Source organism: Bubalus bubalis, chromosome 7, assembly GCF_019923935.1.
Source record: "Bubalus bubalis isolate 160015118507 breed Murrah chromosome 7, NDDB_SH_1, whole genome shotgun sequence".
Lineage (NCBI taxonomy): Eukaryota > Metazoa > Chordata > Mammalia > Artiodactyla > Bovidae > Bubalus > Bubalus bubalis.
In genome coordinates, this window is record NC_059163.1 from 48,022,641 (window position 1) to 49,176,073 (window position 1,153,433).

Here is a 1,153,433-nt window from a genome sequence, read left to right on the forward strand (position 1 = left end):
TCCTCCTGCCCCCAATCCCTCCCAGCATCAGAGTCTTTTCCAATGAGTCAACTCTTCGCATGAGGTGGCCAAAGTACTGGAGTTTCAGCTTCAGCATCATTCCTTATACATAGTGGTTCACAATTTTTAAAGTCTATACTCCATTTATAGTAATTATGAAATATTGGTTATATTCCCCACTATATATATCCTTAATCCCCTTACCCCTATATTGCCCCTCCTCCCTTCCTTTTTCCCATTGGTGATCACTTGTTTGTTTTCTATATCTGTGAGTCTGCTTCTTCTTTGTTATATTCCACTAGTTTTTAAATATTTTTTAGATTCCATATGTAAGTGATATACAGTATTTGTCTTCCTTTGTCTGGTTTATTTCACTTGAGCATAATGCCTTTCAAATCCATCCACGTTGCTGCAAATGGCAAAATTTCATTCTTTTTATGGCCGAGTACTATTCCATTGTGTGTGTGTGTGTGTGTGTGTGTGTGTGTATCACATATTCTTTATCCATTCATCTGTTGATAGACACTTAGATTGCTTCCATATCTTGGCTATTGTAAATAATGTTGCAGTGAACATTGGGGTGCATATATCTTTTCAAATTAGTGTTTAATATACCCAGGGGTACAATTGTTGGGTTATATGGAAGTTCTGTTTTTAGTCTTTTGTGAAACTTCCATGCTGTTTTCACAGTGGCTGCATCAGTTTACATTCCCACCAACAGTGTATGAAGCTTCCCTTTTCTTCACTCTTTGCCAATGTTTGTTATTTGAGTTCTTTTTGATGATGGCCATTCTGACACCACCCTTATGGCAGAAAGTGAAGAGGAACTAAAAAGCCTCTTGATGAAAGTGAAAGAGGAGAGTGAAAAAGTTGGCTTAAAGCTCAACATTCAGAAAACTAAGATCATGGCACCTGGTCCCATCACTTTATGGGAAATAGATGGGGAAACAGTGGAAACAGTATCAGAGTTTATTTTTCTGGGCTCCAAAATCACTGCAGATGGTGACTGCAGCCATGAAATTAAAAGACGCTTACTCCTTGGAAGGAAAGTTATGAACAACCTAGATAGCATATTAAAAAGCAGAGATATTACTTTGCCAACAAAGGTCCATCTAGTCAAGGCTATGGTTTTTCCAGTGGTCATGTATGGATGTGAGAGTTGGACTGTGAAGAAAGCTGAGCACCGAAAATTGATGCTTTTGAACTGTGGTGTTGGAGAAGACTCTTGAGAGTCCCTTGGACTGCAAGGAGATCCAACCAGTCCATCCTAAAGGAGACCAGTCCTGGGTGTTCATTGGAAGGACTGATGCTGAGGCTGAAACTCCAATAGTTTGGCCACCTCATGCGAAGAGTTGACTCATTGGAAAAGACCCTGATGGTGGGAGGGATTGGGGGCAGGAGGAGAAGGGGACAACAGAGGATGAGATGGTTGGATGGCATCACTGACCCGATGAACGTGAGTTTGGGTGAACTCCAGGAGTTGGTGATGGACAGGGAGGCCTGGTGTGCTGCAATTCATGGGGTTGCAAAGAGTCGGACACGACTGAGCGACTGAACTGAACTGAACTGATTCTGACAGGTGTGAGGTGGTATCTCATTGTGATTTTGATTTGTATTTTCCAGATGATTAGCTATGTTGAGCATCTTTTCATGTGCCTGTTGAGAAGGCCCCTTTTGTTAAGGAAAGCACTGTATGTACAAAGATAACTAGAAGATGAAAAAATATGACAGGTTCTTAAGAGAGTCAGTGTAATATGGGTGTTCAAAGGAGGAGATGCTAGATACCTAGTTGGGGAGCAGTAGCAGAGGTGTATTAATTAAGCATATTTCAGACATCATATTATTTCACCTTCACAGGAATCCCGTTAGATCAGGAAACTAAGGCTTAGAGATATGAAGTAATTTAATCAAGGTCACACAGTAAGCAAGCTGTAGAATAGGGATTTGAACTCCGAAAGCCTGGTTCTTAACTGCACTGTCATACTGCAGAAGTAGCAGTGGAGCTGGCCCATGGAAGGTGAATGAGATCATGTTTAGTAGGGTTGGGAGAGGGCATTCCGGGTTTGGAGGACAGGAGCAGAATAGTGAAAGACATGTAGTAAGAATATTGTTAAAAGCATCCCTAGGGAAATCCATCCATCCATCTATCCACCTATTCATCTATCCATCCATCTATCCAATAAATATTTTTTGAGAATCCACTGTGTACCAGGCACTGTGGAGGCTGATAGAAGCTATAAGGGTTTGAACAAATATCCATGTCCTCATAAAGCTTACATTCTAGAATGAAAAGACAGATAATAAAAATAAAGTATGTTAGAAGTCATAGAAATAGAAAAAATACGGCCTGGTGAGGGAGGGGTGGGCATGCAGTATGAGGTGGAGTCAGTAACAGTTACAACAAAGGGGTGAGAGGTCGGCCCGCCCTCACTGCTGCCTCTGACTCTCCCTTCTCCTCCTTTCATCCATCTGTTTATCCATCTATCACACCAGACTCAGAAACCCTGAAATTCTTGAGGTGGCATCTTAGGACAAGTTCTTCCTGCCGCACTGACAACTCCAAGCTGCTGGAAGAATCTTCAAACCAGCCTGGGAGGTGTTGCAAGCTCAGATGGCTGTGATCCGGGCCCAGGGCTGAGCGTGGTCGCTGATGTTTCCTGCTCTCCAGGCCAAGCAGCGCTTGCTGCCTTCCTGTTTACCACACCCCACTCAGCCTCCTTCCACACCGGAGGGTCAGCTGCTAGGACAAGGTTGGGTGCAAGCCCTCCATGGGTCATGCAGCCAATAGTTTTGCTGCCCAGTGACCCTTCCTCAGAGGAGGCATCAACGGAATGCAGAGTGTGACTCAGGGAGGGGCGTGCAGAATTCCGCTGGAGAAATACAACCCGTCCGCAGCACCCTGGCCCGGATTCTGCAGTAAACAGACATAGCAGCGTGCTGAGGGGATGTGTGGACGGAGACACTGTCTCAGAGCAGAGACTGTCTCTTAGGGAGTCACTGGGGAACTCAAAGTGAACCAGAGCAAAGCTTCTGTGGGGAAGGACATGGAGGGAACTCAGAGTAGGGGTCTTTTTAACAAATGACTCAGTGACGAGGGTGTGGAGTAACTTGGTTTTGGTCTAGACAGGCAGCATGTGAGTGCACAGAAGGTGAAAGCAAGAGAAGATGACCTCTTTAGTCCTTTGACACCTTGTGAGTCCCAACCCCCCTACCCCGCCCAATGGTGTATCACCCTCCCCTCTCCACTACACCAAACTAAAACATCTCCTTTTCTGACCTCCAACTAAATAGTGGATCAAATCACAGACATGTATCAACACAGCATCCTTGTTGGCACTGTTCTTTCCCAGTGGGCCCTGGTGACCACCCTAGTGTTTTCCAGCAAGATTTCATTATTTTCTCAGGGAAGGGGTGTAGGAGAGGGGCAAGGATGTCATGGGCTGGTTGAGACAATGTTAAGGTTGAAAACCAAGTGTTGAAAATTCACAGAAAACCCAGAAAGGGCCTTTTGTAGTCAGGTATTGTTTAATTTCAATGACCTGAAGACCCCTCAAACTGGTTTAAATGAAAAAAAAAAGGAGGGGGTGAGGTGAGGACATATCTTTGGAAGGGTAAGAAGGCATGTCACACACCTGAGATGGGGGAGAGCCAGGCTTAGACAGCAAGTGATGCAGGAAGCCGTGAGCTGAACGCACTCTGAAGGCCTCTCCCTGCGCATCTGCCTCCCCCTCCCCTCTCTGCAGCTGGCTTCCTCTCTTTCCATGTCTGTGCAGACCCAGTTCTGGCATCACACAATGCCCGGGTGTTCAGGGCACTGACCAGGGTCTCTGGATTCCATTTCTAAATGCCTGTGGGGCAGAGTTGGCCCATCTTAGTTCAGCTGTTTAACCTTTCTTTAATTGGATGGAGCCAGGGAGGACTGAAGTTATTTATTACAAAAATGGTCCAGAAATTCCCAGAAAGGAGAAGCAGGGCAGAGGTGGAGGAAGGGGGAAATTTTCTGAGAAAAGGGTTTAGTTGGGCACTTGTTCCAGGAAGTGTCTATTGCAGGATCTTCACTAGACAGAAGCAAATTCAATACTATCAACTAGAACGCAGGTGTGGCTACTGTGATGCACACTGTGTTTTAAAGAAGGTGAGTGTTTATTTAACCTCCCCTAATGATTATAGTGGAGAAGGCAGTGGCAACCCAGTCCAGTACTCTTGCCTGGAAAATCCCATGGAAGGAGGAGACTTGTGGGCTGCAGTCCATGGGGTCGCGAAGAGTGGGACACGACTGAGCAACTTCACTTTCCCTTTTTATTTTCATGCATTGGAGAAGGAAATGGCAACCCACTCCAGTGTTCTTGCCTGGAGAATCCCAGGGACGGGGGAGCCTGGTGGGCTGCCGTCTATGGGGTCACACAGAGTCGGACACGACTGAAGCGACTTAGCAGCAGCAGCAGCAATGATTATAGCAGAAACAGACCAACAAGGAGAGGGCAACTTCATGGAGTCAGGACCCAAGGGAGGCAGCCTCTGAAAACTCTTCCAGGGACCCTCTCCTCCTCATCCTTCATGCCCTTGTGGAAACACTTCCTCTCAAATGTAGGCTGGACCTGGAGACTTCCTTCTATTAATAGTGCACGGCAGAGGTAATGGGATGTGGCTTCTGAGAGGAGGGTATGGAAGGAATGTCTTCCATTTTGTTGGCTCTTTCCATCTCTCTTTCACTCTCGGGGAAGCCACTGCCATGCTGTGAGCTGCCCCACGGAGAGGCCCACAGGGCGAGGAACTGATGTCCTGGGTTAACTGCCAGCTGGGACCTGATGGCTGCCAACAACCACAGGAGTGAGCTTGGACATGGGTCCCACCTCAGTGGATCTCTGAGATACAGCAGCCCTGGCCAGCACTGTGTTTGCAGACTTGAGAAAGACTCTGAGCCAGGAGATCCAGATTTCTGACCCAGAGGGAGACTATAAATGTTTGTTACTTAAGCAACTATATTTTAGAATGGCTTATTATAGAGAAATAATAATCTAATACAGGATACCAGGCTTCTTCCATCCCATTTCTCTGCCATTCTTCCCATCTACATGGTACGAGATGACTCACCAGCAGGAAGGGGGAAGAAAAACAGCAGGGCTCGCTTCTTATTTTTCAGAGCATAATTCAGAAGGTGCACACATCACTTCTGCTCACACCCCATTGGCCAGAATTTTGTTGCTACCAAGAAGGGTGGGAGGGGTGGCCTTGTGCCCAAGTGAAAATCAAGGATTATATTATAATGAAAGAACAGAAGGGATGCTGGAGGACAATTAGCAGGCTCTGCCACAAACACCCACGCCCATGTTTGTTTGCTTTGTGTTCGTGGTGAGATTTCTGGTCCACAGAAGCTGGGACACACAGAGCATCAGGAAGACTCCAAGAAGGTGGTGAAGAGAAGCCGCCTCCATAGCCCTAGCACAGAGCCTGTAGGGCAGGTGACAAATGCACGTTCATTGGAGGAATTCTTGCACCAGAAACCTGGGCTCCGTCTGTTATTTCTTCAAGGTCATTCAACTAGTAAGCAGCAGAGTCATTACATAAGCCAGGGCTTCTGTCTCCCAGCCCAACTCTCTCTCTGCTCCTAAAGGACAATTTTAAAGAACTGTTTTTGAGTTAGGACTACACGTGCAGTGTGACTATGAAGAGAGGATGACACACAGCAGAAGGCTTCACTTGCAGTCCTGGACGTGACTTTTCCTGCCAGACCAAAACGGTTTGGTTTCCAGCACCTGGTGAACACTATGCCTGCTCTTCATGTCTCCATGAGCTCAGCCAGTGCCGCATCACCGCTGGGTGTTCAAAACATTTTAATTCAACTGATGCCAGGTGGGAGGAGAAGGGGTTCGCCTTCACTGTGCTCTCTCTCCCACAGAGAAATGAATATATAAGGGATGATCTATCTGTGAATTTAGTTAAAATAGGTTGGGATTTTCCTTTTAAAAAAGGCATCACACTCACAAAGTCTTTTTTTCTTCGAAGTTTATCTCTGTGGCAAAATAGAGTACTGGCACACAAGAAGTACCCAATAAATGTTTGTTAAGTGGAATTACAGACTTAATTCTTTTCTAATAATTACTGAGTCATAGAGGAGACTACTGTCCCCCCAGTACTCCCTGTATCCATTCTCCCACTTTTTATTTAGTAACAGAACTCCTGCGTTTCACTGGGCATGTTGGTGACCAGCCACAGACTGTATTATCCAGCCTTACTTGTGGTCCTGTGACCATTTTGTGACCTTTTGACACATTTGGGCCATGGGAATGTGAAAGCAAATGACGTGAGCAGCATGGAGTCAGGGGAACGTCCCTAACCACTGAGAAATGGTGGCGGTGCCGTTGAGTAGCATTCTTAGACTCAGCAATGGAAGCCACATGTTGATAATGGGAGAGATATCAAGCCTGGTGTGTGGATGAGCTTGTGGCTGGAAATACCTGCACCCAAGATCACCTGCTTCACTCTGGGCTTTTATACAGGGAAGAGTACATTTTCATTTTGTATACTTGGGGTCATTACTTTCTGCTATAATACATTACTAAGTTCACTAAGTAATGTACACTAACATTACTATTGTATACTATTAGTGTTACTATTGTGTACTAATGTACTATTAGTAACTAATGTTAGTAACTAACATATACTAACGTTAGCATTACTCTTAGTAATGTATTCTAATATTGCTACGTTTGAGACATTCTTTAATCAGTATGTTTTCCTTTCTTCTATGACAATGTGTGCACTCAAGCATGTTTCACCTAATGTACAGACTATTTTAAGAGCTGGATGCTAACGTTTCTCTAAGTTGGTCCCTGAGTGCCAAGGTGAAGGACAGATCGGCTAGTCTGCTACTGCTCCGTGGATAATAACATTGATTACCATGTGACACACATCTGTCTGCCTTGTCAAAATAGAGATTAGAGTTCTATGACTACACAAAATATCTACTCTGTGAAGGATAGGGTCTTTTAAGAGAAAGCGACCTCATTACACTTTATGGGTCAAGAGTGTAAGAAATTCCATGTAGGTGATGAAAATGCTTATTGTTTAAAAGACTACCCATATGTCCTGATGGTTCCAAGCACATTGTGAGTGTTCACAAAACATCCACTAAAAACCATGAAATAATTGATCCCCTGTTACAGAGATAACTGATCCCCATTACACTTGGTCCTGCATTGACCACACTGAGGTTTCAGCCTGGGTACCTACTCCTAGGTACCAGCCTCTTCCCATCATCTTCTGTATACTTGTCATGTGTTGACTTTTCAATGACAAATTCTTGGCATATGGCCATGCTCTCTCTCCAAGGGTCCAAGACATATCCTTGGCATTTGCTTCACCCTTTGCTGACCTGAATTTTTCCTACAAATATCCCATCACTCCTTTTATAATACTGTATCACCTTTCCATCACATAGTATCAATATGTCTTTTTTGGACATCCTTATACTTACAAATATATATAAAGAGAGATGTGAGTATGTGTTTAATATATGAAGATGTATGGATGAATGAATTGAACATCAAAAATTCTACCTAGAAAGCAACATCTTTCCTTTCTTACCATTTCTCATCAGATACTCTGAAGACTTGAATTATTCTTCACTACCCATTGGGTAAAGTCTCAGGCAATCCAATAGCTTTTTTGGTCAAGTTCGAACATTAAATGTCCAGGCCTATCCATTAAACTCTGGACTCTCATCCAATGAGAATGTTTTCCTCCTTTAGCACTGACCTGCCTCAGGCAAGGAGACTGCAGTGGACAAGAATGCAGTAATGCCTGTTTTTTCCTCCCTTCCTCACTAGACCTCCTTCTTTTCCAGGTTTTGTTTAGCTCTGAGGGTCAGGATAGCATGTGGTGGGAGAAGCTGGGTGAATTAGAGACAAGGGCCAAGTTGTCACTGCAATCTCTCATTAGGACCCTCTGCATGCTGCGTGCCCAAGAGCTTGTGCTTCCCTGGTTTCTTGCATCCTCAGCATTGGCGATTTCACCTTTCACACCTAAGATTCCTTTGAGGCAATGTCTGCTTTGACTGGCTGCAGTTGCCCCCTGCCCCCACCTCTCTGGCTTCTGGCTGGTTCTCTGTTGGGTTCACCTCATCCCGCCTGCAGCTCCCTTCCTCAGGTTCACATTTGGCTTGGGAAACATGAATGGATCCTCTTCTTCCCTGTCCCAAACCCAGCAAGCACTGACCTTTCTCAGGCAAGCTGCTACTCTACCCAACACCTGCTTTTAGAGTTTTAGATGAGAATACCAGTCTTTACAAATTTCAGGGAACATAGGCTGTGGGGTGCTTGAAGGACCCCATCGTAGAGTCCCCACCAGCCTTTTCACTTTGTGCTGAGCAAGAGGAGGGCTGGGTTCACATGCTTTCTCCACGTCCCCTGCTGAGAACTGCCCATCTGATTCTTTTCTTACTTGGCTCCTCACTGCAGGGGTCCCCATAACCCAGCCAAGTCCCCAAAGGCCATCTTCCTAGAGCCCTTCTTGGTCGAGGAGGGCATCAGGTGGAATGTTGGCAGCAGCCTTGTGCCCAGCTGTGTGGTGCCAGGGGCAGAGCCTGCAGGTGTGCAGGAGTGGCCCCCCAACTGCTCACTGAGCCGGGCCAGCTGTTAGCGCAACCACCAGCAGACAAGCAGCGTGCCAGGCCCCGGGAGTCCTGCGTGGCAGGGCAAGGCTCACCCAGAGCTGTGGCTCCAGCCCTGGGGTGGTACAAACACAGCCCAGGAAGGAGGCCCCACTAAGCCCTCCCAGGCTTTTTTCTGATTTATGGTTCACCAGATTCCCACCAAATTGAACACATGTGCCATTGTTGATTTAGCCACCATTTGTTGGTCAAGTTTAGTTTTGTTTTAACCTGCAGTACCTTGATTATTTCATCCATAGACACTAACATCTTCTCTGGGTTGTGGCTGAGGTCCAAGCCAGGTGAACTTCTGTGGCTCTTATTTATTTATAATTTTTCATTTTTGTTGTAGTATAGTTGACATAATGTTGTGTTAGTTTCAGGTGAAGTGGACCTCTGTGCCTCCTTTTAGATCTGGTTTCTGTTGGTGGCTGAGGTCAGGGCTGGGATGGTGGGGGGACTCAAGGCACATTTCTCTCTGAAGCCAAAATCCGTTTCAGGTCACACTGAAGAGGAGGTAGGAGTGGGGTTAAGGGCCCAGGCTCTGGAGCCAGACTGCCTGAGTTTGATTTCTGGCTGCATCAGTTATCAGTTGTATAAGCTGGAACAAACAAGACCAAGGCACGCGTGCATGCCAAGTTGTGTCAGTCGTGTCCGACTCCTTGCCATCCTATGGACTGTAGCCCACCAGGCTCCCCTTTCCATGGGATTCTCCAGGCACGAATTCTGGGGTGGGTTGCCATGCCCTGCTCCAGGGGATCTTCTAACCCATGGATTCAACTCAAATCTCTTACATCTCCTGCATTGGCAGGTGGGTTCTTTATCATTGTGCCGCCTGGGAAGTGCATTAACCAACATACATTCCCATTTCCTCTTCTGTTTCAGTTCAGTTCAGTTCAGCCACTCAGTCGTGTCCGGCTCTTTGCGACCCCATGAATTGCAGCACACCAGGCCTCCCTGTCCATCACCAACTCCCGGAGTTCACTCAGACTTACGTCCGTCCATCGAGTCCGTGATGCCATCCAGCCATCTCATCCTCTGTCATCCCCTTTTCCTCCTGCCTCCAATCCCTCCCAGCATCAGGGTCTTTCCCAATGAGTCAAATCTTTGCATGAGGTGGCCAAAGTATTGGAGTTTCAGCTTTAGCATCATTCCTTCCAAAGAACACCCAGGACTGATCTCCTTTAGAATGGACTAGTTGGATCTCCTTGCAGTCCATGGGACTCTCAAGAGTCTTCTCCAACACCACAGTTTAAAAGCATCAATTCTTCGGCTCTCAGCTTTCTTCACAGTCAACTCTCACATCCATACATGACCACTGGAAAAACCATAGCCTTGACTAGATGGACCTTTGTTGGCAAAGTAATGTCTCTGCTTTTCTTTCTTTTTTTTTTTTTTTTCCAATATGCTGTCTAGGTTGTTCATAACTTTCCTTCCAAGGAGTAAGCGTCTTTTAATTTCATGGCTGCAGTCACCATCTGCAGTGATTTTGGAGCCCAAAAAAATAAATTCTGACACTGTTTCCACCGTTTCCTCATCTATTTCCCATGAAGTGATGGGACCAGATGCCATGATCTTCGTTTTCTGAATGTTGGGCTTTAAGCCAACTTTTTCACTCTCCTCTTTCACTTTCATCAAGAGGCTTTTTAGTTCCTCTTCACTTTCTGCCATAAGGGTGGTGTCATCTGCATATCTGAGGTTATTGATATTTCTCCTGGCAATCTTGATTCCCGCTTGTGCTTCTTCCAGCCCAGCGTTTTTCATGATGTACTCTGCATAGAAGTTAAATAAGCAGGGTGATAATATACAGCCTTGACATACTCCTTTTCCTATTTGGAACCAGTCTGTTGTTCCATGTCCAGTTCTAACTGTTGCTTCCTGACCTGCATATAGGTTTCTCAAGAGGCAGGTCAGGTGGTCTGGTATGCCCATCTCGAATTTTCCACAGTTTATTGTGATCCACACAGTTAAAGGCTTTGGCATAGTCAATAAAGCAGAAATAGATGTTTTTCTGGAACTCTCTTGCTTTTTGATGATCCAGCAGATGTTGGCAATTTGATCTCTGGTTCCTCTGCCTTTTCTAAAACCAGCTGGAACATTTGAAAGTTCACGGTTCATGTATTGCTGAAGCCTGGCTTGGAGAATTTTGAGCATTACTTTACTAGCATGTGAGATGAGTGCAGTTGTGCGGGAGTCTAAGCATTCTTTGGCATTGTCTTTCTTTGGGACTGGAATGAAAACTGACCTTTTCCAGTCCTGTGGCCACTGCTGAGTTTCCAAATTTGCTGGCATATTGAATGCAGCACTTTCACAGGATCATTTTTTAGGATTTGAAATAACTCAGCTGGAATTCCATCACCTCCACTAGCTTTGTTCGTAGTGATGCTTTCTAAGGCCCACTTGACTTCACATTCCAGGATGTCTGGCTCTAGGTAAGTGATCACACCATCATGATCATCTTGGTCGTGAAGATCTTTTATGTACAGTTTTCTGTGTATTCTTGCCACCTCTTCTTAATATCTCTGCTTCTGTTAGGTCCATACCATTTCTGTCCTTTATTGAGCCCATCTTTGCATGGGCTCTCTTCTATTTAGTTAGGATGATAATCCATGATGTGTTCAGAACAGGGCCTGGCACACAGGAAGTTCTCAATAAATGTCAGCTGTCATTATAAGCAGAGAATGATTGCATACTTTAGTAATGGCCTACTTCCATTGCATCATGCTGTGTTGTAGTTCTGTATCAGCTCACTTGGTCAACAGTGCCCAAAACTCAGCAAATGGCTGTGTGGTGTGCATGTCAGTCTGATACGGATGCTGACCTTGATCACATTACATCCCAGCTATGCCCCATAAAGACCTAGCAGCATGATTTCAGTGGTCCCCATTGTCCCAGCTCAGGCTGCTATAACAAAAAACCAAAACTGTATGGCTTAGAAAGATCATCCATGTAAAAGAAGTTAGAACAGTACCTGGCAAATAGAAATGTTGAATAAACTTGGTTATAAGCATTGTGGTCATTCTTAAAATGCTTATTGTTGAAAGCGAGTGGTGTGATGGTTTACTATTACTAGTTCCTGCCTTCACGGTTTCCGATTTAATAGATCTGGGGTGGTGCCTGGAATTTGCATTTCTAACCAGTTACTGCTGCTGCTGGTCTGGGGACCACACTTTGAGAACCACTTTCTTATTTCTTTCAAGGGAAATCAGGAGTACACAGAGTGGGCGCTTTCACTCTGACCTTAAGCACTGGGCTGAGCTTTTTAAAGACAGCGATGAGTAGATGAGCCTTTAAGCTCTGCTTGGGGACAGCAGAAGCTCTCACACTGTAGGAAAAGAAGTGCCAGCTCCTAAACTTTGGGGGCAGGCAGGAGGGAGCCCCTACTATACCCTTCCTCCCACTGACAGCCACATGTTCCCAGGCAGGAACGTTTGCCCAGTTTTGCCTGGACTTCAAAGGAGGGTCTGGTCACCAAATGTCTGCACGTGCTGAGCAGTTGCTGTGGGCTGGGGGTCCCTGGAGTGGGCCAGTCTTACCTTGGCAGAGGCTGGCTCGAGCATTTCTAGGCTGTGCTGAGTCCCACGTGTGGTAGGGAAGACGCTGTGTTCCTCTTGTGCAACCTTCATAGCTGTGATCGCTCAAACCCACGGGCAAGGCAGAGTTGTATTTGAAGCACTTTGGGGGGTCACAGACAAATATTTTTGGAATGATTGTGGTGAGAAGCCCAGCTGGGGAGGGTACTGGGATTGCAGAACGGTTCCCAGTCACCGCTGTGTCTGCTCTTATCTTTCAGCCCCAGAGCTGGGCTGGACAGGAGGAAGCAGCTGATTCTCTCAGTGGAGCTGGCCCTCCCTTGACTTAACCACTCTACCTGATGGGTGGCTTGGAGGTGATTGAGATGGTGACTGTTGAATGAATGTCTGGGAATCGTCTTACGATTTCCCCCAGGACTGGACCCCTGGCTGGTGCTTCCTTTAACACAAGTAGACATCAGCTATGGGGATTACCCTCCAGGTGACGCAGGGGCGGCTTCCTGCCTGTGTGACACCTAGACCGTCACCATGACCCCCACCCCCACCCCTACTCAGAAGAGTCCACACCAGGTGCTTAATGTTCTGTGGTCACTGTCTTGAAATTCTGAGTAAATTTTGAAAGGGTCCTGAATTTTCATTTTGCACTGAGCCCTGAAAATTATATACAGGTCCTGGGTGGCAGTGTCAACCAGACAGTAAGAACAGAGACATGAGGAAGGAAATGGATTTCGATTAGAGCTCCTGCATCAAGTGAGCTTTCAGCTTTGCCTTCTTGAAATCCTGGGAACCACCAGTGAGGAAGGTCACTCACTCCATCATTCCACTCAGCTCCAGGGGCTTGGAAACGTCTGTGTTGAAATCTTGTTGGGAGTAAATGTTAGGGTGGTGATTAGAATCAGGGAGAATTTTTCACTTTTCATGTATGCACGCTAAGTCTCTTCAGTGATGCCCGACTCTTTGCAACCCCATGAACTATAGCCCACCAGGCTCCTCTGTCCATGTGATTTCCCAGGCAAGAATACTGGAGTGAGTAGCCATTTCCTTCTCCAGGCAATCTTCCTGACCCAGGGATTGAACCCACATGTCTTAAGTCTCCTGCATTGGCATTGGGAGGCAGGTTCTTTACCATTAGTTGCTGCTGCTGCTAAGTCGCTGCAGGCGTGTCCGACTCTGTGCGACCCCATAGACGGCAGACCACCAGGCTGCCCCGTCCCTGGGATTCTCCAGGCAAGAACACTGGAGTGGGTTGCCATTTCCTTCTCCAGTGCATGAAAGTGAAAAGTGAAAGTGAAGTCGCTCAGTCATGTCTGACTCTTAGTGACCCCATGGACTGCAGCCTACCAGGCTCCTCTGTCCTTGGGATTTTCCAGGCAAGAATACTGGAGTGGGGTGCCATTGCCTTCTCCGTTACCATTAGTACCAAGGTCTTATTCTTTAACCAGTGTGCCTTGAACGAAATCTGGCCAGAATGAGTCGATTCAGATGGAATTCCATTTGACAGATTCCTCCCATGATGCAGCAAGGAGAAGACAGACCACAGTCCAGGCTCACAACCTGTCTGCTAATCATCTCTAGTGAAAGGAACTCATCTCTTTTCAAATAATAACAAAGAGAGTCTAGAAATTGAATTGTATTGGTCTAGCTTTATGGGTCACATGCCCATCCTTGAACCAATCACTGTAGCCAAAGGGAATGAAAGGCTCTGATTGGCTAGGTCGGACTTCTCTGTGTATACAGTGTCAGAGGGTGGTCTCACTGCCTCCATCCCAGATTTTGTCCTGCAGTGGGATCATAGCTTTTCTAGAGCACTGACCTGACCTTATACCTCCCATAGTTTCCCCCAGCACTGGGCCTAGGGCAGGTGCCTTTACTGTTTGCTGTTTACGATGATGGTCCTGACAATGAACAGTTTCCCCTCATCTCTTCTGGATTCCCAAGAAGCTAGAGCCCCTTGTCAGCCAGAAAGATCCCTCCTACTGAAACTACCACTTACTCTCCCAATTGCTTTCCTCAGTTCAGGCAGAGTCAACCCAAAACAAATCAAACCAAACCCCCAAAGATATTTACAGCCCTTGACTGTATTGCTTACCTCTGTTACTATACAACGCTGTGTAAGAAAACGCCCCAAACTCAGTGACTTAAAACAGCAATCACTTGTTCTCATGGGTCTATCACTGAGCTTGGTTGATTAAGTTCGTTGTGTCTGGGAGGCTTTGCTTCAAGCTGTAGGTCCAGTCGGACTTCTCTGGGAAGCTCTGCTCCAAATGTGTTACTTTGGGCTTGGAATGAAAGGTGGCTTGCCTCTACTCAGGGGAAATGTCTTTCAGGGATTTGGCAAAAATGGGAGAGGGCAAGTGAAGATACTGAAGGTCTCCAAAGGCCCAGATTGAGAACTGTGTATGTTATGTCTGTCCACATTCCATTGAGCAAGGCAAGATATATGGGCAAACTCAAAGTCAAGAGGTGGGCAAATATTCCCTGCCAGTATAAGGTGAAGAACTGGGGCTGATAATTCAATTTACCCCAATAATCCTATTACCTAAAGTATTCCATCTGTACTCTAGCCATAACCTGGGGCCATTTTTTCTTGTGCATATGGCATCAACAAGATGTCAACTAACCAGGTAGTGAGCAGATAGCAAGTGGAATTAAGCGGAAACATACACCCCATGGTCTAAAATCCCCAGATTTTTACCATGTAAGCCAGTTTATTAAAATTTTCCTAGTGAGTATGTGAAAATGTTGATATCCTATTCCCTGATGGGATGACAAAGAGGTCTGGGCTCCAAGATTCTGCATTTTTATAAGCACCTCAGGTGAAACAAGGCCAATATTTTTCTTTTTCTAAAGTTTGATCTATGTATTTATTTTGGCTGCTCTGGGTTGTTGTTGGTGTGCATGGGCTTTCTCCAGTTGTGGTAAGCAGGGGCTGCTCTCTAGTTGCGGTGTGTGAGCTTCTCACTGTGCTGACTTCTCTTGTGTGGCACAGGCTCTAGGGTGAGCAGGCTCAGTAATCGTGGTGCGCAGACTTAGGTGCCCCGTGGCATGTGGAATCTTCCTGGACCAGGATCAAACCGTGTCTCCTGCATTGGCAGGTGGATTCTTTACCACTGGACCAGCAGGGAAGTCCAGGGCCCATGTCTGAAGTAAATTGTCTTAATCCTTAACAATAGTATTAGGTTAATCAACACTAGGATGTTAGCAAATTTGAGCAGATCTGCTGAAATTCTTTGTGATGGGTATTTAGTAAACTTCTACACAAATGAACTCTTTTTTTAATCTCTCCCATCCTCTTAATTTCTTGGTATGTCACTACCTACCAGTTTGACAGGCAGCTTCTGGTTTCTAGATACTCGTTTAGCACATCTATCTTACTGTCATCTTTGGGATCTGAAAACAAGCTTCTTGCGTTTGTGCATAACTATAAAAAGTGTCTTAATCAGCAAACTCCAGCTTTTGTGACTTCACTCAGACTTTTTTCTGGTAGTCACACCTCTCCCTCTTTCAACAAGGGAGGGCACCCAAAGTCACCGTGATTATTGTGAACAGCCGTGTATCCCAGTCTCAACCAAATCTCATTCTGCAATTTTGCTGGTAGGAAAAAAAAAAAATGTCTGGAGCTGCTAGAGCTCATCTTGACCACCACAAAACTAAAACCTGCTGAAGAGTGAAGTCAGTACAAAGGAAAGGAGAGCAAAGGATTTCAGCAACAACTCTGAGCACCTGAATCCAGCTGTTCCTGAAGGTGTTCCTCCTGGACCTTTCCATCATATAAGCCAATGCCTGGTCTGTGTTGTTTAAGCTAGTTGAGTTCGGTTTGTTTCACTTGCTACTGAAAGGGTCCTAAAGGATATATCATAGTCTGGTATTTAGGCCAAAAGAACCAAAGCAAAGGAACTGACCAGAACTTAGCAAAGCCCAGAATTCACTTAGCTAGTCATCTACAGATACAAGTTTATTCTGATAAATCAGACCAGACTTGGGACCAAACCTTATCAGTAGTTACTGAGGTACTTTAAACCAAAATAGATTGAAAAATGAATACAACTATTAAATATATCTGTGTATTCTTAGCAAGGTCTAATTGCATTTTCAAAAACTACTCCATGGCAAAGGCATAAACTTATTTTATGAGTACTTTGCTTTATTGCGTTTTCACAAACTGTGTGTGTTTAAAACAAATTGAAGATTTGTGGCAACCCTGCATTGTTAGATGATGGTTAGCATTTTTTTAGCAATAAAATATCTTTAATAATTTTATGTACATCATATTTTTAGACATAATGCTATTGCCCATAGTATAGTATAAACACAGCTTTTATATGTACTGGGAAATGAAAAAAATCGTATGACATACTTTATTGCAATAGTCTGTTTATTGTGGTAGTCTGGAACCGAACCCTCAATACCTCTGAGGTGTGCCTGTGCTTTCAGCTGCTACGGTTTCTCTCTCCCAACTCCCATTAGTAACACCGTCAGTGGCTTCTTCCCAGGTATTGCATAGAAGGATCGCTCTGAAATCTTTTTTTTTTTTTTTTTTCTGCTTGGCTGTGCTAAAAGGACAGAAGCCTCACTCTGGATAGCAGGAAATAATGCATCACTTTGAACAAGTTGTCTTTTTATTATAAATATGATGATATGGCTAGGTGGGACGCCTTCAAAGAGGCAGGATGTTACCTTAAACATTTACAATGCTGTGGTTAAAACAGTCTCCTTAAATTACCGTTTCAACCCATGGATCTTGCATAAATATTTGGCTGTTGGTGACAGGCCTAATAAATCTGTTTAGGATGTCGCAGCAATATTTACTTACAAAGTAAAAGCATAAGCCCGCTTTGGCCAATAATTTTAGGACGAGATGCTACTTTTTAGCACCTTGCGTAAATATTTGCAAGACCTATAAATCCAAGATAACCTTGCCTCTTCTCTAAAGCTATTTACTATTAATACTTCCTATCACGGTCCAGCCAAATGCCACTTTTAAATGTCTTTTGATTCACTTTGCAAAGCTTGACATTTACTTGAAATATATTAGAAAACATAAACTGATTCTTGGGCAATGGAGGAATTTCTAAATGCCTAAAGTTCTTCTTTAAAAAAATTAGTTTAATTGGAGTATAATTGATTTACAAGGTTGTGTTAGTTTCTGGTACACAGCAAAGTGAATTGGATATATAATATATATATATATATATCTCTCCACTCTTTTTTTTAGATTCTATTCCCATATAAGTCATTGGGAGTACTGAATAGAGTTTCTGTGCTATACAAGGGTTCTTATTATCTATTTTATGTATAGTAGTGTGTATATGTCAATCCCAATCTTCCAATTTATTCCTCCTCCCCTTCCTCCATGGTAACAATAAGTTTATTTTCTGTATCTGTGGTTCTACTTCTGTTTTATAAATAGGTTCATTTGTACCATTTTTTTAGATTCCACACATAAGTGATATTATATGATATTTATTTTTCTTTGTCTGACTTGACTTGGTATGGCAATCTCTAGGTCCATCCATCCTTGTTGCAGCAAGTGGCATTATTTTATTATTTTTTACCGCTGAGTAATATTGCATTGTATATATGTACCACTCCTTTATCCATCCCTCCATTGATGGACATTTAGGTTGCTTCCATGTCCTGGCTATTGTAAATAGTGCTGCAATGAACGTTGGGGTACAAGTATGTCTTCAAGTTATGGTTTTCTCCAGATATATGCCCAGGTGTGGGGTATCTGGATCATATAGTAGCTCTAGTTTTAGTTTTTAAAAAAATATCCATACTGTTCTCCACAATGGCCATACCAATTTACATTCCCACCAACAGTGTAGGTGAGTTCCTTTTTTTCCACATCCTCTCCAGCATTTGTTTGTAGATTTCTTGAAGACAGCCATTTCAATTGGTGTAAGGTGATACCTTTTTGTAGTTTTGATTTGCTTTCATCTAATAATTAGTAATATTGAGCATCTTTTCATGTGTCTCTTGGCCATCTGCAGGTCTTCTTTGGAGAGATGTCTATTTAGGCTTTCTGTGCTCTAATGGCCTAAAGTTCTGCATGATACTTCCAGGCTAAGGGAAGGGGCAAACTTCCTTTACCTCTAAAGCTTGTGAATCAAAATATGCACATTTAGGGGAAACATCTTATTATGTCTCATCAGAAACTGAAGGACACTCTCTTTATTTGATCTTCCACATTATAGGGATTGTAGAAAACTTGAAACAAAAGTAGAAAGGATGGAGGCTGGTTGGGCAACTGTTTACTCTGGAAAAACTGAGATGTAACCTCAGTGTTTTGGGCAAGGCTTTTACACAAATTGGAAAGGACTCTGGTCTTTCTCAAATAGAATGAAACACCATCTGAATTCTCTCTTGGTCTTTTCAAGAGTTGAGTTTCGTCCTGATTTTAAGAGATGGCTCCCCAGGGGAAAGACACCAACAGTGGCAAACATTTCCTTATGGAGGTCAAACAGCAAAATAAACTCTTGATTGCCCAACGCGTCCCTGTGCTGTTTTTTTTTTTCTTCCCCCATAGTTGAGTTTTTTCAAAAACTTTAAGAGGTATTTCCTGTTTACTACATGGTAGAAAAACAGGCTGTGGACAACTCACCCGAAGCCCAGACACCAGAGAATTCCAAAGTGCTTGTCATTTGCGTGTTAGTTACATTATCAGATTTGACTTCCAGTGAGCGTTAACTCAGCAAGTGGTCACGATTTACAGGAAAACAGAATGACTGATTTAGAAAAAAAAATTTTTTTTTCCAGGTATCATGTAAAAATTACTTTTTTCCCTCAAACTCATAATGAGGCCTCCTGGTCTGAATATTTCTGAGGAAGGAGAACAAAAGAAGTTTGCTTTGGTATTTACATTATCTAGGGGTGGAAGAAAAGGCTACAACCAAGGCTTTGATGTTTCTGAGGAGGATGGGAGATGATTTGATATTTATCCCTTCTTAGTATGTGAATTTATACCAGATGGTCCATTTAAAATAGTTCCCATTGCAAACCACTTTGCATTAAGCAGGGCCAACCAGAAAGCTCTCATTTCCTCTTTGGCGATAGCTGGTGTGAGACCAGCCTCCTAGGAGTGGCAGGACTGCCACACTTGCGTCTGCTGCCAGGCTGCAGGAACTTGCCTGCCCTGCCACCCACTAATGCCAGTGACTGCCGTCGGGGTCACAGCCTCTCTCCTCTCTTTGGGAATGGTGGATGCGAACAGTACTGTCTTGATGTGTTTCATTTATTTCTGGGAGGATTGTGGACGGTGTCACAGAAGATTCAAGGAGTAGATGAGTCAGGCTGGGCTAGGTGTTATAACAAGCATCCTCAGGATACAGTGCTAGGTTCTGTAGACACAAAGCAAAGAGAACAAAGTCCTTGTTCTCACAGAGCTCTCACAGAGCTCCTTGTTCTTTCAGTGCTGCTTTCAGGGTTACACTGAACCTCTAAAGTGAATAATCCTTTCCATCAAAGATCAGTTCTGGACTCTTTCTACATCAGTGTCACTCTCTGTAAGGAATGGGCCTGGGTGAATGGATGCTATTTACATATAGAAACAAAGAAAGAGAAGCAGAAAATTCAAGTAATTCTGTTTCCTGCCCACTAGAAGAAATACCTTCCAGTTCCTCTCACTTGAGTCTCCTTCAAACATCTCAGCCTCTCCTGTGGTTTTCAATTCTTGCTGCACATTAAAGTCACTGTGTGTGTGTGTGTGTGTGTGTGTGAGTGTGTGTGTGTGTGTGTGTGTATACACTCAGGCAGATCCAACCCTTTGTGACCCCATGAACTGTAGCCTGCCAGGCTCCTCTGTCCATGGAATTTTCCAGGCAAGAATACTAGAATGGGTTGCCATTTCTTCCTCCTGGGAATCTTCTAGACCCAGGGATTGAATCTATGTCTCTTGTGTCTCCTGCATTGGCAGGCAGATTCTTTACCACTGCACCACCTGGGAAGCCCTATCAAAGTCACTCTTCCTTCTCAAGCACCACCCACCACCACCTCATCAAAACCTACTACTCTGGGAATGTTCCTGGTGGTCCTGTGCTGTCCTGTGCTAAGTCGTTCAGTCTGACTCTGCAACCCATGGACTATAGCCCACCAGTCTACTCTGTCCATGGAATTTTCCTGGCAAGAATATTGGAGTGGGTTGCCATTTCCTTCTCCAGGGGATCTTCCCAACTCAGGGATCGAACCCATGTTTCTTATGTCTTCTGCATTGGCAAGTGGATTCTTTACCACTAGCGCCACATGGGAAGCCCTGTGGGAGGTAGGGTATACAGGAACTCCGTATTTTCCACAAAACTTTTTTATGAGCCTAAAACTGCCCTGAAAAATAAGGTCTGTGGATTTTCAAATAGTCAATTATTTTTTTTCTTCCCAGAAAAAAATCAGTGATTCATAATTACAAGACTCATCATGGAGACTGCCTCTCAAACAAGTTTTGCCATCTCCTCTTTTCCCTCTTGAGGATAAAAATCAAGGTTGATATTCAGACCACTAGATAAATAATATTTCTGGATTAAAGTATGACCCTAAGAAGTTATTTAACTAGCATTTCTTCTGAAATGTTAGTCCTGGACAACTGAGAACGCTGCCCTTTTGATAGTGCTCATTGGAAAGGAGAGGGTAAATTCACAGCCCGTCTTTTAAGGACAGCCCATGGAGGGAACAAAAGTGCCTGGCATGAGTGTTACAAAGAAGGCCGTGTTCCCCTACAGGGCATTTCCCCAAGCAGCTGGGCAGAGTCCTACGGACTTATTCTATGCTGAAAAACTTAAGTGTTTGGCATCCAAAAGTGATGTCATATGCACCTAACTTTTGGTAAATGTGGGTTTAGTTAGATTGGTTGCATTTCAAGGCTAAGGGGAAAACTGGAGGATAAAGTTGTTTCCTTCTGATCACACCCTGGTACACACAGACAGAAATCAAATAGAAAAACCAGCTGTCATCAAGTAGTGAAAATATTGGGATAAAAAATAGACTGTGAGGCATTACAAAGAAATTCTACAAGGCTGAATTAGCTGCAGTCAGCCACTGGGGGTCTGATGAATGCCTCGAGCATTTCTCTCTTCTGCTCTCTTCTGAGTATTCCTGCCCTCATTGAGGTTAACTCGGGATCAAAGACTCTTTGAATTTACCGAATGTTTAAGAACAGCCTGCTCTTGCATGGCCTGAGTGACCCCCATAGCCCCCGCACACTCAGCCACTCGAGTGTACCAACTCAGAGCCACCCTAGACTGAGAATTCTGACAACCATACACACATACACAATATATATATATATATATTTCCTTGTTTTATTCTTTAAAGTTTGAAGGTCTTAAACTTTTTGGATGTGTTTCAGATATAGAATCTTCAAAATATAGGTACAGGTAGCAAGTACTTTAATAGTAAACCACTTAATAATTTATTAATGAGAGATAATAAATGAATGTGTTTCTCTGGAGGCTCATATGGTAAAGAATTTTCCTGCAATGCGGGAGCCCCAAGTTTGATCCCTGGGTTGGGAAGATGCCCTGGAGAAGAGGCATCCTTCTCAAAATTCTCTAAGCCAGGCTTCAACAGTACATGAACCATGAACTTCCAGATGTTCAAAGCTGGATTTAGAAAAGGCAGAGAAACCAGAGATCAAATTGCCAACATCCACTGGATCATCCAAAAAGCAAGAGAGTTCCAGAAAAACATCTACTTCTGCTTTATTGATTGCACCAAAGCCTTTGTCTGTGTGGATCACAAAAAACTGGAAAATTCTTCAAGAGATAGGAATACTAGATCACCTTACCTGCCTCCTGAGAAATCTGTATGCAGCTCAAGAAGCAACAGTTATAACTGGACATGGAACAATAGACTGGTTACAAATTGGGAAAGGAACATTTCAAGGCTGTATATTGTCACCCTGCTTATTTAACTTATATGCAGAGTACATCATGCAAAATGCCAGGGTGGATGAAGCACAAGCTGGGATCAAGACTGCCGGGAGAAATATCAATAGCCTCAGATATGCAGATGACACCACCCTTATGGCAGAAAGTGAAGAAGAACTAAAGAATCTCTTGATGAAAGTGAAAGAGGAGAGTGAAAAAGCTGGCTTAAAACTCAACATTCAAAAAAAACTAAGATCATGGCATCCGGTCCCATCACTTCATGACAAATAGATGGGGAAATAATGGAAACAGTGGCAGACTTTATTTTCTTGGGCTCCAGAATCACTGCAGATGGTGACTGCAGCCATGAAATTAAAAGACGCTTGCTCCTTGGAAGAAAAGCTATAACCAACCTAGACAGCATATGAAAAAGCAGAGACGTTACTTTGCCAATGAAGGGCCATTTAGTCAAGGCCATGGTTTTTCCATGTGTCATGTATGGATGTGAGAGTTGGACTATAAAGAAAGCTGAGTGCTGAAGAATTGATGCTTTTGAACTGTGGTGTTGGAGAAGACTCTTGAGAGTCCCTTGGACTGCAAGGAGATCCAGCCAGTCCATCCTAAAGGAAATCAGTCCTGAATATTCATTGGAAGGACTGATGCTGAAGCTGAAACTCCAATACTTGGGCCACCTGATACGAAGGACTGACTCATTTGAAAAGACCTTGATGTTGGGAAAGAAGGCAGGAGAAGGGGATGACAGAGGATGAGATGGTTGGATGGCATCACCAACTTGATGGGCAAGAGTTTGAACAAGCTCTGGGAACTGGTGATGGACAGGGAAGCCTGGCAAGCTGTAGTCCAAGCAGAGTTGGACACGACTAAGCAACTGAACTGAACTGAACTGAACCCACTCCAGTATTCTTGCCTGGAGAATCCCATGGAGAGGAATAAATGAATAATACTGTTCATTTGAGGAAGCCTTATCAGTGCCAACCATGGTGCTTGGTGTTGGGACAAATCAGAGATGACACAGATACAGATCAACACGCAGAGACTCGAGGCCCAGGCGGGTAATGGGGTGTATTCCCAAGTAACAATAATGTGAGGCAGACAGTGGTAAATGTCATGAAAGAGTCTCAAATGACAAACAGCAGGAGCGCGGGGCAGTGGGCCTTACTCCCAGCTGAGGGAATGGAGGAGGTAGTGTTAGTGACATTAGACATTGGTCTGGGAGGCCAGGATTGGGTCTGCAGATAGGGAGCATCCTAGATGCCGTTTTATCAAATGCTCTGGGAGAGGAGAGCCTGCTTTCAAGAGCAGGAGGGGAAGAGGGGCTAGGAGGGGCAGGAAAATCAGGACTACCCAAAGGCATTTTGCCTTGAGTGGGCACCACAGACATGGAGATAACAGGGGCACTTCCAGGAGGAGTTGTGGGGAACATAGGAAGGAGATGGGGAGAGTGGCGAACAGGTGGTCTCTGGTCAGAAGAAGAATTTTGTTTTTTCCTTTTTTCCCCTGTATTTTCTTTCACGTTAGAAGTGTTCAGATTTCTGGCCACGTGTGCAGGATGAGGCAAAGAAATGGGAAGGGAAGGGCTTAGAAACACGAGGAGAGATGGGGAAGGGTGTGAGGAATGATCAAACATTTGGACGAGAATGCTCACAGCAGCTGTATGTGAAAGAGCGCCAAACTGGAAACCCTAATGCCCATCTATGCGGGAGTGGTTAGAGAAATTGCAGCTTATATTCAGACAATGAAATGCTACCCAGCAAAGGAAAAACAAAATACTGGCATTTTATGAACAACATAGATTAATCTCACAGATATGGTGCTGAGTTTGAGAAGCACAAAATTGAAATGGTACAGATGCCAAAGAGTTCCTATTGTGTGACTGCATTTATATGAAGCTCAGAATTAGGCGTAACTAGTCTATGGTGGATAGAGGTAGGATGGTGATTACCCTTGAGGTGGATAATACCTGGAAGGGGCCACAAGGAGCCAGTGGGTGTGGGACTGAAAATGTTCCTTATCTTGACTCGGTGGGGTATACACGTGTGTGCCTGTGGACAATTATGGTGAGCTACAAATAAGACTTATGCACTTGATGGAGTTTATTCCTCAATAGGGAAAGAGAGACAAGAAATTGGGGGCAAAGAGGTGAATGAGATAAAGCTAGGAGGAGACTGGGAGGGTGTAAGGACAAGGATTTTAAGGTAGAGTGAAGTCAAATTGCTCTGTTGGGTGTAACTTCTTCATCCATCTAGATATGAGCAGGTAATGCTTCACCTGCAGTGGTGGGGATGATGGAGATGGAAAGACAGGGACAGCTTATGCAAGGGCATGGTCTACAAGAAGTGGCAACTGAGTACAGGACTTGGAGGGCATCTGAAGAACAGGAGGGAGTCTCAGGTGCTCCCAAGGCCTAGAACCTAGATGTGTGCCCTACATCACTGTGTCTGATAGAAAGGTGTTAACCCACCTACTGGGCACTTATCCCAGTGATGGAACATGACCATACGTCTAATTCATGGGCTCCATCCTGTCCAGTATCAACCTTGATTTAGCTGGCTCTAGCTGAGTCATCAGGAACCTTCAGAGGATAAACAAACATGTCAGGGAATACTGTTAGTTTAGTTTAGCAGCAGCTCTCATGTTATCCTGGGTAAGACTGAGTAGGGGTGGGGCTTGGAGTTGTCCCCCAAATCTGTTAAATGCAGTCACTTGCAATGCAGCTGATGCTGGTGTAAATTAAGGGGGCCTGAGAACGGCTTCACAATGGACACACAACAGAGAGCCTGTGCCTGCCAATACCGACTGGGGAAGTCAGTTCAGAAGCCCTGGGCAGAAAGCAAAGGGAAGGAGAAGCAGCGAACCCACTGTGCGTGCAAAGCTTCCCTTCCCCTGGGCAGCATCAGAAAAACCGGGGAGCAACAGTGTGCTTGGCCCTGCTCCGCCAGTGGTCTCACGTCCTTCCTAAAGCACCTGGAATTCCCCACGGATGGAGTCCTTTCTTTAGGCGACAATGAGATTCAGAAATCCCATCCACCTGGGCAAGTTTGGGAAACTGGGCCATCAGGGATGCTGAGAACTGGGGCAAAGGTGTTGCCCAGCTGGCATTTCCTGGACCCTGACCCTCCCTTCTCCTCCTGGATGAGGATGTGGTTTTACTGGTGTTAAGTCCAGGTCAAATCCAGGAAAGCTTGATGCTTCTAGTGCTGAGTGCTCAGTCGCTCTGTTGCATCCGACACTTTGCATCCCCATGGAATGTAGCCTGCCAGGCTCCTCTGTCCATGGGATTTCCCAGGCAAGAATACTGGAGCAGGTTGCCATTTCCTTCTCCAGGCTGATGCTTGTGATCAGCCCCACAAATGCAAGTCCATTGGTTGTTAGTGTAAGTTCTTCCTGGCGAGGGGTGAGCCTAAGGCTAACAGTGGCTGAGCAAGGCTTGGGCCCTTTCCTGAACTCTGGCAGAGGCCCATCTGCAGTGTTCCCTGTAAGAGAACTCAGGAGCAAAGAAGAAACCTCGTCCAGACAGGCCGCACCTGCTCCTGCCTGGGGTGACCATTTCCCTGCCCTTTTGCTCTGTATCTTGCCTAAATAAATAGGATTGTCCCACAGACATGTGCACGCAACACGCGAGAGTGTGTGAGAGCCTTTCAGGGAGCATGTAACCCACTGAACCAGTGCTGGGGCTGTGGAAAGAGGTGGGCACAAGGGGGTGCGGGGGACTCAGGGAACCTAAAAAGCAGGAGATCGCCATCGACCTTCTGAAAATGCATGGCTTAAAATACGTACCACCTGATGTGGGCCCCAAGGACAACTCCAGGCCAAGGGGGTGGTACTGAAAAGAGGTCCAGAGAACGGATAGGGGTGAGAAGAGAGAAAGGAACACAGGAAGGGAGGAGACAGGAGAGGAGAGCTGTCAGCAAGGGCAGTCAGAGAAGGAGGACAGCATGATAGAAGGACTCTGGATCGGGGGTCTTAGAGGAAGCAGCTTAAGCTTAGGATGAGAGAGAAAGGAAAGGATTCTCCCCCCAAAAGAGTTGGTAGGTACAAAGGCACAGGGGTGGGCAAGTAGACAGTATTCAGGCAGAGAAGGAGCAGAACTTTGTGCGCTGGGAGTCAGCTGTGTCTGGCAGAGTCCACCTGCGGCTTCACGTGTTAGTCAGGCAGCAATCAGCAGGGTAAGACAAGTGTTTTATATTCACACACCTCTCTCTCTATATAATTCACAAGTAATTGTATATATGAATATAGGAGGATGTGGGCAAAGTAGAAGGTGGGAGGATTAAGAAAATATTTTTAAAGGAATAGAAACATATAACACAGCATCAACTCAATGGACATGAGTTTGAGCAAACTCAGGGAGATGGTGAAGGACAGCAAAGGACAGCCTGGTGTACTGAAGTCCATGGGGTTGCAAAGAGCTGGACACGACTGAATGACTGAACAACCACATACAACAGAGATGACTGCAAAGTCAGTATTGCACATCTAGTTAATGTAGCAACAGGTAAGAAAAGGCAGCTCTCAGCGGTGCTCCCACAATCTTTGTGCTACAGGGGTGACCTCAGTCCCCTCCTTCAGCCTCCTCAAAGTCTCAGAGCAGCCCCATTGTCATGGAGGCTGGGCTGTGCGACAGGCATACCTGGTCCAAGCTTGGCTCTGCCACTCTCCAGCCATGGGACTGCTGGCAAATTACTTGCTCTTCCTGAGCCTCAGTTTTCTCATCTGTAAGTGGGAATACCATAATATAATCAATCTCAGAGGGTTGTTGTCAGTTTTATTGAATCTGGAGGAACCAAGTTCAGTGTCGGAGAGCCCTCAGCAAATGTTAGCTTCTTTTATTATCAAACATTACAAGTTAGAGGAGGTGACAGTGTTCTCTGCCTCAGCCATATGAGTGCCAAGGTGTGCGGCTTACAAGGCCCCTGTGGTAGACTAGTTGCCCACCCAATATCTAGTCTCCCCTTCTTCCTTAGTAATTGACCCTTTATTTTGTTCAACATAGATTAAACACACACACACATACACACACACACACACACACACACATACACACACACACACCTATTTTGCTTGCTTCCCTTGCACCTATGGCCCATCCTGTTCTGACCAGAGATGTAAGCACTAGGTGTACCCTTTATGAAGCTCTTTAAATGAGTTGACTGAGGAAACACACATCACTTTGCCCTTCCTAATCTTCCTCCTTCTTCCTACCTAGAATGTAGATGTGATGGCTGAAGCTTCAGCAGCCTGGTTGAACCATGTGGTGACCCAAGGATGGAAACCTTAAACTAAGGCTGGACAGAGAGACAAGGAGCAGAAGGGTCCCAGACAATGATGTGTGTGTGTGTGTGTGTGTGTGTTAGTCACTCAGTCATGTCCGACTCTTTGTGACCCCATGTTCTGTAGCCCACCGGACTCCTCTGTCCATGGGATTCTCCAAGCAAAAATACTGGAATAGGTTGCCATTTCCTTCTCCCCCAGACAATGATAGAGCAGCATGGTAGTTTTAAGCTGCCTATCTCTTAACTCTCATTGCATGATAAACATATCTCATACATGATAAACTTGATAAACACCTATACTGTTTGAGTACTGTATATATGATACTCACCACTAATGACGTTTCCCCAGTCATGTCCAGCTCTTTGCGACTCCATGGACCGTAGCCTACCAGGCTTCTCCGTCCATGGGATTTTTCAGGCAAGAGTACTGGAATGGGTTGCCATTTCCTTCTCCAGGGGATCTTCCCGACCCAGGGATCGAACTCAGCTCTCCTGCATTGTAGGCAGACACCTTACCCTCTGAGCCACCAGGGAAGCCCTCATTGCATGATAAACATATCTCATACATGATAAACTTGATAAACACCTATACTGTTTGAGTACTGTATGTATGATACTCACCACTAATGACATTTCCCCATGGGCCGGAGCTGGCTGGAAGCTGAGATCCCTGGGTAGGCAACTGGTTTATTCCATGCCCTTGCCTCTCTCTCTTTCTCTCTCTTATACTAGTACACACCTGCAGTGGGCTGAACGTCCATGTCCCAATCTCCAGCAAGTGTGAATGGTACCTTATTCAGAAAAAGAGATCTCTGCAGATGTAATTAAGTTAAAGTTCTTAAGATGAGGTAATGATCCTGGATTAACTGGATAGGACCTCAGTCCAATGACAAGTGTCCTTATAAGAGGCACACAGAAGAGAAGACAGATGAGGACACAATGTGACCACCAAGGCAGAGATTAGAGTGATGCAGCCAGGAGTCAAGGAAAGCTGTCAGCTACCAGAAGCTGCTGCTGCTGCTAAGTCACTTCGGTCGTGTCCGACTCTGTGTGACCCCATAGACAGCAGCCCACCAGGCTCCCTCGTCCCTGGGATTCTCCAGGCAAGAACACTGGAGTGGGTTGCCATTTCCTTCTCCAATGCATGCAAGTGAAAAGAGAAAGTGAAGTCACTCAGTCGTGTCCGACTCCTAGCGACTCCATAGACTGCAGCCTACCAGGCTCCTCCGCCCATGGGATTTTCCAGGCAAGAGTACTGGAGTGGGGTGCCATTGCCTTCTCCGACCAGAAGCTGTAAGAGGCAAAACAGACTGCTTCCTGGAGCCTCCAGAGGGAGTGTGGCCCTGCTGATGCCTTGATTCAGGGCTTCTGTGTTTCTCTCCAGAACCACAAGAGAAAACATTTCCGTTGTTTTAACCAATCCGGTTCATGGTCATTTGTTATGGCAGCCACAAGAAACTCACACATACCCACTGGCCCACTGCACCCAGGCTTATATCGTGTAGAGTGGGAGCCTTGAACCCTTTGCGGTTCTTCAATAAATTCTTGAACTAAATGGGCATTGGAAACATGAAAGCCTGGCTGCTCTCCCCTCCTCAGGGAGGAAGGAGCAGGCCTACAGCTCTGACATTCCCCGCATACTGTCCTGCACAGACTCTAAACAGCTGTATTCCAGTGGCAGCTGTGACCCAGTGGGACACAGAAGAAGAAAACCGTTTGTACCATCTGGAGGACGCAGCCTGATCCTCTTTGCTCTGAAACATCTCTGAGTTTAGAAATCTAAACACATATTCCAGTTTGTCAAGCTTCCTGAAGGACTGGGATCTATTACATGGTTGCATAATAGAGTTAAGGGACCGCACTGCCCTGGCCTCCCTCCACCCCCACGTCGGGACCAAGGTTAGGAGAGGAAGTAGGCTGGAGAAGACGGGCCAGAGGATGGGAACCAGAAGGGCAGGAAGCATGGGCAAGCACACGTAAGATTCTAGAACCTTCCAACGAGCTGTGGAAGGAAAAGTGGTTGTACTACCCGCTACTTTCGTCAGAACTGGAAAGCAACATAGGCTGGTGGTGATGTGCACGGTGACCGTCTTGAATCTGAGACAAGGTTCTTCCTCTAACCTGCTGTGTATCCTGGACCAATTTGATCTGTAAGATTTGTCTTACCTGTCCATAAACTGGGGCTAGTCACTACATTTTCTTCTTGGAGTTGGTTGTGAGGATTAAGGGAGATAAAATGCATGGAAACTGCTTTGGGCAGTACTTGGTGCTAGATAAGAATGTGTTAACAGAAACACCAAGTGTTTCAGAATCCATGATAATCAAAAATGTTAGGCTTCTCCCAGTCACAGAAGTTCATCAGCAAGGCATCCATTTCCTGTGGGTAAGCTGTTCAACCACAGTTTTTCAAGGACTTCCCTTTGTATTTTTTTTGTTGTTATTGTTTGTTTTTATTTACTTATGTATTTTTATGGCCACACTGTACAGCAAATGGGATCTTTACTCCCTGACCAAGGATCGAATCCTCACCCCTTGCAGTGGAAGTGCGGAGTCTTAACCACTGGACCGCCAGGGAAGTCCCTCTTTTTTTGTTGTTAAACAGTGCTGGCCCAAGCCTCATACCACAAAATTCCTCCACCCCTCATTCATGCCTGCAATTCCATTGCTAAAGGCTTTATTCCTATCGAATCCAAACTATTAAAAGCTAGAGAGTAAATATGCTAGGCTCTGTGGGTTACATGTGGTCTCTGTCACATATTCTTCCTTTTTTATTTTTAACTTGAGAGGACTACAGAGTCTGGATTTGGCCCAAGGGCCGTGATTTGCCAAATCCCGCTAGATGAAGATTTAAAGAGCCTCGAAGTTTTCTGATGAGGTTAGTCATCTAGATAAAGAAAGAGGTTTTCTGTCTTCTCCCCCTTTAGCAGGAGAGGAGGAGATGGCAATGGTGGCCCCCAAGGAAGGACTCATTGAAGGGATTAACTGACTAAAGGACATAAAGCAGACCTTGAAGACCGAGCAGATGCTGGCACTGCCTGATTTTGCCCGAGGCAGGCCTGTTTCAGAGTTTGCAGCCATCAGTGAGGAACAGGTGAGAACCAGACTAACATCTGTGCTTCAATATGGCTCACATCCCACACTAAAAAGTGCCGTCATTTCCCAGCAATCTAACCTAGTAAAATGCTCAGAAGTTAAAATGCCAAAACCTGATTTTGTAAGTAATCTACTCCTGTTGATAGGTTCTCTTCATCCTATGACCTTTCATTCGAAGCAGCAGAAGACAGGGCTACAATTTTAACTCTGACAGCAACAAAGAAACCCCCTGGATGATAGAATGAGATCACAGATGCAGTCTACAGGGCCAGAAGACTCCCATCTGCACTTGGTGGAAAACTGGCTTGTGAAGATGCTGACCACTGGGCCAGGATCTAATGGACATGACTGAACAGAAAAGAAAAGAAGAATGCTGAAGATTAAGTAAATTGAGCCTGGAAGGAATGCAGATTACTCTTTGATCAAAAGAGAAAGTAGGATAGATCAAGTTTTTCTTTATCCAAAAATGACCAAAAAAAATTATAAACATGCTCAACAAAGTTTGGAATGACAGTTCTTAATGGTTTCTGCTGAGGTGAATATTTCAAGGGATCTTTGCTTCCTACTAAAAGTTTATTCTTTCCCTGAGTTTCTATGTATACCCAATGTATTAGTATGATTCTCTGGGGAAAAAGAGCCAATGATACATATTGATTTTATTTGGTTCTGTTTTATATATACATACATACATATATATGAGAAAGATGGACTGATTGTAAGGAATTAGCTTACACAATTGTGGGGGCTGGCAAGTCTAAAATCTGTAAGGTAGACCACAGACTGAAAATACCAGGAAGAGTTCATATTGCATCTGAAGTTCAAACGCAATGTACAGGTAGAATTCATCCTTGGGAAACTTCAGCATTTCTCTCTTAAGGCCTTTGGCTGATTGGATGAGGCTCATACACATTATGGAGGATAATCTACTTTACTGATTTAAATGTTAATCTCATCTAAAAAATAAATTCACGGCAACATCTAGATTGGTGTTTGACCAAATAGCTGGATAGCATGGCCTAGCCAAGTTGAAAACATAAAATTAACCCTTATACCCTGAAATAGTAGCATGGGTTTGCAATTTTTCCTTTTTTTCTTTGGAGAGAAAAGCTTTCTCAGAAACCTCCCTGGAAGTCCTGATTTGCTTCACTGGATAGGCCTCTCATGTGACCACCTTGAGCTGCAAGGGAGGCTGGAAACACAGCTGCTCCAAACAGAACTAGGTTTCTGTTAGCAAGAAAAAAGGAGATGAGACTATCAAGTGGCTAACTTAGAGTATCTGCCACAAGGATAGTGTACAATTATTTTTATCTGGATTTCAAAAGATATTTCTTTTTTAAAATTAATTTTTATTAGAGTATAGTTGATTTACACTTTTGTATTAGATTCTGTTGTACAGCAAAGTGAATCAGATATACATATACATATATCCTGGGGCTGTCCCAGGTGGCAGAGTGGTAAAGGATATGCTTGCCAATGTAGGAGATGTAAGAGATGCAGTTTCAATCCCTGGGTCAGGAAGATCCCCTGGAGAAAGGGATGGCTACCCACTTCAGTATTCTTGTCTAAAAAATTCTGAGGACAGAGAAATGTGATGGGCTACAGTCTGTGGGGTCACAAAGAGTCAGACGCAACTGAGCACACTCACATACGCACACTCTCTCTCACACACACATATCTACTCTTCTTTAAGATACTATTTCCATTTAGGTCATTACAGAGTACTGAATAGAGTTCCCTGTGCTATACAGAACATTCTTGCTAGTTATCTATCTTCTGTATAGTAGTGTGTATATATCAATCCCAATATACATCTGTGACTCTACCTCTGTCTTGTAAATAGGTTCATTTGTAATTTTTAGATTTCACATATAAGTGAAATTATATGATATTTCTCTTTGACTTCAGTTAGTATAAGAAGTATTTTTTAGTTTCACATTTTTCCATTTGTCTAATAAATATTATGTTTTCTATAGGATAAGTCTGTGATACTACATTGAATACCACAGTGTACTTGGTCTTAAGAAAATTAAATCTATAGTGGTTTCCAAGAATAAACCACTATTATGAGAGAGATGTGATAGAGGAGGGTACCCAATTAATTCTTTAGAAAGAAGTGGGTGGGAAACTGGGACAGTTTCAAAGAGGAGGTGACAGGAGAATAAAGTCTTAAAGGATGACTAAGAGTTGGCTTTGGGGATGAGGAGGTAAAGAAAGAGAATAAGCAAAGGCCTGTGGTGGGAAGGCAGGTTATGTGAATCAGTCAGGGTCTCTGCAGGAGAGCAGACACCTCTTCAAGTACTTACAACAGAGGAAATTTAAGGCAAGGGACTGGCTGTATGGTAGAGAGAGATGCTGAGAGCTAAACATGGGATGATGTGTCCATGCAGAAAATGGCATCAGCAAGAAGCCATTACCACCTCGGATGGTAAAGAGTCTGCCTGCAATGCATGAGACCCAGGTCTAGTTCCTTAGTTGGGAAGATCCCCTGGAGAAGGGAATGGCAACCCACTCCAGTATTCTTGCCTGGAGAATCCCATGGACAGAGGAGCCTGGCGGGCTACAGTCCATGGCATCTCGAAGAGTTGGATACGACTGAGCAAGTAACAATAAACTAGAGGGAAAAAGAAGGGACCAGAAGCTGAAATCACAGTGGGCCTATTTGGTAAGGGCCAGAACTACAGAAGAGACATAGTTACTGCTGTGGAACCCACTGAGGCAGCAAGGAAAGAGATACCCTCTCCCTTCTTGCTATCCTCCCTATTTCACCAGTGCCTCCCTCTGGCCTAACCCAACCAGCTGGCCATCTGAAACAATGTGGCTGCAAGTGTCAGCCATGGTGGATAAAAACAGAGCAAGGGGAGGGTGAGCTTGGATTCCCAGGTGAAGCAAGGGGCCAGAGATGATGCATCTTTGGGAATCTACGAGTTTCACTAATGTGCAATAGTGATAGTTGACATTTATAAGCATTTACCAAATGGTAGGAAGCGTGCTAAGTGTTTTATATGTATAAGCCTATTTACTTGGTATAGGTTAGGTACGTAAAGAGGAATGGCAGGAGTTGACGCTGCAATATGGAATTAACAGCAAGGGTCACACCACTAAGGGATTATATACCATATCAAGATTTTTAAATTTAGTCCTGAAGGCACTGGGGAATCAATGAAGCTTCGAAGCAGAGGAATGATATGATTCGGTTTGTATTTTTGAAAGATCATTTCATGACCATGTCTAAGTTCTGACCATCAATAATTCATCAAAATAAATAATGGAGATGTGACTAAAGAGACTTGGGAGTGTGACCAGCTTCTCTTCCTGCTTTCTCTGTGCTTGGAGCAGACAGCATCACTTCTGAACACTTGTGTCATCTGTTGACATGCTGGGAACTTCGTTTACTTTAGCTCAGCAAAACTGGAGCAGTAGACCTTTTAAAAGCAAAATATTTATTACTAATCTATACAATAGCTATGACAGTTAATGTATTAGTGTATTACTCACTTCATTAACACACTTCCGGAGGAATCTACATCCTAGTAATGTTCTAGAGATAGTCTTTCTCTATCTACTAGTCCCTTAAAGTGTATGTGGTACTTATGATTTGGTTTTCAACTTTTAAAATAAATCAGTGTCATTTGTCATTGGGTGTAGAGGTGGCAGTTGGAGACAGAACTTCAGATTAGCTTGAAGTGTTGACACAGTGTTATCACAGAGCCAAGACTTATGGCCCTAGAAGAGACATTTAGAGTTTTTTTCTTCCAACAACCTCCTTTAGATGAGAAAAGTGAGCCCACACAAATAAAGCCCAAGCATTTTAAAGTGGTTAGTGGAGCTAGGGCTACAACCCAGACTCTCAGATCAAATCTGTTCACACTTGGCTTTATTGCTAAGGCATCCAGAGGTAATAAGAAGTTGCCATTTTCAGAAATACTGCTCAGGTGACCAGTTTCATCTCACATGGGCTTGAGCAAAAAAAGAAAAAAAAAAAAAAAACAGGAAACAGTTTAGGGGATATTTCAATTTCAGGCATGGGTCAGTCTACAGGCTTGCTCTTGTAGTTAGGACTCAGCCACTTTCTTTTTCTTTTTTAAAAAATTTTATTTTGTATTGGGGTAGAGCCGATTAACAAGGTTATGATAGTTTCAGTTGAGCTGCGAAGGGACTCAGCTATACACATTCGTGTATCCATTCTCCCCTACAAGTCTCTCCCATACAGGCTGCCACGTAACACTGAGCAGAATTCCAGGTGCTATACAGTAGGTTCTTGTTGGTTATCTATTTTAAATATAGCAGTGTGTACAGGTCCATCCCAAACTTCCTAACTATCCCTTCCCCCCATTCTTCTCCCCAGTAACCATAAATTTGTTCTTTAAATCTGTGAATCTGTTTCTGTTTTGTAAGTAAATTCATTTGTATCATTTATTTTTAGATTCCACATATAAGGGACGTCATCCGATATTTCTCCTTCTCTGTCTGACTGACTTCACTCAGCGTGACAATCTCTAGGTCCATCCATGTTGCTGCTAATGGCATTATTTCATTCTTTGTAATAGACCCAGCCACTTTCATCTGAGTAGGTTTCATTCAGATAGGCTCTTCCCATGATGAGGCAAGGAGGAGACCAAAGTCCAGGCCTACTGCCTGTCTGCTCAGCATCCCTAGTGAAAAGAACTTGTCTCTTTCCTAATAATATCAGTGAAAGTCTTGGAGCTAAATTTTATTGGTCTAGCTTGAGTCCTGTGCCCATCTTTGAACCAATCACTGTAGCCAAGGGGAATGAAATGCTCTGATTGGCTAGATCTGACTCCTATGTCTACACCGTGTCAGGGGGTGGTCTCAGCACCTCTGTCCTCAAATTGTGTGTTTGGAGAATGAGGGCAGTTAAATTCCCTGGAGAAGATTCAAGTTTCATCAACCCAAGAAGAGAAAATAGGTGCTAGACAGGCACAAAACTGAGATGGACTCTAGACTCTTATGTCGAATAAGAGTGGATTTCTAGATATTATCTGTGAGGTTTTCCCATTGGCTATTACCCTGTTGTGGAAAATAATCCCCTTTAAGTAGGATGAATTTCTCATGTGAAAGCACATGTTCCCCCACAGAATTCAGGCAAGTTGATTGTTTCTGCGGCTCTGAGTCTTTGGAAAGATGGTGATCCTGAATAGAGGACTCGGACCCCTATGCCGACCCTACCCCATGGATTGATCACTTTTGAGAAACACTCCCTTAAAGAGACTCTTGCCTTGGGCCTCCTTTAGAGGCAGTCACTCCAACAAATTTAGCAAACTGAGTGTTTAACACAGTAAGGTGCTCAGGCGGTGAGAAAGAAACTTGAGGTAAGGTGAGTGTGTCTGCTCAGAACTCTCTCCAAAGAAACAAGGTTCCAAATGAATCTGAGCATTCAAGTGAAGAAGCAGCACGCCTTTGGGCATCATTGTCTATTGGGGGGCTTTACTGGATTTTTCATGTTCTGTGACAAATTAGCAAAAGCAAACCAACTCGGCTGCTGCTAAGTCACTTCAGTTGTGTCCGACTCTGTGCGACCCCATAGATGGCAGCCCACCAGGCTCCCCTATCCCTGGGATTCTCCAGGCAAGAACACTGGAGTGGGTTGTCATTACCTTCTCCAATGCATGCAAGTGAAAAGTGAAAGTGAAGTCGCTCAGTCATGTACGACCCTCAGCAACCCCATGGACTGCAGCCTGCCAGGCTCCTCCATCCATGGGATTTTCCAGGCAAGAGTATTGGAGTGGGGTGCCATATATAAAACTTTATTCCACTGTAATTTAAGTCTCACTGAGTCTCTTCATCGCCTCTGTTCCTTTTGTCTAAAAAATACATAAAACATAGCCATGGAGGTTTGTTGAAGCATTGTCTAAAAGCCTCCACATCTCCTCAGAGAACAAAATGGAGAACTTTGTAAGCATGATTCCAAGGCAGAAACCTTCTTTTTTCCTAATTAAAAAATTTTAAGTATATAAGTTCAGTTCAGTCACTCAGTCATGTTCAACTCTTTGTGACCCCATGGACTGCAGCATGCCAAATTTCTCTGTCCATCACCAACTCCCAGAGCTTGCTCAAACTTACATCCATCGAATCGGTGATGGCATCCAACCATCTCATCTTCTGTCATCCCCTTCTCCTCCTGTCTTCAATCTTTCCCAGAATCAGGGTCTTTTCTAATGAGTCAGTTCTTCGCATCAAGTGGCCAAAGTATTGGAGCTTCAGCTTTAGCAGCCGTCCTTCCAATGAATATTCAGGACTGATTTCCTTTTAGGATTGACTGGTTTGATCTCCTTGCAGTCCAAGGGACTCTCAAGAGTCTTCTCCAACACTATAGTTCAAAAGCATCAATTTTTCAGCGCTCAGCTTTCTTTATAGTCCAACTCTCACATCCATACACGACTACTGGAAAAACCATATAGCAAAACACTATTAAAAAGTTAAGGACAAAAGACAAACTTTAAAGAAATATGTAACATATTAAAAGCTGATAAAGAATATCTTTTACATGTAAAGGGTTCTTATGAAGAAAAAGACAAAAAAATGTATCACAATTGAAAAATAAGGTAAGCAATGCATAGCTAGTTAATAAAAAAATGGGCAATACATATATGAAAAATAATTTGTTTTATTAGTAATTAAAGAAATGCAAATCAAAACAACAATTATATGCCACTGTTACACAATCAAATTAGCAGAAGAAAAGAGTGAGGCTACCTGGAGTTAGCACGGGGAGAGTATATGGAGTGAAGATTGATGAAACTTGACATGGAATGTGGGTGTTGGGAAAGTTGCAGTTTAGTATCAACCATTCTAAGAAGCCTCACAATATGCACAATATTGACTTGACACCTCTAGGAATGTATCCTAAGGAAATGAGAAATTTGCACAAAGATTTAGGTTGTTTATAAGGATAAAATACTGGATATAACCAGGCTGTCCAATACAGGGGGATTAATTAAACATATTATGACATGTTCATTGTAAGTGGAAGAAATGAGAAAATTATTTTTAAAAAGTTTTGTGTTATCTTCCATTTGGTTTTCTGCAGAAAGCTTTGGAAGAATATTTAAGAAAATGTTAACAGTGGTTTTCTTCTTTTTGGCCCATTTGTACTTTCTCATATATCTTAAGTGAACAGAAATGAAAATTGTAATATTAAAAAACAAAGGAAAGCCTGAGGAATGGTAAACTGCCTAGTTGAACAGGCACCTACCCTCAGGCAGCCCCCTCCTTGACGGGAGAGGGACAGATACTTCTGCCTCCTTTCGGGATGTCCTCACAAATCTGAAATACCCTCTGTCCTGCTCAGACAGGCTTCTGATTTCATGTCGGGGTGTCTATGCCCAGCTCCCCTGGGTTTGGGGGAGCCCCTGAAGCAAGGATAAGCAAGCCTGGCTGATACCAGGGGCTTCTGATCTTTATGCCTTGACAAGCAGTTCCAAGGCTTAGCAAAGTCTTGCTCACAATGCAAACACGAAGGAGAAGGGGCTTTTTACATATGCCAGGACCATTTTTCTTTTTACTTTAAGAAATACAGTGTTTCTTGGATTCCCGCTGTCACTGCATGCAGATATACATCAGCTGATCCAAGAGAAAAAGGCCAGTAGAAAGAAAGACAAAGGGAATTCAAGTCAGTCCAATTTGTCCCCAGGTCCTATCTTTTGTATATTTTAAGTCTACTAGTTTATATCTCTTTCTGGATTCTAAAACCCCTTGATAAGATTCCCTTTGGGTATCTCTATGCTTTTCAGGGAAAGAGATTCAGAGCTAGCCAGACCCTTTCATCTCTAGCTGATAAAGCTGTGTGTTTATTTAGATTCAGTCATATTGAATCCATCTCAACAATTACACATTAAGCCTCTCGCCCCCTGAACAATAGATGCTCCCTTTGCCCCTCCCATAGGCCTGGACTTCCAAGGAATTTGAGAGATGTGAATCAGAGCTCTGAGAGGGAATAATAGGCTTATTTCTAAGGTCCAGGAGTACACAGAACTGACATGTTTTCCAATGCTCCCATCCTTCCCAATCCCTCACTTTAACCTCATGTCCTTTGATTTCATTTGGTTTTGTTTCACTTTTCAATGTAGACTCTTCATGGCTCTGATCGTGCCTCATCTGGATGGAATTGCAGGGTTACCCTCTCCCACCTGATGGATAATTTCCTGCACAGCACGTTGCAAGACAATCTGGTGAACACTCCTTCCTCCAGCCCAGCCAAAACATTTCATAATTCTTTAGTCCTTCACTAGGGGATCCAGAAGCTGCCGTGACTCAGAAGAGAATGAGCGTTTCCATTGGTTTCATCTTTTTTTTTCCCTTTTAGTTTAATTTCTAAATATATATCTTGAGCTTTATCTGAACCTGTTGGGTCTCGTGGGTTGAATTTGGCTTCAGAAATCAGGGGACAGCATCCTTGTGAGCGTCCCCTTCACTGCCGTCTTTCTAAGTGACTTCAAAAAGGGCACTGAGAGTCGATATACTTTCTTTCCCATCTGTTTACAATAAGACCTCAGAGAGCCCCATCGGGTTGGATGAGCCTAGTTTATGGAGTGCTTAGAAATCCCTGAAGGACACTTGTGCTCCAGAAGCCTTTTTCATCATTAGCAGACATGCAGCTAGCTGAAAGCAGAGCGTCTCCATAATGGGGTAATTAGTTCCTCTTAAAGTTCTGAAAGCCAGCTTTGCAATGGCGGTGTCACTCCACTCCCAGTTTCTCTGCCGAGTTTCCCTATATGTATTAAAAATCTTTGCTTATAAATCGTGTTTGTCTTTACCTTAGAAAAGTGAAACAAATTTTAGAGGAAGGGGAAAGGAATTCTGGGAGTGACTTTTATTCTTAATTGTAGTAACGATTTCACAGGTGTGTACATATGCCAAATCTTATCGAAGTTGACACTTTAAATGTGTATAGTTTATTATGTCAATTATGCCTCAATAAAGCTGTTAAAACAAGGACAAAACAAAACACTGTAACATTCCCCACTTCCACTGCCAAGAGTCTGCTGTATTGCCCTCCATTGTTACCAATAAATAGATGTTTAAGTGGAAAAAACAAATAAACAAAATGCCATAAAGAAATAGTGTTGACCTAGGTAAAACTTTCTAAAGTATTAAAATTTTATTCAATTATTATTTTGCCTACTTTCAGAATCTAAGACTATTTAAAGCAAGATTTTGTTTTTGGGAAAAGAGATTTGAGAGTAACTTGAAATGGCAACCCACTCCAGTACTCTTGCCTGGAAAATCCCATGGACAGAGGAGCCTGGTAGGCTACTGTCCATGGGGTTGCAAAGAGTCAGACACGACTGAGTGATTTCACTAGTCGCTGCCATCAGAAAGAAGGCAAAGTGATAAAGTTCCACCAGAAATTATGAAAGACAAAGTCGTATCCTGGAGATAGCTGGGAATCCACTCTCAAACAACCTTCAACATTTTTGGCCTTTCTCAGGCATCACCTTAATTGTTATCATATGGTTAACTTCTCTCCAGTTCTCATGGCCTATGATTTAGGTAGTGATTATTGGTCATTTTTCGGAGAAGGCAATGGCACCCCACTCCAGTATTCCTGTCTGGAAAATCCCATGGATGGAGAAGCCTGGAAGGCTGCAGTCCATGGGGTCGCTGAGGGTTGGACACGACTGAGAGACTTCACTTTCACTTTTCACTTTCATGCATTGGAGAAGGAAATGGCAACCCACTCCAGTGTTCTTGCCTGGAGAATCCCAGAGACGGGGGAGCCTGGTGGGCTGCCGTCTATGGGGTCGCACAGAGTCGGACACGACTGAAGTGACTTAGCAGTAGCATTGGTCATTTTTAAGGCTAAAATTTCCAACAGGCCTCTATGGATTGGAACAGGAAGCATATAAGCAGGGAAAGGGAAAAGTCGATGATCATTTAAATGGTGAAAAATTGCCTTTTTTCGTTCACTACCAAAAAGCACACTGAATTTGCTCCTCTACTTAGATCAAATGTTAAAACTGCTTGTGGATGGGGAACAACCAAAGGGGTTCTTGCAGTGACTGAATATTCAGGAGTTACATGGGATAACACCCACTGGAAGGGAATCAACAGCAGGGCTTTCTCTCCCACTAGGTCTTGATTCTTTTTCCATGGTCAGGACACAGGGATGGGGCCAGAAATAATGAAGCAAGAACATTTCCCATCTGATGATGGCCAACTTTGTCTTTCTGGAATATACTGTGGTCTATGTAACTTCTCTGGTGGCTCAGAAAGTAAAGAATCTGCCTGCAATGCAGGAGATCTGGGTTTGATCTCTGGGTCGGGAAGATCCCTTGGAGAAGGGAACAGCAATCCACTCCAGTATTCTTGCCTGGAGAATCCCATGGACAGAGGAGCCTGGTGGGCTGCAGTCCATGGATCGCAAAGAGTTGGACACGACTGAGTGACTTTGGCCACCTCATATGAAGAGTTGACTCACTGGAAAAGACTCTGATGCTGGGAGGGATTGGGGGCAGGAGGAGAAGGGGATGACAGAGGATGAGATGGCTGGATGGCATCACCGACTCGATGGATGTGAGTTTGAGTGAACTCCGGGAGTTGGTGATGGACAGGGAGGCCTGGTGTGCTGCAATTCATGGGGTGGCAAAGAGTCGGACACGACTGAGTGACTGAACTGAACTGAACTGAATTGAGTGACTAACACACATGCTTTAGATGGGGCTTCCCAGCTGGCACTAGTGGTAAAGAGCCCACCCACCAATGCAGGAGACATAAGAGATGTGGGTTCAATCTCCTGGAAGAGGGTATGGCAACCCACTCCCATATTCTTACCTAGAAAATCTCATAGAGGAGCCTGGAGGATTACAGCCCATGGGGTTGCAAAGAGTCAGACACGACTGAAGTGACTTAGCACTCACACATGTTCTCTGTATGTGTTGTTTTTAATCTAAATCTCACAGTTTTTTGTTTTTTTTTTTTAAGGTGGTAAGATTTTTTGATTAGGTTATTCTTTAACAAATTTTTTCTTTTTTCTTTATTTACATTTGACTCTGCTGGGTCTTTGTTGCTGAGCGGGTTTTTCTCTAGTTGTGGTGAGCAAGGGCAACTCTCTGGTTGCAGCGCAAATGCTTCTCATTGTGGTGGCTTCTCTTGTTGCTGAGTGTGGGCTCTAGGGTGTGTGGGCTTCAGCAGTTACTGCTCCTGGGCTCGAGAGCACAGGTTCAGCAGTTGTGGCACATGGGCTCAGTTGCTCCTCGGCATGTGGTATCTTCTCGGATCAGGGATGGAACTGTGTCTCCTGCACTGGCAGGCAGATGCTTTACCGCTGAACCACCAAGGAAGCCCCTACACCTCACACTTTGAAACAGGTGTAGCTTTTCCATTTTCCAGAGAGGAATCTGAAGCACAGACATATGAAGCTACTTGTGCAAGGTTACATAACATGAATATTAATACTAATACTAAAAAAAATAACACAGCATTTATTAGGAGCCAGGCAGGCTCTATACCAATGGCTTTACATATATTAACATGTTTATATTACTATGAAGTATGGAATACAGTTATTCTCACTAAAGACAAGAAAATATGAAGGGATAGTAGCTCTTCCACTCACACATTTGATAATCAATACAGTCCGTTCTGCACTGAATAAGAAATTGTGTGCCTTTCTATTCTATTGGAAGTGCTCTGTGGGTGTTTGTGTGTGTGTTTGTGACTTTTTTGTGTGTGTTATTGGGCAAGTAGGTTATGGAACATAATAAATTATTTTTAGAGCCCAAATCCCCTGATTAGCTAAAATGATTAAGGTTACATTGGAGTTGACCTTTACTGCAGTTTCTGCTCTGCCAGGGCCACAGAGGAGAAAGCAATGGCACCCCAGTCCAGTACTCTTGCCTGGAAAATCCCGTGGACGGAGGAGCCTGGTAGGCTGCAGTCCATGGGGTCGTGAAGAGTCGGACATGACTGAGCAACTTCACTTTCACTTTTCACTTTCATTCACTGGAGAAGGGAATGGCAACCCACTCCAGTGTTCTTGCCTGGAGAATCCCGGGGATCGGGGAGCCTGGTGGGCTGCCGTCTTTGGGGTCGCACAGAGTCGGACATGACTGAAGTGACTTAGCAGCAGTAGCAGCAGGGCCACAGAATTGGCCATATGACACTAGCCACTTTCTATTCACAGCTTTCAACTGCCTCTGGGCACTAGGCCCACTCCCTCTCCTGTGGGTTCTTCTTCCCAGAGAAGGGTAGTTAATGACAGCACTCAGCTCTTGACCACAGAAATGATCATGTACTCTCTACCTGGCCAACCTCAAACCTGTCTGTGGCCACAGCGACTGGTCCAGGAAAAAGCATTTGACCAAGTAAGAACCAGTTAGAGTTTTTTCTTGAGTTGTTTATATATGTGCTCAAAGAGAAAACCTCTCTGTTTCTTCTGGAAATTTTCATTAAGAGTAACTATGCTTGAAGCTGTATGAGGCCATGTTCCTCCTCATGGCAGAGGTACAACCACGATGGGAGGAACTGAGGCCCAAATACCCTGAAAATCAGAGACCAGAAGGACACAGAGATGGAATGAGGGAGCAGATCCCATCATTTGAGACTTAAAGGATCCTCAGGCCCTCTTGATTTCTGAATTTCCTAATTATATGAACTCATTTCCTTCATTATTTAAGACAGCTTTATTTGAGCTTTTTACATTTGTTAAAGAAATGAAAGTGCTTAATAATACACATACAGGAAATATTCTTTTTTCTTTTTCTTAAATATTAAAATTACACCTCCTCCAAAGTTACTTTTAATAATGATAAGCTTAAAGCTCAACATTCAGAAAACTAAGATCATGGCATCTGGTCCCATCACTTCAAGGGAAATAGATGGGGAAACAGTGGAAACAGTGTCAGAATTTATTTTTTTGGGCTCCAAAATCACGGCAGATGGTGATTGCAGCCATGAAATTAAAAGACGCTTACTCCTTGGAAGGAAAGTTATGACCAACCTAGATAGCTTATTAAAGAGCAGAGACATTACTTTGCCAACAAAGATCCATCTAGTTAAGGCTATGGTTTTTCCAGTAGTCATGTACTGATGTGAGAGTTGGACTGTGAAGAAATCTGAGCACTGAAGAATCGATGCTTTTGAACTGTGGTGTTGGAGAAGACTCTTGAGAGTCCCTTGGACTGCAAGGAGATCCAACCAGTCCATCCTAAAGGAGATCAGTCCTGGATGTTCTTTGGAAGGAATGATGCTAAAGCTGAAACTCCAGTACTCTGGCCACCTGATGCGAAGAGTTGACTCATTGGAAAAGACCCTGATGCTGGTTCCTTCTAAACCAGAACGCATTTGAAAATTTTCCAACAAAATCTATTCCAGTTTCAGAGACTAGGGACTTCGGAGCAGAGAAGTTATCATAGAAAGAGACCTTTTTTTTAAAATCCCCATATGTTTCTGAAAGTCCTCCTTTAGAGGGTCATCCTTTTGATTAGCATTCACTCTTTCTCTAGTTTTCCTTGAAAAAAACTTCTTTGCCAGGTAATATTACATCACTTTCATTTTAAGATGGTAATGTTATAGTAGTTAAGTGGTTAATTTTAGCCAAACAGCTTGGGGTCCCATCTTGGTTGCACTGTTTATTAGCTATGTGACTTTCCCTCTCTCTTTACCACTCCCACACCATACCTTATTTTACTCATCTGTAAAGTGGGGGTAATAATAATTATGTATATATATATAAAATTATTATATATATACACATATACATACATATATATATATGTAGATAGCATATTCAAAAACAGAGACATTACCAACAAAGATCCATCTAGTCAAGGTTATGGTTTTTCCAGTGGTCATGTATGGATGTGAGAGTTGGACTGTGAAGAAAGCTGAGCACCGAAGAATCGATGCTTTTGAACTGTGGTGTTGGAGAAGACTTTTGAGAGTCCCTTGGACTGCAAGGAGATCCAACCAGTCCATTCTAAAGGAGATCGGTCCTGGGTGTTCTTTGGAAGGAGTGATGCTAAAGCTGAAACTCCAGTACTTTGGCCACCTGATGCAAAGAGTTGACTCATTGGAAAAGACTCTGATGCTGGGAGGGATTGGGGGCAGGAGGAAAAGGGTACAACAGAGGATGAGATGGCTGGATGGCATCACCGACTCGATGAACAAGAGTTTGAGTGAACTCCGGGAGTTGGTGATGGGCAGGGTGTTGAGATTCATGGGGTCGCAAAGAGTCGGACACGACTGAATGACTGAACTGAACTGATATACACATATACACTCCTGGAGCATTATGGTGGGATTAAAGAAGATACCATATGAAAAGCTCTGAGCATGGTGCCTGGCACACAGGGTGTATTTGATAAATGTTAGCTATTCTCCTGAGTGAGGCATTCTAGCTGGGTGCAAAGGGCACTGAGAAACCAGCCAGGAGCACTGATGCTAAGCCTTCATCTCCAATACTGTCCAGGTGACTTTAACCAAGTGTGTCTTGGGTTCCACTGTGCCCCGCCCCCCTCCCCGCTGCCCCGATGAAGGGCAATACTAATGCCGCTCATGCTAGGTTTCCAGTGGTGGCAAACCTGAAACAGGTGTTTTGAGGATAAAATGAAGTGACTGAAATGAAAGAGGTTTGGAAAGAGTAAATAGATTTTAGAAATAATTGGCGGCGGGGGTGGGGGATAGTTTATTCATTCAGCTAATATTTACCAAGTGTCTACCAGGTGCAAGGACCAAAAACAGTTTTATTTTCAAATGAATCTTACTCTGTGATGAAAGAAAGTCAGACAAGAGCATAAAAGTCAGACAAAACTAAGGAAAATGTAAGAAATGGGAGATGAGGGAAAAACCAATCTTGCCTTCTCCACACTTTTGCAGCAGGTTAACTCTGCAAGGTTTTCCTGAATCTTCCTCAGTGTGGCCAGCCCAGAGTCACCTTCTTCTGCTCTGTAAGCCAGTGCAGGCAAAGTTAAGTTGGGCCTGGAAGAGAAATTACTGCCACACAGCATGGCCACAGGTCTGAAGTAATGCAACCTGCTCTCTGGGAACAGAATTCATACACATACACATATATACACATCTATATTATAGATAGAGATTGTATATATTATATATATAATATAGAAGTATATAAATATATTTTACGTATATTTATATATGCGTGTGTATATAGAAATACTTAATTGTAATAGAATACACAAAAATTTACCATCTTAATTATTTTAATGGCAGTTCAGTGGTATTAAATACATTCACAATATTGTCCGACCATCACCACCTTTCATTTCTAGAACTCTTTTATTTTGTAAAACTGAAACTCTACCCATTAAACAACATTCCCCAACTCCTCTGTTTCCCCAGCCCCCCGGCAACCCGCATTCTGCTTTCTGTGTCTATAATTTGACTGTTTTCTGAGCCTCATATAAGAAGTGTCGTGCAGTATTTGCCTTTTTGTGATTGGCTTATTTCGCACAGAGCTCTTTTGGAAAAGGTCTGAGATCCCTGTCCCTGGAGGTTTGGGACATGGCCACTTTCCCTTCTTGTATTTGCAGGCCCACCAGTTTATGACAAGTTCTCTCGCGAGGTTCCAACGGCAGCCAGGCTTCAGTAAGATTGGGGAAGAAGATACTCTGTGTTTCTTACAGCTTTTAACCCAAGCGGCAGTGTCTGGTTCCTCAGATTCCACCTTTTTTTTGCTTCTCTCCATTTTCCTTCACTTTCCACATAAACAAGGACTTGGGGGATGGGGTGGGTGGTGTGTGAGCCGTGGCCCCTCGGACACTTTTGTCCAAGGAGTTTAATGGAGGCTTCTGAAGTCTGTAAAGCACAGTGAGAAACAACAGCTGCTTGTTCACCCCCAGGCTCCATTAATAATGAGATGTGCCTTTGTCGAAAAGGTAAACACACTGAAATGGGAAAGTTACCAAGAGGCCCTGAGCGAGGCTTATCAGCAGGGGGAGAGGCCAAAGGTACAGGTCACCACCGAAGCAGGGCCATCAGACAGAGGAGCGATGCTGCTGTTACCCTGGGAACGGGCCTCGGCACCTGAACCTTGGAAAGAACACAGGGTCTGTGTGTCCTTATCTGCTACATCGGGGCTCCCAAGCACATTCTCAGCTCAACAGATCCCACCTCCTTGTACAACTGATATTTTAAGAAAGCCTGCTTCAGAATTTACACTCCCAAATGGAGATTGCCCTCTAAAGTTGCCACACCATGGGGATGTTATCTTGTCTGCCAGGGCCTCCAGCATTCCACGTGGAATGCTGCTTTGCACAGACCTACGAGCAAAGAGGAAGTCCTCTGAGCTTTCTCAATGGTGTCAAGTCAAACTTTGGCTTGGATTTTGAGACAGATGGTGAAATAAGATAGAGGAAGCATGTTATCCACACGGTTAAGTTATTTGGGGTGGAAAAACAAGGCACGAGTTCATATAAAACCATAGGTGATGTTAATTGTGACAGGCCAGGTACTGTTCTAAGTGTTCTGGATAGACTATTCTATTTAATTCTCATAATAACCCCTTGGGTTGAATCATGTCATCTCAATCTTACAGAGCAGGAAACTGAGATACAGGGAAGAAAGTAATGTGCCCGAGGTCACAGTCACTGAGCGGTAGAGTCAGAGTTCAGGTCAGGTTCTTAACCAGTCTCTATACTCCGTGATTTGCTTGAGTGAATTCCTTACTGGAATTGCTGACTTGAGAGGTTACCAAAGGGACTTCTGACTCAATCTCTTACTCTTCCCCAGGTCCCCAAGGCCTGGAATTTCACTATTAAGAGTTACCCCTCAGGCATTTGGTTTTGACAGAGGTTCCTATTAAAATGCACATGATTTGCTTTGGAGAACATTTATTCAGGTGTGTCTAATCAATTAAAAAGAGCAAAGAGACATAAATACGGAAAACAGAGCCATGCATTTTGATGGGACAAGAAGTAGTGAGAGAGCCTAATCCTAGAGTTCCTTGGGATGATAGTCTGCCCATCCATCCATCCATCCATCCATACATTCATCCATCCATCTCTCCATCCATTCATCTAACAGATCTTTATTGAAGGCCTGTGATGTTCTAGGAATCATGCCAAAAGCTGAGACACAATACTGAGCAAAAACAGACTGAACCCCTCTGAGAGTTTAGAGTCTGAAAAGGGAGAAGTAAAATTTGAATCGTGATAACATCTGGGAAAGAGAAATACAAGGTGCTATGCGAACAGATAACAGAGGGCTGGAATGGAATGCTCTGAGGGCACTGGGTGTTGGGAGGAGGGAGAAAGAGATGCCAGATAAGAGGCAGGGAGGGGCTCAGCGTGGCTGATGGTGCTGAATGCTCAACACTTGCGTCTAGGTCCCCCAAGGGAACTCTGCCTAGATGTCTGGTGGTGGACAGGCACATATGTGTGAAAACTGTTTTAATCCTGTGAAGGAAGTTATTGTGCGCATACAGAGTATTAGAGAGGAAGAAATAATGACTTTGAACACACACTCAGCCTTGACTCTTTACCTGCCTAACTTTACTTCTCCATCACTTCGACATCCTCCACCGTAGTTGCCTCATGGATAAAATGGTAAAGACAGACAGACAGACGTTTTCTCTAAGCTCCCTTGAGAGTCTGCATGAGGCTGTGACAGGAGCCCAGAGGACAGTCTCCACTGTTTGTCTTTGGTTGTCCTGGTGTCTCTGTGGAGCCTGAGAGACACAAGGGACATTGCAAGGCAGCATGGTGGCCGAGGCATTTGGTGCCAGGGAGTCCGAGATGCAGAGTGGCAGGGAGAGCAGAGACGACTTTCTTCTCTCTGTTCTTGGAGGGAGGTAATCAGACAAAAAAGTTTCAACACTGTATATACTATAATCTGAAACCTGGGCTCATTCAACCGGGGCCAAACCAATTCATTTTGGAAACAAAAAACAGGGTTCATGTGGCAAATTCATAATGTAAGAAAGAGTGCAGTCCAACCTCTTGCTATGAGTACATGCTTCAAGCAGTCATTTAGTTACTAATAATGTTAATAATAATAATAGATAGTGTTCATTGAGCATTTACTATACCCTCACATGGGCTTCCCAGGTGGTGCTAGTGATAAAGAACTTGGCTGCCAATGCAGGAGATATAAGAGACGTGGGTTCAGTCCCTGAGTTGGGAAGATCCCCTGGAGAAGGGCATGGCAACCCACTCCAGTATTCTTGCCTGGAGAATCCCATGGATAGAGGAGCCTGGTGGGCTACAGTCCATAAGGTTGCAAAGAGTCAGACACAACTGAAGCAACTTAGCATACACACACTCATGCCCTTACGTTCACTTTCTCATCTATTTCTCACATTAACTGTGACATGAAGTGAAGTGGCTCAGTCGTGTCCGATTCTTTGCGACCCCATGGACTGTAGCCTACGATGCTCCTCCATCCATGGGATTTTCCAGGCATGAGTACTGGAGTGGGTTGCCAAAGAAACAGATTATTGTTATTTAGTCACTAAGTTGTGTACAACTTTTCATGACCCCATGGACTGTAGCCTGCCAGGCTCCTCTGTTCATGGGATTTTCCAGGCAAGAATACTGCAGTGGGTTGCCATTTCCTTCTCCAAGGGATCTTCTAAACTCAGGGATCAAATTCACATTTCCTGCGTTGGCAGGTTCTTTACCACTGAGCCACCTGGAAAGCCCTAAGAAATAGATACTGTGCTGTTATTCGGTTCAGTTCAGTCGCTCAGTCGTGTCCGGCTCTTTGCAACCCCATGAATCGCAGCACGCCAGGCCTCCCGGTCCATCACCAACTCCCGGAGTTCACTCAAACTCATGTCCATCGAGTCGGTGATGCCATCCAGCCATCTCATCCTCTGTCGTCCCCTTCTCCTCCTGCCCGCAATCCCTCCCAGCATCAGGGTCTTTTCCAATGAGTCAACTCTTCGCATGAGGTGGCCAAAGTACTGGAGTTTCAGCTTTAGCATCATTCCTTCCAAAGAAATCCCAGGACTGATCTCCTTCAGAATGGACTGGTTGGATCTCCTTGCAGTCCAAGGGACTCTCAATAGTCTTCTCCAACACCACAGTTTAAAAGCATCAATTCTTCGGCTCTCAGCTTTCTTCACAGTCAACTCTCACATCCATACATGACCACTGGAAAAACCATAGCCTTGACTAGACAGACCTTTGTTGGCAAAGTAATGTCTCTGCTTTTGAATATGCTATCTAGGTTGGTCATAACTTTCCTTCCAAGGAGTAAGCATCTTTTAATTTCATGGCTGCAATCACCATCTGCAGTGATTTTGGAGCCCCAAAAAATAAATTCTGACACTGTTTCCACTGTTTCCCCATCTATTTTCCATGAAGTGATGGAACCAGATGCCATGATCTTCATTTTCTGAATGTTGAGCTTTAAGCCAACTTTTTCACTCTCCTGTTTCACTGTCATCAAGAGGCTTTTTAGTTCCTCTTCACTTTCTGCCATAAGGGTGGTGTCATCTGCATATCTGAGGTTATTGATATTTCTCCTGGCAATCTTGATTCTAGCTTGTGCTTCCTCCAGCCCAGCATTTCTCATGATGTACTCTGCTGCGATTACATATTATTATACAATATTATGTATTATATTGTAATTTTACCCCCATTTTGCAGATGAGGACACAGTGGTCTAGAGATGTCATGTGACTTGCCCGAGGTCTTACTGCTGTAAGTGGTATACCCAAGGTTAGAATGGAGGTCTGACTGCAAAGTCCAGGCTTTTAAATACTACTCTCCACTGCCTTGTGGTGAAAGCTATTGATATTCAGATATTTACCAACCTGTAACTTGTTCATTAAGAAAGGCAGGTCTCTAAAGACATTGAGGCCAACATTGTTAGATTTTACAGATGCATAAAATTTTTAAAATATTTGGGAGTCAAAGGGGTGTCAAGTTTTTGCTTTGCTAAATGAGCACGTTCTTCTTTTATTAAAAAAAAAAGCCTATTTCACCATTTTTATTGAATAGTTTAAAAATCAAAACATTAAGAATTAAATAAACTTAGAATTTAAAAGCTGGATAAATATAACCCCATGAACAAACCACTGCACGGTTCTTGCTTTTCTCCTTTTGCTTCAAATCACTGAAAACAGAGTCCCAACCTATTGACTGGCACCAGGGTAAGAATTAATACTGGGAGTATCTATCGTTTGGCCACTTATTAGCAACACTTTGATTCTGAATATAGCTTGGAAAAAAACAGGATGGTATTTCTTAGAATCGTTTATAACTCAGACTTTCCACTAACTTCATCTGCTTTCTATCCTCCCCCACCATACAATTAGTCTGAATATTTGAGGTTTTCCTATTGTCTCCAGTAAGGTTCTTGGAGACAAGGTCAAACTAAGGGCAAGTCTCACAGGTCAAAGTATTGTTTTGAACCATATGGATGTTTCTCTAAATAATTAAAAAAAAATAAAATTACTGAGTAACTGAAGTTTTTTGAGTGTTCAAACCACATAGGTGACTAGGTTTGGGGCCAAAACTCAAGACCATATTTTAAAGATGATCGGTGATTTAATAATGGTAATTCATCACAGCACAAATTGGCAAAGAGAATCCACTCCAGCCATGAGGAAGGCATGGATCTGATCGATGTTTGGGTGAGCTTGATTTGTTTGGGGCCAGTGACCTTTCCCTGCTCTGGTATTTTTTCAGACCTTTTTTTTTGACCACAGCATCACACAGTTCTTAGTTTATGAGTCACAGGGTATCTCCAGGGCAATGCCTCCTTTTCTGGGGGTGTACATGAAATTTCAACCCTGTAAGCTGTGTGCTATCAACTTACTTCATTATTCGTTTGTGTCACTTTGGAAATGATCTGTCAAAAGTGTGCAAAACACCTAAACATCTTCCTTTAAAATAACAAAGCACACGAGGAAATACTACCTGGGTGAAATTTTTTAATATTAGAAATAAAATGCTGCACTTGATATAAGAGTATCACCAATCTTAAACACAAGTCTTCATATCTTCAAGTCACCCAGATAATTTGGATGGTACAAACATCATACTTCAGGATTTTAATCTTTCATTTTTCCCTCAGTTTTCAGAGTGATTCAGAAAACAAGTAAAAATAAAGGTAAGGGCTCTGAGGTTTTTAGGAAAAATTTTCCATCAGTATAGCCTATGCCTTTGGACTCTTGGAAATAGACATATCTGAATCCCCATGTGGGTTCTACCACTTACTTTTATTTGACCTTGAGCAATATAAGCACTTAAGTTTCAGTTTCCACATTTATAAAAACAGGATGAAGCAAAACCCTATATGTAAAGCTCTTAGCACTATAACTAGTACATAATGAAAGTTCAAAAAAATGACAGAGATCCTCATAGTTCAGCAAATATTCTAAGCACTCCCCTACATTTCCCAACCTCCCTTGATGTTAGTAGGAACAAAAGGAACATGAGCGTATTTTCACACTGGGTCTAGGCAATTAAAAGCTGGTATGTATGCTCTTTTTCTCCCCCTGCCACAGTGATCTTGAAAGTCCCATTTTAAAAAATGATTTTTAAAAGTAAAGCACAGTCCCTGTACAATATTATATAAGTTCAGTTCAGTTCAGTAGCTCAGTTGTGTCCTACTGTTTGCGACCCCATGAATCGCAGCACGCCTGTCCTCCCTGTCCATCACCAACTCCCGGAGTTCACTCAAACTCTCGTCCATTGAGTTGGTGATGCCATCCAGTCATCTCATCCTCTGTCGTCCCCTTTTCCTCCTGCCCCCAATCCCTCCCAGCATCAGGGTCTTTTCCAATGAGTCAACTCTTTGCATGAGGTGGCCAAAGTATTGGAGTTTCAGCTTTAGCATCATTCCTTCCAAAGAACACCCAGGACTGATCTCCTTTAGGATGGACTGGTTGGACCTCCTTGCAGTCCAAGGGACTCTCAAGAGTCTTCTCCAGTTCAAAAGCATCAATTCTTCAGCACTCAGCTTTCTTCACAGTCCAACTCTCACATCCATACATGACCAAAGGAAAAACCATAGCCTTGACTAGGTGGAACTTTGTTGACAAAATAATGTCTCTGCTTTTTAATATGCTGTCTAGGTTGGTCATAACTTTCCTTCCAAGGAGTAAGTGTCTTTTAATTTCATGGCTGCAATCACCATCTGCAGTGGGTTTGGAGCCCCCCAAAATAAAGTCAGCCACTGTTTCCACTGTTTCCCCATCTATTTGCCATGAAGTGATGGGAACAGATGCCATGATCTTCGTTTTCTGAATGTTGAGCTTTAAGCCAACTTTTTCACTCTCTTCTCTCACTTTCAAAAAAAGGCTCTTTAGTTCTTCTTCACTTTCTGCTATAAGGGTGGTGTCATCTGCATATCTGAGGTTATTGATATTTCTCCCGGCAATCTTAATTCCAGAGTTTCCCCATCTATTTCCCATGAAGTGATGGGACCACTGTACTTCCTCCAGCCCAGCGTTTCTTTTGATGTACTCTGCATATAAGTTAAATAAGCAGGGTGACAATATACAGCCTTGACGTACTCCTTTTCCTATTTGGAACCAGTCTGTTGTTCCATGTCCAGTTCTAACTGTTGCTTCCTGACCTGCATATAGGTTTCCCAAGAGGCAGGTCAGGTGGTCTGGTATTCCCATCTCTTTCAGAATTCTCCACAGTTTATTGTGATCCACACAGTCAAAGGCTTTGGCATAGTCAAGAAAGCTGAAGTAGATGTATTTCTGGAACTCTCTTGCTTTTTGGATGATTCGATGGATGCTGGCAATTTGATCTCTGGTTCCTCTACCTTGCTTGACATCTGGAAGTTCATAGTTCACATACTGTTGAAGCTTGGCTTGGAGAATTTTGAGCATTACTTTACTAGTGTGTGAGGTGAGTGCAATTGTGCAGTAGTTTGAGCATTCTTTGGCATTGCCTTTCTTTGGGATTGGAATGAAAACTGACCTTTTCCAGTCCTGTGGCCACTGCTGAGTTTGCTGGCATATTTGAGTGCAGCACTTTCACAACATCATCTTTTAGGATTTTAAATAGCTCAATTGGAATTCTATCACTTCCACTAGCTTTGTTTGTAGTGATGCTTCCTAAGGCCCACTTGACGTCACATTCCAGGATGTCTGGCTCTAGGTGCATGTGAGTGATCATAGTTATCACAAAATATTGGCTCTATTCCCCATGTTATACAGTATATAATTGCACTTTATTTTATACTTGATACTTTGTATTAATTCCCTCCATGTTGTATTGCCCCTCTTTGTTCCCTACCCAACTGGTCACCACTAGTTTCTGCTTCTTTTATGTTATATTCACTAGTTTGCTGCCACATAGAAGTGATAACCTACAGTATTTGTCTTGAAAGCCTCATGTTACCATGGCAGCATCACAGGATAGAGGGATCCTTGATCCCTGAGTCACCACTTGGAGGAGAACACCTGCTGAGCCACATCAATTTTTATTGTAAAGACTTATCAAACCTTTTCATATAAAGGCCCTAAGGCTTTGAGGATTGTCTGTGGTTGCTATTTAGTTGCTAAGTTGTGTCTGACTTTTTCATGACCCCTTGGACTATAACCTCCTAGGTACTTCAGTCCATGAGATTTCCCAGGTAAGAATATTGGAGTGGCTTGCCATCTCCTTCTTCAGGGCATCTTCCCAACCCAGGGATTGAACTTGGTTGTTTACCATTTAGCCAACAAGGAAGTTCTGTCTGTGGATAGTTTACATTATTTACATTTATGTACAATATATTTACATTATATTAATTAACCTAGTGATTGAGATACATATGTCCTTACATTCATATGATCAAACCACATTGCATTTACCAGCACCCCATGTGCATAGAGTTACCTCAGCTTCATGGGGTAGGAAACTCAGAGAAGCCTCCAGCTCATGCATACTTGGTCCCCTCCTGACCTGTAAGAGGAGAAGCTCAGTTTAAGTGTATGAGTTCCAACCAGTCAGTTACCAGGTTCCTGGGAAGAATCTGCCTACCTGATGGCGATGCATTTGCCAAGATTTCCAAATTCTCTTCTTAAATGATCTCTAAGCATATGTAACAACTAGCATACGTAACTTTTAAAAGTTCCATATATTATTTTTTAGCCTAAGTAGTAAATTTAAGACCTGAGTAAAAGTTGAGTGTTTTAGCTTCCATAAAAAAGTACTACAAACGAGTGGCTGTTTAAACAACAGAAATTTATATTCTGACAGTTTTGGAGGCTGGAAACCTAAGATCAGGGTGTCGCAGGGTTAGTTTCTTCCGAGGCCTCTCTCTTTGGCTTGTAGATGACCGTCTTCTCCCTGTGTCTTCACATAATTTTCCTTCTGTACTTGGCTATGTTCAATTTTCCTCTTTAATTAATAAAGACAGTAGTCATGTATGGATGTGAGAGTTGGACCATAAAGAAGGCTGAGCGCTGAAGAATTGATACTTTTAAACTGTGGTGTTGGAGAAGACTCTTGAGACTGCCTTGAACTGCAAGGAGATCAAACGAGATCAAACCAGTCAGTCCTAAAGGGAATTCAACCCTGAATATTCATGAGAAGAGCGGATGCTGAAGCTGAAGCTCCAATCCTTTGGCTACCTGATGGAAAGAGCCAACTCATTGGAAAAGACCCTGATGCTTAGAAAGATTGAAGGCAGGAGGAGAAGGGGATGACAGAGAATGAGATGGTTGGATTGCATCACCGACTCAATGGATATGACTTTGGGCAAACTTGGGGAGACAGTGAAGGACAGGGAAGCCTGGAATGTTGCAGTCCATGGGGATGCAAAGAGATGGACATGACTTAGTGACTAAACAACAACAGCAATAAGGATAACAGTCATCTTGGATTAGGAACCACCTTAACAACCTCAGTTTAATTACCTCTTTGAAGACTGTATCTCCAAATCCAGTCACATTTTGAAGTACTGGGGCTTGCTTTGATGTATGAACTTGAGGAGAATGTAATCCAACAATCACACTGGGTAGCAAGGATTTCGAGAAATGAAGCCCAAACATGGGTGTCTCCTGGGCTTTCAGCCTCCCATGTATGAATCTCCGACAAAGGACTCGTATGAAAAGTAAATGCACATGTTGTGACCCAACAGTGAGATTCTTAGTCCCTCTTACCAGGCAGTAGCAGCTGGTCAGAACACAATTTTTACTTGTGCTAATTCGGGTAGTCTCAAGATTGATCAATGATCTATCTAGAGCCAGTCTGAAAAGTACACACTTTTAAAACTCATTTAAGATAGAAAGAGGAGTGGACTTTTCACTGGTTTCTAAACAATAGCAGAGAATGAAAAAAAGCAAAGGAACAGTCCGTTCCCACTTTGCTCTTTAGCTTTCAGGCTTTTGTTTACTTTGTGTTTATCAGTCAGCTGGAACTGGAAAACTGAACCAGTCCATTGATTGACTTAGTCTGAGTGGCTGGTTAATGTGCCTTCCTCCGGGGCATACTTTCAATCCTGCCTAGGAGAGACTGTATTTGCATAAATAAAACTTGGTCATAATCTTTTCCAATTTGAGGAAAATATGTCCTTTTAAATGGATTTTGCTCCACTTTTTGAACATGCAAAATGCCAATTTGAGGTTTCATATATGCTTTGGCATCGTATCACTGTTTCAAACTCATGTATGAGTGCAAAGACATAAAAAGGAAGTTAAACTGAGACTCTTGGAGCAGGAAGATGTGATTAATTGCTGGCTTTTCAAGTCAAGTCACCACACAAAGCAAAGTAGTAAATTAATAATGCCTCAGATAATGAGTTAATAAAGACAGCTTTGCCTGAGAGGCCTGGGCAGGCAGCATGTTCTGCACAGCCGTTAGGATGTAAGACAATTGGAAAGAACATCCACCATGACAGCACTCACTTTTACTGTATGAAATGCAACAAATAAATCTCAGATCGCAGAACTCATTCAGTTTAGATTGGAAAGAAACTTTCAACCTGTACCAGTTTGGGGCACCAATTCGATGGACACAAGTTTGAGTAAGCTCCAGGAGTTGATGATGGACAGGGAAGCCTGGCGTGCTGCAGTCCATAGGGTCTCAAAGTGTCGGATACGACTGAGCGACTGAACTGAACTGAACTTGGGCAGGGGGTGCCCTGACAGCTCAGTTGGTAAAGAATCTGTCTGCAATGCAGGAGACCTGGTTCGACTCCTGGGTCAGGAAGATCTGGCCTGGAGAATTCCATGGACTACATAGTCCATGGGGTCACAAAGAGTCAGACATCACTGAGCAACTTTCACTTCACTTCAACTCTGGGCAGGGATGGGGGGCTATTTGGTGGTGGTATCAGAGGATCTCCAACAGACACCTTAGTGATCTGGGTCAACATGCCTACTATTTGCTGATGGCCCAGACATCTATAAGTGGGCACTGGGAAAAATAAAGGTGATCAGTCCCTTAAGCCAGGGGGTGGGTTTGGTGGTAGGGGTCTGTGGCTCAGCCTCCAGCAGGGAGTGGGCTGGGCTGTGGTCTGCAGCGCTCTCTGACAGCCACAGTCACTCAGTTTAGCCTCTTACTGGACTTATTTGAGGCAAACAGGTTCAGAGCACTGTGGGAAGAGTTCTGTGTTCAGGGTGAGGGGGGCTGGATCTTAGTCCTGACTCTCATAAATGTATCCTGTGAGTGTTAGCTAGTCCCATCACCTCACGTGGCCTCTGTTTCTTCATTGGTAAAATAAGAGTTAGAAGATGGCTTTCAAATTTTTTTAGCTCTCTACCATTTTCTTCAACCCAAAGTTTAAGTAGAAGCCAAAGGAACTGAGCCTGTGGTTGCAACAGGAATGAAGGTGACCCCTCCTTCTTCATGCCCACCCCACCTCAGGGATGTGCTGAGACCATGGCTTAAATCCGAAGTCTAAAGAGGTGCTCCTCAAATTTCAACCTGCGTTATCACCTAGCTCTTGTTCAAACACAGATTCTGACTCATTACTTCAGGGGTGGAGAGGGAGATGTCGGATCAGAGTTGAGATTCTGCATTTCAATCAACCCCCCACCCCCACCCCTGCCAGGGTAAGCTGATACTGCTGCACCCTGGACCCCACTTTGAGAAATGAGATCATCTTTGTTTAATTCTAAAAGCCTATGAAGTCTTCTGACCCCCACCCCAGGACCCATCACTACCCAGGGTCCCCAACAGTGATGGGAGATACCAAGCTCTGGTTCTCTGTCTCTGTCTCTTTCACTCTTAATGGAAATGTGTGGGAGCACTTTTGGACGCCTTCAAGGGAAATATCAGCATTTAGTAGTTTCAAGCTCAGGCAAAGCTAGATGCTCTGCAAAGCACAGAACTGCCTCAAGTGGCAAAGAGTTATCCCATATCCTGCATAATTTCCCTTTCTTAAACTCAATAGCCACTTCCCAGGTGGCACTAGTGGTAAAGAACCCAAGACACAGATTCAATCTCTGGGTCAGAAAGAGCCCCTGGAGGAGGGCATGGCAACCCACTCCTGTATTCTTGCCTGAAGAATCTGATGGACAGAGAAGCCTGGTGGGCTACAGTCCATGGGGTCACAGAGTTGGACATGACTGAAGTGACTTAGCGTGAATGCATAGCCAGCAAAAAGCTTTCTCCCACATTCAACTTTTTATTTTGGAAAATACAGGTGTCCCTCAGTATCCATGGGGCATTGATTGTAGGAACTGAAAGGTTGTTGTTGAATCACACGAAGACACCGGGATTCTTGGCCCCCGGAGGAGAAGAATTCAATCCGGGGCCAGAGACGAGGCTTGATTGCTCAAGCTTTTGTGTAATAAAGTTTTATTAAAGTATAAAGGAGATAGAGAAAGCTTCTGACATAGGCATCAGAAGGGGGCAGAAAGAGTACCCGCTTGCTAGTGTTAACAACGAAGTTATATAATCCAAAGAATGTCTGGAGGTTGTAAAGACCTCATCAGACCTACTCCCATAATTTACATTTTAAGATAACAGAATTAGCCAGAAGGTTTGATCCAGAGACTGTCCTTAGGCAGGATACATTATTGTTATATAATCCTAAGGAATGTAGAGAAAGAAAAAAAAGTTTGTCCTTTCTTCCTCCTTGAGAATTCCAGACCCCTCTCTCCTTGGGGACCCCTAGACTCCTTATCAACCTGCCTAGGAAATGACTCTCTCAGAACCCCGTGGATACCAAAATCCATGATTGCTCAAGTCCCTTATATAAAATCGTGTAGTATTTGCATATAATCTACACAATCCTCCAGTATACTTTAAATTTTCTATAATGTAATACCTGATACAATATAAATCCTAGGTAAACAGTCACTAGGGCTATGCAAATTCAAGTGTTACTTTTTTGGAAATTTTTAGAATTTTTTCCCCAATAATTTTGATCCATGGTTTGTTGAGTTCACGGCTGTGGAACCCGTGGGCTGACTGTACTCACAGGCTTCCCAGATGATGCTAGTGGTAAAGAATCTGCCTGCCAGTGCAGGAGATGCAAGAGACGCAGTTTGATCCCTGGGTTGGGAAGTTCCCTTGGAGGAGGAAATGGCAACCTACTCCAGTACTCTTGCCTGGGAAATCCCATGGACAGAGGAGCCTGCTGGGCTACAGTCCAGGGTTGCAAACAGTTGGGCATGATTGAGCAGGCACACACGCACAACTGTATTCACACCCACAGGAAAGGGGCAGGAGTAGCTCAAAAAAACACCTGGGTGCCTTCCACTTATATTCTACAACTGGTAATATTTTGGCACATTTGCTTTATTATTGTTACCGTATGTATATAAGAAAATCTCTTCCTGTCTCCTTGTCTGAATCATGTGACATTTCATTGCAGATATCCTAATATTGTCATTCAGTTGCTCAGTTGTGTCCAATTCTTTGTGATCCCAGGGACAGCAGCACACCAGGCTTCCCTGACATTCACAATGTCCCAGAGCTTGTTCAAACTCATGTCCGTTGGTAGTGATGCCATCCAACCATTTCATTCTCTGTCGCCTCCTTCTGCTTTTGCCTTCAATCTTTCCCAGCATCAGGGTATTTTCCAATGAGTTGGCTCTTCCCATCAGATGGCCAAAGTATAGGGGCTTCAACTTCAGCATCAGCCCTTCCAATGAATATTCAGGGTTGATTTCCTTTAGGATTGACTGGTTTGATCTCCTTGCAGTCCAAGGGACTCTCAAGAGTCTTCTCCAACACCACAGTTCAAAGGGCTTACTTCTCTGGTGCTCAGCTGTCTTTATGGTCCAACTCTCACATCTGTACATGACTACTGGAAAAAACCATAGCTTTGACTAGATGAACCTTTGTTTGTAAAGTAATGTCTCTGCTTTTCAATATGTTGTCTAGATTTGTTATAGCTTTTCTTCCAAGGAGCAAGCATCTTTTGATTTCATGACCACAGTCACCATCTGCAGTAATTTTGGAGCCCAAGAAAATAAAGTATGTCACCATTTCCATTGTTTCCTCATCTATTTGCCATGATGTGATGGGACCGGATGCTACGATCTTAGTTTTTTGAATGTTGAGTTTTAAGCCAGCTTTTTCACTCTTCTTTTTCATGTTCAATAACAGGCTCTTTAGTTTCTCTTCACTTTCTGCCATAAGTGTGGTGTCATTTGTATATCTGAGGTTATTGATATTTCTCCCTGCAATCTTGATTCAGCTTGTGCTTCATCTAGCCCAACACTTTTCATGATGTGCTCTGCATATAAGTTAAATAAGCAGGGTGACAATATATAGCCTTGATATATTCCTTTTCCAATTTGGAACCAGTCAGTTGTTCGACGTCCGGTTCTAACTGTTGCTTCTTGATCTGCATACAGGTTTCTCAGAAGGCAGATAAGGTGGTCTGGTATTCTCATCTCTTTAAGAATGTTCCTGTTTGTTGTGATCCACACAGTCAAAGGCTTTAGCAAGCATAGTGAGTGAAGCAGATGTTTTTCTGGAATTTGCTAGCTTTTTCTATGATCAAACGAATGTTGGCAATTTGATCTCTGGTTCCTCTGCCTTTTCTAAATCCAGCTTGTACATTTGCAAGTTCTTGGTTCACATACTGTTGAAGCCTAGCTTGGATTTTGAGCATGACCTTGCTAGCGTGTTAAGGGCTTCCCTGGTGGCTCAGAGGTTAAAGCGTCTGCCTGCAATTCAGGAGACCTGGGTTCGATCCCTGGGTTGGGAAGATCCCCTGGAGAAGGAAATGGCAACCCACTCCAGTATTCTTGGAGAATCCCATGGATGGAGGAGCCTGGTGGGCTACAGTCCACGGGGTCGCAAAGAGGCGGACACGACTGAGCGACTTCACTTTCTTTTTTTCTTTCTTTCTTTGCTAGCGTGTCAAATGAGTGAATTTGTGTGGAAGTTTGAACAGTCTTTGGCATTGTCCTCTTTGGGATTGGAATGAAAACTGACCTTTTCCAGTCCTATGGTCACTGCTGAGTTTTACAAATTTGCTGACATATTGAGTGCAGCACTTACATGGCATCATATTTTAGGATTTGAAATAGCTCAGCTGGAATTCTATCACCTCCAATAACTTTGTTTGGAGTGTTGCTTCCTAAGGCCCACTTGACTTCGCACTCCAGGATGTCTGACTTTAGGTGAGTGATCACACTATCGTGGTTATCTGAGTCATTAGGATCTTTTTTGCATAGTTCTTCCATGTGTTCTTGCCACCTCTTCTTAATATCTTCTGCTGTGTTAGGCCCATACAATTTCTGTCCTTTATTGTGCCTATCTTTGCATGAAATTGTCCCTTGGTATCTCTAATTTTCTTGAAGAGATCTCTATTCTTTCCCATTCTATTGTTCTCCTCTATTTCTTTGCACTGATCACTGAGGAAGGCTTTCTTATCTCTCCTTGCTATTCTTTGGAACTCTGCATTCAAATGGGTATACCTTTCCTTTTCTCCTTTGCCTTTTGCTTCTCTTCTTTTCTCAGCTATTTGTAAGGCGTCCTCAGACAACCATTCTACCTTTTTGCATTTCTTTTACTTGGGGATGGTTTTCATTACTGTCTTCTGTGCAGTGTTATGAACCTCTGTCCATAGTTCTTCAGGCACTCTAGCAGATCTAATCCCTTGAATCTATTTGTCACTTCCACTGTATAATTGTAAGGGTTTTAATTTAGGTCATACCTGAATGGCCTAGTGGTTTTCACTACTTTCTGCAATTTAAGTCTGAATTTGGCTTGCTCTGAGCCACAGTAAGGTCCCAGTCTTGTTTTTGCTGACTGTATAGAGCTTTTCTATCTTTGGCTGCAAAGAATATAATCAATCTGATTTCAGTATTGACCGTCTTGTGACGTCCATGTGTAGAGTCATTCATTTCTTGTGTTGTTGGAAGAGGGTGTTTGCTATCACCAGTGTGTTCTCTTGTCAAAACTCTTAGCCTTTGTCCTGCTTTATTTTGCACTCTAAGGCCAAACTTGCCTTGTCTCCAGGTATCTCTTGACTTCCTACTTTTGCATTCCAGTCCCCTATGATGAAAAGGACATCTTTTTTTGGTGTTAGTTCTAGAATATCTTGTAGGTTTTCATAAAACCGTTCAAATTCAGCTTCTTCAGCCTTATTGGTCAGGGCATAGACTTGGATTACTCTGTTTACTGAATATTTTGCCTTGGAAACAAACCGAGATCATTCTGTTAATTTTGAGATTTCACCCAAGTACTGCATTTCAGACTCTTTTATTGACTGTGAGGCCTACTCCATTTCTTCTAAGGGATTCTTGCCCACAGTAGTAGATATAATGGTTATCCAAATTAAATTCGCCCATTCCCATCCATTTTAGTTCACTGATTCCTGGAATGTCTATGTTCACTCTTGCTGTCTTCTGTTTGACCACGTCCAATTTACCTTGATTCATGGACCTAACATTCCAGGTTCCCATGCAATATTGTTCTTTATAGCATCAGACTTTACTTTCAGACATCCTAATACTTTACCCCTAAATAATTCACCTTGTTTTTTCTAATTACAAGGACATTCTCTTACATAACTACAGATTATATACTCAGGCAATCTAACACTTATACAATTCCATGTCACATTAATAGTTTATAAATAGCCCATATTTATAAATTTCCCAAGTTGTACCAAAAATATTCTCTCTAGATGTTTTTAAAAATCCATAATATAATCAAAAATTTTCTCTACAAGGCTTCCTAATACCCACTGGACATTTAGGTACATAACAAATTGAATCTCTATGTTTCTGAGCCCAGAATCTAACTTTATAAATAAGCATAAAGGAAATTTTCCATAGTTTTAATAAATATTAAATTTTATACAAATGCATTTCCTGGGTAACAAAACAAAGAATACACTTTGTTTTGTCTGAAAGTTTAGGTAAAGTTGTCCACCATTTGGATAAATCACATCACTGAAGGTATGCCACTTGTGGGGTTTGGATTGCCAAAATGACCCACCTCTATTGATCCGTATTTGTCATAGGAGGCCTCATAGGGACTCCACATGCAAGTGTGAGCATTTGACCACTTAACTATGGCTTCCAGTTTATTATGCCCACTTATTTACATACTGAAATACACAATATTTTATTAGAAATTTTCTATTTCTCTTTCACTTACAGTTAGGGCATTGTGTTGACTTTCTGTAATTATTCATTATGAATAATGTTAATGTCTCAGTCATGTCTGACTCTTTGGGACCACATGAACTGTAGCCCACAAGTCTCCTATGTCCATGGGATTTCCTGGGCAAGAATACTGGAGTGGGTAGCCATTCCCTTCTTCAGGGAATCTTCCAGACCCAGGGATTGAACCTGAGTCTCCTGCACTGCAGGCAGATTCTTTACCATCTGAGCCACCAGGGAAGCCCCCAATATGGGTAGGTATAATAACAAATTTTATTTCTGAATAATAGAAGAGGTGTTACAAAGTATTCATTATAGAAAGGAGTTGTTGACTTCTGTGACATCAGAAAGACTGACCATATTGAGTGCTGGTGAAGATGTGGATAGTTGGGATTCTCAAACAGCGCTGCTGCTGCTGCTACTGCTGCTGCTAAGTCACTTCAGTCGTGTCCGACTCTGTGCAACCCCATAGACGGCAGCCCACCAGGCTCCCCTGTCCTTGGGATTCTCCAGGCAAGAACAGTGAGTTGCCATTTCTCCAATGCATGAAAGTGAAAAAATAAAGTGAAGTCGCTCAGTTGTGTCCGAGTCCTAGAGACCCCATGGACTGCAGCCCACCAGGCCCCTCCGTCCATGGGATTTTCCAGGCAAGAGTACTGGAGTGGGGTGCCATCGCCTTCTCCGCTCAAACAGCACTAGTAAGAATATAAAATGATACAGCCACTGTGGGAAACAGTATGTCAGTTTCTTAAAAAGTTAAACATACACCTATCATATGATCAGTCATTATCTTCCTAGAGATTTACTCAAAAGAAGTAAAAGCATTTGTTCATAAGAGGACTTCTACACAAATGTTCATAGCAGTTTTACTTGCATAGTCCAAACTAGAAATAATCCAACCAAATATCCACCAACAGATGAATGGATAAACAAATTTCAGTATATCCACACAATGGAATACTACTAAACAATAAAAGGAATGAACACGATACACACAAAAATCATGGGCAAATTTCAAAATAATTTTGCTGATTGGTAGCAACCAGGAAAAAAGAGTATACTTTGTATGATTATTGAAAACTATAGAAAATTCTAGAAAATAGGAGCTAATCTACAGGGATAGAAAATCAATTAATGGTGCCTAGGGGCAAAGGGTAGGTAGGAAGGGGCCTGAGGGTGAAAATTTGTAAGAGGACTACTTATGTTCACTATGTTGCCCTTTCAAAAGTACATGCATATGTCAAATCATGTCAAATGGTTATACTTCAAATATGTGAAAATGTAAATATGCCAGTTATACCAAAATACAGCTTTTAGAGAAAAACTGAGGTTGTTGTCAACATCTGCCCTATTAAATGCAGCCCATACAGCATCCTCCACAACCTGGGCCTTTATTGCCTTTGTTTAGGTAACTACTCTTGTGTGGTGGATCCCTAGTGGTCTAGGTTTATTATGGTGTTTTTTTAAATCCCTTTGCCCCTCAAAGGGATTGAATTAGGTGTGGGGATAAATAGCCATTCTGCACAATGAACTACAAGGGACAAGGTAAAGTGTAGGGCAGAAAGAGAAGAGGGTGTCAGAGGATGATCTGTCTGGATGGCATCACTGATGCAATGGACATGAACTTGGGCAAACTTCAGGAGATGGTGAGGGCAGGAGGACTGGTGTGCTGCAGTCCATGGGGTTAAAAGAGTCGGACACGACTGGGCAGCTGAACAATGAACAACGCTGTGTAGGGCAAGGTTCTGTGAAGGATTTACCTCCTTCAGAGAAAGACCGAAAGAGGAGGACCCCTCTTTCTTCCTGGCATGGGTATATCCACATGAAATATCTGGAATTTCTGTAGCCATCTTGTGACCATGAGGGGTCCTTGGTGTTTGAGAACACAGCTAACATGTTGAGGAGGGCAAAAGGGAGACATGGAAAGAATCTGAGTCCTTGACAGTCTCCAGACTCTATATTATATGGTATAATGAGTTCCCCTATCATGTGAGGCAATTGAGTTTAGATTTGTTGTTACATGCAGCCAAAGACATCCCAGCTAACATATTCCTTATCTTTAAAGACTCAACTCAAGCACTACCTCTTCCAGGAAGTCTTCTCTGATACCTGCTCCCTTCTAGGCCTGGGCTGAGTTATATACCCCTACTCTGTGTTCTCAGGATATCCTTTTAATGCTCCTTTTTAAAAAAAATATTGCATTTAATTATCTATTTACAATTCTCTCCTGCACTGATTGAACTGGGAGCTCCCCAGGGCAGGACTGGGTTTCATTTGTCTCTACTTCACCAGAACATAGACAGTAAGTAAAAAATAGTAGGGATGTAATAAATGCCAAAACAACTGAATTGAAACTCTCCTTTTCATGCACTAACAAATGAGAATCTCACTGCCCCTAGTCATTACAACTTAATAAAATTTTTCATATCTGAGAATTCCTTTCTTCTAATCATCAGTATTTTGTGGTTGCTCTTCTTGAGTATCTTTAGAAACTGGAGTTATTTTTGAGGTCTCCCTGGACTACAAAAGATCATCTTCCAGGTGTGACCTTGCAGGCTGCAAGGGAGGGAGGAAAGGAGGGCTCCCTTTTCTCCACGTTTGGGGCACCGCCTCTTCAATTTCTCCAACTGTGGTCTTGGCTCTTTGGGGGAGTGTTGGCTTTTCCATCCCAGCAGAACAGTGGACTGAAAGCCCTGTGCCTTCACCTGCCTCTCCCTGCCTCCTCCCCCAGGTACCGACCAGGATTATTTTTTTACAGCTGTCTTGACTCAAGTTGGCCAGGATTTCTGAATTCCCTCTATTAGATCCTTCTGTGTGTCCTGTGGGACCCTTTCTAATAGCACAACTCCAATGACACTGACAGGTAATGTTTTTTTCTGTCTCCCAGATCATTACCAATGAAAAAGATGTAAACCCAGAGCTGGCCAACCCCTTGCCCCTGGGGGTCCTGCTCAACATTTTTCTTCCCTTCCTTCCTTGGAACCTCAGGCTGGAGGCAACACTATTCATCATTTCTTTGGCTGCAAATTGTGCAAGAAGATGCATTCCATTTTCAAAAAAAGAAAATGGAATAAACAGAAAATGGCATCTTCTCTCTCCTCTCTCCTCCCCATCCCGCTCCTTTCTTACATCTGTCCCCTCTCATTCACTCCCTCCCATCCCCAGCATTTCTCCCATATCTTCCCTAGATGAGTATTTAAGTGCATAGACTCTGGAATGAGAAAACCTGTTTGTGGATCCTTGTTCCATAACTTCATAGCTCTACTGTCATCTGGATGGAGAAACTTAACCCTCTGCACTGTGACGACCTCATTTAGAAAGTGGTGATAATTATGCTTAATACGGTCATTTTAAGTATTAAAATGCAGTATGCACAGGGTTTACAAACACACCTAACAAAAATGCCAAAACACACCTAATAAATGCAATATAGGTGTTCGGCATTATTGCTACTACTACCATCATTAATACTACTACTGGCCAGCATTATTGAACATATACTATGTATCGTGTGCTTGATGTTTACTATATTAAACGTCAAAAACATGGTCCCTTTTAATCTTCATAACAGCCCTCACAGATGGTTCCCCAAACCCCACAGTTTCTGAATCCTCTGTGACTGACTCTTTGCTAAGCTCTGTACACTTATTTTATCATTTAATTTTCATAACAATCCTATCAAGTAGCTACTGTCAAGGTCCAGCTGACACAGATGGCAAAACTGAGGCTTAAATTAAAAATCTTGCCGATGTCACACTGATTATAAGTGGAAAAGCCAGGATTTGAATTCAGGTCTGTGTAAACTTGGAATTCTCAAACATTAATATGCATCAGATCATCAGTTGGTTAGTCACTCAGTCATGTCCAACTCTTTGCAACCTCATGGACTATAGCCCGCCAGGATCCTCTGTCCATGGAATTCTCCAGGCAAGAACACTGGAGTGGCTTCTCCAGGGGATTGTCCCGACTCAGGGAATGAACTCAGGTCTCCTGCATTGCAGGCAGATTCATTATACTGTCTGAGCTACCAGGAAACCTCTAGATCCCCTGGGGGCTTGTTAAAACACATATTGCTGGGCCCCATACCCAGAGTCTCTGGCTTAATAAGTCTGGGATGGGGCCTAAGACTTTGCATTTCTAATAAGTTCCCAGGTGATGCTGACACCGATGGATGATCTGGAGCCATATTTTGAGATCTATTTTATTAGTGGTAGGCATTGCTTTATTCTTTGAATAGGCATAAACCTTTGGTTGATGTCTTGAGTTTTGCTATAGAATCTTAACTAAGAGCTATTTCTCATCACAGGAATAGAGGGAAACATATCATGTTCATCATTCCACTCATGATGTTCCAGAGACCTTCTGACTTCAGTCTTATTTACAAGCTAGGAGTTTTGTGTTAGCAGTGCTATCGCTTACATCTCATGCTCTGGTTTAGATTTATATTCTTTTATTCTTTCTTTTTCTACAAAGAGGCCATTTATTTCAGAAGCTTTCCTTGCAAAGGAGCCATGAATCTGAACATCAGAGATGCTGATGTTGTAGATTTCAAACGCCAAAATGTGAAGAAATTCAAGCACCAGGTTGAAGGGGTGGTGGTTACTTTTATATGTCATCTTGACTGGGCCACAGTGAGTGCCCTGATTCCACATTACTTCTGGGTGTGTCTGTGAAGTTGTTTCTGGATGAGTTAGCATTTGAACAGTTGGACTCAGTGAAGTAGATTACCCTTCCTAATGTGGGTAGCCATCATCCAACCCACTGAGGACCTGCATAGAACAAAAGGTGAGGGAAGAAGGATTCTGTTCCCTTTTCCCTATCTTCTTGCTTTCCTGGCTCTCCAGCTTATAGACAATCTTGGGACTTCTCTGCCTCTATAATCCCATGAGCCAATTCCTCATAATCAATTTCTCTTTCTCTCTATATACGGGCTTGAGTGCAATGATGAGTTCCTTGCCAATGGGAAATATAGATTCTAATAATTCATGGCATCTGGTGGCTTCACAATTCATCAAACTAGGGTGGTCATGATAATGTCTGAATGGAAGCAAGGGCTGTGGCATTGGATGGATTCTCCTGAGGGCACTGGATCATCTACAGAAAGCAAATGACAAGCTGAGGTCTTTTAAATATCAGTTCAAGTAATGATCTGAAAGCAAGAAATATCCATGGCAGCTACAAAAGAACCTAGCATTTCTTAGAGATATAGGTTCATATTGCTGAAAATCAAATAAAATGTAACTGGGAGGGTTACAGAGTTGCAACGTTAGTTGAATTCACAGCCTTACCAAGTTTCTCTTGTAAAAGTTAGGGAATTGATTGGAAAAGAATGAGACACTAAATCCAGAAGGCAGTTGTTATGTTGGAACTAATGCTTTAGCACCCCCATGTCACTTTGGGTTTCTCTTGCTAGTGGAAGTAGCTTTTCCTCTTCTATTTAAGGAGATGAGCCTTCCTTGAAAAGCCCTGTGGTGACCTCACTCAGGACAGAAACCTTGCAACAGGTGTTTCATTCTCCTAAAGACCCACCAGTTACCCCTTGTTGTCTTTAAAACAGTTCAGTTCAGTTCAATTGCTCAGTCATGTCCGACTTCTTGTGACCCCATGGACTGCAGCCTCCCTGTCCATCACCAACTCCTGGAGCATACTCAAACTCATGTCCATGGAGTCAGTGATGCCATCCAACCATCTCATCCTCTGTCATCCCCTTCAATCTTTCCCAGCATCAGGGTCTTTTCCAATGAGTCAGTTCTTCACATCAAGTGGCCAAAGTATTAGTTTCAGCTTCAACATCAGTCCTTCCAATGAATATTCAGGACTGATATCCTTTAGGATTGACTGATTTGATCTCCTTGCAGTCCAAGGGACTCTCAAGAGTCTTCTCCAACACCACAGTTCAAAAGCATCAATTCTTCGGTGCTCAGCTTTCTTTATAGTCAAACTCTTACATCCATACATGACCATTGGAAAAACCATAGCCTTGACTAGATGGACCTTTGTTGGCAAAGTAATGTCTCTGCTTTTGAATATGCTATCTAGGTCGGTCATAACTTTCCATCCAAGGAGCAAGTATCTTTTAATTCATAGATGCAGTCACCATCTGCAGTGATTTTGGAGCCAAAAAAATAAAGTCTGTCACTGTTTCCATTGTTTCTTTGCCATGAAGTGATGAGACCAGATGCCATGATCTTAGTTTTCTGAATGTTGAGCTTTAAGCCAACTTTTTCACTCTCCTCTTTCACTCTCATCAAGAGGCTCTTTAGTTCTTCTTTGATTTCTGCCATAAGGGTGCTGTCATCTGCATATCTGAGGTTATTAAAACAGTAACTAGGATCAAATTTCAGTATACCCAGGGGTCCAGAACCTAGGAGGAGGAAAGAACATATACACACTATAAGATTTCACTGATACCTAAAACCTGAAGAATATGTATGGTAGTGGATTTTTAAAATATAATGCTATGTCTTTTCTTTGGGACATAATCAAGAGTCTTTTTTTTTTTAAAGAAAAACAAACTTAATTTTATGGAAGAGTTATGGGGAGATTAATGTTTATAGAATACATTATAAAGCTATAGTACTTGAAAAAGAATGATACTAGTATGTAAATGAACAGAATGATCAGTGAAATAAAATAGAACCCAGTGAAATGCCTAAGTATGAAAAGTAACTTGATTTATGGGAACAATGACATTTCATATAACTGATCAAAGAGCAAACCAATCAATCAATCAATAGCATTGAGACAATTAGCTAGTGATCTGGGGGAAAAAAGGAAGAAAGAGAAAGAGAGAAAAAGGGGGAAAGAGGACACTGAGGCCTACATTATTGCTTGCCTAAAATAAATTTCATTTTTTTCTGTTATTTGCAACAGAGAGAAAATCCATAAAAGATTTAGAATAGAGATCAAATTTTATTCTCTGGAACAGTGAAAATCTCTCAAAGCATGACATAAGACGCAGGAGGTATAAAGAACAGATTTGTAAAGTTGACCACACAAATGTTTTAAATAGGAAAACAAATACACATAGCCAAGAGGCAAACAACAAATGGGAAAATATAGCTACCACCCATATATCAAAGATTCATTTATTTAATTTACAACAAAATGCTATAATCCAATAAGAAAAGGGTGAAAAACAAATGGAAAAATGGGGGTGGGGAGATAAAAACAAGTAGATCACACAAAAATAACTTTAAAAAGCTATTCACCTTACAAATGGATGTTCAATTTTACTGAGTCAAGAATATGCATTAAAACAGCACAGGAAAACAGCAGAAAGATGTGCTGTGCTTAGTAGTGTCCAATTCTTTGTGACCCCATGGACTGTAGCCAGCCAGGCTCCTCTGTCCATGGAGCTTCTCCAGGCAAGTATACTGGAGTGGGTTGCCACGTCCTTTTCCAGGGGATCTTCCCAACCCAGGAATCAACCCAGATCTCCCACATTGCAGGCAGATTCTTTACTGTCTGAGACATCAGGGAAGTCTAGGTGAGAAAAAGGGGAATTGGCCTACACTCTTGATGGAAATGGGGCTTCGCAGGTGGTACTAGTGATAAAGAACCAGCCTGCCTAGGCTGGAGACAAAAGAGGCATGGGTTCGATCCCTGGGTCGGGAAGATCCCCTGGAAGAAGGCATGACAGCTCACTCCAGTGAGTTTGCCTGGAGAATCCCATGGACAGAGGAGCCTGGCGGCCTACAATCCATAGGATTGCAAAAAAATGGACATGACTAAAGTGACCTAGCATGCAGCACACTTGATGGATATACAAATTGATTCAGTCTTTGAAATCACAGTTAGGCAAATCTATCAAAATTCAAAATGAGTATGTTGTTTGATCCAGTTCTAAAATATTTCTGAGAGATATACTCACACAGGTGGATGGGGTATTTGAACAAGATGCTCATTGCTGGCTTGTTTGTATTAGTGAGAAAAATGTTGGATGCAACTAGAATGCCCATTATTAGAGAGCTCATTAAGTAAATCACCTTACACCAATAATATGACACTGTAGAGCCACTTAAAACTATGTGCTGAACACCTAGTGTCCAACTCTTTGTGACCCCATGGACTATAGCCCACCAGGCTCAGATTTTATCCATGGGATTTCCTAGGCAAGAATACTGGAGTGGGTTGCCATTTCCTTCTCCATAAAGCAATGAGGTAGATCCATTCAATAGAAGCAACAACATGGAATTGAATATATTATTATGTCAAAAAGTAAATTTGCTGAATGGTATTTATTTTATAATCTCATCTATGGTCAACCAAAAATATACATATTAATATATAGAAACACTAGAGAAGGGAATGTAAACCACTTCAGTATTCTTGCCTTGAGAACCCCATGAACAGTATGAAAAAACAAAAAGATAGAACACTGAAAGATGAACTCCCCAGGCTGGTAGGTGCCCAATATGCTACTGGAGAAGAGTGGAGAAATAACTCCAGAAAGAAGGAAGAGATAGAGTCAAAGCATAAACAACGCCCAGTTGTGGATGTGACTGGTGGTGGAAGTAAAGTCTGATGTTGTAAAGAATAATATTGCATAGGAACCTGGAATGTTAGGTCCATGAATCAAGGCAAACTGGAAGTGGTCAAACAGGAGATGGCAAGAGTGAACGTCGACATTCTAGGAATCAGCAAACTAAAATGGACTGGAATGGGTGAATTTAACTCAGATGACCATTGTATCTACCACTGTGAGCAAGAATCCCTCAGAAGAAATGGAGTAGCCATCATAGTCAACAATAGAATCCAAAATGCAATCTTGGATGCAATCTCAAAAATGACAGAATGATCTCTGTTTGTTTCCAAAGCAAACCATTCAATATCACAGTAATCCAAGTCTAAGCCCCAACCAGTAAGGCTGAAGAAGCTGAAGTTGAATGCTTCTATGAAGAACTACAAGATCTTCTAGAACTAACTCCCAAAAATGATGTCCTTTTCATTATAGGGGACTGGAATGCACAAGTAGGAAGTCAAGAAATACCTGGAGTAACAGGCAAATTTGGCCTTGGAGTACCGAATGAAGCAGGGCACAGGCTATTAGAGTTTTGCCAAGAGAACACAATCATCATAGCAAACACCCTCTTCCAACAACACAAGAGAAGACTCTACACATGGACACCACCAGATGGTCAATACTGAAATCAGATTGATTATATTCTTTGCAGCCAAAGATGGAGAAGCTCTATACAGTCAGCAAAAACAAGACCAAGAGCTGACTGTGGCTCAGATCATGAACTCCTTATTGCCAAATTCAGACTTAAACTGAAGAAAGTAAGGAAAACCACTAGACCATTCAGCTATGACCTAAATAAAATCCCTTATGATTATACAGTGGAAGTGACAAAAAGATTCAGGGGATTAGATCTGATAGACAGAGTGCCTGATGAACTACGGACAGAGGTTCATGACATTGTACATGAGGCAGTAATTAAGACCATCCACAAGAAAAAGAAATGCAAAAAGGCAAAATGGTTGTCTGAAGAGGCCTTACAAATAGCTGTGAAAAGAAGAGAAGTGAAAGACAAAGGAGAAAAGGAAAGATATACCCATCTGAATGCAGAGTTCCAAAGAATAGCAAGGAGAGATAACAAAGACTTCCTCGTTGATCAGTGCAAAGAAATAGAGGAAAACAATAGAATGGAAAAGACTAGAAATCTCTTCAAGAAAATTAGAGATACGAAGGGAAATTTTCATGCAAAGATGGGCACAATAAAGGACAGAAACAGTATGGACCTACAGAAGCAGAAGATATTAAGAAGAGGTGGCAAGAATACACAGAAGAACTATACAAAAAAGTTCTTCACAACCCAGATAATTATGATAGTGTGATCACTCACCTAGAGCCAGACATCCTGGAATGCAAAGTCAAGTGGGCCTAAGAAACATCAGTACAAACAAGGCTAGTGGAGGTGATAGAATTCCAGTTGAGCTATTTCAAATCCTAAAAGATGATGCTGTGAAAGTGCTGCATTCAATATGCCAGCAAATTTGGAAAACTCAGCAGTGGCCACAGGACTGGAAAAGGTCAGTTTTCATTCCAATCCCAAAGAAAGGCAATGCCAAAGAATGCTCAAACTACTGCACAATTGCACTCACCTCACACACTAGTAAAGTAATGCTCAAAATTCTCCAAGCCAAGCTTCAACAGTATGTGAACTATGAACTTCCAGATGTCAAGCAAGGTAGAGGAACCAGAGATCAAATTGCCAGCATCCATCGAATCATCCAAAAAGCAAGAGAGTTCCAGAAATACATCTACTTCAGCTTTCTTGACTATGCCAAAGCCTTTGACTGTGTGGATCAAAATAAACTGTGGAAAATTCTGAAAGAGATGGGAATACCAGACCACCTGATCTGCCTCTTGAGAAATCTGTATGCAGGTCAAGAAACAACAGTTAGAACTGGACATGGAACAACAGACTGGTTCCAAGTAGGAAAAGGAGTACGTCAAGGCTGTATATTGTCATCCTGCTCATTTAACTTATATTCAGAGTACATCATGAGAAACGCTGGGCTGGATGAAGCACAAGCGGGAATCAAGATTGCTGGGAGAGACATCAATCAACTTGGATAGGCAGATGACACTACACTTATGGCAGAAAATGAAGAACTAAAGAGCCTCTTGATGAAAGTAAAAGAGGAGAGTGAAAAAGTTGGCTTAAAATTCAACATTCAGAAAACTAAGATCATGGCATCTGGTCCCATCACTTCATGGCAAATAGATGGGGATACAATAGAAACAGTGACAGACTATTTTGGGGGGCTCCAAAATCACTGCAGATGGTGACTGCATGAAATTAAAAGACACTTGCTCCTTGCAAGAGAAGTTGTGACCACCCTAGACAGCATATTAGGATAAGGCAATGGCACCCCACTCCAGTACTCTTACCTGGAAAATCCCATGGACGGAGGAGCCTGGTAGGCTACAGTCTATGGGGTCGCTAGGAGTCGGACACGACTGAGCGACTTCACTTTCACTTTTCAATTTCATGCATTGGAGAAGGAAATGGCAACCCACTCCAGTATTCTTGCCTAGAGAATCCCAGGGACGGGGGAGCCTGGGGAGCTGTCGTCTATGGGGTCACACAGAGTCGGACATGACTGAAGCGACTTAGCAGCAAGAGCAGGAGCAGCAGACAGCATATTAAAAAGCAGAGACATTACTTTGCCAGCAAAGGTCCATCTAGTGAAAGCTTTGGTTTTTCCAGTAGTCATGTATGGATGTGAGAGGTGGACTACAAAGAAAGCTGAGCACTGAAGAAATGATGCTTTATAACTGGTGTTGGAGGAGACTCTTGAGAGTCCCTTGAACTGCAAGGAGATCCAACCAGTCCATCCTAAAGGAAATCAGTCCTGAATATTCATTGGAAGGACTGATGTTGAAGCTGAAACTCCAGTACTTTGGCCACCTGATGCGAAGTACTGACTTATTTGAAAAGACCCTGATGCTGGGAAAGATTGAAGGCGGGAGGAGAAGGGGTTGACAGAGGATGAGATGGTTGGATGGCATCACTGACTCAATGGACATGAGTTTGAGTAAACTCCGGGAGTTGGTGATGGACAGGGAGGCCTGACATGCTGCAGTTCATGGCGTCACAAAGTCAGAGATGACTGAGTGACTGGACTAATACATAGAAAAAGTCTGAAGGACACACTAGAACTTTACAGTTTTTACCTCTGGGGGGGGGGATGGGGGAGGTTGTATTTGATAAGCAGTGTGAGATTTTTACTTTTTATGTTATACAGTTCTCATTTTTGTGAGCATATATCAATTTTATATTTTAAAATGCATTCCTTTCTCTTTTTCTCACTCTTTTTTTTTTTTTTTTTTAAAGAACTTTCCTTTCTCTTTCTTCTTTAGTGCTCCCTGCCTCGGAGAGACTTTCCTCTCCTCCAGCCTGGATGTTTCCCAGAGGGATCCCTCTCCAGCTCCACCTGGGTAAGAGGACCCCAGGAGACATGGAGAAGGCACTGGCAGGTTGAGAGGCAGCTTTGCCTCCCTCTAAAGAAATGATCTTGGGTAGTTTACTCGACCTCTGGGAGCCTCAGGTGGGAAATGTGGCCATCGGGAAGGTTTTCCCAGGGTTTGTGTCATATTGATGGCCCCAGGAGTGACCTACTGCAGGTCAGTAGTTTTCCAGACCCTGCTCTTGTCTCCTGGAGACCATCTCCCGCCTTATATGGGAAGCTTGCAGCACCTTTCATGCTGAGGTGCTGCTGACACTGATGGGTAACAGAGCGCTTTATCCCACCTCAGGTCTGTTCTATTTCGGGGCTGCTATCAGCTATTTCTCATCTCAGACTTGCCTCTGTTATCTAAATGGCCCCTTGGGGGAGGAGAAGCCGATGCTTCAGGCCTCAAGGAGAGCTGCTTTTGTCTAGGTTTGAGGTTGGTTTCTCTGAGTGAGCCTGTCACTCAAATGCCCTGGTGGCTCCTGAGTTGCATCCAGAGACATTGTTGGTTGAGTCACCTGTATTTGAAGACTGTAGTCCCAGGCTTTACTGCCAACTCTCTAAATGTGACATAAACAACTCCATAAACATGACATTGTGTGAGTGTGCGTGTGTGTGTGACTACCTGGTACTAAGCACTCCCTCTATGCCTGCCAGCCTCCTTGGTGCTTTACATGGGACCATAACCTAGGGGCTATGTGTTATTAAGCACGTTTCACAGATGAGTAAACCTGAGACTCAGAGAGAGCAGGTAACTTGTAAGTTCATCTGTAAGAGATGCTTTAGTTTTAAGAAGTTGAGTTAAAGACTACCCACAAAACTTGACTCACCTTAGTCAAGGCTGCCCCTTTCTTTTGCTTTTGGCAAGTACATAACAAGTCATCCAAAACACCCCAGTAACTACTGGAGGAGAACGAAATTCATTGCTGATCTTTTCTCGACTCTTCCCCCACCCCCACCCCTCAACCGCCACCAACATTTGATTATTTCCATTTTCTTTCTTCACCAGATATTTGTTCAAAGAAATAAAAACCTTATGGTTAGCAGTATCTGCCAAGTTTTGGCGGCTGGGTGAGGGAGAAGAGGACCAGCACTGAGCAGACAGGGTACAAAGCAAATGCTTATGTGTCATTTGAAATATGGTCTGTGCCTGTGTCAGACATTTGCACAACGCTCTGAACCAGTTTTGTTGATTCGGGCGCTTTTAGGAGAATAACAAGCCTATCTTGAAATACGGGGCCAGGAAACAACTTCCCTGGAGCTCATTTTCCAGTGACAAGTTCCACCTTATCTCAAGTGGCTCCACTCCTGAAATTATAAGCATATGTCCTACCGCCATTGAAAATAAATTTGTCGAGACAACAAGCTGGCATGGAGAGAGACAGTGCGCAAAACAGGAAGCCACGGCAAGTGCTGCCATACTTCTCCAGGAGACAAATTGCTTTGTAATTTTCACTCAAAACAACTTATAGAAGTTAGTCCTTTATTCCCCAGTCCTGTAAAAGCCTAATTGGTGCCCATATATGAGACTAATATTTTTTCCAGCCCTTTAAACTCTGCCGCAAGATTAGAATGGGGGAAAAAGAATAATTGAGTTCTCCTTGGAATGAGATGACATTACCTGAAAAATGCCCAGATTTCACCTATAAACTGTTGGAATAGTTCCTTGATTGTTTCATGGCTCTTCTCTTAGCCTCTCTCATCTTCACCAGGAAAACTCCATACAGCCTTTGCATATCCCTTCTCAATGATTTAAAAGCCCCAGTTGCTTCTTTGTGGACCTAAAGATTATTCTCTAGCCCCTGGTGTGTTTGGTAATATTCCCAGAAGAAGGTACACATAAGCTTTTTAAGAGGTCGCAAGAAATTGCTTCATCATTCTTGAATGCGAGGACCTTTCTGGGAGAGAAAGGATTTTTGTCTGCCTTTTTCAGTCTGCATGCCCATTGCCTAAGACAAGGTCAGGTACATTCTTGGTGCTCAATAACTATTTATTAAAATCAAGGAATAAATTACAGTAGACATCTGCGGTTATTGCCTGCCTACACTCATTCCTTTCTTCCTGGTAAGAGCACCTGGAGCTTTTCTGGGAAACCTCATCTTTCTCATTCCCAGTGTGCCTGAGTGTGAACTATAAAGGTGAATTATCCCCGGCTCCGGGGGTGGGCACATGTCCCAGGCCTGAACCATGACCCACAGTGATTGGTTCAGAGATGGGCACATGATCTACGTGAGTCCAATGAGAGTGAGCCTTGAGGATTTTATGGGAACTCTGGGGATAAGAGTTTTTGTTTTGTTTTCCCCCACCATAACTGTGATCTCTAAGGATACTGTGAGCCAGGAGTTTCAGCCTTCACCTCATAGAAAAGCCCTCCCTAGGAATCAATTTGATACAGAGAAATGCAGAGCCAAGAGAGGGAGAAAAGGATTAAGTTCTACAGTCATTGTTTAATCCTTGAATCTAACTATATCTGGGCCCCAAAATGCCCTGGAGTTTTTAATCATATGACCCAATAAATTCCCTCAAACTGGTTTCTAGAAATCTAATATTTTTAAAAATAAAGAACCATTGGAAATAGTGATTTCACCATTCTGGTAACCATGGCTTCTATTAGAATGTGTCCGTTCTTGACTCATAGTAGTCAAGAATCAGGCTGCTATTTCTAACAGACACCAAGATGCAACAACTTAAACAAGATAACTTTTTTATTCCCCCATACTGAAATCTGGGAAGCAATCCAAGCTCGAATGTGGCTTAACTAGTCTTCTATTTTGTTACTTTGCCATCCTCAAAATGTAGCTTTCCTTTCATGCTCTCATGGTCTGAGATGGCTGTTTGAGCTCCTACCATCATGCGTCTTGCCACCAGCAGAAAGAGTAAAAGGAGAAAGTGCAAAACATGTTCATCCCTTGGCACGGTGGACTTGGAGAAAGGTATAGGTGGGTGGATCAGAAGTGAAATTGAAGATAATTCCTCCCTCCTTTTTTCTTTCTCTGCTTTTTTCTTCCTTCCTCTCTCCCCACTTCCCTTCTTCCTGCTTTTCTTTCTCTCTTCCTTCCTTCCTTTCCTTCTTCCCTCCTTCTACTTTCCCTCCTTCCCCCTCTCCCTTCTTCCCATCCTCTCCTTTCCTCCAAGGATTCACTGAGGACCCACTATGTACCAGCTACTGTGATGGGTACTAGAGAGACAACATTGAATAAGGTCAAGTATTAAAAATGCCAGAGGTCCAGTTTTAGGAGGTAGTGAGTTCTGGGACTTCCTTTTTACAAGATTGAGAAAACCCTGCCACCTCCAACTTCCAAAAGCCTAGAGATTGCCAATCTACCCTGTGTCTACCAAACCAGGAGAAGATCTATTACCTCTATTTGCATTTTGAGTAGCATTATTCATGTGTACATATTACTTTTCTCCATCCCATGGATATTATAAACCTTTGATGTTTAATCATGCTATTAAAGACTTTCTTTTCCAAGGAATTTCCGGAAGTCACAGAAAGGTGAAAAAGATATTTCTCTATAAAATGGAGACAATATTGTTACCTGCTTCATAGATGTGTTGTGAAAATTAAATGAGATAATACATATAAAGTGCTTAGCATAATAAAGATTTAATAGTTTTAAAAATGATATTTATTATATTTTCTGACCAGAGAATGTTCTTTCTTTTTTTCCCCTAATTCTATTTGGGGCATTTGGTAGAGAAAATGTTTAGATTTTTTTTTTTTTTTTGGTAATGAATATATATGACTTTTATGTTTAACAATTTAATATTGAAGAAGGATGACTATTCTGTATTTGTAAAAATGAAACATTCTCATTGTGAAGTATTTAAGCAATGGAGAAATGTCCATGCTTTATAATAACCCCAAATGATTATCATTAAGTGAATGATATTTCACATCTTTCTAAGCAGATGAATCAATTACAATGTTTTTAGCTCCAAAAAGATGTGTATAAAATCTGATTCAAATGGGTTTAACTCATATGGAAATGTGTTGGTTGCCATAATTAATGTTCAGAGACAGCAGTCTGATCCACCTCATTTTTCTGTGGCTCTACCCTCTGTGTGTGGGGGCCTCAGGCTGGCTTCATTTGTGGTAAAAATGGCTGTAGCCACTCTGGGCTTTGCACTTTCCCATACCAAGTCCAGAGGGAGAGAAGGAGCCTCCCCTGGTAAATGTGGTGTGTGTATTGTAAAAGCTAGAATACCTCTTTTCCCAGAAGTCCCCAGCAAACCTTCCCTCAAGCTATGCTGGCCTTACTCAGCTGGGTCACAAGCTTAGATTCTGAGGCAGGACTATACCACACTCTGGTTGGCTTTCCCTGAGTTCCCTGGGATAAGGAGAAATGGGATTATCCTGGGATGAGTCACTACACTGCAGAAATAGAGCTGGGTTCAGAGTCCCCTGTGCGGGTTCAATCCCTGGGTCAGGAAGATCCCCTGGAGGAGGAAATGGCAACCCACTCCAGTATTCTTACCTGGAGAATTTCATGGACAGATGAGCCTGGCAGGCTACAGTACATAGGGTCGCAGAGAGTCAGACATGACTGAAGTGACTTAGCACACACGCATGTACGACATATATTATCTGTTGGAGATAGCTAAATGAAAATCAGGGCACTGTTTAGAAGGGAGAAGACAGGAGAGAAGAAGGTATGTTTAAAAGAGACAAGATGACACAGACCTCGGGAGGAAGAAATCTTTTTACAGAAATGTGAGAATACTACACATGCTATTTTTAATAAAATAATAGATTTAATATGACTTGAATTTAACATTGGAAAAGTAAAACTAAAGGAATTGCTGCCCTTCTGTTAAATGTATCTTCACCACAAAGGCTATTATTTCCTTAAAATTCCCTATTGGGAAATAAGGTTAAGAAAATAAATTATGAAAGATTTTAAGATGTTGGAATCATTACTTTTTAAGAATTGGTTTCAATTTTAGAGAGTATTGAATGACTCAGGATATGAAAGATGAGTAAACCTTTTGTCTTGCACTTCCTCCCATCTCCCCACCTCTCACCTCCCTGTGCTGACTCTGTTACTGTTTTTTACAGTATCATCGTTTGTAACATTCACATTCTGTTGTGGAAACATTACTCCCATAATGGTTTCATATCATCAGTTCGGTATTCAAGTAAATTTTATGTTCATGACCCATCCTTTTTACCCCATCCTGTCCCTTTCCAGATACTTTGTTTTGCTTCATCTCTAAATTGACTAAGTTTAATCACTGAATAATTTTTTCAAGAAAGATCATAGGTGTGTCTTCTCTGAGTCCCTTCCTATGTCCGAATATTTGTCTGAGATTTTTATGCTAGAAATCATCTTGGGTGAGTAAACAATTCTTGAGTCACACCCTCCCTTAGAAGTTCTAGACGGTGCTCCATTCTATTCTGGCATTGAGTACTGATTATCACAGTTAAGTGCAGACCTAATTAACTTCCCTCACTTTTAATGTCAGTATGCCAAAGCATTTTTTTTTGTTTTCCCTTCAAGTCCTTGATGTTCAATAAGTTAAAGAGGCTGTGTCTCAGTGCTGAGCATTCAGTTTTTCCTTTCCTGGATCCTGCTATGCTCTTTCAGTCTTTGCTTAATTTCATCAGGTGTCAGGGCAATTTTCTTATTTTATATCTTTGCATATTTAGTCTGTCCTATTTGTGGATTCGCTATTTTAAGAATAACAAACAGGTTTAAATTGCTTTGTGCTTTTCATATTTACTGTTTATCTCAAGCATTTTTTTCTGTCTGTAATTTTATTTTGAGCTGTGTCTATTCAGCTTTTTGCTATTTTATTTATTAGTTTCATGATAATATTTTGGTCTTTAATTTCTTTCAATAGACCTTAAATCTCCATTTTTAAAAAAGATCATTCTCTTATGATTTTTCCCTTTGGGCCTCAGTATGTTGAATTCATATTATTATTAACCTGTTTTATAACCTCATATACTCAGCTAGTTTTCTTCTTCCCAGATGTGGAGCTTTTGATGAAAATGCTCAAGATTTTTGATAATTCAAAGCCTCTAGGAAGAGCACAGGGTTGGAATCTACACTCTGAGCAAAGTTCCCATTTCTTCCCTTGTCCTCCTCTTTTTTAAGTACTTCACTTCATTTCACTTGACATGACTTCATTCCTTGTTTGTACCCATTTCCTTGTTTGCTTGCTGTTGCTGATTTCCTTTTCTTACTGGTTTTTATTATTTTTGTTCATATACTATATATTAAGGGAGGAGAATATTTTGTCTTCATTCTGCCTTCTTTCTTCAGAAGTTTGTATTATTTCTATTTACTGACACATTATAAAGTCAGAAAGAAGTAATCTCCATTGCTTAAAAATAAATCAACGATGGGGCTTCCCTGGCAGTCCAGTGGCTGAGATTTCACCTTCCAGGGCAGGGGGTGCAGGTTCCATCCTGGTCTGGGAACCAGGAGCCCACATGCCTCTCAGCCGAAAGACTGAAACATGAAACAGAAACAGTTTCGTACCAAAAAATAAAAATAAAATAAAACTAAATCAATGAGATCATGTGAGGTTTATTAAACACTTTGAAGTCCTATGCAAATATTATTTTTAGAAGATGAGATCATAGAATCTTAAGCTTAGAAAAGGCCTAGGATCTTGTGTTTTAATCCCACAGCCAACTCAGAAACCGTCCTGCAGCATTTCTCATGATGACTTCTCCTGCTCTCTGTGATGGGAATTCACTGTTGGGCAAAGCCAAACAAATTCAGGGAATAGACAGCTCTCAGTGTGAGTAATTACCTCTGTGTATTAAGGCAAAATGTGCTTTCCTGAACTTCAGCCTAGAGACTCTAGCTCTGCTCTGTCAGCAGGTGGCAAAACGGGCATCATTTGAAGTTGTCACAATGTGGAAACATCAGCAAACTAAAAAGAAAAAAATAAGAAAGAAAGATTTAATGGGCGTGTACATGAACAAGACAGATCACAATAATTTGTGTGAACTGTTTTCTACTTGTGCCCCCAAAACACACAGCAGAAAAAAAAAGGATTTTAGCTGTAAAAATGATTAACTTTGTAGCAAGTTTTTGTCTGAATTTAACTGAATCCTACAAAATTTTGTTAAAGGCTCATAGATAGTTGCTCCTATAAACGTTGGCAACCTTCAAAGAAGAAAGGCTGCTCCTGATATCTGGCCCTTATCACCTCTCTCTGCCTCTCAGGCTGCAGAATAAGCACTTGCTGAGTGAGAAACACATTTCCCAGTGGGTCAAGCACTTCTCAAGAGGATGCAGCCTGAGGATCACTTCCTAACCTACACACCCCTGCCAGGCGGTGCCAAGTGACCCATTTGGAAATAGTTTTTGAACAAATAACTGTTCCTGTAGCCAAAAGCTTTTTGAAAAATACTTCCAAAAGAATCTTTTCAACAATGCTGATTCTAATCTGTAACAGAAATGCATTTATATTTGATGAATTTTTTTGCATCAGTTCAAATTTCCCTTGAAAATGCTTAGGAGCTTTGGGCAGTCTTTTGTTCTCCTTTTTACAGTAAAAGTTTCCAAAAAATTTGTATGGCACTTTAGTACTGACACTTAGGCGTTAAATAAGAGACTGATGGAGGGCGATGTAGAGATCCAGAGTGATACAGGTTGCTGCTGCTGCTAAGTCGCGTCAGTCGTGTCCGACTCTGTGTGACCCCATAGACGGCAGCCCAACAGGCTCCCCCGTCCCTGGGATTCTCCAGGCAAGAACACTGGAGTGGGCTGTCATTTACAGGTTAAGAGTCCCCTGAACCCCCACAGTGCTAGCCCTGCCTTCAGGAAGGTTCACGTGGTTTGTGAATTCTTTCTGCAACCTCTCTATATGAGATTGACACCTCTGAGCTTGAGAACCACTTGAGATCCTTCTGTGGAGTTTCATTTTTATTTTTTATTTCTTTAGTGAAACATAGTTGATTTACAATGTTGTGTTAGTTTCTGGTGTATAGCAAATCGATTCAGTATATATATATATATATATATATATATATATATCCCTTTTCATATTCTTTTCCATTATGGTTTATTTGAGTAAAGTTTCATGCACACACACCTTTAGGTAATCCTTACCCAAGTCTACATTTTCAAAGGGACTTTTTAAGAATCTTATTATTTATTTATTCATTTTCCTCATGACTGGGTCAGAATCTCTTCAGTTGCAAAGGCGATGATCTCAGGGTTGTTGTTGTTTTTTTCACCCTCCTTGTTTTTACTTCAGAGCAGAGGCAGGACAATTCTGTCCCTCCGTCACTGGTCTGGGCTATGAGAGGGCTTAGAGAAGAGCGCCCCAGTGCAGGGCCTTCTCCTGGCACTCGCACCCTGTGCCAGGCCCTGAGTGTGCCCTGCTGTATCTAATGCTCTCAGCAGCTCTCTGGGGTTAGTTCTGTCTTATTCTTGCTTCCCCTCTTTGGGAAACGAAGGTGCAGAGAGGTTCAATGGCTTGCCCAAGGTTACTCATCTTGGAAGCAGAAGAACCCAAATGTGAAACTCAGTCTGGTTCTAGAGCTTGTACTCAGAACCTTCCCACCCCCACTACTGTGCTGCTCCCCTACAAAGAGGGTATCGGGTACCTACATCAGCAGCCTGGTAACTAGCTCAAATGATCATTTCCAGCGATCTTCTTGCAAGCAGCTCATGAGGTGCTATTATAGGACATAAATAAAGTGACAAAAGAAGATGTCTGCAGGTGGCACATGATGCTGGCAGATTCCTACACAGGATCTCAGGGGCCTAATGGGCTTTCTATTCCCAGCAATGTGGTGGATTGCAATACACAGAGCCCTCCTGCTATGAAGACACCTGGAAATGCGATCTAAAATAGAGCTAGCATTCCTTTAAATGTCACACTGGACTCAAAAGAGAGAAAAGGAAATCCCAGCAACCAAAAAAGAAATGAAAACTAGAAACCAGAGCGCAATCTGCAAACTAAAGCTGGAGCTACCTGGGGGGATTTGATGATATCAGAAACCGAGGAGCTTGGGGTATAGCGGTTACTCTGGGACAGAAGGAAAACTCAATATTGCTTGTAAAGCTGTTACCCATAGTGAAAGGGTAAAGAGAAAAGAAAAGACCCTCAAAAGACCAAGAGAAATGACAGGAAGGCTCACATTCCTTGCAGTGAGCTCTCAGTGGTGGAAAAGTTTGAAACTCCAGGCCTGCCCTCTCTAGCCTTGGGGTTCAACAGCGAACTTCCCATATGGTACCAGACACCCCTGGATGTTAAATTAGCATAGTGGCACTTCTTAGATGCTCCCCAAGTTCCTGACAAATGCAGAGGTGAGGCATTACTAGAGAGACATCCCCAAACCTGGAGCCTCAAGGTTCCCATGGATCAAACAGTAGATGAAATGAGTTCACAATCCAAGGTCTTTAAAAAAAAAACAAAACACCAAACATATTAGCCAATGCCAGCAGGCATAGCAATAGAAATATGCATCTTTCCAAAACCAGATATCAGATATAAGCTATAAAATAAGAACAAAGAAAGTGATTAAAGGTAAGAAAGGAGTAATGAGAAAAAAGAAACCATCAAAACAAAACAAAACTAAGCAGTTTGCTTAGTTCAAATAGAACTTTGAACAGAGGAGCAAGGCTACATACTTAAGAGCAGCTGAAGGAAGAACCAGGGGAGCACTTGATCCAACTCTGTCCGACATCTGAGACAGATGGAAAAATTTCCAGAACACTGCACAGGGGAACAAGTGGTCCCAGGAAGGCAGTCTTGGGCCTTTTACTGGAAAAAACAGACAAGAGTAGCTCTTTTTGTATTGGACGGCCCTGCCATCAGCAAACCCTTTTTGTAAAGGGCCAGATAATAATTATTTTCAGCTTTGCCAGCCACGCGTGTCACACAATTGTCTTCGCGTTTTTCTGCAACCCTTGAAAATGCAAACGTTTTCTTTCCTTAGCTCACAGGCCTCAGGTGGGTTTTGACCTGAGGGCTCTCATTTGCAGACCCCGTGCTGAGCCATAGTCTGCCGTTCTCCTGGGCATTTGCCACCACCACGTGCTTGGGGAGAGTCTGCCTGTGATTGAAACTGCTCGAAGGAAGGCCTTGCCAGGAAGAGGACAAAGAGAACACAGATTCCTGATGACAGGGTTTGAGTGTCTGGACCCACCACACACAAAGGTCCAACCAGGAATTCTTAGTTATGTGAATTAATAAATATTCTTTTTTTAAAAAAAGCCACTTTTCCTTGGTTTTATGCCACTTATAAACAAAAGACCAACATGCACATTTAGCAATGCCCTTGAAGCTCATTTTAAGAGAATCTTGAAATCCTTTGTGTGTGATAGTCTGCTTGCCTTAACATTGTCTAAACAGAAATCGATTTCATTTGGAAATTACAGAAGATATAATGAATGCACCATTATTCTACAATCAGCTGCTATGTGGAGGGAAAAAGAGAAGAGAGGAAAATAGTATTTTTTTATGTGTCCAGCACTGTTCTGAGTGTTTTACAAGTTGTCTCATTAAAGCGTTATGATGACTTTTTCAACCCCATATCGCAAATGTCCTAGATCAGGGGTCATCAAACTTTTCCTGTAAAGGGCCAGAGAGTAAATACTTTTGGCTTTGTGGTCTACATACAATCTACTGAAACGACTTAACACCGCCATGCAGAGCAAATGTAGCCATAGACAATATGTAAATAGAACAGGTATGGCTGTGTTCCAATAAAACTTTATTTGCAAAAACAGGTGGTGGAAAGCAATCATCAATCAATAAAAATAAATAAATATTAAAAAGCAGGTGGTGGGCAGGATTTGGTGTGTGGGTGGTAGATTGTTGGCATTTGTACAAGATGATCATTGCCCTCCTAGCAAATGAGCTTAACTATTTGAAAAGAGCACTTCCCCCTAACACTATAAAGGTGCTTGTGCTTCATCCAATATTGCATTAAGAAATTTCTATTAAAATGTCAGCTTGGATAACCTGAATTGTTCATCTGGAACTTAGCACTCATGACCTCTTAAAAATTAGTGGTCTGCATGTTTCTGCTTGTTTGCCCTGACTTGACTGGAAGCTTTTTAAGGATATGGTTGTTTGCTCACTTATTGCCTAAAACAGGGTGAAAGTGAAGTGTTAGTCGCTCAGTCCTGTCTGACTCTTTGTGACCCCCTGGACTGTAGTCCACCAGGCTCCTCTGTCCATGGAATTCTCCAGACAAGAATACTGGAGTGGTAGTCATTTCCTTCTCCAGGAGATCTTCCCAGCCCAGGGATCGACCCTGGGTCTCCTTCATTGCAGACAGATTCTTTACTGTCTGAGCCACCGGGGAAGCTCCACACACGGTAGTCAGTAACTACCATCCTTGGGCTAAATCCTGCCCCTGAGCAAACTCTGGCCTGGGGATCAAGCCTGCCTCCCCCACCTCTTGTTTTTACAAATAAAGTTTTATTGAAGCATACTAATTCACTTTCATATTTGCTATTTTAGTGCTATAATGGCAGAATTGAGTAGTTGTGGCAGAGATCAAAGCCAAAATTATTTGCCATCTGAATCTTTGCATAAAAAGTTTCCTGGTTCATTCTCTAGACAGAAGGTGAAGTTATAATTACCTTAATTGCTGGCTGAGTAGTTTCTTAAGTAGGAAGTTGTCTTTGCTTGGGAAAATAGCTTGGTGAGTGTTTGGTCTGGAGAAAACCCAGCACATAGGTATTTGGAAGAGCCCAGGCAGAAAGATGTACCAGTCTATGTAAGAAAATGAGAAGAATGTTGGGTTTGGCTTCTAAAACAATGGAGTGGAAAAGCAGGGTGGGTGGTGGAAAAAAGATTGGAGAGAGAGGAGCTGGGAAGTTTTTGAGAGATAGGAGCATTACATGAGGTGGTAGCCAGGCCGAAGAAAGAGCTAATGCATGATTTTAAGTTGTTTCCTCTGCTGTATGCAATGCCACCCTTCCTGTGATCACTTGGTCTTTAGGAAAATGCCTTGTTCTCATGGTTGTTTGGGGGTGGGGTGGGTCAGAGAAGAAGCTGTATACTATATAGCAGCTGATGCCAGAGCAGAATGAAGAACTAGCTATAAGATATAGAGCAAAGCAAAGTTTGGTAAAGTCAGGACATGAGAACTAATCATACAACTAACATGAGAATTAACTATAAATCTATAAGAACTTCTCCTCGAATTTGAAGAACCCTTGGAAGTGCTTTAGGTGTCCTTAATCTATGGAATTGGGTTTGGAGCAATCTTATCTAGAATTTAAGGACCCGGGTGACCCTAGCTGATAGCTGAGTTAGACCCTTACTCGACAAGCATGAGTAAAGCATTCTCCTTGCTTCCAGGAGCTCACACTCCGTGGGAAATGGATTTAGAAACACATGTGTAATAAGGTCTCTGACAGAAGGATGCTGTGAATGCACGAATGGCAGAATGACCCACTTTGCCTCAGGTGTCATGGAGGAATTCCTGTAGGAAGCAACCTTTGAGCTGAATCTTGAAGGATGAGAAAGGGTTAATTGCTCAGAGAGGGAAAGGGAGGATCTCCCAGCCAGAGGGAACCAGGGGAGCCCAAATGGGAGTCAGGAAGGTTCCTGTGAGGGAAATTGAAGAGGCAGACTGTGCAGAGATGGGTCAGGGCCAGGTAATTTTGTTTACTTCTTTTTTTTCCTCCATAATGTTTATTATACGAGGAAGATGCTCAATAAAAGATGGGTTAGTGAAGTCGCTCAGTCATGTCCAACTCTTTGCGACCTCATGGACAGTAGCCTACCAGGCTCCCTGGTCCATGGGATTTTCCAGGCAAGAATACTGGAGTGGGCTGCCATTTCCTTCTCCAGAGGATCTTCCCAACCCAGGGATTGAACCTGGGCCTCCTACATTGCAGACAGACGCTTTACTGTTTGAGCCGCTAGGGAAGCCAGGGTTAGGAAAAGATGGGTTAGCATCTATTATTTAATTCATCTATTATTTAATTGATGCTGGGAAATATTTAAGGCAGGAGAAGACAGGGATGACAGGATAGGATGGTTGGATGGCGTCACCGACTCATGGATGTGTTTGAGCAAGCTCTGGGAGTTAGTGATGGACAGGGAAGCCTGGTGTGCTGCAGTCCATGGGATCACAAAGAGTCGGACGTGACTGAACGACTGACCTGAAATGATTTAATAGGAACTGGGCGTTGATGAGGTGTCTCTTGGGCTTTCCAGGCGGCACTGGTAGTAAAGAATCCGCCTGACAACGCAGGAGACATAAGAAACCTGCATCCGATCCCTGGGTCAGGAAGACCCCCTGGAGGAGGAAATGGCAACACACTCCAGTATTCTTGCCTGGAGAATCCTGTGGATGGAGGAGCCTGGCAGGGTACAGTCCACAGGCTCACAAAGAGTCGGTCGGATACAACTGACTGACAGCATGTGTGCACATGAGGTGTCCCTTTCTCATTGGTCTTTAGACTGTTTAATATTTGGTGGCCTTATAGCTGTTCTTACTGTGAACATGTGTATTGAGAGAACATCATGATCTAGATCCAGGACTGGGGGATTTTAAGTGACCTTTTAAAGTTTTTTATTAATGTATAGTTGATTTATAGTATTGTGTTAGCTTTAGGTATACAGCACAGTGGTTCAGTTATACATCCATATACATTCTTTTTTATATTCTTTATATTTATATTCCTTATTTATATATGTTCCTTTTCAGATTCTTTTCCCTTATAGGTTATTATAAAATATTGAGACTAGTTCCCCATGCTATGCAGTAGGTCCTTGCTGGTTATCTATTTTTTATACAGCAGTGTAGTAGTGTGTATCCTAACCTTCTCATTTATCCCTCCCACCAACCCCCTCTCCCTTTTGGTAACTATACATTTGTTTTCTATATCTGACTGTGAAGAAGGCTGAGCACTGAAGAATTGATGCTTTTGAACTGTGGTGTTGGAGAAGACTCTTGAGAGTCCCTTGGACTGCAAGGAGATCCAACCAGTCCATTCTGAAGGAGATCAGCCCTGGGATTTCTTTGGAAGGAATGATGCTAAAGCTGAAACTCCAGTACTTTGGCCACCTCATGCGAAGAGTTAACTCATCAGAAAAGACTCTGATGCTGGGAGGGATTGGGGGCAGGAGGAGAAGGGGACGACAGAGGATGAGATGGCTGGATGGCGTCACTGACTCAATGGACGTGAGTCTGAGTGAACTCCGAGAGTTGGTGATGGATAGGGAGGCCTGGCATGATGTGATTCATGGGGTCGCAAAGAGTTGGACACGACTGAGCGACTTATCTGATCTGATGAGTCTCCCTCTGTTTTTGAAATAAGTTCATTTGTATCATATTTTTAGATATCATAGATGTGATATGATCATATCATATCCCATATAAGTGATATCTTATGATATTTGTCTTTCTCTCCAATCATGTTGCTACAAATAGCAGTATTTCATTCTTTTTATGGCTTAGTAGTATTCCATTGTGTACATGTACCATATCTTTATCTATTCCTCTGTTGATAGACATTTAGGTTGCTTCCATGTCTCGGCTACTGTAAACAGTGTTGCAATGAGCACTGGGGTGCATGTGTCTTTCTAAATTATGATTTTCTCCAGGCATGTCTAGGAGTGGGATTGCTGGATCGTATAGTTGTTGTGGTTTAGTTGCTAAGCCGTGTCCCATTCTTTGCAACCCCATGGACTGCAGTGCAGATCATATGGTAGTTTATTTTTAATTTTTTAGGAAAGTTCTATATAGTTCTCCGTAGCAGCTATACTAACTTACCTTCCCACCAACAGTGTAGGAGGACTTCTTTTTCTCCACATCCTCTAGCATTTATTGTTTACAGACTTTTTGATGATGACCATTCTGACTGGTGTGAGGTGACACCTCATTGTAATTTTGATCTGTATTTCTCTAATAATTAGTGATGCTGAGCATCTTTTCATGTGCTTTTTGGCAACAGGTATGTCTTCTTTGGGCTTTCCTAGTGGCTCAGTCAGAGAAGGCAATGGCACCCCACTCCAGTACTCTTGCCTGGAAAATTGCATGGGCAGAGAAACCTGGTGGGCTGCAGTCCATGGGGTCACTGAGGGTCAGACACGACTGAGTGACTTCACTTTCATGCATTGGAGAAGGAAATGGCAACCCACTCCAGTGTTCTTGCCTGGAGAATCCCAGGGATGGGCAGCCCTGTGGGCTGCTGTCTCTGGGGTCTCACCGAGTTGGACACGACTGAAGTGACTTAGCAGTAGCCACAGTGCTCAGTGGTAGAGAATCCACCTGCCAATGCAGGAGACGCAGGTTCTATCCCTGGGTAGGAAAGACCCCCTGAAGAAGAAAATGGCAACCCACTCCAGTATTGTTGCCTGGGAAATCCCATGGACACAGGAGCCTGGTGGGCTACAGTTCACAGGGTCACAAAAGGTCAAACACAATTTAGCAACTAAACAATAAACATCTTCTTTGGAGAAATATCTATTTGTAATTGATTATGTTGTCAAAGGTTATGTGTTAAAAAAAAAAAAAAAGCTCAGGCTTGAGTTTAAAACCTGTCTTTGACCACTTCTTAATTGTAAAGTACAATTTAGTTAACCTCTCGGTTTCCCTCTCCATGGAGAGGGGATGATGATATCTGTGTGGCAGAATTATGGAGATGAGCAAATAACGTGACATAAGTCAAATTGTCAGTCCAGTGGCTATCACATAGTTGCTGCTCCACGAATATGAGTTCCCTATTTCCAATTAAATCTCTGTACATGACTCTTTGATAGTTGTTTACAACATTCATATCTTCCAGTAGAGTATCCACCAGCCATCTGTGGCTATTGAGCACTTGAAACATGGCTTGTGAGAACTGGATGTGTCATAAATGTGAAATGCATCCCACGTTTCAAAGACTTAGTATGAACTTAAGATCAGAAAGTATCCCATTAATAAATTTGCATATTGATTACAGGTTTAAATGATATTTTGGATATATTCAGATAAAAGATATATTCTTTTAAAAAATATCTCACCTCTTTCATTTTTAAACATTGTATTTGTTTATGTATTTATTTTTGGCTGCACTGTGCCTTTGTTGCTATGTTTGCGCTTTCTCTAGTTGGGGCAAATGGGGGCTATTCATGGTGATGCTCTGGCTTCTCATTGTGGTGGCTTCTCTTGCTGTGGAACATGGGCTCTAGAGCTCGCGGGTTTCAGTAGTTCTGGCATAGGGTCTTAGTTGTTCTGTGGCATGTGGGATCTTCCCAGACCAGGGATTGAACCCTTGTCCCCTGCACTGACAGGCAGATTCTTAACCACTGGACCACCAGAGAAGTCTCTCACCTGTTTCCTTTTAATTTTCTAACATAATAGAAAATTCCAAGTTAGATTCATGGCTCACCTAATATTGCTGATGGACAGTTACAGAGGAGAAACTCACCTAATATTGTTGGTGGACAGAAGAGTGATGGAATTAAATTTCAAGGCTTCTCTAAAGCCCTAGATGATCAATTAAATATTCCAATTTTTCATCTTTTGCTATTAATATCTATTGCCTTAAATTCAATGGGGTTTTGAAAGTAAAGTACTTAACCATTAGAGAATAGGCTAAATGACTTTAATAGAAAAAACTCAGCGGTTAAACCTTTTCTTTTTTTGCATTTTTACCACCATCTGTGTCATCTGAATGCCATGTTCCCTAATGCAAGGATGAAGGTTCAAGAACTGTCTCTCTGTCTCACTTCTGATGGATGGAATCCCGAAGCCCAGCTGCACGCAGTACTCTCTGTCCCTTCTGGATTGCACAGTGAATTCGTTTTCTTTTTATGTGTGACAGTGCCTTCACTTTTTGAACTCTTCATCTTTCTTAGAAACCACACAGGGATGTCCCTGGACTATGGGGGAGATTCTTTTGAACTCTAAATCAGCAGTAGGCCTTGGGCTTGACATCAAAATCATTTAAACACACAAATGAGGAAACCCAATACAGGAGGTATGGTTTCTATCTAAAATCCAGTACACTAGCTGTCTTTGGGATGCAGAGAAAAGCTGAAGCATTTCTCCACACACTGTATCTCCTCTTCCTTGCTACCATCTGTTGATGTTTTTGCTGGGGGAGGCAGGGGGTGAGTGAGGCTTCCATTAAACACTTAATGTGGGTGGAGGCAGAGAGACAAAGGAGAGGGAAGTCAGTTTTCATTATGCGGCCACTTCGTTTTCACAGTCTCCATTTCCTTTCCCATCGTCAATTCCTCTAACCTCTCTTCCAACCCTCATACCCTCCAACAGTGGCTGCTTCTTCCTAAGGACACCCATGACCTTTGTATCACTAAAACCCACAGACACTTTCTGTCATATCCAGGCATAACCATAAAGTCCACATCACTTATCCACTACTGGCCTGGGATACCACAGCTGTGCTCAGTCTCTCCCTATCCTCATCTCCCAACCAACACTCTCAAGTGGGCTTTCTTCTACCATGCCCAGCAGTCTTCTAAGCGGCTCCTTCAGAGGTTGCTCATGACACATGTGATGCTACATCAATGGCGTCTGTCAGTTTCCATCTTTCTTAACCTCTCGTCAGCCTATCACTCCTTCCACCTTGAGACCCTTTGTTCCTTGGCTTTCCAATACAATCCTTGCCTAGTTTGCTCCTAGATCTTTGGACACTACCTCTCTATGTGCTCTGTAGGCTCAGTTTTTTCTTGGTTACTAAGTGTCAGCTTCCTGATACTTGGACATGAGCCCTGTTCTCTACAATATCCCTTGTCATCCAACAATCATAACATTTCCAGAGTTTCAACAACTAATAATCCTGATATTTTTCAAATTTACATCCTCAGCCAAGAAAACTTTTCTGAGCTCCAAATCCATATACCTAACCTCTTACTTGACATTTCAGCTTGAATGTCTCAAAGAGCTTCAAAACTAACCAGGCCAAAATGAACCTCCAAGGCCTGGTTCTCCCTAACTCTTTCCTCTTTCAAGGAGTAATAGTACTATTCATTTCTTGCATGAGCCACCAATCACTTTGAAAGTCTCCCTTTCCTTTGCCTTTACTATCTCTTCCATTATATCATCCAATCCCGACACTCCTATATACCTATAATCTCGCAGATCCATTCACTTCTTTCCACCCTCCCTGCCAACCCTGGGGCCACAGTTCCCATCATCTCTTGCTTGGATGGCTTCAGTAGCCTCCAGTCGTCTTCCCATTCCTCCCCAAACACAGTAACCAAAGTCATTTGGCATACTGAGTCTCAGGCCTGCTGAGTCTTCCACAACCTGGTTTCCTTCCTGAGTGTACAAGTCCTGGGCACTTTGGGATATGTGACCTGGGAGCTCTATGATTTCTAAAAGCCTGAGGGTTTTACAGGAGTTCAGGGAAGAATAAAGTTACTTCTGGTAAGGGGTTGGGGATCTTCACAGAGGAGGGGCTTGACTGTGAAGGATGGTTAAGTCCCAATCATGTGGATATGAGAGAAGGTCAATTTAGAGAGTGGAAACATGCGCAAAAATAGGGAAGTGGAAAATGTAAGTATTGGTTCATTGATTTATTGAACAATGAATTATTGAACATTCATCATGAGGATGGCTGGGAAGGGCTGGGAATAGTTTGATGAACAAAACAGACATGGCCTCTGGCCCCATAAAACTGATAAGAGGTGTGGTGTGGGGAGTGTTTGGGGCACAGAGCACATAATGGCGGATCATGGAAAGTTAATGTGGAAGAGAGAACAAAGGCAAGTTAGTAGGAGAGCCTTAAAGAACAAGCAAGGATTTTTAGACTTTCAGTCAAGACTCATAACCTCAAGTCCTTAGAGGAGATGCTCAGGAAATGTAAATTAGGGAGGTGGTCTGGGTGTGAAGCAAGAGGACGAGTGGGTAAGGACTGGGGCAGACTGGAAATCCCAAATTCTATCCAGAGCCATGAGTGATTACTCACTGCAACTATTATTGCCATTCAGGGGTGCAGGCCCTGAGTCTCTGCTATCAAAAGAGGGAAACACAGGATTTTAGAACGATTTTTGGTTTGTTACATTTTGATAATTAGTTCAATTTACTTATTTTTCAAAATACATGAAGGTCAACCAAACTCTGTTGGCTGGATGCTGCTTGTGATATGCTAGTTTGTGGGTTCTGCTCAAAGGAGATGGGAGACACTTAACACGTTATTGACCAGGGGATTTTTGCAGAAACTAATGCCTGTGGCCATACTACATCTCCAGTCAATAGTGTGTTAATATCCAGGAAGACTATTCGTGTGTAAGGTGGGGTGAAGGTGGGAACCTTAGGCAGAGAGCCCACGAGAAGTGGCCTAGGAGACAAAGAAGGAGAGATTGCATTAAAATTAGGCCGTGATAAAGAAGATGGGCCTATCCCAGAAAGATTCAGCCTCAATAACCAAATCCCATGCAGGGTGCCAGTGTCCCTTCTAGCTGGGGTGTGTGGCCATGTCAGTCGTTCTGGCCGATGGAATGACAGCATGTTGTTGGGTGGTGTTTCAGGAACAGTATTAAAGGAGTGTGTCTTTTTTCCCTTTCTCCCTCCTACCTTTCATCTTTCTGGAATGTGGGTGTGATAATGGCTGAAACTCCAGCAACTATCCGAAGCCAGAATGAAAGATGATAGAGAAGAAAGATGGAAGGACCAGGGTCCACAGAGCCATCATCTTGGCCTGGGCCTGCTACCTCAGGATTTCTACTTGGAAGGAAAATAAATTTCCTCCCTTTAACTCCTGTTCTTTATTTTCTGTTATATAGAGTTCAACATAATCATAAATGAGAAAGCACCTAACTAAATGTAGAGAGCGGGGAGGGGGAGGCAGGGTGACAGGAGCTGGTTGTGGGTATACGATATTGGAGAAACAGAAGTGGCAGGAAGCTTTACATATATTAGGAAGAGGGTAAAGGACACATTGAGTCCTTGCAATGTTTCAGGCATTGCTTTACACAGGCTAACTTGTTGAAGTCTAACAACTGCTCTATGAAGGCACAATTCTATAACCATTTTACAGATGGGAAAACCAAGGCACAGAGGAACTAAGTAAGTTACCCAAGATGTCCCGGGTAGTAAATGGTAGAACCATGGGTGTCCAAGTGGCATATTCCAGAATCCACACCTAAAACCTCCATGCAGTGCCACCTCACAGGGCAGGTGGTCTGTTCCTACCATCATTCCTATAGCAGCACCTTCTCCCTCCCTCTTCCATGCTGCTTTCCACACTGCTTCATCCCTTCCTGCCTCAAATCAAAGCTTTGTCCTACCTGAACTCTCTGCCCACAAGGCTCTTCCCTCTGATCTCTTGATTGGCACTTTCTCCTAATTTTGATCTCAGTTCAAAGATCACCTCCTTAAAGAGGAGGCTTTGTATCAGTAGTTGGAATCAGTACTCTTGCAATGCATGTTTCTTGTGTAGAATTATAAGCTGTGTCCACAGACACAGACATCTATGGTTATATTTCTGCTTTTAAGCTCAAGACAGTGATCTATTTAATGAAAACAAAAAAAAACAGAACCCTGGGACTTGAATGCCAGACTGTTGTCCATGCCCTCAAGAAATTCTCTGCCTAATGGTGAGGCACACAAGAAATCTATGTGTCTGGTGCATAATCAGTGCTCTTAGGGATATGCAGGTGAGATGCAGACCAAGGGCAGAAAGAACAGCTTCTGCAGAGGTTGCTGCAAATAATTGAGAGGGAAAGCGTCAGAGTTTACTACTTGTTCCCCAGTACTTTGCTGGGTATGCTGCTGCTAAGTCGCTTCAGTCGTGTCCAACTCTGTGCCACCCCATAGACGGCAGCCCACCAGGCTCCCCAGTCCCTGGGATTCTCCAGGCAAGAACACTGGAGTGGGTTGTCATTTCCTTCTCCAATGCATGAAAGTGAAAAGTGAAAGTGAAGTCGCTCAGTCATGTCCGACTCTCCACAACCCCATGGACTGCAGCCTACCAGGCTCCTCCGTCCATGGGATTTTCTAGGCAAAAGTACTGGAGTGGGGTGCCATTGCCTTCTCCATTTGCTGGGTATATGACCACCCTAAACAGTGATTGCATTTCCCAAATCTGCTTTGCAGCAAATGCGGCCATGTGACAATTACATGGAGCCTAAATGAAGATTACTAAGTGGCACTTCTTAGAAGGGACCATCAGGGGAGGAGTAAGACTCTCTTTGGTCCCTCTTCCTTCCTGTGGTTTAAAATGTAGGTGCAAGAGCTGGATCTCAAGCAGCCATCTTGGCCAATGATGTGGAAGCCACATGATGAAGAAAATGGAGCAGTGAAGAAGAACTTGAGTTTTGGAGACTTGATAAAACATTCTTGTCATATAAGAAGGGGGCAAAAATCAATGTTTAATAGTTTATATCACTTTTTAGTTTTCTGTTGAAAGAAAGATAGTGAAGTCACCTTGCGATCCCATGGACTATAGCCCTCCAGCCTCCTCCGTCCATGGAATTTTCCAGGCAAGAGTCCTGGAGTAGACTGCTATTTCCTTCTCCAGGGGATCTTCCTGACCCAGGGATCGAACCCGGTCTCCTGCATTGTAGGCAGATGCTTTACCGTCTGAGCCACCAGGAAATCTCTAATCTTAAGTAAGGGAGTATTACATAGTAAATGAATCTGGAAATATAAAGCCAAAACAACAGTGTCATTTCAAGGAATATCAAGAAATTTCAACTTTATCCTGAAACAATGAAAAGAGAGTGAACTTTGTTAGTAGTAGGTAAGATAGGGTTCAGATTTTTCAAAAAGTTACTTTTGGGAGTAAAAACATTTTTGCGAAGCATGAAAGGGAAGGGGCAAGCCTAGAGTCAGGGAGGGCAGTAAGGAGGCTGTTATAAGTAATGCAATGAAATGATAAACTGCTGAATTGTAGTCACAGATGCAGAGTGGGAGAAGATGGACTGCAAGGAAATCAAGGGGGCAGAACCTCTAGAACTCTTGTTACTCTGGCCAAGGAGAAGGGAGCACCTTTATTAACTTGCAGGTTTCTGACTTGTGCAGCTCCATCACTCACGAGTGGAAGATGTTACAAGGAGAAGCTCACCAGGCTGTAAAAGGATCTCTAAGGATACAGAATCAAAGGGTTGGAGGAGTCTGGAAACAGAGTATTGTTAATCCAGTTTCAAAATTTCAAATCTGAAGAGTCAAAAGCATACACCAAATAGATTGGTTCCAATTTTGGACAAACCAAGCCATGTTGCTTGATGTTAGGCCCATTTATTTAACCTCCCAGATCTTCAGTTCCCTTAACTATACAAGGGACAAGACCACAAAGACCTCATTGGTTTCTGTGAAGAATAAATGAAATTCCCAGTAGATGTCCAGACATATTAAGTGGTCAGTACATGGTAATTATTGTTATTTGCTGCTTGCTAAATATTCAAACACAATAAACTGTGGAAAATTCCGAAAGAGATGGGAATACCAGATCACCTGACCTGCCTCTTGAGAAACCTATATGCAGGTCAGGAAGCAACAGTTAGAACTGGACATAGAACAACAGGTTGGCTCCAAATAGGAAAAGGAGTATGTCAAGGCTGTATATTGTCACCCTGCTTATTTAACTTATATGCAGAATACATCATGAGAAACGCTGGGCTGGATGAAGCACAAGCTGGAATCAAGATTGCCAGGAGAAATATCAATAACCTCAGATATGTAGATGACACCACCCTTATGGCAGAAAGTGAAGAGGAACTAAAAAGCCTCTTGATGAAAGTGAAAGAGGAGAGTGAAAAAGTTGGCTTAAAGCTCAACATTCAGAAAATGAAGATCATGGCATCTGGTTCCATCACTTCATGGCAAATAGATGGGGAAACAGTGGAAACAGTGTCAGACTTTATTTTGGGGGGCTCCAAAATCACTGCAGATGGTGATTGCAGCCATGAAATTAAAAGGCACTTACTCCTTGGAAGGAAAGTTATGAACAACCTAGATAGCATATTCAAAAGCAGAGCCATTACTTTGCCAACAAAGGTCCATCTAGTCAAGGCTATGGTTTTTCCAGTGGTCATGTATGGATGTGAGAGTTGGACTGTGAAGAAAGCTGAGCACCGAAGAATTGATGCTTTTGAACTGTGGTGTTGGAGAAGACTCTTGAGAGTCCCTTGGACTGCAAGGAGATCCAACCAGTCCATTCTGAAGGAGATCAGCCCTGAGATTTCTTTGGAGGGAATGATGCTGAGGCTGAAACTCCAGTACTTTGGCCACCTCATGTGAAGAGTTTACTCATTGGAAAAGACTCTGATGCTGGGAGGGATTGGGGGCAGGAGAAGAAGGGGTCGACAGAGGATGAGATGGCTGGATGGCATCACTGACTCGATAGACGTGAGTCTGAGTGAACTCTGGGAGTTGGTGATGGACAGGGAGGCCTGGTGTGCTGCAATTCATGGGGTTGCAAAGAGTCAGACACGACTGAGTGACTGAACTGAAATATTCAAATCATCCATGTAGGAGTATTTTTCCTCCCCTGTGCTGTGGATTGAATGTTCATGTCCCACCCCACCCCCACAAAAATCATGTGTTGAGAGGTGATTAGGTTTAATGTGGTCACAAGTGTGGAGCCCCTCTGATGGGATTGTGTGTGTGTATATGCTCATTCAGTCATGTTCAACTCTTTGCAACCCCGTGGACTTCAGCCTGCCAGGCTTCTCTGTCCATGGGATTCTCCAGGCAAGAATACTGGAGTGGGTAGCCTTTCCCTTCTCCAGGGGATCTTCCCAATCCAGGGACTGAGCCCACTGAGTCTCCTGCATTGGCAGGCAGATTCTTTACCACTGAGCCACCAAAGAAGCCATGATGGGATTGTGAAGTGAAGTTGCTCAGTCATGTCTGACTCGTTGCGACCCCGTGGACTCTAGCCTACCAGGCTTCTCCATCCATGGGATTCTCCAGGCAAGAATACTGAAGTGGGTTACTATTTCTTTCTCCAGGGGATCTTCCTGACCCAGGGATCGAACTTGGGTCTCCCACATTGGAGGCAGATGCTTTAACCTCTGAGCCACTAGGGAAGCCTCTTTTATGATGGGATTAGTGCCCTTAAAAGAAGAGGAAGAGACTTGAGACTTCTCTCTCTTCTTCCCTCCCCTCTCTCTGCCATATGAGGATACAGCAAGAAGATAATCACCTGCAAACTAAAAAGAGGGCTCTCATCAGGAACATAATTGGCTGCCACCTTGAACTTGGCCTCTCCTGTCTCCAGAAATGTAACAAATCAATTTCCGTTGTTTAAGACACAGGTTTTATCATAGCATCTTGAGCTAAGATACTTTACATAGTCTCTTGAAGGTTTTTAGTACACAACACAGCATGTAGGACCTTCAGTCTCAGCTAACTCTCAATATATAGCACATTCTCAATAAAAACACAAGGAATAAAAGAGCCCAGTGTATCCTCCCTGGTCAAAGGAGAACCTACTCGGGTTTACTCTCACCTTGATTCTCTTCCTGCCCCAAGATCTCTCTCAGCTTCTCCCAGACTGTATACTCTACCTAGAAGTTCTGGCAAAGAGTTTTTAAAATTAAATATTCCTGATAAAGATTTTGGAACATTTCTTGATATCTTAGTGTGGCATACAAATGATTCCTTCTCTTTTATAAATGTTTTTTTTTTTTCCTTTGGAAGAATCTCAGTTGATATTATTGGATCCCCCCCAAAAAATCAACTTGGCATATATAATATTAACCAGCTATGAGTCTGGAAGAAATTCAAAAACCAGACAGAAGTCTTTGATTTTTAAAGCATATTTAATCATGTTTTAAAGCAAAATGAAAGACCACAAATCTATTCAGACATTCCAAACAGTGAAGGAATAATTTTTATCAAAATCTGTAGCCTTACTCACGCAGAAAGAAATTGTCCTTAAGCAGTGCTGACAACTCTGTCTGAGACGTGAATCTGAAAACACTGCACATTTTTTCAATTATATTTTGGAAGCATTGAGTGTGCTCAATGAAATTCCAGAATTAATCCACTCTGGTTTTGCAATAGACACTGACTCATCCAAACTCCTCCCCTCTTTCCTTTTGGCAAAGTCTCTCTCTTCTACTACCCGCTTTAACACACACACACAACTTAAGCTAGAACCAATGACTGTGAAACAGCAAAATATTCAGTTAACCCAAAGACCTTCATTTCTGTTTCCTGCCATTGTTTTTCTACCCAAGATGAATGGAAAACACGTCATTTACCACCTGCAACATCTCCCAGAAGAGCTGAGATCCAAGGTACCCTCCCATCTAAGGGCATAGGCTGCCTCTTCCTGCCCATAAATTTTATGGAGTGACAAGAGAGCTACTGATAACTACAGATGCTGAGATTGCAATGGGTTGACAATTACTGGGCAGTCATCAGAGAACAAATGATTCACCTAGAAAGAGACACAGTCTTCCAATGAGATGGATCATTCTGATTCCAGTGCTGAAGAGGTAGAGAGTCCATGAAACAAATTAGCTTCAAAATTCATGGTTTTAGTTCATAATAGATAGCTGTTTTTTAAAAAATTAACTATTTTTGAGAAATAATTTACATATATAAAATTTATCCTTTTAAAGTGTACAATTCAGTAGGCTTTAGTATATTCACAAATTTATATAACCATCACTATTAGCTATTTCCAGAACATTTTTATTATCCCCCAAAGAAATGCCATATCCACTGGCTGCTGCTGCTGCTAAGTCGCTTCAGTCGTGTCCAACTCTGTGCGACCCCATAGACAGCAGCCCACCAGGCTCCCCCATCCCTGGGATTCTCCAGGCAAGAACACTGGAGTGGGTTGCCATTTCCTTCTCCAGTGCATGAAAGTGAAAAGTGAAAGTGAAGTCGCTCAGTTGTGTCCCACTCTTCGAGATCCCATGGACCACAGCCCACCAGGCTTCTCCATCCATGGGATTTTCCAGGCAAGAGTACTGGAGTGGGGTGCCATTGCCTTCTCCGATATCCACTGGCACTCAAGCTCAATTCCTCCAACCCTCCAGCCCTAGGCCATCACTCATTTACTTTCTATCCCTGTGTGTGTGTGTTGGTTGCTCAGTTGTGTCCATCTCTTTGTGATGCCATGGACTGTAGCCTGCCAGGCTCCTCTTGTCCAGGCAAGAATACTGGAGTGGGTTGCCATAGCCTTCTCCATAGATTTGCCTATTTTTAACACACATTTGGGAGAAGGCAATGGCACCCCACTCCAGCACTTTGCCTAGAAAATCCCATGGATGGAGGAGCCTGGTAGGCTGCAGTCCATGGGGTCGCTGAGGGTCGGACACAACTGAGCGACTTCACTTTGACTTTTCACTTTCATGCATTGGAGAAGGAAATGGCAACCCACTCCAGTGTTCTTGCCTGGAGAATCCCAGGGACGGGGGAGCCTGGTGGGCTGCCGTCTGTGGGGTCGCACAGAGTCGGACACGACTGAAGCGACAGCAGCAGCAGCAGCAGCAACACACATTTTGTATAAATGGCTACATGTGGCCTTTGTGTCTGGCTTTTTTCATTTAATGTTTTTAAGGTTCCAAATGAGATTTTTTGATGAGATGTTGAATTTCTCTTCTAACAGTCTTCCAATATTGAATGACTCTCCATCTTGAAGTGCTGTACACGCATTGTCTCACATCATTCTCACAGCATGGGATGAGGCATATACAACTATATCTATTTTACAGACAAAGAATTGGGGTTTAGAGAGAAGTCACATAACTTGTCCAGGGTCAGACAGATAAGAAGCAACAGAGCAGGATTTCAATCCAGATCCATTTGACTCCAAAGCTGGTGACCATAACCTCCAGGCTCCAGGATTTTTAGAGATGTGTTCTGATTTGTCTGGCCTTTCCAGTCACTTCTTTTGCACAGGAAAATGTAGATTGAGAAGATTCTCAAAAGTCAAGGCAGTTCTCTGGGGCCTGGACTGGGTGCAATGAGTCTGAAGTGCAGGATAGCCAGTCCGTGAACTGAGTATCAGTGAATGATGGCTGGAAGTCTAAGGCCACAGGAATCTCAGAAACTTTAAGGAGATTGACTGCAGAGCTTCCATCATGCCAGAGCAGCAAACAGCTTGGGGTGTCTGGTTGAAGCTTGGAATGCCATTAACATCCTTGTTTGGGTCTCCAACTGGTAGGCTCATAAATCAGATTATTCACCAACAGAAATGGTCTTCTTGATGAACCTTGGAGAAGCATAAAAGAAGAGTCATCCTGCCCACCACATTGCTATGATCCGCAGCAAGGCTCAACTTAAGAATCTTGGGAGGAGATTCAACTTATTTTTTAATATTTATTTTTTAATTGAGATGTAGTTGATTTACAATCAGAGTTTATTTCTGAAGACTCTCCAAACAGTGACAAAACATCCATGCAGAGATCTATCAAAGGCCGTCCATTTTCTTGTTTCTCCCAGAAGAAATGACAAAAATTCTAACTGAAACCCAAAGCTCAATCTTTAACCTTCTTTCAATTTTTGGTTCCAACTCCTCCTTTGAAATGTCAAGAACCAAATGACCAGGAATGATCAGCCTCACTTCTCCTAGTTTCCACCTCCTGACTTTGAGAGGCCTTGACATCCTTAAACTGTGACATGGCTCAGAATGGGCTGCATTTGAGCAAATTAGAGGCTGTGAGCAACTCTTCCTTAAACACTGGCCCCTGTATGGATTTTGAATGCAGGTGTGGAGGAAACGGTCTTTCAGTGAAGATAGATTATTAGGCCCATTGTTAAAGCAAAGCCAACCAAACTCAAATGCTGAACTCTTCCTCTTGGTGCAGCTTTAAGCTCGAGTTGAATCTTTTAAAAATTTAAAAAAAAATTTTTTTTAACTTACTTTGTATCGGAGTATAGCCAATTAACAATGTTGTGATAATTTCAGCAAAGGGATAGTGATAGTGAACAGCAAAGGGACTCAGCCGTATATAAACATGTATCTGTTCTCCCCTCAAACTCCTCTCCCATCCAGGCTGCTGTATAACACTGAACAGAGTTCCCTGTGCTACACAGTAGGTCCTCGTTGGTTATCCATTTTAAATAAAGCAGTGTGTACATTTTTCTTGTTTTTATTGTAGTATAGTGGATTGACAGTATCGTGTTAGTTTCAGCTGTAGACATAGTGACTCCATACTTTTGCAGATTATAATCCCTTGGGTGCATGTTATCATTTTAGTTGTGTCTGACTTTTTGTGACCCCATGGATGGTAGCCTGCCAATCTCCTCTGTCCATGGGATTCTCCAGGCAAAAATACTGGCGTGGGTTGCCATGCCCTTCTCCAGGGGATCTTCCTGATCCAGGGATCGAACCCACATCTCTTATATCTCCTGCATCAGCAGGAAGGTTCTTTACCATTAGCGCCACCTGGGAAGCCCTCATGCTCCCTTCAGTTCAGTTCATTCGCTCAGTCGTGTCTGACTCTTTGCGACCCCATGAATCACAGCACGCCAGGCCTCCCTGTCTATCACCGACTCCTGGAGTTCACTCAGACTCACGTCCATCGAGTCAGTGATGTCATCCAGCCATCTCATCCTCTGTCGTCCCCTTCTCCTCCTGCCCCCAATCCCTCCCATCATCAGAGTCTTTTCCAATGAGTCAACTCTTCACATGCTCCCTTACAGGTTATTAAAAAACAATGGCTATAATCCCCTGTTAAATCTTTGTTGCGTATCTATTTTACATATTGTAATTCGTTAATCCCACACTCCTAACTTCTCACTCGCCCTCCTTCAAAGGGAAGTGAGGGTAGTGTTTTCCCTCCACTCCAAAGGCAGGGGCAATTGGCTGCCTGGGCTCTGCTCTCCTTCCGCTGTTTCCAGCAGCAGGAGCCTTTGCCTGAAAACAAGTCCTCTGACATCACACCTGAGAGAGCTCACTCTAGCTCTGTAGTTAGTCAAGAACACCTCGGCAATCCTACTCTGCAAATTACTTAACCTCTCTAAGCCTGTGTTTCCTCCCTGTGTTAGGAAGATTGAATGAGATCAAAGTACGTGAAGTTCTCAGCAGAGTGTCTGATATGTAGTGAGTCCCAGTAAACACTGGCTTTTTTTTTTTTTAATAAATTTCTCAGAGCTATTTGGAAGCACGTCCCAGTGAGATGTTACACTGTCCTTATTTTGGCCTGCAGAACACACACATGATCTAGAGAGGCTGCTGCTGCTGCTGCTAAGTCACTTCAGTCGTGTCCGACTCTGTGTGACCCCATAGACGGCAGCCCACCAGGCTCCCCCGTCCCTGGGATTCTCCAGGCAAGAACACTGGAGTGGGTTGCCATTTCCCTCTCTAATTTAGAGAGGCTGGGAGGGAATAAAGATGTGAGCTAACCCTCCTAGCTGCTTTCTGGTATGAGCACTGAATCTCGAAGGCAAGGCTTAGAAATGGGAGTGTTTCTGTCACTGATCTCCTCCAAGAGGAAGGAATTAAGGAGCAAGGAGCCCAAACAATGGAAGATTCTGAGGCAAGAGGTGAAGGCCTCACTTCAGACAGAGAGAGTGAGGAGGGCACAGGCCATGAGGGTAGAGGCCGGGAGGCAGCTTGGCCACTGCTAGACATGGGCTCCCAGGAGCCAGTTAGGGACAGGCACCCCTCTGCCCAGGGCCCATGACTTGGTGAGGGGAGCACAGGATGGATTCCAGTCCCCCACCCTTCCTCTTGTCTCCTCAAATAAGTCCTTTATCAGGACCCAGACTTCACAGCCTCAAGCAGTAGCTTAGGGCTGGGCATGGGTATCTGAGTTTGGATTTGGATGAAGAGTCCAGAACCATGAAGATAAGAGCAAGTAGGCGGCTATCTGTGGAGGGCAGGAGGGGAAGAAGGGAGGGTCTTAGCAAAGTGTTTCTCTATATGTAATGTAGCAGGACCCTATGAGACCTTTCCCAGGACAGATTCCCACCCCTCCTCCCCACTCCATGTCCTTGCCTGCATCTTTTTCATAGAAAAACTTTAGCCTCCTAGGCTTTCCCTGAGTTCCAAATAATAAATTTAATACAAGAAATGAGAAATCGCAGAAACAAAGGAAAACAGTCAAGAAGGCAAAATAATAATAGTTTAGCCATTAAACAAAGTCAAGGATCTTTAGTTCCTCCTCAATGGCCATAGATAGTATTCTGAGCCATGTCCTTTGAGCTGTTTTGCAGATACTGAAATCCCCACCAGGTGGGAGGAGTTAACTACATACTGATCGTGATCACTGATCACTGATAACCACATAGTGACCCCAGGCCAGTTGGAACCAGGAGGTCAATGATGATGTTGATTCTCGATTACCTCACCACCCACCAACCAGAAGAATGTCCATGAGCTGACCACGCACCGCAAGACCCCCTCCTCACCATGTCTTGGAAAACTTCTCCCTGAAAGCCATCAGGGAGTCCAGGTCTCTTAGACACTAACTGCCTGAACTCATAGCTTGATGCCCTGCAATAAACGCTGCACTTTCCTTCACCATAACCAGTGTCAGTAGGCTGGCTTTACTGTGCTTGGGCAAGTGGACTCAAGTTTGGTTGGATAATGTATAGTTTGCCAAATGTGTGAACCAGCTTACAGGTTGGGTTCTTCAGAAAATGAAGCTGAAATGAAGGTTGGAATTGTTGTGTTGTCTCTAAGTCACGTCTGACTCTTTTGCAACCCCATGGACTATAGCCTGCCAGGCTCCCTACGTCCATGGGATTTCCCAGGCAAGAATACTGGAGTGGGTTGCCATTTTCTTCTCCAGGGGATCTTCCTGACTCAGGGATCGAGCATGCATCTCCTGCGTTGGCAGGTGGATTCTTTACTACTGAGCCACCAGGGAAGCCAAAAGTTTAGATATGAGATGTTTATTAAAGATATAAGTGAAGCACAGGATTGGGCCTAGAGGAGCCACCAGCTTAAAGCTGTTGACCACACTCCCTTCAGCTGGGCAACAAGGCCTTCCTAAAAGGTTGGTGCGGCGGCACCTTTCCAAGTGAACCACAATTGCCAGTCAACAGCACTGAGTTAGCAAGTAGTGAAATGTTGCTCCTGGGGAAATACAGGGCCTAGGTTCCTGTGAGCCTCTGATCACAACATTGTCACCAATGGATCAATACGTGACCTGGTTTGATGTGAGTTTCTTTTTTAAGGCAACGTTTAGAATATATATTATTGATTCATAGCTGTTGAACTCATGGTCAACAAGACTGCAACTCAGGTCTGAGCGAAGCTTAATCTAATACATGTGTTTTCTGTTTTCTACAAAAGGCTCATTACGGCCTTCTAGTACTCAGAAACACGAGTTTCTCAGAAAGCCTCCTTAATAATTTAAAATGTTACTTTCACTCTAGGTAATATTATTGATGAAATCATGGTTTAATTGTGCAGGATATGTTTTTTTCTAACATACATTAATTTGAATAAATTATTGTTAAAATTGTTCATCTTTACACCTGAATCATCTCACACACCACCCCAGTGGTGCGCAGACCTCTGGTGTCCATGTTTCTTCGAAGCTGCATTTTTGTGAGCATCACGGATTTGATACATGGATGATTTGGTCTGACCCACTCTCAGGATATCCTTCTCTCCTCAGGTTTCTACAGGAATCATTCATTTGTTCCAGGATCTCTGGACTAAGAAGAAATTCTCTTCCACATTCCACTCAGCATAAGCTATGCTTATCCTTTACTTGCTAATAAAACAGCAGCTTGTGTTTAATGTGGATTGATTCAAATAAGAGAATTCAGCGACTTTCCAAACCCACCAACTTCTTCCTGTGTGGTTAAATGTTCCCATATTTGGTGAAAATGGAGAAAGGAAATAACAAAGGATTGGATATTATCCTAAAAGCTATTTGTTTACTTTAAAAGTCTTAATAAAAAGATTTCTCCAATTTATTTTTCATAACTTCATAGGAAGCAAGAACAATTTCTGAGAGGAACTGGTTTTTAGACAAAAATGTCATTTAATCTCTAAGTATATTGTATATTACTTTAAAGTGCTACCTGGCGTTTGTAATCTAAGATGTCCAGAATAGATAACATTGCAAAGATTCTCTGATAATCATGAGGATGCAGGTTTATTTCCTTCAGTGGGGTGTCCGTTAAAAGAATATGAACTTTTTAACTGGCCTCCAGCCTCTGTGCCATGTGATCTACCTGCATTTTTCCATAATTTGTGAGCACCAGCTGAGGTTTTTTAATAGTTGAAGCTAATATTTGTTAATTGAAAGTGGAGGTGATTTAAACCAAACCAAAAATAGCATGTATATATATTTTTTAACATTGAACCTATGTTGGGACTTTTGTTCTGTTTTCTTCTTCTTTGTGCTTTTCTTGTTTTTGTAAAAAAAAGTCAGCTTTATTAAGGTATAATTGACGAATAAAATTATAAGGTATTTAAGTGTACATGTGATGATTTGATACATGTTATGAGAGAATTCTCCCCATCTAGTTAATTAACACATCCATCACCTCACATATTTATCCTTTTTTTCTTTTAAGAGAACATTTAAGTACTACACTCAGCAACATTCAGTTATACAATAGAGTGTTGTCAACTATAGTCACCATGTTTGAAGTTAGATCCTCAGACCTTGTTCATCTCACACCTGAAACTTTGCACCCTTTTTATCAATATCTCTCTATTCCCCAACCCCCCAGCCTCTGGCAACCACTGTTTTACTCTGTCTAGGAGTTAGTTTTTGTGTGTGTGTGTGTTTTTAAGTTTCCAGGTATAAGTGATACTTTGGAGTATTTGTCTTTCTCTTTCTGGCTTATTTCACTTAGCATAATACCTTCAAGATCCATTCACAAATGGCATGATTTCTTTCTTTCTGAGAGCTGGATAATATGTTACACCTCTATCCATTCATCTCTCTGGACATTTAGGTTGCTTCCATGTCTTGGCTATTGTAAATAGTGCTGCTATGACATTGGGGCTGTAGTTATCTCATTTGATACCCTGTTTTCATCCCCTTTAAATATATACTCACAGTTGGAATTATGGAATCATATGGTAATTATATTTTTAATTTTTCTGAAGCACCTCACTATTGTTTTCCACAGTGACTGAACCATTTTACATTCTTACTAACACTGCACAAGGGTTCCCTTTTCTCCACAGCCTCACCAATACTACTACCTCTTGTCTATTTGGTGACAGCCAGTCTAACAGTTCGGAGAAGGCAATGGCACCACACTCCAGTACTCGTGCCTGGAAAATCCCGTGGACCAAGGAGCCTGGTAGGCTGCAGTCCATGAGGTCACTAAGAGTCAGACACGACTGAGCGACTTCACTTTCACTTTTCACTTTCATGCATTGGAGAAGGAAATGGCAACCCACTCCAGTGTTCTTGCCTGGAGAATCCCAGGGACGGGGGAGCCTGGTGGGCTGCCGTGTATGGGGTCGCACAGAGTCGGACACAACTGAAGTGACTTAGCAGCAGTCTAACTGTTGAGAGGAGATAACTAGTTGTGGGTTTGACTTGCATTTCCCTGATTAGTGATGCTGAGCCCCATTTTGTGTACTCATTAGCCATTTGTCTTCTTTAGGAAAGTCTCCATTTAGTTCCTCTGACCACTTTTAAATTGGATTGTTCTCATGCTACTGGGTCTTATGAGTTCTTTTCATATTTTGGCTACAAATATAACATAATTGATAGTCCAACTTGCTAATCCTGCTCACCAGGAGGGACTCTCCCATTCTGAATGTGGCTTCCAGATGAGGGCAAAGTCTGTGTTCCCAGCACCTGAGCATCCTCAGAGCCTTCACGACAATTCTGTTTCCCCAGGTTTTCATAGTCCCTGGTTCCCCTCCTGTGGGTTTTCGCCCATGATGGCAGCAGTAGGTTTTGATCACCACAGAATACGCTCCTGGAGTGCGTCACCTGCTTCGTTCTCTGGACCACAACTCCGCCCCCTGAGCGCCAGCTCACACCTATGTTGCAAATAGGTCGTCAGTACATGTTCCTCCTCAGCCTTCACAGTGGTCACGTGGCCCCTGGAGAGGCTAGAGCCCTGGAACTCTCACCCCTGGCCTTGAATAGCCTCATTCATATCTCACACATAGAACACAGATGATCCTTTTCCACACGTACTGGGAGGTGAATAGGTTGGGAAGCACCTCTGAAGACTTAGATTCAGCTTGGCTTTGGGAATCTCGAAGCATCCCTCACTACCTCAGTTCTGTGTGCTAGACTCTCTCTCCAGTACCTGGTTGCCAGTCCCCAGAACAACTGGCCCATCTTTAGACTTGAGACTCACTTGCTTCATTCCCGTGGCAGAGACTGACTGGATGGTCACCCAAACCACTTCTCTCCTGGGTTTAGACACAAACTGCATTTCCCAGGCCCTTGCATCCAGGCAGGGGTGTGAGACTAACTCTGGCTGATGGACTGTAAGTGTAAATGATGTATCACTCCTGGGTTAAGACCAGTAGAGCTGTATGGTCTACACACTTTCCTTCTATCTTCTTTGTCCAAAGTGTCCTTGGCAGGTGTTGAAGATGGTTACTAGATCCCTGAATGACTACCATTTGTCCAGCTGCCCCACAGCCTCTAACTGAAACAAACTTGGACTTGAATGAAAATAATTCTTTTTATTGTGTTAAGCCCTAAAACTTCAGGACTTATCTGTTATAATAACTAGCATTATCTACAGTAATCAGTACCATTTCTCTATCATAGACATTCATGGTGTTAGGGGATTAACTATGCCACCCTAAAATTAATGCATGGAAGTCCCAACCCCCCGTATCTCTGAGTGTCATGATAAGTTCTTTAAAGAGGCATTTAGTTAGAATGAGGACATTAGAGTGTGTTCTAATGACATGACGGTGCCCTTATAGGGAAAGACATAGACCAGAGGTGGTAGTACACAGGTGGACAACCATGGGAAGAGGCAGCGAGAGGGTGGCCGCCTGTGAGCCAAGGAGGGAGGCCTCCGAGGAAACCAAGCCTGCCAGTTCTTTGATCTTAGACTCCCCACCGCCAGAGCTGCAGGCAATAAATTTCCATTTTTTTAAACCACCTAGTCTGTGGGATTTTTGTTACAGCAGCTCCAGAAAACTAGTACACATGGTCCAGTCTCTCTGTGTATCATTTTGTTCCTTATTTCCCAACAGATGTGTTTATTTAAAATACTATCAGTCCTCAAAGATGCTAGTTTTGCCAGCTTTCCTGTCTTTGCCATTGTTATCTTTCAAGTGTTGCAATCAATTTTGGTAATTCCTATTCTTACATAAACCCAAACACGCACACACATATATTGCTTCTGCTTGATATTTTCCAGTTTCACAATAGTCTTGCTGTTAGAGGTTTGCTCAATAAAAGTCTTTATTGAGGGCCGCCCTGGATTTGAACTTAGCCAAGTCCGAGTCTGTACCATGAGCTAATGGGTTAAGTGAATACCAGCTCCAAACATTCTGTGAGATCCTCCAATCACTGTCTTCCCTTCCCATCCACTGCCCTCAAAGGTAGTCGCTAGCAAACTCCCTAAGTTGCAGGTTTCTCTGACATGGAATCTATCTTCAGAGACCATGAACATGAGCAGCCCTGACTGTGTGTGAGTGCAAGGTCAGCACAGTCGCCCATTTCCCTCACTGTGCTGGAGCCAGGCCCTGCTCTGGAATCTTGAGCCTGTCAAATTGTGGCAACTGTCACACCGAGCCAAAACCAAGTTTTGCTGATGGAAGCAAGCTGCACAGTCCAGGGCAGCCCACAAACCCCAAGATACCACCTTGCAGAAGTTTTGCTCTTGCTCTGAGCTTTTGACTAGGTAACCACCTATTGATAAATGGAGCTTCCAAAATACACACAGGGACCACCTGTTTGGCTCATTCCAAGTATTTTACATTCGACTTCGGTAAATTGTTTAACACGGCTCCCTCTACTGGGCTGTTAGTGACGCTGAAGCTTTTGGTTTCAAAACTAGGGAGAAAGGTTTGAAGCCAAAACCTTTCAGCTACCACCAGTTGAGCTGACAAAATCAATGAGGAAATAGCATTGCCTGATGTGAAAATCCTAACGGGTATATGAGTGGGACCCTTCGGGGTTTTGCCAATGCTTTTTGGGTCTGCCACCTTGCATCTCGGTAACTTGTCATCTGGGAAAAGGGGGTCAGCAATCCTGATGGGCTTCCCAAGAAGTGTATGGGTTAATACAGCGTTTGTTTCTAGGAACAACTGTGATTCCAAGTTTAGCTCCAGAGGAAGTCAACAAGCACAAGAAACAACAGAGCAAAGGTGTTTCCAAAAAGCGAGCCAAAACACATTCGCAAATGGGGGCCCTTTCAAAATAAAGGCAGACCGAAAGTAAGGGAGGCTGCTCTCCCAAGAATCTGATCTGGGACAATCAGTGCGAATTCCAGGTTTGAACCAAAGACCATTTGTGACCTTTGTCTGACCATTAAAGACTCTTAAAAAGGACAGTCCAGATTTGCTTCTTTCATCCTGAATCAGGAAGCTCTGTAGTAAGGGATGAGGCAAAGAGAGTCCCTGAAAATTTGTCTCCTTTGTCTACAGGGCTCAGGGTGATTCTGGTCTCATTGAGCATTTGAAGTGAAGCTTTCCTTCAGCCCAGGCTAAGTGACACATCCACCCCTCTGCACCTGTCTACATGTCTGCCCAGACCTTAAGTAAGCATCATCTGTGTTGGGGATTGAGAGAATCCAACAAAGCAAATGGAGATCAAAATGACAGTGCTGATACAAGCTGGCTTGGTGAAGTACGGCTTTAATTATATTATCCAAGTGGCTTTTTAATCTCTCCCTCTGTACTGAACGTACTTCCCAGGCTCTTGCCGGGAAGATTACAAAGAGAATGTTCCCCGCAAAAGCCTGGCTCTGTAAAGTTTACGGCACAGGGGAGCAGAAGGAATGATCCCCGCCAAAGAATGACTGACTCATTCTCCCAGTTCCCTCTCCTGGACTCACAGATCAGATAAGTCATTCCTCTCCCCCTGGGGAGATGAATAAAGTGGTGGCAAGAGTCCAGGAGCTGTGCTCTGGTGGAGGTGTCCACATGGAAGGAAGCATCAAGAGACGGAAGTAAGTGTCCCCAGCAGTCTCCTCTTGGAAGCCCCCATGCAGCCTCACCCTACCTCCCTGTGTATGGATACAGGTGGGTGTACACACACACACACACACCAGCACCTCCTGCAAAGATCGACTCAAGGCTCCACCCTGTGCTTCATAGCCTGTGATGATGTCTGGGTGTGTGCTAAGCCACTTCAGTCGTGTCTGACTCTTTGCCACCCTATGGATTGTAGCCCACCAGGCTCCTCTGTCCGTGGGATTCTCCAGGCAAGAATACTGGAGAAGGTTTCCATGCCTTCCTCCATGGGATCTTCCTGACCCAGGGATTGAACCCACGTCTCACATCTCCTGCGTTGGCAGGTGGGTTCTTTACCACTAGCGCCACCTGGGAATCAGTCCCCTTAGCATTGTGCTCCACCACTGTTTCCTTTCTACCTCCTCCATTAGAACTTGAACTCCCAGAAGGGAAGATTGTATTCCATTACTTTTTTTTCTTCCAATTTTATTGGGAAATAATTGGCATATATTATTGCATAAGTTTAAGATGCAAAGTGTGATGATTTGATTTCCATATATTGTGAAATGATTGCCATGATAGATATAGATAAATTTTACCATCTCATTAATATACAATTAAAAAACTTTCTTCTTGAGAGAAGATTTATCTGGACTTTTTCACTAATCATGATTTTAAGATTCTTCTATATTGTTTAACATATTAATATTTCATTTCTTTTGCTTGCTGAGTAGTATTCCATTGTATGGACATACTAGACTTTATTCTTGGCTTCAGCAGTTGATAAGATATTTTGTTCCTTTTCTTTCTTTTTCTTCTAGTTTTATTGAGAAATAATTGACATACGGCACTGTATAAGGTCAAGGTATACAGCATAATGATTTGACTTACATATGTCATGAAATGATTATCACAATAAGTTCAGAGAATATTCATCATCTCACATAGACACACAGAAAAAAAGAAAAAATATCCTTGTGATGAGAACTCTTGGTATTTACTCTCTTAACAACTTTCATGTATAACGTACAGCAGTGTGAATTCTATTGATCATGTTGTATGCATTACTTATCTCTGTTTACCTGGAATTAGCACATAGCAGCAGAGAAGGCAATGGCACTCCACTCCAGTATTCTTGCCTGGAAAATCCCATGGACGGAGGAGCCTGGTGGGCTGCAGTCCATGGGGTCGCTAAGAGTCGGACGTGACTGAGTGACTTCACTTTCACTTTTCACTTTCATGCATTGGAGAAGGAAATGGCAACCCACTTCAGTGTTCTTGCCTGGAGAATCTCAGGGGCGGGGGAGCCTGGTGGGCTGCCGTCTATGGGGTTGCACAGAGTCGGACACGACTGAAGAGACGCAGCAGCAGCAGCACATAGTAGATGCTCAAGAAATGTTTCAGGGATGGGTGGATGGATGGACGGATGGACAGATGAATAACATGAATAAAGAATAAAACTTTGGGAACCCAGAGAGATAGGGCTTTTTTCTAGATATAAACTAAGGCTTTGACTCGGTCTTAGGGCTGCCTCAGACCTGGGGTGATACTAGAGCACCCCTGGAAGCAGCCAGCGGCACAGAGACTGCCAGAGTGGAGAAGATCTGCTGTGTGTGTGTTAGTCGCTCAGTTGTGTCCGACTCTGTGACCCCATGGACCATAGCCCGCCAGGCTTCTCTGTCCATGGAATTCTCCAGGTAAGAATACTGGAGTGGATTGCCATTCCTTTCTCCAGAGGAACTTCCCAACCCAGGATCAAACCCTGGTCTCCTGCATCACAGGCAGATTCTTTACCATTTGAGCTACAGGGAAGTAAGATCTGGATTTGAACTAAATTCCTCTGAATGCCAGGGTTTCCCAGGTTATATCAGTCCCCTGCTGGACCTCCACGGCCTGGCTCTGGCCCCTTGGTCTGAGTGTGGACCTTTCCAATGTAGGGTTCCTCCTAGCTCCTCACATGCTTCCCTCCCTCTCTCCTGCAGACTGGCACACCTGCTAGTTCCTAGCCAGAGACTTGGTTTGGGGATCTTCAACCTGAGAAACATAAGACCCTCTCACAACCGAAGTACAATTGTCAATAAAATATGAGCTAAATATTCACATACACCATGCTATTTCTTTTTGTCCTGTGTAGACTTAAATAGCATCTTGCCTAGAGAACATAACATACCCAATAAATATTGGTTAAGTAAGGAATTGATCAATGTAATATATTTAATTACACTTAGAATGAGTAGGGGGGCTTGGATTTTGACCCAGGAAGACTATGGAAAAGAGGTGCTATAAGCCCCTATGGACTGTTTTCTAGGACATCTGAGGCAGCGGTTAAGATGTGAAAACTAGCCCTACAGGCTTGGGTGTGTTCCACCTCTGCTGTATCATCAACACACCCTATAATACTTCTATAAATATAGGAAATTACAGTTTACTCTTCTGAAGTCTTCTGGAGATGACCATCATACCTATCTCATAGGCTTGCTCAATGAGAAATAAAATGAAAAAGCATAAAATGCTTAGTATAGTATCAGGCACATAGTTTTTAACCAATATCTTTTTAAGTTGCTGATGCTGTTTTGTTATTTTTTTTGAGTCAGGATTCTGGGGCAACACAAGGGGAAAAGATCATTATCGGTGTTCAGAGGCTGTATGGAGGTGGTAAAGCCAAGGGTGGCATCACAGCTGTGTTACAGCTCTGTGAAGCTCCAGATGTGCACAGATGGAATGGTTTTCTGCAAAAAGAAGAAATGTAAATGGAGTCAGAGGAGCTTACCCGAGCTCAGAGAAGGAATTCAAAGAGGGTTCAATCACGAAGGCACATAAGAAGGCTCGAAAGGAGAAGGCACAAGGCTCAAAAGAAAGCCCTGACAAAGAAGCCTCGTGGTCTGACCTGGAGAGCTGGCTCGTGGGCTCCCACTCACACTCCATCCTGTGAAGTGGGTGGAGAGAGAAGACAGAGACTCAGAGAGAGGAGCCGGCCCCTCTCACACCTGTTGCCGGCCCACCCAGCTATCCCTCAGACCTGGCTTCCTGCCTCTCTGGTGAGGGATGTGTCCCTTGGCTCAGTAGCCATCAAAGGTCTTAGAGCATAGAGGGACATCTGCCAGAGAAAACAAAGGGACCCCGCCCTCTGCTGCCGGGGAAATCTCTTGAGGATGCTCTAGAGTACTGTCTGCACATGGAGGCAAGCAGCTCATCAGCGCTGGGGACCTTGAGGGATGGTGGAGAGACTCTGCAGAGTCAGGGGGGGAAGCCCGCGGGCTATTTTAGGCCAGGCCCAGACTGGAGTCAATGGAAGTTTTGTTTATGTAACATCTGCTGAAGGCCCTTTGGAGAGAATGACCCCGGGCTCCCCGCCGGGGCTGTAGTGAGCAGGGGTGGGATGGAAGCTTCCTGTTGTTCTTGGCCAGGCCGCCCAGCTGGTGGTGCAGCTCCCCTCCTGGAGCGCTTGGTTCTGCTCCGCCTGCTCCTTCCAATCGCCCTCACTTCAGCTTCCTTCCTCCGGCGCAGTGCAGGCAGGGTGTCCCTCAGAGGGGGTGACTCAGGCTCTGGACCCCACAGAGCTGCCCTCTTGACCCCAGGCCTCCCTGCTCATTCTATGCCTTGGATGTTCCAGGGAGTCCTTCCTGCACGTTTCCTTGGCTGCGGGTTTGCTATCAGACGCTGCAGTTAGGGAAAGGGGCGGGATCTAAATCTAGCGCCGCCATTGGGTCCTTGCTAATCTAGGGCAACTTGTAGGATCCCCTGAGTTTTTATTATATTCAAATATGTATATAAATACATCAGACAAAGCATATATGTCGGTTTCCCTCCTATCAGCCTTATTCAAAGGTATTCAGACTATTTTGGTATATTTTTTAAACACAGATTCTCTTGGTACTAAGGCATGTTTGTGTCCCTCCAAAACGTGTGTGTTGAATTCCTAACTCCCAAAGTGCTGGTATTAGGTAGTGCAGTCTTAGATGAGGGTGGAGCCCACATGCATGGAATATTTTAAGGGTGGAGTCCTTATAAAAGAGCCTCCTGAGAAATCCGCGATCCCTTGGCCAAGTGAGGACACCACAGGAGGTCTGTAATCCAAAGGAGAGCCCTCAACATTAATCCTGGCACTCTAATCTCAGATTTTAGCCTCCTGAACTGTGAGAAATCTACTTTTATTATTTATAAGCCACCCAGTCTATAGTGTTTTGTGACAGCAGCCTGACCTAAGACCATTGGGATGACGGTGGTAGGAAGAAGAAGGACTTTTTTAAGGTTAAGACATGAAGATGTACAAATCTGAAATGGACAGTTTGATGCAATCTGGTTATCTATATATCTACCCATGTAACCACTAGTCAGATCAAGATACAGAGTATTTCCTTCACCCTTATGTGAAAAGTTCCATTGTGTCTCTGTCTAATCAGTAACTTGTTCACACCCAATCTGCCCTTCTTATTCTGCTTAGGCTGCCATAACAAAATAGCGCAGGCTGGACTGTGTAAACAACAGAGACTCATCTCTCTGAGATCTGGAGGCTGGAAGTCTGAAATCAGGGTTCCAGCTTGGTTGGGTTCTGGTGAGGGCTCTTTTTCTGGCTTGCAGATAGCCCCCTTCTCACTGTGTGTTCCCCGGACCTTTTATTTGTGCACCGAGCTCTTTGATGTCTCTTCTTATAAGCACACTGTTCCTATCAGATTAGTGTGCTTGTGTGCATGCTCAGTCATGTCTGACTCTTTGTGACCCCATTATCTGTAGCCTGCCAGGCTCCCCTGTCCATGGAATTTTTTTCAGGCAAGAATACTAGAGTGGGTTGCCATGTCCTCCTCCAGGGGATCTTCTTGACCCAGGGATCAAATTCAGGTCTCTTGCATTGGCAGGTGGATTCTTTACTACTGCGCCACCCAGCCAGGCCAGGGCCCCACCCTTATGAACTCATGTAACCTTAATGAGTTCTATAAAGGCTCTGTCTCCAAATACCATCACTTTGGAGGCTAGACCCTTAACACAGGCATTTTGGAGGAACACAGTTCAGACCTCAGCATTAATACCACTCCCTCCTCCTCCAGCCCCTGACTATAGCCACTGCTTCACTTACAATGCTTCAAATCTGAAAGCAACCCAATTGTCCATCAACACAAAAATGAATAAGAAAACATTGTTCAAGTAAAGTCACACAAAGGGATATATGCTACTGCAATAAAGAAAAAAAAAGAATGTGTACTGGTACATAGGATCCATTCTGGGTATTCCTCTGATCAAGTTATGAATAAGGCGAAGTAACACAGGCCTTTGGAACTTACATTCTAATCTCTGCCTCCTCTGCTCCAAAGGCTGGTTCATTCAGACCAAGTTAAATTATCCCCTCACATCTGAAAGCAAAATTTCAAGTCTTTCGGGACCTTGGCTAACCACTGACATTCCCTCCACCCTGGGGTCATGATGGAGACCCCTGCTCCCAGCACGAGTGAGTGGTTTTCAGTAAAGCTTTGTTAACATAAAACATAGCTTTCTTGGGGCAGAAACTGAATTTAAACTTTCTGTTGTTTTTATTAAAAAACAATAGAGTACTCTGTTGGCCTAGGAAAAAGCAGTTGTTTCAAATTAGGTGTAATTTTGAATTAAGACAATCTTGGCTTAACAGATTTTTACCCAAGATATTTTTCTATATATATACATCTATATACATTTTTTTTTTCCTGAGAAAAATTATGGTAGATTTCCATGTCCATTGTTATCTGGCTTTACATTTTGTAAAGTATCAAAGTAAGTTTGTTTTTAGCAATTGTGCTTTAACAGATTGGGCTAAACTGTTTGAGAAAGGGTTCTTCTGATAATCATCTCTTTTGAGGTTGAGAGTTTTAATTCACTGATATAATTGATTTTAAAGTGAAGGCAGCTAGAACTTGAGATCTGAGATAACAAGCCAGTTCAGTTCACTTGCTCAGTAGTGTCCAACTCTGTGACCCCATGGACTGCAGCATGCCAGGCTTTCCTGTCCATCACTAACTCCTGGAGCTTGCTCAAACTCATGTCCATAGAGTCGGTGATGCCATCCAACCATCTCATCCTCTGTTGTCCCCTTCTCCTCCTGCCCTCAATCTTTCCCAGCATTAGGGTCTTTTCCAATGAGTCAGTTTTTCCCATCAGGTGGCCAAAGTGTTGGAGCTTCAGCATCAGTCCTTCCAATAAATATTCAGAACTGATTTCCTTTAGGATTATCTGATTTGATCTCCTTGAAGTCCAAGGGACTCTCAGGAGTCTTCTCCAACACCACAATTCAAAAGTATCAATTCTTCGGCACTCAGCTTTCTTTGAGGTCCAGCTCTCACATCACATATGACTACTGGGAAAACCATAGCTTTGACTATTGCCGTTGTGCAAATCACAGCATTTCCCAGGCAGTGGATTGGATATTCTACTTCCAGATGTTTCATTCTGATTTCTGTGAGTCTGGATTTTTTATCCAGAGACCTTGCTTTCCTGAAATCCCAATTTGCCTTTGGTTTTTTTTGCACTAAGAAAATATTTAAAAGGCCAGAAGCAGAGAAGCTAGTGAAGTAGAGGCAGCATCTGTGTGTTCACATCAAAGACCCATGTTTTGGGTCCTGTTTATTCCCTCTGCCTGGCTATGTGATCTTAGTATCCATTATCCATATCTATCCGTATCTATAATCCATAGAATAGGGATGCTGATGCCTCCCTCTGATTTGATAAGAATTTGGAAATAATATCTGTTGCATGCCTGGCACATGGTGGCTTATTCATTCAAAAATATTTATTAAGTGCCTATCACTGGTCAGATTCTTTAACAGTGGGGACAGAGCAATGAACAAAATGATCTCTGCCCAATGGAGCTCACAGTTGTTCAGTAAATAGCCGCTATTCCAACTGGTACATGAAAAGATGCTCAGCATAACTAATCATCAGGGAAATGCACATCAAAATCGTAATGAGATTGTCTCGGGCTGTTACATTTCTTTAAGGTTGTGTTGCTAAAAATTTGGAAAAACTGGAACTCCTGTTGGTGGGGATGTAAAATGAAAGAGCCACCATGAAAGACAATGTAGAAGTTCCTCAAAACATTACAAATAGAACTGTCATCTGATCCAGCAGTTTCACTTCCAAGTAGTTATCCAGAAGAATTAAAATCATGACCTTGAAGATACATTTGCATTCCTCTGTTCATGGCAGCACTGTTGACAATAGCCAAAATGTGGAAACAATCTAAATGTCCATTGATGGATGAATGGATAAGGAAACTGTGGCACGTACATGCAATGGAATGCTATTCAGCCTCAAAAAAGAAGGAAATCCTACAACATACAACAACATGGATGAATCGGCAGGGTATTACGCTAAATGAAACAAGCCAGCCACAGAGCATGATTCCACTCAAGAGAAACAGAGAATAGATCGGTGGTTGCCAGGGGCTGAGGAGAGGTAGAAATGGGAAATAGCTGTTCAACAAGAATGAGGTTTCAGTTCTACAAGGCGAATAGAGATCTCTGTGCAGCAGAGTGCCCGGAGGTCACAGGACTGCGCAACACATATGAAAACTGTTAAGATGGTTGATCTCATGTGAAGTGTTCCTACCACAATAAAGAAACATTCTAAATCTGGATTATGGCAATGTTTGCATAAGTGTAGATTTACTTAAATTCATCAAATTTTATGGTATGTAAATTATATCTCAATAAGGCTGCTTTTAAAAAAATCAATGGAATATTATTCAGTGCAAAAAAGATGTGCGCGATCAAGCTGTGAAAAGACACAAGGCAGCCTTAAACGCATAAAAGTGAAAGAACCCAATCTGAAAGGGCTACATCCTTTAAGATTCCGACTATAAGACACTCTGGAAAAGGCAATGTAACGGAGACAGTAAAGAAGATCAGAGGTTGCCAGGGGTGAGATGGAGGAGAGGGATGAAGAGATGGGCCACAGAGGATTTTTAGGACAGTGAAACTACTCTGTACGATATAATGATAAATACATGTCATTATATGTTTGTTAAAACCTATAGAATGTACAACACCAGGAGTGAATCCTCTGCAGGGAGAGAAAGGAGATGCAGATGTAGAGAACAGACTTGCGGCCACAGTATGGGGAGGAGATGGCGGGTCGAACTGAGAAAGGGACATTGACATATATACACTGCCACGTGTCAAATAGCTAGAAGCAGCTGCTTTATGATGCAGGGAGCCCAGCCTGGTGCTCTGTGACAACTTAGAAGGGTGGGATGGGACAGAGGCTCAAGAGGGAGGGAATATATAGTTATAATCGATTCGCATTGTTGTATGGCAGAAAGCAATACAACATTGTAAAGCAATTATCCTCCAATTTTTTAAAAAAGAGTGAACCCTAATGTGTGAACAGTGGGCTTTTGGTGATCATGATATATCGATGCTGGTTCATCCCGTGGCAAATGTGCCACTCTGACGACAGATGTCCATACTGAGGAGGCTATGTGTGTGGGGGGGCAGGGGGCATATGGGAAATCTCTGTACCTTTCTCTCAGTTTTATTGTAAACCTAAAAGTGCTATAAAAAAGTCAAGTCTTATAAAAATGTAACAGCTCTATCTCCTTCAAGTCTGTTCCATATCACCACTCGTCTTCCCAAACCTTCTTTGCCTGCTCTGCTTTTGTTTCTCATGCTGCTAAGTCACTTCAGTCATGTCCGACTCTGTGCGACCCCATAGACCGAAGCCCACCAGGCTCCCCCGTCCCTGGGATTCTCCAGGCAAGAACACTGGAGTGGGTTGCCATTTCCTTCTCCAATGCATGAAAGTGAAAAGTGAAAGTGAAGTCGCTCAGTCGTGTCCGACTCCTAGTGACCCCATGGGCTGCAGACCACCAGGCTCCTCTGTCCATGGATTTTCCAGGCAAGAGTACTGGAGTGGGGTGCCATTGCCTTCTCTGTTGTTTCTCATAGTCACCTACTATACTATATAATTTATCTTCTATAGGTAATCAGGGCTCCCCTGGTGGCTCAGACCATAAAGAATCTTCCTGCAATGCAGGAGACCCAAGTTCGATCCCTGGGTTGGGAAGATCCCCTGGAGAGGGGAATGGCTACCCACTCCAGTATTCTTACCTGGAGAATTCCAAGGACGGGAGCCTGGCAGGCTACAGTCCATGGGATTGCAAAGAGTCAGACACAGTTGAGTAACTAACACTTTCACATAGGTAATCAATTCTGAGTTGCATGACATTTTACACACTTTGAAGTGAAATGAACTGCTAGTCACTCAGTTATATCTAACTCCTTGTGACCCTATGGACTACTGTAGCCCACCCTCCAGGATCCTCTGTCCATGAGGTTCTCCAGGCAAGAATACTTGGCAAGATTCTCCTGGTAGGTTGCCGTTCCCTTCTCCAGGAGATCTTTCCAACCTAGGGATCGAACCCAGGTCTCCTGCATTGGAGGCAGATTTTTTACCATCTGAGCTACTAGGGAAGCTGTGAAATTAGGATTTTTAAAAATAATTGGCAGCAATCATTAGCATCAATTTCTTTTTTTCATGGCACACAGAATAATGGTATGTTTATATCATTGCCATCTTAGAGATGATAAACTATGGCATTATTTAATTGTTTCTTGGCCCTTTCTGCCTTCTAGAGTACCAGCTCCACAAAGGTAGGGGTCTTTACTTTGTTCCCTGCTATATTCCAAGTCCCTTGAACAGTGTCTGGTACACAGTAGGTCCTCAGTAAACACTTGTTGCATGAGTGAATGAATGATTAGATGCCATGCTTGCTGTTAATAAACTGACAATAAAGCAAAGGAACTGAAATAAAAAGACAAGATGAGTTATGAGCAGAACAACCTATTCCCATTATTTCCTCACTGTTCTATCCCCTGGATACCAGGAAAAAGCCTAGTTAAGAAAAATGTCAGCAACTCACCAAGACTCATCCTCCAGGGCAAGAGACCCCCAGAGACATTTGAAAGGGTTGAAAAGAAGGCTACCATACTTAGTTAGCTCAGTCCGAGAAGCTTCTGTCCATACTGTCTCCCACTGAAGTACTGATTCACAAAGCTCCCTAGAGATGATGCGAGAAGCCCTGTCCTGTAGAAAAGTGTTCGGGTTCCCCTAGGAGGTCAGTTCATCTCTTTGCTGCACTCCCCAGTGGTCTGGGAATCACCTGTCCCCCAGAGCAGGCCCAGTCTTTTGGTTTTGTTAGCCTGTTATGGCGGTTGGCTCTCAGGAACTGAGACATAAGAACCCTGAGTTTGGTCTGGGGGTGGGTGGCTTCCTGGGCTTCTGGAGGGGCTGTGGGCATTCATTCCTGATGCCCTGGGGGCATGATTTACACCAGGCCGGGGTGTGCAAAAGTTGCTTAGAGGAACCATTGCTCTAGTTCACATTGGCCCCATCTCAAGTTGCCTGTTTATTTCCCTTTAGTTTCAAGGGACAAATCTCATAATGTCCCTCCCCCACTGGCCCTCTAGAGGGGACGGGAAGGGGGGAAAGGTGGGGAAAACCCATTTTAGGAGACGATACCCCTTCCTCATGTAGCGGCTTCCCCATTTCTGTCTCTCCCAGCCACTCACCCATCAGACACAGTCCCTGGGGCCTGTGATGCTTTTAGAGCCCACAAAAATGTTTTCATTTCTTTTAAAATCAGAATAAAAAGAAAAGAACTTTCAAAGGTAAAAAATGTTTTTATCTCACAGGAAAAAAAAAAAAAGAAAATTTTAGGATTTCTAAAAATCAATGGCATTTTGCCTGAATAGAAATAAAATGTTGCAGTACTTAAAGCTCTATCAAAAACTTTTAATTTTGATATTATAATGAGGAAGGGGCCACAAAAGTCACACGGTGGCTCTGCTTGTTATTAAATCAGAAAAGCGATCGTATCATTTATGGGTGGCCAGGTGGATCGAGAACACTCAGGGCTGCGGCAAATACAGGGGGCATTTAAGGGAGAAGGCAAGGGGGATGAGCTTTTCTTGAGTCCCACTCTGTGGTCAGCATGATGCGGGGTATTTTAGGTTCATTATCTCATTGAAGCCTTTCAACTCCAGGAGGCCATTTAACCACTGATTTTTATTATGAATTTAATGAACCACTCCCTTGTCTAACTCAAACTATGAGCCATGCCATGTAGGACCACCCAAGATGGACGGGTCATGGTGGAGAGTTCTGACAAAATGTGGCCCACTGGAGAAGGGAATGGCAAACCACTTCAGTATTCTTGCCTTGAGAACCCCATGAACAGTGGGAAAAGGCAAAAAGATAAGACACTGAAAGATGAACGCCACAGGTCAGTAGGTGCCCAATATGCTACTGGAGAAGAGTGGAGAAATAACTCCAGAAAGAATGAAGAGACAGAACCAAAGCAAAAGCAACACCCAGTTGTGGATGTGACTGGTGATGGAAGCAAGGTCCGATGTTGTAAAGAGCAATATTACATAGGAACCTGGAATGTTAGGTCCATGAATCAAGGCAAATTGGAAGTGGTCAAACAGGAGATGGCAAGAGTGAAGGTCGACATTCTAGCAATCAGCGAACTAAAATGGACTGGAATGGGTGAATTTAACTCAGATGACCATTATATCTACTACTGTGGGCAAGAATCCCTTAGAAGAAATGGAGTAGTCATCATAGTTAACAAGAGTCCGAAATGCAGTAGTTGGATGCAATCTCAAAAACAGAATGATCTCTGTTTGTTTCCAAGGCAAACTATTCAATATCATGAAAAGCAGAGACATTCTTTTGCCAACAAAGGTCCGTCGGGCTACGGTTTTTCCAGTGGTCATGTATGGATGTGAGAGTTGGACTATAAAGAGAGCTGAGTGCTGAAGAATTGAGGCTTTTGAACTGTGGTGTTGGAGAAGACTCTTGAGAGTCCCTTGGACTGCAAGGAGATCCAACCAATCCATCCTAAAGGACATCAGTCCTGGGTGTTCATTGGAGGGACTGATGTTGAAGCTGAAACTCCAATACTTTGGCCACCTGATGCAAAGAGCTGACTCATTTGAAAAGACCCTAATGCTGGGAAAGATTGAGGGCAGGAGGAGAAGGGGATGACAGAGGATGAGATGGTTGGATGGCATCACTGACTCGATGGACATGGGTTTGGTGAACTTTGAGAGTTGGTGATGGACAGGGAGGCCTGGTGTGCTGCAGTTCATGGGGTCGCAAAGAGTCAGAGAGGACTGAGTGACTGAACTGAACTGAACTGAACTGAATCCAAGTCTATGCCCCAACCAGGAAGGCTGAAGAAGCTGAAGTGGCTGAAGTTGAATAGTTCTATGAATATCTACAAGACCTTCTAGAACGAACACCCCCAAAAGATGTCCTTTTCATTATAGAGGACTGGAAATATAGAAAGTCAAGAAACACCTGGAGTAACAGGCAAATTTGGCCTTGGAGTACAGAATGAAGCAGGGCAAAGACTAATAGAGTTTTCCCAACAGAACACACTGGTCATAGCAAGCATCCTCTTCCAACAACACAAGAGAAGACTCTACATGCACGATTGAAGGCAGGAGGAGAAGGGAACAACAGAGGATGAAGATGGTTGGATGGCATCACCAACTCGATGGGCGTGAGTTTGAGTGAACTCTGGGAGTTGGTGATGGACAGGGAGGCCTGGTGTGCTGTAGTCCATGGGGTCGCAAAGAACTGGACATGACTGAGCGACTGAACTGAACTGAACTAATGAATTATTTACTACTGAGTTCCTTCGACACCTTTTTTCTTAGAAAAATGTATTTCCCTTTTCTTAGAAAAATGAATTCACAGGTTCATGAATCCTTCTCAATGATCTTATCTAAATATTATTTTGGAATCATTTTTAAAATGCATTTTCCTTTTTGATCCTTAAATTAGAACCAGAATGATGGGTTTTGATAGTCAGAAGTGAAGTGAAGTGAGATCGCTCAGTCGTGTCTGACTCTTTGCGACCCTGTGGACTGTAGCCTACCAGACTTGCCTGACTTAAATTTCAAGCAAGTTTTGTCTGTATTCTAAGATGCTCCTGGGGTCTTGGTTGGGGGGAGCTTGATTACCTAAGGCAGCCTGCCTTGAAGAAATGTGTGATTTTTTTTTACTGATCTTTTTAAGAAACAAATTTCAGATGTCCAAAGGTAATTTAAAAAGCAATTTCACTGTTGGACTTCAGTGGTGTTGGCCCCCATGCAAACACCCACACCGTCCTCAAAATGTGGCCTACAGGCCATTCAATTAGGAAAAACAGAAAGTAAAGCCTACCCACTGGAAACAAAATCCTGCAATATCTTGTCCTAGAAAAACAAACAGTGATGACTCTAGGAGCTCTGGTTTCTTGACTGAACAACTTGATTCATTCATTTAGTCAGTGTCCTTGAGTGCCTGCTGTTATGTGTTTGGTTCCATGCTGGGGTTTCAAACATAAATGGGATTTTGTCCCAGCTCTCATGTAACTCCCAGGCTAATGGGACAGCCTTTCATCTGGACACTGGCAGAGGCCTGCTAACCAGTCTCCCTGCCTCCACCCTGGCCCTTCATCCTCCAAACATTAGACAGAGGGATCCTGTGGCAGAGGGATTCAAATGTGCGGCAGCTCATCCCCTCTAGCCACCTAATGCTCTGTTCCTGCTCTCTGGTCTGGCTCCTGTCTCCAACCCTTGCTGACTGTGCTCCAAGAATTCTGGCCTTTTCTAGAGCAGGACAGACCCACTCCCACATTCAGAGTTCTCCACTTGCTATTCTATAGGCCAGGATGCTTGTCCAGCAGAGGTCCAGGAGGCTCACTCCTCACCTTCTGCAGGCTGCTATTCAAGTGTCATTTCAAAGATGCCTTCCTTGACTGCCTGTTCAATCCTGCAGTTCCCACCTCAAGCCTCTGTTTGGCTACTCCTGAATTATTTTATTCCACTGCACTTATCATCATCTAACTACCCTGGATGTATTTTGCCTATTTTCTTTCATTGTCTCCCCTTTGCTTCTTGAGAACAAATATTTTTGCCTTTTTATACCTAACCATATCCTTAGTGCCTAGAATAGAGCTTAGAATATAGCATTCACTCAGTATGAACTGATCTTTTGAATAAAGAGGTGACTGAATGAGACATTCATGTAAAACCAAACCAGAAAATGCTATGCAGGTATGGTTTTTTGAGAGCACAGAGGTAAAAATAAAACCATCTGCTTACAGAAATCAGGAAGGCTGACTCAAAGAGGTAACTTCATGCTGAATTTCAAATGATAAGTAGCAACTAGCTAGGTGAAGAAAAGGGAAATGTACTCAAACAGAGGGAATGGTATAAAGAACATGCCTGTTTGGGACCTACAGGTAGTTTGGGTACAATAGGAGAAAAGGATGCATGAAATGAGATGGGAAATGTGAACAAATATCAGCTCATGTCCAGCTAAGGAGTTTTGATTTCCTTCTTCAGGTGAAGGGGAGATACTGAAGACTCAAGCAGAAGAGAGACATGATAGGATTGATGTTTTTAGAAGGACTCTCTGGGGAATTCTGCAGTGGTCCAGTGGTTAGGACTCTGCACTTCCTCTGCTGTCCTTGGGGAAAGAAATGTGGGGAAGCTAGGAAGACCAGCCATAGAGGTTGCTTCAGTAGAGCTGTTGAAAGATGACAAAGCCCTGCAGAATGACTGCAGCTATGACAAAGAGGAGGGATTTAAGAGACCTTGGGGTAGCAGCTCCTAAAGGACTTGGTGAACCATGGTGGGGGTTGCAGAGGGGACTGGCTTGAGCAGAAAGAGACAAGAATGACTCTCCCTAGTGTCTTTTGGGTAATTGGGTAAATATTTAAATTCGTCCAACAAATATTTATTGAAAACCTACTATGTAGCAGGCACTAATCTAGGCACTGGGGTTATGGCTTTACACAAAATAGGAAAAGCCCAAGTAGAAGAGGCTGCAAATAAATAAACAAAGAGATAGTGGAATTTCAGACTGTGATAAGCCTTCTGGCAAAAGATACAGCTTGCTAAAAAGTTGGAACATGATGTTTATTTTATGTAGGAGCCAAGGAATGATTTTCCAAGGAGACAATCTGAGAGCACAGAGGAGCCATGTGAAGATCTGGAAGGAAAGATATATCCAGGTGGCGGGAAGAGTGGTGTAAAGAACCTGTGACTGAAACTAGAGGTCTTGTCTGACAAACAATGAGAAGGTGAGTGTGGCTGAAGCTCAGTAAGTTAAGTTTCAGGATAAAGGAGAGTAGCAACGGAGGATACTTACAGCTTTGGCCACCATGACAATGAGTGTGAATTTCGTTTGAAATGTGAAGGGAAGCAACTGGATGGGGTTGGGTAAGGGAAAGACATAACCTGACTTATGTTTTTGATGTTGGTGTTAAGTTATTCTGGTTGTAGAGTATAGAATGAATTTGAGAGATGCATGAATGGAAGCAGTAGTCCAGGCAAAAGAAAATGGTGGCTGAGACTTGGGTTGTAGCACTGAGAGTGTGGAGAAGTAGGGATCCTTTTTGGTTTTTTGAGGGTAGAAAAATCAGGATTTGCTGATGGATTGAATGTGGGAGAAAACAAAATTAAAAATCACTCATAGGTTCATCACCTGAGAAAATAGGTGAATATTAGTGCTCTTTACTGAGGTTGGATAGTGTTGGGAAGCAACAGGTTTTAAGGCAATGGAGGAAGGAACCAAAGATTTTGTTTCAGACGTATTTTACTTGGAAAGCCTGTTAAACATCCAAGGGGAAATATGGAAAAACACACAGATCTGGAGCTCTTAGGAAAGGTTTGGGTGGAGATAAAAATTTGAAAGTGTTTGATGTCTTGAGATTGAAGGAGGTCACCAGGGAGCTGAACATGGATTGGAAAGAGAAGCTTGTCCAGGACTGCCCCTTGTTCACTCAAGATGATAACAGTTGAGTGGAGAAGGAGCAGTCAGTGAAGGAGATTGAGAAGGAGATGCCAGTGAAAGAAATGTGCAGGGGTGGTGTCCCAAATACCAATGAAGAAATTTATTTTCAGAAGGAAGGAGGGCGTTTCTATGCTGGATGATGCTGAGAGGTCTAGTAAAATGAGACCCGAGGATTGACCACTGGACATGGCGAGATGGAGATGATTGGCAACCTTGACAAGAGCTGTTTTGGCAAAGTGGTGAAAACACAAGGATACTGGGTGCTGAGAAAGAAGAGAAGGCCTGTTGACGACACTTTGAAAACGATTGGCTTTAGAAGAGTAGAGAGAGATGGATTAGAGCTGGATGGGGATGAGAGGTCAAGGCGATTGGATCTTGCTTTGTTGTCACAGCATATTTATGTACAGATGGGAATTGTCCAGTAGAGAACAGAAAGCTAGTGATACGGGAGAAAGAGGAGCAAATCGTAGGACTAAGCAGGAGGATGGGATGCAGTGTGTAGTGGAGGGATTGGTCTTGGGAATAGGTTCTGTCCCACCTGTTTTAAGAGGAAGATTGACAGACTGTAAGTGCACAGGTGCTTGGTCTTACCAGGAGGAGTCCTCTCTGGTTGGCTTTACTTTCTTAGAAAAATATTCAGCTGAGATTGAGGAAGTATTATAGAAGGGATGCTGGAAGTTTGAGAGGCCAGTGGTGGGTGGGTGAGGGGAGTATGAGGAGTAGCTGCAGTATTGAGAGAGCAAGTTGGATGGCAGTTATGTTAGGATGCCAGGCAGTTGTGATGCTCACCTAAGCGATATACGATCTTTAAATGTTTTTCTAGCTGTATTGAAATTTAACTGACATATAGCATTGTATAAGTTTAAGGTGTGCAATGTTGATTTGATACACATATATTCTGAAAAGATTACCACAACAGCCTTAGTTAACACTTTCATCATGGTGCATAATTACTATTTCTTTTGGTGGTGAGTACTCTCTTAGCAATGTTCAAGTATACAGTACAAAGTTGTTAACCTCAGTCACCAAGCTTATCCCCAGAACTTGTTCACCTTAGAATTGGAAGTTTGTATCCTTTGACCAGCATCTCCCCATTTTCACCAGCCACCGTCAACCACCATTCTACTCTCTCTCTCTTTTCTAAATGAAAGATTTTATGATGTGACTTCAAACTGGGCAGCTCCAAATTACTTTTAAAAACTTTTATTGCCAGCATTGATGATAAATTAAGTGGATAATGCAACAACTATAAGGACAGAGAGCTTAAAATGGATACATCTTGGTTTCCTTTTCAAAAAAGAAAGAAAAGATTATTACTCCATATTTACAAAGCTCTGTGTATCTTCCTTCCTATACCCCTCCATTTCTGATCACCTTCCATGCACTGCCAAGAGTGCAAAATTAAGATCCAGGAAATACAAGTTTCAATATTCTTGCTGCCCCTGACTCTTGGGAGCTCTGCCCTATTTCTCTGAGTTTGGCACTTTTAGGTTTCACAGATGAGATCATACAGTATTTGTCATTCCCTGACTTGTTTCACTCAGCATAATGCCTGCAGGATCCATCCATGTTCTTCCAAATGACACAGTTTCTTTCTCGTGGCTAAATAATATCATCTCAAGTAAGCTCAGTCAGGCTGATTATGTTTAACTTCAATGGGTTTAGCCACATGGGGGTAGGTGTAAAGTAGGAAGAGAAACAAAAGAGATGATGCTTTGGTGGACAGAGACATTATGTGGCAGGAAGAAAAGAACTCAGCTTGGAATATGCTGGGTTTAAAATAGCTACAGAGATGCAGGTAACACTGTCTGGTAGACAGCTGGAAATGAGTTTATGCTATACATAGAGGTTTGGGAATCACTCGCTGATTCAGCAAACATTTTACTGAATGTGTCTCAAACATTTTACTGAATGTGTCTTGAGTGCCAGACACTGTTCTAAATCATGGGATGTAGCAGCAAACAAGAGACAGGCTCTCTGCCCTCATGTGGAGCTTGCATACTGGAGAGGAAAATCATCGTGTGTAGTTCAGAGGTTTCCAAAGAGAGAGATGTGCAGCCCAGGGATGGCCGAGATGGTCTTTTGGTATGTGGCTAGAAAATAGTTGAACTTCCACTTCTACATTTCTTATCTCCTTTAATATCTATCTTTATATGTGTTTCATTTTATAATACATTAACACAGTGGTACATATATCATTACATAATAAATATGTGTATGTTGGGGGCTTCCCAGGTGGCACTTAGTAGTAAAGAAATTGCCTGCCAATGCAGGAGATGTAAGAGACACAGGTCTGATCCCTAGGCCAGGAAAATCCCCTGGAGGATGGCGTGGCAACCCACTCTAGTATTCTTGCCTAGAGAATCCTGTGGACAGGGGAGCCTGGTGGGCTATGGTCCAAAGGGTCACAAAGAGTCGGACATGACTGAGGTGACCTAGCACACACGCACACGTGTGTATGTTGGGAGCTGCATGCTCAGAAATTACTTACTGAAGGAGGTGCTTCATCAAAACAAACTTGGAAAACACTAGCCATATGTGAGTAGTAGAGGAAGAAGGATTGTATCAATATATAAGTTCCTTCCAAATAATACTGTTGAGATGTATATAAGGAATAAGATTCACTTTCTATGGGACACAACCACTGAATTATCCCATCCTGTGTATAACATTTCTAAGTGATGAGGCTTACAGAAATGGCACAGGATGAAAACATCAAAAAGAACATTATTATGACTGTGCTGTTGAAAAACAGGACAAGCTGCCATGTGACACAGTGGAGACTCTTCATAGAGGCAAGAAGATCATTGGTGAGGTTGGCTGTGGACAAGCCTGGTTCTTGCAGGACCCTGTTGATGTGATAGAGAAGATCTGATCACACAGCCTTTAAGTGCCTTGTAACTCTAAGCATCTTGGGGAATTATAATTCCAAAGAGTTGGATAGAGGATGGATGAATCATAGCCTTACGTCTACAAACAGAGGGGCGACACTCTGCCCAGATGGGAGCCCAGGGAGAGCAGGAGAGCATGTCAGCATTTCCAGCTTACTTCGTGGGAGAGGGTGCTGAGGAGCAGATGTGAACATTCTGGTTTCTGTGGTTGGTGTTTTCCTGTAGTGGAGGAGAGTGACTCATGGGGTCCCTGAAGCCTGATGATAATCAGCTCGAGGCAGTTTGGAATCATGGAAAGATGCTCCAGGTTTACAAGTAAGGAGACTGAAGCTCAGTTCAGTTCAGTTCAGTTGCTCAGTCGTGTCCAACTCTTTGCGACCCCATGAACTGCAGCACGCCAGGCCTCCCTGTCCATCACCAACTCCCAGAGTCCACCCAAACCCCTGTCCATTGTGTCAGTGATGCCATCCAACCATCTCATCCTCTGTCATCCCCTTTTTCTCCTGCCTTCAATATTTCCCAGCATCAGGGTCTTTCCAAATGAGTCAGCTCTTTGCATGAGGTGGCCAAAGAACTGGAGTTTCAGCTTCAACATCAGTCCCTCCGATGAACACCCAGGACTAATCTCCTTTAGGATGGACTGGTTGGATCTCCTTGCAGTCCAAGGGACTCTCAAGAGTCTTCTCCAACACCACAGTTCAAAAGCATCAATTCTTCAGCGCTCAGCTTTCTTCACAGTCCAACTCTCACATCCACACATGACCATGGAAAAACCATAGCCTTGACTAGACGGACCTTTGTTGGCAAAGTAATGTCTCTGCTTTTGAATATGCTGTCTATGTTGGTCATAACTTTCCTTCCAAGGAGCAAGCGTCTTTTAATGTCATGGCTGCAATCCCCATATGCAGTGATTTTGGAGCCCAGGAAAATAAAGTCAGCCACTGAAGCTCAGAGAGGGTAAATCACTATTCCACAGTCACCCAGTTGATAAGTGGTGGAGCTAGAATTCAAAACTGGGGCTATCCAACTTAAAATGCCATGTTTTCCCTGCTATGTGTAAATGGAGGATGTGTCCTAGGGAAAAAAACAGGGGCTGTGGGAGAAAGGTACAAGAATGCATTCATTTTGATGAGGTGGGCTGCTATAAAGAAGACACCCCAAAATCATGAAAACCAAACAGTGGTTTAAACAAGATGCAATACTTCTCTCTCACACATAATGGTCCAAACATTTAGATCCGGGCTCTGCCATCACTGTGGCATTGCCTTCAGCTGCTTGGTTGAAGATGGCATTGCATCCCACCACATCCACTGGGTCTGTATTTCATGCCGTATGAGGGGGAGAAGGGGGACCCTGCATCCTCTCGGTTGTGATCATCACTTCACACTTTGCTTCTGCTCCCAGATCATTGGCCAAAACTAATCACAGGGACACACCAAGTCAGGAGAGAAGCTAGGAAACATCTTCCTTCCAGGGATCTGTCTGCCTAGTTAAGCCTCAGAACCTCTTCCTCTAGAATAAGAAAGGGAATGGATATTGACAGACAACCAGCAGCCTCAGACCCAGGAAGTTACATCTGTTAGAAGAACAAGAAGAGGTACACAGAGGAAAGATTGAGACTATTCTCACTTAAAACGAGGGAGGGCAGTCCCGGCACTGGGAACAGCCTGGGCAAGGGCAGAAGAGACAGGCCTCTTGTAGAGAAGAGCTTGTGGTCAAGTTGGCTGAAGAGTTAAGTGGTGCACACAGGGAACATTCAGAAACAAGGCTAAAAATTTCCACCACGGGCCTTCAGTAGATCGGGGAAGAATTTGTCCCGCCTCTTGGTCAGCAAGAGATTGCAGGAATGTAAGCAGAAAAGGTTCTGATTAGGGTTGCACTTGTCAGAGATTTGTTCTCGCAGTTGTATGCAGAGTGTAGATAGAGCATGGCAAGATAGGAAGCAGGGAGGGATTGTGGAAAAACACTAGATGGTGTTCAGAAGGCCTGGCTGCAAAGCCTCTGCCACTAAGCCACTCTTGTTCAGTGGTTACGAGTCTGGCTCTGGGGCATGTCCATGTGTTCCGTCTCAGCTCCACTGCGTACTAACCACACAGAGAACCCAGATGCTGATGGAGAGTTCTTAGCACATGCCAGCACATGGCAAATGTTAGCTTGGCTGTAACCTTGAATAAACCTCTCTCCTTAGTGAAACATAGATTCCTTAGTTAAATCTAAAGGTTCAACAAGTTGATTTCTAAAGACACTTTTAGCTTTAATACTCTCTGATTCTAAAATCGAAAATAAAGTTCCCTGATTACATGAGTATAATACAAGTGTTTAACATTGGTTTAAGAAGTATGAGAATAATACTTTAGAATAGTGTTCTTTCCCTTGGGTAATGTGTTAGTATTGTTAAATTCACCTCTGCATCTTCCCCCACAACTGAACGGTGGCTCAGCGGTAAAGAATCTGCCTGCAATGCAGGAGACACAGGTTCAATCCCTGGGTTGGGAAGATCCCCTGGAGAAGGGAATGGCAACCCACTCCACTATTCTTGCCTGGGAAATCCCCTGGACAGAGGAGCCTGGTGGGCTACAGTCCACGGGGTCACAAGAGCTGGTCACGACTTAGTGACTAAACCACCAACACCCAACTGAATTGTAATGATTTGTTGATTAGAGGAAAAGAGAATTATTTTCAAATCATATTTTACTGAATACAAAATAATGATGCTAGTCCAGGACATTGAGGAAATAGTGCCACCCAGCTGTGTGTTTCTGTCTCCTTCCTGTCTTAGAAGAGGAAGGAGGATTCCGTATAGCCCATTAGTTTCCTAAATCAAATCAGGAAGTAGTTTCTTTATCATAGTCTTTTGAGAAAGCTACTAAAGAGATCCCTAGGTCCAAATGCACTTTCTAGATAGATTTTCTACTTCCCGGAGAGTTACTGGGGACTCTTGGACCCCAAGGTTGGAAGAGCACAGTGTGCAAAGAAGCTACACCTCTGTAGCTAAAAGGGTGGATGGATAAAAGGGAAACAGGCAGCCAGTCTGATATCATTTAGTCCATAGTAAGGGTTAGATTGTGTCCCCGCTAAAGTTGTATGTTGCATCCTAACCCAGTGCCTGAGAGGGAGATAGGGTCTCTACGAGGTAATCAAGGTAAAATAAAGCCATTCGGGTGACTCTAATCCAGTTCAAGTGGTGTCCTTATAAAAAGGGGAAATTTGGAGAAGACATGCATGCAAGGAGAATGTCATGTGAAGATGAAGGCAAAGATAAGGGTAATGTTTACAAGCCAAAAAAACACCAAAGAACATCAGAAAACCACCAGAAGCCAGGTGAGAGGCACAGAACAGAGTCAAAGAAAGAAGGAGCCAAACCTGACAGCACCCTAGTCTCAGGCTTCCAGCTCCCTGAACTGTGAATGGTGTTGATACATTTCTATCATTTGAGCCACCTAGTCTGTGGTGCTCTGTTCCAGCAGCCCTAAGAAATGAATACAGTCCTTATTACAGAGAAGGGAAAATGACCAGCTCATGGAAAAGTGCCTGCCTGACACATGGTAAGTGTTCAATAAATACTTGTTGGCTGGATAAATAAATTCATGAGGAAACAGCTTTGAACAAACCCATGACCTGCCCTTACTTCAGGAATCTGCCCACCGTTGTAAATGGCACACCCTGCACCCTTTCTGGAGAACAAGAGAGGGGAACAGAGGCCACGAGAGCAGGAAGAAGCAAAAACCTCCATTAAAAAAAAAATTTCTCTCCAGGTTGCAAGGCACCAGCCTTGGCCAGCCACGCTCAGTCCAGGGAACTCACCTAGGAGGTTGATAAGTTGCCATTTATTATTATTTATTGTTAGAGCTCAGAACACAGTCACCTCTATAAATTCCCTTAGTTATTAAAATCAGCAAAACAGCTTAAAATACATTCGGAAGGTTTGCAGACCGAGGGTAACCTCTGGTGTGTATTTTCAGAGCAGTTTTCCACTTTATTGTGAAAGACATCTGAGTTTCTGAGAAAATTTAATCCATATGTTTCTGGCCCCTTTATCCTGAAAACCTTGGGAAGACTTGCTCTGTGAGCTCCATGCAAAAGAAACGCTGGAGATCTTTCAATCCATTCCCTGTGAATGAGTTGTATTTCCTGTCGCCAGCTTCACTGGCAAAGCCTTTTGATTCAGTCCTGTTTCCCAGTCTACTCTCAGAGCTCACTTGTGACTTTTCTGGTTGTTTCTTCTTCAGAGAACAGACCTATTCCTATTTCCCAGTGGGTCTGCCTCGAATGAATCTCACACATAGGTTATATAGCCCCAGACCCAGGCTTTGCTCTATTTCTTAAATAGCAGAGATTTGCTTCAATTCTCTAGCCACCTCTCCTCTGTGTATCTCTTTCTGGAAGGTGGTAGATGATTTCTTGTGGACTTTTTTTGATATTAAAAAAAAAAAAAGCAAAGTACTAACAACCCCCCAAAATTGGACAAGATAAGAAATTGCTCAAGTGTTAAGGGAAGCAAAATATTTGTTCCATGCAGACCAGAGGAGGATCGTTTCATAGTAAATTTTTATGTCTCCTGTTCAGAGAAATGTGAAGCTCTATTCCAGGAAAACTCCAGATTATATAAACCACATGGGACTGAGCCCTTTCAGTTTAATGCCTCTTACGACAGGCCTCTTTGGAATTTGTTATATTCAGTTATTCATTGCTTTGTGTAGGTAGGTAACTTCAGCCAGTTGGTTTAGTCGCTCCGTCGTGTCCAACTCTTTGTGACCCCATAGACTGCAGCACGCCAGGCCTCCCTGTCCATCACCAACTCCTGGAGTTTACTCAAACTCATGTCCATTGAGTTGGTGATGCCATCTAACCATCTTATCCTCTGTTGTCCCCTTCTCCTCCTGCCTTCAATCTTTCCCAGCATCAGGGTATTTTCAAATGAGTCAGATTTTCACATCAGGTGGTCAAAGTATTGGAGTTTCAGCTTCAGCATCAGTTCTTCCAATGAACACCCAAGACTGATCTCCTTTAGGATGGACTGGTTGGATCTCCTTGCAGTCCAAGGGACTCTCAAGAGTCTTCTCCAACACCACAGTTCAAAAGCATCAATTCTTCGGTGCTCAGCTTACTTTACAGTCCAACTCTCACATCCATACATGACCACTGGAAAAACCATAGCTTTGACTAGATGGACTTTTGTTGACAAAACAGTGTCTCTGCATTTTAATATGCGGTCTAGGATGGTCATAACTTTTCTTCCAAGGAGTAAGTGTCTTTTAATGTCATGGCTGCAGTCACCATCTGCAGTGATTATGGAGCTCCCCCAAATAAAATCTGTCACTGTTTCCATTGTTTCCCCCTATATTTGCCATGAAGTGATGGGACCAGATGCCATGATCTTAGTTTTCTGAATTTGAACTTTAAGTTGAACTTTAAGCCAGCTTTTTCACTCTCCTCTTTCACTTTCATCAAGAGGCTCTTTAGTTCCTCTTCACTTTCTGCCCTAAGTGTGTTGTCATTTGCATATCTGAGGCTATTGATATTTCTCCCAGCAATCTTGATTCCAGCTTGTGCTTCATCCAGCCCAGCATTTCTCATGATGTGCTCTGCATATAAGTTAAATAAGCAGGGTGACAATATACAGCCTCAATGTACTCCTTTCCCGATTGGAAACAGTCTGTTGTTCCATGTCCAGTTCTGACTGTTGCTTCTTGACCTGCATACAGATTTCTCAAGAGTCAGGTCAGGTCATCTGGTATTCCCATCTCTTTCAGAATTTTCCACAGTTTGTAGTGATCCACACAGTCAAAGGCTTTGGCATAGTCAGTAAAGCAGAAATAGATGTTTTTCTGGAACTGTCTTGCTTTTTCGATGATCCAGTGGATGTTGGAAGTTTGATCTCTGGTTCCTCTACCTTTTCTAAAACCAGCTTGAACATCTGGCAGTTCATGGTTCACGTATTGTTGAAGCCTGGCTTGGAGAATTTTGAGCATTACTTTACTAGCATGTGAGATGAGTGCAATTGTGCAGTAGTTTGAGCATTCTTTGGCATTGCTTTGGGATTGGAATGAAAACTGACCTTTTCCAGTCCTGTGGCCACTGCTGAGTTTTCCAAATTTGCTGGTATATTGAGTGCAGCACTTTCAGAGCATCATCTTTTAGGGTTTGAAACAGCGCAATTGTAATTCTATCACCTCCACTAGCTTTGTTCTTAACTTCAAAACCCTCAAAAACTCCATCATCATTTTTAAGCAGCAAAAAGAAATTTAAATGAGAATTCTGTATTTGAATTGAAAACATTTTACTGGTAGGAGATGTGAGAGAGAAACAGTGAATGTTCGGGGCAAAAAACCTGTGAGTCTTGGGACAAGCTACAGGATGTGAGTAAACAGTTGCAGAGTTGGCTGACTCAGTCAACTTGCAGACGAGAGGCATCACACCCCTGAGCAAGGTACAGAGCATCCTAGTCTAAGTTCTCTCAGGCCTAACTCCTGTATCATTTACCCAACCTGAACCTGCAGTTCCCCACTTGAGGAGTGAAATCACAGTAAACCATCTCTGATCTGATCTGTGAAGGGTAAGAACAATTTGAGTTAGCAAAATTACTGAAATGCATTGTTTTTTTTTTAATCTCACATGCCTAGTGTGGAATTAGCTCACATTTCTCATTTCATGATGCATTGTTAGAATTTGTCCTTGGGAAGTCCCTTCCGTTCTTTTCCTCCTTTCCATTTTGTTTTTTCTTCCTTTATTTCTTAACCTTTTAACTGTCTTCCACATCGCCATCCATTCTGACATGTTATATGTGTTTTTATATGTACGTGTAGTTTGCCAAATGAGAACTATGCTTTTGTGCACATGCACTTTCGTTTTGCACATTGTATTGTGTTACAGATCTTATGAATATGCAACATCAATACTTAGTCATCCAGTGTCCCAGGGATAGATATGGAGACGCCTCAACAAGTCAACCCACAAATAAGCCTGCAATTAATTCATATATTCAGCAAATACTTGTATAAGCATCTACTATATTTCAAGTGTAATTCTAGGTACTTAGGATGTATCAAAAAACAAAACAGATAAAAATTCCTCTACTTGCAGAGTTAACAATCCAGCAGAGAAAGAGAGAAAATACATAGTATGTTAGAAAGTGATAAAGGTGACAAAAAAAGTTGGTCAGAGAAAGCAGGACTGGTGTTGTGGGGAGGAGGTGGGCAGCGATTTAAATAGTTTATCAGGGTGGTCACTGGAGCCTAGACTTTGAAGGAGATGTGGGGATAATCATGCAGAGACCTGCGGGCAGGGAGATTCAAGGAGCAGGCACAGCCATTGCAAAGCCTTCAGAGTTAGAACATGACTGACCTGTTCAGAGTACAGGAGGCAGGCCAAATGACTAGAGCGGCGTGAACAAAGTGGAGGGCAGGCCATGGAAGGCCCTGAGGGCACCTCAAAGGAGTTTGATTTTGGATGGGGATTTTGGGGGGAATATTGAGCAAGAAAGTGTCATGATCTGATTTGTGTTTTAATAGGATTAGTCTGGCCAACATGTTGAGAAAAGACTGCCTGAAAAACAAGGTAAAAGCAGTGATTCTGGTCTGATTATTTTGTAATAATTTGAGCATGAGATGATAGATGAGGTCAGAATAGAAGTGGTAAAGGTGGTTAAAGGTGGTCAGATTTGAGACAAACTTTAAATTTAAAAATGATAAATGTCTCAAAGTTCCATTTCAACTTAGGATGTAGAAAAGCACAAAAATACTAATAATGAGAAAAATCTGGAACATCTATAAAATCATAACTGAAGTCCATCAGAGAGCTGAGGTCTCAAGGCAACCAAAGAGATGGAATTTTACAAAATGAAAAGATTCTCCCAGCAGAAATGAGATACATAGACAGTTCCACTTTCAGCAAGACACAGGGAGAAGAGGTGGCTGCCATAGAAGTGAGTCAAAAGAAACAAGCTAAAATTTTAGGAAATTCCCAAAGCTCTAGAGTGACTAGTGTGCCAGTATAACTGGAAGCTATAGATATAAGGGGCACTTTCACTCTTTTTTCTCCATAAGCCTCCAACGGGTATTCACGGGGACTGAGGGCAGGGCAGGGACCAGAGAGAGTATCCGTCCGTAGCCCGTGTGTGTAGGAAATGACTAGACGCCCCTGGAAACAGGGTAAAACAACTGCATGCTCTCCCAATGTTTCTGCCATTCCAAGCAAAAGCCTTATGTTGCTGGGGGAAGCACAGGGGAACTAGCTCACCTCCAGAGCTCCTTGTTGGGAGTGGGAAGGGAAGGAAACCCCACCTCCCTTTGAGGGAAGTGTATGAAAGCCTCCTTCCTGCCCCCCAGAAACCAGGCAGAGAGGCACTGCTTCTAGGGGAAGGGTAGAAGCCAAAACCATCTTCCCTAGAGAAGGGGCAGGGAAATCTCTTGGTACCTGGATCTCATACCAGTACAAAGCAGAGGTCTGCTGCTGCTGGCAAAGGCACGGGAGAATCTCTCCTGTCCAGTAGTACACACCACTGTGAGACAGAATTCTGCTGCCATGAGGGTGGGGAGGGAAAGAGCAAGAATGCTGAGAGGCTTCACTTGCAAGGTCAAGTGTACAGCCTTGCCTAAGATCAAGGCTGGACCAGGACAACTGACAATCCCCTCCTGTCTGCTGATCAGGAGCCAAGCGCCAAGCCACAAGCACTAGCAGTGTCCACTGCAGGAGAAGGCGTCAGGGACAGGAAGAGAGCACCCTTCTAGGGTGACTGCACAGAGACTGCTGAAATCTGAGGGTGGAGAAGACATACAGGAAGAGTTACTCTGGTGCCCGAGGCCTCTCACCAAGCAGAAGGTAAGACAGTGTACCCCTGGAGGAACGTGAGATAATGTACTGGAGCAACAGTGAGCCCCAATCCAGCTCAACTACCGAGCAGACTGACTGCTCCCCAATATGAATGGCCTGACAGAAGAGGCATGCCCACTTTTGGAACTGAATACGACTTGTCCTTACTGTTCTTTAAACGTAGTGCCTGGCAGTCAATGAGAAATGATGAGATACAAAAGAGCAAGAGGAAAAAAAGACATTATTTTTTGTTTTCCCTAGTTTTATTGAGATATAGTTAAAATATAACATTGTTTAAGTTTAAGGTGATTTGATGGATGTATATATTACAAAACAATGACCACAATTAATTAACATCCATCACCTCCTATTTTTTTTCTTGTCATGAGAGCTTCTAAGATCTTGCTTAGTAATTTCAAATATATACTAGAGCATTAAAAACTATAATCACCAGGAGGTCTTTATGTTACATCCTCAGGACTTATTCATCTTAAAATTGAAAGTTTGAACCTTTTGAATACCTTCCCCAACTTTGTAACTTTGGACCATCTTCTCCTTTCCCTCATATTCCCTCTGCCTCTGGCAACCACTAATCTATTCTCTGTTTCTATAAGACCCATTGTTAAGAGACAAAGCCATTAATAGAAACAACTCAGAGATGCTGGCATTATCACAAAGTGTCTTTAAGATAACTATGATAGCTATGTTAAAGGAACAAGTAAAAAGTTGAACTATGTGCATGAACAGACAGGAAATTGACCACTCACAAGCAAGAAGGATGACTCTTTGAACAATTACAGATGACTTCTTGTGACTGGTGGATTGGTGTGTGTGGGTTTCAATCTATAAGCATAAACAATTCTTCCTGTAAGCTGAAAAACATCAAGGCTCTGCTAGCAAAGAAGAATGAAGAAATGATTACAATGGAGGCAACCAACAGCAACATTGCAAGAATACTTATAGGACACGAAAATCACTACTCTTTACAGGATAATTTTCAAAGACTTAAGGCAAACTCTATGTTCTTATCTTCCACTACCTTCCAGGTGTGTGTGTGTGAAAGTTAAGGTAATATAAGAAGGAATGTCCACAATGACACCGAAGCCACATTGCTATTGTCCCTGGACGGAGTCAGAACTCATCATACACTAGATGAAGAAGCCTTAATACACTAGGCTGGACCTAGAGGAGAAAACAGACATGGAGGTAAAAACTCAAAAAGGAAATAAAATTAAGCAGAAGCACTGGACAGGGAAGTGATCCATATAAACAGAGCTCAGAGGAGAAACAAACGGACTTACCATGCAGTAAAGGGGAAGAAAAGGAGAAAAACCTAGACAGCACAAAACTAAAACCAACTCCAACATCATTGTGAGTTTTACCAATTAGAATTACATTACTAAAACTAACTGTAAATTTCACTATAGTGGCTTAAACAAGGAGTTATTTGGATTTTTTTCATATAATATGAACTATGGACGTTGACAATTGCTAACATAGTTTCAGCAGTTTCGTGATGTTAGGGCTGACATTTTTACCATTGTGATATGGTTGCCACAGCTCCAGCCATTACATCTGAATTTCAGGAAGGAAGATGACAGAAGAGGTTGGGGTAAGGAAAGCGGCCTCTGTCCTCTTTATCAGGAAAGCAGCCACTGTACCAGAACCAGCCCTCTCCATCAACATACTTTTATTTACATTCATTGGCCAGCTGGTCACATGGTCACCTCTAGCAGCAAGGGAAACTGGGAAAGAAAGTCCATTTCCTCTGCAAACAAAATCTAGGTTCTGTAAACAAGAAGGAAGGGAGTATATGACATTGGATAGACAATATCAACAGAGTCTGCTCTGTGAGTATTCATTGAGCCAGTGTCTGCAAAAAAGCTAACATAACATCTGGCATGTATAGGCACTCAATAACTTATGTTTTTATAAAGCTGAAGAGATGGAACTTATTGGAGATGGGAGGATAGGAGACAGCCTGTACATCAGAGGTCAGGTTCCCACACTGTAAGACTGACAGATTCAAAAGTTTACACTTGATTTTGTGAATCCTTAAAAACTCAGCAAAATAGAGCCATACACTTGAAGAGCAGTATTAACAGTTGGAGGGCAGTGGTTGTCTATATGTCCTTAACGGGTGGGATGGTTATTGTAAACCGAGAGAAAGAAACAGGGCCAGATGCAGAGAAATAGCAAATGTCACAGGAAATAAGCAAATGCAGAGGTAGCCTCAGTTCTGAAGAGGACTTTTGAGAGGTGGAAGACAAATGGCATACAGAGTCTGTAAGTGTATTGTATATACACACATGTGCACTCTATAAATATTTCACAGGCCAAGCCATTCTTCAGAATCATGATATAGGAGAGGTTTCTATACACCAAAACAAATCATCTCAACATATCCCTTCTATCAACTTTGCAAAGTTATTACAGACTATTAACTTTGTTGCTTTTAAGAAAGTTTAAGGGATAACTTTTAGAGTCTGTGTCTACACAGTCTAAGCAGAAAGAGGAACTGAATTAAAACACTCAGCTTTTTTTTTTAACAGTGATAACCAAACAGCATAATGAATTTAAGCTGACCACAAAATCTCTTCCATAGTAATAAATTCTTTTTGTGACATTTCTGATGATAACAGTTATAGAGCATAATTTTCATCTCTGCTTAATTTCTTGAGGCTGCATGAATCTACAAGTCAGAAGTATCACAGACACCATGGGTACCTGGCCTTTTTCCAGGGGGCATTCTGAATCCCCAAGGCCATCTCCTTTTCTATCAAACAGAAAATGGCAGAGCAGGGTAACTACAGAGATGCACCAGACGTCCCTGAAAGGATAGCGGTTAAGAGAATGTATCTTTAGTTGAGATCATCCTGTTGCAAATAATTATCTTCAGTCAGTGTCCTGTTAGGGATCTTAATCAGGTTGCAAGACAAAAAAGATTGGTTTGAAAGGATTTCTTCACTATGGATGAATTATTAACTGACATTATCATACAGTTAAGTTAAACATTGTAACTAATTAGAAAAGGCAATGGCACCCCACTCCAGTACTCTTGCCTGGAAAATCCCATGGATGGAGGAGCCTGGTAGGCTGCAGTCCATGGGGTCGAGAAGAGTCTGACATGACTGAGCGACTTCACTTTGACTTTTCACTTTCATGCATTGGAGAAGGAAATGGCAACCCACTCCAGTGTTCTTGCCTGGAGAGTCCCAGGGACGGGGAAGCCTGGTGGGCTGCCGTCTATGGGGTCACACAGAGTCGGCCACGACTGAAGCAACTTAGCAGCAGCAACAACCACATAGGAATGTTTCACTTTGACCACCAACCCTTCTTTAGCTAGGATGATTGCTGTATTAGCTTGAACACAAGCTTTGATGCTTTAATAAAGACCCCCAAATAACAGTGATTTCATAGAAGTTTGTGCTTTCTCATATAGAAAATCAAGAAGGTGATCCAGAGCTGGTATAACAACTTCACAACCACCATTATCCCAGGCTCCTCCTAATCTTATTGTCCTGTTATCCTCAACATGTGACTTTTATCTCGTGGTCTATATCAGCCTGCTGGGGCTGCTACAACAAAATATCACAGATTGGGGAGCACAAACAAGAGAAATGTATTTTCTTGCAGCTCTGGAGGCTGGAAGTCCCAGATCAAGGTGCCAACAAGGTTGGTTTCTGGTGAGGCCTCTCTTCCTTACTTGCCAATAACCACCTTTTTGCTGTGTCTGCACATGAACTTTTTTCTGTGTGTGTGCACATCCCTGGGGTCTCTTCCTCTTTTTTCTGTTTTTTTTTTTTTTTGTTTTTTGTTTTTTAAATTGGAGTATAATTATTTTACAATGTGTGCTTAGTTTCTGTTGTACAATGAAGTGAATCAGCTATATATAGATAGATAGATAGATATTTCCTCCCTCTTAGACCTCCCTTCCACCGTCTCTCCAACCCCACCCCTCTATATTATCACAGAACACTAAGCTGAGCTCCCTGTGCTATACCACAGGTTCCCACTAGCTATCTCTTTTACACATTGGGTATTCCCTGGTTGTCTAGTGGCTAGGATTCAGTGATCTATTCTTCTTCTTATAAGGGCACCAGCTGTATTGGATTAGAGCCTCACCCTTAGGACCTCATTTAACTTCAGTTACCTCCTTAAAGGCCCTATCTTCATATACAATCACATTGGGAATTAGGGCTTCAGCATATAAATTTTAGGAGGATACAGTATGGCCCAGCATAGCTGCCCTAGCTCTCACCACAATGTCCACATCCCAACCAGAAAGCAGAGAAAGAAAAAAGGGAAGGGCACAAGTCCACTCTTTAAGGGCATAGCAAGAAATTTAAACCTATCACTTCTACTCCAATCTCATTCAGTTCAGTTCAGTCACTCAGTCATGTCTGACTCTTTGCAACCCCATGGACTGCAGTATGCCAGGCCTCCCTGTCCATCACCAACTCCTGGAGCTTACTCAAACTCAGGTCCATTGAGTTGGTGATACCATCTAACCATCTCATCCTCTGTCATCCCCTTCTCTTCCCGCCTTCAATCTCTCCCAGCATCAAGGTCTTTTCAAATGAGTCAGTTCTTCACATCAGGTGGCCAAAATATTGGAGTTTCAGCTTCAACATCAGTCCTTCCAATGAATATTCAGGACTGATTGCCTTTAGGATGGACTGGTTGGATCTCCTGGCAGTCCAAGGGACTCTCAAGAGTCTTCTCCAACACCACAGTTCAACAGCATCCATTCTTCGGCACTCAGCTTTCTTTATAGACCAACTCTTACATGCATACATGACCACAGGAAAAACCATAGCTTTGACTAGATGGACCTTTGTTGGCAAAGTAATGTCTCTGCTTTTGAATATGCTGTCTAGTTTGGCCATAACTTTTCTTCCAAGGAGCAAACGTCTTTTAATTTCATGGCTGCAGTCACTATCTGCAGTGATTTTGGAGCCCCAAAAAGTAAAGTCTGTCACTGTTTCCCCATCTATTTGCCATGAAGTGATGGGACCGGGTGCCATGATCTTAGTTTTCTGAATATTGAGCTTTAAGCCAACTTTTTCCCTCTCCTCTTTCACTTTCATCAAGAGGCTCTTTAGTTCTTCTTCGCTTTCTGCCATAAGGGTGGTGTCATCTGTCTATCTGAGGTTCTTGATATTTCTCCTGGCAATCTTGATTCCAGCTTGTGTTTCATCCAGCCTAGCATTTGTCATGATGTACTCTGCATATAAATTAAATAAGCAGAGAAATAGCTCCTAACCACATGGTCACACTTAACTGCAAGGCAGGCTTGGAAATAGATTCTTTAGTGGAACTTCCATGTACCTGGCTTAAATTTCTATTCAGAAGGGGAGAACAGATGTTATGAGATGACCAGAAGTTTCAGCCACAGTTGGAAAGATTCTGTTGCCTGGAATAATCTTAACATCTCCATTTTGTCCATTCTGTTTTCATTTCCCTTTTGTACCCCTCTGTTTCCCCTCCAGAGTCTTGGTTCCATTCAGTGCAACCTGGGAGGAGCCTGTTGCATACTTAGAACTCAAGACTTCTTTATGGCATCCATAGAAGACAAGAAAGTATTATTATACCAAAAATTCTCTTTCCCTTCAGGGATGAAGGAGATAAAATATGGGAGGGGATGATGCAACTAGCCATGTAAGAGTAATTAGGGGCGAATGTAGGGTCAAAAAAAGATAAAGGAGATTGGCAACATCAGAGCACTTAGTCTGCTAGTAGGAGTGATAACCATTTGTCCTATTTTTAAATCTCTGCAACAATAACAACCTTTTGTGCTGGAGGAAACATTTAGAACCAGTTGATTTTCTATGCTACTTCACTCTGAGCAACAACGGGATCTTGCCTCCTGCTTCATGTCTCTTGAAAGTGGAATGTCTCCTTTCATTAGCGTTTTTAATCTGGTTCCTCCAACATTGTGCAATTTCCTGCTATTTTTTCTCCAGTAATCTAGCCAAGTTCTGCTTTGGGGGGACTCTCCCCTGTTGCTTTAAGGTCTCCCAAAAGCCCTCCGTCAGTCTCTGACTCTTCTATGCCTTTGCGGGAACACTTTGTTCTGGTACTCATAGAACAGCTGAAAGTGCATCTTGTTACCTTGGCCCCATTTCAATCAACAAGTATTTATTGAGAGCTGCCTTTGCTCCAGTGCTATTCTAGATCCTGTCAAATATAGACGTGAAAGAGTCTTGAGGTCTGGAAAGCACCTTAGAGATAGCTGCTCATTTTCTAAATGAGGAAACTGAAGGCCAAAGAATAAACAACTTGCTCCAGGGTCATGAGGCCATTTAGAAAAAGAACCTGCTGAGTTTTCCCATTTCCTACTCTCATGTATGATTTATCCTTTGATTGGGAAGATGAAAGAAAGTGTATGGAACATTATGTCACCTTTTCCAAGCCAAACTTCATGTTTTCACTATGTTACGTAAATTGCATCATCTCCTAAATAATTTACTAAGATTATCTACTAACCCCACGCCCCTAAAAATTAATAAAATTATGCACAATAGCTTCTCCTACCCCATGGTCCTATCTAGATGAACTCATAGTCCAAATTCTGGACATATAAAGCTAAGGGCCAGATCCTGGATCCTCCAGGTGCTGATACTTTGCAGGGATTCTTGGAGAGCAATAAGCCAGACCTCTTGGGGTCTACGTTTCTCTTGACCTTATGTAAGTTGGTAACTATATCTTCCAAACATCCCTGTCAAGTGAATATCACTATCCCCATTTCATGGATGAAAACATCCAGGCTTAAAGGGGAATTCCTATGCAGGAGACTGGGCTGATTGCCAAAAGATTATGAAGGGATTCAAGCTTTATTGATGTCTCTTCTTATCCTTAAGTCACATCTGTCTTTTCTTTGTACCGTTTCCCCAGCATGGAATGGTACAAGAGCATGGGGCAGAAGCACATAGGTGGACAGGGACTTGGCTGTCAGGACGAACTTGATGGTGAGTTCTGACCCACTCAGGCTGAGGTGAGGGCTGAGCTCTGTGTGCAGCTCTAAGTCTCATGCCCCTCCCTGCACAGGAAGAAGAGCTCTTTCAGGGTGAAGCCCAATAAGCCCCTGACCCTCCAGAATGGAACTGAGCCCCCTGGAAACAAGCAGGAGCTAGAAAAGACTGTCAGAGCCATGTGGGGGTGGGGAATAGAGGACTATAGACCAGAGAAGATGCTCAGGCCAGGTTCCCACCTGAGATGGCTCTGTTTGGCCTGAAATGAAAGTCCAGGGGAAAGGCAACATTTTGAACCATCTTCCAGAGTCATATGATTGCTCTCTGTGTGGAACTGAGTTTTGCCTCCCTAATCTTCTAGATGGTGCAGGCCTAAAAATGGAGTTTTATATTTGTGTATACATGCAGGAAAAAAATGTCTGAAATAATATCCATAAAAATATCACTGGTTATGATTAGAGTGGAAGGGTTTAGTGTTCTTAAATTTCTTCTTTCTGCCTATGTTTTCTGCGCTTTTAAAAATAATAAGCCAGAATTATTTTTTAATCAGAAAAAATGAAAATTTCTTTCATTGTTGTTTGGGAAAGAAAGAAACCACCACATGTACCCACTAGCTTCTAATGTGATTGCTGCCTTGGGGATATTTGGAAGTTTCAAAATGACTTTGTGTGTAAAGTGATATTCTCTGGCCACACAAACAATTTCGGAAAAGATAGAAGAAATTTAATCTGAGAGCATGTCTAAGAGCATGTCTGTACTAAACCGGCTTTTAATCTGAGAGCATGTCTGTATTAAACCAATCATACATCTCACCTTTTCTGGTTCCCAGAATAGGCTGTCTGATGTCCCCACACATCATCACCTTCAAACTTTCCAGCTACTTGCTCACTGTCCCTTAGGGCAAAGAGAGCAATTTACAGCTAATTGTGATTAGCCAGGATCTAGTATAAGAAGCTCACAAAACAAATGGGGGACATGAGTGAAGATTTTCCAAATCGGGATCCAAGAAGAAAGATGATGACCACTCCACAGTGAGGAACAGGAGGTAGACAAGAGTCAAAATAAATAAGAACCAAAATGCCCACTTAGTACTTTAGAGTGAGGCCAGTTAAATGTTGGCCTGGAAACTATGGCAGGCTGGGGATTTCCTTCTTTGCAGACCTCTTCTCCGTAAACATGTGAACATCCATTAGGATTTGTTTATGTGATTGTCTGCATAAAGGCACAGAGATAGACTCCATCAATTTCCCAATGTGTGGTTACAGACAATTCGTATTTTACTGTATCTCAAGAAGAAAACAGCAATTGCAGACCTACCCCCTTCTCCCTCTCTATCCTGACTTCCAATGAATGTGGCATTCTTAAAATTCATCATCTATTCCTAAAGGCTGTAGTTTTCAGAGTCCAAGTTATATAATGCGTCAGGGCTGGATCACTGAAAAGGAAAAAGGAGATATTACTCCCTGTATTCCTACCAGGTAGAGGGGGGAGCAAGGGGACAAGGGTCAGATTCCCACCATTTTTGAGGAACTGGATCTTTGTTGGAGAAAGAGTGCTTTCTTAGGCCTTGGCTGTCCCACATGTAACCATGTGTGAGTATGTAAATTTATGTTAATTAAATTAGGTGAGGAAGTCTTGGAGACAAGGACACAGAAAGAAAGTTCCTGAGCTAGGACCTCCTCCTGCTTTCATCTTTCTTGTTTGAGAATTCTAACAAAAAGTATTGATTACCTCCAAAAAACTGGGCAATGAATTTTTGTTTTAAGAGAGTCTACGTTCTTTTCATGTGACAGAAAGAAGCTTAGAGGGAGGCACAGTTCAGTTCAGTTCAGTTCAGTCGCTCAGTCGTGTCCGACTCTTTGTGACCCCATGAACCGCAGCACGCCAGGCCTCCCTGTCCATCACCAACTCCCGGAGTTCACCCAAACTCTTGTCCATTGAGTTGGTGATGCCATCCAGCCATCTCATCCTCTGTCATCCCTTTCTCCTCCTGCCCTCAATCTTTCCCAGCATCAGGGTCTTTTTGAATGAGTCAGCTCTTGGCATCAGGTGGCCAAAGTATTGGAGTTTCAGCTTCAACATCAGTCCTTGCAATGAACACCCAGGACTGATCTCCTTTAGGATGGACTGGTTGGATCTCCTTGCTGTCCAAGGGACTCTCAAGAGTCTTCTCCAACACCACAGTTCAACAGCATCAGTTCTTTGACGCTCAGCTTTCTTTATAGTCCGCCTCTCACATACACACATGACTACCGGAAAAATCATAGCCTTGACTAGAGGGTCGCTCAGGTCTCTCACATTGCAGGCAGACTCTTTACCATCTGAGCCACCAGGGAAGTTCCTCTGACTAGAGGGAGGCACATCCAATGACTAACAATGGGACTCAGAGTGGGACAGGAGGGCCATGGGTCAGAAGGAGAATGGGGTGGGGGGAGATGCCGAGGGATTGTCACTTGTTCCCATATCTACCTCTGGGTTGTTGAGCTTTTTTATTTTGATGAGGTTATTTTCATTTTTAGTGTGAGAAAACTATTACAGAGACTTATAAATAAGCAAGCAAACAAACACATGGATCCAAAATGCAAGCTAATCTCATTTTTCTTCTCTAAGAACAAAGATTGTAAAGAATAATAAACAAACATTTGGGAGGAAATCTTGTTTGTTTCCACCCTCCATATGTTTTGCCTGGTCCAAAGCAACTGTCATGGCATTGTTTACCCATGATGAGTGTGTGACTTGGGTTGGCTTCATGTCCTGGGCTCTGCAATTCTAAAATTAATAGGAGGATAGCTAGGGAACTTCTCTGCCTTCGGTGCTATGGGGGCACAGATTTGACTTCTTGGATTTGCTTGGTAAATCCTTCCTTCCATTTTAAGAGATAACTCTTTGTCTTATTTAGGGGTCAAATTCACTGAGATGCTGAGTCGCTTATCAACATGGTCGTAGAGATATGTCCTATCTATCTATCTAAAGGAAATCAGTCCTGGGTGTTCATTGCAAGGACTGATGTTGAAGCTGAAACTCTGGTATTTTGGCCACCTGATGCAAAGAGCTGACTCATTTGAAAAGACCCTGATGCTGGGAAAGATTGAAGGCAGGAGGAGAAGGGGACGACAGAGGATGAGATGGTTGGATTGCATCACCAACTCAATGGACAAGAGTTTGGATAAACTCCGGGAGTTGGTGATGGTCAGGGAGGCCTGGCGTGCTGTGGTTCATGGGTCACAAAGAGTCGGCTATGACTGAACGACTGAACTGATCTATCTACCTACCTATCTTCAACCATCCAAGTCTTTTTCCTGTTAAGTAAGTTTAAAAACTTCCCAGCTAGTATATATGGAACATTATAATTCACTAAAAGCTGAATACAAATGGAAATTAACAAATAACTGAGAAAACATCAAGCAGGAATCTCATGATTATTTATGAAAGTTATGCTCTAATTCTTCTCTCAAGATTTCTTAGTTCTTTTTAAAGTACAGTGTCAAAAAGAGTGGATATATGTATATGTATAACAGGTTCACTTTGCTGTATACCTGCAACTAATACAATATTATAAATCAACTATACTCCAATAACGGAGAAGGCAATGGCAACCCACTCCAGTACTCTTGCCTGGCAAATCCCATGGACAGAGGAGCCTGATGGGCTATAGTCCATGGGGTTGCTAGGAGTTGAACACAACTGAGCGACTTCACTTACACTTTTCACTTTCATGCATTGGAGAAGGAAATAGCAACCCACTCCAGTGTTCTTGCCTGGAGAATCCCAGGGACAGGGTAGCTTGGTGGGCTGCCATCTCTGGGGTCGCACAGAGTCAGACACGACTGAAGAGACTTAGCAGCAGCAGCATACTCCAATAAAATTTTTAAATGAAATCTCAAAACCCCAGGTTATAATAATTAAATTTTCTGGGAGGCAGCATAATGTAGTAATGTTTCAGTCCAGTTGCTTTCAGTTACAAGTCACAGAATACCTCCATTAAAAGTGGTTTTAAACAGAAAGGAATTTAGTAATCTCACAAAACAATAATTTGAGAGGTAGGTGGGCAAGGACAGAGCTGAATCAGCAGATCAGCAGCATCATTAAGGATGGAAGTTCTTTTCCTCTCTCCATTCTGCCACCTTCAAGATTGGCACCATAGCTGCAAAAATGCTGTTACTTGCCAGGCAACACAGTTATGCCCCACAATATCTGGAAGAGAGAGATTGAAAAAATAGAGTCAGGGATTACTTGCCCAGCATCTTCTTCTATTAAGAGGGAAAGTCTTCCCCAGAAACCTCCCAGCTGATGTCTCCTGAGGTCTCATTGGCCAACACTGGGTCACATATTCTAGCTGCAAGGGAGGCTGGAAGAGAACACCACTCCAGTCCCTTCCAGGAAGGAAGAATGGCAGCCAACAGGTCAGCCACACAGAGATTGACAGAATCAGAGCCTCTGGTACCAAACTGATGAGAATGCTGCCTCTTTCACTTAATACTACTGCAAACATGAGCAAGTTACTCAATTACTCAGTGCCTTAGTTTCTTCCTCTGCTGTGTGAAATAAATTCTACCATATATGTAAAGCCCTTTATAGTGTCTGCTATTAGGCATCATGGTTATTTGCATATCTAGGATGACAGAGGGTCTCCTGGGGTTTGGAGTTCATCCAGATGCTCCCGCTGAAAATGTGACAGACAAGTTGGATTTAAGTTGCTGTGATGTTAAATTCTTATAGGACCCTAACCACAATGGCTGTCCTCAATTCTTCAGACTTAATGCTTAATATTGTCATATATTTTTAAAAGCTTTTAGCTGACAGCCTTGTCTATTAAACTTATTTCCAAAAAAAGCTCTCAGAGATAGAAAGAGTGTCTTTGGTTCCTATGGGAGGTGCCAACCTCCTCAAAGACTCCATCTCTTCCTCTCTCACATTGCTTCTGTGTCTGACTTTTTAGTCTGTTCTCATTGCAGCTTAAAGCAGGCACCAGTTTCACACAGTCCTATACTTCATCTCAGCTCTGTTTCCCAATCCCCTGGCTTCAAATGAGGGCAAATTCAAGATGAGGACAGAAAGTAGCTATTAGGAGTTTCCTTTAAAATTTGATACACTGTTAAATGGGATGGAAATTGGCACAACCTTTCTGAAGCGCAATTTGACACATGAAATATTTAAATACATAATTCCCTTGACCCAGGAATTCCACTTCTATGCATGTATGCAAGAAATAAAATTCAAAAAGCATTGCTTGCTTTAGCAAAAAAAAATTTTTAACAACCTAGATGTCCATTAATAGTAACTATGTTAAATAACTAGACCATTACCATAATATGAGACTGCTATATCAGAACATTTTTTAAAACATGAGGAAGATCTTTATGTACTGACATGAAGGGATGCCTACAGTATATTATTGAGCTTAAAAACAACAAAATACAGACTCTTGTTTACCATATTGTATCAGTTGTCTATGGTTGCATAGTAAACCATTCCAAAGCTTTAGTGTCTTTAAACAACAGTATTTATCCACAGCTCTTTGATTTGGCATTTGAGTTGGGCTCAGCAAGAACAGCCTGTCTTTACCGTATGTGCCGCTGGCTGGACTCACTTGTGTATCTGAGGCCTCGGCCAGTATGTCGGGGACAAGTCCCTCCCTCTTCCTGTTCTCTCATCCTCAAGGAGGCGAGTACAGGATGCTCGCATGGCAGCAGCACTCCAAGAGGGTGGGAGCAGCGAAAGGAAACCTGGTCACTTGGCTCAGGATCCTGACAGCATCATTTCCCCCAGTTTCTATTGGTCAGAGCAAGTTTCAAGGTCAGACCAGAATCAAGGAGTGGAGAGAGAGACTTCACCTCTTCATGGGAGTTGCTGTCTCAAAGGCATCATCCAAAATGCCCTTCAACCATCCTCACTTCCTGAGACCCATGCCTCTGTGTAGCCCTTCCCTTAGTGAACCTGGACTGCCTGTGGGACCAGCAGAATGTCTGAGTGTGTGTTGGAGTGTGACATCAGAGGCTAGCTCACACCAGGTCTTGCACCTTCCACCTTGCTCTCTTGGTCCTCTCCCTGTGGGGGAAGTCAGATGCCATTTCATGAGGAAATTCAGGCAGCCTGTGGAGAGGCCCGCATAGATAGGAAATGAGGCCTCCTGCCAACAACCGGCACGAGTATGTCAGCTGTGGGAGTGAGCTGCCATGGAAGCCAATCCTCCAGCCCCGGTCAGGTGTGTAGGACTGTAGCCCCAGCCAAACTGTGACTACAGCCTCAGGAGAGCCCCTAGGCCCCCCAGAGCCTAGAACTATTGCTCAAGCCACTCTTGTCCATGGAAGCTGAGAGAGAATAAATGATTAGTGTTTTTTTTAAGCCACTAAATATTAGAATGACTTGTTATACAATGTTCAAGAATGAATGAGATGCAAATAATTTGTGGCTTCTCTGTGTGTATGTATATACATAAATATACACAAAGATAAATGTTGTCTATCTATTTAATGTTTATCCCTAGAGACCAGGAATAAGGGTGTGTGTGTGTGTGTGTGTGTGTATGTTGTTGTCTGGCACTAAGGGGCAGGCAGACAAACTTTTTAATTAAGGCCCTTTTTTCTTCAGACTTGTTTGAGTTTTTTACTAAGAAAGTTTTACTTCTATAATTGTTTAAACAAAAACAGTTTCCCTGCTATTTCAAAGCATTTGTATATACACATGAATATGAGCAACAGGGCTAGGTACAGAAGGAGGAGGTACAGATCCATGGAGGAGTCTTTAGAGAGGCCCCCTTGCACAATTGTTCTGGACACTTCAGTTCTGGTAATGGTGCCACATGCCCCCAGAACATCAGCACAGGCTTGCTCTATGGAGATGAACACTGTCCAACCAAGCGTAGCATCGAGACTGCAGTAATAAGGCAACTCCAGTGAGATTTAAGCATCCGTTTTCTTTTTAAATGAGATTTTCCCAAAAAGACGACATCCAACCGAGTCACTGAAATGCAATTAGTACATACAGCTGGATCGAGTTTAGAACACTGAGAATCTGTTTGAAAAAAACACATGAAATGGGGTCCAGCTGTCTGAACTTTTTAGTTTTGTGAAATCCACATTTAAAGACAAAACCCGCCTATATGTTTTCTGATCGTTTTTTCATTGCAACTTGGTTTTAAAAATCAACCATCCCGATCAATTCATCAGTGCAATTGACCAGGCCTCTTAAAAATAAGGAATCTAAAGCCTTTTGTCCCTTGAAAATAGAGATAAATGTCATAGAATCTTGGGTTTTTTTCCTAAAGTCTGTGGTAACTCCATGCATTTCTGGGTTGTAAGAAATCTGAATGCCTGTCACATCATTATTTCCATTCACAATATTTATTATTGCTATATTTATTTGTTATTTACCAAGTATTGATGGTATCCTCAGAGCTGGAAACAAAATTCCAGAGGAGACTATAGTTTTTGCCTAATAGATTACAGTCTTGTCTTCATGATTGTTCCAGAATGTACAATATTTACTCGCATGGCATTCCATATAGCCCTGAAAGAGGTAGTTTCCCCTCAAATGGATATATCTCTAACTTTTTTAAAAAGTATGTACTAAAGAAATATATGTGTAAAGATGACATCTTCCTAACCCCTGGGAATCATAAACAGAACATTGAGAATTTTTAATATTTGTGACACAGTGGAAGACTTCAAATCACGTGGTCTTTCTACTCAGGTTAAGTTTAGAAACATTTCAAAGAAAATTGGATTTTTCTTAATGTAACAACTCATTTTATTTATTTTTATTGCCCAACCTCTGCCCCCAAATCCAATTTAAGACAGTAATCTGGGGCACCTCATGTGTTTAAATATGAAAAATAACATTTCTTCAGAAATTGCAAACAATTTTTCCAGGAACTGTTAGGAGAAATTCAGTGGTAAAGAATCTGCCTGCCAATGCAGAAGCTGCAGGAGACGCGGGTTCAATCCCTGAGTCAGGAAGATTCCCCTGGAGGAGAAAACGGCAACTCTCTCCAGTATTCTTGCCTAGAGAATCCCATGGACAGGGGAGCCTGGTAGGTTACAGTCCATGGGGTCTCAAACAGTTGGACATGACTGTGACTACCCATGCATGCATGAACACACAGCCACTGCCCAGCAATTTGGGATTTCTGGCATGCAGTTTTGAGAGCTCCATATCTAATTCATGTGCCTAGCACCAGGACCTGCCGTGGTTTTGAGCAAGCCCCCTATATCCTTCTAGCCTATTCCCTTCAATGACGTGATACTTATTTGTGAGCAGAGCTTTGTAAAACTATGATTACACGGATGACAACATGTGGCGTCGGGATACATTGCTGTGTGAATTTGTTTGGGTTGACTCAAGGGCAAAGCTGATTCATATAAAATTCCTCAGGGAGTTTTCCTGGGTTTTGTTGAAAAATCTAGGATGTAGAAAGACTTCATTTTAACCCTGATTTTGGAGGCTTAATAACTGGCAAACACTTGATGTACACACTTTATAACTCAAGTGTTAGATTTATTTTCACATATATTTTACACATAGATACAGAAAAGTTGTTTATGAGGGGCTTCCCTGGTGGTCCAGTCATTAAGAGTCCACCTTGTAATGCAAGGGATGTAGGTTCGATCCCTGGTCTGAGAAGATTCCACATGTCAAGGAGCAACTAAGCCTGTGCGCCTCCATTACTGAGCCCTCGCTCTGGAGCCCATAAGCCACAACTGGAGAATCATGCACTAAAACTGAGACTCAGTGCAGCCAAATAAATAATTTTTTTTTAATGGACGTGATTTTTTTTTAAGTTGTTTATGAAAGAAAAAAGTTAAAATACAACACAAATTACTGATTCTGGTTGAGGACAGACATCTAGAGCGAGGGGGATCTTGATACAGCATCTGCTTTCTAAGGAGGTAGATTGAGAACGAAGGATTCCTGCCACCTTCCCTGAACTATAAGACCCACAGGAGTCTGACTCTTCCAGCCAACAAGAGGGAAGAAAATGGAAGCAAGAAAGCAGAGGCCTGTGTCCGCTGGCCTGGCACCCCCACACCCCCTGCCTCTAACGGGGAGATAGGGGCTGCATAGTCACCACCTCCCTTCGTCTGAGTCTTGCCAGACAAGGTCCAGGAGGCAAAGGAAAAGAGGTCTTTGCTTTTCAATGCAGCAGCCAAGTACCTGGCATAGGGGGCCCAGGAAGGACCTTCTCACCCTGTCTTTCCAATCAGATTGGCCATCACTTCTCTTGGGAGCAGCAGCAGGAAAGCTGGTGGGAGGGTAGCTAGAAGTATGGTTCTAGATTGCTCCTTCCTGGGGAATGAGTCACAGGTTCCTTCTGAAATATGAACAGGAAAATAAATGTTTCCTGGCTGTGCCTCAACACCAGTAAATAAAATGCCTGTGAGAATAAATTATCTCATGGGCCTCCCCAATGCCATCCAACACATGCTCACCAGGACCCGAATTCAACGAGCAGTCAGGGAGGGTGTGGCTGGTGATGAGTCTCCATATTTTAGAAAATTTACAAGAAACACAAAACGCTCTCCTGCTTAGAAGTTTGGTTTTTTTATTTGGGTTTTTTGGGGGTATGTCGGTTGTTAGAGAATTTGGAACAGATTTTTCCATATAAACTGATGTTCTAAATCTAAATGGTGTTTAGCTTCCCGAAGCTGGCCCCCCAAAGTTTTTATAGCAGTACAGTCTGTGCCTTATTGTTTTCATGGGAAATTAATTACAAAATTAACACAGTCAGAAATGCATTAGTCCTGGGTCCACACCAGTCCACCCCCTTCTTCTCCCCCGACATCTCCCTGGGCCATGTGGTGGCACTCCCAGTTGTAATAGCCAGTGGTCTCTCGGAAGGGAGAACATGGTTAGATTCTCTGAGACTACAGTTCTTTGCTAATTCTCTACATCTACAAATTCTATCTGTGTCTGAATAAGAACTAGTAAGTACCGCTCAACAGCTATTTAACAAACTCTTCCTTAAGTGATCCGAATTGAGAGGAAAAGATTTTTCTCAATTACTCATTTCTTCATTCAACTTAAAAAAAATTTGGAACCTGGACATGTAGTTGTGAACCAAACAGACATAGTTCCTGCTTTGCTAGTTGTAGGTGGAGGGGTGGACATAGGAGGGTAAACTATATAAGTTCTGTATTAAGGAAATAGGCAAATAAATAATATACTTACAAATCACATCAAGTACTACAAAGAAAATAGGTGTTGGGAGGATATGACTCTAGGAAATGACATTTGCGCTGAGACATGAAAGATGAAAGAGGCAGGAAGAGAGTGAGTTTGTGTGCTGTTGGCAGAAGATCTGGGAATGGGGGTGTGAAGGTCAATACACGCCAGCCCAAGATTAGCAAAGCCCTGAGTTGGAGAAAAGTTTGGAGTGTTCAAGAAACTGACAGTAAGCTAGTGTTGCCAAGGCAATGTTGGAGAGATGAGTGGGGACCAAATTATGCCAAGACTAGCTGACCAGTTCAGAGATTTTATATTTCCTCCTTATTGCACTGGAAAGCCTTGAGGCTTTTAGGTAAGTTAATGGCCTCATCTGACTTATCTTTGAAAAATCTACTCTGGCTGGAATGTGGAGCATATATTTGGTTGGGGGGGCAACATGGGCAGCAAGAAGACCAGCTAGGAGACAAGACGAGGGCTAAAGTTGGGGTCAGCATTTGTGGTCGTAGAAATTTTGAATAGAAAGTTGCAGTTGATATCAATTTAGGAGATGAGATTGACAGAACAGACTCATGGGTTGGTTGTGGGACTGGAGGGAAAGACTGGAGCACTTGGGTAGCTGAAAAGATCATTGGCTAAGATGGAAGCAGCAGCTGCTGCTGCTAAGTCACTTTAGTTGTGTCTGACTCTGTGTGACCCCATAGACTGCAGCCCACCAGGCTCCTGTGTCCCTGGGATTCTCCAGGCAAGAATACTGGAGTGGGTTGCCATTTTTATTCTCCATAGAAGCAGTAGGAGGGACAGAAAGACTTGGCTTTGGCTGGGTGGAGTTGGAGATGGCAGTGAGATTCTGAGAACATGGTTGGAAACTCAGAAGAGAGTTCTGAGCCAGAGATCCAAATATGGGAGTTGTTGGCACAGAGATGGTGTTTAAAGCCTCAGGGTGGAACTTCGCACTCCTCATTGCCTCTCCTATTTGCAGGCACAGGTGGACAAACTATCAGTGATGTGCGTGGAGGAGGATAAGGAAAGCAATCAGCCCATAATGGTCTAAGGAAACTGTTTTCTGCCTCCTATTTTGATAAATCCACGTTCACCCTGAGCATCTTGTAAGCATACAAAAGAAAGCTAGTTCAGGTTCTCATTTCTTGATCACAGAATATTGAAATATGGAGGGGAGAGATAAATTAGAAATTTGGGAATAACACATACACACTATCATGTAGAACATAGATAAATAATAAGGACCTACTGTATACCACAGGAACTATTCTCAATATTTGGTTAAAAAATCTACGTGGGAAAAGAATCTGAAAAAAAAAAAAAAAAATATATATATATATATATATATATATATAACTGAATCACTTTGCTGTGAAACTATCACCCAAAACGAATACAACAATGTAAACAACTATACTTCGATAAAAAATAAAAAGAATCCTGAAATAGCTCCTCTAGCATTTTACATAATTCAGTTTTAATATTCTTCCTTCAAAATGCACCAAAAATGAGGACATTTTCTCTGGATACAAGTGGACACGTTACTTTTAGGGACACTCACAATGGCCATATTTCCTTGCATGGCAAAGTTGTGCTTGCTTTCCCATAATAATTAAAATCCATGAGGACTCTAATTGCATCTGGATGTCTCTGCTGAGTTGGAACCTGTCACTCATCTAGAGCATCCCACACCAAACGGAAAGGACACGCTGAAGCCATGGCATTTGAGCAGACCCAGGTCCCACACTGTGAGCTGCCAGGGAGTGAGTAATTCTGGCCTTGGAAAGGGCACATTTGTAAAGCTAAATTAATACGTCCTGTTTTTCATCCGTGACTTCTCTCTGTTTCCAGTTTTAAACAGTCAGCTGCCTTGGTTACATGACCATGCAAAAAAAAAAAAAAATGGGGTTGGGGGAGGTTTGTATGTTTATTGTCAATCCCAGAATGGACTCAACTCTTGGAACCAACTCATTCAGTACTGATCCAGATGCTCAAAGGAGAGGAAGGAGAAATAAAATCCATCTACCTCATTACCTTTCTGAATTGAAACCCCCAAAGCATCTGACAGTCCCCAAGTCTGCTATCTTTATTCCCTGGTGGTGAAAAGCTGTGAAGCAGATGAGGAACATGAAAGTTTTCATTACATCAGCTCCCTTCCAACATTTTGGTTTTCATTTCATACGATAAGGTTGAAAGGCCCATTTGACTGTTATAAATTGCCTTTCCTCATCAAAGAACTCCAAGACCAGAGTCTGTAAACATATCTGGACACTGTGTTTAGTTGTAAACCACTGGGAAAGAAAAATGAAATGACATCTAAACTAAAAGCCCAGCCCCTTTCCAATCTTCTTTTTTTTATTGCTATAAATCCAGTAAATACGTCTTTAGTTTCTGTTGAGAATGAAAGCTGACCAACCTCAGACTTAAAGGCATATGTGGCCCCAGAGCAAAGTACCCCCAAGCTTCACAAAACCAAACTCAAGTGTCCCATGCGCAAGCAGCGGCCCTGATGTCGCAAGTTCTATATTTATAAAAACGGACAACTTAGACATCGCTGCGAGGCATCTCCTTGTCTCCTAATTAAAGGTTTTACTTTCCTTTGACCAGCGGCCAGTTGCCCTGGGTAACTGCACAGGAGAGCTACATGCTAACAGTTGGAAGTAAAGATGAGGCCAAAAAAAAAAAAAAAAAAAATGTTGCAGTAGGACCTGAGGACTGAAAATACATGTGCTGATTTCTTCTCATCAGGCAGAAGTGTCCAGGCTGGAACTTAAAATTATTCATCCCCTGGATTATTGATTAAAGAAGCTTGCAACTGTTAGGCTTCTAGAGTCAAAAAGACAAATTTGCGTGATCAGGCCATAACTGAAGCACACACAGAGGCCAAGAGATTTATAGGGCCTTTCCTTCTGGGTCAGTCAGAATCACAGTGGAGAGCTGGGTGAAAGCAGCCAGCAGCACCCCCTTGGAGAAGAAGAGAGGGTGCCACGCTAGGTGTGTCTTATGTACGAGTCGCATAAAGGTAGCACCACTTCGGAACTCCTGGAAGAGATCATTTAACTAAACGATGAGCCATGGTTCTGTTTAGAATTCTATTCCCGGGCCTAAGAGTTTGTTTAAGCAACTCTTTGGCCATCACAGAAGCTGTCAGCCCACCAAAGTGCTTAAGCTGACTGTTGGGAAAAGCAAGACTCAGAAGAGCATCCTTCCAGAAAGGCAATTTCTACATTTTTAACCAGTGGGATCACTGTGCAGGAGTGACTTAATCTCTCTAATCCTCATTTTCTTCATCTACAAAATGGGAATGACGATGATAGAATTATGTTGAGAATTAAATGAAATAACAGAGTTTGAGGTCATTAGCACAGCACCTGGCAGACAACAAGCTCTCAATAAATGCTGGCAGAGATGCTGCCGCTGATGATGACCGTGACATTGAAGAGGAAGTAGAAGAAAACTTTATTCAAGCAATAATCCTGTTCCTTTAGAGGATGTCTTTGAAAGTCTTATCTGTGTCTTTAAAAGTCTCGGCTTATGTCAGCCATAAACTTGCTCATTCTTTTCCTTTGGCTACAAACGTTTGCCAGTGTTTGGTTACAAGAGATGCTGCCTATGGAAAAATCTTTGAGAGATTTGGCAAGGCATTGGAGCGAGTCAGGATTGCCTGATTGGTCCAACATAGATTTCACACTTCTGATAGAAATGCACACTTCTTTGCATATTTAAAATTTTTTAAATGCCTGGGGCAATTAAAAAATGTCTGGGGCCCCTTCAGGCAGCAGCCAGCTCCTGCCTCTTTAGGAAGTGATCCCAGCGTGATGATGTCCCAGCCTGGTGATGACCTGGCGGGGTAATGACCCTGTGTTTATTTCCTTGTTGATTTCCCTTCCCTGGCTCCAAGCTCATTTTCCCATTGCCTGCAGGAAAACAACATCCAGGGGTGCGGTAGGCCTGACTTGGCAGCCCTAAAGGTGAACAAAAGGACCCTGGCTCTGGCAGAGAGCAGAAGGAAGTTGGAGGGAGCCTCAGCCCATCCAAACCAGAACAGACACGTTGTTGATGCTCTTGAGCAGCTGCTCAGTGGGAGCCACTCTCCCTGGAAGCTCCCCAGAGGCTGCTCTCGGGTTAATGGCTCAGTTCTGTGCAGAGCCTGCAGCAGGGGCAGGGGATGCACTGATTGAGTCCAAGGTGGAGTGGATCTCATGCGTGTCTGGAAGACGGGGCACAGGAAAGAGAAGGGAAATTTTCCTGGGCTACTGCTGAGTCAGAAAAACTCAGTTCCCAAATGGACTTTACCCGGAGGCCTCACACGGCTGAAAACTGATCCACAAAGCAGCAAAGGTAAGAGGCCTGCCACCTCCAGAGGGCTGCGTCTCAGGCAATTGGAGAAAACTTTGTCCCTGACTCTCCTAGCCCAGCCCCCACCCCACTCCTGCCATACACCACACACACACACACACACACACACACATACACACAGGTTAAGGAGAACTTGTTAAGGAGAGCCTAGAAATATTTTCAACACTCTAGAAAGGCCTCAGGACATTTACTGTCTTTATGTTCAAGGATACCACTTCCTTGACTTTCAAAAATAAAAACTACTTTTTTATTTCATTTTTCACTGGCCAAACCGGTCAGTTAAAATGTAAGTAATCCCATTAATGGTGCCTGGGTTTCTATAACATTATTCTTTATCAGTATTCAAAACACATTCACATGTTTTTTCCCATTTCTGTGGTAGAAATAGGCATTTCCGTTACTATTTTACCCACAGAGGCACTTAGGTGCAGAGAAATTGTGACCTGCCCAGCAGCGTGTAGGAAAGTGACAGACAGCTCACCTTGTCTCCATTCCTGCCTCTTTTCAGTAGGATGGTGACTCTACTTTCTAAGCCAAATGCCAGACTACACTATCTGTCGCATATTCTGGCAAATGGTCCGATGAGAGGGTAGAATTTCAGCAACTGGAACTCTCCTGGATAATCCAGAAATGGAGAGTCACAGTATCCAGGACAATACGCCACTGTGTCGTGTATCCTTATTCACTTCCATCCCTGGACACTGAAGCCAGTTCAACAGATATTGATAGGTGATGGCCCCAGTGCCCAGTTCTGGGTCACACAGTGCAAGGTGCAGACCCTATGCCCAGCGGGTGCTGAAGGAGGCAGAGTGGGGGCTGGGGGAGGGGGTATGAGTGACAAAGCTCTCTGTGGGAGGGGAGCTTCACACTCGGGCTTAGCATACTGAAGGAGAGGTTTCAGATCAGCACAGCCCCCGAGTAGGGAGGGAGTGTACATTTACAGCAAGACTACAGCAGCAGGGCAGGAGGTGAAGAGCACAGACTGAACAATTAGACCATCCAATGGTGAATCCTGGTTCCACCACCTACTAGCTCTGTTGTTGCTGTTGTTCAGTCACTAAATCATGTCTGACTCTTTGTGACCCGGTGGACTGCAGCACACCAGGCTTCCCTGTCCTTCACTATCTCCTGGAGTTTGCTCAAACTCAAGTGCATTGAGTCATTGATGCCACCCAACCATCTCATCCTCTGTTGCCCCCTTCTCCTCCTGTCTTTAATCTTTCCCAGCATCAGGGTCTTTTCCAATGAGTTGGCTCTTTGCATTAGGTGACCAAAGTATTGGAGCTTCAGCTTTATGTCCGGGGTAATTCAGGTAACACCTCTGACCTCAGTTTTTTGACATGTAAAATGGGAACAATTGGCGATACCTACCTTAAGGAGTTGTTGTTGTTGTTTTTTTAATTTAAATGTATTTATTTTAATTAGAGGCTAATTACAAAAGTATAAATGAGATAACACGTGTGAAATCTTTGCTGGCACACAAGTGTTCAAGACATAGTAACTGGCTCCATGGGAGATGCCAGGGATAAAGATAAGAGGAGCCCTACCCTCAATTTGATCACAAGATCATGAGTTCCTTGTGTGCCATTATCAATATATGCAGTGTGGTAAGGGCTGTGGGATCGCAGAGGAGGGATCCACTCAGTCTGGGAGATTCTGGATGGAGGTTCTGGGCAGCCTGTTGGGGGAGGTGGGGAGAAGTGACACAGCAGAGGCCCTGTGTGTAGGAGGGTGGCAGAGAACAGGACTGCACTGATTTGATTTTGAACACCAACTTCATCCTCCCCCAGATGCCTCCACCTGTTAGGCTGCTGGGACTGCCATAACAGTACCACAGCCTGCATGGCTTAAACAACAGAAATGCATTTTGTCCTAGTTCTGGAGCCCGAAGTCCAACATCAGGATGAGGCCATTCACCTTGGCTTGCAGACGGCCACCTTATTTCTGTGTCCTCACGTGGTCATTCCTCTTTAAGGAGAGTGTCTGTCTCTGTACGTCCACATTTCATCTTCTTAAGAGAGACGGTCATTAGTTGGATTAGAGTCTACCCTCAAGGCCTGTCTTTAACTCAGTCACCTCTCTCAGGGCCCTATCTCCAAATCCAGCCACATTCTGAGATATGGGACTTCAGCATATGAATTTGGGGGGATACAATTCAACCCATAATGCTGAGGCTGTTACTAAGACTTCCCAAGCCTTACTTCCTCGTTTATAAGATGAGGATGATTTACTTAACAAGGAGAACCATTGTAATGATTATAAAAAGAATCTGTGAAGCATCTATCCCAGTTTCTGACCCTTAGAAGGTGCACAGTAAGCAGTGGTGGTTACTATCAGCACTTTAGGCCAAGTCTCAAAAGAACATGGGGTCCCCTGCACAATCCGTGCTCCAGATGGACATCGGAGAATTGGCCCTTAGGTATCCTGCAGACTTTATGACAGGGCAAGGGGGCATTCAGTGCTTCCACTTCCTTGGTTCTGGCAGAAAGCCCATCATGAGATAAGTCAAGTGGCTGGCATGTGTCCTACAGAAACTGTTCTCTCTGTCTAGTTATTCAAGAATCCAGATGCCCATTCTTTACTAAATGACTTGGATGAGAACGTCCATCTCTGCACCTCAGCAGAGAAACGACACTTGGCAGATACACCCTGACTCTACTCCTGGGGCAGCCACTCCAAGCTCTGTCCACCCAAGGCAGGCCCCAGGTACCTGTGTCCTGGCAAGTCTGGAAAACAGTATCATTCCAACCTACATCACTAGATACAGATATAGATATATTATTTTGAAAAATCTCAAATTTACAGAAGAGTTGTCAGTACAATACGGTACAAAAAATTCCATAATGTATTTTTCCTGAACCCTTTGAGAATAAGCTGCCAAAGAGATGCCTCATCTTCCACAAATACTTTAGTGTGCATTTCCCATACACAGCACATCTCCCACACAACCACAAAACCAGGAGCTTAATGTTGATACATTACTATTATCTAATCCTCAGACTCTAGGAAGTTTTCATTAATTGTCATTGGATCCTCAGACCAGTTCAAGTTCTTGTCACTTGTCCCCAGAATAGTCTTTATAGCAAAAAGAGTACTTTCAAATCAAGCGTTGCATTTAGTTGTCACGGGTCCTTAATCTACTTCAACATAGACCCTTTCCTCAGTATTTCCTTCACTTTCATGACCTTGACAGTTTTTGTTTTTTTTTAAATACTGGCTGGTTATTCTGTAGAATGTTCCTCACTTTGAGTTTGTCCGAGTTTTCTCACACTTAGATTCAGGTTCTACAGCTTTGGCAAGAATATCACAGAAGTGATGCCATACTCTTCTCATTGCATCCTATTAGATGGCAAAAAATTTTAAATTATTTTGAGAATTTCACTGAGGCCCCAGTCTCCAAATAGGAGATTACTGAGAGTAGTTGGTTAAAGTGATATCTTCTAGGGATCTCCACTGAAAAGTTCCTCTTCCTCATTTTTTAAATTCGTAAGTGTTTGTAGAAAAGGACCTTGAAATTATATAAAATCTCATACCCATCAAACTGTCAATGTGTCCTTTTGATATGTTCCCATCATTATTTGCACTTCCGTACTTCCTGTTACAATGAGATGTTCCAGCCTTATAGTCAAGGAGCTCTGGTTCCATTTAGTGGGAAATTATTTAGAATCCAAATTCTCACTGTTAGGTAGGCTCATTGCTGCATTAGGTATTGCTGTTCCCCGACTCTTTCAGTAGAAGAGCTAGGGTATATGAGTGCGTGCTTGCGTGCATGCATGCGTGCATGTGTGTGTGTGTGTGTGTGTGTGTGTGTGTATCTATGATTTGTATGCATTGAAAACCAGAATTTCACTCTCATACTTTCAATTCCAATCCAACCCCAGATGTTTCTTTCTAGCTTTCTCCCTTTCTATATTGTAAGTCCCTTCTCTCACATTACAGAGCCTGGTTTCCATTATCCTTAATATACTTGCTTGTTCGATCAGTCCCCTGAATGTAACCAACAGCTATCATGACCCCTGCTGTCACGACCTTCCTACAGGTGCCCTCCTCATCCTGCTGGGATTCTGACACTGAGCCAGGCTGTCCCTCCAGGGGAACCCCTTCCTCTGCCCATCCAGGGTCTGGCCCTTGTGCAGGGCAGCCCCTCAAGGTGGTTAATCTCCTTACTTTATCTGGGCCAGCATACCTTGTCCACCTCCCACGTGGGTGATTACCTTACTCAGACCCCATTAATGGCCTTAAGTATTATACTAAATTAGGAAGAGAAGAGAAGATGAAGAAGAAATTCATTCAATTTTAACATTTTTTTTAAACTTGGAAGTGGCTCTATGACCCATGGTATGCCTTTGTATGTATGTAAGCATTGTCAGTCTCTTTGATTAGTGGGGAGCAGTCTCTGCCATATGAATCAGGCACATGTTTCCAGTACTAGCACCGAAGGCATGGGGTTCACACCACTGATTCAATTCCATTCCAGAACTCTCCAGTCTACATAGATGTGGACTTCCCACCCCACTGTCTGCTCAGGGTACCAACAACATTTCTAGGGTGAAAGCTACTATTTGGACAATCATTGCTCCATCTTCTACACCAAGTCCCAGTCTGGGCTCTGCCTCCTTTATTTCCTTAAGACCAGGTACCAAGCATTTACTATGAATCAAGTACTTAGCTAGGTTGGGACACAGAGATTTAAAACCTTGTTCTCTACCCTCGGGGAACTCTCCGTCCACCGTGAGAAACAGACAAGAGTCAGTTACAATTCCATGTGGCAAAGTGCAATGTGAGCTGTCTGAACAGCCAGCCACAGGAAGACATAGGTGTCCCCAGACAGGGAAGGCAGAGAGGGGATACCCAAGGGGAACCCTGAATGGGGGATTAACAAGGTGGGACAGGCAGGAAGGAAGACACAGGGAGAGTTGTGTGGAAGGCCAGAGGTGAGGGGAGAGCTGGAAAGGCAGATGCAGACTGGTGGAGGTGGGCACACACTCCAGGTTAATATGCCTGGATTTTAGACTTTAGGACAAGAGGCTCTGAAGCCCAGCGTTCTGGGTTCAAATCCTGGCTCTGCCACTTACTAGCTGTCTGATCTTAAGCAAGTGACTGCCCTGTGCCTCAGTTTCCTTGACTGTAAAACCAGAGATTATAGTCATGCTTATCTCATGGAATTGATATAATGATTAGTTATTTTATATAGCGCACAGAAAAAAACTTAGCATATAAACAGCAAGTAATAAATATTAGGTGTTATTATCATTTCCCAATAGATGGCTCAAAAGAGATTGTGGTAGTTGAATCGCTCAGTCGTGTCTGACTCTTGCAACCCCTGTGGACTGTAGCCCACCAGGCTCATCTGCCCATGGGATTTCCCAGGCAGGAATACTGGAGTCGGTTGCCATTTCCTTCTTCAGGGGATCTTCCCGACCCAGGAATTGAACCTGGGTCTCCTGCATTGCAGGCAGATTCTTTACTGACTGAGCTACGAGAGATTGGCAAAGCCAAGACAGCAAACATATCATTAGTTAAAAGAAAGAGGAGTTTTTAAAAATAAATACTGGCATTTCAAAAGAAACTCTATGCTGCTATTTTGGAAAAATCAGGACTTTGTTGTCTTTCTTGAAGCACATTTTATGATTTACTGTTGCTTTTCCTTTGCCATACTTGGAGGGATGGGAGACCACCATAATCTTTCCATTGTTGCAACCGCTAAAGGTCCCAGAGAGGTGTTACAGAGAGACACACTGTGGAGACCTCCTCTCTCGTATTTCATTTAATATGTAGCATTCTCAAGGTTCATTCAGGTTGTGGTAGGTGTCAGAATTTCCTTCCTTTTTAAGTCTGAGTAGTATTCCATTATATGTTTATACCCTATTTTATTTATTCATCAATCTGTTCACGGGTATTTGAGCTTCTTTCATCCCATGGCTATTGTGAATAATGCTTCTATAAACATGGTGTACAAATATCTGTTTGGTTTCCTGTTTTCAGTTATTTTGGACATATACTCAGAAACAGAATTGCTGGTTCAGATTGTAATTCTATTTATAAGTCTTTGAGGAGTCACCACACCAATTCCCCATTTTCCTTAAGTGTTCTTGCTCATTCCTGGAAGTGGGGTTGTCGGCAAGCTGGTTCCTTCGAGGGGGTGAGGGTGGGAGTTGATAAGTGGATTGAGCTGCAGGGTTGGCTTAGGTGGTCTGCCTAACACCTTGGTGGTGCTGTGTGCAAAGATCATGTGTAGTACCCTGCTTTTGCTCCTGGCACTTCAAAAGTGGAAATTAGGTTTTAGCCTTTTTATTTTTTTTAATTTTTATTTTATATTGGAATACAGTTGATTTGCAGTGTAATGTTAGTTTTAAGTGTACAGCAAAGTGACTTAGTTACATATATACTTTTATCTATTCTTTTTCAGGTTCTTTTCCCATATAGATTATTACAGAGTATTGAGTAGAGTTCCTTTTGTTACAGAGTAAGTCCTTGTTGGTTATTTCTTTTATATATAGTAGTATGTATATATTAATCCCTACTTCCTAATGTATCCCTCCCATCCCAAACTTTCCTCTTTGGTAACCATAGGTTTGTTTTCTAAGCCTGAATCTGTTTCTCTTCTGTATTACGTTCATTTCTATCATTTTCTTAGATTCCATATGTAAGTGATATCATATATGTCTTTCTCTGTCTGACTTCACTTAATACAACAATCTCTAGATCCATCCATGTTGCTGCAAATGGCATTATTTCATTCTTTTTTATGGCTGAGTAATATTCCATTGTATATATGTACCACATCTTCATTATCCATTCATCTACCATGGACATTTAGGTTGCTTCCATGTCTTGGCTTTTGTGAATAGTGCTACAGTGAACATTGGGGTATCTTTTTGAATTATGATTTTCTCCCGATATATGATCAGAAGTAGGATTGCTGGATCATATGGTGGCTCTATTTTTAGTTTTTTAAAGGAAACTTCATACCGTTCTCCATAATTTTACCAACTTACATTCCCATCAACAGTGTACAAGGGTTCCCTTTTCTCCACATCCTCTCCAGCATTTATTGTTTGTAGACTTTTTGATTATAGCCATTCTGACCAGTGTAAGGTGACCCCTCATTGTAGTTTTGATTGCATTTCTCTAATAATTAACAATGCTGAGAATATTTTCATGTACTTTCTGAGGTTTTGGCCTTTTTATACCTATTGTTCATAATTTGCCCCAACTGTGCGTGCACACAATTACTTTTAGTCCCTTAATAGTTTCTTTGTGCTCTGTTGCTCGAGGAGACATTTGTCCAGTTGCAAGCACTCCAGTAGAGGGTCCCAGGTCCTATCCTGTCTCAGCTATAGCTTGAAAATATGAGGTAGAACAATGGTCACATGCTAACATGGCCCATTTCTGGCCAGCAGAGTGCTTTTTAATTTTTTATACTTGCCACCAATATCTAAAAATCAGGAGATTTTATATAAAAATCCAAATTCCAAACTGTTAAAATGTAGTAAAAACCTAGCCACCCTGGTCCCAGAGTCATTAATTCACTCAACAGATGTGATTGGGTGACAGTTCAGAGCCAGGCATTGCTATAGGTTCTGGGGATATAGCAGAGGTGAGAGACAGTAAACAGATAAATAAGATAATTTCAGAAAATGATGAATAAGCAGGGTTAGGGGCTAGGGACTGACAGTGGCAGGAGGTGATGCTATTAGAGTAGAATGGCCAGGAAAGACCTCTCACCATTTGCCACAGTCTACACCATGCTCTATTACCCCCACTTACTTCAGTCATTTGCTGCTACTTGCCTGGCAATTAAAGGCATCTGAGATTATGAACTCTGCAATAACAATGATTGGAAATACAATCAAGAATTTAAACTGGAAACAAGGAAAATAAAAATAAGATTAGGATGACAAGACCAGAGGAATAAGAATCAAGTATGAACGCCAAAAGAGCCTTCATCATTGATACAGCTGGGCATCAGATTGAACCCTAAGCTTCCAGACAATAGAGCAAAAGAGAGATATGTCCAATGACATCATCCTCATTTTCAGAAAGGGAGAAAGAGAGCCATTCCTTTATAGGTACAAAGCTTTCCTCACTTAAACTTGGAGTAGAAATTGACCATATCAGGCTTTTTATAAAGGGAACTGTGAGTGATATAGTGATCAGTATCCTCATGAACACATGCACAGAAGTATGATACATTCCACTGATCGGTCATTCATTCAAAACCCCTTTGTTGAGACACTAACATAAGCGCTATGGATGCAAAAATGCCTGTTGTTTTCTATTCCCTTAGTGTCCGTAGATAAGAGATGAGGGTATCTCTTTTGAGAATGCTGTTGTGTGAAAGGTCAAGATAATGCCATGCAGACCTCTTCTCCTGCTGATTTCAATTCACGGAGTATCAGAAGACTGCACAGAATGCCTGTCACTCAAACTCTCATCCTTCCATTAAACAACCTTCTCTCAGCTGGTTAGACAGAGGGGGATTAAGAGTAGAATTAGCAGTTCTACATGACTTTCCTCAGTGACAGCCACTCCTACTGCTAAAACACAATTTTTGCGGCCCTTGAAACTTCTGATTTAAGTAGATAAACCTCTTTCTTTCTCTGGACTAGCCCAGTGAGGGAAACGCCTATGGATACACATTCTGACTGCTTAATACTGAGAATAACCCTCATGAGGGAAGGAAATTCCTACATCTATGTATTCACCCCCTGCATGAGAAGTCTCTGCCACACTCCTGGGCTGGTGACCTAATACTGGGAAATCTAGTCTGTCTTCTAGAATGCTCCTGGGAGCTCTTTCATGGCTTCAGTGTCCAAAGCTTCTTAAGGGCTCCCTTGCTAACAGAGCCCAAAGGATTCCTACATTGTATATCCCCCAAGTACAGTGCATACCCATGTTTTCAAATATATCTCCTGCCCCACAAGAAAACACACCAGCAGAAATAGAGTTAAGCAAATTTTCTACCCTTAATTTTTCGCCTGGGGGTTGCCTAGCTGAGTCCTTATCACCAGGATTGTCTCTTGGCTCACTGGCAATTTTGCGGACTCACTCTCCTACGCTTGGCAAGAACGAGGTATTGTCTGAGGTCCAGGGCCAAGCTTTACTTCTCCCTCACTCTTCTGAAAGCTGAGAAGAGCCTTTGGACTGTGCTGGTTGTAATCCCTACCCAGACTTCCTCCACTCCATTACCATACCTCTCTGTTACTCTGACTAAATGTCCCCTTTGAGCCAACCTCACAGAACTGGTTCTCTGGGTTTGCAACAATGACCTTCCAGAAACACCCTGAGCTCAGTCTGGCTCGAGCCTCATAGTCTCTGCTTGGCCACCTGGCAAAGAGGCCCTGCTGGTGCCAAAGTAACTGACCCCACCTGAGATCTGATCCAAGTCACCTGACATGGAATCCTGCCTCATCCTGCAATGGGACAGCCCAAGAGTTCCCAAGGATTTGCTACAAGAGTCCAGGCTAGTGCTGTGTTTCTGACAAACTTCATTGTGTAAATTTCTTTCCATGGACATTGAAAAAATATATAGGCTTAAATCTATATACATGCATAAATACCTCAATACAGACTACATTGTTTCAATTTAAATCATTTTTCATTCATTTCTTTTTATCACTAAAGTCAAGTTCTAAACAGTACATCCAATGTACCCACTGAGCTTTGTTTCTAAACAGAGAGGATTAATATTATTAAGACTTTTTAGAGTAAATGCTTTGAAGACTAATAAAAAATTGTCACCAGCTGGCACTGGGGGACTAGGAAACACCTAGAAAAGGTGCTTTAAGTTCAGCAGGTGCTTAATTCACAAAATAATGATAGTCACTTCTGAGTTCTTTTCACGTGTCAGATCCTGTCCGACTCTTCACGTGGCTTGGCTTATCTGGTTTAATTCTCATGATTCTGAAATGTACTAAGGTAATTTCCATGTTTCAGATGGAAAACTGAGGCTTAAAAAGGTTACATCACTTTCCCAAAGTCACTGAGCAGCAGGACTGGGTTTGAAGCCAAGTCTGTTACATGGCAGTTCTTAACAGGAGGGAGAAGGCAAGGCAGGGGAAGGTGGTGAGAGGGTCAGAGGTTTTGGGCAGCTCACTGCTCACGACCCTTCAAGCTCTGTGATCAACTCTCCATGTCTGTACTGTGGAGCTCGTCTGCTTAATGGACACAGAACCAGTTTTTCAGAATCTGCAGTCATATTCTCTGTCCATTCTTGTTGACAGTTGATTGAGTCATACAAATAACAATTTCCCAACCTCACCAACACTGGCATTTAGGGCTGGATAATTCTTGGATGTGGGGCGCTGTCTTGTAGAATATTTTGCAGCATCCTGGTTTCTGCTCACTAGATGTCAGTAACATCTCCCAAGTTCTGACAATCAACAACGTTTCCAGACTTTGCCAAATGTGGCCTCGTGGAGAACCCTGCACTGGATACTATGAGAAGTGAGAGGAATTGAAAGTTTCTCAGAGATGATGGCAAAATTCCCCAGAGCACAGGCGCTTCTGTGGGTGTTGCTGGGAGGCCTCTGGGATTTCTTCACACAAAGCTGCCCCTCTCCTAGTCACCCCGCAATCCTGACCTCAAGCTAAGTGGAAAAGGTCACGACTCCAATCACCCAAAGGACTTCCCTGTAGCTCAAACAGTAAAGAATCTGCCTGTAATGCATGAGACCAGGGTTTGATCCTTGAGTTGGGAAGATCCTCTGGAGAAGGGAATGGCAATCCACTCCAGTATTCTTGCCTGGAGAATTCCATGGACAGAGAAGCCTCGTGGGTTACAGTTCATGGGTTGCAAAGAGTTGGACATGACTGAGCGACTAACACACACGCCAATCACCCAAAGGAAGGCCAAACCTCAGGCTCCATAGTCTTGCAGGTGAGTAGAGCACAGGGTCCCTCCAAAAGGCCCTGATGGCCATGATTGACCTTTCCAGTGTCACCATTCTGGTAGGAAATTTGCATTGATCTGGGAAATGGTCCTTTCTTCCATAGCCATCTCTGTAGCATTCATTTGACCCCAAGTACAAATGGCTATAGAATGACCATGCCAGATGTGACTTTAGGGTACACCAGGTATGTGAGAAGTATCCAAGCTGGCACTGGTGTCTCATGGCCCATCACAAGGTAGCCAATGGGACACCAGAGTCCTTTGTCTCAGGCCCCACATTGGACCTCAAATTTAAAATGTTGACATCCTCTCCAATGTTACATACATGCTGAATTTTTGCATGGGTCAAAAGCACTCATTTGTTCAACATATACATTTAAAATGCATCACCCTTTTCATATGTCTATTTTGGAATTTCTTTTATTTTAAATATCTTAAGATCCTCAAAAAGTGGGCATGACCCAGGCCTGTCAGGCATAGCCTGCTTGCATCATGATAAGACTGAGCCAGGCACATAGCGAGAGTGATCTCCAGGGGCTTGAAGGCCCTAGGCCCTCAAATCATTCCCCACATGCTCTGGTTTGTTGCTGTTGTGTATTTGCTAAGTCATGTCCAACTCTTTGCAACCCCATGGACTATAGCACGCCAGGCCCCTCTGTCCATCACTATCTCCAGGTTTGCTGAAATCTCGTGTCCATTGAGTCAGTGATGATATCTAATTATCTCATTCTCTGCTGTTCCCGTCTCCTTTTGCCTTCAATCTCACCCAGTATCAGGATTTTTTCCAATGAGAGCTCTGATTAGTTCTATCAAAATCGTCTATGCAGTGTCTTACATTCCATGATAACTCTTTAAATAAAAATATCTCTGGGAGAACGTATAATGACCTCTCAAAACTCAATCATGAGAAAATAGACAAGCCAATTTAAGAAATGGTTAAAAGATTTACACAGTCATTTTGCCAAAAGATGATTTACAGATAATAAGTAAACACATGGAAAAGATGCACAACATGATTAGTCATTAGGGAGAAGCAAATTAAAACCAGACTGAGACACCATTACATCCATATTAGAATAGCTAAATCTAAAAAAGAATGACCACACCAAACGCTGGAAAGTACAGGACCAAATACAGGAACAGCGCCTACTAGTGGGGGAAAAATGGTACAATTACTTTGGACAACAGTTTGGCAGTTTCTTAAAAAGTTGCACATATACCTGCCGTACGATCCAGCTATTGCACTGCTCAGAATTTACCAAGAAATGAAGGCTTATATCCACACAAAGACTTGCATACATATATTCACAGCAGCTTTATTCGTAATCACTTCAAACTAGGAAGAACCCAAATGCCCATCAACAGTGAATGAATGGACAGACTACGATACATCCATACAATGGAATACTACTCAACAGTAAAAAGAAACAAACCATTAATACATACAATATGAATGAATCTCAAAAAGTATTATGCTGAGTAGAAAAAGTCAGACAAAAAAGATCATACTGATTCCATTTATGTGGGGCTCTAGAAAATGCAAATAATCCATAGTTATAGAAAGCAGATTGATGGTTGGGGATGCAGAGTGGAGGAAAGAGTGAGAGGAGGGATTATAAAGGGGCATAAGGGAACTTTAGGGGGTGATGGACAGGTTCATAATCTGGACTGTGGTGTGGATGAAGAGAGTCACCTGTTGTATCAATAAACAAAGGATGTTGCAACCATCAGGGAAGCAGCCACAGCAGCAACCCCCACCCCCACCCCAGGATTCAGGATGGAGGAAATCAGCATCCTGGCCCTAGATATTACTAGTTAAGATGCATATCAAAGGAATGATTTTAGTGAGCCCAGACTCTTGCATCTTCCCATACATAAAAAGGCACTAAATTCATTAACTTGAGATGTCAAGTTTTCTTTAATAGTAATCTTTTGATGTTCTGATTACCTGGTTTTTGTTGCAGAACTTCTGAACATCCTGACTCCTCCCTTACCTTTGTGGAGCAGTCCCTCAGAGCTATCTGAGAGGCTGTCTTCCATGCTTATATCTTCAGTTTTATCCACCGAATAAAACATAACCCTTAACTTTTAGGTTATGCGTTGTTTTCAGTCCACACTGGTGATTTCATGACTTATCTGGATGCCAAAATTGATCATACTGTACACATTCAGTATGTGCATCAGGATGGAGATCAGGCACTAGCATGTTGTGAGGGGAACAGAGGCACAGACATTAATTAAATCCACCTGGGCAGTTTCTCCATCTCCCTCTCCCTGGGCTAAGCACAGAGCTGTAGCCATCACTCTTGAATGCTGCCTGGATTATGTCACTAGTCAAGTGTGAGAAACCCATAAAAAATGCAGCAGCTTCTGGGTAGGTGAAAGCCAGGCTGTGACATCCTCTCATACTACCTGAAGGGCGCCTCTTATCTGGGTAAGTTCTCTTGGGGCCAGAAGAGATTAGATCAAAATATACTAGATTTATTAATACTTGCAGGGCTAAAAATCCCTCCTTCTTAGACAGGCGAGAAAAGAGGGTCCCTCTCCACTAGAGCAGAGAAAGTGGCTGAGCAGCTTGGATCCCCTCCAGATGATTCAGGCCAAAAGAACCGTGCAGTGTCCCAGTGTTCATTGAGGAAATCAAATGCACACACACACACACACACACACACACACAGACACACACACACACAGAGCGGCACCAGAGCCCAGCCGCCTTCAAGGCTGGGGTCTGCAGGTGCAAACTCCAATTAGAGCAGCCGGCCTTCCAATACCTTTTCATCCCAAACAAGGACTGGGTCTCAGCCCCCGCCAGGGATTGAAGAAGGGCCCGGAAGGACTGCCGACCAGACTGGAGAAAACAAAGACTGTCCAAATAAAAGCAGTTCATGTGAGTCGAACCTGAAACCCTCCCTTCATTTTTAATACTCTTGGGAGAATTAACCAATGCGCACTTAGTGGAAAATCAGTCACTGGCCACAAGGAAACAAACCGCCTTCCAAGGCGCTCCACTTCCTCCCCCAGGTTGGGGAGATTTCTTTTGCAAACCAGCGAGGCGTAGTATTTCTATAACGGCACAGTCTCCTTGGTTGTTTCCACTGGCAACAACGGTTCACCCTAAGCTGATGTTTCTTTCAGGATTACGGATGCAGTGTGGTCCCTTTGTAACTGGTGGCTCTTTATCATCAATTTCCCATCAAGGGTTTAAGAGAAATAAGCCTTCCTTATGGTTAGCAAATAAGTGTGTGCTTGATATGCTTGCCAACCCCCTATCCTCAGCAGAAAAATATTAAGACCACAGACTCATTTTCTCCACTCCTCCTCTTCTTCCTCCCTATTTTCTTTTATTGACTTTTAAAGAGAAGGCTAGAAAGGTCAAGAAACTTAAATGGAGCTCGGTGCTTCCTCTATAGTCAAGCCAGCTTGTACCACAGCTAAGGAAGCACTCCAGAGGTGGGAAGACATCTCTGCAGGGGAGTCACTTCCTTCTGAGCTCTTTGGGTGCTTAGCCACCAAGGCCACCACCCCCTTTCAGTGAGTGCTTCCTCCCCTTCCTGACAATCTTGCTTGTTTTCTACTATCTAAATCTCTGAAGGAGTATCAGCAATTAGAAATATAAACAAAAGAATGTTTAAACCATTCTCGACCTTTTTAGTCTTCTCTTTAAAACTTTAAACATTTGTTTGAGGTCAGAGGTCTGCCTTTGAGTGGTGCTTCAGTCTCCATTGGCAGCCTGACCTTGAGCAAGCCGTACATTTCCTGCTCTGTAAAAGCGGAAGTCCAGAGTTCATCAATTCAAAGACACTCACCCACTCCAGTGTTCTTGCCTGGAGAATCCCAGGGACGGGGGAGCCTGGTGGGCTGCCATCTATGGGGTCGCATGGAGTCGGACACAACTGAAGCGACTTAGCAGCAGCAGCAGCAGCAGCATTCTTTCACATCTTAACATATCTGAAACTACATGGTCTTTTTGTTTTGTTTTACAACTGATGGTATGTCATGGTTTAACTGGCAGCATTCTGTTTTCTTTTTGGGTGGTACATAAAATAAAGGTGAATAGTCCACCCTTTGGCCTCTTAGAAGCAATGAAATATAAGAATAATGATACCCACCTCATGATATGTTGAGGACTGGGAGATGCTGCAGCTTTACAGGGTTGGTGTGAAAAAGTAAACAGAGTGTGAAAGGATATGATCAGTGCAGAGCACTTGCAAAGCAGGGCATTGTTATCATGACTGGGGGTATTTTCTTGCTCCTGGAATAGATGAATCTTTTTTACTTTTGAAGTTACTCAGGAAATTTCATAAAAGCTGCACCGGTGATCCCCTATGACTATATTTTTCATGCAATGGTTGTTACAAACAAATTAGTTTAGTGGATCATGATATGTTTTTGTCATTGGAAATAGATTCCAAAAAGCATGTGAGAACTACTGCTTTGGGAAAAGCAAAACACAAGTTTCTGGGGGCCAGAGCAGTCCTTCCTCCATGTCTCTGATGTTGCCACTGTGGGGTTGTATGGGACCTGATTATTGGGATTCTATTATTTGCATTGTGAGATTCATTGCCAGTAGAAATTGGATTTCCTCTCATAAAACTGCTTTTGCATATGTTCTGTCGTTGCAGTGGAAAAAGGGATGTGAAACAATTGAGGTAATAATTCAGTCCTAAATTATTAATATACCCCAAGATTCTTTCACGTAGTTCATCCAGATTATCACCTCAGTTGCCCTTTTTTGCAGGGGTTGGGGGAGATGGGATGGGGAGGGGGAGGAAGGAAGGTTACCTGGATCCTGTGTACAAGAGAAAGCTTGTAACACCTTCATTCCAAACAGATGTCTTAAACTACAGATCTTGGCCATGTTTCCTTATACATGTTTGTTTCTTCCTTGATGTAAAGGAACACTATAGATCCAAGACATTTCTCTTGGGTCTAAATACAAATTAAGGGTGGGATCTGTTGATTGCATGTGTAGGACTGAATGTCTGCTGAGGGTTTGCTCCCTGAGAGCAAAATACAGTGGTCTGCGGTCCTACTGCTGACTTCCTATCCAAGTAAGTAAATAAATGGGAGGGCTAGAAAACCAGGATTCATTGGGCTCCTTCTGAGTGCCATTTTGTTAGGTGCTTGTGCTGTTTCAACACACTTAAACATGAGTGTTACTGTTTCCACGTCTCTATGATCAAAACCTGGCACTTGAAGGTAAGATGATTTGTATTAAGGTCACAAGAGTTTCAGAGCAGAATCACCCTAACATCCAAGTCCTGTCTCAGAGCCCAGCTCTTCTATTCTAAGGGGCAAGAAGGGCCAACCAGTGTCCCAAAGATGTGACAATGGCCCTGCCATCTGCTTGTCCTACCACCTTCTCTAAAGGGAATTGCAAACCTGACCACTTTATTCACATGGTTATTTTCACAGTGATATGCAGAAGCAGGTGCTTGCTACTTTTTTTGAGACCACAAAGTTTCATTTTTCTCTAAGACTGAAAGGATACATCCCTTTTATCCCACCACTTTTCCTCCCCTAAAAAAAAAATAAGAAAAGTTAATAGAAGAGCAGTCTCAATGAAAGTCCCCTTCGGTTTCCATTCTGAAAAGCAGATATTGTCCTCAGAGGTTATTACTTTCGGAGAGCTGGCCAATAGAGATTAGTATCTCCTTTGTTTAAATGCAGTACGAGAACACAGATTTTAATTGACCTGCTCAAGGTCACACAGGAATTAGCAGTCGAGCCAGAAGTGGGGCCCAGTGCTCGAATTTCCCTTCTCTGGCCGTATCAGCCCACACTGCTGTTTTATGTACACTCAGTAAATATTTACAGCCTTCAATATCTTCCCCACTGCAGTTAGGACAAGAAGTACTTTCATATACGTGCATGTGCATGCAAAACAGATGTGAAAAATGTAAACTTGAATTATATGGACACAACGCCGCTGATAGTTAAGTACAGAGTAAAACCCAGAAAACCTAAGATTCAAGACTACAGTTTTGTCCTTTCCCACCCCTTGGTGGTTCTTCAAAGTTCTGAGCAGAGAATACACCTTTGACTAAGAGACCTAAAATCTGTGCCCACCTAGAAGAGCACTGATGAGAAAGGATGAGGAAAGCCTTCTCTGTGTTGCAACCTTGCCAAGTTCATGATGCCCTAAAACAGCCCATTATAAGATGGCTGAGTTTTGTGTTGAAAAGAATATTGATCAAATCATGCCCCATTTCCTGAGACATTTGTTATGTTAAATCACATATAACTCACACCAAGATAGTGATTCTACTTCTCTTTATATGTGTGTTAGTTGCTCAGTCATGTCCGACTCTTTGCAACCCCATGGACTGTAGCCCACCAGGATCTTCTGTCCATGCAATTCTCCAGGTAAGAATACTGAAATGCGTAGCCATTTCCTTCTCCAGGGGGTTTTCCTGACCTGGGATCAAACCCTCTTCTTCAGGTACATTCTTCTCCAGGTGGATTCTTTACTCTCTGAGCCTTGAAATACAATTGACCTGTGAATAATGTGGGGATTAGGGCACCAACGGTAACCAAAGTTGAAAATCTGCCTATCACTGATAGTCAGCCCTTAGCATTCATGTTTCCTCTGTATACACAATTCACATCCACAGATTCAATCAATGTTCAATTGGGTAGCACTGTATTTACTATTGAAAAAAATTGCATATTAGTGGACTTGTGCTGTTCAAACCCATATTATTCAAGAGTCAACTGTAACTGATGGATGTGAGTTTGAGTGAACTCTGGGAGTTGGTGATGGACAGGGAGGCCTGGCCTGCTGCAATTCATGGGGTCCCAAAGAGTTGGACATGACTGAGCAACTGAACTGAACTGAACTGAACACTAAATGGACTCATTCTAATCTAATTACATATATTCTTTAATATAAGATACTTGAAGGATCTGAATGGAAGATTATATTTTTAAAATTAGATTTTTAAAACATTGTAGTAAGTTATGTCCGAGAAGGCAATGGCACCCCACTCCAGTACTCTTGCCTGGAAAATCCCATGGACGAAGGAGCCTGGTGCTCTGCAGTCCATGGGGTCGCTAGGAGTCAGACACGACTGAGCGACTTCACTTTCACTTTTCACTTTCATGCATTGAAGAAGGAAATGGCAACCCACTCCAGTGTTCTTGCCTGGAGAATCCCAGGGACGGGGGAGCCTGGTGGGCTGCCGTCTATGGGGTCGCACAGAGTGGGACACGACTGAAGTGACTTAGTAGTAGTAGTAATAGTAGGAAGTTATGTGCTGCTGCTAAGTCGCTTCAGTCGTGTCCGACTCTGTGCGACCCCATAGACGGCAGCCCACCAGGCTCCCCCGTCCCTGGGATTCTCCAGGCAAGAACACTGGAGTGGGTTGCCATTTCCTTCTCCAATGCATGAAAGTGAAAAGTGAAAGTGAAGTCGCTCAGTTGTGTCCAACTCTTCGCGACCCCATGGACTACAGCCTACCTATAACCTCAATTCTGACTAAAGAAGAAGAGAGATTTCATTAGCTCACGTAACCAGGCAGTCCAGAGAGGAGTTCTGGCTCAAGCAGTGTCAGCATTTTCTTCTCTCTCCACATCTGGCCTCTGTATTTGTAACACTTTGGTTTCTGAGTGTATTGGTAGCATTCTCTCCACCCCCACCCCCTGTGACAGGAAAAATGGATGGTGGGCTTCATCCTAACAGCTTGTGTTCAAAAAGGTGGGGGATACTACCCTTCTAACTCTTATTCCAAGATACTGGAGAAGGATTCTGATTCACTTGATGAGCCGGCCACCCCTTGGACCAATGCCTGTGACCAGGGAGAAGAGGACTGTTGTCAATGGAGGCTGGGTCGCATGCCCATCCTTCCTGTAGGGGATGGGGTGAGTCAGCCGGGCAACAAGCCACCACGATCACAGCCCCACTAGGACTGGGGATTGGAGACAGAGCTCTCCAGAGGAAAAGGAATGCCACTGCCAGAAGGAGGAGAAAAAAAGGAGCTGGGCAGATACAAAATATTAATTAGCTCCAGCTGTTCCATTAAACTTATGGTAATAATTATTATAAAAATCCACTTGAGCAGCTGGTATTGGGTTAATACCAATTGAACCAAAGCTAATGTGTGACTTGCAGATTTCCCTCCCTCTTCAGTGGAGCATGTGATCGTGACAAACATGATATACTTCATGTCCCACAGAGTTGAATTGCAATGGTTTCATAGCATTATTAACAAGAATATTTGTAACAATATACATTGTTCTCAGTTGGTTTCTGCACAGGGTTCCAGTGTTTCCCTCCCAAAACATTTTATGAATTCTAGGAGGTCCCTAGTGAAGTAGCTGGCACATATTCTGCTATAGAGCCTTCCTGGTGATGGAGAAACTAGACTCCAAGGAGGTTATGTAATCTCCCCAGTCCCACAGCTAGTTTGTGGCTGAGCCAGTAAACTCTTGTCTCAGGTCCTGACTGTGGTGATCAGCTCCCTTCTGCTCCACTGTTTGGCCCAGAAGTTGAAGTCTGATGTTGATGAGGGTTCTTTATGTCCAGTGCTAGAGTAATTGGTTTTTAATGGCCTTATTTTCATCTCACAAGGAAAATAACATATCCTTTCCTGGCTAAACACTATCTCAGAAAGAGCCACAAATCAACCCCCTGAGTCTTGTTTACAGAACTGAACTGAACCTAATTCTGCTGAACTGGCAAAAACTGATCACTTCACTGCTGCTTCCCTGGCCATGGCCCACAGAACAAGGATCTGTGTTTCTGGATATTACTGTATATTTTTGTTAGTCTGTCATGGCTGGAAGAAGTGAAAAGCACTATAAAAAAGTGAGGTGAGGAACCCTGGGGAAAGGAGATAGTAAAAGGATAATATAGAAGAGAAGAAAGAGAATGGAGGGACTAAGAAAATCATAGCGCAGGGGCACCAAAGACATCAGTGGAGAACCAAGTTTGGAGGGAGGTGGCAGGAAGGTTCTAGGAGGCAAGGGAAATTAACATTACTGGATCCCTACTATGTGCCATGGAATTTCACGTCCATCCTCTTGCTGCCTTTAATATCATCACAACATCCTGGCAAGGGATGCGTGGCCATCCCACATTTTATTGATAAGGAAAAAGAGTATCATAGCTTCTAGGTAATTTGATGGATTCGTGCAACTAAGAAGTGCTGACATTGGGGGTGAATCCAGACATATCTGACTCTGAAGTTCATATTCTTTCTGCCCCACCCTCCCCATCACCCACATAACTATCTAATCATTACTTGTCCTACAAATTATCTACAGAAGTGGAGCCTGAGTCAAGGATTTTTATACAAAGAATGTCTTGAGGAAGGGCTCTCAGGAGAAGGGGAATGAGGGAAGCAGGATGGGGCAGGGAACCTGTAAGCAAGGATAGAGCCACAGTGAGTCTAGCTTTAGCCTGATCAGACAGAGCACATGGATCACCCTTCAGAATTCATCCCACCTTGAGGCAAGAGGCACCCCAGCTACTCAGTCATTGTCTGTGGACCGTCCCACCTGGCCTGAGTGGGGAACACTGCGGGGGTGTAACATCTCAGGGGAGCATCTATTTAGGAGAAGCCCTGAAAAGAAGAAACCACCACGCTAGTGGTCACTAAAGACCCATGCAAAGTGTTGATGTCAGTTCCAAAGGCCTGACCACTGAACAGCCAAACTGTGGGTAACAAGATTTACACTGGGGTAGTTCCTGTGATCGGAGAAGGCAATGGCACCCCACTCCAGTACTCTTGCCTGGAAAACCCCATGGACAGAGGAGCCTGGTAGGCTGCAGTCCATGGGGTCGCTAAGTCAGACACGACTGAGTGACTTCACTTTCACTTTTCACTTTCATGTATTGGGGAAGGAAATGGCAACCCACTCCAGTGTTCTTGCCTGGAGAATCCCAGGGATGGGGGAGCCTGGTGGGCTGCAGTCCATGGAATTGCACAGAGTCGGACACGACTGAAGCAACTTAGCAGCAGCAGCAGTTCCTGTGATAATGCAGCCCTAGGTCTGTCCCCCCCTCAAATCCCCTGCTCCCCTCAATGACCCACCTGCCTCCCCTCCCAGGTGACAGTTCAATGGATTAGAAGAATCAGAGGACCAGGCTCTTTGAAGGTAACCAATGGCTGGTCTCACTTTCACTACATTCATATGTGTATTACTTTCAAATATTTTACCACATTCATATTTATTACCAACTCTTTCTCCACTCTCTATCTTGCTTTTCTCTAGCAGATTTTATTTCAAACATATGATTACTATGGCATCTCACTAAACCAAGGATTCTCAAGGACTTTAAAAAATATACACCAAATGCCCAGGCTTTCTCTACCTTCAAGGGGGTTTTGAATTGATTCACTTGAGATTTAAGTACCAGAGTGATTCTAATGCAGCCAAGATTGAGAATCACTATATCAGACATACTTCAGTCACCTGGGGCCAGTATATTAGAATCACCAGGGCATTGAAAAAATTACCCATGCTTAGGTCCCATCCCCCAGAAATTCTGATTTGATTGATCTTAAGTGGGGGTCTGACATCAGGGTTTTTGAAAGCTCCCCAGATGCTTCAAATGTGCAGCCAAGGTGGAAAGTTGGGGGATTTTTGAATTGTGCCACAGAGAAGCATGTCAGGATAGGAGGTTTGGAACTGTGTTGGGATCAGAGTGCTAATGAAAAGAGGACTCTGAGGACAATTGCAACAGAGGTGAAAGGAGAGACGCTTAATTCAACAGCCAATAGCCCGTTTGATTACATTTCCTATCAAATGCAAAGTAAAACCTGGAGAAGGAAATGGCAACCCACTCCAGTATTCTTGCCTGGAAAATTCCATGGACAGAGGAGTCTGGCAGGCTCCAGTCCATGGGGTCACAAAGAGTCAGACACAACTGAGCCACAAATGTGTGCGCACATGCGTGCACACACACACACACACACACACACACACACAGTAAAACCAGATTTTTCAGGAATCTTTATGTGTCTTCAGGTCTTGCTGGAGAGCTTTCTGGTAGTAGTTTTCTACCAGAAGTCCACAGGAGGATCCCCCCAAGTGATGGATCTTTGTGCCTGAGATCAGGCCCAGAATCAATTTACCTGATCAAGACGGCTCAGGCTCCTGTATTATCCACCAAACTCTCGATCCTTCACCCATGAAAACCAGCCACTGGATACTGAAATTCTTTCCAAGGGTCTCCCTCCCTCACACAGCCCTCGGCCCTCCTTCCCCACCCATCTCTCTTTCTCTCCCCGTCTCTTTAACACACACACACACACACACACACACACACACACACACACTTCTCCATATTGACCCGATCCATAAGATTATATACTTCTATCCAGTGGAGACTTATTGCAAAGTTCTCACCTAATTCCCCTCATTGCCTTTCCTGGAATGGCTTTGCATGAATTGGCAAAAATGCACAAAACTGCACAGAAATGTAAAAAACAAAAAAAATGTAGCATTAAACAGATCATGAAAAAAACATGTTTATACTATGAAAGCTGGTAAAAGAAGGCAACTGTGTCTGAGTGCTTCCATGGATGACTGTGAAAGTATCACAGGCATTGAATCTGGGATTACAAATACATTTTAGTAACTAGGAGAATCCACAAATGGAACCTACAAATAATAACGATTGGTTGTGTAAGCATCCTGTTCTGAGTGACAAGATGTTTTAATGACTTGCGTCGCTATTAATTTAAAAGCCTCTGTTCTAAGCAAGAATTCCTGAAATACTACATAGCTCAGGTCAAGAGAAAACTCACACAGTAATATTACATTTCTTTATTTTTTTTTTAACCAAGAAATAATTTTTGTGGAAAAATGCTCATACTTCCAAAGATGATTGAAGGTACCCGCCCCCTGCCACCAACCAATGAAACATAATAGAAAAAATCAGAATCAGTACATTGTGTAGATTTTGGCTTTTCTCTAGGATAATGTTTTGTCCTAAGGAGAAAAACAGTTATTTATGCTCTATTGTGGATACATGGAGAGGTTCTTGTTTATCCCCCCTTTGTGCAACATTGTATCATTCATTTAAAAAAAATCAGACCATAGTGTCTGTGTCATGTAAAACAAAAGGATCCCCCCAAGCCAGGGGTGTTGGTCTCAATATTGTCCCACTGAGGTCTGCTGGAAAGAGGCACAAACTTACCACCACCACCCTGATCACCCTCAAAGACTGAGCAGATTTCAGGAGTGGGTGTCTTTTTTCCACCTCCCAGGTCTGAGCCTGTCCCTGACCTCTGGTTCAGTTCTATTACAAATGGCTTTGCCTTTGGTTCAGAGCACCCTTGAACTGGGCTGCAGCCTGTGTACAGATGGGCCATTTGGAAGGCACACTCCTTTCCAGGTCCAAGAGTGAAGCCACACTTTGGCACTGCCTTGAAAAAAATTGTTAGTCGCTCGGTCACGTCCAACCCTTTGTGATCCCCATGGACTGTAGTCCGCCAGGCTCCTCTGTCCATGGGATTTTCCAGGCAAGAATACTGGAATAGGTAGCCATTACCTTCTCCAGGGGATCTTCCTGACCCAGGGATCGAACCCGACTCTTTTGCATTGCTGGCAGATTCTTTACCACCTGAGCCACCAGACATTGCCTTGGCCACATTTGAAAGGATGGGTCAACACAGGTCAGAAAGAGCTAGAGAGAGTTCTTAGCGCTGAAACCCTGCCCCTTTGCTGGATGGTGTGATACTGGTCTGTTTCTTGGTGGCAAGAACTTTGTGGCCATCATTCTGCCCCCACCCCCCATCGAGGGGCAGCTTCCAGTCTTGTGTTTGTGGATGCACTGAGGAATGGCTGGAGACACGGGGGGTAGGGGCTTCCCTGCCCTGCCCATCTCAAGTAGCCCCTCATCAGCCCACAAGCATTCAAAACCTGTGTACTTGTCACATGCACTCAGCTTCAAGAAGTCTTTACTTGCCCCCTCCTCACAACCAAATGGCTGCCTCCACACTTTCCCTAATGAAAATCCTGGAGATGATTCTGTTCCCAGTGAATTTAATTTTCACTCCCACTTGAAAATGAGAAAAGGCGTTAAAGAAAAATGCCTTCAGGTTGGAGTGCTGTGAACAGCACCCACGTCTTCTCTTTTAGTTGCTTCCTAAATGCAGTTTCCCTCAGAGACTTGTGAAGTTGGAATTAGGTAAATCCCAGGTCCACTTGATCCAGAGCTGAACACTCCCATTGGGCCCCCACCTGGAATCCTCCCATAAGAAGTACAAAGAAGGACTGGCTAATAAGGAAGGTGCTGCTAAGTTGCTTCAATCATGTCCGACTCTGTGCGACCCCATAGACGGCAGCCCACCAGGCTCCCCCGTCCCTAGGATTCTCCAGGCAAGAACACTGGAGTGGGTTGCCATTTCCTTCTCCAATGCATGAAAGTGAAAAGTGAAAGTGAAGTCACTCAGTCGTGTCCAACTCTTTGCGACCCCATGGACTGCAGCCCACCAGGCTCCTCCATCCATGGGATTTTCCAGGCAAGAGTACTGGAGTGGGGTGCCATTGCCTTCTCCAAAGGAAGGTGCAGGCTCCTTAAAAACCATGTCTGGATACTTCAGAGGGCCAGCAATGGCAGTGGAGGCTTTAACAGGCTCTAGGTCGGCTCAGAGTATTACATTTTTTAAAAAATAAATTTTAATTTAAAAGTTTTTTAAATTTCTTAAATTAAAAAAAATTATACAATTTGAAAGGTTACTTTCCATTTGTAAATTGTAAGATATTGGCTATATTCCCTGTGTTATACAATATATCCTTGAGCCTATTAGACATGCAGTAGTTGTATCTCCAACTACTCTACCCCTCTACTGCCCTCCCCAGTCCCATTGGCAACCACTAGTTTGTTCTCTGTATCTGCGAGTCTGCTTCTTTTTTGTCATAGTCACTTGTTTTGGTTGTAGTTTTGAGATTCCACAAATAAGTGATATCATATGGTATTTGTGTTTCTCTGACTTATTTCACTTAGCCTAATGCCCTCCAAGTCCATCCATGTTGCTCAGAGCAGCATCCATGTTACATCTGAGCAGATTATGGTATCTGTCTTCCAGAGGTGTGCTAACTCAAGCCTGCTTGACCCTTTACCACATTTAAAAAAGAGCCACCAATTACTTTGCTTCCATACACTCAACAATTATTTGATTTCTTTAATATTTAAATCTTCTTTAGGTTGAGAGAATCTAGTCTGGGATTATTTCATTTTATTGGAGTCAGTGAAGTGAAAGTGAAGTTGCTCAGTTGTGTCCAACCCTTTGCAACCCTATGGACTGCAGCCTGCCAGGCTCCTTTGTCCATGGGATTTTCCAGGCAACAATACTGGAGTGGGCTGCCATTTCCTTCTCCAGGGGATCTTCCCAACCCAGGGATCAAACCCAGGTCTCCTGCATTGTAGGCAGATGCTTTTACCATCTGAGCCACCAGGGAAATCCCTATTGGAGTCAAAGGAACATCAATTCCAAGTTAAAAAAAAAAAAAATCGCATTTTTTGGAATGAGTTGTTTGCAAGTGAATTCCTTTCAACATAAAAACTTGCCATCGGTAGGAATTCTCATGGAAGAGATGTGTGTCAACCCAAGTTATTTGGCAGCAAATTAAGCTTTCAACAAGATTGCTCAACTCTGTTAGAATCAGTTTAACACACCTTGATTCAGCTTTCCTTGTAAATGTTAATGAGAACTGAGAAGGGTGATGAATACATTCTGAGGACCACATTGTACCTTCAAGGACTGTGATTAGAGAGTTGAGAGGATAGGGCAGCCCATAGGTAATCCGTAACTCTAAACCAAGTCTCTTCACGCCATCTAGGAGAGTCTCATTACACTAGCTAAGTTTTCCTTCTCCCTGAAGACATAACTGGCCCAGGAGACAGAGGCTGGGCAACAGCTTGAACTGTCCTGTGATGCAGCCCCATTAAGGCCCTGGGGACACATGAGGTCGAGGGGACAAGAGGGAGACATGTTGGAGCAGTTGGCGCCCCGCGTGCTGCTCCTGTGCAAGCTGGCCTGGGGTCCTTGGCACTCATTCCATGTTGTGGTTTGTCCGTAATGTGTGAGGAATGAAGGCCCAGTCCTCCAGATCTCTTGCCATATTCCCATCTCCACTTCCATTTCAGAATCTTGGCAAAGGTGGGCCTATGTCATGCTTTTTATTAGGTTTCAAAGGTAAAATTAATACTCTTTCAGTTTTATGATTATAAAGCTCTTTTCTGAAGCCCCTGAGAAACCCTGGAGCTTTTTTTTTTTTTTTTTTTTGGATCACAAAAGGCTAGAGAAGAGCTTATTTCCCTTCCTTGCTGTGTCTATTTATGGTGAAAAGAGTGTAAAGAAATGCTTTTTGACTAGCATCAACACTATCAAATTTCAGAACATCTTCATCACCCCAAAATGCAATCTAGACCCAGTCACAGAGCCTCTCCATTCCCTGCTCTGCTCAGTCCCTAAAAACTTCTGATCTATTTTCTATCTCTATGGACTTGCTTATTCTGGACGTTTCTTTTAAGTGAATCATATGATATCTGTCCTTTTGAGTCAAGCTTCTGTCACTTAGTGTAATGTTTTCAAGATTCATCTGTGTTGTAGCATGTATCAGCACTTCATTCCTTTTTATTAGTGAATAATATTCTATTATATGCATAGCAGGGCTTCCCAGGTGGTGCTGGTGGTAAAGAACCCACCTGCCAATGCAGGAGACAGAAGAGATGCAGGTTTGATCCCTGGGTCAGGAAGATACCCTGAAGGCAGCCCATGCCAGTATTCCTGCCAGAAGAATCCCACAGACAGAGAAACCTGGCGGGCTATGGTCCATGGGGTGGCAAAGAGTCGAGCACGACTGAGTATCTGAGTGCACATATGGATATATCCTATTTTCTGTACCCATTCATCAGTTCATGGAAGTTTGAGCGGTTTCCATTTTATGGCTATTATGAAGAACACTGCTATGAACATTTGTGTACATATTTTATATGGATATATATTTTAAATGTTCTTAGGGATATATATTATATAGGAGTGGAATTGCTGGATAATATGTTATCTCTGTTTAACATTTTGAGGAACTACAGAACTCAAAAGTGGCTGTACTATTTTACTATCTCAGCAGTGTATGAGGCTTCCAATTTCTCTATATCCTTATCAATGGTTTTTTTTTAATTTGCTTGATTGGTTTTGCTTTGTTTTTGCCAAGTTTAAGGTGTACTGTGGCATTAAATACATTCACTTCTTGTATAACAATCACCACCATCCATCTCCAGAACTTTCTCATCTACTCAACCTGAAAATCTGTACCCATTAAACTATAACTTTCCATTCCCCTCTCCTTAAGCCCCTTGCAACTACCACTTTACATTCTGTGTCTATGAATGTGACTACTCTGGGTGCCTTATATGAGTAAAATCATACAGTATTTGGCCTTTGTGACTGGCCTGTTCCATGTAGCGGTATGTTTTCAAGATTTATCTATGTCATAGCATGAGTCAGAATTTCTTTCCTTTTTAAGGTTGATTAATATTTCTTTGTATGTACATACCACATTTTCTTTATCCATTCATCCATTGATGGAACTTGAATTGCTTCCACTCTTTTGCTATTCTGAATAATGCTTCTCTAAACATGGGTGTAGAAATATCTGTTTGAGTCCCTGATTTAAATTCTTTTGGATATGTATCCAAAAGTGGAATTTCTGAATCATGTGGTAGTTCAATGTTTAATTTTTTTTGAGGAACTACCATACTGTACAATTTCACATTCTCATCAGTAATGAACAATAATGAATGAATTTCTTCACATCCTGGCCTGACTCATTATTTTCATTCTTTGTTTTCTTTCTTTTGTTTAAATAATAACCAATCTGATGGAAAGAAAGTGATATCTCCTTGTAGGCCAATATTTGTCCTGTCTTTTTTATTTCAGATAACCCTAGTGGGTGTGAAGTGGTATCTCATGATTTTGATTTGTATTTCCCTAATAATTTGTGATGTTGAACATCTTTCCAGGTACTTATTGACCATTTGTATGGTCAATACAAATGTCTATTTAAGTCATTTAAGAGAAATGTCTATTTAAGTCATTTGCCCAGTTTTCAACTGGCCTGCTTGTCTTTTTGTTGTTGAGTTGTAAAGGTTCTTTTAAAATTGTTTCTATTTTATTGCTCAAGCACAGAAATTGAGGTAAGCCTGGAGAGTTCTTTATATTAATATATTCTGAAGACAAGTTCTTTATCTTATATATGATTTTCAAATATCTTCTTATGTTCCATGGGTTCTTTTTTTTGTTTTCTTGATGGTGTCCTTTGGAGCAAAAATATGTTTAATTTTGATGAAGGCCAATTTATTTCTTCTTTTGTTGTTTTTTCTTATGCTTTCTTATGTTTTTTTCTTATTTCTAAGAAACCATTACTTAATTCAATCTTCAAATCATGAAGATTGACTTTTATATTTTCTTCTAAGAGTTTTAATTTTCACTCTTGCATTTAAACCAATGATCCTTTTTAAAATTTGAAATGTCATTGACATAAAACATTGTATTCATTTTATATGTATCACATGATTTACACATATTACAAAATGACTACCATTAGGTTTAGTTAATATCTATCACCACACATAGTTACAAAAATATTTTTCTTGTAATAAGAACTTTCATAATGTACTCCATTAAGAATTATCAAATATACTGTACAGTATTATTAACTATAGTCACCATGCTAATAATCCATTTTTAGTTAAATTTTTATATATTACATACCTATAATTTTAAAAGTAGTAGTCAAAAACATATAAATCTGTTTTTAAAAAATTGAATTTATACTTTATATACTCTATAAAAGAGGGCTGTTACTGAAATGTTGGGCAGTTTCCTTAACTAGAATCATTTTCTTATGAATTCTTTAAAAATATAGATGAATGTTTATGTATAAAAATTTTTTTCTGATCTTTAACCATATGCACATTGTATTTAAGAATTTTTAAAATCTTTGAATATATTTTTAACCAATCATTTAATAAATTTTTGTGTGTCTAATGTGCACAGACAGGATTCCAAGCAGTGGATGGTCTGCAGGGCCAGAGGCTGCAGAAAGGTCAAGGTGAAGGAGAGCCAGGGAAGGCCTCCAGGTTTGGTGGTTGAAGATCATGAGTGGCCGTGAGGACGCAGCTTCAGCAGAGTTGGCGGGGGGTGGGGGGGGCAGGAGGGAGGGGGCGTGTTGTGAGGGCCATGAAGTTGAAGCAAAAGAGCCTACTTGTTGAGGAAAGGACAGAACTAGGATAATTATTAAAAGGTACAAAAGAGTCAAGAATTATTCAGCATAAAGGTAACTGGAATATAAATGTGTTGAGAGGAGACAGCCAGTAGGAAGATGAGCCTGAAGGTTCTGAAGGAAAGGAGAACAGGAGAGCCCAGTTCTTAGAGGGAAGAGGAGAGGGCAGAGTTAAGAGCATAGGTTACTGAAGTAACTGGGAAATCAGGAAAACCTATATTCCTTTGATGAGTAACTATCTACAGATAGACCTTTCAATGCAAGACTGTCATTTAAACTATTATGAAAGAGGTTCAAAATGTATAACTTGTACTCCAGGTGGAAATAAAACTGGGTTTAGATTCTGGCTTGGCTACTCATTAGCTGAGCAAGCATGGGAACATTGTAACGCCACAGGGCTTCAGTTCGCTTGTCTATAAAATGGGAACAAAGTAGACCTACCTCATCAGACTGTGTATGTGAGGACTCTAAGGAGGACTACACATACATGTCTGGATAATTATACATTCTCTATAGCTCTAGCAGGAATGAAACACACCCGTGTTACTTCAGTTGAGAATTCAGTGGGTTGAAATGATATTTTATTCATGTTCTATGGAGTCAGACCTCTGCCCCTTCCACCCTCTGGTGTAATGGAGATGAAGCTAGCCCTTGTTTAAGTCAAGCATTCACAGTGGCTGAGCTGGACATCTTCTTGCCATATGATGTATGCAGCATTGGGTGCTCTGTCTAGAATGGTGGATCCTGAGTCGTGACGTCAGCACACCATTTTGAAATCTCTTTCAGCCCTAAGTTTGGATAAATTATTAAAGCTTTTTAAGACTAAATACCACCATACACCGTGTCCCTTAATCTCTGGCTAATGAAAGGACACGCTCTTTCCATCTTTATTGTACAACCATATTCACTTCTAGGCAAAACTCATGAAAACTCCCCTCCCAGAGAATAATAGTTTACTTCTAAGACAAATGAAATTGCCAAAGAAAATGCTGCTGATTTCAAGTTAAATTAGATTTTTAAAGCCCTATAACATAGACAAGGCTGAGGGATCTTTCTGGCAACATATGTGACAGCCACTCGATCACTCATTTCTCCAGCAATGCTGTTTTTTACCCAGCAAATGCAAGAAGCTGCTGTGCTAGAGGTATTTGGTTTTCTCAGAAATTTTTCATTTACACTTTTAAACCTTCTCCTTCTCATGAGCATCCTTCTGTGTTTTCTTACTGTATCCTGTTGTAATAAGAGGATTTTGTTTTTATACCGACTTGGAAAACTTCCTTCCTGGCATTCAGATTCTCTCTTCAGATGTCAGGATGAGAGATAATGGTCCCTTGCCAGCCCTTGGGTGGGGGAGCAGTGGAGAGACAAGGGGAGCCCCAGTCTGCCCAGGCCGGCCAGGTTGGCGGTCTCCGTGGGTGAGACCGGCCCAGTGTGCGGCAACAGTGCCTCACTGTTCCCTCCTGCAACACCGGGCCATTAACATGCAAGGCCAGCGTTCTGAAAATTGTCAGTATTTTCCAATCGACACACTCGTTGAGGCGTTAGCCGGTTTTCTAAGGAACTTAGTCACTCAGAACAAAGTTGGGTCTATTGCAAATGCCAACTTTCTTGATCAAAATCCACTCTTCCTGGCTTGCAATACGCCTAGGTCTTTCTGAAGCAGGTTCCATTCAATAGATTCCTTTTCATGAAAAACTAAAAATACAATAAGCCGTGATTTAAGAAAACGTCTGAGGAAATAGCGAAAGCATATAACTTAGTATAACTCACCTATGAAAGAGATTTTGAAAACTGATTACCCTCCAGAGGCCTGTTTAAATAAAACCTGCATTTCCCAAAGTCACTTGCATTAGATGGCATAAATATCTCAGAAATATTAGAACTTAAATGTTTAAAGTGATCTATGGTGGGGTGGGGGAAGACTGAGGGGGTTTCTGAGCCCAACTCCCTCACTTATTAATGAAGGGACAGAGCCCGAGAAGAGGAAAGGAAAGGACCACAGTGATTCACCCCAGATCAGCATCATATTCAGAGCCCAGCTCTTAACCCTGTGCTCATTTCCTGTCATGTCGTGGCCTCTGTCTTTTGAGGTGGGATCTGGGAAATCAAAGTAGAATGAGAACTCATAATGTGATCTTTTCAAAAGTAGGAATTGGATTAACCCCTGGCCACTTCCCAGTCCCCTGTTGTTCTAACTTTCTGTCTGCACCCATTATGTCCAATGAGGCCAGTATGGCCTGAATCTCTGCAAATTACAGAGAAAAATAAAATGAGCTCCCTGATCTTGACAAACTCTCAGACTAGTACTAAAGACAAACAGATAAATAAACAACTGCAGTCTGGTGCTGTCATAGAATGATGTCCAATTTCTCTGTGGGTCAGAAGAGCCAAAGGACGGAAGGATATTCCGGACAGAGGGCGTTACACAGGATATAATTGGACAGTTTAGGAGAATGGCTTCGGAGAAGGCAATGGCGACCCACTCCGGTACTCTTGCCTGGAAAATCTCATGGACAGAGGAGCCTAGTAGGCTGCAGTCCATGGGGTCGCTAGGAGTCAGACACGACTGAGCGACTTCCCTTTCACTTTTCACTTTCATGCATTGGAGAAGGAAACGGCAACCCACTCCAGTGTTCTTCCCTGGAGAATCCCAGGGACAGGGGAGCCTGGTGGGTTGCCATCTATAGGATCGTGCAGTCAGACACGACTGAAGCGACTCAGCAGCAGCAGCAGGAGAATGGCTTGGTCCTTCCCACTAGCTAGAGCTGTACTTTTGAAACTTTATTATACATGCAAATCACCTGAGGTTCTTGCTCAAATGCAGATTCTGATTCTGTAGTCAGGAGTGAGCTCTGAAACTCTGCATTGCTAAGGAGTTCCCAGGCGATGTCAGTATGCTCTGTGCCCCCTTTGAGTAGCAGAGGCTATAGCGGAGATGAGGTGGGAACAGAAGTAGGAGCTGGTTAGTAAAGTGTTTTAAAAGTCATGCTATAGAATTTGGATTCTCTCCTGAAAGTAACAGGAGTAACCAAAATATTTGAAGAACCTCAAACTGATGGCTTTCTAAGTTTATTGGAAGCCCAATAAGGTATTTCCCCCAGGAAGCTTTCTCACTCTTCCCTGGGAGGAGCATCATGTGCATACCTTAATTTAGAACCAGCTGTACTATAAGGTAACACTGAACTACCCTTCTATCAAATTCACTTGATTCTAAACCCTGGAAGGACAGTAATGTCTTTTTCAGTATTGAAGGCTCAGATAGAAATCATCAAACTCCTGCCACTGTATCTGACTCATAGGGGTTTATTTATAAACTGTGATCCTATGACATTCTTGCTTTAGATCAGTGATTTTCAAATATTCACATGCATCAAAATGACAGAAGGCTTGTTAAGTCAGAAATTGCTGGATCCCACCCTCAGAGTTTGTGATGCAGTAATTTTGGACTAGAGCCCAAGAGTTTGTACTTCTAACATACTCACATGTGATGCAGACGCAGTCGGTCTGGGGACCACATTTTGAGAACCACTGGTCTAGAGGAGATCATGCATTACTTCCTACAAGTTGTACTAACAAATGAGATAAAGCAAATTACTGCCTTAAAAGCATGGCCCCTAAGCCGTGGAATCTTGAGCAATTAGTTAACATCTTCAGGCTTCAGAGTACTCATCCATAAAATGAAGATGGTAATTCTAGCACCTACCCCCTAGGACCAATGTGAGGATTCATTGAGCTAATATATATGTATATAATATATATAAAACACTCAGGAATCACAGATATTAATTGTCATTGCTAAAAGAACTCACATCACTTGCTGATGGCTCAGAGAGAATAAAACAGCTTCTTAGCAAAGCTAAAATGTGCTTCCCTGATGGCTCAGAAGGTAAAGAATCCGACTGTAATGCAGGAGACCCAGGTTCAATCCCTGGGTCGGGAAGATCCCCTGGAGGAGGGCATGGCAACCCACTCCAATATTCTTGCCTGGAGAATCCCCATGGACAGAGGAGCCTGGTGGGTTACAGTCCATGGGTCACAAAGAGTCGGACATGACTTAGTGACTAATACTTTCACGTTAAAGTAAACTTGGCAAATGTGAGTTTTACCCCTCTTCTTTGAAATCTGTAGAAATACAATAGCTCCTGTTGCATTTTTGTAAGCACAGTTTTCAAATTTTTAATCTGTAAAACATTAGCTAACCCCACATTTGTTAAAAAGATTTATACTTCACACTCATCATGATGGCTATAATAAAAAAAAAAGTGAAAATATTAGTCTCTCAGTCATGTCCGACTCTTTGCAACCCATGGACTGTAGCCCACCAGGCTCCTCTGTCCATGGAATTCTCCAGGCAAGAATACTGGAGTGGGTAGCCATTCCCTTCTCCAGAGGATCTTCTGACGCTGGGATCAAACTGGGTCTCCTGCACTACAGGTGGATTCTTTACCATCTGAGCTACCAGGGAAGCCCTATAATAAGAAAGTGGATAATAACACACATTGATGAAATTGGAACCTTCATGCACTGCTGGTGGGAATGTAAAATGGTTCAAACACTTTGGAAAACAGTTTGGCTGTTCCTTAAATTGTTTAACACAGTGTAATGATTTGACCCAGAAATTTCATTCCTAGGTAGAATTGACGGAGAAGGTGACGGCACCCCACTCCAGTACTGTTGCCTGGAAAATCCCGTGGATGGAGGAACCTGGTAGGCTGCAGTCCATGGGGTCGCTAAGAGTCAGACACAACTGAGCGACTTCACTTTCACTTTTCAGTTTCATGCATTGGAAAAGGAAATGGCAACCCACTCCAGTGTTCTTGCCTGGAGAATCCCAGGGATGGGGGAGCCTGGTGGGCTGCCGTCTATAGGGTCGCACAGAGTCGGACATGACTGAAGCAACTTAGCAGCAGCAGGTAGAATTGAAAACATATGATCTCACAAAAACTTTTACATGTTCATAATAGTATTGTTCATAGTAGCTAAAATGTGGAAAGAACCCAAAGTCCCATCAATTGATGAATATGTAGTTAAAGAAAATGTAGTATATATCCATACAAGGGAAGAGCAGTCAACCTTAAAAAGGAGTGAAGTTTCTGATACGTGCTACAACATGGATAAAGCTTTGATAACATTATGCTAAGTGAAAGAAGTCTGATACAAAAGGCCACATATATTGTATAAATGAGTCCATTTATATAAAATGCCCAAAAGAGGCAAGTCCATGGAGACAGAATGCTTTGTTGGGGCTGGGAAAAGAGGGGAATGGGGAGTGACTGATAATGGCATGGAAGTACTTTGGGGAATGATGAAAATGTTCTGGAGTTAGTGGTGATAAAGAGTGGTAACAAACAGTCTTGTGATAATAATAAACAGCATTGGACTGTATGCTTTTAAAAGGATGAATTTCAGTGTGTAAATTATATCTCAATATAAAAAATTATTTAAGACGCTATAGTCCTACTTGGTGAGAAAAACATTTTCATCCTAGAGTGGCAATGTCCCATAAGATAGCCACTGGTTACATGTGGCTCTTGAACGCTTGAAATGTGGCTAGTCCAAAGTGAGCTGTGCTATAAGTGTGAAATGCACACTGCAATTGAAAGTACATTTTTAAAATTGAAATGATTCTATTTTGGATACATTTAGTTAAATAAAATATAATGGTAAAATTAACTTACCTGTTTGTTTTTACCTTGTAAAATGTGGCCACTAGAAAATCTAAAATTCTGTAGGTGGCTGTCATTTGTGGCTCATGATCCTTCGATTCGCCTGATCTGCCTCTAAGGTCCTCCTCACTGGGTTCGAGGCTTTGTCGAGACACATGAAAGTATTTGCATCTGGGGTTACTGAATCTGAAGCTGGTCCTTTTTCTTTACATAAAGGGCTTTGTACCCAGGACTTGATTAGCTCTGTTCCATCAGCATGACTCAACACGTGTCAACAGGGCAATTCAATGGATGCTTCCAGTTTTTGTTCTTTGAGTAGAAGGCCACCTGCAAAAACAGAGCCTTGTTATCTCAAAGAGCAAGGTTCTGGACCATTATTATTTTAGAAAGTACTTTTTGTGTCTCTTGTTAATGAACTACACAGCAAGTCATCTGAAAAAGAAATTTTTAAGGCATAATTTCTTTCCTCTTCACAGTTAATTTTTTTTCAAGGCTCAAGTCCTATGTCAAAGTTTTCTTAGCCTAGATATAAATTTCTATATACCAGTGAAAACTGATTATAAGAATTCTTTGGAAAGGGAAAATTGCTTTTAAATAAACTGAAGACAAGGATTTATTTGGTAGGCAAAGTAGTTAAGAGCAAATTATTTAAATATTGCAGGAATGTCTATCAGTAAGTTAAGTAGGTTGATTGCTTTTAAAAATTGTAATTTTTTATTATAAATGCTCTTTTGAAAACAACAATATATGCTCTTTTGAAAAATTTATAAAACAACAAAAATCAAAGAGAAGTAAATAGCCAACACTTCTAATCATACTACCAGAGATATTCATTGTTAATATATACTAATAGATGTTTATCCTCCTGGGGACAGAAAGGTTCAAATTATCCTATATAGAGAAAACTGGCCCCAGTTCTATTAACTTTTGGTCAAAAAATAGTAAAACAGTGATTTTTCATCCAATAAAAATAATCCTATTGGCACTCTAAATTTTGAGAAGATAAATCCAATTTTTATAAGTTTGGTTATAATATTCCCGTGCTACAATTTACTTGCTGGACTGAATGTAATCCTTAGCCTTTACTTAAATAAAACAAGAAAGATATTTACACACATCAAAGATGTGGGTGGGCATGTCTATACATTTTTCTCCTCTCTTCACAAACACGGTTGTATAAAAATATTTACTGCTTCCCCATAGGCTCATGTATGTGGTGTAGTGTCCACGTCATGAGGCAGAAGGATGGATTATTCACTGGAGTTTTTATGGACCCACATTCAAGTATTTCCCCAGCTGTGTTTACAGCTTTGGGTTTCTAAGCCTCTTGAAAAGTAATCAGTTTTGATCATCTTAAATCCCAAAGTAAATTTTCTTTTCTGGAGATTATTCTAGTTGCTAACACAGGTTAGTCCGGCCTATTGGGCCATCTTTTAGTGCTGTAACTTCCAAACACGAAAGCTGTGGTTTTGCTTCATGGAAACAGGGAGCTTTGAAATATGACTCAGATTCTTCCCTACAAGAGGTGAGGTCTCAGAAATGCGTTGCTCTTTTTTAAATTGTATCTTGTCTTATTCTCTGGTCATTTCATTTTATAAGGCTGGTCACTTCAAAATAGTGTAAATACCCTTAAAGCCAGGTTCCCATATAATGCTATTTTTTGTATTAGTTTATATGTTTTAAAACTTTGTGTGTACAACTGCCGTAATGCTGTCAGTAATACTTGTTCTTGACTAATGAGAAGTACAGTGATATTTAAAGCTTTGGGGATTGTCATTTATAGGTTATTTCTTGTTAGATAACTTTTATAAATTACTATGTTTAATATTCTTTAGTTTAAACCTTTCTGCTGTAACCATTTTAGCTACAAAAAGCCAGAATGTTTGCTAAAAACAGGAAAGCTAAGACTTTACCATGTAACTGTGCTAGCTTGAGCAGATAAATTAGTGCATCTGTGCCTCAGTTGCCTTATGGAAATAATAATGAACTAATTGACTCAATTAGCTAATTTATGTAAAGTGAATAGTGTGATGACTGATATATTGATAAGTGCCAATAAAGTTTAGCTGCTGCTCCTGCCACCAGTAACTATAGTCAGAGTCATGTCCAACCCTTTGTGACCCCATGGACCATAAGCCCACCAGGCTCCTCTATCCATAGGATTTCCCAGGCAAGAATACTGGAGTGGATTGCCATTTCCTTCTCCGAGGGATCTTCCTCAACCAGGGATTGAACCTGGGTCTCCTGCATTGCAGGCAGATTCTTTACCAACTAAACTCCCAGGGAAGCCCATAGTCAGAACACTCTAGTTCAATGACATAAGTTCCTCCATCAAATGGAGACAGGCTCACTTCTTCCAGACTGGCAACTATGAGAACTTTCTATGTGGAAAAGTGAAGCAACAAGGGATCATCTGCCGGGCTGTCCAGGTAAGCCAAATCAACCGCAAGTCACCATTTGTTCAGTGACACATGCAAACACTAAGAAAATGAGATGAAAGCAGCAACAGGTGTCTCACGAGACACTTAATTTGGTCAACAAATGCTGACCATCCATGGGTCATATGGTGCTGTTCTGGGTACGGGATACTGAAGAGCAGACACGTAAGATGTACTGCCTGCCTTTAGAATCTTCTGTCTCTAAGGAACTTTTAAATGCATGGCACTTAGGAGTTATTTGTATCCATGAAGAGAATGTATTTCCCAACATTTCTAAGGGAAAATATTTAAAAGGAGCCCCATTATACACAGAACACTAGAAAAAGAGAAAGAAAAGATAGACACTCAGTTAAAATATCCAAGCGTCTATCTTCATCACTATTGCTGTTACGATAAACTGCTTCAAACTCAGTGACTAAACCGACAATCCTCTGTTATTTCTCATAATTCTCAGAGTTGGCTGAGCTCTCCCACTCTGGATTTTGCCTGAGATCACTCGTGAGCCTGCCTTCAGCTTCCAGGACTGAGATGGCCTGACTCCCACATCAGGGAGTTGGTGCTGCCCATTGGTGAGAGCCTCTGTTCTCTTCCAAAGGCCTCTCATTCACCAGTAGACTTGCCTGAGCTTCTTAACAGCATGGCCATCTCAGGGTCCCAGGAGGGTAAGAGTGGAGGCTGCCAAGCCCCTCAGTGCCTAAGCTCTGGAACTCCCACAACATCCTGAGGCCTCGGCAGGTTGATTCACGGGGGTGGGGACATGGTCCCTAATTCTCATTGGGAGAAGCATATCATATTGCAAAGGGGTTGGACACAGCATCAGTTAACTGCTGCATAACAAACCACCCCAAAAGTTAAAGGCCTAAGACTAACCTCCCACAGCCCATTCACCTCTCTTTAACTCATGTCATGTTCTCTTCAGTGGCATGTGTAATTATCCCTCCCGTTTCTGCAGTTCATCAGTTTGAAATGTCATGACAAAGTTAGGGTCAATGACTTGAGGAAAAAAGAAAACTACACTTCTTCCTCACTCTCAGAGTTCAAAAGCAGATGAATGCATTGAGGAATAGCTCCAGAAGTCAACTTGGGATAAGATGAAGAGAGGACATGTTTCATTAAGAAGAGGAGCCAGATTCGGAGGCGGGGCCACAGCCTGGGGTCCTCCCTGCACCTGGAGCTTCCTTTGAAGTGAAGGAAATTGCTCCACCATGAGGAGGCGGAGGGAGGTGAACAGATGGGAGCACGGAATGTAAAACTAGTAAACGTTCTGTACACACCCAGGGGGCAGTCAACAGCGTAGGCTGACTAATAGTAGCTCCAGTTCGTTTTCTTGGCTTCTGGTATTTTACCTCATATTTGATGCTGAAGTTCACAATTTAGACAATCTTTAAAGTTCTTGGACTTCTGATCTAAAGAGAAACTGGTCATTTTCCAGAACCTTCACCTTCCACTTCTCTGTTGTGGGGAGAGAACCATGGCCTGACACTCCTAGAGAAGTAGCCCCAAATCGTGTATTTGCTTTAGTTACAAAGGTTAACCTAGGAGTCACTTCACAGAAGGAAGTACAGACAAAAAGCAACAGAGGTAGAAACCCCAAAGGATATGCATTTCCAGAAGGATGTTGGAGCCTTTCTGAGTGCTGTTTCTGAGATGAGACACTATGCCGAGAGGGGTGTGTTAGTTGCTCAGTCATGTCTGACGGTTTGTGATGCCATGGACTGTAGCCCATCAGGTCCATTGTCCATGGGATTTTCCAGGCAAGAATACTAGAGCGGGGTGCATTTCATAAGTCTTTGGATTAAGAATGGGAATCCCAGAAGCAGAAATTCTTTCCTAAGGACTGTGTCAGTGCAGGGGTACAAATGGAACAACCAGTGTTCCTAGAAAGGAAGAAGTTTTAAGGGAGACAGAATCCTTCAAACTGGCTGGGTGAGGTCTTTATGTCTGAACAATATACATTCATGTATTTTCACAAATGCATGTATGAGATCAGTTTAAACATAGGTGTGTGGTTGTGTGGGTGGTCTTTTTGCTTGTTTTCCTTTTTATAGACTTGGTGCTTCCTCTTCTCTTACATGCAAATATATCAATTCCCAACCCACCCACCTACACAGATAACTGACATTAATAATCTAATATGTATCTTTCCTATTTTCACTGATGACTGTATAGTCATATAAAATGTATGCCTACACACACATGCACTTTTGATAATTGTTTGACAAAAACAGAAAAATATTACCCTTATTTTTCCTGCATTGTGCTTTATTCAGTCAATAATACTTTCTGAAACTTCCTGTCAACTAGCAGAACTCTGTTGTTCTTTTTGGTAGCCCTGTTGTTCAACCACAGGGCTCCCCTATAGTTTATTCAATCACTCTCCTGTTGCCAGAAACATTGTAGCTTTCAGAGACAATTTGCAAAAAAGAACTAAAACAATCCTCCCCTTCCAAAAAAACACTTAATATAAATCCTTAGGTTCTAGCAACTACATCTATTGGAGTGTTTCCCAGGAAGAATATTGCTGGCCTGTAAAGTATGTGTATTTTAAATTTTAGTAGGTATTGTGGTACCATCTCCCCAAGAGGCTATAGCATTTCTCATTCTGACTATGAAAGTGATCTCTTTCCTACAACCCTGCCAGCAAGAAGTGCTTCAGATCTTTTAAGTTTTAGAAAATCTGGTAGGTACAAAATGATAAGTGAAAGTGATGCTCAGTCATGTCCAACTCTTTGCGACCCCATGAACTGTAGCCTACCAGGCTCCTCTGTCCATGGGATTTTCCAGGCAATAGTACTGGAGCAGATTGCCATTTCCTTCTCCAGGGGGTCTTCCTGACCCAGGGATTGAACCCAGGTCTCCCGAATTGTAGACAGACGCTTTACCGTCTGAGCCACCAGGGAAGTCATCTCATCGTTGATTTGCATTCCCCTCACTTTGGGTGAACTTGAACACCTTTCCGTGTTTCTTAGCCATTGGATTTGCTTTTCAACGAGTTGCCCATTCATATACTTTGCCCATTTTCCTACTTGTTTGTTCTCATTCCTCTTGTCAAATTACAGTAAATATTTGTATATTATAAAAGTGAAATAAACTATCTACGCAATATGTATTTCTTGAAACCTACCATGGTTGATGATATTTTTACAATAGCTTTGCCTTAAAGTTATAATTTTAGAGTTAAATATGCCTGCCTTTTCTCTCATAGCGTTGACTTCTCAGTTTGGATCAGGAAAGTTTTCCTGCACAATATAGTGCATATAATCTAGATTCTTCTTGCAAGAGCTTTGCTTTACCTTTCTATGTTTACTGGTGCATTTTACTCGTCTGTTTGTACCTTTAGATATACAATAAAATTGGGATCAAATAAGGTACTTATCTGAATACAATGGCCTGCTAGAGAGTTCTGATAACTGGTGAGGACGTCTCCGTCCCATGCTTACTTTTCTAAAATTACCTACCTTTTCTTCAGTATTTCATTTTTTTCCTAGAAACGATAAAATCATCTTATTTAATTGCCAAAGCCTAACAAACCAAAATACCCACCTTGCTGTGAGTTTTAGTGAAATACATACACAATTTGAGGGAATATTTTTATAGCATTGAGTCCTCTTATCCAAAAATATGGCATTTCTGTCCATTTCTCCTTTTACGTACATATTTTAGTATGATTTTGTTATTTCCTTTTTTTTGTTGTATCTAAGTATTCCATAGGGGTTGACTTTGAATATTTTTTTCCATTCCTATTTTATTACTAGAGAAAAGTTAATGATTTTTGTTTTTTGCATATTTTTGGATCCGTCTACTTTACAAAATTCTCTCCTTAAATCTAGGAGATTTTTTACCAGATTCCTTTGGGTTTTCTAACTTTACAATCATATCATCTGCAAAAATAGATCATTTTTCCTCTTCTTTCCCAATGTTTTCTCCAGTTTTCAAATTTGTTGCCATAAAGTTTTAAATTATATTCTCTTTTAATACTCTTGGTCATTTTAATATTTGATCTTTCTACTTTCTGATCTTTTATAATTTTGCTTTTTTTCCTTTTAAAAAATTAGATTGTTTATCAAGTGGATAGAATTTTAATATAATAAGATTTTAAATTTATTTATATACTTTATTACTTTTCTCCTTTCTATTAAGATTTTACCTTTATTCAGGTCAGTTCAGTTCAGTTCAGTCGCTCAGTCATGTCCAACTCTTTGCGACCCCATGAATCACAGCACGCCAGGCCTCCCTGTCCATCACCAACTCCTGGAGTTCACTCAGACTCACGTCCATCGAATCAGTGATGCCATCCAGCCATCTCATCCTCTGTCGTCCCCTTCTTCTCCTGCCCCCAATCCCTCCCAGGATCAGAGTCTTTTCCAATGAGTCAACTCTTTGCACGAGGTGGCCAAAGTTTATTAATCATTCTTTATTGTTATTTTTCTAATTTCTTAGAATGTAGACTTAGTTGCTTTACTTCTCATCTTTATTCTTTCACAAGGAAGGCCTTTTGACTGTAAAATTTCTACAACTCTATGAAATTAAAGTTGAAAACGGAGAAGGCAATGGCACCCCACTTCAGTACTTTTGCCTAGAAAATCCCATGGAAGGAGGAGCCTGGTAGGCTACAGTCCATGGGGTCGCTAGAGTCAGACATGACTGAGCGACTTCACTTTCACTTTTCACTTTCATGCATTGGAGAAGGAAATGGCAACCCACTCCAGTGTTCTTGCCTGGAGAATCCCAGGGACGGGGAAGTCTGGTGGGCTGCCGTCTATGGGGTCGCATAGAGTCAGACACGACTGAAGCGACTTAGCAGCAGTCGGACACGACTGAAGGGACTTAGCAGCAGCAAAGTAGAAAAATTGTGCAGTCAAAAGGCCTTCCTAGTGAAAGAAGGTCAGTAATTTCCCTTTTGATTTCTTCAAGTCAATTGTTTTCTAACTATTTTTTCATTTTCAAGAAGACAATTTTTGGCCATCTTTTGATAATTTTTTTTTACTAATTGAATTAGGATCAGATAATGTGACCTATAAAATCTTTGTTTTTTGAATTTCTGAAGCTTTTTTTTGTAGCCAGCTATATGATCAGTCTTTATAAATGTTCTATAGACACATAAAAAGTAATGAAAATTATCTATGTTTGAAATGTAGGGTATTCTCCAGTTATTGTGTGTGGAAGCAGTATGGCACATAGATTAAAAGCAAAGAATAGAGGAAAATGTCTACTTTCAATCTCAAACTTACCGTATGACCTTGACTGTGTTTGTAAGACATAAATAATAATGATATTTATCTCATAGGGTATTTGAAAGAATTAAATTATTTAATATTCGTAAGTACTTAGAATAGAAATTAGCACATACCAAATGCTATATAATTAATTTTGTAAACAAAAAGAATTCATATATGTCAGTTCATATATGTCCTTATTTCTTCGTTTCTACGGAATTGCCCAATACAGTCCAAAGAGATATATATTGGGTTTATTTAAGTTTTGGTGTTTTTAAGGATGGCTCTGTATCAAAACATTGAAAGTGAAAGTGAAAGTCACTCAGTCATGTCCAACTCTTTGTCACTCCACGGACTGTCCATGGAATTCTCCAGGTCAGAATACAGGCATGGGTAACCTATCCCTTCTCCAGGGGATCTTCCCAACTCAGGAATCAAACCAGGGTCTCCTGCATTGCAGGCAGATTCTTTACCAACTGAACTATGAGGGAAGTCCTTACCAAAACAATGTTCTGGTTCTATTTTAAATTTCAAATTATTAAAGTGATAGATTTTAAAACGTAATCCTTTTTTTCTTCTTTAGATTTTCGTTTTACTTCCTTGAATTTTTTCTTATCTCTATTACTTATTTTTTACATTTGATGCACAATTTAAAATTTCTTTGCCCTTTAATAAACTTAGTCTCAGTCTCATTCTTCCTTAATTAGGTTGCCTTTTCTCCCAAATCATACATAAATAACCATTCTCCTTATGCTTTAGAATGCTGGATTTCCTTCGGAGCAGTTCAGGCAAATTAAGTAGCCTGTGTAATCAGATTGGATTACAGGTGTGTTCCCAAAATGACATTAAAGTGTACTGAGTTCTGTAGTCAGTTCCTTCTTACAATTTCCAGTGTCCTTCATTTTTTGTGTAAGTCCAAGTTTTTGTCTCGTATCATATTCCTTCTGCCTAAAGAAATCCCTTTAACATTTCTTATAGTTCATGTCTGTTAGTAATGAATGATCTAGGTCTTTGTTTTTCTGAAAAGTCTCAATTTCCCTTCATATTTTCTATAGAATTTGGGATTGATAATTTTCCCTTCTAGCATTTTAAAGATATTCTTCTGCAGCCTTAAGTTTTATTCCTTTCTCATGAGAAGTCTGATCTTTCTTATCTTCCTTCCATAGACCTGAACCATGAGGAAGGCTTTCTCCTACTTTCTACTCCACCATTGTCAAATCCAATCATTGAAAACAGCTTACCAACAGGGGCCATTTCCAAAGGTAAGCAGAAGGCCAGGGCAGACTCCGAGCTAGAGACAGTATGCTTTTCAGGGGCTGTATAGTCGTATAGCAGTAGTGCTCAGTCGTGTCTGACTCTTTGCAACCCCATGGACTGTAGCCCGCCAGGCTCTTCTGTCCATGGGGATCCTCCAGGCAAGAACACTGGAGTGGGTTGTCGTTCCCTTCTGCAGGGGATCTTCCCAACCCAGTGATCAAACACACATATCTTGCATCTCCTGCATTGGCAGACAGATTCTTTGCCACTAACTCCACCTGGAAGCCCAGGGGGTGTGGGTGAAGCCATTACCATGCAGGAGAGAAGCAATGATTAGAACTCTGAGAGAAAGAGAGCTTGTGCCCTATGTCAGAAAATGAACCACTCCATTACCCTGGAAGGGGAGTTTAAATGCATGGAAGAAAACATGTCACTTTCCTCAGAAGCATCCAAAGCATCATCTTTCCAAGTTTCCTGCTCGTGCATCTCTCTTTTCTTGGAAGAAGTAACCCATGACCTGCTATTTCCCACCCAAGCAGTTCAGGCCCATTACAGACATGAACACAGATTTTCAGTCTCAGGGAATTAAATGAAAGAAAAATTAGTCTGTCTCTGCCTTTGGACTGATATTTATAATTCATTTCTGGTGTAAGAAATAACAAATCCAGCTAGCCTAAGTACACCTCGGATATGAAGTATGCTCACATGCCGTTTGGAGCTCTGGTTAAACTTGGCCTGAACCCCAGTACCACCTCCTACGAGAGTTCAGAGTCCTTGGTACAATCTCTGAGGGTCCTGGGTTCCTTTGTCTTACGTCTCCCTCTCTCCAGCTCCTACATCCACGTGGGCTCTGCTAGTTCTGCTTAAGTCTAGACAGTTTATCAGTTTGCCCCCAAATACCCCCATTACTTCAGTATGTTGTGAGTATAAAAACTTTAATAACAGGTCACATATCATTTGGTCTCCATTTATTTTTTCTTCAAACACGCTCCAGTTTAAGGAGGATGTCCTGGGCTTATGATAAGAGAACAGAGAAGTCCACCAGCAGTAGTTGCTGGTATATTTTTAGTGGGAGGGTGACGGAAAAGTAATATAAATTCTTTCCTAGGGAGAGTAGAGCAAAAATCAGCAGCTCATCAGAAACTTGGAATGGACATAGCCTCAAGTGATAAATTGCCCTCCACCAAATTCATAGAACAACAGATGGATTTGAGCAGCTCCCCTGGCTTCAGCACTACCACCATCTGTGAGAATTGTTGGTATGTGTGGTGGCCCCATGCTGCAGTGAATGGCCCTCAGAAATAAATTGCTTTCCATTTGTGAAAACATTGCCAAATATTTTAGGCAAATATGATTGTATAATTGGGTTGATTTTCAAAATATTTAGTAATCAGTACAGCAGAGGCATCAACCAATCTGGATAGACCTGACCAATCATTAGAGATGTTAGGAGTAAGGACCCACTACAGCCCCATGGTGGATACCAGCTGAATACCTACCCTGCCTACAACTTAATAACAACTCTGCTAATTCATATCATGTTATACCCAGATGCTTCTTTCTCCTTCCTTTTCCCAACTATATTTAACTGGCCAAAAAATTTTATGGAAAAACATTTTGGCCAACCCAATACTTTGTTCATTCATTCATCTATCCATCTATTCAATAAAGATATCATTAAGCTCCTCCACATGCTTTCCCAAACTTTCTTGGCTCCTGTCCCATTATCCCTCATACAGGTATCTTCCCTAATTAAATCCTTGTGTGCTTAGCCTCATCCTGGCATCTGTTTCTCACAAGACCCAGACTAACTCCTCATGGTGGTATCACAGTCACAGACAACAGAGTAGTTTGTTATATTTGAAACCATCCCTGTATCACTATGGAGGGTAACTTCCTCTCCATTTCTTTGGGCATGCGCATTAACAGACCCTGATTGCTGTTTCTTACTCTGTTCCTCTTCCCATCACAACAGCAGAATTCTACAGCTTCCCAATGAAGATCTACTTTTGCTTTTTTATGAAATCTCATATGATCGCTTCCAGGGGAGGATAACAGTGCTAACAGAAGTCAGCCATTTAAGCAGGAGTGAAGAGAGTAGGTAGTATTCGGATGCTATAGAACAGGAAGATTTGTAGGAGAGGGACTGGTGGAGCAGGGCAGGGAGAAATAATAGCAATCAGTTTAGAATATTTGGTTTAGAGAAGACTGAAACTTGGAACAGACCTCTTGGTGAACTCTGGCATGTGGTTCCTGGTTCATTCATTCTGGAGAAGATGCTACCTTAAGTAGAGGATAGAACAAAGAGTCACAGATCTTTTTCCAACTTCAAGTTCATAGGAATTAGTGTGTGCAGTGTTCTCTTGTGGCAGAGATGAGGACAGGACATGCCCAACATAACTGCTGCCCCCCTCTGCCAAAACCCTACAGCAACATGATATTGAAGAATAAGCATCCTGAGGTTCACCTGGCTTGCTGCCACACACACTCCAAAATCACAGCTGTGACTTTATGGATGGGTGGACAGAAAGTGATCAGTGTTGATCCAGGTGCACCGAATCTGAGAAGGACTGGCCACCCTGGGGAGACACTTTAATGAGAGTCACCCAACACGGAGGTGGGAATACACCTGTGGAAGGATTTGCCAAAGACATGCTTTCAGTCAGCCTCTGGGGCAACTCAGAGAAAATGGGAGAAAGGATTGGAAGGGCAGCCTCTCACTTGCCACGTGAACCATGCTGCTTCAGGGGGACAGGATGAGCTGGAAGAACCAGTCTAGCCACCCTAGGCTGATAGCCAGTACTGATATTGACAAAGCCTCAAATTACAACAGGGCAAATGGGGAACTTAGTGACCCAGGGCCTCTGGATCACTGCTTCTAGCTCTTCAGTTCAACTTCTAGCTCTTCAGTTCAGTCACTCAGTTGTGTCCGACTCTTTGCGACCCCATGAATCGCAGTATGCCAGGCCTCCTTACCCATCACCAACTCCCAGAGTTCACTCAGACTCACGTCCATCGAGTCAGTGATGCCATCCAGCCATCTCATCCTCTGTCATCCCCTTCTCCTCCTTCCCCCAATCCCTCCCAGCATCAGGGTCTTTTACAATGAGTCAATTCTTCGCATGAGGTAGCCAAAGTACCAGAGTTTCAGCTTTAGCATCATTCCTTCCAAAGAAATCCCAGGGTTGATCTCCTTAAGAATGGACTGGTTGGATCTCCTTGCAGTCCAAGGGACTCTCAAGAGTCTTCTCCAACACCACAGTTCAAAAGCATCAATTCTTTGGCGCTCAGCCTTCTTCACAGTCCAACTCTCACATCCATACATGACCACAGGAAAAACCATAGCCTTGACTAGACGAATCTTTGTTGGCAAAGTAATGTCTCTGCTTTTCAATATGCTATCTAGGTTGGTCATAACTTTCCTTCCAAGGAGTAAGCGTCTTTTAATTTCATGGCTGCAGTCACCATCTGCAGTGATTTTGGAGCCCAGAAAAATAAAGTCTGACACTGTTTCCACTGTTTCCCCATCTATTTCCCATGAAGTGATGGGACCGGATGCCATGATCTTCATTTTCTGAATGTTGAGCTTTAAGCCAACTTTTTCACTCTCCACTTTCACCTTCATCAAGAGGCTTTTTAGTTCCTCTTCACTTTCTACCATAAGGGTGGTGTCATCTGCATATCTGAGGTTATTGATATTTCTCCCTGAAATCTTGATTCCAGCTTGTGTTTCTTCCAGCCCAGAATTTCTCATGATGTACTCTGCATATAAGTTAAATAAGCAGGATGACAATATACAGCCTTGACATACACCTTTTCCTATTTGGAACCAGTCTGTTGTTCCATGTCCAGTTCTAACTGTTGCTTCCTGACCTGCATATAGGTTTCTCAAGAGGCAGGTCAGGTGGTCTGGTATTCCCATCTCTTTCAGAATTTTCCAGTTTATTGTGATCCACACAGTCAAAGACTTTGGCATAGTCAATAAAGCAGAAATAGATGTTTTTCTGGAACTCTCTTGCTTTTTCTATGATCCAGTGGATGTTGGCAATTTGATCTCTGGTTCCTCTGCCTTTTCTAAAACCAGCTTGAACAACTGGAAGTTCACGGTTCATGTATTGCTGAAGCCTGGCTTGGAGAATTTTGAGCATTACTTTCCTAGCGTGTGAGATGAGTGCAATTGTGCGGTAGTTTGAGCATTCTTTGGCATTGCCTTTCTTTGGGACTGGAATGAAAACTGACCTTTTCCAGTCCTGTGACCACTGCTGAGTTTTCCAAATTTGCTGGCATATTGAGTGCAGCACTTTCACAGCATTATCTTTCACAATTTGAAACAGCTCAACTGAAATTCCATCACCTCCACTAGCTTTGTTCATAGTGATGCTTTCTAAGGCCCACTTGACTTCACATTCAACTTCACTGAAGTTGAACAGTCCTATGAAGACCTACAAGACCTTTTAGAGCTAACACCCAAAAAAGATGTCCTTTCCATTATAGGGGACTGGAATGCAAAAGTAGGAAGTCAAGAAACACCTGGAGTAACAGGCAAATTTGGTCTTGGAATACGGAATGAAGCAGGGCAAAGACTAATAGAGTTTTGCCAAGAAAATGCACTGGTCATAGCAAACACCCTCTTGCAACAACACAAGAGAAGACTCTACACATGGACATCACCAGATGGTCAACACCGAAATCAGATTGATTATATTCTTGGCAGGCAAAAATGGAGAAGCTCTACACAGTCAACAAAAACAAGACCAGGAGCTGACTGTGGTTCAGATTATGAATTCCTTATTGTCAAATTCAGACTGAAATTGAAGAAAGTAGGGAAAACCACTAGACCATTCAGGTATGACCTAAATCAAATCCCTTCTAGCTCTTAACTCTCTATAAATATTCATGGAATTAAGCTGAATGGATTTGAAAATTAAATAGAGGCATGTTTCAGACATTCTCATACCCTAGAGAGAATGAGTTCCTGCTGTCTCACCTGTACTTTGGCACTTGGTTGCAGTTGAGGTCAGCATTTCCAGTGCAGGATTAGATGAGCCATCCAGGGGTGGAGGACTCGAGGGTAAGTCCACAATGATAACAACTCCACATTCTCATAACTGGTAGGAGGGGAAACTATTCATTACTCTGTGATCATCTAAACTTCGACTGGAAGTGCAGCTTCTATGCTGGCCTTGGGAGGAGCAGCAGTTCCTAGGGCCAGAGGTACTAGGACTGGCCATGGAAATGCCTTTGTCCACGTCACCCGAGCCTGGTGTCCATGGCTCCACCTTGTTGTGGCTTTACGGCCACAAGGAAGTGCCCTTACTTACTCCAGACCCCTCATCGTGACTTAGAGGCAGATGCCCAGGGAAATTCATCTCTAAGAAGGGCTGAAAAGAGAGGCAGTCATCCAGGTTCATTGTCCAAGTTGAGAAGGAAAATCTTCACCTGCTTGTGATTTGAGAAAAGCCAAATGAATTGCCCCTTGCTGAGATTCTGTTGGAAGATTAACAGCTGTCTCTCCATTAATGGTGAGTAGTTTTCAAGATATTCTTTCTTATATTTGACTTTGGAGAGATGAAGGACAGGATTCTTGGCAGTGAACCCTGTTTTTGAGGACCTGCCCTCTCTTGGATGGAGGCAAAATTTCACTGGGAAGGAAAACACTTCTCCATCTAGACGTTGGCTTCTTCTATGCTTATAACACCCAAAGGGCCCAGCAGCATGTTTTGCCTCTTGTTTTTGTCTTTTCCACGCCATCTCTTATTGGGCCATTTTGGGTGTGTATCTATGACTCACTGTAGGTTATTAGTTATGTGACATTTTAACTTTATCAGGAAGAAGTCTGAAGAAGTTGGGCTCTCGGGCCTGGACAGAGCACTCTATTAGACAACATAAAAGACAGCAAGTATAAGGAGGTTTTGTGAAGAAAATGGTCATTTGGTCTTATTCACTGAGGACTGAATATACAGAAAGTAGAATTAAGTGGGGCTTAAATTATGCAACACTGAAAGCTTATGAAGTTTAAGGTGGGGATCTTTAATAAAGGCTTTCTAACATTGTCAATTCCACTTGAAAGGAATTTCATCTAAATAGCTACAGATGTTACTGTCACATGAGAGTGCAGGTCTTTTTCAAGTTCTTCCCAAGGTACCAGCCAATCCTGACTGTGAGCATGAAACTCCAAGACCACATTTGAGGCGCAGTTTTTCTACCCACCCAAGATAAGCCACATCTACACTTGTGAAAGTCATTAAGGTGTAAGAGGATCCCCTGGAGAAGGAAATGGCAACCCACTCCAGTATTCTTGCCTGGAAAATCCCATGGACAGAGGAGGCTGGCCGGCTGCAGTCCATGGGGTCAGAAGAGCAGGACATGACCACGTGACTAAACCACCACCACCAGGAAGACTCAGGTTCTCTGAAGCGAACCTAGAGGCACGATGGGTCCCTGTTCTCATGGGTCCCCTTTTGGCAAAGGGCCAGGGCAATGCCATGTGGGCCTGGGAAGGTCACGGGCGCTAAAATGGACCTGCACCCCAGTGTAAGCTCTGTCATTACCGGTTGGGCGAACTTGGGCAGACGTTTTTAACAACTTAAATCTTTTAAATAAGAAGAAACAAGCCACCCTTCGTCTTTCCTGTAACTGTATGACTACCTGGCAGTCTCCACCTTGGGCTTTAATCCTCTGTCTTTAACTCTGCTTCTTCATGGATGAGGAGTTCCTGAAAACTGAGATTCTTCTCATCCTTGACAGTGACTAGACGTCAACAGTTTAATGTGTTTTTTGAATATCTGAATGAATGAATCATGAAGGTCTAGGTGGTGGCATCACTGTGAAAATTACGTGTAATAAAGGTAGTCTCCTTTCTAAAGTCCATAGACTTAGACTCCTAGGAAAAGGAAGGGATCCTTCCAGATGTGACCTAACAATGAGAATTCCCTCATTCGTCCACTTGCTTTACAGTCATCTTTAGTTCTTTTGACTAATGTCTGTTGAAGGCACTGGGCTGTGTTCCTTCCAGACACTGGGCCAAGTCCTACAGGTCTATGAGAAGTCATGTTCCCTAGCTGACTATCTAGAGAGAAGACTATCTTTTAAAAATTATAATCAGGATAATAACTGCCTGAGTAGGGCATGCAGCGAGCACAGCGCAGGTGTGGATGTCTGCTCGGGAATGTGAGGAGAGGTTCTATAAAGGAGGTGGCGCTTGTGCTGAGCCCTGAAGATGGAGTAGGAGTTTCCCAAACTGAGGGAGGAGAAACACCTGAATGTCAGGCCTGCCTGTAACCCACTGGGCAAATTGGACAAGTGACTTTACCTCTAAGAGACTCAGTCTCCTCACCTGTTAAGTAGAGTTAGCTCCTGGGGTTTCTGCCAGGATCCTGTAAGAGAGCATTTAAAAGTGCACCACATCAATGCAGGTGATGCTGGATGAATAAGAACTGTTAGGGCGGTGTTGCATGAGTAAGAGCCTAGCAGTGAGAGACTCTGGTTGTTACGGGAACCACATTCAGGTTTTCTTGGGTACCTAAGAGGGACCCCAACAAACAGTGCTTCCCTTTCCCACCTGAGTTTGGAATAATTAGAGAAAAATTGAAGAGTAATTACTGAGGCCAAAATATCACCTTTCAAATGGTAATAGCTAAGTTGGAGAACAAGACCTGGAACAAGGTGAAAGAGCTTGAAGGCACCCAGCCCGGGCAGATCTGGGCATGATGTCTTCTCAAATAGAAGCCTGCCCTGGGAAGACTCAGCATATGGAGCGGCAGAGGAAAACTCCCAAGACAGCCAAGGGAGGAGTGCAGCTGAGCTGGCCCGTCGTTCTTTCCTATTTTTTCACTGAAGGACTTGGCAGGGGGCAGAGTGAGTGAAGGGCAAAGTATGGCTGGAGTTTTCTTTGGAAACCACTTTCTTGTGGAAATGTTGGGGCAGAGACGGGGGTAAGGGCAGACCCCTCTAACACAGTGTTACTAGGGCATGGGGGCTGGGGCACGGGCAGTATTCTGAGGGTGGAAAGGATATAGAGATGTTGCTGAGGTATGATAGGCAGGCAGGGCCCGGGGTCATGTAAAGCCTGGTGTGCCATGCCAGGCAAATGGACTGCAGGTGGGCTGACTGCAGAGAAGAGACATGGTGGACCAGGACTGCTGAAGAGACCAACTAGAGGGGCTGGCATTGCAGATGTATGGATACAGTGACTCCAAACCTCATGCTTATAGGAAGAGAGAAGGCTAGAGCCCTGGTTCCACCAGGCCATTGGGAAGTTGAGGATGCAGGCAAGGAAGTGGGATCTGGGTCAGACAAGCTTGAAGTGAAAACAGAAGAGAGAGATATTCTTGGGTGAGCTCCAGAAGTCAAGAACCAGGAGTACAATCCATTCAGAGAGGAAAGCAAAATTTGAGTAGGGGAGTGGAAAATCTGAACAGTTAAAAGAATATAGAAGAGAGTAACATTCTCAGATTTTTTTGAAATGAAAGATTTTGGGATGATAAGATGCAAGCGGCAGCCCTGAAAATGGGCAGCTTCAGAGGAATAGAGGTAAATGTCCTTAGAGTTGGTGGGGTTAAGGATGTAGAGGGGTCATCCACAAGGACATGGACGCCTTTAGAATGAGGTCAAAGTTCAAAAGGAGAGGCAACATTTTACACTTTTGACATATGGTATTGGGTCAATTGAGCTTCCCTCATGGCTCAGATGGTAAAGAATCTATCTGCAGTGTAGGCTACCTGGGTTCAATCCCTGGGTCAGGAAGATCCGCTGGCGGAGGGCATGGCAACCCACTCCAGTGTTGTTGCCTGGAGAATCCCATGAACAGAGGAGCCTGGCAGGCTACAGTCCATGCAGTTGCAAAGAGTCCAACACGACTGAGTAACACACACACACACACACACACACACACACACACACTGGGTCAATTTTAACAGGACTATGGGAAGATCCCCTGGAGAAGGGAATGGCAACCCACTCCAATATTCTTGCCTAGTAAGTTCCATGGACAGAGAAGCCTGGTGGTCTACAGTCCATGGAGTTGCAAAGAGCTGAACATGACTGAGCAGCTAACACACAAATGATGAAACCAAGAAAGACAGACACAACAACCTTCAAAATATCAACAACCATCAGCAAAAAAATTAAATAATCCACCAGGTTTATGCAAGAATGGAGTCATATAAACACAAATATTTACAGTTGTGGAATATAGGTCTTGTAACATTTATAGAAGGAGCAACAATGAAGTCTTTTTTTTTCCTACTAAAGAAGAATGCACTGGCTGCAGGCCCATGGAGGAAATCTTCACAAAATATGTGCCACCTCCAATGGCTAATGTACTCCCTCTTACCTCCAAAGCACACAACCTGGAGCAGTGTCTGCCCCCAAACTGTAAATCCATCCAGTATCCTAGAAGCTCATCTGCAAACCAGACTACACATGGGCTGTGAGTTTGTGAGAGAAATGCAATCTCTTCCACATACACAGAAACAGATGGCATTTATCCCATCAGCTGATATTTGTGATTATTACTATTATTTTCTGTAATTGCCCTTCTGGGTCCTGTTTACTCATATCATGCTAAGTAATTGTAATTAACCAATGAAGTATTTGGAGCTAAGCTAGTTCAAAGCTATGGTTTTTCCAGTGGTCATGTATGGATGTGCGAGTTGGACTGTGAAGAAGGCTGAGCGCCAAAGAATTGATGCTTTTGAACTGTGGTGTTGGAGAAGACTCTTGAGAGTCCCTTGGACTGCAAGGAGATCCAACCAGTCCATTCTAAAGGAGATCAGCTCTGGGTGTCCTTTGGAAGGAATGATGCTAAAGCTGAAACTCCAGTACTTTGGCCACCTCATGTGAAGAGTTGACTCATTGGAAAAGACTGATGCTGGGAGGGATTGGGGGCAGGAGGAAAAGGGGAAAACAGAGGATGAGATGGCTGGATGGCATCACCGACTCAATGGACATGAGTTTGAGTGAACTCCGGGAGTTGGTGATGGACAGGGAGGCCTGGCGTGCTGCGATTCATGGGGTCGCAAAGAGTCGGACATGACTGAGCGACTGAACTGAACTGAAGCTAGTTCAAAAAAGAAACTGAGGCCAACCTGATGGAATGTGTACAGCAATTCCGTCTCATAATGCTATGTACTTTCAGCTAAAGTATATGGCATTTTATTAAAACCAGATGTAATTTGTTCACTTTTGTTGTGGCAGTCAGTCATCTTAGACAACCCTACAAATATGCTATGAAAAAAAAAGGAAGCCAACAGGGGCAAAGTAATTCTAACAAATCTTGAGGTACTGTCTTAGCAACAGTTTTTTTCCAGGAATGTCTTACAATAGTTTTCTGCCAGGAAGAATCCTTGAGAATGCCAACCTTCATTGTGGTGATCTAGAAGGAAAGAACTTTGAAAAACAGACCTCCTATCCCCCACAGATTTCCCTGTCAAGATACATAAAAGAATTCAGACTAATCAAAAAGCCCAAGTGAGCTGGCTGCCTAACTAGGACAGGCCCAACCTTGAGTTCAGAGGGCTTTCTAATGCGTTCCATCCGTCTCTCCAAAGAACAAAAGTTTACAGGACATATTGACTGCAAAGGAGGCTTGCTTCTAATGAGAAAGATCACATAGTAGCTGAAATGGCATATCGTAGAAGTTTAACTCAACTCTGAAAATACTGTTGTTCTGAATAAATGACCCATGTCCAAGATGCTGAATTTTTTTCTCTTTCTTCTTCCCTCTCTTCCTCCCTCCTCCCTTCCTTCATTCTTTCCCTCCTTTCTTTCTCTCTTCCTTCTTCCCTTCCATCCCTCCCTTCCTCCCTTCCTCTTTTTCTTTCTGCCTTTTGCTGTTTACTCATCATGAAACAAGTAGCCAGACATCATGTGAAGACCTGAAGAGTCAGCCCTTGAGGTTCTTTATCATCTGGTCCACCTTTCCCATGCAAACCAAGCAGAGGATGGCTCCTTTTCACCCCAGTAGGATGAACACTCTATTGTCTTGTCTTTTCCCTTGTTTCCACTCACACCTTCCTCCCCAGCACTCACAGGCTGTGATCACCCCTGTCTCCACCTGCCGTCTGCACTGGCTTTTTTTTTTTCTTTGTTTTCATTGCTGCACAGGTTTATCTCCAGTTTGAGAGAGAGGGAGGGGGCACTTTAGCTGTGGTACGTGGGCTTCTCACTGTGGTGGCTTCTCTTACTGCAGACATGGTCTTAGTTGCTCCAAGGCATGTGGGATCCTCCTGGATCAGGGATCAAACTCATTTCTCCCACATTGGCAGGCGGATTCCTTACCACTGAGCCACCAAGGAAGGCCCCTGCCTGGATTTGTCTGCCCCTCTCAACTATCTTCCTATATCCTTCAAGGTCTAATTCATGTTCCATTCTCCGTGAAATCTTGCCTAATGACACCAGCCAACACCAATCTTATCCTTTCCTGATTATCCTCCCACTTAATATCAAATCAAGGATAGAAATTGTTGCTGTGCTTGGACCTCTGGCTTGAAGATTCCTAGGTTACCTCTGAGCTGAAGGCCTTCTGGCAATAATGATGAGAATGATATAGGAGCAGTGTGTGTCTAGTACTTGCCAAACCTGGTCTAAACTATCTAACTTGGTAGTAGTTGCATTGGAACTTAATTTTACATCATCTCGTATTATCCTATTATATAAAGTTCTAGGCTTTTATGGCCCTTCTGATAACATTTGCAGCTTTTAAGGGATAAACCGTTAAAGTTTTAGAGAGAGATAACCATAAAAGATGTCATAGAGAGTTACAACTGATCCCTCTGGAGGGGCCTCTCAAGCTGGCTTTCCCTTCTTGGGGTTGGTTTGACAGAACCCAAAGTATGATTTTGAGGATGCACTCAGGGATGATGGATTTCCCCGTGTGTTTTCTCACAAATACGTGTATAAACGTATCCATCTACATACTCAATATATAAACCAGATTAACAATTCTTTTCTAATTAGAGATAGTCCTTCCCAGAAACTATACTTCCCAGGGCTACTTCTACAAGGCACTTCCTTCTAAATAGAGGATGGGTAAGAACTTTGATTAGTGCCCAGGAAGTTGCCAGGGAACATGAAATCAAACCCTTTCCACATTTTTCCCCCAGTGGATGAAACTGCTCTGGCCGTGTCACTTGTTGGCCGTGCTGGCCTTTAGCATGTACTCAATATCTCTGTGCCTTTCCAGTTGTCTATACAAATAGTACGTAACTCAGTATCGTTGTAAAAAGTGCTCACAACAGTGAGTAGCACCAGCTAAGCACTTAGTCAATGGTAGTTTTTTATGTTTATTATGTATATCTTTTCACCAGTATTTGAGACATATTTCCATAGTAACACAACAGCCCTAATGGAATAGTGAAGCCCACACCGATTTTTTTGAAACTTCAAAGATTCTTCTAAATCCAAGAGCACCAAGTCAAATGGCCTATTTTTCCTTTGTCTTTTGTACACTTCTCCACTCTTTTTGTTTTATTGACTGTGATCTCTACTCCTGGTTGAACTTCTTTTCTCAATTTTTATTCATCAAACCACAGGAGCAGAATGCTGTGTGTCTCTGAAGCCCTTAACCTCAAGGACTTGTTGTCATTTCCTGAAAGTGCTTTTCCCCAGAAATCTTGCTTCTCCTTTTACTATATTTTCTGTGAAAGTATTCGCTGCTCAGTTATGACCTATTCTTTGAGACCCTGTGGACTGTAGCCCGCCAGGCTCCTCTGTCCATAGGATTGCTATTTCCTTTTCCAGGGTTTCTTCCCAACCCAGGGATTGAACCTGGCTCTCCTGCATTGCAGGCAGATACTTGACCCTCTGAGCCACCAGGGAAGCCTTGTGGCTTCCCCCTACCTGGTGGGACCTGCCGCCTTCAAAGGTGATTGTCACACATGGAAGGCAGCTATAGGCAGGGCTGGATGATTCATGAGGCTGGCAGCTGGCCCTGCCCCTCCTCCTGTCTCGGGGGACACTCGAGCCAGCATAGAACCCTGTTTTTCAGGTGTTTCTTAGTTGAGTATCAAACCAGTGGACCAGTACTTATTCCTGAAACACCGGCAAGTATATAAAAGACTTTGCTGCCTTATTCTTTTTATGTAATTGTTGTTAATAATAAAGGAGTAGCCACACCTACCATAGTTTCTATTGGATGAAAACATGAATGGGGAATTTTTTTTTAAGCTTCCAGCTCTCTACGAAGTGCAGGCAGTTCCCAGGTGGGGACGGTGGTCTAGAGCAGCCAGGGACAGCTTGGGAGAGGACCCAGCTCTATTGCAAGAGAAATATGCAGAGCCTGCCCTGCGGGGCCCGTGACCAGAATTTTTCCTCCTTCCCTCCCTGGTTGTTTTACAAGGTATCGGATGACTGGCGGCACCCAGTCAATGTGGAGAACTAGAGACTGGAGTCAACACCTTCCTCCCTTCCCCCTCTGATTTATTCTTCTTCCTCTACCCCTCCCCCTCAGTCAAAACACCAACCCACCCGCCCAATCCAAAAACTTCTGAAGACGTACAGTGTTAGAATGTGTGAAATCAAAGGATTAACAGTATCAAGAGAAGAGGGAGTACAGTAGAAATGAACACAGCATTGTAGAGCAACGATACTCCAGTAAAAGTTAACTTAAAACAGAGAGAGAGGGAAGAGGGAGACAGAATAAGAGGAAAAATCAGAATTTCAACATTTTTTTCTCCTTCCAGGGAAAAAATAGAGTATATCTCTCTGGGCAAGTAGGCCATCCACACGGGAGGGAGAACCCATGTTTTCCCCAGGTAGTACATTCCAGAGAGTGAATAAACTGTCAAGAGATGCTGGACTGGGGCCATAGAAATACATGACGTTAAAATGCAATGATAGAAGCTGTTGACAATCCTTCGAAAGATGCCAGAGGGTTTAAGAGGCAGACGCAATACCTCACAGGTGCTGCCGCCGCACCGGCTGAGTTGTAGAGTTCCTGTCTTTTGCTGCTGGAAAAGCTGAGGCAACACAATGACTTGCCCAGGGTCACACACCGCGCTTGGGACAGAAATAACCCTGACTGCCCCTTCCTGGCTCTAATCAGCTGACAATGCCACTTTATTACTGTACTATCATTCCAATCTGAATCATGTAAATTGCTCCTAATTGCAGGTCTGTGGTGAACTGTAACCTCCGTGTGACTTCTAGCTGCCAGACCAGCGAGCTAGGAAGTGACTGAAGTTTCACAAACTCCTGAACATGGGATGAACTGCTGGGGCAGGGAGTGGGGGAGTGTTTGAAAACTTGACTCTGAAAGTTCTGAGAAGCATCATATTTGGATTTTTTTTTAATGAATTTGAAATGTCACCTCTCATTTATTAAATTTGAACAAAGAAGCACTTGGGATCCAAATGGATGACATTCAGAAAAGCATTCAGGAATAAATCTCAGATATTTTCCAAGCTTTCAACCTTCACACAGTTCCTTTTTATGCTCATTAAGTGACTGTTTTTGTATTCAAACATCCTAGGTTATCACATGTGAAATCTAAAAGATAAATGAACAGACTAGTGATGACCAGTGGGAGAGGGAAAAGGGGAGGGGTAAGACGGGGTAGGGGAAAAGTGAAAGTCACTCAGTCGTGTCCAACCAGTCATGTCCGACTCTTTGCAACCCCATGGACTGTAGTCTGCCAGGCTCCTCTGTCCATGGAATTCTCCAGGCCAGAATACTGAAGTGGGTAGCCATTCCCTTCTCCAGGGGATCTTCCCAACCTAGGGATGGAACCCAGGTCTCCTGCATTGCAAGTGGTTTCTTTACCATCTGAGCCACCAAGGAAGCCCTAAGTGTAGGAGACTAAGAGGTAAAAACCAGTATATATAAAATAAATAAGAAAAAAAGATATATTGTACAGCACAGGGAAATATGGCTGTGATTTTGTAAGAACTTTAAATGGAATAAAATATAGAGACTAAAATAACATTGCAAATCAACTATACTTCAATTTTTTGAAAGCTGTCAAAATGATAAAAGTAAATAAACTTTCTTTTTAACTCTTTTATAGTCTACTATTGGAAGGGGGTGGGAGGAGGGGCCCAGGAAGCAACCAGGCATAGAAATTCAGATCTGTCCTTGGGGCTGGACACGTGCCATGCAGGAAAGAAAGTAAATTCCAGTTGGCAAATTGCTCTAACTGATTCATTTGTCCACCCAGAGACGCCACCTACCTGCTCGCAGGTATTCAGGTGAATGACAGGTGGGCGGGACCTATTGACTGTTTGAATAACTAAGGTCCCAGCAATGTTTTATCTGTTGAGGCTCCTGTGATGTCACACATTTCCTGGTCTCCACCAACCAATGCCCTCCTCCTTCCTCTAGGCACCTGTAGGACGGAGGTGGAGGCCGGTTACTGCCGGGGCAGCCCAAGGAGTTGCTGGACTCAGCCACAGGCGTGAGAACAGCTGGGGTGCTGCTGCTTTGAGAGCCCCAGGCAGCACTTGGAAAGGTGAGCTGAAACCCTGCTTGTTCCTCTCTGGACGTTTAGACCGTGGACCCCTGACGGATCTGAAGGAAGAATGTGAGTGAAAAATAGAAGCTGAATGGTTTAGCTCTGGGTGTTTGTCCCAGAGGGAGAAGTTCTTTTTGAAAGGAAAGACATGCCTTTGACATTTTGGATGCAGAGGAAAATTCTCCCAGGTCAGATATTTAATCCTTTCGGTTTCTCTTAATCATTAATCCAGCCTCTGCTTGTCTGGGAAGTTGAACTGATTATTATTATTTTTAAACTCTGAGGTGGAGTGGATACTTTTTTTTGAAACGTCAAGATGCAGACCTGTGTTAGGAGGGGGCTGAAATCAGAGTTGACTTATTTTCCCTTACTTTCTGCGTTCACCAGAGGCAATTTCCATCTAGACCTATGAGATGACCTTAATTATGACCCCCCACCCCCACACCCTCTGAAAATCTATTCCTCCGGCAGGTAAATTCTATTGCCCTTACTCAGAAGCCTGCACCCCAGGCTTCTTCCCTCTTTCTTCTCTAGAGAAGTCTCCTATTTTCTTTGTCCTTTATTCTTTTTAAAACCACTTCACAGACTTGGATTAGAATTGTTTACATTCAGACCCTGAGTTGGCTGCCTGCTGACCTTTGGCTAAAGTAAAGATCATTTCCTCAGTGTTTACAAGAATATAGATTCAGGTCTGATATGTAATTTTTTGGAACTCTTCCATTTTTTTTTCCTCTCTTTTCTTTGCAAATATACCAAGGAGACTGTTCTGCCAGGCCCTTTCTTTCTTGAGTAATTTTACCTCTAGGATCCATTTTGTTTTCTTAATCCTGACTACACAGACTGTTACCACTTCTGTTCTGGATGGCCCAGTAGCCACACACACGCTCCACCCAATACTGTTGTTAGAGGAAAAGAAACCATCTCCAAACCTGGCTCCCTACTGGGATGAGCTGGAAACCTGGGGGAGAAAAGTCAACCTGTGAGAGAGGCATTTCATCCTGAATTCCTTCATGGGCTATTTTTCTGAGATTTCAGTTAGCAAGGGAATAATCTGTTAGGACTATTCCTGTTCCTATAAATATTCATATTCATCCACCCAGAAATTCAAAGTTCATATCAGTTCTCCTAAAGTATAAACTGACACAAATTGAGAACACTTTAATCTCAGATGTTTGCTTCTCCCCCGAGACTCTGCCTCACACTTGTTGCCAGTTTCTCTTACTCCTCAGAGGCTTGTATTGCTCTTCAGGTGACCTTTGTCTGTCCTTTTCCCCTGAGCCTTGTGTTTGGATGGTGGTGGCTGCTTGTCCTTCACCAATAGCCTCACTTGCTTCAGAGTTTTGTCAGCACAAGAGAAAAAAAGATCTCTTAGATCCTAAATCTTCTGGATAGAACTGTGTCCTTAAAGTCACAAACCTCTCCACGATATTTCCTTCCCCCTGTGGGCCGTGGTTCGTTAGGTCTCTGAATAGTAGGTAATGTCTGATTAAACCAATCATTTTATCACTATATGTCAGGGCTCCTGACTATTAAAGGAACAAAGCTATGGATACTATGCCCCCAGATATAAGAAAGAAAAAAAAAATTACAGAGACTGGAATTCAGAGTCAGGTGATTTAGAATGCAACTGGTATCTTGGATAATGTGTACAAGAGTTTAGTTCACAGGGATGAAAAGACCCCCAGTGGTTCCCTTCCTGTAGCAACTCCATCCCTTGGTTAAGTGCAAAATGGCTTGATTGAAAACTGTACAGTCTCTTCCATTTACATCTTCCTTACATTACTTCTCTGAGTCTCTGTTTCTTCATCAGTAAAACAAGAACTAATAATCCCAACAATATAAAATGGTCCTGAGAAGTACATGGGGTAACATATATAGAGCATCTAGTGGCCAGTGCCTGGTGTTAAGTGGGTACCCAGCGAAGGCTAGATCCACCCTCCTTGAGGGTGTTTATCTGGATTGCTGGAGGAAATAGTCTGACCTTTCTGAGATAAAAGGTCTAATGTGGTTGCACTTGTTAGGAACCCTGATAGTTCTTGTTATGGTTATTAGTTGTAAGTAATTAACACCGATGTTCACAGTGCAGAGAAAGGAAACAGGCAGGAGGGAGGAAAATGCTTAAACTGTGTCATTAAACAGGCCAGGCAGATTGGTTCCTGCCGTTCTCTCAGGCCAGCTTTAGGAGCTGCTAGCCACGCTGTTACTCCTGCCTTTTCCCTCCTCAAGACTCTCATCCCACAACAGCCCCACAAAATTTGGTCCTCTGCAGGCTTTCGGGGGAAACATTCTGTTGGCATTTGTGCAATCTGACTTGGCAGACAGCCCTCTCTGCTTTCAATTGTGTTATCTCCAGGGCAGACTGCTACTTGGTCTTCTCCAGTCTTGCAGGTAAACACCCTTGGCTGCAGCCTGGTGAACTGCAGGGCTAAGTCCCTGGGAGGAGGAGCCTGCCCTCGACTGAGGAAGGGGAACTGGGAGGTCTTGCAGACATGATCATCTCCTTAATGGACTGTCGTGTGCCCTCTGATGACCTTGAGCGATTGCATGAGAGCAGGCGTGTTCCTAGTGCCCTGGGAACTTCTCCAGGTCTCACCTTATCCTGACAAGATAAGGTCATCATCTAAAAGATAATTTTCATCATCAAGAGCAAGGTAACAGCCTAGTGGATTGAGATTAGGGGTTCATAACCTTGAACTGATTACTAGCTTGCTCAGTGGAACCTGGAGATGCATCTCAACCTCCCCATCCATCAGTTTCCATATTTACCTTTTCCCCCAAAAGGGATGTCAACGTGTTGTGGTTCACATCCCCAGACCCCATAACAGAAGCTGGATGGGCTGTGCACCTATGTGAGTAGGTCAGGTTGACTGCAGGGGAGTTGCCATATGCCTCATTAGGAAATATTAGTCTTATTTATTGAATTCTAGGTGGAATGGTACTACTGCATTAGAACAGTGGCCTGTTCTTTGTCATCAGTCTCCCTGAGTTAAAAAACCCAGCTCCACCTCCTACTAGCCTTGTAACCTGGGATGGGTTATTTAATCTCACTTTACCTCAGCTATAAGAAAATTGTGAAGCTGAAATGCACTGAAATGTTTAAAGTGCTTAGAATAGTCTTTGGCACAATGTCAACTATTATTTTCTTGAAAGGAAGGCATAGTGGCTAGAATCATTCAGATCTGGGCCAGTTCCATCAGGTAATTATTAAACTAAATAAGTAATTGAATATCTCTTTGTCTCAGTTTCATCATCTGGAAAACAGAATACTTACCAAACCCAGTGCTATTGTGAGGAATAACTGAAATGGTTTCATATAAAGTGCCTGGTATATAGAAAGCACTCAATAAGTGTTAAATTGTGTAGTATTAAAGGAAACAATTGTTATTTTGGATACAGCTAGACTTCCTAGGTCATGCTACAGTTTGGCTATAATAATGATGGAAACAGTAGTAACTTGAGAACCAAAGACTCTCGGAGCAAAACAGGTTTCCAAAAAGGCCCCCAAAGGCTTAGAGGGAGAACCTGGTAACAAAGATTATTAATATCTTGTTTATCTTGGAGTTCCAGGCCAGGGGTGCTGTCAGTTGAAATGCCTGGTCCTTTGCAGAACCATGGGTAGTAGGATTCTATGATGTAAATAAACAGTGGGGTATCCTGGAGTGGTGATTCCTGGCTTCCAGGGTCTCCTTAAAGTGGAGAAGATAAGGTCTGCTAGGATTCTAACTACTTAAAAGGCCATTCTGTATGATGCTGCCAAGAGGGGACATATGAGAGATACTCTAAAATGTGTCCTCCCCCTTGCCTCAGCATTTGTGGACTCTCTGATGTACGTAACTCATCCTGATACTTGTGTGCTGGCACCGCATAGACTCACTTTTATGTGGGTGGCAAATTTATTGTTCTCTGACAGGGCCTCTAAATAACATGGGCTTTTCAAAACCATTTGGAAGGAAGACTACATCAGTCTTTCTGGGCTAATAGGATTTAACCATCTATTATCTCCAAAGAATAAAGGTTTACATGAAAGCCATACAAATTGTAAAGCACAAAAACTTCACTGACCTGAAATAAGAAACAGAAATGTTGATTCTCCTCTATAAACTTCTTCCATTCACCTTTTCCTCTTCTTTGGTTCTAAGATGAGGACAACACAGTGACCTGTTGCTTACCCACAGATGTATTTCAGATCAACATGAGGCAGAACTTTCTAAGAATTAGAGTTGTCTAAAAATCCCGTAGACCGCCTTGTAGTGCCCTGAGTTCCCTGTCTGAAGGTGGTTGTTTTTTGCTATATTTAGTCCCTAGTACAATGGCATCCCACTCCAGTAGTCTTGCCTGTAAAATCCCATAGATGGAGGAACCTGGTAGACTACAGTCCATGGAGTCCGAAAGAGTCTGACACGACTGAGCGACTTCACGTGTTTACTGAATGAACGAATGGCAAAGAAGACTTGCATCTCTTTAGCAGCACATACCACTCATCTGTACAATAAAGATTAGATCATGGATCTCATAGGGTCATTCTAAAGATTAACTGAGAAAATACATGAAAAGTATCCAACATAGTATCTTGCACTTAGTGAACTGCTCATTAACTAGTAATAACTATGTTTTATTTTACATTATAAAATATAATCTAAAAAGGAGGGGAGAGAAGGGATTCCTGGGATTCAGGTAGAGGAGAGACAAGATGACCCCCAAATTTGAGGTTTGTGGTTTTCTATTCCTGTTCTCTTCACCCTGCCCTTCTGTGTCTGCCTTTCCAGAAGAATACCTCATCCCCTCCCCCTCCCTCCGGTTTAGGGAGCTACACTCTTTGACATGGTGGATTGACAATACACTTCTGTCAGTGGCTAAGTTCTGCCCCAATTAACCAGAGATCTTATATATATATATATATATATATATATATATATATATATCATTAATATGTGACTTAGAATGTGTGGACTGCAGTTCCACCATTATTTCCCAGTGACTCTTGGTCACTTCTTGTGTTTGAAGCATTTGTCACAGGGACAGAAAAGACTTCACCAGTAGCAAAGAGTGGAAACTCTACAAGAATTTTCTTTAATAGCCTCTTGGCATGGAGCATGGCAATAACACACATATGATGGTGAGGTCTAAATATGTCATTGCTATCTGTTGAGATGATTTACATAACTTGCTGATGACTGCTCTCACAGTCACGTGGCCATTTTTGACTAGTACGCTACATGTTTAGGCTCCAGCCTACTCACGTTAACACATGAGTCATCTGGTGTTTTCAGATTCCTCATTAACTATTATCATTATGCTTGTCTTATGCCTTCCACAACAGACGCACACACTCAGCTATTCTACCTGTAGTTCTTTTTTTTCCCTTGGGGCCCTAGAAATTTGGTTTAACAGTCATCTCTGGAGACATCTGTGTTCTCGCTTGGGTATGGATTAAAAGTAAATTAGGTTTTTATACTAGGGCAGAACTGCTATCCAGAAGTATGTATTAATAGATGTCTAAATGGCTGCCACTCACCATATTGTCCCTAAATCCTGTAGAGAAGCATTGGAAAAGATCATGGGGAATGTATACTCCCTTCTGGGTATACAGAGCCCTGTATTCATTTCCTATTGCTGCTGTAATGAATTACCACACACTTGGCATCTCAAAACAACATGAATTTATTTCTTCACAATTCTGGAAGCTAGAACTGTGAAATCAAGGCATTGGCAGAGCCCTGCTTCCACTGGAAGCTCCAGAAAAGGATCCTTCTTTGCCTCTTTCAGCTTCTGTGCCTCCTGGTGTCCCAGGCTTGTGGCTGCTTCATTCCAGTCTGTCACCACATCACCATCTCCTCTGTGTCTTCTCTTCCTCTGTCTCTTAAAAAGAGACTTGTCATTGTATTTGGGGTAAATCAGATAATCCAGGATGATCTCATTTCAAGATCTTTAACTTTATCAAGATCTTTAATTTTATCATCAAAGACAAGACCGTTTTTCTAATAAGTTCACACTCTCAGATACTGGGAGTTAGGATGTGGGCATATCTTTGGGAGGGACAATCCTACACGTAGGCCCCTCCTACTTCTTATGATGAAATTCCTTATCTACTTGGAGATTGAAATATTGGGCAAAGTACAGGCAGGGAGAAACAGAATTGGCAAAAATCTTTTCAGTTACTAGTATGATGAATCTACAAAAATAAATCAGTGAAGGTCATCTTCGTTTGCTTTAACAGATAGGTGGTATTCTGGCTAAGGAAGTGATTCCTCCGCTCAACCTGAGCCCATCACAGGAGTGGTTTCAAACAGAAGCCAGTAGGTCATCCCCCAGCATGTCATAAAGAGGATTCTTGCTCTTGGTGAGAATCTAAGATCATCACCCAACTCAAATCCCTGTGACTTCTTAATAATTTTAAGATCTCAGACATGTGGGAACACCAGACACCAGTGGGTGGATTCCTTTTCCTTGAAGAATTTGCTCCGTTTCTTCCTTCTGCCTGGATTTCTTCCAACTTTCCCAAATTTCGTTTATCTTCCGTGACCCTCCCTGAGGACAATCTGTTCCAAGAACTTTCCTTGACTGTTCTGAGCCATGCCATACTGCTTTCTCACTCCTTTTCCTCCACACTTGTCCCTGGCTCCTATTTTGGAGGACCATACTTATTGTGTGTTTTCTTACACTGTTTTAAGTTTGTTTGTTTTTTTCTATATGAAAGCTCCATTTTCCTAATTAGAAAAACTCATTGAGGATGAAATTGAATTGCCTATGGGAACTCCCACAGAAATGCAGACAAGAGAAGGCAATGGTACCCCATTCCAGTACTCTTGCCTGGAAAATCCCATGGACGGAGGAGCCTGGTAGGCTGCAGGCCGTGGGGTCGCTAGGAGTCGGATGCGACTGAGTGACTTCACTTTCACTTTTTACTTTCATGCATTGGAAAAGGAAATGGCAACCCACTCCAGTATTCTTGCCTGGAGAATCCCAGGGACAGGGGAGCCTCGGGGGCTGCCGTCTATGGGGTCGCACAGAGTCAGACACGACTGAAGCGACTTAGCAGCAGCAGCAGCAGTCAGGCACATAAGAGGTAAATACCTATAGAATTGAAACAGTAGAGATATGCTGAGCACTTAAATATCTTCCTCCACCTTGTCCTTTCTTCCTTAAACCTTGGTTATAGGTTAAAAAAAAAAAAGCATTTCCTAAGTATGTTTAGGCTACCCACTCCAGTATTGTTGGGCTTCCATGGTGGCTCAGACGGTTAAGAATCCACCTGCGATGCAGGAGACCTGGGTTCAATCCCTAGGTTGGGAAAATCCCCTGGAGGATGGCATGGCAACCCACTCCAGTGTTCTTGCCTTGAGAATCCCCAGGGACAGAGGAGCCTGGTGGGCTGTGGTCCATGGGGTCACAAAGGGTCAGACATGACTGAGCAACTAAGCGCGGCACAGCACAAGTGTGTTTTTCAGCCTTGCGTGTAAGAAGGCCAGTCTGCTTCTTTACCATACTTCTCATCTGACATCAGTCCTGCCCAGGACCCTGTGGCAACTGACTGTAAGGGCCATGAGCCATTGGTCAATGCAGAATATTCTGCTTTCATTTTGTTGTTGGCAGGGGGTCAATTCCATCTCAATATGTTGGTAGAGCAGGAAGTGGAAGGACATCTTTTATGGGCCAGAGTTCTTACAAACAAACCCAAGTTTGAAAGGTGTGCCCTGACACCCCAGGGGAAAGGCAGTCAAGTCTTCTGACAAGAGAGACAAAGCTCCTCTCCAAGAGGAGCTTGTGAAAGTCCATCACTGACTTCTAAAACTTGAATTTTTTCTCATTTAACACACTCTGTTGTTTTTCCCACTTTCTGAACATCTATCTTCTCAGTTATTGACTCCAGATATATCACATGTTCTCCTTTTAGTTCAATTTTCCTTTAATTTCCTGACTATATTTCAACCTCTTTAAAGATCATTTGTATTTTTTTTTCTGTCTTTTATAGTGTTGGCAACACTATACAGACAGGTGTCATTCACAGACTGCATTAATGAATTACTCTCTCTTAGAGACTGATGATTTAGATATTAAGTAGGAGCAGAGCTAACCCTGACCTTTGTAGCCCATACACACCTGCCCTCCCTCTGTCCTCTCTTTCCCCTGCAATGCATATGGCACCCTTGTCTCCCCACCTCCACTTCCAACCCAGGCTCTTAGTTTGAAGATAGTTTTTATCCTGTGCATGACTATTTTTATTCAGATCACTTAAGTACCTGGAAATGGAAGTGTGAGTCACTTAGTCGTGTCCAGCTCTTTGCAATCCCATGTACTGTAGCCTGCCAGTCTTCTCTGTACATGGAATTATCCAAGCAAGAATACTGGGGTGGGTTGCCATGCCCTTCTCCATGGCATCTTTCTGACTCAGGGATTGAACCCAGGTCTCCTGCTTTACAGGCAGATTTTTTACCATCTGGGTCACTAGTGTGCTAAGTTGCTTCAGTCATGTTTCTGAGTCAACAGGGAAGCCCATTAAAGCCCCTAATTTCACCCCACTACAAATGTAAGTTAAGGTATAGCCCCCAGAGCATTTGTCTAGCCTCTTATATATCTTAATTCAAAGTTGGTATTTATAAAAAAAAATGATATGACTTTGATACCTGCAAGTCTCATACAACTTATCCATAATTTAACATGTAACTGTAAATTTACACTGTTTAATAGAGAAAGAATGAAGCAGGGCAAAGGCTAATAGAGTTTTGCCAAGAGAACGCACTGGTCATACCAAACACCCTCTTGCAACAACACAAGAGAAGACTCTACACATGGACATCACCAGATGGTCAATACTGAAATCAGATTGATTATATTCTTTGCAGCCAAAGATGGAGAAGCTCTATATAGTCAGCAAAAACAAGACCGGGAGCTGACTGTGGCCCAGATCATGAACTCCTTATTGCCAAATACAGACTTAAATTGAAGAACGTAGGGAAAACCACTAGACCATTCAGGTATGACCTAAATCAAATCCCTTATGATTATACAGTGGAAGTGACAAACAGATTCAAAGGATTAGATCTGATAGACAGAGCGCCTGAAGAACTATGGACGGAAGTTTGTGACATTGTACAGGAGGCAGGTGTCAAGACCATCTGTAAGAAAAAGAAATGCAAAAAGGCAAAATGGTTGTCTTAGGAAGCCTTACAAAATAGCTGTGAAAAGAAGAGACACGAAAGGCAAAGGAGGAAAGGAAAGATATACCCATTTGAATGCAGAGTTCCAAAGAACAGCAAGGAGAGATAAGAAAGCCTTCCTCAGTGATCAATGCAAAGAAATAGAGGAAAACAATAGAATGGGAAAGACTAGAGATCTCTTCAAGAAAATTAGAGATACCAAGGGAATATTTCATGCAAAGATGGGCTTGATAAAGGACAGAAATGGTATGGACCTAACCTAACCCTCTTATTACCTAGAAGATATCAAGAAGAGGCGGCAAGAATACACAGAAGAACTAGCCAAAAAAGATCTTCATGACCCAGATAATCAAAATGGTATAATCACTCACCTAGAGCCAGACATCCTGGAATGCAAAGTCAAGTGGGCCTTAGAAAGCATCACTACAGGCAAGAGTGCTGGAGTGGATTGCCATTTCCTTCTCCAGGGGATCTTCCTGACCCAGGAATCGAACCCAGGTCCCCCACATGGCAGGCAGATGCTTTACCATCTGAGCCACCAGGGAAGCCCAATAGAATTCCAGTTGAGCTATTTCAAATCCTAAAAGATGATGCTGTGAAAGGGCTACACTCAATATGCTGGCAAATTTGGAAAACTCAGCAGTGGCCACAGGACTGGAGAAGGTCAGTTTTCATTCCAATCCCGAAGAAAGGCAATGCCAAAGACTGCTCAAACTACTGCATAATTGCACTCATCTCACAGGCTAGCAAAGTAATGCTCAAAATTCTCCAAGCCAGGCTTCAATAGTACATGAACTGTGAACTTCCATATGTTCATGCTGGATTTAGAAAAGGAAGAGGAACCAGAGATCAAATTGCCAACATCTATTGCATCATCAAAAAAGCAAGAGTGTTCCAGAAAAATCGTCTACTTCTTCTTGACTGACTATGCCAAAGTCTTTAACTGTGTGGATCACAGCAAACGGTGGAAAATTTTGAAAGAGATGGGAATACCAGACCACCTGACCTGCCTCTTGAGAAATCTGTATGGAGGTCAGGAAGCAATAGTTAGAACTGGACACGGAACAACAGACTGGTTCCAAATAGGGAAAGGAGAACATCAAGGCTCTATATTGTCACCCTGCTTATTTCATTTATATGCAGAGTACATCATGAGAAACGCTGGGCTGGATGAAACACAAGCTGGAATCAAGATTGCCAGTAGAAATATCAATAACCTCAGATATGCAGATGACACCGCCCTATGGCAGAAAGTGAAGAACTAAAGACCCTCTTGATGCAAGCGAAAGAGAAGAGTGAAAAAGCTGGCTTAAAACTCAACATTCAGAAAACTAAGATCATAGCATCTGGTCCCATCACTTCATGGCAAATAGATGGGGAAACAATGGAAACAGTGACAGACTTTATTTTGGGGGGCTCCCAAGAATCACTGCAGATGGTGACTGCAGCCATGAAATTAAAAGACACTTGCTACTTGGAGGAAAAGCTATGACCAACCTAGACAGCATATTAAAAAGCAGAGACATTACTTTGCCAACAAAGGTCCATCTAGCCAAAGCTATGGTTTTTCCAGTAGTCATGTATGGATGTTAGAGTTGGACTATAAAGCAAGCTGATCACTGAAGAACTGATGCTTTTGAACTGTGGTGTTGGAGAAGACTCTTGAGAGTCCCTTGGACTGCAAAGAGATCCAACCAGTCTATCCTAAAGGAAATCAGTTCTGAATATTCATTGGAAGGACTGATGCTGAAGCTGAAACTCCAATACTTTGGCCACCTGATGGGAAGAACTGACTCATTTGAAAAGACCCTGATGCTGGGAAAGATTGAAGGCAGGAGGAGAAGCGGACAACAGAAGATGAGATGGTTGGATGGCAAAATTGACTCAATAAACATGAGTTTGAGTAAACTCCGGGAGTTGGTGATGGACAGGGAGGTCTGGCATGCTGCAGTCCACATGGTTGCAAAGAGTCGGACACAACTGAGCGACTGAACTGAACTGAATAGAGAAAGATAGAGTTTGCCCTGACTTTGGCAATTCCTTTCCCCCAGTAATCTAATTTAGGTGTTGAAGCCAGAGCCAGGGCAGTGGTTGGACTGATAATCATTATAGAAAGGGAGACAAGGCCATTGGTGTTACAAGAATTTATTGGCATTGTTCCACCCACCCTTTTCCTCAGTGGCTGTATATCTAGTCTTCACAGTTTCAGTGTTCCTGACTATGAGTGTGATCTGTACTGTCTCTGTACTGAGACATGGCCTCAGTGACCAGTTCCAAACCAGCCCTGCAGCCATTCTGCCCTGTGGAGCTTCATCCAAATTTTAAAACATTATCAACAACAGGAAAACCTTAAGCTCAGTTTCGTTTTGTTTTTTTTTTAAAGGCTAATTCTTTTTAAAAAAATTTTTTTTAAAGTTGAAGTGTAGTTGATTCACAATATCATGTTAGTTTCAGGTATATAACACAGTGATTCAGTTTTATATATATATATGTATATCCTTCCTCAGGTTCTTTTACCTTATAGGTTATTAAAAATATTTAATTTAGTTCCTTGTGCTATACAGTAGGTCCTTGTTGGTTATCTATTTTATATATAGTGGGGCATAGTGTTAATCCCAACCTCCTAATTTATCTCTCCCCCAAGCAGGGCCAAGTCTCACATTGTTCGTATAGCAACAGTTCATACAGTGTCCTTCCTTGAGAGAACTATTTCTATTACTTGAATGGGCTCTCTCATACACTCACAAAACAAAGCTCTTTCAGGATTCAGTTGTCTTGTGATTGTTTTGGGGACCTGGCCTTAGGTTACATTCTCTTCCTCTCATTTGAAGAAAGTTCTTCCTCCTGCCTCATGAACCCGTCAGCAGATTGCTCACCTGGTGCCTCTATCAAGCATGTATCAGTACAATGATCAGTCAGATCAGTTTAGACCTTGGTTAAATTTAGTGGTGCACCTGTGACAAGGTTGTAATTCTTTGCTTTTGCCTTTGCACCTGACTGGGAATCAGGGCAGGTGCAAGGAAAATACTGAGACCCACAGAGGTAGTTGGAAGCAGAGCTGAGTCCTAACCATGGCCTCAACACACAGCTCTACCTGAGTCTCTGAAATAACAACAGTGAGAGACCCATGAGTCGGTGAGGCAAATGCAGCACTTACTTTGGGTGTAAATTTTAGGGGGGCCCCCAAAACCCTGGTAATCATGATAAGTACTGTTTTAATGCATTATTTTAAAAAAGCAAAACTAATGCAAAAATCCATGATGAACAAATGATTAACATTTAAATAAATACAAGGATCAGTAGCTCAAATTATCTAAAGATTATTTAAGGTTATCACTTAGTCAAAAAAGATTGTCAAACAGCAGTTTCCTCAGCTGAAAATCAGACAAAAGAATAGGTAGATTTTTGAAAATAGTATTGCTGGGCTTGCTTCCTTTAAAGCCAGGAAAGTGAAACTAGGGGGGAAAATTTTTTGTTTTTATTATAAATAAAATATTTAAACTTCAAATAATGTTGTACATTTAATATATGTTTTTCATGTTTCCCATGTTTTTTCAATTATTTTAATGATCTAGGGGAAATTAACCATTAAAAAATACACATGTATATCAGGACTCTTATCTCCTTTGGCCTTAGGCTGCAACATAGGGACTTCCTCGATGGCTCAGTAATACAGAATTCACTTGCAATGCAGGAGACACAAGAAACATGGGTTTGATCTCTGGGTGGGGAAGATCCCTTGGAGGAGGAAACAGCAATCCACTCCAGTATTCTTGCCTGGAAAAATACCCCATGGATAAAGGAGCCTGGCGGGCTACAGACCATGGGGTTGCAAGAGACGAATGTGACCGAGTGACTAAGCACACACTACATAATGCAACGTGGAGCACGCAGCACTGGTGGGATAAGTGTATCTGTTATTTAGGAATGTCTTCAGTGGATTTTTTCCTGTGTTTGTCATAGGCTAAGTAGGAATTTTCTATAAGCAATGCTTTCTGGCAGATAAATGGAGAAGCCTAATGTTCCAAGGTGACTGGCTAGTAAGCCTTCTTAGGTACACTTTCCTTCTCAAGCACTTGTGCATCTTCTTCTTTTTTAAAGCAGCTGGACAGGAAGAGGTAGAGAGCATTTGGAGTTGCAGAATTTCTAGTTTATTCCATCACCTGCCCCTTCATCAGCTGCCCTTGGCCCTATTTTCATTTTTTCATTAATAGTGAATTTCAGTGAAAGCTCATCAATGTTTATCCTCTAGATGGGAAAAATTATCCTCAGATTTATCATTTTTTTAAAGTGGTTTCCATTTCCCTTGTGTTATGTATGTCAGGATATTGTAAAATACCAAGAGTTGTCAAAATAAAGGAATGCTTACAAACAAATGGGAGAGCCCCAAATTCCCCAAATACCATTCATTCTTCAGATCAGATTATATGCTGAGAATTCCAATACTGGAACTGTTTGGCCATTAAGGACTTTATTTTGTTTATAGAAATCTAGCTAATGCCAGTAAGTATCATTGCATTTTCTAAACTGCTCCAAGCCCTTGCTTTTGCCTTTTAAAGCATCTACTTCTCTACTTCATTATCCTTATTTTTTTTTTTTCACTTCTGTGGCCAAGAATTACTAATAGCTTCCTTCAGGGCTCAGTGTAATGTCCCCTGCTCAGCCCTGGCAGGACTGCAGTAACAGCCAAGGTGTGTATTGCCACCAAGAAAGCAGATGCAGTCTTTGGATATGGGAGCAGTTGGTTACTCTCATTTCACTCTGTCTTGGAGGCTGTCCATATATTGCAGGAAGTACACTGATAAGTTTAGAGCTTGCAGAAGAGTGTGGTCAGGCTCTTCGAGTCTGGAAACCTGAAGGAATATCAGACACACCTAAGGCTGCTGAACCTATGGGAAAATTTGGGGGCTGTCTTCAAATAATTGAAATGGATTTAAGGAATTAGACATGTTCTAAATGGCACCCATGAAGGGGTTAGGTGAGTTCCAGAGAGAAAAAATTTTGGTCAATATGTAAACTTTCCCTCCTTAGTAGGTTGTTATTATTTAGTCGCTCGGTTGTGTCTGACTCTTTTGTGATCCCATGGACTGTAGCTCACCAGGCTCCTCTGTCCTCAGGATTTCCCAGGCAAGAATACTGGAACAAGTTGCCTTTTCCTTTTCCAGGGGATCTTCCTGATCTAGGGATTGAACCTGTGTCTCCTGCATTGGCAGGCGGATTCTGTACCACTGAGCCACCAGGGACGCCCACATCCCTGCTGCTGCTGCTGCTAAGTTGCTTCAGTCGTGTCCGACTCTGTGCGACCCCATGGACGGCAGCCCACCAGGCTCCCCTGTCCCTGGGATTCTCCAGGCAAGAACACTGGAGTGGGTTGCCATTTCCTTCTCCAATGCATGAAAATGAAAAGTGAAAGTGAAGTCACTCAGTCATGTCCGACTCCCAGCGACCCCATGGACTGCAGTCCACCAGGCTCCTCCATCCATGGGATTTTCCAGGCAAGAGTACTGGAGTGGGGTGCCATTGTCTTCTCCGATCTATCCTTTAACTGGAATTTTTAATCTTTTGACTACATTTACCCACTTTAACTCTCCCCCTACTCTGGTAACTACAAATATGATCTCTTTTTTTCCAAGTTTGTTTGTTGAAGTATAACACCATGCTAGTTCCTGGTACACGTAGTGATGCAATATTTCTATGCATTACAAAATGATCACCACAATAATCTGGTTACAATATGTTACCACATGAAGATATTATATCATTACTGAGTATATTATTTCATAAACTATGAAGCTCCTTCATTTTGCAGCTGGAAGTCTGTACCTCTTAATCGCCCTCCTGAAGGCTGCTCTTAAGGCTACTAAGTTTCCAGGCTATTGAATTTTCCAGGGCAGGTGACAGTGTGCATACGACCTCTGATGAGCCTCTTGGTTGCAGATGGTGCTGACTCACATTTGCTCTGAAACGTATCTTTGTTGTCCACCACAGATGTTTAGAATTTCAAAGTTAGGTAGAAGAACTTCTGGACAGATTGCAGGCACGATGAAGTAGTGGGAAAGGAAGCAGGGATTAAGGACAAACAGAGATGGACATTGTTATTTTTCCTGGCACTTCCTGGCATGACATTGGTGGACTGCACATCTCTGTAAACGTCCCCTCAGGCTTCTGTTCTACCCTAAATCAGAGAAAAGGAGGAAGGATGGTTCCTAAATCACAATAGTGTTGTATCAAGGCAGAGTAAGATATCCACCCCACCCCCATACACATACTCAAGGAAGGAATCTACTTCCTGCTTTTTCTCACTCCAAACTGCAAAAAAGCCATCTTGCATATCCCTTTCTCCTTACCCCAGCTAGGACCAGATTGCTGACAGCTGACATACAGACTAACGTGTATGGACAGACCCTCTTGCTCCCTCTTAGGGGACAAAAGAGTTTACCTTTTAAGCCTTAATAAGTTTCTATAATTTCTTCTCAGTTCATCAGCAAGGCACATATATGTCCAAAAACATGACACATCATACGTATTTATAAGATGTAAACTGGAAATAAGAAACATCAAGTAAATTATATTAATCATACTTTTAAAAGTCTACCTAGTTCTTTTTTTGGAACCCAAACTGCTTTTTTAGCCAATTCTCTCATAATCTGTGTCTATTCATATAGGCTTTATTTAGTCTAAAGCAAAGTTGAAAAATATATACAGCAGTGTTTACATTAATATTATATGAAGAATCTGGTTTACTCACAAGAGTAAGTGCCAGGGAATTCAAATTGCTCTCAGATAAAAAAAGAATGAAAAGAAAAACAAATTGGTGTTGGAGCTAAATCTGCCATTTTTCTTACTCCAATCCACTTATCCTGTCTTAGGCATTTTAGCACTCAGTAAAGTGGAAGAATCTTTTTATTCAGAGATCTTGGAAAACTCCATCTGCAATGGGGCCTACAGGAATTTTTAACCTTATAATTTCCTGGGGCTCTTATATTTGGTTCAATTCCTGGGTCTGGAAGATCCGCTGGAGAAGGGATAGGCTACCAGTATTCTTGGGCTTCCCTTATGGCTCAGATGGTAAAGAATCTGCCTACAGTGAGGGAGACCGCGGTTCAGTCCCTGCGTTGGGAAGATCCCCTGGAGAAGGGAAAGGCTACACACTCCAGTACTCCGGCCTAGAGAATTCCATGGACTAAGGGATCTCAAAGAGTCGGACATGACTGAGTGACTTTCACTTTCGTTTTTACTTTTTTTGGATTCTGACTGGTTATAGTCAAGATAGATGCTGGGATAAAAGTAGCAATGTTGTAAAGAGCAGTAAGGAGTTATGAGCCCCAACTCCAGTACTCTTGCTTGGAAAATCCCATGGACGGAGGAGCCTGTTAGGCTGCAATCCATGGAGTCGCTAAGAGTCGGACACGACTGAGCGACTTCACTTTCACTTTTCACTTTCATGCATTGGAGAAGGAAATGGCGACCCACTCCAGTGTTCTTGCCTGGAGAATCCCAGGGACAGGGGAGCCTTGTGGGCTGCCGTCCATGGGGTTGCACAGAGTCGGACACGACTGAAGTGATTTAGCATAGCATAGCTGATTTGTTCTTTTTTGGTGTAACTGGCAAGTTACTTACCTACTACACCCAGTTTCCTCATCTGTTAAATTAAAAACGAAATCCCTGGGGATTTGTAAGGATTAAATAACATATATATATATATATATAGGCCCCCCCAAAAAAAAAATTCCCCAAAGCCAACCACTCTAAAATACCCCAAGAAAACACCTCTATTATATTAGCATGGAACTATAGGACTCTGTTTCTGAAAGGGATTTCATAGTATCTAGTCCGGAGGATTTTTTTTGGTTTTTGTTTTCCTTAAGCCATGGTCCTTTGAACAGAATCTTATGAGGAACCTCATGTGTGAGATGAAAGTGGAGCTGGGTCTGGGTGGAGTGGAAACTTGGACACAGCCTACCATCCCCCTTCCCTTCCCTGGAAGAGCCTGAGGCATCTGACACACCTTCCAGAGCACAGTGAGAAAACCAAGCATCTGGTCCAATTCCACCTCTTCACCAACGAGGAAACGGCCCAGAAATGGTACATTGTTGTTGCAGTGGTCGGAGCAGAGCATTCCTATCACCCTTCCGTTCAGCACAATGAGAAAGAATATGTGGGAGGATTTGACCCAACTCTAAGTGCTAAAGACATAGGGTTTTAGTTCAAAATATGTGAACTTTTTTTCCTGTAGCAGATGATAATCTTTTGGGTGGCCCATTTCCATTTTCATGTTTATTTTTGAACTGTTTTTCATGCTACTGAAAGCATTTCCTGTGTGGTTCCAATATCTTCTCTGAGCCTTGAGGACAAATAGCAGCTGTGTAGGTTTCTATGAAATTTGACTATAAACAGCTTCACCCCCTCCTGTATCCTCTACTTTTGCCTCCTGTAATCTCTTCTGATGCTAAATAAAAGTCTGTGATTTCTACATGCTTTCACATTTGGGGCACTTTACTTCTACCTCTTGATCAGAGTATTCTTCAAGGCTGATTAACACAGTGCAGAAATGTAAGCTGACTCAGTACAAGTTTGAAGTTAATGTATTTTCTTTTTGAGATAAGGCTATGTTTGTACAAACAACCTCAAACTTTACTTGAAAAGAAAAAAACTGTAAGGCAGTTTCTGACTGCTGTGCTGTTTCAAAACATGGCCAGTTTCCTGTTTGGTGATTCATCTGTCTTTATGTTTCTGTGCAAAACTTAAAGTCATTTAAGTTACTTTTGGAAAAGAAGAAAGTTGAGTTGAGGGCTGGGATACTACAGGATTCTTCGTTGTCATGAGTGTTGACCCTGAGTCCCCTAATGCTGACCTCTGTCTGCACTGCTTACCTAGGTTTCTCATTGCTTGGTCACGTCCACATCCCCTGGGCAGGTCTGGGGACTCCAAGAAGGTAGGCATGTCCTTTAAAGTTCTCTTGAAGGTCTCCCGCACAGCCAATTTGCTACCTTGCTCAAGATTGGTGCTTACAAAATGCTTACTGAAATCAGATGTTTATGATTATCATTGTCACTAATCTCACACGACTGCAGCTCATTAATAAAAAATATTGAAGGCAAAGAAAAAAATGTTTATTGACTGATCAAGAGACTTTCCTAGATGTTGATCAGGCATGTTGAAATCTCTACTTTAAACTCCTATACCAAAGGAAAATTAGCTTCCCTGGTGGCTCAGATGGTATAGAATCTGCTTGCAATGTGGGTGACCCAGGTTCACAATCCCTGGGTTGGAAAGATCCCCTGGAGAAGGAAATGGCAACCCATTCCAATATTCTTGCCTGAAGAATTCCATGGACAGAGGAACCTAGCACGCTACAGTCCATAAGGTTGCGAAGAGTCAGACACAATTGAGCGACTCTCTCACTTTTCACCAAAGGAAAATACATAGTGTGATAATATTCTACTAGTTTGAAAATATATATATAATTGAATGAAAGTGAACTATGAGAACAAAGCAAAGAGTCCCCTGAGAGGAACTATAGCTTTCAGTTTCCAGGCGAAATGAGCTCAGCTGGAGACAGAATGACTTTAGTAACAAATATATGTAAGAATAGTTAATACTTACTGGGCACTTACTGTATTTCAGGCATAATTCTAAAGTGTTTTATGCCTCATATGTCATTTACTCCTCACAACAACCCTCTGAGATAGGCCATTACAGTACTATCTCCACTTTACAGACATGCAAGTGAAAGTGAAAGTGAAGTCGCTCAGTCATGTCCGACCCCATGGACTGTAGCCCACCAGGCTCCTCCCTCCATGGGATTCTCCAGGCAAGAGCACTGGAGTGGGTTGCCATTTCCTTCTCCAGGGGCTCTTCCCGACCCAGGGATCGAACCCCGGCTCTCCTGCAATCCAGGCAGATGCTTTAACCTCTGAGCCACTACAGACATGGAAACAGAGACTTAAATCATTGGTGCACAGTGATGGCAAGATTGGCACAGGCAGCGTGGCTCCAGAAACACCTTTACCACGAAATGACTGAATAAATGAAATGCACGCAGAAGAAAACAGTGCTTTCATCATCATCATGCTTATTTCTTCTCAGATGATTTAGTTGAAGACTATGAGGTGTCCTTTATTTTCTGGGTTTTAGAGAAAGGTGGAGAAGGCAATGGCACCCCACTCCAGTACTCTTGCCTGGAAAACCCCATGGACGGAGGAGCCTGGTAGGCTGCAGTCCATGGGGTCGCTGAGGGTCGGACATGACTGAGTGACTTCACTTTCACTTTTCACTTTCATGCATTGGAGAAGGAAATGGCAACCCACTCCAGTGTTCTTGCCTGGAGAATCCCAGGGACAGGGGAGCCTGGTGGGCTGCCGTCCATGGGGTCGCACAGAGTTGGACACGACTGAAGCGACTTAGCAGCAGCAGCAGTGAAGAGAGATAAGAGAAAGCCATCAGAGCATTAACTTTTTCTTCTTGTCATGATCTGACACAGAATTTTATAAATCACTGATCTGTTTTGTTAGGGCCTATTTCTGGGCATTCTCAGATTTCACTCAAATAATTTTCACTGCACTAATATGAGGAAATTAGAGGTAAGTATTATTCCTGCTAAGATAGGTAGTTAAACTGAGGCATAAGGAAGCCAGGCTTCAGGTCTCATTAGTCAGTCACCAAGTGGTCACTCGGCCCAGGCCTTCCGAGTCACAGCTCAGTTCTGTCCACTGGCAGCACTGCCTAATGTCCATAACCAAGATAGATGAGCAGTCTTGTTCTCTTTCAGGTTTGTGGATGGCTCCTAGAAGATCTTGATTTACTCCGGAGGAAATACTGTTTTCCGGGGTTGGTTTCCTGTCATCCTGCTCCACCCACTCCCAGTTGACCATGAACCAGCCAGACCCTGCTGAGGACCCGGATCCCAGCCCTGAACCCCTGTGTGTGGTGTGTGGCCAAGCCCACTCCCCCGAGGAAAACCACTTCTACACCTACACGGAAGATGTGGACGATGACCTCATTTGCCACATCTGCCTGCAAGCTCTTCTGGACCCTCTGGACACTCCATGTGGCCACACCTACTGTACAGTCTGCCTCACCAACTTCCTGGTGGAGAAGGACTTCTGCCCCGTGGATCGAAAGCCTCTGGTTCTGCAGCATTGCAAGAAATCCAACATCCTGGTCAACAAGCTCCTCAACAAGCTGCTGGTGACCTGCCCGTTCACGGAGCACTGCACCGAAGTGCTGCAGCGCTGCGACCTTGAGCATCACTTTCAAACGAGGTAGGGAGGGGCTTCCCTTGTGGCTCAGCTGGTCAAGAATCCTCCTGCAGTGCCGGAGACCTGGGTTCGATCCCTGGTTTGGGAAGATCCCCTGAAGAAGGGAAAGGCTACCCACTCTAGTATTCTGGCCTGGAGAATTCCATGGACTGTATGTCCATGGGGTCGCGGAAGCGGCTTCACTTTCACTTTCTAGGGAGGGGCTGCCCCTCGGCCAATCCTGAGAAGCCCCACCCTCACGGCCGCTGCTGCAAGGGCGGGGTTTTCCAGGGTCCCCGTGCTGCTGGAAATGCCTGTTTCTTTACCTTGGGCTTTGCAGCCAGTGAAAGGATTCATTCAAAATAAGAAACGGTTGAGATATTCTGGCTGTGGTTCAGTGTGAGGAAACAGCACGTGGTAGAGTTGTGGGGTGTGAGTGTGTGTATGTGTGGGTGTGTGTTTATACGGTTGGAAGGTTTTCTGGTAAAATATAAATAATATAAAATTTGCCATTTAAGCATTTTTAAGTGTGCAGCTCAGTGACATTAAGTTTACACTGATGTAGCAATCATCACCAATAACCATTTCCAGGATTTTTTTTCATCTTCCAGAACTAAAACTTCACATCCCTTTAAAAAATTAAAATAAACCCCCCTCATTGCTTCCTCTCCAGCCTCTGGCACCCACCATTCTGCTTTCTGTCTCCATGAATTTGACTGCTCTAGAAACCTCATATAAGAAGCACCATTCAGTATTTGTTCTTTTGTGACTGGTTTATTTCCTTTGGGTGCATCTGAAATGTGAAAGATACTGGAGAATCTAATGAGCAGCTTTCTCATCTCATTTTGTGAGGCCTCGGGTTCCCAAAAAGATATCCTGGAGGACATTGCTTGCCTTTTTATGTAAGAAAAAAAAAATCTCTCCCAATTTGGCCCATGATTTGCTCTGTACAGGAAATACCAAAGCCCAGCTATCCTTTGAGAAGACACAAGGTATTTTCAACTAGGTTTCTAAGAGGAGAGATTCACAAAACTTTTGTCCTTCTAGTGATTTGTTCTGCAAGGTTTTCAGCACAGGTGTGCACACTGGGGTGTGACTGCTCCTGCTGGTGGTCAACACCATCCGCTCCACCATCTACCTCTTACTTCATCCACTCACATTGTGTGTTCCTGAGCGTACTTCTTGTGGACAGCCTCAGGGGGCGGCCCTGGGTCTCAGGCACAGGAGTTCCTCTCTTAGAGCATCTAAGGTTCTTAATAAGACATGAACAGTAATACCAGAGTTATTTTGTAAGAGGAAATTTGGAAACTGGTGTTTATCTTGGTTCCTGTTGTGACAAGGGCGAGAGGCAGGTGTGGGTGTTTTTTTTTTTCTAAAGGTCACATTCCTTAAGCCCTGAATCTGAGTCTTTGTCTTTGGGGACATGCAGAATCTCTAACATGGAAGTTTGCATACAAAGCACCCGCCTGGGTATAATGCTTCACACATGTTTTCCATAGTAATTATGTTGGTGAACACACTTTCCCTGCCTAGATGTTGAGCCAGGTGCATCTATGTCAGGTTCGTGAGTTGTCTCTGACCCTCTGTGATCTCAAGTGTGCAAGCTAGGATGTGCCTCTTGTCTGGTTACCCAGAAGGAAGCATGGCCAGAGGAGAAGGGGCAAGGGAGTCTGCGTGTGACCTTTGCTGCAAGTTTTGCCTGGGTAGGGGAGGCGTTGCCTGCAGGGGTGTGGGTCTGGGGTCAGAGATGAGGTGGATACAGACAGATGCTGACACAGGGCCAGGGCCAAGACTGCAGCCACACCAGACAGAAGAGGTGAGGAGCAAGAGGAGAAAAGGCCCTGGGAGACCTCCCTGCCCCATTCCCATTTGCCTACTTTTGCCGTTTGTATAATACATTTGTGTTTGGGAGCTGTATTCAATTCCTGCTGCTGCTGTAACAAATGATCGCAAACTTCGTGGCTTCAAACAATGCCAAGTGTGTTACTTTCCAGTTCCGAGTATTCGAAGTCCAACGCAGGTCTCACTGACGTCAAGGTGTCTGGAGGCTGGTTCTGATCGGCTCTGGGGAGAGTCTCTTTCCTTGTGGCCTCCAGCTTCCAGAGGCCCCTGTATTCCTTGGCTTGTGGCCTCTTTCTCCATCTTCAAAGCCAGCAGCCTAGAATCTCTCTCTCTTCTCTCCTTCCTCTCTTCCCCCTTCTCTCTGTCTCTCCCCTTTCCTTCCATCACCACATCTCTCTCTATGACTCTGATCCTCCTGACTTCCATATGTAAGGACACCTGTGACGACACTAGGATCACTCAGTGAATCCACCTGGGTAGTTCAGGTTCCTTTCCTCATCTCAGGATTATTTAGTCGCATCTGTAAGTCCCCTTTGCCATGTGAGGTGACACATTCACAGATTCTGAGGATGAGGAGGCAGGCTGCTTTGGGGAGGGGCATGGTCAATATTCTGCCCACTACTGGAGTTCTGCAGGAGAGGGGTAGAGAGGACAGAGACAAGGAGAGAAATAGCACTCTGAAGAGAGAGAGTGAAAACACGGCAGCCCTTCCTCCTCCCCTCATCAAGCACTGACTTGGGGCCGAGAATATCCCTAAAAATTGGGATAAGATAGCGCATGGAGCTGAGAGCAAGGCTGGAAAGAAGTGCTTCCGGGGGAGGTCTGGGAAGAGACTGGTGGGGGCGGGGGGGGGGAGGTGGCTTCTGGGGTCTAGAGAGAGAGATGACTCAGGTGCACCTCAGCTGCCCGCACTGGCTGCATGACCCCACACCTCAAAGAAGCCCGGGAGAAAGATCTGCTGAACGCTCAGCGCATACCGAGATGTGCAGAGCTAATTGAATTCACATGTCTGAGCTGTGGCCTCAGAGTCTTTCACCCTCCCCTTCAGCAGCCCTCGGTGACGAGGGAACTCTCAGGGCAAGGTGTTGGGCCTCCACACTTGCTGTGACTCCACACTTCAGCTTCCTAAGTAGGTTAAAACCAACATTTCCAAAAATACGTTGAATTTGTTAGTCATCAAATGCTTAATATATACTTCCTTGCCTCCTGCTCCCTGAGCATTTTACTGGCCAGGATTCAGAAACCAGAGCTAATCTGGAGCTTGACTCCAGAGCCCTCTTGGGCCCAGGGCCTGTGACCAACCAGTTCAGTAGAATACCTCTTCCTCCTCTTAGAAGAGAGGTTAGGATTAAGGCACTACAACTGCTGAGTCTCTTAAAGTAGGAAAACTCAGACGTTACCAGGAAGCTGGTGTTTTCCTTGCATTCCGATACGAGGCCTCCAGGTTGGTGGCTGCTTGTATGGAAGTCTCGTCGTATGTTTGTACTAGAAGACAAATTTATATTTATAAATTTTGCATTCTTTATTTCAGTATTTAAAATGTAATGAGTTAAAAATATTTTATTTGACTGATGGTACTTTGACGAATATAAAGTAGGCAGGCTGAGAATTGACCTAAAATGGAGAACTTCACTGTAATTCTGGTTGGTAACTATGGGGAGACTGACGTGGATCCACATGTCTTTCCAGGGGGTCCTAGAGAGCTAGCAACCCTGGGCTTCACGGGAAGCTCCCTATAGGCAGTTTGTCCGCCTGTGCAATGAGAATTTATTTCAGTTGACTCCTTGAATACTAAGCTCTTGCAGAAATAAATAACATTTAGAATGTTTCCATTGTCCCTTTAGTAAATAACCTGTGTTCAAGAACTATTTCCCCAAGGTCTCTGTTCACAGCCTGTCTGGAGGATCATGCATGCTATGGTTATCAGGGATGCTGCCTGTTTTTCTGCAGAATTTATGTCATTTGTAAACATTATCTTACTACTTCAGACCTTGGGTTGAATATAAATCCTAAAGTAAAGCATGTATCGGCAACTGTGGGTGTGCATGACTGGCTGGACCAGCAATGACTTGGGTGACTATTTTTAACTTCAGACTGGAGAGTTCTTCTATGGGAGTAAATCTAAGCATGTGAGCTGATGTTTGGAATCTCCTGGATAATTCTGTTGTCCTCTGCTCTTAGATGACTGAAGACTCCCATCACATGGGTCTACTATAAAGAATTCCCATGAGAGTGATGGGCTGTTGAGTGCAATGGCAGACTTCCCTACCAAGGGATATTGGCAGTGGGTGCAGTTGGGACACAGCAGAGGGTCAATTCAATGCACCTCTCTTGACCCAGACTGGGGGTGAGAGGGTATGTGGAGGTGAAGCTTTTACTTCTTTGATCCTGAGTGGGCATTTTTTGAGTCTCAAGACTACATCTTTATTTTGCAGTATCATTCTCTGCATATATAATATTTATCAACAATCCACAATAGGCCAGGCCCAGAATGAAAGAAAAATCTATATAAGCCACAATTTCTGCCTCTGAGAAAATGACCTCTGAAAGGTAAAAGAGACAATTTGAAAACACACCCATGTTGAGTTCATGGGATAAGCCACTTTGCCCTTGAGTTTCTCTCTCATGGACGATAATAAAAACGTGAGACAGTAAAGCTGACCCCCTTCAGTATTTACTTAGCACAAATAAAGAGCTTATTGTTCAGTGTTTTGAAAACAGTCCTGAGTGAAAATGTGATGGTATTGGCACGCCTGACTGAAGACTCTCTAGGGTTATTTTCTTGATTAAGTTTAAACCCAATGTCCTGGACATTTCTTCCCCGAAGACCTACACTGGAACCTCTCTGGCCTTTTCTTCTATCAGGGCCCTTCTCTGTCGTTGTTGTTTGGTTGCTCAGTTATGTCTGACACTTTGTGACCCCGTGGACTGCAGTGTGCCAGGTTTCCCTGTCCTTCACCATCTCCTAGAATTTGCTCCAACTCATATCCATCAAGTTGGTGATGCCACCCAACCATCTCGTCCTCTGTGGCCCTCTGCTCTTCCTGCCCTCAATCATTCCCAGCCATCAGGGTCTTTTCCAATGAGTTGGCTTTTTGCATCAGGTGGCCAAAGTATTGGAGCTTTAGCCTTAGCATCAGTCATTCCAATGAATATTCAGACCCTTCTCTGTACCATTTTCCATAAACACAGACTCAGCTAGCTGCCTACAGGGCAGGGAAGGTGTTACTGCTAGAGTAAAGGACTAGGGACTATTACCCTATGGAAAGGTGGTCAAGTAACAAGTCTCATTGGTCATTTTAGCCTGGCTTAACATCTCCACTCTGACTGTGCTTAACATGCATCCTTCACATGACTTTCCAACCCTGAACCCACTTTCTCCTGGCCCTGCCTAACTGAGAGCTGTTCTTTTAGTTCTCCTGGGCACAGAAGAGATGAGGCAATTTTATGCCTTTGTTTTTGAGAGAACCATTGAGCATCCATCAGATTATGCTCCAAGCAATTCTTTAAAGAAATCACATTCTCCTAGACACCCATTCCAAGAAATATTCCTTACCTTTTTCCTTGGTTCCTGGGCATTTATTATCCATCCATATACATACTCAACCCCTGCCATCACTCTCATCAAGTTTGAAGTCTGTTTTTGCTAATTTGCCTGTGATCAAGAAAGACTATTCCAAGAAATGGTCTCTTTAACCGAGTTGAATTCTCTTTCATTCAACAGATATTTATTGAGCATCTACTATGTTCTAGGCACTGTGATGAGGATACAGTAGAAAACAGGACCAATACAGCTCCTGCCCTCAAGGAGTTCCCTGCTTAGTGACAAGGAAAAAAGACAATAAAACTGCAGGTGATTGATGATTGGTGATGTCTGAGCTGATATTTAAGGATAAAGAGGACTCAGAGCCTGGAGGCAAGGATTAGGGTTAAGACTGTACTGTTTACAGCAATCCATGACCATTTGAAAGTAGGATTTTATTCCCAAAAGATTATATTAGATAGGACTACATCTGAGGATGGGTAATAAAAAATTCAAGTTATATTGATCTAACTATGTAGAAGTTTCCTTTTTCTCATTTAGCACAAAGTTTGGGGCTAGGAAGCCCATAACTAGTATGATTTTGCCATCAAGAATCCAGGCTCCTTCTGCTTTTCAATTAGCATTCATCCTCATAATCATTTACCTGTGGCCTCAAAATGGCTGCTCAAGCCCCAGCATCACATCCAATTTCCAGGCAAAAAGAACCAGGCCTCAAAGGCAAAATGCAGTGTACAAACTGAGACTCCCTCCTTTAAAGAGCTTTCTAGGCTGTGTCACCCAGTAATTTCTTCTTATACGTTGTTGGCCATTGTCATATTACATGGCTGCCTGTCTGTGGGAGAGGCAAAGTGCATCACCACCATAAACAAAACACAGGTGCTCTTAAAAAGAAGAAGGTGAGATTAGATATAGAATAGGAAACCAGCTGTTTTTGCAAGAGTGACAGAAACAATAAAAAACAGTACCTTCATTTTAATATTGCATTCATATCCATTAAGGCATCTTATCCTTTTGAAATGCAAGAAGTGAAAGGTAGACATCTTTCTTTTTAATAGAGACTTGGAGAAGCATTCTGACCTACCCAAGATCATCAGAAATACAATCCAGCACACTCTGAAGCCCATAGTCTATGTTATATACTATGCTACTTATGAGTTATGCTGTATACAGTAGATCCTGGACATTCAAGATGAGCATGTCCCAGGACTCTGTGAAACTGTATTCAGGAAAAGACTGAGCAGGAGGAAAGAAGGGCCAGGATGAGACCAGCAAAGCCTCTTGGAAATAGATACTGATCTGCCAGCCAGGCTCATCCACAATTATTAGTGGCTATTAATAACATTTACAACAACAGCTAAACACTCATGCAGTCCTTTGTTCTTAGGCATTATTTCATTCCACCTTCATAACAACACTGTGAGTTAAGCATACTATTGTTGTCTTTGCAAAGGAGGATACGGAAGTTCAGAGAGATTAAGCAACATGCCCAGTGTCACACAGCTCATTTATGGCAGAGCTAGGGTTCAGACTCAAGCCTGTTTGATGACAGCATCTCAATTCCAAACCTAACTTCCTTTTTTATGCTCTTCACAGACTCTGACTCTCTTGCATACCAGAGAAAGGGAGTGGAATTCAAATTAGGACCTCCAAAGAATTATAGATGCCATGCTTTATCAAGGTTGTGTATCTCAGATCTAAACTGTAGAAGTGAAATCTGTACATCCTCAGGGTCTACTGTAGTTAAAGTCTTTTAGCACTGTCAAAGATGAACGCAAATCTCTGATGCCAGTTTCCTGCTTGTGTGTGTGTGTGTATGTTTAAGTCGCTTCAGTCATGTCCAACTCTTGTGACCCCATGGACTGTAGCCCGCCAGGCTCCTCTGTCCATGGGATTCTCCAGACAAGAATACTGGAATGGCTTGCTATTTCCTCATCCAGGGGATCTTTCTGACCCAGGGATTGAAGCTATGTCTCTTATCTCTCCTGCATTGGCAGACACATTCTTTACCACTAGCCCCTGCCGTTGGTGTCATCCTGTAGATTTTCCCTAGTCTTCTTCCTGTGAAGTGGAGTTTGTTGTAATTGCCAGGTTATGGTTAATGTAACTATCTTTTTGAGCCAGTTCTATTAAGATTTGGGTCTTCAGTTACCAAAATGGATTTTCATCTTCTTAAATATGAACTAGAAAGAGAGGAATCTGAGGCTTCTATGGCTTTGCAGAGCTTAGGCATGCAAAGAAGCCCTCGTGTTAAGACAGGTAGTATGGTCTGGAATCATAGACCTCAAAGGTGGAAGAGATGCTGTGGTCCAGCCTCCACAGAACCAAGGAAATAAGGCATTATTAGCTCCGTTTCAAAAATGAGATGACTGAGGCTCAGAGCTTCAATGAAATGCCCAGAATCCTGCACCTGGTGTCAGAGCCTAATTCAATTACTCCAGGGAGCAGGAGGAATGGAATAACTTTTCTTCTTACAGATCAGGAGTCTGTATACACTGTTTTTAAAGAACTTCATGTCTGTCTATTGAGGCTTTTGGTTAGTCTCAGAGAGAATGACACAAGCTATTCTTTCATAGGGACAGTTTTCAAAATTAACAGGAAAGACATCACTTCCCTTACCTCTGTCTGTGTGGTCAGGACATTGACAGGTAAATTACCTTAAGTACATATTCTAAATAGACATGGCGAGGTGGAGCTGGTTCCTATTAACATTCCTGTGCAACAATATCCAAAGACTCACTTTGAGCTCAGCTCTCTATGCTCTGTTCCAAAGATGCTGATTTCAACCCATGTCTTCCTCCAGTCAAGCTGGAGGACAGCTTCTGAGTATCTGCTTATTCACACAGTGGGCTCCGCATGTGCCATGTTCATGCCCTCTTCCAACACAGATCAGCTTCCAGCCCGTCTGCTCCCGGCCAGTGATGTAAATGTACCAGCTGCTTCCTGAGAACCAGTCGGCAGGAGGGGGCAGGTCCCTTTCCCAGGCATCAGCCTGCCTGCTCTCAGCCTAACCCTCTCGCCAGCCTTGGTGGGGCCCTTCGTTCTCACATCTCCCCATCTGAGAATCAGAGCACCTCACCGTCCTTGTATGAGCCTGTGATTTATCAACGCAGCTCCAGCTAAGGGCTCTGAGTCTGATTCTCTACGATCTGCTGATTGTGGGAACATGGCAAAGGTTGTTTAAAGGGGTGGGCTGGGCTGGGCCCCTGCCACTGACAGACAGAGAGAAGGTGGCTGGTGGGGGTAGAAAAAGCTGCACCCTGATCGGAAAATGAAGGCGCTTCTGTTGCTGATCCTGCCTTGGCTCAGCCCTGCCAACTACGTTGACAATGTGGGCAATCTGCACTTCCTATACTCAGAACTGTGAGTCCCCTCTCACCGTGCCTGCCTGTGTCTGTGTGTCGGGGTGTCGGGGGTGGGACCGAGTCCGTCCTTGGGCCGGCATGTCGGTTTAGAGGAATAAATTCCACATCCACTAGATGCACTTGGACAAAACATCCTGCCAGTAGTCTGAAGTCGCGTGCTTAGCAGTCTGTGACTTAACAGAGAAACACCATCTTACTGATGCAATGCTTTCCCAGCAAGGCAATTTTTCCCCTGCATCTGTGCCAACACTGCTTTCTTCCTTTCTTTCTTTTTTTTTTTTTTTTTTGATACTCTGCTTTTTCTCAATAGCTGCTTCTTCACTTCCCTCCATAAATAGAACCAAAGCACCGTTAAGAACAGAAGCTGTGTGTACAGACCTGAAGTCTCTATTGGACATTTCTAGTTATAAACAGATATCATCCTTTTTTGAGACAATCGGTCTCCAATCCTGAAAACACCAAGAGTATCAGTATGGGGGCAAGATAGCCCTATATGTAAAAAATCTACACCCTTTTTGTTTTTATTTTTGATAATTTTTATGCATCGGAAAGCAGAAAGAACCCTGCAGTGAATACCTAGGTATACCTAGATATATCACCTAGATATGATTAACATTTTGCCAATTTTGCCTCATTGTTTTATTTTTTATGGAAGTGGTTTGGAGTAGATTCCAGTCATCATAACATTTTACCTCTAAATATTTCATCATGCATCTCAAAAAAAAAAGACATTTTCCTCCATGACCTATGTTCATTTTGTAAGAGGAAATGACTCACATCCCCAATCTTTACAGTGATATTTTTCAGGCTGTTATTGTTAATAAGCTTTGAAAAAGGATTGCAGACTGATGTGAACAGCTTCTAGCAATCAGATGAAAAGTGCTGCTGTGTATGTCTCAGTGTTGGGAGTATTTACAAAAATGTAGTTCTCTTTACTCACCAGACAGGTAAAAATAGCAAGAGTTGCTTCTTTATAAATTAGAGTCAGGGTGGGGGGTAATTGAAAAGAGGGACTCTAAATACAGTCCAGACATCCCAGAATAGAAAAGCTTGACTGGTCAGATTTAAGTAGAAATGTCACATGTTTAGATACAACCAGTGCCTCTGTTATATTTAGGCAGACTGATCAATTTGCCCAGTGCAGTAGATGCTCAATAAATGCTCCAGAAGCAGAGAAGAGAACGAATGACCTGGGTCTATGAAGGACATTCATTTTGAGGACTCTTCATTTCAGGATTTCCTGGTCCTACCTTATTGGAATGTAAACCCCGTCCACCTTGGATAAGAAGGTTCATAGAGAAAGTATCTGGCTTAAGCCTGAATAGTGAGCATCTCTGGGGTAATAATGACATTGTGGAAGCTTTTCTAGAAAAACATATGATGGCAGATTTAATTGGGATTATGGAAAAGCCCCTTCCTCTCTAATGATGGATGCTGAAGCTATCTCTAAAATCTAGTGCCAGAAAGCGTTCCTCCCAGCCCTTTCCACCTGCATCTCTCCACCCCCACCCCCACCCCATCTGCTATCCTTGTTATTTGCTGTATTAATTTCCCAGGGCTGCTGCAACTAATTATATACAAGACAGCACATATTTAATCTCTCACAGTTCTAGGGGCTAGGAGCTTGACATTAAGGTGACAATAGGCACACTCTGTGAGGGCTGTGGGGGAGAATCCTTCCTCACCTCTCCCAGCTTCTGGGGGCTCCAGGCATTCCTTGGCTTGTGGCTGCATCACTTCAGTCTCTTCCTCCATCTTCACACAGCCTTCTATGGTTTGTGCTTTCCAGTTCTACATCTTCTTCCCCTCTTATAAGGATACATGTCACTGGATTTAGGACTCATATGGATAATCCAGATGATCTTGAGAACCTTAGTCTAATTGCATCTGTAAGACTCTTTATCCAAATAGGGTCACATTCACAGGTTCTAGGTGGCATGTTTTTAGGGGCCACCATTCAACCCATGTCAGGTGCTAATGAGAAACCTTTCCATTGAATTACTTTCCATTTATAGCCTAATTAAAGGCAGGCTCTTCGTACTGGCTTACAGTTTTCTTTTCCACAAATGCATGAATCAAAGGCAACTTTTCTGAGTGAATTCAAGCTAGCCACCTTTTCTGAATGTGAAGCAATCCAGGAGGCATGATACGAGGAAATTAGAAATATCACCTTCCTATACTGATTTGATAGAACTTTCTTGGAAGCTCCCAGTTCTGTGCAGCTGTTACCTGATACTGCCAGTGATAATGAACTAAGCAGTGAATTAATGATATGTTTCAGGTACTGGGGCTTCCCTTGTGGCTAAGCTAGTAAAGACTCCACCTGCAATGTGGATCAGGTACTGCAGCAGGTACTGGAAGGAATATATGGGCAGTAAAAAATTAGTCACAGCACCTACCTGCAAGGAGTTGAGGATTTAATTGAGAATATAATATATATAGATAGATAAGAAATATAAACAATGATCTAAGACATAGAGGGGTAAGTCTTTAGATAGTAGGTTAGGTAAACAGTTGAGAGGAGGAGGAGATTGTGCATTTCGGTGAAATTGATCAGGGAAAGCTTGGCAAGAAGATGGGGGCCTAAACAGGAACTTAAAGTACTTAGGGAGGAATTAGGCAGAATCAGAGATGCCAGAGAAATGTTTCAGGCAGAGTTTCAGAAAGCATAAGAGGTGGCTGTGGTTGTCAGCAAAGGTTAGAAAACAACTGAGAGCTGTGAGTGGCACTGCTGGGTGGATCTGCTCAGTATTCTCGGCTCTGGGGCCACAGGGTGGTGAGATGCTACTGTCGGCCGCTGGGATCTCAAAGGTGGAGTGCATTAACCAGGCTTTTTCTGACACCCTCGTCTAGGCTTTGTCATCCAGGCCTTGGGTGAAGCTTGCCCTGTGTCCCAAGCTTCCAACCACAGAACTCCTTCTGGATTTTCCTTTCTCTCTGACACGAAGACTCCCTCAGCCTGAGTCCTCTTCCCTAGCATCCCAGCGGGAAAACTGGAGTTAATCCAGTAAATGGATTCAAATTTAAGATGTGGTCCCCAGGGGTCTCAAACTCAAATGCCTAGAGGAACCAGGCAGGAGTTATCTAAACATGTGAATCATTCAGATCTAAGATAACAGGAAGACCTGAGGCCTCTGATCAACTGTTGAGAAAGTAGGTGTACAAATATGTATGCATACATATATATATATATATATAAACATAAATGAAAAGAAATAGAAAGTGAAGTCGCTCAGTCATGTCCGACTCTTTGCGAACCCATGGACTATAGCCTATCACACTCCTCTGTCCATGGGATTTTCCAGGCAAGAGTACTGGAGTGGGTTGTCATTTCCTGCTCCAGGGGATCTTCCCAACCCAGGGATTGAACCCGGGTCTTCTGCATTGTAAGCAGATGCTTTACCATCTGAGCCACCAGGGAAGTCCATACACATATATATGTATATATAATATCAGGGGAGTGTGTAATTTCCTCAGTTCTATCTCATCACAACAAAATTTGCAGTGACAGACGTTAAAGCCCTCAGACAGGCTGTGTCACTGCTCTCAGCTCTCGGACAGACCGTGTTACAGCTGTTGGACAGATCAGTGGTACAGCTCCATGTTACAGCTCAATTTTATTTAGAAAATAAAAGGAAAATACATCCTTGAGGTATGAAGGCATGCTGACCCAAAAGACACAAAGAGAAGAGAAGAGAGAGAGAGTGTGAGCCTGAGAGAGAGAGCCCCAGCCCTTTGGCTCCTCGTTTTATGTTTTTCCCTCCCCCCCGGGCCTGCCCTGGGTAAATTGGGCTAGCCAGGAGTGCTGTTTGTTCTACCTGAGGTCCTCACTCGGGTCTTCTGAGCTTCCTCTGTTCTATTTTCGTGGGCTTTTCCCTTCCTTGTCTTTTAGCCATTCTGGACTCCTTTTTCCTATTCTAACTACCTAACATATAATATACATATTATGTATACAGGTTCGATCCCTGGGTTTAGAAGATTCCCTGGAGAAGGGAAAGGCTACCCACTCCAGTATTCTGCCCTGGAGAATTCCATGGACTGTATAATCCATGGTTCAGTTCAGTTCAGTCATTCAGTTGTGTCTGACTCTTTGCTACCCCATGAACCGCAGTACACCAGGCCTCCCTGTCTATCACCAACTCCTGGAGTTCACCCAAACCCATGTCCATTGAGTCGGTGATGCCATCCAACAATCTCATCCTCTGTTGTCCCATTCTCCTCCTGCCCTCAATCTTTCCCAGCATCAGGGTCTTTTCAAATGAGTCCATTCTTCCCATCAGGTGGCCAAAGTATTGGAATTTCAGCTTCCACGTTGGTCCTTCCAATGAACACCCAGGACTGATCTCCTTTATGATGGACTGGTTGGATCTCCTCATAGTCCAAGGGACTCTCAAGAGTCTTCTCCAACACCACAGTTCAAAAGCATCAATTCTTTGGCGCTCAGCTTTCTTCACAGTCCAACTCTCACATCCATACATGACCACAGGAAAAACCATAGCCTTGACTAAACGGACCTTTGTTGGCAAAGTAATGTCTCTGCTTTTTAATATGCTGTCTCAGTTCAGTTCAGTTCAGTCACTCAGTTGTGTCCAACTCTTTGCAACCCCATGAATCACAGCACGCCAGGCCTCTCTGTCCATCACCAACTCCCGGAGTTGACTCAAACTCATGTCCATCGAGTTGGTGATGCCATCCAGCCATCTCATCCTCTGTCGTCCCCTTCTCCTCCTGCCCCCAATCCCTCCCAGCATCTAGATTGGTCATAACCTTCCTTGCAAGGAGTAAGTGTCCTTTAATTTCATGGCTGCAGTCACCATCTACAGTGCTTTTGGAGCCCAGAAAAATAAAGTCAGCCACTGTTTCCCCATCTATTTGCCATGAAGTGATGGGACCAGATGCCATGATCTTCATTTACCGAATGTTGAGTGTTAAGCCAACCTTTTCACTCTCCTCTTTCACTTTCATCAAGAGGCTCTTTAGTTCTTCCTCACTTTCTGCCATAAGGGTGGTATCATTTGCATATCTGAGGTTATTGATATTTCTCCCAGCAATCTTGATTCCAGCTTGTCCTTCCTCCAGCCCAGTGTTTCTCATGATGTACTCTACATATAATTTAAATAAACATGGTGACAATATACAGCCTTGATGTACTCCTTTTCCTGTTTGGAACCAGTCTGTTGTTCCATGTCCAGTTCTAATTGTTGCTTCCTGACCTGCATATAGGTTTCTCAAGAGACTGGTCAGGTGGTCTGGTATTTCCCATCTCTTTCAGAATTTTCCATAGTTTATTGTGTCCACACAGTCAAAGAATTTGGCATAGTCAATAAAGCAGAAGTAGATGTTTTTCTGGAACTCTCTTGCTTTTTCTGTGATCCATCGGATGTTGGCGATTTGATCTCTGGTTCCTCTGTCTTTTCTAGAACCATCTTGAACATCTGGAAGTTCACAGTTCATTTACTATTGAAGCCTGTCTTGGAGAATTTTAAGCATTACTTTACTAGTGTGTGAGATGAGTGCAGTTGTGCAGTAGTTTGAGCATTCTTTGGCATTGCCTTTCTTTGGGATTGGAATGAAAACTGACCATTTCCAGTCCTGTGGCCACTGCTGAGTTTTCCAAATTTGTTGGCATATTGAGTGTAGCACTTTCATAGCATCATCTTTTAGGATTTGAAGTAGCTCAACTGGAATTCCATCACTTCCACTAGCTTTGTTCATAGTGATGCTTCCTAAGGCCCACTTGACTTTGCATTCCAGGATGTCTGGCTCTAGGTGAGTGATCATACCATCGTGATTATCTGGGTCGTGAAGATCTTTTTTGTATAGTTCTTCTGTGTATTCTGGCCACCTCTTCTTAATATCTTCTGCTTCTGTTAGGTCCATACCAGTTCTGTCCTTTATCGAGCCCATCTTTGCATGAAATGTTCCCTTGGTATCTCTAATTTCTTGAAGAGATCTCTAGTCTTTCCCGTTCTATTCTTTTCCTCTATTTCTTTGCACTGATCACTGAGGAAGGCTTTCTTATCTCTCCTTGCTATTCTTTGGAACTCTGCATTCAGATGCTTATATATTTCCTTTTCTCCTTTACTTTTTGCTTCTCTTCTTTTCACAGCTATTTGTAAGGCCTCCTCAGACAGCCATTTTGCTTTTTTGCATTTCTTTTTCTTGTGGATGGTCTTGATTCCTGTTTCCTGTACAATGTCATGAATCTCCATCCATAGTTCATCAGGCAGTCTGTCTATCAGATCTAGTCCCTTAAATCTATTTCTCACTTCCACTGTATAATCATAAGGGATTTGATTTAGGTCATACCTGAATGGTCTAGTGGTTTTCTCCACTTTCTTCAATTTCAGTATGAATTTGACAATAAGGAGTTCATGATCTGAGCCACAGTCAGCTCCCAGTCTTATTTTTGCTGACTGAATAGAGCTTCTCCATCTTTGGCTGCAAAGAATATAATCAATCTGATTTCGGTGTTGACCATCTGGTGATAATCCATGGATGGGGTCACAAAAGAGTCAGATAGGACAGAGCGACTTTCACTTTCATATATATATAAACATGTATATGTATACATAATAATGGGAGAAGGCAATGGCACCCCACTCCAGTACTCTTGCCTGGAAAATCCCATGGATGGAGGAGCCTGGTAGGCTACAGTCCATGGGGTCGCTAGGAGTCAGATACGACTGAGTAACTTCACTTTATTTTTTCACTTTCATGCAGTGGAGAAGGAAATGGCGACCCACTCCAGTGTTCTTGCCTGGAGAATCCCAGGGACGGTGGATCCTGGTGGGCTGCCGTCTATGGGGTCACACAGAGTCGGACCGACTGAAGCAACTTAGCAGTGGCAGCAGCATACATAATAATATACATATTATGTATAACATACATAATATATAAAGTAAACATGTATACATATATACTGGCTTGATGTTGTTTTAGTTGCTAAGTCATGTCCTATTCTTTTGTGACCCCATGGACTGTAGCCCACAAGGCTCCTCTGTCCATGGATTCTCCAGGCAAGAATACTGGAGTGGGTTGCCATTTCCTCCACCAGGGGATTATTACCCACCCAGGGATCAAACCCATGCCTCCTGCCTTAGCAGGCAGATGCTTTACCACTAAGCCACCAGGGAAGTCCATAGATACTGGCTAAAAGGCATTCAATTCAACTTAACTCCAAATAAAAACACCTGTGTCCAATCCAGCAGACGCTTCTGCCTGCCTGGTTTGGCCTCATGGGCCAGGAGTTTATGACCCTACGCAGCTCCTTCTTTAAACATTTCCATCAGCACCTATTGACATGACCCAGAGGAGAGTGAATTCCATAGAAGAAGCCTAAAATCAGAGTGTTTAGTATAATGGAGTCCCAATCAGAGATTAGGGGGCAGGGAGCCGAGGATTGCTCTTGGGGTCTACAGAAAGCCTGCCGAAAGGATCAAGGGCAGTGCTTTCTTTCATAAGCCCTTACCTCCAGACTTCCATGAACTCTCTCTGAACTTTCTAGACGCCCAAGCAAATTTAAGAAATAGACTTTGAGTTTCACACACATGAGCACGGATCCAGCCTTATAGCCTTTCTGGGTCTATTTACAGCCTCATGCATGTCCAGACTTATAGGTGAAGCCCTTGGAGCAGCGAGGGTTCATGAGGACCACCCACATAACAACTGAGGGCTGATTTTTTTTTTTTCTTTTTTAACTTTAAAATGCAGATGTTCGGGCTCTAAATCAATTCCCTAAAACGAAAGTCTTGGGTGGAGAGCATCCATTTTCATTCTCAAGTTCCCCTTGATTCTTATGAGGCCTATCCTATTTTCATTCTTAAAAAAAAAAACTCCCCAAGTGATCCTTCTGGGCATTACAATTTAAGAACTCTTAGTTCCAGCTCAGGTGTCGACTCACCCTGACATCCTGTGGAAAGTCATCTCTCTGTCCCTCTGCATTCCTCTGTGGTGTGTCCTCCACAGCGTTCCCATCCATTCTGCTCTGCCTGCTGAGTCCTAAGAAGGAGGGTTGGTTGAGAGTTGTTTATTTTTGTACACCCAACTTCTGCACAGTACAGGCTTAAATTGAACTAAATGAAATGAATTCACCTTGTGTCTTGGCCAGTTCCATGACAAGTTGTCTGTATCTCAGGTTTTGCAGAAAGCAGCACTGGGCCTGAGTAACTGAAATGGCTGCTGCTGCTCAGGTTAATAAATCTCCTGTGGCTTTTGTAATATTTCTTTAAATATTTTGTTTAGCAAAAATCCCAAGGAGAAACTTTAGAGTTGGGGGTGGTGAAATGATGAAATGAATTTTATGATACACTCCGAACTCTCAAAAACTATTTACAGAAAATTGAAAGTTTTGTCATCTTTCCCCAACCGTTCAAATTCTATCTCCTATTGTGTCTGAAAACAATTCTCACTTTGTATCATATTTTGGTGGAAGCTGTGTTTATGCTTGTGGTCTGAGTGAATTTCCAGCAGCTGGAGCCCTATTCTTCAAAGCAGGTAACTGTCTTTTGTTTGAAAGATGAAAGTATCAATAAAGCAGCTAGGCACCGTCAGCCAATGGGGGATAACTGGTCCCTAAAACTGGTGCTATGCTATTGCCATGTGGCTTCTCAGGTTGTCAGGGAACGCTGGCTGTCTTTCTCACTTACAGTCATATATTCTTGGTTTGGAACCGACATCACTAGAAACAGAATCCGTGCCCATATCTGGAGGGAGAAATTGCACTCTTTCCTGACCCCTGCAGAGAGAGTAGCTCTAAACAGGGACGGTTTATTCCCCCTGGAGTTTTGTGCTGGGAAATTAAAATGCATGACTCCAGTTTTGCAACCTGAATCATTTAAGGCTATGGAAGGATGTCTCTGGAGAAACTGCCAAGAACAGCAGTTCTGAGGCAGCCCTGTGTGTGTCCTTCTCGGAAGTAGGGTAGGGCCTGGGAGTCAGAGACGCAGAACACCCACCACATGTCTCAGGTCCAAGGAGCCCAGCCACCCTCTGCTCCCCAAGCAGAACTTCCTTGAACCAACTTGCAAAACACACCTCTGACAAATTGCAGTCTTCACTGGGGTTCACACACCAATAAGAGCCTTAAATCAAACCCCACTGGGCATTCTGGGCTTTCAAGGGTTTCAAGATGGTTTGCCCTGGTCCAACTTCTCCATTTCCCCTTCTTTAGGGAAAGGTCACGTGGCAGCACTGGTCTGCTCTCTGCTGGCTTCAGCCAGACTTGGCCATGAGCGACACAGCCCGGGGAAGCATCTTTTCCAAAGGCTTTGTACTAAGCAGAGGTCCACACAAGGCATGTCGAGACTGTTGCTGTTGGACTCTTCTTCGTGTGAATGAGGAGGAAGAGGGTTGAAGGAGAGGAGTGCAGTAGAATGACCTCAGCATCCTTTTCCTCCTCACTTCGTTTGCACTGTGTTAATGACTCCCAGCACTTTCCAAATTTAAACCAACAGAGTGAACTCCATGGGTTTGCCAGGAGATGCTTTCCAAGTTAAGTCTCAAAGAAATTATTTCTTTTTCATCAAAATTGAAAAGGAAAAAAAAAAACAAAACCTGCCGATCTCTGTATTTTTCTCATCCTATGTTTTGAGAATCCAAGGTCAAGTTTAGATTAGGATTTAGAAGGAAGGACGTAGCATTTACAGAGGAAATGGGGTGAGGTGGAGAAATCCTACTCCACTAGAGAGGAGCAAGGTCCATTCTGTGGGAGTAGAGCCAGAGTCCTTCTGTGTTCAGTGACTCTCAATGTCTTCCAAAGCTTTGCAGCTCAGCACATGTCTAATAGGGCATTTCCCCCTTAAATCTACAGCTTGTGTATCTGGAAGGAAATTGAAGCTGCATGTTCCCAATTCATTATACTCAACTCATCAAAATGGTGTTTTGTAATGATGCTTTGTCCAAAGAGCATAGTGATCCTGTTTAATGGTCTTATTTTTTTTTCTCCTTGAGAATCAGCAAGTTCTCTTTTGCCAGCAGAAAAGCAACATCAGTCCCAAATTATTTACTTCCTGATCTAAAATGCCAAATGCAGGGGCCTCAAGGTACCACTCTAGAGCTCAGTAAATTGTCTGCTTTTCTTGATGTCTTAACTATATCAGGTAGATGAAAGACAGTGGGTTTTTTTTTTTTAAATAGTTGGCCTCACTGATTTCTTCATGTTTGGTTGATTTTTGTTTTAAAATTCTTAGCTTTTATAATGAAAATCTCAGTGTAAAAGTAGAGTATAAGGAATCTCCATGTACATTAACACCTATCTCCAATAATTAATAATTCATGGCTATCTTTTTTCATCTATATCATCTTTTGTAGCAAATCTCAAATAGCATAGTTCATCTGCAGATGTCTTAGTGTTTATCTCTAAAGGATACAGATTCTTAAGAAATGTAGCTATAACATTAATATCACAGAAAACAACCATAATCCCTTAATATCAAAATGCAATCAGTTTAAATATGCAATCAGTTCAGCATTTCCCTGTTGACTTGGCAAACTCCAAATACCAGGTTAGTAGCTAAAAAAAAATACAGCAATTATTTAATTTACTGTAAAGTTGAGGGAAATGTAAAGAAGACAATTGTTACATCCAAAACATGGAACAATCTTATGAATTCAACCAAGACAGGTATTTTTGATGACTTTGTCACCCAGAAGCTATAAGAGGGGAAACTTAAAGAGTCAGTATCTTCTCCTTAAAGTGATAATCTCCCAACTTTTTTCATCACAGTGTTAGTCATTCAGCCATGTCCTACTCTTTGCAACCCCATGGACTGTAGCCCGCCAGGCTCCTCTGTCCATGGGATTTCCCAGACAAGAATACTGGAGAGGGTTCCCATTCCCTTCTCCACGGGATCTTCCCAACCCAGGAATCAAACCCGGGTCTCCTGCATTGCAGGCAGATTCTTTACTGTGTAAGCCACCAGGGAAGCCCTTTTTCCATCACAGACCTATAGCAATACATTCCAGGCAAGAATACTGGTGGGATCTTTCCCACCCAGAGGTTGAACCCAAGTATCCTGTATTGCAGGCAGGCTCTCTACCATCTGAACTACCAGGGAAGCCCTTACCTATCCTGTGTGGTGTTGTGCTAAGTCGCTTCAGTCGTGTCCAACTCTTTGTGACCCTGAAAAACCCTGACAGGCTCCTCTGTCCATGGGATTCTCCAGGCAAGAATAGTGGAGTAGGTTGTCATTTCCTTCTTCAGGGGATCTTCCTGACCCAGGGATCGAACCCACATCTCTTATATCTTCTGCATATGTATGATTATTTACAAATTATATACATGTATTAATGTGTTATATCCATTATAAGACATACAAAAGTGCTGTTAAAGGATCAGAAAATTCTGCATAAGAGCTCTATTATACTCCCCCACATTCCTCATGGGTATCATCACTTTGGTGACTACCGCGGAGGAATGGCAGGCTCTCAGGACTGGTTGGCATCAGAACACAACCCCTTCATTAAAGTAAACAGGGGAAATTTCCCACTGCCAGTCTGTGGGATTGGCCTTGGAAGGAATAGGGCAGGAAATGGCCCGTTTCTGCAAGCCAACGAAAACTTGCAGACCAAACAACCAGACAACTTTTCTCCTAGTTATTTCCCCATTTTCAATCATCATTACTTCTTCTGCATGGCCTGTGTGGACCCTACTCTCTTCCAGCTTCCTCTATCCTGAACAACATCTGCTTTCATAAGCATTGGGTCTGGTGGCATTGGGGGGCGGGGGTGGTCCAGGGTTGTGAAGCCTGAAGCATTTAGAGAAGTCCTCTTTAAAAAAGACACAGAATCATGAATTCATACTGGCTAGGTCCCTGGTGAGGTCTTGGAAGGACTCATGCATGCCTTGAGCTGGAATCATCAGTCTTAACAGTAACACTGCCCCCCGCTCCCATGCGTGAGCACTGAAATACCAGTTGTGTGTCTGTGTCCCCTTTCCCTCCCCATTTCTCACTGTCTTTTAGTTATGGAACAAGCTCTGGGAATTCTGGTGCCCCTCTAAGCCCACTCCTCCTGTGTTTTAACTCCCACATATCCAGAGCTAGAACAGTCTTCCTGACTGTTCTGTGGGCCAAGGGAGTACTTGTGGCCCTTTTCCACCATCTTCCTTCATTATCAGTTCTACCCAGAAGAGTCAGGGAGATGCCTGGGCCCCAAGACCTTTGTCACCCTGAGAACCGTAATGAAGTGGCCCACCACTGAAAAGTTGGAGGTGAGATAACTTGGTGATTAAAGGCACACACTCTGCAGTCAGGTTGACTCAGCTTCCTATTCAGTCTCTGCCAGCTGGGCAAACTTAGACAAGTTACTTAGCCTCTCTGAGCTTTTCTCCTCTATAAATGAGGGTAGTGACACCTATCTCACAGATGGCGAATATTGAATGCAATTATATAAAGCATTTAGTACAGTTCCTGGTACCTAGCAAACCCTTATGGAGAAGGAAATGGCAACCCACTCCAGTACTCTTGCCTGGAAAATCCTATGGACGGAGGAGCCTGGTAGGCTGCAGTCCATGGGGTCGCGAAGAGTTGGACCTGACTGAGCGACTTCACTTTCTCTTTTCACTTTCATGCATTGGAGAAGGAAATGGCAACCCACTCCAGTGTTCTTGCCTGGAGAATCCCAGGGACAGTGGAGCCTGGTGGGCTGTCATCTCTGGGGTCGCACAGAGTCGGACACGACTGAAGTGACTTAGCAGCAGCAGCAAACCCTTAAGTTATGGATTTTATTAGTAGTAATAACAGTAGTTATAAGAACTTCTCATCAATTCTAAGATAATTCTTAATGTAAGAGCCACCCTTATCTTCTAATGGCACTGTACAAAGATAATGGGTAGTGCTTTTTTTCTATTTCTGTAAAATAATGGTGCACCTACAACAGATGAAATCTTTAATGAAATTTGATAATAGCTAAACTTCATCCAGGATGAGCAGGGATGGGCTGAGATCAAGAAAGTGGAGTTACTGAAAGTGTACATTCCCTCCTTTCTTCCCTCCCTCCCTCTCTGAAGACTTAGCTCAGACAGGGATGACTAGTGTCTCGTAAAACCTGGGGAAACGCCGAAGCCGTTTGTCAGTGGACAAGGGGCCTGCCTCCCACACAGCTCTGTAGGTCCTTGTCTCTGAACTGACTCCCGTGCTTCCTCCTCCCCAGATTCATTCCTCCCCACTTAGCTACTTGTCTTGTAACCTTGACATTGCAGCTCCTACTTCTCCTTTCCTCTTTCCTACCCTTCTTCCCCCTTTCCTAATTTGCAAAGGAAGACTGGATCCAGCATGGTTCTTGGCTGAGGATTCTGTGACCCAGAGTCATATTTTTTTTTCTAGCCAAACAGGGCTGTGGAAATGATCCAACCCAATCTGCCCACTTTGTAGAACATGAGGTATAGGAATTCACCCAGATAACTCAGCCCTACCAGTAGCAAGCTATGTGACCTCAAACATGATGTTTTGGGGAAACAATGTTAATGCATTCATTATTTTAATTTTTCCTCAGGAAACAGTAAAACTGGAGTTAGTTGTTAAAATTTAACTGACAGTTTTGGACAAAGCAATGGCATAGATGTGGTAAAAATGATACACGTGACATCACCTTTAAAGAGTGAGTGACTTCTGAGGGTATATGACCACCCAGGCGTGCTCAGCATTGTTGGGGGACTTCCTTGATCAGTTTTGTACAAATGCAACCTGAGGTCCTTAGAAAGATAAAGCTTCACATTGGAATATGGCATTCCAAGGATTTTCATATAATCCCAAGGGTCTCATATACAAGGGATGGCAGCAGAGAGACAGGGTGGAGCCCAATCACGAAGCAGTCACAAGCTTCAGCTTGTAGTGATTAAAACCATGGCTTCAGAAGGTACTCAAATCTGAATTCAGGTTCTGGCCTGTCACTTACCAGCTGTGTAACCTTGGATAGATTACTTAACCTCAGCTAGGCCCCAAGTTTCTCATCCTTAAATCAGAGTTTTTAATGATAAGTAGCTAACCCCTGGGTTAAAAATTAAATATATGCATGAAGCACTTAGTAGATGCTTGGAGCATTCCAAGGACACTATACACATTTGCCATGGTTATGATAACCTAGCTTATTTGAACCTCATAGCAAATGTAGTGACTCCCCATCTTATTGATGAGAAAACTAAGCTTCATTGAGGTTAAGGAGGTTCCCCTAGAATACAGGCATCCTGATTCAAGGACCGAAGCTGCTTTTCTACTGTATTTCCCTTTGTTGCCATGGAGATGGCATTGCTGAAATGCATCTTGGGTTGCTCCAGGCCTTTACAATTCGTTAGCACCAGGTTGGGGAACTGAGATGGATTCAGAACCCCAAAAGTCAATTGCTTGGTAGACGACACCTTTCTGAGTGAGATATTTGGGTAGTTTCTCTGGCCAGTTGTGCTGAAGACAGAGCTTTCCAGCAGCACAACTATTTTTGCCACTGGAGTAGACATAAGAGGGCAGACTACAAGTGGTCCCAAAGACTTTCTTTAAAATGGTCAGCCAAAAATGGTTTTTGGCCCCATAAGTTAATTGATGATAGATTGAAGAAGATCAAAGGGATTCTGTTGCAAATGCATCTGAAATAACCCTTCCCTCCAAGATGCTGCTGCAGTTTTGGTAGAAAAACATCTGGGCACCATCAAAAGTAGAAGTCCCCCCCATCCTCTCTCCCTCTATGAGACAAACCCTGTGCAGGTCGTATAGCATTATGGTCATGAGCGTGGGCTCCAGAAAGCCAAACCGACCCTGGTCCTGTCATTCACTATATGTGGAGGCTTCAGGCAGCTACCCTAACCTCCAAGATCACTCTTCTGGAGTGAGTGGGGACTACAGCCCCAGCAACATGCCTGCCACGTGAGCATTCACAACCAATGTTAGCTCTTACGCTTGGGGCTTTGCTACTCTACAATGCAACTTCCTATGTGCATTTTTCTCTTTTCAAAAGAGGAGTGGTGTTGGTGTCTGATTACTGAAGGCTCCTTGCTGACGAGGTACCCCTCTTATGGTCACGTTGGACGCTAGTCAGGACAGCAGCCCAACCCCATCAGGGAATTATATTTCCTTTACCATCATGAAAGAATGACTCAACCCCTGAGAAGTACTGACTCTCCAAGAAAAGCCCCCAGACACTTATAGTCAGCTTCCAAGAATTAAACAGTCCAAATGGCAACTAGACAGGAATGGTGTCTAGGGTTCAAATACAGGACTGGGGAGGGTAAAGGAGAGGAAGAGAAAGTGTTCTCTTTAACTCAGCATCATTTCCTTACAAAAGAACCAACAACTTAGATTATTCTGCAGAAAAAGAGTCAGTTTGTTTGTTTGTTTAATCCCTCTTCAGTTCCTTGGCATCAGTAAAGAAAGCATCAGGGCAATGAATTGACTTTTTTCACCTGAATTTTCTTGGTTTCTCTGCACATCCATCTATCCCCTCCAACTTTCTTGGTGTGGTTGACAGAGTTGGATCAAGGCATGTGGACATCCAAGGAGTCCAGTGGTTTGGTTCTCCTTCAAATTCTTTTAACATTTAACATTTAACAAAGGCAGGGAATTTCTATTAATAAAAACAGTACCTTATAGAAACTGTCTGCTTGGTCCAGTAGACATAAATTAATATTCTGGATAAGTCTAACAAGACATTTCCTATTCCTCTGTTCAGCATTTTGTTTTATATGTGTGATTTTTTTCCAAACTAGGCACCTTTAATAGATGAATTAGTGTGCATTTAGGTAATAAAAAGAAAGTGTTTGTTCCTGAGAAGAGTATAATTTAGTAACAAATATTTATTGAGTACCTGTGAGGTATCAGACATGTTTGAGACTAGAGATTCTGTAGTACACATATATTCCAGCGAGAGGGCAGAAAGCAAGCAAATATATAGCATATCAAATAGAAATAAGTGGTATGAAATAAAGCAGCATCTCCATACCCTATTTGATTGATATAAGAAGGTCTTTCTTACATAAAAAACATAGCACTTGAGCAGAAATCAGAAGGTGGAGGTGGGGCAAGGTGTGAGGGTGTCTGATGTTGGGATGAGCATGGGTTTTGGAGTCGAGCTGTGCTGTTTGCAAGCCCCTAGATCTGACACTTTCTAGCTTTACATCTCCTTATATGGCCTTAACCTCTTTGTCCTCAGTTGTCTCATCTGTGAAATGGGAGTGGAGAGACCTGCAGCACAGGATTCTTGTGCTGACTACTCAGGCATGGAAACCCATGGAGACCCATGGGTTTCCATGGAGACCCATGGAAAAGAACTGGCATCTGGGTGGGCTGGGGGAATGTGACTTCCTGTTGCTGCCACTTTCACCTTTTCTGGATTATTCTTCAATGAGGGTTGGTGGAGGACAGTTACCTGGTTAAAGCTTGCTCTGAGTCACATCCTCTGAATATAGTTTTCAGTGGAATCTCAAATACCAACAACCTCCCTCTCCACACACATTTTTCTTTTTTAGATTACTTTTTGAAATCACATACATGTTTAATTAAGAAACTAATAATGCAATAATACTCAAATAAAAAGGAAGCATATGTTCAATTATCATGGTCCATATTTCAGAGAAGAGGCATTAAGGATTTATGCCAAACCTATCTAGGATGCTGAAATTAAGAGTTTTATCCTTTTTTTTTTTTTTTAAAGAGATTGCACCTCTTAACATACTCCTCTTCATATCTGTCTCATGCATTATTTTTTAAGCAGTTGATGTCTTACTGTAACTGGAGGAGGCCATGGCAACCCATTCCAGGATTCTTGCCTGGAGAATCTCCATGGATAGAGGAGCCTGGAGGGCTACAGTCTATGCGGTCACAAAGAGTCAGACACAATTAAGCGATGTAGCGGGCAGCAGCAGACAGGTATTACTATAAAGGAAGGTGGAGCACATCCAGACCCAAAAAAACAGTCATCATAGCTAGTAGCCTCCACTTGTTTTCCACTGAAAATGGTATATTCGTCCCTGGACCCTCCTCACAGTGGCTCCTCAGAGGCTGTGAACCTCTGGATGCCGTGTACCCACGTAGCACTGTTAGAAGCTCTGCGAAAGATGCAACTGAAGGCGGAAGAAACAGTGGCTGCAGACCAAGTGCTCCTTTCCTCACCACCTTGTTTTTGTTTTTGTTTTTACCATTTTAACTTTTTATTTTGTATTGGAATATAGCCAGTTAACAATGTTGTGATAGTTTAGGTGGATAGGAAAGGGACTCAACCATACAAATGCATGGACCCATTCTCCTGAAAACTCTTCCTCCATCCAGGCTGCCACATAACACTGAGCAGAGTTCCCTGTGCTATAATGGTAGGACCTTGTTCTCACATCCCCATTCTTAATCAGTGTGAATTCATGTTTAATATTCTCAGCCCTAAACTGTGTTGTTCTCTAAATTTATCCAGCCTGTTTGTATCTGTTTCCAGTAGATTCTCTCTTTGCAGATGTATCTATGTCTAACCTAGTTTATTTTTTTCTTCTTGCTCCTCTCTCATATTTTCCATGGCTCTCCCCACCAGAGTATCATCCATAAATTTTGTGACACCCCATCCTGGGTCATCTGTCAGGGTACTAACTGAGACTGATGTGGTGGCAGATTGTTAAGACATCTTCTGAAACATGTCCCTATGACTGGGCTTAATACCATGTTTGTTTGAGATTTCTGTCCATTTTCAGCCTCCCTTCTGAATCTTTAGGCTCATGGTGAAATCTTAACTGAGACACTGCATGTTTATGCACCTTAATGTCCCCCTCCTCATCCCTTTGCATTCTTAACTACAAGAATGTGTCAAAATCGTCAAGATAATCTCAAGTTCATCTGCAGTTATCTAAATGCAGACATTGTTTTATTCATCTCTACTATTCTGAACCTCCCTAAATTTTACCTCCCTAATGTTGGCCTTCCCAGGCGACTCAGTGGTAAAGAATCTGCCAGCAACGCATGAGACCCAGGTTCAATCCCTGGGTCGGGAAGATCCCCTGGAGAAGGGGATCCCACTCCGATATTCTTGCCTGGGAAATCCCAGGGAAAGAGTAGCCTGGAGGGCTACAGTCCATGGGGTCACAAAGAGTCGGACATGACGTAGTGACTGAACAACAGCAACGTTTATTCCACAGCTTTTAAAACCAGCAATTGCATATATCATACGCTAATTTTTCACTACCCTTTCCTTCTGTTTTCTTTCTACATTACTGCCACATGTTGGTCTTTTTCCAAGCTTCTGACATTCCCCCTGTGTGCAAGGTAATTTTTCAGAAATAATTATTCATCTTTACTGCACCATTGTTCAGTAAGCATATTAGTCAAATTCTTTTATTCCCTGGGGCTGTATGTCATCTGGAGCAGCTGATTTATGTGTGTGTGTGTGTGTGTCTGTGTCTGTGTTTGCCAAATATTCCTTTACCTAATTTTTTCTTGTCCAAACTACTCTGCCTAAGTTTAATTCTTCAAATTTTTATTTATACTTATTTGTACTTATAAAGATATCTTTAAGGAGTTTAGCATTTCATGTGTTAACATTTTCATTTCAGTGTTTGCCTCTTTTAAAAACTTAGATCTGTGTTCTTTCAAGCTTCTTGGCCTATTTTTTTATGACTCAGGGTGAGCTTACAGATTTTAAAGCTATTGCTAAGTATTAAATCCTCCTGTTTCAACTCATGTGTATTCTTCTCTGAGTTTAACAAAGTCCATTTTCTGGGCATTTTACTGTTCTTAAGTATTGAAAACTGTTTAGTGATTCTAAGAGTTTCTGACATAGGACTGAATAGATGTCCTCTTTTTCCATTTGATATAAATAGTTAGAGACTGGAGTTAAAGAATTATGAACTGTGGATTTCTTTCAGAAAATAAGGCAATGGAATATGCTGATCAGCTTCTCAGAACCCACCAAGTCTCATCTTCCCAAAGAGCAGAATTTTCCACTATGTGAATAGTTTGGCACTAATTATTCACTCTTTCCCTCCGAGAAATCATTTTATTCAACCCAGCCTCTTTTTTTAACATGACCTTGCCAAGTCATCATGCTCTTACAGAGCATTTTGCTGAAGTTTATTCTGTGTCCTGACTTGGTTGATACCTCCACCCACCCACTGGAGAATCCTCAAGTCATAGAACTCATTCCTGCCAGTTATTTTTAGAGTCTAGTCCAACGCCCTTATTTTAATAAAGACAAATGTTTGACCCCAATAGGCGAGGACACAAATCTGTAAGGACTCTTTGCCAGTGATGACTCCAACAGAAAACTCTGTTTCTGATGCAATAACCCTTCTTAATGAGCTTTGCCAGCTGGTGTGGCACTTGCCTTGGAGGCTGTGTTGGAGAACAGTTAAGTGAGGCTCATTGTCGTTTGAAGCTGTTGGCAATAAAAGTGGCTGTGCTGTTTTATTGTATTCAAATGCATTAGATTTGGTATTGATTAGTAGCCTGAGCAAAAAAGAATTGGATCAAACCCAAATACTAAATTTCCAGTTTTAACTGTGCAGCCAAATCAAAACCTTTGTCATGGATGACAATTGCAAGGACTGCAGAAATTATTACTAACTGCTGCTAGTGGTGGAAGAGGAAGCAGCCTGGTCATGGTGAGTCCCCTACAAGCAGCTCTTGTCACTGTCCTCAGAAAGCAAACTTCTCATCTTAAAACAAGCAGTAAACAACGTCTTTGGTACTATCAATTTTATATAGATAACACAAGTCCTGGTGTTTGGAGACTTATGTATATATACACGCAAAAGGGATCAGAGCAGGGGTTAAAGCAAACGGGTTGGAGCTGAATTACTCTCTAAAAATTAAAGACTTTGTGTGAATCATGATCCTGCTACTGGAAGAAAAATGTCAGTTCTGAAATATTACCGAACCCAGAACTAACCACCCCCACACCCCAGGGCCACTTTCACCTGAGACGATCTGCATTCTGCCTATGGAATGTGTATCTCTCTAAATAAACTTGCTTTCACTTAAAAATTTTTTTTTCTTTTAATAAAATATTACCTACCAAAGTTCTAAAATCTTATGCTTAGATGAGTCATTTTAAAAGGGGGAACTAAGGACCATGTGAGCATTTATCAGCCCAGACATAACTCAGTGGGTGAATATCTATATAAGTCTTATGGACAGGAGGTAAAATAACGTTCCCTCTTCTTGAGACTCTGATTAGAGCACCAGAAGGGTAGGAAATATTGCTGGGGACCTTCTGGGAAGGAGATAGCGGACATTCTCTAGCTCAGATCTAGCCTTGGGCAGCTTCACTTGGCGGAGGGCCCTTGTGGTCCCATTCCTTTCAGAGAGAGCCCTTAAGCCATGTGGGCTCCTTTGAGAAGTGGGATATGGCTGATGCAGTTTTAGTGAGGAAATCTACCTTATTTAAAGTAGAAAAAAAATGCAAACAGATTAAGCCCTTGGAACTGACCCCATTTTCAGTGGAACCGAGTTGATTTCATGCTCTTTCTGGAGCCCCTTCGGCCAGGCAGCTCTCCAGGAGTCCGTCAAGTAAACATGCAGAAGTGTCAGTCAGCTGTTTGGCTTACTCCCTCTGATTGCTTCCAGAAGGGGTAGAACATGTTGTCCCTATTGAGGGTCTTCTGTTACCCCCGCTCCCTCCCCCCACCCTCTCTCTCCCCCTTCCCCCAAAAGGGCCCTTGTTCCAGTGTGTTCATGTTCGGCCTTTCCTGACCACATGAAAATCATGAGACTTGGTTGCTGATGACACCTGCATTTTGACTCTTGTGTCACGTCCCTAGTGACCTGTACATCTGTAAATTTGAAGGTTCTTTCAATCACAGCTTTTGAATCACAGATGAATTCAGCAAGAATCAGGAAAAGAGCTTTCTACACACAGAAAGCTTTTAACCAAACAAATGCCATGACACTGGGCTTACAACATCTGGCAGAGCAAGCGGATTGACTGACTCTTTGAAAATGTAAGAATTAACTCAGATTAATTGGACCAGAACTGTAATTTAGTTGTTTTCCAGAGGTAAACCCTAATCCATTTAGAAAAGAAGTGTAGGGGTTCTTCTGTCCTACCGCACCTCCGTTTATGCATGTGTCTCTTCCCTGCATTTCACCTGGAGTTATGAGCCGCAAATGCAGCAAGACTGTAAGGAAAAGCTGTTCTAAATAGCAAATGATAGTGCTGCCAAAGGTGCTTTTCTGTCACTGCTGATCCTGGCTCTTAGGCTTAAAGATGAGGTCCCACTCAATACAGAGGTTATGTGGCCAGGCTAGTAGAAAGAGATGCAGATAAAGCCCAGACGCCATAGTGTCCCAGCCCCAGGTGCCATCCAGACACCCACACTTAGGGCTCTGTGTATGACTCACTGCCCCTTCCTCTGTGTTCTTGGCTTCGGAGAGGATTTTGTGATTGTTTGTGGGTTTTGTTTTTTTTAATGAGACATTCATATTTAGCCATTGGCTGTTTGAAACCAATTGCCATGCAATTTATTTTTATTTTGGGGGGCTCCAAAATCACTGAAGATGGTGACTGCAGCCATGGCGGATTCATGTTGATGTATGGCAAAACCAATATAATATTGTAAAGTAATTAGCCTCTAATTAAAATAAATAAATTTAAAATAAAAAAAAAAAAAAAAAAAAAAAAAAGACGCTTGCTCCTTGAAAGAAAAGCTATTACCAACCTAGACAGCATATTAAAAAGCAGAGACATTACTTTGCCAACAAAGGTCTGTCTGGTCAAAGCTATGGTTTTTCCAGTGGTCATGTATGGATGTGAGAGTTGGACTATAAAGAAAGCTGATCACCGAAGAATTGATGCTTTTGAACTGTGGTGATGGAGAAGACTCTTGAGAGTCCCTTGGACTGCAGGGAGATCCAACCAGTCCATCCTAAAGGAAATCAGTCCTGAATATTCATTGGAAGGACTGATGCTGAAGCTGAAACTCTAATACTTTGGCCACCTGATGAGAAGAACCGACTCATTGGAAAAGACCCTGATGCTGGGAAAGACTGAAGGCGGGAGAAGTGGACAACAGGATGAGATGGCTGGATGGCATCACCAACTTGATGGACATGAGTTTGAGTAAACTCTGGGAGTTGGTGATGGACAGGGAGGCCTGGCGTGCTGCAGTCCATGGGGTCGCAAAGGGTTGGACACGACTGAACGACTGAACTGAAGTGTCATGGAAATAGAATTCTTTATATACTTTGGGTCCCCTAATATTTCCCCTTCTGAATGAGAAGCAAGAAGCAGTTGCTGACGGTAGCTGAGCCTCACCCAGCTTGAAGATACCGTCTCAGGTCAACCAGCTCACTGACTTCCCTGTATCATGACCTGAAAGGAAGAATCTGGCTGGACCAGATTGTGCATTTTTATGAGGAAGGAGTACTACTCTCCGAAAGCACTTTCTATTTTCAGTGACCGAGACCTTCTCTTCCTTGGCCCTGTGATTGAGTGAGGTTTGCTGGGACTCCTATCCAATGGGGAGGCAGAGCAAAGGAAGGTGCCCAGGGCCGCGCACCTCTGTGGAGCTTGGGCGTCCCCGAGTCTCATGGGGCTGACAGCAGAGCCTGGTGCTGGGTGCAAAGCTGAGTTAGAGAGAATGGAAAAGGTGAGAGGATACTAATGAAGCCTGAAGAGTGGCCACATCCCAGTCCTTTGTAACTTTTCAGGGTGTGTGCACATGCACACGAGTGCATGCACTCCTGTAAAAAGAATAAAACTATTGAATGCTTTCCAAAGAGCCAGCATCTGGCTCCCTACTGATAGAAAAATAACAGCCTCCCTCCCTTCTCCACCCAGGAATAGAACTGGACATAGCATTAGAAATGGACCCTCAGTCTAAAGATTCATTCAGTTGAGAAAAGGTAGACCTAAGGCTGCTGTGTACATAGGCTTTCAGGGCTGTTGTTTACCATTTCAAAGCATTTATAGGCATGCTCTTAATTCCTTTATGATTGGCTGGATGTTTGCATAAAAGTGCCAGGTGTTCATGCAAGTTGGATGCCTTTAAATATATCCTTTTCACTTAGTTTAAGGCAAATTACATTTCACAGGAAAATCAGTGTACCTTTCCTGGTATGAGCCTAAAATGCAAAGGGAAGTGACCTAGTGCTGAATCTTTTCACTAGTGGCATGCTAATGACCAGCTTAGACTAGAAATAAAGCAATAAACAAAAAGGTAAATTTTCCTAAGTAATCAGAAAGTGATTGCTGCTAAAACCATGTTAGTGATACTTAGAATTTACTGCAAGCAGAGAAAACAACAGTCCTGGGACTGGAGTAGAAATTCCATCCTGATCCTAATATTTGCATCATAGTGTGATAAACGCTATCTCCCACATCTTTAGCTTTGTTGTTCAGCTGGGTCAATGCATCCTTAGGTGGGGAATCAAGAAGAGGAAGAGAACAAGCTAATTATAGAAAAACAAAGGGGTGATTTCTCAAGAACATTTTGTGCTTCCTCAGTGCAATCAGGGGCTCTTGAGAGGCACTGAGAGCATTCAAGGAAACTGTTGCTTTGGTATCTAAAACTCTGAAGAAGTGACGTGGGAACAGAAGCACTTGACTAGGAACGTGGTGGCCTGAGATCTAATCTGGAGTTTGTACATCAGGACTGCTGAACCAGTTTTGATAGAGCATAATTGCAGAACACACTGAGTTCTAGGACAAAGGTGGAGGAGAAATGGGAAATCTTTTTAGGTCAGGAGTTGCTTGTGGTCTAGGCACCATTCCATTCAAGAACATTTCTAGGTACTTTGCTGTGACCATTTTGTACTTGTCTTCCAAAGTAACGGTCCCTCAGGGGACAACCTCAGTAGCTGTACCTTTTGTGTTAAGATCATCTTTCAAAGAAGGGGTACAGTGAGGATCTCCTCTTCTCTGGGTGATGAGTATCTTCAGTTAATGGAGAAAATCCTGCTAGGCATTTCCCATGAAAGTCTGACTTGAACTTGAGACTTGTTCAGTCACTTAGTTGTGTTCTACTCTTTGCAAACCCATGGACTGCAGCACACCAGGCAGGCTCCTCTGTCCTTCACTACCTCCCAGGGTTTGCTTAAGTTCATGTCCACTGAGTCAGTGATGCTATCTAACCACCTATAGGAGACCAGAGACTATCAGAGGTGTATTCACAGATAGAGGGCTTTGTACTTTATAGAGATGGCCTTGTGTGTATGCTCAGTCCTGTCTGACTCTTTGCATCCCTATGGACTATAGATCGCCAGACTCCTCTGTCCACAGGGTTCTCCAGGCAAGAATACTGGAGTGGGTTGCCTTGTTCTGCTCCAGGGATCTTTCTGACCCGGGGGTTGAACCCACATCTCTTAAGTCTCCTGAGTTGGCAGGTGGTTTTGTTTGTTTGTTTGTTTTTACCACTAGTGCCACCTGAGAAGCCCCAGAGATGGCCTTATTCTCTACCTATTTCCTCATAGTTAAATGAGGAAACCACATTACCATGTTATGTGGAATAACTAACTAAACCATGGTAAGACAGATACTTACTAAAAGCAGGCTAAAAGACTTCAGGTCAGGGTTAAGTGATTAACCCACAAGGCTTACATTGGTGCTGTCCCTGAAAAGTTCTCAGCTGTACTGGCCTTGATTAAGTCTAATATTCCAATATTTGAGGTTACCCTTCTGCCAAATGGGGGTGATGGTACCTTTGTCAATGGTTATCAGATGCTATATCAAGTGTAGGAGTAAAGATAGTCCCAGCCCCGTTGCTCAAGAACTGAGCCAATAGATGAATGAAAAATAATAAAGGAAATAAGAGAGATGTAACAGGAAGTGGGGACTGACTGTGAAGTACTTGGCATCCATATGGGGCTGGGGAACTGAAGCAGGGATGTGAAGCTGATCATTGAGTCAACTCATGTTTCCCTGGCTTTTCTCATTCCTCATTTCATTCCAATCTATATCAAGGGGTTATGGTGTTTTGTTTTGTTTTGTTTTGTTTATAACTGATAATTTTTACCTTTGAGAAGATTAATATGCTGTTTAAAAATATTCACTAATATAAGAGAAATATCTATTGATTAAAATAATTTTAATAAAATGTTAATAAAATTAACATTAGTTTATATGGTTTCATTAATGTTCAGTTTCATTACAATGTGTTACTAATGAGCCAGTCTGTATTACTGGATTGACTTCTCATGTGCCCTTGCAGGTAAACGGAGTAAAATAGTTTGCTCTTCTGGATGGAAGGGAGATATTTCATTTGTGGCCCCATCAAGAGGCAGCTTTTGTGTCATAGAAACATTTCAGGGGGAAGACAATAACTGCAGTAGAATTTGAAAAAGGAGAAAAAGAATCATGCCTTAAGCATCCAAAACAACAAAGCCTGTTCTCTGTTGTTTATGGGGTCTACTGAGCCTAATTAAACAGGCTTAGCTTGTAATGGAAATAGTAAAGTTGGTGGGTCCCATATGATCTTGGTTATATTCTTTGTGTTCCTTAAAAAAAAAAAAAGAGTCTAAACCTTTAAGTAATGATGCAAAAAGAAAAGTCTGGTATCCTGCTTTTCTTTCTCTTCTGATTCTTTATAGCCATAAAAAATCATAATTATTCAAAGAAAAATATAAACACCTTCCCTCAACCCCATGACTTAATAGAAAAACATTTCCATTTACAACAGGTTGCCACTACTGGTTTCTTTCCTTTCACCTACAAACACAATCACCTCTTCCCATTTAAATTTTTTAAAAGCACCTTGCTAAGACTTCTCAATGATCCTTCAGCAGTTCAGTGAGTTAGGTCAGGCATTATCATGGGCGAGGACACCAGGGCCCCCAGAGACAGCAGCTCGGCCAAAGTGTATGGCTGCCAAGGAGAAAGAGAGAAAGTAGAGCAGAAATCATTTGACTCTCTATATGGTAGTCTTGAACACTAGAAGATAGTGGCGAAGTTTCTCCTTAACTTTTGCATCTTTCCCCAAAGAAAAGATGTGCCAAAGTACTGTGGCACACCTGGTAACCAAAATATAAGCCCTAGAAATAACTCCTGTCCTCTCCGTGATCCACTTATGACACCTAAGGTTGACGATAGGGCCCTACTACGCAGAAGCACAGTGCACCGAAAAAGAAGACTTGCAAACTCTCTTGAGTCGATCAAGCCAGCAAAGTTATAACAATGGGGAAAGTGGCAGTGAAGCTGACATTTCAGAGGCACAGCTGCTCAGCATTCCCTTGCTTTTCTGCTTGGGAGTAACTGGACCCTATGGTTACTCATCCCCATGGTCCCATAATAAGTCCTATTAAAGTCTCCCATGGGTCCTGCGTGGAATAAATTTGTAAAGTATGTTGCGACTGTCTTTAGTGTTACTTATCTGAGTGTGTCCCCTGTCTGCCTTGACCCACCCTCACTGCCCTGGCAACCTGATGTCATCAGCTGGTTGACAACACGGGTGGAAATTCTCAAACCTCAGAGTGCATTGGAATCACATGCAGAGTTTATTTAAAAACAGAGGTACTTGGCACTGCTCAAACCCAAAGAGCGAGGTTTCTCAGCCTTGAGATGTTGGCATTTTAGACCAGGTGACTCTTTGCTGTCGGGGCCATCTGTGCATCACAGGATATTCAGCAGTAACCCTGGCCCCAACCCACTGGATGCCAGTAGCCCCTTCCCTAGTCATGATGACCAAAAGTGTCTTTAGACATTGTCTCCTGGGGAGTATAACAGTCCCTGGCTAAGAACTACTGTCCTAGGGATTCTAAGTCCTAAGGGAAGAGTAGCCAGGATTCTCTTTTTAACATGCTTCCCTTCTTCCCTTTCAACGCCCCATGTCCTTCAGCCCCTGTTTCCAAGGCCACCTAGCGGATGACTGCTGTCTTAGTAGAAGTAAAAGGTAAAGCCCAGTTCTCCTCTTCCCAGGCCAGGCCAACTGTGCTGCCCAGAAGGCAATTAACTAAACAAACAAAATCCTGCTCTGTGCTGTTGAATGGCCCACTCTGCATCCAGGAAGCATATGTGCTTAATACCAGAGCACTTTTTGAGGGAATGTCCCTGCTGTGGTTATATAAGCCAAGAAAACAATAAATAGGCTCCCCTGATGGGATCTTTGGACCCAAAAGGGAGAAAGCAAATTGGTATGGCTGGCTCCCAGAGGGGGAAATATTTAGAGCAGACGATGCTTGGTGGCAACTCCCGAAGCAGCCTGGAGCCTTCCCTGGGGAGGCTGGACCTGAATTCATGGGCAGGTGAGGCAGCCTCAGCAGAGACCATCAGCCTGCAGCCCAGCACAAGCTGGGCACCAGCAAAGCCAAATCTGATGCCTTTGTTGTAGTGTGAATGGCTTGGAAGCATTCAGGAATTCCACTGTTTAGTCTGTGTCCTGTGGTTGGAACTTCCTCTCCGAACAGTCATACTGGGGATGTTATTTTCCAACTGGCATGAGGAGAATTTCCTATGGTAACTCTAAGTGCTGTGCTCTGGCCGAGCTGGTCCATTCAAGGTGAGAAGGCCTTCTGCGGGGATCTTTACTGAAAGCAGACCTTTTGTTCAAAATAAACCTGGTCATGCTCTGGGAACACAAGGGTTTCTGGTCTGTGGGTTTCCTTGTTCTCAGCTTTTGCAGCTGGCGGCTTGGTGTCAACAGGTGCACCCTCGAAGAGGACACTGACTATATTGTTGGCATTGTGTTCTGGAACCACCTTTTCTGAAGAACGTAAGCCGCAAACATACTTTGAAATAAGTACATATGTTGCCTTGATTGATTTCTCACTGGAAAATCAGAGTAGATGTTTGGGGGTCAGCTCACGGCTTGGATATTTCTTAAACTACACCAGAGGTCTTTAGTTCCTTTCCAGGAAAAAAAAAAAAAAAAAGAGTAACTGAGGCAAAGGGTGATGTCCAATCCTCAAAGAGGCCACCCTGTGTCTCCTAGGCATCCCTGAAGAGACAGAGATAATTACATCACTGGGATGATGATGTGATGGGACAAGTCCCGAGCGCTTCATCCTAAGATCCTTCTTAGAACTCCAAGCCTTCGTTATGGTCCCATGTCAAAAAAAATGAAGTGCGAACATCACAGTTTACCAGCGGCTTGGTCTGAACATATTGCAAACGCGGGACATTTCAGTCTCATGTTTAACCCTCCTTCACAGTTTACACGGTGATCGCAAGTTCATTCACCTCCCTTTTTATTCTCCCCAAGCTTATATGTTTACATGGTGGGGAAGCATCCGAGCAGGCAAAAGCAAGCAGGCAGCTTCAAGCTAAGAAAATTTATACTAAAAACATTTTGAAACTAAATATTGTCCTAACCACTGTCTTTTTCTATGTGCCTCATCCAGGAAGCTGTGGGTGTGCAGTAGGAGACAGACTCCTGTCTGAGCCAGGACGAGCCGTAGGATGTTAAGATTATTCTGGGCAAGAGAGGTGATCCAAGTCAATCTGTGCTTTACAGATGAATAGACTGAGGCTTTGGAAAATTAAGTGGCTTGCTTCCGAGAACACAGCAAGCTGGTGCAGAGAACGGACAGCGGCATGTCTTAATTTCTGACCCAGTCTTCTACAAATCACAGAATTCTGTTGCCCATAAAGTGTTCTTTCCCTGCCTCACATCCACAGCACTTTATCATTAGATAAAAGTAGAGAAAAATCCTCAATCAATGCCAGTTGAACTTAACTTACTAGAAGAAAGAGAAGGCTGAAGTTGTATGTATCAATAGTATGTCTGAGTTGGCTCAGGCTGCCATAACAAAGTGTCACAGGCTGGCAGAGAGGTGGGGTGGGCTGAAACAACAGGAGTCTAGTTGCTCACAGTTCTGGGGGTAGGCATCTGTGATCAGGGTATCAGCAGGGTTAGCTTCTTCTGAGGGCCAAGAAGGAAGGGTCATGTTCCAGCCTTTCTCCTTGGCTTGTAGATGGCTGTCTGCTCCAGGTGGTTTCTTGTGTTCCTCCCTTTCTACTCTTCTATGTCCTAATTTTCCGTAAGGACACCAGTCAGATGAGAGCCTACTCTAAAGACCTCATTTAACCTCAGTTACCTATTTAAAGACCCATACCTGCAAATAGTGTCATATTGAGGTACTGGGGCTTAGGCTTTACCATAAGTTTGTAGGGACACAACTCAGTCCATGCAGCATATGTACACGCGTTCATTGCTGTTCTTTAGTCACTAAGTCATGTCCAGCTCTTTTGCAACCCCATGGACTATATATAGCCCACCAGCCTCCTCTGTACATGGGATTCTCCAGGCAAGAAGGCTGCAGTGGGGTGCCATGCCCTCCCCCAGAAGATCTTCCCAACCCAGGGATTGAACCCGTGTCTCTTTCATTGGCAGGTAGATTCTTTACCACTGAGCCCTAGGTACTTGCATGTTTTGTGCAAAAGAGAGAAAATGGAAGAGAGTAACAGAAAATAAGGACAGGAACAAGAGGTCCTTTGGGGGCCTGTCCAGGAGGCATAATCATTTCACGCCAGGACCTTGGCAGGAGACCGAGGGAGAAAGAAGAAGGAAGAAATAAGAAAGGAAGGGAAGTGGGGCTTCTACCTGGGCAAGTCCGTGGACCCTCAAGATTCCTTATCATTGTCCAACGGGGCCAGGTACACTTGAACTTGCTGTGTTAGTCTTCCAAGAGAACAGGCTAGAGGTTAGAGCATCATACCTCTGACTGATTTATTTGGTGTGCAAACACGTTACCCAGGAGTCAGTACGAAGTCAGAGGGGCTTACAAGGACTGGCTCTGTATGCTGTTACGGTAGCCACAAGCCTCACGCGTGGCTCTTGGCCCTGCAAATGTGGCACTTCCAAGTCCAGAGAAGCAGCAAACATAAAACGGTCGATTTCTAGAACTTAGTATGGAAAAAATGTAAATTGTTTCATCATTTTTTAATTGATGTTGAAATAGCAATATTATACACTAGGCTAAAGTATATTAAAACTTAGGTTATTTTTTAAAATCTTACTTTATATAATATGGTAATTAGAAAATTTTAAATTACCTATGTGACTTTCATTAATTTTCTATTGGACAGTTCAATGCTCTAAACTGCATGAAAAAAACATGAAAGAAATTAAGCTTATGTTATATATTTTAAATATATATTCATATGGTTTCTAATCTTTTAAAATATATAGTATATATAGATGTATATATAAGCAATTTTCTATCTTGCATTTCTTATTTTATATTGTAATCAATAATATTTAATATTCATAATAATTGAGTCACGTTTCCATTTTATTTACTATTCTTTACAACTAGGATTTTTAAGTTTATAGGGTAGAGTTTTTCAAACATAAGTAAAAGTGGAATAGTTTAAGGAACTCCTGTGTGTACATCTCCCAGGCTCAACAATTATCAACATTTTGCAACTTTATTTCGTACCCTGCCCACCAGTTTTTTTTATTGTTTTTTTTAACTGGAATATTTTAAAACAAATTCCAGACATATATGTAATTTTACCCAGAAATACCTCAACAAAATGTTTTTCACTTGCTTCTTGGTATTCTATCTTTTAGCATGTCATAATTGATTGTCCCTATGTCTAGAGAATAGACATATTTAAATTTTCAGATTCTAACCCTAAGTAATCTGTGATGAACACTGTGTTTGATTTTTTTTAATTTATTTCTAATTGAAGGATAATTGCTTTACAATGTTGTGCTGGTTCCTGCCATACATAAACATGAATCAGCCATGGTATACATATGTCCCCTCCCTCTTGAACTTCCCTCCCATGCTATCCCTCCCCTCTAGGTTGTCATAGAGCACCAGGTTGAGCTCGCTGTTTTATACAAATATTTCCCATTAGCTATCTACTTTACATATGGTAATATATATATTTCAATGCTACTCTCTCAATTCATCCCACCCTCTCCTGCCTTTGTTGAGAATATTAGTCTGTTCTCTATGTCTGAGTCTGTGTTCCTGCCCTGCAAATAGGTGTGATGAACATACTTTAATAGAAACCCCTATTTTTTTAGACTGAAGTCTTAGTAGAATTACTTATTCAAAGTAGGAGACTTTAAAAATATGATACATATGCTAGGTTGCTTTCTAAAATTTTAAGTTCCTACTATAAGCATTTGTCAAAGTGCTTCACCTTAGACACTTTGACCAGCAGTGGATATTATCAATGCCAATTTGATGGATGAAATACTATCTCAGTGTTGCTTCTTTAATGTTGTACTTCTTTAATTACAATGAGATCAAACAATTTTTTTTTCTTCTGCTTCACTGGCTACGTACATGTCGCCCCTTCTCCCTTTGACTTTTATTCTCTTGTTTCCTGGGAATCTCAGTCTCCACATGAATGTAGAAATAAGTGAATGTGAATATAGTAGCTTGGTTGCCTGAAAAAATCAGCGCTCATACTATCCTCTTTTTCAGTTGGATTAACCTCTCTCGGTCTCTGGATCAGGGAGAAGACAGGTGTGGAAGAAAGCATCTCTTCCTCACCAACCCTGAGCAGATTCTGTTCTGTTTCATGAGTCAGTGCATATGGTACAAGGTAGTTACTGGCTTTCTCAATCCAGTTCCAGCACCCCCATCTCCTAGATTGTGTCAGTTCATTGTCTTCAGTCTTTTCATTCTCTCTCCCCATCCACCTCTCCTGCCTTAATCATGCTGTGTTGACCTGTGTTCTCATGTGTGTTGGTCAGGACTCTGTAGCTGCAGTTCTCAAACCAGCAAAAACAGGACAGCTCATACAGAAAACCCCAGGCATCACTGGAGGTTGAGTCTCCATGCCTCCATCAGTATGACTCTCTCTCACCATCTCATACTCTGATTTCCTCTCAGACGGCATCTTTCAGAGACAGCCTCTTTCCACCAACTGAAACGCAGAGTTCCAAACTGGATTCATCCGATGGGAGTCATATGCCCATCCTGGACCCAATCCCTTTAGCTGTAGATGCTCTGATTGCTAAGACAGATCACCTGCCTCACCCTTCTCGCCTCCAAGGAAGATGGTGCCAGGGGAGATATAGTCCACTTGTTCATAAGGCTGGCTTTGATTCATATTGTTCAATTATTTATTCTTGCTGGTTGCTATGTAGGCTGTTCTTGCTTTTTATTTATTTATTTAAATAAAGATATAATTGACATATAACATTATATTAGTTTTAGGTACACAGCATTATGATTCGATGTTCATATATAGTGCAAAATGATCACCACAATAAATCTAGTTAACATCTGACTCCCTGCACAATTATAAAATTTTTTTCTTGTGATGAGAAATTTTAAGGTTTATTCTATTGGCTTTCTAATAGTATGATCTATAGTCACCATGCTGTATGTTACATCCCCATGATTTATTTATTTTACAACTGGAAGTTTGTACATTTTGATCCCCCTTCACTCATTTCGCCCACATGTTCTATACCACCCACCCCACCTCTGCCTCTGGCAACTACCAATCTCTTCTCTGTATCTGTGAGCTTAGTTTTTTACTTACTCATATGAGATCATATGATATGTGTCTTTTACTGTAACTTAGTTCCCTTAGCATAATGCCTATAAGAGCTATTCGTTTGTCACAAATGGCAAGATTTCCTTCTTTTTCATGGCTGAATAATATTCCATTGTATATACACACATTTTATTCATTCATCTATTACTGGACACATAGGCTGTATTCATACCTTGACTCATCCCTTGGCTATTGTAAATAGTGCTGCAATGAACACAGACGTGCATGTATCTTTTCAACTTAGTATTCATTTTCTTTTGACAAACACTTAGAATTGTTGATTGTGGGGTAGTTTTAATTTTTATTCTTTGAGGAACCTCCATACCATTTATCATAGTGACTGCACAAATGTACATTCCCACCACCAATACACAAGGGTTTCCTGTTCTCCACATCCTTGCCAACACTTGTTATCTCTTGTCTTTTTGGTGATAGCTATTCTAACAGGTATGAGGTGATATCTCATTGTGGTTTTGATTTGCATTTACCTGACAGAGTGATATTGAACATTTTTTCGTGTACATACTGGACATCTGTGTGTCTTTGGAAGAATGTCTATTCAGATCTTGTGCATATTGCTATCTATTGCTCCCTTTAGGTTTGTTAATGCTTACTTTCTATATTTGGGTGCTCTCATTTTGGGTCATAGGTACTACGAATGTTATAGTCTCTTGTTGGGTTGACTCCTTTATCATTGTGTAGCACCCTTCTTTGTCCCTTTTTACAGTCTTTGTTTTAAAGTATACTTTCTCTGTTATAAGTATAGCTTCACTCAGCTTTCCATTGATTTCCATTTGTGTGGGAACCATGTAGAAGCATGTAGAAGGGTCTTGTTTTTTTTATCCATTCAACCACAGTTTTTTGATTGGAACATTTAATCACTTTACATTTAGAGTAATTGGAGAAGGAAATGGCAACCCACTCCAGTACTCTTGCCTGGAAAATTCCATGGATGAAGGAGCCTTACAGTCCATGGGGTCACAAAGAGTCGGAGACGACTGAGCGACTTCACTTTCTTTCTTTCTGTAGTTCCTTTTGGAGAAGGAAATGGCAACCCACTCCAGTATTCTTGCCTGGAGAATCCTGTGGACAGAGGGGCTTGGTGGCCTCAGTCTATGGGGTTGCAGAGAGCCGGAAGTGACTAAGCAACTAACACACGCACATATTTAGGGTAATTATTCATTGTTGTTGTTGTTTAGTTGCTAAATCAGGTTTGATTCTTTGTGACCCCATGGATTACAGCCCACCAGGCTCCTCTGTCCATGGGATTTCCCAGGCAAGAATACTGGAGTGAGTTGCCAACCCAGGGATCAAACCCATGTCTCCTACATTGGCAGGTGGATTCTTTACCACTGAGCCACCAGGGAAGATAGGTATATACTAACTGCCATTTTGTGATTGTTTTCTACTGTTTTGTAGTTACTCTTACTCTCTTCCTTTGTGGTTTAATCACTTTCTTTAGTGTTACGCTTGGATTTCTTTCCCATTTTCTTTTGCGTATCTACTATAGGATTTTACTTTGTGGTTACCATGAGACTTACATATAACAACTTTTACTTATTATAAGTTCTTATAATAAATATATTTTATGTTAAGTTGATAACAAGTTCTGAGCACATTCTAGAGCTCTGCATTTTAGTTGTCCTGTCCCTTCACATTTTATGATTTTGCTGTCACATCCTATATCTTTTTGTCTTGTGAATTCTTTAATAACTGTAGTTATTATTTTCACTACTTTTTGTGGCGAACCTTTGTGTAGCTCCACAAGTGATTAATCTACTATCTATACTAAATATTTACCTTTACCAATGAGATTTATACTTTCATATGTTTCCTGTTACTAATTAGCACATTTTCTTTTCAACTTAAAGAAATCTCTTTAACATCTCCTGTAAGGCCAGTGTAGTGATGATCTCCTTTAGCTTTTGCTTGTTTGGAAAGCATCAGTTTTTCAGTTCTGAACTTTGCTGGGTAGAGTATTCAGGGAATTTTTTTCTTTTAGCATTTTGACTATATTGTGTCCCTCTATTCTGGCTAGCTGAGTTTCTGCTGAAAAATCTCCAGAGAGTCTTATGAGGGTTTTCTTGTATGTGACAAGTTGTTTTTTCTCTTGTTGCTTTTAAGATTCCCTCCTTGTCTTTAAATTTTGACATTTTAATTATAAGAAGCCTTGGTGTGGATCTCTGTGGTTCTTCTCATTTGGAACTCTCTGGGCTTCCTGGATCTGAATGTCAGTTTCCTTCCCCAGGTTAGAGAAGCTTTCAGCCATTATGTCTTCAAATAACTTTCTGCTCCTTTCCTACTCTCTTCTCCTTCTGGTACCCTTGTATATAGAAAATGTTAGGCTGCTTGATGTTCTCCCATAAGTCGGTATTGTTATTTTATCTTCACCTCTAATTGGTATTTTCTTATATTTTCTATCTCTTTGTTGAAATTCTCACTGTGTTCATCTGTTTTTCTCCCAAATTCAATGAGCATCTTTATGATCATTACCTTGAACTCCTTTCATTAAAGATTTTTCCAGAGATTTTATCTTATTCTTTCCTTGTAACATATTCCTGTTTCTTATGCTTGACCCTCTGTGTTGGTTTATAAGATTATATTAAATAGCCACATCTCCCAGTCTTGAGGAGGAGATGAATCTCATCATTCAACCCTGCCTTAGCTCTTGGCTGTCTCTCAAACCTTTGTGATTATCCAAGCAACTGATTTTATTTTTAATAGCTCCCCATAGTTGAGGGTGTGCCAAGACCTGTCAGTGTCTCAAAGCGAAGCATCTTAGCAGCTAGATTCAGGCTGATTGGAAGCCAGACCCTAAGGCAGCAACTGTTAAGGTATGCAAACAGACACAGTCCTGCTGACCGCCACAGCCAAGCGATCCCGAGGTGTCCCTGAGTGCAGTTGCAGAAAGTGAGGTTCCAGATGTGTGTCTAAGCTCCATTCTGTAAGATACAGAAATATTTTCTTGGGTTCCAAAATCACTGCAGATGGTGACTGCAGCCATGAAATTAAAAGACATTTGCTCCTTGAAAGAAAAGCTATTACCAACCTAGACAGTGTATTAAAAATCAGAGACATCACTTTGCCAAAAAAGATCTGTCTAGTCAAAGCCATAGCTTTTCCAGCAGTCATGTATGGATGTGAGAGTTGGACTATAAAGAAAGTTGAGCGCCGAAGAATTTATGCTTTTGAACTGTGGTGTTGGAGAAGACTCTAGCGTCCCTTGGACTGCAAGGAGATCCAACCAGTCAATCCTAAAGGATATCAGTCCTGAATATTCATTGGAAGGACTGATGCTGAAGCTGAAACTCCAATACTTTGGCCACCTGATGTGAAGAAATTACTCATTGGAAAAGACCCTGATGCTGGGAAAGATTGAAGGCAGGAGGAGAAGGGAACAACAGAGGATGAGATGGTTGGATGGCATCATTAACACGATGGACATGGCTTTGAGCAAGCTCTGAGAGTTGGTGATGGATAAGGAAGGCTTGAGTGCTACAGTCCATGGGGTTGCAAAGAGTCGGACACAACTGGGAAACTGAACTGAACAGTGAGGCAGAGGGAGAACACAAAGAAAGTGTCCCCCAGCCTATTTTCCCTGAGAGTACCTCTGGAGGCTCGTAGGTATGCACCCTGAACCTGAAGTTTGCCCCCAGGCTGAAGCTCCAGGACTAGCAAATTTTGCTCTTTAACAGAAAGGTCGAAGCTGTCTGCGTAGTGCTCTGGGGGTGGTAGCCTGCCAAAAGCTATCTCTGGTTGTTACTGTCCCATGGGTCCCAGGACTGCAAGGCCTTCTACCTACTAGAACCAGATGATCAATGGATATTCCCTGGGGGCCAGTCACAAAAATCAGGGCAGCAGATGTAAAAACTGAGGCACAGGTCTGTTAGAAATCCCCTCCAAGTGATATTGGCACTCTGGAGAGCATGAGGACAGTGCCTGTCCTCCCTGGTCTCAGGAAAGCATTACAGTCAGCCTTTGTTGTTGTTTAGCTGCCAAGTCATTTCCTACTCTTTTGCAACCCCACGGGCTATATAGCCCACCAGGGTCCTCTGTCCATGGGATTTCCCAGGCAAGAATACTGGAGTGGGCTGCCATTTCCTTCTCCAGGGGATCTTCCTGACCTGGGGATCTTCCCGATCCAGGGATTTAGCCTACATCTCTTGCATCTCCTGCATTGACAGGAGGATTCTTTACCACTCAGCCAGTGGGGAGGCCCATAGTCAGCCTTTAGATGTGTTTAATTAGATGTCTGCCCCTCGGACTGCAGCCAGGATAATAAGCTGATAGGTTCGGAAAGAATGATCTTACCACCTGAGGGTGGTAGCTGTTTAAGGACTTTTCCTCCATTGGTTACTGTTCTGTGTCTGTGGGACCTGCAAGCATAAGCCTCTTGGGCCACCAGACCCAGGAGATATAGAGGTGTCCCCTGGTAGTAGCCACAAAATTCAAGGAGCCCAACTAGGATATAAATGCTTCCCTAGGATATCGATATGGAGAAGGCAATGGCACCCCACTCCAGTACTCTTGCCTGGAAAATCCCATGGACGGAGGAGCCTGGTAGGCTGCAGTCCATGGGGTCGTGAAGCGTTGGACATGACTGAGTGACTTCACTTTCACTTTTCACTTTCATGCATTGGAGAAGGAAATGGCAAACCACTCCAGTGTTGTTGCCTGGAGAATCCCAGGGACAGCGGAGCCTGGTGGACTGCTGTCTATGGGGTTGCACGGAGTCGGACATGACTTAAGAGACTTAGCAGTAGCAGGATATCGATGAGCTGGAGCCATGTAGATGGAGAGTGCAAAGGCTGCATCCCCCAGCCTCCATTCCCCGAGTGCACCTGTGTAGCTCCTAGAAACGGGCCAAACCAGAGGCTGCATTGAGGCAAAGCTCCTGGGCAAGCAAATAGGCTCCTTTCTCAGAAAAAATGGAGATGTTTTGGTCTGCTCTGTGCAGTGTCCTGGGGGGTGATCTGCCAAGAACTGTCTTTCTGAATGTTACAATCCCATGGGACACAGGAAGGCAAGCTGCCCTGGCCTTCAGAGCCAGCCAATCAAGGGACGTCCCCTGGGCAGCGGCCACCAAAACCTGGGCATCAGGCGCATATGTAGAAGCTCCCCTGCAGGTGATACAGGCACTGGAGTGTGGCTAATGGAGCAGGTAAAAATACCACCACCACCCCCTCCCCAGAAAACAGTGGCATCTGCAGGCTTTAGCAAGGCAGAGGGACAGTGTGAGCATGGCGCTCACCAGCCTCCATCCCCGGAGAATATCCCAGCAAGCCCCTGCCCCTCAGGCTGATGCTCTATTAGCAAATGAACATCTTTCCCATAAAGTCTAGGTACTTTCCAAATGGCTGCTTCTGTGCTGTATCCCAGCGGGTGCATGAGTTACAGGCTTGGAGCCCTTACAGAGCGATTTCTCAGTTTGGTGCAGTTTTGTGGGTCTCGTGCACATGGGCCCTGCTGGTTTTCAAAGCCAGGCGTTTGTGAGGACTCATTTTAGAGTGCAGGTCTTAAAAGATAGGGTGCTTGGTATGGGGTTTTCAGGAAGACACTTCAAGTTTTGCGTTCCCTCCTGGTTGTGGGTCGCTGTGTCGGGAAAGGGGCTTGTGGTGAACTTGTGTCTCAGCCTCTCCTTCCTGCTTTAGTGTGTTTCCCTCTCACTTGTTCAAGGTGCAGAAGTCACTCAGCTAGTTCTTAGTCTTTTTATTCCATAGAAAGTGTTGCAAACCGTAGCTATAGACTCAGTGTGTCTGTGGGAGGAAGTGGGCTTAGGATCTTCCAGAACCTCACACTAGCTTTTTACTTATTTTGGGTATCTTCCCTGGGCAAGCGTATTGGTTGATTGAAGTCGAATGGGGGAGCCATTCTCAAAGGGGAAACATGGACACAAGGGAAAATAGGCACAAAGGGTTAAGCAACAACATTTGTGGTATTATAAGGCATCAAGGCTGGAAAAGGAAATGGCAACCCACTCCAGTATTCTTGCCTGGAGAATTCCAGGGACGGGGGAGCCTGGTGGGCTGCAGTCTATGGGGTCGCACAGAGTCGGACACGACTGAAGCGACTTAGCAGCAGCAGCAGCAGCAAGGCATCAGGGTAGGGGTGGGTGCTTTCCTGGTGGCTCAGGCGGTAAAGAATCTGACTGCAATGCAGGAGACTTGGTTTCAATCCCGGGATCAGAAAGATGCCCTGGAGAAGGGAATGGCAGCCCACTCCAGTATTCTTGCCTGGGAAATCCCATGGACAGAGGATCCTGGAAAGCTACAGTTCGTTGAGTCTCAAAGACACGACTGAGCGACTAACGCTTTGACACTTTAAGGGCATCTTAGAAGACAGATTAGAAAAGCAATGGAACACGGGTGGGAAGTTAAGGTAATCTTCAAAAACGTAAAACTTTATTCCCAGGACCTGGCATGTAGTAAGCTCAACTTTATATTTTGGCAGGGTAAATGAATGAATGGAAGAAAAAGTAGACTCTATCAGACCACAATCATCATCTGGTTGCTGGAGGCATTTTGCTTGTGTAATGGGATTAGAATCCATCTGCTTGCTCTTTGATTATTGGGGAAGATCTGAATCTGTCACACAGAGGGTGGTTTCACAAGGTCTTTGTCTTCAGATCCACTAGCTGTCAGCCCCAGTGCTCCAATTCCCTGGTGCAGCCCCCTGTTGCACTCGACACCCTCTGTGGTGGATCTGTGGATGTGGGCATTACCGCTGATCCAGTGAGGAGTCAGAATTCAGGCTTGGCTGAGTGATGGGGACAGAAGGTAAAGACACAGGAAATGTACAGAGGCTTCAAAGCATTTCCTAGACACAGTGAAGGGTTTGAGAGGGGACTCGGGCATGCCCACAATATGGAGCCAGGGGTTGCCCTGGGACTGAGGACCTTTATAACATCAGAGCCCGCACCAGGTGTGTGGAAGCCGATTCTGGATATGGGGAGTCATGCAGATCCCTTCCCAAGGATTTTGAAGCCATCAGAGAGTGAGTACCACATCAAATTAGGAAAACATTTAGGTGGATAAATTCCTAAAATGGAAAATTAGTTACAATGGTAACTAATTAGTTACAACCCTTGACTTAAATAGGGTATTTGTACTGTGAACCTGGAAATCAGCTAATTCATTGACTATATAGAAATAGAATTTCAGTAAATGGATATAGTTTTATTTCAGGTGCAGTAAAGAAGTTGACCTTGGTACTGAGAATATAGAACTGAATTTCTTTTTAAAATTATTATCAATGGGTTTATTAAAGATGTTAAAAAATAAAAATAGCTGGCAATCCATAATTTTGGATCTAAGCTTATGCTTTCAGTTATGTACATAACATTAAATGTTGTGTGTAATGCGTAGTATTTTATAAAAATGGGAGACATTGTACATTCTATATTTAACATGCTTTTCTTTTCACACAGCACTGCACTCTGAGAACCTTCCTATCTCACTGAATATTCTTCTCTACATTTAGTCTTTTTTTTTAAAGAACTAAATTTTCTAAATTCCTAGCCATATATTTTAGTTGCAACTACTGTCTATAAACACAAGCTCAGGTTGTTTTTTTGTTTTTGTTTTTCTTGGGGTTTGGGGGGAGTTGGGGGTGGGAAGGTTCAGGAGTCTGAAATTTTATTTGACCCAGCATATCTTTGGGCTCTAATTCAAGCATTCCCTACCCCTCGTTTAGGCTTCGTTTTCTATTATTTGGGGCTTCCCTGATAGCTCAGTTGGTAAAGAATCCACCTGCAATGCAGGAGACCCTGGTTCGATTCCTTGGTCGGGAAGATCCGCTGGAGAAGGGATAGGCTACCCACTCTAGTATTCTTGTGCTTCCCTTGTGGCTCAGCAGATGAAGAAACTGCCTGCAATGCGGGAGGCCTGGGTTTGATCACTGGGTTGGGAAGATCCCCTGCAGAAGGGAAAGGCTACCTACTCCAGTATTCTGGCCTGGAGAATTCCATGGACTATATAGTCCATGGGATCACAAAGAGTCTGATACGACTGAGCGACTTTCACTTCTATTATTTTAAAATGAGTGTATACCTTACAAAAAGGAATTTACTCTGTATTTTGATTCATTCTGTAACCTTGTGAGCCTTCCATGGAGCCAACTACTGAGGTTATAAAGATTTTAATATGCCTCTCTACAATTAAGATAAGGTTTCACTGAAGAGACTGAGGAATTCACAACTAATAATTGCCAAAGGTAACGAAGTTTCAAAAGAATAATTTTACCCTGAGAAGCCTAGGAGAGGTTAAGCAAGCAGAGACTAGAGCACATGGAAAGGCGCTGAGATGGTGGCCATTTGGCTGCTGTTGCTAAGTCACTTCAGTCGTGTCCAACTCTGTGTAACCCCATAGACGGCAGCCCACCAGGCTTCCCCGTCCCTGGGATTCTCCAGGCAAGAACACTGGAGTGGGTTGCCATTTCCTTCTCCAATGCATGAAAGTGAAAAGTGAAAGTGAAGTCGCTCAGTTGTGTCCGACCCTCAGCGACCCCATGGACTGCAGCCTACCAGGCTCCTCTGTCCATGGGATTTTCCAGGCAAGAGTACTGGAGTGGGGTGCCATTGCCTTCTCCGATTTGGCTGCTGGAGGGAGAAATCTCTCAACATTATGACTGAAAGGATGTGCATTCTGCATCTTTATCAGCTGCTTGGCCAACAGTTTTCCTTGGTCTTTAAGACTTCTTCCAAACATTGTCATTCTAATAAGAAGTTACACTTGATTTCCCCATCAGGTGCCAAGTTACTCGTTGGTTGACTGGTTGGTAATTCAGACATGAGAATTCTGGATTATGGGAAAAGCTCAGAAGTAGCTGATGTGTTTCATTTACATAGTAACCAGTCCTCATCATTTTACATCAACATGTATAAATTCCCCAAACTGAATTTCTGATGAAAACATAGGGATGAACATTTAGGAATGTGGCCAGTAATTTTTTGTTGTTGTTCATATCATCATTGATTAGAAGAGTTTTCTTGTTGAATGTGACTTAAGTTATCCTGGAATTTTTATTACTTTTTTTTCTTTCTGCTTCTACTGCTAAGTCACATCAGTCGTGTCCAACTCTGTGCGACCCCATAGACGGCAGCCCACCAGGCTCCCCCGTCCCTGGGACTCTCCAGGCAAGAACACTGGAGTGGGTTGCCATTTCCTTCTCCAATGCATGAAAGTGAAAAGTGAAAGTGAAGTCGCTGAGTCTTGTCCGACTCTTAGCGACCCATGAACTGCGGCCCACCAGGTTCCTCTGTCCACGGGACTTTCCAGGCAAGAGTGCTGGAATGGGGTGCCATTGCCTTCTCGGTTTTTTTTTTTTTTTTCCCTTTCTAAAACATTCCAAAACATGCTATGATGCTTTCTTTTAAACAGCTTCTAAACAAATCCCAGCATTTTTTAAAAATTGAATACCCATAACCAAGTGATTATTTTGATTAAAGAATAATTAGATAATGACAATTTGCAAAGTCCATTTTGCAAATTACCCCTTTGCCCGTTTTTTATAACATGACAGGGTGCATGCCAACACCAATCAGGTGGTATTTCTTAAAAATGTGACTGAGCTAACAAAGAACCTCATTATCTTAACTATCAACTCAGCTTGCCAGCACCTCCCCACAGGCACACCCCTTCCTGGCCTTCCAGTACTCTCCCTGAAAGGGCGGGGCTGCTTTAGCCACTGGATAATAGCATTCACTACCAGGGTTTTTTTTTTTAATTGCAGTATAATTGGTTACAATGTTGTATTAATTTCTGCTGCAGAGCAAAGTTATACATGTATACTCTTTTCATCATAGCTTATCACAGGGTATTGAATATAGTTCCTTGTGCTATACCATAGGGTCTTATTGTTTATCCAATCTATTTAATGTGTGTAATAGTCTGTGTCTGCTAATCCTAGACTCCTAATCCTTCCCTCCCTGCCACCTCCCTTCCCACTTGGCAGCCACAGATCTGTTCACTATGTCTGTGAGTCGGCTTCTGTTTCATAGATACGATCATTTGTGTTGTATTTTGGATTCTACATATAAATTATATGGTATTTGTCTTTATCTGACTTACTTCACTTAGTACAATAATCTCTAGGTGTATCCATGTTGCTGCAAATGACATTGTTTCCTTCCTTCTCAAGGCTAGTGGTATTCCATTGTGTATATGTACCACGTCCTCTTTATCCATTCCTCTGTCAAGGGACATCTAGGTTGCTTCCATGTCTTGGCTATTGTAGACAGTGCTGTGATGAACACTGGGGGCATGTATCATTTCACATTATAGCTTTGGCTGGGTATATGCCCAGGAACGGAATTGCCGTATCATTGGGGAATTCTAGTTTGTTGAGGAACCTCCGTGCTGTTTTCCATAATGGCTGCACCAACACTACTGTGTCTTTGATTCAAGAACCTTCTGTTGAAGGTTGACTCCTGCTGAGTCTCTCTCTACCCTTTAGAAATCTTAAATACTTGAGCTATTTCCAGTCACCAGGCTGACTGATAGCTTTTTCCTTATGGTAGCAATGGCCAGCCAGCTTTGAAGACTAAAGGACAGACATATTTCTGAGATTCGCTGAGATCAAAATAGAGCTGGAATTGCAGATTAAAAACCAAGCATCATTATGTGTGGTTAACTAGATAAGCTGGGCAGAGCATAGAACTGAAAAAAATGGAAGGAAGTAGGTGGGAAAAGACATGTTTTTATCTTCTTGGTTTACCAACTCTCTGACTTTGCACAAATGGCAGACCTTTTAATTAGTTCTTCAAATCTGTAACAAGGGGTGCTCATGGCCTACCTCAAGTGGCTCTGAGAGCTTTAAATGAGAGTGAAAGAAGACCATGTGAAGTATATGAAGGTCCTGTGGCTTCAGAGGCTACAAAATGTAGCTGACTACTGTCTGTGCTACACATGAGAGCTTTCTGGAAGTTTCCAAATCAATCACAAATTCTCACCTGTACACTCAAAGATTCCTTCCACACTAGACCACCTTTAGATCATATATAAATTAGAATAAAGCAGTCCCTTAGCAAATGGACAGAGACTTTTTTTTTTTTTTTAAAGAAAGGGCCCCTTCCTCCTGGCAGGTGAATTCTCTGCTGGCATTTGACTTGGAAGGCAGAGCACTAGCTGGATACTGGCCCTCAAACCCTCACTTGGGCACCTTTGTGCAGGATCCAAACTGCCCAATTGTGCTTATTTCTCCTAAACCTGACTAGTAGTCTCCTCAGAAATGCAATAAACTTCCCAGGAATTAGATTCATTCTGAAGATGACATTTACTGGTAGAAAAATATGGACTTGAAGTCATATAGACCCATTTTTCTTTTCTTGATCTGCCATCTACCAGTTGTTAGCATTGAATGACTTCCAGGAAAATCATCTTGGTCTTCTTGTGTGATCTTGAGTGAATGACTTAGTTTTCTCTGACTGTTTCCCCATCTGTAAAATGGAGACCCAATAGTATGTAGGCCACCCAGTAAATGTGAAAGATACCACATATGAAAGAATAGCAGAAGGCTCAACAAATGTCTGCCATTACAATCTGGATCATGGGTTATTACTGGGACAAGAGGCCTCACTCTCCATCACTAGTTCTTCAAATCACCGCAAAATTTCAACAAAATGATGAATAAAGTGCTGTCAAGGCCTAATGAAAAAGCCTTGTTAACTATAATTTTAAAACAGAGGCTGTGGGGGAGAACCCACTTTAATTTAAACATTGGACTGTTTTTTTTTTTTGGCTCTGCTGCTTGACATGTAGGACTTTAGTTCCCCAACCAAGGATCAAACCCATGGCCTCTGCAGTGAGAGCACAGAGTCTCAACCACTGCCAGGGAAGTCCACCTGGACTGCTTCTTATCAAACCATATCTTCCCCAAATACATTGATGCTATTAACATTAAGAGAGCAGATGTTAGACAAATCTCCTGGTTTTCTGGGAGAACAAAGACTTATCTAAAATGTCAGTTTTATGTACTCCAATTGATGATCAATTTAAGAATAGGCTGACCAGCCAGATGACAGTTAATAGAAAAAGTTGTCTTCTGAAGAGCAGTTCTCAGTATTGAATTAACAGAATCCTCTACTGTAATTGGGCTTTCCTGGTGGCTCAGACGGTAAAGCGTCTGCCCGCAATGTGGGAGACCCAGGTTTGATATCTGGGTCGGGAAGATCCCCTGGAGAAGGAAATGGCAATCCATTCCAGCACTCTTGCCTGGAAAATCCCATGGACAGAGGAGCCTGATAGGCTACAGTCCATGGGGTCGCAAAGAGTCAGACACGAATTACCCAAATGTAATTACCTACTGTAATTACCCAAATCCTCTGCCACTGACAGGCAAGCGGGGGGCGGGGTGGCAGGCGGGAGGGGGGGGGGGACAGTGTAAATGGAGCCCCCAGAGGGTATCTTAGGACAATCGGCAGAGTGTCTGAGACCACCTGAGTGATTTCTGCAATATCCGAGCCTATCTTCATATGAAGAGGCCAAAATTATACTTTTAAGTCCTCATACAAATCAGAAAATCTGTCTGATTTTGCATGAGATGTGCATATTCATACTTAAACTCATTATACAGCTTGAGGTAGTCATTTTCAAAAATCAGAGTATAACATTCTTTCTCTCTAATGATCCTTTACTTACTCAAGAACAGAAACCCATGCCTAGGTTGATCTTCCCTTCGAAGATTTCTCGAGGGTCCTATTATTTAATCTAGCTGGAGGTATGTGCAATTTTTATCTTATGATAAACAACTTATAGCAGATGAAAGGCCTATCATCTAAATAAAACTTTAAAATATGTAAGAGTTCAAATCTAAAGGCTGTTGGCATCAAAATTGCATCCTTTAGAGATGTAAGTCATCCACTGTTTGTGATAATACTCTGCAGGTTTACTTCCCACTCTCCGGTTCCCAGTGTTGGCAGATGGGTAAAAGCTTGCTTGAACAACTTGGAAGTCCACGTTTCTCTGATAAATCTGGGGGCTGTGTTTACTCCCTCTGGAATAATTGGACAGATTAAACTGTTTGACCTTCATTGATTTCAGTGCAGTTCTCTGATGATAGATTTTAGTCATGAACAAGTTGAGTGATAAATGAGATGGTTGGCAAACAGCCAACATTTAGGTTTCCCTTATATTCTTTTTCCACTCCCTTTCCATGCTATCCCTTCCCTAGGGATTGTTGAATTCCTAGAAAAGAAAAAGGAAACCGAATCAAATGGATTGAAACCAAAAAGGCAACCTCCAAGCTCACAAGCGGTAGAAAGTTGGAGCTAAAGCCATGTTGAGGATTCAGTCAGGGTCATAGGGGTCAAAACCAAACACTGAGTGTTGAAGGGTCACGGTACAGACAGAGCCTCTAACAGGATGCAAACCCTAAACTCTGCTTGTTGAAAGTCATTAAGAACACATGCTGGGTAAGTGGTACCTTAAGACATTTACCCACTTCAAGGATTTTATAAGCTGTGTGTGTGTATGACAGAGAGAAAGTGAGAAGAGAGAGTAGGGGAGAGAGGGCGTGAAAATAGCTTTACTATCAGTGTATCAGTGCATCCCCTTCCAGTGTTTCTTAACCTTGGATGAACAGTAGGATCACCTGAGAAGGTTTAAAAACAAGAGTATGGAAATAAATGGGATGATGAGAAAGTTAGGGGTATTGTTAAAGTTATTTCGATTTTAAATGAGACTGGCAAACCAGGAATCGGGTGACACTTCTGCTTAGGTTGTTGGAATCAAGAATCTAATTATTAAAATATGCTTGTATCAACACTTAACACGTGTTCATTGACAGCCTGTCATATATTAAGCACTCAGCCTAGCTCCCAATAGGGATTCATTATTTTAAGCTTATAGAAGCTAGAGCTGAAAGAGAACCCAATAGGTTCTATTAAAAGGTTTAACCATCTAGGATAATGGGAAAGACCTTCACATAAAAATCTATCACTGTGTTTACTGAGGTGGGCTTTCAGTTTACCCTTTGTAATCATAATGGCCATCCTTTGAAGTGTTGTTGCCCCGATTATATCTTAACTATACCATGCAAATAAAACTGTAAGAATTCAGCTAATTGCCTTTTAGTTAAAACACTGATCTGTGTAACACACTGTAGCCCCTCGTCCACCCCCACCCCCACCCCTCCCCCGCCATGCACTGTGGAGGGTCAGGGTTAAGTGACCGCTTTCCCATGGAGGAGATGACGGTGAGTCATAATGCTTTTCCAAGTCCAGACTCGATAGCAGGGAAAGAAACACCATCCCACCTCCTTCCCTGCGGGAGCTGCACACCTAGTTCTCACCACCCCAGACTATCTCCACGGATGGTTCCCAGCACAGCCTTCAGGGAGGAGCGAGGGAAATACTTCAGCAGTACCCTGGAAGCCAGCACCCCTGGTCGCTCAGAATCAACAGTGAGAAATGCATGATTTCAAGGAGTCACACAGCAGTGATTGGCTGATGAGCAGTCAGTTCTAAGCAAATTCTATAACTCAATCAACTAAAATAATCAGTGAGATGGAAAAGATTGGGCTGGTGGTTCTCAACCAGGCTACACATTATGATCACCTGGAGAGCTTTATAAAAACATGGATGCATGGTAGACCCACCCCAGAGATGCTCATTTAAGTACCTGAGAGGCTGGATTTTTAAAAATCTTCCCAGGTGATTCTATTGTTCATAAGGTTAAGAACCATTGGGTAGGAGAACAAGCATGTTGATATGCTAGTAAATAACTATTATCAATGTATCTCAAATGCCTTTAAAACGTGCATCTCATTTGGTCCAGTTATGGGAAAAAAATAAGTATAAACAGATGGATATGTGTATCTATACATTTAAAGAGATTAGAGGAATAAAAATAACAGATTAGCAAAAATAAAGATTAGCAAGACTTCTTTGTGGGATCATTATGGGATTTTTATTCTCCTTTTTCTATATTTTCAAAATTTTCTTCTCTGAACCTCTATTGCTTTTGAAATTTAAAAAGGGGACTATTTTAATTTGATTCTAATAAACCTAAGTATTTTATGAATATCCAGCATGCTCTCAATCCTGTTCGCATGGTGGAGGATGCAAAAGATGTGGTCTTAGGGGCTTTGCTAGCTAGTCCAAGAGATGTAAGCAGTGTCCGTCAACATGGAGTGAAACATTGTCCTGGAGCTAAGAGCCTGTGGTTCAGACCAATCTTGTTTCTGTGCTAGATCACTAGCTAGTAAAGGGCAGAGCCTTAGGAACACCTAGCCCTGGGTTTGGTAGCCACTCAGACCTTTGTGGAAGAGAGGAATGAGTTCAGAGAGCAGAGCCATTCCCCTGAAGCATCAGCGGAGAAAGTGGGATTAGTGTTATCGCTGGAGAATATGAGTTGGCATGGCCACCGTTCAAACAGATCCAGGGAAGAGGCCCATGGTGGAGTCGTGTGTGTGAGGAGCAACAGCCTGCAGATGTACCGGACTGCAGAAGTCTTGTTGAGGGCACTGACTGTGCCACATCAAACACATGGGGCTAAGCCGCAGCCAAAGGGCAGGCCTGGCAAGACAGGGGGAGAAAGAAGTGTTCGATTATCTGAGAAAAAGAAGTAAGAGCCAGCATTTCCTGCAAGTGCTCCCTCCCCCATTTGCATAATGCAATTTGGGGGAAATGAAATATGACTTACAGGAGTCAGGGAATATAGTGAGAAGGAAGAAGCAGTTCACTTAGCAAACAGAAGCTGGTTGGGAAAATAGGGTTTTTGTTTCAGGCAAAAAGATTTGGCACAAAAAAGCAAAGCATCTTCACAAGGCATATTCTCAAGCACAGAGCAAGACAGAACCCACTTTCTCAATACCTGAGAGTCCCGTAAAGTCCATCCAGGAGGGCTCTGGACACCCAGCCCAGAAAGAGCTTGGAAAAACTGGGGCATTTTGAGTTAGCCCTGAGGGCACTTGGAGGAAAGAAGGAGATGCTTTAAAGTAGCATCTGGGAATGATTTCCACTGGAGGGTCCTGATACCTTCTCCCACCCCTCCCCCATCCCCATGCTAAACCATCACCTCTGAGCAGCCCTTGGGGTTGTGCAGATTTCACAGAAATTGAGGCTCTCAAAACCTCATCCGAGGTGGCTAGAAGCCTAGGCTGCTTTCAGAGCCCATCAGAAAACCTCACTGGGCAGTCAGTTCCAATATTTAGAAAACCTCACCACCGTGAAACCCACCCTTTCCCATTCCCCTAAACACAGTTCCTAGTCAACCCTGAAATAGAAAGCGCCATTGACCCATAGCCCAATTTCCCCAAAATGAGATGCTGAACCTTGGTCATTTCTAAGCATTTTAAAAGTAAAGATGATAAGTCTAAATGGAGCCAAGAAGTGCAGGGACCTAAATGTTAGCCTCCCCAAAACGATGACCCTCCCCCCGACACACACACACTGTAATCCATGGAACGCTGACGGAAGACTCCAATCATTTGTGCCTCGGGAACTGTCTGCTCTCCCTTCCCCCAAAACATCCAGGAAAACAACTTCATGACCCCAAAGATGCCGGAGACTCACAGAATGGATAAACCACTGTGACATCTCTGTGAGGAATTGACCTGGCATGTGGACTGTGCCTGAGCCCTCAACCGTTGCTCATTAAGCACTGTCAACTTCGCATCTGGTTTGGGCTTTGGAATTCTTAGACGTCACCCCAGGGAGCAGCCTGGTATTCATCAGGCCCTCCTTGCTATCAGGGAGGGTCTTCCTCACTAACAAATGAAGCGGATTCTTCCAGTTGTGGGAAAGCCCTGGAATTGCATGTGTTTCGTACCTGCCGGGGCAGCTGTGAGGCTGAACTAAAGCAGCAGTGCTGAAGGCCCTGCTAAGAGGGTGTCATCTGAGCACACGCTGGGAGGCACCGAAACCATGAAAGCCCCCACCTCAGTCGCTTCTGCTTCTGTGAAATCTTGGAGCAAAATATATGAAAAAGGAAAAAATGCCATAGTGTATCATAGAAAAGGGGCTTCCCTGGTGTCTCAGGCAGTAAAGAATCTGCCCACAATGCGAGAGACCCTAGTTTGATCCCTGGGTTGGGAAGATCCCCTGGAGAAGGGAATGGCAACTTCTTGCCTGAAGAATTCCATGGACAGAAGAGCCTGACAGGCTACAGTCCAAGTGGTGGCAAAGAGTCGGACATGACTGACTGACTAACACACACATACCATAGTAAAGAGCATGTTATTTGGAGTCGTGACTCTGACTTAAACTCTGTTTCTGCCTTTTACCGGGTGACTAGCTTGTCCTTGTGTGTCTGGGACTGGCCTGGGTTTAAAACTGAAAATCCTACATCCCAAGAACCCAGGCAGTCCAAAGGCAAGCTGGGATGGCCTGTCACCTTGGGTGCTGTGTGACCCTAGGCAAGTGAACCTCTGTATTATGTTTCTACATGTGCAACGTGGGCATGATAATTATATCTACCTCATTAGGCGGTGGTAAGGATTAAGTGAACAGAAGGGAAAGTGCTTCAAAGCCCCTGACCCACATTAAGGACTAAGATAACTTGATAATTGTGTGCTCATGCTAAGTCACTTCAGTCATGTCCAACTCTGCGACCCTATGGGCTGTAGTCCACCAGGCTCCTCTGTCCATGGGGATTCACCAGGCAAGAATACTAAAGTGGGTTGCCATGCTCTCCTCCGGGGGATCTTCCCAACTCAGGGATCAAACCTGTGTTTCTTTTGTCTCCTGCATTGGCAGGCAGGTTCCTTATCACCAGTGTCATTTGGGAAGCCCATTACACATTGTTTAAATCAGCAACAAAATCCCAGACAGAGCTATGTTCAACTTTCAGCTCCTTTGCCGTAGTGCTGTGTCATTTTGAATAAACTACTTAACTTCTCTAAGCCTCACTTTCCCCGTCTGTAAAATGAGGATAATATAAGCTGGGGAGAACACTGCTGGGGCAGTGTTTGCTAACCGAAGCCCCACTTCTGTGTCTGGTGATACAGACCAAGCTTGGAACAAGTGAACAAGTGACAGCTCAGGTGGTTACTGATATGACTTGTTATTAATAGGGCAGAAGATGATGCACTCCTTGCTGGTATGGGATGGAGATGTCTGCCTCTTTTCCCCTAATGAGTTGTTTTCCACCACAAATGTGGTGTATTTGAGTATCTAAATGCCTGGACTAAAGAGCTCCCTCTAGAGGAAGAATAAATAAATCACAAGTTACCCACTCACCCAGCCCAGATTGTTATAAGCCGCTGCCTCTTAAGAGGTTTGAAGTGAAGAGAGCAGGAAGACAGTGAGCCTGCGGGCACATGGGGACCGCTGCAGTTGCCTCACTCTATCAGCAACCCACCACGTGAGCTCCACTGACAAATGGCCCTGCTGACAGGGCAGAAACGGAGGTGCAGGCAGCTCAAAACTTGCCGCTCGTGTCTGTCAACTGCAGGCCTGAAGATGCCAACTTGATTAGAACAGGCCACCCTTCCAGCTCACGCCGTTTGTATTTCTTATAGCAGCCACATCGTAGCTGGCAGCAAACAGTAGCTGTAGTACACAGTGTGCTGTTATAAAGGACCTCCTCATGTTTCTTGCCTTTTCCCTGCCTCCCACATTGCAGTCCTCTCCAAACTGTCAGCCACCAAAGTTCATGGCATGTTACAATCATGAGGTGCACACCTCAACTAAAATCCAGTCTGCTTTGGGTTCAGATCCTAGCCCCTCCACTTGCCTTCTATGTGACCTTGGGAAAGTTATTTAACCTCTCTGTGCCTTAGTTGCTTATTAGCAAAGTGGCTAACTGGGATGATGCGAAAACCAATGAATTAATATGCATAAAGCATATTATGCATAATAGTGCTTAGTCCATAGAAGTGTACTCTAAGTGTTGGCCATAATTCTAAATTATTATTAATATATGAGTTGAGATTTGAAGGATAAAAAGATGAAGTCACAGGTTGTCTGAAAGACCTAATCCTGCAGACTAACAGAAAACATAGAAAAGGAGACTTTAACATTAGGTAAAAGAACATCTGCCTTTCCCTGCCTAAATAAAAATAGATGCTGTGCAGAGAAGGGCAGCTGTTTCTCATGCCTGCACAGCACCAGGTCATCAGTCTCACAGGAACACATCAGCATCTTTGGTAAACTGAGTCACGTATGCTGGCTTCATTGTCATTAGACCATTTGTTTGTGGAGCCAATTTCATTTTAAGAGCATCCTGCCCCTCACCCCACCTCACCAGGCCCAGGAGACTGGGGTTCCTGTTGCCCAAAGCTTGGCCTGTGTTTCCAAGTCACTTTCCAGTTTGTTTTAAATCTCCTTTCCTGGGATTCATTAACAAGGGAGGCAAGGGTGGTTGGAATCGCTGGGGATATTCTCCCCTGTGGTTTGGAGGCAGAAGAAAGAAGCTAATGAGAGGAAGAAGTGTGTGGTCGGTGGTGATGTTAAGAAATCCCTTGGTCCCATGGGGTGAGGGCCTTTCAGGCTCAAGTTCATACCCAGGGTCTAAGCTGACACCCAGATGGTAGGCTTGTCCAGCTGATGACCTCCTTCACTTATTAACCGATGTTGGTTTCACCCATGAGTACACACAGTGCTAATGACTTTTCTATGTATGGTTTCTGGTAGCTTCATGAGTGACCATGTAATTCAATCCCAGGGAACATGCATTTTAACCTAGAGGAGAAAAAGTAATCCAAACAAAACGACTTTGCCTAATATCCTTAAACCAGAGATTAGTTAAAAAGCTGCAGGTATAATGAGTGAAATACAGAATTATCCAATCCAACTCAGAAAATGCTCCAAAAAGTTGCAGTGCTTAAGATCCATCTGCTGAAAAACTAGAGGAGTCATATTAATAGAAGTTATATTATTGTTACTTGAGTCTTTTCCAAGTGATCAGGACTTAATTAGCAAGGGTGGGTTCTGTTAGAGGGTGTGCTCAGGGAACCTAAGTGGGTCTGATTTAGAAAAAGATGACTGATGTGTTTATTTTTATCCTAAACATAATAAAGATTTCCAGTGTCTTGCATTTTAAAAGTTATTAAATATTATCACATATTTTAAAAACATAGCCTGTCTTCCTCCAAAAAAAAAGAAGTCAGCCTGCAACAATGGAAACATATCTGGGTCAGCATGATTAAAATTATAAACAGAAAGCGTCTAATAAAAGGAGCAGAAAAATATATAGCATAGCGAATTATACTTAGAGAAATAAGTCAGAGAAAGGCATACCATATGAGTCTATGTGTGGAAACTTAAAAAGCAAAACAAGACTCAGATATGGAGAATCAATTGGTGGTTGCCAGAGGCAGGGGGTAAAGGCTAGGCAAAATGGGTGAAGGGTGTCAAAAGCTACAAACTTCAAAGTTATAAAATAAGTCAAGAGGATGGTAGTATACAGAATGGTATATATAATCTGCATTGCATATTTGGAAGTTGCTAAGAAAGTATTGGATTGGCCAAAAAGTTCGTTTGCATTTTTCTGTAAGAATGTATGGAAAAACTCAAATTAACTTTTTGGCCAACCCAATAGATCTTAGGGGCTTCCCAGGTGGTGCTAGTGGTAAAGAATCTGCCTGCAATGCAAGAGACCCTGGTTTGATCCCTGGGTCAGGAAGATCCCCTGCAGGAGGAAATGGCAACCCACTCCAGTATTCTTGCCTGGAGAATCCCATGGACTGAGGAACTTAGCGGGCTACAGTCCATAGAGTCTCAAAGAGTCAGACACAACTGAGGACGCACACAATAGATCTTTAAAGTGCTCATCAAAAGAGAAAAAAAATTAACTATGAACGTTAGGTAGACTTATTGTGGTGATGATTTTACAGTATAAAAATATCAAATCCTTATGTTGTGTACCTGAAACTTATTATAACATGTCAATTGTACCTCCATAAAATCAATAAAAAACATATCTAGGTCAATATAATTGAAAGTATAAACAGAAAGCATCTCCTAAAGGGAGTAAGAAAGAAATCATAGCTGTTTCCAGAATGTCTCAGACTGCTCTGACACATGGCTGACCCCATGTCTGAGCGCTGTGTGGTGTGTTGAGGATTTAGTGGTGAGCAAGACATGCTGGACTCTTACTTTTGGGGGGAGACAGTGATTTAAAAGGGAAGCAAGTAAACATACAAAATCATTTCCAAAGATGTTAAGTGCTGGGAATTGAAAGCTGGTGCTGGGGGGAGAGAAGATCCACTTCAAACAGAGGGTAAGGGAGCCTCTGTGAGGGGGTGACTTTGAGCCTTCCATTGTCACCTTCATCCCTCTCCTGTGTTGGCATCAGACTTCTCAATGCCCTAGTCTCCTGTGCCCACAGGCATGGCTTTAGCCCTGCTAAACTCCAGAGGTAGCGACAAACGAGTAGTCAAGTACCCTGGGCTTTTCTCCTCAACACCACTGCCAGCATTTGTCTTCCTCTTTGGCCTCACTTCAGTTCTGTTTTTCTCCATCAATGTCTCAAGGGATAAGATCTGCACCAAACACAGTAATAAGCCATGCACTTGCATCCTTGGGGTCTTTAAATGTGGCATTCACACCTAGTCTTCTAGCACAATGTCACTCACTTTCCTAGACTCAGCTCAGATATCACCTCTTCTGGGACACCTTCCCTGATTACCCCTTGATAATGAGCTACCCGCAGAGAGTGAGTGGCCCCCTTCTCTGAGTTCTTCCAACACTTGGCTCATACCTCCATCTCTCTCTGATAACCTGGCAGTTTTCTGTTTTCATACCAGTCTCCTCGCAGGCATATACTGTATAATATGTTTCTTTGCAACCATAGGACCTAATATTATGCTTGACATACAATAATCATGGTGATTACTGCTTATTGAGTTGCTAGTATATTCCAGGTACTGTTAGGGGCTTGGCATGGATCTGTAAATCTTACTATAAATAAACACTGAGCCCATTTTACATCTGGGAAAGTGAAAAATGAAAGTTTTAGTCCTTCAGTTGTGTCTGACTCTTTGCGACCCCATGGACTATAGCCCACCAGGCTCATCTTTCCATGGAATTCTCCAGGCAAGAATACTGGAGTGGGTTGCCATTCCCTTCTCCAGAGGATCTTCCTGACCCAGCATTCAAACCTGGGTCTCCTGCATTGTAGGCAAATTCTTTACCAACATCTGGGAAAGGCTGAACGGAGTCACGGAACTTGTCCACAGTCACAGAGCTGGTGGTGCAGACCTAGGATTCATACCCAGATTTTTTTTTTTTTTCAGTAGTAGTAGTCTCCAAAGACATAATTACAAGTGTATTGTTTAATATGTTGGGTTTTTTTTTCAGTTTTGAGTTTATTTTTTTTAACTTTACAATATTGTATTGGTTTTGCCATATATCAAAATGAATCTGCCACAGGTATACATGTGTTCCCCATCCTGAACCCTCCTCCCTCCTCCCTCCCCATACCATCCCTCTGGGTCGTCCCAGTGCACCAGCCCCAAGCATCCAGTATCGTGCATCGGACCTGGACTGGCGATGTTTTAAACATGAAAGCCTGAGCTTTTTCCACATCACTCTGCCCTCTTTTTCAGAAGGTCCTCCATAAGTGCCCACTGAATGAAAATACAAAGTATTAGTATTCAAAATCACTCATCCCATTGTAGCAGCATAACCCACCAAAAGAAGGTATATGGCAACTGTTTATTCCTCCTATGTACAGAATGGTTTTAAAACCCAGATCCAATAGAATCCTATTAGAGTTACGAGGGAAGTATGTGAAAGAAAGAATGTTAAAAATCTCACTTTTTCCTCTTCCTTCTCACTTCTCATCTCGCATTAGAGCGCAGGGAAATCATGAGTTTGCTCTGAGGGGAAAAGGCAGCCTGGCAGAGGCATCACAACCAACCACAATTATATGTTAGCAGGACCGTGTGGGTGGATCATCAATCCCCAGTCGGGTAATTTCAATAGAACACCCAAAGGGAGACTTCAGTCTAATTCAACACATTTGCCAAGTGCCTGCCTGAGGAAATCTACTGACCATGTGGACTCTCTGAAAGTCACCAGGTGGGCAAGGCTTTGTTCTTCCCTCCGTTCCCTTTGGGCTCCATGGAGCAGACATGCCCAAAGCTGACCAGGCAGCTGACACAGAGCTGGTGTGTCTGGACTGTCAGCCAGGAGGGACATGGGAATCCCTGAGCTCACTCTTTCCCAAGAACCGATACAATGAAGCCCTTTTGATCCTAGAGGGATAAAGTTTTCAAAGTTTGGTTCAGTTGGTTAACTACGGAACTAAACTCCCTCTCCCCCGAACTTTGGAACTTTTACTCCAAAATAAGCAGAAAAGAGAGAAGTAGGGAAGAAAAATAAGAAGGGTTAGAATGTTCCAGGAAAAAAGCTGCTGCTTGAAAAAGGACGCTCAGGGAAGGTGGGCTTCAATCACAGACCCAACGGGGCTGAGGGAGCAGACCAGGCGGGAATCTGGGGCACGTGTTCCAGACAGAGAGCAGGAACAGAAATGCAAGGTCCGGGAGGCAGGAGCGTGCTGGGCAAGGGTGAGAACCAACAGGAGGCCGGATGAGCAGGAGATGGAGATGAGGACAAAAGTAACACAGAGAGAATACAGGGCCCACTGGGCTATTCTGAGGGCCTTGTGTTTTAGTGGCATGGAGAGCTGTTTTAAAGGGATGACACTGTTGCTCTGTTGAGAATAAACAGGGGAGGGGAGTGAGTGTAGAAGTAGAAAGACCTCTCAGGAGCCTGTTGTAATAATACAGGCTTTGATGATGGCAGCATAGACTAGGGCCGTGGTGGTAGAAGTGATGAAAAGCATTTGGATTCTGGATAAATCTGGCTTGATTATATTTGTGGGGTTGAGAAAAAAGAAAGGAATCAGGGCTGACTCAGGAGTTTGGGGTCTGAGAAGGATGTAAGGTAAAACAGAGAAGAGGCGGGAAGAGCTGGTTTGGCAGGGAAACTTGGGGCATTTGGATGTGTTAGGTTTCAGATGCCTATTGAGAGTGAAAATGTGGCATGAGCAGTCAGGAATCTGACTACACATCAGGAGTCTGGAGTGTAGGGTAAGCTCCAGGCTGGAGGCCAGGCCACAGGAGGGGAGAAAGCACGGACCCCACAACTTGGATATAAGCCCCAGCTTCACTCTGACAGCTAGAAGGAAAGAAAGCTTTATCCAAGTTTTCATAGCCTCATCTGCAGAGTGGAGGTGGTTTAACTGACTTGACAGCCGGAGCCACTGCGAGGGTTTAACAGGGTTTTAGCTGAGCCTAAGACCACATTTGTGAAATGTAACGTACAGTGCACAGTAGTCCAGTAGATGTTAGCTCTTCTCAGCCCCTTTCTGGGTTGCCAGACCCTATCATGAGGCCATGATCAACACGGCTCAGAGATCAGTTCAGTTCAGTCACTCAGGCATGTCCGACTCTCTGCAACCCCATGGACTGCAGCACACCAGGCTTTCCTATCCATCACCAACTCCCAGAGCTTACTCAAACTCATGTGCGTCGAGTCAGTGATGCCATCCGACCATCTCATCCTCTGTCGTCCCCTTCTCTTCCTGCCTCAATCTTTCCCAGCATCAGGGTCTTTTCAAATGAGTCAGTTCTTCCCATCAGATGGCCAAAGTATTGGAGTTTCAGCTTCAGCATTAGTCCTTCCAATGAATATTCAGGACTGATTTCCTTTAGGATAGACTGGTTGGTCCCTTGCAGTCCAGGAGACTCTCAAGAGTCTTCTCCAACACCACAGTTAAAAAGCATCAATTCTTCAACGCTCAGCTTTCTTTATAGTCCAACTCTCACACCCATACTTGACTACTGGAAAAACCATAGCTTTGACTAGATGGACCTTTGTTGGCCAAATAATGTCTCTGCTTTTTAATATGCTATCTAAGTTGGTCATAACTTTTCTTCCAAGAAGCAAACATCTTTTAATTTCATGGCTGCGGTCATCATCTGCAGTGATTTTGGAGCCCCCAAAGTTAAAGTCTGTCACTGTTTCGTTGTTTCCCCATCTATTTGCCATGAAGTGATGGGACTGGATGCCATGATCTTAGTTTTCTGAATGCTGAGTTTTAAGCCAACTTTTTCACTCTCCTCTTTCACTTTCATCAAGAGGCTCTTTAGTTCTTCATTTTCTGCCATAAGTGTGGTGTCATCTGCATATCTGAGGTTATTGATATTTCTCCCAGCAATCTTGATTCCAGCTTGTGCTTCATCCAGCCCGGCATTTAGCATTATGTACTCTGCATATAAGTTAAGTAAGCAGGGTGACAATATACAGCCTTGATGTACTCATTTCCCGATTTGGAACCAGTCTGTTGTTCCATGTCCAGTTCTAATTGTTGCTTCCTGACCTGCAAACAGATTTCTCAAGAGGCAGGTCAGGTGGTCTGGTATTCCCATCTCTTTCAGAATTTTCCACAGTTTGTTGTGATCCACACAGTCAAAGGTTTTGGCATGGTCAATAAAGCAGAAGTAGATGTTTTTCTGGAACTCTTGCTTTTTCGTTCAGGAAAATTGTAGCGAGGGTTGTTTTGTTTTTTTTTTTTTTTTTTTTTTTTGAGTCTTTGAAGGTTTCTATATACAATATGGCATTGCAAACAGTGACAGTTTCCCTTTTGCTTTCCAATCTGGCAACTTTCATTTCTTGACTAATTGCTCTTAGGCTGGTGTTCTTGAGGCAACACTCAGGAGGTCTGTAGGGTTGCCTGCTGCACTTTTGAAATGGAATAGCACTGCTTACCACAAGCACCACCTGCCTCTCCCCACCACCCCCTGGCCTGATTAGCGTATGAGTTTGCAAGCCCTGGTTTAAAGTATGAGCAGACTGAGCAATTAATGAACTCAATTTGAGGGCAGATTCAGTGTTTACCTAATTCAGAAGTGAACTGAGAAAGAATGTGAGGCAAGTTGAAGCATCAAAGAAGGGTGGTATAGTTACCCAGACTGTTATAATGAGCGTATTGAGGCTTGATTTCTCAAGGACCTCTTTTATTCTATCATCAGAAAGGAGCCCTCCCCTGCAAACCAACTTGTGCTGAGCTCTGATCCCATCAGAACCTCTGTAAAGTACACCAGAGGTCCAACCTGCTTCCAGTCAACCCCCATTAGCAGTGAACTCACTGCTTGGACTCAGGAATTTTTGCAAGAAGAGGTTCATTTTCTCTTCTTACTTTCGCCTCTCCCTTGCAGAAAAGACAAAAATTCTGTGGCACATGCCCCCAGTGTCAGCATTTTTATATTAAGACAGATTTGCCTCCGCTCACTTTGATATAGGAGCTCAGGATCTCAACTCTGTTATTAACAAAACGGATCTTCAGAGCTACTTTAAACAGATGGCATATCCAAAGTGGTTGAAAAATGGTTTACCACGTTCCTTGTGTTCATCCTTCAAGTTCATGGCTGTCACCCATCACCACCTGAGAGTACTTAATGCTCAGGATAACTAAAGGGAGAATAAATCCTGTTTGCTTTGAACACAACCCAGGATTCAGCATATGTTCCTGTATTGGCCAAGGCTAATCAGCTCTTACCCCCACCTCCCCTCACTTGTGCCTGTAAATCAAGAGGCCCCAGGATCAGTCAACACGATAAGAGATAATTAGTAAGTACAAACTGCTACCTTCATAGATCACCCCGTGCCTCAGATCCAAGCTCATCCAAGAAGCTGAAACAAGCAAAATTACACAAGTATTAGTCACTTTAGCAGAATCTTTTTCACACAAAGCTTATGAGTCTGAATGTTTAAATCTACTCTCCCTGGCTATTGTAAGGATAGCTGAGGTACGAGGCCAGAGGGAAGTGATCTTAGCCATTTTATGATGTTTTCCTTTCCTGGACTAAAATGTGTCTTTGGAACCCCAAGGATCTGAAACAGGAATGGTTTCTTAATGGCATGGTCTTGGCATCAGAGATCTTTAAATACCTTACCCCTCCTCACAGCTGTGGCAGCAGCATAAGATGCTACTTTTTTCCACTGGGATGTGCTCCATCCCCTCAGAAGGCCATGGCTTGTGCCTTCACTGGTCATTTGTCCAATTGGAAGATTCATTTCCTGCTCTGGCAGGGCACATGCTGAAGAGCATTGCTGCCCCAAGAAAAGAAAGCCTGTTTCTAGTCCAACAAAATAGCCTAGGAACTTCCTTCCCATGTGTTGCTAGTCTGAGACTGCTGGCTTACAGAGAAATGTTCCGCTCGTGTGTTTATGACTTTGGAGCTGCTCAACTGCATGCTGGCTTTTATTTTTTCCATCACACAATGTTTCTTCCAATTTTTGAGCTTCTCATATCAACCACTTTGCTATTTTTAAGCAGAACGATTCAAAGCCAAAGTAGCTCATCAGAACAGTAAAATCTCACCAGTTCAAGCAAGAAGCTTATACTCTTTCAGGGAGGGAAAGACTAGTATGAGAAGCTAGAGGCCCATTTCATCTTTTGTAAGATAAAGATGTAGGTAGGGTTGTATAATCAGAGTCCTTTTCTACTCATATTAAAACCACACAAAATCATCATCATTGATTATAAGAAGCATCATGGTTTATGTACCAACAAGAAAATTTTAAAAACTGTCACTGGTTAAATCATTCCAAAACACTGTTAAAGATATCCTTGCAATGCATGAGTTGGTTAGATCAGACTTCAAAATCCATTCAGACAAATTCCATTCAGACCTCTCCTGCCCTCTAGTTGTATTGTTTGGCATGAAAGAGGCCCATTCTTTGGGATGATTTTAGTAGCAAAATGTGACTTTTTCACTCCTTTTCATCTCCTTGGTGGTATCTTTCTTTCTAAGCAAATAAAGCGTCTGCTTGTCTCTTCACAAGAAAATCGGAAATTGCTGTCCTTCTAATGACAAATATTTACTTCGCCAATGTCAAATTTACATGACACGGCTCTGTTTTTGAGAGTTTCTATTTATATGGTTACTTTTCATTTCAATGCTTAATTGTAATGTAATCTTTTCTAAGACAATGAACAGCATTTAAACTTGGCCTAGTACCAAGAGTGGATGCAACTCAATGGAAGGGACAAGCTGGACACCTTTAACCACGTTTGCCATGCTCGGACAATGGCATTTGCATCATGACTGCAGCTTGGCAACTGAAGTTTTGGGACCCCATCCATCCCCCATGCACCCTAATCTCAAAGAAGTTAATGTGATAAAACAGGCAACTTAGATGGTTCAATTATGGAAGTGGCTACAATCTGTTGAGAATTTTCCATATATCTGGCAAGATACTAAACTCTTGCCAAGACCTAATATCTAGCAGACTTCACAGCAACCCAAGATGTATGTGCAGATTAGAAAGTTTAACCACGTTAACAAATTTTGCCAGATGACACAGCTAGGTAAATTTCAGAGCAAAGATTTCCATCCAGACAGAAGCCCTTCTATCCGCCAGCTCTATGGTTCTCTCAGGCCATATCAATCATGGGCACATCAACTGCAGGCTGCTTTTGATTCTATTCAGAAACATCACTCCAAATAGGCTCTCAAAGTGTTATCTAAAATAGCTCAACCATATCCAGTTTTCTGTAATGAGTTGAAAATAATTTAGAAATTAACATCCATTATATGCAAATGGCTGCTTCTTAAAGGGACTTGCCCATTCAATTTCTGCCTTCATACCACTGGAGAAGGCAATGGCACCCCACTCCAGTACTCTTGCCTGGAAAATCCCATGGATGGAGGAGCCTGGTGGGCTGCAGTCCATGGGGTCGCTAGAGTCAGACACGACTGAGTGACTTCACTTTCACTTTTCACTTTTATGCACTGGAGAAGGAAATGGCAACCCACTCCAGTGTTCTTGCCTGGAGAATCCCAGGGACGGGGGAGCCTGGTGGGCTGCCATCTATGGGGTTGCACAGAGTCGAACATGACTGAAGTGACTTAGCAGCAACCACTGGGAAGCTGGTGTGGCTGTCTGTGGCTTCATCCTCACCACAACAATGAAAGAGTGAAATCATCAGCATTTTCTGATGGAAACCTACCTAAGAACTGAGATGACTTGCCTAATGACAATGGAAGGGAATCACAGCAAAAATATGGACTTAGATAAACTCAAACCTTGGTCTCCCGGCTCTTAGGCTTGTTCTTTAACGTGGAGGGTGAATGGATATAGACCTATTTTTTTGAAGACTGTGAATGTTCTTTTACTGTCCCAATGTTAGGAGACAAGCACATTTTTAGTGCATGGGAGCCCCCAGTCCCTAGTCCCTCAGAGGTCCTGGCCACTCTGAGACCAGCCCCAAGGCAGGGGACTGGAAGCCAGCAAGCCGGCCTCTAGAGAACCATGGTGCTGAGCAAACTCCTGTGGCTTTGTAATGCGGGCGATTCTATTTCCATGGACAGTTAAATATGGAATCTGGGAGGAGTTTTGTGTTTATGTTCAGTGGTTTGGGAAACTAAACCCCAAAGAAAGGACTGAGAGGGTGACTAAGGGCTTTCATGGTCAAGATAAACACCAACAAGAAGGAATTACCACGTCCAAATAGTTGAAGATTGCCAGCCTCAAGCCCTAGTCTTTGTGACCCCATGACAACTCTCACAGTTTGCATTTCAGGCACCAGGATAGAGAGTGTTTTAATAAAATGCAATAAACAAATTTTAAAAGCTGTTCTCTCGAGTCATTCATTCGTTTGATTGGCAAGTGTATATTGACTTACCTCCATGTGAAAAGAGAGGGGAACCAGGGGCAAGCAAATCCATTTCCGAGGGCAGCAAGCACGTGCAGTGGAAGAGCTCCAGCTGAGCGTTGTGCAAAGCCTTCTCTGACCTCCTTCTGGCTTTGTTACAGCTGCAAAGGTGCCTCCCACTACGGCCTCACTAAAGACAGGAAGAGGCGCTCTCAGGATGGCTGTCCAGATGGCAGCACCAGCCTCACAGCAACATCACTGTCCCCAGAGATTTCCACAGTTCCCACCGTCTCCTTAATGACAGATGAGCCTGGCCTAGACAACCCTGCCTACGTGTCCACAGCAGAGGATGGTCAGCCAAATAGCCCCCTGGACTCTGGCCGGAGCAACCGAACAAGGGGTGAGTCAAATAGGTGGTTGTCTGGGAATGGGCTCCTCTGCCTTGGGACTGCCCTCTGTGAAACGGTCACTGTGGAAAGTCCTAGAAATGTTTTGTTTAAGAGGAAATTGTTCTGGTAGTTTTGGCCACAACCCAACGTCCAGTTCTCCAAAGTGAAATGAAACCATGAGGACTTGAGATCATTAGAAACGTGTGTAATCTGACTTGGTGAAAGGAGTTGAAGTTAGACCTAGTGATTCATCACTCCCGCAGCGTCCATACCTTCCCGCCCAGGAAACCCGAGAAAAGTGCTGTTATATTCCATCCAGCCTAGGAAAAAAAGACAAGCAGATTTTAAATAAACCGTCCATATTTCATTGTAGAAACTGAGAACATACAGATAAGCAAATTGTATCATCCCACCACCTCGAAGTAATCACCGTTTGCATTCCGTTGTGTGTCTTACCGGCCGTGTCCATAAAAGAGACCTTTTTCTCTCTTGTCTTCAGCACGGCCCTTTGAGCGATCCACCATCAGAAGCAGATCCTTTAAAAAAATAAACCAAGCCTTAAGTGTTCTTCGAAGGACAAAGAGTGGAAGTACCGTTGTCAGCCAAGCTGACCAGGGACGAGAGGATTCTGAAAACACCACTGTCCTTGATGGTAAGTTGCTTCCCCGTGAGGCTGGGCGTGGCCTGGGCTTCCAGAATGACTCCAGGGCTGATGACAACGAGACTAGCCCTCACTTTCTACAACACCTCTCTTCCTAAGGGCATAAATATTTTTTACCTAGATCACCCTATTTCTTATAAAAGTAACCAAAGGCAAAAATTACTTTTCCCCTTTTTTTTTTCTGGCTACATTGAGTATTTGTTGCAGCTCACCAGCTTCTCTAGTTCGGCATGGGCTTAGTTACTCCACCATGGGATCTTAGTTCCCGAACCAGGGCTCAAACCCATATCCCCTGCATTGGAAGGCAGATTCCCAATGACTGGACCATTAGGAAAGTCCCTATTGTTCTCTTTTTACACAGATTGAGGGAAATGATTTCGGAACCCTTACCTTCAGAATATAAAGAATAATGTAGTTAAGTGAAGAGCAGTTAGAACAGCGCCTGGCACGTAGGAAATGCTATATGAGTATTTATTTTTATCACCACCTTGTGTGATGCGTGATTCTGCGGGTTTTCTATGTATTAATTCATGTACTCCTCAACAACTCTATGAGGGAGCTACAATTATCATCCCTGTTTTATAGATGAGGAAACTGAGGTACCAGGCAATTATTTAGTTTGCCCCTTCTGAACTTGGAATCCGAGTAATGTGGCTCTAAAATTCACACAAAGAAAGTTTCTGGATCTTAGATTCTGTATCTTTTTTTCAATATAAATGGAGCTCAGAAAATACTGTCCTGTCCTTTTATTCTCATCTTCCATTAGAACTTCGCAGCAGTCATAACAATAACTAAAAGAATTCTTTTGAGCTTTCCTGGCTGCCAGATAGTGCTCTAAGGCATTTAAAGGTCGCAGTGAGAAGAGATGGGGATTGTGATTCTCAGTTTACAGAAGAAACCAAGGTTTAGAGAGACTGGGTAACTAGCCCGAAGTCACCCAGCTGGAAAATGGCAGTCCTGGGGTGTCCGCTGGCTCCAGAGCCCATTCGTTTACTCACTGGATTAAAGTGCCCTCTGTTCCTTCAAGGTTGGGGAGTGAAAGAAAGTGAAAGTGTTAGGTGCTCAGTCATGTCCGACTCTTTGAGACCCCATGGACTGTAGCCCACCAGGCTCCTCTGTCCATTGAATTCTCCAGGCAGGAATACTGGAGCGGGTTGCCATTCCCTTCTCTATGGGATCTTCCCAACCCAGGGATCGAACCCAGGTCTCCTGCATTGCAGGCAGATTCTTTTCCGTCTGAGCCACCAGGGAAGCCCCCTCAAGGTTGGGTGGTAAACCCCAAACCTCTGTCTTTATCATGCTTTCAGAGAACTTTGAGCAGTTGTATAAGCCCCCTTCTTACCTCTCTCACCCTGAACATATACTACACGCTCTCACTACTCTCACCGCCATCGTGTAAATACTGTGTCTTTCTCTCACTTCCACGTTGTTGTCCAACTGCACTCTCACTTGCCTTCAGCTGGCATCCTAATTTCTCTTTAGGCTTTGCCTCCTCCTGGGAGCCCTCCTTGACTCCCCCCAGTCCTCTCTCCTTTGTGTTCTCAAAGCACCTGTATCTCTGTTATAGCAACGTCACCTTTTATTGTAACTCTACCAGTGGGGGCAGGGGTTCTTTATCTAAGTCTTTGTGTTCTCAAGGCCAAGCACAGTATCTAGTACATAATAGTTTCCACCTAATGTTTCTGCAATGAATAAAAGGATCATAACTTCCTTTCTGCCAGTCTTCCCCCTTATTAAAGTCTCCTTAATTCCATTCCACATAAAGTTTTCTCTTGCCTGAATAAGACTGATTTGCATGTTAATGCAGAAACTTTAAAAAATAAGAGATTACTATGTGTAGGACATTGGCCTAAGCTTTGTGCTTTTTTAAAATTGAAGTATAGTTGATTTACAATATCGTATTAGTTTCAGATGTACAACATAGAGATTCATTATTTTTATAGATTATACTCCATTTAAAGTTATTATAAAATAGTGGCTCTATTCACTGTGCTGTACAATATTTCCTTATAGCTTTCTTATTTTGCATAAGCAGTTTATACCTTTTCCCCTGTTGTGTCCCTCTCCCTTTCCCTCTCCCCACTGGGTACCTACTAGTTTGATCTCTATATATGTGAATCTGTTTTTTCATTTGTTTTTATTTTCTAGATTCCACACAGAAGTGATAACATAAAGTATTTGTATTTTTCTATCTGACTTATTTTACTTAGCATAAAATGCTCAGGTCCATCTACACTGTTGTAAATAGCAGAAGTTCATTCTTGTTTATGGCTGAGTAGTATTCCACTGTATACATACCACATCTTTATTCATCTTGATGAATGGACATCAAGTGTCCAGTGTTGATGGACACTTAGGTTGCTTCCACCTCTTGGTTATGAACATTGGAGTCCATGTATCTTTTCAGATTAATGTTCTTGTTTTCTTTGGATGTATACCCAGACATGGAATTGCTGGATCATATGATAGTTCTATTTGTAGTTGTTTGAAAGCCTCCATACTGTTTTCTATAGTGGCTGCATCAGTTTACATTCCCACCAACTGTTCCCTTTTCTCTTCATCCTCACCAACATTTGTTATTTGAAGAATTTTTGATGATAGCCATTCGGACAGGTGTGAGGTGATTAACAATGTTGAGCATCTTTTCATATACCTGTTGGCCAGCTGTATGTCTTCTTGAGAAAAATACCATTTGTATCTTCTCCCCTTTTAAAATAGGTTATTTGGTTTTTTTGATAGAATTACATGAGCTGTTTATATATTTAGGCTTAGTGATTTTATATAAGAAACTGCCTGCCAATGCAAGCGACACAGGAAATACAGCTTCAGTCCCTAGGTCAGGAAGATCCCCTGGAGAAGGAAATGGCAACCCACTCTGGTATTGTTGCCTAGGGAATCCCATGGACAGAGGTGCCTGGCAGGCTACAGTCCATAGGTTCACAAAGAGTCGGACACAATTGAAGCAACTTAGGACACACAGAGGACTTTTATGTAAAGATTATAAAATCTAGTTCCTGGCTCCAAGGGGTTCATTCAAGACTAAAAGAAAAGAAAATACCATGAAGAGTGAGATATAAATAAATGAAAATGGGGGCCACGAGGAGAGACACACCACTTCCCAATGGGACAGTGTAGTCCGTGTTTAAGAGACGGTTATAACCTGGATGGGCACTGGGATCTTGACTGTGTGTTGGGAAGTGGGGGAAGATGAGGTTAAAGCCGGATTAGAACAGTCCTGGAGGCCATTTAGGAGTCTTGATTTGGGGGCAGTGAACACACCTGAATGCTTTTGCATCAAGTTATAGCAGAATCGAAACTTTATTTCACGAAGGTGAAGATGGCAGCTACATTATGTGTACAGGGGCTTTGCATGGGAGAGAATGAAATTTCCTTTTCTGCTCCAGGACCTATTACTTCACAATGGGGGAGGGATTAAGGCTCAGTGAGGCTGGTACAGGATTTGTGAGGTAACAGAGATTTCAAAAATGACCTTAGGGTCTCATTGCTTCAGTAACCCATGGTTAGTGTGGTGAGCTTCCATGGTTTGTCCATTCTTTTCATATCAGTAAAGAGATTGGCTTTAATATTTATCAGCCATATGACTTAGATGGTTTACTTGACTCCTCTAAGCTTTAGCTAAAAAAAAACAGGGATAAAAATAACCTAGTTCCAATCTTAATCTATTGTGAGGACTAAACAAACAAACAAAAATATCATGCAAATTGCTTAGCTGAATGGTCAGCATATAATAAACACTTGGTAAATGATACTATATTTCTTGGTCCTTTAGCAAGGACAAAATATTGGACAACTGTTTCTTTTCAGACCAGCACCAAGTGGGAATTAAAAATTTCATTAACTCTTGAAGGTCTCATTATCGTGGCTATAATTAACATTTTCAACTGTGACTGAATATGTCCTTTCAGACTATCAAAACAAATAGCCTTGACTGGTTTAGATTTGGGGGCATGGTTTTTGTAACTCTGTTGGGAGAAAGCATAGAAAGGGAGGGGGAGAAGAGCAAAAATCAGCAGCTTTGATGATTATTTCCAAATCTTTCTTAGCTCAAAATGATTTTTTTTAAAGAACTTCCATTCCCTTGTCACCAGGCCTGTTCCAACAAATACTTGTGGATAGTGCCTACTTAAGGTAATCAAAGCAGTTTAAACATTAATTGAACTTGATCACTCAAGCACTGTTAGCACCAGGAACTGACAGATGAAGACTGCTGCCCACAGCCTTAGAACAAAGCCCAATTGCTTACATTAAATCAAATCCCGACGGCAGTCAAGGGCCCACATTTACAACGTCTCTGGCTTCCTCTGGCCACTAAATTTCCTTGTTTATCATGTTCTATAATACTTAGAAATAATTTTAATTCTTTCTGTATCGTTCCTAGAGAGTTGAGTACTTGTTAATGAACTTGGAGTTCATTAGGGAAAATGGACTAAGGTCATGGGTTTTGAAAATAGTCACAAAGAGTGTTTTATGTAGAACCAGGCCTGCAGTTTTGATCTTTCCCAGTGATATAATTAAGGGAGAATTTTAGGGCAACGGCTGCTGTCAGCAGCTACAGGAGACAAAAGTAACCCCATCTTCAATGTCCAGACTCGAGCCTCCAGCATCTGGGGAAGAGCTGCGGCTCCGGCCATGCTAGGTGGTACGTGGCCAGCTGGTGTTGCCTGTACCCTTCTATTCCACCGAGGTGGAGAGCCACGCCAGTTGGCACTGCCGGCTCAATAGAGTGTGTGTCTACAGAGCAAGTCCCCTGTGGGCCTGTTGCCAGCTGTGAAGGAGGGTGCCTAACAGGAGCCCCAGGTTCTGACCCGGTTCTGGGGGCCACCACTGAACTACCACCTCTAGCCGGTCATGTCACTTCTGTTCTCCCAGCTCACGCATCCTCACTTGTGAAATAAAGGCTTGACTGTGGCTGACTTTATTTTGGGGGGCTCCAAAATCACTGCAGATGGTGACTGCAGCCATGAAATTAAAAGACACTTCTTGGAAGGAAAGTTATGACCAACCTAGACAGCATATTAAAAACCAGAGACATTACTTTGTCAACAAAGTTCTGTCTAGTCAAGGCTATGGTTTTTCCAGTGGTCATGTATGGATGTGAGAGTTGGACTATAAAGAAAGCTGAGCACTGAAGAATTGATGCTTTTGAACTGTGGTGTTGAAGAATACTCTTGAGAGTCCCTTGGACTGCAAGGAGATCCAACCAGTCCATCCTAAAGGAGATCAGTCTTGGGTGTTCATTGGAAGGACTGATGTTGAAGCTGAAATTCCAATACTTTGGCCACCTGATACAGAGAGCTGACTCATTTGAAAAGACCCTGATGCTGGGAAAGATTGAGGGCAGAAGGAAAAGGAGACGACAGAGGATGAGATGGTTGGATGGCATCACTGACTCAATGGACATGGGTTTGGGTGGACTCCGGGAGTTGGTGATGGACAGGGAGGCCTGGCGTGCTGCGGTTCATGGGGTCACAAAGAGTCAGACACGACTGAGCGACTGAACTGAAGTGAACTGATGGTTGTCAAACTGCACAGCCTGAAATGGTCTTCTGTGTGTGGGCTCAGGGGATGGGGGCAGGGTAACCTGTGAAAGACTTCCCAGGGTAAGGGTCCTCACTGAAAATGTAAGGTTTGGGAACCCCAGCCTAGATCTCTGAATCTCCTTCTGGCTCTGAATTCAGCAATGCAAGCGGATCAGGGACGAACCCCTTGACACCACCAGCTGGGCCCGGGCACTTCCTGATTGTGAATTAGGCCGTTTGACTTCCCTCCCCTGACAGCAAGGGTGGGGAGAGAGCCTGCTTTTCAGTGAGACTGAAAGACAGGGCCTCCCAGGAGGAAACCTTCAAAATAATCAGAAAGAGCAGAACAGGTCTGTTCTGTTTTTTCGCCTCGGTAAGTAAGTGAGCAAACTGTGGTTCATTCCATAATGACTGTTCATTCATTCCTCTTTACTCAATAAACATGGGACAAAGTCTCCTGTGTACAGAGGTCTGTGCACAGACCTAAGAAACAAGGATCTTAGAGTCCAGTGGTGGGTATAAGAAATGGCCATGAGTAATAATAATAGTAATAGAAAGCTCAGTGCCCTGAGAAATACAGCTTTGTGGGAAATAGAAAGTTGAGAGAGAATAGGGGAGGAGGGAGGAGGGCAGAGTTTAATTGGAAGGGATCATTTCATGCAGGCCTTGAAGGAAAAATTGGGTTTAGGCCTAGGATGGAAAACATTCCAGGCAGAGAAACTTATGCTGGCTCAGAGGCAGGAAGATGGAAAACATGTACAAAGAATGATGAATAGTTTAGTTTGGCTGGAACCAAAAGCCTGGCAAGAAGAGAAGTGATTGGAAATGGCCATTGGTGGGTGTCTTAAATAAACACTGTCTTTGTCCATTTTAGTCTTTCCAAGGTTGTATCACCTGATTCCAGATGGTGAAATTACCAGCATCAAGATCAATCGAACGGATCCCAATGAAAACCTCTCCATTAGGCTTGTGGGAGGCATTGAAACCCCTCTGGTCCATATCATTGTCCAGCACATTTATCGTGATGGGGTGATAGCCAGAGATGGCCGGCTCCTGCCAGGAGACATCATCCTAAAGGTAGAGACTATGGCTGTGGAGCCATGAAAATGGGCTTAATAAGAGTCACTTCTGAGCAAATCATTGGATGCATGGGTTAGGGTTATGATGGGTGAGTGGTTGGACAAATAAGTAAAACACTAACATAAATATGGAACAGTCACTTTCCATAGTTATTAGGTTGATATGACTCTTCATACAAGATTAGTAATTTGCAGTAGGTCCCTAACCCTTCTGTCTGTCTTGTGCTTCTGACCTCTTTCTCTCTCTGTATAAATACTATCTCTATATCATTTTGTCTCTGTTCTCCTCCTTCCTCTTCTCCTGTCTTCCCCCTCCCCTAACTTTCTCTACCTCTTCAGTCTTCTTTTCCTTCTTCTCCGTCCTCATTCTTCCTCTCCTATCCCTTTCTCCTACTTTAAGTAACAATAACATCAAACAATATAAAACTGTAGCATATTAAGTTGTTTTTAGAACAGATTACTGGAACATTTTGTATTTTATCTAATCACTCACATTCACACACTCCCCTAAAGTAAATTTCCTATAGCTTAATGACCCTTCAGCAAAGAAAAAAAAATCCCTAAGCTATTCAGCCAACCCACAGACATTCCAGGGGAGACAGGTGGTGGAACAGAACGCCTTGGGCATTACTGTCCTCTGTGGCTTGGCCGAGGGTAAGGATGCTCGGGAAGAATTTTCAGATGAAGAGAAAGGACAAAGGAAGAATTGTTCATCAGACAGAAGTCTAACATGTGCCAAAAGTGATAAGGAAAAATCCCTCCCTTGGTCATATATTTCCTGTCTGACCCTCAGATGACAGTTTCATCCTATCCTTTCTGGGCTGCTGACAGGCCAGCTCCTAACACATTATGTGCTATTTCTCTGGCAAAGAAATTCGTATTTTTTGGAATAAGAGGAGAAAGAATTTGAAGCAGTTATTGTAGAAACACTGATATTCCCACTGGCCTCCAAGATGGAGTACGAGGCAGGGCCCGTCAACCTCAGGGGATGATTGGCCATGCAATTAGCAACACTCTATATGGCTTTCCTCCAGTTCTATGGAAGCTATGCTGCCTGGGAGGGTTGCATAAGGAAAACATTTTGATTTTTGTGGCCTTCAGCTGGCACTTGCAAGCAAAAAAGCTGCCAGGACTGTTTAGCAGGCGACCCTGACTTTCTCTTGGCCTGGGTATGATGGGGAAAGCTGGACATAGGATAAAGTGACAGAGCAGAGCAAGGCCTTTGAGCTCACCTGCGCTTGAACAAAGGTTCTGAGCCTTGTCCACGCGCGAAGGAGCCTCCGTGCATCCCTGGAGATGCAGCAGAGGACGGGCAATTGCACGCGCAGGCAGGCCCGGGAAAATCTCACTCCGCCACTCTTCTAACAGTTGGCTGCCAAGTGCGAGAAATCTTCCCAAACCATAGAAATTCAAGAAGGTTGTTTCTCTTCTGTGGGGCCTCCTTCCTTAAGAACAGTGCGGTGCTGCTGTGAAATTATTTTCCTCCCAAGCAGTGACCACCACTGGGGGCCGAAGCCTTGAGGCTGGGTCTGCCTAGAGTAATTAAAACCAGAAAGCCCCACACAGCCTCAGTCCCACAGATTATTAGTAAGGCACAAATGAGTGGGCGGAGCTGGAGGACATTTGAGCAGTTTAATAAAGGGACCCAGCCTTTCAGTAAAAGAGCCTAGAAGCTTCCATTTACATCAGTTCATTTGAAATAGTACAGAGATTTTTTTCTCTTTTGTTGAGAACATGTGTCACACACGTTCACACACTTGCCAAAACACAAATACATGTATGTACACATACATTCTCTGTGTCACACACACACACACACACCAATGAAGCCTAGAAATTCCACTACAGGTGACCTAGGGAGAAAAATTCATTTGGAGATGTTTGGAAAGAAAATGTCAACTCAGTTTGATTTAAATAGCACTTTAACATAATCATTAATCAAAAATTTTCTTTTCTTCTTTGGCCTTCTCCCACTTTTTCTTCCTTTTCCTTCCTCCCTCAGCCAAAAAATAAGTTTAGCAAGCAACAGAAATGAGGGTTAGGACTGTCTAAATAAACTTGAGGGCCTATGTAAGGACAGGGCTGAGAAAAGATTCTGTCTGCTGAGACAGAGAGTTGAAAAGGTGTGCAGGTAACAGTGGAGGAAAGCTGGGTTACAAGTCCTATTGGAAGATGGGGTATTTGGGCATTTGGACAGAGAAGAAGGGGACAGAGCAGGTGGTCCTTTAGGAAGGGCCCTGGGGGGTCTGTAGGCAGGGCCTTTTAGGAAGGATTGTGGCAGGTGGAGCTGATGGCTCGGTGGCTCCAGATTCGAGGTCCCCTTCCCCTAGGTCAACGGGATGGACATCAGCAATGTCCGGCACAACTACGCCCTGCGCCTCCTGCGGCAGCCATGCCAGGTGCTGCGGTTGACCGTGCTCCGGGAGCGGAAGTTCCGGAGCAGGACAGAGGGACAGACCCTGGATACCTACGGGCCCCGGGATGACAGTTTCCACGTGATCCTCAACAAAAGCAGCCCGGAGGAACAGCTTGGAATAAAACTGGTGCGCAAGGTGGATGAACCTGGGGTGTTTATTTTCAACGTGCTGGATGGTGGCGTGGCAGACAGACACGGCCAGCTGGAGGAGAATGACCGTGTGTTAGCCATCAACGGGCATGACCTTCGGTACGGCAGCCCAGAAAGCGCAGCTCATCTGATTCAGGTAGGTCACAGAGGCTTACAAGACCCTGGTCAGAAACTGCCAGCATGAGCAGGAACGCTCATCATCTTGATCCACCTACCCTGTCTCTACCCCGGGTAACACACAGTGCCTCCTTTTCAGAGTCAAGAGTGAAGGGCCAGGTAAGAACATTGCTCCAGCAAATGATGTCTCAGGGTCATGGGCATTCTGCTGCCAGCCATCCAGTCTGACTGCAGGTAGACACATTGGGCTCTGTTGCAGCCTCACCAGGTTAAGATCACTCAGGGTCAGCAGGGTTGCATCATCCTTGTACCCAGTATGGTAGTCACAGACCTTCAGTTCAGTTCAGTCGCTCAGTCATGTCCGACTCTTTGCGACCCCATGAATTGCAGCATGCCAGGCCTCCCTGTCCATCACCAACTCCCGAAGTTCACTCAAACTCAGGTTCATCGAGTAGGTGATGCCATCCAGCCATCTCATCCTCTGTCATCCCCTTTTCCTCCTGCCCCCAATCCCTCCCAGCATCAGAGTCTTTTCCAATGAGTCAACTCCCTGCATGAGGTGGCCAAAGTACTGGAGTTTCAGCTTTAACATCATTCCTTCCAAAGAACACCCAGGGCTTGGGGTCACACAAATACACTCTGAGGACATCCGCATAGAAGCTGGGCCATGTGCCCTTCAGTGATCCTGTGGACCAGAGACCATGGTAGGATTGGCTAAGGTTGAGCCCCCTCTCCATGGCTAAATCCAGCCCCCTTCAAAAGCCCATGGGAACTCAAATTTGAGCCTAAGGAAGCCCTCTGTAAGAGAGGCACACAAATTATTATTACTCAGGCAAATAGAGCTCATGACAGTCTGACATTGGTTCAAACTAGTTCATGCTCCTGACAGGCATGATGCCACCAAGCCCCAGCATGCATCTTGTTAACTTCAGCTGGATGACCTTGAGTTTTTGTTGTTGGTTTTCTTTTTAAATTAAAATATAGTAGATTTACAAAGTTGTGTTAGTTTCAGGTGTACAGCAAAATGATTTAGTTTTACATGTATATATATACATGTTCAGTTCAGTCACTCAATCGTGTCCAACTCTTTGCGACCCCATGGACTGCATGCATACCTATATATATATATATATAATATATTTTATATATGTATAAAATCTATTCCTTTTCAAATTATTTTCCCTTACAGGTTATTATAAAATATTGAGTATAGTTCCCTGTGCTGTACAGTAGGTCCTTGTGATTTATGCATTCTACATATAGTGGTGTATATATGTTAATCCCAAACTCTTAATTTATCCCTCCCCTCTCCTTTGGTAACAATAAGTCAGTGGATTTATTTGTTTTGTAAATAAGTTCATTAATATCTTTTTTTAGATTCTACAAATTAGCAAAATCATATGATATTTGTATTTTTCTGTCTGACCTCACTTAGTATGATAATCTCTAGGTCCATCCATATTGCTGCAAATGGCATTTTTAAATTCTTGGTTGTATGAAAAAAGTAATATTTTTCACTTTGCTGAGTGATATTTCATTATACATATACCATCTTTTCTTTATCCATTCTTCTGTCAATGAATATTAAATTGTGTTCATGCCTTGATTATTATAAATAGTGGTGCTATGAACATAGGGTTGCATGTATCTTTTTTAATTATAATTTTCTCCAGACATATGCCTAGGTGTGGGATTGCAGGATCATAGACTAACTCTGTTTATTTAAGAAACTTCCATACTGTTCTCCATAGTGGCTGTTACCAATTTACATTCCCACCAACAGTGTAAGAGGGTTCCCCTTTCTCCACACCCTCTCCCGCATTTATTTGTAGACTTTTTGATGATGGCCATTCTCACTGGTGTGAGGTGATACCTCATTGTAGCTTTAATTTGTCTTTCTCCAATAATTAGTGATGTTGAACACTTTTTTCATGTGTCTGTTGGCTATCTGTATGTCTTCTTTGGAGAAACGTCCACTCAGATCTTCTGCCCATTTTTTGATTGGATTATTTGTTTTTCACCATGAGCTTTTCTAATATTCACTGAGCTTCCAGCTTTATTCCTAGAGACAGGCTTTGTTCTGGACTCTTATATTCTAACCCTTCTGTTTACTTCATTTGGCCAAAATGTATTAAGTTTTTGCTTCTTGCCTAGTTCTGGATCACGTTCAGAGAACAGGGAGATGATAACCTCTTAGGTTGCTCTCCCAAAGGAGCCCACAGGTTAGTAGAGAGGTGGGTTTTTTCTGAATGACTGCTATGTGGTGTGGTCATGTGTCATGGAGAAATTAAGTGTGGTACTGGTTCAGACAAAGGAGAGATGTTTTACTTAGTGGGGTCTAGAAATTCTTCACAGAGAAGGAAAATCTTGAACTGGGGTTTTGAGGGATCAGAAGGGGTTCTCTAGGTGGCTGAGGCAGGGAGGGTCATTCTAAGGAGATACAACACAAAAGAATGTTTCCCCAAAAGCCAGGTAGGCAAATGGTTAACACCTGGAGTGTGGTATTCAATTTTAAAAGCAACAGTAGATAAGGCAGTAGTGGTAGGGAAGGGCCAGATCATTTAGAGTTTAATAAGTCATACTAAGAAGTTCAGACTTTACCTCTAAGGCCATGAGGTATCATTGGAAGGGTTTAAGAAAGAAAGTGATGTGATTTTCTAGAAAGATCTCTTTAGAGGCAGTGGAAAGCTCATAGGAGAGGGACAGGAATGGAGGCCTTAAGATGTGTTTGTGGTTATCCATACATCATGTCAGCTTCCCCTTGGTGGCTTAGAATGAAGAAGTATTCATTCTTCAAGTATAGATAGAGAGTCAGCAGCAGGAGTTGAGTGGACCTTGTATCAAAGTTCCACAGAGGATGACAGTCAGAAGACAGAGCCTCCCCTCAAGGACTTCATCGTCTCAGTACAAAACAAACCAATGGAGTTCCTCCAGGTGTTGGCAACTCTTTTCACTGTCATGTGTGTAGTATCTTATCTCTGTTTTTTTTTTTTTGAGGAGACCCAAGTAGTGGATGAAATTATTGTCATTTTAGATGTGGAAAGCCTGAAGCAGAGGGTGCAAGGGGACTTCCCCTGCTTCTTCCATCCATAGGACAGGAAGCCTGCATGGTGCTTTGGCCCCTGATCTGGAGCTTTGATGGTGTCTCAGTTCCAAGGTCATTCTGAATCTGGTGGATGCCCATCTGCCCTAAGGGGCCTGAGGTCAGGCCCTGTGGAGTGGATGAAGAACAAACCAGAGTTACAAGAGGCATTTCCTTCTGGAATTTATGTCATCCGTTCCCAAGTTCCATGCCCAGTCCCGACTTTTCTGAACACCACACTTACATGGCCAATTGCCTACTTGGTATCTCCATGTGAATGTCTGAAAGGCATCTCAAATTTAATATTCAAAAGTGAAACCTTGGCCTCTCCACTCTCCACCCCTTGCCAAACCTGCTCTTCCCCTCAGTCTTTCCTTAACTCTAGAAATGACAACGTCATTTACTCAGTTACTTAGAGCAAAAAGTGTCTTGACTCTCTTCCACATCCCCTGCCTGTAATATATCTCACCACCTCCATGGCTTCCATCAGCCAGGCTGCCATCACCTTTAGTCTGGGCTGCTGCAAGAACTTCTTAACTGGCCTACTTGCTTCCATCTCCACTCTCATACAGCATTTAGAATGACCACTTTACAGAGTTAATCCCACTATATCACTTTCCTGCCCTCAGCCATCCAGTGCTTCCTAAGACACTTAGATTCAAATTCCAAATCCTTACAGTGGCCAGCAGAGCCATGTAATCTGGTCTTTAGTCGTCTCTCCAACCTCATATCTTAAGCAAACTGGAGGATTTCTGGTATTCTCCGCCTTGTTTAACCATGCTCTTCTTAACATTGCCTTCTTGCTATTGCTACTCCTCAAGCATTTTAGGAACTTTCTCAACCCAAGGCTGATGATCTTGCTGTCCCTCTGAAAGACTCTTCCAGATATCTGCATACTCCTGCACTTCACTCAGGTCTCTCTTCAAATGTTACCTCAGAGACACCCTCACTGACCATCCTGCTTAAAGTAGCATCTGCTGCTGCTGCTAAGTTACTTCAGTCGTGTCCGACTCTGTGTGACCCCATAGATGGCAGCCCACCAGGCTCCCCCATCCCTGGGATTCTCCAGGCAAGAACACTGGAGTGGGTTGCCATTTCCTTCTCCAATGCATGAAAGTGAAAAGTGAAAGTGAAGTCGCATCCCTACCCTCAATTCTATATCCTCTAATCTTATGTTCTACTAACAAATTATTTGATTAATACCTGCCAATCTAGCATAGTATAGTACAGTATTCTACCTCAAGCAATTAGAGAAATGTCTGGCAGTAAGAGACACTCAATAAATATTTGAATGAATAAATTTAGCAGGTTATGTTGTTGTTCAGTGGCTAAGTTGTGTCCAAACCTTTGCAATCTCATGAACTGCAGCACACCAGGCTTCCCTCTCCTTCACTATCTCCTGGAGTTTGCTATATAATTCACACATTAATTTCATCTCATAGGGATATTTTTTGTCAAACCGTTTACTGAAGAAAAAGCACCAAATCCACTTTTACATTATTTTTCCCCAAGGTAGAAGTCTTTTTGTCCCCTTGAATTTGTTCAGTTATTATTGGTTGAGCACCTTCTAAATGTCAAGAGGCATGTAGGACAACGGTGAACAAGACTGACACAGTCCTGGCCTCGTAGAGCTTAAACTACATTCCCATCTCTCCCCAAATACAGTCAAGTCAGCACTGAGCAGGCAGTCTAGCCTGTATGTGCCAATGGGTGAGAACAGGAAATAGACAATGTTTATGAAAATATTAATCCATGGAAAATGAAGAGCCCTGCTTTTTTTCTTTATTAAGAAACTGCACTCTCAGCATGCCTTTTCTCTTTAAAAAGCAGACTCTTGGGTGATCATCAGTTTTTTCCCTGTTAACACTTGTCAACTCCCTCTGCAGGTCAGTTTGTGCAGCTCACAGTCTAGAGATCACCTGCCAACTATCCTTCTCAATAGACAAAAGAAAAACTCCCTTACTTATGTCACTTGGAAAAATCTTGATTACACATGGCATTCTACTTTTGTATATTAGTAACAGAAGAGGAAAAAATTTTTTCCCTGAGAACATTAACTTATGAAATAAAATCTTGCTTAACAGTGGGATTTCCTAAAAGATTCTTCTGCTTACCAAACAAAGCCAATGTGCTTTGTAGGCAGGGGAAGAAGGGGGGGGAAAATTGGGCCAAATGAGTTAGAAATGGAAAAAGTAGAATGCTGAGCAAACTCAGTTAAGCGACCTCAAGTGTGGATTTTATTCATGAGATACTTGTAACACACACCCGGCTGGGGGGATTAAACCAAATGCCCTTCAAAAGTTGAGAGTCAAATTTCCAACCAATCCTTGGCTGCACTGGCCTGGTGTGTCCACTCCATGAATCATGTTTGTCTTGCAAAGAAATTCCCAGACAACATGCCCTTTTGGTCATGTTTTCGCCCACAGTCCCACACATTCTACCTTTTTCTACATTGTTTCAGGGAAAAGTTATTACAGAGAAGCCACAACTGTTTTAAATTTGACCAACTTTACATATGTAGAGCCCTAACACTGGCTTACTCAGCAGAAGCCTTAAGTACCGGACCCCAGAGTGAGGCTGAAAGTTGAACGCCTCTTGGAGAGAAACCCGGTGGAGATGGAAGCTTCAAATATGGGGCACTTGACTTATTTAGAACTTAGTACAACTTTATTTTTCTCTGTTGTCAATTGCAGCTTTTTGAGCACCATGACTAGAATCTCTGCATGAAAGGGACAACTGTCTGGTGTCATACCTAAAATAATAGAACAAAGAAATATGGCCAGAGATTTCAGACCCTGGGACATCTCAGCATCCCAAACCTGGAAAGTTCCACATATATCCATCCAATATTCAATATGAGAATGATTTCTGCTGAGAGTTATACCTGCTTTGAGATGCTCTCATCTACCTGCAATTCTGAATCTGTGAATACATATATCTAGGGGTTCAAATGTATATAGTTAATAAACGAAGAAAGCAATGATGGATTTTAAATTCAAGTATCTCCTTTGTGCCCTTTTTTCTTAGCCAGCTTACCATAGTTGATGCAGAAGCTGAAATAATTCAAAACCATTTGCAGAGGTTGTGATAAGATGAGCTGTCATTAATATAGGTCTATGTGACTTTATTTCCCTTTCACATGAATTAATGTTTAAGTGAGAAGTTATTTCACTAAAGAGCAACTGACAACCAGGTTCTTCAGACTTTCTAGAAAGATATAATAGGCTTTTAAACAGATTCAGAAATTTAAGAATAATGGACTACTCACATTACCTACACTTGTTCTAAATAGGTGGTTCCAGTTCATAAGCTCAGGGGCAGAACTTTTGTCCCCTGAAGCTAGTAAGAATTGCCAATGAAGTAAGAGTTCTGTGTGTGTATATGTGTTTTACAGATTAGTGCAGCTAATATAATCCCTATTTAAACAAATTTTCTTAATGTGGTATGGTAGTAATTTTAAAGCACATAAGACTAAACAGTACGTAGATTTTAAAAACATTCTTCTTGAGCTGAATTCTTAGAGTCCAAATGACTTTTAACACAAAGCTCCAGATTCCATGCATTCATGGTTCAAGCATGACTTGAAAAACTGTTCAGTTTTTCAACTCAGAATTTTATGAGTGAATCTCCTGTTCAGCTACACTGCAAATATTAGGGGATCTCGAAACTTCACTATCCTTCCCCAACTCTCACTACCCTTCCCCACCTCTCATGTCTCCACACATGATTTTGTTTTGTTTTTTATTATTATGGAATGAAATCAATCAGAGTAACTTCCAGTTGCCATAAAAGAAATGGCGTTTGAGGACTTAGGTCATTCTGCTGAGGTTCAGGACCTAAATTCTTATTTTGACCTTGTCACTGACATCTGTTTGACCCTGTATAAGTCAGACTGTCGTTGTTAATTTCTTAGCACTTAAAAAATACACTTCTGGGAACATAAAGATGCAGCTAAAGTCTAGTGGGAAAAATAGATCAAATTGCTGTCTCAAATCTCCTCTTCTACCTTCATCAAACCCTAAGGTCCTATTCATCACTTTTTCTCAAAGCCTCCTTAATCTCCTTTTTTCTTGGCCCAACTCTGGTCACCCTTAGCTCAAGTTGGCTGTTGCCTGTCTAAAAGACATTCACAGTTCTCTTTAGACTGTGCCAGGAGCTAAAGTCTCAATGGTGAATTAGTCGACATACCAGATTTGCCGTCACCAAGCTCATTTTATAGAGACTAGCAATTAACATTGCCCCATTAGCTCAACCTGGAGTTGTAATTCTGGAGCCCCCAACTTACTGCCCAGTGAGAGAGATTTCTTTTAACTTTTTTATTCAAGCATGGTTGATGTGCAATGCAGTTTTAATTCCTGCTATATAGTAAAGTGATTCCAAACTTCCAAACCCATCCCTTGGCAACCGCAGGTATGTTTTCTGAGTCTGTCTCTGTTTCTTAGATAAGTTTATTTGTGTCATTTGAGACTCCACACGTAAATGATATCATGTGATATTTGTCTTTCTCTGTCTGACTTCACTTAGTATGATCATCTCTAGTACATCCATGTTGCTAGAAATAGTCTTTTTCAATTTTTATGGCCAAGTAATATTCCACTGTATATACATAACATCTTCTTTATCCATTCATCTTGTCAGTGGACCCTTAGGTTGCTTCCATGTCTTGGCTGTTGTGAATAGTGCGGTTATGAACACAGGCGGGCATGTATCTTTTGAATTATAGTTTTGTCTGGATATAAGTCCAGGAGAAGGACTACTGGATCATCAGTTCAGTTCAGTTGCTCAGTCATGTCCGACTCTTTGCGACCCCATGAATTGCAGCATGCCACGCCTCCCTGTCCATCACCAACTTCCGGAGTTTACTCAAACTCATGTCCATTGAGTCGGTGATGCCATCCAGCCGTCTCATCCTCTGTCATCTCCTTCTCCTCCTGCCCCCAATCCCTCCCAGCATCAGTCTTTTCCAATGAGTCAACTCTTCGAATGAGGCAGCCAAAGTATTGTAGTTTCAGCTTTAGCATCAGTCCTTCCAATGAACACCCAGGGCTGATCTCCTTTACGATGGACTGGTTGGATCTCCTTGCAGTCCAAGGGTCTCTCAAGAGTCTTCTCCAACACCACAGTTCAAAAGCATCAATTCTTTGGTGCTCAGCTTTCTTCACAGTCCAACTCTCACATCCATACATGACCACTGGAAAAACCATAGCCTTGACTAGACGAACCTTTGTTGGCAAAGTAATAGGTAGCTCTATTTTTAGTTTTTTGAGGAACTGCAGTACTGTTTTCCATAGTGGCTGCACCAGTTTACATCCCCAGCAACAGTGTAGGAGGGTTTCCTTGTAGGGAGACATGTTTCTGTTTCTCAGCTCTTCTCTTGCTCACTGGCAGAACCTTTGGGCAAGGATTTTGTTTCTGTACCTCACTGTGCAGTATGTTGCTCTGTCAGCAGGAACAGCTGACAACTTTGTTACTTTGCTAGCATATCAGGGTAACCCTGTGGATGCCTCTATTGCCTGCATGGCCGTGTGTGGTCTGTGTGCCACACGTGATCTCAGAGGCAGGCTGCCCTGCTGTGATGTGTTCACAGCAGCATCTTGGGAACCTCCCTGTCATCTTTCAATTAAGCAGCAATAACCAAGACAGACACCTATGGAGGTCTTGGCCCCATGGAACAGAGACAGTCTTTATGCATATGTGAACTGACAAAATGGGAACTCCATAAATAAAGTCCTGGGTGCAGCTGGTCCATCCAAAAACACTTTAATCTGCTGGCCAGACCAGGATATATCTTCTAGGTCTAATTCTCATACACACACCCAACTCAACTTTATCAGAGTGAGTTCAGAGTTCATGTTTTTGAGGTGACTTGTTAAATATGAAAGAAACTAGAAATCCTTGACCTAGAAGTGAGAAGAGCTAAGGGAGGGCCATGAGAGTTATTTTCAAATAGGCTTGTCACATGGGAATTGATTGGGGATGCCTGAGAGGACATGGCTAGAACCAATGGGCAAGCAAGAGAAAGACAAATTTAAACTCAACCTAAGGGCTAACTTGCTAATTAGTGCTGTCTAAAAATGGCCCGCACCACCGTGGGACACCGTGACTTCACTGTCATTGGATGCACTGAAGCACACACTGGGTTACAACACGGCAAGGAGTTGGAGGGGAATTGAAGCAGGCTGCCCATCAGTCAGTTCAGAGTCCCCTGTGTCAGGCTTTTGTGTAGAATGATACTCTGCAGCACTGAGGGGGCAGGAGCGTGGTAACTCCTAACGAGATTTTTTTGAAGCTAATATGTCAATGCAATGACCAAACCCACACAAATTACAGTTTACCAAATGTTTTATTTAAGCATATATATACATATGCTAAAATATGGGCTTCCCCGGTGCAGCGGTGAAGAATCCACTGCAATGCAGGAGTCATAGGAGATGCAGATTTGATCCCTGGGTCGGGAAGATCCCCTGGAGGAGGGCATGGCAACCCACTCCAGTATTCTTGCCTGGAGAATCCCATGGACAGAGGAGTCTGGCAACCTACAGTCTATAGGTCACAAAGAGTCCAACACGACTGAAGCGACTTAGCATGCACGCATGCACACATGTATGCTTAAATATGTGTGTGTATAAATATATATATACATGTGGGTGTATATATGTGTATACACACACACACACACACATAACGCAGCAAACGCTAGCGTGCATTTAGTTTAACTCCAGTGTTTTGGACATGAATAGGGAGAGAATGTGGCTTGGTCACCACACTTTGAAGTACAGGTAGTCTATCAACTCTTGCTCTGCCCTAACTAGCCTCCATATAGACCATGCCACAGTGGGTCAGTACAGAGCCCTACTCTGCTCCAGGGCACAGCTCTGCAGAACATCTGTCCTGGCCCCTGGTGCAGTGGCATCTTTGGTTTCCACCTCTCTACTCTGTGAAGTGCCTGGTCCTTGTTGCATCCTGACAATCAACTGCAGTGGGTTTTGTAGAGAAAAGAGCCATTTCCAAGCTGAACACAAAGGAAGATGCTCGCCCTGGGAAACATCAGTGTAGCACTCTCAGACTCTTCTTCCTTCCAGCTATGAGGGATGGCATTGTATTATTTTAAAATGGGCTAAATATAAATGAGGCTGCTGGACTATGCTTGCCTTTTGTGACCTCTGCTTACTCTCATCATATAAAAATGATTGGCAGCTTTGAGTCAAATCTCAAAAGAGCAGAGAAATCATTAAATGAAACAAAAGCAAACAAGCTTTTCCATGAGAAATGCTATTCAGTTTTAACCTTCTGGTTTTCTCTGAATATGAGATTTGTCCTGTTTTTTCAGCTAGGAGTAATTGGTCCCACTTCAGGAGGCTTTTATGTGTGTTACTCATGTCTCCTTGGCATCTGCTTCAGACTTTTCCTGAAGTAGGACAACCCCCTGAGGGCAGAAGCCTTGTCCCCAAGGCTCTTAGAGGCTAGTCTAAAGCAGACACCTGTCAACCATGGGGACAGAATGTTTGTAGAGAGGCCTGCCAGCAAGTGGAGGTCCACAGGGGAGAAGGTGGAGGCCATTAGAATCCCTTCCACTTAACCAAGGAAGGGAGAAGAGGAATTTAAGGCTTGGGTGCTTAGAATAGAAAAAATAAGTATTGCAGTCAGACTGTGCAGCTTGTAACCTCTATGTCCAGAATTTGTCTGGATCAAAATTTAGAATGTTTAAGGGAGAGAAGAGAGGAGAGGAAAATTACCTCTAGCTTGATCTGTTACTTGAGTCGCGATTGTTAAACAGTTCTTTTGCCCAAATTATAGCATCCCAAGAGATGCCAGAAAGAAGCGGGGCCCCCTCTTCTTTTGAGAGTTATTTAAACAACAGGTCTGCTGCCCCCCTTCCTCCTGGCACAGATTATGTGGGTATGAAATAAGCGAGTTCTTGCCATTCTCTCCTTCATTCAGTCTTTCTATGATTCTCGCACTCATCCCACATTCACACTACATTCAACCAGTGGAAAAAAAGGCTATCTGGTGCTAAGGGCTATTTCTCAGCCCTAAATCCAGCTGCTCCTGAGAGTTAAAGCCAGGATAAACACATTAGCCCATTTTCCACCTTCAACTTCAAATACTTGGAAAGAAAGAGCATCAAATAGCATCTCTCTGAGAGCAATTTATAAGGTGGCTGGTAAGAGCCCGGGATCTAGCCTTGCAGGGAATTTACTTCCAAGTAAATTGATACCAGGGTTATTTATTGGAGTGTTATTTCTGCTAGAGCCAGCATTTGAAAATCCAGTGAGAAATTCATGCTGGAAAATGTGAATTAAATAGCTCTTACAGGCTACTCCTTGGCATTTGGGATATTGCCTAGCGAGTTGATTCAGTCTGTCTCTGATTTTCTCAATTCTTATTAGGTGCTTAGGCCTGCAGCTGCTGCTAGTCCAAATTGAACACGGCACAGCACGTGGGCCTAGAGACAAACCTACCACCGAGATCTTTCAAAATGTTGGAGTTTCCCTGAAGATAAAGAGCATATTTGGACTCAGCAGCTGAAGTTTTGACTTGAATGTTTGCCACTTCTTATCTTTTAGTGTTATCTTTTTGCTTCAAAAAGTTCCCAGAGATAACCTCATTTGGATAAGTGGGGCTTACAGTATAAAGAAAAAGCTATTACAAAATCCTCTTCCAAGAATTGAGTTTAGTTGGCTAGTACCATAGTTCTTCATGTCAGCTTACTTCACTGTTGTTTCCTGGGCTTGTTATTTTTATCCTGGTCTGACACAAGCTTTATATATGATGAGAAACATCAGGGAATGCGAGATAGGCAAATGAGCAGGGGAGACAACTATGTAAGTGATGACTGGGCAGAGCAGCAGAAGTGATGATCAAGCTTGATATGAAGGAGAGGGAGTGAAGGACTTAAACTTTCTTTGTAGGGTTTTCTACATGTATGTGAAATGAATCATGCTGGCCCACCATTCACCATGATGTTTACAACAGGCACTGTACTTTAGCAGCTGTTTTTAAACATTCATCCAATGTATAACCACCCAGCTGATGACCCCTATGTTTCTAAAGAGTCCTGAGATACTAATAGAAGACTGTAAAGCCACAAAGTTTTGGGCTAGGCAACTGTAGGGATCTGATTTCATTGGTGGGGTTCTCACTGCTTAAGATTTTAAAACAAGATCCTAGTTCCTGAGAGTGACTTTCAGGCCACGGGAAAGAAGAGGCAGAGAGGCAGGAAGTGAACAACTCCACTCCCATTGTCTGAGCTCATGGAGAAGAACATGGACTTTCCCTGCCTCTTTTCATGACCTGACTTGTCCATGGTCTAAGAACCGTGCCAGTGAAGGAAGAGGGCAGGTAGGCCGCCAGCCACCTGTACGGTGATGCTGGTGGCTAGGGGAGGGGATGTAGAGGGAAAATGCCTAGAACTTGGTCTTCTCTTCTCTACCTCCCTTGTCCCCAAGCCTAATCTTTCCTGGTTTCCAGTCAAATCCAGCCATGCCTCAGCCACAGTCAGCTTTTATTCAAGTGACAGGGAGGTGAGCAGGCTCCTTCAGCCTGGGCCATCAGGGAGCCTTGTTAGGTATGTTTCATAGGTCCAAGGTTTCGTCTATCTGGCCTGCAGGTCTGGAACCTCTGTAGTCAGTTGTTCTAGAATAATGACTCCACGTGTTCTCAGACACAAGTGAAACTCCTCAGTGGCAGAGAGCCAATTGGTAGGTTTATGGTGTGGAATCAACCTTCCTAATAAGCAGTGCAGCTTCTCTTTGTCAGGGTACATAGCAGAGAGGACTGGTCAACACAGTTAGTGATTGTCACATTTAAAAAAAAGATCAGGAAAGGCCTTCAAATCAGGTTGTGTTAGAGCCTGCTGTCATCCTCAGATTTCTGAAATGCTCATCTTTTCCAATACTCAGATGTTTGAAACTGTCGCTCACAGGATTCATATTCCTGCAGTGGGAGTGTTGCCGTCACCAACTCCATTTCTTTTCTTTACTCTTTACCTTTGGTCTTAGACCTTGGGTCTGGGATTTGGACTAGGCTACAGTTTTACACAGTACACTCTGTTCTAGCTGGAAAGTCCTTCAGTTGTGGCTTGTGTGCAGTTCATTAAAAATAAGTTAGCAATGCCCAACAGTGTCTTTTCAAAGACTGTTGAATGAGTCAAATGTTCCTTAGTTTCTCCCTTTGAAGTGATGTTCGTTACCTTAAGTATAGGGATAAAGGAAATAACTCAAGTTCTTGCCAAATTACAAAGTGGGTATAATCATGGAGAATGTGGGAAATCATTTTTTTCCATAAAAAAGGTAAAACCTCGGGGGAAAATGGATACAGGCATATATGTTGACCGAGTCCCTTTGCTGCTCACCTGAAACTATCACAACACTGTTTATCGGCTATACCCCAACACAAAATAAAAAGTTAAAAAGAAAAGTAAAACCAGACTGACATCTCGCTAAGTCATTGGTGCTGGATGTTTAGGATGGAAGCTCCAAGTGGCTAACACCTGTGTCTCATCACGCAGGCCAGTGAAAGGCGTGTTCACCTCGTCGTGTCCCGCCAGGTTCGGCGGCACAGTCCTGACATCTTTCAGGAAGCCAGCTGGAACAGCAACGGCAGCCAGTCCCCGGGGCCAGGGGACAGGAGCAACACTCCCAAGGTGAGGCCCAGCCGGGATATGTCCACTGGTCCTGCAGGGAGCTCTTTCTTGGGAAGCCTGCACACTTGAACATTTCTAAGTGTCATCTCTGGACTTCATCACTTAAACACTGTTTGACTTGTCTTGTAAAACAAAAGCCCCAAATCCCATCTTCGCGACAGGGTGAGATAACAGGTGTCTCCTGTCCAAGGAGGAGAGGGAAAGGTACAGGAGTGTTTTGAAACTCGATCGTGAAAACCAGACCTCATATGGGACCTAATTTCTAGTCTAAGCCAAATGGATGTCTTATTTTTAAAACAGGCGATTTGTTTAAGGACGGTTCCCATTCACGTTGAAATGAGGAAGGTGGCTTGGTTTCTGGCTTTTGAAGTACCCAATCTGCCTGAAAATGAATGATTCTCTGCTATCTTTTTTTTGGCTGCACCACAAGTCATGCAGGATTTTAGTTTCCCAACCAGGGATCAAACCCATGCCCTCTGCAGTGGGAGCATGAGCGTTAACTACTGGACCACCAGGGTTGTTTCCCCTTCTATTTTTAGTGTGTTTTTGCAAGAATACCCAGGAAGATAATAAAAACATTCACGTTCATGTAACATTAGGGAGTGGTGGGGATTGGGACAAATTACAGAGCGTATGTCCTTATGGTTTTCAATTCCAGAAAAATTTTAAAACACTGTGGATGAAGCAGAATGCCTCCTTCAGGTCAGCAATTTGTAGCGTCTTTAAGTGAGGTGACTCAGGCCAATGTGTACTTTTGTCTGTGGCTTTTATTAGAGGCAGTATTGTACCCTCCCCATTTGGATGGGTATCTAAGTAACACAAACCTTGCTTAGTCCTGTGCCTTGGCTTGGCATCCTACTGTGATGGCAATGAGTTTCTAGCTGTCATTTCTCCTGAGACCTGGTTTCATTAAATCACTTGTCACTAAACTCTTATAGGTAGCCCATTCTTCTTGCAACAGATATTAGGAATGCCTACATTCTATATTGGGCTGTGTTTCAGTTTGGAACAACTCACAAGTTTGAGTTTTTGAGCAATGGATGCAGATTTTTTATTTTGGAATATCTCTGCTTTGTATACTGTTAACTACATAGCCTGCAAGGCTACACCACCTCACCTTCTTCTAGCCAGCCAGCCATACACCATAAATCCATAAATTTTAGGTTTGTTTACAATAAGCAATCTAGAAAAACCAAGTACCTCCTGCTAAAACCTTTTATGGATAATGACTACCTGGTGTCTTTTTGATAATAAATACCATTAGTGTTTAAATTAAACCAATGATATCTGTTAATGGAAAACTGGCTTATTAGCTCAATTATTTAAAGTTTTAGTGTGAGTTAACTAGACCATATTATATTCTGGTTCATTAAACCACTAAGAATGCGGCTTCCACCAGCACCGTGGCTTTATGATCCCTTCCACCTAACCATCATGAATCATGGAAATAGGGTAATCTGATCAAATTTTTGCTGCAACCTTCTGTCATGTGTCCAGTTCCTGGAAAACATACATAACAGACTGGCCTAGTGGGAAATTGTAATTATTTTCATTTTAATTTATAGTTCTATCTGCCTTCTGAAATGTCCTCTCTCTCTCGCTCTCTCTTGCTCTCTCTCGCACACACACACACACACACACACACAGTGGTATATTTAAAATTAAAACATATAGATATTTGATGATTTAGTTTTTCATGACCCTACTCAAGTTTTTTTTGTTTAGGAAGCAATATGGCTTTTTTAAAGTAGGCACTTAATGATTCAAATACCCAAAGAAGGCAAACCAAGATTTGTAAGACGGAGAAGTTTTTAGCCAATTGAAAAGCTGAAGAATGACTGACAGTGTGGCTGCCTCTGTGGGAGAGAACTAATGCTCACCTGCACAACCCATCTCTACAGGGCACTTCAAAGTTCTAAGGTTTATTTAAACACACCCCTGATGTTAGAAGTACTAACTGCAGCATATACCTTGCTATAATTATTAATTTCCAATTTATTATTCTATTACTATCAAAAACAAGGTGTGGCAACTTGCAGTTTATCCATCCATTTATTCAACAGATGTGTACTTATTGTCATCAATGTGTTAAATGCTATGCTCAGTGCTAGGGATACACTCACATGGCATTACTGTATATAATAAAACCATTACAAGAGACATGGGTTATTTAAAACCATAGGAAATCATGAGGTAATAAATCCTCAAAAATCCTGTTTATCTTGCTTCATAATGAAGCATTAAAAATTGATTCTGTGCATGCAAGCATTAGTTCTATATTATGAAAACCATCAAATTTACAGAAATTTGATTACAGCCCATTTGATTTACTGAATACATAATATATTCACAGAGTTCAAAAGATGGAAAGCATAGTTTCTCACCCATATCTGCCCTGCCCAGTACTCACCTCCACCACTTTTTCTTTCAGAGCTCCTTTATGAAAATGCAAAAGCTAATAATACAAGTTCTTATTTCAGAAGCATGCTTACATTTTGTTCTGTGACGTGATTATTTTTGTCAAATTAAAAAATTTTTTCTTTCTTTAGATAGAACTATCAGCTATGTTTTGAACCATAAACCTCCTTGAGGTTTGATCAGGTGTTATAACTATTTATTTGCAGTGCACACGCTGACTTAATCTGCTTGGTCACTGCCCAAGCAGGAAAGAGAATAACTTTTTAGAAAAATATATATTGATGTATATTCACTGATATATATTCCTTGACTCACTCTTAATGCTTTCAAGATAATGTTGCATATGGCTTTGATGTTTTTAGTCTTGTGCTGTTGAATCAAAATCACAATTCTCTTAATTTTAGAAGTTATTCTATTAATACAATGTGTATATTTTATGTAATAAAATTAAAGGGTATAATTGCACATTATTTAGAATGATAAAGTAAGAATAAAGTTGTCAGCTGGGGAAAACCCAGATATTGTTGAGTTTTTAGAGGATAATATCTATGAGGTTCATTATTTTTCTTTGTGGATTTCTGTGATTACCTGAATAAATTAAACTGGGACCATTTAATTTAAATATGGTTACTCTTTTAACTTAGAAAAAAGTGCTGATATTCATGAGTGACAAATTTCATGAAATGTTGACTCACTATATCAGGAATAAATGAGTCACATGAAAAATTTCAGGTGCAGTTCACTTTGTATGCTTAATATTTCTCCAGTGGTCTTCACCCTATTCCTCTTTCCATTTTTTACATCTCCATTTGAAATGTAAATGTTCCGTGTCAGCCAATGGCATTTGGGATAATGTAACTCTGTAGGGAGGACCAAGTGAGTTCTCTGCATCTCTCTCCCCCAACTCTTCCCCCCTCCCCGCCCTTCCTCTAAGAACCTCCATCACATGTTTATGCAATTTTGGTAGTTTTTGTATATAAGCAACTCAAACCCACTTGTGAACAAATGTGCTATATATATATATATATATATATATATATATTTTTTTTTTTTTTTTTTTCGTCTGTGCCTTTAGCCCCTCCATCCTGTGGTCACTTGTCATGAGAAAGTGGTAAGTGTCCGAAAAGACCCTGGTGAATCACTCGGCATGACCGTTGCAGGGGGCGCATCACACACAGAGTGGGATTTGCCCATCTATGTCATCAGTGTTGAGCCCGGAGGAGTCATAAGCAGAGATGGAAGAATAAAAACAGGTAAAAAGTAAAGAGACTTAAGGAACTAGGGCAGCAGAGTGTTAAGAGGAATTAGTGTGGCTTCCTGGATTAGGTAACTGTTTCCAGAATTAACAAGAGAATGTGAGGGTGATCTGGCCAGGACATCTCTTACTTATTGACCATGATCGGTTTGAGTATAGTTGCTGGACTGGGTTTCACCCCTTTTGGTTCATGTGGTTTGATGGTGGGCCACGTTGCTTGCTGGGAAAGTGAGTACCTGCCAAGGATGCCAAGCATTAATAGGGAAGAACTGTAATTACGAGCAAGCTGCCTCTATTAAGTGGAGTAATTTGGTTCTGTTCATTCTAAGTGATTCTTTGCTGGAATGACCAGTGATGAAACTGTTTGTGAACTGTTGTATTTATGGGTTGGATAGGAAAAATGATTTGATTCAATAAATATTAAGTGAAAATACTAAGCCAGATACTTTCTCATTGGTGAAAAGTTTCACTACTTTAATGTGATCCAGGGTACTCTAAGAGATGCCAATCTCATGGGAAGCCTATTTATTCACTCGATCTGTATTTATTGGGTGCCTACTACATGCCAGGCTCTGTGTAAGCTTTTGCCACCTTGCTCTGCCTTTGTGCTAAAAATAGGGGGTGGGGGGAGAGCAGGGGGAAAAAAAAAATAGGTTTTCTCTGATTAAATAGTGAATGTGGCTATTTTGTCTTCCTCTCATCCTCCCGCTCCCTTCCTTCCCATTTTAAAGGCAAGAGCCAAATACCAACATGTACGTTTAGAAACCCACCCCCCGCCCTCCCCCCCACACACACCTTTTCAACACCTTGCAACATGCACGCTGCTCACAATTTGCTATGTGAGAACCAACCTCACGTCACGAGGGTGTCCTTTGCCCTCACTTTTCCACATCCCGGTCAGCCCTGCCCCTTATCCTCTCCAGCAAAAGTTCCCATTTGCAGCCTCACTAAGAATGGCTTCTGCTTCTCTGGCCCCTAGGTGACATTTTGTTGAACGTGAATGGGATTGAACTGACGGAGGTCAGCCGGAGTGAGGCAGTTGGTTTACTGAAAAGCACGTCCTCCTCGGTGGTACTGAAAGCTTTGGAAGTCAAAGAGTATGAGCCCCAGGAAGATGACAGCAGCCTGGCAGCCCTGGACTCTGACCACGACACAGCCCCACCCAGCGACTGGTTCCCCTCTTGGGTCATGTGGCTGGAATTACCGCGGTGAGTTCCAATGTGACATCCTTGGGGAGGTGTGGGAGGAAACAATTATAGTTCGTAGACCACTGTTTCACTCTCTTGGGCTGATTCAGGGCACTAACAATCTTAATGAGACCCATGTGTGATTGTGGGTCTATTTGAAATAATTCGTCTTCCCTTTTGTAACTGAAAACACAGTAATCTTCAGGCAGGAATGAAAGCCTGAATATGGGCACTCCTGTTGAGGAGCTTACAGGGCTGCCATGTATGGTGGTGTGGGTCATACATGCAGCAGGAAGCCCAGCGGACAGGGAGAAGGGGCTTGTGTTCACACACCCCGGAGCCACGGGAAGGTCCTGTTTTCCGAATTGGCTAGCGGCAGCACTGGGAACTTGCAGAGGCAAAAGTCTTCCGTGGCTTCCCCTCTCTTCCCCTCTTCACCCAGCTTTTGGGTGGCCCTGGCTAGACACAAAGCGACACAGCAGCACATTTTCCTTTTGCGCAGATGCTGGGGCATGTGTGACTGAGGGTCTGGCTCAGATCACCTCTCCTTAGTTCCTACTCTTGTAAAGTTCTTGTGTAAGCCTTCAGGAAGTGGCTGGGTTGTCATTCCAGTGAGACGTAACTAGAGCCTTATAGGGAAGCCAATTAAGTGTTTTAGAAGTTCAGGAAAAGATTTGGGAGCAACCTTGCTCAGGGCTAGATACAGAAATCAAATATTCACAGGACAGATAAACTTGAGGTTTGCTCACCTGCATCAGAGTGTGAACTCTTGGCCTACGAAGGATCGCCTTAAAAATCCCAAATGTGTGATTTCAATGTCAAACATGGGCGTTGCTGATGACAACATGCTGGCCAAGGATTAAATGAATGAAAGTACGATGCTTGGTTTGAGTACATTTGGGGGGTGGGAACAGGTTGGCCTCTAATTTTTAAATGAGGTTTTAAAAAACAACCTTACCTTAAATACAAACCGGGATTCCTTTTTGAGCCTTCACTTGATAAAATGTTTTTAAAAATGAGTATATTTTAGGTTGAAAATTGAGCATTGAGTTTAAAAGTCTTTAAGAATTTTAAAACTGAGCCTAAGTGGAAAAGAGTATTCAAGTTATATTAAAAAAAATCTAAGCCTGCAGTCTGTTAAAATAGATCATTTTGAAGTATGTTTGAACTTGAAAGCTATGTGTCATACAATGAAGTTCCTTGTTCATTCATGTAAAGCAGAGCAAATGTGAGATGTTTCTTCAGTCCAAATACAACCAAGTGAATGGCTTTCTCTCCCTCTACCTTTTGACCTTGACCTTGGCACAGCACTTCCCTACTTGTTTTTTGTGGCACTGCTTGCAGGAACTTAGTTCCTCCACCAGGGATCGAACGCACCCCACTTGCATTGGAACTGCAGAGTTTTGATCACTGGACAACCAGGAAGGTCGCTTCCCTGCTCTTGCCAGAAGTCTAACGTGAATTTTGCTCATTTCCTTTAAGAATAGAAAGCATGAAATTACAACACTGGTTTGCTGTCACCCTGCCAATTCTTGTTTTCCTTCATCCACTTATCTCCTTGCAGTCATGTAATAAGCAAAGTGAACATGCAGAGGCACCAAAGGGTAACAGAGTGACCCTCTGAAAGTGACTCTCCCAGCCCTTGCCCTTCAGATCTGCTCAACAGAGGTCATGGTTACCAGTTCCTTGTGTAATATTTCAGGGAGTGTCAATGTCAGAGGTTGGTAAACTTTTTCTGAAAAGGGCCAGAGTGTAGGTTTGGAGGGTCTTTCTGTCTCTGTTGCCACTATTCATTTCTGCTGTTGTGCAAAAGCAGCCATAAACAGTAAATGCTCAGCACATAAATGAATAGGTATGGCTGGTTATTTATAGAATTGGGTGTTGGGCTGGGCTGTAGTTTGCTGACCCCTGGTCCAGGTACAGATGCACACACACATACAATGGTAACACACAATGTGCTATATCATACTTTTTAAAATCTACAAATATACACTGGTATCATTTCACATCAGGACACATCCGCTTGCCTCCTCCTCTCCACGGCTGAGAGTATTCTCCTGTATCAGATCAGATCAGATCAGTCGCTCAGTCATGTCCAACTCTTTGCGACCCCATGAATCACAGCACGCCAGGCCCCCCTGTCCATTACCAACTCCCGGAGTTCACTCAGACTCACGTCCATCAAGTCAGTGATGCCATCCAGCCATCTCATCCTCTGTCGTCCCCTTCTTCTCCTGCCCCCAATCCCTCCCAGCATCAGAGTCTTTTCCAGTGAGTCAACTCTTCGCATGAGGTGCTATATTGATTCAGCCAGTCCTATTGGTAGTGGACACTTGGGTCGTTTCCCTCTTGGCTTTCACAAGCAATGCTGAGAAAAGAATTCATAAGGTACAGTGATACTCACTGTAGTATTGTCATGCCCACTACTGGTAAGAACTGGTTAAGGAAATCATGCTGCATCTGTACAGCCCTATGACAGGTTACTTGGTTATGAAACTATCTCATCACCTCTTTTTGGACTTTGTAGGTGATGTATCACTGTTGACTAGCACTGAGCGGTGATGTGGAGAAATGAGGTCCGTCTCATTTCTTTCCTTTGCCATGTGGCTTGCTCTTTGCATTTAACATTCAAGATAAATGTTCTCTGTTATTTGGGTTCTTCTTTTCAGGGAGTTCAGATGTGTATTTGTTATCTTTTTGTTTTGTGTCTTTTCTCTTGAATCATTTTCATCTGTTCACTTTCATTCTGCTTTGTTTGACTGCCTCTTCATACTCCAAAGTTTTCAGTCATTCATCTTTGCCTTTGTAGGCACTTATATATTTGTTTTTTCTCTTCCACTTCTTTCTTCTCAACCCTTTTCCTCTCATCTTGTCTTTTATCGCCCCTTGGAATCTTGGGTCTCTGCCTTTATCTCTTATAGAGCCGCTGTTTCAGGAGTATTTTAAATTCATAGTAAAAGGGCTGGTGGTATAAATTTCCTTGTCTATAGCAGCAGTTCTTTTCTGTGGCAGCATTCTTCTGGTGAGTTGTTTTTTGTCTGTTACTGTTTTTACTGCTAACTTTCCATCTTTTCTTTTATCATGTGTCTCTACTGGTTCATTCTTTCGAGCTAAATTTTTCCTGGAGTGGCTATTTGCTGGAACTTTATAATCAAAGGAGGGAATCAGGACCATCTTCCAGGTGGTAGAAACATCTCTTTATGATAGAGTTGTGTGTTTTACTTCTCTCAAGCCAATTAAGATCTGCCTTGCAGGGCCACTCACAGTATACACCCTTCTCCCACCCTACCACCAGGACAGGCTGCTACTTCGGACAGGCTGCTAATTCTTGCATTTCCAGGCATGCGTCCTGTGTGGGTTATCTGTTTGGGTTTTCACTGCCTCACTCATGCCCTTCTTCTTGGCCAAACTGGGTCTGGTGCTGTCTGCAGAATGGCATTCGGCACACCAGAGGGGCACTCACCATGGGCTCAGGGCTCTGAGGGCTTAGTTTGCAAGCCCCTGGTGTAGGCAGCCTCACTTCCATCTACAGTCTGACTTTCACTGCCTTTGGTGGCTCTCCTTCAGTTTTAACATGGAGTTCACATTTGTTTGCATGATCCCTAGTTGGCGTTCTAGTAATTTTCGAAAGCAAAAGGGGGAACAGTCTACACTCCGACATTTAGAGGTGTGGTTCTTTTTTGGAAGTCCTTAAAATTGTCATGCTCTTTCAAGTCTTCTCCAGTACAACTAAAAAGCCTCAGTTCTTCAGTGCTCAGCCTTCTTCATGCCTTCATATCCATACGTGACTACTGGAGAAGCTACAGCTTTGACTATATGGACCTTTGTCAGAAAAGTGATGTCTCTGCTTTCTAATATGCTGTCTAGGTTTGTCATAGCTTTCCTTCCGAGGAACAAACGCCTTTTAATTTCATGGCTGCGGTCACTGCAGTGATTTTGGAGCCCAAGAAAATAAAATCTGTCAAATGTTTCCATTGTTTCCCCATCTATTTGCCATAAAGTGAAGGAACAGGATGCCATGAATTTCGTTTTTAAATGTTGAGTTTTAAGCCAGCTTTTTCACTCTCCTCTTTCACTCTTTAGTTCTTCTTTGCTTTCTGCCGTTAGGGTGGTGTCATTTGCATATCTGAGGTTACTGGTATTTCTTTTAGCAGTCTTTTTTTTTAATTTTAATTGGAGGCTAATTACTTTACAGTATTGTGGTGGTTTTTGTTCTTTTGGCAATCTTGATTTCTACTTGTGCTTCATCCAGCTTGGCATTTCACATGACATACTCTACATATAAGTTAAATAAGTAGGGTGACAATATACAGCCTTGACGTACTTCCTTTCCCAACTTTGAACCCGTCCATTGTTTCATGTCTGGTTCTAAGTGTTGCTTCTTGTCCTGCGTATAGGTTTCTCAGGAGGCAGGTAAGGTGGTCTGATATTCCCAACTGTTTAAGAATTTTCCACTTTGTTGTGATCCACACAGTCAAAGGCTTTAGCGCAGTCAATGAAGCAGAAGATTTTTTGGAATTCCCTTGCTTTTTCAATGATCCAAAAGATGTTGGCAATCTGATCTCTGGTTCCTCTGTCTTTTCTAAATTCAGCTTGTACCTCTGCAAGTTCATGGTTCACAAACTGCTGAAGTCTAGCTTGAAGGATTTTGAGCATTACGTTGCTAGCATGTGAAATGAGTGCAATTATACGGTAGTCTGAACATTCTTTGGCATTGTTTTTCTTTGGGATTAGAATGAAAACTGACCTTTTCAGTCCTGTGGCCACTGCTGAGTTTTCCAAACTTGCTGGCATATTGAGTGTAGAACTTCATCAGCATCATCTTTAAGATTTTAAATAGCTCAGCTGGGATTCCATCACCTCCATAGCTTTGTTCGAAGTAATGCTTCCTAAGGCCTACCTGACTTCACTCTAGGATGTCTGGCTCTAGGTGAGTGACCATACCATTGTGGTTATCTAGGTCATTAAGGCCTTTTGTATAGTTCTTCTGTGTATTCTTGCCACCTGTTCTTAATCTCTTCTGCTAGATCCTTGCAGTTTCTGGTCCTTTATTGTGCACATCTTTGCATGAAATGTTCCTTTGGTAACTCCAATTTTCTTGGGGAGATCTCTAGTCTTTCCCATCCTATTGTTTTCCTCTATTTCTTTTCATTTTTCACTTAAGAAGGGTTTCTTATCTCTCCTTGCTATTCTCAGGAACTCTGCATTCAGTTGGGTATGTATCTTTCTCTTTCACCTTTCACTTCTCTTCTTTTTTCAGCTATTTTCAAGGCCTCATCCGACAACCACTTTGCCTTCTTGTGTTTCTTTTTCTTGGGGATGGTTTTGGTCACCACCTTCTGTACGATGTTATGAATCTCTGACCACAGTTCTTCAGGCATTCTGTTACCAGATCTAATCACTATCCTTTGCACTATGCTAAATCTTCACCAATGAAGTAGCTCAGTCATGTCTGACTCTTTGCGATACCATGGACTGTAGCCTACCAGGCTCCTCCATCCATGGAATTTTCCAGGCAAGAGAACTGAAGTGGGTTGCCATTACCTTCTCCACAAATCTTCACAACTAGGCCTAAATTTAGAGAACTGAGAATAGGAAAAAAGCTCACATTTAAATTTAGATTTTAAATTAATTTCTCAAGGGTATATCCTCAACATTGATCAAGACAGCTGCCACATTTCCCAGTAGAGAGTGAAGTAATTCAACTTAAGAAAAAAATGCCCTAAAACTTAGTCCCAACTGACGAAGATCTGACTCTGAGAATTTAACATAGTGAGTTCTCACTGCTATAATGAAATAAATACTTAACTGAAGGGAAAGCACTTAATGAAATTAAATTAGTTAACACTGAAATTCTCTTGAATAAAGCTACACAGGGCAGGGGTTTCACCTGTTTTGTTCACTGATATATACCAAGTGCTTAGAGCATGGTATACTCGTATCAAAACAAGAGTCTAAGAAAAAAGACACACTTATGACAATGTTATGCTGAAAATTTTCTATTGGCACATAAAAATTTTAGATGGTTATTTGTAATAGCTTGTCCACATGGGATAAAATATTCAATAAAAGAGTCAAGGTGATACAGTCAAAAGGATGAGAAATACTTAAGTCTCTTTGTACCCGTTCATATATTTTAAAGAATATAGAGATATATTTGGTCATAACCTTGGATAAGAAGCACCCACCTGCTTTCCCCCAAGTACTGGCATAGGTGAGGACATTAGTGCTCTGGGGTTTGGGGAACAATTACCTGCTATGAACACGAGCTGTTAGGGTGCCACTGTGTAAAACTCCACGACTCCTGTAAGGTGAACTTACTAACATCAAGTCCTACTGTGAAATACAGCAGATAAACATTTTACAGTAAAAATATGGTTGTTTCATGTAATGAAATCAATACTTTTCAGCTGTCATTTCGGTGAAACCGATTACTGTAAATGCTCTATGATGACAGATACTAAACAAAAAAACTGAGTTGAATTTTAGTACTACATTTTAAAATTACCCACCATCAAACCCAAATCTTATTTTACTTCAAATGGGAGTCGAAATGCCAAGAAAAAGTTACATTGATTAGCAAGGTCGATAACAATAACCAATTTTATCACTAAAAAAATTTTGCAAGAGATTTTTATTGGTTTCTCAAAAATCAGTTAATATTTTAATGTACAGTTTATAAACAAAATCACCGTATCTTGATTTTTACCAACATGAAAATGCTAATTTCCTTTCAAAACGCTGGCCTGGGGATTCTGGAGTCCAATCTAGCTCCTGACATACCTGTCGTAACTATAACACAGTTTTGTACTTAGCTTGCATCTATGTTAACACTGATCTAATTGCCACTGAATAATAAAGGACCAGCTTCCTCAATCTAATTTTCTATTTTAGCTGAAGGTTCTACCCATTTACAGAAGACCTGTGGTCATTCTCCTATTTCTAATTCAATTTACCGCTGATTTTTTCCCCCTTTGATATGAATCATTCTTATTATCTTTAAATGTACCTCAATCTCCACTCACTATATTATGTGGCCTGAATGCTTCTCTATAACCTATCAAATATGTAGAACTATGTATAAACTGGTAAGTCAAAATAATACTTCAGACAATGCATTAATTAGGGTTATGTTTTAAATTTTTCAGATTAACCATTTATTTGAAGAATTTCCTTCATTAAAAATTATTTATATCTATAATAAAAATATGGTACTGTACGTATGCTTGAATGTGGTTTCATCAGTAAAGATTTAGGCATAACTAACTTTTTAATATAAATTGAGGGGTTAAATCTTCAAGCAGAAAATGAATCTTTCCTAGTAGACATATAAACAGAATGTAATAAATAGATGGCCTCATTTTTTAAAGGGTGTTTAGAAAAGATAAGTTCAATTAGAAAAAGCCAGCTTTTTTAGCACAAAGGTTACTGGGCTCTGACAATTTTGAGTGAGACCCATCCTGTGCTATTAACCCTAATAATACCAATAAAGGGAATGGAAGATGAACCACAGTAATTAATTACTATGAGTTCAAATTAACTGTGCATTTACATTGATTTTGTTCTATTTAAGGTACCTGTATAACTGTAAAGATGTTATATTACGAAGAAATACAGCTGGAAGTCTAGGCTTCTGCATCGTAGGAGGTTATGAAGAATACAATGGAAACAAACCTTTTTTTATCAAATCCATTGTTGAAGGAACACCAGCATACAATGATGGGAGAATCAGGTAATAATAATGACTGCTTAACAAAAAACTTATATTCAAAGATTGTGTTTTTTATGTGCAAAAGCTTGGCCCCATTTGAAATAAGGCATATATTTACTATGCCTTTTTTTATTGGTCATAAATTTGAAACATTTATGTAGCATTCCATTCCCAAGAAATCCAAAATTAAGTTATTCTTGATCCCATACAGCAACTTCTGATACTTTTAGAATTCTTTCTAAAACAAGCTGAATAATAGAATTTGATAGAATTTAAGTGATGGGTGTGGGGAGAATCTTAATTAGAATATAATCAAAACTGAGAAGTGTAGCAAAAACTAGGACCACCATAAAAATTGCATTAACTTCAGCTATGGCTCAAAATGTTAATCATATTCCTTGTTCATTTATTTACTTTTTAGATGTGGTGATATTCTTCTGGCTGTCAATGGTAGAAGTACAACAGGAATGATCCATGCTTGCTTGGCAAGGATGCTAAAAGAACTTAAAGGAAAAATAACTCTCACCATTGCTTCTTGGCCTGGCACTTTTTTATAGAATGAATGATGGGTTATAGAAAAATAGGAAATCACAAGTAAGCTAAGTTGAAACAATGTATTTATCTTGTCAATTTTTTTTTTTATTTGAAGGCTACACTGTAAAAATATTAAACTTTAACATCAGGAAAAGTAGGATCTAATGAAAACCAATTACACCTCAGAAAATGTAATTCTCAAAATATAAACATTACTAATTTTTATGCAGTGTGGAACATTTCTCATTACTCCACAGCTAAAATTTTCTATTCACTATAAAGCTCTTCAACAGCTGACATGGTTTGTATGCTCCCACTGAATTTAAATCATACAGTTTAATTAAAATTTGGTATGTGCTGAGGTCTGTAAAGCATTCATTATGGGCATTTTAAAAACAATTTCCAGACACAGGATTATAAAAGTGCACTGCTGAAAAGTGTTCATCAAATGAGAAATAAATATTTTTCAAAAATTATATAGCTGTCCTTTAGTATGTGATACTAAGTGCATTTCTACCATCACTATTTAAAAGTTCCTAGTAATTCATTCTTTTAAAGCCATGTTGTTACCTTCACTGACAAACACCTCCTACGGGTTATCCCTAAAAATGCTCACAGAATTTTGTAAACTAGTATTTTCTTAAATGTTACAGAAAATTACTAAAGCTCTTGTCATTTATTTTCATTCACAATATAGCTAGTAACTGTAAAAACCCAACATGCTGCTCAACCAATAAGCCTTGAAAAAGCATCAAGAAAAGGCCAAACCGCCTTGACCCTGGTTTGGCTCATAGCAGATGGCAGTGAGGCAGTTCAGATTTTTGTCAGTGATGAGTATCTGTCCATGTGCCTGCTCTCTAGAAACTACAAGTTATTTTAGAGGCAACCCAAATGCCATTAGATTTTATTACCGTGGATATAAAAATTCCCCACTTAGTTTCACCATAAACCCAAATTTAGAACACTGAAAACCTGCTATAAAAAAGCTGTGATATCAAAGTTATATATGAGTTTTTTAATATGCAAAACCACAGTGCCACAACAGTGATGAGAAAAGACTAGATTTAATCTCAATACGCAGAGGTACCTTTTGATGCCTTTTGCAGTGCAACCTCATAAGAGACTGGTATTTGATTAAGTCAAGAAAACCGGCCAAGACCTCTTCTGTGGGGGCTGGCCCACTCTCTTGCCCCAAAAGTGTACTGCTTGCCCGATAAATCTTGCCTGCTTGAGCTGTTAAAAAAAAAAAAAAAGAAAGAAAACTGGCCAAGAGGGAACCTTGACTTTTATCAGATATTGTGTATGTACACCGCTAAACATAGCTCTTTAAATTCTCTGCTGAGTAACTCATTCACATTACTTTCTTCCATACAAAGTCATTACCGCCTTTTTATTGTTTAAATATTACAAGACAAACATTTTAACTTAACATGAAAAATTCACTCTTTTATTTTGGAAGAGAAAATTAAATTTTCATACTAACAGAACAAGATGAAAGGCAAGTTTCTTAAACATTATCCAGAAAAATAACAAGATTTACAGTATCTACTTCTGGCATTACTATACACAAAAGGCCATGACCACGCCTATTCTGCAGGTGTAGCTTCGGTGCTCTCCTGTTCAGGGGCAGGCTCACTGCCAGCTTCTTTTCCTTCTTTGCTTCTTTTAGATTTTTTGTGCTTGTGTCTCCTATGACTGTCTCCTTCTTCACTTTCATGGCGACGTCTACTATTGCTGAAGAAAAAAGAAAGGCATATTTTTCTTAATGTTTAACTACATAAGTAGTGACAAATCAACCCACTTTAGGTAAATTCTTGGTATAGCAATGGGTTTTAAATAACCTAATACTTTTTTTCTCAAATACATTTTGGAGAGTAATCACATTTTATGTGACTTCTATGCTGGGATTATACTTACATTTAATGCTCAGCTTCACTGTTGTTATACTAGAACAGTAAGGCCCGCATACTTTAGATTATGAGACTGACACAATGCCCACTGTGCCGAGAGGGCCAGTAGGGACCATATGCTTTATTCTAAAAGACTAATTACAAATTAGAAACTAAAATACTAAATCATAACAGGAAATACTTTCTAGAGTTGACTTTAGGCAAACAATACACATTAAAATGTTAATACATTTTTTTGAGACTACAGGGCCCTGAATGTTCTTTGATTAAACTGAACATTGCTTTGTTTAATAATATTTACTACTAAAAATTGATTCATGACAAATTCCCTCCTGCTCAAGATAATGTAGTAAGTATAATTTTCATATATTTTTCATTTCATGCTAATTTTGGCTTATGGGTATTAAACATAATCTTGTTAGATTTCAAGGTCTTTGTTGAAATCTATAAAAGAACCAACTACTTTAACAGATTACTCTTGATCTTCTAATTAGGAACACATATATGCTCTAGTGGTTACTGGCAATGTTTGCTTCTACTTCCTGAAGTCAAATCAATTTCCCTGGCTTCAAACTGATTCACTATTTTATTAAGGAGCAAACCTTCGAGAGGACTTGTGTCTGGTTTCCTCTTTCTCTCTGTGTCGTCTTTCTCTGTGTCGTTCTTCTTTCTCCCGACTTGCTCTGTGGCGCTCATAGCCTCTTTCTGCATACTCCCTGTATCTGTATCGTTCTTCATCACTGAAACAGAATAGAAACAAGTACTCTTGACAGCTGGACTGTTGATTCTGAACGACTTCAAACTACAAAAGAGGTGACCTGAGTCCAGAAGTCCCCATGTTAGCACCTTAAACAGAACAAGTGCCAAGTATGTGTCTGCTGAACTGAGAGGAAAACAATGCTGCTCCCAAATTAGTACTAGATCTAATACAATACAAAATATACAATAATTACACATTATGTTAAAGGATCAAGTTTTTTCTATGCTTTCAGTTGTTACAGGGAAGAAATCTTATAAAAACAATGCTGTTTTTCTTCAGAAATTGGGAGCTGAAACTGATTTAAATTTTAATTTGCAGCTTCCCTTGTGGCTCAGCTGGTAAAGAAACTGCCTGCAATGCGAGAGACCTGGGTTTGATCCCTGGGTTGGAAAGATCCCCTGGAGAAGGGAACGGCTACCCACTCCAGTATTCTGGCCTGGAGAACTCCATGGACTGTAGTTTATGGGGTCGCAAAGAGTCGGACACGACTGAGTGACTTTCACTTTATTTTACTTTTTATAATTAAAAGCATGTTTGCTTATCTCAGATTTCCAACCAAAATTCTTATATTTATAAAATCATAGGTAGACAGTTAAAATTCTAAAAACATATTAAAACTATTTGGCTTTCAAATACAGATAAGGTTCTTAAGTTTTTGAATCACATAAGAGTATATTCATCTAAAGAAGCAGTATAAACATTAAGAACAGTGTGACACCAAAACAACTTCCACAATATCCACACACAATGCGGGCTGAAAATTGCCTGTGTACACACTTGAATTCTGACATCCCAATAACGTAATACTACTGTGTGTGTGTCACTGGGGGTGGGATGGAGAGGTGGCCATGGGAATAACTTCAAATCCATATTAGGCTGCACCTCCATTTTCTGATCTTGGAGAAAATGGACTAGTGAAACTGGGACTGATGGCTAGTGTTACAAGCATAATCATCTTTACCTTCTGACACCTCTCTTCAGGTCCTTTTGTGAAAATCGAGATATACTTCTGTTTTTTTCTTAATCCTTCAAGTCTTTTTATTTAGCATACAGGCCAACATTCTCTACAGCCTAATATCAGTAAACTCTTTTAGAATGAATAAAAATATCTTTTGGAACACTGTTGCTAAAGAGCTATGGTTTCTAGAAATATTATGTGTAATACAAATTATTAAATTAGTAATTCGTACACAGCATCAAAATGCTAAGGAATCTCAGAGAATAACAGGAAACAGAATCAGGGGGAAGTATAAGCCATATAAAAACCAATCAACCTAACAGTGGTCTCTTAGCAAAAGTGATAATTCAGGAGTGTTATACCTAATGCCAAGTCATATTGCTGACCAAGTTATTATTGCCTGTGATACATTTTTATTTTTAAAAGTATTCATATATGCAGACATATATACATATATATATGCACACACGCACATACACATGAGAATAATTTTTTCTAATCATAAATATGTACTTGGTATTGGGAAGATGGAAATGTGCCACCAGAAGTAATGCACTATGTCCGGCAGTGGGAAGTAGCAAGAGCAGTCTAGGCAGAGCAGGCCCAGGGGCATCCTGACTCTGCTATGGTCCAGGGTAAGTAACTTAACCTCTCTACTCAGTTTTCTCACCTGTAAAACTGGCAACAGTCTTTTCAGGGTTGTTGCAGAATATAAAGTGTGTCTGGAACAAGAGTAGGCAGGCCCTCAACAAACGGCCACTAACATGCAGGTTCATCATCTTCATTAAATTTAATGCTAAAGTTTTCAGAAGTGGAACCCTTTTTGTAAAGGTAACTGACTAATAAAGTTTCTAAAAGGAGAATAAACTCGCACCTACCTACCATGCCAAATATTAACATTAATGTTACCCTCTTTAAAAATGAGGTTCTTGGGGCTTTCTTGATGGTCCGGTGATTAAGAATCCACCTTGCAATGCAGGGTACATGTGTTCAATTCCTGGTCCAGGAAGATCTCACCTGCCACAGGGCAACTAAGCCCCAGCGCTCTAAAGCCTGTGCTCCACACCAAGAGAAGCCACTGCAACAAGAGGCCCATGCACCTACTGCCCGTGCACAGCAACAAAGAGCCCGTGCACCACAAGGAGGACCCAGTGCAGCCAAAAATATTTTTTTTTAAATAAGCTCTTTGTAATGATTCCAGCTGGATTTACATAAAAATAACTAAAGTCAATTATCTCACAATTTGTCATTTGTAACCTCTTTCCCTCTCACCCTGCCACCAATTTTTATTAGGTTTGAGGCCTTTAAGATTCTGAAAGCAAGCCATCTGATGGGACCGTTCCCACAGATGGTGGAAGATTTGGTCTCATACTCAAAATATAAAGACCCCTTCTCCGATAAGCAGCTGCAGCACAAAGGTTTTTCTGGGCCTGGAAATCATTAGAGCTCATTTCAAATATCCTAGAATGACCAGCCTTCCCTCTGGACCACAATTAAGCAGCCTAAAAAACATGTTGAAATTTGTCTGTAATTTTCAAAACAATGACTCTGTAATTTGTAACACAACACATACTACATGCCATATTGCTAAAATGTCAGTCTTGAGGAAAAACAGCCTTTACTTATACTTCACTTGGATTTTCCAGAGAACACTATTTCTGGGATAATTCAGAACAACACAAAATTCTTCCACCTCTTTTCCCCTCTCTGGCCTTGAACTTTTAGTCAGATTTAGGTAAACATTACTCCTGATGCCCTACAGCTAGCAACCTGAAAATCAAACATGGTTTAACGATTAACACTTTTTAGCACCAATAAAAACTGAGTAGAATCTGTGCATGGGTGTGTCTGAAATTAAACTCAAAGTATTCTATAAACACTGTATTATTCATGCAAAGTAAACCTATATGAGCTCTAGCAAAGCAATTCATTTTAGGCTTCTTTCCTATTAAGTTTTGCACTACATTCCTTACCTTGTGAACATGTGCATTCAAGAGATAACAGTACTATCTCAAATATATTAATTTTAACTACATCAGAAACAATTTAACTTTCTGGAAAGTAGTGCCCTTGAATTTAACACAATTCGTGCACTTTTTTTGACTAAAGTTAACAGCACATTTCCCACCACACAAACTTGAAACATATACTACACACATACGAACATATGTATGGACCATGCTGCTACTGCTAAGTCGCTTCAGTCATGTCCGACTCTGTGCGACCCCTGAGACAGCAGCCCACCAGGCTCCCCCGTCTCCGGGATTCTCCAGGCAAGAACACTGGAGTGGGTTGCCATTTCCTTCTCCAATGCATGAAAGTAAAAAGTGAAAGTGAAGTCGCTCAGTCGTGTCCGACTCTAAGCGACCCCATGGACTGCAGCCTACCAGGCTCCTCCAACCATGGGATTTTCCAGGCAAGAGTACTGGACTGGGGTGCCATGCTGCTGCTGCTGCTAAGTTGCTTCAGTCGTGTCCGACTCTGTGCGACCCCATAGACGGAAGCCCACCAGGCTCCCCTGTCCCTGAGATTCTCCAGGCAAGAACACTGGAGTGGGTTGCCATTTCCTTCTCCAATGCATGAAAGTGAAAAGTGAAAGGGAAGTCTCTCAGTCGTGTCCGACTCTTAGCGACCCCATAGACTGCAGCCTACCAGGCTCCTCCATCCATGGGATTTTCCAGGCAAGAGTACTGGAGTGGGGTGCCATTGTACCTTCACTTATTTAGTCAATAAAATTTTACCAGGTGCCTACAATGTATAAGTCATATTATTAGGAGCTATTAGAGAAAAAAGATTAATAAATCTTACTGAGTTTCTTTCTGCACTTTTTTTACACAAAACTTTAAACTTCCAACCACAGTCCTAGTTAAGGTGACAATTATTATATGGTTAATCTGTAATGATAGTATATGAGTAATTCTGTATCCTCAGCACACAACTTTGTCCCTGGCACATAACGGGGATTCAAAGAATGTCAGTTAATGAATGAAAGAATTAATCCGATTCCCCATGACCTCTAAAAGAAGAAAGAAAAAACAAAAATCAAGTACAGAAAAATAAGGAAAACGAAGGCAATAGAATTTTTAAACTACCTAATTCCAAGACTAGAAATGATTTTAACACATCTAACAAAACAAATGTCTGAATCAAGCATATGCTCACATCCTGAACTGATACATTGCTTCATCTCACCAAGCAAAATCGGAAAACTATGTACCTGTGTATCTTATGCATAAAAATAGCTGATAAAGCAAGAAAAAGTTATCTTAAAGATATTTCATTCTACATTGTAAAGGTACCTCAATGGATATGTTAATTAGAAAGATGTTCATATCAATGCCTTGATAGTGATAAAGGGTGATTTTTAACCATTTCAAAACCTATCTAGCTAGCACAGTTTCACCAAGAGTTTTCAAGATCATTTTTTCTCTATTGTATTCACCCTCCTCCCGATATGTGTACGTCATTTTATTCACCGACATAGTCATTATGTGCCAGGCATAAACGGACAAAGGGCTGAGAACAGAGAGATGAAAAATGGTAGTCAATGCCCTGAAAGAGGCTTACTAAGACAGACATGCTCTAAAGAAAATACATAAAGTGCTTAGGAAGTATGTGAAGGAATAATTAAATTCTTTCTTTCAGGTTCAGAGAAGCTCATGGAAAACAAATGTGAGCAGAACCTTGAAGAATCAGTAAAAATTTGTGAGGCAGTAAAGGACAGGAATAACATGAAGGAAGGAGGTATTAAAACTATGAGGATTTCCAGATGTACAACTAGTTCACTATAGACAGAGCATGCAGTATATTGGCTTGGGAGAGAATTGGGGTTAAAATATAGAAGGGTGCACTAGACTTGTGACTTATGGGTCACAAAAAGAATTTTGAATTCCTTCTTTTGGCTAGCAATAAATGAGTTCTTTCCAATGGCACAAAGTTTTAGGGAATCAATTTCCATATCCTGAACTTCCATATTTATTCTTTCCTAAATGTGCTTAGTCATTTAGTCGTGTCCAACTCTTTGCAACCCCATGGACTGTAGCCTGCCAGGTTCCTCTCCATGGGATTCTCCAGGCAAGAATACTGGAGTGAGTAGCCACTGCCATCTCTAATTCCTTCCTAAATATGGAGTGCCTAATGATACACCAGCAGGTAAAACATCACACCATTTCTCCAGTTAATCTCTTCTCCATCATGTTCCTGATCTTTTACAAAAGAAAGGCATTCTTTTCAACAATTTTACTACAGTACATTATTGGCTCAGGGTATAAAAACCATCATGGCATCTAAGTTAAAATATTAGTGTCAGTAAGACCAATTTTATTCCAGGAACCATAAAGTTTTTACAGGGCTTTAGGCCTTTATCTCTTATATATCTTTCTGTTACAAAGTATGAAGTAAGAAATGGAATATTTTGGCCTGTGTCTTGAGACATTCTAACTTCAGATATACTGTAGAGGAGTATGGTGGGAGTCCTAAGAATTTTCCCTGAACTAGTAAAAAAAAAAAAAACTAAACCAAAAATTCCTTCTGAAGGAAAGCAAAACAAAGTGTTGGGGAGGCAGCACCTTATTTTGAGTTCTGTGACTATTTTATCTTAGACAAGGGATATGGATTAACTCATGTAACAAAACATGAAAAATGAAGTTAGACTTTTCCCCCACAGAAATTGGGTGTAACGTGGCTGGCTGGCTTGTCAATAAATAGGAGCTGTATTTCATGAATTATTTGGTAGCTATTTTCCATAAATGGAATGGGGGAGTAAATTTCTATTGTTCTAGGCTACAAGTCTGTGGTACTTTTATTGTTATACTGAGTAACAACTGGGTGATTTCTTTGCTTTTAAGAAAACTGAGCCATGAGCTTATGGATCCTTAAAAGTAACTTCTGATGATATGTTAATTGTATAATTTTGACATATCACTAAATCTTAAAGTGCTCAAATAACTGTGACAGAGCCACAGCAAAATTCCATTAATTCTTATTTACGTATTTCATGTGAACAAGGTTTGTCAGGGCTTACATCTATACAATAAAGAAAGAAAGAAATATAATAACAGCAAAGCCTTTCTTCCCCCTAACAACAGTAACATTCATTTATGGATACAAACGTTAATTAAGAGATGGGCAGAAGCTCTTTCATCACACTAAGGAATGTAGCTCCAGTAAATTATTTTCAGAATTTGCATTATATTTATATATAGAAATAAATCATGATAACCAAAATCAGAAAAAAATTTTAAATACTTAATAGTATGGTCATTACATTTTTAATACATTAACTTACATAGGTATGTTGCAGGGTAAATAGGATGGATAATTAAAAATACTTTTTCATAATAAAAATACTTTACATTAGAATAAAATTCTTTCGGGACATGGTTCAGAAATAAGAATTTAGGCATAAAAAGAAATGAATTTAGGCATAAAAAGAAATGCAGAGTTTCCAACTGTTAAAGAGAGCTTGCTTATACATTTTAAAAAGACGGATAATGATGTTTAACAAATCACTGTAGTATCCTTAATCCACTGGATATGTTCAAAAGAGTAATGATAACTTTCAAAATTATGATACTTAAAACAGACTGGAAATTTTATCTATCTGGTTGGTTGGTTGGTTTAGTTGCTAAGTTGACCCCATGGACTGCAGCCTGCCTGGCTCCTCTGTTCATGGAATTCTCCAGGCAAGACTTACTGGAGTGGGTTGTCATTTCCTTCTCCAGGGGACCTTCCCGACTTGAAGCAAACCCGGGTCTCCTGCACTGCAGGCAGATTCTTTACCAATTAGCCAAATGTTTATACTTAAAATGAAAAATTTTATGTGGCAAGATAAAAATACATGAAGGGGTATGACATTTTCAAAACTGTTTTAAGGAAGAAATGAACAAACAAATTTGAACACTGTTGCTTTAGATAGTGGGAAGTCCTTATGAATTACACGACAGCCTTGATGCTTTTAAAATGGCTATCCTCACTACTCTTCAAACAATCCTTTCCAAGTTGAATTGGATTTTCCATTCTGGCACTGAATAAAAATTCTGAAGTGCATATAAAATACATGTGTATAAGTTCCTGCGCACTGAACATACCTGTTGAAGACACTCGGCGTGGGACTGTGATCACGCTCCCTTTCCCTCTCTCTGGTGCGTTCTCTCTCTCTGTCTCGATCACGATCTCGCTCTCGGTCTCTGTCTCTGTCTCTGTCTCGGTCTTTCTCTCTTCTTGAGTAATAGTCCCACTGCTTGCTGGTGTCCACAAGACTAGGCCATGAAGGAGTAGAACCAGGAAGGTGGGGAAAGGCAACTAAAGAGAAAGAATAATAATCAAAAATAAAAGTTATGGTACTTAAAAAACAAGAGAAAGATGAGAAAAAAAAAAGGTAAAAATCCCACAAAAATGCTTCATTAGATTAAAAAGAAACTTATTTAGTATGTAGAAAAGAGAATACATGGTGAATACCCACAGTCTGGGGACATGGCCAGAAACAAATCTTAAAGATTTAACCCTTCATTTGAAAGGTGGACAGCAAACCAGAATTAGATACATCACCAACTTCCCAATATAGCAAAAATATAAACCAGAATACATTAGGATATCTTCAGAGTGCTGAGACAAAGTAATGGTCAACCTGGAAATGTGTACTCAAAATTATATTTGAAGAATAAAACAAAAGACATTTATAAACAAAAAATAAGCAAAAGTTATAAACAGAGTTCACACACAAAAATAACTTCTATTAGATATATACATAATGCATTTCAAGAGTAACCACTAAAAAAAAAATAAAGATAAATATATTATTTCAGAACAATGTAGGGAAAAAGAGAATATTTTAAAAAATCACCTGAAAATTTCAGTCACTTCACAACAGAAAGAATGGGGATATGCAAGACAAGTTTGAATGGCTCAAAAATCAACAGTAATACAAAGAGGATGGAATTAATCACTTAAGTGACAGAAATTGTTGATCTGTATTTTTAAAAATTCTACCTATATTCTGAACATTAAACATAAAAACACAAGATGGTTGAAAGTGAAAGGATGGGAGAAAAAATGGAAAACACTAATATCCCCTAATTTCCATATGAGTAACTGTATAAGTGGCAAAGCATTCTCATACTAAAAGGATCACCAGAGGAAGAATGACTACGTGAAGATAGAGGATGCAACTCACTAAGAACACAGAACAAATTAAACTTCCAAATATCTAACAACATAGCCTTACTTTCTATGGAATAAAAATTAATAAAAATAATACAGGTAGAAACAGAAAAATCAACCACAATCATTGGAGACTAATGTAATTTTTCAATTATCGACACTTTAAGCAAACAAAAAAAATCACTACAGATATATAAGGACTGAGCAAAACATTGTTAATAGAGTTGATTTAATGAACATAACATAAAAAATCTGCCAGGCAGGTAAAGAATACTCATTCTCTTCACCCATATGAAACATTTATGAAAATATATTATGTTCTTTCAAAGCATAATAGACATCATGTTTTCTGACCACCACACAATTTAAATTAGAAGTAAAAATGAAAAGTTATGGGAAAATAATCTCCATTTATTTCAAATTTAAAACACATTTGTGATAACTCAGGGGTGAGTCAAAAATGTCATAAATTTAAAATCATTTAAAAACTGAACACAAAGAAAAGTACAATATGTCAAAAGTCTAGAGATGAAAACTGTTCTGAAGGAAATTAATCTTAAAAAAACCTGCATTACAAAAGATGGAACATGAATGAATTAAACTTTCAACTTATGAGCTTAGAAAAAAGTAGAATAATCCAACAGAAGGGAGACAAGAAATCATGTCAGCAGAAAACTAGCATGTAGTAAACAAAGGCAGAAGTTGGCTTTTAAAGACTAGATGAATAAAACATAATAATCTTCTGACAAGATTAGGAAAAGAGACCTTATAAAAAAAATATCAGAACCAGTAAGGGACTACGACTACAGATGTTACAGGGATTAAACAACACAGAGAGCATTACATATTTTAGACCAACACATTAAGTAATTCAAAGAAATCTTGACTAGTCCTGTAATTATTAAAGAGATTAAATCAGCAATTTAAAGCCTTCCCACAAGACCAGATGGCTTTTACAGGTGACTTTTACTCATTTATAAGGTACAGACCAGTTGAATAATACAAAAACTTTCAGAGAATGGGAAAAAAGATTATCCCCTTAACTTATCCCATGTGGCTTATATAGCCTTAATACTAAAACCAGTTAAGGACAACAGAAATAAAGGAAAATCAGTATTACATATAAACTTATTATATGTGAACTTAGATGTCAAAATTCTAAGTAAGTCTGTATTTATTTTAAAAAAGTAATCAGTTGTGACCAAATTAGGTTTATGTCAGCAAATAAACAGTGGTTTAATATTAGAAAAATTTAGAAATCTGCCACATTAACAGAGAAAGAAAACAATACGATCAACTCAGAAAGCATCTGATGAAACTCAATATCCATTCACAGTTTAAAAGCCCTTGGAAAACTAGAAGAGATTTTCCTTATTCTGACAGAGGGTTCTATCAAAAATCTGAGAGTAAAAATTTCATAGTGTAAATATAAAAGCATTTCTTTTAAAAAATTTTTTTAAAAAGGGTAGGTGGGGTGGTTCCAGACAAGAACTCCACTTGTAGTATTTCAACATTATATAGAGGTCCTAGTCAGAACAGTAAGACCAAAAAATGAGGGGGCATGGGGTGTGACAAATGAATACCTGAAAAGGAAAGAAGGGCAGATGATACTGCCTGAGTTCTACAGGTAACAGCTACGAAGTATATATTGATATACCTGTTATACATATAAATAAAACAAAACCCAATTCTATTTCTAAATACAAGCAAATACAAACAGAACATGTAGCTTAAATGAAGATACTATTTATAAGGACAATAAAAACATTAGGTACCTATGACTAAATCTAACTAAAGATGTCTAAGAAGTGTATGGAGAGGTATAGCACTCAATTGGAACACATTAAAGAATATCTCCATAAATGGAGAGAATGCTTGTTCAGATGTTAACTCAATGTTGTAAGGTATGAATTCCTACAAACTGATCTAGAGCATCAAGATAATAATATATAGTAAGAGAAAGGACTCTGGCGACAGGCTGCATGGTTTCAAATTCTGACCTGACTATGCCACTTACTGTGTGACATTGGGCAAATTACTTAATCTGGCTGTTCTTAAATTCCCTAGTCCATAAAATAATGATCATAACAGTATGCCTGCTTTATAAGGCTGTCAGGAGTACATGAATCAATAGTTTGTCATATTGTAAACATAATATGGGTTAGTCACATTTAATAAAAATCTTAATAGTTTTCAATGAAACTTGAAAAGTTGATTCTAAAATAGATATATAAGAGCAATGGCCCAAAATCACTTCTGAAGCAGAGTAAGATAGCTTTTGCTAAAACAGATATCAGATTTACTACAAAACTCAAAATTAAAGAGTTTTATAGTAAGTGTGGCACTATTAGCATAGGGCTAATTAAAAACTAACCAAATGAATAGTCTTGAAAGCTAAGAAATAGATACATGCATGCAGGGAACCTGATACACAAATGGAGATGACACTATAGCTACCTAAGGAAGGAGGGACAATTACATCCTTACTAAAGAAATGAAAAATACTGTGTTAAGTAACCTGGAATATATGTAAGATTAATTATTTCTAGAGTGAATATTTTTTAATTCCTTTTAAGATAGTACTTTAAACCATGGGAGCATGTTTCTACTATTTTAAAGTATTTAAGCACTTTACTGGTTTAAACTGAATCCGAGCAATTAAAAAATAACACTTACCATTGCCATATGGAAAAGCACGTGCAGAACGACTATCATAACCAGAGGAATGTCCACTGTCAAAGAAAAATGTATTTTTACGTGTTGCAAGTTCTGAATTTTAGCTTGGTGCAAATGCAAAACATAAGGTAGAATTATGACTTTTACTTAACCACCATATAATTTGTTCTGTTTGTTTTTGTTTGTTCTTAGTCGCTCAGTTGTGTCTGACTCTTTGCAACCCCATGGACTGTAGCCTGCCAGGCTCCTCTGTCCATGTAGTGTTAGGTTTAATACTGTTAAATAGCCTGTGTTTTCAGTACTAAAAAATTAAGTTATTCTGGAATTACAACCACCATATAATGGCAGCTGCAATTCCATAATAACTTAATTTTTTAATACTGAAAACACAGATTATTAACAGTATTAAGCCTAATACTAAATGTAAAGAAGATACAGCTTGTTATTATTTAACATGAATAGTCCTCAATCAATTCAGCCTGACACAAGAGATAACAGAAACTTTGAGGCTGACAGAGTACTCCAGACATAGTTAAAATTTAGTCTTAAAAAACTAATTTTAATGAATAAAAATAAGAAATTCCACCCTACTGACAGACTCAACAAATACTACTTCTTAACATTTTTAACAAGAAAACAAATATATGTTTAACAGGGATTTAAAATTAAATGCTTATGGTCTCACAAGTCACACTTTGCTGAGTTTTATCATTTCTTCTGAAAATCATATGCAGTTCGATGCTACTGATCTAAAGTTCCCATGATTTTTCTTTAGTCTGAATCACTTTCTCAGAAATACAGTAATTTTTTTAAATAGAGTTTTTTGCCACTTAAGAGGAAATAATAATAGCTACCATTTATTGGTTAGTTCTGTCTGCCAAGAATGGTGCTGATGCTTTATATTCACCTGAGTTGTTTTAATCTTCATAATTCTATCAACCCCATTTGGCAAAAGAGGAACCTGAGTCTCAATGAGTTATTATGCACCCTGCCTTGCCACAAAGCTGGGAAATTTTGAAGCCAAATTTGAACCAGGTTTGTGTGATTCCAAAGCATTTGCTGTTAAACATGGTACTGCCATCCATGAGGTAAATGTTCTTTACCACAGCATTCCAAATAACATAAACTATAAATACAGGGTATAAAAAATAAGGTAACTGCCAGGCAAAAGGGATCCGTTCTTTCTCTGTGGAAGCCGAGCTGCATTGGGTAGCAAGGAATAAGGCAGCTTTTCTTTACTGTGGTCCCTGATAACAGCTGTCCTTACTTAATCCTAAAACAGACATGCATTATTCATAATTTCTAGTCATCTGTTTGTATATCCCACAAAACTTGACTATAGGAAAGTTTTTACCAATCTAGCGGTTTCTTTAATAAGAGTACCATAAATCAAAGCAATATATTTCAAAATACTATTCATTTCGTTTTCTTTGTCCTCTTCTGTAATTAAGTATAGGTCCAATACCTTATCTGAGAGTAAATAACACAGATCTAGACTTACGAATTAAAAGGCAGGTACTACTGTTTACAAAATTAAATCTTTGAAAATATTACCAAGATACATATAATTCTTCTGTCAAAAGTCTATAAATGATAAAAAATTTACAGTGTCCATACTGATTACCTTTCTATTGTTGGTATAAGAGATGGAGGTGGAGCACCTGGTGGAGGAGGAAAACCTGAAACATTCAATCATAAGATGAAAAGAAGTTAGAATGTAACACAATGTCGACTTAAAAGTTGTGTGTCACTATATTTCTCTGGGACTATAACGTGCTTCTCTATGTTATAATGGACAGGAAAAAAATGGAGCTTAAATTTATAAACAGATTTTTGGATCAATATTAACTTGGAATGAACAGTCTGGTCTAATACACAGAGCACAAACTGGGAGTCAGGACACTCGGTCTTATTTTCAGCACCACACACAGCCCATTTTGTGAGTATAAGAAAATTAATCTCAATGCCTTACCTTTTCCATATATTAAACAGTAGTAGGATTGCCACCAGATACATTTAAAGTATTTTAGAAGAAAAGCAAATAAAATAACATTTACCTCTTTCAAAAATATTTTGAGAGTTTAGATGTATAGAAATGGCCTTAAAATGCATAATTTTTAAATAAAATCTTACCAGTAAATATATAATGCTTAAGGCTGAGAATATCCATCATAAAATGTGTTTTAAATAGCACAACCCTAAAGAACTAATTCACAAAGAAAAGCACATAATGTAGTTTTCAAATCAGTTTAGAAAGGAAATAATGTGCAGCTTTTTATCATGAGGTCTGCATTCTGAATAATTCACAAAACCTAGATGAAATACCACAGAATACGGCTACCAGGGACCTTAACAGTTAATCTACTCTGCACTTTCAAATTCAGTCAGGCAATGAAGCATGTCAACAAGGCTTGAAAAGTCTACAACTTACAATACCAATTCTTTATGACATCAATTTCTGCCAGGTTTTAAGGACCCTGACTATTAGGAAGTACATTAAATTATGTAATTTAAATCTCTCATACTACAATTCACATACTGATCTTAATGAGGACAAGAAGCAATCCAACAAAATACATGTTTGAAAACACTTCCACTAAGCCTTTTTAGTATTCTATGTAAAAATGAATCTCATTTCTCCTACCCCTTTTCAAATGTCCATTTAAATCAATTTTTAGCCTTGTTTCAAGCTGTTTTAAATCCACCATGCTCATTTTCACTGTCGAGTTTTAGGTTCTCCTCTATTAAATATCTTAGCAGTGTAAAACTTAGCAATTACTACTTAGTCCTAGAGTCCACAATCCTATTTTAGACAATCTTACAATCACATTTTTTTTAACCTGTAAAGACAGACCAATGACTCCTTTAAGACTTCTCCTGATAGGTCTTTTTCAGCCACACTCATACACAATCAGTGACTCTCTATCTGACAACTAAATATACTATCCTAAGCTATTTAAACTCCACTATTTATCAAGGTCATTTTGAATTCAGACCCACCCTTCCAAGCACTGTCACCTCTCATCTCTTTACATTTCATGACTTTTAATACTGAACTTCATAAACACACTTGCTATCATATCTGCATCACACTACAAAAGGAAAAAAAAAATCACCCTGAAAAACTATAAAAAAAAAAAAAACACACTGGGCCACATTTAACACTCCTGTTGATCATATTCTTACAAGAGTGAACAATTAAATCACTGCTCTATGAACAATCATCTGACCAGCTGTCAGCCTATCAGTGTGGTTCAGAACATATTTTCTCACAATATTAAGTTATGTCAGGAGGGTAAAAACAATCAGAAACCATGATAAAATCAAGATAAAGGGAACTTTCTCTTCTCTTGCAGTCACTTCATCATATAAAAAATTCTTTGGTTTGAAAAAACAATTTTTGATAAAAATTTTCTTTTTAATCCTATACTCTGTTTTCAATAAATTGATATGGTTAAGAATTTTCTCAGAATCTCTATTTCTACAGAAATGGGTAAGACAGGTATAAGAAAACTAAATATCTTAATCAAAACTGGAATGAAGCAAAGGCAGAGCTGAAAATAGGACCTTGAAATCCCAATAACCTATTTTATATTCTAACCACATCAACACCGTCCCTCCTGTAACTATTAGCTTGAAATTTCATGTTTATTAACAATGATGGAGAAAACATGAAAAAAGTTTTACCTGGAGGTGGTACAGTTATTGGAATACCTAAAAAACAAGTGATGAAATTTAATATAGTAACTGGATTTCAAAACCTGTTATGTACTTATGCCATCACGAAAGAAAACTTTGAAATAAAACCCCTCGCCTCATCGTCCTGGCTTATTCACTCAAAAGCAGCATTCTGTTTTCTTGCAGAGGACCAACAATTCAAGTATAATATCAGACTTCCTGATGAAAACCCAGTCTAACAACTTGATAACAAGATTTCCCCACTAATTGTAACCATGAACAAAGTGAGACGTTAGTTAAAAAAAGCACCTTTGTGCACACACAAATATCAAACTCCATGAAATTAACACTAAGCTTGATAATCAACATCTGATTTTGTTATTTTAACAGTATAATAGGCAAAGTGATAAGGGGCTCCTAAATACTGCAGGTAGTACAAGGTAACTCGGAAGATGATGGATATGCACTTTAGTAAAGCTATGAGGGATGTTCAAATACGGACATGGATTGTTTTTATTGGTGATAGGAGTGTGGAAAGGTTATTATTTCCCTTGACTTGTGGGAGTAGAGACAAGGGATATAGCCAATTCATATATTTACATCCCTAGGGCACGCTAAGATGAATGTAGTGGTTTACTTCAACAGAAGTCAGTAAATACTAATTTGAGTGACTCTCACTCGCACACATTATAATCTTTAAAGGAATAAACTACGTATAAACATTCTCAATTTACACTGGTCAAGAAAGTGAAAGTGTTAGTCGCTCAGTCGTGTCCGACTCTTTGCGACCCCATGGACTGCAGCCCACCAAGCTCCTCTGTCCATGGAATTCTCCAGGCAAGAATACTGGAATGGGTAGCGATTCCCTTTTCCAAGGGTTCTTCCTGACCCAGGATTAGAACCTGGGTCTCCTGCATTGCAAGCAGATTCTTTATCATCTGAGCCACCAGGGACTCTTCAAATGTGCCCTTAAATCCTAATTTAAAATTTACGTGTCATGCAAATTATAATTTTCTTGTTTGAAGAAAAATGACATTTCTAAGTAGAAAAATTTCCAATATGAAAAATTTTTTCAAGGAAAACATTAAATCATAAAGAACTTCAACAAAGTCAGAATGGTTTACTAAACCCTATCTTTAAAAACTACATCAAAACTATTCCCAAAGAGGAAAAGTAACCTAAATTCATTAACTAAGTACATAGGAAAAAATAATGAAAAAAATTGCTTTCAAATGTTTGCTTGTCAATGGAAACATCTGCTAATAATTTAAAAATTTTCTACGCATGTTTTACCAGATTAAGAGGTTTATTCAAACAGAACTTAAGGAAATAAGTAGGCCTTAAAATGGAGAATGAAGCACCTTACTTAACCACCCATGCAATAAAAGGATATGGTAAACTCAAACCAACAAGACAAAAAAGATAAATAATGCAGCAGTCATGTTTCAAAAATCATTAGGCATCCACAAGTCTACTAAAATGAGCTACACTCCATGGTCATTCTCATACCTTGAGCTACCTCCCTGCTTCCTACATTACTAAGCTGAAAGAATCCAGCAAAGAATACAAACTAACAAAAGTTCCACACACCACACTAACTGGGAAATTAAGGAAGGCACAGTATATTAAATGCTCTTAAGAGCTGCTATTACTTGATCTTCATTAGAATGTTATAGATTTTTTAGAGTACTACTGAGCTTCACTATCTGTCCCAGTTTTCACATTTAAATACGTGACTATTTAATTCATGACCATTGTCCTAGGTATGGTAAGGTAACCATGCCGATTTCAGCAACCCACACTGTAATCCTAATAACTTTACCCAAGTAAATACATGAACAACATACATCACTTCAGCTAACTACAATGTGAACTCATATAAAATAACTAAGAGAATACTATTCAGCTCTCTCAATATTCAGTCTTCAAAAACATTTAGGTTACCAAACTTCCACAAAACAAAAATAAAAGAATATAACCAAACTATTAAGTGTGCTATGAAGACAGTTAAAATTACAAACATTCTGCTTTTAATTTTTCTTACTACAGTAGTACCATAAGACAGATTCTTTTTAAAAATCAACTGAAAGGAATTAAGTACACAAAACTTATGCTACATAGATAGATATGGATGTCTTTCCAAACAATATCTACACATCAGAAAGTTGGCATAAGAACTAGAGAAGACCATTTGCGTGAAACGCATATCTCATCTAAGATGGCGTGAGACGTATATCTCACCTAAGATAATTCAAATCTTAATTTTGAATTAAAGTTCACTGAAACAGAACTTTAAAGTTGATGAAACACTGTACGATCCATTCTTTTGACAATTAGTAAATTTATTTTAAAAATGCTACTTAAAAAGTTTAATCTGTAATATAATGTTAGACCAACACAATTCTCATCTAGAAAATCACTATTTAGTATTTGACTTTTGTTAACAAGAGAGAACAATAAAATGAAGGACAAAATTCACCTCAAAATTCCCTGTCCTGTTTCTCCCAGCACTCCCAACTTTCCTGGTCAACACATGTGCTGCCCAGCCAACAGATTTGAAATATACAAATTACACATTGTGTTTCTATATCCTTTATCTCTAAAATGAGTAGCAAATTACAGTAGTAAAAGTAAGATTTCTATTACTGGACAAAAGCTTTTGGAAAAGTTATATTCAAGTTCTAAAGGGAATGAATAGATGGGGTTTTGACACTTTAGCGACCATCAGAATTACTTCAAGAATTTGTTAAAATACAGATTGCTGGGCCCCTCCCCTGGAACTTCTGATTCAGTAGGTCTGGCATGAGGGAGAGAATCTGTATTCCAAACAAGGAGATAATGATGTTGCTAACCAGAGACCATATTTTGAGAATCACTGGATTTACACTCAAACTTCCCTGCAAATTGCACTGTGGAGCTACTCAAAATGTATAAATTCCATTTCAAATTTTTATTAAACAAAGCATGTGCCACTGTGATATAAAACAGTACAGCTGTATGACAGCTTATACTGTCTGGCACCCTCAAAAGAAAGAAAATAGGATTTAACTTTTCCAGTATGTAATATGAACTTTTAAATGTAAAGAAGTGTAAGGGTGGGTGGGGGGACTGTCAGGGGGTTGAAGGAACTGGTACAAAGAAACAGAAAGGCAGCACGCCAGCAAAACATCACGTCAAAAGGAATTCAACTATAAATTCATTATTTTTAAAATTCTCACAAAAAAGTAACAGCTCTGTATTCAAGTTAAAAAAAACGGAATAAAAATTATCTCTGAACTCATTCTTAATGTACCATTATTTTACACAACTTAGGCAAAGAAAGAGTTCCGTGATAGGAGGCCTCCAACTTGGCTTCCAATGATTCCTGCCTCCTGGTATGCATGTCTTTTTATACCTCTGGTATTCATATCCTCTCCTTGAAGGTGGGCTAGATAATGATTTATTTCCAACAAATGAAATACAGCAAAAATGATGGAATGTTATTTCGATGACTAGGTTACAAAAGAGACTGACTTCTATTTTGCTGGTTTCTTCTATTGTGTTCTCAGCATTCATGCTATGATGAAGCAAACTACCATGGTGGAGAGGAAGTGAATCTTTTTAACAAAGAAGTCAGTGAATCTGAACACGAATCTTTTCTTAGGAAGTCTTTGAGATGACCATCTCAAAGTCTGTGAAAGACCTTGAAGCAGAGGACCAGCTAAGCCGTCCCCACGCTGCTAATCCACAATCACTGTTCAACAATAAACGTATGTTATCTTAAACCACTGTGCTCTACAAAAGTAATCTGTTGTCGTGGATCAAGAGCTAACTAATACATATAGTAACCTGCTATCAACTACCTACTATTTCTGTATTCAGTTCAAATGAAAGAAAGAAGTACACCAGAACAATGTAAACTATGCTTTCTATTTCTCACTTGGAAATTATAATCTTCATCAACACTAGTATGTTACAAACACCAAAAAGCCTAATCACTTGCTTAAGTCTCACCAATTACTACTTTCAAGTCATCAAGCTCATAGGTAAATTCTGCACACACCAAAAAACTGAGTACAAAACATCAAGGTTTATAAAAATCTTTAAATATGACCTTCCACCACATGCTTTTCTATGTACCAGTGTTTTAAAGATTACATACACATAATCTACAATCTACACTTGAAAAATATATGACGTAGAATACTTATAAACCTATAAAGTAAAACAATTAATTACAAGGTGCAACAAGGAACAGGAGTAATTTGAAAGAAAAAATTGTGTTAAAAGGCACTATGAACACTTAAAGCATCAGAAATAGTTATCAGCATACTCTACACCTAAAAAGTAAAAAAGATAATTTTATATTAACTATAAAATTGGTGAATTATTTTATCTTTATTACAATCTCTCACTCTTTCAATTATAAAATAACCTAAAAGCCTACGGAAAACAAAAATTTTGTTAGACAAAAACATCTCAGATTAGAACTATCAATATTTTTACTTGTAAAGGAATTAAACTCTAAAGGCAAAATAACTAGAAGAGTAGCATGAATGAAAGCAAATATTAAGTCATAATTAAATTCTACAATATACAGCATCTATGCTTGTGAAGAAGACTCCCAAGAGTCCCTTGGATTGCAAGGAGATCAAACCAGTCAATCCTAAAGGAAATCAAGCCTGAATATTAAGGACTGCTGCTGAAGCTAAAGTTCCAATACTCTGGCAACCTGGTGCCAAGAGCCGACTCGCTGGAAAAGACTTTGATGCTGAGAAAGATTGAAGGCAGGAGAAGGGGAAGCAGAGAACAAGATAGCTGGGTGGCATCACCGACTCAGTGGTCATGAGTCTGAGCAAACTCTGGGAGATGGTGAAGGACAGGGAAGCCTGGTGTGCTGCAGTCCATGGGGTCACAAAGAGGTGAACATGACTGAGCAACTGAACAACAAACGCTGTATTAAAAATATAACTATTATAAAGGGAGTATCCACAGGGAGAAAAAGACATTCAAAAATCAACATCTTAAAGAAGCTTGTAATAGCTGCTACTACTACTACTACTAAGTCACTTCAGTCGTGTCCGACTCTGTGCGACCCCATAGACGGCAGCCCACCAGGCTCCCCTGTCCCTGGGATTCTCCAGGCAAGAACACTGGAGTGGGTTCCTATTTCCTTCTCCAATGCATGAAAGTGAAAAGTGAAAGTCAAGTCGCTCAGTCGTGCCCGACTCTTAGCGACCCCATGGACTGCAGCCTTCCAGGCTCCTCCATCCATGGGATTTTCCAGGCAAGAGTACTGGAGTGAGGTGCCATTGCCTTCTCCATTTTAATAGCTATTAAACTTAAATTGTGCTCATTACAATTAGCATTATACCCTATTTTGAGTTTACACTATAGACTATTGTATTTTTTTAATATAGAAAACTATAACAAAACAGAAAATGAGTACTTCTTCAAAAATTCAAGAAGTTATTTTTCAAAAGGTACTTGTGGAAACTACATTTTTAGTGCTTACATTTTTGGCAAATAGCATAGATTAACCTGCAGATTTGCTGCGTAAGACCAAAAATCTTGATGAAACTGTAAAATCAGCTTAATGTTATACTCACAAAATAATTTCTCAAATAAAGGGACAAAATTATACTTCCTCAAGGGTGCAGATAATATTCACTGAATATAAGCCAAGCTTCTGCAAAGTAGCAGTTCTCAAAGTATTATCTGGAGTTTCCTGGGGGTGTCCCTAATGCCCTTCTAAGAATTTGAAAGGTCAAAACTCCTTTCATAAAAACACTAGGATGTTATTTGCCATCTTCGTGTTCATTCTCTTACAAATGTACAATGAATTTTTCCAGAGGCTACATGACATGTGCAATCACAATTGATTTAATGAGAAAGCAAACAGGAGAATCCAGTTTTTTTGTATTATGCCACATGAGCAAAGAGATTTACAAGGTGTAAAAGAAGGCCACACTTTGCACTAAAATTTGTCATTCTGGAAGAATAATTTTTCATTAAAATGTTATCGTAGTGTGTAATTGGATTAGATATACATTTAAAAATAGTATTTAAATAAAATATCTTAATTTCTTGGGTTTAATTTCTAATAAAAAAATGAATATGTCACACATAAAGAAAAGCTCTTTGGGGTCTGCAGTAATTTTTAAGAGTATAAAGGGATCTGTGACCAAAAAGCTTAACAGCCACTGCACTAGAAACCAGACTGCTAACAGGAAAATAATCTAAAGACAATGAAAATCCTGAGGAAATACTGAAAAACTTCGGAAGTAAACTGCTTTCAGCCCCATGTGTCATCACTAACTCAAATTCAAAATATTTAAGGAACAAACAAGATTTTTAGGTTCATATAATTTGTAGTACTAGATGACTACTATGGAGAAGGAAATGGCAACCCACTCCAGTGTTCTTGCCTAGAGAATCCCAGGGACGGGGGAGCCTGGTGGGCTGCCGTCTATGGGGTTACACAGAGTTGGACACGACTGAAGTGCCTTAGCAGCAGATGACTACTAAGATGCTAATTGTCTTACCTACCTAACAAAAGTCTTTTAGGAAAAAAAATACTTTGCTCTAAAATGCAGAATTTTATACATTTTGAAATCTAAAGAGCCTAAACCCTATGCATGCATGCATATATGCTAAGTTGCTTCGGTCATTTCTGACTGTGTGTGACCCTATGGACTATAGCCTGCCAGGCTCCTCTGTCCATGGAATTCTCCAGGCAAGAATACTGGAGTCGGTTGCCAGTCCCTTCTTCAGGGGATCTTCCCAACCCAGGGAACGAACCTGGGTCTCCTGCACTGCAGATTCTTTACTGTCTGAGCCTCTAGGGAAGCCCATTAAATTCTATATCCAACTTTAAAAGCAGAGATGACTTATCTATGGTCTGGGCTCCATCTCCGTAAAGCAAAGAGACTTATTCAACTTAGTAGAATTCTACTCATGTGCTAGATTTCAATTGTTTCCAAGACTTAACAGAACAATATTCACATGAGCCTTAACATTGATTAAGGAGTTAAACTGACTCTCCCTTCTCTGTTCAACAAACTAAATTATATAAAAATGAACATAATATATGACACTAAAAGTAAATTAACATTTAAAATTAAATTAAAAATCTATCATAAAACGTAATACAGTTTGATCAAAGTTTAAAAAACAGCCTATTTACAACTGTGCATTAAAACGTTATTAAAAATAATAATATAAACCAGACACGGACAAATACTGTACGACTCCACTTATATAAGGCACCAAGAGTAGGCAAATTCAGAGAGACAGAAAGAAGCCACCAGAAGCTACAGTAGGGAGGAAGGTATTATCTTTAATGAATATATAGGCTTTGTTATGAATGATGGAAAAGTTTTTGGTATAGATAGGGGTGATGGTTACACAACATTGTGAATGTACTTAATGCCACTGAACTGTACAATTACAAATGGGTAAGATGATCAATCTTACGTCACGTTATCACAAACACACATACCCACACAAAATCAACTGCTCTATAATATCAATCCTTCCAATTCTACAATTTTTCTTCCAACACACAAGTATTTAAAAACTGGTTTAATCAGAAAACAGACTTCTTAACACAAATCAGGCAAACAGTAAAACCTCAATTACTGTCGCTGTTTGGTCACTAGGTCGTGTCTGACTCTTTTCAACCCCATGGACTATAGCCTGCTAGGCTCACTCCATGGGATTTCTAAGGCAAGAACACTGGAGTGGACTGACATTTCCTTCTCCAGGGATCTTCTCGATCCAGGAACTGAAGCTGAATCTCCTGAATTGGTGGGCGGACTCTACTACTGAGCCACCTAGGAAGCCCAAAACTTCAATTAATTGAATTAAAGTCTGATTCCTACTTTTCACTCCCTAACTTCCTTAATCACAAATATATATGCATGCACTTTCACAACAAGAAAAATTTTTAAAAGAGCTTTTAGGCCATGTTACCAGGGTGAATACAGATAGGTAATGATTAACTTCTTCATTTCAATGTAGTTGAATAAAACAGGAATTCAAGCAAAATTGCCTATGTTAGAATTCTGGTTCTGCTACTTTCTATTATGATTCCAGTTTTCTCATCTGTAAAACCAGAATAGTATCTACTTCAGATGGTATTGAGAATCAAATTGAGCTAAAACATGATATGTGTTCAGAACAGTGCTTTCAACAGTAGCATTCAATAAACATTAACTTTTATTTCTATTATTACTCAGTGAAAGTATGAAAGCACACTAATAATGTGTGTCTGAAAAAACTCATACAATAGAAAGTATTTTCTGGATTACTAAAAATAACAGATTTTCTGAAAATTAAGGAAGATCTTGAATAAGTTACAGTGTTTGTTTTCAAGCTACTATCAGTATGGTAGCAAGGAACCATATTACTTTTCCATTTAGAAAAGCTAATCCAGAAGTCCTAACATTAATTTAGGACCGAACGTCCCTTACATGTTTATTGTACTCGCCAATACAAAACCTCCTTTACTCTTTAGACAAATCTACTGTGGCCAGAAATATGACTTTGTCTGTTATAACAAGACTTCACATACGCTGTAGATGTGTGTTTGAGGGGGAGAGGAAACAACACATCTCTTTTCTGTTAACTATTTTACAGTGAAAGCTTCTTGAATGAAGCAGCTTCCCTGGTACCTCAGTGGGTTAAGAATTCGACTGTAATGCAAGATACCAGGATTCGATCCCTGGATCAGGAAGATCCCTTGGAGAAGAAAATGGCAACCCACTCCAGTATTCTTGCCTAGAAAATCCCGTGGACAGAGGAGCTTGGAAGGCTTCAGTCCATTAAAGTGAAAGTGACGGCGCTCAGTCATGTCCAACTCTTTGCGACCCCATGGACTGTAGCCCGCTAGGCTCCTCTGTCCATGGGATTTTCCAGGCAAGAATACTGGAGTGGGTTGCCATTTCCTTCTCCAGGAGATATTCCCAACCCAGGGATTGCACCCGGGTCTCCCACATTGTAGGCAGACGCATTACCATCTGAGCCACCAGGGAAGTCCTGGGGTTGCAAGAATCGGATACAACTTAGCAACCAAGCCACCACCACAAGTGTCTCCTCATGCAATAAGCCACAGCCGTAAACCTCCACGAGCTGATCATAAATGTTACCCTCCACACCAGGGCATTTTTGAGTGAATAACAACAATTAAGCTGGGACAATAGGTTTAATAGGACTATTCCAGACAAATCTGGATTAACACCCCAAATTAAGGGCATAATACAACATCACTATATTTGTTCCATCATATACAGCTCTACAGTCTTAAAAACTTAAACATTTGAAAGCTGATGTTAACAAAGGCAACATTAGAATGTTTAAATTAATTCTCCAAAGATTTATTCCATTTTTTCTTTCAGTATTTCTGAAGGAGGCAAAAAGAAAACCCAAGGTTTCTCTAAGACAGAGTACTTTTAAAAGCAATACTTACGAAAAGACTGCTTGAGCCACAGCTTTCTTTCATTAGCCGCTTATGATTCTTAAGATGATCTAAATTATAGCAAACTCTACAGAATATGCTGTAATCATATGACTCTGTGGTAAATGGTAACTGCAAATGTGGCTTTAATCACTGCCTATATTCATCTGGTATATATATTAATGCAGCCATACTGTTGTTTAAAGCCAGTGCCCACTCTGACTGATAAGAGCCTGTGTGACTGTACCAACTGTCAATCTGAAAATTTCTTTGGTGTTACGGATACATAAATATGTTGCTAACTCAATTAGCTAACACATGTAGGGAATGTCAGGTATACACAGGATCTCTGTGATTGGCACTGCGAGGAAACACAGACGGAAATGGAGTGCTTATGCTCTCTCCAACAGCTCACAATCTAGTAAAAATAAGGAGTAATCCAGATAGTCTCAACTTACAAATACTTGGTTTTAACATGAACTAGTATCTTTCCCTCACCATCACCCCTAGCAAATATACCAGTTAGACTATGACCACATGCACTGATCATCTTTTAGTCTCATTATTTCCATATTTTATCTTTCTCATAGGACAAAAGACCCATTATGAATCAAGTCTTCATTATTTTCTCTTTTTATTTAGTTAATTCTCACTATATCAAAGATCCCAACCAATATATACTGCTTAAATCAGCATTAGAATTCATCTGAATTTGTATTCCTTAAATGCTGACAGGATGACATGGAAAGGTAATATAAGGATAAACATCAAAAGAAATCTGTACAGGTGTTAAAAATATGAAAAGCATGCAATTGCAAATTAACATTAAACAGCTTAAACAACAAAAATATAATCAGTGGTACTCTACGGTATAATTCCATAGCTAATCTAAACATTTTAATAATAGATTTGTTATCCTTATAAACAGAGATTATATGGCAAAGAAATGAAATGATTTTTACCATTTTGAAAAAGTACACACATCCAGATAATGCCACTGCCTATCAATATCCTACAGAGCTTCTAAATATTCTTACACCAGTGAGGTATTTATTCCTTTGTTATTATTTTGTACCACTATTTTCTCTCACTTACTTTAATAACAAGTGTTGAAGAATACCTGGGGATATACTATATTACGTAGTAAATAAGAAAATTCTTTTAAATCAACTTTAGTAATTAAATAAGATTACAAAGCAATGTAAAGACTATGACCATATGCACCGATCATCTTTTAGTCTCATTATTTCTACATTTTATCTTTCTCACAGGACAAAAGATCCATTTATGAATCACTAAGTCCTCATTACTTTCTCTTCATTAGTTAATTCTCACCACATCAAAGATCTAATAACCACAGATTGAATCTTAACTTCTGAATGGTTTCAGCTTCAGAACAAGCAATTTATTGTCAGAACAAGAAATTCACTGAACTTGAGAAATAATGCAGTCTGGAGTAAGCAAGTCATACCTATCTAATCTTCTCTTTCTACTATTTTTGAGACAACAGATTCCCTAAAGCCAAAGTCATGTTTCATAATTTTCTTATCCTTTTTGGAAAGCAGAATCTCAGAAGGAAATCAAACGTGCTGTGGTTGTGGGGCTGATGCAATAGCTGAATTTTAGAGGAAAAGGATGAATATTACAAAGGATTATTCAGATCCCTTAAATGCCTCTGTACTCTAATCAGAACTGCCAACTCTTAAAGACAACTCTCTGGCAAAAGCAACGTGAGTGAGTCAATGTGGCTCTCTAGTATAAACTGATTTTATTAATAAAAAGCAACTTTTTACGTATGTGGCACATGTAGTTCTGGTTAGGACCAGCAGCTAATTTTTAACCCTTATTACTGGAGCTCTCCCTAGGAAGAAAATAATTATCTCAATCTGGTTAGTTGCATTAAAAACCGGCCAAGGGTTATAAATATTAAAAGTCTATTGTGAATAAAATAACGAAGGCTATCAGACAAAAGTTGGAAGTATACAATTAGGGAATTATTTGTAAATTTTTTCCTACTACCACTGATCTAGCTTTTAATAAATAACCAAAAGTGGCTAAGAATATTATAAAAACTGACATTAATTTTCTGTCATGTTTAATAGGCCCCTGGCACCCAGAAACAGTATCCGAAAAGGAAACCAGTATACAAAGAAAGACAACAACTGGACTTGAGATTTTCATTTCATTCTCTTCATAGATATAATTTTTTTTAACCTATGCAATTTTAAAAGTATCGTTAATTTTTTTTTTTTTTTTCAAAACAAGGTAACATGACTCAATGTGAGTTTATACATACACAATCAGCAACTTTAATTTGGGGAATCACTATCGTATTTTTAGAACACAGTTTTAGTCCACTTGTCTTTATTTTAGTACACTGCCTCTTTGCTTTGCTGAAATTGTTAAGACACATATACATCTGATTTAGTGTCAATCTATTGAAGATTGAGCATAAATTTCTTATTCTATTACTTTTAATGTAATGCAGTGAAGATTCTGTTTTCAAATATATACTTTAATTGTTAAGTTCAAAATTTAAAAACACTCATAGGCTATTTTTCTTTCAGAATCAAATGTCTTATTTACTATTTACCTGGTGGTGGAATCAGAGGTGGAGCAGTGCTGACAGTTGGAGGAGGTGGAAGAAATGGAGGAGGTGGAAGGTGAGTTGGAGGAGCTCCTGGAGGGAAAAATGGAGGTGGTTTGCTAAAATTGTTGTCTACTTCAGTAGCAGATCTTTCAGAAAGGACCTAAAATTATAGAGCACAGTTAAGTAAAAAGGTGAATAAATATTTTTATCTAAGAGTAAACGCAGTAAATGAATCTCATTTAATCTAAGAAATAAGTTTTATTCACATACACATATTTTGGAGAAGTAGGACTAACTGTTCTATGTATGGGGTATAAGTGAACATTACACGTATGTGAGTATACACTCAAACACACATTTGTTCATAGTCAAAGCCTAGGAAAAAATGAATCATTACAAGTAAAATTCTTATGGAATAACTAAGAGATTTAATAACGTTGTAAGCAAGAGACAATTAAGTATTTCACAAATAAAATGTAGTGAGTATTATCTTGTTCTCAACCAAAGTTAAAGTATTCAAATTAAGGCATTATAATCATTAGTCACAGATATCAGAATTAAGAAACTAAGATGGCAGCAGAACCAGATATGCATTATACCAAAGCCTGTCATCTCAGGTTGCAAAGTAAGAGGTTGTACGGCATGCATCAAATAGGGTGCAAGTAACAGGCACTGGATATATAAAAAGCTTCTTCATCTGAGCCTTGGAACTTTAAGAACAAGGGTTTATACTCAATAAGCAAAAGTATTTACAAAATATCAATCTTTGTCAATAGGTAAGGGATAAGCATCAAACCTACAGGAGAGTGGCACCTAGAAATATGAATTTTTTACAAGATCCCTGATGGACTCTAATATGCAAATGTGTTTGGAAAAACAGAAAAAGCAGGCAACATAATGTTATATATTTATACTTTTCAAATCCTTGCTGGCTAAAGCATATCATTTGAACAGATAATCCTTCCTTTCATTAACTTTTCCTACATTTAAGTACAGTAATTTTTGTAAGGCTTATGTTGAAAAGCTATTTTTTAAAGTAGAAAGCAGAGTTATTTTAAGAATAAGCATGGCCTTTTAATTGTGGGGGAAAGAAAGAGGATTGTCTTCCAGTTTAGGAATAATTTACCTTTAAAGGTGCTAAAAAGAACATTCATATGATTAATTTATTAAAAGTAATAAGAATCAGAACACTTTGGATATTTTTTAAAATACTTAGAGAAAATTAATAATGAAAAAGTGTGGTCAATTAACAGCTGAAAATCTTAAGTTACTCAAGTTCAAACTTGAGTTATCCAAGCTACTAATAACTCATCTCCTTTCATCCTTTTAACTGAAAAGCATGAGATCTATTTCTCTCAGAAATGTCACATTAAATAAATTATGGTACAGCCATAGAATAAATCTATCAAGAGGAGATTTTAAATCAAATTGTTAAGAATATGGAAAAATGCAAATGATAATTTTAAATGGGAAAAAATGGATACACAAAAATATAATTGTAGTTGTATCTGTCCCAATCTTACTTAGTGATGAGGAAAAGGTGTATCAAAATGTTAAGAGTAGTTATCTTTAAATGGCAGAACTATGGATGATTTTATTTTCTTCTTTAAACTTTTCCCATACCTTCCTTTTTTAGTCCAATGAGTCTATATATCACACTCATAGCAAGGAAAAGAAATTTTACTGAAAAATATCCAAAGGTTATACATTTTAAATAGAACAGTTTTTATAATAACATAGTGATTATGTTGCAGTGATTGATTCACATTTTAAATCCCCTTTGTATTAAAAGCACCAAAAGTACCTAACACACAGGAGAGTGCTATGACTGAATAAATTAAACCAGAACATAGATATAATCTTTCATTTAAAAATAATAATTCATAAAATACTAAACCTGTATATTGCTGTTTTCATTTGCCCGTCGCCTTCCTTCTACTCGGCTGATAGTTATAGTCTGACCAATAACATCAATTGCCCCAGGTAATCTCCTGTAACGTAAAAAGTTAATCATTTCAGTTTCACCTAACTAGATGTTTGGACAGTATATACATATTAGGTAAGAAATAAAGCCCAAAACCCTTTGCAATGTAATTTAAAATAAAACTATCACAACATACTTTGGAAAAAACTTCATGTAGGTAAAAAGTTTTATTAATGAGCTAAGACTAGCACATCTAACAATAATCATAATGCTAATTTTTAAGTATATTTGAAGGTTTTCTTTAAAGTTTATTATTTTTTAGTACTCTCCAACTGAATTTACCTTTGTGGAATTGAAACAGGTAGGAAATACTAAACAAATGGAAATAAAATTTATTGGCCACTGTAATTGTAACACATACCACAGTTATATTACAGACTACAAAATTCTTCAAAAGGGCCTGAAAATATATAATGCTCATTCTGAGACACAAAGAATATTTTTCTTAGTAATTTATTCTGAGCATCAGAAAAGAATAAAAAGGGAACCAGTTCTGTATTGCCATTAGAAAGCTTCAAATATTTAAATACCAGGCCCACCTCCAACTGTATTTACAACTATTAAAGTTTGTAAGTAGATGGAAAAACAGTCTATCACAAAATAATGCTGCAAATTTAATAGGAAAATCTAACAAGTTAAATTTTAAAAAATAAAATAACATTAAAAGCCATTTATACATGTAATTAAGGACTTTATAAAAATGCATATGGTTAATAAAATACAAAAGTCACTTGTAGGCACTGGCAATGAAAAATGGATACAAATTAGATGAATTTCTCTTTATCTGTACTTCAGTTCTGAACAACTGTGCTTTTAAAATTTTAGAACAATCAAAATACAACAAATCCTTCCACAGTCATCAAGTTAGGTTCCTTAAAATGACTAGTAACAGCAGCTACTATTTGTTGAACAATTACATTCTATACCTAAACCTCACAATAACCCTTAAAGAAAATTAACATATACCAGTCAGATAAAGCTAGAGCTAGAGTGATATCACTGACCTCAGTAATAACTAAATGGCAAAACTAATTTACACATCTGAGTCTTTCTGATTTCAAAGCCTCAGATTCCTTCCCTTGAGCCATGCTGCCTTCCAGCAAGATACAGCAGCCCTTGAAAAACTTAGGACTTTTGGAAAGCAAGAATTGGTGGAAATATGTCTCAAGTAAACTTTAAAATGACCAATAAATAATCTTATGCTCAGAAAAAGAGAGCCCTATAAAAAGCCTATAATATCATTTAAAATGTCTTTAACTACTTATCCTGCCCATGTAAACTTTCTATCAATATATTTTTTTAAATGTTCAAGCCTTACTGATTTTATGCCTGGGTCACTGACCTCCCCAAGTTTCCTCATGATCTCAAAGATCAAAACTGATTTTCCTTCATTTGTATCCTTTAGTGTAGCTGGGAAACTATCCTAACATTCACAGATTAGGAAAATTCATATACTTCTGACAAAACAAATACTGCTGTAATTTTTTCCTAAAATTTAAAATACTTATAAAGCTATGACCACTATAATTTCACATGAAATGCACATGCCACCCGTTCTCCCATATAAAAACATTATCTCAGATTTTAACATCTCAGCAGATAAAGGTATATATTTTCTGAGGTCTGGACTTCTCTCACCATTTATTGTATCTAGACTTCACTGTAAAAATCCTTATTTCTACTCTGTTTTCTTTTCCATTCTCTTCTGTTCTCAATCACCGGATTCTCCCCACTCCACTCTTTAAATCTATTCCTGTCAAGAATAAATTCTCACAAAGTTGTTTGGGTTTGCAACCTGCATTACAAATCCTCCAAATTGTTAAAAGTAACAAAAGGGAAAGATTCTATAACTTTGACCATGGATTTCTAAGCATTTGTGCTTTCAGAAATTCTGGGCCACATGGGAGTACTCATTTAACAAAATTTGATCTTCAGTGTAGAGAAGTCTGATTATCTTTTTCAGCTTTAAATGGATTTCTCTATCACTAAAAGGGCTTCCCCATGGCTCAGCGGTAAAGAATCTGCCCGCATGAAATACAGGAGCTGCAGGAGACATGTGTCTTATCCTTTGGTGGGCAAGATCCCGGGGAGGAGGGCATGGCAGCCACTCCAGCATTTTTGCCTGGAGAATCCCATGGACAGAGGAGCCTGGTGGGACATGGTCCATATGGTTACAAAGAGTCAGACATGACTGCAGTGACTTAGCAGGCTATCACTAAAGATTCAAAATGTCAAATACTATGTTTCTAAAAACGTACAAATGAGAAATTAGTTTTAACAAACACATATGGCTAGAAGGAGTCTAAAAAATTGCAATTCCTTATATTTCCATAATAGTAACATCTCCTTGCCCAAGCACTGTTACCATACAAATTGATTTAACTGAATCAAAAATTTTATTAGGAATTAGAAATTGATGAGAAATTTTGTTATTTTAGAACAGATACATATGTATTACAGTAACATTTACCTTGATAATATTTAATATTAACATAGAATAATTAAGTATCAATTTTGATGCCACATTATGGAGAACAATATTGAACCATATTATTTTTAAAGTTTCTGATGCACCACTTTCTATTTCAATGTATAAAAAGATTTAGAAGAGCTTCACCATGAAGATCTACTATAACTTGGATTTCTACAAAGCACAGATTTAATTGGACTTAAAATCTTGTTCAGTAAGGCAGACGACAGTTAATGGAGTATCAAGATTCTCTTCTCTATATTAGACTCAATCAAAAAAGACAGCAACTAACCATGGTGGCAGCTACTGTTTCATCACCTAGTTGAATACAGGCAGCAAATATTCACAAGAACCTCCACCTCTCCTCCTAACACAGACGAATATGAAAACAACTCTGAAATTTTAATGGAATCAAATTAAACGCCATATTTTGAGAACTCTGATGTTCCAGAAAGGGCATGAGAGCTGCTTACATAGATACAACAGAAAATCTAAAGTAATGAACTCAGGACCAAGGGAAGATGGACAAAAGGTTAGTTATTAATCTCTGGCCACAAATTTATCTCTTGGTTTATTTTTTGACAGCCAAAATAAAGGACATTCTTAATAACAAAAGTCTCTAGTGTGCATTTAAGATAAAAACAAAACACCAGCACTGAAGATTACTTTTCTTGGTAATTATGATAGCTAGCATTTACTGAACATCTACTATGGTGCTAGGAAAGCACTGTTCTAAGCATTTTACATATATTTATACCTCATAACAATCCTATGAGGTAGCACTTTACCTCTCCCATTTTATAGATAGTAAAAAGACAAGAAGTTTCTCCTTTGATTATATCTTAAAAGAAAGTATGATAGACTGCAGTAGTTTTTAAGCTTTTAAACCACAAAACAGTTATTTAGGAAATATATTTTACACAGGAATCCAGCACATACATTATATAAAAAACAAAAACAGAAGTTTCATAAAACAGTACTAACACTATAAAGGAAAATGGTAACATTAAAATCAAATATGCCTTTATTAATATTTACATATAATACAGAGGAAAAAAACTAAAATCAATTCATATTTGGTGGCTCAGACCACCAAACTATTCTAATACCGCACTAATGGATAGCAATCTAATGCTTTGAAAAACAATGAAATAGTGACAAAGTCTCCAATATTACTATAGCCAAAACGGAAGTGAATTTCACATCCTGTTTCTCAAGTTTCCTCCATACTGGGTGAAGCATAACAATGTACTAGTCAATAAAAGCAACTTAATCAGGGGAGCAAAACAATGTGGTTTGAGAACACTGCCCTCTTGATGGTCAGGCTTACCCTAAGGATTTAATTGTACTTCTGAGCAAGAGTTCTTAACTAGCATGCATGGGATACAGAGAAATCAAGAAGTCTCTGAACCTAAATATGTGCATAAATATACATGTATTTTCTAGGCAAGAGTCCACAGTTTGCAGCAAATTTTCAAAGGGCTTACTGCTTCAAAGAAAGTTGAGAACCTCTATTCTAAAAAAAAACAAAAGGAATGGAACACATATCCTTGCAGAAATCTATGAATGTAGTTTTCTCACAACAGAGATTCTAATAAGAACAAAGCAGGAGATATTTTAAGACTGAAATCTCTAGGAAAACACGTACGATGTGACTATTTTATATTTCCAAATTAAAGACAGATGTACTTGGTGGTATTATTATCTAACTCAGGTCATAAACTGAATAGATGGCTTTAACAATTCTGCATGAAAATTGATATTACATTTTTTTAAGTTACTTAGGAAAAAGCCTTAGAAGACATGCAGAATGGATTTAGCCATATCAGATGGGAAGGGAGGACATTTTAGATTGAGGGGAGAACAAGAGTGGGGTAAATATTATGCACTGGATTCCAAATATACTATCTACCAATCTGTTTGCAACAGGAACAGCAGGATCCACTTTTGGTAGAGATTACCATATTTTAAGCTCAGCTGCATTTTTTAAGTGTATCACTGAAAGGAAAAGACATGCTTCTACAGGTAATTTAAAAAAATAAAGACCTTCATATGTGCAATCACATAAAATCTTACAAGCCACACAATATGGCAATATGCATTCAGAGTGCTCAAATGCTTTGAAGAACAGGTACATTTTTCAGTATACAAATTAAGACAGAACAGTAAGTAGTGCAAGAACAAATGAGGAAGTCAATTTTAGATTTAATGCTCATTTAACATCCACTTCAAAAGTCTTATGTTTGTCTATTATAAGAAACCCAAGCAGGTTTAAATATTTTAGTAATTCTACACTGTAATAGAATTTTATTATTCCTCTTAAAAGAGTCTGAATTGGTTTAAAAGAATTATGACATTGGAAAAAAGCTTAAAAAAAGAACTCCAGTTCAGTCGCTCAGTCATGTCCAACTCTTTGCGACCCCAAGAACCGCAGCATGCCAGGCTTCCCTGTCCATCACCAACTCCTGGAGTCCACCCAAACCCATGTCCATTGAGTCGGTGATGCCATCCAACCATCTCATCCTCTGTCGTCCCCTTCTCCTCCTGCCCTCAATCTTTCCTAGCATCAGGGTCTTTTCAAATGAGTCAGCTCTTCGCATCTGGTGGCCAAAGTATTGGGAGTTTCAGCTTCAACATCAGTCCTTCCAATGAACACCCAGGACTGATCTCATTTAGGATGGACTGGTTGGATCTCCTTGCAGTCCAAGGTACTCTCTCAAGAGTCTTCTCCAACACCACGGTTCAGAAGCATCAATTTTTCGGCGCTCAGCTTTCTTTATAGTGCAACTCTCACATCCATACATGACCACTGGAAAAACCATAACCTTGACTAGATGGACCTTTGTGGACAACGTAATGTCTCTGCTTTTTAATATGCTAAGTTGGTCATAACTTTGCTTCCAAGGAGTAAGTGTCTTTTAATTTCATGGCTGCAATCCCTTAGAAGAAATGGAGTAGCCATCATAGTCAACAAGACTCCGAAATGCAGTACTTGGATGCAATCTCAAAATGACAGAATGATCTCTATTTGTTTCCAAGGCAAACCATTCAATATCACAGTAATCCAAGTCTATGCCCCGACCAGTAACACTGAAGAAGCTGAAGTTGAACGGTTCTGTGAAGACCTACAAGACCTTCTAGAAGAAACACCCCCAAAAGATGTCCTTTTCATTATAGGGGACTGGAATGCAAAAGTAGGAAGTCAATACACACATGGAGTAACAGGCAAATTTGGCCTTGGAGTACAGAATGAAGCAGGGCAAAGGCTAACAGAGTTCTGCCAAGAGAATGCACCGGTCACTGCAAACACCCTCTTCCAACAACCCAAGAGAAGACTCTACACATGGACATCCCCAGATGGTCAACACCAAAATCAGACTGATTATGTTCTTTGAAGGCAAAGATGGAGAAGCTCTATACAGTCAGCAAAAACAAGACCGGGAGCTGACTGTGGCTCAGATCATGAACTCCTTATTGCCAAATTCAGACTTAAACTGAAGAAAGTAGGGAAAACCACTAGACCATTCAGGTATGACCTAAATCAAATCCCTTATGACTATATACAGTGGAAGTGAGAGATAGATTTAAGGGACGAGATCTGATAGACAGAGTGCCTGATGAACTATGGATGGAGGTTCATGAACACTGTACAAGAGACAGGAATCAAGACCATTCCCAAGGAAAAGAAATGCAAAAAAGCAAAATGGGTGTCTGAAGAGGCCTTACAAACAGCTGTGAAAAGAAGGGAAGCAAAAAGCAAAGAAAAAAAGGAAAGATATACCCATTTGAATGCAGAGTTCCAAAGAATAGCAAGGAGAGATAAGAAAGCCTTCCTCAGCAATCAATGCAAAGAAATAGAGGAAAACAATAGAATGGGAAAGACCAGAGATCTCTTCAAGAAGATTAGAGATACCAAAGGAACATTTCAAGCAAAGATGACTTCGATAAAGGACAGAAATCGTATGGACTCAACAGAAGCAGAAGATATTAAGAAGAGGTGGCAAGAATACACAGAAGAACTGTACAAAAAAGATCTTCATGACCCAGATAATCATGATGGTGTGATCACTCACACTCACCTAGAGCCAGACATCCTGGAATGTGAAGTCAAGGGGGCCTTAGGAAGCATCACTACGAACAAAGCTAGTGGAGCTGATGGAATTCCAGTTGAGCTATTTCAAATCCTGAAAGATGATGCTGTGAAAGTGCTGCACTCAATATGCCAGCAAATTTGGGAAACTCAGCAGTGGCCACAGGACTGGAAAAGGTCAGTTTTCATTCCAACCCCAAAGAAAGGCAATGCCAAAGAATGCTCAAACTACCGCACAATTGCACTCATCTCACACGCTAGTAAAGTAATGCTCAAAATTCTCCAAGCCAGGCTTCATCAATACGAGAACCGTGAACTTCCTGATGTTCAAGCTGGTTTTAGAAAAGGCAGAGGAACCAGAGATCAAATGGCCAACATCCGCTGGATCATGGAAAAACCAAGAGAGTTCCAGAAAAACATCTAGTTCTGCTTTATTGACCATGCCAAAGCCTTTGACTGTGTGGATCACAATAATCTGTGGAAAATTCTGAAAGACATGGGAATACCAGACCACCTGACCTGCCTCTTCAGAAACCTGTATGCAGATCAGGAAGCAACAGTTAGAACTGGACATGGAACAACAGACTGCTTCCAAATAGGAAAAGGAGTATGTCAAGGCTGTATACTGTCACCCTGTTTATTTAACTTCTATGCAGAGTACATCATGAGAAATGCTGGGCTGGAGGAAGGACAAGTGGAAATGAAGATTGCAGGGAGAAATATCAATAACCTCAGATATGCAGATGACACCACCCTTATGGTAGAAAGTGAAGAGGAACTAAAGAGCCTCTTGATGAAAGCAAAAGAGCAGAGTGAAAAAGTTGGCTTAAAGCTTAGCATTTAGAAAACTAAGATCATGGCATCCGGTCCCATCACTTCAAGGCAAACAGATGGGGAAACAACTTAGAATTTGCAACTAATAAACTAAAAGGAGCACAGTTTAAAATTTAAAATGGAAACAAAATACAGAAATAAACTGAACACTTGGATAAGATTATAGCAATCATCTGTAATGCAAATTCCAATTTTCTGTGTTCATTAAAACTACTTCATTCTTCTCACTAACTGGCTTTAGAAGAGTAACAAATCTGAATGAACAAAACAAACTAGACTCTATACTAGACTGTATTATTCTTTACAGTTAGCTTCAAGAGTTTAAAAAAAAAAAAGCAAAAACACAGTACTATATAAATTAAGAGTAACATGGTGAGAAAAGTCTGTGTCTCCAAATACAGTAATTTATGAAATGGATTTCAACCATTGTACAACTGTTCTTATATAGACTTAAGGAATGCTTCAAAAATAACTCCTCATTTCTCAGTTACATTCATTATAAGAGCTGGAATCTCATTTTCTATCTTCTGCTCAAAGAAAGTGTGTGTAGCTTTCAGCTACAGTTTTTACTTTTAGTTTTCAAAAGCACAAAATTCTCACTGAAAATACAGTGCCAAAATTCCTAATAACTACCCCCGACATTAATCACAAAATCAGAATAGGAGTTTTCTAAGTTACCGAAACCATTTTTTTTGGTGGGGGGGGCGGGGGGGTGGAGAAGGCGAAGTGTGGGGAGAGTTATACAGTCTAAGTACTGAGATGTATCACTTTCAGATTAAAGAACTAATATCTTCCTTATAAAATGGCCAGTTTATTTCAAGAAATAAACTTACATCAAAAGAAAAACTAAGTTAAAAATTATAAGTCAAATGATTTATATAAAAGAAACTTAAGATGCTAAAACAGTAGCAGTAAAGCAACAAATATAAAGTTTAAAGTTACATTAAAATAAATGATTTTAAGTATCCCTGTGGCTTTGCTTATGGAAGTCAACTTTCCTGACCTGCAGCATTTGAAGGTGAAAAAACAGGGATTCTTGCCGGGGCTCTGCCTCTTACTTAGCCATGAATCTAGGCAAATTCCCTAATTTCTCAAATCTCCTCTTCCATGTAAACCAGGGACTAGCCAGAAAATAAATAATTCAGAATTAGAAGGGCTTTTTCAGATAAAATAGTCCAGCCCCATCATTTTACAATCATGGAAACAGAGGCCTAGACATTTAAGGAAACTATCCTAAATTAACATAAGTGCAAACCCAAATATAATATCCAAATCCAATGTCCATGTCATGAAACTGCTCTAAGTTTAAGAAAGTAGTCATTCTCTTTCTACCAATATGGCTACTGATTCATTATCAATAGTAGAATGACGAACACAACACTCTATTGTCTGGCCCTTTGGGGATCAATAAATTGGCTCTCCATGTTGCTGGCCAGGTTAAATATAAATCCAAGTGTTTCTTCACACACTATAATAACAAAGTTAATTGTTATTTAGAAATTAGTAACACTGCTATTAAATTTTGAGTTCCACAGAAATATTAAAAGTGAAGACTCAAACACCACACCTGTCACATCTAATTTTTCTTTATTCAAAACAACTCTTGAAATTTTCTATTGGTTCTTCAAGGAGAATTGCAGCTTTAAAAACTAAGATCCCTGGTTCCCATGGTTAAGAATCTACCTGCCAATGCAGGGGACATGGGTTTGATCCCTGGTCCAGAAGATTCCACATGCCCTGGGGCAACTAACCACATGAGCCACAACTACTGAAGCCTGCTTGCTTTAGAGCCCATACTCCACAAGAGAAGTCAACACAATGAGAAGCTCACGCATCACAACTAGAGATTACCCCTGCTACCCACGACTAGAGACAAGCTTTGCACAGTAACAAAGATCCAGAGCAGACAAAAATAAAAAAATATATTAATTAATTTTAAAACTAAGATCAACATTATATAACACATCTGCAAAAATATCAATGAGGATACCTTTAAAGTAACAGTCATATATGCAAATTATCATTCTATAGCTTATTAAAATAATATATGCAACTTGAGACTATTCTAAGGCTATAAATAATATATTTTGGTCTGCATCAATTATCATTTGGATATTTACTGAAAAGTCAGAGTATTTTTGACTTTCAGATGAAGACCCTTTTGAGAATGAATAAGTTTATTTTCTCTTAAGAAATTTTATCAAAGCAAGTTGACTAGAAAATTCTTACTTCCCACAGGGAATATATAATGGAAACCCCCAAAGAAAAGAAATCGAAGAAATAAAATTTAGACATGTTTCCTCCTTTTACTTTTCTTTTAGGTGCTGTGACCAAAACATCTGATCATAATTTATATATTTAAGTCTGTAAGTGAAAGTAATTAAAAGCACACTAATACAGCATCAAGTTGCCCAGGAAAAAAGCTTTAAATTCTTTAACAACAAAGACACACAAAATACACCCCCATATACTATCACCTTGTTTAAAACTTCAAATGATAAATTAGGAAGGTTCTTAGTTTGTATTACTCATCAAGCAAAGTATAATTGCTTAGATTGATGAGTGTTGGCAATGTACTTTCATACCCTAACATACTTGCTTCTCATTACATCCCTTAGTCTAGAAATTATTATTCCCGTTTTACAGACTCAGGAATTTACAATATCCATCCAAGGTTGTATGCTTTGTAAATTTAAGATTTTGAACACAAACCAAAATTTATTGGAGAATGGATATGAGAAATAAGCATAGAAACAATAGGGAGATAATATTTCCAAAGACAGCTGGTGGACCCACCTAAAAGAAAGGCGGGTTTATGCACTGTAGTTGGAAATAAAGATTGAAAAGATTCAGTGGTGTCCAATTTTATAAAGGTCCTAAAGACTAAAAAGGTCAATTTTCATTCCAATCCAAAGAGGGGCAATGCCAAAGAATGTTCAACCAACTGCACTCATTTCATATGCCAGCAATGTAATGTGCAAAATCCTTCAAGTCAGGCTTCAGCAGTACAAGAACAGAGAACTTCCAGTAGTACAAGCTGTGTTTAAAAAAGACAGAGGTACCAGAGGCCAAATTGCCAACATCTGTTGAATCATAGGGAAAGCAAGGGAATTCCAAAAACACATCTACTTCTGCTTCACTGACTATACTACAGTCGTTAACTGTATGGATCTCAATAAACTGTGGAAAATTCTAAAAGATGGGAATTCCAGACCACCTTACCTGTCCCCTGAGGAAGCTCTATGCAGGACAAGAAGCTACAGTTAGAACTAGACAGAGAAGAATGGACTAGTTCAAAATTGGGAAAGGAGTACATCAAAGCTGTATGTTGTCACCCTGTTCCATGCAGAGCACATCATACAAAATGCTGGGCTGGATGAATCACAAGCTGGAATCAAGATTGTCCAGAGAAATATCAACAACCTCAGCCATGCAGATGATACCATCCTAATGGCAGAAAGCGAAGAGGAACTAACCCTCTTGATGAGGGTAAAACAGTGAAAGCTGGCTTAAAACTCAACATTCAAAAAACTAAGAGCATGGCATCTGGTGTCATCACTTCATGGCAAATATAAGGTGAAAAAGTGCAAAGAGTGATAGATTTTATTTTCCTGGGCTCCAGAATCATTGCAGATGGTGACTGCAGCCATGAAATTCAAAGACACTTGCTCCTTGGAAGGAAAGCTATGACAAACCTAGAAAGTGTATTAAAAAGCAGAGACATCGCTTTGCCAACATAGGTCTGTATAGCCAAAGCTGTGGTTTTTCCAGTAGTCATGTACAGATGTGAGAGTCAGACTATAAAGAAAGCTGAATGCTGAATAATTGATACTTTCAAATTGTGGTACTGGGAAGACTCTTTTGAGAGTTCCTTGGATTGCAAGGAAAGCAAACCAGTCAATCCTAAAGGAAATCAGTCCTGAATTTTCATTCATTGGAAAGACTGATGCTGAAGCTCCAATACTCTGGCCACCTGATGCAAAGAGCTGACTTATTGGGAAAGACTGATGCTGGGAAAAATTGAGGGCAGGAGGAGAAGGTGATGACAGAGGATGAGATAGTTGGATGGCATCACTGACTCGATGGACATGAGTTTGAGCAAACTCCAGGAGATACTGAAGGACAGGAAAGTTTGGTGCGCTGCAGTCCATGGGGGTGCAAAGTACCAGCCATAACTTAGTGACTGAACAACAACAAAGACTGACTCAGAGGGCTAAATTTTATTTCAGGTAGTGAAAAGCACCCAGGGTTTTTTGAAAAATAATTATAGTTGTTCAAAGTAAAATTCTAAAGAAAGCTAATTTTATCTTGTGTGTTTAACTACTTCATTCCTGCCGACCCTTTAAAAAATTAATAAGATACTCTTTTAAAGCAACAGGAAAAATATATATTTATATTTATACATCTGCTTATTTATATTAAAAAAACAGGAAGTACAAAAAGAACTATATGAAATGAAACTTTTTATTGGCAGAAATGAAAAAAACTGCAAAGAGTAACTAATTTAAGTATACTTTTAGATAGCCTTGCCTGTGGAACTATGTTAAATGTTCTGAACATGTAGAAAAAAATTAATAAGTGTGGAGAAAAAATGCTAATACTGAATAGCAACAAACAATGGATCAAATTATCTTTTAAATGATTAATAAGAAGATGCAATATGAAATAAGGAAAGAGGAGTAGAATCTGTGGTTTCAAACTGGAAGTAAATGAAACATGACTGTGTGACTAAAATTTCATAAAAATAATGTACATATGGCAATTTCATATCAAAACTGCTTAATTTTTCCTAGCTCTGAGTGCTGAATAGGACTGCTGCTGCTGCTGCTGCTCCTAAGTCGCTTCAGTCGTGTCTGACTCTGTGCGACCCCATAGACGGCAGCCCACCAGGCTCCTCCGTCCCTGGGATTTTCCAGGCAAGAGTACTGGAGTGGGGTGCCATTGCCTTCTCCGGCTGAAAAGGACTAGAAAGACTAAAACACCTCAAAAGCAATGAGATAATTAGTGCCAAGACTGTGGTTTCTAACTACCATTTCTGACTAAAAAGCATCAGGATCCCTTCAAGATTTGGTTGCTTCTATGGAAGGGGCAGGGAAAGTACAAGACAAGACTAAAACATCTAGGAGTACCAGAAAATATCAGTTCAGTTCAGTAGCTCAGTCATGTCCGACTCTTTGTGACCCCATGAACTGCAGCACGCCAGGCCTCCCTGTCCATCACCAACTCTGAGTTCACTCAAACTCACGTTCATCGAGTTGGTGATGCCATCCAGCCATCTCATCCTCTGTTGTCCCGTTCTCCTCCTGCCCCTAATCCCTCCCATCAGAGACTTTTCCAATGAGTCAACTCTTCACATGAGGTGGCCAAAGTATTGGAGTTTCAGCTTTAGCATCAGTCCTTCCAAAGAACACCCAGGACTGATATCCTTTTGAATGGACTGGTTGGATCTCCTTGCAGTCCAAGGGACTCTCAAGAGTCTTCTCCAACACCACAGTTCAAAAGCATCAATTCTTCGGCGCTCAGCTTAGAAAATATAGAAATCATCAAAAAAAGGGATGGTAGGGACATGTCAAAAGGTCATAGGAGCCGGTTTAAAGAAGTTCCTACAGACTAAATTGGGAATAATTTGAGAATCAGTATGAATTACAGTGTGTGTGTGGTATCCACACAAACTAATAAGCCATATTAATGTCACACATACTCTCTTAAGCATATAAAATAAAAACTGCATCTAATAATAAATAAGTGAGGGAGGTGGGAAAACCCATTTTTAAAGCAGAATGCCAACTAAAATATAAGAGGAATAACAGACGATAACCATTTTGAAGTAATAACTGATTAAATAAAAATCATAACTGAACATTGAAATTCTTGGAAAAGTCCAAAGACAGAATATTGATGCAGTCTCCTCAAATTACTTATTTATACAGTAACTTTGCAGAAACCCAAAGGACACCACCACAACTAAGTAATTAAGTTATCATCACTAATAATGAGACAAACTGACATGACGAACCTATAGACTAACTCAACGAGAACACAGCACTCATTACCTAGGTAGTGGTCCTGTCCAAAAAGCAAAACCTAAACCTCATAATATAGAAAGATCAGACAAAACCAGACTAAAGGATGATTTACAAAATAACCAGATAGAACTCTTCCAAGAGTTAATGTCAACAAACCCAAAGAATGCTCATACTGTCCTAGATCAAAGAAGAACAGAGACAAAAGAATTAATTGTAATGAATAATATTAGACTGAACCCTAAACCCAGGAGGAAAGAAAAGAATTATCAGATATTACTGAAATATAATAATCAGCAAAATTTACTGGTTATATACTAAAGTACTGATTCATTATTAGATGTTCTGGCTTTGATAACTGTTCTCTGTAATTATGGAACACAATGTCCTTGTTCTTAGGAATATACATTGAAGTAGTGAAGGAAAAAGGGCACAATGCCTATAATTAGCATTCAAATGGTTCAGGAAAAAATATTTCTGAGAAATTATAAAGCAAACATGGAAAAAGTTAATAATTAGTGAATCTGAGTGAACTGTGTATAATACTTTTCCTGCACCTCTTCATAAGTCTAAATTTTTGTCAATACTAAAAAATGAAAACAATAAATGAGGGGGCACAACAGGGGCTTCTGGTAGTAATGGTAATATTCTGTTTCCTGTTCCATATGAAAACTTCTAAAACTAAGCAAAACATTCTGATATGTTCAATATTAACATTTTATTTAATTATGTCAATTTGCTGGGCAGTACAGAAAGTCAGAAATCCAACATTTCTACTGATAAAGTACAAAGAACCATTAAAAAATAATTTCTATGCAAACATTCTATCAGTCACCTATATGTTAATAAAATAATCTAAGATTTAAAAAAAAAAAATAGTGACTACATCAGTAGTACACCTCATTACTGCTAAACACTTGCTATGCAGTGTCTATTTTGACTTAAAAGACATTCACTGTCTTCTCCCTAAAGTCAATACAAGCTTACTTTCAAAAACATCTAATTTCCCTAAGTACAGAGAATAAAACAGATACACTTTGTACATATATAAGAATAAGAAACAAATATTTAGAGGAATACTTCACAGTGGCTGAAAAGTATCCTTTTGATCAAGTGAAGATGAATCCCAAAAACAAATTTTTCTAATGAGCAATGAATACTGTTCTCGGTATTCCAAAGTGCCAGTACTGACATGTTGGGTTTGTTTCTACAAGCTGTGGTGGTAGTGCCCATTCTTTTCAGCAGTAGTGATGAGTCAGCTAACTCTTCCAGTCATTTTTTTACATCCTTTGCACTGTGTCATATCCACCAGTGTCCCTTTATCACTCCTTGGATCCATGATTCATCATTATAATCATGCTCTTAAGTACACTCTCACCTTCCCTGCCCTCTCTATATCCCTTTGTCATACATGTCTGGTAAAACTTCAACTCCTGCTAAATCCAACTCCAGCTACTCTTTATGAGCACATGAACACCTGACAATGGCAAGGGGAACACACCCAAACAAGTTGAATGGTCTCATTTCAACTTATGGCCATCAACCTCAAGAACAGTTTGGAATGTACAGTCTCTCTTTCTGTGTCACCAATTTTTCAATCTTCTAACTCATTCCTATCACCATATAAAAGTGCTGTGATTTCTCCCATCTGGGGGGCGGGGGAAGCCCTCACTTGACCCCACATTTCCCTCCAGGTAACTGCCTAGCAATCCTACTCCTTCTCCCTAGTTTATTCATACACACTCTAAATAACTATTTCATATCATCTCCTCTCCTCTCAAATATTCAATATTCCCTTCCATTATTTTCACAAAGAATTCGTTTTATACTAAAAACCAAATAAAAGGTCCCAGTTTTTTGATGTATCATTCAGAGATTTCATACTTTACATAGCACTCAAGGTGAAGAAACCAATGCCTTCAATAAACTAAATCATCAGTGTCTTACTAACCTGCTTGGTGGGAGTCCAGTCTTGAACAAAGAAGGAGGAGAAGTAAACTCCGCTTTTGTAGATGGAAGCGCTGTTTCCTTCTCTGCATTTCCAGTTCTTCCCTGCTGTACCTTAAAAAAAAGGGTTATTAGCTTGTTTAATGAAACACGGAAAGAAAATACAATAAAGATGTTTTATTTCAAATTTATAAAGAATGTTTTGTTGCCAAATATATAATAAATTAAACCTATTTTAGAATAGCATTAAGTGGAAGGCACCAAACATGGATCGTGGGATCAAAATGTTTCCAACTACTAAAAAGTTCAAATTAATGTCACTTAAAGTCCAATAAACTGTAACTCTTAAGGACTTTCATAAACTTCCTCAGATCACTCACTATAAATACATCCAGATACTTGTTTAATACTCCATGTTTCAGAGTTCATGAAAGGCCTTGAAGAATTCAGTACACCTAGAAGCTTGAAGTCAGTCATCTGTGTCCTTAATCTTTCTTCTTACTCTTTACATTCAGTTATAAACCAGTAATCTACTTAACTCCATAATCTCTCCCATAGTTGCCCATCCTTTGTGCTCCTATCAGATCCTTGAGTATGGTGCAATCATACTCCTTTAGATTGGTGAAAATCTTTATGCTCTTTTGCTTTCATACTCATCTTCCTATCTTAAAATCATCATTAATTTATTAAATTTAAACAAAGTTCAAGCTGACCTATACTTAAAAACATCTCTACTTTCTTAAGCCCTATTTAAATTCTACTACCCCTGTTCAGTCTAAATTCAGCATCACTCTCCCTACCCATGAGGCAAAGGCCAAGAGAACTCAAGACACCTTGACTCTGCTATATTCAAACCACTGATTCAAGTCCAGAAACCATCTATCTCTCAAATAAACATTATGTGGAACTCATTTTCAAATAAAATATTAATGCTAAATCCTAATTATATAAGAGATGATGAAGATCAGCACCTAGACAATGAAGATAGAAAGACAGAAATAGATTTGATAGACATGTGACACGTAAAATTCAGAATGTAGTGACAGGGAAAATAAACATGATTTACTCATCAAACATTTATTAAGTATCTACTATGTACCAGAAGCTGGGACCACAGAGAGAAATACAACAAAATCCCATACTGTGGGAAAATACGGACACACAAATCATCAGAGCAATGTAACTGTTATGAAAAAAATAACTGGGATAAAAAGATCCTATGAGAACACATCCTGGGGATGTGAAGAATACTCAAAAATGACACTAAGGTCTCAAGAGCACTCCTGAGCACCTAGCTTCTTACCATGTCTAACAAGCATCTCAAACTCATATGGACAAAACAAAGCTACTGACTTCCCTCTATCCGCCAATCTGATTCTTTCCAAGTCTTCCTCCTATGAGTAAATGGCACCATCATCTACCGAGTTGCTTAGTAAAAACAAAAAGTAAAACAAAACCTTAGCAATTACCCAATACATATGCACATCCAATATCAACTTTACCTTGACAATATATACTAAATTCAACCACTTATCATTATGTTCACTACTAAAATTCAGGTCAAACCCATCACCACATCTCAACTGTTCTGCTACATTACCTGGACTCTTTCCTTTGATCTTACCTCTCTAAAACCCATCCTCTGTACACAGTCAAAGCAATCTTTGGTATGGACCCTGCCTACCTCCCCAACTTATTTTGACAACACCAATCACAATGGCCTTTTTTCTTGTTCTTTTTAACAGGTAAGTTCCTCCTTAATGTTGCTTCTGCACTAGATGGTCTTTTTGCTTTATAAGATCATCATGACAACCTCCTTGTAATCATTCAAGTACTGTTCAAATATTTCCTTGAAATGGCCTATCCCAGTCTCCATCATGTCATCTCTATCACATTACTATTTTGTATTTTCCTCATAGAATTTCTCACTAGTATCATTATCTAAAGTCCTCTTATTTATGTTTACTGTCTGCCTGCTGCCACTGTAACACAGGATCTTGGAAAACATGGATGTCATCCAGTTCAAGACTATATCCTAAGAGCCTAAACATTGCCTGGCGTGCAGTTAGTGCTCAAATATATTTGCTATTTGACTGGCTTTAGGACTCAGCTTAAATGTCACTAAGGGAAGCCCGCTTGGAGTCTGTAACAACATAATTTTTGTCATGATTTTCTAGTTATCTTTCCCATTAAGTCAGATAATCTCTAAGACCACAAAATCTATGTCTATAAATAGATTTCCCCTTTCCACTTGAACCCAAGAAACTTCCTTGCACAGACAATGCTCAATTAAAAATTGGGAAGGAGGGAAAAAAAAAAAAACTGGGAAGGAGGAAGGGAGAAGGGTTGGAAAGAAGTAGGGGTGGTGGGAAGAGAGTAAAAATTAGAGTATTTATAATACGAGAAAGAGTGAGAGAAGGTAACAGGAAGACATGGTACATTTTTAAACATGTAAAAATTGCTGTCTCCTAACTTAGTTTTCTTTCCTTGTTAATTTCCTCATAATATACTCAAACAATTCTGAAAATCTTCACCATTTTAGCAACCCTCCTAATTAAGTTGCAATAGCACTATCACCTAATCTTCAAATGTTGCATTCAGCATTAATAGACTCTAAACTTGTTTAGTCAGAACATAATGAGATTACTTTTTCCACATGATCTAATATTTTAAGAAAAGACTATATAAAAAGACATCGTGACTGATTTTATTTAAAAAATTGTCAGATTTTATGTATTCAAAGAAAAGTTGACTATAGTCTATAACCTTAAGAAGCTATTTACTCAAATTATCAAATTATGCCAAAACTTATTTTGTAAAATTTCCTTCAACTGTCCTTTATAGCATCATTTACAAGCTTAATATTTCAAAGTAATATCTAAAAATAAATTGTGAAACACCCAAATAAAGGACTATGCAACTATTTATAAAGTGTTATTTATCAAAAAACTTTATTAACCTAGGAAAACAGCTTAGGTTAAGGTGAAAAAAGAAAAGTAGAAAACCACATAAATTATTACAATTTTGTTTCAACTCACAAGAACAAAAATATTGCAAAGAAAAAAAAAATATTGCAAAGACAATAAAAGTCAGGACTTTGAAAGCAGATGAAAAAAAAGTAACTGAGCAAACCAAAGAATCTGAATCCTAAGTCAGCAATGAGAAAGAAAAAGACATTGATTTTCACAGCAAGACCTGCAAAGATTCAGGAACTAACAACTCTAGCTCCCAAAACATTTCAACCAGTCAAGTATAAACATAAGCCCTCAGACAGGAGACTAATGTCTTCTCTGAAAACTCAGATTTCAAAAACAAAAACCCAAAAAAGCAAAAAGATAAAGATACTGACCATCAGAGACTGAAAAATGCTTAACCACAGTCAAGTATACAATCAGCAGGTTCTACTCATATGCACACACCTCTCAATTGTCTTTTCAGTGGCCCACACTCTGATGAATTAATAATGGCCAGGGATCAACAAATATTTGAGAAGTCAAAGACAAAAGCCAAAAACAACAAACTTAAAAGATCAACTTGGAGAAAATAGACTATGCACAAAAAGAAAGCCTATCAATCAATCTACCATTAATATTAAGATATTTTGAGAGACAGAGGGAGAAAAAAACACTGCATCACTGCATGAATAAGAATAGGATGCTAGGGGCTTCCCTAGTGGTTCAGGGGTTGAGAATCCACCTTGCAATGCAAGGGAAACCGGTTTCATCCCTGGTTTGATCCCTGGTCCGGGAAGATCCCACATGCCACTGAGTTATTAAGCCCATGAGCCTAGAGCCTGTGCTCTGCAACAAAAGAAGCCACTGCACCACTGGAAGAGCAGCCCCCGCTCGCTGCAACTAAAGAAAGCCCACACGCAACAACAAAGACGTTTCAACCACAGATCAAAAAGAGAAATAAATCTTTTTAAAGAAAAGAAAGACTCGATACTACAGTTAAATACTGAAGAAAAGCCTTCTTAAATATTCAAAAATGTAACAGTAGAAATAAAAAAGCGAATAGAAGAACTCTGAAGCCGAAGACATCTCCAGATAATGGAAAACAAAGAGATAGGAAAAGAAAAAGGAGATAAGCATAAGGAGATCCAATTTTTGAATAAGAGGTCCAAAAGGCACATGAAGACAAAGTAAAAAAAAAATAACAAGAAAATACCCCAGAAATGAAGGATTTATACTTCCAGATTAAGAAGGTACAAATAAATGCTTGGTACAATGGATAACAGACCAACACATCTTAAGAAATTCACAATGGTGACAAAGCTCATAAATGCTTCCACAGAGCTGCGGGCAGGGCGGGTGGGAAACCTACGCAGGTGTGCACACACAAACTGTAATATTTTGAGAGAAGGCTGTGGTCAGTTTTTCTTATACATATCACCCATTCTTCCTAGTCACTTCTTTCTTGCCTTCACTCTCAGTTATATAATTGTACAATTGTTTTCATACTCAATTGACTTTATACTGAGGTGTACAAAAAGACTTTAAGAATGTTAAAACATTAATAAATCACTTGAGACACTATAATAAACACAGGCTGGTTCATTTGTGCAGTGAAATGGTAACCCACTCCAGAGAGTCCCAGAGAGTCTACAGACTTAGTAACCAAACAAAAACAACAAATCTACTTGTTAGTATGTTTGAAAATTTACTTAATAAAAAGTTTAAAAGTTATTTTAAAGATGCTGATTGGCTATCCCTCGGATAACTAAGGATAAAAAAAAATCTTTGTATTAGATATAAAAATAACTTAAAAAACCTGTTCTTCTGTCCATTCCCCAGCATCAGTCTGAGTCCTTGATCATTTTGTGCCCATAGTACTCCAACAGTTTCCTGTCTGGACTCTGACTCACATTTCCACCCTTTATACTCTGTGGCCCACTCTGGTTACCAGCTGTTTTTTCTGAAAACCAGATTTGCTTATGCTATTCTTATACCCAAGAACTTTCAAATGGCTTCCTATTACCTATTCATACGTCTGTAGGGTACTTGCACATTAGTCTTTCATATCATTTCTACCATTTCCAGGCTTCTCTCCTCTATCTTTCATCGATTCTCAACTCTTCTTTCACACTATCTGGTTTTGTTCACATTGTTTTCTCTGCCTACAATCTTCTCCACTCTCCTCTCTCCTAGTAATGCAAACTTACTCATTTTTCATCACATCCCATTTGAATCCTTCTAGACTCTGCAATGTAGGATAACCCACTCTCGCCTTTGAACTCCTTACTGTATTTTGTCAATACACCAATATAAGACTTTCACAATACAATATGGTTATTATTTTGTATGTACACATCACTCAGATCATGAGCTCCCTGAACACAAAGACTGTTTTACTGTAGCACAGGGCTGGGCACAATGAAGGCATTCGGATATGTTAATAAAGTTGGGCAAGTTTTTTTCCTTCTATCTCCTTCTTACCAATCCTAATAATTACAGTTCCAAATGGTAGAGAAGTGGACAAGAGCTTGGACTTTATTCAGCCACACCATACACTGCCACCAAAACAGTATTACTTGTAACTCACTGTCCTAATCACGAACAGGCAGTAATTCCTCCAACTCATCTTCCTGGTTTCTAGGCTTTCTAAAATTAAACTACACCCTACAAAGCCATGTCTTCTATTCTCCAAAAAGAATAACTCTCTGATTCAATAAGGCTGACTTCTTAAATAATTTGACTACAGCTATCAAATTCAAGTCCTTATTCCTTCAGAAGTAAATAAATCAGAATGGAACAATCATCTCCTCTCACATGATCAAAAGAAACTTCAAAATAATTTTTTGATAGATTGTATGTATAACTTATTCACTATGGCTATCTTCAATAAAAGACCAGACCCTAGCAGTTTCTTCTTATTCTTTGCTTTTAGAAGTTTACTGCAAGAAAACACAAAATATACAAAAACTGGAAGTTTAAAAAGGCAGTTCTCATTTCTGTTGGAAGAAAATGAAAAGCACCACTGCCAACAAACTATTTCCTCATCAAGATAACTTCTCTAACTATTCATTCCAATTGTAAAAGACAGTATATTCAATGTCTAAATAAGTAGGTATCATCAAAAATAACTTGATGACCATTTAAAATAAGAGACATCAAACACTTTCAAAATATTTACAGCAGAACAGGAACCAAATACTTACCCAAAGTAGGATGTAAATTAAAATTAAATTCTCTATACAGAACTGTGTCCAGCAGAGCGGCTACATCTGCGGATATAGCACATGCATTGCATAAGGCAGTATTTTGGAGGACAGGGCTATAAGCCCCAAAAGGGACACAGAAAAGTTCCTGCCTATAAAAATTCCCTGAGTGTATAGCTCAAACTAAAAATCACTCCCAGTCACTGACATCCCAGTGTCACTCAACACAAGAATCAAGAATTAAGACTTAAGATAAAGGAAGAAGAGTTTATAATAAGGTTTTGAGAAAGTTTGTGGGATGCTGTGTATCACACATGTATGAAAAGATATTATTATTTGGAATCATCATACGGAATAGAGAAGCAAAAAGTCAGACCTGATACCCAAGTGGTATCAACCTACAAGTTCCTCACTAACTTGCTCCTTATAAATATTCATTTAAAAAATCAATGACTTTATCCTAATTTTGTTGAGTCTTTCTTGGCGACTCTCAAAGAATACCTAAGATTCTTGAGATACCTTAAACTGTAAGAGCCATCACATCAATGATTTCAGTGTCACACAGATAATACAGGGTACGCCATCTACCTTACCATTTTTTAACAGAAAATCAGGAAAAATAAGTCTCCAATTCTGATAAAAATTACAGCAGGATCTACAATGAGTGCTTAGCCTGTTGGCATGAACTTTTATATCCTACAAACAAACATACACTTGACTCAAAATAAAATCACAATATATAGCAAGAATAGTTTTACTTTGCATTTGTTAGTATAATAGGCTATAATTCACATGCTTGCAAAAGTGGAGATAAAACAACAATCAGCAAATTTGTAAGTCACCAGGAAGCTGAAGATTTGGAAAAAAGGTAGCTATTTCCATTTTAATCTTGTCCCTCAAGTAGTGGTATGGGAGCAGACTCAAGAACAAAAAATGAGAGCAACCAAGGATAATTTACTAAAATTCACCTTAAAAAGATTGAATCTGCCATCTTGGATCTCTGCACCTGGTGTAACTTCCATAGTACAGTCTTCGGCCTAAGTTAAATAACATATTCCCCATTAAGATACCACATAATTTTTAATTGACAGGCCACATAAAGACAAACCAGCTGTGGCTAGTCTGCAACATGAAACTAAAAACATCAGATAATCATTAATATGAAACTCTGGAAGGGAAGGAGGGGAAAAAAACAAACATGGTAAAATGGAATTTTTAAACTATCATATAGCATTTAACCACCTTTATAGGGAAAAACTGATGTATTTAGGGAATAAAACTGGGACAGTAGAAAAGGCTGGGGTATTTTGGAATATTTACTAATTACCGTAATTTTATTTGTAGTAGAGGTAACTGGTATAACTTCAAGCCCCATTCGTATCCTCTTCTGTTTTTCACAGTAAGCCTTCCAGGTGTCTTCATTAAACCCGTAATTAAAATAATCAGAAAGATCAGCACCTAAAGATAAAACACACTTTCAGTGTACAAATGATTTCAATTCTATTTTTATGTAGTACATAAAATATAATAAACTGCAAAAATATAGAGTTCTATTAAGTCTTATCACCTCTTCTAATTTTACCAATTCTCCCAATTAATACCATAAAGCAACAGAACTATACAAAGTTTTGACCAAAATGATTTCCTCTAGAATTGGCATTATAATAAAAACAATGAGTCTACTTTTATATAATGCTAGGTCACCTTTAAGATTTAATAATATAAGTCATTATTACTTGTGTGCTTAAGACAATAAAAATTATATTAAAAAAATAATATTCTATGCTGAAAAAAACTTTTCTAATGATTGTTCATACTGACGCTGAAAAAAACTTTGCTAATGATTATTTATACTAAAAATTTTTTCAAACTGATATAATCCACAATAATCTTACCAGGTTTACGCCATGGTTTATCTTCAAAAGAATCCAAATCTACCTCCAAGAGTGGAACTCCATTAATGCTTCCAGGTGCATCAAGATCTACTCCTTTGACTTTCGTTCCTACTTTAGAAAATTACAAAACAGTAAAGGAACCGTATTAGTGAGAGATACCACAGACAAACAGAAAACAATGACACCTTTTTACTACTGCTAATGCTAGCACTAATTCTGGCAAGATTTCACACTAAGTAGTAACGTTTCCACAAATAAGAAGTGAGGTCAAAGTTTACGGTGTAGTTATAAGATAAAACAGAGAGATTAGAGACTTCTTATTTGTAATAAGGGATTTCTGTACCAAGAAACTTCCCTGTTTTAAATCATTATCTTCATACATTCTGTGAGCTAAGAAAGATTTCTACCTTTTAAAAAAGCTGTAGAACAAACAAACAACAACAAAAACATACACGTGACAGGAACCCTATGTGACCCACACAGCCTAAAGTATTTATTAGTTAGCCATTTACAGGAAAGTGCCCACTGCTGCTGCTGCTGCTGCTAAGTCACTTCAGTCGTGTCTGACTCTGTGCGACCCCATAGACGGCAGCCCACCAGGCTCCCCCGTCCCTGGGATTCTCCAGGCAAGAACACTGGAGTGGGTTGCCATTTCCTTCTCCAATGCATGAAAGTGAAAAGTGAAAGTGAAGTCACTCAGTCGTGTCCGACTCCTAGCGACCCCATGGACTGCAGCCTACCAGGCTCCTCCATCCATGGGATCTTCCAGGCAAGAGTACTAGAGTGGGGTGCCATTGCCTTCTCCAAGTGCCCACTATATATGGTCAAAATGGTTCTTTTTAACTGAGCTGTAATAACTAACATCTATTCATGACTTATTCAGATATATGCCCGATTTTCCTACTGATGCAACTACAAATTTAAATTTACCAGCAGTTCCATAAACTCTTCCTCCTGTCTTGATGTTAAGATTTACAGGTGCTGTACCATAACTCCTAAAAGCAAAGTAATAAAAATTATCCTGAAATGCTGAAATGAAAACAGCAAAATATTCAGTATGTACATATAAATTATATAACCACATATTAACTGGATAGACTGACACTAAACTCAAACATTTTAGAAAATGTTTTAAATTTTAAGTCTGTCACTTAATAAAAGATAAAAACAATTTTATTTAAAAGTATATTAATTTTCCATCTTAAAAACCTACCTGTAAATAATTCAATATTCCACTGTTACAAACTAATCAGAAATTTGGCTGGAAAGGAAAGAATAGTTTACATGCCTAGTTTTTACTTCCTCATCTCCTACTCATTCATTTGGACTTGCAAAAACTCACTGCTTCTTGCCTGCCTAATAATGTTCATCTTTGTCTCCAATGTGTTAATTTTGACACCTAGGTTATTCTGCCTAAAAAAAGTAAGGCTATATTCAATAAAATACTCAAATATTTGTATAAAGCTCCACTGCTATAAATGTAAGAAATATAAGGTAGCCCAAACAAAACTGTTACTATCAAAGAGGACCATCATTATCAACTTGAAGGTTTTATCATCTCACTAATTAATTCATCTAATAAATACTTCTGCCTGCCGGGAGCCGGCATATTGCATATTGAGTGCAGCACTTTCCACAGCATCATCTTTCAGTATCTGGAATAGCTCAACTGGAATTCTATCACTGCCGGGAGCAGGAGCTCCGCCCATGGCAAAGGTCATGAGAAAGGAGGCTCGGCATACGCAAAGGCGGGATCGAGCCTCAGGAGTCCCCCTGGAAATTCTCGAGCATCTACCCCCAAATCAGAGTCTGCCTACTTTCTGCTTTGTGCTCTCACCAACACCTCTGACTTCACAGGGGGGCTGTCCCCCACTACCTCTCTCTGAAAAAAGAGTTAGCTTACAGCTCCAGTTAATAATTCCAGGGTGTGACAGTGTTTCAACCTACAAACTCCTTTGGAAATCCTCTAGCCTGCCTGAATAGGTTTTTCCGGCCACATGTGATTGTTCAGAGCCTCCCAACTGTGAGAGGCAGGAGATGTTTTAAACTGTCTAAACACAGATTCCTTTGAGTAGTTAAAAGATTGATAAGAAATTGTATTGGTGAAGGGTTTTTCACTTATTGGGCCAACGTTTGCTGCTAAGTCTCCATACTCCTTACCTACTGTGTCCTTGGCAGTGTATTGATTGATATAATGGCTGTATAGAAATGTAAGTAGTAGCCTCAATGTTTGTAACCTTGGACCCTTGAGTTAATTATTTTCTTGATTGAGCCCACCTCACCTTTGCCCTACAGGAATGCAGCTTTGTCCAATGCTTTTTTGGAGGCTGGTGCCTGACTTTGGAATAATCACCTTTAGAGAAAGATAAGTTTCTTAAAATGTTAACAGGCCTCCTGGCCAGATGATGTAATTCACCTGAACTTTTGCATATGATAAGTCTGAAAGCCTGGCTTCGATTAGGACCACGTACTGCTGTCCTTGCATGACTCCACCCCTTCCCCCATTATCCTCTATGCACAACTTAAGGTATAAAAACTACTTTGGAAAATAAAGTGCGGGCCTTGTTCACTGAAACTTGGTCTCCCCATGTCACTCTCTCTCTCAAATTCTGGCTGACTCTCCATCTGGAGCGCGGAACCCGCCATGCTTGCTAATTATGCCTGGGCTTCTAAGATCCTACCGGGGAGGCCTCAGTGTCTCCTCTCCTTCGGGAGAACGGAAGGACGCCTGTGGCCTACGTAAGTGGTGCAAACTTCTTGTCTTGAAGTTTTATTGGTCTCCCGCGTAAACCAAGCTACTCAGCCTCTTTTCTCCACTGAATTTTCCTACTGAGCTATCCTCATTCTATTACTCTTTATATCTTTGATAAATATTTATAAATAAATAGGTCGCCGACGCCGTCCCCGCTTCGAATACCCTGGATCAGCTGGGGCTGGATCCCGGCATCTGCCCATGGCTTAACAGTAAAGAACCTGCCTGCAATGCAGGAGAGCAGCAGGAGCCATGGGTTCCATTCCTGGGTCGGGAAGATTCCCTGCAGAAAGAAATGGCAACCCATTCCAGTATTCTTGCTTGGGAAATCCCATGGACAGGGAAACCTGACAGAGGAGTCAATGGGGTCGAAAGGGTCGGACACAACAATAAATGCTTGAGTACCAACAATGTATCACATACAGTTCTAAGCTAAGCAGAGAGAAAGAGGAACTGGACAAATATGGTTCCTACCTCTTAATACTTACATTTCAACAATCAAGTTCAGCACAGCAAAAGCACTCTGAGGTATCTATATAAGATATACAAAAGTCCCAGCTATTTGAAAGTCAAAGTACAAAAACCAAGGACTGTCTCCAAATGGTCCTCTTACAGAACTGCTAAAGGATAAATCAAAACAGTATTTATGGCTTACCATAGTTCATTACATGAAGTTCTTTACTTCCCACCCAGCTACTTTCCCTTCCCCACTGTGCCTTTTAAAATGTTACTTTTCTTTTTTAATGCCACCAAGTCTTTGCATTCATTGTGAGTAAAAAGGCTTAGCTGTCTGGAAAACTGTATTCAAGTAAATCTGACACCTATCAATAGCTACCCCGCCACCATGAGATGTCAGGCTTCTCTAGGGGCTAGATGCTATGCACCTGGCTGTCTAAAGGAACTTCAAATTAAATATACCAAGAAATTTTATTTTAACCCGCTCCTCCCACCTTACCCATATATGGTAATACATTGCTATGTACACAATGAACTAATCTAGAAATCTCCAGGTCAATGAGTCCTTTATCTCCCTTTCCATCTATAACCAACCGTTACCCACGTTATTTCCATTTATTCTTTACTCATATATATCAAATTATTTCATCTATCACTATATTACTGCTGCTGGCTTAGTTTTATCACCCCATGTGGATGATTACTTCAAATCTATTAAATAATTTCTATCTAGCACATCTCAACTACATCTGCTAGAGTTTTATTTCAAATGTGACCGACCTAATAACCTTTACCATGATTACATGGCAAAAATGTACTAACTTCCCTCTTCTGTGGTTTAAAGAAGCAACCTGGGACTCTCTCTCCCGCGTGCGTGCACTCTTTTCTCTCTCTCTCTTTCTCTCTCTCTCTCTCACTCTCCTGCTATCTTCTAAATAAAATAGAGCTGTAAAAAAAAAAAAAGAAGCAACCTTCCTCATCTACCTTATTCTCCAGCATTCTGGTTCCTCTAAGTCATGCTTCCACTATATCTAAGTAGCTTCCTCTGCCAAAACCATCAGTCCATTTCCTTCTGTCTCAAGAATTATTGAAACAAATTCAAATACTACCTCCTCTAGAATTTTCTCTTCAACACAAGTAGACTTTTAGCAACCGTCCTCTCAAAATTTTTAAATCCCTGTACACGTTTCTAGCTAAGCACTTACACTGCTTAGCTAGAAAGTGTTTGCTCACATGTCTGTCTTCCTCACTACTTTTGTTAAACAAGAATAGTTTATATTCCCATCATCAATTAACAGAATGCCAGACAAGCTGTCTTTATAAAGTATTTAATGAATGAGCAGATGAATTTCAAAGACATAGCTGAGAAGCCACTCTTCTACCCAAGGTAAATTATTCCTACCCTAAGATTTGCTTTTCTTCCTACCTTACTTATAGATACAATAAACTCTGTAACAAAAAGTATGTTACCTACAACAATTCTAGTTGTTACTTTCTAGCAGCTTGCAATAAACCAATTTAGCACTGTTCCTTAAAAACAATTTGCTCTTTAAATTTGCTTCTGAAAACACTGCACAAAGTAAATATTCATCAAATTTTATTTTCTCCTTGGCTTTCTTTCAGTTTTCAATGGCTATATCTTGAGATAACAAGGTTAAAAAAGCTTTATACTCTCCAGAAAGATCTGTAACTTAGTTTGAAATGCATTAAAAAATACAAAAGAAAAGATGGACTGATGAGTGGGTGGAGGCATGGAGGTAGGTAGTAGATAGACAGGTGATGCAGCAAACACAGCAAAACATAAATTATATAATCCAGCTGATGAGTAAACACGTGTCCACATCAATTCCTTAAACTTCTTTGAATGTTTGAAAATTCTCATGGTCAAATGTTGAGGGAAGAAAAAAGTTCAAAGATAACTGTGTTTTTTAATATGCAGTGTATTTACTAAATAAACACCTACTAAATACCATATGTAGGACAATGTAAGAAATAGGAAAATTCATAAACCATGGTTTCTACTCAAAGATTTCAGAGTCTAACTGTGATAAACGTGCAAACATAATTACAATCCATGAAACTGCTATAAGAAATAAAGTTCAGATAAAGTACTACGGGAGTCTATGTGTATTTAATATTTGTATGAAAGTCTTACCCCAAAATTGGTCATATTAGTAAAAAAATAATCACCATTTCCTTTTATTCTTCTATACTTGCAAATACAAATAATTTTAGAGGACAATACTTACTAAAAATGCAGTGAATACTATGGTATTATCTTAAAGTGTTCCTTCTGCGTAGTGCAAATGAAAAAGAAAGTCAAGGTGTTAGTCACTCAATTGTGTCCAACTCTTTGTGACCCCATGGACTGCTGCCTGCCAGCAGGACTGTAGCTCCTCCAGTCTATGGGATTCTCCAGTCAAGAATACTGGAGGGGGTAGACATTCCCTTCTCCAGGGGATGTTCCCAACCCAGGGATTGAACCCGGGTCATCTCCTGCACTGTAGGTAGATTCTTTACCATCTGAGCCACCAGGGAAGCCCAGATGACAAAGGCCTATTACCATAAGGGTTTACTAATATCATGAGCTCAACACTAATCATTTACTTTAAGTGGAGATGAGGAGAACATCAAGCATTACCCTAACATGAATCATTTAAATCCTGCCCCTCCAAAAGTTGCTAGGGTCTTAAAATTCCACAAGCAGTCATTACTATAATGCAAAACTGATTATGACAACTGAATTACCTTTAAGCTTCCTGAAATAACTTCAAAAAATTTCTCTACTAGATTAAATATTCAAAAACATTCATGCATATGTTGTTCCATTTCAGATAAGACTGCCTAATAAACAATAGTGTAATTAACAAAAAGTTTGTTTTCAATGTACGAGTACCACAGTATACATCCAAATTGAAAAGCACAGAAACGTCAACTCTTATTCTACCACCATAACATAATCACAATCCGTACTTTATTCCTCAGCAGTCCATTTGCTTGATCCAGCTTTACAGACTATAAACCCTGAGACAACATATTGGCATAAACAGCCCTCAGGATTATTAACCACTTGAAAAATACACTATAAAAAGCAAAAAGAAGTACTTTGGTTATTGTTTTTATTGAACAAAAAAATTAAAGAAACTAAACTCAGGTCTGGAAAAGTAATAAAATGTTAAAAACAACATAGATGCAAACAACAATTTAAGGTTTTCTAATTCTAATTAAAGAATCTGTGGCACTCAATTAATTTGTAAAAACACTTCAATTTCAAGAATAAAAAACTGCTACTTCCACACAAGTTTACCTAACTTTATATTTAGGAAAAAAAATTTCATTCTGAAATCCCTTTACATCATGATATGCAACTAGATGCACACATGTATGCCGAGTCGCTTCAGTTGTGTCTTGACTCTTTGTGACCCTATGGACCACAGCCCTCCAGGCTCCTCCTTCCATGGGATTCTCCAGGCAAGAATACTTGAATGCCATGCCCTCCTCCAGGGGATCTTCCCGACCCAGGGATCAAACCTGTGTCCTGTCCCTTATGTCTCCTGCACTGGCAGGAGGGTTCTTTATCACTCTTGCCACCTGGGAAGCCCTATAACTGACATATAATACTGTATTAACTTTAGGTTTACAACAGAATGATTTGATATATGTATAAATTGTCAAAATGATTACAGTAAGTTTAGTTAACATCCATCACCACAGATAGTTACAAATATTTTTTTTCCTTGTGACAAGAACTTGTACCTACTGTCTTAGCAATTTGTCAGATGAAATTTTAATAAGAATTCATATCATGGTCAGATGGAAAATTGTAAAAACAATGGAATCAATCACTAATTGTCTGATACAGGCACACTGCCTTTAAGCACATACAACTGTTACTTATAACTCACCCATACTGTGGTGCTCCCGTTTTAATGTCTCCTATAGTGACGTGAACATCGTCCTCATCATCATCACTGTCGCTATCACTATCGTCTTCAGTCTCAGTCACTTTCTACACCAAAAAAATAACCACAAAATGCACTCATTAATCCATTTCAACATTTGATTTGAGATGAGTAACTGAAAAGGTAACTGTTTTGCATTTTTTGAGCTCCTTTTAAAGGAAAAAGTTATAGTGCTGCTGCCTATTTCAACTCATTTACAACTCGGAAGCTTTACATGACAAAAGGATAACGATGTTAAGTAAAACTTTTTTTCATTGTCTTTTTGTAAATAACACTGTATGTATTTTTCCTATAAAGAACTGCTCCTCTTAAAAGTATGGATCTAAGGCAACATACTAAAATACCTAGAAGATAAACTTAAAAAAATTTGAGGAATTCTTAACAGAAAGAACATGAAGGTAAAAGGAAAACAATTTTTAAGGGTCACAGAGTCATGGTTAAACATCATCAAACAGTTAAAAGAACAGTTCACTTACTCCCGACAATTGTTTACACACAGTAGAGGCCCTGCATGCAAATGACTGAGGGAATACTTTGTTTCTATGAGTAAAAGTTGGGCCATACACAAAGGTTTTATTTTGACTCTAAAAGGCTGTTTTGTGCTTAGTCACATAAGAGCAAAATTTAAAAAAGTAGAACTCGTAGGCTAAATAGTTTTTTGTATACAAGTTCGAGCTTGCAGAATACAAGTTCTTTTTTACAGGATTAAAACATGTTAAAATATTCCTAAGAACAATGATTTGTTTACCTGTAAAACATTACTTTTAAGAGGCATGACGTCAGACTGTCACATATATATATAAATAAAATATAGATATATCTGCTAAAACAATTGACAAACTTGGGTTGCAAGACTCAATGCTTGCTTTGAAAAAACTAGGCTATTATTATTAATAATAAACTGCTCTTTTATTAAAGCAATAAACATTAAGCCTTTGTAAATGCTCCATTTCGTCTAGAGTTTCCTCCCACTAATTCTCATGCGAAATACTGCAAGTAATGCTAAATTTTGGTTTTTTTCCCACGCGAACGGGAAACTACCGATAAAGATTTTGAACAGAGAAGTAACCAGATCTCAAAGCCTTGTGTTACCGGTTTAGGTACGCCATTTTCAGGAGTTTCGTCTTCAATTCCAGATGGAGGATTGGCACTACAAGCAACAAAAACAAGCACATGCTTTGTATTACTTTTCTGAAGTAAGGATGGAGCATTGTAGCATTTTTAAGCTATGTTTGATAGTTTCTTGAAATTATTGTCTGTTGCATAAGAAAAAAGATGGTAAAAACGGCCTGTTTTACTTTGCTATTCCTAATGCCTACACAAAACATGTACATTCAACACTGGAAGTAAAATGGAATTGCACCACAGTTTGTTAATGATGCCAAATTTGCAGTTTGATGGTGGGATACAATTTGAGTTTTTTATATTTTTAAAATATGCATCATACTTAATCTTATTTACCCTAAAACTACCTTGAACATTGAGGTACTGTAGGAACTGCCAAGGGCTATGTAACAGTTTCCTCTTTTCTTCCTCATTTTATAGTTTCATCTTATTGGATATATGTCCTTTGTCAAATAAAAAACAAATTTTAAGATTTTTTAAAAAGTTAATTTTAAGACTGCCTTCCAGTTTGGCAGTGAAGAGCTCCAGATCTAATTTTCACACATGACATACTTTTTTAAGGCTAGTTATTAATTTGAATTTGCCCTGTTATAACAAAATTGCTATATAATAATAAACACTCTTATTCTCACGAGACTTAGCATATGGCCATTATCCATGAAGTCAAATTTCCAGTACTGTAGTGCAATTGGTTTTTTATATTTTTAACAACTACAATTTTTATAGTGGAAATTAACCATTAACCTCATTTTATAGATAAATAAACTCAAGTACAAGGCAACTCACAATTATTTAGGTAAAGCATTTCCAGGAAAATTGTCCAGATGTTGATACAGTTCAAAGCTCTTTTCACTGAATTTCTGCTAATCTCTTCTAAACTTCACTTTTTGTCAAACAGCTTCTATAGGAATCAATTTAATCTCGAGTGTTTTTTTTTTTGGTAATACAATTTCCAAATAAACTAAAATGAAGGGCAAAACCTGAAAATTTATCTGTTAAATTTTCATTGTTCTACACTAGCCCAAGGAAAAAAACATGCAACTATGATTATTCAGTACATTTCTCAGAAACCAGCTGGGCTTGTTCTTTTATGTCACAAAACAGTATATTTAACCAAATCTTGGATCAATGAAACATGACAATTAGAGATAGCACAATGCAATGGTTAATAACAGTTTCAAGGATGGGTTAGTCACTTTTTTAGTCACAAAGAATCTGGGGAAAACTAATAGCAAGAGCTCAGATCATTTAGGGCAATGTAATATGTACCACTCTGAATACCAGAACACAGGTTTGGCAGGGTGCTCGTGCCCAACAGACTTATTCTCTATCACCACTAACATACTAGAAATGTGGTAAAATTATAAGCTTTTTCTAGAAAAATAAAATTTTAAAGATAGATCTTCTCCTTTGCATGAAATAAACTGCTTTCCAAATAAAGTGTTAATAAGGAACATGAAGACATTTTGACGGTGACAAGGGAGGGAGAAGGCTTCCTCTCCAATCAATTTAATCAGGTTGTGTACTGAGGAAGTAAGAAATCAGAAAATAAGCTTCAAGAATTGTAGCCAAGAACTCATATTAAGAAAAGAAAATAAAAATTAGTTCACAAAATCCTGTTATTATCATTAATTTCTGGACCAACTGAAAAACAGGATAGGAAGTAATATTACTTTCATCACTATAGACTACACAAATCCTAACTTTGTGATTAACTGAGATCAGGGTTAGGAACTGGTTTGGATATATCCATTTCAAAATTAAATAACAAGATTTCAGACGGTACAGTACTGAGTTAATAATTAAAAAAAAAAAAAAAAAAAGTCCAAAACAGGGGTATTTTAAACAAAGAATAAGTTCAACACCCTGTAAGCTGTTTCCATTTCTCACTTCTTCCCTTCATTTTTTAAAAAATAGCAGCAGAGATACAATTCATATACCATACAATCTACTCATTTGAAGCATACAACCAGAAGATCGTTAAGTATGAAGACAGAACACTGTATTTATCTAATTATAGTACACTTCCATCATCCCAAAAAGAAATCTTACAGGTATGTAGTTGGTCTCCATTTTTCCCTACCCCGGTAACTACTAACTACTTTCTGTCTCTTTGGATTTACCTATTGTGTACACTTAATAATTAGAAACGCACTACACAGTCCTTTGTGACTGGCTTCATTCACCAAGTATAATGTTTTCAAGGTTCAACTGTATTCTAACACATGTCAGTACTTCATTTCTCTTTACTATCAAACAGTATTTCAACTTATGAATATATCACTTTTCTAAATCTGTTCATTCATCATTTAATGGACACTTGGGTTACTTTCATATTTGGCTATTATGAATAATGCTGCTATGAACATTCACATAAAACTTTTTGTGATGTGTGTTTTAATTTCTCTAAAGAATGTATCTAGGAGTAGGATTCCTGGATCATGTACATATGGCAGCTCTAGGTTTTAACCTTTAGAGAAACTGTTAGACAGGTTTCCATAGTAGTTGCACCATTTTACAATTCCACCATCAGAGTTACAATTTCTCTGTATTTTCAGGAGCACCTGTTACTACCTGTCTTGATTACAGCCATCCTAGTGGGTGTGACGTGGCATTTCCTCCTCTTTTTAAACCCAAATATCTTTAAAACTCCTTTTTGCAATCATGCCTCCCTCATTATAAGACACTAAGGAATCTGGTCAGAGTAATGTCAGCATGTATCCATCCATGTACTTGTATCCATGAGCTATTATGAATTTAGGATAAGTTTCTAGCTCCCTAATATGTTCGATAAAGGACACTCACACCTTTCTAATAATCTAACAAACACTTTCAATCTTATAACAAATTCATTCATTCCACTTTTAATTTTAAATTTGAAATACTTAAGTTGTTAAGTTGTAAAAGTAGTTACCCAAATAATTATTTTTTTAAAATTTAAACCTTTTTTCCTTAGTAGTGTAATGGTTATACTATATACTCCACTACTGAGCTCACTTAAGGTTATGAAGTTACTTAACATGAAAAATATTCAAACCCTTACCTCAAAACTTTTTTGTCCCCTAGGCTATTAGCAAACAGAATTGGTTTAAGAGTACATCCTGAAATAGTAATAAAGGACGCAATGTTTCCAATCTCATTCAAGCCAATGATGATAACCAAATCATGCTGACAGTCTGTCGACAGGATCACTGTACCACACAATATTTGTTAAGTATCAATAAGAAATTTCACTAACCTGGCATTTTCTTCTTCTGGCCTTTCAACTTCATTTTCATCTACCAAAAAAAATACATACATAAATAAATAAAATTAACAAACAAATCACTCTTAAAGAAACTATTATTATGAAAATCTGAAGTGATCATCACAAGCACTAACCTAGGTCCTTTGCCAAATCAGTGTGCACATGCACGTCCCATGGGCCTATAAGCATATCCAAAGTTAGATCACCTTATAATGACTTAACAAGATTATGTTTTTAATGAAAAATAAAATTTTAAAAAAACCAACTTTTAAGTATTAAAGATTTCTAGATCTTTGTAAAAGAAACCCTACACAGTTACATTTCAAAGAGTACTAACTAATGATAAATCTTGCACCAAAGGTAATGTATTTCACAAGTTTACCAAAATTAAAATTTGTCAAAGTCACGTCAAGGAGCAAGGTGCCCAAACATGCGCTTTTACTAGACTACTCTAAACACAATCGAGAATATGCCTTTTAGGCACGAAACAAACATTAACTTTCAAATTTAGCACTGGTAACAGACAAAAAGGGACTGTGACTTCATAGAAGTTAAAAAACAAATGTCAAACAACTCTCTTTCAACGGGTAAGTAAAAGATGCAGTAAATTCATTTTGTGTTAAAGATAGATAACACGAGATGATACTGAAAACCATAAGCCTAAGGGACATGAGGTACTTCTATGTGGGTTAAAGCGAAGTCTCTTAAAAAAGAAAAATTTCACCTTAATACAGGAGACATTCGGGGTTTTCTTTATGGGCCATAATGTATTCCATCTCTTTCTCTCACTCTTTTAATTAATTATTTTTAAAGCACGACTTTCAGACAAGGAGGTACCCTTGCAGGTGCATTCCACACAAACTGACCATCAAGAAACAAGACGTTAGTTTTACAGCATCAACTTTATTTAGCTATTATTACAGAATGACTGCTTGTGGGACAAGAAGGGCATCCTACAGTCAAAGGGCAACAAGAAACACGCCAACAAAGCTCAGAATCGATACAAGAAAACAAGTGAAAGAGTGCTGAGGCGAGGCGGCCGAGAAGGGCGGGCGGGGAGGAGGGCGAGGCTGGGTTCCGATCCCGCGCCCCCGGCCCAGCAGCCGGGGCTGGGGGGGGGGGGGGGGGGTCGTTGCGCGTTGGGGGCGTGGGCTGGGCGGGAGGAGGCGGAGGGGGGCGGGGAACGCGCACGCCGCGCTCGGCCTAAGGCAGGCCGGGGAAAGCTCCGCACGAAAGGCCGCAGGCGGCGGCGTGAGGGGCCCGGGACGCCGGCAGTTTGCGGGTCGGGAGGGGAGGCCTGAGAGAACCCGGGAAAGAGAAGGGACAGGAAGTTCCGTACCGCCATAAAGCCACTCTTCCTCCTCATCCCCTCCGGTCCCGCCGCTCAGCTCCGACACTAGGCGCTCGACCTCGCCGGCCGACATGGCCGCTCCGAGCACAACTTAAGCGCGGTGATCAACAGCCCCCTCCAACCCCTTCCCCTGCCTCGCTGACCAGGGGCTCGAGAGGGGCGCGAACCCGCCGGCGAGCGGACGAAGTAAGCACGAGACTGAAATCCAGGGCAGACAGCCGCGGAGGCGGCAAAGCAGACGACTCCGGCGCCCTCCGCCCGCGCACGCGCAGCAGCGCCAAAACGGCGCGGCGTCTCTAGGTGGCTTCACTTCCGCGGCGGCGGCCACCGGAGTCTGGTTGCGCATGCGCATCGTGTCAGGCCCCGCCTCCCACGGGCTTCCCCCCCGCCTTTTAGCATGGCTTTCTCTCCTGACGTTCTACGTTGGCTAGAATTCTCCTCCCCCAATGTCGACTCTGATCGCTTGTGTTTCTACTGCTGAAGAGTACACCATTGTCTTTCTGGCTTTGATGCCTGCATTCTGTTCTCTACCTGTTTTGTTTTTCTAAATCTTCTGAAAAGCGTTTCATTTTCCACTTGTTATCAGAAGTGATATAAAATCGTTATCCTATCAGTCCCTGTTTCTCATTAGAGAAGAAATCTAAATCATGCTCACTTTCTTGAAAAATCAGTTTTAACAGCAAACAAAAGTCAAAAAAAATCAAGAATGCGTTTTCCTTGTCCAAAAGAACTCATCCACTACCCTGGTTTCCAGAAGTAGGTCTTGTTTTCTGTTTGAGGCGCAGCATTATGAAATTTTAAATTCCAATAGTTGCTTCAAATATATCGTTGTGGAAGAACGTGAGATTAATGAGCCTTAAAGTGTACAACATTCAGAAACATTTCAACATTCAGAAAACTAAGATCATGGCATCAGGTCCCATCACTTCATGGCAAATAGATGGGTAAACAGTGGAAACAGTGGCTGACTTTGTTTTTGGGGTCTCCGAAATCACTAGGGATGGTGATTGCAACCATGAAATTAAAAAATGCTTGCTCCTTGGAAGGAAAGTTATGACCAACCTCAGTTCAGTCGCTCAGTCCTGTCCGACTCTTTGCAACCCCATGAATTGCAGCAAGCCAGGCCTCCCTGTCCATCACCAACTCCCGGAGTTCACGCAGACTCACGTCCATTGAGTCAGTGATGCCATCCAGCCATCTCATCTTCTGTCGTCCCCTTCTCCTCCTGCCCCTCAATCCCTCCCAGCATCAGAGTCTTTTCCAATGAGTCAACTCTTCGCATGAGGTGGCCAAAGTATTGGAGTTTCAGCTTTAGCATCAGTCCTTCCAATGAACACCCAGGACTGATGTCCTTTATGATGGACTGGTTGGATCTCCTTGCAGTCCAAGGGACTCTCAAGAGTCTTCTCCAACACCACAGTTCAAAAGCATCAATTCCTTGGTGCTCAGCTTTCTTCACAGTCCAACTCTCACATCCATACATGACTACTGAAAAAACCATAGCTTTGACTAGATGGACCTTTGTTGGCAAAGTAATGTCTCTGCTTTTTAATATGCAATCTAGGTTGGTCATAGCTTTTCTTCCAAGGAGCAAGCGTCTCAATTTCATGGTTGCAGTCACCATCTGCAGTGATTTTGGAACCCAAGAAAATAAAGTCTCTCATTGTTTCCATTGTTTCCCCATCTATTTGTATGAGCAGTATGAAAAGACAGGGGGATATTATTTAGCCTTAAAAAAAAAAGGAAATTCTGGCACATGTTATAACATGGAGAAACTTTAAGGATATTACTAAGTGAAACAAGTCAGTCACAAAAAGATAAATATTATATAATTCAGTTTATATAAGGGACCTAGAATAGTCAACTCATAGAAAGTGGAATGGTGGTTGCTGGGGTGGGGGGGGGACTACAGAATTGTTAGTAGAGTTTCAGTTTCAGCAGACAAAAACGTTCTGAATATTGGTTGGAAAACTGTGAAAATACTGAACTGTGCACTTAAAAATGGTTAAGATGGTAAATTACATATATTTTGCCACGGTTAAAAAAACAGAAACAAAAACATGTCCCAATCAAATTCAGTATATTTATTCTCCAATCTGCTTTTCTACATCTCAGTTACTGCCACTTACTAGTGACCCACATAGAAAGCTGGCCATTAATCTGTGATTTTCTCTCTGCCTCTTCCTTTGTCAATCTAGTTACCTGAATTGTGTCTCTATCTTCTTAACATTTCTTCATAAATCCCAGGCTATCTACTCCCTTTATTAGTAGTATTCTTATGTACTGTTTTCCATAGGTATTGCTGTTACCTTTTTCCAGCTGCCCTTCCTGCCCTAAATCTTACTCCATTCAAATTATTTTCCATTTAGAATATTTTTCCCCCTAAACTGAAGGTGTAAATAAATGTTTCTGCTCCTAAAAATACATTCAGGTCCTCCATATTGGTGGGTTCCACATCCATGGACTCAACCACCTTTGGATAGAAAATATTTGAAAAGAAAATCAGAAAGTTTAAAAAGCAAAACCTGTATTTGCTGTGTTCCAGCAGCTATTTACTTAGCTTGTACATCATATTTACAAACATTTACATAGCACTTACATTGTATTAGACAGTTCAAGTAATCTAAACCTGATTTAAAGTGCACAGTGCATAGGTTATATGCAAATATTACAGCATTTTATATAAGAGATGAGCATATGGTATTTTGTTATTTGTAAGATGTCGGGGCAGGGGCTGTACTGGAACCAAACTTCCAGCATAGGGTTACCAAGAGAAGATTATACTTTAATAGCTCCCCATTGGCTGCTACTATTTAGAATATGGAAATAAGACTTACTCTAATATAGTCCATTATTTTCTATATTCTAGCTCCTATTTCTTCATGGGCCTCTCTTTAAAGAAGACACTTAAGCCACAGTAAACCATTTGTAGCTCCAAAGAACATACTGTAAGGTTTCATAATTCTGTACCTTTGTTTATGCTTCACTCTTTGCTTGGGCTGCCAGGAATGCCTTTCCTCATCCTGTACACCTGGTTAACACCTGGTTTTCTTTGAAGACAAATAAAAACTTATGTCCTATATGAAACTTCTTCTGACCACTTCCCTTTTTCCTTTGCTTAGAATTTATTTTTCCCACTTTATAGCTCAAACTTAAAAAAAAAAAAAAGCTTCTGTAATGTTTTATTGCATTTGCTTGCTTTACTTGTGTGTGTTAGGGAAATTAAAAGTCTTGTTCAGGCTTCAGAAAGTAGGACAAAAGGCCTCTGACCAACTTTTAACCTGCCTGCACCCCGTCTGAACTATGAGCCTGCCTGCAAGCACACCAACTGTTACCAGCAAGTCAAGCAGCAGCTTAGATAAGAAAGGGAGTGGGTCTTAGAATTTCTTGAGCCCCTGGGGGCTTAACTAGTGCCCACAACTGATGATGATATTAGTTTTCAGCCTGGGATTATAAATGGGAGCCTGCCTCCACCCCTCAAACTGTAATCTGAAGTCTCACCCATGGAGTGGATGCACCGCCCAGGACCCTTTTCCAAAATGGGACTCGAGATTGCTGTTACTCAGGACTTCCCAGTGCTGTTCAAGTCAGGATGTAGGTTTCGACCCAACTCGGTGATGTTTATGCCGTTACTCTCTCTATTGTTTCTATTTCTTTTCTTTTAATGATTGTATATTGAAATTAAGTTAAATATTAACTCTTAAATTAAAAATTGTTTATTTTGTGTTTAATAAGTGGTTTCTTTTGTTAATGAATCCTTTGCACCTAAAACGAAAGTAAAACTTTCGCCAAAACAGTGTGAGTCCTTTTACTTCAGGTTATTTTGAAGGCAAGGCTGTGGATCACTTCTATCTAAATCTTCAGTGCCCAACACAATGTATGGAATATTGTACATATGCATTAAAAAGTTGGTTGAATATATTATTTATTATACTGATACGAATTCAACAAACATTTATTTAACACCTGTTATTTTCTAGTGCTGGGGAAGCCAAGCTTCTAGTGCCCCATCTAGTAGAACAGATACGTTAAGGAGAACAAGTATGTTAAAACTTACTCCATGATATGGCAAGTATTTAGCATATATTTTTCATGGATTATGTAATATATCTTATTAACTACTGTTTTGGAGCCTAGCTCAGTGATCACAATAAGTGCTTAATAGTGATTGAACAAACTGAACCTATGATGCAATCTGGGCTTAATCTTGTTGACTTCATTGTGCAGGTATTTAATGTTCTAAGCTAGGAGTGGCTGGAGAGAAATTGAAAAATTGTGAAGGTTTTTGGTGCCATTATAATGCGTTGGCTGGATCTGTAGGCAGTTGGGCTAGGAGAGGTTTTAAGCAGAAAAATGGATGAACAAACTTAGTTTACTAGGAAGAAAAGTGAGTCAAAGGGTGAAGAGGTGGAAAACTGGGAAACGATAGGAGAGGGGTGGTCACTGCTATTGTCCAGTTGAGTGACGACAGTGGATTAAGGCAGTGAGAACAAAGATGCATGAGGAGAAAGGACTGGATTCTCGAATTTTGAAGCAGGTCAAGATTTAGTGCCAATGAGAGGAGGGAAGGAAAAGAGAGAAAGGGAAAGCAAAACTGGTATGTGTATTACAGGTTTGTGACCAATAATGTATGGGATAGTAATCTATAAACAACAAAACCTCACAGTAGTTTGAGCGAACGCTGGGAGTTGGTGATGGACAGGGAGGCCTGGCGTGCTGCAATTCATGGGGTCGCAGAGTCGGACACGACTGAGCGACTGAACTGAACTGGCCGCTCTTAATTTGGGCAAAGTGGCTGTACGTTTAAAGACATGTGTTCAGATCCGTGAAAAAATCATATTTCAAATTAGATTTTATCACTCTTCAGATTTCTCAAGAAGTAGCGAAGGATAATCTGAGCAGAGAGGGAGAGAAGGACAAAATTCCTTAGGTATTTCTTCAGCTCCTTCCACTTCCACGAACCCACCGTGGCTTCCTGGAGGCTCGGAGCCCCGCCCATTTCGTCTGAGCCCTAAACAATTCTTCCGCGACGGATTTCCTCACTAGCCAATCATGCTCCGGAGCGTCATTACCTTGCGCCACACAGGACACGTCAGAGGCCGCCCCACGTGTACTGTGTTGACTGTCAATATCTCCTGGAGCCCAGTTCCCGGAAGCTGTGAGTTCTGCGAGAAATTCCTGCACTCGGTGCCCCGAGTCTGCGAATTCCCAACAATGAACACTCCAGGCGTGCTGTCCTTTACCCAGCAAGCCTGGGAGCAGGTGCTGGCCAAAGCGAAACGGGCCGTGGTCTACCTGGACGCCGCCTGCGCCGAGAGCCTGCACTGGGGCTGCGGGTCCTCGAGGCTGCTGGAGGCGGTGGGGAGCCCTGCGTGTTACCTGCGCGAGTTCGAGCCTGCCGCAGTTGGTGGCGGAGTCGAGCAGCCCAAGGCAGTGTTTGTGTTGAGCTCCCTGCTGAAAGGCCGGATCGTGGAGACCCTGCGGGACATCATCTGCCGAAGTCACTTCCAGTACTGTGTGGTGGTCACGGCTGTGAACCACGCAGTCCATCTTACGGCTAATCATGTGCCGGCGGCGGCAGCAGCCGAGTTGGAAGGGCAGCAGCCAGTGTTCGAGCAACTGGAGGAGAAGCTGTGTGAGTGGATGGGCAACATGAACTACACAGCTGAAGTGCTGCATATACCATTGTTACTCGCCCCTGTAGCTCCCCACCTTGCCCTGACTCCAGCTTTTGCTTCCCTTTTCCCACTGTTACCCCAGGATGTGCATATCCTCAACAGTGCCCGACCTGACAGAAGGAGGCTGGGAAGCCTGGCTGAGGTGGATGCCACTGCCCTGACCCCTGAGCTGCTGCTGCAGATTAGGTGCCTGGTGTCAGGGCTCAGTTCCCTGTGTGAGCATTTAGGGGTACGAGAGGAGTGCTTTGCTGTAGGTGCCCTCAGTCGGATCATCGCTGCAGATCTGGCCAATTTTGCTCCTGCCAAGAACAGGAGGAAGACTGCCACAGGCAGGGCATCAGTGGTCTTTGTGGACAGAACGCTGGATCTCACAGGTAAGTTGGCAGTTGTTGTGGGGGGCTTCATAACTACTCTCCAAAGTGATTCAACCTATAATTAATTTCCCTCTTTCTATGTGTCAGCCGCTTCCCCAGTGGCTCAGACGGTCAAGAATCCGCCTGCAGTACTGGAGACGCAAGAGATGTGGGTTTGACCCCTGAGTCGGGAAGATCCCCTGGAAAAGGAAATGGCTACCCACTCCAATATTCTTGTCTGGAGAATCCCTGGAGAGGAGCCTGGCAGGCTACAGTCCATGGGGTCCCAAAGAGTTAGACATGACTGAGGGACTGACATTTTGATTATGTGTCAGGTTAAGGCGACAAAGAAGAACTAAATAGACACAGTCCCTGATCTCACAGTTTATGGTCTAGAGGGGGTTATGCTATGCTATGCTAAGTCACTTCATTCGTGTCCGACTGTGTGACCCCATAGATGGCAGCCACCAGGCTCCCCCGTCCCTGGGATTCTCCAGGCAAGAACACTGGAGTGGGTTGCCATTTCCTTCTCCAATGCATGGAAGCGAAAAGTGAAAGCGAAGTCGCTCAGTCGTGTCCGACTCTTAGCGACCCCATGGACTGCAGCCTACCAGGCTCCTCCATCCATGGGATTTTCCAGGCAAACAAATAGCAATTAAAATCAACTTATTAAATGCTGTAATGGATAAATACATCCTTAAGGTGTACTATCCTGTTAAACAAAAACAACTGCATCTAGCTCAAATATTGGAAAAACTGGACTTACGCTGACATGGAGGAGAACTGTCCACCTGGGAACCTTTGGAAATGTGCAGATATGAGTATTCACAGCAATCCTTCATAAGAAGGATTTAAGTTGTTAGAGAACTGTTAACAGATGACCAAATTGAGAGAAGCTGTACAACAAAACACGAAAATAACTGAAATACTACAGACAGTTGACTTTCAAGTTTGAAAGGGGCATTGTTCAAAGGGAGCAAATAGAAAAGTTTCTCTGGGTAGATTCAGGCAACAAACAGGTAAAAAGAGAAAGAAAAATCAATCTACTTTGTCCAGGGCTTATGAGGATCTGTGAAAGTATTACTTTCAATAGCATGCTGAGAGAAATATACAATGCGATGACAGAGCGATGAGAGTGAACCTCCAGAAAGTTTCTTCAGATATTTCCCAAGTACATTTAAAATGATAAGGACTCTGTTTCCTTCCTGAAGAGTTCATTTGAAAAGCACAAGGTGGGGCTCAGCCAGGTAGTGTCCATGCATCGAGGAAAGCACTCCCAGGCCCGGGTAAGGGAGCTCAAGTTAGGTGAGATCTCCTGGGTGGGAGAGGTCACCTGCCTGGGGTAGCAGGTGACAGGAGCAATGCCCTGGTGGGAGAGGGGGTCAAGGGAAGCCAGAATGGGTGGCATAACAGTGTCCTTGGGGCCCAGCATATTTACCTCTCTAATGGGGCATAGAACCAAGTTTGAAACCTATCGACTTTGGCATACTGTAGCCAAGAAAGTTTCACTGATCTACATCCCATTTTTAAATTATGACAGTGCTCTCCTTCAGAAGGGGTCAAATTATTGCTGGCTAATAGAGGGTAGATTTTGGAGGAGAGATTCTCAGTTCAGTTCAGTCGCTCCATTGTGTCCGACTCTTTGTGACCCCATGAATCGCAGCACTCCAGGCCTCCCTGTCCATCACCAACTCCCGGAGTTCACTCACACTCAAGTCCATCGTGTCAGTCATGCCATCCAGCCATCTCGTTCTCTGTCGTCCCTTTCTCCTCCTGCCCCCAATCCCTCCCAGCATCAGAGTCTTTTCCAATGAGTCAACTCTTCACATGAGGTGGCCAAAGTACTGGAGTTTCAGCTTTAGTATCATTCCTTCCAAAGAACACGCAGGGCTGATCTCCTTTAGAATGGACTGGTTGGATCTCCTTGTAGTCCAAAGGACTCTCAAGAGTCTTCTCCAACACCACAGTTCAAAAGCATCAGTTCTTCGGTGCTCAGCTTTCTTCACAGTCCAACTCTCACATCCATACATGATCACTGGAAAAACCATTGCCTTGACTAGACGGACCTTTGTTGACAAAGTAATGTCTCTGCTTTTGAATATGCTATCTAGGTTGGTCATAACTTTTCTTCCAAGGAGTAAGCGTCTTTTAATTTCATGGCTGCAGTCACCATCTGCAGTGATTTTGGAGCCCCCCCAAATAAAGTCCGACACTCTTTCCACTGTTTCCCCATCTATTTCCCGTGAAGCTTGGATAGAGGGTAGATTTTGGAGGAGAGATTCTAATTGAAACAAATTTGTTACTGTAGTCCTAATAACTTATAAATTAAAGTCTTCTTAATGGATGTGTTTGTGGTAGTCATCCAAACTGTCTTCCAAATAATCAGTTTACTTGTTCATTTATGTCAAAGATGTTTCAAGATAGTGTTGCAATTTCATACTGATAATTCTTAGGACTGATTTTCAGCTGGTATACACTTGTATTGTCAAACTTGTTTTTTAAAGACTGAAATATGTCTGTGCATGTGTGTTCAGTCACTTCAGTCTTTGCGAATCCGTAGACTGTAGCCCTCCAGGCCCTTCTGTCCATAAGATTCTCCAGGCAAGAATACTGGAGCGGGTTGCTGTGCCCTTCTCCAGGGAATCTTCTCAGACCAGGAATTGAACCCACATCTCTTGCCTCTCCTGCAGTGGCAGGTGGATTCTTTACCACTGAACTCCTGGGAAAACCAAATATGTGTGTACTAACATACAAAATATAAGTAAAGAGAATGTAAGTAAAGAGAAATTCTCTACTTGGTGAGACCACAACTCACCTAATACTGTTGCTTGGTAGAGACAAGTGATAGGGGCTAAGACAGTGGAGGTGCTGAGGGTACTGAGGCTGCAGAAGGAATTCATGCTGGTAGTGATGATTGTAGAGAAGCAACACGTGTCCTTTGCTCTACAGTGGCCCCAGACTGGCTGGGGTGGTAAGGTAAGTGGAGTTGGTAGCATTACTTTTGGCCCAGGTGCTTTCCAACCTTGATCTAGGCTCTGACATCCTGGAACACACCCGATCACCATACTTAGTTTTTTTTTTTTTTTTTTAATTGATCTGTCCTGGCTACAGCAAGCATAGGGAACTGGGGAGCTCATGACTTGTTACTAAGAATTTCTTGTGAACTTCCCTATTTGTCCAGTTGCTGGGATTCTGAGTTCCTAGTGCAGGGTTTGATCTCTGGTCAGGGAAGTGGATCCCACATGCCACCTGGGGCAGCCAAATAAATAAATAATAAATATTACAAAAAAAAGAATTTGTTGTGACAAGAATTTTGATGTAGTTTCTTACATCAAATTGCAGCTTAGATGGGGGCATTGTTTAGCTAAGGATAGCTGCAGCATGTAGAAGATTGCACCAACAATTTCTAAAAATCAAAAGGTAACTGGAAATCATCAGAATGATTTGAATCTGATATGAATTTCAATTTAAATTACATATGACAGTGGTTTTCATATAGTGACCAAAAGAAAATCCATTTTCAGTTGTTGGTTTAAATGTTAATTTATATACATAGTGTATTAAAATGTTATTTGTTGTTGAATATTTTGGGTGCTATTCTTGACACTTTACCATTAAAAGATACATATGCATATGTATATATTCTTCTTAGATGTAAAACTGATGCTACCCAAAATAACACAAATAACCTCCAATAGTTCATAAATAATGCACAGTGTTAATGTCATGCTTACAAATATAGAGAAGCTTCTCATCTTTTGTCATCATCTTTGCTGAAAGTAATGTCACTTTGTCTAGTAGTTGGTTCATTTTTTTTCAGTAAACATTTATTGAGTGCCTGCTCTGTGCCAGCTGTTGTTCAGGCCTGGGGGAGCAGTGGTGAACAAGATAGACACATTCCTTGATCCCCTGAAGCAGTCCATAAGCTCTCAGGGCTGAAAAATAGAGTAAATTTGTTGCAATTGTTTGAGAAGTTATTGTAATTGTTTGAGAAGGCCCCCAGTGTCTGTTGCTATGATTTTGGTGTATCTTTACCACATCTAGACCACACAGAAGCTTGTCTGCAGTATTCTTCAGACATCTTTGCATAGGGGATTTCAAGACAAACTTCTATGGACCGTTCTGGCTTCTGATTTTGTTTCAAGGGACAATTAATAAGGTAGACATAATTTATGAATATCAGAGAGATTTGAGTCTGTTTTTTTTTTTTTCCCCTACTATTTTCTGGCTCTTCAGATGGGCTAGAGTGCTTTGTTGATTATTTGCAGGTTCAAGATCAAAAGATAAGAGGGAGCAGTAACTCTGGGAATTAAATTTCCTTTCTTGGTTCAATTCTTTGGAATTTTAGTTTCATGTAAACTTTTAAATTAAATCCATCCAGTTAAAGATTAACTCCCAATCCAATGGGTGGTTCTTAATCCTTGGATTAGGATTTATTAGTTCATTCAAGATGTGGTTGTATATTGTTTTATTGAAGTCTTAAAATTTGAGACTATTCATAACTGCTAACCTTTGGGATCATACTACTTTTCTCAGCACTGTACATATATGTTGTTATTCAGTTGCTAAGTTGTGTCCGACTCTTTGGGACCCCATGGACTGCAGCATGCCAGGCTTCCCTGTCCTTCCCTATTCCTCAGACTTTGCTCAAACTCATGTCCATTGAGTCAGTGATGCCATCCAACCATCTCATCCTGTGTTGCCCCCTTCTCCTCTTGCCCTCAATCTTTCCCAGCTTTGGAGTCTTTTCTAGGGAGTCCGTTGTTCCCATCAGGTGGCCAAAGTACTGGAGCTTTAGTTTGCATCTGTCTTTCCAGTGAGTATTCAGGGTTGATTTCCTTTAGAATTGACTGGTTTGATCTCCTTGCTGTACAAGGGATAAATTCATTTAATTTTTAGTACAATTCTTCTATAATTATCCCCATTTTACAGATGAGGAAACAGAGACATGGAAGAGTTAAGGAACTCATCCAAGATCATACAGCTAGTAAGTGGAAGAGTTAGGGTTTGAACCTTGGCAACTTGCCCCAGAGCCTGTGCTCATAATCTCTCTCACATGAAAGGCTATTCTTGTCCTGGGTAGTACAGATGATGTTGATGTGGTCTCTAGAAGCTAGCAGCCTCAGAGACTCAGCACAGTTGTGGGACTCTGGTGCTGCCTTAGTGTTCAGAAAAGTTACTTATTCTTTCCCCCCACATCTGGTTTTCCACAAAATGCAAAATAACCAACCAATATCTTTATTTTGGAGAGGGAAATAGCAACCCACTCCAGTATTCTTGCCTGGAGAATACCATGGACAGAGGAGCCTGGCGGGCTACAGTCCATGGAATCGCAAGAGTTGGACACAACTTAGCGACTAAACCACCACCACCATCTTTATTTTAAGGTTTAGAGGATATTGTTTAAAATCGGCATAGGTAATGAGAACAATTGAGAAGCCATGAAAGGCTCTGACTAGGTTGTGAGTGTTAGATCTAGACCGGTATAATAGATCCAAGGCTTAGCTTAATGACTTAACTCAATTACCTTGGTTCTAATTGAGCTTTTTGAGGGATTTTTCATTTGTAAACGGGGGAAATTATGACCGTAAAGTGCTGCTGGAAAAATATAAAATCATCCATCCATTTACTTGTTCAATGTATAACTAATACAGTAGATAAGAGATTAAAAAGGGATAGTGTTTCTATTTTAGATAGCATAGCTAGGGAAGACCTCTCTGAGGATGTGACATCTGAGCAGAGAATGACAGGAGAGGGGAAATAAGATGTGTGACAGCCTTGGTATAGAACATATAAGACCCAGGTACAGAACACGAAAGACCCAGCTATCAAATAGGTAACACCCAGGGAATGGCGAGTGCAAAGGACCTGAGGTGGGAAGATGCTGACGTGTTTGAGGAGTCCAGTGTGGCTTCCTTCAGCTTGCCCTGCAAGCAAGGAGGGCAGTGAGGTGAGATGAAATTGGAGAGATAGGCGGAAGGAAAGCATTGTAGGGCAAACTAGAGACTTAGAGTAAAAACCTGAATATGACAGGAAGGTTGGAGGGTTTTGAGCTGGCATGTGACATGCTCACATTTACATTACACAGGATCACATATGTAAGGAGTGAGGGGATTGAGGCAGATCCTCAATATTACACTCTCTAGCGTGTGTAATAGGCATACGTGGCAGTCATAGTGGCCTTAGCTCTGCCCTTCCTAGTCATAAGTCTTTGGGCAAGTTTCAACTTATAGGTCTCAGTTTCTTGATCTGTGAATTGAGAATAACAGGGTAAAATAAGTTAACAGGTCCAGCTCCTAGAATAGTGTCTGGTGCATGATGGGGAAAATGTTAGTTATTACCATTATTAATTAATGACATGCCTTTAAAATGATTTAATGTCTTTGAAATGTATGTTTTCCCCTTTAATATAAGACTAAGACTGTAAGTATAAGAATAATTTGCCATACATATAACCCAGAAGAATTCTACTACCTAAGCTATTATCTGCCACTAAAGTAAATGAGTGTTAAAGAATTGATGCTTTTGAATTATGGTGCTGGAGAAGACTCTTAAGAGTTCCTTGGACAGCAAGGAGATCAAACTAGTCAATCCTAAATGAAATCAACCCTGATTATTCATTGGAAAGACTGATGCTGAGGCTCCAGTACCTTGGCCACCTGATGTGAAGAACCAACTTATTGGAAAAGACCAGGATGCTGGGAAAGATTGAGGGCAAGAGGAGAAGGGGGAGACAGAGGATGAGATGGTTGGATGGCATTATTAACTCAGTGGATGAGTTTGAGCAAGGTCTGGGAGATGGTGAAGGACAGGGAAGCCTGGCATGCTGCCGTCCATGGGATTGTAAATAGTCGGCCATGACTGAGTGACTGAAAAACAACAACAAAGTAAATGAGAGTTGGTTAGAATTAGCCATTTGTCAGGAACTATATTCTATGCTATTTTGGGTGTTGCTGCTAAGTCGATTCAGTTGTGTCCGACTCTGTGTGACCCCATAGACGGCAGACCATGAGGCTGCCCCGTCCCTGGGATTCTCCAGGGAATAACACTGGAGTGGGTTGCCATTTCCTTCTCCAATGCATGAAAGTGAAAAGTGAAAGTGAAGTCGCTCAGTCGTGTCTGACTGTTAGCGACCCCATGGACTGCGGCCCACCAGGCTCCTCCATCCATGGGATTTTCCAGGCAAGAGTGATGGAGTGGGGTGCCATTGCCTTCTCCGATTTTGGGTGTCAGTATATAATATTTTAAGGATGTAAATAATACTTTGGTTCTGTAAAAACAGCTATTAGCTACTGAACCTTAAGGAAAATTAAGTATCTTGACTTCTCATGTTGAAGAGTTTCCAGATTAGTTTCCAGATTTGATGAGAGTTTTTGTTTTAATTTGCTGAGAATGTAATGAATTGAGACTTGCTAAAGTCCCCTGTGCTTGCATAGGGAGGAGGAGTATCAGCTAGACTGTAGGCACTAAAGAGGTTAAGAAAGAAAGGCACATAGAAAACTTGTTTGTGCCATGTGTCTAAGAATGGCAAATGACAGATGAGAATAACTTAGGGGCAAGACTCCAAATTTGGGCACTGAGTTCAAAGAAAAGTTATTGTGCTGATGAGGAGAAGTTTTTAAATTACTGAGAAGGTTACTAGTGGAAAGTGAAATTCATCATGCTGTGGGGTAATCTAGTATCTCCATTCCAGGGTTAAAGATAGGATTCACTTAGAGACTTTCGACTCTCCCGTGGGTCTCAGGGCCACTAATAGTCACTAGGCATTCATTCAGCAAGTATTTAATGAGTAAGTTGTAGTCTGAGTGCTGGGGAGACAACCATAAACCATAGAAAACATAAATAAGATATGGTTCCTTCCAGCCCTGAAAAGTGAATATTTTTCTGGTGGAATAATAACTCTTTTCTTTAACAGCAGAAGTCCCCTTCAAAGCACTCATACTGGTTCTGTTGTGAGTCACTTTTATGGCTCGTTTTTTTTTTTTTAAAGTAGAGTGTGGTTATCTGCCTCCTGTGTTTGAGTTCTTTCTCTGTAATTTACAGCATATATAATTTCGAGCAAGTGACTTAAACTGAATTCTCTGCGGTGTCATTGAGCCTAATAATACCTGTGTATTAGAGTTGTTTTAATAATTAAGTGGATAATAAATGTATAGTATGGGGCCGGCCCGACCGGTCCCGGTATCTCGGACCCTGCGATGCAAGCGTGTCCTTGAGGGCCGGGTAACCAACTGTGGGTGACGAGGCGACGGAGGTGGGTTTCGAGTGCCCCTCCAGGCCTCGAGTACCCCGGGCCGCTGGCGCTTGCCGTTGCCCGCCCCTGCTGGCCCCTCCCAGGAGTGTGTAGAGCGCGTGTGCAGAGGCGTGCGGAGCCAGCGCGGCGAGGACCATGTTGCTTCTGAACATCCTGCTCACCGGTACACCAGGGGTTGGAAAAACCACATTAGGCAAAGAACTCGCATCAAGATCAGGACTGAAATACGTTAATGTGGGTGATTTAGCTCGAGAAGTTTGATCACCGGATATCATGGAGTCTGGCAAGATGGCTTCTCCCAAGAGCATGCCGAAAGATGCACAGATGATGGCACAAATCCTGAAGGATATGGGGATTACAGAATATGAACCAAGAGTTATAAATCAGATGTTCGAGTTTGCCTTCCGATATGTGACCACAATTCTAGATGATGCAAAAATTTATTCAAGTCATGCTAAGAAAGCTACTGTCGATGCAGATGATGTGTGATTGGCAATCCAGTGTCCTGCTGACCAGTCTTTTACCTCTCCTCCACCAAGAGATTTTTTATTAGATATTGCAAGGCAAAGAAATCAAACCCCTTTGCCATTGATCAAGCCTTACTCAGGTCCTAGATTGCCACCTGATAGGTATTGCTTGACTGCTCCAAATTATAGACTTAAGTCTTTACAAAAAAAGGCATCTACTTCTGCAGGAAGAATAACGGTTCCATGGTTAAGCGTTGGTTCAGTTACTAGCAGACCAAGTACTCCCACGCTTGGCACACCAACCCCACAAGCCATGTCCGTTTCAACTAAAGTAGGGACTCCAGTGTCCTTCACAGGGCAAAGGTTCACAGTACAGATGCCCACTTCACAGTCCCCAGCTGTAAAAGCTTCAATTCCTGCAACATCAGCAGTTCAGAATGTTCTAATTAATCTGTCATTAATTGGGTCCAAAAATATTCTTATTACCACTAACATGGTCTCATCACAAAATACTGCCAATGAAGCATCAAATGCATTGAAAAGAAAACATGATGATGATGATGACGACGACGATGACTATGATAATTTGTAATCTAGCCTTGACGCATGTAACATGTATACTTGGTTTTGAATCTATTGTACTGATATTAAACATGCATGCTAGATGTTTCCATGTTGTGTTCTAGAAAATATAGTATTTAATGAGTAAATATGTTTACCATACTTTTCGATTGAGCTGTTGTGTTAGATTTTCTTTAATAGGATTAGTAATGGTTTCTCGTCAGCCTTTAAGTGTAAAAAATAAAGTTGCAATTCGTGCATTTAATTGTTGGTAAAAAAAAAAAAATAAAAAAAAATGTATAGTATGGAAGTTAACACCTGGTACATCATCAGGTCTCAATCAGTTCAATTCAGTCACTCAGTAGTGTCCGACTCTTTGAATCCCATGAACCATAGCACGCCAGGCCTCCCTATCCATCACCAACTGCTGGAGTCCACCCAAACCTATGTCCATTGAGTCAGTGATGCCATCCAACCATCTCATCCTCTGTTGTCCCCTTCTCCTCCTGCCTTCAATCTTGCCCAGAATCAGGGTCTTTTCCAATGAGTCAGCTCTTCTCATCAGGTGGCCAAAGTACTGGAGTTTCAGCTTCAACATCAGTCCTTCCAATGAACACCCAGGACTGATCTCCTTTAAGATGGACTGATTGGATCTCCTTGCACTCCAAGGGACTCTCAAGAGTCTTCTCCAACACGACAGTTCAAAAGCATCAATTCTTCAGTGCTCAGCTTTCTTTATAGTACAACTCCCACATCCATACATGACTACTGGAAAAACCATGGCCTTGACTAGACGGACCTTTGTTGACAAAGTAATGCCTCTGCTTTCTAATATGCTGTCTAGGTTGGTCATAACTTTCCTTCCAAGGAGTAAGTGTCTTTTAATTTCATGGCTGCAATCACCACCCGCAGTAATTTTGGAGCCCCAAAAATAAAGTCAGCCACTGTTTCCACTGTTTCCCCATCTATTTGCCACGAAGTGATGGGATCAGATGCCATGATCTTCGTTTTCTGAATGTTGAGCTTTAAGCCAACTTTTTCACTTTCTTCTTTCACTTTCATCAAGAGGGTCTTTAGTTTTTCACTTTCTGCCATAAGGGTGGTGTCATCAGCATATCTGAGGTTATTGATATTTCCCCTCAATCTTGATTCCAGCTTGTGCTTCCTCCAGCCCAGCATTTCTCATGTACTTTGCATATAAGTTAGATAAGCAGGATGACAATATACAGCCTTGACATACTCCTTTTCCTATTTGGAAGCAGTCTGTTGTTCCATGTCCAGTTCTAACTCTTGCTTCCTGACCTGCATACAGGTTTCTCAAGAGGCAGGTTAGGTGGTCTGGTATTCCCATCTCTTTGAGAATTTTTCACAGTTTATTGTGATCCACACAGTCAAAGGCTTTGGCATAGTCAATAAAGCAGAAATAAATGTTTTTCTGGAACATTCTTGCTTTTTCGATGATCCAGCGGATGTTGACAATTTGATCTCTGGTTCCTCTGCCTTTTCTAAAACCAGCTTGAACATCTGGAAGTTCATGGTTCACGTATTGCTGAAGCCTGGCTTGGAGAATTTTGAGCTTTACTAAGTGTGTGAGATGAGTGTAATTGTGTGGTAGTTTGAGGAACTCAAAAGCCTCTTGATGAAAGTGAAAGTGGAGAGTGAAAAAGTTGGCATAAAGCTTAACATTCAGAAAATGAAGATCATGGCATCCGGTCCCACCACTTTGTGGGAAATAGATGGGGAAACACTGGAAACAGTTTTCAGACTTTATTTTTCTGGGCTCCAAAATCACTACAGATGGTGACTGCAGCCATGAATTTAAAAGACACTTACTCCTTGGAAGGAAAGTTATGACCAACCTAGATAGCATATTCAAAAGCAGAGACTTTACTTTGCCAACAAAGGTCCGTCTAGTCAGGGTTATGGTTTTTCCAGTGGTCATGTATGGATGTGAGAGTTGGACTGTGAAGAAGGCTGAGCGCCGAAGAATGGATGCTTTTGAACTGTGGTGTTGGAGAAGACTCTTGAGAGTCCCTTGGACTGCAAGGAGATCCAACCAGTCCATTCTAAAGGAGATCAGCCCTGGGATTTCTTTGGAAGAAATGATGCTAAAGCTGAAACTCCAATACTTTGGCCACCTCATGCCAAGAGTTGACTCATTGGAAAAGACTCTGATGCTGGGAGGGATTGGGGGCAGGAGGAGAAGGGGACGACAGAGGATGAGATGGCTGGATGGCATCACTGACTCGATGGACGTGAGTCTCAGTGAACTCTGGGAGTTGGTGATGGACCGGGAGGCCTGGCGTGCTTCGATTCATGGGGTTGCAAAGAGTCGGACATGACTGAGTGACTGATCTGATCTGATCTGATCTTGAGCATTCTTTGGCATTGCCTTTCTTTGGGATTGGAATGAAAACTGACCTTTTCCAGTCCTGTGGCTACTGCTGAGTTTTCCAAATTTGTTGGCATATTGAGTGCAGCACTTTCACAGCATCATCTTTCAGGATTTGAAATAGCTCAACTGGAATTCCATCACCTCCACTAGCTTTGTTCGTAGTGATGCTTCTTAAGGCCCACTTGACTTCACATTCCAGGATGTCTGGCTCTAGGTGAGTGTGAGTGATCACACCGTCATGATTATCTGGGTCATGTAGATCTTTTTTGTACAGTTCCTCTGTGTATTCTTGCTATGTCTTCTGCTTCTGTTAAGTCCATACCATTTCTGTCCTTTATTGAACCCATCTTTGCATTAAATGTTCCCTTGGTATCTTTAATATTCTTGAAGAGATCTCTAGTCTTTCTATTCTATTGTTTTCCTTTATTTCTTTGCATTGATTGCTGAGGAAGGCTTTCTTATCTCTCCTTGCTATTCTTTGGAACTCTGCATTCAAATGGGTATATCTTTCCTTTTCTCCTTTGCTTTTCACTTCTCTTTTGTTCACAGCTATTTGTAAGGCCTCCTCAGACAGCCATTTTGCTTTTCTGCATTTCTTTTCCATGGGGATGGTCTTGATCCCTGTCTCCTGCACAATGTAATGAACCTCCGTCCATAGTTCACCAGGCACTCTGTCTGTCAGATCTGGTCCCTTAAATCTATTTCTCACTTCCATTGTATAGTCATAAGGGATTTGATTTAGATCATACCTGGATGGTCTAGTGGTTTTCCCCACTTTCTTCAGTTTAAGTGAATTTGGTAATAAGGGGTTCATGATCCAAGCCACAGTCAGCTCCTGGTTTTTTTGCTGACTGTATAGAGCTTCTCCATCTTTGCCTGCAAAGAATATAATCAATCTGATTTCAGTGTTGACCATCTGGTGATGTCCATGTGTAGAGTCTTCTCTTGTGTTGTTGGAAGAGGGTGTTTGCAATGACCAGTGTGTTCTCTTGGCAGAATTCTGTTAGCCTTTGCCCTGCTTCATTCTGTGCTCCGAGCCCAAATTTGCCTGTTACTCCAGATGTTTCTTGACTTCCTGCTTTTGCATTCCAGTCCCCTATAACGAAAAGGACATCTTTTGGGGGTGTTAGTTCTAGAAGGTCTTGTAGGTCTTCATAGAACCGTTTAACTTCAGCTTCTTCAGCATTACTGGTTGGGGCATAGACTTGGATTGCTGTGATATTGAATGGTTTGTCTTCGAAATGAACAGAGATAATTCTGTCATTTTTGAGATTGCATCCAGGTACTGCATTTCGGACTCTTTTGTTGACTATGGTGGCTACTCCATTTCTCCTCAGGGACTCTTGCCTACAGTAGTAGACATAATGGTCATCTGAGTAAATTCACCCATTCCACTCCATTTTATTTTGCTGATTCCTGGAATGTCAATGTTCACTCTTTCCATATCCTGTTTGACCACTTCCATCTCCTGTTTGATCAGGTCTGAATAAATATTAGCTATTCTGATGAAGATGATGAAGGTGGTGATAGTGATTCCTTGCATTTCTGGTTTAGTCTTTTCTACCTAGTTCTTCTGCCCAATTAATATGACATGGCAAATACAATAAAGAGATATAGATAGAAAGACATTAGGAAATCAAGTGTCAATTGATTTGAAGTGAGTGAGATCAAAACAAGTTGATTTGGCCAGTCACATCCATTGTTGCCACTCTAATGGCAGAAAGTGAAGAGAAACCAAAGAGCCTGTTGATGAGGGTGAAAGAAGAGAATGAAAAAGCTTCCTTAAAACTCAACATTCAAAAAAATTAGATCATGGCATCCGGTCTCATCATTTTATGGCAAATAGAAAGATTGGAAGATTGGGAAAGATTGGAAGCAGTGGCAAATTTTATTTTCTAAGGCTCCAAAATCACTGCAGATGTTGACTGCAGCCATGAAATTAAAAGATGCTTGCTCCTTGAAAGAAAAGCTATGACAAAGTTAGCATTTCAAAAAGCAGTGACATCACTTTGCTGACACAGGTCCGTATAGTAAAAGCTATGGTTTTTCCAGTAGTCGTGTACAGAAGTGAGAGTTGGCCCATAAAGAAAGCTGATTGCCGAAGAATTGATGCTTTTGAACTGTGGTGCTGGAGAAGACTCTTGAGAGTTCCTTGGCCTGTAAGGAGATCAAAGCAGTCAATCCTAAAGGAAAGCATCCCAGAATATTCATTGGAAGAACTGATGCTGAAGCTGAAACTCCAGTACTTTGGCCACCTGATGCAAATAGCCATCTCATTGGAAAAGACCCTGATGCTGGGAAGGGTTGAACGCAAAAGGAGAAGGAGGCAACAGAGGACGAGATGGTTGGATGGCATCACTGACACAATGGATATGAGTTTGAGCAAACTCCAGGAGATAGTAAAGGACAGGGAAGTCTGTTGTGCTGCAGTGCACAGGGTCAGAAGAGTTGGGCATGACAGCGACTGAACAACAACAACAGCTGGTTGTTGAAATGGTATCTTTCAAGCATTGATAACTTTTGGAAAGATAACTTGGCCTTATGGAAAAGCATTAAGCTTTGTAATTGGTCTTGATTTTAATTTGAGTTTGTTAATTCATTTGTTATTAAAGGAGTTAATATATGTAAAGCACCTAGAGCAATGCCTGGTAAATAGAAAATGCTCTATAAATCCTTCTATCAGTACAAATTTTTCCATTCATTCATTTGTTGTTTTCTTCATCTAACAAATAATTAGTAAACCTACCAGCTGCCAAGTTGCCTTTATGTAGAGAATGGACTAGGTAAACTGCCATTATGAAGATAAGCTACTAGCAAAGGGGAGATCTGCTATTCTTGGTCAGGTCACTAAGCCCTTCTAAGTCTTAAAGTCTTTATCAGTAAAATTAAGAAAATCTTTTTGGCTCGAAAGTTTCAAGATAGTGTCATCTTATGACACCATTTACCTGACCTACCAAATGTTGACTGTTTGTTTATTCACTAAATACCTGTTGATGCCTTCCATGTAGGCACTATGCCAAGTGCTGGAAATATAGCAGTAACCAGAGCAGACATAGTGCCTGCCCTCAGGGACAATTAAGTCCAACACACAAGACATACATTGTCTAGGTAATTGTGAACCTGATTAGTGTTACCAACGGCAAAATGTTAGGATTGTATTACTGATTTCTGTAACAGTTTCTTTTTCCTCCTATTTTGTGAGTTCATATTTTCTTGTCTGTTTAAATAGGGGCTGTAGGACATCATGGAGATAACTTGGTGGAGAAGATCCTTGCAGTGCTTCCCCAGCTTCCAGGCCACACCAATGATGTGATGGTTAACATGGTGGAGCTCACTGCACTCCAAGATGAGGAGGAGAATCAGAATGTGGTTGTACCTGGCTGTCTTGCACAATCCAAGTAAGATGTGTGTTTTTTTCCCTCTTTTCCTTTTCTTTCTCTTCTAGAGTGTTCCTTTAGAAAGGAAACAATGAAGAGTTCAGTTCAGTTTAGTTCAATCACTCAGTCGTGTCCGACTCTTTGCGACCCCATGAATTGCAGCATGCCAGGCCTCCCTGTCCATCACCAACTCCCGGAGATCACTCAGACTCACATCCATTGAGTCAGTGATGCCATCCAGCCATCTCATCCTCTGTCGTTCCCTTCTCCTCCTGCCCCCAATCATTCCCAGCATCAGAGTCTTCCAATGAGTCAACTCTTCGCATGAGGCGGCCAAAGTACTGGAGTTTCAGCTTTAGCATCATTCCTTCCAAAGAAATCCCAGGGCTGATCTCCTTCAGAATGGATTGGTTAGTCTGGTTGAAAAATTTATAGTGGATAACATTTAGAAAAAAGAATTTTTTCTAAACTTTGAAATAATCATGTTTGTTAAACAACGTAAGCCAAGAAGTACAGAATTTTGAAAAGGTGTTATTTAGATGTAATATAAGTTTGTTCCCAGGGTCAGCTAAGTGAGTCAATTTATACATCTCCATTTCTCAGACAGTTTCACATGGAGTTGAGGCTAGGCTTACTCAACTTCTCTTTCCCAGCTGACTTTTCCACATGACGAAAATACTGCCCACAAAGCTCTGAAACAGTGCCATCTTACTATGTAAATAATATACTCTTGGGCATCAGTGGGAAAAATTTTTATTTCTGTGTATACTTTTGCACATGGTTAGAAAAATCAGAGAAAGAAGGTGGGGTACTTTGTATTATGCAGAGTTCAAAAAAAAAAAAAAAAAATCACTCCAGAAACATGGCAATGAAAAGAAACAGAAATTACCTTTCCTACTTTCTCCTTCATCAGCAGTTTTTATGAGAAAAAAAATACATTTCAAGAGAAAAAAGTATTTGAGTAGCTATTTCCCTCACCTCCCAAGTTTTAAAGTTTTAAACAAAGCAGGACCTTTCAGCTGTATAGTTTCCAATGTTAATAGTAATAGATGTGTTTGGAATTTCCTGTCATAGTTGGGATTAATCTTTGGCTCCTGAGATTTTCAGCTTTTTTTGTAGACAATTAATAACATTTATTGGATGCCTAGTGTGTATGGGCTAGTGTGTGAAGAAAACAGAAAGTTCTGTCCCTGTCTTTTTGTGTGCTCTTACACACAATAAAAACAACGGCTTGTGCTTGGCAGCATATATGCTAAAATGTCGGCCTGATGGCTTGAAGCTATACAAACTCAGAAGTAATTATTATTGGAAATATTTTTAGCTTCTCAGAGGGCAATTTAAAACTTTATTATTAAGGGCTTACTTTGAGCATTACTCTGGACTAAGTAATATGGAGGACATAAAGTAATATGAAATGTCATTCTTGCCTTCAAGGAACACTTTCTTGTTGGGTAGCCATGATTTACACACAGATACAATTAAAAAATAATAGAATGATACAGAATTAAGACTCATGTGTCTGCTATAGATTATGATTCCTATAAGTGAAGAGTCAAGTTAATATGGCCTTTGTAGATCAATGTGGGCATTGTGGAAGTGGTGGTGCTTACTTCATTATGTCTTGAAGAATTCAGAAAAGGAGAGAGGGCCAGCATGAAGACGGGCGTGGAAATAAGGACAGTCAGGGCCTAATGTGATGGGTTGTGAGAAATAAAGACAGTCACAGGACCATCACCGGACCATCACTGCATCAGCTTAATTAGCGTTTTTCAGGACTTACTATTTATTATACATGCCAGGCATTGGGGAAGTCATTTAAGTTTCACAATGACCCAATGAGGTAGATGTTTTTATTCTGTATAAGGAAACTAAGACAAAGAGACGTTAAGTAACTAGTAGGACATAGGATTAGAATTTGAGCCCAGAATATTTGACTTCTGAGGCACTGTGTTAATTTACGTACTATGTATGCAGGGGCCAGAGAAAATCTAGCCTCATGAATAGCTATAAATAAACAATGAGATAGAAAAACACAAAGCTATTTCATGATTTAATTTGGGGAAGCCTATGTGTTCAACATAATGGTTACACGAACAACAGGAATCAGTTTTGACTAATTTCAGCAAAAAGGGAATTTATTAAAGGGGATTGGAAAGCTAACAGAATCAAAGGAAGAATGGTTAATCAGATTTTGGAATGGATTAGTACAGTTCCTGAAGCAGAAACTCCAATACTTTGGCCACCTGATGCGAAGAACTGACTCATTGGAACAGACCCTGATGCTGGGAAAGATTGAAGGCAGGAGGAGAAGGGAACGACAGAAGATGAGATGGTTGGATGGCATCACCGACTTGATGGACATGAGTTTGAACAAGCTCCAGGAGTTGGTGATGGACAGGAAGGCCTGGTGTGCTGCAGTCCATGGGGGTCGCAAAGAGTCGGACATGACAGGGACTGAACTGAACTGAACTCAAGAGCCAAGAGCTCTTGAGCCAAGAGCTGGGGCCAAGAGCTCAGGAAAAGCTCTTCCAGTCATTGACACCAGAGAGACTGAATTTCAACTGTTTTCTGTCTTGAATCATTCTACCTAAGATTCAGATTCCAGGGGAAAAAGTAAGATTGGCCTAACTCGGGGCCAGTAGGGGTTGGGAGCAGTTCATGCTGACTGAGATTTGTGCCAGGATCATATGGCATGGCAGAGGGATAGTTCTTCAAAGGAAAACTGGAATGTTTATGAAACGGAGGGAGAGAGATCCTGAGCATATGTCTTTTCTACTCCTTGGCTGTGTTTTTAATGGGTGCCTTTTCCTCTCTTTAGACTATGAGTGAGTATTGCATAGAATATCAGTTTTCAGTGCCACTCAAGTATCAGAGTGTAGTAGTCATAAATATCCAAGGCAGTAGTGAATTCTAGAAAGATCTAAAGAAGACTTTAAGGAGAGCAAGTTTGGTGACATAGTGAGACCAGAAGGCAGGTCGCAGATGATAAAGAGAAAAATAGAACTATTGTAGATTTACAGAAAATTTGAACAGATAAAACAAAGCATTCCCATAAAAAAAATAGTGAGAAAATTATAGCCAAATAAAAATATGAAACAATAATTAGGAGAAAATATGGTATTTTCTTTATAGTTGCTTTGAAGACTGAAGGAATTGTGCTGATTAATTTCTTTGTAAAGAGATATTGAAATCAATATCAGCCAACCTAGTGTCTACTGTACTTCCATCAGAATAATGACAGTCACTACTATCTCCAGTGCCACCCCCAAGAAAGTTCTTAGTGAAATGAGTGTGAGGATTAAAAAGTCAGTACTAAAAGGCAAAACAGATGGCTGTTTGGCAATAAATAATGTGACTGCAGTGGAATAATCTTTTAAAACCAAGTCTCTAACTAGGATATAAACCTTAACAGGCAAACTTGATTGCTAAAATAATTTTTATAAAAGGTTGTTTATAATTACAGCAATTAAAATTGTGACCTATGCAGATGAAAATTTGATAACTTAGATGCATTATAACATGGCCTTCCAGTTCCTGTCCACTGGTCACTGGGTTATGTGGAATATATTGTTCAAGAAAGAGGCAGAATCTTTTCTTTTCTCATGTTTACCTTTGGTTGAAGTGGGTTTCTATCCTCTGCCCCAGCTCCAGTCTCCTAACCTATTACTCTTTCAGTTCCTGAAGAACGCTTTCCCTCATGCCCTACCTGCATTGACCATGTCTGTTCTTGGTGCCCCTGCCTTGGTTCAGCTCCACACCCCCAGTGCGGCTGGTTGCACTCTGTCCAGTGCCCACTTTTCCTCCCATAGTGCCATGTGTGCCTGCCTCGTCTTTCATTCTCTCCTCCTTCCTTGCTTCTTACAGCCACGCTAGCTTCCTTTCTCTTCCTCCAGTACGGCACTCACTTTCCTGCCACGGGACTTTCCTCTTGATTTTCCTAGATCATTCTGCCTGAAGATATAAACCTGCCCTGATTTCCTGTCTTCCTTCCTTCTCAGGCCTTCATATTTCCTTTCTCTCTCTAGCTAGTTTTCCTCCTCAGCCCAGATAACTTTCTAATGAACTTGCTGATGTTGTGTATTTTTCTGTCCCTTTCCTAGAGACCCACAGAGTGAACTCCTACTAAAGAGTCCTATGAAAGGAGGGATATTTGTCTGTTTTCTTTGCTGCTAGACCCCCTACCTGTAAAAGGCAATGGCACCCCACTCCAGTACTCTTGCCTGGAAAAATCCCATGGACGGAGGAGCCTGGAAGGCTGCAGTCCATGGGGTCTCCGAGGGTCGGGCACGACTGAGCGACTTCACTTTCACTTTTCACTTTCATGCACTGGAGAAGGAAATGACAACCCACTCTAGTGTTCTTGCCTGGAGAATCCCAGGGACAGTGGAGCCTGGTGGGCTGCTGTCTATGGGGTCACACAGTCGGACACAACTGAAGTGAATTAGCAGCAGCAGTAGCAGTAGATCCCCTACCTAGAACAATACCTGGCACTCAAGAGATTGCTTTTGTTTGTTTTTTTGTTTTGTTTTGTTTGTTGATTGGTTTTTTGGTTTATTTGTTTTTGGCCATGCTGTGCAGCTTGGGGAATCTTAGTTCCCTGACCAGGGAGTGAACATGAGCCCTCAGGAGTGAAAGCATGGAGTCCTAACTACTGGACTGCCAGGGAATTCTCATCAAGAGATGTTTGTTTAATGGTGATGGTGCTGCTAGGGCAAGATCTGTGAGAGAGTGAAGCTGAAGACTAAGATAGAGAGGTGACGTCAATCCAGAGCATAGGAGAGGTTAGTATGGGGATGTCTAGATTCTAGTCATTTATTTGGCTGCATTGAGTCCTAGTTGTGGTGCATGGGCATAGTTGCCCCCTAGCTTGTGGGGTTCTCAGTTCCCTAACCAGGGATCCAACCCACATCTTCTGCATTGCAAGGTGGACTCCTAACCACTGTACTGCTAGGAAAGTCCCTAGACTCTAATTATTGAATATTTAAAACAGTCACATCGTGTTAGCTAAATATAGCAAAATTGGCCCAGAAATTCTGCTTTTAAGACCTTATTTCTTAGATGATTTTGTACACATGTAGAATGATATATTACATTAATTTGCCATAGCAGCATTTTTAATAACAAGACTGGAAATAATTTTCATATCTTATCAGTTCAGTAGATTGTGGTATATTCATACTATAAAACAATATATAGCTATTGAAATAGGATGAAGATTGAATAAGCCATTTAATATATAAATTATATATTAATAAGCAATGAGCTCAACGACATACTTCAAATGAAATTAGTAAGGTATAGCACACCCATTTGTTAGAAAGGGGGAGATATGTATTCACATTTGCTTGTGATACATTAAATATGCCTGGAAAGTGCACAAGGAACTGATGATATTGGCTGCCTTTGTAGAGGGGTAGAGCAAGCCAGAGCTTGCTGAGAAGTTGGTGAAATGAATGAAGGTGGAGGATGGTAGAAGATGTCTTATTACATATACTATATACTTGTGTGTTTTGTATTTTCAATCATGTGAATGAATCTTCCTGTTAAAAACATAGAAATTACTCAACATCACTCATTATTAGAGAAATGCAAATCAAAAGTACAATGAAGTATCACCTCACACCAGCCAGAGTGGCCATCGTCAAAAAAAATCTGCAAACAGTAAATGCTAGAGAGAATGTGGAGAAAAGGGAACCATCTTCCACTATTGATGGGAATGTAAGTTGATACAGTCCCTTATGGAGATTCCTTTAAAAACTAGGAATAAAACTATCATATGACCCAGAAATCTTACTACTGGGTATAAGTAAGTAAGTGTTAGTCGCTCACTCATGCCCAGCTGTTTTTGACCCCATGGACTGCAGCCCACCAGACTCCTCTGTCCATGAGATTTTCTAGGCAAGGATACTGAAGTAGATTGCCATTTCCTTCTCCAGGGGATGTTCCCAACCCAGGGATTGAACCCAGGTCTTCTGCACTGCAGGCAGATTCTTTACCAACTGACCTACTACTGGGTATATACACTGAGAAAACCATAATTGAAAAAGACACATGTACCTTGTGTTCATTGTAGCAGTGTTTGCAATAGCCAGGAAATGGAAGCTACCTAGACATCCATTGAGAGATGAATGGATAAAGAAGATGTAGTACATATATACAATGGAATATTACTTAGCCATAAAGAGAAACAAATTTGAGTAGTTCTAGCGAGGTGAGTGAACCTAGAACCTGTTATACAGAGTGAAGTAAGTCAAAAAGAGAAAAACAAATATCGTATATTAATGCATATATATGGAATCTAGGGGCTTCCCTGGTAGCTCAGCTGGTAAAGAATTGGCCTGCAGTGTGGGAGACCTGGGTTTGATCCCTGGGTTGGGAAGATAACATGGAGAAGGGCGTGGCAACCCACTCCAGTATTCATGGTGAATCCCTATGGACTGAGGAGCCGGGCAGGCTGTAGTCCATGGGGCCACAAAGAGTCAGACAGGACTGAGTGACTAAGCATAACACATGGAATCTAGAAAAATGGTACTGATAAACGTTTTTGCAGGGCAGGAATAGAGATGCAGACATAGAGGCATAGAGTATAGACTTGTGGACCAGTGGGAGAAGGAGAGGGTGGGACGAATTGAGAGAGTAGCGTTGAAACATATACATTACCATATGTAAAATAGATAGCTAAAGGGAAGTTGCTGTTTAACACAGGGAGCCAACCTGGTGCTCTGTGACAACCTAGAGAGTTGGGCTGGGGTAGGATATGGGAGGGAGGTCAGAGAGGGAGGGAACATATGTATACTTACGGCTGATTCATGTTCTTGTGTGGCAGAAACCAGCACAACGTTGTAAAGCCATTATCCTCCAATTGAAAATAAATTTAAAAAACAAATTAGATTTAAATAAAAACACTACTCCCTTATTAAGCTAGCTTAAGGTAGGATTCTATGCTCTTAGGAAGGAAAACTGCTGTCTCTCACTTTGGAACCTCTACAGAGCTTCTTGTCTTCCATCCCCAATGAACCATACTTTTCTTTTAATATTTCTATCAAAATGCCAAAACACTATACCCCAGTAATTTGTTGTGTGTCCATTTCCCCTGTGCTGTGCTCAGTTGCTTCAGTCCTGTCCAGCTCTTTGCACTATTGACTGTAGCCCTCCAGGCTCCTCTGTCCATGGGATTCTCCAGGCAAGAATGCTGGAGTAGGTTGCTGTGCCCTCCTCCAGGGGATCTTCCTGACCCAAGAATCGAAACCATATCTCTGGTGTCTTCTGCATTGCAGGCAGGTTCTTTACCGACTGAGGCACCTGGGAAGCCCCGTCCATTTCCCCTACTATACTGTAAAATCCTTGAAGGTAGTAAGTGCACCAGGCACTTCAAAAGTGCTAATAAATTGCATAAAGAAAGAATGAATAAATTTTATTAGATTTGAGGCCAAGTATAAAAATGATGACAAAACCCTGAAGAGCCTTAACTGTTTCATTTTAGCACTTAGGTCATTGTCTAACATTGATATGTTTTAATTTCTTCTGTAAGTTCCTATAGAGTAGGCATTTTCTATGTACTTTTCACCAAATGCACCTATTGTCTAGGTTGATGAGAAGCAAGGATGGTAACAATGAGTGCCTAAATTTTTTCAAACAGTGTACTCAATTTTTTAAATGTATTATTTCATTTAATTCTGAAAACAGCTGTTTGTTGTTCAGTCGATCAGTCGTGTCTGACTCTTTGTGACCCCATGGACTGCAGCACGCCAGGCTTCCCTGTCCCTCATCTCCTGGAGCTTGCTCAAACTCACATCCATTAAGTCGGTGATGCCATCCAACTATCTCGTCCTCTGTCACCCCCTTCTCCCCCTGCCTTCAGTCTTTGCCAGCATCAGGGTCTTTTCTAATGAGTTGGCTCTTTGCATCAGGTGGCCAAAGTTTTGGAGCTTCAGCTTCAGCATCAGTTCTTCCAATGAATATTCAGAGTTGATTTCCTTTAGGTTTGATTGATTTGATCTCCTTGCAATCCAAGGGACTCTCAAGAGTCCTCTTCAACACCACAGTTCAAGTTAAGAGAAAGAGACTGAGTAACTTGCCTTAAGCCAAACTTCCCCTAATTGATTGAATCAGGTCATTGAAAATATCTTTTTGATGTTTCTTTAAAAAAATTGAGAAATAATTGGCATACAGCATTATTTTAGTTTTAGGTTTAGACCATAATGATTTGACATTTGATTGTATTAGCAAATCATCACCACAATAAATCTAATAGACATTCATCACCAGATTTTTTTCTTGTGATAAGAATTTTAAAAGTTTACTCTCTTAGGTGACTTTCAAATATGCAATACAGTATTATTAACTGTAGTAACCAGGCTGCACATTACATCTGCATGACTTATTTACTTTATAACTGTAAGTTTGTAGCTTTTGACTCTATTTACCCATTCTGGTACCTTGCCTTCTGCCTTTGGCAACCACCAATCTGTTCTCTTGGAGACGGCAATGGCAACCCACTCCATGGACAGAGGAGCCTGGTAGGCTGCAGTCCATGGGGTCGCTAGGAGTTGGACACAACTGAGCGGCTTCACTTTCACTTTTCACTTTCATGCATTGGAGAAAGAAATGGCAACCCACTCCAGTGTTCTTGCCTGGAGAGTCCCAGGGACAGGGGAGCCTGGTGGGCTGCCGTCTATGGGGTCGCAAGAGTTGGACACGACTGAAGCGACTTAGCAGCAATCTGTTCTCTGTATCAATGAGCTTTGTTTAAAAAAATTATTATTTTTTAATTCCAAGGCATATTTATTTTCTACTATACCATACCAACCTCTGATATATGCTTAGTTAATGAATGTATAAATAGACCAATGAATTCAGAAATAATGGGTACTCTGGTTTATTATAGTTTTAAATAAATTAAGACCAGGGCACTGTGCCCCAAGGTCTTTTTAAAATTACGTACTTAGTTAATTTGTTTATTAATTATTTATTTTTGGCTGTATTGAGTCTTTGTTGCTGCATGTGGGTTTTCTCTAGATGTAGCGAGCAGAAGCTACTTTCTGCTTGCGGTACTTGAGCTTCTCATTACAGTGGCTTCTTCTTGTGGAGATCAGGCTTACTTGCCTCATTACATGTGGAATCTTCCCAAACCAGGGGTTGAACCCATGTCCCCTGCATTGGCAGGAGGATTCTTAACAACTGAACTACCAGGGACGTCCAAAAAGCAATATCTTAAGTCCAATTTTCTTGTTAGTTTTTATGTTGAAGGTGGGATTTTTTTTCTTAGACTATAGAACAATGGAATAGTAGAGTAGATCTTATAGTGAGAGACAAATGCAACAGTGGTTTCACCCTAACCACTGATGAGCTAATTTTTTGTTCAGTTCAGTTCAGTCGCTCAGTCGTGTCCAGCTCTTTGCGACCCCATGAATCGCAGCACACCAGGCCTCCCTGTCCATCACCAACTCCTGGAGTTCACTCAGACTCACGTCCATCGAGTCAGTGATGCCATCCAGCCATCTCATCCTCTGTCGTCCCCTTCTCTTCCTGCCCCCAATCCCTCTTAGCCTCAGAGTCTTTTCCAATGAGTCAACTCTTCGCATGAGGTGGCCAAAGTACTGGAGTTTCAGCTTTAGCATCATTCCCTCCAAAGAAATCCCAGGGCTGATCTCCTTTAGAATGGACTGGTTGGATCTCCTTGCAGTCCAAGGGACTCTCAAGAGTCTTCTCCAACACCACAGTTCAAAAGCATCAATTCTTCGGCACTCAGCCTTCTTCATGGTCCAACTCTCACATCCATACATGACCACTGGAAAAACCATAGCCTTGACTAGACGGACCTTTGTTGGCAAAGTAATGTCTCTTCTCTTCAATATGCTATCTAGGTTGGTCATGACTTTCCTTCCAAGGAGTAAGCGTCTTTTAATTTCATGGCTGCCATCACCATCTGCAGTGATTTTGGAGCCCCAAAAAAATAAAGTCTGACACTGTTTCCACTGTTTCCCCATCTATTTCCCATGAAGTGATGGGATCAGATGCTATGATTTTCATTTTCTAAATGTTGAGTTTTAAGCCAACTTTTTCACTCTCCTCTTTCACCTTCATCAAGAGGCCTTTTAGTTCCTCTTCACTTTCTGCCATAAGGGTGGCGTCATCTGCATATCTGAGGTTATTGATATTTCTCCCGGCAATCTTGATTCCAGCTTGTGCTTCTTCCAGTCCAGCGTTTCTCATGATGTACTCTGCATATAAGTTAAATAAACAGGGTGACAATATACAGCTTTGATGTACTCCTTTTCCTATTTGGAAGCAGTCTGTTGTTCCATGTCCGGTTCTAACTGTTGCTTCCTGACCTGCATACAGGTTTCTCAAGAGGCAGGTCAGGTGGTCTGGTATTCCCATCTCTTTCAGAATTTTCCACAGTTTATTGTGATCCACACAGTCAAAGGCTTTGGCATAGTCAAGAAAGCAGAACTAGATGTTTTTCTGGAACTCTCTTGCTTTTTCCATGATCCAGCGGATGTTGGCAATTTGGTCTCTGGTTCCTCTGTCTTTTCTAAAACCAGCTTGAACATCAGGAAGTTCACAGTTCACGTATTACTAAAGCCTGGCTTGGAGAATTTTGAGCATTACTTTACTAGTGTGTGAGATGAGTGCAATTGTGCAGTAGTTTGAGCATTCTTTGGCATTACCTTTCTTTGGGATTGGAATGAAAACTGACCTTTTCCAGTCCTGTGGCCACTGCTGAGGTTTCCAAATGTGCTGGCATATTGAGTGCAACAGTTTCACAGCATCATCTTTCAGGATTTGAAATAGGTCAACTGGAATTCCATCAGCTCCACTAGCTTTGTTCGTAGTGATGCTTTCTAAGGCCCACTTGACTTCACATTCCAGGATGTCTGGCTCTAGGTCAGTGATCACACCATCGTGATTATCTGGGTCGTGAAGATCTTTTTTGTACAATTCTTCTGTGTATTCTTGCCACCTCTTCTTAATATCTTCTGCTTCTGTTAGGTCCATACCATTTCTGTCCTTTATTGATCCCATCTTTGCATGAAATGTTCCCTTGGTATCTCTAATTTTCTTGAAGAGATCTCTAGTCTTTCCCATTCTGTCATTTTCCTCTATTTCTTTGCATTGATCACTGAGGAAGGCTTTCTTATCTCTTCTTGCTATTCTTTGGAACTCTGCATTCAGATGCTTATATCTTTCCTTTTCTCCTTTGCTATAATTATAATAATTATATTATATAATTATAATTAATTTTTTGTTAACTTTCACATTATTAAGTAACCTGTTAGTGGTGTATATTAAATCACTAACTCAATGTCAAAAACTGTTAAATTACCTCTTAATAGTGGTAATTTTTTATCTTCTTTCCTTGGTTCCAAATACCAATTAAATATTACTGTTCAGGAGACTAACATTAGGACTTCCCTGGTGATCCAGTAGTTAAGACTCCATGCTTCCACTTCGGGGAACTTGGGTTTGATCCCTGGTGGAGGAACCAAGATCCTGCTTGCTGCATGATGCAGCCAGGAAAAAAAAAAAAAAAATAAAGACTAACATTTTCAGAGAGAAGAAAAATAATTTTTATTAGAGCAGAATCAGAGATAGTACTTTGATTTTACATTTCCTTGCAGATAGAGTTACTGAACTCTATACAGCATTGACTTTGAGGTGTAAAGCCAGTACGCAAGAGGGGTGTCACCAGGTAGCTGTATTATGAGTGACCTGGCTGTTGGTACAGGCTGTGGGTATCTTCTTTTCCCCGCTTGGACTTCCCTGCAAAAATGGCATTTTGTTTATGTTTTTACTTCTAAATAAACATTACAAGTTGAGCAGGAGAAAGACTTACCTCTTCTCAGCATACAGCTGCTATGTTTAACTTTCTTTTTTTGTTTTGTTTTGTTTTGAGGAATTCTATAAGCCAGGTTCTTTTCTACAAATGAAGGGGTGAGTGTGTCTACTAAGGAATAGCTAAATAATTTGGTATGCCAGAGACATTTAACTTATATTTCTTGATTAAGCATTATGTTTAATGGTTATATAGTTCTGAATTTTTTAAATGCATGCTAAGAAAAGAAAATTTGAAGGTAGAAATTCTTATTCTATAATCGCTTACATATTACAACTCTGTCATAGTATTTGTTTGTTAAGGAATGTGCAGGCAATCCCCAGAATCTTGCTCATCTGAAAAATTTTCAATGATTTGTGGTCTATGTGTTGTGAGAAGACTGAATTCTGGGTCACTGTGGCTTTGGGATCCATAATTTAAATGGAAACTATGAGTCCTTTAAATAAAGCCAGGAATGCTTCGAAGTTAGCTAAAATGGGAAAGGAGGAATGGAAAGACTCACTACATTTGAATGACAAGTTCTTAATTAGTTTGATGTTCACTGCCAAGCAAAAATCAACAAGTTTAAAAATATCTTGCTGAATAAGCCAACCACAGTCTTTATTGGGTTGACTTCTCAGTCTTGTGTTACATAGACCAAGGTGTATTCAACAGCATGCCAAGAACGTACCAAAGCTCTGGCTACAGCTTCTCTCGTCTAACACCTGCTGGTATTCTTGCTCGAGGGTCTTTTTCTTTTCTTTTTTCACTCTGTCTTCTATTACAGTGTCACACTGGTTGGTGATGGGGTGGCGGGAATCAACAGGGTGGGGGTAAGTGTCCTTCTAGCAAAGCTGAAAGGAGGATTAAGTAAGAACTAAGAACAAGGCAATGGCTTTAGCATTTAGAGAAGGCTTTTAGGGCACAGCAGGCAGATGAGGTCGGAAATCTAGGAAATTTGAGTAAAACTTCATGAGTGGAAATATGAAATATGGAAGCACACCCTCTGAATGTGTTGTAGTTTATTTATCCAAAATATTTGTTGACTACTCTGTGCCAGACGCTTGATGAAGACAAGATCTCTGGCCACTTATTCTATTAATAAGTGGGGAGACAGACAGCAAACAGATGAACAAGTGACTGTATAATGTCAGCTGGGAATAGGTGCCATGAAGGAAATGAAGCAAGGAAGTCAAGAGTAAATAGGGACTTGGGGTGGTGAGGAGATGTATGCATAGGGGAGAAAAGGCCTTTCTAAGGAGGTATCTTTCAAGAAAGACCTCAGTGAAGTAAATTGTAAGCCTCATGGGTATCTGAGACTAGAACACTGCAACCCAGTGGAAAGACTAGGTATTTAGGGATTACTTGTGTTGATTTGCTTTCCCCTAGTGGCTCATGATGTTGAACATCTTTTCCTGTACTTATTTTCTATTTGCATATCCTCTTAGATAAAATGTCTCCACATCTTCTGCCCACTTTCTAATTGGACTTTTTTTTTTTTAATATTGAAGTTCCTTATCACAATTTATTGGTGGTATTATTTTACCTGTTTAAGTGAAATATAGAAAGCTTACCATGCATTACTTCCCTTTACCTTCCCACACTTATAATCATCTTAATATTTCCTCTACATACATTTAGGACTGCAGTTCAGTTTAGTTCAGTCACTCAGTCGTGTCCGACTCTTTGCAACCCCATGAATCGCAGCACACCAGGCCTCCCTGTCCATCACCAATTCCTGGAGTTCACCCAAACTCATGTCCATTGAGTCGGTGATGCCATCCAACCATCTCATCCTCTGTCAACCCCTTCTCCTCCTGCCCTCAATCCCTCCTAGCCTCAGGGTCTTTTCCAATGAGTCAACTCTTTGCATCAGGTAGCCAAAGTATTGGAGTTTCAGCCTCAGCATCAGTCCTTCCAATGAACACCCAGGACTGATCTGCTTTAGAATGGACTGGTTGGATTTCCTTGCAGTCCAAGGGACTCTCAAGAGTCTTCTCCAACACCACAGTTCAAAAGTATCAATTCTTTGGCACTCAGCCTTCTTCACAGTCCAACTCTCACATCTGTACATGACCACTGGAAAAAACATAGCCTTGACTAGAGAGACCTTTGTTGGCAAAGTAATATCCCTGCTTTTTAATATGCTATCTAGGTTGGTCATAACTTTCCTTCCAATACAATATTAAAATTTTTACTTCTATTGCCAAACATAGTTTAGAAAACTTAGGAGAAGAAGGAATGCTTATTGTATTTACACACAGACACACACACACATATATTTAAGCTGGTTTTTAAAAAATTAATTAATTACTTTTAATTTTTGGTTGTGCTGGATCTTTGTTGCTGCACGGGCTTTCCTCTAGTTGTGGTGAGCGGGAGCTACTCTCTAGTTGCCATGTGCAGGCTTCTCATTGTGGTGGCTTCTTTTGTTGTAGAGCACAAGCTCTAGGGCGTGGAGGCTTGGGTAGTTGCAGCACTTGGGCTCAATAACTGCGGCTTCCAGGCTCTAGAGCACAGGCTCAATAGTTGTGTTGCATGGGCTTAGTTGCTCTGTGGCATGTGGGATCTTCCCAGACCAGGGATGGAACCATGAGTCCAGCATTCGCAGGTGGATTCTTTTCCACTGAGTCACCCAGGAAGCCCCTCCTATATTTTTGCTTACTGTTTTCTTTCTTCATTATGTTTTAAGATTTCCTATTTTTACTTTGCCTTTTTAGAGATTTTCTTCAGCCATTCTTTTAGGATAGGTTTGCTGGTGACAGAATCTCTTAGTTTTCATTAATCTGAGAATACTGAGAATATTTTTTTTCTTCTCTTTCTTTTTTCTTTTGGCTGAGGTGAGTCTGTTGTGGCTCGTAGGCTGGGGCACTCAGGCTTTCTCTAGTTGTGATGCAAGGGCTTCTCCTGTTGCAGAGCATAGGCTCAGTGCAGGCTCACCAGTTGCAATGAGTGACCTTAATTGCCCTGCGGCATGTAGTATCTTAGTTCCTCAACCAGGGATTGAACCTGAATCCCCCACATCGTGCGTGCAGAGGCTTAGCCACTGGATCCCCAGGGAAGTCCTGCAACAGTATCTTATGGTTTTTTGAGTACAGGTCTTTTACCTCCTTAGTTAGATTTTTTTCCTTAGGTGTTTTTTCTGTTTGATGTGACGGTAAATGAGATTGTTTTCTTAATTTCTCTTGCTGATAGTTCATTGTTAGTTTATGGTAATGAGACAGATGTCTCTGTGTTAATTTTGTATCCTGAGACTTACCAAATTCATTGATTAGCTCTAGTAGTAGTTTTCTGGAGGCATCTTTAGGATTTTCTATGTATAGTATCGTATCATCTGCAAGCAGTGACAGTTTTACTTCTTCTTTTCCAGTTTGGATTCCTTTTTTTTTTTTTTTCCTTCTCTGATTGCTGTGTCTAGGACTTCCAAAACTGTGTTGAATAAAAGTGGTGAAAATAAATATCCTTGTCTTGTTCCTGATCTTAGAGGAAATGCTTTCAGCTTTTCACTGGTGAATATGTTAGCTGTAGGTTTGTCCTATTTGGCTTTTATTATGTTGAGATATGATTCCCTCGAAGCTCAGTTGGTAAAGAATCTTCCTGCAATGTAGGAGACCTGGGTTCCATTGCTGGGTCAGGAAGATCCCCTGGAGAAGAAAAGGGCAACCCACTTCAGTGTTCTTGCCTGGAGAATCCCATTGACAGAGGAGCCTGGTGGGTCACAGTCCATGGGGTCACAAAGAGTTGGAAATGGTTCAGTGACTAAACCACCACCACCACCATGTTATCTCTGTGACCACTTTCTGCAGAGTTTGTATCACAAATGAGTACGGAATTCTGTCGAAAGCTTTTCCTGCATCTATTGAGATCATCGTGTGGTGTTTATTCTTCAATCTATTAATGTGGTATATTACACTGATTGGTTTGTGGAAAAATCCTTGTACCCCTGAGATAAATCCCACTTTATCATGGTGTATGGTCCTTTTAATGTATAGTTGAATTTGGATTGCTAGTATTTTTTTCTTTTCTGTGTTCAGCCTTAGTGATTTCCATGACTCTGTCTTCTAGCCCACTAATCTATTCCTCTGTATTATTTAGTCTATGGTGGCTCCTTCCAGTGTATTTTTTCTTTCAGTTATTGCATTCTTCATTTCTGTTTGATTGTTTTTATATATTTTCTAACTCTTTTTAAAACACTTCTAACTGCTCACTCTGTGCATCCATTTTTCTCCTGAGTTCTTTGGTCATTTTACCATCATTATTTTGCATTCTGTTTCAGGTAGATTGCCTGCCTCCACTTCACTTAGTAGTTCTTTTGGGCTTTTATCTTGTTCTTTCATTTAGAACATGCTCCTCTGTCCCGTTGTCCTGGTTTGTTGTTTCTGGTATGTTGATTATACTTCCTGGCCTTGGAGCAATGGCCTTTTGCAGAAGACTTCCCATGTGTCCCAGCAGCAGACTCCCCTCTCATCACCAGAGCTGTATGCTCTCATTGGTGCCCTCATTCTGGGCTCTTGTGGATCCTTCTCTTGTATCAGGCTGACTGCTGTTGGTGATCTGGTAGGCATAGCGGGCCCTGGTCCTGTTGGTTGCCAGGCCCTGCCTGGTGCTGAGGCTACTGGCCACTGGTTGTTGGGGCTGGGTCATGAGATGGCTGGCCATGGAAAGCCAGGGGATCCCTGGGGTGCTGATGGCGTGTCGGTGTGTGTGCCAGGGCCCGCCATGGCAGATGGCATGACTGTGGTGGTCCTGGAGCTGGTGTCTGCCCACTGGTGGCTGTGGCCTGGGCCCATTGGGCCCTGAGGGTGGTGCCTGCCCTTCAGTGTGTGAAGTTCGTCTCCGGGCTAGTTCCTGTCCTCTGGTGGGGCTGGTGCCACCTCACTGATAGGTGGAGCTGCGTCACAGAGTCTCTGGTTACAAGACCCTGGGGATCCCCCAGGTGGTGCGTTGACCCATTTGTGGGTGGACCTTGGACCCAGGGGATTCTGTGGTGTGTTTGGATGAGGCTGGTCCTGAAGCTAGTGCTCTCGAGGCTTTCTGGTGGATGGGGCCAGACCCCAATGCTAAAAAGCTAGAGGGAGAATTCAGAAATGTCACTTGCCAGGACCAGTGTCCACATGGTAGAATGATCACTCCAAAATGGCTGCCTCCAGTGTCTATATCCCCAGGGTGAGCTCCGTTTGCCTCCTGTCTTCTCTGGGAGACTGCTCAGGATCAGCACCTGGTTCCTTTCAAGTTACTGCTTCTTCCCTGGGTCCCAGAGAGTGTGAGATTTTGTGTACACCCTTTAACAGTGGAGTCTCTATTTCCCTTTAAGAGTGGAATTTCTGTTTCCCTTTAAGAGTGGAGTCTCTATTTCCCACAGCCCTCCCTGCTAACCTTCAAAACCAAATGGTCTGATGGCTTGTCTGATGCTGGACCCCTAGGCTGTGGCACCTGATATGGGGAGCCCGTTGTGTGGAGGAAGGAGCCTCTTGCTTCTTGGGGTGAGACTGTACAATTGTAATTATCTTAATTATCACCTACCCAGGGGTGTAGGTATTGACTATACTATATGTCTCCGCCTCACCTTTCTCATTGTGGTTCCTTCTTTACATCTTTAGTTGTAAAGATATATATATATATATATATATATTTTTTTTTTTTTTTTTTTTTTAACTACATTCTAGTCTTTCTCATCAATGCGTGCTCTGTAAACAGTTATAATTTTGGTGTGCTCATACAGAAGGTGATCTCAGAGTCTTACCACTTTTATCACCTTGGTTAAGCTCCAAGCATAATTTTTAACTTAGGAAGGGTTGTGAGCGTTAAGGTGTTTGGTATTACTGAGTTTTTTCCTTGCCTTTACTTAGAACAGTGTTCCCAAACTTTGTTAGTTGAAGAATACCTTATTCATATACTGACCTTCCAAAGCTATTTGATATTTTTCTTTGAATTGATTGATGCCATAAAAGTTTTTTTTTCAAATATTTTTTAACATGTAAAAAAGTGGCAGGAATAGTACAAGAAACTTTTTTTTTTCCTTTGAAGCATTTGAGAATAATTTGCCTGTGCCCATCACTCCCAAAGACTTTAGTGTGTATCTGTCTCAAAGGGATATTCTCCACTGTAATCTCAATCATGGAATCAACACTGTTAAACTAGTACCATCCAACCCAACCCACACGTTTTGCCACTTATCTCAATAATATTCTTTATCGAAACAAAAGGCTATTGGTCAAAATCACACATTGGCTTTGGTTGTCACATCTCCTTAGTGCCCTTTATCATGAGTCTTTCCTTGACATTCATGACCTTCACATTGCTGAAGAGCATAGGCCAGTTATTTTGTAGAATATCCCTTAGTTTAGGTTTGCCTCATGTTTCCTCATGAATAGATTTCAATTTTGCATTTTTGGCAAGAATATCACCTAAGCAAAGCTGTGTTCTTTTCATTACTTTCTGTCAGTGGCACACAGTTTAACTTTGTCCATAGTGACAACTTTGATCACTTGATTAAAGGAGACATTTTGAGATTATGTAAACATGCTTTTCCTCATCTAACTTTAACCCACTGGTTTAGCATCTATTAGTATTTCTTGGCCGAATTATTTCCATCGTGGCTGTTTTTAATCAGAGTTGTTTCAGACATGTGTACTTATAATCCCTTCATTTTGGGTTTTTACTTTGAATTACTACCTTTTACTAACAGAATAATTTTAACTACAAAAATCTAGAAGAAAGCCTGAAGATTTCTTTTTACTCCCTTCCTTATGGTTGGAGCTCTGTGAAGGGGTTCTCAGATGTTCAGATTTCAAGGAGCAGAGAAATTCAACAACAACGCAAAGCTCCTGACTTTTATTAGTCAAGTAAAGTCCTCCAGTTTTTCCATACAACAGACACTAAAGATTCTTTATCTTACAGTATTGAAAACACTTTAATTCAAATAATTTAGCTTTATGAGAAACTCTACCTTATCCTCACTGTAATTAACATAGTATGCTTGCTGTGCAAATGTAACTTCAAAAATAAGTTCTCTTTTCTAGCCTCTAAACATATGGCCACCCCCCAACCACCCTTATAGAAAAATCTGTTATATATTCTTCTCTCTTCAGATTTGCATTCATAGTAACACTTCAACAAGGTTTCGTATCTCTAAGGTGCCAAGGGACATGTACAAAATGCCTTAACAAAATATTAAAATGTGGGTGTTAAGATGATATAAATAATATGAGCAACATAAATTCATATTCCACCTGAATTAATGACTGTAATAATTTCAACAAATCAAGTTTTCTTGATTTAGTAGCTTTGAAAACTTACTCTTAATGTGTGTATAGGTACAGCGGTGTCAACCAGGGTGAATAGAGTATTAGATTCTGGACTCACCGTGTGGTAGTAGAATATTAATAGGTGTGCGGATTTTGACTTTCCATCTTCCTCATAGAGTGGAGTGATTGAAGGTGTGAAGTGAACAGGTTGAGTTTGTCTCTAAGAGCCTCTATAAAACTGTCACTAACTCTTTATCTTAGAGTTTCTCTACACATGAACCAGTCCTCAACTTTTCAAATCTCTAATTCAAGCCAAAACACACAGATGTAATCCACCACTGAGGAGAGTTCCCCAGTGGAGCAGATGCTGACCTTTGGAACGGGTCATGGAACTCAAAGTATAGCCTTCAGAGTCAGAAAAATGTTCATAGAAGGGACATGTATTTGGTTTTTTAAGTAATTTAGTTGTGTTAGTAATTTTAAAGTCTTCATACTGAGTTAATCTGTTTATGCATTAGAAATCCATGAGAAAACCCCTATTCTTTGTTTATGAATAAGTTTGTATCGATTATGGTTACAATCATTAGTGAGCTGGTAGAGAGTAGGAATAAGAAATGTTTATCTGTACTGAGATGAAGTTCAGCTTCCCACAGTTATTTTATATGATTGTCAAACAGTTTATATGTTGCATTCTGGTCCATTTTTTAAGAAGTTTCATAGGCCTATTGCTATGCTGAATGAAAGCATCATATTGAAGGAAGAAATGATGAGAGGAAACTTTGATTATATATCAAGTGGAGATTATTCTTTTATTATTCTGAACATTATAAAGCTTGTGTGGAGCTGTTTATCCTGGATTTAAACAATGTTTTATCCTGAACTTTATTTAGTTCGCTTAACACATGGTTGTGGTTTCTGCACTGTTAAAGTCATTCCAGTGCATTTATAATGTGGAACCAGTCACACCAATAGATTTCTATTAGCTGTAGATTGATAGAGAAGGCACATGCATTTTTTAGGACATTTAAAGTTTTTAAATACCAAACTGAAAGTATAGTTCACAAGATTATTGTGCTAATTAAAAGTTGATAACAGACAATACACTTATTTATGCTTTTAAAATGACAGCTCTTTCCCTAGGTAGACTAATGCAGAGTAAATTTATGGTGGTTTATTCTTAAGTGAGTATCCTGAGCAAATAATGAAAATTACTTCCCTATAGTATAAGAGAGATAGAGTATCAGTGAGAGTTGGGGGTTTGATACCAGTGACCTGATCATAGTAGGAGCTGCATCATGGTTCCTGCTTTTTCCATTCTCCTCTGCTTCTTCCCTGAAGTGTACTTCAGTGCCATAGTGAGTTTAACATTTTTGAAGTGACCTTATCTTTTTCAGCAATATAGTTGATAGTTATGGGAACATTCTTTAACAAATAGGACAGTGGATATAAAACATCCTTAAAGCAATCCCTTCCTTTCAGTTGAACCAGAGAGGATGTGTTGATGTGGCTTTTTTTTTTTTTTTTTTTGGTGTCTTTGAACAGTTTCTGTGCAGTTTTTGTTTTCTAATCATTAGTGTAGTGGCTTTTCCACCAAAACTTTGTGACCTTGAGCAAGATACTTAATTTCTCATAGTCACAGTTTCCTTTTCTGTAAAAGAAAAGTTCAGTGAGTGATTTCTAAGGGAACTTTGATTCAGATTCCTTTTACGTTGTGATTTTCATGTGCTATGCTTGAAAAATAAGCTCTACACTTGAATTAGCAGTACATGAGGGGAGTGATTTTATGTCTCTTTTGTTCACTAAAATATTCCCAGTCCCAAGAACAGGGCCTGGTGCAAAGTAAGCACTCATATTTGTTGGAAAAAATGAATAAAACCCAACAGAAGAATCTTCAATAGGAAGAAATAAATGATTATATTTTAAAATTAAATTTTATCTGCAGACTTTGAAAACATAATTTTAATATTCATCTTGAGTTATTTTTAGAAGACTGGCTATTTATACATACATTTAACTGTACAAATAATAATAAATCTTATTCTTACCTCATCCCAGTAAAATCCTTTGGTGGCTCTCCATTGCCCTTTATGTAAAGATTAAAACTTTCACTTGTTTTAGAATGCCTTCTTAGATCTGTACCATGCTTATTTCTTCGCCTTCATCTCTTCCGTGTTTTCCTGCCACTTCCTTCTCTTCCCTCCCACGTGCTCACACTCTTGGCTGCAGCTACACTAAACTTCTTTCAGGACTTTAGCATCCTGCTCTCCCACCTTCTGGCCATCCCACATGTTACTCTTTTCCTTTCCTCATCTTTTATTTCTTCCAATAGCTCGTAGTGCATTAGCTTATTAGACGACTAGTTTAGTAGCTATTCTCCCCAACTAGACTTTGGAGCCTTTCTGAGCCTTTCTGAGGGGTTTGTGCCTGACTTGTTCACTCTTGTGCCCTGTTACACCTCCAGTGCCTGGCACAGTCCATGGTCATGGGTCATTGATGGCCTCAGTACACTGCCACTCATGGACCCAGGATGCTGACATTCTGCTGAAGCTAGAACGTCTCTGTGCTCAGTGCCCTGAAACCAGTTCCCTCTCGATTTATTAAAATAAATTCTATTTAACAGCTTGTAATTTGAGTTAATGACAAATGTTATAGATAAAATAGGACAAGTGGATTTGAAGTAGGAAGCACCACGTTAGCTAGCATGATCAAGGAGGGAAGCCTTGAGCAGTGCCTACAACATAACTGACACTTGGTCGGTGCTCAGTGAGTATTTGTTGAATGAACGAGAGTTAATCAATGGACATCTGGAGGAAAAGGGTTCTAGGCAAAGGGAATAGCAAATACGAAAGCCCTGAGAACATACTTTGACCCATTCAAGGGGCTGAAATCAGACCAGTATGGCTGGGTCCTAATGGGTAAAAGTGAGACATGAAGATGTAAAATATAGGAATGCACTGAAGTATATAAGCTTGTTGGCCAAAATAAGGAAATTAAATTTCAGTGTGATAGTAGTAAGAAGCTTAGAAGGGTTTTGAGCAGGAGAATGATATGATCTGGTAGCTTTAGGAAATCACTCTAGTCCAAGCTTTAAGTTCTTGCCTGTACTGTGCAGTAACCTCTTTCCCAGTCCTTAGATCCATTCTGAACAATGGGGCCAGAGTGGTCTTTTAATAATGCAGATCTGATTAGGTTAGTCTGTTGCTGAAGACCCTTCAGTTGCCCTTGAAAAAATGTCTACAATCTCTAACGTGGATTACCAAGCCTTGGATAATTTGACATAAGCTGAAGGCAGTATCAGACTAGATCTTCATGCTCCATTCATATTAGTTTTCATTTCCTTGAGAAGGTCTCAAGTTCTCTTCTCAGAACCCCATCCTGTGATGCTGCTCTTACTTAGACTGATCTTACTTCGTTTTTTAACTGGCGAGCTCCTGCTCATATTTCCGGTCTCACTGTCACATCCTTAGCTACTCCCTGTCCTCTGCGCTCACACCCAGACCAGTGTTCTACTCTCCCTGGGCTCCTATATCCTCTTTTGTCGCCTAGTCCCTAGGCGTCTGCTCAGTTCCAGCCTCCCTGCCAGCTTGCTATCTCCCTGAGGACCGGGCACTGGAGGCTGCTCACCAGCTGTGATGAGCACCTGGCTCACGGGACGTGCCCATATTCTGAGAGAAAGAAGCAATGCGGAACTGCTTGCCAGTGCCAGGGGTCTATTTCAGTATCCTTCTGTGCTTAGCTGTTTTCTGTTCTGTTGAGATGAAGGTTAGCGGATTATTTTGTTTAAGATGAGGTAATTGTTTTCAAAAGTAGTCAAGAGGGAAGATGACTATTGAAAGCTCTGTGAATAATTCAGTTAACAAACCTACCTTCATAGCTCATTAAGCTTACCACTGATGGAAGCCATCATTCCCTGCTGTGAAAAACTATGACTCAGATGGCCCTCTGTTTAAAATTAGTTGAAAATGCTTCTTTGGTTGTTTTTGTTGTTGTATCATTGTATTTCTGGTGCAATACTGTAACTGTTACTGCAAACCGTGTGAGTCAACTTAGCTTCCCGTGCCTGCTATGGAGAAACCATTTCTCTGAGTTTAGTCATAAGATAATAGTGTGCATTCATGTTTTACCCTCGGTCTCTTAATTGCAAGCCTTTCATCTGATTAAGTAGAACCATGATTCAGTTTTTAGCTGCCTTTAAAAAATTAGTACTGTCTTTTTTATATTTTATTTGATGATGAATATTTCCTGTTCCTGACATTTTATACATGCCAAACCAATACAGCTTCTAAGATTTCATTCATAGTTGAGGAATTCTGGTGAATAAGATGTCAAGAATTATCTGGAAGGACCATATCTTCCTGTATAGAAGTCTCCTGAGACTTAAAACTAATTCTAGAAGGTTATTATTATGTATACTGCTGGTCTGTAGTCTTCAAACACAACAGTTTGATTTTTAAGGATACAAGATAATCAGTTTATCAAAAAAGAGCATAAATTTAGTATGCATTTGGTTACAATGACAGTATAGAAACAAATTCTGTATAATTCATAGTAATAAAATGGATCTTTTCATAGGACAAATATTCTTCTTTTATATTACATATTACAAGGAATCTGTTGAAGCAAATAAAATTGTATTCTAGTAACTACAGGGAAATAAAGTTTGTCTCATTGGAAAATGACTTTAAAAACAGAGGAAAAGGTAGAAAATAATTTAATATATTTTTTAAGCCATCAGGAATATTCTTTTGTTAGCTCTTTTTGTCACTGGGCTTGTGAAGAAGAAAAAAGGTTTTAATAAAAGTAACAGCAGGGGATATTCACCCATCTTTCACTGTGTTACACAGTTAATCAAATTCATACATGTGAACTCGGAGTACCAAGGCATAAGGAAAACCATGTGGATATGGCTTGTTAGAGATCCTGGGAATCTCGGTAGTATTCTAGTTTGAGCATTTTGTTTTACAGAATAGTGTAGAACTGTGGTAAAATAGTAAGATTTTGGAGTTCACAGGGACCTGGGTACAAATCCTCATTTATTGGCTGTGTGATTTGGGTACATAATTTTATTTAAGACTCAGCTTTCTCACTTGTAACGTGGCAATGATTCTTACCCTTGAGAGTTGTTGATCAATAAGATAATATAGTAATATTAGTGATTTTTCAATAAATGAAAATGATCACAATAATAGATTAATAATATTTATAAAATATAAAGGTATTTATATTTTATATTTACTTTACCAAAGGTATATTTACTTTACCTTTTTGGTAAAAGATCACAGAAACATCTCATTGGTGCTTTTGAGTGTTAGTTCCTCTATCTACATATTCCTTCCTTTATTGTTAACAATGGGATATTAGATAGGTGGCTTCATTTTGTCTCCATTTTTATCAGTGATAAAATAGCTGGAGGCCATTTCTTCTTTCTTTCCCAAAGATATAATGAACATCAAATAAGAGCTAATAATATCTCAGGGTAATGTAGACTTTGATTTTTTTGTCAGTTCGGTTACATAAATGTTATATATATGTTGACTTAAAATTCAGCAAGTCTTCTTAGAAACATTTAAAGAAGAGAGTTGTCTAAAAGTGGGACATGATGGTCATTGTGTCGCAAGGACTATCAGTGACTAATGGTGACCTACAAGGGAAGTAGTATGATATTGTTTAAAATAAAAAGTGTGCAAAATCCTGAGAGCAAACTTCACCTGCTTCATGAGTGAATGTGGATCTACTTCATTCTTCTCTAAGGCAGAACAGAGGGTATATTAAGAATTGGAAAAGAAAGCTGACATGAAAAGTTTAAAATAATTGATATTATGAGTAATGAATTCTCCCTAGTGATTTGTGTAGTGCAACACGGCACGGCATAGTAGAAAGATTACTGGATCAGAGCCAGTAACTTGGGTATGAGACCTGGTTTTACCAGATGCTGATTGAGTCATTACAGAAGTCAGTTGGCTTCTCTGAGGCTCTTTAAACTGGGGCAGTGATAATGGCTTAGCTCATGAGGTGAGGATTGCGTGGGACATAACTTCTTTTTTAAATTCTGAAATGTTTCTAAAATGGAATGTAGTGATGGTGTTTTTTACTCATCTTTTATTTACCTTTAAAAACTCTTCCTTAAGTTACCCATGAAAAAAATTGTTTTTGGCTGGGCTCAATTATTAAAAAGATGTTGTCACAATCCAAAAGGATACACTCACCTTGCAGTGCATGTGTTCACTGCAGCACTATTTATGATAGGCAGGACAGGGAAGCAACCTAAATGTCCATCAGCAGAGGAATGGAGAAGGAAGATGTGGTACATATATACACTGGACTATTACTAAAACCATTGCAGATGGTGATTGCAGCCATGAAATTAAAAGACGCTTACTCCTTGAAAGGAAAGTTATGACCAACCTAGACAGCATATGAAAAAGCAGAGACATTACTTTGCCAACAAAGGTCCGTCTAGTCAAGGCTAGTACAAGGTTTTCCCAGTAGTCATGTATGGATGTGAGAGTTGGACTATGAAGAAAGCTGAGCACTGAAGAATTGATGCTTTTGAACTGTGGTGTTGGAGAAGACTCTTGAGAGTCCCTTGGACTGCAAGGAGATCCAACCTGTCCATCCTAAAGGAGATCAGTCCTGGGTGTTCATTGGAAGGACTGATGTTGAAGCTGAAACTCCAATACTTTGGCCACCTGATGTGAAGAGCTGACTCATTTGAAAAGACCCTGATGCTGGGAAAGATTGAGGGCAGGAGGAGAAGTGGACAACAGAGGACAAGATGGTTGAATGGCATCACTAACTCAATGGACATGGGTTTGGGTGGACTCCAGCAGTTGGTGATGGATAGGGAGACCTGGTGTGCTATGGTTCATGGGATTCAAAGAGTCTGACACGACTGAGCAACTGAACTGAACTGAATAAGAATGAAATAATGCCATTTGCAGCAACATGGATGAACCTAGAGATTGTCATACTGAGTGAAGTAAGTCAGAGAAGGAGAAATATTATATGACATCCCTTATATGTGAAATCTAAAAAGAAATTATATAAATGGACTTAACAAAACAGAGACTCTCAGACTTAAAGAACAAACTTATGGTTTCTGGGAGAAGGATGTGGGGAGGGGATAGTTAGGGGGTTTGGGATGGACTTGTACACAGTGCTGTGTTTAAAATGGATAACCAATGAGGGGCCTACTGTATAAACACATGGAATTCTGCTCAATGTTATATGGCAGCTGGGAGGGGAGGGGAGTTTAAGGGAGAATGGATACATGTATATGTATGGCTGAGTCTCTTCTCTTTTCACCTGAAACTATCACAATGTTGTTAATTGGCTATAACCCAATAGAAAATATAAAGACTTTTTTTAAAAGGTGTTGTCCAGCTGTTCCTTAATTTAAAAGATAAAGCATGATGGAGTTGGTTTACAGTAGAGCACAAAGGATTTAGATTTGGTATAAAGAGTATCTAATAACAGTTTGATTTGTTTGAAGCTGTAATGTTTTTCTCATAAAGTTTTCTTTAGATGCCTTCAAAAACTGATAGATTTATATCTGTTTGTGTTGGGTTAAGTAGCATCCTGCAGAAGATGTAGAGTTGGTTACCATTATTTCTGATGTTCACTTCTACCCCTGAAGTTGTACATCCACTTTATAAGTCAGTCTGGAAGTATTTATAGAACCTGAACTCCTTGTAAAAGTAAAAGTTGTAGTCTTAAAATGTCTTTTTGTGTGTAATCTACAGGATTTCAGTATTGTTAAATTGATGAGTACCTAACTCATTGCTTAAAAAGTTTGTACAGAAAACGCTAATTCCCTAAAACTTTGAGTCTCTATCTTTAGTAAAGTTTCTTATCTTATTCCTGAAAATCAAAATTCATCAAAGTGTCTTATGTAGGGGGATTGGTTAGGTTGGTCTTAACATGTTTCATTATGAATTTTGCACTATATATTGTTGACCTTTTCATATTAGAAAATGAACCTACTGACAGTGATTATCCATATGTATATATAATTTTGTAGAAGAAATGAAAGTACTTCTAAAACAGGCTTCCTTCTATATATCTTATGAGAAGATCCTGACCACTGATTTTTTTTTTTAATTTGTTAAAATATAGTTGATTTTAGCTTCCTGGTGGCTCAGATGGTAAAGAGTCCACCTGCCAGTACAAGAGACTCAGGCGACATGGGTTTGATCCTTGGGTCGGGAACATCCCCTAGAGAAGGAAATGGCACCCCACTCCAGTGTTCTTGCCTGGGAAATCCCATGGACAGAGGAGCCTGGTGGGCTACAGTCAGCGGGGTCACAGAGAGTTGACACAACTGAGCGACTGAGCAACAACAACAGTTGATTTGCAATGTTATGTTAATTTCTACTGTACAGTAAAGTGACTCAGTTATACATGTATATTCTTTTCCTTTATGATTTATCACACAATACTGAGTATAGTTCTCTGTGCTATGAATACAGTAAGACCTTGTTGTTTATCCATCTAGTATACAATAGTTTGCATCTGCTAATCCCAAACCCCCAATCCGCACTCCCATCTTGGCAACCACAACTCTGTTCTTCATGTCTGTTGACTGATTTTTTTTTTATTATTAGTACTACTGCTGCTGCTGCTACTGCTGTGTTTTGGGGGGCACTTACTGTGTGCCAAGCATTGTCCTAAGTCTTTAGATATACTAGCACATTCATTTCTCATAACAACCCACTGAATATGTATTATTACCATGCCCAGACAACAGAGGAAGAAACATGCATTTAAGTAACCCTGCTAGGGATGTAGAGCCCTTCGTGTTTGGGATCCAGATCCTGTGCTTCTGCCCCTCTACATGCTGCTAGCACCCGTGCGCCACACTGGCCCTGCTGAGATTGCCCTCCGTGTAGTGCTTTTTCCCTCATTGGGAAAACAGAGAGCTTGTACTCTCAGAGAGGACAGAGAATTATTTAAAACATATTATCATGATTATAATGTGAATTTCAGTGAACTTTCCTTGACATGAAATTGGACATCAGGAATTGATTTCATGTATGAAATGTCTATTGAATGTCTATTGAGTCAACTTTTGTGAACACGTCAGAGAACACATTTTGTGAACACATTCAGATCCGATGCTGATATATGCTTACACATTCAGTATGTGTGTAAGCCACCAAGTGGCAGCAAGCGTGACCTGGTGAAGAAGTGGTTGCAGGACACAGTAGAGCTGCCGGCAAGTCTGATCTTGTTCAGCTCTGATTTTTCAGAGAACCAGAGCTAGTTCATGAATGTTAACTTGGTAAGCTTGATGATGACCATGTTCAATGTGGGGGGTATGATATGTTTAGAAAACTGTTTTGGACAGAAAGTAGACATTAGCAACTGTAGTATCTGGAGAGTTTGAATTGTTCATATCAACAAACAGTTTTCATGACCCAGCTCCACATCAGTGTTAGAGACTGTATAAACTGTGTATTTCTCTTAGTGTTTTAATAGAAAAGAGCCTGAGAGTACAAGACCCCAGTGGCTTCAGTACAGATGAACAAATCGAGATTGTATGAAAAACATACTCAGTGTAATTAAGCAGATTCATTTAATATATCACAAACCCTTAAGCATATTGAATTTTAAGACAACACCTTTTATAGCAATAGTAATAGCAACCACAACAACCACACAAATGCATTTACTGTAAATCAGGAGAGTGCTTTATGTGCATTATCTTAGTTAACCCTTCAACTACCTTCTGAGGTAGTCACTATGTTACTTCCATCTCACAGACAAGGAAATGGAGAATAAGAGAGCGTTAGTTACATGCGCGAGGTTACGCAACTAGCAAGCATTGTTTGTTCATTCACTGTTTGTTGAGTGTTAACTACCACAGCCTGGCACTGTTCTAGGTAATGGGGAATTAGCAATGAGTATAAAAGAACCTCTGCCTTCACAGAAGGACCTTACCTTCAATGAGGGAGCTAGACAACAAAGAGAAACATGGAAACCTAGAATGAGTCAATGGTAATATGGATTATGCAGGCTAATAAAACCCCATAGGTGGAAGGGTGTGCTGGGAAAAGGTGCTGCGATGGGTTCTCATCACTCTTCTACACTGGTGGTAAGGAGGGACTTCTCTGAAATGGTGACATCTCAGCTGACACTTGAAGAGAGAGAGGAACGTTTGTAAGAAGAAAATGCCTGGCAAAGGAGCGAAAGAGGTCCCTGTGCTTGGAGTGCCTGAAGGCTCACAGAGGCCATGTAATTGCTGTGGGTGAAGGGAAGATGGTTGGGGTTGGAACCCAGATTTATCTGACCTCAGAGCTCACATTTTAATCATTACGGTAGTCTGATGGGGCAGCCACAGCATTGCCCAACCTGTTTTGATCTTGGAGACACTATTATTCTCATGGAAAAGAAAGCAAGAGCATTAGTTGCTCAATCCTGTCTTTGCAACCCCATGAACTCTTTGCAACCCCATGAACTGTAGCCCGCCAAGCTACCTTGTCCATGGGATTTCCCAGGCACTGGAGTTGGTTGCCATTTCTTTCTCCAGGAGATCTTTCCGACCCAGAGATTGAACCCATGTCTCCCACATATCCTGAATTGCAAGTAAATTCATTTACTGCTGAGCCACCAGAAAAGCCCCATGGAAAAGAAGAGGGCAGTCAATTTCTACTCTAGAGGTTCTGTGTGTAGAGTTGAGAGTATAGGAGAAATCTCTGTGGTTTAGGAGCTTTGGAAAATAAAAGTAGGAAGTGATTGATTCAGTTCAGTTCAGTTCGGTCATTCAGTCGTGTCTGATTCTTTGCGACCCCATGAACCGCAGCACGCCAGGCCTTCCTATCCATCACCAACTCCTGGAGTCCACCCAAACCCATGTCCATCGAGTCGGTAACACCATCCAACCATCTCATCCTCTGTTGTCCCCTTCTCCTCCTGCCCTCAATCTTTCCCAGCATCAGGGTCTTTTCAAATGAGTCAGCGCTTCGCATCAGGTGGCCAGAGTATTGGAGTTTCAGCTTCAACATCAGTCCTTCCAATGAACACCCAGGACTGATCTCCTTTAGGATGGACTGGTTGGATCTCCTTGCAGTCCAAGGGACTCTCAAGAGTCTTCTCCAACACCACAGTTCAAAAGCATCAATTCTTCGGTGCTCAGCTTTCTTTATAGTCCAACTCTCACATCCATACATGACCACTGGAAAAACCATAGCCTTGACTAGACGGACCTTTGTTGGCAAAGTAATGTCTTAGCTTTTTAATATGCTGTCTATAGACTATAAATTTTGGAAACTGGGAGGTGTGTATCTTCCTTTCTCAAAATTCCTCAGTGGTTCTCCATTGCCTTCAGAGCTTTAAAGAAATTAAGTAACTTTCCCAAAGCCCCATAGCAAATAGATCAAGTTAAAACTATTTTTTTTTAATTGTAGTGTAGCTGATTTACAATATTGTGTTAGTTTCAAGTGTAAAACAAAGTAATTCAATTATATATTCAGATTCTTTTCCATTATAGGTTATTAGAAGGTATTGAATATTGTTCCCTGTGCTGCACAGTAAATCCTTGTTGTTTATCTATTTTATGTATAGTAGTGTGTATCTGTTAATCCCATACTCCTGATTTATCCTTCCCCCTCTTCCCTTTGCTCTTTGGTGACCATAAATTTGTTTTCTATATCTGTCTGTTTCTGCTTTGTAAATAGATTCACTTGTATTATTTTTTAGGTTCCATGTCTAGATGTAGTCCTAGTTTTGAATGATGATGAAAACTTTGTTCATGACTGCTGAACTATGTTACTCTTTCAGAAAGTGAAATTGGTCACCTGCTTCTTGCCTTCTTGTAACTTGTAGCTGAAGTCAGCGAACCCTGGGAAGGGATGCAGGGCCCCCCCAGAGTAGCTCCCACTATCTCTTTCACACTTACATCTGCTGCCCCTCCCCTTCCACCTTAGCATGAAACAAACCAGTGCTTCTTAGAGTCATTTAAGACCTAGGCTTTGAACGCTCTGAAATGTCCTTCCTCTTGTTTTGTGGCTAAGATTTTTATCTTTCTTGAAGATTGAATTATAATTTCCAGTTTTGAGTTATAATTTCTTCTGTTGGCTGCTTTTGTATGTGTGTACTCGCTCATCGTTTCTGGTAGAGATCATTGTCTGAGTCCTTGCCCTGCCAGTGAGGATTGGAGCCCCTCTGTGCTACCACAGAAATCTATGTCAGCGTTGGCTATGCCTCTTACCATGCTCTTTTGGGGGGTTAATTTCTTTGCTCATATGTCTGCCTATTCTTCCAGTCAATAAATCACTACAAGCTTGTGCCCTGGCTTTTTTTTTTTTTTGTCTATGTTCCAACCATGGAGAATAGGGCTTGGCATGCAGTTTACCTGCTCCTTTAAATTAAACAGAATATTAATTTTAATATTAATGATGATAGTTTTGGTCAGATCAAAACAAGTAGAATATATTGAGCAGCGATGTTAGTTCACTGAGGAAAAAATAAATGATAATAAAAGCAACTGCTTTTAATGAAAGGTTATTATGTGCCAGACTCTAAACTCAGCCTGAAATACATCATTCCATTATTCCAAATCACATTCAAACATGAAAGTTATACCTTATTCGGTATAATTTTAAAGCTAAGTTAATATCTTATTAGATATAACTTTTAAGATGAAACTTTTAAAAATGTATCAGTGTTTGAACTATGGCTAACTGAATAGTAGGAAGTATTTCTGGGGCTTGAAGTAGAGGGAAATGTCCTTAGGAAGGGACAGAAGTAACCTTTGTTTCTTTATACTCAGTTTTTCAAATGTGTATACTTGGCTCCATGCAGCGATCTTCCGGAAAGAACACTGTACTCATTTATTATTGGGACATGGCATGTTGGGAGAGACAGAGGGCTGTTGGAGAAGTGAGGCCAGATGAGACCCTGCACAGTGCAGTGCTTCGTGCGCTTATCAACGGTTAATTGTAAGGGCTTCGTCAGCGCCGTCCTTGCCACCCAAGGCCCCTACGTGGGCTACTTGCATGGTTTCTTAACCTAATTCCTGATTGCCATTCACTTGGAAATCTACTCATTAGGGACTCTGTTGAGTAATTTTTGTAATTTTTGGATAGGAGAAATTGAATCATAAATCATTGCTGATTGCTTTCTGTTTCTCAGACAAGTGTATTATCTGAAATCAATATGCTTATAATCACATCAGTTTTGGACATGCATTTAATTTTGGTTTACATAACATTTATATCTTATCTAGCAGTGTTCAGTTTTACTCTGAAATACTTTTAAATGCAAATTCTCAGGATATCACACAGTTTTCCTACACTGCTCATAGTATAGTATGATTCCCTCCCACTTTGAGGGTGCTTGATTTTACTGTCTTCTTAATTTTTCAGCATTTTGTGCTGCTTAGAATGGATCAGATATTCTTTATTTAATCCTAATATTTTTAATACTTAGAGTCCATCAGTTAGAAGGACTACATTAGTACTCAAAAAAGACGCTTAAGAAATTATTTTGCTTGCTACCCTTTCCATTATTCAGTAGAAATTTACTCTAAAGCTCTTTTTGTGGTTTTATTGCAGTGACCTGGCAGCCAAAGCCCTGTGGGAAGCCTTATTGAACACCAAGCACAAAGAAGCAGTGATGGAAGTACGGAGACACCTAGTGGAGGCAGCAAGCAGAGAAAACCTGCCAATCAAGATGAGTTTGGGTAAGTCACCAGCTTCCCCAGCAGACCATGATCGCCTGCCCTGAGGAAGTTCCTTTAAGCCTGCTCTGATCTGTGGCCCAACCTAGTCATCATGGCATCTAGGTAAAAGTATTGAAGACATCTTTAAACTGTTGAAAGAGTAGGAAAGGATGCCCCCCGGGGCTCAACCATGAGCCCTTTCCTTAGACTCAGCTTTGGGAAGCCCAGGCAAGTCCTTGCCCACAAAGGGTCATGCTTTTAGTTGTTTCTTCTAGAATGATTAAAATCAGTCTGAACTCCTCCTTCATTCTGCCCACTCCCCTCTACTCCCCACTTGCTGTGGTTAAATGATCTTTTATTGGATTTGAATTGATGAATGAATGATGATGCTGAGAAATCAGTTGAGCAAATGGACATATTCTGTTCTGGCTCCTCACTCTTAGACTAGTCTGCTGATTGTCTGGTCACAACCCTCTTACCCCTTCTTCACCATGGTGTTTTATAACTTACTCTTCTCATTTCTTTCTCTCTCTTTTTTTAACCTGCAGTTTTGTCTTTAGTATTAGAAGAATGGGGCTACAGTGAAATTTAAGTTTTAAATTGCTGTTTTCTTTTGATTTAAAAAAATCAGAGAGCTAATGTTTTGAGAAAAATAAACTTTGCTTTACATTTTTTGAAATAAATACTTTTATTAATATAGAAATATTTAAATATGGATATTTAATCTGGTTAATAGGTAGAATTTATTTCTGGAAACTTGCAAAGGTTTATTTCTCTATTTTAAAAACAAGGTTTCTTTTATAATCTGATCTTAAGTATCTGATAAATATTAATACATTTTACTAGATAGGTAAATTTTTCTTATTGAGATTTCTCACCCAAATTCTTGATTACTGATGAGTAAAAAAAAAAAAAATCAAACTGTCAAGTTGAAATAGAAGAGCAGACTTTTGGAAATAAAAGAATACAGATGAACCCAGAAGAAAAAAAAAATTTAGAAGGTCATAATATGAAAAAAAACTGTAACTCTCAGTGTGTTAAGTGATTACATATGAAGGTTTTAAGTAACATGAAGGATGATAAGAAAAGTGAAAGTAACTGACATTTATTGAGCACTTACAATGTACCAGGTCTTATTCTAACTCTTTACATGTGTTATTTAAAATTCACAGTAATTCTATGAGACTGATAACGTGAGTATCCTATTTTTCAGATAAAGGACCTAAAATAGAGAAAAAGTATGTACCCAGGGCCCATACATCTGATAAAGAGTAGGATTGGAATTTAAATCTAGACATTGTAATGTGAAATAATGTGTTTTTTATTTGTAAGATTATCCTAACTCCATACAACCAATGCCAGAGTCCTATATGTTGTTTTGGAATAGAAATAAAGTTGTTTCTTTGAGGTCATCCTGGTATTTGACTGTAATTCTCGTTTCTTTTTCACTCTTTCCTTCCTGCCTCCCCTCTTTCTTTCTTTCTCCCTCTCTCCTTCTCTCCGTTCTTCCTTCCTTCCTTCTTCCCACGGTTAGAGGTATCCATTAATAAGGTATGTTCACCTAGTATAGTTCTTTATCTATGCATATGCTGAAATAAGAACTAATGCACATTGTGAAGAGAGAGAAGTAGGAATGCACAGAAGGTCTGAGTGAAAGGTTAATTTATATTGTGTTTCAGTGATAAAATCTTATGATGCTATCCCAGAGCATAAATCAGCTTTTATTGCTCAATCAGTGCAGAACTCTTAAAAGTTCAAAACACTTTACATTTCTAAAGCTCTGTATCTTTTAAAAATAATCAGAGTCAGAAAAAAAAAAAAAAGCGGGTAAGCCCATAAGGAATTCAGTTTAAATATTTGAGTTTTCTGTCGACCAAAAAAAAAAATTTAGATAAGATGGTTTGATTTATCCCCAAACTCCAGACATGGGGGAGGGGCTGGGGGGGAGAAGGAAAGAATCAGACAATTGTTAGCAACCTTTGTTGTAAGAAGGACCAAAAAGATTGATCCAAATCATGTTCTATCTATGTGCCAAATGTAATTTAGGAAAAGATAACACATTACAGCTATGCATTTCTGCTTCATATCACTGGTCAGAAATTCTGGTGTGTCTCATTTCCATTTACAAACAGATACATAACCATGAACAGCAAGGGAAAAGGCTGGAATTTAAACAAAATGAAATGTTGATATTTAAAAACTGCTTATCATAAAAGAAAAAAGAAATCATGTTCTGATGTCCTAGATAGCTGAAATCCTTTTTCTAGCAGCATTAAAAAATGTGAAATTCAAACTATGCACTGTTCAACCCCTGCTGTAAATTCTACTGAGGTATACATTCTTCTGACTGTGATAGAGGCTTCTAGTATTTTGGGGACATTACAGATATTTTAATTCTAGGTTGAAGATTTTTCTTATATTGAAATTCACGGGGAGGGATCCCATGATTGAAACCTCAGCTCTAAATATAAAATTTCCCAGTAAAAGGTAAGTTCATATTAAAACATCATGAGCATGAAGAGAAATAAACATCATTCTCTTAGGAGAAAAAAGTTTAATTGCTAAAAGAAAGAAAAAAATCATTTTGTCATTTCACATATAAACATATGCCTTCTTTCCAAGAGCTTGTTATTAAATTGTCAGTTAACTAAGCATATATGTTCCAGAAAAGTGATTTTTCTTTTTTTTAAAACATTGCAAACTGAATTGTGTTTTTCCCACTGGGCTTTCATTATGGAAAATGTATTCTGAGAGTAAAAAACAAATAGACTCTAAGAAACCCATTTGTTTGGACCCAAAATGTTCACTCACAGAGGAAATGAGTAGAAGCTGCCCGTGTTAGTGTCTCCGTTTACAGAGACTCTTTCTCTGGACTGACACTGTGGTTGGTGCATCTTCACTGGTTTATCCCATAGCTCTCCACAGAGTGGCTATATTTAATGGCTGGTGGAAAGATCCTATTACGGCTGAAGTGAAACAGATCTCTTTATGACACTATCCTTTGTTTCCCAGCCAGATTTCTTGAAAGAGTGTCCTATGCTTGATGCCTCTGTTTCTTTATAATTTTCTTGCTTATTAGTTCAGTGTAGTCTGGCTTCTGGTACTTTTTTGCTGAGAAAGTGAAGATTATGATTATCAAGCAAACTGGAATTGGTATGCTGCAGTTGTGTTCTGTCTATGGGATAGATATCCAGGGGGGGATCCCCTGGAGAGGGAAATAGCAACCTACTCCAGTGTTCTTGGCTGGGATGTCCCATGGACAGAGGAGCCTGGCAGGCTGCAGTCCACAGAGTTGCAAAAGAGTCAGACACAACTTAACCACTAAACACAAACAACAAAATGCGGAAATCTACATGGAAAACCATATTATAAAGAGGTTGTTTAATGAGAGTAAAATAAAAACAGATCAAGTTCAATGATTTTCTCCTTTCTTTCTTGGAAATGTACCAATTTATTCTTTCCACTTAATTTGTCTTTTTTCTAGTCTTAATGCTGAGTATTCCCCTTTTGATACCACATTCTTTCTTTGAGCAGAATTCTAAATAGTTTTTCCATTTTCAGCTTAGTTATGATTATGTTCTGTTACCTCTTCCCTGACTTTATTCACCCTCAAATCACCTTGGCTATATTTGGGATTCCCAGACCTCTGTGGTCACACTTTTACCGGAAGATCTCTTGAGCTGTGTTTCCAGATAATAATCAGATCCATTGTGTTGTGAAGCTTCATGATTACTCTGTTCATTTTGGGGCACAGGAGTGTCAGCTCCATGTAATCACCATCAGTTTCTCTTTTGCAAATTAAATGTGATGAGTTCATCCAACCATTTGTGAAAAGACTAGCCTTTAACCATTACAATTTTTTCTAGTTCTGAGCCACTGACAAAGCTCTAGTTTGTTAATGTTTGGCCTAAAATGTGATGTTCAGAGCTGAATAAAGATGTCTTGTTCTTTGCCTCTTTTTGGATGCCGTACTTCTCTTAATGAAGCCCCAGATGAAATTAGTGATTTTTGCTTTTCACCAATGACACACATACCTATCATTTCCTGCTTTCATAATTTAGCAATACTGGCTTTGAAAAATAGCAATAAATCAACACACTCTAAAATTTTATTCAATATGTACTTTTTCAGCATCACTGAGAGTACTCTGATTTAGTATTGGTACTTGAGTTCATCCTATTTTGTGTTTTGATCACATTTATATCTTTTGCCTTCATTATGGAGAGGTTTTTTTTGTTGTTGTTTGTTTGGGATTAAAAGGAACATGTATGCATATACATCTGTGTGTGTGATTGTGAAGTGGGTGTGGAGATTGTCACACTTTGCCAAATGTATAGGTTAAAACCTAATAAGGCCAATTTCACGTATGGTAACTGATAAGAGATGAGAAAATCTGGATGTCTCATCCGCACATACACTGAGTGTTAACTCTCATACATGCTTGTCTTCATGTTAGTTGTTGCCACAGTTTGGAGAATGGGGAAGGGAATTTTATGGGATAGCTACTTTTTTAAGTTACTATAGCAAGTTTTGGAAAACTCAGCAGTGGCCACAGGACTGGAAAAAGTCAGTTTTCATTCCAATCCCAAAGAAAGGCAATGCCAAAGAATGCTCAAACTACCACACAATTGCACTCATCTCACAAGCTAGTAAAGTAATGCCCAAAATTCTCCAAGCCAGGCTTCAGCAATACGTGAACCTTGAACTTCCAGATGTTCAAGCTGGTTTTAGAAAAGGCAGAGGAACCAGAGGAACCAAATTGCCAACATCCTCTGGATCATGGCAAAAGCAAGAGAGTTCCAGAAAAACATATATTTACTTTCTTGACTGTGCCAAAGCCTTTAACTGTGTGGATCACAATAAACTGTGGAAAATTCTTTAAGAGATGTTGTTGTTTGTTTGGGATTAAAAGGAACATGTATGCATATACATCTGTGTGTGTGATTGTGAAGTGGGTGTGGAGATTGTCACACTTTGCCAAATGTATAGGTTAAAACCTAATAAGGCCAATTTCACGTATGGTAACTGATAAGAGATGAGAAAATCTGGATGTCTCATCGGCACCTGACCTGCCTCTTGAGAAACCTACATGCAGGTCAGGAAGCAGCAGTTAGAACTGGACATGGAACAACAGACTGGTTCCAAATAGGAAAAGGAGTACGTCAAGGCTGTATATTGTCACCCTGCTTATTTAACTTATATGCAGAGTACATCATGAGAAACGCTGGGCTGGAAGAAGCACAAGCTGAAATCAAGATTTCCAGGAGAAATATCAATAACCTCAGATATGCAGATGACACCACCCTTATGACAGAAAGTGAAGAGAAACTAAAAAGCCTGTTGATGAAAGTGAAAGAGGAGAGTGAAAAAGTTGGCTTAAAGCTCAACATTCAGAAAACAAAGATCATGGCATCTGGTCCCATCACTTCATGGGAAATAGATGGGGAAAGAGTGGAAACGGTGTCAGACTTTATTTTTTGGGGCTCCAAAATCACTGCAGATGGTGATTGCAGCCATGAAATTAAAAGACGCTTACTCCTTGGAAGGAAAGTTATGACCAACCTAGATAGCATATTAAAAGCAGAGACGTTACTTTGCCAACAAAGGTCCATCTAGTCAAGGCTATGGTTTTTCCTGTGGTCATGTATGGATGTGAGAGTTGGACTGTGAAGAAAGCTGAGCACTGAAGAATGGATGCTTTTGAACTGTGGTGTTGGAGAAGACTCTTGGGAGTCCCTTGGACTGCAAGGAGATCCAACCAGTCCATTCTGAAGGAGATCAGTCCTGGGTGTTCTTTGGAAGGACTGATGCTGAAGCTGAAACTCCAATACTTTGGCCACCTCATGTGAAGAGTTGACTCATTGGAAAAGACTCTGATGCTGGGAGGGACTGGGGGCAGGAGGAGAAGGGGACGACAGAGGATGAAATGGCTGGATGGCATCACTGACTTGATGGACATGAGTTTGAGTGAACTCTGGGAGATGGTGATAGACAGGGAGGCCTGGCATGCTGCGATTCATGGAGTTGCAAAGAGTCGGACACGACTGAGCTACTGAACTGAACTGATAGCAAGTTTTATATAGCTGGTACTCCCCCCGCCATCCCCATTTCACAGACAAGGAAAACAGACTCAGAAAGGTTGAGTTTTTTCCCAGAATTACTGTGCTAGTTGTTTAAGTTCCTGTCTCGCAGATCTCACCCCACCCTTTTCCTCCGTGCTGCTGGGGCTGGGGCTCTGCAGCCCACATTCTGTTCCACCCTCTGGCTCCCTGGTGGGCTATGCTGGTGGGGGGTGCCAGGGGGAAACAGCAAGGTTGAAAGGGAAAAAAGCAGCTTGCTCCTTCCCGTCTGCCCCCCCGTGGAGTCCGCTTCTACTTGTGAGTGTCATGGCAGCAACACTTTCTTCACCCTGGCAGTGGCAAGTCCTTCCTGTGGGAGCAGCTGAATCCAGTTTGCAGTTCTTCCAATTCTTGCAGAACTAGCTCCATGGCACCCTTTCCTCAGAGGTACCAACCCAGCTGAGTAGTGCTCGGTTCTCAGAGGGGCAATTCCAGGCCTTCTCTTTGTGTTTTCTTCCACCCTCCTGGCGGGTAGCTGCTTCCAACAGCTGTTGCCTGCATGATACCTTGGAGTTCTCTTTTTACCTTTCAGCTACCCAGTTAACAATTCTGTATGCTAAATTTTCTCTACTCAGATAACTAGTGTGTTTTCTACCTTCTGCCTGGGCCCGGACTGATACAGTCTTAAAGCAAGTAAGCCAGAATGTGGCCTTGTCTGTGTGACTTTTGTATCAGGAATCAAACTACTGGCAGGAGCAGCTATAGAGGCTCAAACACAGATATGGTTGTGCCAGTCCTCTGTCTAAACCCTCTAATGGTTCCTCATTGCCTTAGGACAGTATACCAACTCCTTAGCTTGCTGTTTCTGTAAATCTCTCTGACTTCTAGCCCCATGCTTCATCCAGCACTCATGTTACTTTTCCTCCCTGCTCCCTGCTCCCCAGCAGGAACGTCTGTAGATCCAGGTCTTTGTTACTTTTGCCTGAAATATTCTCATTTGATGTCCCTTTAGATCCCCTCCATTCTTCTCTTGCTGTGCTTCTAGGGGCTCACTGTTAGGGACTGCCTCAGCAGGCTTTTCTGCCCTTGGCCTCTCAGTTGAGTTTGGCTATTGGAAGGCCTGAGCAGGAGATTTAGAGGGTGAGAGGCATTTATGGTTACAGGTATTGATAGCCTCACTCTGTCCCTGCCAGGATGCAGTTGGTTGCTTCTCTCTACCCTTCCCTTGTTGGATTCCCTTCACACTCCTGATTGTCCTTAGCCTCACTTCTTAGAAAGTCATGTTGTTAAGGTCACCTTATTTTCTGTTTGTGTGTGCCATCTTTTTCCTGCTGGGACCTTGATTTATATAACCACATACTTTGCAATGCACACACACGCACACACACATGTTCCTATGAAACCCATCTTAGTTTTCATGATCTCATACAAATGTCACTTTCTCTGTGGAACCATATTTAATTCCCCTTTACCCTTCTTCCTTCCCCTCCTCAGCAGTCTGCGTTGACTGTTCTGCCTTCTACGGACCCATAGCTCTTTCTCTTTTTGCTGTCTTAGCACTTACCACAGTGAAAAATAGTTAAGTGTGTGTGGATCCAAAACTTTATACTAGACAGTGTCCATGTCATATATTCTCTGTTGGCTGTTTGGCTTGGTACATAGTGGGTGGCTTGGTACTTGCTGTTTGGATGGATGATTGCCTAATGAGTATGGATGAATAGTAGATTGATGATGGGTATTTCTGCTTACAGTTACGTGCATTACTATTTCTTTTCTTTTTGGTTTATTTTTTATTGAAGGATAATTGCTTTACAGACCTTCGTTGTTTTCTGTCAAACCTATGAATCAGCCATAGATATACATATATCCCCTCCCTTCTGAACCTCCCTCCCACCTCCCTTCCTATCCCACCCCTCTAGGTTGGTACAGTACTATTTTCTGTTTACAACTCTCCTTTCTACTCTTTCTAGTTCCTCTTGATATCCTGTAGCATCTGATTGTGTCTTCTTTCTTGATTCTTTTGCCTTGGTCTTCATGTCACTCTGCTTTTCTGATTATCTTCTCTCTGATAACTGCTTCATGCTTTCTCTTCCTTCTAGCTTCCTCTAGAAGCTTCCTTACTTCTAGCTTCCTCTAGACTGTAGCTCTATTTGTATCCCTTGTTGTGCTTTGTATGTAGATACTCAGTTAATGGTAAACAATCCGCCTGCAGTGAGGGAGACCTGGGTTCAATCCCTGTGTCGGGAAGATCCGCTGGAGAAGGGAATTGCAATCCACTCCAGTATTCTTGCCTGGAGAATCCCATGGATGGAGGAGCCTAGCAGGCTACAGTCCATGAGGTCACAAGGAATCGGACATGACTGAGTGACTTTGCTTTCACTTTCTTTCACTCAGTTAATAATTGCTACTGATCTTAAAGCATTATCCTACTCTATTCACTCTCCAGAAAGAATGCTCATTTTAGCCTCCTGTATTTTAAAATTCTCCTCCAACATTTTTTCCATGCTATCTCTTATCCCTTATCATCCTTTCTGAAAGGTGACATCTTATATTCCTATCAGTACTGTTTTTGTTCATACTTCTGTTACAGCAGTTACCACCAGACCCTAAGTAGTTGGGGCTGAGAATTCTTATCTGTACTTCCTAGTATTCTCCGCACCTAACCCAAGACCTTGAAATTCCTATATAGTCATTAAGTGTTTATGGAATGAATAAATAAATTCTTAATACTGTCAGTTGGTATTCATTATGTAGCTAATGGATTACTTTTTCTATCTCTCTCCTATGGAATCCAAGAGGGACACTGGTTTAGACAGTCAGTTCTCAAACTTTTCTGTCTCAGAACCCCTTTACATTGTTAAAAGCTGTTGATGTTCACAATAACCTATGAATGGAAAACTAAACAGAACTACTGAGGACACCATGAGCTTTTGTTATGTGGAGTTTATCTATTAATATATGTGAGACTGATAGATAGGAAGAAAACATCACATTAGGAATTTAAGCAGGGAAAATTTTTTTAAATATTTAGGAAGAAAGCATCACATTAGTGATTCAAGTAGGGAAAACTTTTTAAATATTAATTAATGTAAAAATATTATAATAAACTTATTGCATGTTAATATAACATATTTTTGTGAAAAATAACTATTTTCTCAAAATAATGTGGGGAAGAGAGTGGCACCATTTTACATTTTTGTACATCTCTAAAAGCAGAGACATTACTTTGCCAACAAAGGAGCGTCTAGTCGAGGCTGTGGTTTTTCCCGTGGTCGCGTATGGATGTGAGAGTTGGACTGTGAAGAAGGCTGAGCACTGAAGATGCTTTTGAACTGTGGTGTTGGAGAAGACTCTTGAGAGTCCCTTGGACTGCAAGGAGATCCAACCAGTCCATTCTGAAGGAGATCAGCCCTGGGATTTCTTTGGAAGGAATGATGCTAAAGCTGAAACTCCAGTACTTTGACCACCTCATGTGAAGAGTTGACTCATTGGAAAAGACTCTGATGCTGGGAGGGATTGGGGGCAGGAGAAAAAGGGGACGACAGAGGATGAGATGGCTGGATGGCATCACTTACTCGATGGACGTGAGTCTGAGTGAACTCCGGGAGTTGGTGATGGACAGGGAGGCCTGGCGCGCTGCGATTCATGGGGTCGCAAAGAGTCGGACACAACTGAGCAACTGAACTGAACTGAACTGAACGTCTGGTTTAATAGAAGGCAGCTCTATTCTCATATCTGCTTCTTTATAGAATCTGTTGTGATAGAAAGAGAAGCTGGACTTACAAAGATATGTAGTTGAAAAGGGGAAGATTTTTTCAAATAATTTTCAGAAAATTGTGGATATTCTAGAATTGCAGATATACTATACCAAATTTACAAGAGGTAATTTCTTACAGGTAATTGCAGTGTGGAATATGAAACCATATCATTGAATTTTCCATACTCTGGTACATTAAAGACCATTGATTTCTCTTGCACTTTGGCTCTTTTACACACACATTATTTTATAGCATTTTACCTTAGTCACTTGGACAATAAAGGTTCTCTGAATTATGCAGATTTTCCAAATGTTGACACATGTTATACAATATAACAGACCGCAGTTGTTGATATCCCCACTATTATCATTAGAAAATCTTTACGTATTAGGATATAAAGATATAGAGGCAGATACAAGCTTTCCAAAATTATGATTTCACATGAAAACTTGAGTTTTTATTTTGACAAAACAAGTAGCTGTTTTCCTTGAAGTGATAGACTCACTTTATTCTTTTTCTTTTGGAAAGAATGTATGAAGAACAATATGCTTTCAGTTATCTTTCAAGTAAAAGTCATACCATTGAGTATGAAGAGTATTCTACCCAATCTAGGGGTGGGATTACGTTGTCTGTAGGATTGTTCCCTGATCACCTTAGTTGGGTGACATGTGGCTAGAGTAGTGATTTCCAGAAGTGAAAGTGGAGACTGGAGATTTAGTTACCTAGTCATTATGTTGGAGCCTAAGTAGTGAATTTATAAGGAAATATAAGAGTGATCATCCAGGAAAAGAATATAGAATGAGTGAGAAGAGGGTTGAAGGCAGAGCTGTAAAGAACACATCCACTTAGGGATATGAAGAAGTAGAAAATCTAGAGAAAGAGCCGGAAAGAGTTTTTATTGAATTAATAATTAATAATGCCCCAAAGCCTTAAGGTCAGCAAACAAATATTTCCTTCTTACACTTCATCACCTAAAACAAAACCTGAATTGCCTCTGCTGCTGTATTTCCTTGTCCACAAATGGTCATCTGAATTTCTAATACCCTTTCTTCAAGCATCTGTCCTCTGACTCTATATTTTTAGCTTTAATTGGTGCATCTTTTTTTTTCATCCTCCTCCTCTTGTTAATTTTTATGTTTTCTCAACAGAAGGAATCCTCAGCATATGAGAATATGGGCTAGAAGTTAAAAAACCCCCAAGGAAAGATCCATGGCTGTGGGGTGGGAGTTGCTTTATTTGGAAGTACAGCCTTCCAAGTCAGGGTGGACCCACCAAGGAATGGCTCCTTACCTGGCAGGCTGGAAATCTGCCTTGTGGAAAACAAGAGTAGTCTGTCAGTGTCTTTCCGTGTGCTCAGCTGAGTTTGTAAACATTGATGCAGTGATTTAAGTTAGCCTCAGGAAGGCTTCATTTCCAAAGAAAGCCAAACCATAAATGTTTCTGGTGGTTTTATATTTCATGTTTTTTGTATAAATCCCAGGGAGAGCTGTTTATTTTCTGTTTGTGACCTCTGGTCCTGCAGCAGTTATGCTTTATTCCGTACTCTCCTGAAATCGTATCTTGCAATAGATTTCTCAATTTTGGATCCATTTGATTGAATTGATTCATATAATTAAAATGCTCTTTTCACATTGCTTTCTTATTCTATCTTTGTAATACTGTAGAGCTCAAAAATTTGTTTAACAAGAAACATACTATTTAAAGGAAATCTCAGGAAAACCTTCTTCAGTATTTATAGTGTTATAAAAGTAGACGTCGATTCCCAGCTGGTTTTTATCCAAGTTTCCCTATACAGATGGCTATATATACTGCCCTTCAAATCCCTACGGGAGAAGATTTATAATGTCTTCCCTCTTCCTCCTTTAATAACTGGTTTCAATGTCTAATAGTCATCACGAATGTGGAATTTTTTTCTCAGGTCTGACTTAAATCTCCCCACCTGCATGTTAACCATATTTCTTTGTCCTTTGACCTCAATAGAGGTGGAGAACTAGCAGTAATTATTACTCTTATATTTCTTTTCCTCTTGAAAGACAATGCTTCATCCCTTGTACAAATCAGTGATAGTAATAGATTCAAATTTCCCAGAGAAAAATGCTTGTCTATTAATTCCACATGAAATAGACATTATTTTATTTCAGAACCAAGAGACCATTTAAAAAGTAATATAGCACGTTTCTAGAAAATTCATATCATAACATTAGTAGGATAAAAAGTAATTGTCTATCCACGCCCCCCCGCCCCCCCCCCCCCCACCCCGGCCCCACCATCATCTTACTCTTCAGTGTAACCTTTGTTCCTAAATTAGTATCTTGATTTCCAGGCCTTTTTCTGTGTAATTAGGTAAGAAAGTAAGTAGTAAGCTAGTAAACCGACAATGAGCAAAATAAAGGTGTGTACTAAGAGCATGACAGTGTGGTTTCCATTGTGACTTCTTTTGTGTCTCTCTTATTAGAGTTTTGGCTACCCAGCATAAAATACCATGAAGGAAACTTAATTATACAGTTGTGCCAGGTTTTAAACATTATATGTATACTTTAAAATTTATGTTAAATTAGGTTAAATTTGATCACGTTTAAAGTGTGTGGATATATTGATACAACCATGGAAAACCGGCTGTATTAACTTAAGTATACCCATCTGATCCACTGGTTTCACAACTGGGCATGTAGCCAATGGAAGGGAGTCTACCAGAAGGCATGTAGTAGACTGTTCACAGTCTCATTATTTATAATGGCCCTAAATATCCTTCAAAGTAGAATGGACAGAGAAGCAGTTAGAGTCGTATAGAACAATAAAACAGAGGAAGGGAAAAAAAAGATTGAGATTTTGGACGATGTTGAACTAAAGAAGCTAGATACAAAATAGTGTATCTGTGTATATGACATTCAAAAGCAAACGAAAAATTAGCTGTAGTGAGAGAGTTAAAAGTGATGGTTTGCTGTTGTAGGATTATTGATTAGGTAGGTATCAAGGGAATCTTCTAGAGCGCTGGGTATATTCCATACCTTGATCTGTGTGGTGGTTATGTGGATAGGTGTATGTGTAAAAAGTAACTGAACTACATACCTAAGATGTGTATGCTTTATTTTATGTTATACTCCTCACTTTCCTCCTCCATTATATCTGAGGCCTCTGAATCTGAAACTGGTTATATCTTCTGGGTAAGTGACCCCTCTTTGTTGCAATGCCTTGTCACATATTCAAGGCAAAGTCTTTGGAGGAGGGGAGGAAGTTTATTTTTATTGTTTGTTTTGCTTTGTGATATAGTAAGTATTTTTCTAGTCCTATATTACCTTCCAGGAATTTATACTTCAATTAAAAAAATTTTTTTAGAGCATCACCATAGTATTATTATATATAAAAAAGCCAGAATTCTATTATAGCTATAATTACCTGAATATTCTCCCTTCTGTTATTTCTGTTTCCTGGTTTAACTAAGTACAGTTATATCTCCCAACTGGAAATTTTATTTAGGCTATATTCTAATATGTATGGATTTATAATAGCTTTATATCTTTTTCATAACTGCGGAAATTTGAGTACAGGCTTTCTTCTTGGGATAATGAGAATGTTCTGAAATTATATAGTGGTGATGATTACATAACTCTGAGTGTACTAAAAACCACTGGATTGTACATTTTAAGGGTGAATTTTATGATATGTGAGTTATATCTCTATAAAGCTCATGTTAAAAAAGAAGCTCTTAGGGACTTCCCTGTGGTCCAGTGGCCAAGACTCCATGTTCCCAATGCAGGGGGTCCTGGTTCGATCCCTGGTCAGGGAACTAGATCCCACAGGCTGCAACTAAGAGTTCTCATGCTGCTGTGACGATTCAGTATGCTGAGTGCTGCAGCTGTGACCTGGTGCAGCCAAATAAATAAACAAAATGATTAAAAAAAGAAGCTCTTAGTAATAAAGGTATTATGGTTAAAAAAAAAAAAAAAATTCAGGACTTCCCTGTAGCTTGAATGGTAAAGAATCTGCCTGCAATGCAGGAGACTCAGGTTCAGTCCCTGGTTTGGGAAGATCCTCTGGAGAAGGGAATTGCAATCCACTCCAGTATTCTTGCCTGGAGAATCCCATGCACAGAGAAGCCTGGCGGGCTACAGACCATGGGGTCGCAAAGAGTCAGCAATTCAACCAAAGTTTAAAGATAAATCAAGAAAATCTCCTAAAATGTAGAAAGAACAGGGCATTGAAAATATGATACAAAAAGCAAAATATATAGAGAACCAATTCAGGAAACCCAAGAACTATTGAAAGTTTTAGAAAGAGAGAAAAAGCGGAGGACAGGAAATTAGTAAGGAAAGAATGTGAGACTTCCTAGATGTGAAGAAAGACACATCAAATAGTAGAACAGGCTTAACTGAAAAGCAAGTGGAAAGAATAAAAACTCTCTAAACTAGACATCATCACCATGACTCCTCAGAGTACAAGAGAATGAGAAGATCCTATGAACCTCTAGATGGAAAAAAGGAAGCTCGTCTACAAAGGAACAAAAATAGGACTAGCACAGGTTTCTTACAAGCAGTGCTCAGCCAGAAGATAATGAAGCAATGCATTATTTTCAACCTTGAATTATAGATCTGGATAAACTATTATTAAACTTGGAGGGCAAGAAAAAACGTTTTTAGAGATAAAAAGAACTTTGCTTTCCACACACCTTTTCTGAGGAAGTTACTTGAGATTGTCCAGCGAAACAAGGCAGCATAGCAGGAAAGAAAAATCAGAAATTTAACCAAACAGTGTTCCAATAGAGGAAAGCAACAGACTCAGTTCCAGGCTGCTGACTACACAGAAGGGCCTGGAGAACAGTCCGCCCATGATGGGACTGGAGAATGAAGGGGTTTGGTTGTAAAGTATTCAGGGAGGGGGAAAAGCAAAACAAAAAACCCCACAGCTCAGCTATACCTCAGTTTAAAACAACAACTACAACATAACCCAGACTTCAAAGATGAGACAGTGTATATGAAATTAGGAGACTTCACAGCTTCGATTAAGGCAGGGAATGCAACTCCCCCATCCCCTTAGAAAAAGCCCATAAACGTTCTAGGGCCAAAGTATATGCATAAGGAAATGCAATCATAATTTGTACCTTGGGTCTGTTATTAATAGTTATATAGTTCATTATGATGAAAACACAATTGACTGATTTTGAACTGTTTGAATCAAGCTATACAAAAAGCACGTAATGTCTTCCCTGGTGGCTCAGTGGTAAAGAATCTGCCTGCCAGTGCAGGAGACATGAGTTCAATCCCTGGTCTGGGAAGATCCCACACGCTGTAAACAACCAAGCCCGTGGGCCACATTTATTGAGCCTGTGTTCTAGAGCCTGGGAACTGCAACTACTGAGCCCATGCACTCTAGAGCCCATGCTCTGCAACAAGAGAAGCCACGGGAAGAGAAGTCTGCACATCGCAACTGGAGAGTAGCCCCCACTCACCGCAACTACAGAAAGCCCTCACAGCAACGAAGACCCAGCACAGCCAAAAATAAATAAATAAAATTATTTTTTTAAAAAGCACGTAAGACTACATTATGGTCATAAAACAAAATATAAATACTATCCATCTTGATGAAAATAAAAGTACAGATGATTTGAAAGATGAAAGGGGGAGATACAAAGTAGAGGGAGGGGCAAAGAGGGATTAATATCCTCTGCTTAGAAGACAAAAAGCCATAGGATACCATCTGTAATTGACAGAACAAAGAAGAAAGTTTAAGAATGTAATGTAAATTACGAAGATAACCAACAAATGGGGAGGAATAGTGCTTGAAGCCTCTGTCAGCTTAGAGACTATCTCATGATCTCTTTGTTGTGTATTCCTTTCCCTTTGTAATTCCTTTTTGTCTTTCTGATGAAATGAGATGAGGATGTAAACCCATGTGTTCAGTCTACCCTCTGAACCTTTTGTACATTATTTACAGAACTCCGAAAGCATCTTTTGTACCCAAGAGCTTTCCAATGTCAACTGTAGAATTAACATTGGAAATTTCCCCTAACCATGCTGCCTACCAACCAATAGTTTTGTTTTAGTAGCATCGCCACCTTTGTCTACATGTTAGTATGAGCGCTTTTGCTATAATTTACATGCATTCCTGGAAAATTTGTTTTGCAAAATCACATACTGGTTATCAGGGCTCATGATAAAAAATCTCATTAGCAGAAGCCCATTTAAAAATCTATACAAATTTATAATTAGAGCACTAACAAAAAAAAAAAACAACAATAAAAATCTTGATTAAAATACTAGCACAGTTAAAAGGTATGCCAGTTTCCTATAGATAAAGAAATGCTACAGTATATTTGGGACTTCATGTGAACAAAAGAGTTGAAGGTAGCTCACTGGAAGGGAATGTAAAGAGAAGTTGAGGCTGTTTGTTTATGGAGGCAAAGGCAAAATGCACTGAAGATCAGGGAGGACCAGACAGGAAGCACTTCCAAGACAGGGCATATATGGCCAAGCAGAGCTAAGAGGAAGAACTAGGAATGTAGTCAGGACTCAGTTCCTCTTCTGGCTTGCAGTGTTCAGCTATGTTTGTTTACTTTGTGTTCAGCTGCTCTTATTTGGTGGCACAGGATGTTAAAATAATGAGAAAAGTGACAAATGAGTAGGTGTGACTTTTTGTGTAATATTAAAAGTACTCCTGTTTGCCAGTTGTGTGTAGGTTAATAAACCAGAGTTTTAGCAGAACATGTTATATTTAATTATTTTAATATGCTTTGCCTTTATTATATTAGAAAAGTAATTAAAAAGGAGACAAATGAAATGCTGATATTTGAATTCTGGGAATACATGTCTTAAGACATAACTTTGTTTATTCAGATTTCACATACTGGGTTTTCATTCACAGTTTCAAGACAATGATGAATAAAAAACATGCATGATAGTGTTATTATTTGTTATAGAATTTTTTTTTAAGAAAACATTTAGTAGCTAAATATACTATTTTAGACAAAATTTCTGATGGTTGCTTTCTACCATTAAGACACACTTTGAGGATTAAGTCAAACCTAGCACTGACAGAATGCTCTTTTTTGTTGTTGTTAAGAAAATCAACAAAAAATCATATATGTGTAAATATTTTAAATATATCTTACCAAACCACAAAACAGATTCAGAAGGTTCAGTTCAGTTCAGTCACTCAGTCATGACCCCATGGACTACAGCACGCCAGGGCTCCCTGTCCATCACCAACTCCCGGAGTTTACCCAAACTCACGTCCATTGAGTCGGTGATGCCGTCCAACCATCTCATCCTCTGTCGTTCCCTTCTCCTCCTGTCCTCACTCTTTCCCAGCATCAGGGTCTTTTCAAATGAGTCAGCTCTTCGCATCAGGTGGCCAGAGTATTGGAGTTTCAGCTTCAACATCAGTCCTTCCAATGAACACCCAGGACTGATCTCCTTTAGGATGGACTGGTTGGATCTCCTTGCAGTTCAAGGGACTCTCAAGAGTCTTCTCCAACACCACAGTTCAAAAGCATCAATTTTTCAGCACTCAGCTTTCTTTACAGTCCAACTCTTACATCCATACATGACCACTGGAAAAACCATAGCCTTGACTAGAGGGACCTTTGTTGGCAAAGTAATGTCTCTGCTTTTTAATATGCTGTCTAGGTTGGTCATAACTTTCCTTCCAAGGAGTAAGCATCTTTTAATTTCATGGCTGCAGTCTAGTTTATCAAACGTATGTAGTAAATAGAAAGATAATTTCCATAATTCATTTGAATACAATGGAATTAAATATTATAAGGATCATAGACAATATTAAAATATTAAATCATTTTATTTTCTAAATCTTTCCCCTTTCTCCCAAGCAATAATTCTATTTTACTGTTTCAAAATATACATAGAATTAATGGTTGTTAAAGTTTTCTGTTTTTTTTTTAACTAAAAATCAGAAGTCTGTTTCACTTTCTTAAAAACTATATATATAAAAAAAGCCTAATAGATTTTCTTACTTGAAAACTAGTTTTCAAATTTCAAAATTGTCCCTTTTCACAGAGTTGCTATATATTATGTCTTGATATAAAATAACCCTTGTTTTATGACTGAAAAAAAATGTGTTGGCAGGCCTTCTTGGGTTGACATTTTAAAATCACTGTCTAAATCTACCTGAGAAGTTTTATTTTTTTTTTTGGTAATATGAGGTATGAATAAATGTTCTGTTACTTTTTCAACACCTGGTCCTGGTTGCTTGCAGTTTTAGTTGAGATGAACTGGGAAGTTTTCTCACGTTATTAGTCTTATTGTATAACATTTTTAATACTCAGTTAATTTTGACTTGTTTTATGTAAGATTCTGATTAAACTTAAATTTAAAAATGTCACTAGTCTGTATTTTAAAGCATTTGTGTAAAGTACTCTTTTAATAAATTTAAATTACCATGTTTTGGATTTTTACTAAAAACCCCCTGCTTTCATGACATGTATAAGAAGTGTTAGTGGCCTGTGTATGTAATAAAAAGATACACAGAGGGAAAGAGACTAGAGCAGCAAGGGTGGATAATCGCTAATTCACAATGTAGTATTCTGTTGGCATTTCCTGTTATGAAATATAGCCGTTTGTTCTTTGGATCTCATGCTTTATGTTGGAAGGTGGCGTTATATAAATATGGTTGTTGAGTCCAAGTCTGAGATTGAAAGATGCTAACTGAATAAAGTTTAACTATATTTTTGAATTGAAGACATTCTTAAGTTGAACATATGGTTATTGCGATTGAAATCTAAACAGACCTGATGACTTTCTCTGATGATTTCCATTTTTTTAGGTCTCTCTAAAAATGGCAAATAGATGGGGAAACAGTAGAAACAGTGTCAGACTTTATTATTTTGGGCTCCCAAATCACTGCAGATGGTGATTGCAGCCATGAAATTAAAAGACGCCTACTCCTTGGAAGGAAAGTTACGACCAAGATAGCATATTCAAAAGCAGAGACATTACTTTGCCAACAAAGGTCCGTCTAGTCAAGGCTATGGTTTTTCCTGTGGTCATGTATGGATGTGAGAGTTGGACCGTAAAGAAAGCTGAGCGCCAAAGAATTGATGCTTTTAAACTGTGGTGTTGGAGAAGACTCTTGAGAGTCCCCTGGACTGCAAGGAGATCCAACCAGTCCATTCTAAAGGAGATCGGCCCTGGGTGTTCTTTGGAAGGAATGATGCTAAAGCTGAAACTCCAATACTTTGGCTACATCATGCCAAGAGTTGACTCATTGGAAAAGACTCTGATGCTGGGAGGGATTGAGGGGCAGGAGGAGAAGGGGACAACAGAGGATGAGATGGCTGGATGGCATCACTGACTCGATGGACGTGAGTTTGAGTGAACTCCAGGAGATTAACAATTAGTAATTAACAATTGGGTGATGGACAGGGAAGCCTGGTGTGCTGTGATTCATGGGGTCTCAAAGAGTCGGACACGACTGAGTGACTGAACTGAACTGAAAGGGCAGTTATGTTATGAATAGATTGTGTGTATTCTGAGCCTTTTTAATTTCTTCTCCTTCACGTTCTGGAGATAGGGTTGGAGAGGTAGGCAGTTACGTACCACATAGACCCTTTCAGGGTTTCGAGACTTTTTAGTTGTTGCCTTAGCAGTACTTGTCACAATAATGATTAATTGTTCATGTAATTGTTCTATGACTATCTCTCTTGGTCAACAAAGCTCTGTGTGTCCAGAGACTATACTGCCATCAACTGCAGCACAGTATTTAAAGAAATAAATGGAGCTCACTGCAGTGTTAGATCTGAATCCATTTCATGTGAAAATTTGTTTTCATATATTTAATGTGTCGGAAATGTTCTTGTGTAAAAATGTTCATCCTCTGCACAAAAGATCCCATCCCCTAAGAGAGTGACATGTAATGAGCTGGATTTATTAGGAGAGCATTCTGGGAGTCATTTGTCTTCTTTATTTGTTGGCCGTGAGGACAGACTTTTTTCTTATTTGTTCATGGGCTTGTGCTTAGCAGTAAGAACAGTCCCCAGCACAAAAACATGTGTTGAACCAATGGATTAATAAAAGTTAATGACACTCTTAACTCAATAAGAAAGCAAACACCTTAATAAAAATGAGCAAAGGATTTGAACAGACACTTCACCAAAAAAAGATATAGGGTGGCAAATAGGCACATGAAAAGATGAGCAACATTATTAGTCATTAAAAAATTCAAATTAAAACCCCAGTAAGATGTTGCTAGATAACCTATTAGACTGGCTAAAACCAAAATACCTGGCAATACCAAGGCTATTGAGGATGTGAGGGAATAGAACTCTCATTTGTCACTAGTAGGACAGCTGACTTTGGAAATTAGTTTGTCAGTTTCTTATAAAGTTAAGCATACATTTAGCATATGACCCAGCAACCCTAGAAATTTACTTACGAAAAAACTGAAATCGTTATGTCCACAGACACGTACGCACATAAAATACTGTATGAAGATGTTTATGAAGTTTTTATTCATCATTTCTAAAAATTGGAAACAACCCAAATGATCATAAACTGGTAAATGGATAAGTTTAAACAAACTATGGTTCATACAACGGATTACTACTCAACAAGAAAATAGAGCAAACTACTGATACAAGCAACAACATGAATGAACACCAAATACCTTATGCTCAAGTAAAAAGAAGCTAGACTCAAAAGGCTATGTGCTATGTAATTCCATTTATAGAACATTCTGGAAAGGAATAACTATGGGACAGAAACACAGACAAGTGTTCACCAAGGACTTGGGATGGGAAAAGAGAATTGACTACAAAAGGGGAACTTTGGGGAGTAAAGGAAATAATCTATCTTGATTGTGACTGTGTTTTTGTCAAAATTCATAGAACTATTTTGAGAATACCCTGAGCCAGAAAAAAGTGAATTTTACTGTATGTAAATTATACCTTAATCAAGCCAACTTAAAATCAAGCAAAGAAGGGATTAATGAGGCTCTTCTCTGTTAGTACTTAAGCTAGCAAATTGTTAGCTTGCTGCTGAGAATCAGGAATGAACTATGCTTTACCAAGGGACCAAAGAAACTAGTGAGACTCAGCTCTGTACTATTCATTTCCACTGTTCTTGCCCCCCGCTGCAACCCACCAACTGTTCTTGTTGTTTGAAAATGAAAGTTGCTCAGTTATGTCTGACTCTTTGTGAGTCCATGGGATTCTCCAGGCCAGAATACTGGAGTGAGTAGCCTTTCCCTTCTCCAGGGGATCTTCCCAACCCAGGGATCAAACCCAGGTCTCCCTCATTAAAGGTTAATTCTTCACCCGCTGAGCCACAAGGAGTGGGTAGCCTGTCCCTTCTCCAGTGGGCCTTCCCAATCCAGGAATTGAACCAGGGTCTCCTGCATCGCAGGTGGATTCTTTACCAACTGAGCATCAGGGAAGCCCCATATAAGTGGGTAAAAAGGCAGTTCAGAATCCTTAATCTCTTCAAAATATGCACTAAAAAGGTAGAATATATTACAGGCTTGTAAGTTTCTTGTGACAAGGTCTTTATTTTTTGTGTATTATAATCTGTAGCAAAACCACTAATTGACAAATGCCATTTAGCACCATGTGAGACACTGAACTCTCACTTGTTTGCTACCCCATAGAGTTGCTGTGAAAATCAGAAGAGGGCATGTGCTAAATAAATACAGGTAGTTTTATTGCCAGGTATTAACAAACGTAGGCATAGCAAACAAACCTGGATTTTAGGCATCAGAGGGTAAACCAGGAAGACAGTGTGGCTGAACTGTACAGGAAGGATTTACTGGCCTTGCATTTGTGTTTGGCTCCATTGCACTCTTCTTGCCCAGTGAGGAGAAACTGTGGTGTTCTGGGGTTCTGCCCATTGCGTTGATGAATGGCAGGAATGAGATCTGACATAATAGAATGGGAAGTGACTAAATGGAAGGAGTGCTATTTAGGAAAAAGTTGGACTTAGAGGTCTGAAAGACTGAATCTTCAACAGGGTTTGTTTGCGTTTTTGGTACTCCAGTCTTTAATGAGGTGAGAGTCTTCTGGATCTAGGTGACAACGGTAGTAAATGTGCTGTCACCCGTACGAAACCTTTTCTTTTGATATCTCATCTTCCAGGCTTTTCCACTTTGGTTCTCTATACATTTTTGTTGCAACACCAGTCTGCTTTTATGCTCAAGGATGTTGTCATAAACCCATTGATATCAGTGATAAAGTTTTAGCTATAGCCCTAACAGATTTCTCTTTTGCTTTATATACATAACACACACAATTGGAAACCTTGCCGTTTTGGCTCTTAGATTGCTATATCATATGTCTTGCAGAGGTACTCCACGTTGAGCTCAAGAAATATTTATTCATAAGACCTTATTTGAAAGCTCATTTATGGGGTATTGCAGCGTTATGAAATGAATCCTAATAGCAATATGGCTTTGGCAAGAGCACTTAACATCTGTTTTTTTGCTTGCAAAATGCAGTTGGTAGTTTCAACTTTGCTGTTGTCACCATGTTGGTTTAAGAGTCACAAAAGCTTAGGAAAGCTTGCAGTTGACTCTGAAGTTTTGTGCTGATGGGAGATAGTGAAGAACAGGGAAGCCTGGCGTGCTGTAGTCCATGGGTCACAAAGAGTCGGACACGACTGAGCAACTGAACAGGGCAGTAGTATTATTAATGGCACGCTCCTCTTTATTTTTACCGCTCCCAGAAGAGGGTACACTGATGAATTGTATGTTTTTCCAGGGAGAGTCACTCCGGGGCAGCTCATGTCCTATATTCAGCTCTTCAAGAACAACCTCAAATCTCTAGGGAATCACTGTGGGCTCCTACAGCTTGGGCTGGCCACTGTCCAAACTCTGAAACACCCACAGACTGCCAAGTGGGACAACTTTCTGGCTTTTGAAAGGCTACTTCTCCAGGTATGTTGCTCTGGGGGCTTCTTGGGATATTAATAATGAAAGTTTTTACTTCCAGGGAAAAATTTAATATTTATTATAATCTGAGTAATAAATCATATTGTTGACATGTGCCCTATATCATATTCTGTAAGTGCCCCCAATTTAAAATGCAAATAGCTGCTTTTTCTATTTTTTTAGTTTTTCTACTTTTTTTTTCTCTTGACAATAATGTCTTTGGCTTCTCACTCAATACTTAGATAAATGTCTTTTTGAGTATTTAACTAAACTTTGAAAACCTCTTTTCGATTTTATGCCATTTGGACCTTTCTTAATCTTCATGACATCTTTATTCAATCCTTGCTACTTTTCCTGTAGAATATTCTACTTTTTATACTTCTTCTGACAATAGTTTCTAATCCTTAATAACATATGATAACGTGTGGCTTAAAATGATGTTTAGTAACAGATGAAAGGGAGGCAAACTCCCTTTGTAGTTTTATAAAGAGATATGTACATAGGGTATGGCCTTTTCATTATTGTTTAAATATTTGCATGGGATACTTTAAAAAACATGTACTTTTTAAATTATAAGGTATTTTGAAATGCAAAATATTATGACTAGATATTTATGTATTTTACACACAGATTCAATATAATTTAGTAATTTTTTATATTTATATGCTTTTTCATTAAAGAAATAAAACTAGAGGTAAAGTTGAAGCATCTCTGATACTTAAGCCTTTCCATGCTCTGATTCTCCTTTTTCCTTTCCTGTGGTAATCAGAAGCTTGATTCCTTGTTTCTATATATTTATTAAAAACTTATTTTTCTATAAATAATATAGAGTATTGTGCTATGGGTTTTACTTTTTATGTAAGTGATGTCATATTATAAATATCCCTGAACAACCTGCTTTTCCCTCTCAGCATTCTGTTTTTAAGATAATCCAAATTGACATATACAGATTTAATTGTATGAATATTCAACAATTTATCCAATCCATATTGATGTATAGCTAAACTGTCCCATATTTGTGTGTGTATGTGTGGTTAGAAAGAATGAGATGAATATCCTGGAGCTTGTCTTCTGGTTTACATGTGAGAGAGTGTCTCTAGGGCACATACATTGGAGAGGATTGTTAAATTTGTTGACCATGCATATTGATGAGTTTAAAAAATATCTGTGACCAAACTGACCACTAGACTTTTCATGAGTATTTTAATGATTCTAATACCATATGTAAATTGAATTTTCTAAATGCTAACTGGTATATTGGAATACTCCTGACTTTTGATTGGTGATCACACGTCCAACAGCCTTGCATTTTGCATTTATATTTGTTATCCACTTTTTAAAAAAAAAAGTTCATTGGAGGATAATTGCTTTACAATGTTATGTCAGTTTCTGCCATACAACGATGCAAATCAGTAATGAGTATACATATGTTCCCTTCCTCTTGAATCTCCCTCCAGCTTCCCACCTCCCACCCCATCCTACCCCTCTAGGTTGTTACAGAGCACTGGATTGAGCTTGTTTTCCTTTTTCTTTCTGTGTCATTGGTTCTCCTGTATTTCCTCTGCAGGCAGTAATATCTGTAAATAATAACGGTTTTGTTTCTTCCTTTCCACATGTGATAGCACTTTCTTTTTTTAAAAAAATTTTAATTGGAGGCTAATTACTTTACAATATTGTAGTGGTTTTTGCCGTACATTGACATGAATCAGCCATGGGTGTACACGTGTTCCCCATCCTGAAAACCCCTCCCACTTCCCTACCCATCCTATCCCTCTGGGTCATCCCAGTGTGATAGCAGTTTCTTAGTGCACTGACCAGGCATACTAAAACTTGCAATGAAAGTAGGTGTTTTCATCTTATTCCTGACTATAAAGAAAATGTTCTAAAGTTTTACTGTTAAATATTATTTTTTTGTTTTTAAGTTTCTTCTTAATTATATTTTGCTGAGTAATTGTTATTGCTATTTTTGTCATGCATAAGTATTGAATTTCACTTAATGCAGAGTCTGAATTTTTAGATGTGTATATATATGGGCTTCCCAGGTGGCACTAGTGGTAAAGAACCCGCTTGCCAATTCAGGAGACATAAGAGATACAGGTTTGATCCCTGGGTTGGGAAGATCCCCTGGCTGAGGGCATGGCAACCAACTCCAGTATTCTTGCCTGGAGAATCCCCATGGACCGAGGTGCCTGGTAGGCTGCAGAGTCGAACATGACTGCGTGCAGACACACGTGCAACTGGGTTTACTATGGTAAACCCTATGAAGAATTCATAACCTATAAAGAATTCTTTTGATAGCCTATGAAGAATTATTTTTTTATATTCTAGCAAGAAAGTTTGATTTAGCTTCCTCAATTAAATGGGAATAAAGTACCTACATTACAGTGTTTTCATCAGGATTGAATGAGATTGCATATGTATATCACTAAGTTATACTGCTTAACATATAGTAAATGCTTAGTAAGTCTTAGTCATTATTCTTTTAGCTGAGCCAGAAATATTGCCAATGCTTGCCAGTTTACTTTATGTAAATAATGGTTTTAATATATTCTCACCTAGATTTTATTTTTCTAAATTAAAATTTATTAAGGAATTATGAGACTGTTACATAGAAATATATTACCATCTTTTTTACTTACTATTTGATAATGTTTAACAGTATTTTTCTTTAAATCCAGATTTAAATGCCATTGTTTCTACACTGTATATCTGATGTTATGCTAATTGTTTCAAAGAAGAAATTTTATTGATCATAACTTGATGATGGTTATGAAACAATCGCAAACTGTATAGCAGAGGAAGCATCTGTGTTTATGCTTTCTGAAAAGCATACTTTATAAATATGTATGTAATATCTACCTCCAGTTATTTTTTAGGTAACAATTTACATTTATAAATAAAAAAAAATCCAATTTGGAAAATGGCTTTTAAATAAAATGTAAATGATTTATAGAGCCACTCAAGATTTCCCAGGTAAACGTTGCTTTAGTTTTAAACGTTTTCATCTTTGTAGTGAAAAGTAGGCACGGCGTCTTGTCAGTTGCCAAAGTAGTTTTTAATAGGTAGAATTAGTTTTCTTTATGAGATACTAAATTTCAGAGTATCTGTTCTGTAACAGATCAAGTTTAACTAAACTAAATGACAGTATGTCTGCTTCAGTTCAGTTCAGTTCAGTTGCTCAGTCGTGTCCGACTCTTTGCGACCCCATGAATCGCAGCACGCCAGGCCTCCCTGTCCATCACCAACTCCCGGAGTTCACCCAAACTCATGCTTTTCCCATAGCAAATTGATGAGTTTTACCTTCTCAGTCTTCTAGTGCTTCTGTTAGGTCCGCCAGCCAGATGGCTAGGCTTGGAAATGTAATGGCTCATTTTAGGTCTGTTCCTGACTTCACCAACACCCTGGGAGGTCCTGACGTGCAAAGTGCTGGCAATATTATTTCCATAAAGAGTGAGGGAGGAAGCAGAAAATGGTGATCCCTAAAATCAGGCCAGAGTGTTGTTGACATTTATGGAGATTTTTCATAAGATTTTTCCTGAGAAGAAAAATTGTGGCGCATGCTTAAAAGAAAACCTCTTGTTTCTTTACTTTCTACTCTTAACACTTCTGATACCAAATGTATAGGAGTTTTTCCCATGCCAGGCAATCCTCCAACTCACTCCTGGGTGTCACACCCACTGGAGGGTGTCCTGTAATTCAATTATGACTGATTAAATGGAGTAGCACAGACCCCACAGGTTATGGGCTCAGTCCCACAAGACTGCTCCCCACTGTAGACATCAATTTCAAGTTTGGGCCTCTGATACTTCTGACCAACCCACTGTCAATCAGGGTTCCCATGCCCCACCCCCATCCCCTCCTTCTTGGGTTCCATAATTTGTTATAATGGCTCACAAAACTCAAGGAAACATTTATTTAAGTTTACTGGGTCATTAGAGCTCAGGTAAGGTCCAAAAGGGTCCTGAGAGCAGGAGCTTCTGTTCCCATGGAGTTGGGGTGGCCCATCCTCCCAGCCCATGGGTGTGTTTACCAACCCAAAAGCTCTGTGAACTCTATACTCTAGGGATTTTTATGGAGGCTTCATCTCGTAGGCATGATTAATAAGTCAGTCTCTAGCTCTTCTCCCCTCCCTGGAAGATGGGGGATGGGTATGTAACTGAAAGTCCAAGCTTCTACTCTTGGCTTGGCCTTTCTGGTGATGGCCCCCATCCAGGAGCTACCCAGGAGCCCACCAGTAACCCCCTCATTAGAACAAAAGATGCTTCTATCACCCAGGAAATTCCTAGAGATTTAGGAGTTCTGTGTGCCAGGAATCAGGGTCCAAGACCAAATATTGGAAACAAAGATGTTCCTGGCACCCCTGTTGATCAGGAAATTACAAGGGCTTATGTGCCTGGAACTTTGGGCAGAGACCAAATATGTGTTTTTAACTGCGTAGGCAAGTTATTAGGAGGAAACACCGCACGCCCCCACAGATTTCCACAAGGAGAGGTTTTTCCTAGGCGTGCTCTTGGTCTGTTTCTGACCCTTTATTCCCTCCTTTCTTAGGGAGAGGGAGTTTTATCCAGTTAGCAAGTTCAGGACAAGTGAATGGGCTCAGCTCTCTTTTCTCCTCTTGGGAGGTGTCCTGCCTGCAGAGGGCAGTGTGAAGCTCAGCTCTTTCAGAGTCAGAATCTGCCCTCATTGACTGGCAGCCTCTTCTTTTTCTACCCTTCTTATTCTTTATTCTGGTAGCTTGGTTTGACATTTTGAATGAAATGTCAAATATTTGGGAGAAAAGGTTAAATGGGGATTTATCAGTTATATCTTTGGAGTTGTACACAAAGAGAGGAAGGGATGAACATAGTACAGAAGAAAACTTTTTTTATGACTGAGCTGAAAATAGCAAAAGTCATTTTCCATGCTGAAAAGAAAAGGGGCATATTTGGCTTGAAGAATACTACCATTTCTATTGATTCTAAGAAATCCTTTGTTTCACATTTCTGAAATTGGGATGCATCTTGGAATCAGTGGCATTTCTCAGTTTAAGTGCAGTATTTCCCCCCCCCTCCTTGCTGCTGCTGCTGCTGCTAAGTCGCTTCAGTCGTGTCCGACTCTGTGCGACCCCATAGACAGCAGCCCACCAGGCTCTGCCGTCCCTGGGATTCTCCAGGCAAGAGTACTGGAGTGGGGTGCCATTGCCTTCTCCATCCCCCCTTGCTAAGGTACATCAAATAGTGCTGTGTGTTACAGTCAGTTGTGTCTTAGAGTCAACGAACTTGGGTTTTGAAGGTAGAAGTCAATGAAAATTTCCCCAGACCTTGGGTCTGACTTGGTACCTTTCTTACTGCTCTTTTGGCAAAGCCTTTGTATTAAAATTGTGACATTTGAGTGCCAGCTTGCCTTCACTGGTCATGAAAAGTGAAAGAAAGTAAAAGTTGCTCAGTCGTGTCCAACTCTTTGTGACCCCATGGACTATACAGTCCATGGAATTCTCCAGGCCAGAATACTGGAGTGGGTAGCCTTCCCATCCCCAGGGGTTCTCCCCAGCCCAGGGATCAAACCCAGATCTTCCACCTTGCAGGTGGATTCATTACCAGCTGAGCCACAAGGGAAGCTCAAGAATACTGGAGGGGTAGCCCGTCCCTTCTCCAGTGGATCTTCCCGACCCATGAATTGAACTGGGGTCTCCTGCACTGCAGGTGGATTCTTAACCAGCTGAGCTATCAGGGAAGCCCGATCATGAGTATGATAGAAAGATTTGTCACTTGGAGTAGTTATCTCACTGTAGTACCTTTCATAAGTTAAGTTGGTCTTTCTTTTATTCAAATTTGTGACTATTAGACAATGCTGTGAATACATTATGATAGTTTAAGCAGTACTGAACTTTCTCCTAAACTTCTCTCAGACCAAGGAATAGATGCTTTGAGAAAGATCTCTTGGCTGGTGCTACCAAATCCTTAGGTTAAGATCTTTATGAGTGGATTCCTGATAGCTTAAGAATGTGACTTAGGTTGGATCCCTAAATATAAGTTGTGTGATATTTGAGATATATATTAATTTATGGTACTAACGTACAAATATTTGATTATTAAATTTGCTTATTTTTAACCTGTTTTGTGTATGTTGTTGTGCAGTTGTTAACTCGTATCTGACTCTTTGCGACCCCATGGAATGCAGCACGCCAGGCTTGCCTGTCCTTCAATATCTCCTGGAGTTTGTTCAAACTCATGTCCATCGAGTCAGTGATGCCATCCAACCATCTCATCCTCTGTTGCCCCCTTCGCCTCCTGCCCTCAGTCTTTCCCAGCATCAGGATCTTTTCCAATGAGTTAGCTCTTTGCATCAGGTGGCCAAAGTATTGGAGCTTCAACTTCAGCCTCAGTCCTTCCAATGAGTATTCAGGGTTGGTTTCCTTTAGGATTGACTGGTTTGATCTCCCTGTGGGCCAAGGGATTCTCAAGACTCTTCTCCAGCACCACAATTTGAAATCATCAGTTCTTTGGTGCTCAGCCTTCTCATTTTAATTAAAATAAAATGTGTAAGACATTTTATTTACAGCTGCCAATTTCTCATTGGGAGCTAAAAGTTAGAACAATATACCTGAAATTAGTTAACTTTATTTAAGAAATATATGCACCCAGAAACACTATTTAGAACAAGTGAAAACAAAAAAATTCTTTTAAATAAAAAAGCTATACTATCTCTCAACTTCTGTAACCATTTGTTTTGTTTTTCATCTCTTATCTGTATGGCCCCAGGCTCTCTTTCTTCCTGGTTTTGGAGTTTTCCACATTATTACTAGATGTTAAATATTAATCCTAGGAGTAGAATCATAGATCTCTTCTTCCTAAGCGTGAACACATGCATGCATACACACACACACACAAACACACACACATGTTCTTTCATCCTGTCCCTTGTATAGTAGGCCTAAATAAAGAAAACTAGAGCTAAAGCAACTTGATTCTGACAAATAGGGAGCCTTTGGGCCTTAACAATTGTTAATCTGTCTTATTAGAATGTTCTTTTCGAGCTCTTCTCATGGCTGGTCAGATTAAAACTGAAATGCCATTTCCTCAGGGAAGCCTTCCCTGGATAGCTTTTCCCTGAGAAGCCTTCCCTGAGAAGCTCCAAAACTTTGGAGCTTCAGCATCAGTCCTTCCAATGAGTATTCAGGGTTGACTTCCTTTAAGATTGACTGGTGTGATCTCCTTGCTGTCCAAGGGACTCTCAAGAGTCTTCTCCAGCACTATGATTCAAAAGCATCGTTTCTTTGATGCTCAGCCTTCTTCATGGTCCAACTCTAACATCTGTACATAACTACTGGAAAAACCATTGCTTTGACTATATGGACCTTTGTCACCAAAGTGATGTTTCTTCTTTTTAATATGCTATCTTGGTTTGTCATATCTTTCCTTCCAAGGAGCAAGCATCTTAATTTCATGGCTGCAGTCACCATCTGCAATGATTTTGGAGCCCAAGAAAAGAAATTCTGTCACTGTTTCCATTTTCCCCCATCTATTTGCCATGAAGTGATGAGATCAGATGCCATGATCTTAGTTTTTTGAATGTTGAGTTTTAAGCCAGTTTTTTCACTGTCCTCTATCACCCTCATCAAGAAGCTCTTTAGTTCCTCTTCACTTTCTGCCATTAGACTGATATCATCTGCATCTCTGAGGTTGTTGATATTTCTCCTGGCAATTTTGTTTCCAACTTGTGATTCATCCAGCTTGGCATTTCACGTGATGTACTCTGCATATAAATTAAATAAGCAAGGAGACAGTCTACAGCCTTGATGTACTCCTTTCCCAATTTTGAACCAGTCCACTTCTCCATGTCTGGTTCTAATTGTTGCTTCTTGACCTGCAAATAGATTTCTCTGGAGACAGGTAAGGTGATCTGGTATTCCCATTTCTTGATTGGCTTGCAGTAAATGGATAAAGATTTGAGTGGTTTACCTGAGTCTTAAATGATATCTTGCCCAATGGCCTTTAGGACAGAGGCTTCTTAATGTTCCCACCACCTAGTGTCACCTTTTTACATATATATTATGTGATCACCCAAAATAATGACAGTGATTTGCAGTTAACCTACCAGCTTAATGCGACCAAGTTCTCCTGAGTGAGAAATGAGTAGGATTATGTGGGCCACTTTCAGGCTGTGCAGGGAAAGGACAGGTATGTGCTTTTCCTACACTTTCTTTGTGTTGAAATGTAAGAATAGGATGTGGCTGACTTGAATTATGAGAGGACGCTGCTGTGTTGAAGATATTTAATGGAAAGATGGAAGAACCATAACTGGTTCGCTGAATATGGTGTAAACACCATACCAGCCCTGGACTCCTGACCTGGTCTTCATGTGAGTGAGAAATATATTCCTATTTTGTTTAAGCCACTGCAGTTTTGAGTTTCAGTGATAGCAGCCAAGCATTCTAATTAACATGGCCATCTTTCACTATAATTTTCATCACAGAAGTCTGTGCTGTGAGTCTTGTAATTCTGATCGTTTATGATCTCATGGGAAAGTGATCACCATAATGGAGTGTTTTAATATTTGTACTCTTAAACATTCCTAGATTCTGAGTTATTTGGAAATAATGTAGGAGATTTAACTTATTTTTATGAAACACTTTTGAAATAGTTAGAGTTTAAAATTTTTTCCACAGAAATTTATGGGTAAATTTCCAGATGAAAGACATTTGTAATTAAAGAGATCTGAGTAGCCTAAGATGTTGGTTCTTTAGGGGCTCATGTAATTAGACTCTTATATTAACTCAAAAGACCTCTATTCTTCTTTCTCCTCACAGTTCAGAACACCTGGGGAGACACTGCCTCATCTGTAGATAGAATAAACTTTACTGGTCCTCAGAAATATAAATCATCTCTTCATCACTTTTTGCCTCCTCCAAGGAAGCTCTGCCCTCTAGTTCCTTGCCAAGAGAGGTGTCACTTCCAGATGGTGGAGAGAAAAACCCAAACGCAGTTTCTGAAAGAAAATATTCTTTTCCATTTCATATAATAACAATCTATTGAACACATGCTGTTTGCCAGATAGTGAAGTTATAAAACCAAAGCATATACGGTTTCTTGGATGACTGTTCAGTTTATTCTGTAATGCGGATTAGATGTCAGTGCTTAGTACCCTCTGTGCTATTTTCAGGGATACAGGACCAAGTACTGTACCCGAGTACTGCATTTATAGTATTTTAAAAACAAATTTCTTGAACTGCTGATTTAACCTTGAGGATTGTATAGCAGAGGGACAAGTTATGAACTTGACCACGGTCCTACCACCAGAGTCAGAACCAGCTTAAAACTCAGATGCGTCTGACACTGAAGCCATGCCCTTCGCTGCTGTGTAGTGCTGGAATATTTATCCTGCGGCAAGGCATCAAGTGACTATTGGCCACTTTCTTCTCATACTCCACTCAGGCTTGTTCTCAGGCATTAGTATAAAAAAGTTTTCAAAACACAATAAGGTCTACATAATTCATTAATTAAGATTTCAGTTTATATCATTTAAATTTATAACCTTCTCTGTGAACACTGAGATCATTTAAATGTGTTTTTCACTAATTTGTTTGTTATTGATACATCTATAAATTTGGCATCCAGGTTAGAATTTCATCTTGAGCTTTGCTCCTCAGCAAGCCTTTTTTTTGAAACGGCCTGAGACTTACACATTTCTCTGTAAGGATACGTCTCTATTTCACTTTTATCCCACAGAATATTTTATTTTAATCTGGTTCTTCTCTTCTATCACATTAAAGTATTATGTTTTTGAATAGTAAAAGAGAAAGACACATGGAAAATAGAAAAATACCCATGAACTTTTTGTTCCTTTGCCCAGGGAGGGCACATTGCCAGGTTTTGGAGTTAGGTGAATTCATGCCAAGCATCTGATTAGAAAGTGAGAGTTGAATATATAGGCTAAGTAAACTGTTTTAAACTGGGTTTGCCTTAGAAGCAGTGATATCATATGTTATTCCAGCTGGAAGCTAGAGCTAGTAATCAAGCAAAGTAAGTTCAAGGCTAGCAATTTTGGTTCTAGCGTTTTGTGGGTCTACCAAAAAAGTTTCAAATACAGACTTTATGCCAGTGGCCAAAGGTACATCTGGGTGGGGCTTTGTTTTGTGAAAAACAAGAAGGGTACAGCCATTCTGGTTTGCTTGACCAAAAGAGAAATAATAATGGTTCATGCTTCCCTGCATGGACTGAATCTTCTAAGGCTCTCGCTCCAGCTGTTTGTACTATGCTGGGCACTCCAATGCTGGGGTTCTCTTTTCCTATTTAAACATCTGTGTTTTTAAGAACGGAAGGCAATAACACTGTCTAATTGATGTTTTCTTTTTATAGTGTTCATCAGTCTTGGAGAAACCAAGTCTTGCTTATGCCCCTTCACAGGATGTCTTGGGTGCAACCTAATGGCAGGTCTTTCTGAAGGAAGCCTGTGTCTGCCTGCACATGTAGTCGCTCAGTCCAGTCAGATTCTTTTCGACCCCATGAATGGTAGCCTGCCAGGCTCCTCTATCCATGGGATTTTTCAGATAAGAGTGCTGGAGCTGTGTTGCCATTTCCTCCTCTAAGGGATCTTCCTGACCCAGGGATCGAACCTGCATCTCCAGTGTCCCCTGCATTGCAGGTGGATTCTTTATCTCCTGAGCCACTGGGGGATTCAGCCTATGCCTAGGCTGGCTGAATGTCTCAAGGACCCCAGTGCTTCACTTCTGACGTAGAATACCTAAGGTGCCAGAGACTTGCTTAACATCACTAACGAGCACCTGAGACTAGATGTAGGCTTGGGCCTGGGTGTGGAGAAATCTAAAAAGCTTTCTATTTTTTACCACTCTCAAAGAGTTGCTGCTGCTGCTAAGTCACTTCAGTCGTGTCCGACTCTGTGCGGCCCCATAGACGGCAGCCCACCAGGCTCCCCCGTCCCTGGGATTCTCCAGGCAAGAACACTGGAGTGGGTTGCCATTTCCTTCTCCAACGCATGAAAGTGAAAAGTGAAAGTGAAGTCCTTCAGTCATGCCTGACTCTTAGCGACCCCATGGACTGCAGCCCACCAGGCCCCTCCATCCATGGGATTTTCCAGGCAAGAGTACTGGAGTGGGGTGCCATTACCTTCTCTGCAAAGAGTTGCATAAATGAATTATTTATTGAGGATTTTTTTTTTTAATGGAGGACAACAGTGCTACTGATCTTCAAAAGTAGGAGAAATATTTGTTCAGGATCTCAAGTTTCTTTCTGGTGAGGGACATACTTGGTTTGGCTATGCCTGGTTTACCTTAGCACCTTGACCAAATGTGTGTGCCTTGGTGGCCCCCTTGTTACTTCCATCTTTGCTTCTAAGGTGAGGCTCTCAAAGCAGAAGAGCAAGAAGACTGAGTGCAAGCTGACCAGTCTGTCCCTTTTTCTCCAGAAAGTGTTGGCCTTGAAGAGAAGATCGAATGATCCGAATCTCCTAAAGCAGACATCCCTTACGAGGGGTATTGTACGTGGCACTTCTGCGCCCTCTTTCAAGGAGCAGTGTTAGCTTATAACTTGCAGGATGCTGTTGCAGCGTCACTTTACAAACATTATGGAAATAGTTCTTCTAGAGTAATTGATGGAATTTCATATCTGCACAGAAAAAAAAAATCCACAACTGGGCGATTTCATGTTGGTTGTACTGTATGTCTTTAACAGGAATTTTCCCTACTACAGTATGCAGGAACACTGTTCTTACTTTTCTTTTAATCTCCTGATTTTGAGCTCTTAAAAAAAGTAACAAATAAGCAAAACAGTTGCCAATAAGCCTATTCCTAGGGACAAAATGTGTTAAAAATTGATAGATTACCATGCTGCCACATGGAGCTATTTCTGTTATTATTATTATATATTTTTAAATCTATTGCAGTTTGACAAAAAGAGTACAAAAGATTCGTTTTTACTTAGTCCACGTAGAGTTGATATAGTCCTTTTTCAAGTGAGTTGTTTTGTTCAGTGTTTCTGTTTTGTTTGATGTATTAGTAAGCGTTTTCTTTGCAACGTTTTGGATTTGTAATGTTAAACGGAAAAAAATAAGGAAATGAAATTGGAAAAACATTATTTTTAAGGTAATTTTGTTTGATGGGTTTCTTTTTTCTTTTGCTCCTATAGAATTTTGTTTTAAAGATTATAGTCTAAATTAGAAGAGAAAAGAAAAAGATACATTACCAATAATCCCATAAATATATCTCTTTAGAGGAAAGCTGCCTGTTTAAATAGGATAAAATACAATAGCCAAGGCATGGGTTACCAGCACTCAACTGACAAGAATAGTTTCTAATGACACCCACCTGATTGAAATTCTCTTTATGAATAATTACTACACTGATTGTGAAAAGGACTAATTCACTGTGTTCTTGCTTAACATGATAAAAGAATAGAGGAAAAAAAGGAAAATATAGATCAAATTTTAGAAGCAAAGGCATTTCACGTTTGTACTGGTGAAATTACCTCCAAATGAAGATTACTTCTTATGTACCCAGAATATAAAATCTGTCTGCTTAACCAACAGATATTTATTGGGCACCTACTAGACACCAGACGGAGAAGGCAATGACACCCCACTCCAGTACTCTTGCCTGGAAAATCCCATGGACGGAGGACCCTGGTGGGCCACAGTCCATGGGGTCGCTAAGAGTCAGACACGACTGAGCGACTTCACTTTCACTTTTCACTTTCATGCATTGGAGAAGGAAATGGCAACCCACTCCAGTGTTCTTGCCTGGAGAATCCCAGGGACGGGGGAGCCTGGTGGGCTGCCGTCTCAGGGGTCGCACAGAGTCGGACACGACTGAAGTGACTTAGCAGCAGCAGCAGCAACTAGACACCAGACACCATCTTGGCACTGAGGCTGCATCAGTAAACAAGTAAAACAAGGTCTCTGCTGTTGTGGAACTTTCATCATATAATGAGTAAAGTCAAGCAACAGACAGTTAAATAATGAGCCTGCAGTCAGCACAGATTTTGAGCATCTTGGGACTTCCCTGGTGGTCCAGTGGTTAAAACTCCACCTTGCAATGCAGGGGACCTGGGTTTGATCCTTGGTTGGGGAACTAAGATCCCACATGTAGAGGAGCAACTAGGCCCATGCACCACAGCCACTGAGCCCACTTGTTCCCAAGCCCATACACCACAGCTAGCGAGTCTGCATGCCACAGAGGAAGATCCCACATGATGCAAGGAAGATATCGCGTGCCACAACTAAGACCTGTGACAGTCAAATAAATAAATATTTTTTTAAAGTTTGGTGTGAAGCATCCTATTAGAAGTTAAGGGTTTTTAAAAAATTAGTTTTCAATTGATAAAAGATGCATGTTTGAATTCATGAGTGATTCCTTTTGGGTATGCCATAGCCCACTCACTTCACATGCATCCGTAATATGCATGTTAGTTATAACATGAGTGATGGTTGCTTGCATCCAGCTCCATCTGTCATAGCCACACCAACACTGACAGACTGGCATCTTAGGACTTATTTATCCATCCTTCCCCTTCACTTGAAGCTTGCTTATGTGATATATGAGGCTCATGGTGTATATTGGTTCACTGAATATAGTTCTTCACAGTTAGACATTTTCATCTGATTTTTGTCTCAAATTGATTTTCACCAAACCCATGTGAGTGAGGTGATTTAATGGCTGAAGCAACAGAAGATGAAAGAATTTCAGTGACTACCTATGGTCACATGGGATGGCTCAGACGGTAAAGCGTCTGTCCACAATGCAGGAGACCCGGGTTCGATCCCTGGATTGGGAAGATCCCTTGGAGAAGGAAATGGCAATCCACTCCAGTACTATTGCCTGGAAAATCCCATGAACAGAGGCACCTGGTAGGCTACAGTCCTTGGGGTCACAAAGAGTCAGACACGACTGAGTGACTTCACCTATGGTCACATGGAAAATATATATATTTTTATGCCCATATGAAGGAATCATGGGTCATAGACAAGCCAACTTTAAGAATACTACTTTCCCATTTTTGTTGTGAAAGGTCATTGAGAATGGTATAGCTGATCATGTCTAATGTAACTTGGTCAAATTTTGTCAGATTTACAAATCTTACCAAAAATTCATCTTTCTTTTGTCAAACCACCCTCATTTTTACCTTACACTTTGTGAAATCATTCTGAAGCTTGTAGAAGATGTTTTTACTGAAGTTACAAGATGATCAATCCTCAATACCACCATCATTGAGCTTTTGCTAAGTGCAGGAACCAGACTTAAGTACTTTATATGCACTGTTTTATTCAAACCTTACCATTCTCTGGGTTGGGAAGGCCCCCTGCAGAAGGAAATGTCAGTCCACTCTGGTGTTTGTGCCTGGGAAATTTCATGGACAGAGGAGCCTGCTGGGCTACAGTTAATGGGGTCGAAAAGAGTCAGAAATGAAGCAGTGACTAAACATCAACATACCATTCCAGCAGCTATTTGACGGATGAGGAACTAGAAGGTTAGAGAAGTGCCAGCCTAAGGTTACATGTTGGTGGTAGAGACTAGATTCTATCCTGACTCCACCCAGTCCCAAAGTTTGTGCTTCCAGCAATTATACTACACTACTTCAGAAGGCTTTCTTGAAAATGTGAGCTCAATAATGTTGTCAAGCTACATGTCTAGTATAGAACATGAAAATCTGCCTATTTATGAAATAATCATCTGTACATAAATTTACCAGAAAATATAAAGTCAGTCTCACTGATTTTTTTATTTTTTGTATAAATAAAAAGTTTCTTGTAGTTTTTTCAAGGAACCGGCCCCTTCACTATGTCAAATTCATGTTATTTGCTGCTTTTCAGCTATACATCATGAACGATGTATAAGCAGTGCATAAGGAGTAGAGAGGGTTTAGGCTCCATAGTTCGAGGTCCAAAACTTGGATGTTTAAGTGTAGTGAAGTTAATCCAAACAGACACTGCTTTTGAGTTTTTGAAAAGACTTTGAACTGTTGTCTTCATTTATTTCAGCACTCTCAGCTGTATTTGATTGTACCATCCATAGACGCTCTTTGCTGGGAAGTACTTGAGCAGTCATCTATGTAAGAATCCCTCTATGACATCTTCTCTATGGACAGCTTGTGTGAGTCTATTTAAAGTCTAGATTTCTTTCTAAATATTGCACGCACAGATTTTACTCTTAACTTTGAGGGGGTAACATAATTGAGGCAATAGATTGTTTGCTTTTTTAAAAAAAAACAAAAAACTTCTTTATTTAAAAATTTATGTTGGTATCTCTTATATACTGGCTTCCCCCAGTGGCTCAGCAGTAAAGAATCTACCTGCAATGCAGGAGATGTAGATGTGAGTTCCATCCCTGGGTCAGGAAGATCCCCTCGAGTAGGAAATGGCAACCCACTCCAGTATTCTTGCCTGGAAATCCCACGGACAGAGGACCCTGGTGGGCGACAAAAGAGTCGGACACAACTTAGCAACTGAGCACAGAGATGCACTCTTATATACAATGCTCTTTTCTCAAACTACTTCATTTTGTCATCTTTCCATGGCTGAAATTACACTTGGTGCTCTTTTTTACAAGATTATTGAATGGCAGTAGGGAGGATCTTTATTACTGAAGGACAATGGATACTCAAACTCAACCAAGAGGCCAGAAGAGATGCTCGCAGGGGCCACCCCTGCCAGCTACCTTTCTGTTCTGGCAGCCGCATGTTCCATCTTTTCCCTCAGGAGGACAGAATGGTAAGAAGACATGAGATAATCCAAGACATCCTTAACAGCTAGATCTCCCAAGTATATCTGGGGGCTTCTGTTTTTCCCTTGGGGTTAAATAATCTATAGCAAATGTAATCATCTGACCACTGTGCAAAGAGTGTGTTAAAAATAATTTTGTTGGTGATACAGGGGTTTTTGTAGGGCAGTTTTTGTGGTAGTAGCAGTGAGTGTTCTAAGGAGATTCTCAGCCACAGTGATCTTAATGTGCACATCCAGTCATTTCATTGTCCTCTGTGTCTTCACACATGCTGTTTGCTTTTACTAGATCATTTTCTCTACTTATCTAGAATACCCTCCCCCCTCCTTCAAGTTCAAATTACCTGCCTTTCCTTGGGTGCTTCCTGTCAGTTTTGCTGATGACCCTGTCTTCTTATTGCCTAGTTTATTTCTATCTACTAAGCTCTCTGTGGGTGGGGATCATGTATGTTTTGTTTATTGCTGTTTTTCCACATAGTAGCTGTTCAGTAAAGATTTTCTCTTAACTTGTGAATTTAATGCAATACCATTCTGAATTCCAGTGAATGATTTTTTTTTAACTTGATTCAACTATTCTTAAAAATAGCCAATAAAGACATGAAAAACAGTAATGCTGATTGAAACACTTGTCCGTTTTAGCCTGCATTATGATACTACCAATATATGTATCAATAATACTTATTAAGGTTTTCTAGTATTTTTTGTTTTTGTTCTTGTATTTCCCATTTTAATTCAGTAATAATCACTACCTTTCCCTCCTATAAAATAGTTCAGAAATAGATGCTGTAGTATTTTAGTGTATTAATAAATTTTGTTTATTTAATGAAAGCAGTACCATAAGCCCTGGAAAAACAAAGAATAATAAATGGGCGAAAGCAATTGGTACCTTTTTATTACTGTGTAAAAATGGTATATTAAAAACCAAAACCAAAATAAGTCTACTATAAAATATTGGTAAGCATATGTTTTATCTAGGAATAGGGAAAGTGTTAGGGCTTCCCTGGTGGCTCAGCTGGTAAAGAATCTGCCTGCAATGTAGGAGACCCAGGTTTGATCCCTGGGTTGGGAAGATTCCCTGGAGAAGGGAAAGGCTACCCACTCTAGTATACTGGCCTGGAGAATTCCTTGGACTGTATAGTTCATGGGGTCACAAAGAGTCGGACACGACTGAGTGACCGACTTTTTCTTTCACTATAGCTTAGTATGTAAGAGAAAGGACTTTAAAATCAGTTGATCCATCTGAATTTTGATCTGAATATTGCCTTTGTCACCTAGCAAGTGAACTTACAGCAAATTATTACCTCATTAAGCCTCAGTTTCTTCATCTATAAACTGGAAGGGCTGATAATAATAGCAAACTCATTAAATCTTTAGAATACAAAAATTTACCTAAAATACCCTTTGCCAATCACATGAAAAGTGCAAAAAAATTTCACCATTATCACTACCCTTAAAATTTTTATATAGGATGTTGGTAAATTAAAAACCCCATAAAAGGCAAGCAAAATAGGAAAAATACTGCCATAAAGATGAAGATTGATATACATGACATGGGGCTTCCCGGGTGGCTCAATGGTAAAGAATATCCCTGCTTATGCAGGAGACACAGGAGATGCAGTTTCAATCCCTGGGTCAGGAAGATTCCCTGGAAAAGGAAATGAAAACCCACTCCAGTATTCTTGCCTTGGAAATCCCATGGACAGAGAAGCCTGTCAGACTACAGTCCATGGGGTCACAAAGAGTTGGACATGACTTAGCGACACAATTTAGGGACTAAACAACAGCAACACATGACATGAAACTAATCCACTCATAGATAAGAGAAACATAACAGTTCATTGGAGGGAAAAATGGTGTAACAATGTGACTAACCATTATCCAGATGAAGAAATAACTGCGGCTAGTGAGCATGGAAAAAATATTCACCTTTCCTAGTTAAAAAAAAAGGTAAACTCAAGCTACACTGAAAAGCAATTTACCACTTCAAATTAACAGAGATTAACAATGGATAATTTAGTGATAAATGTCATGATCAAGAAACATTACTCTTGGGAAGATGAATTTTGTCAAAGCACTTTGACAATGTATGGTGAGACTCTTAAGATTTATACCTTTCCTGGTAATTTCACTTCTGGTAATTAATCTTAAGGACACAATCAGAGATGCTGTTATGATTCACTTTGATATGTATTCGTTGCAGTTTTATTTATAATGATGAAGAATTAGGAACAGCCTAACTATCCCAGGTGGCACAGTGGTAAAGAATCTGCCTGCAGATGCAAGAGATGCGGGTTTGACTCCTGGGTCAGGAAGATCCCTTGGAGTAGGAAATGGTAACCCACTCCAGTATTCTTGCCTGAAAGATTCCAAGGACAGAGGAAGCTGGTGGGCTACAGTTCATGGGGTCACAAAGAGTCAATGCTGAGTGACTCAGCACACACACACATAAATATTCCACAGTACAATGGTAGAATGCAGTATGTAGTCATTAAAAATCAAGTTATTGAAAAATATTTTTGATGAGGTGAGAAAATGTTAATCATGTAATGCAAATGGAATAAGAGTTTAATCAAGGATATGAAAAACAAAACTGCGTATAGTATGAATCCAACTCTTAACTAACAACAACAAGGATGAAGAAAGTAAAGAACATTAGGCACATAGACAAAATTAGAAGAAACAATGGAAAAAATACATGGGAATGATTATCATAGTTTTCAGTTTGTAGTGGGCTTTCCAGTTACCTATTATTGCATCAGCAAAACTACCCCAAAATTTAGTGTCTTAAAACAAGCATTTTATTATAGCTCACAGTTATTTTTTATGGCAGGATTTTAAGCAGTAATCAGCTGGACAGTTCTCTGACTGTTTGCGACCCCATGGACCGCAGCCTTCCAGGCGCCTCTGTCTGTGGAATTTTCCAAGCAAGACTACTGGAGTGGGTACCCATTCCCTTCTCTAGGGATCTTTTCAACCAGGGATCGAACCTGGGTCTCCTGCATTGCAGATAGATTCTTTCCCATCTGAGCCATCAGGGAAGCCCAGCTTTCAGCTGGGCAGTTCTTCAGCTCCATGTAGCAGTTAATGAGGTGGCTTGGTGGTGGTGGTATTCAGCTGGGAGGGAGGCTGAAATAGCAGGTCCTAGGCACTGTCAGTCACATGTCTGGGCCTGAAGGGAACAGCTGGGAGGATGAGCTCAGCTGCAATTCCTACACGTGACCTCTTCACATGGCAGTCTCAGAGGGCTCAGACTTCTTATGGGGTAGGCTCAGGTCTTCCTGGGAAAGTGTTCCAGGGAAACTGGTGGAAGCTGCTGGGCTTCTAATTCTAATCTAGCCTTGGAAGTCCCAGAACATTGTTTCTATTAACCAGCCCAGGATCAAGGAGATGAAACTGGACTTCAGAAGGGGAGGAGAAGCAAAGGATTTGTGACCATCTTTAGTGTACCTCAATTGAATTGAGTGATTTTTATTTCCTTGTTTCTGTAAAGTCTATAATGAATGTATTTTTGTATACATTTATAAGAGCTCCTTATATACTAAGTTTATAAGTTTGAGTGAAATAGTTCCCATAAAATACTTAACAGTGTATCTGGCACAAATAAGATGCCATCTGCCATCAGTATTATCTTTATTCCTTTCTCAGTAGAATAGAAATGTATTTGTGGGTTTATTCACTAATTGAAAAAGGCTTTAAAAAGAAAAGGCATGATTTTGCTTGGGCAAGCCAAATAAGATCTCATGAGCAGCTGATTCTTAAATAATGTTTTGAAGGACCAAAGGGAATTCACCAGTTTGGGAAAGGCACTCAGGGTAGTAGGAGCTGTGTATTCAGACATGGATTCCGGGTAGTGTGTGGGCGCTGGAGAATCTTTTAGTGTGCAGCATTCGAATATGAGATGCACATTTGGGGAGAAAAGGACTGAGAATAGGATTAAAGTCAAGAGGTAATCCAGAATCAGAATATATAGGTTTTAGTGACTGATTAGCTCTAACAATTCCTTGAGAGTTATAGCAAATACAATGTATCTGTTCGCTAGTTAAAGCTTTGGTATCTGTTCCTGATTCAGTTTCCTTTCTTTTAACTTCAGCATGAATTGTATGTGAAAAGGACAGATTTCAGAGCTAGTAATAAACTACACATGGATAAATTTCCTTTCAAACCAAAAAAATAAAGAGTTGGGAAAAATGACTGGCTAAGCTGTATATCTTGGTTTAAAAGTAAAATGATTAATATATACATATATTTTTCAGAAAGTCAGCAACCGAAGACTTGTCCATCATCTCAGAGTGGCTGTTCCAGCCTTTTGAGCTTATTAGCGCTGTTCTTTTGTCCCAGGTCTCATACTCAAGTGCCATATGGCTTCCACATCTGGTGACCAGTCCATGGTCTTTTAGGGGCGAAAAACAAAATTTCCTTTGAGGTACTACATAAATACATTTCTGTAGAATCTGCTACTGCCCATGTCTGCAAATATCTGGGTCCCAAATTAAATGCATAAAGCTGAAATTGTATTACTTTTCAAAGATAACAGTGATTAAATAAGACACGATACAAATTAGGGCTTTAAACTTTTTGGCACTAGTTCTTTTCTTCCAGCTTATTACTTGTGTTGATAGCCCTTTGATGTTTTGACATATCTCTGAAATCGTGATTAAATATAGTAACCAAAGCTAGTACTGGCTTATTGTACTGGCAGGTAATTCAGAATCAATATTATAGGGAAAAAAATGCTATTTGGAAAGTTCTTCTAAGTTTAATGAATTTAATTTTTATCTTTTTTTCCTCTTTAACTGTCATTAACGTAGTTATCATAAGTTATTAAACCAAATAAAAACTTCAAATAAGAAGTTAGTTCAAGATATCATTAACAAATATTTATCACTTAATATTTTTAAAATTTATCATAGATATCCACTGTCCCATGGATAAAAATGACAATTAAGCTTTTCAGCAACCACTTGTACTGGAATGCTCTGCAGTCATTTAAAAATAATTTCTTTGACCAAAGCTTTGAGAAGAATGCTGAAGCACACATATGTTCAAGACTGTGCTGGTAACACAATCAGAGTTCTGTGTTTCAACACCAGGGTTTTTATTCTCTTCTTAATTCATTGAGTCACTGTTGCTTCTCTCACTGTTTTAGAACATGATTAAAATTTGTACCATTTTTCCTGTGTTAAAGAAACAAAGTGGGGAAAAGCTGGAAAGACATAATCCAGATAAGATGGTTGTATTGAAACAGATTTTTCCCAAGTGTTAACTGATGTTGTAAAAAGCTGTTTTAGTAATAAGCCAAATGGGAAAACAATGTGGTCAGGAAACTCAGTGATACTGAAATTTGACTCTTTCAGAGTCATGTCAGGTACCAGGAACAAAGGGGCATGATGAGCAGAATCAGTCCCATGTGTTGGGAAAATAGTTTTTTTTGTTTTGTTTTTTTTTCTTTTGCTGCCTCTTCTTGTAGCCTCCCATGGTGTTGATGGGGGGTGGGGGGGTGGTCAAGGCCTGGCTCTGGTAGAATTTCTGGTTTCTGCCCATGCTTAAGCTCCTTATCACCATCTTCCATCAATGTTAATCTTGTTTCACCTTCCTCTAACTTGCCCCCCTGGTGATGCCATTTTGGTGTTAGCTTTTTTTTTTTTCCTATTACAATTGTCTTGATTTGAAATTCATTTAAGTAATAAGTAAAAAAGTAAGCAAGCAATCAGTGCAATCACATTCTATAAGTTATATGTAAAATCTGGAAACACCTGTTGGATGGGGATTCATATTATACATCACCACTGAAGAAGGAGTTAGAGATGGGGAGGCATAAACACCCCAAACTGTTGTAATATTCTTAAGAGTAGATAGCTACTCTTAACAAGGGTTTTAATGTTACCTTTTTGTTTTGTTCCGAGGCAGAGTCTTGACAAAATTAAGAATGCATGGGAGTATTTTTTTTTTTTTTTTAGTCTCAACAGACAAAGACTCCCGTGAATGGGAGTCAGGAGACCTGATTTTCAGTCTTTAAACCCTTTGCTTTTTCATTTCTTCATCAAACACAAACATTTTCTTTCCTTCTTTCCTCATGGAAATACTCTAATGATCAATATTATGTGACGTTCAAGTCTCCAAGAAGAGTTACTTTATCTTTCTAACCCCATCCCCCCATTTCTCAGTTGTTTATTGGGCTGACTTTGGGGTGGTCCTGGGCATTGGGAATAATGTATGCACTGCATTAGGCATGGTGCTGCTAGGTCATGGTTCCTCAAAGGAGAGATTTCACCATTGCAGTTACTGCTGTTGCGCCTGCTATTACTCTGTTGCTGTTACAAGTGCTATGATTACCTCCTTATTTCCTAGGACTTTTCAATACTAGTTCTTTTCGTGATTAAAATAAGCATCATGATATGGCTGAGATTCATTTGCACCACTTCCTGCAAAGGAAGTTTTGTTCATTTTATTGAAAAGGAAAGAGAAGATAACATTTCAAATACCCCAACGTATAATTTGAAAGTGAAAGTGAAGTCGCCCAGTCATGTCTGACTCTTTGCGACCCATGGACTGTAGCCCACCAAGCTCCTCTCCTCTGTCCATGGGATTCTCCAGGCAAGAATACTGGAGTGGGTTGCCATTTCCTTCTCCAGGGGATCTTCCCGACCCAGGGATTGAACCCAGGTCTCCCGCATTGCAGGCAGACGCTTTAACCTCTGCGCTTAGCATTTCAAATTTTTTATTTAGGTAAGGCATGTTTATTTTCTTAGAGACAGTCCCCCTCCTCTAGACTCTCAGCAGTAGAATCAGTCAGTATTGGCTAAGTCTTTGGGACTCTTGTTCTGTATGTGAAGCCTTGGAGTTGACCTCTGAATCAGCAAAGATACTGATTTATGGTTAGTAAGGTGTTATTATTAACTGCTTTATTGTATCTAATGCTATAAAATTCTGCATGTGTGTACTTGTATATGATCTTCAAATAACTCAATACCCAACTATATTTCATATAATAATATTCTTTATATGTCTGATAATTTGTTAGACTATATTAATATATAGACACACAGAAAGTACTCAGTTATTCATTTCAGCAAATACTTATTGAGTGCCTACTTTGTTTCTAATACTCATGTTCCATCTGGTAGGACTAGAACAGTGAATATTACAAAATCCCTTCTCTGATAGAATGCACATTCTAGTTAAGGAAACAGACAATGAACAAACATATAAAGCATATATGATACTGAGCTTGTAAACTGATCGGGTTGTTTATAGCTCTATGCCATTGCCTCTGCTCTACTGGCTTTGAATACTTTGAGTAACACTATTTGTGATAAGTGCTCTGATGGAAAATGAATCTGGGTCATGGGGATAATAAATGCTGGGGGCTGGGGAAGCTGTCATATATCACGTGGTGAAGGCTGGACATTTCTGAAGTCACCTTTGAGTGGGAAGCTGAATGAAGAGAGGGAGTGAGCCATGAGGCCATCTAGGGAAAGAGTGTTCCAGGTAGCGGCGGCAGGAAGGGCCAAAACCCTGGTGCAGATTGAAGGCCATAGCTGGGGAGTGAGTGTCAGGGAGTGAGGGTGAGCTCAGGTGTGGTGGGGGCAGATTTTGCAACCCTGTAGGCTCTAGTGCTAGTGGTGGTGGTAGTAACTATTATTATCAGTTGTTATTATTAATAATTATTATTGGTATTTTGATCTTGAAATGGAAAGTGAAGTTGCTTAGTCATGTCCGACTCTTTGTGACCCCATGGACTGTAGCCCACCAGGCTCCTCCGTCCATGGGATTCTCCAGGCAAGAATACTGGAGTGGGTTGCCATTTCCTTCTCCAGGAGATCTTCCCAACCCAGGGATCGAACCCGGGTGTCCCTCATTGCAGGCAGACGCTTTACCATCTGAGCCAATAGGGAAGCTCTATTTTGATCTTAGTAGATTTTAAATAATGTTAAACACTGGGGGAAAACACACGTGGCATTATTAATTGAATGAATGAAAAAAATTTAAAAACTCTTTGAAGAAGAATTCCACTGGTACTCATATCCTATGCCATTTGCTTGTGTATCTTAATTGTCAAATTTTCTTTTAGTTTGAAGTAGCATCAAGTTTTTATGTATGAGCTCTTAAGAGTTGTGACAGAAAACTTTTTTATAGAACCTAACTAAAGGCAGGCGGACTTCGCAGGCCCCACTCACTCTGGTTTGAATTTCAGCCCTCTCTTTGTAACAAAAGTCAGGTCCCTGAAGAGAAGTGAATTAAGTCAGAGGTGTTGTTTTTTCTAATTCTATTCCAAAGAAGGTTTTTTTTTGTTTGTTTTTTTGTTTTTGAGTTTTTGTTTTGGCACTGTGCATCTCCAAGAGGAATTTTTTCCCCATACACCTGCAGCAATAAAAAGTAAAAGGGTTGTGAACTTGAGTTCTGTCTTAACTCATCATCTCTTCATGCTTATGCTAGAGACAATTGCATCTAAATGCTTTTGTGCAGTTGGGTTGTTTTTGGACGGTAAGCTTTGTAAAAAGGTAGTACTTTTAATTCTAAACCTGCTAAATAATTCTAGTATAATCACCACTGTTAGAAACTATTTATGCATACCACATGTGCTTAAACATACTTCATTTATCATTATTACAGAAGTGTTTTAATATTTTAACAGTCGAAACAGCCATATTGAATACATTCAAGCTGAATATTTTTCTTGGCCCACTGTCTACCAGCACCTAATTATGTGTGGATTTTTTTTTTAATCAACTATATTTGCTAACAAGATAGAAAAAGTAGAATGTGCTGGTTAAAATATATATATATTGATGTAATCATTGCAAATGAGTTAAGGTTCACTTGTAAAGCAGAATTTGAACGATTCAATTGGTTTCCTTTAAAAAACTGCCATCATTTCAAAAGAACAAATGACTGAATGTAGCCATTGTATAAAAATAACTAAACTCCATGTCTAAAGTAAACAGTTTTCTTTGTATTTCAATGAATATTAGTTGTTTGTCTTTAATTCCTTATCTCTTTCCCCTCCATCCCAATTCCCTATCTCCTTAATACCTTATTGTGCTGTTCTCTGTTCATGTGCAAATAGCCTTTGCTTTCCTTTGGTTCGGATGCTCTCTTCAGCCTGTTCTGGACTGTGGTGTTGGTTTGGAAAGTGAGATGGGCAGGTTTTTCCTGACAGCTAATTGCTTTCATCATGGTTGTGTCAATAGGTGCACTGAGCACACCACACTAAACATTTACTGTTCAGTCGCTAAGTCATGTCTGACTCTTTTGCGACCCCATGAACTGTAACCTGCCAGGCTTCTCTGTCCATGGAATTTCCCAGACAAGAATGCTGGAGTGGGTTGTCATTTCCTTCTCCAGGGGATCTTCCCAACCCAGGGATCAAACCTGCATCTGCTGCTTTGGCAGGCGGATTCTTTACTCCTGAGCCACCTAGGAAGCCCCAAGCCAATCACACTTCCCACATTTTGTATTGTTTTGACCCTTTCAAGTCCTTTTAAAGCTATATGATACATGGTTAACTTTACCAATTTCAGGGAAGGAGAAGAGCATTTGGTTTTGAGGGGAGGAGAATGTTTTCCCAACAGTGAATTCCGCTAAGTGCTAGCGTTTTCTTTCTTTTTCCCCAGCAGAAGGAATACAAGTGTCATGCCTGAATAATTTACAATTCAGCTGGAGGAAGTTCAGCTTGGGCATATACCACCCATCTGATATTATAAGACAACCAAACAATGGAAGGAAAAGTGAAGGTGAAGTAGTAAAGTAGAAAGTAGAAAATAGCCTCCTTCAGCCTAAAGTTCAGTCTCCTTAGTTGACAGTTTTGACCTTTCAGTTTATAGTTTAAACTTGTGGATCTCAAACTTTTTGATCATGAACTTCTTTTAATTCTTGAACATTATTATGAACCCCAAAGAGCTTTTGTTTATATGGGTTCTGTTGATTATTAGGCATCTTAGAAATTTTTTAAAAATTCATTAAAAGCAACAATAATACATGCATTGCATGTTAATATAAATAGTATGTTTTTCATGGAAAATAACTTTTTCAAAAAAACATTTAGTGAGAAGAGTGGCAGTGTTTTACATTTTACGAATCTCTTTAAAATGTCTGGCTTAATAGAAGACAGCTGGATTCTCCTATCTGCTTCTGCATTCAATCTGTTGTCATATCACATGTTACATAGCTTCTGGAAAACTTCACCCTATGCTCCTGAGAGAATGAGTGAAAAAAAGGCAAATAATGTCTTTGTATTATTATGAAAATAATTTTGACCTTGTGGACCCCCTGAAAAGGTTCCCCGGCATCCCCTAACCACAGTTTGAGAACTGTTGGCCTTGACAAATTTTTCTAGTCACACTCTTGTGTCAGCTCCCCATGCAGCCTCTTAGTATTAACACGTCAGCCTGTTCTTCTCCCCACTTCCACCCACCTTTGCCCCAGCTGCCCACAGTTTGGAGACCCGAATTTTAAGCATTAGAGTCAAATGGAGTCTACCCAGTACTTGAGTCTATCATGGAAGGGTTCACCTCCAGATATTATGAAAGAAACAAAAGAGTGAATTGAGAATGAATGAACCCACTTTCTGAAGTTAAAGCTTATAGTTGAAGTCCTATCCATGGTGATCAGGGTCAGGAGATGACTGTTTAATTTAAAAAGCAGTTCAAAAGAGAGAAACATAAAAAAGATTCATCCACACATCAGCATTTAAAAACTCATATAAAGCATATCTGTTCGTTCACCAATCCTTTCATGTAGTGTCAGGCCTTCTCTTTAAGTAAGGATTTGCTAATTGGAGTTCTCCATCCTATTTTTTGTATAAACCACATTCAAAATGCGTCATCTACTGTTTCTAGTTTTGCAATTTTAGAATGTGGGGTAAGATCTTAAAGTCACTTGCAAAACAAGCCAAGGGCTCTACAAACACTGGTCTGTCATTTCTCTATGATGTAGTTTCTTGAGGACAGAGACCGTTCTTTGTTATCTTTTTCCTAGTCTTAACACAGTGTCTGACAACCATAGATACTCCTCACAATATTGACCGAGTCTATAGTGTGGGCATACATCCATGAATGAATGAAGCAGAGGTTGTATAATGAAATTCATTATAAATTCTTTCTGACTCCACTGTTAGCAATACAGGGAGGAACAGATAAGTGGACATTCTTGTATTCAAAAAGGAACAGACTATTAATTTTGTGCTTCTGCTACATCTTCATCCTGAATTTTTATTGAAAGGACTGATGCTAAAGCTGAAACTCCCAATATTTTGGCCACCTGGTGTGAAGACCCGATTCACTAGACAAGACCCTGATGCTGAAAAAGATTGAGGGCAGGAGGAGAAGGGGGAAACAGAGGATGAGATGGTTGGATGGCATCACTGACTCGATGGACATGAATTTGAGCAAACTCCAGGAGAAGGACAGGGAAGCCTGGTGTGCTGCAATTCATGGGGTTGCAAAGAGTCGGACATGACTGAGTGACTGAACAACATCAACTTCATCTTTAAAGAGAGTTACCACATTTTCCCATGTCAGCTTCCAGTTTTTGAGGGGTACAGGGATTAACCAAAGTCAGACTTTTATTCAAAAGGGAAGGCTTGCTGGCTGCTACCCCCTCATCTAGAGTATCTTCTTGTCTACCTTGATCAACGATGTGGGAGGACGCATTAAGGTCTAAGCTTTTGAATTGTTGATATTGTGTTAGTATCCCCATAGACTTTGTTTGATTGGGGCATGTGTACCCCCTGATGTTATGCAACCTCCTTAGGATGATAATCTCACCCAGTGTACTGTACCTGAGACTCCCCTGGTTTACCACTGAGTGTACTAAGTCTGGAGATTTCCCTCAGATCCTCACCAGCTGTCACAAACAACCCCAGCTTCAAGGCAACTGGAAATGCAGCTGTGGGGTGAGAGGTCAGGGATGGAAAGTTGGAGGAAGAACGTGGCAGTTGCCCTCCCAGGGACTGAACAAGTCTGAACCACAGAATCCCTTCAAGTCCACAGAAAACAGTGGCCATTTGTCTCATGATGGAACACGAGGCACGTGTGCCATCACCCTGCCAGCCATGGTGCAGTGTGGAACGTGTGGCTGGGAGTCAGAAGACTGGGTTTGCACACTGGCTCTGCCACAGACCCGGGTTTGGGGACCTTGAATAGGTGCTGAGGACCTAGCACCTATCCGAAGGACCAAGCTTTGCTGAGCCTTGCTTTCTTTTTCTGTAAAATGGGATCAATTATAATAGCAATTAAACAGATTATTTTGATTATTATTAAGAGGGACAACTTGTCGGAAAGTAGATGATACACACTGAATTCTTCAATAAATGTTTGTAGAGCGATTGCTGATATAGCTTCAGTACCCACTTGTTGCTTCACAGATAAAACTATTGTTTCCAATGTCAAGTTTTACTTGGAGAACATAATCGGTGTAAAATATGATTATTTGTTGATATGACTACTTAACACTTTCTATTACTGACTTTTCAAATTACTCAGCCACATTTTTGTTTGTTCATGATCTACTTCTGTTATTTAAGTTTGGCCTTTTTGAACATTAGAGATTATTGATTTTGTCAACACAGTAATTTTAAAAATGTGAAGTATGAATATTCTGTTTTTAAAAAATCCTCCCCACCTCCTTTCCTACTTTTTTATTTTCACTTTTTGCAAAAATGTATCAAGTTCCCAGGTTTGCCATCTTTAGGCCTAGGCACTAGATGCACATGGGTTAACATTGGTTCCTGCTTTTTTGGAACTTCCAAACTTTATGTCCTTTATTTTATCTATTAGAAGTTTTCTCCCTATTTCCAGCTAGGTTCAAAAACTTGAAGGATTGCAAAGAGAGTGGATTAAGAACCAAAGAAATATAGGTGTTTAAAGGCAAATGATGTGGAAAGAGCATGGCTTCGTGTACTTTTCACTTTAAAGCTGTATGATTCTAGACAAGTTACTTCCATGAGACTTTTTTTTTTCTTTTCCAGTTTTGGAGAAAGGAATTGCACCCATGTCATACAGTTTTTTGAAGCAAAAATAAGATAGTGTGTACAACAGCACTTGGCTTATAAATAACACAATCATGTTCAGCGTGCACTAAGGACTGTTCTTTGATTTTTGAAACTCTTTCCTCACTGATCTTCCTCTCTTACTCATACAGCAGTTTTAGTTTTCATGTCTTTGTTAATTTAATTTTTAACAGAGTAATACATGAGTATAATTTTTATAAATCAGATACAGTCATCACTTTGAACAGTAGCAAAAATCATTGTAAAAAGTGACTGAAGCTGTGCAAAGCAACTTTAACAGTCAATGAGAAAAGTTACAGTTGTCCCATGACTTTTAACTTTTTTTTTTGTCAAAACTGACAACTCATCTACTTTTGCTTATATAAGGGTAAATTAATATTTATTTCCTGCATTGTAGTTTGATATATTAGAAACATTGAGAATTGTGGGGTTTTTTTGGCTAAAAAATTTTTCAAGAGTAGTTGGAACATTGCTTGTCTTGTATAACTTACAGTGTAGAGCAAGCATCTTTTCTGTGCCTTGGCGAATATCATACTCCTTTCTGAGTTTGGAGCAGCTTCCAACATTTTATCCTCTGTACTTTCAATGTCATGACTGCCTCTGAGAGTTCCTTTAATGTGAAGTTTTTTGCGTGTGTCACTCCCTCTGGACCATCTTTGTCCCCCTTGTGACCACGTCCCTCACTTATGTGGTTAAGTTTACCTTCTGCTGGCTGCATATGTGGAATTTCTTGAATGGCAGCAGTATCAGCATTCTCCAAGTCAGCTCTTCTTTCTGTGATTACATCAGCACCCTATTTGAACTTCATTTCTAGTGTTATCCTGTTTTATTTGCTGCACTTTCATCTTTTTGGACTAATTTCTACTTTCAGATATCATTTTTGTAAAATGTCGGGTGAATTCATCACTCGCAGACAAGGAGGCAACGCCACTTCGCTGTCTGCGTGTGAACCGAGTGACAGGTGTGCAGCAAACTTTGAAAGACCTGATGTGACTGGTCACTGACCATGATGCGCATGTGTTATTTGTGTAGTGTTTGTGGACTAACGAACTCACAATGAAGTGTCTACAATTATTCATGGTAATATACTGAAATCTGAGTTGTGTTTTGGGGAACTGAGGCTATTAATTAGTGTTAATAACACCTAGACAAATAATGTACACAGCTGAGCCTTGTAATATACTGTGATTATGTTTCCCTTTTTACTTTCTGCTTTTCTAGAGTTAAGAAATAATTTGTTGTTTGATTTGTACCAATTAACTTTGTACATGTTTCAAAAAAAGTTGTTTTTTTTTTTTAGTCCTGTAGTTATAATTATCCATATGATTAATCACATCAGAGTCAGGGTTTCAATCTTTTTTTTGTTGTTGTTGTTATTGTTTTAAACCTCCATTCTCAAGAGTTCTTTGTGAGTGTGTTTGTTTATGGGTATATATGTATTCTGTATGTTATAATTATTTTTTAAATATCATTTTGTCTTTGTTTTATAGCTACATTATCTTCTTTCTGCATAATTTTTCCACATTGCCTTTTTTCCCTGTAAGTTGTTTTTTCCTCCACCTTCCATGTCAAAAGTTTTCCTCAGATGTTGGATAATTCCTGATAGAAAAGGTTAAGAATAGATGTCCAGCCAGCTGATTGGACATACTGAACCTATGGTAGGTTTGCAAATTTGCAGTTTACTCTAAGTGGTCAGGTGAGTTGTTTGTTGATAAACCATCTGGATTAGCAGTAGATCTTTGCTAGAAGTATTCCCCCACGGGTGCTCTTCCAGTTTCCTTCATGGAATGGGAAAGGTCTTTCTCTTTCTTCCGAGAGTCACTTAGAAGAAAGGGAGGTATCTTAGTCCATTCAGACTGCTATAGCTAAATGCCACTGACTGGGTAGCTCATATAAACAACAGAAATTTATTTTCCACAGTTTTGGAGGCTGAGGGGTGTAAGATCACAGTGCCTGCATGGTTACCTTTTGGTGAAGTCTGTCTTTTTGATTTATAACCAGCATCTTCTTGCTATGTCCTCACATGGTGGAAGGGGTGAGGGATCTCTCTGGAGCACTAATCCCATTCAGGAGGGCTGCACCCTCATGACTTAAGTACCTCCCATAGGTCCCACCTCCTGATACCATCGTCTTTGGAAGTTAGATTTCCAGCATATGAATTATGTTGACCCAAACATCCGACCATACCAGGTGGGTAGTGTCAGCATCCAGCTTTTGGTGTGCAATCAATTAATTCCTATGTCTTTGTCAACCAATCTGTAGACCAAAGCCCTCTGCTTCACTCTCTCCAGAGAATAAACCTCTCGTCTGCTGCCAGCCTGAGGGAGGGGCAGCTGCCAAGTGATGTAGAGTGTTAGAGGGGACTCAGTTTTATCACACCTATTACTAATGTACCCTAGTTCCCTCCCAGTTGCTGGAGAACCTCTTGCTGCCATTTGCTGAGCCTTTTGTGGATTCTGCAATGTTAAGTAGGTTTGCTTCTTATAATAGCTTTGCCACTAGTTAGGGCCTGGCTTTTCTTTTGTTTTTTTTTTGCCACTCTTCCTGGCATGTGGAATTTTAGTTCCTCAAACAAGGATGGAACCCTCACCTCCTACGTTAGAAGAATGAAGTCTTAACCACTGGACCGTCGGGGAAATCCCAGGGCTTGGCTTCCTTGGTTCTCCCAAATTGTTTAACATTTATGCGTTGACTTTCAAGCTTCCAACATTTTGTTGCTGTTATTTCCTCGGTGGCTTTTTCATTGTATATGTGGGTTTATTTATTAAAAATACAAAACCTTTCTTTTTCTGTTACCTTTCTTGGGTAGTTTCAGTAGAGCTTTAGTGGGTAGCATACTTAGAGATAAATGTTTAATCCACCATCTGAACCCTGAATTCCTGTGATCTTTCTAAAATTGAAAATCTGACTTACGAATCTTCAGTTATATTCCATGATCTCACTAGAGTCAAATACAAACTAAAAGGAAATATGTGTCTTGTCAGGATGCTTTTTGACTAGGTAAATGAGAAATGTCTTAAATAATAAGGAAAATATATTATTATTAGAAGGAAAATGCTGCTCCATTCTCTTGTCACAAATGACAGCATTTATAGATGAAATGATGCTTGCCTTTGGAGAACTGAGTGGTTGTATCAGGTTTTGCTACAGAACAGAACCTTAGCTCCTGTATCCTACTTAAAACGACTTTGGCAATGATATTTTGGCTGGTGAGAAACTAATTAGAAGATGAGACAATTTTACATACACTTCAAATGACCCAGAGTTTCAAACAGATGTTTCAAGGAAATGCATACCTGTTCAGCCAATTACTTGGCTGCAACTGTCCCAGGCTCTTTTGCACAATAATTATGAAGAATTATGTCCCAGCTGGCAACAGAAATGTGCATTGTTTAGCTCAATTTGGAGGAAGTTTGGTGGTAATTAGAGACCCAGTTTTTCTGTTAAGCCTTGAAAAAGGAAACTCTTATAGTTGAGAAGACCTTGATGAAAGGCATAGGGGCAGATCACATTCTTCAAGAGGCGTACACAGTAAAGTCTTGAAGGATCATATACGCACACATGTATACATGCAGTCAAAAGAGCTCTAACTCCAAAACAACTTAAACAGAAGTGGAGAAGTAGAGAAAGAGTAAGGAATAACCTCTACCATAACTTGAAGCACTGAAATTTAAATTTAAACGTATCAATAATCGCATTATTGCGATTATTGATATTATTGATATTGAATTCTTGCTGGCTTCTCCTGATGTCTCAATAATTTTTTTTAGGATCCCTTTATGAAGCTTAAAAATATTACTTTATATCTCTGTAAAGGAATAGTTTTAATATTGAATTTTTCAGTAGAATTATTAGGTTGGTGGGAAAAATGCTTGTTTGAATCTGTAATATTTTGCTCTCTTAAAGCAAGTAAGCAAACAAATCTTTGAGTCAAAATTAGAGACAAAGATACACATAAACACTTAAGACTGTATAAAGCTTGATTCTCTTAAGGTCAAATAATTAGTTACTGTTTTGCTTAGTGACCTTAAGGCTTTGTGTAAATTTATGTCCAGTCACTCAAATATACAGAATTTAGAGAAAGCCATATGGATTACCATTATGTATGATAAAAAAAATTTCCATTATGTATCTATAGGTTTTATTCTTAGTACCTGGCCAAAAATTTGCTCTTTTTCTCTACAAACTCCCAAAGCATAGTAAGTCATTGGAAGCCAAGCATTCAGTGCAAACAGTTTCCGTTTCCATATTTCCTTGCAGGCCAGCCAAGAGCCATCCTAGGCAAGTGCAAAGAAATTGATTTCTAGAAAATATGAATACATTCTTGTAAATATTTTCCTACCCCATATTTTTGAAATTAACATCAATTAACTGGGTCACATTGACTTATGTTTACAAACCAGCTCTGCATTTCATTTTAGACCAAGATGAAATATTCATTCTATTTTTTTTTTTTTACCAGCTCCCAATGTGATATTTACAATAAAGAACATCTGGATATTTGCAACTGGAGAAGTATTCATGCTTTTGAAATATGACATTTAATAAATAGTTCTCCTTCCACTGCTAAGTAACTGTCAGCATGTCTCCGATAGTTAGGTGTTCTTTTTCATAAAAGCATTTCTTTTTTGTATTATTTAAGACATCTTAATATTGTAGGTAGGTGGTAAAAAAGCAAGTTGGACATCAAGAGGAAAAAGTCTAAAATTTGTAATAAATTAGGATAATTATGCCAACATGATTAAATCTTAATGAAGAATAATGGTTCTTTTTCCTCCCTTGGTGTCAGGCCTTGTTTCAAGTGTGAGCATGATGTTACAATACTGCCCCCTACTGTATAACTTTCCTGGGCCCTTTCAAAGGAACATCAAGAAAAAAACAGGAGAAACTAACTGATGATGGGGGCAAATATATCTTATTACGTTTGGCATTTTAAAAGCATACTCTGATGAATGGCTTAGGCCCTTTAAATGCAGAAATCTGGAATAATAATAAAATATATACTTTTGTTTCTCAGTTTGTCTTCTTTTGAATTAATGTCTTTGCTGCTCTGTTCCTTTTGTTAAAAAGAGGAAACTTTCCTCCCCTGACATACTTTGACAGGATTGATCTTACTAGGGGTTTTGTGAATGTGTTTTTGTTTTAATTTGTGTTGGTTTCAAGGAATTTTGCATCTTTGAAAAAAAGCACACAGGGTATCTTTGAGGCTGGATAAAGAATGATGCTTTTGTCTAACTTCGGTGTAGCTTTGGTATTTTGAATAATGGGAATGAGTCTTGGAGTAAAATATATCAACTCAACCAATCATATCTTGGAGTTTATCCAATCTTAAACTGTCTGTAAACAACTTTGTATTCTTTTACGTTGAGTAAAGCTACAAATACATGTGAACAAGCCTTTGGCATGAATACAATTTAGGCTGCCTTTTTGTTTTATTTTTTGAAAAGTTGAAAAAAAATTTCCTTTTTTATGGATACCGCTTTAACAAAATGATTCTGATGACATTTCTTTTGCCAATGCCTATTTTCTGACATTAAAAAACAAATCAAAAGCCACTTATCATATGAATCATTGTTAAAGTCAGCAGTAATCCACTGCGTAAAATCTCCCTGTGAAGACGCAGGGGCTGGGGGCTTCAACCTGGAGCACATTAAATTAGTTCCAGTCCCTCACGAATGGGCTTCGCCTGGCTTGCTTAGGCAGGCGAAACGGAAACAGGCAGTTTATAACGCAAGGTCGGCTTGAAAAACCAGGGGGTTCATTGGAGGAAGATTTATATCCCCCACTTATATAAACATTACAGATGTGGACTGCAAGTAGGAGGGAAACCTTTATCGAAATCTCTTCAAGAGCTTTTTCACTGTGAGTAAAATGGACAGCTCGCACTGTTGTTTGAAGATACGCCAGGAGTTCGACAATCATCTTTTTCACTGCTTCGCCTGATTAAAATGTAGCATTGTGAAGACTAACCAGACCACCTACTTTTAATTTATTTTCCTAATGAGACTATGTTGGCATCAAAAATGGAGGAAAAAACCTCTGTGCCAAAGGAGAAAATAGTCATTCCAGGATTTTTTTTTTTTTTAAAGACAATATATTTATATGAAGACTTGGGGAAAAGGGAATCTGGATGTCCGTTTATATCACCTCCTAATTGAATATGATTTTTATATATAAACACTATCCTAGATTTCATGTTGTCTTTAGGATTGTAATAGAACACAGATGGGACTTGAAATATTTGGCCCAATAAAATGAGAAAGGCTGCAAGGAAAGATCACCAGTTGAGATTAGAGTTGCTATTTATTTGATATTTTGCATATGGTGACTTTGAGTCCATGAGCTAAATTTCTGTTTTTCTCTCATTTGTTTTTATCTTAAAAATAGCTTTAAGATCTTTAAAATTTCCATAAAAGTGTACTTTCCTTTGCCCCAAACTTGTTGAACAGGGCCCTAAGACCAAGTTACCTTTTTTCCTTAGGCTTCTTAGCAGTAGCTTCATGGCAAATAGCATCACTTCATGGCAAATAGAAGGGGAAACAATGGAAACAGTGAGGGACTTTACTTTCTTGGGCTCCAAAATCACTGCAGATGGTGACTGCAGCCATGAAATTAAAAGACACTTGCTCTTTGGAAGAAAAGCTATGACAAACCTAGACAGCATATTAAAAAGCAGAGACACTACTTTGCTGACAAAGGTCCGTCTAGTCAAAGCTATGGTTTTTCCAGTAATGTACGGATGTGAGAGTTGGACCATGAAGAAGGCTGAGCGCCAAAGAATTGATGCTTTTGAACTGTGGTGCTGAAGAAGACTCTTGGAGAGTCCCTTGGACTGCATGGAGATCAAGCCAGTCAATCCTAAAGGAAATGAGTCCTGACTATTCATTGGAAAGACTGATGCTGAAGCTGAAGCTCCAATACTTTGGCCACCTGATGCGAATAACTGACTCCTTAGAAAATACCCTGATGCTGGGAAAGATTGAAGGTAGGAGGAGAAGGGGACAACATAGGATGAGATGGTTAGATGGTATCACCGACTCGATGGACATGAGTTTGAGCAAGCTCTGGGAGTTGGTGATGGACAGGGAAGCCTGACGTGCTGCAGTCCATGAGGTCACAAAGAGTCGGACACAACTGAGAGACTGAACTGAACTGTTAGCAGTAGCTACCATTTGATGGGCTTTAGCCACAATCCAGGTAGTGCTGAATCAGTTTTTCTTAGGATTTCTTCGTTCTTTCTGAAAGATAGCACATCTGTTTTTAGCATTGTTAGCTGGTTCCAAACATAATGTTATTCTTATACCTTAAAAATCTTAAAACCTTAAACCAATAATCTAAACCTAAAACCATAAACCTAAAAACTTTAAAAATCAGGGCTGGCTATAAGAAGCAACATGGTGAAAGTATTTAAAGGACATAACATGAAACCCGGACTTACAGGAGTGTGGGGGTTAGCATCTCAGGAGCTCAGCCCAGAAGGGCCAGCTTGGCTATTTGCCCACCAGGCCTATTAGCTGTGACTGCCATTAGCGGTAAAGGCAGATTTTTGAAAGGGAAGGACAGTGCAGAAGTAGAAACTGTACTTAGATTCAGTGTAAAAAAATTTTTTTTAAAGGCACAAAGCTCTCTAACCAATAACATAATAATAGAGATAATAATGATCATTTTTTGTGTGTGCAGCTCAGTCATGTCCAACTCTTTGTGACCCCATGGACTGTAGCCCACCAGGCTCCTTTGTCCATGGGATTCTCCAGGCAAGAATACTGGAATGGGTTGGTGTTTCCTTCTCCAGGTGATCTTCCCAACCGAGGGATCAAACTCATGTTTCTTGTGTTTCTGGCATTGGCAGGCATGTTCTTTCCCACTGGCACCACCTGGGAAGCCTAATGATCATTTTAGTGAGTCTCATTTGTTAAGCTCTGATTATATGCCACGTACCACGTACTTCACACATATCATTATTTTTCATCTTTGCAACAGCTCATTTTCTTAAGTGAGGAACGCAGGGTACAGTGGTGCTCAGGTCACACCACTGGTAAGTAAAAGAGCTGGTCATTGAAACTGGGAATTCTGACTGCAGAGCTGTGCTCTTAGTTTCCTTAACCATGGCATGACACATATTGATTTTTCCTGTTTTGACTTGGAATCCTGTTATTGCCAAATGCTGTCCAGTTTAAATCCATGGACTTTTTTTTTTTTATCAGCAGCTCTATCTGCCCCTACAGCCATGATACTCAGATGAGTGGCCCTGAGCGTGATAATGAATGGCTTTGTGTTGTGAACTGGGATGGAGGCAGAAAGGATGTAGGGAGGCTGTTCAGAGGCTGTCAGGTAGTGATGGAAGGAACTCTTTGTACAGAAGGACTAAGATAAAGGATGATTCTTGTTAATCTGCAGTTAGCCTGTGATCTGTCCTTCCAAACAATTAAGGTATCCTAAATCCATACTGTCTTCCAATGAGGGTTAGAGTTTTACTCAGGAAGACCTCCAGTTTCAAAGATAAGCTGACCTCTACTCAAAGGCAGCAGAACTATTAATCACTTATAACTACGACTTCATTGGTTGAGTAAAACTTTGTTCTTTGAGAAATTTGATTTATATTCACCTGTAATGTAACAAACAGAATGTGTATGTTATTAAAATGGACTTTTTATAATGAATAGCAGTCTGTCCTCAAAAATAAGGCACCAAAAAAGAAAAAAGAAAAACAAAAGTGAGGCACAAATATATTACCAGAAATAACATATAATTTTAGGCTTTAAAGAGGTTGTGATAGATGATAGTGAATTTCTTCTTTACTTTACATAACTGGACAACTCCCTTCCCCCATAAAAAAGGAAACCCAAAAGGTGGAAGCTAACAGTGATAGTAATGAAAAGAGGAGGAAGAGAAGAAAATGGAGAAAACCCTACTAACTACTAGTGTTGATCTGTGAAATAAGATGTGTGGTCTAGAGTGGGTGGAAGAAGAAACAAAGATGGACCTATCGCACTTACAGGATTTAAAATGAAGGAGGTGATCAGTAGAGAAACCAGAGTTGTAGTACAAATGACTGATATCTGGATATGTGTGCTTATATTTTGGGAGAATGGGATAGGGACGCAAATAAGCTAAATTCTAGTCTTTCATGGTAGAAAGTCAATGTAATGTAGGAAAAGTAGTATGAATATAACATGTTATTTAATGATTTGATGGTGATCTCCAGAGAAACCAAAACCAAAAATCAGCCAAAAGTGGTTTCCTTTAACAAGTAGGAGTGGACTTGGGAAGCAGTGAGCAGGAGGCTGTTCTTTTCCATTACAACCCTTTGAACTATTTGAATCAAATCTTATGAACCATATTCATGTTTTACTTTGATAAGAGTAATTCTTTTAAGAGAACTCTGATTAAGGGACTTCCCTGGTTAAGATTTCTGGTTGTTAAGATTTTGCTTCCCCTGCAGGGGGCCTGGGTTCCATCCCTGCTCAGGGAACTGCTGTCCCACAAGCCACACGGCCAAAAAAACAAAAACAAACCAAAACAAACCAAAAACCCCCACTTGATTAAAAACAAAAGAGCACTCAAGACTCTACTTTTTTTAAAAAAAAAAGAACAAAATATGCCCTCATGTACTCCATTACACTTTTCTTTGTCCCCTTAAGCAAGGGTATGAAAAATTAACGACCCTTACTTAGTTTTGTTTAGTCTCAGAAGTTCTCTTTGTTGGTAAGGTGAAGGTTTCCAGAAAAGACATTTTTCATAATCTGGTTAATTAGGCCAATGTTGTTGATGACTAAATAAACCTGACCAATGACCTGTAGACCATTTTGATTAATTTTCAATCCCAAATTACTGAGACCCATAGATTTAAGTGATGAAGATAGTGACATGACGCCTGAAGGACTTTCTTAGATTATGTTTGCCTTTTCATTACTGCTACTGGAATATATTAGTATTCTGGAGATCTGTTTCTCTGCCACAGATAATCACAGCAACCTTGACTGTCTGGAATCTTAAAACTGGTTAACCACTTATAAAACCCTGTTATGCTCTCATTGGAGGTTGATAATCTTAGCTCATTACATGCCTTTTAATACCAGCATTTGTCTTTTCTTCACAGACTAATTTTGCTCATGTTTTATATCATCATTCCTAGATAGACTTTTTTGGTCATGTGTAAAGTTCCTGAAAAAGTTTTTTGGCTGACCTGATTTGACCTTAAACTTATCTTCAGTTCTCAGGAAATTTAGTTCTTTCCCAGTTTAGCAATCTGACAAGTTTAATGTTATTTATGCTTATAAAGTTCCTTAAAAGGAGATGGTTTTCAGTATATATAAATATATATTTACATTTCCTGAATTTGTAGTCTTAGGCCTACTAATTTCTTTTGTGCCATTAATCATGACTAGATCAAGCTTTCTCTGTGTACCAACCTCAAACATTCATGTAAGATGCTGTTGTTTTATAATATTTTTAAAATGTGCCTATCCTAATCAAGGATTCATGTTCGCTATGTTGTGACGTCACTTCTCCATCGAGCACTTTTATACTCTTGTTCCATGTACTCATCACAACAACCCTGTGAGGAAGGCAGGGGAGGAGTCGTCATCTCCATGTCATAGATGAGAATGAGGGAAGATGAATGATTTGTATACAGTCACATAGTCAATGTCAAAGAATAACTCAGTGCTCTGGCCTTGACTTCGTGGTACTCTGCAGCAGGATTTAAATCTAGGGTTTGTGCTTAAAGTCAACAAGGGGATGTGTTGGACTGGGGGGCCAGGCAGGTGATGTGAACAAGGTGGAAGACAATAGGGGCCGTGGGGACAGTAGTGACCCTACGAGGAGACGCCCAGCCTCGAGGGGACAGTGACTCTTTATAGATTCTCCTGTTATTCAGTTGTTGCACCTCAGTGTTGCTTGAACTTGTGGATTTTTAAGAGAAGTTGGAAGTTTGAATATTTGGGGGGAAATTTCCTGATTTTCAAATACCCTTCTTGCTAAATAAAACATTTGATTTCCGGGGCCTGTATCTTGGGACCCCTGACATAAATATTGCTCTTCTGTCTACGCATTTAGGAGCAGCCAGAACTGAGGCTACCCCTGGGACTGAACTCATCTTTCCACACATCACGGGTGGTGGACTGGAAAGGAGACCATGAGAGAGGTGTTCTTAGAATAGGGATGAAGAAAGGAATGGCAACCCACTCCCGTATTCTTGCCTGGAGAATTCCATGGACAGAGGAACCTGATGGGCCACAGTCCATGGGGTTGCACAGAGTCAGACATGACTGAACGACTAACACTTTGGGACAAGGAAAGTTACGGGCAGTGGGCATGGGACCTTAGGGCATCTAGGAAACCCCTTCCCAATGGACATTTTTCTATTTTCCTATAGTAACCCCTTTCCGGAATTTCAAAGTACATCTCTGTTGCTTTCTATGACCATGCCTTACCTATTTCTGTTAAGAAGCCAAATAATCATGCCTGTGTTTGATGTATGTAGGAAAAAATGATTCATGAATATTTTCAAACTTGATTTTTCTGCTAGCAAATAAATATTGCTCAACTTTTATATTTAATACTGTTCTAGATCTAAAGCAAAGTAAATGTATACCTTATACTTTTTGGATATCAGTATAGTTTTTGTGATCACATATTTTGGTTCTCAAATAATTTTATATATTTTAATTTCTATAATGTTAGGGACCTTTATATTTGCAACTCTGGTTTTAAAAATATTTAAGCAACTCTCTGTTTTCAACTTCTGGAAGAGGTCACATATATACGTGCTATAGTTTATTGGATTGGAAACTACTCATATTTAATTTAATTTGAATCAGAGCATTTAATAACCCAATTGTGGTTTTATTGTTTCATATTTTCATTCATTTATCTAGCATCGATTATTTCCCTGGCAGTGGGGATTCAAGAGAGAACAAAAACCACGTGAAATCTTTGCTCTCATCAAGTTTATCTTCTAGTATGGAGAAAATGAAAAAGAATAAAGAATATAAATAGGTACATTATGTAGTGTATTAAAAGGTGATAAAAGCTATGAAATAGGAAGTACTAGTGGTGGAGAAGTTTTAATTGGAAATAGAGTGGTCAGGAAGTCCTCACTGAAGTGATATTTGGGCAAAGACCTAAAGAGAGATAAGCCAGTAAGCCATGTAGATCCTGTGCAGGCAGCAGGTACAGAGAAGCAAAGTCCTGAGGTGAGAGATGCCAGACATTTTCAGAGAAGACCTAGCAGCCCTGTGTGGCTAAAAAAGAGCAGGCACGGGAACGATGTGAGGTCACACAGACCCCGTAGGACCTTGTAGATTGTGGTCTAACACACCACACACACACACACACACACACACACACACACACTCTCTCTCTCTCTCTCTCTCTCAAGTATCTGTCTCCACTAAAATTTCAGAACTGGTTCCCCATTTAATTAAATAGAAAAGGCCATTGACTGGGGATGATTTTCCATGATTAAAGTGTTTTGTGCCAGTTGAATGTCAGGCTAAAGAGAAGATGAAGAATAGGTTGACTGATTAAGTGTTGGATTGCAAAACCAGAATCTCTATGGTGTTAGACACCTCCTGTGTATCTTTATATATGTCATTCATTTTTCAGATACTTATTGAGTCATGTTATGTGCCAGGCACTGGACAAAACTTTGGAGTAAGCAGTGGTATGTATTCAAGGGTAGAACCAACATCCTAGTGATGGTTTCTAGTACAATGAAGGTTATACAGATGTGCTGGGCAGTAGCATAGTCTAACCTCATCCAATCTATTTGTGTGTATGTCTAAAGGTGGTTTAGGTAGCATTATGGACTGAAGGCTTGTGTCCACTCACAGTTCACTTGTAGACAGTAAAGAATCTGCCTCCAGTGCAGGAGACCAGGATTCGATCCCTGAGATGGGAAGATCCCCTGGAGAAGGGAATGGCAACCCACTCCAGTATTCTTGCCTGGGAAATCCCATGGACAGAGGAGGCTGGCAGGCTATAGTTTGTGGGATTGCAAAGAGTTGGACATGACTGACTAACACACACACACACACACACACACACACACACACACATACACACATACACACCCTTGGTATGATAACATAGACAGGTGGGGCCTTTTGGAGGTGATTTGGTTTAGATGAGGTTACGAGGCTGAGATCCTCTTTGTGGGATTAATGCCTGTACTAGGAGAGGTCAGAGAGCTTATGCTCTCTCCACCATCTGAGGACACAGCCAGAAGGCAGCAAAGTCTGAAAGCCAGGGAGAGGACCCTCCCTAGAACCTGAGCGTGCAGCACCCTTCAGAGGTCAAGGCTTCAGAACTGTGTGAAATAAATGTCTATTCTTTAAGCCATCCAGTCCATGGTATTTTGTGAAAGAAGTCCCATTTGCTCTTCTCCTGAAACTAACACAACATTGTTTAACAACTGTACTCCAATTAAAAAAAAAAAAGGCTGCCCCTCCCTGCTGAGATAAGTAGATCCACTGGGGAGGGAGACATGACTGTCTAACCTCCCTTTCCCTGTATTTGTTGTCTCCTTTTGATTTCATTTGACAGAAATCCAAATCAAGTGATATGAATGGCTTCAGGCATGGTTTGACCCAACTTTTAAAAATAGTTTGTTACAAGTCTGTTTCTCTCTATTTCATGGATCTATTCCCTTCTTTATTTCTTAGGTGGACTGCAAAGTAATGACAAAGGTGTCCTCAGCAATAAGTTTATATTCTTTGCATGGAAGCTAGGGAGGAAAGAATATGCTTCTTTCCCAGGAGCTTAAAGAATTCTTATTCTTTAAGAATTCTTGATTCCTTTTCTTATTCTTAATTCTTGCCCCAAATGGTCCTCACTTAGGCCTGTGGCTGCTGAATATTCATTCTGTCTAGGGGAATGAATTATATCTCATGACCATTCCTGGGTTACTCATTAGTTCCTGAAGTTAGGAGATGAGGTCAACCCCACCATATGAGCCAAAATGTGAGAAGTAGTCCTCCAGAGGAAACCTGGGTGCTCTTAACCAGAGAAGGGGCAGTGAATACTGGGCAGAAAAAACAAGTGACCAGCCTACCTGGAATAGACAGTGGATAGCAATTTAAATAGTTATTTACTTAGTCTTTCTCTCTGTCTCCCCGACCCTTTTTTTTAACATTTTGTGTTCAAGATTTATTTTGCTAGATGAAATTAAGAATCTTCAATTGATCTGTTCTTTCATTAGTTTTAAAAAGGCACAAGTGAATACCGTAGGACTACTCTGAATTCTTGAGACTTTTGTTCAGTATTAGATGTAAGAATGAATCAATGTCCAACCTAGTTACACAATCTGTGCCTGCTCCCTCCCTTCCATGCCGGGTGGTGGGGGTTAAATGTATTTGTATTCACACTCGCTTCATTCTGAGTAAGGCCTTTCTTAGATTTATTGTGAAGTTGGAAAGCCACACTAAACACACATGCACACACACACATACACAAAGATATGCCCCATTTTTGAAGCATGAGGACCTTCTCCTTTTGCCTATTTCTAAAATGATTGAACTGATTTTTTTCCCCTTAGTTGTGACCAAGCATTTGACCTGTCAGCCGAGAGGTCCCTTTAAATTTGCAGAAAGCAATGAGTTATAGCATAGATAAACACTCACTGAAGTGTTTCTAGAATTATAACCATACAGATCACTAAATCTTTCATAATTAATGTTTGTTTTTATTTTTTTCCCTTTGCTGCTGAGTAAGCATGAGATTAAGGTTTTAACTTTATCCAGTACTGCTTAGTGCTGTTTTGTTTTGTTTTACCCTAATGCCACTTAACCATTAAGCACGTGATGGTCCCTTGAGTTATTTTGGTATTTAATTGAACTTTTGCATTGAATTACTTGAATTGCTTGTATACCCATAGAACCTATAGGCTGATTTTCATTCTTGTATGTCCATTCCAAGGAACGCAGGGCAGCCACTATTGATTGGTGGTGATGAATACCATCTAACACGAAGGGTCTTTGATAAGACTGGACTGTCCCCTAATGGTAAATTTTTTTCTTTTGAAAAAGACAATTTTTATTTTCTTGATTGTAAAACTACAGTCATTATAAAAAATTTAAAATATGTTATAGCTTTCCAAAGGCACCTAAAATTTCATTATCTAGAGATATTTGACATTAACCTCTTGGTATATTTCCTTTCAAACCTTTTTTTGTGTCTGTATACACATGCACACATACATACACACACATGTTCTTTCATGGTTTCTGTTTAATTAAAATAGAATCATGAAGTAGTGCTGTTATAGCATTTTTTTTCATGAATGGTATTAAATGTCTTCCATGAGATCACATTATTCAGTCTTGTACAGGCATTGTAATTTACTATTCTCATCCAGTTTTCACTCTTACAAGCAAGCATTCAGTGTATGTACTTGATGATTTCTTTATTAAAAATACCTGGTTTCCATGGTCAAAACATGCATACATTTTAAGACTTTTGATGCTCTTTGGCAAAACGGTCTATAAAAAATGTGCAAATTTAAACTCTTCACAAAGCTCTGTAAGCATGCCCATTGCTTTATACCATCATCAGTATTGCCGACTTAATAAGCAAAACTTATATCTCATTTTGGAGAAGGCAATGGCAACCCATTCCAGTACTCTTGCCTGGAAAGTCCCATGGACGGAGGAGTCTGGTGGGCTGCAGTCCATGGGGTTACTAAGAGTCAGACACGACTGAGCGACTTCCCTTTCACTTTTCACTTTCATGCACTGGAGAAGGAAATGGCAACCCACTCCAGTGTTCTTGCCTGGAGAATCCCAGGGACAGGGGAGCCTGGTGGGCTGCCGTCTATGGGGTCTCACAGAGTCGGACACGACTGAAACGACTTAGCAGAACTAATGACCTTGAATTACTTAATTAAGGTGGATGTTTTTTCATGTTTGGTCATTTTACTGTTGTTGTTCAGTTGCTCAGTTGTGTCTGATTCTGCGACACCATGGACTACAACACGCCAGGTTTCCCTGTCCTTCACATCTCCTGGAGTTTGCTCAAACTCATGTCCATTGGGTCGATGATACCATCCAACCATCTCATCCTCTGTTGCCCCCTTTTCCTCCTGCCTTCAATCTTTCCCAGTATCCAGGTCTTTTCTAAGGAGTCAGTTCTTCGCATCAGCTGGCCAAAGTATTGGAGCTTCAGCTTCAGCATCAGTATAGTGAATAGTCAGGGTTGATTTCCTTTAGGATTGACTGAATTGATCTCCTAGGAGTCCAAGGGACTCTCAAGAGTCTTCTCTAACACCATAGTTCAGAAGCATCAGTTCTTTGGCGCTCAGCCTTCTTTATGGTCCAACTCTCACATCCGTACATTACTGCTGGAAAAACAATAGCTTTGACTATATATTTCATTGTATTTATTCATATTTTGTGAAATGCTCAATTCAGCTTTCCTATTTTTTTTTCTATTAGGGTTTTACTCTCCTTGTTAATTTGTTAAAGTTCTTCATATATTTGGAGAAGGAAATGGCAACCCACTTCAGTATTCTTGCCTGAAAAAATGCCACGGACAGAGGAGCCTGGCAAGCTACAGTCTAAGGGTCGAGAAGAGTCAGACTTAACCGAGCTACTAAGCGCACAGGCTTTCCTACTTTTTTCTATTAGGGTTTTACTCTACTTGTTAATTTGTTAAAGTTCTTCATATATTTAGGATATCCATCCTTTTTCATCTTGTGTATTATTTAATATTCATTTATTTGTGAGTACTCTTCTTTAGACTACAAAGGCTATTTTCATGCAGCCACATCTGTGTCTTTTCCTCTGTTGATTTGCTTTTAAACATGTATGGAAGACACTGTGTCAGACATTGTGGTATGAACTTTACAGTCATTATCTTATTTATTCCACCTTGTGAACTGTCTGAGATTGGTATTATTAGCATCCTATTTTATAGTGAAGAAATTGACTACAAATGGCGTCTTGGGAACTGAGTCTGCAGCCTGACACAGAGCTGGCCATCTTGACCATTGATTTCATTCCTCTTTTGCTTGCTTTTATTTTTTTGGTGTCATGTTTAGAAACATGCCTTCCACCTTTTAAGATTATGTAAACATTCCATGATTTCTTTCAGTGTAATTATGGTTATATGTTTACCTTTTATTTAATTAAATGCTTTATCCCATAATATCTGGATCTCTTCTGTTCTCTCCTCGGCAGACACAGAGAATAATTGCTAGTTCCTCTGTATTCATGACTCTTTGTTTCTAAATTTGCTGCTAAATTCTTTCCTTCTTTCTTCTCCTATTAATGCTAGTGCTAGTTGCATCAGCATTTGCTGGGCATGTACTTTGTGCAAGAATTCTCCGTTAGTCATCATAGGTATACAGCAATGAATGAGAAAAAGTCTGCCTCTCCGACAATTTGTGATGTAATGGCGAGGAGAAGAGCCATACATAAAGAACTCTTGAGGTGATCTATGGTAAATCTTACAAAAGAGAGGCAAATAAAATAGTGGAGAGGGGGAGGTAGACAAAATTTGACTTGGTGAGCGAGGTAGGCATAATTAAAGAAGAACTTGTGAGCAACTGAAATTTAAATCAGACCTCAAAGGATAGGAAAGTCTCAGACTATAAAATGAAGATGATAATAGAACCATTTCATAGACCCGTTTTAAAGATCAAACAAATAACATGCAAAGAGTGTGGGACAGTGCCTGGTATTTTGTTAAGAGTTGGGTCATTGTTAAGCATTGTCTTCTTGATCACAACTTGAGCAAAATCTTGGAAAAAAAAAGTGCTGATTCTAGAATAAGTCCAACCTTGTAGATTTGTATTTATACATTAGAATATCCCCCTTTATTTTTCTCTGTTAGTAGTTGCTGATTTGTATGTTTCATGATTTTCTACCTTGCTTTCACAAGGCTATTCATGTTGCATTTGGAGGGGAGCAAATAAATTTGAAGGAAAATAAATATAATTAACATGGAGCCAGTTTTATTAACTTTTATGTACCATGTTTTTATTTTGAAAAATATTCATTCGTTACAAATTAACCTTAGACTTCTGTTTAATTAAGAGAGTCTGATGATCTCACTCAAAGATTGTAATCACAGTTAAACTGAAGCATTTTCAGTTATGTGCCTGTGTGCATGCACACACAGTTTAACTTACTCTTAGTAACTAAAGCAGTAGTTTAAAGTATTGGAATAATTCAAGTTTAATGTAGACAATGAATAGTTAAAAACCATGTTTGATACCTTTTCCTTTGGGCGACTTAGGTGCCTGGAAGACTCTCCCAGTTGGAGGTAGGCCCCTGCCAGGGAACAATAATCAGCAACAGAAAGCAGGAAATTTGAAACCTAGAATGGGAACTTGAGAGCAGCACTGTATAGCAGTCTGAAGCCTGGGGCCAGCACTACGTCAAATGATGATGACTGTTAGACCTTTCTCATCTTACCTTGAGAATAAAAGCCTGTTCCAAGCCTTGAGGACAGGCTACAGGCAGAAGATCAGTGTTGGTGGACTAAAGGCTGGGCTCAGCTGTTGATGATCTTTAATGTTTATGGAACACTTGGATGGGACACAGTGAGAAACCAGACCATCTGCCTTACTCTTCTCTTCTCTCTATTCATACAGATCATCAGAACTGTCTCTTCCTTCCCCATTAGGACCAGTTGTCTTTGTACATGTGTGGAGTTGGACAGAAAAATAGAACTACCACTAGTCCAGATGGTACCTTAATAAGAATAAGAAAAGGCCTTTTTTTTTTTTTTTTTTGCTTTTTCAAAAAGATTTATTTTTTCATTGAAGGATAATTGCTTTACAGAATTTTGTTGTCTTCTGTCAGACATCAACATGAATCAGTCATAGGTATACATATGTTTTCCTTAAGACATTCCACTGCTTCTGATGGAAAAATTTTATAATCAGTACACAAGTCTATGATGTCTATAATTTTAATTGTGTAAGTATACAGTAAATGTGCATGTAATCTAAATGTACAATATACAGCCATGTGGTACTGCCCTGGGGAGTGAAGACTGTAGATTGGGAGAGAAGAGAGAAAAACTATAGGCCATTCTGAAGACACTTTCACCCTTGTTGTCTTTTATCCTACCACATAACTTCACCCATTCTGTCCTCCACAAAAGATGTAGTTGGCATTTTGGATTTGGTTGTGCAAATCTGCCATGGGGACTGAACAGTATTTAGTGCCCCTGGCCCCTCTTTCCACCTTTACACTAAAACTATAGTGCTCCCCAGGTATTCTGCCAGCCCACTCCCCTACTCCCATTTCTAGATGCCCCTGAGATGGACAATGTCATTCAGGTTGGGAACCTCTACTCTGGTTTCATGGTAGTAATCCTCCATTCCCAAAGATTTCAAAGTTGCCATGCATAAAGGCTCATCCTTCATGTCACCTCCTCTGTGAATATTTCTGGTGTTCTCTCTGGGTATAATTGACCCCTCCTATGTGCCCCCACACTGCACCTTATGTTGCCACTTGTTAGGGCAAATATTAGTCTGCATGTGGTTGGATTTGAGGATTCGTCTTTCTGTCTCCCCCTCCCCAGTAGACTTTGATTATTTGAGATAAGGGATAATGTTGACGTCCTGGAATCCATAAAGTCTAGCACAGCCCTTGTGTCTCCCTGGGAGGTTTTTCTCTCCCTTCTCTACCAGGTCAACTTAAATTTTTAAACTTTAATTTGTCAAAGCATTTTGCATAACGAAGAGCTACTTGAAATCAAATAAGAATATTGTGTATTATAATTCAAAGCAGATTAAAAATTGGAAATTGCTTCTATAATTTATCTAAAATGTTAGTTTCCTATTCAGACCAGTATTTTTAAGGATACCAGTCTGCTGGTTTGCTAGTGCCAAATATTGTTCTAGGTCAAAATTGCCATGATTCTCCTATATACGGGAGAAGGATCATGGCAATTTTGACCTGAAGCAATATTATATTAGCAAACCAACAGACTGGTAAGGGAGTAAGATGGGAAAAGGAAATGGCAACACACTCTAGTGTTCTTGCCTGGGAAATCCCATGGACTCAGAGCCTACTACAGTCCATGGAGTCACAAAGAACTGGACATGACTTAGTGACTAACAACAACAGGGGAGTAAGATAAGATGTTTTGTAATATGGTTCTTATTCTTAAACTTAATATTGCAAAGGATTATTTTCAGAGATATTTCATTATTGTTCATACTTCCCTTTGGATTATGTGTCTCACTGATTCAGCCTTAAGTCAACCGCTGTGACCTGAGATAACACACTCTGTGAGTCAATTAGCAGTTAGTAATGTTCTCTGGCTTCTATTTGGGGAGGGCATTTTTATATTTCATTTAGTTTGTTTTAAAAGTGTTTTCTCCCCCTGATAAGAGATGAGTCAAAACCAACTCAATAAAACAACCTAAAAGAGAATGCTTGCTCATCAGGAAAGCTAATCTCCTGTAGCTGCTAGAAAGACTGTTTCATGGGCGGCCTGAGTATATTAGAGCAAGAAAAAGCTTCTGCGTGAACTCATGATAACAAATGAAGGTTGTTCTTTCTGCTTAGCACTGTTGCCATTTGACATGAAGCAAATAGTGAGTACAAAAATGAGGTGTTGATGAGTTGAGTTCCCTGTTGCCAGATATTTGCTTCAAGGCAGTGCACCAGCCATCTGGAAGGGCCTTTGGACTCACAAGGCAGATGATGGTTCAGTTCATTAGGATACGTATTAGGCAACTATCATAAACAGACTCTAAAATACGGTAGACAGAAGCAAGATAGAAATATCACTGTCTCTCATGTAAAATTCTCCATCAGTAGTCTAGGACTAGTAAGACAGCTTCTTGGTGCTGGGGGCCCAGCTATCTTCCATTTGGATGTGCACACTTCCATTCTGTGATTCCAAATGGCTGCTCTCACTTTCACAAGCATTTCCTTATCCCATAGATAAAAAACAGGCACCGAAAGGTAGTGGTGGGTACAACAAGTTCCCTTTAAGATCATGACCCAGAATTTGTACCTGTCACCACAGTTCACCATCCCACACCCCTCCACCCCTTAGTTACAGGGCAATACCTAGTTGCAAGGGAAGCTGGAAAATGTGGTTTCTTTCTAGGTGGCTATGCACTGAGCTAAAGGGGTGGTTTTATTACCAGTTAAAGTGCTAAGTCTCTTCAGTCGTGTCTGACTCTGCAACCCCATCAACTGTAGCCCTCCAGGCTCCTCTGTCCAAGGGATTCTCTAGGCAAGAATACTGTAATGGGTTGCCATTTCCTTCTCCAGGGTATCTTTCTGACCCAGCGATTGAACCCATGTGTCCTGTGGCTCCTGCATTGAAGGCAGATTCTTTACCGTTAAGAGAAGTAAAGAGGCAATATCAATGTGGTAGGAGTGGGGGCATTTCTGTGTTGGCTGAAAGGTCTGCTGGTCGAGGTAATAGTCACATTTTCTGTCTAAGGTATCTCAGTGGTTCATTCCCAAAGAGCTCCAAGGAGAGCTCTAAGGAGTTTTTGAGCAATGCATTTCAACTGTATTTTTATATTCCATCAGTTCATGGAAATTAATTTCCTTTCAGCATTATCTGTATTTTCAGATTACTAATTTAAAAGCATATATTTTTCAACTTGACAAAATGTATTCTACTTATGTTTTAAGGTGCAGACTTCTGAAAGACTTTTTTGGAGCTAGGACATGTTTTTAGTTTACTCTGTTATTTAATTTAAACCTGAGTATTCAATGAAACATTTTTATTGTGGTGCATTCAATTATTGTCTTTAACATTGAAAGGTCTTTACCAATTGAAAGTGCCTGTTCTGTAAAATATTCTATTGAATAAATAGAAATAGTTGAAAATGGGCTATTGTGTGGAGGGTAGAGAGATAAAAAGAATGGAGCTGGCAAAACCACGTCACTATGGTTATAATTCACAGCCATGGTGACAGATTTTTAGTGAATAATTAAGGAGGCCAGGAACTTGGGAGGTATAAAGATTCTGTAAGCATCATGAGATTACTAAGATGGAACTGGAAACCTTTGAAATCCACTTGTGTAGTGATCCCATTTTATAGTTAGGAACAGTGCCTAAGTATTTGTCCAGAGTCACTGGGTGGGGCAGTTGTCTTCTGTTCAGTTCAGTTGCTCAGTCATGTCTGACTCTTTGCGACCCCATGGACTGCAGCACACCAGGCCTACCTGACCATCACCAACTCCCAGCGTTTACTCAAACTCATGTCCATCGAGTCAGTGATGCCATCCAACCATCTCATCCTCTGTTGTCCCCTTCTCCTCCTGCCTTCAATCTTTCCCAGCATCAGGGTCTTTTCAAAAGAGTCAGCTCTTCGCATCAGGTGGCCTAAGTATTGGAGTTTCAGCTTCAGCATCAGTCCTTCCAATGAACACTCAGGACTGATTTCATTCATAAGTGCTCTTCAGTTTCTAAAACTGTTGTAGCCTGTAGTCTGCTAAAATATTCCATGGAGGCAAATTTTCAAAGATACCAAAGTTTCTAAATAAAAGACTTTTTTCACTTTAAGTCTTTTTTTGGGGACAGGGGAGTGGGGAGAGACAGGGCATAAATAAACTAACTGTAAATATAAATCTGATTCATGGCAATATTTCAGTTAACTTAGGAATTAATTTTGGTGTACAATAAATGCTGAAAAATGGAAAGATTTCAGAAGAACATAATTATCATATGAACTCATTAAATTACTTGCAGATTAAACCAATTATTTAGTTTCACTCCATGTGCAAATGAAAATTTAAATTTAGATGAATTTTGGAGCATTTATATTTGGATAATTTGGAAAATATTACAGTTTTGTCTCCAGTGAATTTGTACATCCAATTTCCTAGTCTCTTAAAGAGGAAATTAAAAGATTCAAATGAAGCTATAATCTATTAGCTTACACTGCTTTGTTTTAAGAAATAAAATTTATTTCTGTACTCATAATATTTTCTTTTTACTTAACTGGAAAATTACTAACTCTAAAATGGTTTGAAGTGTTTTCTATTTGTTAGGTACCTTATGCATTCCTGAATTTCAATTCAAATTCCTGTGGAATTCTATGGGGATGACTAAATATACGCAGCCGTTGTTGGGGACGAAAGCTTGGTGTGCAGTCAGCAGAACCTGAAACCCCACAGTAAACTGAAGTTGGAGCTGAGTCAGCCTTTCTCTAGTCAGTGTGGTACAGTGGTCTGTCACAAACGTGTGTAACGGCCGTCAGCGCTCACAGCACAGGCAGCAACATTTACATGGACGATATGGATCTTTATTATAAGCAGAAACATTCCATGCCAACTATACTGAATAAAAGGCATTTCTCTTGACGGAGATCAAGAATGATAGGGTATAGGGACTGTTTCTTATTAACAGATATTTTTCACTTTGTGGTGAATTTATTGTTCCCTTCTCCTGCCCTAAGAATCTAACAAAATGAGGAAATAAGCCAATTTCAGATTTTATTACTGTGAGTCTCAGTTTAGTCTTCCTAGTGGCTAATTTAATCACTTAATTGGCGTATAGAAGAATAGAGTTAATTTATTCAACCATTGCTCTCTGAACAGTTCAGGGTATGCTTGGCAGTATAATGGGCTTCCCTTGTCGCTCAGCTGGTAAAGAATCTGCCTGCAATACGGGAGACCTGGGTTCAGTCCCTGAATTGGAATATCCCCTGGAAAAGGGAAAGGGTACCCACTCCAGTATTCTGGCCTGGAGAATTCCATGGACTGTATAGTCCAGGGGGTCGCAAAGAGTCAGACATGACTGAGTGACTTTCACTTCACTTCACTTCACTTTGGCAATTTAATAGGAGCTTGTGCACAGAGATGACTGATACTCAGGACTTTGAGAATGTCATTTATCCCTTGTATATCCAGACTTTGTTATTGCTGTTGAGACATCTGTAGTCTCTGTAATGTCAATTCCTTTGACTGTAATCCATTTTCCTTTGACTTTTCAGATTTGTGAGTTGTTCTTTTTTTTTTTTTTACAATTTTATCATACTGTTACAATGTCTGATTATGGCTCTCTTTCCATTTGCCCTGCTTGGTATATGTTGTATTCCTTAGGTCTGTGGGTTTGTGCTTTTCTAAACGATTTTAATGTATTATCTCTTCCAATATTATGTGTCTTTTCTATTTTTTTTTTTTTTAATCACTCTGGGATTCCAATTAAACCTATTTTAGACCTTCTTATTCAACTGTCTTTTCATATTTTTGTCTTTTGTTTCTTTGCCATATTTATGATAATATCTTCACATTTATCCTCTATTTCATTATTTCTCTCTTCAGTATTTGGAGTTGACATTTAAGTTTTATATTTTAAATAATACGTTTTCTCTTTAAAAAACTTTTATTCTAATAGTCCCAACTTTTAAAAATTTTCATCTTTTATTTCTTTGAACATTTTATATTTTATTAGTTTAAATTCTTCAGTTGATAATTTCATCCTGAAGTTACTGGGATCTGAATCTGTTGAACAGTGTGTCTGCTGACTCATCCATGGTTTGCTTTTGTATGTTTTATAGTTCTTGGTTCTGCAATCATTTCTGATTGAATAACCTTTGGTAATTCTGCAAGACTAAATCAGGAGTGTGTTCCTTCAGAGATGATTTGGTTAGGCACCTCCCTTGAAGCTAAGGGTCTCCTGGGACACCTACCGATCTGCAAGGGTGCTGTAGCCCACATTGTTGTTGTTGTTTACTGTCTAAGTTCTGTCCAATTCTTTTGAGACCCCATGGACTGAGGTCTGCCAGGCTTCTCTGTCTGTGGGATTTTCCAAGGAAAGAACACTAGAACAGGTTGCATTTCCTTCTCCGGGGGATCTTCCTGGCCCAGGGATGGAACCCATGTCTTCTGCAGAGCAGATGGATTCTTTATCACTGAGCCACTGAGGAAGCCTGTGGTAGCCCACATAAGTGCCCTAAATTAGTGTAACATATGCAGATTCAGCTGTCTCACCTTGAGGGGATCCAAAGTCAAATTTCTAGATTTCTGTGTAGAATCCAGTAGTTTCCCCAAGACAGCACCAGCTTTCTAGTACTCATTATCCTAAGTTGGGTTTCAGCTCACTGGTTGACTGTTTGCCTGCATAGGTTTTCTTTACTTTCTTACAAGTCAGCAGTGAAGTGAAAAATTTATTATTATTTATGATTGTATTGTATGTGTGCAAGAGAACTTTATTTTAGCAAGAGAACTCATCATAGCGTTTAGCACAGTAATACTCTAGAACACATTGGTCCCCTTTTAATAATAGACCACCAGTAATCTGGGTTGTTAAGAAAATAAAACATATGACATTATTAATCTTGAGAAGTTTGCATAATGAAGTATTTTCATGGGGTAAACATTTCAAGTTACAGAGATTAGTCCTATATGAAAAAAGGAAACTTCCTTTATCCTCCTGATTTTGGTAGACAGTTTAATTAATGCAAAATCTTAGCACTGGGCACTATTTTTAATCTTAAGTTACCAGGTATTTTTACATGATTTTTAAACAAAATTAAAACCTAAATCAAGGGTCTCAATTCACTTGCCGGGTTACAAGTAGCATTTGGAAATGCAGAGAACAACTGGCCAGGTGGACATCTCAAAATGTGACTGTGTTTTAGGGTTGGAACTTTTTGACCTATTATATATACTTTGGTCATATCAGTGTTGCTGCAAAATATTCAGTTGATTCTTCATAAGTTAGTTTTGCTTCCCTGTCATTGTTTAAGTCTAGCAGGATCAGTTTCTAGGGGATGGTAACCTAAAAATAATCGAATTGTGTGCCTTGGACATGGTGGTAAAATGGGAAAGTCATGTAAGCAAATAATCATAGTTCAATGGGCTAAGATCTAGAAGAGAATACACAGTATATTATGAGGGTATCTAGGAGAGAACTCTATCAGATCTAACCCTTAAATCTATTTCTCACTTCCACTGTATAATCATAAGGGATTTGATTTAGGTCATACCTGAATGGTCTAGTGGTTTTCCCTACTTTCTTCAATTTAAGCCTGAATTTGGCAATAAGGAGTTCATGATCTCAGCCACAGTCAGATCCTGGTCTTGTTTTTGTTGACTGTATAGAGCTTCTCCATCTTTGGCTGCAAAGAATGTAATCAATCTGATTTCAGTGTTGACCATCTGGTGATGTCCATGTGTAGACTCTTCTCTTGTGTTGTTGGAAGAGGGTGTTTGCTATGACCAGTGTATTTTCTTGGCAAAACTCTATTAGTCTTTGCCCTGCTTCATTCCGTATTCCAAGGCCAAATTTGCCTGTTACTCCAGGTGTTTCTTGGCTTCCTACTTTTGCATTCCAGTCCCCTATAATGAAAAGGACATCTTTTTTGGGTGTTAGTTCTAAACGGTCTTGTAGGTCTTCATAGAACCGTTCAACTTCAGCTTCTTCAGCGATACTGGTTGGGGCATAGACTTGGATTACTGTGATATTGAATGGTGTGCCTTGGAAACAGAGATCATTCTGTCGTTTTTGAGACTGCATCCAAGTACTGCATTTCAGACTCTTTTGTTGACCATGATGGCTACTCCATTTCTTCTAAGGGATTCCTGTCTGCAGTAGTAGATATAATGGTCATCTGAGTTAAATTCACCGATTCCAGTCCATTTCAGTTTGCTGATTCCTAGAATGTCGACATTTACTCTTGCCATCTCTTGTTTGATCACTTCCAATTTGCCTTGATTCATGGACCTGACATTCCAGGTTCCTATGCAGTATTGCTCTTTACAGCATCTTACCTTGATTCTATCACCAGTCACATCCACAACTGGGTATTTTTGCTTTGGCTCCATCCCTTCATTCTTTCTGGACTTATTTCTCCACTGATCTCCAGTAGCATATTGGGCACCTACTGACCTGAGGAGTTCCTCTTTCAGTATCCTATCATTTTGCCTTTTCATACTGTTTATGGGGTTCTCAAGGCAAGAATACTGGATTGGTTTGCCATTCCCTTCTCCAGTGGACCACATTCTGTCAGACCTCTCCACCAGGACCCGCCCATCTTGGATGGCCCCATGGTCATGGCTTAGTTTCATTGAGTTAGACAATGAACCATTGTCATTCACTGGGATCAAGACCATCCCCATGGAAAAGAAATGCAAAAAAAGCAAAATGGCTGTCTGGGGAGGCCTTACAAATAGCTGTGAAAAGAAGAGAAGCGAAAAGCAAAGGAGAAAAGGAAAGATATAAGCATCTGAATGCAGAGTTCCAAAGAATAGCAAGAAGAGATAAGAAAGCCTTCCTCAGTGATCAATGCAAAGAAATAGAGGAAAACAACAGAATGGGAAAGACTAGAGATCTTTTCAAGAAAATTAGAGATACCAAGGGAACATTTCATGCAAAGATGGGCTCGATAAAGGACAGAAATGGTATGGACCTAATAGAAGCAGAAGATATTAAGAAGAGGTGGCAAGAATACACAGAAGAACTGCACAAAAAAGATCTTCAAGACAAAGATAATCACCATGGTATGATTACTCACCTAGAGCCAGACATCCTGAAATGTGAAGCCAAGTGGGCCTTAGAGAGCATCACTATGAACAAAGCTAGTGGAGGTGATGGAATTCCAGTTGAGCTATTTAAAATCCTGAAAGATGATGCTGTGAAAGTGCTGCACTCAATATGCCAGCACATTTGGAAAACTCAGCAGTGGCCACAGGACTGGAAAAGGTCAGTTTTCATTCCAATCCCAGAAAAAGGCAGTGCCAAAGAATGCTCAAACTACTGCACAGCTGCACTCATCTCACATGCTAGTAAAGTAATGCTCAAAATTCTCCAAGCCAGGCTTCAGCAATACGTGAACTGTGAACTTCCTGATGTTCAAGCTGGTTTTAGAAAAGGCAGAGGAACCAGAATTCAAATTGCCAACATCTGCTGGATCATGGAAAAAGCAAGATAGTTCCAGAAAAACATCTATTTCTGCTTTATTGACTATGCCAAAGCCTTTGACTGTGTGGATCACAATAAACTGTGGAAAATTCTTCAAGAGATGGGAATACCAGACCACCTGACCTGCCTCTTGAGAAATCTGTATGCAGGTCAGGAAGCAACAGTTAGAACTGGACATGGAACAACAGACTGGTTCCAAATAGGAAAAGGAGTATGTCAAGGCTGTATATTGTCACCCTGCTTATTTAACTTCTATGCAGAGTACATCATGAGAAACGCTGGGCTGGAAGAAGCACAAGCTGGAATCAAGATTGCCAGGAGAAATATCAATAACCTCAGATATGCAGGTGACACCATCCTTATGGCAGAAAGTGAAGAGGAACTAAAAAGCTTCTTGATGAAAGTGAAAGTGGAGAGTGAAAAAGTTGGCTTAAAGCTCAACATTCAGAAAACGAAGATCATGGCATCTGGTCCCATCACTTCATGGGAAATAGATGGGGAAACAGTGGAAAGAGTGTCAGACTTTATTTTTGGGGGCTCCAAAATCACTGCAGATGGTGATTGCAGCCATGAAATTCAAAGATGCTTACTCCTTGGAAGGAAAGTTATGACCAACCTAGATAGCATATTCAAAAGCAGAGCCATTACTTTGCCAGCAAAGGTCCATGTAGTCAAGGCTATGGTTTTTCCAGTGGTCATGTATGGATGTGAGAGTTGGACTGTGTAGAAAGCTGAGCACCAAAGAATTGATGCTTTTGAACTGTGGTGTTGGAGAAGATTCTTGAGAGTCCCTTGGAATGCAAGGAGATCCAACCAGTCCATGCTGAAGGAATCAGCCCTGGGATTTCTTTGGAAGGAATGATGCTAAAGCTTGAAACTCCAGTACTTTGGCCACCTCATGTGAAGAGTTGACTCATTGGAAAAAACTCTGATGCTGGGAGGTATTGGGGGCAGGAGGAGAAGGGGATGACAGAGGATGAGATGGCTGGATGGCATCACTGACTCTATGGACGTGAGTCCGAGTGGACTCTGGGAGTTGGTGATGGACAGGGAGGCCTGGCGTGCTGCGGTTCATGGGGTTGTAAGGAGTCGGACACAACTGAGCGACTGAACTGTGGAGAGAACATCCATACCTACAATAATCTCATCAGTCTGAGATGGGTGGCTTCCCTGGAGACTCAGATGGTGAATAATCCACCTGCAATGCAGGAGACCTGGGTTCAATCCCTGGGTTGGGTAGATCCCCTGGAGGAGGGCATGACAATCCACTCCAGTATTCCCTCCTGGAGGATCCCCATGGGTAGAGGAGCCTGGGAGCCCACAGTCCATGGGGTCACAAAGAGTCAGACACGACTGAGCAATCAAGCACAGCCATCAGTCTGAGAAGACTTCTCGGGGGCGGGGGGCATGTGAATTTGATGTTATAGAATAAGTAGGAATTACCAGGTAGAGAAGGAGGCTGAAGGATACCAAGCAAAGGGGTTATTATTAGATGGAGCCGTTTAGAAAGGATTTTCAGAGGAAGAGATGAATAGTAACATAACACATTCATTTTCTTATAAGGGGTCAAAGCTATAAAGTTAGTGTTATACAAAATCACAAGTTTTCTGTTTCTTCCATTCACCCTCACATCCCCCCCTTTCTCAAGTACCACTAAATGTTTCATCTTTGTTAGCATCTTTGATATGATGGCAACTTCTGATCCTCAGGATATGATCTCTGGTTCTTCTAGGATCTTCAAGCCAAGTCTGGATTACTGGTGGCCTTGATTGTGAATGGACTCCACCTTGCTTCCTGTGTCTATATATCAACATTTATGGCAGGAGTAGGGAAAGTACTTGATATTACTTTAGGTTGCTATAACCCTTTTTTCTCATTTTCTGAAACTTTTTTCAAGCTAGAGAGTTGCTTTTTGTTTGTCTTGGACACTTTTTTTCTCATGTAATTTCAAAATTTCACTTTCTATTATGTCTTCCAACCTTCCTATCTCTCTGTGAACCTTTCCATAGAGTAAGCCTATTTCACAAGCATGAAGGAAAAATGTTTTAGGTATTACCAATTCAGAGGTAATGATTTCTTCAAATAGCTAGGTTGCTTCACAGATTTTTTTTTCTTTTTGCCACAAAGGCAAAGAAAAGACATTGGTATGTTGGCATAGCTTGGATATCTTGACTTCTAAGGCTTTATTCTGTTTTTGTTTTCTATGAAAAGTGCATTTGATACACCAGTATTCATAACATCATTATTCCCAAGAGCCAAAAGAAACAACCTAAATGTCTACCAACAGATAAATAGATTAAAAAGGCTATATACACACAATGGAATATTATTCACCTTCAGAAAGGAAATTCTGATACTTGCTACAATATGGATGAACATTGAAAACTTTATAATTGAAATAAGCCTGACACAAAAGGATACATATTTTATTATTTTACTTATGTGAGATATATAGAATAGACAGAAAGTAGGGTTATGTTTTCTGGGGACTGAGGGAGGGGAGCGTTGGGGAGTTAGTGTTTAATTGGGCATAGAATTTCAGTTCGGGGAGATGATCAACTTCTGAAGATGTGTGGTGGTGATGGTTGAACAATAATGTGAATGTACCGAATGCCACTGGCCGTACATTTAATAATGGCAAATTTTATGCTACATATATTTTTTTTTACCATAATTTAAAAGGTGCATCTGAGAAAAGATGACTTGGAGAAAATTACCTGGTGCCTAGGGTCATTCTGAGCCACAAGGGAAGCCCAAGAATACTGGAGTAGGTAGCATATCCCTTCTCTAGCAGATCTTCCTGACCCAGGAATCGAACCAGGATCTCCTGCCTTGCAGGCGGATTCTTTACCAATTGAGCTATCAGAGAAGCCCATCATTATTTAAGACACTTTATTTATTCAGTCATCCATTCATTCAACAAATATTGAGTTCCTACTATGTATCATGTATGTTTTAGACACTAGGAACATGGTAATGAACAAAACAGACAATAATACTAGGCTCACTGAACAGTTTAGTAAGGTGAGACAGATAATAAAGTAAATGAATAAAACATGTAGTAAGTAGATGGTGAAAATTCTCTGTGTGTTAGTCATTCAGTCTTGTCCGACTCTTTGCTGCCCATGGACTGTAGCCTGCCAGGCTCCTCTGTCCATGGAATTCTCAAGCACAGTGGAGTGGGTAGCCATTCCCTTCTCTAGGGGTCTTCTTCATCTAGGGATCAGACTACGGGTCCCCTGCATTGCAGGCAGATTCTTTAATAAAGCAGAAAAGGAGGATGGAGTAAATTGGAATTAGGTGAGGACTGTTGTAACTTGTCAGGTTACTCCCTGAGAAGTGGCACTTAAGTAAGACCTGAGGAAATGAGGGGGCAGCCACACAGATGTCTGTGGGAAGGGTTCCAGGAAGACAAAGTAGCAAGGGTCAAGGCCTTGAGACAGAATGATGGTAATAATGATAGATTTCACTTACTAAGCACTGGCTTCAGATTCTATATTATTTTTATCTTTTTTCCTCAGTTTTATTAAGATATAATTGACATAAGCACTGTGTAAATTTAAGGTATGCACCCTAATGGCTTGACTTAAAGTATATTGTGAAATGATTACCATACTCAGTTTAGTTAATATCCACCATCTCTCTCACACACACACATATACATGCTTTAATATTTATCTCTAAAATAATTCAAGTAACTCTTATTTTCTAGATGTAGCTGTTGAAACTCTTGTAAGTCACCATAGCAAAGCAGGAATTTATAACCATGTCTGTCTGGCTAAATGTCTTTGTTTTTCTGCTTTTCCATGTGGCTGTCTATGGCACAAAAGTAACAATATTAATGGGGTAGCCCCAAAGAATGAGTTGCTCAGCATTTAAAAGTGTTTCCTTCAAATGTCATGTGGTCCCTTTTAAATGATCTTGTTTATATTCAGGATAATAAAAATCACATAAACAGACTACTGGTTTCTAGCTCTACAACTTAGAACTTGCCACTCCAGCCGAACAAGCAAGAGGCTAAACAAACTTAAAATTCAGTAACTCTCGTTGGATCACAAAAGAGGGAAGGGCAAGCTGCTGCCCCTGAGATTGGAGAGACTGACAAACACATGGAGTTGCCACTTCCCAGAGCAGAGATTCACAAACAGAAACTACCACAGGGACCCATGCGGGGTAAGGAAACCCAGATTGTAATTGATGAATTGCTGGAGGCTCAGTTGCAGCGAACTAACTGAGAGTTAAAAGCTCCAGGGAAATCCAGTCATAGGACAGCCTTCACATGTTATGATATTTACCTCCTAGAACTTGACCATACTTATATAATAAATATAAGAGAAAAATCCCCTTGGGCTTTCGAAAGGAACAAGGAAAATATGCCAGAGCACTCTGTTCTCAACAAGGCGTGCCCTCAAGGGAAGCCAGTTAACCAGAGCCTAACTGACCTGGGAAAGGGAAATACTCAGGTCCAGTCCACTCTAGCCATCCTGTTCCACCTTGGGGTGGCGGGGGGTGGGGGCGGGGGAGTGAGAAAAAAACTGAAAAATACTTCTGAAGTTCACAGTCCAGAGGCCTAGGCTTGGTAAAACTCTAAGCATAAAGCAATAGAATTCTTCTCCAAACCCTACACCACACTACCACATTACTAAAGTTCTGTGTAAAGCAGTTCCTCTTACCTGGAACATCATATCCAGCTGCCACAAAAAATTATGAATACAAGGCATACCAAAAGGCAAAAAACACAATTTGAAGAGACTGGGCAAGTGTCAGAACTAGACATGGCAGGGATGTTGGAATTATCAGTTTGGGAACTTAAAACAACTATGATTCATATGCTGAGGGCTGAAATGTATAAAGTGGCATGCAAGAACAGATGGGCAGTATAAGCAGAGGGATGAAAATTCTAGTAAAGAATAAAAAAGAAACACTAAAGATTACAAAAAAAAAGTGCTACAGCAGAAATGAAGAATACCTTTGGTGGTCTTATATTTAACTCTAAGGAAAGAATCCTGAGCTAGGAATATATCAATGGAATTCTCAAAAACTGAAAAGCAAAGAGAAAAAAAAAAGGCAGGACAGAATATCATGGACTGTGGGGCAACTATAAAAGGTGTAACCTAAGTATAATGGGAATATCAAAAGAAGAAAACGGGAAAGGAACAGAAGCCATATCAGAAACAGTATTGACTGGAATTTCTCCAAGTTAATGTTTAGACAGTCACAGATCTAGGAAGCTCAGAGAACACCAGGCATATCAGATAAATGCCAAAAATTAATGCTTAGGAATATTATTTTCAAATTATAAAAAATCATAGATAAAATTCTGAAAGAAGTCAGAGGAGAAAGTATTTTATCTCTAGAAAAACAAAGGTAAGAATTGTATCCATCTTCTCCTCAGAAACTATGCTATCAGGAAGAATGGAGTGAAATATTTGAAGTGTTGATAGAAAAACACTCACCAACCTAGAATCCTATATTCTGCAAAATAATCCTTCAAAAGTGAAGGAGAAATAAAGACATTTCAGACAAACAAAAGGGAATTTATTGCTAATAGATCTGCCTTGCAAGAAATGATAAAAGTGTTTTAGAGAAGGGAAAAGTAATATAGGTCAAAAAGTCACATCTTCATAAAGAAAAGAAGAACATCAAAGAAGAAATGTCAAAGTAAAATAAAAACTTTTATTTTTTTATTATTTTTAAGTTTTATCTTGGAGTTTAGTTGATGAATAATGTATTGGTTTCAGGTGTACAACAAAGTGATTCAGTTATACACATACATATATCTGGCTTTTTCAAATTCTTTTTCCATTTAGGTTGTTACAGAGTACTGTGTAGAGATCCCTGAGCTATACAGTAGATCCTATGTTATAAATATAGGAATGTTTACACATTAGTCCCAGCCTCTTAAGTCTGTGAGTCTGTTCATTTGTATCATTTTTTTTCAGATTCCACATATAAGCAATACATTATTTGTCTTTCTCTGTCTGACTTACTTCACTTAGTATGATACTTTCCAGGTCCATCCGTGTTGCTGCAAATGGCATTATATCATTCTATTTAATGGCTGAGTAATATTCATATACATTTATGTATATATACACACATACACACACACCACATCTTATTTACCCGTTCATCTGTCAGTGGTTGCTTCCATGTCTTGACTGTTGTAAACAGTGCTACAGAGAACACTGGGGTGCATGAATCCTTTTGAAGCATGTTTTTCCTCCAGATATATGCCCAGGAGTGGGATTGCTGGATCATATGGTAACTCTTATTTTAACCTTTTAAGGAACCTCCATACTGTTCCTCCATAGTCACTGTATCAGTTTACATTTCCACCAATAGTGTAGGCGAGTTCCTTTTTCTACACATCCTCTCTAGCATTTGCTATTTATAGACTTTTTGATGATGGCCATTCTGACTGGTATGAGGTGATATCTCATTGTAATTTGGAGGAGAAGGGGACCACAGAGGATGAGATGGCTGGATGGCATCACTGACTCGATGGACATGAATCTGAGTGAACTCCGGGAGATGGTGATGGACAGGGAGGCCTGGCGTGCTGCGATTCATGGGGTCACAAAGAGTCGGACACGACTGAGCGACTGAACTGAACTGAATAATTAGTGATGTTGACCTTTTTTCATGTGCCTTTTGGCCATCTGTATGTCTTCTTTGGAGAAATGTCTATTTATTTAGGTTGACATTGTTAACCTAATTTTTGGTTGAGTTGGTTGTTTTTTTGATATTGAGCTTCATGAGATGTTTGTATATTTTGGAGATTAATCTCTTGTCAGTCTCATTGTTTGCAAATATTTTCTCCCATTCTGTGGGTTTTCTTTTCAGATTTTTTTTTTTAATGGTCTCCTTTGCTGTGCAATAGTTCTGGAGTTTAATTAGGTCCCATCTGTTTATTTTTGTTTTTATGTCCATTACTCTAGGAGAATGAATTGAAAAAGATATTGCTATAATTGATATCAAGGAGTGTTCTACCTATATTTTCCTTTAAGAGTTTGGTCTTATATTTCCTCTATATTGTCTTACATGTAGATCTTTAATCCATTTTGAGTTTATTTTTGTGTATGGTGTTAAAGAATGTTCTAATTTCAGTTTTTTTTTACTTGTGGCTGTCCAGTTTTCCTGGTACCACTTATTGAAGAGACTGTCTTTTCTCCATTGTATAGTCATAACTCCTTTGTCATAGTTAATTGACCATAGGTGTGTGGGTTTATTTTGGGGCTCTCTATCCTGTTCTACCAATCTGTATTTCTGTTTTGTGCCAGTACCATACCATTTTTTAAAAATTGATTTATAATTGAAGGATAATTGCTTTACAGTGTTGTGTTGGTTTCTACCATACACGAACATGAATCAGCCATAGGTATACATATGTCCCCTCCCTCTTGATCCTCCGTCCTACCTCCCACCCCATCCCACACCTCTAGGTTGTCACAGAGCCCCGGTTTAAGCTCCCTGTGTCATGCACCAAATTCCGACTGGCTATCTATTTTACATAGATAGTGTATATGTTTTCACACTACAAAGACATAGAGAACAGATTTGTGGACATTGGGTGAGGGAGGAGGGGGTGGGATGAATGGATAGAGTACCATACTGTTCTAATGACTGGAGTTTTGTAGTATAGTCTGAAGTCAGGGAACTCGATTCCTGTTTTTCTTTCTCAAGATTGCTTTGGCTTTTCAGAGTCTTTTGTATCTCCAAACAAATTTATTTTTCTTAATTGATCTAATAGATAATGGTTCAAGATGGTAGGAGCAACAATATGTTAAACTAGTGCATTTATCCATATATCATATATATGCATATGATACACACACACATATACACACACACACCCTGCTAGGTATATGTGAAATGAATAACAACAGTGATACAAGGAATGGAAGCAAAAGGTATTAGGATTATTTTATTATTATAAGGTACTCACACTACCTGTGATGTGGTGTAATGATATTTGAAAGTAGACCTGGATTAGTTGCAATTGTATCAATATATCACAAACTCTAGGGCAACCACTTTCTTTAAAATAGGCCCTTAACTGATATACTAGAAAAGGAGAGAAAACTGAGCCATAGAAAATGCTCATTTAAAAGCACAAAAGCAAAAACAGATCGGAAGACAAAACTAAGAACAAAGATAAAGGCACCAAATAGAAAACAGTAATGAATATGGTAAATATTAATCCAGCCTTATCAGTAATCACTTGCAATGTCAATGGTCTAAATGCACCAGTTAAAAGAGATTGTAAAAGTAGATTTAAAAACATATGACCCAACTATATGCTTATAAGAAACCCACTTTAAATGTAAAGACCCATGGAGATTAAAAGTAAATGTTTGGAGAAAAATACATTATGCTAACACTAATTAAAATAAACTACAGATAGCTATGGGCTTCCTTGGTGGCTTTGATAGTAAAGAATTCACCTTCAGTGGAGGAGACCCAAGTTTGATCCCTGGGTCCAGAAGATTCCCCTGGAAAAGGGCATGGCAACTCACTCCAGTATTCTTGTCTGGACAGAGAAGCCAGGGGAGCTATAGTCCATGGGGTCACAAAAAGTTGGACACGACTTAGTGACTATCACTATCACAGGTAGCTATATTAATTTCAGACAGAGCAGAATTCAGAGGTAGGAAATTTATCAGGTATTAAGTCATTATATAATGATAAGAGGTCTATTCTCTATGAAAACATAATTCTTCACACTGCTAAGTCGCTTCAGTCATGTCCGACTCTGTGCAACCCCATAGATGGCAGCCCACCAGGCTCCCCCGTCTCTGGGATTCTCCAGGCAAGAACACTGGAACACTGGAGTGGGTTGTCATTTCCTTCTCCAATGCATGAAAGTGAAAAGTGAAAGTGAAGTCGCTCAGTCATGTCCAACTCTGCGACCCCATGGACTGCAGCCTACCAGGCTCCTCCATCCATGGGGTTTTCCAGGCAAGAGTACTGGAGTGGGGTGCCATCGCCTTCTCCGATTCTTCACACATATGTACCTAAAAACAGAGTGTTAAACTTTATGATGCAAGAACTGCAAGGAGAAATAAATGAATTTCTATCCTAGTTGAAGAGTTCAGACCCCTCTCTCAGAGGTGACAGATCCAGCAGGCAAGAAATCAGGAAGGACACAGTTGAACTCTACAATACCATCAGTCAATTGCATATACTTGACATCTGTAGCAAGCCACGGTTGCATAGTGGGTAGAGGCAGGCAGGCAGGCAGGTCCGTAGGTCAGGAGTTCGAATCCCAGGCAGGGTCAGGAGCATAGGGTTAGGGTTAGGAGGTAGGCACTAGGGCTAGGGGTAGGATAGGGACCCCCTAGCGGTAGGGGATAGGAGCCCCCTCTTTAAAACTGAGTGAACTCCGGGAATTGGTGATGGACGGGGAGGCCTGGCGTGCTGTGATTCATGGGGTTGCGAAGAGTCGGAGAGGACTGAGCGACTGAACTGAACTGATATCTGTAGACTACTTCATCCAGGAACAGCAGAATACATATTTCAATTGTGAATAAATCATAATAATGATCATTATTGTTGTTTCTTAACTACTAGCCCTGGACCATGGCTGCAATCCAGAATGCTCACCAGGTTCCAAATGCCTGACTCTACATTAGTAATTGTCTTCTGTGTTAGTTTCCTATTGCTGCTGTAGCAAATTAGCACACAGTTAGTGGCTTAAAACAGCACAAATGTATTATCTTACAGTTCTGGAGGTGAGAATTTGAAAATGGTCTTCCAGAGCTAAAGTTAAGGTGTTGACAGAGCTGTATGCTTCCTGAAGGCTCCAGGAAAGAAAACATTGCCCTGCCTTTCCAGCTTCTAGAGGCTGCCTGCTTTCCTTTCCTGCTTTCCTTACTCCTTCAAAGTACATTACTCCAACTTCTGCTTCTGCACATATTTTTTTCTCTAACTTTGACCCTTTTGCTTCCTTACTATAGAGCCCTTGTGATTACATTGGGTCTATATGAATAATCCAGGGTAATCTTCCCCATCTAAAAATTATTTTGCCATTTAAGGTAACATAGTCATAGGTTCTAGGGATTAGGATCTTGGCATCTTTGAGAATCCATCATTCTGTGGTCTAGGTAGTCCGTGTGCTTGATTTTTTATTCAGGGCAATTTACTCCATTTCTAAATCTTAGCTTTCTCACCAGTAGAATAAAGATCTCACTTTTAGGCATTAAAATTAAATGTGAAGATATATACTATATCTAACTCAATAAATTTTGAATACCTAGTGCTAGTTTTGAACTTGGAGGTTGGTGAAAGTATTAGACTGTAGAGCAGCACTGTCTCGTAGAAATATAATGTGAGATAAAACATAAGCCATGTATATAATTTCAAATCTTTAATAGCTACATTAAAAGATAAAAGGAAACAGGTACAATGATGTTAAAAAATGTATTTTATTTAACCAAATATGTTAAAAAATATTATCTCAATAAGATAAAATAAAAAATTATTAATGAGATTTATTACATTTCTACTCTAAGTCTTCAAAAATATAGTATATATAATAAAATAGTGTATATATATACAATACAGCTCAATTTGGACTTAACTGCATGTCAAAAATTTACCAGCCAATGTGATTAATTTCTACTGTATTGGGCAGGGCAGGTTCAAAATAATCACTGTAATTTCCTTGTGTAACATGTAATTCACAGCGCTTACCCAACCAAGTTTTCTATTCAAAATGTTCACAGATCTGACTCCCGAAAGGTCAAAGTAAGGGATTTTATTTATATACCCCACAAATACATGCTGACTACCTTTGCAATTAATTTAAAAAAATTTCAGATAGTCATAAAGGCTATGAAGATAAGAGAATAGCTATGAAGATAAGAGAATAGCTTAAAGAGTGATTAGGACTAGCAGTGGGATAGAAGGCAGGCTACCTTAGATGGCCGAGAAGAGCTCTGACAAGTGGACAGCTGAGCTTAAACCTGGATGATGAGACAGCCTTTTCACCAATCAGTGAATTTCCACCCTGGGAAAACCTGGAAAAGAGCATTCCAAGCAGAGGGAGCAAGTGCAAAGGCACCATTATGGAGACAGCCTGGAGGAATGGAGGAACTGAATGGTGGTAACCAGCATGAGCAAAGCAGACTGAAGGAAGGAGGGAAGAGAAGGCTGTGGGGAGCAGTGGTACTAGGTACAGGTAAGAAGTGGGGCAAGCCTGATTCTGGAGGGTTGTACGGGTCAGTGCAAGAAGTGCAGATTTCATTGCATTCCAAAGCTTCCCCAGACTAAAGCTCCATCAGCCTTAAAGTAATAGATCCTTTTCTTCATCACACTGGTTAGTGTTTATTTTTCACTGATTACATAAACACAAGCAGAGAGTTCCCCTTTCCTCAAGGACTTTTCCAAAAATTTTATAAGTATACACTTGTGACCACAACATACACACACTTTCTTTCTCTCTTTCTTTCTCTCTCTCATATAGTTGAGCAACATCAAGCTCCTAGGTTGCCTATTTCACCTTTGTGGCCTCTTTAATTATCTTTTGTCTTGTTTTTCTAGGATACAGACTCAGAGGCAACATTTATATGAAGATGCTTTAAAAGGGGAAAGAGGTAGAATCCTAGACCAGCAAAAGAGTGAGGGAAAAAGAGAAATGAGTCAAGGAAAGAAGTAAAGCAGATACAAGACTGCTGAGCTGGCCATTGCCTCCCTAGAAACACAGCTCGTTGTAGCTGTGTGTGGCTCTCCTGGTACTTGAAATTGTTTGTAGGGGAGGAGCTAGGTTAAGACTCTATGCCACTTCTTTCCAGTCCCCCTGCCTTTCATTGGTCTTAAAGTTTATTATGTGTGCATGCTCAATCACTTGGTCGTGTCCGACTCTTTGTGACCCCATGGACTGTAGCCTGCCAGGCTCTTCTGTCCATGGGATTATCCTGGCAAGGATACTGGAACGAGTTTCCATTTCCTCCTCCAGAGGATCTTTCCGACCCAGGGATTGAACTAGCGTCTCCTGCATTGGCAGGTGGATTCTTTACCACTGAGCCACCAGGGAAGCCCAAAATTTATTATAAGAAGTGTTGACTCCTCTTTCTTTCAGGTAGTCTTCTCTTTTAGGCTCTGGCCATGAGGGAGGTCAGAGCCTCCACAGGACTTGTTGGATTGGACATGGACGTGTTGCTGATATGGCCTTCACTTGGTGGGGATGAGAGAGCCAAGTCAAGATGTGCCCAGGAAGTCTGAGGGCATTGGTGGTGGGGAGATGAGGCCATGGAGCAGTGGCCCAGCCACTCCCTTCAACAAGGGGCCAAATCCAGACCCTGAATGGCAATGTGCAGCTGAGTCTTTGGGGGTGCATAAATACTTCTGGGACACCAGATCTCTGAACAGAAGCATGGCTTTGGTGAAGAAGGTGGTAAAGTAGTAATAAATGTAGTAGTGCTTTATACTTTATAAAGTGCTCATTTAACTGATATTCCTTGAAAGTCTGACTCTAAGCTAAAAGTCTGAGGTGAGGGATGTGGTATTATCGTCCTTTTTACCGAGACCTTGAAGCCTTGAGATGGTAAATGCCTTTTCAGTGGTAGAGTGGGACTTAAATTGCACCCCTTCATACTGTCTCTTTAAGGAAATGAGATGTTTACATTCTGAATCTATACAAAAGATTGTATAGAGCAGGAAAAAGATAGTAAGTATGCTTTAGTTAATTTCTGTAAAATGTGACTTTGAGGAGCTCTAGAAAGACTTTCTGTGACATGTGGTTGCTGCCCAGCTACCAATGAACCAGAAATTTTATCATGGAATAGTCGTCTCACTTTTAGATTCTGTCTCTCTTCTCTTGTTTTAAAACACAGAAGTCCAGCCATCAGTCATTCATTTCTTAGAGGAAGAATGGCTCATTCACTGGTGCTAGGAGGAAGTCAGTGAGTTCTGCATACTTGGTAGGGAAAGGGAGGAGCAAAGTCACAGCAAGGACAGTGGAGACCACTCAAGTCAAGTTAACCGCCTTCACCACTGTGCCTCTGGGTGCCCAGTCTGGCACTACAGCATCTTCTGGAGTCTATCCAAACTTCTCTTCTGGAGCGGAGAGTATTCCAGAGTTTTTTCTGAATAAGATGACGCAGCCTGCTGAGATTCCAGCCGGGGTGCTTTTGGGAGAAGAAGCTCTGATGCCTTGTCCCGGCTCCACCCAGCTCATGGGTTTCTGCAGGCAGGTCGTGGATATGAGGAAGTGTTCTGTTACTGAGTAGAATTTCCTTGTTGCTGGTCATTTTCCTAAGGGGGCTCGAGGCCTTACAGTACATTTTCCTTCTTACTTCCCGTCAAGTGATACAGAACATTTAGAACTAATACTTAGGATAACTGTTCTGGTTTACACAGACAGCCTTTCTGCTGGTCTTTTTTGCTGGAGCCTCCACTGCATTTTTCTTCCTCCTCCCCATTCAGTAGCCTTTTCTTTGCTCTGTAGATCCTGGAATTCAAATTCTCTCACAGGCTGGGAAGTGCAGTATCACATTCTCCATTAAGATAGCTACAATTTATATTTCCATCTTCTCATATATCCTTTAATTTACCAAAATGTAGCTCCTTTTCTGGAGTCAGCAAAATGACTTCATTTCAGTTGCCTGCTAGTTGTGAAATTGTTGCTTAGCTAGATTAAAAACAAGCAAGCACAGAGGGGAAATCTTGGTTTTTAGTTAATGTATACAGCCTATGGGATATTTTGTTATTAAAGACGAAATTTACTGAGAACTCAAGCAAAGAGTGGACACATTGAGTTGGAACTGATTGGAGGAGTGTGAATATTTTTTATATAGGCTTCAGAAAGCTCAGGGCTGACCTGTTTTTATTATTTTTATTGGCTCCCTTGATGACAGACAAACTGGTCTAACCTGGGGCCAACAGAACCAGCAGGAAATTTAGGTCACGGATAGTTGCATTTTAAAAACTCTGGTTTTTTAGATGCTGCTCAATCATAATTGATTGATGATAACATGGCAGAGAGGGCTCGTAAATCATAAAAGGTGGCCAGATAAAGACAAATGGCTGGAGATTTCACTGGATACATGGTCCCCAGCTCCCTGTGGTGTTCTGTTCTGCTCTCTGAAGGAGCTGCTTGTCCCTCCTTTCATGCAACTTACGGCCCAGCTGGCCTGTGTACAGAAAAGGGCCTCTTAAACTTGGCAGTTCTGTTTGAAGTAACATCATTTCTCAAGAGATGGGGGAAAAAAAATTACAAAAAAAGTTTCTATCCCCCCTAAAACATATGTGTGTTTTAAAATGAATAGCCTTTAAAAGTTGTTCTTTCCAGCCTCTCTGAAATGAAGGCCCTAGCCTTTACTGGTAGCCGAAGTTAAGTGTAGTCAAATGAGATAATTTGATAACTCCTATAAGCTTCTTATATGGTCCGGCTCTGGCTTTGGGTAAATGCTAATTTGTAATAAGAACTCTAAGTAGATAGCTCTGTTCTTCCCAGGATGCAGGAAATGTGGCCTGGTATAATGGCATTTTAAAGAGTTTTTATTGAAGTAAAATATAATATTGTAGGAAAGTACAACTCAATGAATTTTTACTAACTGAAAACATCTGTGTAATCAGCACCTAGGTCAAGAAATAAAATATGAGCAGCAACTCTGGAAGTCCTGCTTTTTCTTCCTCCCTGAATTCTAAAAACATAGTTTTCCCTGGCTTTTATATTTTACATAAATAGGATCATATAATATGTTCTTTGTTACAGATTCTTTCATTCAACGTTTTATTTGTGAGATTCATCTGTATTGTTGTTTTATGAAATTGGAGGTTGTTCTCATTGCTGTGTACTATTTCATTGTATGGCTCTCGCACAGGTTTTCTCTCCTGAGCATTTTCAGTAGGAGAGAAAGTTTGTAGAGTCTGTCTGCACCTTCCCTGAGGCGTTCACAGTTTTCCATACCCAGGAATCCTGTGCTCTGCAGACGCAGAGTGCCAGTAAGTTCCAAGGGCCCCTTAGAGGGATAAATTCTAGGAAATGCTTTCATACTTTGAGATTAGCATCTCATTGCTCCTTTGCTCCTGCTGCTGCTGCTAAGTCGCCTCAGTCGTGTCCGACTCTGCGATCCCATAGACGGCAGCCCACCAGGCTCCCCCGTCCCTGGGATTCTCCAGGCAAGAGTACTGGAGTGGGTTGCCATGGCCTTCTCCAGCGCATGAAAGTGAAAAGTGAAAGTGAAGTCGCTCAGTCGTGTCCGACTCTTAGCGACCCCATGGACTGCAGCACAGCTGCTTATTTTATTAGGTCTTCTTGATACCTTCTTCCAACTTTCTTGTCTATGATAGTATTTTGCTCACTCCAGAATCCTTCCATTCATTTTTGTCTCTTTCTCCCAGTCCTAAGCTCAGACATCCCCCCTTTCTGAAATATTTTTTTCTGTCCTGTGCTTACATATCACTCCAATTCTGCCTTCTCTGTTCTCTACTTTGAACCATATCCTCCTACTCTGAACTTCCATTCAAAAACCTTGCAATAATTCTAGATTCTTCTGTTTTTCTCATACTTGATATTCAATCCATTAGTAAACTATGCCAGCCTTAGCTTCAGAATATTTCCAAATGTAACTAATTCACATCACCTCCAATGTGTCTACCTCAGTCCAAGACCCATTTCTTCTTACTGGGATTATTGAGATTGTTTCCTACCTGTCTCTCTGCTTCCCTTGCTCCTCTGAAGTCTGTTCTCTTCATCCGAGTCTGAGTAATAACCTTTAAAAAATTTTTTTTTACATTTTTATTCTATATGGAGGTATAACCAATTAACAAACAATGTTGTGATAGTTTCAGGTGAACAGTGAAGGCACTCAACCATGCATATACATGTATCCATTCTCCCCTAAACTCCCCTCCCATCCACGCTGCCACTTAACATGGAGCAGAGTTCCATGTGCTATACAGTAGGTTCTTGTTGGTTATCCATTTTAAATATAACAGTGCATATGTGTCTACCCCAAACTCCCTGACTGTTCCTTCCCCCCATCCTTCCCCATGGCAGCTGTAAGTTCATTCTCTAAGTCTGTGAGCCTGTTTCTGTTTTGTAAGTAAGTTCATTTGTTTCATTCCTTTTTAGATTTCACATATAAAGGATGTCATACGATATTTCTCCTTCTCTGTCTGACTTATTTGGCTCAGAATGACAGTCTCTAGGTCCATCCATGTTGCTACAAATGGCATTATTTCAGTCTTTTTAATGGCTGAGTAATATTCCTTTGTACATATGTACCACATCTTCTTCATCCATTTCTCTGTCGATGGACATTTAGGTGGCTTCCACGTCTTGGCTATTGTAAATGATAGTAATAGCCTTTTCTTTTTAATAGTTGATTTACAATATTGTATTAGTTTTGAGTGTACAGCAAAGTATAAATACATGAATCAATATTCATACACGCACTCTTTTTAGATTCTTTTCCCATATACAGAGTATTGACTAGAGTTCCCTGTGCTATACTATACAGCAGGTCTTTATTAGGTATTTATTTTATACATAGTAGTGTGTTTACGTCAATCCCAATCTCTCAATTTATCCCTCGTCCTACCAAGCCTTGTAAAACAGATCATACGATTCCTTTGTTCGAAAGTTCATTTATCTCACAAGAAGAGCAAAGGTTCTAAAAATGGGCTATATGGTCCTGAATGATCTTTGCCCTTATCCACCTTGTGTCTTATCCTCTTCCCACTTCTCTTACTGAGGGAACTGAGCCTGCTTAAACAACTTCTACACCGTTGATCGACCACTTCCTCCTGCTGCTTCTCCTCTGAAGCCCAGACCATGGTTCCAGTCTACCATCTTTACATCAACTGCTCCTGGAGACCATTTCCACCCTCTTTGATGACTTCAGGATCTGATTCCTTTTTGTGCATATCTCTTCAGTGTGTCCCATCCTTTTTTTTTTTTTTAACATAGTTGTAGATATACATAGCGGAGAAGGCAATGGCACCCCACTCCAGTACTCTTGCCTGGAAAATCCCATGGACGGAGAAGCCTGGAGGGCTGCAGTCCATGGGGTCGCAAAGAGTGGGACACGACTGAGAGACTTCACTTTCACTTTTCACTTTCATGCATTGGAGAAGGAAATGGCAACCCACTCCAGTGTTCTTGCCTGGAGAATCCCAGGGACGGGATTCTGGTGGGCTGCCGTCTATGGGGTCGCACAGAGTCAGACACGACTGAAGCGACTTAGCAGCAGCAGCAGCATATATACATAGAAAATTATGCTGTTTGAAAGGACACACTGGGTTGACAGCCACACAGAACTGGAGGCCACCGCCGTGTGGCATTGGCTAACCTGAGCCTCAGCCAGCTGTCCCTTGGGCTTAGGGATGGCGGGTAAATATGGCATGGAAACACTCTGAATGAAAAATTCTTTCTTAACATTGTCATTGCAACTACATATCCTTCCCACCAGAGGTTTTTAACCTTGAATGAGGTTCTGGGGCCAATCATCTACCTTACTGGGGGGCTCTAAAGAGCTGCAAGTCTATAGATCTCCTCTGACATGCTGAGTTGGTCTACTGCTGCTCTTGCTTTGTGTGATTTGTCTCACTTACTGGGTTCCCTTGATGATTTGTCCCAGTCAGAATCCTGGCTTCAGAGCCTGTTTCAAGGGTCTGAAATCCCCTTCCCTCACAAACTCAGATTTTCCTCTGACTGGGAAGCTCTAGAGAGGAAATATGTAGTGGATCAGTTCTCGGTTTTAGAGAAAGACAGCCTTAAGTGGATCCCAGCTCAACTATTCACCAGCTGATGTCCTTGACAAGTCATCTTTCTCAACCTTAATTTCTTCCTCTGAAATAACAATGCCCATGTTATAGGGTAATCAGGAGGATTAAATGAAATAATCTGTAATAATAATATTTTTATAGATGTTTGTTTCTCTTTTTCTGATGTCAGCTACTTTGCTATAGAGATGAGTGTACTTTTGATCCTTTATTCAAAGGACTGAGCTAGATGCTGGAGATTCCATTAGGAATAAGATGTGTTTCTTGCCATGAAAAATTTTTCAGTCTTAGAAGGGAACTAGACATGAATAAACAATTATGAAGTTCAAAGTGGTAAGAACCATAGTAGAGGAAAATAGAGGCTTCTCAGGGATTATAGAATAGGTACTCTTAACACAGGGAAAATCAGGGGAGATAATTGTGAGACCAGGTGGAAAATATGGGGGCAAAAAACCAAAAACATCCTGGACAGCAGTATAAGCCTGTATAGAAGCACAGAGGCAAATGCAAGTAGTTCAGCTAAACTACAGTGTAGCCTGGAAGGAAGGGGTTCATGATGGATAAGGCTGAATGGTCAATTAGAGCCGCAGAGGCAAAAGAAATGTGTGTATCATGTAAAAGCTTTATCTTGAAGACAATGGAAACCATGAAATATCTTGAAGGATATCAGATTTTGGGTTCAGAATGAGATAAGTCATGATTAGATCTATTTATTAGTCCTTGCAGCCTAGGTGGTAGAGGAAGGAATAGAGGAGATGGATATATAAAATCATCAGGCCTTGGTGGCTGATTTGATGTGGCAGGGACAAGGAAAACCCAAGTAGACTGCAAGTTTCAGTCTTGTTCAACTGGAATAGTGATGGTACCACACAGTCAGTATGGGTATAGACTGTATAGACTGCAGAACAGAATCCAGGGTAAAAATCTTCACTTCAGTTTTAGACAAGTTGAATTAAATTTGCTAATAGATATATGAGAAGTTCATTTGTTGGCTGTATAGATAGGGAGCAAAGGAAAGAAATTTGGCTGAAGATGTAGATTTATGAGTTATATAAGTATTCTGATTAAGGTGAGATAGCAAAGCAATTCACAAATACAGTGACTCAGACAAAATTGTTTATTTCCCATATACCCTGCAGTCTAGAAATTGTTGAATAGTCCAGTCCAGATACCACTCAAAATGTGGTCCACTGGCCAGCAGCATTGTTATCACCTGACAACTTATTAAATGCACAGAATCTTCAAGCCCTGTCCCCAAACCTAGTGAATTCACATCTGCATTTAACAAAAGCCCCAGGTAAGCCACATCCACATAATTTTGAGAAGCTCTGGTTTAAGGGATCGATGGTATATGAGAAAGGGAAAAGAGCACACAAAATTACAAAAATTTTTTTTAGATGTGACATGTTTAAACCAGTAGATATTAATTTTCACTATAGTAGAAATTAAAACTGAGAAAAGTTTAAAATGTTTATTTATCAATTCCTTTAAAAATAACAAACCTGTTACAAGTTAACATAAATAACGTATTTTATGAAAAATAGCAGTATTTACAAACCAAAGAAAAAGTGAGAATGGCATTGGTTTATATGTTTGCAAATCTCTTAAATGTCTCCCTGAAGAGAAAAACAGCTGGATTCTTGTATTTGCCTCCTCATTCAATATGCTGCCATATGTTGTTTTGGTTGAAGCATTTGAAGAAAATCCAGCTTTGTGCAGATACATAGTTGAAAAAGGCAGGAACATTTTTATTTCCTTTTCAGATGTTTGCAGATACTATGTTTTGATACCACACCTTGACGCTGCAAGTAGTAATTTCTTAAAGGTATGCTGTAATATGGGATTGGAAATCATATCAATGAGCTTTCTGTACTCTTTTACGTTAGAACCCACTCATCTGTCCTGCATTGTGGATCAATCTTTTGCCTATGCCTGATTTTCTTACATCATGCATGGGTCATTTGGAAAATACTGACTCACTGAGGTATGCAGATCTTTTCAAATGTTGACACATTTCATCATTCAATTCAAAGAAAAAAATCACATTTTTAATGTCATACTAGATCTTATAAAAAAGGTCTTTAAGTACTTAGAATCTGACAGTGAGAGATACAAGTTTTCCAAAAAAAAAAAATATATATATATATATATATATTTTTTTTTTTTTACTTAAAAGCCAGAATTTTATCATTGGCAATAAATATGTCAGTTGTTTTCCTGGAAGAAACAGGCTCAGTTTGTTCATTTTTGAGAAGAAGTTTGTCAAGTACCCAAATTTTAATTATAATTTCTCTATCTGAAATTTTTTTCAAGTAATGATGGTATTCATGAGAGAAACAGTTAATTTGGCTTACGATTCAAACACTTGCACGAATGGTTTTCCTCAGAATAGCCATGACATTAAAAGATGCTTGTTCCTTAGAAGAAAAGGTATGACAAACTTAGTGTATTAAAAAGCAGAAACATCTCTATGCCAGCAAAGCCCCATATAGTCAAAGCTATAGTTTTTCCAGCGGTCATGTATGGATGTGAGAGTTGGACCATAAAGAAGGCTGAGTGCCAAAGAGTTGATGCTTTTGAAATATGGTGCTACATAGGACTCTTGAGAGTCCCTTGGACAGCCAGGAGATCAAACCAGTCAATGCTAAAGGAAATCAACCCTGAATATTTAGTGGAAGGACTGATGCTAAAGGTGAAGTGCCAGTACTTTGGCCACTTGATGCAAAGAGCTGACTCATTGGAAAAGACCCTGGTGTTGGGAAAGGTTGAAGGCAGGAGAAGAAGGGGTTGATGATGGTTGGATGGCATCATCGATGCAGCGGACATGAGTTTGAGCAAACTCCAAGAGATAGTGAAGGACAGGGAAGTCTGGCGTGCTGTAGTCCATGGGGTCGCAAAGAGTCAGACAGGACCCAGCGACTGAACAACAACAAGATAATGTAGGTTGATCTCCTCATCTCAAGGTCTTTAACCTTAATCACATCTGCAAAGTCCCTTTTGTCATATAACGTAACATGTATGGTTCTGGGGACAAGAGTGTGGGTCTCTTTGGGGAGGTGCATTGTTTTGCCTGTCATGCACTAGTGTGTATTAAATATTTGTTGAAGGGATGAACAAAGGATCCTAACCCATCACTCATTTCTCAGAGCTTTGCTCTGCCATGATATTAGGTGTTGATTATTTAAGACTCAGTTGAGGTACCACCTCTTCAAAGATGTAGGTGTTCCTCGGCTCTATTTCCGGAGTGAATGAATCCCTCTGCTAAAGCAGCAGCAGCATGACCGTTTACTCCTGTCCTCACTCTCCTGTAAGCTCCTTGTGTCTTGCTTTGTTCCTTGCATGCCTAGAGTAGAGCACAGTGTAGGGCACATAATATGTATACAATAAATATTTGTTGATGAATGCATGAGGGCAGCAATTAGTTATCCTTGTACACACCAAGTTACACTTTTGCATTTTCCCTGGAGCATATAAAGCTTATCCCCTCCCCCAAAAAGCAGAGTGGCTTTAGTTATGGGGATTTAAGGCCTTGTGGCAAGTATTAATGCAAAAACGGCAAAGGCCATTAATACATATGGTATTTGGGGTCAGAAGGGCCTCACATACTCCCTCAGGCCCCACACTGGCACCATCCCTTGAGCCTGCACCCACTAACTGAGCGGAAGTTGGAGGAATTGCAGACGGGTTCTCAGCAGAGCAGCAGTTTAGATGGCTTAGAGTTTCCCTGAGTGTCCTCAGACTCAGGCCGCAGAGGGGCAGGTGTGGAACAGCGGTCTGCTCTGTAGCCATACCACACATGGCCCGTTTGCACCTCATGCCTGCAGAGCTAGCCAGCAGAGACTGACTGACTTTGCAGAGGGATTTTAATTCAGCCCCCAACTTGGCTTTTCTAAAGACAACATACATTTTACAGAGGACCTTTTGTATGGAGTTACTGGGGACTCATTCAAGAATAACAGAAGTCCCAGTCTGCAGAATTTAAAAAAAAGAAAAATTTTTTTTTTGGTCATTCCAGACACAGCTCCAGTCTTCCACCTCCCACCAGTAAGACCATTTATATAAAAATGAGTGAGAAATTTAATCCCTGGTACTTTATAAATAATCCATTTCCCCCCCTTTCTTTGTGGTTTACTCTGTATGTGCTTTTTTAATGGCAGCGTTTAATAATGTTTATATTGCCTTTAACCTTTGACTAATTTTGCAGTTAGGTTCCAAAATCTGGTTTCACATCCAGTGTGTGTAGGCTGCTGCTCCTTCCTTTGAGACTACTGGCTTCTTATTCCTGGAAGGTATTTCATTCCCTTCCCAAGCATCTTAATCACTTCTGCTGGGTAAAAAGGGTGTCCATGGGGTAGTAGGCAATAGTAGTAGTAGTGGGAGCTCTGCAGTCTGGTAGGTGGGCTAAGTCGCTTCAGTTGTGTCTGACTTTTTGCAACACTATGCACTGTAGCCTGCCAGGCTCCTCTGTCCATGGGATTCTCCAGGCAGGAATACTGGAGTGGGTTGCCATGCTCTCCTCCAGGGGATCTTCCTCACACAGAGATTGAACCCGTGTCTCTTATGCCTCCTGCATTGGCAGGCAGGTTCTTTACCACCAGCACCACCTGGGAAGCCCTCTTCCTTTTACTACACTGAAATCAGTCTTCCTGGAATTTTCAGTCTGATAGAAAGATCAGAATGTACCTGTCTTTGTCTCTTACTGTCCTTCCCTTCCCCCGTCTCCTCCCTCTCCCCTTCCTCTTCCCTTTCCAATAAATGTTTTCAGAATGGTTTTAGATTTATAGAAAAATTGCCAAGATAATACAGAGAAGTTCTGTATACCCCTCACTTTACAGTATTGTGTATCCACAACCATTCATCAAAATTCAGAAACCAACACTGGTACATTACTCTTAATTATAAATTCCAGACTTTGATCTCATTTCACTAGTTTTTCTCTAATGTCCCTTCTCTGTCCCAGCATCCTATCCAGGACATCACATTACATTTAGTCATTATGTTTCCTTTGTTTCATGTAGTGTGTGATAGTTTTTATTTTTGTTCTATTTTTCATGACCTTGACAGTTTTGGGGGAGTACTGGTCAGGCATTTTGTAGAATGTCCCTCAGCATCTATCTGATGTTTTTGTCATGGGTTTATGGGTTTGGGAGAAGAATACTGCAAAAAATGAAGTGCTGTTCTTATCACATCATGTTAGGGACACATGATATCACTATGACATCACTGGTGACATTAACCTTGATCCTCTAAGATAAAGTCGCTCTTCCCTCCCTTTTCCATACATAATTTTTTAGAAGCAAGTCACTATGTTCAGCCCATACTTAAGAGGTAGGGCAATTAAATTCTACCTCCTGGAGGGGAAGTGTCCTATATAGGTAAGTAATCTGGAATTATTTTGTTAAGGAAGGTTTGTGTCTTCTCCTGCATTTATTAACGCAGTCATTTATTCATATCAGTTTGGAGTGATGCATATTTACTTTATACTTCGGGTTATAATCCATTGCTACTTTAATTATTCTCTTGCTCAACTTGTTCCAGCTTTGGCCACTGGGAGGGCTTCCAGTTTTCTCTTGTGTTCTCTTCATGTGTCCCCATTTGTCTGTTTTCTGAGGATTTCCTTACTTTGTGGCACTATAAGATATTCCAGGTTCTCCTTGTATTTCTCCTGCCCCAGCCCCAGCCATTCCAAGGATCTCTGGTTCCTATTATTGGAGAGTGAAATTAGAAACTAAGATCTGACCACTGGGGTGCCCATTGCTGCTGGGGTGTCACTACTTCCAGATCTTCTCAGTAGACAAAGTTAAATACATGCGTGTATATCAGCCCATGTTACACATGTATGTGCAATATTTCTGCATCTACATTTCTTCCTATAGTAAAGATTTTCTATTTTGAGTATTTATATTTTGTTGTGTAGCAAACAATGAGAATATAATTCACTCTATTCTATCATCACTGGTAATTTTTTTAAAGGAGTAAGAAGAAAGTAGAAATGTAGATCTTAGCATAACTATGACTTAAGAACTCAGTCATTGTCCTTTATCATTTCAGAGATAAAGACTTCCTAAAAAGTTTCAGATCAGATCAGATCAGATCAGTCACTCAGTCATGTCCGACTCTTTGCGACCCCATGAATTGCAGCACTCCAGGCCTCCCTGTCCATCACCAACTCCCGGAGCTCACTGAGACTCACGTCCATCGAGTCAGTGATGCCATCCAGCCATCTCATCCTCTGTCGTCCCCTTCTCCTCCTGCCCCCAATCCCTCCTAGCATCAGAGTCTTTTCCAATGAGTCAACTCTTCGCATGAGGTGGCCAAAGTACTGGAGTTTCAGCTTTAGCATCATTCCTTCCAAAGAAATCCCAGGGCTGATCTTCAGAATGGACTGGTTGGATCTCCTTGAGGTCCAAAAAAGTTAAGAGACTAGTTAGTGGAATAGTCAGAAGTGGATTCTGGATATTTGAAATGAAATCTCTTTATTTCCACCATATCTAATGCCTCTGTAAGACTGATTAGTATTCTTGGCTTTGTTTTCAACTCAGTTATTAACTACTTGGAATGCTTTAATAAACATTTTCGAGTTGGTGTGCACAAGCATGACCAGGCAATCCGAAGTCCACCACAGTATCACTGAGGAGGGATTTTGCTCTCCATGGCAGGTGTGTGTGTGTGTGTGTGTGTGTGTGTGTGTATTCAGTTGCTATTCAGTCATGTCCAACTCTTTGTGACCCCGTGGACTGTAGCCCACCAGGCTTCTCTGTCCATGGGATTTCCCAGGCAAGAATACTGGAGTGGGTTGCCATTTCCTCCTGCAGGGTATCTTCCCAACCCAGGGATCAGACCCACCTCTGCTGTGTCTCCTGCATTGCAGGCGGATTCTTTACCACTGAGCCACAGGGGCATATCTTAGATCAACGACTCGAAAATGATGCTATGATGGCTGGATGTTAGTGAGTGAATCTTTTCAAATCATTATGATGATTACCCTGCCCCATTTTACTTTTTATAACTATCTCCAAAAAAGTCTTTTTTGCTCTGGGAAGAGAACCACAGGGCTCCTACAGGACAGATACTTGATGTGTACACCTGCTTTTTAGAAGTGGGTCATAAAGCGATAAAGGAATCTGCTTAATGACATCCAGGAGTTGGTGATAGGGTAAAAAGTAGGAAACGAAAACTGTAGCCCCCACAGCCCCTCTTTTAACACACAGCTCCTTTCTTTTAAATTGCCTTTGACAACATGTAAAGCAAAGAACAAACCCTTGAAAGTTCCTCTCAAGAGATTCCCAAGGCTATAGGACAGTCCTAGGATGCCTTCAAACCTTTCAGCCATGTCCTTTGAGACGTGGCTATGTTTATACTTGGTAAACCATGTCTTGTTACCATGTAACAGTAAAAGCTCCATTCTGTTCTTTTCCAGTTGTACTTTTTATCCATTTCATTTTGGTTTTGTTTGGTACATTGTGAACATCCAAGATTTTTAGTGGAAATAAAAACAGCTGTTTCTCATGTACCAAAGAATTTAATTGTGAACTTTAACCTTGAGATAATATATCCAGATTTTCCCAGGTGTAGGAATGACTTGACTAGAAAAGCTCGTTTTGGGTAGTCATCCCAATAACAACCAAATTCAGCTGCTTACTGTCAACTTCATTAAGAGAGAGAGAGTTTCTATAGGTCTTTCTTTATTTCAATACTCCCTTCTTAACATGGCTTTTCCTCTTTAAAATAGTGCATATTTACCTACATAAACAAACACACCCTGAAGTCCCATGTTTCATTCCGGCTTTATTTTTCTCCATAGCTCTTACCAACATTCAATATGCTATATATTTTACTTCTTTAGCTTTTTGTCTGTTTTCTCCCACTAAAATGTAAACTCTATGAGAACAGAGGATTTGTTTTGTTCGCTGCTATATTTCCCAGACCCAGAGTAGTACTTGGAACATAGTAGATTATCTGCTCAGGGAATGCTTCAAAATGAATCATGTGAAAGTTGCAAGTTCTGATTATTTAGCTCCTGATTTTAATATAAATGCAAATAGTTGAACTTTATTTTATAGGGTTATTTTACATTGTAAGTAAAATTAAATCACCATGTAAGTTGGGGATTTGTCTATTCACCAAAAACTTCAGAATTTGTACAAGCAGTGTGCATAGTGCCTTGGAAATTATGCAACTCGCTCAGTACTACGATGCTATCATCACTTGAAAGGAATTTTGAAATTCTCTGCTAAATATCACTCAGGAACTTGAAATATCTAAAAGCACACTTTTTTTTTTTAAGTTTAAAGGTGAATCAATTCAGTTCAGTCACTCAGTCATGTCTAATTCTTTGTGACCCCATGGACTGCAGCATGCCAGGCCTCCCTGTCCATCACCATACCTTCAGACTAACCCCAAAATATCTTGAGGTGTCATTACCCACTTTGACCAGATTTAGCAGAAAATGACTTTTCATTGTTATTTTAAAAAAATCTATTCTATCTCATATTTGCCAACTTAAAGAATATTAAAAAGAATATGCTATAAAATCCAAAGTAATTCCTCTGAAGGAGTGTCAGCATTCATTTGTATACATAGGTGCTGGCATGTTTTTATTTTTAATCATATTACTTTACAGATATTTACATTTTCTAGTGTCTGACGTACTTACACTTTTATTTTTAGAATACATGGGCTCTTATTTGTTTAGGAAATGTGTAAGATAATACAAAAGGATATGCAACTTGACCAGCCTTTTGATGAACTAGATCTTTCAAAAACATAGCTCTAATGCCAAATTTCCTGCAGTATTCTCTCCAGGACAAGAAACAAATAAAAAACCCATCTAGTCAGTGAACATCACAGACTTGTTTGCATGCTATCCTTGGACTCATGTAGTGCATAAATTACACCTTTGTACAGATTGACGTATGTCCTATTCCCCCCTTTTATTTCAGAACATTGGGGAATCGACAATGTCTGTTGTGTTAAATCAGCTGCTGCCCATGATTAAGCCTTTGAACCAGAGGACCAATGATGACTACAGCCCCGAAGAGCTGCTGGTCCTCCTGCTATATATTTATTCTGTCAGTGGAGAGTTCTCAGTGGACAAAGACCTGGGTGAAGGTGAAGACAAAGTGAAGAAAGCATTGGCTCAGGTCTTTTGTGAGGAGTCTGAATTGTCACCTTTGCTGCAGAAAATCACAGGTAAGTGTTTAACAAAAATAGAGGACGTATTCATCCCTGGTACAGAAAACAGGTTTTAAAATAAAGGCATTTTGGAAAGAGGGTGTAACTTATCTTCATTGGAGTTGTTTAGAATTTCATGAGGCCTGATGAATGCTAGTCAGCTTTTAGGATTAGAAGTTTTTATTGCAGTAATTTTTTTTCCCAATTGTGGTAGTAAAATGGCCTTCTAGTTGCTTTTTTAGAATTCATAGTCTTAGAACCTAAGTCTTGTTAAAACAGCAAAATTCTCACAAGATGTAATATCTTTAAGAAAAAATAAAATATGGTACATCCTATTCAAAAGGTTTCTGATGACGTATTCTCTTTGAGATTGTCTTTTCAAACTTTAGAAAAAGCAAACCCGTTTCCCTAAGATATTATACAATGTTATAGGATGAAAATTGACATTTTCAAGAACAGTTTTATATTTTGACTTCCATTTTTCATTTTAAATCTGAGTTAATTGATAGTATCCAAAATAATACCCAAATATCCCAATGAAGTAGGCTGTGCTGATTTGGGGAAAATATTTAATTAAAAGTCATAAAAGCTAACCATTTTCATTTCTAATAAGAACTGTGATATAACTTATGAAAGCCCAACTTAAGGAGATAATCAGTTGTATTTTTTCATATCAAATTCAATGTTATTTATATTTTGTGTAAATCTTATTGCCAGTAGTATGGATTGAGCCTAAGTCTGTTTGAGAGTGAGAAGTTATTAAAACTTACATGTGAAACTTAAATACTTTATAAAAACAGACCAAGTTGCCATTCATTCTTGAGTGTATGTTTGTGGGGGTGTGTTTAGACCTTTCCACTGGGGAAGACTCAACTAGGTAGGTTACTAATGTATCTCCCGACCTTTCCCCTGTCCCCTGTCTTGCCTCCCTGGCTGGGGAGCTTGCTCAGAAGTAAGCTGTGTTGCTGTCCACCTGGGTGTCCTGTGCATATGTGCTTTCCTTTGTGCCCCACTGCTGGCCTTTCCTGTGTCTGGTCCTGGAAAATGAAACCTTGATGAGATGGAAACTGAATGAGGTTCCCATAGAAGTGAAGCATTTCCTTGCTCAGTACAGAATCTGCTTGCCAACATAAAATCTACATAAGGAAAATGTGTGGGAGCTGTTCCCATTTCATTAAGGTACAGCGCTGTGTGTGATTCCATGTGTGTGTGTGGTTATAAATGAATATTGACTTAGAAAGGGTTCATACGGTTTGTATAAAGCTTAGAACAGTGATTTGATTCAAAGTCGATTTGAATGCTAGGAGAGTGTAATTGGACGTTATTCTTAACACACACAATTCCAGAAACAGACAACAAGCATGGTATGTTTTAGTGAGGGTGTTTGGCTAGCTTTTCTGCAGCACTAGTGAGTTACCATATTATTTTGGGAATTAAGGTCAAGCAGTCAGAGTGTTCATTTGATATTTGCTCAAGGTGTTTATTGACCCAGAATTTCATTCTTTATTAGTTTCTCTGTTTTTGATTGCTCAGGATATTGCATTTTCTTGCTTATAAATGTGATTTCACGATTAAAAACACTTCTGTACATTTGTATTTATATATCAGGAAAATTTGTAAGCTTAGCAGTTGAAGGTGAAAAAAAGAATCTATGAAAGTTTTAGTGCAGTGTTAAACTTTTGAGACATCTTTTTTTGAATTAACTTATTTATTTTCATTGGAGGCTAATTACTTTACAATATTGTGGTGGTTCTTGCTATACATTGACATGAATCAGCCATGGGTGTACATGTGACATCTTGTTTTATAATACAAAGTATACATTCCTACCCAGATCAACTTTGGATGTGCAATTTAAATAGATGAATAAGATGTGCTGTTTAAACTTGACATAAGTTAACTTGCCAGTGGAACATGCGTGCCTTGGTCAACTTCTGTGGACACAAAAAGGACTTGCTTTCTGAAGATAGACTTTTACTTGGCCAGTATAGATATGCCTCTTATTAAGTATGTTGAAATGGCACGTGGCCTGAGGAGTCGGGTTTATGTTTACACTTAGCTGCTGAAGAGAAAGTTTAACCTACATCTCAAGATAAGGAGTAATAGGATGGTGTTGAGGCAGGGGTGACTCAGTCTTGTATCAGTACAAGGCATGCCCAGAATGTACTGGAAGAACTGAATTGTCTTCCAAATGTGCTTAGCCTATCATGGACCTATGTTAGTCTGGTCCACAGTGTTGCACTTAACGTTATTGCAACTTTTAGTCTTGACTTACTTGTTACTGGGTGGCAGAAATTATTTTATGTCTCCTGCACATTTTGTGGTTGATGAGATTTAAAAGTATTATTGAAAATAAGCATGTAATCAATATAAGAATTGTGCTTTTCATATAATGTTGTAATTTTACTAATCTTAACTGTTGATAGAATCAAGAAAGCAATACTTTCTAAAGTAAAGTTCAATACTGGACTAAAGATGAAGCGTGTTATCATCACACAACTGCTAAATGATAGAACCAGGACTTGAGCCCAGGTGTTCTGAGTCTGGAGCCCATGTCTTTAAACATGAGACCTAAAGCTGACACAAATTCATTTCCATAACCATTGAATATTGTATTCTATAACTTATGCTTGCTTACATTTATTGTTTTATGCCATGCATGCTCATTTTCTGAACAGTGAATAATATTTGGTTGATAGTGTAGATATTACTTGTGTTTTTGAATCTGTCTGTAAAGAACCTTTCTCCAGGGGATCTTCCCAACCCAGGGATCAAACCCAGGTCTCCTGCATTATAGGTGGAATCTTTACCAACTGAGCCACAAGAGAAGCCCATGAATACTGTAGTGGGTAGCCTATCCCTCCTCCAGCTTATCTTCCCAACCCAGGAATCGAACCAGGGCCTCCTGCATTGCAGGCAGATTCTTTACCAACTGAGCTATCAGGGAAGCCCAATAGCGACTTACAGATGTTTCCTTGTACTGTCCTGTTTTGGTGCATGTATCCTCTTTTTTTCTGCATTGCTATAAAGAAATTAAAATATTTTTTCTAGTCATTGAAATCTGTTGGTTGTCTAGCTTTCTAAAACAGGAGTAGCAAAGTTAAATTCTTTTTGTTTCAGTAGTATCTCTTGACAATAATTGTGCTGTGTTTAAAATTCATATTTCCTTTTGTATGTTAAAAATGTAATTTACTTTTGACAGTGTCTTTCATCTCTATTCTTCCCTTTTATGGAAAGGGCAATGAGAAATTGTGATTAGAAAAACAAAACAAAATTTAAGATGGTCAACGGCAGCTATTATTTTCTTTTTAATAGGTACTCTTGGGGAAAATGGTGGGCAAAAACTCTTTCCTATTCACACAAAATAACAAGGGTTGACTCTTGGGTGTCAGGGATGGGAGCTGTAAAAAGAAAATTGATATGGCCTAAATGTGTCATTTAGTGTTGTGCTTTCTCAGTCTTGCTAAGTTCAAAGAAAATATCGGTTTCTATATATATTAGTGTTTGCATGGCAGTCACAAGAGAAAACAAAGGAAAACCATTTGAACTTTCTTCAGAGTATGAAATCAAAACACTGATTTTAAAGATCTGTGCAAACTTGGACTGTCCTCATACAGGGAGGTATATCAGAAAAGTATAGACTTAGAGCAGACATCCTTGACTCAGAAGTCCTGGCTGTGTCATTTCCTCTCAGTGTGTGTTAGTGGGCAAATCAGTGTCTCTGAACTTTGATAATAAATACAAGCACTCTATTGACCACTCATGGTTTTGCTGAGAATAAAACAATGTTATGTGTATGAGCTAATTTTTGATCCATTTACTATTGTAATAGGTAATTTTTTCCCATTGCTGTTATTATTTTGCGAGCATCTAGCTATCATATAGGACAGTGCTTCCCAGACTTTTCACATTGCGATGTATTCAAACAATGAGAACGCTTGCATGGCCTACCATGGTGAGTGGACAGGCTATTGTGGTGGGAGGAAACCAGCAGCAGGGGCTCTGATCACTTCAGGCCCTACCCTATTGACCTGTGACCTGAAGTGAAGGAGCAGCTTGTCACACCTGTAAACTATTAAGGGCAAATCAGTGCACTAAGGTGTGTTGGTCAGAAGGCTCTGGAATCAGGAAACAAAGAAAAACAAAACTTGCGTATATAGTTTTTGACACCAGAACTCTTGGAAAAAAAATTTTTTTGGTAAGCAATTTTTATATTAATCAATTTATTTTCCTGAATTTTTATATTTCCTGTCTTTAATTTTTCTATGTCTTTAAAGGGGGTAGATCTATTTATTAAGGTTCATTGTAATGCTAGGGAATGAAAGATTCAAAATATCTAAAAACTGTTCTTCCAGAGAGAAGCGTGATAATACCATGGAAACTGTGACTTACATTTATTTCTTAGATTCTTATTTTAGTTCCTGTTGATAACTTGGGATTATCAATTTCTGTATTCTTGTATTAAGATTGTACCTGGTTATATGTGATGGAAAATTTACCAGATTAGCTTAAATAATAAATAAAAATAAACAGGGATTTTTTTTTTTTTTTTCCACAGCAGGAAGTTCAGAAGCAGGCAGCAGAACTCACACTCTTTTTGGCTTCCTCCTCCTTTTTTTCTGTTATCATGGTCATGAGGTGGATACTCCTCTTCCATGTGTTATATCCATGCTTCGGGCAAGGAGGGAGGAAGATGAAAGGAAAAGGAATATGCTAGTGAAATCTGCCTTTTTTTCTTCATATAGGAAAACCACAACTTTTTGGAAGTCCTACCAGAAGACTTGTAATCATTTGCCTATGAAGTTGGCTCATTTTCTAAAACACTGTATAAGTCAAAGGGATCTTACTGAAAGGCAGGATTCAGCCTGTAGGTTGCAGTCTTTATATATATATATTTTTTAGATTTTAGTATCCAGTATACAAGCCAGTATGCAGGTTGCAGTCTTTAGACTAAGTACTGCTTCAGGTATTGACTATTATAGAGAAAAGCTTTTGAATCTCTAATACTAGAAATCTGAAAGATCTCTAGGCAGTGAAATTATACACTACAGATCTTATGAACTCCTTTTTTGGCTTTTTTTTTTTAACTAATAGAAAAATCACATTCATTTACATTTTAATCTGCCGTGAGTTCACCAGTGAAGTAGCATAGGTTTTCCTTCCAAATCGATACTGTAAAGATACCATCTAAGTGGAAGTCGACCTCCCACAGAACTCTGACTATTGGATGGAAAATGCTAGGAAGCAATTTGGGGCTTAATATTAGGAAGACATATCAAGAAAATAAAGCCAGCCAGAAAGTCTGACTCACTCCCATGAGAAGAGCTTCCCAGCACAGAGGGCCTACACCAGGACTTGAGCATCAGTAGGAATTTTACCAAGACATTTTAGGACTTGAAAATGTTACGAAAAGTAACATTTTCAGTTTTGTGGAAGGGATGGTGCCTAAGTTGTCCTCAATTTCTGGGAAGATGGTACTTTTCCTAGCAAGATCTTTAGTCATGCTCCCTTTCCTATGTAGTTCCCCAAACCTCGATATAAAATAATGGCAGGATTCCTGTTACTCTGGAATAAAATGTATAAATTACCTTCATGATGGACCATGATTTTTTAAATCATCTTCAACTTTTTTAAGGGATCTTGTTTCCTGAGTTTTTTTTTTCTCTGTTCCTCCTTACTTGCCTATTGCCCTGTTTTAAGATTAACCATGGATGACAGATGAGGAAAGGCTGAAGGTAAGAACAGTCTAGAGAGCTCTCATCCAGCATCCACTTGTATTCTCTAATGGGAATCTAAGAGAGGACTTCGAATGAGGAAGGTGCTGAGAATTTGTTTTCAGTGGGTTGTAGGAGGCAGCTTATGATACTTTCAGGTCTCCTTGCCAATGGAAAGCATAAATATGCCCCTGTCCGTAGCAAAACAAAGCCGCATTCTACAACCAAAAGTAAAAATCTATTTGCAATGATCTGTATATGACAGCTTTTCTCTTTTGAAAAAGTTCAGGTAAACATAGACCATATAAAATTATTATTGCCATTCATGGCTGATACTTTATTATGAAAACTTTCATCTCCATCAGCATAAGGCATAGACATTTTGTTTATTATGTTAGTAGAGGTATATCTTTCAAACAAGGCATTTTTCATCATTGGTCAAGTACTTTTCCCAGCCTTGTAGAAAGTCAGTCTTCTTTGTAAAATACGAAGTACTTCCCAACAGAGGACTGTAAAAGACGAAGAGCTAATGAGAACTTCTCCGCTTTTGTGCTTCCTTTCCCCATCACGTCTGCATTCTTTCCTACTTTCACAGCTTCCCCTCAGTAATTCATCAAATTTCAAAATACATGTTTCTGCAGATTTCTACTCTTAAGGGCACTATTTCAGTTGAAAAACAGTTTTAAAGATTTCACATATTTTTCCCTTGAAAAGTTGTTCCTTGGACCTTGAGCATTGGCAATGATAAGGATGTTGCCATGGTAACTAGCAGAGTGATCCTGAAAGTTCATTGCCAGCTTAAATGTTACCCACAGTTGAATGAAAACTTGAGCTCATTACAGTAGGTGACAGTTTAGAAAACCATGACTGCAGAATCCACTACTCACTCAGCTGAAATACTTCAGGATACAGGGGAAAATTCATTTCAGAAAAGATTCTGCTTCATCTCTTGCTTCTAACTTATGGAGTCTCAGTTATTGTGGCATTCCAGCATTAGACTTTTCATCAAGGCATGTACCTTCATTTCTAGTGTTTCAGATTTCTTGTTTCAGGGCACCAAAACAAAACAAAACAGCTTTTTAAGACTGTTGTTTTCCATTATGATTTGTAACACTGTTTGGTATAATAGGGTCTATTTTTCCTCTTGATTTCTAAGATTTCTGCTGGAAACTCTGATGAAGAACATATGTCTGCCCTAAATCACTCCCATGAGAAATGTTGGAACTGTTACATTTAGTTTTACTGTCCAACATATTAAAATAGTTAACTGCAGCACGTATTACAAAATGGCTATATCAACTGAAGTTTACGATGTTTAGTTCATATTTAAACTACATCACAAGCTGTGTAGAAAAATATTTAGAGCTGCCTATTAAGGTAGCTAACTAGTTAAGTAATTTTGCAAAGATATTAAGGGATCACTACAAATTACTTTCTCAAGTACTTAATTTTTTCATGCCAGATCATAAAAACTGATCATTCTTAATTAAGACAATGGAACAGATCTTCTTGCAGTGGTATTTATATATGCACAAAGGCATGAGACAGACTGTCTAAATCATTATTTTTTATGTCTGCTCATGATGCCAATAGTAATAATTGTGTATGACAGATTAATAATTGCTGATTCTTATTAATTGCACATTAGATTATAAATTTCTTAGTCATGAAAGAGAACAAATGGAATGCATGGAATACAGCATCGTTTTCTTAAACATATAGCTGTGGATCAGATGGGAGTGATTGAGTGTTGTGGTCGAAAAGAGCCCAGAGGAGAAGGGGACTAATGTTCATTCCTCAAAATCCTCATAGGTGTGTAACCTGAAAATAAGTCACTCAGCTTCCTCGTTGTAAAGTGAGTCTTTTTAGGTGAACCTTAGGTCTCTTCTTTCGCTGCCACTCTGGGGATCTAGCTTCATTTGTTTTTTATTTTTATCAGATTCAGTGTACTCTAAACCTACTCCTCCTCAGCACCGTTGTCTTTGTCAGGCTATCACTGTCATCTCGGGTGGGAAGCAGTGGAGTCATTGACTCAACCTCCCTTCCGAGAGCTGTGGGCTCTCCCTGCGGCCGTGTCTGCTTCCTTTGAGATGGCCTTCTCTGTTCACAGTTCTCCAGCAATGCTCACTGCGCTCCAGGCACACAGTGGCCCAGGGCCACTCCACCCCTGCCCACCCACTCATTCAGCTTGCTGATAACCAGGTTAACATTCTTAAATTTAATTTTATATTTTAATATCTTTAAGGTTTTCCCTCCACTATTGTAGTCATACTTTCTCTTTGTAGAAAACTTGGAAATGTAAAGAACAATGTAGAAGGCACATATAAATTTCATTTCATTGAATATTGATGAAAAGCAGGTATTTGCCATTTGTGTTTCATCTTCTGTGAATTGCCTACTCATGGTCTTCTCGTTTTTTTCGGACTGAGTTATTAATTCTATTCTTGATGATTTTAAATCAGAGCACCTGTAGTATTAAGGTTATTAGTGCTCAGTCATATGTTTTGTTAACATGTCTTCCTGGTTGGTATTTGCCTTTCATGTTTGCTCAAACGGCAGGTCTGGAGATGGAGCTGTATTTAGGAATGAGGGTGCAGGGACTCTAGAGGCATGATCGGGACACTCTGCATCTTCCAAACTTCTCTTCCTCCTGAGTATTGGCCTCATTCTTTCCTGTCACAGCTGCCTCCATGTGACCCCCTCATCCCTCTAAGGCATTCCTGGCTTCTGTCATTTCAGAACAGCAACTCAGGAAAAAGAGTTTTTGTTTTTCAACCCTAAGACATGAAACCGACTGACTTCCAGTCTCCATTGCCAGAGGAATAGGGTTGTCTGTGGCCAGGCTGAGTCCTGAGTTCATAACTGCGTTGGGGAGTAGGCAGGAGAGAGACGGGGGCAGGATTTGGAGAACTGGCAGTGGGCTGTGATCAACAGTCCAGCATTACCACTTACTGATAGAAGAGGGGCTGGAGTGGTTCCACAAACGAAGGGACACTGATGTACAAATGCTAGGCATGGCCATTGTGAAAACATTCACAAATAAACCAGTTTTCTTTCTTTATATCTAAAAAACATATCTTATCTTCTCCCTCTTGAGTTTGGTACTTTGCCTGTAAATGGATGAAGATGTCACTGGCATGAGAATAATTGCTCCAGGAGTAGGTGTTTATATGCCTAAAAATCATTGTCTGGAATTTTCACTAATGTTTTAGAAAACAGCATCAAAACAACTGGGGAAATTCTTAGACCTCAAACTGCTTTCACCATATAATTGCTGTCAACACTCAAGTAGCCATAATTGTGCCTGTCATGTATAGCTGTGTAATTATATGTAATTCTTTGAATATAAGTATTAGCAGGGCAGTGATTATCATTTGGATGAATTTTAAAACTCCATTCATGTTTATACATTTCTTAAAATATTTATAATTGGATTTTTTCCCTGATTACAGAAATATACTTGTTCATTGTAGAGTATTTGGACTATCTTTTACTCTTTAACAAACACAGAATAAAATTTAAAGTTACCTATGAACCCACTACTGAGAGAAAACTACTGTTAGTATTTTGATGTGTACTTGGTGACCTATTGGTAAGTAGAAATTCAGATCCCATATAAGCTTCCCAAGTAAAAGTGGCAGGTGAGATTTTTGTTTTAAATTTGTTTTGTAGTTTATCTGTCAAGGTCAGAGTGCCTAAAATAAAGGGGATCAGGAATAATGTCATATATGGCTTTTGAAACTAACATTGGCAAGGTAATTGTTGAGAATGTTGGTACTGAATTAATGTCCCGAGTTCTAGGAGACATTATCCCTCAAAAGTCAAATTACCCTTAATCAGAACATAAAGGAGAATAGGGGCTTCTCTGTCCACGGGATTTCCCAGGCAAGCAAACTGCTGTGGGTTGCCATTTCCTTCTCCAGGGATCATCCCAACCCAGGGATTGAACCCAGGTCTCCTGCATTGTAGGTGGATTCTTTACCATCTGAGCCACCAGGAAATGCACACAAAGGAGAATTCTCTCAGCCAAAAAGGAGGACCGTTAGGACCTTGGGTAGGAAAGAAAACACTTAGATACAAATAGTGCAGCCTAGAATTTCAGCAAAAGAAAATTAAAAAGAGACACAACAGGCTCTAGACACTGATATTATTTTATTATGTGAGGAGAAAAGATTAATATTTTAAAAAACAGAAGGAGAACATATGTGTACGACCATGGTGATATTCATTTGTATTTTGAAATTTAGTTGTAAATGTAACCAAGAATGTAATTCCCATGGAAACCTGACTTTTTCTGCCTTCATATGTTGCCTGTTTATTCTGTTCTTAGCACCTGGAGTGAATTGGTCCCAAATGGAATGGTAATTTTCACTGAAGTGTTTATAAAATGAAGCCCCCTTCTGCTTTTTTCCCTTTCATTTTAAACACAAGACATATGCCTGCACCTCTTCGTCAGACTCTTGAGTTGTTGCCAGCCTGACAGAGGGCCATCTGGAACAGGAAACTGATAGGGTGCAGTGTTCATTAACAATTAACATTTTCCAACGTGTAAAATGCATTAGGGTTTTAATTTTAAATGCTGTGGTTTTGTCCAAACTATACTCTGAAATAATTGTATTCTTAGTTTGCTTATTTTTGTTGTGGTGGTTAAGAAAAACAGTTAAATCCGGTGTTTTTTTTTTTTTTTTTTTTTTTGCATACAGTGATGTAGAATTGAGTTTCTTTTGTGTACAAATCACCACCTTGCAAAGAATTCAATCTTTGGCCAAAAAAGTTTCCTTCATAGTTAAAATGTGGTTGGATACTTCCTCACTGGAAATGCACACCCTTTCTGTCAAAGTGTAGAAACAATGCACTATATAAACAAGCACTTTTGAGTTACAGTTTCCAGTATTCAGAGCGTCTCTTTGATGTACAAGAAGTGAAGCACATGTCTTCATCTGTTTAAAAAAAAGCAGAATGCTTTAAATTTTGTTCCCAGATTTCTCTATGATTTTTCCTTTGTTATTTTTTTAAACTTGAACCTCTTGCTTACCATCCCTCTTCTCGCTTTCTCCCTCCTAATCTCACACTTCTACGAGAGAAATCAGAAAACTGGTCACCTGGGGAGTTTGCACACTGTACTCTTGATTATTTCAAGTTGTTCTCCTGGAGAATGCAGAAGCCCAGACAACATGACATCATCTGAGATGAGTACAGCCTTTTATTATAGAAATCGGTATTTAATGGCTTTTGAATGTAGAGCGACTGTAGCATTTCAGAGCAATAGCCCTTCCAGATATTCGACTGGAAGTGCTGACACCATTCTGTGTCAGGGCCACTATGCACAGAGTTTAAAATAGAGCAAAACCACCAATGTGTATTTGTTGGAACTTCTTGGTAGGGTATGTGCAAATAACAATCAAAATATCAGATCTCTAATTACATCCTTATTGTTTTTATCTTTGCAGTTCTCTCTTGAGCCAAGTTATGCCTTATCATTTATTTAAAATGCAGATTCAACATGTGAAAAATCCAGGAAAAAGCTCTGGGAACATAGATATGTTGGCTTTTTGATTGGCCCTTTTAAGGACATGGCTCTTGTTTTACAATTTGGCAGTGAAAAAAATATCAGTGTTTTGCTTAAAATAATAGAAGAGCAAAAATGAACATGATCAGGCTCAAAAAAAATCTGGGTCATTACTCTCCAGGGTAGGGAGGAGCTAGAAACAGTTACTAAATAGTGTGCTCCACCCACGATGTCCTCCCTGTCTGGACCAAAGGGACACACCCTCTGCACTGGATTCTTGAGAGCAGTAGAATGACATTTTTCCACAATCACCTTCTCACTCTGGAGGTTTTGTATTCTTTCATACCCTTTGTTCTAGCCACAGGCGTTTCAGTTCCTTAAATCCACTACACACCCTCCACTAACTCCCCACCTCAATCCAGTTAACCTCTTTGGGGCACAGCTCAGAAAGACCACATGTCCTGGGCTCAGCCTTGTGCCCCTGCCTGCTAGCTCAGAGCCTCCTCCCTCACCATGTTTCTAGTGAACAGTTTATTATATATTTGTGTGATAAATTGATTAGTGTCTGCCTTCCCTCTGCCCCAGACCATAAACTCCATCAGTTTGGTTCACCATTGTATCTCAAACACCAGCTATGCTCAGGAGCAACATGGAAGGCTTTTCGTAAGTACAGTATTTATTGAATGAAGGAGGGAATGAGAAAGCGGACCTGGCTCAGCTCCAGTGTTTCATCTGACACTGCAGCGCTGCAAATAGGTTGCAGCTTTACCAGAGGAGAGAAGAGAATAGAACATTAAAGGAAGCCATTGCCCCACCAATGAGAGTTTGAAATCCCATTGGTTGCAATATAGTGAAGAAAATGTTTCATGCAGTGAAAACAAAGACTATCAGCCAGTGATGGAACTGTTACTTTGTGCTAAATACTAACTCTGGCAGTCTCTTTCTGCTGCCAGATTTTGAATTCTGGAGGTTTTTGGTTAAATTCACTGTTTTTCCATTACTCCTTTTTTTTTTTTCATCTTTATTTCTTTGTCTGTCTTCTCTTTTGTCCCCTCATCTTGTTTCCTGGCCGGGTAGTGAGGCTGCTATTCAGCCACACCTGGAAGGCAAAACATTTTTTGACTTAACTTTTAAACCTCAGGCCTACTGACAGTTCTTCTCCCACCTGAATGTATCAATGTAGCAGAACATCCGTGGACAGAATCACCGGGGCAGGAGAGCTTTCCTCCTGAATGTCTGTCAGCAGTATCCAGCTATAGCCTCCTGACTAACGTCTCTGAGCAGATCTCTCCTCAGCCAGCTTCTGTAGCCCTTTCTGGCTGCTCTCCCAAACTCTCCCCCTCCCACCCTGAACAGAACCATTTCTCCAGAAATGTTTTCTAAAATAACTCTTTTTTTTTTTTTTTTTTTGCACTACATCTGCTGCTCCCACCCTCTTCACCCTGCACCTCCACACCTAATTATCAGACCTGAACCATGGGAGTTCAGTCATGAAACTAGCATTCCTAACTTACAGTATTCTATTAGGTACTCATTGATAAGCAAACGACTTGGCTTTCATAATATCATACAAAGTGGAGGAGGGAGTTTACCCCCGGCCCCATGTATCTCTTGTCTGCTCATGTAACCTGAGGCCCCATCATCAGGCATGTGTGCCCATTGATAGGAACTTGAGCCTGCATACTGGCTCTGAAGTTTTGCTTCTCAAGGCAGGAGCTGACTAGCCTGAGCACCTTTTGCTTTTCATACATAGAGAAGAATCTGTGATCATTTCTTATTGCTGTGGCAAATAGGAAAGTTGCAAGATGCTAGTGAAGGAGAATGAGAATGAGAAAAGCTTTAGATCCAGATACATGTAATAGTATGTTTAAGAACCTCAAGTGCTCTCTTCTTAGGATTTAAACAGTTTTATTTTCAACTCTACAATAAAGTATTTTCCAATTGTGCTATATTTCAGTAACATTTCTCATGCCTAAAATACATCCCCTGCCTCTCCATTCTTACCTGTAAAACTCCCACTTATTCAAAATGCAACTACAATAGCATTGCCTTTCTTATTCCTTCTCTAATCATTCCAGCCCAAAGTGACCCTGCACCTCAGTATTGATTTGTGACATCTCTAGGGCATTTATATTTGTCTCACCTCACATGGTTGATACTTGTACACGTGTGTGCTTCCTACCTGGTGATCTTGGACAAGTTACTTATTCTCTCTTCACTAGTCTGTCTTTAAAATGAATGTACATGAGTTTGAACAAACTCCGAGAGATGGTGAAAGACAGGGAAGCCTGGCGTGCTGCAGTCCATTGGGTTGCAAAGAGTCAGACACGACTCAGCGACTGAACAACAAATAATAATCACACCTCTTGTTGGACTGCTATATACACTTAACAGTATACAGCTACTATGGTTGTTTGGTTTCTGTTACCTTAAGTTCCTTGAGGGCAGCAGCCATTTATTATTCACCCTTGTATTCTCAGTCCCCATTTTTAAATTGTGGTGCTGAGTGAAGGAAGAGATAAAGACTGGGGTGTGTATTTTCATGCTGCCCTTCACTTTTCTCTATTCCTAGACTTGTTTCAGGTGGAATAGAGGCTAGACTGACAGCTCAGCCTTTGGGGTCTAGAACTGGTTCTGAGATGTTACATGGTGAGAGAAATATTTGATAATGAGTATAGAGGAGCCTGGTGGGCTACAGTCCATTGAGTCACAAAGAGTTGGACATGACTAAGCACACACACATTGTTTTTTGCAAAATACTGCTTTATAAACCTGCTGTATTACAGAAAACTTTTACTCCTATTCCCGATAAGCCAAACACTGTAAACAGTATATCATCTTCTTGAGAGTAGATCTAGATATTCTTCTCCTCCAAAGTTACTTTACTCATCTAGGCATTGACTCTCACATTTTTCTTTCACACATACATATTTGGAACCAATAAGATTTCTTTTAACTTTATAAGAAAAGGAAATTTAACCCATGTGTAGTTGAAAGAACTTACTTTCTTCTTATACTTCCTTTCTCTGACGAAAATCTTACAGGTTGGGTATAATCTCCTGACCCTCAGCTTTCACTGGTCCAACTCTGTGGAGTTACCAGACGCCAATGAATTTGCCTATATGAGAAGAAGGGCGGTAAGAGAGCTGGTCTTTCTCTTTCTCAAATATTGGTTTCATGTTCCTAGCATGTCTGTCAGCACTAATAAGAATTAATATTTATGGCACACCAAAAATGTCTAGACGTGGCACCAGAACCGTCTCATGGGATGGTCTAGCTCACTGAGCTCATCGTCTGAATGATACAGTGAGATGTCAGAGCTCTCGCAGGACAAAGCCCCGCCCCAGCAGCACTCTGTTCCAATAGGCTTATCACCAGAGCACACAGAGCCTTTGTTCTCTGGCTGCGCGGGGTGGGAATTCTTAGACCCTTGTTACCACAGACGTGCCTGTGAAGATCCATTTGAATTCTTCCCTAGAGTGGTTCCCAAGCACTGTTCTACAAACTGGCTGTGTCAGAATCCCTAGAGAGAGTTGTTCACCAAACAGAGTTATAGACCCTACTCGAGCCCTACTCTGTCAGAGAGTTGAGGGGTCAGGTCTGGGGATCCAGGTAGAAAAGGAGCAGTGTGTTCTATCTGGAGCTTCCTGGACCAGGCACAAGACAGGGCTTTCCCTTGAGACACACCCCCGCTGGAGGTATGTGGACTGCACCCTCTCTTTTGGGGCAGTTAAGGCGCCAGGTTATTGAACAGGGTAGATGTTGCCTACTCGGAGTAGGTCAGCAGGCAGTCTGAGGTATCAACGAGCATCTTATAGGTACTGACCTGGCGACTGGCTGGCCATGTCTGTCAGTGCCTGTCACACAGCTCTTAAGTGAAGGTGCTAGAAGTCAAACCTAGTCCTGTCTGGGGCCAGTGTCGGAGGTCTCTGTCTCTGCACTGTGTTGCCTGCTAATTCCCAACTAAGCGGCTCCAGCCACTCCTTCCCACCTGTTTACTGTGTTGGTTTCTCTTTGTTTATTGTGACATAGCTGTTCCATTTGGTGACCGAAGCTCTTGCCAGGGCAGTGTTTATGCTGGGACTCTTCCTTCCCTTTCATGGTGAGTGAGCTGGAGTTTGTTAGCCGGCCAGTGTTCAGAAGTCAGGGTCCAGGAGTTATTTCCCTTTAGAATTTTTTTAACTTGGTATCAAAGTGATTGAGTCTTGGGAAGTTATTCCTCAGGTGATCCCATTAGGCCAGAACCTGGTTTAAATGGATAACAGGAGGCAATGATGACAGCTGAAACGTTTAAAGCAACAACACATTTTGGGAAAGAAGACCAGAAAAATGAGAGCGATCCTGGTAACTGCTTATATTAGTATTCTTGATTAATGTCTGCTTTTTAAAACATCAGATTGCTAATGCATCTCTGATCACTGCAGCAGTCATAACCAATTAGTTGTGTTTATGTAATATTTAAGACTGCATGGGTAGGGCTGGCCGAAATGTCACTTTCTTCCATGGAGGGAGTCAAGATTGCATGCCTCGCTGCTTCTCCAGGCCTGGTCTCTGCAAAACACACTTCCCAGCATGAGCAGCTCACAGCCCCACACTGAGGCAGCTCTCCGGGCGACTCAGAGTCGATTCAGCTGTGGACTCGAAAGGGCCCCCAAGAAACTGCCCATGACAGCCTTCTCCGAAGCCAGGCTGCCTCTTTGCTTCCACACCTCAGAAGCAAAGCGGATAGCAGGCTCATACCCAGCAAGCCTCAGCTGTTCTGTAGGCCTGTTGTGTTTGGCCTCTGTAGTGTTTGTGAAAACCTTCACTTGGAAGCCAGATTGGAATAGAGCAGCTTTAAATAAAGAACTGGGTTTTTGTAGCTGTTGTTATTTGGTTTCTCTGAAAAATGTAAAGAACGGCAGGAATTGATTGAGGCTAAGTCGTGGCTTCTCTCCGGACATCCCAGGTGGCTCAGTGGATAAAGAATCCACCTGTCAATGCAGGAGATGCAAGAGATGCAGTTTCCATCCCTGTGTCGGGAAGATCCTCTGGAAGAGGAAATGGCTCCACTCCAGTATTTTTGCCTGGAAAATACCACGGGTAGAGATGCCTGGCGGGCTGTGCAGTCCATGGGGCTGCAGAGTCAGACACGACCGAGCACGCACGCCCATGCAGCTGTTCTCCAGCTGGCTGGAGCATCCGTCCCTCACCTCCTTCTCCTATAGTATCTGTGGCCCGCCTGCTGCAGGCAGTGTGTGGCTGTACTTTCCTATCACCGCCATGTTACCCCTCCACCTGCCTGTTAGCAGATGGACGAGCTGGACAAGCGGCCATTCTGACCAATTGGAAAGGGTTCACTTATCATTGCATCACTATTTTGTAAACAGGAACTTGAGATCTACGCATTCCTGAGTGTTTTTAGAGAAATGTATCGAGCACAAGCAATGGCATGTAGTGGCCACTTGGCAAACATCTGCTGACTGACTGAATCTTTGACTAGAGGCCCAGGGGTTTGGGGACCCAGAGTCCTGTGTTTGGCTGGAAAAAGAGACATCAGGGGCAGTTTGGGAATATTACTGGTACTCTGTAGACCTATGCAGAGCAGGGAAGCCAGCTAGCGATTTTTCACTTTCCATGACATACAGGACTTGATCTTGTGTTGGGACTCTTTGACCACTTTATACTGAAGCCTATTTGGAGACATTAAACTTTAGTGACTTGGTAAAATTTCAGTAAATTTTCTTCTCAACTAAGCAAAAAGCCCTTTTGGGTTTGGTTGGGTGTGACTGTCTCTCTCACCTGACACTGCCTGTTTCTCCCAGTGGGGCTGTTAAACAGGACTGCCTCCCATGTCTCTGCTGCCTCTGTGCCCCAGAGCCCTTTGATATCAACCATGAACACTCATTTTGTTCCTCGCACCTGGGCTCTGCCCTACCAGACCCAAACCAAGTTCTCAATGGTCCTATCACAGTGGTTTGGGACTAAGGTTTCACAGATTGCCTGGGTTGAAATCCTGATTCATCCTGTGGCCCTGCAAGTTATCTATCATTTCTATATCTTAATTTTCTCATCTGCAAAAGGGGTATGGTATCATTGTCAGAACTGTGCTGGGCACATTGGGAGTGCTCAGTGAGGGACAGCCGCATTTGTGTCTGTCTGAAATTTTGAGAACGTAGCCACTAAGAACTTTTTTGTGATTTAGTTTCATCTTACCCGCATTGAATCCTTGGAGCATTGCGGAGTGCTTTTGTCACCAGATTATAAGAGTTTTGTATACTTTTTTTTCCCCCTTAATGTGCGGTCAAGTTTGATTTGATAAAACAAGATACACATAAAAGGGGTCTATTACTTCCTGGGTTATAAAAGGCAGACGAGGCCTATGTAAGGGAAGGTCATTATCTTCCCATAGTAATTACTATGCTATAAAGCTCAACACACTCTCACACCTTTTACTGAGGGAAAACAAGACTGGTTTCTGTGTAAAGCTCCTTGTGGTAAAGGCCAGCTTTGGAATGTGGTGTGATGTCACTGCTGATTGGCCCTGGAGGTCTGGGTTTCATTTGTGTTATTAGAATACCTCAATTTATCTGTGTTCCACAGGGGATCACAGCGCTTTTCAGGGCTTTGGAAAGTTCTGAAATGAAAGCACACTTCTGGGCTAAGACATGACTGTCCCAAACACTGGCAGTTCTCACAAGGCTAACAGTGTCTGTTGACCTTAAGGAATGATTTTTTTTTCCTTAGCTATCAAGCCACAGGATTTTTAAACTGGTTTTATGACCAACTCTCCCTCTAGTCCACCCCCTTACTTACTTTGGACAGAAACTCGATTTCAGGGACAGAGTTGTAAAGTAAATGTTTGTGTTGGGGCCTTTTCTTTCCAATTCCTCACAGATTCCTTTCAGGTCTGCAAGAGAAGGCAAATTCTGTCGGTTATATTTGATTCCCAAAGTGGCTTTTGAACCCCAAGTCGTATGTGTCCTACTGAAACAAAAGACTTCCATTAAAAAACAAACAAACAAACAAAAAAAAAACAGTAGATGCCTTGCAGATTATAAGAGGAATGTCCTGTGGTGGATAAAAGAGATGGGAGGGAGGTGTGGAAGGAAGTCTTTGAGAATCAGAATTGAAGGTGTCCCTGCCAATTAGGTCCATGACCTTGACTTGTTCTTAGCTGTTGGTGTCTTCCTCTGTGAAGCTGAGAATCACAAGTACACCCTCACACAGTGCGGGAGGACCAGTGCTGGGCCTGCCCATAGTTTTTTAAGCACTCAGTACACTCAGTAAGTAATATGTTACCACGATTACCATTACTATTACCATGCCTTGCTCTAGACTGAACTCCACTTATTCAATTATTAGATCTCGTGTCACCAAAACATTTCGTAAATACTTTTTTTTTTTTTTTCCTGGTAGAAATATTTGAATGAGCCCTCTCTTTGTTTATGGATCACCAAACCTCTTGATCTAATCACCATCTGCTTATATGTGGAGAAACACAGTCACCGACATGACTGATACTATATATTTTTAACTCCTGGTAGACCATCAGTCACCACATGTTTACTGACTGCCTACTCTGTGCCAGGTAGAAGTGAGTTCTGGGGATATAAGAGAAAGCTTCTGCCCTGAAAGAGCTTGTATTGTTGTGGTAACATTACTCGTATTTATGCCACATTCATTCTACATAGTACCTGGCATACAGGAAGTACTCAATAAATGTTGGTGGCGGGGAGAGGGAAGGGGTGGTGAATCGAGTACAACTTACTGAAATATAAATCCGGTTTAACAATCTTCATCCATCTGGTTGGGTAGAAAAATAGGTCTTGCTGATTACTATCGTCTGTCTGGCTGTTTGACGAAACTCTTCACTGTGATACGTATAGGTCTTTACGTGTGCTGCTTGTATATGTAAAGAAATGTGTAAAAGGAGAACTAGCAGAAATACAAACCAAGGCTGGCATACTTGTTCTTGAACCTGACCAGATTTTGCAAGTTTGTCAAGAGCTCTTCCTTTAATGAACACAGAGCCCCCAGTCTGCCTGCGCACCAGCAGCCTCCCCTTGTACACCTGCAAATCAAGAAGAAAGAGAGCAGGTGAAGGAGGTGGGAAGGACGCAGCAGGCCAAGTCCTGTTAGTGCTTGGCCTTGTATAGAATGCTTCACCTTTTTAGAATCACCTTTTATCTCTGAAGTAGATGCTGTTCACCACTGCACTCCACCTCCAGTTGGTCTTGTAGCAAGGTGATGTAAAAGTCAAAGTTGAGAATCTTATGCAAATGCTTCCATTTAAATTAATTTATGAAGCTTGATGTTTTAGGGTTGGTTAAGGTGCCTTAGAGATTTTAATGCATCCTAATTCCTCTCTTCCCCTCTCCCTCCCTCTTTGTGTTTCCTTTTTCTTTCATCCATTCACTTTGGACATCACTTTTGTCATTTTTTGAGTGATGTTTATTGCGGGGCAGTATAGCAAAGTGATTCATAATGTAGACTTCCAGGTCCTTGCATGGGGACTTCCCTAATGGTCCTGTAGTTAAAAATTCACCTTCCACTGCAAGGGACACAAGTTCAGTCCCTGGAGAGGAAAGTGAGATCCCACATGCTGAAGAGCAACTAAGCCCATACGATACAGCTAGAGAAATCTGGTGCGCCACAATGAAAACCTAGCACAGCCAATACAAAAATCCTTCTGTAAATGCTTCCCCATACCTTCTATTGACTTCAGAATTTTGGGTCTAGCAGAATATCCACCAGTCTACCAAGCCTTCTCCACTTCTACCGATCAGTTCTGAATGATTTTCACTGTGCTTATTTTTTGGTTTGTTTTGTGATTATATTTATAACCAAATCATATAAACAATCAACAAAAGAAAACATTCAAGTATTTTAGAAGACAGTAAATTCAGGCTTAAAGTACTCCATTGACCTCAGTACAGTGTTCAAGGTTTATACAAAATGACACATAACCCATTCTACTATGTTGGAGCAGAGTTATTTAAATACAGTTTATCTTAGGCTAACCTCCTATCTCTCGCTGTAGCCTGTTCTCCTGGAGAATGGGGAACTCATTCTTTAGACTTCTTTCACTTTCCAGAATGTATTCATCATGATGTAATGTAGCAGTTACTTCTTAATATACTCAAGAATAGAGCAGTGATGTCTTATCTTAATCTTTATATGGCATAGATTTTTGAACATGAAAGTGAAAGTGTTAGTCGCTCAGTCGTGTTCGACTCTTTACAACCACATGGACTGTAGCCCACCAGGCTCCTCTGTCTGTGGAATTCTCCAGGCAAGAATACTGGAGTGGATTGCCATTTCCTTCTCTAGGGCATCTTCCCAACCCAGGGATCAAACCTGGGTCTCCCACATTGCAGGCAGATTCTTAACTGTCTGAGCCACCAGGGAAGCCATGATAGGCTTTGAAATACAAGTGATCTTGATATATAATCACTCATAAAATTTCATAAAGCTCAAATTAATATATTCAAATATGGAAATTTTTAAACAGTAAAATTAGCAGTGTTTCCCAATGTTCTTTTTCTGTTCCAAGAACCTCTAGGATATCATCTTACATTTAGTCGTCGTATCTCTTTAACTTTCTCCTGCCTATGATGGTTTCTGAGACTTTCAGTATTTTTGATGATATAGATATTCTTAAGGAGTACTGCTCAGCTATTTTGTAGGATGTTCCTCAGCTGAGATTTTTCTGAGGTTTTTCTTATCATTAGAATCAAGTTATGGGTTTTCTTTTTATTTCTTGCCTCAGTCCTAGAATCAGCTATTTCTACAAGGAGCCCCGGTTCCTTTCACTGGAGAATGGTATTAGAAATCAAGATCTGGTGGTAAGTATGCTCACTTCTAGACCTTCACAACTAACAAACAACAAATTACAGTATGTAAACCCGTGTAAATATACACATTTGTAAATATTTCCATTACAAAGCCATCTGTATTCAGGTTAAAGTAAACATGAGTTTATATTATTAGAGTCTCCAACTCTAATCCATTACCATGTGGCTCATTGTAGCCTCATCCCATTGTTTTCGGTATACTTCCATACCAATAATATTTCATAGAAACCTGGCTTCCTCTATCCTCCATCCACTTATTTAATGGGTTAGATTCAGTTTATGCACCCCTCCCCTCCATCAGAATACTACTCATGTGAAATTGTAGATGTCTTAGGGTCGCGTATTCCTCTTCAGTAGTGATGTTAATTTTGGTCACCCGATCAAGGCATTGTTGGGGTTCTTCCTGTAATGTATTTAATGTGTTCTCTTTTGCAACTAATAACCAATTTATGATCATTTATTTTGATATAATACAAGTATCTTGCTCCACATAAAGCTATCACCCACTGATTTTCGCTCTTACAGATCTTACAATTATGGTTACAAAAAAATGATTTTAACTCCACCATATCTCTGCTCATTAGTTGACATTCTGCTAGAAGAAAAAGCTCTCTTCTCTGCTAGATGTCAATGTATATTTTTATCTATTTAATATCAGTATGGATTCTTATTTAACATATTACAATTTACTAATTTTGGGGCCAGTCAGTCAGTTCAGTCGCTCAGTTGTGTCCAGCTCTTTGCAACCCCGTAGACTGCAGCAAGCCAGGCTTCCCTGTCCATCACCAACTCCTGGAGCTTGCTCAAACTCATGTCCATTGAGTCAGTGATGCCATCCAACCATCTCATCCTCTGTCATCCCCTTCCCCTCCTGCCTTCAATCTTTCCTAGCATCAGGGTCTTTTCTAATGAGTCAGTTCTTCCCATCAGGTGGCCAAAGTATTGGAGTTTCAGCTTCATCATCAGTTCTTCCAATGAATATTCAGGACTGATTTCCTTTAGGGTTGACTTGTTTGATCTCCTTGCAGTGCAAGGGACTCTAAAGAGTCTTCTCCAACACCACAGTTCAAAAGCATCCATTCTTCGGCGCTCAGCTTTCTTTATAGCCCAACTCTCACATCCATACATGACTACTGGAAAAACCATAGCTTTGACTAGATGGACCTTTGTTGGCAAAGTAATATCTCTGCTTTTTAATATGCTGTCTAGGCTGGTCATAGCTTTTCTTCCAAGGAGCAAGCATCTTTTAATTTCATGGCTGCAGTCACCATCTGCAGTGATTTTGGAGCCCCAAAAATAAAGTCTGTCACTGTTTCCTCATCTATTTGGCATGAAGTGATGGAACCAGATGCCATGATCTTAGTTTTCTTAATGTTGAGCTTTAAGCCAACTTTTTCAGTCTCCTCTTTCACTTTCAACAAGAGGCTATTTAGTTCTTCTTCCCTTTCTGCCATAAGGGCGGTGTCATCTGCATATCTGAGGTTATTGGTATTTCTCCTGGTAACCTTGATTCCAGCTTGTGCTTCATCCAGCCCAGCGTTTCTCATGATGTACGAATTGAACTCTGTGTGTAAGTTAAATAAGCAAGGTGACAATATACAGCCTGATGTACTCCTTTCCCAATTTGGAACCAGTCTGTTGTTCCATGTCCAATTCTAATTGTTGCTTCCTGACCTGCATACAGATTTCTCAAGAGGAAGGTCAGGTGGTCTGGTATTCCCTTTCAGAATCTCCTATTCAGAATTTTCTTATCTCTCTCAGAATTTTCGGGAGTTTGTTGTGGTCCACACAGTCAAAGGCTTTGACATAATCAAGAAAGTAGAAGTAGGTGTATTTATGGAAGTCTCTTGCTCTTTTGATGATCCAGCGGATGTTGGCAATTTGACCTCTGGTTCCTCTGCCTTTTCTAAAACCACCTTGAACATCTGGAAGTTCACGGTTCACATATTGCTGAAGCCTGGCTTGGAGAATTTTGAGCATTACTTTACTAGCGTGTGAGATGAGTGCAGTTGTACTGTAGTTTGAGCATTCTTTGGCATTGCCTTTCTCTGGGATTGGAATGAAAACTGACCTTTTCCAGTCCTCTGGCCACTGCTGAGTTTTCCACATTTGCTGGCACATTGAGTGCAGCGCTTTCACAGCATCATCTTTCAGGATTTGGAATAGCTCAACTGGAATGCCATCATCTCCACTAGCTTTGTTCGTAGTGATGCTTTCTAAGGCCCACTTGACTTCACATTCCAGGATGTCTGGCTCTAGGTGAGTGATCATACCATCGTGATTATCTTGATTGTGAAGATCTTTTTTGTACAGTTCTTCTGTGTATTCTTGCCACCTCTTCTTAATACCTTCTGCTTCTGTTAGGTCCATACCATTTCTGTCCTTTATTGAGCCCATCTTTGGTATTTCTAATTTTCTTGAAGAGATCTCTAGTCTTTCCCATTCTGTTGTTTTCCTCTATTTCTTTGCATTGATCGCTGAGGAAGGCTTTCTTATCTCTTCTTGCTATTCTTTGGAATTCTGCATTCAGATGTTTATATCTTTCCCTTTCTCCTTTGCTTTTCGCTTCTCTTCTTTTCACTGCTATTTGTCCTCCCCAGACAGCTATTTTGCTTTTTTGCATTTCTTTTCCATGGGGATGGTCTTGATCCCTGTCTCCTATACAGTGTCATGAACCTCCGTCCATAGTTCATCAGGCACTCTGTCTATCAGATCTAGTCCCTTAAATCTATTTCTCACTTCCACTGTATAATCATAAGGGATTTTATTTAGGTCATACCTGAATGGTCTAGTGGTTTTCCCCACTTTCTTCAATTTAAGTCTGAATTTGGCAATAAGGAGTTCATGGTCTGAGCCACAGTCAGCTCCTGGTCTTGTTTTGCTGACCGTATAGAGCTTCTCCATCTTTGGCTGCAAAGAATATAATCAGTCTGATTTTGATGTTGGCCATCTGGTGATGTCCATGTGTACAGTCTTCTCTTGTGTTGTTGGAAGAGGGTGTTTGCTATGACCAGTGCATTCTCTTGGCAAAATTCTATTAGCCTTTGCCCTGCTTCATTCCGTATTCCAAGGCCAAATTTGCCTGTTATTCCAGCTGTTTCTTGACTTCCTACTTTTGCATTCCAGTCCCCTATAATGAAAAGGACATCTTTTTTGGGTGTTAGTTCTAAAAGGTCTTGTAGATCTTCATAGAACCATTCAACTTCAGCTTCTTCAGCGTTACTGGTTGGGGCATAGACTTGGATTACTGTGATATTGAGTAGTTTGCCTTGGAAATGAACAGAGATCACTGTGTCATTTTTGAGATTGCATCCAAGTAATGTAATCTATTGGTTGCTTCCACTATATAATTGATTATACAAAATTGCTATATAATCGTAATTTTGGTGCCAGTTTTCTCAGATCTGACAAGGCTCTTAAAGCTGGTCCCTATGTGCATTTGATATGCCTCATTATTTGGGGGCGTTTCTTTAATTTCTGACACAGCAAAAATATTCTGGGCTCATCTTATGCTTTTCTTCCTACATCCCTGAAATCATCCATTAAAAAAAAAAATCCCCTGGTTCCTTTTACTAGGGAGTAGTATATAGAAAACAAGACCTAGGTATACTCATTGTTACTGATGTATCATAGCCTCCAGTCCCATCAGCAGATGAAGCTATGGGAAAAAAAAGTTTTTTAAAACATATGTATGAATTAAAGCATATATACATACAAATTCATATCAGAAGCGTATGTATATATTAGAAAATGTTTTTATATACAGTTATATCATTAGTTATGTAGCCACATAATTGTATATATCTGTCTAGTTGATACATATACCTGCCATTCTACCCCAGCTCCCAAGATTCTTCCTTGCTTTTGCCTCATCCCATGTTTGCATTCCACTTTCTCACAATGAGAGCCCTGGCTTTCAGCAGTGTCAACACATTTGCTCCATTTGCTCAATCCTACAGTGCACAAACAAACAAAGTAGTCCCAGAATTGCTATACTCATAGTGCTATGAAAAAGAGGCCTGCTAAAAATAGTTCAAGATGTATGTACAGTTCTTTTTTGCACAGACTGAGGGTATGTATCAAAGCATTGTGTTCTGAAGTTACTTGGATCAGTTCTGTCCTAGCTTGGCCCCTTGCCACAGCATAGTTCTGTTTCACAGTTGGGATCATATGGTATTTCTGTTTCCTTTCAATTTTAGAATTTTTCTGAAGCTTATTGATTTAATTGTATTGATACTTTTGAACATGTGCAGCATTAACATTTTTCCACATTTAAAATTAAACTTGAGATATATTCAGAAATGTCACTCACTCCTCCATTGCTTTTAATTTGTGTTCTACCCTCCTCATTCATTCCTTTTGTAGGTCGCCAGTTTCATGGTTTTCTAATTTATTCTTCCTGAATTTCCTTTTGCAAAAATAAGCAGGGAATTTTATGCTTTCTTACTTCCCCCCTTTTCTTACACAAAGGCAGCATATACTATATATACTGTGTTGTACTGTGCTTCTTTTTACCTAACAATATATCCTGCAAATTATTCCCTATCAGTTCATAGAGCGCTTTCTTGTTCTTTAGTACATTCATCTAGTATTTCACTGTGTGAGTGCACCATACTTTATTCAACCATGTACTGTTTAGGTCATTTCTATAGTTCATGATTACAAATGATAGTACAATGGATAGTACAACCCTATGTGTATGTATTGGAGATAGTATGATCAGGATAAATTGCAGTCATGGTATTGCTGGGTCAAGAGTAAGTGATTTAGTTTTATTCAGTTCAGTTCAGTTCAGTCACTCAGTCATGTCTCACTCTTTGCAACCCCCATGAATAGCAAGCACGCCAGGCCTCCCTGTCCATCACCAACTCCCGGAGTTCACCCAGACTCATGTCCATCGAGTCAGTGATGCCATCCAGCCATCTCATCCTCTGCCGTCCCCTTCTCCTCCTGCCCCCAATCCCTCCCAGCATCAGAGTCTTTTCCAATGAGTCAACTCTCCACATGAGGTGGCCAAAGTACTGGAGTTTCAGCTTTAGCATCATTCCTTCCAAAGAAATCCCAGGGCTGATCTCCTTCAGAATGGACTGGTTGGATCTCCTTGCAGTCCAAGGGACTCTCAAGAGTCTTCTCCATCACCACAGTTCAAAGGCATCAATTCTTCAGCACTCAGCCTTATTCACAGTCCAACTCTCACATCCATGCATGACCACTGGAAAAACCATAGCCTTGACTAGATGGACCTTTGTTGGCAAAGTAATGTCTCTGCTTTTGAATATGCTATCTAGGTTGGTCATAACTTTCCTTCCAAGGAGTAAGCATCTTTGAATTTCATGGCTGCAGTCACCATCTGCAGTGATTTTGGAGCCCCAAAAAATAAAGTCTGACACTGTTTCCACTGTTTCCCCATCTATTTCCCATGAAGTGATGGGACCAGATGCCATGATCTTCGTTTTCTGAATGTTGCGCTATAAGCCAACTTTTTCACTCTCCACTTTCACTTTCATCAAGAGGCTTTTGAGTTCCTCTTCACTTTCTGCCATAAGGGTGGTGTCATCTGCATATTTGAGGTTATTGATATTTCTCCCAGCAATCTTGATTCCAGCTTGTGTTTCTTCTAGTCCAGCGTTTCTCATGATGTACTCTGCATAGAAGTTAAATAAACAGGGTGACAATATACAGCCTTGACGAACTCCTTTTCCTATTTGGAACCAGTCTGTTGTTCCATGTCCAGTTCTAACTGTTGCTTCCTGACCTGCATACAAATTTCTCAAGAGGCAGATCAGGTGATCTGGTATTCCCATCTCCTTCAGAATTTTCCACAGTTTATTGTGATCCACACAGTCAAAGGCTTTGGCGTAGTCAATAAAGCAGAAATAGATGTTTTTCTGGAATTCTCTTGCTTTTTCCATGATCCAGCGGATGATCTCTGGTTCCTCTGCCTTTTCTAAAACCAGCTTGAACATCAGGAAGTTCACGGTTCACATATTGCTGAAGCCTGGCTTATAGAATTTTGAGCATTACTTGACTAGTGTGTGAGATGAGTGCAATTGTGCAGTAGTTTCAGCATTCTTTGGCATTGCCTTTCTTTGGGATTGCAATAAAAACTGACCTCTGGCCACTGCTGAGTTTTCCAAATGTGCTGGCATATTGAGTGCAGCACTTTCACAGAAGCATTAGATACTGTCAAATCCCCTGGCCCCAAATAGGGGTTGTACTCTTTTCCCTTCCCGTCAACTGTGTAGAAGAGGTCCTATTTCCCTTTAGCCTCACCACAGACTGTATTGTCTGGCTTTTGATTTTTTTGCCAGTCTGATGGCTGAGGTGTATCAATATTGTTTTAACATGATTCCTTTTTTAAGTGAATTTGAATACCTTGTCATATTTTAGTGTCATATCTTTCATGGGAAATGTTTATTTATGTCTTTCTATAATATTTTTGGTCTGTTTTTGATCAATTTTTGAACTTTTTTTGTAAATTAAGGACCTTAGTCCTTTATCTAGGATAGATTTTCAAATATTTTTCTTCTAATTTGCTGTCTTTTTGTTTAGCTTGCAGTGTTCTTTGTCATGCATTTTTCTTGTTGTTTAGCTGCTAGATCATGTCCAACAGTTTGTGACCCCATGGACTGTAGCCTGCCAGGCTCCTCTCTCCATGGGAATTCTTCCCAGGCAAGAATACTGGAGTGGGTTGCCATTTCCTTCTCCAGGGGATCTTCCTGACCCAGGGATTGAACCTGCATCTTCTGCATTGGCAGGCAGATTCATTACCACTGAGCTACCAGGGAAGCCCGTAACAGGCACTTACTGCTTTTTTTTAAGATAGTCAAATATAACAATTTTTTTCCATTGCATCTGGATTTTGAGCCACAGTTAGAAAGCCTTTTTTACTTTCAGGTTAGAGAAGAATAATTTGGAATTCACCCATATAAATATTAATTATATAATTTTATCTTTTAGAATATCTTATTAATTTGGAGTTTGTGCTTATGAGTAGCATGAAGAATGGATCAAAATTTATCATTTTTCAATGGCTATCCAGTTGTCCCAGCCATATATTAAAAAGTCCATCTTTATTCCCCCATTTTAGGATGCCCCTTGTCATATACTAATTTCCATCTGTGGTCCAGAGGAGAACTTGCTGTTCTGTTTCATTGGTCTGTCTATGTGCCAAGACCACACTTTAGTTAAAGAGACTTCGTAGTAGGAGTAGTTACAGAGACTGCGTACTTCTGTTGGCTATTCCCTCATAGTTCTTCCTTTCCATTGTTTTCCTTAGATAACATTTCGCTGTTACTTTTTTATAGGAACTTCAGTATTTACTAGTGGCAGTTTGTTTTTTCCCCAAAAAATGACTCATTGGTATTTTTATTGGGATTTCACAAAATTTATAAATTGACTTAGAGAACCCAGGGTTTTGATTTTTTTAAAAAAAAATAATGCTTAGATGTTCTAACCAAGAACTACTGAGGTCTTTCTATTTGTTCAAATATAGCATTGTGTTTTAGAGGAGGGTTTTAAAACAGTGTTTTTCATATAAGTTTTAAGCTTTTCAAGTTTAAGTTCTTTTTAAGTTTACCTCTTTCATTGTTACTGTAAATGGAGTTTTTTCTACCATAGTATCTTTTAACTTCTACCGGTGTTTTTAACATTTCTATCTAAAAGCAATGCTTAGCACATTTTTTTTTTTTCTTTTCAAACAACTATCTCAGCACAGCCAGACTGTGTGCAGTGCATCAGAGATAATTTTTCCATGAGTAACTTCCTCTAAGTCAGCAGATGCTTTAAGCTTCACACATGTACTGTGGATTAGAATCCACTGGAACCTTCACCACCCAGATTTCAGAAGATCAGCTGTTGTTAAAAGGAGAATATCATTGTGGAAGCTCTGTGAGTTGCTGTTTGGACTAGTGCAACATGAATATTGTAACTATGATCAAGGAAAAGAACAGGACCAGAGATCACAGCGGGTCTTATTGGAACAGCAGCCATTTGAACGTGCAGCTCTTCAAGCTGGGTTTTTCTGCAGAACATGGGAGTGACTTGTGCAGCCCCATAAAGTCACTCATCCCGAGTTTCTGCAAGCTGATCCTTTTTACAGTGCATGAGGGGTGAAGTGTGTTAAGTAGTTTACCATACAGAATGCTCTGGTAGTTTCTTTCCGGTCCCTGGGAGCTGCAGTGCTTCAGTGTAAACTTTGGGTTTGACATTTCTCTGTCTCTGATGAGGCATTTGAAGTTGTGCCAGAGTGGAGATCTGCGTTTTCTGTACTTAATCTCACAGCTGTGGGTTTGCGTGTTTCATTCGGCAACACAGTTCAGGGTAGTGATGAGTATTTATGCTAAAACTCTGAGCGTTTGCATAATTGTGAGATTTTAATGGAAACTTACAAACTGCTTTTTACAAATTACTTCCAACATTGGTGTACTTTACACTCACTAGAAAGAATAAATACTAGAAAATGCTAAAAAAAGAAAAGGAAATAAAGCAGAAATTAAATCAGAACTTCAATTTCTACTACCTCTTGATACTTGCTGAGTTTGGCTGAGGTCATATGTGATTCCATAGGGAACCTTGTGTATTTGTTCATCTCCAGCCATTTGTCCATCTCCAGCCATTTGCCATTCATTCAAGTCTTATTCTCAATGAGTATTTTGTTAGAATACCTGTTAAAGCATCTTTCTGATAATAGGAATTTGTAATGTAGTCCTAATGACCTTTTGACACCTAATTTAATGAAGGTAATTAAATTTTGCTAACAAGACTGGATAGAAAATTGGTTTTATGACTAATTAAATAACCAGATTAAGAAACCATTGCTGTTTCTCTTTGTACATATACTTGCCTGCATGTGCACAAATTTCTTTGTTTATATAGTTTATTGAGTCTCTTAGAACTGTGATGTTTCTAATTCTTAATAATGGGCCATCACTGGGAATGCTAATACTTTTAGAATGTAGTAAATAATAATAATAGATAATATTTATTATACACAGCTATACCAGGCACTATTCCAAATGATGTACTTATCCTTCATAGGAGTCCTGTTAAGTGGCTGCTATTATTATCCTGTATTGAACAAATGAAGAAACTGAGGCAAGTTAAATAACTTACCCAAGCTCACTCAGGTAATAACTATTGGTAATATAGTCCCTAGGCTCTTAACCACTTACTTAGCAGAAATGAGGCTAAGAACTGTGGTTACTAACTAACATGACAGGTAAGAGTCCTGTTATTTCCATTTTCTCCACCAGTTCCCTGATACCCACTCTGGCTTCCTTTTAATTGACACTTACTATCATTTGCTGGTATTTCGTGTGCTTCTACACTAGTTTTTCCTTTATTTCTCCATTTTCACAGAACTGGGATGAGGTTCATGGAGTGTTTTGTAAACATTCACGTATCTCTTATCCATAAATAACTTTTTTTTTAAGAAACAAAAGCTTCCAGTGCCTTAACACCTACTTGGGGACATTTAACAAGGGGAATGTTAATAATTATGTGTTCAGTAGGCACAAAGGAGGAGGAATGTAATGATAATTTTACTCTTTTCTATTTCGATTCTCAGCTTTGTGAAATTTTGCGATCCTATGTGGACAAGAGAGATTGATGAAACAGTTCTATGAGTAATACTAGTGACTTGGAAAACTGGGAAAGACTTGTACTTGTTAACTACTTTTGTATTTCTAACATTCATGGTCATTGTAGAAATGGTAGAAGCAACATCCAGGTCCTCCTGCCAGCGACCCTTTTATCTTTCCTGGAGACAGCTAAAAGAAGCACAACAGCATGTGTGTGTGTGTGTGCGCGCGCACACGTGCGCACATGCATGCATGCTCAGTAGTGTCTGACTCTGCAACCCCGTGGACTGTAGCCTACCAGGTTCCTTTGTCCATGCAGTTTTCCAGGCAAGAATACTGGAGTGGGTTTCCATTTCCTACTCCATAGGATCTTCCTGGAGATCAAACCCACCTCTCTTGCATCTCCTGTGTTGACAGTCGGATTCTTTACCACTGTGCCACCTGGGAAGCATATTTATATATATATATGTATGTATGTATATATATATTATATATATATATATAAAGTATATAACATATATGGGTATATATATAAATTCATAGGACTTCTCTGCTGGCTCAGACGGTAAAAATTCTGCCTGTAATGCATGTGATCCAAGTTAGATCCCTGGGTTGGGAAGATCCCCTGGAGAAGGGAATGCCTACCCACTCTACTATTTTTGCCTAGAGAATTCCATGGATAGAGCAGCCTGTTGGGCTACAGTCCATGGCGTCTCCAAGAGTTGGACATGCCTAAGTAGCTAACACATATATAAATTAATACATATTTTCTTCTTTATTCTCCCCTTTTTATACAAATGATAGCATTGGACTCTTCTTTGCTTTTTTCACTGATTTATATTAATCAATATTACATAGTGTTTTATTCTGTATTTTTTAGATAAATTGTAATGTAAATTTATCAGAGGCTGAGAATGTGCCATTCTGTCCCTATGTGCATGTAACACAAAGCCTGGCATACGTTACTATGTAAATATTGGTTAAACGAAATGAAGCACAAATCTGTGCTGCAATTTGCACAATACATCATATGGCAGTTTCTAATTTAGCTACGAATCACTGGGACTATTTTGCATGTATAACATTCTGCTGTCATTTTAATATCTCCTTTTTTGCCACACTTACCTAAAAATCTGCAATGGTGTTGATTTTGACCCTGGAAGATTTGTATTTCCTTAATTACTGAATCACTGCATCTTTTGAGAGTTTTGATATCCCAGCAGAATAAAATCTAGAAGAATTACTATTTAAGAGGAAAAATCTATAAATTATTGTAATTAGAAAAAGGCATGACCTACTTTATCTTAATAGTGAAGATGTGATATTGCTAAAACAGATTATAAAGTACCATATACTTCAGAGTGTATCTTTTCTCCCAGAATTCCTCAGTCTGCCTGTGTTATGTCACAGGCCACCTAAGCCGTTTTTATGAAAGTTGTAGCCACAGGACTCAGGAGGGACTTTGGTATTCTAAATTTGAACTGAAGGTTGAAATAAGTTGACATTTTATGAAGCAATACCCATAATTAACTTTTATATAGCAATCATATTTTTGTAGATATTCCTGGGGGATTATGATAATATAAGGTATTTTCAAGAGTCTGAATTACCAAAAAACCATCAGAGATAATATATACTCTAGTGTCTTTAGTTGGTTTTTTTTTTTTTTTTGCATTATCTATCTCCTGTTAATAATCACTTTGGGATTTACACACCTCTCTAGCACAGAGTTTGCCAGATTTCCTCTTTTACCTATTTTCTTCTTTTTTTAGGTGCCAAGAGTCATTTCTTTATTTCTATTGGGAGATAGTGCTTTTCCATCTTAGAATAACTCATAGCATTATTTCTTCCCACATGAATATCTCTTTTAACTTTGTATCTCCTCTCTCCTTTCAACAATAATCAGACAGACATGCCATCACATAGTCACGTATTTAAGCTTTACAAATCTTGAGGCTTTTTCTCTCATCTGTAAATGACTACATGCTGTGTGCCAAGTCACTTCAGTTGTGTCTGACTCTGTGCAACCCCTTGGACTGTAACCCTCCAGGCACCTCTGTCCATGGAATTCTCCAGGCAAGAATCCTGGAGTGGGTAAGCATTCCCTGCTGCAGGGGATCTTCCTGACCCAGGGATTGAACCCAGGTCTCCTACATTGCAGTGAGACTCTTTACACTCTGATCCACTAGGGAAGCCCATAAATGACTGTACTGCTATAATATAGGAAAAAATGGTATAACAGTCATTCGTATAATTGTCATCCAAAATTAAACAACATGATAGCAGCTGCAAGATCATGGTCTTAGAATCACATAGTGAATCTCGGATGGAGTATGCAGCTGGAAGGCTCGAGTTTCAGTGGTTGGGCAGACCTGTGTGTGAGTCACTGATACCTGTACCTAGGCAAGTCCCTTAACCTAAACTTCAGTTGTCTCACCTGTAAGGTAGAAATAATAGCAGTTTATCCATAGGATTGGAGTGAAGATCAAAGAAGCTATCACATATGAAGATCTGAATACAGTTGTTGTTCAGTTGCTCAGTCTTGTCCAACTGAATACAATGGTTGGCACAAATCAGTGCTCCATGAACATTAGTTTTTAATTGTATGTGCTAGGAAGGCAAGGTTTTCATTCTTTTTGTTTCTAGTTGTTTGTCACCAGCACCTAAGCTAGTACCCATGGTAAGTGCTCTACAAATATTTGCTGAATAAATGATGAATGGCTATTAAAGACTTCATCTAGAATACCATAGAAAAGAAATGCAAAAAAGCAAAATGGCTGCCTGGGGAGGCTTTACAAATAGCTATGAAAAGAAGAGAAGTGAAAAGCAAAGGAGAAAAGGAAAGATATAAACATCTGAATGCAGAGTTCCAAAGAATAGCAAGAAGAGATAAGAAAGCCTTCTTCAGCGATCAGTGCAAAGAAATAGAGGAAAATAACAGAATGGGAAAGACTAGGGATCTGTTCAAGAAAATCAGAGCTACCAAAGGAACATTTCCTGCAAAGATGGGCTCGATAAAGGACAGAAATGGTTTGGACCTAACAGAAGCAGAAGATATTAAGAAGAGGTGGCAAGAATACACAGAAGAACTGTACAAAAAAGATCTTCACGACCCAGATAATCACAATGCTGTGATCACTGACCTAGAGCCAGACATCCTGGAATGTGAAGTCAAGTGGGCCTTAGAAAGCATCACTACGAACAAATCTAGTGGAGGTGATGGCATTCCAGTTGAGCTATTCCAAATCCTGAAAGATGATGCTGTGAAAGTGCTGCACTCAATATGCCAGCACATTTGGAAAACTCAGCAGTGGCCACAGGACTGGAAAAGGTCAGTTTTCATTCCAATCCCAAAGAAAGGCAATGCCGAAGAATGCTCAAACTACCACACAATTGCACTCATCTCACACACTAGTAAAGTAATGCTCAAAATTCTCCAAGCCAGGCTTCAGCAATTTGTGAACTGTGAACTTCCTGATGTTCAAGCTGGTTTTAGAAAAGGCAAAGGAACCAGAGATCACATTGCCAACATCTGCTGGATCATGGAAAAAGCAAGAGAGTTCCAGAAAAACATCTATTTCTGCTTTATTGACTATGCCAAAGCCTTTGACTGTGTGGATCACAATAAACTGTGGAAAATTCTGAAGGAGATGGGAATACCAGACCACCTAATCTGCCTCTTGAGAAATTTGTATGCAGGTCAGGAAGCAACAGTTAGAACTGGACATGGAACAACAGACTGGTTCCAAATAGGAAAAGGAGTTCGTCAAGGCTGTATATTGTCACCCTGTTTATTTAACTTCTATGCAGAGTACATCATGAGAAACGCTGGACTGGAAGAAACACAAACTGGAATCAAGATTGCCAGGAGAAATATCAATAACCTCAGATATGCAGATGACACCACCCTTATGGCAGAAAGTGAAGAGGAACTCAAAAGCCTCTTGATGAAAGTGAAAGTGGAGAGTGAAAAAGTTGGCTTAAAGCTCAACATTCAGAAAACGAAGATCATGGCATCCAGTCCCACCACTTCATGGGAAATAGATGGGGAAACAGTGGAAACAGTGTCAGACTTTATTTTGGGGGGCTCCAAAATCACTACAGATGGTGACTGCAGCCATGAAATTAAAAGATGCTTACTCCTTGGAAGGAAAGTTATGACCAACCTAGATAGCATATTCAAAAGCAGAGACATTACTTTGCCAACAAAGGTTTGTCTAGTCAAGGCTATGGTTTTTCCAGTGGTCATGTATGGATGGACTGTGAAGAAGGCTGAGCGCCGAAGTGATGCTTTTGAACTGTGGTGTTGGAGAAGACTCTTGAGAGTCCCTTGGACTGCAAGGAGATCCAACCAGTCCATTCTGAAGGAGATCAGCCCTGGGATTTCTTTGGAGGGAATGATGCTAAAGCTGAAAGTCCAGTACTTTGGCCACCTCATGCAAAGAGTTGACTCATTGGAAAAGACTCTGATGCTGGGAGGGATTGGGGGCAGGAGGAGAAGGGGACGACAGAGGATGAGATGGCTGGATGGCATCACCGACTCGATGGACGTGAGTCTGAGTGAACTCTGGGAGTTGGTGATGGACAGGGAGGCCTGGCGTGCTTGCTATTCATGGGGTCGCAAAGGGTCGGACACGACTGAGCGACTGATCTGATCTGATCTGATCTGATCTAGAATACCACTTGCACTGTAGAATATACTACGTCCACAGTATTCTTTCCTCATCTGAAATCACGTGCTGTAGGTATTTTCATTCAAGCTCCTTTATTTCCTCTACAAATCACATGATCCTTTGCTATAGCTTCTGCTAACCTATTTAGCCAGACCTTAGGTTCTAAGAAGGCAGAGGTCTCTGCCTCCAGGAGCTTCTGTCTTAGCAGGAAACACAACTAGACAGACAAAAGCCTCCTGAAGAGGAGGTCCCCTCCTGGTTTTCTTTAGTCTTCACTCTGTCTCTCTTGGCATTTTCAGGGAGTTTAGCTTGTACATTTTCAAAAAATTCTTACCATGTATGATTTGAATCCAACAGAAAATCTGTTTGTGGAGAGATGTTTGTTTTGGGTTTCTTATTTTTTATTTTGTTGCCAAAATAGTTTTCACTTGTTATCCTCTTTTTGACTGGCTTCCAGTAGAATTGCAGATACAAAGCAACAGATGGCTGGGAGTAGGGTTTTGCAACGTCCCTTGAGCCCAGTGAGATCCCGCTTGCCACCCAGACATTGCAGTTTCTGACAAACCTTCAAAGCTTCTCCAGCTTGTTTTCCATTTGAAAACTGTACAGTGCTTGGAAGTCACCATAGCATATTTTATTCTTACCGAAGTGAAGTTCTGGCTGTTGTAGTTCTCTACACAAGAAGCAAATACACATATTGGCACAGATGTCTTTTAAATTAATTTTTTTCTAGTGATTGAGCATGTTTTGAAATGTCACAGGGGAAATATGCTTGTATAACTTCACATCTTTAGAAATGATGCCAAGCAAAGATGTTCTGTGAACTAATAATATTAGCATTTAGTCAAGATACAGATTCCAAAATATTTAAAAATACGGAAATTCTATAAGCAGATAGGCTGTCTAGATATGGTCCTAACTTTTATCCATTGTCAAAGAAATTGCACAGATTTACTTTAATGTCCTATTAAGCAATTTTGCCCTAACTTGTACAGAAAAACATTCTTTTATTATAAATGTCTCATGGCAAAATTAATATGCATTCTTTAATTTTTCTACTTCATAGATGTCTCTTTCATAACTTTAGAATTAAACAGAAATAATTTAAAACAGAAACGTGGTTGTTGGCATATCTCTAATTGTATACATCAGCATAATTGGACTTGATCAAAATTTAAAACATTTTTTTGCTTTGAAGAATACTATCTAGAAAGTCAAAAAACAATTCATAGAATTGGAGAAAGCACTTGCAAATCTATATTTGACAACAGTCTGATATTCAGAATATATAAAGAACTCTTACAACTCAACAATTAAAAGACAAATAACCCAACTGAAAAATTGGCAAAGGATTTTAATAGACTTTTATGCAAAGATGATGACCAATGAGCATATGAAAAGATACTCAGCTTCATGAGCCATAAGGGAAATATAAATCAAAAGTACAATGAGATAACACTTGACACTCACTCATTCATGAGAATGACTATATATTTTGAAAAGTAAAATAATAAATGTTGGTGAGGATGTGGAAAAACCTTCATACATTAATGGTTGGAATGTAAAATGATGCAGCCACTTTAGAAAATAGCAGTTCCTCAGAAAGTTAAGCAGAGAGCTATCATATGACCCAGAAATTCTACTCCTGTACCCAGGACAACTGAGGACATGTGTTTACACAAAATCTTGTACATGAGTGGTCACAGTAATATTCATAAAATCCCCAAAGTTTAGAAGCAACCCAAATGTTCTTTAGCTGATGAATGGTTTTTACAAAATGTGGTATATCTATACAATGGAATATTATTCAGTCATAAAAGTAGATGATGTATTCTCATATGCTACAACCTGCGTAAACCTCAAAGACCTTATGCTAAATGAAAGAAGGCAGACAAAAGAGGCTTGGGTTATATGATTCCATTTTTGTGAAATATTTGGAATAATTTACTATAGAGATCACAAGTAAATTAATGGTTGCCAGGGGCTAGTGGAGTGGGGAAGAGGGAGTAGAAATAACTGCTAAGGGGCCTGGGCTTCTTTATGGGGTGATGAAAATGTTCTGGAATTAGATAGTAAGGATGGTTGCACACTAAAATTCAATGAATTGTATACTTTAAAATGGTGTATTTTATGGTATGTGAACTACAACTTTACTTTAAAAAATCAACATAGAAAATCTATTTAAAAATCAATTAACAAATTAAGAATCACCTTGATAGCATTCAGTTGTGATTTTTCTCCTTGAGGTCTTATTAGAAAGTGGTTTGAGCAATTATCCCTCCCAGGATATAACAGATAAATTATACAGAAATCACCTAGACTTTGTTAACCCACACACTAAGATAATTGCCTGAAATGCTGGGTGGTCAAGTATAGATTTAACTGTATGTTGCATTTAAGGGACTTCAGGAGGTAGATTGTAATTTGCAATTCTAACTGAAATACTGTAGTGGATCACCCCCAAAGCTGGAATTATCACATACTCACTGTAGTTATCTACTCTAAGATGCACATTTTTTTTTCTAAATTTTAGCATCTTTGGGATGTATCTTACAATTGATAGTGTCTTGGATTAGATGAAATATGGCAATTTTGTACTCTGTGTGTTTGCTTTTAATGCCTTTCTAGAGTAGTTATACAAAATTAACTTTGCTGTCCCCTAAAGGGCTATTTATATTAAAATATCATTGCCAGTGCGCCCACATGGTGTGTTTATTTTGAGGCTTGGAAACCCGGTTATTGAAATATCTCCTAGTTGCATAAAAATAGTTCTCAGAGGTTAAAGGAAGGTTCCCACGTTTCCCATCCATTTCTCTCTGGACTGAAAGGAAAAAGGCCTCTCAAGTTGTCCACCTTCTTATTCTTTTCTGTCATGTTGGGTCATTTGAAAGACTAAATGGAAACTTGAAATAATCAGGCATTAAAAAAAATTTCCTGTCTCTATATATGATATTTTGATTTGAAGCTTTGAGAATTAAGTCTTTAAAGTATCTATGACAGGCCATAATTTTATAGTTTTTGAAAAAATTGCTCTAATATATTTCAAGTATACCATAAACTCCTGCCATATGATAAAGTTTTGCCCAAGTATCTTCTCTAAGGCCTTTGGAAGCAGAAGGTTTTGGATTTCTGAGTGGAGATTGAGGAGGATATTGTTAATCCATGGTTTACAAAATGTTTGTTTTACCCCTAAACACAGAGAGAACCTGGTTATTACAAATGGCAATACTTCTTAAAAATATAAACATAAAATGAAACGTCAGGGCATCCATAGGCTAAGAAGCAGTTGTCAAGGAGATTAGAGAGGGAGGGAGTATTTTCACTATTAGAACACTTGGTTCTGTATGATAGTGACCTTTTACAAAGGTAAAATTTTGCTGGCATTGCCTTTAACAAATGTATAACCCCAGCCATATGTCCATATGTGTTATACAACAAGAATACCTAACTATTCCCATAGTGAAGAAAGGAATGTTTTCATGTATATATTAAAATGTGTTTTATACATATATATCTTCTTATATATGTTTTCTACGTAACACAGATATGTTTCTGTATATGCCATATGGCCATCAAGCATTCCCTAAGGTCTTTGCTCAATGGTAATTTGTAACGGAGCAAGTGACTTTCTCATGCTCTTGGTTGAGAACTTAAAATTGGATAGTAAGTCCAAGTTATAAAACAGACTGTGAGGGGAGGGGATGCATTAGTAAGAACCTAATAATTGCTGTGCCAGGAAACAAATAATGATAATTATTAGGTGCTTTGAATACTCTTTCCAGTTTGGATTCTTACTGTTGTTAAAAAATACTTCAGGTTCTTGGATGTGCACATGATCTGGACAATGTCTCCTCTCCCACTTTCTTTCCAGCACTGTTCAGGCCACTCCTGGTGAAAGGGGACTAGCTCTTAGAGGACAGGGAAAACCCTGAGTCGCTGAACTCTCAGCTCTGTCTGCCTTGTTGTTGTTCAGTCACTAAGTTGTGTATGACTCTGCAATCCAGCATGCAAGGCTTCCCTGTCCTTCACTATCTCCCAGAGCTTGCTCAAACTCATGTCCATTGAGTCGGCGATGCCATCCAACCATCTCATCCTCTGTTGCCCCCTTTTCCTCCTGCCTTCAATCTTTCCCAGCATCAGAGTCTTTTCTAATGAGTCAGCTCTTCGCATCAGGTGGCCAAAGTATTGGAGCTTCAGCTTCAGCATCAGTCCTTCCAATGAATATTCAGGGTTGATTTCCTTTAGAATGGACTGGTTTGATCTTCTTGCAGCCCAAGGGACTCTCAAGAGTCTTCTCCAGCGCCATAATGCTGAAGCATCTGTTCTTCAGTGCTCAGCCTTCTTTATGGTCCAACCTTCACATCTCTATATGACTACTGGAAAAAGCATAGCTTTGACTATACAGGCCTTTGTCAGCAAAGTGATGTGTCTGCCTAGCTGGGCATTATAGCCAGTTATGGCACGCAGTGCCTAGACTCAGGATAACCCATGAAAAACTCATTTCAGACCCAAATAACACAATGTGTTCTTACTTGACTTACACCTCATTCTATATTCCATCTTAACGCAATGAGCATGAGTAAAAGAACTGATTATAGCCATTTGGCAGGTTGTTTTATTATATTGGCTAATGCGGTATTGTGGATAAAGCCATGGATAGTGGAATCAGATTATGTGGGTTCATATTCTGATTCCATTGTTTGACTTTGGGCAGGTTATTTGACCTCTCTGTACCTTAAGATTCTTATTTGTAATGTAGGGCTAGCAACAACATGTGCCACATAGCCGTATCATTATCATGAAGTGAACCTCTTAGAACATTACCAGCATATAGAGTAACTGCCCAAGGATGCTTCTTGATTTGCAGTAGAAAGCAAAGAATAGGAAAAAACTACCTTTGGAGCTGGGGAAGGGCCTGAGCTGGCAAAGTAGCCTTGAACAGTGAAAGCCATCATGTGAACTTTGATGTAGAATCCTAATGTCATTTGTCAGAGGAGCAAAGGAGCAGTCCCAAAAGAAAGAAAGAGGGGGAAAGGGAGGTAGGAGAGGGAAGGGAGAAGAAAGGAGGAAGGACTTCGAATTTGGACCCTATTATTTAGAGAAGCATACAAGGCACAGAATGAAAATTGAAACCTTGGTAATATTTTCTCACTCAAAAAAATTTAAATAACTTAAAATTATGAATTGTCTTTTTGTCAAAACCTTTAATGTTGGGCTTTGCCACCAATTATTCATTAATTACTTGATTATGACAATTTTTTCCATTTGTAGAACTAAAATAAATTTCTGGCCTAAGAATACTTTGATAATTTAAATTATTTGCTATAAAAAAAGGGTAAGTTGCAACTAAAAGCAATTTAGTGTTGTAGAAAAAATATGAAGATTAGTGATATAATGACCTGATTGTGAGATTCCATTCTGCCACTTACTGCATTGTGACCCGAGGCAAGAACTTAACTTCTCTGAACCTCAGATTCTTCTATAGAAAATGAAACTAAAAAGGCATTCAACCTATCATAGTTCAAGGAAATGGCTGTGCTTAAAAAATGGTTCCAATAACTAATTCCTATTAACCATGGAAAGGGTTACATGAATCATGTAAAAAGTCTAATGTGGTAGTTCCGGTGGTGCCGACCTTGATCTTACAATGCTCCTAACCACGCTGGAACTTCACAGTGGTAACAATACACCTGGCTGAACATGATGCAAAGCTCGCGTGCAGAATTTTGGCCTGAAAATGGAGACTTAAAGAAATAGTGGTGTATATTTTAGATGTAAAATCCAAGAAGTTAATAATGACAGCGAATTATGGGATCTTGTGCAAGTTCTATGCCAAGTTCTTGACATGCGACATTGGACTAGATGACTTTTCAGAAATAAATATTCATGAGCCCAGAAAAGCTCGAATAAGCTTTGAATACCATAGAGACAACTGAGCCTTTGTCAAACAAGGATGTAAATATTCCTGGAGTCTGCCATGATTTGTTCAGAAAACTTGTGGATTTGAGAAAGGGAGGAGTGAAAATTAGATCTTAAAGCTGAAATATAACCTGTTCAACAGTCAAGCATTTAAAGAGTTCATCTTCATAAAGCTTTGAAAAGCACTCATCTAATATTGATTTAACTGCATGTGGAAAACTTATATTTTTGTGTCCTTATTTTTACTGTCATACTGTGGGATCTTAAAGTTAAAAGTGACCACACTTAGGCTGATTACCTACATATGTATCCCCCAGTGCTAGACTTTTCTCAGAGCGAAGAATGATACTGTTGGATACTAGAACAATATTCATCTGATAGCTGAATGGTGTTCTTAAGACCTTTCCTTGGCCAAGTTTGAACAATATATGAAATCTCTTCCAGTGCATTTAAATCAGAGTAATTACCAAGCCTGTTGTTTCCAGATTCTCCTCTGCTGCTGAATGAAGAAATAACTTATCTTTAAAGAAAACGAAGCCTCACTGGATAAACCCAAGTGTGCTGGGCGTCGACTCTGGCCAGCAAAAAGAAATTCTGCTGAGGGGCCCCTGTTTGTCACCTTTTAAGGGTCCATCAACTTTGAAGGAGAATTATACTTAAATGCTTAGAACTGGCAGGTCCGTCTTTCCTCACAGCTTTTTAAATGACTTCTTTTGCCACTGATTGGTCTGGCCACCTCATTTTGCTCTTAATATTTCACTAGCACCTCTGTTACTGACAGTTATGAGGACTCAACGCCAGCCAGATATCAGCAGGCCCGTCCAGCCCAGTGGCAGCTTAGCGAGGAGTCTGACCAGAGGTGGGGAGCAGAGGCTTTTCATAAATAACGGTGTGTTCTTGTCAGTGGTTTTGGCCCTCGCAGGATGGTAACATGTTTCCATAGCAGATGGGTCAGCTCTTGCTTGCCGTTCTGTCTTTTGAACTTCCTGTGCGAGAGTATGGTTTTCATCAACCTTGATACTGTAGAGAACACCTCCTTTATAAGACTGGATTTTTTTTTTAGCCAAAAGAAAATAACTGAATGTTTTTATATATTAAATGTTTCTTTGGCAAAGATTAAAAGGGGGTGGAGTAGCCAGCCCAGATGTCCAAGTGAAAAATTGTAACTGTGATAGAAGCTTTTCCTAGTAATGCATGAAAATTAAGACTGAGGAGAACAACTCTTTCTAGGCTCAGATTTCATTAAATGTCATTAAGAAATTATACCTTTTGCTATAAAACTGCTTTCCCTTATTATTATTATTATATTTTTTTGTAAACAATCCCTGCACATAGATGTAATTTTGCCTGCTTATGTCTACAGATCTTTTGGCAGGAAAGCTAATGTCTCCTACCTTTTCCTTTCAGCATCTTGATCTCATTTTCAGAAGGACAATCCAAATGTAGTGCTTATAGGGTGAACAGAGTTTGGAATGCTGGATATGCTGGCCTCATCCCGATGGTATTTACTGCTGGGGGCTAACCATGGCTCAGGTAAATTGTAAGGACTCTATCAACCCTATTGGACCCATAAATTTAGCTTGACCCAAGTAGTAGAAAGTAACTTTTCAAAGCTCTGAACATTTCCAGAGGAAAAAATAACACATATGTTACTGTTGTGTCTGTGTAGTAGAAACACAAGTATATCCTACTTCAAGAAGCTCTAATATGTAAAAACGGAAACATTAAAAGCCCATAAACTACGTGGTGACTAGATACGCTCCTACATTTATATTCAGATTATGATTACTTGATGATGAGAGTAAGTGGCAAACTGTTAGAGTCCATAGAGGCAATTCCATTTACAAATGCTTAAGAAATGATTGCATGGTACAGTAAGAATGCATAACACAGCCAGAAAGAAATGTCTGATGTTGTGGTTTTTGCCAACAAAAATCTCAGAAATTTGAAGACCAAATAAATCTGAGGGAAAACATAACCCCATTAGTTAAAATATGATTGACATGTAATTTTTGAAACAAAGAAGTATCCCCTTTACTGTAGTCCTTGGATAACCCCTGGAAAATTCAACCTGATCTAGCATGCCTGACTGATTTGCCAGAAGGGACCCCGTGGTACCAATCTGCCTGTGAAACCATCATGGGAGGCCACAGGACTCACCTCACAGGTGAATTCTGATGCTTTTGTATCTGAATGTTTAGCCAAAGGGATGAGAAGTGTTAAGTCCTGATTAGGCACTCACTGGTATTAGGACGTGTCTTGTATTGCACACACTGTGCTAGGTGTATGCACTAGGGCACCAAGCAGTGGTGGTAACTGTGCTACAAATAAGTCGTAAGAAAGAGTTGGTAGCAAGAAGCCAAAACCCATATGAACTAGACCAAGTGAAAAGGTGACTGATTATAGGGAAAAATGCAAAGTGTTATGGGATCCAGTTGCAGGAAGTTAAACAGCCAAGTTTAACAGGAACTAAAACATCTTTGAGTGTTCAGTCTGATTCAGAAAGTCTCAATCTCAAGACTGTCTCCTATCTTGCTTCTCTGTGCACATCTGGGTGCCCTCCTAGCTGGCCAGCATCTTGTGCTCCTCCCTTGATTTCTGCTTCTCCATAAGCTTAGTCAACAAAGAACTTTGATGTGCCATGAAGGACTCCCTGGCTATATTCTATATAATTTTATGCTTCATTTCCTCACAGCTAACTAACTCAATCTTTGTGCCCAGTTTTAAATTCTCAAGAAAGAGATCTTACTAAGCCAAGCCTATTGATTAAGTTGTCCTTAGATCCCCCTAACACAAAAAGAATCACCATGTTTTTTTCTCTGAGGCAGGTCCTGCATTAAACACTGTATGTACTTTATGTGGTTCAGTCGCTCAGTCGTGTCCACCTCTTTACAACCCCATGGACGCAGCATGCCAGGCTTCCCTGTCCTTCACCATCTCCTGCAGCTTGCTCAAACTCATGTCCATTGAGTCGGTGATGCCATCCAACCATCTCGTCCTTTGTTGTCTCATTCTCCTGCCTTCAGTCTTTGCCAGCGTCAGGGTCTTTTCCAGTTAGTTGGAAGTATTGCGGCTTCAGCATCAGTCCTTCCAATGAATATTCAGTGTTGAGTTCCTTTAGGATTGACTGGTTTGATATCCTTGCTGTCCAAGGGACTCTCAAGAGTCTTCTCCAGCACCACAGTTCAAAAACATCCATTCTTCAGTGCTCAGCCTTCTTTATGATCCAGCTCTCACATCTGTACATGACTAGTAGAGAAACCATAGCTTTGACTATATGGACTTTTGTTGGCAAAGTGATGTTTCTGCTTTTTAATACATTGTCTGGGTTTGTCATAGCTTTTCTTCCAAGAAGCAAGCATCTTTTAATTTCATGGTTGCTATCTCATGTAATTATCAAGCATTCAATCTGCAGCATCTCATTTAGTTCTTTAAAAATATTATGAACTTCATGTGGTCCTTGAGGGGATAAAATGAGATAACATATGACCAAACAGTGTGTTTCACAGAACCTAGCCTTCATTAATAAGGGCTTCATTAATATTAACTCATAATCAAAGTGGTTTCAATGAATGAAGACTTCTAGGTTAAAGCTCTGAGGACCTAAAGATCTTATTACGGTTTTTGTCAGCAACAAGTCTCTAAGCACCATTAGTTTCCACTTCATCAGATTAAATGAAATTATTATTAATTTTTTAGGTATGATAGTAATATTATGATTGTGTTTTTAAAAGCCGTTATCTTTAAGGATATGTACTGAAATATTTGTGGATAAATTATATGATATCTGGGATTGACTTCAAAATAATTTGAAGAGGGAGTGTGATGGAGATTAAAAAGATTGGCCATGAGTTATAATTGTTGAAGTTGTGTCAAGGATTTTATTGTAGTACTATTCTTTCTACTTTTGTGTAGGTTTCAAATTTCCCATAGGAAAAAAAAAAAGTTAAAAAAAGATTGGAATAAGATCACAGGAGTCTTTTCAACTCTGTTTTGTGTTTTGTTTTGTTTTGTTTTTTTTTTATTCTGCCATTTGGAATAGCATAAGTCTTAGCCAGTGTTTACTCTGAATATTTAAGTCCTATGACTAGTCTTTGAGTTTTATACAGTTGGTATTTTTAATCACAAAGTAATGTGAGTTAATTATGATGAGATTGGTCTCTGCCATCCCCTTTTCCAAATTCCCATTGCTCCTGCAGTAATCAGAGTGTCCACACATTTTTTTCTGCAGTCATAAGAATATTTTTATATATGCATATACAGGCTTTGGTGAAATTTGTTTTATTTTCTTTACAAAATTTGTGCATTTATTCATCACTTGATTATCATGTATATCAAGGACACCCCCCAATAAATAGACATGGATCTAACTTATCCTCATGGTCCAGGATGCTCACTAGTATTTCACATTCTAGCCAGTTAGAAGGGGGACAGGGACAGGAGAACATATGAACCATCCCTTCAATGGCCACAACCAGAAGTTCTAAATATTGCCTTATTCTCCCATGTCCCAGATTTAGTCACATGCCCACAGTCTTCCCTTGCTGACAGAAGCTCAAGTTATTCCCATTTGTTTTTTGCCATTACAAACAATGCTATATTAACATTCCTATACATAGGTCCTATGTATTTTCACTGTTATTTCTATAGGATAGTTCCCCCAAAGTGGAATTGCTGTAAATCTGCATTTTTATGTTATGAACTGAAACACTTAAATTTTTTTGTAGTTGGATTCATATGTTAGTTGGTTAAGATCTCTACCTTTTTTAAAATTAGTTTTTATAGAAGTATAGTTGATTTACAATGTTCTGTTAGTTTCTGCTGTACTGCAAATTGATTCAGTTATACATGTCTACTCTGAAATTAAAAGACACTTACTCCTTGGAAGGAAAGTTATGACCAACCTAGATAGCATATTCAAAAGCAGAGACATTACTTTGCCAACAAAGGTCCATCTAGTCAAGGCTATGGTTTTTCCAGTGGTCATGTATGGATGTGAGAGTTGGACTGTGGAGAAAGCTGAGCACCAAAGAATTGATGCTTTTGAACTGTGGTGTTGGAGAAGACTCTTGAGAGTCCCTTGGACTGCAAGGAGATCCAACCAGTCCATTCTGAAGGAGATCAGCCCTGGGTGTTCTTTGGAAGGAATGATGCTAAAGCTGAAACTCCAGTACTTTGGCCACCTCATGCGAAGAGTTGACTCATTGGAAAAGACTGATGCTGGGAGTGATTAGGGGCAGGAGGAGAAAGGGACGACAGAGGATAAGATGGCTGGATGGCATCACTGACTCGATGGACGTGAGTCTGAGTGAACTCCGGGAGTTGGTGATAGACAGGGAAGCAGTTGGACACAACTGAGGGACTGAACTGAACTCTTTTTTAAATTCTATTCTCAAACAGGTCATTACAGAGTACTGAGTAGAGTTCTCTGTGCTATATAGTAGAATGATACTGTTGTTGTTCAGTTGCTAAGTTGTGTCCAGCACTTTGCGACTCCAGAGCCTGCTCAAACTCATGTCCTTTGAGTCAGTGATGCCATGCAACCATCTCATCCATCCTCTGTCGCCCCCTTCTCCTCCTGCCCTCAGTCTTTCCCAAAATCACGGTCTTTTCCGATGAGTTGGCCCTTCACATCAGGTGACCAAAGTGTTAGAGTTTCAACTTCAGCATCAGTCCTTCCAGTGAATATTCAGGGTTGATTTCCTTTAGGATTGACTGGTTTGATCTCCTTGGTGTCCAAGGGACTCACAGGAGTCTTCTCCAGTACTACAGTTCAAAAGCATTGATTCTTCGACACTCAACCTTCTTTATGGTCCAACTCTCACATCCATAGTTATCTGTTTTGTATATAATAGTGTGTATATGTCAATCCCAATTTCCCAATTTATTCCTCTCCCCCTTTCCCCCTTGTGTTAGTCACTCAGTTGTGTCTGACTCTTTGCGACCTGGACTGTAGCCCACCAGACTCCTTTGTCCATGGGATTCTCCAGGCAAGAATACTGGAGTGGGTTGCCATTCCCTTCTCCAGAGGATCTTCCCAACCAGGGCTCGAACCCAGATCTCCTGCACTGTAGCAGATTCTTTACCATCTGAGCCACCAGGGAAGCTTTCTTCCCCCCTTGGTAACCATAAATTTGTTTTCTACGTCTGTAGTGCTTTCTGTTTTGTAAATAAGTTCATTTGTACCTTTTATAACATTTCTTTAGATTCCACATATAGGGGATATCATATGATATCTGTCTCTGACTTAACATCACTCATTGTGACAGTCTTTAGGTCACTAAAATGGCCTTCTTGTTTTGTTCTTTTTTATGGCTGAATAATGCTCCATTATATATATGCACCACATCTTCTTTATTCACTCCTCTATCGGTGGGCATTTAGGTTGCATTCCTGTCCTGGCTATTGTGAATAGTGCTGCAATGAACATTGGGGTACATGTGTCTTCAAATTATGGTTTTCTCCAGATATATGCCAAGATCTCTAACTCTGATGGCATTGTCTCATAGTGAGCAACCAGTCTTGAAAATGTCACTATATTTATATCACCATGTTTTGACAATTATATAACTATTTTATTGTATTTCATACTTATCTATAAAAATTAATGAGCAATGGAAAAATGAAAGTTTTGCTATTAGTGAGACTTCCACTGCTGCTGCTGCTAAGTCACTTCAGTCGTGTCCGACTCTTTGGGCTCTTTTCTTCCCTGCTTTATTCCTGGCACCTAAAAGAACATGATACATAATAGGCTTTCAACACATACTTGTTGAATAGATATCAGAAATCAGTGAATGAATTTTTATTACTGAAAATCAGAAATTATAAGGAGCATGAAAAGCAGTGAATCTTTAGGCTCAATTAGACACTATGTTTAAACTGATCACTTGTATTTTTCTTTGTGGAAAAAAAAAAAAGCTAAGTAAAATATACAAAATGCTAGAAAGATGCCACCGAAGATGCAGTGATACAGTGATTGGGAGGGCTCTAAAAGTATAGACAGAATTATCCCTTTGCTGTTTTAAATGCTAAAGAAGTTCGGAGAATGTTGATTGGGGATCTGGCTTGTTCTAGAATCTTTGCCAAGAAAAGAAGATGATCAGCATTTTGTGACAAAATTTTTGAGATGGTTAACTAGATTTGAACTACACAATTTCCATCAGCAAATCCCAAGTCTCCATATTAAAGTCATTCTTTTGTTAGTTATTTCAGTACAGTTCAGTAACTCAGTTGTGTCAAATTCTTTTCAACCCCATGGACTGCAGCACCCCAGGCTTCCCTGTCCATCACCAACTCCTGGAGCTTACTCAAACTCATATCCATTGATTCAGTGATGCCATCCAACCATCTCATCCTCTGTCATCCCCTTCTCCTCCTGCCTTCAACCTTTCCCAGCATCGGGGTCTTTTCCAATGAGTCTGTTCCTTGCATCAGGTGGCCAAAGTATTGGAGCTTCAGCTTCAACATCAGTTCTTCCAATGAGTATTTAGGACTGATTTCCTTCAGGATTGACAGGTTTGATCTCCTTTCAGTCCAATGGACTCTCAAGAGTCTTCTCCAACACCACAGTTCAAAAGCTGTTATTACTTAGTTTGTGCCTGTTTCATCCATGAGGAGACTAGTCCAATCAAAGTCTACAGAATCCAGGGAAGCCTGGACATCTCGGGCTAAAACTAGCAGGACTCTCTTTCCACCTCTGTCTCTTGTCTCACCCTCTTTTTTATGTGTGTGTGATGATCGTTTATTGCACGTGAGATTTTCTTTAAATATCTGCATCGCGGGGCCCATATTCTAATAATCATCCAGCAGAGAAGAAATTTTGTCCCACCAGCTCCCTTTATAAAATTGTTAGAGGAGCACTGAATTGTCCTATCTTGGGTTATGCACCACTGAGGAAAAGACCATTCTCCAGAGGAAAGGTGGGGGTGATGTCATTAGTACCACATTGCACATTAAACAAATATTTCTCTTTTGCTTTTTATATTTTAAATAATCATAGGCAAATTGTAGTACTATCTGTTGCTAAAAGTAAAACTGGAAGCAATTTTAATTAATAAAGAACTTTGTAATGTCAAAAATTTTGTTCAGTTAAATGAGAATAGAATCCCCCTGTTAGAACATAACTCTTACTTTTAAGTTTTATATGCATCTAACTTTCTTAGATGTTTTAAGAATGATTTTTTACAGAAGTTAGGAAAGCCTATACAGGGCTTCCCTGATGGCTCAGCCAGGAAAGAATCAGCCTGCAATGCAGGAGACACATGAGACACGGGTTGAATTGATGGGTTGGAAAGATTTGCTGGAGAAGGAAATGGCAACCCTCTCCAGTATTCTTGCCTGAAAAATCCCATGACAGATGAGCCTGGCAGGCTACAGTCCATGGGGTCTCAGAGAGTCAGACACGACTAAGCAACAGTGTGTGTGCACACACACACGCACACGCACACGCACACACACGCACACACACACACACACACGTACCACAGTCATTGGCACAGTGATAAGGGCATGGGCATCCCCCTTGGTTACAGTTTTCTGTTATTAACTTTGAGCAAGAGATATATCCTGAGATTCAGTTTTGTGTCTGTTTTTGTTTTTAAATCAATTTTGTGGCGTTTTGTTTGCTTTTTAATCTAAAAACTGATGGGATTAAAAGCAATTTTTATTTCACAGATTGTGAAGATCAAGAGAGATAATGGATGTAAAAAATTTTGTTAACTACAGAGTAGAAAATTTAAGTAGTTATCAAAATTTTGTATTCTGTAGTTAACAAAATTTAAGTAGTTATCATTGTATCCTGTTTCTAAAGTAATATTCTGAATTTGGGATCTATGAACATCCCTCCTCCTGCCCCCAAATTATATGCAAACTTGAATGTTTTTATACCTATATCAGTTAATAATAGGTTCAGCTGTGAGTGACAGAACACCAGGTAGCTGTGGTCTAACAAAATGTTAAGTCCACTTACCTCCCAAACTATGCAAATTCCAGAGATAAGCCATCCAGGACGAGTACGGCAGTTCTACGATCACCAGTGGTCCAAGCTCCTTCCATCTTGTTTTGCTTTACTGAGCCTCTAGTTTTTACCTCATGGTCCAGAATGACAGCTTAAACACTCAGTCAACAATAAAGGAGTGGAAGAAGGACAATGCTGCCTTTAAGAACACTTCCTGGAAGTTGAACATGACACTTAAACTCTTTTATCTCACTGAATTTAGTCACATGGCCACACCTCACTTAAGAGCAGCTAAGAAATTAGTCTTTTTTCCAGGGCATCCATTGCTAAGCAAGGCCCTGGAGAAGGAAATGGCAACCCACTCCAATATCCTTGCCTGGACAATCCCATGCACAGAGGAGCCTGACGGGCTAAAGTCCATGGGGGTCACAGAGAGTTGGACACAGCTGAGCCACTGAGCACATTACTAAGCAGGAAGGGAGAATACCTAAAGGGAGAATCTTCTGTGTCTGCAATAAAATGGGTATATATTTTAAACAGAATAGTGGGGAGATATATTTCAAATAGTGCTTTCATCAGAATCTTAAAGAGGTCTATTAAAATTTATAAATAGAAAAAAACCCACTGTTTCAAAACAGAGGCAGCTATTTTACTATGTAAATATATAGATTAGGGGTATCTTTCTAGATTGTCACCTGTCTGCGCTATGAGCAGGAGTAGGAAGTGACAAGCAGAGGTTCGGTGCTGTCATATGTATATAGTATCAATACCATCTGATAATGATGGTTTATTATTTTAATTTACTCTCTTAAATCAATCACTTTACATAAGTTAGTGACTTCTTTTTCATGCACTCTACTGATGATGTATTACTTAAAAGATTTTTAAGCAATTTAAAATTGTATCTATCCCCTCTTCTTCTTTCATCATTTTGGATTCTAATCTCAATTCTTTTTGAGAATTAGTTGAGTTTTGCTTTTCATAATTAATTTCAAATTAATAAAGCCTAGTAAACATCTTTTGTAGCTTAATTGAATTTTTCTTTTAAAGCTTTGCTTTGTACAAATCATCTGATCTTATTGTTTATACCCCATTCTAAGTAACACATGTTAAGCAACACATAAAATGTCAAAAATTCTAACTTAATTCATTTCGAAAGTAAACAACTGATAAAACCAACTCAAAAAAAGTAAATAGTGTTTAGACATTTTAATGGTTTAATTTTTGTTTTTATTGCGCATAGTCTTTTCTTATGCAAAAATTTGTAGCTATAAATGGTTAGATTATTTATTTTAATTAATGTCCACTAAGAAGTTTCCCTCTTTAAAAACAAGCCAGATGTCAACATTAAACACATGACCCCCCAAAAAAGAAAGAAAAAGTTTTTACTAATGTAGTTGTCAAAGTAAAAATGCGTCAGGATTTTTTTAAGTATTAAAAATAGTTAATTATGCAGCCATTTAAAAAGCTTGATTGACAAAGAAAGATGTATATTCATATTGTTAAAGTGGAAAAGAAGGTTACAAAGTAAGTATGTCTAATGTATTTTTTTCAATATTTAAGTGTCAGAAGGAAAACAGTCTAACAATATACACCAGCTCTCCAACCATTTAATATCATCTGTCTGTGAATGATGGGATTAAAGGTGATTTTTACTTTCTAGAGTATTCCTTCCTATATTGTATGGATTTTTATAGTGTCATGTTGCATTACTTTTATTACCAGGCTCCCCCCCCAAAAAAACTAGCAAGTTTTTCCCATTTTGAAGAAAAGTTAATTATAATAAAATGTACAAAAAAAGGTAGCATTTTGGGATTTTTTTTCCCCACTGCAGAGCTCTATCTTTAAAAATAAAGTCAACAGTGCTTACTTTGGCAGCACATATGCTTAAAAAAAGAAAGAAAGAAATTAAAAAGTCATTTAGAAGGTAGGTAGAATTATATACCCATAACTGACTACTGCAATTTTAAAGTATAGCATTTAGGAAATTTCACAGGAGACTTGATACATTGCTGCTTTTGTTGAAGAAACTTCTTTTCTTTGCCTTGTCTGTGCAGGGCTGATAGCTACACTGAATTGCAATGAGATGTGAAAGTAGAGTAAGTCAGTGTGAATTAGAAATTCAGTCTCCTGGATCTCCTTCCCTTCAGAGTCACTGACGCAGTGTTAATGAGGATGTGTGTGTGTTACTTATCTCAAGGTGTGAGGTCAGCAAATGACTGCGGGGCACATCAGTAAAGCTTTTGTGCTCTGTGGAAGCAAGAATAAACCAGCTATTTTCACCCAAGCCCAGGCATTCCCTTCTCTGGATTCCCCAGCGGTTCCTTCAGCTGAATTTAAGCCTTCAAATAAAGCCACTTTCTGTGCTCCTCTGTGCATGCTGAGAATCCTGCCAAAGCCTTCTATGAGGTATCTGTGAGTTTCTCCTGGGAGAACACCACACAGTGTCCTTGGCTTCCTGCTCTAAATGATCCACCCCAATGACACACTGTAATCCTACTCAAGGTAGGGAGAATGAGCTGCCAAAACCTATTTATCACTTTGCTGGCCTTGAACCGTGCACATCTGTCTAAAGTTAAACAAGGGTCATAGGAAGAGCTTTTCTTTCCTGTCTTGCCAACACTAGAATCTTGTATAAAGATTAAAATAAATTGTCTAGTGTTTCACTGCACTGGTTTTCCCACCCTACAAAGTGCCATTCTTTAAAGTTGTATAAAAGAGTGAATTTGGTAAAATAGATGCTTGCAGTTACACAAATAAATATTGAATATCCAGAACTAGGAGAAATTGGTTAAATAGATGATGCTTGCCATTAAAATGGAATATTATGCTACCATTAAAAATAATATTGAAGAGTATTTAATGAAGGGTCAAATGGCCAGGATATTCCATTGAATGGATAACTATCACCTGTTTAACCAAAATAGTATGTAGAATATGATCCCAGTTTTGTTTTTAAAAGTTAAAAATATATACATAGAAAGATATGTACCAATAAACTTTTTGTAGTTACCTTTGAATGAAAGAATTATGTTTGAATTTTCCTTTCTTTCTTCCCTTTCTTTCTTTCATCAGTATTTATTAACTTTTCTACTTCTGAAATAACTTAGAAAGTAATTTAAAATAGGTTGATTCGTGTTCATCCTTATGTAAAATAGAAAATTTGCTAATGAATATGAAACATAAGGGGAAGATTTTAGAGCATTTTATTTCAGGCAGTTAAGTTTATATTTTTTAAAAGACACTATGGAGTGTCTTTATATTTTTTAAAGACACTTTAGAAACTGTGGAGAGGGAGCAGAGGGTAATACAGGAACTCGGTCTACCTCAATTTTCCTCTAAACCTAAAACTTCTCTAAAATAAAATCTATTAATTAAAATTTTAGAAGCCCTTCTACACTTGTTCTATTTGGCCATCTTTTATTTTTTTCTCCATCACAAATTCTGTCACTAATCACATGTTACATGAATACTTAAGTTTTAACAAGCCACAGGACGGTGTTGACCGGCTTCCCAGGTGGCTCTAGTGGTAAAGAACCCACCCGCCAATGCAAGAGATGTAAGAGACACCAGTTCAAATCCCTGGGTCAGAAAGATCCCCTGGAGAGGGAAATGGCAACCCACTCCACTGTTCTTGCCTGGAGAATTCCATGGACAGAGGAGCCTGGTGGGCTATGCTCCATAGGATTGCAAAGGGTCAGACATGACTGAATTGACTTAGCATGCATGCCAGGAGTGTTTAAGAGCAAGATGGCTGTGGCTATAGTTTGGAAAACAGTAAGGGCTTGCTGAATACTCTGTTCTGTTAGGATCCCATATTCTGAGTTTCTCCCTCTGACTGACTCCCCCTGGCCTCCTGAACTTCAAACACTATCAGCCCGCTTCCCCTCCTAGCAATAGAACAAAACAGACTGTGTACCCCCTGGAATCCTGTAGGCGTTAGCGATAACCCCTGTTCTCAGGGGCCTGTCATCAGCGGCACTGCTGTGGAATCAATTCAATGCATGTAACTGCTCTGAAAGTTTGCGGCCGTACCATTGCAGCCACTCTTGGGTAAGACTGACCTCCAGGTGGCACTAGTGGTAAAGAGCTTGCCTGCCAACACAGGAGACTTAAGAGACATTGGTTCAATCCCTGGGTCAGGAGGATCCCCTGAAGAAGGGCAGGGCAACCCACTCCAGGATTCCTGCCTGGAGAATCGCCAGGACAGAGAAGCCTGGCAGGCTATGGCCCATAAGCTTGCAAAAAGTCAGACACAACTGAAGTGACTTAGCACACACCAGAAAGCTCTCACTGAACTTTAAGTATGAATGAATACTGACCATATGACCATAAGGAAGGTGTGAGGTCCAGGATGAATAAAGCATGTAAGGATGAGTGAGGGCACTAGAAGGCCATGATACAGGGTATTGAGATCTCCTCCTAATCCTGTATATCTTGCCCCATGTTCTCAGTAGCATGGGGCTTCAGGAAGAAGGTAGAAGGGAACCCAGTAAGATAGAGGCAAGGGGGTCCACTATCCTATGCTTGGCTTGGGGTAGATCTAGTCATCATTTTTACCCAGTGCTAACTGTTTTAAACCCAATAACAGTAATTACTTCTTTCCTTCTTTTTCATCATCCCGTTAACATGCATTAGACATCTATTCTGTGCTCAACTCTGTGCTGGGTTCTGAGGTTGTAAGGTGAGAACAAGCAGCCATGTCCCCTTTCCTTCATGAGGTATATAGTCTAATGGGAAGGAGCTGATCAAAAAACAACACATAAAAATGTAAAATTGTAGCTATGCCAAGTGCCATGGAAAACAGGCACACTGGTATAATATCAGAGTCAAAAGTCAAAGTGTTAGTCGCTCAGTCGTGTCTGTGATCCCACGGACTCTAGCCTGCCAGGCTCCTCTGCCCATGGGATTTCCCAGGCAAGAATACTGGAGTGGGTTGCCATTCCCTTCTCCAGGGGATCTTCCTGACCCAGGGATCGAACCCAGGTCTCCCACATTGCATGCAGATTCTTTACCTCCTGAGCCACCAGGAAACCGTATAGGAGGGCTGAATCTGGGAAGTCAGGCTAGACACCACAAGGAAGTACCGCTTCAGCTGAACTCTGGAGAAGTCAAGTGAATGAGGCAGGGAACACGAAGGGTTTTCCAGACAGAAGGAAGAGCATGTGCTGAAGCTTGGAAGGGGGCTATTAGAGCACTGAGAAAAACTTTGGTTTTTAATGTTCTGACTCTCAGACACCCCAAAGGATTCATCCAGATGCAAGCAAAGGTTCCCCTGAACCTGTGATATTCATCTTTTGTGTTTTGCTTCAGCTATAAAATTTGTTTTTACAGCTGCACTTTCTGGTACAGAATTTGAATAAGAATCATAAAACGATCACAGGGAAAGACTGCACATATTGATTGTTCTGATTTTGATTGCTAAATGGCCGATGTCGTCCAGCAGTTACTTTGTCACCTTGATAAAGTAACATAAGCGCCAAAGGTCAGGCTCTCAAATTTAGGTTGTCTTCACAACATGATTCTCATACACTTTTAAAATTTTGTTTAACATTGCAGCTTTGATTTTGGATGCAAGCCAAATTAGATTGCGCTTTGCCCGCAAGTTGTTTTCTTTGTAATTTTTTGATAAGGTGAAGAGTTTTGTCAAGCACTATTTTTAATGCTTGAATTTAAAGAACTTCAAAGACAATTAGTCCTGGTTAGACCATTCATCTGTGATTATTTTCATGGTGAAATGGTAGTATTAAATCTCCTGATGTTAAGGAATAATTTGACTTCAAAGCATAGTTCCAGAATATTCTGTCTGGTCTTGCCACAAGTTCCTGTTCCTTAAGGTTTTATTCTTAGAAGAGCTGTTCAATGAGTACAGTAGCAAGAAAATGGATGAAAAACATACGGTGTTCTTATTTAAGGGTTCAGTTGATCATTTTCAAACTTTCAGTTACCCACCTTATTCATTTCTCCAGTGTATTGGGCTATACTGTGCATACGTTAGCCCTTCCCAGGTGGCACTAGTGGTAAAGAACTCGCCTGCCAGTGCAGGAGACATAAGAGACACGGGTTTGATCCCTGGGTCAGGAAGATCCCCTGGAGAAGGAAATGGCAACCCACTCCACTATTCTTGCCTGGAGAATTCCACGGACAGAGGAGTCTGGTGGGCTACAGTCCATGGGGTCACACAGAGTCGGAGGGAGGTGCATATGTTAAAATTGTTGAAAATGACAAAATGTGAACTGTGATAGTGGAATGCAACAGGAAGCATTATGTGTATTTAAATTTTTTTTTTTTTAACCAAACTCTATTTTGATAAGACACACTAACAGAAACCAACTGGAAAGACTAAATTATTTTTCTAAGATAAAAATTTTGAAATAGAGTGTCAATGTTTTTGACCTAAAAGATACTATGACATACTTTGAAGTGTGATATTATTAGTGTGAAAGCAGGATAATACTTAATGTCTTTAAATATGACTAACTATAGTTTAAGAAAAATAATAAAATCTATTAGATGAACCAGAGAATTATTGAAGGTTTGCTGGGATAGTTTTTCAGCAGGATTGCAGAGATCTTCCATGCTTTCTCCTAATATAACATCGACTGCTTATTTGTATCATGTGTTCTTCAGTAGAAGTATTCATTTTCTTTCCATATTTCCCTTTTATATTTAGACTAAAGTTTATCTGTGTTAGCTATCCTTTTCCCCAGGTTACTTCCCTGGTCTGTATCTTTGAATTAATTTATATGGTATAAGTAGTCTTAACTCATAAGAGCCATATTGAATTTACTGTGCTAAGTGGTGTAAGCAGTCTATGCTGTTATTGTTCAGTTGCTCAGTCATGTCCAGCTCTTTGCAACCCCATGGACCGCAGCATGCCAGGCTTCGCTGTCCTTCACTATCTCCTGGAGTTTGTTCAGATTCGTGTCCATTGAATCGATGATGCTATCTAACCATCTCATCCTCTGCCACCCTCTTCTCCTTTTGCCTTCAGTCTTTCCCAGCATCAGGGTCTTTTCCAACAAGTTGGCTCTTTGCATAAGGTGGCTGAAGTTTTGGAGATTCAGCTTCAGTAACAGTCCTTCCAATGAATATTCAGGGTTAATTCCTTTAGGATTGACTACTTTGATCTCCTTGCAGTCCAAGGGACTCTCAAGAGTCTTCTCCAGCACCACAGTTCAAAGCAATCTATGGCCATTGCTAATTACATGCTTGTCTTTTGTGTAACAATTATTCTACTGAAATTTTCTTCCACTGAAAGTTTCCCTGCCATTCTCAAGATATCTAGTGCCATGACTAAGAGTTCTCTCGCCTCCCTTCCTATTTTTTGATTGCTCCTCACCCCACTCCCTTTTTCTTGCCTCCTGTAACTATAGTAGCTTATATAAGCAAACTTCTAGAAGCACTCATCTTACTAGAAAATGATAGATGACCCAAATAAAATATTAATAATATTTTAATTATAAAAAGTAATTTATTGAGCATTTTTTATGTGTCAGGCAGTAGACTAACTACTTTACATGAATTATCTCATTGAACCCTATGAAATCTGTACCTAATTTTTAATGCTTATTTTTCAAGCAAAGAAATTGAAGTTCAGGAAAGTTAAGAAAAGGTTGTTCAAGATCTTTTCAATATTAAGTGGTGGGGCTAGAATTGAAACTGCTAGAAAAGAACTGTGGTTGTTTCTTTTTCCACATAGATGTCACACTTTGTTGCATTAGGGCATCTCCTGAAAGTTGAATTTGTTCAATAATGAAGTCTTCACCTCTAACCACTGCACCTTACTGTCTCAAGTCTGCTTTCAAGAACCTTCCGTGATATAGAAAGTAAATGATGTTGCTTTTAGTTTTGAAAATGAGGCATAAGTGAACTCAATTATGTCTTTAGAACAGCTGCCCAAGTAATAAATCCCTCCCTCTGTTTATAGTTTCCATACATTCATTTGCATAATCAGGATGTTGTTGGAAGGTTCTCTAATAGCACCTTTCCCACTGTTTGAAGAGTTTGATCCAAAAGAGATATGTTGGGAGCCGTTGCTGTAAGAGTGAAGATAAACTTGAGATAACACTGATATTTTTATGTAAAGAAGAAACTTGTTAAGGATGAACAGAAAAGGGAGTGTGAAACTGTCACTTGCCTTGAAATTAGCCACAAATGATAGAAAAGAGTCTGTTGTTTAATCGCTAAGTCGTGTCCAACTCGTTGTGATCCTATGGACTGTAGCCCACCAAGCTCCTCTGTCCATGGGATTTCCCAGGCAAGAAGACTGGAGTGGGTTACCATTTCCTTCTCCAGAGGATCTTCCCGACCCAGGAATCAAGCCCGGGGTTTCCTACATTGTCAGGTGGATTCTTTACCACTGAGCCACTAGGAAACCCTGCCTAGAGTTTAGCTAAAATAAAATTATGATAAACATTGAATTTACCACAGGAGTCTGTTTTTAAGAGCTGCTATATTCACCTGGGATAGATCTGGAGGGTTAATTTAATCACACGGATCTAATTTTAGTGTTAAGAAAGTCAGTTGGGCTGAAGATACCTTGAATGAATTGAGTCCTTCATCAAATAACAGTGAATCTTATTCAGGTTATGCAGTTGTTTTCCACTTTCTTCAGTTAATGAGAGAGAAGCAGTATTGTCCTTGTGCTAAGTGCTAAGTCACTCAGTCGTGTCCGACTCTTTGTGACCCCATGGACTGCAGCCTGCCAGGCTCCTCTGTCCGTGGGATTCCCCAGGTAGGAATACTGGAGTGGGTTGCTATTTCCTCTTCTGGGAGTATTGCCCTAGAGCTAGACAAATTTGAGTTTGAATCCTAACTTCCCTGTTTATCAGGTTGTAGACTTTGGGTAAATTTCACCTCTCTGATCTTCACTCTCCTTATCTGTTAAAGGGGCTAATAGTATCAATATTTACTCCTAAGGATCATTAGATAAATTTGTGAAAGTGAAATCAGACCCCTCCCTCTCTTTCCTTCCCTTTTTATCTTTTTATAAAATGGGAAATATCATTTAAATGTATTGTATGATACCTTTTCTTTAAGGAACTATACTCTTCTTATTTGCTTTGAGAATTGTTTCATAAGGGGATAAGTTGCATACAGAATAATTGCTCTGGGTTCTAATATAAGGGCTTCCCAGGTGGCACAGTGGTAAAGAATCTGCCTGTCAATGCAGGAGACGCAAGAGACACGGGTTTGATCCCTGGGTCACAAAGATCCCCTGGAGGAGGAATTGACAACCCACTCCACTATTCTTGCCTGGAAAATCCCATGGACAGCAGAGCCTAGCAGGCTACAGTCCATGAGGTCACGAAGATTGGGACATGCCTGAGCACACAATCATGCCTTTTCTAATATAAAGATTTATTGTATATTGTTTTGTCCATTTAAGTTGAAAGTCATAAAATCAGTATTCACAAATAAATTATGAAAGAAGTCAAGCAAAACATTATTCCAAACATTCTTTGAAGAAGAAGATAAACTGTTAAATTAATCCTCACCATGTTAAGCTCTTGTTGTTATTATGTGCAGGACTTGCACATAATAAGTAGGAATTTTAAGTAGGAACATATAATTTTATGTGAAGATTCCATTTTTTTCATCTCATTGTGAAAAGAACTCAAGAAGTTACTAGATTAATTTGTTTTTGGTAGGCCAAGCTTATTTCACATTTTAATAGTATTTTCATATTAAACAGTTTCATATTAAGCATAGTGTACACCTATTAAATTATATGGGTTCCATGTAGTGATGGCAGTCTTGTTGCTCAAGAGACTGAATCCCTGGAGGGTACTCAAAAAGCAAATTTTCTTGTGACTAGTCACATATGTGATATTGCATCACCTCTCAGTTGAAGTGAAAGTACTTCCTTTTCCTGTGTCACAGTTGAATAATTTTTTTCCTGCTATTACATTTATATTATAGTGGCATAAAAGTTGTAAAATTTGAGTAAATTTTAGAAAGCACAGGAAGAGCTCCTGATTTTGGTTATTAGTCAGAATACCACTCTCCCCACTCTTGAGTTCCCCAATTGTCTAGAAATAATATTTTTGCTGTTAGGTATGCATGTTAAGATGCCTAAGGAAAGAAGATCTATAATTCTTTGCTCCATTCTCTGATAATTAGGATTAGAGTGAGCAGAAATGCAGAGGAAATTTTCCAAATCACCTATTATCTATACAGAAGTAAGAAGCCAGATAGATAGATACTCTTCCATGAAAGACTGCTGCTACTCGTGATGGTGATGATGGTGATGTTATATATTGTATTTTATAATTACAGTAATAAAGGTGTGTATTTTAAAGTCACCAATAAGATAGTCACCCAGACTAAAGGCTGTGCGGCATCTGAATGTAATAACATCAGGCAAGCGGCCTCTGTCACCACTCTGTCCAAATGTGGGTTCAGGAAGGGTGACCTATTGTTTCTCTTGTATCATCATTTACTAGTATCACATTTCCTTTTAAAGTCCTAAAGAAGGGCTGAGTGAGGCAATTGTATTTGTGCCATGGAAATAGGGGACATACTGCCTTTATGAGAATTTCTTGTGAAACACCTCCCCAAGGAAAAAAAATTCTTAAAAACTACCATCTGATGGCCCAGCCCTGAAGCACTTCACACATAGGGTGTTATTTTCCAAATGAATAAATAATGCAGCTGCAGTAAGGACAACTCTGCCCTAAAGGAACCCACGCTGTAAAGGCAACAGAAGGCGGAACCATGGATTCTCATCCACATCCCTTTACATTAAGAGGTTTTCTGATTTGTATTTCCCATTTCCTCATTTGCAATTAAAATGGCTTCTGCTCTGGCAAGAAGGAGAGGAAGGTTTCTAAAACAGGGGTGGACTAGATAAGTCACAGTGGTCCACATAGTAGTTTGGAGTAGAGACTCTGGAGACAGACAGGTCCGAATCCTGGCTCTCCCACTTACTGGAAAAGGAGCTTGGACAAGCCCATCCTCTTGTATTTTGAGGACTCAGTGAGAGCACAAGTGGAAAACACTTAGGAACAGGCCAGGCACAGAGTAAGTGCTCAATAAATACTTGCCATTGGTGTTGGCAGTGTCAAACCTGAGTTCAATTTCATATTTTCTTCACTATTGGATGTTCAGAAGTCAAGAAAACTCTAATGTTTTTAAGCTCTTAGCACATTTAAAAGAGAGAAATGTCAAGACAGGCTTACAAACATTATGGTATGTTTTAAATATTTACATTTTCATTATTGATATCTCTAGTATATGCTATTTATGGAAAAGCACTTGGTTTTATGCATTTAACCAAAAATACAATGCAGTTTATTTTTGCTGCTCACCAAATAATTACAGAATAACTTCTAATCTGTAGCTCCCTCTAGGTGTTATGACCCAACAAGGTAGTGGTTCTTGAACTTTGTGCTCTTCGGGACATCTTTATATTCTTATAAATAATTCAGAAACCCCAGAGAACTTTTGTTTATATGTTTTATCTGTTACTGTTTATCTGTTAGAAATGAAACCAGGCAATAGTAAACCCATTATATGTCAACATAGTAACATATAAAAAACTGTGTAAACAGAGAAAGTAAATATATCTTCATAAAGAATAACTGTAGTTTCAAAAACAAAAAAAAGCATAGGTAGTGAGTGGTATTGTTTTAAATTTTTGCTAGTTTCCGTAATATCTTTGTCAACAAAAACAGGTGGGTTCTCCTATCTATCTTTTGTATTTAATTTGTTGTGATATCACATGACACATAGCCACTGTGTACTCAGGAGAGAATGAGAATGGAAAATACAAATGACATTTCATGCCACATATCCACATTGGAAGGCCCATCATAGATCAGAACCTGGCCTTCCCTAGTAGCCCTGTGATAACTTTGGAATAATACAGAGCATAATATCTTTTTGAAAATAGGAAATCCATGGAAGGGAAGTGGAATTAACTGCTCCTCTAGTTCCTTAGCACTCTGACCTAATTCCATAATGTTTATTTCTTTTTTAAAACCCCTGTGTGTTCCTCATTAATTTCACATCCAGTGAGCAGGGCATATTGTCTTGGTCTAAGTATTATGGAAAAAGTTTTTGGCTTATTTGAAAGAATCATTTTTCTGGACCTTGGTGTCCCCTTGTGTAAATGAGAAAATTGAATCAGATGAGTCCAAGAATCCTTTTGGTATGAGATTCTATTCTTCTCACTTAAAGTGGAAAGATTGTCATTAAAAAAGAAGAAAGCAGAATTTGCTTTATGTATCTAGTTACTATAGACCTAGGGATTGCTTAATACATAAAATTGCAGATTGCACAATTGTGAGGAGCAAGAAGTTTGTTCTCAGAAGAACTGAAGTCATTTCAGTCAACCTCCTGCCACGTTAGAATCTCCAGTTGGGTTACACTGCTTTCAATTAGTTTTTGAAACTTGACTAAATGGAAGGAGAGCCCTACATATTACCCCTTCCCAGACACAGTCAGGAAAAAGAAAAGGAGATTTTATCAGAAGGCATTTGCAAGTTGGAGATTAGTAAATCGGGCTCTGCTTATGTTTTAAGTTAATGTCTAAGTGATCAGGCAGGCTCTGAAGTCAGGCGTAACACACCTCTGCAACTTGGTCCTTAAAGATCCTCAGGATAGTTCATCCCTCTGAACCTCAGTTTCCTCCTCTCTAAAATGTCCGCTTTATAGGGTTGCTTTAAAGATTGGAGGAAGCAAGATGTTATCATGCCAGATCAATGGTAGTTCCAAATGTTGGCTCTGTCCTTTACTACTAGGTTTCTTCACCTGTAAAATGGAACTAATGACACCTCCTTTTCACAGTTGTGGGAGGATTTAATGCACAAGTCCTAGCATGTAATTCTGAACTTTGCAAATTGGAATCAATTGAGGCTTTTATTTTTTTTTTAATATAAATGTATTTATTTTAATTGGAAGCTAATTACTTTGTAATATTGTATTGGTTTTGCCATACTTTGAATTGTGGTGTTGGAGAAGACTCTTGAGAGTCCCTTGGACAGCAAGGAGATCAAACCAGTCAATCCTAAAGGAAATCAACCCTGAATATTCATTGGAAGGACTGATGCTGAAGCTGAAACTGAAGAACTGACTCATTTGAAAAGACCCTGATGCTGGGAATGGTTGAAGGCGGGAGGAGAAGGGGACAACAGAGGATGAGATGGTTGGATGGCATCACCGACTCGATGGACATGACTTTGAGTAAGTTCTGGGAGTTGGTGATAGACAGGGAAGCCTGGCATACCACAGTCCGTGGGGTCGCAGAGTCGGACACAACTGAGTGACTAACTGAACTGAACTGAGGTTTTAAAATTCCTGACTCCTAATTTCACCTACAGAGATTCTGGAGTGAGGCCTGAGAATAACAATTTTTAAAGTTCTCCAGGTGATTCCAGTGTGTAGCCAGTCCACTGAAATCCTGCATATATATAAAACAGCCATTTTCCCTGGAACATTGTAATTGAACTGAAGACACAGTCAGTTCTCTATGTAGTTGTCTGACTGGCTTGTATATCAGAAACATATATTAGTTTTGTTTCACTAAATATAACATCAGTATAGATATTTTCTTAAAGCTGATGAATCTCCTTCTCTCTGCCACACAATTACATGGAAACATTCCAGTGAAGTATTACTTATAAATGAAATAGGACTCTCATTTAAATAATCTATTTAATAGCATGGAATACTTAAATTGCCCTCTGTGCCTTAGCATTGTTACTTATAGTAGACTGTGAAAATTCGTCATATTTGGAATTAGATTTGTAATGAGCTGAGTCAGTGATAAATTCAGCTGCGTGCTGAATGTTTAGATTTTGTCTGCTAGCCTTAGTTAGGCTGGGAAACGAGGTGCTGACAATGAGGGGGACTCTTGGTACTTGCATTCTGGAGATGGCTCAGGCTGGTGTTCTACCCTCGAAGTTGTCGCCCTTCTGGAAAGGGAGGTAGTTTCTGCTGGTCTCTGCTTTGCCCTCTAACTGCTCAGCAGTAGTGTTGATAACTTTACTTTTTGGCTCCTAACGCAGCACAAAGTATATATGACTTCATTTTAATGCTCAACCACCTTGGAAAACCAATAAGAGCTCCCTAGTCACCCTCCCTCTAGCCTGGCATGTACTTTCTCCCCGAGTTGATGAACAAGTGCCCTGTTCCTGATATTTTTTACTTTAACGGCTGTACTCAAGCGTCCTCCTTTTCTCGGCATCTCCTCCCACATCCTCGTTACTTCTCTTTTTCCTCCATCCTTTAGTCTCACCACTCAGCACCCTGATTGTTCTTCCCTCTCATCACGGTGTTCTGATACATACAAGAATCAACCCAGAGGAAGTATAGCAACAAATTACTAGTGATTAAAAGTGGTTTATTACTAGAGAAGCTAACAGTTAGAAAGAAACACACAATATATCATGGAAAGTCCTGTCTCTGGCAGGGAGTTGGGATAGTTCACACTATTTGTTATTATTATTCAAGTTGTAGTTCATGTACAATTCTGCCATTTAATTGAATAATACTTGGGAAAAAATATTAGGTGTAAGTCTTTGTTGTGAATAAAACAGAATCAGCACTTTTCTATAAGTCAACTATTTTTCTTTTCCTTAAGTCCAGGAGCTGTCATATCTTTGGGGCCAAAACATACATTTCACAGTAACATTTTAGAGACGCTGATGGGGCTCGATTACTGTGGCCGAGGCTGCGTGGTCGAGATTTGCTGTAAGAATGGACATCCCCTGAGTCCTCACCTGAGGTCATTAAATTGATTTAGTCTGGATCCACTGGCTGTATTTTAATGCATCTTAGCTGTAAAAATACAAGGCCCCATTGTGTAATACAGGCAGTGTATTGTGATTTTTCTAGGCCTGTCAATGTAAAAAATGTGTCTGTCTGCCTTCCCCTATGACCTGAAAAAAAAATTTTTTTTTTTAGCTATATTACAGAGTAGCAGGACACCCTGGAAATGTTGGTTTTGGAAGATACCTTGAGGAATAACATAGAAAGATCTGGCAATGTCATTTGTTAAAGGTGCCAGGGATATATACATGTTCATCTGGGGGCACTTTATTACCCTCCCTTTTCAATTAAGTACCAGGCCTAGGAATGAACCACATTAAGAGTCTCCAAGAAGTTGGTGGTTCTTCCAGTAGTGGTCTGCTGTGGCCAGAGAGGTCATTTTCACTGCAACCAGTCAGGAGAGAGGCCAAGCAGATGGGCACACGCTCCAATACCCAGAGCCCTAGGAAACCACACTAAATATACTGTGTCCAAGATTTGCCCAAAATAAACCAGGTGGCATTCAACTTGCCAGTGCCTTTAGTATAATGTTTATTGTGGGTTGTTGCAGGACCCATGTGTCTATCATAAGATTCTGTTGAATCCAGATGTTTTCTTTTCTCTCTCCATTTTTTTTTGCTCTCTGGCATGTGGTTGTTGGTAACCATTTCTTCAGATATATCTTCTTGTGGGTCTCTCTAGGGTGGTTCTGCTTTATTGTAGTAGGTGCTAGGTTGAGTACCTTACAGGAAATTGCCACACAGCTTCATAATGCAGTTTTGTACTGGGCCTGTTTTTAGACTCTTATTTCCATACCTTTGGGACTCCTGGGTGTTCTTTCCCAAGGATAAATCTCCAGCTATGGATGTTTAAATACTGCCCATAAACATGGGAGAGAGGCCGTGCCACTTTTCTGCCTGTTCCCCGCCATGATGTGGGCTTCTGATGCTCATTTGAGAGTGTCTTTGGTAAAAGTCTCACTGCCACAGATTCTAGAGCCCTTTAGGCCTGCGTTAGAATCTGAACACTGCCACAGCCTGTCTCCAGCAGGCTCCTTACCTTCCTAGAGCATCGGTTACCTAATACGTAAAAATGGAGGTTAAGAGCAGACCTTCAAGGAGTTGCTTTGAAGATTAAATAAGATAATGAATGCAAATTGCCTGGTAGATAGTAAGCATTCAATAAATGTCAGGTATTGCAATTAAGTATTATTACTGCTATTACTGTGAATATCCTGACCTAATTCTGGCCCTATACCCATAAACACAGTCCCCTAAATTATCATCATGGTTGCTTCTCTTCCCTTAAACTGTTTAACATTTTAAACTTGGACTTAAAAAAAGACCTCATTTTTGAAGACTAAGCTATTCATTTTGATTCTTTACTTCACCTGTCTCTGTCTCCTTATGCTCTGAAAGGTTTTTGTTTCTTTAAACTACCATTGGTCAACGTGTCCTTATTCTGTGCTAACAGTTATATGCTTTACTGTGCAATTTTCCCACTCCAGTATTCTGGCCTGGAGAATTCCATGGACTGTATAGTCCATGGGGTCACAAAGAGTTGGACATGACCAAGCGACTTGCACATGTGCATTTTTCAGTTCAAGTTCAACCAGTGTTTGTCAGGCACCTTCTGTCTGATAAGCACCATGGGCACAGCAGATGCAGAAGCATGGAGGTGAGCAATGCAACGGTCCGTCTAGAGAATTCAGGGGGAACCACATGCCTGGAGCATCCTGTGCACATGTGGAGAGCTGGATGTTGAGATGAGAGCGTCTCTGGAAGGGGCTAGATTACAAAGAGCTTTGTAGGCCTTCCTGAGGAATTTAGACGTTATCCTGTAGACTGTGATAGGGCCATTGCAAGGGGTTTCAGAAGTAGAGTCCCCGTTTTCTTTTTCATTAAAGTACCACTTACCTACAGTGAGGCGTGCAAATCAGAAGTCCACAGCCTAATGAATTTTTCATATGTATGCACCTACATTCACTCAGTCGTGTCCGACTCATGTGTGAACAGCATTTCTAGTGACTCACTAGTATCTCTTCCCATCAGCTCCCCCAGAGGTAACCACCGTTCTCACCTATTTCACCCTACGTTAGTTTGCCAGTTTTCAGCTTTGTATAACTGGATTCATACAGCATGTGCTCCTTTGTGTCTGGCTTCCTTCATTCCACGTTTTGTGTGTGAGAATCATCCATGTTGTTGTGTATAGCTGTAGCCTGTTCCTGTTTGAATGCTGTGTTGCCTTGCCTTGTATTAAAAATGCCTCTGCAGGTACTTGTGACTACTGTTTTCTTTTCATTTATTCACCTAAAATTACCTAAAAGTGGACCAAGAATGGACTCCTTCTCTACTTTCATTTTTGTGCCCCTTACAAAGTGCTCACTGTACAAGGACCATCTGAAGGACCAAGGATCTGTCAATAGCTGGAACATTTAAGATCCCAAGGGAAGATGGCTCAAGGGTGTTCTAGTTTATAATGTAAGGTCTTTAGTTTCCTATTATTTTTTACTGCCTCCCATGACCTTCCACCTCATCAATTAACAAATGATTATTGAGAACTGACAAGGTGCCAGACACTGGGACATGCAACAAGAAGTCTGTAATACACAGTCAATCAAGAGTCTCTCCTAATCTGGAGGGTTGGGGAACTTTCTTAAAGGATAACAGTTGATCTGTGAACTGAAGGATGAGCAGCATTTAGCTAGGGAGGAAGAATAGCAGTCACAGAGGCCCTTAGGTGGGAGGAAATCCCCAAAGCTTCAGAAACTACATGAAGGTATATCTGGAATGAAAAGGAAGAGGGGGAGAGTGGCAGAGTTGGAGCTGGAGACAGAGACAGTGACCCAGTCAAGTGAGAGCTCGTGTTCCCTTAAGGATCTTGGACTTTATTGTAAAGGCAACGTAAAGCCTTTGAGCAGAAAGGGAGTAATGTGCTCTGTTTTGCATTTTTTAAATACTTAGATTCCCCGGTGATGCATGTTTATTATAAGAAAGGGGCCTACTGCTGAATATCTAACCTATTGCTTTGGGACCCATAGGACAATTAGCCCTAGTTAAGGGACCAGTCATTATTCTTTGATGGCTTCATCTTATTTTTAACATTTTCAGGTCTTTTCTGTATATTTTCTCTTCCTTGCATCCTAGATTTTCAGAACTTCTTTCCCTTTGACTAGAATGTAAGGGGAAGTACTCTTCAGAACTAAGTTAAAATTCTGACTTTCTTCTTTAAATTGAACTCTTCATTTAATGGTGGTAAATCTCAGGATTTAAACTTCAAAGGGGTTACCACATTGATACATCACTAGTCTACCTCAGTGTTATTAGTTTTACTGTGTATCCAGACTGAGACCAATTTATTAAGAGTAACATAAGCACTTGTATTAATTAGCCCTAACCACTGTACTTAAAAAAAAAAATCAAGGTGACTTAACCTAACGTTTCATGTTTTTACTCCTGCCCAGTATGATGGAGGTGGCACTCTTCCAAGAGGCAACTCAGGAACCTGGGCTCCTGTCCGCAGGTGCTTCCATCATCTCAGAGTCTTTAGCTTTCAATGGCACTGCTGGGGAAAGAATGGCATAGAAGACTGTATTGGGCATTCTGCCACAAGTCCTGGAAGGGGTGACTCTCACTTCTGCACACATTCTGTTGACCAGAACACAGTCTCATGTCCCCAGAATTCAGCTGTAAAGGAGACAGGATGATAAATGACCTCCTGAGTGCCAGGAAGATTTAAGGAGTCAGCATCCTGCCCTCCAGCCAGTCTGACACAGTGATAGAAAATGTGCTCAAACTTTTGTTGCTTTTTTGCAAATTACATTTATTCACCTTTCTGTTCGCTAAGGGTTCTAAGTACCAGCAATGTGCCAGACCCTAGGAGTACAATGGCAAGCAAGACAGACATGGTTTCTCCAGTTCAGCCAAGAGAGGGACAGAAATAACACAGTCACAGGAACGGCTGTTTAATGGGGTAGCACTGTAGTAAGGGTTATGAGGGAAATTAGCGTGAGTTCAGGGAGAGCACCCCTGAGGAAGAGGTGGTTTAAGCTGTCTCCTGACAGATGATAGGGAGCAGAGAGACATAAGAAGTGGGCAGCTTTCAGAGGGAGCAAGAAGGGGCACCGGAAGTTTAAGGGGCTGAAGAAAGTATGGCGAAGCCTAGGGGGGATGAGGAGACAGGAGCCAGATGATCCAGGGCCTTGGTGGACCACGAGAAGCAAACAATGGGGGACATAAAGCAGTGGGAAGCCAGTGAAGGATGTTCAACCCGGGAGTACATGATCATAAACATGTTTTGTAAAACACTGCCCTCAACATGGAAGACAGATTGGAATAAGGCCAGGGACGGTGGCGGCAACCCAGGTGTTTTATCTGTATGGCTTCTTTCTGGTCTCTGTTCTTCCTTCATAGCCTCCCACCACTGTACGTAAAACTGATAGGCTCCAGTGGAAGTGCTGGAATTTTCAGTTCCAGACATGGAGATGTTATCTGTATTATTGAGGTAGAATAATCTCATCCAATTCTGAGCTCTTTGTCATCTTGAAATATTCCTCATGGCCTCTGCTGTCTGTCTTGACTCAGTTAATCACATCAGCTGTGTGGCCAGACCCTTGTTGGTGAGGTTTGCCGCCATGTAATCTGGAGCTGGTATTGTATTAATAGAAAGCAGTGCCCATGACTGCCCTGTCTGCCATTTTGAAAAAGTCTAATCAACACCTCATTCATCCAGCATTATTGGGTGATAAGCTGTCTCCTATAAGATCTTATTTCTCTTAAGTACTCAGAGGTGTTTTAAAGACTTTTTAAAATTTTCTGATTTCTAAAGTGGACATGGAACAGTACTAAAGATGGAGTTTTAAAGGGAAAAAGTCCTTAACTCCATTAGACAACAATGTTTACTTTTGCATATCACATTAGAATATTTTTAGACTTGTGTTCATATATCAAAATATCTTCCATTGTTTTTTCCTTTTTTTTTTCAATATAGTATCTTGTCTACAACAGAAACAAATAAATATGTTGGATGTGTTAGTGAACATATGAAGGAATGTATGTTAATAAAAGAAATTTTTAAATGTTGAAAAGCCAAAAGAAGAAAATTTAAATGACCTAAAATAATTTTTAACAATAACAAAAAAAGACCTGTGATTGCTCCACTGGAAGACAAATTTTACCTCTACATTTTAACATAGTTTTAATTAGCATTTTGTATCCTGCTTTTCTGGAGGAAAAAAAAAATTATGGCCTTTTTTCTAAAATATCAAATGTAATTTTCTGACACAAGGTAGTCACAGAGCTGATAACATTATCAGACATTTTTATACAGAAATAAACTCAGACTCAGATTAGATGGCTGGGTGCAGGGAGCAGGGCCAGAAAAGGTCCCATGCTTCCTTCCAACTGACGAATTTCTTTCTTTCATCACACTGCGCTGCCCCTCTGCTCACTCTTATTTGTCATTCTGTCATTTGGGAACAAAATGAGGAGGAGGGAGGAGTTAACGGTGGTGACATATGTGCTTTAGAGTACAAGCAAGCCAGGCTGCCTGGATCTGAGTCCCAGCTCCTCCGTGTGAGTTTGCTAAAGTAACTTAACCTCTATAGACCTACCACACATGTGTATCATTGATATACGTGTGTGACTGTACAGGTGAGGTGATAAGGAACAGATAGTTAAGGGGTCAAGAGGAAACATAACCTATAAAGAAAATGCCTGGAAGAGAACTGTGTTTTTCTCTTGGAGAAGAGCTCAGGAGAGGTGTAATGATACATTCATACTGAGTGGATCTTATGTTGCAAAAAGCACTTTCATCAGAGGAAGAAATGTGTCCTTTTTTTTTTTTTTTTTTTCATTTGCTCTCCTTAAGTCCTAGAACAATTCTTGAAATATACTAAGCATTCAGAAAATATTTGTTGAATATAAAAAACAAAATCAAAACTTGGGGAAATAATTACCATGCATTATCATTGCAAGAACATATAGCATTGTTAAAGTGGGGCTATGTATGAGGTACCATTAAAATTAGAACTTTCTAGTTCATTTTGAAACATTATTTTCTGAAACTTGTTCTTTAAGAGCTTCTAGTTATCACACAAAATGTGTATGCTTTTTTTTTTAAACTATGCTCTTTGAAAAATATTATAGAGTCATTCATGCTACTGCTAACTCTTTGATGACAAGCACTGAAGATTTGTTCTGAAAACATTTTTCAGTATGGATATGAAAAGGATTTCTATTCAGAGTGAAGTAGAAATAAAAATTGCATTGGAAATCTAGAGAGATGGATTCTGGTCCTACTTCTGCCCCTTAGTAGCCGTGTGACCTTGGATAACTAACTGACCTCTCTGATCTTTAGCGTCCTCATCTTTAAAATGGGGTTTTCAGCTAAATGACCTGTGGAAGACTTTGCAGCTCTTCAAAGCTATGATTTTTTTTTTTTTAATTCCACGGACATTTAGTAAACTTTTATATTTTAAGAAGCTAGATTATAAGAGCGGAGAAGGCAATGGCACCCCACTCCAGTACTCTTGCCTGGAAAATCCCATGGATGGAGGAGCCTGGTAGGCTGCAGTTCATGGGGTCGCGAAAAGTCGGACACGACTGAGCGACTTCACTTTCACTTTTCACTGTCATGCATTGGAGAAGGAAATGGCACCCCACTCCAGTGTTCTTGCCTGGAGAATCTCGGGGACGGGGGAGCCTGGTGGGCTGCCGTCTATGGGGTCGCACAGAGTCGGACACAACTGAAGCGACTTAGCAGCAGATTATAAGAGAATTTATTTATGAAGAGCATTTCAAGGGATATTAAAGCTCTTCTTAGTTAATAGGAATGAGCACCAAGATAGTCATAGACTTTTTTTATTTTCTAAAATATGTAAATAATTAGTAGATAAATTCATTCACTCATTAAATAAGTGTTTTACACTCCGTAAGTGTACCTGCTATACACGCACCAGGTATTGTGTGTTAATCCCACAAAGAAAAATACCTTATTTGGCAGAATATAAGGTTTGTTGTGCAATCACTTCGTTGTGTCCAACTGTTTGCAACCCAGTGGACTGTAGCAAACCAGGCTCTTCTGTCCTTCACTATCTCCTGGAGTTTGCTCAAACTCATGTCCATTGAATCGGTGATGCCATCCAACCATCTCATCCTCTGTCATCCTCAGTCTTTCTCAGCACTTGGGTCTTTTCCAGTGAGTCGGCTCTTCGCATCAGATGGCCAAAGTGTTGGAGCTTCAGCTTCAGCGTCAGTCCTTCCAGTGAATATTCAGGGTTGATTTCCTTCAGAACTGACACTGGTTTGATCTTTCTTTCCAAGGGACTATCAAGAGTCTTCTCCAGCACCACAGTTCGAAGTCATCAGTTCTTCAGTGCTCAACCTTCTTTATGGTTCACATTCTTAAACAACTACTGAAAAAACCATAGCTTTGACTAGGTGGACGTTTTTTGGCAAAATGGTATCTCTGCTTTTTAATGCACTGTCTATGTTTGTCATAGCTTTTAATTTCAAGGCTGTAGTCGTCATCAGAGTGATTTTGAAGCCCAAGAAAAGAAAATCTGTCACTGTTTCCCCTTTTTCTCTATTTACCATGAAATGATGGGATCAGATACCATAATCTTAGTTTTTTGAATATTGAGTTTTAAACCAGCTTTTTCACTCTCCTCTTTCATCTTCATCAAGAGGCTCTTTAGTTCCTCTTCACTTTCTGCCATTAGAGTGGTAGTATCTGCATATCTGAGGTTGTTAATATAAAAATATAAGATATGAGTGTTGTTGATATAACAACAGTTATATAGTTGATATATAGAGTTGATATAAGAGAAGCCATTAGAATGGAATCATCTGCATATCTGAGGTTGCTGATATAAGAATATAAAATATGTAGATATAAAAGAGTCAAAAAAGATTGAGGGCAAGAGGAAAAGAGGACAACAGAGGATGAGATGGGATGGCATTATTGATTCAATGGACATGAGTTTGAGCAAACTCCAGGAGATAGTGAAGGACAAGAAAGCCTGGCATGCTATAGTTCATGGGGTTGCAAAGGGTTGGACATGACTTAGCGACTGAACAACAAGTCAATCTAATTTCATAAGGAAATTTGGGGGAAAATAAAATTTTAAATATGTTTTATTATATGGAGAGTGAAAAAAGATATTTTATATATGTGTGTGTGTGTGTGTATTTGTAGAGTGTATGAAAACCCAAACTCTGGATGTTTGGTAACATGTTATCCTCAAAAGTACATTTTTAGAGCTAGATTACACATCTAATAAGAAACACATTGGCCATGGAATACTAGTGCATAACAGGCAACAGAGCATTAATTGATTTGGTAAATGAAGTGACTATACTCTCATGGGGTTAGGAAAGCGAATAGAAGCACTAAATGTCATTGAACACTCATAGATAAAAAGCCCTCTTCAAAAAACAAATGAGTTCCAGTAGGATACGTACAGTCAAAGCAATAACATTAATAAAATCTAGTACAAGGGAAAAGTAAAATGCTATAAATGTGCTTGAATTCTTCTCCAGATAACCTAGGTATTTGTGGAACTCACGCTTTGGCCCCAGGAACTGTGTGGCTATCATCCTGTTACTGTCCACGGAATACAAACAACAAACTCTTCAGCTGAATTTCCCGTTGCAGTAGTTTTGTTTATTTATAGTCTGTACTAAATGGACTATAATAAGTTCATACAGCTCATTCCAAAGCCAAGACAGGCTTTCTTTTACGGGTGAGTAGAGGTGGGAGTTGGGGTGGAGAGATAGATGGATTCACTTAGGTGCTGGCAGAAAGGCAAAAAAAAAATGACAGTAAAGAGAAATACTCTTGCCTCTTGTTGGACTCAGGGTCTGGGATGGTGACAGAGCTGTAAACATGCAGTGTGATCACTAGTCGTTCTAATCCTGGCCGCACTGCATCACTGAGGGAGCTTTGTAACATTGAAAAGGAGGAGCAGGGTGGAGAGGGGAGGGAGAAAAGTAAATAAGTCTAAGACCTAGTAGAGCATAGTCTCTGTGGTTAGAGTCTTTTGAACAACTTTTCTACTGTGGCTGGATAATAGGATACAAGAGAGCAAACAGCGGTGCCCAATCCGAATGGCCAAGCAAGGCTACTTCCCAAATGACCTTGTGTGACCGGCTGCACAGAGTCACCTTATTCCTTAAGGAGTGAGGAGTCGTGAAAGCCGAGGACCATTATGTTCAGTCTTGAAAAAAATTATTGTTCTGAAGACCAGCACTGGAAAAAAGGCCCGCTGTTAGGAGGTTACTGCCCTAGTCCAGGCCAGTGACAGTTGAGCCATGGCGGTGGGGCTGAGAAGAGCTGATGGTTTCTGAGGGTCCTTGAGGAGGAGAGTCAGCAGGGTCTGGTGTGAGTTGTAAGAGAAGGTTTCTAGACTGGGCAGCTAGGACTCAAGCAGTGCTGTTGTTGAAGAGGGGAAGAGTAGGAAACAGAAACAAGTCTGGGGTGGAAACCATGGATTCCGGTAGTTTGGAATGACTGTGGAACAGGCATAATTATATTCTCTCCAAACTGGTCTCTCTGCTCCTGCCTTTGCTCCCCCGTGATCTTATCATGGCAGCCAAAATCGGCCTTTACAAACATAATTCAAACCATGTCATTCCTCTGCTGAGTAGCCTCTCAGCTCACTCAGTGAAAGCTGCAGTCTCTTCAGTGGCCCACAAGCCTCACCTGCCATGTTACCTCGGACCTCGCCTCGTACTGTTCTTCCCTTAGTCGCTTCACATCAGCTACACAGGCCTCCACACTGTCCCTCAGACAGGCCGGGGCCACTCCTGCCTCAGGACCTTTGTCCTCGCTGTGGTCCCTGCCTCGGGTAGGGGTTTTGTTGCTTCTCTTGGTGCTGCTGGTATTGTTTTGGACGGTGTTCAAGCCAAGAACAGGTTCCAGGACCTTAGTAAGCGAAAGAGCAGTTCCTTCCTCACAAGTTGCAGGTCCTTGCTGGAATGTCTCCTCCTCTATTAAAATGATAAATGCCACCTCCCCTCTCCTGTGCCCTTTTCAAAGTCCTCATATTTAAAACCCCTTTCTGAAGGATAGTTCCATATTTAGAATTACTGTTCAATCAACAAATATTTATTAAGTGTGCCAGGTGTAGGCCACAGTTTTAAGCACTGTAGACACAACAATGAACAAAACAGACAAATATCCGTCCCTTCATGGAGCTACATTCCTGCCGGGGGAGAGAGTCGACAAATAAGCACAATATACTATTATTGCATGGTACTTTTCATGCTGTGCTGTGCGTAGTCTCTCAGTCATACCCGACTTTTTGTGACCCATGGACTGTAGCCCCCCAGGCTCCTCTGTCCATGGGGATTCTCCAGGAAAGAATAGTGGAGTGGGTTGCCATGCCCTCCTCAAGGGGATCTTCCTGACTCAGGGATCGAACCCAGGTCTCCCACATTGCAGGTGGCTTTTCACACTAGCTCAGAAAACCTGATGTAGGGCAGGAGAATAGAAGTTTGACTCGCGTTCAGGTTTAGCAGGAGAAAGTAGTGACAGGATCAAGAGTTCTTGAATGACAAGATGTGGGCTGGAGAGAGAAGAAAGCAAATTCCAGAAACTACAGAAAAGTTTAAAGAGGAAAGAAAAATAGATCATATTTCTTTTGCCCACACGTTTAAATATTTTCATTTACTTACTTCTGATGTCTCAAAAATATCCTTAAAATTCATAATTGCTTATTAATTGATTCAATTCAGAAAATATTTATTGAGTCCATATTATAGGCCAGACACTGTCTATAGTCTCTGGAAAAATAATGTTAGGCATATTATTGAATTATTGAGTTGGGAGAATCCTTAGAAATAAATTAGGCTAAAATCTCCACATTTTATAAATCATAAAACCAAGCCCCAGGAAAGTGATGTGGCTTGCCCAATGACGCATAACCAGTTAATGGCAAAGCTGGAATTTGTAACTGGGTCTCCAGACTCAAAATCGGTGCCTAATCCAAGCTGCATTTCTTCAGATCAAACCATTAAAGGTCTAAACTTGACATTTTATGATGGAAATCACTGGGGGAAATGATATTTTCTTTATGGATGCTTTCTTTTCAGCTTGCCTTTCAGGAATCTCCATAAAACAAAGTCCAGTGCATGAGTATACTGGAAGTGAGAGATAGAGTCATTGAATATATTAGCTAGGAATTGTGTTTACAAGTGAGAGAAGTTTACCTGAGCTAGCATGCACATCATAAAGGAGAAACTGGGGTACACAATGAGGTCCTACTGTACATCACAGAGAACGATATGCAGTATCCTGTGATAAACCATCATGGAAAAGAATATGAAAGAGTACATGTATGTGTGCAGCCTCACTGGGGGCTCAGACAGTAAAGAATCTGCCTGCAGTGTGAGAGACCCGGTTCAGTTCCTGGGTTGGGCAGATCTCCTAAAGAAGGGAATGGCAACCCACTCCAGTATTCTTGCCTGGTGAATTCCATGGACAGAGGAAGCTGGCGGACTACAATCCAGAGGGTCGCAAAGAGTCAGGCACGACTGAGCGACTAACACACGTGTATATGTATAACTGAGTCATTTTGCTGTGCAGCAGAAATTAATGCATCATTGTATATCAATATACTTCAATAAAATTTTTATTTAAAAAGGTGGGGAAACTGGGGAAGTATTTATCAGCTCCAAGAGTAATTGGTGTAGCCTGAGTTATGTGCTTTCTTCCTCCACGGCCAACATTGTCACGACAAAGCCAAATGATAAAACCAAAGCTGGGCAAGAGATTATGGAGTGAGGATGGAAAGAGGCATTCTCAGAAAAAAAAGAAGAGTCCTTGTAAAGTGTGTAACACCCCCCAAAAGATGCCTATGTTGGTTGAGCCCTCTAATAAGCGGTGCTGAGACAGGGTTATAGGGTAGCTGGTAATGACTTTGAAAGGTAAGAAGGGGAGGGAGTGGGACTGAGCAAGGAAAGCCTTTGGCTAACAGGTAGGTCTGACAACCATGAAAGGGGAGAAGGGGAGGCAGGACCAGGGAAGGAGAGCCTCAGGTCTGGATGCAGATCTGACAGAGAGGTGACCAAACCAAGAGGGATTTGAGAGCAGAGACTGTCTGTCAGGGAAGATTCCTCAGAGGTAGTGGCAGGCCCTTGATGACCGTGCCTTCACCATCCTCAGTCACTGGCTGGTCCATCCGGGAGTGTGCCCTTGGCCTTGGCTTAGAAGCAGAGGAGGATGCCAGTGGGTGATGGCTGACAGCTGTCCACTAATTACACTCCTTCCAGCTCAAAGGAAGGGAGATGGCTGCCACAACACCTAACATGAACTGTGAATGTTCTGCTGGCAAAATGCAGGAAGCATATCAATGCCAAAAAATATCAACAAGAGAGTTTATTTGGGGGGAAATTTTCTATTAATGTTTTTATTTAAAAATGATTTTTTTAAGAGGTTTTTTTTTTTTTTTTTTTTTTTTAGAACAAGTACAGAAAAGTTGAAATGTTCCCTCAGTTACCACTTCAAAAATCTGGTGTGTGTCCTAGCAAAACTTTTTCTGTGTCATATATATTTACATACTTTATATATAGAAGAGTAGAACAATATTAAGAGCAATACTGCCTTGTAAGTTGCCTTTTTTATCCCATAAGATAGATAACCTCTAGCATACATTAACATCTTTCCCTGTTCTAACACCCCGTTTTGTTATAATTATTTTTTCATTTATACTTCTTCAATTTAATTAATCTTTGTTTACAAATGCATGGAATGTCACAGCAAAATGGTCAATGGTTATTGTGAGTTAAGTATGACTGAGTTCTTAACATGCTTCTTACATGTCAAGTCTCCCTAATGCATTTATATTTGTTAGTTGACGGCACCTAAGAGCTCCAACCTAATCAGATGCTTTAATTCTGCTGCCATATGTCTCCCGAGTGCTTCCATCCTGAGGCTCTGCTGACTTATACTTGAAGAGGCAGATGAGGTAGAGGGAGTGGGGAGAGAGGGAGAGAGGAAGGAGCATGCGCACCTAACTGTAGAGCCTGGAGATTACATAAGGGTGTTCACTCACACTGCTCAGAGTCAGTCATGTGGCCAGCCTAACACAAAGCACTCTGGGAAATAGAAAGAAGCACATCCACATTGTTGAGCGTCAGCGATTGCAAAATACTATCAAAACACTAATACATGCAGGTAAGTAAATGGTGGTGGTGGTTGTTATTTTGAATACCGGAATACTCTTTAACTAAATAGTAGGACTAACTCCCGTATCTATGTGGCATATATTGGTGCTTTTGTTAAACTCCAGTTGATACATAACATATATAAATATGCACTGAGGTTTTTCTGGGCTTTGTTATTTTTTTTTTAATGGTGCAAATCAGACACTTATGGACTCCTTGGAAACTGAGGCCTAGAAATGAGATGAAAGGAGCCAAGACAAGATCTTGGTTCTTTTTCCAGTCTCAGTGCTTCTTCATGTGTTCTCTCCCCACCAACTTTTAAACACATTCATGCCTTTAATGGTGTTCTAAAATTAGTCATATACCTTGATAAAAGCCAAGATGGATTTATACAAATACAGGAAGCCTAAGAGTATTAAAGGCCTTGTGCAATGGCTCTTCCCCTACAGAAACAGCAAACTCAAATGCTTACAAGAACCAGGAAAGGATGATAAGGAGACCTGGGTTATACCACAGGAAAGGGGTGCACTTGCTCAGTTCTATTATGACCATGTGGGAATCAGAGCCCAGTGTTCTCAGATCTGGGGGTTTGTTTGTTTGTTTTAGGAGAAACTATCTACTGCCTACATAGAAACAAATGTTTGTAATATCATGTTATTGAAATCAGAGCAGTGATTTTGTACTCTTCCAGAGTTGGGTTGGTATCTGATGGCAATTCCATCTTCATCGCATATAGAGAAGGAGAGAAAACTGTACACTAGTCCAGCCAAGACCAGCTCTGTAAACCACATTACGGTTATCAGTTACCAAAGGGCCCAGAAGTCATTGGAAGCACTATCCAGTTCTGCCTTAATGAGACCTGTTAGCCACAGTCTTGGCTCTAGTATATTTGAGATGTTCCATCTTTTGGACACAGCCTGTTTATCCCTTAGCTTATCTTGACAAAGAGGACTGGGTTTTGCTTCAGGTTCTTGCATTGAAGAGAGGGCAGATACAGAAATAAGGAAACTCCTGGGGGCAGCAGATGATGGAAGTAAGGAGGTGGGAAAGGCCTGGGAAACAGAGCTGTGCTGAGGAGTACTCAACAAGAATAAAACTTATTCTCACACCACCAATTTCAAGTAATTTTATTACCATCAACATAGTGAAGCACAGTTTTTAAAGCAATAATATGTGCATTTCTTAAGAGCTACGTCAAACCAACCATAAACCACACGTACAAAGGGACAGCTTCCATGGTCAAAGCCAGAGACAGTAAGGCTCATTCTCTTTGTTCCTCTCATCTTCACCCAAAACTTACTCTTGCAAAACTAAATTCTTACACATCCCAAAGTGCCAGACTGGATGCACAAGTTACTCACTTACTCGCATAGGACATCTCATCTCCTGACTTAAATGCTGTTTTACTATACACAAGTGTTATAAAAGGGCAGTGTAATGTGATGTTGATATACTCTCCATAGAACTGTCATTAGGGCAACCTGACTCCATCGAAACTTGTTAAGTCTACCAAGTTATAGGCCTTGATTTCACTTCCCTATTAAGTTCTTATGAATCCACAAGGTTCAATAACACATTTGTTATCATCATTGGTAAGAATGTTTCAGGCACCAATAAAACAGAAACCACATAAGATGCAGCACCACTGAGGGATCTAGAAACAAGCCTCTGCTATTGGGGATCCCACAGATGGTTGCATAAACTCCTTTAATTAGCATATTATTGACTAAATAATAGCTTCTTCTCAGAGATGTGTTTTCTATTCCAGTCCACCCAACTGGCATGGATATACTGCTTAAAGACTACATAATAAAATTCTATAAAAATACTCACAGAACGTGTCTGGTAGCAGATTTATAGACTAAATAGTCCCTGTGGTTTTCTCTCTCTCTCCACCAAATAAGAGAAATGAATAAACACCCAGAACCTGAATAATTATTTAGGTTCAGCAAAGTTTTGTTTATCTTATTCATAAAAGACTTTATATCAATAAATATAAAACTTTTTAACCCCCACTTTCAAAACTAGTTATCATTTTCACTCCTGGTAAAGATCCTTTACAAATTCATCAGTAAGGTATGAGTCATTAGAAAACCAGTGCTTTTTGACAGTACTGGAATTCCACAGTGAACCTGCTCTAAGAGGTAATGAATAAGAAGTGTCCACTGGAAGAACTTAATGTGACTGTGGTTTGCAAAAAAGATAGAGAACCCGAAGAATAGAGATACAGAGATATTTATCATTGCAGTTTGTGTGTGCTGTGTATGTATGCTTAGTTGCTCAGTCATGTCCAGCTCTTTGCAACCCCAGAGACTATAGCTCACTAGGCTCCTCTGTCCATGGGGATTCTCCAGGCAAGAATACTGGAGTGGGTTGCCATGCCCTCCTCCAGGGGATCTTCCCAGTCCAGGGATTGAACCCAGGTGTCCCACATTGCAGGCAGATTCTTTACCATCTGAGCCACCAGGGAAGTCCTTGCACAAATTAAAAAAGGAGAAGGGGACAACAGAGGATGAGATGGTTGGATGGTATCACCAATGCAATGGACATGAGTTTGAGTAAGCTCCGGGAGTTAGTGATGGAAAGGGAAGCCTGGCATGCTGCAGTCCATGGTTTCGCAAAGAGTTGGACACGACTGAAAGACTGAACTGAAAAGAAATTTTCAGCCGAAGTAGTCAGAGAGAAATATCTGTATTAAACACAGCTACCTGCTTTCCAATTTTCATGCTAATAAGCTTCCATAATAAAATGTTATAGAATCTCAAACTGTTGTATTTTTATTGCATTGGAGAAAATTAAATGTTTGGTTTAAATGAATCCTGCTGTATGGAATTGAGGTATGCTTAGAGAAAAAGTATCAAATTCCGACGTAGATTGTTTATAAAGCTCCTTCATCAAATGATTTACTTAACTCTATTCAAGATTTCATTCATGCCAGACAACTGATACTGCAGTCAGGCTCACCTCCTTCTTCATATCCTGTATGAGTTACACCCTCTGCTAATTATATGGGCTAAAGATACAAAGATATGCTCTTCATATGATAACCTTAGCTCCACAAAGAGTGCAGTGCTATTGACAGAAATAAGAGGCCAAGGGGAGAACCCAGTTCGAAAGGAACACATATGTAGGATTTCAGGCCATGCTCACCTGCTGTGTATTTGCTGTGTCCACAGCACCATGCTAGAGGCTGATGGAGGTGATTTCTCAGTAAGTGTGAAGTCGCTGCCCTCTAACAATCACATTGGGAAAGAAAGCACAAGTGAACCGTGTAACCAGCCATTCAAAACAGAGTGAGATTAAGTGTCAACTAAGTGATAAGGGCTTCTCTGGTGGCTTAGATGGTAAAGAATCTGCCTGCAATGCAGGAGACCTGGGTCTGATCCCTGGGTTGGGAAGATCCCCCAGAGGAGAGTATGGCAACCCACTCCAGTATTCTTGCCTGGAGAATCCTCATGGACAGAGGAGCCTGGCAGGCTACAGTCCATGGGGTTGCAAAGAGTTGGACATGACTGAGTAAGCACAACACAGCACGAGTGATGCCAAAGAGAAATTTGGGCAAGGTTCAGAGCAGAAGAGAGGGGAGAAAGCAGCACAGAGCCAGGAAAGAGCAGTGATTGTGGGATCAGGGAGCCTTAGAATAAAGTCTCATTTTCACCCTTCTCTAAGAGCAGCATGATCTTAAATCAGTGTCATGCTGTGCATGCTAAGTCGCTTCAATCATGTCCTACTCTTTGCGACTCCATGAGCTATAGCCCACCAGGCTCCTCTTTCCATGGGATTCTCCAGGTAAGAACACTGGAATGGGTTGCCATGCCTTCCTCTTCCCAACTCAGGGATCAAACCCATGTCACTTAGGTCTCCTGAATGGGCAGGTGGGTTCTTTATCACTAGCACCACCTGGGAAACCCAAAGTCTATGTCACCATGCTCCAATTCCCTTATCTGTAAAACAGGGGTCAGAACACCTTCTTTACAAGTTGTTTCCATGATGAAATGAGATACTGTAATGGAAAATGCATGATGTGAGTTTAGTTTGGTTCAGTTACTCAGTCGTGTCCGACTCTTTGCCACCCCATGAACCGCAACACACCAGGCCTCCCTGTCCATCACCAACTCCTGGAGTCCACCCAAACCCATGTCCATTGAGTCAGTGATGCCATCCAACCATCTCATCCTCTGTCATCCCCTTCTCCTCCTGCCTTCAATCTTTCCCAGCATCAGGGTCTTTTCAAATGAGTCAGCTCTTTGCATCAGGTGGCCAAAGTATTGGAGTTTCAGCTTCAACATCAGTCCTACCAATGAACACCCAGGACTGATCTCCTTTAGGATGGACTGGTTGGATCTCCTTGCAGTCCAAGGGACGTGAAGGAGGCACTAATTATTTGGCAGGTGTTCCTGTGGCTGTTGTGATCCAGTAGAGCAGGACTGGGGCAGTCAGATCTCATGCAAAGATGTGCTTGAAGTTGAGGACAATGAAGGATTTGCTTGGGGCTTGCCATTTAAAAACACAAATCAGTGACAAAACTGATCCACTAGAAATTTGTCTTTAAAATGTGGTAGAGAAGCTTGAAGTAATTGGAGTCAGATTACAGAGGGCCTTGATTGCTGGAAAGAGATGTTCAGATTACATTCTGTGGACCGTTAGGAGCCACTGGAAAATTTTGAGCAGGGAAGTTACCTGATGAAATCGGTGTTTTAAGGCTCTTGTTTTGATAGATCTGATAATCAGATATGCAACCTGGATAGCAAATGAGAGAGTCAAGAGTGAAGAGTGAGAAAGGGAGAATGAACATTTATTGAACAGCAGTGGTTTATGTTTTAGGTCATGTCCTGAAAGCCAGTCTCTGATTCCAAATGGGGCTCCCCCTAAAGAAGAATCCATCTTCTTCTTTAATGGAATGGAAAGTGAAAGTACAGAAGAGCTTTTCAGAATTCTGAAGGAAATAAACTAGAGCACAAAGATTACTGTTGATGGTAGATTGAGGGAATCTTTGGTGCTGGTAGAAGGCAATCTCAGAATGCAAATTCTTAATATAAACATATATTCTTTTTCTGTTAGGTGTCTTCTTTACTGTGTTCTTTCCCTCATCCTTTTGTACTTAAGAGTAAAACTCATAATGGGGAAAACTCAGAGGCCTTAGACATAAGCTATAATTGCTATATAAAACTCTCCACTCAAGCTCATTTTCATTAAAACCAGACAGTTTTAAAATGAAAGCTATTTTAAACAAGCTCGTCTATGAACATTTGAATATCCATAAGGAAATGTACAAGAGCCCAATTATCAATCTGAAAAATTGTATTAAAAAAAAATGCAATTTCCCTTACAGTTGAGGATGGACCAAAGAAAGGTGACTTCATTTTGGCAGACTCCCTGGTCTGTGGAACCCTCTTCAGACTCATGAAAAGATTTGCCAACCCCAGGGATTTGCAACCTCATCTACAGAATTCTCTTATTGGACTCCAGTAAATGCCAGTAAACAGCTCAGTAAATCAGAAAATAGAAATTTTTCTAGACTTGTATTCATTTTTCTTTCCAGAAGTATCTTCAACATGTTGTTCTTGTTAAGGAAAATCTTGGGAACTGTGTGACTCTCGAAGAGTGAATTTGTGTTTCCAGTTAATTTTTTTTTAAATGTTACACTCAAACCCTAACATTGGCCAACACTTTCATTAAAACTATAGCACCACCATTTTATTTTCACTGAATGCAATCTTAAAAACTTTATATTCTGGCTTACAGGGAAGAAGAAGGTTCCAAGAAAATATTTAAGATCTACATTTCCCAGGGTTTGGTTGAACTGTGACATTATGTTCATTGTTGGATTGTTTGCATGTTTATCATAGATTTTCTTGCCTTGTTTGGCCAAGTGGCGTTCTCTGGCCTATAAAGGATATATGTGGTTTTAGAAAGATAAGACATTTTACTGTGAAAAAACAACTTCAGATCTTAGAGAACATAAGTGTTTACAAAGCACTCTTAAGGTTTGGAAGCTACTTAAAAAAAAAAAAAAACTTTGCTTTTGATGCACCTGTGCTTGTAGGATATGTCCCAGGTTTCATTTGCCTTTTTCATTGATTATATAAAACGTTCTTTTAAACCTGTCAGGCACTTGCTGAAGGGAAAATTCAGATTTTCCTTATGGATATTCAAATGAGAGAGTATGCTTTTCTCTCTTAGACATATTTTATGGCTATTGAATCTAAACCTGAAAGTGAAATGAAAGTGTTAGTTTCTCCTTTATGCTTGACTCTTTGCTACCCCATGGACTATGTAGCCCTTGAGGCTCCTCTGTCCATGGAATTCTCTAGGCAAGAATACTGGAGTGGGTTGCCATACCCTTCTCCAGGAGATATTCCCAACCCAGGGATCGAACCCAACCCAGGAATCTTGCATTGGAGGCAGATTCTTTACCATCTGAGCTACCAGCTTATTCTTTTTTGAAAGGAGTATTTTATCTTTTTGTGAAGTGGCCCATAATTTATTTGGACAGTCTTCTGTTGATGAATAGCGACTTCCCGGGTGGCTCAGATGGTAGAGTGTCTGCCTACAATGCAGGAGACCTGGGTTTGATCCCTGGGTTGGGAGGATCCTCTGGAGAAGGAAATGGCAACCCACTCCAGTACTCTTGCTTGGAAAATCCCAGGAACGGAGGAGCATGGTAGGCTACAGTCCATGGAGTTGCAAAGAATCAGACATGACTGAGCGACTTCACTTTCTTTCTTTCTGTTGATGGATAGTATTTACATGAGATAGTAATTGTTTATCCAGTTTTTTGTTCATGTACAGAAAATTTTACTGTTTTCGGTGTGATGTTTTATGAGTTCTAATGAACAAATATAGTCATGTAACCACCACCACAATTAAGATATAGAACTGTTCCATTGCTCTTAAAGTTTCCTTTTGTAGCCAACCCTTTTCTCTACCATCTGCCCCTGCCAATCTGTTTTTTCTTTCTATAATCTTTGCTGTTTCCAGAATATCATAAAAATGGAATTATGCAGGATGTGGCTTATTTCACTGAGCATCGTGTTCCTGAGATCTACCAATGTTGCTGTCTGTATCAGTTCATTCTTTTTATTGTTGGGTGTTCTTCACTGTGTGGAGGTGCCAGCTTGTTTATCTATTCTCCTACTGAGGGACATTTAGATTGCTTCTAGTTTTTGAAATTATGAATTAAGCCACTATAAATATTCATGTGTAGGGTTTTGTGTTCATGTAAGCTTTAATTTCCTTTGGGTAAATACTCAGGAGTGAGATGACTGAGTCACATAAGTGTATGTTTAACTTTATAAAAAACTGCCAGATTGTTTCCAAAGTGCCTATGCAAGTCTGCACTCACACCAGCAATGTGTGAGGATTCCAATTGTGTGTTTTCACTAGTGCTTAGCATTATCAATTTCTTGTTTTTTGAACCATTCTGATAGTGGTATCACATTGTGGTTTTAATTTGCATTTTTGTTGTGACTAATGATGTTGAGTATCTTTTCACGTCCTTATTTGCCATTTATATGCTTTCTTACGAACTTCACTGGTAGCTCAGTGGTAAAGAATCCACCTGCCAATGTAGGAGACCAGGGATTAATCCCAGGGTCAGGAAGATCCCCTGGAGAAGGAAATGGCAACCCACTCCAGTATTCATACCTGGGAAATCCCATGGACAGAGGAGCCTGGTGGGCTACACTCCACAGGATCACAAGGAGTTAGACATGACTCAGCAACTAAGTAACAACAATATACTTTCTCATGTAAAGTGTCTGTTCAGATCTCTTCCCATTTTTTTACTGGGTTGTTTTCTTATTAGTGAGTTTTGAGAGTTCTTTGTATTTTCTGGATACACATTCTTTAGGAGATGATATTCTGCAAGTAGTTCTTCCAGATTGTGTCTTTTCAAACTGTGTCATTTACATGTCAGAAATTTTACATTTTGATGATTTCCAATTTATCATTCTTACATGTCATATTTAAATTCTACCCTAACCTGAGACTTCAGTGATTTTCTCTTGTGTTTTCCTCTAGAAGTACAATAGTTTTAATTCTTACATTCAGACCTATAATCCAGTTAGAGTTAATTTTCTTGGTTAAGGTTCATGTTTTGTTTATGAATGTCCAATCAGTTCAGTGCCATTCACTGAAAAGAATATCCTTTGTCCATGGAATTCAGTTTTGCTCAGTCGTGTCTGACTCTTTGCGACCCCATGAATCGCAGCATGCCAGGCCTCCCTGTCCATCACCAACTCCCAGAGTTCACTCAACTCATGTCCATCGAGTTGGTGATGCCATCCAGCCATCTCATCCTCTGTCGTCCCCTTCTCCTCCTGCCCCTAGTCCCTCCCAGCATCAGAGTCTTTTCCAATGAGTCAACTCTTCGCATGAGGTGGCCAAAGTATTAGAGTTTCAGCATTAGCATCAATTCTTCCAAAGACCACCCAGGACTGATCTCCTTTAGAATGGACTGGTTGGATCTCCTTGCAGTCCAAGAGACTCTCAAGAGTCTTCTCCAACACCACAGTTCAAAAGCATCAATTCTTCAGAGCTTAGCTTTCTTCACAGTCCAACTCTCACATCCATACATGATCAGTGGAAAAACCATAGCCTTGACTAGACGGATCTTTGTTGGCAAAGTAATATCTCTGCTTTTGAATATGCTATCTAGGTTGGTCATAACTTTCCTTCCAAGGAGTAAGCGTCTTTTAATTACCTGGCTGCAATCACCATCTGCAGTGATTTTGGAGCCCCCCAAAATAAAGTCTGACACTGTTTCCACTGTTTCCCCATCTATTTCCCATGAAGTGATGGGACCAGATGCCATGATCTTTGTTTTCTGAATGTTGAGCTTTAAGCCAACTTTTTCACTCTCCTCTTTCACTTTCATCAAGAGGCTTTTGAGTTCGTCTTCACTTTCTGCCATAAGGGTGGTGTCATCTGCATGTCTGAGGTTATTGATATTTCTCCCGACAATCTTGATTCCAGCTTGTGCTTCTTCCAGCCCAGCGTTTCTCATGATGTACTCTGCATATAAGTTAAATAAGCAGGGTGATAATATACAGCCTTGACGAACTCCTTTTCCTATTTGGAACCAGTCTGTTGTTCCATGTCCAGTTCTAACTGTTGCTTCCTGACCTGCATACAAATTTCTCAAGAGGCAGGTCAGGTGGTCTGGTATTCCCATCTCTTTCAGAATTTTCCACAGTTTATTGTGATCCACACAGTCAAAGGCTTTGGCATAGTTAATAAAGCAGAAATAGATGTTTTTCTGGAACTATCTTCCTTTTTCTATGATCCAGCGGATGTTGGCAATTTGGTCTCTGGTTCCTCTGCCTTTTATAAAACCAGCTTGAACATCTGGAAGTTCATGGTTCACGTATTGCTAAAGCCTGGCTTGGAGAATTTTGAGCATTACTTTACTAGCGTGTGAGATGAGTGCAGTTGTGCCGTAGTTTGAGCCTTCTTTGGCATTGCCTTTCTTTGGGATTGGAATGAAAACTGACCTTTTCCAGTCCTGTGGCCACTGCTGAGTTTTCCAAATGTGCTGGCATATTGAGTGCAGCACTTTCACAGCATCACCTTTCAGGATTTGAAATAGCTCAACTGGAATTCCATCACCTCCACTAGCTTTGTTCGTAGTGACGCTTTCTAAGGCCCACTTGACTTTACATTCCAGGATGTCTGGCTCTAGGTGAGTGATCACACAATCGTGATTATCTTGGTTGTGAAGATCTCTGTTGTACAGTTCTTCTGTGTATTCTTGGCACCTCTTCTTAATATCTTATGCTTCTGTTAGGTCCATACCATTTCTGTCCTTTATCGAGCCCATCTTTGCATGAAATGTTCCCTTGGTACCTCTAATTTTCTTGAAGAGATCTCTAGTCTTTCCCGTTCTGTTGTTTTCTTCTATTTCTTTGCATTGATCGCTGAGGAAGGTTTTCTTATCTCTCCTTGCTATTCTTTGGAACTCTGCATTCAGTTACTTATATCTTTCCTTTTCTCCTTTGCTTCTCGCTTCTCTTCTTTTCACAGATATTTGTAAGGCTTCCCCAGACATCCATTTTGCTTTTTTGCATTTCTTTTCCATGGGGATGGTCTTGATCCCTGTCTCCTGTACAATGTCACGAACCTCCGTCCATAGTTCATCAGGCACTCTATCTATCAGATCTAGTCCCTTAAATCTATTTCTCACTTCCACTGTATAATCATAAGGGATTTTATTTAGGTCATACCTGAATGGTCTAGTGGTTTTCTCTACTTTCTGCAATTTAAGTCTCAATTTGGCAATAAGGAGTTCATGATCTGAGCCACAGTCAGCTCCTGGTCTTGTTTTCGTTGACTGTATAGAGCTTCTCCATCTTTGGCTGCAAAGAATATAATCAATCTGATTTCGGTGTTGACCATCTGGTGATGTCCATGATGTAGAGTCTTCTCTTGTGTTGTTGGAAGAGGGTGTTTGCTATGACCAGTGCGTTCTCTTGGGAAAACTCTATTAGCCTTTGCCTTGCTTCATTCCGTATTCCAAGGCCAAATTTGCCTGTTACCCCAGGTGTTTCTTGACTTTCTACTTTTGCATTCCAGTCCCTTATGATGAAAAGGACATCTTTTTTGGGTGTTAGTTCTAAAAGTCCTTGTAGGTCTTCATAGAACCATTCAGCTTCAGCTTCTTCAGCGTTACTGGTTGGGGCATAGGCTTGGATTACTGTGATATTGAATGGTTTGCCTTGGAAACAAACAGATCATTCTGTCATTTTTGAGATTTTATCCAAGTACTGCATTTTGGACTCTTTTGTTGACCATGATGGCTACTCCATTTCTTCTAAGGGATTCCTGCCCACAGTAGTAGATATAATGGTCATCTGAGTTAAATTCACCGATTCCAGTCCATTTTAGTTCGCTGATTGCTAGAATGTCGATGTTCATAGTTCGCTGATTGCTAGAATGTCAACGTTCACTCTTGCCATCTCCTGTTTTACCACTTCCAATTTGCCATTATTCATGGACCTAAAATTCCAGGTTCCTATGCAATATTGCTCTTTATAGCATTGGACCTTGCTTCTATCACCAGTCATATCCACAACTGGGTATTGTTTTTGCTTTGGCTCCATTCCTTCATTCTTTCTGGAGTTATTTCTCCACTGATCTCCCGTAGCATATTCAGTCATGTCCAACTCTTTGCAGCCCTATGGACTGTAGCCCACTAGGGTCCTCTGTCCATGGGTTTTTCCACGCAAAAATACTGGAGTGGGTTGCCATGCCCTTCTCTAGGGGATCTTTCTGACCCAGGGATAGAACCTAGGTCTCCTGCATTGCCGACAGATTCTTTACTGTCTGAGCCACCAGGGAAGCCCCCCTACCCTGTTATGTTGGTGTATATTAATTCTGACAGGTTACCAGGGTGACAATTACTATACCACTCTTTTATAAGAATAAGGCATGCACATCTCATTTAGTCAGAGAAATTTTAACTTCACATTTTTACTAGTAGGGAAAAGCTGGAAGAGTTTAGTAACCATTTTCAACTTTGAAATTTGTCATTCTCCATTCCTTCCTTTTTTCCTTTAAAATTTTTTTTTGTTTTTTTTTTGTTTTAAATGGTTTAAGTTTGAAAATTTGCCTTTCATGAAGCTCCTTGTAGTGCCCTGGACCACAGCTTGTTCCAGTAACCTTGAAGACACGGTTGCTACTACTCTGGTTGTGTGGAAGCTATAGAGAGGTTCAGATGTCCACAAGGACCAGGCTCCCGGAGTGACTGCCTGAAAATATGAGGTTAGGAAATAGCAGTACATGATTCTAGTACGCCAGGATCATCTGTAGGTTTCTCACTGTAACTTCATCCTGGTATCCACAGCTGGCAAGAGGTAACTCAGCCCTGGAGATGCCCACTCCAAGCATGTGGTCTGACATCCCTATTTTCCAATTAGGGTATCACTGCAAGACTGGTCTTATGGCTTGGCTATAGTGCTGTAGAAAGACTAGACAGGGAACTCAGAGACAGCATTTTCAGCTCCTGTTAAGTCATTTGTTTATCCAACAAATATCTATTGAATATCTATTGTGTACCAGGTATTCTGCTAGATAGACATTGAAAATCTAATGTTAGTTCCTGCCCTTGTGGAGCTTTGCTTTTGCCTCTAATTAGCACTGGAATCTGGGCAGGTTTTCCTTTCCTGTAAATGAAAGATCTGGACTGAATATTCTTGGAAAGTCCTTTCCAACTAGAATATTCTATTCCTGAAAGCAGAGAATTCCCAGTGTCTCCAAGGGGAACAGAGGGTTAATTTAAGAACCAGTATGGAAAAAAGTTCCTAGTATAACAACAATTTAACACAAGAATTTGGTGGGAGGGAGTTGTTGTTGTTGTTTAGGTGGTGATAGCTTGCTTTTTTGGAAAATGTTATGGACTTTTCCTAAGAAGGGGGAAGAAAAAAATGAAACACTTGAGTCATTTATATCATCCATGATAACCCTAGTAGATTTTAAGAACATAATTCAGTCCAAGATAAAAGATTTCTTGAAATGTTTAATATATGAAACTGTCCTTGTGCAAATCAAGTTAGTTTTATTTGTATTTAACAAAGGTTGGGTCTTGACAGACTTTTACTTCAAAACTAAACCCATGAACTCAGTAATATGACTCCAGTTAGTAAATTTTTGTATTTTCTGTTGGGCTCAGCAGCAGGCCACATGGCCATCAAAAGTGAATAAGATGACTTAGTCTTGTCTTTAAGGAGCTCACGGTGTGGTAGTTTCTCCTTTATGAACTCAGTAACTTTTTGAAATTCTTAAAAAAAAAAAAACAACTTGATTCTTTAGCATTTATAGTAGAAATATGATGCCTTTGAGTAACTTTGGGATGGAGTTGGAGGTGGAGGTGTGATACCGCAATAGAATCCACTGAGAAGGCTTTAGCAGTGAATGCTGGAGCTTAGAGAGGAGCTGTCTTCCTCCTACAGGGGTGATCTCTAAATTGTACTTACTGGGCATTCTCTATTAGTAGCCCAGAGAATATTTGGTTTTCTTTGATACATTGCTTGGTTTGGAAGTATCAATGCTATTTGGCATCAAGTAAACTAAAAAATGTTTTGTGGATTAACAGCAATGTTTGCTTTAGCGTTGATTTTATAATTTTGTTGTACAATGGATATCTCCATCTCTGTTTCATCCAGGACAACATGGAAATAAAGATAGTTTTGAATGGGTAAATGTGATTGGAGAATTTGAAAAACTTAAGAGTGGTATTTATATGAGCAAGTATAGATTTCTATTTAAGAGATGGCCACCCAGAAGGGCTGAGCCACCCCTACCCCCCACTTCTTTTCATTCCATTCCTTGTATTCCTAACTATAAGCATAGAGGCTTGCAGCAGAGCAACACAGCAGGGCTGTGGAGATGCTTGGAGGTTGGATCAGTCATAACACTCCTCAACCATGAATAGATAAGGTACAGTATAACTAGTGGGGTAGATGTAACAGATGCTCACAGTCCAAGCTAATGCTCTGGGGGTGGGGAGGATTCACAATTTTAGAATCTGTTTTAATGCCTCTGGATTACCAAGGACTGGCTTCTTCAAACTGCTCATGCCTGGAATAATCTGGGCCAACGTGTGATTACTGAAGTGTTAGTTGCATCATCGAGTCCAACTCTTTGTGACCTCATGGACTGTAGCCCGCCAGGCTCCTCTGTCCATGGGATTCTCCAGGCAAGAATACTGGCTGCTGCTGCTGCTGCTAAGTCACCTCAGTCGTGTCCAACTCTGTGCGACCCCATAGACGGCAGCCCACCAGGCTCCCCCATCCCTGGGATTCTCCAGGCAAGAATACTGGAGTGGGTTGCCATTTCCTTCTCCAATGCATGAAAGTGAAAAGCAAAAGTGAAGTCACTTGGTCATATCCGACTCTCAGCGACCCCATGGACTCTCAGCCTACCAGGCTCCTCCGTCCATGGGATTTTCCAGGCAAGAGTACTGGAGTGGGGTGCCAAGAATTCTGGAGTGGGTTGCAATTTTCTTACTGCAGTGGTGATAAAACAGAAGCAGAGACACCTGAACCCTTTTGCAGTAACATCCTTCTGTGGATCAGCTAAGAACCAACTTGGAGTAGCTGAAGGCAAAGGAAATGGATGTAGACATTAAAAATAACCTTTCAATTAAAATACTATTAAAGGGGAAAAATGGAATTTTTTTTGTTATTTTTATTTATTAAGATTTTAGATAGCCAGTCTTCAAAACAGGCCAAATGAGGGGTTTATAAAGAATTGATAGTGTCTTAGCCTACCAGTTTATTCATTCCACCATTTATTCATCAAATACTTATTATCTGGTTACTTGATATCACTTTTCTTCAAATTTCCACCCCTCCCCCATCTTTTGTATGAATATATTCCTCCAAGTCAATCATGCCATTTTTAAACAGGGCTTTAAATTCTGTTAAATTCATCACCTAGAACTTGCTGGATAAAAAAGCCTTCAGTTCCCAATGTTTGTTAGCCTGTTTGAGTTGAATAAGAGAAGAATTGAGCCAGCCATCACCTTTTTAGAGGACTTTTCTGGAGCCAGAATGTATGTAGCCCAGAAACCTTCACACTGGTGAGGTAAGCATATCTTCAAGTCTTCAGGTTTCCTTGTGATGACCAGGACTTGCCATAAGGCTTTTAGAAACACAGCCACAAATAGTTAATGAAAGCAAACATCTTGCAAACAGCAGGTTTCCACTGGGTAGTTGTTTCCAGATGCCCGAGAACAGAGCTGCTGCTGACTCTGGAGTTTAGGTTCCAAGTTGGAGCAGATTCATTTGAATGACAGTGTCTCTGGAGCTCTGACTTGTCACCAGCAGGGTCCCACCCCCCCCCCCCCCCCCCACCCATGATCTCCCACCAGACAGAGAAGTGTTCTCAGTGTTAGGGATGAAGTTTTCTCTTGGATGATTAACTTCACATGGTGAGACCTGCCCCAGCCAGTGAGCTAAGAGCTCACACACGACAGGTTTCACTCCATATTCAGGTTTCACTTGGGAAACCTCCCAGACTGGCACTTGGAGTTGCATTTATTGATATTAAGCCAAAAGATATCCAAAGTGATTTCCAGAGAAACACACTGTAAAAACTATGATAATGCCGGAGCAAAAAGAGGAGAGTAGAAAATAAAATGAAACTAAAGGTAAGATAATCTCTCATGTAATTCTAAGACATAAGATAAAAGCCATAGGGTTCTGTATTGTTGGGATTGGTCTAGATTTGGCACCCAGATTCTTGACAGCCAAGGAGAAGAGAGAACTAAGATTAGGTTAGAATTTGGGAGAGGGGACTGATGTCACAGCATTCTGTCCAGGCAGACTCCACCTTCTAAGTTTGGACTGAGTCTCCCAGGTTCCTGGAAACTCCAGCAGCCACACCAGTATTTTTAGGGCCAGGGTCATGTGGGTCTGTGATTCCTTTTCCCAAACCATGACTTGGGAAGCTGGTGGCCCAGTTTTCTCAAGTGTGCTGTTGCAGACACACAGTTCATTGAATTGGAGACACAGATGCAGATTTCAACTCATCTCAGCAATACTCATCTTTGAGGGAGTAAATTCAAATCAGAAGGAAGGGCATGAGAAGTGAATTAAGAGTCTAAAATAAGATGTAGTGTCATAGGAAAGGATTTTCCTCCCTGGAGTCTAGTTCTGCATTCAGACCCATGTCCCCATGAGTCTAAATATTTATCGGACCCACTATGCACTAAGTTCTCAAGAAGACACGAGTACCTATGTGTACCAGAAGTCAGTTGCCTATGATGCACTGGAGAGGTCTGTTGTGCCTTTCTTTCAGCCTTTTGGATACTTTTCAGGAAGCCTGTAGGAGCACTGCTTATTTACCTCGCCTCATTCCTTCATTTATATAATAGATAATTCTCACACTCCACATTCATGCCAGACTTTGTGGGGATAAAGCAATGAATAAAAATTTCCAAATCTCTATACACATACAGCTTATAATTATTATTTCACTGTTGCTACTTAATGTTAAGAAAAATTCAGCTCTCCTTGCATTTTTTTTCTAGCTGACCAATCAGTCTCTGAGGTATTATCCCATGTCTATTCTGATCTCTAAATTACCCTGTGAGGTAGTTTGGCAGGGATTAATCCCTTCTTTAGAGATCAGGAAAAAGTATAGACTTGCCAAGGTCACACAGAGCTGGGATTCAAAACCAGGTCTCTTAACTCGAAGGCCTAACCTTTCTCTGTTATTCCATTTTCCCAGTTTAGTGCCTTCACTTTATTTTCTGACCTCCAGTTTGCTAGATAGATGGAGATAAGCAGTTCTTTGCGACACTGTAGATTACAACAAATTTCTCAGAAAACCAAACAGATAGCAAGGAATCAGAAGTTTTTTCTTAGACCTACTGCCTAATTTAATGTTGGCCTCCAGTGGCCTCAGGGGCCCTGACTGTGTTGGTTCCAGCTCATTTCCAGGGCTACCTTATGGGTAGAGAAGACAGATACTGTGTTCTTATTCCTTGTCACTATCATTTTTAAAAATCCAGGCCCCTTTAAGGAAAGTAACATCCTTCCACGTTTGTTCCTCTTAATAGTTAACTTGCATTTGACGTCCTTCTGTAATCCAACCTCCTTCTCCTAACCCACCAGAGACAGTGTTTTTCCTACCCCCCAAAGCTTAAAGAATAAAAAACTATAGAGGGAGGAGGGTTTCCGCCCACAGCCCAATCACTTGACAGCACCCCCAGTGGCATTAACTGTCGTGCTCTATGATGCGTGGACCTGTGGCCCCTCCTCATTTTTCAAACAGGGGTGCTGGCATCCAGGCACTGGAGTAGAGCTGGGCCTGTAATGTCTTCCATCTGCCGGCTTGGCACCAGTCATCGCAGAGTGTCACCTGGGTTCTGTCTTCTGGTCTCTAGGGCCAAGGCTAGAGGCACTACAGAAGAACAATTACCTTATTCATCTGTCAGCACTGTTTACTTTATGTGAACAAAACAAGATTTTTCTGAAGTATATAAAAGAAATTTACTTGGGGGCAAAAAAAAGGCTCAGCACCATCTCTTCCTTTCCTCTCCCCCACGTCTTCAGATTCTGACGGACCTCAAATATCACCTTCTCCCAGGAGCTTTTCCCAACACCCTCACCTTCCTTGTCCCCCTGGAGAACTCTTCATTTTGCATTATGTCACCGTTGTTTACTTGTATTTCTCTCTTGTCCACTAGACTGTAAACTCTTCAAAGGAAAACATGCACTGTATCTTTTAAAGTTCATACCATTCAGTATGTTCCTGTTCAGGGAATGATTTACAAGTTTAGGGAAAAAAAAAGGTTATTCCTGTTAGCTTTAAACTAAATCACCAGGAATAAACTATGTTGAAATTTGCCATTCTGAAAAATAAATTAGTTAATGCTGTTTTCCCTTTTATAAAAGTTAGCAATAGGAAGTTCAGTGTTCGGGTTGTACGACATCCTTTTAAAGACAATTTTTAAAACAGTTGAACTTATTGTTGAAAACCAACAGGATACTTGAAGCTACTCCGTATCATTTAAAACAGATCTAAGACAGTTGATGGCACCATCATTAATTAAATGGCCCAGTAAGTTCATGCTTGTGGTGTTAAAGTAGTGGGTTTCTGTTTTAATGAAAATTTTCACATTATTAGTATTTCATCACAAGTGAAGTGCATGTGAAGCATAGTAGAAATTATTCCTAAAAGAATGTAAGATTTTTTTTTTTTAATGTGTCACATTAATGCTGGCTTAGTCAAGTCAGCGAGAGTCGATGAGGTGGCTACAGGAGCAATTCTAGAAGGAGGAATGTCTGGGACAAAAATATAACTCAAAAAACCAAAACAAAAAACCCTCTACCATGGCATTAAGGCCCTCCACACAAATTTTCATCAAGAGCAGAGACTGGTATTTATGATTAGTTCTCATCTGAGCAGTAACCTCAACGCCAGGCTCCATCATCTTCAGTGCTTGGTTCCTATGACCACACTGGGGTAGGCTCTATGGGCCACACGTGGTGGTGGTGCAGAGCGTCACGTGGACCCCGCAGTCAGTCCCGTGGCACTTCCTGCCTGCAGGGAAGGCCAGGGAACGCAGGCTGGCTGTGTGTCCGGGAGGAAGGGGAAAGCACTGTGGGGAACAGCCATCTAGTCCCTGAGATCTGAACTCATCTCTTAGGAAAAACCCAGTTCCAGGCACAGAGTAGTGTGTGGCCTGGAAGATACAAATCCCAGAGCTCTTCAGATGGGAGTCATCAGGATTTAGGGACTGACTGGATGGGGAAGTAGAAACACAAGAAGAGCATTGACAGTTTCCTAACCTCTCCCTGGGTCTGTCCTTATTTAGTTCAGTTCAGTCGATCAGTCGTATCTGACTCTTTGCGACCCCATGAATAGCAGCACGCCAGGCCTCCCTGTCCATCACCAACTCCCGGAGTTCACTCAGACTCACGTCCATCGAGTCAGTGATGCCATCCAGCCATCTCATCCTCTGTCGTCCCCTTCTCTCCTGTCCCCAATCCCTCCCAGCATCAGAGTCTTTTCCAATGAGTCAACTCTTCACATGAAGTGGCCGAAGTACTGGAGTTTCGCTTTAGCATCATTCCTTCCAAATCCCAGGGCTGATCTCCTTCAGAATGGACTGGTTGGATCTCCTTGCAGTCCAAGGGACTCTCAAGAGTCTTCTCCAACACCACAGTTCAAAAGCATCAATTCTTTGGCTTATTCTGTCCTTATTAGGCTCTCTGAAAATGATTTTTGAAAAGCAGCTGGGAAAGGCTCTTAGACATTTGTCTGTCACAAAGTTGTTCTCACACAGTGGCCCGTTCTCTCGTAAACTATGTATAAACCCACTTTTCACACCCCCTCAAGACCAGATGAATTTTTACAGGAACCACAGTGTGATTTGAAAGAGAATATCATTTAATTAATGTGAACTAACGTAAGCAAGTACAGTTTTGTTACCAGGACATTAATAAAGGCCTGAAATGGCATGCTAATTTAGTGTGTGGGCACAGGAAGAGCCATTCTGTACTCAAAAATAGTTGTCAAAGAAAAGAATCAACCAAGACGAGCTGGCTGCTAATAGTTTTGGCGTGGGAGGAAAAACTGCTCTGCAGTTCTTGGCTCTGAGGTGGGGTCAGGAAGGTCAGTAGCCCAGGGTTGACCCTTGTGTTTGGAATCTTTCTTACTGACTCACCAGACTCTTGTAATTTGGGGAGCCAATGAACAGAAGTGTAGATGGTGGTCTCTGGGCCTCGACTTTAAACTCCTGAGACGCTTGTCTTTTACAATAATAATTAGCACTGCCTGGAATCCAAAGCAGGATAGCCAGCGAAGACCGAGCATATTAATCTAAATTAAATCAATGAGTGACCACCGGAGAACCCGCTGGGGAGCTGGGAGCGGGCAGCAGAGTAGCACCGTTGCCTGACTATACACCATTGGGAAGTCTGTCTAGAGGTGATTTTTACAAGAGTAATAGGTCTGAGAGGCTGAGAGAATGTCAGCCACACTGATGTGATCACATGCTCCCCTAGTGTTGAGGTTCTCTGGTCCCTTTAAATCTAAATGGAACTTTTATTCCTTACTTCTTCTCCTAATGATGAAGTAGTAAATTGTCATTTTACAATCAGGTCAACGGTATTTTAAAAAATTAAGTAATATGTGTTTATGGTAGAAAGCTATGAAGCTAAAGATTTTAAATCAGATTTAATCCCATCACCTATAGATGACCAGTATAAATATTTGGGGAAGTTTCTTTCAGCTCATAGGCATGTGTATGTATAAGTGTACATATAACTTTATAAATAAGGCTCAAGTATATAACCTTAATATCAGGATTACTTCCCAAGTTTTTTTTTTTTTTTTTTTAATTTACCTTTGTTGTGTTTAGCTGCTCAGTTGTGTCCGACTCTTTGTGGCCCCACGGACTATAGCTCTCCAGGCTTCTCTGTCCATGGAGTTTTCCAGGCAAGAATATTGGAGTGGGTTGCCATTACCTTCTCTAGGGGATCTTCCTGACCCAGGGATCAAACCCAAGTCTTCTCCATTGGCAAGCTGGTTCTTTACCACTGAGCCACCAGGGAACAAATTTACCTCTAATAGTTGCCTAATGTTCTAAGATCTACTATTATTTACCTAAGCATTTCCTGTTTTTGAACATTTCCGTTTTTTCTAGATTTTTAATATCCCTGTGCATAAGTCTTTGTCCTTATCTTTGACTACTTCCTTAGGATAAAGTCATAGAAATGGAATTACTAGGTCAAAGGTTGCAGTCTTTTTTAAGACTCCTAATGAATGTAAGTCACATGGTAACCTAGGAAATGTCCTGCTGTTTACTCCTGTCATCTGGGTATGAGACAGCCTGACTGATCAGAAATCCTTTCAGCATTGAGTATGATTCTTTACTTATCAAGTGAGAATTGGCGCATTCAACTGGGCTATCACTTCAATAGTTTTACAGGCTGCTCTGCTTCATAACTGGCTGTCTCAAGTACATACTGTGTGGAAGGCTGCCACAAAAAACCTCATTACAGCCGCCCTTAGTCTAAAGTAAGATGGACACAGACAATCTGAGATGTGTCCACCGTATGTGCATCAGATAGTTCTTAGTGAGCAGAGTCAGACTGGTATGAGTTTTGCTTCTGATACCTGTCCCGAGCATCCTCTGGGAGGGTTGTATTTGGTTTCCAGAGTTGATATGCTGAGTCTCTTCCCCTGAAATGTCTTGTCAAGCAATAAAGGAAACTCCAAGCGTGAAAACTGCACATCGTGAGCCCGGTGGAGTTTTCCTGCTGACAGAGAATTGATTGACTGAATATAAATCACTCTGACTTGAGTGATTGTGTCCACTCAGGATGAATTGGGGAGAAATCACCAGAAGGAAATTGGCCTCTGAAGTGTGAGCACATTGGATTATTGCAGTCAGGGGCAATGCTTGTCAGGAGCATTGCATTTTTGCCTTATTTTGGATCTCATGTTATTTGGAGCAGTGTTGGAGTGCTGTAGGATTTTTCTGTGGGTGTAATGTTCTAGGTTTTTGTTTTTTTCTTTGTTGCTGTTTTAGTAATCTAGGAACAATGGATTATAATATTTTATTACAGTTTACAGTGCTTGGCTCGTTCTGTAACATTATCAAGATTCCACTGGCTTTTTCTTAAATGCTTAACAGTGTCCCAGAAATCTATTAAATCATTCCATGAGTGTATCTGGTCATATCCCATGCCCTGGGAGTAGAACTGTGAGTAAATCCAGTGAATCCATGCCATCATAGAGCTTACATTCTGGCGTGGGAAGACAATAAACAGATATGAAGTATGTCACGTGCTGATAACAGCTTTGGAGGAAAATAGAGCAGGAGAAGGGGGCAGGGTGGGTACAGAGGGGATACGGGTATGGGATTTTATATGGGATGATCAGGAGAGGCCTCTCTGGCAGACCTTTGAAGCAACTTAGCAGCGGCAGCAGCAGAAGTGAACAAGGCCCCGGGCCTTTTGGACATTTTGGGGAATGGCATGCCAGGCAGAGGAAAGAGCACATGCAGAGGCCCCAAAGAAAGCAGCAGCTTGCATGGCCTCTTCCAGAACAACAGCAGGAGGGTGGAATGAACGGGTTGGGTGGAAGGCGAGGTGGCAGGGCTTAGAGCTGGTAGGGCCTAGTTGGCCTTCGTGGAGGCTTTGGCTTTAGCTCTGTGTGAGGAGAGGGTCGTGGAGGGTTTTGAGCAGAGAAGTGACATGATTTGATTTCAGTTTTTGTTGGCAGCAGAGGTGGTTTATCCACTGAAATAGGAGGGAAGTTGGAGTCCCTTAAAAGGTGGGCGGTGGGAACTTGAGAAAGGCCTGATTCAATGCCTTTCGCTTCTTGGTGAAGGAGGAAGCCAGGCCGCCAGCCAGCAGGGAGGTGGGGCAGGAGGCATTGGAAGGTTGAGGAGAAGAGAAGGTTTGAAGTAAATGGTCTGGGAGGGTGGGAGACTGAGTGGAGAAGGGTAGGAGGAATGAGAATTGCTATGGCCATGAGTGCCATGATTATCAGTAACTTGAGTGAAGGACCAGTTGTATAAAATTGTTTCTGAAATCATTTTCAGATTTTCCTTTGGTTGGCGGCTTCTTCAGCCTTCAGTAGCCCTTGGCTGATTTTCTTTGCCAGTCTTGGTACATTTTGACTCTAGGGGTTTGGGTCTAAGGACTAAAATCCTCATATACAAGGACTGATAGAGCCGGAAAGAGCTCAGAAATCATGTGGTCCACCCCCTTCATTTTACAGATAAAGCCCGCCAGGGAGTTTGAGTGACCTGCCCGGGTCAGAGAACTCGTGATCATAGAGCTGACCTCAAATCCTGTCTCCTGGTTCCCTACCCAGGACTCCTCATACTACAACAAATTATTCTCTTTTTTTTCCCCCCCAGAAATTAATTTAAAAAAAAACTAATCTTGGATATTTTTAAATCCCTAACCTAATGTCATCTAGCTGGTTTAACCTTAGAAGATAAAAGAAAATTGAGGAAAATAATTTTTGACAACTTTATTGAGATTTGTAAAATCCATAAAACACTTCCTTTTTCATCTTTCATGTTAAATATAGAGACAGATCAGCATTATCAGCAGCAGCAAAACTTTGGGCAAGTGAGTTCCCTATTTCACATGTTTTTATTTCAGTGTGTTTTTTATGTAACTAGTTTTTGTTCATCTTTGCTCTCCTTGGTTTCTTTCTTTTGTTTGTTTGTTTTAAATATGTGATTGAAATGTTTTCCACGTTTATTTTCAGTGGGTGAAGTGTGGTCCATGTGGTCTATTGCATAATAACCCCTACCCCTGGATAATTACCCTCCTTATTTTTAGAAAGCAGAAAACAGCCTATTGTGTTATAATTAGGCAATGATGCCCACCCAAACATAAGTATTAGACAAGAATTTTTGCTTCTTCTCTCTTTTAGGGAAAGGAATGGGGATGGAAACAGGAGGGAGAATAAGATTTTGATCATTTTTGTATATCTGAATACCATCTCGGGAAAGGTTCATGTTTTTTCAGGTTCCCTAAGAGACTTTTTAAAAAAATCCATTAAACCTAATTTTAAAATTAAATGTTCCCCAAAGTAACAAGTATATGTTTTCTTTCACCTATCTTCTAATTAGAACCGCGTACCCATTTCTAAGTTGATTCATTTATTTTGTCTCATACTAAGAAGATTTAGAATACTCACTGATGGCTAAAGAGCTCAAGAGTTTTAGCTAGAAAATAAATTTGTACATTAATGAAAAGAGTAATGAAAAATAGAAACCTCAGCAGTAGCTTATAAACAAGAGATACTTAAATAAAAAAAATTTGTACTTTTTTTGAAAATCTATGTAAAGATCTTGAGGACTTTTTAAAGATTAATGTCATAACAGTTTTGAAGTTTGTATGATAGTTCTAACTTGTTTGACCCCTAACAAGTGAAAACGTTAGCACACAGCAGGTATGATTTTCTTGCTTTCTGGTCCTATATGATCCAGGATAATAACCAAAAGATTATTTTGTGACATCAGATTTCTTCCCATGGCAACTGACTGTAATGTTACAAACATTGGATTATTAACTGGTTCAGGATGAAGGTTAAGGAAGATTCCTATTTGCACAGGATCATACAAACCAGCGCCCAGGGGAATACTGTCAGAGACGTGTCCAAGGAGTTAGTCCCTCTCAAAAATGTTCTCATTATTTTGAGAGCGTTGTTTTATTTTGTGAGGGTTTTCATTGTTTGTTGTTGTTTAATGTTTTAATTTTGTTTGCTTGCTTTACTTATTTATTCCTTCCTCCCCTAGAGGTGATGGGCAAAACGGTTGTTTTTAGTAATAGAAGCCCCCTCTCATAAGAAACAGTCTCCACCTTCATGTAATTCTTCCTTCATAAATAAGATTTATTTTGGAACTTCAGTCAAAAACATCTGTACTTTGTGCTGGACAAACATCTGCTTTCCTACAAGAGCTGCTGGCCTTCCTGATGTTAGATAAACCCATTTTGTTCTCTGAAAGCCCCTTGATAGAGCAAAGAAAAAAAATGTAGGATGGGAAAGAGAAGCCCACTCATTCTTTAATCCAGAGCGCCTCTGTGTGGCCTAAGCAAGTTACTACAAGAGGAGGATGAAGACAGCCAAACTGCTCTCTATTCCCCACCCCCAAACTTCATACATTTTTAAAGGCAAAATATATTTTTATAAACATATTTGATGGTGTGGTATGAATACAAAGAGAGAACATGGAGCTATTGACCGTCTCGGAAGATAAGCCAGTGTTAACCAGCGTTCTACTTGAGATATTTTTCTAATAGTGATGGGAGACGTGATGAGCAATTTTGAAAGCCTCATCTGAACCACCCAATGATTGACAGCATGCCTTTGAGAGATTCCGTTTCTCTTGGGAATCCTGCCCTCTCTCTCATACTGCTTCCCCCAAAGGTTAGATGAGTTGTAATCTGTTTAAACTTACTTTTCTGTATCCCTTACTGGGTTATCAATTCCTTACAGCAGAGCTGTTGTGTTCCTCACCTCTGTATTCCCAAGGCATAGCATACTGCTTGGCACATAGTAGGTCCTCAAAAAACGCTGGCTAAATGATAGGTATTTAAGGACCAACAGTGGTGGATCAGAGACATGAAATCCATAATCTTGACCTGTGTCTTGACCGCCAATTGTGTATGGTTAGTCTTTATTACTGTGTTTTTCTGTACTTACTCTTTGAAAATCGCCTTAAATACAGTGAACTTTGCTTAATGAGAAACCGAGGTAGTAAATAGTAGACCCTATAATAAAGTTGGACATTTTGACTTCATTCTCCTTCTCCCTCCTGACTTGCTGGCTTTCGGTTTGTTTTGCTAAATCATTAGTTTGTAATGTCTACTTTTTATTCAAAACATCTGCCACCCAGTACTACTCCAGTAAAATCTTCTAGTGGATACAATAAGCTTGGAGAAAAAAATAGTACCATTGCCCTAATAGCAGGGAATGCTGAGTTATGCTGCTTTTCAGAGAACAGAGACACCCCTCCAAAAAAAACTTTTTTTTTTTTTTACTGTTCACTTACCATTTACATTGAAACATACTATGTAGGAAACACTTTTTTTAAAGGTGAATTTAAGTATATTTTGGGAATTGAACTATGTCCCACCAATCACGTGGGTCATTCAACAGTTACTTACTGACCCCTTTATGTGGCTGGCGTTGTGCTAAGGTTACAGAAGTGGGTGAGACAGTCCTCCCTGGACTTCATGGTGAGGCCGAGGGGGCCCTAATATAGGTGATCTGTACACACAGAGCTGAAATAGTGAAGAGAGTAGTGCCTCTGAGATGCTTAATCAGTGCTCCAGGAATTGAATTTAAGGTCAGTGGAAGCACCTTTGTTTATTGCAAAGCCAAACTGAGAACAGTGTCTTGGATTACAGGGGAGAATAGTCAGGCAAATAATGTTCCATACCACACTTAAAAATGTTTTAATTTAGACAAAGCAAATAAGAAATATATGGATTTTAGGTGTGACTAGTTGAAGTCGGGGACTCTGACTATAGTCCCTTTCTTATGGTTCTCCCCACTGTGGACCAGTGATACTGATTTATCAAAAAGCCCGAAACTTTCTTTTCCAGACTTTTATAAAAGTTGTTCCTTCTGCCTAGAACAGTCACAGCAACTCTGTCTCTAGACCATCTTCTCCTTTCAGCCTGGAGGGGTCTCCTCGCTCACAGGGCTCTGTGCTGCCCCCGCATAGCACCTGCCACGCCATCACAGAAACAGGTTCACCTGCTTACCTGCCCGGCTCCCTGCTCGACCTGAAGCCACGTGGAAAAGGGTGCGTTCTCTTTCCTCCAGGGCCCAGCTCTGGCTTGGCACCTCCAGTAGTAAGAAAGATACATTGATCAAATTAGCTAATTAATGTCCAATAGCTCTCTGGTATTGTGTCTCTCTATGTGACCTTGGAAACCAAAAATATTTTAGTTGCCCTATTTTATTTTATGCTGGGAGAAGAGACAAGCTCTTATATAGATATGGGGAATATAAACCCTTCACTGCAAAGAATCCAAGCAATGTCCTTTCCTTCTGTGGTAAACATAGGAAGTTTCTTGGAGTATAGGAAAGTTTGTTTTTCTTAATAAAAAAGATACACAGTCTATTATCTTTGCCTGTTTGAAAGTGAAAGTGAAGTCGCTCAGTTGTGTCCGACTCTTTTCTACCCCATGGGCTGTAGCCTACCAGGCTCCTCAGTCCATGGGATTTTCCAGGCAAGGATACTGGAGTGGGGTGCCATTGCCTTCTCTTATCTGTAAACAAGGGCTTGGGCCTGGTTGATCTCAGAGTACCTTCCAGCAAAAGTGGTTCTAGGAAGCCATACCATAAATACTATAAAACCTTCTTATACTGCCAAAATTCCACGTAATGTTTGTTAAGATTTTGTAAAATACTCCTGTGAATTTAGAGGAGACGGTAAAAGAGACTGTCGCTCCAGTAGCTTCTAGCACACAAAACCTAAATTATTTTTGTTGACAAGATGAATGAGAAAAAACAGATGAGGTAGAGGGCAACCTAGTAGTTAAGTGAGAAATACGTGTACCATTGATGGGATTTTCAAGAATGGGAGAATTGTCTGCAAGGGCTGAAGTGGACATTTATTGTGAAAACGTGTCCCGTACACAGTTCCATGTTTTACTTTGGAAATGGCCCGTGGATCTATGGCACAAAACTTGATAAGAGCATTAGACCTCGAAACTAGTGTAGCTGTACTGAGGGATCAGTGCTTGAAAATGCCGTGAACTAATGCAGTGACCAAGTGTCTTTTTGAAATTTAGAAACAAGGAGTCCCAGGAAAGTAAGGAAGGTGAGAAGAAGAATAGCCTGTCCTAAAAATAATGCCATCTGCAGCAACATAGATGGACCTAGAGATTGTCATACTGAGTAAAGTCAGTCAGACAGAGAAGGAGAAATACCATATGACATCCCTTATATGTGGAATCCAAAAAGACATGATACAGGTGAACTTAACTTACAAAACGGAAAGAGACTCACAGACTTAGAGAACAAACTTACGGTTGCTGGGGCAAAGGGGATAATTAGGGGTTGGGATGGACATGTACACACTGCTGTATTTAATATTGATAACCAACAAAGACCTGCTGTGTAGCCCGGGCACTCTGCTCAGTGTTAGGTGGCAGCCTGGATGGGAAGGGAGTTTGGGGTAGAATGAATACATGCATATGTATGGCTGAGTCCCTTGGCTGTTCACCTGAAACGGTCACAACAGCGTTAATTGTCTATACCCCAATACAAAATAAAAAGGTAAAACAATTAGCCTGTTCTAGACAGATTTCTTTCCTTGCCTCTCTCAGGTGGCTGTCTTGGGCTGCGGGGCTTCTAACAGTTTTCAAGCATAGACTGCAAACGGTTTGCTGTCAGTGAGGCGGCTGTTGGACTTGGTGCCGGAGCCCTGCAGCTTCTTGTCTCTGGAACAGTCTAAGTGTGGTGGCGTTCAGTCTAGCTGGGGCCCCTTCCTGTCATAAATAAGATTACTTTCATTTCACTTGTGGAGTGTGCTATTCCTCAGAGTAATGAATTTCCTCTGTGCCTTTGAGCACATAAACATGGTTTTCATTAGCTTTCTCTCTTTAAAAAAAAAAAGACAGAGAGACAGGGAGGTGGGAAGGAGGAGAGAGAATCTGAGTAAAATTAATAGATGTCAATTAACTCCATAAATGCAGATGAATTTCTTTTCTTTTCTTTTCTTTTTTTTTTTTTTGCCTGCTGGCTGAAACAGGTTTGTGAGCAGTTCCAGAAAAGCATTAGATAGTTCGTCTCTTCTGAAAAGCTGCAAAAATTCAGCGGGGCAGAAAGGGGTGCCGATTTTAACCTACATGAACAGAGAAACAAAGAAAAAGAGAGGGAAAGGGAGTGAGAGTATTCTGTTTTTAACTTTGTTTTAAGAACTGTGTCCAAAAAAAGTCCATCAGAGTGGTGCCCAGGCCAGACAACTAGCCCTGGGTTCCTCGGGAATTAGGGAGCCCATCTCAGAGGGCCACCTAACATGACCAGGATCACAGCGCATTCTCTGCATCCACCTCCCCCCTTTGCCGTCACTGTGTGTGTGTCGTGTATGTGTGATTTTATGCTAATAAGATATCTCAGCCTTTCTCAATTTCAAACTTACCCTGTTGAGATTTGTGCTAACTATGCGGTTGTTCAGTTTTATGGTCTAGAATCTCTTGTCAAGGGGTGACTCATTATAACACGGCTGGACTTTTCTCGTTGACATTGTATAATTGAGCCTGAAAGCTATTTAGGAGCCATTGACCCTTTGACTTCTGCCAGGATCTTTTTTGCTGTTGTTTTTGGAAATTTGGGCCCAGGGAGTGGAGGCATGAGGTGTTTGTAAATGGTGTCCCAGTGCGAAGGAGTCAAGCCATTTTTTTTTTTAAAGCCTGAAACTTGTTTTCAAAATTACTTATTCTCAATGGAAAATCCCCAGATTTGTCTTTCCAGAGTCTTTTTCTCTCTCCTCCCAAATCAAGGTCTGTTACAGCCTCCAGTTCATAATATATTATGTGTTTATGTCTGCCTCCTGAGAGGAAGAAATGATAATGCTCTGAAAGCATCACTGAACTGAATTCCGGGTTGCAGGTTGTCACTGACAAGTCACCGCAGACAAACTTTAACCCAGATAAAGAAGCCCGATGCATTTTCCAGTGAGGTGCCTTCAGTCCAGCTCTGACCTTGTGGATAGGTGTTCTCGTTACAGTTTAAACATACAGCTGGTTTCCATTTGAAATGAGGAGGGAGCTGTTTAAGGAGCCAGTGCTTCTCCTAGGTGAAGGCTGCTTTGCTGAAATGCATACAACATACAGCAAGGAGCCTTAGAAACGAGCTTCCATTTCAGTTAGCTGTAGCTCAGGAAATTGTTTCTGGCTTGTTGTTGTTGTGAACAAAGAGAGTGTTGCATATTAAAAATTCCCCGTAGTTGTTTAATATTTACTGGGTAGTGCGCTAGTCCCCAATCAAGGCCTTCTCCTCAGTAAATCATGTCAACTCTGTCACTGTTTTGATTGGAAGCATGAATTGTAACGTTGAAAATCTCCCAGGACAGTAAACCTCTGCAGCTGTGGAAGGCTGCAGCTATTTACTGGGGTTATTAAAGGAACCTGCGTGACTTCTTTAGGGGAGGAGAAGCTAAGATGGAGTGAAATTCATGAGGCCTACAGGGATTTAAAATGAAGGTTCTGTTATGAGCACAGTCCCACAACCATATCCTCATAGAAATGGATACAGTATAATAACAGTTGTTTCTTGAATATTCTGCTGTCTTTTTAGTTTAGAGGAAAACAATAGAGTCCAAATGTGGATACTAAAATAGACATATTTAGTGCTTTAGAACAGTGTTTGAACTGAATGGTTTTCAAAGCACTGTGGAAACAAATGTCACCTTTATTTCCTTAAGGCCTTTTGGAAGGATCTGCCATTAATGTTTTTATGGCCTTAACTCTCTTTAGAACAAAAGAAGTGGAGAAACTTTTTCTTATCTAAAGAAATGACTAACTAGCCTGCCTCCTGCTATTTGGGGCCCCAGGAATGTCCTCAGAGCACAAAGGATGTGTTGGAGGATCAGGAGCCCAAGATGTGGAAAAGAGAATGCAGGGAAATGAAAACTCTTGCTAGGGAGCAGAGACCAACACCTTACCTGAGATGTATCTTTTCCCGAATGTTTCTTTGCTCATCTGTTCATTCCTTTATTCAATCATGTATTCTTTTAAGCAGTGTTTATTGAGCATCTACTCTGAGCCCAGAACTATGCCAGGTCCTGGGAGGTCTAATTTAAAGGCAGCTTGCCCCCAAGGACAGGCTTTTCTGGCAAGAATGTTCTGTTTTCAGTGCTGTAGAGCAGGGAGCAACTGGATGCCCCAGTTCAGCCTTGACATTCAGCAGAACTCAGTGTGTCTGCTTCTGAAAGCACAAACCTGTTTGCTTGGCTGCTGTTCTTTTAGTTGCTGGCATCTTTGCTGTTGTGTGAAAGCCATTATTCATTTTAAAGGCAACCTTCTAATTGGACGTAAATCTCTGTTGTATCTAGAAGAAGGTGCTGCTGCTGCTAAGTCGCTTCAGTCATGTCCGACTCTGTGCAACACCATAGACGGCAGCCCACCAGGCTCCCCCATCCCTGGGATTCTCCAGGCAAGAACACTGGAGTGGATTGCCATTTCCTTTAATGCATGAAAGTGAAAAGTGAAAGTGAAATTGAAGTCACTCAGTCGTGTCCGACTCTTAGCGACCCCATGGACTGCAGCCTACAAGGCTCCTCTGTCCATGGGATTTTCCAGGCAAGGGTACTGGAGTGGGGTGCCATTGCCTTCTCCAATCTAGAAGAAGCAGTACAAGGCCCTAAGAAACAGTTTATAGAAAATAGTTTTTGAGTCATTTAAAGAAAGTAACTGTAAATTTGGCATAATTCCAAAGTTCACTGTCAAGGGTAAACATCAAGAACATCTGGCACGTCTATAGAAAAGCAATGAATGTATTTTCTTTGGGGCAAGAGCTGGATAATCAGGGATGAAATTTTGAAAATATTAACTCAGCAAAACAAATGCAGAACTTTTGGAAACTCAGCCCTCAAGTGGGGGACTGGACACTGTGGGAGACATGACAGAGGATAGATTGTCCCCAGCCTAACTGAGGGCAGGAAATGAAGCTTAAGCCCTTGACCTAGAAGACCATGTGCTCCAAGCTATCAGTGCAGCCGCAGAAAGTACAGGGAGCGCTGGCTCCTGTGGCCGGAGGGCCAATGAAACGCTGGGACCTTGGGAAGGTTACAAGAAGCCAGACTGAAAACATGTCCAGAGCTATCCGGTGTTCCTACCTGGAATGTATATGCTGTTCCTGGCCTTGTTCCTTGAGAAAAATAGTTTGGAATTGGACAAGGTTCAGAGAAATGCAATTAAAATGATAAAGAGGAGCAAAGGGTGATGGTGAGAGAGGACACAGGCCATATTAGGAAAAATCAAAAAGGTTGAGATTCTTCAGTCTGCCAAAATGGAGGTTGAGACTAGTTGTGTCTATGAAAGAAGGTTGCACACAAGGTCAGTGCTAAATCTCAGCATTACTAGAAGCAGGAGGAGGGAGCTGTATCAGTTGCAAAGCCTTGAGCAAGATGTTTCTTTTCTTGGAGTCCAAGTTTCTTCCTTTGTAACCCACATTCCAAAGTGTCATTAGCAGCACACCTGTCCTGCAAAATGCTTGCAGAGAAAAAAGGTACTCTTTAGCCAAATAAATTTGAAAATCTCTCTGCACCACAGGTTTGTCCAGGAGATTCACCATTTGCATTTGATATTAAAAGCTCTCAGAAGTTCATTCTTAAGGGAAATCTATTTAACTTTTGTGAATCTCAATTAGTATTTACCCAAACTCATTTGACCATGTGGAATCTTTTGTTCACATAGTGTCTATGAGGACTTTTGAAAATGCTTTTGGGAAGACTGGAGTCCAAGATCTTTCAGATCAGATCAGTCGCTCAGTCATGTCCGACTCTTTGCAACCCCATGAATCGCAGCACGCCAGGCCTCCCTGTCCAACACCAACTCCCAGAGTTCACTGAGACTCACGTCCATTGAGTCAGTGATGCCATCCAGCCATCTCATCCTCTGTCATCCCCTGCTCCTCCTGCCCCCAATCCCTCCCAGCATGAGAGTCTTTTCCAATGAGTCAACTCTTCGCATGAGGTGGCCAAAGTACTGGAGTTTCAGCTTTAGCATTATTCCTTCCAAAGAACACCCAGGGCTGATCTCCTTCAGAATGGACTGGTTGGATCTCCTTGCAGTCCAAGGGACTCTCAAGAGACTTCTCCAACACCACAGTTCAAAAGCATCAATTCTTCAGTGCTCAGCCTTCTTCACAGTCCAACTCTCACATCCATACATGACCACAGGAAAAACCATAGCCTTGACTAGACGAACCTTTGTTGGCAAAGTAATGTCTCTGCTTTTGAATATGCTATCTAGGTTGGTCATAACTTTCCTTCAAGGAGTAAGCATCTTTTAATTACATGGCTGCAGTCACCATCTGCAGTGACTTTGGAGCCCAGAAAAATAAAGTCTGACACTGTTTCCACTGTTTCCCCATCTATTTCCCATGAAGTGATGGGACCAGATGCCATGATCTTTGTTTTCTGAATGTTGGGCTTTAAGCCAACTTTTTCACTCTCCACCTTCACTTTCATTAAGAGGCTTTTTAGTTCCTCTTCACTTTCTGCCGTAAGGGTGGTGTCATCTGCATATCTGAGGTTATTGATATTTCTCCCCTGAAAGTTCATCCGAGACAAAGAAAGTGTTTCCTGACCATGTGAAACTTACTGCTTCTAGAGCTGATACAGGAAGAAAACCATACTTTGCAAGGAGTAGAAATTATAGCCACTTAAAGAGTCAGACACAACTGAGCAACTAACACACACACATATGGACAGTGGCAGGTTTGTCAAAGGTAACTGAGAAGTGTAGGTTCACAATATGAAGGAAAGTTGTTAGAGTCCACACAGTGCTTTTGGGGAGCTACTGTTGAGACCCATGGGCTTCCCTAGTGGCTCAATGGGAAAGAATCCACCTGCCAAGCAGGAGATGTAGGTTTGATCCCTGGATCAGGAAGATCCCCTGAAGAAGGAAATGGCAACCCACTCCAGTATTCTTGCCTGGGAAATCCCATGGACAGAGGAGCCTGACGGGCTATAGTCTATGGGGTCGCCAAAGAGTTGGACATGACTTAGCGGCTAAACAACAACAACAAATTTCAACCCAGGCCCCTGGATTTAGATTGTTGTATCAGGACATGACAGGCACCATCAAAAGAGAAAGTACATAGAGACAGCTCATTTAAATTTTAGCTGAAGCAAGCAGAGGCCTGCAACATAATGAAATTACAGACAGTTGGAAAACACTCCTCCTGGACCTTGTGACCTGTCACATTCCATTATTTAAGATTCGCGTTCATGTCCATTAAGACCCTATCAGTTGTTTTCTTGGAGAAGACAATGGCACCCCACTCCAGTACTCTTGCCTGGAAAACCCCATGGACGGAGGAGCCTCGTAGGCTGCAGTCCATGTGGTCGCTAAGAGTCGGACACGACTGAGCGACTTCACTTTCACTTTTCACTTTCATGCATTGGAGAAGGAAATGGCAACCCACTCCAGTGTTCTTGCCTGGAGAATCCCAGGGATGGGGGAGCCTGGTGGGCTTCCGTCTATGGGGTCGCACAGAGACTGAAGCGACTTAGCAGCAGCAGCAGCAGTTGTTTTCTATAGCTTGTCTCCAAAAATCTAGCTAAAGATTCAGGTTCAACAGTTTTGTTCCTGGTGTGTTTGTGTTGTTTTTCCCTGGAAACCTTTTGCTATTTTTGAAAACAGTTCTATGCATGCAGCTCTCCACCTGTGGAGCCACTGGTTGACTCTCCCTCCTTTCTCTCACTTCCCTACCTCACTGAGCATGTGTATGTAGCCACGGTGTCCTTCCAACATTGTAAAATGTTTTCCTGTTATTTATGGAACTTTAGGGAGAACAAAGATATACAGTAGATTGAAAGACTAAGGCTGAGAGTAACTTTCTTGCTTTCCAGCATGTCTTTGGCCTCTCTTCCTTTTGCTTCCTCCATCCCTTTGGGCTGGACCTTCTCCACTGCCCACTCCTCGCCACTGTGCATTGTGTGGGGGCGGGGAGGAAAAGGTTAACCTGTATGGACTGCACCAGTGGGCTCCCTTGCCCTGTGGCTTCTGGTCGGGATTTGTTGATGGAGAGGCACCAGCTGGAGATTTGTAGGAGGAGACTGAGGTTTGGGTGTCTGTGCACCACCGCCTCCATAGAGCTTGTTTCTCATGTTCTGGACACAGCTCCCTTCCCTTGTGTCTCAGACCCGCACGTGCCTCTGGCATTACTAGCCCTCTAGTGCTGTACTTCTGCTTGTTAGTTTCCATAAGCCCTGCCCACATCCTTGTGAATATCCCTTTTCTTAAATTCTCCGCACCTGGAGAAGGAAATGGCAACCCACTCCAGTATTCTTGCCTGGAGAATCCCATGGATGGAGGAGCCTGGTGGGCTACAGTCCACGGGGTCGCCAAGAGTCGGACAAGACTGAGCGACTTCACTTTCACTTTAAACTCTCCGCATCTTACCCAGTTTGACTGTGTTGCCTCTTTCCTGCAGAGACTCTGACTCACATACCCACCTTCCTGTAACTTCTTCTGTCTATTTTGTGGTCTAATGAATAGCACCATTCAGTAGAGCCTGGCACAGACTCACCTTCTTCAGAAACTATCTCCATTCCACATGAATCTCTTCTTGAGATCTGCTAGCCGTTATACTCTGTCCCACTCCTCAGCGCCTAAAAATGCCATCTTGTATACCGACTTAACTGCACTAAGACTGATGCTGTACACGTGTGCGGCTGCTGTCTCACGGATGTGCAGGAAAGAAGGCTAATGAGTGGAGGTTGCCAGTTGGCAACCTGATTGGCCACTATTGGCCAGTTACCATACTTTTATATAATGCTTCCAGGCACTGTTAAGCAGAGTATAGAGTTAACAGGTAGCACAATTATTATCTTCCTTTTACAAATACAGATGTTGACCCAGAGAAGTTAGGTAGCTTGTCCTGGGACACACCAAGACTAAATTCTGGAACTAGAATGTAAACCTCGTCTGCCTAGCTCTAGAATCTATGCCCTTAACACTATACTAAGTTACCTCTCACAGTGTTTTTTCAAGTTTTTGAATCAACAGTTATCACTTAAAATTCATATGTCACTTTAGAATCTGCGTTTCTATGTCTCTTGAAAAAATAAGTCATCTGGTTATTGGGGCCCATAAGGCCATGGCCACGGTTGGCCCAAGGTCAGTAGGAGCTACCCCGTTGAGGTGGGGATGTGTTCTCCAGCTCACAAGGTGGGCTGGGGGATCTCTGCTCAGTTTGGTCCTACACAAATGCTCTTTCCCATCCTCAGGAGCATTGGGTCTGGGACCCTTGAATAAGAGTGATTCTGATGTGCGGCCTTTTAGAAAGCATTCACATGCCTTTGGTCATTTCCCATGTGAACACCTGTTTCTCCAGCCAGATAAGGTTTGAGCAGCATCGCTACTGCTTCCAACTAAAGGAGAATCCACATCCCCTGTAGGCCCAGTGCTGTGAAGTTCGTAGGAGAGAAAGCAGCCACTGCTTGAGAGGGTGGTGGGAAGGGGGAGAGCCTACTCTTTGGAAGAGCAGCAAAGTGAAGCAATGTTTCAAAACAGAAATTGAGAATACAGAGGCTCTTGCTGCTGAATGATATAGGTTCTAGAAGGCACAGGGATTTGGAAGTTGGGCAGGAAAAGGAAATGGAGGCAGAGTGGGGGTGTGCAGGGCCATATTGAAAACAGACGAGATAAGGGATAACTGGGAGCCTTGGGTGACAGATATAAAAAGGGGTGCTGGATATGTTGGAGTTAGTCCTAATGGTCTTCAAAGCAGTTGTAGTAGTGGAAACCTGAGTCTTGAAGGTGAGGCAGGGATGGAGGAAGGGAAAGGTTCTGCCAGGAACACACAGAGCTGGGGGCCCCTTCTTCTTCCTCTTTTCTCCTGGAGTGTAGAGCATGGCAGGCAGGAGTGCTTCCTCTAAGGCAGGTGCACGGCAGAATGCCCTGTTGGGGATGATGCCTTTTGCTTTGGCGAATGCGCTTAGAATGTGGGCCATCTCAGTAGAATCTGCGTGTTACCATAAAGTACAGCTAAGAAGCTTGCTTCATCATGTTAAGGGCACATAAATCTTTCTCTTTTTGGGGGCATGATATTCTTTGCATCTCTTTGATTGCAGGTTTTATTAATTCATCTTATTACAGTTTGACTCTTCTTTATGGGACAAAAACGATTTCAAGAGATAATGCCAGTTTAGGAAAATGAATCATCTCTCCTTAGCCAGGGTCTGGTGTATTTGTAAGGCTGTAATCGGCATGCCTACCGATTACAGGCTAAAGGAAGATGAAGGGTCGGTGGCACCTGCAGCCCTCTCAGTTTAATGTGCAAGGCGGGCACATGAACTCCTCCTCATGAGTTGGAAGCACCGTCAGTGGCTGGGGCTGAAGCAGTGGCCAAGAGTTTGGAGCTCTTGGTCCTGGCTGAGCAGGATCAGATGCCAGACCTCCGTCAGGCAAGCCAGGGGCTTTCCCGCCAGCAGAGATCAGCTGTGATGGGTCACTCTTGCTCATACCCCTTGGGACTTCATGGAAAAGTACAGAATTTGCAGATCTCATCAGCATCTGTTGCCTTGGCCTCCATGGATTCAGGGAGTGCAGTCTTGACCAAAGCGGAGTAGAAATCCCCATCTCTCCCGAGAGCACTGAGATTTTAGGAGGCAAAGAAGGATATATCAGACTTAAAAATCGGGTGATGAGTGATTTTCCTAACTCTACCTTCCTCATTCCTGGTGGTGTATCACCTGTCCTCAGGGATTTGGGCAGGAGAACCACCATAGAAAGTTTTTAGGATGCCCCCACCAGTGTAAGCAAGGGTCGAACCTTCCCACCATTCTTCCCTCTTTGACCTGTCTCTCCCCAACCACACTTGGCATATGATCAATGCTTTCAGATTCCAGCTGTCAGTTCAGATGGAGGTCTGGCATCTGATCCTGTGCATCACCAACTCCTGGAGCTTGCTCTACCACTTGCCAATTTGTTGTGTGACCTTAGGCAAGTCACTTAGCCTCTCTGTACCTCAGTTCCTTCTTCTGTCAAGAGGAGTCATAAGGGTACCCATCTCGTAGGGTTGTTGTGGGAACTAAATGAGTTCAATGACGCCTGGCATGTGGTACAGGCTAAAGAAGTGTTAGTGATAGGCGGTGGGTGTCTGGTCGGCCGCCTGGTCACCTTTACACGAGGTCCAGCCAGGTTGTCTTCATGCTTTTCTGGTCAGCAGACATTGGTAACTGAAGTCAGCCTGACCCAGCCTCTATGCGCTGCTTGTTTACGTCTTTCTTCCATACCTCCCAGCTGTCTGGCTCTCCTGTAGCTGAGACACTCACGGAATCAGACAGCTCTAGACGAGTGTGATCTGAACGAGACCCCAGAGGTCTCCGTCACTGACCACATGTCGTGTGTATGTTGTCATTCAGTTTCCTTCGTGGCTAAGGAGTGGACACCTAAGTACTGCTTCTTTTTATGGAAGGCTCTGACTAGCATATTTGCTGATTAAAAGGGAGGCCTCGTAGAGCGTTCATTTCGAGGCATATAGTGATACTTAAAAACCAGCACTATTCCAGGCATTTACTGCAAACTGTCTATTTCCTAAAATAGGGAGGCCATGCTTTTGTTTACTTCCTCCTAATGAGAATTCCTCAGGAGTTTGAAAGCTGTTATTGTGGCCTTTTCCTCTTCCCCTGCATTTTGCAGCCTACCCTGTCCAAGGAGCAGCTGAACAGTGCACCATTCAAGTGGTCATTCAACCTGGAAAGGAATCCCCTTCCACTTTCCGCTTAGAATTGTAGGAAGCTGCCTTTGTCAGCCAAAGATATATAAAAACCTTTTAACATATTTCAAATCCTATCACCAATTCCTCTCTCCTCTGGAGGATATTCCCTGACCCCCATCCTATTATGTAAAATATTTCATTCTCTGATATTTGTGTACTGGGACATACCTTTATTGTTGTACTTCTCACACTGCCTAACACGTAGCAGCTGTTAATAGTACCTACTGTGTGCCCAGCACAGTGCGAGACTCCAAAGACCTAATCACGACTAAGACTCCAGGCACCACGGCCTGATGGAACTGTGGGTAACAGTGGACATGTTCTGTATCAACACTGCCCACTTGGGAAGCCCCCAGCCCCCTGTGCCCAAGGAACACTTGACATGTGGCTAGTGCAACTGAGGAAATAAGTGTACAATTCCATTCATTTAAATTTACATTCAAATAGTTACATGTGGCTGATGACTACTGTATTAAATAGCTCAGGAACATAAGCCTCAGAAGGCCAGAGATTCTTTTGTTTACTGCTGTGTTTCTAGCACCAAGAACAATGCCTGGCAGGTGATGTGAAGGAGAGAAAGAAGGGGTGGCAGAGGGAGGGAAGAAGGTCTCTGTCCTTGTAGAACTCAAGATACAGGTAGGACCTAGTATTTATGTTATTTGTTTACAGGTTTTAAGTCCAGAGGCAGGGATTGTCTTTGCATTGTCTGTACCCTTAGACCCATAATCAAAGCCGTAGGAGATGCTCAAGAAATGTAAGTGGGATTGATGCTGATGAAGGAGTAGGCACTAGGAAAGCTAAGATAGCTCTTTTGAGATTAATATTTCCTTTCATTTTCATGAATATGCATTTGAGAATGAAAGTCTCTTATCATGAGCCACCTTCAAAAGCTATGTATGGTGCCAACAGTAGCAATTTCGAGTGGGATCAGAGGGACACAGTCTTAAACATAACATACCCAGAGCTATAGCAGGAAGGGGTCCTTGGTTTGGGGGAAGACGGTCACAGTCCCCTGAGCCAAACCTAGTCCATAGCTGACCTGAAGTCACGCGTGCCCCTGAAGCCAGGTACAGATTAGACATCTGAAATGTGCCTGGTGACACAGCCGTCCTGAGTGTCTTAGAAGCACAATCGCAGCCGAGTGCTCAGCCTGGGTTTTGAAGAGTAACCCGACTGTGCCTCCAGTGAATGGCTTTTCTGGTAGAAGCCCTGGAATGCAGCCTTATCTCCTCCTTCTCTTGGGCTGATCCTTTGTCCTGGCTGCTGACCTTTCTCCTTCCTTACACAAGGAGGTTGGCTTGATTGGGAAGAGTAACAGATGCAGACAGCTTCATTTATGCTTGGCAGGCACCGCAATCTGCATTGCTGTGGAGGTCAGGAGAATCATAAATAATTCACGGGGTTCTGGTTTTCTGGGATGAAATGGGCCAAATTAGTCATAATTTCATTGCGTTCTCCCTCGTCTCACCCCAAACCTCATACACCCCATAGCCGCTTAGCCCCTAAGCCAGCACCTTCCCTTTGATGCCTTAGAAGGAGGGGACAGCGGGCTCTCCGCATGAACATGAAACACATGGAGTCGGTATGTGAAGACGCTGTGATGCAGAAACTAGGACATCTTGAAAGCTGAAACATAAAACAGCATTTTTAAAAGGGAAAATAACCCCAATGTGTCTCCAATATGCTGCGTGCAGGAAACGGGACAGAGGCTGGAGTGAGGCCGAGGGGAGTCGTCTCCAGCTGGAGGGCTTTTAGGGGAGTCGTCTCCAGCTGGAGGGCTTTTATCGCTGCCCTGTTACCATCCGCGCATCAGAGCCCCAAGATCTTTTTACTCCCGCTCCAAGAGACAGTGGGTACTCAAGGCTAGAGAGCTTGGCAAGTTAGCATGACCTCGCAGGCCCCTCTGTCTCCTTCAACATTTAAAAATTCAAATAGTAAACCTGCTCCCTATCTGACTCAGAGTGATGAACGTGTGAGCAAGCGTCTGGGCAATCCACAGTGACCTTTTGTTTGGGACTTACTCACTTTTAACCAAAGGTGGGGGAAGAAAGCAACTCAAAGGCAGGCCCAGGGCTTCTGTGTAATGTTGTTTAGCCATAGGTGGTTTAGTCGATCAGTCATGTCCGACTCTTTGTGACTCCATGGACTGTAGCCTGCTAGGCTCCTGTCTGTCCATGGGGATTCTCCAGGCAAGAATACTGGAGTAGCTTGCCATGCCCTCCTCCAGGAGATCTTTCCAACCCGGGGATCGAACCCGGGTCTCCTGAATTGCAGGCAGATTCTTTACCAACTGAGACACCAGGAAAAAGTCTTTTTAGCCTCTACTGCTACTGCTGCTAAGTCACTTCAGTCATGTCCGACTCTGTGCGACCCTATAGACGGCAGCCCACGCCGCTCTGGCTAGATCCGGGGTGGAGAGAGACCTCAGCTCAGTGTCTGGACTGCCATCAGCAGGGCCTGTCCTGCTTTCAGCTCTGAGTGCCCTGCCTTGCTGGGTTCTAGAGCCGGGGGCACGGGGCAGCCTCTGAAGGCTGTGTAGGGGGTGGCACTGCGCGGGGAAGACCACAGTGATCTGCTTACACCCACCCTCCTCACTGCACACCTGGCGTACTTCAGACCCCTCCCCTCTACCTTTATCTCGCTGCCGCGCTCGCTCTCTTTGCCCCTTTCCTTGGAGGTGAATCCAGAGAGCTGTTAGTTGCTCAAAGCAGACAGGGCTTTGTTGGAAAAGGTGTGAAGGAGATCAAAGTTTTATTTTTTTTTCTGTTTTACGGAGACCAGTCATGGTGCTAATTAAAAAAGTGCTGCCTAAACAGCAGTCCATGCAGTCCTTGCTTTTAAGAAGCTGAATCTAGAAGAGGAAACACAAGTAAACACAATAGTTACTTATGGTACCAGTTTGCTTCCTTTCTTACAATTGATATTATTAGAGGTCAATAAAAAGAATTTTGAGCTCTAGTCAATATCCTGTTCTTCCCTAATAACAGATGGTGGTGGTATCATAAACATGGTAGGTGTTAGGAAAGTTTTTTTTATGTTTATGTTGGTCATGATTATGGTAAATATGCTTTATCATATTACGTAAAAACGCTCACTCCTCTCTTAGTGTTGATGAGTGGGTGCCTTTGCATTGTCTACACTTAGGGCAGAAATGACGTGAGTGTCTGTGGTTCTATGGAGTCTCACAGGCAGACAGGACTCCACCTGATGACAGTGTGGCTGGGTGTAGAGTGGGGAGGAGAAGGCAGGAGGGCTCAGGAGACAGAGCGCAGGCCCCAGCACCCGGGATTCCAGGGGAGCACAGGCTGTGTGATGCCTCGGCTTCCTCCCTGCTCAGTTCCACGTGTCAGATGGGCTAGATGATCTCCAGGCTCTTCGCTGACCACCGGGGCTTGCATCCATCCTCTTCCTTTGAGAGATAAGCACACTGATGCCAAAGGGTTTAATGAACCCACCTGAGGTCAGTGGTAGCAGAGCCGGAAGTAGAATCCAGTTCTCTGGATCCTAGTCTCCGGTCCTTTCCTCTTCCCCTGTCATAATTTCAGGGTGGTCAGAGGCAGTGTAAGATATTACTGAAATGTTAGGGCTCTGCAGAAATGTCTAGTAACACAGCAGCATGACAAAAAAACAGGGATCCTCTCTGTTTGGTCATGGTCCATCCAAGACGTGTCCAGAATACCTGGGCTTCCTCAGGTACCCCCCACTGGGATCCACAGCCCTGGGGTATTTGTCATCCTTCCTCCCGGCCATTCAGGGGAGCCACTGGCCTGAGAGGGCTGCCTGATCCAAACCCAGTTGTTGAGAGCAGGGCCAGCCTCCAGACAAGGAGGCCAGATAGGGGACGGGGGCGCGGGGGCGGCAGAAGGCTCGTCTATGTCCTCGGCCCCTCACCACAGCACTGCCAGCAGACCCACAGTTTGGGCCGCTGGCTATCTATCTGACAGCCCCAAGAATTTCCCACACTCCTCCTACCTCCAGCTCTTCTCCTGACAGTGTTTGCTGTCAAGGACAAAGCACTCCAAATAATTTCAGTGTCCAAACAAAAGTACCTGTCCTAGAGAGTTTAAATGATTTCCATTGATTTTATGGTGTTTTTATAATTTTATTAATTTATTTATTTATGACTGCGCTGGGTCTCCGTTGCTGCACATGGGCTTTCTCCAGTTGGAGTGAGCTGAGGCTACTCTTCACTGTGGTGCTTGAGCTTCTCATTGCCGTGGCTTCTCTGGGAGCACAGGCTGTAGGTACTCAGGCTTTAATAGTTGCGGTTCCCAAGCTCTAGAGCACAGGCTCAATAGTTGTGATGCACAGGCTTAGTTGCTCTGTGGCATGTGGGATCTTCCTGGATCAGGGATCAAACCCGTGTCCCCTGCCTTGGCAGGCGGATTCTTTACCACTGAGCCACCATGGAAGCCCCTTATGGCCATTTATTACGATTGTAGTTTGGAGACTTGGGGGTGCAAATCTAGCAATATTGTCTAGATTTCCCCAGACTGTGCAGCATGGCATTTTGTTTTGACCAAACAACCTGTGTGTGCCAGCCCCTTGCCACTATTTCTGTGTCTTCAGTTTTCTTGAAGCAGTCATTTTGAGGAGAGAGACAGCATATGTAAAAAATTATGAGCCTATGAACATAGTTGAAGCCAAAACACAGAGCTACTTTCAGACATGCATCGTAGTGAATATTTTGATGATTTAGTTGCAGCACATAAATAAAAGATCCAATTAAAGAAAAAAGTACTTAAGAAAAATGCACATACTTTTTAAGGCTGCTTGGGGAAATGTATCTACTGTACAGACATGTACATTTGTTAAGTTCATAGCCTGCCTCATTCCAGAAGGACTTGAGAGAGCTTCGGGACAAATACTGGCAGAGAACCATCTGAACTCAACATTTTCAGGCCCGAATGACTTCCTGCCGGTACAGGACTACACAGCAACAACTCCACTCCAGTTTCCAGAACCAGAGAGAATCAAAGGCACTTCCCTCACTTGGCAGTTGGGTGGAGCCAAGCCAAGTAACCTTGAGGCCAGTTCTGCTCAGAAGTGCAGAAGTAATAACCAGACTCCTCATCTGTCTTTGGTGATCAACTCCTCTCCCTGACCTTAACCCAAGTTAAGGGTGCCAGTCTTGTTCCCCAAGGCTGAGATCATCCTCAAAAGTCCATGTGATTTTTCCTGGTCCTCCAACTCAGAAACCTTCCCTTCTAGTCTTCTTTGTGGCAGAAGCTCTCCCCTTGAACCCTGATCCCAAAGGGTCTCCGCTTGAACCCCAGCCTCTCCTCCTAAAGTGAAGGGGAAGCATATCAACTTTGAAATCAGCAGATCTGTGGATGAATCCAGAGTCAATCTGCCTTTCACTGTCCATAAAACCCTGACCGCTTGCTTAGCTTCGGTTTCCTCAGCTTGAAATGGGAGGAATAGTAGTATTGATCACAGAGGTTCTGCTGCAGATGAAATAACACCTCTAGTAGGCAGGGCCTGACGCAACAGTATCTAAGGCACGGTCACCACTATTACTGAACTTGCCCCTCCCTAAGCACATGGGACAGCAGCAATGTATCTCCCGAGTCTCCCTGTATCACCTGTAAACAGGCTTTCCTGTCGCCAGCTCTACTCAGCCTCCGGGGTACTCCCGAATACTCCTTACTGGACCTCCCTCCTTCCTCCAGCCCACTTTCCACCCCCGTCACCATGATGTCCTGATTCTGCATATCAGAGGCCTGCCTTGCATTGCTCCCCCGCAGCCACATCTATTCCAAGTTCAAGTGTAGGTGTCCAAACCCTCCCACACTCTCCCTGGTCACCTCAGCCCTATTCTGACGTAAAGAGAGAACTAATGCTTAAGAGTTAAAACAGTGAGATCTTACAGTTAAGATCATTGCATGTCTCTCTTGTTGGAAAAAGCAACCCTTTTGTTGTTTTGTGACTTTTACCCTTTATTTTTTCATTCATTCCAAAAATAATAGCTACAGGGATGAACAAGATGGACCAAGTGCCTGTCTTCAATTTGCTTACTGTTTAGTAAGGGACTAGTATACAGCATGATAGGTTATATAATTGTTAAAATGTATTAAAGGCCCTGTTTTAACGTTGTAATTTACATGGTTCTTCCGTTTTGGAGCAAATTACTTAACTCGTCCGTGCGTCATCTTCTTCATCTGAAAAATGGAAAAACAGTAGCTTTTACCTACAGTTCGACAAGCAGCCTCAACTGTCCTCTCTGCTGGACTCCTCAGCACAGTAACAGACTGCTCGGCTGTGTTAAGAGCCCTGAATTTGCTCATTCACTTTTAATAGAACAGAGCTGATGCCTTGTAATTACACAATAATAAGTTATTATTAATTGCAGTGATAAAACTAAGGAAACACGTTAGGCATACAGAGATTGCTGTCATTCGGTTTTGCAGCAACTTTATCTCCTTGGAAACATTTGCAGTCACCCTTGGATGCAAGAAGACAGCTTTCTTATTAACTGTCACTCGCTCCCCCTTCAGGAGCTGCTGAATCAGGCAGGATGTCTCTTTCACTTCTGACCCCCTGCTTCAGCGCTTCTCCAAAGAGGATAATAAATGAGCAGGATAAGTTTGCCTGTCGCAGTTCACTACTGTCTGTGAGATGTGGCAGGAGATTATCTGAGCATGTTTGGATAAATGATAGATCACTTGGAGGCGATTTATAAGTGCAGCATTAATGAAGAAAAGTTGAAGGAGGCATGGAGGATGAGAGGGAGGGAATCAATGCCAGAATGTTAACTGTGAAGACAGAGGAGGCAAGTCAGGGAAGGAAAACATTAAGGGAGGTGAGCAACTGGGCTGGAAACACGTGAGCAGAGAGGGCAGGAAGTGGGCATCAGAAGGCGAGGGAGGGGAAAGAGGATACAGAGAGATGACATTGTCCGCCAATGAAAAGGCTGAATTTTGAGTAAACAATACATCAGGCACATTAGGAAAAAAGTGGAATAAACAAAATGGAAACAGAAAGTTGAGAAGAATATTTCAGTGCATAAACGGAGAACACATATTAGATTATGGCTATTTTTTAATAAACCAAGGAGTAACTGTTTTGCCTGATAGAGATTACTGAGCTCCTCTAAAGTCACTACCATAAGCATGCCATGACTGTTTTATTCTTTTCTTTTTTTTTTCTACAATATATTTGAAATAGACAAAGTAGGGAAATTTATGGAGTACCTTTATAATAAATTGAACTCCTAAGTTGTGGCATTTCAAATGCTGAGATAATTTGATATGATATAATATAATATAATAAATAGTATAAAGGAAATTGTAGTATGAGTAGAGAAAAACTGGAGTTACACTGTAAATAAGACTGTTTGCATCATCTCTCTTTAGTCTGCTTTATCAGCAGTGGTATATCTGACTCATGATATCCCTCTAAGATATATTTACAGATAAGATATAACATGGTTTTTGTTTCACCATGTGCTGTGCTTAGCCACTCAGTCATGTCTGACTCTTTAACCCTATGGACACATCCTGCCAGGCTTCTCTGTCCATAGGATTCTCCAGGCAAGAATACTAGAGTGGTTAGCCATTGCCTTCTCTCGGGGATCTTCCAGGAATCAAACCCAGGTCTGCATTGCCAGTGGATTCTTTACCATCTGAGCCACCAGAAGAGATTAAAAGACTAGTCAAATAATCCATAGTTATTCATGGAATAGAAGCATCATCAAGTTTTCTGTTCCATTCTTACAGCACCCAACTCTGTTCATCTTCCATAAACAAATGAGCCTGGGGAGTGGACATACTCGGGTGAGAGTCCAGGCTCCCTGATATGTTAACTTTATAAACTGGAATGGCTAACTTGGCCTGTCTGAAATTTCATTTCCTCCCTCTGTAAAACGGGGATACTGCCACTCCCTGCCCCCCGCCCCCAGAGATCATTATACCTATAAAAATACAGTAAAGCATTTGGAACAAGTAGATGGTCAATGTATTTTAGCTATTATTATTTTCATGCAACAGAAACTAGTGATATACATCTTTATAGTCAAGTAAAAGCATGACTGTATCAACAAGGAAAGGAGAGAAGAGAGTGGCAAGATTAAATCAAGGAGGAAAAGGGAAATAATCACATGAGAAAGCATGCTTGTTGTTGTTGTTTAGTGACTAAGTCATGCCTGACTCTTTGTGACCCTGTGGACTAACACACCAGTCTCCTCTGTCCTTCACTATCTCCCAGAGTTTGCTCAGATTCATGTCCATTGAGTCGGTGATGCTATTTAACCATCTCATCCTCTGCTGCCACCCTCTCCTTTTGCCTTCAATCTTTCCCATCATCAGGGTCTTTTCCAATGAGTTGGCTCTTCAAGTCAAGTGGCCAAAGTATTGGTGGAGCTTCAGCTTTAGCATCATTCCTTCCAATGGATATTCAGGGCTGAATTCCTTTAGGATTGACTGTCCAGGGGACTTTCAAGAGTCTTCTCCAGCACCACAGTTCAAAAGCATCAATTCTTTGGCATTCAGCCTTCTTTATGGTCCAATTCTCAGATCTGTACATGACTACTGGAGAAACTATAGCTTTGACTATATGGACCTTTGCCAGCAAAGTGATGTCTCTGCTTTTTAATATGCTGCCTAGCTTTGTCATAGCTTTCCTTCCAAGGAGCAAGCATCATTTAATTTCATGGTTGTAGTCACCGTCTGCAGTGATTTTGGAGCCTAAGGAAATGAAATCTGTCATTCCTGAGAAAGCATACTGACTAGTGTGTCACAAACTAAAGGGAAATGTATTCCTATAGTGCCCTGGATTAAGGTACCTAAATGAAAAATCAATACAGAAAGGAAGTCAGTTCAGCCACAGACATAAGGAAATGCTATTAAAATGGAGGTTTGCCATCCCTCAGAAGATGTCTTAATCTATACCTTAAGATTAAGGTAAAGAGACAAGTGGAAATGACACTATAAAAACAAGTGTTACAGAGGTTGAAGCTTGATTGTTTTGTTACTGAAAATCCTAAACAATAACAGTAACCATTTCTTCCTGGTCTTGATGATTTGCACTTACATCCTTGCTAGACCCCCAGGTTGTATAGGCCCCCTAAATCATGTAACTAATATGTTGAATAGTCATGGCTCACAAGGGAGGTCAGATCATAAAGCAATCTTATTTTGTTTCTCCGTGTTACTTTCAGTTTTTCAGTGAGGTCTAGTTCTTTTCCTATCTTTGGATGAATATTGGGCAAATCCAGAAGTTTTATGGTCACGCTTAGGAAATATAAATGGTCTCAATTCAGTAATTTATGTGTCTAATCCCATGGAATAGTCAAAACTTCAAAATTTAAAGTTCAGGCATTCTTTCTGTTCCAGTTTCTGCCTCCTGCAGTTGAAGAAGGGAGGTGTGGCTGGTTGCCTCTCTCTTCCCTCCTCTAAGCTTCCTCCTCCTCCTCCTATAGCTGAAAAACCACACTGTCCAGCACCTGCAAGGTTCTGAGAGACAGGGGAGGGGCAGGGTGTAGGGAAACTCTTACCTTGCCAACACAGTGACGAGCGGATCTGACACTATCTGGTCTTGGCAGCTGCATCAACCTGGCCTTTTTCTCATGTGCACTTTGGTAGGGGCTTTTGAGACCCCCGTATCTCTGAAGATCACCTGTGGTTCCTTCAGTGTGGAGAAATGCTGTGCTATGTTGGTCAGCGGTTAAGAGGCAACTGCATCGTGGTGTTTTGTTTCTTTTTTCTGCCTCTCTTTTAGGGATAGGAGTTGTGTGTGCCACCACCTACTCAGTTAATAGTGTGAAAAGCATGGAGAATAATTCAAATACATGAAAAGATGAAGATCGGTGAATTTGAGCAGAAATGCTATTGCTTAGGGTTAGTACAGCCAAGAATTTATCAATTATTCTGATTTACAAGAGGCTTAATGATTTTGGGGCTTCTTGGGTCATCAGTGGTAAAGAATCCACCTGCCCATGCAGGAGACACAGGTTCGATCCCTAGCTCAAGAAGATCCCCTGGAGGAGGAAATGGCAACCCACTCCAGTATTCTTGCCTGAAAAAACCCATGAACAAAGGGGCCTGGTGGGCTATAGTCCATAGGGTTGCAAAGAGTCAGATATTGGCAGATTGCCAATCCCCAGTTTTTGAAAGGTTCCCCTCCTCAGATGAAATGGCTCACCTTTCCACAGGCTCTGTTGAAAGAGAAACTCTACAGAAACCTGTGCCCTGGAGATTTCAAAAGGGGGTACGGGGAGTGGGGTAGGGTAGGCAGAGTAGAGCAGATTCTTGGAGTGCTGTCTTGAGGAGGAAGGGGTAGCCATTTTACAATGAATTTGCTCATCGGTGTTGTAGAAAAACAAATCATGAACCAATGGGGGGGGGGTGATACATAAGCATTCATTTTAAAATCCTTTCAAACAGTTGTGAGTTTGCAACTAAGTTACAAAGCATTATGTATCAAGCTCTAAATTCTCACAAAGTATTGTTAAGCCATGGAAATTCTGATTTTTTTAGACTAGAAGAGTGTTCAAATGTTAGCAATTTCATTTGGTTCAGACTTTTTTCACTCCATCTCGTCACTAATACTAAATTCCACCTTGTAGTTTGGAAATTTTAAAACTTAAATGAGGTACTTTTATCATCCCACACATATCTCTAAACTTCCTGAGATGAGAAATGGTGATTATGTATCCTTGCAATCCCTGCAGTATCCAGCACACAGTGGTTACTGACAGAATACTTATTAACTTGTATCACAAACTCAGAGTCAGGCTGGAACTCATTATTAGCCACAAAATGGCAGAGTTCAATTCTAATCAGCAAACTTTACCTTGATATGGAAAGTAAAAAGTGCAAGAAGTTGAAAAACCTTACTTGTGACCTGCAACTGAAAACTCTGTACTTTTTTCCCTTTTAAATGGCCCAGAGAAAGGAGAAGAAGAGGGAAAGATGGTACCTCCTCCAAGATGCAAAGAGGAGCAGCTGTAGAGGGAGGATTTGGGGTCCAGCCTCCACCCTCAGACACCCTCAGACACCCCCGGAATCTGAGGGAGGTGGCTAGACCAAGCCGGCTTCCCTGTGCTCCTCCCAGATGTCAGGCAGGGACCAGAGCAAAAGCCGGATCTTGAGAGGAATTGTGCACCCCTTCTGCCAACTCATTGTCTAAGGAGAAATTGTTTTCTGGCATTCGCTTCAGCATTTGAAAAATTCCCAACCCCAACCCGCTCTCTCTGGTGTTTGTCTGATCTGATTGGAAATTTCCCAAATGTGTTTAGGGCTTTGCTCTAGAATGGGTGAATATAGTTGAAATTGCAGAGTGTCATCTGTTACATATTTGGAGAAACTTTTTAAAACCTAACTCGACACTAACCTGCTAACTCTAACCCAGAATTCCAGACAGATACGTGGGTCTTCTAAAATCATAAACATTTGATGTTTGTGTTCCTGATCTATTTATTTTTTTAATACAAAAATATTTGCATCTGGCATTTTGAAACCTTCTAAAGGAAGTTTTCCAGACACCCTTGAGGCGGTGATCTCTTAATCAGATAAAACTACCTTCGTTTTTTTAAAAATTTTGCTAGAATTTTCACTAGACACCACTCTAAAACATCCTGCTGCTACTGCTACTGCTGCTAAGTCGCTTCAGTCATGTCCAACTCTGTGCGACCCCATAGATGGCATCCCACCAGGGTCCCCCGTCCCTGGGATTCTCCAGGCAAGAACACTGGAGTGGGCTGCCGTTTCCTTCTCCAATGCATGAAAGTGAAAAGTGAAAGTGAAGTCGCTTCAGTCGTGTCCGACCCTTAGCGACCCCATGGACTGCAGCCCACCAGACTCCTGCGTCCATGGGATTTTCCAGGCAAGAGTACTGGAGTGGGCTGCCATTTCCTTCTCCACTAAAACATCCTAAAAATTATCAATACCAAAATCCCCAGTCACAAAGATGATATAAGCATTTTATCATAAATGCATTTGGAATCATCAGTAACTTGAAAGGCTTCTATTAGGATAAAACATAAGGCTAATTAAGAAAATATGAAGCTAAGCACCATGCCAAATGAAATAGATATTTATTGGAAATAACCAAAATGACTTTGCTGCCGTGGAAAGATCCTAAATCTGTGCTCTGTGGAATAAGGCTGAATGTGTTCATATGTTTTCACAAAACATCCTGAACATTATGCCCATCTCTTCAGAACTGGGTAGAAATTGGGTGAGGGTTTACCCCTACTACCAGGGAGCAGTCATACAGTTGAACAATATTTGAGAAGGATTTTAACGTCAATACTCTTAAAACCCCAATAGAAACTTTAAAAATGAAATTGTTTGCCATTTAGCAATATGGCTCCCAATTAAATGAATGAGTTGTGTCTTTAAATGCCTATGCCCTGCGGAAAATTTGCCATAGCTTTTTAAATTATTTATTTAGGCCACACTGTGCAGCATGTGGGATCTTAGTTCCCCAAGGATTGAACCCACGCCTCCCTGCAGTACAAGCATGTCATCTTAGTCACTGGATTGCCAGGGAAGTCCCTCTCCATAACTGTTTTAAAAAGCTGTAAATGTGTTACTGGCGACAGAATTCAGCTTAATAAGTTTCCAAAGGTCTTGATAGTTCCTTTCACACTTTAACTCATAAAAAGTGTAGGCAAGTAAGTAGAATCATTTTTCCCATCTTCTACATGATTAGGAAAGGTACAAAACCCAGTACATTCCATTAGAGCAATTTGGGGAAGCCTGAGATGGCTCATGAAAAGGGGAGACTCCTGGTGAGTCCTTGGCACCTGACGTGACACATTGCACGTGGCTCGGTTCGCCCTTCTCCTGTTCTTCTCAGGAGCATAGACAGTCTCAGACCTCTGCTGACCTAAGGGTTTGTCACTGTTGATTCAAACAGAAGAACTATTAATACTTAGACCCATTTAGGATTCACAGCTTACAAGCAATTTCCCATTCTTCCTATCATATAATGGTTACTCTTAGGTCATAGATGTCCCCAAAGGACCTTAGTTTCAGAGCAACTTAATTCTTTGTAAGTTGCAGACTCTGGTATGAGTCTAGTCCCATTGGAGAGCGTCTGATTTCAGTGTCTATCGCCTTCTGGCTCTTTTGTTTCCCTAATAAGAATTAAAAGTGAGTTGGATCCTCACAGTGAGTTTGCAGGACACCCTGGACAATGTGGCTTTGTGATAGTGTTCAGGCCATCATCGTACAGAGCAGCACAAAAAGGTGCTCCAGAGACAAACCAGCACTCAGAACTCTTCAACTTGTTATGTCAGTGATTTTGACATTATGCATGTTCCTCCCTTTCCTTTCAATATGAATGTATCTAACCCAGCCCCTTCCTCTTCTAAAGTTAGAGTTTTACAAAAAGTGCCTTTGGCATAAATTTTCAACTGGTGTCATAATTACAACCTGTTCCACTGGCTTCCTGTTTGGGAACCCAGGAAAAGCAACCACGGGCAGACTTCAGACATGCTGTGTGAAAAGTCCATGACTCTGTTAATGCAGTCCTTCATGACACAAGTCACTACAACCACTCTGCAAAGAGGCAAACTGATAACCCTAGGAACTTAGTCAAAAAGCTGTGTGGAGTCATTATTTGGAGAGAGCTTTCTCTTAGGAAAATAGATGCTCGCCAAACAGCCTAAATTTAAATTCCTCATGGTAGATGAGAGCAGATAGAGCATCCGTCATAGAGAGCGCCTGTTTACTGGCAGGCTAGGATGTGAATGTTTCCTTTTCCATGCTCCAGGTAGTGGGACCAAGCCAAAGAAAAGGAGAGGTTCCTCTTGATTTTCCCAGCAGAGGTCACCATTTTCATGATCTGAATGGATTTTGTGCTTAGAATCCACACATTGAAAGGATCATGGTTACTGAGCCCTCAGTTCCTGGAACTGAGGACAGACCATCTACAGGCCACTTTATTCTGTGCATGAAGAAAAATAGCAATGATCTAGAAACTGTAGATTGTTCAAGCAGTTTAAGTTAGATCTTGGTATTTAAAATGTCTCGACTAAGCTGAAGACATCTCCTTTGAACATTTGCACACACATGCACATGTGTGTTGTACACACACAACTATTGTTTTTAAATTATTTGAGCTGCCTTATAATATGGCTTTTGATCCCCCCGCCCCCCCCCCCCCCCCCGGGTAGAATATTTAGCCCAAAAGAAGAGTCATAAATATTACTTATTGCAAATTTCTGCTGCACTGTGACTTTAGTTATATATACCTTTTAAAACCAATTCTATAGGCATGAAAAATGACAGATGTACATATTGAGCACTGGAATTTGGTTTTATGGGCTCTGGTGCCCTTAGATGGCTAGACAGTGATCATGCCCTTTTGTCCTTTTACTTATGAACTTCCATAGACTCTTGTCTAGCAAGCATCCAGGTTTTATGTTAAAGGCATCAAACCATTACATTGTCAAAAGCCAGGGATCAAATAGTTCACACTAGAACTCAATAAAAACACCTTCTCTAAGAGTGAGTAGGGAATGGTGATCATAAATAGCACCCGGTGGAAATCTTTGAAAATAGATTTGCTTTAAAATATTTGTTATACCTCATGAATCATTATTTTGAATATTTCTGTCATGTGAATCTCCCTAAAATAAATTAGGATGAAATAGCAGGTAGAGTTGCTACTTCCCTAGTGGATTGCTCGGAGAAGGCAATGGCCCCCCACTCCAGTATTCTTGCCTGGAAAATCCCGTGGACAGAAGAGCCTGGTAGGCTGCAGTCCATGGGGTTGCACAGAGTCGGACACGACTGAAGTGACTTAGCAGCAGCAGCAGTAGCAGTGGATTGCTATGTGTGCAAGCTTAGCTGGCTGCTGAATAAATTTGAACAGTAGAGAGCAGTAGAAGAGTGTCAGAGCGCATAGCTGGCCAAAAATCAAGAGGCTGTAAAACAAAATCAAGGCATATTCTCTTAAAATGATCTTGAGTTTCCACTGACAATGAAAGACACTTCTGAACTATCTTATAAATGTATCCACTTTTAAAGAATGGCTAAGTAACATCCAAACAGTAAGTTATCAAATAAGGATGCCAGTATTTACTACTGAACAGCTGTTTATGTATTAGAATTAAGACTATTCCCTTTGGAGGCATGGAAACATTCAGTAAAAACTTCTGTACAAGCTCCATCATCATTAATAGCAGCAGCAGCATTGTAATCTAAAGCAGGCCACAGACTAATCGTATAGGAGAGTCATCAGAACTGATCATCATTTCTGTGAATGCCGACTTAAATGGAACTTTCAAGACATGTGCATCAATTCCCAACAAATGTTTTTGCCACTCTCTCTGTAGTCAAACCAGCCTTTGTAGAAACTACACCATAATTCTGATGTTTCCCTTTGGCCTTGGTAACCCCACTGGGGTGGAAGTGAACACACCAGTGGTTTAAAAAAGAAACAAACAAAACACCAACCAAAAAGCCAACAACATCACTGCCACCATGCTTACTCCTGCCAGATGTGGGGCAGTCCACATCTATTGTACTGTTCTGTCTCAAGCCTCACTTGACCACCTGGCCAGCAGTGGATTCTTGGTTCCTCGCCCTTTTTTTTTTTTCCCATCTCACAAATAGTCCCTGCATCCACATAAGCCCAGAAACATAAGAATCATCCTTGACCTGCCTTCTTCCTGACCACCCACAATAGCAAGTCCTCTAGATTCTAATTCTAAAAATGCCTCCAATTCTAAAAACCTCAAATCCGTTCGCTTCTTTTTCACTGCATCGTCACACCTGCACCTGGGCCCCCATCATCTCACACCTGTGGACTACCAGAGCCTCTAAGTGGCCTTTCTCCTCCGGGCAGCACCATGGTCTTTATATTTGAAAACATGGGTCAGATCCTGGCATGCTCCTGAGTAAAACCCTTCAGCTGCTGCCCACTGAGCTTGGAATGCAATGTCAATCCCTGGCACCAGCCCACCAAGCCCTCACCAGCTTTCCTGCCTCCCCTGCACCCTCTCCAAATTCTTTTGGGCTTGGGACCTTCCACATGATGCTGCCTGTGACTGGAGGCTGTGTGATTTGGGGACGTCACTCAGCCTCCTGGGCCTTGGTTTTCTCCTCTGAGAGGCGGGAGCTTGGTTCTTTTCCAGCAATGTTCCTCCTATTTCCTTTGATAAGACAGGAGTTCTCTTGAATGTATCATTTAATAACCTTCTACCAAGCACTGATCCTGAGATAGCAGAAGAGGCTAGCCACATGTGCATCAGAACATATTTTCCAAGGATAGTACAGGAATAAAAAGTGCTTTGAAACTGAGATGTATATGTTAACCAGCACTGTTTTCAATTAATAGAGGGATGTTTATACCATATGAGAAGCCTAAAAGCCTCAAATTACAGCAGGGCAGGAGACTTAATCCTTACAAAGTAAATTTACTGCTCTCTCCCTAGGCTCTATTTGAACACACCAGTTACATGTGGGTACCTATCTAAATTGGCATTCCAACCATCCTGTATTAAAAGTGCATTTTCAAGGTTTATCCTCTTCTCATCAACAGGACAGTGTTGTCAGGTTTTCAGTTTCAGATTGTCAGACACCCAAGCCAGAATTTTGAGCTGTTTTCTTTCTTCTACCGCCTATATTCCTAAACCAGTCTACCACACACAATGAAGGTGAATTCTTAAAACATGTTTATTAACTGAGCCAACCTTACACCAATTCAGTCCAGTTATGCAAACTTTGTTGAGTATCTGCTGGATGCCAGACACCGACCAAGTACTAGGCTACAATGAGTAGGTCCTGGGCTCAGCTCTCAAAGGGCGCACAGTCCAGCAGGCAGACCCAGATGCAAACAAATCGTGTAAAAGTCCAGTGTGTGCTCAGTCGTGTCCGACTCTTTGCAACCCTTTGGACTATAGCCTGCCAGGCTCCTCTGTCCATAGGATTTCCCAGGCAAAACTACTGAAGTAGGTTGCTATTTCCTCCTGTAGGGGATCTTCCCGACCCAGGAATCGAACCTGCATCTCCCGCACCTTCTGCATTGCAGGCAGATTCTTTACCTGCTGAGCCATCAGGAAAGCCCATCGTGTAAAAGAGTTGGTGAAAAAATAAAGGAAGATGCTGTGGGCTCTGGGACAACTGTCTCAGCATGGAGGGATCAGGCAAAGTGTGATGCATGAATAGTATTTACCTGTCAGAGAAGAAAACAGCATTTCAGGAAAGAAAATCAGGTATACAGACAAACAGGAGTGCAACTGTGTCCTTTGAGGGTTCCAGAGGGTCTGTGGCCAGATAAAGCTGGAAAGAGAGGAAGGAACCTTGTTTTGAAGGGTCTGGTATGATCCACATGCTGTCCATCAAATTTGATTGGGTCCTGAAATACTACTCACTAACTACTACTTTCCATGAAATGACTCCTGTGATCCTGAAGAGCTGAGATTCCAAGCCGCATCTGCCATCTCTTCAACCCTGCTACGTTGTCGTTCAGTCGCTCAGTCATATTCGACTCTTTGTGACCCCAGGGACTGCAGCACGCCAGGCTTCCCTATCCTTCACCATCTCCTGGAGTATGCTCAAACTCATGTCCCTTGAGTTGGTGATGCCATATCATCCTCTGTTGCCCCCTTCTCCCACCCTCAATCTTTCCCAGCATCAGGGTCTTTTCTAAGAAGTCAGTTCTTCGCATCAGGTAGCCAAAGTATTTGAGCTTCAGCTTCAGCATCAGTATAATGAATAGTCAGGATTGATTTCCTTTAGGATTGACTGAATTGATCTCCTAGGAGTCCAAGGGACTCTCAAGAGTCTTCTCTGACACCATAATTCAGAAGCATCAATTCTTCAGTGCTCAGCCTTCTTTATGGTCCAGCTCTCACATCCGTACATTAACCCTGCTATGAAGCACTGTTACTCTGCCTCCCAGATAAAAGGAGACATTAAAACTCTGTGATCCTAGGCAAGTTACCCAACACCTCTGAACCTCACTACATCCTCTGTAAAATGGGAATAACTTGTGCATGGAGAATAATTGAGTTTTTGTAAGAACTAAGGTTACAACATGAAATATTTAGTACTATGCCTTGTACATGGTATGTGCCTGCCATTTTTAGCATCTTAAGCATCATCATTATAATTCATTTTTAAGATTTGAAGAAATGGAGCAGCATAACCTTACTTGCAGGTTGAAAGGTGTCTAATAAGAGAGTAGGGTGAAGGAAGGCCAGGGGCAGGACTGCTGTGCATGTGGACAGCTCCGGGGGGCATCATTCACTTTGTAATCAGTGTGCAAGTGCCCCTTGAACCCAGGCCCTGGGTGAGGCTCTAAGCTGAGAGCTTTACATGAATGACTCAGCCCTCTAGCAACCTTCAAAGTAGGCACTATTATTGTTTCTATTTTTTGAGAAGAGAAAGCTAAAGTAGAGAGGTTAAGTTACTCTCCCAAGATGACCCAGCTAGTAAGAAGTGGAATGAGGATTCAGATCAAGGCTGCCTGTCCCCAGAGTCATTGCCAGCATTTCTGTTCTGACCTCTCTCAACACCGAAGCAAAGGATGCTCAGACGATGCAGCTGTGACGAGCTGCAGGCCCTGGTGGCCGGCTGGGCTCACTCGCTGTGAGTGGAGCCACACCTGCCTTTGGCCCAGGTCGGGCTTATCCAGCCTCAGGATCAGAGTGGCAGCTTGTCACAGGTGTTTGGGTCCTTAGAATGTGAGCTCTTCCAATGCCAGGGTCTGGGAGCATTCTGCCTACACTGAACCCACATTCTCTGTAGTTCATCAAGATTTCTTCTTTGTGTGTAGTGTCCCTTTCCCCCCACCAGACTTGTCAGTATCTCAGGAGAAGGTAAAGCCCTGGGGGAGAGATCTCTATTTGGAAATGACACTGCTGATCAGAGAGCAAGCTGCAGGGAGGGGAGCGCCAATTTCCTATGACTTGACCCCAGAAATGCCTCCCTGGCAGATTTTGTTTATTAAAGCTGCTAGGTATGCATTACTTCATTTAAATACAATAATGCCCTTTGGCAGAATATTCCCAGTGCTTTCTTTAATAAAGCCTTCTGCTCCACATTTATACAAGAAGAGAATCTTAGAATCAGTTGATAGTTTTTCATGTTCTTCGAGCTTTCTAGCCTTTTAAACTGTTTTTGTAAGTGAAAAAAATGACGATATTAAAGAAAACTGTGCTTTTTAGAAAAGCTAACAGTGATTTTCATTTTTGCATGATGTATTCCAGTCCAGGCTCCATCTAATAATGTTTTCCCTAATGTACTTGCAGCTCATATTAGTCAGTAGAGTAACTCTAGTAACACGATTCCCAGACCTCAGGAGTTTAACACAAGTCAAATTCGCACCTCACTCACTCTGCATCTCTCACTCGGGTCAGCAAGAGCTCTGCTGGTCACAGTCACAGAGGCGCGGACCGGAGGGATGGGCCCCACTGTGATGCACACCCCACTGAGGCAGGGCAAGGAGAGACAGGAGATTATAGGCAGGCCCTTAAGCCTCTGCCTGGAAGTAACACCCATTACCTCAGCTCCTTTCCACCGGCCAGAGTGAGTCACACAGCCAAGCCAACTTCAGGGGAGATGGGGTTGGACGTTTCCTATGTACCTGGAAGAACAAGAGATGGAATATTTGAAAACATCCCTTTACTGTTCCATAACTGTGTTATATTCTACCACAAGTCATAATTTATTGAATTATTTTCATACTGGTGGGTATTAATACCAAAAGCAAGGAGTTTATATAGGATTTTAGAGTTTATATTTGAATGTGTTTTATGGTACTGTCACCAAGCAACATTTGCCTGCTCCTGCTGTATGAAATCTCTCTATATATCTCTCTCTCATACACACACACACTCACACTCCCACACCTACGCACACACACACATATACCCACACAGTCACACATATGCACACACACTCTCACACACATACTCACTCTCACACACTTCTGGTCATCTGTTTGCCCTCTGGCCGCAGACTTGAAGATCAGACGCTGACGAAGCCCGGCTCATTAGTACAGTCCAGCGCGCTAGCGTGTTCTAGTTTGCTTCCGTTTCAGCTCTGGTTGCTGTTTTAAGCATCTCACTCCTGCAGCCCTGACTTTGGGCCTTTTGCTAAGAATGCCTTTTGTGCCCAACCTCTAAAACGTCCAGCAGCAGCCCCCTCCGCACAAACGACAGCATGCAGGCCCTCGGCCCAACCTCGGTGGTCACGTCCAAATGAGACAGAAACGACTCTAGCGATGAAGTGAAGGTGCATTGAGGTCGTACTGTCTCTGTGAAGGCAGTAACCTTTCCCAGTTATAAAATTGATTCTATTAATCCAGGTCAAAGACCTACCATAGCCTTTGAATTGAATTATGTTGTTTACAGCCAGTCTTCCAGATTATAAAGTAAAATGTTAGTGGGACACCAGAGCCACCTGGCCTGTAGTGGAATAATTACACCAAACTGAAACATTAATGACTGACAGAACCTGCCTGAAGTTCTGTTGAAACTGGGAAGCAACTCAGCATCCAGGAGGGTGACATAAGGAAGGTGAAGGGACAGAATCACAGAACAGGGCATGAGGCGTAGGCTCCAGAGCCCAGGTGGTTGACAGAGCAGCTGGCAGAGGGCCTCAGAAACTCAGACCAGGCTCAGGGCAAACACGGTACCACCAGGCCCAAACTAGCTGACGGGACAGTGGAGAGAGAGTCCAAGAGGAATCAGCAACATTTGTAGTTTAATGAGAAAATTTGTCCATTTGTGGGCATATGAAAAGTTTAGAGAACTGAACTTCCTCCCCTATGGAAGGAAAGCCAAGCCTGCAGAAACTAAGAGACATTACAGGACATATGGGGCTGCCTGGCTTCTAGTTCAGGAGCTGCCACTTGTCAATGATATTCCTTTGGCATGTTGCTTAATCGCCCTATGCTTGAGTTCCCTAATCTGTAAAACGAGATTAATAATAGTACCTATAGTATGTGTATCTTGTTATTATATGTATTATATATGTGTGTTACATGTATTTAATATTAAACATATTATATATATATATTGTTTAGAACAGGAGCCACATAGTAAGTACTTTTAATATGTAAGTTCCTATGAGGGATTCTTGGATCCCAGATACTAAAGGGGATTTAGGACAGAGTCCCAGAAATAGAGGCAATCTAGAGCTCACCGTAGTGTAGGACCAACTCTATAGTTCAATTCAATTCAGTTCAGTCGCTCAGTTGTGTCCGACTCTTTGCGACCCCATGAATCGCAGCACACCAGGCCTCCCTGTCCATCACCAACTCCCGGAGTTCACTCAGACTCACGTCCATCGAGTCAGTGATGCCATCCAGCCATCTCATCCTCTGTCATCCCCTTCTCCTCCTGCGCCCAATCCCTCCCAGCATCAGAGTCTTTTCCAATGAGTCAACTCTTCGCATGAGGTGGCCAAAGTACTGGAGTTTCCGCTTTAGCATCATTCCTTCCAAAGAAATCCCAGGGCTGATCTCCTTTAGAATGGACTGGTTGGATCTCCTTGCAGTCCAAGGGACTCTCAAGAGTCTTCTCCAACACCACAGTTCAAAAGCATCAATTCTTCGGTGCTCAGCTTTCTTCACAGTCCAACTCTCACATCCATACATGGCCACAGGAAAAACCATAGCCTTGACTAGACGGACCTTCATTGGCAAAGTAATGTATCTGCTTTTCAACTCTATAGTAGAGAATCAGAAAGTAGAGTGAAGATTCAGAATATGCAAAATCATACCGTTTTGAAGTCGGTTGAAGATTCAGAAGATGGACAACACAGACAAACCTGAAAGACATTATGCTGAGTGAAGTAAAGCAGTTGCTAAAGGACAAGTACTGGATGACTCCACTTATTTGGCGTGCCCAGCCCAGTCAGCCTCATTGACACAGAAAGTAAAATGGCGGTTGCCAGGGGCTGTGGGGAGGGGAGAATGGTGATTTATTGTTTCACGGGCACAGAGTTTCAGCTTTGCAAGATGAAGGAGTTCTGGAGATGGATGATTGTGATGTTCATACAATAATGTGACTAGACTTACTGTCACTAAACTATACACTGAAAAATGGTTAAAATAATGTTATATTTCTTTGATCACATTTTATTTTTTTTTTAATTTTATTTTATTTTATTTTTTTTTATTTTTTTTATTTTTTTTCATGTTCTTTCATTTTTTTTGTTTTGTTTTTTTTATGTATTTTTTTTTATTTTTAAACTTTACATAATTGTATTACTTTTGCCAAATATCAAAATGAATCTGCCACAGATATACACATGTTCCCCATCCTGAACCCTCCTCCCTCCTCCCTCCCCATTCCATCCCTCTGGGTAGTCCCAGTGCACCAGCCCCAAGCATCCAGTATTGTGCATTGCACCTGGACTGGCAACTCGTTTCATACATGATATTTTACATGTTTCAATGCCATTCTCCCAAATCTTCCCACCCTCTCCCTCTCCCACAGAGTCCATAAGACTGTTCTATACATCAGTGTCTCTTTTGCTGTCTCGTACACAGGGTTATTGTTACCATCTTTCTAAATTCCATATATATGCGTTAGTATACTGTATTGGTGTTTTTCTTTCTGGCTTACTTCACTCTGTATAATAGGCTCCAGTTTCATCCACCTCATTAGAACTGATTCAAATGTATTCTTTTTAATGGCTGAGTAATACTCCATTGTGTATATGTACCACAGCTTTCTTATCCATTCATCTGCTGATGGGCATCTAGGTTGCTTCCATGTCCTGGCTATTATAAACAGTGCTGCGATGATCACATTTTTAAAAAACTAAGGAAGTCTGTATAAAATATGAACTTTAGTCACAATAATGGATCAATTTTGGTTCATTGATAGTAACAAATGAATATGCTGATCTGGGCTCCCCTTGTAGCTCAGTTGGTAAAGAATCTACCTTCAATGCAGGATATCTGGGTTCGATTCCTGGGTTGGGAAGATCTCCTGGAGAAGGAAATGGCAATGGGGAAGCTAGGTTCAAGGGTATATGAGAAATATCTGTACTATCTTCATAATTTTTTTTTTAAATCTAGAACTGTTCTACAAAATAAAGTTTAGTTTTTAGAAACAACTCTAGAAGATGGGGAGAACCAGATGAAGAGCTGCTCTGGCTCGAATGAGGGACAGTTGAGCTAGCTGGAGGGATCATGAATCTGAAAACAGAGGTTCCCCCTGGGGTTTCAGAGGTCACGTGTAAAGAAGAAAGAGACTTAAGGAATCAGAAAGTTGGTCTCAGCAGCAGGAGGGGACAGATGACCCAGTGACACTGACTGGGAAAGGATCAGATCATCAAAGTGGACCCATAGTCAACCCAGTCCCACATTGCATGTGTGTAGGAGAAAAATCATAAAAACACACATACCATCAACTGAGGCTGTTTCAAATTCCAAATAAGGAAGATTAGTAGACCTGAACCCTTGGGCATTTCCTTAAAGCCAAACAAAAAGCAGACAATTAGGAGTAGGCAGAAAGGGGATTGAGCAGGGCAGGTGGTGTTGGCCCCAGAGCCCCAGTAATCTGGTAGGTCTAAGTACATCTAAGCACCTAAGCTTGTCAAGACTGAACAGTACAGTGTTGATGCTGTAAATTCAGATGTCATTTTACAATAAGATTTACTGTTTTAAATTCTCATCCCTGAATGTCCCTAGGAAGTCTTTATGAATCAGATGTAAGTTCAGCACATTTTTAGCACCTATGGAGTTCTGTATTTGGCATGTTTGCTCATATTGTTTTAATTCTCATAATAGCTAGTTGTCGTATTACCGTAGAATATTATGTGAAAAAACTAGAATCGCATTATTTGAGTAACCAGTGATAAAGGAAGGAATCAAGCTATGATCTTCTAACCATATAAATGAATTATGAGTTTCTAAGCTCCTTCTATAACAACTGTTAAAGCAAATAAAATAAAATCATTTATGGCGGTGAGGAGTTTGCCTAAAGGCCTGATCAAGCCAGACGTGCTGGCTACAGAGGAGACCCTAGGGAAGGCACTGGAGAGCAGATGTGGCCATAGCACAGCCCTTTTAGAGGACGTGTGCCCTGCCCCACTCCCGCTGGGTACCATAATGTCAGCAGGGTGGGCATCGTTTTGAACATCCGTGCAGTGCTGTGAAAATTGGGCATGCACAGATTCTGACCAATCACCACAGGAAGAGAGTGAGGCAGCTGTGGGGGATGCAGGAATACATGTCACAGTGTGGGTAGAAGGAGGGGAAATGATGAGGTGGAATAAAGGGGATGTGCACTCAGCAACTGGAGGAAAGTGGGCATTAGGGTGGGGCTGCAAGAGGGAACAGAGCCCTGGGCTGAGGCAGGAAATCAGCAAATCTGTGCCATAAGTGAAGAAATCTTTAAACATTAGTAATATGCTATGAGAAACATCAACACCGGGCTCCTCATATTTTTGAGCTTTCATAATTTACTTCACTTACTGGGATACAGTGCAGCTCCGAGAAAAGGAAAGACATGCACCTGGGTGCACAAATGGTATGGAAAGATTAGCATGAAACCTAATATGCTCCAGCTCAGCCTCCAGCGGCCATGGTGGTGCTGTGCATAGTAGGTGCTCAAGAAATGCTTTTTGAATGAATGGTTACAACATGGAGTAAGTGACATCAGCACGTGCGCAGGTGTGCCCGTCTGTGCAGTTTGGGTTACTATATGAGGCTTTTTGTTTTTTTTAATGTATCTATATTTTTACTATATATTCTTGCCTTTGAGGTCAGGAATCATGTAGTTTAGCATCTTTGTAACTATTCGCAGCTTCTGTGAGGTGTTTTTTTTGTTGTTGTTTTTATCCCCTGTAGAATGGAATCTATAGTGATACAGTTTTCTAAATTCCAGACTGAGTTAACATGGTGATATTTTATTTGAAATGCTTATCTCAGCCCATCCTATTTGGTGCTGGCCCACACTTAGAAGCACTCAGGTAACGGCTGGACAAACAACTACATTGAATGGGAATTGAGATTAAAAGATTCAAGGATCCTTTCTGACTTTGAGTCCATTTTTCTGTGGACCCCCCACCCCCGCAACAAGTCCCCCAAGGTCAGTATTCTCTTTATAATCATATTGCAAGTCCACTCCTAGGTGGATTGTAGTACTTGAGTGTATTGTCTTCACATTGCTAACCAGTGTTATTTAGCCATCCATTCAATGAAAGGAAAACTCAAGCCACTGAGTTGCAACTCTCATAGAACATGCCTGGGAACGTGGATGAAGGAACCAAGAAGCTTCAGGGGACACTGGCAATGACATTGGTTTTAGAAAAGGGTGAGGCTCCTCTGAGTATAGTAAAATCTCTCTCTTTAATATTTTGAAAACTTTAGGCCTGTTGGCTACAGCAGTTCGTAGTCAGTACTAATGAGTTTTTGGCCTTTTATACAGTCCATGAGGTTCTAATGACATTGTTGGATCAGGTCTGACCTTGTGACACAATACAGCTTTACCCTTTGCTAAACTCTTATGCCTTCAACTGGTCCAGACCTTATACAACTAACGATAGGCAGAAAACATTCCTGACCTAGTTTTTGAATCTTTACATGATGCAGAGATAAAAATAAGTTCTCTGCACTAATTAACTGAGAAGTCTTGGAACATTACAGCTTGGAATCTTTCCATTTCTAAAACTGGTGCCCAGAATATTGCTGAGTGGTTTGCTTTAGGGAACGATGTGTTGGGTTTCATTAATCTATTGTTGAGCTTTTCAGTGGAAAGAATTCAGTAAAATCTTTGTATTACTTTTTCTCCCAATTAATAACAAGAATATAATGTACTTTGGGAAGGACAAATGTATGACTGAGCCTTCACTCCTGTGTCTAATTTTTCTTATGCACCTTTTTGCGTTCCATGTATTTGTTTAACCATTCAGGTAACTACATAACAGAACCTTAAAGTTCCGTCATTATAGATTCTTGTCTTGTCCAACTTAGGAAACCAGAGCGCAACCTTTTCTCCTCCCATCACCTCTGTTTTTATCGGTCACATGACTTGTGGAGAGAGGAACTAAGACTGACTGAGAAACACGGACACTGCCCATCAGACTGATGAAAGACTCCTGTCTCAGAGAAGTTCTTTTCCCCTCTTCCTGAGAGAACCAAATAGTTAATCATGGCTAGAAGAGAAAGAATTTGAGTTCATTTGATAGACTCTTTTGAACACAGTTGAGTTTATACCTTTATCCTTGAAACTTATATCTGAAGTAGTTTGACCCTAAGGTCAATAATGTTGGGGGAGGAAATCACAAAGACAAAATGTCAAGTCAAGGTCATGGCTACCCTCAGAAATATAGAGTGCCTTGTAGAACCTGGCTTCAAAAAATAAGAAGGCAGTTCAAGGACCTTCCAGCAAATTCTTAGTGCAGAAGAATTAAGTATATGTAAACATTTCTATAGCAGTGTGGTGAGTAACCCCAAATATTCCTGCTGTTGCTCTGACCTTGTATTGCATCAGAAGAAAATAACAGCAAAAATGATGGTGATAAAGAAAAATAGGTTCTTTGGCTAAAGAAGAATAGGTTCTTTGGCTGTTTTCTGTTTATCAGAAAACAGATGAACCCATATGACCCCAATAGTAATCCCACTTGTAATTTTTTTTTCTTGATCAGTAATTAGGGCATTTCTGATAATAATTTGCAAGCTTAGGAGAATACATTTGTTCTTTTTATAATAATAATAGTAGTTAAAATGCTTTAGTAGCCAGTGAGGATTTAAACTTGGTCCAACACTTGTTTGTTTAGTGACTTCTTGATTTCAGCAAAACCAGTATGTGTGTGTGTGAAGACAGAAATCAACGAGCTTGTATACAAACAAGTCACTTTTATGTGAATTTGAGGCCTTGTCTCTTCTCTTAGTCTCTCTCTCTTCTTTGGGGATCTCATCCAAGCTCAGAATTTTAGCTACATCATCTGTGGAGATAATTAATTTGGAAAAGAAAGGTTCACAATGACCATGAGAATAAAATATTGGATAGGATGTTCTGGGTAAAAGGGATTAGACTTCATTTCAGAGACAGCCAAATTCCATCATCTGGAAGCCAGCCTGGGGATGAGGCAAGTTTCCACCCACTGATTAGAGGAAGGGGAGGAGGGGCCAACAATATACAGCTTCCATCTACTTGCTTACCGTAGCTCGTGGTCTTTCTATTTTCCCTAAACTGTTTACATCATAGTCTTAACACGGCTGTCATTTTAATGTGTTGCTTAAAAAAATAGGTGAGAATACTGCCACTTCTTGAGAGTGTGGCCAAGGAGAGTTGCCTCTGGCATTCCACTCTGCAGCCCAGCTATGCTCTTCCTAACTGAGTCACTTTCAAGAGGAACTGCTACTACAATCTGTGGGTTGAGTTTGCAGGGAAATCCATTTCAGCTCAATGAAAGGAATCACTTTGTGTTAAAGCTACCTGGTGACAAACTCTTGATGGCCTTAGGAATTTGTGAGGTGCCAGGAGTAAAGAAGGGTTGAAGGGCCATCTGTCAGCATTTCTGGAAAGGGGATTCCTGTCTTGATTGGAGCTTATGCTTCGGTTGGAACCTCTGAGGTCACTAAGAACTGTGAGTTCCCCCCCCCACTACCAAATCTGCATTTGCAACCCCAGCCTCACTCCTGGAATCAGGGAGCTGTAGAATTGGCCATGACCTCAGAGACCATCTTATTCAACCCTGTAGAGACGGGCTAAGGGACTAGCTATGGTCCCCTTTGAGCTCCAGTCCCTCTCCTCCCAGTGCTACCCTTTAAGTCTGAGGCGGAGGAAGTCCTCCCCACTTTCAAACCAGCCCCACATCTACTTTCCATCAGTGGAACTGGCATCCTCCCAACTCAGGAGCAGACACTCCACATCACCTGCCTCCTCTTTCCCTTGCCTCCCCCAGCTGGTCATCAAAGTGCTTTTACAATGCTGTTCTGAGTCTCCCCTCCTCATTCCTATCACCACTACAGTATTGCCTGTAGCCTGTCAATAATGGCCTGAGAATGTCCCCGATTCCAGTCCTACCCCCTCTAAGCCATGATGCAGACTATCACCAGCGACTGCCATCTACCGCACAGTCTCAAGATTGGAAGAAACCAGAGAATTCATCTTGTTCCACCTTCTATCCCATGCCTGATCCCTTACTAAAACAAATCCTCTTTCATCAGTATTCCACTTCTCAGAGCTCACCATGGCTTCTCTTGTTTATAGGCTGCTGCTGCTGCTGCTTCTGCTGCTGCTAAGTCGCTTCAGTCGTATCCGACTCTGTGCGACCCCATATTCCCTCGCTTTGTAATCATGCCTCCCTCCCATCTCCTGCCAAGTCTGGCCCCAGATTATTCTTCCAGCTGTCCTTTCAACATCAACCAATGAGACTCATCTTCCCACTCTTCCATTAACACTCTTACACATTTATGCCTATAATGACAAAAAGTTAATCAGCCAAACTAGCTTTAAAAAACAAAAACAGCCTGCTCACATGATGTAAATGGTCCAGGTATAGAGCTGGTTTCCTCAGTCTTCATCCTGGGGACAAAGACCTCTGTTGGTTCTGCTTCCATCTGTGATGGCTTCGCTCTCAGGCCACCCCCCTCCATGTAGTAGTAAAATGGCCACAGTGGCCCCAGGATTACATTCTCTTAGCAGACAGCCATGAAGAAAGGAGAGATTCTCTTTATCCATGGTTTCTGCAAAGGTCTCGGGATCCAGTCTCATTGGACTGGTCTGGAGCATGTACTCAATCCTGAACCCTTATAGTGGCCAAAGGGATAGGGTTTTGATGAGCAAGGTCAAGTTCAGGCCCACCTGAATCACAGGGCTAAGGGTGAGTTTAAGGAAGATCAGGGCACTGTTACCAGAAGAAGTGGGAATGAAGATTGCAGTCATCCCCCTCTACTCCAAATACTCTGCCAGCTCTCAGCTTCTCCAAGGCCCAGGTCCCTCTTTCCCCAGAAGCTGTTTGGTAACCAGCCTACTGACTGTGACCCCTGAACTCCCACCATGCTTGCTTTCTGGAGCATTATCTATAACTAGGTGCTGAGGTCCTTGAAGGGAGAGACCATGTCTAATGCAGCTTCTCGTTTTTTTCTCATTGTGCCTAGGACTGTGCTTTGCACAACTGATACATAATAAATTTTTGTTGTGGTAGTGACATTGGCTAATATTAGCATTCATGTGTATCGTCAGAAAGAGGGATGAAGTGCATGGAAAAAGCAGATGTGCGTCTCCGTGGAAACATAGCAGCGGGCAGCCCCTGAGCCTGGTGGCTGCATGATTGATGTGGGCATTTGGCCATCTTGGTCAGCCAGGGGTGAGACCTTGGTTGAGGGGGTCTTGCATCCTTCCGTGCTGGGAGTAAGATGATGACATTACAAGGTGCGCTGAGTGCGGGCTTTCTTGTCACTCTGACCTCGATGCCAGCAGGAAAGGACAAAAATAAAGAGACCAAAAGGCAAGCTAGAGGGAAGAATGAAAACAAAAGGTAAGAGGGCATTTTTAGGGGAAATAAGGAAATAAATTAGGAGGAAAAGTCAAGACCATGGCTGATGGTAACATGTTTTCAGTGAAAAAAGGCCTATTTGCTCTCACACTCTTCCCTCACAGCCCAGTGTTACCTGTGTCTTCTATGTGTATGACTGGAGTGTGTGTGTTTGTGTGTGTGTGTGTGTGTGTGTTGATTTAGAAATACCTTCTTGCACTGGGACGACCCAGAGGGATGGAATGGGGAGGGAGGAGGGAGGAGGGTTCAGGATGGGGAACACATGTATACCTGTGGTGGATTCATTTTGATATTTGGCAAAACTAATACAATTATGTAAAGTTTAAAAATAAAATAAAATTTAAAAAAAAAATAGAAATACCTTCTCTCCTCCCACCCCCTTTCTCTGAGAAATGAGAGAGATCGTTGTCGATATTCTCTTGTCCAGTGACTCTTCTCAGTAACTACTTCCATATGTGTGTTGACTTCTACTTGTAAAATACCTTTAAGAAAATTCTTTTGGCTAAGGTCATGTCATCTTGTTTTTGCATTCCTTCTAAATGGGAGGGATTTGTTTCATATGGTTTAAACATCTTAGAGAATAAAGAATTTGCTTGTGTCTTATATGAAACAAGATCACATGTTGTATAAAGCTGGTCTAAAGAAAATGTGTGGGATATTTAAGGGTTAATTCCCGGTGGGATGGAAGAGGAACGCTTGCATTCTTGAAGAGTCTCCAACAAAAGGAAAGCACAGGCCATCACAGCAGAGCTGGGTGAAATTTGGGGATTATATACCTGGGGGTTCTCAGACCTTAATATGCTTAAGAATCACCTGGGGTTCTTGTTGAATTCCTGGGCCTCACCCCCAGGGATTCCTATCTGGGGTGGAGCCAGGAGTCTACAGGTCAATAAGCATCCCTGGTGACTCTACTGGGATAATAAGCACCACTGGGAGAGTGGTCCACATACCACATTTTGGGAAATACTGACCCCCAGCCAACCTTCTGCTTTTAGGCAGAAAGAAACTTCAGTCAATAGTTGTAAACATCAGCCAATAGTGTGGGCATCACACAGCCATATAGGCTTTACTTCTGTAGGCCTCAGTTCTGTATTCAGTAAAGCAGGAGTGACAGCGTTGTCTATTTCCAGGGGTTTTGGGGAGGATTACGTTTGATGGTACACATAGAGCACTTTGCATCCTGCCTAATATTAATATGTAATAGGTTCTGGTTAATGTATTATTATCAGCTTATTGTTACCGTTTTAGGTATATTATTTCCCTGTTTGAACTCTAGTTATCTGTAGAGCTTGCTAAAAGGTACCAGGGTCATTCGGGATGGACTGACAAAGTGTCCCTGGGGAGGAAGAGAGGTACTCCAGAGCTGGGCAGAGCCCCTCTTCCTCAGCTCCGGCCTCAAGCTTCCATTCTGCAATTCCGACATGGGTGACTGCCATGAGACTCCACTGTCCCCCAAGTTAAGGCTGCCCATGTGGGAGCTTTTCCTCTGGCCCGTGGTGGCTGTGAACGAGGCAGTCTGGCACAGACATGAAGATGTTGGCTCAGACGGTAAGCAGACAAAAGTCAATTGTTGGCAGTGGGGATGAAACACTAAGAAAGGTCAGTAACGAGAACCTCTCTAGCACATGAACAAAGTCGCCGCGTCATAGAAGGTTAGTCCCAAAAGGCACAGCAGCAGAGTCCTTGTCCAGTGGCCCCTCCCTCAGTCAATAGTGAGAGAAGTACTTGGTCCAAGACAGCTGGGGTAAGAACCCAGTTAATTTCCTTCCTGAACAGAAATAAACAGATTCGTGGTATTTTCCTTACAGTATCAACAAGGGCCTCAGAGCCCAGGCAGATTTTAATATGTGAACACAAGTTCGTAACCTTGTCATGCAGACCGGGATCAAATGTTTATGCAGGGGTGTATTTTTTCACTGCACTCAGAGTGTCGTTGTTTTTCTTTCCCACCTTGGGGAGCAGAATAGCCCCTTTCAGTTTAAAGGAACACTTTAGATGCAGTAGGAGAAAATGAACCTTTTCTCCTTTGTGTCTGACTTTATTTCTCGTGTACAAAGAGCTTGTGTTCCGAGGAGAGCCTGGAGATGGCAACTGGAGTCCTAACAATCCCGTTTACTGTTTGACTGCACAAGGGGGCCGTCTGTCGGGTTTAACGGCCCTCTCTCTTAAAAACAGCAATGACCAGCCAGTTAATAAAAAACAGCCCCGGCTGAGTCCTGCTCAGTCTGGTTAACTTAGATTTGTATTAACACGTGAAGATATAAGCATCACCTTGGTTTGACGTGAGCACATGACCCCACTGGGTTTGGGGTTTCGTCTAAACCAGCACGAAGAGCCGCACGTGCAAGCTCGTCTCTGTGGATAAAATCAAACGATGAGCAGGTCAGAGGAGTCAGGCACGAGGAAAATGCTTCTGCTGAGATCTCCACGAGCCGCCACCTCCCTTTCTTTCTTGCCGTGGGACCTGGTGCGCGCTGGCCATTGTGAGGCTGCAGAAGAGATGGGAACAAAAGCTCCTAAACATGCTTGATGAGCGATGGCCATTGGAGCCACTCGGTGTGTGGACCCCCGCCTTTGTGAGGGGTCAGCCAGGATTTGTGAGAGTCCATAAACTGCCATGTCAGGAGGATTGCTGCTATTCTCAGCAGCGGAGAGCTGGCAGCTGCTGCCAACACTTTTTTTTTTAAAAACTCAGACCCCATACCGCTCCTGTCCTGCTGATCCTTTCAGTGTTCCTCTCCGAGTGGCAGATGGTGACATTTTTCCAGATGTTGCAGCTTTCATGTTCATCTGATGTGTACACGGCGCACCAGGGTTATTCGTGTCAATAGACTTGCACACAGATCCAGGTGCGTGCTTCTCATACTGGCTGTCACTGTGGCCTCTGCATTGCCCAGGTGGAGGTGCTGAGCCCACCCTGGGCCCCTCCCACCCGCCAACCCTCCTGGCCTAGGATGGCTGCGTCTCATTCCTCTGGAAGGGCAGCATTTGCATTTGAAGCTTAGAGTTGTTTCTGGAATTGTGGGCTGTCTGTAGTCCACTTGCCCTCTTTCCGCTATGTGACTTCAGTCTCCCAGGCTGTGTGAGTCCCCCAGAGCATCAAAGACTGGAGTATGAAGGAGGGTTTCATGCTGCCCTCCAGCCCATGTTTGCTAGGATTTCAGCAACTCCGTCCCCGTTATTGTTCCCCCTGGTCACCCTGGGGCAACACCCCACGGGACTGCAGACACCTGATGGTCCAAGACTGCAAGGTCCTTTTGCGGCCATCTGTGGTTTTGCCTGGCCCACACTAGTCCTCCTGTCGGGAAACTTAAGTGAGCAATTGCTCATCCTCGTCCTCTGTTTGATTTTACTGGGGCTGTCTATCACAATACCTGCCTCGTTGGCCACAGAAGTGGGCCAGTTGGATTTCTCATCTCGGACGTTACTAATTGAAGAGCCTCCCCTCCTAGCTGAGAAGATGGGCTCATGACAGCTGCTGGTAGCCACATTTCATGCTTCATGGAAGATTCCAGTCTTTGGGAGAGTCCAGCTCATCGTCAGAGAGAAGAGAAATGAGCCATTGAGGGAAGAGTGGGCTCTGGTTTCACTGCCCCAGGACCCAGCTAGCCACCTGGCCCTTCCTTCGGCTTAGTTACTTGAGCCAGTAAATTCCCTTGTTTGCCTTTAGATACTCTAAGTTGGGTTTCTGTCACTTGTGATCAAGAGTCCTAGCTCATGCAGTCACGTTGACCTCTGTCATGAAGTCACTCTACTCTCCTCTGGCCCCTTGGCAGCCTCTCCCCAGATGGTCTCCAAGAGGAAGGAGGTTTTCCTTCCACACATGATGGGTGATTGTGACGTGCTGTTGGGGAGACAGCCACCGCTTCCAGGAATGGGGGTTCTTTGAGCTCCTAAAGGTAGTCTTGGGCTTCTTCCAGATATTAAACCCAGGCTGTGGAGAAATTTATATCAAGGCCCGTCATGTGATACTTCAGAGACCCGAAAGCCAGAAGGAAAATTGGGACCCCGTATCACCTTCACTTGACCAGCACATCTGAGGTCCCCGTGGTGTCACTGACCACAGCAATAGGTATCTCAACCTGCCAAGGACTGCTTTTCTCAGTCCTGAATCATCGTGGTCGCCCACTGCCTTTGTCCTGGAATACCGTCACAGAAAATGAAGTTTTTCTACTTTCATGTATGTTAAGTATGTTTTCTGTTCCCAATCCCGAGGCAGAGTTTGCTGCCAGAATTTTCTGATGAATGTCCTACAAGGTTATAGCAAAATAAGACCAATTCTTGGTGATATTTAGAGTAAGGCTAAGAGCAGCGGCTGCAGAGTTCAGCTGCCTGGTTGAGCTCTCAGCTTTGTCACCTACCAATGGTGGCTCCTGAAGGCAGTCACTTACCCCTTCTGTAAGGGGTTCCCATGTATGACAAATGGGGATAACCATACCACCTGTTATAAGGACCTTTGTGAAGAGTGGATATTCTAAAAGATATACAGGGCTTACCATAGGTTCTATCACATCAGTGTCATTTAGTAAATATTTAGGAGAAGGCAATGGCACCCCACTCCAGGACTTTTGCCTGGAAAATCCTGTGGACAGAGGAGCCTGGTAGGCTGCAGTCTATGGGGTTGCTAAGAGTTGGACACAACTGAGCAACTTCACTTTCACTTTTCACTTTCATGCATTGGAGAATGAAATGCCAACCCACTCCAGTGTTCTTGCCTGGAGAATCCCAGGGACAGGGGAGCCTGGTGGGCTGCCATCATCTATGGTGTCGCACAGAGTCAGACAGGACTGAAGCAACTCAGCAGCAGCAGCAGTAAATATTTAGTAAATAATTTAGTAAATATTACCAACAATAATATTAGTTCTTTCACCTGGAGCCTCTGGGATCTGGTTTCTTATGTTTGGTCAGATATTTTGCTGCTAGGAAATGGGACTTCGAAAATTTGGCAGAATGAAGAGCAGTGGGATAAAGGAAGAAAAAGATGCTGGCATGACCTCTTGCTGGTGCTAAAACCCACTGCCCTATGCCCTCCTGCCTAGTACAAGTGCAAAGGAAGAATCCTTGAAGCCTGGCCACGTATCTGCTCTCTGCTTCCTCCCCAACAGGCTGCCTTAGTCAGAGAGAGGGGATGGAAGGTGAGCCTTGAAGGGTGGGAGGAGAGTCGCCAACAGATGGAGTAAGGAGAGGGTACAGCGTGGGATGAGGCTTGATGTCAGGAGCAGGAGGGGTGGGTGAAGGGGGCGGGTTGAGATTCTCCTTTGTGGATCAAAAGGAGCAGAGAAGAAAAGCGGCACATGAAAGAGGAGTGTGCGCCGTGCACATAGGAACGAGCTCCCTGGCTCCCTGGCTCTCTTCCGTGTCTCTTTTATGGCCTTAAAGAAAAGGCCTCCTCTTCCCACTTCTTAGTCACACATGTACATCTGCACACCCACCAGCCCCTTGAGCTAATGTTTGTGCTTAATGGACATGATTAGATCCTGCACTTAATTTATACATTTATTTGATACTGATGCAGCTGTGTAAGCTGTGGTTATTTTGTTTACATTTCACCTGACTCTCCTTTTCTGATTTTTGCTAGACTGCTTGTTCCTTTTTCTGCCCTGCTTTTCCAAGCTTTACCTCTGTTTGCTTATGTGTGTTAGGTTGAAGAATATGAAATTGGGGATTTCCCCCATATTTGACCTACGAAAAGAGCCATTTCTTAGGGTACAAGTGAATTTTTTCACATTTAGGTTATGACCATAAGTTTCCAGAGGCACGGGGCCGTAGCCATGTGCCCTGAGGACATGCCACTGAGGCTTGATGGTGACAGAAAGCTGGTTAACCATCCGGAGCAGACAAAGGACATGCGAACAGCTCCCGCTTTGCCAGCGGTGCTCTGTGCCAGGCACTGCTCCTGGTTCTTGCTCATGATCCTCACACCAGCCCTATGACACGGGTACTTGCGGGGTCCCCCTCTGTGATGAGGGGACAGACGCACAGAGAGATCAGGGAGCTGGCCCACCGTTACACAGCCAGCAAGTGGCAGAACTGGGATTCGAACCCAGACAGCTTAGCTCAGGAGTCAGTGGTCTTAACTACTACACTACAGAATGTTTGACCAAATACATGTAATGTAATAATTTTTTGTTGTTTCAGTTGCTAAGCTGTATCCGACTCTTTTTGCAACCCCATGGACTGTAACCCACCAGGATCCTCTGTCCATGGGATTTCCTAGGCAAAAATACTGGAGTTGTTTACCATTTCCTTCTCCAGGGGATCTTCCTGACTCAGGGATCAAACCCACATCTCCTGCATTGGTAGGAGGATTCTTTATCACTGAACCACCAAGGAAGCCCATAATGAAATAAGGCTCAGCCATTAAAAAAAAAGAATGAAATAATGCCATTTGCAGCAACATGAATGAACCCTAGAGACTATGATACATAATGAAGTAAGTCAGACGGAAGAGACAAATACCATACGATACCACTTATATGTGGAGTCTAAAAAAAGAAAAATACAAATGAATTTATTAACAAGACAGAAATAGATTCATAGACATAGAAAACAGATTTATGGTTACCAAAGGGGAATGGGCGTCGGGGGGGGATAAATTAGGAGTTTGAAGTTAGCAGATACACACTACTATGTATAAACTGAACAACAGGTACCTGATAGCACAGGGAGCTCTACTCAATATCTTATAACCTATAATGGAAAAGAATCTGAAAAAGAATGTATATATATATATATGTGTGTGTGTGTGTGTGTGTGTGTGTGTGTGTATTTGAATCACTTTGCTATACATTTGAAACTCACACATTATAAATCAACTATCCTTCAATTTTTTTAAAAAGAATATAAATTTTAAAAAATGCAAATAAGACAAAGAAAAAAAAGGCTGAGCTAACAGTGGAGAGGTCAGCAGTACCCATAGGTCCATTGCTGCAGACTGTACTGTTATCACTCGTCAAACACTCCTGCCCCGCCTGCCCAGCTCTTGTTGGCTTGGATGAAACTGCATTTCTGGATGAGCTCTAATATAAATCCATTAGTAAGTACCTGCTTGAGGGTTTTATTTGTATTTCACATTTTGCCGCCACCTTCCACTTCTTTCATCTCACACGTATGCAGCGTCTGAGACTTACAGAGCCTTTCACCATCACCTTCTCATTCCTCCCTCACAAACCCTGTCTCTTGCTTGAGGGAACCAGTGCGCTGAGAGTAGAAAGGACTTTCCCAGCTCACACGTGTGACTCCCGTCAGGCAGGCACTGACCGTGACTCTACGGGAGGTTCACCCCAGGACTCACTTGGTACACTGAAGACATGCATGACCCACTCCACACTTAGGGTGTGTGGCTTTGGTGAGGCCATCTGCCCTCCCCCAGCTTCTGTGTCTTTTAATAAGTTTATTTATTTTTGGCTTTGCTTCGTTGCTTGTGGGTTTTTCTCTAGTTGTAACAAGTGGGAGTTGATCCCCAGTTGGGTTGCATGGGCTTCTCATTGCTAGGCCTGTTGTTTTTGTGGAGCACGGGCTCCAGAGTGCATGGGCGTCAGTACTTGCGGCTCCCGGGCTCTAGAGCACAGGCTCAGAAGTTGAGGCACATGGGTTTAGTTGCTCTGCAGCATGTGGGATCTTCCTGGGCCAAGGATCGAACCCCTGTCTCCTGCTTTGGCAGGCAGATGCTTTATCACTGAGCCACCAAGGAATCCCTGTGTCTTTATTTTTAGAAGGGAGGTATTCATACCTGCAGGATTGGTATTCATCACTGTCATGAACTTCTTTAGGTAGTAGACACACTAGGAGTCTCCTTCCTTCCTATCTACTCTACCCAAGGCTGACTGTGCTGAGAGATTCCACATCACAGCTATTGGCATAGACCGACACCAGGTCTCGAGGGTATAAAACAAACTCAGCTGGACACACATTCTTCACCACTCTCTGGTTGTAAACTAATGTCGTGAAATGACTGCTTTTAGAGTTTTCATTTGCCAGGTGGGGGTAGTAATAATAATAATAATCATAATAACCCCCTCGAGAGCTGTCTGTGAGATTTGGAGGTGATGGGTGGAGCTCAGGGCCTGGCGCTTTACAAGCTCTCAGATGACGTAGCTGTTGCTGTAGTTGTTGTTTGTGGTGTTGTTACTTGTCCAACAGACCCTTATGTTCAACCAAACCAGCGGAGGAGCTTGCCCACCCTGTGGGACATTATAAAACTGTGAGCACTTTGCTACTGTTCTACAGTTACTAAAAAAATACTTATGCTAGATTTCAGGATGCCAGCTGTCACTTTATCATCCATTCCCTGCTACTTGGTGACTTTCCCAGGGAACACATGAAGATTTCTATTTTTATCTGGGAAAAAGCCAGGGAGAATCTGAGTAACATTTAGGGGCACGAAAGGATTATCATTTTTCTAATGGACCTGTTTCCAACATGGGTCCCCTTATCACTAGCAGATTGTAAAGCTGTAAACCCTCCTGTTCCACACTAAATCATGAGTCATGTATCAGGAAAGAAAAAAAATGCCTTCAGCAGTCTGTCAAGCAGCTCCCTGACACTCACTTCACCTACATGTTACCCATATGTGGTTACTGCTTATTTCAAAAGATATTTTTAAATTAACTGCTGCAGTAGTAATGGAAATACTTTAAAATCTATGTTTAGTATGGGAGTGGGGAAAAGAAACCTTATTCCAGGGTGAAATTACACTGGCCTTGTTTAGTTTGTTTGCTTTGCTTCTCTCTCAGGAGTTAGTACCCTTTCAAAGGTGTCAGCTCTTAAGCTATTCATTCCCTCTCAGTAGACATTAGGGGGCTGCAGAGAAAGGTGCAACTACCCTGAAACTGTCCCCCGAGAGGTCCCTGATGGGGGTGCCTTACTGTCTGGTCCCTGCATGGGACCATCTGGGGTAGACGGGTGGGAGAGGCTTGGGGTAGGGAATGACTTTGACTGTTACATAGACAGAGAACTCAGAAGTGTGGCTTTCCTGCCTCCCTCTTATCTTCTGCCCCCTCTTGTCTTCTGTTCAGGCTTCTCTTTACCAGCTTAACGTCTGAACCTATATCCAGGTACCAGCTGTAAGTGAAGAGATCACACTACTTACTGTCTGTCACTTTCATCTCTTTCAGGAGATTATTCTTAAAAGACTGGTCACCTAGGAACAAAGCCCCTTTTCCTCTGAACAATATCGGAGTGCATTTCAATAACCCAACTCCCCTTTTAATGCATCATCATTCTTACTATTTGTCTGGATATTCTAAGTTTTGCTGCAGTAACAAAATAACCCCAAAAGTTAAGGGACTTAATCAAGAACTTATTTCTTGCTCATATTACATGTTGATTGTGGCTCAATGGAGACTCTTTTCCATACATTTTCTTAAAGATTCAGGACGATGAAGGCTCAGACATCTTGAAGCCACACCACCTGGAATAAGAAGGCTCCACAGGCACCATGGTAGGGACAGAGGAAAGCTGAGCTGGGTGGTCACAGGAGTCCCCTTCTTGTAGCCTGTTGGCAAGAATTAGTCACATGGCCTCTGCTAACCGCAAGGGAGGCTGAAAAATGTGGCAGGTCCCCATGGATAGCCAGTATGCAGACGATGTTTCTGCCACAGCTCATCCTCAGATTTTCCATGTGACTGAGTGGATGACAGCTTTAGGTATCTTTCCTAAGGGTACTGGTTGGATAGAAGGGCGTTATCAGTTTTCCGAGACTTCCGAATCTCAGACTAGCAAGCTCCTCTGTGCTCCTAGACCACACTTTATGCGCTTTCATCACAGTCCTTACCAAATTGTGTTAGATTTAGTTGTCAGTGTCTATTTCTGCATCCCCTTGCCTCTCCCCCTCCTAACTAAATTAATAAATATGAGGGCAGAAAACACATATTTGAAGTCTGTTTTTTTTTGTTGTTTTTTTTTTTTTTTTTTTTTTTAAAAGCATTGCTCAGGACTTCCCTGGTAGTCCACTGGCTAAGACTCTGTGCACCCAATGTAGGGGACACAGGTTCGATTCCTGGTCAAGGAACTAGATCCCACAGTCTGCAACGAAGAGCACGACGCAACTAAAATCCCACGTGCCCTAACAAAGATCAAAGATTCTGCTTGCTGCAACTAAAACCAGGCACAGCTAGCTAAACAATGAATCAATCAATGAATAGAGAAATAAATAAGCAAGCAAGCAAGACTTGTTAGTCCTCAGCAGAGTACCTGTCTGTTTGGTAGGTCAGAGAGGAAGCAAAGAAGGGAAGGAATGAGTCAGTCAGCAGTCAATTAATCAGTCAAACAAACAAAACCACCTCTTGGGATGGGTTAGTCATAAATTAGACTCATCCATTATGGGTTGATTTTTACCAATGTACACATTTGGGTATCTAACAAATGCAGGCTTAGTTGTTGTTTTTTTTCTCAGCTCTCTTCATTGCTATATGTGTTCCTATTGCTCTGCATGGTGGAAATTTCTGTCTGGCAATTCCACATCTTCCCACCTTTCTCCCAGGACATATCTCAGGCTGGTGCCTGTGCTCCACGTGCTGTCTGTCCCTGAAGGCACCCCTGTAGCATCCTTGTTCCACAGGATCCCTGCTGTCAGTCCACAAGGCCCCGATGGGTAGCTGTTTGCAAGGCTTCTCTGGCCAAGCTCTCTATCCGAGTCTCTTTGAACTTCCTTAGGCCAAGAGAAGCTTTCTGCTGCCCCTGACCAAGGAGGCTCTTGTGAGTCTGTTCAGGGCTTCATCGACCTCCAGGTCCCTCTGGGCCACATGCAGTTTGGGGCCATGGGAAGCTCTGTGACCTCCTCTGATGTCTGAAACAGCCCTGGGGCTTCTGCTCCCCGGGCTCCACTTAAGAGGTGAAGCATAGACGCCCTTTGTTCTATAACCTACAGACGTATCCAAGGGTTCTCTCCTTCTCCCCGGACGTCCCCACCCCAGGGGCTTTCTCTAGTCAAGAGGACTGGATGCCTGCCTCTGCTGCTGCCTCTTTCAATCTCTTGAGAATCCTCAGAGTCTACCTTTTGACACTCTACACCTGGAAGAAGATGGGTTTTAGGGTCAAAAGAAATGTGATTCTGTGCATGTATGTGAAACTCATTAACGCTTTAAATTATTATCTTGCCTCCCTAGTATCACTCTCAGAGTCATCAACTTCTTCTTAGGTCCCAGATTTGGTCTAGGGACAGCTTCATCTGTCCTTCAGGGTCTGCTGTCCTGCTGGGCGCACCGGTGCCTCAGTCCACCACCTCTGCCCAGAGCAGAGGCTCGGTCAGCTTTGCACAGCATGTGTGCGGTGCTGGCTACAATGCCCAGGAGGAACCCCGTCCCCCCACCCCGCCTCCACCCCGCCCCCGGAGCTGGACGTCCCCCTGCTCTGGATTCTGCACCAAGCTTCAAAGACACCCTGCCCATTCTGACATTTTGGTGGTACAGGCCTGGTGTATTTAGGCCCTAAATCAAAGGATAAGAAATCTGTACTTTCCTTGTTTCCATGCAGCATTTAGGCCTGGCCCTTGTGGTTCACCCATGTATCGCTGCATCTTCCAAGAAATGGAAAAGATCGAGGCCTCGGGGTGGTCACAAGGCTGCTGTTCCAACAGTGGAGCCAGTGGACCAGGCCTCTCAGTAATCTTGTAGGAAAAATTCTGTCTACCCAGAACGCCACGGGAAGACAGCCCAAAAGGAAAAGAGAACCAGAACACCTGTTTGTTCAGTTAAAAATTAAAGTAATTGGCCTTCAGACATCCAAAGGGAAGGTGGCCGCTTTCGGAAACAGCTGAAGCCACACACGATTACTGGGGACGAATACTACCCACCTCTGAAGAGCAGCCCTGTTCAATCTCCAGACCCCTTGCGTCTGAACCTTGAGCCAGATTTTCATAATGTACATCTTGGAAAAGATCCTACTCTTAAAATATAACTAAATAAATATAAGTACTAAATATAAAAATAAACCCATGTGTGTATATAGTAAACTAGTGCTCTGAGGGTATTTTAATGCCCTGTAAAAACTTACGATGAGAACATGGAGCCCCCAAGAGGTCATGTGGCTTTGCCTGGGTCCCACAGAGAGTGGATGGCTCCATAGCATCTATCAAAGCCAGTCTCTTCTGGCTGCTTGTCCTGTTTCTCTCCTCCAGAAGCCGTTATGCTCAGAATTTTATCTCAGCCTGATGATGCAAGAGAGTCTTTTTAAGCCATATCTTAAGATGCCTGCTTTTCATTAATTGGTATTGAAAGTGCCTGTGTAAAGAGAAGAAAAATAGAAGGCAGGATGTGGGAGAGAGAGAATATACATTACAATCCTGGAAATAGATACACAGAAAGGACCAACCCACCCATTGTTTTAAATCTAGCCTCTCCACCCCCATGAAGGTTCAATTCTGTTTAGTTCAGTCGCTCAGTAGTGGCTAACTCTTTGCAACCTCATAGACTGCATCACACCAGGCTTTCCTGTCCATCACCAACTCCCAGAGCTTGCTCAAACTCATGCCCATCGAGCTGGTGATGCCATCCAACCATCTCATCCTCTGTCGTCCCCTTCTCCTCCTGCCTTCAATCTTTCCCAGCATCAGGGTCTTTTCCAGTGAGTCAGTTCTTTGCATCAGGTGGCCAAAGTATTGGGGTTTCAGCTTCAGGGTCAGTCCTTCCGCTGAGTATTCAGTTTTGATTTCCTTTAGGATTGACTGGTTTGATCTCTTTGCAGTCCAAGGGACTCTCAAGAATCTTTCCAACACCACAATTCAAAACCAACAATTCTTTGGTGCTCAGTTTTCTTTATAGTCCAAGTCTCACATTCATACATGATTGCTGGAAAAAACATAGCTTTGACTAGATGGACCTTTGTTGGGAAAGTAATGTTGGCAAAGCTTTTCTTCCAAGGAGCAAGCGTATTTGAATTTCATGGCTGCATTCACCATCTGCAGTGATTTTGGAGCCCCCAAAAATAAAGTCTCTTACTGTTTCCTTTGTTTCCCCATCATTTTGCCACGAAGTGATGGGACTGGATGCCATGATCTTCAGTTTTTGAATGTTGAGTTTTAAGCCAGCTTTTTCACACTCCTCTTTTACTTTCATCAAGAGGATTTTTAATTCCTCTTCGCTTTCTGCCATAAGGGTAGTGTCATCCACATATCTGAGGTTATTGACATTACTCCTGGCAATCTTGATTCCAACCTGTGCTTCATCCAGTCGAGCATTTCACATGATGTACTCTGAATATAAGTTAAATAAGCATGACAATATATAGCCTTAATGAACTCCTGTCCCAATTTGGAACCAGTCTGTTGTTCCATGTCCAGTTCTAACTGTTGCTTCTTGACCTGCATACAGATTTCTCAGGAGGCAGGTCAGATGGTCTGGTATTCCCATCTCTTTAAGAATTTTCCAGTTTATTTTGATCTACCCAGTCAAAGGCTTTAGCATAGTCAGTGAAGCAGAAGTAGAGGATTTTCTGGAATTGTCTTGCTTTTTCTAAGATCCAGTGGATGTTAGCAATTTGATCTCTGGTTCCTCTGCCTTTTCTAAATCCAACTTGAACATCTGGAAGTTCTTGGTTCACATATTGTTGAAGCCTGGCTTTGAGAATTTTGAGCATCACTTTGCTAGTGTGTGAGATGACTGCCATTGTGTGGTAGTTTGAACATTCTCTGGCATTGCCTTTCTTTGGGATTAGAATGAAAACTGACTTTTTCCAGTCCTGTGGCCACTGCTGAGTTTTCCAAATTTGCTGGCATATTGAGTGCAGCACTTTCATAGCATCATCTTTTAGGATTAGAAATAGCTCAACTGGAATTCCATCACCTCCACTAGCTTTGTCTGTAGTGATGCTTCCTAAGGCCCACTGACCTCACATTCCAGGATGTCTGGCTCTAGGTCAGTGATCACACCATCGTGATTATCTGGGTCATGAAGATCTTTTTTGTATAGTTCTTCTGTGTATTCTTGCCACCTCTTCTTAATATCTTCTGCTTCTGTTAGGTCCATACTATTTCTGTCCTTTATTGTGCCCATCTTTGCATGAAATGGGCCACAGGCCACAGGACTGGAAAAGGTCAGTTTTCATTCCAACCCCAAAGAAAGGCAATGCCAAAGAATGCTCAAACTACAGCACAATTGCACTCATCTCACACGCTAGTAAAGTAATGCTCAAACTCCAAGCCAGGCTTCAGCAATACGTGAACCGTGAACTTCCTGATGTTCAAGCTGGTTTTGGAAAAGGCAGAGGAACCAGAGATCAAATTGCCAACATCCGCTGGATCCTGGAAAAAGCAAGAGAGTTCCAGAAAAACATCTATTTCTACTTTATTGACTATGCCAAAGCCTTTGACTGTGTGAATCACAATAAATTGTGGAAAATTCTTAAAGAGATGGGAATACCAGACCACCTGACCTGCCTCTTGAGAAACCTATATGCAGGTCAGGAAGCAACAGTTTGAACTGGACATGGAACAACAGATGGGTTCCAAATAGGAAACGGAGTACGTCAAGGCTGTATATTGTCATCCTGCTTATTTAACTTCTATGCAGAGTACATCATGAGAAATGCTGGGCTGGAGGAAGCACAAGCTGGAATCAAGATTGCCAGGAGAAATGTCAATAACCTCAGATATGCAGATGACACCACCCTTATGGCAGAAAGTGAAGACGAACTCAAAAGCCTCTTGATGAAAGTGAAAGAGGAGAGTGAAAAAGTTGGCCTAAAGCTCAACATTCAGAAAACTAAGATCATGGCATCTGGTCCCATCACTTCATGGCAAATAGATGGGGAAACAGTGGAAACAGTGTCAGACTTTATTTTTGGGGGCTCCAAAATCACTGCAGATGGTGACTGCAGCCATGAAATTCAAAGACGCTTACTCCTTGGAAGAAAAGTTATGACCAACCTAGATAGCATATTGAAAAGCAGAGACATTACTTTGCCAACAAAGGTCCATATAGTCAAGGCTATGGTTTTTCCAGTGGTCAAGTATGGATGTGAGAGTTGGATTGTGAAGAGGGCTGAGCACCGAAGAATGGATGCTTTTGAACTGTGGTGTTGGAGAAGACTCTTGAGAGTCCCTTGGACTGCAAGGGGATCCAACCAGTCCATTCTAAAGGAGATCAGGCCTGGGATTTCTTTGGAAGGAATGATGCTAAAGCTGAAACTCCAGTACTTTGGCCACCTCATGCGGAGAGTTGACTCATTGGAAAAGACTCTGATGCTGGGAGGGATTGGGGGTTGGAGGAGAATGGGACGACAGAGGATGAGATGGCTGGATGGCATCACCTACTCGATGGATGTGAGTTTGAGTGAACTCCGGGAGTTGGTGTTGGACAGGGAGGCCTAGCATGATGCAATTCATGGTGCAATTCGCAAAGAGTTGGACACAATTGAGCGACTGAACTGAACTGAACTTGCATGAAATGTTCCCTTGGTATCTCTAATTTTCTTGAAGCGATCTCTAGCCTTTCCCATTCTGTTGTTTTCCTCTACTTCTTTGCACTGATCACTGAGGAAGGCTTTCTTATCTCTCCTTGCTAGTCTTTGCAACTCTGTATTCAGATGGCTTGCCTTACTTTTCTCCTTTGCCTTTAGCTTCTCTTCTTTTCTCAGCTATTTGTAAGACCTCCTCAGACAACCATTTTGCCTTTTTGCATTTCTTCTTCTTGGGGATGGTTTTGATCACCACCTCCTGTACAATGTCATGAACCTCCATACATGATTCTTCAGGTGCTCTATCAGATCGAATCCCTTGAATCTATTTGTCACTTCCACTGCATAATGGTAAGGGATTTGATTTGGGTCATACCTGAATGGTCTAGTGGTTACACACTGATCAGAAAAAAGATGGGTCCAGCATGATCTAGCATGTGCTCCTGTTGGGTGCTGATGCTGGTGGCTGCATCCTTCAGGGTCATCACTGCATACGTATAAACAAGAGTTGGAAAGAATGCCATTTCCACATGTGAACCATTGGCAGTGAAGAGAGTCGGCATGTGACCACTAGCAGGAGCTTATCAGTGCCAATACATCTGTGTAGTGGGTACAGTTTAAGTTTTACCTTCACCAGCTCACTGGCATCCTCAAGGTCACATTGAGGTCACTGTAGTTCTGTCACTTTGTAGAAGAGAAAATGGGATACCAAGTTAAAGCACGTGTCCAAAGTCCACAGTAAGTCCAGATTCTCTGACTCAGAACCCCTCATTTCTTCCGTGACCCTTCAGTTGCCTCAGTCGTGACTTAGTTTTTTAAGGGCACCAGGCCTTGGAAGAGAGTTGGCCAAGCTGTGGCTCTGCCAATTCAGAACCAGGTTCCAATGAAATAGAAGAGGGAAGAGGGCACATCTGAGGAGCACGGCACATCTGCCGACACTCAGAGCCTGCATCTCTGTGTTACAGCCCAGCCCTCTCTCACCCAAGGCTCCCTGCCTCTGCCACTTCCCCAAAGCCCCTGGGTAGTACCAGACTGTCATGTCTGTGTCATTCTCATTCCCTGACTGCTGTGGAAAGATGCATGTATGAACATATTTTCAACCATTCATGTGATTTTTTTTCTCTGTGATTTGCCTCTTTATATTCTTTGCCTATTTTTCTAGTTGGTTGTCTTTTTTCTACAGATTTTCTTACTGATTTATTCCTTTGACTAATTTTTTTGTTTTTTGTTTGTTGATTTTGTATATTACAAGTGCCTTATACTCATTGAAGGCTTCTTTTTTCACTTTGTCTATGGTATCTCTCGGGCTTCCCTGATGGCTCAGCAGTAAAGAATCTGCCTGCCGATGCAGGAGTTACAGGAGATGCAGGTTCAGTCCTTGGGTCAGGAAGATCCAAAATTCAAATTCTTGGCTGGAGAATCCCATGGACAGAGGAGCCTGCCGGGCAGCAGTCCACAGGGTTGCAAAGAGTCAGACACGACTGAAGCAGCTTAGCACACACATACGCATGCATGGTATCTCTCCTTTTTTTCTAAAAGATTATCAAATTTTGTTTTTTCACATTTGGGTCTTTAATATCTCTGAATTTTTGCATATAATAAATGGTATAGGAATCAAGCTTTATACTGATTATGTCCAAATACCACTTGTTGATTAGTTCATCCTCTCCACACTGAATTTCAGCATCATCTTGGTTGTATATCAAGTTTCCATGATATGCCTGACAGTTCACAGGCTCTCTGCTTTCATTTCATTCTTTGGTTTCTCCCTGTGCCAGTACCACACTGTCTTCATTACTAAATCTGTATAATGAACCTTGTTCAGCTTCAGCTTTTTGCTGGTTTCTCTTAACTCTTTGCTCTCCCAGAGAAGTTTTAGAATCAAATTGTTAAATTTTACACATGCATACACACACACCCCTCCGTTTCTTGATTTGCACTGAAGATGTACTGAGTTAATAGATTTATCTGGAGAGAACTGATATAGTTACAGTCTTAATCCCTAAGGGAACTTGAGTTTGTCACAGGTGCATGAAGGCCAGAGCTCACTCTGAATAATGAAGGGACACCTGGCTTCTGTCTGGTGGTTTCCCTGTAAATGGAGAGCTTTTTCCAAATGGCCATCCTTGACTGAACTTTGGGTCCATATTACAACAGCTCTTTTTCTGCATGGTGAGCCAAGGTGGGAAATGATTATTATAGTGCAATTTGCCAAGATCTTTTTCTAGCTGAGTGATCAAATATATGTAGTTAAGAAGAGAAGAGCCCGTAAGAACAGTGCAAAGGCCACCACAGCTCTGGCAGCTGGATTCCCATGCTGCCCAGTACGAGAACACTCATAAACATCAGGACCTGAGCAGTTTTCACAGGCTGGACACTCTGCCAGTGAGACAAGATTCAAAGTAGAATAATGAGAAAACAAGAAGGGTGTCTTCAAACCTGCTGAGCATGACATGTCCCAGCCAATTTCATCCTGAAGATTATTACCCTTCTCCTCTGAAGAGTACTTTCCTGTTCCTCCCAGCTCTCCTACTGTAAATACCTGAGAGTCAAAGAAAAACAGTCCCTGCATTCTGAAGAGTAATAATGCTGATCCTTTACTCTGGAAGGCTCTGATACATATTAAATGAAGATTTTTAAAGGATGGGAGCCTGTTTCTTTTAATTCTTAAGATTTTCAAGAAAATAAAATAAGCATCTGTATTATATTAAACTACAGACACATATGTAATATTTTTGAGTTGAGGAATGAAAACCGTAGTGACTGCTCATGACTTTAATCATAGGCACTGTCGTGGCAAGTCATTTGTAGTTCCAATTATCATGAGAATGATAATACTCCTTTCTCTTTGTTCAAGAAGGAATAATGAATTTGAGGTTTATACATCAAATGTTTTTCTAAGGGACAGATATTCCGGACCTTTTTAGAATTGAAATACCCTAGCTTTTAGTAATTTTGAAACACAGCCTCCCTAATCTTGTAAAAGTACTCAATTGAATATATTTATTTTAAAGTGAAAAAAATTTTAATATTTTCCTATGAGACTTGAGAATATCTTTAAAATTCTTCTAAGATAAACCTATGATATCCATGGGTGATGATCACTCATTTGAAGTTGAATTTTACACCAACATGGGACCTGGCTATGACCATCATAACCAACTATGGCAGTAAAAGTTCAGATCCCTAAGTCCCACTCCAGGAGATTCCAGAACTTTCCTGGTGATTGACAGTCTGCCCTTCCAATGCAGGGGGTGCGTGTTTGATCCCTGGTTGGGGAACTAAGATCCCATATGCCACACAGTGTGGCCAAAAACAAGAGAGATTCTGTGTTAGCTGCCTGAGACAATTTTCTATGCTTTTGAAACAAGCATGCATCCTATTTTCAACTTTTTACAAGTAACATATTCTACTTTTCCACTATAATTAATCATTCTAAATTTATAGGCTTTATTTTCTCCTTAAACTATAAGATCTAGAAGATGATTTTAAAAGGATGCCACATTTGGCTCACGGGGACTGTCCTCAGGCGTCCTCCACCACCCCTCTGCCAAATTAAAAAAAAAAAAGGAAGGATGCAGCATTTGCTTTTAAAACCCGGTTAACTTAATAATTTAAGAGAAGAATAAGACAAGATGTTTGATGTAGAAATCCCAAGCTCATGATTCCTTCTTGGAAAAAAAGGGAAGAGTATTACAGTTCTCATGGGTCTCTCTATAAGTGGAAGTTTGGAGAAAGAAAAAGAGAGTTAAATTTAAAGTCAATAAAGGAATCGTTCCGTTTGAAACTTGTGCCCTTTTACATTTCTTGGAAAGAATGTCCAGAAATATCTGATAACTGAAGCCTGTGAGAAAGCCGTGGCCTAGTGGAAGCATAGCTTTCTGTCGATAAGGAATTCTGTCCCCTTGGTTTTATTTATTAGTAGTGGTATTTTTTTGGATTTGTGTTTTTTCCCCCTGGACTTTAGCAGAAACACAACTCATTTCCCCATGGATTAACACCAAGAACTGATGCAAAAAGGAAACATTTATGAAGAGGTTAGTGTTACACCCTCATGTTTGTCTCCACGACAAGGATGTGATAGGATTGTCAGTTCCAAATCGTGTGGGTTGGGGGAAGAGGATGTGAGGGAAGAAAATCTGTAGTGGAGGCTCAAGCTATAGAAATAAAGAAGCAAGTAGATTTGGGGCTAGGCCTCTAGTTCCCTAAAGAAAGGTAAGTTAAATGTAAAATTCAGTTCATAACACTTGTGATATATGAATATAGCCTATTGAACAAAATTTAACCAGTACAGGTAAAAACATGAGTTCCTCTTGGTGTCTCCCCTTCTCTAATTCCATCCCTCTTTCCATAAATAACCTTGGTCATCAGTTTGAATATAATCATCCACATTATTTTCTAAGTTTTCATATCCAGATGTATGTGCAATGATATACCAAGATGTATACAGGGCTTTTTAAAGTAGATATGATATCATAGTCTACATATTATTCTGCAGCTTGTTTTTTCCACTAAATATGTCTTAGAGTTCTTTCCAGGGGACCACGTATAGATCTACACCTTCCTGTTTTTAACGGCTGCATAATATTCTATGTTAATTTAATCCTTATTCATTGGTGCACATATTAAACAGTTATTTCTAATCATTCTTTGTTGTAAGTCAAGCATAGTGACCACCTTTCCACATGCTTCTTTGTGCCCAAATAAGATTATTTCTAGGGTAGGTTGCTAAAAGCAGAGCTGCTAGGTCAAAGGGCCTGCATATTTGTAATTTTCATAGAAGCCACCCTGTGCGTGTGTGTGCTTAGTCACTTCAGTCACGTCTGACTCTGTGCAACCCCATGGACTGTAGCCCGGCAGGCTCCTCTGTCCATGGAATTCTCTAGGAGGAGAGTACTGGAGTGGGTTGCCATCCTCCAAATGATTTCACCAATCCACATCTCCACCAACTGTATATCACCACCATGCTTAATGTAGTCAAATGCTTTAAAATACTTGCAATTAATTATATTTTGATTTAATTAGATTTAATATTTAACGCCTTTTGAGCACTGTCACATTAATAAATTCATATACACACAGAGAGGAACCTTTTGTCTGCCCATATGCTCGTGTTTTAGCTTCACTGTAAACATGCCTTGTTATAGCCTCTAGTCAGTACTTCCTCTAGAGCCCCAATTGAAGACAGACTAGGTGGCTACTATGGCAACCAGCTTTATGCTGGATCCTGGGGGAGAAGGAGTGACTATTACATGAGGAGAGGTGAGATAGACAGTAGTTTCTGGAAAATATCCTTCCTGCTGGTATAAATCAAAGCCTGGAAATTTCTTTCAGAAAACAAATCCCTTTAGATGAAGCACTGACCCTTGACATGGAAAGGAGTTGGTCTGTAATATGAGAGTACTGCATGGCCTCAATAGCCTTTTCAGCTTGATGTTGTATAACTCCTCTATGAAACTAGCTATTATAGTTGACAGGAATAAACAAGGGCTTGAGAGAGTGGAATTCAGGAGAGAGGAGGTAGTCCAGAAGTCACGGTTTCCCTGGTGGCTCAATGGTAAAGAATCCACCTGTCAGTGTAGGAGACTCAAGAGATGCGGGTTCATTCCCTGGAGAAGGAAATGGCAACCCACTCCAGTATTCTTGCCTTTGAAATTCCATGGACAGAGGAGCCTGGCAGGCTACAGTCCACAGGATTGCAGAGTTGGACACGACTGAGGGACTAACCAATGGCACCCCACTCCGGTACTCTTGCCTGGAAAATCCCATGGACAGAGGAGCCTGGTAGGCTGCAGTCCATGGGGTCACTAAGAGTCGAACACGACTGAGCGACTTCACTTTCACTTTTCACTTTCATGCATTGGAGGAGGAAATGGCAACCCACTCCAGTGTTTTTGCCTGGAGAATCCCAGGGACGGCGGGGTCTGGTGTGCTGCCGTTTATGGGGTCGCACAGAGTCGGACACGACTGAAGCGACTTAGCAGCAGCAGCAGCAGAGGGACTAAAACAAAAACAGCAACAAAAGGGCAGGTACAAGATTTGATTACTTCTGGGGAGCTTGAAGACATTGACTACAGGAGGAACATGGATGGGAGGTTACCTTCCCCACCCACCCACCCACTGACCTGGCCGTCACCTCACCTGCCTGTAGCTCTGCTCAGAGGGATATGTCTATTCAGACATTAGGCAGTAGCTCCCAGCTAATCAACTGAAAATGTTTTTAAAACCAGATTAGAAAGTTGAAATAGTTCCTCTATGACGTTCTTTAAGTAAGACACATGAGAAGAGAGGTCAGCCAATTATGTCATTGAGAGCAAAGTTTGGATGATAAATGTATCATTAGAACAACAGATACAGGCAATTCAATTTTCTTTTATAGAAGAGTCATAACATCTGTTTCTTTATAGGGTTGCATTGTTCTCTGGCATGGATTCCAAAGGATTAGAATAATTTGTTGTTCAGACGCTAAGTCGTGTCTGACTCTTTGTGATCCCATGGACTGGAACACGCCAGACTTTCCTGTCCTTCACTATCTCCTAGAATTTGCTCAAACTCATGTCCTTTGAGTTGGTGATGCAATCTAACCATTTTATCCTCTGTTGACCCCTTCTACTCCTACCCTCAATCTTTCCCAGCATCAGTGTCTTTTCCAATGAGTCAGCTCTTCCCATCAGGTGACCGAAGTATTGGAGCTTCAGCTTCAGCATCAGTCCTTCCAATGAATATTCAGGATTGATTTCCTTTAGGATTGACTGGTTTGATCTCCTTACTGTCCAAAGGACTCTCAAGAGTCTTCTCCCGCACTACAATTTGAGAGCATCAATTCTTTAGCGCTCAGCCTTCTTTATGGTCCAACTTTCACATCTGTACATGAATACTGGAAAAATCATGGCTTTGATTATACAGACCCTTATCGGCAAAGTGATGTCTCTGCTTTTTAATATGCTGTTTAGGTTGGTCATGGCTTTTCTTCCAAGAAGCAAGCATCTTTTAATTTCATGGCTGCATTCACTGTTGGCAGTGGTTTTAGAGTCCAAGAAACTAAAATCTGCCACTGTTTCCACCTTTTCTTTTTCCCCATCTATTGAATTGATGGGACTGGATACCATGATCTTAGTTTTTTGAATGTTGAGTTTTAAGCCAACTTTTTTTGCTCTCTTCTTTTACCCTCATCAAGAGGCTCTTTAGTTCCTCTTCAATTTCTGCCATTAGAGTGGTATCATCTGCACATCTGAGGTTGTTGATATTGCTCCTGGCAATCTTGATTCCAACTTGTGATTCATCCAGCCCAGCGTTTTACATGAATAGAAGAATAATATAGGTTGATATTCTTTTTTGCCTGATAGTTTCTTCCTTTAGTGCTTAACCCTATTTGTTGAGGTTCTACTCTTATGTCCCAGACATTTGGGGTATGGGAGGGAGCTTAACATTTCCAGGAGTAGTTGTTACAAAGCAATATCATCTCCAGTGTCCTCCCCAGCCACTGACCTTCTGGGTGATGAATTCTATAATATTGCTGCAGCATGAAAATCTTTTTAAAAATGAGATAATACATTATTTGAATGAATAAAGGAACAAAAGAATCCTCAATCTTAGTCTCAATTGACATAAGTATTGAGAGGTCTTATGCTTAATTATATTATTCTAGACACAACTAAAAGGGACAGAATATGTCTAAAATTACAAGTTTTGTCTATTGCACAATAAAGTTCATTGACAATATTTTTAGCACATATTATCCTTGTCAATTTCTAAGGACTTATCTGCTGAATAATTGTCTATACCACTGACATTTTGACGTCCTGGAGATTTTATGTTTAGGCTCTCATTTCATTATATAGTTTGGCAAATAAAATGTTCTCAGTGTGCTAAAAATAAAGGTGTACCTTGTGTCTGAATTCACCCCTTCCTTGTGGTTCTTTTTAGACATCCTGAAGGGCTGGGAAAGAACAGGCGAGTTGAGATGGACCGTACAAAGCCATTGCAGTGTAAGTCAGGATCTCTCTTTGTGTCAGTCCTGTTATGCTAGGTTTTCGTGTACATAATGGATAAGCCCAGTGCCTATCTTTTACAGGTATTTTTTTTTCAACTAACATTTTAAAATGAGATTTAAAAATACCATATTCCTACTCTGGTCACAAGAGCCAGCAAAGCTGGAATCTGCCCCTTGTCTTCTTGAGTTAGGCACACCACCTTGAATCATTGGCTTATTCTCACACCTTTGTTTTAATTATTTTTTACAATGTTAAAAGATTTTCTTTAGTAGCAGCAGGGTAATATCATATTTGAAAGTGAAAGAAGTGTTAGTCACTCAGTTGTGTCCAACTCTTTGCAACACCATGGACTGTAGCCCGCCAAGCTCCTCTGTCCGTGGAATTCTCCAGGCAAGAATATAGGAGTGGGTTGCCCTCCCCTTATCCAGGGGATCTTCCCAACCCAGTGACTGAACCCGGGTCTCCCACATTGCAGCAGATTCTTTACTGTCTGAGCCACCAGGGAAGCCCAGTGTCATATTTAAATAATGCCAAATTCCCTTCTGCCTAAAGCTTTTTTTTTTCTTTAACCCTTTTTTGGGCTTTTCCCTTCCATAATAGATTTATATAGGTCAGATCCCCAGCTATCTTAAGCTATGCTATATAGGCATATCTCATTTTGATGAGGAATATTATCATATCAAAATGCTCAAGACATCTAAAGTATTTCCAAGGCCAACCCAATGGCCCACTTGTTTTAAGAGGTATTCATTAAAGTGCTTTCTCCTTAGACCTCAGCCCCTCTCCCTCCTATACCCCTCACCCTGAAATGCTGCTTATTCAGTGCTACCTAAAAGTGAAAGTGAAGTCGCTCAGTCGTGTCGGACTCTTTGCGACCCCATGGACTGTAGCCTACTGGGCTCCTCCGTCCATGGGATTTTCCCGGCAAAGGTACTGGAGTGGGTTGCCATTTCCTTCTCCAGAGGATCTTTCTGACACAGGGATCGAACCCAGGTCTACCTGCCTTGCAGGCAGACGCTTTATACCTAAAGATAACATTAACAATAGTTAACTTTCAAGAACTATGTATTCACTCGTGTATTTCCCCTCCCCACTAAAACCTGTATTAATGAAGCACAGAGAAGTTAGGTCATTCATCCAGGCTCACACAGCCTGTGCTTGGCAATATCACACCTGCCTGCCTGGCCTGGGAGCCAGTTCTCCTAACAGCCACCTGACTCTGCGTTTCCTGAGTCAGTGCCTCTAACCAAGATGGTGGCATCTCCGCACATCTGCTCCCAGCTCCTCTCGAGGAATATCGGCCCTGGAATCAGAACGTTCAGCTTCTTTCAAACTAACACTCACTTTCCTGCTTTCTCCACCATGGCCCACCTCCTTCTTGCCCCTCGGTGAGTTAGCTCAAAAGTCAGTCTTTTTGCCAGATCGTCTGCGGCAGCTCAGACGGTAAAGCGTTTGCCTATAATGCAGGAGACCCGGGTTCCATTCCTGGGTCAGGAAGATCCTCTGGAGAAGGAAATGGCAACCCACTCCAGTACTCTTGCCTGGAAAATCCCATGGATGGAGGAGCCTGGTAGGCTACAGTCCATGGAGTCACAAAGAGTCAGACATGACTGAGCGACTTCACTCACTCTGCAGCCTCTGCTCTAACTTTCCTCTTCCTTTAGCTTTCTTTTCCTTTCTACCATCTAGATTCAGTATTTTCACCCCGCCTCCAACTCTTTTTCTGTCAATTCTAGTTCTTCCATGCATAGATACTAGAGAAATATTTCTTAGCACTCACCATTTTCATCAAACTCCTGCCGCTGCTAAAGAACAAGCAATAGGTTCTCTTTCACGGACAACACAGTATTCCTGGGGCCTCCTAGCATTCACCATCCAATGGGTAAGTTGTCCCCATGTCCTCGCTCTCTGAATTTCTCTCATCTCTACGAGACAGATCTTGTGTTTAGGCAAGGTAGTCTGTTTTAGATGGAGCCATTCACTCAACAGGTATTTGGCATGTGCCTTCAATGTGCCAGGCTAGTGAACCAGTGTAAGGACCTGACTTCCAGAAGCTCCTTGTCCAATGATGGAACCAGGCTCAACACAATGGGATGATGCCCCAGTACAGTATCTCTGGGGTCTTTGATTCTACTGCAAGGGAACTTCTGAGCTCCTGGGCAAGACTCTAAGAAGTGGAGCATTTAGTTTTCTGGCATCTGCTTAACAGAAAGACCCACCAAAGGCAGCAGAAAGAGATGTCAGGAAAGCCATTTACCCTGTCTGCCCTGTGCTGCTTTGTTCTCTTCGTGTCATTTATATTCAAACATTTCCTTATGTATCTATTTGTGTACTGTCTGTCTCTTCCGCCAAAATATAAGAGCCACGAAGCAGGAATGTTGTGCTTGTTCACAGGTGCATCTTCTAGAAACTATACCTAGCACACAGTTCAGTTCAGTTCAGTTCATTCACTCATTCACGTCCGACTCTTTGTGACCCCATGAACCGCAGCACACCAGGCCTCCCTGTCCATCACCAACTCCCAGAGTTTACCCAAACTCATGTCCATTGAGTCAGTGATGCCATCCAACCGTCTCATCCTCTGTCAACCTCCCCCCCCCTTCTGCTCCTGCCTTCAATCTGTCCCAGCATCAGGGTCTTTTCAAATGAGTTAGCTCTTCCCATCAGGTGGCCGAAGTATTGGAGTTTCAGCTTCAACATCAGTCCTTCCAATCAACACTCAGGATTGATCTCCTTTAGGATAGACTGGTTGGATTTCCTTGCAGTCCAAGGGACTCTCAAGAATCTTCTCCAACACCACAGTTTAAAAGCATCAATTCTTCTGAACTCAGCTTTCTTTATAGTCCAACTCGCACATCCATACATGACTACTGGAAAAACCATAGCCTTGACTATATGGACCTTTGTTGGGAAAGTAATGTCTCTGTTTTTTAATATGCTGTCTAGGTTGGTCATGACTTTCCTTCCAAGGAGCAAGTATCTGTTAATTTCATGGTGGCAGTCACCATCTGCAGTGATTTTGGAGCCCAAAAAAATAAAGTCTGTCACTGTTTCCACTGTTTCCCCATCTATTTGCCATGAAGTGAATGGACTGGATGCCATGATCTTAGTTTTCTAAATGTTGAGCTTTAAGCCAACTTTTTCACTCTCCTCTTTCACTTTCATCAAGAGGCTCTTTAGTTCTTCTTCACTTTCTGCCATAAGGGTGGTGTCATCTGCATATCTGAGATTATTGATATTTCTCCCAGCAATCTTGATTCCAGCTTGTGCTTCATCCAGCCCAGCGTTTCTCATAATGTATTCTGCATAGAAGTTAAATAAGCAGGGTGACAATATACAGCCTTGACGTGCTTCTGTTCCTATTTGGAACCAGTCTGTTGTTCCATGTCCAGTTCTAACTGTTGCTTCCTGACCTGCATACAGATTTCTCAAGAGGCAAGTCAGGTGGTCTGGGATTCCCATCTCTTTCAGAATTTTCCACAGTTTATTGTGATCCACACGGTCAAAGGCTTTGGCATAGTCCATAAAGCAGAAATAGATGTTTTTCTGGAAGGAATTCTTTTGCTTTTTCTATGATCGAGCAGATGTTGGCAATTTGGTCTCTGGCTCCTCTGCCTTTTCTGAAACCAGCTTGGACATCTGAAAGTTCACAGTTCATGTATTGCTGAAGCCTGGCTTGGAGAATTTTGAGCATTACTTTACTACCGTGTGAGATGAGTGCAATTGTTTGGCATTGCCTTTCTTTGGTATTGGAATGAAAACTGACCTTTTTCAGTCCTGTGGCCACTGCTGAGTTTTCCAAATTTCCTGACATATTGAGTGCAGCACTTTCACAGCATCATCATTTAGGATTTAAAATAGCTCAACTGGAAGTCCATTACCTCCACTTGCTTTGTTCATAGTGATGCTTCCTAAGGCCCACTTGACTTCACATTCCAGGATGTCTGGCTTTAGGTGAGTGATCACACCATCATGATTATCTGGGTCGTGAAGATCTCTTTTGTATAGTTCTTCTGTGTATTCTTGCCACCTCTTCTTAATATCTTCTGTTTCTGTTAGGTCCATACCATTTCTGTCCTTATTGTGCCCATCTTTGCATGAAATTTTCCCTGATTTTCTTAAAGAGATCTCTAGTCTTTCCCATTCTATTGTTTTCCTCTATTTCTTTGCACTGATCACTGAGGAAGGCTTTCTTATCTGTCCTTGCTATTCTTTGGAACTCTGCATTCAAATGGATATACCTTTCCTTTTCTCCTTTGCTTCTCATTTCTCCTCTTTTCACAGCTATTTGTAAGGTCTCCTCAGACAGCCATTTTGCTTTTTTGCATTTCTTTTTCTTGGGGATGGTCTTGATCCCTGCCTCCTGTACGATGTCACAAACCTCCATCCATAGTTCATCAGGCACTCTGTCTATCAGATCTGGTCCCTTAAATCTATTTCTCACATCCACTGTGTAATCATTAGGGATTTGATTTAGGTCATACCTGAATGGTCTAGAGGTTTTCTCCATTTTCTTGCATTTTAGTCTGAATTTGGCAATAAGGAGTTCATGATCTGAGCCACAGTCAGCTCCTGGTCTTGTTTTTGCTGACTGTATAGAGCTTCTCCATCTTTGGCTGCAAAGAATATAATCAGTCTGATTTCGGTGTTGACCATCTGGTGATGTCCATGTGTAGAGTCTTCTCCTGTGTTGTTGGAAGAGAGTGTTTGCAATGACCAGTGCATTCTCTTGGCAAAGTAGGTACTCAATAAATATGTGTGTGATTAATTCAGTCAGATGGAAGTAGCTTTCTGGAACTGCACTAAGAAAGGGTGTGAGGCTGCCTCCCACTTCAACAGGGAAAAGTGCCAGGACTTAGCAGTGCCCTTCTTGGGCTTGGGAGAGGGTCTCACCCCCTAGGCTACAAAACTATCATCCAGAGCCTGGGGGGGCACAAAGGGGACTGCACAGGGAAAGGTGACAGCCACGCTGGTAAAGCAAAGAAAAGGAGAGTTTTTCAGGCACAGAGTCCAGACAGATGCTTCTAACTGAGAGAAGAGCATGCCTGAGGGCCCTGACCGCTGCTGTCCGTAGAACCTACCCATTCCTACCCCACCCTCACGGAGGGGCGTGTGCTCCTTACACCCTTGCGATGCCATTCCCTCCCCAACTTTCTATCAGTTTATGTCTTTTGCTTCTTAATTCTTTGTCCCACAACAAGAAGCCCCTTACCCTTTGCCTCAGACAGAACAGACTGCCCCCTGTCCGAGCTCTCAGAGATCATGTGGCTTGGGGATGCTGAGGTCCCCTTTTGAAATCTGAACTCACAGAAGCAGTGTTTCATGTTTCCTATTGTTCCACCCACGTGCCTCTTTCCAGCTGCAATTGGAATCTCCGGGTTTCAAGACTTCTCTCAGATCATCTTCTAATCTCCTATGTGATGTGTTAACCCTTCTAGCCTTAAATCGATGAAAACAGACTCTAACGTTAACTTCCAAAGCAGGTTGTGTTTTTCTCCCCAGACTCTCTGACCCCAGATGTGGCCTAGCAGCCCCTACCCTAAGACATGTATTTCTTCATTCCCAAGTAGGAGAGGTCTCCTTCTGAAGCTCAGACCTGCATGCATTAGTTTGTGCATGCTAAGTTGCTTCAGTCGAGTCTGACTCTTTGCAACCAATGGACTCTAGCCCGCCAGGCTCCTCTGTCCATGGCATTCTCCAGTCATGAATACTGGAATGGGTTGCCATGCCCTCTTCCAGGGAATCTTCCTGACTCAGGGATCAAACCCGTGTCTCTTACATCTTCTGCATTGGCAGGCGGGTACTTTACTTCTAGCGCCATCTGGGAAGCTCTCAATCCTGCATAGCTGAGTATTATCAGAAGAAGCCTGAGTTGTTCTAGGATATATTCCAGTCCCCACAGGCCTCAGACCTGTGGGTGCTCAACAGCCCCTGAGCTTCCTTAGACATCTTTCCACCTCCACAGCTTCTGTTCATGCCCTGCACTTCACCAGTCAGCATTGACTGGGCAGCTGTCTCATATCAGGCCCCGTATGAGGTCTGGTGAATATTACAGAAAATAACAGATGAGCAGGGAAGACCAGCAAGCAGATTGTCCTCAGCCCTTTTGACTTGGGGTGCCAGTCACCAGGGAAGGCACACTCTCTGCTTGGGTTTGAGTTCCTGAGCTGGCTGGGCAGGGGCTGCTGTTCCCAGCAGGTGGAGCTGCCTCTCTTGGTCCTGTGGGCGTCTTGATGTCATCAGTCAGTGGCAGCATGCCACCATAGTTGTATGTGCCAGGGTGAAGCATATGGCATATTCTTACCAAAAGTGTGCAGATCTGAGAAGGAAGAGAATGCCATTAATGGCCCGTCTTTTTTTGACCATCATCTCTTATTTGCATTCCTAGGTTTCCCTTCTCTGCTGTGTGTGGGTTTGGGAAGGTGCTTTTCTCCTATTTTTCCCTTCCATGACTTTGAGTATACTCCTAAGCTGCACCCAATCCTTGCCCTAGCCAAACATATAGCTCATAGACCGTATTGAAATTGCAGCTTTTCTCATCTGTAGCGACTCTGGTCTGTCAGTTCCTCAGGGCAGGAGCCATAGCCGTGTTAGTCACTGGAGGAGCCCACTGCAGCGCCTGATGCAGAGTAAGCATGCTGCACCTGTTTGGTGAATGACTGGTTGACTGACTGTCTTTCCCATCAAGGGGTCCTCAGTCTGGCCTTTAGAGGAATCTAGCTGCATATGCTTCTATTGACAGCATTGCATAATCACAGAATTCAGACAAACTTGAATTTCAAACTTGCTTCTGTCATTTACTAGCTATATAATCTTGGCTAAGTCCCATTCCCTTTCTGAACTTCAGTTCCTGTGTCTGTAGAGTGGAGGTCATACCTACTTCTCAGTGTTGCCAAGAGGATTAGGTATGATAATATGTTAATACCTAAAATATAGTAATGGTCAAAGTTTATTTTCCTTTGCCTTCTAATTGGCTCTATAGATTATTTATTCATCGCTCTTTGCACCAAGAATTTAGAGGGTTGGTGTTTGTAATAGTTAAGATGGGCTAAACACAAACAACCCCAGAATCTTAGTGATTTAAAACAGCCATGGTAGTTTCTTCTCTGTATTCCGTGTGCACCTCAGGCCTACAGGGACTCTGCCAGATGCCAAGGACCTGCTCTTGTTATGGCCTCTATGATCGCTGATGCAGGGGGAAGGGATGGGGGGAACTGAACCATGGCTTTTAAAGGCTTCCCCCTAGAAGTGGCACATATCACTGCCACTTCTATTTTACAGGCCAAAGTAAACACCATGGTCCTACCTCACTCAGGGATACATGTAATCCTACCACACACCAGAAAGAGGAGACAAAGGTGCTAAAAGTTGAACATCAGTGACCACTCAGGAGTATTTAAAATGAGTTGATTTTAAAGTACAGTGAAACCATAATTTACTTTGGCTTAGATTGGGCATGAGGACTGTTGAGCAAATGAGTAAAATTAATGAGATTGTAATGATGAGTGGATATTCTTCCCAAGAGAACAGATAGTTTTTAAGGATATTGCTAAGTCGCTTCAGTCGTGTCCAACTCTGTGTGACCCCATAGATGGCAGCCCACCAGGCTCCCCCGTCCCTGGGATTCTCCAGGCAAGAACACTGGAGTGGGTTGCCATTTCCTTCTCCAATGCATGAAAGTGAAAAGTGAAAGTGAAGTCGCTCAGTCGTGTCCGACTCTTAGTGACCCCATGGACTGTGGCCCACCAGGCTCCTCCGTCCATGGGATTTTCCAGGCAAGAGTTATTAGCTATGGACACTTGAGTTGCAGTCTTAAATATTCGTCCAAACAGGCAGCAGAGTCCTCTGCTTGTTAGTATACTGTTGTTTCTTTTGTTCAGTCGCTAAGTTGTATGTGACTCTTGACCACCCTATGGACTGTTCGCATTGACTCATTGGAAAAGACCCTTATACTGGGAAAGATTGAAGGCCGGAGGAGAAGGGGACAACAAAAGATGAGATGGTTGGATGGCATCACCAACTCGATGAACATGAGTTTGAGCAAGCTCTGGGAGTTGGTGATGGACAAGGAGGCCTAGCGTGCTGCAATTCATGGGGTCGCAAAGAGTTGGACACGACTGAGCGACTGAACTGAACTGAAACTGACCCTTCTCCTATCTCTTTGCTTAAATTTGGGCTGTTTTACTGTGTTTTTGCTATACTTTTTTACTCATAATAATTTAGTTAATAAGTTGTTTATTGATTTCTGTGGTGAAAGAGTCTGGATTCTGGGTCCTAACTGCCTGGGTTCAAATTATAGTTCTGTCATTAATTGGCTGTGAGACCTTGGGCAAATTACTCAGCCTCTCTGTGCCCCATTTTTCTCAGCTGTGAATTGGAGGTGATGATAGCATCTACCTATAGGATAGTACTGAGGATTAAATAAATTATTACTAATACATATAAAATACTTAGAATAGTACTTGGCACATGGTAAGTCCTCAATATATATCCTTTGGCTCAGAAGTCCTCAATAAATGTTAACTATTATCATCATGTTAAAGTGGGACCATAAAGAAAGCTGAGCACTGAAGAATTGTTGCTTTTGAACTGTGGTGTTGGAGAAGACTCTTGAGAATCCCTTAGACTGCAAGGAGATCCAACCAGTGAATCCTAAAGGAAAGTAGTCCTGAATATTCATTGGAAGCACTGATGCTGAAGCTGAAGCTCCAATACTTTGGCCACCCAATGCACAGAACTGACTTATTGGAAAAGACCCTGACACTGGGAAAGATTGAAGGCAGGAGGAGAAGGGGATGACAGAGGATGAGATGGTTGGATGGCACCACCAACTCAATGGACATGAGTTTGAATGAACTCCAGGAGTTGGTGATGGACAGGGAGGCCTGGCGTGCTGCAGTCCATGGGGTCACAAAGAGTCGGATATAACTGAGTGACTGAACTGAACTGATTATCATTGTTTTTAGGCAAAGGGGAAAAGTACAAAGGAAACCTGATGCAGGAAGAAATTTTTACGTTTTATTTGCTGTTGCTTAGAACAGTGCCTCACGTTGGGCACTCAGTAAATATTTGTTGAGTGAATCAACGAATAGGTTCCACCCTGGTGAAATTGAAATCCAGCCTAACCCTCAATTCCTTCCTTAAAATAATAAGAGAACTTCCTTCTCTCAAATCTACCGTAGCCAATCCCTAGCCAGGGATTTTCATTTTCCCTTAGCTTGCCAACTCAGTCTCTTAACACATTCTAGCAGCCATGCCAGTCTTGGGCTTCACAGGCTGCCCATCTCTTTGCACCCTCTGTGGGTGACCCTGGCACGATAGCATTGAGCTCTCACAGCAGGGGCTGATAGCCATGAAGCAGCACTAACATGCCAGTTTCCTCCTGTGGCAATTTGGGTGGTTGTCATGTTATTTGATATGGCTTTCTGTCCCACTAAGTTCCATTGTGTTCTTACCTTCAGTCAGAGGTGGGGAGACACTGAAAATGTTTGTGCATGTGGATTCAAAGCCTGCATGCTGTCTATGGCCAGCCAGCAGCCCCTGCCAGATGGCCTGCTTCTCTCCCAGGCTCACACATTCCACTAAAACCCACTCACCGGCATAGCAGTGGATGTGCGTTCCTTTCCCGTCTTCTTCCCCCACATGTGTGCTCTTTCTGCCTCCATCTACCATAGACTCCATACAAGGTCCCCCCCTTCCATGACCTGCCTCTGCCTGTCTCCCTGACCTTCCCTTTCCCCCACTTGCTTTGCCTCCATTCTCCCCTTGCTGCTCACTTCAGCTGCTCTATCTCCTTGCTCTCCTGAAGCCCTTTCTGCCTCAGGGCCTTTGCACCTCCTGCCCTTATGCCTACAAAGGTCTTTCCTGGGTGTCTGCAGTGCTTGCCTCATCACCCATAAGGTCTCTGCTAAAATTCCCCCTCCTCCAGGAAGCCCTTCTTTACTATGTCTAAGACAGCCCCTGCCTCTATTTTCCCTCTGAGCACTTATCTCTAAGGACACATTATGCCTTGTTTACTTGCCTATTTATTTCCATATTGTCTTCTTCCCCCCACTGAAGTGTAGGCTTCTGATAGCAGACACTGTCTTCAGTGCCCAGCAAGTAGCTCAGTAAATGTGTAATGATGGGACAGAAGGAAGGAAAGAGAGAAGGGAGGGAGGGAGAAAAAAACAAGAAAAGGAAATACATTTCTATGTATTTATAAATGTTGATAAAGTACTTTAGGGCTTCCCAGATGGTACTAGTGGTAAAGAACTTACCTGCCAATGCAGGACACAAGACATTTTGATCCCTGTATCAGGAAGATCCCCTGGAGAAGGAAATGGCAACCCACTCCAGTATCCTTGCCTGGAGAATCCCATGGACAGAGGAGCCTGGTGGGCTACAGTCCATAGGGTAGCAAAGAGTCAGACACGACTGAGGCAACTTAGCATGCACACACCAAGTATTATACTTTAAGAAAGACAACTTAACTGAGATGGTGAAGAAGTGAAGTGTTAGTTGCTCAGTCTTGTCTGACTCTTTGCAACCCTATGGACTGTAGCCCACCAGGCTTCTCTGTCCATGGAATTCTCCAGGTAAGAATACTGGAGTTGGTAACCATTCCCTTTCCCAGGGGATCTTCCCAACCCAGGAATTGAACCCAGATCTCCTGCACTGCAGGCAGATTCTTTACCATCTGAGCCACCAAAGGCATCTTTGAGGAGATGTCCTAAGCTGATACCTAATATATATGGTAACGGTCAGAACAGATAGAGGGGAAAGAAGTGCTCAGATCCTAAGCTTGACATCTACTGGGGAACAAGAGGAGGCCAGAGCAGCTGGAACTCTGAGGGCAAGGAGGAAGGGATGGTGGGACTGGATTACAGATATATAGCAAGGGGACTCCCCTGATGAGGCTAGACTGGCACCAAGCAGGTCGGAACAAAGGCAGATTCTGGGGTTGCATGGTCATAAAGAAGGCCTGGGAGAGCAGAGCTGTACTGCAGAAGAGATGTCTTCCTCCCTGAACTCCTGACTCTGAGAGGCTGTTTTCTTTTTAAAGGAGTTGCTTAGTCATTAAGCCAGCCTTCCTGGAGCCTTTGCAGGATGCATGCCTTCATGTGAAAAATGAGCAGAACAGCACCTGCTCCGAGCGGTCACCATCAGCATAGTTCCCAGCACCCGGGAGCCGCCTCCTGACAGTTGGCTGACTCTCAGTTTCCCACATGCAGCTTGGTACTGGGGCCATGGCGGGGATGGAGGGAGAGGGGACCCTGACTCTAAGAAGCAGATGAGCTTCTTAGAAAAAGACATGTGATCCTGGCATTGCACAAGAAGAGCATCCATCACACACCCATGAGTGCACACCAGTCCTTAGGGTGGTCTTCGAGAGGAGTTGAGGGGAGGGTGCCAATGAATATTTTCTATTTTCAGTTATGTTTTTTCTGATGCATGTTAAAATAAGTAAATATTAGCACATCGGGTCAACTCACATTGAACAATAAATAAGTTGAATCAGTATCATGTAGAACTAATAAATGAGTTGATTTCAAGCTAACATATAGAAACAGGCAGAGTCAATCTTGGAAGCAGACAGTGCCTAGAAGTGGCAGGAGTGAAGGGGATCAGTGAACGGCTGAAGTTTAGGAAGCAGGGATCTGGCATCTGTGAGCTGAAGAAGGCAGAGTAGACTGGTCTTGAGTCAGCTTCTAGAGTCACACTGTGAAGAGGAACAGGTAGGACGTGAGCCAGAGGGGCCAGCCAGCAGGAAGCCAGATGGTGGCATTCATCAGGCTCGTGGAGAGGGTGGGGTGGGTGCTGGCGGGACACGGAGAAGCAGACGGCCTAGACTGCGCCAGGGGTGGAGAAGAGGTATCTGGGGGTCTTATTCTAAGACACGCGCTGACTTAGGAAGGTTGTCAGGACTCTAATTGACCCTGTACATAACAGAGAACAGTGTGCCTGACCCCACATTTAATGGCAGGGACAGTTTTTCTGTCAGATTTTTTTCCGTACTAGAAATACGGACTCTCTGCTGACCTCATGTAGGGAAATGAAAGCCTTGTTGAAGGAAGAAAATGAAATTGAGAGTATGATATCTACTATGAATCAGGAGCAAGGAGGCAAGGTGAGGCAGGTGGAACTGACACCCAGCAGTGTTCATCTGGGAGAAATTGGTCCAGGTGGCCAGGAATAAACACACCACCACTCAGGGGCCAGCCTTCCCCTCCAGTCAAAGGGAGCGGTACTTAGAGCAGTTAAGAAAAAGAAAAGGATGCGATTGATGTGCACTGTACTTTGGAATTGGAATATCTTTATTGTTTTGCTAATTTAAAACGTATATACTTATTTAAAAGTCAGAATGACACAGAAGTACATCAATTAGAAAGTCTCCCATAATTCCATAGGTAACAGCCTTTAACAGGCAGTGGTTTATTTCATTCGACAGCTGTTTATTGAGTGCCTACCATCTATAAGGCACAAACACTATTTAGGAGATTCAGATACATCTGTAATTAAAACAGAAGTCTTAGTCCTCACTAGGCTTAAATTCTTGAGCTGTGCTGTCCAATACAGTAGCCACTAGCCATGTGTGGCAATTAAATTAAAATTTAATGTGACTTAAAACTGAGATTCCCCTAGTCACATTTTAAGTGCTCAGGAGTAGGCAGTGGCTGCCATATTGGACAAAACAGAGGTACAACATTTCCATCATTGCAGACAGTTCTTTTGGGCAGTGATATTCCTGCCTTCAGGTCCCAGAGTTGGCTAGAGCTCGGTGATTTCACCCCTCCGCTTACCCAGCCTTTTGGGGAAAGAGCTCTGAACCCAGGGCCCCCTTGCTCACCCTCCCTGACATGTGATGGACATAGAGTAACTGTGAAAACAGCTGTGGGCTTAAGAAAGTCCCTGCCCAGAAGCAAGTGAAAGCCTAGAACGATAAGCCTTTGTGATAGTTCATTTTAGTCGACAGAGTTGAAATCACTTGGTAGACATGCAGTTCATCTGAGCCACCTCCATCAGAGGTTGGAGTTGATGGGTGATAGCCCACCTGAGACCAGACTGGGGTTGGGACGGGTAAAAGTGTCCAGAAGCCCACAGACAGCAGCCTGCAGCCTGCTCCACCCAAACAGGAAGCCTGGCTCTGTACTCGGGGTTAGGGAGGCAGGGAGAGCAGCTGCCCACCGCCCCCCCCACCCCCCCGGACCTGAACTCTGAGTGGCAGGAGGCAGGCCTCGGGCTGTACGCTTTCCAGAGTTCTCTGCATTTGCTTCTGGGGTCCACCCTCAAGGCTCCTTCTGCCCCCAGAAGAGACAAGGGCAATGGTGATGTTTCTCCCCTTCCCCTCCAGGCCAGGGGCCACTGGCAAGCCTCCCTGGACTGTGTCCCATCTCTGCATCAGGAACGGCTGACCCACAATTAAGCTACACTGCCTCCAAAAGAAAATACAGAAAAGTGATAGATAAGAGGCCTCATTTAGTGGGAGCTTAAATTTCAGGCATAGCGACGCTGGCTCGGTTCAATGGAGATTTACAACAACAGGTGCAGGGGAACCTTAGATTGAGGCTGAGAGTGATTTTTGTGTGTGTTGGGGGAAGGGTGAGGTGGGGTCTCATTTGATCTGGCTGCTACTTAGAAGAAAAATAAACTCCATTTGCTCTTCCATTCTTTTAAGAAACAAAAGGGATGAAAGAAACTTTAGGCCAATAAGCTTCCCTTTCATTCTTTCCTTTTTCTCAGATCAGAAAATGATCCCGTATCATTAACCACCTAGCCTTTCCCAAAAATATAAATAGAGAGACACTACTTTCCCTCCATACTTACAAGTCTCATGATAACAAGCACAGTGAGGCTAATCTCCAGAAACATAGTAGAAAAGAAAAGACTTAAATTTTGTTTTAAAGCTCCTCTAAATGACAGTGAGAACAAGAGGCTGGGGAGGGCCCGACAGTCATTTGACAGGCTTTGAAATGTGCCATGATTTGGACTTTTGATTTCATCCTTTTCTGCAAGCGGTTAGCTATAGCACAGGTTTGTGTAATCAGCAGACAAACCAAAGCCTGAGTGATTTACTCACTGGAACTCGGGTAAGAAAGCCTTGCCCAGTGACATGTCACAGCCAGAAGTGACATTATATTACTCCCACCTTCTAAATTTTATTGGAATTTTAGAATAAAGTACAACCTTATCTCTTAAGAATCCTTTGTGGGCAATGGACCTTTGGTACTGTTTGTAAAACCAGGAGCAAGACTGGGCCTGGAATAAGATTCAGGATGGAGCAGAAAGTGTGCACCTTGATGGGGTCCTTCACATCTGCCTTCTTCTGCTCCTCAAGGAAGCCTTCCAAGAGGTCTCCTTTTTTTTTTTTTTTTTTTTTTTTTTGCCATGTGGCATGAGGATCTTAGTTCCCCAACCAGGGATGGAACCTGTACCCCCTGCAGTGGAGGCACAAAGTCTTACCCACTGGACAGCCAGGGAAGTCCCCAGCTGGTTTTCTTGGGGGAGCTCTGCTGCATCTGTGTCAGGTGGAACCACCCCATGCCCTACACACACATCCCTGCATGGGAAAACAGGGAGGGACAGAGCGTGGGAGGTGAAGAGGAACAGGGCTGGTAGCAGGTGGTGACGCCTCAGGCTCACTTCCTGCAGGACAGGTGGGATCAGCCTCCGCAGGTCTCAGAAGGAGCCTCTGGGCTTCCTTTTCCCTTTCTCTGAAATGCCCAACTGCCTCATTGGTTCTGAAACTGTGCCCTGGGGGAATACTATTCATGGATAAAATCAAATGATGGCACGCTTTACTCAATTCAGAGAAAAATACAGTAAGCACATCAGATTTCCCCCAACATAAATTTGTATCTATCCTGTGTTTTCTTCCCTTTGTTGTTACGTCAGCTTTGGTAGCACCCAAAAAAGAACAGACGAAAAGCAAGCAAATGTTAACAGAACTGCCAGCTGTGCTCAGCGCACGGCTGCGCTCGGGCGTTGCCTTTATGTGCATGCAGCAGAGCCTTCGGTGCTTCCCTGGTGGCTCAGTTGGTAAAGAATCTGCCTGCAGTGTGGGAGACCTGGGTTCGATCCCTGGGTTGGGAAGATCCCCTGGAGGAGGGCATGGCAACCCCCTCCAGTACTCTTGCCTGGAGAATCCCATGGACAGAGGAGCCTGGCGGGCTGCAGTCCATGGGTTGCAAAGAGTCAGATGCGACTGAGCGACTAAAGCACAGCTCAGCACAGCCTTGCTTTCTCCTAGTTTAGAAAACAAGATCAACAGCAGTCATTGTCACAGGGGTCTCTGAGGCTCGCAGGTGCTCTGCCACCTGACAGCTTGTGAAAACAACCAGAGGCAGATTATCTCTCAGGTTGGCTCCAAGAGGCCAGCGCTCCATGTTGAGCTAGTCAGAACCATCAGAAATGTCAGCATGCTTTGAAAGGGGACTTAGGGTGTCAGTGGCAAGTTAGTAAATCAATAGAATTAACTCAACAGAATAAAAACAATCAGCCTATTAGGAAGCACTCAGCATGCGATGGGGGTTTGAGACCGTATCCGTGATTACTGTTAGCAGCCTCTGTGGCCAGCCTGCTTGGGACTGGGCAGGTTTATGAGTGCAGGTTTCAGTGGTTATGTGGGCATCTCCACTGGTGGCAGGTTTTGTTCCTGGAAAGGGGGCCCAAAGTTGAAATGATATGAGAGAAATCTGATTTTTCCAATGGTGATAGCCCCAATAATAGGAGATTGGGTAACTGATCAAAAACCAGTGTCTATCTTTTGAAAAAAATAGCCTCAAACATGGTATTTCACTTTCTCTGAATGCTGAACATCCCTTTGTCTACGGTGATTCGGATTGATTTAATAGGATAACACAATAACTGATATATGAAGTTGTACTATTTAATATGATGTAGTTTCACAAGAGTTTTTACACTTCATCCTTGATTAATCACATGAAATCTTAGGATAAAGAAACTCTGTGGATATAGTTTCGGTAGTCAAAAAAGCTGCTTTGGAGAGGTTTTTTCAGCAGTGTCTCAGAGGGAATGTTTTGAAATAGCTGAGGCTGGCTCCTTATTTGTGCAGTGATCTAGGATTGTCTGTCTTGCTGCCTCCTGGGTTCTTCCTGAAGCAACACAGATGTCAGGATCCCGAGGCTGCTTGTCTCTGTGTCTCCATTCTGTTCCCTGGGCCTCACTGACAGCTTGACCTTGTTCCTTGCCTTCATTAAAGGTGCAAGTTCCAAAGCATATTCCTAACAATGTCCCTTCTTTCAGATTCCCCCCAGCACAGATTTTCTCACAAGAAGCCTCAGACCTTGGGCTAGAATTCTGGGCAGTGACATTCTCTCTTGATTGTACAAGCCTTTCCACATCCACCACACATCCCAAACCTGCCTAATAATAATGCATTTCAGCTGTCATTTCTTCCTTTCTCCAACTGTTATAATAAAGCCGAATTTGCTGGAGGCTTCAAGCGCATGGCGGTCTGGATCTCCCTGGATGTGATAGTCGAGTGCTTGTTGTAATGCGCCAGGCGTGATGCCTCTCCAGCGATGCACTCGAAAATGTCATTGACGAAGGAGTTCATGATTCCCATGGCCTTGGATGAGATGCCGGTGTCAGTACTCTTGCCTGGAAAATCCCATGGACGGAGGGCCTGGTGGGCTGTAGTCCAGGGGGTCGCTAAGAGTCAGACAGGACTGAGCGACTTCACTTTCACTTAAGAAAGTAGTGTGACTGGTTTTTTGTTTCATTATAGTTTTTAAGATTGTGTCCAACTCTTTGCAACCCCATGGACTGTAGCCTGCAAGGCTCTTCTGTCCATGGAATTTTGGCAAGGATTATTGGAGTGGGTTGCCATTTCCTACTCCAGGGGATCTTCCCAACCCAGAGATTGAACCCACATCTCTTGTGTCTCCTGCATTGGTAAGCAGATTCTCTACCACTGCACCACTTGGGAAACCCAAGATGGTAGGGGATACATTTAAAAGATTATATGATATATATGCAATAAAGCATACTTATATAAGAAACACTCATGAACCCATCACCCCCTCCCAAAGGGTTGCTTACCCACCCACCCCCTCCCCTAGGGGTAACCACTTTCTGAAGCTTGTATTTATCATTTTCTTTCCTTTTGAAACAGTTTCATCTCATATGCATGAATACCCAAACCATGTAAGTTTAGTTTTGCTTGCTAAAGAGACAAAATGAATTTATGCGGCCAATTGAGGTTATTCTTCTAAAGTAGCCTTCCTGGGACATGATCCACTTATGCGTGGAGGCTGCACTTGCTCAAACCCATCTGGGAGCCCTTTGAAATTTCCTGCAGAGACATTTTTATCAGCTCCTCAAGAATCATTGCTGTCGCTTTATGGCATGTTTGGTCTGATTCAGCTTATTCCCATCACCTATTTTGCTCATTCATTTATTTGAATGAGAAATATTTCATGAGTTCTTCTATGAACAAAGACTCTGTGTTGGAGACCAGTGGAGAACCAGGTAAAGCCCTGGCTTCCCTGGAGCTTGTTCCCACCCCTCCCCTCCTGCCCTCCTCTGCCATTTGAACAATAACTAGAGGCCTCAGGCTAGGAGACTCCAGGACCCTGAGCAGGATCCAGTGCACCAAGGTGCCATGGGATCAGTGTGGGCTAAAAGCCTGAGGGGAGATCTAGAAGGGACTTCTGAAGGTGGTCCAGTCTCCGTGAGCCGTCTCCAGCCCTTTGTGGCCTCATCTGAGTATTTCTGACCCTGATTTTCTTAGTTAGGTCAGGCACACTAATACTCTCGTCCAAGCATGTTTATGTCGGCACCTGCTGAGGAGCCCCTGCTGCGTGGTATACATCAAGGATCCTACAAGGAAAGAAATCAGCCCAGTAAGATCTAAAGGCTGAAAACCTAGATTTGGGATGTTTTATGTTAGAAGAACTTAAAAGCCACACTTGATCATTATATAAATATTAGATTGATGACATAAATACATTGCCTGTGTAATATAAATATGAGACCTTAGAAATATGTATGTATATATATGTTTCATTTATTGTATATGCAATATAATATAAATTCAATGAATATAAATAATATGTACATCTAATTCATGTGTTCTCAACCAGCCTCCACATGACCCATTCACCCAAATAACTTATATCCTGCAATCCATCTGTGAAACAAACAGAACGACTGATGCAGAACTGTGACCCCTGCAGAGCTCGAAGCAGCCTGCCTGTGCCTGGGCATCTCTGCTCTTCCTGGTTTAGGCGGGTAGTTCCCAGGAGCCAGTTGTGTTTGTTCCCAAACCTGCCTCTGCTAATTGTACTTTTTATTAAGTTGCAAACTCTAATTAAATGTTCTCTGAGGAAATATGAATTCAAAAAACCTTGTTTCAATGAAAACCAAATTGAATGCTTTCGAAAAGCATTTAAAGATGAGTCATTTTAAACATGCTTTTGAATTAGGTCTGAACTAGGTGATTGTGAAAGATTGAAGGGAAAAGCAAGATTAAAATCTAGAAGAATTCTGCTTTCAGATTGTGCTTCAGGTGCCTTCAACTTCTTGTTCCATTTTTAATGGACTAAAATTGGAAATTATACCTAGTATATAATGGTTTAAAAGAAGAAAAAAGAACTCTAATCAGCAGACAGTACTCAAAGAAAAGACCTTGGCCTTTTCTTGAAAGATTAGTGAATAAATAGACACTTACATTTTTTTTTAATTTATTTGTAATTGAAGGATAATTTTTTTTAAATGTTGTATTGGTTTGTGCTATACAAAGTGAATCAGCCATAAGTATACATATGTCCCCTCCCTCTGAACCTCCCTCCCTCCCCTCTAGGTTGTCACAGAGCCAAGGTTGAGCTCCTTGCATGCACAGCAAATTCCCACTGAATATCCGTTTGACGTATGGTAACGTGTGTGTTTCAGCGCTCCTGTCTCAATCCGTCCCACCCTCCCCTTCTCCCACTGTGCTCACAAGTCTGTTCTCTTTTGTCTGTGTTGCCACTGCTGCCCTGCAAATAGGTTCATAGTTTATGTTTTAATTTTAAACAAAACTATACATACACACAAATACACATATATGTCTATGTGTATACATACATATGTGTATGCATGGAAGAGAGATCAATTTTTCATGATCCCTCCCCTGTGTTAAATGACTCCTAACACCTACTGGTCCCAGGCACATTTGAAAAGGAGGGCTTCTACTATAAATATTACCAGGAATGCCCTACACAGGAGTGGTTTTACACAGTCAGTTTCCCTAAGAGATTTCAGATGTGACACCACTCGCTAAGGTTTATTTGGGTTTTTTATTATGTTTTGTTTTGTTTTCATTTACCAACCTTTTATTGAGAGCCATGAAAAAATGACTCCATCTTTAAAACAATGGTTTGAAAAGAGAAAAAAGACAACATCAGACAGCCGGATGGATGAGGAAGGTCATGACCTCCCAGCGCTCTGTCCTTTCTGGCCGTCTTGCCCTCCCAAGCCAACCCTTTCTCTAACTTCCTGGGGATCCCACAGAGGTGGGTCCCCTGCTGCCAAGGGTTTGCTGAGAGGCAGGAGGGCGGGATGCAAATTGGAAAAATGGGCCTGACGTTCTCAACCTTGGGCTGGAAGAAGGATGAGGAGGCCATCTTTGGATAATTTGGGTCCAGGTAAGAAAAGAGCCTCTTGACCAGGCTCCAATGATATTCTTTGACCCTAGCTTTTCCTAGTCGGATGTGAGGGAACTTTACAGCTGTGAAGAGAGTAATATCTCTAAATAGGGAGGCATTTCAAGTCCTATTCCAACCATGCTCCCCAGCTTACCCAACCATACAGGTTCCACGTGTGTGTGTGTGTGTGTGTGTGTGTGTGTGTGTGTGTGTGTGTGTGTTGGAAGACCTTAGGTGAGGTGAAAGTGAAGGCTCTCAGTCATGTCCGACTCTTTGCAACCCTGTGGACTGTAGCCCACCAGGCTCCTCCATCCATGGGATTCTCCAGGCAAGAATACTGGAGTGGGTTGTCATTTCCTTCTCCAGGGGAATCTTCCCAACCCAGGGATCAAACCCAGGTCTCCTGCATTGCAGGCAGACGCTTTAACCTCTGAGCCACCAGGGAAGCTCCTTAGGTGAGGTGCTACATCTCTAATCCAGACTGAAGCTTTGGATAAGGCAGCCTCCTGTTGCAAAATGCTTTATTTTCCTGAATACCTAAGAAATAAAACCCAAAGTCTGGAAGCCAGGCTCTTTTGAAAAAAAGTTCCGTATGCCCCAGAAAGTTTAAAATCTGCTCCATGCAAGAACCAAACAGAAGGAGTAGGCAGACTGGAGAGAGGAGTTCAGCTTCATTTCAGCCCTCCCAAAAGGATCGCTCAGCTACTCAGCTTGCTCTCCACTTTAAGTTTATTGTTGCCTGAACTGTGGGTCCCTGCAGCACTCACAGCCATGGAAAGTGCTCTCCTCCCTCTGCCCAAGGAAAACCACTTCAGTAAGTGGAGACGGGTGAGAGGGGCCTGGCGAGGGCAGACATGGACACTGGAGCCCTATTTGGTTGCTTGGAGAAGTAACTGGACCCCTGCCTGAGATCGCCAAGCCCTCCAGAGAAAGGAATTGCAGGGGCATGAGTCATACCCCATTTTAGACGAACTCAAGGGTGCCCTGGGGGTTGGGGGCCTCCCTTATCAAGAAGCAGGCAACTGAAGTACACAGATTGTGCTTGGCCAAAGGCTAGGATCAGCTTCTGCTTTATTATCTATCAAACTAAGTGGATTAAATGAGAATTGACTGGAACTGTACACTTAGCGTTCCCTTACAAAACACCGTTATCTCATAAGCTGGCTTAATGGAACAGGCTGTCAGGGGTTTCTAAGAAGTAACTGAATATAGTGCCTTACAGGACAGAGATCCAATGGAGGGTGTGCAGCAGTCCTGGGAGATCCCAAGATCCCACACCTTGTGTGGATGCAGAAGACAGGCCGGGGTATACCTGCAAACCACACTATTAGCATCTACCCCCAGGGATGGGCCCACATCTTCCCAAGAAAGGCATCTGCCACTCACTCCATTTTAAAAGCACTTCTAATGCTGGGAAAGATTGAGGGCAGGAGGAGAAGGGGACCACAGAGGATGAGATGGTTGGATGGCATCACCGACTCAATGGACATGAGTTTGAGCAAGCTCCCAGAGATGGTGAAGGACAGGGAAGCCTGACGTGCTGCAGTCTTTGGGGTTACAAAAGACACAACTGGGTGGCTGAACAACAAAAAGTGCTTTACTAACCTTTTATGTATGTGGCCTCCAGAACATATGAAGACAGTAGAGTGGAGTGGCTAATACGGCTGTCTTGGGCATTAGACCACAGGCTTTGCATCATAGCTTTACTGCTTTCATTGAGTGACCATGTGTTACTTCTCATGGCTCAGTTTCCCCATCTGCAAAATGGGAGTAATAATAGTAGTACTTACTTCATTGGGTTTCTGTGGAGATTAAATGAGCTGATATCTATAAACTCCTTAGAATAGCGCCTGATGTAAGTGGTTATTTAGGTGAGCTTTAAGTGATTATAGCTTTTACACAGAAAAAGAATTGATCCCATTTCATAACTTTTGCACCCACATCTCCTTTAACTATTATTAGTTGCACCATGAGTGTGGAATGAGCTGCATTCACAGAGGAGATATTCTGAAAGGCAGGAGGCAGTGTACATGCAGGAGGTCAGGCCTGTGATCAGAGGGACATTTTCCTGGAGATGGTGATGTGCTTTTGCACATCATTCGTCTCCTTTGATCCACATTTCTCGTGTGTATGTGTGTGTTTGTGTGTATGACTTTTCTTTATAGGGTTTGGGTAACTGAATGTAAACCCTGCTTTTGGTGAAGATTGATATAATTATGAAAATGCTCAGAGATGATAAAAATGAGACCCCTTTGGCCTGGTGTCCCAGAAGTATGTCCATTGTAGAGACTTGCTTTGAGGATAATAGACACATCAGAACGAGATGATGGTTTGGAAGAAGTTGCCGTTGTGCAGTTGATTTGAACAGTGGGAAAATATTAACTGTTTTTCAGGGAAAATTTAGTTTATTTGTAAATATAGGACTTTTTCCCTAACAATTTCTTTGACAGTTTTATTTTTCTGTTGGGTTTCTTTGAGTTCAGTTTACTTGTAAACATTTCTATCAACAACCTGCTCCACAGTCAACGTGCCTCTTTGGAATTACACAGCCTTTGCTTAATCTAATTCTAATGTATAATCCACAACTTCCACATGTAGTTTATTATTTTCAGTACTCTACGATCCAGGATATGGTTTTATCCCTCTCAGCCTAATGGAAGAACATTATCGTTCTCACTTTTCAAAAAAATTGAAAGAGACCAAATGAAAAATTGTATAAACTGTTGTTGTTCTTGATGTTTAGTCACTAAGTCATGTCCAACTCTTTTGTGAGCCCAGAGACTGTAGCCCTCCAGGCTACTCAGTCCATGGGATTTCCCAGGCAAGAATACTGGAGTGGGTTGCCATTTCCTACTCCAGGGGATCTTCCTGATCCGGGAATCGAACCTGTGTCTCTAGCACCTCCTACATTGGTGGGCAGATTCTTTACCACCGCACTATCTGGGAAGGTCTAGGCTGTCTGTGTTCAAATCGCCCTGTAAGCTCTGGTTTCCTGAGACAAGGGTTTGAGTGCAAGCACTATATTTGAGAAGATGTCCCAGGCAGTGTGGTCAGGAAGTAGGGAAGTGAGACAGGGGAGGAAAGAAGAAGGCTCAGTAGTGAAGGCATTCACGAGTGAGTTACTGCTGTGGGCAACTGGGACTCAGCCCTACCACCCCCTCCCCGTCAGGCTATGGAGACCACAATACAGAATCATTCCAACTGTCCCCAATTGTTACTATTCCCCCAACAACAAATGTGGTGTTGTTTCTGAGTGCCGACTTCCATGCTTCTAACCAGAAGAAGCCCTCAGACAGGAAGAGAGACACAGAAACAGACAGAAAAAAGACAGACATGCAGGTACTTGAGGAAGGACACAGAGGCCACAAGATCTGCTCTCCAGACCTACACACGACCCGCAGTGACTGAGCCAACGTGGGCCGAGCATTGTCAGCATGCTGGCGGGAGTGCTCCTTAACCTCTCTGGACCTCAGCTTTCTTATCCTTAAAATAGGAGAAAGAGTAGCTCCTGCCTCATAAGGGTGATATGGGGATTGATGAATTCCTATATCTGCAGTATTTCAACACTCAAAAATTCTCATCTTAAGTCTTTCTCTATTTTTTGAACTTCTAACTTACCGTAATCATTCCTCTTCTGAATAGGCTTCTAACAAGATAGAGGATAAATCCATCTTTTATAAGTTTCAAAAAGAAATAGAACCATTTCCGAGAACGGTCTCCATATAAGGCCCCCTTTGTGTTTGATCAGCTTTGAATGGTTGCCTTTTCAAATATGCTGTATGCTTTGTTAGCACATTAGATGCCCAGCCCAGCAAATTCTGTTATTGGAGCAGCTCTATAAGCTTTCTCGTTCTGGCTGTTCTATTTTATGGAAACCGTTGGTGGGATTCAAGTGTGAGCGGCTCATCACAGTCCTCTGTTGTATTTTCCTCTGTGTCTCCTCCTCCTTTCTCAGAGCTATTTTCTAAGGATAGCAGACCCTAGGGAGCTTTCTTTTTGTGAAATTTCTACAGTCTAGGGGTTGAAGCCAGTGGCTGCAATCCCAGGCAATTCTGAGTTCTAATTCTGTCAAAGGCATTTATACTTAGTGTGTTTCGTTGCTCAGGGATGATTGAAACAGCCCAATTGGTGAACAACCAGGGGGAAATAGGGTTAAAAAAAAAAAAAGAGGAACCCAACAATGTTACATGGAGCTCAGCCTGTCATGATTAAAACTCAGTTTAAAGATTTGTTCACCCGAGAAAATATCTCTGGACTGTTTCAGGCTGTGACTCTTCAATTAACCTGACGTTTCACAAATCCAAAAGTGCTGTGGATGAACTCTTCACTTCGCTTCGGGATATTGCTGGAGCTCGGAACCTCATGAAACAGTTCAAGTCTGTATATGTTCCTGGAAATCATACCCACCAGGCAAGTACATATGTTTTAAAGTAACCAGCTAATCTGTGCTGTGTTTTTAGGATTCAGAGACTAAAAGAAAAGTTTCCATGTTAAGCTGTTCAAAATGAAGGATTTGTTCAAGATGAAACCTAAGGCTCTTCTAGTCCAGAGTTCTGGATTCCCCTGAATCTGAAAGCTTCCCGATTTATTTGTACCACAGGCTTAATGCAGTGAGATGAGCAATGGACTGGGGGTCAGCTCTGCTTTGTCAGTGGCCCAGACCTGTCCTGTCACCTTAGGCAAGTCCGTAAGTACTAGATGAGGGGCTGATTTTAGACAGTGCCCAGGTTTCTGGATCTAAGAATAACAGAATTACCGAATAATATTATGCAAAGAAAATAAAAGTTGATGACAGCAAAAACAGTTGTTATTTAAAATGCCCCCATCACTTTATGGGCTTCCCTTGTGGTTCAGCTGGTAAGGAATCTGCGTGCAATGCGGGAGACCTGGGTTCGATCCCTGGGTTGGGAAGATCCCCTGAAGAAGGGAAAGGATACCCACTCCAGTATTCTGGCCTGGATAATTCCATGGACTGTATAGTCCATGGGGTCACAAAGAGTCAGACACGACTGAGCGACTTTCACTTTCACCACTTTATAAGGAGAGTAGGAGAACCTTACAAGGATGTTTTGAACAGGGAGTCGGAAAATGGTAAGAAAATCCAAGATGAATGGAATGTACCACAACCTGATGGCAAAGGGAAGAGGGGGGTGGTGGAGTGAAGCACAGAAACACCCAAAGGGAAGATAAAGGGTAAAGAAAGGCTGGAGCCATCGAGGCTGGGTAGTCTCTGTTAGACAAGGAGGAAAGCGATCAGGTTGCTGGTGGCCAAAGATGAGCTTTCAAGGAAGAATAGATGTTTCTGACAGAAAAGCTCATTAGGTTTTGGTGTGGAGTGGATGAAGGAATCTTCTCTCCCATCTTCCTAGGAAATATTCCACAGAATTCACTCTATTTGCTAAGGCTTTCTTGGAGAGTTGAATGTGCTGTTAGTGGGGACTATGATCCAGTGAGGGGTTCAGCTTCAGGGTGCTGACTCTCCAAGGTGGGCATGTAGACAGGAGCTAAGGTTACCCATGATCACCTAGCGACATGCAGGTTCTTCCTCCCATTTATTCAGATAGTAGCTGATACTTGAAGAGTCCCCGAATTTGGTTTCCCTTTGATCCTCATGCAAGTAAGCCAGAGAGGTATTATTATCAGAGACCTAGGAAGGCCACAGTGACTTGCCACAGGCACACAGGTGGCCAGGACCTGACCATGTGTTTGCTGCCAACACAAAACTTCCAGTCACTGCACCATGGTTCTCATGGAGGTTCTAGAAATACTAACTGATGGTGCTGTGGGTACCTGAAGTCACCCACCGAGACACCGAAGACCTTAGAAACTGGCACTCAACTTAGTAATATAAGTTCCCATACTTTGTTCAATGATCTAAAAAAATACTGATAAAATCACTCAGATAATTGATCAGCTGTAGTTTTGTCATTTAAAAAATTGCCAGTCTTAAATATGGCAGTGTAGACTGGTTCTACAAGATGTGATTGAACTGAAGATGCATAATGAAATTTAGACCAAAGACTGTTGAGAGGCAAGTGGCTGCTGTCATTAACAAAGGGAAAGTAACCACTAAATTACTAAGGTCTTTTCAGTTGGTTTTTTTTTTTTGATCATCATGGTTGGCTGATTTGGCCAACTTCACATAAACATGTTATCTATAAATCTTGAGCATGACAAAGACAATGATCAGTTTCCTAGACTTTACCTCCCTGCCACCAACTCGGTCATTTCTCCAGACCTCAGAACCCTGTCTGAGCAGCCTTTGCCTTTGGAAAATGAACTCTCCCTTGTTGCATACACTTCCTGTATAGTGAGTCAGTAATATTATCAACTCATTCAACAAAAGTCCTAAAGGTCCGTGAGTGGAAGTGGGGCAAGGCAGAGAGTATATGTGTATCTTGAGGGGATTGAATAATATTAATCCAGACACCAAGTGAAATGCTATGCAACCAAAAAGTGAGATCTCTACATACTCAGCAATGACTGTATTTGGATCCTTAGGTTCTACTTGAAGAACTCAAACAGTGGTTCGTGGTCTATTGGGTGAAAAGTGTTGTAGATTATTCTGTAAAGTGTTATCTTAATTTTCTTTTAAAAAACAATAAAATAAAAAGTATGTGGGTATGTATACTTAATAAGTATTTAAAATTTTAGGAAAAGTGTATAATGGTTACTTATGGGGAATAGGAAGGGTCGAATGGACAAGGAGGAACTCTGGCTTCTTGCTTTATATATGTAGACAAAGAATTTTTGATGGGAATACAGATCATTTTTACCTGTTTGGGTTTTTCAACATCTTTTGGAGGTAAAGAAGTACTAAGTCACAGATGTAAGCCCTGTGAGGACAGGGATTTGATCTGGTGCTGTAGTGGTATGATGCACATAATGGATGCCTGATAAATGTTTTGGGGTACATCTTGAATGCACTACATATATTTTTATCATATATTGGAAGAGTCGTTGGGATAAAAATATATACAGATAGAAAAAACAGGTGTCCAGACTAGAAGCAGAGTCCAGCTCCATCTAGCTTTAAAGATGGACCTTGGCTAGGCAACTTTCTGTCCATCTGTTCTCCCAGTTTGGTCCTCAGCTCTAGGAAAAATTAGTGCTTTCTATCTAGCTCCATGCTGTTTCTACACATCATCTAGTTGGGATGTCCTGGGCTTCCTGGGGCACTCAGGAAAGACATAGACCTGGTCTGGTGAGGGATTCCTGCCTCAGCTCTGACCAGTGCTGTGTATCTGGGCTCTCTCCCCTGGATCTTGGGGCCCTACTCAGCCCCAGGCTTCCTCCCAGAGTACTTTTCTCCTGCTCTGATGCAAATGAGTTGACTCTTAGAGCCACTCCTCTTTACTCTATTAGCTAGAGGCACTTCTTATTTAACATTCATCCTTTAACCCTTTAGGTAAATGTTTTGGTCACAGCTCAGATGTAGAAAGCAGACACCACTCTCATCATTTTAAAGAAAATGTGATTTCATATAAGGAATTAAGTACCTATAGTATCTGAAAGAGCTGGAGGAGTGGGATCTAGACCAGGTATGTAGAAATGAGCCCCGAACATCACTACACACCTGGTTCCAAGAGAACCAGTACCTCTGCCACAGCCAGGGGAGTGGGCATGGTGTCCACCACGAGGCTGCCATTGAAGCTCTTGGCTTGAAGAACACGCCAGCAAAGCTGGAGACAGCTTCTGTGTTTTCTCATCCTGGTAAATACAGAGCCCAGCTCAGTGCTTGCCACCTGAGGGTAAAGGGGTAGGTGGATGGATGGATGGATCCTGGACTCTGGGTCTTATTCAGAATGGTATTTCTTATGTTCTTAATTCTAAGTGAGAGGGAGGTTAGCATGTAGGTTAACATCAGCCTTTGGGTTCATAACCCAGCTCTGCTCCTTACTAACTGTGTGACCTTAGGCAAATTACTTTACCTCTCTGAGCTTAGTTCCTCTTAGCTACTATTATTAGCTCCTTCATAAAAGTGCTCTGATGATTAGGTGAGTTGATACATATAAGGCTTTTCAGGACACAAGCCAACACAGACACTGCTATGTAAGTACTGGCTGTAACAGTTGTTGTAAAGGACAAAATAGACCTTCTCTTTGTCCTCTTTTGTAGCATTTCATTGTTTCCTTTGTTAGGAGATGGGCTACACAGAAAAGGGGTCATTCTCAAGTTGACTTTCCTGTTAGCTGTGGCATATGGTCAGAATTTACTACTCATACCCCTTTGTTTGGAAAAGTCATGTTTGTCTGTAGACTCTGTTGACCAGAAACCTAAGCCCCAGTTCTGCCTTTATAACAAGCCTTCTTCTGCTTTCATTTCTTACTACAAATGTTCCAGTTTAATGGGAGGCTTAACCCTCTTCCTGAATGTCAGCGTTTGATGTGCCGCTGTTCCTCAGATGACTCGGGGCAAGGAGCTTATGAGCCCTTTCAGACAAAATACTGTATGACTCTTGCTTGAGTGGCTTTGGCAAAACTCTCAAAGTGCTGTGCTGTGTTGGAGGAAATGTCCCACAGATGGGTACCATCTTCTGTGCCTCTGGCATGTTGAACAAGAGCCTTTAGAACCTGCAGGGCCCAAGGAGGCTCAATTCATCTTGTGCCTGGTGAAATAGGGCCTCTGAACAGTCTGTAGGCCCAGTCTCTTCATCAGCAATCCCCAGCCCTGGCCACCAGCTGTCCTTTTCCAAGTGCTAAGCTCTGTTCTTCCTCCTAATTCTATCTACCTAACTCTAGACCTGCTGACATCCTTTTTGAAAGCATCTACATGAGATAGCATAAACCGGGGGCCAGGGAGCTTGACTCTCTCCTGCAGCCTAACTTCTAACTGCCTGTGTGTGAATTCAAGCAAGTTGATGAATAGCTTTGGGCTTTGATTTCCTTATATTGAAATTAAAGGGACTAGGCTTAAAATAAACTTTGTAAAAGTCATCTGCTTGTGGTTTGAGGGATGGATAGATGGATGAATGGATGGATGAACAGATAGACGAATAAACCACTTTTTAATCTCCAGAGCAAACCATTATCCTTAAGAAGATGAAAGGAGGAAAACAATCAGTCATAGTATATAGCAAAAGATAAAAATAAATAAGCCATGGAGTAGTCAAAGCCCAAAGCCAAGACCAGTTTTGAACAAAGGTTTTTTCCGTGTAATCTTGGATTGAAACAAAGTAAATATCCTCTGTACAAGTCTAGTTCTCCTGGGAAGTTGGTTGTTTAGAGTCCGTTTTTCAGAAAAGAAGCATTTGCAGCAGGAGGACTAAGAGAGGCCCCGGCTGCACCAGTACCAACCAGCAAGGCCAGGGTCAGCAGCACGACCGAGGGGATATGGTTGTGGCAACAACAGTTTTCTTGGAAACTAATCTCCTCGGCCATCTTCAGGTGGCCAAATTTAAGGTGTTGGAGTTGGTTTTTCAGAATTGTCTCTGACTTATGTGTAATGTCAGAAACTGTTGCTGTGCTCAGAACCTTTCTTCAAGGGTTGGAATCAGGTCGGTAAGGACCTTCTGGACTGAATCACACATTATCTCCACCATGAAAAGGAACCAAAGACATAGAAACAAGTATTTTATTTTTCACATTCTGATTTACTATGGGATATTAAAAGTCCAGTTTGTTCTGGAACAGATACTGACCGTTTAATGACAAAAAGAGAGTTTCTGTTTTTTTTGAAACCTCATCTATTTCATGTGTAACACTCATGGAGGTCTCATTAGGTTCTGCCAAACCTTCAAGCTAGCCTCATGAGACCGTCATACAGGGCCACATTTCGATCTCCACGGCCCTAAGCATGTTTGCCTTCATGGCTCATGGCTCTCTTCCTATATTACTATATATATATATTTATGTGAATAAATATTTATTAAGTATTATATGGGGCTTCCTTGGTGGCTCAGATGGTAAAGAATCTGCCTGCAATGCAGCTTCAATCCCTGGATTGGGAAGATCCCCTGGAGAAGGACATGACACTCCAATATTCTTGCCTGTAGAGATCCCTTGGACAGAGGAGTCTGGCGGGCTGCAGCCCATGGGTCACAGAGAGTCGGACACAACTGAGTGACTAATACTAAGACCAAAGTATTATGTAATAAAATTTATAAATATAATCATTTGAATATATATGTTGAGTATATAATTCATGTGTTTATATGAATATTCTTATATTTGCATATGTTCAATTGTGTACATGTAATTATACAGTTACATTGGTATAGAGACAAATCTATTTATACTATATATCAAAACATTATCTTTCATCTAAAAGTTCATATTTTTCTTCTGATTTTAAAAGAAATTAATACATTTTCATGGACTGCTAACAGTCTCATGGGCCCTAGGCATCATGCATTCTACGCCTACTGCTTGAGTCATCTCTGTGGTCATAGCCCCCACTGGCACCAGTCGGCCCAGGATAGGAACATAGCTCACCCATAGGCAGCGGCAGGCATTTTTCTCCTCTGGAGTAACCATTGTGACCATCCATGAAGCAGTCCATGCAGCTACCCAGGAGCTGTTTGGTTTGGTCCCAAAGTAACAGCTGAGGAGTGAAGGAACTAGACTCACAAGGAAGGAAGGGTGGGGGCAGAAGTCTCCTGGCTTAAAGCTCTCATATCCTATAGGAGCCACTTTCTCTGAACCAGCTCCACAGACATGATTCTAGCATTCCTCCAAGGGACATGCCAATTATACAAGAGTCATTGTACTCAGAGAAGCCCAAAGCCCTGACTTTCTGTCCAATATTTATAGTTCTCCCCATCTAATGCAATTTACTAAGCGGGGGTCATTTTTATCATAAGCAATCTTGCTTGGCTGGAGTTTGACATTCTTCCCTTATCAGGTTTCCAGGGAAACAGAGCTCAAAAGTTAACCAAAGGTCAAATTCTTACGCAGAAGGGAAAAGAGGTTTAATAATCCTTTGCCTACCACAAGCAACCTGCCAGTTATTAAGGAAATAACTAATATTTCAATTTAGACTTTGCAGTATGTATGTGGTAGAGACAGGCTATGTGGGTTCCCCAAACTCTATTTCTGTTTCCTCCTGGCACGCTTAGACCACATTTTCCAAGTTCCCTTGCCGGTAGATGTAGGTTTGTGATTAATTCTGACCAATGAACAATGGGTAGGCATGATACAGATCACCTTCAGCCCATAAAAATCTCTCTGGAAATCCTCCACACTGTCTCTCTTTCATCCCCTCCACACTATCTCTCTTTCATCCTCAGTTGATGAGATGCAAAGGCTTCCATGTGGGATTCCAGAGCCCTAGGGGGTGGCGGGGGCTGCTCAACAGCAGGAACACGGATGTCTGTCTGAATGATTGTGTAGAGCATAGACCCCCTACTGCCGGGACACACTGAATGTGGCAGAAGCAAGAAATAGGGATGAATTTGTCTGTGTTTTTAATCCCTCTCCTTCTCCCCTGAAAGATGAACTGCCAGTGAATGTTTGATTAGGAAAATTAAATTATTCTCGTTAACATCTCATGAAGTCAAACTACACGACTGATCTCCCCTCTGTTCCTCTCTAATACATGAGGAAAACTGAACAGGGCCCTAGGAAAAGACATCTGTCTTCCCATCACCCCCTTCTATGGGCCTTTGCTGAGAAGTAAGTAGCTTCTGGCTGAGCAGAAAATTCCATAATAGTTAGAGGAGTCTCATCTAAGAAGCTACTGCCAGGGCTTCCCTGGTGGCTCAGTGTTAAAGAGTCCACCCAGCCATGCAGTAGACATAGAGTTTGATCCCTGGTCCAGGAAGATCCCACATGCCGAGGAGCAGCTAAGCCCATGCGCTGCAGCTATTGAGCCTGTGCTCCGCAACAGAGAAGCCCCTGCAATGCAAAGCCCCCACACAGCAGCTGGAGAGTAGACCCCGCTCACCACAGCTAGAGAAAAGCCTGCACAGCCAAGAATACCCAGCACAGGAACAAATAAATTAAAAAAAAAGACTCAAAGTCTTAAAATATAAAAAAAAAGAAGCTACTGCCACAGCCATTCATTCTAGTCAGATTTCAGTGACGTGATTTGAGGCAGAAAAAAATCCAAACAGAGTAAGGAAGAAGCCAAAAGCTCTCATGATTAAAACCCTGATTGGGGAAACTAAGAAATGTGTTTGCTAACGAATCATGAGACAAGTATTGCTTTGAACCTGAGAAAGTCTTTTCCTAAATCGAGCTCTTTAAATGAACAGTTATTTAGTTGTTCTGTGCTTAGTTGTTTTAAAGAAGAATTTAGAAGTCTTTTTCTATATAATATTTAAGTGGCAAAACGTCTTTTTTTTTTTTTTTTTCCTTGACTGTGCTGCACAGCTTGTGGGATCTCAGTTTCCTGACTAGGGATTGAACTCGGGCCCCAGCAGTAAAAGCATCAAGTCCTAATTACTGTACCGTAAATCACTGTAAATTCTCTCTCTCTCTCTTTTTTAAATTGAAATAGAGTCGTTTGCAATATTGTTAATTCAGGTATATAGTACAGTGATTCAGTTATATGTATATATATTCTTTTTCAGATTATTTTCCCTTATAGGTTATTACAAAATATCAAGTATAGTTCCCTGTGTTATACAATAGGTCCTTATTGATTATCTGTTTTATATATAATAGTGTGTATATGTTAATCCCAACCTTCTAATTTATCCCTCCCTGCCCCTTTCCCTTTTGATAACCAGAAGTTTGTTTTCCATGTCTGTGGGTCTATTTCTGTTTTGTAAATAAGTTCATTTGTATCATTTTTTTAGATTCCACATATAAGTGATATATATTTGTCTTTCTCTGGCTTCCTTCACTTAGTATGATAATCTTTAGGTCCATCCATGTTGCTGCAAATAGCCTTATTCTTTCTTGTGGCTGAGCAATATTCTCTGTGTGTATGTGTGTGTGTGTGTGTGTGTGTGTGTGTGTGTGTACGCCACATAGCCTTATTCTTTCTTATGGCTGAGTAATACTCTGTGTGTGTGTGTATGTGTGTGTGTGTACACCACATAGCCTTATTCTTTCTTATGGCTGAGTAATACTCTGTGTGTGTGTACACCACAGCTTCTTTATCCATTCCTCTGTCAATGGACATCTAGGTTGTTTCCACGTCCTGGCTATTGTAAATAGTGCTGCAGTGAACACTGGGGTGCATGTATCTTTAAATTAACCACACTTATATCATTTAATGAGTTTTTGGTTACCAGTGAAAATAGAAAAAAGAAAAAAGCTGAAAGCAGTTTAAACAAGAAAGGTAATGTATTGGATTCTATGATTTAAAAGACCAGAGAAGGAACAGCTTCAAGTGGTAAGGAGCCATTGCTGGGGTGATGCTAACAGAAATAACAGAGAGGAGCAGGTTCCTGCTTGCTTTCCCTGCCTTCCAGTGTCCTTCCTGGGCTCCTGTGGGCAGAGTCGAATGGATCTAGATGGCAAAGCATAAATATGGTTTGCAGGACAGCCTCCCAGAACTGAGCATGGAAGAGAGGATTGGGCTTGAGAGAAAACAGCTTAATAACCATCACATCTAATTATGAAAAATGATATTTCAAAATTGCCATCATGGGGCTTTGCTCCCCACCCCCAGAGTTGGACCATAAAAAAAGCTGAGCACTGAAGAATTGATGCTTTTGAACTGTGGTGTTGGAGAAGACTCTTGAGAGTCCCTTGGACTGCAAGGAGATCCAACCAGTCTACCCTAAAGGAGACCAGTCCTGAGTGTTCATTGGAAGGACTGATGTTGAAGCTGAAACTCCAATACTTTGGCCACCTGATGCGAAGAGCTGACTCATTGGAAAAGACCCTGATGCTGGGACAGATTGAAGGCAGGAGGAGAAGGGGATGACAGAGGATGAGATGGTTGGATGGCATCACTGACTCAGTGGGCATGAGTTTGAGTAAACTCTGGGAGTTGGCAATGGACAGGGAAGCCTGGCGTGCTGCAGTCCATGGGGTTGCAGAGTCGGACACAACTGAGCGACTGAACTGAACTGAACTGGGGCTTCCCTGGTGGCTCAGCAGTAGAGAATCAACCTGCGGTGGAGAAACATGGGTAGAGATCCCTGGGCTGGGAAGATCCCACTTGCTGCAGAGCAGCTAAAGCCCATGTGCCGTAACTATTGAGCCTGCTCTCTAGAGATTGGAAGCCACAACTACTGAAGTCCACGTGCCCTAAAGCCCATGCTGTGCAACAAGGGAAACCACTGCAGTGAGAAGCCCAAGCATCACATCTAGGGAGTAACCCCACCTCACTGCAACTAGAAAAGCCCATGCAACAATGAAGGCCCAACACAGCCAAAATTAAAAATAAAATATTTTTTAAAATTGCTATCAAATGAGAAGACAGTCGTGAGAATGTCATGTGAATGTCATAGGAGAGAGTTCAGTCAAGAGAAAAAATAAGTATTACAGAGGTATGAGAGGCAGTTCATTAAGAAAAGCACTTTGATTATTTCTCTGGATTATGTGATGTGTCTGTTATCTGTGACTTTTCCATACTTAATTTGTGGCTGCTTTTCTCAATCTAAATAAATGTTACCTACATATCTTAAAAAATAATAAAACATGTTTACAGCCCTGCCAAGTAACATTCCATGATCACAAAGTCCCAAGAATGAAGGTGTTAAGGGAATAGGACTTCCAAATCTTTGCTCATCCTCAAGGGGAGGCTGACTCAAAGGGCCTTTCTCCCTAGAGCTGCGTTCCCCAGGGCTGAGCTGAAAGTAGAGCAAGGGAGAAAGGGGATGTCTAACCCTCCACGCTTCCTTCTTTCCCTGTCTCCAGTCTACACAGGGGCTTCTGGGGCCCTGAGCACAGTCCTGTCACCCTGGTACCCTGTGCCTTGCACAGAGGAGGCCCCGACATAATGTTTTTGCTGGACAACAGAACCGCCTTTTTCCTATGCCTGAGCTTTTCCTGGGGTCACTACTCATCCTACTTACTGAAGGTGCATCCTATGGCGAGCAACAGCCTTCTTTTGGTTTTCGTAGGTTGAGGGGTATACTCCCTCCTCTCTTAAATGTGACAGCCTATGTGTATCTCTCTGGTTCTGCCCAATGTTAGTCTGTATAACTATATGTAGACTAATAAAAGAAATAACTGTAAGCTCCGGGAAAGAAGCAGTGGGCTTTTTATTTACCTTCCCTTTGTGCTTTGTAACAGAATTTTATTAAGTTGCAAGTAGTATCAGACATGACTGAGTGACTTCCCTTTCACTTTTCACTTTCATGCATTGGAGAAGGAAATGGAAACCCACTCCAGTGTTCTTGCCTGGAGAATCCCAGGGACGCGGGAGCCTGGTGGGCTGCCGTCTATGGGGTCGCACAGAGTTGGACATGACTGAAGTGACTTAGCAGCAGCAGAGATCTGAAACATAATGGCTTAAACATGCAAGGTTTTGTCTTGTCACATATGTAGGTTCTGATTCAGTCCATCTATGTTGTAGTACTGCCACGAGTCTCCACTGACCCAGATTTCTTCCAGCCCTCTGCTCTAGCATCTCCAAGAAATGGTTCGGTTTTCCACAGTGGCTGCTGGGGCTGCCACCATCACTTTCATATTCCAGGCAGCAGAAAAGAGAAAGGGGAGGAAAGCTTCTAGAAGTCCCACTCCCCTTCTCCTTGCATATCATTCTCCAAAACTTCCAGACTCAGCAGCAAGAAAGGCTGCAGAATGGAGTCTTTCAGCCAATTGATCATGTGCCTGGCCAAAAACTGGTTCTATTTCTAAGGAAGAAGTTGATGAATATTTGATAAGTTAGCAGAGTATTGGCCAAAGGACTTCTCCATGGAGAGCAGTTTAGAGAGATTAAAGTTTAAGAGATTAAATATCCAGAAAGGCTGAGATGGTAAAAAATTTCTCAAGACAGTTTACTCGGGGAGGAGGGTTTGGAAAATTCAGAGGCCATTCTGTGAACTTTTTTTTTTTAACATTGAAAATACATATTGGATTGTTTTAATTCCAGAAATATACCTGTTAATTTCTGAAGTTTTGGAAAAAGAAGAAAATAGAGTCCCCTATTCACAGAACCTAGCATTAGCCCTCGTTTACATTTTCGTGTGCTTTATTCCAACCTCTTCCAGACATAAATAACATTAATTTTTAACAAGTGAAGAAAAAAAGACCGTTCTTGATCTGTGGGAGTATGTGTGGGTATAGATGTGTATGTGTGGTGGTGTTTTAACTGTGCTTTTTAAAAAAGGAATACAGTGAAAAGACTTCCTCCCACCTTTGCCTCTTGTCCGGTCCCCCACGTCGTGATCATTGCTCGTGGTGGTTCTGTATATATCACACCTGAGTTTATTTTTTGCATGTTTCAGCAAGTGCAAACTTTCATAGTCCCTTTGGCACATTTTACACAAATGCCTATTATTCATACTGTTCCTCCTCTTGCTTTCTCCACTCACAGTTTATTCTCACCTTGCTTTTTCCTATCAGCACAGAGTTCCCCTCTTCACTTCCACGGCATTCCTTCATGTGGATGGATTCCATTTATTAAACAGCTCCCTATTGATGGGCACATGAGTTTCTAATCTTTTGCTGTAACAAATAGACTTTTATGGATCTCATTTGCATACAGTAGCATATTTGTAGGATGAAGTTTTAGATGTGGGATTGCTAGGTCAGATGCATTCATAACTTTGATAGGTATCTCCAGATTACTCTCTGTGCTGATTATAACAATTTACACTCCCACCAGCAGTATATGAGCATGTCTGTTTCCCTATGACCTCGTCAAAAGAGTGTATTTTCAAACCTCTGCATTTTTGCCTGTATGATAAATTTTAAAAATCTAACTTGGTGTTACAGCGTTATGATGAGGAGGTTGACTCATAGTTTTGTTTGTTTTTAAAGTTCTGTGTCTCTGTGCAGTGCTCTCCCTTTCATGAGCATCTGCATATGAGATCTCTGGGCATGCCATGGTCTGTTTGATTAATAAACAGAGGAGAGCTGCAGCTTCAATTCGACAATTGCTATTTCTCCCTGCATCTTATCCCTGTTAAATGCACTAGTTGCCTTCTAGCTAAGTGATTATTTAGGATTGTGATGATTTATGTCTTGATTTCTTTCTAAGATATTTCAAGTAAGAAAGTTGGAATAAGGGGAAACTCAGAGTAAAACATGACTGTAGGGAAAGCAGGACAAGGCCAGAGATGAAGTCAGTGCCCCAGAAGTCCTCAACACTAGCTAGAGGTCGGTCACAGATCTGGCCAGTACAAAGAGACACACAGTTCACCGCATCTCTGCAGTGCTGGCTTTCCTGAGTCTGTGATAGATACAATAGAGTGCTTTGAGGGTAGACACTCCTCTTCCTTCACCCTTCATGGTCCCACTGGGGTGCCATACAGAACTGGAGTGCAAAGGCAGCAACATGACTGGGAGTAAAGCTGTCCAGCTGATGGGAAGGGAAGGAGAGAGGAAAAGCTTGGTAGTAAAGAGACCCAAGGAAAGGAGGAAGGGAATTTGCTTAGAATACACATTGGTCAGAGGCAGCTGCCTCCAAATATTACCTAAACCTGGATAGATGTAGCACCATTTGCCAAACTGTAGGTATTGTAAATTCACATCAACTTAATTCTACTGAAATTCTTTTTTTTTTTAATTTTTTCATTTATTTAACTGTGCCAGGTCTTAGCTGTGACATGTGGAATCTTTAGTTGCAGTATGTGGGATCTAGTTCCCTGATCAGGGATTGAACCCAGGCCCCCTGCATTGGGAGTGTGGAGTCTTAGCCACTGGACCACCAGGGAAGTCCCCTACTGAAATTCTTATTGTTCACGTGGCATCCTTTCTTAGAGATTCCTTGGTCAGATTTCTTTGGGGCATCTTGGCTTCTTTTTCTGGGCAGGTTGTACTTGGAGTTGACTTCTCTAGAAAAAAGAGATTGCTTTGGGTTTGGTTAGTGACAATACATTGTAAGAAAACATTTGGGATCCTAAAGGAAGGGAGCATAATTCTAAGAATATTTAGGAAAGACCTGAGAGCATCTTCATGTCTATCTAAGTTGACAGTATTTTGCTTTTCAGCATACTTCATGCTGAAGGGAATGGCAAACCACTTCAGTATTCTTGCCTTGAGAACCCCATGAAGAGTATGAAAAGGCAAAAATATATGACACTGAAATATGAACGCCCCAGATCAGTAGGTGCCCAATATGCTACTGGAGAAGAGTGGAGAAATAGCTCCAGAAAGAATTAAGAGGCTAAATCAAAGTAAAAACAGCACCCAGTTGTGGATATGACTGGTGATGGAAGTGAAGTCCGAAGCATAAAAACCTGGAATGTGAGGTCCATGAATCAAGGTAAATTGGAAGTGGTCAAACAGGAGATGGCAAGAATGAATATCGACATTTTAGGAATCAGTAAGCTAAAATGGACCGGAATGGGCGAATTTAATTCAGATGACCATTATAACTACTATTGTGGGCAAGAATCCCTTAGCAGAAATGGAGTAGCCCTCAGTATCAACAAAAGAGTCCAAAATGCAGTACTTGGGTGCAGTCTCAAAAAACGACAAAATGATCTCTGTTCATTTCCAAGGCAAACCATTCAATATCACAGTAATCCAAGTCTATGCCCAAACCACTAATGCCAAAGAAGCTGAAGTTGAACAGTTCTCTGAAGACCTACAAGACCTTCTAGAACTAACATCAAAAAAAGGTGTCCTTTTCATCATAGAGAACTGGAATGCAAAAATAGGAAGTCAAGGGATACCTGGAGGAACAGGCAAGTTTGACCTTGGAGTACAAAATGAAACAGGGCAAAGGCTAACAGAGTTTTGCCAAGAGAATGCACCAGTCGTAACAAACGTCCTCTCCCAACAACACAAGAGATGACTCTACACATGGACTTCACCAGATCATCAACACCAAAATCAGACTGATTATATTCTTTGCAGTCGAAGATGGAGAAGTTCTATACAGTCAGCAAAAACAAGACCAGGAGATGACTGTGGCTCAGATCATGAACTTCTTATTGCCAAATTCAGACTTAAATTGAATAAAGTAGGGAAAACCTCTAGACCATTCAGGTATGACCTAAATCTAATCCCATTTGATTATACAGTGGAAGTGACAGATAGATTCAAAGGATTATATCTGATAGACAGAGTACCTGAAGAACTATGGACAGAGGTTCCTAACACTGTACAGGAGACAAGGATCAAGACCATCCACAAGAAAAAGAAGTGCAAAAAGGCAAAATGGTTGTCTGAGGAGGGCTTACAGATAGCTGAGAAAAGAAGAAAAGCAAAAGGAAAATGAGAAAAGGAAAGATATATCCATCTGAATGCAGAGATAAGAAAGCCTTCCTAAATGATCAATGCAAAGAAATAGAGGAAAATAATAGAATGGGAAAGACTAGAGATCTCTTCAAGAAAATTAGAGATACCAAGGGAACATTTCATGCAAAGATGGATACAATAAAGGACAGAAATGGTATGTGCCTAAAAGAAGCAGAAGATATTAGGAAGAGGTGGCAAGAATTCACAGGAGAACTATACAGAAAAGATCTTAATGACCCAGATAACCATGATGGTGGGACCACTCACCTAGAGCCAGACATCCTGGAATGTGAAATCAAGTGGGCCTTAGGAAGCATCTCTACAAACAAAGCAGGTGGAGGTGATGGAATTCCAGCTGAGCTATTTCAATTCTAAAAGATGATGCTGTGAAAGTGCTGCATTCAATATGCCAGCAAATTTGGAAAACTCAACAGTGGCCACAGGACTGGAAAAGGTCAGTTTTCATTCTAATCCCAAAGAAAGACAATGCCAAAGAATGTTCAGAATACTGAATAATTGTACTCATCTCACATGCTGGCAAAGTAATGCTCAAAATTCTCCAAGCTAGGTTTCAACATACATGAACCAAGAACCTCCAGATATTAAAGCTTGTTTTAGAAAAGGCAGAGGAACCAGAAATCAAATTGCCAACATCTGTTGGATCATAGAGAACACAAGAGAATTCCATAAAAAGTCTACTGCTGCTTCATTGACTATGCTAAAGCCTTTGGGTGGATCACAACAAACTGTGGGAAATTTTTCAAGAGATAGGAATACCAGACCACCTTACCTGTCTCCTGAGAAATCTGTATGCAGATCAAGAAGCAACAGTTAGCACTGGACATGGAACATCAGACTGGTTCCAAATTGGGAAAGGAATACGTCAAGGCTGTATATTGTCACCCTGCTTATTTAACTTCTATGCAGAGTACATCATGTGAAATGCCAGGCTGGAGGAAGCACAAGTGGGAATCAAGATTGCTGAGAGAAATATCAATAACCTCAGATATGCAGATGACACCACCCTTATGGCAGAAAATGAAGAGAAACTAAAGAGCCTCTTGATGAAAGTGAAAGAGGAGAGTGAAAAACCTGGCTTAAAACTCAACATTCAAAAAACAAAGATCATGGCAACCAGTCCCATCTCTTCATGGCAAAAAGATGGGGAAACAATAGAAACCGTGAGAGACTTTATTTTGGGGGCTCCAAAATCACGGCAGATGGTGACTGCAGCCATGACATTAAAAGACACTTTTTCCTTTGAAGAAAAGCTATGACCAACCTAGACAGCATGTTAAAAAGCAGAAACAGTACTTTGCCAGCAAATGTCCATCTAGTCAAAGCTATGGTTTTTCCAGTAAGTATGGATGTAAGAATTGGACCATAAAGAAAGCTGAGCACCAAAGAATTGATGCTTTTGAACTGGGTATTGGAGAAGACTTGAGAGTCCCTTGGACTGCAAGGAGATCAAACCAGTCAATCCTAAAGGAAATCAAACCTGAATATTCATTGGAAGGACTGATGCTGAAGCTGCAGTTCCAATACACTGGCCACCTGATGCAAAAAGCTGGCTCATTAGAAAAGACCTGGATGTTGGAACAGATTGAAGGCAGGAGGAGAAGGGGACGACAGAGATGAGATGGTTGGATGGCATCCCTGAGTTGATGGACGTGAGTTTGAGCAAGCTCCTGGGGTTGGTGATGGACAGGGGAAGGTTGGTGATGGACACGCTAGGGAAGCCTAGCATGCTGCAGTCTTTTGGGTTGCAAGGAGTCGGACATGACTGAGTGACTGAACTGAACTTATACTTGATACATTAAATTGTCACTTTAAATCTAGATTGAAAAATTAGCCATCCTATAACTATATCTCTGGTAAGAGTTGTTTGCTTGTGGAAGGGAGTATGAGAAACAAAAAATAATGCTGGTGTAATGGAATAATTCCCAAAAAATCGATGTTGCTATATTGTCTTTTCACACACACACAAAACCATAGCCATTGCTCAGGATCAAAAATAAACTTGTTTTGCTTTGTTTGGTACAGATAAAGCTATCCTCTCTCCAGACAAACCAAACAAACCCTTTTACTTACAGCACAATATTTTGTCTTTCCAGGCATCCTATAAACCACTGTTGAAGCAGGTTGTGGAGGAAATATTTAATCCCGAGAGGCCAGATCCAGTTGACATTGAACATATGTCTTCAGGCCTCACTGATCTCCTTAAAACTGGATTCAGCATGTTCATGAAGGTAAAGTCACCATGACGGGGTAATCCTAAGTGTAATGCTATCTTTGCTGGGCTTGAAAATTCTGGTACCTCCGTAACCCTGGTGAGTATCACAGAAGAGAATGTCTGGGCTTTCTGAAATCAGGTACAATCTTCATGTAACCTTTGCTTATAAGCAGCCTGACCCTCTAGCTTCCCTTGACCTAAGTATTATGATCTTTTCTGATCAATAGGTAAGGACACAGCCCTCCAGGGTAGCGCTTCTAGAAAACATCCCTCCTGGTTCACATTTTCACTTAACACAAATCCACATACAGATCTTAGTGGCAATCTTGTGCCCTTAATTCTAGAGCTTACTGTGCAGGATAACAAGTAACTCTCCTCAGTCATATAACCAGCATGATCCCAAAATCCATTTGAAAATCACTTTTATTTTGGCTTAGCAGACTCCCGGGTGACAAGTACAAGAATTTCTCTAGCTAGTATCGAGGCTAAGTCAAAACTACCAAACCGCCTTTGCAGTAGAGATGAAAGGAGGAAAAGTACACAAATGTGATCTATTTTTAACCCACTGTAAAGTTTCTAAATTTAAAAAGATCTAAATGAGATTACAGGCTGACCTCCTCGTCTATGCCAGGATTTCGGTTGTAATAACTCTTGGAAATAACAGAATGTTTTGCCAGTTTCAAAGCGTCTTTGAAATCATGAATTAATCTTCATAGACGATCTGGCCTTTCAGAGTTCAATAAATGCATATGCCAGGAAAACTGGTCCGCTCCAAAAGCCAGAGGGCGGAAGCCAGTCAGACTCTAAACCAAGCCGTGAGCAGCTGGAATGGACGCTGGGTCTCCTCCCCAGTGCTCCCAGTCATCGTCAGCTTCTGATGCAACATGTGGCTGGGGCATTTTCCCTCTATCTGTTTTTTTGGGGTTTTTTTTTAAATAATACAGCACAGATCAGCTTCTCAAAAGTGTTCAAGGGCTCCTGTGTAGATGTGAGCCAGGGTTGTCTAGCAGCTCTTGATACTGGCTGGTTTTTACAGATGCTTCCCAGCTAGATGTGCTCTCTGAATTTCTCTGCCTGAGCACTCTATTGCTTCATTCATAAGCTTGGACTTAACCTTGAAGAGAAACTGAAATAAGAAGTGTGGACTTCCCTGCCCTGGTCGGTCAGGTCTGAGGACAGCCCACCATGACCTTTTGCAGTCAGCCTGCTGCATCCATAGTCTGGCCAAGGGCCCAAGTGGAGGCTCGAACCTGCCCGCGCTCTGCTCACTGCGGGAGTTTCTGATTTGCAAAGAGGCACGGTGTCAGTGAGAGGAGGCCCTAACTTGCCCGAACATGACTTGCCAGTAATGTTCCACAAAAGAACAGTTTCCTGGCAAAAGGGTTCTGTGACAAAACATGTTCAGAAAACCCTCGGTTAAACAGAAAATTAAACCAAAAGTCTTTGCTGTCATATGTCACAGTGCCTTTAATACACTAATGGACTTAGCAACTCTCCGACGGCCGACAGAGACCATCTGTTGTAGGAGGACTGTCCACTTGCATTTTCCATCGCTGTTGTATGAACCATGAGACATCACATCTTTAAATTACCCTTTTAAACTCTGCAGTGTGTTTTCTGTAGCTCTCCTTGCAGTTGGAAGCTTCACTGTCCTAAGACGGGCTTTGCCTGGGGGGATGTTTAGAACTGTCCTGGGCCATCACTGGGCTGCCATGTTTCTCTCCATTCAAATCCCTGGAGTTAGGGCTCATGCAGAGATGCTCCTGCCCCCAGAGATGGATCCCAAACGGAGGTTTCCATTTAATGGATTTAGGAAAAAGAATCATGCATTCTCCCAGCAGCTGCCAGGACCCACTCCTCAGCCCCCAGCTGCTGGGCCTCTGCACTCACTTACCAGGGGCATCTCATTTGTCTGCAGGTGGTGGGAGAGTCTTGGTGGGCTAGGCAGAACCCTCCCCACCCCAGCACCCCAAGGGAGAATCATTTTATTTTGTTTGTACCTGGGCCTCTATGGCTGGCTCTTCTCATCATTCCAGAGAACTTGGCAAGGAAAGTTCCTGGCAGCCCATGTGTCAGGGTTTGAACAAACCTGCAGTAAATGAAAAGAGGAACACTAGGGCTTTGAGGAACCACCTTTGATTTCCCGTAGAGCTCTGTCTTTGACATGGTGGTGTGCCATCGGGAGAGGGTGTCTTCTACTTTGGTTTAAGGCTGGTGGAAAGAAGAGGATGTGGAGGGAGGAGGCAGAGGCTCTCATGGCCACAGCCATTCACCAGTCTCCCTGGTCCTGTTCTGAGCTTCTCACTACCAAAGTCAGGCAGCTAAGCTGTGGTCACCTGTACCCGGGGATCAGCCACTCTCACATTCAAACCTCACGATGACCCTTTCATTATCCCTGCTTTACCCATGGGGAAACTGAAGCCCAGAAGGGGTAGGCAGCAGACATGAACTTTCAGAAGGCTGAACAGCACACAGGAAGTGGGACGCCAGGATTCGTCCCTAGATCCATCTTATTCCAAAGTCCACGCTTTTACACACAACTTTTCTTGGCACCAGGATGCTACCAAGTATTCTCTTGAAAGTTCAGTATTCATGTGTCATAAATTCTTTTCTTCCTGATGACTCATTAGCACAGATGCTTTCCCTCTCCAGTATCTATGCAGTGCCTAAATCAGCTCCCAGCCCGGAGTGATCCTCAGAACAGGCCAGGTGAGGGCCCTCTCCCAGGGTCATCTGCTGGTACTGCTTCTCTGGGACTCAGTCCAGGGACTCATGGGCCGTACAGCCCCAGGAGGAGAAATGTGCGCAGTGGTGTTGGGTTTCCTCCACACGCTGCAGCTTCATTCTGTATCAGCGGCCAACAGCCATTGCTTTCCTGCCACTCTCTGCCCTACTCTTTGCCTCTGGGACCTGTTTCCCCCTCTTCTCACTCAGAGCCAACTGAAGCTGAGCCTGAAAGGAGCAGACAGACAGAACCTGATGAAAGAAAGGTGTCCGTGTGGCCTCCTTCTCAGCCTGGTGTGCTGCTCGTCCAAACAGGAGAGCCGTGGTGCTGGAAAGGGAGCTGAGCTGCCCGCCTGTCTCTGGACTCACATGGTTTCACAGATGACATCAGCTCAGAGTCATCAGAGGGAGGACCTGTAGCCTAGGCAGTGGGTGAGAAGCCGGGGAGACATGTGCTAGTAAGTAGACCAGTAGATGTTCCAAGACCATCGGAGAGGGGTTTCCAGGCCCCAGGGTATCGTCAGGGCTCCGTACCTTCTGCACACACCTCTGCGGCTGCACATACTCCTTGCTTTATCATTCTACATCTTTATCATTACACATTGAAGTGAAATGAAGATCGCTCAGTCATGTCTGACTCTTTGCGGACTATAAATTGAGGATGATAATAGTAGCCACTTTGTAGGGCTGTTGTGAGAATGACGTGAGTTCATACATGCAGGGTATTTACAACGGTGCCTGCCCTACAGTAAGTGCTAAATATGTATTTGCTATTTTTATTTTTACAAGTTCATGGTCCTGGTCAGAGTGTGGTTCCCAAGAGCCACCTTGAGAATCTTTGTATCCCTGTGTGGAGCCAACATGCGGGCATTTGATGCATACAGATCGACTGCTGAGTGAACACGTGAATCACATAGGAGAGAATAGACACCTCCCCGCAAAGCCACGAGCATGTCCTCTCTCACTCCTGACTTGTTCTTGCTAAGAGACGTGGAGTCTCCGTACCTGTGGGAAGCTGTGTTTGTACAACCACGCTGTGGTTTTCCAGACCCCTTTGTTCTCCCCTGTGAGTCCAACCTTGGTGTCCTCAGTCTCAGGGGACACAGACCGTCCCGCCTGGGGCAAGCTGTGGAGCCTGTGAGATTCCGTACATGTGCTGTGATGAGATGGTTCAAAGGAGGCCAGCTGGGCTAGACCCTGACCACCTGGGGAATGGAGGCAGAAGCCCAAAACAACTCGGGCCCCTAACTCCACCAGGAGCCCTACAGAAGCTCTGTCTCCACATCCCGGGAGAGGGCAAATGCTCCACCCCACAAGTGCCCCTCAGACAGCCTCTGTGCTGTAGGGAAATGAGACTTCCATCCCAGATGCTCCAAAGTGGCTCACAGCATTCAGTCTCACTGATGTACGTGTCTGCAGATGGTGAAAGTTAGGGGATACCCCCATGTGTCCAGGATTCTCTGCATCAGACAAATCCTCTGTGAGAGGGAAGTCAAGGCGGCTGGGTTCTGCCCTTAGTACAGTCAGAACCTCATGTGCTGATATCAGACTGCAACTTGTTAAAGTCACTTTCCTTCCATTGCTTTAGCACGCTTTCCTGTATAAATCAAACTCTCCAGACAAGTCTCTCATCTCCACCTGTCCCAGTTATCAATCGGTGCATCAGAAGCCATGTTGAAACACTGGCTTTAAATATCATTGGTCATTTATTTTGTTCATGAATGTGCTGTCTGGGCAGAGCTCAGCAGAGAAGAATTCGCCTCCAAGGTTATGCTGACCATCAACTGGTAGCTCAGCCCGGTCTGTGAGCTGAAGGCCTCAGTTCCTCTCCACACAGGCTTTTCCACGTGGCCTGAGCTTCCTCACAGCAAGGCAGCCGCATCCCAAGGACAAGCATCCTGAGAGAGAGCACCAGGTGGGAACCTCAGAAGCCGCAGAGCATCACTCCCACAGTGCTCTGTCAGTTGAAGCAGTCACAAACGCCTTCCTGGGTTCAAGGGGAGGGACCTGCTCTCTTCCTATTAAAAAGGGAACCAGAGCATGAGGAGCAGAAAATATCATCGAGGCCACTTTGGAAAAATACCATCCACCCTCCACCTAAGTGTAGGATTGGCTGTCCCGCCCAGCAAGAATGGTGGTTGAATTCTACAAGTTTCTCTTCAATCTAGAGGACAGAAAATTCACTCACTCATGCTTCTGATCTGGTTTCAAAATAAATGAGCCCGGAAAGGCTCTGATAGCAAAAGGCATGCTTGCTGTTTGCCTAAATCATTTTAAATAATATAATCTTTTTAAAAAATTAACAAAAAATAAAAAAAGCCTTCCTGAGGGATGAGACGCTGAGCTGTAGAACTTTGCTCTCCCAAATTCTCCCCATCAGGCCTGTCAAGGAAAGAGACAGGCCGGGGAGCAGAGCTGGGCACCCTCGAGGTCATTCTGCCTGAGGTTCTAAGCAAGTGTTTGGAGTCAACTCAGCGTACTCCTCCACCGGAGGCTAGACTTGTGGTTAGCCGCACAGAACTGTCGGCTTCAAAGGGCAGTGTCCTGGGTGGAGGGGAGTATCAAAGTCCAGAGAAACCGCTTTGGCAGAACCTGACTTTTTTTAAACAGTCAAGTACGTCTTCTCTCCCAATGCCTGTGCGTGAAGCACCTTGATCTCTGTAGAAAAAAACTTGATAGAGATCTAATAAATAAGTTGAACCATACCTTCCCACTCTCACAACAGCGTTAATTTAATTTAAAATGAGCATGTCTAATAGGCAGCACTTTGAAAATGCGTTTCTGGAATTTGTGGTTTGGATTTCAGTCTCCTGAAAATAATATATTTTATATCTGTTCCATGTGTTTGGACTCCAACTTGTTTTGACTAAAGGACATGATTTGTCAAGATGTTTTCCCTGCTGGAATTGGCATGAGCAGGGCGGGTTGTATCTGATGAAATTGCACAAGGCCCTTTCACCTCCTTTTACGAGCGTTGTTAAACTGCGTGTTGTTGTTGTTCCCTTTCTTATGGCCATGCCTAACTGGAAAAAAAATAAAAGATTTACAAAAAACACTCACAGAAGACTCAGTGCTTGCCTCTGGGCCCTCAATAGGAGTTCCTGTGAGTGTTCCATGGCCTGGGCCCACAGGGTAGAGGGGGCAGCTGCTCAGGCCCACCTGGAAACGCTGGAGCTGAGATACGTTGTTGGCAATTAACCAAGTGGCACTAACTTCGTCAAGGAAAGCCCTCATCAGGAGGACCGAGTGTCTCCAAGAACTCAAGGGCAGCCATGCAGTGAGCCTCAGGAAAGACTGGGCCCAAGAACTGGAAAGCCATCAGGAAACCAGACAGTTCTTAAAAACAGGCTGCGGCCTGCAGAAGATGCCAAGAACCATCCCCGCTCAGGGTCCACGCTCAGTGAACACGAGTCAAGTGAACGGCTGGGAGCTGTGCCACAGGCGCTGGTGCTTCTTAGGAGCTTTGACTGGGCCCCGTCTGTCTTGGGTCAAGTCTCCATTCCCAGGGGAGGGTCTCACATTGGGCCTGGGTCAGGGGCCCATTCCTGCACCATTCAGTCGAGGTCGGAGGAGGGCAGGACCACATTGTAACTACACAGCTGCCAGGAGCCCACCCCGTGGCCATGCAGATGGTGGGGACTGTTTATGTGTGAGCTGGACAGACATCTACAGATGCAACTACAATGGGGTGAAGGAGGCTGTAAGGATAAAGGGCAAAAATGACGAGCTTCGGGTGCAATTTGATGTCAGATCCCTGGACTGAGGATGGTCATCAAGTCCAGCTCCTCATCATTTACATAAGAAAAACACAACTCAGAGATGAACTGTTGGCTTAGGCCCATTATACTTAATAGCATTTCTGATGAGAGGAAAACATCTCAGCATTTGGTGTCTGTTGATTAAATCAGCACAAGTCTTGGAATTTGTTTGCAATACTATTTATAACTATTGTTTATATTTTCTCCTTCTCAATTATGCTCCATACTATGGTTTGATTTTTGTGTAACATTTGCTAAATAAGATCCATAAGTTCTAGTGAGTTAGATCTTGGAAAGAATCATTAAACACAAACTTGGTTTTGGCCGGCTACAAACTTTGCCTGCCTGTGAACAATTACCGAGAGCCTCTTGCATGCTAGTCACTCTGTGGGTAAGGAAGATGCAGACAGGCTAGCTGTCCTTCCTGTCACAGCACAGCTCACATCGGAGAGCTTACAGTTGGTTAGGGAGAAGGACAGGAACCTTGAGAGTGGGGAGGACAAGAGAGAAGTGGTGTCTGGGCGGGCTGTGAGAGTATGGGAAAGGGGGAGCTTAATCAGGGAGTCAGAGGAGTTGAATGTGTCTGACCAGTAGGAGTGAGATACAAAGTGAAGGAAGTTCTGGGCTAAGTCAAAGGGATTCCAGGCAGCTCCAAACGGCGGGAACTCAGAGCAGCCTGTGAGGAGTGGAAGAAGATAAGACAGAGAGAAGCAGAAGGCAGGTCACGAAGGGCTAGAGGCCTGACATTTGACCAGAAATGATGAGGTTTTATACCATGTTTTTTAGGAATATAGAACCAGTGTATTGGAGAAGGAAATGGCAACCCACTCCAATATTCTTGCCTGGGAAATCCCACGGACAGAGGAGCCTGGCAGGCTATAGTCTGTGGGGTCACGAGAATTGGACATGACTTAGCAACTAAATCACCAAAACAACCAGTGTGTATTTTATAAAGATCACCTGGCAGCAGTGAGCGAGCAGGGAAGGAGGCCAGACTGGCACCAGATTAGGGAGAGAAGGTAAGAAGAGTCGGGGTCAGGTAGGGGCTGAGGGAATGAAGGCAAGGATGCAGCCCTGGTGGGTCCCACTGGACTGGGCGTTGATGGGATGTGGAAGTAAATGAGGGCATTGTCCAGGGCCCCTCGTCCAGTCGGGGATGATTGGATGGCAGGTGTTTACATTCTCTCTGACTCAGAAGCAGAAATGGAGAAGAAAATAACTTGTGTTTTAGAGTTTAGGTGCCTGTGAGACAGCTTTGCAGCTCAGCAGAGCCTGGGCCTGAGGTAGCGACCTGGGGACACAGGCCCTCTGAGGCCTGGACAATGGACAGGACAGGGCCACCCAAGGAGGGTATTTGGGAGAAGAGACCCCAGCAGTCAGGAACACAGTGTGTGATGGGATAGGTCAAGCAAGAGGAGAGCCCAGGAGGCAGGAAAGACACTGAGAGGGCTTGGAAAACAGAGAGGGGTTGGGGTGGGGGTGGGAGTCTCCAGAATGGGGACGCCATCCACGGCAGCAAATGCAGCAAGGAGGTCGAGCTAATGACAGAGTGACCCTGGCAGCATGGCAGCCTTTGCACTGAGATGAAATAAGTCCCGCAAGGAAACTGGTCATTGGCTGACATTGCCGAAGAACTAAAAGTACAGAGTTTTAAGAGATGAGAGCTAGTAAAAATGCTTTCAGTTTGAAAAATCTGTTTATATATATGAGGGCGTGTGGAATGTATCCCACTCTTCTCTGAGGCAGACCTGGATTTCTGTCTCAGCCCTATAGCTTACGAATTGGAAAACTTGGGACAAGTCACTTCCCCTCTGTAAGCCTCACTGTCTCTGTCTGTAAAATGGAGCTTCTACCTACTTCACAGATTCTAAGATTGTGCAAAGTAATCCTTGCCCTGTGCGTGCATGCCAAGTGACTTCAGTTGTGTCCGACTCCATGCAGCCCTATGGATTATATAGCCCACTAGGCTCCTCTGGCCATGGGTTTCTCCAGGCAAGAATGCTGGAGTGGGTTGCCTATTCCCTTCTCCAGGGGAATCTTCCCTACTCAGGGATCAAACCCATGTCTCTTACTTCTCCTGTGTTGGCAGGCGGGTTCTTTACCGCTAGTACCACGTAAGAACCCCAACCCTGCTTTATTTCCTCCATAGCACTTACTGCTTTCCTCACTTATCAATTTACTTCTGTATTTTGTCATATTCCCCAACAAAAATATAAATTCTTTGATGGCAGAGATGCTTCTTGGTTCATTCACCGCTGAGTTCCCAGTGCCTACAGCAGTGTCTGGCCCATAGTACTTGCTCAATAGGTATTTGTGGAACGGATGAATGAATGAATAAAAAGCGGGGCTGGACGTGAAGTGTTCAGTGGCCGCAGCGGTGCTGTTACTGACTCTTCTGGGGACAAGAGCCATTACGAGGCCACCTTCAAAGTCAGCACAGCTGCTCTCAGGGCCCAGGGACCTTTGGGCCAACGCTCCCATTATGCTGTCTCCCTCCTACGAGGCCTGCCCACTGTTGGAGAATGGAGGACCTGACCGTTGCGTGTGCTGGGGACAAATGAGTCAGTCATGAAGAGAAACAGAGTGGAGAGGAATCAGCAGCTGGGTTCCCGGAATGCCCAGCGAACTCCAGGGAACCAGGAGCAGAGGAAACACTTCCCATAGAAACCAGTCAGGACATCAAAGAGTGCTCTTGGGGCCACAGCTGCAGAGAAGGTGTCCGCATCCTTGGCTTCAAAGGCTGGGTAAATGGTGGGGAGAAATGGTCTTCTCTGACCAGAACTGATGTCTTAAAATCACAGCCAATGAAGGTTTAGAAATGTCTTAAAGTCACAGCCAGTGAAGGTTTAGAAAATGAAAGAAAGGGCAGTGAGCCCGACTTGCTTTATTAATCTGTGTGTTTATTATGGCAGTAATGACGTTTACATCTTGCAACTTCAAAGTGCCCTACACCGTGAACTCACATACAAATGAGACTCAGCCGAGTGTGGCTGATTATAAGGAATGTGTTATTCTGATGGAAAAGACTGGAAAGACTCCACTTCCCAATAGTCTGCCAACTTGATGTGTTCTATAAAGGAAGCTGGTATCAAAACATAAATCTAAACAGAAACCAAAATAGCAAACAGCAACATGCATTAATGGCACCCGTTAATTTGTACCAAAATCAACATTCTCTCAACTCCTTGGCCCAGGGGTATTGATCCCTGTTGCTGTTTCTTTTTTCCTTTTCATCTTTCAATGCATCCTTCCAAGATTCTTGCAGTGTACTTCAGAGTCCGGACTCTCTTATGGAAAGCATATGTCTTTGAGAACATGCTGTACCAATGTGAAGTTCTGAAGCCAGTTGTATTTCTGTCCCAGGAATAAGTGAGAAACAATTGTTTGTGGGTTGGAAGGAACTTCAGGTTGTTACTCAGCCAGGAAAACCATGCATAGAATGGAGTGTCTAAAAGATCTCTCTCTTAGAGAGAGAGCTAAGGAAAGAAAGACATCTCCAGTTAACCTGTGGACCTCATCCATTCATTCTTTTTATTCACGCAACACTTGTTGAAAGTTTACCATGAGCTAGCTCTATGCTCAGAGCCCAAAACATCAAGATAAATACGATCAATCCCTACCCTCCAGTAGCTTACAGTCTAGGAGAGGAGATAGGCAGGCCTATTGAGGTTTCAGCCCGTGTGACAAGGCCAGGGCAGAGGTGTCTATCAGATTCAGGTCATGGGGCAGGAGTTGAGAGGTGGTTAGAGAGAGATTTTTAGAGGCGAGGATGGCTTTTAAAGAGAGAAGGAAGGAGATAAAGAAGAGCAGACAAATATGCAACAAGCAGCAAAGGTTTACTGTATAGCACAGGGAACTACAGTCAATATCTTATAATAACCTATAATGGAAAATAATTTCAAAAATAATGTATGTGTATTTATATAACTGAATCACCTTGCTATGTACCTGAAATGTAAGTCAACTGTGCTTCAATAAAACATATATGTTAAGATAAAAAGGAGAGCCAAGGGCACTTTACACAGAGGAAACTGCCCATGCCACATAACATAAGACAATGCAGATGGTGCTCAAAGTGTTTAATACCTGGAATGTGATGGGCACAGACAGAGGCCACTGGTGTGGCCAGGCCAAACCCACCCATGTGGTCCCAACCAATTCCTGTGGGCCCCAGATCTTTCCCACTAATACAGAAAAACCCTTGGGGTATATCATTGAACAAGAAAAGCAAAGTCCAGTATTGAGCAGCTAGAAGTCAAGATAGCAGTTGCCCCTTGGCGAGGTAGTGACATGAAGGGGGCATGAAGGGATCCAGAGTGCCAGCTTTCTGTTTCTGATCTAAGTACTGGTCACAAGGGTTTGGTTTATGAAAATAAATTGAACACTTGTGATAAATGCTCTTTTCAGGGCAAGTGTTCAGTAAAATGTTGCATGTTTAGCAAAATGTTTTTTTTTAAATACCATGCATTCATGGATGGTTCAGGTCTTTGAGTGACTCCAGCAAACAGTGTATATGGAGGAGATGAAAATGGAGACAAAAAGCAAAGCCATGTGAGCAAAACCTTATATACTGAATTGAGGAGTCTGAACTTTATCCTTCCTGGCTCTGAGCATGTGAGGAGGTGACCGGTGTTTAAGACTGTAACCTCTGCAGTTTGGCCCCTGCCTCCACGATTTAGTCACTATATGTAAACTTCAGTCTCTTCATCTGCATCATATACCAATGATTGTATTTGCCTCCTAAGGATTTTTGAGAATGAGATAAGATAATGCACAAAGATTCAATGATAAATATTTGCACTTTAGAAAGTTCACTTAAGCAGGAATGAGAAGAATGGATGGGGGTGGCCAGACGAGGGACAGGAAGACAAGTTAGAAGACTCTAGCAATAATCTGGAGAAGGCAATGGCACCCCACTCCAGTACTCTTGCCTGGAAAATCCCATGGATGGAGGAGCCTGGTAGGCTGCAGTCCATGGGGTTGCTAAGAGTCAGACACAACTGAGCGACTTCCCTTTCACTTTTCACTTTCATGCATTGGAGAAGGAAATGGCAACCCACTCCGGTGTTCTTGCCTGGAGAATCCCAGGGACGGGGGAGCCTGGTGGGCTTCCGTCAATGGGGTCGCACAGAGTCGGACAAGACTGAAGCGACTTAGCAGCAGCAGCAGCAGCAATAATCTAGTAAAGAAGAAATGAGGGACTTCCCTAGTGGCCCAGTGACTAAGACTCGGAGCCCCCAGTGCAGGGGCCAGGGTTCAATCCCTGGTCAGGGAGCTAGATCCCACATGCCACAACAAAGAGTTTGCATGCTGCAACTAAAACCTAGCACAGCCAAAATAAATAATAAATATAAGGATTAAAAAGAAGAAGAAATGAAAGCCAACCAGAACAGGGATAGTGGGAATCAAAGAGAGATCAGTAAATTGGAGGGGGCAGAATTAACAGACTTACCTAGGAGATCAAAAAGATAGCAAGTCCAAGATGACTTCTAGGTATCTGGCCCAGGTGACTGTGAAGGTAGTGATGCTTATAAAAAGTTAAGAGAAGGAATAGACTTGGCAGGGGGTGGGGAGTGGTTAAAATCATGCACCAAATTTGAAATCTGTTGAGTTTAGGAATGCCAGGAGGCATCCAGGTGGAGATGGCCACTGGAACTAAATAGAGATGCTGAAGACATAGATTTGGGAAGAATTAAAAGATTATTGGAGGCATATAAGTAGATGAGGTCCTCAAGTGAGAGTATCACAGTTCAGTTCAGTTCAGTCACTCAGTTATGTCCGACTTTTTGTGACCCCATGGACTGCAGCACACCAGGCCTCCCTGTCCATCACCAACCCCCACAGTTTACTCAAACTCATGTCCATTGAGTCGGTGATGTCGGTGATGTCATCAAACCATTTCATCCTCTGTCGTCCCCTTCTCTTCCTGCCTTCAGTCTTTCCCAGCATCAGGGTCTTTTCCAATGAGTCAGTTTTTCGCATCAGGTGGTGAAAGTATTGGAGCTTCAGCTTCAGCATCCTTCCAATGAATAGTCAGGACTGATTTCCTTTAGAATGGACTGGTTGGATCTCCTTGCAGTCCAGGGGACTCTCAAGAGTCTTCTCCAACACCACAGTTCAAAAGCATCAGTTCTTTGGTGCTCAGCTTTCTCACATCCATACACAACTACTGGAAAAACCATACTTTGACTACATTGACCTTTGTTGGCAAAGTAACATCTCTGCTTTTTAATATGCTGTCTAGGTTGGTCATAACTTTTCTTCCAAGGAGTAAACGTCTTTTAATTTTATGGCTGCAGTCACTATCTGCAGTGACATTGGAGCTCAAAAAAAGTCCATCACTGTTTCCACTGTTTCCCCATCTATTTGCCATGAAGTGATGGGACCAGATGCCATGATCTTAGTTTTCTGAATGTTGTGTCTTAAGCCAACTTTTTCACTCTCCTCTTTCACTTTCATCAGGAGGCTCTTTAGTTCCTCTTCACTTTCTGCCATAAGGGTGGTGTCATCTGCATATCTGAGATTATTGATATTTCTCCTGGCAATCTTGATTCCAGCTTGTGCTTCATCCAGCCCAGCGTTTCTCATGAGGTACTCCGCATATAAGTTAAATAAGCAGGGTGACAATATACAGCCTTGACATATTCCTTTCCCAATTTGGAACCAGTCTGTTGTTCCATGTCCAGTTCTAACTGTTGCTTCCTGACCTGCATATAGGTTTCTCAAGAGGCAGGTCAGGTGGTCTGGTATTCCCATCTCTTGAAGAATTTTCCACAGTTTGTTGTGATCCACCCAGTCAAAGGCTTTAGCATAGTCAATAAAGCAGAAATAGATGTTTTTGTGGAACTCTGTTGCCTTTTTGATGATCCAACGGATGTTGGCAATTTGATCTCTGGTTCTTCTGCCTTTTCTAAATCCAGCTGGAATATCTGGAAGTTCATGGTTCACGTATTGCTGAAGCCTGGCTTGGAGAATTTTGAGCATTACTTTACTAGCGTGTGAGATGAGTGCAATTGTGTGGTAGTTTGAGCATTCTTTGGCATTGCCTTTCTTTGGGATTAGAATGAAAACTGACCTTTTCCAGTCCTGTGGCCACTGCTGAGTTTTCCAAATTTGCTGGTCTATTGAATGCAGCACTTTCACAACATCATCTTTCAGGATTTGAAATAGCTCAACTGGAATTCCATCACCTCCACTAGCTTTGTTTGTAGTGATGCTTCCTAAGGCCCACTTGATTTCACATTCCAGGATGTCTGGCTCTAGGTGAGTGATCACACCATCGTGATTATCTGGGTCATGAAGATCTTTTTTGTATAGTTCTTCTGTGTATTCTTGCCACCTCTTCTTAATATCTTCTGCTTCTGTTAGGACCATACCATTTCTGTCCTTTATTGTGTCCGTCTTTGCATGAAATATTCCCTTGGTATCTCTAATTTTCTTGAAGAGATCTCTAGTCTTTCCCATTCTATTGTTCTCCTCTATTTCTTTGCACTGACCACTGAGGAAGGCTTTTCTTGCTATTCTTTGGAACTCTGCATCAGATGCTTATATCTTTCCTTTTCTCCTCTGCTTTTCACGTCTCTTCTTTTCACAGCTATTTGTAAGGCCTCCTCAGACGGTCATTTTGCTTTTTTGCATTTCTTTTCCATGGGGATGGTCTTGATCCCTGTCTCCTGTACAGTGTTACAAACCTCCATCCATAGTTCTTCAGGCACTCTGTCTATCAGATCTAGTCCCTTAAATCTATTTCTCACTTCCACTGTATAATCATATGGGATTTGATTTAGGTCATACCTGAATGGTCTAGTGGTTTTCCCTACTTTCTTCAATTTAAGTCTGAATTTGGCAATAAGGAGTTCATGATCTGAGCCACAGTCAGCTCCTGGTGTGTTTTTGCTGACTGTATAGAGCTTCTCCATCTTTGGCTGCAAAGAATATAATCAGTCTGATTTCAGTGTTGTCCACCTGGTGATGTTCATGTGTAGAGTCTTCTCTTGTGTTGTTGGAAAAGGGTATTTGCTATGACCAGTGTATTCTTTTGGCAAAACTCTATTAGCCTTTGCCCTGCTTCATTCTGTACTCCAAGGCCAAATTTGCCTGTCACTCCAGGTGTTTCTTGACTTCCTACTTTTGCATTCCAGTCCTCTATGATGAAAAGAGTATCTTTTTAGGGTGTTAGTCCTAGAAGGTCTAATAGGTTTTCATAGAACTGTTCAACTTCAGCTTCTTCAGTGTTACTGGTCGGGGCATAGACTTGGATTACTGTGATACTGAATGGTTTGCCTTGGAAACGAACAGAGAACATTCTGTTTTTTTTGAGATTGCATCCAAGTACTACATTTCAGACTCTTTTGTTGACTATGATGGCTACTCTATTTCTTCTAAGGGATTCCTGCCCACAGTAGTAGGTATAATAGTCTTTAATCTGAGTTAAATTCACCCATTCCAGTCCATTTTAGGTCACTGATTCCTAGCACAGGGTCAAAGATAAAGCCCAAGGAATATCAACAATTGAGCAGACCAAGAAAAGGAACCTATGAAGAAATGTGAGAAGAAGCCATGGGAAAGGTAGAAGGAAGACCCCAGAGAGAGTGCTATTTTGGTAGCCAAGAAGGAAGTCATCAGCTGGGACACATGCCACAGAAATGTCCAGATAATGAAGACAAATGTCTGCCGACCCCTATCTGTGACAGCCATTGGTGACTATCAGATCAGATCAATTGCTCAGTCGTGTCTGACTCTTTGCAACCCCATGAATCGCAGCACGCCAGGCCTCCCTGTCCATCACCAACTCCTGGAGTTCACTCAGACTCACGTCCATCGAGTCAGTGATGCCATCCAGCCATCTCATCCTCTGTCGTCCCCTTCTCCTCCTGCCCCCAATCCCTCCCAGCATCAGAGTCTTTTCCAATGAGTCAACTCTTCGCATGAGGTGGCCAAAGTACTGGAGTTTCAGCTTCAGCATCATTCCTTCCAAAGAAATCCCAGGGCTGATCTCCTTCAGAATGGACTGGTTGGATCCCCTTGCAGTCCAAGGGACTCTCAAGAGTCTTCTCCAACACCACAGTTCAAAAGCATCAATTCTTCGGCGCTCAACCTTCTTCACAGTCCAACTCTCACATCCATACATGAGCACAGGAAAAACCATAGCCTTGACTATAGTGAGAGCTATTACAGGGAACAGCAGGACAGGAGCAGCACGGCTGTGCACGTGTGGTACCTGGACTGGAGGACAGCCGTCAACAAATGCAGTCAAGGGAAGGAACCCCAGGGCAGAAAGTTGGGGGTGGGGCGGGGAGTCTAGAGGCTGTTTCTAAAGATCCAAGAGTTCTGTAACTTTGTCCACTGCCCATTTGGAAGAAGTTTAGACCCACTTTTCCTTCTTTCTTCCTGCCTTTTGTTTTTCCCTTCCCTCCCCCGATTTCTCCCCATCCTTCCCTCCCTCCCTCTTCACTCTGAGTTTCCTCTCTAGAAGCCAAGGAATGACTTATGTAACTGGAAGCACTTAATGTATTACCTTCCTAAGTGTTTTAAAATAAGATACTGAAAAGTTATATTTAGGCAAGGGAGTCAGAAGAACCAAGATGAAAAAAGAGTTGGAGCCAGGGTAAGAGAAGGGCTGGCTCTCTTCCTCTCAACCTGCTGCCCTCCCTGCCACCCATGGGGACCATCCTTTGGCCCAAAGATGGCTTGTGTGTTAGTGAGTGTGGTGAGCACAGACACTTACCTACTTTGTCTACCATCTTCTGGCTAGAAACCCGCCTGCTTCTCCCGCCTCTGGGTTCACTGGTCATGCAGGCAGCTGGCAGCATCCTTCCTATAATGACTCCATGTGGCTGTCCTGCTCACTCCCCCCAGCTGGTGACCTCTTCCCTGCAGAACTTGGCTCATACCACTTGTACCCACTCCTCACCGAACCATCCTGAACTTGCAGGTAGGACTCAAACACACTGTCTTCAGGAGCCCCCTCTTGTCCGCTTCGGTTAGTCATCAGGTCTACATGTTGGCATTGTGCATTTCCTGAGACGGTACTGGGGGATGCTCTCATTTTAGTCGTTTATACTGTGCCTCACTGGTGAGACCTTGAGGCCCTGGCAGGGATTCTCCACGACATTCAGTGCAGCATCGCAGGCAAGTGCGATCCTCAGCTGAGGTTGGTTTGCAGAAGGTAAGGGCATGAATTCTGCCCCCAAGGGTGGGCACGGGGCTCTTGCATCTTTGTCCACCCTTTACGTCCTCCTCCCTAGGGATGTGACCATCTTTCAATGCCACAGGCATTTATTGAGCACCTACTCTGAAACGGCACCAAGTATTCTGGGACTTCAGCAGTGAACCAGGCAGACAAGATCGCTGCCTCCTCAGTTTGTGTTCCATTAACGGAGACAGCCATCAAACAAACGTGTAAGCAGAGATGATAACTCCAGGCTGTGGCTATTGCTTGGAAGGAACTGCACAGGCTCTGTAAGGCAGGAGCACATTTGTGTTGAGACCTGTAGACTGAAAAGGAAGGGAAAGTTGCCCTCAGTCTTCTCTGTTATTTAATAGCTCCTGCTCCTTTAACTTCTCTTTCAATAAAATATTTATGTAAAGGGCTGTAGGAAGGCGACATGCCAGGCATCCTCCTCATCAATGGGCTCACACCCCCTAACACATCGTACCCTTAACAAATTATAATCTCTCGAGTGGCTGTTCACCGCACCTGAAGACACCTCTAACGCTAGGCACGTTTTGTTTTGCAGGTGAGCCGGCCTCATCCCAGCGACCACCCTCTCCTCATCCTCTTCGTGGTGGGCGGAGTCACAGTCTCTGAAGCCAAAATGATCAAAGACCTAGTGCCGTCCCTGAAGCCGGGAACCCAGGTACTGAGTCCTCAGTGACGCTTGGTGACATGATCTGAATGGGAAGCCTGGACAGGGGGAAGGGTGGGCCTCCGTTAGGCTTCCCAGCCGTCTGCGTCACCATCCCGCAGCCTCCCCTCCCCTGCTCCTTCTACCTGTCCCAGGCCTGAGACCTCTCCTACCCCTGGGCTGCAGTGCTATTCCCCTGATTCCTAAAAGGCATGTCTTCTCTGATGTCCAAGCAGTCCTTAATTACTCTAGCGATTTCACCTCTTACCAGGCTCTAGATAATTGAGGGTGGTTCCCAGAGACCCTCTCGCCATGGAGAGGACAGAAAGGCACCTGGTCTGGACAGTGACAAGTGCAGTGTCTTTCTTCTCTACCTCCTGCCAGGCTCCGTCTCCCTCCCCACAAAATGCCCCCGGTGGTTAAGGCACAGCCCTCCTCCGTCTGCCTTTTACTAGCCAGGTGATCCCAGTGAGAAAAGCCTTCGGTTTTCTCACTGAAGCAACAGGGTGGGGTGACTGTGAATCTTAACTGAGAGATGGGAGAGAATGTGCTTCTTAGTGCAGTGCCCAGCACATAGCCCTTGATACAAGTGGCCAAGGTTATTATCAAAAACCACTTCTGAGCAGTTGCCACCCTACCCTGCAGCAGGATCTCAGGGAGAGGGACTTGAGGAACAGGCAAGGACTTCCCTGTCTCTGGAAGCTCTCAGCTGGCTGGGGCAGCAGAGCCTGTAACTCAGTAAGACTGAAAAATCCTTGCCTTAGTAGGTTCCCAAAGCAGCCTGAAACAGAAGGCTGCAAGCAGACTTTACATGGGAGGGGATCCCAAGAAGCAGAAGGGAGGGAACTGGAAGAGAGACAGTGGAGGGAGAAAAGCCAGTACAGAGTCTGTGGCCGGGCTGCTTGCTGCTGTGGGTACCCCAGGCTCTGTCCTCCCAGGGCCGAGGACTGTCCTCGGAACTGCCCTGCTGGGGGATGAAGTGCCTGGGACTTCACCCTGAGGTTGAGGCTTGTCTCCTGGGGCCTGTCTTCGGCTTTGTGCTGGGTCTGTATGCTGCCAGCAGCCTTCTGTGGTTTGGAGACAGCAGAACAGAGATGCCAGTGCAGTGCTTTGGGTAGGATGCCAGCTCAGAAGAGAACTGTCCACCACAACCGCACAGAATCCTGGTGGTATTCCAGCCATGTCTGGCTGCCCCCCCTCCTCCCTGGGGGAGAGGTACAGATGCCCATGTCTCCTACTTCCACCCACTCAGCCAGCCAAGGAGCCCCTATCCCCGCTGGCATCCCAGGCAGCTCGCTGATGGCTCCATTGCTGACCTAGCCTCCTGAAGCAAACGTGCTTTCCTTGAGGACAAAGACTGGGCCTTCCCAGGCCTGTGCACAGGACAGGAGCTCTGTCACATTGAGGTCTGGTGGTGTGATGTTGTTGAGATGGCCAGCCCACCTGGTGGTGTAGAAAAGGCCAGATCTCTGTGGGTCACCAAACACCCAACTTAGGAAAGGGACCCAGGTGTTCAGGGAGCCATGGCATGTTTTTGAGCAAAGGAGTGACCCGTCATTGGCCATGGCCACTTCTGCTGTTACTAACACCTGTCTTGGTCATAGCTGGTGGGATTTCTGGTAAAGTGGTAAATTCAGACTCATCTCACACCCACTCCATCAGCAGTGTTCAGGGTCTGTTTAGTGAGCAGTTGCCTTTTTGAGCAAGACATTCTTTTTTTTATCAGCAAGCATGCTTCTCACTGCCCCTAACATAGTGAACCGAATTCTTAGCTGCTGCATTGTTAACTGGCTGACAGACGTGTTAATCTCCCCTCTAAAAGGATGAAATGCACACTTTTTCAAAGCCATGTGACCTGAGTTGGACAACAGAGACCCGGAATCTGCAGTGGCTCAGTGGCTGGGCTGCAACTGACCGACCTTGTACTCAGTCATCTGCAGAGAGAGTGGCTCAAAGAATTGGGGGCTTCAGGGGCAGGCGTGCCTGCTGCTTGTCCTTTGTGCAGAATGCTCCCCCTGAAGAGTTAACAGGGCCTAGGAAGATTCCAGAGAGGAGTTGTTTACCAGCATGGCCTTCATTCCAAGTCCTGAAAGGAGGTGGATTACCTGCCTGTTTGCTGAAGCAACACCTGCGGAGGCGGGTCTCCCAGTATTAGACCTCCACAGACCGGCAGCTAAGTCAGCCCAGATCTGAGATGTAACCAGCTCCAGCTTCAGAGGTGCATTCAGAGGGATGAGGGCTGGATGCTCTGGCTGTACATGGAAAGGCCTGCTAATCTGTCGCCTGCTTAGGTCTCTGCCGGGGCGCACATGGGAACAACTGAAGGGGGGCAGGTCTGGCAACCAAGAGAATGACTCTAACCTGACCGATGATTTAAACACATGTATCTAATACTGCTGTCTAATACATATCTAATCCAGCCTACGTGTATAGGTCCCTGGGGATGAGGATTTACCCCCCCCTTGCCCATAGCCTACCCAAGTCCTGGAGGCCTTGGCCCTTAGGACTGTTTGCTCTGCCGAGTCCACCTCCACTCCCTCTGAGGTCTCACTCAGCAGTTGCTGCCTGTAGCTCCTGGGCCCCACAGAATCTCCAAACAGATCGGGCTCACCCCTCCTCCACAGGTCCTCTTCCAGGCTGCTCTTCTCCAAACTGGGTGTCTTCAGTCCCTCCAGCGACCTCACTGCAGCCCGTGCCATGAACCTGGGTATCCCAGTTCCCAGGCTGCTCTCCTGGGACCCTGGTCTCTCTTTTCAGGCTCACTTACACCTGAGCTCCTCCCTTGCCAGGGGCTGAGCAGTGCAGAGGCGCTGGGGCCACCTCCTCCTCCCACCACGGCCCCTACCTGCCTCTGGGCCTTCTTTTCCTACCCGCTTCTGCTGGCCTCTCTTCCCTAGCCTCAGGACTTTGCACTTATTTTAATTCCAGCACCTCAGAAAGGATCTGGCACCAGGTGTCATGATTACTCATTGAATATTGAACACTAGAGGGCTTCCCAGGTGGCTCAGTCAGTGAAGAATCCCCTGGAGAATGAAATGGTATCCAGTAGTCTTGCTTGGGAAATCCCATGGACAGGGGGGCCTGGGGGACTACAGTTCATGGGGTTGCTAGAATTGGACGTGACTTAGTGACTAAACCATCACCACTGAACACTAGAAATTCTACTTGCATTATTGAAGTACTGTAAGATAAAAGCAGTTTTTCTGGAGACTACACCAGCCTGTTATTGATTCTGGGATTATGGACAACTAAGACCACCCTGTCTTTTGCATCAGTTGCTGTGATTCATATCTATTCCGTACCACATAGATGCTTTTTGGACCCAGGAATAGGAACTTAACAGCCTCTTATATTGGATTAGTTAATTATTCAGTAAACATTTATTGAGCATCTCCTCTGTGCCAAGCACTGTTCTTTGTGCTGAGGATAGAGCAGTGACCAAGCCAGACATGTACCTTCTTGCCTGGAACTTACACTCCAATAGTGAGTGACTGACATCAAACACAGAAGCTCCAGCCAGACATGAGTGTTCTAGAACAGAGGCAGGTGCTCTGATGGGAATACCTGCAGGAAAGGGGTGGAGGCAGAAGGGTCCTTCAGATGGCATCGGCTTCTCCTGAAGGAGAGGGTTGATGAGCTGAGATGTGCAAGGCATTCAGGGACCCACTCATCAAAGGAAACTGCCAATAGAAGCCACGTAAAGCCCGCATTTCTTGGAGAGAGAAAAGCTTCGTCTAAATTATTTCATCTGATTGATGACTGTCATTTATAACTTTATTGCTACTTCTGTCTTGAGTATTCCTTTGTAAAAGGTGTATGGATTCATTACATATTCTAATGTGTTATCTATAGATTATAAGATAAAGTCAAGCATGTATCTGCTGATACTTTTTAAGTTGACCTGTCTTTATACTTAGAGTGTGTTGTGTGTTAGTTGCTCAGTCATGCCCGACTCTTTGCAACCCCATCGACTGCAGAGGAGCCTGCAATGTAGGATCCCTGGGTCAGGAAGATCCCCTGGAGAAGGAAATGGCAACCCACTCCATCTTGCCTGGAGAATTCCATGGACAGAGGAGCCTGGCAGCCTACAGTCCATAGGGTTGCAAAGAGTCAGGCATGACTGAGCAACTGTCACTCACTCAAGGCACATCCAGAAATAAATTCCCTTCTACAGAGGGTGATAAAGATCTCATGAAACAGTGGCATTCAGAAACCACGTTAGCACCTGCTAGTCCCAGAGGATGGCTGTCCTGCACTACAGTGGGTGTGTTTTCTCTGCTTTCCTCCCCTGGTTGTTGCTAAACGTGCTGATGAGAGAAAGTGGGCAGCTAGAGAAAGCCCTCTTCCCTGACTACAAAAAAAGGGATCAAACAGGCAGCCTCTCAACCCCACCCCAAACAGCCGCAGCCACAAGCAGCTGACTTTGCAGGCTTGCCCTGGCTCTGGAACGCGTGTGCCCAGCACTGGCCTCTTCTCATTGCAGACAGCTCTGCAGGCTAAACCCTGGAGCTGGGAGGTGGCCAAGATGCCAGCCGAAGTCTGGAATTGTGGGAGGAAAATAACAGGGAGGGACCCTCCCAGAAAGTACAGGGAAAGGCCAGCTCAGGAAACAGAGAGAGACAAAGTGGGCCTGACCTGCCGCCACGGCTCTCCACGGTACACGTTGCCCAACCACGCTTTCATGTGCGTCTGCATTTCTGGAACCAAATGTTCAGTGAGACTGTAATAGAAAAAAAAGTAGACCCAGAAATATGCTCGTACACTTACAATTTTGTGCCACTGTAGACGTTTGAGGAGAACTAAATCCTAACTCTAAACCCTGGCTCCAGGTTATTCTAAAATTTAATGCAAGCCCTCAAGGAGAGAAGTCAGGCGACTTCTTTTTTTTTTTTTCCTTCTGGTCTGCATTTAATTTGTTTTGAAGTTTCCTATTCTAAGGAAAACGTCAGTGAGATTTACAGTTTTTCTTCTTTACCTTATAATTTGAAATATTAGACAGCATCACACATGTTCATATTATTCTTATTAATATTGCCCTTTATTCCTATGCATTTCGTGTATCTTTGATATTTGATGCAATCCTCTTAGCAATGCTGAAGTCATTTGCAATAGAAGTTTCTTGTTGTTTTCCCTCAAGTAACTTCCTTTTAAACAACCATCAGAAGGGACAAAAATGGAGACATCTGAAATCTCAGGGGATTCGTTAGAAGAGCCTAAACACAACACACTCACCCCACCAGCAACACAAAGGCAATGAGTTTTCCAGAAAGTTTGATCATGTCTGTTTTAGTCCACTATCCCAGTGGTTTAACAAGACACACCTTTTATGTTTAACACATGTGGCACCTGTACAGATGAGGGCAAATAGTGCCTTGAATATGATATGTGCTCAAGAGCCAGTAATCAGCTGGATGAATATGCATGTTGGTGCCTGTGCATGTGAGTTGCTTGTACTGGAAAGCAGCTCCCAAGTTTAAGAGAAAAATAGAGAAAAAAACATTTTTGTCCCCTGCTCCTTTCAATTCACAGTGTTGGAAATCAAGGGATATGAGTCTAAATCCTGGGCTGCCCTGCTTCCTCTCTTTCAGCAGAAATAGAACAGGAAGATGCCGGCACCTCCAAATTATAGCTATGGCCCAAAAAAGCAAAAAGTGGAGAGAAAGCAGTGGACTGGGCCACTCCTGCAGGAACTAGGGCAGACTGAGCGCAGAGACAGGCGGTTCTTCTTTCAGCTGGAGGAGAACCTGCATGGAGCCCCAAAGGCTGCTTTTTAGGGGCTTGGTTCCGAGGTGCCTTTGGGCCCTCTGGCCCTGCCTCACAGATGGAGATTTTCATCCTTGCCCTCGGTTGCTTGAGAAAAAGCCAGTCCTCTGAAAGGAAGTCTCTAGTGCTTAATTTGCCTCATATCGCATGTTTGATGACTATGTTTATAACATTTAAATTTCATATCCAGCAGGCTGATTTAGAATTGCTTTAAGCATTTTCTTTTTCATTTTAGAGTGTCCTTCCGCACCCCGCCCCCTTCATTTAGCTAAGATTTTTATAATTTTAAGGACTATTTTAGTCAAATAATGCAAAAATACCTTCACTTGAATAGGCTAGAAAACTGAAAATGAACAAAAGACGCCTGAGATGTGAAAATACTTAAGGACCATCAGCTATTATACTGTAAAGGAAATGTTAGCCATGTGATCCTGCTTGTTCTTCAAAATAGGAATTTTAGACAAATGGGTTTTCAGTTAAACCAATTTGAAACAAATTTACACAGAGCCATTATATTTGAGCTACCAGAGCCTCTTGGTGTGAAAATGTTACTGCTGAACATGGCTAAACCCACTTCCTCCTTCCTAGTCTTGTTTTTGTTTATTCAATTAATGAATCATTGGCTAACTTATTGTATCAGGGATCTGCTAGGTATCAGGCACTGTGCTAGCAAACAACAAAGAAACTCAAGGAAACAAGGAATACAGTGTAATAGCAACAGCCATGGGAACATCCTCAGTCTTCAGGGAGAGGTGGTCTGGGAAGGCTTCCTGGAGGTGGTGATGCCTGAGCAGATCGTTGAAGGATGACTAAAAGGTCTTCAGGCAAAGAGTTGGTAACTCTCATTCGAGATGAAGAAACACCTCCAAAGTTCCATTTGTGAAACTGCAAATAGTTTAGAGTGTCTAGAATGTGGAACTGGTGATGAGGGGGATGCTGTGGCCAGGGGCTGGGGTGTGGAGTGCTGAGCAGCCATCAGACTCCAAAGTCTTGCGATGCTCTCTAAGAGGGTGAGGCTTATAGATTTTTGGTTTGTGGTTACCATAAGTTTTTGATATAGCAATTTATCTACATGTAAGACTGGTCTCTTAATTTCAAATGCATGTCCAATAGCCTGCATTTGTACTCTCCTCTTCTCACAGTTGCTGGTTTTGAATTCGTATTTGTGTGGGGTGATTTCCTACCTTTACTGTACATTTGCCTTTACCAGTGAGCTTCCCCATTCATAATTTTCTTATTTTTAGTTATGGCCTCTTCTTTTCCATCTAGAAAAGTTCCTTTAATATTTGTTGTACAGCTAGTTTGGTGGTGCTGAATGCTCTTAGCTTGTGCTTATCTAGAAAGCTTTTGATTTCCCTATCGGGTCTGAACAAGCCTTTGGGTAAAGTATTCTTGATTGTAGGTTTTTCCCTTTCATCACTTTAAATATACTGTGCCACTCCCTCCAGCCTGCAGAGTTTCTGCTGAAAAATCAGCTGATAACCTTACGGGGATTCTCTTGTATGTTATTTGTTGCTGTTCCCTTGTTGCTTTTAATATTTTTCTCTTTGTCTTTAAGTTTTGCCAGTTTGATTAATATGTGTCTTGGTATGTTCTTCCTTCAGTTTATCCTGTATGGGACTCTCTGTGGTTCTTGGACTTGAGTGACTATTTCCTTTACCATATTAGGGCAGCTTTTGGCTATGATCTTTTCAGATGTTTTCTCAGGCCCTTTCTCTCTCTCTCTCTCCTTCTGGGACCCCTATAATGTGAATGTTGATGCCTTTAATGTTGTCCCAGAGGTCCAGTAGACTGTCCTCAGTTCTCTCATTCTTTGTTTATTCTGCAGCAGTGGGTCAAGCTTAGAAAGGGTGGAGGAAGGCAGTCAGGATTTGCAGCCTGTGAGTAAATGCTATCAGGCTTACACGTGGGGAAGACGCCTCTGGCACATCCCCCTCCCCTGTATCAGCCCAGTGACTGCTCTGCGCTGAGTAGAGGGAGCACAGCAGAGGATGGGACTAGTGGAGGCGGTGGTGCTAATGAAGATGAAACCAGCAGGCACCATTTTAAGCCCCTCCAGAGCCTGTCATTGTGCTGAGTATTTTATATCTGTGTTCACATTTGATCCTTATGATAGTCGTGTGAGGTGGGTGTCATTATTTCCACTTCACAGACTAAGAACTTGAGGCTCAGAGTGATCCAGCAAATTCTTCAGGGTCCGTCGTCTGGCAGGTGGCCAACTGAGGCCCCACTCACATTGGACACTCCTAAGGCCACTGTACCATCTGGCGGGAGTCCTTGGTCTCAACGTCCTTCCCTCCTAATGACACTGACACCTCTCAGTTACTTCACAGACTGCCTTTGTTTTCCATTGTTTCTTTCCTACCCTCCAGAACACACCCAAGACGTCCTCTGGTTCAGCCTTCATGCCAAATACCCACTTGTCTAGTTGTGACAGGGTCCCGGTCCTTAGTCCCGGCTCAGTGCAGGTGACTGGGCCAATGTCCATCAGCCACGACTGAAAGCCCAGCCTACACCCTGAGAGTGATGGATTCTTTGGGCTTAGTTGTCACTGCCCTGGAAGTCTGCACATCAACCGAGTCTATAGCCTTTCCCTCCCAGCTCCTCTACCGTGTTCATGAGACGTATGCATCCTCAGAGACTCACTCTAGCCATTATACTTGCCCTCACCTGAGCCAGAGAGGAATCTGCAGTCTTGGCTTTGGAACTAAGGACCCCAGGGGTTAGCATGGTCTAACCATGGTGGTTAGCCCCATCTAACCCAGGTGGTGGGGTCTGGCAAGCACAGGGCAAGGGAGGGGCCTGTGGCCTAGCTACCTGTCCTCCTGTACTTCTCGAGAGTCTACTCTCATGCAAAGGATTCTTGTCTTTATGTGTGGTCTTTTAAAAATGTCTGAATAACGGTCTTTTTAACTTGTTATCTGGGGTTCCCTGGTGGCTCAGATGGTAAAGAATCCTCCTGCAATGTGGGAGACCTGGGTTCAGTCCCTGGGTTGGGAAGATCCCCTGGAGAATGGCATGGCTCCCCATTCCAGTATCCTTGCCTGAAGAATCCCCATGGACAGAGGAGCCTGGCGGGCTCTAGTCCATGGGGTCACAAAGATTCAGACATGGCTGAGCGACTAAGCACAGCACAACCTGTGGTCTACGAATCCTAGTTAGCCACAAACCTCACCTGAAACTATATTCAAAATCTTGTATAGATGAACTTACATGTATTTTTCTAGAGAGTTCTTAGTTTTCCTAATATTCAAAAGGAGGCCTGGGCTTCCCTGGTGGCTCAATAGGTAAAGACTCTGCCTGCAATGCAGGAGACCCAGGTTCAATCCTTTGGTCAAGATGATTCCCTGGAGAAGGCAATGGCTACCCACTCCAGTATTCTTGCCTGAAGAATCACATGGACCGAGGAGCCTGATGGGCTACAGTCCATGGCGTCTCAAGAGTTGGACACGACTTAGTGACTAAACCACCATGACCAGTCGCAAAATCACAGTAAAACAGCAGCTCAGAATTGCTGAGCATCTTGTGTGCATTACGGTCTTCACCTTGGGTAATCCTTGCCGTAATTCTACAAGCTTCTATTTTTCTCCTGGGACAGATAAAGTGAGGCCACAAGCGGAATAACCTTCCCCAGTTTACATAGCCAATCAGCCATGGTGCCGGGCTCTGCTAGCATCTGATGAGCCTGCTGGTCTGGGTACCACCATTCTCAACTATCTGTTGGACTTGGTCTCGAAGACCCTGAGGGGTGAGTAGAGGCCCTCTCCAGAGCCGCAGATTCCAGTGGTGTCTACACCATGTGATAAGAGGGTGCTAGCGTTCACTCTCGGCCCTCAAACTCTCATCACATGGCTTTCAAGGAAAAATGTGAGCACAGACTGCAGTGTACTTCTTCTGCCAAAAATATGACTTGACTGATATTAACCATATATTTTCAAGGATAATTCTCTTTCAAAATAAAAAGTAATCACTGCTTTCAACAGTTAATTTTTGTTTTAAACAGAAAACTTTTTAATACTGAGAACAAGAACATTCTAAAATGCTTTCTTCTCTCCTCCCTTCCCTCTGCTTGTCCTCCACATAAGAGAGTAGGCTCTGTTTTTGGCCAGTGAATTGGTTGATTTATTGGTTTCGTTCTACCTAGCACAATATGGGGGTGCAGGAGGGGAAGAGTAAGTGAGTCTTTTGCTCCCCACCAAGAGACCCAGCCAGGTGGTGTGACCCCTTAGAGCCCAGGCTTTCTGGCCACCTGGGGCCCCTGCAATCAGGGGCTGGGCTCCAGAATCTGACTCCAGTGCCTCCTTCCTCACTTCCCTCATCATCTGGGTGTAAAACCCCTACCTGGGAAAACCTCACCAGATTGACAGAGCATATCGCTGCCCCAGCCCAGCCCTGGAAACAAACTCTCCCAGTGCTGCAGAGGGAACTCTTCCCCACAGGAGTAGCTGAGTCTTGGGGAAGCAGAGGGGGATACCATGACAACAGGCCAGAGAGGTCCAAGTGTCCATGTGGACTCGGAGTAAGCAGCCTTCCCAGAGCCCTTGATAATGGAGAAGTGACCCGATAGGCACTTGGACACTGGAGCCAGCCTGCCTGGGTTGGAATCCTGATTCAGCTTCTTCCTGTGTGTCCTTGGTCAAGTTACTTAATCTTTCTGTTTTTCTTTTTCCTCATCTGCAAATAGGGTTGTTATGACGATTAAATGGATATTAAATGAGAGCATCCTCTGTGCCTGGCACATCATAAGAACTAATAAATATTAGCAAATATCATTATTATCATCATTGTCATGGGTGGAAATGTGTCCCCTCCCAAAAGATGTTAAAGTCCAAACCCCTAGTACCTGTGAATGTGGCCTTATTTGGAAATAGGTCTTTGCAGATGATCAGTTTAGATGAAGGGCTTTCCAGGTGGTGCTAGCGGTAAAGAACCTACCTGCCAATGCAGGACATGTAGGAGACGCAGGGTTCAATCCCGGGTCAGGAAGATTCCCCTGGAGTAGGAAACGGCAACTTACTCCAGTATTCTTGCCTGGAAAATTCTATGGACAGAGGAGCCTGGCCAACTGAGCAACTGAGCACAATTAAGATCAGGTCATTAACCAGTCCACGTTTGATGCATGAAATGGGGCACTCAAAGCTGGTCACTGGGACCCAGAGAGATGGAATGAGGGAGAGGTGAGAGGGGGTTTCGGGACAGGGGGACACATGTACACCTATGGCTGATTCATGTTAATGTATGGGAAAAACCACCACAATACCGTAAAGTAATTAGCCTCCAATTAAAATAATTAATTAAAAAAAAGATGAGGTCATTAGGGTAAGCTCTAATCCTATACAACTGTGTCCTTATCAAAGGGGAAAGAGAGACCCAGAGACAGACACGCAGAGGGAAGACAGGGTGAAGACATGAGGGAGCTTGAGGGGGAAGGTTCACCCTTGCAACCCGTAGATGGAACCAACCTGCCAACACCTGCATCTTGGACTTCTGACCTCCTGAGCTGTGAGATGATGACTTTCTGTCATGGAAACTGGATACTAGTAGATAGATACAGTCATCATCATCATTATCACCCACAGCAACATGCTGCTCTTGAGTATGCCTTCTCTCTTTCCCGGAAGGAGCAAAGCCTCCCTGGAGGAGAGAGGGACCTCTTTGTGGAGTTCAGATTACCAGATTACAAAGCAAAGGTCTGATTTAGTACAACTAAGCAGCGAGGTGGTGGCTAGGCTTGGCCCTGCCCAGTGCCCACTGGTTAAAGGCTCAGCAGATGCAGCCCTGCTGTCCTGCAAGCCACTCTTCGCAGCCTGCGTTCCCCTTCTTCCACCCGGGACTCAAGAACCCACTGGCATTCCAGCAGCTGCCTTCTGCCTTTTCCTCCACAGTATCCACTCTATGCCTTCCCCTCAAAGAAGGGTGTTGCATTTTATTTCTTGTTACACAATAAGCTGGGGTTGGCTCTCCTAATTGTCTGCAATGTGTTTGCCCCTCCCATTGTTAGGTAATCGTGCTGTCCACGCGACTTCTGAAGCCACTTAATATCCCTGAGCTGTTGTTTGCGACTGACCGGCTGCATCCAGACCTTGGCTTCTAAGCATCTCCTAAGAAGATGAGCCCTACCTGAGCTGGAAATCCCAATACTGTTATCTGTTAAAATCCAATGCCTCCCAAACCAATGTCCCTGTTACTAATCATGGTTATGACTGAATGTTGCCCAAAGGATCTTCATAACCACACAGTGAAGTATTGCTGAGATTTTTTTTTTTAATCATTTTTCTAAAGGCATCAATCAAACTGCCTTTCAGCTGGCTTAACTCATGATAATGCCCATTTATCCTTACCCCTCTCTTTCTGATTCCACCTGCAGGTTCATTCATTCTAAACAAGTGCCTGTCGGTGAGTGTTGGTAGATTACAAGCCGTTTGATCTGCAGTTGCTCCAGGAGAAGTTAGACATGCTTTAGAATCATGGGTGTCAGGAAAGTTTGGTTTTCAAGATAATGTAGCTGAGGAGGGAACACCACGAATGGGATCTGAGGCTTTGTTTCTCTCTTGAGATGAGACATTTCTGAACAGGGGAGGAAAGGAGGGGGGCGGCTAGGGCAGTGCTGATCGTCTGCCTCTGTTGTAAATCTCCTGCCTTTACAAAGAGCTGCATTGTTCCTGTCTGCTTACTGGGCAGGGCTGCCAGCCTGCCTGGAACAGGAGTGGGAGAGAGGTTGATTGGAGCAGCCCATGAAAGGTTTCCTCTCTTCCCAAAGGAAGGCCCCAGTAAAGATATCTGGTCCAGGAGGTCTAGTTTGGAACCCTACCCCTTATGACTTATGATTTCACATTTCTACTGATTACACATTTCTACTTTCTTTTCTGTAAAGCTTAGCCTTCCTTCTAGCCATAACAGAAAAACCTAGACCCACAGAGTGGAATTATATAAGAACTCCAGCAGAAAGGAACCTCTTGGAATCCATGCATTTGTAGGTGTATAGTTGATGGAAATTTCTAGTGTCTCTAAAAGATGTTTACAATAAAGAGGGAAAGCTGAAAAACAATGACTAGTGTGAATTAAACAGGTAGAAGAAATAAAATGTAAACCAAAATGTGTCTCTACTTTTAGTTCTCTGCAAAACACTACCATTTTATGGGAAAACTGTGAAGTTGGAAATCATTTTGAGATGTCATCAAGGCAGGCTTTCTTGACCCCGAGATTCTTTATTTTGTCCAAGTATGTTTTCCACCTAACACTGGTTCTTTCATGGTACTAAAATAGTGGAGACCCCAGATGCTTCATTCTTTCTACTCAGAAGTTTGAATTTGAGTAAGGGAGAAAATGGCAGATAGCCCCAAAGAAATGATCATTAAAGCAAAGATCACTCTTTTTTTTTAAATGAATAAATAACCTCTTGAATTCCCTGGCGGTCCAGTGGTTAGAACTTAACATTTTCCCTGCAGTTCCCTTAGTTCCCTGACCAGGAAACTAAGCATGGCCAATAAATTAATTAATTAATTAATTAATAAAGTAAATAAGTAACCTGTTGTGGGTCTCCAATCTATTCATTTGATCACTCATTCATTCCCAACTCCCCAGTGGCACGTGCCAGGCAGTCCCCAACATTCCAGGCCACAGTGGGGAAGGAGGCTCATCCTGGACTCCAGGTCTCTCACAGAATGACCATCTGGTGCTTTTCCTGAAGCTTGGGCCCTGTGAGAGGATCTGCTCAAGCTTAAGTTTTAAACCATATGTCTATATGCAAAGGAAACTCAGAAAATACAAAACTCAAACTGCTAACAAGCGGTTCCCTCTGGGAAGGAGTCTATTATAGGAGGACTTCACTCCTCTCAATATATTTGTGTCATTTGAATATTTTCACAGTAGATGTATTGATATATTACTCTTGGGCCTTTAATGTATTTTTACAAGTTGATTTCCTCTTGTGTAAAAAGAATATTCCAAAGCTTCTAATCTGAAGTGGTAAACAAAGGAAGTTTCTGATTGTAAATGTTACCCATCATCAGTTACTGTGTTCCCCAAACGCTCACAATACTAGATTAAATATAGCCAAAGGCAGTCTCTGAGTGGTGGGGGAAACATCAAAAGTTTAGTTTATAATCATCTTTTTCCATCTCTGTGGTCACCGGTTGTAGAAACTGAGCTAGGCAGACAATCAGATAGCAGAAGGCTTTGGAGGAAAGGTGAGCTGAAAGAAGATCGTGGTGACCAGAGTTTGCTTTGAATAAAAAGGTCGGAGGCACAGGACAGGGTGCTGCTCCTTGAATGAAAAGCAGGAGCAAAATGAAGACTTGGTGTAAATCCTGCAAAGGGCCTTCAGCAGATAAGGAAAAAGCAGGGACTCCAGAAGTAGCACATCTGGCCCTGGGTGGAGGATGGGGTGGGGGGTGCAGGGAACAGTTGTGTTCTTGGTATCTTGTGAAGCAGCAGTGGTTAGAACAGAGCTCCACAGTCTTGTCTGGGTTTGAGTCTCAGCTCGCCACTGCCAGCAATGTGGAGATCTCCAGGCCTCAGCACCTCCATCTATAAACTCCAGGGAATAATAATGAGCGGTCCCCACCTTGTGAGAGGGCTGCTGTAGAAGGATCCCATCCCTAACACAGCTAGCCTGTGGCACTGAGCAAGGTGGGTTTTCACTCCTGGTTTATTTATTGTAACAGATAAAGCTCTGTAATTCCTAGTGGCCTTTTCCAAGCACCATCTTGACTTACCAGCAGAGACTCAGCGGGGCAACCCCACACCACCACCCAACACTGGAGTTACCCAAGGTCTCATTCCTAAGGGATTTCACCACAAGCTTGAGCAACAGCTTTATCCTCCACAGGGTATAAAGTGAATGTTGAAATCTCATTTTTCACCAGCACAAGGGGCTCACCGCAAGCAGGCCCACAGCTCTGGAACCTGGGATTCGGGCAGGGTGGTGGCCAGGTGCTGACAGGGAGCCCCAGGCCAGGAGCATTCAGCCACCTCAGCCCACGACTCAGTGCCAGGCCGGCTGTAGAGTGTTTGGATGGTTTTGATTTGCAGCAGGGAGGAAACTTGAAAGCCAGACATCTCTACAGACGAGGATCTGCTGCTGAGGCAGACGGGCTGTGGGCCGTGCTGGCCCCTGTTCCAGCCTGGACGTCTTTGTTACTGAACTGGGACTGGAGGCCAGTGAGCAGCTGGCTGATGGCAAGAGCAGATGTGGCCTTGGCAGCCAGGCAGGCCTGGGCCAGGGAGAAGCCATGAGCCCGGGGTAGCAACAAGGAGGCTAAGGGAAGCCTGATGAAGAACATGGGGCCAAGACAGGGAGGGCCCACATCTGCAAGCCAGAGGAACAGAGAAGCGATGGTGGCTTGCAAAGTCGTGAGCTGGCAAAGTCGTGAGCTGGCTGCCTGGTGTCTGGGCATCAGGCAGACCTGGGTGGAGTCTTGAATCTGAATCTGCCACTTAGGAGCTTGTTTTTCTGAGCCTCCCTACTCTGTGTCTGTAGAAGGGACTAAAGATGGATTGTGGGGTTGATGTGAAGAATGAAAGTTATTTCAAATCCCCCTCCAGTGCTGGGGTTTTCAGTCAATAGAAACAATGACTGCCTGTGTGATCCCAGCTTTCATCTGTCCGACTCTCAGTTTTCTCATCTTTAAACTGGAAATGCTATCATTACCTTCCTTGCAGGATTCTTCAAAAGATTAAAGGAGATGGATTATAGTCTGGCATACTGTAAATGCTCAGTAATTCCGACTCCTTTCTTCACTCCCTGAACACACACACACCTTTCCCTTCTACCCAGGTGGCAGGGAGTCCATCCCCTACCTAGGTAGGAGGGGACCATCCTCGGTGCCATGTGATTGCACATACTAAAAACAAACGAGGGATTCAGAGATATAACGAAAGAGAGGAACAAAGGTAACAAAATAGGAAGATAAATTCGTGAGAAGAAAACATGGTGTACTCTAGAACTATAGTCAAGTCAGCCTGAGACAGTGGACAGGAGTGGAACTCAGGTGGTTTCTAGCCAGGGGTCAATTTCTCTCTTCCAGAGTGGCCTCCAGTGAAGCATTATCCCCAGGATGGATGAGAACCCTGAGAATCTTTCAGCTCGAATTTCTGAAAGGAAGTTTAAGAGACCGAGTCCAGTGTGGTGGGGAAGTGAGAGGCAATGGAGAAGTGCCAGGAGGTCAGGAAGGACAGCTCACGAGGGAGGAGGAGAGGTCTGCCTGAGCTCTGCAGATTCCTGGAACAGGTGGAATGGAGAGGGAGGCAGCCAGGCACCACTCATAAACAGAGGATGTCCAGCACTGCTCAGCACCACTGCAAGATAAAGCCCCAGGGAACACTCATCTTCTTTATTTCCAGAACATGGGTAGAAGACCATTGTTAAGTATATAAAGATGAACCACTCACTCAGTGGACATTACTAATATAGCCATGTAGGATGAATGAAACCAAACGTGAGCAGAATCTAATCAGAGATCCTTGCTACTGCCTTTGAAAGGAGATGTTTTTAGAATCTCTTGTGAGCACCATTCCCTCCCTGCACCCAATACCTTCTCCGAGATTAGGTTAGGCTTAGGAAGTGTAGAAAATTGCCCTCCACCTAAGGAAGGTGTAGGGCATAACCAGAAGCCCTGTCAAGAGCAGGCAGGACATTTACCCTGTGAAAAAACAGATTTGAACATCTGGCATTGTGCCAGACCCTCAACTCTTCATCATGGCCGCCTCCCTCAGTCCCAAGGCCCCATACATGCAGCAATATGAAATGCTGTGAAGGAGTAAGAACATTGAATATTGTCAGAAAACATTGATTCATGCCCTTTCTGTGAACTCAAGGACATCACTCTAAACTCAGAGCCTGTTTCTCTCACCTGTAGAAATGGTGGTATTTCCTCCTCTGCCCTCCCCACAGGGTTATCCTGAGGGTTACATGAGATCAGATATATGAAAGCACTCTCAGACAAATACAAGGTGTAATTATTTGCCCGTAAAGGTGGTGACTCACCTGGCTTGTATGAAAGTTCTCCCTGGCCCGGATGGAAGCAGATGAGAGTTTTAGCACATCCCCTGGGGCAGGTGCCACAAGGGAGGGGTTCCTGAACCACCCCGTATCAATGGCTATGAGCTTCTATAACATGAAAAAAACGTGCACTTTTCGAAAGTGGCATACCCAATGAAGGCTCGCCAAATAGGGCAAATAATAAGCAGTGATCTTGTGTAGGAGCATGATCTTCCTTGGCTTAGCCAGGACATCTCTTATCAGCTTAAAATATAGACCCAGACATCTGTCTTAGGTTTCCCTGGAGGATCAGGAAGGAAATGAATAGATATGTTACTCTCAACTAGAGAGCAGCAAACCAGAATTTACAAGCTCAAAGGCCAGGGCCTTTGACAAGTTATCTAACTTGTTTTCAAGTTTGTTTCCTCATCTGTAAAACAGGGATAAGAATAGAATGCACCTTGGTGGTTTGTTGGGAGACTCCAGGGCTCACCCCAGGAAGGCAGAATGCCCACTCGACGTGCCTGAGAAACACTAGGTGCCGAGACATACAGTCTGAACGACCAAAGACGAACATTTCGATCAAGACCAAGTCAGATGTCTGCCCTTTTAAAATGAGCTTTATTGTACATAAAATAAATTACAGTTTAAGCCAAAGCATGAGTGGCTTTTTAAAGTGCATCTGTGTAGGGGATTCGGCAGTCGCCCCTGCATCTGTTCACTTGCTGTAAAATAGTGTTTCCACAGTTAAGCCACAACTCGGCCAGGTCTGGAAACAACCCAGCGTCATTGCTGTGTTTACACAAATCACACCAAAATCAGTCGGACACATTTTGTTCTTCTGTACCTGATGCAATGATCTGAAAAAAAAAAAAAACTTATACAGCCTCACAATTATTCAAAAGTTTGGGGCTGAAGAATTTGTGCTCTCAACCAGCCAACACGTTCCCAACTCAGCATCCTCATATTGTGTCTGAGGCCAGAAGTGTACACACGCCTGCATATATAACATTCGGCCCATAAACTCCACTCTTTCTAGTCAGGTGGAGGTAGCATTTTCTTCTTTTTCTTAAAAAAAAAAAAAAAAGAAATCTGAGTATCCTTCAGGTTTGAAAGTCATTCTATAAGGAAGAGTATTCCAGAGACACATACTTGTATAAGAAAATCAATTCTTTCTCTTGGGGGGAGAAAAAGAAAGAAGAAAAAAAAAAAAAGTCTGTGAATGCTTAATCTGTTCTTTCATTCCCACTGTAAATCACATCAATATATTGGGTGAATCTACAACTGACTGTCATTTACAAGGTAGTTAACAAAATCCCAAGCCATCACCCAATCCCTCCCCACTCCAGAGGGAAAGTTGTGGAGGCTGTTTGGCATCATCAGAGGTGACTGGTTCACACCACATCAGTTCTGTTCCCCTGCTCAGGACGACACTTCCACTCCTGAAGCGGTTCAACAGGCCCTCCTGGCCTCTCTGCTCCAGCCCTTCCTGGAACCACAAGTAACCGCCAGCGTCCAACATTCCTGCATCACCCCGGACCCCTTCCCGGGAAGACCGAACCCCCTCGAGTACCCCTGCTTCAGACGGAGGTGACAGTCCTGACTTTGGCCGAGAGGGCTTGCTTGAACCTCCTCTTCAGGTCCTGCATGTTGGGGGACTTGGGCCGAGGGATGAGGGAGGTCCGTCGCTTCTCTGGCGTGCCACTGGGCTGCTGTTTGTGACTCACTTCTTTGCACAGCACGTGGAAAGCGTTGTAGACGTCATTGTCATTCTCGCTGACGGACACCTCATAGAAGGAGCAGCCCAGCATGCTGGCCAGCTGCAGTCCAAGCTGAGGGTCCACCTGCTTGATGTGTAGCAGGTCGGCCTTGTTGGCCACGACCACCACGGGCAGCCGGGTGCCCAGGTGCAGCTGCTGCACGTGCTGGTGAAGCTGGCTGGTGAGCTCGTAGCTCTTGTAGTCAGTGATGGAGAAGACAATCACCACGGCGTCTGCCCAGCGGATGCACCTGTTCAGCTGCTCAGTGCAGCTCAGGCCATTCTCGTGGACCTGAAAGAGAAGGGGTGACAGCAAGGTGAAGGGCAAGGGCCAGAGAGAGCCCTGGCTCAGCTACAGAGAGAATTCAAAAGAGCCCTGAGCAAGAACACCAGGTTGCAGGCCATCAACAAGTTCTATCCCCCCACACTTTAGCTTTCTCGACAATATGTTGATCCAGCTGCATGGAGCTGGAATAAATAACAGAGCTGCTCACCACACTCAAGTGGAAAACTGACCTGCAGAGAACTCCATGCAGAGAGACTTTGTAGTTGCACAAAATGGGAAATTAACTGGCTAGACAGTAAGTCTGGGGAAGTAAAGATAGGAGCTGGAAGCATTTAAACCTGGATAACTGCCCAGTTCAAGAGGGAAAACACACACACACACATGCTAGCATGGCTCTTTGTCTATAGAGTAACTTTCCACAGTGTAAGAGTGATTCTGAGGATTTGGAGACGATACCTAGATGTTTGATTTTTAATGCCAAAAACACAAATGTAAAAACTGACCTTTTAAACCCTAGTACGGGCATTCTGCCAAATCCAAGTGTGTTTGCTTTGGTCTTTCCTGCTGAGTAAAATCGTCCTAAAAGATTTCTGCCCCTTTAGCCAAGTCTCCCATCTAGGCTAAGACTGATCAACAGCCAGATACAACTGAAGTGTCAAGCAATATATAAAAGCCTAGACTTGACTCCCCAGGTTTCTTTCCTTCTTCGGCACAAGGTACTTTGAAAACAGGAGAACAACTCTGTGGCCAAGCAGACTCCCTTTAGACTTAATCACATATATCAGACACTCACCTGAATACCTGGAGTGTCTTGAACCTGAATAGCCAGGGTTTCACCTTCTATTTGGACTTGTCTGGTATAGAGATTACCTATAAAGGGGGGGAGAAAAGGTTATGTCCTTCCTTCTTGTACAACTTTTAAAACATTGTAGGGAGGAAAAAAAAAACATCGTAGGATAATTTTTACTTAGAAATTATAACCTGAACCAATACACAAAATAAGCTATAGTCTATTCTATTTAGTGGACTTATTTCAGATGTTTTTTTAAAACAACTGCAGTTTCAACCCTGCATAGGCAAGTTTATTAAAACTAGGACAAAGCTTGTTACATTTTTGGAACTTAATTGTCTAATTTTAAACAAAACTTACATGTTTAGAGAATTTCCTTGAAAAAAAATGTTCTTGGTCTATTTTCGTACTTATTGCTCTTTGGCACCAATTTATTTTTTAGCCATTTGATATAATGGCTTAGTGGGCAGATATTGTTAGTAAATTCACCGCCAACATCATCAATTGGAATAAAATTGTAACATAACATAGCTGACTCTACATCAAAGCAGAAGGCTGCCATGCCTTATCAGAGGATGGTTTATATAGTACATTTGAAGTAATCCCCTGTAGGTACTTCATATGGTCTAAGGAATTAAGCAATTTGCTAACAGAGCATAGGTAGAAAGCCCTTAAGCCTCCCCAGTGGATATCCTTAATCACAGGGATTGAAAGGGTGTCCAATCATTTATTCAGGAACTCTCCTCCTAAAATTTTACCATGTAGTTATTTTTCTTTGTTAAGAAAAGAGAACTTTAGGTTTACAACTGTGTTCCTTTGGCCTCTGCTTTAAAAGGTCACCTCTGAAAGGCAGCCAACAGAGAAGGCGAGGGGTGGGGGTAGGCGCTGGCCATCTTTTTTTTTTTTTTTTTTTTTATGACTTTTGCAGGAGTGTTTTAAAGGGAGAGGCTCTTGAGTACAAAGGGTGCTTCCAACTGGGGTCCCTATAGTTAAAACATACCAAGGAGAATACTTTCAGGCACTTGATAAAATGATGAATGGGCTTGGAATGGAATGAGGCCAGATGGCAGTTATGGGAAGGGAGGGCACTCAGGAGGGGGCTAGGAAAGTTGGAAGTGGCAGGATCCCGGTGCTCTGGCTGTCACTCTGAAGGAACCTGCCTGGTAGACACTTAAAAAATGGGAACAGCAGTACTGGCAGGCTGACAGCACTTTCTTCAAATACATTTCCTCACCTGCGTTTCTTTCATAGTCGCCGATGAATCGTTTGGTGAGGAACCGGACCACGAGAGCTGCAGGTCAGAAAAGAGAAAGGAAAGGGGGTTAGCCTTGGCACAAGAAGTTAGATTGGTCTCCCCACTTCAACCCCCACCCTAAAAAACAACTCTCGGGCAAAGCCAGCCACCAAATGAAATTCCTACCCTGCAGCTCCCTGACCCTACTTCCAGACACAACGGCGAGGGGGCTAGGAGGCATTGTGAATTATGGCTCTGTCCAGCTGGAAGGGTCATTTGGCCCACCCCCATTCTCCGAGCCCGGCCGAGCCACACCTAAGCCTGCCCGCACACAAACGTCTTTCCTAAGCTTTAAGAGCTCCAGGAAGGGTTACGTTCACTGACTCCCCTTTCTGTGCCAGATACTGCCAGGGGCTCAAGAACCCAAAACTTCGAATCCCAGTTGTGTCGGTTGTGCAGAGGGCCGTCAAGCCATTTAGGATCAGTTTGTTTCCCTCATCTGACGAAGGAAGGGGGAGTGGAAACGAAGCTGTCTAAGGTCCTTTCCCAGGGACCGTGGATCAACCTCTACCCCAAGCCGGGTTTAGTCGAAACTGCCAGCGGGGGCCGCCGAACTCCAGACCGAGAGTTAAGCGGGTTCTCGCCGGAGCGCGAGGACTCACCAGTCTTGCCCACGCCACTGGCGCCCACTACGGCGATCTTGACCAGGCGGCGGCCCGCGGCCCCCAGGCAGCAATCGGCTGCGGCTGCGCTGCCCGGGGCGGGGTACTCGGCGATGGTGCACATGTTCTGAATGAGGCGCATCGCCGCTTTGGCCGGGGCTTCACCGCGGGGGACGGGACCTGCAGGGCAGGAAGAGGATCGCGCTGTGCGACAGCGGCGGGAGGACCAAGCAGAGGACCCCGCGGTTGAGAAGAAGAAGAAAAGAAAAAGAAAGGGGGAAAAAAAAAAAAATGCACCGGAGAGGACGCGGAGGCCAACTAGTGCAGGTTCGGGCTCCCGGCTGGGACTGCAGCCGGGTTGCGCGCGCGCTGTTTTCTCCGCGACCGGCCCCACCCCTTGCTTCTCGCGGCCAATCCCGGGGCGCCCTGCGCGAGGCCCCGCCCACGGCGCCGCTCCGCGCGCGCCGCGCCCCTGGGGTCTCTAGGAGCCAGTGCGGGGCCCCGTGAGGCGTGGGGGAAATGGGACAGGCAGCCTGGGAGGGGGCAACGGGGGGCGGGGGGGAGGGGGGGTTGGAGGCGACCGCGCAGCCAATGGCGGGCGCCGGGAACAACAGCGCCGGGCGCGGGCCTAGGTCCTGCTGCGCCGGCACGGGGCAGATGCTGTGGCTGTGGGGTTGGAGGCGCCTTGATTCCGGGAAGCGGGGCTGGGGCTGGGGTCGGCGGTGGGCGATGTCTGCACCCTGTCTGCCTGCCTACCCACAAGAGCCCCGCCCCGGTCCCTCGTAAGTTTTCATAGGCATCTTCACCCGCCTGGATAACCAGCCCGCCCGCCTACTCCCTGCAGCCTGCGGACCTCTGGGCCCAGCCCCGCCCACGCTCCGGGAACCTGCGCCCAGGAGGCCGGGGCCTTTAGGGTGTGAGCACTCGGGGTCTCTCGTCTGGCTGTCCAGCTGCGTGCTTGTCTCCTAAATTTGGGAGACATTGACTCGGGTGCATCTGGGGTGGCGTATCCCGAATCACAGATTTGACTACAATGGCAATCTGTTAAAAGACCCGGTACCCACTCCCACTTTGACGTTGACCTAGGTGGGCGGGGGGGTGGGGGGTGGGAAATAAAGTCACCCTTCTTGTTCTACCTCTTGTTGGCCGAGTGACAAGCTCACGTGAACACACATATGGTCCGGTGCGTGTGCGGCACACCCAGAGGCAAATCTAGAAGTAATTATAGAACAAGCTTTCTAGCGCCTCACACATATCACACCTCCTCCAGGAGCTGTGAAAAGGAAAGAAACGGTTGCCCCAGCTGTCTCGGGGACCAGATTGGGAGGCAAAAAGCATCTGAACTTAGTCTCTGGTTATGAGGAATGGCGAGGTCAGTTAAGTGACTTGATGCCAGTTTGTGCTCATAAAATCCCAAGCTCCAATCCCTCACATCCTCACCAAGGAAAGGCATCTGAATTCCCCATGCAAGCAACGTTCTGTAGCTGGAACTACTGCACAATGTCACCAGACACTCAGGCTGACCGCTTACCCATCCCCCCATCTCACCCCCCCCTCCTCACCACCCCGCTAACCTTGCCGGCCCCCAGATCTTCCAGAGGCTTTTATCCTAGAGGTATATGAGAGCAAACACCGTGGCACTGTGTCCACACCCACATTAAAGGATAAAATGTAAAGTAAACCAATTCCCTTATCTACACATCAGGCATCTAGTTCAACTCCCCCTTCCAACCTTGACTTCACTGACCAGGTATGTGACAGAATTTATGATGCTGACCCATTTCAGACGCTGAGATGAACTCTCTAGCCTGTCACGGTTTAGGTGTTTGCAGGAACTCAAGGACAAAATAGGAGAGTAATCTCAAGTTTCTTGGCAGCAAGTCTGCTAGAAAAGGCAACATAATTAGCAAGACACACAACCTTAGCCATAAACACAAGGAAAGATTGGCTTCTAAGGAGGTCTCAAGAATGACAGAAATTCAGCCATTTGAGTCCAAAGGGAAAAGATATATCCAAAATGCACTATGTTTTTCTGTATAGTTTAACTCAAACTTGAATTTTGCTGCTCATAGACACTCCAAAGAAATGTGCTGTGTTTTTCTTTTTGCCAGCCACAAAATCAAACTTAGGAAGACTGTAATTACAGGTAACCATGTACTTTTCAACCCACCCCCCCCCCAAAAAGGTGGTAATTCTATCATGCTTACATGGTAAAATAATTGTGTACTCTATAAAGTTTTTGTTTAACTTTTTTTATACACACACACAAAGACATACAAAAGTTGTCAAGGGGAAATTTGCTTTGAATCATTTTAGCTTCTGGAGCTTGATTTTTCAGTACCATGAGCCTGTACCAAGCCTATGATTTTTCTGTCTGAAACACAAAGGCTGAATTTGGTATTCTTATTTTAGGTCTAAACCATCTGACTGTGCTTTAAAGAACACAGGAAAGAAAGAAGAAAAAGATGGGTGAAAGCTCTTCAGATTCCAAATATCAAGCAAAGAACCTACCTACCTCCACCCCACCCTGCCTCAGACCATGACACTGAGAGTTACCCCTTCTCAGAAATACATAGAATTAGTATAAAGGAAGAGGAAGGAGCAGGAGAATTGATGTACATTGAAGGCTTGTTTTATTCCAGGCTGCAGGTTAGGGATTTAACAAGCAAAAATTTCCTTTTTCCTTCTTGACAGTCCTAAAAGGTAGATGCCGTCATTACTTCCCATTGCAGTTTTCTGCTGCTGCTCTGTAAACCACCCCAGCCTTCAAGTCTCATAGTTCTGTGGGTTGACTGTGCTCAGCTGGGTGGTTCTCCCTTGGGGTCTCTCGTGTTGTTGCAGTCAGACAGCAGCTGGGCTGGAGTCATCTGAAGCCTCATCTGGGCTGGACGTCTGAGATGGCTTCTTCACTGACATCCCTGCATGTCAGCTGGAATGGCTGAAACAGCTGGGGACTGGCCAGTATTTCTCTCCCTTTCTCTCTCTCTTACGCCTCTAAGTGTGGTTAGCTCAGGCTCCCTCACAGCATGGTGAGTGGCTTCCTTTAGAAGGAGTATTCTAAGAAAGGAAACAGAAGCTGTCAATCTCTTAAGGCCTGTGCACAGCAGCTGGCACAGCATCACTTCAGCTATATTGGTCAGTCCCAGAACTGACCCAGATTAAGGGACAAGGGGAATAGATCCTCCTTCCTGAAAAGCAGACATTGGTATCCTCACCAGCTTTCCAAACACCTGATCCATTGCTCCTAAGCCTTCCATGGTATCTGGAAAGGAGTAAATGACTGAATAAGAGAAAAGGAAAGGTGCTTTCCTAAAAGAACAAGAAAAACCCACCAGAGGAGAGTCTCCTGCATCTTCACTGAGGACGACTTGTAATAGCGTTTCAATCATTCTGTTTTAAAAGTTAAGAAGAACCATGGCTCAGAAGCAGCATCTGGATGAAAGAGGGGAAAGAATTCATTTCAAGCTACTTATTTTCTAAGAGCTTTCTGAGTGTGGCAATAGCACCAGATGGAAGTAAGTGTGATAGAGGGTTTTCACCCAGTGGCTCTGTGCGCTGTGTGTTGAATGTCTTGCAGCTCTGTGCATTCCACTGCAGAGAGTCATGCCTGGTACACAGTGGGGGCACAGTGATTTTTTTTAATTGTCAACCTTCTCTTTAGCAGAGGCTGGACTGAAAGAATAACTAAGCTCAAGAGACAAAGGAGGGAAGGCAGATTGGAAATCAAATAAAAAGGATACATGTGCACACATACACATACCTCTTACCATTAGAAAGATCAGCTATTGACAAGAACAATTTAACTTTGAAAAAAGTTAAGATCTTTAAGTTCCTTAAATGGGCCTTCCCTCCCCTCTACATACCTTGGTTGGTTTCTATGGTAGCGAATGACCCACACTCCCCACCCCCCTTTCCACACTCAGAGAGAAAGAAGAACTAGTGTTCTACAATTATAATCCCTTGCTGCTCTACCAGATTTTATCTTTCTTATTCTGGAAGGTTTCCTCCACTCTCTTTCTCTACTTCAATGTAGTACATAAAGTGAAGGTAAAAGAAAAAGTGGAGATAATCCTCCTTGTCCTTTAGGGCAAAATTGGAGATTTTCTTCTCCTCTCAATGATTTATATCTTAAAGCCTAAGTTGTTTTTTTCTGGCAACATAGAAGACCTATTTGATAAATAATCTGATGACAGTGGGGCTTCCCAGGTGGCACTAGTGGTAAGGAACCTGCCTGCCAATGCAGGAGACATAAGAGATGCAGATTCAATCCCTGGCTTAGGAAGATCCCCTGGAGAAGGGAATGGCAACCCACTTCAATATTCTTGCCTGGAGAATCCCATGAACAGAGGAGCCTGGCGGGCTACAGTCCATAGGGTTGCAAAGAGTTAAACATGACTGAAGCAACTTAGCACACACACACTGATGACAATACTCAGAATATATTCAAGTTTTAAACATTACTTGGAGCAGCTAGTGAATTTCCACTGTGTTTTCATGGAAAGTAAGAAAACGCACAGGGTGCATTTTCCCAAAGCCTTTTAAAACATTGAGCATTAGGAACTGACTGCATTAGTTCCTAATTATTAGGACTGCATATTATTAGTTCCAGGACTGCATTATTAATAAAGCCATGATTCGGGTTCCCTTAGTTAAATGTAAAGTCTTACAATATTAGCACTAGACAGTGTTAATTTTCTCTGAGATCGTTTTCATCTTCTTTTCTCCAGTGCAAAGAATCCTGCAAGCATACAAGAATCCTGCCCCTTCTCTCTCCAACCCATCATTTGCCCAGAAGACTAAGGAGCCAAGAGGAGTAAGAATTGGCCCTGCAGGAGTGATGCTCTTGGGATATTGACAGGATTCTGGGATCAGGTGATAAACATAAGAAGAAACGGTTCAGAAAGAATCAGACAATTGAGCCAATTGTTTAGTAGAATCATTGGTTCCAAGTTCCTAAGCAGATTGGACACACCTGATATTTGCCTTCTAACTTTTCTTAGGGTGCTTAAAAGGTCACCTCAGAACACTTCAGTCATCCTTATTTGTCTTTGCAGAGAAGGCAAAGCCTCTCCCCACAGCCTCAGCTTCTAAGCATAAGGTGAGAAGCTAAAAGGAAATTAAAACTTCATAAATATCCAGCCATGTTATGAGAGAACAAACTTCTACTTCCCTTCATTTCAAAATTACCTGGATGGCGGAATTAACAAGACCGAAGTCTTGTTTGGGGCCAAAGCTACTGATTCTCACTGCTTTAATTAGCTCTCAAAATCACAGGAACCATCAAATGCTTTCTAAGCCCCAATTAGCATCTCTGGCTCAGGCCATTCAGGAGTGTCTAAAATATCACAGGTCATACTGTGAATTATAGAAATGGCCCCCAGGTTAGCCGAGACCAGGTTAGCCAATAACCAAGTTATTTGGTTCATGAAATATAAATCGTGATGTGATCATTTCTTAAACAAGCATGAAATTCAGTCACTGCCAAAAAATAAGATAACATTTTCATTACAACAGAACTCTATGAAAGTTTAGAATTTCACCAAGATATTTGCATTGTTAATGCATCTCCCTTCTGATTAAAAAAAAAATGAATGGCAGATGAGAAAAACGTGATGCGATCGCTTTTAGGAAATGCACAAATGACTCATGTACTCACTTGATTTGACAAGGGTACTGGTTTCTATATAAAGAAACAACCTAGTCCCAAAATAGAGCTTCACACAGCAGAATGTAGCTCAGAGAGGAATTACACATTCCAAGCCTGAGGAACATGAAGCTTGGTATGCTGGGCCATCTCTGCTGGGAATGTTGTGTGAAGTCCATTATTAATTCATGTGGAATGTAAAGCTAGCCGCTCCATGACCTTAGCATTTGTCAAGCTAGGAAAACTGCAGTGTAGCCTGAGACAGTTCTTACCTTGCTCTAAAAGCAAACAACAATGACTTATTTTTTTTTTCTTTTGCAGAAAATATGTGGTAGTGGTTTAGTCACTAAGTTGTGTTTGACGCTTTGCAACCCTATGAACTGTAGCCCACCAGGCTCCTCTGTCCATAGGACTCTCCAGACAAGGATACTGGAGTGGGTTGCCATGCCCTCCTCCAGGGGCTCTTCCAGGCCCAGGAATTGAACCTGGATCTCTTGCAATGCAGGCAGATTCTTTACCTACTGAGCCACCAGGGAAGCACCTAAAGAATGTATACTCCCATATTAACTAAAAAATATGTTTAGCTCAATAGTAAATAAATTATAACAGTTTTTGTGCTATATATATGTTGAATATCCATAAAGATTAAGCATACGAAAGTGCTCTGTAAATTATCAAGGTTTAATACTTTTATATCTTCATTATGAGACTGAAGCAGAGTAATTTTCCAGCCTAGATCATCCCGTAATCAGTTGTTGGGAAGTATTCCATTGACAACAGGCATTCCAGGTAGTGCTAGTGGTAAAGAATCCACCTTCCAATAAAGGAGACATAAGAGATGCAGTCTTGATCCCTGGGTCAAGAAGACATCTGGGAGGAGGGCATGGCAACACGCTCCAGTATTCTTGTCTGGAGAATCCCATGGACAGAGGAACCTGGCAGGCTACAGTCCATGCTGTTGCAAAAAGTCAGACAGGACTGAAGTGACTTAGCACACACAAGTCTTACATTTCAGTCAAATCCTCCCTCAAATCCCTCTTTACCTGGGCCTAAATGTGGAAACAGTCTGCAAAGAGAAGAGCAAGGCTGAATAAAGCCTTTCTTGTGTTTATTTGTCAAAACATCCAGCCAAGGCATTCCTCTCTCCCTATCTGCAGGCAAGAGGTGGAATCATGTCTTTTGGACCAGCCAGTGTACTGCTTATCAAGCAGACTCACTCTGATTTGAGGGCAGAACGTGGCTGGCTCCCTGAGGTCATGGCACACACCCAGCCCAAGAACATGTGGAGAACAATTTCCAGGCAGTTGTGCTGTACAGCAGCCGACTCAGGGAATTCCTCAAATTGCCCAAGCAGCATCTTAAAGGAGCCCTAAGCAGCTTCTCCCTCATTATAATGAAACAGCCCTGACCTACAGGAGGCCTTTCTGTGGCATGACCTGTCCTGTTCCTCCAGCCTTCCTTCCCAGTTCACCCGCCAGGCCCAGGGCCACTGGAATATGCTGCAGCATGCTGTATCCTTCACCCTTCATGCTACACTATTTGCTTGTTTATTGTCCAATTCTCCACACTGGAGTGTAAGCTCCACACAGTAGAGATGTGCTGTTCTTTGTTGCTTCGTCTCCAGAACCCAGAAGCATGCGCATAGCACATACTCTCACTTACTCATGTTCGTGCTCAGCTGCTCAGTCATGTCCGCCTCTTTCCAATCCCATGGACTGTGACCCACCAGGCTCCTCTGTCCAGGGGGTTCTCCAGGCAAGAACACTGGAATGAGTTGCCATGCCCTCCTCCAGGACATCTTCCCAGCCCAGGGATTGAACCTGGGTTTCCTGCTTTGCAGGTGGATTCTTTACCATCTGAAGCACCAGGGAAGCCCACTAACACTTATAGGTATTGTGAAAAGTGAACAGATGAAAGAATCTGTGCATTTTCTAGGGACTGAGAAAGGAGGTGGTGAAGAGAGCCTAGGAAGCTAGAACTGTGGATGGGAATGGTGGGAGAATCAGGACCAGAGTGGGCACAGGGAGGAGAGTGGGAAGGAGAACACAGACAGAGAAGGGCTTCAGAGGTGAAGCAGGCTCCCAGGCTGCTCCAGGCTCTGACTCAGCCTTGGCTCACTGTTTCCACTGATGCCAGGAGACGGACTAAGAGGGTGGCTTTGTGGTCAGAGGTTATGGTCAGGTGGAGAAGGTGGAGAGGGTGCTACGGCCGGCTGACTGGGGGCTGGGGAAGCAGAATTGAGGCCAATGGCCCAGACTCGAGGAGAGGACGAGGAAATGACAGGGTGGTGGTGAATATAGCTCGAGAAGAACATGACAGGCAAGTCAAATCCACTGAAATGCTTCAGAAACCAAAGGACTGGCTAAAAAGAGAATAGGAATATGGGGAGTGTGGCTCAAGCAACAACATTCCACGCGGGTAAGCAGAAGCAGAGAAAGGGGTATGGCATCTCAGGGAGCTAAGGGAGTGAGTGTATCTGGGATTTGGATAGGCAGGTGATTCTTGAATCTACATGGGCAGGTTGTCCGTGAGGAGGGAGAAAGTAATGGTGAGTGACTCTCAGACCTTCCCAGCGACCAGTCCCTGTGCTACACAGCCAGCCTCCAGTCTGTGCAGAGATAGGCAGGCTGGACCATAAGCTCACAGTGGGCCAGGACTGTATTCTCTGTGCCTGGCAAGTGTCAGGCACATACTGGTGGTGGTTTAGTCGCTAAGTCGTGTCTGACTCTCTTGTGACCCCATGGACTGTAAACCACCAGTCTCCTCTATCCATGGGATTTCCCAGGCAAAAATACTGGAGTGGGTTGCCATTTCTTTCTTCAGGGGATCTTCCCAACCCAGCAATCAAACCTGGGTCTCTTGCATTGCAGGCGGAGTCTTTATCAACTGAGCCACTGGGGAAGCAGGTCTCGGTAAATAGTAGTTGATTAAAATTAATGGCTAGAGGAGATTTTGTGCAGGAACAGGTCCGATGTGGCTTTCTATCATTTATTGTCTCGTGTGGGTCTTAGCTTGGTCCTGAGGGGACTCATGTGCCTTCCCTGACAATGATAATTAATACTGATTAGGCATAGGCCACATGACAGGCACTGTTCCAAGTGCTCCATATGTATTGAGTCAGTTAATTGTCGCCACAAACCCATAAGACAAGGCTAATACTGTTGTCTCCTTGTTTAACGACAAGCCCAGAAAAGCTCAGCACTTTGCTCAAGATGATATAGGTAAAAAGTGGGAAAGGCAATGTCTGAACCCAGACAGTCTGGCTCCAGAGCCCTGCCACCCACAACCTATTGCCTCCTACTCAGTACTGTCCCACCTCCCTGGAGCCAAGTCCCCTCTATCCTCAGCCTTCATCTTGCTTGTTGATCTTTTGTGCAACTTGCAGGTGGAGAGGCTTTGTATTTGGAAAAGAATATGTGAAATGCAATGATGAAGAGGGCAGCTGACTGGGGAAAGACCAGAGTCCCCAGTTCTGTGTGTGTGTGTTTGGTGTGTGGTGTAGCAGGAGTTGCAGCTGTTAAAACTGACTTCTCATATGTATTTAAAAGTGGCTTCTCATATAACCCACCAGGGTAAGAGCATTTCCCAGCCACAACTACAGGGCTGGGATGTGACCAGGGTGTTACTGGTCAGTTTAGGATCACAGCCCAAAAGTGGAGGATTGTTTCATCAGAAAAGCAGCGACAAAACAAAGACTTTTAGCTTATTCCCAAGGTGGGAAGAGGAAAGAGTATCACTTCTTGAATTTAACTTAAGCCTTCAGTTCAACTACCTCTCTGTTTTGCCCAGAAGTCTCGAGGTCTGAAAAAGAGACTATAGCCAGCCCTCCACAGCTATGGGTGCAAACCCCACAGAAACGGAGGGAAGACTGAGCATCTGTGGATGTGGGCCACTGAGGGGCCTGCTGGAACCAATGCCCCACCCGTACTGGGGGACTGGGTACTTAGAAATGAATGGGTCTATGGAGTGAAATTCCATTTAACTCCAACTGTAAGCCTGGTACTCTGCAAGGTACTTTAAAAAAGGAAAAGTGGCATTCGTCTATTTCTCTTTCTACCTCCTGTCCTTCTGTTATGTAACATCAGCCCTATTCAGAGCAGAGATGATGCCTCACAATAGGCCTGGTGCTCAGTGCCCAGAAGCACGTTTGCTGAACACTGGTGGCTGTTGACAAATGCCACAGTCCCACTTGAGCGTTTAGTCATTCATAGACCCTCTGATTGCTTCGTATGTTCTTCCCATGTGACCATTATGTACAGGTAACAGGCTTCAGCAGGGGTTCAGAGGAGAGTATTCTAGTTTGTTCTGCATCCCTGGTAAACATATGTTCAATTGTCCTCATCAACGTGATACTGAAAGTTTGAAAAAACTGGTGCTTTTTCAAATGTTAACAGAAGAAGATACATCAGACATACTAGGTATTTAAATATGAAGTAGGATCTGTTTACTTGTTTAAACTGTCATGTGCGGGGGGCCATGTGAAGGTCACTGAAATAATTTGGCATGATTCCTGCTCCCAGGGAGTGTGTAGTCTGGTTAGGAAGGCAAGATTTACGGAGGAAAGAATGGGTGATATATTGTGATGCATACAAAGAGTGTCAAGTTGTACTTAAGGAGAAAGAGGAAGATCAGTAGGGCTGGAGTGGCCAGGGGAGGCTTCTTAAAAGAACTGGAAGTAGAGCTGGACGTTGAGGGGTGAGTGAGCTGTGGATAAGAGAGTGCATTTAAAGGGGAGGAATGAATGTGGCATCGTAGAGAGGGGTAGAAGAGGCTGCCCTGATGAAGGAATTGTGCCAGGATGGAGTGGGAACTTGGCTTGGGTAAGATGTAGCCAGAAGATGGAAAGCATTTGGAAGCTGGCAGGCAGGACATTTACACTGTGCCCAAACCCAACAGGTAACCCCAAGGTCCCAAAAGGCACAAGGTGCTAGCACAGTAGGGTTTAAGGAAGCAAAGGAAATGAGAGAAGAAACATGAGACCATAGTTAGTGCAAAAAATGGACCACAGTAGTGATAACCTACTGTATAGCACAAGGTCCCCACTCGGTGCTCTGTGGTGACCTAAATGGGAAGGAAATCCAAAAAAAGAGGAGCTATATGCACACGTATAACGGATTCACTTTGCTGTACACCTGAAACCAACACAGCACTGCAAAAAACTGTACTCCAATAAACATTAATAAAACAAAAAAGAGTATCACCTTAACAAAAAATAAAGAACAACATTAGCAGAAAAAAAAGTAACCATAGTTTAATGGCTAACTTGAATTACGGTCCATTTCTGACATTTATTTTTCCATAAGAAATAAAGAAGCTAAAACCACTGATACTGGTGCCTTGACAGTCCAGGAGCAAAAGTCCACATGCAGGATCAAGCGGGAATAAAAGAGAGATGGGGAGAGGGGTACAGGCCAGGAACCCTGAAGAGTTCGCTGCTAGAGTGGAACTTGTCCGGAAGTTAAAACAAGCAATCACATTTCTTAAATGGAAAGCAGCTAGGCATGAGAACAGGATTAATCTAGAGGCTGATGCCATCCAGTCAATATTTATGAATAGAATTGTAGTGAAAAGGAGAATCTTGGGTATTAAAGAGAGAAGCCAAAGCACGACCAACCAAGATTTCTTTCATTCATTCGTCTATTCATCGGCAATATATATTGACTGCGGTCACTGAGTTGCCTGATTCCAGGGAGCCCATTCACATTGTTTTCCATATAAATGGCACCACTGGAGCACCATGTGGAATAAATATAAATTGGGCCTTTGGAGTCCTGCATCAAGGTAGCCTGGATTGCATGGCTACTATGTGTCAGGCACTGTCCTAGGTGCAGAAGAGTTAGGTTCTGGGTCAAATCTAAGGATATTTTGTTTTGTTTGTTTTTTCTTTTTGGCTGCATCACACAGCATGTGGGATCTTAGTTCCCCAGCCAGGGATCAAACCCGTGTGTCTTGCATTGGAAGCTCAGAGTCTTTACCACTGGACTGTTAGGGAAGTCTCCTGGGGTCACACACAAGAATAGAAACAGCCAAGGCTGACAGTTGAAAGGGCATAGAAAAGAGAGTAAGACATGCATGTGTGTGTTGTGCTTAGTCGTTAGTCATGTCCGACTTTTTTGTGACTGTAGCCCGCCAAGCTCCTCTGTCCATGGAATTCTCCAAAGAATACTGGAGTGGGTTGCCATTCCCTTCTCCAGGGGATCTTCCCGACCCAGGGATCAAACCCAGGTCTCCTGCATTGCAGGCAGATTCTTTACTGTCTGATCCACCAGGGAAGCCCTATAGATAAGCATGTACACATCCCCAGAGCAAATCCTGCCAGATCCCAGGGATCAGGTCTTGTTTGTGCCCACTCGTTCCTGTCCGCCCATTAGAACAGATGTGAGGAAAACTGCAGGCAGAGAGGTGCTGAAGAGGAAGAGGTGGGAATTAAAGCGCATTTATAGACAAATGCTAGATTAAAAAGTTGCCTCCGCTAAGCCCCCAGGGGGTTGCCTTCCTTTGGTGATGAAAGGTCAGTATGAGCGCAAATAGATCCAGCCCATCTGGAGACAGACCAGACACCTGAAATGACTTGATTCTCTAGTCTGTGCTGTGGAACAAATGGCTTTACTCCCTCTGGAAGGCCTCTGACAAAGAATAACAACAAACCTGTTATGATACCTTTCTCTCTACCTCATTAAACACTTACTTGAGTGAGAAAATTGAAGTCAGTAAAAATTTGTGGACTTCTCTGCCCTCATTTCTGCAAAACTTCAACTTTTCCTTCTCATCAGCTGCATGAGTTCTTGAACATGAGCTAGCAGTCACAAGCCAGGTACCAGGGTGGGCACAGGATGCTTTGAGGAAGTGGATAGTAGTGCCCCACTGGGGTTTATATGGTAGGAAACTGGCTTAATGTCACAGCGGATGTCTGATTGCTTACAATGATGAAGAGCGATTTCCATAGAAAGCTTGAGTCAGCAAAGCAATGGAAAAGCTAAATCTTTTCCATGGAAAGCCTCTGCTCACAGCTGTCTCCCACTCAAACCGAAATCCCTCAGTCCTGAGGTCATTGTTAGAGATGGGGTCATCACGGTGTCAGTCTGTGATGCTGAAGAATAATCTATGATGTTTAGCTGAGAGAGCAGGGCTGGTCTCAGCTACAGAGCAAAGGAGCAAGGCTAGTGGAATGGTTTTTATCTTATCTAGGGACGATAGGAGAAGAAGCTTTCTTTTCAAAGTAGTCAGGATTTCAAAGTAGTCCATTTAAACTGGCTTAAGGATCAATATGAAATTTCTAAACTTGTGTAACTGCTCAGAAAATCCAAAGGTAGACTTGGTGGGGTTCAAGTATGGCTGAACATATGGGTTCATAGGCTCCAACAGTGTTCATAAGTCCACAGGTCCCAGGCCAGCTTCCCCTCTCTTGCCTGTTTTCTTTCCCAGGCAGGCTCTAGCCAAGTGACTTTTCTTGGAAGCTCCAGGCTGAGCTCAGCCGCACAGTGTGCAACTCTAAGCTCAAAGAGACAATCTCTCTCCCAGTATCTCCAGCGAAAGTTCCAGGACTGAGTCTCATTGGCCTGGCTTGGGTTATATTCTCAACCCAAAGGCAATCATCTCGACCAAGAGGATAGAAAATGATGATTGATCAGGTGTGGATCATATGCCCAGCCCTGGAGCAGAGCAGGTGAGGTCTGGATTCCCACCTGGATCGCTGGGACCAGGAGTGAAAACAGGTTGCTTATAATTAGGAAATGAATGCCAGGCAGGTCAAAAAGCAGATCTCCAGCTCATGCTCCCCCCATGTGTAAATGAACAGTCTCTTCTGGGGTCTTATTTGACTCATATGGGTCCTGGATTGTGACGTTGAAATAGAACAGGGCCTTCCTGGGCTCGGGTACACGGTCTTAGACTCCTTGAGAGCTTTGTACTTGTCTTGTTTCCTTTTAGTGTATCTCTCTGGAAGACAGAAAAATGGGATTTTGATGGCATTTCTGAAAGGGCTTTTATCTCCAATGACTGGCCCACATGCACTGGACAATCAGAACATCATGGGGAGGGTTGAAGGGAGGGCAGAGATGTTTGTATCTCCAGGTCTAAGTTCCAGCTGTACCACCTGCTTCCCATGTGCTCTTGGACAGGTTAATGAAAGGAATTACTCCCTACCTCAAAGACTGGTGAGGATGTGAATACTTGAAATTATGAGAAAGTACTTGATAGACTATTAGTAGTTACAGTAATAGCTGTGTGTCAGTAATATATTATATTTCTTGCTTTAACATTTTTCATTTATTTATTTGGCCATGCTTTTAATATATATATTATATAAATTATAAATATATAAATAATAAATTATTTATATAATTAATATATAAATATTTATTTATTGGGGTCTTTGTTGTGCATGGGCTCTTCTCTAGTTAAGGCAAGCAGGGGCTACTCTCTGACTGCGGTGCATGGGCTTCTCATTGTGAAGGCTTCTCTGGTTGCAGAGCACAGCCTCAATAGTTGTGGTACTGGGCTTAGTTGCTTCAGGGCCTGTGGATCTTCCCAGGCCAGGGATTGAACCCATGTCTCCTGCATGGCAGGCAGATTCTTTACCACTGAGCCACCAGGGAACGCCTATGTCTTGCATTTTAAAGTAAAGAGAAATGAGTCCTAGAGAGGCTAAGGAACTTAGTCTCAGTTACCCAGTTGGTAAACAGTAGAGCTAAGATTTGAATCCTGGTCTTTTTCACCCCAAAGCCTACATTTCCTCCACCATGCAGATAGTGGCAGACACCCCAGGTTGCCTCCAGAAACTCTCTCTTTCTCTCATCATTCTTTCTTCCTCACCAACAAGACCCTATTTTGCTGTGGGTAGAAATGGGCCTAGCTCTTCATCATGCCTCATGATTGGTCTAAGCTAACCCTAACTCTCCCATTTCCCTCTATGGGATATTTACTTCCCCAGGCTCCTTTGCCACAAGAAGTGACCAGTGAGATATAAAGGGGAGTCTTCTGAGGGAGGTTTTGGGAATCACCTTCCACCTAGTTAAAAAGAAACATAGTTTATTCCTTCCCCATTCTCTTCTGCTTGGACCACTTGTCTGAAGACATATGCCTGGAGCCCTTGCAACCATCTTGTGATCATAAGGTAGCAAGCACAAGGGTAAAAAGCCAACTTGATGGCAACGCAAAAGCCTAGCTCTTTGTGATGCCTTTGAGTTAGTGAACAAAATGAGTGAAATCACCTCCCTCCAGACTTTCTGTAAGTAAATAGTAATAAACGTTCTTTCATTGTAAGTGATCACTGCCAAATGAGATTTAAACTGGTACAGCCTCTAGTTTTAATTTGAACAGAAGAGTAAGGTAATTCTCTCTGCGCTTCATTTTTCCCTTCTATAAAATAAGGTTGTTGGACTAGAACACATCTAAGGTCTCTTCTTCACTCTGCTGCTGCTGCTGCTAAGTCACTTCAGTCGTGTCCAACTCTGTGCGACCCCATAGACGGCAGCCCACCAGGCTCCCCCGTCCCTGGGATTCTCCAGGCAAGAACACTGGAGTGGGTTGCCATTTCCTTCTCCGATGCATGAAAGTTAAAAGTGAAAGTGAAGTCGCTCAGTTGTGTCTGACTCTTAGCAACCCCATGGACCGCAGCCCACCAGACTCCTCCGTCCATGGGATTTTCCAGGCAAGAGTACTGGAGTGGGGTGCCATTGCCTTCTCAGCTTCTTCACTCTAGTGGAGAAGGAAATGGCAACCCACTCCAGTAATCTTGCCTGGATATTATCCCATGGACAGAGGAGCCTGGCAGGCTACAGTCCATGGGTTGGCAAAAAGTCAGACACAACTGAGCACGCATACTCATGACTCTAAGATTCCCTCATTCTGTGACTACCTCTGAACCAGGGCTGTTAGGGGACCCTATAAGCCATTCAGTCCAACTAAAGAAGAGGGCCCCAAAGGAGTAGCATGTGGGGGTATTTTGGAGGCCTTGGCCTGAAGGAACATATTGTACAACTTGGCTTAGAGGGCCTAGTACTGCTTTGGCTGAATTCAAAGACCTGCTTTATTGAGGCATGACACTGGAAATACTCTTACAGCACAAAATCTGACCTCAAAGGGACCCAGGCTGCCCCACAGTGCATGTGGGATGGCCGTCAGCCCAGACTGAAATGCAGCTGCCCTTTCGCTTTCTGCTTTCCACCCCTGCCAGGGCTTATCTCCCAGCAGTGATTACTATCTGTGCCCACTGGAGCTCCTACCACCGTCTGGAGCCACCAGAGAGATACCTTGGTCTTGTGGTTTGCCAGAAGAGTGACTTCTGCCACCATTAGAGCCAGGGTTTCTGCCTCTGACATCTTGGTCCTTTCCTGAAACAAAATTTGAAGATTAATAGTAATTGACCAAGGAAGGGCATTGTGGGTTCTGCCACCTCCCTCATTCCCACATCATTTACCTTCTCCACCAGGACTGTCACCAAGACCACCATAACCACTGAAGTTTTTGCCCATCAATAAAGTGGATTCTATCACAATATCACTCAACCTTATTATTTACTTCCATACTGTTCAACTAACCTCTTGAGAGGAGTTCTTCAGTGTCTAACTTAACCAGGTTGGCAGGCTTTCAAGAGCCTTCTCTTGAGAAAAGCTTGTTTGGCTCGCCTTGAAGTTTTCTTGTCCATCCACCTTCAGAGGCCTTGCATGCATGGCTGCTTCTACTTCTTCCACGGGGGCCTGCTGACAAATACAATGTCTCTGAAGTGATTGGTGCCTGCCTCTTCCAATACCTCGCAGTTGGTCAACATTCCCCATTGTTCACAAAGCTCCTCAGGCTCCCATAGTTCATCTCCAAGTTCAAGTCCCCAGTGAGGAGCCTCTGTAGCCATGGGACTTCAACATGGTAGTTGTTACAGCAGACACTGCCACCACCTTCCTCAGAGATATCCACAACAGAAAGAAGCTGGTCCAGACCAGACCTCAGAATTTCTTGTTTTCTGGACTGAGTCAGGCTGGTGAGACACACTTTCACTCTTTCTCTTCAAAAGCAGAGACATTGCTTTGCCAACAAAGATCCATCTAGTCAAAGCTATGGTTTTTTCCAGTAGTCATGTATGCATGTGAGAGTTGGACTGTAAAGAAATCTGAGCACTGAAGAACTGATGCTTTTGCACTGTGGTGTTGGAGAAGACTCTTGAGAGTCCCTTGGACTGCAAGGAGATCCAACCAGTCCATCCTAAAGGAGATCAGTCCTGGGTGTTCATTGGAAGGACTTATGCTGAAGCTGAAGCTCCAATACTTTGGCCACCCAATGCAAAGAACTGACTCATTGGGAAAGACCCTCATGCTGGGAAAGATTGAAGGCAGGAGGAGAAGGGGACAACAGAGGATGACATGGTTGGATGGCATCACCAACTCGATGGACATGAGTTTGAGCAAGCTCCAGGAAATGGTGATGGAAAGGGAAGCCTGGTGCACTGCAGTCCATGTGGTCATAAAGAGTAGGACATGACTGAGCAACTGAACTGAATTAACATACAGCACTGTATAATTTTAAGGTATACAGCAGAATGACTTGACTTACATACATCATGAAATGACCACAATAAGTTTAGTGACCATCCATCATTTCATATAGATACAATACTAAGGAAACTTTTTAAAGTTTTTCCTTGTCATGGGAACTCTTAGGATTTACCCTCTTAACAACTTTTCATACAGAACATACAGCAATTGAATATGTATCATGTTGTACACTATATTCTTAGTACCTAATTTACCTTATAGCTGGGAGTTTGTACATTTTGACTCTCTTCATGCACTTTCTTCTCCCCACCCCTGACACCCTTTTGCTCTTTAGTGGCTACCGTACACTATTACACTGCCCAGGAAGCTCAGGCCTGAGGTTTACCCTTAACTGGATGCATGTTCCTTATCCTGAACACCCTGGTATAACTATTCTGCACCTTCATCAATAAGCCTTCATTGTTATAATTGGTTTAGAGTTTCGTTGAATCTTTGCCTTTTTATATAAAGCAGTCTCAATCCCCAACATAAATACATGGTTGAGAGAATATGAAGAAATACCTACCAATCACCAAGAAAGAAACATAAGCAAAACAGAACCTCTAGCTCGGTTTAGGTTGTAGGGACTGTGTCCCACAGATTGAATAAGGTAGTAGTTAGCGTGTTAAGGTCTAGAGGGAGATAAGAAGTCAAAAACCTCAGAAGAGCTGTTCCCTTCCTTTTAGCCTGGCTGAGAACACTCCTCCTCCTAGAACAGTGTCCATGAGCTCCCCTCCCCGACCCACTTTGAGGAGGGAAGGACCCTCCAGGAGAACATCACATAATCCAGGAAACCAATTTGCTGTCGTGAATGAGTCTCAGGGAATGAGACTGTATTTGTGGCAGACACTCCAATGCCAGTCACAACCCCCTGGCCCTTGCTGCTTTTGCTACAGAAGCAGAAGAGACAACCTTTCCTTTCTCAGTCTCCTTTACAGCAAGGAGGATGAAGCATGGTTCCGGACAATGAAACAGAGGAAGTGGAGGTTTGTTGAGTTGCAAGAAAACCTTTGGCTTTGATGCAGCTGGCCCTGGCCTCTCTCCTAACAGGCTGAGGGAGTCAGTGTATGGGAGCAAGCAGGCTAGTTGGGGGTGGAGGAGGTGGAGGGCACATGGGAGTCTCTTCCCATCATTCCCTTTTCACAGTGAAGCAGACAGCAAGACCATCAACTTCAAGTGAGGACGAGTAAGGAGACATGGAGACACATACTAAGATCAGTGGCCAGGCCCAGGACTGACCTGAGGTTAGTGGTCGAGGTTGTAGAGTAAGACCAGACAGCACGGGTGAGTGTTTCCCTCCAGTCTTGTTCATCGGCCTGTGTGCAGCTGGGGACCAGGATTTAAGTAGAGTTCATGTTTTATCAAAAAAAGTTCAACGAAAAGAGAGAGGGCAAGGGGTTGAGGGTTCTTGCAAGGAAGTGACTATAGATGTGGACCATGGGCTCTAAACTGGGGCTGGAGGCAACTGAGGAGGGGAAGTTGGGGAGGTGCACTGCCTGTAGGCTTTAGGGAGCTTCTGCCCAATGAGGCTGAGAATGGTGCAAGATGAGCTACAGGGAAAAGAAGCTGAAAACGTGGGAAGTGGTGTCAGAGAGATGCTTGAAACTGAACTGAAGAAGACGGTGGAGTTGTTGGTCACAACCGATGATAAAGATGCAGTGTCCAGAGTGGAAGACAAGGGCAGAAGAGATTATGCTCCATCTTTCCTTGAAGTTAGATACGCATACCCAAGCCCTGAAACCTCAGAAGTATAGCCTTCCGTTTCCACCAAACTGACCTGCTAGAGCCAGTAATTGGAAGCTTTGCTCCAGTAGCAGAGCTTCATAAGCTCACTCCTTCCCTCCCTATCCCTATTAGCAAACTTCCAGCTAGCACCCAGTTCATGGGACCCCCAGCACCAGACACGCAGCAGGATGGGTCAGGAGGATCCTAGGGAGCCAGGGTGGTCATGGTGGAAATGGCAACTTCATCTCAGAAGAAGGCAGGGACTCGGGAATTAGAAAAGATTGTAAGAGTGGGTGGAGCCAGGCGCCCCTGAACTGAGGGGCTGTTCTCCAGGGCTGGGAAGACCTCTCTTTCCTTATCCAGGAGAAGCCTGAGGTGGAGGAGAAAGCAGAGGAGTGGGTAAAGCTCTACATGGGTTCTAAAGGTTAGAAAGTGAAGGGCTGCAAGGCAAGCTAGACATTGTGTTCATAGTCAGGACTCCAGAATGGGAAGAGATCTTGGAGAGCATTAAAGTTAGATGAGCTGCATGTAACAGAAGTCTTAGGGTGGACCTTGAGGTCATCCATGGTGGATGGACATGATCACTCCACAACTGTCAGGGTCTTGGCTTCATTTTTTGGCCCACCACCTAACCAGTAGCTTCCATTCTGGTGATAATATATGGGGAAAGTTGCCCTGTTTTTCTAAGCCTCAGTTTCTTCAGCTGAAGAATGGGGCTAACTTTACTTTCTGCTTCATGAGGTTAAGGAGCAGGCTAGTTAAGATGGCATATGAAAAGCGACTTGCACTCATTCCCACACAATAGACCTTGTTCAGCACTAGTCCAACGCCAGGTATATAGTTGGGGCTCAATAAATATGGAGCTCGGACTTCCCTCATGGTCCAGTGGTTAAGAATTCGCCTGCCAATTCAAAGGACACAGGTTCTATCCTTGATCTGGGGAGATTTCACATGACCCATGCAGAGCAACTAAGCACATGCTGCCAGAATTAGGGAGCCTGCATGCTGCAACTACTGAAACCCTTGTGCCTAGAGCCTGTGCTCCCTACAGCCTGTGCTCCACGACAAGGGAAGCCACTGCGAGGAGAAGCCTGTGCACGGCAGCTAGAGAGCAAGCCCAGCTCACTGCAGCTACAGAAAGCCTTGCACACAGCAATAGAGAACCAGCGGAGCCACGAGCAAATAAATAAATAAAAGTAAATAAATATGGAGCTCAGCATATATGGCTTGAATTGATGATAATTAGTATTGATGTGGCTTCACATAGTACTCACAAGCTATATCCAGACCCACTCCACTACCCTGCTCAGAAAGGGCCTAATTTCCTTGATCCATTTTTATTTCTGGATGACCAGTTGCTGGTACTGGAACTGATCAGAGGACCAACTGTTGAAGAGCAGCTGAGGGAGGGTGCAGCCCACGGATAGCCCAGCAGAGCCCAAGGCCCGCCTCCGCCAGACCAGACGCTGCTCATGGCTTTTGTTCGCTGCCAAATTCCCTAGGCTGTCCTCCTCTGGGAAGAAAGAGCAGACATGGCTGAGTTGTTGCAAGGCCGATACAGGCTAGAGGCTGGGAGCCTGGGAAGGAGAGGGGCGGGTGGGGAGCGTCACTGCAGGGGGCCCTTCTGGGGGCTTCTGCTCAGGCCTGGGAGGTGTTTTCTTTCCCTGTACCCTCAGTGAGTCTGTGTGCACAGCCTCACTCAGGATGGCCTCACTTCCTCTCTCCCAGAGTCGTGAAGGGATTGTGGCGAGAAAGCTCAAGAAAGTCAAAACAAGCCTGGTGATGTGAAAACCATATGGGGACCTGGTGGGCCCCCAGGTCAGCCTAATGGGCCTCCCAGCCATCCCCGAGCCCACAGACACTGGCCCTGGTGTGAGGTGGGGGGCCCTGGCTCCCTCAGTCAAATTCAACAGAAACGAAATTTAAAAGGAAAGGAAGATGAGGAAGGCTGCTAATCTCATCCTCTCTGTGCTTCCAAGGGCTGAGAAGTACAGTGACACCAGGCCCGTAAAGTGAGGCACAGTTCCTGAGCACGCACTACCTGCTGGGCTCATCCGCAGGACCTCATTTCTCCTCTCACCCCTCTCACTGATCTCAGGGGTTACCTGATTCCTGTGTCAAAGCTCAGGTCTCCGAGGCTTATGGAGGGCAAGTCACCAAGGTGACTGGCTAATATGCGGTGAACAGCCAGGGGCTGGGGAGGAGGTTCAAATGCAGACCCACCTGGCTGAAAACCTTGATACTTGATAATCACAGAGTTGCCTCCCTGATGACCTTTGGTTATTTCAAACAAATTTACCAACTTTCAAAATTGTACCAAGGCGTAGCTTTCAGAAGATGTTCCCTGTCCTAGAGAGAAGTAGAGACATATTTTTTCTTCCAGTCATATTAGCTAATCTTTGGACAATACTCTAACATGCCAATTGTTATTTATGCCTGAAGTTATTGTGTTGGAAGGCCTGTCAGGATGGAAGGGAGACTACTTTCCAGAGCTATCATTATTGTGATGCTAAAATTAAATATTCTCTTAGAGCAACTGAAAAAAAAAAAAAAAACAACTATTCAGAAAGTGAGATAAATGGCTGTGCACGTATAATGGCTTGTTCCTAGGGTTCCCAAGGACCAGAAAAACAAGTTTGATGTACAAGTCTATGAATACATATGCAGACTTTCACCTGTCTGTGATCTGCAATTATGTATACATCCAACATCTATCTTCTTGGAATGGTTTCTTGAAAATCATTCAAATCCATTTTAAAACTCAACAAACTTTTGGAAGTCTGACCAGACCCAGGTGTTCTGAATTTTTTTATTGAAGTATACTTGATTTACAGTGTCTTGTTAGTTTTAGGTATACTGCATAGTGAGTCAGTTATATGTATATGTATGTATGGATGTATGTATATGTATACATTGGAGAAGACTCTCAAGAGAGTCCCTTGGACTGCAAGGAGATCCAACCAGTCCATTCTGAAGGAGATCAGCCCTGGGATTTCTTTGGAAGGAATGATGCTAAAGCTGAAACTCCAGTACTTTGGCTACCTCATACGAAGAGTTGACTCATTGGAAAAGACTCTGATGCTGGGAGGGATTGGGGGCAGGAGGAGAAGGGGACGACAGAGGATGAGATGGCTGGATGGCATCACTGACTCGATGGACATGAGTCTGAGTGAACTCCGGGAGTTGGTGATGGACAGGGAGGCCTGGCGTGCTGCGATTCATGGGGTCACAAAGAGTCAAACATGACTGAGCGACTGAACTGAACTGAATTGATTCTTTTTCATTCTTTTCCATAGGTTATTACTAGCTATTGAATATAGTTCTCTGTGCTATGTGTTAATAGTAGGTCCTTGTTGTTTATCTACTTTATATATAGTAGCATGGAAATGTTAACCCCAAACTCCTAACTTGTCCCTCCCACCTCCTTTTCCCTTTGGTAACCATGTTTGTTTTCAATGTCCGTGAATTTCTTTCTCACGGACTGTGGTCAACCACCTGGAGATGGAGCTGCTTCCAGAAGCTGCCTGGCTCACATCTGGAGTCAGTATGAGGCCTGATTATTTCAGGAGAAGCGAGGGCCTGCTTCAGATTCCTCATGAAAAGACTCAGGTAGGGTCCTCCCACTTAACTGATTTGAGGGAAGGCAAAGAGCAGCGTGTAGGAGCGAAAGCAATGCAGGCAAAGGGGGAGAAACAACCCAAATGCCCAAAGGCTGGTTAAAGGGTCCCTGCACATCCAGACAGGGGCTCATGCAGCTGCTGAGAATGAGCTGGATCTGTAGGGATTCATAAGGAACAATTTGTTTTCTGATTTACAACAAATATTTTTTTGTACTTAAAATTTTAAAGTACAGATCATTGTATAATCTGTTTTATTTTATTTAAGTTGGGAGCTATCTGTATCTATAGCTTTCTCTCTCTCCATCATGGGTAGTGTAGTAGCATGAGTGCTCAGTCGTGTCCCACTCTTTGCAACGCCATGGACTGTAACCCGCCACAGTCCTCTGTCCATGGACTTTTCCAGGGAAGAATATTGAAGTAGGTTTCCACTTCCTACTCCAGGGAATCTTCCTGACCCAAGGATAGAACCCGAGTCTCTTTCATCTAGGCAAATTCTTTACCACTTTGTGATCTGAGAAGCCTCTCTGTTATGTGTATATCTGTATAAATAACTATATTTGTACACAAATATGCTTTAAATAGCTCTTGTCTGACAGCTGGTTAACTTGTAACAGTGGTTGTTTCTGGAGAGGAAAACTAAGAGCTTTCAAATCAAGCTCAAAGGAACATTTACTTTTCATTCCATCCCCATCTATAATATTTGAATTTTAGAACCTTTTTTAAAGTGTTACCATCACGAACACTGATTCGGCACTCTGCTGTTGTGCAGTGTTCCTCAGTCACGCCCGACTCTCTGTGACCCCATGAATTGCTGCACACCAGGCTTCCCTGTCTTTCACTGTCTCCTGGAGTTTGCTCAAACTCATGTCCATTGAGTCAATGATGCCATTCAACTATTTCATCCTCTGTCGCCCCCTTCTCCTCTTGCCCTCAGTCTTTCCCAGCATCAGGGTCTTTTCCACTATTTGGCACTATCATATACCAAGTACTGTTATAAGCACTTAACATGTTTAAATTCACTTAAAATTGTCACCATGCCCTAAGATGTAGGAACTCTTATTATGCCCATTTTACAGATGAGAAAAGTGTGGTACAGAGTGTGTCTCCCTCTAGTAAGTGGCAGAGCAGCCATTTGATTGCAAATAGAGAGGCTCCAAATACCGCGTGCATGTACTGTTTTCAAAGAAAAACAAAGACACTGTTTTTTTCTTGTCAAGGGGGTTTGTTGCAGCTGTCTCTGATCTTGAGAGTTACGCCATCCCTGTGCCCAGCTCTGAGAGTAAGGGGTGGGTTGGGTGGTGTCTAGAGGGAGGTGGGGGTGATAAGGACCATGAGCCCAGGGCCCAGGTTCCCCAGCTTCTCTAGTAAGAAGCTGAGGTTTATTTTCTAGCCGGCCTACTGCTACTATTGTATTGCTAATTTTAGAATATATAAATAGATCCTGCTTTCAGCCTTCATTATGTTAGCATACCAAGGGAGAGGAATTAACTGAGAGCCTCTGCTGGTCTCCAGTGGATGGATGGAAATTGAAACCCCTCTCCCCACCGTTTTCCTCACCGCCTTAAAGAAACTCATTGTGTTGTCTGAACCAGTCAGGGCCACAGTGAGAACGGCACCCTGTCCAGAGTCGCCGTAACCCTGAACCAAGTTCAACCTGTGGGCCGTCTGGCCTTGAACCCTGCAGTCCTCTAACTTACGCTGAGAGTACTAATTGCCTTGCTAACAGATCTGTCTCAAGAGAGTGAAACTTTAGCAGAGGCGTATCAGAGCATGACGTCCAGGGAAGTGAGCGGATCCAGAAACTAACAGTCTTTCCTGCAGCCGAGTCGCAGAAGGCCCGCAGAGCAAATAAAAGAGCATTTTAATGGTATTGTCAGGGGGGATATGACTTGTCAAGGCAGATTTGCAAACCGGAAAGGGGGCAGGGGCCGTTCTTGTCTAGACATCTGATTAGGGGGAACCATAGGATTATGAGGAGTGTGGGTTTTTCTGGCTGCCTCTTCTGAGAAGGGCAGGCTTTCGCACACAGGGCTGGATGAGAGAAACATTTGTCCCCAGTGGAAATCACTGGCTGTTTCTCATCCTCCTTTGGGCTCCAGCAGCCAGTTCAGGACCAAGAAACTATACTGTGTGTGTGTTCATGCATGCTCAGTCATGTCCCACTCTTTGCGACCCTATGGACTGTAGCCCGCCGGGCTCCTCTGTCCGTGGGATTTCCCATGCAAGAATACTGGAGTGGGTTGCCACTTCCTCCTCAAGGGGATCTTCCTGACCCAGGGATCAAACCCGTGTTCCTTATGTCTCCTGTTTTGGCTGGCGGGTTCTTTACCACTAGCACCACCTGGGAAGCCCAAGAGACTGTATTAGTGGATTTTAACCTGCTATTGCTCCAACTGATGGAGAAGGCAATGGTACCCCACTCCAGTACTCTTGCCTGGAAAATCCCATGGACGGAGGAGCCTGGTAGGCTGCAGTCCATGGGGTCACTAGGAGTCAGACATGACTGAGCGACTTCACTTTCACTTTTCACTTTCATGCATTGGAGAAGGAAATGGCAACCCACTCCAGTGTTCTTGCCTGGAGAATCCCAGGGACGGGGGAGCCTGGTGGGCTGCCGTCTCTGGGATCGCACAGAGTTGGACACGACTGAAGCGACTTAGCAGCAGCAGCAGCTCCAACTGATGGGCACTCACCTGGGAAAGTCTGGGGCTTGAAGACAAGGGAATCACCTCCTAGCTTGTCACCTCTTCCTGCCCTTCCATCAGCAATCCTGGCTTGCTCCCTGATAATGCTGCGGGCTGATCCCCTGGACTTGAGACCTCTGTCCTGCTTAAAATGACAGTCCAGCTTTTGCCCCTTCACCTCAGGACGCTATGGAAACAACAGCACTTTCAGGTGGGGATTGTGGGTTCTGGGCTCAGACAAATTCTCGCTTGGGTAGTAATGAAGTCAGGTGAACCTGAGGTGCGTGTAGGAAGGACTGCAGGGTAATGGGTGGGACCCTAGAGGTGACAGGTGGGTTCCTCAAGGAAATGGACTGGGAATCAGGAAATGTGAGATTCTAGAACAGGTTCCTCACCCCCCAAGTGAGGAAATTATTTTTTAATATTGATTGATTGATTGATTGATCTGGCTGCGTCGGTCTTAGCTGTAGTGCACAGGCTGTCCATTGCAGTGCTTGGGCTTCTCTCTAGCTGCGGTGCGTGGGCTCCGTAGTTGCTTTGTGTGGGCTTAGTTTCCCCCGCGGCATGTGGTATCTTAATTCCCCAACCAGGGATCGAACCTGCATCCCCTGCATTGGAAGTAGATTCTTAACCACCAGGGAAGTCCCCCAAGTGTGGAGATTGTATCACAATCCCTGTCTCTGTCCCCCTGAGTGCTTGCTGTTCAGTGCTGTCAGCCATCCCTGGGGCTGAAAAAGTCACAGCCCAGCTCCACGTTGGCAGCAGGCACTAGAGTACATGTCCTAGTCGGGGCTGAAGCTGCAAAGAGTCATCCCATCAGTCTGAGTCCAATGAGGCCAAGAAAAACCACTGTGGATTTCAAACAAGGAATGCATTCCAAGGACTTTGTTACAGGGGTGATGGGAGAGCTGAGAAGCCCAATGAGGGATGGTGAGACAGTCCTGAAATTGACAACATCAGGAAGTAGGTACCTCCCAAAGGCTGGGGAGGCTGAGAGAGGAGATGGGAGAACCAGAGCCGAGGCAGGAGGTCCCTGACAGAAGCCATAACCAAAGCAGGCCTGTCTGGTGGGAATTAGGATCTCCCAGGCAGGGAGGGAAAGGAGACAAAATATCTTCGATTTTCTCCCTTCGCCCTGCCCTCCAGCCTCCTCCTGGCATGCGGCCTTCAAGGGTCCGGCCCTTGTGGGAAAAGCAGAACAAGGCAGTGCAATATGAAGCAGATGCACTGGGCCAGACATTCTGTGCAGCAGTCTTCTCACCTCCTGTGCTCTTTCCTCTGCAACAACTGGAGTCAAATCACAGAATTAAATATTTGCACAATTACTGGTTTAATTTTTTTTTTTTTTTTTGCCTCCACCACATCCCCAGCACTGCAAACCCTGAGTTCCATGAAGGCAGGGTTGGAGTCAGCTCTATTAGCTGTTGTAACTGAGCACCCACCATGGTCAGTAATTCCTAGCTGATTCTTTAGTGTATTTGTTAAGAATAATTGAATGAGTTGATATGTGCTGCCCATCGTGTGAGAAACTAGGATTTTAAATCTAAAAACAGTAGCACTTACACTCACCGCATGCTTGTGCGTGCTAAGTCGCTTCAGCCGTGTCCGACTCTTTACAACCCTATGGACCATCGCCCGCCTGTCTCCTCTGTCCATGGGATTCTCCAGGCAAGAATACTGGAATGGGTTGCCATTTCCTACTCCAGGGGATCTTCTCGACCTAGGGATCAAACCCATGTCTCTCACGTCTCCTTCATTGGTAGGCAGGTTTTTTTTTTTTTTACCACTAGCGCCTCCTAGGAAGCCCACACACTCCATAAAGTCTAGGAGATCACCCAGCCCCTAGGGTTGGTCTTCTGAGAACTCAACTTCACATGGTTGTGGATTTTAGAATTTAAACAGATTTTAGTGTGTTATTAGGACAGGATTTCGCCCCATGATAAATATGAATTTATTTTGTGAACCACCAAATGATGCAGTTCTCTCAGAGAGCATAGTAACGTGTATTGCATTTTGCACAAGTAAGCCCTGCTTCTGCCTCTCCTGAGAGTGGCAGGGGAGGGGTTTAGGGTTCCTCCTTTCTATGACCTGTAAATATCTGGCACAGACAGAAATTCCAGGGGACAATTCAAAAGTTAGTCACAGGAAGAAAGGATAAAGGGCAAGACGTCACTGGGACTGACCCTGCCTCTTCCCTCCTGCACCCTCCCCACCTTGCCCACAACCAGCTCCCTCATCTCCTTCAGGTACTTTCTCAGTGAGCGCTCCCTGACCAGCCTATCTAGGGTTTCCCTTCCACTGGCACTTTATTCCCCTCCCTCAAGGTAGACGCTCTTGTCACCACACCCAGAGTCTTCTCTGGGCCAGTGCACCCAGCCCCAGCCACTATGGGTGGGGTCGCCAATAGCTCTGAGATGCCCTGCTTTCCAGAGAACTGCCCACGACCAACAGGCTCTGCCTTGGCTGGGACATCGTAGCCCCTTTCTCAAGCCCTACCTCAGGGCTTGTGCAGCTCACAGCAAAGAAGTGCCCCCGTGGAAAGTAGTGTTGAGCATTTGCTGTTATTGAAACCAAAGAACACACACTGCCCAGAAGCCAAGCCCAGGGAGGAAACAAGGTCACTAACAAGCCAACAGTGCAGAACCCTCAAGATCTGAGCCCCACCTGACTGTCTGATTCCATGTGTCCAGTCCCTTAGTCACTCCTGGCTGGCAGCCATGCAGCCTCGCTGGAACGCAGCCTTTTTATGTGTGTGCCAGGTTGCCTCAGTCATGTGTGACTCTGTGCAACCCCTTGGACTGTAGCCCACCAGGCTCCTCTGTCCATGGGATTCTCCAGGCGAGAATACTGGGGTGGGTTGCCATGCCCTCCTCCAGGGGATCTTTCCAACCAGGGATCAAACCTGCATCTCTTAGGTCTCTTGCGTTGGCAGTTAGGTTCTTTACTACTAGCGCCACCTGGGAAGCCCAGACACACCCATGAAATGTGCCAGAATTAACCTCTAGAATGAGTTAGGCAGTGGTCCTCAGCTGGCTTGGGCAGAGCTCCAGCCCAGGAAAATAGAAGTCTTTCCCCTGCCCCTGGCCATTCCTGCCTGGGTCACGTATTCTGATCTCTCATCCCAAGGAGGAATCACAGCCTTACCTGGATGCCTTCTACTGCGCATCTTTCCTCATCCATGTAGTTTTCAGATCACATCGGGGCTGATGAACAGATTTCTCTTGTTTACTTATCATCTGACTGAGACCTGAGTGAGCAAGACTGTGGGAGGCAGGGAGTCCCAAGAGAAGCTGACAGATGCTTTTGGACAAACAAGCAAGCGAGCCGGGTTACTGGCAGATCATCCAAGACAAAGAGGAAAAGTCCCCTGGGGTCAGAAGCCAGCTTCCATAGGCTGGAGAAAATAGATGAGAATGTGGCCTGAGGTTGTGGGCAACAGTGTTAACAGTTTAAGACTCCTGGCTTGTTGACCAAGGTCACGATTTGTGCAAGTCCTGGGGTGCAGGGACTCAGTCGTTCCTTCAACACACATTTGCTGAGCACCTACTATATGCCACGTGCTGTTTTAGCTACTGAGGATGCAGCAGGGGACAAAGGAGATAATGACTGCCCTCTTAGGCGGACAGTTTAGTGAAAGATGGACAAAGTTAAATATGTCAATATGTTATGTTAAGTGAGAGCTAAGAAAGAAAAAACAAAGGAAATGTCTTAGGTTGGATTCCCTAGAAGCAGAGTCTGAGACAGGGATTTCATGCAGGTGGGTTTGTTTTTATTAGTTTGTTTGGTTTTGTTTTTGAGGAAGAGTTCTTAGATGAAAGGGAGTGAAATAAGCAGGTAATGAATGGGAGAAAGTCAAGTAAGAATGTGGGCTTAGGTCCGATCCATGAGAGACTCTAGAGTTTTCATATAACTCTTATGGAACTGTCTCCACCTTGAAGCATGGCAGCCAGAGTCTTGTGCCCCTTTACCCTTCAGTCACTGGCTGTGAGCTGCCCTTAGGTGGGTGAGGAAGGGCTGCAACATCCCAGCCAAGGCAGAGCCTCTTAATTGAGGGCAGTTCTCCAGAAAAACAGGGCATCTCAGCGCCACTGGCAGCCACACTCATACGGCTAGGGGTGGGTGCACTGGCCCAGAAAAGAATCTGGGTAGGGTGACAGAAGTGTCTGCCTTGGAGGGAAGGGGGAATAAAGTGCCAATGGAAGGTAAAATCCTCAATAGGCTGGGATGGGGAGTTCCAGAAAGAGGCAGGGTCAGCACCAGTGATCGGATGTGGTCGTGGTCCCAGAATTGAAGACAGAGGAATGAGGCTGGAGCAGAGCAGTGTCGGGGGTAGGAGCAGAAGAGGAGGTCTGCGACGGGATGGAGAGGGAGGGGAGCAACTGAAAGGGCAGGCGGGGGTGTCTAGCAAGAACTGTGACTTCCTCCTGGGAGTTAAGAAGCCATTGAAGTTTCCGAGCAGAGGGTTGACATGGTCTTACTTTCATTTTAATCAGTTTGTCCTGGCTGCCGTGGTGAGAGTAGACGGAAGAGGCCAAGAGTGGAAGCTGGAGGACAGATCAGGAGGCCACTGCAATAATCCAAGTGAGAGAAGAGAGTGGCTTGGACCAGGGGGTAAGAGGGAGGGTGGTGAGAGTGGTCAGATTCTGGAAATATTTTGAAAATCATATCAATGGGGTTTTCTGAGAATCTGAATGTCAGGTATGAAAGAGAAAGAAGGTCAAGTTTGGCTCCAAGGCTTTTGGCCTGAAATCTTGAAAGATGGTTTCCATTAACTGACACGGGGGAGCTGTGGGTGAGGCATACTCCTTTTTGTGTTCAGAGGGAGCTCTGTTTGGACATATTGGTGTGTGATGTCTACTGGACATCCATGTGGAGATGTTGATGAGTAGGTTGTTGGGAACTGTGGGTGAAAAGATGTTCCTTAAGCTATGAGATCATACAGGGAATGAGTCAAGATGCAAAAGAAAAGGGGTCCAGGAAAGTTTGTCAAACAAAGCATGCTGACCATAAGCCACCCCACTGGACATATGGATGTCTCCCAAACAGCCTAGGCCAGATCCACATTTACATCACAGGAATTTCACTAATCCCCAGGAAGTGGGGATTAGTGTTCCCCACCCCCGCTTGGAGATTGTGTTTCAGAATCATAAATACAGAGATATTCAGATTTCAACAATCCTTATATCAAAAACCTACATTTTTAAGAGAAATAAAATGGAGGGTGGGCAGTAACTGATAACAGGCCATGTAAATGGGTCCCCACAGAGCTGCTCTTAGCCAAGTTTCACACACACAGCCTTTTTGGGCATTTCAAACAGGATTGTCTGTAAAAATAAGGCATCAGCTTTTTTATCGGCTCATCTGTTGTTCAAAGGGTCTCTGGTCCCCAGGTGGAGATACTCCAAGGTCATCAGCATATACCACCCTGTGGGAACATTATCTGCCAAGCGGCCCATCCAGGTCCTCTGTGCCCAGAGAGGACAAGGGCAGAGCAGGCATGGAGGAGACAAAGCTTGCTGTTCCCCAGCACCTGCTGTGAGTCCAGCCTGTAGGTAAAGTCTCTCGCTCCAGGTCATATGCAGATGGAGGCAGCCATCACAGAAAGACCCTAAAAGATTTTGCCTTTTCAAAAACGACTCTAGCTTAGAGGCCTTTTTTTAAGTGCTTGTGCTAGGGTGAAGATCCCCTGTAGTAGGAAATGGCAATCCACTCCAGTATTCTTGCCTGGAAAATTGCACAGACAGAGGATCCTGGCAGGCTACAGTCCATAGGGTCGCAAAACGTCAGACACGACTAAGTGAGCACACACACTCACACGTGCTGGGGTAGAAGGAACTCTGGAGTGAGGGGCCCTCTGTCTGGGTTCTGCCAGGAACCAGTGTGTTGGCTTTGGGAGCATGTTTTACCTATTTGTGCCTCAGTGTCCTCGTCTGTGAAATGGGAATCTTAGTGTCCCATGAGGTCATTCTGAGGATTAAAGAAGTTGAAATGGGTCAAGTGCACAGAAGAATGTCTGTCACCAATTAAGGTATTGTCATATTTTATGTTTTGTTAGTAATAATATAGCTCTTGGTTGCTTTTATTATTATTGTTGTTGACTCTTCGAATGGTCTTGGTGATCTTGGGCAAGTAGGTTCACGTCTCAAGCCCCGCAGAGGTGCTCTCACAGGAATCCATGGACAGCCCTCCCTCCCAGGCTGAGACTGAGCAAAACTCCACAACCACATTCTAAAGGCCTGGCAACTGCTGAGGCCTTTACAGGAAGCAAAGCGGCACCGTCAGGAGGAGGCGATGACCACATGGGAGGCGAGGGGGCCACCAACTGGCCAGGCTGCCTTCGCTCCCCTCGCTGTCTCCCTGTCTCCCTGTCCCACTGGAACAAGGGTGTCTTCCCCAGTCCCCTGAGTTCTCCCTGGCACCCTGGTCCTGGGAGGAGCGCTACAGAGTGTTCTGAACAGCCTACCATAGTGGTGTTCTTTGTCTACAATTTCAGGATAAAAAAATCACATGTCATCTGTTTATTCCAGGCAACAAGTTGCATAGTAAATGAGAAGCGCCAAACTTCCGAGAAAGCCTCTCTGTTTACAGTATTTGTAGAATCTTGCTCATGTTTGTGTTTCCCCGGCTGATCACTGTTTCGGCGCTCCATCTCCTGCTGCACACACGTGCACTACCTCAGCTGGGCGCACCTTGCCAAGTTGGGGGGGAACTGTTTATAGGCAGCCTGCAAGAATTGTTGGGTTCCTGGGCCTGTGAGGGAAGTAAAGAAGGAAAAAGGAAGAAGGCTCTGGGCTAAGAACCAGGGCAGACCCAATGGAGGCATATAGCACCCCAGGCAACTTGACTCCTGACTCACGTAGAAATACTGTTGTTTGTATTAGCGATCTAATTGTGGTACCTTCAAGAAGAGGTTTATCCCTCTCTTAAAGAAGTCTGGAGGACTTCTGTAGTAGCTCCTCAAACTCCTTAGCTTTCTGCTCCACCATCCTGGTTCATTGCTTTCATCCTTCAAGTTTGCTTCATGATCCAGCATGGCTGCCAGCTCTAGCCATTACATCTATATTCCAGACAACAGGAAGGAGGAACCAAGGAAGGGTAAAAGGAGTATTCACACCCTCTGCCTTTTACAGAGCCTTCCCAGAAATCCCATACAGCAACTCTGCCTAAATCTCAGCGGCCAGAGCTCAGCCACACACGTGTTCCTGACCGCAGAAGAGGCTGTGTTACATATGAGACACTGAGAGTGGCTTGAGGGAAAGCGGAGAATGAAGCCTGTTAGCAGTAGCACAACCTCCAGCTTTCTATCCTGAGCAATTCTGCTCTGGCTCCAAATTCGCACACCCACCTAGCAATAAAGTGATTCCTAAAGCATCGTGTTTACTTGTTACTCAAGTATCCCCCTGGAGAATGTTAAGATTTCTCCCATCTGTCTATGTTATACTTTCCTCTCTTACAGAAGAATTCTAGTAAATAGAGTTTGTTCCATGTCAGAACACGACTAAGGATGATTTACCTTAACAACAATATTTTAAACTCCCCTCAACTCTTGGTCTGAAAAGTTACCTGGCTCTGACAAGAGACCTAGGTCCTAGTCTTAGCAATCCAGCACCATCAGTCTGGATTCTTTATTCATTCAACAAATATTTGACATCTGACCTGCCCAAAATATTGTGCTAAGTATTGTGGACCCAGGAACCAACACGCGCAATGTCAATTGGTTCTCATGTACTCACCTATAGGAAATCCATAGGCACTGGTAATGCAAGGTGGGGAGGTGCTGGGGGCCAGGGGTGAGGCTCCCTGGTGGTTCCTTGGCAGGTTTCCTTTGATCCTGTCCAGGAAATCCCATGGACAGAGGAGCCTGCTGGGCTACAGCCCACGGGGTGGCAAAAAGTCAGACACGAGTTACTGACTAAACAACAACAAGACAGGTGGGAGGTCACGGGGTGACCTCCAAGTTGAGAGCTGAAGGTCAAGCAGAGGTTATTCAGATTGTAAATAACAAAGAAGTCACAAGATCAAAGGATGAAAGACCCTGGTGGCCACAGTACAGAGGATGAATTGGAGAGGGGCCCATGTGGAGGTGAGGAACCCAGCAATGAGGCTGTTGCTCCGTCCAGAGGAGCCAGAAGGGCAGAGGCAGCTTGGATGGTGAGAAGGGGAAGCATACAGAGTCATGCTGGTGGTGACATCAGAGAATGCGGTGAGGAGTATCTGATTTGGGACGGGAGAAGGGATTCAAACGTGATGGCGGGTTTCCAGCTCAGGGTTTCTAGCTTTGGACGATAGCTGGTGATGTGTCCTAGGACTGGATAATGCAGGGGAACCTTCCAGGACATGTGGCTGAGGCCTGCCCTGCACCTGCCTCCTGAGAAGTCAGGCAAGTTGACACGCTGGTCCATATAGCCCGGCTCCCCTGACACCCTTTCCCACAGAAATGGCTCCTCCTGAGGCAGAAAGCGTCGTCTGGGGGGCTGACCTGGCCCAGAGGCCAGCGCAAACTCTGGGAGAAGCTCGGAACTGTTTGGTTGGGGAATGCTGAGGCCTGGGAACAGAAGATTGTTGAGGGGTTGGCATGTGCTCTGGGTGGCCATGTCCCTGTGGGAAGGGGCAGAGGCAAAAGTCAGCGGGAGGCAAGGGGGCCTCCAAGTGCCCTGGGGCAGAGGTCCCAGGACCCAGGTGTAAGGGCAGTGCTGCCAGGAGAAAGCAGGGTGCAAGGAGATGCTGACTTTAGTTCTGGGCAGCTTGTGTTTGAAGGGCCTATGAAGATAACTGGGCGTCCCGGATGGTGCTAGTGGTAAAGAACCTGCTTACCAATGCAGGAGATGTAATAAGGGACCCGGGTTCAATCCCTGGGGCCAGGAAGATCCCCTGAAGAAGGGCATGGCAACCCACTCCAGGACTCTTGCCTGGAGAAGCCCATGGAGAGAGGAGCCCAGCGGGCTACAGTCCATCGGGTAGCAAACAGTTGGACACAACTGAAGCGATTTACCACGCATGCATGTGGAGATAACCAGGAGGTAGCCAGAGCTGTGATTCTGGAACACGGAAAGAAGATTTTGAAGTCGCACTTCTCACACTGGCTCCCCTCAGCATCATTTATAAGACAGGGCTCTGCAGGGCTGTGTGACTGGGTCCTCGAGGCTCCTTTCTCCTCTAGCATTCTCTGGGCTGTAAACCAGCCTCCTCACCCCACTGCCCCGCCCCAGAGACTGAGGAAGCCTGTCCAAGGGGCCCAACCTAGCCTGATTCACCAAATTCTTGTAATCAGTTTAGTTACACAACAGAGTTCGGATCAGAGTGAGGATTAGCAGAGGAAGTTTGTAAACGGTGCTTTGAACTTCACAGATGAAAGCCCCCTCCCCCCGTTCTCACAAAGAAAGTCTGGGGAATGAACGCATGGCCCCCACCCACTCCAGCCTCACCACCTCCCACTGCAGCGGGCTGGTGAGCCCTTGGCATCCCAAATGGCCTTCCCCCACCATGGCATTCCACCCAGGTCTCCCAGAGCGGGGAAATGGATTCTGTCCTCAGCCCGCTGCTCCTGGAATTGCAGGCATTCAGTGAGCCAGTCCCCAGCCCTGCCTTCTCCAGGACTCCCGGGTGTAGCTGGGAGTAACAGGGACATTTATGTCCCCCACCAGCTCCCCCACCCCAATTGGAGTCCACATCCCACAGCGACACAGGGAGGGAAAGAAGAGGACAGAGCTGGGGGAAGAGAAGCCCTCCCCGAGGCTCAGCCTGCCGCTGGTGGGTTATTGTTCCCAGATGGAGACTGTCAAACCCTGTCAGCCTCAGATACACAGTGGGCGCTACATCCGCATTCCTGGGATGTGTAACTGCCCGGCTTCACCTTCTGTGGCCCTCAATTCAATAACATGTCAAGTTCCTTCAATCTCACCCGGGGCTAAAACCCTCTCACCCACTCCCAGCCTCTGCATTTGGAACACATATTTGCTGTCGCTGTCTAAATATTTAAGCTGGGCCAAGGGGAGGCCCATGCAGTTGGATTGATTACACTGAGTTGTCCAAGCTGAGGGGGGGGTCTCACCTGTTAGTGCTGGTTTCATGATGAGCTTTGGAAGCCAAGAGTCATGGGCTGTGCTCACTGGGCTCTGGGGCTGATGATCCTGGATGCTGTCCCCAGTTAGCAGTCCTGGGTACCTGAGGGAGTGGGAGTGGTTTAGTCCCTGAGTCGTGTCCGACTCTTTGAGACCCTCATGGAGTGTAGCCCACCAGGCTCCTCTCTCCATGGGAATTCCCAGGCAAGAGTACTGGAGTGGGTAGCCAGTTCCTTCTCCAGGGAATCTTCCCCACCCAGGGATTGAACCTGGGTCTCCTGCATTGTAGGCAGATTCTTTATCCAGAGAGATACCAGGGAAGCCTAGGGGAGGAGCATGGCAATTATGCTGATGACTTAAGTTGAGGGCCTGGCTGCAGGAAGGATCCTGTGTCCTTGATCCCCACTCGAGGTACCCGACCTGCCATGCTAGGAAGCGCATTCCACAGCCCCCTCCATCCCTTCCTCTGAGGGTCTGCCTCTCAGAGTCATGATGTGGCTCCCACCCTGGCAGACCCTTTCCACAGTGAGTCCATTTTCTTTAACTAATTTGCAATAAATTAGGCTCTCGTTTGGATTTCCTGGGTGGCGCTAGTGGTAAAGAAACCGCCTTGCCAATATAGGACACGTGAGAGACGCAGTTTCAGTCCCTGGGTCGGGAAGATCCCCTGGAGGAGGGCATGGCAACCCACTCCAGTATTCCTGCCTGGAGAATCACATGGACAGAGGAGCCTGGTGGACTAGAGTCCACAGGTCCGCAGAGTTGGACACAGCTGAAGTGACTTAGTACACACGCAGGCTCTCACTCAAACTGCATTGTATCTGTGGGCCACAAGGGTAACTGTGGGGACAGATGAGGGCACCTGGGACCCAGAGATGGTAAATGACTTGCTCAGGATCACAGCGCAGTTGGTAATGAAGCTGGATCTTCTATCCTAGAACTTGACTTTCTATCTGTCATGGGTTGAATTGTATCCCCCACAAGATTTGCTGTGGTCCTAACTTCTGGTGCCTGTGAACGTGACCTTGTTTGGAAACAGAATCTTGGCAGATGGAATCAAGTCGAGGTGAGGTCACTAGGGGGACCCTGATCCAGTATGGTGATTTCCTTTTTTTTCTCTCTGTACCCAGACTTTATTTTTTATATAAATTTATTTATTTTAATTGGAAGCTAATTACTCTACAATATTGTAGTGGCTTTGCCATACATTGACATGAATCCACCACGGGTGTACATGTGTTCCCCATCCTGAAGCCCCCTACCACCTCCCTCCCCATCCCATCTCTCTGGGTCATCCCAGTGCACCAGCCCCGAGTACCCTGTCTCATGCATCAAACCTGGACTGGTGATCCGTTTCACATGTGATAATTTACATGTTTCAATGCCATTCTCCCAAATCATCCCACCCTTGCCCTCTCCCACAGAGTCCAAAAGACTGTTCTATACATCTGTGTCTCTTTTGCAGTCTCGCATGTAGGGTTATTGCTACCATCTTTCTACAGTATGGTGGTTTCCTATCGGAAGAGGGGAGTGTAGACAGAGGCCCCCTCATAGAGGAAAGTCAGTCTCCTGAAGAGGAGGCAGGAATGAGGGTTATACAGCCACAGTCCAAGGAGCAGTGGGATGGAACCACCAAAGCCGAAAGAGCACAGAAGTGTCCTCCTCTAGGGCTTGCAGGGAGCATGGCCCTGCCCCACACCCGGATTCCAAACTTTGAACTTCCAGAACGGTGAGAGAGTACACTTCGGTTGTTCTAAGTAGTCCAGTCTGTGCACTTTGTACAGCAGCCCTGAGAAACTATACACCATCCAAAAGCGTTTCTGATACAAGATGTAAGTGAATTCTGGATGAAAATGCAGCTCCTTAGAAGCGATGAGAGGTTATGGGTCTGGACCCCTGGCTACCAACCAGATCACACTTACTGTGCAAGTCACCTCTGTGCCGCTTCCTATCCTGAGATGTGCCCTCCCATGAGGCCCGTTGATATGGGCTCCTTCTCAATTTTTCAGCTTTAATTTATGAGTTGATGTCAAACCAGGAGACTTTTCCCCTGAATCTGTCTCAGGCTGCCCAACATAATTCTGATCATTTGCTCTTGAGTGGCCTTCCCCTCTAAGGGATTTCAAGACACTTAAACCCAATTCTGTGACCCATGGGAGTGGCTGCGGGGGTTAGGAATTCCTGGTTTACATCTACCCTCTGACCTCTCCCTATCCCTATGACTTCATTAAACTGAGTCCTTTTGTTGAGCAGGCTTTAGGAAAGAGGTTAAGAGCTGGCATAGAAAATACCATGGCTCAGGCTTGGCCTGACAGTGGGCCAGGGGTTTGGGCAAATAGATGCTTTGCAATTAATCTTAATGTTTATCTTCAATCTCAAGAGCTGGCAATTTTCCAGAATCCATTGGCCTGCTCCTGAGTCTGTGGGATTTCTTGCAAGGCAGTCAGTTGGTGGTTTACATCCAGGGGTGGCTGTGTTCATACCCTAAAACCCAGCAATTCTGGCCCGCGGGAGCCCTAAGCCCACTGCCTTCTGTCAGCCTCACACACTGGCCAAGGTTGGTTGACCAAATCCTAGATCTGGTTGCATAACTTTGGAAGTAACCGTTCTAAAAGACGTGTTCTATTTTCTTGCCTCACTGCTGTTCCCTGAAGCTTCTTGTTTACTGTGGAATTTCTAAGAATCTAAACATATCCAGGGACAATGCTCCCAGTCCCACAGGCATGAGTTGAACTAAATGGAACCATACCTTTGCTTTCCTCCCAAACCAATGGGTGGAACCAATGTAAAACCTCAGGATCATTCACTGTGTGTGCAGAGACTCCCCTGGGTGTTTTTATGTTCCTCCCGAGAAGGACGTGTGTTCTTGCCTGTGTTTTATCTACCAAAAACAGGCATTGCATTCCAAAGGTGACAGGTCTGAACAACTGGTCACTGCTAACACCAATTGGGGTACAGCCATACAATGCACCCCTATATAGCCACAGAACGTCAGGCTTTGGAAGCAAATTCAATGACATGGGGAAATGTTTGTGGTCTGCTATTAAGTGAAAAAAGCTGCTTACAAAACAGAATGTACAGTATGAAAATAATTATGCAAAAATTAGGTAGATAGCCATTGAAAATCTGGAAGGCTATAATCCAAAATATAAACATCAATGAAACACTCTAGGTCACAAACACACAATGGAGAGTCTGTGCACCCCTCAAGGGCATCTATTTGAGAGAACAGAAGTGGCTGACACCTTGGCACAGAACAGACCCTGTTGGGAAGGGCCATCTTTTTCTGAACACACTTGGCACCATGGAGTCTGGCGTTAGCTCTGGGACTGTGCTTGCTACTGCTTTGCTGTGCTCGGTCCTGTCTGACTCTTGATACCCCATGGACTGTAGCCTCCCAGGGTCCTCTGTCCATGGGATTCTCCAGGCAAGAATACTGGACTGGGTTACCATTTCCTCCTCCAGGGGATCTTCGTGACCCAGGAATCCAACCCATGTCTCCTGCATCTCCTCCATTGCAGGCATATTCTTTACCCCAGAACCATCAGGGAAGCTCTCTAGGATTGTGGGTGAGTCAAAATTGTCTTCTGTGAGCTTTTCCATACTTCCCCAGAGTTGTTCTGTGATTATGTGCTACTTTTGTGTCAACTAAAGTTGTACAATATAATCAATCTTAAAAATGAAAACAGGTGGAAATTTGAACACTGATAGAATATTTGACGATATTAAGGAAGTGTCTTTAAGTATACTAATGATATTGTGGTTATATTTTTTAATGACTTATTAGCTTTTAGAGATGCATACTGACATGTTTATAGATGATATGATATGTCTTCTGGAATTTGCTTCAGAAGAATATGGGAAGGGAATTCTCTGGGTGTCCAGTGGTTAGAATTTGACCCTCTTACTGTCAGGGGCCCCAGGTTCAATCTCTGGTCAGGGAACTAAGATCCCACAAGCCAAGCAGTGCAGCAGAAAAAAAAAATTGAATGGAAATATAAAGTGTTGCCTGCAAAAAAAGAAAAAAAATGCAAAGATGGATAACCATCAATTCCTTCACTCTACTGAGGCAAAATAAAAAGGAAAGGATTAATTTACAAGATTGAGAAATTTGATTTAGCCAGATGGAAAAAATAAATTATTACAAGTTTTGGAATGTTAAATACCACAGTATTATTGTATCAGCTAGGACTGATACAAGTAACTAAAGTAACTGATACAAGTAACTGAAGCAAGTAACTAAAAAAAAATCTTGGACTTCCCTCATGGTCCAGTGGTTAGAAATCTGTTTGCCAATGCAGGGGACACAGGTTTGATCCCTGTTCTGGGAAGATCCCACATGCCATGGAGCAACTAAATCTGTGTGCCACAACTGCTGAGCCTGAGCTCCAGAGCCTGCGAGCTGCAACTATGGAAGCCATGCGCCCCGGAGCCTGTGCTCCTCAACAAGAGAAGCCACGGCAATAAGAAGCCCACGCACCACAGCTAGAGAGTAGCCCCTGCCTGCTGCAACTAGAGAAAGCCTGCATGCACCAGTGAAGACCTAGTGCAAAAAAAAAAGAAAAAGAAAATCTTAGACTGATTTAAGCCCTAAGTATATCTGTCAGTTTGTTAATGTGGAGAAAACAGGTAGAAAATCCCAGGGTTATTCAGCAACTAAAGGTGACATCAAGATACTGAGAAGTCAGGTGTTTTCCATCCTTCTGTTGTTGTTGTTTTAACTGTAGACTTACTACCGCATAGTTACAAGATGGGTGCATGAGCTCCAGACTACCCAGTCTTAAGTAACCATATCCAAAGGCAGGAAGCAGAAGGAGGAGAGTGAGAGAAAATTCTCATATGTAGCTCTTTTTCTCCTCTTTTCCCAGGAAGGAAAACTCTTGCCCCAAACCCCTTTGACAATCTTGCCTTTGTATCTTACTGGATGATACTTGGTTGCCTGGTCCAACTGCAAGGGAGACTAGGAAAATGAATATCTAGCTGTTTAAGGCCCTACAAGAAGGAAGAAAAGGATTAGGAGTGGCTGCCGTAATTATAGAAGAGAGCTATGGCATATCCGTCCTCATTTTTGAAGCAATTTTTGCTAATTCTAGGAAGATTGAAAAATGCAGGTAGTTAGCTATTTCTACATCCAAAGAAATCCGTTAATAACATTTTGGTGTCAGAGGAGTAGCTTTTAACAAAGTTAGATCTTCTTTATTGGGTACATGAAGACAAGCGGAGACAGAGCGGGTCAACCCAGGCCTTCCAGGTTTTCTGCAGATTTGTGAGTCAACGTAATAGGCTCTACCTTGATTTCTAACACTCTTCAGGACTAGAAAAAGAGTATTTGGGTAGAGTTTATCAGTTGTGCATTGCTGTATAACAAACCACCAAAACCTAATGGTTTACAATGACAAGCATTCATTATTTTTTAATAATTGTTTATTATATATATTTTTATTTACTTACTTGGCCACTTGGGTCTTAGTTGTGGCATGTGGGAACTCTGATCTTGGTTAATGGCATGTAGAATCTAGTTCCCTGAACAGGGGTCAAACTCGGGTCCCCTGCATTGGGAGTACAGAGTCTTAGCCATTGGACCACAGGGAAGTCCTCAACAATTTATTACTGCTCATGTCTCTCTGGGTCAGGAATTTGGGCTGGGCTCAGTGTGAAGACTGAGCCCATGTGGCACTGGCTCCTTCACTCCAGCAACAGCATTCAGCTGACCCATCAGCTGGGCTGGAAGATCCAAGATGGCTTCCCCCACCTATCTGTAGCCTCTCTGGATTCATTCTGCCTGGTCCTCCAGTGCCTTTCTCTCCAGGCGTCCTCTCCCTTTAGCAGGATAGCCTCAAGTTCTCCCGATGGTGGCTGCTTTCCCCAAGTGAAGTGTGTTTGTCACTCAGTCGTGTCTGACTCTTTGCAATTCCATAGACTGTAGTCCTGACCAGGCTTCTCTGTCCAATTCCCTAGGCAAGGGTACCGGAGCGGGGTGCCATTTCCTTCTCCAGGGGATCTTCCCAACCCAGGGGTCGGACCCGGGTCTCCTGCATTGCAGGCAGTTTTTTTTTTAACCATCTGAGCCAAAAGCAGAAGCTAAATTTTAAGGCATGCCTGAAGTTCCATAATAGCATTTCCACCATCCTCTAACTGGTTGGAGCAAAAGGCACAAAGAGCAGTCCAGATCCAAGGGAAGGAAAATAGATTCTCTTTTTTTTGTCCTTTGTAGAAAGGTTTTTAATTACAAATTCAAATTATTTAATAGATACAGATCTGTTCAGTTCTATATGTCTCCTTAAACAGACGTTGGTAGTTTGTATATTTCAAGGAATTTGTTCCTTTCATTGAAGATTTTTAAATAATGGATGTAAGATTATTAAAACATTTCCTTATTATTCCTTTGATTTCTGTGTAATTTTTAGTGATAATCCCCTCTTTTATTCTTTTTTCAGTTTGGTTCAGTTCAGTCGCTCAGTCATGTCCGACTCCCTGTGACGCCATGAACCGTAGCACGCCAGGCCTCCCTGTCCATCACCAACTCCTGGAGTCCACTGAAACCCATGTCCACTGAGTTGGTGATGCCATCCAACCATCTCATCCCCTGTCATCCCTTCCTGGTCCTGCCCTCAATCTTTCCCAGCATCAGGGTCTTTTCCAATGAGTCAGCTCTTCTCATCAGGTGAACAAAGTATTGGAGTTTCAGCTTCAACATCAGTCCTTCCAATGAACACCCAGGATTGCTCTCCTTTAGGATGGACTGGTTGGATCTCCTTGCAGTCCAAGGGACTCTCAAGACTCTTCTCCAACACCACAGTTCAAAAGTATCAATTCTTCAGAGCTCAGCTTTCTTCATAGTCCAACTCTCACATCCATATATGACAACTGGAAAAACCACAGCCTTGATTAGATGGACCTTTGTTGGCAAAGTAATGTCTCTGCTTTTAAATATGCTGTCTAGGTTGATCATAACTTTCCTTCCAAGGAGTAAGTGTCTGTTAATTTCATGGCTGCAGTCACCATCTGCAGTGACTTTGGAGCCCAGAAAAATAAAGTCAGCCACTGTTTCCATTGTTTCCCCATCTATTTGCCACGAAGTGATGGGACCAGATGCCATGATCTTCGTTTTCTGAATGTTGAGCTTTAAGCCAACTTTTTCACTCTTTTTTAATGAAATATAATTGATTTACAGTATTAGTTTCTGTTGTACAGCAAAGTGATTCAATTATATATACAGATGTGTGTGTGTGTATATATATATATATATTACATATGTGCATATATATATGTACATATATATATTCGTTTTCATATTCTCTTCCTTGAAGTAGAGGCAAAGTGTGTGTTGGATAGGAGATATTGTTGTAATCATCTTGGAAACATTCTGCTCCATATGGCAACAGATCTGCTCAGGGTTAGAGAAGTTAAAACACACACACACAAGCAAATGCAATAAAATTCAAACCAAAAACCCTTTTGCCTCTGGCATCTGTATGCCATGTGTGTATGTATGGATGTTGCAAGTGTGTATACATCAACTGTGATCCTCTATAATTCTTTTCAAATAAGAGCTTTCAGGTTTGTTGAGGAATCTCTGTCAACTATTGGTGAGAGTATAGTACCTAATAGCACTAACCTCAGAGCCAGAATGCCCGGATTCAAACCCAGCAGCACGTCTTCTTCAGAAGAGATTAGCATTTGAATCAGCAGAATGAGTAAAGCAGATGACCCTTCCCAACAGGAGCCTGCATCACCCACTGAGCTGTCAAGAGCCCAAACGGAACAAAAAGTGAAGGAAGGGCACCTTTGCTTTCTCTCTCCTGGAGCTAAGACATCCACCATCTCCTGCCCTAGGACTCTGGCGCTCCTGATTTGGATCAGGTCTTAACATCAGCTCCCTGATTCTTGGGCCTTCAGACTCAGACTGAATTATATCATCATCTTTCCTGATTCTCCAGCTTGCAGACAGCAGATCATGGAACTTCTTAGCCTCCATAACTGTGTAAGCCTTTAATAAACTGTGTAATTCCTATAATAAATCTCTTCTAATCTACAGCTATCTGTCTCCATCTATATATCAATATCTATCCTGTTGGTTCTATATCTCTCTAGAGAACCTAATACAAGACCCTTAGTTGAATTACATTAGCAAAACCCCTTTTCCCAAGTATGGTCACTTTCACAGGTTCCAGGGGTTAGGATTGAGACATATTTTTTGGGGGGGCCATTATTCAACCCACTACACCACTCTATATAGTAACTGCAAAATTATAAACATGTGCATGCATGCACACACACTTACACATGGATACACACACCAGGTCTTCCTGACCCTGTTACTTACCCTGCTACTATTTTCTTATTTTTCCATAGTACTTGCCACCTTCTGGTGTACTATGTCAATTGTATAAGGTTTATAGTTATTAAATCCTTTATATAAGGTTTATAGTTATTCTCCCCTCCCACTGGAATGTCAACTCACCAGATTTATGTCTGTTTTGTTCATTGACGTAACACAAGAATCTAGACACACAGCAATGCTTGACACATAACAGATGCTAACTTCTTACAGAATGAATGAATGAATGCCATGTGTTACAGGGAACCAGTCACCCAAACAACTCCAGGCATACAAGCAGGAGTCAATAAATGCCTGTTGAATAAGATGAGATGAAACAGTCTGGAGCCTGCCCTTAGGAAAATCCTGGGAGACCCTATTACAAAGGCAAAGATACTCCCTTTCTAAGCTAGTTTTTCTAGTTGGTTTTTTTTTTTTTTTTCCTCATCAGATTTGCAAATACTAAGCTGCCCACTTCAGGAGCAGTGATTCTCCATTGGTGATTCAGTGTTACATGGTCCTGAAGCTGCCTGAGCTGAAAATTACTTCCCCTAAATTAGAAAAGGTTACATTTCCAGAGAATATATCTTGGTCTCTAAATAAGGTATAATTAATCACACCAGCAAGCATAATGACCAAAATAGTTTCCAAAGAGCAACTTAGAGCTTGATAATTACAAATCAGAGAGTGTGATGAGTCCAGGATGCTGCTACGCAGGGCCCTGATGGCCCAAGCTAAGCAAACCGAAAATGCCATGGAAAAATACAGACCAGGGCATGCTCTTTACCTATTTCCCAGACCACTCTCCCCCTTCACACCCCACTCTGATGCTCACTCTTGTTTGTCCTTTATAAGCTACACTCAGTTCAGTTCAGTCACTCAGTCGTGTCCAACTCTTTGTGATACCTTGGACTGTAGCAAGGCTTCCCTGTCCATCACTAACTCCCATAGCTTACTTAAACTCTTGTCGATCGAGTCAGTGATCCCATCCAACCATCTCATCCTCTGTTGTCTCCTCCTCCCACTTTCAGTCTTTCCCAGCATCGGGGTCTTTTCCAATGAACCAGTTCTTTGCATCAGGTGGCCAAAGTGTTGGAGTTTCAGCTTCAGCATCAGTCCTTCCAATGAATAGTCAGCACTGATTTCCTTTAGGACTGACAGGTTTGATCTCCTTGCAGTCCAAGAGACTCTCAAGAGTCTTTTCCAACATCACAGTTCAAAAGCATCAATTCTTCAGTGCTCAACTTTCTTTATAGCCCAACTCTCACATCCATATGACTAGTGGAAAAACCATAGCTTTGACTAGACACCTTTGCTGGCAAAGTAATGTCTCTGCTTTTTAATATGCTGTCTGGGTTGTCATAGCTTTTCTTCCAAGGAGAAAGTGTCTTTTAATTTCATGGCTGCAGTCACCATCTGCAGTGATTTTGAAGCCCCACAAAATAAGGTCTGCCACTGTTTCCATTATTTCCGCATCCATTTGCCATGAAGTGATGGGACCAGATGCCATCATCTTCATTTTCTGAATGTTGAGTTTTAAGCCAACTTTTTCATTCTCCTCTTTCAGTTTCATCAACAGGCTCTTTAGTTTCTCCTCATTTTCTGCCATAAGGGTGGTGTCATCTGCATATCTGAGGCTATTGATACCTTTCCCAGCAATCTCGACTCCAGCTTATGCTTCATCTGGCCTGGCGTTTCACATGTTGTACTCTGCATAGAAGTTAAACAAGCAGGGTGACAATATACAGCCTTGACCTACTCCTTTCCTGATTTGTACCAGTCTGTTGTTCCATGTGTCTGGTTCTGTTACTTCCTGACCTGCATACAGATTTCTCAGGAGGCAGGTAAGGTCCAGTATTCCCATCTCTTTAAGAATTTTCCAGCTTGTTGTGATCTACACAGTCAAAGGATTTGATAATGCAGAAATAGATGTTTTTCTGGAACTCTCTTGCTTTTTCCATGATCCAGCAGATGTTGGCAATTTAATCTCTGGTTGCTCTGCCTTTTCTAAAACCAGCTTGAACATCAGGAAGTTCACGGTTCATGTATTGCTGAAGCCTGGCTTGGAGGATTTTGAGCATTACTTTACTAGCATGTGAGATGAATGCAATTGTGTAGTAGTTTGAACATTCTTTGGCATTGTCTTTCTTTGGGATTGGAATGAAAACTGACCTTTTCCAGTCCTGTGGCCACTGCTGAATTTTCCAAATTTGCTGGCATATTGAGTGCGGCACTTTCACAGCATCATCTTTTAGGATTTGAAATAGCTCAACTGGAATTCCATCACCTCCACTAGCTTTGTTCATAGTGATGCTTCCTAAGGCCCACTTGACTTCACATTCCAGGATGTCTGGTTCTAGGTGAGTGATCACACCATCGTGGTTATCTGGGTTATAGGATATGTCTATTTCTTAATTTCCTCAACTAATGGCCTTTAAAACTAAAAACAAAAATTGATTGGCTGCTGAGAATGAAGTTTTGGAGCCTGAGTTTTGGTTGGTTGTTTTCTCCTTCTGCAAAGTTCAGGGCACAAACGAAGTCTTTAAATACAAATGTATTTCTTACTTTTAGTAAAACAGCAAGGCGTGTTTTGAAGGGTATTTAGGAGATGCAGACGAGCAGAAGGAAGAAAGCGTTTGAAACGGCCTATAAGCCCCCTACCCAGAGACAGCCATGGCCATTGTCCATGTTGACTCTCACTTTTGCCTTTTTGCATCTCATGAACTTCCTCACTTCCCGCCCATCTCACTCCTTGTTTAGATGTTTTAGGTGTGTTTCTGGTGGTTTAAAGATGGCATTTGCTGCAGTAAGCAAGGGAGCCAGTGCCAGCCAGCAGACACCCCTAGTCCTTTCTCTCACGTGTGTCCTCAACTCCTGGACCCACTCCTGCAGGGGAAGTCCATCTTCTTTTTGCGTTAATCTTGCAAGGATTAAACCACAGGCCTGCAGTAAGGATTCTGTGGCCCTGGGCCAGAGGTCCCCCCTGGAGGACACACCAGTTCTAGGTCTGTATCACACTACTGTGGCCCTATAGCTTCCAGCTATCAAAGAACAAAAAGACGAAATCCATCCATCATTCATTTGACGAGGGACCTACTCTGTGCCTGGGGTTCACGTTATCTATTGCTGACTAACAAACCACCCCGAAACAAAATGGCCTTACACAACTATTTACTATTACTTCTTATGAATTTGTCCTCTGACGAGGCTCAGCTGGGGGGTCCTAGCTTTAGGTCTCATGTGGTTGTCCTCAGGTTGCAGCTGGGCCTGGAGTTACCCAAAGGGTCCTCTGGGCAGGATGACCAGGGTGGCTCCCTCACCAGCGGGTGCCCCATGAACTCTCTCCCCTCACATAGTGTTTCAGTCTCCAGGCCTTCTCCACCTGGTGTGAGCTTCACATAGCATGGTAGCTTCAAGGTACCTGCACGTCTTACATGGCAGCTGGCTTCCAACGGTGGAAAGCAGAATCTGCCAGCCCAATTAAGGGCCCCCCAGAACAGGTAATGTCACTTTTGCCATAGTCTATGAGTCAAAGATGTCACAGGGTCTATCCAGATTAAAGGAGGTGGAGAAATAGAGTCTACTCCTTGACGGGAGAGTGGAAAGTCACCCTGCAGTAGCATATGTTGGGTAGGAAATATTGTTGCCAGATTCTTTGGAAACTGATCTGCCACAAGCCGGATCTGTGTACAGCCAGGTGGTACAGTGTTGAGAGCTCCCCAGTCCTTAGAGCTAACATCTAGTAATCAAGATAGACATTAACCAACCATGCAATAAAATGTATATTTCCACATTGTAAAGCTAGGTGCTAAAAAGGAAAAGTTGACTCATTGGAAAAGACTCTGATGCTGGGAGGGATTGGGGGCAAGAGGAGAAGGGGGCGACAGAGGATGAGATGGCTGGATGGCATCACTGACTTGATGGACATGAGTCTGAGTGAACTCTGGGAGTTAGTGATGGAGAGGGAGGCCTGGCGTGCTGGGATTCATGGGGTCGCAAAGAGGCCGACATGACTGAGCGACTGATCTGATCTGATCTGATCTGAAAAAGGAAAAGAACAATGGGAAAGGAAAAGCATAAAAGAAACTTGGTCAAGGAATGCCTCTCTGAATATGGGGCACATAGACTGAGACCCCAGTGGTGAGCAAGAGTTATCCAGGTGAATAGCACTCCACAGAGAAGGAACAGCATGTGAGAAAGGAGAGTGGAGTTAAAGCATAGGGACCAAGAGATGAATATAAGACAATACTGAAAAAGTAAGTAGGATAGTGTCATGCAGGACATGGCAGCCCTCGTTGAGTACCTAGGATTTTTTTTCTCAGTACAATAGAAAACCACTCATTTTGTTAGGTCAGGTCCAGCTGCAAGTGACAGAAACTCCAAATAACAATCTATTAAACAGTTAAACTCTTCCCCACATGAACTAAGGTTTGCATAATCCATCAGAGGCTACACAGTTATCAGGGACTAGCACCCTCAATCTTCCATCTGCCATCCTCAGAACACAGTTTACCCCTACCTCATGGTTCAGAATGGCTGCCTGAGTGCCAGCTATCACATCCACGTGGCAGTCAGCAGGAGGGAGGATATGCTTTCTCTCTCTTGTGATACACATCATTTCCACATCTGCCTGTGAGGGAGCCTGGGGAATAGAGTCTTTCTCCCATTACCCATGTGCCTAGTTAAGTATTGAATGTTGTACTACTAAGGAAGCAGGAGAGAAAATGGATAAACAGCAGTCTCTCCTATAGTACTGGAAGACTTTAAGGAAGGGAATATTTCTAACATTGCCAAAACATCTTATAAAACAGGAAATTGGTTTCTTTGTCAAGAGTCCTGAATTCTACAGTGCCCTTCCCCCACCCCACTACTGTTCTCAAGGTGACTTTGTGAATTCCCTTAACTTCTCTGGGACTTTGATTTCTCATCCACAAAAGGGAGGCTAGCCTGCCCACTGCATAAATATGTTATGTGAGCTGGTATGATCATAATAATTAAAAGGCTTAGCAGGGGGTGGGAGTGAGTAATCACATTTAGGGAGGATGTTAATTTTGAGAAATTTCCAATCTGTGAAGTATTTGGAGATTTGGAGGCACTCAGGAAGCAAACACAAAGAAGGCAATGGCACCCTACTCCAGTACTCTTGCCTGGAAAATCCCCTGGGCGAGGAGCCTGGTAGGCTGCAGTCCATGGGGTCGTGAAGAGTTACACATGACTGAGCGACTTCATTTTCACTTTTCACTTTCATGCATTGGGGAAGGGAATGGCAACCCACTCCAGTGTTCTTGACTGGAGAATCCCAGGGACGGGGGAGCCTGGTGGGCTGCCAACTATGGGGTCACACAGAGTCGGACACGACTGAAGTGACTTAGCAGCAGCAGTGGCAGGAAGCAAATAACACTCTGTCTTTCTGATGTTCCTCCTGTAACCCAGCAACCAGCAAGAAGTCCCTACGTGCACAGAAGTGGGATAATGTCCACTGTCCTTAAGTGGACAGAATGAGGCTGATATCATCAGCTTCCTTGGAAATGCCAAAGGTAAAATGACTTGCCCCCTGAGCAGTCATGAGCCTTCACCACAGAGCACAGACTGTTGAGATAGGGACTAGAACGTTGCTTCCAGGAAAGCTGAAGCTGTTCACACACCACACAGAGATAGATTTTGGATGAGCTGGTCTCTAAAACCTGGATTAAAGGCCAAGTAGGGACAGAACTAGGGTTCACTTGTTCTCGTGCTGAAAGTTTCACTCACCTAACAATACAGCAAGATTAGCTGTTTATGGACTGCCTACTAAGCCAAGTGGCAGAGTCTGGGCTAAACTCCTGAAATAATTACCTCATTCAATGTTCAATAGTCCAAAGAGGCAGGTCCCAATCATACCCCCAAGTGAAAATGTGAGGAAATTGGGCTCCAAGAATCCACAGTTACTACAGGCTAATAGCATGGCTTATTCCTAGAAGTCTGGCTCCAGAGCCATTCAGTGTAAACCACTGTGTCCAGCCCCTTAGAACCCGAAGATGCCTCACTTCCAAGCACACAGGTCTTGAAGGCCTACTATGTGCCAGGACCTGGAGTAGGTGTTAGTATCATAAAAACAAAAGCCAGGGGGGAGAAGCCATGATGGCGGAGGAGTAGGACGGGGAGAACACTTTCTCCCCCACAAATTCATCAAAAGAGCATTTAAACATCGAGTAAATTCCACAAAACAACTTCTGAATGCCGGCAGAGGACATCAGGCACCCAGAAAAGCAACCCAACTCTTCGAAAGGAGGTAGGAAAAAATATAAAAGACAAAAAAAGAGACAAAAGAGGGAGGGACGGAGTTCCGTCCCGGGAAGGGAGTCTTAAAAAGAGAGAAGTTTCCAAACACCAGGAAACCTTCTCACTGCCGAATCTGTGCCAAGCTTTGGAAGCACAGAGGGCAACATAAAAGGGAGAAAAAAAAATAAATAAACAATTAAAAATCGCAGATTGCGAGCCCTACGGTAACTCCCCCAGCGGAGAAGCAGCGCAGATGCCTGCACACGGCATTAGCAAGCGGGGGCTGGGCAGGGAAGCGGGGCGCGGGCTGTGTCCCTTAGAGTAAGAATCGGCCCGAATGTCCTGAGCGCTATCTGAGCGAAATAATTTGGGCTAGCAAACCAGACTGTGGGATATCTACCACGCGAAAAGCCAGCCCTAACCTAAGACACCGCCAGGCCCGCGCACAGAACAAAGGACTGAACAGAGATAGCCGGCTGCAGACCTTCCCCTCCGGTGACAGGCAGCCAGAGCCGTAAGGGGGCAATCGCAGCCCAAGAGAGACACTATCTATAAAACTGTAAGCAGGCTTCTTTGCTAACTAAAACTTCTTGGGGGTCTGGACGGTCAACATCTGCCTGAGAAGGTGCGCCGGTTTTACACCCAGATAACCGAGTGGCGGGGAGGCGATAAGTCGCAGCATTGGTGCTCGCCAACACCTCATCACCTGAGCTGCTTGGACCTGGGAAGAGCACAAAATGCAGGCCCAACCGAGTCTGCACCTCTGAGGACTACCCGAGTGCCTGAACCTGAGCGGCTTGGACCTGGGAGGTACATGCAGCCCAGGGCCGGCCTCTGATTGTTCCCAGTGGAACAACCTAGAGCCCGAGCAGTGTGGGCAGGGAGGCTACACGCACCGCGAGCGGGGGCAGACCCAGTGTGGCTGAGGCACTGCGAGCGCACGCCAGGGTTATCTGTTTGCAGCATCCCTCCCTCCCTCCCCACAGCGCGGCTGAACAATTGAGCCTAAATAAAATAAAAAAATAGTGTCCTCCACCGTCCCCTTTGTGTCAGGGCGGGAACCAGACACTGAAGAGACCAGCAAACAGAAGAAGCTATAACAGAGGGAAACGCCTTGGAAGCTACAGGCCATAGATTAAAACCCTGTGGTTACTACGGACTACATAGGAAGGGGCCTATAGATCTTGAGAAATATAAGTCAGACCAAGGAACTAGCCAAAAATGAACTGAACCCACAATACTCACAACAAAACCAGAGAAAGACCTAGATATATTTTTACTATTTTTACGATCAATCTTTTTTTTTTAATTAAAAAAAAAAATTTTAAGTCCTCTATTGTCCTTTAATTTTCACTTTTATAACTATTACTTTGCAAAAAAAAAAAAAGAACCTATTTTTTTTCTTCAGCAAACTTCATATATATATTTTATAATTTTTTGACCGTGTTTTGTTTTGTTTTTTTCTTTTTCTTCTTTTCTTTAACATTGTATTTTTGAAATTCCAAACTCTACTCTAGATTTTTAACTTTTGCTTTTTGGTATTAGTTATCAATTTTGTACCTGTAGTTTCTTTATAATTTTCGCGACCTTGTTTGTTCTTCTTTGTTCATTTTTTCTCTCTTTCTTTTCCTTCTTCTTTTCTTTAACATCGTATTTTTGAAATTCCAAACTCTACTCTAGATTTTTAATTTTAGCCTTTTGGTATATGTTATCAATTTTGTACATATAGTTTTTTTTATAATTTCTGTGACTTTTTTTTCCCCCCTCTGTTTCTTTCTCTTCTTCTTTTATATAACATCGTATATCTGCAATTCCAAACTCTACTCAAGATTTTTAATTTATGCTTTTTGGTATTTGATATCAATTTTGTACCTGTATTTTCTTTATAATTTTTGCAACATTGTTTTTGTTGGTTTGTTTGTTTTCTCTCTTTATTTTTCTTCTTTTTTTTTTTAACATTGTATTTTTGAAATTCCAAACTCTACTCTAGATTTTTAATTTTTGCTTTTTGGTATTAGTTATCAATTTTGCACCTGTAGTTTCTTTATAATTTTCGCAACCTTGTTTGTTTTTCTTTGTTCGTTTTTTCTCTCTTTCTTTTCCTTCTTCTTTTCATTAACATCGCATTTTTGAAATTCCAAACTCTACTCTAGATTTTTAATTTTTGCTTTTATGTATTTGTTACCAATTTTGTACCTTTAAGAACCCAATCTTCAGGACCCATTTTTCACTAGGGAACGAGATTACTGGCTTGACTGCTCTCTCTCCCTTTGGACTCTCCATTTTCTCCACCAGGTTGCCTGTATCTCCTCCCTAACCCCTCTCTACTCTACCCAACTCTGTGAATTTCTGTGTGTTCCAGACGGTGGAGAACACTTAGGGAACTGATTACTGGCTGGATCTGTCTCCCTCCTTTTCATTTCCCCCTTTTATCCTTCTGGCCACCTCTGTCTCCTGCCTCCTTCTTCTCTTCTCTGTATAACTCCGTGAACATCTCTGAGTGGTCCAGTTGTGGAGTGCACATAAGGAAGTGACTACTGGCTAGCCCACTCTCTCCACTATTGATTCCACCTCATCTCATTTGGATCACCTCTAACTCCCTCCTCCCTCTTCTCTTCTCCATGTAACTCTGTGAACCTCTCTGAGTGACCCTCACAGTAGAGAAACTTTTCATCTTTAACGTAGATGTTTTATCAATGGTGCTGTATAGAAGGAGAAGTTTTGAAACTACTGTAAAAATAAGACCGATAACTGGAAGTAGGAGGCTTAAGCCCAAACCCTGACTCCAGGCAACTCCTGACTCCAAGGAACATTAATTGACAGGAGCTCATCAAATGCCTCCATACCGACACTGAAACCAAGCACCACACAAGGGCCAACAAGTTCCAGGGCAAGACATACCAAGCAAATTCTCCAGCAACAAAGGAACACAACCCTGAGCTTCAAGATACAGGCTGCCCAAAGTCACCCCAAAACCATAGACATCTCATAACACATTACTGGACATTTCATTACACTCCAGAGAGAAGAAATACAGCTCCATCCACCAGAGCATTGACACAAGCTTCCCTAACCAGGAAACCATGACAAGCCACCTGTACAAACCCACACACAGTGAGGAAACGCCACAATAAAGAGAACTCCACAAACTGCCAGAATACAGAAAAGACACCCCAAACTCAGCAATTTAAACAAGATGAAGAGACAGAGGAATAGCCAGCAGATAAAGGAACAGGATAAATGCCCACCAAACCAAACAAAAGAGGAAGAGATAGGGAATCTACCTGATAAAGAATTCCAAATAATGATAGTGAAATTGATCCAAAATCTTGAAATTAAAATGGAATCACAGATAAATAGCCTGGAGGCAAGGATTGAGAAGATGCAAGAAAGGTTTAACAAGGACTTAGAAGAAATAAAAAAGAGTCAATATATAATGAATAATGCAATAAGTGAAATTAAAAACACTCTGGAGGCAAAAAATAGTAGAATAACAGAGGCAGAAGATAGGATTAGTGAATTAGAAGATAGAATGGTAGAAATAAATGAATCAGAGAGGATAAAAGAAAAACGAATTAAAAGAAATGAGGACAATCTCAGAGACCTCCAGGACAATATTAAACACTACAACATTTGAATCATAGGGGTCCCAGAAGAATAAGACAAAAAGAAAGACCATGAGAAAATACTTGAGGAGATAATAGTTGAAAACTTCCCTAAAATGGGGAAGGAAATAATCACCCAAGTCCAAGAAACCCAGAGAGTCCCAAACAGGATAAACCCAAGGCAAAACACCCCAAGACACATATTAGTCAAATTAACAAAGATCAAACACAAAGAACAAATATTAAAAACAGCAAGGGAAAAACAACAAATAACACACAAGGGAATACCCATAAGGATAACAGCTGATCTTTCAATAGAAACTCTTCAAGCCAGGAGGGAATGGCAAGACATACTTAAAGTGATGAAAGAAAATAACCTGCAGCCCAGATTATTGTACCCAGCAAGGATCTCATTCAAGTATGAAGGAGAAATCAAAAGCTTTTCAGACAAGCAAAAGCTGAGAGAATTCTGCACCACCAAACCAGCTCTCCAACAAATACTAAAGGATATTCTCTAGACAGGAAACACAAAAACGGTGTATAAATTCGAACCCAAAACAATAAAGTAAATGGCAACGGGATCATACTTATCAGTAATTACCTTAAACGTAAATGGGTTGAATGCCCCAACCAAAAGACAAAGACTGGCTGAATGGATACAAAAACAAGACCCCTACATATGTTGTCTACAAGAGACCCACCTCAAAACAGGGGACACATACAGACTGAAAGTGAAGGGCTGGAAAAAGATTTTCCATGCAAATAGGGACCAAAAGAAAGCAGGAGTAGCAATACTCATATCAGATAAAATAGACTTTAAAACAAAGACTGTGAAAAGAGACAAAGATGGTCACTACATAATGATCAAAGGATCAATCCAAGAAGAAGATATAACAATTATAAATATATATACACCCAACACGGGAGCACCGCAGTATGTAAGACAAATGCTAACAAGTATGAAAGGAGAAATTAACAATAACACAATAATAGTGGGAGACTTTAATACCCCACTCACACCTATGGATAGATCAACTAAACAGAAAATGAACAAGGAAACACAAACTTTAAACGATACAATAGACCAGTTAGACCTAATTGATATCTATAGGACATTTCATCCCAAAACAATGAATTTCACCTTTTTCTCAAGCTCACATGGAACCTTCTCCAGGATAGATCACATCCTGGGACATAAAGCTAGCCTTGGTAAATCCAAAAAATAGAAATCATTCCAAGCATCTTTTCCGACCACAATGCAGTAAGATTAGATCTCAATTACAAGAGAAAAACTATTAAAAATTCCAACATATGGAGGCTGAACAACACGCTGCTGAATAACCAACAAATCACAGAAGAAATCAAAAAAGAAATCAAAATTTGCATAGAAACGAATGAAAATGAAAACACAACAACCCAAAACCTGTGGGACATGGTAAAAGCAGTCCTAAGGGGAAAGTTCATAGCAATACAGGCACACCTCAAGAAACAAGAAAAAAAGTCAAATAAATAACCTAACTCTACACCTAAAGCAACTAGAAAAGGAAGAAATGAAGAACCCCAGGGTTAGTATAATTAAAGAAATCTTAAAACTTAGAGCAGAAATAAATGCAAAAGAAACAAAAGAGATCATAGCAAAAATCAACAAAACCAAAAGCTGGTTTTTTGAAAGGATAAATAAAATTGACAAACCATTAGCCAGACTCATCAAGAAACAAAGGGAGAAAAATCAAATCAATAAAATTAGAAATGAAAATGGAGAGATCACAACAGACAACACAGAAATACAAAGGATCATAAGAGAGTACTATCAACAATTATATGCCAATAAAATGGACAACGAGGAAGAAATGGACAAATTCTTAGAAAAGTACAACTTTCCAAAACTCGATCAGGAAGAAATAGAAAATCTTAACAGACCCACCACAAACACGGAAATTGAAACTGTAATCAAAAATCTTCCAGCAAACAAAAGCCCAGGTCCAGACGGTTTCACAGCTGAATTCTACCAAAAATTTAGAGAAGAGCTAACACCTATCCTGCTCAAACTCTTCCAGAAAATTGCAGAGGATGGTAAACTTCCAAACTCATTCTATGAGGCCACCATCACCCTAATACTAAAACCTGACAAAGATCCCACAAAAAAAGAAAACTACAGGCCAATATCACTGATGAACATAGATGCAAAAATCCTTAACAAAATTCTAGCAATCAGAATCCAACAACACATTAAAAAGATCATACACCATGACCAAGTGGGCTTTATCCCAGGGATGCAAGGATTCTTCAATATCCGCAAATCAATCAATGTAATACACCACATTAACAAGTTGAAAAATAAAAACCATATGATTATCTCAATAGATGCAGAGAAAGCCTTTGACAAAATTCAACATCCATTTATGATAAAAACTCTCCAGAAAGCAGGAATAGAAGGAACATACCTCAACATAATAAAAGCTATATATGACAAACCCACAGCAAACATTATCCTCAATGGTGAAAAATTGAAAGCATTTCCTCTAAAGTCAGGAACAAGACAAGGGTGCCCACTTTCACCATTACTATTCAACATAGTTTTGGAAGTTTTGGCCACAGCAATCAGAGCAGAAAAAGAAATAAAAGGAATCCAAATTGGAAAAGAAGAAGTAAAGCTCTCACTGTTTGCAGATGACATGATCCTCTACATAGAAAACCCTAAAGACTCCACCAGAAAATTACTAGAGCTAATCAATGACTATAGTAAAGTTGCAGGATATAAAATCAACACCCAGAAATCCCTTGCATTCCTATACACTAATAATGAGAAAACAGAAAGAGAAATTAAGGAAACAATTCCATTCACCATTGCAACAGAAAGAATAAAATACTTAGGAATATATCTACCTAAAGAAACTAAAGACCTATATATAGAAAACTATAAAGCACTGGTGAAAGAAATCAAAGAGGACACTAACAGATGGAGAAATATACCATGTTCATGGATTGAAAGAATCAATATAGTGAAAATGAGTATACTACCCAAAGCAATCTATAGATTCAATGCAATCCCTATCAAGCTCCCAACAGCATTCTTCACAGAGCTAGAACAAATAATTTCACAATTTGTATGGAAATACAAAAAACCTCGAATAGCCAAAGCGATCTTGAGAAAGAAGAATGGAACTGGAGGAATCAACCTACCTGACTTCAGGCTCTACTACAAAGCCACAGTTATCAAGACAGTATGGTACTGGCACAAAGACAGAAATATAGATCAATGGAACAAAATAGAAAGCCCAGAGATAAATCCATGCACATATGGACACCTTATCTTTGACAAAGGAGGCAAGAATATACAATGGATTAAAGAAAATCTCTTTAACAAGTGGTGCTGGGAAATCTGGTCAACCACTTGTAAAAGAATGAAACTAGAACACTTTCTAACACCATACACAAAAATAAACTCAAAATGGATTAAAGATCTCAACGTAAGACCAGAAACTATAAAACTCCTAGAGGAGAACATAGGCAAAACACTCTCCAACATACATCACAGCAGGATCCTCTATGACCCACCTCCCAGAATATTGGAAATAAAAGCAAAAATAAACAAATGGGACCTAATTAACCTTAAAAGCTTCTGCACATCAAAGGAAACTATTAGCAAGGTGAAAAGGCAGCCTTCAGAATGGGAGAAGATAATAGCAAATGAAGCAACTGACAAACAACTAATCTCGAGAATATACAAGCAAGTCCTACAGCTCAACTCCAGAAAAATAAATGACCCAATCAAAAAATGGGCCAAAGAACTAAATAGACATTTCTCCAAAGAAGACATACAGATGGCTAACAAACACATGAAAAGATGCTCAACATCACTCATTATCAGAGAAATGCAAATCAAAACCACTATGAGGTACCATTTCACACCAGTCAGAATGGCTACGATCCAAAAGTCTACAAGCAATAAATGCTGGAGAGGGTATGGAGAAAAGGGAACCCTCTTGCACTGTTGGTGGGAATGCAAACTAGTACAGCCACTATGGAGAACAGTGTGGAGATTCCTTAAAAAACTGGAAATAGAATTGCCTTATGATCCAGCAATCCCACTGCTGGGCATACACACTGAGGAAACCAGAAGGGAAAGAGACACGTGTACCCCAATGTTCATCGCAGCACTGTTTATAATAGCCAGGACATGGAAGCAACCTAGATGTCCATCAGCAGATGAATGGATAAGAAAGCTGTGGTACATATACACAATGGAGTATTACTCAGCCATTAAAAAGAATACATTTGAACCAGTTCTAATGAGGTGGATGAAACTGGAGCCTATTATACAGAGTGAAGTAAGCCAGAAAGAAAAACACCAATACAGTATACTAAAGCATATATATGGAATTTAGAAAGATGGTGACAATAACCCTGTGTACAAGACAGCAAAAGAGACACTGATGTATAGAACAGTCTTATGGACTCTGTGAGAGAGGGAGAGGGTGGGAAGATTTGGGAGAATGGCATTGAAACATGTAAAATATCATGTATGAAATGAGTTGCCAGTCCAGGTTCGATGCACGATACTGGATGCTTGGGGCTGGTGCACTGGGACGACCCAGAGGGATGGAATGGGGAGGGAGGAGGGAGGAGGGTTCAGGATGGGGAACACATGTATACCTGTGGCGGATTCATTTTGATATTTGGCAAAACTAATATAATTATGTAAAGTTTGAAAATAAAATAAAATTAAAAAAAACAAAAACAAAAACAAAAGCCAGGCCTGGGCCACAAGAAGTTCGCAGCTGGTGGAAAAGTACACTAGTTAAATGTGCTGCTGGGTATTCTGAGTGGTTGCTTTGTACATGGGAGGAAGGTCTAACCCACCCTATAGATTGTGCTGGGAACAGTCTGGGAAGGCTTCCTGGAGGAGGCAATGCTAGAGTCAAATCTGACGTCTCTGATTCAAACACACTTGAATGTGTCTGAAAGGCTTCACACACACAACCACACAACTATTACTGCTTTTTCTATGCTTTTTTGACCCAGCAGGCTGATCCTCCTAATTTACTTATAAACAGAGCTCCAGGGGCCATTGGTAAAGACAGCAGGGTAGGCTCTCCTGAAACTCAGCTCCCCCTGTTTTATTGGCCAGCCCATTTATTTTATCATGTCTCATCTTAGGTTCCAGCAGGTCTGGAGCAAAAGGTAGCTTCACATGAGCATCCATGGGAGGACAGAGGTGGGCAGCAGTGGCCTCACCTCTAGAGAGCCTGGGCCCTGGGAGTGAACCAGGTCATTCTTTCTTCCACTCATACTTCTTCACCACAAGCTTGTTATGACCTTTATCCTTATCTTTTATTCCAATAATTGTTTCAGTGGAGAACATTTTCTTCTCTTGGAAAACACAAGCCTTGAAACTGAAAAAAATGAAAACGTGTGGACAATTTTCAGTTGCTTTTCTAGGAGGAGTGGTCCTCACACGGAAGGGCTCATGTCCTACACCCACCTATCTGAGCATTCTTTCTCTTTTTATTCAGCAGGGATAAGAAAAATGAGAAACCTGGGATTTCAGCCCATTGCAAGAAAGATGCAGAAAGTGCACAGCAGGAATAGAGGGGTAGCCTGGATGACTGGCCTTGCTTCCTGAGAGTCACGTGTGTGTGTGTGCTCAGTCATGTCTGACTCTTCGTGACATCGTAAACTGTAGCCTGCTGGCCTCTGTCCATGGGATTATCCCACCAAGAATACTGGAGAGGGTTTGCCATTTCCTCCTCCAGGGATCTTCCCGACCCAGGGATGGAATTTGTGTCTCCCGTGTCTCCTGCATTGGCAGGCAGATTTTTTACCTTTTGTGCCCCCTGAGAGTCACAGTATCCCAGATACGTTGATCATCTATCACAGGTGCACAGGAACATGGGCCTGCACAGAACTTCTACAAAGACAGGATTGTGGGGCCAGGCTAATAGCGGGAGTTCGGGGAGGGGGCTGGCTCTGAGGCTGTACTATATATATGATGCAAAAAACATCTGTTGTTTCCATATCAGAGATGGAATGCTGGATATTAAGAGGTAGGGCTTAAGACTGCTCCTTCAGATTAGAAAAAAGAAAAGATAAAGGGAGAGAGAAGACTGGATGGGGGAGAGGGGGGATAATGAATGGACGGAAGTAAAGTGAAAGTTACTTAGCCATGTCTGACTCTTTGCAACTAAATGGTATATACAGTCCATGGGATTCTCCAGGCCAGAATACTGGAGTGGGTAGCCTTCCCCTTCTCCAGGGGATCTACCCAACCCAGGGATCAAACCGGGGTCTCCTGCATTGTCGGCAGATTCTTTACCAGCTGAGCTACCAGGGAAGCCCCGGACAGAAGCCGGGAAAGGAGAAAATAATCAGAATTTCTAAAACCAGATTCCAACAGAAATTCTTGCCATCATTTGTTAAAGATTTACCATTAGGGCTAGAACTCTGATTGGCATTATGGGGTGATTAAAAACATCTGCGTTTTAGAGGGAAGCAGGACTGAGTTTAAATCCTGATGCTGCTGCTTCTCAGCTGAGTGAGCAAGGAAAGCCCTCCTTTCCTCATGAGTAAAAAAGTCTGTGATAATACCTGGTGAAGAGTCCCAAGCAACGTCGGCTGCAGGCGGAGGCTTGGAGAGACACGGTGGGGACTTCTTCTGCTTGTGGGACTAGGAAATCTGACAGCCTGGCCTGATGCTCCCTACTGCTCCCAGGGGAGAGGAGGGTCAGACGGAGGCCTGAGGTGAGAAGGACCATCACCCTGACAGCACCTGAAAAGGTGAGATTGTGCTGAGGGTGTGTGAGTAAGAACAGAGTTGGGGGCAGTGGGCGGCCACCAGGCTGGTCCAGCCCTGGCCAGGCCTTTGCTGAAAATCACTGGACCACTAGGTTCTCATATGTGAACTACTTTTCTTCTCTTGTTTCTGCTTATAGCCCTGCCCTGGGACACTCTGGCAGCTAGTCACCTCTTTATTCACTTGCAGCCTCTATTCCAGATGTGGAATTCAGGCCTGAAGCCAGTCTTCTGTTTCAAGGTTGATGGCATGTCTGTTCTTTCATGGTCTCCGTCCCCTTCTCTTGGGCTCCTTTGACTGTGCTGAACACCCTCTTGGGAACAGGCATTTGGCTCATGTTCAGTTCTTAGAAGTGAGGACAGTTTGCGGAAGGGGCCATGTGAACACTGGGGTGTGTACCTGCATGCACGTGTGTGTGCCTATCTGTGATGCATGTTCTTCTCCAGTATAACCCCTCCTGCCAACTTTCAGCTCTTCCACTCTCTTTGCAGCCTCTCTTTAAACAAATTCATTCCAATCCTTTGAAACATTTCATCTTTAAACCCACAAGAATGTTCAGATTCTATCTGGGCTTCAGGAATTAGCTAGTTTCAAAGTCACTTCCAATTGCATGACCATTCATGTAGAAACATTAACCTTTTTGAATCTTTCAAGTTGTTCCATTAGCAGATCTAAATGTGTCCTTTTCCTTCTTCGTTTAGTAATTTAACTAATCATTCTGGCATTGCCCTCATTTTTGATGTTAAGGAAGCCCACAGTACCCCTCACACTATATAGGTTTCTGACTGCTCTTAAAATGGCTTGTGATCAGGAAAAAAGCAAAAGCCAAAAAAACCCACAAGTGACGTTTTCCAAGACAGGCTTTAAACAAGATTATTCTCCAGGAGTGGAGTTAAAAGAGAAAAATTATATAAGTAATTGCTTAAGAATGTGCCTTAATACTGTAATTTCTTAATATGATGGCACAGTCTAAATGTGCTATCTGAGATGTTCTTGAAACAATTCGAGGTCCTTTGTGCTGTGGAATGAGATACTTTTCTGCAATTAAGAGATGCAAGTGCTCCAAAGAGAAACAGAATGTAATGCCTGTTAGGGAGCGGGGTGGGGGTGGGGATTTCTCCAAAAGAAAGAAAAAGAAAAACTAAACTTTATTAAAACTTTGAGAATCCAGTGGGCGTAAATGAAATGGCTGATTACAGTTCACCTAGATAAGGATGTTGTCATACAATTAAATTATTTTAATAGGCCAAATAAAACACAGTTGTAACAACCTAACTTCTTAGAATCCTTGGGTATTTCACAAGGATCTAGTCTTACCTTTCAGCTATTCAGGTATGCTAAATTTTTTCCATAACATTTATTAGGGTAGAATATAAATAGGAAAGCATATTTTAATATTGAGGTAGCGGTTCCTCTTAAAAATGTTTTATTATTATAAAAAATTACACAGAAATTTACCAAGAAAATAAAAATCACCCATAATCATATCATTAGGGAAAACCATTATTAATGTTTTGATGTATTTCTTCTAAACATTTTGTGTATGTGTTATAAATAATGTGCATAAATAATGTAATTTTTCAAAATTGGGGAATTGTGATGTGGATACAGTGTTATAGTTTATCATCTTTGTTATTTATACTTGACATATGCTGGGGTGGTTTCTCCATGTCATTATACATTCTTTTATACCATCATTAGTACTGGCTATGTAATTTTCCGTTGTGTGAATGTACCATGATTTTTTAAAAAATCAGTTCCCTCCTATGCATCACTTGGGTTCTCTCCTGGGGTTTTGTTTGCCATTACAAACAATGGTGTAGATATGTCTCCGTGTGTATCCATGATTAGTTCTCTGAAACAAAGGGTGGGAACATTCATAAAGCCATTCATACAAAGGCTGAATTACCCTCCAGAAGAGCAACACCAATTAATACTCATTCCAGGAATGAAGAAGGATAGTGAGGAAGTGGAACATGCGGACTGGGCTTGAACCTCTGCCACCCTCCAATCATGCAGTCTCGGGCAGATGATAGAAATGCTCTGTGCTGCAGACTTTTTATCTGAAAAATGGGGGAAATCAGTGCATTTATGTCACGTGGCTATTTTGCGGATTAAATGAGAGAAAGTGCTTGGACCTAAAATGCTGGTCCATCAGGAGAATCTTACAACCAGATTCTTCCACCTATCGATTCAATTCACTTAACAAATCTTCAGTGAGTGCCCATCCACCGTGTGCCAGGCTCTGTTCTTGGCACTTGGGGGGCATCCGTGAGCATAACAGTTGAAGATCCTGGCCTGAATGGGAGCTGCCATTCTAGTGGTGGGGAAGGAGGAGACAGACAATAAATAATAGAGCTGAAGAAGTTAGTATACAGTATCTTAGAAGGTAATGAGTGTGCTATGGAGAAAGACAAGGCAGAGCAGTGTAAGGATTTTCAGGAATTTGGGGTTTCAGTTTGGAATTTTAAGAAGGGTAATCAGAAGAGGCGCCAGTGAAAAAGTGACAGTTGAGCAAAGACTTGGAGAGGGTGGGAGAGCAGACAAGCAGATAACAGGAGAAAGACTGGGAGCAGGAGTGTGCTGGAGCCTCAGAGGCAGGCAAGCGGCAGTGTGGTGGGAACAAAAGCCGTGAGGGGGGTGGCAGGGGAAGGTGATGAGAGAGAGGTGGCGGGGCAGACCACATGGAGCCTTATAAGACCTCTTCCTCTGTGTGGAGGGAGGCGCTACCGCAGACTTCTGAGCAGGGGAGTAACAGGGTGGGGCTTCCATGCTGTAAAATCACTGCCTGCTGTGTTGGAATAGACTGTAAGGGCCAAGGGTAGAAACAGGGAGTCTGTTAAGGGTGACAATGACAGGTGACAGGTTATGATGACTCTGATCATGTAGAAAGAGTGAAAGTGGCCCAGCATAGGCAGAGTCTGGACGTGTTGTGAAGGTAGCACCAGTAGGGTTTCCCATAGGTGTGAACTGGATGTGGGGTGTGAGAGGAATAGAAGTCAAGGATTTATTCCATGGCTTCTGACCTGAGCACGTAGAATAATGGAGTTGCCTTTCACTGATCTAGAAGATCAGCCATGGAGTTTGGAAAATGCTAAGTTTGAAGAGTCAATCAGATATCCAAGGGGAGATACGGAGAAGGCAGTTAGAAAGATGAACATCTGGACAGGGCTCCCTGGTGGTTCAGTGGTTAAGACTGTGAGCTGCCAATGCAGGGGGTGCAGGTTTGATCCCTGGTTGGGGAACTAAGATACCACATGCCTTGCAGCGTGACCAAATAATTAAAACTTGGGACTTCCCTAGTGGGTCAGAAGGTAAAGAATCTACCTGCAATGTGGGAGACCCAGGTTCAACCCCTGAATCGGGAGGATTCCTCCGGAGAAGGGAATGGCTACCCACACTAGTATTTTTGCCTGGAGAATTCCATGGACAGAGGAGTCTGGCAGGCTACAGTCCATGAGATCACAAAGAGTCATACACAACTGAGCGACTAACACAAGAGTCTTAGGTATATGAGAGATAATTTTAAGACTACAAGATTAAATAAAATCTCCTAGAAAATATATTTGCATAGAAAAGAGAAAAGGGGTAATGACTGAACTATGATGGTGCCCCAACTTTATAAGATTGGAGAAAGAGGAAAAAGCATTGCAGGAGAGTGATAAGAGCCAGTATCAAGGCAGGAAGAAAACTAGAGAGTCCGATGTCCCGGAACCAGTGAAGAGAAAGGATCAAGGAAGAAGGAATGATCAAATGGTTCAAATGCTACAGAGAGATCAAGTTAATCTGAGGGTGGAGGACTGATGGGTTCTTGTGGATTCTGCAGCCTCACCAGATGAGAGCAGATGTGATGGAGTGGGCAGAACAAAAAGCCTGATGAGAGTAGGCTGAGGAAAAACGAGAGAAGGCTTGGAGACAGTGAGTATAGACACATCTTTGAGGAATTTTACTCTAAAATAAAGGTGACAGGGGCTAGCTGAGGAAGTATAATCAAAAGAAGTTACAGTGTGTGCATTTGTGTGTGTATGCGTGCATGCTAAGTCGCTTCAGTCATGTCCAATTTTTTGCAACCCTATGGACTATAGCCTGCCATGCTCCTCTGTCCATGAGACTCTCCAGGCAAGAATACTGGAGTGGGTTGCCATGCCTCCTCCAGGGAATCTTCCCAATCCAGGTATAGAAACCGCGTCGCTTGTATCTCCAGCATTGACAGGAGGGTTCTTTTATCACTAGCGTCACCTGGGAAGCCCCATTTGTGTGTACATGTGTGTGTAAATAATAGCAGGTGTATATGTTTAGGAAGAATCCTGAAGAGAGAAGACTTTCTGACTATAGGAGAGATAACTGTTGGAATAATGCTGTGAGTAGGCAAGAGCAAATGGGCTCTAGTGCAAAGTGAAAGAACTGACTTTAGACGGGAGCATAGGAAATTCGTCTGTATTAAGATCTGGCCCCAGAAGTCACCAGTGGGTAGATGTGGTCAAAGGAGGCTGGAAACTTCACTTCCGATTGCCACATTTTCTCATGTACTTACTGAGTGTCTCCTGCATGTCCACCCCTTGGCTCTTCATCCAGTCTTTTTGCCAGGTTCCCCACATCTTTGACATGCCTTCTCCTCTCTGAAATAACTCAGGAATGTTTCAAGGACTTATTAGGTTTCAAGTGACAGCAGAAGTGGTACCCAAAGAAGCCTGGAGGGATGAGCACCTTTCCAAATGCCTCCCTGAATACCTGGGCTCTTCCTGGGGTCAAGAATTTGAAGCAGTTACTCTATCACCCATTACTAAACGTTGATAGAAACTCAGGCTAAAAATAGTTGTGCTAAAAATAAAAAGTCCCCGCACTTATCTGAATTTCGTCAACGAAACTGCCAACATCTACATATTTGGAAACATCTGTGCAAACACTTGGATGTTTGGAAACATCAGGAACCTTGGCATCACTTGGCATTTTTAAAGTTTTATACTCCTTATCCTGATATTTTGGTTTCATGTAGACATAGCCAGGTGGTGTGAAGGATCTATTTAAATTTGAGTCCCTGCCTACAAAGGTCTGTTTCCTTCCTCATTCAGATACCAAAGGAGTCATCATGGAACTCTGAGAAACCAATGTCATTGCCATTTTACCTGATATTGTCCATGAAAATAAATATTCTCTTATATTTAGAGCTAAACCCTCTCACAATTCTCATTCTAAACAGTCAAACTAGTTTTGATGTCTTTTCTTACCTCAAGCAATTACAAGCATTTCCTTCATCTTTCCTTTTTAATGTTTGATGAAATCTTAAACCTATTAAAACCCTTCCAATGTGTACTCCTTGTGGTTCTTATCAAGTCTCATGGGTAAGTCAGCTTTGTTCTTTATTGCCTTTGGATTATGTTACTGCAATCCATTATGAGTTATTGGATAAGATGCTGTAGCACAATTGGAAATTAAATCCAAGGTACCCCCCAGCTTTTCAAAAGCTTGTGATTTCTTGCAGTCAATGAGGTACTAAATTCAGCTTCCTTTATTTAATACAAGGTTTCATGATAAAGGGTAGGCAAATCTTTTTTTTTTTTTTTTTTTGTCACACAGCATGTGGGATCTTATGTTCTCTGACCAGGGATCCAACCCACATCCCCTGCAGTGGAAGCATGGAGTCTTAACAAGTGAACCGCCAGAGAACTTTCCACAAATTTTTTATCCGTTCTTCTTTGTAACTGAAGAGCACTTTGCAAACTGATGTTCTTTGCTTGTACAAACTTATTTTCCACTCAATGCAAGGAAAAACAGAATTTGCAGTATCTGTTTCCAGTATCTTTGACACCTTGTCCCTTTGGAGTAGTAACTTGAGGATTTTTAGATGACTTTCTTTTCAAGATCAGATTCTATATTAAAAGAAAGGGACAGAAAGGATCATACTGCCAGTTTTTTACTCCTTCTTCTATGGCTCTCTCCAATATCTTTTAGATGATGTGAATTTTGAGAATTAAAAACCAGTGAGGATGCTCATTGCTATAAGTAGAGCTCTGAAACCCACAAATATTATTTATATGTTTTTAATTACACATACATGAAAAGAAAATAAAGATTATAATTACTGATCAGTAAGTATAACTTGTACTAGATAGGGTAGCACCATTACTTGTATTAGGTAGGGTGCCATAACAAACTCCAAATTCCCATAACACAGCACAACAGAAGCTTGTTTATTGCTCACATAACTGTAAGTGTTCTTGCCTAGCCTGTGGCTGTTCCTCACTTCAGTTCAGTTCAGTTGCTCAGTCATGTCCGACTCTTTATGACCCCATGGACAGCAGCATGCCAGGCTTCCCCATCCATCACCAACTCTTGGAGCTTGCTCAAACTCATGTCCTTTGAGTCGGTGATGCCATCCAACCATCTCATCCTTTGTTATCCCCTTCTCCTCCTGCCTTCAATCTTTCCCAGCATCAGGGTCTTTTCTAATGAGTCAGCCCTTCACAACAGGTGGCCAAATTATTGGAGCTTCAGCTTCAGCATCGGTCCTTTCAATGAATAGTCAGGACTGATTTCCTTTAGGATTGACAGGTTGGATCTCCTTGCACTTCAAGGGACTCTCAAGAGTCTTCTCCAACACTACAATTCAAAAGCATCAATTTTTTGGCACTCAGCTTTCTTTATGGTCCAACTCTCACATGCATACATGACTACTGGAAAAACCATAGCTTTGGCTAGATGGACATTTGTTGGCAAGGTAATGTCTCTGCTTTTTAATATGCTGTCTAGGTAGGTCATAGCTTTTCTTCTAAGGAGCAAGCATCTTTTAATTTTGTGGTTGCAGTCACCATCTGCAGTGATTATGGAGCCCAAAAAAATAAAGTCTCTTACTGTTTCTATTGTTTCCCCATCTATTTGCCATGAAGTGATGGGACCAGATGCCATCATCTTCATTTTTGAATGTTGAGTTTTAAGCCAAGTTTTTTCACTCTCCTCTTTCACATTCATCAAGAGGTTCTATAGTTCCTCTTTGCTTTCTGCCATAAGGGTGGTGTCATCTGCATATCTGAGGTTATTGATATTTCTCCCTGCAATCTTGATTCCAGCTTGTGCTTCATCCAGTCTGGCATTTTGCATGATGTACTCTGCACAGAAGTTAAATAAGCAAGGTGAGAATATATATACAGCCTTGATGTACTCTTTCCCAATTTGGAACCAGTCTGTTGTTCCACGTCTGGTTCTAACTGTTGCTTCTTGACCTGCACACAGATTTCTCAGGAGGCAGGTCAGGTGGTCTGGCATTCCCATCTCTTGAAGAATTTTCTACAGTTTGTTGTAATCCACCCAGTCAAAGGCTTTAACATAGTCAATGAAGCAGAAGATGCTTTTCTGGAATTCTTTTGCTTTTTCTGTGATCCAGAGGATGTTGGCAATTTGATCTCTGGTTCCTCTGCCTTTTCTAATTCCAGCTTGCACATCTGGAAGTTCTTGGTTCACGTACTCATGAAGCCTATCTTGGAGAATTTTGAGCATTGCTTTACTAGCGTGTGAGATGAGTGCAATTGTGCGGTAGTTAGAACATTTTTTGGCATTGCCTTTCTTTTGGGATTGGAATGTAAACTGACTGTAGCAACTGCTCAGTTTTCCAATTTTGCTGGTATATTGAATGCAAGACAGAGGAGAAAAGGAAAGATATATCCATCTGAATGCAGAGTTCCTGGAGTGGCTGTACCCACATTTGGTCATTCAGGGACCTAGGGCCCTTCCACATGGTGAGTCCAATAGCCCATTTCCTTGGAGTCCTCTGCATCTGGCTGACAGGAAGCAGGGAGGGGAGCAGGAAAAAAGGCATAGTCCACTACTTAAAACACAAACCAGAAGTGACACAGCACCTCTGTTCACATCCCATGGTTAAGAATTAGCCATACGTCCTGTTCTGGATGCAAAGGAGGCTCAGATATGTAGTCCCTAGTTAGGCAGCTGTGTCTGAATAATAACTCTGAGTTAAAAGTTAGCCAGCCATCCCTGACACACTATGTAATGTAATTACATTTTTAAAATATATTCTGCAATGCCTCCTACTGTTAACATTTGGAATATAGCTAACAAATGGGATCATACTACATATATTAATGCTGTTGTTGTTCAGTCGCTAATCTGTGTCTGACTCTTTGGGACCCCATGGACTGCAGCACGTCAAACTTCCCAGAACTTTACTATCTCCCTGGAGTTTGCTCAGATTCATGCCCCATGAGTCTGTGATGCTATCTATCTCATCCTCTGCCACCCTCTTCTCCTTTTTCCCTTCTGACAAAATGTGGTCCACTGGAGGAGGGAATAGCAAACCACTCCAGTATTCTTGCTGTGATAACCCCATGAACAGTATGAAAAGGCAAAAAGATATATATTAATACTTACTGCTTTATTACAGTAAAGATGATCTTTCTTCATTAGCAATAAATCAAATCACACATCTGTCACATGTATTGTATGTCATTGCTGTGAACAGAACATGGTTTCAAGTAGCAGCCAGGCATTTTTCTGGTGTGTCTGTTTGGCAGCCAGTATCACAAAGACAGAGAACAGCATGAGACTATGCAGCGTAATGAAGGGGGCTTTGGGGTCAAGTATATCTGGGCTCAAGTCCCAGTTCTTGCATTCACCAACTTGTAATGATAAGGAAGCCTTTTGTTTAACCCATAAAATGGGAATAGGAGACTTCTTTTATTAAGTTTTTGTGAGGGTTAGTGAAATAATTTATGCAAAGAACTCAAATATCAGGATGAGTGATAACCTTATTTTTTAAACTTTATAAGTGACTTTAAAATTTATAAGTTTTATAAGAAAAGCTTTATATTTTGACATTTTGTGGCCTAGTGAGATAGAGGAACATGTAAAGCAAGACTCCATACAAGTGACCTGGGGATGTTGATACTGATTTGGTAGGTCACAGTTTGGACCCATGAAACTGAATTTCTAGCAGATTCCCGAGCTGACTCTGATGGATGTTGTCCTTGGGACCTACATAGAGAAACACTGATATAAAAGCTCCATCTAGGCAGTCAAAAGGGGACCAGCAGATGGCAAAAATTAGGAAAGCAGAAATCAAGAGAAAGGAATAAACGACCCAGAGTCACAAGAGAGGTAAAAAGTAAGAGGAACATCTAGCACAGTATCTCAAGAGGCACTTTGGGTGAAATGGATTTTCTTTATTGGGATCATGCCAAGCACTGTGGACGTTTGGCATGCCTGCCCACTCAGTGAGTGCCAGCTGTGTCTCCACACTTACTGTAATAATGAAAAATGCCCCATATTTCCCCAGATATCTCTTATGGGAGCAGAACCACCCATGGTTGAGGACCACTGATCTAGTCCAACAGCCTCGCCTCTTCAGATGAGGAAGGTGAGTTTCAGAGAGGTGAAGTGACTTGCTTATGGTCACACAGCCTATAGGTGGCAAGGCTGGGAATAGAACCAAATGCTCTGCTCCAGCCAGGGGTTTATTTCCACCATGTGGCCATTTTACTTTACATGTTACTGTAAGTCATAGAAAACCCAATTTTATCTTCCCTCAATAACAGGGAAGTTGATTGACTCCTTTCACTGGAAAGTCAGAGGTAGAACCCACTTCAAGATGATACAGATCCAATGGCTGTGATTCCATAGGTCTTTGACATAACTGGCTTTGCTGTCTGTGTCGGCTTCATCATCAAGCTGATAAGATGATTACAGGCCTTGTATCTGGAAAGCAATATCCAGGGAAAGTGAGAGAAGGTAGCTTTCAGAAACTCCCCAAGAAAATGAGAAAGAACTTCCCCAGGAGCTCCTGGATCTGCTTTCTGTATCCCAGCAGCCCAACTTGGGTCATAGAGCCATTCCTGAACCAAATTCTGAGCAGAAATCTGGGATAACGCCTAGTTCACCAGGCTGTCCCCAGAGTAGAGGTGAGGTTGTCTTATCCCAGGCTGTGTTGAACAGAAGTGAGTAGGTGTCTGAAAAAAATTAAGTTTCTATTAGAATGGACTCTCCTGCTGGTTAGACCACCATCAGCATTAATGATAATAACGTTGGCTCCTTTGCATCTTATACTTTTAAGTAGTTACCCCATTATTCAGTCTACAACTATGATGTCATGTTCTTTGGGGTTCTCAGAATGTGCATTAAAAAAATAAATAGTAGTATTTTCACACATCAAATAATATACAGTTAGATGTCTGGCACATGTATCATTTCAGACTAGCTTTGGCTGTGTGTGACAAAAGACTGAAATAACAGTGACTTAAAAGACATGGTAGTTCTCTTCTTACACATGTAAATACTCCACAGGGTAGCAGGCCAGGCTAATAGGGTGGCTCCACAGTCATCAAGGATCCAGATGTCTATCTTGTTTATCCTTCATCCTAAATCTGAGGCTCTGAGCTTCATGGTCCGGGTTGGCTGCTTGACTCCAATCACTGTGTCCACACTTCAACCAGCAGAAAGACAGGAAGGGCTGAAGAAGGGTTTGCTCTCCTTTTAAAGACATTTCCTAGAAGGACTAGGAAATATAAACTTCCGCTCAGAGTCCTTGGCCACCCCTAGCTGCAAGGAAGTTTGGGCAATATGGTCCTTATCCTGGAAGCTAAAACATTTGGAATTTTTTTATTAAGGAAAAAAAGGAAAAGGATACCGAGGGTAATTAGGAATCAGTGCTACATATACATAGTTTAAAAACAATGAGGGCTTTTCTGGTAGCTCAGTGGTAAAGAATCTGCCTGCCAGTGCAGAAGACATGGGTTCGATCCCTGGTCTGGAAGGATCCCACATGCCATGGAACATATAAGCCCAAGCATCACAACTACTAACCTGTGTTTCAGAACCCAGTAGCCTCAACTACTGAAGCCCGCACACTCTAGAGTCCATGCTCCACGACAAGGGAAGCCACCACAACGATAAGTCCATGAACAGAATATAGAGAGTAGCCCCCACTCTCCGCAACTAGAGAAAAGCGCACACAGCAATGAAGACCAAGCACAGCCAAAAATAAAATAAATAAATAAAATTATTTTTAAAAATAAATTCTGAACATTCCCATGACACCAATAAAATACATTTTGAGAATTACTCAATAATACTCAACTATAGTATTTAGAATTCTTTTTTTTTTTTTTGTAATTATTTATCTATTTGGCTGCACTGGGATTTAGTTGCAGGATGTGGGACCTTTAGTTGCAGCGTGTGGGATCTAGTTCCCTGACTAGGGATCAAACCCAGGGCCCCTGCATTGGGAGTGTGCAGTCAGCCACTGAACCACCAGAAAGTTCCTAGTATTTAGACATCTTCAGCCTCACTGGAAAGTCCAGCCAAGTAAAAATTAAGAAGTGCCAGCCAAGTAAGGAAGAGCCAGTTTACTCTCAGCTCCTTAAAGATGCTTCCCTACTCCTAATACCAGGCATTTCTCCCTGGGTGACAGGGAGAATCAGCTTAACCAGCCACAGATAAGAGTCAACAACCCAAGCAAACAAAGGGGGTGGTTATCCAACTGTAACCCGGAGGTAAGGTGGGGCTCATATTGCCAAATTAAACATTAAGCTCCTTTGAAGAAAAATATCTGAAAACCAGAAATAGCTAAAAAGTAACTCTAGTTATTCATCGTATTTTCCAGGATCAGTAAAGGAACCTGAGTCATATGCCACAGCCACACTTTCTTGTCATCTCAGGGATCTTACTTGCTCACACTCTGACACTGCTTCAGCATCTTGATGCTTTGCTGTTTCTTGAAAGCTGTATTCTCTTTCCTCTTTCCTCCCTCCTCTCCTGCCCTATCACCCATACGCATTCTCTCTGTGTAGAATCCCCAATACCCAGGAAACAGCAAATCAAGACAGACCTATCCTCAATGTGGGGGAGGGAGAAACTGAGCCGGCAAAGCAAGACCAGGGCAGAAGGGGACACAGAGGGAGGGGACAATCCCACCGTGCTAATCCTCTGTATGAAAACCACTCCTGAACCGTATGATCATAAGGTCAGTCCACTACCTGGACACCCTCGTCTCCTCCCAGAGTGGATCTCGGCAGGCGTCTCTCAGGGTAGATGGTGATGCTGCTCAGAGGCACTGCCTCCCTCTGAAATGACCACCTCTGTCTGGAGGGTAATTGTATGGCAGCTGGGGGTTGGTAAAGATGATGCTGTGCTGTGCTCAGCTGCTCAACCGTGTCTGACTCTTTGCAACCCCATGGGCTATAGCCCACCAGGCTCCTCTGTCCCTGGGACTTCCCAGGCAAGAATACTGGAGTGGGTAGCCATTCCCTTCTCCAGGGGATCTTCCTGACCCTGGAATCGAACCTGTTTCTCTTGTATCTCCTGCATTGGGAAGCAGATTCTTTACCACTAGCGCCACCTCGGAAGGCCAAAGATGCTGCTGCTGCTGCTGCTGCTGCTGAGTCGCCTCAGCCGTGTCCAACTCTATGTGACCCCATAGATGGCAGCCCACCAGGCTCCGCAGTCCCTGGGATTCTCCAGGCAAGAACACTGGAGTGGGTTGCCATTTCCTTCTCCAGTGCATGAAAGTTAAGAGTGAAAGTTAAGTCGCTCAGTCGTGTCCGACTCTTAGTGACCCCATGGACTGCAGCCTACCAGGCTCCTCCATCCATGGGATTTTCCAGGCAAGAGTACTAACCACCACTTACTCTCTCTGCTCTTCAGGACTAAGTCAGAAATAATTTTTTATGAAGTTAATTCTTAAAAATGAGAGCATAGGTGAGAATTTGAAGTATTAGCAACACACATACACAAAAGGATGACTTCTAGTTGACATGACTGACAAGATGTACTTTAAATACATACATACTAAATGTCTTTTGAAATATATTTTAAAATATGTATTCATCAAGACTTCCCTGATAGCCCAGTGGTTAAGACTGTTGAGCTGCCAATGCGGGGGGCACAGGTTTGATCCTTGGTCAGGGAACTAAGATCCCACATGCTGCGTGGCGTGGCCAAAAAATTAAAAACAAAACAAAACACACATGTTCACACTCAAAAGTAAGAAAAGGGTATCTCCAGGAGCTAAACATGAAGCAGTAACTCACAGCCCCAGAATTATGCAGAGATTAAATCAATATAGCCTGCAGAGAGAGAGACTGGATTAGTGGTTTCAGAGCTGAGCTTCTAATGCCCAGGGCCAAGAATTAAAGCAGTGGGCCCTGCACAGGGCAGAGAGCTGGAACTGGGCTCCCTGCGAGAATTGAGAAGCCAGAAATCTGCTAACTCCTTTATCCATCAACAGATACTAGGAAAGGTCTGGGAGCTATTGTATAGTTATAACAGGAAGCAAGGCAAGAAATTCACAGAAGACAAACAGGAGAGATTATAAAACCCAAAATTTGTTTCCTGAAAAGACAAGTAAAAGCAGTGGACCTCTGGGGGTGTTCCCTGGTGGCCTAGTGTTAGGATTCCAGGATTTCATGGCCTTGGTCTAGGTTCTGTCCCTGGTCAGGAAACTGAGATCCCGGTAAGGCATGTGTCATGGCCAAAAAAAAATCCCAAATGGACCTACGGCTACACTGATCTTTTTTGAAGCATAAACAAGCCAATATTAGGGCAGAAAATAAAATAATAACCATAGGTACACTAGAGAGGGAAATAGAGTATTCTATGAATGAAGAATATTCTGGGCCAATAAAATTGAAAACTTAAATGGGATAATTTTCTAGAAAAATATGAAATACTAAAAATTATTCAATATGAAAAAGATCTGAAGAGAAGATTTAGTTATGGTTCCTATGGTCAAGCAACAAAATAATTTTGCCTTGTTTTAAAAAAAAGTGAAAAAGGATAGTGCAAGAAAAGTTACCAGCCAATGTCTTTTATGACTATGCCAGCAAATACCCAAAATAAAATATTAATTCACTGACTGCAGCAATGAATTTTAAAAAAGAGGATCCAAAGGTAAATCATGCCATAATTGGAAAGGATATCATGATACCACTAAGCATTGTTCTTAAACATTTGATGCTGTTTTTCATACCATTGCCACATGCAAAAAAAAAAAAAAAGCCCACCTGTCTTGAATGTCCCTGATTCTTTGCTGATTGGCTGCAGACTTAAAATCCTGGGTACTGTGAGCTGAGCCAAAAACATAGTTCCAGGTCCTAGATGCTAGAGCAGAGGAAAGTATGTGTTGATCGTTTCAACTCTTACAATGAATACAGGTTGGGAATTCCCCAACAGGAAGGTATTTCAGATACTGGATGGCAATAAATTAATTAATTAAATAAAAAATTTTAATCCACAAATACTAAAGAAATTTTAAAAACTTTTTCCTCTTCCCAAAAGACAGAATGTTCAAATGATTTTTATGGGCAACTTCTGTCAAATCATCAATTATACAATTATTCCAAATATTTCTATTTTTCCACATTAAGCTATACATTCACTGCAATTCCAATCCAATTTCCATTTAGATATTTCTGGGGAAATTAAAAAACTGATTCTAATGTTTAATTGAAAAAATAAATGTTTGAGAAGAGTCAAGAAACTCTGAGATAGATGAGAGAATATACTCTTCAGGATGTGAAGATGCATTATGAACCTATAATAATAGTAAGTATTAGACAAAATATCCATGGAAAGAGAAGAAAGCTCCTGAAGAGACCCATGCTTTTGTAGAAACCTGAAGTATGATAGAGAGGGTGTCTTCTAATCACTCTGAGAAGCCTTCCTGAAGGTGATAGAGGAGGCATTTAGTAATTATGGGGAATTAAAAGTAATGAGGAAACTGGACATGTTTTCTACAATTTCCAGTTCAAAAATCACCATGAGGATTTTCCTAAACCTTTATTCCAAGTTCTTTCTTTAGAATATAGATAGATGAATGATAGAAATGTAGATATTTTAAAAAATAATTATTTTGGACTTCCCTTTAAATAGCTATAGTGAGACTAGAAAATAATGTATATATTTAAATAGACTCTACCACATTGCAAAATGCAAAGTACCTAAGCAAAATGAATAGTGATCAAATAAAATCCTTGGTAGAACTCACAGATACATTGATTTATTATTTCACCAGAAGAACACACTAAGTACTTGGGGGCTTTTTATTTTTATCATTTTAGAGTAAAGAGAATTAACTACTACAGATGCAACAAGGATACCAAAGGAAATATGAGAGCCAAGTTCTTAAAATCTAGAGAAGAAGCACAGTATGTAGATCAGAGCCCTGATATTAGCAGGAACACATCTAGTGACTGTATGCTGCTGCTGCTGCTAAGTCGCTTCAGTCATGTCCGACTCTGTGCAACCCCATAGACAGCAGCCCAATGACTGTATAGGAAAACCGTATTGAAGGAAAGATTGACTTCCGAAGCTGCTGAGTAAATGATAGTCATTGTTTCATGGAGAGAGTGGAACCAAGCTTATCACACCACACAACAAAAGGCATTTCTTAGCTTTGATCAGTCAAAGCTAAGTCACTCAGTCACTCAGTCGTGTCTGATCCTTTGCAACTCCATGAACCACAGCACGCCAGGCCTCCCTGTCCATCACCAACTTTTGGAGTCTACCCAAACTCATGTCCATTGAGTCAGTGATGCCATCCAACCATCTCATCCTCTGTCGTCCCCTTCTCCTCCTGCCCTCAATCTTTCCCAGCATCAGGGTCTTTTCAAATGAGTCAGCCCTTCGCATCAGGTGGCCAAAGTATTGGAGTTTCAGGTTCAACACCAGTCCTTCCAATGAACACCCAGTATTGCTCTCCTTTAGGATGGACTGGTTGGATCTCCTTGCAGTCCAAGGGGCTCTCAAGAGTCTTCTCCAACACCACAGTTCAAAAGCATCAATTCTTCTGCACTCAGCCTTTTTCACAGTCCAACTCTCACATCCATACATGACTACTGGAAAAACCATAGCCTTGACTAGACAGACCTTTGTTGACAAAGTAATGTCTCTGCTTTTTAATATCCTGTCTGGGTTGGTCATAACTTTCCTTCCAAGGAGTAAGCGTCTTTTAATTTCATGGCTGCAGTCACCATCTTCAGTAATTTTGGAGCCCAGAAAAATAAAGTCTGACACTATTTCCACTGTTTCCCCATCTATTTGCCATGAAGTGGTGGGACCAGATGCCATGTTCTTAGTTTTCTGAATGTTGAGCTTTAAGCCAACTTTTTCACTCTCCTCTTTCACTTTCATCAAGAGGCTTTTTAGTTCTTCTTCACTTTCTTCCATAAGGGTGGTGTCATCTGCATATCTGAGATTATTGATATTTCTCCCAGCAATCTTGATTCCAGCTTGTGCTTCATCCAGCTTTGATATGTGCACATATTTTACCATATTTTGATAATACAACCACAAAAATCTTTCCATTTTCATGATCAGTTCAGTTCAGTTGCTCAGTTGTGTCTGACTCTTGGCCACCCCACGGACTGCAGCACACCAGGCCTCCCTGTCCATCACCAACTCCCAGAGTTTACTCAAACTCATGTCCATTGAGTCGGTGATGCCATCCAACCATCTTATCCTCTCTTGTCCCCTTTTCCTCCCACCTTCAATCTTTCCCAGCATCAGGGTCTTTTCCAGGGAGTCAGTTCTTCACATCAGATGGCCAAAGTATTAGAGTTTCAGCCTCAGCATCAGTCCTTCCAATGAATATTCAGGACTGATTTCCTTTAGGATTAACAGGTTGGATCTTCTTGCAGTCCAAGGGACTCTCAAGAATCTTCTCCAGCACCACAGTTCAAAAGCATCAATTCTTCAGCGCTCAGCTTTCTTTATAGTCCAACTCTAACATCCATACATGACTACCAGAAAAACCATAGCTTTGCCCAATCTGATTACAGAGGTCAGTCATCCCTTCATATGCCTTGTCATTTTGATTGTCTAAAATTATATTTTACTAAACCATCCCTTGCTTAAAAAAATAAATAAAAGTTCAACACAGTCAATAAAGATGTGTATCCAAAATTATCAAACAAACATTGATATTCTGAAGATAATTGGGGATAATAAACCTATGGAAATCTTATTCCCAACAGTGCTTAGTTCTTAGCCTCCCCATCCCCCTATTAAACCAACAGTATTCACTGGCTTCTGAAAAAGGCAAAACCCAAGCTAGAACAGAAGAGACATTCTTAGCTTTTTTCTTCAAATGAGATTTTTTTTTTAATTTAACAATTGGATAATAATTTTGCAAGGGTTTGATATAATATGTCTAAGAGAGGTACTTCTGATAACATACTACTAATAAAAAATGTACTCAATAATACCCATGTTCCATACCCTGTTCCAAGTGCTTCAGACGTTTAATCTTTACCAGAAATTTCTCATTTTTTCCCTCCCATTTTAAAAATGAGGAAACAGAGACCCAGAGGGGGGCAGTAACTTGTCCTGGGTCATGCAGCTAGTATCTAGTGGAGCTAGAGTTAGAGCCCAGACAATCTGACTCCCGAGCTAATGCAGTGGGTGGTTTACTCATTCAGTCGTGTCCATGTCTTGTAACCCCAAGGACGGTAGCCCACCAGGCTCCTCTGTCCATGGGATTTCCCAGGCAAGAATACTGGAGTGGGTTGCCATTTCCTTCTCCATGGGATATTCCTGACCCAGGGATGAAACCCAGGTCTCCTGAGTTGCAGGAGGATTCTTTTTCTTTGAGTCACTAGGGAAGCCCATGAGCTAATGCAGACCCCACTCCAAATACATAGTGGATAAACATAAAAAGAGCACTTTAAATGGCCATCCTTGAAAGAAAGTTCCAAAAACAGAGAGACTTGGAGCCTGAACAGCGACCACAGCTTTGCCTGGTACTTCAGCCATGCATTTAATTGACTTGGCACAACCCATCAGGAGCCTTTGACTTTAACCCTGTTTCTACATCTAGGTGTGTGATTAGTGGACGCATCTCAGTGAACAGGGTCTGGCTCATGAAGAGCTCTCAGATTTCTGTCACCAGGGTGGGGAGTGGGGTAGAGGGGTGGGGTGAGTACCAGGCATGTGCAGTGGGACCATGGGACAATATGTGACATTTTAAGGTCAGTTCTTCAAGGGTAACACAAGTGTGTATAAAAAATCAGAGAAAATGTAAGCCTTTATTTATTTTTATAATCACTTTTATTTTTAATCAAACCTGTTTTCTGATATATGTTATTAACTGAATCAGAGAACTGAAATCTGTATTTTTTAAAAACATTAAGCCTTATTGATAAATGAGAAACAAGTTTTTCTGGGCTTTCTTGTCAAGAAATGATACCACTGTTTCAAACCCACTGGTAGTGGGCAAACAAATGATGATGATGGAAATGATTCTGAAGCAATGAACACCGACCGTAATACGTAACCAGTGAGAGAAACTGAGTAAAAGGTAAACAAGGCTTCTCTGTAGTATCTGTGCAACTTCCGTCAATCTATAATCATTTCAAATTAAAAAAAAAAAATTGTTTTAAAAAGCTTGAGTCCAGACAAGAGACGAAGAGACTCTAATTTCTGTCTCTCTCTCTTTCCATATATTAAAGGTAAAATACACTAATCATCACTGAACAGCTTGCTAAAATTTTAACATGTGTATATATCCTTGTAAACATCACTCAGACCACAATATAGAGCATTTCCATAAGTAGAAAAAAAATCTTCATGTCCCTCTGAGTTCATGGCCCTCTTCCAAGGACATAATGTCCCAATTTCTATCACCATAGATCACTTTTCTCTGATTTGAACCTCATACAGGTAGAATCATACAGTATATTCTCTTTGTTGTTTGGTTTCTTTCACTCAGCATTTGTCTGTTACATTCATCTGTGTTGTTGAGGGTATTGGTAATTCTTTTTGCTGCTAAGTAGCATCTCATTCTATGAATAAAATATACAGCATTTGCCCTTCCTACTATTGATGGCTACTTGAACTATTTTTGGTTTGAGGCTATCACAAATAAAGCTGCTAAAAAATCCTCATTTTATAAAGAGAAGAAGAAAAAGGAAATGAACACCAAAGAAATAAGTTTATTTCAGCTTTGAGAGGATATATTTGTCAGGGTAGCAAAGCTGCTGTGGGTGTTATGGAATATGCTAGGGTTTAGATCTGAAGACTGGGTAGAGAGTCTATAAGGTGAAGTTAATGAATCAGAGAAAAAGTCACTGACAGTTTCTCTGTGCACTGGTGTAGGCAGATAAGTCTGTGATTCTTGAGAAGCTAAGCATGGCCAGCTATTGAAATGGGATCATAAAGAAGGAGGCTATGGACTGTTCTGTGGCAGGCTGCTACCTTGAAGTAGAGCATATCCTTTGATAGTCCCTTTGAGAGTCCACCACCCAGCATTTGCAGTGAGTCTGGGGGCTACTGCCAGCCAGCAGGGTTAGCACTTAAGAGCTAGAGACATACAGATGAACTTACTTATGAAAAGAAATAGATTCACAGACATAGAAAACAAACTTATGGTTACCAAAGAGGAGAGTGGGGGATAAGTTAGGAGTCTGGGATTAACAGATACACATGTTATATGTAAAATAGGCAAACAACAAGAACCTACTGTACAGCTCAGAGAACTATATCCAATATCTTGTAATAATCTATAATGGAAAAGAATCTGAAAAGAAAGGATAGATAGATATCGGTATATATGTGAATCACTTTGCTGTACACTTGAAACTAACACAGTATTATAAATTAACTGTTTCAATTTGAAAAAAACTGAAACAAACTATAAACAAAGCAAAGGAGGTCAAGGGCCAGCTGGAATCTGTGGGCAAACTCTATTTGTCACAAACTCTATTTGTCACTGTATCTGACTGTAAAGACTAATATGAATGTCCATAGCAGCTTTATTTACAATGGGCAAAAAACCGAAAACAACCCAAAGATCCATTGGTGGGTGAGTGGATAAACAAATGATGCTATATACATACAATGAAATGCAGCTCAGCAATCGAAAGGAATGAACACTGAGGGGATTCCCTGGTGGTCCAGTGCTTAGGTCTCTTTGCTTCCCCTGCAAGATCCCTGGTCAGGGAATTCAGATCCTGCAAGCCACTTAGCATGGCCAAAAAAAAAAAAAAAAGGAATGATCATGGAGAGGTAAGGGAGGGATACGGGAAGAATTGGCCTGCATGGATATTGATATGCCATAAATTAGGGTAGAAGTGGAGAAGGCAATGGCACCCCACTCCAGTACTCTTGCCTGGAAAATCCCATGGACGGAGGGGCCTGGTGGGCTGCAGTCCATGGGGTCGCTAGGAGTCAGACACGACTGAGTGACTTCACTTTATTTTTTCACTTTCATGCATTGGAGAAGGAAATGGCAACCCACTCTAGTGTTCTTGCCTGGAGAATCCCAGGGACAGGGGAGCCTGGTGGGCTGCCGTCTATGGGATCGCACAGAGTCGGACTGTGCTACGACTGAAGCAACTTAGCAGCAGCAGCAGCAGCAGCAGGGTAGAAGTAGTGTTGAAAAGAATATCAAGGAAGCAGGAGTGAAAATAATTTTTGAATAAAGGGGAATAACCTATAAATCAGTAGATTACTCCAACCACAAAGGGCAGAAGGACAGTAAAATCTGGGGAAAACACAGAGAGAGTTGCAGTGAGGAGCAAAGACGATATTCAAACACATCAGAGCAAGAGAGTTGGGGGAGACTCATATCCAAGATTAAGCAATACCAAGACATCACCTAATACCCATTATGCATGTGTGTGTGCTCAGACACTTTGGTCATGTCTGACTCTGCGACCCCATGGACTGTAGCCTGCCAAGCTCCTCTGTCCACAGGATTCTCCAGGCAAGAATACTGGAGTCGGTTGCCATTTCCCTCTCCAAGGGATATTCCTGACCCAGGGATCAAACCTGAGTCTCCTGCATTGCAGTTGGGTTCTTTACCAACTGAGCCACCGGGGAAGCCCAATACCCATCATAATGGCAAGAATTTTAAAGAGCAATGACATATAATAATCATGGGATTTGGAGGAAGGGACTTGAATAAGGTCAGGATTCAAGTGAATAAGAGTCATCACTTTGGCTGTTTGAATTAGAAAGAAACTTAATACCAGAATTTATTGAAAAAGCTAGGACAGTTGGCTCTATGCTAGACCTCCAGTAATGATTCCCAGAAGACTCTGCTGAACATACCACCAGAGGCACTGTTTTCTTTTTTCTTTATGTGGAAGTGAATATAATGAGACAGCATTTCTATAAAATAACAAGATTATGTGTGTGTGCATGTGTGTGTATAAATGTATACCTGATTATGTGAGCTTCAGAAAAAACATGGAAAGATGGCTTACCAGCATAAGTGAAGGCATGGAAATGGGGTAAAGGGTTTGAAATTGTATGCATAAAAAAGAGTAAGAAAGGGAATAAGGAGGTTAGCTGTAAGAAATGAACAAAAAAAAACACCTGAAAAATGTCCACTGTTTTCAGCATGGTTCATTCAAAGTCACCCTCTCAAAACCTATAATTTAAAAAGTCTGTGTCCAAACATTCACCTGTAAAAGACACTGCCATTCAGCCAAATATGGCATCATGATTGATATGCATGACAGCAAACACTGAACTAAACTATTTTTAAATTTTCTAGATATTCTAGAGTGGAATCTTTTCTATTCTGGAAGGCAATTTGGCAAAAACCATAAAACTTTCATATGCATTTATCCAGAAGCTACACTTCTAGAAATCTAAGGGGAAATCCTAAGGAGATTTGGGTGCAATTTTTGGTTTAAATATGTTATTTTAGTATTAATTGAAAGCAAAAAAATAAGGGAAATAAGAACAGTCTAAATGTTTAGCAAAAATTAATACATCTATAGAATGGGACATCAAGCAACTACTGTAAGTCATATCTTTAATAATTTAATAGCACAGGAAATTGCTCATGATATAATGTTAAGCAAATAATAAAACAAGAGACTTAAAATTATGTATTGTATATTTCACTGTTGTTACACACATACAAACACAGAAGACTTTAAGTAAATACACCAAAACGTTAATGGTGATTAGTGTTAGTCGCTCAGTTGTGTCCGACGCTTTGAGACACTATGTACTGTATCTTGCCAGGCTCCTCTGTCCTTGGAACTCTCCAGGCAAGAATACTGGAGTAGGTAGCCATTCCCTTTTCCCGGGAATCTTCCCAACCCAGGGATCAAACCTGAGTCTCCCGCATTGCAGGCAGATTCTTTACTGTCTGAACCACCAAGGAGGTCCCTAATAGTGATTAGTTCTAGGAAATATTAAAAATGATCATCATTTTCTTTATTTGTATATTTTCTAAATTTTCTAGATTAAGTAATTATTTAGGATGGAATGCTCTTATTTCACTCTGATGTGAGGACAAACTGGCTGGCAAATCAGCCGCCCCAGTGATTCATAGATTACAAAGTCTATGAGGGTAGTTGTCTGCTTAACATTCTGTCCCCACTGCTTAAAACAGTGGTAGATGGATAGACGGATGGATGCCACGTGCATGGGTGAAAGCATGGATGGATATTTGGATGAATTTGGTTGTTCTGTGGGGCCAGGTAGCAGTTTCCTTCTTTAAGGCACAGTAGTGTTCTTGCCTGGAGAATCCCAGGGACAGCGGAGCCTGGTGGGCTGCCGTCTCTCGGGTCGCACAGAGTCGGACACGACTGAAGCGACTTAGTAGCAGCAGCAGGATAATCAGAGATTAGAGGACCATTCTGCTGATTAAAGCACTACTTCTTCCTATGTGTTGTTGTTATTGTTTAGTCAGCAAGTTGTATCCAGCTCTTTTGTAACCCCATGGACTATAGCCCACCAGGCTTCTCTGTCCATGGCATTTCCCAGGCAAGAATACTGGAGTGGGTTACCATGACCTATTCCAGGGGATCTTCCTGACTCAGAAATCAAACCTGCATCTCCTGCATCGGCAGGTGGATTCTTTACCACTGAGCCACCAGGGAAGCGCCTACCTTTATATATCAGGTTATAAACTAAGGAGAGGATAATATTTGTAAGAGAAAGTCAGAAATAACCAGAAATCATTGTGGCTTATGTTAATACAGTATATAGGATAATTACAATCATTATGTGTGTGAACAAATTGGTCCTCTACCAGGTTCCCTACCGGGTTTCATCCATATTATTCCATGAGTCCTGTCTGACATTTTCAGCCTTCCATGGCAATGATGAAACACATTAGCCAATATCATACCACGAAGTGCTGGCAAGGTAGGATATATGGGGCATTCAAAATTCATACCCATGGCTGACTCATGTCAATGTATGGCCAAAACCACTACAATATTGTATAGTAATTAGACTCCAATTAAAATAAATACATTTAAGAAAAATGAATGAAAAATGAAAAAAAAAATAAAATTCATACCATAACTGTAAATGCATTTAGTGCACTTAAAATTCATATCAAAGGATACCATATCCTCTGAGGCTTCAGTTAAAATTTTGTGAAATGACTAGTTAGCTCAAGATCAATATATCTACCATTTTGAGCATGTACGTATGTATTAGTCGTCTTAACTATGCAAACTATTCATTTGCAGTCAGTTAAACCAGTTTTTTACATAGACTATTAGTGGATGTTAATGCTTCTATTCTAGAACTAGCTTTCCCTTCAGGGTGCCGAAGAACACTTCAAAGTCACACTGAGCAGTAACAAATTATATTTTCCTTAACAAACGTCTCACCTAATCATAAAGTGATATGGATGTTGCCACTGAATATTGGTGTTTACATCCTGCCTGTGAGCATTAGTGCAGGAAAACATCAAAGTTTTGTGGGAGACAAAGAATCACCTTTGATCTTCACTTCAATGACAGCCAAACAAAAAACCCTTCCCATCAACACCTTTGGGATTATCGTCAATTAAACTTTTTCCCTTCAACTTGTCTATACAAGTATGCAAGTTATAATGAGTGAAGCTTGTTAGGAAACCATCAGTTCAGTTCAGTTCAGTCGCTCAGTCGTGTCCGACTCTTTGCGACCCCATGAATCGCAGCACGCCAGGCCTCCCTGTCCATCACCAACTCCCAGAGTTCACCCAGACTCACGTCCATCGAGTCGGTGATGCCATCCAGCCATCTCATCCTCTGTCGTCCCCTTCTCCTCCTGCCCCCAATCCCTCCCAGCATCAGAGTCATAAACGTCCCCTAAAATGGCAGTAAAATACTACAGCACACACACAATTTTCCCTGATGTATTATAAGAGAATTTTAGTAAATGGGCCCTTGTTATCCCTTGTCCCTTATTCTCTAACCCCAGTTTTTCAAAGGTGCCAATAAGGCCCCATCAAAAAGAGGGAAGAGTGCTGTTTCTAAGCATCCAAATCTAAACTAACGTTTTATGTAATGTCTACGGAACTTTCCTTTCCTTCTGCAGAGCCCACGTCTAACTGTTCCTCTTTATCTGACCACAGACTCAGCTTCATAAAGCCTTCTGTTGTGGATCTGGGACTTGTTCAAAATTCTCAAGTCAGAATGGCCATCACCAAAAAGTTTACAAACAAAAAATGCTGGAGAGGGTATGAAGAAAAGTGAAGCTGTTGTAGCCACGCATTCTGGGAAACAAACTCACTCAGAAGGGCAGTGCAGATAGTGGAGTGCAGTTTATTACACCGGCGGGCCCAAGGCAGGGTCTCCTCTTAGCTAAGGACCCCGACCAGTTTTTCTGAAAACCTTATATACCCTAAGTGTACATGCTAAATCCACCTCCCCAAATTCCCTGAAACTAGTCTGAACAGAGGAAAAGAAAGATACAATCAAAGTTAACCCATGATTCTTCTGCCTTAAGCCTAGGTAGTTAATAGGGGACAATTATCAATAGGCCTGTGGTCATACCCCAATAAGCATAACAGAATTTATGATTCTGTTCAGTTGCACAGATAATTAGGGTATTCTTTTAGGCAACAGAGAGTCTAGGTACAAGCCCTGGGGCTCTTCTGTCCAGGGGGCCTGGTTTTCCAGTTGGTATATCGTTTCCATAGATACTGGGCATATAGCTCAAAGTCCACAGTCCGGCCCAAGATGTCCTGCTTTCAAGATGGAGCCTGTTCTGTCTGTTTCCTTCTTCAAAGCCTCCAACACTATTGGTGGGAATATAAATTGGTACAGCAACTATGGAGAATAGTATGGAGAGTCCTTAAGGAAACTAAAAATAGAGCTACCATATGATCCAACAGTCCTACTCCTGGGCATACATCTGGATAAAGACATGGTTCAAAAGGATACATGCACCCGTGTTCATTGTAGCATTGTCTACGATAGTCAAGACATGGAAGCAAACTCAATGTCCATTGACAGATGAATGGATAAAGAAGATGTGGTGTGTGTATATATATATATATACACACACTGGAATATTATCCATTAAAAAGAATGGAATAATACCATTTGCAGCAACATGCACGGGCCTGGAGATTATCATACTAAGTGAAATAAGTTAGAGAAAGACAAATATTATATGATATCTCTTATAATAATGCAAATGGAGTTATTACCAAACAGAAACAGACTCATAGAGAATGAACTATGGTCACCAGTGGGGAAGGGTTGGGAGGAGGGATAGATTGGGAGTCTGGGACTGACATGTACAAACTGCTATATTTATTAATAAAATAGATAACCAACAAATACCTATTATAAAAAAAATTAAAAATTTGAAACAAAATCTCAATTCTACCTCCACCTAAGTCTCTTCTGCGACATGGCAACCTGAGGAAGGAGGTCTTGCACCTGGAACTCTTCTAGGTCTGGCTCAGTGTCTCATTTCTGTCTCCATAGTGCCTGGTGCTAACTCGACCACCTCACTTACTGTCCAGTCATTACCCGTGAGCACTGGGAGAGCCAGAATTAGGTGTAGATCATCTTTGTATCCCAGGCACATAGCCCAGTGCTCAACACACTTGGTGCTCCATTAGTGTTACTCAATTAAGTGCATTAATGAAATTGAGACCACTCCACCCATGAGGCTGAAAATGAGAGTCCCCAGGAGTCTGGGAAAGGAGAGCAAGGATCCCTAAAGGTGTGTCATCTGGAGCAAGGACAGGCAATTGGAGTTTGTGATGTGGAAATGTCCAGAGAGTCAGAGGAAGTACACTTGGTAAGTAGACAGGGGCTCATTAGGCACAGGCTGAGGGTAAGGTGGATATTGAATGACAGCTATTGCTGGGCACAGGCTAAAGCTTCAGGCCCCAGAAGGCTGATATTTTCCTTGTAATTAGTGTCCATGATAGATGCTTCCCATCTGGAAGTGTTTTTCTGGGATTCTGTATTTCTGTATTATATATTTATGTAGATCTCTCTCTCTCTCTGTGTGTCTGTGTGTGTATGCTTAATCATGTCTGACTCTGTGACCCCATGGACTATAGCACACCAGGCTTCTCTGTCCATGGGATTCTCCAGGCAAGAATACTGAAGTAGGTTGCCATGCCCTCTGCCAGAGGATCTTCCTGACCCAGGGATTGAATTTGCATCTCCTGCATTGCACATGGATTTTTTTTATGGCTTGAACTACTGTTCTGGGGCGGGGAGTGGGATGGGGAGTCTGTATGCTAATTGGTAGTTGCCCCTTTTTGTGATAAATGCTTTTAAAACCTCCTCATTTCTGCATACCCATGACCTTTGTGATGGAATGCCCTGAAAGAAGCTTGGTAAGACCCCCAGGCTCGATCCAATAACCTGTAAGTAATTATGGAATTTGATTAAGGGCATTATGAAATATCTTAAACTGTTTTTTAAACATTTTCAATGAAAATGCTCTGAATTTAATAATTCATTCAGTCAGTAAATAAGATTGAGCTTCAAATGTGTGTTAGCTACTCTGTTAGACCTAAGGAGAGGGCCTTGTATAACCCACAGTCTTTGTTAAAATTAAAGTAGGAAAAGTAAATGTAAAAATGTTGCATTTTTCCCATTCCCTCTGCATTTCTACAGCCACCGCTGTGGAGAATATGAAGAAGGTGAACAGGAGTAAAAGACAGAATATCCATTATTTTCCCTTTTATCTGGATCCCAGGATATATAAAAGGGTGATTTCTCCTCTGAGTTACTGAAATGAGTCTTGATTGAGGGGAATTTTATGAATATGCATGAACTGTCTTCATTATGCAAAATTCATCCCAGAGTCCAGATAACGAACATTAATAATAACATGGACAGAAGCATGAAGTAAATATGTTACATGGACTCAGTGGCAATAAACAGAAATCACATCAACTCCTGCGGCTCGGCTGCTCTCAGGGCCCCGGAGGTGGGGAGAAGCTGCCCAGCTCCTTCTCCAACTTATCCAAGAGAGAAGCCCCTCCTTCCCCAGGGGAAGAGGAAGGAAGCAGACAACCAAATGTGTAATTTTACTCGAAATACTTCCACCTGGAGCCTATAGATTAGGGAATTAAGCACTTACCACTAACCAGCTCCATATTTTGGGAGTAGTTGATTTCATTTCTTGTGATTCTGACCTAAATTGTGTCTTTCAAAAACAAGTAAATCATAATGTGTATCTAACTCAATCACCGAAATAAGGGCTGCATTCTCCCACAGTGATATAGACCAGTAACAGTTGCCTAGGATGAAAAAAGAATCTCCTGACTAGCTGGAGCTCTGCAAAAGCACCACGTTTGAGAATGTTTTCTTCCTTCGTGAACCATCAGTCCCAGGCCCACAGCATCAGTATCGGGATTGATAGAAAGATTTCAGTAGTCAACAATCATTCTAAATTAGCACATTATCACGAACTTCTCAACTGGCTTAACATGTAAACACACTAACACCACATCCTGACATGCCAACTTACTTTTGGCATGATTTCTTCCAGCAAGCCAGCCTCATTCACCATGGCTTTACTAACATAAATATTTCAGACACTCTTACTAATCTTACTGAAAATCATAGTTTTTGAAAAACAGACTTCAATTTATAAGGCAACCCATATACTTCCTTCCTACTGTTTTGATTATCACTTGAAAGATTTATCTTATTCTCCTTTTGTTTAAATTTGGAAACTGGAATTTTTAAAAACAACTAATAAAGTACATGTTCCAGACTTTAAAGTTTTAGCCTAATATTGACTCATTAAAAAAAAAAAAACTAGCAGATTTTCATTTTTCATGAATATTTGGCAATAAAAAGACATTTGCAGTTACAAAACAGGTCAAGGTCATTTGTGGCTCTCATTAATCCTGTGCCTCTGTAAAAAAGGCTGAAAGCATTGCCTACATTTTGCAGGTGGAAAAAAGTAACAGGTTCCATCTTGCTCTGGGTATAACAGCAAAGCCTGTGGTAGAACCAGAAATAGAAGCTGGAGGGATTTGTGTTTCTTTTCTGATGTAGAGCAAGACTCATCTGAAGCAGTCTCATTAAAATTGTGCCACAGAAGAATCAGGGTCTAGCTCTTCACTCCATTATATTTAATGGAATTAAATAGTCCATTTAGACTGTACTTTCAATTGAATACCTTATGCTAATTAGTTTAGCTGACCAACCAAATATAATTTATATAGTACTTTTATAGAGTACATTGGATGTTAAGCATAATGGGTAGAAACTAAAAATACATAATTCACAACCTAAAAGTTGAGAGTTATGTTTTTAGGGTTTTTTAAAGATTTATTTATTTGTCTTTGGCTGCACTGGCTCTTCATTGCTGCACACAGGCTTTCGCTAGTTGCGGTGAGCAGGGGCTACTTTTTACTGTGGGCTTCTCATTGCAGTAGCTTCTCTTGTTGTGGAACATAGGCTCTAGGGTGCTTGGGCTTTAGTAGTTACAGCACTTGGGCCCAGTAGTTGTGGTGCATGGGCTTAGTTACTCCAATGCCTGTTAAATCTTCCCAGACCAGGGATCGAACCCATGTCCCCTGCATTGGCAGGTGGACTCGAAACCACTGAACCACCAGGGAAGTCCAGGAGTTACATTTTATTTGGTGGAAATTTTTAGGACTTCAAGCCTAGAAGGCAGCATCTCAAGTCACCCTGAGAGAACTGAGAGGGGAGCCAGGATATTATAGGAGTTTTCCAACAAAGGGGCAGGTAGTCTGAATGTCAAGAGATTATTGTTATTTAAGGAAAATCAGATTCGTCAAGGAATTTAACACTTTTCTATGAATGAGAAAGGGCTTCCCAGGTGTCACTAGTGGTAAAGAACCCACCTGACAATGCAGGAGACATAAGAGAAGGGGGTTTGATTGGGTTGGGAAGATCCCCTGGAGGAGAGCATGGCAACCCACTTCAGTATTCTTGCCTAGAGAGGCCCATAGACAGAGGAGCCTGGCGGGCTACAGTCCATAGGATTACAAAGAGCTGGACACAAGTGTAGTGACTTAGCATGCATGCGCGCATGTATGGGAAAATGCAGGAGTCTGGGCTTGTTGAAGTCATTCCTTTGATATGCACCGCAACTAGCAGGGCCAGTAGCCTGTGTCTTCACACCTTGAATTTCCTCAGGGCTCACTGTAGGGAGTGGCTACAGTCTGAGACCTGCTAGGTGGTAGTTACTCTTTTCCTTCCTAAGTTCCCTCAGGGCTCACTAGCTCACTGTCATCAGTAGCTGCAATGGCTGGTGACCGTGACATCCTTTGTTTATTGACATGGCAGGAAATATTCCATTTCTCATGAATAACATGTAATCAAATTAAAGAGTGCTCTTTTTTTTTTTTTTTTTTTAAAGAAAAAACAGTCTTTGGGAATACCCTGGTGGTCCAGCAGTCAGGACTCTGTGCTGTCAGTGCCAAGGGCCTGGGTTCAATCCCTGTTTGGGGAACTAAGATCCCACAAGCTGTGTTGTATGGCCAAAAATAGAAAGAAAAGGCAATATTTAAAATCCAATATAATCAAATGCTATATGATGTAGCTCAGTTGGTAAAGAATCTGCCTGCAGTGCAGGAGACTCCAGTTTGATTCCTGGGTCAGGAAGATCCCCTGGAGAAGGAAATGGCAACCCACTCCAGTATTCTTGCCTGGGAAATGCCATGGACAGAGGAATCTGGCAGGCTGCAATCTATGGGGTCTCAAGAGTTGGACGTGACTTAGCAAATAAACCAGCACTACTGTTTAGGCTCAGCTGATCAGTGTGCAACTTCTAATATGGCCGTCAACATACTTCTGGGTTTTTTCAGTGTTCTAATTTAAATTCCACAATCATTTTTAGAGAAATGCACTTTCAAAGCTACAGAAATTGAGAATTCCATGCTGCCATCCTGTGTCTACCAGCTGGCCATTGCAGCTATGATTTCAGTTTTCTTCCCTAAGGTTGTGTTTGTGTATACATTTCACAGAGGAACTTGACCCACTAGATGCTACACTGGATGTGCTTATAATTCCTTATATGTTTGAAGTTAAGAGAAGTGAAAGTCGCTCAGTTATGTCTGACTTCGTGACCGCATGGACTGTAGCCTACCAGGCTCCTCTGTCCATGGAATTCTCCAAGCAAAAATACTGGAGCGAGTACCCATTCCCTTCTCCAGGGGATCTTTCTAACCCAGGGATCAAACCCAGGTCTCCCGCGTTGCAGGCAGATTCTTTACCAGCTGAGCCACAAGGGAAGCCCCCCAATTTTTTTTTTATGGTCAAAGGGCATGTGAGATCTTAGTGTCCTGACCAGGGACTGAACTTGCATCCCCTGCATTGGAAACACAGAGTCTTAACCACTGGACTGCCAAGAAGTCCCTTTATATGTTACCAGAAGGAAATGGCAACCCACTCCAGTGTTCTTGCCTGGAGAATCCCAGGGACAGGGGAGCCTGCTGGGCTGCCATCTATGGGGTCGCACAGAGTCGGATACGACTGAAGTGACTTAGCAGCAGCAGCAGCAAACTGTTAAAGTGACAAGTGAACAGCTCTCAAAAAATATTAGCAATATGTGGATCCTCTGGTACAAAATGAGAAATTTTATACCCAGAAAATGGCTGAAAGGAGTAAATAAGATAATATGTGTAGAACACTTAAAGGAATGTTAATGGCGAGTTCATGTGCTCAACACACAAGTGAGGCCAAACAAACTGAAATGTCAGAGTTTGGAAAAGAGAAAAGGTTTACTGCAAGGCCAAGTAAGGAAACAAGCCAGCTCATACCCTGAAAAGCCTCTAGCTCACCAAAGGGTTTTGGCAAAGTATTTTTTTTATTTAAATTTATTTATTTTAATTGGAGGCTAATTACTTTACAATATTGTATTGGTTTTGCTATACATCAACATGAATCTGCCACAAGTGTACATGTGTTCCCCATCCTGAACCCCCCTCCCACCTCCCTCCCAGTACCATCCCTCTGGGTCATCCCAGTGCACCAGCCCCGAGCATCCTGTATCCTGCATTGAACCTGGACTGGCAATTCGTTTCTTATATGATATTATACATGTTTCAATGCCATTTTCCCAAATCATCCCACCCTCTCCCTCTCCCACAGAGTCCAAAAGACTGTTCTATACACTGTGTCTCTTTTGCTGTCTCGCATACAGGGTTATCATTACCATCTTTCTAAATTCCATATATATGCGTTAGTATACTGTATTGGCAGAGAAGGCAATGGCACCCCACTCCAGTACTCTTGCCTGGAAAATCCCATGGATGGAGGAGCCTAGTAAGCTGCAGTCCATGGGGTCGCTGAGAGTCAGACAAGACTGAGCGACTTCACTTTCACTTTTCACTTTCATGCATTGGAGAAGGAAATGGCAACCCACTCCAGTGTTCTTGCCTGGAGAATCTCAGGGACGGGGGAGCCTGATGGGCTGCCATCTCTGGGGTCGCACAGAGTCGGACACGACTGATGCGACTTAGCAGCAGCAACAGCATACTGTATTGGTGTTTTTCTTTCAGGTTTACTTCACTCTGTATAATAGGCTCCAGTTTCATCCATTGCATTAGAACTGATTCAAATGTATTCTTTTTAATGGCTGAGTAATACTCCATTGTGTATATGTACCACAGCTTTCTTATCCATTTTTAAAGGGCAGGTGGAGGGGAGGGGCATCAGAGGTCAGTGGTGTACCTGACCAGTTTTTTGCGCAATTCTCTGACTGGCTGATGGTGAGGAAGCAGGGTGTTATCACAGGGGTTAACATTATCAGTCCTTAGGCTCCAGACAACATGCTTATGCTCATCAAGAGGTTCCTTCACTTGGTGAGGGTGGGGGGCAGTGGCATTTCACATCTACAAAACGACTCAGGGAATGTGCATCACATACTCTTATCTATTAATAGGTACTTTAAAGAGGAGCTGAAGCAGAGTGTTTGGGGTAAGGCATGTCCCAAGAAGGCCCCATAGGGACATGCTCGATTACAGAAGCATGTGGTAAGTGTGCAGTAAAGGCTAGCACTTATTATCTTTGACATGCTGGCCTGAACACATGCCAGGCTTGCAAACAAATTTGTACTAACATGCATATACACAACACATTATAACCCCCACCCCCAACCTCACCCCAGCCCCCCACCCCCACAGCCCAGTTTACATCATGCCTTATCCTGCAGCTCCATCGTCATCCTTTGGTTTTCAGAGCGGAAGTCACAACAGCCTTCCTCCATCTCCATGAATGCACTAAGCTCCTTTGTGGAGTTCACACTCCGCACGTACATGCTCTTCCCTCTGCATAGAAGCCCCTGTACTTGGCCTCATAAACTCATCTTCAATTTTCTGCTTAAAAATCCCTTCCTCAGCCTCACAGCTGAGTCTCTGACCTCCAATGTGATTCTTGTATTAATGTATTTTACTCACTAGACTAAAAGTTCCACATGGCAAGGTCCATGTTTTGTTCCATTTTTTTCTTCAGTCTGTTTATCTCCAGGTCTAGCACAGGACTTGGCATATGGTAGTTCTCAATACAAATGGGTTCTATAAATGAATAAACACATCCCAACATGAGGCAATTGCTTCCAAAGACTGAACATTTGTCTCTTTCCACTTTATTTCACCACCACTGTTCTCTTCATCCCTAACTTTACTCAATTATACTGTAAAAACAGACATATTTTAGAAGGTAGAAATAGCTTGGGGAAAACAAAATGTAATTTAACTTAAAAGGGAGAGGGAGGAAAGGAGACATCAATGAAATAAAGATAGTTACAAATGAGGTGGTCTATCAGCATAAGCAAAGGGCAGTTTGAATAGTGGTTACACCCATTTCTGGAGCCAGACTGAAGAGCAAAAAGAGAAGCCACTGAAGAGGCAAGAGACAAAAAATAAATAGCCTGGGGAGGGCTGAAGAGACTAATGGGACTGGAGCCCAGACTGGAACAGTGGGATTGCTGCTGCTCTTTGGAAGGGTTCCCCTGAGCTATTGGAACACTGGAAAGGATAACACTGCAGGCCTATTCAGGGCTGGGAGAGGAGGATAGGAATATGAAAGGTTTGAAGACCACTATCCCAGCCCCATGACAGTTAGCCTCCTTCCTGAGAATCCTTTAACTAGTGACTGCCCCCAGGACTGTGGACCACGTGCCCCAAAACTCAGGGCCATTGTTATTGTCCATCTCTGTCTCCTCTGTGTGATCAAATACATACAGATCCAAATAGGACCTTACTCGGGTGTGCAGGGCGCCACCCAGCTATCACTCCTGGTAAAAAGCCTTCTATCATATTTAATCATTTCTGCAGTGAAATATGTTTTCCTGCTTTCCTTAAAGCAGCGCAGTAACACCAATCATAATGAGTTCTGCTTCTTTGTTTCTCACTGTCGGAAGAAGCATTTGTTCCCAGAAAATACTATTTTCTATCTTTAGTCTTCCAAGTAGTAATAAATACTTAGTTTTTTCTCCTTATTATTAAGATATTATATATTTACATCTTGATTTGTTCTCCACTAGAATGTCAAAGGCTTCTGTTTTGTCCTTTGAAGGATTAGAAGGGTGCATGACACATAGGAGACATGCAAAATAAACTGAAACAGGGCAAAGGAGCAAGCAACTCAGGATTCTAGGGGGTTGTGTAACCGGAAGCCCTGAACCAGGCACAGACCTGAGGAGAGGATAAAGGCGAACGCCTTGCTAGGAGAGTTCTTGTAGAAGGACCATTGGTGGGAAGAATCAGATCCATGAGAGCAAAGGCCTGGGAAGGCACCAAATAAACCCAGTTCCTATTCACAGGCTCCTTAAGCCATAATGAAGAGCCATTCCACCCAGTCACTTTATGACCATCTAGATGGTTTCTAAACCACAAGAAAAACTCTTTAGTGCATCCTTTCGCAAACCAGATGTGTTCTTTTCTATGGTGGCTCTTGTAATAAAATTTTCAAGGAAGCTGACTATCCCACAGAAAACACTTGCTGCATGCTGCCTACTAGAAAGGGCTTCCCAAGTGGCTCAGTGTAAAGAGTCTACCTGCCAATGCAGGAGACTCAGGAGATGCAGGTTCAATCCCTGAGTCAGGAATATCCCCTGGGGAAGGAAATGGCAACCCACTTCAGTATTCTTGCCTGGGAAATCCCATGGACAGAGGAGCCTGCAGGGCTATAGTCCATGGGGTTGCAAAGAGTCAGACACAACTGAGCAACTAAGCGTGCATGCCCACTAGAAACTCTGCCCAAGCTGCAAAACTCCTAACTCTTTCAAGGGCTGATACATTGGCAGAAGGGGAAGCTACAACCCTTTACAGAACTAGATGAGCCTCTGGAGTCCGTCATGCTGTTAGCATACTTTGGCAGCGCCGTAGTTTCTTGACCTCTGCAGGTATTTCCTGCACGTTGTATCCCAGTGCACCACCTATAATAAATCTTACCAAGTTTCCAGAGGTAACTAGTGTACCCCAGGGAGACCTCCAAGACCCCTGTCCTTTATGGCACTCCAGGCAGACTTTATCGATTTACCTTCAGCCTTTGACTCTTTTTCACTGTCTGGCTATTGTCTGTACGTTTAGTGGATGGTCTGTGCTATCCAGTTAGACATACTGATGTCACAGTGATTGTAACTAACAACTTCAACTATTTCTTGTTTTGGCACTCCTTTTTGAACTGAAACTGACCAAGGAACTCTCTCTTTTTTTATATAATATTTAAATTTTTCATACAATTAATAAAGCTTACACTCCATATACAGTTACTGCAAAATATTAGCTGCATTCCCCGTGTGTACAGTACATCACTGTAGCTCATTGTACACCCAATAGTTTGTACCTTCCACTCCTCCACCTCTATATTGCCTCTCCCTACCCTTGCATTGGTAACCACTAGTTTCTCCAAGGAACTCACTTTACAGCAGAAGCAAATCACTTGCTCATAAAGACCTATGAGAGGATATTCATTAAAATTTCATATTCTCTACCATCCCTGATCCTCAAGGGAAGGAAGACATTAAAGTGTAGACATAAAAAAGAATGTTAAGGGGAAAAAGATTTATCTAGAAATTAGTCTTACATGGAAAAGGTCAGTTTTCATTCCAATTCCAAAGAAAGGCAATGCTGAAGAATTTTCAAACTACCACACAATTGCACTCATCTCACATGCTAGCAAAGTAATGATCAAAATTCTCCAAGCCAGGCTACAACAGTATGTGAATTATGAACTTATAGATGTTCAAGCTGGATTTAGAAAAGGCAGAGGAACCAGAGATCAACTTGCCAACATCCACTGGATCATTGAAAAAGGAAGAGAGTTCCAGAAAAACATCTACTTTTGCTTTATTGACTACACCAAAGTCTTTGACTGTGTGGATCACAACAAACTGTGGAAAATTCTTCAAGAGATGGGAATACCAGACTATCTGACCTGCCTCCTGAGAAATCTGTATGCAGGTCAAGAAGCAATAGTTAGAACCAGACATGGAACAACAGACTGTTTCCAGACTGGGAAGGGAGTACGTCAAGGCTGTATATTCTCACCTTGCTTATTTAACTTCTATGCAGAGTACATCATGCGAAATGCCAGGCTGGATGAGCACAAGTTGGAATCAAGATTGCAGGGAGAAATATCAATAACTTCAGATATGCAGATGACACCACCCTTATGGCAGAAAGCTAGGAGGAACTAAAGAGCCTCTTGATGAAAATGAAAGAGGAGAGTGAAAAAGTTGGCTTAAAACTCAACATTCAGGAAACTAAGATCATGGCACCTGGTACCATTACTTCATTGATGGAGAAACAGTAGAAACAGTGAGAGACTTTATTTTGGCAGGCTCTAAAATCACTGCAGATGGTGACTGCAGCCATGAAATTAAAAGACACTTGCTCTTTGGAGGAAAAGTTATGACCAACCTAGACAGCATATTAAAAAGCAGAGACATTACTTTGCCAACAAAGGTCTGTCTAATCAAAGCTATGGTTTTTCCAGTAGTCATGTATGGATGTGAGAGTGGACTATAAAGAAAGCTGAGCGCTGAAGAATTGATGCTTTTGAACTGTGGTGTTGAAGGATACTCTTGAGAGTTCCTTGGACTGCAGGGAGATCCAACCAGTCAATCCTAAAGGAAATCAGTCCTGACTTCATTGGAAGGACTGATGCTGAAGCTGAAACTCCAATACTTTGGTTACCTGATGCGAAGAACCAACTCACTGGAAAAGACCCTCATGTTGGGAAAGATTGAAGGCAGGAGCAGAAGGGGATTACAGAGGATGAGATGGTTGGATGGCATCACTGACACAATGAACATGAGCTTGAGCAAGTTCTGGGAGTTGGTGATGGACAGGGAAGCCTGGCATACTGCAATCCATGGGGTGGCAAAGAGTCGGACACGACTGAGGGACTGAACTGAACTGAACTGAGACTTACATGGATAGAAGTATTAGCCCTGGCCCTTATGCAGATCCAGATGACTCAAAATGAACCTCTTTTGAAACCTTCCATTCCTGGATTGGGCTAGCATCTTGGGGATTTGAGTGAACAGTTTCAGTATTCTGACTAGTTCTATACTTGGTGTATATCATCAACAAGTGAAAAAAAGCAAGGTCTTCACTGACAGGCCATGCTTTCCCTTTCTTCCAGGAGGTGATATACATCAACATTTTTAGAAGAAAACATACACCACCACCTTGCCAGGGTAGGCCTTAGGAAGTACAGCTATCTTCACTGCCATCAGAATAAAAGTCCTCCTGGATTTACATGAAATAGCAAGCTGCATCCAGACATCACCCTCCCGAACGATTAGCGGCCTCAAACTGAGGATTTCCAGAGCTCTCTAGAGTTCCAGAAGCAGACAACACCACAAAGTAGATGGCTCTTCCCAAGATCTCAGATCAAGAATTTCTCCATTTATCTTCCCTTAAAACCTCTCCTCTGCCTGACCTGCAAAATTCTCTGACCTACAAATTTAAAACAAAACCCTTCCTCTTTCAGTTAGTAAAAGATTAACTGGAGGTTGCTTGTCTTAACCTACCCCCCTCTATTCCTTTACTGTGCACTCCCTTTCAAGCTATGTCTTGCTTCAACTAACTCTTACTGCTTTTTCAACAATTTTAACATGGCCCCAACACCCACTCACACTAATCTTCCAGACCCTAGCCACCTTATGGAGAAGGCAATGGCACCCCACTCCAGTACTCTTGCCTGGAAAATCCCATGGATGGAAGAGCCTGGTGGGCTGCAGTCCATGGGGTCGCTAAGAGTCGGACACAACCGAGTGACTTCACTTTCACTTTTCACTTTCATGCATTGGAGAAGGAAATGGCAACCCACTCCAGTGTTCTTGCCTGGAGAATCCCAGGGACGGGGAGCCTGGTGGGCTGCCATCTATGGGGTCGCACAGAGTCAGACACAACTGAAGCAACTTAGCAGCAGCCACCTTAACTAATCAGTGTAATTGCTGGTTATGTCAACATCTAAATACTGCCCAAGAACCTGAATTAGGTTTCGTTCCTGCCAGTGCAAACATCTGGTGGACCCATTCTGGACAGTGGATGTATGGAAGACACCATACTTTGTCCTGTGGCAGGGCACTTGGGGATCCCCCATGGAAACTCAGGGTCTGTCCTTCACTCAGGTGAGGCTATTGGAGGGAAAATTTTCTCTTTGCATTGAAAATAAAAATGTCCCTGGACTCTTCTTAGGTGACATACCAAAGCAGTACTGTAATCAAGCACTAAGGTTGTAGTCCACAGATGGATGGCACCTCAAACCCTCCATAGGTGTTACAAATGAGTTCAAGACTGATTATAATGATACAAATGTTTGCCTAGTCAACTGGGAAGTATTCCTGGTCTGCAGCTCACACAAATGGGACCTGGAACAGCTCAGCTGTTTCCCTGGTTGATCTGCCCCATGCCCCAGGCTACAAAGGGGCCAACCAGAATTCTGGAATGATCTGGGCAGGTAATGACACCTATCTCTACAGCTGCCAAAACTGGACTGAAGGTCTTCACCACCATGTTTCACAATCCATTCTGCTCTGACAACCTCACAGAGGCATGTGGGAAAATGGAGATGTACAGATGCCACCATAACTAATGACGGAGGCCACCGTGGACACCAAGCTCCAACCTGGTGGGTCACAGCTTCCACTCTAACCTTGTCTGTGAACACCTCTGGTCTGTTTATTTTAGGTGGCAATAAAGTATATAAAGGGTTCCCATATAAATGGTCAGGGCGATGTGGTCTTGGCTACTTGGGACCTTCCTCACTAGGTGCATGCGTGTGTGCCAAGTCGCTTCAGTTGTGTCCACCTCCATGACCCTATGAACCCACCAGGCTCCTCTGTCCATGGGTATTTCCAGGCAAGAATACTGAAGTGGGTTGCCATGACCTCCTCCAAGAGATCTTCCCAACTTGGGATCGAACCGGCATCTCGTAGGTCTCCAGCACCGGCAGGACAGGTCCTTTACCACTGGCATCACCTGGGAAGCCCCCCTCACTAGGCATCCCACTTTAAATGCTAACCAGATTACAAGCCTGGGCTCCTTCAGGCATAAAGTAGCACCACATAGATGCATCCAACCAGACATCGTAGGCAAGTACTCATGTATCACAATACTGATTCAGTAAGGATGCTTTTTCAAGTTTGAGAACTTCTGATCCAGAAGAAGCAATTCTGAACATTTCCAGAGTCATGGAACCAGGATTCACTGCCTCCCCACACACCCTGAAAGTATGTCTACCGGGGGTTGGCAGCTTTGCCTCTGTGCTCCAAAATCACCATCTCTTGGCCCCGTGGGCTGCCCAACAAGGGTCACAGTATACCATCATTGGCAGGCAGTGCTGCTTGTATGGAAGCAGGTCAGAAGAAATACAGAAGGATGTGAGCCAGCTACTAAAACAGGCTGACATCCTACAGAAGATGAGGGAAGCATGGATTAATTGGACTGACCTGTTCTCAAGGATAAGAGACTGGTTCAGTGAAAGATGGGGCTACATGTTGGGATTTGCTGTTTTAGGCATATTCATCCTTGTATCTGTGCTTTTGTTTGCAGATCTCTTACCTCCCGGCTCTCCACAGCAATCTCCCCAGCTCCTTGCCAGTGAAACTTCATGACAACTTATAACAGGGAAATGAAGGGGCTAACCCCACCAAAATGGCATGATGGCTATTTTAAACTGAGAAGCAGCTGAAGGGGGTCAAAAAAAAAAAAAACAAAACAAACAAAAAAAAACAAACAAACTTCCCTTTGATATGTATAGCAAGTCTTTCTAAGAATTCAGCTGCTATAACCCAGGTGGTAATAATGGTATAGAATCTGCCTGCCCATGCAAGAGATACAAGAGATGTGGGTTTGATCCCTGAGTCGGGAAAATCCCCTGGAGAAGGAAATGGCAACCTACTCCAGTATTCTAGCCTGGAAAATCCCACTGAGCCTGGTGGGCTACAGTCTATGAGGGTGCAGAGTCGGACACGACTGAGCGCACATACACTTAACCCCTCTCCCAGAGAGCTTTCTCTAAGGGAGGAGCCTGACTCCACAGCAGGACCTGCCAAGGAACTGTGTAAATACGTCCTGTGAGAACCTTCCATACTTTCTACTGAGGCCTTAAAACCTTTCCCCAGCTGACCCCATCCTATTCAGCTGGCTTATAAATCTGTACTCCTTGAAGTGTGCTCCTGCATACGTGGATAATAATCTCTGCTTCTATTACTCTGTCTATTCATCCACAGGCCCCCAACTACTTTGGCCTAAGTTGAAAAAAGAAAAAGTTGGTAAAGGAAAAGTTTTCCTCCCAATAATATTTTCTAGACTTTGCTGGGGACACCAGAGAGTGTTTTCACATACATGAGGGAATTTGGAAACCTGGATTTTGTTCGAAGGTGAAAGAATCCAGTGTACATGTACACAGGTTCCATGGAAATCTTTTAAGTTTGTTTCAAACTGTAAATCTTGGGTGATCATCTGGTGTGTTTAATAACTTTCTCTTTATTTCCCTTAGGGAGAAAGCTATGGACCCTTTAATGTGGGATGATCTGCTGTACTGGCCTGATTTCCTATGGACATTTAATCTACCGTCTAAAGGGATGTTTGTCTGGTACAGACTGTGGTCTTGTTACCACGATAGGCAGTGGCAGTGAGGGAGCAGAGTGGATGTAGCATTCATCGTATTGCATTAGTCACTTTGTTGCTTCTGTCCTTACATTTTTTCATTTAATTCTCACAGTGCTCTTCCCATTTTACAGATGAATAAATTCAAAGGGTAGATAACTTGCTAAAGATTATACCTTTACTGAGAATAAAAGCAAGATGCAGAACTGGTATCTAGGGTGCCACCTTTCATAAAGCAGGAGAAAGGAGGAGGGATTCCTCAGAGATATTGCTAGGTTTGGTTCCACTTAAAATACTGGTGGTAAATAAAGTCATGCAGATTGTTTGCTTTCCCTGTGCATATAAAAGTGGTTTACACTGTAGTATACTAAGTGCAGTAGCAATATGTCTAAAAACAAATCCACATTCCTTAATTTAAAATAGTTCCTTAATTTAAAAAATGGTAACCATCACTGAACTTCCAGCAAGTTGTAACCTTTTTTGTAGTAGTAACTTCACAGATTTCTATAACAACTATAATAACAATAATGAAAAAGTTGATATGTTGGAAGAGTTACCAAAATGAGACACAGATGCAAAGTGAGTAAAAGCTGTTGGAAAAATGGAGCAGACAGGCTTGCTCCACAACACAGGCTTACCACAAACCTTCAGTTTGTAAGGTATGCAGTATCTGCAAAGTGCAATAAACTGAAGCAATAAAACAAGATATGCCTGTGTGTATATACACATATATTTACCCAATTTTGCAAAGAGACAGGGAAGGATAAGCCAGAAGCTAATGAAAATGATTACTTATCATGGGGCTGGGCGGATTCCTACTCCCCTTTCAAAAGTTGAATATAAACAAACTAATGAACATTGTAACAAATTGACAACTTATCCACAGAGAGAAAATTATTCCAATAGTTATTTATTTCAAGCTGTGCCTAACACAAACAGTATTCTGGGTACATCCTTAGAAATGGTTTATTGCTCATAGTAATGCTGGTTTCAAAAGAAGGTAAGAAATGGAAACAGTGCCAGTGGTACAGGGTTTAGTAAGAGGGCTCCTGAGCACAAGTCCTGTATCTATTCCACTACTGGGTGTGTTAAGCCAAGTTGTTAAACTTTTACACTGAAACTAGAGAAATCTTTAAAACGTGAGCATTCAGCTTTCGGTAATGGGTGATAGTGGTACCTGTATAGATGAGAGACCTGAGATGCTGTATTAAAGTGGCAGAAGTTGTTCTAAGCAATTGGGGGAAGTGATAAATTCTTGACACAATCTGCATTTTCTTCTGTAAAATGGAGAAATAAATAGCTTTCCTGCTGGCCTTTTAGACAAAAACCATGATATAAAAGAGTTTATTAACAAATTTCCTTTCAGGAGAAGATTGATGATAACCACTGATGATTAGAATTCAGTGTTCAAGGGTCACTTTTTAAAAAAAAATTCGTTAATTTACTTTAATTGGAGACTAATTACTTTACAATATTGAGGTGGTTTTTGCCATACATCAACATGAATCAGCCACGGGTGTACATGTGTCCACCCTGCCTCCTGAACACCCCTTCCACCAGCCTCCCACCCCATCCCTCTGGGTTGTCCCAGAGCACCGGCTTTGAGTGCCCTGCTTCATGCCTCAAACTTGCACTGGTCATCTATTTTACATATGGTAATATATATGTTTCAACGCTCTTCTTTCTAATCACCCCACCCTCGCCTTCTCCCACAGAGTTCAAAAGTCAGTTCTTTACATCTGTGTCTCTTTTGCTGTCTTGCATATAGTGTCGTTGTTACTGTCTTCCTAAATTCCAAGTATATGCGTTAATATACTGTATTGGTGTTTCTCTTTTTGACTTCTTCACTCTGTATAACAGGGTCCAGTTTCATCTACCTCATTAGGACCCTAAGCATTCTTTTTTATAGCTGAGTGATATTCTACTGTGTATATGTACCACAACTTCCTTATCCATTTGTCTGCCAATGGACATCTAGGTTGCTTCCATGTCCTAGCCATTGTAAACACTGCTGCGATGAACATTGGGGTACATGTGTCTCTTCCAGTTCTGGTTTCCTTGGTGTGTATGCCCAGCAATAGGATTGCTCTGTTGTATGACAGTTCTATTTCCAGTTTTTTAAGGAATCTCCACACTGTTCTCCATAGTGGCTATACTAGTTTGCATTCCCACCAAGAGTATAAGAGGGTTCCCTTGGCTCCACACCCTCTCCAGCATCTATTGTTTGTAGACTTTAAATGGCAACCATTCTGACCAGTATGAGATGGTACCTCATTGTGGTCAAGGGTCACTTTTAAAGAGGTTTGAGACAGATTCAGTCAGTTCAGTCACTCAGTCGTGTCCAACTCTTTGCGACCACATGGACTGCAGCACACCAGGCTTTCCTGTCCATCACCAACTCCCAGAGCTTGCTCAAACTCATTTCCATAGAGCCAGTGATGCCATCAGTGATGAGACAGACTAGATTTACTAATTTGTATACCAATTGTCTATTCCCTGGTAGAATGTAAGCTTTACAAGGACAGGCATATCTTTTGAAACGTAATGAAGAGGGTTTTGATGAACATTAAGTAATGCATATAAACCTGACCTTAGGCATTGGTTAACTAAATGTACTTGAACTCAGTTGGACTTCCCTGGTGTCTTAGTGATAAAGAACCTGCCTGCCAATATAGGAGACTCAGGAGACATGATTTTAATCCCTGGGTTGGGAAGATATCCTGGAGAAGGAAATGGCAACCTACTCCGGTATTCTTGTCTGGGAAATCCCATGCACAGAGGAGCCTGGCAGGCTACAGTCCACGGGATCACAAAAGAGTCTGACACAAGTTAGCAACTCAACAGCAACAGCCAACATGATTAGCAGGTTTGAAATTCAGCGTTGGCTATTATCAGATGCAAATTTCTAAAAACTTATGAATAAAGATGATTATACCATTTTGGAGTTCTGATCATGGCTCACTTTGGTTCCCTTTTCAAATTATTCAGGTATGTTAGAAACCTCATATGAATATGCAGATGTGTTTATTCAGCCCTTATTTCACTGTGTGCGCTGTCTGTTCAGTCATATTTGACTCTTTGTGACCCCATGGGCTGTAGCTCACCAGGCTCCTCTGTCCAAGGAATTTTCCAGACAAGAATACTAGAGTGGGTTGCTATTTCCTCCTCTAGGAGATCTTCCCGACCTAGGAGTTGAACCCACATCTCTTATGTCTCCTGTATTGGCATGCAGATTCTTTAAAACTGCACCATAACTATTCAGCCTTTATTTCACACTGTTGAGTTCTAACAAAGTTAGGAACAGTTGTGAAATAAGAGTGCAGTGATTGGAATGTTAGAAAATGTCTGTTGGAAGGATAAAGTCTTATTCTGTCAACTGGTATGAGTGATTTCAAGGTGTGTTTAGCAACACAATACTGGGTTAAAGAATATGAATCTTTTATGCTTCCTTATGTAAAAATAGTTTCAAAATTATTAATAATGAACACATGTTTTCTGATATTTCCATCTTAAATTATTTGTAGGACAGAATCCCTCTTTCCATCATTTTGTAACAGATGGAGCACAAGATACATTGATTGGCAAAAGAATTTATCTATTAGCCAACTTAAAAGGCTTCTCAGATGTTTTAGCAATTAATTGAATTATTTATCAACATTTACCAAGACTCAGTGAAAGATGCCAGAAAATAAGGGCCGCTGTAATCAATTCTGTTAGAGTTAAGAGTGATATTTGTTACAATGATAAAGGATTTGAACACCTGAACTCAGAAATAGAATTAAGACAGCTCTCTAAAAGGCATTGTTTTTAAGTGCTTTGTTCACAAATTGATACCATTTTAGAAATTTTAGTTTAATGAATGAAACCACCAAAATTGAAGTGTTGTTATGCAAATATCCTGTTTCTTATTAAAGTGTAACTCACAAAATTTCGCTATTCTACAGTGGATCTTGCCTATTTCGGTTATTACTGTGGTGATTTACTACTTCTCTATTTATTAATGGAAAGTCTACTGTAAGAAAGATTTGTCATCTCAGTCATTTTTATCAGTATGGACTTATGGATGTATACATTATTCTTTGGTTGTAATCCAAGTCTACTGTTTATACTATTGTTCAAACTGTCCCAGGTTTGGCCTCTGAGAACTCCGAAGGTGGCTTCTACGTCCTTTTGACACACTCCCATCCTTCTTTGGTTTTGAACACTTCCTTACTTTTTTGGTATTGCTTCAGCCTCATCTTGTAGTTTTCCTGTGCAATCCTAGGACCTGTCATTTTTGTAAGTAACCATGACTCCTTTTACTGATAGTGTTATTTAGAAACCAAGATCTAGGCACACACTGTGCTCGTTGTTACTGTTACTGGGGTGTCAGTGCCCAGGTGCCCTTGGTGGACAAAGCTAGGAAATACATCTGTATATTAACCCATGTAGACACAGGCCCCTACAGTTCTGCATCCAGACATAATTAATAAAAGAGTCCATGCTGATGTCTGCACCCTCAGCACCACAGGGTGCATTCGAACCCAACCTCCTCCCTTACTTATTCGTGACTTCTGTCTCTAATAATGGGAAGTCTGTTGTCATTTGTTAAACTTATTTGTTAAACTCTATCCTGTGTGTAAATTTGTTGCATAAAATTACAGAATTGCTGACCTGTACCGCTACCAGTCTCAGGTTTCCCAGTTAGAATACAGCCTTGGTTTGTCTTGAGCTTTACAAGCACTTTACAAGTACTGTTGTAATCCAATCAAAGTACTGTTTTCAAAAGTTAAGTCTGCTCCCAGATATTTTTTTTGTCAGAAAGATACCTGAAAGGATTGGCATTTTAAAATTTTTAATTCATGTTTCAATGATCTTTACAGGAAAAAATATGTATGTGTTTTTCTGAAACAACGAAATACTATCATGTGTGTATATGATATAAAACTATTTAAAAATTGATCCATCATTGGAATCTACATTATCTAGGTAAAAATGAAATTGAGCAAGAAAACCACTTGAAGGAAAGGGCATGTATTCCTCACTCAATTCTAATGTTGCATAGATGATCTACTGGAAAAAACACTTTGTATTCTAATGGTTATATTGTGACTTTACAGAAGATAAAGTATTTAAAGATAGCTATCAATAAATAGTATGACTGCAAAGGAATATTACAGGGGGAACCTCTGTACCTGAGCGTTGTTGTGATTTACTGTACCTGTTGAGAAACCTATATGCAGGTCAGGAAGCAACAGTTAGAACTGGACATGGAACAACAGACTGGTTCCAAATAGGAAAAGGAGTACGTCAAGGCTGTATATTGTCACCCTGCTTATTTAACTTATATGCAGAGTACATCATGAGAAATGCTGGGCTCGAAGAAGTACAAGCTGGAATCAAGACTGCTGGGAGAAATATCAATAACCTCAGATATGCAGATGACAGCACCCTTATAGCAGAAAGTGAAGACGAACTCAAAAGCCTCTTGATGAAAGTGAAAGAGGAGAGTGAAAAAGTTGGCTTAAAGCTCAACATTCAGAAAAAGAAGATCATGGCATCTGGTCCCATCACATTGTGGCAAGTAGATGGGGAAACAATGGAGACAGTGTCAGACTTTATTTTTCTGGGCTCCAAAATCACTGCAGATGGTGACTGCAGCCGTGAAATTAAAAGATGCTTACTCCTTAGAAGGAAAGTTATGACCAATCTAGATAGCATATTGAAAAGCAGAGACATTACTTTGCCAACAAAGGTCTAGTCAAGGCTATGGTTTTTCCAGTGGTCATGTATGGATGTGAGAGTTGGACTGTGAAGAAAGCTGAGCACCGAAGAATTGATGCTTTTGAACTGTGGTGTTGGAGAAGACTCTTGAGAGTCCCTTGGACTGCAAGGAGATCCAACCAGTCCATTCTAAAGGAGATCAGCCCTGGGATTTCTTTGGAAGGAATGATGCTAAAGCTGAAACTCCAATACTTTGGCCACCTCATGGGAAGAGTTGACTCATTGGAAAAGACTCTGATGCTGGGAGGGATTGAGGGCAAGAGGAGAAGGGGACGACAGAGGATGAGATGGCTGGATGGCATCACCAACTCGATGGACGTGAGTTTGAGTGAACTCCGGGAGTTGGTGATGGACAGGGAGGCCTGGCATGCTGCAATTCATGGGGTCGCAAAGAGTCAGATGTGACTGAGCAACTGGACTGAACTGAACTGAATGAAAACTTGAGAAATGGAGACCTGATTGAAATAAAAAAGATGTTTATTGGGGGTTTGTTAGGACCGAAGCCCAGAAAGCCTCAAGAAGCACTTGAATTGCATTCCTCCAGACTACAAAATGGGAGAGGTTTATCAAGGTAAAAACTGCAAGGTTACAGTTGTTACATAACTTGTTTATCAAGAATTATAATTGGAGCTGGCAGGAAGTAAGGGTACTTGTTAAACAAGGATTGATTGGGGTCTGAAATGGTTACATAGTTACAAGGGGGAACAGCCTTGCAATAAGCTTGCAGCTAGCAGATGTTTTAAAAATGGTTGGTGTCCTTGGTTAGGTATAGTTTATAGAAAGTTTAAGTTCTCAGGGGGTGAGGGATGTGTCTGAGATGAGGTCCTCAGTGAACACTGGGCTCCATTTTTGTATGCCTGTACAATGATTATTCTGTTATTGTTTCAATTTGTCATGATACCTAAATGTGCTGCCAGGTCTCACTTTAAGTTCACAATCACAGAACCAGAATTGGCACTTAGCACTGCCTGACAATTCTATAATCTCTGCTGTCTTAAACGACTGCCATACTTTGTCATCATTTCCCTCAGAATAGTCTTATACTCCCCTACTTCACCCTCCAAGGACATTTTCATCTGATGCCCTTGCCTCGTACTTCATTGAGAAGTAGAAGCAATTAGACAAGCAGTCTACCATTCACCTTCTCACCAACCAGCCTCTATTGGTACCTGCACTCTGCCTTCCCTTTGTTCCGATGAAGTGCCCTTGAACCTACCAATGTCTGCATCTCACATTCTTGCATGAAGCTTGTATCCACCAACCTGGTTGTTCTCATTGAGGACTTCAATTATGTCCATCTTGCCAAATCAGTGGTCCTAACTAGGTTCTTAACGATCTCTCAATACCATTCTTTTTCATATTTAAAAACTTGTTTTAATTTTTATACAATTTTGTATGGTTACTTTTGTACATTTACCATTATTACAAAATACTGATTTCTTTGTTTTTTATTTTTATTTTTTTTGGTAGATGGAATTTTATTTAAAACTGTAAAATATAATGCCTTAATATTTACCCATAATTACGAGACTATCTAATATTCTTTTCATCCTTTAAGAAGTTTCATATATGACAGGTCCCTAAAACAGTGAAACCTTCCAGTAACTTACCAGAAAAAAAGTTTCGTTATATTATTTTGCTTGTAGAATTACTTATCTAACATTAAAAAACATATCTAAACCCTTGGCAAAAACAAACTTTGTATTGAAATATAGTTGATTTACAATGTTGTGTTAATTTCTGCTATACAGCAAAGTGATTCAGTTAGAGTCTTTTTCATATTCTTTTCCATTATGGTTTATCACAGGATATTGAATAAGTTTCTGTGCTATACCATAGAATCTTATTTTTTATCCATCCTATCTATAATAGTTTGTAGTTGTTAATACCAGTAATCCCAAACTCCCAATTTGTCCCTCCCCCTTGACAACCACCAGTCTTGCTGTACATCTGTGAGTCTGCTTCTTTCACCAGTGAACCAGTAAAGTCGCTCACTCATGTCCGACTCTTTGCGACTCCATGGACTATAGCCTACCAGGCTCCTCCATCCACGCAATTTTCCAGGCAAGAGTACCAGAGTGGGCTGCCATTTCCTTCTCCAGGGGATCTTCCCAATCCAGGGATTGAACCCGGGTCTCCTGCACTGCAGGCAGACGCTTTGCAGTCTGAGCCACTGATATGTTCATTTGTGTCATGTCTTGAAATCCAATATAAGTGAGATTATATGGTATTAATATTTGTCTCTCTCTGTCTGACTTACTTCCCTTATGATAATCTCTAGGTGCATCCATGTTGCTGCAAATGGCATTATTTCATTCCTTCTGTGGTTATCAGATCAGATCAGTCACTCAGTCGTGTCTGACTCTTTGCGACCCCATGAATCGCAGCATGCCAGGCCTCCCTGTCCATCACCAACTCCCGGAGTTCACTCAGATTCACGTCCATCGTGTCAGTGATGCCATCCAGCCATCTCATCCTCTGTCGTCCCCTTCTCCTCCTGCCCCCAATCCCTCCCAGCATTAGAGTCTTTTCCAATGAGTCAACTCTTCCCATGAGGTGGCCAAAGTATTGGAGTTTCAGCTTTAGCATCATTCCTTCCAAAGAAATCCCAGGGCTGATCTCCTTTAGAATGGACTGGTTGGATCTCCTTGCAGTCCAAGGGACTCTCAAGAGTCTTTTCCAACACCACAGTTCAAAAGCATCAATTCTTCGGCGCTCAGCCTTCTTCAGAGTCCAACTCTCACATCCATCCATGACCACTGGAAAAACCATAGCCTTGACTAGACGGACCTTTGTTGGCAAAGTAATGTCTCTGCTTTTCAATATGCTATCTAGATTGGTCATAACTTTCTTTCTAAGGAGTAAGCATCTTTTAATTTCATGGCTGCGGTCACCATCTGCAGTGATTTTGGAGCCCAGAAAAATAAAGTCTGACACTGTCTCCATTGTTTCCCCATCTACTTGCCACAAAGTGATGGGACCAGATGCCATGATCTTCGTTTTCTGAATGTTGAGCTTTAAGCCAACTTTTTCACTCTCCTCTTTCACTTTCATCAAGAGGCTTTTGAGTTTGTCTTCACTTTCTGCCATAAGGGTTCTGTCATCTGCATATCTGAGGTTATTGATATTTCTCCCGGCAATCTTGATTGTAGCTTGTGTTTCTTCCAGTCCAGCGTTTCTCATGATGTACTCTGCATATAAGTTAAATAAGCAGGGTGACAATATACAGCCTTGACATACTCCTTTTCCTATTTGGAACCAGTCTGTTGTTTCATGTCCAGTTCTAACTGTTGCTTCCTGACCTGCATACAAATTTCTCAAGAGGCAGATCAGGTGGTCTGGTATTCCCATCTCTTTCAGAATTTTCCACAGTTTATTGTGATCCACACTGTCAAAGGCTTTGGCTAAGTATTCTATTATATACACTTGTAGTACCTTTCTTTTCACTTTCACATGCGGATATTATTTTTTAAAAATTGTGGTAACAGATCTAGAAACTTTGGCAAGCTAACGAATGAGTAATATAAATATGAATAATCAACTTTGTCCTTCATGGTGATTACCGTCCGGTATTGCTTTGAGAGCAGTTGAACTCCTCATTGTTAAAGAGAAATAATCCTTTCCTCTCTGAAACATTTGTGAACCATTCAGTTGGGTGTGGTGAATAAAATACTTAAGGATCTAATACATAAAAATGCAATAGGCAAAGCACATTATTTTTTCGCTCCCTTTCTCAAAGGATGGAATATTTTGTATTTGCCCTGATTTTATGTCTTGACTTCATGTACCATTGTATAGTGACATTTTTAGTTGAAATACAGTAGGACTAAAAATATTGATATAATACTAATAAATCATGTTGGTATGTGTGGTTGTCACATAGGATTCACAGGAGATTTAAATTCACAGTTGTCAACGTACAGGATTCATGCTATTTAGCTTCTTCATGAATCTATACCACGAAGGAAGAGCTTTTCGCAACATATTTCACTGAGGGAACTACAAGGATGATAGGCGTAATACTATGTGTCAACTCATGGATTTCTAAGCATTGCTCACAATACAGATCTGATTTTCAACATCAGGGATCTTTCAGTGTCCTTGAACAGCATTTGTTTTTCTGTTCAGTTCAGTCGCTCGGTCGTGTCCGACTCTTTGCGACCCCCATTGAAATGCAGCACGCCAGGCCTCCCTGTCCATCACCAACTCCCAGAGTTTATCCAAACTCGTGTCCATTGAGTCGCTGATGCCATCTAACCATCTCATCCACTGTCGTCCCCTTCTCCTCCTGTCTTCAATCCTTCCCAACATCAGGGTCTTTTCAAATGAGTCAGCTCTCCAAAAACTGGAGTTTCAGCTTCAACATCAGTCCTTCCGATGAACACCCAGAACGGATTTCCTTTAGGATGGACTGGTTGGATTTCCTTGCAGTCCAAGGGACTCTCAAGAGTCTTCTCCAACACCACAGTTCAAAAGTATCCATTCTTCTGCGCTCAGCTTTCTTTATAGTTCACCTATATATTCCAGACGAAGTTCAAGGGAAGCTGTGATGCTCCACTGCCCTTGAAGGAGTCCACATGGAATGAAGAAGTACTGTGGGAAGTCTATTAGTAACCACCACGCCTTGGGTCTGTGGTCCGCACCCCTCCGCTGCGCCCACTGGATGCCGATCCTTGGGGACCCAGGAGCGCACGAAATGGGCGTGCCCAGCCGCAATGGCGACCCCCGAGAGCACAACAGGGAACCACCCCCCCACCCCCCACCCCCCCCCCCCCCCCCCCCACGGCCCGACCCCGGCCGGGCCGCCTGGGTTCGCCCCGCCCCTGGCGCGCTCCTGGTGCGTTCCCAGCAGCATAGGCAACCCCCGAGAGCACAACTGGGACACACACCCTCCCCCCCACCCCGCCCCGACCGGAACCCCGACCCGCGCCGCCCGTGTTTGCCCCGCCCCTGGCCTGTAGTACCATTCTTAATAACTGACCACTTCCTCTTTCCAAATACCTTCTTCCTTCAACCTTCACTTTGATGGTTAATTTTACATGTCAGCTTGACTTGGCCATGGGGTGCCCAGATATTTGGTCAAATGTTCTAGGTGTTTCTGTGAGGGTGTTTTGGATAAGATTAACATTTAAATGGGTAGTCTCAGAGCAGATTTCTCTCTCTAATGTAGATGGGCTTTATCTCATCAGTTGAAGGGCTAAACAGACCAAAAAGAATGCCTCTCCCATGAATAAGAGAATTCCTCCTTCCCGACTGCCTTCAAACTAGGACATCAGCTTTTATTTGCCTTTGAATTTGAACTAAACACCAGCTTTTCCTGGGTCTTGAGCCTGCTGGCCCTCAGTAGGAGCTGCACTCAGTCCTCCTGGTTCTCAGGCCTGTGGGCTCAGACTGGAACTAAAGCATCAGCTCCCCTGCACCTCCAGTTTGCTTACTTACCCTGCAGATCTTAGGGCTTGCCAGGCTTGTAATCATATGAGCCAATTTTTAAAAATAAATCTCTGTGTGCATTCCCCTGGCTTTTCTCCTACTGTACAAGGTGCTCTCCTTGGCCAACCCCTCTCTGTTCCATCTCTAAATATTGGAGTGTTCTGGGACTGGGGCTGGACTCCCTACTACTTCTGCAATGGCAATGGGCACGCTCAGTCACTCAGCTGTGTCTGACTCTCTATGATCCCACGGACTGTAGCCAACTAGGCTCCTCTATCCATGGAATTTTACAGGCAAGAATACTGGAGTGGGTGGCCTCTTCCTACTCCAGGGGATCTTCCTGACTCAGGGATTGAACCCATGTTTCCTGCAGCTCCAGCATTGGTGGGTAGATTCTTTACCACTGAGCCACCTGGGAAACGCCTACTACTCTTTATTTGCATAGTATTCCATACCAGTCTCTATAAACAGTATCTTTGTGTCAATGATTCACAAATCTATCTCCAAAGCTGATTCCTCGTCTCACCTCTAAACTAATATATTCTTACGTATTTGTTGTGACCACTTGAATGTTTAATGTCCACCTCTACTTAATCATGGTCAAAACTTCACTCTCGATTCCCTCCCCAAACCTGCTCCCTTTTCAGTTTTCCTGGGCTCAGTGAATGATGACACTGTGCACTCAAGTTGCTCATCCCTGAATCAGATGGTTTCCACTATTCCTTTGTCCTTTTCCCCAGCTGCCCACACATACAATTTGCCAGCCCATCAGCAAATTCTTTCAACTCATTTCTATCCACATCACCCTATTCAAATAACTTCTAGCTAGACTGCTACTGTGCTGTGCTGTGCTGTGCTGTGCTGAGTTGCTCAGTCATGTCCGACTCTTTGCAACCCCAGGGACTGTAGCCCGCCAGGTTCCTCTATCCGTGGGGATTCTCCAAGCAAGAATACTGGAATGGGTTGCCATGCTCTCCTCCAGGGGATCTTCACCCACTACTAACTCTTCTAACAGAATCCAATCTTGTCCTCCTGAAATTTATTCTTTATTTATTTACAAGAAATAAAAATTTATTCTTTATTCTTTTAAAAGGAGACTTTTAAAAGCGAAAATATCACAGAATTTCTGACATGTCAAGGGCTTCCCATGATAACTAGAATAAGATCCAAAGCACTTACATGGCCTGTAAGGCCTTAGTGGTCAGAGCCTTCTCTCCCCCATGTTTGCTTTTAAGACCATTGTTCTAGCTCTGCCCACAGTGCTCACCCTGGCCCCATCTTCAATAACTGGAGCTCTTGCCACTCAGGTCTCAGTTTAAATACTACTTTTCAGAGGCTTCGTTTACCTGAGCACCACATCTCAAGAAGCACCTGCATCCCTCACTTTGTGACACATTTACTCCCCAGTAATTTTTTTCCCTTCTGGAATAAATGAGGGATAGTGCAGGCTACATCCATCAGAATGTAGGCGGTTTTGAATGAGAATAAAAGTGAACTTTTGGGGACTTCCCTGGTGGTCCAGTGGTTAAAACTCTGAGCTTCCAAAGCATGGGGCGTGGAAGGGGCGTGGTGGGGGGGCAAGTTAGATCCCTGGTTGAGGAACTAAGATCTCACAAACGTGGCCAAAAAAATTAAAAATTCAAATTAGGTCTTTAAATAAAAATAAAACAACCAAAAAAAATGAAATAATTTTTTTAAAGTGAACCTTTGGTTCTCCTGGAGAAGGAAATGGCAACCCACTCCAGTACTCTTGCCTTGAAAATCCCATGGATGGAGGAGCTTGGTGCAGTCTACAATCCATGGGGTCACAAAGAGTCGCGCACGACTGAACGACTTCACTTGGTTCTCCTGGTCTTTTTTTTTTAATCTAGTTTATTTCGTAATTATTCACTTATTTACTCATCCATTCATTCAACATTCAAGAAACATTAGTTGAGAAAAAAATAAACATTACTTGATTATTTCCCATGTGCCTGCCCTTGTTTTAGGTGCTGGACATAAATCAGTGAGCAAGACAGACAGGTTTACATTCTACCAAGAGGAGAAAACAATGCACAAGCAAAATCACACTTTGAAAGGTATGACTGTGACATGTAGGAGCTGGCAGGCTATCTTACAAGCAGCAGAGCACTTAACCAAAGTCTCTGATAAGCTACTTTCTTGCAGTATATTGAGATTTTTACATATCTTTGCTGGGAGTCAGTTCCCTTACTATAAAATGGAAAGGATAATAATAGAATGTGTCTCATTTGGTTCTTGTGAGTTTTGGATTATTGAAAATAAAGTGTCAGAAAGTGCCTTGACACTTCATAAATGTTAGTTTTTATTATTACTTTAAACTGGGGACTCATGTAAAGTTTCCGGGAGGAAGAAACATTTAAGCTGAGACCTAAAGGACATAAGAGACCCATCGTTGTGAAGATGGGCTAGGGAGAACATCCCAGTCAGAGGAAACAGGTGACACACGACTCAGGCGGGGCCCTTCAAGGCCAGAGACTGAGGGGGAGGTGAGTCTACATGGGGCTACATGAGCTTGACCAAGGGTTTAAATTTTAGGAGCCATGCAAAAGCAAGGGAGAGTGTTGAGTGTGAGAGTTGACCCAGTCTTAACTAAAATCTTTAAAAAGGATCACTCAGCTCATCATGCAGAGAATGGATTTTTAGGAAAGCAAGGGTGGAAGTAGACGGACAAGTTGGAGAATCTGTTTCGGAGGTTAAGGTATGGAAGGCTGTAGGCAGGACGGTAGCTGTGGAGACTGGGAGAAGTGATGATTTAACTGTGTCGTACTTGATTTTTAAACTTCCAATTCTGATATTGTGCTTTGGTTTTTCATTTTACAAATATTTAAAGTTATAATATATATTCCAATGTCTTTTTCTATTGAGTTCTTCAAAACAGAGAGAAATTGACTTTTCTTTCACAGATGTGTCTCAAAAATCATTCCCTGATAAGTCTCCATGAAGTTAAGTTTTTATGTTTAAATTTTTATCTATGAATTTATCTTTTAGATTTCTATTCAGTTATCAAAATATATTCATTAGTTTCCTTTATCTCTTTGATTTTGAATGTTCTTAACACAGTCAGATTTTCTGTTTTCCGTTTCTTTCTTCTTTAAACTTGGGGTTTCTTCTTTAAACTTGTGTCTGTTTCTGGATTCTTTTACATTGAAGTAGAATTCCACTATATCACTACTAGTCTGTAATTGCTGCAAAAGAGGATGTAAAAACTGATAACAGCCTTTCCCTTTCAGATATTCCTTTATAGTTGAATCCATGTACTTTTCCATTTTAAAAATTATTTTTTATTTAAATTTAGTATTCTCTATGTTTAATTGGAATTGCATTAAAATAAAATGTTATAATTTACATATTTATGCAGTTATAAATAAGGAACACATACATATAAAAACTTAGTTTCAAGTTTCAGAATTTCTTACGTACCCAATGTTTCATTGTTTATTTTCTATCTCCCTCCGTCCTTTATGCCTATAAATTCACACTATTTGAGAATATGCTATAATTCTCCACTTGTCTTTATTCCTTTTTCAAAAATCTCCCATTTTACAGACGGATAAACTAAGACTCAGAGAGGTTAAATAATTTCCCAGTTTCCCACAGCTGCTAAGGGTAAAAGCCAAGACGGGCAGCAAACAGCCCTCTCTACAAGCTGCCCGCTGAAGCACTATCCTGTATGGTTGATAACTAAACCAATAAAACAAAAGAAAATAAAGTATATATCTAAGTATTGTATATTTTTAAGTTTGATCTCTTATTTTCAGCTGGTTATATGAGGATCCTATCAATTTTCATCTTTTTCTCACCATTAACCTATTTTTGTATCTCTAGAATTTTTCTTTAAAACCTAATTACTCTGGATTTTCTAAGACTATCAGTTGCATTACCAGCAAATAATGGTGCTTTTCTCTTTTCATGTATAATTACATTAGCATACAATTTCCAAAGAAATCTTAAATAGTTGTGTAAGCGGGAGCTAATTTTTAGACCTGAAATTAAAGAAAATATTCTAGTTTATTAGATCTAATTGCATGAAAGTTTATTTTTTTTATTCTTAAATGTGTTCACTTTGTCTCTGATAGGAACAAAGATTTCTATAATAATGGAAGGTAGAGCTGAGACTTCCTCTCAACCACCCCCCTTCCAAACTTAGATTATAGGTTTAAGTGCTCTGACTGTGTGCATGCTAAGTCATTTCAGTCGTGTCTGACTCTGCGACTCCATGGACTGTAGCTCACCAGGCTCCACTGTCCATGGGGATTCTCCAGGCAAGGATACTGGAGTGGGTTGCCATGCCCTCCCGCAGGGGATCTTCCCGATCCAGGGATCAAACCATGTCTCCTGCATTGTAGGCAGATTCTTGACCACTGAGCCACCAGGGAAGCCCCAAATACTCTGACTAGAAGATCTTAAAATTATAAAGGTGAATTCAGTTAAACTGGATTTGAAAGTATGGGAAATTTAAGTGTGATTTAGATATTGTGGGGAAAGAAAAAATACTTCAAATGAAACGGTGTTCCTAGTCCACTGTTTGTTTAGAGCACTAGTTCTCAAACCGGGCTGCACATTGGGATCAACTGGTAAGATTTACAAAATACACTGATGCCTGTGCTCCACTCCCAGGTAATCTGATCTAATTGGTCTGGAGTGCAACCTGAGCACGGAAGCTTTTAAAAACACCCCAGAAAGTTCTAATATATGGCCAAGTTTTACAATCACTAGTTTAGGGAAGACTCTAAACCTGTTTCTCACCCTGCACAAATTCTGGTTAAAAAGGTCTGTATAACCTAGTAGTAAAATATGCCACTGTGTACACCAACATTCATAGTAGCCAAAAAAAAAATGGAAACAATCCAATACCCATTGATGGATGTGAATAAACAAAATGCATATCCATACAATGGAGTATTATTTAGCCTTAAGAGGGAATGAAATTCTGTTAGATGCTGCAACATGCATGGATGCTGAAAACATCATGCTGAGTGAAATAAGCCAGATCTTGCATGATTCCCCTGAATCTGAAGTTTCTAGAAGGGTCAAATTTGTAGCGACAGAGTGGAATAGAGGTTACCAGGGTCTGGGAGATTTACTGTTTAAGAGGTATAGTTTCAGTTTGCTGCTGCTAAGTCGCTTCAGTGGTGTACGACTCTGTGCGACCCCAGAGATGGCAGCCCACCAGGCTCCCCCGTCCCTGGGATTCTCCAGGCAAGAACACTGGAGTGGGCTGCCATTTCCTTCTCCAATGCATGAAAGTGAAAAGTGAAAGTGAAGTCGCTCAGTCGTGTCCGACTCTTAGTGACCCCATGGACTGCAGCCCACCAGGCTCCTCTGTCCATGGGACTCTCCAGGCAAGAGTACTGGAGTGGGGTGCCATTGCCTTCTCCAATAGTTTCAGTTTAGGGATGACAAAAATTTTCTGGAAATGGATAGTGGTGTTGATTGCACAACATTGTGAATATTCTTAATGCCACTTAATTGTACATTAAAAAAATGGTTAAAGTGGTAAATTTTATGTTATATATATTTTAGAACAATAAAAAAATGTTAAGCATAAAGGTTGCCAGTGGTGGGCTATGAGCCACCTTTCCCAGCTAGTTTTAGAGTGTTGATGGTAAGGAATATGATACAGAGTAATTTAGTAATGGTCTTAACAGAGTTTGGTGGTGATTTTCTCTCCACATCGTTTTCAAAGAAGGCAGTTCTTTTTATTTTTACTTTATTTTTAAATTTTTGGTTGTGCTGAGTCTTTCTTTTGGCTATTCTGGGTCTTCCTTTGAGTGCATGGGCTTTCTGTAGTTGTGGCACAACTTCTCATTGAGGAGCATGGTCTTCCCATGTTGTAGAGCATGGGCTCTAGAGCTCACTGGCTTCTCTAGTTGTGGTGTGTGGGCTCAGTTGCCCCAAGGCATTTGGGATCTTAGTTCCCCAACCAGAGATAAAACCCACGTTCCCACATTGGAAGGTGGATTCTTAACCACTAGACCAGACAACTGTTAACTGTTATAAAACCTTTGCATGTGTGCAGACAGGTAGAGACCGTAAAACTGAAATCTGCAATGCAATGCTGTAAAAACTACTGTGTGAGGATCCTTTTGAAGCAAAGTTCAGAAGTGAGTCTCTTTGACCCTCACATCTTTGATGCACTCCCTCCTGGACTGTACTTGTACACACCAAACAAAACCGAGACATCTAGATCACTATTTCTGTGAGACATTTAGCAAGAGACATATAATTTGTATCTGACGTGACGCTATTTCTGGTGTTCCAAAGAGAAAGATAAAGTGAAACAAGTCTCTTTGGTATCAAATTTTCATGACAGAAATGAGGCTATTTATAAGCTGTTTTAACTGAAGTAAATGGATCACAATGTCAAAGGGCTTGATTTACCAGTCCGGATGGTCTGCTTGAGCAGAAGACAGGTGAGCTCTCGGAGCTTGGTTTTCCTATGCAAAATAATTGTATCATAAATTCATACTGGCTGCAAGGAACATATTAACATTCAGAGTTTCTAAATTCTAAAAGATGTCCAGGAGATACTCTTCCTCCTTAAGCAGAAGATTCTGGAACTGTACTGTCTAGAAGTGTGCTCTTGAAATGAGGCTAGTGCTACTGAGTATATTAATTCACTATGGCTGCTGTAACAAATGTCACAAACTTGTTGGCTTAAAGCACACATTTATGATCTTACAGTTCTGGGGGTCAGAGTTGGAAGTCAGTTTCCCTGGGCCAACATCAGGGTGTCTGTAGGGCCATGCTCCTCTTGAAGTTTCCAGGGAATAGTCTGTTTCTTTGCCTCTTCCAGCTGTAGAGCTCCACTCTGAGCATTCATTGCCTCAAGGCCCCCCCCCCCCCACCTTCAAAGCCTGCAGTGTAGCATCTTGCCTCCGCTGTCACATTGTCTTTTTCTTCTGTTCTGCAGTCAGATCTCTCTGTCCCCTTCTTATAAGACACCTGTAATTACATTTAGGGCACATTCAAATAATCCAGGATAATTTCTCCACCTCAAGATCTATAATCTAGAGGGGAGGAGAGGGTGAGATGTATGGAAAGAGTAACATAGAAACTTACATTACCATATGTAAAATAGATATCCAACAGGAATTTGCTGTATGGCTCGGGAAACTCAAACAGAGGCTCTGTGTCAACCTAGAGGGGTGGGATGGGGAGGGAGATGGGAGGGAGGTTCAAAAGGGAGGGATTATATGACACCTATGGGGCTTCTCTGGTGGCTCAGATGGTAAAGAGTCTGCCTGCAGTGTGGGCAGACCGGGGTTCGATCCCTGGGTCGGGAAGATCCCCTGGAGAAGGAAATGGCAACCCACTCCAGTATTCTTGCCTGGAAAATCCCACGGATGGAGGAGCCTGGCAGGCTACAGTCCATGGGGTCACAAAGAATCGGACACGACTGAGCAACTTCACTTTTCTTTCTTATGGCTGATTCACGTTGAGGTTTGACAGAAAACAACAAAATTCTGTAAAGCAATTATCCTTCAATAAAAAAACAGATTTAAAAAAAGATCTTTAGTCTAATCATATCCATAAAGTCCCTTTTGTTACATAAGGTACAACTAATAGGTGCTGGATATTAGGAGGTGGATCTGTTTGGAGGCCATTATTCAACCCACCATACTGAGGACTGAATTTCTTATTTAATTACATGTAAATATCCATGTGGCTAGCGGCCACCCTAGTGGACAGTACAAACATAGGACGTTTTGTCTTCACAGGAAGTTCTATAGAAACAGCGCTGCTTTAGGAGACATCTAGCAGCCAATGTAGGCTTCCCTGATAGCTCAGTTGGTAACAAATCCACCTGCGATGCAGGAGACCCCAGTTCAATTCCCGGGTTCGGAAGATCCGCTGGAGAAGGGATAGGCTACCCACTCCAGTATTCTTGGGCTTCCCTGGTAGCTCAGCTGGTAAAGAACCCGCCTACAATGTAGGAGACCTGGGCTCAATCCCTGGGTTGGGAAGATCCCCTGGAGAAGGGAAAGGTTACTCACTCCAGTTTTCTGACCTGGAGAATTCCAAGGACTGTATAGTCCATGGGGTCACAAAGAGTCGGACACGACTGAGTGATTTTCACTTTCAGTAGCCAATTCTAGATAGTTCATTTCATAGTTACAGGCCATCTTAAGTTATTATTGGGCTGCTCTTCAAAAGAAAAAAAAACTATATAATTTTTTTAAAGAAATTCAGAACACCTCTTCCCATAGATGGCCAAGGAAAACCCCTAGTGATCCTTCATCACTGAGTAATGAGGTAATGAGTATTTATGATGGGCCAGGCACTGAACTCTAAAAGAAGTTCACAATCTACAACATAATTAATAAACATCATGATAGCAAGAGACACTGGGAGCATGAGATCAGAAACCAGTCCTGATGAGGTCAGGAAAGGAATTCTGGAGAATGAAAAAGCCTAAGGGGTTGCCAGGCTAAGAAGGGTGAGAGAGAACACAGGCAGAGGGTAAGAAAGATGTTACTGGCACAGCGGAAAGAGATTAAGAGAAAGGTTGGGAGTAAAGTAGTGCCATGTGACTGAATATGCGGGCTCCAAAGGGAGAAGGCAGAAAATAAGGCAGGGGACATCTTAACTGGGTCTAATATGTTATCATAAGGAGTTTGAGCTTTTCCCTTACTATCAGGATTGATTTTCATGCAAATAACAGAGGCCCGGTGATAGTGTCCAAGGTTCTGATCACTAATTAAGATGTGTGGGAATTTGCCACACACATCAGCTCTATTCTGACACTATCTACCTGGAGATAGCATGAGATCCCACAGATCAAGGGCTCAGTCCCAACACCCCCTCCCGGCTCAAACATCCAATGCCAATTGTGAGTCTAGGTTGTTACCTGTGGTTTTGACAACTGACTTAGATCAGATGTCCCCACAACTCTAGACTTGGGTTCAACTATTGTAATTAGAATGACTCACAAACCTCAGAGAAACATTTTATTTACTAAATTATCAGTTTATTATAAAAAGGCATAACTCAGGAACAGCCAGATGGAAGAGATGCAGAGGGCAACATTAAAAAGGGGAGCAGAGTTTACATGCCTACTTTGAGGGTACCATTCTCCCAGAATCTCCATGGGTTCACCAACCTTTGAACCCTGTCTTTTTTGGTGTTTTGTAGAGGCTCCTCACTAAGGTGTGACTGATTAAATCAGTGGCTATTAGTGACTGAGTCAGCCTCCAGCCCCCTTTCTTCCCTGGTGTGGGGTAGGGGGAAAACAGGAGGGACTAAAACTTCCAATCCTCGAACCACAGGGTTGGGTCCTCTGGCAACTGGCCCCTATCCTGTACTTTCCAAAAGTCATATCATTAGCATAACAAAAGACACTTTTTATTGTACTCATCAAGAGTTTTAGGAGTTCTGTGCCAGAAGCAGGGCCACAGTACACAGGACCTTGAACAAGGCAGATGTTCATCAGGACCAAAGCTGATGTAGAAGTTGTGCTCCATACAGTTTTCAGGGGCTCAGATTCCTCCTAATTCATTTCTCTGCCATCTTTAGTATGTTAGCTTCCAAGGGCTGCCATAACAAAGGACCACAAACTGGGTGGCTTAAAGAACAGAAGAGCAGCGTCTCCCAGTTCTGGAGGTTGGACATCTGAGAAGGAGCTTTCTAGAGGCTGGAGGGATGAATCTGGTCCAGGTCTATCTCCTGGTTTCTGGTGGTTTCCTGGGAACCTTGGGCATTCCTTGGCTTGTAGAGTCATCTCTTCCTTCATCTCTCTATTCATATAGCATTCTTCCTGAGAGTGTGTTTCTGTGCCCATGTCTCTCCTTTTCATAAGGACACCAGTCATACTGGATTAGGTGCTGTCTACTTTAATATGACCTTCTTATCTAATTACATCTGCAATGATCCTACAATATCACATTTCAAATAAAGTCATGTCTAAGGGGGAGGGGTAGGACTTGGACACATGAATTTAGGGGAGACACAATCCAACCCATCACATCTAGGAGATGGTCAAAGATGGCAGCTAGAGATGCAAGCCTCACAGCCACATTCAAGGTCTTCTTAAAGGGCCCATCCTTACTCTGGAGGGTTTCTCAAAGCAGCCTAGCACGAACAGATTCTGGTTTTGAGGTGAGAGTCATTGGAGAGTCATTCTTTAAAGAGGGTACTGACCACTTGTTAGCAATGTCTCCTCTTCAGAAGTGAGATCAGAGATAAGCCTGGCTGAGGATTGAGAAGAGAACAGGGAAACCTGTTCCTTCTCCTCGGATCATTCCAAAAGGAGGAGAAAGGATCAGGAGTCATCTACAAGACCAAGCTGCTAAGGACATCTGACTCATTTCCCACAGACTAGTTTCAACTATGGCGTGCTACAGACCTGCTGGCAGGACTCATGGCCAACTGCCATTTCTTCTGTGCTTTCACCCCCTTTTCTTTTTGTAATATCTTTTCTGCTGGGGGGTTGTGGTTATTGTGAGTTTGCCTCCACGATGAGACCATAGGTTCCTCAAGAGGAAACAAAGTACCTTTTAAGTCTGATAACTCTCATAGAGGTGGCGGTGGTGGGATTCACAGCTTTAATCTCAGCTCCAGCACTGATAAGCCATCTGAAAAACAAAAAAGTAGTAACAGTATATATCTTACAATGTTGTTAGGATTAAAAATAACAAATGCAAGTGCTTGGGGTATAGTATTTAGTAGATGCTCAATGGTAACTATTATTGGTTATTTGTCAGAGTTTATCCTAGGGGCCAGCACAGGGCATCTCACAGAGTAAGCCCTCTGCTATCCTCATGTGTGGAAATTGATGATAATTCAAACAGCATCACAGACCATAAGACACCACACATTGGAAAAGAAACAGTCATCAAATGCAATCAAGCATTGTGGGGAGAAATAAATACATGTAACATAAAAAGTAACACTGGAAGGACATAATAAGTACATATGTATCATTTAAAAGTCAAAAGACTCCAATGATACCATGGAATAAACAGGACAGTATGGTTTGAGGAATCCCTTACACTTAGGAGCCAGATTTGACTCAGACCTTTGATTACAAGTCTGAGGGCAAACTCTCAGACACAGCTAGTAACAGCCCAGGAAAGCCCTCTGACAGAGAAGTGTGTGACCTTGGATGAGAGCAGACAGTAAACTACAGGCGATGGCACTATAGCAGCAAACCTTCCCTATGATTTGGGGCTACATATTTTATGGTGTCTGATCACAGGAAATGTCTCCTAAAACATTAAACTTTCCCAAACCTGAAATAATATTTTCATTGCTAAAAGTACAAGGTCAAAACAGCTGGATGTCTTACCTATCTTTGGGAAGCTGCATTTTTAATTTCTTTTTAACAAGATACTACACAGATATTTTTGCAGAGCAGCCCAGCCATAAACTCAAGGTGGCCTGTGGCTGTGAAATGAAGTATCTGGTGTTGGCCTCTAGATGTCTTCTAAAGCACTGCTGTCAACAGCACTTCCTATGAGGACTTTCTATATCTGCTCTACCAATATGGTAGCCACTAGCCCCATGGCTATTTAAATTAAATTTAAAAAATCAGTTCACTGGTGCACTATCAAGGCTAATTATAAAGCTATAGTAATGAAGACTATGTGGTATTGGTGCAAAGATAGACAAAATCAACCTATTAAATAGGCCAGAGTGGGAAATAGGCCTACATGTATGTGGTCACCTGGTTTGTGACTACGGCAAGTCTGGGCAAGTGATCAATTAAATAACCATGCTGGATTCACTGGCTAGCCATATAGAAAAACAGATGTCTGCATCTACCTTTATATCCGATCACTCACAACAATCAGTTCAAAATGGATTACTATTCTAAATGGGCAAATTAAAACAGTAAAACTTTTGGAGGAAAATAGAGAAGGAATCTTCATAACCTGGAGTAGGCAGAGATTTCTTAAAACCAGTCACCATCAAAAATTGATACATTGGAGTATTAAAACTAAGAACGTGGGCTTTGCTGGTGTCTCTGTTGTAAAGAATCTGCCTGCCAACACAGGGGACACGGGTTCAGTCCCTGGTCCAGGAAGACCCCACAAACCGGGGAGCAACTAAACCCATGTGCCGCTACTACTGAGCCTGTGCTCTAGAGCCCAGAAGTCACAACTACTGAAACCCTCATGCCTAGAGCCTGTGCTCTGCAACAAGAAAAGATGCAGCAATGAGAAACCCATGGACCATAACTACAGACAAGACCCCCTCACTGCAACTAGAGAAAAAGCCCATATAGCAATGAAGACCCCAGCCCAGCCAATAAATAAATAATAAGAACTCTCCCTCTCAACGGGCATCGCTAGAAGAATGAGAAGGAACTCAGAATTGAAAGAGATATTTGAAACACATACACTTGACAAAGGAGGCATATTTTAAAAGTCCTCTTACTATGGATAAACTAGTATATTTACCCAATGGAATTCTACTCAGCAATAAAAAGAAATGAATTATTGACACATGCAATGACATGAAGGAATCTAAAGTACAGTAGGCTGAGTGAAAGAAGTCACAAAATAGCAGATATGTATGATTCTAGTTATATGAAATTCTGAAGCAGGTAAAGCTAATCCACTGTAGGGAAAAAATAAATCAGAACTATGGTTTCCATCAGGAAAGTGGAAATAGAGATTGACTGGAAGGTGGCATTGAACTTGAAACTCCTTTGCTCAAAACTCAGCCAATCTACACTGAAGATTTGTGCATTTAACTTTTATATCAAAAGAAGAAACCTTAAATACTGAATTATATATATGCTGAAGTTAGAAAACACATATTGCTATCTGCAATCAATTTTGAAATGCAACAACATGAAGATGGATAAAGGGAAGGATAGAAATATAATAAAACAAGTTCTATAAAAAAAAGGGAGATCAAAGCAGTCAATCCTAAAGGAAATCAACTCTGAATATTCACTGCAAGGACTGATGCTGAAGCTGAAGCTCCAATACTTTGGTCACTTTATGTGTGCTATGCTGTACTTAGTCACTCAGTTGTGTCCAACTCTTTGTGACCCCATGGACTGGTGCTCACCAGGCTCCTCTGTCCATGGGGATTCTCCAGGAAAGAATACTGGAGTGAGTTGCCATGCCCTCCTCCAGGGGATCTTCCCAACCCAGGGATCAAAACCAGTTCTCCTGCATTGCAGCCAGATTCTTTATCATCTGAGCCACCAGGGAAGCCCTTAGTCACTTGATGCAAAGAGCCAACTCATTGGAAAAGACCCTGATGTGGGGAAGGATTGAAGGCAGGAGGAGGAGTGGGTGACAGAGGATGAGATGGTTGGATGGTATCACCGACTCGACAGACATGAGTTTGAGCAAACGCCAGAAGATAGTGAAGGACAGGGAAGCCTGGGATGCTGCAGTCCATGGGGTCCCAACAAGTTGGACATGACTTAGCAATTGAACAACAACAGAATCTGTGTGGCAGGTTTACTTGTGTTTACTGTAAAGTTCCTTAAACTTTGCTATTTGAACATTTTTATAATCAAGAATTAGGGGGAAAAAAAACTCAGGAAAATGGGCAAAAAATTTAACAGAAACTTCATAAAGTTATTTCTAAATAACCAATAACCATATGACAAAGTGCTCAACTTCATTAATCCAGTTCCAGTTCAGTCCAGTCCAGTCCAGTTCATGTCCGACTCTTTGTGACCCCATGAACCACAGCACGCCAGGCCTTCCTGTCCATCACCAGCTCCAGAGTCTACCCAAACCCATGTCCATTAAGTTGGTGATGCCATCCAACCATCTCATCCTCTGTCATCCCCTTCTCCTCCTGCTCTCAATCTTCCCCAGAATCAGGGTTTTTTCAAATGAGTCAGCTCTTCGCATCAGGTGGCCAAAGTACTGGAATTTCAGCTTCAACATCTGTCCTTCCAATGAACACCCAGGATTGCTCTCCTTTAGGATGGACTGGCTGGATCTCCTTGCAGTCCAAGGGACTCTCAAGAGTCTTCTCCAACACCACAGTTCAAAAGCATCAATTCTTTGGCGCTCAGCTTTCTTTATAGTCCAACTCTCACATCCATACATGACTACTGGAAAAACCATAGCCTTGACTAGACAGACCTTTGTTGACAAAGTAATGTCTCTGCTTTTTAATATGCTGTCTAGGTTGGTCATAACTTTCCTTCCAAGGAGTGTCTTTTAATTTCATGGCTGTAATCACCATCTGCAGTGATTTGGGAGCCCCAAAATATAAAGTCAGCTACTGTTTCCACTGTTTCCCTATCTATTTGCCATGAAGTGATGGGACTGGATGCCATGATCTTAATTTTCTGAATGTTTAGCTTTAAGACAACTTTTTCACTTTCCTCTTTCACTTTCATCAAGAGGCTCTTTAGTTCTTCACTTTCTGCCATAAGAGTGGTGTCATCTGCATATTTGAGGTTATTGATATTTCTCCCAGCAATCTTGATTACAGCTTGTGCTTCCTCCAGCCCAGCGTTTCTCATGATGTACTTCATTAATCAGGTAGATGAAAATTAAAATCACAGAAAACATAATCATCACCCACCAAAATGGCCAAAATGAAAAAAGATGGGACATACTTAGCACTGACAAATACGTGGAATGACTGGAACTCTCATATGTTGTTCATCAGGGTGTAAATTTGTGCAAACACTCTGGAAAACTGCTTTAAAATGTCTACTAAATTTGAACATGGCACAACTCTGATCCAACAGTTCCGTTTCTGGTTATACACCCAACATGGCTTGTGTACTTAACTGCAGATAAGAATATTTCAATAAATAGCACTGTGTGCCAGAGAGTGGCAATAAGGAACCACAGAAGGATTTGAGATTTCTGAGACCTGAGAAGGATTTGAGAGAGACGATCAGATTTGCCTTAGGAAGATTAATCCTTGGATTTGTAGAGGATGGCAAGGAGAGGAGTTAAGTTATTTGTAGAGGTAATCCAGCAATTAGGAAGTCCCGGATTAAAATAAGAGAGACAGGGATGAAAAGGACAGAGTATAGTCCATATTTGCAGAGCAAACACAGAACTTGGGCAGGTGACTAAAGTTCTCTGTGCTTCTGGTTTCTTCACTTGAAAAACCATTGACAGTACCTACTTCATTGATGATTATTTTGATGATTTAATGAATTAAGGCACGCGGGGCAGGGGTTGGTGGTTAACGATTGTTAAAAAAAAATTTAATTCTCAGTGCATGCTATGCAGAGCAAGACGTAGGTTTGGAGATCAGAAAGCTTTTAAAGAAATACCTTAATTTGGCAAGGTCTATGGAAGCCTGTTTTCTCCCAAGCACGGGTAAAAAACAGCTCCCTGCCCAGGACAAGGTCAGTTTGGGGACACAGTTTAGAAAACTGAGGTTAGGAACGAGACAAGACATGCTAGAAATCTGGGCAAGAAATGATTCTAAAATGCCACGGGTGAAGAGGTGGGATTCTACTCGGACAGCCCAAGCTCTCGCACTAGGAACTGGGGGCAAGCGTAGGCGTTTCGTATCCTGCTCCCCACCTCCTCAGCTGAGAAGCAGTGCCGGAGAGTGGGACGAGGGTTCAGACGGAGAAGACGAAGTTGGCTCCGGAAAACATGCCAATGGGACGCGAACTTTTCCGTGCTTAGCCCATTGGGTGCGCGCGGAACCGCCTCCATGTGTTGATTGGCAGGCTGCGTCCCCCAGGGTTCTCGCGGCCTGTAGGAGTGTGTCAGAACTCTCGCGAGGGCGCAGGTCTTCCACCGGGTTTGGAACACTTGGTCTCATTGCCGGTGGGTGGAGGGTGCGGTGTCTTTGCCTACTCGGATGCCTCGGCCCTTGGTAGCGTCCATTCGCTCGCTACCCCGAGCCGCGGGGATTTGAAGGGCAGTAGGCGTGGTCAGGGAGTTTGACGAGCCGCAGGCAGAGAGCTGCCTGTCTCGAACCCCGGACCCGTGGTGCCCGAGGCGGAGGTGAGGCTGGGCCCGGGCCGTGGGGTCGCTTAGCCGCCGGGTCTTGGGTTTTCACTCGCGGTTCCCTACCTCCCCTCCTCGGGGTGGAGATTCGCTGTCGGCGCGGCTCTGCTGCCGCTTGGCGGGAGGAACCCAAGGTAGTAAAGCGCGACCTGATTGGGCCCTGCAGGGCACTGACGCTCACTCCGTCTACTGAACGGTTTGCGGCCTCGGAAGGGATATTTGCATTCAAAATAGTGGAAGAGTTTGTGGCTCTCTGGTTACCGCGCTTGAGTGCTCGCAGGACAGTGAGATAGAATACTTAGAGGAATGAACCGCCTCGCTTAAATGGTCGGTTCTTGTTCTAGCCTGTTTCTAGCTCGGCTAGTTTCGGCTGCTGTACAGATAGTTAAGTGAGGGTAAAGTCACATCTACATTTTGAAGGTCGTTTCTAATGGAAACACCTGCAGTAATGCAAGATTCCTCCAGTAATGGGGAGTGTCAATATGTATTGAATTCTTGCACTTGGCAAACAACACAGTTATCTTCACGTATTTTACACTTAATACTAAAAGTCTTGTGGCTGGGTCTGTTTTCACTGCAGAAAAAGCACGGCCAAGAAGGGGGTAAAAGGTAAATGGGGATCTCGAATACTGAGCCCTGTACATACCTGAATATTCACGTACTGTTGTGGAAAGTGGTAGAAAATAGCAAATGTTGAAGTTCGGCCTCCTGGTATACACTCAAAAGAACTGAAAGCAGACTGTAGACAACAGCACCCATTCTCTTTTTATGTATTTGGCCTATTAATACAACACGTTTCAGCTGACCACACTGCTTTCTAGGTTGCCAGCTAATTTTGTGAGTAGATGACAATTTGTTTTTCAACCATAAAAACGAGTGATCATTATTTAGAGCAAAAATTTCGTATTAAGCTTTGTATAAAGCTAAGTGTAAATCTGCGAGACCCTTGAAATGTTAAAATATAATTTATGGTGAAGAAGTACTGTCAAGAGCAAGCCTCTGACTAGCATAAAAGGCTTGAAGGCGGAGATGACACCCAGGACGATGCAAGCATATTGCAGTTACCCATATTACACATGAACAGTTGAGGGTCAGGCATTTTGCTGAAAGCCAATTAACTAAGAAAAAAAATGAGTAAGAAGCTAAATTAATAGACTCATTCTGAAAGGAAGCGTGCACCTGAGGGAAGTTCCTAGCAAACTCTCTTGTGGGCAATGATCCTGTAGAAGTCTAACCAAAATAGGGCTGCACCAGAACCTGCCACTTGGGTGCATGTTTAGGGAATGCCAAGTTGCTTCGGTCGCGTTCAACTCTGTGCTACCCCATGGACTGTAGCCTGCCTGGCTCCTGTCCTTGGGGATTCTCTAGGCAATACTGGAGTGGGTTGCCAAGCCCTCCTCCAGATCTTCCCAACCCAGGGATCTAACTGACATCTCCTGCATTGCAGATGGATCTTTTACCTTCTGAGCCCCCAGGGAACCAGGGAAGCCAGAGATAATGGGAATATCTCAAAAGAAGAGTGGCCACTTTTAGGCAGAAATATTCAGACTTGTAATAATGAAACCTTTTTGCTGTGGCAAGCATTAACAATAGGTATTCACATCTGTCAGCAAGAAAGGAATGGTGGGGAGTTTTTTATACTTTCACTCTATTCAGGTCTACAATTTGCTACAGTGAGTTTTGATCCTAACTTCTTTGAAAGGAATGAGATTCAAAAGGCATTACTGTGAATGGCAACATGTAAACAACACACAATCTTTTCAATAATGTTTTATTTATTGACTGTGATAGCCCCACAAGAATACTGAAATTCAGTAAGTTTTTTATTCAGAAACTTGGGTCTGCCCATCTACTTACCAATCTCTAGCATGAAGCTGCCATTATTCGGTATCAGTATTTGTTGCAACCTGTGTGTTGTGCTTAGTCACTCAGTTGTGTCTGACTCTTTGCAAGCCCATGGACGGTAGCCTGCATGGACTGTAACCCCATGGACTGTACAATTTTAAATAACAAATTCCTGGTTATTTAAAAAATTTTTGGAAAACCAACGTATGAACAGGACTGTACCGGTTGCAGTTGCTTCCTGGGAGAGGGGGAAATCTGTGGCAGAACCAAGGTTTCCACCTGTCTGCCCAGCCCAAGTGACTCCTCAAGGGACAGAGAACCACCAGCAGGGCTCGGTGGAGTGAAGCTTCTTGTGCAACCAGTGGTTACCCTTGGAAACTTTGCTAGCACCCTCAGACTTTCATCTAGGCCTTTAGTCTACCAAATACTGTCTCCACCAAAATGCTAGTCACAGGCCTTTACACCAGAGGCCTTCGTCAAAGACCAGTTGCAATTACATACTCTGATCTGCTTTGTTCACAATACCCAGAATAGGTCTTGGCCCATAGCAGGTACTCTATTATTTTTTTTTAATGAACATTAAAGCCAGGATCTTAGTACCATATAAATATCAAGTATCAGTATTTTCATTCTGATCTAAATTACAGTGACCATACAGTATTATCAAAATGATCCTATAGCACTACTAAGTGCCTACTACTCACCAGGGAGTTAGATGTACTGCGTATAACCCCAGTAACTATCATCAACTTAAGAGTTAGACTCAACATAGCGACTAAGCCACCACCAAAGATAAAGAAATTGAAGTTAAGAACTGGTCAGAGATCATTTAGGATGGGGATTTGAATCTAGGCTCTTATTAACTAGGCTCCAATCCTAAGTAAGCCACTTCAGTGTGATTTATAAGACAATTCAACACAACTAACAATAGTATTATAAATAATACTGCTCTTTGTACTATAGTCACCATGGTTTTAGGACTAAGTATTTGAGAACTTATAATAAGCCAGGTATTTGGTCAGACCCCAGGAATATGGTAGATACCAAGATGGATTTTATTGGCAGGGGCAGGTAGGCAAGCTCACAAGAAACCACAAAATGTGCTTCCAAGTGTAAGGGCATTACAAGGTGCTATAGAACTCCAGAATAAGAGCACCGGGGAGGGAAGATAGCACTTAATAGAAACGTGGGAAAGTATATGGATGGCAGGGGGCATTGTACGTTAAGTGATCGCATTCCGAGGTCTGACAGGCCAGAAAGCAAGCTGCCATCTTAGAATGGTCTCAAATATCCACCCTAGCCCTGCACACAAACTTAAGGCCACTTCTCTGCAGCTTCACCTTGCTTTCCCCACAAACCTTTAAACATATCCCTCCCCAGGGCCTTTGCACTTGCTTTCCCTCTACCTGAAATCCTCTTCATCCAAATATGTACAGTTGACCTTTGTATAATACAGGAGTTAATCTGAATAATTTATAGATGGCCCTCCACATCCACAAATTCAACCATGTAGTATCTTCTACTGAAAATACCTGTGAATAAGGGGACCCATGAAGTTCAAATCCACGTTACTCAAAGGTTGACTGTAACAACCACATTACCCTCTGCAGCCCTTTCAGGTCTTCTGTAGTTAGTCTCAGCCAGCTCTATCTGAAATTATGTCCTCCACTCAGAGTGCATACCCACGCCTTTCCTATTGCCCTTGTCTAGCAATTATTCTTTTACAACATATTTGTTGAATTTCCTATATTAGGAGGCTAGATTTTACAGAATTTGGAATATTAAAAAAATGAAGTTTACACAGAGGCTAAAACAATGTTTTGAAATAAGCATTAAGAGTGAATCCTAGGCTTAAGATTTACGATTTCTGGAAAATGAGGTATTTGCAAACATTCAGTGCTGATCAACAGGAAGAATTCCTAGCTCCTACTGGGCTGTTAATTTTGCTACACTGACATTTCTTCCTATATGAAAACTCTCCCATCACCTCCAATCCTTTCAGAATTCTAACAATCTAGCATCATTGTGTCTTTTAAATTCCTTCTTACAGCTCACTGTGCTACATTCATCAGCAGCATTTAACATGCTGAAGAATGGTCCTTTGTGCCAAATTTCAACATATATTCTGAGTAAGTCTCTAATCCTAACTCCCTCCCCAAATGGCCTAATCTCTATTTGAATACTTCTACTGTTACACAAGGACACTAAATCCCAAGACAGATACATGACTTTCCATAGTTTACATAGCCAGAAAGGTACATATGAGGTTCCTTGTTTAGGGCTATGCATATGTGATGGAATATTAATTCACTACCTGAAATATTGCTTCATCTATAATTTTACACTACCCACTTCATAAAGCTGGGAGAATTAAACCACCAGCATTATCCCACTGACCCAACTCCTATGCCAGTGCAGATCCATAGCTGCTACAAGTTATGTGAGAATAGCTGGCCTCATTAGACTCACTGTTGTACACTGCACAGCGATATAGTTGGTGTAGGTCAGTTAAAATACCAGCATCAGACAGCATCCTGGCTTCAATGGCTTGTACCTGTAGTTTTCAACCTAAAAAAAATAAATGTTTTAAAATTACCTTTTTGAATAGAAAATTTGCACATGTGTTCCATCATCTAGATATTTTTCCACCATCAAAAGCGACCAAAGTACCCAAACTGCCTTGTATTTTTGAATACACTAGATGGGACCCGCAGAGGAATGTAAAAATCAGGCCTGAAAGTATTGTCAAACCGAAGGTCAAGTTTAAATTTAATGACCTTGGTATTAACTATACACATACCAGTAAGTGCTAAGACTTAAAATCTTCTGGTTCAGTTGTGACTCCAGACAGGATCCAGAGAGGAGTTCTAAAATCTCTTCTCTGGGTTTTATGGAGACTTTCTTTACCCTCCTGTGTTAGCCTCTTAAGGCACTGCGTTAGCCTTAAAAGGGCACTGGAAAGGGCGATCTGGGTTTCTCACAGGGTTCTCTACCATTTCCTGCACTCCTCTTGATAATATCGTGGACATCAGCAGTTTCTTTAGCCGAGTCCGAAAACCCACTAGAAGCAGCTGGTCTGCTGGGTGAAGCCAGTAAACATCCATTTCTTTTAACATTAAGGAAGAGCCTGATCCAAGCCTTTGCATGGAGCTTGGGAACTCTCCAGTCACCGTTAGCCACAAGCTCGGGCCTGGGTCATCTTACTTTCACTCAAGGACAGGGTTGTAAGGAATAGGCGGGGCATTTTGGGTAATCTTTACCTGAGATGGCATTTGCAGTTGAGCAGGGGGCGGAAAGTTCCAAGCTGATGCAATCTGCCTGGAGTATTGGAGTGGGGCAAAGTTCAGTTTTATTTTCCCTGAAGTCAGGTGGTCCAGCAAGGGCCCTTGAGGTAGTTATCTTCTTTGTCTAGGCCTGAGGACTCCTTCATTACAGACCCTGAAGTCATAAAAGGATGGGAAAAGGGTGCCGTATCTCTCTGGCTACTTCCTCCTGGACAGGGGCGATGGTTTTGGGGTCTGGAACAGAGGATCTTTCTAGGGCCCAGGGTTTCCTTTTTCCGAAGTTAAGGTGAGGCTCTCAAGAAGAATGGTCTTTGACTTGGTCTTGAGAAGAGATGGCCCGAATCCGGTCTTGGAGAAATCTTTGAAAGAGACTGAAGAAACAGGGGCCAAATAAGAGGAGTAAGATAATAAGTACTAATGGTTCCAAGAAAGGGAGCAACCAAGGGCGGGCCAGTTGGAACAGGCTTCAGGAGTGGAAAGCTTTTGTAACTCTTTTTTGTGGCCTTTGATTCTGTCTCTAAGTTCTCTGACCCTACCCTGGACTATGCCTGTTTCGTTAACAAAAGAGCAGTAGTCTTCTCCCAGGAAAAGGCAGGTTCATCCCTTTTCTGTGGTGAGAAGGTCCAGGGCTCGTCTATTTTGTAGGGCTACAGAAGCCAATGAGTTAATTTGCCTTTGGACTGCAACAAAGGACTCCACCACCTGTTCCATATTCTCCTTAAGTTCCTGGGACAGTTTGTAGTAGAAATGGGCTGAGGTCGAGATGCCCCCAATCCCAGTGCCCAGAGCTGCCGCTATGCCATCCCAATCAGGAGGGGGGCCATGACAGCCTGTTTTTTTCCTGTGGGAATGTTTCACCTGGGGATCGGCTACTTGTTCTATCTCTTTATCTTCTAGGATGGTAAGACCTGGGGTCAGAAAGACCAAGATGCAAGGTCCAGGGGGTTGGGGGGAAGACATGAGTAGGCGTAGGTCCCTCAGAGAATGAAGATTCCCGGGCTGGTGCAATTACTTGTGCTGTCCTAGAGAACCCAAGTGGAACAGAAGAGAGTGGAGTTTGTGAGCCTGGTGTAGTTGGGACTAGAGCAGTTGACACAGGTTAGGTTTGAAGGGGCTGAAAGGATATTGTCAGAGACTGGCCCAATGAGTTGTGTAGTGTTTTGTTTGGGAGGGGAGGTACAGTTGCCCTGTGACAACCAAGTGGAGGGTAAAGGGATTGCTATGTGTAGTGATAGAGATAGCGACATGCATATCCAGCACTGGGATGTGTAGTGTGTGTTCTGGAAGAACTGGAATGAGTTAAGGAGGATAAGGTGTCAGTTGTCAGAGGGAGGATTTAGGAGGGGCTGTAATTGGGAAAGGTGGTCTGGGCGTCTATAGGACTCAGGGGTTGCCTGTAACTGGGAGATTAGGTTTCTTATAACCTGTTCTTGGTTCTTTTTACGCTGTTGATCTTGTGGCCCTCCCCCGTCTGAGTACTCCCAGCAGGTAGTGGGATAGAGACATATGTCTTTTCCATTTGGCTTATAGCAGTTGCTCACAGCACTCCCTGTCTTCTGTACTTTAACAGTGAGTAGGGATTTGGACTTTCCCGCCCCGATGTTCATAGTGCATGGTTTAGGGGCCGTGTTAAAACATAAGGAATCGACATAGGAATGAATTTCATCGCAGGGGCAGGAACTAGCCAGAAGGCCGGATAGCGTAGCAAGGATAAGGAACAGGGGAGTCATGGGTCTGGTAGTTAGACAACGTGAAGGAAATAGAATCCTAGGAGTAAAACACAGCTGACAGCGTAGGCGGCACTGATGAAGAGACGGAGGACAGGTGACCAGTCTAGAGGAGACAGTTGTTAGGCCTATAGCAAGGGCTAAGGTTAAGGGTGATGTGGACTGGGGTATGTTTGGCTATGGATGGGTGACCAGTACCCCAGACTCGGGAGTCTATGGCAGGTAGGTCCAGGGAAGGTCAGGAGTAGGGGATACGGATGGTCCAGGTGCCATGTGCATGTAGAACAGAGACCACATTGAGAGGGGGTATGGTAACAGAGACCCCTAATTTGGATAACAAATCTCTCCCTAGGAGCACCATGGGGCACTGAGGCATTATGAGAAATGAGTGTTCAAGGGTCAAGTTTCCAAATTGACAGAATAATGGGAGGCTGATTCTTGGGCTCAGGGGGACTCCAGAGACCCCCTTGATTGTGAGCTCTGAGTTTTGGGTTGGGCCAGAGTAGGAGGTCGAGAGAAGGCAGCTCCAGTGTCTACTATGAAGGAGACCTTTCTCCCAGCCACTATCCCGTCTACCCTAAGTTCTGAGCTTGTGTCCAGGACACAGGCCGGGGGGTGGGGGCTGGAACCTGGTTTCCATCATTGGACCAACTCTCACAGGGTCGGGCTAGAGTTTTGGAGAGTTGGGGACCTCCCCAGGGGTGCCAGGGCGTTCCTGGGGGCAGTCCACCTTCCAATGTCCCCATTGGCCTCAGTTCAGGTACGCCTTGGTGTGGGTCGGTGGCTTTGGGCATGCCTTTTGACCAGTGTCCCAACTGGTTGCAGGGTCCGGGCCAGGGGGGTTGGGGAGGGGGGCGGTTTGAGCCCCAGTCTGGGATGACTTGGGCTAGGCTGATCTCTTCCCTTAATTGCTGCTGCCAAAAGGTATATTTAGCCTTTCTCTCAGTCTTTTTCTCTTTTAGCCTCCTCCTATTATTGAACACCTCTAGCTACTTCTAGAAGGTCCCTTTGGGGAGCTCTTGGGGCCCTTCTCTAGTTGTCGAAGTTTGCGTCTAATGTCAGGGGCAGACTGATATGGAGGTTGTTATACTTTTGGACTGCCTCTGTGAGGCGCATCAAGAACAAGGCTGGATTTTCGCCCGCCCCTTGGGTGATTAATCCTAACTGACATGGATGTGAGTATTTTTCTGCGTGCCCTCTAGGAGGCAGGTGACCATATGGTTGAGTATCCTGATGCCTGGGTCACTGGGCTGGTATGTCCAGTGAGGTTCGAGTTGAGGCACCGCCTCATCAGCAGCTGGGCTGGCCCAGTCTTGGTTGTGTGACTGGCATGAGCTCCCACGGCTTGCCAGATACAGTCTTTTTCATCTGGATTGAGAGTGGCATTTAGGATATAATATGTCACTCCATGTGAAGGTTATAGGTCTGGGTAAGCCTCAGGAACTCTTTTCTGTACCTGGTAGAGTTTTCAGAAAATGATCCTAACTTTTCTTCTATCTGGCTCATGTCTGACAATGAAAATGGCACGTGGACTCGGGTGGGGCCTTCTGGTCCTGCCACTCTCAGGAGAAACGTGTTGGATACGTGATTGCGTGGCAGGGGGGTTGGGAAGTGGGGAGGGACTGGGGTCACGGGGTTGAGAAAGGCTCAGGAGAGGTTTCAGAGTCACTAGGTGAGTTCGGTGAGGGGGAAGGAGGGGGTTGATGGTGTGGCTGGTAGGGAGGGGGCTCGTCCGCAGGGTCAAACTCTGGGGGTGCAGAAGGTCGTGCGCGGCTGGTTAAAGCAGAAGGGTCCTTTTGTTTGGGAGGCAAGGTGCACAGAAGGACCTCATGCAACAGGACTTGCATAGGGAGGGCCTGCTCCGAAAGGCCCAAAAGGCTTGGGCATATGGGGCCTCGGACCACTTGCCATTCCATTTTAAGAAGCTGGTAAGATCTTGAAGAATGTATAAGTCAAATGTGCCAAATTCAGGCCAGTGGTTTTGATTGTCTAATTACTACTGAGGCCAGATCTGCATACAGAGCTGCTCTAAGCAGCTCGCCTTGAGTTCAGTAAGAGTAGTTTGGGATTTTTGAGGACGCAGGACAAGGGGAATCTTTTGGGATAGATTGGCCAGACCCCATGATTGGGAGGCAAGCAGAGGCTCCTTCTGTGAGTCTCGGTTGTCACCCGTAGTCACAATAGGAGTTATGAGAAGAGAGCTCATTATCAAGGCGGAGCAGCCCCCACTGTCGCTTACAGAGTGGCCTTAGGCCAGGGGACCCCGGGACCAGAGAGGACAGTATACTAGGGTACCTCTAGAACACTATCCGGATCTTACCTTAATGTAGGGGCCGGAGTGAGTGGAATATTGGATGTGGAGGCGTCGAATGGCAGGAGTTCCCTGTTCCGGAGGTCGTCAGAGAGAGAGGAAAGAGAGAGAGAGGAGAGAGGAGGGGAGCGAGAGAGAGAGGAGAGAGAGACACGAGTGCCTCGCCCATTCCGGGGTTTCAGCACCAAAAAAATGAAAGCAATAGTTCTGCTGCTGCTGCTGCTAAGTCGCTTCAGTCGTGTCCGACTCTGTGCGACCCCATAGACGGCAGCCCACCAGGCTCCCCCGTCCCTGGGATTCTCCAGGCAAGAACACTGGAGTGGGTTGCCATTTCCTTCTCCAATGCACGAAAGTGAAAAGTGAAAGTGAAGTCGCTCAGTCATATCTGACTCGTAGTGACCCCATGAACTGCAGCCTTCCAGGCTCCTCCGTCCATGGGATTTTCCAGGCAAGAGTACTGGAGTGCGGTGCCATTGCCTTCTCCAAGCAATAGTTTGGGAGGAGGCAAAGAAAGGAAAACGACCTCAACGAAGACAGGTTACCTTTATTCAGGCAAGGAGTAGGGGACAAGCGGCCTGACGACCAGGCTGAGCGCGCGAAGGATCAGGGAGGCTGCGTATTTGGGTGAGGGGGTGGGTTGCGGAAGTGATACGAGAAGCTTTAGTCAGGCGGGGCGTTTTGGGTAATCTTTAGCTGAGATGCCATTTGCGATTGAGCAGGGGGCGGGGAGGTCCGGACAGCGGGGGGAAGTCCCGGGCTCATGCCATTATCTTCTTTTTCTAGGCCCGAGGACTCGTTCAAGGGTCATACCTGCGCTTAGTACTCAGGCCGCTGCAGCCGGCAGTAGCTGGAGATAAATTCCCCAGGCCCACGGTTGGTTCAAGATCCGCTGTAACCGCCTCAGTCTGGGTGGGGCCCGACCCCGCTACAAAGTAGCCGCGGCTGCACCCTGGGGAAGCAAAGCGCAAGCTTCTTACCGCGCCCGGGTAGGCCAGCCTGGAAGCCTCCGGGCGACTCGGCGCGGCGCAGTGTGCCTCGAGCGGCCCCGGGACGGGCACCGCCGCCCGTCCCTCCCAGGCCGCCGAGGGCTGCTCTACCCCTGCGTTCTGGCCGCCGAGAGCAGTGGAGCTCCGGGCGGGCAAAGCTCGAGGGGATGAGGGGCGAGCCCAGCCCCACCCGGCCCGCAGAACGGCCGGGTGCCCTCCCCACCACACCGACCTACACTCACCGCTCAATTCAGCAAGACTGAGGCCGGGGCGCGTGTGCTGCGCCGAGAAAATGCAAGCGGGGCGGGGCGGGGCGCGAGCAGGGCATCCGGGGCGGGACGGTCGGGGGTAGGGGCGGTCCGGGCAGCCAATCCCGGGAATTCTCCGGACCTGGGCGGTGCGGGCCTGGCCATGCGGTCTCTGGCTAGACCGGATGCTGCAGGTCTTTCTGTGGCGGGAGGACTAGGCAAACCTACGCAGAGCGTTCTACTCAGATGCTCTAGGAGTCTTGCCGCCTTCCTAGGCCTTGGTGCTCGTAAATCTGGTTCTCTCGGCCAAGTGTCTTCCTCTGGACTGCCCTTAGAAGGCCCTGGCCAACCCAGAAATTCCCCTTCCCGTAGCTACGCTTGTTCTGTTTGTGTCTTGCAAAACTGAACTTAGAGGCCAGAGCCACGTCTTCTTGAACAAGCTCACTCCATGGTCCCTCCTAAACCTGGAGGACCAGCCTTTCTTCATGCTCTCTGTTCACTCATTCACAGTGTTTAATAAGTAAATTGGGGTGGGGGGTGGGGGTGGCGGGGGAGGGTGTTGGTGGTGAGTGGGGGCGGGGCGGGGGGGGCAAAGAGGCACTGTAAACCTTTCCTAGGTGACAGGTACCAAACTTGGCAAACAATCAACTGGATTAAAATTGGAGTATATAAAATAACTTATATTACTATTCTAAGAGTTTATCATTTGTTAAATTTAATTCGCAAAATATTTTTAATCATCCCCACATTATAGGTGGGGAAACCCAGACAAGTCCAGAGCAGCAAACAAGTGGTGGATCTGGGATTTGAATGCATTTTGAAGGCTGCTGCTGCTGCTGCTAAGTCGCTTCAGTCGTGTCCGACTCTGTGTGACCCCATAGACAGCAGCCCATCAGGCTCCCCCGTCCCTGGGATTCTCCAGGCAAGAGTACTGGAGTGGGGTGCCATTGCCTCCTCTGATTTTGAAGGCAGAGCCCCTCAAAACACCACACTACATTGCTTTCCCCAGGTGGGTACAGTGTGTGCGAAGGAAAACAAATGGCCTAGGTTTGAATGGCTGACCAAGGTAGGCATCTCCAGTGGAGTTGGGGGTCTGCAGGCACAGAGAACAGCTTGTGATAGAGCCCTGAGATAGAATGGAAAGGGCTTGACCTGTTAATTGGAAGGACTGATGTTGAAGCTGAAACTCTGATATTTTGGCCACCTGATGTGAAGAACTGACTCATTTGAAAAGACCCTGATGTTGGGAAAGATTGAAGGCAGGAGGAGAAGGGGACAACAGAGGATGAGATGGTTGGATGGCATCACTGACTCAATGGACATGAGTTTGGGTAAGCTTCGGGAGTTGGTGATGGACAGGGAGGCCTGGCGTGCTGCAGTTCGTGGGGTCGCAAAGAGTCGGACATGACTGAGCGACTGAACTGACCTGTTAAGGGCTCCAAAGTGCAAACAGAACTTAGGGAGGTAGGAGTAGAGTGGCCTGAGAAAGCGTGGGGCCACACCATGCAGGAGCCCCTGGCAGACTTTGTGTTTTATGCTGAGAACAAATGAAAAACTGTTCAAGCCTTTTGTTTTTTATCAATTTTTTTATTGGAGTATAGTTGATTTACAGTGTTAGTTTCTGTTGTATACCAAAGTGAATCAGTTGTACATATATTGACTCTATTTTTAGATTCTTTTCCCATATAGGTCCATAGAGAATATTGAGTGGAGTTCCCTGTGCTATACAGTAGGCTATTGTGCGACTGCATGCATGCTAAGTCGCTTCAGTCATGTCCATCCCTTTGACCCTGTGGACTGCAGCCCACCAGCCTCCTCTGTCCTTGGAATCCTCCAAGCAAGAATACTGACTTAAGTAGATTGCTGTGTTCTCCTCCAGGGGATCTTCCTGACCCAGGAATTGAACCTGTGTCTCTTATGTCTCCTGCATTGGCCAATTGCACTTTCTAAAAATGGCCAATTGCCTGCACTTTCTAAGCAGCCCTCAAGTCCTCTGGACAAAAAAACTTCTGGGAAGTGATCTGGGAACAGTTTAACACTGCCCTATCTCCACTCTCCTTGGGATGGAATATATAGCACATGCTCTTCTTTTATACTGTCTTGCACATAAATAGATAAATCACAGTATCTTCCTCAGACCTTTTTAAATCTACTTGTCCCCCTTCAATGTTGAAAAGTCATAATAAACCTGAAACCTTAGTCCCTTCATTATATTTGTGTGGTAAAGCTCACAGTTGATGTCAGAAAAGAGACATCCATGTATAAAGAAAGATGTGGAACATGTTAAAATAAGATGGATTTAACCAGCAACTTGAAAATGACCTGCAATGTATTTCTTTGTAATTTTTTGTGCTTATATTGATATTTATTTGTAATTTTAAAAATAATTTATTGTTGTTCATTCATTTGTTTATTCACTGTTTTACATCTCATTTTAGCCCAAGAAGAATGTAGTTTACAAGAATATATTACAATTCTATTTTTAAAACACAGTGAGAAAATTGGATTGCAGGGAAAATAAGATAAAGTCTGGGGCTGGTACAGAAAATATAACCCATGAAGCTCTGTTGACTTGCTGGAAAAGGGCCAAAAATTTTGCTCTGAGCTGCCTAACAGTCAATTCAAAAACCAGAAAATGGAAACAAACCAGACACTCAAGAGAAGCGCAAAGATTCCTGAGGAAAATTTCCTCCATGGGTCTTCATAAAGAGGGCACTGCAACCAACTTCCTCAATATCAAACACCTAAAAAAATATAATTCACATGTTCAAGATTTTTGACCCCAGGGCAGACAGTTTCCTAGTCAAGGTGATTTCACATGCTTAAACTTACTTAAAATAATTATTTTCTTCCAAGTCCTAATTATCATGTGATAGGAGGGTTATCAGGCCACATGCATCTGAGAACAAAATTGCACCTGATTTTGAAGCAGATAGGCCACATTCTATAACACTGAAATCAGTGATCAAAAACAGGTAGTATGATTCCAAAGAAAGACGTGGTAATTTGGGTTAATTCCCTGATCAGAGATTCATCATTAAATTGTATATGTGTGTGTACAGTAGTAGATTTTTAAGACAACTAAATCTCTAACAACATTATAGAATTAGGAAGTTCTCAACAATAAAATATTTTTTTAATTAAAAAATTATTTATTTATTTTAATTGGAGGCTAAATACGTTACAATATTGTGGTGGTTTTTGTCATACATTGACATGAATCAACCATGGGTGTACATGTGTCCCCCTCATCCTGAACTCCCCTCCCTGCTCCCTCCCCACCCCATCCCTCTAGGTTGTCCCAGAGCACCAGTTTTGAGTGCCCTGCTTCAAGCATCAAACTTACACTGGTCATCTATTTTATATTGATAATATACCTGTTTCAATGCTATTCTCTCAAATCGTCCCACTCTCGCCTTCTCCCACAGAGTTTAAAAGTCTGCTCTTTACATCTGTGTCTCTTTTGCTGTCTTGCATATAGGGTCATTGTTACCATCTTTCTATATTCCATATATATGCATTAATATATTGAATTGGTGTTTCTCTTTCTGACTTACTTCACTCTGTATAATAGGTTCCAGTTTCATCCACCTCATTAGAACTGACTCAAATGCATTCTTTATAGCTGAGTAACATTCTATTGTGTATGTGTACCACAAATTCCTTATCCATTTGTCTGCCGATGGACATCTAGGTTGCTTCTATATCCTAGCTATTGTAAACAGTGCTTCAATGAACCTGGGGTACATGTGTCTCTTTCAATTCTGGCTTCCTCTGTGTGTATGCCCAGCAGTGGGATTGCTGGGTCATATGGCAGTTCTATTTCCAGTTTTTTAAGGAATCTCTACACTGTTCTCCATAGTGGCTGTACTAGTTTGTATTCCCACCAACAATATAAGAGGGTTCTCTTTTCTCCACACCCTCTCCAGCATTTATCAACAATAAAATCTTAAGTCCAGAACAGCACATCAAAGTACAAATTTATTTTGATGTGAAGTCAATTCATTGTACAGCCCCTGAGAACTTAAAGTGACTTTTGAGGAAAGAATTAGAGTGGCTTTTCTCTTTTTAAAAAAATAGCCAAAGAACTTTGAGCTCAGTTCCTTTTCAGTGTGTCCATTAATTTTTCTGAGTATATGGAATTATTCTCAATTCTCCCTCTGATCTTTTCCTGTTGAAAAGCTAAAAAGTTAAGAACCTGCCTCTAATATTTGCCCTTCAGTCTCACTCTAACACTGCAGGTACAATTGAAATTTTTGGAATCAAAACAAAATCATCAAGAAGCCCTGAGTTCCTTGATTCTTAAATCTTATCATAAAAATTTCCAAATATAAAAGGGAGAGAATTCAACAAGTCCCTGTATATTTATCTTCCAGGCAACAACTCTCAACCAAAACTATCGTTTATTTTGCATACTTCTTCCATTTATCTCCCTTTTTGCTTGAAGTATTTCAAAGAAAACTCCAGATACTATGTTATTTCAGGCCTCAGTATTTCAGTATTAATCTCAAAAGACATAATTGTACCTGAAAACAATACCAACGTGGTTGCTAAGAAAATAAACAATAATTCCAAATTCATATTCAACATCTCCGCTTGTCTAAAAATGTCTATTTTACAGTTTATTTGAATCGAGATTCAAGCAGGTTTACTTATATTTAGTATGTCTTCAAAGTTTAATCCTCTTTTAGTCTGGCTTCTTTTAGCATAATGTTTTCAAGGTGGAACAAACAAGAGCAGTGCTATGCATTGGTGGACTTTATTCCTTTATGGCTGAGTCATATTCCACTGATTGGACTTACTAAATTTTGTTCACCTGTTTATTAGCTGGTGGACAGGTCAGTCGTGTTGTGGTATGTTCCACATGTTGGCTGATTGCTTCCTTCTGCTGCTATTTAACTTGGGTGTCTTTATCCTGTTTTTCTTAAAACCCTGAGAGAAACTCACATTCTTGAAAACTTGTTTGTCAGACTTTAATGTATGAAAGAACTACCCGACATACTTGCTAAAGGTGCAGAATTCCAGGCCCATCAGCAGAGAGTCTGATGCAGTCTGGTGAGAAGGCCCAGGAAACTGTATTTTTTTAACCCACCAGTTGATTGTTATGCAAGTATTCCCAGAATATGCTTTGAGAAGCTCTACTGCTGCTGCTGCTGCTAAGTCACTTCAGTCGTGTCCGACTCTGTGCGACCCCATAGACGGCAGCCCACCAGGCCCCTCCGTCCATGGGATTTTCCAGGCAAGAGTACTGGAGTGGGTTGCCATTGCCTTCTCCAGAAGCTCTATTAGGTGTCCCTAAATTTTGATTTTAATAGCGCTTGACATAAAAAAAAAAAAAAAGTCATAACAGCAACTGGGAGATTATTGACTAAGACTTTTAAAAAATAAAGTTGGAAATATTACTACAGAGTTACTAGAAGGGGCTAAGTGAATACCCTGGATGATGTCTTCTGGGTTGGATTTAGATATTTGCAGGAGTGATGGCCAGGAGAAATGAGTTGTGGATGTTAATTAGCCACCCTGGAGTAAGTGAAGTAGCCAAATTTAGTTTTAAACACAGTGGAAGTCAAATAGCCTCTAAGAATTAAATTACTATATGGATCTTTACATTATTGACCTCAACATCTACAAATGCACTCAGCCTGATTAATTAGAGTACTTCTGATGCAGGAAATTTTAATTCTTAATCTGAAGCCATTTTCTCTTAGGTGACCAAAGCCAAAGTAGGTCGTAAGTATTTTAAGAGAGCTCCCCTTTTCCTCTAGAAATAGGCTATAACCATATACAACCACATGTGCTTCAACACTTTTTCATGATCTTTTTCACTATGTAAATACTGCATTTTAAACACCCCAAACTCCTGAGTATGAGGAGTGGTTTTCCCTTAATTCAATGACAAGGATTTTCTTTCACTTAATAGATGAGTGATGTTAGCAGGGTCTTAATGGTTCTCAAGCAGCCAAAGGAGCAAATGGAGGTCCATTTACTCTGCACATCTCATTATTACAGAAGAGATCAATGTGGGAAAAAAACCACCGTGCTTTTCTGGGCTGTGAGAGAGAGAGATTAAAAAAAAAAAAAAAGATATCAGGATATGAAAACTTAGTTTTGGGCATTTATAGGGGAGTTACCAGTTTTACTTGGAAAAGTAATTTGGGAAAGTTTAATTTGTGACTAATGATAATCTCAATGTCTTGACTCATTACCATGGCTTGTAAGGAATGTGTACCTACAGCAAAAGTATATTTTAAAAACTTTTTATTATGGACAATTTCAAGCATACGCCCATATAAGGAGAAGCTTCACATACTCAGCACCAATCTTCAGGAATTAGTAACATTTTGCCAATCTCATTTCATCTGCCCACCCACCTTTATTTTTATTCATTTTCAAGGAAATTCCAGACTTTGTCATTTCACTCTTTGCAATTGTAGTAAGCATTTCTAGATTGATAAAAAACATTTTAAAACATAACTATTTGCCATTATCATACTTAATAAATTTTTTTAAAATCATCTAATACCAGGTCCATGTTCAGACTTCCCCTATTGTCTCAAAACTCTCTTTTTACAGTTGGTTTTTTCCCATCAGAATCCAAATAAGATCCACACATAACATTTGGCTACATCTTTAAGTCTCTTTTATTTAATGATCCTCCTTCTTTACCTGATCACTGATTTGTTGTAGAATTGGGTAACTTTTTCTATCAAAATGACCCACATTCTGGATTTGTCTTTTTGTTTTCCCTTCTGTCATTTAGTGTGTTTATCTTTGTTTAGCTTGTTTTCTTTATTTAACTTATTTTCTACAAACTAGCTGGATAAGTATCAAGTTGAATTTTGGGGTGAGAAAACTTTCAGCACTTCTGGTGCATCATACCAAAAGGCCCATAATGGCACACTTGCCCCTTTTTATACTTTATTAGTGGGTTGAGGTTGGAGAAGCAAATGCCAACCCATTCCAGTGGTGTCAGGACACCATCCTTAGTCATCACCCTATCACTGACTAGTCTCTTGTTAATCCCAGGTGGCTTAGTGGTAAAGAATCTACCTGCCAATGCAGGAGATGCTGCTGCTGCTGCTAAGTCGCTTCAGTCGTGTCCGACTCTGTGCGATCCCATAGACGGCAGCCCACCAGGCTCCCCCGTCCCTGGGATTCTCCAGGCAAGAACACTGGAGTGGATTGCCATTTCCTTCTCCAATGCATGAAAGTGAAAAGTGAAACTGAAGTCACTCAGTTGTGTCTGACTCGTAGCGACCCCATGGACTGCAGTCTATCAGGCTCCTCTGTCCCTGGGATTTTCCAGGCAAGAGTACTGGAGTGGAGTGCCATTGCCTTCTCCGGAGATGCAGGAGACGTGGCTTCAATCCCTGGGTTGGAAAGATCCCCTGGAGGAGGAAATGGCAACCCACTCCAGTATTCTTGGTGGGAAATCCCATACCCATAGGGTTGCAAAGAGTCGGATACGACTGAGCACGCAGGCACCCTTTCACTAAATGGCTTTGGCTTCCACTCGTGCTCATTCCTTAAGCTCTTTATTCATAGCTGTAAAATATCAGAATTATTAGAAATTAAAAAAAATCATTCCTTCTGCTTTTATTAGCTGGACTTCTAGAAAGAACAAGTTTTCTTCAAGTACTGCTTGATTACTCCCCAAAACAGGTCACATGGGTAAAGCAGGATAAACCTTCCCCCCCCACCTCAAATTTCAGAATAATACTATACAACCTCAAGAATTACAGGAAGGTTTCATATTTTCATGAATTCAGGATTTTTATATGTTTTACATTCATCAAAAGTATGTTTCTAAAACTGATGCTGGAAATGGAATAATGAAATACTGGCATCAGTCTTTTGAGCCAGAGTTTCTCAAAGTATGGCCACAGACCATATACATTAGAATCCCCTGGGGCACTAGCTAATTTGTAAATTCCTGGTCCCCACCAAGACCTCCTCTCCAAGGAGGAAAACCCCGGAATCTGCATTTCTAACAGCTTCTCTAAAGATTTCTAAAGCAGCTATGGAATGGGTAGCTTTACGGAACAACCTCATCAGAGTGCTGGGACAAAGCCCCAGGTGGGTACACACCTGAGCAATTACTTCAAAATAAGGTCACAAGATCAATGACCACTGATAATTCAAGAAAAGAGAAGGTGGATACACTAACCCCTTTAAAAAGGGCCCAACAGGAACTTCCCTGGTGGTCCAATGCCTAAGACTTTGTGCTCCCAATGCAGGGGGCCCAGGTTCGACCCCAGGGAACTAGATCCCACATACCACAACTAAGGATTCACATGCCAAGGCTAAAAGATCCCACATACTGCAACGAAAGCCCTGCACAGCCAAATAAATGAAATATATATATATATTTTTATTAAAAAGGGCCCAACAGAAAAGAGTAGTACTGTACAGTGACCTTATCTCTTTCAAGTTTTCTATCAGATGTCACCGTCTCAATGAGGCCAGTCTTCTAACCTCGTAACACGGCAACCTGCCAAATTACTCTGTTCTACTACCTTTTTTTTACATAGCAATTATCAACTTACTTATTATGCCTCTTGTCTGACTCCACCTGCTAGAATGCAGGCCGTATTAGAGCAGTGAACTTCGTTTTCCCAAATATTTCCAGGGCCTAGAAAAGTGGTTGGCATATACTGCTGCTGCTAAGTCACTTCAGTCGTGTCTGACTCTGTGCGACCCCATAGATGGCAGCCTACCAGGCTTCCCCATCCCTGGGGTGTTCAATAAATGTTTGCAGAGAGTTGAATAAATAAAAGTCGGATGCCTGTGTAATGAAAGACAATAATAGTTCTACCTTATATTTCAATACTTGGTAGATATTTTGTAAACATAATGTTTATGCATGTGGATCATTTCATATTAGACAGAGGAAGCATCTAACATTTTGGACTGAAAAGCACTAGAATCCTTGCCTGGTCTTTGATGCAAATGGTCCTGGACCCCTTACAGTGCTCTACCTGGATTGAGACAATCTAGGTTCTGACTATACATTGTTCTTAGAACTCTGGAAAACGTCCACAACGGTAAATTCTGTACAACATGGCTCGACATGACATTGAACTAACCTCTCCTGTGGATTTTCTTGGACCAGTGTGTTGTTCACATCCAAAGCCTCAGATCCTGCATAGCTGCTTTCCAGTAGGCCCCAGAGACTATCACTGCATAATGGGTGTCATCGCATCAGGTAACATGGCTCTGCATCCGTTAAGACATGGAGTGTCACTGGTATTTGGAGGATCATGTAGTATCGTTCTCACACGTCCTATTTTCAAATTGCTCATCTCCTCCAGGGGATATACTTTCAACATTTTATTAAAGTCCCCAGGTGCTTGGCATTTTGAGCGAAACATTTATTTAGTTGGTTTTCCATGAAAGTGATGATCCATTTCTGTAATTTCACTTGCCTTTATTTATTGAATTTTAAATATCATTGTTGAATGCACTGACTCATAGGGGATAAAATACAGATGCATAGAAGAAAAGCCAAACTTGCAGATCTTGGCAATTGAATTTTCTGCAGATTGGAGAATGCTAAACTACATCACTCAGCATTTTTTCTGCCCAAGTACTTGAAGGGGGGAAAAAAAATGAGAATTAGGTAGCTGGGGCATAGCGGAAGTCCCAGCTCTCCCTGAATGAATGCAGCCTCATTGTGTGCCAGTGAAGCTCTGTGTTATGCCAGTACCCAGCCCAGAGAAGGGCATGGCAAAGGACAGCGCTGGGCGATCCAGAAGTCCCTACAGGGGACTGGAATTATACACAGCTTTTATTGAGATTCTTCAAGTTGCTGCCAATGAATGCCCTGGCATTGAATTCCAGGCAGAAACCTGGCCTTGATGTTATTTGATTTAGGGCAGGAGTCAGTTCAAGTGCCTATGAAAGGAAGGCAGCATAAAGGAGTGAAGAGGCCCGGATAGGAGGCTGGTAAATTAGGGAGATATGTCCCCACTGAACAAAGCCACCCCAGTCAACAAGATCTCTGAATGGCTCAAGCTTTTGGTATTTCAAGAGAGGCTTATCATCTTAATTTTTATGTGAACTCTCTAGATTTCAAAGGTTGTCATTAATTCAAATAGCTTCTAAACACTGCACTGGTTAAACTAAACACATCTGTGGGCTATTGTTTGGGGGCTTTTGATTTAAGGGACTGTTGTTCAGTCACTAAGTCATGTCCAACTCTTTGCGATCACATGGACTGCAGCATGCCAGGCTCCCTTGTTCTCCACTATCTCCCAGAGTCTGCTCAAATTAATCTCCATTGAGTCGATTATGCCATCCAACCATCTCATCCTCTGCTACCCACTTCTCCTTTTGCCTTCAATCTTTCCCAGCATCAGGGTCTTCTTCAATGAGCTGGCGCTTTGCATCAGGTAACCAAACTATTGGAGCTTCAGCTTCAATGTCAGTCCTTCCAACAAATACTCAGGGTTGATTTCATTTAGGATTGATTTAAGAGAGACAGTACCTTAAGTTAATACCACAGTGATATAGAGGAGAACTTATATTTCCAAGACCAAGATGGTGAAAGTTAGTCTATAGGTGGTTTGCTGATGCTATTAGTGAAGTTAAAGTCACTCAGTTGTGTCCGACTCTTTGCAACCTCATGGACTATAGAGTCCATGGAATTCTCCAGGCCAGAATACTGGAGTGGGTAGCCTTTCCCTTCTCCAGGGGATCTTCCCAACCCAGAGATCAAACACAGGTCTCCCGCCTTGCAGGCAGATTCTTTACCAGCTGAGCCATAAGGGAAGCAGAAACTCAAACCATGAACTTTGTAGGGATAAATTAGCTATATTTTGGTCCGTAGAGAAAGGCTAGACATTTGCAATTGTGTGCCATTTTTAATCCAGAAGTTCTGGATGAATGTACAAGGATCAGTGTGGAGCTATAACTTGAGGTTCACAATCTACTGATTGTGGGTCAGTAGTGAAATCTTCCTACAAGAAAGTCACCACATTATGGAGCTAGACCTCAAACCCCCTTGAGTCCTCAGAGGAAGACAGCACAGTATTTGCATGAATTGCTCTATAAAACTCGTAGTCTTGACTTGCTGGTGAAGACAGTAGTGAGAATTTAGACAGACTGCTTTTGTCTTTCTGAAGAGTGATAGCCAGATGGCATGTTCTGTTGGGATTGGATTTCAGAGTTGTTGTCTTCTAATTAGTCAGAGAAAGCATGGCTATATAATTACACCATGTGGACAGTGTTCTTTCATGGTTAACTAAGTGCACTTACAAAATTAATCTGAACTCTAGGAAATTGAGTTCAAAGCGAAATTTTAGACTTAAGAAAGTACATTGAATAAAATTTTAGGTACCCTATAAAAGACCAGGGATGTAGGGACTAGAATTCTAGTTCTGGCTCTGTCCGCAACTGATATGGGTCTTAATCATTTAATCTCTCCCGGCTCCAAGGCAGTTGAATTAGATTAACGTAACTGTAATATTCAATTATTCTACAGCTCACACTTTACTTTTTAAAAAGCTGGTTGTTTTCTGTTACTGCTTATAGGCACTGACTATTCATTCCTCTGTCTTGTTTTGAGGAGAGAGTGGATGGATCCTTTTCTTGCTAGATGATTCACATGTACTTGTCACATGTCTACGTTATTGCTTTTTTATACTAGTTGGGACATGGACCTTACTGAGATGGGCTTACAATGAAACAGGGTGATGTGGACTCTGTACCAAAAATATTTAATAAGCATTATTAAGTTATATGGAGAAGGAAATGGCAACCCACTCCAGTACTCTTGCCTGGAAAAAACCCAAGGGCGGAGGAGCCTGATAGGCTACAGTCCATGGGGTCACAAAGAGTCAGACATGACTGAGCAACTTCACTTTCTTTCACTTTATTAAGTTATATATGGCATATTTACCAAAAGGCGAACGTTAAAAAGCTTGATGTACTGAGCCACTTCAGTCGTGTTCGGCTCTTTGTGACCCCCATGGGCTGTGACCAGCCAGGCTCCTCTGACTATGGAATTCTCCAGGCAAGAATACTGGAGTGGGTTGCCATTTCCTTCTCCATGGGATCTTCCCAACCCAGGGATTGAAACTGCGTCTCCTGTGTCTCCTTCACTGCAGGTGGATTCTTTACCACTGAGCCATGTGAAGCAACAGGTGAGTGTAAGTTAGTATGACCCCTTTAAAAACCAGTTTGGCATTATCACCCCAAGTTGAAAACATGCCTACCCTATGACCCAGCAACTTATACCTAGATGTATATCCAACAGAAATGTGTGTGCATGTTCACCAAAGGATACATACAAGAACATTCATAGAAGCGTTTTTTGGTAATACATTTAAGATGAAAGCCAATTAAATATCCATCAGTGTTGAATTTTTATATAAACTGTGATATCTTCATAATACTGTATAGCAACAAAAGCTGACAAACTACAGATTTTCTGAGCAACATGGCTGAATCTTATAATACTGAGCAAAAGAAGCCACACAAAAAAGAGTTACACACTGCATGGTTTCATTTAGATAAACACAAACAGAAAACCCAGGCAAAAATAAGCTATTGATTTAGAAGTCAGTGTAGGGGTTTGAGGGGGGAGAAGGGTTGGGAGGAGCACGGGCGAGGACTTCAGGAATGCTGGTTAGGTTCTATTTCTTCACTTGGGTGGTGGTTGTACTGGTGTGCCTGTTTTGTGACAATTCACTTAAGATTTATGCCTGTATGTATGTTTAAATTAAAAATTAGAAGTTCCGAATGTGTGCTTTAATTTAAAATATTAAAAACATAGAAAAGTCTCATGCTCTGTTCTTAGACATAATATCAACAGCTCTTTTAAAAAGTTGTTATAACCTATAGGAATCATAATAGCTGAAACTTATTATAAGTGACTTCAACTAAATGGCTGAAGAAGTAAGCTATCTTAAATTGTCCTTTTTATTTAAAAATAAAGTTCAAACAGCAACAAATATAGTGTGCTTAAAATGGAAACATCCACAGTATCATTGTTTCAATTGAACCAGAATTCCATCAAAAACAGCAGAAATCATTTGTAATCATTTGAATCAATTTGTACTCTTGAAACATTTGAATTCACTTACTGAGCTTCCCTCATAGCTCAGTTGGTAAAAAAAAAAATCTGTCTACAATGCAGGAGACCCAGGTTCAATCCCTGGGTCAGGAAGATGCCCTGGAGAAGGATATGGCACCCCATTCCAGTATTCTTGCCTGGGAAATCCCATGGACAGAGGAGCCTGGCAGGCTACAGTCCATGCAGTCACAAGTCAGACACGACTTAGCGACTAAACCACCAGCACCATCTAGCTCATGGAGCTCTTGAAAGGCTGATCGGATGGGTAGTAGAGCACCCCGAGCTGTCAGCTCCTCACAGCCTCTTCGGGCCCACTGGCGGTGGTAGGTGGTGACCGGCACGTGTACAGTGCTTTTCAGGCACACAGCGCCACAGCCACCAGTAGGAGGATCTGCTCACGTGGCCGTATCGCTATCACCCTTAATTTGGCTGTCTGACCCTATTTTCTTTATTTTTTATTTTAAATTGCTGACCCCTTTTTCTGAGAAGAAATGCAACAGTAGAACCCTAAACATTCACTGGAGACAAAACTATACAGTGAGAGAGTTCACGTCAATCTTGCTTTCAACGAACCACATGGTTGCCAGTTTTCTGGAAGAGCAGCACTACAAAGAGACTTAAAAGCGCCGCTGCCTGAGGGAAGTCTCATTCCAGGCGTCACTTGTGAATCCCTGCCCTTCCACCAGGTGGCAGCGGTTGTCGGGAGGTTGTTAAAGCTATGCAAGCGATCAGACATGGGCTGGGAGCACCCCTTCGGGTATGATCTGGTGAGGAGGCATACATCTTTCCTCTATTGTAAACAGTGTTTATGGACATGGAAGGAATGCAAGTGCCCCCAAAGAAAGCCTGTTCTAAATCTGATTAGGCTATTGGAACCATTTGCTTACACGAGAGTTTATACTTGGAGTTCTAATCTTATCCTTTCAGTCACCCTTTCAACAAGTATTAATTGAGCCTTCTAAGAGCCTTACTGTTCTGAGGGCCATGGCAATAAAGAAAGCAGTCAAAACCCCTTGGAGGCAATAGAGCTTCTATTCCTGTCTACTAAGACAGTGGAGGCCATCTCCTGTTAATTTCTTCAATCTAATGGATGGACGACTTCCTCCTTTCCAAAGCTCTTGGGCCCTCAACCTGAATGAGTGCTGTGCTCTGGCACACCTGGCTCTTTGCAACCCTATGGACTGCAGCCTGCCAGGCTCCCCTGTCCATTGGGTTCTCCAGGCAAGAATACTGGAAGGGGTTGCCATGCCCTCCTCCAAGGGATGTTTCTGACTCAGGGATCAAACCCGCGTTTCCTGCATTGGCAGGTGGATTCTTCCCCACTGAGCCACCTGGGAAGCCGCTCGACCTGACTCCTACTCGTCTAATAACTGTCACTTGCAGGTTCACTGGCTCCTCACATCTTGATTACAAATGTACTAAAACTTGCGGTAAAAGAAAAAATAAGATGACTAAACCCTTCCATTGATTCCCTTGCCTTCCTTAGGCTGCTGAGGTCTCTCATTTTATGATCAAATCTCTTTAGAAGTCTCATTTCTAAATGAGGGAAGCTCATTTGCTTCAACTTCCTCATCATGCACTTACCTTCTCAACCCTGCCTTCCCCATACGCATGATGGCTAAATTCTGTATAATTCAGATCAGAACTTGAAGGAAAGAGAAAACCACCAGGAAAGCAGGATGGTGAGCAAAATGGTTCTGATCAAGGAAGCCAAGTGTTGTAGGTAGAAAATTAATTACCTGTTAATTATCTGAGAGCTTCCTGTGTGCACACAGCATTGTGCCAGGCATTTCAGGTTTCTAAAGAAATATCAAAAGTGACCTCTAATAAAAGCCTACCAAGAAAGGTGAGATTGAGAAGACTTCTTCTGGAAGCAAGCTTTGAATTGAGTTTTGAGGAGTGAGTGGACTTGAAATGGAAGGCAGAATAATCAGCTGAGGGTGGGGGGAGCTGTGAGGCTGCAGGCCTGCAGGCACAGAGGCAGAGTGATGTGATTTAAAGGAGGTCCTTGCAAACCAGGCAGAGACCCACTTCAGGAAGGTAACTTTGAGCTCCTTAATTATCTATTTATCTTCTACCCTTGAAAGCCAAACACCTTTAGTCTGTTTTCTCATCTCATTCTTACTAATCTAATACGAATAATCCAATATCCTAACTGTTCCATGCAAACTGCCTTTGATATAATTCAAACAACTTTTCAGCAGTAGGTTCTGGTGCTTAATTGAATCTGAGCAAGTTACTTAAACCCTTTCAGTCTTGGTTTTCTCTTCTCTAAAATTGGAACTTTAACACTGCTTTCCTCCACAGGATTGTCAGAGGGTTAAATGCATCTTAAAGTTTTGCTTAAGAATTGAAAATTGTTATTAATCACCTTTGATATCTAAGCTGTATTTGATACTTTTGACTACCCCCTCCCATCTTGAAGTACTCTGGCATTTGCCACGTTGCATGTTTGTTTCTCATCTACCACTTTAGAAGCACTGTATTCGTTTCCTTTGGCTTCTTCCTCCACCTGATCGGTTGCATGGTGGGGCTCTTCCCAGCTATTCCTTTGTCTACTCTAAGTCAACACTCCTTGGCAAAACTCTTTCTATGCAATTTCATCCATAACCACATGCCTTCTGTTATTTTCTCTATGTTAATTAGACTTACCTCCAGCCCAGACATCTCTTCTGAGCCCCAGATTGGTATCTGACATAATCTTTACAGGTTGTTCCATGGTTATCTCTAACTCAGCTTCTGAAATCAAGTTCATTTCTTCTCAACCACCTATACCTGCACCTTCTCCTTCAGCATTCTCTATCGTAAAAAAATGACATTCCTTTTCATTCTAGTCAGAAACCTGGGTTTTATCTTTGATTCATCCTTGTCCCTCATCCCAGACAACCTCCAAAAACATCTGCAGTCTGTCTGCTTCTCCCCTTTCCATTGCTATTCCTTACCTAAACCCAGGCTCCCAGGAGCTATGGGACTCTCTCTCCACAGATTTCTAACTGGGCTCCCCTAGAGCACTTTTGCTTTCTGTCAACCCTCTTTCCCCACACAGTAGCCAGCTATAGTCATCTCTTCTTTCAGTTAATCAAAATGTATTAGCAAATAGAAATCTAATTATGTTCTAGCCCAGTTTAAAAGTCCTTCAATGGCATTTCAATTGGCACTTCAAAATAAGTCAATTGTTCCAAAGACTTATGGAATCTTAACCACCCATAAACACATTCATGGCTTTAGAGGTAGTTTTCTGATTGTAGAAATTCACTCCAAAGTTTGCTTATCCTAATTTATAGTAACCGCATGCAAAGAGTAGTGAAGACATCCACAGTGATGCCAATGGCCACCACACTAGAAACACAGAGCGCAGCAGAATGCCGTGACCACCTCCTCTTATTTTAGGACCATTGGTACCTCACACAGCATCTGGTGCAAAGCATGTTTTTAGTATTTGCTGTATACGTGATGTAAAAGGGAAAAGACTGTCACAAAGTTCCTCACAGAATTGAAATATAACCCTCAAAAGCCAGTCTGGTTTTAAACTGAAGTCTACAACTAGGAAAATGTTTTCCCCCTGACAGCCAAATGTTTACTAGTCTTTGCATCTCAATTGAGGTGCAATAACCTATTCAGCAATGAGGGGAAAGGGAGAAGGATGAATGTGCCAGGCACAGTGCCTGAGACCAGATGAGATCTTTTTTAATACAAAAGACAAGGTACCTTCCCTCTAGGAGCTTCCAGGCCACTTGGAAAGAGGCAATTGCCCAAATATTTAATATCTGACTTCTTGGCTGCTCTTTTGGACAAAGCACTGTGTCTTAGGTGTAAAATGGTAAGCAAAAACAGACCTCTCACTTCACACCTAATGTGAGATGAGAAACAGATACTAAACACTCACATGCACAAAAATAATAGCAGCAATCACTTATAATGCACATCAGCCATAGTTTTGTACTCTACATAAACTAACACAATCACACTCTATGAAGGGCCTCTTCTTTTTATGGATCCAGGAATTTTGGCATGGAAAAATTAAGACATCTGCCCAAGTCCAGAGAGTCTGGATCCAGGACTCCCCTTTTTAACCACCCACTCTACTGTCTCCACGCTGTGTGCTGGATGGCATAAGCAATTCACAAATATAAGGTCCATGAAGGGAAGAGGGATGGCGCTGTGAGAACATATGACAAAGGCATCCCGTCTTGTCTCAGGTCATCTGGAGGCTGCATAACGGTAACTAAGCCAAGAGGGGAAGCAGGAGGGCAATGACACAAAACCGGTAACAACAGAAGGGCACGAACCATCTGGATGTACTTCATTGGTGGTGGTGGGAAGCAATCTTGGACGGCATCATGGAGAAGAAAGACTGGAAAAATCCACGTAGTAGGAAGAGAACAGAGGAAAAGGGAACATCATGTATTCAGAATGAACCTGATGAATTTGGGGAACAGGGAGACAATGATGTTTTAGAATTGTTTCAGTCGTGAGCAGCAGTCACTCAATTTGAACGACCAAAGAAAGCAAGGACATTACCAACTTGAGTTGCTGAAGAGGCCAGGATATAGATTTGCAGCAGTAGGACAAAAGATGTCGTTCTACATTTCTCAGCTTTATCTTTCTTCACTCAAGCAGTGGAAAGACACAAGCTCTAGATATTATCGTACCGGCTCAGCAAACTAAAGGGGAGCACTTCTTTCCCCAAAGACCCAGGGCCAACTCTCATTGGCTCAGCATATATCACATCCTCCTAGCTGAACCAATCACTGTGGCTGGGCCATGTGGTGCTTTCATTGGCCTGGCCCGAATCAGGTTCCTTCACCTGTTTAGTGCTAGCCTATGTCCTAACTTTCCACTTGTGTACTTTGCCCAGATTTTACTCTATATCTTCGAATCAGCTGGCCCCTATATGTGAAACACTTCTCCTAAAAATTCTCATTAGCTTGTCAACATTTTCATTACTTTGCATCTTATCACCGCCAAAACATGTTTCCCGCTGAAAAAGACTGAGGTTACAATTCTTCAACTAATGCCCTTTCCGATTTAAGGCCTGTGAATACCAACCTTGTAGTAGTGTAAAAATATATTTAATTATTCATGAGTCTGACAAGATCTGCTGTGTTCAATTGATTTGTGTTTGTAATTCACTGAGTTTCAATCTGAATGTTTGTCTATATTGAACACTTAGGTTTTAGCCTATAGGCTGTTCATGCAAAGGATGCCTTGCTGACATAGCACTCAGTAATCCAACGATGTTCAATTTTCATTGTGTCAATGGCATTTTCAATCCTGTGGACTTTGCCATCCATTATGCTATAATAATGCCAGAAATTCTGAACTCTATTATGGTATAAAATTTCTATATTATTTAAGGTTTTGTATTAATGCTTTTATAGTGGAATGTCTGTGAAATTTGAGTCCTAAGGCTTGAGTTCTAGCCTTGAGGTTGCTCCTGAACTTGTTTTATGACTTTCCTCAAGTATAATATTTTAAACCTTTACAGGTGTCAGTTGTGGGCTTCCCAGGTGGCACAGTGGTAAAGAATCCGCCTGCCAATGCACGAAATGCAAAAGACGGGGGTTCAATCCCTGGGTGGGGAAGAACCTCTGGAGGAGTAAATGGCAACCCACTCCAGTATTCTTACCTGGAGAATCCCATGGACAGAGGAGCTCGGAGGGCTACAGTTCATGGGGTAGTGGGATGTGACTGAGCCACTGAGCAGGCACATACACCCAGGTGTCAGTTACCCTAACTGGCCATAGGTTGGGTGTTTTGTTGTCTTGTCTTCAAGGTGCTCAGGCAGATGAGCACACCAGCTTCAGTAGGATGCTTGATATCCTAAGCTTTTTTTTTTTTTTAACTGACCTACAAAAGGCGATTATAATAGGATCTATTATCTGATGGTTTTGGTGGTGACCAAGATCCTGAATGTAAAGAGCATCATGACTGACAACGGTAAAAAGTCACAGTGAGCTACCATCATTATCAGGATCTGTTTGGAAATAAGATGTAGGCAGAATAACTTAAGCAGGAATTGATGTCTGGAAACCCATTAAATATCCAGAGCCAAGATGACCCCCAACGAAACTTTTAGTCTCCGTTGTCTTATTTCCATCCCAGGTCCTAGGGACATTAACAATCAATGGTCTTCCAACTATTAAACAGCATAACACTAAATAGATAATGGAGGACAGGAAGTGAGCTATTTCCCCAGTATGTTCCTCTTGGTGGTTAGATAGAAGCTATCTTCAATTTTATTAATTTCTCCTCTAATTCGATTTGTCATTAAATATATGGGTTTAAGAACTGTCGGGCGTTTCCCTCGTACGACTTCTCTGTTGAAAGCATAAAACTGCAACTTTGTATGAGAACTGTTTTACACCTTCGGAAATGGGGTCCTCCACTTCACAGAACATAACTGCTAAGTGGTGTAGATTCACGGTTTGAGTCAAAAACCACGACTGTGTATGCAGGAAATGTGTATAAGCCAATACAATGACCCTCCAAACCTAAAGAAGCTGGGTGGCCCCGAGAGAAGTAGGTTTTTCTAGAAGACGCGGAAAAGTTTGTTTTTCATTCTTTTCAGAGTCCATCGCTCCTTGGACCATCCCTAGTCCTTGTCCAGAACCGAGACTTCCCCTCTGTACCTGCTACTGTCACCCACTGCCCGAGCGCGCCTCGGCCCAGGCTCCCGTCCCCCTCGACCCGGCAGGCCAAGGGCTCTCGGCACTCCCGTGTCCTGACCCCATTTACTTCGTGGGTCCCCGCCGGTGCCATCTAGCTGGAAACCCGGGGACAAACGAAAAGTTGGACGTAGTCACCCCTGCCCCTTGCCTCCTCCACTCGCCCGAACGTGAAAACGCGGGGCTGCTGCGGGCCGCGCGGCCGGAAAGAACAAGTGAAGAGAGAAAGCGGCCCCGAGTCTCCAAGCCCGCGCGCTGCACCTTCCGCCGGCCGACACCCAGCGCGGGCTCGGTCCTCGGTTCCCGGGCGGCGCAGCGGGCCGGAGCTGGGCGGAGGAGGCCGCCGGCGCGGACGGGTCCGCCCGGGGGACCGGCTGCAGCTGCGCGATCCCGGGCCTGGCCGCGCCTTCCAGCCGGTTCGAAGTGAAGCAGGACGCCGAGAAAGAAAAAAGAGCAAAGCCGAGCCAGGGCGGCCGGCGGAGGCGGGAGGAGGAGCCGCGGGGACCCGGGCCGGGTCGGGGCCGAAGCGCTCGGGGCGTGCGGGGTGCACGCGGCGCTCGGGCCGCCCCTCCTCCCGGCGCAGCCGGCCGCGGCCCAGGCTCCCTCGCTCCGCCACTCCCCGCCCCTCCGCTCTCCCGCCCGCCTCCCGCCTTCCCCGCCCTCCCCGCCTCCTCTCCTCCCTCCCGGCCTCCCTTCTCCCAGCCAAACTGAAAGCCGGACCCCAGGCCGCCTCCCCGCCGCCGCCGCCGCCGCGCCCGGCCTCCCCGCGAGCGCTCCACCATGGCCGGTCCTGTTTTCCCCTTGTAAAGATGGCGGTGCGGGATCGCTGTAACCTTTAGACTAATGACTGTCCGAAACATCGCCTCCATCTGTAATATGGTGAGTGGTCGCCGCCGCCGCCTCGAGGGTCGAGCCCCAGGCGCGGGGAGACGAAGAATGGGAAATCCGAGCTGCACGCCCGCCGAGCGGCCGGTGGGGGTGGGGGCGGCGAGGGCCGCGCGGCGCCGCCAGAAGTTCCCGGCCCCCGGGCTGGGCGGGCCGGTCGCGGCCCGGAGAGCTGCCGGGGGAGGGGCCGGGAGCCCCCCGCCCCCTTCTCGGCCCCGGGACCCGGGAGCCCGCCCGCCCGCGCGTCCCTGCGCCGCTGCGCCCCCGCCCTCGGGTTGCGGTGAAGCGTCTTGGGGGGAGGGGGTAGGCCGAACCCGGACGTCCCGGGGTACCAGGTTGGAGTAGAAGCTGGGGTGGCGGGGGACGCCTACCATGTTCTTGCCGAAGATAAAGCCCTGCCGGACTCCTTGACCGCCCTTATCTCATTTTTGAGTTCACTCTTTTAAACTGTATTTAAGATTCACTTTGCAGAGGCAGTCGGTGTGTCTGGAGAAATCTGAAATGTGATAGAGCTGTAAAAAAGTGAAAAATTGTGGTTAGGGAAGTGAACTTCTACCTGGTTTGGGAAAGCACGGTCATTTGTTGTGGATGCCTCAGTTTCCCCATCTGTGAAAGGGGACAAGGTCATAAGGCAGAGACATTTAAAGGGCCGCCTGGGGGCATGGAGGAGGTCTCTAGGGTTATCCTGCCTGATTCTCTGTAGACCCAAGTGTGGACCGGTGGGTGTGGACGCAGCAAGAGGACACTGCTGGGCTCTGGTGAGGACGGGGCCCATGACATCGTGATCACTTTAATTTGTATTTCTCCCATTGCTTTGCCTTCTGCAGGAACAACCTCCAGCCCTTGGGTCCCCAGGGTGCCTCCGGCTGGTACCTCCACTTGTCAGAGCCTTGGGGAGCAAGGCTTGCCCCCTGGAGTGAGGCACTGCCTTCCTGTGCAAGATGAGCGGGTGTGTGCTTTGCCTCCGCTGTCCAAAGACCACCCCCCACCCCGCCCCCATCCTGTCTCCCCTCCCTCCAGCTGGATGGAACACATGCTCTATTAATGCCAGTTTGGGGAAACCTCTCTCAAGCTAATAACACAGGCCTCTAAAGGGAATCTGAGGAGGCTTGATTGAGAAGCCTGGGAGTAAGGTGATCTGGCTGCCCTTCCCCCATCACCGAGCTTTTAAAATCTTCTGTCCCACATTCTCCTGCAAGATTAACACATGGGAAAGGAGCATTAAGGAGCCATGTGTTACTCAGGGATGGAATCAAGATCCACTGGCGCTGGCTTCAGTGTTCAGCGCTGTTGGACGTGGCTACTGCTGTGGTGGGCAGAGCAAAAGCTGGGCCTTCCCAGAGTGACAGCTGCAAAGATACGGGCACAGGACCAGTTAGACGTGGTGGGTGGCTCCTGGCGGGTTTCCATTTCCTCTCTTCCTTCTCCACGCAGAGACAGGCCCCCTGCTCCCTCCTGTCGAGTGGCATTAATGTTGCTTGGTGCAGTGAAAAGGTGATGCCTTTCTTCTCGGTTTCTCTGTCTGCTAAGACCAGCTCCTGAGGGGAACTGTGAAACCAGAGCAACTCTAACACTCTATTCCGTGCCTCCTGGGGTGGCTTTGGGCTTACAGGGCAGTGACGCCGTTGGTGGTGGTGTTCCTGTCCTGCTTGTGTGTGGTGACATCTCTGTATTGGAGCAGGCTGGAAACTTGAGAGCTAGCGTGAGCCAAGATGAAGCCAGCCCCCAGCTTTTTTCCTTTTCTGCCCTCAGTGCAGCTGGGGCTTCTTGGCACACCTGAGCAGAATGTCACAACCTGTTTCCAACAAAACAGCCAGAGAGGCAAGCTTCAGGGCAGACATGAGAGGAGTGGGCTGTGGAGAGTTGACACCTCATGTGAAGTCCTTAAAAAGGCACCGAACTTAGGATCATCACCCAAGTGAGATGAGGAATCAATAATTCACAACTCGGGAGTTGTACATTCTGATATGGACCCTGTGCCTAGAGTAAGGGATATGAAGAGTTTGGGCTGTAAAGTCAGGCTTCCTGGATTCAGGGTTCGAACATATACTAGCTTTTTGTCCCGGAACCAGTTGCTCTCTCTCCTACTTTCCTTATCTACAAGAAGGGGATGATAATGGTTCCTACCTCATGGGACTGTTGTATTAAAGGAGTTACTGAGCCTACCATGTAGCAAGTACTTACTGAGTATCAGGTGTTGATGATCAGGTTCATCTTTCTCATTATTATGTCACCTTCAGTTGTTTAAAGGACAATGTCTTCTTGGACCTGATGTAAGCAGCTGCTAAGATAAATGCTAAGATAAATGTTTATGCAGACCAAGCCCATACAGGGAGACTGGGGTGGGAGTCCTTAACCCCGCCCCCTTCTAAAAGGCTGCTCTGGTGCCCTGGTCCCTCCCAGTCTTGCTTCCCACAGAGGAGGCTCGGTGATGAGGAGACTGCTGTCTTCACTTGTTCAGACATACAGTTTCATTGGACCTCCCTTTAGATTCTTCACTCAGTGATGAATTGTTTCCAGGTAGGTCTTCTGTGGGTCTCTCCTCACACTTCTTTTCTCTCTGGGGGGCTCCTTCCCAGTCCCAACTCCATTTGATCCCAAATGGAGCTGTAGTAAGAAGAAGTGACAGTTGCGTCTTTTTTTTTTTTTTTTTTTTTAAAGCAGGTCATCTGGCATATTTTAAACAGGCTGATGTGTGTCACAGAAACAGTGATAGAAGATACATCCTTCTAGGTAAGGCTTGTGCAAACCAGGACCTAGTACTGAGTCTGGATTTGTTTCATCCAGCAGACAAGAAAGGACCCAGCAGAGCAGGAAAAACCTTGTTGCAAATCCTTGTGTGATTGAGAAATAAACACCTTCTCTTTCCCCCACACTTCTTGTGCCAGTTTTAGATATAGGGGTCGTGGAAAATCCTCCCATCCCTCTACTTGTCTTCTACCCCCGAGGTTTTATTGTCCATTGGCAGTTTAATGTGAGTTCCCGTTTGTCTTAATTTCACTTCATGTGAATTCCTGCCATAGTGATTCTTGATCAGCTTGCTGAGGGCTTGTCACCTTAGCTACACAGCGTGTCTGGTTCAGAGATAGTAAAGCTTGTTTGGCTGGTATGTTGTAATTTTTTAAATGTATTAGCTGCTACCAAGCATGAGGAAATGTCCCTTGTTGATAGTCTTCTGATTTTGGCCAGGCTAATGGATTTAAGTTCTGTAAGTGAAAGGTTTTTTGGGGGTAGATTTTCTGTTTGAAAAGCCTGAGGAATTTTCTAAAGAGCCTGAAAAGCCTGAGGAATTTTCTAAAGAGGAAGCATTTGTTAGTAGAAACCAAATGTGCCCTCTAGAAATGTGACTTGTACGGATGCAGATTGGCCTAAATCATCAAATCTTAATTTCATTTGTGAATAGTGCTGTAAAATATTCCATGAAAGAAATGCCATGTGTCAAATAGATCACGTTTTGTTCCTGGAAATGGCCATCTGTTGAGGATCTCTGTGTTAGTGTTGGCACATATTATGTGCAGGTATGTAATTGAGTGAGGTGAGTCGCTGTCCCCAAGGAACTCAGTGGTTTCTTGTGGGCATAACATTGGTGAAGATGAAACTATCTCAATACAGTGTGGTATCCACATGGATAAAGATTGAGCAAAATCTCAGAAGCAGTACAGTAAACTGATGATCACAGCAGGATGTTTCTTTAATTTGCATTTGATTCAAGTTTGATTCTTTTATTTTCTATGATTGTAGTCAGAAGAGCTTAGAACTGAAATCTATGCTATTGGGTGTCTCTCCAGCTAAGCTTGAGTCTAATGGTGCCATTGAACAAATTGTTATGTTTCTTGGGACTATACTTTCTTTCTCAACTTGTAGAACTAATGTGTATGTATATTTGGTTGTCAGAAACTTCCTTAGTGAGTAGTAGTTCTTAGACTCTTTCCTTGAGTACTTAACTACTTTGTTTGAAACTGTGTTGAATTTACCAGATATTACCATTTCAGCATCCATTGAACAACCCCAGGATGCTATTGGGCATCACTGTGAGTGCCAGATTTCAATTCTTTTAAATAGAAGTCACCTCAATATGAAGGGAAAATAAAATTACTAGAAATTTGTAATAAAGCTGGAGGACATTTATAGAGATCATTTTATATTGGAAAGTCAATTACTTATTTGAGGCAGGCATTTTTAGAAGTTGAAAACATTTTTTAAAAATTATTTAAAAATATGTAAAACTCAAAATTTGAGAGAAGAGATGACTGTGTCTCTTCCTCTGTTACTCCTTCCCATTGCAAAGATAATCGGAGACTCTGAGTTAATGAATCAGCTAGGAGAGGTTAAGGTCATGTTGTGAGCATCTACACTGATAATCGTCAGATTTAGAAATTGCAGCCTGAAGTGGGCTGGGTTAATGTTTAAAAAAACATTCTGTTTTTCTGGCCTCTTAGGTCTAACATGAAGGAGTTTGTGTTGGGTCAGGACCTGACAATTAGGTCTACAGATTCTTCTCTGTTTCTCTTGGAATCATACGGGAAAACAAAGCTGAAAGCCAGTATTTTGTTAGAATTAAATCTTCCCTGGTGGCTCAGACTGTAAAGCGTCTGCCTATAATGCGGGAGACCCAGGTTCAATCCCTGGGTCGGGAAGCCCTCCTGGAGGGCAACCCACTCCAGTATTTTGCCTGGAAAATCCCATGGATGGAGGAGCCTCGTACACTACAGTCCATGGGGTCGTAAAGAGTCGAACAGGACTGAGTGACTTCACTGTCACTGAAGATTGTGATATCCGCTTCTGGATATCAGCTTTGTGTGTTCCAGTTCACCCAAACAATAAAACGTAGTTATTTTTCAGTAATGTGGAATTTTGGTGTGTTTGGGTAGTAACTGAAAGTTTTTATTCTCTTGAGCAATTAAGAGAAAACTCCCTAAATTTCTCTAAACAAGAGAGTTCACATGTCTTTTTTCACCCTACACTGGGCCTAGTCTATCTAGTTAGTTTTAATGAGTTGAAGTTTTATGATGGTATTGAATTCTTTGGTATCATCAGAAAGGTATCTCTCGGTGGTTTTATCTCTGGCCTACCCACGGAGCCAGCCCAAAGCAAACCAACTGGGAGAGTTGTAGAAGTTAACTTTGAGTCTAGTTAACTTTTCTGGCCTAAATATTTTAATGCAGTTTCTTATAATAAACCATCATTTGTGGTAAAACCCAATGCTCATTTAAGGGTTTGAAAGGCCTTACTGATCTTTTCAAAGAAGAGGCCACCCAAAAAATGAACCAGGAAAAAAGTGTCTTCAGGCAAATAATTTCTGTTGTCAGCACTAAAGGCTGTTTGGAATGTTTCTGTTCTGGGATTGCGGCTTAGAATTTTGGGGGTGTCACAAGTCCTCTATATGGAATTTTGCCACAATTCTGAGAATGATTTTTTGCCATGGATAGTTTGAAGAGGGAGAGGGGAACGCTATTGGTTGTTTCAGCTTTCCATTCACAGGTCCAACTTTCCTTCTCCCCATCAAGTTCTGATTCTGCTCTCAGAACCTTCAAATGCTTTCAGGTAGCTCAGACATGGGACTGTCTTTCTGCTGCTGCTGCTGCTAAGTCGCTTCAGTCGTGTCCGACTCTGTGCGATCCCATAGACGGCAGCCCACCAGGCTCCCCTGTCCCTGGGATTCTCCAGGCAGCAACACTGGAGTGGCTTGCCATTTCCTTCTCCAATGCATGAAAGTGAAAAGTGAAAGGGAAGTCGCTCAGTCATGCCTGACTCTTAGCGACCCCATGGACTGCAGCCTACCAGGCTCCTCCGTCCATGGGATTTTCCAGGCAAGAGTACTGGAGTGGGGTGCCATTGCCTTCTCTGAAATTTCAGGCATGCAGAAAAATATCGAAACTAATAGAGTGGCCACTCAGTGTCTACACCCTGTGAAGAAATAAAATATTACAAATATGAGTGAGCATTTCCCCATCCCCTTTCTACCAGACAGTGACCGCTGTTCTGAATTTATCATGTGTTTATCATGTGTTTCTACACCTTTCCTAGATATGTAGGTATTCATACACTACATATTGTATTGCTTACTCATGTTTTAAACATGCTCTTGTAATACTGAACAACTTCAAAGTTGCTTTTAAGTTATGATTTTGAGGTTTATTGATGCAAGCATGTAATCTAGGTTGTCTAGGTTGTTTTTAACTACTGTATAATATTCCATCACACAGATGGGTTATATTTATTCATTTTTTTGTTAGTTTTAGAATTTTGTCTGTGTGCCATGACGGTTTGGAACTTGTCTCCCTCTGCGTCTTTTCAGTTTTTCTCTGTGGTGTACCTACCTAGAAGGGAAATTGTGGGTCAGAGGAAGTGGGCATCTTTGACTCTAATATATGACCTGATTTCTCTTCAAAGCAGTTGTACCAATTTACATTCCAGCTGGCAGGTTTGGGAGTTTCAGTTGCTTCATGTGCTTGCAGACACTCAAAATTGTTAGACTTAAAGTTTTGCCAATCTAATGGGTGTGAAATGATATTATTGTGGTTTAAAATGTGCAATTTCTAATTTTCTAATGAGGCCAAACATCTTTTCATGTGTTTGTGTGCTGTTTTTTTTTTTAATTTTATTTTCAAAAATTGCTGGTTGAAATATAGTTGATTTACAATGTTGTGTTAGTTTCAGTTATACATATGTGTGTACACACACACACACACACACACACACGCGCGCGCATTATTAGGAATTCCCAGATGGCTCAGTGGTAAAGTATCCACTGCCGGTGCACGAGACGCAGGAGATGCAGGTTCAGTCTCTGGGTGGGGAAGATCTCCTGGAGGAGGAAATGGCAATCCACTCCAGTATTTTTGCCAGGAAAATTCCATAGACAGAGGAGCCCGGCAGGCTACAGTCCATGGGGTTACAAAGAGTCAGACAGGACTGAGTAACTGAGCACGCACTCGGCACGCGTGCAGGCGCGCACACACACACACACATACATACATACATATATTGTTTTCTATTTTCCATTTTAGGTTATTATAAGATATTGAGTATAGTTCCCTGTGCTGTGTGTAGTAGGTTCTTGTTGGTGATCTGTTTTATATACAATAGTGGGTATATGTTAATCCCAAACTCTTAATTTACCCTCCCCCCAACATGCACACACACTGTGCTGTGGGTTTGTTTGTTTCTTTTTTTTTTTTTGGCTGCATATGTGGGATCTTAGTTTCTTCACCAGGGTATGAACCCAGACTTCTGATTGTGGAAGTGCCGAGTCCTAACCCCTGGATCTCCAGGGAATTCCCTGTACTGGATTGTTTTTAACCCCAGGGGCTCCAGAGTGGTTTTCCAGGGCATGAAAGTCAGACTGTGGTATTGGTTTTGTTTGCACATGGGGAAATAGAAAATGAAGGGGAACATAGGGGAGGCTGAAGGAAAAGTCAAGAAAGCTAAGGATGGAATGGAAGATACTCAGATCAAGGAGATGTTAACAAGATGTGGAAAACTTGTAGCAAAAGGACTATAGACTAGAATGAAGATGGTCCTAAGAGGAGAAATTTGGCATCTCTTACTCTGCTAACCATTTCTGTTTAATTGAACCTGGCTCTGGTGTCGGGGCCAGCAGCAAGGCTGGACCTGTGGAGCTTTCCTGTTTACCCAGTTGCTTTTTGAAGTTCTTTTATTTAGAAAAGCAGTATGAAGTTACGTTCTTCCTGAAATACATTTCTTTGTCCTTCAGGGTTAGATACACTGTGCGGGAAACCAGTTTTCATCAGGATCTGCTTGCATATACTTATGGAATTATGATCTCGAGCATTTAGGAAACATCCGCTGCACCTTAATTTTCAGAGTATGAAGCATGTCACCTTATGGTGACGTACCAGACACATATGTTTTTAAAAATTTGAGTGATAGTAGCTTAAAAAAATACACGAGTGGTTCTTCAGTGTACAGTTGCACCCATGGGTGCATTCTTTTATTAAAAATTCAGCCTCTGGGTTTCTGCCCTCAGAGATTTTGATTAAGTAGGTCCAAGGCAGGAAACCTGAAACCTGCATTTTAATAAATACTCCCTCTCCTTCTCACTCCCTCTTCCTTGTGTTGCAGGTGAACTGAGGATCACAGTTTGAGAAATGTTGCTTTCCTTGGGTAATACTTACCTTTGGCTCCTGAAAAAATATATATAGCTTGTAGAAACTATCTGCCACGTGAAAGTTTTTTTTGTAATCTATATAAAATTATTTAAGGAAGTAATTTAACTTCAGGAGCTATATATAGATCATTGCCATTCTATAGATGTATTTCCTGATATCGAACAGCTAGAGTTGTATTGCTTCATGTTCTTAGCACAGGGATTCCCTACCCTGACTATATATTACATCCCCTGTGAAACATTTGAAAGAATTTTAAAGAAATTAAATCACAAAACATTAGCACCCAAAAATGTATGGGGAAAAAAATGTAATTTAATATATATTAGATACCCAAATTCTAACCTTCAGATTTAGCAGACTTAAACTTTAATTGTATTTGGTTAAGATCTTTTTTCAGACCTACTAAGTACCTTAAAAAAAACCACTAACCACCGCTTTCTCTTTCCTCTCCCCTCCTCCTAGAACTAGCCATTTTCCTGAAGATGGTGTGTGTTTGCCATGCATGTCTTTATGTTTCATATTTATGAATCCATATATGAGCATGTATAAAATTATGTAGCCTTTTGGAACTATCTTTTTCCACAGGAGACACAGGAGATGTGGGTTTGATCCCTGGGTTGGAAAAATCCACTGTGGTAGGAAATGGCAACCCACTCCAGTATTCTTGCCTGGAAAATTCCACAGACAGAGGAACCTGGAAGGCTACAGTCCATGGGGTCTCAAAGAGTTGGACACGACTGAGCACACATACATCTATTTTCTGTTTGTTTATTCATCCTGAGGGCTCTTTAACAGTATTCTTTCTTTAACCATGGTTTACTTGTTCATTCCCTTATCTAGGGACAGTTGAATAGTTTCCCAGATTTCTGTCTGGAAGCATTGCTGCAGTGAGTGTTCTTGTTCCTGTCTTCTTTGCACACATGCTTCCATTTCTCCAGGATATAGTCCTGGAAGTGGAAATGCTGCTCTTAGGATACGCTTGCCTGCAGCTTTCCTAGATACTGTCAACTTATCCTCCAAGGTAGGGGCATAAATTGGAGCTTTTCTGATAAGCAGCATCTAGGGTTTCAGTCTCAGTTTCTGACTGTATAGAGATGTAGATGGGTCTGGGATGGGGTTTAGGCATCTGCTTTTTTTTTTTTTGTTAAGTGCCAGCTTTGATTATGGTGAGCACCCAAGGTTGAAAAACCGCTATGTTAGACTGGCAACCCATGAGGGCAGGACCTGTGTTTATGTTATTCACCGTGGATTTCCCAGCATTCAGCACAGTGTAGTAGATGCACAAAAAATAACTATTGGATAAATGAATGAAGAGAATGGAAGGACTGCCTTGCAGTGCTCTTCAGATGGTCTTGTCCCCAGAAATTACCTGGGGAGCTTGTTTAAAATGCAGATTCTGATCCAGTATGTCAGGAGCAGGCTGACATTTTGCCTTTCTGGGGCCCTCTCTCGTGACCAGATGCTCTTGGTTTGGGGAGCACACTTAAGACCCTAGGAAGAAAAGGAAAACAATTTTTTTTTTCCCCATACAACTCTAAAGTGGAGCAGTTTGGGTTTGAAATCCTGCTTGGTAAATCTCAGAGCCTGTTTCCCCATCTCTTTACAACACAAAAAGACATGATGAAAAACCCTCCTCACAGCCTTTTTTTTTTGAGAATCAAAGGATGTCTCACTTATGGAAGCATTTTGAACTATGATGCCCTCACACATATTACTTTTCATAATTCTCTTTTAGTGAATTGAACATTTTCTTTAGTTTGATCAAAGCACAGAGCTGTTGACATTGCAGGAGCCAGTGGGATCCTTTAACTCTGACCTGCCATCTACATTTAGTGGGCATGTGGGGAACAATAGGATTGGACAAGGAGGTTGGGCAAGAGCAGAGGCAACATTCACCAGACGGCGCGGTTCTGACTGCGGCTGCTGGGGAAGTGGGGTTCCTTCTCACTGTTTCTGGGGCGACAAGGGCTAGAGAGAGGTCACAGGTCTCTCCCAGTTGGCTCTCCAGTTTGTTCGCCAGGTCAGATACATAGAGAGGGCACGCTCAAAATAATTATCTGGTATTAATTGATCTACTATACGTGTAATCAGAACTATTCAGGGTAAAACCTTGATAGGTTTCAAGTTGCTTTGGTAACAGGGGTCCTGCCTCGTGCATCTGAGAGAGGTTGGGTGGTGTGGACAGTGAAGGGCAGATGGAAATGAAATAAATACAAATAAAGCGACATTCAGAACCCGTGTGTATTGTGTGCTGGAGTATTCCTGAGTTTCTCTTCCCCTAGATAAAGACGGTGGGTTGGATCCACTTCCTGAGACCCGTGATTCTCAAATGTCAGTTTGTTTTCCTTCATGGTTTTCATTATATCTGTGAACCACCTGAACTTATTTATTTAGCAGTTGTCCTTAAATTTGTTCAGCTTCTTTTAATTCAGTCTCATTCTGTGCTAAGACATCTGTGAAGTAATGGGTTTGATGAGCTAGTTATATGCTTTTTAAATACATATCAAGTATAATTGCTAAAGTTAAAAAAATGTTCATATTCGTGCCACCTAAGATTATTTCTCTTTCTTTGGGCATTCATGGTCTGTGGTTTGGGAGACATTGGCTCAGAAAAGAAGTTCTTTATGGTGGTTCGCATAACTGGCTCTTGGAGTGACACTGTTAAACTGGTTTGCAGGTTGTGGGCTGGTGAGCTTCCTCCAGAGACAGGTCAGTGTGTGGATGGGATCTGGTTGGTTGGCTGTGAGAGCTCTCCATGCTCCACCCTCTCAAGAGACTCTGCTTCTCATCCACAGCATGTGGGTCATGAGAGCGCCTCCCTCCCTGGGGCATGGCGGGGCGTAAGTGGCATCATTTGTGTGTAGTGCTTAGCCCAGAACCTGGCCATTTTATTTTATTGCTGTTTTCTTCTAGTGCCCCCTCCTTTCGACTAGCAAAGGAATCCACAGGATGTAGTGTAAAGAGCCCTGAACTTGGGATCCAAGGTCCCAAGTTCCAGTCCTGATCCTGCTACTTTGTAGCTTTGTGATGCTGGGCAGGTGAGTTAGGTCTCTGGGTCTGTAAGATGCTAAGAGCCATTCCTCCTGGTGAGTAGCGCTAAAGAAGATGAGCAGACTTGTAAACTCACTGGGGCTTCCCGTCAGAGGCAGGCCTGGGGAGGGGACTTGCATGGAGCGGACAAAAGGAGGAAGAAGCTGTGATTTCCTACTGAGATGTCGGAAGACACGGGGCTGCTGGTGTGTGGCAAAGCTTTTATAATCATCAGTCAGGATGCTGTGTTTTCCTTTTCCTAGTAACGAGCGCGCCTGATGCAGTAAACGATTTTCAGTCATCTGATAAGCCAACAAACATACCCTTTTGTGTTATCTGGTGTACAGAGGCATTCTTAACAAAAACATATGAAGTGGCTAAGCTCAGTTTCTTTCTTTTTTAAAAGTTTTGAAATAAAGTTTTTGAAAAGGGAGTATGAGTTACTGGTAGAAAAAATTTTCAGATTGTACAAAAGGATATACTGTGTTGCAGTTATATTCACCCTCCGATTCTTGTCTGGCATTCATCAGTATTTGCCATTTCTTCCTCTTGTATTCAGTGATGTCTTCTTATGCATATACAAGCAAGTATGTTTTTGTTTCTCTCCTAGTTTTTAAAAACACAAATAGTGCTTGTAGCATATTTGGAACAGTCTGGACCTGCCCTTTGCTTTTTGTATCTTGGAGTTGGGTCTGTGCCACTATGTGAAGAGCATCCTCATTCTCTTTTTATGGCTGCAGAGTATTCAGTTCCCTGAACTATTGAGTTCACTTAACCAGCCCCTACTGATGGGCACGGAGAAGGCAATGGCACCCCACTCCAGTACTCTTGCTTGGAAGATCCCATGGACGGAGGAGCCTGGTGGGCTGCAGTCCATGGGGTCGCTAAGAGTCGGACACGACTGAGCGACTTCACTTTCACTTTTCACTTAAGTGCATTGGAGAAGGAAATGGCAACCCACTCCAGTGTTCTTGCCCGGAGAATCCCAGGGACGGGGGAGCCTGGTGGGCTGCCGTCTATGGGGTTGCACAGGACACGACTGAAGCGACTTAGCAGAGCACTGATGGGCATGGAGGTAGTTTTCCATGCCTTTTTTTTTTTTTTACAAACAAGGCTGCGGGGAACAACTTTGTGCCTACATCATTTTGCGTATATGGGGGTGTATCTGTCAGCTGACTTCCTTGCAGTGGATCTGTATTTGTAACTTTGATGAGTTTTGCCAAATTGCCCTCCACTATCAATGGGTGCGACTGTTGCTGCCCTAGCCTTGCCAAAGTAGGGTGCTATCCAAAAGCCTTTTGATCTTTGCCAATAGGGGGGAAATGGTGTCTTAGTATATTTTTAGCTTGCATCTCTCATATAAAGAGTGAGCTTGCGCAGCTATTCACACATTTCAGAAAACAAGCTCAATTTCACTCAGCTGTTTTGCTGTTGGCAATTATTTTGAAAGTCTGTAGGGAAGGACCAGTTTTATTTTTATTTTCAATCTGTCACAGACTGATATTTTTGTAAACTACAATAAAAAATTAATTGCAAAATGGAATAAAAACCCAAAGATACATAAAACACCAACTCTAGGGTTTGTTTGTTTTTTTTTTGTCATTTTTGTTGTTGTTACTAAACTCAACAGAAAGGAAATTACTCTGTACGTTCATTATACATGTTTTCAGTTTCTGAACTTTGCTCCTGCAGAGGGTTAATAACACTTTGAGTAATGCTGCTGGGAAGACCTCCTTGTTCCCTCTGCTTTCTCCCATTGCAACACTGTCTGGGAATGGGGGAGGAGTCCACAGAATTTTATATTTTATGTTTCATAATGAGTACATTACAGGGTGTTTCCATTGCACTTGACTAAAATATCTCTGAGAGGGCAGTACTGGTTCAAGGGCAGGAAGTCCGTGCTGTCAGGTGGGGGGACTGGGTTTTAAAGACCTTGAGCTTGCGCTAGAGAGAGTGAAGGAAGTACTTGAGGTCACCCTATTAATTAAATTTGCAGAATTGGCCTCTTTGACCAGGATTCCTGTGCCACTTGATGGTCAAGGAGGCAACTTGGTGCCTTTGCAGAACTTTGGATTTAGAATGAGGTTCTTCCACAATCCTAAAAGACGCACGTGTTCATTGCAGCAGTATTTACAACAGCCAGAACGTGGAAGCAACCTAGATGTCCATCGACAGATGAATAAGTTGTACATATATACAATGGAATATTACTCCATAAAAAGGGATGAATTTGAGTTGGTTTTAGTCAGGTGGGTGAATCTAGAGCCTGTTATACAGAGTGAAGTAAGTCAGAAAGAGAAAAAACATATATATTATATTAATGCATATATATGGAATCTAGGAAAACTACTGATGACCCTAATTGCAGGGCAGCGATAGAGATGCAGACAGAGAACAGGCTAGTGGACACAGCTGGGGAAGGAGAGGGTGGATGAACTGAGGGAGTAGCATGGAAACATATCCATTACCATATGTAAAATAGACAGCCAGTGGGAATTTGCTGTATGACGCGGGGACCTGATCCCGTGCTCTATGACGACCTAGAGGGGTGGGATGGGGTGGAGGATGGGAAGGATGTCCAAGAAGGAGGGGACATATGTATACCTATGGCTGATTCGTGTTGATGTATGGCAGAAACCAATACAACATTGTAAAGCAGTTATCCAATTAAAAATAAATAAATTTAAAATAATAATAAAGCGAAAAAAAGAAGGAGGTTCTTGCTTCTAACTCACTGAATTCAGGGACTGGATAAATATTTTCTCTTTCCCTTTCTGCTGGAAGACAGACCCAGTCCCAGTTTTCTTTGTTCTACTTTTGAGTTGAAATTTTGCCTTTGCCTGAGGACTTTGTTGTGCTGTCTCTAGCCACGAGAAGAATTGTTTCACAGGCCGGAGTCTCCCGCTGCTCTTTACTGTCCTTGCTGTGACGACTTGGGATCATTATGTATCCCAGGGTCGTCGTCTTCAGTTACAGGCATTTTTGCTTCTGTGTTATGGTCATTAAGTGAAGTCACACTGAGGTTTTTTCCAGCATTGTTTCTCCCTCCCCAGAAAGGCGTGGAAATGATACGCTCTCCTGGTGTAGAATGAAAATGCCCATCACTGCCTTCTCGTGAATGCCTTTCTCCTTGTGGGAGTCTGGAGGGAGGTGCAGGAGCGCTGTTGAACCGGGAGTTGGCATTGTGATGGTAAATAAGATTGTGGGTTTGCAGCTGACCTCTGCCTCATACTAACACTTGACCTTGGCAATTCACTGAACCTCCGTTAACTTCATTTCCCTTACCTATGAAATGGAGGTAGTGAGTCCGAGTGAGTGCCTTGTCTGGAGGGAGAGTGTCGGTATTTCTCAGTGGGACCAGGTGATGTGTCTGTTCTCTGAGGAGGACGGATGGCATCTGAACTCCTCTGGGTACAGCGCACTGGTGGTTAGGTGATGTGTGAGGGCCAGCAGCCAACGAGGACGCAGTCAGAACCAGTCGTGGCCCTCTGCCCAGACCCTCCATCTGCAGCTAAGGAATTACTCAAAGTCTGAATGGGTAGATCATTTTCCCTGCCTTGTGGTCAGAAGCTCAGGCTCTGGAGCCGAGTGGCCTGGGGTTGAGTCCTGGCTCTGCCCTTACTGGCGGAGTGGAATGGGACAATAAGTGGAATGGCTTTGGCTGGTTGACAGTGGAGTTGATGAGTACAGAGGTGTGAAATTTTCTGAACCACAAGCAGCACATACTGCTTATTACCCTTTTACCAAGTTGATTCAGTCAGCAACTTTAGTAAGTGCCTTTTGCATGTCAGGTGTTCTGTAGGGTCCAGGTAGACCAATCAGACACAGTCCTGTCCTCAGAGTTTATGGTCCAGTGTAGGACTTGGCAGGGCTGTTGGTAAAGGGCTCGATGGTAAATAGGCTTTGTGGGCCACATGTCTCTGTCGCAGCTACTCAACTCTGCTGTTGTATTGTGAAAATAGCTACAATAAGTAAATGAGTGATCACGGCTGTGTTCCGATAAAACTTTATTTACAAAAACAGTTAGTGGGCCACATCTGACCCAGGGACTGTCATTTGCCAATCTGTGGTCCAGTGGGAAGACAGATGTTAAAGACATCAGCCCCAAATAAATATATTATTAACAGATTATGATTAGTTGCATGAAGAGTGACACAGGATTCTATGAGAGGGAAGGGTCAGAGAAGATAGCTTTGAAGAAGTGACGTTAAAGCCAAATGCTAAGGAGGAGGTGGTGGGGATTGGGGGAGAGGGGACAGCGCTGAGAGGCCAGAGAACTGGCTGCACCAGTTCTGAGCCAAGAGGCACAGAATTGCAGTCTGCATTTCTGTCTATATAGAGGCATGACAGAGGCTTTGCCACTTCCTTTGGCTAAGAAAAAAAATGACAGTTTTCCCCCGATACATAATTCACACTATTTCTCCCCACTTACCCCTCCCAAATAGTCCCAGTACAGAGAGATGAGCTGTATTAATACATTAACATATTTTATTCGGAATACTTCTGGTAGGTCCTTTCTGTCTTCCTTTTCTTTTTTTAATTGTCAATATCTATCCATGTTAGGGAAGTAAGAATGCACATTATTCCATTATTAGATGTAAAATGGTTTACTCCTTAGAACTCATTTCTACTTTTTGATCTTGTTTTTGCTTTCTCCTATTTTAAACAGTAATATTTTCTTTTACTATTATGTTTGGCTGGGTAAAAATTCACAGCCTGAAACTATTTCGGCAAAAAAAAAAAATTATTACCTCTTGATTACATCTCAGGTTTCTCCTGATTTTCAACCTCAGTTTTATATATTCTTTAAATCGGTTGCAGTGTTCTGTGGTGATTTTACAGAGAAGGATACCTGTGTTCCTCATTCTAGAATATTTGGAGTGGTGCCTCAGAGGTAGGGGGTTAGATCTCTTAACTGTGACCTCTTCTCTTTCCTCAGGTTTTTATTCTTACGGTTCTGGGGCTCTGAGGGGACCCTATGACCTTGAGAGTCAGTGTGGTATAGTGCTTGGGAGCCTACACTCTGGAGCCAGATGGTGTGAATTAAAACCTAATTCCAGTATTTATTATCTGTGTGAACCTGGATGAAGTTATTTACTCCCTCTGTACCTCAATTTTCTTATCTTTAAAATGGAAACAGTAATGATATCCACCTCATAGAGTTATTGTGAAGATTAAAATGAGTAAAATATACCTTAAGTCCTCAGAGCAGTGACTGGACACAGTGTTATTTCTTGTGCTATCTATTAGTATTACTAATTATGATTGGAAGCCAGTGACTGTAATCCCTCCTTAACCATCCTTGAATTCTCGCAGTTGGCACCTGACTCATCCTGAGATCTTGAGTTGCATCACTTTATTTATTTATTTTTATTTCTCATTTGTAATTTTAATCGAAATATTGCTCTTCATTTTTAAGTCCTTCCTTATAAGCACCAAATTTTAATATCTATGTCAATTTTGGTGGCAGGGGAGCGGGGAGAAACTCTATCAAAAACTTCCTTCCAGAAGAAAACAAAACATCACTTCATTTTTGCTTCACTTTCTCCTTAAGGCTCTACGAAAGACCTTTTGTCATCAGAAGTCTGGGAATTCTAGTCCTTTTGAGAATTTGTCCTCAAAATACTTTTGTACTTTGAAACACGCTTGTTAGGTAAAATAGCCCTTTTTTGAATGTCGACTTTAAAAGGTCGTTTTAGCAACAACATTCGCCTCTCCTGTCATGTATTTTAATTCATGGTTTATAATCAGCAACTTACTCTCTGTGTACTTAGAATTCTTACGTGTTCTTTGGGGCCTTTCTGTACTTTGTACAGACTTGAAAGAGATCCTGCAGGCCTTAGGATGCAGAAGAGTAGGCTGCCTTGGGGTGATCTTGAGCAAGTAGGTTTATGTTTATGATCTTAGGTGTTGGTTTTTTTGATCTGTATAATGGTCTAGCTGATCTTCAAGGCCCCTTCCTGGTTTCTATTTTCAGTTTAGGCTCCTGCATAATATACAATGTTCTTTTTTCTTTTTTTTTTTAAGTTTTATTTGGCTGCTTCTGGTCTTGGTTGTGGCATGTGGGATCTTAGCTGCAGCTTGAGGGATCTAGTTCCCCACCAGGGATGGAACCTGGGCCCCCTGCATTGGTAGTGCAGAATCTTAGCCACTGAACCAACAAGGGAAATCCTTCATGGACTTTGCTAGATCTTGCAGTGCCATTGTTCTGATTACACCCTCCTGGGCAAGAATCTGTCTTCATCCCCTCTCCCCTGAGGGAAGGCATTCTAACTTGTTTTCCTATAAGCTGCTTTTAAAATTGCTCTAGAAGAATTGCCTTTCTTTATACATCTCATACGTTTATGATTCATTCTTCCCGAGTTGTTGTTGTTGCTTCTGTGTTTTTGTCGCACCCCTTGGCAGCCACACAAGTGCTTTCAGACATGCTGTGAAGAGCTGGCATTACAGGCTTCTTGTTGGAACTTGTCCCAGCCCAGATTCTATTTTTAATAAACTGCGGTGCATTGTTTTCAAAGGTTACCACGTTTCTTACCGATGTAAATGAAAACTGTGTTTCTTATACCTGCAGACCCTGTGACTTACTGCTGTGAATCAGTTTTTCGTTCAGTATCTGGTCATTATTCTCAGTGCCCCGTTTTCCTTTTGTGTTATTATGCTGGGTGCCACTGATCAAAGCGCAGGCTTGGGTTTACAATGTATCTTGCCATTTACTTAGTGCTGATAACGTTCCTTGTTTTGCTTGATTTCCTCTGCCACCCTGAGCCACAGGCAGGCTGAACGTGAGCAACCCCACTTCTAACCCAGGAAACAAAGACCAAGAGAGAGGACGTGCCCGAAATCAAAAGGAAATTCATACTGGGGGGAACAATGGCCAAATACAGCTGTGAGGTGTGTGCTGTGGGCGTTCGATCACTGGTCTGCAGGATATTAGTTTGCTAACTTTAATTACAGTTTTTATGACAAAGATAATATGTGCTCATAGTTAAAAATTGGAACAGTTGAAAAAACAAAAAGCCCCTTGGTGGGCTTCTCATCTGCAAGCCATTCTCCTAGACACTGGTTCAGTTCAGTTCAGTTCAGTTCAGTCGCTCAGTCGTGTCTGACTCTTTGCGACCCCATGAATCACAGCACGCCAGGCCTCCCTGTCCATCACCAACTCCCGGAGTTTACCCAGGTTTATGTCCATCGAGTCGGTGATGCCATCCAGCCATCTCATCCTCTGTCGTCCCCTTCTCCTCCTGCCCCCAGTCCCTCCCAGCATCAGGGTCTTTTCCAATGAGTCAACTCTTTGCATGAGGTGGCCAAAGTATTGGAGTTTCAGCTTCAGCATCAGTCCTTCCAATGAATACCCAGGATTGATCTCCTTTAGGATGGACTGGTTGGATCTCCTTGCAGTCCAAGGGACTCTCAAGAGTCTCCTCCAACACCACAGTTCAAAAGCATCAATTCTTTGGCACTCAGCTTTCTTCACAGTCCAACTCTCACATCCATACATGACCACTGGAAAAACCATAGCCTTGACTAGACGGACCTTTGTTGGCAAAGTAATGTCTCTGCTTTTTAATATGCTGTCTAGGTTGGTCATAACTTTACTTCCAAGGAGTAAGCGTCTTTTAATTTCATGGCTGCAGTCACCATCTGCAGTGATTTTGGAGCCCCCCAAAATACAGTCTGACACTGTTTCCACTGTTTCCCCATCTATTTGCCGTGAAGTGATGAGACCAGATGCCATGATCTTTGTTTTCTGAATGTTGAGCTTTAAGCCAACTTTTTCACTCTCCTCTTTCACTTTCATCAAGAGGCTCTTTAGTTCTTCTTTGCTTTCTGCCATAAGGGTGGTATCATCTGCATATCTGAGGTTATTGATATTTCTCCTGGCAATCTTGATTCCAGCTTGTGTTTCTTCCAGTCCAGCGTTTCTCATGATGTACTCTGCATATAAGTTAAATAATCAAGGTGACAATATACAGCCTTGATGTATTCCTTTTCCTATTTGGAACCAGTCTGTTGCTGAATGTCCAGTTCTAACTGTTGCTTCCTGACCTGCATATAGATTTCTCAAGAGGCAGGTCAGGTGGTCTGGTATTCCCATCTTTTGAAGAATTTTCCACAGTTTGTTGTGATCCACACAGTCAAAGGCTTTGGCATAGTCCATAAAGCAGAAATAGATGTTTTTCTGGAACTCTCTTGCTTTTTCCATGATCCAGACACTGGTGACAAGTGTTAATATTTTCTCAAGTATTCTTTCTGGAATTTCCATTAAAGCATAGATGTTGAAGGCAGGTTCTGGCCGCTCTGGCCCTTTGTGTCCCTCAGGTATATAGTTGTGCTGTTGACCAAGAGGGCTCAGTGTCTGTTGCTTGGATGGAGGACATTTCCAGTAATTGTTCTGTACACACGTTGGCTCACTCACATGTTTTTACTTATTGTTGTATCTTGGACAAATTTTCACAGCCATACCTATGGAGTAGCTTTGCTTTTTTTAAGTAGCTACATGGTATTCTGTCTTATTTATTACTGTAATTATTTAACCAGTTAAATTATTTCTTGGAGAAGGAAATGGCTACCTACTCCAGTATTCTTTCTTGAAGAATTCCCTAGACAGAGGAGCCTGGCAGGCTACAGTCGATGGAGTCACAAATAGTCAGACACGACTGAATGACTAACGCTAAATTATTTCTTTTTTCTGTTAAAACCTTGCCAGGGAGGACCATTGCATGCTGACTGTAATTTCAGTATCCTTTTTCCATTTCTAATTTTGGTGGCTCATTGCTGCTCAGGAGCACGTTTGCCAAGTTCCCCTGGCAGCTAGGTGTGGCTGCGTGGCTGGGAGATGTTCTGGCCATCAAGATTTTGAGAAAACGTGATGTGTGTGACTCTCAGGGGCTTTTTTGGAAGGGAAGGAGGTATCTCTCTCCTTCTTGTCTCTTTGCCCCGGCACAGGTTCGATGATAGGGGACTGGAGTGGCCATGTTGGTTCCTAAGATAGACTCTTGAGGATGACAAAGCAACAAGTTAAAAGGAGCCTGTGTCCCTGGCCCTGCAGAGCTGCCGTTTTCAGACCTGCACTGCTTCCTCCCTGTGAACACTTACGTGAAAGAGAGAAAGAAACTTCCATCTTGTTTTAAGCCAGGCCTGGTTCATTTGGGGCCTGGATACAGGTTCTGTATCTTTTCTACCTGTGTGAGTATAGATGTGGAACAAATTGCAGGGCTGAAGGACATGCTCATTTAAAGTTTTAATTTACATTGTCTAATTGATATTTAAGTATCTGTCCTCATCATCTCATGAAACATTCCCCATGATGTCTATGTCCTTTTATTGTACAGAGATCTACATTTAACATAGAGAACTCCAAAATCTGTTAAGGTTGCACAAAAATTCATGTTACCAATGGAAAATGCTAGCATGTGAACCAAGAGTTTGGTTCCAAGGGTCAATATTAGTAACATTCTGTATCCATAGGAAGGAATTCCTAGGATGTGTATTTATAAAAGGGCAGGGAGAATGGGGAAGTGGTTGAGGGTACCACTTAGGTACCCTCACTGAACCTCACTGAACAATAGATCTGGAGAGTGCATGCATCCATGTGTGCACCCATGTCCAAATGATCATGGATATGGAAGCAATGCACACACCCTTGACCATTCCCATCCATGCATCCATCCAACCATTCATCCATCCAACCATTCATCCATCTAGCCACTCATTCATCCATCCATCCATTTACCCACCCAGCAGGACTGGGCCTGCCCTGTGCTAGTCACTTAGTACTGTACTTGCAGGATTAAATAGGTTAAACATAGTCTTTGCTACCATGGAACATATAGTTTAGGGCGATGGCATCCCACTCCAGTACTCTTGCCTGGAAAATCCCATGGATGGAGGAACCTGGTAGGCTGCAGTCCATGGGGTCGCGAAGAGTCAGAGATGACTGAGCGACTTCACTTTTCACTTTCATGCATTGGAGAAGGAAATGGCAACCCACTCCAGTGTTCTTGCCTGGAGAATTCCAGGGACGGGGGAGCCTGATGGGCTGCCGTCTATGGGGTCACACAGAGTCGGACACGACTGAAGTGACTTAGCAGCAGCAGATATTAATAATCATGCAAATAACAATTGGCATAAATACTGTAAGGGAGACAGTATGCTATGAGTGGAGGGTGGAGGTTGTTGGGAAGGGGGGTATGTTAATTTCGTGTTGCTACAGTAAAATAGTACCACAAATTTAGCAGCTTTTTTTTTTGGCCATACTGTGTGGCATGTGGGATCTGAATTCCCCAACCAGGGATCCATCCAGTGCCCCCTGAAGTGGAAGCACAGAGTTTTAATGACTGGACCACCAGGGAAGTCCCTTAGCAGCTAAAAATGACAAGGGTTTATTCTGTTGGAGCTCTGGAGGTCAGAAGTCCTAAAATCCATGTGTTGGCAGGGCTGCACCGCTTCCAGAGGTTCTACAAGAGCACTTTCCATTGTCTAGGGCCTGCTGCATTCCTTGGCTCAGGGTGCATTCCATCTTCAAGGCCAGCTGCAGAGCATCTTCAGTTCTCTCTCTCTCAAATCTGCATGTGTCATCATGTCTCCTCGCTGACTGTGATACTCTTGCCTCCTCCTCATGAGGACCCTTGATGATACTGGGCCCACTCAGACCATCCGGGATAATCCCCCCATCTCAAGCTTCTTAAATCAGTCATGTCTGCAAAGTCCCTTTCGCCACACTGGGTCATCGTTACTGCGAGGGCTGTGGCGCATGGGTTTCTCTTTGTGGCAGCTTCTCACGTTGCAGAGCACAGGCTCTAGGTGCGCGGGCTTCAGCAGTGTGGCACGTGTGTTCAATAGCTGCGGCTGCCAGGCTCTAGAGCACAGGCTCAGTAGTTGTGGCACATGAGCTTATTGGGTTTTGGGATCTTACCAGACCACAGATTCTTTACCAGTGAGCCACCAGGGAAGCCCCAGATTTGTATTTAAAAAGAACAGTTTTGCTGCCACGTTGACAGTGGAGTTAAGGCCAACAAGGTGGATGTTGGATGCCATTTAGGAGGCTGTTTAAATTCAGATGAGAAATGGTGGTGGCTTGGTCTCACTGGTGGCTGGAAGTTAAAGGGAAGCAAAAGGACTTGAGAGATTTAAGGAGAGGCAATCAGTCAATACACTGTGATGAATGAGTGTTGAGCCGGGAGTGGGATGTTGGGCCTGGCCCTGAGGTTTGTAGAAGGAGCTGGAAGGAAGGTAGCATTGTCATGGACTAAGTGGGGAAACACCAGGAAAAGATTGGATTTGGGGGGAAGGAGAAATGAAAGCTAGGGCTTGGGGTAGAATGACTTTGAGGGTCTGTGAGACAAGCAAGTGGAAATGTGTATTCATCGTACCTGAATGAGCTCAGAAGTGAGCTTCCAGGGATGAAGGTAAAGAGTTGGAGGTGTTTGGCACATAGCTGCTGATTAAAGCCTGGTTATTATCTGGACCCTCCACAGAGAGGCATGGAGGGAGGGAGGAAGACCTCAGACAGTGGCTGGGGAAAGCTAGCAGCTGTGTGCACCGTCCAGAGTTGACCGTGTGTGGAGTGCATCAAGGGTAGCATCCAGAAGGGGCTATTTTGAGGAGAGATGGCAAGGGGAGAAAACAGAGGCAGGTCTCAATACGTATTATGGAAAACTTCAAACACAGTGTATTTGTTTCTTCTTGCTGCTGTAACAAGTTACCATAACCTTAAGTGGCTTAAACAGTACAAATTTATTATCTTATAGCCTCAAGGTCAGAAGTCTGAGCTGAGTTTCCCTGAGCCAAAATGAAGGCAGTACAGTGCTGTATTCTTCCTGGAGGTTCTAGTGGAACCTGCTTCCTTGTCTTTTAAGCTTCTAGAGGCTGCTTGGTTCTTTGGTTCCTGGCCCCTTCCTCCACCTACAAAGTCAGCAAAGGCATGACTTACACATCATATCACTCTCATCGGTTGTCCTGCTCTGTCTCCCCCTTTTAAGGATGCTTGTGATTACGTTGTGCTCAACTGGATGGTCCAGGACAATCCCCCTATTTTTGGTCAACTGATTAGCAAATCAATTCTTCTGCAATGTAAATTTCCCTCTTCCATGTAAGGTGATGTCATCACAAGTTTGGGGAGTCATCACAAGTTTTGCCCATGTCATCACAAGAGAACATGGGCATCTTTGGGAGACCATTACCCTGCCCATAATATCTGTAAAGGATAAACGGGATGGTATAATAAGCCCCATGTACCCACGCTCAGCTTCAACAGCAGAGTTTTATCCCCACCCCCCACCTCCCACTTCTCCCTACTGGATTATTTGAAACACCTCTTAGAAATCATCTGATTCATTTGTAAATGTTTCAGAATAGATAGTTGTTTAAAGTAGTTTAGCTGTGAAGAGAAGGTGAGAAAGGATGGGGACTGGGGAGATGTGGGAAGAAGATGTGTGTATATATTTTCACATGAGAGACATGTAGGCATGTTCAGTTCAGCAGGGCAGGATCTAATAGTACAGGAGCGATCGACCTTGGACGAGAGCGAGATCTCCGTCATTGACAGGGAAGCATGTAGGTTTGAAGGTTTCAGTTCAGTTCAGTTCAGTCGCTCAGTCGTGTCCAACTCTTTGTGACCTCGTGAACCGCAGCATGCCAGGCCTCTCTGTCCATCACCAACTCTCGGAGTCCACCCAAACCCATGGCCATTGAGTTGGTGATGCCATCCAACCATCTCATCCTCTCTCATCCCCTTCTCCTCCTGCCCTCAATCTTTCCCAGAATCAGGGTCTTTTCAAATGAGTCAGCTCTTTGCATCGAGTGGCCAAAGTATTGCAGTTTCAGCTTCAACATCAGTCCTTCCAGTGAACACCCAGGACTGATCTTTAGGATGGACTGATTGGATCTCCTTGCAGTCCAAGGGACTCTGAAGAGTCTTCTCCATCACCACAGTTCAAAAGCATCAGTTCTTCAGAGCTCAGCTTTCTTTATAGTCCAACTCTCACATCCATACATGACCACTGGAAAAACCATAGCCTTGACTAGACAGACCTCTGTTGACAAAGTAATGTCTCTGCTTTTTAATATGCTGTCTAGGTTGGCCATAACTTTCCTTCCAAGGAGTAAGCGTCTTTTAATTTCATGGCTGCAATCACCACCTGCAGTGATTTTGGAGCCCCCCAAAATAAAATCAGCCACCATTTCCACTGTTTCCCCATCTGTTTGCCATGAAGTGATGGGACCGGATGCCATGGTCTTAGTTTTCTGAATGTTGAGCTTTAAGCCAACTTTTTCACTCTCTTCTTCACTTTCTGCCATAAGGATGGTGTCATCTGTATATCTGAGGTTATTGATATTTCTCCTGGCAATCTTGATTCCAGCTTGTGCTTCCTCCAGCCCAGCGTTTCTCATGATGTACTGTGCATATAAGTTAAATAATCAGGGTGACAGTATACAGCCTTGATGTACTCCTTTTCCTATTTGGAACCAGTCTGTTGTTGAATGTCCAGTTCTAATTGTTGCTTCCTGACCTGCATATAGGTTTCTCAAGAGGCAGGTCAGGTTGTCTGGTATTCCCATCTCTTTGAGAATTTTCCACAGTTTGTTGTGATCCACACAGTCAAAGGCTTTGGCATAGTCAAGAAAGCAGAAATAGATGTTTTTCTGGGAGTCTGTAATTAAAAAAGTTCCTCTCTGCTCATTTTATTTTGTTATTTTTGCTGTTGAGTGGGAGGCCAGTGAGAGGGGCAAAGGAATGTAAGAGTTTTGAGGAGCTTGGAGAAGGCTGGAAATAGTCACTGTGGAGTGGAGAATGAGCCTGTTAGAAAAACACTATTGGAATGTGGGCGTGTTGAGAGCTGCCTGAATTTGGTGAGTTCAGTTGAGTGCAGTCAGCTTGGGGTGTGACTTCTCCCCTCTAATATTGCTCATCTGTCCGGGTTCAGAGAAGGTGGATAGTTTGGTCCCCTCTGGGTTGACTTTTTGCCAAGTAGTGTAAGCAAAGGACAGGTGGGGGTGTGTGTTTATGAGAGCCATTGAAATCATGATCCATTGACTCTAAGCTAGATGAGAAAGAAGAGGAGTGAGGGGTTCCAGCCAGTCTCTGTGTGGCTGTAATGGGATGAGCTGGCAGGCAGAGCCCAGCCTGCCTGGGTTTAGGTGATGACCAGATCCAGGCTGTGTCTTTGGGAGTGGGTAGCTGGAGTGGAGTGGATTAAAAGGCAGCTGCAAAAGAGGACACCAACACTGAGAGAGCAGGTGTGGGAAGGTGCTGCCACGTGGATCCTGAAACCACCCAGCGTGATGGCAGGAGACAGGGTGTCAAGGTAGGTCGCTGGGGGATGGAGGGTTAGGCAAGATGAGGAGAAAGGAAGGGGTTTGTACAGTGCTGGGAGGCATGGGCTGCAGAGGGCAGATTTTTTAAAATTTTGTATTTATTTGCACAGGCTTTCTCTAGTTGCAGCGAGCCGGGGCTACTCTGGAGTTGCGGCACGTGGGCTTCTCACTGCGGTGGCTTCTCTTGTTGCAGAGCATGGGTTCTGGGGCACACGGGCTTCAGCAGTTGCAGCGCGTGGGCTCAGTAGTTGTGGCACATGGGCTCTAGGGTGCACGGACTCTGTAGTTGCAGGCACAGGCTTAGTTGCTCCATGGCACGTGGGATCTTCCTAGATCAGAGATTGAACTCATGTCCCCTCTATTGGCAGGCAGATTCTTAACCAGTGGGCCACCAGGGAAGTCTGAGGGTAGCTGTTCTGACAAAAGGGTGACATTGCAGTGATCTGGAAGCCCCCCAGGGTATCAGATCTCCCTCTTGACCCTTCCAGACCTCCTGCGAGAGGATGAGCGGGCCTGACCTGAGGCGTGGCCAGGAAGTGTGGCTCTCAGGTTTCATGAAGACCCTGTTAGCTCCCTTCCCTCTTCCTGAGCTGTGCTGCGGCCTGCTACCTCTTGTCCAGGGTATCCTCTCAAGCACCACCGCCCCCACCGCCCCCACCCCCAGTCACTGTAGTCAGCCTGAGTCACAACCAGCACTGCCCCTCCTTCCGCCACCAGCTCCCTCTTTGGTGGGAAAGTATTAAGATAGATAGAAAAAAGCGGACTCCATTCAAGAATTCCCAAATAGCAGAAGTCATGGATTGAATAAATGGCTGCCTCATAAAGAAAGATTTAATGAGATCTGTCTCCATGTGCTCTGCTTTTATATCTGACATTCCTCCTGGGCACTAAGCCATATATCCTAACGTTGCTTCAGAAATGGCCGTGGGTATATTTAATACACATTATTTACATCAATTTATGATTGAGATGTAGCTTTATTGGAAAATATTAGTGATTTTTTTCAATACCATGAAATCCTGCTTTAATGAAGTATTTTATGAATTCAGCCTGTATATGGAGTCACATGATTGTGAAGGCAATGAATCACTCCCTGCCCCCCAACCGGACCCTCCCACCATTAAAAGATAGTGAAACTGTTGTGCACACAAATGGCCACTGAATGTAAAGTCTCTGGTGGACTTTAGATTGGTGGAACAGTATAATGGACCTAGAAGACAAGTGGAAACAAAGGATATTATGATAAGGGGATGGAATGTACTATTTCTGCTGAGGTTCTGTTTGCTCAGAATTGAGTTGTTCTGCCCCTTTAATGTTTGCTTGTTGACACGTGACCATCTTGACAGGTTCTTAGCCTGCCTTTTGGCCATTTCTTTCTGTGATAGGAGATTCTAATTATACAAATCCAGAATAAGTAGCAGCAGCAGATTTATTTTTTATAAAGCCTAACAGTCTCTCTTTAAAATGCCTGTCTCCCAGATCTTTGAGAGTCTGTGAGCTGTAGGTCTTCGGTGATAGCCCGAGAATTTGAGGAGCACAGAATAATGTAGAGCTGTGAGTAACCGTGGAGCCTGGTCCTGCCCATCCCCACATTACTCACCTGGTTGGACTGAACTTTGGTCATTTTTCCTAATCCCAGTATCCAGGCCTTGGGGGAAAATGATCATCAATGAGGTATTGCCAATGACCTCTTGGCCCTTAGCAGGGCTCAGGAAATGATTTTATTCAGTAGGATTGCTCTGCATAGTATTTGGTTAAGAGTATGAAATTCCAAGTCTGACTCCAGGGTTCAGGTCTAAGCTCTGCCACTTATTGACTGTGGTTCTTGGACAGATTCTCAACCATTCGAAGCCTTAAGTTCCTAACTGTTAAATGGGGATTATAATAGTAAGTACTTACCTGATGCTGAAGCTCCAATATGTTGGCCACCTGATGCGAAGAGCTGACTCATTGGATCCTGGGAAGACCTGATGCTGGGAAAGACTGAAGGCGGGAGGAGAAGGGGCGGCTGAGGATGAGATGGTTGGATAGCATCACTGACTCAATGGACATGAGTGTGAGCCAACCGCAGGAGAGAGTAAAGGAGCCTTGTATGCTGCAGTCTATGGGGTTGCAAAGAGTTGGACACGACTGAGCGACTGAACAACAACAATTTACCTGATAGGAATGTTGTGAGAATAAATAGTGCAGTTCCTGGCACACAGTGGGAGTATCCAGTAACTTATTATCCTCATGTTGGAGTGTTGAAATGAGTATGCATGGCTTACGATTTGATACACTTGGGAACAGTTAGGTTTTAAATTCTATGTTTCCATTATTTATATGTCCTTGGACATTTCGCTTTCTCAATAAGGCCTTCCCTGACCACCCTATTTAAAGCTGCAACTATCTATCCTTCACACCTCCCCACTCCATGCTTTCCCTCCTCCCCCTACTCCCTGGAGTCCCTAGCCTCATTTCCAGCTTTGTTTTTCTCCACTGCATTTATGCATTCTGATGTACTGTCCGGTATACTTGGGGCTTTTTCTTTCAGACTGTCTTTGTCTACTGTTCTGTTGTCAGAGCCTAGAATAGTGCCTGGCATGTGGTGGGTGCACAGTAGATAAATCTTTATCAGAAAAACACCACTGACCTTGAAATTGGTGGTATGATTCTATACACCACTGAGTAATATAAAAGCAACTCCAGGTATCTGAGCTTAGAACATTTTATTTGGAAGTTCTGAGTGGTAGTTTGCTCATTACTTGTCCTTAACCTCCTTTCCTAATGGAAGGTCATTGAAGCCGGGTAGAACAGATTTGAGGGACGATGAAGTTGGGTGAGGAGAGGAATAGGCTGACCTCATTACCTCATCTATGGTTTGCTTCCGACACCTGTTTTCAGCATGACCATCTCCAGACTCTGTGGCCACTAGGGGAAATGCTGGTCTCAATAGCGGGCTGTCTCAAGTATCCTTTTACTTTTTGTCTGTTTTACACGCAACAGAACTTTTGCTGTTTTTCTCTTTCAGGGCACCAATGCCTCTGCTCTGGAAAAAGACATTGGTCCAGAGCAGTTTCCGATCAATGAACACTACTTCGGATTGGTCAACGTAAGTATTTTGAAACGTACTGTCTTCCTCAGGTGTTTTAGCATTCTTAAAGCAATGTCACTGCCATTTTTGTCATTACCAAGTTTTAAATAATTGTTCATACTCCTAGGTTACCATAGGTGGCAAATAGCAGAGTGGGGGATGTTTAGTCCAATTTTTGGAAGTATGAATTCCCCCAGAAGAGGAGGTTTAATTAGTGCATTATTAGGTCAGATTCTCATTTTTTCCCCTGTGCTTTAAAGGATTTCCTTTGCACACTAACTTTCAGAGCAATATTATTAGCCTTTGTAGCAAAATCTGCTTTTGTGTGTCCTCCCTTTACCATCTGAATGGGCTCATCAGATGGTATACATCAGCTCAGCCAGAGTGTTGAAAGGGTTACCGGCTCATCACCAGTGGTTGCTTCATAGCATAATTTGGTATCTGAAGCATGGGTGGGAAGTAGGGGGAGACTGGGGCTAGTTTATCTCTAAGTCCCTTGGCCTCATTTCACTTGTGCTCAGCAACAGTCCCCTTGTATATAGCCAGACTTGTTGGGCACTGTGTCCTGGATAAGTTCATGATGGCCGGGTAGTAAGGCAATATTACCCACCACCCTCATGAGCTTTCTTCTCCAGCTGATCCTTTCTCTCTGGGGTGGAGGATTTAAATAACATCAGCTGTTACCTCACAAGCGCCAGGTTTTCTGGAACAACTGCTCTGAGCATGGTCTGTCAGAACTTAGGTGTCATAGGTCATAATCTCTACTGAGAGTGTTCTGAGTGAATGCTGCTTGTGGAATAATGGAGTGGACATTGTCTCTGAAGTAGTACAGACCTAATCCAAAGTCTGCCTATGCTGTTCCCTAGCTGTGTGATCTTGGGCAAGTCACTTGCCCTCTCTGAGCTTCCGTTTCCTCCTCTGTGAAATGGATCACAGTGGTTTCTGCTGCTGCTGCTAAGTCGCTTCAGTCGTGTCCAACTCTGTGCGACCCCATAGACGGCAGCTCACCAGGCTCCGCCGTCCCTGGGATTCTCCAGGCAAGAACACTGGAGTGGGTTGCCATTTCCTTCTCCAGTGCATGAAAGTGAAAATGAAGTCCCACAGCTGTGTCCTTGGCTTATAGTGAAGGATCCATGAGAGCTCCTATTGAAGGTCCTGACATGAGGCTGAGGCACACAGTGACATTCAGTAAATGTTAGTTCCTTTTCTTTCCCAGGAGTTGTTCACTGGTCCAGGGACCAAGTGTTACTAAAGGGTGTCTGGCTAAAGGTGAGGTACTGAGTAAAGAAGAGAATGGAAGGAGGAGGCTACAGTACTGGAATATAGGGCACTGTGTCGATGGAATACTGACATAATTGTAATGCAACTTTTTAGGCATTGTGCAAAGGCCTCTTGCTTAAGCTCTATGAGGATAGTTATTCAAGTTGAGGGAATTCTGCCTTGGCCAGGGAAAAGACAGATGCAGACTATGGAGGAATAAAGAACTAAAGCCATCTCCTAGCCTGTGGAAGCGTTGTGAGATCTAAACCTATTAATAGTTTTGTACATGTTCACTTTGAATGGTAGTTCATGAAAGTTACAGCTTCTCTTTAAAAAGGGGTTTGTCTCATCATGTAATTGTGTCAAAGTAGATTAAAATGTATAAAAATAGGAAGTATTCTATCTTAGCATACGAAGAAATGTCACGGTAAGGATGGCCGTGCATCTGCCTCGCTCTTGGGCAGATGACACAGAAGCCAACAACCAGGCTTGAGAAGATGTTCATGTTCTATTTTAATCTTACACAGCATTTTCTAACCTGCTATTAATCTTCTAATTGCCTTAGATGGTTTTCCTCTTTATTTTAGCACATATGAAAAATTCTAAAATGAACGTCTCAGCTATGTGTTCTCCCATAGAATTGGTTATCCAGCCAGTTGAAAACCAGTGAGACTGACTTTTTGCCTTGTTAAATCATAACCGTGGCTTTTGAGAAGTGCAGAATGTTACTCTGTGGGTCCTACTACGATGGCAGGAGACCAGGACCTATGTGGTATTGTATTGAGGCAGTGGCTACTTCGGCAGAAACGAGATTGCTTTGGAGAAAGTGAGGCGATTGGTCTGAAGCCTGTGGCAGGAGTGCCAGACCCTTGAAAAAGAGAAACTTAAAAACAAGTCCCTGCTCGGTTAAGGCTGTTTCCGCTGAGCAAGTGGTTCCTAGTAGCTGGATTTCTTTCTGATTGGGGTTTTTATTTTCCCTGTCATAGGAGTTTTGATGTGTTGCAATGTGACGTCTTTTGTGTCGCCAGCTGCTTTTCTATGTCTCCATATCATGTTGGTTTTTTTTTCCTTCTTCACCCTCTCTTTTAAGCACCAGAAAGTCTCATTAGATTTTTGAAAACCAAGGCTGAGTGTTCCTTATCATTTTATAGAGACTTTTATAGCCTAGAGAGCTCTCCAGCTTCTGTATACCAGCATTCATTTCCCTGGTGATCAGATAGTCACTGGTGTTCTGCGTGGCTTACTGGTCTACCATGGCATGACACGGGGGACCTGGGCCAGTTCACACAAGGGCGGCCCCTCCCTCTCCTCACTGACCCAGAGAACCCTGATTTAAATCGGCCCTCTTGTCCTTTGGCAGTTCGGAAACACATGCTACTGTAACTCCGTTCTTCAGGCCCTGTACTTTTGCCGGCCGTTCCGGGAGAACGTGCTGGCGTACAAGGCCCAGCAAAAAAAGAAAGAGAACTTGTTGACATGCCTGGCAGACCTTTTCCACAGCATCGCCACACAGAAGAAGAAGGTCGGTGTGATCCCACCAAAGAAGTTCATTTCGAGGCTGAGAAAAGAAAATGGTGAGTGGCATGGAGATGAATGTGTTTCAGATCTGAGATAAGGAGAATCAACAGGTCTGTGTAACCTCAAAATGAATCCCTCCCCTTTTTTTTAAATGGGAAAGTAGTATGGCCAACTACTCAAATATCAGTTTTTAAATAAAAGATATTTCTTCTTTTCCACCCAGTATATAAAGCAAAATTGGATAAAAAGAAATATACTTAAAAATTCTGATTGGAACTTTCCTAGTGGTTCAGTGGTTAAGACTCCACACTTCCAATGCAGGGGGTGTGGGTTCCATCTCTGGTCAGGGAATTAAGATCCCACATGCCACATGGCCAAAAAAAAAAAAGTAATTTATCATTCCAAAATGGAATGATCTTTTTATCTGCTCCACATTCGAGGACTTTTTTCTGGGTAGGATCATTATAAGAGGAAAAATTGCCCAAGGCAGGACACTGACTGGAATAAATAGGTTGATGTAATAATTGAATAAAACAGTACTGTCTTATAAACTTGTCATAAGTGATTAAACTAAATGCACATTATCTAATTAGAGCCTCTGCTGTTTTAAAAATAATACCTCTGATTTTTATATGTCTAAAAGAGTTGAAGGATATCAAATTGATATTTTTCTATAATAAAAATGTCCTGCTGTCACTTGATTTTCTTCCTTTTTTTTCCCTCTTTATCTGGTTTTTTTGGGGAGACGTGGTGGTAGAGACAAGGTTATTCCAGAAGTTTTGCATGGGTAAATTTTATGACTATAGAAATATTTGATATGGCAACTTGTGTTTAGCCTAGATTTCAGCCGTATTGCAACAGACTTGCACAGTTAATCAGATGTTTGTTTTTTAAAGTCTCATTTAATTTGATTGCTGTCTTTTGAAGTTGTTGTAGTTTATACAGACCAGAATAAAAATAATCTGAGAAGGAAGCAGAACCCTCCCAAGTCTCCCTTGTGAACATGATTAATAATGAAGTTTCACAGCTGCATTCATCTCTTGATTGTTTGTCCTTATGGCAGGGAGCAGCAACGGGCTGCTGGAATCTTCTGTATTTGGTTTCAGAATGCTATCAGATAGATACATTCTCGTATATATCTCTCATCTCCCTTATGTGTTTCATTTAAGCTGCTTCTAGGCTGGTCCAGAGTTTAATATGATCTTTGGGAAGAGACCCTGTCATTCTTGATAGAATACAAACTGAATAATTGATCATTGGTGGTCATATTATATTAAATATTGATATTTTATCAGGGAGCTTGTCAAGTATTTCCTGTTCTTTTTCTTTTCTTTTTTTGTAGAGCAAATACAAATGTTTGTAGCTTTATATATATATGATGACTTTACCGAGGGAGATTGGGAAAATTTAGCTCTCAGTGGTAAAAAGTAGAAGTGAACAAAAATTTTTAAAAAAACTTATCCATTGAAGTTGCAACATAGAGGTGAATATATCCATGTCCATTCTTTCAATATAAAAATTGAAACATGGTTTGTAAAATTAAGCATTTCCTTTGCTTTTCAAGAGCCAGAGACTGAAATAACAACCCTCTCCTTTCCAGATCTCTTTGATAACTACATGCAGCAGGATGCCCACGAATTTTTAAATTATTTGCTAAACACTATTGCGGACATCCTGCAGGAAGAGAAGAAACAGGAGAAACAAAATGGAAAATTAAAAAATGGCAACATGAATGAACCTGCGGAGAATAATAAACCAGAACTCACCTGGGTCCATGAGATTTTTCAGGGAACGCTCACCAATGAAACTCGATGCTTGAACTGTGAAACTGTAAGCATCACGAGGGCTTTCATGTAATTTGCTTGTGCATATTTGTGCATGAGCTATGTTGTGCATGAGTGCAGTGTGGCATCGTAGCACCTAGCAGTTGTCTTCCTTGTATACAGACTGTTCTGTTTATATGTATGAGCCTCAGGTGCAAACTTTGGAAGCTTGTCTCCATCTAAGATGTCTCAGCCGTAGAAGTAGAGTGATGAGGGAAAAATCTCAAAAACTTAGATCGCTATGCAGCATGGGCTAATTTGAGGGTCTAAAAATTGAACTATTGAATTGGACCTCTGCCAGTTATCTTGAAAATATTTGGGCCACGAGGAAGTCATGTGTGACTTATACCATTTCCCCGGCATAAAGGGAATCAACTGTGCTATGGTGAACTTGAACTCAGAAGACAGAGCTAACTTCTGATTCTCCAGCAGTTAGCTGGGTGAATGGGATGAATCTCTGACAGCGCTGTTGCAGGGCCTGGGTGAGTCTGGCACGTGGTAGGCACTTAGTGTTGAATTTGAAGACGTTTTCCAGAGGGTGATTCAGGAGGTCACATTGGCTTCGTATTTGATTTAACTCTATGAGTGGCCTCATGATGTGATAGATAAAAGCCCAACTCTAGGGCCAGGCTGCCAAGTTTGTATGTAGGCTGCCAAGTTTGGAGCTGTGGGACCTTATGCAAATTATCCAACCTCTCTGAACTCACTCTCCTCATCTGTAAATTGGAGGTGATGAGAGTGCTTATCTCCTAGGGTTGCTGGTTGTTGGTTTAGTTGCTAAGTTGTGTGCAACTCTTGTGACCCCATGAACTGTAGCCCACCAGGCTCCTCTGTCCATAAGATTCTCCAGGTAAGAATACTAGAGTAGGTTGCCATTTCCTTTTCCAGGGGCTTGTCCCAACCCTGGAATTGAATCAGGGTCTCCTGCACTGCAGGCAGATTGTTTACCAACTGAACTATCAGGGAAGCCCCAGGGTTGCTGGGAAGATTAAACGAGTTAACTCTTGAAAGCACTTAAAAACTATGCTTGGTACATACCAACCAAGTATGCAGTAAAAGTCAGCTTTTATTATTTATTATTATAACTACTAACAATATGGAGAGTATGGGCTCATTTGGGGTCTCAAAGTTTAACACTATGAAAAATTCTCAAGAATTGTGCATTTCTAGGGGAGAGAATGATTTTCATCAGATTCTGCAAGGGGTCTAGGACCCAGAAATGGTTAAGACATTAAGTGAACTTAAGTGGGAGGCTTTTTGTTTTTTGGCAGTCTTCTATCCTTTTAAACAAGTTTTGAAGCGTTCTGATACGTTCATTGTAGAAATAGTTAGAAAACATAGCTAAGCAAAAAGAGACTAAAAGTTACCAGTAATCTCCACTAGAGATGATAAATTTGTAACATTTTCTAAAAATTGTGATCTTGTTAGCCCAGAGATAACCACTTAAACATTTTAACATTTTGAAATATATCCTGCCAAAACATTTTCTACACGTATTTATCTATCTAGAGATCTCTCCTCCCTCCCTTTCTCCTTCTGTTCCTTTATATTTTATATTCCATTAAAATTCAATGGAATATAGAAGTAGAATGTGTAATAAATCCATATGTATATTACTTGGGGTCAATGATTGTTAGCACACTGACGCATCTTGATCATCTTTCCTGTCATATCCCTCTTCACTGAACCGGTCTGTTTTTAAGGAAGTCCCAGGTAACATCATTTCTCATTTCTTCATTACTTTGCTATAAATCTCTGAAAGATAATAAAAGGTAAGAAAAAAAAATTTTTTTTAAACATTAGTACAATACCATTATCACACCTAAAAATGATTCCTTTAGATCATTATTCACTCAGTGTTCAAGTTTCTCTGAGTATGTCTTTTTTTTTTTTTTTTAAACAGCTAGTTAATTCAAATCAGGATCCAAACATGGTCCATACATAGTCTGTATTTTCTTTGGGAGAGTTTGTATACATTTTGAATGTTTGGTAGAACTCAGAACTTACCTTTGCATCCTTAAAACATATAGTTCAGTTTGCCTTGTTTTTGGAAAAGGCAATGGCACCCCACTCCAGTACTTTTGCCTGGAAAATCCCATGGACGGAGGAGCCTGGTGGGCTGCAGTCTATGGGGTCGCTAGAGTCAGACACGACTGAGCGACTTCACTTTCACGTTTCACTTTCATGCATTGGAGAAGGAAATGGCAGCCCACTCCAGTGTTCTTGCCTGGAGAATCCCAGGGACGGGGGAGCCTGGTTGGCTGCCGTCTATGGGGTCGCACAGAGTCGGACACAACTGAAGCGACTTAGCAGCAGCAGCCTTGTTTTTGATCTCTATATGAATGAAATCATACAATATGTGTTCTTTTGCATCCTGTTTTTTTTCCCTCACTAACCCTTGTGAGATTTATTTGTGTTGTTACATGATGCTTTAGTTCATTCATTCTCATTGTCCTATGTCAGTATTTATACAACTCTATTATTTTTATGATACAAGCTATTTATTTGAGATTTACTTCTTAATATTTGCTCTCTGTTAAATTAATTATTGCCTGAAGATATCACAATTCATGAATCCATTTTATTGCTGATGGATATTTAGTTGTTTTCAATTTGGGGCAACTAGGAACAATGAACATTCTAACATATAATCTAGTATACATAAATTTAGTTTCTTTAGGATATATGCACATAAGTAAATTTGTTAGGTCATTAGGTGTGCTTATCATTAAACTCATTTGAAAATATCAAATTCCCACCTGGTGTATAAGCATTCTCATTTCTCTACATTCTTGTCTATACCCATTCTTAGATATCTTCACTTTGGTAATATAGTGGCTGTATAGACAAGTATTCTTTTATTCAATAAACACCTTTTTTTCTTTTTCACACGTACTAAGTAAAGATATAGACACTGAGGATGCAGTGAGACCTTTGCCTTTCTGGAAGTTTGAGCATGAATGATAGACGTAACAAATAATGAGTTTTGTAATTATGATTGCAAAATTCTGTGAAGGAGGACAGAGTATTCTGTGAGCTTATGATACAAGAACCAGAACAGTGAGTTATCACATCCCTCATTTAGCCAGGTAACCTTCCCCAGATTGTCTAATCCGTTTGGTTATCTTTGAAATGAACACAGTTACTAAATCTATCTTGTGATTCTCTGCATGGATTTTCCAATAGGCTCAGTCACATTTGTAATTTCTTTTTTTGTCTAAGAACAGGTCAGTTGATCCCAAGCAATACAAAGTTTGCACCCCCAGACGACTGTACTGCAGAAGCTGTTACTGAGCCTGTTAGTTCGTGGAAGGTTACTGTGGATCAGAAGCTTGTGCCCAAAGATTCCTCCTAAACTTTTGGATCATACCATAGCGTTTGTTTCAGTGGGATTCCAGCCATTTATACTTCATTTGCAGAAAACAATGAGACTGTGTCTTTGTGGAGGATGGTGCACTTTGAAAAACCTGGATCTTTTTCCCCCCACCACAATTTTATTTTTTTAATTTATTTTTTAAATGGAGGATAATGCTTTACAGTATTGGTTTCTGCCCTACAACAATGTGAATCAGTCATAATTATATATATCTCCCCTGCTTTTTGAGCCTCCCTTCCCTCTCCCATCCCACCCTTCTATATCATAGAGTGCGAGACTGGGCTTCCTGTGTTATTTAGCAATGATTAGATTTGTGGCAAGAGTTGTTTCCCCCCACCACCACCCTGGAGTTACTTGGATAATCACCTCCATTTTCTTAGCGACTTTAACTGGTTGGGATCCTAGGAGTCACCTAATCCTTTCTCGTCCTGTGCCCAGGTCCCTCCAGTGACGTCCTAGCCAGTTGGTCCCCAGCATCTGCTGGATTCTGTCCAGCGATAGGGAACCCAATCTCCCCAGGCGATGCCTTCCATTTTTAGAAAGCTCTGATTGTTAGAAAGCCGTCTACTTTCTAAGAAAATACATAGTCTGCAGGCTTTTTCATTGTTGTTATTGTAGAATGTTGAGAATTCAGTGTAAAAGAAGACCTGAAGTTAAAGTTTTCCTTCACAGGATGAGAAATACAGGGCCCCATTTGAGTACTGTCCTCTGCCCAGGGCAAGCAGCCTTTTCAGAGTGCTTCTGGCAGAATTGCCGAGGCCATTAGTGAGTGCTCACAGTGGGATTAAACTACACTGGATCTGGAGCAGCAAATTGACCCCTGGGGGAGCCTCGCTGTTTGGGCAGCCTCAGCTGATAGTTCCTCCAATTGTGCAAAAACCTTTTGTGCCAGTCTTCATGCTTTCAGACAACAATGATTTTTGTCTTTTTCTGGGTCTCACCCTTTGTAAATGTTGCCTGGGATTGCAGTGCAAATGTCAAGGGAAAGGTTTATGGAGAACAGCCGGTTTTCATTCTGCAGTAGAACTGGGAAGACAATTTTAAGGGGCTCATCCTGTGACCAAGGTACTTTAGAATTGAGGCATGGGATTTTCCAGTCTAGCCTCAGCGCTCCCTTGGTTGTCCTCTGCTTGGGTCACAAGATTTGCTGTACCAATTGGAGCTTAATTTTGTTGTTGTTGTTCATTTTCCCCCCTTTCTGTTTAATCCAAGTTTTTGCTTTGCAAATTTGTGGTTTTCATAGCTTCTCAGTGGCTTTAACGCATTTATATCTGTTGCTAGAGCCAAAAGTTTGTCTAAAGAGCTGCTTTATTAAGTACCAGTTGTAGGCTCCTTCTTGCTTTGTTTGCCAAGGTTAAAATTGATTCAGTAGAGCTTCTGAGCCCTGTACAGAGGAGCAGTGGGGGATGGGCACATGGTCGCTGAGTTCCTGGGATTCAGGTGGGCTGTCATTGCCACTTTTCCTGAGCCCACCTTCTTGGCATCGCCTCTAAGCCAGTTTTCAGTTCCTGGCTGAACAGCATGGAGCTGCCACCTGGTCACCTTTACTGCTAAGCCTAGCAAAGGCTGCTGGGAATTTAGAAGCACATTTGAATAGGATTTTAATTACTCAGGAATTTTAGCAAAGCTCCTGATTTTTTATGTATGCCCTGTATATTAATTTGTTCTATTAATTTGTAATTAAAAAGAAGAGCAAGTAGGATCTCTTCCACTCTTTTAAAATTAGTTTCTGAGGAAGTCCATGCCCAAAATCAGGAGGGAAGAAAGGAGAATAAGATGTAGCCTGTACCTGCTGAGAGTATTGGAGTCTTAGCGATATATATGTTTCCTTGGAGACAAGCTGTGTTTTCACTTAGACCAGAATGAGATTCTTCTGTGTGGGAAGAAAATGGTTTTATTTTCTGGCAGTTTCCTGGGAAGAGAGAAAAGGGGGGGAAATTGCTTGATCACTCACTGCTTTTGACTGTGTCAGTCTGAGACAGGGAGAGGGAGAGAGAAAAATCCCCATGGAAGAGTTAGTGCTGTGTTTTGATGTCCCTGGCGTGGCTGACCCACCTGAGCAGTGCTTGCTCACTCTTAATTCTGGAAGCCGTTTGCACTGGGAATTGAGAAAGTTACAATAACTTTCTCCAGTCCTTTAATTAGATGTGTACCTTTCTTCCCTCTCCCTAGAATAATTAAGTAGAGGAAAAGATTTGCATCTAAAGGGAGACAGTGTTTCTTTGTTTTTATCCCCCTTTAAGTACAAGAACTTTAGTAGAGCTATCTAAATTATGTGTGAATTTCAGTTGGCTAGAATCCTTTTATTATCTCTCAAAGAAGGGCCATTTGAGTTTTTAAAAAGATTTACTGATGAAAAAAATATACTACCCATGAATTACGTTTTTAAAAATCAGGAACGAGAGTGTATAAACAGTAAATCATCCATAATTCTGCCACCCAGATGCCACTGTTGGCATTTAGATATCTTTTCATTTGTTCAGTCTTTTGTTCAGTTATGTATTCATTTATTTAGTGAATATTAATATGAATCTATTAAATAATGGAAATTATGTACTAGAGATATAGCAGTTAAAGCAAACAGAAAAGACAGTCCCTGCTCTTTTATTTACTAACGTACATGTTTAAAGTTATACTTTTTCCTTTTACCACGCAACCAATGCTGGTTGTGTCTCTCAAATCCTGATATGTTTTCTTTGTCACTAGCTCAGAATATTATCTAATTTTTCTTGTGCCTCTCTTTCCTTTTATTCATGTATTGCTTAGAAGTATGTTGTTTAATTTTCAAATACTTGGTGTTTTCCCAGGTTTCTTAATGTTCTCCAATTTCATTTTGTTTTGGTTAAGGAATATATTCTGTATGATTTCAGTCTTTTAAAATTTACTGTAACATGTTTTGGATCCTAACACAGTGTCTGTCTTGGTAAATGTACTTGAAAACAGGGTGTGTCAACCTTAGAACTATTAACCGTTGGGATCCAATGTTTCTTTGTTGTGGGGTACTGCTCTGAGCATGGTTAGCTGCATCCCTGGCTTCTACCTACTAGATACCAGTAGCATCCCCAAATATGTGACAACAAAGATGTCTATAGACATGGCCAAATATCCCCCGAAAGGCAATGTTTCCCTTATTAAGAACCATTGAGTCAAAAATGATTTGTATTTTGTAGTGGTTGGGTATAGTATTCTATAAGTATCAGTAGGTCATGATGATTGGTAGAGTTATTCAGATTGTCTGTGTTTTTCTTAAGTCCCCTGCCCGCCCCCACCCCCCAGGTTTTATGTCATTTGTTGAGAATGAAATGTTAAAATATCTAACCATAATGTGGGATTGTCTTATTTCTCCCTCTAATCCTGTCAGTTTTTGCTTCATGAATTTTTTTTTTACTTTTTAAAAACAACTTTGTTGAGGTGCAGTTTATGTACCATAAAATTTATCCATTCAGTGCAAAAAAAAATATTTTTTTTTTTTGGTGATTTGCTGGATTATGCAACTCTAATGATAATCCAGTTTTAAAACATTTCCACCACACCAATAAGATCCTTTGTATTGGGCAGCATCAAGAATGGGAATGTGACATCATCTTGTGGGATTATATCAACTTCTGTCTTCAGATATTTACCTTTTTTGAGCATTTCATATAATTAGAATCATACAAATGTGGTCTTTTGTATCTGATTTCTTTAACTTGCATATCATTTTTGTAGTTCATCTGCGTTATAGTATGTGGTTCATTCTTTTTTTCTTGGTGAAGTGTTCCAGCTTCATATATTTTTGAGACTTTGCTACAAGGAACTAGGGCTTCCCTAGTAGCTCAGCTGGTGAAGAACCCGCCTGCAATGCAGGAGACCCCGGTTTGATTCCTGGGTCAGGAAGATCCCCTGGAGAGGAGATAAGCTACTCACTCCAGTATTCTTAGGCTTCCCTGGTGGCTCAGCTGGTAAAGAATCTGCAGTGTGGGAGACCTGGGTTTGATCCCTGAGTTGGGGAGATTCCCTGGAGAAGGGAACGGCTACCCACTCCAGTATTCTGGCTTGGAGAATTCCGAGGAGTGTATATAGTTCTTGGGGTTGCAAAGACTCGGACACGACTGAGCGACTTTCACTTTCACACTTCTATGAAGGACTTCTGTATTTTTTATTATGTTTTTCTAGTAAATTGACCCAATTATTAGGAAATAACTTTTTTACTTATAATTTTGTCTAAAATCTATTTTCTTATATTAAATAGTCCACTATATATGCATCTTAACTCTTTACATAGTATATCTTTTCCACCCATTTATTTTCTATTTCTTTATATTTAAAGTATAGCTCTTGTGGACAGTATATAACTGGTCTTGCTTTTCAAAAAAAGTCCAACTTAAAACTTTCACTTGAAAAAAAGCGTTTAATTATTAACATGGTTGGGTTTGATGCTCCATTATTTTCTATTTTTCCTCCTGAGGTCTATTCCTCTTTCTCTGATTTTTTTTTCTTTCCCCTTTTTGGATTATTTGTGCATGTATATATATATGTATTATATTTAATAATTCCATTAACATTTTTCTCTTAGTGTATCTTTGGAGAGTATAGTATACTTTTCACAGTCCACTTAAAGCTATTAGGTTGGTGCAAATGTAATTGCAGTTTTGGACCGTGAATTTTAAATCATTATAACTAGGCTCACACATATCTTTATTAATCAAAATAGGAGCCATTACAATCAACACATTTTTGCTCCTGAGAAATAAGTTTGTTTATTCCTTTAGCATAAAACCCGTGCTTTGGGGTTTGATGAACTCTTGGAAAGCATTTTCTGCCTCCTGCTGGTTGTGGAAGTGTTTTCCCTGCAAACGTTGTGGAGACGCTTGAAGAAGCAGTAGTTGATTGGCAAGAAGTCAGGGGAATGTGGCGGGTGAGGCAAACCTTTGTAGCCCAGTTCGTTCAACTTTTGGCGTGTCGGTTGTGCGATGTGCAGTCAGGCGTTGTCGGGGAGAAGCATCGGGCCCTTCCTGTTGACCAGTGCTGGCTGCAGGCTGCTGCAGGTGTCGGTGCATCTCACCAATTTGCTGAGCATACTTCTCAGATACAGTGGTTCCACTGGGATTCAGAGAGCTGTAGTGGATCAGTCAGCAGACTACCAAACAGTGACCATGACCTTTTTTTGGTGCAAGTTTGGCTTTGGGAAGTGCTCTGGAGCTTCTTTACAGTCCAGCCTCTGAGCTGGTCATCGCCAGTTATTATATAAAATCCACTTTTCGTCCAGTGTCACAATCCAATCAAGAAATAGTTCGTTGTAGTTGTGTAGAATAAGAAAAGATGACACTTGAAAACAACAATTTTTTTTGATTTGCAGTCCTCTCATGAGGCATTCAGGGCTTCCCTGGTGGCTGAGATGATAAAGAATCAGCTGCAGTGCAGGAGACCCAGGTTTGATTCGTGGGTCAGGAAGATCCCCTGGAGGAGGGCATGGCAACCCACTCCACTATTCTTGCCTGGAGAATCCCATGGACAGAGGAGCCTGGCAGGCTACAGTCCATGGGGTCGCAAAGAGTCAGGTATGACTGAGTGACTAACACATGAAACATTCACTTATCAAGCTTATTCACCTTTCCAATTTGCTCCAAATGCCGAACAACCATAGAATTGATCAACGTTGAGTTCTTTGGCAACTTGTGTAATTATAAGAGGACCAGCTTCGATGATGTCTCTCAGTTTGTCATTGTCAACTCCCAGTGGCTGGTCACCACACGGCTTATCTTCAAGGCTCTCGTCTCCTTTGCAAAACCTCTTGAACCCCCACTGCACTGTACATCCGTTAGCTGCTCCTGGACCAAACATGTTGATGCTGGAAGTTAATCTCTGCTGCTTTATGACCCATTTTGAACTCAAATAAGAAAATCGCTTGAATTTGCTTTTTGTCTAACGTCATTTCCATAGTCTAAAATAAATATAAAATGAACAGCAAGTAATAAATCATTAGCAAAAAACAAATAAAGTGATAAATGTGTTTTAAAATGATGTATAACATAACCACATTTATTTAAAACGTATTTCCAATATCAAATGGCAAGTTTCAACATTGCAAAACCACAATTACTTTTGCACCAACCTAATACTAATGTTACATTTCACATAAAACATAGTTAACTCATAACTGTGTAGGTGCCTATTCCTTCCACCCCAACCTTCCTTGTCTTTTATGCTGTAATTATATGTATTACATTTACACATATTATAACCCCCGCAAGACAAAATCACAATTCCCATTTTCGATGCTTTTCATTTTTTCTTGAGGATCTGGATTTCCATCTGGTAACTTCTCCTTTTGGTTTAAAGAATTTCCTTTAACCTTTCTTGTGGTGCAGTTCTGTTAGTAATAAATTCTGTTCATTTTTTTGTCTTCATTCTTGAAAGATATATTTATCAGATACAGGAATTCTGTTCTGATAGTTTTTCCTTTAGCACACTAAACAAGTTCAGTGTCTTCTGGCCCTTGAATTTTTGATTAGAGACCGGCTTCCAGTGAAATCATTCTCTGGTAATGTGTCATTTTTTGGAAAAAAAAAAAAAAAAAAAGTTTATTGTGGGATCTCCGTTCCCCAACCAGGATTTGAACCAGGGCCACAGTCATGAAAGCCCAGAATTCCAATCATTAGATCACTAGGGAACTCCCTGTAATGTGTCATTTCTCTCTACGTGTTTTTAAGATTTGCTTTTTCACCTTTGGCTTTCAGCAGTTTGACCTTGGCTGGCCTTCTTTGTATTTATCCTGCTTGATTCTTGTTGAGTATCTTCAATCTATAAATGTATATCTTTCACTGAATTTAGGAAATATTCAGCCATTATTTGTCAAATAGTTTTTCTGTCCTATTCTCTCTCCTCCCCTTCCGGGACTCCCGTTAATGATATTTTCTAACAGGTTTATTGAGTATTAATTTTTATTTCAATCTTTTTTCTTCCTTTATTCTTTTCATTGGATAATTTCTGTTGTTCTGTCTTCAAATCCACTGATCTCTCTCCAGATCTCTGTTAAGTCCAGTTCAGTTCAGTTCATTGCTCAGTCGTGTCTGACTCTTCGCAACCCCATGAATCGCAGCACGCCAGGCCTCCCTGTCCATCACCAACTCCCGGAGTTCACTCAGACTTATGTCCATCGAGTCAGTGATGCCATCCAGCCATCTCATCCTCTGTCGTCCCCTTCTCCTCCTGCCCCCAATCCCTCCCAGCATCAGACTCAGTATTAATTTTTTAGTTCTGGAATTTCCATTTGACTCTTTTTTTGTTTGTTTCTATTTCTCTGCTGTCTTATGTTTTGGTTCACTGTGAATATATTATATTTCACTTTATTGAAGATAGTTACAATAGCTTCTTTAGAATCATTGTTTGTTACTTCCAACATCTGGGGCATCCCAGGATTGGTCTCAGTTATTTCCTTTTACTTAAGAATATCTTCCATTTTCCTGATTCTTCACATATTGTAAGTTTGGATCATATCTAGGACACTGAGAATGTTAAGTTTGAGAGTCTCTGGGTTCTGCTGTTTTTCTTCAATGAGTTTCTTTAGTTTTGGCAGGTAGTTGTGTTGGTTGGACTCAAACTGCAGACTCTGTTTCTTAGGCAGCAGCTTGACTCTTGGGTCAGCCCCCTTGTCTCCAGCTGTGTTGCTGTGAGTGTACTCTGTGTGAGCGTGGCTCAGGGGTCAGCCAGAGATGTGGGCAGACAGAGTTGGGAATACCTTCTCAGATTTTTTCCCTTCTCAGTGGACATGGTTTCCCAGGTTGGTTTTTCTGCCTCCTAAACCAGAAAGATTGCATTTTTCCCCCATGAATCCCCAGCTAAAGGCTGTGAAACTATGAATTCATCCTTTGCAACTCTTCCTCCTCCCAAATGTGAACCGCCCATCTGCCTGTCTTTGTTGCTTCTCCGTTGGTTTATCTGAGTTTATAGTTTTCTGGAGGAGTGCTGGAAGACGGGATCTTAGTCATTACTGAAGCCAGTCTTTCAAACTTTCCTTTTAGTAAGGGCAAAACTGACAATAAATGAATTAAAATAAAAAGTATATACAGACATACCTTGGAGGTATTGCGAGTTTGGTTTCAGACCACTGCAATAAAGTGAATATTACAAAGAGGCAAGTCACAAATTTTTTGGTTTTCCGGTGCATGTGAACATTATTTTTACACTATATTGTGGTCTTTTAAGTGTATAATAGCATTGCATTTAAAAAATGTATATACTTTAATTAAAAAATATTTAAATCTAAAAAATGATAATCATCATTTGAACCTTCAGTAAGCCAGAGTAGTAACATCAAAGATCACTGATTACAGATCACCATAAGACATAATAATGAAAAAATTTTTAATGTTGCAAAAATTACCAAAATGTGACACAGAGACATGAAGTGAGCAAATGTTGTTACCAAATAGACTTGCCTGACACATAGTTGCCACAAATCTTCAAATTATAAAAAACACAGTATCTGCCAGGTGCAATGAAAGGAGGAATGCCTGTCATGTTAAGTAGTTCTGTTGGTTATTTGTTGCTTTGCTACAGACTTCCCCAAAACTCTGAGGCTTAAATCAACTCTGATTTATTTTCACTATAATTCTGCAGCCTTGGGTTGGTGGGGAGTTGCCTGATCCAGCTGGCCTTACCCAAACCTGTGGGTCTGCATCTCAGCTGTCTCACACATGTATCCACAGGCTGGTGGGGGTTGAGCTCTAGTCTGGGCTTGGCCAGGACACCTTAGTGAGAACACTCTCCTCTGGGGGCTCTCATCTTCTTCAGGGGAGCAGTCACGGGGCCAGCCTGGGTTACCTTTCTCATGGTGGTGGCGGAAGTGCAGGAGAGGAGTCCTGTATTTCATGTAATATTATGCCCACAACATAGTAACCCATTCCCAACTATTTGACCATTTTAGACCATTTAAAATATTTTGCCCCTCCTGGATTTGTTGAGTACTGACTTCTTAAAGCACTTTATATGTATTAGTTTATTTCATTCTCATAACAACTTTATGAAATAGCTACTCTTACTGCTCCCACTTTACAGATGAGGAAACTGAGGTACAGAGTGGCTAAAGTCATCCACTGTAAGTAGCAGAGACAGGATATGGAGCTGGGCAACTGCCGGTACCCATTCTTCGGTGTGCTAACAAAAGCATGAAGGATTGTGTCCACGTCTCTGAATGTTGGAGTACTGACTCCTAGGATAGTTGTCACGTTTATAGGCGTGTTATTTTTGTTTGCTGCTAGGTGACTGGGCATCTTAAAGTTGCTGCTGGGCTCGTTTGTCCCTCCTACTCCAAGATGGTGAAATGCTAGGCTAGCTGGTGAGCTTCATTAAGTACAGACCCAGAAGTGGTGTGGTGTTGTTAGCTGTGCAGGCTGAGAAATAGTCGGGACTGATGATCAACTCGGCCAGCACAGGAGACATAAGAGATGTGGGTTCAGTCCCTGGGTCGGGAAGATCCTCTGGAGGAAGGCATGGCAACCCACTCCAGTATTCTTGCCTGGAAAATCCCATGGACAGAGGAGCCTGGCAAGTTATAGTCCATGGGATCACAAAGAGTCGGACATGACTGAAGTGACTTAGCAAGCAAAGCAGCCCAAGCCCAAGCTCCAGGTCTGGGTGGTACCCCAGACAGAAGTGGGCGTTCTGCAGGATGGCACTTGCTGGGCCAGAGGACGGCTGTGTGTGCAGGTAGGGTGACCCTCCGGCCCATAGTACTTTCAGCTCCCTGGCCCCACATACAGTTTGAATGACGAGGCACCAGAGGAAGGGAGTGATTTCAGGGCACTGGCAGGAAGTGCAGACAGCTTAATGGAGGGCAGTCATCTGAGCAATAGGTTTATAAGGCTCTTGTCATTTTTCTATTTCCATTGTTAACCATTCTGCCAGGCTGAGCTGTAAGGATACCTGTCTGATACTTCTTGCTTTGAAACAGTGGGGGAAATGAAAGGACAGGAAGAGAAATCTGGTTGAGTTATAATTGTGAAAAGCCTGAGTCAAAGCTGGGATATAGGTAAGCTTTAGAGTTTTCTAAGAATTTAGAGTTTTCTCTTGTTTGGGATTGTTTTCAAGGTTAACCGGTTGCCAGTGAATATACAAAGTCACACCTGCCTTTAACTGCAGTTACGGGTTTTGGTTCCCTGTAAGTATTCAAAATTATACCTGCTTGTCTATTATCTATTTTATACCTAATTATTTTTTCCTTTTTTTGCTTCAGGTTAGCAGCAAAGATGAAGATTTTCTTGACCTTTCTGTTGATGTGGAGCAGAACACATCTATTACCCACTGTCTAAGGTAACCTCATGAATTCTGACTATGGTCTGAGTTTTTGATGAGGCTAATAAGTCATGGGGGAAAATTTCCTGTATTTCTTCAGGAGATAATCTTCCTTTCTGTTAAACCAATGTAATCCTATTATTTTCTATTTCTTTTTTCCCTAGAGAGATTAGAAATAAGTATATGTTGTCTAGAGAAGAGTCCTGCTGAGGAGTGAGGGGATCAAGTGGAAGTCATTAGTCATTAAGTTTAAAAATAAGGTTTTAATCTTTAATACAGATGTGTGCTTTGGGCCCTCATCTGCCTCTCCACACACACAGACATACCCAATCACAGTCACACAATTAAGTTGAAAAATGCTACGGATGCCTACCATTCCTTTCTTTTTCTAAGCTAATCTAGTCTTTGATTTTAAAAATTATGCACTTGTGAACTGAGAACCGATGAGGGCATTGCCTTTTCCTCTATCTGGCAGCATTGTGTAGAGCTCATTCATGGAAGAAGGCTTTCTCCTAATTAGAGTTGAGGGGAGGTAAGGTTCCCTGAGTGTAGGAGTAACACACGCCCAGGGTTCCTGCAGATGTTGTGTTTTGACTTGTAGTTGAAAACATGCTCAGAGTTGATTTGTTGTTGTTCAGTTGCTAAGTTGTATCTGATTCTTTGTGACCCCATAGACTGCAGCACGCCTCGCTTCCCTGTCCTTCAGCTCTCTCTCATAGTTTGTTCAAATTATGTCCTGGAGTCAGTGATGCTGCATAATCATCTCATCCTCTGTTGCCCCCTTCTCCTGCCCTCAATCTTTGCCAGCATCAGGGTCTTTTCCAATGAGTCGACTCTTTCCATCAGGTGGCCAGAGTATTAGAGCTTCAGCATCAGTCCTTCCAATGAATATCCATGGTTGATTTCCTTTAGGATTGACTGGTTTGATCTCCTTGCTGTCCAAAGGACTCTCAAGCATCTTCCCAACACCACAATTGATGCCGAAAGCATCAATTCTTCAGGCACTCAGCCTTCTTTATGGTGCAGCTCTTACCGTATATGGCTACTGGAAAAACCATAGCTTTGACTATACGGACCTTTGTTGGCAAAGTGATGTCTCTGCTATTTTAATACTCTGGAGACACAATTCACTGTCCTGTCCTCACTTCTTTCTCCTCCTTTTAACTTATAATCAGCCCCGCTCTTCTGTACACCGGAGGTCAACGGATAGCGTCAGGTATGTATCTCGTGGCGCTTATAGTCTAGTGGGAATCCACGGACAGGAATTGGTGCTTTGAAGGACATTAAACATGTCTAGAGAGTGGCTGGTAGTGGGGGTGCAGGCCAGGTGGTCTGGGTGGCCCTTCCCATTGCTTAGAATGCCTCATCAGCTCAGGGCACTGTTGGGTTTTTATTTATTTATTTTAAAAAAGTTTATTCTATTTAAGGATAGGTGATTTACAGTGTGGTGTTAATCTCTGCTGTACCTCGGGGTGATTCAGTTATACTTACATATGCATTCTTTTTTGGTTTGTCACAGGATATTGAATATAGTTCCCTGTGCTGTGTAGTAGGAACTTGTTCATCCATTCTATATTTAATGGTTTGCATCTGCTAACCCCAAACTCCCAATCCTCCACCCCCTGCCCACACCCCTCCAGCGACCACAAGGCTGTTATTCTCTATGTCTGTGAGTCTGTTTCATAGATAAGTTCATTTGTGTCACATTTTAGATCCCACACATAAGTGATACCATATGGTATTTGTCTTTCTCTTCCAAGCGCTGTTGATCTTTATCAGTGGGCATTGTGTGACAGAATTGTTCTATCAGGAGTTCAGGTTACTCAGAACTCTTTAGATTAAAGGGACTTGCTGTGGCCGTTGACTGCTAGAAAGTCATTTTTCATGGTAGAGGCACCAATTCCAACCTGGCAGAACGTCCCAGTTCGTCTGGGTGTCATGTATTGTGTGAGCTGGGGGCTGGTTACTCGATAATTCCCAGGAGGCTGAGCCTTCCCCTGTCCCCACCAAGTTGCCTCAGCACCTCCTGCTGGTCTGGCATTTTATCCTTTGTCTCCAGATGCCTTGGGTCCAGATGTCCAGGACACATTTATGGTCTCTGTTTGCAAAGCATTTTTCAGGCCAGGATAGCTTTTTTTGTTTCTTCTGATTGGTTCTGTTTTTGGCAGGGGCTCTTAATATTCCTGTGAAAAGAAGCCAGTTTTGATTTCCTTAGGGTTTTGTGATCACAAGGAGGCGAAAAAGCTATAAAGTTATGCCAGAGCTGGTCATATGTGAGGGAGCACAAGAAAGGGTATTACCTGCCCATTCTTCTTGGAGAAGAGGAGCTAGAAGGCTGCTTCCCCTCCCTTCTAAGAAATTCCTGGGCTGTTCAGGAGGGCAGATGGCAGTGGCTGTAGCTTTGAGACCAGCTGAGAATTTCAACCACTGGGGAGCCTCGTTACAGACAAATGTAACCCAGAACTAAGTCCCCCCACTTTTTTTTTCTGGAGGAAATATATACATTGGCAGTGCATACCTGATGAAGGCAGGCTCGAGACATTTGGAGGCCTTAAAGCCGGGATGGGTACAGAATAGCCTCACAATACATTTTAAACAACATCATATTCTCATCTGATTGTCCAGGCTGATATTCCTGAAGGGCCTGCCCCTCCCCCTTAGTACATCATCCTGAAAATAGACGTTGGCTGACTTACTGGACCTGCCTTCATCGGTGCCTAAGAGCTCACCTCCCCAACAGAGAGAAGCCTGCCAGGTGTTGCTGTTCACCACTGAGAGTTCTGGGGTGGGCGTGGCAGCTTTCCAGCCTCTTCCAGAGGAACAAAGTGCAGGAGAGAGTTCCAGGGAATAAATGATGCCAGCTGATCCGTTAACTTTTTCTATTTGAGACAAAAGAGAAGGAATGATTATGATCTTTTTTGGCCCCTTTCATGGCTTAATGTGGTTTGCATTCTTGAGGATTTGTTTTTCAAACTAGAATTATGAGTTGTCTTCTTTAACATCATGCCTGCATATCTCTTCTGGTGTGATATCCTTACCATTTATTTTGATATTGAGAAAAGTTAAAAATCAAGCTAAAATTGTAGGATTTAAATGTTAAGACTTCTGCCACCTTCTTCCAGAAGGGCTTTAGGTGATCAATTACAACGTGTTTTCAATGAACTTTTATCCCAGAGAAATGATGATATAAATAGTGGTTAATTCGGGAAACAGGTTTAGAGAAGCCATTAAAGCCATATTGTAGCTGAGCTATACTTCTAATATTTCACATCACAGCACCGTGTCTTAGGCAGGCAGAGTGAGCCATCTGCATCATAGGAGGATACTGAGAAATTTCTTTTTCTTTTGAAAAGTTCAGGGATGGCCTCAGGCAAAAACTTAAAATACGTGTTTATCTCACCCCCTTGTCCTTTGGGTATTTTTTGTCTTTCACTTCAGGGCCTTAGTCCCTCCCTGTGGCTCCTGCACAGAAATGTACCTTTCTCCTCAAAGGGCTCCATGCTCTGACACCACTCTCCTCTTCCTCTGTCCTTCTCTCATTAAAAATGCCCATTCTCCCAGGGCCAGGGAGGTCAGCGTTTTTTAGTTCTCCCAAAGCTCTATTTTAAAATTACTCTTCCTTTTAAAAAAATGTCTTTTCATTTTGGAAACTTCTCTGTGCCAAGTTTATATGGAACTCTATCACAAATCTATTGCCATATGCTTATCTGTCAGTTTCTCTGTTTATCTGGCTTGTGTCTTAGTTTTGGCTGTTTCTCATATATGGTATTTGCTAATATCTGACACATCTTTCTTGTGGATTTCTTTTTTTCAACCTTCTTTAACACTTGAGTCAGTAGTTCTCAAACTTTGGTGCATATGAGAATCATCTGGAGAAGTTGGTAAAAATGGAGGCCTAGGTGATATTTAACTTCTGTGAGCCTGGGCATCTACTATTCCTTAATTTTCCAGATGGTTTTGATACCGCCAGAGTTTGAGAACTGCTGCCCTAGATCTTTGCTACTCGAATAGGGGTCTGCGAGCTAGTACCGTTGACATTACCTGGGTCATTAGTAGGGCAGAATCTCTGGTCTCCTTCAACAATGAGTGCACGAGTCAGTGCCTGCACTTGGACAAGATTTCCAGGTGATTCCCATAACATGTTCATATTTGCAAAGCGCTGGGGACAGTGGCTCTCAGCCCACGGAGCATATTGGAACCACCTAGGGAGTTTTAAGAACAATGGTGCCTCTGGTTCTTGGAGACATTCTCACGTCATTTGGCTTGGGGCAGAGTGATGGGGGATTGAGATTGTTTTGAAAGCTCCCCTGGTGATTCTGATGAGCAGCCGAGTGAACCACTGCTGTAGATTCTAGAACAAAGCTTCCTAGCTTATATGCCATGGAAGATGGGTTACAGGTGTGTGTAGATCCCCTCGACTCCCAGGCAGAGCCTGGAGCTGCGGCAGAGCGGCCGTGTCAGTGTACCCCAGCTCCTTTCTCCGTGGCACTATTTTTTGTTGTTGTTGTTTGTTTTGTTTTTGTTTTTCTTTTGCCACAATTTTTTAAATGTGCATCATAACATAAAATTATCGAGAGACCTCCTTAGTTTGAGATTTTTTTTTTTTACTTTACAACATTGTATTGGTTTTGCCATACATTGACATGGATCCGCCATGGGTGTACATGTGTTCCCCATCCTGAACCCCCCTCCCACCTCCCTCCCCATACCATCGCTCTGGGTCATCCTAGTGCACCAGCTCCGAGCAGCCTGTATCATGCATCAAACCTGGACTGGCGATTCGTTTCACATACGATAATTTACATGTTTCAATGACATTCTCCCAAATCATCCCACTCTCGCCCTCTCCCACAGAGTCCAAAAGACTGTTCTATACACCTGTGTCTCTTTTGCTGTCTCGCATACAGGGTTATCATTACCATCTTTCTAAATTCCATGTATATGCATTAGTATACTGTATTGGTGTTTTTCTTTCTGGCTTACTTCACTCTGTATAATAGGCTCCAGTTTCATCCACCTCATTAGAACTGATTTAAATGTATTCTTTTTAATGGCTGAGTAATATTCCATTGTAGATATGTACCACAGCTTGCTTGCTTTCTTTTTTTTCCTGTTTATTTATTTATTTATTTTACTTTACAATATTGTATTGGTTTTGTCATACATTGACTTGAATATACCACAGGTGTACACATGTTGCCCATCCTGAACCCCCCTCCCACCCCATCCCATCCCTCTGGGTCATCCCAGTGCACCAGCCCCAAGCACCCTGTATCATGCATTAAACCTGGACTGGCGATTCGTTTCACATGTGGTAATTTACATCTTTCAATGCCATTCTCCCATATCATCGCGCCCTCGCCTTCTCCCACAGAGTCCAAAAGACTGTTCCATACATCTGTGTCTCTTTTGCTGTCTCGCATACAGGGTTATCGTTACCATCTTTCTAAATTCCATATATATGTGTTAGTATACTGTATTGGTGTTTTTCTTTCTGGCTTACTTCACTCTGTATAATAGGCTCCAGTTTCATCCACCTCATTAGAACTGATTCAAATGTATTCTTTTTAATGGCTGAGTAATATTCCATTGTGTATATGTACCACAGCTTTCTTATCCATTCGTCTGCTGATGGACGTCTAGGTTGCTTCCATGTCCTGGCTATTATAAAGAGTGTTGTGATGAACATTGGGGTACATGTGTCTCTTTCATTTCTGGTTTCCTTGGTGTGTATGCCCAGCAGTGGGATTGCTGGGTCATATGGCAGTTCTATTTCCAGTTTTTTAAGGAATCTCCACACTGTTCTCCATAGTGGCTGTACTAGCTTACATTCCCACCAACAGTGTAAGAGGGTTCCCTCTTCTCCACACCCTCTCCAGCATTTATTGCTTGTAGACTTTTGGATAGCAGCCATTCTGACTGGCTTGAAATGTACCTCTTTGTGGTTTTGATTTGCATTTCTCTGATAATGAGTGATGTTGAGCATCTTTTCATGTGTTTGTTAGTCATCTATATGTCTTCTTTGGAGAAATGTCTATTTAGTTCTTTGGCCCATTTTTTGATTGGGTCGCTTATTTTTTTGGAATTGAGCTGCAGGAGTTGCTTGAATATTTTTGAGATTAATTCTTTGTCCGTTGCTTCGTTTGCTATTATTTTCTCCCATTCTGAAGGCTGTCTTTTCACCTTGCTTATAGTTTCCTTTGTTGTGCAGAAGATTTTAATTTCAGTTAGGTGCCATTTGTTTATTTTTGCTTTTATTTCCAATATTCTTGGAGGTGGGTCATAGAGGATCCTGCTGTGGTTTATGTTGGAGAGTGTTTTGCCTGTTTTCCTTTAGGAGTTTAATAGTTTCTGGTCTTACGTTGAGATCTTTAATCCATTTTGAGTTTATTTTTGTGTATGGTGTTAGAAAGTGTTCTAGTTTCATTCTTTTACAAGTGGTTGACCAGTTTTCCCAGCACCACTTGTTAAAGAGATTGTCTTTCCTCCCTTGTATATTCTTGCCTCGTTTGTCAAAGATAAGGTGTCCATAGGTGCGTGGATTTATCTCTGGACTTTCTATTTTGTTCCACTGATCTATATTTCTCTTTGTGCCAGTACCATACTGTCTTGATGACTGTGGCTTTGTAGTAGAGACTGAAGTCAGGCAGGTTGATTCCTCCAGTTCCATTCTTCTTTCTCAAGATTGCTTTGGCTATTGAAGGTTTTTTGTATTTCCATACAAATTGTGAAATTATTTGTTCTAGTTCTCTGAAAAATACCGTTGGTAGCTTGATAGGGATTGCATTGAATCTGTAGGTTGCTTTGGGTGGTATACTCATTTTCACTATATTGATTCTTCTGATCCATGAACACGGTATATTTCTCCATCTATTTGTGTCCTCTTGGATTTCTTTCATCAGTGTTTTATAGTTTTCTATATATAGGTCTTTTGTTTCTTTAGGTAGATATATTCCTAAGTATTTTTTTTCCTTTTGTTGCAATGGTGAATGGAATTGTTTCCTTAATTTCTCTTTCTGTTTTCTCACTGTTAGTGTATAGGAATGCAAGGGATTTCTGTGTGTTAATTTTATATCCTGCAACTTTACTATATTCATTGATTAGCTCTAGTAATTTTTTGGTGGAGTCTTTAGGGTTTTCTATATAAAGGATCATGTCATCTGCAAACAGTGAGAGTTTTACTTTTTCTTTTCCAATATGGATTCCTTTTATTTCTTTTTCTGCTCTGATTGCTGTGGTCAAAACTTCCAAAACTATGTTGAATAGTAGTGGTGAAAGTGGGCACCCTTGTCTTGTTCCTGACTTTAGGGGAAATGCTTTCAATTTTTCACCATTGAGGATAATGTTTGCTGAGGGTTTGTCATATATAGCTTTTATTATGTTGAGGTATGTTCCTTCTATTCCTGCTTTCTGGAGGGTTTTTTTTTTTTTATCATAAATGGATGTTGAATTTTGTCAAAGGCTTTCTCTGCATCTATTGAGATAATCATATGGTTTTTATTTTTCAATTTGTTAATGTGATGTGTTACATTGATTGATTTGCGGATATTGAAGAATCCTTGCATCCCTGGAATAAAGCCCACTTGGTCATGATGTATGATCTTTTTAATGTGTTGTTGGATTCTGTTTGCTAGAATTTTGTTAAGGATTTTTGCATCTATGTTCATCAGTGATATTGACCTGTAGTTTTCTTTTTTTGTGGGATCTTTGTCAGGTTTTGGTATTAGGGTGATGGTGGCCTCATAGAATAAGTTTGGAAGTTTACCTTCCTCTGCAGTTTTCTGGAAGAGTTTGAGTAGGATAGGTGTTATCTCTTCTCTAAATTTTTGGTAGAATTCAGCTGTGAAGCCATCTGGTCCTGGGCTTTGTTTGTTGGAAGATTTCTGATTACAGTTTCAATTTACGTGCTTGTGATGGGTCTGTTGAGATTTTCTATTTCTTCCTGGTTCAGTTTTGGAAAGTTGTACTTTTCTAAGAATTTGTCCATTTCTTTCAAGTTGTCCATTTTATTTGCATATAGTTGCTGATAATAGTTTCTTATGATCCTTTGTATTTCTGTGTTGTCTGTTGTGATCTCTCCATTTTCACTTCTAATTTTGTTGATTTGATTTTTCTCCCTTTGTTTCTTGATGAGTCTGGCTAATGGTTTGTCAATTTTATTTGTCTTGTCAAAGAACCAGCTTTTGGGTTTGTTGATTTTTGCTATGGTCTCTTTTGTTTCTTTTGCATTTTTTTCTGCCCTAATTTTTAAGATTTCTTTCCTTCTACTAACCCTGGGGTTCTTCATTTCTTCCTTTTCTAGTTGCTTTAGGTGTCGAGTTAGGTTATTTGACTTTTTTTTTTGTTTCTTGAGGTAATCCTGTATTGCTATGAACCTTACCCTTAGCACTGCTTTTACAGTGTCCCATAGATTTGGGGTTATTGTGTTTTCATTTTCATTCATTTCTATGCAAATTTTGATTTCTTTTTTGATTTCTTCTGTGATTTGTTGGTTATTCAGCAGCGTGTTGTTCGGCCTCCATATGTTGGAATTTTTAATATGTTGGAATTTTGTGTTTTTCTTGTTAATTTTCTATTTAGTTGATATATCCATAGGTGTGAGTGGGGTATTAAAGTCTCCCACTATTAATTTGTTATTGTTAATTTCCCCTTTCATACTTGTTACCATTTATCTTACATATTGTGGTGTTCCTATGTTGGGTGCATATATATTTATAATTGTTATATCTTCTTCTTTGATTGATCCTTTGATCATTATGTAGTGTCCATCTTTGTCTCTTTTCACAGTCTTTGTTTTAAAGTCCATTTTATCTGATATGAGTATTGCTACTCCTGCTTTCTTTTGGTCTCTATTTGCATGGAATATCTTTTCCCAGCCCTTCACTTTCAGTCTGTATGTGTCCCTTGTTTCAAGGTGGGTCTCTTGTAGACAACATATATAGGGGTCTTGTTTTTGTATCCATTCAGCCAGTTTTTGTCTTTTGATTGGGGCATTCAACCCATTTACATTTAAGGTAATTATTGATAAGTTTGATCCTGTTGCCATTTACTTTATTGTTTTGGGTTCGAATTTATACACCCTTTCTGTGTTTCCTGTCTAGAGAAGATCCTTTAGCATTTGTTGGAAAGCTGGTTTGGTAGTGCTGAATTCTCTCTGCTTTTGCTTGTCTGTAAAGCTTTTGATTTCTCCTTTGTATTTGAATGAGATCCTTGCTGGGTATAGTAATCTGGGCTGTAGGTTATTATCTTTCATCACTTTAAGTATGTTCTGCTATTCCCTTCTGGCCTGAAGAGTTTATATTGAAAGATCCGCTGTTATCCTTATGGGAATCCCCTTGTGTGTTATTTGTTGTTTTTCCCTTGCTGCTTTTAATATTTGTTCTTTGTGTTTGATCTTTGTTAATTTGATTAATATGTGTCTTGGGGTGTTTAGCCTTGAGTTTATCCATTTTGGACACGCTGGGTTTCTTGGACTTGGGTGATTATTTCCCTCCTCATTTTAGGGAAGTTTTCAACTATTACCTCCTCAAGTATTTTCTCATGGTCTTTCTTTTTGTCTTCTTCTTCTGGGACTCCTATGATTTGAATGTTGGGGCATTTAACATTGTCCCAGAGGTCTCTGAGGTTGTCCTCATTTCTTTTAATTCTTTTTTCTTTTTTCCTCTCGGTTTCATTTATTTCTACCATTCTATCTTCTACCTCACTTATCCTATATTTTGCCTCCATTATTCTACTGTTAGTTCCCTCCAGAGTGTTTTTGATCTCATTTATTACATTATTCATTATATATTGACTCTTTTTAATTTCTTCTATGGTTATTATCTCTATGATTATTATGGGGCAAATTGTTGGTTTGAAAGTGAAAGTGGCTCAGTCATGTCCCACTCTTTGCAACCTCATGGACTGTCCATGGAATTCTCTAGGCCAGAATACTGAAGTGGGTAGCCTTTCCCTTCTCCAGGGGATCTTCCCGACCCAGGAATCCAACCGGGGTCTCCTGCATTGCAGGTGGATTCTTTACCAACTGAGCTATCAGGGAAGCCCAAAATATTTCTTTGAGCTGCTCTTTGGGGGGTGAGGCAAGAATACCGGAGTGGGTTGCCATTCCCTTCTCCAGGAGATCTTCCCAACCCAGGGATTGAACCCAGGTCTCCCACATTGTAGGCAGACGCTTTACTGTCTGAGTCACCGGGGAAGTTCTTTCTTGCATCTTTTCGATCCTTGTCTCCAGGCTATTTATCTGTAATTCCAATTTGTTTTCAAGGTTTTGCATCATTTTCACTATCATTATTTGGAATTCTTTATCAGGTAGATTCCCTATCTCTTCCTCTTTTGTTTGGTTTGGTGGGCATTTATCCTGTTCCTTTACCTGCTGGGTACTTCTCTGCCTTTTCATCTTGTTTATATTGCTGTGTTTGTGGTGGCCTTTCTGTATTCTGGCAGTTTGTGGTTCCTCTTTATTGTGGAGGTTCCTCACTGTGGGTGGGGTTGGACGAGTGGCTTGTCAAGGTTTCCTGGTTAGGGAAGCTTGTGTTGGTGTTCTGGTGCGTGGAACTGGATTTCTTCTCTCTGGAGTGCAATGAAGTATCTAGTAATGAGTTTTGAGGTGTCAGTGGGTTTGGTGTGACTTTGGGCAGCCTGTATATTGAAGCTCATAGCTATGTTCCTGTGTTGCTGGAGAATTTGCATGGTATGTCTTGGTCTGGAACTTGTTGGCCCTTGGGTGGTTCTTGGTTTCAGTGCAGGTATGGAAGCGTTTGATGAGCTCCTATTGATTAATGTTCCCTGGATTCAGGAGTTCTCTGGTGTTCTCAGGATTTGGACTTAAGCCTCCTGCCTCTGGTTTTCAGTCTTATTCTTACAGGAATCTCAAGACTTCTCCATCTATACAGCACCGACGATAAAACATCTAGGTTAATGATGAAAAGTTTCTCCCCAGTGAGGGACACCTGGAGAGGTACACAGAGTTACATGGAGAAGAGTGAGGAGGGACATAGAGGTAACTAGGAGGAGAAGAGGGGGAATCAAAAGGGAAAAGAGTAAGCTAGCCAGTAATCACTTCCCTATGTGCTCTCCACAGTCTGGACCGCTCAGAGATGTTTACGAAGTTACACAGAGAAGAGAAGAGGGAGGAAGGAGACAGAGGTGGCCAGGAGGATAAAAGGGGGAATCAAAAGGAGAGAGACAGATCCAGCCAGTAATCAGTTCCCTAAGTGTTCTCCACAGCCCAGAACACGCAAAGAGATTCTGAGTTGGGTAGAGAAGAAAAGGGGGAGGGAGGAGATAGAGGCGACCTGGTGGAGAAAAAGGAGAGTCCAAAGAGGGAGAGAGCAGTCAAGCCAGTAATCTTGCACCCAAGTAAAAATGGGTACTGAAGATTGGGTTCTTAAAGGTACAAAATTTATAACAAATACCAGAAAGCAAAGATTAAAAATCTAGAGTAGAGGTTAGATTCTCAAAAATAGAATATTAAAAAAAAGAGTCAAAAAAATTATATATATATATATGAAGTTTGCTTTAAAAATAGGGTCTCTCTTTTTTCTTTTTGCAAGGTAATAGTAGGTTATAAAAATGAAAATTAAAGATGTAATAGGGGACTTAAAAATTAAATTTTTTTTAATTTAAAAAATGATTATAATAAAAATATATCTAGGACTTTCTCTGGAGCTGTTGTGGATAGTGTGGGGTCAGTTCATTTTCAGATTTTCAGTTCCTTGGTCCAGCTTGTACTTCTCAAGGTCTATAGGCCTCTTCCTATGGAGTCAGTGCTAACTACAGGGTTTTAATCTATTGCACCTGTCACTTCCAAAGCGGTTCCCTTTGTTTATTTTAGCTTCTTCTGTTTGCTAGTCTCTTCAGTGTCTAATTTCCACCCTGACACAAGTGGGGCGGTGGAGGTCACTTTTTTTAGGCTCACTTGTTCAGTTGTGCTGTGGGGAGGTAGGAACATTGCAAACAAATATCACTGGCGTGTGCTCACAGTGATTCAGCCACACTGGGTTTGCCCCTGCTCACGGTGCATGTACTTTCCCAGTCTACACTGCTCAGACTCTAGGTTGCTCTGCCGGGAACTGTCTGACGCAGGCCCTGGGTTTCATGCAGTCCCCAGGTCTAAGCCGTTCAGGCTCTCGGGTACTCCACAAAGGCGCAGACTTGGTTGGGCCTGCGTTTTGTGCTCTTCCAGGTCCGAGCAGCTCAGGTGACCAGGTGCTTGATGAGCGCAGTTGCCCCCAGTTGAAGGCTGCGACTTATCGCCTCCCCCGTCCCAGCCACTCGGTTTTCTGGGTGTACAACGGGCATGCCTTCTCAGGTGTGCCGTGTGTCTCTTCTGGGGAACTGATCTCTGTCTGCAACTCTTCTGGCGGATGTTGACTATCCAGAATCCCAAGAAGTCTTGGTTAGCAATGATGTCAGCTTGCAGTTTGGTATAGGATGCCTCTCGGGGGCCAGGATTGCCCCCTTCCAGCTCTGGCTGCCCTCACCTGCCTGTCTCCCGTGGGGGATGGGCTGGTCCACAGCCGGCTAGCTCTGCTCAGTCCTTTGTTCTGTGAGCAGACCTGGCGGTGTCTTGAAAGTGAAAGTGAAGTTGCTCAGTTGTGTCTGACTCTTTGCGACCCCATGGACTGTAGCCTACCAGGCTCCTCTGTCCATGGGATTTCCAGGCAATAGTCCTGGAGTGGATTGCCATTTCCTTCTCCAGGGGATCTTCGCAACACAGGGATCAAACCCGGGTCTCCCGCATTGTAGACAGACGCTTTACCGTCTGAGCCGCCCATAGCTATCCCACAGTCTGGGTTGCTGTCTCAAGCTAGTTCCCTCAGATTGCCCTCGGGGCATTCAGGCGAGGTCCATACCCTAAGCAATGCAGCTTGCACCTCCCTGTCCAGCCCCTGCTTGCTAATGGGCGATTGGAGCGTCCGGGCTGCTCCTCCGCTGGGAGTTGCTGGTAGGCATGTAATCTATGGATTTTAATTATTTATTTATTTTTCCTCCCGGTTATTTTACCCTCTGAGATTCCAAGGCTTGCCATAGACCCGCCAGAGAGAGTGTTTCCTGGTGTTTGGAAACCTCTCTTTTTAGAAATTCCCTTCTCGGGAAGGATCTCCGTCCTTACCTCTTTGGTCTTTTTATCTTTTATATTTTGTCCTACCTCCTTTCAAAGACAATGGGCTGCCTTTCTGGGTGCCTGATGTCCTCTGCCAGCATTCAGAAGTTGTTTTGTGGAATTTGCTCGGTTTCAAATATTCTTTCAATGAATTTGTGGGCGAGAAAGTGGTCTCCCCGTCCTATTCCTCCTCCATCTTAGGACCGCCCCTGAGAATTTTTTTAAATCAATTTTTGAGCTAATGTGTTGAGTGAAAGGTTAAGATTTAAATAAAAAATGTTTTCTCTCAACCATAGACATTACCTTGGTCCTGATAGCTATTACAACCTGTAGCCGTCTCAGCTGGAAACATAGTCATTCTCCATTTTTTTCAAGTTTTCTTGTGTACATTTCCATTAGGCTTTATAGTCCTTATGAAGGTATGTGTTTCATATTAGACTTGCTCCCAAAGTATATTTTTTAAAAGTGTTTCTTTGACTCATTTTCAAGAAATACAGAGTTTTGTGCTTTCCTGGTAACCTCTCCTCTGTGCTTTAATGTAATTTATCCAGAGTGTCTAAAAGACCTTTCTCCTCTCCTCTTTGATTTCCTCATTGAGGAGTTTCCTCAACATTTGTTGCCCTCTTTTGTTCCAACAACTGTACAGCATTATCTGACAGATCTGCTGTGCCTCAGTTTCCTGCTGGGGCCACTCCGTCTTTATAACTTAGCTGCATTTTCCAGTTCTTGACTCACAGATGCTCTGAAGGCTTTGTCCTGCCTCTCCTGTGGCAACAAGCTTCCAGTCATCTAGGGCTGGGCAGGATGGTGAATCAGGTCTTTAAGTACCAACTTCTGCTATGTTTTTACCTTTGTGGATCTACAAAAACATTTTTTATTGAAAAATTTGAGTAGAAAGTGTGTAATTTCTTATTTGCTGTACTTGCCTGAGGTGGTCTTTTTTTAATTAACTTTTATTGGAGTGTACCTTATTTACAGTGTTGTTGCCTGACTTACTCTGATTCTTTAGTAGGATAGAGGAGAGGTTTATCTGTGGTAGACATTCCAAAACTATGACTCTCCACCCTCACCCAGGCTCACTGCCCCTTCTTGGTTGCTCTGTTCTACCCCAGTAAATCTTGTGCAGACCAAGAGGAGATTTCACAACAGTTACTCCATGAAGAGCCGAGCAGTATTCATTCAGCTGAGTTTGAGCTTGTATCAGGTACCAGGCACTTGGAATCTGAGGGTTGAGTATACTTGCCTTCTAAACTGTGTTTTTGCTTTTCGACCCCCTCTAGTCCTTCCTCCAGAGTGCTGCCAGAAATGGTCCAGAAAGCACCATCTGATGCTGTCAAGCCCACAGAGACAAGTTAGAGGGCCACAGGGTCCATACAGCTTCTAAGAAGCGTGCTCTCTACCTTGTGTTCATGCCTCTTGACCATGGCCTTCACTCTTTCTGGAATCCTGGACTCTTAATCCCTTGGTTCACTCTCCCTTTTTGAGAATCTGACTCAGATATCACCCCTTGGGGAAACATCCTGAATTGCCCCAGTTCAAGTTCATTTCTCCATCCTCTGTACTTTGCTGGGGACTTTATACACATGCATTTCTCTTTGTTCATCCAGCACACATCGTTGAGTGCTATTGTGTGTCAGGCCTATTCTCAGTGCTGGGACTCTGGCAGTGAGTGAGACAGACACGGTCACTGTCCATACATGTTATCCAGCAAGTAGGAGGATGTTTCAGATAGTGATAAGTACTCAGAGGAAAACAAGACAGCAACAGAGTAGGGTCTAGATGGGTTTGGAGAGAGTGACTGGGGAAGTCCTTTCCAAAGAGGTGATGTAGAAGCTGAGCTCTGAACAATGAGCAGGGCCAGTGATGGAAGCATCTGGAAAAAGAGCTGTCAGTGCAGAGAAAAATGGCACTAGCAAATGCCCGAAGCAGGGATAGCGTGGCACCCTGGAGCTGCAGAGAAGGCCAGCCAGTGGGACTGGAGCAGCGTGAAGGAGGTGGGAATGCAGGAGATGGGTCAGAAGAGCAGACAGTCTGTTGACATAGCAAGAAATATGGATTTTAGGGACTTCCTTGGTGGTCCAGTGGCTAAGACTCGGCGCCCCCAGTGCAGGGGAGCCGGGTTCGATCCCTGGCCTGGGAACTAGATCCCACATGCTGCAACTTAAGACCCAGCACAGTCAAATAAATTTTTTAAGAAGTTAAAAAAGAAATTTGGACTTTATTCCTGAATTCACCAGGAAACTATCGAAGAGCTTTAGGCAGGGGAGTCAGTAGTATGAAATGATGTATGTTTAACCTGCACCGAACACTAAGTCTTGTAAATGGCTCATTGCGTGTGTCTCTGGTAACCTGTGTGCTGTGAGGGCAGGCGTTCTCTGTGGATCCCCAGCACCCAGTCCAGGGTATGGTCGGTAGCCACTGGGGAATCTAATGAATGAATAATCTATGTATTTTCTTGATAAGCTCTATTTAAGTGGTTGAGTTAGTAACACCACGTAAATAACTTTTTCTGTTTGGTAAAAGCTGGTCGATCTAGTGCCAGGACACTCCCTATGAATAAGGAAATGTCACGGCCTTTTTCAAGACTCCAGGGTGTTATGATATTCTGGATGTTCTATTCAGCCTTTGAGGCAGTACCCCAGGAATGTTAAGTAGAATCTTGATGACCAGAGAAGAATGAAAAGCCATGACATTTTAAAAAATGAAAGCTATGAGTAGTACAGTAAAATCTTATGATGAGGTGAATACAGATATAGCATCCCAATGGCGTTTGTTCTCAAGAGGAGGTAGTCGGGAGTTCTTATCTTCCAGCATGTGGGGAGGAGGGGAGCAGGGGGTTGGTAGTCATCTCCTGATAATTTGAGACTTGCTGAGTTCAATATAAGGGCCATTGAATACGATTTAAATTTTATTATCTTTCGAGCTCTTTGAAAATGTAAACCACCTAATAAGACAGATCGTTTTTCATTAACCGTGTAGTAATGTCTCCTGGCATTTTGTGTGATGGTTTTTTGGATTTGACTTTCACTGCAATGGTTGGCTTTTACTATAGTTAGTATTTTTCTATTATAATTTTTATCTCCAGTTTTCAGGTACTGTCTCTTAAAAACCTTGAGTTTCTTTTTTTTTTCTTTTTTCCCTGAATCAGTTGGAAACCCTAATTTAGATCTATCTGTGTCCCATTAAATAAAGCTTACTTGAAAATCTTTCATGGTGAAATCATAACCCAGCCTAGTGAACATGCTCTAATCATCATAGCACTTGCTCCCAAGAAGGATCTTTTCTCATTACTTCTTTCTCCACATTCACTTAAAAATTACCCTGCAGGTAATAGAGAGTTTAGGACATGGTAAGCTGAGTACATTTTGGACTTCTGTTGAGTTGAAAATATTTTTCTCTGCAGAGATTTCAGCAACACAGAAACACTGTGTAGTGAACAGAAGTATTATTGTGAAACATGCTGCAGCAAACAGGAGGCCCAGAAAAGGTACGTAAGGGTTTAGCCCAGGGGCTGGCTTCCTATCCGCAGAAGGGACCAGACCGTGGAGCCTGACAGATCTGATTTTTGAATCCCAGTTCCTAGGGCTCTTAACCAAGTAGCTTTGGAGAAGTCAGTTACCTCCTTCATTGGTAGAATAGGATAAGGATGCCTACCTGGGGAAGTTACTCATTCATCTGATCATGTGTTCATCTGTTTGTTCATTCATTTATTCAGTGTGCCAGATACTCATGCTGGGTAAACAAGTGGTGATCAAGTGTGATCACTGTCCTCTTGGGATTAATGGTGAATTATAAAAATGACTTAGCATAGTACATAACACATAGTGGTCACCCAATAACACTGTTAGTATTGCCTAATGTTGGAACTTCTTATTTAGAAGATAGAAGAGGCAAGTAACACTAATCATTTAGTAAGGAAGCATGAGAAAACCAATAACATCAGTCTATGGATGGGTAATAACAAAGTTATCGTATTCAGAGTTGATACAAGACCCAAGGTTGCCCATCTTTTTACCAGCACTGGCCAGTTACAAGTCTTGAACAATGTGAAATAATTGTCCTTCCCTATGTTCTGTCCCCAGAAGCCAAGAAACTTGACATTTTTTACTATCCTGTAAAGCTTTACCATGAGTTAAGTTTACCCTGCCCATGGTTTGTGGCATATTCAGGATAACTCACAGATGCCCATTCCTACCATCTAACACCATGAGGGGTCTAGAGCTGAAGTTGAACGAGTTTCTCTGACCAGTCTCCCAGCTCTTCATCCCCAGGCATACACAGCTTTCTTTGGTGCCTCAGAACTGGAGAAAGGTTAGTCATTGTGGTGGCAGATGGGAGTTAACATTCATTAGTGGCTGGGGAGCTTACCTCTGTCCTCATCCATGTAATCTAAACTAAGTCTGCCTAAGGCCATCCTAGGTCTTCCAGTGGAGCATGAAAGCATATTCTATTCAACCTTGGAAGTTTTATACACTAAAATGCTGTGTTCCTGAAAAATAATAGGGATCCCCATAAATCTTATGTTTCTGCTGATGGTGTGGTTTTGCTTACTTTTATGCACAGGATTTTTTTTTTCCAATAGATTTCTAAATAATATTCTATTAAATGTGTCCTTTACAAACAATAATTCATGGAAAATATGCACAAGTCAAACAGCATTTACAATAATTCAGGACCTTCAAAGAGGGTGTCCTCGAAGGTAACCAGAAAATCCTCTGTTCTGTCAGAGTTATCTCCATAAACTGTTGTCTTTGCAACTTCTTACCGAAGAATCTTAATGGTCATCTAGTTGAAAAAAAGAGCTTTTCATGTTTGTGTAAGTTGCGGAACTGCTGCATCAAACAAAAGAAAATCCTTTTCTGCAGGATTTCTCAAAGCCTTTGGTATGTGGATGTGCAAGGAGGAACTTAGGAACAGAAGGGAGAGCAGCATCCTGACTTGGCCTCAGAAACCCCACATCCATTAACATCTCCGGTGCTCTCATGAGCCTATTTTGAGAAATATAGCCCTAAGTCAATCAATCTCTGAATTTATAAGCGAGGAACCTGAGAGCCAGAAAAGGGAAATGACTTGCCCAGGAGCCCAGGAGTAAGGAGGGAGAACGGGCCCAGCATGCCTGGTTATCTGATGGTAACCAGTCGGCAGTGGGTATCTGAGGCATGCCTGCCTGTCGGTTCTCAGAACCTGTATGTACAGAATCCACCCTCTGCTTGTCCTTTCCCTAGCCTGCTTTTCTCAAAAACTGTCCCCCTCCTCTCCATTATCTCAGAGTTGAGGGATTATCCAAATATCGATCTCCCTGGGAGGCAGAGGGCAGTGACGTAGAGCAATTGTGCATCATATTTTTATTGGTATGTAAGTTCTGGGGTGTCTCCTTTGACCAAACAGATGATCCCACCCCCCAGATCCTAGCCCCGTTGCACTTTTCTCTGCTTACTAGGCTCCAGTTAGCCGAGTCTGTACAAGCGAGCATCCTTTTACTCTGGCACGTGGATTGGCTGTTTGCTGGTTTGAAGTTTGTTGAACCCCTCCTGCTCTCCATTTGTGCAGGCCGTGGTATAATTGGTCCCACTCACAGGGATTGGGTGCCACTGATTTTCTATTCCGTGGTTTATTTTAGGATGAGAGTCAAAAAGCTGCCCATGATTTTGGCCCTGCACCTCAAGCGGTTCAAGTACATGGAGCAGCTCCATAGGTACACCAAGCTCTCTTACCGAGTGGTCTTCCCACTGGAACTCCGGCTCTTCAACACCTCTAGTGATGCAGTAAACCTGGACCGCATGTACGACCTGGTGGCGGTGGTGGTACACTGCGGCAGGTAAGGGCGGGCAAGGAGCGCGTTGAGGGAGACGCTGTCCTTGGGCCACGTGGACTCTGCCACATCTTTCAGGGGCGGGGCCGGGGATGTCAGACTCAGTGGTGATGGCGCTTCGGGGAATTTCCTCTAAGCTCCAGTTTATCACCTCAAAATGAATCTCTAAACTTATGTATATAAAGTAAAATAATAAATTTAAAAATAAAGATAAAATTAATGCATAATAATAATTTAAATGTTCTTTCATAAGGGAAATAATAAATCTTCATTGGATACAAAGAATTTGAAATCACATGGAAAAGTAAATGTGCTGTGATTTTAATTTTTGAAAAACCAGGTTACTCATTTAGTATGGTCACAAAAGTGTTTTAAGATACCTAAATAAAGACTGGAAGCAGTGGATGGAATTTAATACTTCTTTGGCATTTGAATAATTAAAATGTATCCTTACGTGTTCTTTTAGGCAGTTTTAAGCCTTTCCCCTGTATTCTATAATAAGTACATAAAAAAAAAAAAAAAGAGTGGAGAGAAATCCCCTACGTATGGAGAAGCAAAGTGTTTTTGCTGGAAGTCTTTTGAGGAAATATTTTTTATTGTATAATTTGGTGTAAGTCTTGAAAACTCGACTGAAAATTCACCTGTTGCTAGTATTTGCTCAGCTGGGATGGGTTTGTGTCCCCTCCCTGGGATCGATATTGCGCCCTTGCAGGTTTCAGATTGGGGCCTGTCACAGCGCAGATGTCTTTTCCTCTCCATCCACCTGGATGGAGTGGTAGTCAGCAGACCATTACCAAGAGGATGCGTGGTTCCACAGGGAGGGATGGAGTGATTTCCTTTCCTCTACTGGGTGGATGGTATCAGGAACTGTAACTTACCTGAAGCAACCCTTGTTGTGTCCCATGCAGAGCCATAGTCACAGATTATTGTCTTATGTTCTCAGAAAGTTGTATTTGTTGGTCAGTTACAAGCCACCCTTCTATTTCCCCCTGAAGAATACTTCTAACTGCTAATTATTTTAAAGAACCTAAGCGTTGGGAAGATCCCCTGGAGGAGGGCATGGCAACCCACTCCAGTATTCTTGCCTGGAGAATTCCATGGACAAAGAAGCCTGGCAGGCTACAGTCCATGGGGTCCCAAAGAGGTGGACACAACTGAGTGACTGGGCATACATACACATACATCTATTTTCTATTTATTTATTCATTCTAAGGGTTCTTTAACAGTTTTCTTTGATTTAACCATGCCCTCCTCCAGGGGATCTTCCTAACCCAGGGATTGAACCCAGGTCTCCCTCATTGCAGACAGATTCTTTACCGTCTGAGCCACCAGGGAAGCCCAGGAATTCTGGAGTGGGAAGCCTATCCCTTCTCCAGGGTATCTTTCTGACCCTGGAATTGAACCAGGGTCTCTTGCATTGCAGGTGGATTCTTCACCAGCTGAGCTACCAGGGAATCCCATATATTATGTATATGCTATGTAAATTCTATGTTCCTGGTGGTTTAGTCAATAAGTCATGTCTGACTCTATGTATATACTAGGAAATGGCAACCCACTACAATATTCTTGCCTGGAGAATTCCCATGGACAGAGGAGCCTGGCGGGCTACAGTCTGTGGGGTCACACACAGTCAGACGTGACTGAGCGACTAAGCACACACATGAGTAAGGAACAGGGCGATGACAGAGAGCAGTGGGAGGTGCCCCTTTAGGGAAGTTAAAGTGAAGTCTCTCAGTCGTGTCCGACTCTTTGCCACCCCATGGACTGTAGCCTATCAGGCTTCTCCGTCCATGGGATTTTCCAGGCAAGAGTGCTGGAGTGGATTGCCATTTCCTTCTCCAGGGGATCTTCTTGACCCAGGAATCGAGCCCGGGTCTCCCGCATTGCAGGCAGACGCATTACCGTCTGAGCCACCAGGGAAGCCTTCCTAGTAAGGAACAGGGCGATGACAGAGAGCAGTGGGAGGTGCCCCTTTAGGGAAGGTGGTCAGCAAAGGTTTATCTCCTGAGATGACATTTGAGCTGAAGCCCGCCCAAGGAATAAAAAGAGGCAAGAATGCAGACATGAGTGAGGACCCTTTCAGGCAGAGCTGCGGCAGTCACAGGGGCCCAAGCTGAGAATGCTGATGCGTGAGAAAACAGAGGCGGCCCATGGGCTGGAGCTCAGAGGGAGAGGGGAGAGTGGCTGGAGAAAGGTGGGAACATTCCTCTGGGGTATCTTTTATTTAAAGAAAGCAAACTAAAGGGACTTCCCTGGTGGTCCAGTGGTTAAGACCCTGCATTTCAAATGCACAGGATGTGGGTTTGATCCTTGCCTGGGGAACTAACATCCCGCATGCTGTGCAGTGTAGCAAAGAAAAAGCAAACTAAGGCAGATTCAGCTTGCCAACTTTGATGATGCATTGAGAAAACAAAACTTCAGAGTTAGAGTTAAAAACTCCCTCAGTTGTGCAAATCTGACTTCATAGGAGAAGCTGTTTGGTTGTTCCGTCTACTTTTTTCTGTAGTGTGTAATAATGTACCTTTTTGTTTTCCTACTGGTTATTATACATTTTGGTTTAATATCTTTCTAAAACTCGAATCAGATCACATCACTCCTCAAAGTTCCCGAGTGTCTTCCTGGCTCACTCACAGTGAAGTCCATAATCTTAACCACAGAGGCCCATTCCTAACCCTCCTCCACTGCCGCTCACTTGGCTCTGGCTGCCTTGCTGTTCCCTGATCGCACTATTCCCACCCCCACCCACCCCCTTGTACTTGCTCTTCTCCCTTCCTGAAACTTCCATCATGTGGTCTCATGGCTTGTCTCTCCCTCTGTCTCTCTCTCTCATACACACACTCCTTCCCTTCAGGGAAATTCCTTCTGCTCGCATCTCATGTCATCACTGTGGCACCTTCCCTCCGTCGCTCACCAACCCGTTGCATTGCTATATTCTTCAGCATGTATCACCACTTGAAATATATTTGTATTTTAGTTTATTACCACTCCAACCCTCAACCTCAGGAAAGGCAGGACTTTGTTTCATTCACTGCTTTTTGTTTGTTTGTTTAAGTAGAAGAGAAGAGGCTTTTCTCCCCGTCTTAATATTTATTCATTTATTTGGCTGCACTGCGTGGTCTTAGTTGCACCATGCTGGATGTCCTGCGAACTGAGTTTTGGCACAGGGAATCTAGTTCCCTGACCAGGAATCAAACCCAGGCCCTCTGCACTGGGAGCACAGAGTCACTGGACCCCCAGGGAAGCCCCCATTCACTGCTTTTTTTTTGCCTAACTTCCTGAATGGACCTAGATGGAGCATAGTGGGTGTACAATAATTATGTGTTAGTATTTGTTGAATTTGAATGTCTGTTTTCCCCAGTGGATTGTGAATCCTTCGAAGACAGGGACTTTATTCATCTTCCCTTGTGCCCAGCACAGTGTCAGCACCCAGGTGTCTCTCTGTGAGTTGTGGCCAAAGACATGTGGACGTGGACATGACTTATTCCAAGTTCTCTGTCCCAGTGATAGTTTTTTCCACCCCCCCCAAAAAAGTCATTGCATATAAAGAGCTACATAGAGTTTTATAAAGAAGTAAATGTTAACTTAGTAACATTCTTCTGTTTGTTCTTTTTCAGTGGTCCTAATCGTGGGCATTATATTACTATTGTGAAAAGTCATGGCTTCTGGCTTTTGTTTGACGACGACATTGTAGAGGTTGGTATGCAGATGATTATATCCGAGGGAGCTGGGGTGGAGACAGTGTTTTGGGATGTGTGCGTGTGGACATTTTCTAAAATAGGCCTGTATTCCCATCATCTGACTTGAAAACAGCTTACATTTCTCTCAGAAATACATTCCGCTGCTCCCCATCCTCTCTGGAAGGGGAGAAGGGGTGAGATCAGGGGCTCATCAATACTGTGTTTTTGTTAACTGATCAACCACAGACGTGGGACCTCCTTCCCATCCTAAGTCATGTTTACATGGAAGTCCTCTTTCCTACAGTGACTAAAACCCACTCTGGGACCAAATAATAAACTTCAAAGTTGTATTAAAATCCTTTTATTATACCAAAATTTTCTGATATTATTATTTAAAAATTTTTTTTTCTCTCTGTTCAACCTAGAATTCTTTATATGACACCAGAATATTCCATATATTGATTTTGTTGTAACGGAACACTAGCCGGAGAGACTTCCATACTCAAAGACATGGTCTGTTTCAGCCCACTTAAGGTAGCACTAAAGGGAATAAGCTTTGATGACTTGAATGAATTATGCTTATTCCCAAGCGCTCCCACAGTATACCATTTGAAAGATAGAAGTCCTGTCTTCTTCAAAGAGTGCACACCTATGGTTGCTAATAGTCAAAAGGGTGGCATTCTTCCCCAATGATTTGCAGCATATGTCTTCATGTTCTCTCGGTCAAGCCTGTGGAGTTACTCACTTGCTGTTGAAAGTTCCCAATTTTATGACGATGTTTCTTACATTTTCTTGTGCATCCCATTAGTCTTTCTTCCCTTCTCCCAGTAATCATGTTAAACCACTGTGTTGTTTCACTTCTCTTTTTCTTGCAGAAAATAGATGCCCAAGCTATTGAAGAATTCTATGGCCTGACATCAGATATATCAAAAAATTCAGAATCTGGATATATTTTATTCTATCAGTCAAGAGAATAACTCAAAGGACTGTGGAACTAACTGGAGTGAGGGAAAATGCACTCGGACCTGGTTTCTCTGCAGACGTCCCTCCTCTCCAGTGGACCACCGAAGCACGGCATCGCTCCAAGTCTCGGTGGTCTGGCTGCGTGACTCTCTTCCCCCTTCATTTTTCTACAAGCAGCACTACTCGTGGTTTTATGTTAGTCTGAGGTAGAGTTAACTGCAATCAGACTGTAGTAAGGTTTAGATGAATAACATTTGCTAATTTTAGTTTCAGGTACATGCTATGCCGCTGTCTGGCTGAATTAGAATGCCATTTCTTACAAACATCGACAGTCTATTTGGGGTCTTTGCTAATCTTCCTAAATGGCTTCTGGGGTCTCCTTTCAATGCATTCCTTTAACTTGTCCCTGGAAACATTGCTCCCCATTTTTAGCTTCTCTGCCTCTTTTCTGACAGAAGGACAGAAGAATGGGGTAGATGCTTACCTTTTAGAGCTGCAACTATAGCTTTAAGTTTGTTCGAGTGAAAATGTTTTAAAATTGAGTAACCTCGAAACTGAATTCATCTTCTGGGTGGAACAGGGCGAAGAGAAGCTGTTCGAGGATGCCCAGGGCTGTGCCCACCCGGCCGTTACAATTCCAGGGGCTGAGGAGGCGTGGAGCTCAGGGCAGGCGAAGCCGAGAGGAGGAAGCTTTTGTGCACAGTGGAAAGTTGCTTTTCTTCTCTTTCTACCAAAACCAAGTTTCAGGAAAATAGCTCTGTGCTCTTTGTTTTTAGTGATGCTCTTCTGTCCTGTGAGTTGTATCTCTCCTTTATCCGGTGCTGCTAAGCCTTCCAGGGTATCTTTCCAACCCCACTGGTGTTCCGTGGTCAGAGGCGGTAGGGCTGAGACACCACGGGGACTGCCACCCACCCAACTCTGCTTAGCCAGGCAGCACCAACACTGTCCTTTCCCAGGAAGAACAAAGGCGCTGCACCTGTCCTCCCATCAGCCGCATTGTACAACAGTTCCTATTTCAGCGTTTCAGGTCCTGGCAAGCCCAGGGCTACCATGGAACCTTCTCCAGAGGAGATACTAGAGTTAGCTGGGGATGTTGGTGGGTCAGAGGAAGTGTCAGTGGGCAGGTGGTGGGATGAACAAAGTGGCAGCATTTCTTTGGCTCAGGCTCCCAGGATGTTTGACAAGACGGAGTTTTTTGGAAGAACCTCATCTCACCATAGTTTTACTTTTTTTTTTCACTTTTGTTGTATATGTATTTATTAAATCATTTGAGTATCGATGCCTTTTATTAAAAGGTTCGATATGCTGTTTTGCTGTTGAGCAGGTTTTTGGTTTCCTACAAATCTTATGAGGTGTAGATCTCAGCTTCCTGTGGGAAGACCGCTGACTTCCATACTCTATAATATACTGTGAACCTGTTATTTTGTTACCTAATACATCAGCGAAGGAACATGCAAACTTTTGGCATAATGTGAACTAAAATTGAAATTGAAAATGTTACTGGCCATTTTGCAACAATTAAGAGCATAGCACTTTATCTAGATGAAAACTGGATTTCTTTATCTTTGAAGTATCTTGAACTGTTTATTGCTCACAACTTCCATAAGCATGCCACCCTTCATCTGTTCATGCTTGAAGTGAAATGTTTTACGTTTCACTGGAGAAGACAAAAACAGGGTGATCTTCATGTTATTGTTTTATACAAGTGATGAAAATATACCTTGCCTTGTTTAGAGGCGAATTCATATTTATAAATATTTTGTCTTTTTTCCCTCCATAAGACTTATGCAGTAATCGCTTACCTGGAAGGTGAGTTTTCATCCTGTTTTTAAGAAGAGATGCTTTTCAATTGAAGGTGACTGATACAGGGAGCTGTTTATACTATACATAATCCATATATTTGCAGATTGCAAAGTTTAAAAAAACGATGGCTGATCCCTAATATAGTTGGAAGTGATACATGAGAAACACTGTTAAAATTATCTGTGAAGTGACTCTTGAAGCTAATTTATGAGGAAAAAAGTTTCAATTGGAAACCTATAGAACTAATTTGTTGTTTAGTCGTGAAGTCATGTCTGACTTTGTGACCCCATGGAGTGTAGCCTTGCAGGCTTCTCTGTCCATGGACTTTTCCAGCAAGAATACTGAAATGGGTTTCCTTCTCCAGTGGATCCTCCCAACCCAGTGATCCAACCCGAGTCTTCTGCATTGGCAGGCAGGTTCTTTACTGCTGAGCCACCAGCGAAGCCCCTTATAGAAGTATTATCTGAGTGCTAAGTCATAAATTCAGTACTTTTGGGGGTTTTTTGGATGAGCAAAAAGTTTTTCTCAGTGATTTAACTGAAATAATTCCTTTTAGGAGAAAAGGTCAGTTAAAATTCAGTATTCATGGATAAATGTTTGCATAAATATTGAAGATAATACAAAGACGTTAACATGGTCATGTGGTACAGGAAAAAGAAAATTTAGATAAAAATACACATATCCACCAACACACTCCATCAGTTTTTTAAACTTTAGCACTATCTGGGATCATCTTCCCCCTTCTTCTTTAATAAATGAAAGAAACACTAGGCAGCTACATCCTCCCAAGTCATTTCACTTTGTGTGAAGACTAGAGTACATAACACTTCTTTATTTTTCATCCCTCGTTCGTTGTATGAAGCAGGGATGGTGTGGGATGTGTGAGACCATTCTGAGGTGAACGATAGCACAAAAGCTCAGCAATAGTCCCTCAAATGGCCAGGGTTTTGTGTGTCATTTTTCTGGCAGGAATGGGCAGGCTTGCTGTATTTCTTCTAACTGCTGGGTGTTTTAAAATAAGTTATAGTGTTTGCCACTTTCAGAAGAGAAGGAATGTTTGCTTTATTGGTTACTTCCTTGTTTAACATCTAGATTATGATACAGTATGCTAAAGTGTCATTTGTTTAAAAGTAAATATTGGTAGAATGCCGACGCCCAGTCTTGTTATTCTGATGCATTTTCCATTCCGAAGAAACACGAAGTGAGCTGGTTTGAAGAGAGCCAAGGAGCAAAAACACAAGAGAGTGGTGCTTTGTCTAGGAAGCCAGTCATATTGGTTTTATAGCTTGGTATATTTTGGATTTCAGATGAAATGGGGAAAAAAATGACAGAAATGGTCCCTATGCATTTATTTTCATGGATACCCTTAATTTTCATGGGCATGCCTAACAATGAACTATGTTATAACTGGAGCTTAGGGCTTATTTTAGATATTGGAGTGTAGCTTTATTACAAAGATGGATTTTATCTATAAACATTGCATTTTGATCAACTTTGTACGTTCATGTGTATTAAAATATTGTGCACTAAATGTTTTGCCCCTGTCTGCTATTATATGGTCAAGGCATTTATCAGCACTAGTGTGATTCACTCATGTAAGTGGCACGGGTCAGGGAAAATTATTTCCTACATTTCTGCCTAATTAAATTTGTTTTTCAGTATTATATTAATTTATTTCTGGCTTCCATTTCTATGTAACCAAAATAGTTACTGCATTTGTGTGGCACATTTGACTTTGTTGCTAAAAAATTTTTTTTTTTTTAGTTTTTATTTAAAAATATCTGTACCTTTTTTTTTTTTAATGTAACCAATTCAAGCACTTTAAGCAATAATGTCAATCTTGTGAAACTTCAATCAGTTTAATACCCTGCCTCTAAAGTTGTTGACAGAAAAATAAAGAGGAATTCTCTTCCTAGAGAATTATATCTGAGTAGTGTTAACACACATGGATTTAAAATCCTTTTTATAAAATGTGAGTCATTGGCAAGTCTTATGTCCAGGCAATCAGTCCAAGCCTGATTTTGAGGCATTGTAGAGGGTATTCTGGTTATCATAGTAAAGTTGCCACTATTGTTGAAGTTCAGAAAGTGAGGGTTCTGGAGGGTACTCACCACTTTTTTGAGTGAGAAAAAGCAACACAATCCAGAAACCTGGGTCTGGGGAAGAGCAAATTGAGAATATCAGTGAAAAACAGAATTAGGGTAGGTATATTAGGTGTAATGAATTGCTTAGCTGAGAGTTTGCATAGAAAATGCCCTTTATTGGTTATGAAATAAAAGATCCATTCTCAAAATAAGGCAGTGGCTTCCAGCTCATTGATCTCGTGGGCATCTGGTTTCTAGGAAAGAATCGGTGTGGCTTTCCCCTGCCCCCAATACTGGCAGCAGCCACAGGCTTCTGGGCAGGGTCTGAGCTGCACAGACCCCAGCGGGGTGCACACCAGTCCCACCACTGGCCTACCTGGAGGGGGGCAGTGTGGGCCCATTTCTTGTGGTCTCAGCATGTGGCTCCCCAGGGCTGATACTCAAGCTTGCTGTTAAAATGTCTAAGGTTTTTTTCCCCCAACAGTTACTTCAGGGGGTCCCTGTGTGGACAGGAGATTGTCATCTGAATACATTTTCCTGGGCCCAGTGATGGGAATAAAACCGCATAGACCAAGAGCAGAGCAACGTGCCTTGGAGTCTCCCGGGTTCCATCCGTCTTAGAGCAGCTCAGGTGAACCTGGCTGAGCTGCGTGGCCTCCTTTTGTCCATCTGCTGAAAAGGTTTATGGGATAAGCCTGTTGCCACCAGCACAATACAGTTTCTGGGGTGTGAGAATTGCCCGTTTCTCTAAATTTCCCTCCTGTTCGCTGAGACTTCAAACCCCTTGAACAGAGGACAAAGACTTCCCTTTCCATGTCTTGTATCCCCATGAAGATGAAAAGGCTTGCTAAATCATTTTTCCTCCTGAGGGAAGATTTTGATCTTAGACTTGTCTTAGAGATCCTCCAGCCTTCCCAGGTGGCATTAATGGTAAAGAACCCACCTACCCATGCATGAGACTCAAGAGACGTGAGTTCAATCCTTGGCTCAGAAAGATCTCCTGGAGGAGGAAATGGCAGCCCACTCCAGCGTCCTTGCCTAGAGGATCCTATGAATGGAGGAGCCTGGTGGGCTACAGTCCATAGGGTCGCACAGAGTCGGACTCAACTGAGCAACTAAACACAACACGGAGAGATTTGAGAGATTTTTAATGAAGACATCACTTAGCACCTGGAAGTGCTAGGCATGGGGACAGGAGTTGGGAGGTAAAAAGGTGAAGCAGATAGGATCCCCTTTCTAGTATCCTGCCTCAGAAAAAAAAAAAAAGTTCTGTGGAAAAGAAATGTAAATTGTGGAAATAATGTGAGCAGCGGAAGCCATCGCAACCTGGTACATTCTGGTCTTGGGCCTGGGTCTTCTGGTGCAAGCGGGCACTGCTGCAGCTGGTGCTGTGGGTGAAGCAGCCAGCTCTTTTTTCCCCCTGGGTCGCCTTCCTGGAGTCCCCACTTTCCTCCTCGCCTGTGCTCAGTGTCGCCTTCACCTTCCTTTTAGCTCCTTGTAGCAGGGATGACCCCATTTTTAAAACAACGCATAAATCCATTATGTTACAGTGATGGACTCAGGCATTCTGCTTGTTAATGCTCATGTTAAAGAGCCAGAATATTGAAGATCTTCACAGGATTTTATGAATAAATTATCTAAAAAAATCTCCTTCTGTGACTACCGAATAATGAGAGCCTATCTTTACTTCACCAAAATCAAACATGCATGAGTTTTCAAGCCATTTTACTGACCTTTCAACCTATGCTCCCATTTTGGATTCCATTATATTTTAATAGTGCTTTTGAACAAAGCACATTAGGAGCTTATAAACAAATGTTAGGTAGCTTCATTCTGGTTCTGAGACACCAAAGTCAGAAATGACATTAGATTTTGTAAAAAAGGGCCCCTAATTTTGTGCTTATTATCCATGTGATGGTTCCTAATAAAGTATTAACAACCTTGAGGACATCATATAAGTTACATCGATGTGTCTTTCATGTTTTTCCCCCTCCCTCAAGTGAGCATATGGGCTGTATCAAGGAGGTGTGAAATTCCACAGAAACTGCACAGGAAGGTTAAGCGTTTGTGTTGTGGGTGGAAATCTTTTCTAACCTCCTCCTAATAGGGAGCTTGGAGAAGAAAACTGAGATGTAGATTTGACTTGGCAGAAAGAATAGTTGAAACCACTATTTCTATATATTTAACCAAGCCCTCCTTCTATGATCCAACTCAACTGTATTTGTATTTCAGAGTGTCTCTTAGTTGACCTTGCCTGAGAGAACATTCTGTGCTGAGATAAATGAAAATAAACACTAGAAAAATTTGAGCGTGAGCTGTCATATCTTCCACAGAAAGCTAAGTCTCTTCACTGTAGAGCCCATCTTGAGTTAAGAATTGCTTGTTTCCCATGCTGAGGGGTACACGAATATATTTTGATGGGTTATAAGACTTATGTAAAGGAGAGACTCTTCCTCGCTCCCCACCAACCCCAAAGAACAATTTGAAAACTCTTTTTGAATAGAAATTGTTTGTGCATATTTTCCCACCTCTGTTACCCTAAAGCCCAGAAAACAAAAAATATGTATAAAGTAGCCTAAGTATGTTGCCAGTGCCAACTTGGATTTACGAGGCTCCAGCAGAAGAAGGGGTGAAGACTGTAGAATGGAGAGAAACCTTCCTCCTGGACATTCATTGACTGACCTGATCTTTGTGTCAGACTCGAGGAGTCTGGGAAAATTAAGAAGCAGCAGCTCATGGCAGAATCTACCCTCAAATGGAATTGGTACAGAATGTAGAATAAGTTGGTGGGGGGTGAATTTCAGGGGGTAAGAGGAGGGGAAAATGTTGAGACCCTCCTAATGTTTGTATATATAGAGAGAGACTGCTCTATTGAAACCTCATGAAACAGCAAACCCCCAAACTACAACAGATAACACGAAAAAGAAAAAGCAACCCAAATAACACTACAGATGGTCATCAAACCACAAGAGAAGAGAACAAAAGAGGAAGGAACCGATAGGGACCTACAGGGATTTCCAAGGGGTACAGATTCCATCCTTGGCGGGGGAGCTAAGACCCCACATGCCTTGAGGCCAAAAAAACAAAACATGGAACAGAAGCAATATTGTAACAAATTCAATAAAGGCTTTAAAAATGGTGTATGTCAAGGAAAAAAAAAAATCTTAGAAAAGATCACTAAAAATAAAACCCCAAACAAAAAAGTAGGAACATACCGATGATTACCTTCTAACGTGACTGCATAGCTTCTGACCTCAGGTGTCACTGCAATGTCTGTCCCAGTCTGTGCCTTTGCCCTGCAGGGTCAAGGGGGACTCCCAGTGAGCCCCACAAGTGCCCCAGCTGACAGGCAACCTACGGGCTTGATGGCCTTTCTGTCGTCCTGACTTTGATCTCTAATAGTAAAACTTCAGACTCGATTCAATAGCAGTTTGAGAAAGCCCAGCTGGACTTGGAATCACAAATCCAGGTTCCAGTGCGGGCTGTCGTCCACTGGTGCCATCACCGTAGCGTGTGCGAAAGGCAGAGGGTCAGGAAGCAGAAGGTCTGAGTTCAAGTCCTGACTGTGGCGTCCTGCTTGGATGATGTTAGGGCTTTGTCACCTGTTGATGTTGACTTACCAACCTGAGTCAGATGTTGGTCATAATGTTGCAGTTGGGATGCTAATGAGTGGTGTTTGGCAGAGGGACCCTTCTCTGTAGGTCCTCAAGGGAGATAGAGATGCAATTGCCAAGACAATAGAACGCACATGAGAGCTAAGTTACTTAAATAGGAGGTTGTGGGGTAGTGTAGCTATACAATTTCGTTCCATCTAATCCCCATAACATCTTCCAGGCATAAAAGACAAAACTAAAAAGAGCTGAGTGAAAAAAAAAAAAAAAAGCCCCAGTACCCAGATAGCCAGTGACAATTATGCCTGGGATGTTGTCTGAAGATGGGCTGTGCTGTTTCCTAGACATAAACAATCTCACAGGACACCAACCTCAGACAAGGTCATGGTGTGATCATGATGAAATGAAATAAGACCACTTCGTAAGTTTGCCCAAGTGTGGACAAAAACCAGATCCCTGAAAACCACAAAATACCAAACCTCCCTCCTGGACCAGATCCCAGTCACTGCTGCTACTGGACCAGTGATGGCGTCAGCACCACTCCCCTCTGTCCTGGGTGAGATCTATTAAGATACACAAGCAAAGGACTAGCCCCACTTCCTGACAGTACCTGGTCCAGAGCTAAACCCTGTTCCTTGAACCCTACCCCAAATCGCCAAACCCAAATCCTGTTTAAGTTCTAACAGCCTCTTACTGAAATCCCCCATGCTTCCCCCACGGTGTGTGGTCTCTCTGAGCTTTAAACACACTTGTCAACCGCAGCTGTAGTCCTGGAGGTCTGGCTGGAGAGCATGGAGTCAGGACTTGCTGGACTGAGAGGTCAGCTGCTTCCTGGGGTCAGCCTGTGCCTGCTGACCTCATGGCTGCAACGGAGAAAGCCAATTCAAGGTTGTCATGAGCGTCCTGAGACCTCAATCTGCAGTGACTCCCACCCAGAGGGAATGCAGGTGTAGGGCTGGTTGCCAAGGAGGCTTCTTACAAGTAGCTTTGGATGAATCTGGGCCTCATTTTTCCCTAACCTGTAAAAGAAAGAGATAACAGGGCCATGATGTGTAGAAACTGCTAGAAAGCGGAAGAGGTATTTAATATGATTATGAGCAGGATATGGTAACACTGACAATTTTGTTTATTGCTTACGGATTCCTGGCACCCCCATACCTATGCTTAGACTCCCTCAGGCTCAGCTGTGTCTGTCTCTAGAGCCCTTGAGTTCACTGTCAGAACCCCTGTTTGGGGCAGGGTCTGAAACCAGTAAGATGGGGCCTGAGCTCCACCTGTAGGAAGAGTACAAAATCTACTTCAGGAATTCCAATTTTCTATAGCAGACAAGGTCTCAGTTCTTTCCAGATCTTCTGTATGTGCCAAAGAGCTCTGTATTTAGAAGCATACAGTTGGGTTAGGGTAAGAGCAGGGGGGGGGGTGAAGACAGGTAGCAGAAGAGGTGATTGAGGACTTGTGCTGGGTCTAGTGCCCTCTAGTGGTGATGGTCTAAAATAGCTCCTGATTTTTTCTCAAAGTTGTTGGACATGTCTTGCTTTTATTTTATATACATTATTTGTCCATGGGTTTTTAATAGAAACAAGCCAACCTAAAATCTGACAACAGTTACCTTGGCTCGAAGCCAAGGGTTAAGTTAAACAAGCCATTGTCTTTCAGCAAGATGGGGCAACACAGGGTCAAAGGAGAGAGGAAAGAAACCTCCTTGAAGACAGAGACTGTCCTGTTCACCTCTGAAGTGTCATGGCTAGAGAAGGATAAAAACAAGAGCATGAAGTCAAGCAGGGGTTATAGAGAAGAGGACTATTGGTTCATGGTCCAACTTAGATTGTTAATGTCACGAAGCAGAAAGGGAAGAAAAAATATGGAAGGAAAGAAAAAGAATGACATCTTTGAGAAAGTGATGTAAGGGTTTAAATCAAAGATCTAAGAGCTACTGTCTTCTTTTGGGAAGTGACAGGAGAGCTGCCCACAGAAAGCCAGCTAAGGTGACAAGGCATAATTTACTCCTTATAGTCCAACTAGAGTGCAAACATGCTATTTTTTGTTGTTGTTGTTCAGTCGCTCAGTTGTGTCTGACTCTGCCACCCCCTGGACTGCAGCATGCCAGGCTTCCCTGTCCTTCACCATCTCCCAGAGCTTACTCAAACTCATGTCCATTGAGTCGGTGATGCCATCCATCCATCTCATCCTCTGTCGTCCCCTTCTCCTCCTGCCTTCAATCTTTCCCAGCATGAGGGTCTTTTCCAGTGAGTCAGCTGTTTGCGTCATGGGGCCAAAGTATTGGAGCTTCAGTTTCAGCATCAGTTCTTCTAATGAATATTCAGGATTGATTTCCTTTAGGATTGACTGTTTTGATCTCCTTGCAGTCCAAGGAACTCGCAAGAATCTTCTCCAGATTTTATTTTGCTATGCACATTTTGGCTAAAGTTCTTCACAAGCTATTGATTTTTGTGATAAAGCCTGTGAGGCCTCACAGGGAGCTAATGGTTTGAGATTTTCTGGGAAATTGTTTTGCATTTTGGAGCAGTCTTACATTATTCTTGTAGAGACCTGTATTTGTAATCTTATCTGCTGACCCCAAACTTTAGCATATGTAATAGAACTTTAATTACATCAGACTCAGTATTTTTCTCTTCTCTGGATATATAGGAAGTGAAGTATTGGATGGAAAGTCTGTAGTGAAATTTAAGAAGAGGAGTGTGAATAGTGAATGTTAGAAGTGTGAGAACATTCAATAAAGAAAAATCGCAAAGCGGAGCGGAAGGGAACAGGGAGAAAGAACGTGTGTTAATCTTCGTAGGTGAGGCTGGTTAGCATGTGACTTCTGTCACAGGAAGAGTTAGATGAAGCTAGCTGAAAGCATCTATTTTAAAATAGATTTCAAGGAAGGCAGATACATTTTAAAACTTTATTATGGGAAATTTTAAACATGTACAAAAGTAGGATACAGAATAGAATAGATTTCTGAACCTCCATGAACCTGGAGCTCAGCTTCACCAGTTAACTATGGCTATTCCTGTTTCAGACAGAACTCTCAGATCATACTGGAAAGTTACCAAACTAACAAACTTTCCACTCTTCAGAATCTCTAAACTGGTAGAAGATGACATACGCGGTGTAGTACAGCTTGCATTAACCACCATCTCTAAGGGATCATCTGCCTAGTTGTTTGTTCCTCTGACTTGAAATAATGTGTCATTCCTCTCAGTTGAAATGTCCTCACATAATGCAGGTTTTTGTTAGTTTTTTGGTGATACAGAGGCATTGTGGTTGAAATAAGCTTACTTTGTATAGTGGCTAAATAATGTGAAATATAGTGGAACTGAAGCTGTAGTGTTTGAAGGTAACCACATTTATTTGGAAAATTATAACAAAAATAATGGCACTTTACTGTAGAATATGCATAATCTCACATATATATATGCAAAAGTGAAAAAGCCCATGGCTGTTTCACATGCTTTCTGTTACAGGTTTTCACTTTTCCATCTGCCCCCTACTTCTGGAATTTCCCCAAAGAGATGGGGTTAGTCTCAACACTTTGTTTGTCTCTGGCTTTTCCTGTTGGTATTTTTCCTCATGACGTGTCATTAGCTGGTTTCACCGGTTAATGGATTAAATTGAAGAATGCAAGAGAGAGGAAGTTCCTGGATAAGAATGCGAGCTTTTCATAGTCATGTTAAGAACTGGAAGCCCTGAGACCTTAGCAAGACTTGCTTCATTGTTTTCCAAGTCAGAATCACCTAAAATAAGGAGGCGGGGCTGGTAGAAGTTGCCAGGCGTTGAAGCAGGGTCACAGTTCTGTGCGGTGGGCCCTCGCAACAGAAAAGGACTACACGTCCATTTCATCTTCCTGAATCTCTGTCTACCTGATGCCTGCAGAGCTTCAGGGCATTGGGCAGGAAAGAGAAAAAGAGTTGGTCTTAGCAGTCAAAGTAGCGCAGGATCCAGAGGGTTTTATACAAGGAACTCACCTTCCCTGTTCCATTGTTCAAATGATCAAAGGCTGAAATTCTCAAACTTTTCATTTAGTAATAGTACCATAATCTTTTTGAAAAATAAAATGTTACGTAAAACCTTACTATTGTAAATACGTACATAGTATTTTATATGTTATTTTATTGGTAGAGTTCTTTAGTAACTAAGTCATGTCCAACTCCTTTGTGATCCTGTGAACTGTAGTCCACTAGGCTCCTCTGTCCATGGGATTTCCCAGGCAGGAATACTGGAGTGGGTTGCCATTCCCTTCTCCAGGGGATCTTCCCAACGCAGGGATTGAACCCGCATCTCTTGCATTGGCATGCAGATTCTTTATAGATGAGCCACCGGGGAAGTCCTAGTGTATGGTTCTTTTATAAATAAATTTTGAAAGTTAATGAGAACAAAATGGCTACTTGAAGAACATGAAATTTTGGAAGTGGCAATCTGCTATTGGTCTCAGCATTCAGTTTGTATCTGAATTTTGTTTTTGCTCACAGAGGATTAAGACAATCCGAGTTCACACAAATATATAATTGCAAATTCCTCTTTTGTTTCTGTTGTTTTGTAAACAACTGTCTTGTATTATCCAAGATTCTTTACAATAAAGGAAGGTAGTAGAAGAACTTTTGAGGTCTTCATAAAAATAAGCTAACCTCCCAATTTATCTCAGTTGGGGTCTTCCAATGAGTTTAAATTTGATTTATAACACCCTTGAGTATATCTGTTGATTATTTAACCAAGTTATATTTTAAAAGTGAAATCTTAACACATTTGTGGAGCCCCCAAAGCAAGGTTCCATGAAACACAGTTTGAAAACCAACAATCTGATGTTAAAAAGGTAAGGCTTCCTTTTATTTCCTTACCCAAACATCTTTCAGCCTTTAATAGGGCACCATCGTGGCTTTTCCCCCTTTTAGAGAAAGCATTGAACTAATTTTTTTTATGCTTTATTGAGATACAATTAACAGATAACTTTGTGTATGTTTAAGATATACAATGTAATGATTGACATATGTATGTACTGCAAATAAATACCACAGTAAGGTTAGTTAACACATCCATCACCTCGCATAGTTACAATGTTTTGTTTTGTGGTGAGAGCTGTTTTACAACTTTCAAATAGTGTTGAACTCACTGTAACTCAATTTCACTAAGATTGGTGGGAGTCTTCTCTAAGACTGTTGGTGGGAGGATGGAGAGGAGGGTACAGCAGCCAGCTTGTTCTGCCTAGGTCCCTGCATTCCTATCTCCCTTCCCTCCCCTCTGCTCCCGCATTGGTATAATGAGGGTATGTTCCAGTTCAAAAGAGAATCATCAAGAACATGGACTTAATTCTTGTGGCCTCTTTAGTCCTTCCATCAAGACTTCCACATTCAGTATCCCATGGCTCAAACCGTGCTTTCTACGAAGTTGTCTGTTTGCTGGCTGTACTGGTAAACTAACCTAGCTGATATAATCACTGGCATGCTTTTGCAAGTATTAGTTATTTTGACTACATATCTATTGAGCAATTGCTATGTGCCAGATACTAAGCTAAGCTCTTTGTATGAGTTTCTTCCTTGGGTTCTCACCACTCTGAGACAGGGTCTAGTATCACCATTCCCATTTAGAGACGAGAAAACTGAAGCTGGGACTTCCGGAGTACACTGAGAATCTTTCTGGAGCACCTTGTTCTGGTACCACTCGAGCTATCTGGTTCGAATTCCAGGTATAAATAATGAGGTAGTTTAGAACTTTTGTTTATCTGCGGAATAGAAAAGTGAAAATGATTTTCCAGGCAAGAATGCTGGAGTGGGTTGCCATTTCCTTCTCCAGAGGATCTTCCCGACCCAGGGATTGAACCTGGGTGTCCTGCATTGTAGGCAAACTCTAGACCTTTCCCTCTAATAACACAGCTGCAGGCTCTAAAATCAAATGAACACAAATCAGGATATGGGCTCTGCTGCTTACCAGCTCTGTATTCTTCGTCAGTCTCAGTTTCCTCGTCTGTCAAACAGATAATGAAAATAACACTCACATCCAATGTCATTGTGAGGATTACATGAGATGAAGTATGTCAGGCATATAACACAATACCTACCCATGTGTTTAGGGCATTCAGTACATTCAATGTTGGAATGTGTTTGGAAAGTATTTGCTGTTATTTTGTCATTAATTCATTAATAGAACTGCCTAAACAAAACGGTACCCATCAAATCTTCCACTTAAGCACATATTTAAAATAAGAATAAATGTTGTTGTCTGGATTAATCCAGACAACATCATTTATTCTTATTTTAAGAGTACATCATGAGAAACGCTGGACTGGAAGAAACACAAACTGGAATCAAGATTGCCGGGAGAAATATCAATAACCTCAGATATGCAGATGACACCACCCTTATGGCAGAAAGTGAAGACGAACTAAAAAGCCTCTTGATGAAAGTGAAAGTGGAGAGTGAAAAAGTTGGCTTAAAGCTCAACATTCAGAAAACAAAGATCATGGCATCCGGTCCCACCACTTCATGGGAAATAGATGGGGAAACAGTGGAAACAATGTCAGACTTTATTTTTCTGGGCTCCAAAATCACTGCAGATGGTGACTGCAGCCATGAAATTAAAAGACGCTTACTCCTTGGAAGGAAAGTTATGACCAACCTAGATAGCATATTCAAAAGCAGAGACATTACTTTGCCAACAAAGGTTCGTCTAGTCAAGGCTATGGTTTTTCCAGTGGTCATGTATGGATGTGAGAGTTGGACTGTGAAGAAGGCTGAGTGCCGAAGAATTGATGCTTTTGAACTGTGGTGTTGGAGAAGACTCTTGAGAGTCCCTTGGACTGCACGGAGATCCAACCAGTCCATTCTGAAGGACATCAGCCCTGGGATTTCTTTGGAAGGAATGATGCTAAAGCTGAAACTCCAGTACTTTGGCCACCTCATGCGAAGAGTTGACTCATTGGAAAAGACTCTGATGCTGGGAGGGATTGGGGGCAGGAGGAGAAGGGGACGACAGAGGATGAGATGGCCGGATGGCATCACTGACTCGATGGACATGAGTCTGAGTGAACTGCGGGAGTTGGTGATGGACAGGGAGGCCTGGCGTGCTGCGATTCATGGGGTCGCAAAGAGTCGGACATGACTGAGCGACTGATCTGATCTGATGTATATATATAATTTAATTTATTTATGTTTGACTGTTCTGAGTCTTTGTTGCTGTGTACAGGTTTTCTTTAGCTTCGGCAAGTGGGAGGTACTCTTTGTTGGGGTGCTTGGCTTTCTCATTGCAGAGCTTCTCATTGTAGTGGCTTCTTTTATTTCAGATCATGGGCTCTAGGACTCCTGGGCTTCAGCAGTCGGGACCTGCAAGCTCTGGAGCTCGGGCTCAGTAGCTGTGCCCCATAGGCTCAGTTGCTCTGTGACACAGGGGATCTTCCCTAGACCAGGGATTGAACTGGTTTCCCCTGCATTTCAAGGGGGCCTCCCAACCACAGGATCACCAGAGAAGCCCTGCCTGGATTAATCTAATGAAAGAAATGAGATGATGCTAAAACCATCTAGCTTAATTCTTTGATCCTTTCAAAGTATCATCTCCTCTGGAAAGACACCAGCTCATATTGGGCCTCTGCCATGGCCAGTTCTAAAGTTAACGTTTGAGATCTTCTTTTCCCTTCGGGCGGGTGGGAGTCTCAGCATAGGTGGATGTTGTTTGAGGCAAGTCAACAAAAAAGAGAGTAGAGAGACCCGAGATCATCAAGCTGTCACCCTTACATTTTGTGCAAACTTCTGTAAGTATCTCTGGGAGCAGTTTGGTCCCCAGGAGTGGGATGCTAATGCTGGTGTCTAATGAATCAGTGCTGTCCCCACAGGGGCTGTTTCTGCCCCTGCAGGACAGAGGGGCTTGCCGGCTGCAGGCCTTTGTGGCCATGGGGCTCAGTGAGGGGCAGTCAGCTTGCTGTGTCCCAGACTCCCAGATACTGTTCACTCCTGGGCCCAGAGGGATAGTGAACGGAGGGCCTGGGGTGAGGGCTTCTTTGTCCCTGTCCATCCGCTGAAGGTTGGCCCAGTAAACCAGCTGCCATTTTTTTATTGTACATTTAAGTTACATATAAATAATTAGAAAATTATAGAAGTGACATACAAATCATGATTATAGTTAAAAATTCAACAAGACCTGGTTAAATAGAGTAAAAATGAAAGTTTCTCCTTTCTCCCAACTCTATTTCCTTCTCCAGAGATAACTACTAATGAAAGTTGTAGAAGACTCTTCTAGACCTTTTCTTGCATTAACACACATCTGTGTGCCAGAGATAATATTAACATGTACATATGTATTTAGTTTTGATTTTTAAATGTAAATGTGGGACTTGCCTGGTGGTCCAGTGGTTAAGACTCCTTGTTTCCACTGTAGGGGGTGTGGGGGGTTTTATCCCTGGTCACCAACCCCAGTGTTCTTGCCTGGAGAATCCCAGGGACGGGGGAGCCTGGTGGGCCGCTGTCTATGGGGTCGCACAGAGTTGGACACGACTGAAGTGACTTAGCAGCAGCAGCAGCAGGGAACTGAGATCATGCATGCCACGAGGTGAGTCCAAAAAAAAAAAAAAAAGAAAATGTAAATGTTTTAAAATATTATTCTGCAACTTGCTTCTCTCTCCCCCAACTTAATAGCCTTGAAGATCTTTATGTACCTGAGCTACTTCATTAAAAAAAAAAAAAGGTACTGCATACAGTTCCATAACATGAACATACCATAACTTATTTAAAAACATTTAGGTCCTTTTTTGCTGTGATAAGCAACCTTGCAATAAGTATCTTTGTACATATATCTTTATGCAAACAGCATTTTTAATTTAAACTTACAACTTTCCCCCTTAGTGCAGGAAGGATTTATACCTGTAGGCTTGGAAGATTTAGCTGTCTATGTGCAAATGTTGCATTAGTCCAGGGAAGCACTTGGGGAAATTAGAGGGACTCTAAATCTTGGACAGGAATGAACACGGAACTTCAGAACTAGTCTGGTTTATGAATACTTAGAGATTTCTTAGTTTCCTGTTGGTTTAATGTATGTAGACCCTAGAGCCATCATCTAAGGAGTCATCGTTATAGCGTGGTAGACTTGATGTCTATCCTCATCTGGTGTCTGAAATTCTTTCAAGTGTCTGAGAGCCAAGAGAGAGGCTTGAAAACTGATAGTATGTGGTTTTCTGTTGTTTCCTTTCCACCAGCATATAGACTTTCCATCTGGTCCACTTGTGAAACTCGCCTTCTTGCTGAAATGTTTTTCCTTGATTTGGGGTTGTTTTGTAACTGTTGCTAAAGTCACATGACTTAAATGTCAGTGCCACAAAATGTGTTCTTATTCTACTATTCTTGAGATAAAATTTATAAATTGAAAAGTTGAAGGGTAGGACTTGGAGAGAGAATTTAAGAAGCTACGGTTGAGCTAAAGTCCTTAATGAGAGTGAGAGTATCTCCTCCTGCTTTGATGTCAGGGTCTCTTGAATCATCTTGCCTGTCTGTCAGATAACCCCTGCCACAGTGATTAATAAATCCACTTAGCCTGAGGGTGGCTTCTTGGGAAACACTGAGAGGCGACAGGGAGAAAGGCTAGAATCCAAACCCAGACTAGAATGGATTTGGGTTTCCGGAGCTATGGTTCCCCAACCTGACTACATCAGAACCATCTAGAAGCTTTCAATATAATTTCCTGGGTCTCACCCCACACCTACTGGATCACAGACTCTGAGCTGTGGTGACAGTTCACCCATAAGCATTTGTTACCTAAGTAGAAACCAGGTATTCATATGCAGTTTGTAATAATTGCCTTCTCCGATAGCACATATACATTTATGCATATGGTGATTTTAGTGATTATTATAACGTGTTGAAAGGTAAGATTTTGCTAATACAGCAGCTAGAAAGGAGCTGACATTTAGCTTGTCACAGTCACAGGTGTAAATGTCATTCCTTCACCTACAAGACATATGTCAATCACACAGGCATCTCTTCATGTCTGTTGCCAAAAGCCTAGTCCAGCCTACTTTATGTCTTATCTGGACCAACCTTCTTTACTGCTTCCTCCAATCCATTCACTCATGGGCTTCCCAGGTGGCGCAGTGGTAAAGAATTCACCTGCCAATACAGGAGACCCAAGAGATGTGGGTTCTATTCCTGGGTTGGGAAGATTCCCCTGGAGTAGGAAATGGCAAAGCACTCCACTATTCTTGCCTGGAAAATTCCATGGAGAGAGAGGCTGGTGAGCTACAGTCCATGGGGTTGCAAAGAGTCAGATATGACTGAGCACACACACGTACAATCCATTCATGGTGCCTGCCTGCTAGGTTGCTTCAGTTGTGTCCAGCTCTTTGCGACGCTATGGACTGAAGTTTGCCAGGCTCCTCTCCAGACAAGAATACTGGAGTGGGTAGCCATTCCTTTCTCCAAGGGATCTTCCCAACTGAGGGATAGAATGCATGTCACTTGCACCTCTTGCATCGGCAGGAGAGTTCTTTACCAATAATGCCACCCAGAAAGGCCATTCATGATACAGAAGCCTGAGGGATTACTTTTACCTTTTTATTTTGAAAAATTGCAAACCTACAGAAAAGTTGCAAGAATAGAGTAATAAGCACCTGTATACCCTTTCCCTGGATTTACTGATTGCAATATTTTGCCATATTTGCTTTATATCTTTAAATATGTATGTCTTATTATTGTTACTATTATTATTCACATTATTATTTTTGCAGATACACTTGAGAGTACACTGGAGACATCATGGCCCTTCATTTCTAAACATTTCAGCCTGTATCCTCCAAGAACAAGAGCAACCTCTTAACACAGTAGCTACAGTACAATGATCAAATTGGGAAATTTGACATTGATTCAATACTATTATTTAATTTATAGTCCATAGTCAAAATTCACAAGTTGCGCCCAAAATATGCTTTATAGCATTCTTTTTTCTTCCAGGATCTGGCCCCCAGCAAATATTTACTTTGTCTTTTGTAACATTAGACTCTTTTGAAGGGTACAGACCTGTCATTTACACAACACTCCTCCATCTGGGTTCGTCTGAGGTTTTCTCATGAGTAAATAAATGTGGGTGATTCATTTTGGATAGGTTCTGTTTCTGAGCGTCACATTCGGGGTCGGAGGTGCCGTGGTAAGTTATCAGCCTGTGGTTCTTCTGGGTTATCACCCTCCAGAGGCATCTCATTGACTTAGCCTTTTCACATCATCTCTCCAGCCACACTGGACTTCCTCTAGTTCCTTGAGCCCATTAAACCCTCACTGTGGGAAGCTCTTCCTCAGTCTTCTCACAGTTGATCATTTCGAACATTCCAGAAGCTTGCCCAAGGAAAAGAGAGTGAGCAATTGCCACTGCCTTGAAAAAAAAGTCCCTGTAAGGTGATTTGTGTTCAAAACAGTTTTCCCTCTTTAAGGCTACTTGTCTTTTGCTTTCTTTGCTTCATTCCTTTAATGCTGTATTACTCAAAAAGCAGGATGTTCCATAATGCCCTTGGCACACTCTGAAGTACACCCCCTCTCCCCTGTGGTACATTACCTGTTACTTTTGCCATTTAGAATTTAATATTTTTTTTTTTTATTCAACTATTTCTGGAGGCAGAAAGGCTGTGTTCTGAAATGTTTTAATTGAACCATACTTCAGTACCTCCCCCACACTAATTACAAAGGCCTTAGTATGATGTAGCATTTTGAGCTGACTCAGAGCTAGAACTAGCAAAGATTTACCAGGCATCTTCTGTTGAAAAGATTCTGAATTATATAGAGACTCCTATATTCACTTCTCGATGGATGTGAGTCTCAATGAACTCCGGGAGTTGGTGATGGACAGGGAGGCCTGGCGTGCTGCGATTCATGGGGTCGCAAAGAGTCGGACACGACTGAGCGACTGATCTGATCTAATCTGATATTCACTTTGGAGAAGGCAATGGCACCCCACTCCAGTACTCTTGCCTGGAAAATCCCATGGATGGAGGAGCCTGGTAGGCTGCAGTCCATGGGGTCACTAAGAGTCGGACACGACTAAGCGACTTCACTTTCACTTTTCACTTTCATGCATTGGAGAAGGAAATGGCAACCTGCTCCAGTGTTCTTGCCTGGAGAATCCCAGGGACGGGGGAGCCTGGTTGGCTGCCGTCTATGGGGTCGCACAGAGTCGGACACCACTGAAGCGACTTAGCAGCAGCAGCAGCAGCATATTCACTTATTTGTTTAATAAGTAGATATTTACTGAGTGCATACCATGTGCCAGAGGATACATGTGCTGGGGATCCATGAATACATTTCTCCATCCCATGGTTTGGTGGGGGAGAAGGAATAGAATTCCCACCACTTACTGAGTGCCTCCTGCGAGCTGGGCACTGGGCCAAGTGCTCTGTTCAGTTCAGTCACTCAGTCGTATCCGACTCTGCAACCCCATGGACTTCAGCACACCAGGCCTCCCTGTCTATTGCCAACTCCTGGAGCTTACTCAAACTCATGTCCATCAAGTCAGTGATGCTATCCAACCATATCATCCTCTGTTGTCCCCTTCTCCTCTCGCCTTCAATCTTTCCCAGCATCAGGCTCTTTTCAAATGAGTCAGTTCTTCGTGTCAGGTAGCCAAAGTATTTGAGTTTCAGCTTCAGCATCAGTCCTTCTAATGAATATTCAGGACTGATTTCCTTTAGGATGGACTGGTTGGATCTCCTTGAAGTCCAAGGGACTCTCAAGAGTCTTATCCAACACCACAGTTCAAAAGCATCAATTCTTCAGTGCTCAGCTTTCTTTATAGTCCAACTCTCACATCCATACATGGCTACTGGAAAAACCATAGCTTTGACTAGATGGACCTTTGTTGGCAAAGGAATGTCTCTGCTTTTTAATTTGCTGTCTAAATTGGTCATAGCTTTCTTCCAAGGAGCAAGCATCTTTTAATTTCATGGCTGCAGTCACCATCTGCAGTGATTTTGGAGCCCCCCAAATAAAGTCTGTCACTATTTCCATTGTTTCCTCATATTATTTTAAAAATTGATTTATTTTTATTTTTAAAAATATTTATTTCTTTAAGCACGTGGGATCTTTTAGTTATGGCACACAAAAACTAACCTTTTTAGTTGTGGCTTGTGGATCTACTTCCCTGACCAGGGATTGAACCTGGGCCCCTGCATTGGGAGCTCGGAGTCCCACTGGACCACCAGGAAAGTCCCAAAATTGTTTTTTTTTTTTAATAAAAAGACTCAGCATCAAAAGGTTTACAATGAAATATAGGTGTTCATCACCCCTATGCCAGACAACCCCTTAGAAGGAAGGAGCCTCACTTGCTCTAGCCATCTCTCCTGGCCACCTCTGTATTTGTAAATAACATGCTTAAATTAAAAAAAAAAATCTGTTTAAGGTAAAATAAAACACAGGGAACACCACATAAAGCCAACGAATGGTTTAGCGGGATATGGTGAGCATACTGAACTTGTAACCACCACCCAGGGTGAGACAGAACCCGAGGGGTCACCCAGAAGCTCCTCCATGTGCCTCATGCTTGTCGCCACCACCCCTTCCCCAGAAGTAATAGTTCTGCTATCATATTCTTGTGTTTTTAAAAATAGCATTATTATCTGGTGTGCATTCTCGGACACTATGGCTTGTTTGCTGCTGCTGCTGCTAAGTCATTTCAGTCGTGTCTGACTCTATGCGACCCCATAGACGGCAGCCCACCAGGCTCCACCGTCGCTGGGATTCTCCAGGCAAGAACACTGGAGTGGGTTGCCATTTCCTTCTCCAATGCATGAAAGTGAAAAGTGAAAGTGAAGTTGCTCAGTCGTGTCCGACTCTTCGCGACCCCATGGACTGCAGCCTACCAGGCACCTCCGTCCATGGGGTTTTCCAGGCAAGAGTACTGGAGTGGGGTGCCATGGCTTGTTTAGATTAGACTAATTGACAGGTTCCATCTTTTTTTTTTTTTTATAAAGTCTACAATCTGCATTTTCTTGTTTTTAATCTCGGAGTATGTCTTTTATGTGACCTTGCCCAGTGGAGTCCTTTATATACTGGTTAGATAGGCAAATAGAGGCTGCTTGCCCTAAGAAACAATTTTACACTTAATATTCTCTGTAGAGAGACATTTGGTACAATTAAATTATCATTTTGGAAAGTAGGAAGATGGAGGATAATTAGAAGTTTGAGAGTTTGGTAGAGCCTGGCAGGATGTGGTACCCAGCATTTTTGCCTTATGCAGAAAAATAAATATATATGTAATAGTGGTTATTATATAGCTTTGAAATAAAGAAGACTTTAAAAATTTGTGTACTGATTTGAAGTAGGTGCTTTGATGTCTGCCTGAGTTCAAATCCTGATCTTTCTACTTCTTATTGGCTTTGTGACCTTGAGCAAGTACTTAGCTTCTTACTGCCTCAATGTTCTCTTCTGCAAAATAAGGGCAGTAATTGTTATAGCGTGAGGATCACATTAGATCATTTGTGTCGAGTGCTTTGAGCAGTAGTTGGCGAGCATAAAGTAAATGTTCAGTTGTAAGCTGTTGTTATTATTATTCTGTGCAGTGGGGAATAGGCTGGAAATGATCAGCCTAAGTCTGATGCACATGGCTCACATTTTCAATTCATTTGTTTGCTTTTCCTCATGGTACATTTCCAGCTCTCAGTCATGTGATTGGGGATACAATTAATTCATCCACAGCTGTTCTTTAATCTCTGGTTACTTTCTGACTCTTTGGCACATAAATTATCAACCTTTAAACTACACAATTAGTCTTAGCTTGAAAGAATTTGTATAAATCTCCAAGGCCATGCACAATGAAACAAATCCTTTGTTCTGTCTGTTTATATATAAACTGTGAGATGGAACTATGGAAGCCTCTTCCTTCCTCTAAAGGCATTTCAGAAAGAAAAAAAAAAAGACTATGGTAATTAATGTTTAGCAACATAGAGAAAGCTGGTGCATTTCTATCACATTTCACATCCTTGAAACTCAGAAATGTCTCTCTTCAAATCTATTTCCTGCAGTCATATGTCCTAATATATGAGGTTATCTTCTTGCAATTGAAACGGGAGGGAAAGGGGCAGGGTAAAAACGTTAAAAGAATGACATAACCTGAAGACACCACATAAACTGATTAGAACCAAATTGGTCCAAGGTGGTGGACAAGTCAACTTCCACTTGAGACCTTGAGGCTCAGTATATGTTCATCTTAATATATCAGCAAGCTAAATGACAAGCCTGAAACTCCAATACTTTGGCTGCCTGATGCAAAGAGCTGACTCATTGGAAAACACCCCTATGCTGGGAAAGATTGATAGCAGAAGGAGAAGGGGCTGACAGAGGATGAGATGGCTGGATGGCTTCATCAACACGATGGACATGAGTTTGAGCAAACTCTGGGAGATGGTGATGGACAGGGAAGCCTGGCATGCTGCAGTCCATGGGGTCACAAAGAATTGGACACGACTTGGCTACTGAACAACAACAACAACAAAGCTAGGTGACACGCCCACCAGCGCCATGACAGTTCTGAGGTCAACCATCAAAGATCAGTCTCTGGGCAGTGGCCCAGTTCCCAGAAGTCCTCACCTCTTCCCTGAAACAGCTCCCACTCATTAGCCTATGAAATTACCCAGCCCATAAAAACTAACCATACAATATTTCAAGGCCACTCTCACCATCTTTGAAAGGCCCACATTTTGTCTGTGGAGTGTCTTTTTCTCTAAGCCCATTTCTTACCAAGCACTTTTTCTCTCACTGAATTCTTTCTGCGATGAGACATTAAGAACCTGAGCTTCATTAAGTTCTGAAACCAGGTGTGTGACCTCAGTTAAGAAAAATCTGGGTTTTGGCTAGGTCCTGTCCTGTCTGTATGAGTTCAAGTCCCAGTCTGGGTTTAGGCTGGGTTCAAGTTCTAGCCGTGTGGGTTTAAGTCCCAATTTGAGGTGCATGGTTTCATAATGGCTTGAAGGGTATCTCCCCAAACTTGTGTTCAAGCCCTAACACTCTGAATGAAACTAATTTGGAAATAGCATCTCAACAGATATACTTAAGTTAGGGATCATGAGATGGGATCATCCTGGAAGTGGGATGGATCTTAAATCCAATGGCTGGTCCTTATGAAAGAAGAAAGAGAAAGTGTTAATCATGTCTGACTCTTTGCGACCCTATGGATGAGGCTCCTCTGTCCATCGGATTCTCCAGGCAAAAACACTGGAATGGGTTGCCATTCCCTTCTCCAGGGGATCTCCCCACCCAGGGATCGAACCTGGATTTCCCGCATTATGAGCAGATTCTTTACCATCTGAGCCACCAAGGAATAAGAGACCTTATAAAGGGGAAAGCCAGTGATGACTGAGGTTGAGGCTGAAGTGGTCTGTCTGCAAGTCAGGGAAGGTCAAGGATTGCCGCTAATGACTGGAAACTAAAAGGGGGCAGGTGGGGTGGATTCCCTCTCAGAGCCTCCAGAAAGGACCAGCCAACCCTACTAACAGCTTACTTTCATACTTCTGGCTTCTGTAACTGTTAGCAAACTCGTTTCTGTTGTTTTATGCCGCCATGTTTGCGGTCATTTGCTGTGGCAGCCCTAGGAAGCTAATAATATCCTCATGATAATTAAGGACATTCTGAACAATTGTTTTAATCTCAGTAACTGACAAAATTAGAGGGTAGACCTAGACAATCTACTTCTGCCAGTAAAAATAACAGCCCCTCCTCACATGCACCTTTTATTTATCCCAGATTAAACATAGTAGAGTAAAGGGCAAGTTCTGGTTAACTACGGTGTCCCACAGCAGGGTCCTTGATTTTAGGAATCCAAATATTTACACTGCATTGCACAGTAACTCTTCATTCTGAGGTGATTCTGAAGGCACTGCTTATCTTCAGGGACCTGGAAGTGAACTGTGATCACCTTCACCCTGACATTGAATGAGTCACCAAGTGCTGTAACCTTTTCCTTCTAAATGTCTCTGTAATGTGTGCACTCTTTCTAGGTCCTCTGTCACTCTCCGGGCCCAGCCACCATTGGTTCTTACCCTGACCACCAAGATGCCTCCTAAATGGCCTCTGTGCCCTTCAGCGTGCTGCAAGTAACCCAGTCTCTTAATACTACGAGTCTGATTGTGTTATCTCCTGCCTAAAATTCTTGCACAGGGCTTCCAGTGTTCTGGACAAAGATCAGACTCTTTGAGAGAAGAGATTCTGTTTTCTTCTCTGTGTCAATGCCTAAAACAGAGCATGGTACACAGTAGGTGTTCAGTAAATGTCCTCATTCATGAAATGAACAACTTAAAGCTACAATGTTCAGTGTAATCCAGCTCAGGATCCATCTGGTCCCCAAATGTCCTGGATGTTTGACCTTGGGACAAGTCATTGAAATTGTCAGGCTTCACTGGGGTCCTGTCCTCCCAGCATCCTGTGCCTTAGTCACACAGACCTCTCAGGTCTTTGCAGATGTTGAGTTTCTTCCTCTCTGAGGGTTTTATAAGGCAGTCCCATCTCCTCCTTATACCTCTTGTCTTAGTATCTGCACACCAAATGCCACTTCTGCAGCAAACCTGCCCAGGTGAGGTGCCATCTCCCTCCTACAGGCTCCTGTGCATGTCCTTCACCTTGCATATGGCTCTGTTGGGAATCTCCGCTGGCTCAGTGGTAAAGGACTCACCTGCAATGCAAAAGATGCAGTTTCGATCTCTGGGTTGGGTCAATCCCCTGGAGAAGGAAATGGCAACCCACTCCAGTATTCTTGTCTGGAGAATCCTATGGACAGAGGAGACTGGTAGGCTACATACAGTCCATGGGGTTGCAAAATAATTGGACACAACTTGGCGACTAAACCACTATCACCGTGACTCTAAACTTTATTCAGTGATTACTGTTTACTACCTCCCTCACCAGGCTTCAGGTTCCATAAGAGGAGGGAGAGACAAGCTCCACCTATTCACCACTGTCTCCCCAGGGCTAGCACGTGGGCTGCTACATGACAGTGGTCAGTAAGGGTTTGTGGGAGGAGTGAAGCACCCTGGGGTGTCTCAGCATGGTCACTAGGACTGTCAATGCACAGCAGGTTTCTGGCTTTGGGGGATATAGGAGTGTTCATAGCAACATTCCCTGGGACCCAAGATTAGGAGATTCTATATGATGGGAGATTTCCTATGGGTACTGCTGGGGAACACTGATGAGGTTCACTGCAGGAGTCCACTACTGAGGTACATTGCTGGGGTCCTCTGCTAGGGTACATTCCTGGGTACACTCCTGTGGTACTCTGTTGGGGTTTACTGCAGGAATCCACTGCTGGAGTATGGTGGGAGGTGGTTAGGAGGGAGGTGGGTAGAGGTGTGCATGGAGCAGAGAGTCCCAAGGCTCTGCTCAAAGTTGGTGACCCCACTAGACTGCTTGCCTTATAGCCAGTTGAACTTTGCATAAGCAAGAAAGAAAATTGACGAATGTTAAATTACTAAGTTATTTATTGCAATAGTGAGTGGATTCTAATAGAGAAGATGAGAACCTCCGTCTAGTTCTGTTTTATTTTACTTTTGGGCTGGGACCAGATGGAAATCACACTCTGCAATTTAAGGGTATACCACCGGGTAGAGAATGCTTTGTTCAAGCTGACCAAAGATGGAATTCTTGCTCCATATTGTTTTAATTAACAGACAAGCCAACGAGTAATTTGCTGTCCCTTAACTTCATCTTCTAACAAAATGAAAAACAGGGTTTGAAGAATAGTAATTCTTTGAAACTTTGGGGATACATACTCTGATATTCATCCTAGTCCTAAATCTCATTATCCCATGGAGAATCCCTGACAGAATTTAGAGGAGCTTGAGCTCTACTTTAAAGACAAAAGTGCAATCATCTTCTTAGAATGGAAAGTTCTCCTGGGGTGCTGTGATTTGTGGAATGTGGTTTAAGTTAAGCTTTCTCAGTAGGGGTCTTTCTTATGAACAAGGCTTATTCTTTTGGCTACGCCCCTTTAGAAGGTCACCATGATCAGCAGCCAAGGGCAGCATATCCATTTTAGAAAACAGGCCCCAACTTGGAAAGAAAATGCAGAGGAAACCTGCCCACTTCATGATAATAGATGCACGTTGGTTTGGGGATGCCAGATGGAAACTGAGAGTCAGGAATCTCAACTATCAAAATTGCTGCAGCAACCTCTGAAAAGCCAGAAGGCATTTATAATAGCATGACATTTAAATGGCTGCATCAGCCAGGAGTTCTCTGAATATCTGCAGCATCTTGGTGATGGTTATAGACTGAACATTTGTGCCCCCCCCCCTGCATTAATATGTTGAAGCCCTAACCTCCAGTGTGATAGTATTAGGAGGTGGAGCCTTTGGAAGGTAATGAGGTTTGAATGAGATGGTGAGGGTGCAGCCCTCATGATGGGATTAGTGTCCTTGTAAGTAGAGAAAGAGAGACTGGAGCTTCCCCTCTCCCTGCCATGAGGGGATACAGAAAGTAGGCAGCCGACTGCAAGTCAGGAAGAGGGTTCTCACCAGAATCTTGCCAGACTGGCACCCAGATCTCAGACTTCTCAGCCTCCAGAACTGTGAGAAATAAATGTTGTTTAAACCACCAGTCTATGCTGTTTCATTATAGTACCCTGAGCTAAGACAATGGTTGACTTTGTACTTCACATTAGAAAGAGCTTCTGGGGTTTAGAGTGTGGAAACTGGGTTCTTTCCCTTGATCTGGGGATTTTTTTGATGAATGTGTTAAAACCCTGTGAGAATCATTTCCTTTCTGGAATCTTGAGAGACTTAGGAAATCTCCCTATGAAGCAGTTTGTTATTTTCCTAATTGCAGTCTGTCAAATCACATGTACTTCCAAATGTACAGCCATATAGGCTCAGTGTTACTTGACACAAACAATGTATCCTCTTTCCAAGATCTCAGCAATCCCAGGTTCCGAAGGATAATCAGGAGGGTCTTCCATGAATACAATCTCTCCCGTTACATCTGCTACTTCTGGACCTGGTGTCCTTAGAGTCACATCAGTGAGGTATCCTTTCCTCCTTGCTCTGTGTTAGTAGCTGCACCAGCCTATCAACTAGGCTTTTTTCTCTGCACACGATGGTAAAGGTAAAGCAAATTGATTTAAGTAGAAATAGATGATTGCCTGACATAATTGAAAAATCTATGCATCTACCTCCAGCCTCCAGCACAGTTTGATCCAGGGCTCACAGAATGTCAACAGGATCCAATCTCTCTTCCTACTTTCATTTTATATTCTTTATTTTTAACTTAAAAAATTCTTATTGTTATTTTATTTTTTGGCTGTGTTGCATGGAGTGCAGGACCTTAGTTCCCCATCCAGGGATTGAACCCACACAACCTGCATTGGAATTGCAGAGTCTTAACCTCTGTACCACTACGGAAGTTCCTCCTTTCATATCCTTTGTCTCTCCTATTTTATCTCACGATTTTGGTCCTATTTCCTCAATTTTAGCTTTATTCTCAGTGCCTTCCTCATTCAAGATGGTTGTGGCCCTCGATTTTCCAACGTCAAGGTTCAAGTTTGTCAAGTAAGAGCACTGATTTCTAGTCTAGTAATTAATCGAAGGTCTCATTGCATTTCCTTGGCTCTGATTAGAACATATGTGGGTACCTAAGACCAATCACTGCTGGAGAGAGTTTGCATGAATTGCATAGCTGAGCTCACATGTTTCATACCCTGTACTTTGGGGGCCATGGGGACGGGGGAAGGTAAGGGGTGGTGTACATCTGATCTACATGGTATAAGAATAAGGGAGCATGGGTTTCCCAAAGAAAAGGAGAGCAGGGCCTGTTGGTGGAAGTAGGGTGAATGGATAGTGGATGACTCCAAATCAACAAATGTCCATTACCAGGCCTGCCTAAACCTCTTTTCTGCTTTAAAACAGCAAAAGAAGTCAACATCCTAAACAGGCAAAGTAGACCTCAGCTTTCCAAATGCTTTTGCTCTCGGTTAAATGAGAAATTTTATCTGGAGCATAAATCCAAGTGCTTTAGAGGAACAGTGTTTCAGATAAGCAAAGTGTGTCTGGGAGCGTATGGGTACAGAGTCATCCTCGAACAAGGGGTAGAAAGCAGAGCAGTTCACTAAAGTGGCTGTAATATCAAAATTTATCCTTTGAGCATTGTATTCAGCAGTTTAGAATGTTAGGTCCCCAGCTCAGCAATGGATGGAGAGGACATTCAGCTGAACTTTCTCTGTTGGAAACAGAGCTGCTATTCTTCAGGTTGTCTACCTTTCCTCAGACCACGCAGGGACTCAGGGAACATTGCTGACCCACTGCTGACCTGCTAACCTGCCATTCTGCTCCCCTGTGCCTACCGTCTTCACTGTTTGAGCTCATTAAGATCTTGTGTTTCCTAAGATTTAGAAGCCTACATGCACCACTTATATTTATTTTTCTTACCAAATCAGAATGAGTGGATAAGTGTTTTATAAAATTGGTCTTGATCCCTTTAAATGTAAGCTCTCTTTCATCCCCATGAGAATATAAGCTCCACCAGGAAAGGGTTTTTTCCCTTTGGTATCCCCGGTATGTAGAACAGTGCCTAGTACCACACGGGCAGCCTCCCCATGTTGTCCAAACCTCCCAGTGTTTCCTGGGCTTGAGTTTGCTTGGGGACACTTGAGTTTGTTTGAGGAAACTAGGGCTCTCTAGAGTTGACAACCACAGAGAAGGAGACCAGGCACTCCTGGCAGGACCCTGGCCGGAAATCTAGTCTGGAGCATCCCTTTGGAGGAAGCGGACAAGGATGGTCCTGCTGTGTACCTGAACCTCTCTTAACAGTGGTTCCAAAGACTGTGGAGTCCCTAGTGATAAGGGGTAGCTTAGAACCTACTTGGCAGATAGCGTCTGGACCTTTTCTGGGGCTCTCCCTGTTGGGCCTTTAAATCCCCCAGGAACAAACTGGGTTAATACGATCTGAGGAAAGGTAGACAACCTGAAGAATAGCAGCTCTGTTTCCAACAGAGAAAGTTCAGCTGAATGTTCTCCAGGTCATATGTGATACTAGATACAGGTCATACCTGATGTTCCTTCTCATGCAATCATAGGCGGTCCAACCCCACCCTGACATCACTGGAAGGACCATCGCCATGAATCATAGTAGGTAACACATACTTACCTCAGTCTACAACCTTTCCCCCATCACCAATATTTAGTAAAGGGACAACCAAAGGGGAAATCATAAGAGGACATCAGCTGAACAGTGACTACCCTCTTCCTTAGTCCTTCACCATTGGGTTCTAAAAGCACATGCAGACTGGAAAAGAGGCTTTATGTCCCTCTCTGTCCCAGGCAGGAAATCAGAGGATGCCTCTCTGGTAAAACCAATCCACCCAAGAAAAGAGAATTAGTGGTGTTTAGCCTGAGCATGTAAAGAATTAGGCATCTATAGCCTGCTGTCCAACCAGAGAAGCCCCCCAGGCGACAAGCCCCATGCAGTCTCTGCTATTTCTCACATTGTTCCCAAACTAATTTATGAGGACTGATACAAATAACACAGAGATATGAGATGGTTCAGCAAAGAGGCTGTGTACAAAATGTAAACTCACACTTGTTAAGGGTGGGCTGGCTCACTCTTTCAAAGTCAACTGCAAAAGGGAAATGGACAGTTACCTGCTTTGTAATAGTCATAAGATAAAAGCTCATCAGTTGCTCCTAACTCTTTTCTCTCTTACTACATCCATATCTCCTAGCAATGGTTGCCATGGAGTCTTTGTCCAGACTCCACTTTTGTAGATTCAGTGTCTGTCTTTGGGGGCATCTCAGTGAAATTCCAGAAACCTTTGGTTCTATTTGAACTGAAGACTGCCTGGCACACACCCATGCTACACACACGTTTCCAATTTCGTAACTGCTAAGAAAAGTTGTCATGGCTATTGATTTCTAACCCATCAATTCATTAGGTCCTTAAAGAAGATTAAAATGATGATAGAAATTAATTTTTAAAAACAAAAGAAATTTCATTGTAAGCGTTGATTCCCAGGGTGGGTTTTGGCTTGGATTGCTGGTTTCCCATGCAGGTTGCCTTAAAGGGACTAGGGCATCACCTGCAGTCTCCAGGCATAGTGTTTTGAAAAGTCAGAGTGCCCTCAATGAAGTGTCATGCCATTAAATTCAATTCAGGGTATAGTCAGTGCTCTGCAAATTTATTACATGGAATCATAAAAAAAATACATACCTTTTCTTCTAAAAGCCTGTTAAGGACTCTGTTCTGATAGTCTCCAAATATCTGAACAGTACAATATAGATACAGTCATCTTCTCTTGCCCCTAAATGGTCAGCAAAGCAGAACTTTATCTCTTTATTCAAAATGGATGAGACAAAAAATCCTGTGTACCACTAAGGTATTTTTAGCTTAGATACTCCATGGTATTTACTTGTAACATATTAAGTATCTATGATGTGCCAGGCCCTGTGCTAGGTGTTATAATACAGCAACAAATAAGATCCTGCCCTCCTCAAGGGGCTGCTGGTCTAGTGAGGGAATAGACACATACACGAAACTTCACTATAACACACTGTGATCGGACTCTTACATATGTTTATACAAAGGGCTGTGGAAATACCTAAAGGATCAATGAATTCCTTCCCACAGGGCTGAGTGTGGGCATGAGGAGGGGGTGATATTAGAGAAGACTTTGGGGAGCCATGCTTCTCTTTTCACATTTATACAATAAAAGAAAAGGAATAGCCAAAGTAACTGAGTTTGAATGTCTATTGAGCCCTGGAAAGTGGACATAAAGAAAAGTAATATGAAATTCTTGGCTTTGAGAAACGTCTTACTTCTTTTTGGACCGAAGTTTGGTTTCTGTTTGATTTCCTAAAAGTATTCACTAAGAAGACACATACTTCACATGCATTGATGAGTATCCAGATGCTTGATCTAAAGACTAATGAGGAGGTGTTGTGCGCAGTTTAGGAAGGGAAGATGTGGCTTTACAGGCTCAAGGACTGATTGATGGAACAGGCACTGGGCTGCTTCTGTGCAGCTTAGGAAGGGGGAACTGGGGTCACTGGGTGGAAGCAATTACAGGAAGGCAGGCATGAGCCCATTTTGAAGAAGATTTATTTTTCTGAATTTAGAACTTTCTAAGCCGGGAACAAGCTGTCTTGTGGGGTGAAGAGTACCTTGTTCCCACTAAGTAAAGCAAACATGATAAAATGATATTCAGGCATTATAAAGGATTGGGCCAGAATAGTTAAATTCAACAATTGCCTATCATGCGCTCAGCATTCTGCCAAGATCTAGGCATTTAATGATGAGTAAATCATGTATATTGCCCTCAGGGAAACAGACAGGTATACAGGAAAGTATATAGAGTATGATGCATGTCAGTAAAATTAACGTCCTGGAGGGGATCGCTTCTAAATTAAAATCCAAAGGACAAGAATATAGTTGGTTCAGGTGGTAACAGAGAAAAGGGGGAGTGCTGGGAGAGTTCTTCTAACAGTCTGTGCAAATTTATTGACTCAGTTCAGTTGCTTAGTTGTGTCCGACTTGTTGCAACCCCATGGACTGCAGCACTCCAGGCTTCCCTGTCCATCACCAACTCCCGAGCTTGCTCAAACTCATGTCCATCGAGTCGGTGATGCCATCCAACCATCTTATCCTCTGTCATCCCCTTCTCCTCCTGCCTTCAATCTTTCCCAGCATCAGGGTCGTTTCTAATGAAAATTTATTGACTAACCTACGAAAAAAGTAAATAAAACTATGCTTCCCATTTTACCTGGAATAAGAAATAAATAAGACCATATTTATTGGGTATATTTTAAAAATTCTGAGTAGCCTAATCATGTAGGTTTAGTAATTTTGCATGCTTAATTGCTTCAGTCATGTCCAACTCTTTTTGACCCCAAGGACTGTAACCTGTCAGGCTCCTCTATCCAGGCGATTCTTCAGGCAAGAACACTGGAGTGGGTTGCCAAGCTCTCCTTCAGGGGATCTTCCTGATCCAGGGATTGAACCTGAGTCTCCTGTGGCTCCTGCATTACAGGTGGATTCTTTACCACTGAGCCACCAGGAAAACTCTTGCTGATTATCGAGCATATTAAAAAGGAAATTCACATAGGGTTAGATGTGTCCTTTCACTCTTCCTGACACTCCGTTTTACCACTGTCTAACAGCCAGCACCACCTACGCCCACAAACGTTTGGATATCCCAAACTGTTCAATTCATGCAATTTAAGAAATACATCTTGAGGGACTTCCTGGTGCTCCTTTGGTTAAGAATCCACCTGCCAGTGCAGGGGATGCAGGTTCGATTCCTCGTCAGGAAACTCAGATTCCACATGCCTCAGGGCACTAAGCCTTCACACAGCAACTACTGGCCCGCATGCTGTGGAGCCCCCGCGCCACCACTAGAGAGTCTGTGCAATGCAAACAAAGATCCTGAATGATGCAGCAAAGACCTGACACAGCCAAATAAATATTTTTTAAAATAAAGCCTTGTTTACTAAAAAACAGCAACTACAAATATCCAGTATTTCAGTTTCTATGGGTCAGGAATTTGGGTGTCTCTCAGGATCTCTCATGAGGTTGCATTCAAGCCGGGGCTGCTGAAGGCTTGGTTGCAAGATGGTCTGCTTCTAAGCTCACTCAGGTCATTGACATGCTATGGAATACTCGTTTCCAAGTGAAGTCCCACAGCTGTTGTCAAGTCTCAGAGCCTCACTGGATCCTGGCTGGAGTGCCTGAGCACACAGGCATCAGTTCTTTGCTTCATGGGATTCTCTGTAGGGCTGGTCACACAAGGCAGCTTGCTTCCCCAGCGTGACAGATGAGAGAAAAAGAAGAACTGTTGTAAGGAATTGGTTCACACAGTGATGAAGGTTGGCAAAATCAGAATCTGTAGGGTGGGTTGGCAAATTGGAGACCCAGGAAAGAGTTGCAGCTTGAATCCACAGGTCTGCTGGCAGAATTTCCTCTTCTTCAGGGGAGGTCAATCTTTGTTTTATTAAGGTCTTTGACTGATTGGACAGGGCCCACCAACATTATAGAAGGGAATCTGTTTACTCGAACTCTACTGGTTTAAATGTTAATCTCATCTAAAAATACCTTCATAGAAACATCTGGATCAACGTTTGACCAAATATCTGAGTAGGGTGGCTTAGCCAAGCTGACACATAAAGTGAACCACCAGCATGCCTATGTGTGAGAGAGGGTGGGAGGGTTAGATCATGGGAGGTAGGGGTGGGGAGAGGAGGTGCAGTTTCCCAGTCACTCCCCTCTCCCCTCCCCCTTCTTCCCCAATCAAACAGGTCACTCTCTCACATGTACCACGACTCTGCCCCCACTGGATGGCTGTTTCTTTTGAGGGGCATGGCTTGAACACAGAGGTTGACCGAGGACCCACAGGAGGGGCAAAATGTGGTTTGAGTGGCTTCTGCAGGACAGTGGGGTCAGTGCTTACTAGTCTGTCTTACCTGGGTCCCGCATCACTGTGCCGCAGTCACCCAGAGCTACAGCTGGCTGGGGCAGCTCAGGGCCAAGGGCAGCTAGAAGGGAAATTTGACTTCTTACGTACAAACCTCCACTTCCTTCTCTGCCCTCAGCAGAGAGTTGTGTCCATTCCCTTCCATCCATACACCAACGCTCATGTGTTTCTTTTCCATCCCTGTAGGGTCTTCAAACCACTCTAGTATTCTTGCCTGGCAAATCCCATGGATGGAGGAGCCTGGTGGGCTGCAGTCCATGGGGTTGCTAGGAGTCGGACACAACTGAGTGACTTCCCTTTCACTTTTCGCTTTCATGCATTGGAGAAGGAGATGGCAACCCACTCCAGTGTTCTTGCCTGGAGAATCCCAGGGACGGGGGAGCCTGGTGGGCTGCCGTCTATGGGGTCGCACAGAGTCGGACACGACTGAAGCGACTTAGCAGCAGCAGCAGGGTCTTCAAATCTCCTGGTGAGCACTGATTTGGGAGAAAAGCAAGACCTAGCAGTTAGATTCGTTTTTCTGCAGAAAGGTAACTTCATAGAAGAATGATCCAGTTTACTTTTGCGTTTAGTCTAGCATTCCAGTGTAATTACACTCTCAATATGCCCTCTGAACACTGATATTCAGAAACCTTGGGGTAATCATGTCTATTTCTTATCCGCAGAAAAATGCTTAGAGACGGTTTAGGCTAGAGCAATTGTGCATGCACCTTAATTATTATTTTAGAATATCTCAGAGCCATTTCTTGTTAGAACAGTATCTATCAAGCCCAGGACTGAGTTGGAAGAGAGAAAATATGGTTTGGCAGTTCAGCGAAAAATGAGTTGCATTTTGCCTCCTGTGTTGGGGGAAGGTGAACTGATGGTAGGGAAGGGGTGGGCATCTTCTCTGGCGCTGACACTCTTTGTTACAAAGTTCCTTTGTTCCTTTTTAATGCACTGGAAAGTTCTTTGAATCTAAAGAAATTTACTTCTGTCTCTTTCTATTTCTATGATTATAGAAAACATTTAAATTGAAAGGATCTCTGGAGACGGCAATTTTCATGCTTCTGTAGATCATATAACAATGAAGTAGGTTCTTCAAACTTGACTTCCAATTTGTTTTAAAACTAAGGTGAATTTTTGTGTGTGTGTGTGTTTTATTTTAAACTTTATTGAAATACAGTTGATTTAAAATGTCAGTTTCAGGTATATAGCAAAGTGATTCAGTTATGCATCAAAAATACACACACACACACACACATATACTTTCTTTTTCAGATTCTTTTCCCTTATAAGTTAATACAAGATATTGAGTATATTTCCCTCTGCCCTACAGTAGGTCCTTGTTGGCTATCTATTCCATATATAGTAATGTGTATATTTTAATCCTAAACTCCTAATTTATCTCTCCCAACCTTCTCCCTTTGCTAATCTTAAATTTGTTTTCTATGTTTGTGAGTCTATTTCTGTTTTGTAAATAAGTTCATTTGAATCATGTTTTTTAAGGTTCCACATATAAGCGATATATGATATTTGTCTTTCTCTGTGTGACTTACCATGGTAATCTCTGTCTGACTTTCTATGATGTAATCTCTAGGTCCATCCCTGCTGTTCCAAATGATATTATTTCATTCATTTTTATGGCTGGATAATATTCCATTGTGTATATGTGCCACAATTTTGTTATTTCGTTCATCTGTTGAAGTCTACTTAGGTGGCTTCCATGTCTTGGCTATTGTAAATAGTGCTGCTATGAATTTTGGGTGCATGTATTTTTTCAAATGATGTTTTCCCCCAAATATATACTCAGGGTTTGGACCACTGATCACATGGTAACTCTATTTTTAGTTTTTTAAGGAGCCTCCTTGCTATTTTCCACAGTGGTTGTACCAATGTACATTCACACCAACAGTGTGGGAGGATCCCCTTTTTTCCACACCCTCTCCAGCACTGCTATCTATAGACTTTTTAATGATGGCCATTCTTACCAGTGTGAGGTGATACCTCATTTAGTTTTGATTTGCATTTCTCTAATAATTAGTGATGCTGAACATCTTTTCATGTGCCTCTTTACCATCTATATTTCTTCTTTGGAGAAATGTCCATTTCAAGTGGGTTTTTTTTTTTTTGGACAAGTCTATTCTTCCTGTTTCTGACCTAATCCAAGCCAATCCTTCTCCTATACTGCACCACAGTTTTCTAATATATCCTATTATTCTTATTGAATTAAATAATAATTATTCAATTGTGCGTGTGGGTAAGGGTGACTGTTGTGAAGGTGTGATGTGGAATTTCCTACACTCTGCTTCCCCTTCTTTCCCTCTTTTTGTTTCTCATTGTGTTTCTGAATAAATCGACATGCTCTCTGAAACCATTGCTTATCTTTCTGTGCTCTGCCTCTTATTACCTGATGCTGCCTGCCTTGGGAACCTCTGATTTTCTCATTAAATAAATAACAGGTCCTTAGTGTTTAAGCCACTTTTTTGGAGTGGGGATTTGCAGTCAAAAGCAATCCTCACAGATACATGAGTTGGGTACCAGGCAATATGGGTTCCATGTGTATTTATTGGATGAATTAAGAAGAGAATGAGTCAATGAAACTCCTTCTTTGACCACACATTTCCACACTCCAGCTGTGTCTGACTGTTACTAGTCTGCAGCCTGGGCCTTGCTCTCTGGCTTCAGCATTTTGCACAATTTATTCTGTGTCTGGAAGAATATCCCTTTATTGTTCATCCAGAGAATTCCTTGTGCATTCCTCCTTCAGAACTGAGCTCAAATATCAGCTGCTCTGGACAACCTTATTTGACTTCCCTAAATAGAGTGAAGAATTTCATGCTCCCAGAGTTTCACTTGGTGTTTCTGTGTAACAATCTACTCCAAAACTTAGTGGGGAAAATGACCGTTTATTATGTCCCTGGATTCCCTGGAATTTGTACACGGCATGGCAGGGGGTCTTGTCCCTACCTCAGTTGGAAGTCTTGACAGCAGGACTGGGACCATCTGATAACTGGTTCATTCACCTGGCTGGTAGTTGATGGGAGGGATCAATCATATGGAGGGTGGAATAGCAGGGGATCCTTGGGCATCTCTTTCTATATCTCGGTTGTTTCCCCATATTGCAGCTTCAAAGTGACTGAAGTTTTTCCAAGGTGGTTCAGGGCTCAAAAGGCATACAGAGAGAGAGGGAGAGAGAGAGAGAGAGAGAGAGAGTGAGAGAGAGAGAGAGAGAGAGAGAGAGAGAGAGAGAAAGGGAGAACCAGGAGAGAGTTGTATTCTTTATACGACCTAGCCTTGGAAGTCACATAGCATCACTTCTGCCATACTGTATCTGGCAGAGCAGTCATGAGCCCACCGAGGTTGGAGGGGATGATTCTGACTCTTGATGTGTGATGTGGCAGCGGGCTGGAAAGCCATGTGGAACTAAAAATACTGCCATGCCATATTTAGAAAGTCCTATCTGTTCCAATGCCTAATACATACCTCTACCATAATATTTACCATCCTGATCTCTATTCTCCTGACTTAAGTGTGAGCATCTGGAAGTTTTGGACTGTGTTTTATTCACTTTAGTGTCTCTGGAATCTTTATAAATATATGTTCAATAAAGGGTTTAAACTAACCTGTCTGGGCCTCATTTGTTAAAGGAGAAAAAAAAGCATTAGGAGCAGTAAGAATTTTGATCTAGGTTGCCAAGGTCCTTGCCAGCTACCACATTATGAGTCTGCCTTTCTTTAGGGGGATAAGTAATGATCAAGCTGACATAGATATTGACCTGTGTTTGCTTTTCCACTGTGAAGCTTTATAGCAGTGTTGTTCCATAGAACTTCTGGAGTGATGGAAAAGATTACTATCTGTGCTATGTTATGTCAGTTTCCCTGGTGACTCAGTGGTAAAGAATTCGCCTGCCAATGCAGGAGATGCAGGTTCTATCCCTGGGTCAGGAAGATCCCCTGGAGAAGGAAATGAGAACCCACTTCAGTGTTCTTGCCTAGGAAATCCCATGGACAGAGGAGCCTGGCAGGCTACAGTCCAAGGGGGTTGCAAAAAAGTCGGACACGACTTAGTGACTAAACAACAACAACAATATGTCATGTCACATGTGGCCATTGAGCCCTTGAGATGTGATTAGAGTGACTGGGAAACTACGTTTTAAATTTATTTCATTTCCATTAATTTTAGTTTAATTCTAAATAACACAGGGGACTGGTGGCAACCTTATTGAACTGAGCTCTAGAGGATCAGGTTTAGTGTAATTCTGTCCCAGGTTTGCAGAACCAGATACTACTGGCCTCTCTTTCTTCAGCAAGAGAAACAAAAACCACCAAAGTTTCTTTATGTCCCTTTCTGCTCCCACCAAAACACTCCTTCAAATTCCTGAGATAGCCCTTCTTAGCTGCCTTCTATTCACATCCTCTATTTTTTCCTCTGGTTTTCTGCCTAATTTGTTTCTATATATAATTTTTTTGTTCCCATTTTGCTTTCTACTTGGCAAAATACTTGCTCATGTCTAATCTGTATCACATATACTAATGTGATTCTGTGGAAAGGTCACTGATGTTACTTAAGCCAGTTATCATTTTCATGCAAATTAATGAAAACCTGTCTTTAAACATTCCTGTTGTTGACAAGCTCACTGAGAATCTTTAATCTGGCCTTTCTGGCCCCCTTCTTTAATTCCAGCTGTCTTTCTATTGGCATGTCCTGTTTTTTATTAAACTATCACTGGAATGCTCTTGCCTTTAATGTAGTTTTAGGGAGAGGAACAAGCGTTGTCTTTTTCATAGTTTGGAGAGGGGCAAGTGGCAATCTTAACTTTATTGACCAAGATGTATAGGTTACAAAGCTATACAAAGCTTTTTGACATGTACACACTGCTGTATTTATTTGAGGCCGTGTTGGGTCTTTGCTACCGCGTGTAGTCTTTCTCTGGTTGCGGAGAGGGGGGCCACTCTCTAGTTGTGGTGCGTGGGCTTCTCATTGTGGTGGCTTCTCTGGTGGCAGAACACAGCCTCCTGGCACACAGCTTCAGTAGTTGCCACACACGGGCTTAGTTGCTCCAAGGCATGTGGAATCTTCCTGGATCAGGGATTGAACTCGTGTCCCCTGCATTGGCAGGCAGATTCCTATCCACTGTGCCACCAGAGAAGTCCCTTTGTAACTCTGTTTCGAATGATCAGAGTAAGAACAAGCAAGTTTTCTTTGCTAAACCCAGAAATACTGCCATGCAGAGAGTTCAGGAAGCAGGGCTGGGGCTCTGGAACATTTTACATTTAAAGGGCAAACTTTATTTTCATAAGAGCAAGTGTGAAGTTAGACTCTGGAATGACCTGGAGATGTAGGTTTTACAGCCAAGGCATTTAGCTCTGGAGAGAAGCCACAGATGGCCTGGGGCACCTGCAGGAAACAATGGAAATGTCAGGACCCCGTGTTAAATCCATCATCTCAATCCAGTGAATCACAACTCTGTGCCCAGATGGAGGGAGTGGGACAGGAGGGTAAATTTGCAGAAGGCAGAGAACTGTGTCTGTTTTATTCACTATTGTATCTTTGGGGGCCTTGTTCTGTTCACTCACCAACTATTCAGTACCTATTATGGGCCAGGTGCCATATCAGTGAAAAAAACAGATAAAGATTCCTGCCTTCTGGAGCTGGAATGCTGAGAGTCAGGGTCGGGGAGAAAGATACAAATAAAATGCAATAGATATGTAACTTATAAGGGGGGAGGAGGTGAGGGAGGGATAGACATGTACAGCTTCCCTGGTGGCTCAGAGGTTAAAGCGTCTGCCTGCAAAGCAGGAGACCTAGGTTCGATCCCTGGGTCAGGAAGATCCCCTGGAAAAGGAAATGGCAACCCACTCCAGTATTCTTGCCTGGAGAATCCCATGGACTGAGGACCCTGGTGGGCTACCGTCCACAGGGCCGCAAAGAGTCGGACACGACTGAGCAATTTCACTTCACTTAACCAATAAGGACCTACTGTGTACCACAGGGAACTCTGCTCAACATTCTGTTATATCCTAAGTGGGAAAAGAACTTGAAAAAGAATACATACATGTATTTGTATAACTGAATCACTTTACTGTACACCTGAAACACTGTTAATCAATTGTTGTTGTTGTTCAGTTGCTAAGTTGTGTCTGATTCTTTCGTGACCCCATGGACTAAGCTCGCCAGGCTCCCCTGTCCATGGGACTTCCCAGGCAAGAATACTGGAGTGGGCTGCCATTTCCTTCTCCAGGGGATCTTCCTGACCCAGGAATCAAACCTGAGTACTCTGCATTAGCAGGTGGATTCTTTACCGCTGAGCCATGAGGGAAGCCCATTAATCAACTATACCTCAATATAATGGAGAAGGAAATAGCAACCCATTCTCATATTCTGGCCTGGGAAATTCCATGGACAGAGGAGTCTGGTGGGTTACAGTCCATGGGATCACAAAGAGCTGCACGTGACTGAACAACTAACACACACACATCCTTCAATATAAAATTTAAAAAATTGTCTTATGGTAAAGTATGTTAGTAGGTAGCACATGTTATAAAACCAGAAAGCCTAGAGCAGAGTGAGGGATACAAAAAATCTGAAATTGAAATTGCAACTTAAAATATAAAAGTCAGGCTAAACTTCATTGAAAGCATATTTGAGTAAAAACCGGAAGTGAGAGTAGCTTGGCACCTAGAGCAATGCCTGGCTCAGAGAAGATTTGTTGAATGAACAGATGAGTAAACTCTGTCCATCTTTCCACTCACTGCATGCATTCTTCAGGTGAGCCCTGAAATGGGGTATGGGAATATGCTGCCCTTTAGTGAGATCTGGGGGCTTCCCAGGTGGCACTAGTGATAAAGAACTTGCCTAGCAATTCAGGAGACGTAAGAGATGTGGGTTCAATCCTTGGGTCAGGAAGATCCGCTGGAGAAGGGCATGGCCACACACTCCCGTATTCATGCCTGGAGAATCCCATGGACAGAGAAGCCTGGTAGATTACAGTCCACAGAGTTGCAGAAAGTCAGACACAGCTGAAGTGGTTTAGCATACATGCACGCAGTGAGGTCTAGACATTGATTATCTCTCCACAGTGAACCTTGCTAGTGTTAAGGATTTCCACATACCTCAACTCCTAGTTATAAGCCAAGAATTTCATCAGATGTTCACAGAGATTTAGTGATGTGTTTCAAAGCCAGAAGAAAAATTTGCCTAACTAAATTTACTGAAATGTACACGTATATAGTATTATGATCTCTAACTGATATTTTCTCAAGGTATATAGAAGCAAACCCTGCAAAAAACATGCCTGTCTATGGAACTGAATGTTGCATATGTTAGGTGGTGGGGAGAGGATTGAGGAGATTTGCAGAATTGAGGTAGCAAAGCCAAGTTTCCTTTGCTTCACAATTTTGCCCGAGGCTAGCCCTGCAGGAGAATTTTAATAATGAACATCCTTCATGGCTCTAAAATTATTTAATTTCATGGTGATTTTACAATTCCCATTTTAAGACTTGAGACACAATGAAACCAGATCATTTGTCTGGGCTCCTCCACAGTGAAAACATGAAAGCCAATAAAAGGTTTCATGCTGCCAGAAGCCTGAGCTCTCATGCTAAACACTAGGTCCAAATGGACTGAGTTTGGAGGACTTGCAGTTGATTAAATCATTTATTCATTTATTTGGAAAATCTGAGCCAGATGGGAGAGATATGCAGGGTAAGATTAGAAGAAGGGGTGGGATTTCCATGCCCTCCCAGCACCTTGATGTATTCACCAACCCGGAAGCTTTCTGACCCTTGTTGTTTAGGGTTTTTAACTAAGGTAACATTATATGGATGCTTGATCAGATCATTGGCTATTAGTGATCAAACTCAACCTCCAGCCCTTCTCCCCTCTCCCAAGGCCTGGGAAGGGACTAGGAAGTGATTGAGGGTGTGAGGACAGGGGACTCTGAAATTTCCAACCCTCTAACCATCACTTTTTTGACCATCAGCCCCATCCTAAAGCCATCTAGGCATCTCCAGCCACCAGTCATCACAATGGCATTTAAAAGACACTCTTGGGGAATTTCTTGGTGGTCCAGACTTGGTGCTTTCATTGCTGTTGTGCAGCCTGGGTTCAGTCCCTGGTCAGGGAACTAAGATCCTACAAGCGGCCAAAAAGCCAAACCAAAGCAAAAAAAAAATTCTTACTGTTTCAGAAATTACAAAGGTCTTAGAAGCTATGTGCCAGGAACTAGGGATAAAGACCAATATATATTTTCCATTATACCACAATTATTTTAAGTCAAATTAAACTCTGAGGTACTATTTTACTCAGTTGCTGGTGCTGCTGCTAAGTTGCTCAGTCGTGTCCATCTCTGTGCGACCCCATGGACTGCAGCCTACCAGGCTTCTCCCTCCATGGGATTCTCCAGGCAAGAACACTGGAGTGGGTTGCCATTTCCTTCTCCAATGCATGAAAGTGGAAAGTGAAAGTGAAGTCGCTCAGTCGTGTCTGACTCTTAGCGCCCCCATGGACTGTAGCCTACCAGGCTCCTCCGTCCCTGGGATTTTCCAGGCAAGAGTACTGGAGTGGGGTGCCATTGCCTTCTCCAGGGGATTTTCCCAACCCAGGGATCGAACCTGGGTCTCCCGCACTGCAGGTAGACTCTTTACCATCTAAGCCACCAGGGAAGCCTGTGTGGACCACAACAAACTGTGGAAAATTCTTTAAAGAGATGAGAACACCAGACCATCTTACCTGGCTCATGAGAAAACTGTATGTGGGTCAGGAAGCAACAGTTAGAACCAGACATGGAACCACGGACTGGTTCCAAATTGGGAAAGAAGTATATCAAGGCTGTATATTGTCACCATGTTTATTTAACTTATATGCAGAGTTCATCATTCGAAATGGCAGGCTGAATGAAGCACAAACTGGAGTCAAGATTGCTGGGAGAAATATCAACAACCTCAGGTATGCAGATGATATCACTCTAATGGCAGAAAGCAAAGAACTAAAGAACCTCTTGATGAAGGTGAAAGAGGAGAATGAAAATGCTGGCTTAAAATTCAGCATTAAAAAAGTTATAGTCATGGCACCTGGCCCCATCACTTCAAGGCAAATATTGGGGGGAACAGTGGAAACAGTGACAGACTTCCTCTTCTAAGGCTTCAAAATCACTGCGGATGGTGACTGCAGCCATGAAATTAGAAGATACTTGCTTCTTGGAAGGAAAGCTATGATAAACCTAGACAGTGTATTAAAAAGCAAAAACATCACTTTGCCAACAAAGGTCCATATAGTCAAAGCTATGGTCTTTCCAGTAGTCATGTATGGATGTGAGAGTTGGACCATAAGGATGGCTGAGTGCCAAAGAACTGATGCTTTCAAATTGTGGTGCTGGAGAAGACTCTTGAGAGTCTCTTGGACTGCAAGGAGATCAAACCAGTCAATCCTGAAGGAAATAAATACTGAATACTCATTGGAAGAACTAATACTGAAGCTGAAGCTCCAATACTTTGGCCACCTGATACAAAGAGCCGACTCATTGGAAAACACCCTGATGCTGGAAAAGATTGAAGGCAAAAGGAGAAGAGGGTAGCAGAGGATGAGATGGTTGGATAGCGTCACTGACTCAATGGACATGAACTTGGGCAAACTTGGGGAGATTGTGAGGGACAAGGAAGCCTGGCTGCAGTCCATGGGGTGGCAAAGAATCGGACCCGGCTTTGTGACTTAACAGCAGCAAATGTGTAAGTCACTCATGTTTAGCTTGGTAGGAAGATAAAAGGATTCCACAGGGCAAAACAGACATTTAAAAATTTAACTGATTCTCCATGCTGAGCACTGAGACACAATGGCTATCATGTGGATCATCTTACTTAAAAACAGAACAAAGAGGGACTCTGACACATACCAGGCATGCCCTGCCCAGCGGGTCTGATTCATGCTGGGTGATGGCTGCTTCCTGGGATTAGGACCCAAATGCATGGATGGAGAGTTGCTTTTTTCTGCTTGGAATTCTTTTCAGTTCTGCCTCCTGCCTCTCTGTTGACAACCTGCAGTATATATAAATAAGCTTAAAGAAAGAAAAGCAACATGCAGAACAGTATATTTAGCAAGTTTCCACATGTATAAAATGGAAGGAAATATTTATACATGGCTATTTGTTCATTATTATTATTATTGTCATCATTACTTATGCCACTCAGTAATAGGCATTTTTGTAGGTCTTCAGGATACAGAAGTAAATCAAACAGATGACATCAATGCCCTCATGGAGCTTTTACACTAAGAGTGTAAATATGATTGATTTATTTTAGACTCAGTTATTCGTAGTATGGTGTCTAGTTCATAAGAGTCAAATAAAGGAAACTTCTTAACTAACCACACAGAATAAAAGAATAAATTAGATTAACTTTTGAACATAGTTTTATGGCTAGACATCCTCTGTGAGACATTCTTCAAGACAGCTGCCTGAACTTCTCAAAAATGTCACTCCTATTAAAGGGAGATTGATGGGGAATGTCATAGATCAAAGGAAATTAAGTGGGACCAAAATGAAGTAAGTGATCTTGATGGGTTTCCAAACTGGAAAAAAAAATATTTTTTTGAAGGACATCCTTGGAGCCATTTAGAGACTCTGAATATAGACTATATATTGGTTTATAACATTGTACCAACATGACTTTTCTTGGGTAGGATATTTTGGTTTTGTAGAATGTTCTTGTTCTCAAGAGATACATGCTGAAGTTTCTAGGAATAAAATGTCACGATTTACTTTTGAATGGTTTTGGAAATAAGTATATGTGGTGGGGTGTGGGTGTGTATAAGTGTATAGATAGGCAATAAAGGTATAGAGAAGAGATCACACTTTAAAAAAATAAATAAAGGAAACTTCTTTAAACTGGGAGATGATCTGTTAGAATCATGCATATGCCAGACTCATACCAAGTGTATTGAAAAAACAACTCAAATGCTATTCACCAACAATTACAATGAACAGCCAGGTTAGGAGAGAGGAATTCAGCAAATTACTCTCAGAATTCAAGCAGACGTTGAACAGCAAGTCCTGAGGGCCACGTGGACCCCAACTGTGACTTTAATGCGACAACTCTCAAATCCTAGTTTCTGTGCCTCTTCATTTAGAGCAAACCACTGCACATGACCCAGTGTGAGACTAGTCTGTTGGCTCTGAAGCTGGACTCCCCATTTCCTCATGAGTGAGTAAGGTGGGACTCATTTTCCTCCAGCGATGAAGAAAGAATAAGGGGAAATCCATTGGATTTCTCCTCTTCTCAGCTCGAATCCTTTCACTCCCTATCCCACTTTTATTTTAGCCAAAGCAGCCCAGAATGACCTGGTTCGTCCTCTCCCTGTTCCATAGCAGAGCCTGGGGTGGTTCAGGACAGTGCTGGGGTAGGGGATCAAGCACTTGCAAACCTTCTAGGTCCCTTTATCCATTCCTGATGCTCTCCTGGTTCCACTGATACAAAGTATCAGTATCACGCCTTTCCATGCACTAATATGATACAATCACCCATGCCAAAACAGTTGTGTAGGCTTTGAAAGTGTGAAATGGCAATAACCTAGCCTTTCCTAAATTCTGGGAAGACTTCTTTCATTTTAGAGAAGTTGGAGAGCTGAGTGGTCAACAGCTTGGACACTGGAGCTAAGTAGCAATGGGTTCAATTTCAGCTCTACCAATGACTAGCTGTAATCCAGGGTGCGTTTTGTGACCCTTGCATACTTTTGTTTCCTCAAATGTAAGTTCAAGATAGTAGTAACAGTTCTTATCTCAGGGTTGCTCAGCAGACTCGCACTCACCATGTGATCTCGGCAAGTCATTTCCTATCTCTGTGCGGCGGTGCTCTCCTCTACAAACTGGGGAGAAACTATCAAAGAACATGTCTCAGAGGGCTCCTAAGAAGACTAAATGAGCTAATGTATGAGTTAGAGCTTGGATTGTGCCCCCGATAATACATGTTGAAGTCCTAAGCCCTAGTACCTCAGAGAGCGACCTTCTTTGCAAACAGGGTCATTGCAGATGTAATTAGTCAAGATGAGGTCCTTAGGGTGGGCCCTAATCTAGGATGACTGGTGTCCTTAGAAAATGGGGAAGTTAGACACAGATATACGCAGGGAGAATGGCATGTGAAGATAAAGGCAGAAATCAGGACAATGCTTCATTATAAGCTAAGGAGCACCAAAGATCTCCAACAAGCCTGCAGAAGCTTGTGGTGGGCATGGAACTGACTCGTTCTCAAAACCGCAAGGAGGAATCAGGCTTGCCAACACCTTGATCCTGGACTTCTGGTCGCCAGAACTGTGAGAAAACAAATCCCTTTTGCTGAACCTGCCCAGTTGGTGGTACTTTGTTACAGCAGCCCTAGGAAACTGATGCAGTAAGTAAAGCACTTAGAACGGAGTTGAAAGTAGTACTGCTGGAAAGGGCATCACATGAGTTACTACAGTGAACCAGTGCAGAATAGAGTTAGTGGTCGGTGGCTGACAATCATTATTTTTAGAACAAAAGACTCAGAGGCTCTGAATGACAAAGATCCTTATCACAGGCTTCTAGGGATGGGTGGACTCCATAAATACACGGAAGATTCAGGCTCCTTTTAGAGCAGATGCTTCTTTTACTTCAGTGCAGTTAGGGTGAAGCTGGGTCAGGGTCAGCGTGCAGCTCTGCTCAGTGTTGAATGAGAAACCCTCAACCTCCGAGGTCACTGCAAGGGAGAGAAAAGCCGCAGCCCCCCAGTGTGGGAGATGGTGGTGTTTAGGGGTGTGCACAGACACAGGCCCCAGCTAACAACAGCAAAGGCTGCTGAGGACAGCAGAGTACAAACCACCCACTGCCCCAAAAAGACACGTGAGCACCCCAGTTCCTGCTGGGAAGGTGGGCCTCGAAGGCCCCTTAACCCACTCCTTGCTGGTGTCCAGGTTGGCCTTGAGTGGTCTCCATTTTGATGTTGAGACTGAAACAGCTGTCCTTTCCTGAGTACATGAAAGTGTCTGGAGGTCCTGAAAGCTGTTTTGTTTATTTGGCTGCTGTTGTCTAGAAGGAGCAACGTGCCTGAGGTGTTCTGTTTGTCCTCGTAACACACTCTGAGGACAGCTGCTTCTCCCCCTAGCCCCTACACAGAAAGGGCAGTTCTGTGAAAGATGACCCTGGTGTTTGCAACACATTTGTTCTCAGCAGGCTTGCTGAGAGCATATGAACCCCTCCTGGGTCATGGAGGGTGGGGTCCCTCTGGGAGAGAGCAGGACAGACTCTTCTATCCAACCCCGTTGGCATTGACCTGACCATGTCCACCCTAGCTCACTGTTTAAGAATAGCAAGGAGGTGATGAATATGTGTCCTTCTGGACTTTAGCTGAGGAGGAGAGGTGGAGTCAAATGTAGGTTATTTTGTTACAGGAAGCTCCTTTTGATCAAAGGCATTTTACCCATTGTATTTGGGGAAAACATTTCTCGGAAGGGCTCTGGGTGAGCACAGGTGTCTGTGTGGCGAGTCCCTAGCTTTGCCAGGCCCAGAATGAACCTGGTGTTCAGTTCTGCACAGTCCAAAACAGGAACCACCAGCACGTGGCCGCTGAGCATTTGAAATGTCAGAACTGAGAGGTGCTCTGAGTGTAAAATACACACCAGCCTTTCAAAGACAGTACAGAAAAAGAATGTGAAAGCTCCCGTTCACAATGTTTAATTGATTACATGGTAAAATAATATATTGGATATGTGGATTAAATATTAAAGTATTATTAAAATTAATTTCACCCATTTTTTCTTATCTTTCAAAAATATTCTGGCAGTCACCTTAAAATTATGTCTATGACTTAATCTTTGTGGCTCAAATTATATTTCTAGCACACAGTGCTTGTCCAAATCATTGTACAAGTGTTTCTTCCTCAAGGTTACTTGGGTGGTTTTTTTTGTGTGTGATTTGTCTTCCTAGTAAAAGTTTAGTCCTGCCTTTTAAAAATTGATAACAGACACCTCATTTAGATCATTTAATCTTTCCTTTATTGCTCTATGTTTGGTTCGGATGACTTGCAACTTGCTACCAAATACTAAAATATATATTTGAATCTCCCTTTGCCTCTTGTCATGTATTTTATTTCTAGGTCTTAAATTTTTCTATTTCTTCATCTTTAAACCAGAATGTTGGAAGTAATATAATCCCAAAGTCTCCTTCTGTTTTATGATTCTGCTTTGAAATTTGAGACTTAAAAGGAAGAGGAAAGTCTAGATTACTCTTGCAGAGTCTTGACATTTGAGGTGTGATGCAGTTTTTCTGAAGATAAAATCACTTTTCCAATCCTGTTCCTGCTGAGACGGAAGCCCGACATCACAGCCTGCAGATAGGGCAAGGCTGAATAATGGGAGGGGCGATGCTGCCTCCTACTGGGCTAGACACGAGCTGCAAGTCTACTGGGCTGTCCGTGCCGAGCTGGCTGTGCTGGTCACACCCAGAGCCAGACCAACAGCTCAGAGACAGACCCAACAAACTCTCCTGTTGAGCTTGCCAAGTCTGCCCCATACCTTTTTCAAGGCTCTCACATTTGATGCAAACACAGCTGATGGCTCCCTTCTGGTTATAGCACTCACTCTAAGTGTCTCTGTGGTCTGGACTGGTGAAACCGGCAGAATATGGACACAGGAGTCACCCTCTCATGGTCCCAGCCCTAAGCAGGCCAGCGGGAAGGTGCCCTACAGCCCAGGAGAAGCCAGATGTTGGTCCAAACAGTGTTTCTACCCCTTTTGAGCAGGAGTCCTAGCCCATAGGGTCTACAGACCAGCTCTTTAGAAGAAGATGAACTGACTTCTTGAGTAAATCCAATGATGGATCAGTAATGTAGATAGAAGGGCTACTGTGCCCTCTTCTCTATGTGGTATATTTAAGAGAAAGGGAATCCGAGGGACACAGGAAGCCACATGTGCCAAACGTATCAAGAAGCCTCGATGATGACCTTGTCCATTTCTGTTAGTCCTATGGCCGGGCTCTCCCACCCCATTATCTCCTTGTTCTCCCCAAATCATCACTGCTTTCTGCCTTCTGTGCCTTTTCACTTCTCTCTTCATCTTCCTGACACAAACACACCATGAAAACCCATGCATGCACACTCTGCAAGCACACACACTCTCCACTCCTTGGTAGCAAAGAACACAGAGGAATATACTTACCCATGGACCTTCAAGTAAGACAGGTTTAGCTGGTATATACATAGAATTGGACACGACTTATTGACTAAACCACCAGTAACATAGAATATCCATAGCATATACATAATATGTGGGCTTTCCTGGTAGCTCAGCTGGTAAAGAATCACCTGCAATGCAGGAGACCCTTTTGATTCCTGGGTCGGGAAGATACCCTGGAGAAGGGATAGGGTACCCACTCCAGTATTCTTGGGCTTCCCTGGTGCCTCAGACAGTAAAGAATCTGCCTGCAATGCAGGAGACCTGAGTTTGATCCCTGGGGTGGGAAGATCCCCTGGAGGAGGGCATGGCAACCCACTTCAGTATTCTTGCCTGGAGAATCTCCCTGGACAGAAGAGAGCCTGGTGGGCTACAGTCCATGGGGTCTCAGAGTCAGACATGACTGAGCAACTGAGCACTTAATCACACAGCATGATCCCTTTTACTATATTCACAGAGATTAGAATATGAATGTCTTTGAGGTGCCACTATTCTGCCCATGGTATGCACATCAAACTGCCCAGTTGCCCAGGCCTGCCAGGTTATGGAGAGATGCCTGAGTGTGGCTGCTCTGTAGGAGCCTCACACCTGCTGCAGGAAGGAAGACCAGAGTATGAATCCAAACTCATCCAGAGGCCCTGCAAGGATTCCTCCCTCTATGTTCATGGAACTGCCAGACTCACATGAAAGTATGAAAACGACACCGTTAGCTGTGCATTAAATGCTTTTACTGAATGTAGCAATAACTATGTAGAATAGGCTTATGTAGAATGCTGCTTAAAAACAGCAGCATATTTTTGAGGTGTGTTTGTTCATGACTAAAGCTTCTTCCATCCCAGGGTTTCCTTCTCCTTGTGTTCATTTGCTAGGGCCGCGATAACAAAATCCCACAGCCTGGGCAGCTTAGACAACATTTTATTTTCTTGCAGTTCTGGAGTCTGGGAGTCCAAGATTAAGCTGTCAACAGGATCGGTTACTTCTGAGGCCTCTTTCCGTGGTTTGTAGATGGCAGTCTTCTCTATATGCTCTCACATGGCCGTCCCTCTGTGTACACACCCCTGGTGTCTCTTCCTCTTCTTCTAAGGACACCAATCATATAGGATTAGAGCCCCATCCATAAGGCCTTTTTTAAATTTAACACCCTCTCTGCCCATATTCCCATCATCTATTCCTCTTAATGGCCTTTTTCAGGAGATGCATGTTTTATTTGAGTTGAGACATTAGGTAAACTCAGGGAAGGTTGTCACAATAAGAGCAAGGATTTATTAATCTAATTAATGAATATAGTGTACATTTTCTTTTTTAAAAAATTAGAATGCTCTAAAATACTTGTAGTAATAAAATAAAGGGCTTCCCTGGTGGCTCAGTGGTAAAGAATCTGCCTGCCAGTGCAGGAGACACAGGAGACATGGGTTTGATCCCTGGGTCAGGAAGATCCTCTGGAGGAGGAAATGGCAACCCACTCCAGTATTCTTGCCTGGGAAATCCCATGGAGGAGCCTGGTGGGCTACAGTCCATGGGGTCACAAAGAGTTGCACATGACTTAGCGACTAAACAAGTGAAATAAAAATATAACAATGATATTAATATGCAAATCATATTAAATATAGCAATTATCTTAAGTGGCATCTAACAGATATATGCCTTACGTTACACAGTATCTGATTTAATTCTCTTAACAACCTCTTGAGACACATTTATGGTACAGATGAAGAAACTGAGGCCCTGAGAGATTATGGGACTCATTCAAAGTCACACAACTGGAACGCTGAACTTTGGAGACTGTACTCTCAATGATCCATACTGATGCCGCACTTTATAGCTCAGACTGTTTTTACTTTTCATCTCATCTGATTCTCCCAACAACTCAGACATTAGGCATCAGGAGTGTACCCTCTTTTCAGACGAAGAAACTGAGGCACAGGTTATGAAATTTTCTGCCCAAGGTCGTACACAAGAACTAGGTGGTTAAAGTGGGACATGAAGGCAAAACTGATTAACTCCCAAATCCGAATCACTATTTCTAGAGTACCGTCAGCACCCGGAAGGGCTGTTCCCCAGTTACCATGACATTCTAGATGCAGACGAGTTGACAAGAGGATGTATTGGTTAAGAGAATGCCAGAGACCAGATCCCTTAGCTATGAGACAGATGCAGAGCTCTAGAGCAGATCTCCAAATTCTATATCCCTCCTGCTAAAAATGGGGTCCAAGAATCAGCAGCAGTACCATCACCCGGGAGCCTTGGGAACTGCAGACACCATGACCCACCTTAGAGCCACTGAATCAGAATCTGCCTTTTAACAAGATGCCCAGGTGAGCCTTGTGCACATAAAAAAGCACTTTAAAAATGATACCCTATATTATGGGAGCAAAGCTATGATGATTTAAACTTCTAACCCTCTATCCTTTATCTTTTTTTAGCTGTTGTTAAAATGTAACAGTGAAAATTAGTTTTGTTCAGGCTGTGAAGCTGTGTAAACAGTTTTCAAATTCATTGTGTTTTAGAATCACTAGGGATGTTTGTCAGAAACACACATTGCCAGCTTCCTATCCACAGATCCTGACTCAGAAGCTCTGGCCCAGGGCCCAGGAATCTGTATGTTCGCAAGGACCACGTCCCCCACCTCCCCACTCAGCAATGCTGGCTATCCATGGATCATGTTTGGGGGGATCATATTTTTTAAAGTGCTATTTTGTGACTGCGATTGAGATTTTTAAATACAAATTCAAGAAGCAGGAAAAGGTTAAAAGATAAGAGTGGAATGTCAGATATAGAAGTGTTAGAAGACAGTTGTTGTTCAGTTGCTAAGTTGTGTCCACTCTTTTGCAACTCCATGGATGATAGCCCACCAGGCTCCTCTGTCCGTGAGATTTTGCAGGCAAGAATACTGGAAGTTGCTTCTTCTTCCTCCAGGGGATCTTCCTGACCCAGGGCTTGAACCCAGGTCTCCTGCATTGGCAGGCAGATTCTTTACCACTGAGCCACCAGGGAAGCCCATTAGAAGAGAGAATGGGATCAAATCTGCCCTTCCCCTGGGTACTGAAGGGCTTTGTTGAAGCTGGTGATCATTGGCCCTTGACACCAAGCACCACTTTCAGGGTCAACTGTAGCCAAAGCACTTTATCTTATGCCTTCCTGGCAGTTCCCAGCTAAAACATGGAAAGTTTTATGATGAAAAGAGTTTTTTTAATTTGCTCAACCTAGCAGATTGTGTCAGTGTCTTCCTGGCCTACTTCAATCATGACGTGCAGTTGGTGGTACTATCTTCAGCTGAGCTATATAGGAGAAAAGTCCATTTTATTTGAAAGAAAAAAAAAAAGGTACATCCTGAGTCAGAAACTTGGTGGATTGATCCAAAGTCAAACGCCTTTTGTATTGAATTTACAAACTGTGAATTGTTTCTTTTTCAGAGACTGATCGAAATTTTAGGGCGGCAAACGATCTTGAGGCTTAGAAAAGTTGGGGGACACACACAAAGCCATGTAACCCATTCATCATAGAACCAGGCCTTCAAGAAATGTTTGGAAAGTTCTTTCTGTTTCATCCTGCCATGCAATTTTTTTCCTCTTTAAAGTCTTATTATTTTCTTATTGGTATTTAAATAGTATTAAGAAATAAATTATGGCTAAGAACATTTACTCCCAGATGCAAATCTAATTTTCTGGGAGGTCAGCATGAGGGCATAATGATGAAGGCAAGCTGTCCTTCAGACCCAGGAGTTTCCATCTGCTCAAGTTTATTTCTACTTTTCTGCATGTTGCTTTCAGATACCACCTCACACCTCCTGACTTTGTCCCAATGTATACAACACACTCTTCTCTCCTTCAGGCTGGCACTGGTGCCTGCTTCTATTTGCCCTTTTGTCTGGAACAGCGTTCCATCCTGATTTGTCTTCTTGATGTCAGCGTTGCTTCCTATTTTCCTAACAAACAGGAGGCCAAGTGCGGGACGTACTTGGATTATTGCTGTATTGCCCTCCAGAGGCACCACTGCACACAGGGTAACTATAAGCATTAACGGTTTCATTCTGTCCTTTACAGAGACCAGTGTGTCTTTTGCAGATGAGATAAAAACTGTTTCCCTGCTTCACTTTTCCTGAACTAACAGATTCCCAGAATGCTTTAAGGGTAAAGAGTGTGCTGTGTGTTTGTTAAAGCTCAACAGTAGATTTCGAGGAAAATTAAGACCCCAGAACACAGACAATGGAACAGCATTTTCCATTTCCCTATAAGAGAATATATGGATTTCTTGTCATATGGATATCAATGTCATCATTATTTTAAAAACTATTCACAATTTATTACAGTATCAGTACTATTACTTTCTACTCCCTTATTTCATTATGGCTTCAAGTATAGTCTAGAAAGGACAAACAATGAGAAGCATCATTGCTTCCACCATTTGGTCTACTTAGAATTTATGTATTTTCTTTCCTATTGAGGCACATTTTGTTTTTGGCTGTGCTGTACAGCATGTGGGATCTTAGTTCCCCGACCAAGGATGGAACTTGTGCCCCTGCAGTAGCTGTGCAGAATCTTAACCACTGGACCACTAGGGAAGCCCCGAGGTACAAAATTTATGTGAACATCAAAGTGCACAAAAAGTCCAACCCTAAGTGTAAAGTTTAGTTATTTCTATTATATATATATATATATATATATATATATATATATACACACTCATGTAATTACGATTCAGATCTAGATGTAAAAACCTACAGCACTCCTGAAAGTTCCCTCATGCTCTTCCCTGAGCATACCTGGCCCTCTCTGGAGTTTACCACTAATGTGATTTTTACCACAATCCATAGCTTTGCCTCTTCATGGACCTCATATCAATGGAATTGAACTCTGTTTCTCTTTTGTGTCTGGTTTCTTCTATTCTGCATGAGTGTGAGACTCATTTACATTGTTGCTTGCATCAGTAGGTTTTTCTTTTTAAAACTGAGGATGGGGAAGCTAAGAACTAAGGACTGTTGGGAATAGCATTTCATAGGTTTATTATCCTCAACTATCTTCAGAATATCAATTCTTGTTTAATAATTTTGGATACATTCCTCTTTACTGACTTTGTTGAATTTTATTTTTTTCGCAATGGATGATTTAATAAATTTTGTTTTAGATACAATCCAAATAATAGGGTGTGAATAGGGATGGAGCTTTCCTGGTGGCTCAGTGGTGAAGAATCTATCTACCAAAGCAGGAGATGTAGGTTCGATCAGGAAGATCCCCTGAGAAGGAAATGGCAACCCACTCCAGTATTCTTGCCTGGAGAACTCCTAAAGACAGAGGAGCCTGGCAGACTACAGTCCTTGGGGTTGGGAAGAGTCAGACACGACTTAGTGACTAAACAACAATTGTGTTCTTTATGTGACTGTATCAGAATGGATCTGTTCTCCAGTTGAAGGGACATGTAGGTTGTGTTCAATATTGGGTCATTATAAATAAAGCTGCTAAGAACATACTGGCATTTATATTTTAATTGGCACAAGTACTCTTTTCTCTTCATTGTATACCCAAGTGGAGAATTGTTGGCTTCTAGGGCAGAGAAGGTGATGGTTAGATGGCATCACCAACTCAAAGGACATGAATTTAAGATGGTGGAGGATAGAGGAGCCTGGTGTGCCCTGTCCATGAGATTGCAAAGAGTGGGACACAACTTGGCAACTGAACGACAAAACAAACAAGGGTAGGTATATGTTTGATTTCAGTGCTTGTTACCAAACAGTTTCCTGATATTTAGAAAACAAATTTATGGTTATCAAAGGGGAAGGCAGGGAGGATAAGTCAGGCTGAGATTTAATCACTAACATGTAAGATTTCCAATTGCTCAATAGCCTTACCAGTGTTGGTATCTCAGTCTTTAATTTTAGCCATTCCAGAAGTATGTAGTGGTAACTCATTGTGGTTTTTATTTTTTTCTTTTCCATTATAGTTTATTACAAGGTAATGAATATAGTTCCCTGTGCTATATAGTAGGACCTTGTTTATCTATTTTATGTAATTTGTATCTGCTAATTCCAAATTCCTAATTTATCCTCCTTGCCTTCCCCTTTGATAACCATAAATTTGTTTTCTAAATCTGTGAGTCTGTTTCTGCTTGGTAAATAAATTCATTTGCATCATTTTTTTTAGTTTCCACATACAAATGATACTTGTCTTTCTCTTTCTGATCATGTGGTTTTAGTTTGCGTTTCCTTGGTGAGTAATAACATTGACCAATTTATTTCATTTTATTGATTTATTTTTGGGTCTTCATTGCTTTGATGGGCTTTCTCTATTTGCAGAGGGGGGCTACTCTTTGTTGCGATGCTCCTCCAGTATCCATGCCGGGGAAATCCTGTGAATAGAGGAGCCCAGCAGGCTACAGTCCATGAGGTTTCAAAGAGTTGGACATGACTGAGTACACACTCACGAGCAACTAAACAACATCAACAGCAAATGAGGAATTGTGGAAGTTTATCTGCCTCCCTCCCCTGTTGCTTCTGCTGCCAAGTCGCTTCAGTCGTGTCTGACTCTGTGAGACCCCATAGACGGCAGCCCACCAGGCTCCCCGTCCCTGGGATTCTCCAGGCAAGAACACTGGAGTGTTATGAATATCCAATTGCTCCAGTACTATTTATTGGAAAGGTCAGCCTTTCTCACTGCAGTGTGATAGCACTTCTGCTGTAAATCAAGTGACAGAATATGTAAGTCCATTTCTGGAGGAAGGAGTTCCATTTTTAGTATATTCACTGCAAATATTATAGTGAATGTGGCATTGGATTGAGTATTAGAAACCCTTGCCTTCAGGGCTGTTTCTTTCAAGGGGTCTGGGAGACTTAGGAGCAGAGAACATGGATCTGTTTGCTGCCACGTCCTAACTCCCTCCTGGCTTTTTATGCCTCTTCCTATACAGCTAGCTAGTGATCACCTTCCTTCTTCAGTCACTGCCGATTATATCAGTGATTATATCACTGCTGACCCAGTCCTACTTAGCTACTGGATGACCTTCCAACAAGCATTCTCCCTCTTGTGAGAATCTTTTTTTTTTTTAAATTTTTATTGGAGTATAGTTGCTTTACAATGTTGTGTTAGTTTCTATGGAACAGCAAAGTGAATCAGCTATAGTTTACATATATCCCCTCTTTTTTGGATTTCCTTCTCCTTTGGGTCACCACAGAGCACTGACTAGTTCCCTGTGATACATAGCAGGTTGTCATCGGTTATGTTTTATATGTAGTATCAATAGTGTACATATGTCAGTTCAAACTCCTAATTCATTCTCTCACCTAAGAAGATTTACAGAGACTGCTAATTTGCATTGGAAGATCATAGGGAATGAGTGTTGCAGCTAAATAAAGGGATGCCGCAAACCAGTGTTCTTGCCTGGAGAATCCCAGGGATGGGGAAGCCTGGTGGGCTGCCGTCTATGGGGTCGCACAGAGTCGGACACGACTGAAGCGACTTAGCAGCAGCAGCAGCTAACTAGTTAAATATACCAAGTTAAACTTAAGGGATTCCCTGGTGGCTCAGACAGTAAAGCATCTGCCCGCAATGCCGGAGACCCAGGTTCGATCCCTGGGTCAGGAAAATCCCCTGGAAAAGGAAATGGCAACCTACTCCAGTATTCTTGCCTGGGAAATGCCATGGACAGAGGAACCTGGTGGGCCACAGTCCATGGAGTCCCAAAGAGTCAGACACGACTGAGCAACTTCACTTCCAAACTTAAGGAAGAAGGTATCATTGAGAACGCTAGCCAGCGGAGAGAGTGCGTGAAGGAAAAGAATGGCTGAGAAGCACAAAGAGTATGGAGATGAAAGACCAGAGGAGAGCACTGCAGGCAGAGCGAGACTGCTTGAAAGAGCTCTCGCGAGACTCTTAGAATCCATCTGCCAACAGTTGAAAAAGAGCAGGAGAGATGAACAGAGGGGAGTCTGGGCAATCAAACACACTCCTTCACCCAGAGGCAATGCAGAGTGCTCTTTATAATTTTTTTTAAAAGTCACATAAAATATATTTTAACAATTTTATTTTCTCCTTAGGCCTCCAGGTAACTTTGAAGTTTGTTTTACACGAGCTCTCACAGAGGCTGCGGGTGATCAGCTGCAGTCCAGGGAGAGCCCCTGCTCAACTTAACAACCCTCACTCCCACCTAGGACACTGGAGCCAAACTGGAGCTGCTTTCCTGGGTGAGCCTTGGGTCCAATACCTTCAGCTTTCTGAAGGCTGTGTATCTTTGTAAGAAGTCCTACTTTTATTCAAGCTAGTTTGGGTTTTTTTTTTTTTTTTTAATTTTTATTTAAACTTTTTGTTTTATGTTGGAGTATAGCCCTGGAGGCTCAGAGGTTAAAGCGTCTGCCTGCAATGCGGGAGACCTAGGTTCGATCCCTGGGTCAGGAAGATCCCCTGGAGAAGGAAATGGCAACCTACTCCAGTATTCCTGCCTAGAGAATCCCATGCATGGAGGAGCCTGGTGGGCTACAGTCCACGGGGTGGCAAAGAGTCGGACACGACTGAGCGACTTCACTCACTCACTCACTCTAGCCAATTGATGGGTTCCCCGGTAGCTCAGAGGTAGACTCTGCCTGTAATCTGGGAGACACAGGAGACATGGGCTTGATCCACATTTTTCAAGGTGTGATCTGTGGAGACCTAAGGGGGTCTTAGAGACTTTTTTCCCACTGTATTATTATTTGGACTGATAGTTCAAAACAAGGCTGGGCAAAATTTCTGACAATGTTGCAAAAATTAATGCAGTAGAACCAAGCTGTACTCTTAGCACTACACTTATTACCTAATTTACCATCATCAGTCAGTCAGTTCAGTCGCTCAGTCGTGTCCAACTCTTTGCGACCCCATGAACCACAGCACGCTAGGCCTCCCTGTCCATCACCAACTCCTGGAGTTTACCCAAACTCATGTCCACTGAGTTGGTGATGCCATCCAACCATCTCATCCTCTGTCGTCCCCTTCTCCTCCTGCCCTCAATCTTTCCCAGCATCAGGGTCTTTTCAAATGAGTCAGCTCTCCGCATCAGGTGGCCAAAGTATTGGAGTTTCAGCTTCAACATCAGTCCTTCCAATGAACACCCAGGACTGATTTCCTTTAGGATGGACTGGTTGGATCTCCTTGCAGTCCAAGGGACTCTCAAAAGTCTTCTCCAACACCACAGTTCAAAAGCTTCAATTCTTTGGTGCTCAGTTTTCTTTATAGTCCAACTCTCACATTATACTCACATACAATTTACCATCATACATCGTAGGAAAAAGAATTACCAGTTTCACTTAAGAATGTCCTTGATGTAAAAACTATATTGTCTCAGCCCTTGAGTAAATAACTTTTTGACATTTGGCGTTAGGAAATGAGAAGTATGCATAAAAAGCACTTTTGGTGTATAAAGATAAGTAAGGACTTCCCTGGTAGCTCAGCTGGTAATATATAATGATTGTCTTTAGGAAAAGCCTTGTGAGTTTGTTTGAGCTACAAGTTGAAATAGCCACTTTCTTTTGGATAAATCTTTTTTTTTTGGATAAACTATTTTTTTATAAGAATGATTGACATTGTTATTTAGATTTGAATGTTCAGGAGACATTTTCTAGAAAATAAATGAAATGAAACGATAATTTCAAGAAAAACAACTAACAGCATCTGTTGCCATTTATAAAATTTGAGTTTTCAAGTGAAAATTAGAATTTGAGAGCGTTCCAATACTTGAAGACTTTGAGATAAGATCACACACATACACATGCACAGAGATCTTTTAGATATTGACACATTTCATCTTATATATAATTTTGATATTCCATAAAAATGATATTATACATAAAATGAAATGTGTCAACATCTGAAAGATCTACATAATCCAGCGAACCAATATTTTTTAAGTGACCAATGTGTGCTGTTGTACAAACATGTATGGGGAAAGATCCATTCAAACTATAAAATGGACCAAAGGATTTTAATATAACAGAATATGGAAAATTCATTAATCTGATTTAATCCATACTGAAGTTAACCTTTAAGGAACTGCCACTTGTCAAGTTCTGATGTGGTATCAAGGAAGAATATCCACAATTATCTCAAAAATATCTCCCTTTTCCAACCATACATTTGTATGTAGATGGGTTTTCTTTACATATGTAAACTAAAACAACACTATACAACATACTGAATAGCAAGCAGATATGAGAATCCAGCTGTCTTTTATTAAGTATGACATAAAACAGATGTGTAAAAATGTCAAGCAATGGTGCTTTTCTCACTAATTTGTTTTGGAAAATTAAGTTATCTCTTTAAACAGCTTTATTAAGGTATAACTGAAATATAATAAACTACCTATGTTTTAAAGTGTACAGTTTGATAAATTTTGAGGTATGAGCACATCTGTTGACACCATCACCCCGATCAAGATAATGAATATATCCACCACTCTCAAAAATTCCCTTTTAAATTTCTCCCTCCCTCCCTGACTTGCCTCCCTCATTTCCAAACAACCACTGATCTCCTTTCTGTCATTCTTCTTTACTGTGCATTTTCTAGAATTTTATATAAATGCATTCATACAGTATGTACACTTTTTTGTCTGCCTTGAGATTCACCTGTGTTTTTGCATGTATCAAAAGCTCATTCATTTTCAGTGTTGAGTATTCTTCCATTGTATGGATATAACATAATTTGTTTTTTGATTCACCCATTGCTATGGTGTGAATGTGGGTGTCCCCTGAAATTTATATGTTGAAAACGTAAAGCCTAAGGTGATGGTATTAGGAGGTGGGGTCTTAGGGAAGTGATTAGGTCATGAGGACAGAGCCCTCATGAATAGAATTCGTGTCCATAAAAGAGACCCAGAGATGGGACTTCCCTAGTAGTCCAGTGGCTAAGACTCCATGCTCCCGATGCAGGGGGTCCGGGTTTGATCCCTGGTCAGGGAACTAGATCCCATATGTGCAACTAAAGATCCTAAGTGCAACTAAGACCCGATGTAACCAAATAAATAAATAAAAATATTAAAAGAGGCCTAGAGAGCTTGAATGGCTTCTCTGGCACTTGAATGTACAACAGGAAGTCTGCAGCCCAGAAGAGAGCCCTTGCCTGACCTGGCTGGCACCCTGATCTGAGACTTGCAGCCTCCAGAACTATGAGACATAGATTTCTGTTGTTTATAAGCTACTCAGTTTGTTGCGTTTTGTTCTAGTGGCCTGAACAGATAAAGACACTGGTTAATAGGCATTTGGATTGTTTCAGGTTTTGGTTATTATAAATCTGCTGTGAACAATAACACATACATCTTTGTATGGACATATTCTTTCATTTCTCTTTGGTAAATACCTAGGAGAGAGAAGACTGGGTCAGATGCTAGGTGTACATTTCGTATTTTCAAAAACTGTCAAAGAGGTTTACAAAGTACTTGCACCATTTTACACTCCCACCAGGAGGGCATGAGGGTTCATACTCCTCCATATCCTCACCAACACTTAGAATAGCTGTTCAATTTTTGCCATTCTCACAGGTGGGTATCAGCATCTTGGTGGTGGTTTAGTCACTGTCGTGTCCAACTCTTTGCGACCCTATGGACTGTAACCCACCAAGCTCCTCTGTCCATGGGATTTCCCAGGCAAGAACACTGGAGTGGGTTCCCATTTGCTTCTCCAGGGGGCATCTTCCCAATCCAGATAAACCGTGCCTCCTGCATTGGCAGTCAGATTCTTTACCACTGAGCCACCAGGGAAGCCCTATCTTATTGTCATTTAACCGAATGGTTAAGAATGTTGAGCATTATTTCATGCATTTGAGCATATTTTCATGCATTTATTTGCCCTCTATAACTTCTTTGTTAAAATGTCTGTTTAAATATTTTGTCCATTTTAATTGGGATGCTTTTCTCATTATTGAGTTTTGAGAGTTTTTTAGAAATTCTTTTTCATATTCTTTTCTATTATGTTTTATTACAGGATTTTGAATATAGTTCCCTGTGCTATGCAATAGAGCCTTGTTTACTCATTCTGTACACGATAGTTTGCATCTGCGAATCCCAAACGCTCAATCTAACCCTCTCCTGAGTTTTGAGTTTTAAAGCCTTAAAATTCACCGGTGAAGCTATCTGGTCTTGAATTTTTGTTGATGAAAGTTTTTTGTTGATTGATTCAATCTTCCTACTAGTTACAGTTTCGTTCAGATTTCCTGTTTATACTTTGAGTCAGTTTTGGTAGCTTGTGTGTTTGTAAGAACTTGTCCATTTCATCTAGCTCATCAAATGTGTTGGCGTGCAGTTGTTTAGAGTATTCGCTTGCAATCGTTTTTATTTTTGTTACTTTAGGTTTATTTTGCTGTTTTTCCTTAATTCTTTCAGGTGGAAGGTTATGTTAGAAATTTGAGGGTTTTTTTGGTTTTGTTTTTTTTAAGTATAAGTGTTTGCAGCTACAAATTTCCCTGTTTTTGCTGCATCCCATAAGTCTTGGTGTGTTATGTTTTAGTTTTCATTCATCTCAGAGTGTTTTCTAGTGTCCCCTGTGTTTTCTTCTTTGTTTAAGAGTCACAGTTATAGAGAATAGATTTGTGGTTGCCAAGACAGGGAGAGGGGAGGAAGGATTGGGAATCTGAGATTAGCAGAGGCAAACTTTTATATATAGAATGGATAAGCAACAAGGTCCTATTGCATAGCATTAGTTCAGTTCAGTTCAGTCGCTCAGTCGTGTCTGACTCTTTGTGACCCCATGAATCGCAGCACGCCAGGCCTCCTTGTCCATCACCAACTCCCGCAGTTCACTCAGACTCACGTCCATCGAGTCAGTGATGCCATCCAGCCATCTCATCCTCTGTCGTCCCCTTCTCCTCCTGCCCCCAATCCCTCCCAGCATCAGAGTCTTTCCCAATGAGTCAACTCTTCGCATGAGGTGGCCAAAGTACTGGAGTTTCAGCCTTAGCATCATTCCTTCCAAAGAAATCCCAGGGCTGATCTCCTTCAGAACGGACTGGTTGGATCTGCTTGCAGTCCAAGGGACTCTCAAGAGTCTTCTCCAACACCACAGTTCAAAAGCATCAATTCTTCGGTGCTCAGCTTTCTTCACAGTCCAACTCTCACATCCATACATGACCACAGGAAAAACCACAGCCTTGACTAGACGGACCTTTGTAAGTAATTGTAAAATTCAAATGGGGAAGACTTGTGCTAACTTTCTGTGAGTTGATCAATTTTAGGGAGAGGTCAAAGTTTCAGGGTTTGGGTGGTATTTGGTTTATTGTTGGGATGGAAAGCTGAAGGGATGGCAGCAGGATGCCAGTTGACTTTAGATATGTTTGGTTTAGATTTGTTAGACATCAAAGTGAAGCAGTCAGTGTGAGTTGGATATGAGTTGGATATGTAAGTCTGAAACGCAAGTTGGTACTTACAAGTTTGAGAGTCATTAGTATGTAAATGGGGGCTTCCCAGGTGATGCTAGTGGTAAAGAATCCACCTGCCAAGGAGGAGATGCGGTTGCATTCCTGGGTCAGGAAGATCCCCTGGAGAAGGAAATGGCAACCTATTCTGGTACTCTTGCCTGGATAATCCCATGGACAGAGGAGCCTGGTGGGCTGCAGTCCATGGGGTTGCAAAAAGTCAGACCCCACTGAACGACTCAACATGCACATGCACGCATACTAGAGAATGATGATGCTAGACGAGAACTTAGGAACTGTATCCTCCAGTGATTTTCAAGAAGCATTCTAACAAAACCTGTGGAGCTGCCCCCTCAAGATAGGATTGGATAGGCTCACACAGTTAATTTGGGTATGTTTTAGGACTTTAGTTCTTTTTCATATTGATATTTTTAAAACATTTGTTTAAATTTTTGTAGAGAGGAAACTGAGAAACTGAACCATATTCTCTGAGTGGGAGGATAGAAGACTGATGGTCATTATCAACCTTTTCTCTTTTCTGCCAGGCATGCCAGCACTAACCCTGGCAGCATTGATTGCCTGCCTTATAGGTATACAATATGTCCATTATCATGCCCTTTATTATGGACCTTACTTCTTTACTTCAAATATTCCTTCTAACATAACATATTGATCTTCTTTAGAAAAATTCTGATAGATACACATTTCTTGTTAGCACAAAAAATAGCAGTGGCATAAGTGAAATAGTACTCTATTTCCCACACACACAGAAAAATCTTGCTGGTATAGCAGCTTTGCTCTGCAAGATTCCTGGGAGCCCAGACTCCTTCTTGCTTGTTGACCCACCAATTGTCTGGTGTAGTTCTCATCTGCAAGTTTCAAGACAACTCACCCCCGTGTTTGTTGTACTCCAGCTAGTGGGAATGAGGAAAGAGGAGGAAGTAGGTGTCTCCTTTCCCTTTAAGGGCAGAACCTAGTGTTACACATATCACTTTATTCTTATCTTTGACCAGTACTTGGCCAGTCACAAGGGTGCCTAGGGCAGATAGCCTTTAGTAAGACTGGCCTTATACTTCGCTAAAAAAAAAATCACTGTAGGAGACAGGAAGATGCCTACCTGCATAAAAGCAGCAGTCTCTGTTTCAATTGTATTCTTATCCTATGATGTGTTATGCTTCTGGTTCTTCCTTAGAGGTTGGCACTTGGGCAAGTGGCTGGCCTGCATCTTATTTGGCATCCACCCATGGGATAGGCACAAAGATAAAGAGGAGGTATAGAGGGATGATCCTATAATAAATTTTCAACAAGTGCAGCAGGATCTCCTTCAATTGCTTCATATATTTGACTTCCAGATAAGATACTATTTGAATAAAGTGTTACCTAACTGTGATGGTTAACTTATCTGTCATCTCTTTTGAGCCATGGGGAGTACCCCATAGTTTGATCAAATATTATTCTGATTATGTCTGTGAAAGTGTTTGGGGATGAGATTACCACTGAACTTGGTAGACTGAGTAAAGCAGATTGCCCTCCCTGATATGGGTGGGCCTCATCCAACCAGTTGAAGGTCTGAATAGAACAAGAGGGTTGACCTTCCATGAATAAGGCAGAACTTTCCCTGCTTGACTGCCTTGAACAGGGACATAGCCTTTCCCTACTTTCCAACTTGTACTGAAGCATTGTCTCTTCTTGGGGTATGAGCCTGCTGACTTTCAGATGAACTTACACCTCCAGAATCTCCAGACCTCCAGCCTGATGACTGAAGATCTTGGGACTTCTCAGCCTCCACAATTGCGTGAATCAATTCCTTACAATAAACCTCTCTATCTCTCTCTATAATAGCTCTACTTTTATCTTTTCCTCTATCTCTATCTCCTATCAGTTCTGTTTATCTGGAGAATCCTGACTAATAGCCAACTTTTAAAAAGACTAGAAGACACTGATATAGTCCCTATATGTAACAGATGGAGAAATTGAAGCCCAGAACCATTAAGTGGCTCCCATAAATTAAGTTCAGTTCAGTTCAGTTCAGTCGCTCAGTCACATCTGACTCTTTGCGACCCCATGAATCACAGCATGCCAGGCCTCCCTGTCCATCACCAACTCCCGCAGTTCACTCAGACTCACGTCCATCGAGTCAGTGATGCCATCCAGCCATCTCATCCTCTGTCATCCCCTTCTCCCCTTGCCCCCAGTCACTCCCAGCATCAGGGTCTTTTCCAATGAGTCAACTCTTCACATGAGGTGGCCAAAGTATTGGGGTTTCAGCCTCAGCATCAGTCCTTCCAATGAACACCCAGGACTAATCTCCATTAGGATGGACTGGTTGGATCTCCTTGCAGTCCAAGGGACTTGCAAGAGTCTTCTTCAGCACCACAGTTTAAAAGCATCAATTCTTCAGCACTCAGCTTTCTTCACAATCCAACACCCACATCCATACATGACTACTGGAAAAACCATAGCCTTGACTAGACAGACCTTTGTTGGCAAAATAATATCTCTGCTTTTTAATATGCTATCTAGGTTGGTTATAACTTTCCTTCTAAGGAGTAAGCATCTTTTAATTTCATGGCTGCAATCACCATCTGCCCAAAAAAATAAAGTCTGATACTGTTTCCACTGTTTCCCCATATATTTCCCATGAAGTGATGGGACCGGATGCCATGATCTTCATTTTCTGAATGTTGAGCTTTAAGCCAACTTTTTCACTCTCCTCTTTCACTTTCATCAAGAGGCTTTTGAGTTCCTCTTCACTTTCTGCCATAAGGCTGGTGTCATCTGCATATCTGAGGTTATTGATATTTCTCCCAGCAATCTTGATTTCAGCTTGTGCTTCTTCCAGCATGTGTTTCTCATGATGTACTTCTGCATATAAGTTAAATAAGCAGGGTTACAATATACAGCCTTGACATACTCCTTTTCCTATTTGGAACCAGTCTGTTGTTCCATGTCCAGTTCTAACTGTTGCTTCTTGACCTGCATATAGGTTTCTCAAGAGGCAGGTCAGGTTGTCTGGTATTCCCATCTCTTTCAGAATTCTCCACAGTTTATTGTGATCCACACAGTCAAAGGATTTGGCATAGTCAATAAACAGAAATAGATGTTTTTCTGGAACTCTCTTGCTTTTTCCATGATCCAGCAGATGTTGGCAATTTGATCTCTGGTTCCTCTGCCTTTTCTAAAATCAGCTTGAACATCTGGAAGTTCACAGTTCACGTGTTGCTGAAGCCTGGCTTGGAGAATTTTGAGCATTACTTTACTAGCATGTGAGATGAGTGCAGTTGTGCGGTAGTTTGAGCATTCTTTGGCATTGCCTTTCTTTGGGATTGGAATGAAAACTGACCTTTTCCAGTCCTGTGGCCACTGCTGAGTTTTCCAAATTTCCTGACATATTGAGTGCAGCACTTTCACAGCATCATCTTTCAGGATTTGAAATAGCTCAACTGGAATTCCATCACCTCAACTAGCTTTGTTCATAGTGATGCTTTCTAAGGCCCACTTGACTTCACATTCCAGGATGTCTGGCTCTAGGTCAGTGATCACACCATCGGGATTATCTGGGTCGTGAAGATCTTTTTTGTACAGTCTTCTGTGTATTCTTGCCACCTCTTCTTAATATCTTCTGCTTCTGTTGAGTCCATACCATTTCTGTCCTTTATTGAGCCCATCTTTGCATGAAATGTTCCCTTGGTATCTCTAATTTTCTTGAAGAGATCCCTAGTCTTTCCCATTCTGTTGTTTTCCTCATTTCTTTGCATTGATCGCTAAGGAAGGCTTTCTTATCTCTCCTTGCTATTTTTTGGAACTCTGCATTCAAATTGGAATATCTTTTCTTTTCTCCTTTGCTTTTTGCTTCTCTTCTTTTCACAGCTATTTGTAAGGCCTCCTCAGACAGCCATTTTGCTTTTTTGCATTTCTTTTCCATGGGGATGGTCTTGATCCCTGTCTCCTGTACAATGTCATGAACCTCCGTCCATAGTTCAACAGGCACTCTGTCTATCAGATCTAGTCCCTTAAATCTATTTTTCACATCCACTGTATAATTATAAGGGATTTTATTTAGGTCATACCTGAATGGTCTAGTGGTTTTCCCTACTTTCTTCAATTGAAGTCTGAATTTGGCAATAAGGAGTTCATGATCTCAGCCACAGTCAGCTCCTGGTCTTATTTTTGCTGACTGTATAGAGCTTCTCCATCTTTGGCTGCAAAGAATATAATCAATATGATTTTGGTGTTGACCATCTGGTGATCTCCATGTGTAGAGTCTTCTCTTGTGTTGTTGGAAGATGGTGTTTGCTTTGACCAGTGCGTTCTCTTGGCAAAACTCTATTAGCCTTTGCCCTGCTTGATTCTGTACTCCAAGGCCAAATTTGCCTATTACTCCAGGTGTTTCTTGACTTCCTAGTTTTGCATTCCAGTCCCCTATAATGAAAAAGACATCTTTTTGGGGTGTTAGTTCTAAAAGGTCTTGTAGGTCTTCATAGAACTGTTCAACTTCAGCTTCTTCAGTGTTACTGGGTGGGGCATAGGCTTGTATCACCGTGTTATTGAATGGTTTGCCTTGGAAATGAACAAAGATCATTCTGTCATTTTTGAGATTGCATCCAAGTACTGCATTTCGGACTCTTTTGTTGACCATGATGGGTACTCCATTTCTTCTAAGGGATTCCTGCCCACAGTAGTAGATATAATGGTCATCTGAGTTAAATTCACCCATTCCAGTCCATTTTAGTTTGCTGATTCCTAGAATGTCGACATTCACTCTTGCCAGCTCCTGTTTGGCCACTTCCAATTTGCCTTGATTCAAGAACCTAGCATTCCAGGTTCCTATGCAATATTGCTCTTTACAGCATTGGACCTTGCTTCTATCACAAGTCACATCCACAACTGGGTATTGTTCTTGCTTTGGCTCCATGCCTTCATTCTTTCTGGAGTTATTTCTCCACTGATCTCCAGCAGCATATTAGGCACCTACCAACCTGGGGAGTTCCTCTTTCAGTATCCTATCATTTTGCCTTTTCATACTGTTCATGGGGTTCTCAAGGCAAGAATACTGACGTGGTTGGCCATTCCCTTCTCCAGTGGACCACATTCTGTCAGACCTCTCCACCATGACCCATCCATCTTGGGTGGCCCAACACGGCATGGTTTAATTTAATTGAGTTAGACAAGGCTGTGGTCCGTGTGATCAGATTGGCTAATTTTCTGCGATTATCGTTTCAGTGTGTCTGCCCTCTGATGCCCTCTCACAACACCTATCGTCTTACTTGGGTTTCTCTTACCTTGGATGTGGGGTATCTCTTCATGGCCCCTCCAGCAAAGCACAGCTGCTGCTCCTTACCTTGGACTAGGTTGCCCTTCCTGACCTTGAATGTGGAGTAGCTCCTCTCGGCCCTCCTGTGCCCGCGCAGCTGCAGCTTCTTGGACGTGGGGTTGCTCCTTTCCACTGCCACCCCTGATCTTGGACATGGGGTAGCTCCTCTCAGCCGCCGACCCTGACCTCGGGTGTGGGTAGCTCCTCTTGCCATCACCCCATAAACTAGACAGCCACAAATCCAGGATTAGATCTAATCTTATACAAATCAGTCTAATTTTCTCTTTATAGAGTGTTTTCTTGTCTTTCAGGTCATATTACTGTTGAAAACACTGTATTTTACTAAAAGGCATATTCATGTACTGCTTCTAAAGCACAGTTGACCTTAGGTTTCCTATTATTTGAATAATCTCCATAGAAACTGTAAAATAAAAATTCACTTTTCATATGAAGGTTTTTCCTAGGCTAAAATGATGGGAAGATGTGGAAAACAAGCATATTTTGCAATTTTAATGGTCTGCCTTGGAACAGAACATCCTCTATAATCTGTCTGGTAGCTGAATTGGTGATTGAATTCCGCAAACAAATGCCAATATCACCAAAGTAAAAACACAAATGTTAGAGCAGAGAAATACTGTAAGCACTCAGGATTTAGCAGACTAGAATCCAATTTTACTTTCAAAGCTCAAAAATAAACTAACTCTGTATGGCAATGTTTATATAAGTAGCCCTGTGTCTCATTCTCCCTTGTGTGTGGGTGGAAATAAAAAATAGTCTCTCTGGAACAGACACCAGGAAGAATCATAATTTCTGTGCATACTATGACAATATTTTCTGTACCAAAAATTAGGTCATGTCAGCAATGACTTTTCAGAAAGAGTTAATAGGAACTATCCATTGGATTGTAGAGAAAGCAAGGGAGTTCCATAAAAAATCTACTTCTGCTTTATTGACTACACTAAAGCCTTTGACTGTGTGGATCACAACAAGCTGAGGAAAATTCTTAAAGTGATGGAAATACCAGACCATCTTACCTGCCTCCTGAGAAACCTATATGCAGGTCAAGAAGCAACAGTTAGAACTGGACATGGAAGAACTGACTGGTTCCAAATTGGGAAAGGAGTACATCAAGGCTGTATATTGTCATCCTGCTTATTTAAGTTGTATGCAGAGTACATCACATAAAATGACAGGCTGGATGATTCCCAAGCTGGAATCAAGATTTCTGGGAGAAATATCAATAACCTCAGATATGCAGATGATACCACTCTAATGGCAGAAAGTGAAGAGGAACTAAAGAGCCTATTGATGAGGATGAAAGAGGAGAGTGAAAAAGTTGGGTTAAAACTCAACATTCAAAAAACTAAGATCATGGCATCCAGTCTCATTACTTCATGGCAAATAGATGAGGGAAAAGTGGAAAGAGTGACAGATTTTATTTTCTTGGGCTCCAAAATCACTGCAGATGGTGACTGCAGCTATGAAATTAAAAGATGCTTGCTCCATGGAAGGAAAGTTATGACAAACCTGTGTATTAGTGTATTAAAAACCAAAGACATAACTTGTCCAATGAAGGTCTGTATAGTCAAAGCTATGGTTTTTCCAATAGTCATGTACAGATGTGAGAGTCGGACCATAAAGAAGGCTGAGTAACAAAGAACTGATGCTTTCGAATTGTGTTGGAGAAAACTCTTGAGAGTCGCTTGGACAGCAAGGAGATTAAACCAGTCAGTCCTAAAAGAAACCAACCCTGAATATTCATTGGAAGGACTGATGCTGAAGCTCAATCTCCAATACTTTAGCCACCTGATGTGAAGAGCCAACTCATTGGAAAAGACCCTGATCCTGGGAAAGACTGAGGGCAGGAGGAGAAGGAGCCGACAGAGGATGAGATGGCTGTATGGCTTGACACAGTGAAGAAGAGTTTGAGCAAACTCCAGGAGATAGTGAAGGACAGGGTAGCTTGGCATTCTGCAGTCCATGAGGTCGCAAAGAGTCAGACACAACTGAGCAACTGAACAACAACAACAGTAACAATAGGAACTAGAGATAATGATCGAGGTGTTCTGAGAATTTGTGCCAATGTTATGTTTCTACATAGGAAAAAACCAGATATGATTCATGTAAGGTAAAGTTCATTTAAAGCGCACAATTCAGTGGTTTCTAGCAATTCACAATGCCGTGTAGCCACCGCCACTATCTGATCGCAGAACATCTTCATCGCCCTGCAAAGAAGCCCCTTACTCATCAGCAGTGACTCTCCATTTTTCATTCTCTCCAGTTCCTGGCAACCACTCATCTATTTATACGGATTTGCCTATTCTGGGCATTTTGCAAAAATTGAATCTTGTAATATGCAAGCTTCTGAGTCTGGTTTCTTTAACTTGGCATAATATTTTCAAGGTTTGTTCAAATTGTAGCATCTATCAGAATTTCTTTCCATTTTATGGCCAAGTAATACTTCATTATATGGATATGCCACATTTTATTTATCATGTCCTAGCATTTCTATATAAATTTTAAAGTCAACTTATTAATTACTACAAAAATTCTGTTAGGATTCTGATTGTCATTGGTCTCAATCTATAGATCAATTTGGGGAGAAATGAGCTCTTAATAAAATTAACTCTTACAATTTATAAATATAGGATTGTTGTTGTTTAGTTGCTCAATCGTGTCCGAGTCTTTTGCAACCCCGCGGACTGTAGCTCATCATGCTCCACTGTCCCTGGGATTTCCCAGGCAAGAATACTGGAGTGGATTGCCATTTTCTTCTCGAGGGGATCTTCCCAACCGAGGGATCAAACCTAAGTCTTTTGCATTGCAGGTGGATTCTTTACTGCTGAGCCACCAGGGAAGCCCGAACATAGGATTACTCTGCAATTATTTCAGTCTTTAATGTCTCAGTTTTCAACATAGAGATAATATGTGTTATTTATTACATTTATCCTTAGGTAGTTTAATATTTTTGGTTATTGTACATAGTATTGTTTTAAAATGTATTTTCTAGGTTCTTGTTGCTGGTGTAAATAAATACATTTGATTTCGGTGTATTGACGTTGTACCCTACAACATTACTAAACTCACTGGGTTGTCTTAATGTTTTCTATATATTTATAATAATTTTGTACATACTCAGTCCTGTTGTCTGTGAATAAAAGCAGTTAACACCTCTTTCTTTCCAGACTTTTTGCCTTGTATTTTGTTCTGTTGCCTTATTGAGCTGGCTAGAATTTCCAGTATAGTGTGAGCAGAGGAATAGGATTAGGTGTCCTTGCTTCATTCCTGATCTTACGAGGAAAGATTTAATTCTTTCACCATTAAATACCATGTTACATGTAGATTTTTTGTACATGTTCTTTATCAAAATGAGACATTGTTTTCTATTTCATTTTGTTGAGAGTTTTAAATCACGAAGTCACACTGAAATTTGTTAAAAGCTTTTTCTGCATCTATTGAGATGGTCATGTGATTTAGCTTTGCTTTAAATGTAGTCAATTAAATTTGATTTTTAAATGCATGTTTATGAGAGATACTGATCTTTGGTTTTCCTATAATGCTTTTGTCAGATCTTGGTATCAGGTTCTACAGATCATAGATCAGTAGTGTTTTCATCTCCTCTATTTCCCATGTGTGTATGAGATTGTTATTATTTCCTCCTTAAATGTTAGAAGTCATCAGTAAGGCAGGTTGGAATCTCTGTAACAAAGGTGAGCTGCAGTTTGAGCGTGAAAGATATTTGCTGGTGCTTAACACCTCTATTGGGAGAGTGAGGAGTATGGGGTGAAGCTAGAAGTTAAACTTCAACAAATACTCTGCTAACTTCAACTGGCAGGCAGGGGTCTGGAGGCAGTGCTGGTTGTTAGGGTGTTAGGCCAGGTATTTTTACCTTTCACTGAAGGTTGCTTTGAGAAGGTCATGACAATTGATGGGGAGTGCTTTGCAGACAGGTGGGCCCTATCAGTGCCGACCCAGTCAGTATCTGCATGGTGTCCTCAGCTCTCTGAGATAACCAGTGTCCATGAGCCTTCTGTCTCTTGCCCCCCAGTCCAGGAAGTGCTGGGCTGGTGGTGGGGCTCATGCCCTTTGCTTCCCTTTACTCTGGGATCATAATCCTGCATTCTTATAGTCAAAGAAACTCAGTGGCTTGTATTCCTTTATCAGTTTTATTGTTGTTTTCTATAGGAGAGTTGGTTTAAGACCAATCCTCCAACAGGTTAGGCAGAAAAAAGATCTCAGTTTAGCTTTTGATAACCAGTTTCAAAGACATTTATTTTCATTGTATTTATTAGAAATTTATTTTTAACACTATTTTATCATTTTAAGATATATTTTTCCTTAGTTGACTACAAAAGCTTAACAAACTTGGAAATATCTATAAACCTAGATCACAGTTCAGAATGTTTGGCTAATGTAGGTCTCTTTTCAGATGTGCACTCCTCCCCTTCCCATCCCTATAATATCCTTTTTCAAAAATTGAATTAATCACATACACCAGTTTCATGGCAGCTTTCCTGACAGATCAGCCAAAACAGAAGAGCTTCATGGTATGTTATTGCACAAACCAGTTCTGCTCACAAACCTCAGTGGTGTTTGCATATTTGCATAGTGGGGCTCTGGTAGACCACTCTGGGAACTCTCAGGATTCTTTATACCTACACATTCTGGGGTGTGGGGGGCCAAAAAGTCAAATTTGGGAAAGCTTCTAAGGTACTGTTTTTCAAGAAAGCATATTTGGGATAAAAATTGGTTTTCTCAAATGAAAGGAAGCAGGAACTGGTATAGAGATGGGAGGAGGTCTTGATATATTTCATTTTCATGAAATTTTTGTACACTGTACAGGGTACATTTTTGTACACTGCTAGGTATACAGAAAGTTTCCCTGGTGGTTCAGATAGTAAAGAATCTGCCTTCAGTGCAGGAGACCTGGGTTCCATCCCTGGGTTGGGAAGATCCCTTGGAGAAGGGTATGGTTACCCACTTCAGCATTCTTCACTGGGAAATCCCATGGGCAGAGAATGCTGGCAGGCTACAGTCCATAGGGTCACAAAGAGTTGGACACAACTGAGCGATGAACACTTTCACTTCACTTTCAACATTCAGCATAACTGGTACTTTTCCTTTATTAACAGTCATCTCATTTTCAGCCCTACATTTCCCTGTGGAAGGAATCATTGCTTTATTTGGGCACTTTTGAAATAATGGCAGACATTTTGAATGCAGGAGCAATAGCAATGGAATAAAAAAGAATTATCAGCAAGTGAGATTTCTAGTGTGGGTGTTGAAAACTAATGAAATGCTGTATTATTCTGTGTTCTGCTTAAGAGAATTTGTAATATTCTTCTTTAGTTAAATTTGACTCGATTACTGATTATCATTGCAGAAATGTGAAGAATAAAAAGTTCAGAAGCCATTTGTGTTCAAATAGAGTGCAATTAAAAAGTTCCAGGCAAGCATTATAAGCTCATAAACAAGGGAGCTAGCAAGGTGAAGAAATTTAAGAAGCTAGTGCTGTGATCACCTGCCAGATATGAGAAAGGCAACAGAAAATCAAAAAAGAGAAGAAAAGAAAAAGAACAGTGTGACCATTAATTAGCAAATGGAAAAAGATAATTAGAGGCCCCATAGAAGCTGAATTATGGAAAATGCTTCTTCAGTTTTAACAAAGAAATTCCAGGCAGTGACAAGCTTTTAAACTTACAATGAGGATTGATGAATAGAAAAGAACCTGTATCGGAATATTTCAGGGAACAAAGAGAAACCAGTCCAAGCTACAGGGTGAAAACAGGCTACTGGGCTGAACAATTTCTGCTAAAAGTACAAGATGTCACTGTACTCTCTCTGCCCTCCTTTGTGCTTCCACAACTATTTTGATTCTTCCATTTAGGAGGGGGTCAAACCCCTGGTAAATGTTTTTCTGGGAGAGAAAAATGTTGTTTTTTTGCTGGTTGTTGGGTCACTGCCATCTGCCATAACCACATCCTCAAAAGATACACAAGCAAACAGATCCCTTATGAATCTTCATTTTTAAGATGCTTCTAATTGATTTTGCAATGATCTCAATTGAGGTCTGATGATTGCTGTTACTATGAGCTCTGAAAAAAGACCACAAAGCAAAGGAGAATGTCTTTTGGCCAGAACTGATTAAAGAAACACGAACAAAGCAAACTGTACCTGACAATAAAAATAGCTACCATTTCTTACGTGCCTAGCACAGGGCAAGCCCTGCGCACGTAATGTCTGATTTAATCATCATAGCAATTTTACAATGTTTTATAATGATCCTTATTTAGTGGATGAGGAAACTGCAGTTCAGAGGGACTGAATAGCTTGCTCAAGGCCTCCTAACTGATAAGTGGCAGAACTGGACTTGGCCCAGCTTCTACTGACACCAAACCCCACACTCTTATGGGACACAATGTTCCTACTATTTGTGAGTCTCTTTACAACGTTCAGTGCTTTCACATAAGAATGACAGCTAGAGAAATCTGATGACACGTTGAAAAAGTTGCTATGATAAGAGAGAAAACAAAAGAATGGGAGTGAATCTTAAATCAGAGGTTAGATTCCAAAGTCCGTGAGAAAAACAAATATAACTTATAGACAAAATTAACTTTGAGTGACTGTGATGGATTAAGCATGCTTTACAGTATCTCCCTGATTGCAGCTTTAGACAGAATGTATAAAGCTATCTGAGAATGCTGAAGAGAAAATTACAGCATGCATATGAGGAGAAAAATTAAATCTTGAAGAATGACTGATACAGGGGTAGATTTTATTTTTTACTTTCTAGTCAGTGCAGTAAGACAAGAAAAAGACTTAAAGGCATACAGACTGAAAGGAAAGAAAGAAAACTGGCTTCATTCACAGATGACAAGACAATCTACATAGAAAATTCCAAAGATTCTACAAAAAGGCTCCTAGGACTAAGAAGTCAGTTTAGAATGGTTGCAAGATACATGATCAATGTCCAAAATCAATTGTATCTCTCTCTACATAGCTTGAACAACTAGAAAGGGACATTTTTATTTTTTAGACTCCACATATAAATGATATCACATGATGTTGACCCAACATGTCAACACTAGAACCCAGCTTATGCAGAAGGAAAGGCTCCAATCAGTTTAGGATTCAGAAGGCAGATTTTTTTTTTTTCCATTAAAGAGGAAAAAATTTTTACAGTTGATATTCACAGCTGTTCTCTTTTGTGAATTTTTAATCTATTACTTAGAAATCTTGCAATATAGTTGGCCTGAGGTGCAAATGCCATTTTTTGCAAAGTACACGTTCCCTGATCCTGTGATAAAATGGATCATTTTTGGCCACTTACTTGGGGAAATAAAAGGTCATGAGTTAGATGGGTTATTAAGAAAATAACTAACAGAGAGAACCTTTCAGCCTATTCGTCATTGCTGCAATCTGAAACCATCTTTACTCTGATTAAGGCCTCAGAAGAAGGAACGTGGGGCTCCTTCTAGGCTGATGGATGAGTTAGTGGAGATGTCATCAGTGTTCAGTCATCTACCATATATGTAGGTCTGGGTAGTTGCTGGCCACCATGACAACTGGCTTCCACTATCAGATGAAGATACACAGAGTAAGATGATGTGAGAACGCTGTCAACTCCGAAAAGCTCTTTTCTTGCAAAGGGATACATTTTGTGACAGTGGATAGCACAGCCCTTAAAGAGAATGGTGGCACTAATTGTTCTGCAGCAGCAGCTTAACATTTCTCACAAATGGGATCAGTCACCAGCAGAAGCATCCTTTCGGCCAGTGTAGAGATAAAAGACAGTTTCTTGATGTAGCTGTCTTCCTGCAGTGTGATCCACTTTCTTGGAAAAATTATAATAAAGGTTTTGAGAAGATTCTACTTATTTAAGGACAAATGTGATGTGCTATTTTGAAGCTTCATAGAAGTCAATGGGATAGTTTTAGTTTCTCCTTATCCCGAGTGGTCTTGTGCTCAGTGCTTAAACCCACAAGGTCAACAGTTCTTGGTGTTCTACTTGGAAAAACAGAAACCAGATGTATCTCATTTTGGGCAGCATAACTGACTGAAAGGAAAATTCCAAAGATTCTACAAAAAGGCTCCTAGGACTAATAAATCAGTTTAGAATGGTTGCAAGATACATGATCAATGTCCAAAGTCAACTGTATCTCTCTCTACATAGCTTGAACAACTGGAAAGAGATATTTTCACAGATTCTTCTCTCTCCAAGTGTTCCTTCCATTTGAAGACATGGTTCTAATCATCTACATAAGAGCAGACGTGTTTCTGGTGGTCCCCGCATTCGTTCACCTTGTGCTTTTAATTTCACCTGTTCTTTTCAGGGAAATTTTCCTTGGAAGTCATAAGGTAATGTAAAAAAGCAACAGATCTACACTGAAGAGTGAATGTTAAATACAGAGAAACTGAACTTCATGCATATGTTAGAGCCAAGTGAATGATGACTGTAAATGAGGGCATTTTCATGGCTCTCATATAAATTCTAAATCATTGATAAGAATTATTACGAAAGAAACAGTTGATTGACCTACTTTCATGCTATAAAAATGGAATGAGTATATATAGCAAATTTTTTCTTTGCTATATCATTTTTATTAATTTTTAATGTAATCAGTGGTTATATCTGCACCATATATAAATGTTGTTAGTGTCATAACTTGCATATGCACCATACACCTCCTTTTCCAGGATGCATGAGGCAGCCCTGAAATACACATATGATCATGTATGTACATATGTGTTAGATTTGCTTCTATCCCCATATGCAGCCATTCTCAAACTCCTCAATATTATGAAGCTACTCCCTTAATGAAAGATACAGCTGCTGTGAACAGAATAGTATTATTTTAGTTGACTGGTGCTTCTTGGCTAAATTAATTGAATTAGATGTTTAAATAGGTGTAATTTTCTCTCTTCTAGGCTAAATTGTCAAATCTGAATCTAACATCTTTCCATAAGTAAAAGTAACTTTTAAAAAATGAATTATACCTGTGGCAGATTCATTTTGATATTTGGCAAAACTAATACAGTTATGTAAAGTTTAAAAATAAAATAAAATTTAAAAAAAATGAATGAGGAAATAGCCTTTGATAGTTTAGAAATATAGCAATTGTATTTTGATAATCTTGAGCCAAAGAAAATGTGTTCTTTTATATGTTCTAAGAGTCTGTTTTTTCTTTAATTTTTAAATAGGCAGCTCAATTAGTGTAAGACCATCTTAAGGGGGAAAATTAACATGTAATTGTACATTTAACAAAATAGAAATTCACTTTGGGGAGTATGATACTTTTAGTTTTTCTGTGACTATGTTTTTTTGGAAAGCAAGTAGAAAATTGGGAATAATTTCCTTTTACATGTCTCAACTGAACTGAGATTTTTACGAACAGTTAAGGTTGAGAGAGGTGATAAAATATTCTAATGAGATTAAAAAATACATGATGGTTAGATTGTCTATAAGATTTTTATCTTTCATTTTGTGGACATGTAATGTTCAAATTTGAATAAAGGAAATTATAAAAGATTTAAAATCTTAATTGATATGTAAGCTTTAACAGATCAAAAGATTAAAAGCAATCTAGGTATTAGAAGAGGAAATTAAGGAAGTAATATAGGTTGTCATTTCTCTGGATTTGTATTGTTGAAATGATCATCTTGGAAATTTATTTAGGTTATCTAACACAAGGCAACTGTGTATAGAATATGACACCCAGATGCCACAGTAAATCTTGTTTTCAAGGTATTATATGATATTAGAAGTTTAAGCACATCAAGTGAAGAAGAACTAAAGAGCCTTGTGATAAAAGCGAAAGAGGAGAGTGAAAAAGTTGCCTTAAAGCTCAACATTCAGAAAACTAAGATCATGGCATCCGGTACCATCACTTCACAGCAAATAGATGGGGAAACAGTGGAAATAGTGGCAGACTTTATTTTGGGGGGCTCCAAAATCACTGCAGATAGTGACAGCAGCCATGAAATTAAAAAACACTTACTCCTTGGAAGGAGCATTATGACCAACCTAGACAGCATATTAAAAGGCAGAGACATTATTTTGCCAACAAAGGTTGGTCTAGTCAAGGCTATGGTTTTTCCAGTAGTCATGTATGGATGTGAGAGTTGGAATAGAAAGAAAGCTGAGCACTGAAGAATTGATGCTTTTGAACTGTGGTGTTGAAGAAGACTCTTGAGAGTCCCTTGGACTGCAAGGAGATCTAACCAGTCCATCCTAAAGGAGACCAGTCCTGAGTGTTTATTGAAAGGACTGATGCTGAAGCTGAAACTCCAATACTTTGGCCACCTGATGCAAAGAACTGACTCATTTGAAACAACCCTAATGCTGGGAAAGATTGAAGGCGGGAGGAGAAAGGGACAACAGAATGAAATGGTTGGATGGCATCACTGACTCGATGGACATGAGTTTGGGTAAACTCCAGGAGTTTGGGATGGACAGGGAAGCCTGGAGTGCTATAGTCCATGGGGTTGCAAAGAGTTGGACATGACTGAGTGACTGAACTGAAGGACATCAACTGAGCATATGCAATCACCATACACTCTGACTTTATAAAAGTGTTCTAAATTCTCTTTATTTTAAAAAGCTAATCAAAATGTTACTTTTTTATTCTCTTAAACTGGACACAAATGTGCACATTTTTTTTTCCTTGTTATTTGCAAATGGAGCCTGAAGTTGATAACCGTTCAGATGCTTTGACTGAGGGAATGTTTTGACTACTCATAATCAGGGAGTTTGTGAAAGTCATTTTTATATTACTTAACATTTTGTTATGGAAGTTTAAAAATATATAGAAAACGTGAAAGAATTTTACAGCAATCCCCCAAATATTCACCAGTTAGATTCTACAATTAACATTTTACTATACCGGATTTGGTTCACAGGTGGTTCAATGGTAAATAATCTGCCTGTCAAGCAGGAGACATGGGTTCCATCACTGGGTCGGGAAGGTCCCCGGAGAAGGAAATGGCAACCCACTCCAGTATTCTTGTTTTGGAAATCTCATGGACGGAGTAGCCTGAGGTCACAAAGAATCAGATACAACTTACTGACTAAACAGCAACAGCATACTGGATTTATCACATTTCCATCCATCTAGCCAATGCCCTATCCATCCATCAATCCATTTTATTTTTTGCTGCATTTCAAAGAGTTGCAGACATCAATATATTTCCCCTCAAGCACTTCAGAATGCTAACATTAACTGGAGCTGTGAAAATCTTTTAACAGCAAAAGAATTAAAAATCATTTGTCTGGAGAGGAACATAAAGTCCTTGAGTCCTTGGGGGAGAAAAGATAAATACAGTTTGGACACTTGGATGAATTTCAGTGTTTAATAGCTAAGGCCTATGAAAATAAAGACAAATTGATGACACAACTTATGATAATGGTAAAAAACAAACCTCTAAACCATTAAAACTTTCACCAGCAGGAAGAAACCTTCAAAAGTCATTCATTCCCCAAGGGAGGCATTTTGTGCCAAGCCCAGCTCTGATGATAGGCCTGTAGAGGTTCCTTCTCCTACCCCACCGCCCCACCCTCCCACATGTGGACAAATCTTGACAAAGGCAGAGAAATAGAAGAGAGCTTTCTACCTGCAAAAACAGGAGGTTGCTAGCTGACCTGGCTGTTGTTTCAGTATTAAGGATAATCTACTAACTAGCCAATTAACTCCTAAGTGAGTGGCAAGCTGCTACAGGCTAGTTCTAGTAACTTCTAGAAATGGAGCACTGAAGAATGTAGAGTTCTTAGCTCCTGCAGTACCAAAATGCAAAGCAGAAGTGACCACATGACACAGAATTAGTTGATCTGGGCTCTCTGCATTCTAAACACATCAGGACCAGTCTGCGTTTAGGAGAAAATATTTTGTAAGCTTTGAGAATGCTAAGAGGCAAGTCATCCTGGGTATCAGTGTTGCTAATCCAGTGTCTGACTAATTGCATGCACAGAATTTTCTCAGTGGATTTAACATTCAATGAATTTCACAGAAATTCCATTTTGCAGTGTGCCATGACCGACTCATTTTAGTGTTGAGGATGGTCTCACAGAATTTTTCCTCTCTGATTGGTGCTTGATTTATAAAGTCTTGCCTTTTTTGGCCATGTCCAGGCAAGTCAAGAGGGCTCTCTTAAGCCCTATCCTCCAGGTGGAGCTCTTTTGGAAGCTGAGGGTGCAGAGCAGTGGTTCCTGCCTCACACTGTTCCCTAAAGTACTCCCCCTACCTCCTCCCACCTTTCCATCTCATCGCCCTAGCACCATGATGAGGATGTTAGCTCCTGATGACCTAGTTCAGGAAGGACCGAGGGTGGCCATGGCAACTGGCTCTAATGGATCAGAGAAAGGGGCCTCTTTAACTCCAAGGTAACTCACTAAAGGGAGCTCTTGGGGCCATGGTGGACCACCATCTCAGGAGGCATGGGGCCTAGGGAGGAACATTCGAATCAACAGTGGAGAGAGAGGAAGGGACCCCGGGAAGTTTCCATCCTCTGCTGTACAGCCCTGCCCCCAGTATTTGCAAGGCCCACAGCCAGATACAAATGGAGGTTTGTATACCTTATGTCTAAACATCTAGAAGGTATTTTAAACAAAATGTTAACTCCTCTGACTTTGACAAATATACCATTAGAAAGACCTGAAAGACCTGGTTTGAATTCTGAATTCCTGGACTCCTCTGAAATCTGAGCTTGAACATGGCAGCACAGGAAGACAGATCCCTGGCCACACCCTGCAGGCTTCTCCTCTCTCCCTCCCTCCCACTCCCATCCTGTCCAGCATGCCCTGGCCTCACTGTCCCAGCTCTACCCACGTGCCTACAAACAGTGGCCCCATGGTCATGTGTTAGGTCCAGGGAGCACACATACTGGGTGTGGTCCATTTTCTGGAACATAGACTCCAGGGGCACATCTGCTTAGCCCACTGATTCCTCACCTAGTGGGCAAGGATGCTGCCCAGCGTTGGCCAGAGCAGGACACTTTAAAGCATGGGGCCCTCTTGCCTGGTCCAAGGCAGTTTATAGGAGCTCTCATGTATTGTCAGATGAAGCTTAGGGAATGGGAGGTGGGGAGGACCAGGCACTACTTGGAGCTCATTAGTTCAGTGAACTGATATTTCTAAGAGTGTGTTCTATATGCTTGTGATACAACTGCAAACAAGACAGGTGGAGCCACTCCCCTTGAATGGCTTTCAGTCTGAAGGTAGAGACATTACACAGTTAATCATGTCAGTACTTTGATCACAAATGTATTGAGGGCTGTGGAGGAGAAACAGGTGCAATCAATAGCGTTTTCAACGGAAGGACTTGACTTGGTCTAGGAGGCAATCAGCGGAGGTTTTCTTAGGGAAGTGATGTTGAAAAGACAGAGGATGAGTAAGTTATTCAAGAGGAGACCCGGGAGTGGGCAGGGAAAGGGTTTCATACAGAAGGAGCTCATAGGTAGGCAGCACTAAAGTGGGCATCTTCAAGCTGTGCTGTAAATCACGGGGAAGAGGTGGGGTGAACCTCAAGAGAAGGAAATGCCTGATGGGTAACTCATCAGCAAACAGGAATGTGGAGAGAACTAAAGTGAGCTGTTTCTACCTAGACCAGACTCTGCTTTGTGATCAACGCACAGCATCTCCATTATCACTGAACATGACTTGCTCAGAGGGTCAGGCACTGTTGTTTTGCGTTCACAGGGGAAAGATGATGTTCAGAGGCTAAGTAGTTTTCCCAAAGATGCCCTTGTATTCAGGAATGGGACTGTATGCTCTGCAAGTACTTAAAAAAAAACAAGTAACTCAGTGAATTGGCTTTTGGTGAATTCTTCCTTCTTTCTTTAACAAAGGTAGAGATTGAGGCTCTGTTGAAAATAAATATCAGGGCAGTATGACAGTATGTTACAGGATATATGTTTATTGGGTTTTCTTTTTACGTAGTGAGACTCCTTTTAACACATCATGACCAAATTATTTGTAACCTGGAGATAAGGTATCAGTGTCTTGGGTGGTCAGGAGCTATTTCCATGGGTTTTTGGGTGATGTTTAAAAGGAAAGAAGAGCTATTTTCAGTGTGTTTTTTGACTTAGGTATTTAAAGAGAATGAAAGAGTAAGTCAGGAGAGATGCAGGAAAGAGGGAAGAAGGAGAAAAGAAAAGTATCCTATTGACTTTTGTGTTTATACATACACCCACGCCCACACATGCACTTATACAAATTTACGCGTTCTTCAGATTAGACCTTGAAATTATGATCCATTTCTAGAACCTAGTAGGGCAGGGTGCCAGCAGTAGCCCAGTTTTCAGTACAGTTAATGTGGGTGTGAGTGTGGGGCAATCAGAGCAGGGTAGAATAACTCTGATGGAACATGGGGTCTTCAGTCAGACCACATATTTGAAACCTCGCCCTACCACTTGCCCGGTGAATGACTGTGGGCAAGGCATTTAACTTTGCCTAAATTCCTTATCTGTAAAATGAAGTTAATATACTTCCTGCACAGGACTGTAGTAAAGTTTAAACGGAAGGAAATCATCCACATATAGTAGATTCCCTTGGATGCCTATTCACTAGTTCTCTATTTCTTATTTGCTGACAGATCACAGTTTTGTTTGGGGATTTGCAGAAGCGCAGGCTCAAGAAAGCTGAACTCCATCTCTGGAGCCCAGGGAGGCCAATTAAAATGATTTTTCTCCATTTGTTAGAGATATATAGGAACTGATTCCTTCTGCTGTTTCTTCTATGCCATGATGTTGGGAGCTGTGGCAGCCATTCTGAAAGCATGAAGAGAATTAGCTAAGGACAAGCCAACCCACGGAGAATGGCAGACTAGAAAGGAGAGAGGAACCTGGGTGGTCAATGATATTGTTTAGCCCCTGAAAACATTTGATTTCTGGTCTTTTTGTACATAACACATGTCTGATTGAGATAATAAATGTCTTTGTTGTTTAGGCCAGTTTAAACTGGATTATGTATAAATGTTGCCCAAAGCACCCCAAGGAAACACCCCTGCATAGATCCGTAATGCATAGTGAAGATGCAATTGTGAAGCACAACCAGTGAAGAGTGCATCAGACTTAGGGACAGGAGACTTCGTTCTGGCTGTTTCTCATGACTGTTACTAATATTAGTTCTTGCATCCTCTGTACCCTTGAAACTTACTTGCCTGGGCCTGTGATACTGACCAGATTCTCCCTATCTGAGCTGATTTTACTCAAAGCATCTTCTCTGCCCAGATACTTTTCCTGCAGTATTACCAGTTGAATCTCTTCCCCAGACATCTACCCCCACCCACCCTGCCCTAGCATTTCATCCCCTACCTGTGGTCCCCACGGTTCCTTCTAGATCAGTCCTGCCCTCCTCCCACATCTATACCCTTTGCACCAGCTTTGCCTGGTTTGTTGATGTCTGAGTAAACAAAAAGGTAGTATTGCATTTTTAAACTACACAAAACTAAACATGAATGTGGGGAGCTCAGAAGTCACTCCCAATATTTGCAGTCTCTAGAATAAGACTCTCAAGTTGGGGAGAGGAGGGCTATTTTGTCAATGAAAGGACACTGTAGTGTCTGGAGGCACTTTGGTTTTCATAACTGGAGCATGCTCCTGGTATGTACCGGGTAGAGGCCAGGGAGCTATTTTCAACATCCGACAGTGCAGAGGACAGCCTCCATGACAAAGAATTATCTGGTCCAAAATATCAACAGTGCTGAGGCTGAGGATCCTTGCTCTAAAAAAATGAAAATTAAATGACAACAGCATTACATCCCAAGGCTTTCACGGCTTTGAGCATCCCCACCCTCCTTCCTCCAATAGCAGAGGCCCTGCACCCTCATGCTGAATGACTCTCTTGTATTTTGTGTTACTCAGAAACTAGAGGAGGCCTCCCAGACTCGAATATTACTTATCCATCTGGGCTTCCTCTGCATCCTTCTGGCTTTAAAAAAAAAAACTGTATGAGTAATGAACGCTTACTTTGGGGACAAGAGCCTTTGATCTTCCAGGCCTTTTCCTGTTTCCCAAAGGATTTTACTCTCTCCTTCCTCCTCTTTAGCATAATTCTAAAATCATTTAACTTTGTCCTTAATCAAACTCTGTTTGTAGTGTTAGTAGACTCTAGCCTTAGGAAACTAGACCGTATCTTAGATTGATGCTGCCTCTGTGAAGGTTCAAGCTTACCATCTGCGTTGCTGTTGTGGAAATCCAACATCTTAACAGTGAGGGTGGCCTTCATCCATCATTTCCGTGAAACTTTATTTTTACAGAATTTCCTTTCAAGATGGTAGATTACTATACATTCTGGGGTAGAAGGTGAGAGAGGAAAGTCCATCACTGATGGAGAAAGGAAATGGCAGGCCTGATCTCTATGGGAGTGGTATAAGAGGTCAGATCAGGTCATTGAATTTTTTTTTGAGTTGCTGGATTAACTAAGAATTATTTATTAAATGATCTCCAAGTCTTGAAACTTCCCAGCTCTGAAAGATGCTCCAAAACAGAAAGAAACACCAGTTTGTGCCATGAAGGACTATGGAGCTGTGGGGCCAGAAAATCAAAATTTGGAGCTTCATTTCTGTGTTTGGTAAAATGGGAAGCTGCATTTGTAATTTGCTTGCTTGCTTAGTTGCTCAGCCGCATCCAACTCTTTGTGATACTTTGGACTGTAGCCCACCGTGGGAATTTTTCAGGCAAGAATACTGGAGTGGGTTGCCATTTCCTTCTCCGGGAGATCTTCCCAACCCAGGGATTGAACCTGCATCTCCTGTGTCTCCTGCATTGCAGACAGATTCTTTACCTGGTAACTATGACCTTAGATTTTACAGTGACTTTGAATTTCCCAGAGATGTCACCCACATCATGGTTTCCTTTGCCCCCTCGTCAGGGCTTCCCTGGTAGCTCAGTTGGTAGTGAATCCACCTGCAATGCAGGAGACCCCAGTTCCAATCCTGGATGGGAAGATCCATTGGAGAAGGGATAGGCTACCCACTCCAGTATTCTTGGGCTTCCCTGGTAGTTCAGCTGGTGAAGAATCCACCTGCAGTGTGAGAGACCTGGATTCAATCCCTGAGTTGGGAAGATCACCTGGAGAAGAGAACAGCTACCCACTTTAGTATTCCGGCCTGTAGAATTCCATGGACTACAGTCCACCGGGTCGCAAAGAGTTGGACATGTCTGAGAAACGTTCACTTTTCACTCATCAAAGCGATCCCATGTGGCAGGCAGGTCAAGAGTTATTACTCTCACTGGACCAAGAGGAATGAGGTTCAATGACTTACTTAAGATCAACACAACGTAAAGCTGTGTTCGCTCACTGAGAGATAATGCATGGCTTCTAAATTGAACCAGATGTTTCAGATCTTCCCTAGGACAGATAAGATTAAAAACAATCTGCTCTTTATTCTGGGCTTCCCTGGTGGTGGGAGTGGTAAAGAACTTGAACAGTGCAGGAGATGTTAAGACAAGCAGGTTAGATCCCTGGGCTGAGAAGATTCCCTGGAGTGAAAGTGAAAGTCGCTCAGTCGTATTGGACGCTTTGTGACCCTATGGACTATACAGTGCATGGAATTCTCCAGGCCAGAATACTGGAGTGGATAGCCATATCGCACATGGCAACCCATTCCAGTATTCTTGCCTGGAGAACCCCAAGGACGGAGGAGTCTAGTGGGCTACAGTCCATGTGATCAAAAAGACTAGGACACGACTGAAATGACTTACGACGCACATACGTTCTTTATCCTGATACATTCCTTTCTCAGATAACACGTCATAACTTTTTTGTTCAGGATATACAGTCACTGGCACACTGAGCTGGGATGGTGAAAAAGGAATCCCTTCTTCTATTCACGTAGCTTCCCTTGATGATTGTGCATGTGTTATGTGTGAAGTTTTGTATCAGGAACTGGAGAGGGAGAAGGGAGACAATGACAAACATGCTATAAAATGTGATTTTTGCCATCAGGTCACTCAAAGTCTTCTAGAGGATGCTAACGTGTAAAATACCAGCAGACACAAGGGCAGAAGAAGGTTTGGGGCAGAAGCCAGAGTTTTAGAACTAGAGTGAAAGAAGCATTCATTCTGCCTGTGAGAGAAGAGAAGCTTTTGGGGGAAAGAGTCAGCATATAAGCTGGGCCTCTAAAGGGCAGGATTCTGAAAATCTGAGAAGATAAGCATATCACAGAGTAGCAAGGAATATTCGCTCCTGACATTCCTGGAGAAGGTTTACCCAAAGTTTTACATGTAGCATCAACTTGCTGCTGCAGTCGTGTCCGACTCTTTGTGACCCCATGGACTGTAGTCCACCAGGCTCCTCCGTCCATGGGATTCTCCAGGAGAGAATACCGAGTAGGTTGCCATGCCCTCCTCCAGGGGATCTTGCTAACCCAGGGATCAAACCCCAGTCTCCCACATTGCAGTCAGAGTCCTTACCACTAGAGCTGCCTGGGAAGCCCGTAACATCAACTTGCTGCTGCTAAGTCGCTTCAGTCGTCTCCAACTCTGTGCGACCCCATAGATGGCAGCCCACCAGACTCCCCCGTCCCTGGGATTCTCCAGGCAAGAACACTGGAGTGGGTTGCCATTTCCTTCTCCAGTGCATGAAAGTGAAAAGTGAAAAGTGAAAATGAAGTTGCTCAGTCGTGTCCGACTCTTTGTGACCCCATGGACAGCAGCCTACCAGGCTCCTCCGTCCATGGGAGTTTCCAGGCAAGAACACCAGAGTGGGTTGCCATTGCCTTCTCCAACATCACCTTAGTTGCTTTCAATTCATTATTTGACAGTGTCCTAGACTATAAATCTTCTGTCTTATTCTTATGAGGAAAGTATTCTTTATCTTTTCCTTCTCAGAAATGGGTGGCCTCTAGTTAAGGGCACAGACTAAATGGAATTTTCAAAAGGGAAAGTCATCTCATCTCTCATTCCAGTTTTCAAGGTCAGTGCCACCTTGATCATTTGCCTTTTCTGTATCTCGTCCTTGCATAACCTGGTAAAAGTATATGTACATGGATATAGATATACATGTAGATAGAGATATAGATATGATGTATGTATGGATACACACACGATTTTTTTTCTATGTATCAGGCACTGTGAACATATAATTACTCAATCTTCACAAGGCTGTGAGTTAGGTGGGGTAATTATTCCCATTTTGTAGTTAAGGAAATGGAGGTTCACTGAAGTAGAATAATATATTCACAAACACACAGACATCAAGTGAGAGACACAGGATTGTGAGGTGTCTGTTTCACTCCAAAGCCCTGCTCTTTGCCTCTAATTCTATAAAAGAGAATCCACACTGTGTCAGAGACTGACCATTGTTCCCCAGGATCCATTCTCCTCTTTTTTTTCTTCTAATGATAGAATTGACTCCCACCCACCGCCAGTCTCAGCAGAGCCTGTGGCTTCCCAGCTGTGGTTCACATAGCCAGTTGTGACCTTGGGGTTTACTTCTCCCCAGAAGAAGCCAGTGAGTGGAGTAACAGTGTGCTACCTGGACTGTTACTGTTAAGTCACTTCAGTCGTGTCCAATTCTGTGCGACCCCATAGACGGCAGCCCACCAGGCTCCCCTGTCCCTGGGATTCTCCAGGCAAGAACACTGGAGTGGGTTGCCATTTCCTTCTCCAATGCATGAAAGTGAAAAGGGAAAGTGAAGTTGCTCAGTCGTGTCCGACTCCTAGCGACCCCATGGACTGCAGCCCACCAGGCTCCTCCGTCCATGGGATTTTCCAGGCAAGAGTACTGGAGTGGGTTGCCATTTCCTTCTCCAAGGCATGAAAGTGAAAAGGGAAAGTGAAGTCGCTCAGTCGTGTCCGACTCTTAGCAACCCCATGGACTGCAGCCTACCAGGCTCCTCCATCCATGGGATTTTCCAGGCAAGAGTACTGGAGTGGGTTGCCATTGCCTTCTCCATAATGCGGTATACCAACTAGTTTTGGAACAAGAGTCCCCGGACAACTTGAGCTTGGACCAACCACCTACCTCTCTGGGCAGTGAGTCAGAGAGAGATTTCTATTTTACTTGAATCACTGTACTTTTTGTAGCCTAAATTGCCCCCTAGCTAATATAATTTTCGTGATGCAAGAGCACTAGTCACAGTTTCCTAAGATATCAGAGCTGGCCCACTCCAGATACATAAAAATTGCAAGTTGTGATGGGTTGCTAATTTAAAAGCCCTGTTACTTTAAAAGTTTGCTGCAGCCTTCTGATGGCAAACCACATCCTGCGCACACCTAACATTGTTACCAAAAGTGGGGTTGATTACAAGTGATTTATCCTAAGAAATAGTGTTACTTAGATTGATACAGACACACTGCTATATATAAAATAGGTAACTAATAAAGAGATACTCTATAGCACAGGAAACCCTGCTTAGTACTCTGTAATGGCCAAATGGGACAAGAATCTAAAAAAGAGTAGATATATGTATATTTGTAAAAATTAAAAAAAAACAGAAAAAAATGGTGTTGCTTCGTGGGTCTGCTCTATAAGACCTAGCTTGTGAGTTCTAACACTTCATGGCCTTCTACCTTGCTCTGTTTCTTCTCCAGACCATGTCCCTCATCCTGACTGGTTGGCTACTCCAGTAAGAAACTGCCCCTCCTTCACCTCTAGGGTCCAGGACACCATGAATGGGTCACAGAATGTCTGTTGTCTCTGTGTGTGTGTGCTCAGTCGTGTTTGACTCTTTGAGATCCCATGGACTGTAGTCCACCAGGTTTCTCAGTCCATGGAATTTTCCAGGCAAGAATACTGGAGTGGGTTGCCATTTCCTACTCTATTATTTTCTCTAGATAATGAGAAACCATGAATGGAAAGATTTATGATCACTGGGAGCTAACCTCTTTGATTAGCTGATGAACTCTGCAGAAAGAAATGCATGTTTGTACCTAATTTTGCACATTTCAAGACTGTTCATAGAACTCCATGAAGCCCATCCAAGCATACCCAGGTTTATAACACTTGTATCCGTGCCTGGTTGATATTAATACATTTGCTTAAAAACATCATAATATTCAATACTGTCATGTATTAAGTTTGAAATTCCTTAAGGACAAGAGTTATAATATGTTGGTCTGGCACAGTCCTATGTAGGTGTTTAATGAGATGTATAAAGGACCAAGCATCAGAAATTGATTTTTCCATTTGGTCTAAAGATTTACAGTCAAAATGCTCTATTTTTAGAACTACTCAGAAAATGAGGTGAGAGAAAAAGAATGAGGAAAATGGTAGGGACTCAATGTCCAGGAACTCTCAGTCCCATGCATGTGTAAATCATTTAATAGCTTATGAATGATTTAGCAGCTGGTCACTGGTCGGAGAATAAATCTTTTAATAGGCAAGATGCCTGCCTCATTGTCATTGTTAGAAGATCCAGCCTAAAACTGATGTAATACTTTGAGCTAATTTTGCTTAATGATATAAAAATTTATAACTTGATCTCAATGAAAAAATCCTCCACTATTTTCTTGCTCTCTGTGGCAGAGACTGTTAGTTTTCCCCCAATATTTATTTCCTCCTTCCCCAGTAGAGAACCCTGGGATACTGGAGGGACATGTGACTGCCCAGAATAAAGAGGACATTTCCCAGCCACGCCTGCAGCTGGAGATAGCTCTCTGACTAAATTCTGGCTTATGGGATGTAATTGATTTATATAAGCGTAACGAAATGTAATTAAATAATGGCGAGGAGGGTTGTTCTTCTCATTCCTCTCCTCTTTCCTATTGGTTGGAACGTAGACGTAAGGAAGGACACACCCACAGGGACCAGATGTGCGTTGAAGATAGCAAACCACAGGTATCGGGGGCCCAGGTCGCTATCACTGTGGGTTGCCCCAGCAGTCCAGAGTGGTTTTGGCTCCCCAACACCACCCCCACTCTTGGGGAGTTCTTGGAAGGACTTGCAGGACTCAGGATATGAATATGCTCATGGCTAAGATTTATCACAACCACAGCAAAAGGACACACCGCCCAATCATAAGAGAGAAAAGCGGAAGTGGAGTCTGGAAGAATCCATGTGCTGGCTGCTCTGTGCATTCTGCCTCCCGTGAGGGGACACACAGAACTTGTCTTCCCTCGGCAGTGAAAATGCTGCAACATGCGTGTGATATCTGTGCACAGGAAAGCCCAGCTGAGACTCAGCGCCCAGTTGGGAGCTAGTCCTGTCAGGCACCATCTGCCTGGCATGTACCAAAATTCCAAACTCTTACGGGGAAGTGGACAGATAATTGAGGCACAGGCTTAGTGGAATGAGGTTCCTTTAAAAAATTTTATTTATCTTTTGGCTGTGCTGGTCTTCTTTGCCGCACAGGCTTTTCTCTGGTTGCAGAGAGCAGGCACTACTCTGTAGTTGTGGGGTGCAGATTTTTCACTGAGGTGGCTTCTCTTGTTGTGGAGCATGGGCTCTAGAGGACTCAGGTTTCAGTAGTTATGGCATGTGGAGGGCTCAGTAGTTATGGCTCTTGGATTCTAGAGCACAGGCTCAATAGTTGTGCTGCATGGGTGTAGTTGTTTTGAGGCATGTGGAATCTTCCCAGATCAGAGATCAAACCCGTATCTTCCATACTGGCAGGTGGATTCTTTACCACTGAGCCACCAGGGAAGCCCAGTGGGATAGGATCCCTGATCTCAATTTTAAAAAAAGAATCCCCCACTATTTCCTTGTCTTTTGTGCCGGGGATGGCTATTGCTCCATAACATCAGCTCGCTGTTGACTTGGACACTCAAAAGCCAAGTTCCCAGATGCCAGCTAAGGGCTAACCTTGCAAGCATGTCTTTCTAAGGAGAGTGGTTTCAGGGCTACTAAATTATCTCTTCTGCACAGGCGTAATCTATACATTTACCTGAAAGAGAAATCAACTCTCAAATTTGTTTGAGTCAAAGTTTCTCTATGTGTTTTTTTTTTTTTTTTTTTGGTCTCTTTTAGCCAAATCTAATTCTAACAAATACTCTTCCTTCTTCATCTATTTGAAAACTAACTGGAAATAAATCTTGGTGTCAAGTTAACAGTGGATGTGGGTACTGAAGGCTGGTTGGGATTTTCTCATCTCAGAACAGGTATTTTCTTATCTCCAAATTCTGCTTGGATAGCATTAATTTACAAAAGAACCTGTGTTCCCAAGGTTCATTTGTAAACTGCACAAATCAGCTCATGAAAGACAGCCATGGCGAGACTGTGGTGGGGCTGGAGGGATCAGGTTCCCATGAGGAAACTGCAACTTGCTTCTTCCTATTTCCTGGAGCCCTACAGTGGTGCAGGCAATGACCATGTGCCGTGAATGCCTGGAGAATGACCTTCCTCTGGCTTCTGATAGATCTGATAAACCATAAAGCATCTTTAACCTTTCAGCTTGCTATGGTAGTTCCCACTAAGAAACACTGTGGTTTATAGAGTTTCTACATCAACATTCAAGCTCCAGAGGTTTTGGGTTTTTTTTTGAATTCATTTCTTCATTTTACTTAGGTGAAATGTAACCCATCTCACAAGATCCAGCACATTAGTCAAACGTGGAAATAGAAACCTGTGTCCCGATCCCCATCCACATACCCCTCCTGAATAATAATCATCTGGATCCTCTGTGAAAACAGATCTAGACAATAGACAGCCCCTAATCATTGACTCACTGACTTTCTGTATTGCCACTGACTCACCTTCAAACTGTGTGGAGCTTTCAGAGGCAAGAAGAAAAGTCTCCTAGTAGCGGCATGTGGGTAGACAGAAGGCACTTCTCTCTATGACAATGAGTCACTCTATGACAGTGAGTCAATGGTTAGGAGCAGTCCGTTGTCCAGATCTGTTTTCACAGAGGATCCAGATGATTATTATTCAGGAGGGGTATGTGGATGGGGATCAGGACATAGGTTTCTGCTGCCACTTTTGACTAATGTGCTGGATCTTGTGAGATGGGTATTATAAATGGTGCCTGTGGGAGAGCAAAAAGTATCCTAGAACACAGGAAGTAATCAGTGCCTCCTTATTTGACAATTTCTTTTGAGGTGCTCCTGAGACACGTGTTATTAACAAGGAAGGTACTAATTAATTTGCATGCACACCAAACAATACTGCAGTTTTCACATGCCTGTGTGGGCCCTTGATAAATGTTATTCGAGGATGCTAATATCTATTCATCAAACCAAAAGACATTTCCCAGCTTCTGAATAACAACTTTTAAAGAAAAGTATATATTGAATGTGAAAACCCTGGTCTTAAGAATCAAATGACTCAACGGATTTTCTGGGTATTATTTGGAGCCAGTATTGGGCATTCTTTTTCTGCCCACTTATTTGAGATGTCTGTGTGCTGACCAGAGTCTAAGGCAGCTTAATAACTGGGTGAAGAATAACCATCAAATTGCTGAGGGCTGCTCTTTGTCACATAATGGCTATGCTGAGTAAAAAATAGAAGTCCCCCATGTACTCTATGCTATATTTAAAATGGATAACCAACAAGGACCTACTGTAGAGTATATGGAATTCTGTTCAATGTCGTGTGGCAGCCTGGATGGGAAGAGAGTTGGGGGAGAATGGATACGTGTGCATGTATGGCTGAGTCCTTTCTCTGTTCACCTGAAGCTATCACAACATTGTTAATCAGCTATGTGCTCCAATACAAAATAAAAAGTTTAGAATAAAAAAAATTATAAAAAAGAAGTCCCTATGCTCACAAAGTGGAAAACACACACAACCCCCAAATATCACTCACTTTACCTGGAAGCAGTGGGAATGGTGGCAAAGGTATGGCCTTGGGGTGAATCTGAGATTAGCCTCCATGAGGCTCAGATCTGTGTAAGAGTGTGGCAAGCATATCCAGCTGTTAGGACTGCTGGGAAGATACAAATGAGAATATTTATGTAAATACTTGTGGAGTGCTGGGGAAGACACAAAGAGGCCGATCTCATCCCTTCCATCTACCCAGAAAAACAAAGACATTTTTTCTTGCTATTGAAGACATGATTAGACTCTTTAAAGTGTGAGACATCAGCTATGCAAATTAGAAGGCATATGTCAAGGTTCTGGTTTTTTTTTTTTTTTTTCAGATAGGAAAGAAATACACACTTTTACTTTTCCACAGATGCAAGCCCCTCGGTTCTGCCATCACTTCCCAGATGGCGTTCCATGTGCCTGACTGTGACAATTTGTTTATTTACATGGGCATTTTACAAAGCTTGTGGTATCAGAGTTCTTTTCTCTTTCTGTTTCTCTGACCTTGTCACCATGAAGTACTTAAATAATCACTGATGGTTTCTTTCTTGCAAATGGTACTTTTTTAAAAAGTAGAAACAAAGGTATTTTTACCAGCCACCTGTCCCCACCTCTGAGTGGCCTTACCATGTGATCAGACCCTGCCCAGTTATTGCTCACCTTCCCTCTTGCCTCTCTTGTCTCATCACTGCCTCTTCCCTTGACTGTCCATCATTCCTAAGATACAGGAGTCCACAGTATTCCAGGTGTGCAGAAACAATCTTTGCCGGGAACATCGTCCCCAAACTGTGGGGTATGATTTAGGTGATTGCAGGTGATGCATTGATGCTCCGTGATGTGGCACTCTACCACAGACTCAGAAAACCACTCCCTTTCAATTCTCTTTCATGCTTTTGATCTCACAAAGGGAAGAGTCTATGCTCTGGCACTATTATGCCTTTAACACATCTTTAATGCGTTCATTCTTCATTTTTAACAAAGAAAGAGCAGCTTGCAGGTTTGGAGTCTTGGGCACATTAAGATTTAACTATAAAGTTTTATATTATGTACTACCATTTCCAGTTAATCTAAAAGATAGACAGTTTTTCACTCAGAGTAATAAAATAACGTTTTTAAGAACAAATTTCTCATGAAAAACAATAAAATTGCTTTTTAAACAACAGTCCTTGAATTTTAAAAAATAAGTGCTTTAAAGAAGCAAGCATGAGTATAACTCGTGAATATGTCAAAGCTCTGCAGGTGACACTCATATGGCTTAAGTTTGCCCATTTGTCTAGGATCACTGAGAGAAGTTAAATGCGCCTGGGAGGGTGGATTAGGGGCTACTCACAATATATTGTTTCTCTCTAAAGAAACACAGAGGCCATTGCTTTCTCTTCTCCCACTGATACCCAGCAGCCCCATCACTGCCAGCATCACGACCCAGATGGTCAACATTCCCTCCATCATCACTTGAGCCATTACCTCATCACCATTATTAATCCATGTCCATATCTCACCACCTTCATCATCATCACCTCCATCCCCACTTACAACCCAGATCCTTACCACCTTGGGCCTCTATTACTGCAACATTCTCCTACCTGGGGTCCATGATTCCAGTCTGTCTTAATACCAGTTCATCTCTCACATACACACAAAACCCACTTTTATTCTACCAGTTTCTTACTGTGGAACTGACAATGCTTCTGACTTAACTACCTTGCTAAGTCTGAATTCCTCTGTTTTTCATGACTCCCCCATCTCGTTTCCATCTTTTTTCTTCTCCATTTTTTTCCTAGAGAATGGTAAACTGAATAAAGGGAAAAAGAAAATATTTCAATTGGGATATGTATACATTTCAATATAAAAAATAGAATAGAGAATATTCCCCATTTACCATGATTGACTCCAAAACTACCAAGTACCTCATCTACAGAGAGAAAATATTCTTAATTTTAAAATGTTATCATCTCATAGAAGAGTTAATTGAAGGGGGTCAATATTTTTTTTAACTCACTGATTATTATATCAATTGTGGGTTGCAACACCAATGTTCAGTAACTCACAATCACACAAAATCTCAATGGCATTTGACAGTGCGTGTTTACTATTCACATGTCTGGGGTGGTCGACCAGGGGCTCGGCTGATCCTGGCTGCCTTGCATCATTGCTGTTTACCTGCTCACTGATCAAGTCTGGCCTCAGCTGGCACAGCCTCTGCTCTGCTGCTAGGTCCCTTATTTCCTAGCCAGTAGCCTGGGTGTGGACGGAGGAGCCTGGTAGGCTGCAGTCCATGGGGTCGCTAGGAGTCGGACACGACTGAGCGACTTCACTTTCACTTTTCACTTTCATGCATTGGAGAAGGAAATGACAACCCACTCCAGTGTTCTTACCTGGAGAATCCCAGGAACGGGGGAGCCTGGTGGGCTGCCGTCTATGGGGTTGCACAGGGTCGGACAAGACTGAAGTGACTTAGCAGCAGCAGCAGCAGCAGCCTGGGTATGTTCCCATAGCAACAGCTGTTCAAGACTCTGCTTGCATCACATTTGTTATCATCCCAATGGTCTAAGGAAGTCTTATGGCTGGGCCTGGAGTCAAAATGGGAAGGGATAGCAAATTACCTGGCAAAGAATGTGAGTTCAGTGAGAGACAGTGAACTGGGATATTTTGCAATGTACTGAAACCTTAAGATACATTTTTGAAAAATATTTCAGATTGATTTTTTTGAAAATTTAAAGTCACATTGAAATAAATACATTCTTTAATATTTATATTAAAAAAATAAAATAAAAATACCAGTGATATGATATTAGATGTACAAAGAGACAGAGTAAGGTATGTTAAAATGTACCAAAGCATAAGTAGGTGCCAAAATAGTCATGATTTGTGGTATTTTTAAATGATCATATAATCAGTATAGAAAAGTTTCTTATGTTGCTTTAGTATATAAAAATAGATATTATTTATAGTTTAAAAACTATTTAAAAATTTTTGAAGATAAGTTTTAGACCTATTTTATAGACCTACCAATATAATAAAACCCATTGATCAGTTAACAAATGACTATTTCAAAGTTTACATAATTTTAATAACTTTTGGTATCCCCTTTTATTTTTAAAATATTTCAGTTTGGATAATAAATTATATGGACACCACCCATATCCCCATCAATATATACAGCCACTTTTAACAGTTTGAGAACAGATCCTTAATGATCACTATTATACCTAATAGTGTTTCTTAAAACTGAGGATGACTTGATTTTTAACACTAAGTATGATACTGCACAATTGTACTCATCTCACACGCTAGTAATGTGATGCTCAAAATTCTCCAAGCCAGGCTTCAGCAATACATGAACCATGAACTTCCAGATGTTCAAGCTGGTTTTAGAAAAGGCAGAGGAACCAGAGATCAAATTGCCAACATCTGCTGGATCATCGAAAAAACAAGAGAGTTCCAGAAAAACATCTATTTCTGCTTTATGGACTATGCCAAAGCCTTTGACTGTGTGGATCACAATAAACTGTGGAAAATTCTGAAGGAGATGGGAACACCAGACCACCTGACCTGCCTCTTAAGAAACCTGTATGCAGGTCAGGAAGCAACAGTTAGAACTGGACATGGAACAACAGACTGGTTCCAAATAGGAAAAGGAGTATGTCAAGGCTGTATATTGTCACCCTGCTTATTTAACTTATATGCAGAGTACATCATGAGAAATTCTGGGCTGGAGGAAGCACAAGCTGGAATCAAGATTGCAGGGAGAAATATCAGTAACCTCAGGTATGCAGATGACACCACCTTAAGGCAGAAAGAAGAACTAAAGAGCCTCTTGATGAAAGTGAAAGAGGAGAGTGAAAAAGTTGGCTTAAAGCTCAACATTCAGAAAACTAAGATCATGGCATCCGGTACCATCACTTCATGGCAAATAGATGGGGAAACAGTGGAAACAGTGGCTGACTTTATTTTTCTGGGCTCCAAAATCACTGCAGATGGTGATGGCAGCCATGAAATTAAAAGACACTTTTTCCTTGGAAGGAGCGTTATGACCAACCTAGACAGCATATTCAAAAGCACAGACATTACTTTGCCAACAAAGGTCCGTCTAGTCAAGGCTATGGTTTTACCATTAGTCATGTATGGATGTGAGAGAGGGACTATAAAAAAAGCTGAGTGCAGAAGAATTGATGCTTTTGAACTGTGGTGTTGGAGAAGACTCTTGAGAGTCCCTTGGACTGCAAGGAGATCCAACCAGTCCATCCTAAAGGAGATCAGTCCTGGGTGTTCATTGGAAGGACTGATGTTGAAGCTGAAACTCCAATACTTTAACTACCTGATGCGAAGAGCTGACTCATTTGAAAAAACCCCGATGCTGGGAAAGATTGAGGACAGAAGGGGAAGGGGACAACAAAGGATGAGATGGTTGGATGGCATCACCAACTCAATGAACATGAGTTTGGGTAGACTCTGGCAGTTGGTGATGGACAGGGAGGCCTGGCGTGCTGCGGTTCATGGGGTTGCAAAGAGTCGGACACAACTGAGTGCCTGAACTGATGATTTATTATGAACATTTTTCTATGCCATTAAATACTTCTCTAAAAGCCCCAAATTTCTAATAGCTCCAAAGTATGTATTTATGGATGTTCCATGAGATGTTTATCCAACCCCTTATTGTTAGCTGTTTTTGCTGTTTGTGTTTTTTTTCATATATTGAACACCGATACAGTGAAAATTCTTACACACGAGCAGACTTCACTCCATTGATCATCTCTTTCTCGTTTCCTCACCTTGCAGGCAACTAAACAGTTACTGCTGCAGCCTAAGAGATTGCAAGGGCATTCCAAAATGTCACTTTTAAAGGGAACCTTGAATTGTTGGGGAAAAAAAAAACAACTTTGACTCGGATGACCTTGTTTCCTTTTCTAAGCAGAGAGCAAAGAGAAATGGAACAGCAGCAAGAGGACACAACTCTGCCCTTTCAGAATCTGGGAGATACTTATTTCTGAGGTCTTGTGAATGCTATGATTATGATTGGAAAGCTTTCAGCTCCCTGCTTGACCCCAGTAGCCTGAGGCTACAGGTCAATCGCTTGATGAAGTGACAGCCTCTGGTCCCAACTATCTGCACCAGTGGAGATTGGAAACATGACCCAGGACTGCTTAGGAGAAGTTACTTATTTTTGTTTGCTAGGAAGCTGGGGCAAGGGTGGTGAGAAGACTTTGCCCTAAATATGATATAATCCAGCTGTCCAAACACATATAATTCAATTCAGCCAGCCAGCCATTCCCCCAAATTCAGATGTTTGCCATCACACAATCTCAGATTATCTTTCCTTTTATCAAACGTGATTTGTCCTAATCATGTTTGTCAAAGACTTGCATTTGCTTCTAATTAGAAAACATCTATTTTGGTTCAGCTGGGACCTCCTCATCTCCACATAGGGACACAGCCTGCATTATTAATAAGCTTTAAATCAAAACTGCCCTCTGCCTTCTGACAAATCACTGAGGTTTTTATTCCATTTGAGAGTTCAATTATAAGAATCTCACAACTACTCTAACACTAAATATTTACATATACTAGTATTATTTGGGTGCAGACAATTCTATTTCATCTATACATTCTCTAAGCACTGAGTTCTCATGGTGGCAGTGGTCTCTTAATATTTGCATCTCCTTGTCCTTGCATCTCCAACAATTATGTCTTGTCATTACACGTGCTTTCAAAGCTTGACCAGATGTGTGGTCAGGATCTTGCCTAGATCATTAGCAATGTCTGAGCTTAATTTCATTCTCTGAAAGTTAGAGGATTATAGTGTTATTGTGAGGATTAAATATAAGATATTGCGAACACCCAGCAGAATGCTTAATACATAGAGTGTGCATGCATGCTAAGTCACTTCATTCATGTCCAGCTCTTTGTGACTCTATGGACTGCAGCCCATCAGGCTGCTCTGTCCATGGGGATTCGCCAGGTGAGAATACTGGAGTGGGTTGCCAGGCCCTCCTCCAGGGGATCTTCCCAACCTAGGGATCAAATCCGTGTCTCTTATGTCTCTTGCGTTAGCAGGTGGGTTCTTTACTACCAGCACCACCATTTCCTTGAAAATCTTTGGATGGGAGTCTGACTTTTCCAGTAATAAATCCCTATTGGCCCTGCTTCCAGGAGACTGAAGTAAACTTTCAATAGGTCAGTTTCTTTAGTTATTGATGAAGTAACTGACTGCCTCTGGTCCCAACTATCTGCACCAATGGAGACTGGAAACATGATCCGGGACTGCGTTGGAGAAAGCTTTAGTTCTTTAGTCTGAGAGATAGTGAGAAATAAAAGTAAGGGGAAAACCCTCTATGGGCATTCTGAATATTCTGGAAGCAAGTGAAGACCATTCTAAAATGGGTTCATTCCTTGTGAAATTGTTTCTGACTATCCTTTGATCCAATGCTTTGCTTACTAAGAGCGGTCCTCTGATTGTTGATTTTACTTCTCAAAAATATATCAATACTAGTTACTTATGGAGTAGTGTCTGATATTTATTACCCTGGGGATGTACATCTGCTATTAAAAATAAATATGTACAAAAAAGATCTTCACGACCCAGATAATCACTATGGTGTGATCACTGACCTAGAGCCAGACATCCTGGAATGTGAAGTCAAGTGGGCCTTAGGAAGCATCACTATGAACAAAGCTAGTGGAGGTGATGGAATTCCAGTTGAGCTACTTCAAATCCTAAAAGATGATGCTGTGATAGTGCTGCACTCAATATGCCATCAAATTTGGAAAACTCAGCAGTGGTCACAGGACTGGAAAAGGTCAATTTTCATTCCAATCCCAAAGAAAGGCAATGCCAAAGAATGCTCAAACTGCTGCACAGTTGCACTCATCTCACATGCTAGTAAAGTAATGCTCAAAATTCTCCAAGCCAGGCTTCAACAACATGTGAACCATGAACTGCCAGATGTTCAAGCTGGTTTTAGAAAAGGCAGAGGAACCAGAGATCAAATTGCCAACATCTGCTGGATCATGGAAAAAGCAAGAGAGTTCCAGAAAAACATTTATTTCTGCTTTATTGACTATGGCAAAGCCTTTGACTGTATGGGTCACAATAAACTGTGGAAAATTCTGAAAGAGATGAGAATACCAGACCACCTGACCTGCCTCTTGAGAAACCTGTATGCAGGTCAGGAAGCAACAGTTAGAACTGGACATGGAACAACAGACTGGTTCCAAATTGGGAAAGGAGTATGTCAAGGCTGTATATTGTCACCTTCCTTACTTAACTTATATGCAGAGCACATCATGAGAAACGCTGGGCTAGAGGAAGCACAAGCTGGAATCAAGATTGCTGGGAGAAATATCAAGAACCTCAGATATGCAGATGACACCACCCTTATGGCAGAAAGTGAAGAGGAATTAAAAAGCCTCTTGATGAAAGTGAAAGAGAAGAGTGAAAAAGTTGGCTTAAAGCTCAACATTCAGGAAACTAAGATCATGGCATCTGGTCCCATCACTTCATGGCAGATAGATGGGGAAACAGTGGAAACAGTGGCAGACTTTATTTTGGGGGACTCCTAGTTCTTAGCTAGGCATCCCCTTGTCAGTTGCACCTCTGCGTGATGGAGAGAAGAGTAGTTGTGATTGTACATTTGATTTCCTTTGTGAAACATATACAGGCCCCAGAATGGAGGTGAGAAGCAATAGTAAGAAGAGGGCACAATTACACTTTGCTTGACTACAATCAACAGTCTTTATAATAGCAGCACTGTGTGATACCTTCACACCTGCATGTTCCCCAAATCTCTACCACACAACTCATTGAGCAACCCTGGCTGCTTAGAAGGGAAGCCAAAGCAAAACAATGTTCACTTAATGAAATCTATGTGTCAGGCATCATGCTAGGCTATTTCCATATAACCCACACAGCATGGGTTCTCTCTGGTTCTCTCTGAACCACAGCAAAAGCTGTTTCTTTCTATTTACAAAATTTGGGTTCACTGTGGGAAAAACATAGTACTTGGGCATCTTTTAAAAGGAGTAATTTGGCATAAGTGCCAGACATGATGCTCAGTCTTAGGAACACAAAGATGATAAAGGCTCCATGTCTAATTTTCAGGAGCTCAGTTTCTCCAAAATGCCATCACAGTGCAATGTGATGAATGTTATAGTGGGA

At 41.9% G+C, this 1,153,433-nt stretch overlaps 5 protein-coding genes, 8 long non-coding RNA genes, 3 other non-coding genes and 1 pseudogene across 41 annotated transcripts; 9 read left to right on the forward strand and 8 right to left on the reverse strand.

Annotated features, from left to right (window-relative positions):
* The first annotated feature begins 105,538 nt into the window (after positions 1-105,538).
* Positions 105,539-107,652, forward strand: LOC123334530. The gene is made up of 2 exons (XR_006552534.2): positions 105,539-105,804; positions 106,269-107,652. It is a non-coding gene; the product is annotated as an uncharacterized LOC123334530 (long non-coding RNA).
* Positions 107,653-160,312: 52,660 nt separating this feature from the next.
* Positions 160,313-348,611, forward strand: LNX1 (ligand of numb-protein X 1). Of its 6 annotated transcripts, XM_044946309.2 has the most exons (13): positions 160,313-160,721; positions 204,363-204,458; positions 219,772-219,970; positions 239,831-240,323; positions 311,113-311,351; positions 311,840-311,992; positions 318,416-318,618; positions 320,951-321,322; positions 334,896-335,030; positions 338,524-338,701; positions 339,683-339,911; positions 347,464-347,622; positions 348,023-348,611. In XM_044946309.2, the coding sequence occupies exons 4-13, from the start codon at positions 239,932-239,934 to the stop codon at positions 348,156-348,158; spliced, it is 2,196 nt and encodes a 731-aa protein (XP_044802244.2). In that variant the 5' UTR covers positions 160,313-160,721; positions 204,363-204,458; positions 219,772-219,970; positions 239,831-239,931; the 3' UTR covers positions 348,159-348,611. The 6 variants fall into 6 exon arrangements, with proteins under 6 accessions (XP_044802244.2, XP_025146374.2, XP_025146378.2 ...); XM_025290589.3 differs by lacking the exon at positions 204,363-204,458; XM_025290593.3 differs by lacking the exon at positions 204,363-204,458 and having other exon boundaries at positions 219,772-219,898.
* On the reverse strand, positions 252,397-252,468 carry TRNAC-ACA. Its single transcript has one exon. It is a non-coding gene; the product is annotated as a tRNA-Cys (tRNA).
* Positions 294,216-311,117, reverse strand: LOC112586278. Its single transcript, XR_003110738.3, has 3 exons — positions 310,982-311,117; positions 307,939-307,983; positions 294,216-294,586 (listed from the first exon to the last, which is right to left on the reverse strand). It is a non-coding gene; the product is annotated as an uncharacterized LOC112586278 (long non-coding RNA).
* A 942-nt stretch (positions 348,612-349,553) lies between the features above and the next one.
* Positions 349,554-415,931, reverse strand: FIP1L1 (factor interacting with PAPOLA and CPSF1). 15 transcript variants are annotated; one of them, XM_006047768.4, is made up of 18 exons: positions 415,586-415,926; positions 414,381-414,425; positions 414,238-414,277; positions 410,967-411,024; positions 409,818-409,921; positions 403,635-403,699; positions 402,705-402,812; positions 402,137-402,267; positions 401,778-401,846; positions 394,657-394,766; positions 379,202-379,295; positions 377,308-377,464; positions 365,288-365,314; positions 363,225-363,279; positions 361,601-361,656; positions 357,853-358,066; positions 350,648-350,785; positions 349,554-349,869 (listed from the first exon to the last, which is right to left on the reverse strand). In XM_006047768.4, exons 1-18 carry the CDS (start codon positions 415,668-415,670, stop codon positions 349,722-349,724), a joined length of 1,704 nt encoding a protein of 567 aa, XP_006047830.2. In that variant the 5' UTR covers positions 415,671-415,926; the 3' UTR covers positions 349,554-349,721. The 15 variants fall into 15 exon arrangements, with proteins under 15 accessions (XP_006047830.2, XP_025146384.1, XP_025146389.1 ...); XM_025290599.3 differs by having other exon boundaries at positions 402,705-402,815; XM_025290604.3 differs by lacking the exon at positions 401,778-401,846 and having other exon boundaries at positions 415,586-415,927.
* A 4,750-nt stretch (positions 415,932-420,681) lies between these two features.
* On the forward strand, positions 420,682-815,242 carry SCFD2 (sec1 family domain containing 2). Its single transcript, XM_006047767.4, has 9 exons — positions 420,682-421,649; positions 436,535-436,703; positions 469,301-469,428; positions 491,922-492,097; positions 575,339-575,588; positions 767,833-767,978; positions 784,936-785,070; positions 802,276-802,395; positions 814,148-815,242. The coding sequence occupies exons 1-9, from the start codon at positions 420,812-420,814 to the stop codon at positions 814,238-814,240; spliced, it is 2,055 nt and encodes a 684-aa protein (XP_006047829.4). The 5' UTR covers positions 420,682-420,811; the 3' UTR covers positions 814,241-815,242.
* On the forward strand, positions 429,880-431,175 carry LOC102390144 (annotated as a pseudogene).
* On the forward strand, positions 575,598-596,248 carry LOC123334531. Its single transcript, XR_006552535.2, has 2 exons — positions 575,598-579,768; positions 589,838-596,248. It is a non-coding gene; the product is annotated as an uncharacterized LOC123334531 (long non-coding RNA).
* Positions 815,243-819,729: 4,487 nt separating the features above from the next.
* On the reverse strand, positions 819,730-824,219 carry RASL11B (RAS like family 11 member B). Its single transcript, XM_006047765.4, has 4 exons — positions 823,859-824,219; positions 823,197-823,253; positions 821,966-822,042; positions 819,730-821,178 (listed from the first exon to the last, which is right to left on the reverse strand). Exons 1-4 carry the CDS (start codon positions 823,998-824,000, stop codon positions 820,708-820,710), a joined length of 747 nt encoding a protein of 248 aa, XP_006047827.1. The 5' UTR covers positions 824,001-824,219; the 3' UTR covers positions 819,730-820,707.
* A 12,645-nt stretch (positions 824,220-836,864) lies between these two features.
* LOC123334421 lies at positions 836,865-840,295 on the reverse strand. Its single transcript, XR_006552244.2, has 3 exons — positions 840,044-840,295; positions 839,756-839,836; positions 836,865-837,440 (listed from the first exon to the last, which is right to left on the reverse strand). It is a non-coding gene; the product is annotated as an uncharacterized LOC123334421 (long non-coding RNA).
* A 41,708-nt stretch (positions 840,296-882,003) lies between these two features.
* LOC123334422 lies at positions 882,004-924,768 on the forward strand. Of its 4 annotated transcripts, XR_006552246.2 has the most exons (5): positions 882,004-884,083; positions 893,383-893,463; positions 916,179-916,269; positions 922,233-922,381; positions 924,254-924,768. It is a non-coding gene; the product is annotated as an uncharacterized LOC123334422 (long non-coding RNA). The 4 variants fall into 4 exon arrangements; XR_006552247.2 differs by lacking the exons at positions 916,179-916,269; positions 922,233-922,381; positions 924,254-924,768 and adding an exon at positions 910,925-912,386 and having other exon boundaries at positions 882,018-884,083; XR_006552248.2 differs by lacking the exons at positions 916,179-916,269; positions 922,233-922,381; positions 924,254-924,768 and adding an exon at positions 894,917-895,102 and having other exon boundaries at positions 882,018-884,083.
* A 17,461-nt stretch (positions 924,769-942,229) lies between these two features.
* LOC102393808 lies at positions 942,230-962,187 on the reverse strand. The gene is made up of 6 exons (XR_327470.4): positions 961,881-962,187; positions 961,463-961,601; positions 956,591-956,985; positions 951,051-955,898; positions 946,071-946,151; positions 942,230-942,522 (listed from the first exon to the last, which is right to left on the reverse strand). It is a non-coding gene; the product is annotated as an uncharacterized LOC102393808 (long non-coding RNA).
* LOC112586302 lies at positions 956,164-956,285 on the reverse strand. Its single transcript, XR_003110768.2, has one exon. It is a non-coding gene; the product is annotated as a small nucleolar RNA SNORA26 (small nucleolar RNA).
* A 14,467-nt stretch (positions 962,188-976,654) lies between the features above and the next one.
* LOC123334424 lies at positions 976,655-979,294 on the forward strand. Its single transcript, XR_006552250.2, has 2 exons — positions 976,655-977,001; positions 979,161-979,294. It is a non-coding gene; the product is annotated as an uncharacterized LOC123334424 (long non-coding RNA).
* Positions 979,295-982,281: 2,987 nt separating this feature from the next.
* USP46 (ubiquitin specific peptidase 46) lies at positions 982,282-1,056,973 on the forward strand. Of its 4 annotated transcripts, none has more exons than XM_006057485.4 (9): positions 982,282-982,508; positions 1,011,003-1,011,083; positions 1,013,686-1,013,899; positions 1,015,444-1,015,673; positions 1,029,259-1,029,335; positions 1,045,826-1,045,909; positions 1,048,043-1,048,240; positions 1,051,849-1,051,927; positions 1,052,787-1,056,973. In XM_006057485.4, the coding sequence occupies exons 1-9, from the start codon at positions 982,473-982,475 to the stop codon at positions 1,052,886-1,052,888; spliced, it is 1,101 nt and encodes a 366-aa protein (XP_006057547.1). In that variant the 5' UTR covers positions 982,282-982,472; the 3' UTR covers positions 1,052,889-1,056,973. The 4 variants fall into 4 exon arrangements, with proteins under 4 accessions (XP_006057547.1, XP_044801809.1, XP_025145833.1 ...); XM_044945874.2 differs by lacking the exon at positions 982,282-982,508 and adding an exon at positions 983,555-983,898; XM_025290048.3 differs by lacking the exon at positions 982,282-982,508 and adding an exon at positions 983,938-985,034.
* On the reverse strand, positions 982,796-984,220 carry LOC123334423. The gene is made up of 2 exons (XR_006552249.2): positions 984,125-984,220; positions 982,796-983,026 (listed from the first exon to the last, which is right to left on the reverse strand). It is a non-coding gene; the product is annotated as an uncharacterized LOC123334423 (long non-coding RNA).
* Positions 1,056,974-1,092,508: 35,535 nt separating the features above from the next.
* TRNAC-GCA lies at positions 1,092,509-1,092,581 on the forward strand. The gene has a single exon. It is a non-coding gene; the product is annotated as a tRNA-Cys (tRNA).
* The last annotated feature ends 60,852 nt before the right edge of the window (positions 1,092,582-1,153,433 follow it).

What these genes read in the sequence shown, in the direction of transcription:
- LNX1 (XM_044946309.2), top strand. Translation starts at nt 239,932, where the DNA reads ATGAACCAGCCAGACCCTGCTGAGGACCCGGATCCCAGCCCTGAACCC. An exon ending in GAGCATCACTTTCAAACGAG is followed by an intron (nt 240,324 to 311,112) that starts GTAGGGAGGGGC and finishes GCTTTGTTACAG; the next exon opens with CTGCAAAGGTGCCTCCCACT. An exon ending in AAACACCACTGTCCTTGATG is followed by an intron (nt 311,993 to 318,415) that starts GTAAGTTGCTTC and finishes TGTCCATTTTAG; the next exon opens with TCTTTCCAAGGTTGTATCAC.
- SCFD2 (XM_006047767.4), top strand. Translation starts at nt 420,812, where the DNA reads ATGAACACTCCAGGCGTGCTGTCCTTTACCCAGCAAGCCTGGGAGCAG. An exon ending in GCCAATCAAGATGAGTTTGG is followed by an intron (nt 469,429 to 491,921) that starts GTAAGTCACCAG and finishes ATGTTTTTCCAG; the next exon opens with GGAGAGTCACTCCGGGGCAG. An exon ending in CCCTGAAGCCGGGAACCCAG is followed by an intron (nt 802,396 to 814,147) that starts GTACTGAGTCCT and finishes TCCCATTGTTAG; the next exon opens with GTAATCGTGCTGTCCACGCG.
- FIP1L1 (XM_025290599.3), bottom strand. Translation starts at nt 415,670, where the DNA reads ATGTCGGCCGGCGAGGTCGAGCGCCTAGTGTCGGAGCTGAGCGGCGGG. An exon ending in TAAACCATGGCGTAAACCTG is followed by an intron (nt 402,268 to 402,704) that starts GTAAGATTATTG and finishes TTTTATCTTTAG; the next exon opens with GTGCTGATCTTTCTGATTAT. An exon ending in ACTGGACTCCCACCAAGCAG is followed by an intron (nt 379,296 to 394,656) that starts GTTAGTAAGACA and finishes TTTACGTTACAG; the next exon opens with GAGATTACCTGGGGCAATTG.
- USP46 (XM_044945874.2), top strand. Translation starts at nt 983,746, where the DNA reads ATGTGTTACTCAGGGATGGAATCAAGATCCACTGGCGCTGGCTTCAGT. An exon ending in TCTATTACCCACTGTCTAAG is followed by an intron (nt 1,029,336 to 1,045,825) that starts GTAACCTCATGA and finishes TTTTCTCTGCAG; the next exon opens with AGATTTCAGCAACACAGAAA. An exon ending in AAACAGGAGGCCCAGAAAAG is followed by an intron (nt 1,045,910 to 1,048,042) that starts GTACGTAAGGGT and finishes GGTTTATTTTAG; the next exon opens with GATGAGAGTCAAAAAGCTGC.
- RASL11B (XM_006047765.4), bottom strand. Translation starts at nt 824,000, where the DNA reads ATGCGCCTCATTCAGAACATGTGCACCATCGCCGAGTACCCCGCCCCG. An exon ending in CAGTGGCGTGGGCAAGACTG is followed by an intron (nt 823,254 to 823,858) that starts GTGAGTCCTCGC and finishes TCTGACCTGCAG; the next exon opens with CTCTCGTGGTCCGGTTCCTC. An exon ending in CGACTATGAAAGAAACGCAG is followed by an intron (nt 822,043 to 823,196) that starts GTGAGGAAATGT and finishes CCCCCTTTATAG; the next exon opens with GTAATCTCTATACCAGACAA.